At 40.6% G+C, this 1,102,134-nt stretch overlaps 8 protein-coding genes and 3 long non-coding RNA genes across 44 annotated transcripts; 3 read left to right on the plus strand and 8 right to left on the minus strand.

Annotated features, from left to right (window-relative positions):
* Positions 1 to 264: 264 nt before the first annotated feature.
* Positions 265 to 65,996, minus strand: LOC138762749 (GTP-binding protein Di-Ras2-like). 3 transcript variants are annotated; one of them, XM_069936330.1, is made up of 2 exons: positions 65,976 to 65,996; positions 265 to 1,266 (listed from the first exon to the last, which is right to left on the minus strand). In XM_069936330.1, exon 2 carries the CDS (start codon positions 1,157 to 1,159, stop codon positions 563 to 565), a length of 597 nt encoding a protein of 198 aa, XP_069792431.1. In that variant the 5' UTR covers positions 1,160 to 1,266; positions 65,976 to 65,996; the 3' UTR covers positions 265 to 562. The 3 variants fall into 3 exon arrangements, with proteins under 3 accessions (XP_069792431.1, XP_069792430.1, XP_069792428.1); XM_069936329.1 differs by lacking the exon at positions 65,976 to 65,996 and adding an exon at positions 21,433 to 21,637; XM_069936327.1 differs by lacking the exon at positions 65,976 to 65,996 and adding an exon at positions 4,019 to 4,197.
* An 11,172-nt stretch (positions 65,997 to 77,168) lies between these two features.
* wls (Wnt ligand secretion mediator) lies at positions 77,169 to 245,077 on the minus strand. 5 transcript variants are annotated; one of them, XM_069938418.1, is made up of 14 exons: positions 241,184 to 241,381; positions 180,573 to 180,792; positions 127,938 to 128,213; positions 114,665 to 114,789; positions 113,259 to 113,420; positions 112,339 to 112,475; positions 111,411 to 111,579; positions 109,532 to 109,629; positions 108,660 to 108,723; positions 92,841 to 92,984; positions 91,400 to 91,426; positions 90,768 to 90,851; positions 82,211 to 82,367; positions 77,169 to 79,457 (listed from the first exon to the last, which is right to left on the minus strand). In XM_069938418.1, exons 1-14 carry the CDS (start codon positions 241,280 to 241,282, stop codon positions 79,348 to 79,350), a joined length of 1,872 nt encoding a protein of 623 aa, XP_069794519.1. In that variant the 5' UTR covers positions 241,283 to 241,381; the 3' UTR covers positions 77,169 to 79,347. The 5 variants fall into 5 exon arrangements, with proteins under 5 accessions (XP_069794519.1, XP_069794523.1, XP_069794520.1 ...); XM_069938422.1 differs by lacking the exons at positions 180,573 to 180,792; positions 241,184 to 241,381 and adding an exon at positions 244,975 to 245,077; XM_069938419.1 differs by lacking the exon at positions 91,400 to 91,426 and having other exon boundaries at positions 241,184 to 241,377.
* Positions 244,874 to 333,872, plus strand: LOC138763737 (probable methylcrotonoyl-CoA carboxylase beta chain, mitochondrial). 3 transcript variants are annotated; one of them, XM_069938415.1, is made up of 14 exons: positions 244,889 to 245,166; positions 263,445 to 263,798; positions 268,440 to 268,636; positions 271,856 to 272,034; positions 273,109 to 273,189; positions 276,395 to 276,573; positions 280,440 to 280,632; positions 285,463 to 285,554; positions 298,518 to 298,674; positions 316,634 to 316,756; positions 317,374 to 317,516; positions 318,144 to 318,225; positions 322,314 to 322,377; positions 330,223 to 333,872. In XM_069938415.1, exons 1-14 carry the CDS (start codon positions 245,150 to 245,152, stop codon positions 330,249 to 330,251), a joined length of 1,890 nt encoding a protein of 629 aa, XP_069794516.1. In that variant the 5' UTR covers positions 244,889 to 245,149; the 3' UTR covers positions 330,252 to 333,872. The 3 variants fall into 3 exon arrangements, with proteins under 3 accessions (XP_069794518.1, XP_069794516.1, XP_069794517.1); XM_069938416.1 differs by lacking the exon at positions 322,314 to 322,377 and having other exon boundaries at positions 244,893 to 245,166; XM_069938417.1 differs by lacking the exons at positions 298,518 to 298,674; positions 316,634 to 316,756; positions 317,374 to 317,516; ... (1 more) ...; positions 322,314 to 322,377; positions 330,223 to 333,872 and adding an exon at positions 294,924 to 295,980 and having other exon boundaries at positions 244,874 to 245,166.
* Positions 333,873 to 336,961: 3,089 nt separating this feature from the next.
* On the minus strand, positions 336,962 to 386,075 carry LOC138763740 (retinoid isomerohydrolase-like). 7 transcript variants are annotated; one of them, XM_069938424.1, is made up of 15 exons: positions 385,970 to 386,074; positions 381,484 to 381,549; positions 377,964 to 378,046; positions 367,615 to 367,765; positions 365,247 to 365,354; positions 364,253 to 364,394; positions 361,381 to 361,528; positions 359,219 to 359,300; positions 357,270 to 357,402; positions 356,752 to 356,891; positions 353,181 to 353,310; positions 343,041 to 343,155; positions 342,843 to 342,937; positions 342,646 to 342,757; positions 336,962 to 341,733 (listed from the first exon to the last, which is right to left on the minus strand). In XM_069938424.1, exons 1-15 carry the CDS (start codon positions 386,023 to 386,025, stop codon positions 341,585 to 341,587), a joined length of 1,710 nt encoding a protein of 569 aa, XP_069794525.1. In that variant the 5' UTR covers positions 386,026 to 386,074; the 3' UTR covers positions 336,962 to 341,584. The 7 variants fall into 7 exon arrangements, with proteins under 7 accessions (XP_069794525.1, XP_069794526.1, XP_069794529.1 ...); XM_069938425.1 differs by having other exon boundaries at positions 382,552 to 386,056; XM_069938428.1 differs by lacking the exon at positions 385,970 to 386,074 and adding an exon at positions 378,183 to 378,294 and having other exon boundaries at positions 381,484 to 381,539.
* A 16,546-nt stretch (positions 386,076 to 402,621) lies between these two features.
* On the minus strand, positions 402,622 to 466,728 carry LOC138763741 (DEP domain-containing protein 1B-like). Of its 7 annotated transcripts, none has more exons than XR_011357756.1 (13): positions 466,504 to 466,721; positions 464,293 to 464,558; positions 458,285 to 458,426; positions 455,972 to 456,093; positions 438,962 to 439,092; positions 436,261 to 436,308; positions 419,443 to 419,583; positions 418,065 to 419,102; positions 417,462 to 417,634; positions 412,761 to 412,937; positions 412,453 to 412,638; positions 405,278 to 406,502; positions 402,622 to 402,778 (listed from the first exon to the last, which is right to left on the minus strand). XR_011357756.1 is itself a non-coding variant. In XM_069938431.1 (12 exons), the coding sequence occupies exons 1-12, from the start codon at positions 466,549 to 466,551 to the stop codon at positions 406,344 to 406,346; spliced, it is 2,631 nt and encodes an 876-aa protein (XP_069794532.1). In that variant the 5' UTR covers positions 466,552 to 466,721; the 3' UTR covers positions 402,622 to 406,343. The 7 variants fall into 7 exon arrangements, 5 of the variants coding, with proteins under 5 accessions (XP_069794532.1, XP_069794533.1, XP_069794537.1 ...); XR_011357757.1 differs by lacking the exon at positions 402,622 to 402,778 and adding an exon at positions 410,326 to 410,420 and having other exon boundaries at positions 406,421 to 406,502; positions 466,504 to 466,725; XM_069938431.1 differs by having other exon boundaries at positions 402,622 to 406,502.
* On the plus strand, positions 466,358 to 967,438 carry lrrc7 (leucine rich repeat containing 7). 6 transcript variants are annotated; one of them, XM_069938447.1, is made up of 29 exons: positions 466,358 to 466,986; positions 563,135 to 563,175; positions 649,352 to 649,418; positions 676,828 to 676,933; positions 693,301 to 693,390; positions 725,668 to 725,864; positions 729,506 to 729,623; positions 735,026 to 735,104; positions 744,924 to 745,013; positions 783,685 to 783,741; positions 801,149 to 801,212; positions 808,946 to 809,020; positions 811,851 to 811,995; positions 823,231 to 823,303; positions 833,808 to 833,937; positions 838,284 to 838,399; positions 852,766 to 852,835; positions 877,250 to 877,349; positions 884,691 to 884,815; positions 887,038 to 887,238; positions 887,595 to 887,706; positions 893,438 to 893,609; positions 901,870 to 903,562; positions 914,372 to 914,491; positions 944,391 to 944,672; positions 945,593 to 945,685; positions 945,770 to 945,829; positions 958,467 to 958,541; positions 963,533 to 967,438. In XM_069938447.1, exons 6-29 carry the CDS (start codon positions 725,676 to 725,678, stop codon positions 963,638 to 963,640), a joined length of 4,347 nt encoding a protein of 1,448 aa, XP_069794548.1. In that variant the 5' UTR covers positions 466,358 to 466,986; positions 563,135 to 563,175; positions 649,352 to 649,418; positions 676,828 to 676,933; positions 693,301 to 693,390; positions 725,668 to 725,675; the 3' UTR covers positions 963,641 to 967,438. The 6 variants fall into 6 exon arrangements, with proteins under 6 accessions (XP_069794548.1, XP_069794543.1, XP_069794545.1 ...); XM_069938442.1 differs by lacking the exons at positions 823,231 to 823,303; positions 833,808 to 833,937; positions 838,284 to 838,399; ... (11 more) ...; positions 958,467 to 958,541; positions 963,533 to 967,438 and adding exons at positions 774,257 to 774,334; positions 817,151 to 817,481; XM_069938444.1 differs by lacking the exons at positions 823,231 to 823,303; positions 833,808 to 833,937; positions 838,284 to 838,399; ... (11 more) ...; positions 958,467 to 958,541; positions 963,533 to 967,438 and adding an exon at positions 817,151 to 817,481.
* LOC138762750 (uncharacterized) lies at positions 505,005 to 531,849 on the minus strand. Of its 4 annotated transcripts, none has more exons than XR_011357115.1 (3): positions 531,711 to 531,849; positions 522,604 to 522,724; positions 505,005 to 505,243 (listed from the first exon to the last, which is right to left on the minus strand). It is a non-coding gene; the product is annotated as an uncharacterized lncRNA (long non-coding RNA). The 4 variants fall into 4 exon arrangements; XR_011357112.1 differs by having other exon boundaries at positions 505,005 to 505,246; XR_011357113.1 differs by lacking the exon at positions 505,005 to 505,243 and adding an exon at positions 510,972 to 514,848.
* LOC138763746 (uncharacterized) lies at positions 735,210 to 770,819 on the minus strand. 2 transcript variants are annotated; one of them, XR_011357760.1, is made up of 5 exons: positions 770,694 to 770,819; positions 770,287 to 770,396; positions 768,647 to 768,726; positions 741,475 to 741,602; positions 735,210 to 735,597 (listed from the first exon to the last, which is right to left on the minus strand). It is a non-coding gene; the product is annotated as an uncharacterized lncRNA (long non-coding RNA). The 2 variants fall into 2 exon arrangements; XR_011357759.1 differs by having other exon boundaries at positions 741,464 to 741,602.
* LOC138763747 (uncharacterized) lies at positions 810,667 to 822,414 on the minus strand. Of its 2 annotated transcripts, none has more exons than XR_011357762.1 (3): positions 822,237 to 822,414; positions 817,763 to 818,027; positions 810,667 to 812,056 (listed from the first exon to the last, which is right to left on the minus strand). It is a non-coding gene; the product is annotated as an uncharacterized lncRNA (long non-coding RNA). The 2 variants fall into 2 exon arrangements; XR_011357761.1 differs by lacking the exon at positions 822,237 to 822,414 and adding an exon at positions 819,052 to 819,127.
* A 1,404-nt stretch (positions 967,439 to 968,842) lies between the features above and the next one.
* Positions 968,843 to 1,054,541, minus strand: lrrc40 (leucine rich repeat containing 40). 2 transcript variants are annotated; one of them, XM_069938437.1, is made up of 16 exons: positions 1,054,313 to 1,054,541; positions 1,050,249 to 1,050,430; positions 1,049,204 to 1,049,277; positions 1,042,321 to 1,042,450; positions 1,025,401 to 1,025,524; positions 1,016,409 to 1,016,551; positions 1,015,715 to 1,015,887; positions 1,012,577 to 1,012,667; positions 1,002,124 to 1,002,169; positions 999,894 to 999,996; positions 994,753 to 994,860; positions 987,394 to 987,504; positions 972,480 to 972,557; positions 971,378 to 971,563; positions 970,656 to 970,782; positions 968,843 to 969,036 (listed from the first exon to the last, which is right to left on the minus strand). In XM_069938437.1, exons 1-16 carry the CDS (start codon positions 1,054,458 to 1,054,460, stop codon positions 969,022 to 969,024), a joined length of 1,839 nt encoding a protein of 612 aa, XP_069794538.1. In that variant the 5' UTR covers positions 1,054,461 to 1,054,541; the 3' UTR covers positions 968,843 to 969,021. The 2 variants fall into 2 exon arrangements, with proteins under 2 accessions (XP_069794538.1, XP_069794539.1); XM_069938438.1 differs by lacking the exon at positions 970,656 to 970,782 and having other exon boundaries at positions 1,054,313 to 1,054,534.
* A 4,930-nt stretch (positions 1,054,542 to 1,059,471) lies between these two features.
* On the plus strand, positions 1,059,472 to 1,093,455 carry srsf11 (serine and arginine rich splicing factor 11). Of its 3 annotated transcripts, none has more exons than XM_069938439.1 (12): positions 1,059,472 to 1,059,825; positions 1,065,377 to 1,065,510; positions 1,068,645 to 1,068,754; positions 1,071,590 to 1,071,691; positions 1,085,771 to 1,085,817; positions 1,087,283 to 1,087,410; positions 1,088,829 to 1,088,910; positions 1,090,865 to 1,090,993; positions 1,091,125 to 1,091,208; positions 1,091,846 to 1,091,959; positions 1,092,281 to 1,092,434; positions 1,092,579 to 1,093,455. In XM_069938439.1, the coding sequence occupies exons 1-12, from the start codon at positions 1,059,710 to 1,059,712 to the stop codon at positions 1,092,780 to 1,092,782; spliced, it is 1,404 nt and encodes a 467-aa protein (XP_069794540.1). In that variant the 5' UTR covers positions 1,059,472 to 1,059,709; the 3' UTR covers positions 1,092,783 to 1,093,455. The 3 variants fall into 3 exon arrangements, with proteins under 3 accessions (XP_069794540.1, XP_069794541.1, XP_069794542.1); XM_069938441.1 differs by lacking the exons at positions 1,059,472 to 1,059,825; positions 1,065,377 to 1,065,510 and adding exons at positions 1,067,833 to 1,067,928; positions 1,068,214 to 1,068,333; XM_069938440.1 differs by lacking the exons at positions 1,059,472 to 1,059,825; positions 1,065,377 to 1,065,510 and adding an exon at positions 1,067,824 to 1,068,333.
* Positions 1,093,456 to 1,102,134: the final 8,679 nt, after the last annotated feature.

Consider the following 1,102,134-nt stretch of genomic DNA (forward strand, 5'->3'; position numbering starts at 1 on the left):
AACCATTGACCTGGTTCCCAGAGGTAGTTTGTTCCTATTCATGCCTATTAGGTAACTGCAAGATTCTGATATCTCACTGGTTCAAGAACCATGTCCAAACTCATTCTCAAACTGATAGTCACTTGGCCCTGGTAAAATCACAGTCCAACCCAAGACATTGCCTCAAAGAAAAATGGAAAAAATTAATGTTAGTGGAGTTTTTTTAACAATGACTTCTAATTATATAGTAAGAGATTTTAAAATTAAACAAAAGTTCTTCAGTCATTCATGCAGATAAATTTTAATGTAATTTTGCTGTAATAATCATGCAAATAGGAAATTACAATTTAAATATGAAAATGCACAAAGCATGTTTTGTTTCCAAACAACAGCCAAAATTCACGATGCAATCCATCCATTAGAGAGATCTGACATTTAATTTTCATTGATTCATGGTACAAATGATTTAAGATTTGTGGTTATCAGGAAGTGAGACATTCTGTGCAAACTTGAGTCCCTTGCACAGTTATCTCTGAAATTCATGCCCAGTTGCACCATGCAGAAGATGTAATGAGAAGATGTTTCACATCAGAGAACATTTCCCTTTCAGTTTGTCTCTTTTCTTTTGTTGTTTGGATTTCTTTCCATCCACTTGGAGACTCATTGCCCTCCTCTTTTCCAAATTAAGCAACTCTTGGAAGAGTTCCTGCACATTATGATTGAGTTTGGCTGAGGTCTCCATAAAAGAACACATCCACTTTGAGGCCAGAGCTTCTCCTTCGGAGGCCTCCACTTCTCTTTGGGTCTCATCTTGCTTGTTCCCCACTAACATGATGGGGATATTCCGAATGTTTCCTTTAATTTGACAGATTTGCTCATAGATAGGTTGCAGTTCTTCCACAGACTGCCTGCTGGTCACTGAGTACACCAGAATGAATGCATGCCCTTTAGAAATGGACAGCCTCTGCATTGCAGGAAATTGATGGCTTCCAGTTGTGTCTGTGATTTGCAGTGTACAGATATTTTTATCACAGCTGATTACCTGCCTGTACGTATCTTCAACTGTTGGGATGTATGTTTCCATGAAAGTCCCTCGAACAAAGCGGAGGACTAACGAGCTCTTCCCAACTCCTGCAGCACCAAATACAACTACCCTGTAATCATTGCTTTGCTCCGGCATTTCAGACGATTATTCGAAGAGAGTGAAAACTGAATATCCTTTGCAATTATAAGTTGTTTTAGTGGTGCGTAATTCTAGTTACACACATTACCACAGATGTAATGTAGCTGTAAAAGAACAAACAAACATGTAATTAAATCCTGGCATGAGTAATAATCTCATATCGTCTCTTTCAAAGACTGCCTGTTTTTTTCTTCAAAACACTGCCCATAGCCACTAAATCTCAGCACATCTGGTCAAAAATCTTCTTCGATATTCATGTTAGATCCAGTTTTTTTTTTATAATCCCAAAGTGCTCCCATAAAGTTTCCTATTTTCCACTTCCCATGAATTTGAGCTCCTTTGAAAATTTGGTGCCCATATTCTAATCTGCACGAGTCACAATCATCTACCATCCTTCTTGGATTTGTTAAACACATTAACCACATTAATCCCTTACATTTAGAGTTCATACACTTCTTTCAAATCTCTTCATGGCTTTCTCTCATGCAGCTTATTTACTACACTTTATTCCCACCATTGCATCATTCTTCTACGATTTCCTTCATAAAACCACTCTCTCACCAGTGTCGCCTATTTCCTTTTACAAAAATTATTATGATCACAGACCTGTGAGGATATTCTTGCTATTGACTGTAAGATAGCACATTTGCATCCCCACCTTCTCTTAGACTTGAATGACACTTACATATGCGTAAATATCTGAACCACCAGCTAGCTGCACTTTTGCATTCTACAAATTATTTACAGTAAAATATCCAACTCTCAGTCATGTGGGGTTGCACTGAAACACTTTCCCAACATGTCACTTCTGGCTCTTTTGACAATCACCTTCATTCCCTATCTCTCCATTTCTGTCCAATCCACTGATGAGAACAGTTTCCCATTGACTATATATTTCAGTATTTTAAAAACCTACAACAGGTCTCCTCTCTTCCAAAGAGAGCAACTCAGCTTCTCCAGTCTGTCCACATCACCATATTCTTTCATCCCTAGAAAAATTCTGGTAAATTACTGTTGCACTCTTTCCAATGCGTTTGCATCATTCTAAATCATGTTGTGCACTGTAGTCATGCTGTGTTTTGTAATTCTGTAATATCCTCATCAAATGACTGACATTCAGCCGGCATTGGAGAAGAATAGCAAACCATTCAAACTCCTCTTGGTGATTAATTTATTCAGAAGAATATATTTTTTAATTTAGTTTCTCCAATGTTACAAAAAATATCCCTAGGTGTTTTCCAGGTGCATAATTAGTCATCAATTAAATCAAGGTGAGGAGCTCTTAGATAACCAAATTTTGGCCAAAGATTTTAAATGTCTGTTTATGCCTAAAAAAAGCAGATAGTTTGGGAGATCACAACAAATGAATGGTACCAGTTTTGGAAGGGAGGGAATAAAGGATGCATATGAGATTAGATGTAAATTCCCTCTTTTCCATCTCCATTACAGTTTTCTGAGAGAATTCACCACTTCTCACCACCATATCAGGGCAACAACTCAACTCAACAAAAGCAACCTGCCCTAATCATTTCTTCTAAAGCACCAATAATTCAACTATGCACAATTGTTTTGTTAAATATCTTTCTTTGGCTTGACTTCGCGGAGGAAGATCTATGGAGGGGTTAAATGTCCACGTCAGCTGCAGGCTCGTTTGTGGCTGACAAGTCCGATGCGGGACAGGCAGACACGGTTGCAGCGGCTGCAGGGGAAAATTGGTTGGTTGGGGTTGGGTGTTGGGTTTTTCCTCCTTTGTCTTTTGTCAGTGAGGTGGGCTCTGCGGTCTTCTTCGAAGGAGGTTGCTGCCCGCCGAACTGTGAGGCGCCAAGATGCACGGTTGGAGGCGATATCAGCCCACTGGCGGCGGTCAATGTGGCAGGCACCAAGAGATTTATATGTATTAACATAAAACATAGAACAGTACAACACAGGTCTGAGCTGAACATGATGTCGAAATCAAAGTAAAAATTTGCTGCTTGAACCTGATAGATATGATCCATCCTCATGTTCATCTTACACCTTGCTATAGTATCTGCTTCCACCTCAACTCCCGGCATCCCGTTCCAGGCACCCACCCCTCTGTGTGTGAAATATTTGCCCCACACATCTCCCTTAAACTCCCCTTCCCACCTCAAATGTGTGTCGGCTTTGAACTGGGCAAAAGATTTGGTCTGTCATTCTGACATGATACCTCTGTCGTGTGATACCTCACACTTATTCCGAATTCAGTTACACACATTGAATTCAAAAGGTCATCCGGCCAAAAGTTTAAAAAAAACAAGTTGGAAACAACCTTAACTTCTTTGTGTGAGTTTCACAGAAACCTTAAAATAGCACAAAACCCCCCAAACAGCAACACAAGTTCGTGTTATCTCAAGATAAAAAGTGATGTCGATCTTTGTTACAACAAACTAACCACGCAGAACGGGGTACTGGCGAAAAATGCAGAATCCCAAACACCGGAAGATTAATTTCGGATCTTGCTTTCTCTAAACCGGTGGCTCTTAATTAAAATTCATTCCAATCAACGCCTCTGAGATCGTTACACGTGATATATTGATGAGAAATGCCAATCCATGTTCAAAATGTAGCCTCAATACTGACGGTGTGATTTCCGCATCCATTCTCCGTCTGCAGCGTCCGTCCAGGCACATTTTGCGCAACAGTTGGAACGTTTTACCGGGAGCCCCAGTCAAAGGTGCCATCATCCCGCTGCTGGTCACAATCCTGCAGCGGACGGAAAGCATTCCCCACGAGGATGCCAGGCGAGATCAGCATATCTCTCGTCAGGCTCAACGACTCGGGATACCCGGGACACCCGATGCCTGGCGCCGCTGCATCCACGGCAGCAAGACTCACCTTCCAGAGAGCTTCATGAACTTCGGCATCAGCATTCCCGCCCAGTCCTAGCCATTCCGAGAAAATGGATGGGATGGAGGGTGTTAAAGTGCCCCCGGGGGAAAGGATATCCCTGGAGACGAATGAAGGAAGAGCCGTGTGAGGAGGAGGAGCGCTTGAGAGACTGACGTCAGTTGCTGAGTCCTGTCTTGGGGTCGATCCCTTGCCTCCTCCCTCGCTGTGATGTACTTCTCCGCTCCTCACAGACGGTGCTCCGAAATATCCTCCACGTCACATCTGCGATCTCTCGCCTCCAACAACCTTCATTCCCCCACTCCCCCCGCCTACTTCTCTTCCTTTCTTTCATTCTTCCAGCTCCTTCCCCCTGCCCCACTGATTATTTTGGTCTTCAGACTATTTAATACACTCTGCACAATGCATTCCACAAACAAACATCGCCCTGTCTCCATTGAGCTTTATGTGAATTGAGGAAACGATACATTGATTAAATGTACCCAGCAAGGTCCCAAATCAAACGCAAAATACAAGCCAGGGGCTATGCATGAGCAGACATTCTCCGAACGCGAGGTGAAACATACACTTTATTTAACACCTGCTCGGGAGAATGTAGAAACTCGAAATCAACTAATAAGAGCAATTTTGATTTCGTTTAAAAAGGGAAAGGACAACACAACAGAAATATGTTGTTTACCTTCCCCGAGATGACAATGGTTCACGAGAACTCTACGGACGTGTTAAAATGGCATTAGATATCATTTCAAATCAATCAGAACTTGAGCATCGCCACATCTCTTCATTGCAAACAAAACCTTACTTCTGCATGTTTCTTGATTTTCTTTAAAGCATATAAATAGAATTCCTGCGTACACTACTTTGCCTTGAAGAAAGCCCATTCCCCCACAGGGAGAGTTGGATATGTTTGAATAAAGGGATGAAATTCTTGGCACTGTTTCAATGAAAGCAGATTGAGACGATATTTTATCCTCTTCCTGCCGATTCTTTGAGGTCAGTGAGCCGGGAAGAAACGGGATTGCATGTCGATTTCCGAAAGCAACCCCCCCCCCCTCCCCGTTTTTCATTCATTATTTTGTGCGTGTGGCACAAAAGAGGGCATGTGGGAGGGGAGAGTTGGAGAGGCGCAAAGTTACCACGAGCGACCAAGCTGCTCAACCAGACCGGTCAGTCTCCACAGTGACCCGCCCTACAGCGAAGACGTGCCAGCCTTATCTACACTCACCATCAGCCCTCCTTTCTTCATCGTAGTTCATCTAAACTTCAATGCTGACAGTGGGCAAATGTTTCTGTCATGACTGGCAAGGAACCTCTGATTTTTTTGGATGAACGCTCTGGTGACTTTTGGTTATCAAACAAACGTTGAACACGGTAACTGAGAAATTTGATTGCATTGGAATTGAACTGGCGCCGGCTGGTACCAGAGGAAATAAACCGCATCCCAACTGGTGGTTATGAAGGGAATTGCCAGCACCCAGCCAAACCTAACCGGTCATTCTACTTTCTAAAGTAGACTCAACCATAGCTGGAAGTCATCTTACAGCTTTGGAGATCTTCATGCAAGCTATTGGCGGGCCGCAACTTCTGACACTGCGTCAGTGAAAGAGCTGGGAGTGGGTGGTGGGAGCTTCTTTAAGCTTGGGGACCTAGAAAGTCTCCCAGTCTGGCCATGGTAGGAGAGAGTGAAGGTGTCCAATAAGAAAATTTAACACAAGAGGGTGAAGCAGAGTAGGTCCCACACCCCTGCTCTGCTATAGACCTCAACTCCTCCTCTGGCCAGTTTCACACAGCTTTCAATTCCTTAATCTTTCAAAAGTTAATATATTCCCTCCCCCACCACCCTTTTAAATACTTCTAGTGATCTAGCCTTCACACATCTATGGAACAGAAAATTCCGGAATTCCGTTCCCTATGTGAGAAGAAATTCCAACGCATCCCGGTTTTAAATGACACAACTTGTCTTACAACAATGTCCCACTGACTTTCCCTTCATCAACATGTTGGGGGGGGGGGGGGGGGGTGACCAGAAATTCAACGAGGCTAACCACATAAATAGCTTGGCTACAAGTTCAGTTCAATGGCTTAGTATCTTATGGTGAGTGACTCATTTCCTGAAAGTTAAAATTCTTTCCACCATATACAGGGCACAAGTCAGGAATTTGCTGGAACTACCTCCACATATCTGGATAAGTATTATAACATCTCAGAAGAGGCTTGATAGTGTCCAAAGCACCCATCAACCGCCCAAAATGTCCATTCCATCACCAATGGTGCATAGTGGCTGCAATGTGTACCATCTATAAATGGTTACTTGCTCAGGCTATTCCAATGGCAACTCCCAACTTCTACTACCAAAAAGGACGAATGCAGTAGATGCTTAGAATATTGTCACCAGCAGTTGCAATCATCTTCGCTTTTGTAAATCACTGACCTTTCATTTTGATTGGGTCTAAATCTTGGAATCCCACCAAACGGCTTTCTGATTAAAGAATGCGATTCACTGCTACCGTTTCAAGAACAATTAGGGTTGGACAATAAATATTGACCTTATCAGCAATGGCCAGACCATGAAAAATAAAAACATTTTAGAAAAGGCATAAGAATATCAGCAAGTGCTATGAACTCACACATTGTTGAATGCTTTACAGCTTCAGATCTTGAGCAACATCAAGCTCAGTCAATCCTGATTCCGCCTGCCCTTTATGTGCTCCCACCACATACTACCACAACTCTAGCACTCACATCTGCCATGGTAGACAAGACTACTAAGCATATTGCAGCACATTTATGAAGATTCTTCCCTCTCAGTCATGAGGGAATTATCCCTCAGCTTAACCAGAGGCAGTGCAGACACTGTCCATATATTGGTGGTCTGGATATAATGATATTATGGGGCAGTAGGACCATGTAAATTATTGGAAATGACATTATGCTCACACCTCACTTTCCCCTCATCCTAAACCTCTTCTTATTTACAAGACAAAGATGGCATCAGGATTCTTCCCTTTGCCTTAAATTTGAATCTTGTGTTTTCCTCCTTTCTCATGATGATGGCATTTAGAACCTTCTGCTAACCATTCCACTTGGGCTCTTGTTGTTAACCACCAGGTAATTACCTCAGGGGGCTGTTGCTCATCCGGAGGCTGCACAGCCTGATGCCATCACCTCTGCCCAGGACTGTGCACAGTTATATTTCCCTGCTAACTGCAGTCTCCCCTGCTGCAAGGAAACAGATTTCCCCCAAATTTACTGTGGCTATTAAGGAAGAATTGAACAAAATCAATATAAATTCAAGCACAAATGCAAAACAGACTCTAAGTACTTAATTGTTTCTATTTTGAACTTTACCTTGAACTGGAACACGACAGCACAATACAGGCACTTCGGCCCTCGATGTTGTACCCATCCATATATTCCTTCAAAAAAACTGAACCCTCCCTACCCCATATCCCTCTATTTTTCTTTCATTCATGTGCCGATCTAAGAGTCTCTTAAATGCCCCCAATGTTTCAGTCTCCACCACCATCCCTGGCAAACCATTCCTTGCACCCACAACTCTCGGTGTAAAATATTTACCCCTGACGTCTCTCCTAAACATCCCTCCCTTCACTTTATACACATGTCCTTTGGTGTTTGCTATTCCTGCCCTGGGAAACAGGTACTAGTTGTCTACCTTATCATTGCCTCTCATAATCTTGTAGCTCTCCATTGTCTCCTCTCATCCTTCTACACTCCAAAGAGAGAAGTCCCAGCTCTGCTAATCTTGCCTCATAAGACTTATTTTCCAATCCAGGTAACATCCTGGTAAATCTCCTCTGCACTCTCTCCAGAGCTTCCACATCCTTCCTATAATGAGGTGACCAGAACTGAACTCAATACTCTATGTGTGGTCTCACCAGAAATTTGTAGAGTTGCAACATGACCTCGACTCTTGAACTCACTCCTTTGATTATTGAAGCCCAGCATCCCATAGGCCCTCTTAACAATCCTATCAACCTGTGTGGCGACCTTGAGTGATGTATGGATTTGGACCCCAAGGTCCCTCTGTTCATCCACACTCTTAAGTAACTGACCATTAACCCTGTTCTCAGCCTTCTGGGGGTGTGATCTTCCAAAATGCATCACCTCACACATATCTGGATTGAACTCCATCTGCCACTTTTCTGCACAACTCTGCATCCTGTCTATATCCTTTTGTAACCTAAAAAAAAAACCTTCAGCACCCTCCACTATTCCTCCTACTTTTTTATCATCTGCAAACTTACTCACCCATCCTTCTACCTCTTCATTTAGGTCATTTATAAATATCACAAAGAGCAGGGGATACCAGAACAGATCCCTGCAGAACTCCACTATTTACTGACCTTCAGGGAGAATACTTTCCAACCATTACTACTCTGCTTTTTACATGCAAACCAATTTTTAATCCACTCAGCCAAGATTTCATGGATCCCAGGCCTCATGACTTTCTAAACAGGTCTCTCATGGGGGATCTTGTCAAATACCTTGGTAAAATCCATATAGACCACATCTACTGGCCTACCCTCATCAATTTCTTTTGTTATCTCCTCAAAAAACTCAATTAGGCTTGTGAGATTGACCTTCCCTTCACAAAGACATGCTGACTATCCTTGAGTAGACTGTACTTCTCCTGTCCTTATGAATCCTCTCCATTATTTTGCACACCACTGACGTAAGACTCACCAGTCTATAATTTCCAGGATTCTCCCTGTTACCTTTTTTTTTAAAACAAGGGGCCTACATTTACCATTCTTCAATCCTCCGACTCAAAGAGGACTCAAAGATCATAGTTACTGCTACAGCGAGCTTTTCCCTCACTACCCACAGTGTCTGACCTTTGGGACTTATCAACCTTGATGTTTTTAAGAAAATCCAACACTTCCTCTTCCTTAATCTCCACTTTGTCCAGCACACAAGCTTGTTCTATTCCAACCTCAACCTAATCAAGGTCCTTTTCACTGAAGAATACTGACAAGCATTTAGAACCTCCCAAACCTCATTCACCTCTAGGCACATGTTGACTCCTTTTTCCCCAACTTCATTCTCAGCATTTTTCTGTTTTTTTACCTATGCATAGAATTCCTTGAGGGTTCTCCTTAATCCTACATGCCAAGGCCTTCTCACGCCACCTTTGAACTCTCTAAGTCCTTTTTTAAACTCCTTCCTGGCTACCATATACTTCTTATGAACTTTTCCTGTTTCCTGCTTCCTATATCTTCCTTCTTCCTCTTGATTAGCTGTCCCACCTGCTTCATCAACCACGTTTCCCTTTTCCTACCATCTTTTCCCTGTACCAGTGGGACAAACCTATCCTGAACCCAACACAAGTGGTCCCTAAATTTTCTCCACATTTGTTCTGTACTTTCACCCTTGTACATCTGTTACCAATTTACTCTCATTAGTTCCTGCCTCATCCTATTATAATTAGCTCTTCCCCAATTAAACACTTTCCCATTTTGTCTGCTTTTATCCTTTTCCATAGCTATGTTAAAGCTCAGGGAGTTGTGGTCACTCCCACCAAAATATTCTCCCACTGAGAGGTCTGCCACCTGACCAGGTTCATTACCCAGAATTAGATCCAGTATGGCCTCTCCTCTCATTGGCTGGTCCACATACTGTCAGGAATCCTTCTTCGACACACCTGACAAATTCAGCCCCATCTATCCCTTTTACAGTCAGGAAGTGCCTGTCAATATTGGGGAAGTAGAAATCAACCTTAACTACAACCTTGTATTTCCTGCATTATTCCAAAATCTGCCTGCTTATCTGCACTTTGGTGTCCCGAAGGCTATTTGGGAGCCTATAGACTATTTCCTAGTACAGTGATTGCTCCTTTCCTATTTCTGACTTACACCCGCCCCTTCTGAGTGGATATTCCTTCAGCAACACCCTCCCTTTCTATAGCCATGATACTATGACCAGTAATGCTATTCCCCAACCCCCACCCACCCCCCCCCCCCTTCTCTATTTCTTACCTCCCACCTTGTTTCTAAACCCTGGTACCTGCATCAGCCAATCCTGCTCTTCCTCCACCCAAGTCTCTGTAACGGCCATAACATTGTAGTTCCACATACTGATCTATGCTCTATGTTCATCCCCTTTATTCCTAATACTCCTAGCATTGAAATAGACACATTTTAACCCATCTCACTGGCTACATTTATGTATTGTTCCCCGCCTGCCCTTCCTCACAAACTCAGAACACATACCATCTTGCTTTTGACCTTCTGCCCTATTCTCTTCACTCACATTCTGGTTCTCACCCCTGGCAAATTAGTTTAAACTCTCCCCAACAGATAAAGCAAACCTGCCCACCAGGATATTGGTCCCTTTCCAGTTCAGGTGAAGCCCATCCTTTTTGTACAGGTCAGATCTTCCCCAGAAGAGATCCCAATGATCCAGAAATCTGAACTCCTGCCCCTGCACCAACTCTTTGTGCATCCATCTGCCATAACCTCCTATTTCTACCCTCTCTGGTACATGGCACAGGCAGCAATCCCGAGATTACCACCTTTGAGGTTTTTAACTTCTTTCTTAATTCCCTCTACTCACTCTTTAGGAACTCATCACTACTTCTACATCATTGGTCCCCAGCTCAGCCTCCTCCTCCAGAATGCTGTGAACTTGATCAGAGACATCCCTTGCCCTGGCAACTGAGAGGTCAACATACTGTACCATCCTAGAGCTTCGATCTCATTCACAGAAATTCCTATCCACTTGCCTAACCAATGAGTCCCCAATCACCATTGCTCTCCTTTTCTCCCCCCTTCCCTTCTGAGCTGAGGGCCCAGCCTCTGCGCCAGAGACATGACGTCCCTGGTAGATCATTCCCCCCAACAGTATCCAAAACAATATACATGTTCTTGAGGGGAATGGCCACAGGGGTGCTCTGCACTGTCTGCCTATTCCCCTTCCCTCTCCTAATAGACACCCATCTACCTGCCTCCTGACATTTGGGGGTGGCTGTCTCCCTGAAGCTTTTCTCTATTACTACCTCTGACTCCCAAATGATCTGGAGTTCATCTGGCTCCAGGTCCAGTTCCCTAACTCAAACTTCCAGGAGTTGCTGCTGGATGCACCTCTTGTAGGTGTATTCATCAGGAACAATTGTGCTGTCCCAAATTTTCCACATGCTACAATCAGTGCATTCCACTGCTGTCTCCATTAATTCTTCCTCATTTAAATACAAAGCTCTTACTTGGTCTTACATTTCTGGAAACAAGCTGGTCCTCAGCCTCTTCTCACCAAAGTCTCTACATTTCAGATAACATGCGATAACACGATTCAGAATATTAATTGGTAGGATCTTTATGCATGATGATGTGTACTTAAATAAATGCTGGGATAATCAGCGAAGAAGGGAAGCTATATTGGGAATTATGGAGCCATGGGATTTTGTACTTTCATTGGTTTAGCTTGAAGACCAGTGGTTAATGATTATTTCTAATTATCTTTGAAACAGAAATGTTTGCTTTTCCCAGAGCAGTGTTTTATGGTGTTGTCCCAAAGTACTAGTACTTTGGAATACTACTCTGGTTGCAGAAGCCTGTCAAGGAATGTTAAGAACAAACAGCCTGGCTTAGGTTTAGCAGGTCTGTTGTGTTGTACCAACTGCTGAAAAGTTTAACCAGAATCCTAATAGACTCTATTAAAGGTCACTAAAAAATTGCTAGTAAATATTCAGTTATACTTCCATAAATGCTAGATCAGCATTAATATTCTTTCAGGGCTCAAACAAATCTTTGCTCCACTGCTGGCATGTTTGAAGGTTCCCACATAGGCTTCTTCTCCTACAACTCTGAAACCTGACCTATCTGCTGCTTCCCATTTTGTCCTGCCTCTGGATAAGAAAGGGATGGTTAGTGACAAATGCCAATTTAACATCTGAAGTACCCTAGTGATATTTAAATGAAGCCTACATTTAATTTCCATCTGAAGCCAGTAAGGACTGGCACATGTAGCACTTGGATACAGTGAACTTTCTTGGAAATAGTTTCTGCCTTGACCATTAATCCTGGAGATGAATTTCACTTTCCAAATCTATCTTCCACCTGAAACCTCTCATATTTAATCTTCATCTCTTAACCACAAGATCATTCATTTAATTAAATAAAATGTATATGCTTGTTTTGCTGCTATTCTAGACTGATTTGATCTACCTGGTCCCATCTTTTCATCCTTTTAAGCACCTCAATCATATTGGTTTATATATAACTCTGTGCTGTTCTTATTTAAAAAACTTTGACTGTGTATCTTTGTATTTGTATTTTCTAAAACCAACAGCATTTTGAATAATTCATGGTAAATGCCTCGAACTCAAGACCATAATTAAGATGAAATTCCATTTTGATAAATTTGTCAATATATAATTGACATTTATCATCTTTACTTCTTGGTGTATAATAGAGCTTTCATCCCAAAAAGTGGCTTTAATGCCTTGGGTCTACTGGACCACCAAATCCTTCTGCACTCACACGAGATGGAAGATTTCTAGTTCAATTTTTTTGGTGGAAATTATTGCAATAGACAGGGCAGAATAAAAGTTTAATTTTAAACTTTAAGTTTAAAGTTTAAAGTTTAAAGTTTAATTTTATTGTCAGTGTATATACATAACGTCACATACGTCCTGAGATTCTTATTGGTAGTGCAAAAACAAACTGTACACAACATAGATATGTGTAAACAAAGAGAGAACTGTAAACAGATAATGAATATAAACAAACTGACTGTACAATACAGAGAGAATTTTTAAAAATCAATAAAGTGCACAAGTAAGAGTCCTTAAATGAGTCTCTGATTGAGTTTGTAGTTGAGGAGTTTGATGGTGGAGGGGTTGCCAGCTGTTCCTGAATCTGGTAGTGTGAGTCTTGTGGCAGCAATGAGAACAGAGCGTGGGCTGGGTGGTGTGGATCTTTGATGATTCCTGTTGTTCTCCGACAGCAGCATTCCCTGTAGATATTCTCGACAGTGGGGAGATTTTTCCTGGGCTGTGTCCACTGCCCTTTGGAGGGCTTTACACTTAGTGGGATTGGCATCTCCATACCAGACCATGATGCAACCATTCAGCAAACTTTCCACCATACCTCTGTAGAAATTTGCCAGGGTTTCTAGTGTCATACCAAACATCTGCAAAATCCTGAGTAGGTAGAGGCACTTTCTTCACTATGCCATTAGTGTGTTGGGTCCAGAATGGATCCTTCAAGATAGTGACTCCCAAGAACATAAATTTGTTCACTCTCTCCACTTCTGATCCTCCAATGATCACTGGCCGATAGTTACCCGTCTTCTGCCTACATCCCTTTTAAAAAAGTGGCGTGACATTTGCTGTCTGCCAATCTGCCAGGACCTGCCCAGAATCCAGAGAATTTTGGTAAATGACTGCCAACTCCTAGAACTGTTGCCATTTCCCTCAGTCCCCTGAGATGTATCCCATCAGGACCTGGGGATTTGTCCACTTTCAGTCCCATTAGTTTGCTCATCACCATCTCTTTTGTAACAATTATTTTACCAAGGCCCTCACTTCCCTTCACATCCCTTAACATCATTCTTTGGCCTACTGGGTGTGTCTTCCACTGTGAAGACTGACACAAAATATCTTTTCAATGCCTCATCCATTTCCTCATTACTCAATATCAATTTCCCTTTCTCATCTTCCAAGGGACCTATGTTGACTCTAGCCACCATTTTCTATTTTCTATATTTATATACCTCTGAATTTCCTTTCTAGAAATCAACAATCAGCACCTTGGTTTTGATGACATTGACTGCAAAGTTTTTCTTGGTGCACCATTCAGCCAAGTTTTCAGTCTCCCTCCTATATGCTAATTCATTGCCTGTCTTTATGCAACTCACTAATGTGGTATCACTCGCAAATTTTTAGATGATGTTATTGTTGTATAATTATTATTAATAAGAAATAATATATAATTAATAAGAAATAGCGTCATATTAGAAACAAGTTTAGTGAACTGGAGGCGCAAATCAGGCATATGATTTAGTGGCCATCACAGAAACATGGTTGCAAGGTGGGCATGATTGAGAATTAAATATTCAAGGGTATCAGTTAATACAAAAAGATAGACAGGAAGGTAAAGGAGGTGGGATGGTGCTCTTAATTAAGGATGAGATCAGGGCAATAGTGAGAGACAATATAAGATCGAAGTAGCAGAATGTTGAGTCCATCCGAGTAGAGATTAAGAATAGTAAAGGGGGGGAAAAAAAAATAAATGGTGGGAGTAGTCTATTGCCGAACAAATAACAATAGCACAGTAGCACAGACCATTAATCAAGAGATAGCTGAGGCATGTAAGAACAGAACCGCAGTTGTCATGGGGGACTTAAACTTCCACGTAGATTGGGAAAATCAAGTTGGTTGAGGGAGTCTGGAGGATGACATCATAGAATGCATCCGTGATAGCTTTCTTGAGCAGCATGTTAAGGAACCAGCAAGGGAGAATCCTATTTTAGATCTAGTATTGTGCAATTGTAAAATTAACAATCTCAGAGTTAGGGACCCTCTTGGAAAAAGCGATCATAGTATGATTGAATTTCTCATACAGATGGAGGGTGCAATTTTTAGATCTAAAACTAGTGTATAATGATTGAACAGGGGAGACTACAACAGGATGAAGGAGGAATTGGTCAGCGTGGACTGGGACCACAGGCTAGTTGGCAGGACAGTTGAGAAACAGTGGAAGACTTTCAGAGATTTTCACAGTGCTCAACAAAAATATATCCTGTTAAAAATAAGGGCAGTAAGATAGGTAAACTAAGGAAATCAAGGAAAGTATCAAGTTGAAAGCTCATGTGTACAAAGTAGCCAGAATAGTGGGAATCCGAGACTGGGAAAACTTTAAAAGGAAACAAAGGACAACTAAATGAGAATTAAGGAAAGGGAAGAATTATGAAGGTAAATTAGCACAAAATATAAAAATAGAGAGCAAAAAATGTTATAAATATAGAAAATAGAAAATAGTGGCTAGAGTCAACATAGGTCCCTTGGAAGATGAAAAAGGGAAATTGATATTGAGTAATGAGGAAATGAATGAGGCATTGAAAAGATATTTTGTGTCAGTCTTCACGGTGGAAGACACATCCAGTAGGCCAAAGAATGGTGTTAAGGGATGTGAAGGGAGGTGAGGGCCTTGGTAAAATAATTGTTACAAAAGAGATGGTGATGAGCAAACTAATGGGACTGAAAGCAGACAAATTCCCTGATCCTGATGGGAAGCATCCCAGGGTACTGAGGGAAATGGCAGCAGTTATAGGAGTTGGTAGTCATTTACCAAAATTCTCTGGATTCTGGGCAGGTCCTGGCAGATTGGAAGACAGCAAATGTCACGCCACTTTTTTAAAAGGGATGTAGGCAGAAGACGGGTAACTGTCGGCTAGTTAGTTTAATGTCTGTCGTCGGGAAAACGCTTGAAGCTGTAATTAAGGATGAAATAGTGAGACATTTAGAACGAAGGGGTTCCATCACGCAGATGCAGCATGGATTCAGAAAGGGCGTCTTGTTTGACAAACTTTGAGGATATAATGGGTGCAAATCCATATTTGGATTTCCAGAAGGCATTTGAAAAGGTGTTGCACAAGAGACTTATCAATAAGATACAAATGAATGGAGTTGGGAGAAGGATTGAGAGTTGGTTAACTGACAGAAGGTAGAGAGTCAGGATAAATGGGTGTTTTTCTGATTGGCAGACAGTGGTAAGTGGGGGGCCGCGGGGTCAGTGCTGGGCCCACAACTGTTCATCATTTACATTGATGATTTGGAAGAGGGGACAGAGAGTAGTGTAGCCAAGTTTGTGGATGATACTAAATTGAGTGGAAAAGCAAATTGTACAGAGGATGTGGAGAGGCTGCAGAAGGATATAGTAAAGTTAGGTGAGTGGGCAAAGATCTGGCAGATGGAGTACAATGTTAGTAAATGTGAGGTTATCCACTTTGGTCAGAAAAATAGAAGAGCAGATTATTATTTAAATGGTGAAAAACTGCAGCATGCTGTAGTGCAGAAGGACTTGGGAGTGCTTGTGTGTGAATCACAAAATGTTGCAGATACAACAGGTTATTAAGAAGGCAAATGGAATGTTGGCCTTTATCGCTAGAGGAGTTGAATTCAAGAGCTGGAACTGTACAAGGTACTGGTGAGGCTGCACCTGGAGTACTGTGTGCATTTCTGGTCTCCATACTTGAGGAAGGATATTCTGGCCTGGAGGCAGGTTGATCCTGGAGACGAGGGGATTGACCTATGAGGAGAGACTAAATCGCCTGGGATTATACTCACTCGAATTAGGAGAGAAGATCTTATAGAAACATATAAAATTCTGAAAGGGATAGATAGGATGGAGGTAGGAAAATTGTTTTCACTAGTAGGTGAGACCAGAACTAGAGGACACAGCCTTAAGATTCAGGGGAGTAGATTTAAGACAGAGATGAAGAAAAACTGTTTTCCCAGAGAATAGGGAAACAGTTGAGGCAACTTCATTAAACATATTTAAGGTTCAGTTAGATATATTTTTACATAAAAAAAGGAATTAAGGGATATGGGAAAAAGGCAGGTAGGTGGAGTTGAGTCAATGATCAGATAACCTACTCCTACTCCTATTTCTTATGTTCTTATGTTCTATCAGGGGCTTTTTTCCATGATCTACTTATTGATTAGGAATGGTCAAGTGGTGTATGATGAACATGGGGCAAATTTAACATAATGGTTTCACTACACAGTAAATGTTTTGTAGCCTTGAATAGGCGATGATCCTTATAGTATGCTGAAAGCAACATGTTGATTTCAACTAGAATGAGACTTAAAGCAAAATATTCTAAGTTGGTGAAAATCTGATATAAAAACATTCAAAAAAGTATGCAAGTTTGAAATGTTTCTGGAGCCTGTCGACACCAGTTGTCCAAACCAAGCAAAAATCTTTTAAAAGAAAGGCAATGATGAAAACCCTGGAATTTGTGCATCGCTGAATTGATTAATATGTATTGCTCATCCATTATTTCCCTAAAATTGCACTGGACTTTAAGGGGTGAAATTGGTCTCACATGGTAATCTCCTACAGAACTGAATTGTGTGCGACTCAGAATAGATGATACATCCAAGCCACTGCTGGCTTTAGATTTCTGGATGATGGATATTTCAGGTTTTGGAGGTACTGCTGAAGAAGGTTTGGCGCATTGTCTGTCCATCCTGTAGGTCAGGGGTGTCAAATTCAAATTCACAGAGGGCCGAAATTAAAAACTTGGACTAAGTCGTGGGCCAAACTAAATATTTATTGAAAATCTGCATGTTTTCTCTTCTTTCAACATATGTAATGTTAAACTTTTTCTTATTAAAATAAATGTTTAATAATAGTTTTGGTTAAACTCTTTCCAGAAGAAGCATTAACAAATGAGAAATAAAATATTCAATAAATAATATTTCTCTATAGCCTTTAAGCTCATTTTAAATGTATTTTTTTTCACAAGCCAACAAATCAAAAAATTAACAACTTGCTTCAATGAAAATCCAATCTTTCAACTATGAACAGTCCAAAGTTAACCAAAGAAAATATTAATCCAAGCTTCGCTTACTCCACTGTGATTTACTCTGATGCACCTGGGTTTAAACCAGATACTTGGCATCTCTTCTTAGATGCAAGTTCATCAAACTCTGGGGTCAGAGTTTGCCTCCCACCTGTCTTGAAAGGTCCTGTTTTCTGTCTTTCGTTTGGCCATTTTTCATAAGGGGTTTATTACATGTGAGTTGGGCGACAGGTGGCAGATGCCAATGAAAGTAAACAGAGGAGGTGGGGGCTATTAGCGGGCTGATGGGCCGGCGCCAACGCATTTGCAAAGCATTCTGGGATTAGCTGTGCATGCGCTATACTGGCACGGCAGCCAGTGGGCCAGCTCTAATACATATTTGATATGATATTGCGGGCCAAATATAATTATATCACAGGCCAAATTTGGGCCGCGGGCCTGAGTTTGACATGTGTGCTGTAGGTGGTCCACTCCATAGATAATAGATGCCTTTTTAGGTCCTTTCCCTTCATGACCGCTCCCTTTCAGGCCCCCTTCAGCATCATGCTGCTGTCTTCCTTCCTGGGCCTCTTGTGCTGCCCTTTCAGGCTCCTGCGCTGCCCTCTAACTTTCAGGCTTCCTTGTGCATCAAGCCAGCCTTTTCAGGACCGTTTGCACATCAAGTCCGCCGGTTATGGAGGTGCCACTGAGGAAGCGTTGCAAACTGGATCTGTCTGTTCTGTAGATGGTACACTCCGTAGATACCAGATGCCAATGAAGACCCTTTCACGCCCTCTTGCGCTGCCCTCTCCATTTCTGATCACCTTTCAGCCCCGCCTGCACTGCCTTCTAAATTGAAGGTTCCCTCGTGGGCATCGCATCCCTTTCAATGCACCCCAATGCTGTCCTCACCCTTTCAGGTCCGATTGCACCGCCCTCTCCCTTTCAGGTCCGCGTGAACATCATGAGCTCTCTTCCTTTCAGGTCGGAGTGCCCAGCAACCTGCCATTTTCCTGTCGAGTCCGCTTTTAGTTTCAGGTTTTGTAGGAACTTCGGGAAATTGGCTGTCTATCCTGTAGAGTCTACAATACATTGATAACAGCTGCCAATAATGTTCAGGGTGAATAGATAGGCCAGTAAAAGGGGATTTACATGGGGGTAGCTTTGTGAGACTTCTTCAGGTTGGTAATGCTCCACCTCCTTCTGGTGAAGGAGTTCCCACAGTGCTATTGTATTGGGACTTCCAGGAGTAATTTGCAATGATGAAGGGGTAGCAATATCTAGTATCTCCCCTGAGGATGGGGTGTGTGACTTTGAAAAAAACTTGCAATGGGGATCACTTTTCACACTCCTGTTTTGCATTGCCAAAGCTTCTGCCCTGATCCATTTGCCACTTCATGTTAAGTTCTTCATAAGTGATGCTATTGAAACTGACAGAAGGAATTAAATGCAAAATGTAACCTAAAACGCTATATGCAGCATCGTAGCCTCAGTATATTAGACAGTCTCTGCAACAAAATAGATAAAAACGATTGATATTGTCATGGTGTCAATAGGGGAGGCGACATTCTGAAATGAGTTTTCCCAGAAAATAGTGTGGCTTCGAAAATAGCAGCCCTGCCACTGGCGGGATCTAACCACCCAGTCAGCTCCATTCAGGCTTTGAACGGCTCGTTTAAAGGAGCCAACGATAGTTTTATTTAAAATCCCGCGACTATGGGGTCTGCGTCTATGAACAGCAGCAGACACTAGGAGTTGCAGATGAGCAGAGGATGTGCACAGGGCACCAGAAAACAGGGAGATTGGCGAAGACGCTGAAGGGTTCCTGACCTGGTTGGAGGTTCTGATCTGGAGCTCGGGTTGCCAATGGTTTGGACTGGACTTTGTGTGGCTGCAGAAGCTTGAATCGAGATGACTCTGGGAGGAACTCTTGCATTTTCTTTCTCTGACTTTAAGAAGTGCTTCAGGCAATTTCTGCCGATGGTGAATCTGTCTGCCTTACAGCATGCAAAAGCAATTTCGTGTAATATGACACTGCTTTACTACCCAACACTCAACCCCAACCAACCAATTTTTCCTTGCAACCGTGTCTGCCTGTCCCACATCGGACTTGTCAGCCACAAACGAGCCTGCAGCTGATGTGGACTTTACCCCTCCCTAAACCTTCGTCCGCGAAGCCAAGCCAAAGAAGACTACAATGACAATAAATTGAATCCTGAATCTTCTAACGGTTTGCTACCATAAAACAAAGCAATTATAGTTGTGGTAGGAGGGGTGAAGTGGTCTGTCACCTGGTTCCAGCTCATCATATTTCCTTCCAGTTGAATAGCCAACCTTGTTTCACGCACAAAAAAAGTTCGATGAATTCAGAAGAAATTAAATCTATAGAGATAGACCTGTATCTCTATATATCTTTTGTAGGAACATTTGAAAATTAGGGCAAGGTGTGGAGGAAACCTTAATTGGATTCAGGAGCAGGACCAACTCGCCCTTGGCCCAGAAACACTGGAGAAGAATAGCTGTTTATGCTCTGTTCAAAGTATTGTACAGGTCTGCTATCTGGAAAGAGAACATTTGCCTCCAGTAGTGTGGCAACATGGAGTGAATGTTTTCTGTAAACATGTAAGCATAATACATTCGTCAGATGAGTGATTCATTCCAATGTGAATATCTGAAATGTCAAATTTCCTGCCATTGTTGACTTATCTGGTAAGTGAACAACTAAAATTGACAGAAGAGAGGAGACACGCTGCTGAGAGGTTCGAAATACTAAAAGGCCATTTGAATGCAATGTAAAACACATTTGGAAATCTGTGCCAGAAAATGAATATATTTGGCTTCTGGGTGGCTTTTTTTTGGTAAATTTCATTTTAAGTTTCTTTATGAACACTCGCTTTGATTGTAAACAGTAATAAAAATTGAAACGAAAATGATCATATTCGTCGCCATCTCTCAACTGCTCTTAACTGAAGCGCCCACAAGACTATGCACATGAATTCTGAATAGCCTCATTCCTGTTGTTCAAATACTGTAGTTGGATGTAGTCGTTCTCTGAGTGCCCAGCACAGAAAGAATGAAGGATTTGCATGGAGGCGCTAATACCTTTGGTGTCTGCTCCCCTTCCTTGCGCAAAAGATACAAGCCGTCGCAAAATCAACAGACATTCTCGATCTATTTTTATTTCTAGTAAACGTTATGCAGTTGGGTAGTTCGCTAATAAGATATTTTCAAATCATATAGAAATGTGGTGAATCCAATGCGGATTAAAAACGGTTTACAGGTTCCAAGTGGGAGAGAATGGGTTGTGCCGATGGACATCTGAGCCGCGTCCATCGCTCCTGAGTTCGTGTGCATCAAATCAGAATTCGTACACAAAATACTGAGAAAATCCTGATACTATGGGAACAGAAAATAGCCCAGATCTTATTCGCATTAATGTAACATAATTTCTAGGTGAGAAGCATTCCAAAATCAATAAGCATTTAACCAACTGATCTGTGTGAAGCAACGAATTGCAAATAATTAGAAAAAAAATCCCTAAAACTCTTAAATACATGGGTACCAGAATCTACTTCCCTAAATGTAGATCAATACATTGACAGGGAAACAACATTTTTACTTTCCGTGGAATTTGACCGGACATTTTTGAAAGCTTTTGACAATATTCCTCAAAATTAATCCAGTTCTGACCTATTTGTGCCAAGTCATTATTATAACTCGTTCGTGATGTTGTGGGAGCTGTGATATCTCATAACACTTGCACAAAAATAATAGTATCGAGATTTGGCGAAGCAGCAACTTCGTGTTTCGAAATCTTATTCTCCTACTGATTTAAATAGCACCGAAACAATCTTTCTACAAAATCGACGGAAACTTACCAGACTTTATAAACAGGTCATTTACAAAACCTTGCGATTGCTCGTTGAGATATAAACAGCGTGAAGTCTGAAAGCCCTGGAGCGATGAGCTACTTTTTGTGTGGGGCTGAAGAACGCCCAGTACGTTCATTCACCATTAAATCAATCTCCTTGAAAATAAGATACATTTTGTCCTGGATTGTTATCTGAAGCGTCAACCCAACCGCCTCTGGCTGGGCTGCCTGTGTGTGAGAGACAAGGAAATCGGCAATACGCTGCGGTTGTTAATACACAGAAGTGCTCTAGAGGTACTTTTGTCTTTGAACTGGTTTTACTTCTTGTGAGTTACGTCAGTTTGATTCCTCATCGTGAATCAGAGCAATCAATAGGATTGAAGCCCCTTGTTGCAAATTAGAAATTTGCAATTTGCAATTTGCAAATTGTTGCAAATTGTTGCAAATAAAGCCAACAATAAACATTGTTCTACTGCTCTGTCTAGTGATCCCTGCATGGAAAACTCCATATGTATTCCTTGACATTCAATGGCATTACTATTGCTCAGTTTCCACCAACATCATCCAGAAACAACTGGATCACCCACACAAATACCTTGGCTCCAAGAGTTGATCAGAGGTTGGGAATCCTGTAGTGAGTGACTCACCTACCACTTTGCATTAGACCAGCAGGACCACAGGAACATCTGCTTTAAGAACTTTGATCTATGTTCATCTGCCTGCAACTGGATCCTTGACCAGCAGATCCTAATCAGTGCAGAATGGCACATCACCTCCTCCTCACTGACCATCAACAAAAGGGCATCACAAGGCCGCATGCTTAACTCCCTATTCTATTCCCTCTAAACTTATGACATTGCAGCCAAATTCAGCTCAAACTCAATCACCACATCCACTGGCAACTCTACCATTGTTTGCCAAGTAACTAGAAATGATAAGTCAGAATATAGGATGGAGATCAAGAACCTGGTTGGGTGGTGCCAGAACAAAAACTATGATCTCATCATTACCTAGACCAAGGAGATGATTGTTGATTTTAGGATGGAGAGACTGGGACCACCCATCTGGGAAGGAGGTGAAGAGAATCAGAAGCTTCAAGTTCCTGGGAGTCCATATCTCAGAAGGTCTTACCAAGAATGAGTATACTGAGGCAACTGTGAAGAAGTCACACAAGCACCCATAATTCCTAAAGAGTCTGGGGAGATTTTATTGAATACTTTATCAAACCGATAGGTGCACAGTGCAAGTATACTGACTGGTTTGGTAATTAAAAAGTGACCAGGAATGCAGTTGGCTGTGGAGGGTAGCAAATATTGCTAGCTGCAACAGAGGATCTGACTTCTCATGTATTGCAGTGTGAGGCAGCCAGCATCATAAAGGACCCCCTACTCCCCACACCTCCACCACCCACCCCCTCATCACCAAGGCTTCTTTGGGCAGAAGGAACAAAAGCCTGGACACCAATATATCTAGGTTCAAGAACAGTTTCCTTCAAACAGCGATCAGACTCTTGAACCTCCCCTTGGATTTATTACAAGCTCACTTTTCATTTAGTGTGATTGTCATTTTAAGGATTAGCGCAAGCTGCAACCATCCACAGCTTGTGATGAGACAACGTGGCACCGGCAAGTATTGAGTATAAACAAAAGTTGATACTCTGGAAGAAAAAACAACAATGGTTGTTTATTCAGGAAAAAAATGGAGGGTGAGAGACAGTCATGTGATTGGGACACAAAGAAACAAGATTCAGTTTGATCAGCCAGCCAGCCAGCCATCTGATGACCACAGAGGTGGAATGACTTTGTAAGAAATGGATAATTAGGATGATTCTCCCTGTCAGTGGAATTATTGAACCACCATGAACAAAGGAACGGTCACTTTGATCAACCTGTATTTAGGTAAAGGAAGTAGGCGAATTCCTGCATTGGATCATGATCATTCGTCTGGTCTGTGCTTGGGTGTTAGAAGCATTATGGAAGTCACACATTTTGTTTCCCCGACACAAGGAAAAAGGGAGTTGTGACAACATTTATATGAAAGGATATTTCTCTGGAAGAAACTCGACCAAGATTCATATGTTTTCAACAGTCCAGTCACTTAGTCTCTCACCTCCTTTGTAATTTCTTCTGGACATCAGTTTAAAAGCCTGCGTTTCAACTATGGACTTCTAAGTGAAATTTGGAATGACTTTCCGGAATTGTGCCTAATGGTTTGGGATCACACACACACACATACACACAAATATATTTGTGCATAGTCGGGGGTTAAGTTTAGCTAAGTTGTTATATTATTAGTAGTTATTAATAAATATATTGTTTTAAAAGAAAAACAGTAATAGTCTCTTAGTGAATTTCTATTGCTGCGGGTCTGCAATGTAACAGTATACTAAACATGGACTGGCTGCATGCACTATTGCATGTAAATGTTTTGTATTAAGATTACTATGAATATTTATTATCTATCTTATATATTGTTTAAATCTCTTTTAGCTTTATTCAATTAGTTTTTATTTATAAGTTTCTGTTTGGCTGCAGAAAGTAAGAATTTCAGGCATTTGTACATTGTCCAATGTGTGTCATTACCCCAAAAACCTTCAACCATCCACAAGGCACAAATCAGGAGTGTGATGAATACCACCCTTTTGCCTGGATAAGTGCAGTGCCCAGAGCTCTCAAGAAGCTCAACATCATTCAGAACAAAGCAGACTAGAGTCTGAGTGTGTGTCTGAAGCTATGGCTCCATAATTCATGTCATATGTGTATATCTATTATGTATAGGACACCTGCATATGTAATTACATATCTGTATAAATGTGTGCATATATTTATTCATCTGCCTAAGTTTCCTGCACCCTGGCACACAAGACTACTGTGTGTTTCATCCACAAAATGCATTCCAATTACTCCAACAACATCTCTCAAACTTAAAAAAAAAATTTAGACATACACCCCAGTAACAAGCCATTTTGGCCCACGAACCCATGCCACCCAATTAATCTACAACACTCAGTAAGTTTCAAACCTGCAACCTCTATGTGAGAGATGAGTAAAACTGATATAAAAATATGAAGATGAGGAAACTAATATAGATATATGGGTAAATGAATAAAGCCAGTATGAGCAGGATAAGAAATGGATATTAGAATGTAGGAAGTAGAGTTAGTCTGAATAAGATAAGGGTCTTCTAGCCCTAGATAGAATTAGCAGGTTTTGCATATGTAATTAGTAAGCCCTAGACAGTATTAGCAAGTAATAATACATACATATGAAGAGGCTGTAGCCCAGCCCTGAGAGTTGGGAAGGTGTAAATTAGAACAAAGACAGGTTTGTGAATAAGGACAATGAGGATAATGACATGATGAGACACCGACAGGATACCCCCTGGTCCTCCAAGTTCACAGAAACAGCACGTAGGCAGGTAGGATTGCCTAATGCCAAACCTATCCAGGAGGCAGAAGAATGTAAGGGGGAGGGTATTCCTATACTGAAATAAACTGTATAAAAGTTGCGTGAGCCCCAGTGTATGTGTGTATTCCCAGGGTAAGGGGAAGCACCCAACTTTGCATTGTTGTATAATAAATGTTCTTTGTTCTCAATTTTTGTCTCGAGCAATTTCTGTGAAGGTAGTTCTGTTTCTAACAAATGGGGGCTCATCCGGGATCCCACTCCCTCCACTGACAGAGTGCCCGACAACGGGGGTAAGTGCACCCCAGCTGATTCAGCTGGACTCACGGACGAAGGGTGACTGGTCAGTGGATGAAGCGAGTGATATCCGAGAAGAGGCATTGAGAACAAACAACGAGAGGACGTTAAGGAAGCGCGCTAGAACTAGCTACTGGATCTCGGTAAGAGAAATTTTACTTACCTGTTAGTATGGGAGGTGTGAGTAGTAAGGAAGAGAGTCCTAGTGAAGGATGAGAGGATCAGATAACCAAGCAAAGTCCGTTAGGATTAATGTTATCTGATTGGGGTGCGGGGAGAACCCGTGGGAAGGACAAACTGACCATGGTCAGGTATTGTTGTTTGGAATGGGTTAAAAGCCCGATTAAGGGGAGCTCTGTATATTGGCCAAAGCTCGGATCCGAGGATGACTGGATATGTCAAGCATTGAACATCTGGCTCTATCAAAACCAAAGAGATAATCTTGAGAGCAGGGAATATGCAGCCTGCTGGCTCAGGGGATCGTTTGATCAACTGGTTTGAATGAAAAGGAATGCAAGGTCAAGAGAGATGAGGAACGTTTTGTCCCTGAAACGCATGGATGGGATGTGTTACATTCCCTTCCTCCACCTTATGCTCCTCCTATGCCGGCTCCTATCTTTCCCCCCCCCCCCCTCCTATGCTCTACCCTTCTACACCTTCCCCTTCTCCCCCACAGCTAGAGAAAAGAGAAGAATGATGACCCTTCACAAAGTACTCGATTACCACCTCTATTGACAAGAGAGAGAGGCAACTTTAATTCAGAGCAGTGTGAGACCCTCCGGGAAGAAAGGGCAAAACCCTTTGATTCATTTCCCAGAGAGCAGGAACCTAGACATAATAAGCCAGAAACTAACTGGATGAGACCTTTACGGGAAGTTCCCATGGGAGGGGGTCTCGGTTTTGTAAATGTGCCCCTGACTAGTCCGGAGGTGCGTAATTTTAAGAGAAAATGCCCGATAAACAGAAAGGAAAGGCTAAGATTTTGATGCAGACAGTCAAGGAAGTCGTGGAGGGACAGCAAGGAAAGGGTAGGGGCTGTGTGCCAGCTCCTGGACATTGGGAGGAGCTCCAGTAGTGGGAGAGGAGAGACCAGAGCAGGGGCAAGGGTAGAGGGGAATTCTGGGGATGACAACTGTTCCCGGCACCTCGTGGTAATCCCGGTAGGAATTGGGAAACAGGAGCATTAGTTTGCTACCATTGTAAAAGGAGGGACATTTTAAGAGAGAATGCCCAATGCAAGCCAGGGAGACGTGACCTTACGCACTGATGTGTTGGAATATAGGGGTTAATTAATCATAGAAAATATGTAGAATATATGCTTATGTACTATTCATTTTGTATACATGAATCCAGTACTATGTAACAATTTAATATTTATCTCATGGTGAAGGGAAAGAGTAATGTAAGTAAGGGGCAGCCACAGTATGTAGCAAAGTTGGCTGATTACAGTAGGTTTAGAATTGCCTGCTCCCAAAATACAAAAGAGAGGATATGTATGAAACAATTTAGTAGGAATGTTAAGGCAAAAGGAGGTGTTGATTAGCACAAACAAAAAGAATCCTGACAGAGACTGTCAGAAACAAAGAGAATGGAATCAGTAAGAAGCTAAGACAGAAGGAGGTGTTTAGTAGAACAGAAGAATATGGCCAGATGAGAACAAAGAAATAATTAGAAATATCTGGGATATGAATTGATTTCTGATCAAAACAACAGGATATTCTGACCTTGAGGATTAAAAAAAAGATGGGAGCTCTACACCCCAGATAACTGCAGAGCAGGAAATTACTTGTGATAAATCTTATGCAAGAAATCTATCAAAGAAAGCCAACTTTTGTTCTGTATGATAAGGTTGAGCTATATAAACAGTAGAGACTGGACAGTAGAGGTCACTCTTGGGGAATAGCTCACTGTGCAGGTGACCTATGAACTAATGACTGAACCAGAGCTCTGTTAAGCTTTATTCTTATGCTGTGTAATAAACTGATTCTCCTATCACTTCATTTAACAAACACGCTGGACTCAGATGACACATAGACTAAATTAAGGGTAGGGTAAAGCCAGAGTCCGACAGATGGAAGCAGATTATGAATAGTGGGGTCACGGTTCTCAGTCAATACACACCGTGGGGCTGCACGGAGAACCATTGGTAAATTTAAGCATAGGACCCCACAGTGACAAGATGACCTTTTTAGTAGATTCTGGGGCAGCCCGGTCTAGTGTTTTCCAACCACCCGAGGGTGTTAAGATAGAAGGGACAGTGATGATTTCTGGAGTAGGAGGAAGAGACTTTACAATCCCTGTATTAAGAGATGTAAGAATACAAATGGGAGAAAAGGTAATAACAGAGGATATCTTACTACTTTCCCAAGCTGGAGTTTGTTTGTTAGGACGAGATTTACAGGACCAATTGGCTATCGGCACCAGACCACAGGAATCAGGTATCAGGGTTCAATTGTATGTATTAAGCGAGGAAGATCGAGGACTAATAAATCCTGGAGTATGGGCAGAAAGAGACAATAGAGGAGTGTTAGATATTCCTCCCCTGCAAGTTACTTTAAAAGATTCTGAACAAGTAATTAGACGAAAATAGTATCCAATTCCTATGGCTGGCCGAAAGGGGCTGCAGCCAGTAATTGACCAGTTGGTGAAAGATGGTATACTCGAACCTTGTATGTCACCTTTTAATACCCCAATTTCACCTGTCCAAAAACCAGATGGTACCTATCGATTAGTGCTGGACTTGAGGGAGCTGAACAAAATTATTCTCACCCGTCACCCGGTTGTACCTAATCCCTATACAATAATGGGTAAAATCAAATAGTAAATGGTTTAGTGTGATTGACCTCAAAGATGCTTTCTGGACCTGTCCGTTAGCAACAGAGAGCAGAGACATGTTTGCCTTTGAATGGGAAAATCCTTTTACTGGACACAGTCCTTCCCCAGGGCGTTACAGAATCACCAAATTTATTCGGCCAGGTCTTAGAACAAATACTAGATGAGGCTCCTCGGAGAGAGAATTGTCAGTTGATACAATATGGTGATGATTTGTTAATTACGAGAAAAACTTACGAATTAGTTAAACAGTATACTGTTGAACTTTTGAATTTTCTGGAGAATAAGGGTCTCAGGGTGAGCGAATCCAAATTACAATTTGTTCAATCAGAAGTTAAATACTTAGGTCATCTGGTAAGTCAGGGAACTAGGAAAATAAGTCCAGAGAGGATACGTGGTATTCTACAGATCCCCCCTCCAAAGAATGCCCAAGAACTTAGGAAATTCCTTGGTTTAGTGGGATACTGTAGAATCTGGATTGAAAATTATTCTAGCCTGGTCAGATTTCTCTATGATAAATTCATGATTCTAGGGGGCGAAGCTGTTGTCTTGACAGAGGAAGAGATTAAAGATTTTAACTTGGTGAAACAGCACCTTATTAGTGCCCCAGTGTTGGCTTTACCCAACCTAAATAAGCCATTTGACCTATATACCAATGCAAAAGGAGGTGTGGCCACCAGAGTACTAACACAAGAGAGGGCAGGCTGTAGACAGCCAGTTGCTTTTCTGTCAAAAGTTTTAGACCCTGTTTGTCGTGGTTGGCCAGGGTGTGTGCAAGCCATCGCAGCCACTGCTATTTTAGTTGAGGAAGGACGAAAGATTATGTTTGGTGTTCCGATGATAGTTCACACCCCTCACACAGTCCGCAATATTCTCTTACAACGTGCTGGAAGGTGGCTCACAGACTCTAGAATTTTAAAATATGAAGCGATCCTAATGGATAGGGATGATTTGACCCTGATTACGAATAAAGAACACAATCCAGCAGCTTTCTTGGTTTCTCCAAATTCTGACAATACCATAAATGAGTTAAAGCATGTATGTTTAGAGGTAATAGATTTACAGACCAAAATTAGAGAGGATTTAAGTGATGAGCCTTTACAGGAGGGTGAAAGGTGGTTTATTGATGGATCTTCTCATTGCATTGATGGCACTCACTATAGGGGGTATAGTGTAGTGGATGGGAAAGAAGGAGTGGTGATTGAAGCCGGTCACCTTCCCGGTCATTGGTCAGCACAATCTTGTGAATTGTATGCCCTCTGTAGAGCTCTCCAGGGTCTAGAGAACAAGGTGGGCACGATCTACACAGACTCAGAGTATGCTTTTGGTGTAGTGCACACCTTTGGAAAGATCTGGAAAGAGCGGGGAATGATAACCGGAAAAGGACAAAAGTTGATCCATGAAAACTTAATTGTCCAATCTCTAGATGCTCTTACATTACCTGAGGAAATAGCTGTAGTTCATGTATGGAGCCATCAAACTGGTGACAGTCCTGAAGCACAGGGGAACAGACAGGCAGATGCAGCTGCCAAACAGGCTGTGCTCATGGAGAAAAATAGACATGCAGCTTTTACTGCCCACCCCTGGAGTATCCTATTCATTCTATTAAACCTGGTGATTGGGTATATGTAAAAGCATGGCAAGATCACCAACTAAAACCTGTCTGGGATGGCCCCTATTGTGTACTTTTGATTACAGACACTGCAGTGTGAACGAAAGAAAAGGGGTGGACTCAAATACATCGAATTAAACAAGCTGCTGATCCACGGACTAAAGACATTGATAATCTACCCTCCACCGGGCGTGCTGTCCTTCATCCTTCTGATCTGAAAGTTACACTATGCCGGGAAAAAGTGCTGTATTGTTGTTTTTATCATTTACTGTATTGTTTACTTGTTGGTTCCCCGTTTTTGGGACATCCCTAAATTACTCACGATGTATTAAGTCCTCCTGGAATAGGGGCAGCAGAGGTGACAATTATTTACCTTTAGAATGTAGACAGGGCATAGATATAAAGTATAGTCATAGTGGGGTATGGGTTAATATAGGATCCCAACATGGACCAGGGGAACAGAACGGCTCTAGAGGAGTAGATTTGATTTGTATTTTGGCCTCTACAGGTATTAAAGAGAGAAGTTTTAAAGAGATAGCACAAAGGAGATGGTGGGACAAAGACAGACAGAATGGTAGTCAGGATTGTACGTGTGGCAGAGATAGAGTTAATACATATGCTAATGTTCACAGACAGGCTGCAACTCACAGGCTCAGTGATACTTATGCTAATGTTCGCACTGCAACTCACAGGTTAAGTGACAAGAAACACCCCTCCCCAACTTGGTCTCCTGTAAAACATCCTTTGGGTCACACAGACATTCGGAATGTTAAAAAACCCACCACTGTAAGGGGAGTTCCAGCTGTAAACGACGTAAGCTGCTCCAGAATACTAAAGCTGCTTGGCATTTAAATCATTTAATCAGACTCCAGGCAGCCTTGGAGATCATCACTGAACAGAAAGCAATGGCCCTGAATTTATGGGCTGAAGAAAGACGACAGATACGAGCCACAGTTCAACAAAACTGCCTGGCTCTCGATTACTCGTTGGCTGCTGAAGGCAGCGTTTGTGAAAGACTGGTTAAGGACAATGCTTACAATGGTCAGGCGGTTAAAGACACTTTTTCAGGAGTTCGAAAATCTTCCCATGCCCAGGTTCAGACGTGGCAACCTTGGTCCGGTGTGGGATGAACTAGACTTTTTATTGGTAACTGGAGTCTGATACCCACAGCCCTTATAGCAGCTGGAGTCGCTATTCTGACCATTATGGTGCTCCCCTGCCTAAAGACTTGTGTGCAGTATTTAATTCATCGAACCCCTCGTCAGAACACTATAACCCAAAGGATGTATGTTTCCCTAATTCTGTCTAATGATACTGAGACTGCAGTTTGTTTACTGACCAGCTGGGAAAAAGACCAAGTTTACAAGTAATACATTTCAGTTGAGAGATCAGTTTCTTTGGCTTGGCTTCGCGGACGAAGATTTATGGAGGGGGTAAAAAAAAGTCCACGTCAGCTGCAGGCTCGTTTGTGGCTGACCAGTCCGATGCGGGACAGGCAGACACGATTGCAGCGGTTGCAAGGGAAAATTGGTTGGTTGGGGTTGGGTGTTGGGTTTTTCCTCCTTTGCCTTTTGTCAGTGAGGTGGGCTCTGCGGTCTTCTTCAAAGGAGGCTGCTGCCCGCCAAACTGTGAGGCGCCAAGATGCACGGTTTGAGGCGTTATCAGCCCACTGGCGGTGGTCAATGTGGCAGGCACCAAGAGATTTCTTTAGGCAGTCCTTGTACCTTTTCTTTGGTGCACCTCTGTCACGGTGGCCAGTGGAGAGCTCGGCATAAGTGAGGATTGTGAGAGATGAGTAAAACTGATATAAAAATATGAAGATGAGGAAACTAATATAGATATATGGGTAAATGAATAAAGCCAGTATGAACAGGATAAGAAATGGATATTAGAATGTAGGAAGTAGAGTTAGTCTGAATAAGATAAGGGTCTTCTAGCCCTAGATAGAATTAGCAGGTTTTGCATATGTAATTAGTAAGCCCTAGACAGTATTAGCAAGTTCTACATATGAAGAGGTTGTATGAGAGTTGGGAAGGTGTAAATTAGAACAAAGACAGGTTTGTGAATAAGGACAATGAGGATAATGACATGATGAGACACCGACAGGATACCCCCTGGTCCTCCAAGTTCACAGAAACAGCACGTAGGCAGGTAGGATTGCCTAATGCCAAACCTATCCAGGAGGCAGAAGAATGTAAGGGGGAGGGTATTCCTATACTGAAATAAACTGTATAAAAGTTGCGTGAGCCCCAGTGTATGTGTGTATTCCCAGGGTAAGGGGAAGCACCCAACTTTGCATTGTTGTATAATAAATGCTCTTTGTTCTCAATTTTTGTCTCAAGCAATTTCTGTGACGGTACTTCTGTTTCTAACATCTATCACATGGGAACATCACCACCAGCAAGTTTTTTTCTAAGTCACACACCCCATCCTCAGGGGAGATACTAGATATTGTTGTCCCTTCATCATTGCAAATTACTCCTGGAAGTCCCAATACAATAGCACTGTGGGAACTCCTTCACCAGAAGGAGGTGGAGCATCACCACCCTCCTTCACCATTCAATGAGGTGGAGCATGACCAACTTCTGCAGTGCAATTCAGGATGGACAATAAATGCTGGTCTTGCTGGAGATCCCTAGTTCCCAACAAATGAACAAAAACAATTTCTGGTGAGACAGTACAGATTTACTCACCTGTACCTTTAGCCCAATCAAAAATAAAGATTTATATTTGAATGAAATCATTTACACAATTCTCATTTTGGATGAGCGAAATATTATGCAACCATTGGGGTGGTTTTTGAAGTCTGGTTGCTATAAGGGAAATGTGGTGGCCATTTATTGTCAGTAAGTTCACACTGAAGCAAGTGTGATTCAACAACGTACAAAATCATCTGCTTGCATCCTGGGCAGAAAACTGGAAGCATTTGCTCTTAAATGCTTTTGGAAGAGAAGAACTTCAAAAACATCATCAGTGATTAAAGACACTTCAAAGAGACATCTTTAATATTACACTAGTGTTCATCTGAGGTCAGAAATGTAGTAACATTCTGTGAAGAAAGAATTGCTTGTGTTCTTGTCAAGAGAGGAACATAGAATTGCAGTGGCTTTGGAAAGGATGGCCACTTTGCTACTGCCCTTGGTCAAGAGAGAGAGGAGTGCTGCGGTGGCATTTTAAATAGCTACTTGTGACTGACCCAATTCTGGGTAAAAGAAAGCAAGATCATTCTTGTTTCTGGATCATAATCATTGTGATGGTGTAGTACGTGTCGAAAGAACCAAAGACTTGTTGATCCAAACCAAGGCTTTTATTAACTAAAAGACTGGAGCATATCACAAGTAGGTCGACCAGTTCAGAATGACCTGGTCTGGCGAGGAGCAATCCTTTAAGACCTGCCAGTAGGTATGGCTACACTCTCAGCCAATCACAGTCATCCTACACGACCATCTGTACATATGTACATATACACATTGGTGATAGAATCTGTACTATCACAGATGGTTACTTCGTCAGACACATACCTGAGTTTGTGAAATCATCGTGTAAAACACAGATACTGTAATCTCCATGCAAGAGAGGGAAATCATTTGTATGAAGAAACAATTCTCTGAAAAACAACTCTACAAGAAATTTGTGAGTTTTGAGAAGTCTGATGGCTCACACCTATTCCATAATTATTTTTGAGCAACAATTTAAAGAATCTGAGTTTCAACACAAAACTGACTGAACTTTAAAAATTGATTCTTTTCACAATTGTGCCTAAACTGTAATGGTTTTCAGATCTGCCCCACACACAAACACATATATACATTTGCACATTCCTTGGTGAATTTCTATTGCTGTTGGTCTAGGTCGTAACAAGTCTTAAAGCAGACAAAACAGGCAATCAGTTTAAAAGATTTTCACAGCATTAGAAAGGAAATATTTTGGATTAATTCATTTTGCCTCATGCTGGACAACTATTGTTGCATACAATATTATTGTACAAATATTATTTTTAGAATTCCCAGATCCCTTAGTCCTTGAAATATTTATGTGAGGCATAAGGAACTAGTATTTTAGACCAAATAGTTTGTTAGCATAAATAGGTTACTAAGCCATAAAAAATTAATGTCAACCCAATTTAAGAAGTGTTTCACAGAGGAACTAATTCATAAAAAAACTAAATTTGCATCAGTTCAAATTACTTCAGCTTCATTGCGTTGAAGCATAAGACAGACACAGTGCAGCCTGAGACTATAGCTAGATCAGTCACAGCAGGATTTCAGTCTGAAGATACGGGTGTAAAAACTCAGACTGATGTCAGTTACAATATGCATAGAGTAATGACAGCAAATTTTAGTACTGCAATATCATCATCATTTATTGGGTCCATATAATCTAGTTTGCCACAACTCCCATTTAGCTGATCTCTATCTTTAGAAGGGTTTCTCCCCTGCTGTTTGCTTGAATTTGAACAGAGAAACTAAAGAAACAGGTTGGCAACCTGGTGTACAGTCGTTCATTGTTTGAAAAGATGTGTGCTTTTGACGAGTGATAAAGTTTTGTTTCTAATAGGACTTTTTATGTTGCAGTCCCAGGGACATTGGTCTTGTTTTTTTTTTGTTGTGCTGTTCATTTTGGCGATGGTTGTTGCTAAGATGTCTATTGTGTAAGCTTGGCACGGTGCTATCTATGTCCTATTTTTGCTGATTACCAGTATGCCTCAGTCATGCTGGGCATAACTGTACACAAGGAAAAATTTTACTTCTTGTTGCTAGGCAACAAAACAAACTGGCAGTGCAATTACAAGAAACCAGCTTTGAGAGGATTAATAAATATTTTTTATTTCATATAAACACGTGAGGCAGTGGCTTTTGGTGATAGGTGGAAGAAGAGGAGGGAAGATAATAGGGATATTGAAGTAGTTTAGGGAAACAAAACTGGGTAATAGTGGGGATTGGTGAGGGAGATGGACAGATTAGAAAGAGAAAGGAATATGAAGAGTGGGTAACTTGGAATGGAAAAAGAAATCAGTGCTACTACTACATGGATTGTTGACTACCCAGGTGGAATAAGTTGGTCAGGTTTATGCTTAGTCTCCCACTAGCAGTGAAGAATGCTGAGGACATAGATTGATGTTGAAATACCTGAAGATGGTCATTGCTGATGGTACAGGTGCCCTGCCAAACTGTTGCCTCATCTGTTTAGTCTTGCTGATGAAGAAGATGTGCCAAATGCAATAGATTTGTTGGAGAAGGTGACATTTTCCTGACTTGTAAAAGGACAAGGATTAAACTCCTTCAATTGCGGGAGAAAGTATCAGTATGAGTGTTAAGTAAACCAAGGAATTACAGTATGAAGGCTAAAACTTTGTGTTTTTGATTCTTAGTTCATTTTGTGCCTATCTCTTTAAGAAAACTATTGTTTGTAGTGTGACCATAGTGACTATGATGTGATACATCATAATATTTGCTCAGATGAAGAGCTTGCATCTCATTCTCTGACGAACCATGAAGGGCACGTGAGCTCAAAATAATTTTCTTTGAATTTGTCTTATTTCTCCTTGTATATATATCTTTTTGAAGTTAAATATAGTTATGTCTTAAAATACAGTATATGCTTTGTTTATTCATTGTCTTGAAAATCTTAATACAAAGTTATACAAAATGTTTATCCATTTTATCAATGAATTAAAGCTATATATAGCTACATCTACAAAATTTGATTTATTGGATTAAAAAGATAGTAATTAGGAATATCGTATCCCACATTTTCTTGAAGATTACACTTTTGAAATTGGGAAATACTAGAAAATGGAAACTGTCATTTATAAAAACCATTCCTCGGTTTATTCAACAACTATAAAGAGGAACAGTGAAGCTGACAGCGAAAGACTGGTATAAATCAGATATTTAAGGACAAATTTCTTTTGTGTGTTGGTCGTCTTAATTTTTATGGTGAAATATCAGTTTTATCGTATCTATGTCTTGGGGAGTTCGGAGAATGGAAAGAAGGTTCTGAAGATTCAGCACAGTACAACTCTTGCTTAAGGGGGGTAATGGCATCAATGGGGGGTGGAGATAGTTTTCAAGATGGCACTTTAGGGTGGTTCTTATTTTTCTCCCTGAAGGCTTTCATGGGCTTTTCTTCACGGTCCTTGGGGACTTCCTGTCTATGTCACCACTGGGGTGGAGATTACATGATTTTTAGGGTGAGGCCACAGATCTTGAAACAGTTTACATACTTGTATATTTGCACAGAATTTTTAATATGTCATTATGGATAAGTCATTGAAGTTTATAAGTTTTAATGTCAATGGTTTGAATGGATAAGTCAAAAGGAAAAGAATACTCTCATATTTAAAAAAGATAAAAGCTGATATAGTACTTCTCCAAGAAACACATCTTACTAAAGTGGAACATGACAAATTGAGGTGATTGTGGGGGGAGGGGGGGGAAGGGCTTCTCTTTCTCATTCAATTTCAAAGCAGCGGTCATGGCAATTTTGATTAATAAGAATGCCCCATTCGTTGTAGAAAATGTCTCCATGGACCAAGCAGGTAGATATGCAATGATAAATGGCAAACTTTACTCAGAATCATGGATGGAAATGAATATTTATATCCTGAACTATGACAATTAGGTCTTTATGAAGGATGTATTGTTAAAAGCCGCAGAGGGAAGAAAAAATATATTGTTTGGAGGGGACTTTAATTTTTGTTTGAATTTGATCCTAGATAATTTGGCAAAAATGGTAACAAGAGCCAAGGCAGCTAAATTAACTCTCTCATATATGAAAGATTTAAACTTGATGGATGTATGGAGGCAGTCTAACCCTAAGGAGAGAAATTATTTATTTTATTCAAAAAATATGAGTCACTTACCAGAATAGATTTATTTTTGATATCGTCGAGTCTGAAAGATTGAGTAGTAAAAACTGAAAACTTAACTAGGCTGCACTTAGATCACTCACCACTAACCTTAGTAATACAATTATCGGAGAAGCTGGAAAATAAATACAAATGGCAATTACATACTATGTTACTAAAAAGGAAGGATTTTAAACAATTTATACAACAACAGACTGATTTTTTTGTGAAACTAATTTGGGATCAATGGACAATAGCTTTCCAATATTGGATATGTTAAAGACATACATAAGAGGACAAATTATTTCATATACAAAAAAGATTAAAAGAATTTAATGCAGAAATAAATAAATTGGAGATGGAAATAGGGGAATTAGAAAAGAAATATCAAAGGATGGGAAATAAAGACAAATATAGATCAGTGGAAAATAAAAAAAATTCAATACAACACCTTACAAACATATAGAATAGATAAAACTATATTAAATGCAAAACAAAAATAATGTTAATTGAGAGAAAGAGCACATAAAGTATTATCATGGCAACTGAAGGCTAAAGAATCAGTGAGAGCTATAAATGCTATACAAAAGGAAAATGACATGATTGCATAAAATCAAAAAGAGATAAATGAAACATTTCAACAATATTACAAAAATTTATGTAAATCTGACTAGCCGAAGGATGAGGCCAAAATAGATAAGTTCTTAGATGAAGTGGAACTCTTGAAGTTGAATGATGAAGACAGACAGGAATTAGATGTACAATTTACCAGGGAAGAAATTGAAAAACACTGGGAATGCTTCAACCTAACAAAGCCTCGGGTGAGGATGGATTTCCAGTCGAGTTTTATGAAGAATTTAAAGAACTATTAATGCCCCTGTTTTATTTTTAAGTAGTGAACAAGCAGTGAAAACCCAGAAATTACCAGATTCCTTCTCAACAGCAATAATTACTGTGTTGCTCAAAAAGAACAGAGATCCTAAGAAAAATTTATCTTATCGATCGATATCTCTTTTAAATATAGATTACAAAATAATAGCAAAAGCATTAGCAAACAGATTAGGACAATTTATACCTAAATTAATTCACACAGATCAAGTAGGATTTGTTAGAGGGAGGTAAGCATCAAATAACTTGGCGTGACTATTTAACATAATACACTTAGTTCAGTCATGGAAAGTTCCTCAATATAGTCATATCTCTAGATGCAGAAAAGGCATGACAGACTTGAGTGGCCATTTATGTTTAAAACATTGGAAAAGTTAGGTATTAGGCGAGGATTTATAAATTTGGTTAAGGCTCTATACCAAAATCCACAGGCAAAAATAATAACTAATAACCAGATATCAGAAATGTTCCCATTAAGCTGTTTGAGTAGGCAGGGCAGCCCCCTTCTTCAACACTATTTGTTATGGTGATAGAATCTCTGCTAGAAATGATCAGGGGTGATCCTACAATTAAAGGCTTTGAAGCCGGACAAGTTCAACACAAGATTGGTTTTGTTTGCTGATGATGTATTGATGTTTATGTCTGAACCCAAGGGTTCCATGAAGAAATTACAGGAAATTTTAATAAAGTATGGGAGAGTATCAGGATATTAAATAAATATGGAAAAAATTGAAATTTTACCAGTAACAAACCAAAATTATGAGCGCGTTAAAGCAAACAGTATGCTTAAATGGAAAAATGATTGGATTAAATATTTAAGAATCATGCTCGATAACAATTTGAACAATCTATATAAATTGAATTATTCTCCCTTATTAGCAAAAATAGAAAAAAGGTTTTCAGAAGTGGAAGAACCTGCCCCTGACCTTAATAGGAAGGGTTAACTGTATTAAAATGAAGATCATGCCAAAGATCCAATATTTGTTCCAATCAGTGTTTTTGATTTCAGGGTCCTCCATTGAAAATTCTTTTAATTCTCCTGGATTTTGAGGTCAATATACTTATCAAATAAGTTTTTAAAAATAATAAAATGGTTAGGCAATTTTTATGGAACGATAAAATGCGGAGGTTGGCACTGGACAAATTGACATGGGATTACAAATCAGGGAGTTTGAGGCTTCCAGATGTGAAGAAATAGTATCTGTCTTCACAGCTGGGGTTTTTGACATTCTTTTTTGAATCGGAATCATTGAATTTGGAACATATCGTGCTACACGGGTTGGGGGAAGCATCATCCAAAGATTTTATTTATAGGTGGAACTTGAAACTAATTAAGAAAAAGTCTTCTAATCCTATATTGATTCATTTGATTAAAATATGGCAAGACACCAACGTCATAATAGGAAGGAAAACTGGAATTTCTAGAAGGGCTCCATCACGTAACAATCCATGGCTGCCTATGATCATGGGGAAAAAGATTTTAAATATTTGGTCCCAGAAAGGGATTAGGTATATTGAAGATTGTTATAAGGATGAAATTTTAATGTCATTTGAACAAATGGAGCCAATATATGATGTCCCAAATGGCACCTTTCTTTGCTCTCTGAAATTAAGAGGTTTTTTTTTAAAGAGAAATTTGGAGAAACAATACGACTCTTCTGGAGTCAAGTTAATTAGAACACATTTTATGGGTGGGTAATATACCTAAATTTATTACTCAAATTCATTTTACCCTCCAGACTAATGGGAAAAAGCTCAGAATTCATCGGCCCAGGGAAAGATGGGAAGCAGATTTAGCAGTAAACATATCAGAATATTCCTGGGCTGAATGATGTAAAGAAGGGGTAACATTGATTATTAATGCGAGGTACGGTTTGGTGCAATACAATTTTCTTCATCAATTATATTTGACTCCACAAAGATTCCATAAATCAAAGCCTGAAATATCCGACAGATGTTTCCGATGTGGGATAGAAGAAGGAAAATTCCTCTATTCTGTTTGGGCCTGTGTAAAAGTAAATGATTTCTGGAAGGAAGTGTCAGAAGTATTTTCTAAGATTACTGGAGTCAACTTTCCCGGGGGAATTTTATAGACATCAGTAATCATTTAACCGAGTTCCAAATCTCATTTACTATGATTGCATTGGTGATAGCTAAGCAATGTGTTGCCATCACATGGAAATCAGGTACACCAATTTCTCTGAAGAGATGGATATCAGAAATGAACAGTTGCATTCCTTTGGAAAAAATTACTTATAATTTAAAAAACAAACACGATACATTCCTGAAGACTTGGCAACCATATTTGAACTTTATTGGTGCACAAGTGTAATACTGCTGGTGTAAATACATGATCTGTCCTCAACCTTATGTTATTATTTTTACTAGTAAAATAGTCTGTGAGCCTTGGTGGTAGACAAAAAGACTCTGTATCCGTTTATCTTATTTAAGTTAAGGGGAAGGGGGTAATGGGGTGGGCTGGAATGTTTATGTTTTGTTTTGTTTTGGAATTTTTATATTGGTTTATTATACATAAGTATGTAAATTGTACTTTTTGTATTTTTATAAGAAAAAAGAAAGAGAAGAAGGTCTGTATATTTATTTGTAAGTGGTATGTAGATTATTTTGGTTTATATATGTAAAGAAAGTATAAGTGAAACGTGTTTGAAAACAAAAAATTTAAAAAAATTAAAAAAAAAGATTGACCTCAAAATCCAGGAGAATTAAAAGAATTTTCAATGGAGGATCCTGAAATCAAAAACACTGATGTAAATACTATTCAAATATCTAAAGAGAATGATCCGATCATTCAAATAATTTGCTATCATTCTTCATGGTTTCATTTGAGAAAGTCTGTAGCATGGATTCTTAGGCTAAAAACTATACTTTTAAATCATATCAAGAAAGAATCTAAAGTCTCAAAAGAGCCGTTACCTAACAGTTGGCGAATGCTGTATTGGAGACAATTCATTTTTGTCAAAAAAGGGTGTTTGATGATGAGATATCAAAATTAATTAAGAATCTGAATATTACAAAAACAAGTCGTGTTTACAAGCTAAATCCTATTCTTGTAAATGATGTATTGAGAGTAGGAGAAAGATTGGAAAAAGCAATATCCCAAAAGAAGTGAAACATCCAATTATCTTAGGTAAGGAATTTAATATTTCTGATTTAATTGTTTGACATATTTATGAAAAATCAAGTCACGGGTGGTTGTGATCACGTATTAGCAGAACTGCGGTAGAAATATTGGATACTTGGTGTTTCAACATTGATCAAAAGAATTATTTTAAAATGTGTTAATTGTCAACATGCAAATGCTAAACCTGGACAACAACAAATGTCGGATTTGCCACAAGACAGTGTTTCACCTGATGAACCCCCATTTACATATGTGGGAGTTGATTATTTTGTTCCCTTGCAAGTAAAATGCGGAAGAAGTGTTGAAAAACAATACGGAGCTATTTTTACCTGTTTGACTACGAGAGCAATTCATGTTGAAGCAGCGTCATCACTTTATCAATGTTCTTCGACATTTTGACGTGGTCAAGTGAAAGAATTACATTCTGATAATGGATCTAACTTTACAGGAGCTCATTTAGAGTTATGAAAATCAATTCAAAATTGGAATAAACATCAAATTCATGATGCATTACTTCAGAAAGTGGATATTTAACCCACCCACAGGATCACATCATGGAGGTGTGTGGGTAAGAATGATTAGATCAATCAAGAAAATTCTTAATTCCATTTTGAATAGTCAAATACTCAATGATGACATTCTTCTGACCATTTTGTGCAAAACTGAACCTATTTTAAATAGTCGAACAATAACCAAAATTTTTGTTGATTCAAATGACATCAATGCTCTTACACCAAATGATCTCTTACTTCTTGAATCCAAATCTTTAATACCTCTGAGTCAATTTCAGAAAGAAGATAATTATGTAAGACACAGATGGAAACAAGTGCAACTTATTGCAGATTTATTTTGGAAAAGACGGATTTGTAACTGCGTGCTACTCAGAAGAAAGACACATGCGCACATGTGTAGTCAGGTTAAGCTCTCATTTATTGGGGGCTCAAGCCCGACTTTTATACTATTTGCATTCCCGCCATTTTCCCCTTTTGCTGACATAATGGCCCACAAAAGTGGGTTTCCCTCGCGCGGGTACATTTCTAAATAACAATACCTTCTTCCCCGCACGCTGTCCCTGTCTGTTGGCTGTGCAGTGGGCCCAGTGCTATTTTGGGGTTGCTGCCCCTTACACTGACCTAGCCGTTTGTCCACTGGTTCGCTTGTCCAGTGCTGCTGTGCTGTCTGCTGGCTTTTGGTTGCACTCATTGCCTGCAGTGGTGGCCTGATTGCTGCGGCGGCGGACCACTACATGATCCCCTGCCCCAGAACCGGTGGTATTGTGCATGATGCCTGGAGGCAGTGTCTCTGCAGGTTTCAGTGGCCTGCCTCTTTTACGTGGTGCTGGCATCTCGATTGGGCTCGCCAAGTCCAGGAGTGCCGGCTTTAGTCTGTCTGTGGTGAAGACCCCTGTCTTGCCTCTGACCTCCAGCTCAAACGTGGCTCCATTGTTACAGACAACCCAGAATGGACCCTCATACAGCCTCTGTAGCGGTGGACAGTGTGGACCCCTGCAAATGAAAACGTACTCACAGTCCTGCAGATCTTTGGGTAGTCTGGTCCTTTCATGTCCGTACTTTGCAGGTGGAGTTGGGGCCAGGTTGCTGACTTTTTTCTGTAGTTTATGGAGGAGAGCTGCCGTGTCGTCCTGCTGTCTGCCTGGAGACGGTACGAATTCCCCCAGGACTACCAGTGGATCTCCTTAGACAAGTTTGGCCGAAGAGGTGTTGAGGTCCTCCTTGGGTGCCGTGTGTATATCCAACAGTGCCCATGGTAGCTTGTCTACCCAGTTAGGTCCTTGCAGTCTGGTCATGAGTGCAGCCTTGAAGTGTCTGTGGAAGCGCTCCACCAACCCATTTGACTGTGGGTGATAAGCCATTGTGTGGTGCAGATGGGTGCCCCACAAGCTGGTAAGGTCAGACCACACGCTGGAGGTGAATTGGGCCCCTCTGTCCAATGTAAAGTGGGACGGTGTCTCAAACCGTGCCACCCAGGAGTAGATGAGGGCACTGGTGCATGAGGTTGTAGATGTGTCTGCCAGTGGGACTGCTTCCGGCCACCTGGTGAAGCTGTCAACTATCATGAACAGGTATTGGAAACCCTGGGATACTGGTAGGCGTCCCACTATATCCATGTGGAGATGGTCGAACCTTCACTCTGAGGGCTCAAATTGCTGAGGTGGGGTCTTGGTATGCCACAGAACCTTGGCTGTTTGGCACTGCATGCACGCCTTTACCCACCCACTGACCTGTTTTGTAATCCCTGCCATACGTATTTGCTGGCCACCAGTTGGACCGTATCCCTGATGAATGGGTGAGCCAGCTCGTGGATGGAATCGAAAACCTGCCATCTCCAAGCCACCATGCCGGTGGCCACGTTGCGCAGGAGGGTGATGTTACAGGTGCCAACTGGGATGTCCCGGAGTTGCAGTCCTGCAATGGCCGTCCTATACTGGGGCATCTCCATGTCGTCTTACTATGCTTTTGTCTGTGCCACGAAATCCACTCCCTTCGATAGCACAAGGATACACTGTCTGGACACTGCATCCACCACAACGTTGTCCTTGCAGGAGACATGCCTTACACCTGTGGTGTACTCCGAGATGTAAGGCAGATGATGCTGCTGGTGGGCAGACCAGGGGTCCAAGATCTTGGCCAAGGCGAAAGTCAGGGGCTTGTGGTGTGTGAAGGCCATAAAAGTCCTGCCCTCGAGGAAGTACCTGAATTGGTGGATGACCATGTACAGCCCCAGTAGCTCTCTGTCGAAAGTATTGTGCTTCAGTTCAGGAAGCTGCAGATGTTTGCTGAAGAAAGGCAGTGGTCACGAACTCTTTTCAATCTGTTGCTCCAGAACACAGCCAATCACCGTTCCTGAGGCATCCACCATCAGGGCCATTGGAGCATCTGCCCTGGGGTGTGCCAAAAGAGCTATGCCTGCCAAGGCTTCCTTGGCCTCTCGGCTGACTCCTTGCCTCATTTTATTTCCTTTGCCTTGCCCGCCACCTGGGTGAACAAAGGCCACAAGATCTGGATGGCCACAAGGATGAACCTGTGGTAGAAGTTGATCTTCCCCATGAACTCCTGTAGTTCCCTGGTCATGATTGGCATAGGAAAAGTCTGGATGGCATCAGTTTGCTGGGAAGTGGTGCAGCCTTCCTTGGTTATCCTATGGCCCAGGAAGTCAATGGCCTCCAACCCAAACTGGCATTTGGATGGGTTGATCATCAGTCCCAATTCGTTCAGCCAGGTGTATAGGTTGTGAAGTCCACCAAGTGTTCTTGTTGGTTCCTGCTCGCCACAAGAATGTAATCTAAGTAGATGAAGGTGCCACCCAGGTCTCAGCCCACTGTGCTAATCAGCCGCTGGAACGTCTGTGCAGCTTTCTTCAACCTGAACAGCATGCGCAGGAATTCAAACAGGCCAAACAGGGTGATGACAGCGGTCTTGGGGATATCATTGGGGTGAACCATGATCTGATGATATCCCCGCATGAGGTCCACTTTGGAAAGATATTTTCCACGTGCAGGTTGGCCACAAAGTCCTGGATGTGCAGCACGGGGTGTTGATCTGGTGTTGTGGTCTCGTTGAGACAATGATAGTCGCCCATGATCTCCAACCAAACCCCCCCCTCCCCAGTTTTGGGCACCATGTGCAGGGGAGAAGCCCATGGGCTGTCTGACCGCTGTACTATGCTGAGCTCTTCCAATTTCTTGAATTCCTCCTTCACCAGCTGGAGTTTCTCCAGGGGAAGACGTCTTCCTCATGCGTGGAGCAGTGGGCCTTGGGTAAGAATTTGATGTTGTACTCCATGCCGGGGCATCGATGTGGTGAATTGGGGGGGGGGGGGTGAGCATTGTCAGGAACTCTGCAAGGATTTTGGCATATTCTTCTGTGGATTGCTGCACACAGTCCAGGAGGGGTACTGGAAGCATGGCATCCTTGAGGGGGAAAGTTTGGAAAGTCTTTAATGGACCAGTCTCTGACCCTTGAGGTCCACGAGCAGGCTGTGGGCATGCAAGAAGTCTGTCCCGACTAGCAGCTGTTTCACTGCGGCCAGCATGAACACCCACGAGAAGAGGATGCAGTTGGACCTTGCGTGTACCATAGGTCCTGATCTTGCTGTTGTTGGCAGCCCTCTGCATGGGGCCCGCCTGCCTGTTCCAGCAGTCATGGCCATTTAGCGATGGGCTAAATGGAATATGCATGGGGTCTGAATATTCTGCCAATAACTTCATAATTTAGGACATTCCCAAAATATATGAATCAGCAAGGCAATTTTTCACAAAATGGATCAACGTCTGCAAAGAAATGGGATAATTTAAGTTTAGACATGTGTATTCTATGTATCACTTTAAATTGTAATAAACAGTGCCTTGCACTAAAACTAAAAGTGGAATACCAATCCTCATCTGAAAGTTATATTAAGATCACGCTTCCAATCATATTAATCTTAGCCATTGAGGCTAATCTTATATCCAATAGATCAATATAAATATGTGATATCAATCCACTATGAACAAAATGTAAATCAGAATATTTGAATCTGCAATTTGAATAGTGTCCAATTTGGAATGAACAAAATTCCTAACTTACTTGTGGGCAGATCAAACCATTGATTGGCAGCTAGGGGACCAATCACGTGTTAGTTGCAAGGGCCAATCATATATCAGCCTCACAGATTTAATTCTAGTGTGGTGACTAGGTTCCAGCTGGAGAGGCCACATGACCCTCCACAATCCACATTCCGACTAGGTTCTAGATGGAGAAGTCTCAATGTGCTCCACAATCAACAAATTACTCAGAAGTTAAGGATTTAGATCAATCCCTGAATTACAGAGGCAGGGAAGGCTATGAAAGGAATGAAGGAATTAGTATAGAGCATCCATTCTCAAGGGGACTATACACTCCCCATCCCCTATAAAAGCCTTGTTTTCTTTTCACCTCATGTAACATTAAAATTTTAAATGTTTTTAATGTAGTTGGTAGGTGAGAAGTACGATAGAAACCAAAACTAGACTGCTTCACAGGGGAGGTGGTCCATAATCAGAGTCGGGGGGGGGGAGGGGAGAATAGCTGAAAACGGTAGAGAATGGCTTGTGTAGAGAAATAGGACAGAAAGCAATGGGACTAAAAGGTGGCAGACCAAATATAATTCAGACAAAGACAGATGGATGGAGAACTTAAAACTCCAAATTAATTGAAGCATTCGGTAATGTAAACTAATTCCCAAGAATGCTTCAATATAACTTAGAATAGAATTTATTATCATTAATATGTGCAAATATTACTATGAATTACATTAAATAAATAAATTTGCGCTCAAAAAGAGAGAAAGTGAGGTAGTGTCTGTAGTTCATTGTCCATTCATCAATTTGATAGCGGAGGGGAAGAAACTTTTTTTGATGCATCGGCTGTTCATCATCAGGCTCCTATACCTCCTTGGTGGTAGCAGTGTGAAAAGGGCAGGTGATGAAAATTCTTGAGGATAGCAGCTACTTTCTTATTATACCCATTATTCTTATTTGTTAACACTTGTCCAGTGTATTTAGATTTTAGGAATTAACACAGCAGAAGGACTACAGAAAGGTCGGAAAACAACAAAGAAACTTTTAAAAAAACGTTGCATGGGGTGATACGGTTGGTGAAGCAGGTTCCGAATGCCTTTACAGCACCAGTGATTGGGACAGAGGTTCGAATCCCATGCTGACTGTAAGGAGTTTTCCTCAGGGCTCCAGTTTCCTCCCACCATTTGAAATGTACTGGGATGTAGGTTAATTGGGTGTAAATTGGGCAAGATGGACTCATGGGCAGAAATGGTCTGTTACCATGCTACCGTGAGCAGGAAAGGGCTTTGGCAAATACTAGAGCGCATCGGATGTCCCCCAAAGTTCCTCAACATGATTATCCAACTGCACGAAAACCAACAAGGTCGGGTCAGATACAGCAATGAGCTCTCTGAACCCTTCTCCATTAACAATGGCGTGAAGCAAGGCTGTGTTCTCGCACCAACCCTCTTTTCAATCTTCTTCAGCATGATGCTGAACCAAGCCATGAAAGACCCCAACAACGAAGACGCTGTTTACATCCGGTACCGCACGGATGGCAGTCTCTTCAATCTGAGGCGCCTGCAAGCTCACACCAAGACACAAGAGAAACTTGTCCGTGAACTACTCTTTGCAGACGATGCCGCTCTAGTTGCCCATTCAGAGCCAGCTCTTCAGCGCTTGACGTCCTGCTTTGCGGAAACTGCCAAAATGTTTGGCCTGGAAGTCAGCCTGAAGAAAACTGAGGTCCTCCATCAGCCAGCTCCCCACCATGATTACCAGCCCCCCCACATCTCCATCGGGCACACAAAACTCAAAACGGTCAACCAGTTTACCTATCTCGGCTGCACCATTTCATCAGATGCAAGGATCGACAATGAGATAGACAACAGACTCGCCAAGGCAAATAGCGCCTTTGGAAGACTACACAAAAGAGTCTGGAAAAACAACCAACTGAAAAACCTCACAAAGATAAGCGTATACAGAGCCGTTGTCATACCCACACTCCTGTTCGGCTCCGAATCATGGGTCCTCTACCGGCACCACCTACGGCTCCTAGAACGCTTCCACCAGCGTTGTCTCCGCTCCATCCTCAACATCCATTGGAGCGCTTACATCCCTAACGTCGAAGTACTCAAGATGGCAGAGGTCGACAGCATCGAGTCCACGCTGCTGAAGATCCAGCTGCGCTGGATGGGTCACGTCTCCAGAATGGAGGACCATCACCTTCCCAAGATCGTGTTATATGGCGAGCTCTCCACTGGCCACCGTGACAGAGGTGCACCAAAGAAAAGGTACAAGGACTGCCTAAAGAAATCTCTTGGTGCCTGCCACATTGACCACCGCCAGTGAGCTGATAACGCCTCAAACCGTGCATCTTGGCGCCTCACAGTTTGGCGGGCAGCAACATCCTTTGAAGAAGACCGCAGAGCCCACCTCACTGACAAAAGGCAAAGGAGGAAAAACCCAACACCCAACCCCAACCAACCAATTTTCCCCTGCAACCGCTGCAATCGTGTCTGCCTGTCCCGCATCGGACTTGTCAGCCACAAACGAGCCTGCAGCTGACGTGGACTTTTTACCCCCTCCATAAATCTTCGTCCGCGAAGCCAAGCCAAAGAAGATGTTTAAATTTAAATTTAAAACATGTAGTGATCTGAGAAGCCCATTAGAGGGAAACATTGGAATGCAAAATGCAATACAATCCCAAATATCAAGGCAGAGAGCAGCCAGGAACTTCATCAGAGGATCTGAAACCTGTGGCAGATGCTGAAATGTTACATCTTCTAAGAACTATGAACTTCGCACCTATTTAAATAGAAAGTTCAGAGGGTCTGGTTGAATGATGGCAGATCTATTGAATAAGTAAACTGAAACAAACCTGATTCTAATAAGGATAACATCACAGATTTACCAGGAGTTGCTTCGGAAGGAGCAGTTTAGTTATGAGGACAGTTTGGAGCAAAGGAGTTAAAAACGAAAATGATTATGTACCAAAATAAATATTTTAGATATACAGGCAACAAAGAAAATAGATCCAATTAATGAACTGATGTATCACCTGGCCCGTCATAAATGAACAATGCCAGATATGGCTAAAGTAAAATTGATACAGAATCAGAATATATTAACATGAGTAAGTCATGAAATTCATTGTTTTGGAGCAGCACCAACAGTGCAAACATTCATGTAAACTATCTAAATACAAATAGTGCAGGAAAAGTCAAAATAAGGCAGTGTCTTTGGTTCATTGATCATTCAGGAACCTGTAGACAGAGAGGAAGCTGTCCTTGTGCTGCTGAGTGTTTATCTTCAGGCTCCTGTACCTTTTTTCCTTGATGGTAGCAGAGTGAAGAGGGCATGGGGTGGTGGGGGTCCTTGAGGATAGTGGCTGCATTCTAAAGACACCGTCTCTTGTAGATGTCCTCGATGGAGTGAAGTCTGGTGCCTGTGATGTCGCAGGCTGAATTAACAACCCTCTGGAGTTTTTTTCTTGTCCTGAGCATTGACACCTCTGTACCACAGTGAATCAACCAGCCAGAATGCTCTCCACGGTACACCTGTAGAAGTTTTCAAGTATCTTCGGTGACATACCTAATCTCCTCAAAAACCTCACAAAGTATTGCCACTGGCAAGTCTTCTTCATGATCGCATCGACATAAAAGCTCCAGGTCTGATCTTCGGAAATGACGACACCCAGGAATTTGAAGTTCTTGACCCTCTCCGCTACTGAGCCCTTAATGAGGACTGGATCGTGTTCTCCTGACTTCTTCCTGAATCCACAATAATCTCCTTGGTTTGATAATGTTGAGCGCAGGTTTGTAGGTGTGATACCTCTCAACAAGCTGATCCCTCTAGTACACTTCCTTATTGCTGTTCGTGATTCTGCTGACAACTGTGTTGTCATTGGCAAATAGCTTTGGAAATGGTATATAGTGAGTAGAGCAGTGGACAAAGCATGCATCCTTGAGGTGCTCCTGTGTTGATCATCAGTGAGGAGGGGACATTTTCAATTCGTACTGATTCTGGTCTTCTGATGAGGAAGTCAAGGATTCATTTGCAGAATGGGGTGCAGAAGCCCAGGGTTTGTAGCATATTGACCAGCACTGAGGGAATAATGTGTTGAAGGCTGAGCTGTAGTCAATAAAGAGCAGCCCTATGTATGAGTTACTACTTTTGAGGTGATCCAGAGCTGAGTGGAGAGCCAGTGATATTGTGTCTGCCGTGGAGCAATTGTGTTGATAGGTAAATTGCAGTGGGTCCTTTTCTTAAGTACATGTTAATTCTGGCCATGACCAACCTCTCAAAGCATTTCATCACAGTAGATGTGACGGCTACTGGGCGATGGTCATTGAGGCAGCTGACCCTGGTCTTCTTGGGCACCAGGATAATTAATGACCTTATGAAGCAGGTGGGAATCTCTGACTCCAGCAATGAGAGATTGAAAATGTCCCTGAATACTCCGTCTAGTTTGTTGGCACAGATTTTCAGTACCCTGCCAGGTATGCAATCAGGGCCTGTTGCCTTGTGAGGGAAAACCCTTTTAAATTATGTTCTGACGTCAGCCTCAGAGACAGATACCACTGGTTCCTCAGCCTTTGCAAGGATTCTCATAGGCAATGTTGGATTCTCCTTCTTAAAGCAGGCATAGAAAGTGTTCAGCTCATCAGGTAATGAAGCATCATAACCATCTATGGTGTTTGTCCTTGCTTTGTTGGCTGTAATGGCCTGCACTCCCTGCCGTAGCTGTATCTGTCTCTAGCTTCCTCTGGAATTGCCACTTTGTTGCAGAAATAGCCTCCTGCAGGTTGTACCTGGACTTCTTGTGGATTCTCAGACTAAAACACCCTTGATCTCACCCTCAGCAGGTTGCGAATCCTTTGATTCATCCAAGACTTTTGGTTGGGGAACACCCAATTTGTGGATGTGGGCACACAGTTGTTCATGCAACTCTTGATGAAGTTGGTGACAAATGTTGGATATTCATTCAAGTCTAAGTCCTGTAAACTCTCCTTTGCCTCCCTTGACCATACTTTTGCCATCTTCACCACTGATGCTGTGGTGTTCAGTCTCTGCTTGTATGCTAGGTGTAGAAGTACAGCCAGGTGATCAGACTTGCCGAAGTGTGGTTGTGGTATGGCTCGGTAGATGTTCTTCATGGTGGTGCAGCAGTGGTGGAGTGTATTAGGTTCTCTGGTCTCGCACATGATTGGTCCTAAGGAAGGTGTGAATCGCATCCCTCTTCCCCTCCAACCCACACCCCAATCCCTTGGAACCCAACCTCACACAACAGTACACAACCGATACTCAAGCAAAATGCCAAGTAGGATCTCTCCTTCAACAACCACAAAATCCCTAAACCCTAATCTTCCAAAATAATCCAAGTTCAGTGTGGATATAGTCACTTTGAGTTGACAATGCTGATCTGTAGGTCGCATGCAATATTAACCTCTCCACTTTGTAAACAACACCAGTATTCTTTGTGTCATCTGCAAACTTACCAGTCAAACCATCTACTTCCTCATCTAAATCATTACAAATAATATAATTTTACTTGACAGAGTTAACATTTTCATTGCATTTTTGTTTCTGAAAGGAATGAACATTTGCATCAGTCAAGGTCTGCCATCATATGTCGAAATGTAATTTCCCAATCTACCCCATGATATTTCATGGGATATTCAATTATATCATGTTTAATCTGTGTTCTTAGATAAGATTGTATCTATGAGAATATTTTTAGGACACACTTCCCTGATATTTCCCATCTTTCATGAACTATCATGGGACAGATTAGGAAATTACATTTGTTGGTATGAGATAGGGGACAGGTAATGGGAAAGATGGGAAACATCAGGCTAGTTCAAGCTTCTAAACACCTCAGGTAACCAGTATCTCTTGCCTAGATATTCTGCATCATTCAAAAATCTTGTGGACTGCTGCTTTGCCTAGCTGGACATGTACAGCATTGAATTCATGAAGATTTTTGTTTAGCTTTCTGCTTTTTCCTTCACTCTTTTATATACTATTATGCCTTCTTATCTTCCCAAATGTAGCAGATGCCACTTTTGCCAATAAATATCAGCCTGTCATTGTTCTTCAAAATACCTTGTGCTTGAGCTTAATAACAGATCTTGAGTTATATAATAAAGAAGCAGCAAGCAGCCCAGACTCCTTGCAGAAGTATGGTCTGCCACTGACAAAGACGATCGAGAAGTGCCTGGGGCATCAGTGGACCAATCCCTCAGTTGTTGTTGCCGACTCATATTAATATGGTGGCACTTCATTTTCTCCTCCTTCTCTCTCCTCCCGCAGCGCTTCCCACATCGTTCTGCATCACTGCTCACATGTTGCAAATTAACTGAAGTATTTGTACTGGTTTATTGTTTTTGTTACCACGCTCCCAATGCCAAAAAGTACAGTGTGACAAAAAAAACTATACAATTATTTTTGTGATGTTGATACAGTAAAAAGGCGATGGATTGTGAGAGTCTGGTGCATGGCACTGCCAGCAAGTGCAATATGCAACAGTCACATCTGTGCAACAAATTATTGGATACATATTCATAGCAATATAAATGAAATCCAGAGTTCCAATATAAATGGTGTGAATGTTTCTTTTGAAGTGGAAAATCAAGTAATTGAAAATGATCATTCAGGTCACCAATATATTTGTTCACCACAAGGTGGCATGGTATGGCAGCAAGAAGCCAGATTGTAGAGAGGAAAAAAATATGGAGATGCTGGAATCGTAAGTCAGTGGGTCAGGCTGCATCCATGAGGAGAAATGGTCAGATGCTACATTTAGGATAATTATAGAGCAAGGAGATGTTTAATGATCAAAGTTTGTATTCTGTCTTTCTTGTACTGGGGGTTTGACTCATTACAGTGAGCTTATTCGAATTGCTACCTACCATCAGGGTGGAGGTATAGGAGCCTGAAGAAACACACTCAATGTTACAAAAACAGCTTCTTCCCTCCCCCCCCCCCACCCACCATCAGATTTCTGAACAGACAATGAACCCATGGAGACAGCCTCACTTTTTCACTACATTTTAAATTTTGTATTTACATAATTGTAATTTTATAGTAATTTTGCATCTTGTTCTGCACAATACCATTGCAGCAAAACAACAAATTTCATGACACCTAACAATAAACCTGATTCTGATTCTCTATCCCTAACTTTGAGTTTGAGAGTTTCAAAATGGTGAATAATCATAGGCTTTTCCCCAAGGTCGAGGAGTCTAAAACTTGAGGTCACAGTTTTAAGGCGAGCGGGTGGAAAGATGCAAAAAGGAACCTCAGGGGGTAATGTTTTCACACAGAAGTTGATAAGTATGTGGAACAAGCTGCCAGAAGAAGTGGTAATTCCAGGTACAATTACATTTAAAAAGAAAGGTACATGGATAGGAAAGATTTAGAGGGTTTTAGACAAAACATAGGCAGATGGGATTCCATCTAGGTAGGTGAATGCATGGCACAAAAAAAAGTGGGTTTTTAATAACTTCCATTTATTTATTTATTTATTTACACAGCCACTCTGTTCCAGGAAATTATTTCCAAATTCATGCATTTTGTATAAAAAGATTGGAATAGAAATGAGTCACTCGTTCCCATGCCGAAATTGTACCTGCGGCACCCCTAGACATTATTGTGGACAGCCTGCAGTCGAAACTGAACTAACTGCAGATGGTCTGCAACAATGGGCTAATGAATACCATGTAACAGGTGACGTCGACTCATGTCCAGCCTACACAAATACCACAAGGTATCTATACACAGGTCGTTCTGTGTGAACAGACTCTCCGGAAGGCATGTGTGAATATTGACAACGGAAAAATAACATTATTTATATGTAAAAAAGATCATTGGCTCTCCCATATGTTTAAGCTTATCAGTATTAAAACCAAAAAAAAACCCCATCCATATTATTTACCAAATTTAAATTCCACTGCTGAAAGCGGGTCTTGAACTTAGGTCTCAGGATTGGTCATGACTTAAACAGTGTAGTAGCTTGAGGAAAACCCTGCGGAATGCCGTCGAAAAAAAAACAATTCTATAAAAGAGGCAACACAGTTAAGCAGAATGGTGAAGGCAGCATTTGGCATGCTTGCCTTCATCGGTCAGGGCACTGAGTACAGGAACAGGGATGACATTTACAACTGAATGACATTACATGAGTCTGTGCTTGGAACATTGTGTGCAGGTTTGTTCATCCAGCTATTGGAAAAATATTGCTAAGCTGGAAGAGGTGCAGAAATTTTTTTCTGAGAATGTTACCAGGGCTGGAGAGGCGAGATAGGATAGAATTTTATTTCCTGTAGTGTCAAAGGCTGAGGGGTAACTTCTAGAGGTTTATAGAATCACCACCGCCAGTGGGCTGATAACGCCTCAAACCGTGCATCTTGGCGCCTCACAGTTTGGCGGGCAGCAGCCTCCTTTGAAGAAGACCGCAGAGCCCACCTCACTGACAAAAGGCAAAGGAGGAAAAACCCAACACCCAACCCCAACCAACCAATTTTCCCTTGCAACCGCTGCAATCGTGTCTGCCTGTCCCGCATCGGACTGGTCAGCCACAAACGAGCCTGCAGCTGACGTGGACTTTTTTACCCCCTCCATAAATCTTCGTCCGCGAAGCCAAGCCAAAGAAAAAAAGGGGTATAAAGTAAATATTCATAGCCTTTATCACAGAGCAGGTGAATTTAAAATGAGACGCAAGATGGGAATGATTCAAAAGCAGCCTGAGGATCATCACTTTCTTGATGGGTATATGGAACGAGCTGCCAGAGGAAGTGTAAAAGTGGAACAATTGTAACGATCAAAAGACATTTTGATATACATAAGAAAGGTTTAGAGGGATAATGGGAGAGTCTATGACCAGAGCCCACAGCCTAAAAATAAAAGAATGTCCCATTCGAATGGAGATGAGAAATTTCAGAGGGTGGAGAATCTGTGAAATTCATTGCCACAGATAGCTGTGAAGGTCAAGTCATTGGCTAGAGGTTGATAGGTTCTTAGTAAGGGCATCAAAGGTTACAGGGAGAAGGCAGGAGAAGGGGGTTGAAGTGAAAAAAATACACCAGCCATGATTTGAATGGTAGATTGACTCAATAGGCCATATGGCCGAATTTTGCTCCTATGTCTTATGGTTTTACATATGAGCTGAACACAAACAAAAAGGGCTAACTTGGTCAGCATGGATAAGTTGGGCTGAAGGGCCTGCTTCCATGCTGGAGATCTCTCTGAATCCTTGCTTGTTTCCCTTCCAATACCAATCCAAGTCTGTGTTGCATTTGCTGCATCCATCTCCTCTCACGATCTCACTGTGAATTGTTATTGACATTTGCTGAATAAAACATAGCATTACTTGAGATAGAAAAACCATTTGTTTCAACCAGTCAGTCTCATGGTTTACAGTCCACATAGGAATCCTATCCAACCAATCTTTCCTCACCCAAACCTAGGTATTACATTAGCTCTCCATCGTTCTCTGGCTATTTCCTAATAAAATTTTAAAAAGAAGGCTCTGTCCATGCATTCATTCTCCTTGGTAAATATAAAAGCAAAATAATAATTTAGTGTAAAAACAGTGCTGGAGCATGAAACGTTATGCGTAGAAGACCAGGCAGTGAGGCTGAGTGGGAAAATAGATCAACTCATAATTAAATGGCAGGGCAGACTCAATGGGCTGAATAGTCTATTTCTGCTCCTATGTCTTAATGTCTAAGACATTTGATCATGCTTTTATGACTCTTGATAATTTAATGTTATAATTGCTCTTTGCATTCCTAATTGCTTTTTGAATTCTCTCCTAATCGCTTCATGTTACTTATGATGTACTCCTCTGCTGTCTTTGTAATTAATATCTGCCACTTTCCCTACACTCAATATTCCCTTATATTGTTATTCATCCATGGTGTTTGGTTTCTTCTGCCCTTTGGCAGTATTTTTCCAGTCCTCCACTGAAGCCCATGTTAAATGTTTCAGAACCAGAATTTATTGTAATGAACATGTCACAAAATCCATTCTTTTGCAGAAGTGTCACTGTGCAGACATTTCTATAAACTGCTTTTTAAAATAAAAAAGTGCAAGAAAAAGAAAAAGACAAAGTGTTAGTCTTCATACATTTATTGTCCACTGTCCACTTGATCTTACCATTATATTGTTAGACTAAAATTAAAACAAAACTCATTTATTCATCCTTAAACTTATGTTGTATCATTCCTTTTCAGGGCAGAATTTGATATTATGTTGAATGGGTTTATATTGATCTTCTCTGTGACCTTTATTTTCATGAATAGTGCTATGAGATCATCTGAACTCTTCCCTTCTGCAGAATCAGTACTCTTCACCTTTAAAGCCTTTCCTTGTTCTCAGTGTAAAGATGCAAACTGTCAATTTACCAACTCTTTATCATACTCTTCCCATGGTTGGGAGTCATTCCCAAATCATGGTGGCCAGAAATGTGTGTATCTTTCCAAGTTGGGTCAGCTGTTGTTCAGTGTGATAGATCATGTTGTATTTGTATTGTACAGGTATATAGATATGTTTTTGAGAGATAAATTGGGGCAGGGCTTTTCGTTTAGGTCGCATACAAACACTTCAAAACAGATCTCATTTAAAATACTGGACCTCAGGTCAAGCCAGACAGGGCCACTTCTGGGGGCCTTCCAAAAACTTTGGGGAATGCCCAAAAGACTTCACTAATAGATTGTTGTTCAGAGTAGTAGTGCAGGCTGTCTGCGAGTGCAGCTTGCACTAATAGGATCATGTGGTTTTTGCAAGCAGAGAGTTGAACAGCTCTTCCTCAGAGAGAGAGAGAGAGAGAGAAAGAGAGAGAGAGAGAGAGAGAGAGAGAGAGAGAGAGAGAGAGAGAGAGAGAGAGAGAGAGAGAGAGAGAGAGAGAAATAAAGAGGGACCAGTTCTGCAGTTTTACAGTCAGCAGCAGCAGCTGGGACTGGAACAGGACAAGCTGGAAAGCTTGTGGAAAACCCCCATTTGGAAGATGGGTTGTGAGTGCTTAATTCAACCTGGTCAAAGCCCTTGTGGTTCATGCAAGAGGAGAGGACTAGCTGCCTAATATTTCACTTGAAAGAAGAGACACGAAAGAAACTCTGTGGTGATCTGAAAGAAAGAGGTTATAACCATATAACCATTTACAGCACGGAAACAGGCCATGTAGGCCCTTCAAGTCCGTACCGGTTCACTTGAACAACTCCACTAACACCTCCACAAACTCCTGAGGAAGTAGAGGCTTTCTTCATGATGCCATTGGTGTGTTGGTTCCAGGTATCATCTGGAAAACCCTGATGGAGTAAGTTTCTTCAGCAAGACACTGACGTGGCTGATTAAAAGGGATCAGTTTGTGTCCAGGAACAACAAACCTCTCTCTGAAAACTGACAAGAACCTTCCTGAGTGGTAACCATTTACCTTTCAAGCATCAAAGCCTGGTGAACTTCATAAATGTTAAATTTTGTGCACATTATAAGAATTGCCTGCAAAGGTGAACTTGGAGGAATGAGAAATGTGATTGGACTGTGAATCAAAGAACCTTTCTGAACTTACATACACATGACATATACATGTGCTTATAATTAGAAGGGGGCTAAATTATATTAGTTTAGTTAATAGTGATAAGTTAAAATGTGATCTTGTTTTCATATTTAAAGATAATTAAAAGCAACTTTTGTTTAAGTAACCATTTGTCCTGGTGAATATCTATAGCTGCTGGGTTTTGGGGTCCTCTGGGCTCGTAACATCAGCACAAACCCCAAATAATTTTCTGAGGCTTAGACTAGCAGATCTCTCTGATCATACAGCATGGGATCCTATTTGTGAGCAAAAGAATGACATACAGATAACATTTTTCATCTGTTCCGTTAATGCTTCTGTATAGAGTCCTGGCCTGCCCACCAGAACCCACATGCAAGGCCATTTCTGATCTCCAGCTAAACCAGAGGAAAAGCAAGAACCAAATGTGTGTTGTTTCACATCCTTTCTCTTGAAAGAGTTGAATCTTATATAGGTTGACATCTTAGACACATGTAGAATGTCCGCTTCTGAAAAAGGTGATTGTCCTCCATTGGTGTACAGGCGGGAAGGGGTGGCTGGTTTTACGGCAGTCACATCTCATTCCTGCTTCATCTGACAATCTGAATTCACAGACTTTTTAGCTGGGCTCTTTCAACAATTAAGAAGCAAGAGCATCAGTTGATTTTTCTTCCCCTCTATCGTCTACCAAAGACGACCCAGCATTGCTACGGCACAGAAGGGTGTCATTTTGCCCACTGTGACTGGATGGGTCTTTGGAAAGCAATCAAGTCAAATCCATTCCCCTGTTCTTTCCTATCTTCCCCAATTTCATTTTTAAAGCCTGCTTGAAGGTGTTTCCACAACCTAACATGTAGTGCCTTCTTTATCTGGCCTAAAGAAATAAAATAATTTTGTAGCTACATAAATAAGTAAAAAGCCATCATAATTTTACAATTTTTAACTTCACTATTTAATGTTACTAGAGCCAGACTTAGCACAAGATTAACTTGTTTAGGCTGCATAATAGATTTTAAAAATATTTTTACAGTTTCTGGCCAAGAAAAGCTCATAACATAAAAGGCCAGAATATACGACAATTCATGAGGGAGATGGCCATTAATATTGGATTGGTTGAGTGGTAGCGCTGTGTCTGGTGCTCTCTCCCATGCTACAAACTGAAATGAAGGAAAGAATTGTAGAAGAAATGTTGCAATTTCAGGGAGGATGCTTCAGCTCAAGGTCTCACAGATGCTAGACTGGTGTCTACTGAAACAATTAAGGTAGCCAAATGAAGCCAGTTCTTGATTGGTTGGATGCTTTCCTTCTTACTTATCTTTGGTTAGGTAAATAAGTGGCCATCTCAGCTTGTTGTGGCAACCATGGCGTTCACCTTGGCATACAGTAAGCCAATCTGAGAAGGAATAAGTCAAGACTTTGTATACTTGCTCAGTTGTCTCTTTCCCAATAAAACTAGAGTTCAGCAATAATATTTCCTGATATTGTTCCAAAAATAATATTTTTAAACTAAAAATCAAGGAGGAAGTTTCCTTTACATCAATTTAGTCAGTATAATCTGTACTGTGAAGCACTTCAGGCATAATTTTAACTTTTGGCTATCCTACTTTAATTCTGAAATGTTCTTAACTTTTAATTAAATGTTTTTATGACATTGAGATTTCATGACATTGATATTGCTGTGCCCATAAACCCCTCTTAACCGAAAACTATATTTTGCATACCAAGTAGAGACCAGCCTAGAGACAATCAAACTGCTCCCCTTCATCTATGATGCTTAGGAAACATTTAATTTCACATAACCCTGTGGTTCTATTTGCATGCACCTTGGGTTTCAGATAAACCAAAGTCTGCCTGGGTTAGACACTCAGTCCACTCCTGGTCAGTAGCGTGAACAGGAATGGACTCCAAAGCCAGATCCAACTACAGAGTCATCAAGTTTGGAGTTGACATAACAGTAGTTAGCTTCATCATCAACAGTGATGAGTCACATTACAGAGAAGAGGTGGAAAATCTTGTGATATGGTATGAGAATAACAACCTGAGTTTCAATGCGGAAAAGACGAGATTGTGGACTTCAGGAGGACCAGAGATGACCACGCTCCACAACACATTAATAGCTCAGTAGTGGAGAGTAGAGAGCACTAACTTTCTCAGAGTCCACTTAAGAAGAGACCTATCCTGGACACTCAACATCTCCTCACTTGTCAGGAAGGCGCAACGGCGATTGCACTTCCTGAGAAGACTGAAGCAGGCAAGGTTTCTGGCCACCATTTTACCTACTTGATATAGGAGCTTTATTGAGTGCATCCTGCCAGGCTTGCAGTAGAGCATCAGATCACAGGAAATAAGAGCAGCAGAGAGGATCATTGGGAGTCTTCTTCTCCCCATCGACATGATCCAACAGGATTGCTGTTTGAATGCATCATGTTTGAGTGCTCGCATCTTTCAGCTACTCCCACTGGGAAAGTATCAGAGCCAGAACCTTTAGGTTGAAAAACAGGTTTTTTCCCCCCCACAGGCAGTGAGACTGATGAATGACTGAATGAACTGCTTGTACAAACCCTTCAAGACTCTTTCATTCAACAATATTTATTTATTTTTATATATGCATGTACTTACTGCATATTTATTGTCTGTATGTGTGTCATGTCTGTATGTGTGTTGCATCAATCCACTATTTTGATCTATTTTTGTAAGGTTGTTTATATGAATGTTTGCACTGTGATTGCTGTTCATGACCAGAAATTCTGATTTTGAATACTGATTGTACAATCAGATAATAATAAGCTTGAACGTGAGATTTCAACAAACCCTGATTCAGTCTCTTTCCCTTTCTTCTATTTCCTGTTTAGTGAGACAAAGCAATCCTACACAGAGGGAAAAGATGGCATTGGCATAATACAAGTGAACAGGGCTTAATAACATGACAGGATTGACAGTTTTCATCCATTTTCTCTCCATGTTTTCTTCTTCTATTAGGAATAATTTGTCTTTGATGAATAATTGCTCACAGTAACATGACAAAGAACAGGATCAGATTGACCCAACTACATCCTGGCCAAGAAAAGCTCATAACGTAAAAGGCCAGAATACACGACAATTCATGAGGGAGATGGCCATTAATAATGGATTGGTTGAGTGGTACCTCTGTGTCTGGTGCTCTCTCCCATGCTACAACTACAACACTAGAACACAGAAACAGGCCCTTTTCTAGTCTGTGTCAAACTATACTTCTGCCTTTTTCCACTGACCCGCACATGGACCATATCCCTTCATACTTCTCCCATCCAATTGCCTTAAATTTCAAAATTGAGTGTGCATTTACCGAATCAGCTGGCAGCTTGTCCCACCACTCTCTGTGTGAAGGAGTTCCCATTAAACTTTTCCCTTTTCACACTTAACCCATGCTCTCTAGATTTTATCTTACCTAACACCAGTGGAAAAAGCATTCTTACATTCAGTCTTTCTATAATCCATCAAGATTTTTTATACTCTATTAAATCTCCCCTCATTCTTCTGCATTGCAGGGAATAATGTCCTAACCTGTTTAACCCTTCCCTATAACTCATTCTTCAATTGCCAGCAACATCCTCGTAAATCTCCTCTGTACTCTTGTAATCTTATTGGTATCATTCCTGTGGTTGGGTGACCTGAACTGCACACAATACTGCAAATTTAGCCTCACCAATATTTTATACAATTTTACCATAAGATCCCAACTCTTGTACTTAATACCTTGATTTATGAAAACCTATGCGCCAAAATCTCACTTCATAACCCGATCTACCAGTGATGCCACTTTCAGGGAATTATGTAGCTGTATTCCCAGATCCCTCTGTTCTACCACACTCCTCTGTACCCTACCATTTACATTGCATGTCTTACCTTGGTTTCCCTTTCCAAAGTGCAACACCTCACATTTGTCTGCATTAAATACTAACTGCCATTTTGCAGCCCATTTTGCAGCTGGTCTAGATCCCTCTGCAAGCTTTGAAAACCTTCCTCATCGTCCACAAACCCTCTAATTTTTATGTCATCTACTAACTTGCTGATCCAATTTACCACACTATCATCCAGATCATTGACATAGATAACAAAGAGCAGTGGACTCAACATCGATCTGTGAATCACCACTACTACTCACAGGCCTCCAGTCTGAGAGGCAGTCATCCACTACCACTGCAACATACCTGGCAATAACTGTAACAGTGACTTGGACAGGAAATGCTGGCAGAAAGCCTCTCGATGAGATTTGTCTTTGATCCTGCTCATTACATGGATGGAGTGATTATAGCTCAACCTGTTTCTACTTTTCTGGAGTTTCTTACAGGAAATTTCTTTCAGTCCATTCCCACCTTATTTGCTCTGAGATTCTACACTGATTCTTTCACCATTTACCAATGATAAGGTGTAATTTCATCAGCCAATGAACCTCGCATTGTGTTTTTGGGATGTGAGAGGCAACTATACAATAAAAGGAAGAGTATGGACACTCCCCATATCAGCTCCCAACATCAGAATCAAAGTTGTGATCCTGGACCTGTGAGGCAGCAACACTAACTGGAATAGAATCCCCAATTGTTTTATTTCTATTCCAGGGCAAATTCAGAGATCATAATTGCTCTTCCCCGGAAACTCTTACAAAATGAGTAAGGATGGAAGTGGCCTTTTCCATGTGTACATTGTAGTTTTACTCAGTGTACAATATACTGGGAGTTATATTTTCTGTACACTCAGATTGGCCAGACTACAGCACTGGCCATTTCTAGTCTTTTGAATTGTCACAAGTTGTTCCACAAGTCCATTTACAACACCACAGCTGCTTTGCATCAGCAGTGTTGGAATTTTAGTTACATGTGTGGCCTTCAAGAGCCATCTCAAGAATCCTGAAAGAAATCTTGCTCGTCTCCATCTTGCTTCCAAAATCAGATCAGAGAGTGCCAATTCTTTTTCTTATTTTGACCATTTTCAGATAATACTGTCTTCCTCGATGTATGCTACCTATCCTTAGATTTAGACCAATGTCCATTTAAGTCTTAGACCACTATAAACACCAGAGCCAAAGGATACAGAAGGTGGAAATCCATGAATAAATTTAAAAGGTGACTTAGTATTTTTTTATTGTAAAATTTGGAATAGTAGAAATGAGATTCTAGTTAAATTTGAGCAGTCACAGGTTTGAGTGTGAGGTGCTTCATTTTGGTAAGAAGAATCAGAATAGGACATATGTGGTAAATGGGAGAGCATTGAGGAATACAGAAGAGCAGAAAGATTTAGGAGTAACGGTACATCGTTCCCTGAAGGTAGAAACTCACGTGAATAGGGTGGTGAAGAAGGCTTATAGTATGCTGGCCTTTATCAATCATTGCATGGAATATAGGAGTTGGGAGGTGATGTTGAGATTGTATAAGACGTTGGTGCGGCCTAATTTGGAGTTCTGTGTGCAGTTCTGGTTGCCTAATTATAGGAAGGATATAAACAGAGTGGAGAGAGTGCAGAGAAGGTTTACCAGAATGTTGCCTGGGTTTAAGCATCTGGAGTATGGGGAGAGATTGGACAGATTGGGTCTTTATTCTTTGGAGCGTAGAAGGTTGAGAGGGGATTTGATAGAAGTATTTAAGATTATGAAAGGGATAGACAGAATGGATGTGGATAGACTATTTCCGTTAAGAGGTGGAAAGTTTAAAACAAGAGGACATGAGTTAAGAATTAAGGGGCAGAGGTTTAGAGGTAACATGAGGGGGAACTTCTTTACTCAGAGAGTGGTAGCTGTGTGGAATGATCTTCCGGGAGAAATAGTGGCGGCGGAGTCAATTGTATTATTTAAGAAAAGGTTGGACAGGTATATGGATGAGAAGAAGATGGAGGGTTATGGGCATTGTGCAGGGAGGTGGGACTAGAAAGGGGTGTTTGGTTCGGTGCGGACTAGAAGGGCCTAATGGCCTGTTTCCGTGCTGTAATTGTTATATTATGTTATGTTATATGTTATGTTTTTGTAGAAATACAAGTAAACCCCTGGAGGAAATAATGGCCCAGTGAACAAGGGTTCACTCAAATTGGGATGGTCCCTCAATGGATCCTGTTTTAAAACTGTTAAATCAGATTTTTCAGGTGTAGTGGTAATGAGGGTCTCAGCAGACAAAATTCTCCACCACTCCCCGTCCACCCCTGCTAACAGTTCCATGGAAGAGGATAGAAGTCAGTCAATGGATGAAGGTTTGATGGCCTTGATACATACAGCTAATGGAAGTTCCTAGCACTAAACAGGGTGCCCAGAAAGGTTGTGTTACTAAATGGATCCTGCAGATCCTGGAATCGAGAAAACAAAGAATTGCTGGAGGAACTCAGCAGGTCAGGAAACAGCAGAGCTGAAACATTGACTGACCATTTTTAACCAAGGATGTTGTCTGAACCAAGGTTCCTCCAGCAAGTTTTCATTTTTGCTTGTAAACACTTAGCTGCTCAGTGATTATGCCCTTAGTGTCTGGTTTTAACTCTTAAGCCAGCAATTATGCATTTGTCACAATCCAAAAGCCATGGTATTTAAATATAACCACTTGGCATCCCACCCTTTGGGGTGAAATTGCTGGAACATTAAACATCCTAAAGACTACCTGCTGATTCCAAATCAGTTATGGATTCTAGAGATGCCTGCAATTAAAACCATCATTGTGATTGTGGAAACCATATCGCCTCATTCCTCCTGGAATTTAGTCACCTTTGTGGTTACCATCCTCTCAATCACTGGCCTTGGCTTGGTAGGGAGAACAGCCTCCCACCAGAGTTACTGAGGGATGGATGGCACATATAGAGTATCAACAAACTTGATGGTTTAATTATTCTTTATTTGGTTATTTAATTTTAAATTCTCCAAGATTGGTGAGATTTCAACCCATTTCTAGATTAATACTCCAAAAGTCAGGCTGCTAATCCAAGACACTTCAATACCATCCCCCTCCGCGCACCCCCCACCCCATCTTCCCACCCTCCCTTGTGTCCTAGTGTTGCTTCCCATGGTGAAAGAGTTTACAACAACAAATGTTCTAGTTTTACCTTAAAAAAAAATGAAGGCTAGGTGACGTAATGGTGGGAATGCCAGCTCCAGTGAAATGGCACCATTCCTCTGCTCTCCACCAGGAGAAAAATAGTTTTGACACAACATGCCCACACAAACTGGTCAGGCTAGGGATCATATCATTTGCTGCCTCAATGTTACTCTTGCACTGAAACTAAAACAGATGGGAGGTGGGGAAAGTAAGTTGCAAATAAATTCAGGATGAGTGGATGTTTTCCCCTCCACAGGCTCCTGTGAGTTTGCCAAGTACAATAGGCTGTTTACTTTGCCAGAAATAAAAAGGTCCAGATTGCAATGGTTTGACACATCATGGCACACATTGCTGACAAGTTTATAACACTCATGGATATACTTTTCTCCAAGTAGACAGGTCTCAAAATTGTTCTTGTGCTATATTAGTAATACACTGAGCAATCCAGACTGAATAGTGAAGAAAATTAAACCAACTGGTTGGAAAGCAATTTAATACAGGCACCAACTAAATAAGATGACAATACGCAAAAGTGCTGGAGAAACTCAACAGGTCCTGCAGCATCCACAGGAGGCAAAGATACATAGCTGGTTTCGAGCTGAGGCCTTCATCAACCTTGACTTTGTCAACTTTTATGTATTAATTATAATTACATCATCTGCAGACTTTCTTGTTTCACTCCAACTAAATAAGCTAATTGTTTTGTTCCTCCACTTTCACCCCACAAGCAAAAAACATGGCTGTAGATTGGCTACCATAAGTTACCCCTTAGTGGTAGAAAAATTATTGGGGAACTAATGAGCATGTGAATGAAAGCAAGTTCAGGGAATGAAGAAGGGGGCTGATGGCACTGTGTCACTGGAAGCCGAATGCACCTGAGGGAGAGAATGGCCTCTTCCTACATCATAACAAGCAATTCTGTTAGCATTGTCTATTAATTTATTGGGATTAACTGATGGCTTGTACAAAATGGCCCCATTCTGTGGAATGTCCCGGTCAGCTGGACTTTTCCACTAAGTATGGGTGGTGTAGAATGTTTTTCCAGAGGTACACCTCTGACCACAAGGCCATCAGACAGTGGTCCTACAGATAATGAGAGATGAGAATTCGATAGATATGATGGGGTGGTGCCGTAAGCAGATCATCCAATGAAATGCCTCATGGCCAGTGCTCATGAATAATCACCAGGATTTAGCCTGGCTGCCAATGAGAGCCCTCCCAGACAGATCCTTCCTGTACAATCTGAATATCATCCATAATGCACCTTGTTCCCAAGATGATTGACTGCGATGGATTGGAGACAATCACCCACCTTGCAGATTTGCTAAGAGTCTGTGGAGAAGGATGCTTCATCCCAGCAGCAGTGTGACAGGGTTTATGGGCTGTTCCCAGGGACAAGCACAGAGTCCAACATTTAGAACTGGTGGAAGATCATCAACTCAGTGAAAGACTCCCCTTGGTCTGCCTGAAACCTGTTGGTCTTTCAGCACATGGAGATGTCAGTGCAAGAATGCAGCTGACTGGCAGATTCCAGGCTGCTGGAGTATGTGCTGAGGGACACACTGAGGCTTGGTGCAAACTCTGCATCTTTGTTCTAAGCAGATGGCCTTCAATCCTGAAGTTATGCCCTCTTGTCTGAGACTCTCCCACCACGGGGAAAAAAACCATTTCTACATCTAGAAACACAATGCTGGAGAAACTCAGCAGATCAAACAGTGTCAAGATCAAGATTCAATTTATTATCATAGTAATAAAATCGTGTCATTTTACATGAAATTCCTTTTTACCTGCTGCAAAGCAGAAAGATTCACCACCAGCAGGAATTTCCCAAGCGCCTCTTACAATCAGACTTACAGTTAGAGAGAAGCAAAAGAGAGTCCCCCCCCCAGAGTCACTCATTGAGTGTCTGTAGATTCACCTCCAGCACTTCTGCAGCCCCCACAGCTACACAGAGTCCAGTCCAAACCATTGGCAACCCGTGGCTCCAGATCCAAACCTCCAACACGGTCAGGAACCCTTCAGCGTCCTTGACACCTCCTCACATTTCTGTGCCACTCCAGCTAGTTCAAACCATTCTCCAGCAGTCCGCAGCCCGGCATGAGTCTATCGACAGGTGTCTCCAGCAGCCCACAGCCCCACCTTGAGTCGCCCGCATTCCGCCACATGCACTGGTCACTCAGTCATAGAACCCCTTCATTGGCCCACAGTCATGGTCACCGTTTCCTTGCTTCTCCCTCTCAGACAAGGGGTGCCCTGCTCCAGTCTCCACTTCCCCGGGGTCTGCAAACCGTCAAGACTGTTGCTGATTAATAGGCAGCGCCATCTTGGGTGCAGACCCGTGGTCGCGGGATTTCAAATAAAAAACCTCCGTCGACTCCCATTCAATACCTGTTTGTAGCTGACGTTGGTTGACTGTGCGGTTGGATCCAATCTGCTGCTTCACTCCTTGTGGATCAGCACCGCTGCTACAGTGGCTCCGGAAGTGCCGCCATCTTCAAATTGTACTTTATGTAGCAAAGATAAAGATACATAATCAATGTTTTGGGCTTGAGCCCTTCATCAAGGTCCACTGTTTGACCTGCTGAGTTTCTCCAGCATTGTTTTTACTTCAGTCATGGTGTCTGCAGATTTTTATGTTTTACTCCTTCCTACATCTACTTTGTCTATGCTTTTCAATATCAAAATGTTTCTTTTTTTTTAATTTTTTATTTTTCACACCATAAATCACATTAGCCATGATATACACTATTTCTTTTTCACACATATACAGTGACTTTTTCTCCCCACCCCCCCTCCCTCCTCCCAAGCCACCCCTCCCACCCCCCCCCTCTCATCCATTTTAGGTATACAATCTAGGTTGCATTAAGCCAGTCAGACAATGTTGTCATTCAACAAAAATACACCAGAAATTCTACTGAGTCCATTCTTTTCTTTCCTTCTCCTTCCATCAACTTAGGTAATGTTTGTCCCCGGTAGGTTTTCGCTATTGTATTTAATGTAAGGCTCCCATACTTGTTCAAATATTTCAATATTATTTCTTAACCTATATGTTATTTTTTCTAATGGAATACATTTATTCATTTAAATTTAGTAGTTTCTTCCTTTTAATTTGGTTATGTATTCCATTAATATTTAAAGTCATATAGTTCAGCGTAGCCCTTTTATATTTTGTTTATCTTCTCTTTCCGTTTTTCCATCATTACCTTTCCTCCTTTTCCATTTCTGTTTTCTTATTTTCAACTCTTTATAAGACAACATTCCTACAACATCCAACATTTTCCTTATTCTCCTATTTCTATCTTCTTTATCCCCAATCTCCCCTTCCCCTCCTGAGTTGTCCTTTATCCCTTGTCGGACAACCACATCTCCCCTCTCCATTTGGATTTGCGAATCCACTCGCAAGCGTCAACTGATTTTGCAGTGACCGCTATTTCCCCCCACCCCGCCCCCCCAGAAAAGATTTCACTTTTCATATGTCACAAAGGTCACTCTTTTAATTCCCTCCTTATTCTCTCTATTCCATTACCTTCCCTTATTAATTCTTGTCTATACTATCTATATTTTCCTCTAAGTACAGATACATTCACGTATGCACATTGTCTCTATTCACTCTTATACCTCTTTACCCGCATACATATCAATCGTGATCATTTTTACTCTCATTACCCGTCTTCATCCCTCAGTCTATTTTTGTCTTTACCCACATACATATCAACCGTGATCATTTTTACTCTCATTACCCGTCTTCCTCCCTCAGTCTATTTTTGTAATCGTTCTGCAAATTTTCGTGCTTCTTCTGGATCCGAGAATAGTCTGTTTTGCTGTCCTGGAATAAATATTTTCAATACCGCTGGATGCTTTAGTATAAATTTATACCCTTTCTTCCATAAAATCGCCTTTGCTGTATTGAACTCTTTTCTCTTCTTTAGGAGTTCAAAACTTATATCTGTATAAATGAAGATTTTTTGCCCTTTATACTCCAGTGGTTTGTTGCCCTCTCTTACTTTTTCCATTGTCTTCTCCAGTACCTTTTCTCTTGTAGTATATCTTAGGAATTTTACTACAATAGATCTTGGTTTTTGTTGTGGTTGTGGTTTAGAGGCCAATACTCTATGTGCCCTTTCTATTTCCATTTCTTGCTGTAGTTCTGGACATCCTAGGGTCTTAGGGATCCACTCTTTTATAAACTCCCTCATATTCTTGCCTTCTTCATCTTCCTTAAGGCCCACTATCTTTATGTTATTTCTTCTGTTATAATTTTCCATTGTATCTATTTTTTGAGCTAGTAGTTCTTGTGTCTCTTTAGTTTTTTTATTAGATTTCTCCAATTTCTTTTTTAAGTCTTCCACCTCCATTTCTGCTGCTACTGCCCGCTCTTCCATCTTGTCCATTTTCTTTCCCATTTCTGTTAAGGTCATCTCTATTTTATTCATTTTCTCTTCTGTGTTGTTTATTCTTTTTCTTAAATCATTAAATTCCTGTGTTTGCCATTCTTTAAATGACTCCATGTATCCTTTAATAAGAGAAAGTACCTTCTTTATCTTGCCTTTCTTTTCTTCTTCTATTTCACTGTACTCTTCCTCTTCCTCTTCTTCTTCCTCTGGGTTGGCCATCTGTTTTTTCTTTGTTGCCCTTTCCTTCTCTTCTTTCTTGTTTCCATTGTCTTCTGTGGTCTCTTCTTGCTGCAGGTGTTCTGCAGCTGTCGTTGCCGGCTGTGGAGATCGACTCCCCAGCTGGTCCCCCCTCCCGTCGGTGTGTTTTTTTTCATGCGCATCGGTTGCGCACTTTTACTCGGCTCAGCGAGCCATTTTTGTAGTCCATTATTTACCGACCTGAGGGAGCGGGTTTCTCTCTCCGCAGCGGGCCTCTTCGGACAGGTAAGGCCTTCACCTTTTTCCTCCTTTGTCTTCTCTTCCTCTCTTCTTACCATTGCTTTCGATTTTTCTTTTTTTGTCGCCATCTTCTTTCCACCTTTATACTCACTTTTCTGTAACTTTTATTTCTGTGCCTTTGTGTTTTCCTTTGTTTTTCCCGACTTTTCTGGAGAGGGCTGGAGTTCACCGTCCGGCCACTACTCCATCACGTGACTCCTCCCCAATATCAAAATGTTTCAATGAGATTCCGCACTCATTCACCAAAATTCCAATGAGTACAGACCAAGAGCTGTCAAACGCTCCTAATATAATCCTTTGATTCCCAAAATCATCCATGAGAACCTCCTCTGAACCCTCTCCAATGTTAGCACATCCTTTTTTAATTAAGCCCAAAACAGCTGACAATTCTCCAAGTGAGGTCTCACCAGTGCCTTATAAGGTCTCAACATCACAACCTTCCTCTGATATTGCATGTCTTGAAATGAATGCATGTGCATTGCATGTGCCTGCTCTGCCAACATATTAGTTTACCTATACGCTCCCAGGTCCTTTTGCATCTGAGTATTTTCAATTTTCTCCCCATTTAGAAAATAGTTCACCCATTTAAGTTTTTAACAAAGTGCATGACCGTACACTTTTTGATAGTGTATTCAATTTGCCACTTCCATACCCACCCCATCTTCCATACCCATCCTTCTAATCTAAGTCCATGTTTCTCCAACCTGATCTTCCACCTACCTTCATATCATCTGCAAATGTGGCCACAAAGCCATTCATTCCATAATCTAAATTGTTAATATACAACATAAAAAGAAGTCGCCCCTGTGGAATACCACTTGCAGCTGGTGGAGAAGTTGTTCTTGCTGGGACTCAACACCCTTCTCTGTTACTGGTTCTGGACTTCCCAATGGAAAGACCAGTCTGCCGGATCAGCAGCAGAATGCTGAGCATTAGAACACCTGGCTTCGGTTCATGCAACTGAACCATGATTGCAATGCCACATCAAGTGCCAATAACATCAAGTTTGCAGATGACACAGTAATTGGCCTCATCAGCAACAATGATGAGTCACACTACAGAGATGAGGTGGAAAATCTCATGATATGGTGCAAGAATAAGTACCCAAGTCTCAACGTGAACAAGACGAGGAAGATGATCGTGAACTTCAGGAGAATTGGGTTCGTCCACCCTTCACTGTACATCAATAACTTTGTAGTCGAGAGAGTAGAGAGCACCAAGTTCCTCTGAGTCCACTTAACAAGTGACCTATCATGGACACACATCGGTTCACTTGTCAAAAAGGCGCAATAGCAACTGAGAAGACTAAGGTAGGCAAGGCCATCGGCCACCAACTTGATACAGGAGCTCCATTGAGAGTGTCAAGGACAGCTGCATCACTGTGTGGTATAAATGCTGTGGAGAATTGGATTAGAGGTCAATTCACAGGACCACAAGAACAGCAAAGGGGATCACTGGTGTCTCCCTCCCCCACTCTATCAACATAATCTACCAGGACCATTGTTTGAAGAGAGCTTGCAAAATGCTTGAGGACCCCCATCACCCTGCATGGAGTATCTTTTAGCTACTCCCTTTGGGAAAGCTGTTTCTCAGCCAGGACTACCAGGCTGAGAAATAGCTTTTTCCCCATAGGCTGTGGAACTGCTGAATGAATTGCTCCTACTATCCCTCTGAGACTACTATTTATTCGTGGGTGTGTACTGATCTTTATGTGCATCTGCATGGTTTTGTACTGAGGATTGTAGAACCCTCTTTCATCAGCCTGTACTTGTATAATCAGATGATAAGCTTGAATCCTCCATCTTCCCACTAATTTTTGCTTCCTTATATGCCCTCTCATTTGCTTTTACATTGGCTTTGAGTTCCCTTGTCAGCCACAGTTGTGATATTTTTTTCATTTGAATATTTCCTCTTTTTTGATATTCATTTACCCAGCATCTTCCTCGTTTTGATCCATTTCTGCTCTGCTGTCTTCCCTACTTGTGTCCCCTTCCAGTCTACTTTGGTTAGTTCCTCTCTCATGCCACTGTAACTCCCTTTACTCCATTAAACTTCCGACACTTCTGATTTTAGTTTCTCCTTGTTAAATCTCAAATTGAACTCAATCATATTGTGATCACTTCCCCAAAATGCTTCCTTTACCCTAAGCTCTCCAATCACCTCTGGTGCATTACACAACAATCCAGTACATCCATTCCCCCAAGTGGGCTCATCAACAAGCTGCTCTTAAAAAAGACACTTTGTAGGCATTCTACAAATTCTCTCAAGATCCAGTCCCAACCTGGTTTTCCCAATCTACTTGCATGTCAAAATCTCCCATGACTACCATAACATTGTCCTTCTGACAGCCCTTTTCTATTTGTTGTCCAGATCCTGAGTACTATTTGGAGGACTGTATATATCTGCCCAGTGTCCTTTTTTAACCCTTGCCATTTAAGTGAACCCACAATGATTTTATACATCTGATCTTGTCACTTCTTTCAAATTATTTAATGTTATTTCTTACCAACAGAACCTCACCACTCCCTCTGCTAACCTTTCTATACATTATGTACTCTTGGACATTCAGATCCCAATAAAATGCATCCTTTAGCCATGAATCCATGATGGCCACATCATACCTGCCAATCTGTAGCTGTACTGCAAGGTCATCCACTTTTTCTTATGCTGCATGCATTTAAATGCAAACTCTTTAGGCCTGTATTTGTTTTAAATCTGTCCCTGTTGTGTTGCAACTTATCCCAATGGCTGTAATGTTGCCCCAATCTTCCTGCTCTTCCAAACTCCCTACCAGCTGTCTCTACTTGTGCACCAACCAACTCTTCCTCTTCACTTTGGCTCCCACCCTCTTGTGAATCTAGTTTAACCCTCCTCCCACCCCCACCAACAGCATGAGCAAATCTCCCTGTCATGATATTGGTTCCCTTCAAATTCAGGTGCAACCTGCCCCACTTGTACAGGTCATCACTTCCCCAGAAAAAGTTCCAATAATCCAAGAACCTGAAACCCTGCTCCCTGCACCACCTCTTCAGCCACTCGTTTGTTTGCATCATCGTCCTATTAAGACCTCCCTAGTTTGTGGCACTGGGAGTAATCCTGAGATTACCACCTTTGAGGTCTTGCTCTTCAACCTACTTCCTAACCACCTCAACTTACTTTGCAGGATATCTACCCACTCCTGTTGATGATGTTGGTGCCAATATGTACCACAACATCTGGCTGCTCACCCTTCCTCTTAAGAACAACTCAGAGACAGCCAGGGCCCGAATACCTGGGAGGCAACACACTATCTTGGAGTCTCTATTGTATCTTAGAATCTCCTATCTCAGGGGAAGACAACCCTTTACCATGCATGGGCCAGATGGTGGGCTGCACTGATGCTACACAAATAAAACAAATAAATAAATGGAATGAATACAACAAAGCATTTCAAGTCAGGGAAGGGGTCTTCAAATCTGGAAGTGCCCCAAAAATCACAAGTTAGTCATTAAAATGACACAATTAAAAAAAAACAAAAAGGAGAAAAATTAGTCAATGAAAACAAAATAACTAACCCAAAACAGATAGCAGTGAGAAGGTAAGAATGCCACACAAAGAGATGAGCCTCACACAAAGAGGGGCATGTCACAGAGAGAGGATGTGACACAAGGAGGGGGAAGAGACCAACCCAAGTAGAGGAAGTGCAACAGAGGGGCAGATGATTGCAGAGCCGAGTCACACAGAGAGATGGTGTCCATAGAAAAAGTCTCACATACAGAAACAGGAAGAGAGAGGTGGATTCTCACAGAGAAGACTCTCACAGACAGTGGGATAATGTCATCGTGAGGGGGAGACCGACACCATGAGGATGGAAGGGGAAAGAACGACAGTGTGGGGGTGTGGTGGGAAAGAATAACACCATGAGAGGGAAGAGGGACAGGAGAATGACATTGTAGGAGAGGGGGTAGGGAGAACAACACCATGGGGAGGGGAAGAACATCACGGGGGGGGGGGGGGAAATCTTGCCCAGAGGGCAGGGAGGACTCCAGCACAGAGGGTGGGAACCATGTCCAGAGGTGGGAAGCCTCACACTTGTGGGGGGGGGGGGGGGTGGGGGGGGGGTGGTGCAGCCATGCACTGGGCTGGAAAAATTTGGATCATCAAATTCTGTAGATTGCCCACCCTTGACCTATCTGTTCCCCTATCGATTCCACTATGATTATTGCTTTATCTGACTTCACTAGTCTCTTCTGCAAGAGGAGCATGTCCCTACACTGGCTGCCATTCCCATTGTATATTAAATAGGAGAAAGTTAGAAAAACCTGTCCTTTCCTTACCTTATCTACTGCCTCTGCTTGCTGGAGCATCTCAAGCCAAAGCCTCAAATTCCCATTCCTGCACTGGGCTACAGTGCTTGAGCTTCCTCTTCTTTTATTGGTTACAGCTAATTAGCCAATGGAGAAATTTATATAAGCACCTACATTTCCCGATGCTTTTTAAAATGCTCAACGAGATTTATTATGGAAAATGTCTATTTTTAGTTAAAAAGTTTTGCGTACAAGAACTGCTTGCTCACGTAGTAGGAGCAAAAACCTAATTTGGGGCCATTCAAATGCCATTTCCAGGAATTGCGAGTGATTGAGAAGCAACTGGAAGTTGTAGCTTTTTGGAGAAGTCGTCGGGTTGAAAATGGGCTGGCAGTGTTTATACTAAAAACTATCGATAACAACAGTTCATATTCACGAGATTGAATTGGCTGGGCTTACTTTCCCTGGAGCAATTGGTTCCGAGGGGTGACCTGATACAAGTACACAAGATTGAGCATGGCAAGATGGCGTAGGGATCAGACGTGCCTTCCAGACCTCTCCTGACTCTGATTTATTGTTTTGTCTTTAAGAGCCCATTATTCTTTTAAAAGTTTATAAATAATAAGAGGTGCTGGATTAGTGCCTAATGGTTTATATGCAAAAAAAAAGGTAAAAGAAAACATCAACAGACTGTTAAAAAAACTACATTTTCTGAAATTGTCTGAGCCTACTTGTTTACAAGAACCCAGGACTCAGCATAGAATGGATCCAGAAGAAGACGTACAGAATTTGGCATTGAAACTTCATTTTATACTGGTAAGGCTCTCTGAAGGTCGCACTCGGCAGCTTTCAGAACAAAGAGCTGGACGGGTGCCAGTATTTCACACAACGGCCACTGTGAGTGCTGTTACTCAGACTTTGACAGTTGAATCAGCTGGGGCGCCACCAGCTGGAGAGTTAAAGAGCTGTCATTCGACTGCTACAGTGGTGGCGCTGCAAAATGCATCTTCAATTACAACGGTTTTTCCAGACATCGATTCATTGAAGATGATTAAAGAGATTTGGCTTAAAGATAACCCTGATCTTCAGTCTCCTGGCATTGCTGGGGGGACTTTGAGAGGGATTTTTATATGAAGTCAAACTGCTAGAAAAGATACTAAATTAAGGGAAGGGACAGAAGATCCCGTGGTCTCTAAGGAATAGCAAGACCCCATTATGCCTGAATCTACTTCTGTTGAAATGTCTGTTAAGGATCTTGAAGATAAGATATATTCTGTATTGAGACACTTAGCTAATTTTGTGAACCCGTTTATTTCCAAGATTAATGCGATGGCGGAAGCCATTAATGGAGCTTTTAAGCTTGAAACCATTGAAAGATTTGAAATGTGTGATCAAGGTTTAGTCGATGTACAGGATCAACTGCAAGATAAAAATAGAATAATTGAAACATTGCAGATCCAAAATAAAAATTTAGCAAAAAAGGTTGATTATTTGGAGAATCAATCTAGACGGAACAACATGAAAATTGTTGGTTTTCCAGAAGGCATAGGACTAGATCCAAGAAATTTTTTTACTAAATGGATTCCACGAGTGTTAGGACAGGATAAATTCCCTGAAGGTTTAATACTGGAATGTGCTCATAGAGTTTTAAGAAGAAAATCTTTTTCAGGACAGAATCCAAGACCTCTTCTGATCCGTTGTTTAAACTATTGTGACAGAGAGACAATTTTACGTACGGCTATTAGAAATGCCCAGCAAAATAGATCTCCTTTGATGGTTCAGAATAATCCTGTTTTCTTCTATCAAGATTTGAGTCAAGAAATTATGTTTCAATGACTTGAATTTAATTCTGTGAAAGAACGGTTGTGGAAAAAAAGTCATAAGGCAACATGCAGGTACTCTGCGGTACTGAAGATTTTTCAGGATGGAAATCAGCCAAAGTTCTTTGACAATCCTAAAGAGGTTATGGACTTTGCTCAGTCTCTACCAATCATGCAGTTTCAGGAACGATGTAGTCCTTTAAGGTCTCCAAAGAGAGTAGAGATATAAGGTGGGATCCAGATTCTTAAAAGAAATGGAAGCAATGGTGACCGAAGTGGTAACGTTGATTTAAAAAAATAAATCTTTTATCTTGTTTTTTGAGAAGAGTTTAAATAGTTTAAATAATGATGATAGTTTAATGAAATGGGAGTTGGGAGAGGGAACTGGGTGGGCACTAGTTTCCAGAAGTCATCAGCTACCTGTGAGTTATCTCACACCCAATATTTTGGGGTAGTTACCGCTTTGGGCGGTTTAAATAGGAGGAGGTAGTTGTGACCTCCGACCTGTTTTTTTTCTTTTTAATTTTTGAGTTAAGAAGTGAAGGTTTTTTTTTATTATTTTTAAAAAATAAATAATTTTTTTTAACTCTTTGTTTTCTGATTGTAATTGAGAGGGAATTAGGAGGTTTTTTTCTCTCCTTTTTTTTCTCTTTTTTTGGGGGAGGGGTTTTTTCCTCTCTTTTTTGAGAGGATGATGTCACAGAAGATAATAAGTCAAAAATTGAGGATGTTGAATTAGATGAAGAGGAAGATGAGGGGAAAGGTGATAAGAAGAAAAAGAAGAAAATCAAGTACAAATACATTGAGGGAGAAGAGTTTAATAAAATTAAGTTAATTTCAATAGAGAATTTTGAAGATGTTATAAATGAAGAATATGGAGAATTTTATGAGTGAACTTTTTTTTCTTTTTTTATATAAGGGGAGGGGAAGGGTATAAAAAGTTTATCTGATTGTTTTTCTAAGGGATGTTTTTGTTCTCTCGGTGAATTATAAAGGAAACTTGGTATTAATGGAAATTCTGTATTTATGTATTATGATTTTTTGTATAAGATGTATGATTTTAATATTTGAACTTAGTTTTAAAGTGGATTTTATTTGTTAAATACATGTATTATGTTTGATTTAAATATATGTTTTAGTATTGATTTTTTTTGTTGTTAGTAATTTTTGTTGTTGTTAAGTTTTATCCTTTTTTTGTAAGTGGGGTTTTTTCTATTTTATTTACAACATTGTTAATTAATTCTTCACTCTTTATTTTGGGGAGGAGGGTTGGACTAATTTTAAATTAGACGATTAATGTGTTATAATTATTGGGGGGGGTAATTTGTGTAGTCTGGCAGGATGTCAGAACAAGACAGCATAGGTTTAAGGTGCAAGGAAGAGGTTTTAAAAAGGATTGGAGAGATTTTTTTCCACCCAGAGAGTACTTAATATCTGGAAACTGCTGTTGATTGAGACGATAGAATCAGATGCAATTACTGGAGGCATTCAGACAGACACTACATGGGCAAGTAAGTCCTAATAGGATTAGTATCTATGGACCAAAAAAAATGGAATAGTGTCTGTTCAGTATTTTATAGTTCAAGTGAAAGATGCACAGTGACTGGCGTGGAGAGCTGAAAGATAAAAGTTTGCTAGCCTCTAGGTCAGGAGTGGACAACCTTTTAATATTTAATCTTTAATTTAGACTTATAGTACAGTAACATGCCATGTGTACGTACCAGGAGTGTAGTTTAATTGAGTGCCACGGACACATAGGCCAAAATGGCCTGTTACTGTGCTGTATGTCTAATTAAAAAATTTAAAATTAAAAGGTTGGCCACCCCTGCTCTAGGTCATCAATCGGATGATGAATGATCAGGCACAATGGATGCTTCATAGCAAATGAATGGCAAAGACATTGGCATTTTGCAAATATATTTAATTTCAGGACAGACAAGATAGTGAATAGAATTGGGAAGAGAGATATAGATGGACACCAATACAAATAAGTGATCAGAGATGGCTTTATCTACGACTGGAAAAACGACTACATCAGGAAAAAGAATGGCACTTATTTGAGAACTTTCACATCCTGCTCAGAATAGCTCAAACCACTTTACAGGTGATCAAATACTTTTAAGTGCAGATGCTGTTGGAAATATTTCACCTGTGAATTTTGTGCCAGGTGAATGCCCACAGGTCACATAATAATCAAATTACTGGGACCACTTGGTACTGAAGGCTATACTTGGCCCACATGAAGTCAGTGTGGAACATGGGTCCTTATGCACAGTGCCACATTAGGTGCAAGCGATGACATACACACTAAATGAGGGTATAACCCAGGCCGAGAAAGGTCAGAGATGAGGTAACCTATAATCTTTAAATGGTTACCAAATGCTGCTTGTGGAACAGATTTCCAACTTGCTTCCCAGTTGATCAATTATTGTCCATTCTGAAAGGAAAAAAATCTGGGTCTCCATTACTTCCATTCTTGCAGAAATGGTGATTGTAGGGCACAACATACTGAATTAATCATCACTGCATCTTCATGGGTAGCTTGGTCAATATAGTCTTCTCAATGAATAAGGCTTTACACAATGACACTATACAAACTTTATTCAAAATTAGCATACAAGCAATCTACAAGTTTTAAAAAAACCCTTTTACCTCCTAAAATTGATTAATTCAACACTGCTTATGTGATAAATCATTGGAGGTACAGTTTCCATCTTAGAGTTTTGCTCAAAGGACATGAGATATCCCTCACTTCAAAAGAAAATATGCCATTATAACAAATATTTTTCTGAAATGTTTCTTTGTGTTGTGCAACATATTCCTGCTGCAAGGTTAGGAGGAACCTGCAATAACTCTCAAATCCAGGTTTTGGATAATTCCTTTATCATACTGATACCAGGTTTTAACTCAGTGAGATGCACGTCAAAGTATTTAATTTACATTTCTCATGTGTCTCATTATAGTGTAGTACTGACCCACACAAACTAGGATGACCCTAGATTTTGCTAAAGAGCCCATTTCAAGCGATGACACCAAGGTTACACAAGGCTGCCCCCTGCAGGAAAGGAAGGACATTAAACTGTCACAATCATTAGACAGTGACCTATGCTTGGGAAGCATTGTGCTCAACAACTGCATTCAGATTAGATTGTGATTAAATATTAGATAAGAGAAAGGAGAAAAAAAAAACGGTTCCAGATATCCAGAATAATTTTGTGACCTCCTTTATAGGGATACAACTATAACCAGTGCTTTGCTTAAGGATTGGACATAGGCTACAGCTTCAATTCCTCATTTCTGCCCTCTTGATTGAAATCAATGACCTTGATTCAGAATCTTACAGCATAGAATCAGGCCTATTGGGCCAACTTGACTGTGCCAAACAATGTGCCCTCTTTCTTTAAGACCACTTGCCCACATTAGACCTATTCCACTCTAATCCACATGAATTGACATCCCTTCTAAATCCCATTATCACCTTATAGCCATCCTCTCGCCTTAGATTCTCTTTTTCTAGGAAACAGACTCTAGAATATCAAGGTCTATATTCCCCCTTATGAATATAGACCTTGATGAGATCTCACCTTCCTACATTCTAAAACAAGACCATTTTTTCCAGTCTTTCATGATATCTCAACTTCCCTAATCCTGACAATTTTCAAAACCTCCCTGTATTTTTTCCAACTTTATAATATCCTTCTTATAGCCCGGCAACCATAATAGCACACAATAGTGTGGCCTCACCAACGTGGTATTTAATTTCAGTGAAAAAGCCATACTGATCATTTTAATGGCTTAAAGGAGAAAACCTACTTACTGGTGTTTCTTGGTAGCTAAAATTCATAATTTCCATCCTTTGGACACCTCAAGATGTGCACGAAAGATCAAACCAGATAGTCTAGCTGTGAATGAGAGCCCAGATAAGAAGAATATTAAGTCTACTGATAGATTCCAGGCAAAGCTGGTGCCTCAGGAGGATTATTTGACTGAATTGAGTATACAACTGGTTTAAGATTACGTTAGAAATCTCCAGTCTTGCTTGGACATAACATAACCTTAGCTCAGAATGGAAGGATCTCCAAATCATTCATGTATTCAAGTGTTCTTTACATTTCACCTTCAGAGGAACTGCACATTTAGAATTATCCAAAATATATGCTGAAGTACATAGATAATAATAGCTTGAGTAGGTTTTGTTTTTACAATCTATATTTAAAAATACGACAGTAATATTGATCTCCATCAGGAGCAGAGTATACAAGTATACTTGTAAAATCTAGATCTAATTCTAAAAATAAACATTATGTGGGCATCCTGAAGACTCAGGATGCAATACAAATGCAGTTCTTTCTTTACCTCTCACACAGTCTCACAACCCTTGAGCAATGGAGAGGTCTGCCCACACATTGACACAACACTACAATACTTTAGTTACAGAAAGTAATTCTCAGACAGATACAAGCTACAGTGATAGTAATCTGCTTTGACAATTAAATGTGCACTTGACTGCTTTCAGAAAAGATATCATCCCAGTTTTAAAGGCACAGCTCTGAAATCTTCCACAGATTATACAAGTTGGAGCAAAATTATTGGAAGCAAGAGTTCTCTCTCACCAGCAACAGGAATTTCAACAGACCCAAATCCCTATCACATAACCTCAGTTTCACAGAGCGGAGTGGATTTATTCTTTGCCTCTTCTGTGGGGAATTGCTTTGTTGGATTTGTGCTGCTGGTATAACTTCTCCCAATTCCATCCCCACCTTCACTCCTGTGCCTCCTTGCCAGCCAATCTGTAAATTTCTGTTGGTCCATCAGCATGGGTGATTGTGGTAGTCAGCTGCAGTTCTTCACCCCCACTCACTCCCAAATCACCTGATGAAGACAAGAAAGACACACAATAACAGCACACGCAAGCAGTTCTTCCTATGGGGGCTGTGACAGATTATATCATATTTTATATTGTATACGTTTTTGAAGGAGATAGATTGTGGTGGTAGTGTAGGTCACAAACAAACACTTCACAAAACAGATCACACTTAAAATGCCAGAGCTCTGCTCAAGCCAGACAATCCAGGCTTCGAGTACCTTTGCAAAAACTTTGAAGAATGCCTATAGAGACTTCACAAGTAGGCGTTTTAATTGGACATGCTGTGGAGTGATGGATTATTGTTTTGGAAAGCAACAGATGAACAGACTCAGAAGATTGGGTCTGGTGCCGCAATCTGTCTGATTGCATTTTGCTGTTCTAAGAAGGTTATGTGGTGGAGAGAGGGGAGAGGGGAGAGGGGAGAGGGGAGAGGGGAGAGGGGAGAGGGGAGAGGGGAGAGGGGAGAGGGGAGAGGGGAGAGGGGAGAGGGGAGAGGGGAGAGGGGAGAGGGGAGAGGGGAGAGAGAGAAAACTGGTTTCTGCAGTTATGGCAAGCTGGTAGCTTGTTGAAATCCCATTTTGAAGATGGGTGGTGAGTTCTGAGTTTAGTCCGTTGAAAACCCTTGTGGTCCATACATGAAGAAATGGCTGAAATAAGGGAAACAAAAAGAACTCTGTGGTGTTCTGCAGAAGAAGTGGTTATAATGTGGAAAACCCTGATGGGGTAAGTTTGTTCAGCAAGACACTGAAGTGACTGATCAGAGGGAATCAGTTTTGTGTCCAACAAGCAATAAATCTCTCTCTGAAACCAACAAAAACCTTCCTGAGTGGTAACTATTTAAGCACCAGAGCTTGGTGAATAGTATAAGAATTGTCTGGTACTGGTGAACTTGGAGGAGTGAGAAGTGAGATTGGACTGTGATTCAAATAACTTTTTTGAACTTATACACATTATATACACATGCGCTTAGAATTAGAAGGGGGTTAAGTTAATAGTAATAAGTTTAAAGTTTGATCCTGTTTTTATGTTTAAAGATAATTTAAAAACAACTTTTGTTTAAGTAACCATTTGTCTTGGTGACTTTCTATTGCTGCTGAGTTTTGGGGTCCTCTGGGCCCATAACAGTGGTCATGTATGATTGAGAGAGTTTGGGGAGGGGTACTTTATGGCAATGTTGTGCTGTTAAATATTGTGCTTTCCACTGATTTGAAAGGGGATCGGACTTGTGTTTCAGAGCCTCAACGCGATTGCAAATAATGGATTTGTTTCAAATATTCTGTTACTGATTCCAGAAGATTTCAAAGGATAATTATGATTGAACACCAAGGTGAGGATTCAGGAGCACCTTCTCCAAACCTGCCCATGCATTCAGTGCTTCTAGTTAAGGTTTGTATACATTGGTGAGCCCAAGTGCAGATGAGAAGAGCGATTTGCAAAGCACCTGCACTCTGCCTGCAATAGCCATCCTGAATTCCTGGCTGCAAGTTATTTCAGCTCCCCTTTCCACAACATTCAGTTCATCCCCATTCCTCCCCATTGTCAGGATAAGACCCAAAGTAAATAAAGGAATGACTGGTCATATTCCACCTGGATAGTCTACACAGAATTTTCTAATTTCAGGAATCCTACATCCTGTGTTCCAATCCATGCCAATTCTCCCATTTCTTCCTCTTTCCTATACAGTCCCTCTCGAACCCATCATCCAGTTTCATCCCTCCCCCACCCCCCCCCCTCCCACCTTCCATCCACCTATTGTCCACACATTTTCCCCATGGAATCCCCTCCTTCATTTGGTTCTGTGGACTCTTATCCTCTCCCTTAAAGATTTCCAGTTATCACCTTCCAGCACTAGTAGCCTTTGCATTCTCACTTTCTCTCCATCAACTGTCTCCACCTTAACCCTTGCTTTCCCTTCTCCTCCAATTGCCTTTTTCTTTTCCCATCTTTATCTGCTTCCTCCCATCATTCACCTGCCTTTTTCTCAACACCCCTCCTGCACCTGGCTCCATTTGTCTGTAATCCTTCACCCCTCCTCAATCCTCTTCTTCCCATAGGCCTCTGGCTCACTTCTTCCCCTCTCTTTATAATGGCCAAAACATAGCCAATTTCTCCCTCTCACAGATGCAGCTTGATCTATTGAGTTCTTCCAGCAGTTTATATTTTTGCATCAAAAGTTATTGATTGGAATAATGCTTCCCATAAATAATGAGAAATATATTTATGAATCAATCAGGCTTTAATACCATTAATTTAATTTTTGATTAAAAAAAAAAGCAATTCACATGTAAACATGGCACATGGTTTGCACAGTGAACAACATTTAAAACTTCAATTAATATACCCAATGACAAATGTATTTTGAAGTTTTTCCATTCCCTGTCATACTACTTTGGAACAGCTACTGAATTCAGATAACGCAAAGGGAATATTAAAAGTGTAGGAAGATATGAATTGGACCTAATTCTTCCCATTTTTATTAATATGTTCATTTCCTCTATTTCTTACCTATCAAAGATGAGTTGGTGAGTACAAGTCAGTTGCACATACTTTAACATTTAAACAAAAAAGACAGAAAAATCAATAACCATGCAATAATGCTGAGCTTCTACAATTTTAGTGGAATCTAAATTACTTTCCTAATTGCCTATCCAAATGAGCTATGATGTTCATTTCCAAAATTACAAATTTGATATTGTCGGCAATTCTAGAGAAAGTAAAGCTCTTCAAAATTTCAGAACTACTTAAAAAGGAAACCTACCATTTGATTGATCAGTGTTACTGTAACTCTTATGCGAAGGAGCATAAAGAAACATAATGGCAAACACATACAGGTTCCACATTCCATAAATGCCGGTGAAGAAAGCACTGTTCACCTGGATGGTGTATTCTCCCCACTTCCAGTATCCATCATTCACCTGTAGAGAGAAGCCACAATTTGATATGCTTGCAAAGTAGCTCAGAATAATATACAAAAGCTAAAGATTCAGGATAAATGCTTTTTCCTCAAAGCCTTTATGCCATGTTGATGATATGTTTCATGTCAAGGTGGCGACTGAATTAAAAGTTTTGCAGCCAAGTTTAACTTTTCCTTCCCCTTCATTTTCACAAATACACTTCCCACCAGGAGGCACACAATTTAAATAGAGAAGAGGATTGTGAATTTCTGGAAGGGGATACTCTGAAAAATTGTCATACAATCACTGGGATTCTGGCTGATCCCTTTATCAAAGATTTCAGTCCTTTGATATTTATTCATCATCCAACATCACAAAAAAAATTAGGTTGTCATTTTCACAAACATGCTTATAGGAACATGCTATGCACAAACTAGTCGCCATGTCTTTTGAGCACACTGTCATATGAAAGAGGCAGCACTGCTTGTTGCTAGTGGAATGGAGAACTGACATGGTCAGTTGATTTGAGATACAAGCCTGCAGATGCTGGAATCTGGAATTAAAAACAAAGTGCTGGATGAACTCACTGGGTTGTGCAGCAAGAGTGAGGATGGGAGTGGGGAAAAGAAGTTACCATATAACCATATACAGCACAGAACAGGCCAGTTTGGCCCTACTAGTCCATGCTGGAACAAATCCCCACCCTTCTAGTCCCACTGACCAGAACCTGGTCCATACCCCTCCAATCCTCTCCCCTCCATGTAATTATCCAGTCTTTCCTTAAATGTAAATATTGTTCCTGCTTCAACCACCTCCGCCGGAAGCTTATTCCACATCCCAACCACCCTTTGCGTGAAGAAATTTCCCCTCATGTTCCCCTTAGAATTTTCCCCCTTCAATCTCAAACCATGGCCTCTAGTTTGAATATCCCCCACTCTTAATTGAAAAAGCCTATCCACGTTGACTCTCTCAGTCCCTTTTAAAATCTTGAACACTTCCATCAAATCCCCCCTCAATCTTCTACGCTCCAGAGAAAAAAAGCCCCAGGCTGCTCAACCTTTCTCTGTCACTCGAACCCTGACATCCTGTCAACATTCTCGTGAACCTTCTCTGCACTCTCTCTATTTTGTTTATATCCTTCCTATAATTTGGTGACCAAAACTGCACACAGTATTCCAAACTTGGCCTCACCAATGCTTTGTACAATTTCATCATAACATCCCAACTCTTGAATTCAATACTCCAATTTATCAAGGCCAACATTCCAAATGCCTTCTTCACCACTTTATCTACCTGAGTATCAACTTTGAGGGTACTATTTAACATAACTCCTAAATCCCTTTGTTGCTCTGCACTTCTCAATTGTCTACCATTCAATGCATATGACCTATTTAGATTTGCCTTTTTGTTGATGTTTTATCAAGAGATAGCAGGTATAAGGAGGTGGTGGGAAGAGAAATAAAGAAAAATAAAAGGTGAAGGGTCCTTGAACCAAGATGTCAACTACCATATATACTAGTATAATCGTCAAGTTTTTTGGACCACTTTTTTGGGTCAAAGAGTGAGGGACAACTTTTACACAGGTCATACTTTTGACTTTGTGAAGTGCCTGCATCGTTCAAGGTGTCAGGAGCTCAAATAGCCGGGGCCAAGTGATAAGTCCATGGTTGGGGTGTCAGGAGCTTGGATGGGCGGGTGGCCAAGGTGTTGGGACCTTGGATAGGAAGACAGCCGGGGTGAGGATCGGAGGTTGGGAGCTCGGATGGGAGGGCATCCATGGTGTTGGGAGTTCGGATGGGCATGCAACCAGGGAAGGATCCGTGGTCAGGAGTTTGGAAGGGCAGGTGGCTGGGAGTCAGGAGCTCCAGTGGGTGAGTGGCCAGGGCAGGGGTGCTGTTGTGGTGTCAGGAGCTCAGATGGGTGGGCAGTCGGGGCCATGTTTTACAAGAGTCATACAAAAACACCCAATTTCGGAGCAAAAAAAAAAAAAAATTACAATTACACAAGTATAAGCAGTATCTCTCTGCTTCCATGGATGCTGCCTGACCCACCAAGTTCCTCTTGATATTTGTTTTGCAAATTATTTTACCTGGAATACTTTGAACATAATCAGCAATATTGAAAGTGTAATTTTTTTCCTGGTCACAGGTTTTCACAAATGTAGTGCTGACAATATTATTCAGATTGTACAGATGTCTTTAAGTTGATTTTGTCCGCAAGTCAGAAAATATACAAAAAAATCCATTGATATGTTAACCATACCTCCTCAGTATTGTAATGAATTATATCAAAAATATACAAGACCAATGAGAAATAATTCTTAAAGTGGAGAGAGAAGGAAAACTATTTCTGCCATTCATGGGAGTAAATGTACGCTTGACGTTCGTGCATCCAACTTCTAAATTTACTGATATTCCAGGAGCTCGTTCATAAGTGGAGGCGTCCACACCAGGGCACTGTCTATATTTAACATCTCCATGAATGTTAGTCTTTAGGGGGCGTGGCAAGATGGCGTAAGGATCAGACGTGCCTTCCAGTCCTCTCCTGACTCTATCTTATTGTTTTGTCTAGAAATGCCCGTTAAAATTCTTTAAAACTTTAGATAATTTCAGTGCTGTTAATTTAACTTATGATGGTACAATTGGTGGAAAAGAGCAAAAAAAAAAACGACAACAGATCATCAAAAAACTACATTTTACAAAAGTTCAAGTTTTGGAGCCTACCTACAGGAAAGACACCGGGACTCAGCGTGAAATGGATCCCAGGAGAGAGGTACAGTGTTCGGATGTAGAGCTCTATGTTACATTGGTAGAGCCCCCTAAAGAGGGTGCCAAACAGCCTTTAGAACAAAGAGTTACTCAAAGGCATTTGTCAACTGTAGAGGTGGCGCTGCAAACTGCATCTATTGAGATACAAGAACCTATACAACTTGATGTACTGGGAGAATTTAATACATTATGGACTGGGGAAAATCCCGGCCAGCATCCTCCAGTCATTGCTGGAGAGGCTGTGGCTGGGGTTTCCACACGCAGTCATACTACAAGGAAGGCAACCAGAATGAAGGAAGGAATAGAAGATCCTTTGGAGAAGAAGCAGGAATCTGTTGAGCCAAAATCTCTTCCAATTGAAAAGATTTTTGTGAATCTTGAATCTAAATTATCTTATACAATGCAGGGATTATCCAAGATTATGACTGAACTTGGTACTAGGTTTAATACTTTGGTGAAAATACATTCTCAACAGATGGCTGAGTTTGGAGCTTTTAAGCTTGAAGTGAGAGATAAATTTAATTCATGTGAAGAAGATATAGACGAAATACGGGATCAAGTTTTTGATGTGACCAAAATGGTTGAAGACTTACAAACTCAAAATAAAAATTTGGTGAAAAAGATTGATTATTTGGAAAACCAATCTAGACGGAACAATATAAAGATTATTGGTTTGCTGGAAGGTATGGAGGGACCAGACCCAAGAAAATTTTTTACTGAATGGATTCCGCAGGTGCTGGGTCAAGAACATTTCCCGGAAGGTATAATACTGGAACGTGCTCACAGAGCCTTGCGTAGAAGACCTATTTCAGGTCAAAGTCCAAGACCTGTTTTGGTTCGTTGCTTGAATTATTACGACAGAGAAATAATTTTACGAGTGGCTATTAGAAATGCACAACAAAGAAAATCACCCTTGATGATTCAAAATAATCGAGTTTTCTTCTATGCGGATTTGAGTCAAGAAGTTATGTTCCAACGACGTGAATTCAATCCTGCTAAAGAGTTGTTGTGGAAGAAAGGTTACAAGGCAACCTTTAGATATTCAGCTGTTTTGAAGGTTTTTCAAGATGGTTGCCAACCAAAGTTCTTTGATTCTCCAAAGGAAGCAATAGCATTTGCTCAAGAGCTGCCAATTACTCAGTTTCAACAGAGACATAGTCCGCCGCAATCTCTAAGGAGACAAGAGATGGAAGAAAAGAGCCGTGCTCCAAGACGGAATGGTTGTAATGGTGACTTGGCAGTTGGAGCTGATTAAAAGAGTTGTCCTTTTTTTTTTCTAATGTTTTTTTTTAAAAAAAAGGGATATTAAATAATGATGATGTTAGTTTAAGATGAAGTGAGAGTTGGGGGAGAGAACTGGATAGGCATTATTTCCTGAAAGTCATCTGCTACGTGTGAGTTATCTCACACCCATTCTTTTTTGGGAGTTACCGCATTGCGTGGTTTAGACGGGAGGGGGTATTTTTAACCTCCTACCCATTTTTTTTCCTTTTTTTTTGTATTATTAGATTAAAGAGTGAAGGTTTTTTTTTAAATATAAAAAAAAAGCATAAGAAAGTATTTGATTGTTTAAAAAACTAAAAATTTATGTGGTTTTTTTTTGTAAAGTTTATTCAGTAGATAAGGAATATCTGAAATTTAAATGTGAATGGGATGGATAAGTTTTTTAAAATATTTTTTCTTTAACTTTAAGGTGAAAGGAGTGGTAATTCTGGTGTATATTATTTTGCTATTTTAGTTATAGAACGAAGGGAATAATGGTGAAAGTTATAAATTGAATTGTACAATTCTTAATGAGGTTTGAATTTTGTTTGTGGTTTATGCTCCATTTGTTGAAGATATAGATTTCGTTGTAGATGTGTTTTTATTATTTGGATATCTGAATTTTAACGTAATGATTGGGGATATTTAAGTGTGGTATTGGAGCTTTTATTGGATAACTATTCAAGAGTAAAAGGGAAAAATGGTGGAAGAGTACTAAAATTGAATTGTACAATGCTTAATGAGGTTTGAATTTTGTTTTAAGATGGTGGTTTATGTGATTAATATGATGATAGATGTGAAGTTAGTTGATATTTGGTGAAGGTTTATCTCTATAGAGAAAGTTTTTTTTTCATCTTTTTTTTCATGCTACACTTTTTTTTAAGAATTGATTATTTTTTTAAGAATTGAATTTTTTAAAGAATTTTTGTTAATGTTACTAACTTTACTAATTTTTTATATTAAGTTTGAGTTAAATATATGTTTCCTCTTAACTCCGTTTGTTAAATATATGCATTTAAGTTTGATTTAAGTATGTTTTTTAAGTCTGATATCTTAGTATTAATTACTTTTCTTTTTGTTAGTATTTTAATCGGTTATGTTTTTGTTTTGTAAGTGGGTCTTTTTTTCTCATATATTATTAACTTTATTAATTCTTCACTTTTTATTTTGGGGGGAAGGGGGGTTGGACTAATTTGAGTCGGGTTATTAATGTGTAATAATTATTGGGGAGGGTATAGTTTATTTAGATTACTGATATTGTATTGTAATTTTATTATTTTATTCCTAATTTTTTTTAAGTGTAATCATATATGTTATAAAATCTTAAATAAAGTTAAAAAAAAAGAATGTTAGTCTTTACATTTCTGGACCCTTTTAAATCTCCCCATTCTCATATTAAACACAAGCTCTCCAGTTCCAGAATTGTCTGCCCTAGGAAAAAGACTTGAGCATTCATTTTTCCATGCCCCCTCCTATTATTTTATAAACCTCTGTATGACACCCCTCAGCTTCCTGCATTCAAAGGAATAAAAACCTAGCCTATCTAACCTTTCCGATAACTCAAGCCTGCTGGTCCTGGCAACACCCTGGTGAATCTCCTCTGCTTGCTTTCTAACTTTATCCTTCCTATAGCTGGGCAACCAGTAGTGCGCACAGAACCCCAATACCTTGGATAACTCTATCACAAGGTCCTAACTTTCGTCCTCATTATCCTGCCCCAATGAAGTCAAATTTCTCAACCAGTTTATAAGATCAATTTATGATTTATACCTAATGAGGTCAAAGTTGAATAAAACAAACCATTAAACATCAGGCCTATTAAATCCAAAGACCAGATAACAAATGGTAACCATTATCAAATGTGAGCAAAAACAACACCAATTTGTACAAATTATATGTATCATAAGCTTTTGTCTATTGGGGGAGAGGAGGAAATTGACTCACTTGTTTTATTGAGATTCTAGAATGAAGATTTCAGGGCACACGAGAGCATGCAAGAGCAGAAACAAGTTAATGGTGACTAAAAACTTTGTATACGATTCCAAAATAATTACTGGCACAGCAAGAAATAGTGTTCTGCATTTCCACTTTCAAAATGGGATGAACCACAAAGGGGAAAACTTGCACCAAAATTGATAGGAAATGAGTGGCGGCTCTGCTTTTAAATCAAAGCTGACATTTAACAAGTGGGTATCCATCTTTTGTTCACCTGCAATAGGACTGTTAAACTCATGGTGATGATGTCAACAGCCTTTAATTAGATTGCCTTGCTCATGCACAGAACCACCAGCAGGTCAGAAAGTGTCAGCATGAGGAGGAACATTGTGGCCTGAATGCCTCTATCTTGGGCTACCCCATGGAGCACAGGCCATCTTCAGATGCTCTAACTCAGAAAACAGAACAGCTGCATCTGGCTAGGCTAGTGAGCATCTGTGAAGAGACTGAGCACCAGGAGTGATAGTGGAGGTAGAACATTTAATAAAATTTAAAAAAAATCAATCTGGAGGAGCTAGAATTGTTGAGCTCAGCATTGCACTCAGAAGGCTGTGACATGCCTTCTGCCGTTTCTCAAAATTATGTTTAATTGGAACAGTGTAATAATAGTGGGAATGTCATGACAGGGCCATGTAAAACTAAGGTTTTATTGTGTTCAATTTTGTATACGCACTGCAGGAAGGAATTAATAGTGTTTGAGAGAGTACAGAGCAAGATTTACAAGACGATGCCAGGTCCAGAGAGATCTAGTTCAGAGGAAAGGCGAGATGAGAGTGGGTTTCTTCAGGAGTGTTGTAAATCTTCACAATTCTCCTCCTCAGGAGGCTTTGGATACCCTGTCTCAACCTCTATTTATTCCATGACTAAGTTAAAAGTAATTTTTTGCCATACAAAGGGAGGGGTAGGGATGAAATGGTGGTGAAGAGGTGTATTTGAGGGAAAGGATCAATCATGAATCTCAAAAGATTGCAGACCAAGCTCAATTCGCTGTATGGTATAATTATACCTCTACTTCTCATTTAGGAAACTGAGGGGAGATAAATGAAAGACAATTTTGCAAACCCAAATGTGTCAATAAGGAAGATCCTCCCTTTTCTCTTAAGATATCAATAACTAAGTGGCATAGATTAAGATGGAGAGGAAATATATTTTCAACCAAGAATGATGAGAATGTGGAGCTCACTGCCTAAAACTGTGGTGGAGGCAGAAATCCTCAGCACCTTTAAAACATACATTTCAAGTGCTTACAAAGCCATGGAACAAGAACTGGAAAATGGGATCAGTGTGCAATGGTTTATTTGGCCGGCATAGGAATGGAAAGAGTAGCCTTTGATTCTATAAATGGCTTTGATTCATTAAAATATTTACAGTTATTTGGTTTTAAGGTTCTGGGCACATTAATCATGTTTTACAGAAATCCTTGTGATAGCTCAAAAATATGCAAGACTATACACAACCATTTGATTCATCTTCTGTGCTTTGCAAAAAAACTGGAGCAGAGTATTAAAAAAAAAACAAATCCAGTAGCTTTCTGCTAAATTAGTACCTGCTTTCTTCAACAAATGTAGTATTTCCAGTGTTAAAATAATATGGCAATACCACTCAGGACACAAATTCTTTTATAATACTCTTCTTGCTTTCAATTATGGTACTAAATCATTGAGCCCTCAACACTAAGTCCTTGAGCAGAGGAAATTCTAAACTTCCTTGATAAAATAATTTCTTCTGTGTTTCTATGGAAATATTGCCAGCATTTTAAAATTTTTTATAAAAATACAATTCTTTGTCCTTGATAAAATCTTGTAGACAACTGACAGAGGCAGAGCATCATATTGTAAATTTCTAAAAGCAGTTGTATTTTCTAGTCAGGATTCATCCAATTCAGCCTGTTGGCCAATTTTGAAATCCAATGTGGACAAAAAAAAACCTCAACAAAGTGACAGGTCACTTCCCCACTCTATTCCCAAGCATCTGGAGAAATGCTGTCTCATCCGGTTGTACATGTACATTCAGATGATAATGAAATATTAAAGGCTGGGAAGGGCAAAGCATTCCTTATGTGGTCAGAAGGAGTACATCTATTCTGTCTAAAAGCTACTTAGGCCAATTCAAGCCTTTTGTCCAACTTCAGGCAAGTTTGCTCTGCTGAGGAATCCAATTATGCTTTGGGAGGAAACTGCAAATTGGGCTACCTCATGGAATCCTACCGATTACCCTGGGAAATATAGGGCAGTGGATAAACTCTCACCCTTGAAAATGACTGCTCTTTTCAATTTCTGTCAATATTCCATATAGATGCAGTACATTTTTTAACTAATGTTAAAGCATTAGTGGAAATCCATAACAGCTCAGTCTGCAAAGTTAATTAGATTATTGGATAGAGGTTACGGTTTACCTGACTAATAATGAAGAATACAATGGTCATGGCTGCACAGGTGAGTGTGACAAGCATCAGGAACTTGAACCGAAATATTAATCCCTGAAAGAGAGACAATAGTTACTGTAAAATGATAATATAGAAACTAACATCATAACAATTCCTTCAGATAGTGTTTTTCCTTCTTTACTTTTAATAAAACCTTGCTGGATCTTCCGTCTGCCTCTGGGTCTGACAAGTCATTCTTTTTCACAAACCTATTCCCAGTCCTTCGGCTTAAAAATTAATCCTTTCAGACTCGTTTCTTCCCCTCCCCATGATAATATAGAAACTAACATCATAACAATTCCTTCAGATAGTGTTTTTCCTTCTTTACTTTTAATAAAACCTTGCTGGATCTTCCGTCTGTCTCTGGGTCTGACAAGTCATTTTTTTTCCACAAACCTATTCCCAGTCCTTCTGCTTAAAAATTAATCCTTTCAGACTCGTTTCTTCCCCTCCCCATTGAAAATCACAAATGGGATTCTCTACGACTAATACCAAGATATTGTCTCTGCTGATCTTCACCACAGCTAACAAGACCACACTCCTCCATTCTCAGCTCAAGGTATATTGAAGATTGACTGTTGGTTGAAGAAATTTTGACTTACTTTCACAATCTTGAGTGCTCCTTCAACCTGGCAAGAAGTTGAAAATAGCTAAAGGTAAAGGTTCCATTTATTATGACGTAATTCTACATTTTGAATGTAACATACATTAATTTGTCTGCTGTAAAGACAGAGAGTCACCACTTTGTCCATCACCCCTCACAGAAATGAGGCCCCAGCGAGAAACAAACTCGCAACCCTTGGTATACAACACCAGTGCTCTAACCACCGAGCTAGAAAACAAAGCCCCTGTAAACTTAAGTAATTCTTGATGAAGTACTAGCAGAATTATTTCAGGCAGAAGTTCCTGCTCTCATATGGGAAGCATGCCAGGGGATCTCAACCATGCTATTACCTACCACACCACCCATGAAAGTGCACTAAAATTTCTAGGCCCATAATCTTTGTCTCCCACTTCTTCAAAAAGCCCTAATTGAAACATACATTTGTCCAATCGTCTGATCTGACACTCATTTCTGACTAAATTCTGCAAAGAATTTTGAAAGACTAAAAAAGGCTGCTACAAATGACTACCTTCTTGCCTCTGCATGCATAAAAACGGTACAATTTAAGTTACTTCCTAGCTACAGCATACAGCTTCATCACAATCTGTTTTGTACAACGTTAGCTACTATGATTTTTAAAAATGCCATCTTGTTTTACGAGTAGTTTTCTGGAAGAGACAGGCAGATCTAAAGTTGACCAACAAGGAATTGCAACATTACATTTCAGACAAAGGAACATTGGAAGAGGAAGAACTAATAGAGTAGCCTTCAATGCAAAAATTACTAGAAAAATCAATTGATTAAAATATATAGTAAATACGATTTAAAAAAAAAAATAGATGCAAATAAAAAAATAAAATAGAATAATGGTAAAATTGAAAAAAAATATTATTGGTTTGGTTCTAGTAGTTTTCTATGGACATTCCACTTCAGGGTAAAATTATTGTGTCATTCTATAGAAGAAGGTGATATAACCTCAATGGACTAAAAGGTCATTCCATGACTCCAGGCAAAAGAGATTGTCCAACACCAGGGACTTCAGATTTATGAAGAGGGAATGGAAAATGGATGGTTCTCGTTCTGACTTTGAATAAAAGGGATCTGATTGAAGTACTTTGGAGAATGAGGGGGAATTGACGTGGTAAACCTCTTCCAATTGGTCATTTACATGAGGACAAATGTTTTTGATCGAGGAGAACAATTAGGATTTAAAAGCACAGAACTGTTACAATATGAAATGCTTGATTAGAAAGTAGAGGTAGAATATATAACAACTTTCCAAAGTAAAGAACATAAACATTTGGAAAAGTAAAACCAGAAAAAGAGAGAAAGGGACGAATGAATTAGCTTTCAGACAGTTCATGCAAACATGATGCCACAGGCACTTTCTGTACAACAATAACTCCACATTGCATTTAGTTTTATCTTTATTTTTGTACCTCATAGTGTAGTCTCCTTGCTTTGGACATGGCAGGGAGTGAACATCTTTTGCCACTTATATTTCGGAAGACCTGGAATACCATGAAGCAGAGAAAAACGAAATACAGACAGGCACAAATGCCTGCAACGATGATAAAGGCCATCTAACAGCAGTTTGTCAAGGTAAACACCAATGAAGTGGTTTAAATTTTCCTTTCATCCCCAGTCCTCAAAATAATAAATTGTCCATTGAGACTGCAAAATGAATATCAAATGGAATCCTGATGCCTTGTTTTTTTTTTTGAATACTTTATAAATTTTTAACCACAATATAATTACATTAGTCAATTGTAAATTATTTCAAAAATATTATACACGTGATATATATCCACCCCCACCCCTATATAGGTCAAAACCCCAGAATGCCAAGAAAATAAAACATTTATACAATAAAGTCTATTGGAGGTTACAAAGAAGCAAGGTCTTCAATGATATACACGCAAATCAAAATATTGTAAATATGGACTCCGTATTTTCCAAGAAATGATATTTATCTCACAGACAATGAGTAATTTTCTCTAATGGTATACCACTACAAAGTTCTGCATGCCATCTTTCCATTCCTAAATCTATTTCTGACTTCCATGATACTGTTATACATTTCCTAGAAACTGCTAAAGCAATGAACACAAATTCAATTTGATAAATATTTAATTTTAAATTTTGACCTTATAGCCTTAATCTTTCTTTGGCTTGGCTTCGCGGACGAAGATTTATGGAGGGGGTAAAAAGTCCACGTCAGCTGCAGGCTCGTTTGTGGCTGACCAGTCCGATGCGGGACAGGCAGACACGATTGCAGCGGTTGCAAGGGAAAATTGGTTGGTTGGGGTTGGGTGTTGGGTTTTTCCTCCTTTGCCTTTTGTCAGTGAGGTGGGCTCTGCGGTCTTCTTCAAAGGAGGCTGCTGCCCGCCAAACTGTGAGGCGCCAAGATGCACGGTTTGAGGCGTTATCAGCCCACTGGCGGTGGTCAATGTGGCAGGCACCAAGAGATTTCTTTAGGCAGTCCTTGTACCTTTTCTTTGGTGCACCTCTGTCACGGTGGCCAGTGGAGAGCTCGCCATATAATACGATCTTGGGAAGGCGATGGTCCTCCATTCTGGAGACGTGACCCATCCAGCGCAGCTGGATCTTCAGCAGCGTGGACTCGATGCTGTCGACCTCTGCCATCTCGAGTACCTCGACGTTAGGGGTGTGAGCGCTCCAATGGATGTTGAGGATGGAGCGGAGACAACGCTGGTGGAAGCGTTCTAGGAGCCGTAGGTGGTGCCGGTAGAGGACCCATGATTCGGAGCCGAACAGGAGTGTGGGTATGACAACGGCTCTGTATACGCTTATCTTTGTGAGGTTTTTCAGTTGGTTGTTTTTCCAGACTCTTAATATTACTCAATAAAAATAACATTGGGTCCTGTGGGAATTTGACCCCAGTAATTCATCCCAAAAAAAATTACCTACTCCTAACCAAAATTGTCTAACTTCAGGACATTGCCAAGTTGAATGAAAAAAGTTCCAACCTCAGATCTACATCTAAAACATAATCTGATATGGCAGGATTTAATCTATTTAATTTCTGTTGAGTCAAATATAATTGATGTAAAAAATTATATTGAACTAACTGATATCTTACATTTATAAGTTTAGTCATATTATTCCTCCACAACTTCATCCAATCCTTTTCACTTATTTGAGAATTTAAATCTAATTCCAATCTTAATCTTGATTTAAGCGCCCCAATTCTGGGGGCCTTAGTTTGAAGTAAGTTATACATTACTGAAATAAATTTATTTACAGTAGTATTACAAATCAGTAATTCTAATTCACTTTGATTAGGTAGGGCCTATTTTGCCAGATTAAAAAGAGCTTTAACTTGGTAATAATAAAATAAAGTATTACCAGGTACATTAAATTTTTCCCTCATTCTTTCTAATATTATGAATCTCCCATCCTCTTGATACACTTGTCTCTAAATCCTCAAGAATTGGCTATCCATTGAAAAAGGAATAAGCCTATTTTGACATAGAGGCATTTTCCTGGATATTAAACCTTTCATACCAATTTCAGAATCCTGATTCCTTGTATTAAAATTGGACCTTTCCACTTTGCCCTGTTTACCTTGGTGTGTTTTCCACTGTGATATAATCTCATATTAAGTTTGGCTATTTTAAATGTCAACAAGTAATCACAACTTCAGTGTTCCTTTCCAGGGCTGAGTCCATCATCATCCAAATCCTCCTCACCAGTTAGTTATCTCAAATCAGAACCCTGGCATCAAGGGCAATTGTGGAAGTTATCTCCCCACAAAATAAGATACATTGGGAGGTTGCTGCAGGTCCTTCTCTGTTTAATAGGTTGATTCCTGCTGTGTGCATATCTATTAGACATTGCAGAATCTTTCAATTATTAATTAAATGGATGTCAACTAAGAGGCTGGGCCATCATTTAATTGCCTATCCCTAATTGCCCTTAAGAAGATGGCAGTGAGGTATCTTCATGAACCACTACAATCCAAGAAGGGTGGGGATACACATAATGCTGTCATGGAGTTACAGGATCTTGTATAACCATATAACAATTACAGTACAGAAATAGGCCATTTTGGCTCCTCTAGTCTGTACCAATTTAAATGATCTCCTCTCGTCCCACTTGCCGGTACCCTGCCCATAACCCTCCAATCCCCTCACATCCATGCACCTATCCAACTTTTTCTTAAATGACAAAATTGACTTTGCCGCAACTACCTCTTCCGGAAGGTCATTCCACTCAGCCACCACTTCTGAGTGAAGAAGCTCCCCCTCATGTTACTTCTAAACTTTTGCCCTCTAACCCTTAACTGTTCACCCCTCATTCAAATCTCACCTACCCTCAAGGGGAAGAGCCTATACACATCTACTCTATCTATTCCCCTCATAATTTTATGTGCCTCTCTCAAACACCACCCCCCCTCAACCTTCTACGCTCCAATGAATAAAGACCCAGTCTAATCAATCTTTCTTTGTATTCTAGATACTGAAATCCAGGCAACATTTTAGTAAATCTTCTCTGCACCCTCTCTACCTTATTTATATCTTTCCTATAATTTTGGGACCAGAACTGCACACAGTATTCCAAATTTGGCCTCACCAACACCATGAATAATCTCAACATCACTTCCCAACTCCTACATTCTATGCGTTGATTTATAAAGCCTTCTTTACCACTCTATCTATGAGGATATTTATGGAAATACATTTCCAAGTAACGACAATGTACGATCATTAGATGGTTTAATTCTATGGAGAAGGTATCATATTATTTTCTTCTGAAAGATTAAAAAGTCCTCCTTTCCAAAAGGTTGTCATTGAGAATCATTCAAGAGCCATAGTCTTGAGTAAACAGAGAAATGCTGAACAAACTCAGCAGGTCAGACAGCATCCATGGGTAGAAATAGTCAGTCAACATTTTGGGTCTGAAGCCTTTATCTAGACTATGATTGAATAGATAATATTACATATTTTGGGTTTTAAAGAAGCTGGGGGAGCTGAAAGAGACAAACAGAGACATACTTGTACAATTTTAACATGTTAACAAGCTCTTTGTTTCTATTCCCATGCTGTTCTAGAAGTAAAAATGGAACAGTTGCAAGGGAGGAGGAGAGCAGGAGTAATCCAGAATAGACTCCAGCCAAAGACAGCAGGCCCTTCACATATCTAAAATTAGAAAAATCAATGACCATGGCATTAGGTTTAAAACTGTCCAGGAGGAATAGGATGTGCTGTACCGGTGTTTGAGAACACGGACCTCCAGTATTAAGAACTGTTTCTTTCCCAATGTTATCACACTCTCGAATGGATCTCAGACTGAAAAAGATGTTGCCCTTGCACTGCCTTTTAAAATTATACTTTCTATCCAGCACTGTTTTTGCACTTTCTCCATAATCATCACTGAGTAATGTTACACCACTCCTTACACATTTATTATTGCACCACCTGCTTTACAATTTAAATTACCTAGACATCACACAAAACAAATCTTCTTGCTGCATTTTAATTTACTGGCCACATAATTTAATCCAGAGGGATGAAAATCCAAGTTACTTCAGTCACCTCATCTTGTCGGCATCATGGATATGCTATTGTAATTCTTCTAGCCTTTGTACATAACATGTTAACAAGGTCTTTGTTTCTATTGCCATGGTGTTCTGTGAGGAAAAATGCGACATTTGAAAGGAGGAGGAGAGAGGGAGTATCCGGAACTGGCTCCAGTTCAAGCCAGCAGGCTCGTCACCCGCCCAAGAACAACATTCCTTGGAGATGATCTCTGGAGTAAAACTTAACAGTAACTGAAACACTACAGGATTCAGTAAAAAGTTAATTCCATTTGTATATCTCATTCAGTCAAGGCACAGCAGATTCATCAGTAAGAAAACGAAGGCTTTGGAGTCTTTGCCAAGGACCAAGATAAATTGTTGTGTTTCACCAAACGGAAATATTTACTAAGCATTTAGAATTGGATTTGAGCAGTCCAGACATGTCAACCCCTCAGGGTGGAATGCAGATGAGATTTTTGCTTTGTTCAAAAGAATACTGCTAAACATTCTTTAGCCTTGTACGTTGCTCAGTTTTTCACCCCCTTATGATGGTGCTGACTGTTTCTGACATTTAAGTTGACACGAGTGCCTCTTTGATATCATGTCAAGTGGTCATTCTTCATGTGCAAATGTTATCAGGAAATTGGTCCTGCGCAATAGTGGAGAGAGGAGTAGTGTGAGACAAAGAAGGAAGAAGGTAGACTAGCCAGATGCCACTTTTTGGTATGGTTCCTTCTGAATTCCCAATTGGAAAAGCTTTCTAAAACTTCAGGCAGAGAGTCCTAAACAACATTCAGGCCAAGCACAAGATAGGATTGAATATTTGCAACTCATTCATGCCAGGCAACAAGAGTCTCAAGCAAGAGTGGAAACATCTACCCTTGATATTTAATGTCTTTCTACCTTCACTGATAACCCCACTCACTGTCATATTGTTGAGGTCTCAATTGGTCAGAAACTCAACTGCAGAAGCCATAAAAATAGTGTGACTTCAAAAGTTAGTCAAAAGTTGATTGTGCTGTTGAGAATAACACACATCCCATTATCCTCTTTCCAGCACCTACAAAGTACATGTCAGATTATCTACCAAAGTTCAAAGTCAAAGTTCAAATTTATTGTCAGAGTACATGCATAACATCACATACAATACAGATATTCTTTTTTTTCTGAGGCCCTGGCAGAATTTCTGCAGATCGGTACTGTGAAAAACAGTACTCAAGATACAAAAGAGAGAAATGTAAACAAAGAAGGAAATGCAAACAAACCAACTGTGCAAGGGGTGGCAACTTTCCTGAACCTGGGAACTCCCAGAACATAGTTGTCAATCCTGAAAGAGGGGCTGTTCCAACAATAGACGTAAACAAGAGTGCAGATGCTGAGGTCAAGTACAGTACACCAATGCGCTTTATGCTTCAATGGTCGTTGCATAACCTGCTGAGTTTCTTCAGAACTTTTGCGTACTGTACTCTTGCTACAATATCCCATTTATTCCCTTTACTGGTTGCAGCAAAATGGAGCTCCTCACCACGGCCGCTCTGCTAACAGCTTCCAACCCTGTTTTCTCTCATCATCAAGGAGAAGTGCCACATGGAAATATCACATTTGCCCAAGTCACACACCATCTTGACTGTTCCTAAATAGAGTCAAGGTCCCAGAACTACCCACATAATAGCATGCAGTGCACTAAAGCGCACAAAACTCAGCAGATCATGCTGCATCCTTGGAAAGTAGACAAGTCATGGACATAGACCTCAGGAGCAGAGGGGATAACTAAGGAGATCAGTGAGAGACTCTCACAGAACTCTTTTCAAAGAGAGGAGGAATACATCTTCAGGATAGGCATCCATCAAAGACTTCACAGGGCCCACAAATGGAGGTCTTTGTTTCTATTGCCATGGTTTTCTGTGAGGAAAAATGCAACATTTGAAAGGAGGAGGAAAAAGGGAGTATCCGGAACTGGCTCCAGTTCAAGCCAGCAGGCTCGTCACCTGCCCAAGAACAACATTCCTTGGAGACGATCTCTGGAGTAAAACATAACAGTAACTGAAACACTACAGGATTCAGTAAAAAGTTAATTCCATTTGTATATCTCATTCAGTCAAGGCACAGCAGATTCATCAGTAAGAAAACGAAGGCTTTGGAGTCTTTGCCAAGGACCAAGATAAATTGTTGAGGTCAGCAGATCATAGATGCTGAGTTTCTCCAGCACTTGCTTACTGCTCTAAACCCCAGCGTCTGTTGATTTCTTGTTGACCTCCACATAATAGCATTTTGAATGTACCTTTATGGTGGCTATTTTGTGCTCCTATCTTGGGATGAGCCTGATGCATACATTCCTATGGTTTCATGATTCCACTACCCCTCCCCCCCCCAGTATTTTTGATCTTTCAAAGAGTCGGAAAAAAAATCCAGATTCAAATAATCAGCCTTGACAAAAATAACATTTCTCCCACAAACCAGAGGTTGGGGGGGGGGGGGGGGGGGGGGGGGTGGGGTGGAGAAATAAAAATAAGCTGCTTATGGTCCAGCTCACTATTCAGAGATATGAGGATATTTGGGGATAATTGTTGAATAACGGAACATTCGAGAGCTTCTGCCGTGGAAGTTCGGCAGTGAAAGAGAATGAAATCAGAAGGGAAAAGCTTGAATCGCATTTCCTGGTTAAAGAGCTGCAAATGAAATACTGCAACAAACTGCTTTGGGGCTAAACTGAAATTGACTCTTTAGGGTGATTCATGCCAGGAGATTGCCACAAAACAGTGCTCATGTTCAAAGGAACAGCAATTAATTACAGCAGCTTATCTCTATCAAACATAAGAGAAACAGACACCCTTTAAAGCTTACGCTTCTAAATGTTAGAAAATGCATACATCTCAAATTACATCTCACCATTTAAGAAGCAAGGAGATGTATTTCATGCATTTAGAATAATAATGAAATAAATTAGAGTCTGATATTTTGCTAACATTTTACCAGCAAATCCATAAGCAGCTGTAGCCACTGATGGGAAAAAAAATATTGAAATCCAAATATTACCGGATTCAGTGATCAGTCAGGTCCCTGGCACAGCCTGACCCCATGGCTAAGAAATGGAGGGAGGGGGAAAGAGGCAAGCTATAATGATAGGGGTTTCAATAGTTAGGGGAAGAGATAAGAGGTTCTGTTGTGTATGCACTCACACAATTAAGACTCTGATACGTCATGCTCTCTCTCTCTCTCTCTCTCTCTCTCTCTCTCTCTCTCTCTCTCTCTCTCTCTCTCTCTCTCTCTCTCTCTCTCTCTCTCTCTCTCTCTCTCTCTCTCTCTCTCTCTCTCTCTCTCTCTCTCTCTCTCTCTCTCTCTCTCTCTCTCTCTCGGGGGTAGGGGTGGATACAGTAGCACAATTCGTGTGGGCTTTGTGAAATCCGGAAAAATCCAAAATTCGGAACAAAGAGCTTGTTAACATGTTCCGGATATAGGATTGTGTACCTGTATGTGCTTTGGTATTTTTCAGCTGTGAAACTACTGGCCATTTGGAGTGTGCATCCACAGCTATTAGGAAAGTCTCACCCATGAATGGTCCAGCGAAGTTTACAGAAATCTGGTACCAGGGTTTGGATGGCCATTTCTATTGGTTAGCTTCGGCTTGCAGCATTTTTGGCTGCATTGACTGACATACTTTTCATTCTCTTATTGTTGTTTCAATGTCTGTCTATGGAGGGGTCTATGGACATGCATCCAGGCCAGTACCTTCATTCGTACCATTCCCAGATGGTTGTGGTGTAGTTCTGATTACATGGTAGTTTGCCATTTGGCCAGCATAATTGTACTGGTACCCCATAGTAAACATCCTTCTTCGACTGATAGTTCATGGCGGCGTAATAATTTCTTCTCATTCTGTCTCAGTTAATGGGATGCGAGATAAGGCATCTGCATGGCTGTTGAGTGTTCCTGGTTTATGTTTTAAACTAAGAGGCTTGTTGTCTGTGATCAAGGTGAATTTTTTTTCCTGTATAGTTATTGGTGGAATTAAAAAAAATCACCAAAAATTATTGCCAGTCCTTCTTTTTCTAGTTGGGTGTAATTGCGTTCGCTTGTGATTAATGTTCTCGAAGCATACGCTACTAGTTTCTAACCTTTTTTCTGTGATTTGGGATAGTACTGCTCCTAGTCTCACTAGTGAAGCATCCATGGCTGGTGTAACTTCTTTACTAGGGTCGTAGTGGATCAGCTCCTTATTTGTTGATGTCAGTATTTTCTTTAGTTGATCGACTGTGTTTTTAGTTTCTGTGTTCCAATACCATGTTTGATCTTTCTTGAGTAATTGGTTCAGTGACAGTAAAGCTAGAGGACATCCCTCCAAGAATGTATAGATGGAGATTAAACCCCATGCTACTTAAAAGACAGGATTTTAGAGAATTTATTGAAAAACAATTAAAAATGTATTTTGAAGTAAATACGGAATCAGTGGAAGATAAGTTTATACTATGGGACGCAATGAAAGCATTCATTAGAGGGCAAATAATAAGTTATGTAACCAAGATGAAGAAGGACTACAATCAGGAAACAGAGCAGTTGGAAAGGGAAATAGTAAACATAGAAAAAAAATTAGCAATGAAGGAAGATACAACTAAAAGAAGAGAATTGGCGGATAAAAAAAATAAAATATGAAACATTACAAACATATAAGGTGGAGAAGAATATAATGAAGACAAAACAGAAATATTATGAACTAGGTGAAAAAACACACAAAATCTTAGGCATGGCAGCTTAAGACAGAGCAAACTAAGAAAATGGTATTGGCACAAGGAAAAAAGACAAACAAATTACATATAATCCGAAAGAAATTAAGGAAAACTTCAGAGAATTCTATGAACAATTATACCGAACTGAAAACGAAGGGAAAGAAGGGAAAATAGATGAATTTTTGACTAAAATTGAACTACCAAAACTACAAATAGAGGAACAAAATAAATTAACAGAACCATTTGGAACAGTAGAAATACAAGAGATAATAAAAAAATTACCAAATAATAAGACACCAGGAGAGGATGGACTCCCAATAGAATTCTACAAAACATTTAAAGACCTATTAATACCGCCCCTCCTGGATGTAATCAACCAGATTGATGAGACACAAAACTTACCAGATTCATGTAAAACAGCAATAATTACAGAGTAATTGGTTCAGTGGGCTGCATAGTGTAGACATAATAGGGATATGTTTTCAGTAGTGATTAACATGTTCTAGGAAGGACTGTAATTCTGATTTGTTGCGAACAGCTTCTGTTCCTGCTCAATTCATTCGCACCCCTTCGTTGTCGATTGTAAACCCAAGGTATGTTACTGAGGGGAGCATGAAGACACATTTGTCCTTTTGTAATCGTATATAATCCTGTTGTGGTCTAGTTAAGACCTTCTCAAGGTTTTGTAAGTGTTCACTGTTGTTTCGGCCCGTGATGATGATGACATCATCTAGGTAACACCCAACTGAGAGTCCATGTAGTAATTTGTCCGTTGTTGCTTGAAAAATCGTAGGTGTTGCTAAAATTCCGTAAGACGCGTTTATAGGTGAAGCCAATTCTATTTGTTGACATGCTTGTGACAAATCTATTTTTGTGAATTTTTGCCCTCCAATTAGTGCTTGGAACAATTCTTCTGCCTTGGGCATGGGGTGTTCGGGTTATTTTGAGTGATGGATTGATGGTGATTTTTTAATCGCCACAAATGCGAATTTCACCGTTTGCTTTTCGTATGGATACGATGGGCACTGCCCAATCGCTGAATTGTATTGATTCTAATATGCCTTCATGTTTTAGTCTGTTTAATTCAACCTCAATTTTTCCTTTCATAGCAAATTGGACTGTTCTGCCTTTGAAGAATTTTGATTCTGTATTATCTTTTAATTACAGTTTGGCTTGAACACTTTTGATTTTTCCTCAATTATTGTTGGAAAACCATTGTGTGATTGTTGAGGATTTGGTCGGGTTCTGGCTAGGAGGTGTCCATGTGGTGTACATTTAATATTGAACAGATTTCCAGCCAGTCTAGGGGAATGTGTTGTAACCAGTTTCTTCTGAAACGTGCTGATCCCTGGGTATCTACGATGTAGAGAGAGAGTTTTTAGTTGCTGTTTGTATTGTACTTGGACCTAACATTTTCCAAACATTTTGATTCCGTCTCCTGTAACAGATCTTAAGAGTTATTTCAGTTGTTTTTCTACCAGGAAGCGTGGTAGCAAGCATTCCTTTACACGTAACAGCATTAGGGACACCTCTGTCCTTGTGTCTAACTCCATCTTCAGGGGGTGTCCATTTATTTTTAGCTGTATAAAGATTGCTGTGTTTCCTCCATTTATTCCCCGGATGTGTAATATCTCAGGAGCAAAAATTTAGCAGCTCGAAGGTCAGCCGTTGGGCTGTTATCATCATTGTTGCCTCTCTCTGCAATTGTTTTGATTTTATCTGTGGTTATTTGCAGGCCACCTGTGCTTTAGAAGCAAACATTTAGCTTTGATATGTCCTTCTGCTTTGCAATGGTTGCATTTAGAATTTTTGAAAAAAGTTTTCTGGTCAGTGATTGTATTTCCCACAATGGAAGCAATGTTGGCAGGAAGACCTCCCGACCAGTAGGTCTGCTTGACCCACATCCAAGTTTTTATCTGCCATTTCAGAGCTTCAGGCAGTTCTGTATGCAATCTGTAATGCAATGTCTTGATCCATTGCTAATAATTTTGGTGATTTGCCAGTCCCATCGCTAATCTATCTCACAGTGCCTGATTTAGAAACTGCTCTGCCAGTTTGCGCAACGATGCCTGGTATTTACTTACTGTTTCTCCTGGTACTTATCTCTTTTCACAGAATCGTTGACTCTCTGCCGTAACTGGTGGTCTGGGCATAAATGGCTCCTTAGAGCTGTGCATAATTCGTTGAATGTCTTAGTCCCTGGATCATAAGGAGGTCAAATGTTTTGATGCCCATTATACCAAGGAAGAAGGCATGTTTGCAGTTTATTGGACCTTCCACAATATTGTGCGCTACGCAGTAGTAGTTAAACTGTTCCATGTAGTTATCCCAACTTTCTTTAAGTTGAATTCTGTTGTTTTCCTTCTCATGGTTGGTGCATGGAGTATGTGCAGGGTTTGTTTTGTTCCTCGTCACCATCTTTAACTTCTATTAGACTAACTTGGCTATGTATGTATGTATGTATGTATGTATGTATGTATGTATGTCATACTGGTATCCAAGAGGAGTTTGGTTACCTGTCTAAATGTCTACCAACCAGTGGCACTCACATCCACAGTGATGAAATGTTTTGATAGGCTGTCTGAGAGGCAACAAGGATCCTTTCCAATTTGGCTCCCCAGCAACAGATCTACAGTAGATGCCATCTCACTGACTCTACACACAGAACAAGAAACCAGAGCAACAAAGATGCACACATTGGATAAATGGCAACACTGCCGGAGCTGCTGTGATGGCAGTGATTGTATGGATGCGTGGATAGCAGAGAATGGAAGCAGCCATGAGGGGTTGCAGATTCTAGGGAAGCAGAGAACTAGTGCAGGGCACCAGAAAATGGGGAGATCAAACCCTGTTTGAGAACTAGAAGCAGAAGAGAGGACTCTTGGGATGGAGGGAGTTCCTGCAGCTAAAGAACACACAAGCAGAGGGCTGTTGGCAACTAAAGTTGAGGAATCTACATAAGCTGTGGGCTGCTGGCAACTGTGGTTGAGGGAGTCACACCAGGCTTCAGACTACTGGAGACCAGCTTGTGGACACAACCCTGTACAACACAGACAAAACTCTCCATACCATTGAGAAAATCTACATGGAATGCTGCAGTCCAAGAGCAGCAGCAATCAAAGATCCACACCACCCAGAGCATGATCAGTTCTTGCTAGTGCCATCAGGAAAGAGGAACAGATGCCACACGAGTACCACCAGGTTCAGAACAGATGCTATCCCTCCATCATCACACACTTCTAAACAGCAAACTCCATCAGAGATTCATTTTAAGAACTCTTACTTTACAATTTATTTATGACTGAATATATTTTTTTTCTGTATTGCAGTTTGTTTACATTTCTTTCTTTGTTTACATCCCCCTCTTTTGAATACTCATCTTTTCTTGAGCACAGTTTTTTTGCAATACCGATAAGTAGAAATTATCCCTGGCCTGCAGGAAAAAGAATCTCAGGGTTGTATGTAGTGTCATGCATGTTCTCTGACAATACATCTGAACTTTGAACGTTGAGAGTTCAGGGAGTTAAATGTGAAGTTGAAGGACAGGACCTCCAGGGCTGTGATGTCATTCATGATTGCTACACGTGCTGTACGATAGTGAGGTTAGAAATCAGAGGATAATGCAGCTTAACACATGGCTAAAGAGATGGTATAGGAGGAAAGGCTTCAGATTGCTGAATCCTTGTCCTCTCTTCCAGGGAAGGTGGGATCTGTACTGGCAAGATGGTTTTCATCGGAACTGGAGTGGGTCTAATATTCTTACTGAAAAGGTGCGTAGTTCCAGGGGTTTAAACTAGATTTGCAGGAGGATGGGAACCAGAATGTCAGAGCAGATAGTGGAGTGGAGGAAGAAAAAGATTATGTTAAGACTGCCTATAGACACAGAAAGCAAAGGGGTGCAAATAATGTTCTCTGATGCATCTATTTCAATGCAAGGTGTATTGTAGGAAAGTCAGATGGCACATGGAATTATGATACGATAGCCATTAGTGTAACTTGATTGCATGAGGGGCAGGACTGGCAGCTCCAGGTTCTATTGTTCCAGATTCAATAGAGGGGGAGGGATCAAAGGGGGAGGAGTGTCATTGCTGGTCAGGGAAACTATCACAGCTGTGCTCAGACACTACAGACTAAAGGGCTCATCAGCCGAGGCTATATGGGTGGAGCTGAGGAATGGAAAAAGTATGATCATATTAATGGGCTTGTATTATAGACCACCTACTAGTCAGAGAGAGCAGATCTACAGAGAGAACAGACAGCTGCAGGAAACAAAGTTATGACATTAGGTGATTTTAAATTTCCACATATTGTCTGGGATTGTAAACTCAGCAACATTGGCTTTATGGGAGAACCCAGAGGTTGGTAGTGGATGATTGCCCCTCTAACTGGAGCCCTGTGATTTGTGGTGTGCCTCACAGATCAATGCTGACACCATTGTTGTTTGTGATCTATATCAATGATCTGGATGATAATGTGGTAATATTAGATCAACAAATTTGCAGATGGCACAAAAATTGGCGGTGTGGTGGATAGCAAGGAAAGCTTTCAAAGCTTGCAGAGGAATCTGAATCAGCTGGAAAAATGGCAGATGGAATTTAAGTTAGAAGGACAAACCAAGGTAGATCATATATGGTAAATGGTATAGCACTGAGGAGTGCAGAAGAACAGAGGAATCTGGGAATTATAGACACACAATTCCTTGAAAGTAGCATCATGGGTAAATAGAGTCAAAAGGAGAGCTTTTGACACTTTGGCCTTCATAAATCAAATTATTGATTATCAGAGTTGGGATGTTATTTAAAGCTGTACAAGACATTGGTGAAGCAAAATTTGGAGTATCATGCGCAGTTTTGGTCACCTAACTCCAGGAAAGATGTCAATAAAATTGAAAGAGTACAGAAAAGCCACTAACGGACTGGTGCACAGCCAACAGCCTGTATCTGAATGTTAAAAAAACAAGAGAGATGGTTGGTGACTTCAAGAGGACCTGGAGAGACCATGCTCCGCTGACCATTGTCAGCTCCACCATTGAGGTTGTCAAGAATAACAAGTTTCTTGGAGTGTACATGGTCCCTTAATACAAGCTCCATAGCCAAGAAAGCCCAGCAGCGCCTCTACTACCTGCAAAGGCTGAGGAAAGTTCATCTCCCACCCTCCATCCTCACTACATTCCACAGAGGATGTATTGAGAGCATCCTGTACAACTGCTTCACCGCCTGGTTTGGAACCTCCTCAGATTAAGATCCCGTAGAGGATAGTGAAATCAGCAGAAAAGATCATTAGGGTCTTTCTTCCTACCATGAAAGACATTTACAACACTCTATACAGGCAAAAGGCAATAAACATTGAAGGACTCCACACACCCCTCAAGTGTTCACCCTTCTGCCATTTGGTAGGAGGAACTGCAGCACTCAGGCCCATACATCCAGATTGGGCCACAGCTTTCCCCCTCCACCCCCCAAGCCATCAGACTTCTGAATTCCCAGAACATTTGGGGATATGGTACCATCGACTTTTACTATACTTAAGATTTTAATGTGTCTAACTCCTATTCTAACTTGTATTTGTGTAAATATGCTCTGTGGTTCTGGAGAAACACCATCTTGTCTTTATAGTACGAGCATGGTATGAACGATAAATAAAGGCGACTTGACTTGAGAAGACTTACTAGGATGTTGCCAGGACTTCAGGAACTGAGTTACAGAGAAAGGTTAAACAGATTAGGACTTTATTCCCTGGAACACAGGTGAATGAGGGGAGATTTGATAGAGGTATACAAAATTATGATGGGTATAGATAGAGTAAATGAAAGTAGGATTTTTCCAGAGGTTAGGTGAGATTCAAACCAGAGGACATGGGTAAAGTGTGAAAGAGGAAGAGTTAGGGGGAACATTAGGGGGAATTGCTTCACAAAAAGAATGGAACAAGTGGGGAGTATGGAACAAGCTGCCAGCTGAAGTAGTGAATGTGGGCTCAATTCTAACATTTAATAAAAAATTGGGCAGGTACATGGATAGGAGGGTGGAGGAGGGATATGGGATAAGTGCAGGTCAGTGGAATAAGACAGAATATAATAGTTTGGCACAGACTTGGAAAGGGTGAAGGGCCTGTTCTCTGAGCTGTAATGCTCTAACATCAACCAAGTTGGCATTTTGGGCTTGCCCCATTTGCTTGTTTTTGATTTACTATCCTAAGCTTGTCCTAACCCTGTATCTGTCCAAATGACTTTTGAATATTAAAATTGTGCCCACTTTGACAGTTTCCTCTGAGAGTTTGTATCAGACATGGACAATCCTCAAAATGGAAAAAAAAAAGCCTCCCAGCGCTGTCCACCCTCACTTTATTTATTCCAGAGTAGACCATTCTCGAACTAGAATTCTAGAATCTAGGTGTAGACTGAGCATTCACTTTATCCATGCCCTTCCTGATTTTCTAAACCTTTAGAAGGTCACTCCACAGCCTCCTATGCTCTAAGGAATAAAGAATCAGCCAATCTACCCTCTCACTACAATTCAAACCCTTTCGACAGCAACATCCTAGTAAATCCCCTCTCACCCTTCCAACATATGGATATTCTACCCATTACTAGACAACAAGAACTGCAAGCAGTACTCTTAAGCATGGTCTCACCAATGGCTTGTATGGCTGAATCACGAGGTCCCATGACAAGCAGTAAAGTGTCCATCACTGACCAGTACAGGGCTTTCTGCTAATCAGATCACTAATATGATTTTACATGCAAGCCCACTCCCACTTGCACTACATCATAGGCATAGAGATCAATTCAACACAGAGTGAAAGTAGCTAACACAGCGCTCACAAAATTAATTAAATGTGGTACATTTTGGAACAATGGCTGAGACAGTTAGCTGGCCTACATAATTAATTACCTATATTTTATTATTAAAATCACAATTTCCCCATTCTTTTCCTGTCGTGCAGGAGATACACACGTTGAATAAAAACAAAAAAATTACTAACAAAAAGGATACAGCCAATTCTGTGCCGACATCAATAGCCCAAATACTGTAGAATGGATTTGTCAACTGCACGCCCCTGGAAGAAATTGTTTTAAGAAATATAGGCAAACTTACTGAAATTTGGAAAATTCCAGCATTTTACTGGAAGAATATCCTATTATCCTTCATAATACATGACTAGAATGCATTCCTTCAGGAAAAGGTTGTTTCTTTTTAGCAGTTTTTGTGCCATTTCCTAGTTGAGGAGAGGAAAAGTTGATCCATCACTCTAGCAATGCCGTGATTCTGTATTTCAACAGGATGGCAATGGTTACATGGCTTTCCCTTATACAAGTTAGGGGTTCCATACAAATGGGAATAATTCTCAGCACTTACTTTCTTTCTTCTGCCACAAAACACTGTTTATAGCACAAGGAAACCACTAAAGTGAATATCCATACTGGGAACGATTCTCACAGAGAAAACAATGAAGATTTTTTTGTGCAAAATGTTTGGTTTTTTTTAATAAAGTTAGAGAGATTATGGAGTAGACCATCCCAATTCACAGGAATTTCAATGTGACATGTAAACACTTACGGCAAGCTATTGTGAATTGTTTGCAACTGCTTACAAGTTAACATTGAACTTCACAGCAAGGATGCAGAACTAAATAAGTATATCCTAATGCGAAAGTGGAATGAGAAAATGCTCAACTTAATCATCATCCTCGCCAACACTGATAGTCAGTAAAAGTGATAATTTACAGGTTAATTTACAACATGGATCAGCAGGTCAATCTGATCAGTAAAATAGATATAGATTTCAAATAAAACTTCTCTACATGAATTGGCAAATGGAACTGGTTTAACATGTAAAATGTAATGAATCTAAAAATAAGCCTTTACCTCTCACAGAGATCAAAAATGAAGAGGCAGAAGGAACCGAAACCAATTGGCACAATCTGCTTCAGGTAAACAGACAGTCGATTCCTTTCATTCTTGTCCTAGATGTGAAAACAGATGCACAAGATTTTAAACAATAATTGATGTAGATAGGATAGAGAAAAAGTAACACTTTAAAACATTTTCCCCAATGGACCCACATAGAGCAAAGGTTCCTGCTTGATTTTCAATTAATTCTGCCATGTCAGAAACTGAATAATTCTAATCTATGAAGGTGAGTAATGGACTTTGCAAAAGAGGATGATACGATAAATGTATTAAAATAACTTTTATTATCACTCAAAATGAACATATCAGTGAAATATATTCTAGCCTGATAAAAGCAAGGGAATAAATCACTGAAGCTTGGATTATAAATTTTTCAATCTTTGGCCACTGGAATGATGTCAGAGAATTGCTTACATTGTCCTACTGATAAAAATAGAAGCTGGGATAAAGCAAGCAATTCCAGGCCAATTATTTTAACTTCAGAATTGGAATCCATTCTGAGGGAATAAAAGAGCTAATTAATCAATCAGTCAGCATGAAATTAAGGAAAGGTCATGTCTGACAAAACTTGATAGAATTCTTTGATTAGATAACAAGAAGATCAATGAGGAATGAGATCATTTACAAGAATTTTAGCAACTCTTTACAGGCTGGTCAAAAAAAAAACCCATGAGAGCCAAGGAAAGGCGGGTGGGGAGTGGGGGAGTTACAGTTGGATCAGTGGCAGAAATAAAGTGATAATGGATGATGAGTGATTTTTTTTTTTTTACTTCGTGACTGTCACCACTGAGGGTTCTACAGGTCTCTGCACTTAGTTACTTAAATAATTAAGACTCAAATTTAGGGGGTATTAATGAAGAAAGTTTTTTCGACTTAGGATGTCCAGACAATTGGGCAGCAAAAACACAAATGAAATTAAATTCACAGAAATATAGGGCAATTTTTTTTTTGAAAAATAAAGCAGGTCTGGGAATCCACATAAATGGAGGGTATGAATGATGTGGATGTCCCTATATCCTTAAAACTAGTAGGACAGGGAAATAAGGTTACGAAAAAGACACTAGGACAATTTCATCTTTCAAATTAACTTTAGACAATAAGAGTAGGGAATTTAAACAGTACTAGCAAGGCTGCATGCTGTGCGAGCACCATAAGGAATTCTTTTCACCATACTACAGGAAACTTGTATGGAGCTGCACTAGAGAAAGTGCAGAGAAAGGTTACTTGGATAAAGCTACAACAACTATAACTAGGAGGAAAGATTGTATAAGCTAGCATTATCATCTTTGAATGAGTGAAAGCCGAGGAAGTAATTAGTGAATAAAATTATGAGGATCTGAGATAGTGCAACTGGAATCAATTAATTTCTGTTGGCAAAATGGTCAAAAACCAGGGGGACTAAATTTATGGTAATTGGCAAAGAATCACTGATGAAATGAGGGGAAGAAAAACTATAGCATAGCAGAGGATTCATTTTCTAAAATGGTGATAGAGGTAAAAACACTCACTTTTAAACACCCTATGGAGGTGGAATTGCAAGACTATGGCTCTCGTATTGAAAGGTGGAATCATTTGGGTAGTTCTTTTATGGCTGGCACAGAAACAAAAGACTAAATGGACTCCAGTGTCACATATGTAATTTGTGACAGTAAAAAATTCTTATTATATCAAAGTGATGGTTGTGTATGAACATCTGCAAAATTTACCTGGCTACCAGAGACATTTTAAACTCATGTCAAATGGATTGAATTAAAAAAAGACTTGAATAACAAAAAAATATTAATTTTGAACACTTATTCTAGAACAGAGTAAATATTCTGCAGAATAAACTAACCATGAGATGCTCTCCACAGAAGATAATCCAAAATGACAGTAACATGGCATAAAAGATCCCCTGTCGAATGTCTCCAAACAGCAACATCCAAGTCCAGTTAAATCCAATTGAAAACCATTCCACTGGGATATTTATAAAGGTCATTGAGATTCCAAGTGCAAAAATTACTCTACAAATAAAATATTAATAACATGAAATTCATTCTAGCAGAAGCACTCTGGTATAGCTTAGAAAAGGTTGCATAACCAATTTTATAACAAGACTGAGTTTGCCTGCACATGAATCTCACATGAGACACGTCAATTCCTGCCAAAATTACACTAAATCATTTTGAAAGAAATCAGTTATCAGATCCCATTATTCATTTTATTAATTTCTACACATGATCTTTAAATTGGTATAGTCAGAAATTAACATGCAATTTACAACAGCTCCTTTGTCAATTTAAATAAACTTTCCACAAAATTCATAGACATATTATTTTATGCCTCAGTTACATCAATTAACATAGATCTGAAATTCAGGTTGGGATTTCCTGGTTTGTGCTGGTTGATTTCAGATTTATTTATTGATTACTGTCATATGTACTGAGATACAGTTAAAAGCATAGTTTCGTCTGCAAAAGGCTGTTTCAATCCAGAATTATATTGCAAAGAAAGGAGAAAAAGGAAACAAAGAAAGATCTTGAGGCATGGTTACCAGTTGAACGACAGGTTTACTGAATTGTTTACTTTTTTTTTAAAAAAAATCCAATTTTTGATAATGGTGTAGAGACAGGTCCTAACTCGAAAAATAATTTGCCATAATAAGATATGGAAAGAGAGAAAAATATTTAAAGCAGACATGTGCAAGAATGAAAGCCCATGAATGAAATGCTATCTAGAAATGTATCACATTTTCATAAATCTACATTCAATACTTGTCTTACTTCTCCAGAAGGACAGGTGGGCGAGTCATCATTGTAATTCGTCTCCAATACCAAATCATAATAATGAGAATACTGGGAGTCAGGAAGGTTTTCATCGCAAACCAGACCCTTGTGAATCCCCCATTCTGATGAATTGACTAGAACAAAAAAAATCAGATTATAATTGTTAAAATTCTAATGAAATGTAAAGTTATTAGAAAGTATTCCTATTAATGCTTGCAGTACAAACTTCTTTAAACAATGTGTGGCAGCAGTGGCATTAAGCCTAGTGCTCGTGTTCAATTGTCATAACACACAACACCAAACCAGGTCATTCTGTCAAACTTTGAGCCATGGATGTATCATTCCAAAAACTTTTTTTGCTGCATCTGGGGCTGAATGATTAGTATTTGCAGTCAGTGTATCTGTTCTTTGATTTAAAAGAGACACCCCCCCCTCCCCTCAGTATCAACACCATTATTGTCAATGTATGACAATAATATTTCAAAAACAATCCAATTTCATTTTGAAAGAGGACTTTCCTTCGGTTATACATATAGCAAATGACCTGAGCCAGTTTAATAAGGGTGTCAGCAACCTACACTGGAGCTTATTCTGTACATGGAATTAGAGAAATATTTATGGGTGTACCAGTGGATTTGGTGAATTCAGACTTTCATAAAGCTTTTAGAAGATTGCACACAAAAGGTTAATGAGCTGACAGATAGAAAACAGAGCAAGGATAAAAGAAACTTTTTCAGGATGAGGATCATTTTTCCAGTGAGATTCTGAATAGCAAGGAATTCTGCCAGGACTCTCTTCTGGGTCAACATGTTTTTGCAAGAATAGGAACAAAAAGTAAAAAGTAGTACTTTATGAATATTCATTCATATTTAGTGAACAAAATAGTTCACATCAGAATAGAGCAACAGTGACATTACCACCATCTGAATATTTTTGAGTTTTCCAATTTTCATGTTTATGTTCTCCTTTTCATTAACAGGAAGTCGAACGTTAATCAGGTAATATTTGTGTGCCACGTTCCCCAATTCCATGAAGGGAAGCAGTTCACAGTCATAGAGCTGCCCCTGATTGCCATGATTCTGTGCAAAAGAGAAAACAAAATTAATCACACCCCAAACCACAAGGATTCAGGAGATTTTGTTACATAGCATAAATGTCACCTTCAAGAGTGAAACACGAAAGTCTTCAGACCCTCCAATGGACCCTGTGAGACCTGTTCAGTTCCTCCAGCATTTGTGTTTAAACTTAAATGTCACCTTCAGCCTCTAGCACATGCAGTTTCAATGGAAATGTCTTCATTGATAAAGGCTTCATCAAAACAGCAACTCAACATCAGCCTCAACAGTCTACCTTGTAAAACAGCTTCTACAATCAGGCATGCAGAATGCATACAAAGAGAGGGAAGTTAGTTGGTTATTTCCTGCTTCTGGCTTATTCCTTGAAGAAGGGATCAGGCCCAAAACATTGGCAATATGGACGCTGCTCTAGCATTTCAGTGTGTTTTAACTACAATCACAGCATCTGCAGACTTTCATGTTTCAAACTGTAAAATGTCAATGTACTCAGTAGGCTGTTTGACCATGAGTCATTATGGTCCTTTCCTCTGTTCACATCCACACACAAGCAACTCTACAGAAGGGCAACAAGCAGCATAGTATTTATGACTGCTTTTCCACCCATGTTTATTTCCTTGTCTTGAGCTATCTTGCCCAAGTCCAAGAAACTCAGCTGAAGGAAGAAATTAAACCCAAATGAACAAGCTTTGAGAGCAGTTTCCATTTAATTCAGAGAATTTCATGGAACATAGTTTACTCTCATATCTGTGAAATAATTTCTTTCTCTGTAACATAAATTGACGAGAAATCTGTGTGCAACACAGATCTGTGTGTAACACAATGGACCACTGCATCAGTATTCAGAGATTGATTGGAATGCAGCATTCTAATTCCCAGAATAAAAACCTGAGACCAAGAATATGACCATGAAGCCAATAGAATAGGATTTAAAATTCCATTGGCTTCAATTCCTACCCTCCGGCCAGGAGGAAAACTGCCTCCAAATTTACAACAATGTAATTGACCTTTAATTGCTCTTTGGAAATGTCTAGCAGCTTTTGGGTTCAGTTAGGGAAGGCAATGGCCAATAACACCCAGAAATGAGGATTCATGAATTGAATCAAAAGAGAAAGTGCTGAGAATGCTCAGCAAATGAGGTTGAACATTTAGAGCATTTTCTGGTCTTTCCACCAGATTTCCAGCACCTGGGTAGTTTTTGCTGCTTTTCAACATTTCAAGCCAAAGCCACAGAACAAAAAATTACATACTTTTGGAGATGAGAAATTGCAGTTTAGTTTCCGTTTTTCAATCGAATGGGCCATTTCAGTCCATTCACTAATGCGGTCATCACGATAGCCCAGCGAAACATTCAGTGTGACAACAGCATTGTCATCTGCAAATGAAAACAAAAGTACACTATTCTCTGAATGCAATGAGGCATTTCCAAAAATGAGTTGTTTCTTTGGTCTCGGAACTTGCTTCCCACGTATCCCTAGGTTTTCATGCCTTAAGGACACTCACATTGGATGCGATCAGAGCCTCGAAGTTAGTTTAGAATCTTACTAGGGAGGTTGAAATGTGAATGATATCGAGCAACCATCTTATATTTGACGTGGTGATTTCTTTAGGATAAAGGACTGTCCATGGTTAGATTAGTGGAAAATCTAGGTCTGCTAGAAATGCAATCTCTTCCCATCTGGCACTGCCATAAGATTTACAAATCTTTAAATTATTTATTGTTACGTGTTTTTGAGATACAGTGAACAGCTTTCTTTTTACCTGCCATGCAAAGGTAAGCAAAGAGATGTCGCACTCCGGCACCATCTTGCAAAATAAAAGGAAAAAAAAATACTGGGGCCTCTTATCAGTTCAGCTACAGATTTACCAAATTTCATAATTTGTTAATAAAATTAGATTTAAGCTTTTTGGTAATGGTGTGAATACTGGGCCATAACTCGATCAATTTTTCATGGCCAGAGACCAAAAGAGAGAAAAAGTGAGAAAAACTACAGTATATTTAAACCATAAATCACTATGTGTAATGTGCAAAGTGGAAAAAACAAGTGAATTGAATGCTGCCTGGAAACGCACTTTCAACAGCAGGCCTATTCAGTAAAATGAGTATAGTATGCACCAGACAGAGGTTATCAAATCATGTCATTCATCAGTTTGACATTATATGCTGAGTGCCTGCACCCTTGCTTGAAAATCTAGAATTAAAAAGGGTGAATGACACAAAGTAAAAGTAACTTAGGATGTTGACCTGCAGTTTTTTTTCCCTCCCAGTGTTGAGGATTCTTTACTCCAAAGTCCTGATCACCAGGACAGTTGTTGACAATGGCAGGGTGAGGGGCATGGAGAAAGAAAGAGTATCAAGGAAAAAATATACAAATTAGGAAGGTTGAAATTAGGTATGGATCAGTCAAGAGAGAGATTTTGTCCAGGCACAACAATAAGAAATGATACTTCACTTATCTTTTAGATGTGCAAAGCTTTTCCAAAGATTTTGCAGCCAACAATGGAGCAGATCAATTAACAGGATGAAATGCAGGGAACATTTCTGAACCAAACACACAAATTATCAAGCTGATTGTCAGAAATTCATAAATGGTTAAAAGTTTAAAATACAAACCTGCCATAAAAATTATTCTTCACTTACTGGTCAAGTTCAAGAGAAAGAGCACAGGAACGAAACTTAAAAACAATATGCCCATGTTATTTAAATCATCTATCTAAATCTTCATAGTATGTACTGATTGAAAAGTATTTGTCAGGTACCACCTGTTGCTGGGGAGGATTATGACTAGTCAGAATGCCCCCTACAGAATTGTCAGAAGAGGCAATTACAATGCTTTCCATTAACTTACCCACCACTGATGTCAAACTTACTAGATTTACTCCTAGCACCTTTTTTAAACAATGGAACTATATGAGCTACCCTCCAGTCCTCCGGCACCATTCCCATTACTAATGACATTTTAAATAAATCAGTCAAAGCCTCTACTATTTCTATACTAACTTCCTTCAAGTTCCTAGGAAATATCTTGTCAGGACCTGGAGACATCCACCTTTATTTTCCTTAAAAGCACCAGTATTTCCTCGTCTTTAATCATCCATAATTTCCCTACTCATTTCCCTTATTTTACACAGATCAATATCCGTCTACCCAAGAGACGATGCCAATTTTTCAGTATGATCATTGGACAAGGAAAATGAAGCAACTATTCATTATTCCATCTCAACCATCAGGAAAATCATACTCTCACCACTATTTGTGTACCATAGAGGGAACATTAAATTCTAATAAACTTAGAACACTAGAAACAGAGAACAAGTGAAATTAAATCAGGAAGTGATGGGCTATAACATTTCATGTGGACTCATTTATCTTACAGTATTGCTCTGCATTGCAATTAACCAAATGCAAAATTGCCCTATTTTATTTTATATATGCAAATAGTCAATATTAACAAACACCTTCACAAACATTACTTGCGTGTGTTCTTCAAAAGTACATTTTGAAAGCTTATGGGTGCTAAATTTGAAGTCTGTGGGTGTGACTTCTCTTGGCTTCCCAATCAAAAAAAGAATATTGATATTGTTTAAAACTTATCCAGCCTTTAGTTCTGCACGTTGAATTACTGTTGAAGGACAAAAATTATTGCAATTTTGAACAGCTTTTGATATTTTGAATAAAATACATGTTATCGTTCCAATGCAATGTTGCACGCAAATTTGTCCTCTAGGCCTTGCTTCTTCCTTTGATAGTCATGACGTCCCTCAGAAAAAGATGAAAACGTAATCAAAGCATTTGTATTATACATCAATCCTGCCAGTGTGTAGCAGCTTCATAACAATAGGATTTCAATATGAAATCATCACCTGCTCCTAATGGAATCTGAAGGAAAAGAGCATAATGGATCAGACTTTAGATAACTTAATTTTGGATGAACAAGACTAGCACAAAAGTCCACATCTATTTTTTCCAAAGTACAAAAATCAAAGACGTTGACCAACATTCTGTCCTTTAGTGCCCTGCACTTCTGGTTTCAGTTCAACTTCTGATTCTTGTACAAAAGGTAATTTGCAAGCATTTGGTTGTAAATATTCATCAAAATTCCCTTTGAAAGCAAAGGGAGGAAGTCATCCCATCATTTGAGGCATGTGACCCATACAGACACATACATTATGCATAGGCAAAGATTCTGACAAAAGATCATCATCCTAACACTAGGTCAGTTATCCTCTCCACAGGTTTCATATTTCCTAATGAAGTGGAGGAAAGTCATTTCTCATCGAGTCTACAGCTCCCAGAGCCTTTCCCTTCCTTATTTCCAGATAAGGCATCATTTCTCTCATACTCCTGCCAGCCATCTACAACAAGGAGAATTTACAGCAAGTCTTTGGGATGTGGTAAGAAATTGATCACTGGAATGACAGAACATGAACACTCTACAGACAGCACCACGGATGGAGATCAAAACCAGTTTTTGGAGCTGGGAGACAGCAGCCGTATCTACTGTGCCTCTGTGCCACACAATCCTACAGGGTGTTCCACCACTTGTATTTTATTATATTGACAATTCCTTGCCTAAATATCTCATGGTTTCAAATGAGGAATGATCAACATGATTTCTTTTCTTATTTTTCATTACCACCAAATATCCTTGTAAACTGCTGATCAAACAGCTGACACTGACCATCTAACCTCACACTTTAAAAATAATAGGCATGCTGAAAAGCTCAAGCCACCTGTGGAGCCATATCAGACTTGTCAGTGGTTTCAGAGAACTAGCAGAGGAACACAGAAACTAACAGGAAAGAAAGTTACCATTCAGCCCATCTTATCTGAGTTGACCTTTAGCAACTACAATAATGAAACAAATCTTAAAACACCATCACTTCAAAACAAAAACAGCAAAATTTCATGTTTATTGACATTTAAAAATAAATCAAATGGCTTGTTTTGATGCGGAACTTTTCTATACAAGAATAACTGAAGAGTAATACCAAAGGGAAGTCAGTAAAACAAGGTCACTTTGATGTTGTTCACATACTGCAATGATATGGGATCATATTGTGCAGATCTATCAGTGAACCACACCACTCATCTGCTTCTCAATTACAAAATCTTTGTTATCCAGTTATAGACCTTTATCAGCAGTAATAGTATTTAGAAACAATAATATTGCATTATAGCAAATACCATCCAAAGGCACCAGTTCTTCTCCTGTTAAATAACTGAGGCTGGTCAACAAGAGCAGGTGTGTGGTTCTGCATGGTTTTCATCACTTAGAAAAACCACAAAATAAAAATGCCATTAATGTCACAAAATCCACTAAACTGTAGTTTTAAATGGAAGCAGTTACTGCTCCTTCATGACACAGCTACCCTGTCACCCTATCATCTGCATGCGTGAACGGTTGTTCGCACAAGCCTCAGCAGATAGATTTTCTTGATGAAATATTGGAAAAAAATTTACTTCAAGCTCCATCATTTGAGTTTTCATATTGGTCAACTCTATACCTATTCAATGTCAAAACAAAAGTGCAATTAAAAAAAAAAAATCAGTAATGGTTTGAAACAAAACCTTTTTGTGCAGGTTGTCTTGATAGAAAAACAAAACAGAAAACTTGTTATGGGCAAATGCCATATTAATGCAAGTGCTCCATAGCCTGGGGTGCATGCCAAGCTAACATTCTGTCGCTCTATCGTGTCTGTCACCCCTGACGACTAATCCACTTCAACAGCTGTGTTTTTGCTGGATAACTGCCAAATGTTGTTGAAGTAGAGTATTTATTTCATCCCAATTGCATGAATAAGCTTCATTTCACACACAAGGGATACGATTACTATTTGCAGATTTTGCAAACTCTTTTATCAATTACCTTCTGACTCAATCAAAACTCAAGCAGTCTAAGCTGTAGATCCAACTGCTTGCTGTTTCTAAAGACTTTTGCAAGACCACTTGATACAATCTATTAATTTTCTCTCCATCCACTCAAGTGTCCAATAGTAACAGAATGTTGTGAACTGTATGAAGAATTCAGTGAGAGAAGATATTATTTTCTTCTACTTTTTTTTACCCAATTCTTTCAAAATAATTATTCCCCTCGACTATCTATGCTAAACATCAAACAAACAGTATTGTTGGAGGAATTCAGTAGGTCACTCAGCAACCAATGATAGAAGTGGTTAGGGAATATTTCAGATCTGGACCTTTTATCAAGACTGGTGAGAAAATGGAGCAATACAACATATACAAACTAGAGAGGAGCAAAAGATTATAGTAAATGAGAGGTGGAGGGGATGGGGTTGGGGAAGAAATTGTGAAGAAAAAAAAGTAGGTAAACAAATGGAAACACAGAGCAAGATGGAGTTGGGGGGGAACCTAATGTTGGGGGGGGAACCCAATGTTGGGGGGGGGAACCCAATGTTGGGGGGGGAACCCAATGTTGGGGGGGGAACCCAATGTTGGGGGGGGGAACCCAATGTTGGGGGGGGGAACCCAATGTTGGGGGGGGAACCCAATGTTGGGGGGGGAACCCAATGTTGGGGGGGGAACCCAATGTTGGGGGGGGGAACCCAATGTTGGGGGGGGGGAACCCAATGTTGGGGGGGGGTAACCCAATGTTGGGGGGGGTAACCCAATGTTGGGGGGGGGGGGTAACCCAATGTTGGGGGGGGTAACCCAATGTTGGGGGGGGGTAACCCAATGTTGGGGGGGGGTAACCCAATGTTGGGGGGGGGTAACCCAATGTTGGGGGGGGTAACCCAATGTTGGGGGGGGTAACCCAATGTTGGGGGGGGTAACCCAATGTTGGGGGGGGTAACCCAATGTTGGGGGGGGTAACCCAATGTTGGGGGGGGTAACCCAATGTTGGGGGGGGTAACCCAATGTTGGGGGGGGTAACCCAATGTTGGGGGGGGGGAACCCAATGTTGGGGGGGGAACCCAATGTTGGGGGGGGGAACCCAATGTTGGGGGGGGGAACCCAATGTTGGAGGGGTAACCCAATGTTGGAGGGGTAACCCAATGTTGGAGGGGTAACCCAATGTTGGAGGGGTAACCCAATGTTGGAGGGGTAACCCAATGTTGGGGGAAAAATTATGTCTATGCTGTCCAGGAGGAATATGATGAGTTATTCTTCAGGTTTATGTTTGGCCTCACATTGACAATGGATGAAGGAAAGGACAAACATATACATCCTTGTAGGAATGATTGGGAGAGTTGAAATAATTGGTTACAGAAAACTAAGGGTTGGACCAGAGGGTAGGTGTTCAGCAAAGTAAGTTTGTTTGCCTAATCTGTATTTTGCCTCTCTGATGTAGAGGCAGCCACACAAGTGCACAGAATGCAATAGATTAGGTTGGGTGATGTGCATGTAAAGCTCTGTCTTACCTGGAAGATTGATTTGTGACACTAGATGGGGTCAAGAGGAGAGATGTAATGCAAAGTTTTACCCTGAATATTGTCTGGATCTTGGTTGTGTACAGGACATTATTTAGATCTGAAACTTCAGAATAGCATTTGCTTGATATTTAACCAAGAGGTACTTACTAGAGGCAAATACTAGAGCGCATCGGATGCCCCCCAAAGTTCCTCAACATGGTTATCCAACTGCACGAAAACCAACAAGGTCGGGTCAGATACAGCAATGAGCTCTCTGAACCCTTCTCCATTAACAATGGCGTGAAGCAAGGCTGTGTTCTCGCACCAACCCTCTTTTCAATCTTCTTCAGCATGATGCTGAACCAAGCCATGAAAGACCTCAACAATGAAGACGCTGTTTACATCCGGTACCGCACGGATGGCAGTCTCTTCAATCTGAGGCGCCAGCAAGCTCACACCAAGACACAAGAGAAACTTGTCCGTGAACTACTCTTTGCAGACGATGCCACTTTAGTTGCCCATTCAGAGCCAGCTCTTCAGCGCTTGACGTCCTGTTTTGCGGAAACTGCCAAAATGTTTGGCCTGGAAGTCAGCCTGAAGAAAACGGAGGTCCTCCATCAGCCAGCCCCCCCACATCTCCATTGGGCACACAAAACTCAAAACGGTCAACCAGTTTACCTATCTCGGCTGCACCATTTCATCAGATGCAAGGATCGACAACGAGATAGACAACAGACTAGTCAAGGCAAATAGCGCCTTTGGAAGACTACACAAAAGAGTCTGGAAAAACAACCAACTGAAAAACCTCACAAAGATAAGCGTATACAGAGCCGTTGTCATACCCACACTCCTGCTCGGCTCCGAATCATGGGTCCTCTACCGGCATCACATACGGCTCCTAGAACGCTTCCACCAGCGTTGTCTCCGCTCCATCCTCATTGGATGCGCCTTCATCCCTAACATCGAAGTACTCGAGATGGCAGAGGCCGACAGCATCGAGTCCACGCTGCTGAAGATCCAGCTGCGCTGGGTGGGTCACATCTCCAGAATGGAGGACTATCGTCTTCCCAAGATCATGTTATATGGCGAGCTCTCCACTGGCCACCGTGACAGAGGTGCACCAAAGAAGAGGTACAAAGACTGCCTAAAGAAATCTCTTGGTGCCTGCCACATTAACCACCGCCAGTGGGCTGATATCGCCTCAAACCATACATCTTGGCGCCTCATAGTTCGGCGGGCAGCAACCTCCTTTCAAGAAGACCGCAGAGCCTACCTCACTGACAAAAGACAAAGGAGGAAAAACCCAACACCCAACTTTCCCCTGCAACCACTGCAACCGTGTCTGCCTGTCCCGCATCGGACTTGTCAGCCACAAACGAGCCTGCAGCTGACGTGGACATTTACCCCCTCCATAAATCTTTGTCCGCGAAGCCAAGCCAAAGACTTACTCATGGTTTTGTTAACACGAATATACAATACACTCGCAGGTGCCACTGGATAGTAAATAGGAATTAATATTTTCCAGCATAACACAATGGGCTCAGATGTGGCCAGAATGGCTCCATTTAATATCAGTGCACCAGGGTAGACAGATCAAAGACTAGGCCCCATTTTGATTTACAACCTACATAGTGGGTATAATTTTCTTTTGCCACTGTAATTCTTCTGCTTTCTTTTGAATGCTCAGACTAATAGGATGAGAAAGCAATACCAGGATCCCATGAAATATCACTTCTCCGGTCAACGTGAAGGCAACATTTGTAGACTAAAGGGAAGCATGTTTAAAATCAGCCCACTTCTGATCTGATGAATGATGACAAATACTGTCACAGATTATGTTTAATTTTATATGGATATGTTTTAAAGGAGATAAATTGTGGCAGGGTTTTTAGTGTAGGTCACATACAAACACTTCAAAACAGATCTCATTTAAAATGCCAGAACTCTGGTCAAGCCAGACAGTCCAGGCTCCGGGTGCCTTTGCAGAAACTTTGAAGAATGCCTATAAGGACTTGTTAATTGGACAAACTATGGAGTAATGGATTATGGTTTAGGAAAGCAACAGAAGAACGGACTCAGAGTAGGTCGGAGCCATAGTCTGTCTGTGTGCAGTTTGTGGTTCTAAGAGGATGTATTGGTAGGGGGTTGAGGCTGTCATGCCCTCTACCTAGTTGGAGGACACTGGCTGCCAATCAAGGTTTGGTACCACCCCACCTATTAGTACACACCTTGTTGTTGGCCACATGTAAATTACTTGGATTGCACTCTCCAGCCTGTCTGTTCTTGGCCTTGGGCCATTGGCTATTTTAATTAGATTAACCCTCCTGCCACTGAGCTATTGACCCCCAGTAAATGATGTGAGCTTGTCCCTCCAGCATTATAAAGGTGTCATGCGCTCTTTGTTCCCTCTTTGTCAGCTTGGTACTACCCTGTTTCACTCCAGGCCTAGAAATGTGGAAGGGTGCTGGAGAAATTGTTGGTAAGATGTTCACTGTTAAAAGGGTTGGGAGTGTTTAATTAGTGCCCCTTGTAGCATAGAGCCGTGCTTGCATTGAATCGAGGGTGGTGGGGCATTGTAGTGATTTTTCCCTGATCAGTGTGTGTGCGCTCTCTGCATCAGTTGCCTTCTGTAAATAAAATCCTTCCTTACATCAAAACTGTGTTCAGAGTCCTTGCCTTTGAGACCCACCATACCGGTTTCCTCACTCACAACAGAGGGTCATGTGGTTTTCTCCGAGAGGGAGAATTCAGCAGCAGCAGCTGGGACTGGAACAGGACAAGCTGGAAAGCTTGTGGAAAAACCCCATTTTGAAGATGGGTTTTGAGTTCTTAATTCAGCCTGGTCAAAGCCCTTGTGATCCATACAAGAAGGCTACATAACGGAAACAAAAATGAACTCTGTGGTGACCTGAAAGAAAGAGGTTATCATCTGGAAAACTCTGATGGGGAAGCTTCTTTGGCAAGACATTGAAGTAGCTGTTCAGAAGGAATCAGTTGTGGGTGTCCAATGAGCAACAAATCTCTCTCTGAAAACTGTCAAGAACCTTCCTGAGTGGTAACCATTTACCTTTCAAACACCAAAGCCTGGTGAAATTCACAAATGTTAAATTCTGTGCACGGTATAAGAATTGCCTGCAACCAGTGAAAGTGGAGGAGTGAGAAGTGAGATTGACTGTGAATCAGAACTTTTCTGAACTTATATACACATTACATACACGTGCGCTTAGAATTAGAAGGGGGTTAAGCAAGTTACTAGTAATAAGTTAGAGTTTAATCCTGTTTTCATGTTTAAAGATAATTAAAAGCAACTTTTGTTTAAGTAACCATTGGTCTTGGTGAATTTCTATTGCTGCTGGGTTTTGGGGTCCTCTGGACTCGTAACGATACAGATCAAACAAAAACTAACCAACTGAAAGCAGCAACAATTTATGGAAAGGCCAATATATTTTAAAAAATCAGCTTCCAGTGGTAACCCATTTCCATTTCAATTACCCACCCTATTTCCATGCTGACACGCCTCTCCATGGTCTCATGCACTACCAGACTGAGACCACCCACAAATATTCTGTCTGGGCATCCTCCAATCCAATAGCATTAACATTGAATTTTCCTGTTTCAGTTAGTCCCACCCACATTTCTCCTTTCCTCTCCTTCTGTCTCAAGGCCTTTTTATAATGGTTAAAAAAAAAACAACTTAAAGGTGGATATTCTCTGCCTTCACATCACTTCATATACCTTTATAAAAATGCTGAGGGTGGTTATCGATGTGGACTCTGTTCTGTCCAGGGGGTAGTCCCAGAGGTAGAGCAAGTCACTCCACCTCACTCCATAGAGGCAATGCTGCTCAATGTGGCTGCTTTAGGGCAGGCTGATGACACCATCAGCCTGCAACCCAGAAGCCACCACCAGGGATCCCACAGTAATTGGTGCTGGAGTTAGGGCTCCCTCTGGCCACCCAGAACTGTTGTCCTCCTGTTCTCCCTCTGCCCCTCGCTCCATCACCAAGGCTGTCGAGACTGAGGAGCAGGAGTGCAGTGAGGAGCCAGAGAGAGTGGGAATGGATGTACAAGGTGAGAGGGAGTCTTGTCCGAAGAGTGTGGAGGCCCAGCGGGGGCAAGGAGAGTCAGAGGCCCCATGCTGCCAGGGCCAGATGGCAAAAGGACCCAGGTGCTGAGCTCCATGGCCCAAGAGGAAGGAAGAGAGATGCTGAGGAGTGGACATGGAGAAGCAGACCCTGGGAGTCCAATTGTCGATAGAGGGGAGAGAAGAGCTGGGCTAGGTGTGCTGGAAGGGCAGTGCTGGGCAGAAGAGCTGGAAGAAACTACTTCAGGTTTTATAACAAGAACCTCTTTTTGTTTTAATGTGGGATCAATGGCTGTCTTAATTACCCATAATCCCCAACACAGCTGGAACCACTTGGCACATATGTTTAACCTCACGGTGGCCTATGGTACCACTGCACCACTCGCTCCACCTCCAAGCTCTAGAGGACGACTCCCGATTCCACTCCATAAAAGCAATGCTGGAGCAGCTTTATAGGCCTTCTCCATAAAATGTCTGCTTTTTTTTTTAAAAAAAAATCCTCGCTGAGCTGGCTTCAATGCAGCATCACTCCATAAAAACTCTCTCTCTCTTCCCCCCCCTTTCACTTTCCCCTCTGACTACTTTCCTCCAGATCTGCATTGAGCCACTCCCTCCTCGATCAATTCTCACCTTTCCGCTCCTGTCTATCCATGTTCAATGATCATTTTTTGTGTCCGCCTGTCCCTTCCTTCCTTCCTTCTCCCCAACTTTTTAAGTCAAGCACCTGCCTACTTTTCATTCGTACCTTGAAGAAGGGCTCAGCCCTGAAACTTCAGTTGTCTTTACCATCTTTGGACGCTGCGAGACTTGCTGAGTTTCTCCAGCATTTTTGCTCTTTCACTACAAATCAAAGCATCTTCAGACTTTCATGTTTTGGTCAACATAGCCCAATAGGAATGAGCTCCCTCACATCATTCCAACAAGTAAATTTTATAAAATGCACAGATAAAAAGCAGATTGCACAGAAGCAATAACACTTGAAGCTACAATCATAAAAGCCACTATTGATCTAAATTGTTATCTTTCTTGTCCTTTACGCACATCCTGCCTGATCTGCTGAGTGTTTCCAGAATTTTCTGTTTTTAAATAACAGAATGCAAAGCAACGGATTCTAAGTACCAGGAAGTCAAGCTGTGCTGCAGATGGAAAGGTATTAGTCATCAAGAAGCTCTAATAAATATAATGTATGCCATGCAAATTAGGGTAGAAAGATGTTCCAGGTTCACTAAAATTATGCTAAAGCAATCCTTCAGTTTCATAAATTGGAGAATCAAATTAAACATTTCATCCATAATAACCCAAGTGTGAAAGAATAATAATTACATTTCTGGCAACAGTTTTTGTACCCAATTCTATCAAGGATGAATTCTCTTTTACCCTTCCCAAGAATGTTTGTGTTTGTCAGCCATGCAACAGAGAACAATCAGCTACATAGCAGAATATGGAAGCAATTGTCTGGGGCCCAAAAAAAAGTACTTACCATGGTACCTGATAACAATAATTTTCAGGTCATATTGTGATTCTCGATATTCGGCCTACACTTCCAGGTGTGCACAATACTTGCGTGTCTGATAAGCTTCAAATTACTCACATCCTTACACTCACAACTCGGTTTTGAACAGAAATTGGACCATGTTGTCCACGGAACAATCATTGTTCAGCACTCCTGGAATGACCGGTTCACAGCTGTTTGCTAAAGCAGAGTTTGTGTTCTGCAGACCCACTCCTACAAAACCCAAATCCCTCTCTCAATCACCGGTGACCACTCCCACCTCCAATTCCTCAGAGCAGCAATCTCTATCATCTCACAACCCAACCCCATCCACTTATCCAATTGCTGACCATGCCCCAGTCAGGCCAGTGAACATCACATCCAACTCCTTCAATAAAAGGTGACACATTTCATCCCCAAAATCCACCTAGGAGCACCCAAGAAGTAGCAGCCACATGACCAAAGACCACTGAGCATAACAGTGAGGGAACATTGAACTTCGAGGCTAGGATCCCTGCTTAAGGCAAGAATTCCAGAAAATACAGATCAGAAAGGTTGCATATTAATTCCACTGCCTATGACGAATTTCAGTAGGCTCAGGAACAACAAAAAAAGATAGTTATTATTGTCTCGTCATTGTATTATCACACAATTATCATAGTGTACTGCAATTAGGGAAAGGAGCAAGTACCTGACTGATCGCTGGATGACAAACTCATTTAACATTCTCTCATGCTAATAACTGGTCTCAGATCAAATCAGGCGATGTAGTCCAGCCAGAATCAGTTCTTTATTCACGCTCCCACCATCACCATCTCAGAAATTATCATCAATTTACTGCTCAACTGGACTAGCTACATAATTGTGCCACAAGAGCAAGTCAGAGGCTGGTGATTCTGTGGCAAGAGGCTCTCTTCTGAAACATCAAAACCTTTCCACCACATATCAAGGGGTGATGGAATTCAGTACAATGCAAGATATAGTGCACACAAGATGTACTAGCTTAATTCACTGGAAGAAGGGTGGGTTTGGCCAAAGGAAAGATGATCTTATTAAAACACATAATTCCAATGGGAATTGATGGGGGTGGGGGGGGGGGGAACTTAAAATATGCTCCACATAGTTAGGGCATTAAAAAGTCTATTGAGTTCCAGAATAAAGGTTAATTTAATTTCAGGTGCAGATGAGATTTTTTTTTCCCCTCCCTTAGATGGCAGTGAATTAAATAATCTCTTTCAGAGATCCATAGAGATGAAGTTATTGAATCCATGCAAGGCTGAGATTAACAGACATTTAAACTAAAAACAATTCAAGGCATGCCAAGAAGAATACAGGAAAGTGGTGTTGAGCCCAAACCTATTGAATGGCGCAGTAACCCTTACTCATTCCTTTTCCTCATTTCCACAAATCAAATCTCTGGAATCCCAGTAGAATAAAATCCAATCATCCTTCTATTTACAATTTGCTCTCAAAGACAATATTTAGCATTTGATTAATACACATTAATGGGGAGTGGGGTAGGGGAAGAAGAGAAAGGAGACATTCTTTTTTTTTAATATAATGCCACCACTTACCAATCTCATTGTCAATTTGAAATTCAATCTCAAATTGCAAAACCACCAATAGGAATTGAAACCAGGAACTCATTTCCCAATTTTGATGTGGGATGTGAACTGCAAACACAATATCATTGGCTTCAATCTGTTGTTTCATTGCTTCTGAAAACTCCTGGATTTTCTTTTCGCATTTGTTGGGACCCCATGGCATGAACCACTTGGACTTCTGATGATGTTTTCTTACATCCACACATTTCGTTGCAAGGTATTGAACTCCTATAGTCGGGCGTGGAGCTGAAAAGTTGGAATCAAACACATAGTTAGAAATATATTAATCCTTGGACTGATTTATTTCCTTTAAATTTTCCTCTTGAGAGGCACATTTTCTCTAAGCAAGAGAAACTCTAGAAACTCCAGTTGAATCATGGAACTTTTTTTTTTTTTAAAACACTGCATTCACAGGATATTTCCATTTTGAATAGCCTCCAATAGGCCAGCATTGGTCGTTCACGCTGGAATGACCAAAACCTGCAAATCTCCGTATCAGTCTGCCATTTTATACAGCATACCATGAACAAAAAGGGTGGGAAGAGTAACTCAGAGTCGGCATCTGCATCTAATGTCAAGTATAACGTACCGTAGTTGACGGCATGTTAGTTTCCACTTGTTTTTCTTACCCCCCCCCACCCCCCATGCCCTGGTTTTATATGCCAGGTTGTAATTAGGGTGATAATGGTAACACTGACAGTAACGCTGTCAGTCCCCGCACTGGTTATTGTTGTGTTGAGTAAGTGCGAGGTCCGTGAGATATGGGTCCGGACGCAAAGGTTTGCTCTCAAACATTATTTTTTTATTAATGCACAACAATTAATAGAAGAGCATGGAAAAAAAAAAATTACAATCTGGCGTCAAATCTAGGTTCAGGGTTCAGGTTAGTTTTGTCAATATGTGGGCAGCAGGATCATCATCCCTTTTATCTCTCAGAGGTTCTTTTGGTTTGCCTATTCTTTCATTCTGGTTTAGAGCTCTTTAATGAGATCAGTGACTCATATCCTTACCCGGTAATTGTGCAGTTGATATGTCCTGGGGTAAGTTTATCATCTCCATAGTGGGTGACATTATATTCACACCTTAGGGTTAGTCTTAGGTGTGGGATTTGGGATAGAGTTAAGATTCTGGTTAGGGCTATGGTTAGCGTTCTGGTTAGGGTTAGGTGTGGGGTTTCAGGATCAAGTTAGTGTTAGGGTTAGGCTTAGTGGACACAGCAAGAGAGAGCAGGCAGTGGACCACTGGGACAGAGTAGGATTTGGGGTGGTGGGGGGGGTGTCACAGGAGAAAGCAGACAGCACTAAAAAAAATTACAGTAAAATATATTAAAATAATTACGATACCAAGTTGGTCTCGGAATGCCTGCAGTGCAGGAAGATGAGAAGGTATCTAGGTGAGAAAACATTCGGAACTGGAATGGCACTCCAATTCCGGTTCCGCACTTCTTAAACACCCGGTTCCGCACTTCTTAAACACAGCAAGTGTTCCGGGAAAAAAAAAGGGAATAATTTCCTGGAATGCAGTGGCTGTATGAAAAGCGTAATAGATCAGAACCACCAAACATTCCAAAGATTCTGAAGATTAAATTAAAATCATGCCCTCTCATTGCTTTCTTTGGTTTTTCTCAAAAAGATGATCTGCTCTTGACTTCAACCCATGAGAAGACTTTAGCTTTCACCTTCTTGATAGCTAGATAAGCAACTTTAATGAAATGGCAGGATGACTCCCCACCTACTCATGCCCAGTGGTGACATGACACCCTGTTTAAGCTTAGAGAATATTAGATACAACATTAAAGAGATGAAGTTTCAATTTGACAAGATGTGGAGCCCATTCATATATTACTATCATAATTGGAAGATTTAAGAAATCGACATGCTCTGGAAACGCTGTCTAGTGTCTGAAGGTCGCTATTCAATCCATATCTTTACAATTTTACAAGTTAACCTTGTTTAGAGGAAGGGGTTAGATTAGCCAGAGGATTTGTTTTTTTTTCCCAATTAAAAAGTTAAACTTGGGTTTAAACATGGTTATCATAGATCACATTAATTAAGATAGAATTTACCTTTTGTTTAGATAAATGGATTGTTTAATTTTATCCAGAACTATATTGGGATAAGTTAGGAGAAAAGGATATTGATAGAATTTGATGTTTTAAAGAAATAAGTTAAATAAACAATCGTGGATAGGTTTTTGATTTACATTACATGTTTAATTTGTGATATGTATATATGACCTGTTGTTTGTTATATTAGAGGACTTTGTATGTAGGATTTTTATGTTAAACTCCATAAAAAATAGTTTAAAAAGAAAGAACCACCAACATTAACCTAGCTCAGTCAAGTAACCCCATAATCTATCTTCAAAATGAGAGCCTTTCATCTCTGGAATAATTGTAATAACCCTGCTCTGTTCACATCTTTTCTGGAACACCCCTGTTCCCAGGATGAGTGATTAAGTTTCTATTCAAGTCGGGCATTCAATACCTAGGTATTTGAGGGGAAATCTTTAACCCCTCAGCAATGCTCACATCAAAATAAATCAACTTCTCGAAGCCAAACCACAGGGATGCTGAGAAAAGCAGTAATAGTTTAAACACTACTTTAAAGAACAGTCAACTCAACATAAGGAAGTATAAATCTTGAGGTATGAGGAGAGGAGGAGTAAATCCTCACACACAAAAGGCTGTAGATCTTAGGAATTTTCTATCCAAAGGGTTGTTAATCTTCAGGAGTATACCCAATGAATTTGACATTTCAAAAAGTGACTAATAAAGGTTTGCTGTAGGAGAAAAGCCATCAGTGACAATGGATAATGAATCAGGTAACATATAAACCAGTCCATTCCAGATTGGTTGCCTCAGGAAATGGATTTCAGACTGAAGCTGTCTACAATTTATGTTAATGACTGATAAATAGATTGATGTTTTCCTGATGATACATTAGTAATTAGTAAATAAATTTCAAGGAAGAATGAGCAGAATTAAATTAGATGGAAATACAATGGGGGGGGGGGAAAATGTGAGGTTACCAACATTTATGGAAAGAATTCAAAAAGAAAAAAAATATTTAAATGTTTTGAAACTATAAAATACTGGGACCCAGGAGCTTTAATTGTCCTACAATTAAAAAAAATTGGTGTGTAGCGTTGAAGGCAAACCGATATTACTCCAAAAGGAAAAAAGTCATGCAATAATAATGCAAATCTTTTGTAACAGTGTTCAGTTTTTTGTTCGTTTCCCTTAGAGACAGTGGCAACATTGGACCAATTCCTGGGATGATGGATCTGACCTACAAAGGTTAATATGGGCCCAGACTCTGAAAAAGTGATCTCATTGTAAACATACAGATTTCTGCGACAGTTGGTCAGAAAGACAAGTTATTTTCTCTTGAGAGCCAACGTAAAACTGAGGAAGTTGGGTAGAATTTGAGAATTACAAGGGTAAGAGTATTGTGGGGAAACAAGACCAAAAATCAGATGAGGCAAGATATCTCTGAACAAGAGACAGTTTCTTCAGTTATTACTGTCTTAAATTTATGCCTTGCTACTTCCATTAAAATACTCTTCAAGCTTGTCACTTTTGGTCATTGATGTAATACTTCCTTGAGTCTTAAGATAATGCTAAAGTGATGCAGATTGCAAGTTTGCCACAGTGAAGATGCAATATAGGAACAGCTTATTCTTTCTGTTGCTGTCCTGAAAACAAATCCTGAAATCTCTTCAAACCACCAATTAGAACAGAATAGTGAAGAAGATTACCAAACGATAAGCAGAGATGGACATAGTGGGATGAGAAATTTAATATAGATATTAGGAAAAAAAAACAGATTTATGATATACTTAAATTTAGATGAATAAAGAGGAGGGGCTGCAAAAAAAAAACAAAACAAACAAACAAAAAGCAGTGGGAGCTGGAAATTTGAAACAATACCAAACCACATACTGGAAATACTCACACAGCAACTGGAGAGAAAGTTAATGATCTGATGAATACCCAAAACATCAGATTCACTATGCACTTCAAAATAATCCCTGTCCTACTGTGAATTTTTAGCATTCTTTTCATAGTTTAGACTTTCAACCTAGCTGTATTCTAGTCATGGTATTATATTGTAGGAAGGAGTCAGAAAAAGGACTTGAATGAAGACTTGAATTTATGCAGCACATCAAATGACCTTGAGTATGTTTCATAGACAATTCAATACTCATGAATTCATGACACATGGCACACAATAATCATATCAGCTGGCAATAAGTTCATTTTAGTAATGTTAGTCAGGGGATAAATAAGCTTTTGGTTTGATACCTCATTCAAAAGATGGCACAGCTGGTTTTGTCAATACACCTAAATTTTTCTACTCAATGTTTTAGATGTAAAAAAAGAGGTTGGTAATTTCTTACATTCAGTATGGTTGCGTAAAAAAGCAAAAGATTTCTGGAAAGAAGATATTAAAAGCGAAGGTTAAATTAGATCCATAATTTTTTTTGTTATATAATGAAGACATTAAGTTAGAATTAGATAGATACAAAAAGAGATTTTTGAGTCAAACACAGCAATATCGAGATAATGTGTAGCTAAAACGTGGAAAATGGAAAGCAATGTAAAAATAGAAAAATGGTTTTAATGAAATACAGGTAACACATTGTCTCCCAATGGAAAACTTACTTGTAATATGAGAAATTATTATGATAAATTGTCAAATTTGGGAGACTTGTATGATATTTATGAATATAGACTAATCCAGACCTTCTAACCCAATCCCTCCCTGAAAATATCGTACTTTCATCAAGAAATATATTATGGTATTATTAATGTGGTTTAATTATTCCAATGAATGTGCACTTTTACATTTTTTCTTCTATCTGTGGGGTATGGGGTGGTGGGAGGTGGGTGAAAATTGAAAATTATTTAGTTATTCCAAGTTAATTTGAAATGTATGAAGATACTAATAAATAAAAGCACTTGTGGAGATTGGTGCAAGCAGTCTTAGGACTCAGGCAGATCTCCTGCACAACAAGTTTAAAAAAAGAAAATTCACACTCCTGGGTCACAGGCTGATGGCGTCATCATAACATCATCAGCCCTCTCCTTTGGAGAGGCACTCAGCAGCAATCCTTTTACGGAGAAGGTGGAGCGACTTCACTCCACCTCTGAGTCTATCCCCACCCCCAGGCGGATGGAAGATGGAGCAAGTGAAGTGATTTAAAGAGAGAAAATCTGTCTATACAATCACTTTTTTCCTCCCCACTATAAAAGGGCCTAATCTTCTTCTTTGGCTTGGCTTCGCGGACGAAGATTTATGGAGGGGTAATGTCCACGTCAGCTGCAGGCTCGTTTGTGGCTGACAAGTCCGATGCGGGACAGGCAGACACGGTTGCAAGGGAAAATTGGTTGGTTGGGGTTGGGTGTGGGTTTTTCCTCCTTTGTCTTTTGTCAGTGAGGTGGGCTCTGCGGTCTTCTTCAAAGGAGTTTGCTGCCCGCCGAACTGTGAGGCACCAAGATGCACGGTTTGAGGCGATATCAGCCCACTGGCGGTTGTCAATGCGGCAGGCACCAAGAGATTTCTTTAGGCAGTCCTTGTACCTCTTCTTTGGTGCACCTATATCATGGTGGACAGTGGAGAGCTCGCCATATAACACGATCTTGGGAAGGCGATGGTCCTCCATTCTGGAGACGTGACCTACCCAGCTCAGTTGGATCTTCAGCAGCGTGGATTTGATGCTGTTGGCCTCTGTCATCTCGAGTACTTCGATGTTAGGGATGATGTCGCTCAAATGGATGTTGAGGATGGAGCGGAGACAACGCTGGTGGAAGCGTTCTAGGAGCCGTAGGTGATGCCGGTAGAGGACCCATGATTCGGATCCGAACAGGAGTGTGGGAGGCGCTTTACACTGTTGACTGATCAACGCGCGGTCTCCTTCATGTTCAGCAACACCCAGCGTGGCAAGATAAAAAAAACGACAAAAATCGCCAGATGGGGAATCAAATTCTCCACCTTTAACTATGACATCCTGTACCGGCCTAGTAAGCTCAACGACCCGCCTGACGCGCTCTCCAGGGGGACGTACGCCAGCATATAGATGGACAGACTACAGAAACTCCATGAGGCGCTCTGTCATCCAGGGGTCACTAGGTTTGCCCACTTTGTGAAGGTGCGCAACCTACCCTACACAGTCGAGGAGATCCGCTCCATGACCCGAGCCTGTTCGGTGTGCGCTGAATGCAAGCCCCACTTCTTCCGTCCAGATAACTCCCACGTTATCAAAGCCACCCGCCCCTTCGAGCGTCTTAGCATAGACTTTAAGGGGCCCCTACCGTCGACCAACCGTAATAACTACATCCTTACGGCCATCGACGAGTACTCCCGCTTCCCGTTCGCTGTGCCCTGCCCAGACACCACTGCCACCTCAGTGATACAGGTCCTTCACAGTATTTTCGCCATTTTCGGGTACCCCAATTCCATCCACAGTGATAGGGGGTCCTCATTCATGAGCGCAGAGCTGCAACAGTACCTTCTGGAGTGTGGTATCGCTTCAAGCAGGACCACGAGCTATAACCCACGCGGTAACAGCCAGGTCGAGAGGGAGAATGCCACCATATGGAGAGCGGTTACACTGGCTCTCCGGTCTAAAGGTCTCCCCACCTCTCACTGGCAGGAGGTTCTCACTAGTGCCTTATGCTCCATCCGCTCCCTCCTATGTACCGCAACAAATGCCACCCCCCACGAAAGGATGTTCCTTTTCCCGAGGAAATCAGAATCAGGAACCACTGTACCGGCATGGCTCACCGTTCCTGGCCCCGTCCTTTTGCGATACCATATCCGGCACTCAAAGAATGACCCCTTGGTCGACCGAGTGACTCTACTCCACGTGAACCCACATTACGCCTATGTTGAGTTCCCAGACGGGCGGGAGGACACTGTTTCGGTGCGGGACCTAGCTCAAGACACGGTAGACCCAGCAAACCCCCCAACCCAACCTTCCCCAACTCTTTATTCCCCAGGCCCCGTGCCGCAACAGAAGGACCAACAGCACCCCAACGACCCGGGCCACCCTGCTGATAACACGATTGGGAAATTGAGCGAAGGAGCGGTCGCACCCGACGAGCCCGCTGGCGACACCACTCCAGCGACCCCAATCCTGGCACCACGGCAGTCACGCTGGATGGTTATACCCCCTGACCGCTACAGTCCTTAACCTACCCCTTCCTTTCATTCTCTCCCTCGTTTTTTTGGTTTTTTTTCCCAGGGTCAGTTAGAGTATATAGTTACAGTATCTAGACTGTGCTTACAGCGATTGGCTGAGAGCTTAGCCAGGCCTACAGTCTGGGCCTTAAGGGTTGTGTCCCTAGCCAGGTCGGATCATTCCGGACTGGTCGGCCACCTGTGAAGAGCTCCTCTCTTTTGCTAATAAAAGTCTTGGTTTGGATCAACAAGTCTTTGATTCTTTCGACGAGCTCTAAGGGCCTAATAGCTCCAACACAAAGGCACAATGTACAACCTAACTTCATATCTGTGTTGTATTTTCAGTAACCCGGTCTCGTGGCAAGAGTTTTTTTTAGACAAAGGCACAACCAAAAGTGAAATAAAATACAAAAATTTGCTCTGGGGAGAGTGTGATTTTTATAAAAAGAGTATTCATTTACATGAAGGTGATCAAGTCTGTAGATGCTGGGGAAATGGTACAGTACAAAAGGTACTGGAGGAACTCAGCAGGGCACGCAAAATCCATAGAAAGCAAAAGGTATTTGACATTTCGGACCTTCTTCAGGTACCTGCCAACTTCCTCCAACACTTGTGTAATACATTTACATGACCAGTTCAAAGTCTTGGATCAGTCAGATATCATTTCATTGCCAATGAAGCAGTAAAATAAAGCGCATGCCAAGAAGCATTAACAGCCAATTTGAGCACAAGACTTTCTAGTAAACTATAATGTGATCCTGACAAGAATCACTTTTAAATTGATATCAGTTAAGAGATAAATATTGACCAGGACCTTCACAAACATTTACTTTTCAAAAGAATTTGTATCCACCCGAGAAATACCTTCACTAAATGTGTTGCCTAAAGGATAGTAGTTCACTGGTGTGGCTACTCAAATATTCCTACTTCAGTCTTTGAAGTAGATTTTTTTTAATCAATGTGTGTGGGGGCAGGGGGGGGTGGTGGTGTGGGTATACACAGTATCTGCGCAGGGCTTACAGTTATGTATAAAAATCTCATTGGGGAAATCACATTTTTATAATAATAGCACCTTTTTTCTTTATATTTGGGCCCCTATAGAATCCAAATATGGTGCCATGTTTTTATAAATATGTTATATTTGTTCTTTAAATTATATGTGAATTTTCCCCCCCCCCCCATAGGTATACACAACTACTCATCCCTGTCTTCCATCGTGCTATCTGTAGAGGGGAGTTGGATTTCCAAGTAAATACAATGCACTTCTTAGCCACTGCTAAGGCTATTTTAACATGTGAAATTTGGAATTTAGTTTATTACTTATTTCAATAAAATTGTCCAAAAGATAAAGCTCCAGATTGTCCATGAAGGCCACTCGTTATCGTTGTTAGTATTTCAGTAATATCCTTCCAGAAAGATCTCATTTTCAAACAGGACCACATAGCATGTACAAACACTCCTCTTTCTATTCCACATCTAAAGCTCATCTCTAATATTTCTGATTTTGATTGACGTAATTTCTATGGTGCAAGGTATAATTGATACAAAATTACATTGTACTAATCTGTATCTTGCATTTATAATTGACGCCATGCTATCCAAACACCAATCAGACCAACATCCTTCCATTATTGCAACTCTTAAATCTGACTCTAATCTCTCTCTTGATCTCTATAAACCTGGTTTTGCACTTTCATTTTGGAGAGCAAAGTATATTTTAGATACAAATTTAGGTGTAACTGGAGAAAGCAAAAGAATACAGCTACTCTGTACTTATTTCTTAATTGTTCAGAATATATCTTATTCCTTTACCATACCATGAATTCAATATTTTGTTACCCAGATTCATAGGCAGTAGCACATTTTTACATAATGTTGTATTCAGTGATACACCTGCTTTTTTCCAGAAACATTCATTTATTTTTTGCCATATTCTAATCATATGTATTAATAGAGGATTATCGGTTTGTTTTTTTATACATTGACTTAATATGCCACTGAGTCCAAGTCAGTGGTTCTCAACTTTTTTCTTTCCACTCACATACCACTTTAAGCAATCCCTTATTAATCACAGAACACTGTTGGCATAGGGCAGGGGTGTCAAACTCAAATTCACGGAGGGCCAAAATTAAAAACTTGGACTAAGTCGAGGACCGAACTAAATATTTATTGAAAATTTTCAACAACATCTGCATGTTTTCTCTTCTTTCAACATATGTAATGTTAAACTTTTTCTTATTAAAATAAATGTTTAATAATAGTTTTGGATAAACTCTTTCCAGAAGCATTAACAAATGAGAAATAAAATATTCAATAAATAATATTTCTCTATAGAGGATTTGTCAAATGTTGCTAGTGTGCTGTCGAATAGTAAAATCTGAGGGCTATTGAGAATGTGGGAGAATAACATGGTTCCTGAAGCAATCAAATGGGTGACTGATTGTGGGCATGAACTCTAGCAGGGTTATTTGCCATGCCCCTTTTCCATTGGTACAGATATCCTTTGATTTACACACTTTTCAAGTTTTATGCCTAATGAGCTTGTATCCAGGTGCAGGACCATTTTTAACCAGGAATATATTTATCACTGTGACATGAAACGATTGGAAGATCGTTTTATCCTGAGATTAAAGTTCATAATCCTTACTCAGGCCTGTGTGCGGGAGGGCGGGGTTTGCGGGCGATCGGGTTGGACAACGACAGTGCGGGGGCATCGGCTCTCGCTGCAGGGCGGCATCTTGGCGGATCAGCGGCCCCGTCACCGTGAGTCGCGGATCGGCCTGCGGCAGGGAGGGGGAGTGGGCAACGGTCCTGGCAAGGTCAGGCCCGAGGCCTCCGGTTCCGGGCGCTGGGAAGCGGCCTTGGCTTCCCCTGACACCGGCCAGGCCCCAAAACCAAAGTCCACGGTGAGACCCTGCAACGTAAACAGAGGAGGTGGGGGCGATTAGCAGGCTGACGCCAATGCATTCTGGGATTTGTTGTATTACTATGCATGCGCTATACTGGCGCGGCGGCCAGTGGGCCACCCCTAATACATTTTTGAAATGATCTTGCGGGCCAAATATAATTATATCACGGGCCAAATTTGGCCCGCGGGCCAGAGTTTGACATGTGTGCCCTATGCCATCGGAACTCTGTAATTAGTAAGGGATTGCTTAAGGTGGGATGTGAGTGGGAAGGAAAGGGTGAGAATCACTGCTCTAGACCAAATTGTTACTGAAATATTTTGCTTGAGAAAAATTGTCATTGGCCCATTTCCTTTAGCGTTCTGAAACAGTGCACATGACGAGTCAATGAGGGATGATTAAAGCAGTGGCCTTCAAACTTTTTCTTCCCACCCACAGACCACCTTAAGCAATCCCTTACTAATCACAGAGCACCAATGGCACAGGGACGCGAGTGGAAAGAAAAAGGTTGAGAACTGTTGTATTGTGGTAACTCCACATCTGATTAGGTTAATTGTTAGGCAAGTGGTCAGAGAAGGACCCCCCCCCCCCCACCCCAAGAAAGGCTTAAATCACAGGAACAAAATAAGCTTCCGTCTCACTGCTCCCAATCTTACACACAGTCCTGATGTGGAATGTGGGGTCGCAGCTCCACGTTCACCCGAGTTCAGGTCCTGTCTGTGTGGAGTTTGTACGCTCTCTCCTTGTCTTGGACCAACAGGTCGGTTGCCTGACGAAGGCACCCGAACCCCCCATTGAAACGCCGGCGTCCGGGGTGGTGGAGGAATTGGCTGAGAAGAGCGCGTTGCTCTCACCCCCATCCCATGGTTGGAGAGGGATTAAACTGCGATCTCACGGCGCCGGGCTCGTCTCCAACAAAAGGAGCGGGAGGCAGGGTCCGCCGCGCACGGAGCGGGGGGGAAGGCATCGCCAACGAGATGTTCGGTCCGGCGTCGCCGCTGAAGCGCAGACCCAGCGAGGATGGTCCCCAACTCCAGCCACGTCTGTGTGTCCGGGAGCTGGGCGGGCTGAGTGCGGCGCTCCAATCCCCGGGATTCGGGACTCTGAGATCCCTCCACACCTCCGGCATCTTCATTTTCACCTTCAGTGTGCATGTGCTATACTGGCGCGGCGGCCAGCGGGCCAACTCTAATATACATTTAATATGATCTTGCGGGCCAAATATAATTATATCGCGGGCCAAATTTGGCATGTGTGGCATAGGGATTACTTAAAGTGGTATGTGAGTGGGAAGAAAAAAAAATTATAATCTCATGTTAGCTTTTCCAGTGCAATTCTTGGTACTTTGCTATTCCATAGGAATGGTCTTATATAATTATGTAATAATTTAAAGAAAGTTTTAGTTAATGCAACAGGAAACAATTGAAAGATTCTGTAGTCTTGAAATTACCTTCATTTTTGTGCAATTTAATTGTCAGATCCTTCCATTTCTGTAAATCTTTTTCTATTTTTTTTAAATAATGGGGGTATAATTAATCTTGTATAAATTCTATAAATTATTATCAGTCATTATTCCAAAGTATTTAATTCCATCCTTCTTCCATTTAAATCTACTACCTTTTTGGTATCTTTCATAATCAAAGTTTTGCAATGGCAATATCTCACTTTTGTTCATTTATTTTAATATCCCGATAATCTTCAATATTTTTCTAATATTGTTTGTCATCTTATCAATGATTCAGCTGTGTCAGACATACACAATAGCACATAATCAGCAAATAAGCTAATTTTATATTCTTCCTGTCCAAGATTGAAGCCCTTAATATCCAGATCTCTTATAATCTCTGCCAGAGGTTCAATAGCTAATATGAATAATGCTTGAGATAGGGGACATCCTGTCTACTTGATCCACTCCAGGGAAAAATAGATGACAATTGGTTATTAGTTATAATTTTAGCTTGTAGTTTATGATAAACAGCTTTTATCCAGAAAGGGAGCTGCAGAAATGGCGAGACTTACCGATTACTTTAGTGGGAAGGATTAACTGCATCAAAATGAAAGTGATGTCAAAACTGCAGTATCTTTTTCAATCATTGCCTATTCAGTTACCAAAAGAGTCTTTAAACTAAACAATCATATTAGACAGTTCTTATGGAATAATAAGGTACCAAGAATTACACTGGAAAAAGTAACATGGGATGATGGGCTGGGAGGACTTACTTCCAGATTGAAAAAAGTACTTAGCTGCACAGGCTACATTTCTTGCAGCCTTTTTCATTGAAGACAGTCTTCCCCCTCCACCACCCACCCCCCCTCACCACCACCTTGGATTCAGATGAGAATGTACTCAATGGAGGAAATCCCATACTAATACATATGATCAGAAAGTGGCAAGAAATTAATGAATTTATCGGAAAAAAAGTAGGGATAACAATAAAAGCACAAGATATATTGAAGATTGCTACACAGAAGGAAATCTTATATCCTTGGAACAATTAAAACACAAATATAGAGAGGCCAATGGGACCTTCTTCTGTTTACTCTAGCCTAGATCGATAAGAGAAAGATAGGGACCAATGTTGACACCACCAGAAATAGTGAAACAGAATGAATGGTCTGGATGGGGAATACACCCAAATTTATAACAAAAATGTACTATGCTCCCCAGAGTGAAAGTGCAAAGGTCAAAGGAAAGGTGGGAGTCCAACTTGGGTGTGGTGATTTCAGAAAGAAGCTGGACAGATTGGTGTCAGGACAGCTTGACATCAATTACAAATGCAAGATATGGATTGGTTCAGAGTATTTTTTTTTTTATAAACACCAATTATATCTTACCCCACAGAAATTACATAGATCAAAAGCAGACAAATCAGAGAAGTGTTTCAGATATGGGACTGAGACAGGAAGTTTTTTTTTTTTACATGCTACATGGTCATGTGTGAAGGTGAAGCCATTTTGGCAAGACATCAAAGAAAAATTAACCAGGATAACAGGAGTGGCCTACACGGGTGACCCAGAGTTATATCTACTAGGTAACTTTATGGAAGTAAGCAACAAATGGAATAAATATCAAATCTTATTTATAAAAATGGCACTGGAAGTCCAATTCCCCTCTATTTATAGCACGATTGTGGAAATGAACAACATTTGTTAAAAAACTTCCATCTTGTTTTCATCAGCTACTAATTCTGATTTATATAGCTTCATATAGTATTGTATAAATGTACTGTAATATAGCAGCCTCCTTTGAAGAAGACCGCAGAGCCCACCTCACTGACAAAAGGCAAAGGAGGAAAAACCCAACACCCAACTCCAACCAACCAATTTTCCCTTGCAACCGCTGCAATCGTGTCTGCCTGTCCCGCATCGGACTGGTCAGCCACAAACGAGCCTGCAGCTGACGTGGACTTTTTACCCCCTCCATAAATCTTCGTCCGCGAAGCCAAGCCAAAGAAAAAAAAAAAAAAATAATCAAATAAAGTACCATCTGTTTGTTTCTAGTGCATTTATCATTCTGGAGTACTCCTCTGCTTTAACCTGCCAAGATAAAACTTTATGTACCCATTCTCCTAGTTCATAATATTTTTGTTTTTTGTCCATTCTATATGTCTGTAGTGTATTATCTTGTAAATTCTATATTTTTTTGTGTTCCTGATATCTGATAGTCTTTTTCCAATTTTGTTATATCCTTATCTAGACCTTGTCTATCTTACATATTCTCTCAAGATTTTTAGCACAAGAAATAATTTGTCCCCTCAGATAAGCTTTAAGCGTATTCCATATAAGAAAACCGTTGTCAGTGGAAGGAAGATTGTTTTCACACAATATTTCTTTGTCTCTTAATAAATTCACAAAATTCCTTCCTCTTTAATAATATAGCATTAAGGCTTTTCCATTATCGTGATAGTTAACATTAACGGTGAGTGGTCTGATAAAATTCTTGCCAAGTACTCCAGTTTTTACCCCTCTACTTTGTCGCTGGGCAGACAAAAATATGTCATTCCTTGTATGTGAATCATGTACCTTTGAATAGAAACTGTAGTCTCTTACTAAGGGGTTGAGCTGCCTCCATATATCCATTAAATTTAAATCCTTCATAAATGACGATGTCGTTTTGGCAGCTTTCGCTCTTGTTAATGTTCTCACTGATTTGTCCAATATTGGATCTAAACAAAAATTGAAATCTTCTCCAATCAATATATTTTGTCTTCTCCCTGCAGTTTTTTTTTTTGTTTTTTTTAAATCCTTCCTAAAAACTTCACCACAATTTGAGGCATAAATATTCATAAACGTCCATGATTCTGCAGTGTACCATTACAAATCTTCCAGGTTAACCATAACCATTTACAGAGCAGAAACAGCCACGTCGGCCTTTCAAGTCCGCACCGGTTCACTACATCAACTCCACTAGCTCAAACCCCCTGCTATATGAGGGGGATAAATAGAGTAAATGTAGACAGGCTTTTTCCACTGAGGGTCAGTGAGATATAAACCAGAGGACGTGGATTAAGGGTGAAAGTTTAGGGATGATCAGTTAAAATCTCTTCTATTAATATTGGTACATTTTTATTAATTAAAATTACTACACTTCTTGTATTTGATCAAAATGAAGATTATATTACTTGTCCCACATAACTGGTTTTTAATTTTGTATGTTCTAATTTGGCAAGATGTGTTTCTTGTAAAAAGATTATATCTGCCTTTAATTTTTTTTTAAGGTAATGCCAAGACCAGTTTTCTTTCACTTCCCATTAATCCCATTAACATTAAAACTAATTAATTTTAATGCTCTATCCATATTCTCCTTTCTAACTATTTTTAAGAGTAAAATCTGACTCTTTAAATAATAGTGATCTTTAAGAAAAACACACAATGCCCCTGCCCCGAAGGCGATATATATGTAGAGTCCCTGAAAGCCTATTAAAAAAAGCCCATGTAATCTCTGGAGGAAGAAGCCCTTCCTTTATTTTGCTGCTCCTTTCCAGGCACCATCTTCGCCCTTAGACTGGAGATTCCACCCTGCTACCACTCCTTCCAGATTATTTTCCCCCCCCTTTACTGAGCTCTCCATCGCATTTCTATAAACTTTACTTTTAAACAATAAATACAAGATGGTTTTATAAAAATTAAAAAAAAATACAATTTTTACTTCGTTCCATTATAAATATTTTCACAATCTTCTCCCTTGGCAAACTTGATCTTTTTCTCTTTATAAAGTTCATAGAAAGTCTTTCACCTTGTTTTTGGGGGGGGGGGGGGGAGAAGAAAAGGGAAAAAAGACATTGCTGATTTCCTTCTGCTACATCGACCCTCAAATTCACAGAATATATCATTGAGTATTTCAAGTTGTTAAATACGCAGTTGTTGTTTCACATCTTCAAATACTTTTCTTTGTTTAATAAAGGTTGGGCTAAAATCTTGAAAAAAAAGTACCTTTTCATGATCAACTTCAGACAGGCCAATATTCCACTTAGAGTACTACATTTTCACTCATAATACACACATGCATATACCGCATGGGTGTCTTATTCTAAATTCCGACTGACAAAAGCAGTTTGCACATACCAGTATCTGCCACATTTAATCTTCTGCAATTAATACCCGATCAACTTCTCCCAGAGGTGTCAACAGCCCTTTATAGAGATGATATCTTGCTGCAACACATTAACAAACTTTGGAAGGCATCAATTAAATGGATCGAACTCAGATATTTCATTTTAATGAATGTCAAATCCAAGGCACTTTATATGTTAATCTCCTCCCTAAGTGATAGGTCTGGGCAATTTACATTGATATGGTGCAGTGCCCTAGCCAGAATGTCCTGTTTATAGGAATACCATGGTATTCAATACAAAGCGATATTCCCAAGATCAAAATTTCCCACACCCGCTATAAATTGTGCACATTGTTTCATTGCTGCTATTACATTCTCACTATAATTTTCCCACACTCACTAGAAATTGCATCATTCCCACAACCACTAAATTGTGTGCATTCTTTCATTGTGACTATTAGATTCTCATGCTTGCTATTACATTCCCAGACTCGCTATAAATTGCTGATGCATCTTTCCCACAGCTGCTGTAAATTGTGCGTGTTCTTTCAATGCAGCTATTATATTCCCACTCCCACTATATATTGCTGGATTGACTTTCCCACGGCCACTATTAATTGGGCATGTTCTTTCAACATGTAAACATATTTCTGAATAAGTGCGCGCACATACGACGCGCAGGAGGGTGTCTGGTTTGTAAAATACTCATAATGCTTGCATTATAGGCATAAAATTATGGTAGTTCTGGGAGCAGCATCTGATTATCTCCCATTTTTGGTGGTTCAAGTCTCACCAAAATTGGGTCTTTAAAGTAGATTTGAGCACATACCTTCTGACCCTTAGGCTAAGGCTGTGTACTAAATGAACCAAACAAAAAGGCAGCTTGAACTTTGCTTATGGTTAAAAAGTGAGCAGCTTTTACTCTTTTTACACTTAAAAACCCACATTATTGCCATTATACATGACCCATCTCTAGAAACTGTCTTGCTCATTCACACAGAACAGAAGAAATTCTGAGTCAGTGAGTCTTTTTACACAGCAAGCCAGCTTCCTGCAGCAAAAGAGGTGGGACATTATATTTTTTTCCTGTTTGGACCTGACAACAGATTTACACTTGCCCCACTTTACCTCTGATACTACCTTGCTTGGCGGATAACAGACGGGTCTGAAATGACCCCCTAATCTGCCTTTGTCGTGTTTATACAGGTAGGTGAGACGTAGTAAATCCGAATTATACCTGGCTTGAAGTATCAGTGCAAAAAGGGTATCTGGGATACTTTCAACAAAGTTCACATAATTAACATCTGAATCCAGTAGTTTACCTCACATAGACCACCAAAATTATTTATACTTCTTCCCCCATTGATTCTGCACCAGCCAATAGTTATTTTACCTCAAATTGGAAATGCAAGAATCTCCAGCTGCTTCAATGAGTTTTCATTGCTTGAAATTAATCATTCATTTTAAATATAAACACAGCCACAAGCTGTATATAAAGCTCAGATCTGGAATGGGGTGCCATTCCATTTCTGACATTTTCCTCCTAGACCCGTTGTCATTTTCCAGGAACAACTGGCTAATGAACAAGATATTGCGATGACACGTAAACCATGGACATTGCAGTGCATGATTTTCAAATTTGAGGAATAATTCCTCAGCTCATTCTAGGAGTGGTGCATTGACAGCAGAGGGATTATATGTTAATTAAGTGCAAATAAAGTGAGCAGCTACATTCTTAAGTGATTATTGGAAGTAAAAACTTGTCAAACTGGAACTCAGAAATTAAAAACAAAGTGTCAGTGACACTCAGTGGGTAAAAATTGTTTGATGTCAATGTCCTGCATTCCTTAACAATGATGCGGGCAGGAAGAGAGTAGGTCTGAACGGTGAGTTTAGGGAGGTAGGAGCAAAGTTAAAGGACAGGAACTCCAGGATAGCAATCTCAGGGTTGCTACCAGTGCCACACGCAGGTGAGTTCAGGAACAGTAAAACTGAGGATCTACATGAGGCTGCAGGGGTGAGGATTTCAGATTTATTGACAATTGGGTAATTTGGAAGGTAGGGCCCGTTCCAACAGGAACTGGAGGGGCACAAGTATTCCTGCAGGTGCATTTAAACTAGATCAGAAGGTGGAGGGGAACCAGAGTTTAGGAATAGATGAAGGAGACAAGGAAGAAAAAAGATAGTACGGGTAATATTGTTGGCACTATTAGTGATAAGCAGAAAGTTAGAGCTGGAGATCTTAAATGTTTTATTTTAAAGGTAGGAGCATTGCAAAAAAGGTAGATGATCTTAAAACATGGACTGATACTTGGAAATACAATGTTGTAGCTATTAGTGTGACATGGTTGCAGGAGGGGTGCGATTGGCAATTAAATATTCCTGGATTTCATTGCTTCAGGTGTGATAGAATGGGTGATATTATTGTGGTGCTTTGGAAGGATAGATTAGAAGCCTCATCTAGGGAGGCTATCTGGGTGGAATTGAGGAATGGGAAAAGCAAAGTACGCTTATAGGAGTCTATTATAGACCATCTAATGGGGAGTGAAAATTGGAGAAGCAAATTTGTAAGGAGGTTGCAGATATGTGCAGTTAGCACAGGAGTGGTGATTGTGGGAGATTTGAAAAGGAAAATGTATGTATCATGGTCAATGTGGTTTATGGTGTGAAAAAAAAATTAAAAAAAAAAACATGGACTAGGAGACCCATATGGTAGCAGGGCTGGATGGTTTGGAGTTTATAAAATGTGTGCTAGAAAATCTTTTGCAGCAATATAGAAGAGGCAATGTCGGATCTCCTGTTAGGGAATGAGATAGGTCAGATGACAGAGGTGTGTGTTCGGAAGAACTTCAGGAGCAGAGATCCTAATGCTATAAGCTTCAAAATAGTTGTGGAGAAGGATAGGTTTGGACGCAGGGTTGAGATTTTTGATTAGAGAAAGGCTAACTGAGACAATGAGAGAGGATTTAAAAGGAGTTGATTTGTTTTATGAAAAGAATGTAATGGAGGTCATTTAAAGGTGACATTTTGAGGGTACAAAATATTTATGTTCCTGTTGGGTTGAAAGGAAAAGTTAAAATTGAGGGAGCCATGGTTTTCAAGGGAAATTGGAAGCTTGGTTCAGTAAATATAGGCCGGAAGGAGAAAATGATGGGCTTGAGGAATGTAAAAAGGATCTGAAGAAAGAAATTAGAAAAGCTAAAAAGAAATACAAGGTTGCTTTGGCAAATCAGGTGAAAGTAAATCCAAAGGGTTTCTACAGTTATGTTAACAGCAAGAGGATACTGAGGGAGAAAATTGGTCCCTTAGAGTGGTCAGCTATGTGTGGAACCAAAAGATATTGGGGGGGTGCGGGGGGTGTGGTGGAAAGAGATTTTGAAGTATTTCTTTTCTTCAGTATTTACTATGAAGAAAGATATTGAATTATGCAAGGTGAGGGAAACAAGTAGGAAAGTTATGGAAACTGATGATTGAAGAGGAGGATGTTCCAGAGCTTTTAAAAAGCATAAAGGTGGACAAGTCTCTGGGTCAGGACAGGATATTCCCAAGGACTTTGAAGGAAGTCAATGTAGAAATAGCAGGGGGTCTGACAAATGTTTCAAATGTCATTAGTGACGGGGATGGTGCCAGAGGATTGGCAGATTGCGCATGTTGTTCAATTGTATCAAAAAGGTTCAAGTAAACCGAGAAATTACCGGCCTGTAAGTTTGATGTTAGTGGTAGGCAAACTAATGGAAAATGATCTTTTTGATGGTATATAATTATCTGGATAGACATGGATTTTGTGCGTGGGAGGTCATATTTGACAAATCTTATTGAATTTTTTTGACGAGGTTACTAGGAAAATTGATGAGTGTAAGGTGGTGGATATTGTTTATATTGAGTTCAGTAAGGTCTTTAACAAGATCCCACACAACATTAATTGGAGCGACTTCATCTCCAACATCGAAGTACTCGAGATGACAGAAGCCAACAGCATCGAATCCACGCTGCTGAAGATCAAACTGCGCTGGGTGGGTCACGTCTCCAGAATGGAGGACCATCGCCTTCCCAAGATTGTGTTATATGGCAAGCTCTCCACTGGCCACCGAGACAGAGGTATACCAAAGAAGAGGTACAAGGACTGCCTAAAGAAATCTCTTGGTGCCTGCCACATTGACCACCGCCAGTGGGCTGATATCGCCTCAAACCGTACATCTTGGTGCCTCACAGTTCGGCGGGCAGCAACCTCCTTTGAAGAAGACCGCAGAGCCCACCTCACTGACAAAAGACAAAGAAGGAAAAACCCAACACCAACCAACCAATTTTCCCTTGCAACCGCTGCAACCGTTTCTGCCTGTCCCGCATCGGACTTGTCAGCCACAAACGAGCCTGCAGCTGACATGGACATTACCACTTCATAAATCTTCGTCTGCGAAGCCAAGCCAAAGAAAGAAGAAGGTCTTTAACAAGATCCCACACAGAAGATTAGTTAGGAAGGATAAATCGTTAGGTGTGAATATGGAAGTAGTAAAATGAATTCAACAGTGGCTGGATGGGAGATGCCAGAGAATGGTGGTGGATAACTGTCAGGTTTGAGGGCGGTGGCTAGTGGTGTGCCTCAAAGATCTGCACTGGGTACATTACTGTTTGTAATATACATTAATGATCTAGATCTCACATGTCAAACTCTGGCCCGCGGGCCAAATTTGGCCCGTGATATAATTGTATTTGGCCCGCAAGATCATTTCAAAAATGTATTAGAGGTGGCCCGCCCTGCAGTGAGTGCCAATGCTGTTTTTTTGGTAATGTCACCCCCACCATCCTTCCCCATTGTAACACGAGAAATTGTAACACGAGAAGTCTGTCAATGTCATCAGCCGGCAAGCCAGTTGGAAGGCTCCCCGCACAACCAGTCACTTCTCCCACCTGTCGAGCGGTACGGCGGATGGGCGAGCGCCTGTGATTTCCTGTCGGCACAACGGGCATGGCAGGCTGCGCACGGCCCCCGGGCAGCGCGAGCCCCGCGCGACTGGCACCGGACGGCCCTTCCACAGCGCGAGCACACTTCTCCCGGTCACCACGGCCTTCAGCACTTGCACGCGCGCAGACCCCAGGAACAGCTGGTTCGGCCCTGCACGTGAAGAGAGAGATGGTGGCTGTCCGCAAAGGCTGATCGGCAGCGCGCTGGGCCTGAGTGGGTGGGTAAGCAGGGGTGGGCAGAGGGTGTAGGTGAGGAGTAATGGGCAGGGGAAGTTATGGTGGTGCGAGGGGCAGTTAGAGGGAGGGATGAGTAGAAGGAGGGGTGGATAGGGAAGAGGTAAAAGGGGAGGGGCAGGGCGAGTAGGGGAGGGGTGATTAGAGGGTGAGAGACGGGTAGAGGGAGGAACAGGTTGAGGGGAGAGGCAGTAGAGGGGCGTGTATAGGATGGGGTGGGTAGAGGCAGAGCGAGTGGAGTGAGGGGTGAGTAGAGGTTGGGTAAAGGACTGGTCAGGTAGAGGGATGGTGGGTCGAGGGTGAATAGAGGCATAGAGCCTGAGGAGTGAGCAGGAAATGCTGAGTCCTGATGCAGGCCAAAATGGACACAGCCTGTGAATGCTGACTACATCTCCACAAGGACCAAATAGGTTTCCCTCAGGTCAAGCAATGGGTGAACTTGAGCTACCTACTCCTGACCTGTAACATTATCCTCCTAAAGTTGTATCCTAAAGTTTAACATTACATATGTTGAAAGAAGAGAAAACATGCAGATGTTGTTGAAAATTTTCAATAAATATTTAGTTCGGCCCTCGACTTAGTCCAAGTTTTTAATTTTGGCCCTCCGTGAATTTGAGTTTGACACCCCTGATCTAGATGATGGGGTGGTAAATTAGATTAGTAAGTATACAGATGATACTAAGATAGGTGGAGTTGTTAATAGTGTTTATTCTTAATGAAGGTGTATTAGTTAAGGCATTGTCAGAGTGAATCTTAGGCAACCGGAAAATTTGGATATCCAGAATCTGCAATCCTACAGGTACCAGATACTGGAGATTTTTATTCTAGTAGCAGACCTGGAAATAATCTCAGCCATTTACATCAAGCATCATTACTCTGAAAAATATGGCAAGAAGAATTAGAAAATGATTTCTAGTGAGCAATAGATATTCATTTTAATATTTGCATTTTTAGATAGAAATAACCATGAAATTCCTCCTCTAACACTCCCTGCACTAAAACACTGTTACCAATGAAAATATTGGCAGCACACGATTACAATTCATTTTTTTTTTTGTTTGCTCAATTTCAGAAACTGGAGCATGAAATTCTATGCTGACTTTCTAAGGCAATACAAAAACCATCTTTTTGAAGAGACAATAAACCTAATTGTTTCAAGTAAATGCAGGATCGCAGGCATTGTTTCAAAGAAGGTTGAGGGACCTGCCACCCTGTGCTGAAGAAAATATTCAATCACCAAAATTTATATTTTCCCCATTGTGGGATCTTTCTGTCAGAAAACTGGTGCCACACTTCATTCATACAACAGTAACCACATATAAAAAAAGTACATTATTAACTAAAGACAGTCAAGGAAAATCAAATAAAAACTCTGGGTGCTGAAATTCTGATACAGGAAGAGAAAATACTGTAAAAACTTGGCAGGTGTCTGCAGAGAGAAAGTTAATTTTTCAGGGTGAATCAAAATACTCTTTCCCCCTTTTATTCATGGTTCAACTGTAAATTTGTTTTGACAGAATTTCCTGTGAAGTGCCACAGCATTAAAGACTATCTATAAAATGCAAGCATTCATGGCAGAAACCTCTCCTGGAAAATAAAGACAGATTTACAAGGAGCAAGAAACTGAAATATACACAAGAGTTATGTTACGAGCCCAGAGGACCCAAAAACCCAGCAACAATAGTCACCAAGACAAATGGTTATTTAAACAAAAGTTGCTTTTAATGATCTTTAAACATGAAAATATAATCAAACTTCAACTTATCTCTATTGACTTAACTAACCTAACTTAACCCTCTTCTAATTCTAAGCACACATGTGTGTAAGTTCAGAAAAGTTCTTTGGTTCACAATCCAATCTCACTTTTCATTCACTGGTTGCAGGCAATTCTTATACAGTGCACAGAATTTATCATTTACAAAGTTCACCAGGCTTTGGTGCTTGAAAGATATATGGTTACCTCTCAGTAAGGTTTTTGTTGGTTTTCAGTGAGAGATTTGTTGTTCTAGGACATCCACAACTGATCAGCCACTCCAGTGTCTTGCTGACAAAACTTGCCCCTTCAAGGTTCTCCAGAAGATAACCTCTTTCTTTCAGGTCACCACTGAGTTCCTTTTTGTTTCTTTCATTCCAAGTGAAATGTTAAGACAGCCAGTCCTCTCCTCTTGCAGGAACCACAAGGGCTTTGACCAGGCTGTCTTCCTAATAGGCTTGCCAGCTTGTCCTGTTCCAGTCCCAGCTACTTCTGATATCTGCCACATTGTACACGTGATCTGTCTCTCTCATTAACTGAGAGAAAACCTGTTTGACTCTCCTGCTTGCAAAACCACATGATCCTCTTACAACAGCAAGCTCTCCACCAGACACTACGTGGCTCCAACAAATTCTTTCATTTGTTGCCTTTTGTAAACAGTCCATTAGTGAAGTCTATTAAGCATTCTTCAAAGCTCTTACAAAAGCTCTGGAGCCGATACATCTACCATGGGGCAGAGCTCCATTATTTTAAATAAGATCTGTTTTAAAGTGTTTGTATGTGACCTACTCTAACAAACCTTTCCCAGTTTATTTCCCAAAAACATCTGTCACAGTTGAAGGAGCCAAAAAATCCTCATACATGCTTAAATTTGTACAGAAATAAATTCAGACATACAGCATCCCACAAGCCCATGCTTCCAAATACACCAATTAACCTACAATTCGCGTATATTTTTGATGGGTGGGAGGAAACCCACGCAGACACGGGGGAAACATACAAACTCCTGACCTACAATGCTGGATTTGAACCTGGAACGCTGGTGCTGTAATAGCGTTTGGCTAACTGCTATGCTAACCATGGTGCCCAAGTCAATAGGCAAATAGCCACAGGAAGCATCTTACTCACTTAGCAGGTCTATTCCCTAATAATGAAGCATAAGAACATAAAAATACTCATGTATTGAATTCTAGAGGGTGTACAGAAAAAAAATGTTGGAGAAGGATGCAGAGTTGGGAAATGCTGGAGGTACACAGTGTTAAAACAGCCTGACCACTCACTCACCAGAACAGCAGACACACAAATGGGAGGAAAGGGTTAATCTCCATTAGGAGAGATATTGTTACAAGACAGCTGATTGATAGACTTTTATATGCAAAGGGAGTAGGGATATGAAGCAAATTGGCTGTGAGATAAAAGATCAGTTATGATATTAAGAATTGTAAAGCAGACAAGAGATTGAGCCTTCCCCATGTCCATTTCATAAGTTACACATTACAGTCATCACCAGGTTTTGTACATTGTAGTATCAGTAGAATATCAGTCAACCCAATGTATTAGAATCAGAATTTATTGTCATTAACAAGTGTCATGAAATTTGTTGTTTTGCAGTAGGACAGGTGGAAAATTTCTAGAATTAAAAAAAAAATAATTCAGTGCAAAAGAAGAGAAAGTGAGGTAGTGTCTGTAGTTCATTGTCCATTCAAAAATCTTAGAGCAGATGGGAAGAAACTGTTTTTGTTGGGTGTTCGTCTTCAATCTCCTGTACCTCCTTCTTGATGGTCGCAGTGTGAAGGCATGGCCTGGGTGGTAAGAGCCCAAGGATAGAGGCTGCTTTCTTGAGACACTGCCTCTTGGAGATGTCCATGATGGTGCTGGCTGATTTTACAAATCTGTAGACTTTTCCTGTCCTGTGCATTGCCATCTCAATACCATTCAGAGCCAGCTCTTCTGCGCTTGACGTCCTGCTTTGCGGAAACTGCCAAAATGTTTGGCCTGGAAGTCAGCCTGAAGAAAACTGAGGTCCTCCATCAGCCAGCTCCCCACCATGACTACCAGCCCCTCCACATCTCCATCGGGCACACAAAACTCAAAACGGTCAACCAGTTTACCTATCTCGGCTGCACCATTTCATCGGATGCAAGGATCGACAATGAGATAGACAACAGTCTCGCCAAGGCAAATAGCGCCTTTGGAAGACTACACAAAAGAGTCTGGAAAAACAACCAACTGAAAAACCTCACAAAGATAAGTGTATACAGAGCCGTTGTCATACCCACACTCCTGTTCGGCTCCGAATCATGGGTCCTCTACCGGCATCACCTACGGCTCCTAGAACGCTTCCACCAGCGTTGTCTCCGCTCCATCCTCAACATCCATTGGAGCGCTTTCATCCCTAACGTCGAAGTACTCGAGATGGCAGAGGTCGACAGCATCGAGTCCACGCTGCTGAAGATCCAGCTGCGCTGGGTGGGTCACGTCTCCAGAATGGAGGACCATCGCCTTCCCAAGATCGTGTTATATGGCGAGCTCTCCACTGGCCACCGTGACAGAGGTGCACCAAAGAAAAGGTACAAGGACTGCCTAAAGAAATCTCTTGGTGCCTGCCACATTGACCACCGCCAGTGGGCTGATATCGCCTCAAACCGTGCAACTTGGCGCCTCACAGTTTGGCGGGCAGCAACCTCCTTTGAAGAAGACCGCAGAGCCCACCTCACTGACAAAAGGCAAAGGAGGAAAAACCCAACACCCAACCCCAACCAACCAATTTTCCCTTGCAGCCGCTGCAACCGTGTCTGCCTGTCCCGCATCGGACTTGTCAGCCACAAACGAGCCTGCAGCTGACGTGGACTTTTACCCCCTCCATAAATCTTCGTCCGCGAAGCCAAGCCAAAGAAACCAGACAGTGATGCAACTAGTTAGAATGTTCTCCACATTACACCTGTAGACATTTGCACGAGTACTTGGTTACATACCAAATCTCAAACTCCTCATGGAGTATAGCTGCTGGTGAACCCTCTTTGTGATTGCATCAACATGGAGGCCCCAGGATAGACCTTCAGAGATGTTGAAATCCAGGAATTAGAAGTTCTTAACCCTTTCCACTGCTGACTCCTCAATGAGGACTTGTTTGTGTTCTGCTGATTTCCCCCACCTGGTCCACAATCAGTTCCTTAGTTTTGGTAATATTCAGTGAAGGTTGTTGTGATACCACTCAACCAGCTGATCTATCTCAGCCCTATACACTTCCTCCTTGCAGTCTGTGTATTCTGCTGATGAACGTGGTGCCATTGGCAGATTTGAAAATGGCATCTGAATTGTGTCCAGCCACTCATTCAGAGGTGCAGAGAGTAGAGTAGTGGGCAAATCACCCATTTTTGAGGCGCGCTTGTGATGGGTGTCAGTGAGGAGACATGGTTTTCAAATTGCACGGATTGTGGTCTTCTGATGTGGACATTAAGAAACCAGTTGCAGAGACCCAGGTTTTGAAGCTTTCTGACCAGTACTGAAAGTATGATGGTGTTGAAAGCTGAACTGTAGTTGAAAAAAAAGTAAGCTGATGTGTGTTGCTTTGTCTAGGTGATCCAGGCCTGAGCAGAGAGCCAGTGGGATTGCATCTGCTGTGGAGCGATTGTGGCAGTAGGCAAATTGCAGTGGGTCCACAGCTTTACTTGGGTACGAGTTCATTCTGGCCATGACCAACCTCTCAAAGCATTTCATCATAGTAGATGTGGGTGCTATTGAGTGATGGTCGTTGAGGTAGCTCACTGCTGAGCTCTTCTTGGGCACCAGGATGATGGATGCCTGGTAGGAGTATTACATTATGCAACATTTTGTTGTTATTGCCCCTCTAATTCCTACTTTATTATCAAGATCATTAAGAGGTTAGTAAACACCACATTTGCTTTTCAGTTTATGCTTCCACTTGGGGTATTTTATTCAGCACCTTTAATGCAATTAACTAAGCCACGTTAACAAAATCTGACAGAGGAGATACCAGGATAGCTAACTAAAAAGTCAATCAGGAAGATTTGAGAGGAATTTGCAGTTGAATGTGCAGTTGTGAATAATGGTTTTAAACAAAAATCAGGAATGCAGTACAGGAACAGTACAGATATCTCCTAAAGTGGTTGATATGGCAGAAGATACAGAGGCAGAGAGGAAAGAGACCATCAGTAGAATTGACAAGAGTGAGAAATATCTAATCAATGTAAAATGGAAGCAGCATGACACACATTGACTCTCTCCCCATTGATGGAATTGAGATGGCGGTTAAAGTTCAAGGGCAAATTTATTGTTAGAGTACATGAATTATATCACATAGAACCCTGAAACTCTTTTCCCTGTGGGCCAGGCAGTATATTTAATTACTGACAACTAAACTGTACTCTAAAAGAAATATAAACAAAAGAAAATGGAAAAACTTGATTAAGCAAATAAAGAAATAAAAATTCAGTAATTAATAATGAGCAAAGTAAGAGTCCTTAAATGACTCTCTGAAAGAGGCAGTTGTTCAGGAGTCTGATGATTGAGAGGTAGCAACTATCCCTGAATCTATGCCTCTTTCCTGATGGCAGCACTGAGAACACAGCATGCCCTGGGTGGCGTGGATCCTTGATTGCTGTTGCTCTCCAACAGCAGTGTTCCATGTAGATGTTCTTGATGGTGGGAAGCTTTGCCTTTGTTTTACTGAGCTATGTCCACTATTTTTGCCAGGCTTTCCACTCAGAGGTATCGATTCCCTCATACCAAGCCAAGATAGAATCACTTTCTATTACACATCTATGGAAGTTCACCAAGGTTTTTGATTACATACCAAACCTCCGTAAACTCCTGAAGTGCTTTTTTCACAATGACATTAGCATGAGGGGTCCAGGAAAGATCTTCCAAGATAGGGACTCCCAGGAATTTAAATTTGCTCACCTCTCCACCTCTGACACCCCCCCTTCCACAATGATCACTGGATCGTACACCTCTGGTTTTCTTTCCTAAAATTTTCAATCAGACCCTTGGTTTTGATGACATTGAGTGAGATGTTCTTGTAAGAACACCATTCAGCCAGGTTTTCAATCTCTCTCTTGTATGTTGATTCATCGGCCCTTTTCATACAGCCAATTACAGTGTTATTGACAGCAAATTGGTGCGTTATTGTTGTACCAAGCCACTTAGTCTTTGGTGTAGAGCAGGTAGAACAGGGGAACAAGTACACAATCCTGTGGTGCTCAGTGTTGATGTAGATTGTGAAGATGTTCTTTCTTACTGATTGGGGATTGGAGGTGAGGAAATTTAGGATCCAATTGTACAGCAGGGTTTTGAGGCCCAGATCTTAGAGTTTGCTGATTAGTTTTGAGGGGAAGATGGTGTTGAATGCTGAACTGCAGTCAATCAATAGCACACTGAGGTATGCATCTTTACTGTCCAGGTGTTCCAGTGTGTGTGTTGAGTCAGTGATATGTAATTTGCCATACACCTACTGTTGTGGTAGGTAAATTGAAAGGATCCACATCACCACCCAGAGAGAAGCTGATGTGCTTCAACACCAACCTTTCTAAACACTATCACTGTGAGTGTGAGAGCCACTGATTGAGTCATTTACGCAAGTTACCACACTCTTCTTGGGAATCTGTACAATTGAAGCCTGTATGAAACAGCTGGGTACCAGACCCAGCCAGAGTGAGATGTTGAAGATATCCGTGAATACACTAGCTTGTTGGTCAGCACAGGTTTTTAAGTACTCAACCAGGTTCTCCATCAGTGCCGGATGTTTTCCTTTGATTCACTCCTGAAGGCAGCCCATAAATCACTTTTGGATACTGACAGTAAAGAATTATCAGGGGTTTGGGTGTGCAGCAGTTCTTCCTTGTCCTGGTAGTCAAATCAGTTATGCAAGGCATTAAGCTCTTCTGGGACTGAAGCTTTGCTGTCTCCTACTGCAATGGATTTGGTTCCAAGCAGGTCCTGCCACAGCGGTCACAGCCTTTCTCGTTTCTATTCTCATATGGAATCTCTACTTCAGCTGGGGGATGGCTTTTCATTTGTCAACCCTGCATCTTATGTAGTGTTCTTGGTCTCTGGAACGATCAAAACTACATGGTATTAAATGTAAAATATCTCACAATATCAAATACTGAACATCTTCCCAATTCCAGTTGATGGTTTGTTCAGAGACAGTATAGAATTTAGCTCAAATGGCTCATTGATCCTTAACTCCCATTCTCTCCCCCTCCTTTTTGAAAGTGGTAACACTGTGAAGTATGGTTCCCCAGGCATCAACTTTAAAAGATTATTCTAAATAAGTTTGGTGTTAAAATGTAAGATTTTAATGAGTTTTACTCTTTCCTGTCTTATCTTAAGCATGTCAACATTGATTAAAGTCTTGGTCCCTGTGGCCCATACTGTTTTGATTTTTTACACTATTCATTCTACTCAATTAAGATCATAACTGAATGTGGATAACCACTGAACAAGCAAATTAAAAAAATGCTGCTTCAATTCACTAACTTACTGCATGAAAGTAACTGATAATAATTTAGAACATTTCAGATAATTAGCAAGAGAGCAAAGCTTTCCTCATACATTCTTGGAAGAAGCAGCTTTTAAAAATGATTGAGCACAACTTCACAAAAGATGTCACTTTTTTCCTAATTTTTCTGCAGGGTTTATCAACAGTAGATGAATTGCTGCTGGTCTACATTCCCAAGTGCACCATCAGTTTTTGTTGATATGTGGCATCAAAATGTGGCTGAATGAAATTAAATATTCAACAGCTTTATGTATATAAAAAAGCAGGAAGTATCCATCGCTCTCTGCCCATTTCCCTGAGCAAATACTTAATTGCACCACTTTGTAAAAAGTCAGAGATTATAAAGGTCTCCTCCTCAATTCTTAGCAGACCCACTGCCCAGGGACTCATCCTTCATATCTGCTATCTCAACCACGCAATACATGATTCACTTCTGGTCCAATAACCTCATATATGCACACTTACCAAAGATTACTGGATGGGGATTTGAAACAAATACCCCTACTGATTTTCTCCTTCATTATATTTAAAATGAAACATTCAAAATTACTGTGGTCGATTGCAAGTTCCCAACAACCATCCCAGCCAAGATTAACAATTACTGCTCAAGCAGAAAATAAAACTTAGTATTCTAATTCTGATGGTCCCAGAGGCTTCTAGATGAATGTTGCTGAAGTTTTTTTCCAATCAAATTTATTACCCCTTTATGCTTCAATAGTTGCATAGCCATTGGAAAATTTAGACTTTCAAAGGAATACAAGGTCACACAGATTTAATTCTCTTATAAATACTTCAGTAGCATCATTTTTGCTCACTAGCTCTTCAATTTTAATTTTGTATAAACAAAGGATGAGCAGGAGGCCCTGACCTACTGAGTTGCTCCAGCAGTTTGTTTTTGCTTACAAAGGAAGGTGGGCATTTTGATCTCATGTCTAATCCTCTGCTTCCTTTAAATGGTTTTGAAGATTTGTCTGCATACACTGGAACCTTTGGGAAAATCCTCTAGTTCTTTTTAAAATCGACATGCAAATACTTAACCAAAAGTAAAAACCTGATCAATAATATCACAGAGAGAGAAATACCTGTGATAAACAAATTATAGGCATAGCACATTCTATGCATGATATTTAACAAGCAAATTTATTTGGAAGATAGTCAACTTTAACACAGTTGTTTGGTTTTTTGATTGGAAAAAGAGTACATTGTACACTGAATAAATTCAGCAGGTGCAGAGCAAACCAAGAAATGGAGTCAGTCATCATATATATAAAAAAATTTTTTTTTTTTTTAAAAATAAAAGTTCAACTTTCCTTGCAGAAGAATTGTGTCCAGTGATTCTAATAAATGATTTGCAAACATCACCCACTTCTACTGAAGGTTTGGGTTTGTTCAGATCAAGTGCCATTTCTTTCTGAGAGTTCCAGGCTAATTAAATGGCTGCAAGCTTTTCAACCAAGAGGGGACACAGCTAATCAAAAATCCTACTCTCAACAGACATGTAGCTATATTAGACAATGGTTTATCATTGTAGCTACTAGAAAATAATCAACACAGAGACAAAGTGTGACAAACATTACACACCTGTCATTAGTTACTTAAACATTTGTCTGTAATAAGTCATTACAGTTCAAAGGTTTAAATTTTATTTTCCCCAATGGCAGAAAATGTCATTCATTGACGAGTTTGAAAATTAACCCATGAACCTCAAAAGGCCCATAAATTAAAAATGTAGATCAAAGGCAGGGCTATACAAAATTGCCTTAACTGTCTAAATACAAGGTGCAAAAATAAAACCAAGATTCTTATTTGCTATTGCATAGCATGCGCAGTCCTCAGATATAGCCTCAGTCAATGAGAACAAGATGAGACAACAGTCCAGTTAAGTGGTTCTTAAAATAATCGATAATAATTTTGGAGTTTGCCCTTAGTAAACAAAAGTATCAAGAATTCCTTCAACAAACATTGTTAAATAGAAATTTGTCCTCAATACACTTCTTACCTCAGCAAGGACAACTACATTCTACTTTACAGCACCAACATTTCTGCAAGCAAAATTCAATAGCATTTGCTTATCCAGATGACATGTTAAGCGAGTTTCCACTTTTTAAATTTTAATGATAGAGCATAGTAGAAGCCCCTTCTGGGCCATGAAAACCATGTCACCCAATTAATCTACCAAACCTTGTACATTTTGGAGAGTGGGAGGAAATTTTTAATTCTGGATTTGAACATGGGTCACTGGCACTGCAAAAATGTAGCACTATCCACTATCCCCTAAAAGGCAAAACTCGTAATGCATAGGAATTATTGAATTATAATGGCACAAAGCAGTCTCAGAGTGTTACTGTATATGAAACAGGCCCTTCAGCCCAGCATGTCCATGCAGACCATCAATTATCCATCTGCACATCCCATTTGTAAGCTATAATTCATAGGCTTCTATGCCTTGACAATTTAAGTGCTCATCTGGATAAGATTCAACATTCAATTTATTCTCATTGTAGTAAAGCAGCGTCATATTACATGAAATTTATTTTGCCTGCTGAAAGGCAGACAGATTTGTCATCAGCAGAAATTGCCTGAAGTGCTTCTTACAGTCAGAGAAAGAAGCAAAAGAGAGTTCCCCCAGAATCACCGAATGTCCATAGATTTGCCTCCAGCACTTCTGCACACAGAGTCCAGTTCACCATGTTCATGAAAGAACACATATCCACCAAATTCAGAGGGAGTGCATTCACACCAAGAGAAAAAGTTCTTCCTTAGATCCTCTTAAAAAATCTTGTTGCCCCAAACGTGTGCATCCTCTTGATTTTAACCACCTCTGTGAGGGAGAAAGCTTTACTATCTACCCATATGAAAAAGACATATGGGATGTTACCTGTTATTAACCATAGCACAAAATATAAGGAGTTCTTTATGAATAGTAATAAAGAATATTGAGAAGACCATATTGTTGTTTAATTGCAGAAAGTCCATCCTCAATCTCCTTCACTTCAAACCCAGCCTCTCTAGTCCTTCCTCTCAACTCAAACACACCCATCACAAGAAACATCCTGGTGAATCTTCACTGCTCCTCCCCCCCAGTTTGATCACAGCTGCCCAACAACATGGGGAGTTAAAATACACACAGTATTCCAATTCTGGTTTTACAATGCTAATTCTTAACTTCCCCTTTTGTAGTCCATATCCCAGTTAATGAAGGCTGCCTTCTTCACCCTCTTATCTACCTTTGCTCCTACTTCCCGGGATTCAAGTATTCCTTGGTTCTGGTTTCATTCAGTCCATTCACTGTACATTTAAAAAAAAATGCTTTCCTTAAATGCCTATCCAAATCCTTTAAATTTCTCTTTTTCCCCAATTATCCCTGCAAGCAGCGAGTTTTAGTTTAAAAAAAAACACTTCACGGGGAATTAAAGCAGAAAATACCAGAAACCATCAAAGAATCTTTGAACTAAAATATTAACCATTTATATTTCTATCAGAAGCTTCTTGATCTGGCATTTTGTTTTATATTAGATTTTCATCATCTCCAGTTTTTATGAATTCTGCTCGGTGAGGAAGGTTTCTCTTTCTCCTATGACTTGTCTCAGACCTTGAAGCATCTGCTAATGGGAGCACTTCCAACAAAATCATCAAATCTTTCAATGTTGGTTGCCTCAAGGAAAATAACACCAGTTTTCTCTACCTATGTATTCTTAATCTCAAATTCTAGCAAATCTTTCCTGCAACTTCACAAGTACATTTCCATTCTTCCTAACATGTGATGCCCCAAATTGGAAGCAATACTGTTTATATAAAGAATCCTGACCTTGCACCCTATACCTCAGTCTATGAAACCTTCAGAATCCCATGTTTAACTCACCACTCCTCACCACGTTCTTTCAACAATATAGGCACATAAAATCATGCAATTTCTTCAGTACCTATAAATGTAAATTTCGACATACAGCACAGTAACAGACCATTTCAGCCCATGCTGTCCAATTTACAGCCAATTAACCTACATCCCCAATATGTTTCAAATGGGAGGAAACCAGAGCTCCTATGGAAAAACCAAACAGACAAGTGGAGATCATACAAACTCCTTGCAAATTATTTAGTATTATATTAGTTCATTTTGTTTATTTCATTATTTTTCCACTTCTGCCCTGCCCACTCTGCCACAAGACAGAAAGCCTCACCTTGTCCTCACTTGCCCCCCAGTCGCCTCTGCATCCAACACAAAATAGAGAGAGTGCAGAGAAGGTTCATGAGAATGTTGACAGGATTTCAGGGTCTGAGTTACAGGGAAAGGTTGTGCAGACTGGGGCTTTTTTCTCTGGAGCGTAGAAGATTGAGAGGGGACTTGATAGAAGTGTTTAAGATTTTAAAAGGGACAGACAGAGTAAATGTGGATAGGCTTTTTCAATTAAGAGTGGGGGAGATTCAAACTAGAGGACATGGTTTAAGATTGAAGGGGGAAAATTATAAGGGGAACATGAGGGGAAATTTCTTTATGCAGAGGGTGGTGGGGATGTGGAATGCCTTCCGGCAGACGTGGTCGAGGTGGGATCATTGGTTACATTTAAGGAAAGACTGGATCGTTACATGGATAGGAGGGGACTAGACGGGTATGGACCGGGTGCTGGACAGTGGGACTAGGAGGGTGGGGATTTGCTACGGCATGGACTAGTAGGGCCAAACTGGCCTGTTCTGTGCTGTAAGTGGTTATATGGTTATTATCCTCTGCAATTTTCACCATCTGCATGTATCCACCACCAGACATATCTTCCCCTCTCCACTTTTTGCAGAGGCCCTCCCTCCGTGACTTTCTTATCTACTCATCACTTCACACTAATCACCCCCTCAGTATCTACTCCTATGACTGCAGGAAATACCTCACACCTCCTCTCTCACCACCTTTCAGTGCCCCAAACTGTCCATACAAGTGAAGCCACACTTCACTTGCGAATCTGCAGGGGAAATCTACAGCATCTAGTTGTGTCTGCCTCCTCCTTGGAGAGACTGAATGCAGTCTGGGAAGTTGTTTATTTGAGCATCTTCAGTGTCCACTGCCAAACTGAGACAACTCGCAAACCCTTCCCCAACACTTCACCTTTTTTTCCTCTTTGCTCTCCCACCTATATCCACACATGATCTTCCCTCTCCCCCTTCTTCCTTTCTCCACCTAACTTTTTTAAATTCAGGCTTAACAAAAGGTTCAGGCTTGAAATTTTGATTATATACCTTTGTATGCCATGTGACCTACTGAGCTTCTCCAGCATTTTTGTGTATTAGACTTCAATTTTACAGGCTGATAAAAACACTTGTTCACCACAACTCTGTTTTTCTTATTCATGCACCATAGAACCATTTTGCTAACCAACCTTCCAAATAGAATTTCTGACAAACATTTTCAAAATTCCAAGTAGATTTTACTACATCCCCTTCATTGTTGATATAAGGTCAAACACAAATTGCATTTTATAGACAAGTATCGACTCTGATTATAACTTCTCCAATACCGACTAAGTAATGTCATTTTGTTACTTATTCCTACAGCTTCCTTGCACTCAGAATGAACCGACTAGCCCACAGTTGCCAGACTGTGTCCCTTTTTAAAGAGGGATATGAGATTTGCTATTTTCCCACTCTGCTGACACCTTCCCACCCCATTCCAATCAGTGATCAAGTTATATCCCTTCTGGGCCAAGTGACTTCTTTTACCTTTAAACACTACTAATAATTTTTTAAAGAAGTTTTCTTCCTTTGGATTAGTTCTACATCTGCTGCTATTCTTCCTTGGTAAAGAGCAAAACAATACATTGTTCTGCATTTTGTTCCCTTCTAGGAAGGCACCATAACCTGCAAATGAAACATCTTTTTAAAACAAAAATCATCCAGTACTCCATTGCAATTTTGGTTGCCAACTTATTGTTCCACTTCACCCCAGCCAGATCTCCTCCCACTGAATTTAGTCCTACTCTCTTTAAGTACATCTATATTAGTTCAAACAAACTCTCCATATTATATACTGAGCAGATGCATTAAAAAGTGGAGTAGACATTAACACTTCCTGGCCCTATACCTCTTTTGAACCCAAGACAGCCAAGAACCAACATGGCAAAACAGAGCTGTTCTCATGATCTATCTTCTATGATAGCAACCACACGAAACATTATTTGGTAAATTCTCTGCTGAAGATTCATCGACACATGTCAAAATCTTGCTGGGTCCAAACTGGTGAGCATTGAAAGTGTTTGGGATTGGATAAATTACTACTTTGATAGGTAGGCGCAAAGGAAATAAATCACAAACTATAATTTCTAGATCATTCACTTACAAAATAAGTTCCGGCTTACGCAATTTTCACAATTGGAGCAGTTTTGGTATGGAATTTGTAAAACGTCTGTCAGGGTTCTGAATACTTACATTCCAACAGCAGACTTAAAATTTAAATTTAGACTTACAGCACAGTAACCCATGAGCCCATGCTGCTCAAATATCCAATTAACCTACAACCCCCGTACGTTTTGAAATATTCTCACTGCTATCTTCATATCTTCCATATTCAATTACATAAAAACACTGCACTGTCTTGCAGATTTCACAAATAGAAATGGTATGATAAAAAGGGGCTAAGCAGGTGTGAAAGTCAAAAGAGTTAATGTAACACATTTAAAAATGTTCAGGAAAACAAGGTTTGTATTCCAGCAATGTTGCAATATCCAAGAAGTCTTTGGGTGTATTCATTTCGATGATTATTACGCTGGATTTGTGATGGGTCTGGAGGGAGAACTTGTGTTTTCCCCATACATTCGGTTTGAGATAGAGGGGTGAAAGCACTTGAAAATTACAGAGTAGTTTTAAGTTTATCTCTTGAGAAGAAAAAATAGGAAAATATGAATAAATAAAAGGGCTGGGAGATCAAGCATTTTTTTTCTTTTAATGGGCACGTGCATTTAAGAATTGCTTAAAGATGTTTTTTTTCGAAAAGCATTGGATTGGCAAAAACCCTCGATCACCCCCCCCCCACCCATTTCCCATTCTCTAAATAGTATACAAATGACAATATTGTTTCCACAGGCCATCGAATATCTTTATCAGAGAAGAAAAGAAAGAAATTAAAGGAGGATGGAATTTAAATGATACCAAATTCATTTATTTAAATTAAATTTGAAAATCAGAAATCTCAAAAGACCTTGTTCGGTTGTGGTCATTGCCTTTTTGGGGAAAAGTACTCAATGCACTATTAATCTACCCTCCTCTCACTCCGCCTTGCCACACAGGTAGATCGATTCTCAGGGCAACAAACGATGCCGCCTCGATCGTACGGTCAGTCACCTCCGACAGGGCTGCGCTGGACGACATCCCCGAGAAAAGAATTCGAAGCTTTAGAACGAGCTGGGGTATTAATGCCGAGGCTGCGTCGACAGCAGGGGGGGATGCCATCAAAACGGGGAGGGAGGAGAATTTGGGGATCCCCTAAAACAGCCCTCCTCTGCCACTCGCCTCAATGTCCAGTCTCCCCTCCCCCCCCCCTCCCCCGTCCAGGAGAATTTGGGGATCCCCTAAAGCAGCCCTCCTCTGCCACTGTGACCCGTCTCCCCCCACCCCACCCCCGTCCTTCTCCCATCTCCTAGCGCTCTCAGAACGCCCGAGAGTCTCTGTGGGGCTCTCCGATCTCGCCTCGATCGCAACTGAAAGCATTGAAGTGTCGCCAAAAAAAGTTCCCAAACTACTGGAGAACAATAGAAAACTTTCAAAGGGTTTGATGTTACTAAAGAAAGTAATGATGTTCAAAACGAAGAGTCTTTTTAAAGGGCATTTTTTAAAAAAAAGATCACTTCGACTTTCCAAATTTTGTCTACATTTTCAAAGCCTCACACACAAAAAAAAACCACTGCAATCCACTCGCGCAGGTTTCAGCCCTGATCATACAGGCGTAACCAAAAATCGACGGGAAAACTTTGAGGTTTAATTCCACCTCCCTCCAATAATCATCTTATCCTGCCATGGAATTTTCTTCTAAAATATATTCAGGCTGAGACGAGGGGAAGTGTGCAGAAGATTGCCTCTTGCCTTCCTTCGTCGCCTTGTCGCCATGCTTCATTTTGCCCTTTTAAAAAAGTAGCTGAGACTGAAAGTAGGCCAAAAGTTTTCTTCCACTTTACGCACTAGACTGAACCGCTACAAAGAGCCCATGCAGTTCCTCTCTCCCCAACGACAATGGCAAGACTAATTAGATCATAGTACGTTGCTACCGATACTGTAATAAATAGCTAACAAAAGAAAACGACAAGCAGAAGCCACTTACCGATCAAACCTCCTACCAGAAAGGAAATTACTTGGAAAACCAGCAAAATCCCTCCAACAATGCACAGCTTCTTCGTGCTCATATTTTCTATAATTGCGCCTGCCATCTTTTATTATTTTCCTTTCACTCTTTTCCGGCTGTAACAGTAACTGATTAAATTGACTCTAATTCAATTAAAGCAGGGATCTTGTCCAACCACCCGAGAGCTGTGATTCTGCAAATGAGCTCGCTCTCTCTCTCTCTCACACACTCTCTCTCTACGCTTTTTTTTAAAGGGGCGCTGTGGAAACCGACAACACACATACACAAAAAAATCAATCACATGACTTGCCCGAATCCGAGATACTATTTAGCCGATTGCTCCCGTATCAGCGCGTGTGTCGGTTAATGACATTCAATTCATTTCCAATTTAATGCCCAGCCGCCTATAAACGTGGAAACCTGGTCAAGCCGACTGTACCTAGCAGAGAAATTAGGCTATTGCACATTTTAAGAACGATTAGTACCCTGAATTAAGGAAGGAAATAAATCAGTGTGGGTCCATCCTTTGAATTCCCCCCCCCCCCCCCCCAGAGATTTCGCCTGTAAAGTTCACATTTTGAAATAAGCATATGGCATTTTGCATATTTGAGGTAGAGGAGGATCAGACTCTCACAAATGAATTACCTGCCACCCAAGATGCCACTTGAAGAAAGCACAGAATTTGTCACACTCAGGGGCACTCTGGCCATGCACACACATGGGCACATGACTGACAATGAAGAGTACAGCGCACAGTTCAGGCCCTTCAGCCCATGATATTGAGCCGACCTATATAAACCATCTCCACCTCAATTTAACCCTTCCCTCCCTCATATCCCATAACCCTCCATTTTTCTTACATCTTGTGGTGCACTGTCAGTCAGAAGCAAACACACAAAACCAAAAGACTGTACAACAGGTTTTATTCGATGTAAAACTCCACAGAGCCAGCTGCAAGATTGTGCTTCTGAAAGCAACTTTGAAGGGTCGGCTCAGGCTTATATCCCAGAGGGTGATTGACACCCGACTGGGTGGGGCTTGGTCCATTCAGGTCGGTTGATTGACAGCTGGCCAGGTGTTGTCTTGACCCATGCTCTTTTGCAGGTATAGAGGTTGCCCCCTGCAGTACGCCAGTGGTGTACCATCACACATCTCTTCTGCATCACCTACGGCTCCTAGAACGCTTCCACCAGCGTTGTCTCCACTCCATCCTCAACATTCACTGGAGCGCTTTCATCCCTAACGTCGAAGTACTCGAGATGGCAGAGGTCGACAGCATCGAGTCCCCGCTGCTGAAGATCCAGCTGCGCTGGGTGGGTCACGTCTCCAGAATGGAGGACCATCGCCTTCCCAAGATCGTGTTATATGGCGAGCTCTCCACTGGCCACCGTGACAGAGGTGGACCAAAGAAAAGGTACAAGGACTGCCTAAAGAAATCTCTTGGTGCCTGCCACATTGACCACCGCCAGTGGGCTGATATCGCCTCAAACTGTGCATCTTGGCGCCTCACAGTTCGATCTAAAAGTCTTTTAAATGTTCCTGTTGTATCAGCTTTCACCATTACCTCCAACTGTACATTCCAGCTACGCACTATTCTCTGTGTAAATAAAATCTACCTCTGATGTCTTCTCTCAACTTTTCTCCACTCATCTTAAATAGATTGGTATTGGCCATTGTCACCCTGGGAAAAAGGTGGTGGCTTTCCACTCTATCTATACCTCTCATCATTGTTCTAAATAAAATATCCAGCCATGTTCAACCTTTCTTCATAAGACATGTTCTTTAATCTAGACAACATCCTATAAATCTCCTTTGCAGCTTTTCTAAAGCTTCCACATCCTTCCTGTAATGAGGTGACAAGAACTGAACACAATACTCTCACATTGTACCAAATAATGAAGGTTCCAGTGAAGGAGTCATCAATGGCTTGGAGTCATGATACACTCCAAGTGCACTCTTCAACAAGCTTTGTCTGTATATTGGAAATCCATGACATTTGAATGAACTTGGTTCTGGAAAGAAGATGGTGAAGGCTGAACAATTTCCCCACCCACTAGATTCACTCCATTCCAATGAGAAGCTTGAGATGAGTTGTATTCCAATGAGGGGGATTAAGAGGTTTAGTATAATAAATCATCTTGCTTGCCAAAAATCTGCACTAAGATAAGGTTTAGGATGAACTCTTTGAGGATCATGGCTTACATATATTTGAGAACATTTTATCACAACTGTGGTGACACAGACTGCCTGCCTGTGCCTGTCTGCATTCCTACCTGCCTACTTCAGGGGGCAACCCACTTTACCTGCAGAGAGGCAACCTGGGTGGCTGACTCCACTTACTCCCTGCCAATCACCGGCCCCATATAAAGGCTCATGCCAGCCCTTGGGAGGGAGTAGACCACACGGAGCCAGAAGGGATACTGAACCTTGTGTGCAAGTTTTAAGCTAATTAAAGCCTGTAGTACAGCCTTTGTAGTTTGAGCATGTTTGTTCGCATGTCAGCGCATCATAACAACTACTCCCATCCCGCCTTTGATTGATAGAATTTAAAAAGGTTGATTACATATGTTGGTGTTTCTTTAACTTTTATTCATGGACATTACTGGTAAGGCCAACATTAATTGCAGCTCCCTAATTGCCCCTGGAGTGATCAGGTAAGCCATTTTAAGATTCGACTTCAAGGAGTTGATCTGGTGTTATACAAAGGCTCGACCAGTAGTTCTCAACCTTTTTCTTTCCACTCAAGTACCAGTTTAAGTATTCTGTATGCCATCAATGCTTTGTGATTAGTAAGGGGCTGCTTAAGGTGGTATGTGGGTGGAAAGAAAAAGTTTGAAAACCACTGTTTTAATTGTACTTAATTGACTCGTTATGTGCAGGGTTTCATAATTCCACAGGAAATGGGCCAATGGCAATTTTTCTCAAGCAAAATATTTCAGTAACAATTGGGTCTAGAACAGTGATTCTCTTCCCACTCACATCCCACCTTAACTAATCACAGAGCACTGATGGCATAGGGATTACTTAAAGTGGTACGTGAGTGGAAAGAAAAAGGTTGAGAACCACTGGACTAAACAAAGAGTTTTTCACTGAAAGGACATTGGTGAACCAGATGGATTTTTAGACAAATCTGGTAGTTTATATGGTCTAATTGTTTGGTGCAAATTCTGGATTATAAATAGAATTTGAATACCACAGTAGTCTGGTGGAATTTGAACTCATAACTTTGGGTTGTTAGTTCAGTCAATTTAACTGGTCTGCCACCTAAACCAACTTCTCCAAAGTTGCAAAATAGATTTTGTCCATTAAGAGATGCAGTGGACATGAACTTCACCATGCAATTAAGCCACTGACATATATTCAAAGTAGAACTATTACTCATAGGTAATACTCATAGGTCAACATCCACACATCAGGTTTTAGGAGGCAGTAGTGAGATAATGTGCAGATCTATTTTTATTAAGATTTGACTTGGACACCACAAAAAAACCTATTCTGATTTTCTTCTATAGTGTCATGGGATCATTTCAGCCACCTGAGAAGACAGACAAAGTCTAGATACAGTGCTTCATCCAAAAAGTACAACCTCTGTCTGAACAAAAGATATTATTTCATTTCTGACCTACATTATATATTAAATCTCTAGAGGCATCAGAATCAGAATTTATCGTCTTGAACAAGTGCCACGAAATTCATTGTTTTGTGTCAGCATTGTTGTGAATTACAGGTGCAAAAATTGCTATAAATTATTCAATTTAACATTATTTAAAAAGATGAATAAATTAGTGCAAAGGAAAAGAAATAGTAATGTACTGTCTGTGGTTCATTGTTCATTCAGATAAATGATGGCGGAGGAGAAGAAGCTGTTTTTGTGCCGATGGGTGTTTGTCTTCTGGCTCCTGTATAAGAGACACTGTCTCTTGTAGATGTCCTTAATGGAGTAAAGACTAATCCCTATAATGGGGCTGGCTGATTCACAACTTTCTGTAGTCTTTTCCTGTCCTGTGCATTGGCATCCCCATACCAGACAGTGGTGTAATCAGTCAGAATGGTCTCCATGGTACACCTGCAGAAATTTGCAAGTCTTTGGTGATATACCAAATCTTCTCAAGCTCCTAACGAGGTATAAACAGTAAAAGCACGATGCTGGAGAAACTCAGCTAGTCAAACAGTGTACTTTATATAGCAAAACTAAATATATAGGACCAACAATTCGGGTTTGCGATCTTCATCAAGATATGAATAAATGTGGTTGGTGCCTGAACAAAATGGTAGGGTGGTGGAGGGGGTTGGGCGAGGGAGGACCTCAGGAGGTAATAGGTGGATAAGGGAGGGAGGGCACATTAGCAGGCAATGGCAGGAGGGATGGCTCTGTGAATGGAGAGGGAAGGGCTTTCCCAACTGCTCCGGTAAGGGGTTTATCCTCATCTCTTTCCATTTTACCCAGAAGGTTTTGTGAACCCTCGGGGTCACCACTTGTAGCTGCAGTAATTTACCCAGTTTGCACACAATTTAAAGAATACACTCAGCTGTTTATTCAGCACAAAATGGAGTCAACTCTCTTTATTCCACTCAGACACAACACTGAATTCTTCATCTCTCCAAACACCACCCAGCCAAACCCCTTTGACCTTTTCATTGGCTCTTCACCACACGAGTAATCTTGATGCTCTCATTCTCCTCCTCCTGCATCAGAGATCTATCCCACATATGCAGTCTTCTTAACTAACCCATGTATGCGCGCTATTACTCCCATGTGTCCCCTAGAATACGTCATCAGTGGCGACCAGCACTGCTCATAATGCAGTTAAGTACGTGATCGTGACAGTATATATACATATACAACACGATGAACCACTATATATCTGCTGGAATCTGGTATTTTGGCACCCTCAGTTTAGTGCCAGATATTTTGGCACTCCCATTTTGGCGACATACACTTTGGTGCTGGACATTTAGATGAAAGAAAAAGATTTTTGCAGCCCTTTGGACATTGTGGCACCAGATATTTTGGCACTCGCATTTGGCGACGGACATGGCATTTAATTTATTATAATTTTAATTAAATATAACAAAATACAAAAATTAATGAATATTAAATATAATGAATATGCATTCACACCTCCACCCTCCCCGCGGTGACATCTCCGAACACCTATCTCCCAGCAGTGACATCTCCGAACTCCCTTTGCTCCATGGTAACATCCACCTAATTGTTAGTGCCAAAATGTCCAGCATCAAACTGTGGATGGCAATATGTCTGGAGCCAAAATGTGGATGCCAAACTGTGGAGGCCAAAATGTCCGGCACCAAAATGTCCTGGACCCTACCCTACATCTGCACCATAGTGCACCCATAGAGACATAGAGTGCACCCTACAAACAAACAACATACATAGCAATCCAAAATACACACACACACACACACACACACACACACACACACACATATATATATATATATATTTATGAATAGCTCATGGGTTTCAAGGATTGTTCAAAAGTCTCACTGCCAGGAGAAAGAAACTGTTTCCCAGCCTTCAGTCCTAGTTTTTATACTCCTGCACCTCATCCTTGAAGGTAGTGTCTCAAAGATACTGCAGGCTGAATAATAAGGGACCTCAGTAATTCTCTGAGCCTTCTTTAAGCACCACTCCTTGCAATAGGGAGTGGTCCTCCATCCTCCTGAAGTCTACAGTCATCTCCTTTGTCTTGTCCATGTTGAGACTTAGGTTGTTGCTTTTGAACAGTGGTTCAAGCCCTTCAACCTCCTCTCTGTAAGCTGACTCATTATTGTTGCCGATGAGGCCAACTACCATTGTGTAATTCAGAAACTTGATGATTCTGTTGGAGCTGAAGCTGGCACTATAGTTGTGAGGATAGTTGTAGGCTACAGGATGATATTGATCAGTTGGTTAGAGTAGAGCAAAAGCAGATGGAATTTAATCCTGAGTGATGTATTTTAAGGCTATTCAGAGTAGGACTCTACAATGAATAATAAGGCCCTTGGAACTATTAATAAACCGAGGAATGGAGTAGCTTTTATAAACAACATTTTTCATTTTCTAGTATTTCCCAATTTCAAAACGGGTCATCTTCAAAGAAACATAAGGACGATATTCTGAATTACAATCTTATCAATCCAATAAACCAAACTCTGTAGATGCAGCTTTATGTAGCTTTAATTAGTTAATATAAATGGATAAACATTTTGCATAACTTTGCATCAATATTTTCATTATGATGAATAAGCAAAGCATTTGGTTATAATTAAAGACATAATGATATAAAACGATAATAAAATGAATTAAGATGATAAGAGGTAATTCAGACGAATTCAAAGAAAACTATTTCGAGCTCATCTTCCATGGTTCTCTGAAAAAAGAGAAAGCAAGCTCTAAGTCTGCATGGATATTACAACATATGATGTCATAGTAACTATGGTAACACTGCTGAAGATCCAGCTGCGCTGGATGGGTCACGTCTCCAGAATGGAGGACCATCGCCTTCCCAAGATCGTGTTATATGGCGAGCTCTCCACTGGCCACCGTGACAGAGGTGCACCAAAGAAAAGGTACAAGGACTGCCTAAAGAAATCTCTTGGTGCCTGCCACATTGACCACCGCCAGTGGGCTGATAACGCCTCAAACCGTGCATCTTGGCGCCTCACAGTTTGGCGGGCAGCAACCTCCTTTGAAGAAGACCGCAGAGCCCACCTCACTGACAAAAGGCAAAGGAGGAAAAACCCAACACCCAACCCCAACCAACCAATTTTCCCCTGCAACCGCTGCAATCGTGTCTGCCTGTCCCGCATCGGACTGGTCAGCCACAAACGAGCCTGCAGCTGACGTGGACTTTTTACCCCCTCCATAAATCTTCGCGAAGCCAAGCCAAAGAACACTACAAACAATACTTATCCTTAAAGGGATAGACACAAAATTACTAAGAAGCAAAAACACAAGGTTTTAACCTTTACATTCCAGTCCCAAATTAATGACATATATAATAATCACTATTACAGATATAAAAGTAAATATGGTAAGTATAAGATTAGAAATCAAAACTTTCTGCTTGTAAATGATAGATTTTAGTAATAGGTTGATTTAAGTAACGCGTCTTGGGTTACCGAATGAAACCTTTTTTGTCCAGAACTGTTTCCACAATTTCTCCCCAACAACCAAGAATTTCTTGTTGCAGAATCATCCATGATAATTACAATGTCTCCACATCCAAAATTGTGTTTAGCTTTAGACCATTTTTGTCTTTCTTGTAATAATGAAAGATATTCTTTAATCCATCTTTTCCAAAATAAATCCACCATTTGTTGTTGTCCAGGTTTAGCATTTGCACAGTCGACAATTAACACATTTTGCTATAATTCTTTTGATCAATGTTGAAGCACCAAGTATCCAATATTTCTGGTGCAATTCTGATAATAGGTGATTACAACCTCCATGACCTGTTTTCTCAAGTATATGTTGAACAATCAATTCAGATATTTGAAATTCCTTAGCTAATATAGTGGGATGTTTCACATCTTCTGGCATTATTGCTTTTTCAAGTCTTCCTCCTACTCTCAATACATAATTTACCAGAAGGTAGAAAAGAGAATATAGGTGAGGGTCATTCTCTGAAATGTATATATTTTAATGCAAGAAGCACAGTGAACAAGGTAGATGAGCTTAGAGCATGGACAGATACTTGGGGTCATGATATTGTGGCAATTAGTGAGACCTGGCTACAGGAAGGGCAGGACTGGCAACTTAATATTCCAGGATACATTTGTTTTAGATGTGATAGAGCAGGGGGTAAAAAAGGGGGAGGAGTTGCTCTGCTTGTTAAGGAGGGCATTACTGCTGTGAGGTGGCAGGATGGTCTGGAGGGATCATCCAGTGAGGCTGTTTGGGTGGAATTGAGGGGTGAAGGAGGCATGAGGGTGCTAATAGGGGTGTATTACGGACCACCAAATGGGCCAAGAAAATTAGAGGAACAAATTTGTAGGGAGATAACGTATATGTGTGAGAATCATAAGGTACTGATCATGGGAGATTTTAACTTGCCACACATTGATTGGGATACCCATACAGTTAGAGGGCTGGATGGGCTAGAGTTCGTTAAATGTGTTCAAGATTGTTTTCTAAATCAATTAGTAGAAGAACCAACTTGGGACGGTGTAATACTAGATCTCCTGTTAGAGAATGAGCTAGGTCAGGTATCGGACATTAATGTTGGAGAACAAATTGGGTCTAGTGATCATAACTCTGTTAGTTTTAGGGAAGAGCAAAGAGGGGCTGAAAGTTGAGGTTCTGGATTGGAGAAGAGCAAATTTTGAAGGAATAAGAAGGGATTTGGGGAGTATTGAGTGGGACAGGATATTTTCAGGTAAGGATGTTAATGAAAAATGGAGGATATTCAAAAAGAAATTTTGAGGGTACAGAGTAGATATGTCCCAGTGAGGATTAAAGGAAAGGCTGGAAGTCATAGGGAGGCTTGGTTTTTGAGGAATATTGGAAATTTGGTTAGGAGAAAAAGGGAGGTGTACAAGATGTATAAAGAGCAGGGAGCTGAGAGTTTGAGGAGGACTACAAGAAGTGTAGAAGGAATCTTAAGAAAGAAATTAGAAAGGCCAAAAAAAGGCACGAAGAGGCTTTAGCAGACAGAGTAAAAATAAATCCAAAGGGTTTCTATAGGTACATTAAAAGTAAAAGATTAGTGAGGGATAAAATTGGACCTCTTGTAGATAGCGAGGGTAGGCTGAGTGAGAAGTCAGAGGAAATGGGGGAAATTTTGAATGATTTCTTTGCCTTGGTATTCACTAGGGAAAAAATGTTGAACCAGTTGAAGAAAAGAAAAATAGTGGGGAGGTCATGAAGCATATAAGGATAACCGAGGAGGTAGTGATGGCTGTGTTGAAAAAGATAAAGGTGGATAAATCTCCGGGACCGGACAAAATATTCCCAAGGACACTCAGGGAGGCTTGTTGACAGATAGTGGGGCCATTAACAGAGATATTTAGGATGTCACTGGTCACGGGGGTAGTGCCAAAGGATTGGAGGGTGGCGCATGTGGTTCCACTGTTTAAGAAAGGGTCCAAATGTAAAGCTGGGAATTATAGGCCTGTGAGTCTGACGTCTGTGGTGGGTAAGTTGACGGAAAGTGTTCTGAGGGATGGTATTTACAAATATTTGGAGGTACAGGGATTGATAGGGAGTAATCAGCATGGTTTTGTCAGGGGTAGATCATGCTTGACAAACCTGATTGAGTTTTTCGAAGGGGTTACAAAAAAGGTTGATGAAGGGAAAGCTGTGGATGTTGTCTATTTAGACTTTAGTAAAGCTTTTGACAAAGGTGGAGGCATTAGGTATAAATAAGGAGGTAGTGCAATGGATTCAACAATGGTTGGATGGGAGGTGTCAGAGAGTAGTGGTGCAAAATTGTTTGTCCAATTGGAGGCCGGTGACTAGTGGAGTTCCTCAGGGATCGGTCCTGGGTCCACTATTGTTTGTTATCTATATTAACTATCTGGAAGTAGGGGTGGAGAATTGGATAAGCAAGTTTGCGGATGATACAAAGATTGGTGGTGTTGTGGACAGTGAGGAAGATTACCGTAGGTTAAAAGATGATTTAGGAAGGCTGGAGGTGTGGGCTGAGAAAGGGCTGATGGAATTTAATACAGATAAGTGGGCGGTGTTACATTTTGGAAAGGCAAATCTAAATAGGTCATATGCATTAAATGGTAGGCTATTGAGATGTGCAGAGCAACAAAGGGATTTAGGAGTGCTGGTAAATAGTACCCTCAAGGCTGATACTCAGGTAGATGGTGTGGTGAAGAAGGCATTTGGAATGTTGGCCTTCATAAATCGGAGTATTGAATTCAAGAGTAGGGAGGTTATGATGAAATTCTACAAGGCATTGATGAGGCCAAATTTGGAGTACTGTGTACAGTTTTGGTCACCAAATTATAGGAAAGATATAAACAAAATAGAGAGAGTACAGAGAAGGTTTACAAGAATGTTGACAGGATTTCAAGGTTTGAGTTACAGGGAAAGGTTGTGCAGACTAGGGCTTTTTTCTCTGGAGCGTAGAAGATTGAGGGGGGACTTGATAGAGGTGTTTAAGATTTTAAAAGGGACAGACAGAGTAAATGTGGACAGGCTTTTTCAATTAAGAGTGGGGGAGATTCAAACTAGAGGGCATGGTTTAAGATTGAAGGGGGAAAATTATAAAGGGAACATGAGGGGAAATTTCTTTACGCAAAGGGTGGTAGGGATGTGGAATTAGCTTCCGGCAGACGTAGTTGAGGCGGGATCATTGGTTACATTTAAGGATAGACTGGATAGTTACATGGAGAGGAGAGGACAGGAGGGGTAGGGACCGGGTGCTGGTCAGTGGGACTAGGAGGGTGGGAATTTGTTACGGCATGGACTAGTAGGGCCGAACTGGCCTGTTCTGTGCTGTAAGTGGTTATATGGTTATATGGTTATATGGTTAATACGATTCAGTTTGTAAACACAACTTATTTTTGTAACATTCAGATTCTCCTTCAATTTTGATATCTCATTATCAAATGCATTTTCTCTAATTCAGCATTCACCAATTCATTAACTTTTAGGTAACAGCTCTTTTGAGACCTCTGATTTTCTTTTTTGATATGATGTAAAAACATAGTTTTTAAATCTAAGAATCCATGCTATTGCCTTTTTCAAACTAAACCATGAAGAATGATTGAATTAATCAAATAATCAGATCATTCTCATCAGATATTTGAATAGTATTCAGATTAGTGTTTTGGATCCTCCATTGAAAATTCTTTTAACTCTTCAGTATTTTGAGGCCAATCTTCTTAAGATTGCAAGAAATTGAGGACTGAACAGACAAGTGTTGGATCTTTTCAGAAATGATTGAACCTGTGATCCTCGTGAAGCTATATCAGCTGGATTATCCACTGTTTTAACATATCTCCATTGATTAACATGCAAAACTTTTTCCATCTCATTAATTCTGTTAGTCGCAAAGGTACGAAACCTCATGGTTTTGTTGATAATGTGTTTAAGCACTGATGTACTATCAGTCCAAAACATAAGATCTGCTAACTCCATCTGTAATTCTTTTCTTAACCCAGTGCCCATTTTGCTCACTGTAGTAGCAGCAGTCAATTCCATTTGAGGTATATTGACTGGCTTTAATGGAGCCATTCTGACTTTTCCCATTACAAATCCACAATGTACTCGCTCTTGGTTATTTCGCAGTACTAAACTAACAGTACCAAAACCAACTTCGATTACATCATTAAAATAGTATAACTGAGGAAATGTGGCAATTCCAAAGTCTGTTGGTTTAAAACATCTGTCGACTTCAAAACTTTCTAACATTTTAAAACTCTCAATCCAATTCATCCAATCTTGTGCGATGGAACCTGGTATAACTTCATCCCATCCAAATTTTCTTCTGCACAATTCTTGCAGAATTTTCTTGGCTATTAACACTACTGGTGCCAATATTCCCAAAGGATCACATATTGAGCTTATGATCGAAAGAATACCTCTTCTTGTTTCAAAACAATTTTAAATTTGAAAACATCAGATTAAACTCACCATTGCACCCCCAGAATTCTTTTGATAGGTAGAATGTCACAATCCAAGTCAAGGTGTTTTATCTCCTTTGCTCTTTCTGTCTCAGGGATAACATCCAACCCATCTGGACTGTTGCTAATCCATTTCATAAGGAATAAATCTCCTTTATTACAGATCTCTTTTAACTCATGATAAAGATCTATTGCTTCTTTTTCTGAAACCACTGAAGTAAGATGATCATCAACATAAAAATTATTTATCATGATGTTTATAGTTTGAGAACTAAATTGCTATTCATTATCTTCAGCACATTTCCTGAGACCAAATTTTGCACAACTCAGTGATGAAGTTGTTCAAAATAGATGAACTGTCATTCTGTATTCAATCATATCTTTATTGTAATCACCATTAGACCACCACAACAATTGTCGTAAATCATGATCTTCCAATGGTATTTTCACTTGATGAAACATCGCTTCAATATCTGCAGAAATCACAATATGCTCTTTACAAAATCTTATCAGAATGCCTATTAAAATACTGGTTAGGTTTGGACCTTGTAAAAGTTGAGAATTCAATGAAATTCCTTGAAGTGATGCTCCACAATCAAAAACTACTGATAAGGAATATTCTCTTTATTCACCGGCATAGTTTTCTGAGTATATACACTTGGGAGATTACAAAATTCATTGCTATTCAATCCAGCAATTTGCAGACCTGAAACAATATTAGTTTCAATGTTCTTTTCATCATTTATTGTCTTCAACAAGATCTTGATCTTTTACCATGAAGATTGAGTTTATTCATTAACTCAACGGTACAAAATGACGCAATACTTCCTGGATCAAGAAATGCATAGGTCTTCAGTATCCTTTTTTAGCTTTAATCTGTACATGAGCTATCGAGACCAGTAAGACCGTTTGTCTGAGCTGAAGTTCACGCATACTCTTTGACTGTGTCTTTAGTCTTGGATTCAGATTGTTCGTCATCCTTCTCAACTTTACTTTGTTGAGTATGCAGTAACTTAGGATGCTTTAAAGTGCATATATCACAAGTGAGTTGCTTATTACAAGTTTTGCTCATGTGTCCTTTTACACAAGTAACCAAAACATATTCCATTCTTCTTTAAAAAGATTAATTTCTCATCATATGACTTTTTCTCCAATCATGAACATTTTTCTAAAGCATGCTTATCTTTGCAATACAAACAGCTTTCCTGAGCAGTCTGATCTTCTTTTTCCTTTGTTTCCTTGTCCTTTCCTGTGCTTGTATCTGACACAGCAGTAACAAAGGTACTTCCCTTTGATTTCTGTTGAAATGATGATTTAGACTTCTTTACATCTTTAGAACTACCGAAGTATCCTTAATATTTCCAAATGCTGGTATGGTGTAAACATATACCTGCCATTCCAAAAATTGTACAACATCCTCAAAGGTAGCATTCCTTCTGGGAATCATTTTAAGCTCTGCAACTTTGGTTCTTCATAAATCCTTCAGCTTGTAAGGTCATTTGTTTATAATAATTGATAAATTAGCAAATTCAGCTCTTGTAAATGTATACTACTTCCCATTGCATTACAACATCCTCTCAGAAAGAGTGCATATGCTTGTAAAGCTTTTGAGTCCTCTGATTTTATTGCTGACCAAGAAAGAATCTTGTCTATGTGGGCACTTGCGATTTTATGTTCATTGCCATAATGATGATGCAATCATTCTTTTGCCTTTTTAAAACCTTGGTCTGGATCCATATATTGGCAACTTTTGACAAGTTCCTTCACTTGACCTCCAGTATACTGTTCTAGGTAATACAGACAATCTTAAGCATTTTTAGTATTACTTTCAATGTGATGTTCAAAGGATTTCAAGAACGTCAGATATTTTAATGGATCACCATTGATAACTGGAATGTCCTTCTTAGGTAAACCATATGAACCTTGTTGCTGCGCTAACATAGTAGAAATTTCATTTTGTTTTGTTATGAGTGATAATATATTGTCTTGTCCACCTTGGCTTGTGATTGGCTGTCTAGTTGTGAATGGAGCATACGGAACTTGAACTGGTACCATAGGTGTAGGACCTTAAGTTGTAACTGATGGCATTAATGGGGATCCTTGGCATGTAAGTGATGGCATTAGAAGGGATCCTTGACTTGTCGCTGGTTCTTCAGCAACATGAAGAGACATCAATTGTTGAGAATGATCAACTCGCATGGTCGAACTTTTTCGAAATGCTCTCCTTTCGGGAAGATTCATAAATTGTGCACTCAGAAAAGATTGAATGTTGCTAGCTCTTTTCACAGGGTTGGTCCTTGCCATTTGAACACTAGGTGCGTCAACCGTGGCTCCTTGCTCAAGTATACTCATTATTTGTGGTTGTGGTACCTATTGACCTGCAGGAAAGTTAGGTGCTAGCACCTTGGGTATTTTACTTTAAGTGATAGATCTTGCAGAAGCTAATGCTTTTACTCCGACCATATTCATAGCATATTGTTCCTCAAGATCTAGTCTTTTCTTTCATCTATTCAATAATCTTTTTTGTTCTTCATTAGCCATTTGTAACTTCAGTTGCTGATTCTTCATTTCAATTTCTTGCCTGAGTTGCTGATTCTCCATTTCAGCTTCCATATCTTCTAAAGCACACATGTCAAACTCCGGCCCGCGGGCCAAATTTGGCTCATGATATAATTATATTTGGCCCGCAAGATCATATCAAATATGTATTAGAGGTGGCCCGCTGGCCGCCGCGCCAGTATAGCACATGCACAGCTAATACTACAAATCCCAGAATGCTTTGCAAATGCGTTGGCGCCGGCCCGTCAGCCCGCTAATCGCCCCCACCTCCTCTCTTTACTTTCATTACCATCTGCGACCTGTCGCCCAACTCACATGTAATAAACCCCTTACGAAAAATGGCCAAACCAAAGACAGAAAACAGGACCTTTCAAGACAGGTGGGAGGCAGACTATATGTTCATCATTTTAAAAGACAAACCTATTTGTCATTGAAGAAAGTTGTTATTTTTTTGACTTGTTGGCTTGTGAAAAAAAATACATTTAAAAGGAGCTTAAAGGCTATAGAGAAATATTATTTATTGAATATTTTATTTCTCATTTGTTAATGCTTCTTCTGGAAAGAGTTTAACCAAAACTATTATTAAACATTTGTTTTAATAAGAAAAAGTTTAATATTACATATGTTGAAAGAAGAGAAAACATGCAGATGTTGTTGAAAATTTTCAATAAATATTTAGTTTGGCCCACGACTTAGTCCAAGTTTTTAATTTTGGCCCTCTGTGAATTTGAGTTTGACACCCCTGTTCTAAAGCATGTCTTTTCTCCAACCACTCACGTTGTGCATAGATAGTCACCAAGTCTGCTTCTGCCTTAGCATGCATAGCTGATATGCTTGAAGCACGGGAAGCTGTACTTGGTCTAGATGCCTTTGAAGATCTTCCTATGCTCATAACCTTGAAAATACTATAATCAGGATTTACATCGTTACATTCAGATAGCACTGATTGAGTCTCTATCATCAGCCTTTTGCTCGGTACAGCACCAATGGGGCTTTGCAACGTACATTCATCAGTTCCAGTTCCACTAACCTCTTAAATCAGCGAATGAGGTCTGCAGTGCATTATCGTGGTCCTCTTCTTGCTTGGTAGTTGAAGCCGCTTCTTCAATGGTGGCTGGCTCCAACCTCCTGCCAAGCATTCTCAGTCCACCTTGCTGGCTCAATTCAGGATCAAACAGTTCTTTGAGAGGAGCTGTTTGCTTCTTTTCCATCTTGGATTCTTCATACTGCAGCCTGTCTTCTCCTGGGAACTGTAAACAAATTTACAGTTTGCATAGTGTAAGGTAAAACATCATGAGATGGGAATGTGTAGGGAGTTACCCTGTACAGGGCAGTAACAAGAAGGGGAGGTGTCCTTGTACTCTTGTTAGGTAAAACATCATGAGATGGGACCGGAGAAGGAGTCACCCAGTACTAAGGAGTAACAGAATGCATCCTTGTACTTACAAGATAAGAGAGACATTGATGGATTGAGAGGCAGGAAGCTAGCAGGGAAAGGATAGCAACAGTTTAAGAGAGACATTGATGGATTGAGAGGCAGGAAGCTAGCAGGGAAAGGATAGCAACAGTTTTAGTCATTGGACAAGTAATGATATGATGATGTTCTAAGCATGTATCCAAGGGTATAAAAAATCACCATTTTGCTGATAACGGCAGAATGCATTCTCCGACTAACTTGGTTGGTCGCAAGTGTTACAATCCGGTAATAAAGAACAAAGAACCCTGATTTCGACTCAGCCTGGTGTTTGTCTCACTCATTCATGAACAAAGCAGACCTAACAATTTGGTGACCCCGACGTGATGGGTGAGTGAACACTGGACGACGGTTTCTGTTTTTTCTGACAATCATCTCAGCCGGCTGATAAAAAGGTCCAGAGAAGCCTGTTTTAACAAAATTCTCTTTTTTTTTTTTTTAAATCTTTATGATTGTCAGTAAGAACTGGAGATCGGACAAATTAGACGACCACAATTGAAGGTCGCATGCCAGGATTGTAACACGTAAGTGATTACAGACAAGATAAAAGTCCTTAAGGTGTTTGAATGACATTTATTAAGTGCTTCGCAAGAAACTACTAGAGTTTAAAAGTCTTTATTGTGTCGTTGCAAAGTCCAATAGAGTGAGAAGGTGGTCTATAAACAATTGAGGACCTGAGTTTTCTGCCCTAAACTGGTTATTAAGAGGAGAAATCTCCCACGTGAAGGTTGGGCTTTGAAAGAAAACAAAGGTTCAGGCTTATTGGCCTCAATTGTATCTGAGAGACTGACTTATAAATGTCCGGTAGGTATGATAATGTCTGTACACTTGAGAAGTTAAGAATTTATTTCCCCAATTCGCCGTGGTGGAATACCACAGCAGACACTAGAGACCTTGAGACAACAAAAAAAGTACTCAGGGACGCCTGCCTGGTGAACAAGAACGACGACAGAAGGCTGCGACAGCTGTGTCCGGATCAGGTAGGAGATATTAATGAAAAAGTTGACAAACTCCTAAGAGACACCCAGTTTATTCGAAATACTTTTGATAAGTTAAATGAGGGTATTCCCAACATCACCAAGGAGATAAAGTTACGTAAATTCATAGATTGGTACAGGGAAACAGGACAAAAGTATAGCCCAAATATTTGGTTTTCTAGTTGTAATTTAACTTTCAGACCCCTTTGGGAAAACAGAGAGTGGAAAACGAGCAATCAGAGTATACAGGACAGTCTGAAGTCAATTGGAGGACAAGACTTAGAGACTGTTCTCTTAAAAGATATTAGTCATCCAGCTTGCAAGGAGACATTTTTAAAAGCAATTTTCGTTGACATAGATCCCCTAAACGGACAAGAACCTAAATTAAAACAGGCATTAGAAAGCGGTCCCGCAGCTATGGCTGTACAGTTGCCTGCTAAGACTTTTGACCAAGTTATTAAGGAAATTAATCAGGAATTAGAGGAGCGAAATACCAGTAATGCGGCATTGGAAAAACAAAAAATGCTCCGAAAATGTGTAGACCGCTGGAGGAAGAGGGGTTGGTTACCCGGGGGCACTGAGATGTTCCTGACAGGTGAGGAAAAAAATTTAAAAACGTAGAGGCTTAGATAAGCTGGAAGAAACAAAACACAGAAGGGAAAGGAAAAGTGCCTGTTTCCAGTTTCCAGCCACGAAGTGTCCGGGTTTGCTCTCTCCCTCCCTCCTTTCACCCTCCCCCCTCTCTCTTCTCTCCCCCCCTCTCTCTTCTCTCCCCCTCTCTCTCTTCTCCCCCCCCTCCTCTCTCACCCACTCCCCCTCCCAATCCCAATCTGTGGCGGTGCTGCCCTGAAATCCCCAGGTTGGGCAGGGCAGAGAAATACAATTTGGTTTTAATTTTGTGCCCACAATTCCAGCTCCGCATCAAATGGGATCCTGTTTTATCCTCTCTCCCTCCCTTTTTCCCGCACCCCCACCATTGCGGGATCAGGGCAGACATTGTGGGCTGACGTGTAGCTCACTCGAGCTGGGAGGGAAGGAAGGAGTGATAGTTCCCAGTGGTGGGAGACCCAATCTGATCCAGACCAGTGATCACAGGATGAGAACCTTTTAAAACCTTTGAAATGAAAGTGTTAATCTGAAGACTTTTCTCCCAGTGGGGCCAGTGCAAGGCATTTTCTCTCTCTATCTCTTGTGCTCTGTGTATCTGCCTCTCTATCTCTTTCTCTCTCTCTCTATCTCTTTCTCTCTCTCTCTCTCTCTCTCTCTCTCTCTCTCTCTGGCACCCCAGATGGGATACTGGAGTCACGTCCCTTATATCCAGATATTGAGACACTGGGGTGTGACAAGAACCTCGGGAATAGGGACACATCAGACGAGGTACAGGCCCCTTTAATAAAAATAGAAGGGGGAGTAATAGATGTAGAGACCCCTATGGAGTCTAAGAAAATAGAAAAGGAGTTAGAGATACAGAAATGGAACATGAAAAAGGTTCAGGATAACATTAAAAACTTAAACAGAGATATTAATGTGCTGGGGCAGATCAGTGAGGATCAAAAAGAATTAATGGTAGGTGTATTTAAGGAAGTGGAAAAGATAACTACAACACTGTCAGGAGAAATTAAAGCTGAAGGAATGGTAATAGGAGTAAAGGATGAAAAGTGTAGTACAGATGAGGAAACGAGATACGATCCACCATGGGAGGAAAGTAAAAGGAAAAGACTCAGGAGGGAGAAAAATAGACATGCCTACCTGGACATAGTTAGGACAAAAGAGAAAGATGTGAAACAACTAAACTATGGCCGAAAAGATTATCTTAGAGATGAACGTGACCAATATACCTTTGACCCTGAGACATTGGAAGCTGATAGGGACAGTGACAGTGACGAAGAAGAGTCAGAACAAGGTGGGATAAATAAATGCATGCCAAGAGTAAAGAAGGAGCAGAAATCCCCAAAATTGAGATATCAATGCCCATTACTGATCACGGGACGGGGAACTCAAAAATATGTACCCTGGTCACGAATGGACTTAGAGAGTTTAATGAAAAAACTACCTCCGTTGAGTAATGGGGCTAGTCCATGGATTTCTTGTTTTGAGCGAGAAACCTGCCAAGAACAATTAGCACTCGCAGATGTCAGAACTATCATGATAAAATTAAAGGCAGAAGGGGCCCTGAAGCAAATAGAGAAAATTGTAAGAAGCAGTAAATTGGGGGATGAAATAGAATTTAACCCACTTCGGAATAAATTTTGGGAAGCACTTAGAGAAACATTTCCTACACCCTATAGTTTGGATGCCTTGGTAACCCTTCAACTAAGGAAGGAGAGACTGCACACGAGTATTTCACTCGAGCATGGGACTTATGGGAAACAGGGACTGGAGAAAGACCCGACCACAGCCCCTTAGGAAGGGCTCACTTTCGTAATGGGATAATAAACGGACTACCTGCTACGGTTCAAGCAAAATTAAGGGACATTGTGGGATTAGAGACAATGTCAGAGGATTTGTGGAAAAGACACCTGACACATGCAATCAAACGACATCGTCAATCAGAGCATGCTAAGTCAGAAAGTGCGTCCCAGAAGGAGGTGGACAAAACAACCGATAAATTGGTGAGAGCCATAGAACATATAGGGGTTAAATTAGCGGCCCAACAGATAGTCCCACAGGTCATGGGGCCAGTGATAAATCCGGGACCCCAAGTAAGAAATGGTTGGGAAAGACAGCTAGGTACAATGTATAGAGGGGAACATGCAGTATGCTGGTACTGCCAAAATCCTGGACACTACCAGCGGAACTGTCCGGAGGCTGGGAGAGCAAGGGGAAAAAGATTACCCTCTATGAGAGGCTATCGGGGAAGAGGAGGAAACTTAAGAGGACAAGCAAGGGGTAGGGATGGACACATTGATGGGCCCCAGAGAATCGGGGGGTGGCAGAGTGATCAACAAGTCCAGGCACCTCAGTGTAATGACTATATTGAGGAAGGTGCTGAATTTGATTATTGACGGTGCCCAGGAGAATCAAAAATCACGCCTCCCTGGGAGCCACCAAAAATTTGGGGGATGGTAAATGGAGAAAAAATTGAATTTATGGTTGACACAGGGGCAGCAGTTACGACAGTGATTAAAAAACCCCCAGGGAGCACATTTTCGGGCAAAACATTATCTACAATAGGATTCTCCGGGATAAGGGAAACACAGCCCTATACAGATAACATCGACATGACATTTGGACGACAAAGGGTTAAAACGCCTGTCCTGGTTGTGCCAAGTTGCCCCATTAATTTATTAGCAAGGGACATTCTTACCAAACTAGGAATAACCATACAATGTTCTGAGAAGGGCCTTCGGTTAACATACCCAGGGGATACAATAAGAAGGGGAGGACAGTTTATAGTAATGACCCCATCTAACGCTTCAGAAGACTCTGTGGAGGTTAGTATTTTCTGGAGTCGGCTACTGTATGATGAACCAGGCCCAGGGCTGATTAAACAGTTTTTTGAGTGGAGGGCCAGTATTCCTCGGTATGGGGATTACCTTTATCCACTAGATCCTATGCATGTTACATTAAACTACACCATCCACCCGGACCAGGAATATGAGGAGAGGTGGGACTCTCTAAAAGAAGGGAAGACAGAAACGATACATTGTCCATTTATCTTTGTAGGTAAGGAGGGAATAGCTGCTATGGTTGTCATGACAGAAGAACAAATGGAGTGGTTCTGCTTAGGAGTAGAAAGTGTGCCTCATGTGACCTTGGGTATTGACAAAGATCATCACGCTCGACAGCTGGGTCCGATGGTAAAGGAAGCGATAGGGTGTGAATACAGGCAGACAGAAATCCCGGGATATTCCACCTCGGAGGGAGGAAAATTTGTCAGACTGAATATTGAAGCATGGGACCAGGTTGTGAATGAGAAAGTAGAAAGAGACCGAGCCATAGAAGGAGAAAATATTGATCACAGAGACTCAGACAAATATCTTTCTAATCTGAGTCCACATATATGGACAACGGGGCCCTATGATGTGGGAGTAATAAAAGGAGAGGTATTTCTAGAATTGGCCAACCCCGGGCAGAAACCAATATGGAGAAAACAATACCGCTTGTCGCCCAGTCAGGAGGAGGGTATTAAAGGAACGATAGAAGGGTTAATGGAGTCAGGGGTTTTTAGGGCGGCACCTGACAGTATGTGGAACACGCCCATCATGCCTGTTCCCAAACAGGGTAGAAAAGACTGGAGGATGGTACACGACCTCCGGGAGATTAACTTGGCTACCAAGACCATCGGGAGACCAGTCCCAGACCCATATGTAGCACTTAGGGCTCTGAGTCCGGAGCACGAATACTATACTGTCATTGATCTGGCAAACGCATTCTTCTGCTTGAAATTAGCTGAGGAATGCCAAGACTGGTTCACTTTCACTTACCAAGCACATCGGTACACATACACTAGATTACCTCAGGGTTATAAGGACAGTCCAGGACTGTTCAATCAGGCCCTTAGCGAAATCCTAATGAAATTAAAGCTCCCGGAAGATGTTACACTGATTCAGTATGTAGACGACCTACTATTAGCAGGGAAAACGCCACATGGGTGCCTGACAGGGCAGCCAAACAGGTTACTGGTTATCATGAACATATACAGGGGATGATTTTGAGGTCCCATAACAAAAAAAATGAATCTGAAACTAAGGAGACTTGTAGCAGATTGAATGACTACACAGATGAGTTTTGTGGAGGAAGAGTGCTGTACAACTGGCTCCCTGCTAACTGGGATGGTCGGTGTGCTCTAGTAACCCTTAATGCACCAGTGCTGATTGTCAAAAGGCAGGAGGGAGACGAGGATTCCCTAGAATTGCGCCACACAGAGAGTTGGCTGTGGAGAAAAAGGAGGAGTGTTGGACTCTTGGGGCCGGGAGGAAGGAACCCTGATGGGGTATGGATTGATGCCATTGGCCAAGCCCGGAATATTCCGGACGAATTTAAATTAGCCGATGAGATTGCAGCTGGGTTTGAAAGTTTTCCTGTTTTTAGTGCAATTTTTCCCATCACTGTAAATAAGAATGTTAATAGGATCAACCTTATTCACTATAATGTCCAGCGCCTTGCAAATTTGACCAGGGACGTTGTTGAGGCAATACATCAACAACTGTCAGAAACTTCCCTTATGACACTTCAGAATAGGATAGCGATTGATATGGTCCTGGCAGAGAAAGGTGGAGTGTGTGCTATGTTTGGAGATCTATGCTGCACTTCTATCTCTAATAACACAGGGCCAGATGGATCACTCACTAAGGGGTTAACGAAACTTAGGGCATTGGCGAAAGAATTAAAAGCCCAGTCTGGAGTCTCCAATCCTGTTTTATCCTGGTTACAGGGAGTGTTTGGGAGATGGAGCACATTGTTAGGACAACTTTTGCTGGGTTTGTTCATTTCTGTATCAATTTTTATCACTTGTGGCTGTTGTTGTATTCCATGCATTCGAACGCTGGTCACGAGGACCATAGAGACAGCCCTTGCTGACCGTGATGAACTGCCTCCGAAATATCAAGCTGTGCAGGCTGTGGAGCAAGACTATCTCACATTACAGGAGACGGAGAAAGTTGCTGAGATCGATCTGGAGTCTGAAGGGGAATGTGATGGGAAGGAGGGATTGTGAATTAGATTGTTACACATATAATTTTAACCTTGCTTGTAACCTAAATATTATAACATTGATTGTAACACAAACATTATTAATCAGATTGTAGAACAAGTATTATGAATTAGATTGTAGACCATATGTTAACTTGGGAATTTACTAATGTACGGGGGGTTAGCTAGTTTTTTGCTTGGGGGCAAATGGGATGAAACTTGTAAACGGGCAATGGGATCGGGGTGACGGATGGGGGGTGTACGCAAAGGAGGGTTGGGGGAGCCCTCGCCCACCAGCCGAACTGCCCTGTGAACAGAACCCGTATAGAGCTTGGCAATAATAGGCGAACTAATGTAACGCGGTGGTAGCATAGTCAGGGCGAGATTGTCCTCTAAAGAGGACAAAGGAGGGATTGTAAGGTAAAACATCATGAGATGGGAATGTGTAGGGAGTTACCCTGTACAGGGCAGTAACAAGAAGGGGAGGTGTCCTTGTACTCTTGTTAGGTAAAACATCATGAGATGGGACCGGAGAAGGAGTCACCCAGTACTAAGGAGTAACAGAATGCATCCTTGTACTTACAAGATAAGAGAGACATTGATGGATTGAGAGGCAGGAAGCTAGCAGGGAAAGGATAGCAACAGTTTAAGAGAGACATTGATGGATTGAGAGGCAGGAAGCTAGCAGGGAAAGGATAGCAACAGTTTTAGTCATTGGACAAGTAATGATATGATGATGTTCTAAGCATGTATCCAAGGGTATAAAAAATCACCATTTTGCTGATAACGGCAGAATGCATTCTCCGACTAACTTGGTTGGTCGCAAGTGTTACAATCCGGTAATAAAGAACAAAGAACCCTGATTTCGACTCAGCCTGGTGTTTGTCTCACTCATTCATGAACAAAGCAGACCTAACAATAGTCCCTTTAAGAGGATTTCTCTGGCTGTGGTCTCTGTGTTCTGCACAGCCTCTTTTCTCTATCTGGTGTGGGCTTCCTGCCAATTCTGCAAACCAGAGCTTTATCTTATCTTTCAAGGTTAACAGGTGTCTTGCAAGACATCAGCTGGTTTCAAACTTTGCAATTTTGACAGACATAGCTGGTAGACACTTTCTTACAGAAAACTGTTTTTTTTTGTTAATGCTTCTCGATTTCAAATCTGGTTGTTACAAGTTGAGTTCTTTCAGTCTTTCTTCCAAACAAAGTTCACAATTTTATTACTTTTCTTTGAATAATAATATAGAAGACACTTGCCATTTCCTAGTATTTCCCAATTTCAAAATGTGTCATCTTCAAAGAAATGTAAGGACAATATTCTGAATTACAATCTTATCAATCCAATAGACCAAACTCTGTTGATGCAGCTTCATGTAACTTTAATTGTTTGATATAAACGGATAAACATTTGCCATAACTCCGCATCAAGATTTTCATAATGATGAATAAACAAAACATTCATTATATTTAAAGACATAATGATATAAAACAATAATAAGATGAATTAAGATGATATGAGATGATTAAGATGAATTCAAAGAAAAGTATTTCGAGCTCACATATCTCCCATGATTTTTTGAAGAAAGAGAAAGCAAGCTCAGAGTCTACATAGATATTACAACATATGATGTCATAGTAACTATGGTAACACTAAAAGGATAGGCACAAAATTACTAAGAAGCAAAAACACAAGGTTTTAACCTTTACAGTTCTAGACATAACACTGGTCAATGAAGATGTTTTCCTGAACATTTTTGGGTGTATTTTATGAAATTTGAGCTGCTGATCATGACAATCAAGAACTGTTTTTTAGATATAACCTATTTTGTGATTTCCTGTCAAATTTTAAGCCTGCTAGTATATTTCCCACAAAGCAAGCTGGTCAGTCCAAGCATGCCTGGCGATGCACTCAATACAGGAGGTATGCAAATGTTGTCTTAGGCCTGAGCATGCTTAGTCAGGCTAGATGCAGACAGACTATAAAAGCAGCTCACATATACCGATGCTGTGGCAACTACAGAGAACCAACCTACATCCAGCTGATTAACAATCTTCTTCAAGCATATAAAACCATGAAGTGCAACATGTCATTGAAAATTAATTTTCTGCATTTTCACTTCGTCTTCTTCCCTGCTGTTCTTTGTGTAGTCAATGACAAAATGTTTTACCAGGACATTGAAAAGTACTATCAGGGCAATTGGAATCCATCAATGCTGGTCAACTATTATTGGACACTGACGCAAGAGACTTCAGATGCTGAATACAAATGGGAATTATCGGCAAAACGTTTTTAGGTCAGTTGAACTAACTCAATGTGTCAGCATCATTATGCGATTAAACCTGCTAAATTCAATAAAATTTAATGTTTCTCCAACTTCCTACGTGATCCAGCAAATCTGAAATTATCTTTGTGTTCAGCTTGAAGTTGTCTATCATAATTCCCAATTTTCTTTCAGGAAGCAAAGCTTTTGAAAAAATTGATGTCCAGTATAATTTATTATGGTCAAAGTGCTTTCAGATTCTGTAGATTATTAAATATGAAGAACATTGAAAGTTTTTCAGTGATTTCAGCAAATGAATGTACTGACCACAAAGGTCTCAGTTTTGCTTAAACCCTCTTTTTAATTATATGAGTGGATTAATTAGTGGTCATTCCAAAAGATGCAGACCAACAATGTTCCTCATTTACTTTGCAAATTATGTTGAACTAACTGCTGTCAACTATATTTCCTCACCTTCAGACCACAACCAGTAAAGATTGGTAAGAATTTCTCCTCCATCAGTACTGGAGCACCACAGGGCTCTGTTCTACTCACTTTACACATATGTCTGTGTGGCTTGGTTTGACAATAAACACCATCTAAAAATTTGCAGACAATACCATGGTAATGAGTTGTATAAAGGAAGGGGATGCGTCAGCGTACAGGATGGCAATTGAAAACCTGGCTGAATGGTGCCACAACAATAACATTCCACTCAATGTCACCAAAATGAAGGAGCTGATTGTAGACTTCAGGAAAGGAAAGCCAGAGGTATACAATCCAGTGATTGCTAGGGGATCAGAGGTAGAGAGGGTGAGCAAATTTAAGTTCTTGGGAGTCACTATCTTAAAGGGTTGTTCCTGGATCCAACATACAAATGGCATCGTGAAGAAAGCACATCAGCACCTCTACTTCCTCAGGAGTTTGTGGAAGTTTGGTATGATATCAAACATTCTGGCAAATTTCTACAGAGGTGTGATGGAAAGTGTGCTGACCGGCTGCATCATGGTCTGGTATGGGAACACCAATAGCTCTGAGCATAAAAAAAATCCAAAATGTAGTGGACACACCCTGGAACATCACAGGGAAAACCCTTCCCACTATTGAGTATATTTACAGAGATTGCTGCTCTCAGAGAGCAGCAGCAATCATCAGAATTAGAATCAGGATCAGGTTTTATTGTCATGAACAAGTCGTAAAATTTAGTGTTTTGTTGCAGCATCATAGAGCAAACATACATATTATAACCATCTTACAACATTATTATAATAAAATAACACTGGCAATAATAGCCTTTGGTTCATTGATTATTCAGGAATCTGATGGCAGTGGGGAAGAAGCTGTCCTTGGGTCGCTGAGTGCTTGTATTTAAGCTCTTATACCTTTTCCCCGATGGTAACAGAGTGAAGAGGTCAAGGGCTAGGTGCTGGGGGTCTTTGAGGATAGAAGCTGCTTTTTTAAGACACCACCTCATGTAGATATCCTTGATGGAGTGAAGTGTTGTGCCTGTGATGTTGCAGGCTAAGTTAACAACCTTCTGGAGTTTATTCTTGTCCTGAGAGTTGGCGCCTACATACCAGGCAGTGATTCAACCAGCCAGAATGCTCTCTACAGTATACATGTTGACAAGAACCTTCAGTGATCTACTGAACCTCCTCAGACACCTCACATAATTTAGCTGCTGGCAAGCCTTCTTTGTGATTGCATTAACTTGGAGACTTCAGGACAGAGCTTAGGAGATCCTGACACCCAGGAATTTGAAGTTCTTGCCCTCTGCACTACTGAGCCCTTGATGAGAACTGGGTCGTGTTCCCCATCTTCCTCCTGAAGTCCACAATCATCTCCTTTGTTTTGCTGACATTGAGCACAAGGTGGTTGTCGTTACACCATTTAACAAGCTGATCTATCTCCCTCCTGTATGTTTCTTCATTGCCGTTTGTGATTCTGCCAACAACTATGGTGTCATTGGCACACTTGCAGATGGCATTGGAATTGTGCCTGGCCACACAGTCGTGGGTGTATAACAGGTAGAGCAGTGAGCTAAGCACGCATCCTTGTAGTGTGCCTACGTTGATGATCAGTGAGGAGTAGACATTGTTTCTAATTCGTGCTGACTGTGGTCTTCCAATGAGAAAGTCAAGGATACAGTGAAGAGTGGGGTACAGAGGCCTAGAGTTTGTAACTTCTTGACCAGCACTGAGGAAATAATGGTATTGATGGCCAAGCTGTAGTCAATGAAGAACGGCCTTGTGTATGAACTGCTGTTTTCGAAGATAATCCAGAGCTGAGTGAGGAGTCAGCGATGTTGCATCTGTTGAGGAGCAATTGTGATGATGAACAAATTGCAGTGGGTCCAAATCTTTACTTAGGTATGTGTTAATTCTGGCCACATTTCATCACAGTAAAAGTTAGTGCTACTGGGTGGTAGCCGTTGAGGCAGCCCGTGTTCACCATCTGGCACACGCACACCATCAAAGACCTTCACCACCCAGCACATGTTCTGTTCTCATTCCTGCAGTCAGGAAAGAGGTATAGATGCCACAGGACTCACAAGTTCAGGAACAGCTGTTACCTCTCCACCATCAGATTCCTCAATGACAAACTCAATCAGAGACTCATTAAATGACTCTTACTTGTGCACTTTACTGATTTTCTTTTAGTTCTCTTTGTATTGCACAGTTTGTTTACGTTCATTATCTGTTTACAATTCTTTGTTTATTTACACATTTACACTGTGTATCATTTATTTTATTGTACTACCAAATAGTGGTAATTCTGGTGCACCTACAGGAAAAATAATCTCAGGGTTGTATGTGATGTCATGTATGTATTCTTACAATAAATCTGAATCGTAATTTTTTTTGGATATATAAAGAATCCTTCGGGAGAGAATGGTGAATGCCAATTCATCATGAAATATTTAAGGAGAGATGTAAATTATTGTATTCTCTGTGTAGAATGTTTGAAGATCTGATGCTTAAATTGATTTCTTTAAAGCCCGTCATTGCATACGTTTACCAAATAGGTAGAATGATCATTTTATTTCCCTTTTCTAAAATATTATGCTCTGTTATCTTTGACTTGTGCCAAGATTCAATTTCATAAACATTGTTGGCCTTTGGTATCTCTTCACAAATGGACATTCTTCATGGGTGAACCCAGAAAGTGCCCATTGGTCGGGGTCTCAGTGAACTTAGCTTCTTGTTGCATGTGACTATGTCCTGTTCACCATGCAGATGAATGCCTAATATCAGGACAACTGTCCTGATATCCTTCATTCATTAACTATCTGTCTCAAAAATACTGCAGAATTATTTCTTCAACAACATACAGCAAGGAAAGGGTAATTCCACACAAATTATACACATAAAATCAATCTTAGTCAATTATAATAATATGGTCTCCAGACATGGAGACCATATTCTTGGATCATCTTCATTCAAGCAGCATTTGTGCTGTCACTCTATGCACAATTGAAAAAAACCCAGTAGAAATCTTCAGATCCATGCTGCAGCTTCAAAATGCCTGGTTATTTTTCAAACCACAACAAGCCTTTCAAATTCAATCCTTTAATCTAGAGCCTGCTCAATTTTAAAAACAGCATGTAAAAGGTTTGTGATGTAGCCTCATCCAAAATTAAATACATTATCAATTTTTAAATCTTGCTATTGGCAATTTGAGTTTCACTCCAGCTGGTGCAGTTGGCAGGTTGGCACCTGCCAGTTAGTTCCATCAAATAGGTTCAGTTTAATCTGGCTTTTGAACTACAATGTGACCAAGATTGAAATGACTACACTGGGAGAACTGCCAAACAAATATAAACCCAATGGTCTTAAATGGCTCAGAGCTTAACATTTAAATTCAGTACTGAATTAGCATGTGTGCCACTTTAATAATCACATTAACTCTTGGCATTTATTAGTTCAAGGTAGTGAATTATTTGGTATCCAGAAATTACACTGAGAACTTATTCTCTTCAGCCATTTGGACCTCAGAGTTGTGTGTTGGCTTCTATGCTTGCTTTGCCATGTGTGGAAGTTCCAAACAAGCAGGAGGCCAGTCGCTGAATTCATCACTATTGAACAGCCTGGCTGGGTGCATAATACATGCATCTCTTAGCTTTATCCCAGCAAGGGCTAGTATCCCAAGAATGGGAATCCCATTCCTTTGAACAGAATCAATAGCCTCTTTTAAACTACAGCAATTGTGCAGCCCTCCTGGGATCTGGATGCAATTACTGGGTCAAAGGTCCTTTTAAATTGCAGGGGGAATCTAGCCTGGCAATTTTTTTTTTTTTTTTTTTTAATTTTTTTTATTTTTCACACCATAAATCACATTAGCCATGATATACACTATTTCTTTTCACACATATACAGTTACTTTTTCTCCCCCCCCCCTTTCCTCCCAAACCACCCCCCCACCCCCCCCCCTCTCATCCATTTTAGGTATACAATCTAGGTTGCATTAAGCCAGTCAGACAATGTTGTCATTCAACAAAATTACACCAGAAATTCTACTGAGTCCATTCTTTTCTTTCCTTCTCCTTCCATCAACTTAGGTAATGTTTGTCCCCGGTAGGTTTTCGCTATTGTATTTAATGTAAGGCTCCTATACTTGTTCGAATATTTCAATATTATTTCTTAACCAATATGTTATTTTTTCTAATGGAATACATTTATTCATTTAAATTTGGTAGTTTCTTCCTTTTAATTTGGTTATGTATTCCATTAATATTTAAAGACATATAGTTCAGCGTAGCCCTTTTATATTTTGTTTATCTTCTCTTTCCGTTTTTCCATCATTACCTTTCCTCCTTTTCCATTTCTGTTTTCTTATTTTCAACTCTTTATAAGACAACATTCCTACAACATCTAACATTTTCCTTATTCTCCTATTTCTATCTTATTTATCCCCAATCTCCCCTTCACCTCCTGAGTTGTCCTTTATCCCTTGTCGGACAACCACATCTCCCCTCTCCATTTGGATTTGCGAATCCACTCGCAAGCGTCAACTGATTTTGCAGTGACCGCTATTTCCCCCCACCCCGCCTCCCCCAGAAAAGATTTCACTTTTCATATGTCACAAAGGTCCCTCTTTTAATTCCCTCCTTATTCTCTCTATTCCATTACCTTCCCTTATTAATTCTTGTCTATACTATCTATATTTTCCTCTAAGTACAGATACATTCATGTATGCTCATTGTCTCTATTCACTCTTATACCTCTTTACCTGCATACATATCAATCGTGATCATTTTTACTCTCATTACCCGTCTTCATCCCTCAGTCTATTTTTGTCTTTACCCACATACATATCAGTCGTGATCATTTTAACTCTCATTACCCGTCTTCCTCCCTCAGTCTATTTTTGTAATTGTTCTGCAAATTTTCGTGCTTCTTCTGGATCCGAGAATAGTCTGTTTTGTTGTCCTGGAATAAATATTTTCAATACCGCTGGATGCTTTAGTATAAATTTATACCCTTTCTTCCATAAAATCGCCTTTGCTGTATTGAACTCTTTTCTCTTCTTTAGGAGTTCAAAACTTATATCTGGATAAATGAAGATTTTTTGCCCTTTATACTCCAGTGGTTTGTTGCCCTCTCTTACTTTTTCCATTGTCTTCTCCAGTACCTTTTCTCTTGTAGTATATCTTAGGAATTTTACTACAATAGATCTTGGTTTTTGTTGTGGTTGTGGTTTAGAGGCCAATACTCTATGTGCCCTTTCTATTTCCATTTCATGCTGTAGTTCTGGACATCCTAGGGTCTTAGGGATCCACTCTTTTATAAACTCCCTCATATTCTTGCCTTCTTCATCTTCCTTAAGGCCCACTATCTTTATGTTATTTCTTCTGTTATGGTTTTCCATTGTATCTATTTTTTGAGCTAGTAGTTCTTGTGTCTCTTTAGTTTTTTTATTAGATTTCTCCAATTTCTTTTTTAAGTCTTCTACCTCCATTTCTGCTGCTACTGCCCGCTCTTCCATCTTGTCCATTTTTTTTCCCATTTCTGTTAAGGTCATCTCCATTTTAATTATTTTCTCCTCTGTGTTGTTTATTCTTTTTCTTAAATCCTTAAATTCCTGTGTTTGCCATTCTTTAAATGACTCCATGTATCCTTTAATAAGAGCAAGTATATCCTTTACCTTGCCTATCTTTTCTTCTTCTATTTCACCATACTCTTCCTCTTCTTCTTCCTCTGGGTTGACCATCTGTTGTTTCTTTGTTGCCCTTTCCTCCTCTTCTATCTTGTTTCTATTGTCTTCTGTGGTCTCTTCTTGCTGCAGGTGTTCTGCAGCTGTCGTTGCCGGCTGTGGAGATCGACTCCCCAGCTGGTCCCCCCTCCCGTCGGTGTGTTTTTTTTCATGCGCGGTTGCGCACTTTTGCACGGCTCTGCGAGCCATTTTTGTAGTCCATTATTTACCGACCTGAGGGAGGGGGTTTCTCTCTCCGCAGCGGGCCTCTTCGGACAGGTAAGGCCTTCACCTTTTTCCTCCTTTGTCTTCTCTTCCTCTCTTCTTACCGTTGCTTTCGACTTTTCTTTTTTTGTCGCCATCTTCTTTCCACCTTTATACTCACTTTTCTGTAACTTTTATTTCTGTGCCTTTGTGTTTTCTCTTGTTTTTCCCGACTTTTCTGGAGAGGGCTGGAGTTCACCGTCCGGCCACTACTCCATCGCGTGACTCCTCCTAGCCTGGCAATTTTAAGCGGGATTCCGTCCCTTCAATTAAGCGTCAAGTACTCACCGAAAGTACTGCCAGATGTTCAGATGCTGGCTGCCCAGTAACGCATACACACAAGGGCTGACATCACCAGAATAAGTGGGTCAGTCATTTTCGTTTTCAAATTGCCTGTGGACGTGACCTCTGAGGTAGGTCAGAGACCCGGTTGGATTCCAATGGGGTTGACCGGGTCAGTCTCTTTCTAACTGCGTAACTGGGGCACTACCTGGGAAAATTGCTCGGTTAACCCCATTTTACATGGCAGTTTAAAAGGGCCTAATGAATTTGGGGATAAAAGGAAGTAAGTGTCAAGTGGGTGGGCCACGTGCAATGTCCAGGTAGTGAACCAGATGCAACAAAATCTGTCTCATTAAGAGAATTGTTTCTCTTAAAAATAAAGGGTCATTCATAAAGATGGCATCGTTGGTCTAGCGGTTAGTGCAATGCCTTTACAGTGCCAGTGATCAGGACCAGGGTTCGATTCCTATTCTGTCTGTAAGGAATTTGTACGTTCTCCCATGTCTGTGAGGGTTTTCCCCGGGGGCTCTGGTTTCCTCCCACCATCCGAAATGTACCGGGGGTTGGAGCTTAATTGGGTGTAAACTGGGCGGCATGGATTTGTGGGCCAAAATGGCCTGTTACTGTGCTGTATGTCTAAACTTAAACATTCTCAGAAGCTTTTGAACTATTTTCTCCATTATGTGATAGTTATAGTCAGATCATTAATTGAAGGTAACAGAACATTCCTAGATTGTTTAATAAAAGTTTCCCAGCTCTGTACTGCACTTTATGTTGGGAATCATATTGTGAACGGACTGTGACTTTGTGTGATATAGTAGGGTGGAATGTAGGAGAGGCAATGCTGACATTTTCTATGTCTGATCAATGTACATTTTGATCCTTAGACTGTTTCTAGTGTTTCACCATTTGTAAAAGTCTGTCTTTTATCGGCTTATGTTGGCTGACTTCACATTTGTTTGCACTGAAAGCCAATGCAAAGTTTCATCCCTTCAGTTAATTTCTCTTTCATGAAAACATCATCAAACTTGGATGTTCAGTTTTTTATCCTCCATGTCGGGCAAATCAAAATAGGATATACATGGTGCATGGAAGGACACTGCAGAGTGCAGTAAACAGATGGATCTAGGAATAATGGTACATAGTCCTTTGAAGGTGAAGTCACATGTGGATAGGCTGGATTTGCTATTAGGAAATGAGATAGGTCAGGTGACAGAAGTGTGTGTTGGGGAGTTCTTTGGGTCCAGTGATCACAATACTATTGGTTTCAAAATAATTATGGAGAAAGATAGATCTGGACCCAGGATTAAGATTTTTGATTGGAGAAATGCTAATTTTGTAGAGATGAGAATGGATTTGGAAGGAGTGGACTGGGATAAATTGTTTTATGGAAAGGATGTAGAAGAAAAATGGAGGGAATTCAAGGTGAAATTTTAAGGGTACTTTTCATTGGCAGGAGGAGAAAAACCGGACTGGACTAAGATAGAATTAGACAAATTGGGAGAAATTATCCCAGAATATATACTTTATAAATGGGATGAAAAATTGGTGCAATACAACAATTCACCAGTATTACATCACATATTTAAATTATAGAAAAGAATACACCTGGAAGAAAAAAACAATAAATTATCAAATTCCAAAAATGTTGACACAAAACTCGAACACCATTACTAATGACATTTTAAATATCTCTGTCAAAGCCCCTACTATTTCTACACTAACCACCTTCAGGGTCCTAGGGAATATCTTGTCAGGACCTGGAGACTTATCCACCTTTATTTTCCTTAAAAGCACCAGAATTTCCTCTTCTTTAATCATCATCATTTTCATAACCTCCCTACTTATTTCCCTTATGTTACACAGGTCAATATCCTTCTCCTTAATAAACTGTTGGGCACTATCAGTTGCTCCAATAATTGCAATGACAAAGACTTGAGGGGAACGATAAGCTTTATTGCACAGAAGACTTGAGCTGGCACCAGTCCAAACTAGGGAAGGGAAAGGTGGCCCGACCTTTATGGCCTGGGTCCCAGGGGAGGAGTCCAGGAAAGGGTGTCATCAGGGGGTGGGCCAGCCTGAGCCAATTAGCATATGCAATCCATACCATTACATAAACACTAAAAAAGTGTTCAAAATCTCCCCCATCTCTTGTGGCCCAACGCATAGCCGTCCACTCTCATCTTCTAGGGGACCAATTTTATCCCACATGATCCTTTTGCTCCTAATAAATCTGTAGAAACTTTTGGAGCTTCTTCTCCACAGCCATCAGATTCCTGAATAATCAATGAACCAAAGAACCCTGCCTTACTTTTCATGCACTGTTACTGTTTTTATTATTTTATATTTCATAGAAATGTCGTAAGATGATTTTATGTATGTTTGCACTATACCAAATTTCATGACTAGTTCATGAAAATAAATCCTGAATCTGATTCTAAGTCTGATACATGATTGGCTCTGGCAGCTGATGTGTGATTGATCTTCCAAGTGTCAATCAATGGTTACATCTGCCCACACATGAGGCTGACGCATAATTGGTCCTCGCAGGTCATGGCAACGGGCTCTGCCTTGAAAAAGGCAAACACATGCAGTCTCTCTCTCTCCCTCTTTTCCACTCTGTTCTTTCTGCTGCATTGAAACTATTACTGAACTCTAGGAATTCCAGGTTGTAAACTACAGGAAACTCTGGGGGTTGACTTCAATGGGCCCGCCCCAGATCCCAAACAGTGATGACACTGGAGATCAGTCTTATTTATATGTATTTGTTTAGTTACACGATATACCATGCCTGTGGGTGGTGGGTGCTGAAGAAGTTAAACCTTTGTTTCTTGGTATATTGTGCCTGTGAGTGATGGGTGCTGGCAAGTTAAACCCTTGTTTCTTGGTATATTGTGCCTGTGAGTGGTGGGTGCTGAACAAGTTAAATCCTTGTTTCTATGTATACTGTGCCTGTGTGCAGTGTATGTTAGTCCGTCAGTGTGTGCCCTTTTTGCGAATTCCCCTGTGTGTAAATAAAGACTATTGTTTGTTCATGTGTCCAGACTTGATTCTCTTTGAACCTGTTGAAGACAACAGCCTCATTCCATGTAAAGCAGTCAAGTACTTCCGTACTTCTCCACCAACTAGAAACATGAAAAATGTTTTATGATTTCAGTCCGTGCACCCCCAAATGTGCTGGGGATCCCGGGGATCCATAAGGGCCCCTCATTGAAAATGCATAAAATTACCTCAGGATGGAAAAAGATAATACACATAAAATATAGTCAGATAATTAATATTCCCTATTACAGTTATTATGAGAAAAAGTTCAGTATATTAAAAGAAGTGCAGAGAGATCTTTTTGTGTTCCCAGAGTAGTTTATGGTTAGGGTAGTAAGGGGAAGTTCAAGAGTCATGTAGCTATTGGTAAACCTAGGGTGCTGTACTTCAGGCTTCTGTAATTTTTTCTCGGAGAGGTTGTGACCAATGTGCTGGGGGTCCTTTATAAGGTTGGCTGCCTTCTTCAGTGAATGGGAGGGAGATCAGAGCCAGTGATGAATCTGGATGTATTTGCAACTTTCTGCAGCCAGCTGTAGCCCTGGTCACTTGAATAACCAAACCAAGGCTGCGATGTAGCCAGTCAATGTACTTTTCACAGTGAACCTGTAGAAGTTTGATTGGGAATTTAATGATTGGTCATATCTCCTCAGATTTAGAAATTCGAGACATAAGTTGCCTTGATGTTCTAGATTCAGGAGAGGCTCTCCTATATGTGGAATCCCAGGTTCTTGAAGGTACTTACACTTTCCACCACAATCCTATCAATGCAGATAGTTGCATGGTCCCTAGGCCGCCCCTTCCTAAAATCTACAATCAGCTCCTTGGTCTTAATGATGCTGAGAGTAAGATTGTTGTTCTGGAACCACTCAACCAGTTTCTTGATCTCCATCTTGCATTATGACCCATTTCCTGTTATTTGGCCAACAATGGTAATGTTATCAGCTAATTTAGTTTGTCTTGTCTTGAAGCTCATCACTTCATGAGTGTTCAAAGAATAGTGTAGGGGACTAAACACAACCTTGAGTTGGCTTTGTTGTTAGTCAATGAAAAGGTGATGTTGATGATCACATTGATGGGGGGGGGGGGGGGGGTATGTGAATGAGGAAGTTAAGGTCAGAATGGAATCCTAATTCCCTTAGTTTGATCACAAGGTTTGCTGGTTTGAAGGTGCTGAACATAGTAATCAATCAACAACAGTTCTTGTGGTTCAGTTGATCTAATGCAGAGTGGAAGACCATCAACAAGGTACCTACCATCAACCTGTTCTGATGATAGACAAATTGAAGTGGAACCAGGTCCTTCCTGAGACAGGAGTTCATTTGTTCCATAACCAACCTCTCAAAGAACTACTGATACTGCATTTTGGAGCAAAAATGTGGAGCAAAAAACAAACTGCTGATTGCTACCAATCCAATGAGTTCCTCTAGCAGTATTTTTTACTGTAGTTTTTAGTTTTATTCCTGCTGCTAAAAGTAGTGATAGGGAATAGAAATATACTGAAGGCTGCAATCACAGGTACTGATGGGAGAAGATCGCGAAAATACTCTAGTCTATAATCCAGAATTTATATGTGGATAATCCAGAAGAAATGAGGCAAATGAATGTGTGAGATATTTTTCAGGTATGGTAAAAATAAGAAAAGTAAGAAGAAAGTGGACAACAGGGCATTCACAGGTATTTTGGAGTCATGAAAGATGCATGGTAATGTTGTAGAGAAAGGGAAAAAGAGGAAAATCTTTGTAATTTACATCAACAAAATACATAATACTCTTCCACATAATCTGCATCTTCTGGAAACTGTGGATTGATATATTTCCACTTATTGCAACTTATTTTTCATAGGATGTCAAAACTGTAGACTTGAGTTTATTAGTGTCATGTCTCAATTAATTACAACACTTTGCTGGTAATCTTCCTTTGGAAGAATAGAGATCCTGCATTGGTTTGTCGATTCATCTGCTTTTTCAGGTGGATAAAAAAGATCAAATGGAGATATTTTGAAAACTAAGTCCATTGTACCCTGACCATCAATAAACATTACAAAAGCGTATTTGGTTTTCATAGGAGATTGCTATGAACAAATTGATTAAAATATCTCATAAATTACAGCAATATCTTGACATCACTTGATTAGCAATACATTCTTTATTCTACAAATGTCACAAACATTCAATGTTCTATTCAATCCCTGATTCTTCATTTACTTCAGGCTGAATCATGCTGGATTTTTGACTTTTGTTTTTTTTTGATTAGTTTTTTTCTTATGTTTCATTTATGTAAAAATGATTAATAATTGCTGTGAATAATGACATTATTTCAAAATTTATTTAAAAAAGAAATTAAAGTCAAAGCAATGATTAAAATATTAAAATAAGTCATAAATAAAGTTTCCTACCCATTAGCAACACTCACATTTCTATTCAAATAAATAGAAATGTTGGTCCTATGTCAGATCGGACTGGCATAGGATAAAAGAGGCAGATTTCCCAGAGTAAGACTGGGATCATTGTTGTGCTCCACGTGGGGTTTCTCGATGAAGCAGAGTGACAGAAACACCACTATCTGTTGCTCAGCATTTACCTAACACACAGTAGGCCATATAAATGTTTCTGTGGAGCGAAGGCAACTCCCTTCTGAAATGCCAGCCTCATTGATTTTGCCCTTCGCCTTCTAGTGCACATTCTATCACCTTGGTAGAGTCCTGAACAATGGGACATTTATTTGGCCTGCCCATACTTTTTTCTAGTTAACTTTTCAAGGTAATTACTGTATTCAGTCAGGTCTCAAATCTCTTCACAATGAAACATGGAGAAGCAAAGTAATTAAATGAGGCCGTGGGAGTGCCTGGAATTTTGCAAAGAAAGTAATATTGATTGCTGTTGACAGCGATGTTTTAATGTGGCGATATCTCTCAGCACCAGCTGTGAGAGATAGGGGTGTAGCTGAGTAAAAAATAATGCTCTGGAACTCATAACATTAACTTGATTATTCCCCAGTTTTCCTGCTGTGGGTAAAATAATTGCTTTTCATACTTGAAGATTTAATGTGGAATGAGCAGGAATTTGGTTTCTTCAAATTGTCTCAGGGAATGTGATGCACAGAATAGTAACCACAATAAAATTAAATATAGTCTTGTAGAGAATGGAGACCTACAGTAGGCTTTTAACTCTGAAAAAAGTTCCAATTCTTAATGCCAGACATTTATTCATTATTTGAGGGATCTCTATGCTTCCAAAGGCAGCAAAGCATTGTAATTATTTGGGTTTAACTCTTTCTGGTTCAAAAAGAAATGAGTAATAAATATAAAAATGCACAATTTGTACCATCAAAGTTATATCTCTGGAGAACCAGAGAATTTTTAAAAGCTTCAAACTCAAACTTTGTTGGTGAATATAGTTATAATTGAGCTACACAGGGCAGGGATGTCCTAGGTTTGGTTCCTAGGTTGCAGTGATAAAATAGTTTATCTCTGCAGTCGTGAGGAAGGTGGCTTGACCTTGGCTCATGATGAAAATTAGGGATACCATTAAAACCAAAGAAGGGTGATGCACCACTAATCACTCAGGAGACTATTATGGAGAAACCAATTGGCTTTAATTCACTTGAGAACATAGCATATCCCTACTGTTTAGTTGTCCTGCACTAAGTTGTAGAGGGCTGTGGAATAGTCACCTTGAAACAGAAAGCCAACAGGTACAGGCAGCTAATAGGCATGCTTGACCAGATAATTATACATTACAGTGGTTTACAATAAAGGGTATATAAATAGGCTCAGAAAAGTGGAAAATCTGATGGGAGAAATTTAGAATTCAGCAGAAGATGAAAAGAATCTAATTGAGAGGAGAAAATTAGGTAGAATATAAGTTATTGATCCTTTAGTTTGTTTTGGATTTCACCCTGGTAGTGGGGAAGCCCTGAAAAAAGGGCAACTTTTATGGATATCCTAGAAAGGAAGATCTGATTTTGAGAGCAGATGAAGCAGGACATTCTTACAAGAAGCAGGCTGGGAAGAGGAGGCATACATGAGAGGCAGCTTGAGTCTAGAAACAGAGTCAGAATCAAAAAAAATGGTGGGGAGTTACAGCTGGATGTTAACACTGTACTCTGGAAACTTCAGCTGTATTTATGGATGATGCTCACAAAGGTTAGCATATATGATAGTATATAGTTCAAGGAGCTAGGCACAAAGTTAAAGGTTAGGACCTCCAAGGTTGTGATCTCAGGATTGCTACCTATGCCACATGCTAGTGAGGTTAGAAATAGGAGGATAATGCAGCTTAATACGTGGCTAAAGCCATGGTTTAGGAGCGAGGGCTTCAGGTTTTTGGATCATTGGTGGGATCTGTTCCAACGGGTTGGTTTACATCTCAAATGGAGGGGGACTAATATCCTTGTGGGAAAGTTTACTAGTGCAGCTCTGGGGGGCTTTTAACTAGATTTGCAGGGAACCAGAGTACTAGAGCAGATAGAGGAGAGAAAAGATGATGTGAAAAGGGGAGGGAGGAGTGGCATTGCTCATCAGGGAAAATATCACAGCTGTTCTCAGGGAGGACAGACTGGAGGGCTTGTCTACTGATGCTGTATGGGTGGAATTGAGGAACGGGAAAGATATGACCACACTCAAGGGATGTATTATAGACCATCAAATAGTCAGTGAGAATTGGAGGAGCAAATCTGTAGAGAGAAAGCAGACAACTACAGAAAACTCAAGGTTATGATTGTATTAGATTTTAACTTTCCACTTATTGACTGGGACTCCCATACCATAAAAGGGCTGGATGGCATGGAGTTTGTCCAGGGTGTTCAGGAAAGTTTTCTAAATGAATAAACAGAAGTACCAACTAGAGAGAGTACAATACTGGTGTGGTGGTATGTAATGCATGATGTCATTACACCACTAGGTCTCCAGGTGGCTCACCTGGTGACCTTGCATTTAAGCCCGGGTTGGGTGGTGGGGGGGACTCCCCTCCCCAGAGTGCCTCTGTACAAGCCTAGGCCAGAATGAGGGCCACCTGGTGACCTAGTGGTGTAATGACATCATGCATGACTTACCACCACAACTGGATCTCCTATAAGGGAACAAGACATGACAGAAGTATGTGTAGGGGAACATTTTGGGTCCAGTAATTATAATGCCATTAGTTTCAAGTTAATTATGGAAAAGGATAGGTCTGGCCCTTGGGCTGAAGTTCTCAAATGGAGAAAGACCAATTTTGAGGAAATGAGAATTGACCTAGAATGTGTGGATTGGGATGTTGTTTTCGAGCAAGGATGTACGAGGTATTTAAGATATACAGGGTTAACCTTAGATGATTTCCCCCTTCTGGTCTCCAACACCACTATCTCCAATATCCCTAGTGATGTCTACGTCAAGAAATTTATCCCATAAGGGAGGAAGTAAGCTCTGGATGAATCATGTAATGTTTCATCTGTATGTAATTAATGCTTTAGGAAAACATGATTTTGTCATATTTTATGGGAGAATTACCTCTTCCTTTACTTTTTTCTATGTGGGAGGGGGTTCTTTCTCTTTTTTCACTTTTCTTCTTTCGTTTTTTTATGTTTCCTACTTTTCTTTTAAGGATTTGCATGATGTGTAATTTTGTATTTATAAAAAATAGTGCCGAATTTGATAATTGTGATAATGTGTTGATTCTTCTTTCTTGGTATATCAACATGTAGTTCGGTTTTGGTATTTTATTGTATATATCTATAATGGTTCTTTGATTTTGTTTGTTTTGTAACTCCATGTTGATTGAAAATCCTTAATAAAAAATATATATAATAAATGATGTGTGAGGTAAATGGAAGACTTTCGAAGGGATTAAAGGAAAAGTAAACTGGCATCAGGCACCTTTGTTTTCGAGGAATATTAGGGTCGGGTTTGGTTGAAGAAATAGGTGTAAAACAGGTGTAGGCAACTGAGAGCGAATGAAGTTCTTGAGGAGTATTAAAAAAATGCCAAAAAATCTCAAGAAAGAAATCAAGAAGGCTAAAAGTGGCTTTGAAAGACAATATGAAGGAAAATCCTAATGATTTCAACAGGTATATAAGAGCAGAAGGATAGTAAGGAAATATTTAGCAAGTTAAGAATGGAATGACTTTTTGAGGCATATTGTTGTAATTATCCAGTAAACTTTGATTCACACATGTCTGTTTCCTAATTTGTATCAAATTTTACTTGTCCCATCCCTCAAACAAAAGCAGAAAATAAAGGAAAAGAAAAAAAGGATTTAATTACTCTTATGTTTGTGGAAGTGGCCAAACAGCTGGAATGATTCAACAAACAGTTCTAAACACATGACAATACCAGTCCAGAAGGCCCGAGGAAACTGATGCAGTTAATGTAAGCGTCTGTATATCTGAGAGAAGACAGGTTATGTGGTTTTAAGTTGAATTTAACAAGCATTAAAATATGTACAAGAGGTTAATGAGTAATTATGATGGAAAGAGCTTTCTTGTGAATCACAGAAAGTAGGTGCAGTGACGAATTAACTATCTCCTGGGCCCCTAGGCTGAACTTTAGTAAGGCCCTCAGGGTCGCCGTCATGGGGTGGGGGGCATTTGCGACCCATACCCACCCACCCATTGGTGTATTTACGGAAAATAGTGCCTTTGACAAGCACTGAAATTGCGCCCCAGTCCAAACATCTGACACTTATCTTTTAGATAACTTTACCAACTCAAAAATACAAGTCAAGCTCTCAATCCTGCAAGGATCTCCAAATACACCAATTCCCTCTCAACTCCAGCCCAGTCACTGATCCCTTCTCCCCCTATCCACCCCCACCTTGTCCCTATCGACCCCTTTCCCCAGGCTGTACCTGCAGATGTCTCTCCAGCACCATTGTTTCCGGACCAGCCTGAATGGTGCAACACCGCAGATACCATGGCTCCATGGCTTCGAGGGCCCTCCCACACCTTTGCTGCCTCCGATCTACACCCGGCTCCTTTGCTCCCTCCATCCTCAGCATCACAAACACACTTTAAGGCTGGGCTGCCATTTTGCGGGGCTGAGCAGCGGCCCCTCTCTGAGCCGTGACAGTTCCAGAGGCGTCGCAATGGTGCAATTTGCTGCTTCTTCTCCCCCTCCCTCCCCCCACCTCCTCACCAGACTGTTCACTGCTCTGCCCAGGCCGCGTACAGTGTAGCCTGACAGCAGATGCTGATGACAACCAGGTAGTGAGCCAATGAAAAGCGAACTTGGAGCTAGCCCGGCCAATGAGAGGCGCAGAGGGAAGAGGCTGTGGTCATTTGGAGAGCGGAGGGCCCGAGTCCTTGGCCCGCATATTAAGAGTGGATTTTATCTTATATTTATTTCAAAGAAGCACAATACATGAAGGCCAAGTCAGATCAAACAATTTTATTAACATTAGTTTTCCAGTACTCCCACCCCCCATGGAAATGTATTTAAATAGAAAAATAAAATTTCCTAAAGTGTATGAGTTATTTATACTTAACTGCATTATGATTACAATTGTTGGAATTAATGCTATATTGAGTACATAGTTACGGATAGAAGGCAGGTGATGACAGGCATGCGCGTTTCCCTGGCGCTGGTACAGACAGAGCAGTTCAGCTGCACGGAGGATTATGGCTAATGAAGACGGCCATTGATCCCGCATTGAGCCGCCACCGCCGCTGCCCTGAACGGGCTATTGTTTTTTGATTTCAGTGAATAGTTGAAACCCAATCGACAGGAGAGTTGAAAGCTACAAGTTGTTGCAATTTTAAAATACTTTTAATACTGTGCCTTAGTTCCCTTTGGCATCATTAAAGTAACATTTATTTCTATTGTTTGATGTCGGCCCCTTACTTTCTGGGCCCCTAGACTTCAGTCTAATGGTTAATCCTCCACTGAGTAGGTGTATCTATGCATCCACAGCTATATTCAATCTATTCATTGAATATTTGTGACAAACAAATAAGAATTCAAATTAACCAATTTGTTGAAAGGAAACCTAATAAACAAAAAAATATTATATTTATGCCTCCAATTTTTCATTTGCAGCGTAAAAATGGGCTATTCATCAGAAAAGAACAATGTAGATTAAACGTGCTCTCTAAGTTTTCAAAGATTTACAGCTTTTCAAGCACATGCAGATTTTTAAAAAATGCATTCGGGATTTCTGCCTTCACTACCTTTCGAGACAACTTTCCTCAAATCCCTTTCACTAATTCTGCTATTTAACTTAGATCTATGTCTCCTATTTATTAATCTCTTCTGGCAGTCAAGCCACTGCAAGTGAAAAAAACACACTGAGTTGAGTGGAGCTTCAGTTCAACAGGTTTACTAATTCAAAATCGTGTGCTTAAGAGGCCCCTTGCGCCCTGCAGGGTGGAAGTGATGTCGGCTTCTGGGCTGAGGCTTTGCCTCACACAGACAGTCCCTATGAATGCCATTGGCTGTGGGCCTGCCCATGACCACCAGAGCCGGTTCGCTTGCCGTGTGGGTGAGCCGCCATTTGACCCCCCCCCCCCCCGCCAGAACCGTTGATAGGAGGTGCAGAAACCGTAACCTGTACACTGTCTGTTTTACATGGCTGGCCTCATCTCCTAGCGGGTGGCACCACAACTTGTTGTTCAATGTCCAGGTATGCGGGTTTGAGACAGTCAATGGTAAAAGTCTCCTCCCAGCCACCGACATTCAGAATACAGGTTGTCTCATTATGGCACTCCACCTTGAAGGATCCTTCATCCGGCTACTGCAGGGATGGTCTGTGCGCTCCTCGGCAAATAAAAATGTATTCACTCTACTGCAGGACATTGGGCACAAAGGAGGGCACTGCTCCATGGTGGGACATCTCTACCAGGGCCAGTGTCCCGAGTCTCTCCTGGAGCTTGGTCAGGACCTTTGTCACTGTGTCCTCTTGGCCACAAGGTGTGGACTCATATTCGCTGGGCGCTGTGATCGGGGAGTGGTAAAATAGCTCGGCTGATGATGCTGCAGGTCTTCCTTGGGTGCTGTGCGGATGCGCAGTAGCACACAGGGGATCTCATCTGCTCAATCTGGCCCCTGGAGGTGTGCCATCCGGGCTGATTTCAGGTGCCTGTGGATTGTGGATGGTACGCAGTCGTCCAGTGGAGCTGAGTTCTGAGGTGCTGCGTCAGCACAAATCATAGAGTCGATGACCCTTGTCAGAAATGATGTGGGCAGAGAGCCTGAACTGCGCCACCCAGATTGTGATCAGAGTCCTGGCACATGTCTCTGCAGTCATGTTGACAAATGGGACAGCTTCCAGCCACATCGTGAACATGTCCACCATTGTAAATATGTACCTTGCTCCTCTCAAGCAGGCAGTGGGTCAACAATGTCCATGTGCACATGCTTGAACTTCCTATGGGTTGGCTGGAAAGGTTGCAGTGATTTACTGGTATTTTGCTGTCCACCTGTTGCTAATGCTGTGAAATCCACCCCAGAGACAAGGCGAGCACTGAATGGATGAATGTCCATGACAGCATGTCAGCCATCATATTATTCTTTCTGGATTTATGCTTGATCGTGGTGGTGAATTCGGATATGTATAACAGGTGGCACTGCTGGTGGGCGGGCTGACCACAGATCTGACACTTTGGCAAACGCGAAGGTGAGGGGCTTATGATCTGTGAAGATCGTGAACTCCCTCCCTTCCAGGAAATACCTGAAGTGCCAGATGGCCAGGTACAGGGCCAGCAGTCCTCTGTCAAATGTGCTATTTTTGATCTCTGGGGGGTTGCAGGTGCTGGCTGAATAAAGCAAGCAGTTTCCACTGGCCTTCGATTAGCTGTTCAAGTACATTGCTGACTGCCGCTTCAGAGGCATCTACAGTGAGGGCTGTGGGGACGTCTACCCAGGGGTGGACCAGGAGCGTGGCATTGGCTAGAGTATCCTTGGCCTGGTTGAAAGCCGCTGTCATCTCCTTCGTCCAGGCAACTTCTTTGGCATTGATCCAGGCGGATGAGGGAATGAAATGGTGGTAAAAGTTAACCATCCTGACAAATTCATGCAGGCTTTTGACTGTGTTAGGGCTGGTAAATTGATGAATGGCTTCCACTTTTGCTGGCAGAGAAACAGCTCCGTGACTGTCAATCCAGTGTCCAAAGAAGTCATTGGTGGGTACGCTGAACTGGTACTTGGCAAGGTGGCGGCAGAGCAGGGGCAGAGGTGCCAGATGTTCCTGGCAGGAGTGGCTGGCTACCAGGATGTCATCTAGGTAGATGAACAGAAAGTCCAGATCTTGCCCTACTGATTCCATGAAAGGTCTGTGCTGCATTTTTAAGGCCGAAAGGTATCCTAAAGAATTCAAACAGGCTAAATCGGGTAATGATAGCCATCTTAGAATATCATCTGAGAGGACAGGGACTGGATGATAACCTCAAACCATGTCAGTCTTTGAAAAGATGATATACTCTGTGCAGGTTGGCAGAGAAGTTCTAGATGTGTGGGAATGAATATCTATTAGAGATGGTTACGTCACTAAGCTTCCTGTATTCACCACACGGCTTCCATCCTCCCATGGGCTTGGGAACCATATGGAGTGTGAAGGCCCACGGACTGTCCAAACACCGTACGATTCCCATCCCCTCCATTTTCTTAAATTCCTCTCTTCTGAGTCATGGCTTGTCTGGTAGTAACCTGCAGGCACAGGTTTGTACAGGGTGTCCTTGTGTGAGAATGTGGTGCATCATGTCATGTTTGGTGGCTGCAGTTGAAAACTGTGATGTGATGATGGTTGGAAGCTCCAACAACACCCTGGCGAACTCATTGTCCAAATACATAATGGAGTCAAGGTGCGGAGCTGGTCACAATTAAGGTACCTATCAGATTTTTATCAAACAAGGGAAAAACCAGACTGGACGAGACTAGAATTAGATAAAATAGGGGAAAAGATACCTGAACACATATTATATAAATGGGACGAAAAATTGGTACAACATAGAACTTCACCAGTATTACACCATCTCCTCAATATATGGAAGAAGATTCATGTAGAAAGAAATAAAACAAATTATCAAATACCAAAACTAATATTGACGCAAAATAAGCTACTCCCTTTTACAATAGACAACCTTTCCTTTAGAAAATGGGAAAAAAAAGGGATTAAAAGAATAGAAAATTGTTTTTCAGGAAGTAGATTCTTATCCTTTGAACAAATGAGAGATAAGTACAATATAACTGGAGATACAGCGCTGGCATATTACCAACTGAGATCCTACTTGAAAGATAAATTAGGAAGCAATTTGAGTTTACCAGAGGGAAGTAACCTTGAATATGTGATTACAGATACAATGTTAATCAAAAGATTTATAACAAATATGTATATCAAACTGCAAGAAAAGGAGAATGAGGAAACAAATGGTAAAACTAAACAAAAATGGGAACAAGATTTAAATATAAAGATAAAAAAGGAAACATGGGAGAAATTATGTTCTGGAACGATGAGAAATACAATAAATACGAGGCTGCGTATGATACAATATAATTGGTTACACAGACTATACATTACACTGCAAAAGTTAAATAAATGGGACCCAACAGTATCTGATAGATGTTTTCGATGTAAAAAAGAAAGGGGAACAACAATTCATGCAATCTGGACATGTGAGAGAGTAGAAAAATTTTGGGATGATCTCAATCAGATATTAAATAAAATAACAGAAAACAATATACCAAAGAATCCAGAGATCTTTCTCCTAAGTAACATAAAAAATAAAGAATTTGGAATTGACTTGGAAGATGCACAAAAAAGATTTGTTAAGATAGCCCTAGCCGTAGCAAAAAAATGTATTATGTCAACCTGGAAATTGGAAGATAATTTGAAAATACAACAATGGTATATAGAAATGAATAAATGTATTCCATTAGAAAAAATAACATATAGTTTAAGAAATAATATTGAAATATTCGAACAAGTATGGGAGCCTTACATTAAATACAATAGCGAAAACCTACCGGGAACAAACATTACCTAAGTTGATGGAAGGAGAAGAAAAGAAAAGAATGGACTCAGTAGAATTTCTGGTGTATTTTTGTTGAATGACAACATTGTCTGACTGAATTAATGCAACCTAGATTGTATACCTAAAATGGATGAGAGGGGGGGGTGAGGGGGTGGCTTGGGAGGAGGGAGGGGTGGGAGAAAAAGTCACTGTAAATGTGTGAAAAAGAAAAAGTGTATATCATGGCTATTGTGATTTATGGTGTGAAAAATAAAAAATTTAAAAAAAAAAGGTGCGGAGCTGGCAATTTGGCCTCACCGAGGTAGAAGGTCTGGAATGTCTGTGTCGACTAGCCGTCTTCCCTTCGGACCCATGAGCACACAGTGAGCATGGAGGAACTCTGCACCCAGCAATGGTTGTGATATCGTGGCCAGCGTAAATGACCATGGGAAATGGCTGGAACCCAATTGCAAGGGGTAGTCTGTGTCCTGCAGGTGCAAATGGTGCTGCAGTTGGCTGCCACGAGCTCTGGTCTGGCCCTTCTGGTTCATGTATCGTGGCTGGAGGGGGGAAGGATGCTGATTTCTGCTCCCGTGTCTGCACCTGGAGTGTCTGTCCCAGGTGTATAGGAGGCTATCACAGCCAGCTGCCGTAGCCATCAGCAACAGCTTGCTCCTTCGTTTCCCTGGAACGAGCATGGTGGTCAGCATCACCAGGCCCCGGATCCCCACATTTGATGGTAAAAACACCAAGTCTCAGAAATGGTGTCATCTCTTGGCGTGGGCATTGCAGATTTGCCACTAGGATGCAGTGTGGCTGGGCTTTTGACCGTGTTGCAGCACTAATCCCGATGCTGGCTCCAGCATTTTGTTTGCTGTACCACAAAATATCCGTGTGAGTGTCCACTCTTTGTTAGTAGGAGGAGGATGTCCTCCGGCACCTGTTCCAAAATGATCTGTTTGAAGAGTAAATATGGCTGTCTGCTAGTGTCAGCATGTCACTCATCAGGGATGATGGTGCATTATCATCCATATGTAGTAACCACGTGGCCCGTTCGATGCGTGAGAGGCCAAATGTGTCGACCAACAGGGTCTTGAGTGGTTGATACCTGCCAGCCTTCGGGGGCTACTGCAGAAAGTCGATTACTCAGCTCGCCGTTTCTTGGTCAAGAGCAGCCACCATGTAGTAGTATCTTGTCTCACTGGAGACAATATTCCAGACCCAGAACTGGGCCTTTGCTTGTTCCCAATGACCTTTGCACCCTGCAGGGCAGAAGGGGGCTGAGCCTTTGCCCCACACTGAGAGTTCCTGTAAATGCCGCTGGCTGTGGACCTGCCCGCAACTACTGGAGCCAGTTGGCTTGCTGCATGGGTGAGCCACCATACTCTCTACCAAGGGAAACAAGCCATTCTTGTTTACCTTGTCAAGCTTGTTCATAATTTTATTCACTTCATCTGAACCCCTTAATTTTCTTAAGTCTAAAGAAAATAACTGCAGCCTAGCCAGTCTCTCCTCAAAACTAATTCTCCATTCCCAACATATCCTTGTACACCTCTACACCTTCTCAAATACTATCACATTCTTGCTGTATTGTGGGAGGCAGAGGTCTACACAGTGCTGTTCTCCGGTTATAGTTCAATTAGTTTTTTTAAAACAACTTTATCATGATCTCTCTGATTGTGCATTCTATGCCTTATCATGGCTTGTTTCCCTTGGTCTAAAGATTAATAAATAGGAGACATAGATCTAAGTTAAATAGCAGAATAAATGAAAGGGATTTGAGGAAAGTTACCAGGAAAGGCAGAAATCCCTAATGTATTAAAAAAAAATTTGCATGTGCTTGAAAAGCTACAAATGACAGTTTTAGCTTGACATTATATATCTGTCATATCACCTTCAAAAATTTGTGGATATGCACCCCAAGATCTGTCAATTCCTAATGTTCCATTATTTGTCTTGTTTGCTTTTATTAAACATTCATCATCTCCATCCTGGATGCTTCTTTCTGCTCTGACTGATGTATCTTCAAATAGCTGTTTCTGTTCAGATTGCAAAATCATCTCAGACTAATTTTAATGTTTACTTCTGATCTATTTTTGTCCTTTTCCATAACTGTGTTCAATTGAAATGTATTATGATCTCTGTCTCTAAAATGTTCTCCCACTGCAACCACTTTTATTTACTCAAGTTCATCTTAACAACGAAGCCTAACTTTAGAAACATAGAACATTACAGGGCAGAATACAGGCGCTTTGGCATTTCTCATCTATGCCGAACTATTATTCTGCCTTGTTCCTTTGAGCACACTTAACTAGCACATTAGTTAACAAAATCTCCTCACTTGACAGGAAGGTGCAACAGAAACTGCACTTCCTGAGAAGACTGAAGCGGGCAAGGCTATCAGCCACCATTATGACAACCTTCTATAGATGCTCTATGGAGAGCATCCTGACCAGCTGCATCATAGTGTGGTACGTTGCTGCAGAGAAATGGGTCAGAGGTCAATCCACAGGACCATAAGACATGACATGATCTACTGGGATCATTGTCTGGAGGGCACACAAAATCATTGAGGACCTTCTCCACCCTGCATATAGCATCTTTCAGCTGCTCCCATTAGGGAAGAGATACAGGAGCATTAAAGCCAGCACCACCAGGCTGAGGAACAGCTTCTTCCCACAGGCAGTGAGAATGCTGAATGACCAAACTATCCGATGCTCTCTTGTGTACAAAACAATATTTATTTACTTGTATAGATTAAATATTTGTTGCGCATATGCATTGTTCGTCTGTTTGTGTGCTATTTCTGGTTGTATGTCCGCATGTTTTGCACCGAGGACCAGAGAACGCTGTTTCATCAGGTTGTACTTGTACAATCAGATGACAATAAATTTCTCTTGACTTGTTCCACTAACCTGCACCCAGTTCAGAACCCTCCACACCCCTCCAATCCATGCACATGTCCAAATTTTTCTTAAATGTGAGCTGGTAGCTTGTTCCACACTCCTACTAATTTCTGTGTGAAGAAGTTCCCCCTAAACTTTTCCCCTTTCACCTTTAACCCATGTTCTCTAGTTTGTATCTCACCTAACCTCAATGGAAAAAGCCTACTTACATTTACTCTATCTATAACCCTCAATTTCAAATCTCCCCTTATTCTTCTGTGCTCCGGGTAATAAAATCCTAACCTGGTTAACCTTTCCCTGTAACTCAGTTTCTGAAGTCCCAGCAACATCCTAGTAAATCTTCTCTGCACTCTGGCGAATGGTCAGCACAATGCCTTTACAGCACCAGCGACTCGGACTGGACTGGGGTTCGGGTCCTGTGCTGTCTTTAAGGAGTTTGTACTGTGACAGAATATAGATATGCTTTTGGGAGATAAATTGAGGCAGGTTTGTTAGTATAGGTCACTTACAAACACTTTAAAACAGATCTTATTTAAAATACTAGAGCTCTGCTCATGCTAGACATGTTGGGCCAACAGTCTTTGCAAAAGCTTTGGAGAGTGTCCAAGAGACTTCACTAATGGATTATTGTTTACAAAAAGGCAACAGATGAAAGACCTTGTTGGAGCTGCAGATTGTCTGAAGGGGAACTTGCTATTCTAAGAGGGTTATGTGGTTTTGCAAGTAGAGAGAGTCAAATAGGCTTTTCTTTCAGAGAGAGTGAGAGATAGATAGATAGATAGATAGATAGAGAGAGAGAGAGGGAGGGAGAGAGAGAGAGAGAGAGAGAGAGATCAGTTCTACAGTTTTTACAGTCAGCAGCAGCAACTGTGACTGGTACAGGACAAGCTGGAAAGCTTGTGGAAAAACCCATTTTGGAAGATGGGTTGTGAGTGTTTAGTTCAGTTGTGTCAAAGTCCTTGTGGTTCATGCAAGAGGAGGGGACTGGCTGTGTAATGTTTCACTTGAAATAAAAGAAACAAAAAGGAACTCTGAAAGAAAGAGGTTATCATCTGGAGAACCTTGAAGGGGCAAGTTTTGTCAGCAAGACACTGGAGTGGCTGATCAGTTGTAGGTGTCCTAGAACAACAAATCTCTCACTGAAAGCCAACAAGTACCTTGCTGAGAGGTAACCATATATCTTTCAAGCACCAAAGCCTGGTGAACTTTATAAGTGATCAATTCTGTGCACAGTATAAGAATTGCCTGCAACCAGTGAATGAGAAGTGAGATTGGATTGTGAACCAAAGAACTTTTCTGAACTTACACACACGTGTGCTTATTAGAAGGGGGTTAAGTTCCTGCCACATTGACCACCGCCAGTGGGCTGATATCGCCTCAAACCGTGCATCTTGGCGCCTCACAGTTTGGCGGGCAGCAACCTCCTTTGAAGAAGACCGCAGAGCCCACCTCACTGACAAAAGGCAAAGGAAGAAAAACCCAACACCCAACCCCAACCAACCAATTTTCCCCTGCAGCCGCTGCAACCGTGTCTGCCTGTCCCGCATCGGACTTGTCAGCCACAAACGAGCCTGCAGCTGACGAGGACTTTTTACCCCCTCCATAAATCTTCGTCCGCGAAGCCAAGCCAAAGAAGAAGTTAGGTTAGTTAAGTCAATGGTGATAAGTTAAAGTGTGATTCTGTTTTCATGTTTAAAAATAATTAAAAGCAACTTTTGTTTAAGTAACCATTTGTTTTGGTGAATTTCTATTGCTGATGGGTTTTGGGGTCCTCTGGGCTTGGAACAGTACATTCTTCCCGTGTCTGCTTGGGTTTTCTCTGGGGGGGTTCCAGCTTCCTCCCACTGTTCAAAATGTACCAGGGGTGTAAGTTAATGGGGTGTAAATTGGATGGCACAGACTTGTGGGCTGAAGTGCCCTTTTACTGTGCTGTCTGCCCAAAAAAAACTTTACTGTTGTTAGGTGTCCAAAACACCACACAATACTCCAAATTTGGGTTTACCAATGTCTTATACAACTTTACCATAACATCCTAACTTGTACACTCGTTACATAGTAAGGGAATTTTTTTTTTACCTAGTAAAGGATTTAAGGGATATAGGAAAAAGGCTGGTAGGTTGAAATAAGCCTGCTATCAGATCAGCAATTATCTCATTGAATGGCAGAGAAGCTTGACAGGCCAGATGGACTACTGTGACAGATTATGTAATATTTATATTGTATATGGATATGTTTTAAAGGAGATAAATTGTTGCAGGTTTTCTTTTTAGTGTAGGTCACAAACAAACACTTCAAAACAGATCTAATTAAAAATGCTGGAGCTCTGCTCAAGCCAGACAGTCCAGGCTCCAAGTGCCTTTGTAAAAACTTTGAAGAATGCCTATAAGGACTTTACAAGTAGGTGTAAATTGGACATGCAGTGGAGTGATGGATTGTTGTTTTAGAATGCAACAGATGAACATACTTGGAAGATTAGGTCCAGAGCCACAGTCTGTCTGAATGCAGTTGGCTGTTCTAAAAGGGTCATGTGGTTTTCTGTGTGTGTGAAAGAGAGAGAGAGGAAAATCAGTTCTACAGTTCTGAGGCAGCAACTGGGACTGGAACATGACAAGCTGGCAAGCTTGTGGAAAAACCCCATTTTGAAGATGGGTTGTGAGTTCTTAGTTAAGCCTGGTCAAAGCCCTTGTGGTCCATATAAGAGGAGTTGGCTGGCTGCATAATTTTTCACTTGAAATAAGGGAAACAAAATGGAACTCTGTGGTGACCTGAAAGAAAGAGGTTATCATCTGGAAAACCCTGATAGGGCAGGTTTCTTTAGCAAGACACTGAAGTGGCTAATTGAAAGGAGTCAGTTGTGGGTATCCAACGAGCAACAAATCTCTCTCTGAAAACCAACAAGAACCTTCCTGAGTGGTAACCATTTACCTTTCAAGCAGCAAAGCCTGGTGAAATTCATAAATGTTAAATTCTGTGCACGGTATAAGAATTGCCTGCAACTAGTGAACTTGGAGGAGTGAGAAGTGAGATTGGACTATGAATCAAGGAACTTTTTTTGAACTTACACACACATTACATACACGTGTACTTAGAATTAGAAGGGAGATAAGTTAGGTTAAGTTAATAATAATCATAATTTAAAGTTTGATCCTGTTTTCATGTTTAAAGATAATTAAAAGCAACTTTTGTTTAAGTAACCATTTGTCTTGATAAATTTTTATTGCTACTGGATTTTGGGGTCCTCTGGGCTCATAAAACGACTCCTGCTCCTATTTCTGATGTTCTTATGTACTCAAAACTTTGATTTCTGAAGGCCAATATACCAAAAGCTCTCTTTACAACTCTATATACCTGTGATGCCAATTTCAGGGAAGTAAGTATTCTTAGATCCCTCTGTCCTACTGCACTCCCCAGTGCCCTGCCATTTACTGTGCAAGTCCTACTTTGGTTTGTCTTTCCAAAATGCACTTGTTGGCATTAAATTCCATCTGCCATTTTTTAGCTCATTCTTCTAGCTGTTCCAGATCCTGCTGCAAGCTTTGAAAACCTTCCTCGTGGTCCACAACACCTTCAATCTTTGTGTCAACTGCAAACTTGCTGATCCAATTTTACCACATTATCATCTAGATCGTTGATACAGATGACAAACAACAATGGTCCCAGCACTGATCTCTGAGGCACATCACTATTCACAGGCCTCCAATTTGAGAAATAATCACCCACTACCAGTCTCTGGCTTCTCCCATACAGCCAATGCCGAAGCCAGTTTACTACCTCACCATAAATACAGAGCATCTGAACCTTTCAGATTAACCTCCCATGTGGAACCTTGTCAAAGATCTTACTAAAGTCCATGTAGACAACATCTACAGCCTTTCCTTCATCAATTTTCCTGGTAACCTCCTTGGAAAAACTAAGATTAATTAAACACGATCTACCATGTTGATGATCCATAATCAGTCCCTGGCTATCCAATAATTTACTTACTATTGATATCAGGCTCACCAGCTTATAATTTATTAGATAACTTTTGGAGCATTTTTTAAACAACAGAAGAATATGAGCTACCCTCCACTCCTCTGGAACCTCACATAAGGGTAAAGGCATTTTAATAATCCTGCAAGGCCCCTGCAATTTCTATACTCGTCTCCCTCAGGATCCAAGTGAATATCTTGTCAGGCCCTGGGAATTTATCCACGCTTATTTGTTTTCAGTCAGCAACCATCTCTTCTTCTTTAATCTGTATGGTTCCATTACCTCGCTGTTTGTTTTTCTCACTTCCATAGACTCTACTAGTTTCCTGAGTAAATACTGATGCAAAAAACTGATTTAAGATCTCTCCCATCTCTCTGGCTCCATACATAGCTGCCTACTCTGATCTTCAAGGTTACCAATTTTGTCCCTTATTATCCTTTTGCTCTTAATATACCCATAGAAACTCTTAGGATTTTCCTTCACCTTGTCTACCTCATGTCTTCTTTCAGCCCTCCTGATATCTCTCGATGTTTTTCTTGCATTTTTTATACTCTACAAGTACATAATTTTCTCCTCGTTGCCTACTCCTGCTATCTGATTCCCAATATCCTTTGAAAATCAAGGTTCCCTCTGCCTGTTATCTTTGGCCTTTACCTTGACAGGAACATACAAACTCTGTACTCTTAATTTTTTTTCCTTTGAAGGCCTTCCACCTACTGAACACATCCTTGCCAGAAAACAACTTGTCTCAATCCATGCTTTCTAGATCTTTGGCTTTTCTCCAGTTTAGAATCTCAATCCAAAGACCAGACTTATCCATAATTAACTTGAAACTAATGGCATTATGATTACTTGACTCAAAATGTTCCCTATCACATACTTCTGTCACTTGTTCTGTCTGGTTCCCAAAGAAGATCTAGTATTGCACTCTCTCCAGTTGGTACCTCTATATATTGATTTAGAAAATGTTCCAAAACATATTTGATGAATTTGAAGCCATCCAGCCCATTTACAGTATGGGAGTCCCAGACAATATGTGGAAAGTTAAAATCTCCTACTTTGCCCCTTTCTTTTGGGGTTACTGCATAAAGACTACTAAAGATTCCACACATCTTGCATTAGCTATAAATTTGTAGAAGGAGGTAGAGGAATATACATGTAGATAGATTATGGAAAGTAGCAAAAGCAATCAGATTATCATAGTATGACACTTTAATTTCCAGGAAGTGGATCATACTGGATTTTGTATTGGCAAATGAGGCTGACCAGGTGGGGAACATTTTGAAAATAGTGATCTTTGTTCCTTAACTTTCAAGATACTGTATTTGTGGACAAGCATAAGCCTTGTAGAAAAGTATAACATTTGGGAAGGGCAAATTATGACATGATTAGACAGTAGCATGGGGAAATAATTGGAACCAGCTGTTATGGAGCAATCCCACAACTGACACATGGGAGTTGTTTAAGGACAAATTAATTAAAGTCCAAGACTAGAGTGTTCAGTGTGAAGCAAGAATAAGGATTGGAAGGGAAGAGAATCTTGGATGATGAGAGGCCATGGTCAAGGAGAAAAAGGAGGCTACAATCAGTCAGGGCACAGGAGGAATATGAAGATTGCAGGAAAGAGCTCAAGCAGGGCATTAGGAACACCTAAAGGGCCATAAGATGTCCTTGGCAAGCAGGATTAAAGAAAATTCTGACACATTTTATATTTCCATTAAAAACAAGAACCATGAGGGAGAGGATAGGACCACTCAAGGACAAAGTAGGGAGACAGAATAAATGGGCAATGGACTAAATAGTTTGCATCAGTGTTTACCAAGAGTAGGACATTGACAATGATAAGGAACATAGTATAGAGAATATTCATGTGTTAGGGCATGTTGAGATCAAGAAAGATGTGGTGTTGGGACTTTTAAAATGGATTAAGATGGGCCAGTCCCCAGGCCTGATGGAATATTTCTCTGGTTATTGAAAGAAACAAGTGGAGGGATTGTTGGAACTTTGACAAAGATCTTTGCATTTTCACTGAAGACAGGAATAGTTCCAGAGGATTGGAGAGTGCCAAATAATATACATTTATTCAAGAGGGGAAAATTGAGAATCCAGGAAATTATAGGTGAGAAACCCTCACATCACTGGTAGATAAATTGTTGGAAGTGATATTGAGGAATAATAACAAATAATGAGGCAAATACATATTTGTGGGGAGTGGAGAAAAAATAATCAAATTGTTAGAAATTAAAGTACCTTTAAAGAAATTGCTCGAGACAAAAATTGAGAACAAAGAACATTTATTACTACAACAATGCAAAGTTGGGTGCTTCCCCTTACCCTGGGAATACACACACACACTGGGGCTCACCCAACTTTTATACAGTTGATTTCAGTGTAGGAATACCCTCCCCCTTACATTCTTCTGCCTCCTGCTGGAGAGGTTTGGCATTAGGCAATCCTGCCTGCCTACGTGCAATTTCAGTATACTTGGAGAACCAGGGGGGGGTATCCTGTCGGTGTCCCTTCATGTCATTGTCCTTATACACACCTTCCTGATTCTCGGGGCTACAGTCTCTTGATATGCAGAGTTGACTCATTCTATCTAGGGTTGGCTAATTTCATATGTATAAATCTGTGTATGGTTAGCTAATTAGAAATGTATGACTTGGTACTTCTGTCCAGGGCTAGGAGACCCTTATCTGATACAGACTACCTCAACTTCCTACATTCTATTGTACCTTACCATTCCTTATCTTAGTCCTATGGTCTTGTCACAAAGACTAGAAGATTCTTATGTTAATCCTGCTGACTCTGCTTTCCTGCATCCTAAGCCCCAAGCTTATCCTGTTTGAACTGGTTACAGCCATTTTACTGATGAACTTTAGTTTCTTCCATGTTCATAATTTTAGATCAATTTTCCCATCTCTCACAATCCTCACTTTTCTTTTAGATCAGTAATACTGATCTTTCACCATGATCAGTGTTACTGATCTTTGGTTACTAGTGTCAGTGTGACTGATTCCCCCCCCCCCCCCCCCCTTCCTCACTTTTATTTTAGATCAGTAATACTGATCTTTCAATTGTAAGGTGTAGTTTTACCCAGCTGGTCAATAACCGAATTGTAACACCTGTGTAAAGTCTTTAGGTAGGGGAGCACCATGAAGGTCAGAGTAGCGAGTCCAGCTGCTTATTAGGGTTGTGAGTATCAGGCTCCAGTTCTCAGTAAAGAGTCTAGTCCATCCCACATCAGTCCGAAGTTGCCACGTCTGAACATGGGCATGGGCAGATTCACGTTGAAACATTGAAGCAGTGTCTTTTAACCACCCGACTTTTGTAAGCATTGTCCTGACGAAGTCTGTGAGAGACGCTGCCTTCAGCAGCGAACAAGTAGCAGTCTCTGAGAAACGCTGCCTTCAGCAGCGAACGAGTAGTCAGGCGGTTCCGTTGAATTGTGGCTAGTATCTGATGTCCTCTTCAGCCCCGAACCCTAGGGCCACCGATCTCCGAAGGCTGTTTGGAGCCTGATATTAAAGTGTCAAGCAGCTCACGTTGTTGGTAACTGGTGCTCCCCTTCACGGGGTGATGAAAAGAGACCAAGCTGGGGGGGGATTGTTTCTTGTGATTTAACTGTGTGTTGCAGCTTGTCTGCTAACATTAGCATATATATCATTGAACTTGTGAGTTGCAGCCTGTCTGTGTACATTAGCATATGTATTAACTCTCTCTCTCTCTGTTACATGTACAATGCTGACTACCATTCTGTCTGTCTTTGTCCCACCATGTCCTTTGTGCTATCGCTTCAAAACTCCTGTCTTTAATACCTGTGTAGGCTAAGATACAAATTAGATGTACTCCACTAAAGCTGTTCAGTTCCCCTGGTCCGTATTGGAATCCCTTGTTAACCCATATTCCACTATGACTATACATTAAATCTATGCCCTGTCTACATTCTAAAGGAGCACAATTGTAACCTCTGCTGCCCCTATTCCAGGGGGACTTAAAACATTAACGAACAATATTCCAAAAAATGAGTAAAACAACAATGAAAGTAAAACCCATTGAAAGCAGCAATAAAATATAACAATAACTGAATAAACAACAATAAATGTAAAGCTCATTGAAAACAGCAATAAAATACACAAAAACTGAATAAACCACGATAAATGTAAAGCTCATTGAAAACAGCAATAAAATACACAAAACTGAATAAACCACGATAAATGTAAAGCTCATTGAAAACAGCAATAAAATACACAAAACTGAATAAACCATTAAAAAAAACGAATAAAATTGTAACATTATGGCACTTTGTCATTAATTCTTTGAATGTGGGTCCAGCCTTTCTCTCTTGTTCTTACTGCGGTGTCTGTAATTAAAAGTACACAGAAGGGACCATCCCAGGCAGGTTTTAGTTGATCCTCTTGCCATGCTTTTACATATAACCAATCACTAGATTTTAATAAAATGAATAACAATCTGACTTTCCTTTGTGTTAGTGTAAAAATTGTAAAATGAAACACAAACCATATTTGCATGGGTTTTGAATATGTTAGACCTTATTAAAATGCAGTTGGAGCTGCTTGTCTGTATGGGGCACAACCCTCCAATTTGTTAGAGTGAGTACATAACAGACATTGCAGCACAAGAGCCCCTGCAAGAGAACTTGAAACATATTCAACCTTTAGTTCTGCCTTAAGTAAAATGCCTTGTGCCACAGCTCACAGGAGCTGGCCTTATTTAAAACAGTCTGTAAAACAGGCACCAAAAAAAAGTTAAAAGATGTTCTTATGAAGATTGCACACACAATAATTTAAGTACAGGCTAGTTTCTATTATATTCCACTTAAAAGTTCTGCTGCATGAATCCTGGAGCTTGTGGAGTCATTATTGAATCAAGAAATATTGGTACCATGCCAATCTCATTCTAACATGCCAATTTCTCCAGTCCTTAAGTCAAGATGTACTGAATAGCATCTGGTACAAGATCTGTGAGTTCTTAATGATATTATTATTCTTATGCACCCAATTGTTCTGAACAATGCCACCAATTTAAATCATATTCCACCTATTGCAGTACTCACACAGCACCATAGACCAGTTCGCAGGTTTATTTCTCCATTAAGCTGAATCCAGTTGCGCAGGATTTACCTCCGTGATTATTTACAATGTAACTTCCGCACTACCGGATTTAAATATAAACCTGATGAATGGGGGAAAGTTATCATGAATTAAATAACAGCGGCAATACAGAGAAATTGTGCTGAGGCATTAATTTCACTCCAGAGGAAAATGCACCAGAGAAATGAATGATTAAACTTATAGGAATCCCCATAGGAATCCCCAGAGGTATCTTTATTCTCCAGAGGTGGGTGATCTTTAAACTCACGGACCTTGACTGCTGAATGTGTAGAAGAAATGTATTAAATGTGTTGATAGGGCTCCATACCTCTAACTGCAAGACAAGAGCCTGAAGCCTCAATTTCAAGTGCCACAGTGCACTTAAAGGGACATGCACACTCCCCCTTCAACTGGCTGATCCAGCCACTTTACACATCAGATCCTTTCTTTATCTCACATACACTTAAAGTTAAGATGTATAGAACTCACCCTATTTGCGCAAACATTTCTCCCTGCAAATGTTATAACATCACTCAACTCTCAGGTACTCCCTGTGCAAAATCACATTTAAATACAATTTATTTCATAAATTGGAATTAACTGGTAGTTAAATTCGCTAATTCTACAGTATTGAAAAACGATCATTTATGACATTTAATTTTTAGCATGAATTTTAATCAATATTGGTCAGTGACTGAAGTGGGAAGTCGTGATTTATGAAATTATCTCTGGTCTCTACTCTCCCACTCCCTGCACTTCTCCCAACATTCAGGAGCTGGCACACAGTCCCTGCCTTTTTTTTTCATGTTACTCATCTACTATTCCTTTAACTGCTTGCATCAAAATGTTAGCCTTTGCTTTCTGCTTATCCTCAGATGTCTGGACAAATGCTTTTTGTGTGATCTGTAGAAGCTGGGTTATTCCCTGCTCATGCCAATTTTCTGTCTTTTGTAATTTTCTCTTAATGTCTGGGGCTGAGTTGGTAACAAAACCTGTTAGTACCAATTGTTCCCCTGCTGGGGATTCTATGTCGAGACCCCCATATTGTATATATATGGTCCCAAAAATTGGTCTAACTGTTCAGCACATCCCTGGGGATCTTCTATCAGGGAGGTCAGTTCTTTCTTAAAGTTACACACTTCAGTACTGGTCAGGGGCACATTTACGAAACCGAGACCCTCTCTCATGGGAACTTCCCGCAGTGGTCTCATCCAATTGGTTTCTGGCTTATTAGGTCTGGGTTCCTGCTCCCTGGGAAATGAATCAAAGGGTTCTGCCCTTTCTTCCTGAAGAGTCTCACGCTGTTCTGAATTAAAGTTACCTCTCTCTCCTGCCAACAGAGGTGGTAATCGAGTGCTTTGTGAGCAAGTTATCATACCACTCCTGCTCTCTTCTCTCTTCTCTAGTGGTGGGGGAGGTGGGGAAGGTGCAGAAGGGTAGGTCATAGGAGGGGAAGGAAAGATAGGAGCTGGCATAGGAGGAACATAGGGTGGAGGGAGGGAATGTAACACATCCCAACCCTGTGATTCAGGGACAAGAGGTTCCTCCTCTCTCTTATCCCTGGATTCTTTCTCATTCAAAACCAGCTGTTCAATGGATCCCTTGAGCCAGCAGGCTGCATATTCCCTGCTCTCAACATTGTCTTTCTGGTTTTGATAGAGCCATAAGTTCAAAGCTTCACACATCCATTCATCCTCGGATCCGAATTTTGGCCAGTACACGGAGCTCCCTTTAACCGGGTATCTCACCCATTCATTACAACAATACCTGACCGTCGTCAGTTTGTCTTTACCGCGGGTCTTTCCTGTGCCCCACTCAGATAACATCATCCCAAGCGGGCTGTACGTAGCTATCTGGTGGTCACGTCCTGTGTCAGGACTCTCATCTCTACTGCCCGCTATTCCCATACTTAGGAACAAGTAAAATACTCTTACCGAGTTCTGGCAGTACTGCTCTAGCGCGCGTCCTTCCGCCGTTTGTTCTCAATGCCTCTTCTCAGATATCACTCGCTTCTTCCACTGACCAGCCACCCGTCGCCCGTGAGTCCAGCTGAATCAGCCGGGGTGCACCTACTCTCGTCGTCGGGGTACTCTGTCAGTGGAGGGAGTGTGATCCCGGACGAGCCCCCATTTGTTAGGAATTAAAGTACCTTTAAAGAAATTGCTCGAGACAAAAATTGAGAACAAAGAACATTTATTACTACAACAATGCAAAGTTGGGTGCTTCCCCTTACCCTGGGAATACACACACACACTGGGGCTCACCCAACTTTTATACAGTTGATTTCAGTGTAGGAATACCCTCCCCCTTACATTCTTCTGCCTCCTGCTGGAGAGGTTTGGCATTAGGCAATCCTGCCTGCCTACGTGCAATTTCAGTATACTTGGAGAACCAGGGGGGGGTATCCTGTCGGTGTCCCTTCATGTCATTGTCCTTATACACACCTTCCTGATTCTCGGGGCTACAGTCTCTTGATATGCAGAGTTGACTCATTCTATCTAGGGTTGGCTAATTTCATATGTATAAATCTGTGTATGGTTAGCTAATTAGAAATGTATGACTTGGTACTTCTGTCCAGGGCTAGGAGACCCTTATCTGATACAGACTACCTCAACTTCCTACATTCTATTGTACCTTACCATTCCTTATCTTAGTCCTATGGTCTTGTCACAAAGACTAGAAGATTCTTATGTTAATCCTGCTGACTCTGCTTTCCTGCATCCTAAGCCCCAAGCTTATCCTGTTTGAACTGGTTACAGCCATTTTACTGATGAACTTTAGTTTCTTCCATGTTCATAATTTTAGATCAATTTTCCCATCTCTCACAAAATCATTATGAATATAGGGAAAGTATGAAAACAATGCATGGAACAGAAAAGTATAGTTGTAAAAGAGTGCAAAGACATACTATTTTGAACTATAATTGAACCAGGAGATCTGTGTTCTCAAGCACATTATCTTCTGCCAAACAAAAATAGGAGGAAGAGTATGACTGAGGTGGGATAACTCCTTTAATACTTTAGCTGCTCTCCTAAGACATCGTGAGTTATAGATGGAGTCAATAGAGAAGAGGTTTTTTGTAAAGCCTTGAACTGAGTTTACTACTCTGCTATTTTTGTGATCTTGGACAGACCAGTGCCTGCACCATACGAGTATCTGAATGGAATATTATTCATGGTTGTTGGAATATAGGGGTTAATTAATCATAGAAAATATGTAGAATATATGCTTATGTACTATTCATTTTGTACACATGAATCCAGTACTATGTAACAATTTAATATTTATCTCATGGTGAAGGGAAAGAGTAATGTAAGTAAGGGGCAGCCACAGTATGTAGCAAAGTTGGCTGATTACAGTAGGTTTAGAATTGTCTGCTCCCCAAATACAAAAGAGAGAATATGTGTGAAACAACTTAGTAGGAAGGTTAAGGCAAAAGGAGGTGTTGATTAGCACAGGAGACGATGGCCAGACAAGAACAAAGAGAATCCTGACAGAGACTGTCAGGAACAAAGAGAATGGAATAACTCAGTAAGAAGGCAGAAGGAGGTGTTGAGTAGAACAGAAGAACATGGCCAAATGAGAACAAAGAAATAATTAGAAATATCTGGGGTATGAATTGATTTCTGATCAACCAACAGGATATTCTGGCCTTGAGGATTAAGATGGGAGCTCTACACCCCAGATATCTGCAGAGCAGGAAATTACTTGTGATAAATCTTATGCAAGAAATCTAGCAAAGAAAGCCAACTTTTGTTCTGTATGATAATGAGATCTAGCAAAGGAAGCCAATTTTTGTTCTGTATGATAAGGTTGAGCTATATAAACTGTAGAGACTGGACAGTAGAGGTCAGTCTTGGGGAATAGCTCACTGTGCAGGTGACCTATGAACTAACGACTGAACCAGAACTCTGTTAAGCTTTATTCTTGTGCTGTGTAATAAACTGATTGTTGAACCGAATACCTTCTCCTATCACTTCATTCAACGAGCACGCTGGACTCAGACGACACATAGACTAAACTGAGGGTAGGGTAAAGCCAGAGTCCGACACCAACCAGCCCACAGAAAAACTTAGACACAAAACAAACACAAAACACACAAGACTCACAACGGAAGCAAAGATCATAAACAAAATTCAGTTTGTTTGGTAAACTGAAGCCAAAAGATCTTTGAGAGTGAAAGAGAGAGAGAGAGAGCGCACAAAATTCGAAGTTGTCTTGTGTTGCTTGCAGAGAGAGGAACAACTGGCTTGGTCCGGATCATTCTGCCTGTCTTCTGAATGTTCATCCTTTTTGAAATCCTAACATTCTAAACTGTCCTCCAGACCATGACTCATGCTCTGGGCCTTCTTCCACTCCACAGCACCACCCAGTGGTGGTTTATCATCCAAGTCCAGAAATTTTTAGATAATTTTCTGCACATGTTCAGTCTGTCTCCCACTCTCACAGCAGTCCACCTTCACCTTGGCTCTCTAAGGCAAACTGTCACTTTTTAACATAAAACCATACAACACATAGGCCAATACACAACACAGAACTCTGTAACAATTGCATATGGCAGATATATTTTCTTCTTCCTGGATTATAGTCCCAGATCTTTGACGAATGCCATACTCAAAAGCCTACATATTTAACATTCATGAAAGCAAAAATGCTGGAAACAGTCAGCAGATCAGGCAGCATCTGCGGGAAGAGAAACCGAGAGAAAATTTCAATCAAAGATCCTTCTTCAGAAATGAGAAGGAGAGAACTCTTCCCTAATCAGCATACAGTACTTAGCAATTTAAGCATAACTGTATTCATATTGTGTCAGTTATATAATACAGAACAGACACATAAAAAACATCATAAAGTCTTTGATAAAATGAAGAGTTAGAAGTTCAACCTTGGGTCTATGTTAAGTTAGCTGATGATGATAATAGCCTGGATATTCCAGATAAAGGCAAAAGTAGCAATTGCCTCTGACCTTGATGAAACCTATCTGAAAAGATTAAGAGAGTTCCATCTGTGTGGTGATACACCACTAGCCTACTGCAGGGGGCAACTTGTGTACTTGCAGAAGAGCACTGGAGGACAAAGCAACATCTGGCCGGCTGTCAATCTGCTGACCTGAATGGACCAAACCACATCTGGTCGGCTGTCAATCACCTTCCAGGCTATAAGCTAGATCCAGCCCTTCGAAGCCTGTCTCAGAGCTTGCAACAGCATTCTCACAGCCAGCTCTGTGGAAGTTTATGTTTTATTTTAGAGTTTTTTTAATTTTTTATTTTTCACACCATAAATCACATTAGCCATGATATACACTATTTCTTTTTCACACATATACAGTGACTTTTTCTCCCCCCCCTCCCTCCTCCCAAGCCACCCCCCCACCCCCCACTCTCATCCATTTTAGGTATACAATCTAGGTTGCATTAAGCCAGTCAGACAATGTTGTCATTCAACAAAATTACACCAGAAATTCTACTGAGTCCATTCTTTTCTTTTCTTCTCCTTCCATCAACTTAGGTAATGTTTGTCCCCGGTAGGTTTTCGCTATTGTATTTAATGTAAGGCTCCCATACTTGTTCAAATATTTCAATATTATTTCTTAACCTATATGTTATTTTTTCTAATGGAATACATTTATTCATTTAAATTTAGTAGTTTCTTCCTTTTAATTTGGTTATGTATTCCATTAATATTTAAAGTCATATAGTTCAGCGTAGCCATTTTATATTTTGTTTATCTTCTCTTTCCGTTTTTCCATCATTACCTTTCCTCCTTTTCCATTTCTGTTTTCTTATTTTCAACTCTTTATAAGACAACATTCCTACAACATCCAACATTTTCCTTATTCTCCTATTTCTATCTTCTTTATCCCCAATCTCCCCTTCCCCTCCTGAGTTGTCCTTTATCCCTTGTCGGACAACCACATCTCCCCTCTCCATTTGGAATTGCGAATCCACTCGCAAGCGTCAACTGATTTTGCAGTGACCGCTATTTCCCCCTACCCAGCACCCCCCCAGAAAAGATTTCACTTTTCATATGTCACAAAGGTCACTCTTTTAATTCCCTCCTTATTCTCTCTATTCCATTACCTTCCCTTATTAATTCTTGTCTATACTATCTATATTTTCCTCTAAGTACAGATACATTCACGTATGCACATTGTCTCTATTCACTCTTATACCTCTTTACCCGCATACATATCAATCGTGATCATTTTTACTCTCATTACCCGTCTTCATCCCTCAGTCTATTTTTGTCTTTACCCACATACATATCAATCGTGATCATTTTTACTCTCATTACCCGTCTTCATCCCTCAGTCTATTTTTGTAATTGTTCTGCAAATTTTCGTGCTTCTTCTGGATCCGAGAATAGTCTGTTTTGTTGTCCTGGAATAAATATTTTCAATACCGCTGGATGCTTTAGTATAAATTTATACCCTTTCTTCCATAAAATCACCTTTGCTGTATTGAACTCTTTTCTCTTCTGCAGGAGTTCAAAACTTATATCTGGATAAATGAAGATTTTTTGCCCTTTATACTCCAGTGGTTTGTTGCCCTCTCTTACTTTTTCCATTGTCTTCTCCAGTACCTTTTCTCTTGTAGTATATCTTAGGAATTTTACTACAATAGATCTTGGTTTTTGTTGTGGTTGTGGTTTAGAGGCCAATACTCTATGTGCCCTTTCTATTTCCATTTCATGCTGTAGTTCTGGACATCCTAGGGTCTTAGGGATCCACTCTTTTATAAACTCCCTCATATTCTTGCCTTCTTCATCTTCCTTAAGGCCCACTATCTTTATGTTATTTCTTCTGTTATGGTTTTCCATTGTATCTATTTTTTGAGCTAGTAGTTCTTGTGTCTCTTTAGTTTTTTTATTAGATTTCTCCAATTTCTTTTTTAAGTCTTCTACCTCCATTTCTGCTGCTACTGCCCGCTCTTCCATCTTGTCCATTTTTTTTCCCATTTCTGTTAAGGTCATCTCCATTTTAATTATTTTCTCCTCTGTGTTGTTTATTCTTTTTCTTAAATCCTTAAATTCCTGTGTTTGCCATTCTTTAAATGACTCCATGTATCCTTTAATAAGAGCAAGTATATCCTTTACCTTGCCTATCTTTTCTTCTTCTATTTCACCATACTCTTCCTCTTCTTCTTCCTCTGGGTTGACCATCTGTTGTTTCTTTGTTGCCCTTTCCTCCTCTTCTATCTTGTTTCTATTGTCTTCTGTGGTCTCTTCTTGCTGCAGGTGTTCTGCAGCTGTCGTTGCCGGCTGTGGAGATCGACTCCCCAGCTGGTCCCCCCTCCCGTCGGTGTGTTTTTTTTCATGCGCGGTTGCGCACTTTTACTCGGCTCAGTGAGCCATTTTTGTAGTCCATTATTTACCGACCTGAGGGAGCGGGTTTCTCTCTCCACAGCGGGCCTCTTCGGACAGGTAAGGCCTTCACCTTTTTCCTCCGTTGTCTTCTCTTCCTCTCTTCTTACCGTTGATTTTGATTTTTCTTTTTTTGTTGCCATCTTCTTTCCACCTTTATACTCACTTTTCTGTAACTTTTATTTCTGTGCCTTTGTGTTTTCCTTTGTTTTTCCCGACTTTTCTGGAGAGGGCTGGAGTTCACCGTCCGGCCACTACTCCATCACGTGACTCCTCCTGTGGAAGTTTATGTTGAATAAAGCCTGTGGAATAGTTATTTAACATAAAATTTCAAGCTGCTATGGAAAAGCTCCTGAGTGCCGGAACCCTCGAAGTCAACCCATGCCATCCGGAAGCGCAGGCATGCTTCAAAATCTGGAAGTACACAGTTGAAGCAATCATCGAGGCACATGCTGATGACATCCTGGACTCCGACAGAAAAAGGCTTGTTTTACTCCACTTGAAACTGGATCGCCAAACCTTCCAGGCACTCAAAGACTGCACTGGGTACTCGAAAGCGATGAACACCCTAGAGACCATGTATAAACCTCCAACAAACATGGTCTTCACAAGGTACCTTCTAAGTATTCATGCCCAGCTACCTGGAGAGACGGCCGAGTCCTACCTGGGAGCCCTACGTGAATTAGCCTTTTCCTTTCCCCACTAGAGGCACAGGCAGTCTTCACACGCATCAGGCATGATATCGCAAATGCCACGATGCATGCCGTGGATGAAGACTCCCCATTACAGGTGGAGAGCGACACCTCCGATGTGACCCTCGCCGCTACCCTTAACCAGGAGGGGCGCCCGGTCGCCTTCTTCTCCAGGAGCTTCCATGGTTCCTAGCTAGGGCACCCCACCATTGAAAAGGAGGCCCAGGCGATTGTGAAAGCTGTCTTCCATTGGCGCCACCACCTGGCTGGCAGGAGGTTCACCCTCCTCACCGACCAGCGGGCCGTGGCTTTCATGTTCAAAAATTACAAGATCTTGCGCTGGAGAGTTGAGCTGGCAACATCCAGTATCATCCGGGGAAGTTTAACGACTTCCCCGATGCCCTCTCCCGGACCTGCATGTCGCTCAACAACAACCAGATGCAGGCACTGCATGAGTCCCTCTGCCACCTGTACATTACCCGCTTATACCATTTAATCATCCCGAAACCTCCCATACACTGTCAGGGATGTCAGGACCATGACCGAGGCATGCCGGGTCTGCGCAGAATGCAAACCCAGCATTTTCCGCCTGCCCCAGACTCATGTCATAAAGGCCACTCGGCCCTTCGAGTGTTCAGTATAGACTTCAAGGGCCCCCTGCCTTCCACGAATCGGAATGTCTATTTCCTTGCGGTCATAGACGAGTACTCCTGCTTCCCTTTCGCCACCCCATGCCCAGACACCTCCATGGTCACCGTCATCTGGGCACTGACAGAGATCTTCACCATGTTCGGCTATCCCCACATTTATCCACAGTGACTGGGGGTCTAGCCTCATGAGTGAGGAACTGCACCAGTACCTAACAGCAAGGGACATCGCAACTAGTAGCACAACTACCAGTTACAACCCGAGAGGTAATGGACAAGTGGAGCGCGAGAATGGGGTAATCTGGAAGGCTGTCCTCCTGGTCCTTAAGTCTAAGGGGTGGTCCGTAGAGTACTGGCAGGACGCCCTTCCGAGGCACTCCATGCCATTAGGTCACTCCTGTGCACAGCTACCAACGAGACCCCTCATGAATGCTTGTTTTCATTCTCCAGGAAATCGGCGATAGGGACATCTCTCCCAGCATGGCTCACGTCCCCGTGACTGGTGCTCCTGCGTAGATACAGCGGGCACACAAGGCCGAACCCCTGGTCAAGCAAGTGTTCCTCCTACACACAAACCATAACTACGCCTACGTTAGGTTCAGCAGCGGCAGGGAGAACAGGGACCTGGCACCAGCAGGAGCATTACCACAGGACACAGCATCCTTCATCCCAGGACCATGCCGGCCTGACACACTCCCCTGATCCCGGACAGCTATGGGACACCCGAGACTTCCCCAGGCACCCAGGACTCACTCCAACCATTGGGGATGAACCCACCCATCCAACGTATCACACACACCTCAATCATGGCCCCTCAGCCACCCCACCGTACTGCACCATGCCAGCCTCTCCAGCCCCCGACCTCAGCCCCCACTTATCCTCGCCGACCTGTGACCAGGAGCCAACCCTGCGACGGTCGCAGAGACTCCAACGGCCGCCGGACTGTCTAAATTTGTAAATAATGTGTATATGTTTTGGGGCTCTGGTAGTCCATAAACTGCAACCACCCGCTTTCCCAGGGACAATTTTAAAGAAGGGGGTGAATGTGGTGATACACCACGGCCTACTGCAGGCGGCAACCTGTGTACCTGCAGAAGACAACTGGAGGACAAAGCAACACCTGGCCCGCTGTCAATTAGCTGACCTGAATGGACCAAGCCCCAGCCAGTCAGCTGCCAATCACCCTCTGGGATATAGATCCAGCCCTTCAAAGCTAGTCTCAGAGCTTGCAACAGCATTCTCACAGCCAGCTCTGTGGAAGTTTATGTTGAATAAAGCCTGTAGAACAGACTTTATGTTTTGTGTGTTTGCTTCTGTTCGATAGCGCACCACAGTGTGTATATTTCCCTTTCTGATGCGATCTGCAATCAGGCACTTTCTGAAAGAGATTTGCAGAATAAAGCAATAGCATAAACACAATAAAAATGGAAAAGTACTGCTTTTATTTAAATTGATTGGTTCAGACACATGGCATTATGACCAAAGTTTTAAAATAACAAAATAAAAATTATTTATTATATTTTATTAAGCTTTACAGTCCACAGTGGACATTCAGTGCTAATCACCTGTTAAAATGTCAGTAATTCTGCAATCAAGAATGGTCTTCATAGCACACAAAAGTTCAAAGTTCAGATTTATTGTCAGTACATAAACGACATCACAAACAAACCTGAGATTGTTTTCCTGTGGGCCAGGCAGATTTTCTACTTTTTAGAAGTGCAAAATAAAAACTGTACTCAAGAAAAGATGTATACAAAAGGAAAGTGAACTGGGAGAAACTGGATGAGGAAAATAATTTAAAAAAATTGCAGAAATCAAGTCAGAAGAATTGGGGCAGCATATTAACACAGCTTGTAAACTGCTGCCTCACAGCTCCAAAAACTCAGGTTCAATCCTGACCTTTGTGGGTGTGAAGTGCAGATTTTTACTGAGACTGCATTGGTTTCCTCCAGCATCCCAAAGATGTGTGGTTGGTAGGTTAATTGGTTAGTATAAATTACCTTGGCATGCATGTGAATAGTAGAATCTGAGGTTAATTGATGAGATCATGGGGAAAAATAATGGGAAAAGCATAGGATTAATGCTTGATGGTTGGCATGTGAAAAGCCTATTTCTGTGCTGATCTCTGATTATATGTATAAAATTAACAAATAGCGCCCTCTACAGATAATTGTGCCAAAGTAGTGTGGTAAAAAAATATAAAGCTGGAGAAACTCAAGCAATGTTCTTTATATAGCATACGTAAAAATACATAATCAACGTTTCAGGCTTGAGCCCTTCATCAAGACATGGAAAAATGTCAGTAGACATCCGAACAAAAGATTGGGGGGGGGGGGGGAGGGTTTGTTGCAAGGCAGGAGGTGATAAGTTGAGAAGGGAGGGGGACAGCAGAGATCAAGGGGAGGAGGGATGGCTAGGTGAAGGGAGGAAGGAGAACTGGAAAGGGGAAGGAAAGGGGGAGGGGAAAGAAGAAGCAGGTTAGCAGACACTGGAAAAGTCCATGTTAAGCCCATGTGCCTGGAGAGTGTCCAGACAAAAAATAAGCTGTTATTCCTCCAGTTAGCAGGTGGTCTTGGTGGGACAGTGTATAAGGCCATGGACAGACATGTGTGTGGGAGTGTGACACAGAACTGAAATGGTTGGGTACTGGAAGGTCTCTGTTACTGTAGCAGACGGAGCAAAGGTGCTCAGTGAAGCAACCTCCCAATTTGTGCCCAGTCTCTCCAATGTAGAGAAAGTAAAAAAGGGAGCACTGGATGCAGTAAGTCAGTCCTAAGGTTACACAAGTGAAGTGTTGCCATCAGGCCATTCAAGTGAAGCTGGGACAAGGAAAAGATGGTAGGAAAAGGGAAACCGTGGCTGACGAAACAGGTCAGGCAACTAGTCAAGAGGAAGAAGGAAGCATACATTAGGTATAGGAAGCAGGAAATAGGAAGGGCTCTTGTGAAGCATATGATACCCAGGAAGGAGCTGAAGAAAGGATTTAGGAGAGCTCAAAGAGGGCATGAGAAGGCCTTGGCATGTAGAATTAAGGAGAACCCAAAGGTGTTCTATGCCTTTGTGAAGAACAGAAGGATGACAAGAATGAAGGCGGGGCTGCTAAAGGAAAAAGGAAACAACATGTGCCTGGAGGCGAAGAAGAGTGGGGAGGTCCTAAATAAATACATTGCTTCAGCATTCACAAGAAAAAAAAAGACCTTGATCAGGGTGATGTCAGAATAGACCAGGCTTGTGTGCTGGATGATGTTGAAATGTGTTGGATTTTCTTAAAAATATAAATTCCTCAGGGCCAGACATGATATTTCCTTGGTTCCTGTGACAAGTGAGGGAAGAGATAGCTGTGGCAGTGGCTATGATCTTTGAGTCCTCTTTGGTCACAGAGGAGGTGTCGGAGGATTGGAGAATGGTAAATGTGGTCTCCTTGTTTAAAAAGAGGTAATAGGGAGAATCCTGCGAAATATAGAACAGTGAGTCTTACGTCAGTGGTGTGCAAACGTTTGGAGAGGATTCCTAAGGAATCTTTAGGAATGAGCATTTGGATATGTACAGTCAGCATGGCTTTGTGAAGGGAAGGTCGTGGCTAATGAGCCTAATTGAGTTTTTTGAGAAGGTATCAAAAGAAATTGATGAGGGCAGGGCAGTAAATGTAGTCTGTATGGATTTTAGCAAGGCATTTGACAAGATCCCCCCCATGAGAGGCCTGTTCAGAAAGTCATGAGGCCTGGGATCCATGAAATCTTGGCTAAGTGGATTAAAAGTTGGCTTGCATGTAGAAAGCAGAGAGTAGTAATGGTCGGGAAGTATTCTCCCTGGAGGTCAGTAACTAGTGGAGTTCTGCAGGGTTCTGTTCAGGTACCCCCTGCTCTTTGTGATATTTATAAATGACCTAAATGAAGGGGAAGAAGGATGAGTGAGTAAGTTTGCAGATGATAAAAAGGTTGGAGGAGTAGTGGAAGGTGCTGAAGGTTTTTATTTAGGTTACAAAAGGGTATAGACAAGATGCAGGGTTGTGCAGAAAAGTGGCAGATGGCGTTCAATCCAGTTAAGTGTGAGGTGATGCATTTTGGTAGGTCACACCAGAAGGCTGAGTACAGGGTTAATGGTCAGTTACTTAAGAGTGTGGATGAACAGAGGGACCTTGGGGTCCATATCCATACATCTCTCAAGGTTGTTAAGCATATTGATAGGATAGTTAAGAGGACCTGTGGGATGTTGGTTTTATTTTTAATGGGGGATTGAGTTCATGAATCAAGAGTTCATGTTGCAACTTTACAAATTTCTGGCGAGAATACAGAGTATTGTGTTCAGTTCTGGTCACCTCATTATCGGAAGAATGTGGAAGCTATGGAACAGGTGCAGAAGAGATTTACCAGGATGTTGCCTGCATTGGAAAATAAGTCTTATGAGGCAAGGATAGCAGAGCTAGAACTTTTCTCTTTGGAGCATAGAAGGATGAGAGAAGACTTAATACAGGTTTACAAGATTAGGGTGGACAGCCAATGCCTTTTTCCCAGGGAAAGAACACCAAACACCAGAGGACATATGTACAAAGTGAAGGGAGGAGAGTTTAGGGGAGACATCATAGGTATTTTTTTTTTTTTAAACACAGAGTTGTGGGTGCCTGGAATGGTGGTGGAGGCTGAAATATTAGGGGCATTTAAGAGACTCTTACACAGCAGATGGATGAAAGAAAAATAGAAGACTACAAGGTGGGAAGGGTGTAATACTTTTATTTTGGTAGGAATATATGGGTCAGCACAACATCAAGGGCCAAAGGGCCTGTACCGTGCTGACATTTTCTATGCTCATAAAGGGAGCATAGAAATGATTTAGAAATTACTTAAATTGAAGACAAAAAAAATGTATTTTTGCATATAATAGCAGTTAAAATCTAATCATTAGAATCAAACTGCTTTTAGAATCGTTTTTGGAATTACCGGTATATTTGTTTTCATTAATTATTGATGTTAACATACTCTCTATTTGTAATGATAATAAAATACAATTTTCATATAACAGTGATTACATTTCAAGTATGTCATTATATGTGATGCATTTTGTGACATCTTGAATTGGACTGAAAACACAACATAGGCAAAAAGAAATTGATTTACAGGTATATAAAGACAAACCTGTGAAAAGCTTCTATAAAGTGAAAATGCCTAATTATAACCGAAAAGAGTAAGAATCATCTTAAACAATGGAAAGAACTCCAAACACAGGGTCTGAAGTAAAATCAGAAAATCTTAGAAATAATGCATACTCATAGGTTAGGCAACCTCTGCGGGAAACAGACAGAAGATTTGAGAAAAGGTCTTTCATCTATAATGGAAAAGATTCAGATTAACAACATTAAAAGAAGTGCAGAACTGCAGGTTGGGAAAGCACATCCATCACAGGAAGAGAATTCCCGTCCCAACAATAGTACAAATATAAATGATTATTATGCTTGAAGTTAGGTTAACGGGACAAAAATAATTAAAAATACTTCATTTAATCATTCCAAAGAAAATATCAGCAGGATTTTTTGCAGCAGTGGGATAATAATAATGTTTGAAGTGGAGATAATGGAAGCTGACGGAGGATCAGAGTTCAGTTGTTTCTTTTCTGACAATTTGTCTGCTCAGTTCTTGCATATTAATTTGTATTTAATTATTGTTTCTCAAATTCCTTTCAGGACACTATAGCCATTGAAGTATTTTTGAAGTGCAATGCATCGGAGATAAATAATGTGCTCTCCTTTTTCTAACCTGGTTTTATATCCACATTATTCAAGTCATTGGTGAGGCTGTAGCAGGACAGATATCAATAAGATTGACAGAGTGCAGAGAAGATTGACTAAGATGTTGCTGCATCTTCAGGAGTTGAGTTACCGGGAAAGATTAAACAAGTTAGGACCACACTCCTTGGAATGAAGAAGAATGAGGGAAGACTTGATTGAGGTTTATAAGATGATGAGGTATCTAGACAGTAGATGTGAGTAGGATGTCCACTTAGACTGGGGGAGATAAATACGAGAGGTCATAGCTTTAGGCTGAAAGAGGAGAGGTATAAGGGGAACATTACGGGAAAGTTGTTCCACTCAGAGTTGTAGGAACGTGGAATGAGCTGCCATCTATACAGTGAATGGAGATTCAATCTTGAATTTTAAAAATAAATTGAATACATGGATAGGAGAGGTCTGGAGGGTTATGGAATGAGGTCAGTGGGACTAGCTAGTTTTATTAGTACAGACGGGAAGGGTCGAATGGCCTGTTTTCTGTGCTGTAACATTCTATGGTTCTATGAAAGAGACTCTCAGTTTAATGTCTCAATCAAAACTCACAGCACTCTCTCAATAGAGTCCTGAGTGGTCAGTCCTGACTTTTGTGCTCAAATATTGAATCCACAAAGCTTCTGATTCAGATGAGAGTGCTACCAACCAAACCATGGCTATAGTGAACAACTGTCTCTGTTTAGTCAGGACTGTTCAGAAGTACAAAGCACAAATCCCTTGCTGAATATCTCTGGGTCAGAGTTTTTTTGGAGCCTCCCAACAGACAACAGGCTGAAAATTGTGAAATGTGAAAATGCATCTACATTTAGAACAGGATGATGATGAGGTGACAATGATGAGAGTTTATTTTCATTATATACTGAACGTACAATGTACAAATGCACCAAAATAAGCACTTGCTTCAGCCACACAAATATACAAATTACAAGAGTATAAATTAACTGACTACAACATGCCACAATGGAAAAATAAATAATAAATGTAAAAGAACGAATAAATAAGATTTCAAAAATAATATTTCAATAGTGCAGACAGATCTTTTGTGTGTCCCAGAGTAGGGTGACATGTGGAGGTTGAAGCATTTGATAGCTGTTGAAGTCTTCTTGAATCTGGAGGTGCTGGACTTCAGGCTTCTGCCTGAAGGTAGCAGCGGGAAGAGATTGTGACCAGGATAATGAGGAGCCTACAAGACCAAGCCTCCAATGCTGGTCTCCACCTCAATCCCAGTGGCAAACAGGACCAAGCTTCCAATGCGGGTCTCCACATCGACCTGCCAACCCACAGGACCAAGGCTCCACCGCAATCTCCCACCCTGGCTTCGGTCGCCTACAGGTCTGACCTCCCAATGCAAACTCTCACCCTGGCCCCGGCAACCTACAGGATTGAGCCTCCTACGCAAACTTTCATCCTGGCCCTGAGTGCCAACATGACCAAATATCTGTCACAAACTCTCTCTCTGGACTCTCTCACCTCCACTCCTCCTTCTGACTTCCCCAACCTTCTTCTTCCCTTGGATCCTTCCTACCCTCCACCTTCTGATCCACCCTATCCTCCTCTTCCCCTTGACCATCCACCCAGGTGAAACCTTGTCTGGTGATGTGCTATCAATAACTCACATCAGACTAGAAGTTGTGATTAAATAGCTTTAATCACCATAAATTGCAAGCACGTCTCACATGTTGCTGGCCCGGTTCCAAGGCAGGTACTGAGGGAGAGGTTTGGGCAAAATCGCCTTTATGGGAAACCTGAAGTGGCGGAGTCACAGGTACTGGGGCAGGCCAGCATATACAATACATTCTTATTGGACAGCATTAACAGTTACACAGTTGGTCCACCACACCTGGTCTTTGCCAGCCTTTCTGATCTTGCCCTTCAGAGATGAAACACTCTGTCCTCAGCAAAGGCCTCACCTTCGTCCTCCTTCACTCTCACTTCAACGAGTTCCGCTCACATCACAATACCAAACTCTTCTTCCTTCGGCTCCATCTCCATGCTCACTTCTACAACGAGGATTCTTCAACCCCACAACAGATGCCTTCTCCCACTTGAATCCTTCCTTCTCCTGGACACCTCATTCTAGCCTTCTGCCTGTACTTGAACTAAATATTTCCAACTGTCACTGAAACATCAACCGTTTCGATTTCACCACTCCCCTCACTCATCCCATCTAAATGCCTGGCCCACCACTCTCTCCACACTAATCTCAACTTCACCATCAAATGTGTAGACAAGGGTTGTGCTATTGAGATCTGCTGCACTGACCTCTATCTGGCCGAAGCTAGATGACAACTCTTAGACATCTCTTCTTACTTACCCCTCCACAGGACCCCACCAAAACTCATCAAACCTTTGTACCACGCTCTATCTCTGAACTCATCTCTTCCGTAATTTCCATTGCACGGTCTCCAACCATATTGTTTGTCAACCTGCACTGCCTGGTTCTACATCCTCCCCAAGATACACAAACCCAATTGTCCCAGCATATCCATTGAGTCTGCATGCTCCTGGCCCACTGAACTGGTATCTGCTTACCTCAACTCCGCTTTGTCCCCACCAGTCCAGTCCCTCCCCACCTACATCTATGATACTTCACATCAACAACTTTCAGTTCTCTGAACAGGACTGTGTCATCTTTACCATGGAGATCCAATCACTATACACCTCCATCCCCCATATTGAGGGCTTCAAGCCCCTTATTTCTTTCTCAACATCAGACCCAACCTGTTCCCCTCCACCATCACCCTCATCTGGCTGGCAGAACTTGTCCTCACCCTCAATAACTTCTCCTTTGACTCATCCCACTTTCTCCATGTCAAAGGTATAGCCATGGGTACCTGGATGGGTCCCAGCTATGTCTGATTTTTTTGATGGCTAATGGAGTAGTCCATACTACAAGCCTTCATAGGCATGGCTTGTCAACTCTTCCTCTGCTACGTCGACGACTACTTTGGTGCAACCACGATGAGCTTGTTGACTTTATCCACTTTGCTGCAACTTTCTCCCTGACTTCAAATTCACTTGGCCTACCTCCAGAAACACATTCTCTTTTCTTGATCTCTCAGTCTCCAGGGCTGTCAATTAAAAAAAATAAGACGCGTTGCAAACACTCAGTATATTTTCCATTATATACCTGTAAAAGTTCGATTGAGTTCTCAACGACATGCTTCACATTTGCCTCAATGTGCTGGCTCCAGAAGAAATCCTCCAATACGTGGATTCCCAGGAACATGAAAGTATGAAGGTTACACCATCAATGGAGACTGGTGTGTAGATCCTTGGCTCCTCTTCCTAAAGTCCTTAATCAGCTCCTTGCTGATGTTGAGAGCAAGAATCATGTTCTGGCACCACTCAACTGACTCATTATTACCCTTTATTCAGTCAACATCAGAGGTGTCATTACTGACACTGCATTTCTCCCCAGGGTCCTACTGCTTGGGTGTGTTGCCGATGGCTATATACAGGTTTTAAACATCCTGTTAATAAAGGAGCCAACGGTGTTTTGTTTTATTCAGGCAAACCTTACTTTACGCAATTAATTTGTCCCAAATTTTATTCGCGCAAGATGAATTTGCACTATGCAATTAATAGAATCAATGGGAATAATTACAATGAATCTCCGTCTTTTTGGATTGTCCATCAAGATTTATAAATTGTGTTTTAAAAACAACTTTTAGCTGCATATAATCCCAAAACTATTAAGGTTAATAAAAATAATTAGGATATTTTTAATTTATTTCATAATTATGTCATAACTAAACTATTTTTAGAAACATTTATCCAAAATTGAATGCACAGATTTTGATTTTTTTTTCTCATTATACAATTTTCTATAGCTAGCAATCGCTTTTTCTAAATTTCTGCGGACTTCCATGCTTCTTTCTATGTTTGGATCACATTTAGATAAAAAATCCTTGGGGTTCAAATCCCTTTTGAAAATGTTTTGGATATTTGATGCATTTGTATCAGCGCAAGCAGCTTCTCTTACAATTCTTATGTTGTGTAATCCTGATCAATGTTTAAAGCAGTCAAACCAACCTAAACTTGCAGCAAAAGTTTCCGTATCCCCTTGAAATTTATTTTCTTTAAACATTGAAAAGACGTTTAAAGCTTTGGTTTGAATGTTTTTTGCACAAAGTGTTATTCGTTTTTGGTTACAATGAAGTAGCCATTCCATTTTAATTATGAATGGAATTCTGTTTTGAGTAATTTGCATGCTTAGAGAAACTGATGCAACTTTACCTTTTTCTTTATATTTGTGCTTCTTACTTAAAATCGTGTATACTGTCGACTCATTGTAGTCCAGATCGTGCCCGATTTTCACATTGCTGGCACCATCATTTAATAACTTTCAATTTTTCTTCTAAAGTAATTGCTTTTCTTTTCCTTTTAATATCACTGACAGATTTTTTTTACCACATTTTCTTTTATCCATATTTAATAGGGAGCACATTTAATGGTCTGACTGTAAATTGCGCATATTTTATTTAGGGCTGTTCACACCATCTACTTGTAACTCAAGTTTTCCAGAAATTTCCAGAAAGATCTTGTGATAACTGAATAGTTACATGTGTAAAATCAGAAATGGTCAGAGTTTTCCAAATCGCAATAAGTCAATTTTGCGTTGACTGAAGTAGCATAAGGTGGGGTTTGCCTCTATTCCTACAACCATGGAAGTCTGTGTCCATGATGGCAGCATTTGCTGGGCAGTGTACCACAAGGGGTGCAGACTCTGGGAGAACAGCAGTCCAGTGCAGGACACCAAATATGGGAAGAATAGCCTCCATTAAGATGAAGTATGGAAGACAACCCTATAGGAAGGTGATCTCATCAATGGACCAGGGAGGGGCTCAGCAGCTGAAGAACCGACGCGATCAAAAGTCCCACTGAGGCTGCCGTAGCTGGAGACTGGATCATGGAAAACAGGTATTGTAACCGGGATTTTAGAAGGTGCTGAGGGAGAGAAAGGGGCCCTGAAATGCCTCAGGTGCTAAAGGCATTTACACCAAACTTACTTAAAAGATAAACCGGGAAATAGCTTGAGATTACCAGAAAGTAGCAGCTATGAATATTTAATCACAGACACAATGATAGTTAAAAAATTTATAACCAACATGTACATCAAACTGCAATATAAGGAAGAGGATAAACCGAAACAAAGTTGGGAAAAAGATTTAAACATAGAGATAAAGAATGAAACATGAGAGGAGTTACATATAGGAACAATGAGGAAGACAATAAATACTAGATAACGTATGATACAATAGATTATATATTACTCCTCAGAAATTAAAAGAGTGGTACCCAACAGCATCGGATAGATGCTTTCACTGTAAAAAAGAGACTGGAACAACATTAAATGCAATTTGGACATGTACAAAAATGAAAACTTTCTGGAAAGATCTAAACTTAGCATTAAACAAAATCACAAAAAATAATATACCAAAAGATCCAAAAAATTTTCTGTTAAATAATATAAGAAACAAAAAATTAGGATTAAAATTAGACAGACCCCAAAATAGATTTATTCTGATAGTGCAAGCAGCAGCAAAAAAGTGTATTATGACAACTTGGAAAATGGAAGCAAGCCTTAAAATACACAGAAATGAACAAGTGTATTCCATTAGAAAAAAATTACATATAATCTGAAAGACAAATATACATTATTCGAACAAATTTGGGAACCATACACAAAATTTGTTAGAGAATGGCGATCACAGACCTCCATCTCTTAAAAGGACATGATTATGAACACGATAAGATTTAAATATGTAAAAGTGGACGATATGACTTCTTTGCTTTTTGTTATTTCTTTGTTTTATGTGTTTTATTAGTTATTGGTTTTTGGAGGGGGAGGGATGAAAGAGGGGTAAAAAGAAGAAATGTCACTGTATACATTAGTGATGATCATTTGTGAATGCTGTTATTGATACGATTCATGATTCATCTTTATCGAAGGTTTGGATCTTGAGCTTAGGCTGCCAATGGTTTGATCAGGAGACTGGCTGCAGAGGCTACAGGAGTGCTGGAGGTGAACCTTCGAAGGGACTCACTTTTGCTTCTCTTGAGTTAATGCTCATGTTTGCCTTACAGCAGAAAAAAGTTGAAGTATATTACATTTTTACGTGACAGTAAAAAGAATCTTGCATTTATAAATTGCACTGAAGCCAAACGTGGCTGTATAATTGAACAAGGAACAGAGTATAACAGGAGGGTAAAGAAATAAATCAGAAAAAACATGTAGACACTGTGGATGAAATAAAAAGACAAAATGCTGGAGAAGCTCAGCAGGTCAAACAGTGCCCTTTTTATCGCAAAGGTAAAAATACATAACCGACATTAAGGGTTTGAGCCCTTCATCAAGGGATGAGAGAATGCCAGCAGGCGTTCAAACAAAAAGGTGGAGAGGAGATGACTGGGAGAAAAAGGAGGGAGTTGACAGCAGTCACGAGGGGGAGGAGAGCACTGGAAAGACAGGAAAGAGGGGGAGGGGAAAGAAAAGGCGAGCAAATTTAGCCAAAAGCAGAGAAGTCAATGCCCTCTGGCTGAAGAGTGCTCAGACGCCAGAGAGGTCGATGTTAATGCTTTCTGGCTGGAAAGTGACCAGTGTCATGAAGGTTGAAAAGAAATCAGCTGTGACCCACGAGTTAAGGCTTATTCGAAAGGTTTTTTCCTCCGAAGGCAATTCCATACCTCTCATTTTTAAATGAGATAACTGAGTGCCAGCAGCTACTGTAAATTATGCCTCGGAGGTAAGAGGCCAACAGGTGTTGATGGCATATGTGAGAGATTGGAAAAGTCAAGGAAACAATGGGATCCCCCCTCCGAGGTAGTGGTGTGGCCCTGATGAGCCGAACGGCCTCGTGTTATAATCCGAAACCATTTTCTCTTGACCGGTTATTTAATCATTCCTCGCATAATTACCAGAGAGGGAAGAATCAGTGAAGGCCACTCAGCCTGAGTCGTGGTGCTGCTCCATGACGGTTCCGCCCAGGGGGTGGGGTCGGCAGCGGATCCGCGCGCGCGCGCCGACGGACGGACTTCCGGCTGCTCCGGGTCAGCGCCTCGACGGAGCTCGGTCCGGCCTGTGGACAACAGGATGAGCGAAGTCGCAGCGTAAGTGGCGTGTGGCCCGATCCGGGTCCACTCCTCTCATTTCCTGAACAACCCGGGCCTCGGTTCGGTTGTTTAAACTGCTTAGCTCAAAAACAAATCGTGGGCATCCCGTTTAACGTTCATATCTTGGCGAAACGTGCACACGACAGACTGAACTTTGGTTGGGGAAATTGAATGGAGGTTGACTTTCCACTTCACCCCTCTTATCACCCCTCTCTCGCTAGCCAGCTCAGTTGGCCCGGCCTGTTCCTGACTGCAAATCAATGTGGAAAAAGAAACCCAAAATATTAGAAGTGATAATAAATGCTAGCGGAACGCAGCCAGGGGTCGAAATGGTCAGTCGACTTTTCAGCCCTGGACTCTATCAGGAACGGGATTATTCTTTACTGTCATTCATAAAACCCACACCACTTTGTTGCCACTTTCCACCCCAACAGCAGCCCATGCTCCAAGCCTTCACAGGAAAGACTCCTCAACTCTTCCTCTGCAACGTCGATGACTTCGCTGCCTCATCCACAAAGGATGAGCTTGTCAACTTCATTTTTCTAGCGACTTCCACCCTGACCTCAAATACACGTGGTCCATCTCTAGCAAAGCTTCTCCCTCTTCTTGATCTTTACGTCTCCATCTCGGGAGACGTACTTTCGACAGACATCTAGAAAACTAAAACTCCTCGGCTACCCCCAGTCCCCTGTAAGAATTTCATTCCCTTCTCTCAATAGGCTCTTTCAGGTGGCCAGAGTATTTCGATGTAATGCCGCATATTCTACCCGTATGCGGCTCTCGGAGTACCCACCTGAAAGAGCGGGTCGTGCCTCCGAGGTGCATTCAGCAACCCTCCTCTGGGAGGGATAACCTTCGGATCGCAGAAATCCCCCGACGCACCTGAATGCAGCCGCCTGAAAGCGGCTGCTAAGGGGTGGGCTAATAACAATCAGCCAGTGATCCAACTCCCTGTGCCTGACAGCTTTCCCTCTACAATCATCAATTTGGCCCTCACCCACTTATCCTCCATTACCTGCACATCTGCCCAGGCCCCCTCCACCCCCAAGCGCTACAAGGACGGGATTCTGCTTGTCCTTAGCTACCACTCCACCAGTCTCCACGTCAAACATATTCTCCTCCCCCCATTTCTGCCACCTACCATGTAATTTCCATCACAAGACACATATTCCCCTTTCCATCTTCTGCAGGGACTGCTCTCTCTGTGACTCCCTTTTCCACTCCTCCCTCTTCACCAATGGTCCCCTTAGTGCCTACACCTGTGACTGCAGGAGATGCTCCATTTGTACCCACATGTCCTTCACTGCCATCCAGGGCCCCAAGCATTCCTATCAAGTGAAGCAATATTTCACTTGTGAATCTGCAGGGATCATCTACTACATCCAGTGCTCCTGATTTTGATCTCCTCTACATTGGAAAGACTGGGAGATTGCTTTGTTGATCACCTCATCTCTGTCTTCCGCAATAGTGTGGATCTCCCAGTGGCCATCCATTGCAATTCCCTGTTTCATTTCCTTGCAGACATGTCTGTCCATGGTTTCATACACTGCCAGACTAAGACCATTTGTAAATTGGAGGAACAAGACCTCATCTGTCTGTCACCCTCCACCCTTCTTTTTTCCCTGTCGCCTTTCCCCAGCTCTGTCTGTCTCTCATTCCTTTTCCCTGTCTCCTTTCACAGAGCCAAAACAATTTTCACCTCCTCTCATCATTTCCAATTAGCACTTCTTGTTGGTCTGGGCTCCTCCCCCAGCCATCTTTGTCTTTATTTTCAACCATCCTCTGCTTATTCTTTGCTTATTTCCTGAAGGACTCGTCTATAACAATGGTAATATATCTTTACCTCCTATAGCTGCTACAAGACAGGTTGATTTCCTCCAGTACTTTTGTGCAGACTTTCGTGTTGCAATCCATATCCTTATCTCCTTGTACTACTGCCTTTACCCTACCTCTCCCAGGTCCTTCTGGTCCTCACAAGCCACCACATCTGACATATTATCCTCTGACACTTTTACCAACAACAAAGCAATTCCACTACTAGCCTCATCTTCACCCTGATCTGCTTTTTTTGCAGGGACAAGTCTCTCTGAAACTCCCCAGTCTGCTCTTCCCTCCCCACCCACTTCCTTAGGCACATTCCACTGTATCTGCAGCAAGTGCAAAACATGACTCCACACCTCCTCCCTCTTCTCGATCCAGGGCCACAAACAGACCTTCCAGGTGAGAGAGAGCTTTACATTAATGCCATCCAACCTATTCTTCATTCAACGTATTCTGTATGGCCTTCTCTACATCGGTGAGACCAAACACAGATTGCGTGAGAGTGTCTGTGGGTCTAAATTTGAACTTCCTGTAGCCAACCATTTTAACTCCCTGCATACATTGTTCCAACAACATGACTGATCTTGACTTTAATCTTTGCCAGGGAGAGGCTAAATGTGACCTTGAGGAACAGCACATTATATTCCTCGTGAACGGTCTTGAACCTACCAGCATCAACATTGATACTTCTAATTTTAGGTCACCCCCACCGAGTTCCATTATTTTATCTCTTTGCCTACTCCTTGTGCTTATTTTTTACATTAAACTGGATTCCTTCAAAGTTGCCATTTTTTTAATGTCTCATTTTAAATAAGAATATAACATTGAAAAAAACCTAAATGTTGACATACCCAGGTCAGGCACCAAATGTGGAGAAGAGCAGAGTTAACATTTCATATTGATACCAATGATATAGGAAAAAAAATGGGATGAGGTCCTACAAGATGAATTTAGGGAGCTAGGAAATAAGTTAAGGAGTAGGACCTCAAGGGTAATAATCTCTGGATTACTACCGGTGCCACGAGCTTGTTAGAGTAGGAATAGCAGGATAGCTAGAATGAATATGTGACTTGAATGGTGGTGTAGGAGGGAAGGTTTTAGATTCTTGGGACATTGGAACTGGTTCTGGGGCAGATGGGACTGGTACAAACAGGACGGTCTACATCTGGGTAGAACCGGGACCAATGTCCTCGGGGGTTTGTTCGCTAGCGCTTTTGGGGAAGGTTTAAACTAATGTGGTAGGGGGATTGGAACAAGTGCAGAGAGACAGAAGGGTGTAAAATGAGGATAGAAGTAAAAGGTAGTAAGGTGAAAAACAATAGTGACAGGCAGGTAAAACCAGGGCGAAAATTGAAAGGTAAATGGGATAATAGTGTGGCTAAAGCAAGTCTGAAGGCCTTGTGTCTGAACGTAAGGAACATTCTTAATAAGGTGGAGGAATTGAATGTGGAGATAGCTATTAATGACTATGACATAGTCGGCATCACAGAGACATGGCTTCAGGGGGACCGTGTCTGGGAGCTCAACATTCAGGGTTATTCGACATTCAGGAGGGATAGACAGAATGGAAAAGAAGGTGGAGTAGTGTTGTCGGTTAGGGAGGAGGTGAATCGATAGAAAGGAAGGACATTACTTTGGAGGATGTGGAATCGATATGGGTAGAGCTGCGAAACACTAAGGGGCAGAAGAAGCTAGTGGTAGTTGTGTATAGGCCACCTAATAGTAGCAGTGAGGTTAGGGAGGCATTATGCAGGAAATTGGTAATGCATGCAACAAGGTATAATGGGTGACTTTAATTTGCATGTAAATTTGGTGAACAAAATTGGTAAGGTTAAAGAGGAAGAGGATTTCTTAGAATATATGCAAGATTTTTTCTAAATCAGCATGTCGAGGAACCAACGAGGGAACAGGCCATTCTAGACTGGGTATTGAGTAATGGGGAGGGGTTAATTAACAATCTTGTTGAGAGGAACCCCTTGCGCAAGAGTGACCATAATATGGTGGAATTCTTCATTAGGATGGAATGTAACAGATTTGATACAGATACAAAGGTTCTGAACTTAAAGAAGGGTAACTTTGATGGTATGAGACAAGAATTGACTAAAATAAATTGGCAAATGGTACTTAAAGGACTAACAGTGGAAATGTAATGACAATCATTTAAAGATAGCTTAGAGCAATTACAACAAATGTACACCCCAGTTTGTAAAAAGAATAAATCAAGGAGGGTAGCACTTCCTTGGCTAATGAGGGAAATCAGGGAGAGTATCAAATCCAAAGAAGCACCATTTAAACTAGCCATAAAAAAATAATATTCCTGATGAATGGGAGAAATTCAGAGTTCAACAGAGGAGAACAAAAGGATTCATTAGGAAAGGTAAAAAGGATTATGAGAGAAAGCTGGCAGGGAACATAAAAAATGACTGTAAAAGCTTTTATAGATACGTAAAGACAAAGAGGTTAGTTAAGACAAATGTGGGTCCGTTGTGGTCAGAAACGGGTGAATTAATCATGGGGAACAACGACGGCAGACCTATTGAATAACTACTTTAGATCTGTCTTCACTAAGGAAGACATAACTAATCTTCAGGAAATTGTAAGAGATCGTGGATCTAATGTGAGGAAGGGACTGAAGGGAATAATTGTAAGTCGAGAGGTTGTGTTAGTTAAATTGAAGGGATTAAAGGCAAATAAATCCCCAGAGCCGGATAGATTGCATCTAAGAGTGCTTAAGGAAGTAGCTCAGGAAATAGTGGATGCAATAGTGATAATTTTTCAAAACTCATTAGATACTGGATTAGTTCCTAAGGATTGGAGGGTGGCAGGATCAATGGTACCCCATTCTTTAAGAAGGGAGGGAGAGAGAAATTGGGAAACTATAGACCAGTTAGCCTGACATTGCTAGAATCAGTTATTAAAGATGCGATTGCAGCACATTTGGAGAGTAGTGGTATCATTGGACAGAGTCAGTATGGTTTTGTGAAGGGAAAATCACGTCTGACTAATCTACTAGAATTTTGAGGATGTAACCAGTAGAGTGGATAAGGGAGAACCAGTGGATGTGATATATCTGGACTTAAAAAAGGCATTTGGTAAGGTTCTGCACAGGAGACTAGCGTACAAACTTAAAGAGCACAGTATAGGAGGTATAGAGAATTGGTTGACGGACAGGAAGGAAAGAGTAGGAATAAATGGGTTCTTTTCAGATGGCAGGCAGTGACTAGTGGGGTACCGCAGGGTTCCGTGCTGGGGCCACAGTTATTTACAATATATATCAATGATTTAGATATGGGAATAGAAAGCAATATCTTGAAATTTGCAGATGACACGAAGTTAGGTAGCGAGGTTAGCTGTGTAGAGGATTCAAGGAGGTGCAGGGTGATTTGGACAAGTTAGGTGAGTGGACCAAGTGACAGATGCAATATAATTTGGATAAATGTGAGGTTATCCACTTTGGAGGAAGAACAGGAAAGAGGATTATTATGTAAATGATATTTGTTTAGGAAAAGGGGAAATGCAGCAAGACTTGGGTGTCGCTGTGAATTCGTCATTGAAAGTGGGCATGCAGGTACGGCAGACAGTGAGGAAGGTGCATGGTATGTTGGCATTCATAGCAAGAGGTTTCAAGTACAGGAGTAGGGACGTCCTATTGCAGCTGTACAGGGCCTTGGTGAGACCACATTTGGAATACTGTGTTCAGTTTTTGGTCTCCTTATCTGAAGAAGGACATCCTCGCCATGGAGGAGGTACAGAGAAGGTTCACTAGATTAATACCAGGAATGGAAAGACTTGCATATGAAGAAAGGTTGGATCGACTAGGTTTATATTCGCCGGAATTTAGAAGACTGAGGGGGGCATCTTATTGAAAAATAAAATTCTACTAGATGCAGGAAGGTTGTTTCCGATGCTGGGAAAAACCAGGACCAGGTGCCACGGTTTAAGGATAAGGGGGAAATCTTTTAGGACTGAGATCAGAAAAAAATTCTTCTCTCAGAGAGTGGTGAATCTGTGGAATTCTTTGCCACAGGAAGTAGTTGAGGCCGGTTCCTTCTCAATAATTAAGAGGTTAGATTTGGCCCTTGTGGCTATAGGGAAAAGGCAGGAACTGGGTACTGATCAGCCATGATCATAATAAATGGCAGTATAGGCTTGAAAGGTCAAATGGCCTACTCCTATACCTATTTTCCTATGTTTCTATGTTTCTATCCTTCAGTGTTATCATCTCTAGTCCTCTGCCTCTATGAAACACTCCCAATATGCAGTAACGTTGGGTGTAGAGTGTTTAGCAATTTCCATCTTTCCTTCAACAACTTAGAAATCATTTCATCCATTTGACTTTTCAGCTTTCAGGACATGTTCTTTATCTTATCAAATAACACAACTGACTTTTTAAAAACATATTTCCAGATCCTCTTTTCTTGTCTTGACCAATTTAAAATACTTTTTTCATATGCCTTCTCTGTCCTTTCCAAAAAGAACTTCATATATTTTATTGGTTCCACCTTTTTCTTATTTTTTTTAATGAATTAAGCAATGTCTTTGTGTGGTTTAGGATACAGGGTATTGTTTTTAAACTTTTAATAAAACGTCCTTGTTTACTGATGTTAGTGTGTGAGTCAATACAAAGATGGAAGTTGCTAGATTAATGAGTCATTTGATCTCAGAAAAGACAGCTCATTGCTAAAATTGACTTTAGTAAGTCTGGCTTTAATACTGGAAAATAGTCCAATTTCCTGCTTTTGTTTGTCCTTTATAAACATTATGTGCCAGATTGTGCTGCCTTCACAAAAGCCTTAAATACTCACTCTTCAGACTTCCAGAAGAGAAATGCCTGCTTGGGGAGGCTTAGAGCTTTGAAATAATAGGTTCAAGGTTCCTTTTATTGTCACGCAATAATACATTAAAAATATAACAATCATGATGTACTTTTTTTCCTGGTGTAAGGCATGCAATCTTTTTTTCTTTGGCTTGGCTTCGCGGACGAAGATTTATGGAGGGGGTAAATGTCCACGTCAGCTGCAGGCTCGTTTGTGGCTGACAAGTCCGATGTGGGACAGGCAGACACGGTTGCAGGGGAAAATTGGTTGGTTGGGGTTGGGTGTTAGGTTTTTCCTCCTTTGCCTTTTGTCAGTGAGGTGGGCTCTGAGGTCTTCTTCAAAGGAGGTTGCTGCCCGCCGAACTGTGAGACGCCAAGATGCACGGTTTGAGGCGATATCAGCCCACTGGCGGTGGTCAATGTGGCAGGCACCAAGAGATTTCTTTAGGCAGTCCTTGTACCTTTTCTTTGGTGCACCTCTGTCACGGTGGCCAGTGGAGAGCTCGCCATATAACACGATCTTGGGAAGGCAATGGTCCTCCATTCTGGAGACGTGACCCACCCAGCGCAGCTGGATCTTCAGCAGCGTGGACTCAATGCTGTCGACCTCTGCCATCTCGAGTACTTCGACGTTAGGGATGAAAGCGCTCCAATGAATGTTGAGGATGGAGCGGAGACAACGCTGGTGGAAGCGTTCTAGGAGCCGTAGGTGATGCCAGTAGAGGACCCATGATTCGGAGACGAACAGGAGTGTGGGTATGACAACGGCTCTGTATACGCTTATCTTTGTGAGGTTTTTCAGTTGGTTGTTTTTCCAGACTCTTTTGTGTAGTCTTCCAAAGGCGCTATTTGCCTTGGCGAGTCTGTTGTCTATCTCGTTGTCGATCCTTGCATCTGATGAAATGGTGCAGCCGAGATAGGTAAACTGGTTGACCGTTTTGAGTTTTGTGTGCCCGATGGAGATGTGGGGGGGCTGGTAGTCATGGTGGGGAGCTGGCTGATGGAGGACCTCAGTTTTCTTCAGGCTGACTTCCAGGCCAAACATTTTGGCAGTTTCCGCAAAACAGGACGTCAAGCGCTGAAGAGCTGGCTCTGAATGGGCAACTAAAGCGGCATCGTCTGCAAGGAGTAGTTCACGGACAAGTTTCTCTTGTGTCTTGGTGTGAGCTTGCAGACGCCTCAGATTGAAGAGACTGCCATCCGTGCGGTACCGGATGTAAACAGCGTCTTCATTGTTGAGGTCTTTCATGGCTTGGTTCAGCATCATGCTGAAGAAGATTGAAAAGAGGGTTGGTGCGACAACACAGCCTTGCTTCACGCCATTGTTAATGGAGAAGGGTTCAGAGAGCTCATTGCTGTATCTGACCCAACCTTGTTGGTTTTCGTGCAGTTGGATAACCATGTTGAGGAACTTTGGGGGGCATCCGATGCACTCTAGTATTTGCCAAAGACTTTTCCTGCTCACGGTGTCGAAGGCTTTGGTGAGGTCAACAAAGGTGATGTAGAGTCCTTTGTTTTGTTCTCTGCACTTTTCTTGGAGCTGTCTGAGGGCAAAGACCATGTCAGTAGTTCCTCTGTTTGCGCGAAAGCAGCACTGTGATTCTGGGAGAATATTCTCGGCGACACTAGGTATTATTCTATTTAGGAGAATCCTAGTGAAGATTTTGCCTGCAATGGAGAGCAGTGTGATTCCCCTGTAGTTTGAGCAGTCTGATTTCTCGCCTTTGTTTTTGTACAGGGTGATGATGGTGGCATCACGAAGGTCCTGAGGCAGTTTTCCTTGGTCCCAACAAAGCTTGAAAAACTCATGCAGTTTGACATGCAGAGTTTTGCCGCCAGCCTTCCAGACCTCTGGGGGGGATTCCATCCATACCTGCTGCTTTGCCACTTTTCAGTTGTTCGATTGCCTTATATGTCTCATCCTGGGTGAGGACCTCATCCAGCTCTAGCCTTAGGGGCTGTTGAGGGAGCTGGAGCAGGGCGGAATCTTGGACTGAGCGGTTGGTACTGAAAAGAGATTGGAAGTGTTCTGACCATCGGTTGAGGACGGAGATCTTGTTGCTGAGGAGGACTTTGCCGTCTGAGCTGCGCAGCGGGCTTTGAACTTGGGGTGAGGGGCCGTACACAGCCTTTAGAGCCTCGTAGAAACCCCTGAAGACGCCAATGTCCGCGCTGAGCTGGGTTCGCTTGGCGAGGCTAGTCCACCACTCATTTTGGATCTCCCGGAGTTTGCGCTGAAGATGGCTGCATGCGCGACGGAAGGCTTGTTTCTTCTCTGGACAGGATGGCTTTGTAAGGTGAGCCTGGTGGGCAGCTCTCTTCTTTGCCAGCAGCTCCTGGCTGCCTCCCCCTCCACGTGCTCCCCCTCCACGTCCTCCCCCTCAAAAGATGCTCACAAACTCAAGCTAGCATGCTGGAACATCAGAACCATGCTAGTCAAGGCTGACAGCCACCGACCTGAACGTCGGTCTGCCCTCATTGCACATGAACTCCTCAGACTTGACATCAACATAGCCGCTCTCAGTGAAGTCCGCCTGGCAGATGTAGGCAGCCTCCAAGAACGCGGCGCGGGCTACACACTCTACTTGTCTGGCAAGCCTTTGGATGAACGACGCCTATCTGGTGTAGGCTTCATGGTCAAGAACTCCATTGCCTCCAAACTCGAAAACCTTCCGACAGGCCACTCGGACCGAATCATGTCCATGCGACTCCCCCTTCAAAACAAGCGTCGCATCACCCTCATCAGTGTCTATGCTCCAACCCTCCAGGCGGAACCAGCAGAAAAGGACAAGTTCTACACTGACCTGCGCAACCTCATCCAACGCACCCCTACAGCCGACAAGGTTGTCATCCTTGGCGACTTCAATGCTCGCGTCGGCAAAGACTCAGAAACCTGGCCAGGAATTCTAGGCAAGCATGGCGTCGGCAAGTGCAACGACAATGGGCGCCTCCTGTTGGAGCTCTGCGCAGAACAGCGGCTTGTCATTACAAACACCCTTTTTCAGCAGAGGGACAGCCTGAAGACTACCTGGATGCATCCCCGATCCAAACACTGGCACCTCCTGGACTACATCCTGGTGCGAGAAAGTGACAAACGAGATGTGCTCCACACCAGGGTCATGCCCAGTGCGGAATGCCACACTGACCACCGGCTGGTTCGCTGCAAGCTCAACCTTCACTTCAAGCCAAAGCCCAGGAACAGTAAAGCCCCCAGAAACAGGTTCAATGTTGGAAACCTGCAGTCAGACGAAGTGAGAGGAAACTTCCAGGCAAACCTCAAAGCAAAGCTCGACGATGCAATCTGCCTCACGGACCCGTCTCCTGAAACCCTCTGGGATTAGCTGAAGACTACCATACTGCAATCCACTGAAGAGGTACTGGGCTTCTCCTCCAGGAAAAACAAGGACTGGTTCGACAAAAACAGCCAGGAAATCCAGGAGCTGCTGGCAAGGAAGGCATGCAATGATACATTAAAAATTTAACATACATGATGTACTTTAATTTTTTTCCTGGCGTAAAGCAGACAAAGAGTTGCCACTGTATTTTTACAAAGTGCGAGAGAAAGAGAAGCAAAAGAGAGTGCCTTCAGAGTCACTGAGTAGTGTCCGTGGATTTGCCTTCAATGCTTTCGCAGCCTCTACAGCCGCACAGACTCCTGCTCAATTCATCGGCAACCGAAGCTCCAAACGACCAATACAATCAGGAAGTCTTCGGGAAGCCTTCTCGCACTCAGCACCCTCTCAAGTCCCAGCTCAGACATATGGTTCCCATGAGCCAGCTCCAGCAGCCCACAGCCCGTGCGGGTCTCCTGATCGTGTCGCAAACAGCCCGCAGCCTGAGCAGGGCCCCCCATCATAAGCCTATGTAGGTCCCTTAGTTGTTGAGCCGCTAGCTGGTCTGCTTCCACAGTCCACTTCCCTTTAGGGTCTTTCGTCAGTTGAGCCCTGACTTGTACGCCACCATGGTCACTGTCTTGTAATATTGTCTGCTCCTTCTCAGTAGGGGGGCGTTCTCCCTGTTTCTGGTGTCCCTGTGTCCTTCCACTGTTCACTGCAGTCTACAACCCCTCATGGCTGCTCCCAAGCACAAACACCACTATCTTCAGCACAAATTTCACGGTGGTAGGATTTTACTTACAAACACCATCAACTCCTCTAACCAGCCGTTTAAACCCTGTACAGAGCCACAAGTATTAGGACTGTGCATTTGAAACCTCTGGAGCAGCACTGTGTTTCCTCTCTCTGCTCACTCTCCTGGGCTGCTCCAGTGTCAGCGCTGCAGAGCCACAATTTAAAAAAATATTTCATTTAAGATGAGAGAAAACATGAGGAGTAAAGAAAATAAGATTTTGGAAATGTTTTATGCAGTTAAAGTCCTATATAATGTGGGTGGGTGTGTGTGGGTCAGTCAGAGAAATAGAGTAGGATGAATCATGTATGCAGTGCTGTTAGGTTTTTATGCATCTAGAATTTTGCAGATGTCCTTGGAAGCAGTAATTTTGTCTTGGTCTTTCTTAGGCTCTAAGATCAGCAGAAACTGCTTCTTGACCAAAACCTATATGCCTAATGTCAGGAGTGACGAAACATTTTTGGTTGTGGGCCACATACAAAAAAAATATAAGGAGTAACAGGCCAAATAGTATTAAGCCCAGCAGTTTTCAACCATTGTCAGCTCCTTTAACGGGCCATTTATAGCCTATACAGACCTGTTAGCAGTTGGACTGGGCGGTTGGACTCTGCAGGGGAGCGCTGAGACATCACTCCCCACTCTCCATGGGATCGCACCAGTGAATGCTGTTACAGCATCTCCAGCAGTACTGCCATTTATTTTTACTAATGTATCACTTAAAAGTGGGAAATGGGCTGCAGTTAGCCCAGGGACCATGGTTTGAATGAAAATAAAATAATCATTGTGTGGAATATTTAATGTAATTGTGCAGGAAACAGAAGAAAAATGGAATTATAGTAGATTTATGACAGAAGAGGCCATTCTGCCATTGTTCCCTGCCAGTTGAAAAAAAACTTTCCCATCCTGATTTTACTTTCCAGCAGTACTGTATGTTCATGTTCATGGCCCTGCAAATTGTAATCTTCATGGTCCTATTTGCATATAATTGAAATGTTATAAGAGTTTCTGCATCTATCACGCAGGCACTGAGTTCCAGAGCACTCACACAATATTTTCATCTACTCTTTGATCCTTCTACCAATTACTTTACATTTATGTATTTGGTTTTTTAACCCACTTCTCAGGGAAATAGATTTTTCCTATTTTTGCTATTTCGGTCCTCATAATTTTCCCTTCTGCCTTCATTGTTCCAAACAAAACCACTTCTAGCTTATCTAATCTTTCCTAACATCTACAATTTTCCACTCCAAGCAATATCTTCATAAACCTCTTTTGCGCTCTGCAATGCAATTACATTTTTTGTGGTACCCTGATCTGTATGCAGTATTTAACCAGTGACCTGACTAATATGTACTGTTTAGAGTTTAATTTGTTTGCACTTATATTCTGTGCTTCATCTTGGAAAGGAAAGTACCATTGATCCTGCCAACTTTCAGGACTTGATAACATCAATTCCAAGGCCCCTCTGTTGCTACAGATCACTCATTATCCTCTCACATTGTATGTTCCATTGCTTGGGACAGCACCGGTATCTCATCCGTCAGGGCAGACGGGATCCTGTCCCCTAAGCTGTCCAGGTGCATTAGTCTAGTTACCCTCTCACGTCTGGAGAATCCAAACTTATTTATTAGTAGGGTTTTCAGCGCAGTGTATTTGCTACCTTCTGGTGGGGCCTGGATGAAGTCGTCTACCTGGGCCATGGTCTCTTGGTCCAAAGAGCTAACCAAGTGAAAATACTTTGTGGAGTCTGATGTAATCTGTTTGATCTAGAACCGTGCCTCTGCCTGGATTAACCATGTGCGGGGCCTCATATCCAGAAAGTGGGCACTTTCAATGCAACAGCACTTACCGCTGCAACGTCTATGATGCAAGGTCCAAAGTAGGTTTGGATCTGTCGGGGTCACCAATGTATCTGTGCTAGCAGAGTGAAAGATGAGATCAGTAGTCAATGGGTTTGTGCAGAACTCATGAGTTTATTTTGTCTCACACGCAGCATTCTTAAGGCGCTTGAAACTCCCACCCCCTCGTGCTGGAAGTCATGTCATGGCGCGCGCTTTACACTCAGAGCCAGTTCGCCTGACCACCAAGCACGTGGATTGCCACAACCTCACATTTCTATATATTAAATTCCATTTATAATTTTTCAACCCATATGACTAGTCCATCTATCTCTTCCTGCAGTTGAAAGTTTTCCTTGTAACTTCTTTAACCTGCTTTTCCTAAGTTTGTCATTAATGTACACAGCGTAGCATTCATGCTACGCGAGTGTGGAGAAGACCAACACGCACACCAAAGCCTTGGAAAATGAGACTGGTTTATTGCTCTGGCTGTTGCGCTTATATTGGTCCCGGGTGCTGATGCCAGGGCCCTGTGTCATTGTAGCACAGGCCTGGAATTGGCTGGCATTCCCGCCAGAGTTCCCCATCTTCCCGCCAGAGTTCCCCATCTTCCCGCCAGAGTTCCCCATCTTCCCGCCAGAGTTCCCCATCTTCCCGCCAGAGTTCCCCATCTTCCCGCCAGAGTTCCCCATCTTCCCGCCAGAGTTCCCCATCTTCCCGCCAGAGTTCCCCATCTTCCCGCCAGAGTTCCCCATCTTCCCGCCAGAGTTCCCCATCTTCCCGCCAGAGTTCCCCATCTTCCCGCCAGAGTTCCACATCTTCCTATCATGCGGAGGTTACCTGCGACGATGTCTGGTGTCACCCCCAGATCTGCGCAGTCGCCACATTTGTCGGCCAATGTGCGAGCCGGTCTGTGTCTCCACGCGCAGGTCACTACAACAGCATAAATAGTTGGAATGTAGAAGTCCACTTGTTCCAACCTGCCAGTCATATTAATACCATCAGCTTTTGGTTCCTGCCACTGAAGTAATCATGAATCAGCCTTCATGTGGATGAGACTTTATCAAAAACCTTTGCTAAAATCCATATAGAGAACACTCCTGAAGGAATTCAATCAAATTGTCCCTGAATAAATCCATTCTGACCATCCCAGATTATTATGTGCCTTTTTACGTAAAGTTTTAAACTGTCCTAAATTGTTCATTTAGTGATACGGCATGGCACCATGTCCTTCTGGCACATTAGGCCCACATCACCCAATTACACCCATGTGGCTAATACATCTTTCTAACATGAAAGGAAAACAGTGCACCTGGAGGAAATCCATGCAACCACTGGCACCTGATTTGAACCTGGATGGCTGGCATTGGAAGAGTTTTGCACTAACCATGATGCTATCTGTGCCGTCCTATGGAATGGAATCAAATACCGTACCTGCCACTAAAGTTAATTGAACTTGTTTCACAACAAGTGGTTCATCACTTCCTTTTAGTATCAGTATATTGTTAGCATCCTCCAGTTCTCTGGCACCTCTCCAGAGAAGTTTGAAAAAATTTAGTCAGGACATCTGCAATTTTTCTCTCTTGTTCTTTTAATAGATTGGGATATATTTCACTCAGAGAAATGATGATTGATTCATTTTCAAAGATGATAAAGTCCTCGACATTTACTCTTTTACTATATTCACCCTCAGTTGATATTTCAAGGAAATTTAACTGCAGCAATAGCCTCATTTTTCTTTAAACCTGTAATAGATGTAAAATACATTCAAAACCTTGTTTCATCCCTTACCCCTACATGCTTTTTATCTTTTTGGCCCTTATTTTTGCAAAACGTATTACACCTGAATTGAAGTCTTTGTTTTGAATACAAGTCTCCCTTAATCTGTACCACTATCAATGAAAATAAACAAATATTTTCAGTTCAGACAATGGAAATTTTTACTTAGGTTTGCTGGAAATTTGATTCTGGTTTCATGAAATTTATACTTTCAGTCCTAGATTATTTGGATGCTATCCATGAACATTAGTATTGCAGAATAAGTTGTAGCATTCACAAATGTGTACAGTTTTCCAAAGTATGCACTTTTGATTGTACTGATAAATAGCTGTTTAGGTGATCACCAACTTAATGGACATTCTTATAAATGAATAAAATCTCATTGTGGCAGTACACATCTCTGTGAGCGAATTAGCCCGTTTGTACCGCCACGATGGCGGGGCAGCTGCAGAAGATGGTGCTGTCAGGGCTTGCTAATTCCTTTGTGGCTTAGGCCACAGCTGGCGCCCCGGGCCACATGATGACATCACTGCTGCACGTTGGCCTTAAAGGGGCTTACGTGAAATTCAAATAAACAGTTCTCTTGAGTTCCACCGAGTCCAGTGGTGTTTTCTGTGTTGTAGCAGCCACTACATTGGTGACCCCGCAGAGCCCAGGCAATATCTGGTCTCAAAACATGGATTCATCAGCGATCAGCGCTGTTTCTGTGAAACCCCCCCCCCCACCTTTTGACTAATCGGCCCCACATGTGGTTCGGGCAGGCGGAGGCGCAGTTTCGACTCCAGCGGATCATCTTGGACTCCACCATGTTCTACCACGTGGTGAGTGTTCTCGATGAAGAAACGGCGGCCAGAGTGGACAACCTGATCCACGATCCTCCTGAGAGGGCAAGTACATCACCCTCAAAACCTTCCTCCTCAGCACCTTCGGACTCTCCCTTCGGCAGCGTGCGGCCAGGCTGATGCACCTCGATGGCCTGGGACAGAGCCCTGTCTGCCTTAATGGATGAGATGCTCGCACTGGCAGAAGGTCACAAACCCTGCCTGATGTTTGAGCAAGGCTTCCTCGAACAAATGCCAGAGGACATCCAGCTCCTGCTAGTGGATGAAGACTTTTCAGACCCAGGAAGGTCGCAGCCCGTGCCAACGTGTTGTGGCGGACAAAGCAGGAGAACAAGGCCACCATGAACCAGGTCACCTGCCCTGCACCCAGCCAACCACAGCCAGCCCCTAGACCGAAGATGGAGGAGCACCAGTCGACCTGGTGCTTCTATCACCAACACTGGGGAGCACAAGCCGCTCGCTCAGGCCCATGCCATGGCAAGGACCCCTGGTTGGCATGCCAGCAGCAACATCTTCCCCATATCTCGAAGTTCGCCACCGACATCCGACACCGGGCGGGTAAGGACAATGTCGTTGCCGACGCGCTTTCCAGACTGACCATCCACAACTTTTCCCCTAATACGTCCAATTAGCTCTGGCCCAGAGGGACGATGAAGAGATGCAGGCCCTCCAAACTGCCATCACCGGCCTGCGCCTCGATGACCTGAAGCTGCCAGGCAGCCAATACACGGCCTGTGTGATGTCTCGACAGGCTCGCCGCGACCAATAGTTCCCCCCCACAGTTGAGGCAGGATGCATTCCGGGCGATCCATAACCTGGCTCACCCCTCAGTCAAGACGACGGTGCACATGGTGACAAAACGTTTCGTCTGGCATGGGTTAAAGAAACAAGTGGCCCAGATGGTGAGGAACTGCACACATTGCCAAGCATCCGAAGTTCAGCATCATGTTAGAACCCTGATACAGCACTTCAACCCACCAGCCAGGAGGTTTGAGTATATTCACGTCGACATAGCTACCTCCTTACTGTGGACGACGAAGTGGCCGGAAGCCATCCCACTCGCCGAGTCCTACGCCAGAGCCCTGCTCGCAAACTGGGTCACCCGTTTCGGCATTCCAGCCCACATGACCAGCAACAAGGGCACCAAGTTCACCTCCGCCCTCTGGGCGCATCTGGTGAACCTCATGGGGATCAAGCTCCACCACACCACGGCCTATCATCCCCAAGTGAATGCACTTGTTTCCACCGACATCTCAAGGCAGCTCTCATGGCGCGGCTGAGAGGACCCAACTGGACAGTCGAGCTCCCGTGGGTCCTGCTTGGCATTCGAATGGCTCCGAAAGAAGACCTCCAGGTTTCATCCGCGGATCTTGTCTATGGTGTACCACTGTTGCAACCAGGAGAGTTTCTCGGAGCAGACGCTGATCCCGGAGGTGAGACCCCGACCATACTCACGGACCTCTGCAACAAGCTCGCCTTGTTAGCACTCCCACCGCCTACCCCAAGGCAAGCACCTAGCGAATGTCCCCAAAGAGCTGGACTCAGCGGAGTTCGTGTTCGTCCGGCATGGCCCGCACCCAGCCCCCCTGCAGCGCCTGTATGAGGGCCCATACAAAGTCCTCCAGCAATTGGGAAAATCCATTACTCTGGACATTGGGAGCAGGGAGGAACTTTTCACAGTTGACTGGCTAAAGCCGGCACACGTGTACTTAAACCAACCCGTGCAGACGGCCCAACCTAACCGGAGGGGCCAGACACCCAAGCGGCGGGACGCTTAGGTCGTTTCTGGGGTGGGGGTGGGTTGTGTGGCGGTGCACATCTCTGTGAGCGAATCGGCCCCATTTGTACCGCCATGCTGGCGGGGCAGCTGCAGAAGATGGTGCTGTCAGGGCTTGCTCATTGCTTCGTGGCTTAGGCCACAGCTCGCGCCCCAGGCCATGTGATGACATCACCACTGCGCGGGGCGGAATTCCCGTTGGCCTTAAAGGGGCACGCGCGAAATTCAAATGAACAGTTCAACTGAAACCTCCATCGAGTTCAGTGGTGTTTTCTGTGTTGTAGCAGCCGCTACACCATAATATTAAATTCCAAAGTCTACAAATGAACATAACATTTATTCCTCTGAATGCAGAATTATTTTTCACTCTCTCTGCACTTTTTGTAATTGTTCTTTCTTAGTCCTTTATTCCCTAATGCCATTCATTACAATATCATTTAATTATCATATTGAATGACATGGACAAAACCAACCTGTTTGTTGCCAGTACAAAGCAATCAGAGCCATTATTTGTTCTCCCAGTGTATCTTTGACCAGCCCACTCTTTTTAATGATGAATAAAATGTCAGCATTATTTGTTATATATGTGCTGATTTCTTATTATCTAGAATCTTGCAGTTTCTCAGAGTGCTGAAACAATGGTCTGTTCTCTTACCAGCAGAGACTATAAAGCTAGTCAGGTAAATGAGTTAAAGTGAAGATAATTGATAAAAGTCTGTATAAAAAGAAATGTAAAACATTAAGGATCATTAAAGTGACCGAGAAGAACACTGGGGTCACTCTTTCCTCTATTGGTGACATTCAGTGAGAACATTGCTTAATTAGGGCTCAAAAAATGATTGAGAATCCCTACCGTCTATCACACAATATCTTTGACCAGCTACCGTCAGGTTGATACAAGTTCATCAAAATTAGGACTGCCACGCAAAGACTGCTGCAGGGTGTGAAATTGATAAGTGGTATCTTGCGACCTTGGGTCTCATAGTAATGACATTGAGTAAATTATTCCAGAATATTTATTTGTATTTATTTTATATGCTATTTCTATGTATGTTATGTGATTATTATGTGCTGTATGAGAAACATGTGTCTGGACAAACGCTGTTTCGTCTGGCCATTTACGTTCAGTCAAATGATCATAAACTTGAACTTCAAATATAGCTAGCTGCAGATTTTGTATAATTATAAGGTTTTAATGTGTTAGTTTCTTGAAAAGCCATAATTTTATTTTGAATTAAAATTATATTTACATACTATTTTCTATCTATTTGTAGGCCCAGGTGGATTGCAAGTCAATTTGGTTCAGGATCTAAGTTAAATTTCAGCTTCATATTTAAAGAATATCTGAAAGTACAACAGGAAAATTGCCACAGCTATAATAGGCGACAACCCTATTATGCTTCTGAAGAGAGAAGATTATGGACAGCCAACACCTTTCTGAGAACACATATTCTTGGACAAACAATTCTGAGGATGAAGTTACTTACTTTCCCTCACAGTTTAATGTTCAATAGTTTAGTAAGAACTTGCGTTACAAAAGCCTATCCTGTTTTAAATGGGGAACTTAAGCCAATTCATCAGCATGTCTTTGAATCTAATTTGCGAAATAGTATGATCCAAAATAAAAGGTAAGGCAATGTTTCATTAAAAAGGTTTTATTCAAACTGTCAAAAAATGAGTTAATCCATCAATATATGATTAAGTCACGAAACCATACTCACATGAAGATCTAAATCTTGTTCTTAAAGAACGTCAAGTTAGCTCATCACATCTACGGTAACAGTTGTCTGCCTACACCTGGCTTTGCATTTCTTAGTGAGAGATTGAAAAAGTTAGCCTTGTTGTTCCTGATTTCCACACATTAAAAGGATCTGAAAGTGAAAAAGGAGGAATCCAAAATAAATGCTGGAAATACTCAGCAGGTCTGACAACATGTGAAGAGTGAAACTGGATGAAAAAGATTGCCCAAATCTGTAATGCCTTTCTCCCAGTCTCCCTTTACTCTTCAGTCTAATGTGGAGCTATTGTGTGTCACACTATGTAAAGTCATTAATACTTAAAACACCTATCATAAATCTACTTGAGTAACAGGTATCATAGAAGCATAATAAATAGATGTAAGCTATGTATTCTGAATGTAACATACAAGTCCCTGCAACTGTAAGATAATATTTTTGAATGCATTATCCAGACAGCAATTATCATTCACCAAAAAGCATGATATCAATTCCTATGGAATTTGTTTGTATTTTTCATATTTCACTAAGGAAAATTGATTTCATTCAGGGATTATTTTCAATTTATGTGAGACTCAATGCTGTGAAAACACATCTACAGCCATGACTTTTTAAGATGTTCTGTTAAGACAGAAGACAATAGTGGTGACACATTCACATGTGATTCAAAAGGATCTGGGTTCAAGTTCCAATTCAAGTACTTGAGCACAAAAGTCCAGATTGAAACTCCAGTGTAATACTGAGAGTGTAATCATGCAGATGAAAATAAAAAAGGTTGAGAACTGGACAATTTTGGATATGTTGTCTTTTGGATGAGACATTGTGACACTATTTACAAGAAGAAGTGAGTTATCCCCAGTGGCCTGACCCATAACTATCCCTACATCAATTTTACTAAAAGTATATTCTTCATTGCTGATGGCAGGGGTTTGCTGCATTAGTTAAGTACTGCATTTCTTGTATTATATATCAATGCTGTAATGGTTATTCAGCCCTTTTAGAATGTACTTAAAAAGGTGTTCTTGGTACAAAAATGCCTTTCCTTAAGATATTCCAATGGCTACATTGAACAGATAATTCTGATCATTACAGTGACACTGAAGACATGGGCTTATATGGGAGGTGCTGTGGTTGAAGATTGCTGGGAGACTAAGGAAAATTCTCATGGTCGAGGAGCAACAGAAGTGATTACAGGATTAGGAAGCTGTGGAAGTGTAATTGGAAGTTTTTGAGCACTAAAAGAAGATTGTAAGACATAGGAAGGTCAATTGGAACTCGTGGGTTGTGAGTTCCAACATATATTAATTATTTTAGAGTATTATGGGAATTGACATTGTCATTATAATTGACATTATAGAACATTCTTTTGAAAAGGACCCAAGAGAATAGGATCAAATAGCCCACTGGTTTCTTTTAAGCTGAAAGTTGTTTTCCCTTGTCAAGATTCCTTCTACCTTTTTACCATCAGCTGATTCCTATTTTTGTTTTATTTGAACATTTTAGCATAATTTTTATGCTCATTGAAATTATGACACATTTTTTGTTTCAATTTTCTGATATTCACTCTTACTATCCACTATTGGTGGATTTTGTAAATTGCCCTCTTTATAAACTGATATTTTTATCAATTAAATTTTATACAGGCACCTAATCTTTTATCCAGGATTCTAAAAACCAGCAACCTCCAAAATCTGGCTCTTTTTTCGGTAGATGACACCTGCTCATCAAAGATGGAATTTGATGCCAAACATGTCCTGATGCAATCCTTGCTCAACTTCTGTGTATCCCGTCATGTTCTGCAATGCTAATTAGCATATCATTACTTTATAAGTACCCTACCCGTTGAGCATGACCTTCGCTCAACTCATGTTGGAATATCCTGTGTCATTCTGCTACTTTATAAGTGCCTCCAAATCGCTGTATACCGGCACCCATCCAGTGTCGCAGCATTTTCAGTTGGCCTGGCAGCAGTGGCTCAATGGCTGTCATTACTACCCATAATCCCCCATGCAGCTGAAACTGCTGTACCAGGGCCAGTTCAGGGAAACCGAGAAGGGAGCCATTCCCTTGGCACTGGTACAGTGGTTGGGGGGGGGGGGGGGTGAGGGAGAGAGAGAGATGGCAGTGAATCGGTCAGTCGGGCAGGGTGGAGAGAGACAGCAGCGCGACTCGGGGTGGGGTGGGGGAGAGATGGCAGCTTGACCCTTGGGCGGGAGGTGGAAGAGAGAGGGCAACATGACTCGAACGGGCGAAGGTGGGGGGAGAGACAGCAATGTGACTTGGGTGAGTGAAGGTTGGGGGGAGAGGTGGCAGCGTGACTTAGGTGGGAGGTCTTAAAGGGACCGAAATCAAAATGATGCTGAAATCTGGAAGATTCCAAACAACGGCAGGTGTCCATCCTGATGATCCCGGATAAAAGGTTAGGCACCTATATTACAATTCATAAGTTCATTATGTAATTAGATTGCATATATGAAATGTTGTACAGCATTAAAATTATTCTGATTTAAAAAAAAATCAAAATATAATTCCAAAATTGGTGTTTAACATCAATATTCTGTATATTAACAATAATTACCCTTTTCAATATTAAAAGCAATGTGTGAACTGACTGGAAAAAATATTTGTTTACTATACTCTTTTCGTGGTGCTGATGACAATACTCCAAGATGGCTGGAATTACATGATGAGTCCAATTGAGATTACTGGGTGAACTGGAGCAGGGACTTCTATTGGATTTTACTTCATATACATTTTTCAGAGCTGGTATCAGGACAAGTAAGGTTGTGATTAACTAACTGAGAACATACGTGGATCAAAATGAAGTCATCCAATCTGTCTTATTCTAGTATTTTGTGGCAAAATGTAGCCCTTGGTTATAAATTAATAAAGAATTAGAGTAAAATCCCTGTTATCCACACAGAGTGGGGAGAGTGTGGAACGAGCTGCCATCTGAAGTGGTGAATACGGGGTCAATTTTAACATTTAAGAAAAAATTTGGACAGGCACATGGATGGGAGAAGTATGGAGGGCTATGGACTGGGTGCAGGTCAGTGGGGCTAGGCAGAAAAATGGTTTGGCATGGACTAGAAGGGCTGAAGGGGCCTGCTTCTGTACTGTCATGTTCTATGGTTCTATCTAGAACATAACCAAACAGCAGTCTCAAGCAACCAGCAAAATAAAAACATGTAAAATTAATGGGTAAAAAAATAAAGAATTTTAAAATTAGTGCACCACAATATTAGTTCTCCATTCACTCAACACACAGTCTCGAGCAACTGGCAAATTCACTTATCCGGCATCTACCAATCCCCGTTGGTGCCGAATACCTTGGATTTTGCTGTATTTTCTGAATTGTTCTTATAATATTTTATAGTTATCTGTCTTTACAGGATTTAATTCTATGGACAATCTGCTGGAGGAAGTCACCAGCTTCAGTGGTAGAAAAAGAAAAGAACATTTGATATTAAAGCACAATGCTGGAGAAGCTCAGCATGTCAAATAGCATTCCCTATATAGGAAAGATAAAGATATACAGGTTGTACCTCTCTAATCCAGCGCTCTGTGGCCTACATGTTTTGAATCTGCCACCATTAGTTTGTGGATCTGTTTACACTGCAGCCAGGTGTTTTGGTGATACGCGCTTGGTAATTTCTTATATTCACCTGTATTTTAGCCCTTCAGGATGTCATCCAAGAGACTGAGAGGTGCAGAAGATGGTGCTAGTGCTAATTAGTATTCCCTTAGGGAATACGGGGTCAATTTCTATTTTCTGGCATTTTCTGTGGATGGCAATGGCCAGGTCCCAATGTCGCTGGATGGAAGAGGTACAACCTACATAACCAATATTTCAGGCCTGATCCCTTCATCAAGGTATGAACAAAATGTAGACAGGTGTCTGAATAAAATTATGGGGGGAGGAGTTCAGGCTCACAGGCAAGAGGTAATAGGCAGAGAAGGGTGGGAGGGCATAACAGCAAACGGGGAGGGGGAATAGTTCTGTGAATAGGGGTAGAAAGGAGGAAATGAGACAGAGGGATAGGGAAAAGAGGGAGAATGGGGAGTGGTCTAGCAGAAACCAGTGGTCGATGTTATGCCATCCGGTTGGAGAGTGCCTAGACGGAATATTAGGTGTGCACCTCCAATTTATGGGTGGCCTTGGTTTGGCAGTGCATGAGGGGTTGATGAAGGGTCTCAGCCCAAAATGTCAATCATTTATTTCTCCAACTGATTCTACTTGATCTTCCAATTGCATTTAGCTTTATATTTCAGGATCTGCAGTTTCATTTGTGGTTTCATTTCTGTTGATGTTTGAAGGACTCCAGCATTGCATGATCAGTTGAATTGTGATTGTCGTGAGTTAGTTAATTGGGGATGTTGTGGTTAAACTTGACTTTAAATGGCTTTCACTAGAAAATGAACAAAACTCTCGCTTGGGAATCCAATTCAATCCTGTTCCACACCCCCACATTTCTTTTGCACATATGTTCTGATGTGAGAGATTTTGTATCAATAGTATGCTTCTTGAAACAGGTATTTGGAGCTGAAGAAACAGGCACTGAAAGGTGGAGGTGAAAAAGCAATTCTGAGGCACACCCAGAGGAATGAAAAACTGTTGGTCCGAGAACGTTTACGGTTGCTTCTGGACAAAGAGGAGATCCTGGAACTGTCTCCTTTTGCTGGTCTGGGAATGCCATATGGAGATATTCCTGCTGCAGGGTGCTTAACTGGTATTAATATTTAGGTCTCATTTTCATAAAGGAGCAATATAAATGTTAGTCTGATATCTCTGAAGCCATTTTTTAAATTTGATTTTAAAATTACATTATTTTCTTCACCTTTAATAATTGGCATTCTTCCTTTCTGATTGTATCAAAAATGCATTTCCAATTGCAAAATTCTCTCACATATTGGTGGATTATTTTTGTAACACTGATTGTGAAAATAGTATTTAATCTTGCAGATATATGTTAATTAATGCCAACTACCAAATCGAAAAGGATGAATGTTTTTAACGGCTTCGCTTTCAAACTCCAAACCCTATTGCCTTTATGCCTTAATTTTTCATAATTTGTCTGCTTCTGATGAACTCTTCCTCACCCATGTTGTTGTTCTTGCAGTAATGTAGGTTCCTTTGCTTTGGCACTGTATTTTTCCATTTTCTTTTGTGTCTTTACCTTCTATGAACTTGTATGGTTCATGAAACTCACTTGCTGATTCACTAAAAACTACACATCACCTATCCACCCATTGTATTTGTAACTGGTTTCTTCTTTGCAGATACAATCCCACAACCTTTCAAAACTGCCACTTTTACTCTAATTCTGCAAATAGTCTGTATTTGTGTTAAAATCTAATATCACTTTACCCACCCATTCCTTTCCAAAGGTCTTAAATGTCTTTTCTGACGTGGTAATAATCTAAAGAAACAGTTCTTTACAATTTAACTTTAGTAACTTTGGGAGGCATGGTTAGCATGGCAGTTAGAGCATGCTATTACAGCACCAGTGACCCAGGTTTGTGTTTGGTGTTGCCTGTAAGGAGTTTGTACTTCTCCCCAGGTCTGTGTAAGTTTCCTTCATATGCTCTGGTTTCTTCCCATCCTTCAAAACGTGGGATTGTAGGTTAATTGGGGTATTCGGGTGGCACAGGCTTGTGGGCCAGAAGGGCCTGTTACCGTGCTGTATGTCTAAATTAAAAAAAAACTTTAGGTTATAACAAAGCATTTAAAAGCCAATTAACTAATCTAATCTTGAACTATAAAATAGGAAATGCCTAACTCTGGTACTGCTCTACTATCTCTTTTGATGTCTCTACAGCCATTGACATCTTTGACCACATGAGCATTTTTAAATGCCTTTCATGTGTTGTCCATGTCAGTAGGAACTATCTTTCTATGGCTGCTTCTCTCCCCATGGCTCTTACCGGAGTTGTTCTAAGATATGTCTTGGACATCTACAGTCCTCCCCATCCTCATGCTGCAACATAATAACATGGGTTGATTTCCATATATGGATGCTGATATCAAACCTACTCTGTATCATTTATCTCTGTTTCTCTATAGCCTGTATTTTCAGTCAGCTTGTTCAACTTCCAGCTTTTGTCAGTGCCAGATTTGAGTAATCTAATGTTTTTCTAGTGGGACTCCATTTCTTCCATCATCAATCAACTTAATTTCATTGAACTGATGGAACTGGATGCTCATGGGATACTTTTCATCATGGAGGTGCTATGTTGGTGCAAATTATTATATTTGAGTCTCAAGAACAATACCTAGGAACATTTCACTTTTCAGTTCATTTCTGCAAAATTAATAAAATGCAAATTTTATTGGAAATATTTGGGATATCGGGCACGAAAAGTGGTCTTATGGAATGATGGAATTGAATTGCCATACATTTCTCTTCTAGGTTTGTGAGTTATTTTGGACCAACAAGCATTAGCTTGGTTACATAAGAGATGGTTTGATGCTCTCCTTAAACCCAGTCCACAAATGATAACAATATTCACTGCTAAAATAGAAAATAAAATAATATTAATAATGACAGCTCAAAAGGATATTGTAATGGTTTGTAATTATATTGAAAAATGTAGTGATTTTTCTTTTCAATATTCTTTTCAATGTGTATTTCCATATTGATTCTATTTATATTCCATATAAATAATCCAAATTAGGAATAATGATTATTTCCTACTCCAAATTTCACTCTAAAGTCTCTTGCTTTACTATGGGTTTGGTAAAACATCTGGTCTAAGTAGGGTGGTAAAAGATTCAGTTTTGTAAGAAATAGAACCAAAAATAGTCAACGCAGCTCCTTGACTCTTCTCTACATTTCAATAAAAATAATGGCTGAACTTTCCATAAACTATACATTACTGCTCCATGTCTATGTCCTTTGATTTCTTGAATGCCCAAAATCTATTGTTGATGCTTCAGTTAACCTGTGAATCTTCAGACTGAGGAACGGTAACTGTCAGCTTTGTCAATAGTGTGTATCAAGAGATGTAGGTCTGGCTCAGTTGTGATGCCCTCTAATAATTAAGATAATTCATTTTTGGAATTCTTTCTGAGTGAAGGATGATAACATTATTGCACTTGTAAAAATTATTTATCAATGCTGAAAAGGAAATAAAATTTTTTAAAAGTTGTCAATATAAACAAGAACATTAAATAGTAAAATAATGATTCAGCTATTCCCAAAGTTGGAAGGTGCTTCTCCAGAATGCTCAGTATTGGCAATATTAAATTGAATGGAAATTTTGATGAAGCGCAAAATTCTTCTCAATTAATTTTAGTCTCTTGCATATCAGGACTGTACGAAGTAATAAACAAGTGGGTTGGGTTGAGCCAACATATGAGTTACAGTTGAGACCAAAGTGCAAAGTCTATTTCATAAGAACTAATGTCTGAGTGTTCCTTATAAATTATGTGCAATTATTACATGTCAGATCAACTGTTGTGTAATATGCTGAGAAGGCCAGAAGAAAATAGTTTCAAGTTATTTATGAGAAGATGAAGCTAAAGAGAGGTTCTATCCCAAAAATTGAAACATGGACCATATTTTTCATTGTTACAACAAAATTGCTATTCGTTATTTGAAAATTCTTAACTGTTTAAGCTTTGTCTTGGTGTTTAATTTAAACAAAAGCAAGAAGAATTATGTTCAATTTGTCTTGTAGGCAAATGTACATGTTGCCTTGTCCAAGAATAAACTGGATTGCAAGAACATTGGGATAGTATCATGACTTACAGTTTGATATTCACATTCTGCATTTATACTTGGAGACAAACAGTACTAAAATGCTTTGCCTATTTTAGCTTCTCTTTGTTTAGACAAGGGACTAATTTGGTTAATGCTTCAGGAGATCAATACTAACATGAATGATAATCTGGCTTTCATCAGCTAATTCTGTTTTGTTATAATTTATAATACATTTGTTTCATATAGGAATAGGTAAAGTCAGTGGAGTATGGAGTGTTTTCATTGCTAATGATGCAACAGTCAAAGGAGGAACAGTTTACCCAGTCACAGTGAAGAAACAACTGAGAGCCCAAGACATTGCAATGCAAAACAGATTGCCTTGCATATATTTGGTCGACAGTGGAGGAGCATTTTTGCCACTTCAGGTAGTGTACTTCATGGGCCGTTTACATTCACGTGCCTTTATAGGGCATTCACAAGATTAAGATCTCTTGTTCACTTTGTCAGAGTAAATTTGACATCTTCTTAACCTTGGTTTGTTTTAAACCTATTTGGAGGACCATTTTTTGGTCCCATATCTCTTAGGCCTCACCACCTCAGATTGGTAGTATTAGATGATGCACCCACATGTTCTGTAGGCAGTTGTTAAGGGGAGGTTTTCTAAAATACCCTCTGTAACCAGAGAGTGTGTGGGTTATAATGCCAATTACAGTAAAAAAACTGTTTAAAAATATGGAACAATGTCCCTGAAGGATTGATCTGTCAGCCATAGCTCAGAGATGAGCATATTTGTTGCTGACAGCATTTTAATTGCAAAATTCTGTATTAGCACTGCAGTGCAGGAGGAGATGCTGTCTTTTTAATGAGACAATAACATGAGGCACCATCTATTATCTTCGATGGAGGTGAAGGATCCCATGGCGTGATGTCCTGACCAATGATTAACCCCTAATCGATATCCTTAAAACCGAGTATCTTGTCATTATGGACATTGTTGTCTGTGGGAACATGCAGTTTGCAAATTGGCTGCAACATTTCTTATATAAGAGTGACAATGGTTGAAAACTAGTCTGCTAGTTATAAAATACTGTACATTGAATGTCCTGAGATTTCAAAAGATCCAGTTTAAATGTGTCTATTTTTCTGATAATTTTATCAAATGCTACATTTGTATAAAATACATTTTGCTTTCTGATTTGGAACTATTATTACTCCCACTAATCTCTCTTTCTTTTTCTTGTGAAACTAACAATCAGTAGATCAAGTGTTGAATATGGCGCATCCTCTTACTAGTATGAAGTCCAGAGACATATGAAAACATAGCAGGAATACAATGGTCCAAAAGCGAACCAGAGCACAGCTCGGCTTTGGACTGCTTTTACTTCACAATGTACTGGAACATTTCTTTCAAAATACATTGATAAGATAATATCTATTTGAATGATTTTTTTCTAGAGGTTGGACATATTAAATAAATTGTGCATGTGTATCCTTTTCAGGCAGAGATATTTCCTGACAAAAATCATGGAGGTAGAGCATTCTATAATGAAGCGATCATGTCAGCTGCAGGTATTCCTCAGGTAATTCAGTTTTCATTTGTGTGCTCTTCTATTCTGTTCCTTTTGAATTGCATATTGTGGAGATTATTTCAACATTAAGGTTATTTCAAGATTGAGGGCAAGAGTTTGCTCATAGATATAAAGGCTTGGACTGCATGAGGGGTGTGAGGAGGGACATTCCACCCAACAAAGAAATAAAACATATAATTCTTTTGTACATTGATGATGTCTTCTGGTCAGTTACCTCCTTCCTTCCACCACAGATTTTTTAACCCAACAGCAGATTGTCTGTAGAATGCTCTGGTTTGACATTACAGTTTGAATCATTATTCACTGAATCAAGCATTTCCTTACATTCGATTACATTTAATTCCCAAATATTCCATTAGTGAAATATTTGAGTGGTTATTACACAGGGCACTTCCCTCTGTGTCCGTGGGAGATCTTATCCTGCAACCTTTCCCCATACTCAACTTCATTGGGCTTCTTCAGGTGCATTCTCCGCCAAGAATGCGCCTGCAGAAGCGGAAGCAGCCCTTTGAATTGCCGTTAAGGTGGCAGCGCTGAAGGGACAGATGCACCTCTGAGTGCACTCTGGCTCCTGTCCCTTCGGGCTGTCAGGTTTGGGATGTCTGGCTGTCAGAGCTGGGACAGTTGGTGCAGGCTATCAGCGCGGGGACATCCCATGCAGATGTCCCCACACTGACAGTCTGCGCCGGCCGCCCCACAGTGTGGGGACTCATATTGGGCTGTTGGGAGAGAGCAGGACAGCGGTATCGGTCGTTTTCAGATGGCTGCATTTATGTGCCGGGGTGGACACCTCAGTGCTCCAGTGATTATCCCTCCGGGAGGAGGGTTACAAAGTTCACCTCACAGGCGCCTCCTGCGCTTTCAAGTGCCTCCCGACAGCTGCATATTGGCATAATATGCGGCTTTACGATCGGGGATTTTGGCCTATTACCCTTTAGCATGGTCTTCTTCATCTTAGAATACATAATCAATTGCAAATAATGTCTTTGAAGACCCATCAAGGTTTGAATAATAAGGGGATTGAATTCAGGAGTAGAGAAGTCATGTTGCAACTCTACAAATCTCTGATAAGACCACACTTGTGTTCCGTTCTGGTCACCTCATGATAGGAAGGATGTGGAAACTTTGGAGAGGTTGCAGTGGAGATTTAGCAGGATGTTGCCTGGATTAGGAAACAAGTCTTATGAGGCAAGGTTAGCAGAGCTGGGACTTTTCTCTTTGGAGCATAAAAGGATGAAAGGAGACTTGATAGAAGTCTACAAAATTATGAGAGGCATAGATAGGGTGGACAGCCAGCACCTGTTTCCCTAGGCAGGATCAGCAAATCCCAGAGGACATGTGTACAAAGTTAAGAGAAGGAAGTTTAGAGGAGATATCAGGGATAGTTTCTTTTACACAGGGAGTTGTGGGTGCCTTAAATCCCTTGCCAGCAATGGTGCTGGAGGCTGAAACATTGGGGGCATTTAAGAGACTCTTAGACAGACACATAGATGAAGGAAAAATAGAGGGTTATGGGGTAGGGAGAGTTTAGTACATTTTTTTAGGAAGGAATATATGGTCGACACAACATCAAGGGCCGAAGGGCCAGTACTGTGCTGTATTGTTCTATGACCAGGTTCTTTCCTTCATTCCCAATTACTAGTTCACCTTGCCTATTCTCTCCAGGCAATTCTTGCTGTATGTTCCAACTCCCCTGAACCAGCACCTGGAGGTAATCTGACAAGGGCAAATAATCAGTGAGACTGATAGGTGAAGTTGCAAAAGAAAATTCCTCATTTGTTGCAGTTGATATTTGCTCCAGTTTAACTGGTTGCAGATATTCAGCAATTGCAGACTGATTGTGGATCCACGTACAGGGAGGGCTGGCTTGAGTTCTCTGAATGCTTGGGATTATCAACACTGGTATTCATCAAAAGAATCAATACAACACACATGCATGACAATGGGGAGGGTTCATCTTTGACTGACTGCAGATTTGAATAGGAAGTTTTCTACTTCAGGCCTGTTGATGCACTACTGATGAATGTGTAGAAGAGTTGTATACGATTGAAGATTCCTTCCCAAAAGCCCATGCATTCACCAAGCATGTGTTTGATGTCCTTTTTGATGTGTTTGATGGTCTTTGCTGCAGATGTAATTGTCCACCCATCTTCCTTCTCTTAACTTTGTACACATGTAATTGTATCCCTGAACAGCCAAGGCTGTTAGGTATCTTCCTGTAAGGTATGGTATTGATTTGATTTAGGTGGATTACCTGCTCGAGAGCAGACTTGATTTGAAAAGAATGTTGTAATCCACATTTACCATTAAAATGGGACCCTGATTTCTGATTTATTCTCTTTCCCCCTGAAACATCTGTAAAGAGACACCCAGCCCAATCCCATCTTTCAATACTTGGTCTGTAGCATACGAGTCATGGCTCTTCAGACTTTCTTTCAAATACTTTAAAAATGTGATGAGAGTTTCTACCTCTGCCATTTTTTTGGGTATTGAATTTCTGAACCATGCTACTCATTAGATGATTTTCTTTTGCCCATCTCCCTTCTAATTCTTTTCTCAATTTTATTTAAATATTTTATTTCATCTCCCAGTTAATGATACCATGGCATCAGGCTGCTATTTTTGCTGTTTAAGTAGGTCTCTGTCTTTCTTATTTTGATGAATTGAGTTATTCTGGTTATAGTTTGATTTATTGGGAATGCAGCACAGTACCAGTTTTTGAAGGTTTTAACCCTTTGCCTAACAATTTCAGCATGTTGTTGAGAGTTAAAATCAAGACTGGAATTATGTTTATATGGATATTTTTGTGGCAGTGCAAAACATTTACGAATCAGTCACCAATGACTGTTCCAGTAGTACTTTCCAGAGACTTTTAAACATTGTCACTCACTCTTATAATACCAAAAATGTTGCAGCCAATTTACACCTGTAATTACAGTATATCTCATAGTTTTGTAGAAAATATTTATCAGAAAATAAAATCAGTCAGGGTATTAAACAAAACACCAGTTCACTATCACAGGTTGCAGTACTGTCTAAAGACGGTCTCAGTATTTTCAGAAAAGAGGGAAAGGAAGGCTATATAGAAAAGTAGAAAAGCAGTAAAAAAAAGGACATGTATGTTTGCTATTAAGGAATGTATTGAAATCAGTGTTGATTGAATACAATCACTTCAATTTCTCGATGTATCCTCTAGGTGGCAGTTGTGTGTGGTTCATGCACAGCTGGTGGGGCATATATCCCAACCATGGCAGATGAAACAGTAATGGTAGACAAGATTGGGACAATATTCCTTGCTGGACCTCCTCTAGTTAAAGCAGCAACAGGGGAAGATACTAACCCGGAAGAGCTGGGGGGTGCAACTCTACATGCAAAGTAAGTATCAAAATGAGACCATTCCTGAATTATGAATGACTGACTTTTTTCCTGCCCTGTTTCCTTGCCGACCTGTTTGTGCATGGCCTCATGCACTGCCAGACTGAGACCTCCTGCAAAATGGAGGAACCACACCTCGTATTTGATCTGAGTATCCTCCAACTGGATGGCATTAACAGCAACTTCTCTGGTTTCTGTTAGCCACCTGCCTCCATGTCTCCTTTCCTGTAGCTCCCTCTGTTTTTCTCTCTATCTCGGCCCTTTCAGATAGGACAAAAGTCCAAATGTAAAGGCAGAGAACCTCTATCAAAATGCATAACCACGCACCTCCCTGAATGTACGGAGGCCATCTCCAAGCCGTGTAATCCAAAACCTCTTGGAGAGGGATAATCAGTGGAGCCAAGCGCTCCGCCGATTGATCTGAATGCACAGCCACACTAAGCAGCTGTTTAGGGCGGGCTGATAATGCCATCAGGCCACAACCCATCACCCCACTCATCCCTCTCCCTCCAAGTCAGGGGCGGCAGGGCAGCGGGAGCCCTCGGGGCAGCGGGGATCGTTGGGGTCAGCGGGAGCTGTCAGCGGGGGCCGGCGGGGCAGCAGGGATGTCAAGGCAGTTGGGGCAGCGGGAGCTGTCAGTGGGGACCGTCAGGGCAGCGGGGGCCACAGGGCAATGGGTGCTGTTAGCGTGGTCTGGCGGGGCAGCGGGAGCTGTAAGCGTGGGCCGGCAGGGCAGCGGGAGCTCTCAGCTGGGGGCAGCAGCCTGGGTCAGCCACACCGGGCCGTTCCATCTTCAGAGCTGCTATTTGCGGCTCAAAACTCGGCAGAGCAATGGCCATCTTCCCTACCTATAATCCCCCATGCAGCTGGAACTGTTCTGGGTTCCAGCTGCCTGGGGGATTGTGGGTAGGGAGACAGCCATTGCTCTGCCACATTATTATGACGGGTGGCGCTACGGCACCAATCGCCCTACCTCTGTCATATCCGGAGGGCACTACAGGCGCCTCTGGTTATGAATGAGACGCTGGAGCAGCCTTTTAGGGCTGCTGTCTGAAAGGTAAGTACTTAGTTTTCCATCTGCTCCTGTAGCTGGCCTCAAGGCAGAGGCCTGACATGAAATGGCCTTCTGTCTCTCTGTCTTTGTCTCTCTCTCTCTCTTTCCCCTTTTCCCTCTGACTCCTTTACCCTATCTCTGCCCCCTTCCCTCTATCAACTCTCACCTTTCCTTTCTCCTGCCTCCTCTCCATATCCAATTATCACCTTTTGTCTGTTGGTCCATATGCCTCCTTCTGCCATTTCTTTTATTCAGCCGGTGCCTGCTTTTTCTCAAAACTTTAAGAAGGGCTCAGGCTTGAAATATCAGTAATATATCTTTTATCATTTATGAATGCTGCAAAACCCGCTGATTTCTTCCAACATTTCTGCTTTTTTACTACCATCACAGCGTCTACAGAATTTTGTGTTTCATTTGACTGACTTCTGGAAACTTGTAAATATCAATGAGCTTACATAATGTAATCAAATTCAAAAGTCTGTTGGATACATTCATTGGTTCTATGAACAGCGAAACTAGTTTCCCCTCTCTCTCCATATAGTCATTGCTCTTTTGTGCTTTTGATGTCATTTATATCAAGACTGTGAAGGTGTAGTTACTACATCGAGTAATTTCTGACTTGTGTGAATATTTATTATCTACCTTGTGTATTTATTGTCTTTTTAACTAATTAAGCTTACTGTTATGGTTCTTTTTACAAAAATCTGTTTGGCTTCAGCAAGTAAGAATTTTGGTGTCTATGTACATTGTACAAGGTGTATGACAATAAACATTATGTAGTGATTATGGACAAAATAAACATAAGCAGAAAAACAAAATTAATTTGTTATTCACATCTGTATATATTTTAGCTTGATGAATTAGGTAATTATTTGAGCTTGCAGGCATTTGTTTTGGATATTTGGATCAAGAAACTTGATTGCTGCTTCAATTGTTCACTAAAATTAGATTTCCAAATATTAATTTCTCATTAAAATTATATTCATGTATCATTAGAGAATGGACATAATTTTCAAAATGTTTGATAGTAATTTTGCAGTATTTCAAGTTTAATCACCTTCACAAAACATAATGTCTAATTTCAGAAACAATGATTGTGGATAACATGGTGATAAAGCGCAAAATATATTCAGATTTTGATGTGACACTATCAATATTCAGACATGAGGGGAAGTCATCTGACATGACATGCTAGAGGGGCTTAAGAAGTGGAAGAAGATTGAAAGGGAAAGTAATGTAATCTAAAATTGATGGACTGAAAACTATTAAGATAAACAAATAATGTTGAGGAAGCACTGCTCAATGGTAATGAATTTAATAAACCAATCCAGCAGTCCTTTTCTTTGGTCAGTCATTCTGAATCTCACCACCATTTTAACTGGTGAGATCTTTTTATTGCTGGGCAGACCAGAACCTGATGGAGAAGATTCAGACAACTTGAAGGGAAAGGGAGGTGGCAATGAATTAATTTGCCTTGAAGAGGTTAAAGATGAGGCTGAGTGTAGTGAGTCAACAGTTGTTCTTAATCTGGTGCAGTGATGAAGCCATGGAAAAGGAAGAAAGGAGAGATGAACCTTTTTGTGTCACTAGACTTGGAAAAAAGCACGAAAGTAGTGTGATCAGTGATTTAATTAGGATGAGGTTGAGGGAGCAGGGTGAATCTGAATAGGATATGAGAAAGCGGAACAGAGATGTATGAGTTTAGGGCCAGTTGAGGCCAAGTTGAGAGAGGTTTGATTGGGGGGTGGTTTTGGAGTCGAGGTGGATGTGGCTGAAACAACAGAAAAGATGGTTTCAGTTTTAATGCTGAACACATTGCTGAGCTCCACATAGCTGTTGGTTAGGACAGCCAAGGAAATGAAGTTCAAGGAAATGTTTGGCAATAGTGAAAAGAAATTGGAGGATTACAGGATTCCTGGAAAAGCTGATATTTCTTAAGGAGTGAAAGGCTCATTCCTCTGGTTGATTAGAGCTGAGCCTGAACATGAATAGGAGACTTGCTTTTTATTACATCTTTATAACCTTGGGATGCTTCAGAGCACTTTATAAATGGTTTAATATTTTGTGAAGTATTGTCTCCTCTGTAATCCAGAAGATAGGATAACATTTATGTAGCAAGCCATAACAAATGACAATGAGATAATACTCAGGAAAATTATTTTAGTGTGTTGATTAAGGTGTGTGTTTTTATATGGAAAATTTCCATACAAAATCATATCAGTGGTTCATTTTAACATCCACTTGAGAAGGAAAAATTCTCATTTTAATGTCACATTCCAGTACATCTATTGATACTCACCAGGAAGGCAGGTGAGATTTGTTTTGTGCTCAATATTCAGAAGTGGATCATGAACCTTCTCACATATAAATGCAGCAGAGGTGCTGGTTTCAAAAGGGAAGGTTTTCTTGAAAAATCCTTCAAATTATACCAGAGATGAGTGGGGCTGCAGGGCCTGTTCCTGCACTGTATAACTCTAAGACTCCATAAAAAAGGGATAGAATGGGATAATCAGGGTATTGTGGAGATAATGTATTTGTATTTTGTTAAAATATTCATTGAGTCACTGCACAATAAACGTGTGTGTCTGAACATGTGGTGATGACATCAGTAACTCACTAAATCTCAGACTTGCCTGCATGATAATGGTTAAACATGAGCAATTCTCTTCTAAACTACTCGCTACAGACAGCACGATTATTATTTCACAGTCCATTCTCTTTAATATTCCATTTGTGCATTCTGTGGTTGATATTTTGTGTTTAAGTAGCCCTCTCAGGCTACCATTTCATCTTACAATTGTCTACTCTCCAGGGTTAGTGGTTGCATTGATCATTTTGCAGCTACAGAGGAAGAAGCATACAAATGTGCCAGGAATGTCATAGCCACTTTAAATCTTGAACTTCCACCAAAAATGCAAACTGACTTTGAAGAACCTCTCTATGCAGCTGAAGAACTAAATGGACTTGCTCCAAGAGATTACACGCATACCTTAAATATAAAGCTGGTGAGTACTTGTGTGCATGACCATTGGACCTTGCAAGTACTAAGTCTTCAATGAAAGCCAGTTCAAGCTTTGGCTTGTGCTTAGTTGAGCTAGATTGTATAAGGAATTAGAGCATCACTGCCCTGCACTGAATTAAATTCAGCAAGAGTACCTGTTCATGATGTGTATTTAATAATGCTCTGCTGGTAATACTCAATAAAGATGATGAAAATGACATGGTAATGACATATCATTTTGTTGAGATTTGAATTGGATAGGATACTGTCCATTGGGTTGGCAAGGTCCACCTTCATATGAGAATACCCATGTTCATGCCCTTGACTGAATCTGGAAAACAGCTTAGTGTTTATAAGACTGTATTGAGGATGACTCACCAACATCAGAAAAAGAGGCAGAGAGATCATGGAAAAAGTCTTCTATAGTTTGCAAAAAATGCACATTGTAAGGAAGTGAATTGTATAATATTCAGTTCTACTAAAGTAATATGGCAATGAGTGTTGTTTGCACTTTGAATGAGTCCAGCTCATGAAATTTCATTTATCATCACCTAATTTACTTAGAAAGGTTATCAGCTTGTGAATTATGAAGCCTTCTACAGGATTGCTTAAAACAGTGACAAAGAATTGTACATTTTTAGACATACAGTATAGTAACAGGCCATTTCGGCCCACGAGTCCATGCTGCCCCAATTTACACCCAATCAACCTACCCCCCAGTACGTTTCAAATAGGAACATAGGAAGTAGGAACAGGAGTAGGCCACAAATGGCCCATCGAGCCTGCTCCGCCATTCAATACGATCATGGCTGATCTAATTTATGACCTAACTAAATAGTGGGAAGAAACTGGAGCCCCCAAGGAAAACCTATGTAGACAGAGGAAAAATGTAAAAACTCCTTATAGATAGTATGTAAAGATTGTGCTAACCGCTTTGCCAACCTTGCCACCCACAGTATAGGATCCATAAGAAATGTAGGAAGGGAAATGTTTTCTCACTGAGATCATCTAATCTCCGATTTAACTCCGTAAAAATAAAACCCAATACTGCATTATTCTTTCAATTGTTATCACTTATTTATTATGGAAAGACCTTAAGGTATGCTTTTAAATTCTCCACAAAGAATGGCAAGGATGTGGGAAGAAAAGCAAACAATGGAGGGACTTCTACATTTTAACCACAAAGGCAGCAACCAAATTTTCATTTGTGTTGCCAATGCAATAGCTGAAAGACAGTCTGATTTCTTGGTTCCTTTCCTTACAGTCAAGTAGGCAGGGAAATAGTAAAGTGCACAAATAAAGCCACAGCAAAGAGGTACATCATTCTGGCATCTCCTCACAGACAACAAGAAAACCAATCTCAATCATATTCCAGAGCAGAATTTTAAGCAAACTCTGAACACAGCTTTACAGAAACTAGCTACTAATTTGCTGGTTCCTCCTGATACAGTGTTGATTGCATCCTCATCTGACAACTATAAATGCACATTATCCAGCATGTCAGTATTTTAATCTTTTAGGAAGATTAAAAAAAAATAATATTAAGTTCCTCCTTTGCATTTATTTTCCTGGAAGAGTCACTAGACTGTAAAGGGTTGCCCATATAAGACTGAGACAAAGTGAACTTGATTTTTCTTTCAGAAGGTTATGAGTCTTTGGAACTCTATTCTTCAAAGTGAAGTAGAAGCAGCATCTTTGAATATTTTTAGAATATTTTTAATCAGAGGTTGTTAGATTCTTGAAACGCAGTGATGAAAATGAGTAGAGCAGATTGGTTGAGGTTATAATCAGATCAACAATGATCTTATTAAATAGCTGAGCTGGGTTGAGAAGCTGAGTGGCCTACTTCTGCTCCTAATTAACATCTTGGTATGTAGTAAAGAGTAATGCTTCAGATTCCTGTTCTTAGTTGATTTTACATGTTATTTGTGAAAGATAATTGTCAAGTGTACCAAGTCAAAAAATATGGGAAGATTTTTATGAGAAAATAAAGGAATTATTTCTGGGCAGGAAAGGGAGATCTAGAGAAAGGCAGGATTAGAAAAAATATAGGTTTGGATAGGTAAGTGGTGATTTAAAAGTAGGCGAACCCAAGATGGCAGTGATCCAGATTACTTCTAGGGAGGCCAAGGGATAATGGGACCTGGCCAATCCCAGAAAAGTCAGAATTTTATTTTTCATTCCAAATTACCCATGAGGAGACGATGCCAAATCACGGTGGTCGATGTGTTGTATTTCCATACCGCAGTGCAGATAGATAGGGATTTACAGGATTTTGTCCATGGAATGGATATGTTTTTCCAAGTAACAAGGATGTGCAACATAAAGAGCAATGTGAAAGTGGTGGTGTTTCTGCAGATCTGCTGTCTACCAGCTGGTTGAGTTCATGGAATTGAGAAGTGCTGTTTAACAGCAAGTTGCTTCAATCCAATACACACAACAGTCACTGTGTGCTTTGATTCTGAAGGAAGTGAGTGTTAAGATAGTGGTTGAGATACTACTCAAGTTAGTTACATCATTTAAGAAACTGTTTTAGTCCCAAATAGAGAAGAAATGAGCTCAGTTTCAGGATTATTATTGGGGCTGAATTATGTAGGCTGCTCGAAAGCATTCCATCAATTTCCCAACTTGTGCCTTTTAAATGATGTAAAATCTTTGAGGAGTCCATTGATACTTTTCCTCGCCTTATGATTTTTCTTTTTATTATGTAACTTCTTTGGGGCTCTACCCTAATCACCAGACATTTGCAGTGGGCTGAGCTATACAGCAAACATTCCACCCACTTTTCCCTCAGCCTTTCGACATAGTAATACCTCATTAATCTGACTTTGTATGTGCTAATTATTGCATTTGTGAGATGAGTTGTTCTGTTCTCTTTTGATTTTATTCATGAAAATGTTTTCGTATTTTAAGAAGTTGATGCTCAGAGAATTTTTTCTGATTCAGAAGGATGAGCTTCCTGCAGCAAGAACAGAAAGCTGCCTGGTTAAGATCATTACAGTAATTATTTTCTTCATTGATTCCCTGTTGAGTTGAAAATTATTTTTGTCACCTAGCCTCATAGACAGACAGAAAGTGATCATTAATGTCTGAAATCAGCTGCAGTCATACTTGAGTCAGGAGTTGTCAATGTCATTGCATTTCTGTAGTGAATTTCAGTATTCCTCTGTGCTGCATCTTTTCACACTATTTTCTGACACGATTGGAACTCACCTTTCCTATGGTCTGTGCAATTTAAAGATGAATGAAGACTGCTGGGTATTATAACTCCAATTTGTTGTGATTTTAATTCATATGTTGCATTGTAATAAATAGAACCTGTCCAACAATATTTGGGGCATCATGTCAGTATCTTGCTTGTCTATTAATCGTTAAAAAAGATATTGCTATAATGTAGTGGGTTGTGAGTGAGTGCAGTGAAGAGACAGACTACAGGCTGTGAGCTCGAGAATCACAACCACTTTATTTTTAATTCAGCTCTGCAGTCTTTAAGCCTGTCCTCAGTCCTGCCCAAAACATCCCAGCGCTTGCGTTTCGATGACATAAGCACATATGCAACCTTCTGGAGTGCAAGAGACAGTCCTGCGACGCCATCCTTGCTGAAGCTGCCCCGCCAACTGCGCATGACAAGTGGGGTCGGTTCGTTGTTGCAAACGTGATTGCCACAATAGATTGAATTGCTACATACTTCACAGGACATTTTCTTCTATTTTGTTATTAGATTCATACTTTTTCAGTCTTGACCAATATTTATCTTCAGTATGACAAAAATTCGGTGATGTGGTCTCTTATTATTTTTTCAAGGAACATTGAGTATTGCATTTTTAATAGTACAAAAACAAAAATGCTTCAACTAAATTAACCTTTAATATTTTGGGATGTCATGAGGTCATGAAAGTACTACATAAATGCAAACCTTTGGTTCTTTCTGCAATCCCAGTATTCCAAATTGATCAGGCTGAATGTAGGTAGACTATACAATTACCAAAAACATCATCCAAGAACCTTTGGTCTGGTATTGACTTTTCAGAATGAGTTAATCTCTATACTTCATACATTTGCTTGATGTCTGATCTTCTATTCTTGGAGGAGTGATGAGGGATTTTTTTTTTAATCTTTGATTTGATTACGGTATCTGTCTCAATTGTATTCCCTTGCAGAACTTTGTTTTTCAAGGCAATCGTCACATAACTGGTTATTTTATATTGTTATGTTTCTTCATCTTGGTGAATATATGAATCCAAATTTAGTCTTATCTACAAAGGTCATTGGTTTCAACAGAAACCTACAGGAATCAGCTATCTTCATATAATAGGACGGAACTTGGGTCTCTCTTAGTCTAAATAGCTCAGAAGCAATTGGGAAGTGGTTTATTTCGAACTCCGTTTGGGGAAGCATTTATTGCAATATTTGGCTCAGGATGCAAAATCTACAAAAGATAAACATTCTGAAATTGCTTGCTGTTATTGTATGAAAATAAATGTCTGCAGATACTGAAATCTGGAACCAGAAAAACATTGCTGGAGAAACTTATTCTGATGTATTAGAACTAAAAAGGGAAATTGATTATTAAGCATCCAAGAAGAAAATTCTGACTTTCAAAATTAAATTAAAACATAATCTTGAACTTATGCTATTGAATTTTCATTTTTAATTTGTCTTCTGCATTTAAGGTAATTAATACTGTATATATATATATAAAAATAACAATGGCATGGCTTTTCACTGTTATTTTGGAACAGTTAACTAACTAGTTGCTTGAATGCTCAATTCAGTCACTCAGTACTTTTGAGAAATGAAATATTGGATGTTAAATATATTTAATATTTTATAGATACTGAGCCGTTTGACAGATGGAAGTAAATTTTTGGAGTTCAAAGCTTTGTATGGGACCACGCTGGTAACTGGCTTTGCACAGATTAAAGGGTGAGAAATAATAGACTGCAGTTTTAATTTTCTAAAATGTAAAATAATAAATGTTTCCAAGCTTATTATTACTCAATATTATACCTACATGGTTCATCATTGCTGATGTTTACAGAATAATTTTATTTTACATAGGTATCTGGTGGCTCCATGTTTTCTTTTCTTTAGATACCTCAGTGTCTATCTAAGAGATTTGATATTTTGGGCTTAAAGTATAAGACATAGGGGCAAGAAAAGGCCATTTAGCCCACTGAGTTTGTCCCACCTTTCAGTCATGAGGTGATCCATTTTGCCACTCAGCCTCACTCCCCGGCCTTCTTCCCATAACCTTTGATTCCCTGGCTAATCAATAACCTATCAATCTCTCCATTTAATACATCCAATGACTTGGTCTCCACAACCACTTGTGACAATAAATTCCACAGAGTTATCATCTTCAGGTCAAGAAATTTCTTTGCATTTTTGTTCTAAATGGATGCCCTCCAATCCTAAAGTTGTGCCCCCTTGTTCTAGACTCTCCCACGATGGGAAACAACCTTTCTACATTTAATCTCTTCATGCCTTTCAACATTCAAAATGTTTCAATGAGATTTCCCCCCCTCCCCCCCCACCAAATTCTCCTAAATTCCAACAAGGACAGGTCAAGAGCTGTCAAACAATCCTCATATGATAACCCTTTCAATCCTGGAATCATCCTTGTGTAGCTCCTTTGAACCCTCTCCAATGTCAGTCCATCTTTTCTTAAATGAGGATCCCAAAACTGCTCACAATACTCCAAATGAGGTCTCACCAGTGCCTCAATATCACATCCTGCTCTTATATTCTATTCCTCTTGAAATGATGCCAGCATGACATTTGCCTTCCTCACCACTGACTCAACCTGCAAGTTTACCCTTTGCATCTAGGAATTTTCAATTTTGCCCCCATTTAGAAAATAGTCTGTCCATTTATTTCTTCTACCAAAGTGCATGGCCATGTACTTTCCAACAAAGGGCAGGGAAGTGGCAATTGAAATACATTCTCCTCATCCAAGTTCTTCTTCAGCCTCCCTGTTTCCTCAACACAACCTGCTCCTCCACCCATCCCTTTGTATTTATCAAAAAAATTGTACTCAATGTTCGTCTCTCAGCACCGTGCTGAACTATGTTATCTCATTTACTGATAAAAGTGAAAGAAAATAAGTAGATTATTAATCAAAAAGAAGCAGCAATAAATGTGATTCTTTCATTTGTTTTTAGAAACAATGGCTGATATTAACATGGTTTGATAGAAATAGGAGAGTCATGAAAATAAAACTACTCTGCACCATTTGCCATATCATTCTAGCTTAATCAGGGCATTCCTCTGACCCTCTTGCTAAGTTATTGTCCCTATGAGTTATGAAAGACCTCGGAGTGACTTAGATAGACCATGTGGCAGAAGGTGCATAATGATGACTTTTTTTCCCTTGTGTTCCATTGAAACTGGGCAGGGTCATTAGGAGGAAGGTGAAATCTCAAACCAGAAATCTATAATTAATTTTGTGATGATAGGGAGTGTTCGGAGGAGATGAACATCAAAAGAATTAGAGTGCCCTGGCATTCACCCCTTGTGATAAACTTCCCCTACACACACGGGGCTAAGCAACCACCTTTCATCGAGCCAGTGTGAGATATAATACCGTTCCACCTTGAAATGAGCTTGCTGCAATAGAGCATCTTTTTAGAGTGTGCAATGTGATGGTTAAGATACAGGTCTCAAAATAAGGCAGAACCTTTTGCTACCAGAAATAGGTGGTGATCTGCCTGATAGAGTTTCTTCACACCTCTTGCAAAAACAACCAACAGCTATCACATCTATTTTTAATGGATACAGCTATTGCCTTCCTTCAGGAACTTAAATTCTTGATATTTGGATGTTTAAAATCTTTTTGAAAATATCCCAAGATATTGTTTAGTAAGGGCAGAACAGAGGTGCAGCTCGTAGAGCATTTGCCCACAGTACCACTGACATGGATTCAAACCTAAAATTGAATGCTGTCTGTCTGTGGAGTTTTCACATTCACCATGAAACCATCGGGGTTTCCTCGGGCATTCCAGATTCCTCCCAATTATCCTCAGTATGTAGGCCAGTGGTAGATGCTGGTGGGAGTTGATGATAAAATGGTATTAGAGTAGAATTAATTTAAATTGGTGCAAATTGATTGTTGGCACAAATGTCTGGTCTGAAGCTTTGTTTCTATGCTTTTAACTTTATTACTTATAGGTTAGAGAACATAGGATTAGGAGTAAAATGGTGACATGGATTGAGAATTGGTTATCACACAGAAAGCAGAGTAGGAATGAAATGAAATAAAAACAGAAAATGTTGGAAATAATAAGCATACATCAACCATTTGACTGAGGTGATTAAACGGCACATTTAGTGAGAGTATGAGACTAAATTAATAGAAAAGAGGATGTGAAGAGGCATTAGAGAATGAATAAACTGAGTGAATGTGAAAATATGACATGGTAAAATGTCAGATCATCAAAACAATATATTTTAATTGATAAAACATCAGGTGGTGTTGGCATTCAGAGACCCAAGTGTGTTTGAGACCAACTTGCAGGTAAAGCAGGCAATTACGAAGGCAGAAGTTATGTTAGTCTTTATTACAAGAAGATTTGAAAACACTTGTGAGGAAGTTTAACGGCAGTTGTTTAAGTTTTGGTGAGAGTGCATTTGGATCAATGAATACAGTTTTGGCCTTCAAATCTAAGAAAAGATATACATGCCATTGAGGGAATCCAGCCTGGAATCACTAGACTGGTTTCTGAGTTTGCCATAGGAGGAGTGACTGAGTAGAATAACCTGTATTCTCTGAAGTTTAGAAGAATTATAGGTCTTGACAGACTGGATGCTCTGTGCCAGAGAACTGTAAAGGCTCAGTCATTGAAATATAGAAAGATAAGTTTTTGAGTATTAAAAGAATCAAAGAATGAAGAAAATAGCACCAAGGTAGAAGATCAGCAATGAACGATAAATGGTGGAAAAGACTCAAAGGGCTGAGTGGCCAGCACCTGCATTGATGGTTTTTATGCCATATTTTTGTTCTACAAAAATATCTGACATCAGGTACAGGAAGCTTTAACAATAAAGGTGATGGAAAGGTTACAAGGCCAACATCTTTTTCAGAAATAAATACATCCACAACTTGAATATTATTCCTATTTGTGGGAATACATTGCATGGTTCACATTTTTTGGAGAGAATACTGAAAAAAATGTCCATGAGGCTAAAATATTTCCTTTTTTCAGTCCCTCTTGCTTCACTGGAATGGAATGCTAGGAGGAGAGTAGAACGAGGCATCTTGGGAACAATAACATATTTCTACCAATTCTTTATCCGCGTTGCCCACATTACTATAATAAGAGCTATTATTTTTCTGTAAATTTCAGATGAATGATGTCACATTTGCTCCTGTTTCAAATAACATTATGGTGAGTTGTAAAGGCTTACGATACGGATTTTTACTGCAACATTTCTTTCCCAGGATTAATTAGAGTTGCTTACTTCCCTCAGTTTATTAACATTTCAGATCTTCCGGCCATTATCACACAATCTTGGTAACCTAGTCACTTTTTTCAGTTTATTTTGCCTTTTGTTTCTCAACTGTGCTCACCTTCATTTCTCAATAAATAATAGCTTATGTAACAGTTGAGGATTATATTTTTCATAACATGAAAATCCAGTATTGTTATTGAAGAATAACAGATTAGGAGAGAATCTAACTGCCAGAATTAAGTGGCAAAACCCATGAACCTTATTTAATTAGTTTAAACTGATTATGGCTTATAATTGCAAATGAACACAGATTAAAAAGAATCAAAAAATGAGTGAATAGCATTATACAGGGAAAAAAAATGTTTCTTCTATCCAAAAACCAAAAAAAAAAACAAATGCAGAAGTTGGAAATCTGAAAGAAAAACAAAATGCAGGAAATATTCAACAGGTCAGGTAGCCCCTGCAGAGAGAGAGAAACAGTTTCAAATTGATAACCTTTCATTAGTACTAGACCAATATTGTGCCACAATCTTTTATTTTGTAGTGACTTTTAAGTTTATAGTGCTTCCTTTTTGAATATTTTATTTATGATTTTCCAGACTCAGTCATCGACATTGTCAATATTAACATAAACAATATCAATGCTATTGGAATTTACAATTGTCAATTTTATTTAAAAAAATTCCTGTAGAGTTCAAGCTTTTTCCTTTCCCTTCCCTTCCTCCCTTACCCTCCACATTTAACAACTAATGCTCAACCACACAGCACTTAGGACATTCACAGCAAAGGTATAAAATATACATCAGGGGTTTTATGGGTTTGTCATTGTCATGGCAGGCAGTGCTCAGGCTGTTTTCTTCTCACGATTTTTCCTGGTTGAAATGGGATGGATTCCCCACCCCCCCTCCCCTCGCCAATGAGGGGCTGACGGTGAGGGTAAGGTAGCGAGGCACAACAGTCCTCCCTGTAATTATGATCCTATGGAATTCGGATAAGGTTGCCAAATTTTAACATAAGTGTCTTACATTTTTCTTAAGTTGTAAGTGATTTTCTCCGGGGGAACACAGCTTTGCATTTCTATATTCCAGCACGCAATACTCGGGCAGGAGTCGGACTTCCAGGTAACCGCTATGCATTTCCTGGCCACTGCCAATGCGATCATTACAAATTGAATATGAAATTTGGACAGGTTCATCATGTCCATTATGTTTCCCAACAGAAATAACTCTGGATCCTGTGGGAATTCTTGACCTATAATGTTTTCCAGGGTTTGACCCAGTTCCAGGATGTCCAGGTTGCGTGCATGAAGGTTCCTGTCTCAATGCCACATCTGAAGTTAGGTCTGTTCAGTTTTTGCAGTGTCAGGTACAGCTGATGCAAGAAGTTGTATTGCACCAGCCTGTACTGCACATTAATAATTGCAGTTATAGTACTCATTAATCAATATTCCTAATCCGACTCCCACCTCTGTCTTGACTTATGTAAACCTTCTTTTGGTCCTTCTGCTTGGAGCATAAAATACATTGCTGAGATGAACTTCCAAGCATTTCCCCTTTGAATCAGGGCCTCTATGACACTGTACTCTGGTAGGGCCATAGTTGGACCTAACTTGTCCTGCAAAAAAGATCTTGTCTGAAAGTAACAGTGGAATGTTTTATTTAATAGATTATATTTGTTCCTGAATTGTTCAAATTACATTAGTTGCCCCTGCTCGTAACAGTCCTCTAGGCACCTGACACCATTACACCATCAAGTGTCCAGGATCTTGTTACCCACCGTCAACGGTATTAATCTATTTGGAGTCAGGGGTGTTTTTAGAGTCAGCCACACTTTGATTCCTAAATATTGGTTGATCTTATTCCAGATAGAAATTATTTTTTTCAGTATGGGGCTGCTTGTTTTTCCAGACAGCAATTTAATGTCCCACTTATAAATAAAGTCCTCTGCTACCTTCTCACCTACCATGTGCAGGCCAATTTGTGCAGGATGGTACACCTCATCCCCCACCCCCGAAGAGTGAGGCAATGTATCTCAACTGGGCTACCCAATAATATTTCTCAAAGTCCAGCATTTGTATTTATCCCAGGTCAAGTTTTCCTTGAAGACCCTTGCTACCTTTCTGTTCCACAGAAATGTTCTTATTCACAAAAGCAAATTTTGAAAGAATCCCTGGAGCAATGCCATGGGCAATGTCTGGAAGAGGTACTGAAGCCTCTGCAACATTCATTTTTAACACAGTTGACCCTGCCCACTAGTGTTATGGGTAGAGACATCCACCTATTTAGGTCCTCCTCAATTCTTCCCAGCAAGAGGGTGTAATTTAGTTTATATAAATTATTCAAGTTATTGTCAAATCTAACTCCTAGGTATTTGATCCCATTTTGTGGCCACTTCAGATTACTTTTTTCTTGACCTTGACTATAATCCCACTTGGTAAGTGGCATGATTTCACTCTTATCCCAATTGACCTTTCCCCATAGTTCTCCAGAGTAGAGCGCAACTTGGACAATGGGTTTGCTGGGTCTGTCAGATATATCAGTATGTCATTGGCAAAAAAATTGATTTTTTGTTCTTCCTGGCCTACTCTAAAACTCTTGATGTCTGGATCCTGGAGAATGGCTTTGGCCAGTGGTTTCATGGCCAATATGAACAGAGGTGGAGATAGCGGGCACCCTTGTCTACTTGATCTTGATAGTGGGAAGGCTGGAGAAATTTGACCATTGATCACCACTTTAGCCTTGGGTGCATGATATAGCGCCCTTATCCAATTTATAAAAGTTGGCCCTAGCCCCAATTTTTCAAACACTTGGTATAAAAAGACCCACTCCAGTCTGTCAAATGCCTTTTCTATATCCATGGCCACAGCCAGACCCCTCCCATTTCTGGTTTGTGCTAGATACATGATTCTGAACAGTCTGCCATTGTTAAACGCTGCCTGTTTTTTTTTCACAAAACCAGCTTGGTCTTTATTTTTTTAGTTTTGGCAAATGCTTCACCAATCTATTTGCCAGGGCTTTGACAAGTATCTTATAGTCTGTGTTCATCAGTGAAATTGACCTATAAGAAGATTGCATTAGCGGATCTGTCTTTTTTTAGGACCATTGTAATGATTGCTGTCAAAAAAGATTCTGGGAGGGTATGGGTCTCCATTGCCTGGCGTATTCCATATAAAGAGGTATCAATAAATCTTTAAATTCCTTATAAAACTCAGGAGGAAACCCATCCTCCCCTGGAGACTTATTAGTCTGCAGAGAATTCAATGCTTTCCCTATCTCTTCTTCTGTGGAGGGAAGATCTAAATTTGGTAACTCTAACTTAGACAGGAACTCACTAGCTTTGTCAGACACCCCCCCCCCCCCACCAATTCTGATTTATATAGATGCTCATAGCATTCCCGGAAGGTCTCGTTAATCTCTTTTGACTTATACAAAATCCTGCCATTCCCAGTTTGTATCACATTGATTATCCTTGAGGCATGCCATGCTCTGTCCTCAGTTACCAAGAGAGGACTTTATGGGCTCTCTCACCCAATTCATAATATTTTTGTTTCACTGAATTATGGCCTTTTCCATACTATACATTTAGAGCATATTGTATTTTAATTTCTTATTTGTTAGAGTCTTATAGTGATCCTCTGAGCCCAATTTTTGGAAGTCCTTTTCTAAGTGAGCAATTACTTGTTCTAATTCATCCACCTCCTCATGTATTCTTTCTTTACTGTTTTAGTGTATCCAATTATTTGGCCCCTCAAATATGTTTTGAGGGTGTCTCACAAAAGGAATGTATCTGGAAGAGAGGTACAGTTGGCCTCGCAGAACATGCTTGTCTGCACTCTTACAAAACTATTGCTTCTTTAACAGCAATGTATTGAGACACCATCTGTTTGCTGTATTCTGCTTATCTGGCATTTTCATTGTTAATATCAAGTGTGAATGATCTGAGAGAAGTCTTACTCAGTGTACTCAGCCTCCATGATCCTACCCTCTACATGGGCTGAAACCAGAAAAAAATTTATTCTAGAGTAGGAGTCATATTGCTTTGAGTAGAAGAAGTAGTCCCTCTCCCTCAGATGTTTCCACCTCCATACGTCTATTAAATTCAGCTCCATCCTACTTTCAATGGTAGCCCTTACCACCTTTGTATTAGTTATTTTCTTTGTTGACTTATCTAGGACAGGATCCAGACAAAAATTAAAATCACCCCCAACCAAGATATTTTCTTTTTCCTCTGCCAATCTCAGGAAAATATCCTGTATGAACTTTTTGTCATCAAAGTTGGGGGCATACATGTTTACAAAGGTCCAGGGTTCTGAATATATCTGACAGTGCACCAGTATAAATCTTCTTGTTTTATCTGAAGGTACACTGCACTTTCACTGGAATACTCTTCCCTATCAGAATTACCAACACTTCTTGCATTTGAGCCAAGCGAGGAGGCTATTACCTGGTCCACCCATCCCCTTTTTAATTTTTGGTGTTCTTGCTCTGTTAAGTGAGTTTCTTGGAGAAAGACCAGGTCCACTCCCATTTTTTTAATGTGTGCCAAGACTCTTTTCCTCTTCACTATCAGTTCAAGCTATTAATATTGAAACTAACATACTTTATACTCTTAAGCTATTGCCAAGGAGACTCTCAAATCTGTGTTTCTTCTGAACCTCCACCGCCCCATATCCATTGTTCATCCAACCTGTTAACTTCAGCCATCTGCTCCAGCCCACCAGGCCCATGACAAATCCTGGGAAAATAAGTCAAGAACAAAGACAACATGCCCAAAAAAGAAAAAAAAAAGAAAAAAATTATATTAAGGCTTACCCTCATTGCATCTGTTGTCCCCCTCTCCCTCCTTTGGAGACTGTTTCCCCCTCCCCCTTCATCACCACCCCCTTCCATATAATAGGTTGTGTGTTTCATGCCCATCTGCCTCTCCACCCACCTCTCCTGAGCACCCCAGGCCATTCTTCTTGTTCCATTCTTTCCCCATTCTTTTTTTTTCTGCACAAACAGTAAACTCTTAATTCTTATTAGTCCTCTATCATTATTTATAATACATTCTCACTTTCCTTGAAACATTGACCACTTCTTTTAAACTCCTAATTATTGTTAACCCATAATACCTTAATAATTTCCATTTCAGTATTGTTAGTTATTACCAACTGGAAGCTGCCTGACAAACTGCAAGGCTTCCTTTGCTTCAGAGAAGAATTACCTCTCCCTCCCTGGCGTCAATATCTTCAGAGTGGCTGGGTATCGAATTGTATTCTCATATCCCTTCTGCTTTGCTACCCTCTTTATTGGCTCCAGCTCTTTCCTTCAGTGCAACAGGATCCCACTGATGTCCTGGTAGAAAAATGCTTTACCATCCAGTTCCAGAGGCTCCCCCCTTGTTTTCACTCCCGCAACCGCAAGACAAAATCTTTTCTTGGTCTTGGTGGTACAACAGCTTCACCAGCATCGAGCGAGAAGAAGGACCATGGGCCCATTCTATTTCCATTGACTCCACTAGTTTCTCCCTCCCCAGGGTCTCTGGCAACCAGCACTGGAAAAAAGGCCAGAGGGTTTCTCCCTTCTTTGCCCTCTTTCAGTCCACAATTTTTATGATGTATCTATTATAATTTTCTAGGGTATAAATTTTCTGCCAGAGGCAGTTCCCCATGTTGCTACCTCTTTCTCCAACTTCACTATTCTATCTTCATTGTCCCCTGATCTTTCCTCTACCTCAGCCACTCTTCCTTTTAAAATATTTAAAACATTTTCACATCTGTCCAGCTTAGTGTTCAACTGTCCTTTTTCTTTTTTTGCTTAGGTCCAAAGTTAATTGTTTTTCCATTTTCTCCATCGCATTCAGGATAATCCACAATGAGGGTTTCGTGCCTCTCCCTGCCATCACCATCTTGACCGCTTCATGCTGCCCGACATCGACCCTGCTGCTACTAGCCACCTTGTCGCCTCCACCATCACAGGACAGATCCGTCACAGCATCGGCTGCTTCTGCAGGGTCAAGATCTCCCACATCTCTCCTCGTCCCATGCCTGCCAGCCATCGTGTTCCTTCCCTCATTGCTAGATGAGTCAGTCACAGTCTCTGCCACCTTTGTTGTTGCAGGGCTGAGGTCCTTTGTGCCTCCTCCTCTTCCTGTGTCTGCCGGCCATCATGCTTTGTATTTAGGTGGCTCGTGCTTGTTGTTCTGGGGGGGGCTGTTCCCTCCGTCACTTGACGCGCTAGCGTCTTCTGTTTCTTCTGCCTTGGGGCTGAGGTCTCCTGCACACACCCCACCCTGGCGCCCTTACCATCCATTGGGCTTTGGGCATGATTCTAGCTGCCATGAGAGTCCATCCCCTTCCTGGGCCCCCGTCTCCTGACGACTGGTTTCCGACTGCTTCATCGCATCTTTCTTGATCGGCAGCCTCACTGCTGACCATTTCCCCGGGCACTCTCCTCAGGTTGCCTTGCTGCCACCACTTTTGGGGCCATTAGGGCTCTGGGCCCGTGATCTCCTGCGCCATCTTGATCCTGTCGAGTCAGGCTGGATTGAGCCTCTCCATTCACAATCGTCTTACTCGTCATCTTTTGCTGGCTGGTGATCTTCCTCATCTTTGGTAGGGAAGTGAACTCATCTTGTTTTCTGTACCTTTTACTTCTTCTGATTTTGACTTTTGTGCCTTTTTTTCCTGTATGGTCTGGGAGCTCCTCCTCCTCCTCCTCCTCTTCTCTCTGCATCACATGACCTCATTTATAGTGCTTCCTTATTGAAACAAAAACAAATTGAACAGGATAAAATTAATGTAAATTTAACACCATGTACATAATTAAATAAAAGATCAGCAATTAATATAATTCAGCTCATGTTAAATGCATAATCAGCAATGATTATTTGTCACAATTTGTACAATATTAACCATAAAAATATTGACTCTGCCATTGTTCGTCAATTCCTCATGATAAAATATTTTTACATGTTTAAATTTGGTGGAAGATTATGATTATTAATATCAGTAACATTAATTAAAGATTATTCTTCTTAGTGAGCTGAATGTTTCAAAATCTTTATATTATTATAATGCAAATATTTCAACTTTGTGTATTGATTTCTTCCCAAAATGTTGTTCCAGAAAGGTGATCTGTATTATTTATACAAAAAAAACTTGTCTACCTCTGCATTTGATGATTCTTATTTACAAGGGTTGGGGTAGGCACCGTGTGCATACTTAATCTAAATTTGGACCTATTATGGTTAACCAGAATCACTGCACATCTCGAGGAATGGAAGCACTGGCTAATCTTCTCCTCTGATAGGAACATGGGAAGTAGGAACAGGAGTAGGCCAAAAATGGCCCATCGAGCCTGCTCCGCCATTCAATACGATCATCGCTGATCTAATTTATCATGTATGATGATTTATTCGGCTCAGAATTCATCCTTGGATAAGTCAGGCAATAGGGAAATTTCTGCTTCATTGTTGCCAATTATTTTTCTGATAGAATTTGATATTAATAATACAAATTCACTGACACTGAATGTCATTTGCCTCTTGGACATGGTGGATCTATTACACTCAACAATTTATATTATTTTTGTTAAATTATATTTTTTCTTAAATAGTCTCCTGAAAGTCATTACACTGTCTTGTATGTAATAATAATTGCTTTTCAGTAGCAATCCTTTTGTAATTGAGATAATAAACATCTCAATGCAAGGCATTCAGAGACTGGGTGACAACAAAATACGATTACATTTCTTTGCAACATCATATGCATATTTGAATCATTAATTAGTTGTCCAAAGAGGTAGTTTACAGTTTCTTTTTAACCTGCCTAGCTCCTCAGCACTAATAAGGGTGGTCACATCGATTCATCAATCGAACACAAATAAATCTTGTACGTGGATGCACTATTCTATCATCATCTCAGTCAAAGAAAATTGAGGACATTATATTTGAAGGAAATATTTGATATAACTAGAATGCAGCTCAATGGTACTTCTGGATTAAATACTAAATAGAACATCGAACATTACAGCATAGTACAGGCCCTTTGGTGCCCGATGTTGTGCCAATTCGTAAAACCTACTCAACAAATTAAACCTTCCCTGTCTCACACTCGTAACCTATTTTTCTTGCATCTATATGCTTTCAACTCGAGTTCCTTGCTTTAAATTCAGTATAAAATGATTGGAATGTCCTCTTGTAGCATAGTAAAAAATTATATAATTTGTTGTGTTTTTCATACTCTGAAATTATACTATTTTGAAGTTGAACAAAAATTTGCATTTTCTTTTCCTCTGACAAACTATTTGCCGATTGGAGTAAGGGATGCTAAAGTTTTTTTTTGCCACTCAACTCTTCAAGACAAATTTGAGAAGAAATTTCTTCACCTTGTTATGGACCCTGGACAGCTTTATTTATAGACCAGGGACAAGATTAAAATGCAGCAGGAGAGAGAGGAGCATGCGCTTTGGGAAGCGCTGAAGCGACGCGCAGGGAGAATTGACAGCTGTCGGGAGCACAAGAGTGCCACACTAAAGCTGGTGGGCTCATGGACAACGCGCCTGCTGTTGTCAGCCCCTCTCCACCAATCAGGAAAGCTGAAGGCACACGCTGGGATAGTTTAAGAGCCCAGCGAGCTGAGTTTGAACTGTCAGAAAGTCGACAGTTAGTTGGACGGTGGCTAGTCAGACGGTTAGTCTTTGTGTGGGTGCCCGGCAATTTCTGCAGACAGGAGGCTGAGTAGCTTCATTCATAGCTGCTAACACTGCCATGAGGAACTGTCTAACAGTGTGCTCACCCAGCAGCTTTAGTTGGAATAAGGGAGACTGAGTTGCTTTGTCCATGGGTCCACCTGACAGCGGTTTATGACATTCTGACTTCTACAACATTAGAAAACTCAGGAAAGTCTCGTGTTCCCCTGCCAAGATCGCAAGTCTGCAAAGATACCAGTCATCTCTCTCCACATCGAACTAAAGACCTGTGCGCAACTAAACTAAGAAATTCATGCCTGGAGACCAGATTCTGTGGATTGTTCTTTTGACTGATTGATTTGATTTGAGATTTTGTTTTGAAGTTTTCTTTTGAAGTATTTTGGACTTGAATTGTAATGGTCTGGGTTCGCCCCCCACCCCCCCCCCCCCCCCCCCACATACACTATAAATATCTGTTGTTAGTATACTGTTGCCATAAAGGCTTATGTTCAAGTGTTTAATTTATTGAGTTAATTATATTATTGACTAATGTTAATAAATTCTGAGTTAACTTAACCCATCTGTTTTTTGCTTCTCTTAATTGCTGCTGGTGAGACATAACAACCTAATCAAAGGAGCTATGGTGGCTTAGTTACTTGATGTAATATCCAAAGATTGATTTTTTGATTTTGCAATGAGATATTAACTATTATTACTAATGCTGCATTATTGTACATAACTAACTGTAAGTACATTTTCTTTTCAGCCATCTTGTTGGAATTGTGGCAAACAACGGAGAACTCACTCATAATGCCTCATTAAAAGGCAGCCATTTTGTGCAACTCTGTGATCAGAGGGGCATTCCTATCATTTTTCTTCAGAACACAAGACCAAATCCGACAGTGGCAGGAACATTACACAAGGTACAAGTGAAATATTTGATATAACTAGAATGCAGCTCAATGGTACTTCTGGATTAAATACTAAGTAGAACATCGAACATTACAGCATAGTACAGGCCCTTTGGTGCCCGATGTTGTGCCAATTCGTAAAACCTACTCAACAAATTAAACCTTCCCTGTCTCACACTCATAACCTATTTTTTTTGCATCTATATGCCTCTCAGAGTCTTTTTAATGTCCCAAATGTACCAGCCTTTACCAGTACCCCTGGCAATACATTCCAGGCATCCAGTACTCTCTTTGAATAAAAAAAATAAAGAAAACTTGCTCCTGATGTCTACCAAAACATTCCTCCCGCTACTTTGTACAGCTGTTTGCTAGTCTCTCTCCAGGAAAAAGGTGCTAGCTGTCTATCCTATCTATGCCTCTCATGATCTTGTAGACCTCCATCCTTCTTTACTCCAGAGAGAAAATCTAGCTCTGCTGACCTTGCCTCACAAGACACATTCTCCAATCCAGGCAATGATGCATCATCAATAATCACAAAAGACTGGAGTTATGAAACTATCAGGTTTTTATTAACTATAGACTGTAACAGCCATCAACATCATTGACTGATTGAGGCAGAGTGGAATGGGGAACATGCAAGGGGCTATGGCTAGGATCAGTCTCAGGAGGTGTGTCCAGCCAGCAGCAGCCATTCATAGCACAACAGTGGTTTATCACAGGCAACATCCAGTAAATCTCCTCTGAATCCTCTCCAATGCTTCCACGTCCTTTCTGTAATGAGGTGACCAGAAATGAACACAATATTCCGTGTGATCTAACCAAAGTTTCATACAGCTGCAACATTACCTCAGTAATTCAATCCTCCCACTAACAGAGGCCAGCATACCATAAGTCTTCTGAACTGCTCTATCACCCTTCATGGCAACCTTCAGAGATCTATGGATTTGGACCTCAAGGTCCATCCACAGAGTGAAGAATCCTGCCATTAATTATATACTGTGTCTTCAAGTTTGTCCTTCCAAAATGCATCACTTCAGACTTATCTGGAATGAACTTCATCTGCCCAATTCTACATCCTGTCTATATCCTGTTGTAATCTATGACGGCCTTCAACACTATTCAAAATACCTCCAACCTTCGTGTCACCTGCAAACTTACTGACCCATCCCTCTAGTTCTTCATCTACGACATTGATAAAAATCACCAAATGCAGGAGTCCCAGAACATATCCCTACGGAACTCCACCAGTCGCTGATCTCCAGAAAGAATATGTTTCATTTACTACTGCCCTCTGCTTCCTGCTACCAAGTAATTCTAAATACACATGCCAAAGTTCCATGGATCTCATGACTCTATCATGCGCGACCTTGTCAAATGCTTTACTAAAATTCATATACTCCACACCTACCCCCTTCATCAATTTCTTATTTTGACTTCCTCAAAAAACTCAATTTGGCTCATGAGGCACAACCTACCCCTCACAATTCCTGAGAAGACTAAACTTATCTAAATGCTCTTAAATCCCGTCCCCAAGAATTCTTTCCAATAATTTGCCCACCCCTGACATAGGACTCTTTGGTCTATACGGATCTCATATTGATCAAGGTCCCACTCTCTGGTGAACATTGAAGTAAAGTATTCCTTTAGGATCTTCTCTGCCTCTGGGCAAGTTATCTGCTTTATCCTTAAGCGGCCCAGCCTTCACTCTCGCTATTGTTTTCTTTATGCCTCAGGGTTTTCCTTCATCCTACTTGCCAAGGCTTTCTCGTGCCTCCTTCTAGCTCTTCTAAGTTCTTTCTTAAGTTCCTTCCTGGCTATGATATAATACACAAGCCCTTCCTCTATTTTTCTTCCTTAATCTAATGTATACTTCTTGCTCTTAACTAGCTGTCTCATGTCTTAATGTTCCTTTATCCGATTATCTTTTCATGTCTCAGTGGGACAAATCTGTCCAGACCCCAGGTAAGTGGTCCTTAAACATCCTCCACTTTACTTCTATTATTTTCCCGAAGAACATCTGCTTGCAATTTACTCTCCCCAATTCCTGCCTAATCTTATCATAATGAGCCCGTCTCTATTTAAACTCGTTACCAGTTTATAACCATATATATAACGATTTGTGGAGCAGAAACAGGCCATGTCGGCCTTTCGAGTCCGCACAGGTTCACTAGAACAACTCCACTAGCTCAAACCTCCCGCTCTCCGCCAATAACCCTCCAACCCCCTCACCTCCATGTACACATCCAACCTGCTCTTAAATGACAGAAGGGACCCTGCCGCAACTATCTCATTCGGAAGATCATTCCATTCTGCCACCATTCGCTGAGTAAAAAAATTTCCTCTAATATTTCTCCTGAAGTGTTGCCCCCTTACTCTTAACTCATGGCCTCTTGTTCCAACCTCCCTTGCCCTCAGGGGAAAGAGTCTGTTTATGTCTAGTCTATCTATTCCTTTCATAATTTTAAATACCTCTATCAAGTCTCCTCTCAGTCGTCTATGTTCCAATGAATAAAGTCCCAGTCTCCTTAATCTCTCCCTGTAATCCAGATGCTGTAAGCCAGGCAACATCCTGCACCCTCTCCACCTTATCTATATCCTTTCTATAATTTGAAGACCAGAACTGAGCACAGTACTCCAAACATGGCCTCACCAATGCCTTAAACAGATCCAGTATCACCTCCCAGCTCCTATACTCTATACTATGATTTTTGAAGGCCAGCATACCATATGCCTTCTTAACCACCCTGTCTACATGGGAATCTACCTTCAGTGAGCTCTGTACCATAACCCCCAGGTCCCTCTGCTCCTCTGCGTGCCTCAATTTCCTCCCCTTATCTGTTTGTGTCCTATTCTGGTAATTTTTACCAAAATGAAACACCTCCATCTGCCATCCTTCAGCCCACTCTTCCAAACAAACCAAATCCTTCTGTAATCCAAGAAAATCTACCTCACTATCCACCACTCCCCCTATTTTCATATCATCTGCATATTTGCTTACCCAGCTAACCACACCCTCCTCTAAATCATTAATATAAATGATAAACAACAAGGGACCCAGCACCGATCCCTGAGGCACCCTGTTTGTCACAGCCTTCCAACTTGACATACAGTTGTCCACCATGACTCTCTGTCTTTCTCCCAGCCACCTCTAATTCCTAGTGACTGAACCTTCCTTATTAACCTTCCATGCGGAAACTTATTAAAAGCCTTATTAAAATTTATTTAAAAACTTATTAAAATCCAAATATATCACATCGATCGCTCTACCTTCATCCACCTTTTTTGTCACTTACTCAAAAAACTCAACAAGGTTCGTCAAACATAACTTTCCTTTTACAAACCCATGCTGGGTGCCCCTAATCAATCCCTGCCTATCCAGATATGCGTATATACTATCTCGAAGAATACCCTCCATAACCTTCCCCACCACCAAAGTCAAACTTACTGGCCAATAATTATTTGGCCTACACCTACTGCCTTTTTTGAACAACGGAACTACATTTGCAACCTTCTAATCCTGTGGTACCACCCCCTCCTCCAGTGATCTTTGAAAAATCACTGTCAGTGCCCCCGCTATTTGTTCCCTGACCTCCCTTAAAGTCCTGGGAAAAATCCCATCAGGGCCAGGAGACTTATCCACCTTAATTGACCCTAGAAGCTCCAAAACTCTCACTTTAATAACCCCTATCCTTTCCATAACTAAGCCCTTTGCCTCTCTTATCTCATATACCCCAATGACTCCCTTGTGAAAACGGATGAGAAAAAAATTGTTCAATATTTCTCCCATCTCATACAGTTCCTGACATAGTTCACTGGTCCCACCATCCAGTGGACCTATTTTATCCTTAACCCTCCTTTTACTGTTCACATATCTGCAAAAACCCTTAGGATTCACCTTCGCTTTATTAGCTATGGACACCTCATACCTTCTTTTTGCCTTTCTAATTTCCCTCTTAAAGTTCTTCCTGCAATCTAAGTAATGACCATACATCTCCTCAATCCCTTGTTTTTTAAATTTGGTATAGGCCTCCCTCTTGTCCTGAACCAACTTCTTAATTTCACCAGAAAACCACGGCTCCTTCGACCTTTAGTCTCCCCTTCAGTCTGACTGGAATATAAAGATCCTGTACTCTCAAAATCTCATCCCTAAATGCCCCCAAATTTCCTCTACATCCTTTCCGGCAAAAAGATCAGCCCACACAACTCTGCAAATCCCTTCTCATTTCTCCAAATCTGGCCTTCCCCCCACTCGAAGACCTTCAACCTCAGACCCGACCTATCCTTTTCCATCATTAAGCTAAAGCTAAATTAACCCATGATCACTGGATCCGAAGTTCTCTCCAACGCTTACCTCTGTCTCCTGCCCCAATTGCATTCCCAAACAACAGATCTAACACCGTTCCCCCTCTAGTTGGCGTCTCAACATATTGCTATAAAAAGCAATCCTGAACATAATGATAAATACTAAGCCACTCTGCCCTTTTACTGACTACGTTTCCCAATCTATGTTTGGAAAATTGAAGTCCCCAACTAACACCACCCTATTTCTACTACACATCTCACCTATTTCCTTGCACATTTGCTCTTCTAATTCCCTTTCGCCATTTGGAGGTCTATAATATACCCCCATAATAGTAACCTCACCCTTCTTATTTTTCAGCTCTACCCACACTGCCTCCCTCGACGAGCTCTCCTGTCTATTTTGCCACAGTACTGCTGTAATATCCTCCCTGACAAGTAATGTCACACCTCCCCCTCTTAATCCACCAACTCTGTCACATCTAAAGCAGCAAAATCCTGGAACATTCAACTGCCAGTCACAACCTTCCTTCAACCACGTCTCGCTAATGGCCACAACATCATAATGCCACATGTCAATCCACACCTTTAGCTTATCCAGCTTCCTCGCATTAAAATAAATACATCTCAGGGATATCCTACATCCTGCCCTCTACATATCCTCCTCTCTACCATTCTCACATTTTCACTACAACATCTTTTTACTACTTTCTGCTTTTCCTCCCTCAAATTATTTAAACTTGTCTCTTTCCTTAGTCTGCAAACCCTCACCCTGCTATCCTGCCTAACTTGAAATCCTGTCCCCAACCATACTAGTTTAAACCCCTCCTGACAGCCCTAGCAAATGCCCCCGCCAGGAGACTGATCCCTCTGGGATTAAGATGTAACCCATCATCAGTATAGGTCCCACCTTCCCCAAAAAAGGTCCCAGTGGTCCAAGAACTTGAAACCCTGACTCTTAGTCCACCCCTTTAGCCACGTGTTTAGCCTCCACCTAATTCTATTTCTGCCCTCGTTGTCACGTGGCACAGGAAGCAATCCAGAGATTATCCCCTTAATGGTCCTCCTTTTAAGCTCCTTACCCAACTCCCTATACTCATTCTGCAGGACCACTTCCTCCTTCCTTCCAACATTATTGGTACCAACATGTACCACAACCTCAGGCTCCTCACCCTCCCCTTTTAGGATGTTCTGAATGCGCATAGTCACATCCTGGACCCTGGCAACAGGGAGGCAAACCACTATTATCGCGTCCACAGAAACCTCTGTCTGTCCTCCTAACCATTGAATCCCCTATGACTATCGCCCTTTTCCTTTTGTATACTATCCTTGTCCATAGATATGCCAAAGGCCAGGAATTGTGGTCACTTTCACTGAAATGCTCCTCCTACTGAGAGCTCTTTCACCTGCCAGGTTCATTACCCAGTATTGGATTCAGAATGGGCTCTCCTCTTGTTGGCATGTCCACATACTGTATCAGGAACCCTTCTTGGAAACACCTGGCAAATTCTACCCCATCTATCCCTCTTGCAGTCAGGAAGTTCCAGTCAATATTTTCAAAGTGGAGGTTCCCATAACAGCATCCCTGTTATTTTTGCACCATTCCAAAATCTGCTGACTTATCTGCTCCTCAGTGTCCCTCCCTAGGGCTATTTGGGGGCTCCTCCCAATACATTTTCCGACTTGCACCCACACTAACCCAGTAAACAATCCTTCCAAAATGTCCTCCCTTTCTGCAAAGTGACTAATAATGCTACTCCCTCCTCCCTTTTACTTCCCATCCTATCCCTTTTAAAATATCTATACCCTGGTACCTGCATAAGCGAATCCTGTCCTTCATCTGTAATGGCCAAACATTGTAATTCCACGCACTGAGCTCCATTATTCATCTCCCATTATTCCTGATACTTCTTGAATTGAAATAAGCACATTGCAAAACTCCCGACTGGAGCATTTATGCTCCCTCCTGTGCTTGTCCTTCCTCACAAACTCATCAACCTTTCTGCTCTATTCTCTGCCCTCATTCTGGTTCTCATACTCCTGTCAAATGAATTTAAATGGTCCCCAACTATAACTTAGAGGATTATCCAACAGGTTGGACAGGAAACTGGTCAGAACAATGGATTTTCCATGCGCTTGTACCTGGAGAGTTATCTGATGACTCAGGCAGGAGGCAGGTCAAAATTAATTTCCCCCATGCCAATCAAGGTCAGACATATCTACAAGTAAAGACACCTTCTAACTGATTTCCCTCCCTCCCCACCTAAGGTCACATGGGCCTACCTGGGCTGGTCCTGCAGGATGAAAACCCAGCACATAGGACAGTTCATTCTCTTTTCCCCTGAGACTATCTCTGAGCTCCACTCCTGGTTGTGAGCTATGGGTGACACTGGAGGACTAATTGTAGGATGTGTGCTGGTAAAGGGTGAGGGCTATTTGTGGCATACACCCAGGAAAGACGTGTCTCACTCACTATTTTAGGTAGATTTGTATTTTTTTATGAATTGGTGTGCTGTGTTGAGAGAAGAGTAGTAAATAACTTGTATCTGATGTGCATAATATGTGCATTACTGCTTTGCATATGTTTGTATGTGTGTGTGTGTGTGTCTCCCCCCCCCAATCCCACCCCACCACTCCCCCATCCAGAATTAGAGCTATTGTTATGAGCAAATCACAAAATTCATTGTCCCTGCATGAAAATAAAGTTTATAGTTCAGTATTAACACGTGTCCAGGATCGTCACTCTTTGAATCTTTCAAAGTTGTTCCCTCATCACACCAACAGCTCTTGTAAACCTGCCTGCCAGGATATTGGTCCCCCTCCAGTTTAGGTGCAACCCATCCTTTTTATACAAGTCAACCTTTCTGTTCTATTCTCTGCCCTCTCATTCTGGTTCTCATACCCCTGTCAAACGAATTTAAATGGTCCCCAACTATAACCTAGAGGATTATCCAACAGGTTGGACAGGAAACTGGTCAGAACAACGGATTTTCCATGCGCTTGTACCTGGAGAGTTATCTGATGACTCAGGCAAGAGGCAGGTCAAAATTAATTTCCCCCATGTCAATCAAGGTTAGACATATCTACAAGTAAAGACACCTTCCAACTGATTTCCCCCCCTCCCCACCTAAGGTCACATGGGCCTACCTGGGCTGGTCCCTAGCCGGCTCTTGTAAACCGGCCTGCCAAGATATTGGTCCCCCTCCAGTTTAGGTGCATCCCATCCTTTTTATACAAGTCATACATTCCCCAGAAGAGATCCTAATGATCTAAGAATTTGAACCCCTGCCTCTGCACCATCTCTTCAGTCATGCATTCATATGCCATAACGTTCTATTTTCTGTAAGGCGTTGCAGCTAGATGTACCTCTTGCAGGTGTAGTCATCAAGGACACATGGCACAGGCAACAATCCAGAGATTACAACCCTTGAGGTCCTGCTTTTAGTTTCCTTCCTAATTTCCTATATTCCCTCTTCAGGACTTCAGCCCTCTTCCTATCTGTATCATTGGTACCAACTTAGATCATGACATCTGGCTGCTCACCCTCCCATTTAAGAATGCTATTGACTTGATCTAACAATGCCAGCTAGGAACCCACATAACTTCCAGAAATCTTGATTATGTACACAGAACCTCCTATCTGTTCCCCTAACTATCAAATCCCCAAACACTGCAGCTCTCCTCTTCTCCCTCCTTCCCTTCTGAGCTGAAGGTCCAGACTCTGCCAAAACATTGACTTGTCCCTGGTAGAACCCACCCCTTCCCCTCCCCTCCACCCCCAGAAGTATCCAAAACTGTATACTTATTATTGAGGGGAACGCCCACAACGACTGCCTATTTCCCTTCCCTCTTTTAATTGCCACCCAGCTACTTGCTTCTGTCTATCACTCCCTCTGCCTCCCGACTGATCCAGAGTTCATCCAGCACCAGTTCCTAATGTGGTCTGTAGGGAGTTGCATCTAGATGCATCTCTTGCAGGTGTAGTCATCAGGGACACTTGTGCTGTCTCAGATTTCCCACATCTTGCAATTGGAGCATACTGATGCCATCTCCACAATTTACTGAGTTGTCCAAAAATAGATCTTACCTGACCTTACCTCAGCTTCTTAGTCCCTCTTCATTTGTTGCTGTCACAGACTCCAACCCGTCTTCATCCCGCTTCACTTGAAACACCCCTGAAATAAAGCACAGCTCCCAACATTCACCAGTCACCAAGGTTCTCGCTCTGCTTCAATTTAAACCGCTTCAAGTAATGTAAGAGAAATAATTTTTGGTAGTTTGTAAATGAGCAAACACAATAAAAGAGTTAATCTGCATGGTTTCATTTTTAAATGCTTTGAGTGACATTTTACTGAGGCTTACCGTTTTTAAATTGAATCCAGTGCTTTAAAATGTTTAGTATATACCTAAAGGGTGAAGAGTGAGCAGGGCTGCAACAACAAACTGATCTCTACATGGATTTAAGGCTGTTGAATTGGATTTAAAGATGGGTATAATTTTGTGTCAGTGATAAAATTCTTGGGCTGCATGTTTTTTTTTCATGTAACTGCAGCTCCCTTCACTGACAAATAACCTGACAATTTTACTCTGTGGGCTCGCAATTAATTGAGCTAGGACCTTTATTGAAATATTGTCAAGCTGCACTCAATCTTAACTTACTATCATCAAAAGAAGTTTGAGATGGTGAAGGAATAATTTTTTTAAACTGTATAAATATTTAAATGTTTTTAGCTTTTTTCTAAATCATTTTCTTTCTCTTTCATAGAAATGCCTATTTCAGATTTAAAATAAACCAGTACAAAAAGGAAATACACCTGGAAAAAAAAAAGTTAGCTTAGTGTTCTAGATTGAAAAAAAAGGAAGCAGTTTTTCATATTAAATTCTTTCTTGCTGAATATGTGACACAGATTTCTTTTTAAAACTTTCAGTGTTCATGCATGTTCTGAGGTGGCAAATGTTGGTCATATACTTCATTATATATCACAAATGAGGAAAGAACTGATCCATACAAACAATATTTTCTGATTTGGGCTGCAGTAGAGAGACAATCACCAAACATAGGTGATTTTAACTTCGTAGTATTGACCTGCCACTTGCTGACTGCAAGAGGGATAGATGGGGCTGAATATGTCAGGTGTGTTCAAGATGGATTTCTGACACAGTATGTGGACCAGCTGATGAGAGGAGAAGCCATGCTGGATCTAATTCTGGGTAATGAACCTGGTCAGGCAGTGGATGTCTCAGAGGGGGAACATTTTGGTGAGAGTGACCTCAACTCCCTGAGCTTTAACATAGCTAAGGATAAAGATAAAAGCAGACAAACTGGGAAAATGTTTAATTGGGGAAGGGCTAATTATGATGGGATGAGGCAGGAACTAGCAAATATAAATTGGAAACAGATCTTCAAGGGTGAAAGCACAGAACTAATGTGGAGGAAGTTTAAGGACTACTTGTGATGGGTTCAGGATAGGTTTGTCCCACTGGGACAGGGATAAGATGGTAGGAAAAGGTAACTGGTTGTTGAAGCAGGTGAGACAGCTAGTCAAGAGGAAGAAGGAAACATACATTAGACATAGGAAGCAGGAAACAGGAAGGGCTCATGAGAAGTGTATGGTAGCCAGGAAGGAGCTTAGGAAAGGACTTATGAGAGCTCAAAGAGGGCATGAGAAGGCCTTGGCATGTAGGATTAAGTATGTGAAGAACAGAAGGATGATGAGAATGAAGGTGGGGCCACTAAAGGATAAAGGAGGCAACATGTGACTGGAAGTGGAGGAGGTCCCAAATGAATACTTGGCTTCAGTATTCGCAAAAGAAAAAGACTTTGTTCAGGGTGAGGTCAGAACAGAACAGGTTTGTGTGCTAGACAATGTGGATATAAGGAAGAGGATCTTAAAAACAGTGGTGGCTCACCTGAGTGCAGTTCATACCGGCTCAGAAAGTTCCGGATGAACAACTGACATCAGCAACCAGGAGGGCTCTGACTGCGGGGCGAACCGTGGGCTGGAAGGTGACGTAATTTCTGCCCTGCGGCACGCAGGAGTTCCTGAGAGGAATGTATAAAACATGCGCATGTGTGAATAAGAAAACAGTTTTCCAACTGGATGCCACTCGAGTCAGATTCTTTCTTTCTCTCGCTGCCACACAGCGTGACTACATTGGTGACTCCAGCGGGCCCAACAGATTTTGGACCCAGCATGCACAACACAGCCTCACAAAGTGCAGTCTTCCTCAAACTGCCTTCCTTTTGGACAACTCAGCCAGTGGACTGGTTTGAACAAGCTGAGGCACAATTCTAAATCAGGCAGATAGTAGCAGATGCCACCAAGTACTATTATGTGGTGAGTTCCCTCAACCAGGAGACGGCAGGTCAAGTGATCAATTCCCTGCGTCAGCCACTGGCTAATGTCAAGTACGAGGCGCTTAAAGCCTTCCTCCTCCAGACGTCGGTCTCTTGCCGTGAACGAGCTGCATGGCTCCTGCATATGGACGGCCTAGGTGACTGTGCACCATTGGCTTTAATGAGTGGCATGTTGGTGCTGGAAGATGTCCATAAGCCCTGCCTGCACTTTGAACAAATTTTTCTAGAGCAGATGCCTGAAGATGTCTGCCTCATGCTAGCCAATGAGGATTCCAGCAACCCTCGCAAGGTGGCCACCCACTCAGATGTCCTATAGTGCATGAAGCAGCAGGACAGATGTCCCATTGAGGTTAGTGCTGCATCACACCCAAAGGCCCAGGTTCAACTCACCCTAGCAGCGAGGCCGGACACGCCCTCGAACAGGGTCGACACCAGCGCAGATTCTTGGCCTTTCCACCATCAACGGTGGGGTTCTGGAGCGCGCCGTTGACGATAGATAAATAAAAATAAAACTTACCCCTGTTATCACCCCTAAATTTTCCTCCCTTCACTTTATACAGATGTCCCCTGGTATTTGTTACTCCTACCCTGGGAAAAAGTATTCACTGTCTTATCACCTTATCCATGCCTCACATGATCTTGTAGACCTCTATAAAAGCACCTCTCATCCTTCTTCGCTTCAGCAGAAAGCCCTAGTTCTGCTATCTGCCGTAAATGTCTGTGTACGTGTTGTGTGGAATACAAGCTTCCACCTCATTAGACCCAGAGAGAAACGACAGACACCAGAGTTTTTCCAAACCCTTTTATTTACAATTAGAGAACTATTTACAGTTTTTATTGTATTTACACTGCCCTTGGCGAGGGAACTCACACGAGCCATCTCACACATATGACTCGATTAGTTGATTGATGGCTCAAGTCCTGAGAAGTGATAACTTCCACTCCTGGTGACGCTCTGTTTAGGGCATTCTAGCACCTCCCCCTTTGAGCTGGTTACTCATACAAGTGGAATCTGGGATCCCCTTGGAAGAGCTTCAATGGCCTCTGAACTCTTTGAGAGACTTTTGTTATGGGTTCCATTGATGTAGAGGGTATAGGCTCATTTCTGTATGATGGATGTGGTTAATGATTCAGTGGTTTCTGAAGTTCAAATGTGTCCAACAGGGCATCCAGGTTGAATTACGCAGGTTTTTTAGCGAGGTTACATTTTGTTGGTCGCAACTGATTGGCATGTCTAGTCCATCTGTCAGCTCCAACTTGTACATGGTAGAAGACATCTCAGTTTTTCTTAGGATTCTATACATCTGACATCTCTATTTCCACACCAACACATTTTGACCATCATGAAATGTGCTTTTTTTGGATCCATGCTGGCGATTGTACTGTTGTTTCATATCATAATCTCTCGATCCAGATTCTGGTCTTTGTGGAAATATGGTGCTTGTATTTTCCTTCCAAAGAAGTTTTCAGCAGGCAAAGTGCCACCTGGAATTCATGGGTTTGGAGTGATCCTGTAATTTAACAAGAATGTCTGCAGGATCTCCTCCATTGGATCCTTCCCCTTGGTCTTGTTCAGAGCTCATTTGAATGTACCAACATAATGTTCTGCTTGACCATTGGACTGAGGATGATATTGGGGGCAAGCGAATATGTGCGATGCTGTATTGCTTGAAAAAAATCGAAGTCGGCCACGGTGAATTATGTTTCATTGTCTGAAACTAATATTAAAAGAGCACCACAAAGTGATTGAATATGAACTCGAGTTCCATGATTGTAGCTGATGCAGTTGGTCAGGCTACTTTGATGATCTCAAGCCATTTGGAGTATGCGTCCACTACAAGACGTTGAGGCCAGGAATGTAGATTTGTCTTAACAGGGAATTCTGCAGCCAAGGCATATTAGATACATGACCATGTCAGTTGTTCAATCTGGTCATCCATCAGAGACCAATAAACATAACTTCGTGCACGTGCTTTACCTTGATTCGTTCAAGGATGTGCACTGTGAAACTGTTCCAGGATTGTAGATTGCAGAGCTTTGAGAATCACAATCATTTCTGCAAACACAAGACAACCACTAGTCATTGGCAATGATTCTTGTCTTTTGAAGAATGGCTGGATTTCCATCCGTGTACAAGTTTTTGGCCACCCTGAACGACGATAATGCATTATCTCTTGTCGGAGGTTGTCTTCATTCGTCGCTTGTCTGACTCTTTCTGCTGTGACTGGCAGAATATCTTTGAATACCTGGTTGAGCTCTGCCTCTACAAGAGTTCTGCGACAAGAATATCTTCCGGCTGTTTTCTGCTCACTAATGAGTTGTGACAATGCATCTGCTTTCCCAATATTTGTAGTTAGCAGGTATTTAATTTTGAAATCATACCCAAGTAGCATGGTTGCCCATCTTTGCAGATGGTTATTGGAATTCTTTTCTTTGAACCAAATACTGCTAGGAGCAGCTTGTGACCTGTCAGAAGAATGAATTGGCGTCCATAGAGCATTTTATGGAATTTCTTCACCGGAAAAACAATCGCTAGAACTTCCTTTTCAATTTGTCCATAGGTACGTTCTGCTTCTGTTAGAGAGCGTGCTGTGTGTGCTATGGCGTTTTGATTCCCATCTGGGAATATGAGAAATGACTGCACCCACCCCAGACTGTGATGCATCTGAAGCTATGACTATCTCCAAGTTTAGATCATAGTGTGTCAAAAGAAGGTTCGAGTGTAGCATCGACTTAATTCGATTGAATGACTCTTGACATTTTGAGGTCTATTCCCATTTGCTACCCATGGTAAAGAACTTGTTGAGTGGATCATCGAGTTTATGCATCTCTGGCAGAAATGAACTGTAGTGACTGATAATACCCAGGAATGAACAATTTGTGTTTTGTGTATCTGGCCGTCATTTATGTTTGTCAACGATGAACCCAAGATAGTTCACTGACTTCATGAAAAATGTGCATTTTTCAGGGCATACTCGAAAACCGTAGTCTTTGATGTGGGACAAAACACAATCAAGACGATCAAACAATTTTTGAGCGTGTGCTCCCATTACCAGGGTATCATTTAGGTACATTGCAAACTCCCAGAACATCATTCAGCATTGTGTCTATGATCTGTTGTAAGATAGCTGGAGCAGTCTTCACTCTGAATGGTAGATGTGTGTATTTGAACAGTCCAAGGTGCGTGTCAATGGTTAGCAATTCCTTGGATTCGTCATCATCCTCCACCTGTAGATAAGCCTCTGCTATCTTTGCAAAGCATTTGCCACCATTCAGCTTAATGAAGAGGTAATCAGGCACTGGCAGTGAGGCTTCAAATTTATACAGGGTCTGTCATTTCCCTAATATCAAAGAAAATGTGGAAACTGATTGGTCAGCCAGAGACGACTCCAACCGAAAACACAGCACCGAACACTTCCAGGGGATCCTGGAGTTGTTAGGTTCATTTGACTGTTCCGTCAGCTTAAAAGGTGCAGAAGAAAATGGAATGTGTTATCTGGTAAAATGTCCTTACTTCGATCTTGTGGGTCTCAACTGGATCGAAAGTTTGAATCTTCTGGACCGGCTCCTCAACAATGTTTGCCACAAATTGCAAGTGGCACATACCCTACAAAAGTTGCTGGTACAGCTAAAGCAACGCCATGCAACGGTATTTTCTGAAGGCCTCGGACTGCACAAAAACGAAGGTGGAACTCTGTCTTCTGCCAAACGTGAAACCAACTTTCAATCAAAAACGACCTGTCCCATGCGCAGCACTGCAAAAAGTAGAGCAAGAATTGGAACGGCTGCAACATGGAGTAATTGAACAGATCATCTACTCATCATGGGCTGCACCTGTCGTGGTGGTGTTAAAAAAAAAATGAATAGCTCCATCTGTGTGTTGATTTCTCAACTGGCCTGAATGCAGTATTAACTATACCATCCTCGTTGCCAAAATGTTGTAATGTGCCGAATGTTTGTGCTGTGCACGTGTTGTGTGGAATACTAGCTTCCACCTCGTTAGACCCAGAGAGAAACGACAGACACCAGAGTTTTTCCAAACCCTTTTATTTACAATTAGAGAACTATTTACAGTATTTACACTGCCCTTGGTCCCGAGGGAACTCACATGAGCCATCTCACACTTGTGACTCGATTAGTTGATTGATGGCTCAAGACCCGAGAACTGATAACATCCACTCCATTGTTTATACATCCTTCCTGGACACAATATTCTGTGTGGTCTCACCAGAGATTTATAGAGTTGCAACATTACCTTGTGACTCCTGAACTCAATTCCCCAACCAATAAAACGCAACGTACCATAGACCATCTTAACCATCCTATGAACCTATGTGGCATCTTTGAGAGATCTATGGATTTGGACCCAAAGATCCCCCTGTTCTTCCACACTATTAACCATGTATCCTGCCTTCAAGTTTGACCTTCCAAAATGCATCGCCTCACACTTATCTGGATTAAACTCCATCTGCCACTTTTCTGTCCAATTCTGCATCCTGTCTGTATCCTGTTGTAACCTACAAAAACCTGCAACACCATCCACAACCCTCCAACCTTCATTTCATCCACAAACTTACTGACCCATCCCTCTACTTCTTCATCTCAGTCATTTATAAATATCACAAAGTGCAGGAGTCCCAGAACAGACCCCTATAGAACTCCACAAGTCACTGACCTTCAGGCAGAATATTTTCCATCCATTACTATTCTCTGCTTTCTACAAGCAAGCCAATCTGAATCCACCCAGATAAAGTTTCATTGATCCTATGCCTTATGACTCTCTTAACATTGTTTCCCATGGGGGACCTTGTCAAATGCCTTACTAAAATCCATATACACCACATTTACCACCCTACGTTCATCAATTTCTTTTGTTATCTTGTAGCAGCCTGCAACCTGCTCTATGAGCTGACACAGCAAATAACCGTCGAACATAACAATCAGGTAGACGGCACACAGGATGAGACTCCCACTCCCATAGGCTGCAGAAATATCGGTTGAATCAACCAATCACGGCCAGAGGATTGCAAGAGGTCCAATCTGGGCCCGCGCATCCAGGACAGCCAATCGGCAGCCAGCCTTACTCAAGCCACACCCCGTTGGTGATATGGCCGGCTGCCTTTAAAAGGCAGAGCTGCAGCCCCATAAGACCACTTTCGATTACACTCCCTTGATGTGTAAGTCTGTAACATGATTGATTGTCCTCAGAGACTTGTGAGGAGCAAAAACATGTTTTTATTAACTTGTAACTAATGGCTAGTATTTACAGACATCTTCAGCTGAATCTCGGATAAGGCAGGAAAATAAGGTTTATATCAGGACTGACGGGGGTGGATCCAAGAGGAGGAGTTGGCTGTCTAATCTATACATAAGACAGTGGATTCCAGTTCACTGCAGAATCTTCTTTCAATCTCGAACTATAACCCATTATACTTTGAGCTATACCGTAGTGACCCCAGTACAATCACGTCAAAACACTCAATTAGGCTTCTCCCTCACAAAGCCACGCTGACTATCCCTGAAAAAACTGTACTTCTCTGAATGCTCATAGATCCTAACCTTAAGAATCCTCTCCAATAGTTTGCCCACCACTTTTGTAAGACTCACTGGTTTATAATTCCTAGAATTCTTATTATTACTTTTATTTAAACAAGGAGACCACATTTTCCATTCTTCAATCCTTCCACATCTTCCTAGTGGCAAAGGAGTCACGTAGATCATTGTCAATGCCCCAGCAATCTCCTCCTTCCTTTCCCATAGCAACCAGGGTATATCTTATCTGAACCCAGGGACTTGCCAATTGTAATAATTTTAAGAAGATCCAGCACTTCCTCTTTCTTAATCTCAACATGGACCAGCATATAAGCTTGTACTATTCTGACCTCACCTTGACCAAGGTCCTTTTCTCTGGTGAACACCGAAGGAAAGTATTCATTTAGGACCTTCCTACCCTCCACGCCTCCAGGCACATGATGCCTCCTTTATCCTTGTGGCATTACTTTCACTTTCTTTATCCTTCGGTTCGTCACTTATGCTTTAGGATTTTCCTCAGTCCTACTTGCCAAGGCCTTCTCATGCCTCCTTTTAGCTTTCCTAAGTCCTTTCTTTTCTTCCTAATTACCATAATTCTCATGCTTCCTAATGCTAATGTGTTTCTTTTCTCTTAAATAGCTGCCTCACCTCTTTTGTAAACCACAGTTCCCTTTTCCTACTCTTTTCCCTTTCTCAGTGCAAACCTACCCAGAAGCTTGCATAAGTGGTCCCTAAACATCTCCCACTTCTCTGCTTTTCCCCAAGAACATCTGTTCCCAATTTACTTTCCCAAGTTCCTGCCTAATCCCATTATAATTAGCCCTTCCCCAATTAAATACTTTCCCAATTTTGTCTGCTTTTATCCTTGTGTTCACAATCACGGAATTGCTCCCCCTCAGAGAAGTCTGTCACCTGAACAGGTGTCATTTCCCAGTACAAGATCCAGTATGGCCTATCCTCTTGTCAGCTGGTCCACACACACTGTGTCAGGAATCCTTCTTGAACATACCTGATAAATTCTGTCCATTCTATCTTTCGTGCAGTAAGGAGGCGCCAGTCAATACTTGGGAAGTTGAAGTCTCACGACAACAACCCTGTTATTTCTGCACCATTCCAAAATCTGTCTACTTATCTATTCCTCAGTCTCCTGAGGGCTATTTGGGGGCCTATAGACTTCTCGCTATTCATTGGTTGCTTCCTTCCTGCTTCTGACATCCACCCACACTGACTCAGTTGACATTCCCTTCTGCAGCTGAGATAATATGCCTGACAAGTAATGCTACTACCCCCCCCCCTCCCCACCCTCCACTTTGCCTCCTATCCCTTTTGAAATATCTAAACCCTGGTATCTGCAACAGACAATCCCATCCTTGTGTCAGCCAAGTTTCAGTTACCACCACAACGTCATTATGCCACATATTGATCCATGCTCTAAGTTCATCTTCCTTATTCCTAATACACCTTGCATTGAAATAGACACATTTCAAACCCTCCAAATGACTACATTTAAGCTTCCTCCCCTATCCTCTGGTGAATTGAATGGGTGGCTGAGAGTTAACATAATGACTGCGTCTATTGAATCCTTGTTTATCAATAATTGGAAACCAAAAACCAGCAAATGCTGAAAGTCTTCATTTTCCAGGCTTGCTTTTGTTTGAATTGAGGATTAATTTAAATATGTTGAAAATGATGATTGATTCAGTCCTTTTCCCAATATAGAAAACTTTATGAACCTAATAATTTTGTAAATGATGACAAATTTCCTTGTGGTTGTCTTTATAGGCTGAAGACATTACAAACCAACTTAAGGCCCAGGGTTCCATGATAGCATCTGTGGCATGTGCCATTGTTCCCAAGATAACCATTGTTATTGGAGGCTGCTATGGTGGTGAAAGTTTTGCCATGGTATGTTCTAGAAATTTTACTATATGACATCTTAAGCATATAATGTTTACATGGATGTAATTAGTTTTACAGCATGGAAACAGTTCCTTCGGCACAACTTTTCTTCATGGAGAGATGTTTTGCCTAGTGGTAAATGAATATATTGACAATCCAATTTGTTAATTATATAAATGTTTGTGCTATTCAACACAAACAGAACCCAGGTTCATTGGCTGATCAATACTCAGTTAGCTGCTCATTGTACTGGTATGAATATTTTATTTGTTTCAGACCAACTAAGTTAGAGCATAAACAGGGAACAAGTTCTTTCTCGTAACCTCAGTCCAATGACTGCTAGATGGAGCACACACATGTTGTAAGATTGAATGATTTGGTTGTTTGCAAAGCCTTCATGGTTGGATGTCTATACCATCAAATGGGAGGCCTTCTTATTCTGAAAGGTAATAGTGAGGTAGGATTTTGACCACAGTTGAGGTTTTATGATTTTGTGTCAAATTTTTTTTTGGCCAGTGTAAGTTGAATTAACAGAAAGTTAGTCTGGCCATCATTTGATGTCAATATAAAGTATATTCTGGCTCAATGATATATTTAAGTGAAGATATTTTGTTCTGTTTCAGTGTGGGAGATCATTTGATCCAAACTTCCTTTTTCTATGGCCTAACGCCAGGATTGGACTGATTAGCCCAAATTACTACTCGGAGGTCCTGGAAAGTTATAGAGAGATCCAAGACAAGGCACGACTGAAGGTCTTGGAAGAAATGTGAGTATCTGTGCTGTTCGAGTAGAGAGAAAATAATCTGTAATTTAGATAAAAAAACAGCAGATATTTTACTTAACGTATGAACAAATATGCAATTTTTTTAGGCAATCAAATTTAATAAACAACATTTTAACTTTATGCAAGTGGTCTTAAAGTCATATTTTGTATTTTGGGCCCTGGGTATCACAACAAGGCCAGCATTCATTGCCCAGAACTGAATGGTTGGTAAGGTTATTTCAAAGGGAATTTTAAGAGTAAACCACATTGATAAGGGTCTGAAAACATAGACCAAATTGGGCATGAAGGAGGTTAGTGATTCTGATAGGTTGTTATGAATTTAACTGACATCATTGCTAAGACTGATGCTTGCATTAACTTCTTGATGTTCAATGTTTAACAGATACTTTGGTGGGAATTGAACCCAAATCACTTGCCCAGGTTAATGGCAATAACTTAACTGCCATGTGACCATCAATTGAAAGTGAAACTGAATTTAAAAAGTCTTGTATACTTTCATATAATTTAGACATACAGTACTAGTTTCCAATAGACTAGGTAAAAAAAAAATGCTGCCGTAATATATACATTTTTGATTGGACAATTTAAAAATAATTATTGTTTCTTTAGGCTGGAGATTGAAACTTCTGCTTTTCACTCCTCATCTCGAATTTGGGATGATGGTGTAATACTGCCTGAAGACACTAGAATGGTAAATTCACACTTTTACTTAACTTCCAATTTCTTTACATTTTTATTTTTGCATTTTTCTTCTTCCATTTCCATGACATGTGGATTCACTCTGTACCTACTTACAACTTGGATTTTCATTTGCAAGTATCAGGTTGTAAAATGAGCTGCCGGTCTTACTTACTGACTTTTACAGAGATCAAAAGATGTCAAGATTCAAGGAAGATCTTTTTACAATGTTTTCCATAAGAGATCCTCTTTCCTAATATTCTAACACAACTTGATCCATGAAACTGACAGAATATTTGGCGAACTACAGTAAATCCCATAATGATTTGTTTTTCTAGGTGGCACGGTTATCACAAACCTATTAAAGCACCAGTGACCCAGGTTTGAATCCAGTGCTGTCTGTCTGAGAAGAATTTGTACATTCTCCCAGTGTCTACGTGGGTTTCCTCCGCGTGTTCTGGTTTCCTCCCACCCTCTGAGAACATATGGGGTTGGCAGGTTAATTGGGTGTAATTAGGCACATGGATTTCAATGGCTGGAACCAGCTTCAAACATTATGTAAATATATTTTAATTAAAAAAAGCATGGAATTTAGCTCTGACATTTTTCCCTTCCGCAATCTTCTGAAAGCAGGGCTGTGCTTGGAAAAGTATTCCGAGGGCCCCTGTGGCCATTCAGCATCCAAGTAGCTGCTCTTCATAGATCAGTCTGTAACAGCTCTTCATTTGTGAGAGGTAGCAAACTCAAGTCTAATTGTGCTCACCTAGCCCACACATAAGTTGCCCATTGGAGGTCACCTAGGCCTGGGAAATATGCCTGATTATTCTTCCCTCTTTACTCAATAGTATTGATGTTAGTTGCATTCTATTGTTACCTTATGGCTTATATAGGCTATCTAAACATCAACAGAATTCTAATTGTACTTGTCTGGATGAATATTATTGCTCTGTGCTGCGTCCTGCACATTATGATCTGAGTAAATATCCTGGTTCACTAAGATTCCACTGGTGAGGAACTCAGCAGATTTTACATTAGAATAGAGATTGCTTGGAAAATTGTTTTGTTACGAGCCCAAAGGACCCCAAAACCCAGCAGCTATAGACATTCACCAAGACAAGTAGTTTCTTAAACAAAAGTTGCTTTTAATCATCTTTAAACATGAAAACAGAATCACACTTTAACTTATCACTATTGACTTAACTAACCTAACTTAACCCCCTTCTAATTCTAAATGCACGTGTATGATGTGTATAAATTTTAAAAAAGTTCTTTGGTTCACAGTTAAATCTCACTTCTCATTCTTCCAAGTTCTCTTGTTGCAGGCAATTCTTATACTATGCACAGAATTTAACATGTATAAAGTTCACCAGGCTTTGGTGCTCGAAAGGTAAATGTTTACTCCTCAGGAAGGTTCTCGTAGGGTTTACAGAGAGATTTATTGTTCCAGGATTTCCACAACTGAGGTACCACCATTAGTCACCTCAATGTCTTGCTGTTGAAAATTGCCCCATCAGGGTTCTCCAGATGGTAACCTCTTTCTTTCAGGCTATCACAGAGTTCCTTTCTGTTTCACTTATTCAAAGAGAAACATTAGACAGATAACACTGCCAACCATCCTCCGCTCTGGAGCTTCTGTTTCAGTTTCAAACCAGTTTCTGCTGGCTCTCAGTTCCAGCAAGCTTCAGTGTCACACTCACTGGCTGAGAGAACTTGTTTCCTCCTTCTCTCTCTCCTGCCAGAAATCCCATGTGACTCTCTCACTTGCAAAACCCCTGACCTTCTCCAGTAAACAATAGGAGTTAGTCTTCTGCTCCCATATGTTGTTTTAGGTAAACAAGAACCCAGAAGTGACCTTTCTGTGCACTCTGTCAAAACCCTTGCAAAGAACTTTCAACAGCCAGAGTGTCTCCAGTCCATTAATTTCATGACATCATTTCAATTAGCATCTACTTGTGAAATGTGCATAGCATTCTCCATAGTTTTTGTAATGTTACTGAATATGAATTCTTATTTCAAATAAGATCTATTTTAAAGTGTGCGTATGTATGTAACCTACTCTAATTTCACCAATTTATCTCCCAAATACATCTATCATATATTCTATCACAGTTTCCTCAAAATGTTCAAGATAAATAATTTCTTTCACAATCATTTCTTTCCTGACATGATGCAGAACATTTAGTTCTGTGTTTTGTATAGTTCTCATTGTGATTTGTGATTTCCCCATGTCCTCTGTGCCTTTGATGTGTCCTCCTCCTTCTGCACTTAAAGAGAAAACTCCCATTCAAAATAATTTTAAAATCTACTTCATTTAGTTGGATATAATAATGGATTTGCTTTCAGAAGGCTCTCAGAAGTGAAACTAAATCTTTCATCAGTTGCGTGCTTTGAAATTTAAGAATGACATCCTTTTATAATGCATCTTGTGCTACTGTTAAAAATCTGCAGACCATAAATTCATAACCAGTCGATTAGCAGCTTGAAAAGGCGAATTTGATGTAAAGTCTCTGACACAGGAACATTTTAGTTCTTGTGTATCTCAAGGTTTCTAAGATTTTTCTTTCTATATCTATTTGTTTCATTTACCTCCACACAAGGGATGGGGGGGAAGGGGAACATCGTGTGATGCCATAGGATCGATATGTAGGCTTCTGACTCCCTTGGGGAAACTAGTTTAAAAAGTTTTAAATAAGCACTGTTTAAAGTTAAAAAAAACATTTTAAAATTCCATATAAACCTTCTTACCTTACTTCTTCGATGCCTCCAAAAAATAAGAAAAGGTAATACCAGCGACCTCTAGAACCTGACGGGAAGATAAGAAGAAAAATGAATCGAGGCCTACCTTGATGATGAAGCAGGACACTTGGCTCTGTTCTGTCTCCTAACCTGGTGAGCCTTTGGAGGTGACTCCTGCTGGAGCCTCTCAGCCACTAACATGGAGAGATGGCGTTAGTGAGCAACCTGTAACTGAATGCCGCATGTGTGAGAAATCACGCATGCACGGCACATCGAAGCCCAAAGCACTACTGGGAGTGCAGCAACCCTTTACAGGAAAGATGGGGACCTTGACTTTAGCACCAGAGGAGGAGGAATCAGGCTCAAGATGAGGTTCAAAAGCTGAAGATGAGGAAGAAGGGATAGAAGAAGAGGTAATGGAAGAAATTAAATTTAATCCTCAGACCAAAATAGAGGAGTTATCTGTAATGATAAAAGAAATAAAAGGGGAGATGAGAGAAGGATTAAAAGGGTTTAAGGCTGAAATTAAAGAGATGAAAGAAGAAAATAATAAGGTATTGGATGTTGTAAATAAAATGAAGAAATTAGAGAAAATTGAAGAAACATTTACTAGAGTACAGGATGATGTACAGCATGTTGAAGACAGGGTGTCTAATGTTCAAAATACAATTACTGGGTTAATTACAGTAAATGAAAAGCTATCTGATAAATGGAGAGAAATAATATTAAAATAATAGGTCTGCCAGAAGGTGGAAAAAGGTCCTGATGTGATTTGGTTCTTTCAAGATTGGATTCCTAAAGTATTGGGAGAAGATAACTTTGAGAATAAGATTTAAATTGAAAGAGCCCATTGGGCCCTGAGACCTAAGCCTCTCCATAACCAAAACCACTATCTACATTAGTAAAGTTTCCACATTATCAAGACAGAAAGATTTTTTAAATATTTTATTTTAATTTTGTGGTCAAATAAGTATCAAGAATTAGCCATCACAAATACATAAAATAAATGAAAAAGAATCATTGATACAGGTTATCCAAATTCTAAAGCCAAAACAACCCCATCCCTCTTCCACCCCCAAGCAAAAACCCCTTGATGAGAAAAATAAATTGAAAGGAAAGAAATAGAAGAAAAGTGAGTCAGAAAATAGAATGAAGAGAAAGATAGAAGAAAAATGAACTGTCGGGATCTGGAATCTTTTAGAAAATCCAACTCTATGTCTTACCTGGATCTCAAATATAGAGGAAAAAATAGTATTACATATTCAACCCTGCATTGTGCCATTATGGTTGCCATACTTACAAAAACATGTTATATTTCTTTGTATTTCTTTATATTTCTTTATATTTGTCAGTAATTTTCTCCAGGGGAACACAGCCGTGCATTTCCACATTCCATCGGGTTATATACAGAAGGGAATCATAATTCCAGGTAACTGCAATACATTTCCTGGCCACTGCCAAAGCAATTTTAAGAAATTCTAATTGGTACTTGGCCAGCCTCATTTTAGGACTTACATCCACAATATTTCTTAGGAGAAACAATTCTGGACTTACTTCCCAATAATCTGATTTAACAAAATTCTTAAATTTTCCCAAAAGGGTTTCAATTTAGACTATGACCAAGTGAAAAAGGAAGACAGAGAAAGTTCTAAGGCTTGCTGTGAAAGGAGTGAAGGAACAACAAGGTCCTTTGTCATGGGATCTAGCCTGACTTGAGTGAAAATTTGTTGAGAAGAAGGAAAGAATTTAATTCAGATAAGAAAATTCTATATGATGAAGGTTACAAGTTTGTTCTTCGATACCCTGCGACTTTGAAGATTTTTGTTCTGGGACGACAGAACAGATTTTTTTACAAATTTTGCTCAAGTGGAAGAATATTACCATGGACGATGCAATAAACGATCTTTTTTTTTTAATTTGAATTTCATAATTTACAGGGAAAAATTTGGCAATATATTTTTTCCTTTATGCTCTTTTGATTTTTGATCTGTTATCTTAATTATGATTAATTAATCAGTTGATTAATATTTATTAATTACGTGATTAAAGATTATATATTGAATATACCAAGGACTTTGGGAGAAATGGGAGGTGTTGATTTCTGCGAGATTATGTGTGTGTTTGTGACTTTGGTCACAACCCGTAAAATGGAAGTTGTTGTATTTTACCATAGTATTTGTGCTACAGAGCGAATAACGAGACCGGCAGTCGACAGGTTCATTCCAAAACTCGCTGCTTTATTGTTTGGTCACTGAGCATTTTAGAGGCGCTCCTTGTTCCCTCTGCTAGGAACTGTAAGTTGCATCGCTGACTGACAGCTATTCACACTTCGTGCTTGTGGGCCCTTTCCTTGAGGGGAAGAGGAAGATTCCCAGCATCATCTTGGTGTAGGCTGCTTCGGTCGCGCGCACGTTACAGTCGGAGCCAGTTCACCTGAACACTAAATGTGTTGGTTGCCACAGGACAACACAATTTTTAAAAAATGCTGAATTTTAACCAATAAATGGTAATACATACAAAGTTATAAGAGACAAGTAATAAAAAAATGAAAATTCAAACCCACAACAATCAAAATTAAATTCATATTGTGTGTCATGTTAAATCCAAACAAGCAGCCTCAGGAGATCCAAACAAGCACGGCCAAGGAAGTTCATCATCACACCTCATTAGTCAAATTATGGAAGTGAGCTTTAAATGAGACCCAAGTCTTATCAAAAGAAATCTTGATTTTCATGACATTATGCCTAATTTTAAAAAGGACATAATATCTAATAATCATTGATTATGTATAGGTCGGAACTCATCTTTCCATTTTAACAAGAATTGCTCTTCTTGCTAATAAAGTGGAGATTGTTATAACCTGTCTTTGATTGGAAGATAAAAAATATTTCCATCTTTAGAAAAACCAAATAGTGCAATTACTGGACATGGATCTAAAGTGATCCTAAATCTGGTTGAAAAAGTGCTAAAAAATGTTGGTCTAATATTTTTGCAAATTAGGGCAAGTCCAAAATATATGTAACAAAGAGGCATTAAATAGTTTACATTTGTCACAAAGTGAACTAATTCAGAATAAGTTCGAGCAAGTTTGACTTTGGAAAAAGTACACGATGTAGCACTTTGAACTGAATAAGAAAGACAACGCCTAGCGCCCAATCATAAGTCAGTTTTTCCTCTGAGAAATATTCAGATCAATTTAAAGGTGTGAAATTGTAGACTTTTTTTGTATTATTGTTTTTTCCTTTTGGATTTCTGGAGAAGGTGCATATAGATACACAGATTTTTGTTGGATTTGGAGGAGACCTGCAGGACGGGGTGAGGACGAGGGATTGATAAACACTTAGTCTAGATGAGTGAGGTATAGTGCAACTCCGATTATCTGAAATGGTCGGGACCGGGCCCATTTTGGATAAACTTTTTTTTGGAGAACCTGTCATTTTTAAATAAACAGACCAGAAGCAACAGCAAGTCGTTTGTAACAATGTTTATACAGCAACAAACAACAAGGTAAGACTCTTTTTAACCATTAAAATAAAGTTTAATTCTCACCAAAAACATGCTGGCCACCGCCAATCATCGACACAGCCCCACTGAGGCCCCGCTCATGACGGGAGCCTGAGGGTCCTGCTCCTACCCAGGAGCCCAAAGTCTGCTGCTACTAGTGCCGGGGGCCTGAGGTCCCTGTCAGTTCGGCTCTGAAAAATATTTGAATAAATGAGGATTTCAGATATCCTCATTTATCTGAAATTTTTAAAAAAATTCGGATAACTGAGGATTTCGGAGAAACCGATTTCAGATAATTGGAGTTGTACTGTAATTAAGTTTGTAAATTTTAATTTTAATGGGCGAAATGGAAGAATAAAAAGAAAAAGTGTTAACATAAATTAAGAAATTGGGAGTGATGTAGCTTTTCTTCAGGAAACATTTAACTGAAAAATGACACTTGAAATTAAAAAGGGATTGGGTAGGACATGAAATGTCATCTTCATTTAATTCTAAAGCATGAGGAGTGGCAATTTTGATTAAAAAATTGAATATTCCGAATAAGGTCCCGAATATTGTTTCATACCCTAATGTAATGATCTATTGTCAAATGTTTTTGGAAATGTGGACATTTTTGGATTTGCCTGCCCAAAATATTGAATGTGAAAAATATATTCAAGATACTTCTTTAAATCTAGAAGAGGCATATGAAAATATTTTAATAGGAATGGACTTCAATTTTTACTTGGATCTTTTGTTGGATAGGTCCACTCAAGTAACAACGAGAACGAAAGTTTTTAAATCTACATTGGGTTTGATGATAGATTTGAATTTAATTGATGTATGGAGAAGAATTCACCCTAGAAAGAAAGATTATTCATTTTATTCTAGTAGGTGAATCTTATTCTATAATTGATTTATTTTTGGTTTTGGCTCAAATACAAAGTAGGATTTTTGAAGTGGATTATAAATCAAGGATTTTATCTGACCTCTTTGTTAAGAGGTTGCATAAACCAGTGGTTCTCAACCTTTTTCTTTCCACTCTCATACCATTTTAAGTAATTCCCTTACCATCGGTGCTCTGTGATTAGTAAGGGATTGCTTGTGGTATGTGAGTGGGAAGGGGAAGTTGAAAATCACTGCTCTAGACCCAATGGTTACTGAAATATTTTGCTTGAGAAAAATTGTCATTGACCCATTTCCAGTACGATTAAAACAGTGGTTTTTAAACTGTATTTTTCCACCCACATACCACTTTAAGCAATCTCTTATTAATCACAGAGCACTTATGGCATAGGGAATACTTAAAGTGGTATGTGATTGGAAAGAAAAAGTTTGAGAACCACTGGATTAGAGCATTATATAATAGCCCTAAATCTAAAGTAGTAACAAATGGACAAGTCTCTATGCCATTTAAGTTAATGAGATAAAGTAGACATGGATGTTGTTTGTCACCAGCTTTATTTGTTTTAGCCATAGAATCACTTGCACAAGTGATTCATTCTGATTTACAAATTAAGGGCTTTAGGGTGGACCAGGAGGAACATAAAATTGGTTTATTTACAGATGATGTTTTAATATATTTGACTATTCCTGAGTAATCTTTACGTAGATTATATGCCCAGTTGGAAGAATGTGGGAAAGTTTCGGGTTATAAAGTAAATTGGGATGAAAGTGAAATTATGTTTTTGACAAGAGATAATTATATTAATTGCCTGAGTGAATCACAGTTTTAATGACCAAAAGAAGGTATTAAGTATTTAGGAATTAGTAATTTGAAGAATTTATATATAAATTAAATTATTTGTCTTAAAAAGATTATGGTAGATTTTTAATAATGGATAAATTTACCTATAACTTTAGTTGGAAGGGTGAATTGTTTAAAGATAAATGTACTTCCAAGGTTACAATATCTTTTTCAGATGTTACCTCAATTTTTTTCTCGAATTAAATAAACAAATAAGGACATTTCTTTGGAAAGGTAAAGTGGCAACAATTTCTTTAGAGAAGTTAACGTGGAAATAACGAATTGGGAGGATTACAGCTTCCTCCAAAGTGGAGGAAAGGCTCTAGGAGATGCAAATGGCAGCCGTGGCTACCTAATGAAATCAAGTGTAATATCAAATCCAAAGGGAGTAAGTATAGGATAGCGAAGCGGAGTGGGAAGTTAGAGGATTGGGAAACCTTCAAAGAGCATCAGAGGGTAACTAAGAAAGTCATAAGAGAGGGAAAAATTAAGTACGAGAGGAAATTAGCAAATAATATAATGGAGGATAGCAAAAGCTTTTTTAAATATGTGAAGAGGAAGAAATTGGTTCGGTCCAAAATTGGTCCATTAAGAATGGAAAAGGGTGAAATTATTACCGGAAACAAGGAGATGGCTGAGGAATTTAACAAATACTTTGCAACTGTCTTCACCAAGGAGGATATAGGTTATGGTCAGTTAGGGGGTAATGGTCATGCGGTGTCAAGAGACTTGGGGAACTTTCCTGGGGAAGTAGGGGATCTAATGGATATCCGGATCCAGAAACAGGAGGTTGTGAGTAAATTGTTGGGACTGAGGGCTGATAAATCCCCAGGGCCTGATGGGCTGCATCCCAGGGTGCTTAAAGAAGTTGCTATGGAAATTGTGGAAGCACTGGTCAACATTTTCCAAAGTTCCATAGATTTGGGGGAGGTCCCTGAGGATTGGAGAGTGGCTGATGTGGTGCCGATTTTTAAGAAGGGAGGGAGGGAGAAAACGGGAAATTATAGACCGGTCAGCCTGATGTCAGTGGTGGGGAAGATATTGGATTCTATTATAAAAGGAGTAATAGCAGAACACTTAGGCAGAAATAATAGTATAAGGGCTAGTCAGCATGGATTCCTTAAGGGTAAGTCATGCTTGACTAACCTTCTGGAATTTTTTGAGGATGTGACAAAGAGGGTGGACTTGGGAGAGCCTGTGGATGTGGTGTATTTGGACTTCCAGAAGGCCTTTGATAAGGTACCGCACGGGAGACTAGTGGGCAAGATCAGGGAGCATGGTATTGGAGGTAAGGTGCTGACATGGATAGGAAATTGGTTAAGAAATAGGAAACAAAGGGTTGGGGTAAGCGGGTCTTTTTCAGGATGGCAGGATGTGACGAGTGGAGTGCCGCAGGGATCGGTATTGGGTCCTCAGTTGTTTGTAATTTATGTAAATGATTTGGATGAGGGGATTATTAATAACTTGAGCAAATTTGCAGATGACACGAAACTGGGTGGCGGTGTGGGGTGTGAGGAGGATGTCAGGAAAATGCAGAGGGACTTGGACAGGTTGGGGGAGTGGGCTGCTGAATGGAAGATGACGTTCAATGTAAGCAAATGTGAGGTTATCCATTTTGGGGGCAATAATAGGAAAGCTGAGTATTATTTAAATGGAGACAAGCTAGGGAGTGGGGAGGAGCAAATGGATCTGGGAGTACTTGTTCACCGGTCACTGAAGACTAGCATGCAGGTTCAGAAAGCTGTGAAGAAGGCTAATAGCATGTTGGCTTTCATAAAGAGGGGATTGGAGTATAGGAACAGAGATGCCCTTCTGCTGTTGTACAGGGCCCTGGTGAGACCCCACCTGGAGTATTGCATCCAGTTCTGGTCTCCAATTTTGAGGAAGGACATACTAGCTATAGAGGGTGTGCAGCGCAGATTTACAAGGTTAATTCCAGGGATGGCGGGGTTGACATATGCTGAAAGGCTAGAAAAACTGGACTTGTATCTGATGGAGTTTAGAAGGATGAGGGGGGACATGATTGAGGTATACAAAATTATCAAGGGGATAGACAGGGTCAAGTCGGATTACTTGTTCCCAATGATGGGGAGACGAGGACTAGAGGGCATAGTTTAAGAATACAGGGTAGGCCCTTTAGGACGGAGATGAGAAAACATTTTTTTTACCCAGAGAAGTGTGAATCTGTGGAATGCTCAGCCACAGAGGGTGGTAGAGGCAGATTCGCTGATTATGTTCAAAAGAGAGTTAGATAAGACTCTAGTGGGCAAAGGAGTTAAGGGTTATGGGGATAAGGCTGGAAAGGGGTACTGATGGTAGTGATCAGCCATGATCTGTAAAATGGCGGTGCTGGCTCGACGGGCCGAAGGGCCTACTCCAGCTCCTATTGTCTATTGTCTATTATTGTCTAATTTGCTTCTTTTTAAAATAAAAAACCCAGCATGGGTTAATATAGATTTGAATAAAATAGGAGAAAAGGAAGCAGAAGAATTTCTTGAGTAAGTGGGAATCTAAACTCTTGGTTTCTGATAAAGAGACACTATTATTGAAACATTTGCTTAATGTTTGGAATAAAATAAATCAGGATATTGCTGGAGGATTTATATCACCTAAAATGCCATTAATTAACCCTCTTTTAGTTTTTTTCAAGATATTATCAGTTCTTAAATAAATGGCACCATAAGGAGATTGTTAATGTTGAAGATTGTTATGAAAGAGGTCAATTAATGTCATTTAAGCAATCGAGAAACAAATATGATATACCGTATAATACCTTTTTTTGGTTATTTTCAGTTAAGAGCACATTTAAGAGATAAATTAGGACCAACAATGTCTCTGTCAAGCTATCCTGAGGTAGATCTTCTTAATAGGAGAGGGATTGTTAAAAAAATTATTTCTTTGATATATTCATTATTACAAGTAGGAACCCCTAAATTAGGATTATATAGATCTAGGCAGAGATGGGAAATAGATTTGAATATTACAATAGATAACAAATGTGGAAAAATTTATGTAGGAATTGTATGACTTACACTATCAATGCAAGATATAGATTAGTTCAGTACAATTTTCTCTATCAATTATATCTTACACCACAGAAGTTGAATAAATTGAAATCTGATTTGTCTGATCAATGTTTTAGGTGTGGTGAAGATGTAGGATCTTTTATACATTCAGCATTGTCTTGTTCTAATGTGAGACCTTTTTGGGTGACTATATGTAACTTCTTGGTACAAGTTACAGGAGTTGCTTTTTCACTAAGTCCCAATTTATTTTCATGAGGGAATATTGAAGATTCAAATCCTAAATTGAAATGATCAATTTATCAATTGAAATTTGTTAAATTAGCATTATCAGTAGCAATAAAATATATTGTAATTACTTGGAAATCGAATATATCTTTAACTCTGCCAAGGTGGCATGCTGAAATTTAAAGTTGTATCCCTTTGAAAAAATAACTTAGAATATTTATTTCCTAAATTTTATGTTTTTACAAATTTGATGCCCATACAATCAAATAATGGGATTAAATTTGTAGTGATATCCTTTTTATTCCTCCAGCCCTGCAAAATTCTCCTCTGTATGTTTATGTTAGAACTGACGATCTGTACTGCACGACATCTCTCTCTCTGCAATTCAAAGACCTTTTTTTCTTGTTCGTCTCTTTTTTCTTTTTTTTTAATACCTATAATTTTTTTTAAACTTTTTTCCGTTTATATATCTTTTTTGGGAGGAGGGGGAAGTTTTTTGGGGTGGGGTGAAAACCATCATATATGCAATCAATTTGTTCTTTTTTGATATCTGTGGTAGTTACTGCATGTATGGAATATTAGGTAAAATATTTAAAAAAACAACTGCAAACAATTTTGAAATTTTCCTTGTATGCAAAAAGAAAATGATTGCAAATCCTAGGCTTCAGTTTCAGGACGCTGCTGAATTGAAAGCACTTATTTCATGACAAAGGAACCAAATACTGAAAGAAATTGGATTTTATGTTGATGATCAATAAATCTAATTGTGGAATGTCTGGTTTTTTTTTTACAGGTAATTGGTCGGTGTTTAAATATCTTTAAACAGAAAACTCAGTTTCATTCTCATCCAGAAAGGCAGGTTATATTGCGGATGTAATCACAGAACTTTCCCAATGAAGAAATCAAAGGACTTGGAAGTTTGTTTTCATTGATTAAAGTTGGTTGAACAGGCTCTATTTTTAAAATGGACTCCTACAATTAATGTAGCTTAAGTGCCTAGTTAAAAATAAATAAATAAATCTTTGTAATTCGGCAGCCTTCCTATTTGTTGCCCGCAATAAGCGAATGATAATCTAATTGATTAAGATTGTTCATAGTTTCATGTCTGCACAGTGGAGTTGTTTCAACATTCAACACAGGGTGTGTTTCAATCAACTGAGTTGAATGTAGAGGACTATTGTCTTCAAGTGTCTGAAATGAACAGCTTCTTCAGGCCAGCGAGGCACTGCCTATCCTCAAAATAATCATACGTGATTTTCCTGATCTATACAGAGACCTTGGCTGAGTTTCACTGAATCTCCTTGAATATATCCATTGTGTTTCTTCTGTCTTTTTAAGTTAACTCATAATGAACCTGGAAACCATAGATACTCTAAGATAATGGTAAATGCTATCACAATGTGCCTTCGAGTCATCCTGAAATTTTCACAAATATTTCTGCTGTATTGTTCAAAGCATGAAAATTGGGATCAAGTTGTGGAAAGAATTCTCAATACCACAATAACGATGGATTATCATTCCACTAAAAGTTGAGACATTAAAGATAAAGTTAAAGCTGTTGAAGGCAGTGACTCATGGAACAACATTTCATGCCTTTCCATCCTAATTAATTCTATGGTTATGGAGAGAGCATTCCTAGTTGTGCTGTTAATTGACTGGCTGGCTTATTCATTTTAGAGTATTAAGAGTTAACCACACAACGTCTGATTGGGTGCCGCATTCCCAAATGAAAGATTATAGTGAAGCAGAGTATAGAAACTTTTCTGTAATTTTCCATGCTGGCAACCTAGAAAGGGATCGCATCTAAATTCATAGACTACCAAATCAGCATTTAAACTCATAGCCCTGGAATTAATTTCACAGTTCTGTTGCACTGTTTTATCCATTAATACTTTTTAAATATTTAATTTAATTTTTTTTCTGTACATGTAATTAATAAACCATTATACAGAACAATAAATGCTTAAATTGAAGAGAATTTTATTCATTACGTGATGGTTGTAACCCCTTTCTTTCCTTCACTCTTCCTCATTCCAATAAATAAATAAACAAATAGATATAAATAAAAAAATAGATATAAAATACAAAAGAAAGAGAGAAATATAGCATCATGGATTGCTCAGACACACTGGACTTCAACAAAATTTATATGATCAATTTAAGGAAGGTGTAAGATACAGATCTTAAGAGGCTAAAAGAACATTTCTATGTATTTATACCTAAAATGTGCATCTATTTGTTCCAAATTTGTAAAAATAAAGCATATTATTTTTAATTATATGTAATTTTCCCTAAAGGAATATAGCTTTGAATTTCTGCATCTTAAATGTGAATCCAATTTCCAAGTCACTGCAATACATTTCCTTGCTACTGCTAATGCTACTTTAACAAATTTTGATACATTGATAATTTCAACTTGTTTCTTATTCCTTCTATATTCCCCAATAGGAATAAATCTGGGTTTAATGGAAATGCGGTTCTTGTAACTTGTTCAAAAAAGTTCCCCAAATCCACCCAAAAGGATCTTAACTTGGAGCATGACCAAGTTGAATGCAAGAAAGTACCTATCTCTTCACCACACCCAAAACATTGATCTTACAAACCTGATTGGATTCTATTCAATTTTTGTGGTGTCAAATATAACTGATGTAAAAAAAATATACTGAACTAGTCTATGTCTAACATTAATAATATTTGTCATACAAATCTTGACAGAGATCTAACCATCTTTGCTCATCAATTTTAATATTCAAATCTAACTCCCATTTCTATCTAGATTTAATAGTTCCTGTTTGCAATAAAAGATATATTACAGAAGTAAATTGCTTAGTTTTCCTCTCCTAATAAGAGTTTCCACCTCACTACAAATGGGTAGCCACATCTCTGGACCTAACTTTTCCCTTAAATATGCTCTCAATTGAAAATAACAAAAAATAGTGTCACTAGGTATCCCATATTTATTCCTCAGTGGTTCAAATCACATCAGTTGGCCTTGTTCATAACAATCTTCAATATTTTTAATACCTTTACTAAACCAAGAAATTAAATATCAATTGTCCTTTGAAAAAGGTACATAATTTTGAAATCAAAGGCATCTTAGGCAATATAGTTCCTTTTGCTCCAATTTTGTCATTTATCTTATTCCAAACAGTGATCAAATGGTTCAACAGTGGTGTCTCTTTAACACCAGTTAGTAATTTTGAATCCCATTTATATATAAATTCCTCTGCCAATTTCTCTCCTATTTTATCCAGTTTTATTTTAACACGAGACGGTTTTTCTTTTCCTTCAAAAAGAAGTGAAAAATCTAATTTGAGCCGCTTGATAATAATTCTTAAAGTTAGGAAGCTGAAGGCCTCCCAATTCATATTTCCATGTTAATCTCTATAGAAACTCTTGAGATTTTACCTTTCCAAAGAAATGTCCTTATATATTTATTTAATTCTTGAAAAAAACTTTTGTGGCAATAACATAGGTAAAGTTTGAAAAGATACTAAATTCTTGGGAATAGATTAATCTTAATACAGTTAACCCATCCTATTAACATTATAGGTAAAGACATTAATTTTTAAAAATATTCTTCAACCTTTTTGGGTAATGGCAAATAATTTGTATAATTTTTTAGATTATTATCTATATGAATCCTTAATATTTAATCCCATTTTTTGGCCACTTCAATTGAGTATTTCTTTGACAATGACTATAATTTTCTTCCAGAGACCTTAACATATTCTTCCAAATTAAAGTGCAATTTTCATAAGGAAGTTTCAGGTTCTGTCAAATATATTAAAACATCATCTGCAAATAAATTAATTTTATGATCTACCTGACTAACCTTAAATTCCTTAATTTCCAAATAACTCCTAATTACTTCTGCTAATGGCTATATAGCTAGTATAAACAAAGCTGTGGATAAAGGGCAGTCTTGTCTACTTGATCTTGTCAGTTGGGATGGAGTAGGTATTTGTCCATTAGTTACTACTTTAGTTTACATAATGCCTTAATCCAATTTATAAACGTTTGACCAAACCCAAAGTTTTCCAAGACCTTAAACAAAAAGTCCCATTCCAATCTATCAAAGGATTTTTCTGCATCTAAAACCACAGCAACACTTAGATCTTTTCTTTTTTGTGCTAAATGTATAATACTAAATAATCTAACCATGTTGTCTGCTGATTGTCTCTATCCATTATAATGAAGGCATAATTGAATAATGTGGCAGCATTCATTTTGTCAGGTTTCCAAATATAATGACAACTTGACAAGGTGATTATGGGCAGCCAGAGCTCTTGTCAAGATAAAAAGCCATAAGACTGGGATAAACTTGTACAGAACTATATAATTAAAACTTTGTTTTCACTTTTATGCAATTTGGAATGTTTTTATTGATGAACTCCTTTATGTAAAATAATTGAAGAAAAATAAAGCTCTTTAATTTTATAATTTGTGGTGTGGAAGTTTTAATCCTGAATAAAAAGTCAAAAATTAAGGTACTTTGGAGTGCAAATTAGGCAGAATAAAATGTGTTTTAAATGGAAGATTGGATTGTGAGTGGTGCTAAAATTTGAATAGGGTAAAAACATGATTACCATTTGAAATTCAGTTCAGTACAAATGACCATGTATACACATCATAATCAAATTTTTTGTAAATTAGCTATCTTTATCCAAGGACAATTTTGTACTAAATTTGAGAACTTGTGGTTCCCTACTAAAGTACAAGTTGAGGACATTCTGGAGACCACTTTGTTTTCTCTAATTGTACTGCATCTGAACAAGCATGTATGTACTGAAATGAATGCTTAGAACAGAATCTTCTACTTCCCAACTTAAGTTTTTGTGGCTGGATTTCACTATGTAAAATGAGACTTTGAAAAGTAACTTCAGCAACTTGAAAGCCATATTTGTTGAAGAAATTGCCAGCCAGTGTGCCAGCAAGAGTAGGGGAAATAAAAACATTCAAAAACAATTGGATGGACAATCACCTAATAAGTAGAAACATTGTTCAAATACAGCAAATTAATCAATTGGTAAATAAATGAAATTGTGCTTATTCACTATAAAATTAACGAACATTCACTGGGATATGACTTGTCTAAATTGTTTTAAGTGAATTCAAATTGATGACCATCTCCTATGCCACATAACTGAAGCGCACAATTTTATTAAAAAAATACTTAGAACCTTCTTGTCTTGAACAGACAATGTTTTTGTCCCATATCACATAAAAACCTCAGCATTTTCCATTGATACGATACAGCAGAAGATCACAATTTTATCTCATGATTCAAATGAGAGGTGTTACCTTATCTAGTAACACATTTGGGCAGCACAGTGATGAAGCTAGTGGAGCAGCTGCTGTAAATCCTCCAGTGGCTCCATTTCAATCCTGACCTCATTGTTGTGTTGAGTTACTACAACCATCCTTTGAATACGTTTCCTCAAGATATTGCAGCAGGGGTGGGCAACCCGCAGCTCATGAGCCACGGGCAGCTCTTTGATATACAGTATAACTCCAATTATCCAAAATCGGATTTTACAAAATCCTCATTTATCTGCAGAAGTGACATCTGTTCGCCTCCAAAAAAAATTTGGATAAATGAGATTATACGAAACAATCAGAAATCCTCATTTATCCAAAATCTTTACAGAGCCGAACTGACCTCATAGGTTAAAAAAAAATCAACTTGACATGAAATTAGAACAAAGATTGTCCTCGTTTCTGCCAACTCCCTCACATCTTTCCATTTCTTCTTTACCTTCCCCTATTGACTTTTCTCTCTAACTCTCCCTCGCAAACTGCTTGCTGTTGACTCCCAGCCGCAAGTGGTCTGAAAATTCCCTTGTCCCGGCGTTATGAAAGAGAGTGGCCTCCAGGGCAGGAGCGGGACCTTGGGATCAGTGGTAATCTCTCCCCTCCCTCCCTCCCCCCCCCTTCCTTGTCTCCCAAAACCAACTCAGAACTCTCCCCTCGACCTACCACACACATACACCAGATGGGCATCAGGAGGTCCGGTGGAGGCCAAGGGAAGGGTTTGGAGTCTGGCGTCGGGAGCTCTGGTGATACAGTGAGACCATGACATCTGCGGCAGATGCCGTGGTCTCACAGTTCAAATATATGGAGTGTGGGTGGGTCATGGGGTTGGGGGTGGTGCTGGGCTGAAAAGGTGGGGGGGAGCACTCACATTCCCTGCTGGGGCTCCAGGGGAGAAGTAGGACAGCATTTTTTGGTAAGAATTAAACATTATTTTAATGCTTAAAAAGCCTTCCATTGTTTTTTAAACATTGATACAAGTGATTTGCCTTTGCTACTGGGTTGCTTTTAAAATTGACCAGTTATCCAAAAATATAATTTATCCAACAATAGGCCCGGTCCCGACCATTTCAGATAATTAGAGTTGTACTGTATAATGTGTGGCTCATGGAAATATTGTTTACCGTTTTATAGGATGATCTGAAACAAAATTTTCACCTTAAAATCAGGTCATCCTATACAAAGGCTCTAAAACTCGCAATACACACTGCCAGCTCCAATACAATTTCAAGCATGTTGTGTTAGTTTTGAAGTCTTGGCTTCAGGTTTTAAACAGCTTGTTGCAGGAGCTGACAGTGGTGCATTTCAAAATATCCAAATAAAATTTAAATCTTTAAATGATCATTTGTTATTAAAATATTGTGATTTGCTTTTAACACCATTCACTGGTCAGCAGCAAGTGCCAGATTTATACAAGGGGTTCATTCAAAACCAACATTTTAGGTGGAAATTTCTCAGTTATCCTATATGGTGGCTGGGACAGGAATCATAAAAGCCTGTGCTCACAATGGCAATTTTAATGAGTGTGGCCTATGATCAGGATTTTGAAAATATATGTACTTTTTGATTATTGAAACTAACATAAATTAGCAGTATAAAAACTATATACAGTGTATGAATAAATATTATGTGGATGTATTTTTTAATATTTAAATAACATTTTTATAACAAAATGTGCATGTGAGTAAAAACACATATGTAATTTTTTCATGCATTGTAGCTCTCAAACTTCTGAACCTTATCATATGTGGCTCTTGCATTAAGCAAGTTTGGCCTCCCACCAGTTTCCTCCCACATTTGTAAAGGAGAGTGGTTAATTGGCCGTCTATGTACGGTAGGTGTGTGCAAGAATTTGGGGGAAGTTAAAAGGGATGTGGGGAGAATAGCTTGTGGGGAAGTTAGTAGAAAAAATAAATTGCTCTATGAGCCAGCATGGATATGATTTGCTGAAAGGATCTCCTTTGTTGTGAGGTGTTAGGAAAATGTGAATATAGAATATATGAACTACATTATCACGTTTTAAATTATATCTCTTGGCAACTTCAGCCTTTGGAATATATCACGTTATAAATAGTCATGTCCGATGCAAGATTACTTTCTTTTTCAATATTTTTTTACTGTTTTTATATAATACATACAGAAAAAAGATTGATGCATAATACTGATACAGCTGTAACGAAGTATGCAAAGTCATTAACTTTTTATTTTACCTTGTGCATTATTAATTCAAGGATATATTGGAAAAAAGAAGAAAGCAAGATTACTTTAAGATATTTAGAAGTACATTTGTAGTACTGTATTTGTAACTTCACGTTCTAAACCCTCATTAAATTTTTGTAAAGATTACAAGTGAAAATGGACCCACTAGCACATCATATCCCCTTTACCATTGTAATATGCTCAGTTTCAAATTATAGAAAAAGTCAATAATATTTCCAGATTATTAGATGGAAAACATTGACCAGCTTGTTCAATGGCTGAAAAAAAAACCTGGAACCAAGCATTTTTTAAGATATTTGTCCTGTGCATAAAATTTAAAGTAGGTGGACGTTTCTTTAATTTGATTTTGAATCACAAATTATAAATCCTAGCATGTAACATCAAATTAAAAAGCAATTTTATATCAAATGTAGTTTTTTTTTGTTTTCCCATGTTCCCCATAAGATTTTTTTCACCCAAGGGAACATGTACATTGCCACTAATAGAGCCATTCTTAATGTTTGCACACAGAAACTAGCCAGATAAGATGACAAGTATCCCAACAGCCTGTACTAGTTTGAGAGAATGTTGCTGGGAACCACACAAAACAAATTGTGAAAGTAGATCACAAGATTGACATATGGCAAATGTTTTCAAACTTTTTCTTTCCACTCACATTTCTACCTTAAGTAATCTCTATGTGCGGGTGGGGGGGTGGAGAGGAGGTTGAGAACCACTGCTCTAGACCCAATTGCTACAATATTTTACTTGATAAAAATTGTCGTAGGCCCTTTTTCTTTGGAGCTATGAAACCGTGCACATAACAAGTCAATTAGGGATGATTAAAACAGTGGTTTTCAAACTTTTTCTTTCCACCCACATACCACCTTAAGCAATCCCTTACTAATCAAAGAGAATCTATTGGCATAGGGAATACTTAAAGTGGTATGTGAATGGAAAGAAAAAGGTTGAATATCACTGCCCTAGCCCCATCTGGTTTCACTGTTCCCAGCTCTTCTTTACCTCCTCCCGTACTTGGTTTCTCTTTTAACTTTTCTTCTTCCATCCCCCACTCCCCTTCCTTGTGGTTTCTCCCTCTACCTATCTTTCCATGTAAGGAATTCAGAATTGGGACTGATTTTGAGTCTACATTAAACAATATTTTACAAAGGTTTTGATGATGCCTTGGATGTGGTAACTAGCATGCTTTAGAATGATTGACATTAATTTATTTGGAACAAATGCTAACTCTTTAGTCATCGAGTGTGTAGTTTCCTACTGAGTTTTAATTTACTACTGGGATTTAGTGAAGCAGTGCCAAAGTAGAACTGGGTGTAATGGCATATACATAAAAATTGATCTCATGACAGATGATGATATTACCATTAAAAATGTACCAAAATTGCAATCTTATGTTTAATACAGATGACCATAAATATATGGAAGGTGAAACCATTGATGAAGATGTGCTGGGTATATTATGCAGGAAAGAGAGGAAACATTACAGTAAAGGTGGAAGAGGATGACATGTTCCACTTGTCATGTTGCAGAGAAGTGAGGCACAACAACAATCAGAGCAGCTCACTGTAAGATGCATTAGAAAACAGACGATAAGGATTCACTGAGGGAAAACAGATGAGTTACTCTTTCAAGGAATGGTAAGGGTTATAAGAGACAGTAAATGTTTTCATATTTATATTTATAAGGGGAGCTAATTTGAAGATGAACAGGTGAAATTAATACTGGGTAATGTGCAAATATCTGAGGCTTGGAACAACTAGTTTGTATCTGTCTTCACGGTGGAACATACATCTAGGTGCTAAAGAGAGATGTGATGGATGCAATGGAAGGTGAGGGTACCCATGCTATCACTAAAGAGGCAGTGCAGAGCAAACTAGTGAGTCTAAAGATAGACTAGTCCCTGGTCCTGATGGAATGCACCCAGGGTATTGAACGAAATAGCAGGAAGTTATAGTACATACATTTTTGATAATATCTCTGGATTCTGGGCAGGTCTTGGTGGCTTGGAAGAGAGCAAATATAATGCCACTGTTTAAAAAAGGATATAGACAAAAAGCCAGTAATGAGAGGACACTTTTCCCAATAATTGTCATTGGGAAAATGTTTGAAGCTATCATTAAAGAAGAAATAGCAAGACATCTGTATAAAAATTGTTCTGACAGGCAGGAACAGCATGGATTCAGGAAGGGCAGGCCCTGTTTGACATATCTACTGGAATTATTTGAAGATCTAATGAGTGCAGTGGATAGAGGGGAACAGGTGGAAGTGGTATACTTAGATTTTGAGAAATGTTTGGTAAAGTAAATGAATATAGGATTGGTCAATCAATAAAAGGAAGAAATTGGTGCTTCTCCAGTTGGCAATGAGCAGAGGGTCACAGGGGTTGGTGCTGGGCATGCATCTGTTCACGATATACAGTACATTAATTATTTGGAAAGGGGTCTGAGCTTGTGATGACACTAAATTGAATGGAAAAGCAAATTGTCCAGAGGGTGAAGGAGCATATAGAGAGTGAGATAGTGAAGGGCAAGGATCTGGCGGATGGAGTACAATGTTGGAAAATGTTTAAATTTTACATTTTTAAATGTAGACATTCAGCCCATGAGCCCATGCCACCCATTTGACCAATGACCCCCAGTACATTTTGAATGATGGGAGGAAACTGGAGCCCCTGGGGAAAACACATGCAGACACGAGGAGAATGTCCAAACTCCTTACAGACAGCATGGGATTCAAACCCCGGTCACAATCACTGGTGCTGGAACAGCGTTGTGCTAACTGTGCCAACCCAAATGTGACATCAACCACTTTGGAAGAAAAAATGGACGATTAGATTATTATTTGAATGGAAAAAGATTGCAGCATGCTGTTGTACAAAGGGACTTGGAATGCTTGTGCATTAATTGCAAAGGGTTGGTGTGCAGGTGCCACAGGTAACCAAGGCAAATAGGATATTGGCCTTCATTGCTCGAGTGATTAAATTTGGGAGGAGGGAGGCTCTGCTGCAACTGAGGCTGAGTACTCTGTGCAGTGCTGGTCCCTTACCTGAGAAAATATATACTGCCTTTGGAGATAGTGCAGAAAAGGTTCACGAGGTTTACACCAGAGATGAGGGTGTTACCCAATGAAGAGAGAGTGAGTTGCCTGGGACTGTACTCACTGGAATTCAGAAGAATGAGAAATCATCAAATAGAACTGTAAAATATAAAAGAGATAGATAAAATAGAGGCAGGGAAGACTAGAACTAGTGCAAAGGGTAAAGAAAGCACTGAATGATAAGGGGTCAATGGGAAGGGTGTTGTAATTAGAGATACAACAGCTGAAGTACAGATTCTGGAGATTAAAATGCAGAAGGGTAGCATTGAAGGTGGAACTGCTTCCAGTTTTGTATACAAAATGCAAAGCTACGTATTGTAGTTTAAAAACATCAAAGTTAGTTGATTAAGCATTTTATCTGTACTTGTTTAATAACTTTACATTGGATCTGTCTAGATCATATTTGTGATCCCATTTAGTGATAACAGGCCATTCTGCAACTATTAATAGATTGTTAAAGCGTGGGGTGAATCTCAGCTAAATGGCCATTTTGCATGCACAGTATGAGCCTCATTGTGTTTTGATGGGGTAGTGGGAGGAGAGGGACATAGTGTGTTCAAGATTGGAAACCAGCTGATTTTTTTTCCCCCTCCCCTATCTAAATTACTGAAGCCAATCATAATATTTTTCTCCATCCTGACTTAGAATTTCTGACTAATGAATTAACAACAAACAATTCCTTTCATTTGTTTAACCTTATGGATTAACAAATGTCCAACCTGAAGAAATAAACTCTCATTAGTATGTTCATTTCAAAGCACAATTTCATTATTTAGCTTGCTATTACTGCAAATATTTTATAATGAAGAACAGGGAGATTTGAAAGAAAAAAAGTTCATTTTCGAGAGTTAGTTAAAAGAAAACTTCTTTTTTAAAGTTACAAATTCTATGGTTAAGATTGATTATAGAAGAGTTCACTATCCTTTATAGAAAGACAAAAACTGGTATTTATGCTGTCTACAATTGATAATCTGACAGGTTGTCAGGAGACTCATGGAACTTTTGTCTCTTGCCCTCAGCAGCAGGTTGTGCAGGTTGTGCAGTTGTGCAGGTTGACAATTATTAAGATAGGGAACACATAATTATAAGTTCTCTTTGTGTTTGCACAGTGTGTTGTCTGAAGTAATTACTTCTTTCATTAAGTCTAATGTTGCAGAAAAGACCTGGGATATATACAAACCTTTTCACTCATACAGAAATTCATTGCAAATGGGAATGCCACACTTTAAACAGAATTTTGGTGTCATCATGTTTTGCTACCCACAAAATTAAAAAAATAGCAATTGAGAGCCTTTTTTCTGAGAGATTAAAATTTTCCTCTTTCAAGCTGAATTCTTGGTCTCATACAGAAATCCAATGTTGTAATTAACTCATTTCTATTTATTGTGCAATTTAAAACTATTAAGTGACTAAGACATTTACGCAGGTTCAGTGTTTTGAACAAATGAAGAAGGGATAGTGTGTTAACGTGTTTTTGCTTTGTTTCACATTGCAGCATATTTGAATGTTGCAACAGTAACACGCCATCAAGGGTTGTATATTCCATGAAAGGTAACAGGAATATTGGTCTCCACTTCTGCCCTTGCAATCTCTCTGAGATCTTTGGCATCTAGAATTAAAAGGAAGGCAGGTCTTTGTCCTGAACCTGGACTTACGACTGATGACAGCAACACTCCTGTCAACAAAAAGTAAACAGTCATTCCTCATTCAAGAACTCTGCGTCAGGCTACTGTTTATGCATAATCCCTTGCCCAACTCACTCGCCTGCCTGTGGCTGTGAATCCTAAACCACCATGTAGGAAAATCACCTGGTCCATGCAAAGCAGATAACTTATCAGGTGAGATGCTTTGCTTTAAATTTTAAATTTAAATCTAGACCCACAGCATGGTAAAGCCCATTTTGACCCACAAGTCCATGTCGCCCAATTACCCTACATCCCCAGTATGTTTCAAATGGTGGGAGGAAAGAGGAAAACCCATGCAGGGATGGGGAAAATGTTCAAACTCCTTACAGTGTGGAATTCAAACCCCAGTCCCAATCGCTGGCACTGTAAAGGCGTTGCACTAACCCCTATGCCAACTGTGCTTGTAAAAGCGATGTTTCTAAAATTCCAGGGCAAACATGCCCTGTGAGGCTAAAAGCACCAGAAAGCTGGTTACAAACAAGCCAACATTACAAAGACAGGTTATTTTATATACCAGCTCAGAATCCGATGAAAGGAAATGCTGCTATGATTCTTGGGTTCGGTAAAACCACACTCTCTCCTCTCAGTATTACAATTCCCCAAATCCAAGGAACTTAAGTACAACTTTAAAACACTGGAAGCAATTTTCCAAAATCTGTGTGTAGATGTACTGTTTAGTAGATTAAACCCAACCAAAATACAAAAGATAACCAAATTTGTCCAACTAAAACAAGCCAGCTTGCTCAGATTCTTTCTCTCCCAATCATCTGGAATTAAAAGGGAAACTTAAAATGAAAGAAAAGTAGAATTGGAAACTTCTGCTCTACTCAAAGTTTTAGTCATAAAATACAAGACATGCACTTCCATAAAACCCGCTGCCACATCAAATAATTATTTCATACCATCATCTTCGTCCATTGCATCTGGACGTGGAACAAAGATAGGTTCCGATGGATACGTATCTGGTTCTTGCCATATCCAGTGCTCCTTGGTTTTCACATTTAACTTGTAAATCTGGATGGAAGGAAAAGAAGGTTTATGAAAGCTTATTCATTTTTGTTAGCCTGCTAAATACAATTTCCTCCCAACCTAATTTTACCTTATCTGGAACAAAATGGTTTAGTCCCAATCCGTAAGCAAACATATAATCCTTTCCATTGAACTTCCTGTAGTTAATCTGAGGAAATTCAAAAGCTGTAACACAGAAAAGTGTTTTTTGCAAATTTCAAACATTCTTTCAACAACTTTTAACATGATAAATTTACTGCTGTATTTTTGTATTAAAAAAAAGAATCACCTTGCCGAGGCCCCGAGAAAAGTACTTCCGGTTCCAGCCAAATTGTTCCATCTTGCCGAACTGTAGCAGTGGCAGTGGTTGTATTGAGAGAGATTAAATTTTTTCCATGTTCTACCTGAATGAAGCATGAAAACGATTTACTGTGCCTAGTGTTGCAGTAACCAAGAGCAAAAGAATGCTTAATTTCATGGCTTTTCAGATTCCAGCAGAATCCTGAGCAAAAAATACTGAATGCATGACAAATAATAAACTTTCCTAAAAAGTGGGTATGCATTGGCTCCACCTGCAAGACCTAGGCCTGCAAATAGCTTGGAAAATAAATGATGGGTCCCCTTTGTAGCATTAGGCCAGTCATGGACTTCTCAGGTGGAAAAGTAGCTGGTGAACAACCACACTTATCCTTTCCCCTGACTAAAGTGCAGGTTTTTCTTGCCACGTAGCAGCAATTTCATTGTGACCTGGGACACAATTTAAAATAACGTGACAGTAGTCAACTGGTTCCAGTTGGTTCTGCAGTGACCATCATGCAGTAACTAGACCAGGGGTGTCAAACTCAAATTCACAGAGGGCCAAAATTAAAAACTTGGACTAAGTCGTGGGCCAAACTAAATATTTATTGAAAATTTTCAACAACATCCGCATGTTTTCTCTTCTTTCAACATATGTAATGTTAAACTTTTTCTTATTAAAATAAATGTTTAATAATAGTTTTGGTTAAAGTGGGTCGCCACATGACCCCCCCAGATATATTCTTAAAATTTATATTTTCGATGAAATAAGTTATTCATTCTTTTACATTATTAATACTGAACTTCAAGATCCCTCAAATCCTCAAATGTAAACTGTTTCAAGAATGTCAAATTAGCAAGCTCCAACTTAAAAATAATAATTTTCTCTATGGCTTGCTTTGAGAATTTCTTGAGTTATTGTTGGAGTGTATTTCTTGAAAATAATATGTCGTGCAGTAAGTTCACCAGCAACCAATTCAACTTGGGTCTTCATAATAGTAGCTAATCTTTTCCTGGTATAATGAGGCTAATTTTTTTAGTAGATTTATTCTTGATTGATTGCCATGGACTTTCCAAAGGAATGAAACAAGGCAGAGTTAGCAAAGTGAGACAAGTAAAATACAAAGCTGTAGCAGCCGTGTAGCAGGCCGAGTGAGCGTGCAGCATGATGTCGCGAACCGTCGCCGGCATGGTTCTGAGGAACAAATAAACAAACAGGTGAATACTCATCTAACAAAGCAGTACTGCGTGCTGGAGAACAGCGCATTGTTCTGCTGAGTATCCTGCCGGAAGGCACAAGACACTCACAAGTATCAATTTAAACCTGCCAGTCCCATAGATCGAAAGCATTCCAATAGCAATGTCCTGCCTTGTCCCGTGGAGCCCAGGACATGCAGGGTATAAACGAACATTGTAAAACCTGAAAAAAGTCAGTCTTGAGTTGACTAATCTGGCGTGTGTTTGTATTACTTTAGTAGCTCTACCATAGTATCCGCTACAATTGGTGATCCTGACTACAAGATTCAGCCAAAATTTGAGTCTAGTTATAATGGATGCAGCTACAGCAGCAGGGGAAGCCGGTGCCACGGCACCAGTTAACGCAGTGGGTCTTCACTTTCCTCCTTTCTGGACCCATCAACCTCAGGTTTGGCTTATTCAAGCTGAAACCCAATTTCGTCTTCAGCGCATAATGGCGGAGGACACAAAGTTCTGGCATGTTGTAGGTGCGTTGGACACCGCTACTGCATCTTGAGTAAGTGAATTTATTGCCATTCCTCTGGCGGAAAACCAGTAGACCAGGTTCTGCCAATTTCTCCTAGATACACTGGGATTGACAAGACATGAACGTGACATGCAGCTTTTGAATATGCAAGGCCTGTGTGACAGGAATCCATCGGACCTAATGAATGAAATGTTTGCATTAGCGGGTGGTCATTCTCATTGCCTGCTCTTTGAAACCCTATTCCTATCAAAGCTCCAAGCTCATGTCGCCATACCCATCACTAACGTGGATTTCTGCTGTCCCCATGACATAGCGCGGGAAGCTGACAGGCTCTATCGTACTCCTACACAAGAGTCTGCTCAAGTACAGCCTGTTTTGGCAGCAGATACATCTCCCACATCCTACGACCCTCCTGTATCTGCTGTTCAATCAAAAGACAAGAAACGAAAGAGCCAGCTGCCAGTAGTGGCCTCGGCAGCTGGCGCAAATAGCAGCCTAGAGTATCTTCAAGACGACGCTGGTAAGCACAAATTTCTTGTAGACACGGGTGCTGAGGTCAGTTTACTCCTGCCGACCCATTTTGAAAGAATGTATAAACAACAACACCTGGCTCTTCAAGCGCCAAATGGGACTACCATTCCCAACTTTGGCACGCGACGAATCACAATTGGAATAGGACGGACCATATTCCATAGGAATTGTGTCTTAGCTTCTGTTGCTCAGCTCATTTTTGGTGCAGACTTTTTACGATCCCATGACTTACTGGTGGACGTGAAACTGAGGAAATTAGTTTATGCCACCTCCTTACAGACATACCTGCTGGCATGCAGCAAAGGGAGAGTTTTCCAGCTCGGGGTACATACGCTACCCAAGGATGCCTATGCTGCCCTGCTCAACAAATTTCCCCGTATTCTCACTTCTAATTTCAATGCATCAAAAACAGCCCATGGTGTGTCTCATTACATAGACACTTCAGGACCATTGATTCATGCCAGGGCTCATCATCTTCCACCTGATAAACTGCTGCAAGCAAAGGGGGAGTTTATGGCAATGGAGGAGTTGGGTATCATTCATCAGTCCTTGGGCATCACCATTACACATAGAACCCAAGAAAACAGGTGAATGGAGACCCTGTGGTGATTACTGTAGGCTTAATGATGTTACTACACCCGACAGGTACCCGATTCCTCATATACAGGATTTTGCTGCCCATCTACACCATTGCCGCATTTTTTCCAAGGTTGATCATGTCATGGGACATCATCAGATACCTATCCATAAGGATGACATTCCTAAAACAGCAGTTATTACCCCTTTCAGGCTTTTTGAATTTCTTAGAATGCTGTTTGGATTTAAAAACACCGCTCAAATCTTCCAGCAGCTGATGGACGCTTTATGCAGGGATTTGGAATTTGCATACACTTACTTGGATGACATCCTCGTAGCCAGTCAAACTAAGCAAGATCACCACCTGCATTTGCGCCACTTTTTCCAACGGCTAGAGGAATTCGGTCTTACCGTCAACTCTGGCAAATGTCAATTTGGCAGATCCACCATCGACTTCCTAGGACACAAGATCACGGCCGACGGTGTATTTCCCTTATCCAGCAAGGTAGACGCACTCCGTGCTTTTTCCAAACCTACCACGGTTAAAGGACTGCAGAAATTTTTGGGAATGATAAACTTTTATCACCAGTTTATTCCTGCAGCTGCTGACATTCTTTGACCACTGTTCCAGATCGTCTCCACCAAGCACAGGGACGTTACCCAGACATCAGAGGCAGAGGGTGAGTTTACGACTGCCCATTGGCCAAAGCAGCAATGCTCGCCCATCCCAACCCTGAGGCTACCTTGGGGCTTAGCACTGACGCCTCGAGTTCAGCCGTGGGTGCGGTTCTCGAACAGTACATCATTGACCATTATCAACCCCTTGCTTTCTTCAGGAGACTTAAATGCCAGTGGAAGTGAAATATAGTATGTTTGATCGGGAGCTGTTGGCATTGTACCTATCCACACGGCACTTCCGATATATTTTCGAAGGTCGGCATTTCACTGTGTTTACAGATCATAAGCCACTCATTTTTTGCCTTCAGCAAAATAATGGATCCATGGTCAGCAAAACAGCAGCGTCACTTATCATACGTTTCAGAATTCACGATGGACGTGCGCCATGTTTCAGGGAAAGACAATCTTGTCGCAGATATGCTGTCCAGACCGACTGTATATTATATTCTTGGTGGAATCGATATTTCTGAATTGGCCAATGCATAAGCCATAGTCCCCGATGTTCAGGCATAGAGTACGGCCATTACTAACCTGGACATACAATGGGTGGTGCCACAACAGGGCAGCCCAACCCTTCTTTGTGACGTGTCTTTGAGCTACCCTAGACCATTGATTCCGTCATCATGGACACGATGCCTTTTTGACCAGACACATGGCTGGTCTCATCCATCCATCAGAACATCAGTCAAGCTCATGTCAAATAAATACGTATGGCATGAACTAAAAAAAATGTCACTCAATGGGCACTTACATGTACCTCCTGGTAGACGGCCAAAATTCAGCGGCCCACCAAGGCCCCTCTTTAGCCTTTCCCAGCGGTACACAGGAGGTTTGAACACGTGCACGTGGACCTTGTCGGACCATTGCCAGTATCTCTAATACATTCTAACAGTGGTTGACCATTCCACGCACTGGCCAGAGGCCATCCTGTTGCCATCCAGTGGCATTGAAAAATAAGCTAGGGCATTCATCATCAATTGGATCGCTAGATTTGGTGACCCAACGCACATAACTTCAGACCGCGGACCACAATTCACCTCTGCATTATAATCTGTTTTGCGCGCTTTTGTGGCACACATCTGCACTACACCACGGCATAACATCCACAGTCCAACGGCCTTGTGGAACGTTTCCACCGGCAACTAAAGTCCGCACTTAAGGCCCAACTCACCAGTCCCAGTTAGGTCGATGAGTTGCCAGTGGGTTGCCAAGGGTTCTACTGGGAGTGCACATGGCCCCAAAGGAGGATTTATCTACATCATCTACAGAGATGGTTTATGGTACGGTCTTTACAGTTCCAGGGGACATTCATTACACAAGCAACTCTGACCTGGATGTCTTTCAACAGCTTTGACATGATATGACTAGCAGCAAACCCGTTCCTACCAATTGGTATGGAACCCCTAAACAACATGTGTCCACACAGCTACTGGATGCTGATTTTGCTTTTGTCCAAGGAGTACCGTTACAATGACCATATGAGGGCTCTTTCCGCTTGGTTAAGAGGCACGGGGTTGTATTTACTTTGGACATTGGAGAGCATTCGCAGCTGTTTAGTGTAGACAGACTCAAGCCTGCCCATGTGGATCCTCAAACGATGTGGGCGTCCACGTGGGCACGTGCAACTGGTGTTTTAGTTTCCGGCAACGATTCGAGGGAAGGGGGGGGAGAGTTGATGTAGCAGCCATGTAGTGGGCCGAGCGAGGGCGCAGCATGGTGTCATGAACCGTAACCAGCATGGTTCTGCAGGCCACAGAACAAATAAAAAAATAGGTGAATACTCACCTAACAGAGTGGTACTGCGTGCTGGAGAACAGTGCATTGTCCTGCTGGGTATTCTGCCGGAAGGCACAGGACACTCACAAGTATCAATTTAAACCTGCCGGCCCGTAGCAATGTCCTGCCTTGTCCCGTGGAGCCTGGGACATGCAGGGTATAAAAGAACTGAATAAAGTCAGTCTTGAGTTGACTAATCTGGCGTGTATGTATTGCTTTAGTAGCTCTACTGTAGTAGCTGCTACAAGCTGTATTTTGTGGATCTATTTTCCTGTCATTTCACAAGTTGGTTACCTAAATGCAGGAGCATGTAGAATAAGCAATGTTGGGCCTGATTCTCTTAGATCATTCAATCCAAGGATAAGTAGCTATTTCAAGAAATTCTGAAAGATTACCACATTTTTCTTAGAGCATTCCTAATTATCTTAAAGTCCCAGAGTTAGAACACACAAATTTTCTTCTGAACAAGGGATCATAATCTAAGATCTGAGACTGAGATGAGGAGAAACTTTCTTATTCAGTGAGGGCCAGATTTAGAGAGCTGGGTGTGGTCCTTGTGACCAAAAAGATCAAGGGATATGGAAGGAAAGCAAGAGTACTGAAATTGATGATCAGCCATGATTGTATTGAACAGGCTCAAAATGCTGAATGGTCTTATCCTACTGTTATTTTCTACTACATTTTTTGTTTCAATTCCAAACACAAAGACCTACGAGAGAGTTGGTCAGTGCTTGATGTATAATGGAGATGTTATTAATGATAACACCTTAAACCCTTTCCATATGCAGATATCAGGAGTTCTACCATAGTACTACACAAAAATTACCTTTTTGTTTATTTAAAAGATGTACGATTAAATGTGAATTCACCTTCTCCCAAGATAAATATCTTCAAACTGCACATTCCCAATATGGTTATCTAGCATAAATAGTGATTGATAATTAATACTCAGGCAAATTGACAGCTTCAAAACCATCAGTCCCAGCTAAAAACAACTAATCAAAAATATTTCAAAATGCCACGGTTTATATGATTTCAAGATCAGCCATCGGATAATTAACTTGCATGTATAAGAATTCAAAAATAATTATTAAATTATTTTGTTTTATCCAAACTTTTGTGAAAAGTAATCTTTTAAAAACCATTTAAAAAGTATTCTTTTAATTATTTTGAATATTAGTTTGTGGGTCTCCATTTACATCATCAATTGTGGCTGAAATATAAACTGCTAGCATAGCAGCTAGTGCAACACTATTATAGCGCCAGTGACTCGGGCTGAAATCTGCCACTGTCTGTAAGGAGTTTGTTCATTCTCTCAGTTTCTTTGCACAAGTTTCGTCGAAGTGCTCCAGTTTCCTCCCATTGTTCAAAATGTACAGTGGTTGTAGGTTAATTGGGGTATTTGTACAGCACAGGCTTGTGGGCTGGAAGGGCCTGTTACTGTGCTGTATGTCAACATTTAAATAAATTTAACATTTAAATTTGATAATATTGGCAATATATTCTTATTCCTTCAACATTTGATATAGATACATTCATGTGATTAGTTTGTACCTTTCATCAAAATCTGCATCATCTTTTCCATCTAATCTCCTGATGTGCACATCCAGAAATTTGTGTTTATTTCAGGATTTGTTTGAAGTTAAATCTTTATGTTGTCTTTGAAGTTTAGAAGAATGCATGTGCAACCTTGTTGAAACATGCAAGATTTTAAGTGGGGGCTTGACAAGGTAGACCTTGAGGTGTTTCGGCTTATAGAAGAATTTTGATAAAGGGAAGAACCAACTAAGAAAGCAAGGGGCAATTATTTAAGACTAAGGGTTTGTAAGAATTTCTCAGAAGGTGGTAAATCTTTGAAATTCTCTAGCTGGAACATTATAAAGTTGTGGCAGCGCAATTGCTCAGGGCGAACCGGCCCGCTTGTAATGCCATGTGGTGGGGCTGCCCTGGAAAGATGTTGCCATCGGGAGTTTCTCCCTCACTCAAACTCGGGCAGCGATTGTGATGTCATCACGCACGTGGTGACGTAAAGGGGCACGTGCCAAATTCAAATAAAACAGTCATTAACGACCCTCAGCGTGGTGGGTGTGCTTCTTACACTCCTCACCCACCACATTGGTGACCTCGATGAGCCCAGACATTTTTCTGGACTCTGAACCATGGATTCGGCAGAGGTTAACGCTATCTCGATCAAGCTTTCCCCCTTCTGGACCCACGGCCCGAGGACGTGGTTCAGGCAAGCAGAAGCACAGTTCCAGCTTTGAAACATATCGACAGATGCCACAATGCTTTAACACATCGTGAGTGTGCTGGATCAAGACATGGCAGTGAGGGTGGACAACCTCATCCACCACCACCTGGCTCTGGCCAAGTACACCGCCCTCAAAGACCTGCTACTGGGGACATTTGGGCTCACCCCCCCCAGTAACGGGCTTCCAGGCTCCTGCATCTAGACGGGCTCGGAGACCGCAGTCCCTCGGCGCTGATGGACAAAATGCTGGCCCTGGCGGAAGACCACAAGCCCTGTTTTCTCTTCCGCCAAATTTTCCTCGAGCAGATGCCAGAGGACATCCAGCTGCTCCTCACTGATGAGGATTTCTCTGACCCATGCAAAGCTGCGGCCTGGGCGGATGCCCTCTGGCGAACAAAGAGGGAGAACGAGGCAGCCCTCAACCAGGTGGCACAACCAAGAGCTAGCCGATCGCAAGCCACTCCCAAGACCAAGACCAAGTTAAAGGAGGGCCAGTCGACTTGGTGTTTCTACCACCAGCGCTGGGGAGCGCAAGCCTGTAAGTTCTGCCAGCCCTGCAGGTTTCAGGGAAATGATCAGGCCAGACGCCGTTGATGGCTGCACAGCTGGCCACATGAACAGCCTCCTTCATGTTACGGACAAATCCACTGGCCACCGCCTCCTGGTGGACATGGGCCGAGTTGAGCGTCCTATCCCCCCCCCTCCACAGCCTTATAGACTCACACCCGATCTCATGTTCCAACCCTGCGGGCGGCCAATGGCTCCACCATCAAGACCTACGGCACCTGCAGTGCACAGATCCAGATCGGTAAGGAAAAATTCCACTGGAGGTTCGTGCTAGCCTCGGTGGGCACCGCGCTGTTGGGGGCCGACTTCCTGAGGGCTCACGGTCTACTAGTCGACATGAAAGGCAAGAGGCTGGTCAATGCTCGCACATTCCACTCTGTACAATTGAACACAGCAGACTGGAAGCTGGAAATCACCGCCATAGCCGCCGCCAAGGATGAGTTCTCCGACATCCTCCATGAGTTCCCCACAGGGAATCCCTGTGGACCGCCATCTCAGGCCTCAAACTCAAGGATGTCCAAGTACCCAACAGCCCATACACACTGCTCTGTGAAGTTTCAACAAGGTTGCTGGGTCCGGTAGTCCTACCGCACTGGAGAGCGAGAGTCTTCAGACTGGCACATGACCTCGCTCACCCTGCGGTAAAGACGACAGTGCGGATGGTTGTGGAGTGGATCATGTGGCATCGGCTTAAGAAAGAGGTGACGGCTCTGGCCAGGAACTGCACCAGGTGCCAGACCTCCAAGGTCCACTGACACACACAGGCTCCCATCCAGGACTTCGATTCGGCAGCTCACAGGTTTCAGCAGATCCACGTAGATGTTGTTGTCCTCTTGCAGGTGTCCAAGGAGGTGCGTTACCTACTCACGGTGGTGGACTGAGCCACAAGATAGCCCGAGGCTATCCCCATCAAGGAAGCCTCTGCGGAGACGTGCGCCAGGATCCTGGTCAGCCAGTGGGGAGAGGTTCCACTGGCACCTTAAGTCCTCGCTCATGGCCACACTTACTGGCCTGGACTGGGCAGACGAACTACCCTGGGTCCTTCTCAGGATCAGGGTGGCACCCAAGGAGGACCTGCAAGCCTCGACGGCGGAAATGGTATACAGCGCACCACTCTCCCTGCATGGCAAGTTCTTCGGCTTGCACCCGGGGACGTGAACCTGCTAGCGGACCTCCACAAGAGACTGGCCTCCCCACCCCCAGTGCACCACAGCACACAGCCGGCCCACCACCCCAAGGAACTCGACTCTGCCCAATTCGAGTTTGTTCAGAAAGGACCGCAGGTGGCACCGCTACAATGCCCATACGAGGGACCATACAAAGTCCTACACTGGTCCGGCAGAACCTTCACACTGGATGTTGGGGGGAGGGAGGAACATTTCATGGTGGACCGCCTGAAGGCGATCCATCTGGACGTCGCAGCCAGTGCAGACGGCCAGGCCCAAGTGACAGGACTGCCCACCCAAGCGGCGAGACGTGTAGCCAGTTCTGGGGGGAGGGTTGTGGGCGAACTTCCCCCGCTTGTAACGCCACGTTGTGGGGAAGCCCTGGGAAGATGGCGCCATCAGGGATTTCTCCTTCACTCAAACCTCCCACATGGACGCTTCGGGCAGTGATTGTGATGCCATCATACACGTGGTGACTGAACCAACATTGCCCTTAAAGGGGCACACGCCAAATTCAAATAAAACAGTCCTTAACGACCCTCAGCGTGGTGACTGTGCTTCTTACACTGTTCACCCACCACAAAGTCTTGATAATTTGAGGTAAGATAGAGTGTATAGATGTATGAAATATCATGGAATTTAAAACTCTGGGTAACTTGCATAGTAGAGAAACAAAATGCAGGGGAGATCAGCTCCATGAATAGATGGAATGACTGGACAAGTCAAGTGGCCTACTCTTGGTCATATTTTCTTGTATCCTGTTGTATTGGATGGATGTCTTGAACTATTCATGATTATCATAGCTTGTTGGTGATTGAAGTAAACATCCATGCTTTTTAATAGATCAAATTAATTAATACTCACATTGTGTATGTCCAATGGTAGGACATATCTCCTAACTTCCGGTTGAGGAGCCTTCCTTGCATTCGATTTAAGTTCTTCCCAGTTTTCACGTAAATTAGCAAGCCACAGGTAATTATATATAAATTCAAAACTGTGGGAAGGGGAAATGGATGAAAAAAAAATTGGACAAAATATCAGCAACAATTTGATTAAAAATAGATCGTACTATAGTTTAATAAATCATTTCAGTTTTTAAAATTAATAAGTATTAATAGTATTTGGGGATTTGCCCAATGAGACTCTGTTGGTGGAACTTATAAATAAGGGGATGACCACTTGATAGCCTCTGTCTGCCTCCCATGCCCCCCAATTGTCATGCAGGAATAAGAGGAGAAATATGTAAGGAGATGATAGGGAACAAAAGTAATAGGGTTGAATTAGTAGGTCACTTTGATTTCCTTATATCAACTGGAACTTCCACAGTGCTAAGGGCTTGAAAGGGGCACATCTTAAATGTGCCCAGAAAAGTTTTCTTGAGCAATATATAGATGGCTGTACAAGAGAAAGCACAAGATTGGACCTTCTCTTGGAAAATGAGACTGAGAAAGTGACTAAAGTGTCACTGGGAAAGCACTTTGAGATGAGACCCCATAATTCTATTATTTTTAAAATGTTATGGAAAAAGAAATGAGTGGTAAGCAACAAATTAAAATCCTAAATTTGAGCAAGGCTAATTTTGATATTGTAAGACAGGACTTAAAAACAATGATTAGCAAAGGCTGTTTGCAAGTAAAGGGATATCTGGCAAGTGGTGGTCTCGGGGCCAACAAATAGGATCATGTATCACTTAAGGAGTACAAGAGATGAAGGAGTTTGCAAAGAAGAAATTGGGAGGGTAAGAAGAGGACAAAAGATAGCTTTGGCAGATGAGGTAAAGAGGAGTGGTATAAATATTTATTTATTATCACGTACACTGAGGTACAATGAAACAGTTAGCTTGGCAAGTGTTCCAGCAAGTTAACCCTCATTCAAGTATAACAAACAAAATAGTGCAGAGTTACAGAGAGGGATCAGTTAAAATGGAACAAGGGCAACATTTTTAAAAAAATTTACGTGAGATTCATTTAGGAGTCTGTTACCAGTGGAAAAGAGACTATCTTGGAATCAATCAGAAGGTGCGTGATTTCATACTCATGAATGGAAGGATTGGGAAGGGTGTTTGGGCAATGGCAGATCAGTCCTTTAATATGTTGGCTGTTTTTCTGAGGCTACAGGAATTGTAGATGGAGTTGATGGAAGGGAAGGATGTTTGTATGGTGGTCTGACCTGCATTCACAACACTGCAGTTTCTTGCAATCTTGGGCGGAACAGTTCCGTACCATTAAGTGATAAATTCTGATGGGATGGTTTTGATGATGAATCTGTAAATGTTATCAAGGGATGCAGGTGACAGGCTTCTGAGAAAATAGTGGCATTGGTGTGTTTTCTTGAACCAGGACAGGTCAATAGAGATATTTACGCCTAAAAACTATCAACAGTCTCCAATTCATTGCCATTGATGCAGATATGGGAGTAAACTTCACTCCTCTCTACAAATCCATAACCACCTCCTTAGTTTTGCTGACAATGAGGGAAAGGTTGTCATCTTGGACTGTCATTGATCCCTCCATTTACATTCCAACTCATCATTGTTTGAGATCTAGCCTATGGTGGTAGCATCACCAACAAATTTGCAGATGGAATTTGAATGGTGTTTGGCTACAACACAGTATTAGATATACAAGGAGCATAGTACAGGGGATGATTATACAGCCCTGCAGGGCCTAAGTGTTGAAGGTGATTGTAGAGCAGATGGTTGCCTCTAATTCTCCCCAAGTATGGTCTACAAGCCAGGATGTCAAGAATCCAGTTGCAAAGCAGGAGGCACAAAGTCCAAGGTCCTGGAGTTTGGGAAGGAGTTTATTTAGGGATATGGTATTAAAGGCAGAGCTAACATCCAGATATTCTAGGGCCAAGTGGAGAGCCTGAGAGATGGCATCTGCTGTTGTCCTTTGTGATGGTAGGGAAATTGAAGTGGGTCAGAGTTGGCTTGGAGACCTGACCAGCCTCTCTAGGCACTTCATGATAATGTATATTAAGAGAAAAAGAGTAAAATTGGAAATAATAGGTCTCCTTAAGGATCAATGTGATCATCTCTAAATGGAGCCAAGGAGACGGTCCTGCTATTAAATGATTATTTCTTATCTGTATTTGCCATGGGATGTCATGGAAGGTAAGGAAGTAAGGGAAATGAATAGTGATGGAACATATCCATATTACAAATGAGATGCTGGCAGCCTTAAACTATGTAAAAGTGACTCAAGCAAGACATCGTAGAAGGTGAGGGTAGAAATTGCAAAGGCTCTGGCAGAGATATTTGTATCATCTCTAAGCCATTGATATGGTGCCAGAAGACTGGAGGGGATAATGTTGTACCTTTATTTGGGAAGGCCTGCAAGGATAAGCTAGGGAACTATGAGATTGGAGGGTTTGAGCTATGAGGAAAGACTATAGTTTGGTGTTTATTCTTTGGAGTGTTGAAGGCTGAGGGGTGACCTGATATAGGTAAATAAAGTCACCAGGGGCATAGATAAGGTGAATGGTGTCTTTTTCCCAGGTAGAGGAGTTTAAAACGAGACGGCACAAGTTTAAAGTGAGATGAGAAAGATTTAAAAGGAGCCTGAGGGACACTTTTTTCAACTCAGGAAGTGGTAAGAGATGCTGGAGGAGTGGTGGTGGTTGATACAATTACAGTACAATGTTTAAAAGACATTTAGCTGAATATGGATTTTTTTTTTTTAAAAAAGGCTTAGATGGATGTATGCCAAAAGCAGGCAAATGCAATTAGCTCTGCTGGATGTACTGGGCCAAAGGGTCTGTTTCTATAACTTTGCTATATCTGTAAATGGTTCATGTAATAAGAAATGGTTTCTTTCTCCACAATGACAAGTTCCAAATGTTATTACCGCAGGGGAAGCACAGCACACAGCATTGGCACATTGTTGCAGAGGTCAGGTAAGAGAAAGAAAGATCAAATGGGGTGTCAGGTTACTGTTGTGATCTTTCAATTGCAGATGGTGGTGTCAGGAAATGTAACAGAGAAAGTAAGAGAAATGCAGAAGGGTCATAACTAGAGGAAACAGATTTGGAATGACACAAACAAATGAAGATGACATGGGAGAACTGCATTTCCCTCTTGGAGATATTATAGTCAATAAGGCTCCCTGAAAAGATTGGGAAGGCAGATATGTTACACTTTTCAAGGAGAACTAGATAAATATATTCAGAGGGTTATGGAGAAAAGAGCAGAAATAGAGGATTATTTGCATAACTCTCTTAAAAGCCAGGCTGAATGGTGCCTTTATGTTTTGTATCATTTTATCCTATAGTGAGAAAGTTTGGAATTATTCATGTCCTGGGCTGGAAACAAATTATGGGAAGAAGAAAAGTGAGAATTGAAAAATATGAGGATCATGAGTTTGCATACTTCAGGTCATTGGTGAAAGATTTGGAGAGGTATAAATTAACAATTCTCGAAAAAATTTGCACATACCCCTTCCAGGAGCATACATCAACAATAATAAAACCGCTGTCTTCATAAGTATTGATATGATGGAAAATATTAAATGCTGAAGTTCTATAATTGACTTTATGGTATTCACCAGTCTTCTTGTTTGCAACGTGGAACCAGGTCTGAAAGCAAAGATGTTGACAAACTAGAAATGTTACATCTTTCTGTCCAAATATCACTGCATTGTATATGCCCCATGATTAAACACAGAACATCAATTTTAAATTACAACCAACAGAGGCAGAGTTCAGAAATAATGTCTTTATAGAATCACAGAGAACCAAATGCACATTGGAGCGGAAAATCTGCTAAAAAAAAAAGAGAAGTCAACAAATATTTGAAGCAGTCAAAGATATAGGTTGAGAGGAAGATAGTAGGACAACAGGATTAACAAAAGAGTGAGGGAGGCGTAGTCACAAAGGAAGGACGTGACAGAAAAGGGGTCTCAGAATCCTCCTTATTGGAATGAAATCTTTTCCCCATAAGAAATAGTTACTTACTCCCATGGAATCGTTTGATTCAAAGCAGTCCATGTAGGTAGCGCTTCGCACACTCCACGATGAGAGAAACTTCCACAAATTAATTTTGACTGGTTGCTCCACAAATACAATGTAATTTTCACACAAACCAAAGCTGCATGAATAAAGACAACCAAAGTCTTAACTAACTGTGAATTCAACAATTATTTGCATTTATAGTTAACATAATAAGATAGATATTGCAAAGTGGGAGCAGTAACAAGATATTTTATGCATGTCATAAAAATTTTGATTGTTTTAGGAAAGAGGTGGTGTAAAATTTTATAACAGTGGTAAACTGACCACCTAGTTTTTTGAACATAACTAAACCTAAATTAAAAGTTTGATTCAGATTAGCATGAACTACATTCTACATAATGGAATCCTAATATTAATCAACAGCCTCTTGAAACTAATTTTTTTAAAAAGTACAAAAAAAGGAAAATAAACAATAACTATATTATCATGCCAATAAAATGTCAAAGCAATTCAAAATTGGTGGATACAATAAGAAAAATTAAATATTCTCTTTATGATCTGTACATCCATATGTAGATGCTACGCTGTAGTCCATACAAAAATGGTAAGCAATAATCATCCAACAATAGCTTTCACTATGTAAAAAAACTTTGAGATAAAGGACATGGAATTTATGGATTGGCCTACTGGCTTTTAGGATTTTTTAATAAAAACAGGATAGTACTGTCACTAAAAAAAAGTGAAAGTGTTTCCAGTCAGATTAACTAGACTCCAGTATTGAATATAAAACATAAAAATCTGAAGTCACTGTGGTTGAAGTAAAAATTCAATGCTGGAGAAACTCAGCAGGTCAAGCAATGTCTTTTTTTTGGAAATTTTGACAGGCGTCGGAACAAAAGAGTGAGGGAGGTGTGGTCACAAAGGAAGGACGTGACAGGTGGAGAAGGGAGGGTGGGGACAGTAGCAATCAAGGGGAGGAGGGATAGCGAGGTGAGTATAAAGGGAAAGGGAAAGAGTTGTGCAGAAACTGGAAAAGTTGATGTTAATGCCATCTGGCTTGAGAGTGGCATTAACATCGACTTTTCCGGTTTCTGCTAACCTGCTCTCCTTTTACCTCTCCCTTATCTTCCCTTTTCCAGTTCTCCTCCTTCCCTCTCTATTCACGTAGCCATCCCTCCTCCCCTTGATTGCTGCTGACCCCTCCCTCCTTTCTCCACCTATCACCTCCTTCCTTTGTGAAAATACCCCTCCCCCACTCTTTTGTTCAGACACCTGCTGACATTTTTCCATATCTTGATGAAGGGCTCAAGCCCAAAACATTGATTATGTATTTTTTACCTTTGCAATATAAAGGACACTGCTTGACCTGCCGAGTTTCTCCAGTGCTGTGTTTCTACATAATGGAGTTGCTAAAATGTTTCCTGAGTACATGTATTTGGATTTTAGCTGTGAAGATAAGTAATTGTCTGTTACTAGCTTATCAAGTGACTGCTTGCATGTTCCCAAACCTATCTTCAGAATCCATACGTATTTGTACAAGATGTATCTTATGGAGAGGAAAACAGAGTTATTGCAGCTGGATGAACTTCCGTCAGAGCAATCAGTCAGATTTGATTAACTATTTCTGAAGATGTATCTTAACTTGTAGAATATTTTGAGCATTGTTTTTAATTCAGATTTTCAGCCTCTACAATATTTTACTTTTGATGTAAAATACATCCATAAATGACCAGATAATGAATAATGAAAATAATCATTTTTTTTCTCCTTACTCAGGAATGCCAAGTTTCAATCTATTTAGTTAACAAAATCACTGCAAAAATCTTTGAAATTAGTCTTGCAAAATTGGACATAAATTTTTAAATAATTATTCCAGTAGTTTTGTCTTTTCAAACCATCTAGGATTATCAAATGAGACATTAAAACTTACCCCTTTGAAAATAAACACATACCTGTGTACATAGGAAGGTTTGAACCTGTCACTGCAGGGAAACTGCACAACTACCTCTGTTTTTCTCAAGGGATCTTGCCTATCTGAAATAATAAGTATTGGTCTGTTAAACCACAGCATTTAACCAACCCTCAAGTTCAATTTAGAATGTTAGAATTTTCACCAGCTTCATATCTGAGAGTTAATAATGAAAATATGATAATGACCATAAATGTAATGCTCATTGTGAATGTCATACCTGTGTCATAACAAATGTGATTGTATGTGAAAAATATACTATAAAAATAGTCTTCAGTTGGGTGGCACCAGGGACATTGATAATGAAACAGAATGTTGTAAAAAGCAAGAGGTTTCACCAGTGATAATATTTTTCTTTTCATATCTTTTGACAACTCAGCAAAAGCTATTGTGTAATTAACTGTTAAAGATGCTGCCCAAAAATGGACAAAGACCTGACTCTTCTTCTAGAGGTCGAAGTCTGTATAACAGCTCAGAGCAGGCTCTGATTTTTTTTCTTGGTCAAGGTTGATGCTGCTGTTCCTATAAATGCATTTTGTAGGAAATTCTTGGATTCTAGCCATTTAGTTGCCAAAAGATTCTCCGGTGGGAATCTCATCATTTTAAATTTAAGATGATAATGAGATATTTTTGTTAGTGCCAATACAACAGCATATTTAATTTTTGGGACAAGTGCATCAATGAGCAATTAGCACAGTGAGGCAGCAGATGACATTGATGTCTCACAGCTCTAGGTACTCTGGCTCGCTATCTGTTTGGAGTATCTTCTCCCTCTGCTGCTTCAATGTCATGCTAGTAGTAAGTTCTGTAACCAAACCAATTCAAGAGGATTAGATGGACATACAAAAGAAAACAAGTTGCAGCACCATGGGCAAATAAGAAGAGGCCATTAGGATTGCTTAATTGAGAGCTAGCATAGACTGGATGGGCAGTATGGACTCCCAATGTTAAGCAACAGCCTCTTGAAAATCACTTTTTAAAAATAGCACAAAAAAATGAAAATAAACAATAATATACTATTCATGCCACTACAATTTCAAAACAATCCAAAATGTTGGGCACATTAAGAAAAATTAAATATTGTCTTCATGATCAATACTATTTATAGCAGTGGTTCTCCACCTTTTTCTTTCCACTCACATACCACTTTAAGTAATCCCTATGCCATGTGTGGTGCTCTGTGATTAGTGAGGGATTGCTTAAGGTGGTATGTGGGTGGAAAGAAAAAGTTTGAAAACACTTGTTTTAAATGGACCTAATTGTCTCGTTATGTGCTCGGTTTCATAACTCAAAAGGAAATGGGCCAATGACAATTTTTCTCAAGCAAAATATTTCAGTAACAATTGGGTTTAGAGCAGTGATTCTCAGCCTTCCTTTTCCACCCACATACCACCTTAAGCAATCCCTTACTAATCACAGAGCACCATAGATGGCATAGGGATTACTTAAAGTGGTATGTGAGTGGAAAGAAAAAGGATGAGAACCACTAGTTTATAGCATCTATATGTAGGTGCTATGCAAAGTTCACAATAATCAAGCAAAAATAGCTTTGACAATGCAAAAACTTTGAGATGAAGGATCTGGAATTAAAAAAAAACCAGGATGGAACTGTCATGAAGAAAAGTGAAAGTGCTTCAAGCCAGATTAACTAGACTCCAGTATTGAATGAAAGCTCATCTGCAAATATAGGCTGCATTTACCAGTGTTAGGTTGACTATTCAATGCAGATCCATTGGTTTGGGAATTGCGAACATTGCAGATTTAATGAAGATATTTGAAGAACTACTGGTTTCCATTTCAAACAGTATCCATGTGGCTCTACAAAACTTCCAAAACATGGCTATCAAAAGAATGTCACATCATGTAACCTTTTTTTGAAATCTTTGGAATCAATCTTTGCCCTGAATGGTACATATTCCTTTGTGTGCTCCAAAGCATGCACCAATTCTGGAGAAGTCGAGTCCTTGGGCATTAAAGTTTCTAGTCCTTTTAATGTTATGCAATGATGATATAATAGTACATTTTAGTTTTTGGCTGTTGTAAAGTGAATTCAGCAAAGATAGTCTTGAGCATCTGTTTCATCCCACTTCCTCCCTGTTTCTGATTGTACCTTTTGCTGTAATAATTTTAAAAATGACCCCATACCTGACTGTAGTGGAGGTATTTTAATAATGTTGTAAGCAAATGCAAATCTTTTCCCAAAGCAATTGCCAATGTTGTAGGCGGTTCCATCAGATTCAATGTGAGGATGGGCTGTTGCACCATTGATTGTACAGTAGTTGCAAAGATCCACCTGTGCCAAGAAAAAAAATGCATCACAGAAAATGTATGAAATTTTTATGTTAAGAATTATAATGTCTGAATTTGGTTTCCACAAAAAATGTGGCATCTAGTTGGAGGGTTCCCAGATGGAATATGAGGTGTTGTTCCTCCAATTTGTTGGTAGTCGCAATCTGGCAGTGCATGAGATGATGGATAGTCATGTCTTCATGAGAATGGGGCAGAAAATTGAAATGGGTCACCATTGGAAGATCCCTGCTATTGCAGTGGACAGAGTGAAGGTGCTCAATGAAGTGATCTTCCAGTCTGCATCCAGTCTCTTCGATGTAGAAGCCACAACAGGAACACCAGATGCAGTGTACAACCATTTACTCCTTTCCTCCAGCTCTGTATTCACAGAGCCATGTTCCCTCCCCCCTCCAGTCAATTCTCACCTTTCCTCTCCTGTCCTCCTATCCATGTCCAATGATGACCTTTTTCTTGTTATCCTTTGATTCTCCTTCTGCCCTTTCTTTCCTTTCACCCCCTAGTCTTTTTATTCAGGAGCTTGCCTGCTTTTTGCTCATAACTTGAAGAAAGGCTCAGGCCTGAATCTTCGGTTATATATCTTTATTTCCTATGGACACTGCATGACCTGTTGAGTTTCTCCAGTATTTTTACATCAACAGTTGTACTATATCTTCTGTTTTTCTATCGTCTGTTACCATTTCAAAATGTGCACAAAGCAAATGAACATTTGTTATCTGGATATCAGCTATCAGAACATGATAAGGTAACATACATGCTGATGACCTCCAGCCTAGAGTATGAACACACAATGAAGCTATTGGTTTCAGCCCTTTCCAATTTCCAAAACCTAATGATTCAACCTTGTATATGTGTTACTTTGTTAGCAACTTTAGCTACAAAACTCCAGGTCTTTTCCCTCCAAGGCACTCCAGAATAAGCCTCTAAAGCAGCCATTCTCAACCCTCTTTTGCTAATGGCCTCTTTGGGATTCTGTTCAAAGTTTATGTCCCTCCTTTCCCCCCCCCCCCCCCCCCTCTTTCCTGGGAAGCAGTCAAGTTTTGGCTTCTTCTGTACTTTGCCATCTATGTAAAAAAAAAACATTAAAAAATGCATGTTACTTGAGGTGAAAAGAAAACAAGGCTTTTACTTAAATGTACTGTGGCCCCCAATGAGAATGGCTACTCTATAGGTCAGTACCCTCCTATCATGCTACCAATCTCTTTTCATGCAGAGATTTAGCAAATCATTTAGTTTGGATACAGTGAATAAGCGAGAAAGGAAAACTTTTTGAACAAATGCTATGTACAAAGGACTGTTGTGCACTCATAATTATTGTCATTGAAAAGAAATGACAAAAGTCAAGGGCCCTTTGCCTTCTCAATGGATTCTCAATCTTGATTGACTTAATGAATTTTAGATTCTAGGGTTAGGAATGAGGTATGCTCATTTCTGTCCTCTATTAATTTCATTCAATCAGTGAAATAAAATATACAACCAATGAGATCACTTCCCATTCTTCTAAACTAAAAAAACATATGCCCATTCTTGAATCTCTCTTCCCATTGGACAATGTCCACCTGTTGGCTTTGTCTATCTGAAACTCAATGCTCTAATATTTCTGTGCACCATGTTCTTGAAGGTTCTTTTTAAATCAAACCTTAATACACCACATAAATTGGTCCCTTCTTATACTTTCTGCTCATTTTAACTTCAAAAACCAGTAGCATTTGTCAAAGGTCTCCCAAACTGTTATACTGCTCTTTGCTTCTCTTCCCTCTTAAATAACCATATAACCATATAACCACTTACAGCACAGAACAGGCCAGTTCGGCCCTACTAGTCCATGCCGTAGCAAATCCCCACCCTCCTAGTCCCACTGACCAGCACCCTCAGCACTTCTCAGCTCCCTGCTCTTTATACCTCTTGTACACCTCCCTTTTTCTCCTAACCAAATTTCCAATATTCCTCGAAAACCAAGCCTCCCTATGACTTCTAGCCTTTCCTTTGATCCACACTGGGACATAACTACTCTGTACCCTCAAAATTTCTTTTTTGAATATCCTCCATTTTTCATTAACATCCTTACCTGAAAATATCCTGTACCACTTCAATACTCCTCAAATCCCTTCTTATTCCTTTGAAATTTGCTCTTTTCCAATCCAGAACCTCAACTTTAGGCCTCTCCTTGCTCTTCCCTAAAACTACCCTAAAACTAACAGAATTATGTAGTTATTTTGCTCTCTTTCAATCTGGTGACATTTTACACTATCCCCAGCTCTAGTTATTTTAAAACTCTGATTGCAAGTTCAAGTGTTGGGGAGTTATAATAAAAGTTATTCCAATATTTGTTTTACTAATGTTAACTTCTTTTAACTAATTTAATCCAGAGTCTCTCTGATGTTTCTAAAAAGTTTTCTATATCTTTCACTGTGATAACAGACCCAAAAATATTAGTTTTAATTTCTATCTTTTTATAAATTTCACCATGTAAATCTTCCTGTCTCAGTTTGTAAGGAATCACATGAATACTTATGATCTTTTCCTTTTTATAAAACTATAGAAACATTTGCTTGTTTGTTTCCTCCCACCGCTCGAAATGTATTGAGGATGTAGGTTAATTGGGTATAAATTGGCGGCACAGACTCATAGGCTGAAATGGCCTTTTACCATGCTGTATGCCTAAATTTAATTTAATACTCAGAACATTTGACATGTAGCAGTTAATAACCTTTTGTATTGTTTCCAGTGTCTCTGGATTGACTTTTGTAACAAAGTTTGTTTCAGTGCAGGCATAAAAATCTTCTCCAATTGGATATACATTCACCAGTGCATTATCAGTAACTTCTACTCCTTCAAAATAGGAGAAAAACCTAAAATAAGGAGAAATATTTTTTTAAAAAGGATGGAAAAGTTTGAACTATTATTGCATTAATAATTTCCAATTAGGATAACAATTGTTCAAGAACAAGTTGCAGATTGAATTCAGAGATTTCATTAAAACCTACCAGAAGCAAGGATAGAAATTCTCAACTCAAGATTAATGTGGTTATTGTATGAGAATTGGGCTATTTCTGATTTTCTCTTTGCTGTACCCATATAATTTATTTGTAGATAAACACATTTTAGTTTTGTACATTATTCTGAGGTTATAACAATTTAGTTAGAAGTATGATTATCCTGTTTAGTTCCAGATGCATCACATCACAAGGAGCTATTGTGAATCTTGTGGCATTATGTATGAATAAACATTTTGAAAGGAAAAAGTTATCATAATTATAGTAATATTAAAGATGTCATAAATGGAGTAAATGCACTTGTGACACTGTACTTTATATTACAGTACTTGAATTCAAAAAATTATGGCTCAAGAATACGGCACATAGATGAATTTTAATTCCTGCATGATGTAAAATGCTGTGGGATTAAGTTCAAACAAGATTTTAACCAGGGGAAAACTTAAGAGCAGTATCCCTCAATGTAGAAAATTCATAGACTGAAAATAATTAATTAATTGCAGATTATGAACTTTGATTGCACAAATTATAATTATTAGACAACTTGCAAAATAAAAATCAATAAGAAAAAAATCTCAAATTTTCAACTTTTAAATGAAAAACTATTTTACAAAAGATAAATCAACAAAATTAAACAATAAATAAGTAGAACTAATACCTTTAACATGTCGATACATTTTTTAATTGTAACTAATATATTTTTATAACCTGGAGAAGATGTTCTTGCATGGATCAGGGTAACCAAAAGTACCAAATTCAGTGATAACAATCCGTTTCTCAGTCATTGCCCTCACATAGGCATCAGTTTGAATAAATCTGCAACAAAAACAAAATTGTTCATCAGATTTTATTTATGCAACGTGTGCAAGATCGGCATTAATTGCTGTAAAAGGAAATTGATGGGCTGTAGCTAAGAGACCAACCAAATTGCTGTGGGTCTGAAGCCAAACTACTGAAGACAGCAAATTTCCTTACTCTGAGGCCACTTTGAGTGAACCAAATGTGCTTTTCCACAGCCAGGTAATTTTGTGAAGCTATAAGAATTCTAGCCTCTAGTCCAGATTGATTTATTCATCAATTTAAATTCCCAACCTGCTGTTATGGGTTTGAACATAAAAATGGCAGCATGTGAACCCAGAGGAGTGGAGACCCATAGCAAGGTCCTAGTGCCTGGTAGTCCCAAACAGGTTTTAATGGCCTGTAAAAGGGACTGATAGTATTTTAAACTAGAGAATATAAATAAGCATTAGGGAAACCATGGATGTCCATTCCAAGAAAGTGGTGCCCATGCTTGGCAACAAGTATTGCCCACTATAGGGATCTGCAGACCAGCACAAGACACCAGAATGGGGAAACACCTCCCATTGAAAAGAAGCCTGAGAGAGGATCTTAAAGGGAAGGAGATTATGGCAGTGGACCAGTGAGGGCTCAGAGGCAGAAGGATTTACACAATGCTGCTCCAGATCGTGAGAACTAGTGTCAGGGTGCTGATGGCAAGTAGTGCTCCTGAAGGGCCTCAGGTGTTAACAGCTTCCTGAACATATTGAAGGTTTGGAACCAGACACTTGGGTTCACTGCTGGAATGAACAGGAGGTTGTGTGGCTGCAGAGGTTACAGGACCACCGGAGGAAAATCCATGGATACTTGGCATCTCTGAAGCGATTCTCTTTTGCTTCTCTTTCTATTGGTGGGGATGCCAGGCTAGTGGAAAACAAAATTAAAGAAATTTTATATATTATGTACATGACCACAAAGGATCTTGTATTTATGGATCATTAACACTGGCTCCTAGATTTTTAATCCAGTAATATAATCCAATAAAGAATTCTATAATTGGTAAGAGAAATTGCAAAAAATTCATAATTACTATTGGCAATATTAATAAACAAATCTTTAATGTACATAATGAACATACCATTATTCTACTCTAATGCAGAAGTTTATGGAAGACCAACTACTAAAATTATAGATTAAAAATTGAAGTTTATGCATCACTAAAATTATAAAATATAGTTTAATGTGAAATAAAATATCAAACCCCTTTCAAGAAGCACAAGGAAAATGTTGAAGAACAACCAAGGAACAAGATATGAAAGGTTGTGGATTATAGCTCAGCAGAGTGTTGGAATTAATAGATGTAATGGTGTGTAATGTTCAGCATGGAGCCAACTTGATTAATGTCAACTGAGCTGTAATAGGGATTGAAGTTCATGGGGAAGGATTGATGGCAACTGATTATGTGACAGGTCGAACTGAAAAATTCAAGAGGGTGTAAGACCAAAGGCTTCCACATATATATTGATGAGATGCAGATCTGGCTCTCTACATCACTCATAACTTTTTCTCTTCAGAAGAAGAACGTTTGTAGGTTTAGCATACAGTAGCTGAAACCCAAGAAGATACTAAAAGAGATTACAGAAATAAGATTCATGAAAATTATACTAAGGGCCACGTGCCATCTGATGAAGAGTGAGATGCAAGCTTTAAATACACCTTAAAATGACACGAGTAAGTGATGCTGGAGTTGAGTTTAATAAGATTTCAGCAATTGATGGGCTGTGATAGGGTCAGAGACAGAGAGACAATGATGCGGATCAAAAAACTGTGATAGTGAGGAACTGGATTTGTAACCTTGGGACCAGGTCACACAGAATGCTGAACAAGTGCACAATGTGGTTCTGCTAAAGAGAAAGATGAAGTGGCTGAGCCACACATCATCAGTTCGAATGTGAACATTGACCCTGTTTATAGGGTCAATACATACAATATCTACAATGCTGAATAAGGATAAAAAGTAATGATAAAATGGGGAGATCCAGGAATGTATCCATGAAGCATTCCCAAAATTATGGTACAATATTGCGAAGACAAACTGTGGTTGCAGATGTATTAGCTACAAGCAAATACCTATCATTGAAGCCAAACAAGGTGGACCCAATGAGCTGAATAAAGGGGAATATTGGTGTGCATTTTCAGGATGAGATGGGATGAATACAGAATAGACCCATTTGCAGTGGCACAGTGTTGTTTGGAGAGGGACAGAAAATATAGAAATATTACACAAGTTGAACAATACCTTCTATAATAGGTGACTTCTCCATTCTTGAAATCAAACTTGTGAAGGAGAGCTTGTCCATCAAATAGATGATAAAATGGTTCTGAGCCAACCTCAAATAACCCAGGTCCACATCTTAGCAGGCTACCCTTCAACCATGAAGGAACATTGCCTGTAAGAAACATTAGAGTAACTTCATCAATATACAATGTGACAACTGGTTGCTTGTCATTTAACGAAGTGATATCACTCTTATCAATGACTCAGTGGAGCAAATTCAAAACTCTTTCTTCTGTTAATTTGGATTAATAGTTCTGACTATTGCAGTTTTAAAATATGTAATTGCAGATGATGTTACACTAAAGTTCTAACTAGTTTGATGAGTCTAAAATATTTTCTAGCACTATTTGAAATGTAATAAATTGAAATGTAAAAACATCCCACTTCTTACCTTATGATGTAAAAAAGCTGTTCATGAACCAATTGAAAATGGTCAGGCCAAGGCCGCTGCTCAGAGAAACTCCTGCAGAAATGTCCTGAAGCTGGGATGATTTACTTTCAACAACTGCAACCACTTCCTATTCAGCAAGGTAGGATTCCAACAATTTAACCGTTTCCCATTTTATGCCAATTAATTCAGTTTTATCAGGGATCCACAGGGTACAGCCATTCTCGTCTTGCTTTTGTAATTCTGCTTGTTGGTTATCCCTGTATCGAGATTGATGAGATCCCAGCAAAACCCAAAATATGCATTGGAGTGAGTACCATTTGATGGGAGACGACATCAATCATGTTATCTCTTTGCTGACTGTTTGGATTTGTCCAGTTCATTGTGAACAGAACATGGCTGGGTTATGTCCCACATTGTCAAATGAATGTCAGTGTTGAAACGGAACTTGAACAGCTTGGGTGGTGGTACAGCTAATGCTAGAGTGCATTATTAGTACATCAATACTGTTGCCCTGAACTCTGCATCATTCATTCCAGTTTTCCAGTACTGAACCTCACAGACACCCTCGCCACAAAAAGCATTGTTGGGGAATTTGCAAAAAATTCCCAGTACCCAGATTCCTAATGGCAGCAATGAGCAGAAGAATAGCTTGAGCATAAGAACTGGGAAGGATAAAAAAAATACATACACCTGTGAGTGCTTGGATTGGAGAACATCCATTTGTTTCCTTACAATTTTTTTTGACACCTGTAACTGAATAGTATTTCCTCTGATAAAATGTGCTGGAGATGCTGGCTCCTTTGGGTGACATCATTAGAATTAGCTGGAGAAAGCCACTTGGTCCCTTGAGGATATTATGCTATTCAATAAGCTCATAGTTTATTTAATTATTATATGATGGATTAGATCATATTTTATATTGTATATAGATAGGTTTTTGAAGGAAGTAGATTGTGGTGGTAGTGTAGGTCACAAACAAACACTTCACAAAACAGATCTCATTTAAAATGCCAGAGCTCTGCTCAAGCCAGACAGTCCTGGCTCCAAGTGCCTTTGCAAAAACTTTGAAGAATGTCTAAAAGGATTTCACAAGTAGGTGTTAATTGGACATGTTGTGGAGTAATGGATTATTGTTTTGAAAGCAACAAATGAATGGACTCAGAAGATTGGGACTGGTGTAACAATCTGTCTGAATGCAGTTTGCTGTTCTAAGGTGGTTTTGCAAGGAGAGGGGTCGGAGTGGGGGGGGTCAGAGTGGGGGGGGGTCGGAGGGGGGGGTCGGAGTGGGGGGGGTCGGAGTGGGGGGGGTCGGAGTGGGGGGGGGTCGGAGTGGGGGGGGTCGGAGTGGGGGGGGTCGGAGTGGGGGGGGTCGGAGTGGGGGGGGTCGGAGTGGGGGGGGTCGGAGTGGGGGGGGTCGGAGTGGGGGGGGTCGGAGTGGGGGGGGTCGGAGTGGGGGGGGTCGGAGTGGGGGGGGTCGGAGTGGGGGGGGGTCGGAGTGGGGGGGGTCGGAGTGGGGGGGTCGGAGTGGGGGGGGTCGGAGTGGGGGGGGTCGGAGTGGGGGGGGTCGGAGTGGGGGGGGTCGGAGTGGGGGGGGTCGGAGTTGGGGGGTCGGAGTGGGGGGGTCGGAGTGGGGGGGGGTCGGAGTGGGGGGGGTCGGAGTGGGGGGGGTCAGAGTGGGGGGGGTCGGAGTGGGGGGGGGTCGGAGTGGGGGGGGGTCGGAGTGGGGGGGGGTCGGAGTGGGGGGGGTCGGAGTGGGGGGGGGTCGGAGTGGGGGGGGGTCGGAGGGTGGTCGGAGAGGGGTGTCAGAGAGGGGGGAGAGAGGGGGAGAGAGGGGGAGAGAGGGGGAGAGAGGGGGAGAGAGAACTGGTTTCTGCAGCATGGTAAACTGGCAGCTTGTTTAAAACCCTATTTTTAAAGATGGGTTGTGAGTTCTGAGTTCAGCCTGTTGAAAACCCCTGTGATCCATACAAGAGAAAATGGCTGGCTAGCGTAATTCACCTGAAATAAGAGAAACAAAAAGGAGCTTTGTGGTGACCTGCACAAAAAGAGGTTATCATTTGGAAAACCCTGATGGCGGCAAGTTTCTTTGGCAAGACACTGAAGTGGCTGATCAGAGGGAATCAGTTTGCGTGTGTCCAATGAGCAACAAATCTCTCTCTGAAACCAGCAAGAACCTTCCTGAGCAGTAGCTAATTACTTTTAACCATTAGAGCTTGGTGAAAATTCATATATGTTAAATTCTGTGCACAGTATAAGAATTGCCTGCTACCAGTGAACTTGGAGGAGGGAGAAGTGAGATTGGACTGTGAATCAAATAATTTTTCTGAATTTGTACACATTACATACACATGCACTCAGAATTAGAAGGGGATTAAGTTAAGGGAAATAGTATAAAGTTAAAGTTTGATTTTTTTTAATGTTTAAAGAAAATTAAAACCTACTTTTGTTTAAGTAGCCATTTGTCTTGGCGAATTTCTATTGCTGCTGGGTTTTGGGGTCCCCTGGGCCCGTAACAGTAAGCTCCCACCTATTGTCGATAACCTTTTGCATTGCTCCACTTATCAAGATTGTATCTTAAACCTTTCGATTCCATGCCCTTGTTTTCAGGGACTACCAACAAGCGCATATACTCTGCGTCTCTGTTTTCTGGGACTGGTTTTATACTCAACTTGATTTTATATTGCTTATTATCCTTTCATACTGTAGTTTATGCAGTCCCAGTCCAAAGTCTGAAAGGCTACAAATAGCTGGCGTCTAAAGGATTAAAATTATTCAAATATCCTGCCTTAAAAATGTTCAACTGCTCTGCTTTCATGGTCTTTTGATGAAAAAAAAATGCAAAGACTCAGAGAAAATTTCACTTCACCCATCTTAAATGGACAATTCCTTATTTTTAAAGTGATCCCTAGTTTGAGAATATTCTACAAAAGGAAACATCCTCTCCACCTCCATTCTGTTGAGACCCTCTCATGATCATGTATGTTTCAATCAAACCCCCTCTCGCTTTTCTCATCTCCTTAATCTACAAAATATACCTCCAAGGATTTCCTCACATGTCAAACCACCTATTCTAAGGATTAGCCTTGTAACCCTTCTGTGAACTTTGTGCATAAACATCCAAAATTGAATGAGATCAATACTGTACATCATACTGTAGATATAGATTTATTAATATGGATAAGCATTGGAGACGACCCTACATGACGATGACCACGGCAGTGGACCAGCGAGGGGCTCAGCAGCTGAAGGACCCATACAGGCTGTGGGCAGTTGGCAATGCAGTCGAAGGACTCACTCAGGCTGTGAGCTGCTGAAGGCTGGCTCATGGGAACTAGAATCAAGAGGATGCTGAGGGAAAGGAAGGCTCCTAAAGGGGCCTCGGGAGCTGAAAGCTTCCTGATTGTATCAGAGGTTTGGATCAGGAGCTCAGGTTGCCGATTAGTTTGAACTGGAGTCTGTGCAGCTGCAGAAATGATGGAAGAGAATCCATGGACACTCATTGTTGCTGTAGGGATTCTCTTTTGCTTCTCTTTATCTTATTGTTGGGATGGCAGGCAATGCTCGAGGTGACTCTTTGTTTTTCTTAGGGCAGACAGAAGTTGAAATACATCATGTATATAAAATTTTTAATGCATTATTACGTGACAATAAAAGGAACCTTTGAATTTTAATATCTTGTGTAATTGAACCATAACCTACCTACTAAGCATATCTGACTTCTTTCCCATGGGCATGCAGGCATGCATCTAACCAACAGTCTAAGTTGGGTTGACTGTTTTACAGTCTTTTATAATAAACAAATAGTCCTCTAGTCACTGATCTCCATGCACTTTAAGAAATTCCTTCTTTACTTTATCAAAAGCCTTCATTATTTTGAATGAAATAGTTTAATCTTCTTAAGTCTGCTTAAATACGACTAATTCTGAATTCTTATAATCTCTCCTCAGAGCTGTCTTTCATCTCATGTATCAATGCAGTAAATCCCTTTTGAAGCTTCTTCAGCATTTTAGTGCCCTCACCAAATTCTTGATTTAACAAAATTTCCTGAAATTTTTACTCATGGACAAGGCTGAACGTTTGAGTGATATTCATGCACCTTTTTATGCAACCTGGGAAGAAGGATATGGTATTTGAAAATAAATTCAAACAAAGGGCAGAACAAACTGTAAACGGCACTGAGAAAAATATGTTCAGTGTTGTTAGCAAGAATTCTGCTGAGAAATGTTTGAAATGAATGGAATGCTTCACGCTACTGCAATTAAACTGCTGTGGACTATGAAGCAGTGACTTTCCTACAAAATGGTTTGCAAGGATGACATCTGCAAAATTATCCTGGAGATTGTTGTTCACACAAAAGACCCCTAATTCATGGAGTTCCATAAATTAATAAGTGCAATCATTCATCATGAGAGATATCCGGCCTCCAGGAAAAGTATTGACATTTAGGTGAAGATAGGTGACTGATAAGCTTTAATCTTTTCTATTCCAAGTATGCTTTTGGGACAAATCATTCTGAAGAACTAATGAAATCAAGGATGCTTGACAGCATATGTCTTCAGAAGACACATTCATTCACGATTGTAATCTGCTCTTGGCAAATGATGCTACATTTATATCCAAATCAGTTGATGAATTGCAGATCATATTGAAAATGTTCCATGTGGAAATTAATATCAAGAAAACAATGGTCATGTAACAAGGAAATAACATCCTATTCAAAATCCATCTTGATAAGGAAACTCGAGGCAAGAGGGATCACTTCTTCTATTTTGGCTCAAATCTCACTGATTCACTTTGCCAATCAAAGCTAAGTCTCTCATTTTAGAAGGGCCTGCTTTATGTGCTTGAAAAATAACAAGTCACTAACACTGAATACAAGGGCATTTTGTGGCTTCAGTACCCTTCTTCACAGTTCTAAAACAAGGTAATGTATTCCAACCATCAATGAATGTTGAACATCCTTCTTCATCACTGATTTATTAACTCCTTGGAGTCATATGAATCAGAATTTATTGTCATAAAATTAATTTTATTTTTACAGTAACATTGCAGGAACAAGAGTTGCTATAAATTACATTTTTAAAAAATAAATAAATGAGTGCAAAGAGGAGGAAAAGTGAGGTAATGTCTGTGGATCATTGTTCGCTTATGTGGTTCTCTTTTTCTGACTGTAAGGCAATTTCTGCCAATGGTGAATCTGTTTGCCTTACAGCAGAGAAAAGCAATTTCGTGTATTATGACACTTTTTTTATTACATGACAATAAATTGAATCTTGAATTCAGAAATCTGATGGCCAAGGAAAAGAAGCTATTTTTGTACTGTTCAGTGTTTGTCTTCAGGCTCCTGTATCTCCTTCCTGATGCTAGTAGTGTGCAGAGGGCATGGCCAGGGTGACGAGGATCCTTGATGGTAGAGGATTCTTTCTTGAGACACTGTCTCTTGTCGATGTCCTTAATAGAATTAAAATTAATGACTATGATGTCGCTGGCTGGATTCTGTAGCCTCTTCCTATCCTGTGCATTCGTACCACTATACCAGACAGCTCTCCATGATACATCTGTAGAAATTTTTAAGTCTTTGGTGACATATCAAATCTTCTCAAACCCCTAACGAAGTATTGTCACCGGCGAGCCTTCTTCATGACTGCATCGACGTGAAGGCCTCAGGAGAGATCTTCAGAGATGTTGACACCCAGGAATTTGAAGTTCTTAACCCTTTCCACTGCTGACCCCCTCGATGAGGACTGGTTTGTGTTCACCTAATTTCCCCTTCCTGAGGTCCACAATCAGTTCCTTAGTTTTGCTAAGGATGTGTGCAACATTGCTGTTGTGACACCGCTCAGCCAGCTGATCTTTCTCATTCCTGAACGCTTCCTTATTGCTGTCTGTGATTCTGCTGACAACTGTGGTCTCATTGGCCAATTTGTAGATGGCATTTGAATTGCTCTTAGGCACGCAGCCAGGAGTGTAGAGAGAGTGGAACATTGGGCTAAGTACACATCCTTGAGGTGCACGTGTCGATTGTCAGGGAGGAGATGTTACCGATTCGTACGGACTGGTTTTCCGATGAGGGAGGAACAGAGGCCCTGGTTTTGGAGCTTGTTGACTAGAAATGAGGAGATGATGGTTTTGAAAGTTGAGCTGTAATCAATGAAAGCTGCCTCATGTATGTGTTGCTGTTATGCAGGTGATCCAGGGCTGAGTGGAGGTTGCATCTGCTGTGGAGTGATTGTGGCAGTTGGTGAATTGCAGTGGGTCCAGGTGTTTATTTAGGTACAAGTTCTGGCCACAATAATCCTCTCAAAGCACTTCATCACAGGAGATGTGACGGCTACTGGATGATGGTCATTGAGGCAGCTGACCCTGCTCTTCTTGGGCACTGGGATGATTGGTGCTGTTTTGAAGCAGGTGAGAACCTCCAATTGCAGCAAAGAGAGATTGAAGGTGTCCGTAAACACTCCAGCTGGTTGGTTGGCACAGATTTTCAATACACTGGCAAGTACGCCATCAGGGCCTCATTCCTTGTGAGGATTCACCCTCTTGAAGGATATTCTGACGTTGGCCTCAGAGACATATCACAAGGTCACCAGCTTCTTCATGGATTCTTAATGGTGCTGATGAATTCCCTTTTTCAAACTGAGCATAAAAGGTACTTAATGCATCAGGTAGTGAAGCATCACAGCTATTTAGATTTATATGCAATGGCCTGCAATCCCTGCCACAGCGGGTGAGTAAATTCAAAATATTAAATTTTGACATACAGTATAGTAACAGGCCCTTCTGGCCCACAGGCCAGAGCCACCCAATTGACCTACAACCCTTCTATGTTTTGAACTGTGGGAGGAAACCAGAGCATTCAGAGGAAATCCATGCAGACATGGGGATAATGCACAAACTCTTTATGGACAGTGCTGGATTCAAATCTGGGTCATTGTAATAGTGTTGCATTAACCGCTACATTGACCATGCCGCCCCTAACGCAAATCATGCCTCCCCCTATGCTAACTATTGGGTGGTACAGTTAGTGAAAGATGGGGGGGGGGGGGGGTGGTGCAAGTATCTGGCTCTGTTTCTAGCTTCCACCTGAATTACCTCTTTGCTGCTAAGATGGCCTTCTGTAGGTCATACCTGGACTTCCTGTAGAGATCTGGATCACTAGTCTTATCTTAAACACCATTGACCTCACCCTCAGCAGGTTGCAAATCCTTTGATTCATCCACAGCTTCTGGTTGGGGTACTCATGATATGTGCACATGATCATGCACTTATCCACACAGGTCCCGATAAAGTCGGTAACGGTATTGGCATATTCATTCATTTGAAGATGAACCAATTCAAAGCAATCTTGCAAGCTATTTTCTGCCTCCCTCAACCATACTTTCACTGTCTTTACCACTGGTGTTATAGTCCTCAGTCTCTGCTTGTATGCCAGAAGTAGAAGTACAGCCAGGTGAGCAGACTTTTTGAAGTATGGGAGTGGATGCCTTTGTAGGCATTCAAGATGGAGGTGTTGCAGTACTCCAGTGCATTGGCTCCTTTTGCTGAGCAGGTAACATATTGGTGATAGTTTGGCAGAGATTTCTTCAGGTTGAAGTCCCCTACAATGATCGAGAAGGAATCAGGGTGTGTTGTCTCAGGCCTACTGATTACAGTGCTCAGCTACTCTCGTGCCAGCCTGATGCTAGCCTGGGGCAGAATATGCACAGCAACCAGGATGATTGTGGAAAACTGTCAGCAGATAGAATGGTCGATGCTTGATCGCCAGATGCCCCAAATTGGGGGAGCAAGATTGGGACATAACCATCACATTTGTGCACCATGATGACCTGCCACCTCAGCCTTTGTCTGGTCCTCATGGTGGAGAGTGAATCCCCCAGGCTATAGCATTGTGTCTGGAATGTTCTCATTCAGCCATGTCTCACTGAAGCACATCACATAGCAATCCCTGATGTCCTTCTACCTCTCTAATCTGGCTCAGCATCCAGTTTATTTTCTAAAGATTGTACATTGGCCTGGAAGATGGTAGGGAGCTGAAGCCTCAGGGTTGGCATCGTAGTTTAACCTGTAGCCAACCCCCCCCTGCCCTGTCCCAGTGGTCAGGTCTTCTTTAAATGGTCTGTGAGTTGTCTGTTTGAATTGCCAATGGTCCACTGGAGTTTGCCATTCTCAACAATCACGAAGTCTTCCAATGTACTTAATACATTGTTACTTATGGATAAGATATGTTGGTTTCTGTCGCTTCAAGCTGCAGTAATTCTAGAGGGGAATATCTGATAATTCTCATCGGAGCTGCACGCAAAGAGTTGCCACTGTAAGGCACCATCTTTTCTTTGGGAGGGGGCCACAGATCACAAACAATGGCATCCTTCTTACAATGCAAATAGAATATAGAATAAACTGGGCATTTAGTCTTTGCTGATTGGGATGACCACAACAAATGCCTCAAGTCTGCTTGGGAAGGTTTGTACTCTACATCTCATTCAGAAACTGACTGCGATCAAAAATAATAGCTTCAAACAAGATCTCGAGAAATTCATTATTCCCCCAGTAACTGGGGAAACCCAAGACACAACCATTCAGTCTAGAGAATCTGGGTAAAGAACAGTGCAGTTAAGTCAAGTTTATTGTCATCTGATTGTACAAGTTCAACCAACGATACAGCGTTCTCCGGTCCTTAGTGCAAAACATGCAGACACATAACCAGACATAACACACATACAGTCACCAGAGAGCCCAAGCCAAAACCTGCTGGTGAATCTGAAGAACAATAGCTACTGTGCATCAGGTTCTTTTCCAACTCTATTCGCATATACATTTGACTGACAGATCATTTAATTTGTCCAAATGTTGTATGACTTCTTATATTTACAGAAGCAAGGATCCCATTTCCTCTTGTAACAACTCAAAGGCGCAGATACATTAAAATTTTGAGTTATTTTGTTCACGTTAAACATCTTCAATACCTCATTATATATCCTTATTCTGGGTGGTACAGCTAGCATAATGCTATCACAGTGCAAGCGACCCTGGTTCGAATCTGGCATTGTTTGTAAGCAGTTTGTAGGTACTCCCTGTGTCTGTGTGGGTTTCCGCACTTTCCTTCCACCTTTCAAAATGTGTGGGGGTTGTAGGTTAATTAGGGTATTTGGGCACCACATGCTTGTGGGCCAGAAAGGCCTGTTACCGTGCTGAATGCCCAAATTTAAATTTAAAAATATTCTTTCTTCTAAAATAAATTACTGGCCTCCTGCAATAAATTTAATTGGCTTTGTATCCAATTCAGAATTCTGTCAATCCTCCTGAGTGGTCTGTACCATAAAAAGAATCCTCCTTATCCTTTACTTCATTTCTGAATTTTAAGTCATTTGGAAACTTTAAAATTGTCCGCGTTATATTAAAAATGTTAAAAGTGAGCACTTTATTTGCATCCATTTTGGAAAACAATTGTTCTCCAGCACTTTGCTTTTTGTGTGGTCGAATAGATCTATTGCTGTGCCAATATAATGGACTTAATTGTCTTGCTAGCAAATGTGTTTTTTTATTGTGGCATTTAAAAGTAAATATACCATGCCATTTTTCTCATCAACCTTTCTCTTTACTTTATTAAAGTTAGTAAAAAATACATGGTGTTATTTATACATCTACATTTTCCAAAACACTTATTTGGTGGGAGGTTATGACTTCCAAGTTTTCCCTTCATTGCCATCAGATTTTTGGTGAGTTTACTAGTCTTACCATTTTAGAAATATTGGAAAAACCACTTAGAAAATTAATGTACATGATTACTGTGGGAGGCAAATGAATGCTATTAAGACTGACCAAGAATACACAAATTAAACTGAGAGCAACTGTTAAAGCACAAATAATGTACCAGAAGCACCACTTTGCTAAAATCAACATTAAATTGTAAATAACAAACCTCTTATGCAAGTTGGCAATGGCTGAGCTGTTTCTTCCACTGTTTCAAAAAGCTTCCTATACCCAGCACTTGGATGTTCAATTCTGAAATTTTAGTACACATATTTAAATCTTTAGTTAATTTATTTATCAAACTACAGTTAATTCATACTTTGAAGCCTTAAACATTAAATTTTCCTTTTGTAAGATGGAATTAATAAACTAAGAAATATTTACTTACTGATTTGCCATTGAAGTGATTCAGTTCAAGGCAACTCCACTTTCAGCATACCAAGTGTGCTTCTTTGAATGGTACAAGAATTATATAGAACAATGCTCAATCAAACTGCAGACTTAAGAGATTTAGACAAATAATTTGGCCAATCACGGAATTTAAAAAAAAACAAAAGCTGCTTTCAGTTTGCAAATCTGCCTGCTTTATTTCATTAGTCACAAGAGTCTCACAATTTTCCTAAAAGACCCATTCCTTGTTTTATCATAATCAGATTAAAACAACAAAGCACATCGTAACAAAGCAGTTTACATTCCCATAACAGGAAAGCTAACAAAATTCTGTTCTTAAACAGATCACAAATCTCAATCTGTGGCAGCAACGATTCAGCACTTACTTTCCTTGGACAGGCTCTGAGAATCATTTCCACAATATTTTGTCTTTTACAAAAAGAGAGGGGGGAGATAGTAATTTATAAATAACTCAAAGTATTTTATTCTGTCTACTTGTAAGAACAAACAATTAAACAATAAAATCATTTAAAACTGGTGTCAGTAATTCTGATTATCAAACTGCTAGATTATTGTATAAAGACATTTAGTTCCATGTCCTTTCACCATCTTTGGCCAGCTAGGCTTAAAAGTAATAGATGTTAATTTTGCTGTAGACATCCACATTCCAAGAATAAAAGCAAACCCACTATTACAGTCCCCTGATTACTTATTAATTTCCTTCTGAATGAATGAAACACCACTTTTGAATCTCTAAAAAAATTAGAGCAGTATTCAGAAAGCACGGAAGCAATAGGAATCATGTTATGCCAAAGAAAAAAAAGATAATTGATGGCCTTGAAATGAATTGGCCCCTGCAGTACAGCACAACAGTACCCAAGACTACACTGAACTGCTTAAGCACAGGCAAGACCCATCAATTACTTGAAGTACTATTGCAGAGCTTGTAAAGGAAAATAATGAATGTTGAGGATCTGGAGCATGGCAGTGTAGGTTTTTGGAACAGAGACCTATTCATGAAAGGTGGAGTCAAAGTGTTAATCAGCCCACACTGTAATAAAACAAACAACAGAACCAATTAAGCATACAACAGTTTCTTTATTTTACCTTGGTTACGCCAACAGGAGTGTGGCGGTGGGGGGGGGGGGGGGGGAGATAAAAGAAAGAGTTTAGTAACTCACTCTACAATGAACCCCAATTCAAAGCATCAGAGTGTTCATTGTACTTTTATACACATTTTATATGTGTACCAGTGAGAGTCACAGTGAGACACTTAACCCTAACCCTAATAAAATTTATTATCTCTATTCGATAGAATCAACAGTCTTGGTCGATGCAATATCAATGCAATCACACGAGTTACACACACACTTGGCAATTTTGTGTGCAGTAATGTGTTACTCTGTGATATCTAGAAACGTCTGGGAAATAGCAGAGTGTCCTTCACTTAAGATATATTAACATTCTTGTGGTGTTAGCTACTCTTTCACTATGGCACAGATGTTAAGAAGGCAATTATGTTCCTACCATTGCACAGCTACTGTATTTTCTCATCTAATCTATTAACCTTTTGTTAAGCATATTCATTAAACTTATTCTTTCATATTTCCTCCTTTTATCATTTCATGATAACTAATATAAGTGTTAGAGTATGGTTTATTTTCCCCTTTTTTCCCCTACTATTAAAGAAAAAAGCAAATACAACAAAATGAAACTATATTATGATCTGTCATGATAGTCACTTATAACAAGTTAGCTTTAAGACATGAATGAATCAAACAAAAGGATCACAGAAGCAACATTACCAGTAGAATGATAGGACCCAATCTCTGGATAAATGTAGTCCACATCCCTTAAATGGCCACCAAGATGGTCCTGGGGGGTGGGGTGGGGGGGGGGGGGGAATGTTATAATTGTGGAATTATCTCCCCATTGTTATTTCTTCAGCATTGTTTTCTCCTGGCCCTCTATCTACTCTCACCTTTTATGCTTCATATACTTGAAATGTTTTATTTCCTCTGATATTATTGGCTAGCCTACTGTCATACTTCATCTTTTTGGTGATCTTCTGTAAGTTTTTAAAAACTTCCTAATTTTCTATCTTCCCATTAACTTTTGCTTCCTTCGAATCTGCTCTGGCCAGTTTTCTCATGCCACTGTAATTTCCTTTATTGAAATACCAACACTTCTGACTTTAGTTTCTCCTTGTTAAATCCCAAATTGAAATTGTATTGTGATCGCTGCGTCCTAATGGTTTCTTTACTTTAAGCTCTCTAATCACCTGTAATCACCAATCCAGTTCAGCCGATCCCCTCGTGGGTTCATCATCAAGCTGCTCTAAAAAGCCATCTTGTAGGCTTTCTTGAGATCCAGTCCCAACCTGGTTTTCTCAGTCTACTTGCATGTTAAAATCCCCCATGACGACCACAACGTTACAATTCTGATGCCTTTTCTATCTGTTGTTGCAGTTTGCTGTCCACACCCCAGCTACCGCATGAAGATCTGTATATCACAGTCAAGTTTTTTTTCCCTTGACATTTCTTAACTTAATTCACAATGATCTAGATCTTCTGATCCTGTCACCTCTTTCCAATGATTTCATGTTGTTCCTTACCAACAGCCACACTGCCTCCTCTTTTTTCTGCCTATCTTTTTGATACACTGTGTATCATTGAACATTTAGCTCCAATGACATCCATCCTTTAGCCACTACACTGTGATGGCTACAACATAGTACCTGCCAATCTGTAGTTGTACTTCATGGTCATCCACTTTATAACCTTGTGCTGTGTCCATTTTATGACAAAACCTTTAGCCCTTTATTTGTTATATTTGACTATGTCCCAGTTACATTGCAAATGCACCCCCATGGCTGCAACTTTGCCCTGTCTGCCTGTTCTTCCATACAAACTTCATATCAGCTGTCCTAGTTTAAACCCTCAGTGTCCAGTTGGAGTGGCATTTCCATGTTAAATATTCTGTATCTTTAAAGAGAATCACTACCATAGGAACACGTTGACTAGTATGGGTTGGTATACGGGTTATAGGTCCAACAGCAGGATAGATTCATAGTTTCAACATACATTAGGGACATGCCCTTTTAGCTATCTGATTTGAATTCTTTTTCATCGTTAGTCATTGTAAGGGTGCCCAAAACAAAGCCCAAAGTACTATAACCATTGCCAATTTTCGCCACTCAGGAGCCTGATCAGGGCTCTGGTTTGTTTTCTGATACATCATACTGTCTTTTTCCAGGGCCATTCTTTTTATAGCCAGTGTGATTGCTCCTTAACCTTTACCTCCATCCGAATTCTGTGACTGGGTCTCTCTGGATTGTCCTCCTCTTTCCTCTGTGCATTACGTGCCTGTGAATGTAAAGTCTCAAGAATTTAATCGATATTATTACTTGTCCTTTTGTATGGAGCTCAAAATCTATCTGGTGCAGGATGAGACTTTAAAAAAAACGCTGGAAAATGCAAAAATTAATTTAAAATTCAATGAAGATATTCCAAGTCAAACAGCTTTGCAGTATAATGCCATTAAAAAAAAATGAAGTTTCGATGTGGACTTCCAAACTTGAAAGTGAAAAACAAAACAATTTTTCTACCAAGATTAGACCTGTGCTAGTGTGTAATTACAGGTCATGTAATGCCGAGGCTGTATCAGCACCAACAGGGGATCACTGCCGATAAGATGGCTATCTTATTAAGCTGTTATTAAAATAATTAGCAGATGCTAAATTCATTAAAAAATTATAATATTTAAGCACAGAGGAAGTAAATGATTGGAAATGTAATTGTCGTATTTAGGCTCTCAATGTAACCTAAGAGCTGCAACCATGTGAATTCAAAGCCTGTTTGCTGGACAGTGAACTCTTGACTCCTTTATAAATGATTTAAGTTAATATTAATTTTCATGTTGGAGATAGTTTTGGATTTAGGAATAGTATGCATATTCTTCATTGCCAAAACATCTGCTATATTCACTAAAATTGTTCTGAGGATAACATGTTCTAAATTGAATTATTTTTAAAGTTTTTCTGCAAGAACACCACTGGTGTAAAAACAAAGACATTGACCAGCTAACCTATTAATAGCTAATTACAACAGCACAACAATTTTAAATTTGTCTTGTATCACTGGTTGCCTTCTTCATTCATGGAGAACTCTATACCTTTATCCAAGTTTGTACATTTATAAAGTGGATATAAATAAGAATATAAATTTGCCTCAGTATTTTTCAAGACATGAGGTGGATCAATATTTGAGGTAGATAAATAATAACAAGGCAATATTACAGCTATGTATTCTAAGCAATTCAAATGGTAGGCAAATGGAAGGCAAATGGATGGCACTTAATTGCTTTACCAGGATTATTTTGCTGACAGATAATACATTCCTGTGCCTTTCTTTGTGCCCCTTTTCTCAAATTAGTGTGCCACTCCTATCGTTCCCTAACCCAAATGCATTATTGCATGTATTGTAGTCGCCCTAGGCATGCAGTCAGCGATTTGCCTGACTCAAACCAGGCATGCGGATACAAGGTCCAGAAAGTCAGTAGATTCAGTGAAACTGCATTCTGTGTGCTTGGGTCAGTCATCGTTGGGTCCAAATGCCGTTTGGACCATTGGGGTCACCAAAGTAGTTGCACTAGGCATGCAATGTGCAAAAGAACCACACAGAGTCGAAAGTGAGTTGAACCAACTGACTTTAATAGAACTCCTGCATGAGTTTAAATCCCTCGGAACCTGATTATGTTTGCGACTCCTGGGTCCTTTATGACATCAGCCACCAGGGCTTGCCCTGTACCCAGAGCTCTCAGAGTCAGATCTACTGCAGTCTTGTCAGCAACTCCGTGAGCCAGTTTGCCTGTTGAGTGGGTGAGCTGCCACAGTATATAATTAAGTAGCACAGATTAAAAATTCATTAGGTGTGGCGGCGCACATCCTCATGGCGAACCAGACTGCCAATGGTTCCACAATCAAGACTTATGGCACCCATAGGGCACAGATACAGATAGGGTGTGAAAAGTTCACTTGGAGGTTCTTCCTGGACTCGTTGGGCACCGTGCTATTAGGGGCTGACTTCCTAAGGGCTCACGGTCTGCTAGTGGACATGAGGGGCGGGAGGCTGCTCAACACCCACACCTTTCCCTCAGTGCGCCTGGGCATGGCGGACGACGATAGACCCAAAATTGCCACGGTAGCCACCGCCACAGATAAATTTGCCGAGATCCTCAGTGAGTTCAATGCCATCCATGTTTCAACATCGCCTCCCCCCGCCATGGAGTTTTCCATCACATCTCCACAAAACGCCCCCCGCTGCACGCCAGAGCTAGACGGCTGCCACCGGAGAAGCTTAAACTAGCAAAGGAGGAATTCTCCAAGCTCCAGGAGTTGGGCATCATTCGGCGGTAGGACAGCACTTTGGCGGCGCCACTGCACATGGTCCTGAAGTTATCAGGGGTTTGGAGGCCCTGCGGAGACTACAGATGGCTAAATTACGCCATGACTCCAGACACGTACCTGGTCCCCTATATCCAGGACTTTGCGGCCAACTTCCACGGCATGCAGTTCTTTTCAAAAGTCGATCTGGTGCGTGGATACCAATGACGTTGGAAAGACTGCCATTATCACCCCTTTCAGCTAGTTTGAATTCCTCTGGATGCTGTTTGGGTTGAAAAATGTGGCCTAGACACTCCAGCGTCTCTAACACAGTGGGTAGGGATTTGGACTTTGTCTTTATCTACCTAGATGACATCCTGTTAGCCAGCCGCAGCTGCGAAGAGCACAAGGCCCATCTCCGAACCCAGTTTACCCGGCTGGCAGAATTCAGCCTCACGGACAACAAGGCCAAATGCCAGTTTGGGAAACAGTTCCTGGGGCACACCATCTCAGTGTCTGGGGCAGCTCCGGCACTGGAGAAAGTGGCAGCCGTCCAGCGTTTTCCAAAATCCTCCTCCCTCAAGGGCCTGCAGGAATTTGTGGGAATGGTAAATTTTTACCATAGATTCATCCCCAATGCCGCCCGCATCATGCGCTCTCTTTACGCACTGATCATGACGAAAGAGAAGACCCTGGGCTGTTCAGAGGAGGCAGATGAGGCCTTCGCTGCAACAAAACAGACCCCGCAGAGGCAACCTTATTGGTGCACCCGCGCGTGGAAGTACACACGGCACTCTCGGTTGACGCTTCCGCCACAGCGGTTGGGGAAGTACCGGAACAGTGGCTGGATGGGCAGTGGCGCCCGCTGGACTTTTTCAGTAAGCAGTTGTGGCTGCCGGAGCTTAAATACAGTGCGTTCAACCGGGAGCTCCTGGCACCGTACCTGGCCATCCACCACTTCAGTTATTTCTTGGAGGGCAGAACTTTCACCGTTTTTACCAATCACAAGCCTCTCACTTAAGCACTGACTATGGCCAAGGACCCGTGGTCAGCCAGGCCACAGTACCACCTGTCCTACGTGCCCGAATTCACTTCAGACATCTGGCACTGGGTAGTCACGGATACGCTCTCCTGCCTGGCCATCAGCATGCTAGCTCCCGGCCTCGACTACGTGCAACTAGTGCAGGCCCAACAGCATGACGCCAAAACTCAAGCTCTCCGGACTGCTATCTCAGATCTCCAGCTCGAGGATATCCAGCTTCCTGACTCTGCTCAGCCGCTGCTCTGCGACACCTCCACCGCTCACTGTGCCCAGTAGTCCCACAGGAATGGAGGGCTAGGGTCGTCAGCTCTATCCACGATCTCGCCCACCCCTCAGTAAAGACTACCGTGCCTATGGTGGCACAGTGATTTGTTTGGCATGGCCTCAAGAAGGAGGTGGCAGCACTAACCCGCAACTGCATCAGGTGGCAGAGGTCTAAAGTCCACAGGCACATACAGGCCCCTTTTCAACATTTTGATTCGGCAACGCGGAAGTTCCAGCATATCCACGTGGATGTCTTGGGTCCCTTGCCGGTGTCCAGGGAGTTGCAGTACCTGTTTACCATAATGGACAGAGTGATCAGGTGGCCGGAAGCCATCCCAGTCCATGAGGCATCAGCGGAGACCTGTGCTAGAGCCCTGGACAGCCAGTGGATCGCTCATTTCGGCAAGTTGGCACACATCACGAGCAACAGAGGCGCCCAATTTACATTCGCACTATGGTCACAGCTGGCAAGGCTTTTAGGGGTAACACTGCACCACACCACGGTCTACCACCCACAGTCTAACGAGTTGGTAGAGAGGTTCGACCGACACCTAAAGTCCGCATTGATGGCAAGACTTTCTGGCCCCAACTGGGTGGACAAATTGCCCTGGGTTCTCCTTGGGATTAGGATGGTGCCCAAGGAGGACATGCAAGCCTCATCAGCAGAAATGGTTTATGGTGTGCCACTCTCCCTGCCAGGCGAATTCTTCAGCCTGGAGACCGAGATGACACACAACGAAGATGAGCAGCTCGTGGACCTCCGTAAATGACTGGGCAACCTAACCATGACGATCCCATCGACTGAAAGATCTGGATGTGGCGCTATTTGTGTTCATCTGGAGAGGACCACAAAGGGACCCGCTGCAGCACCCATACGAAGGGCCGTACAAGGTTCTCTAACGGTTGAGTGGGACTTTTACTTTAGATGTGGGGGGCAGGGAAGAACTGTTTACTGTAGACCGCTTAGAAGCTGCTCATTTAAACTTATCACAGCCGATGCAGACGGCCACGCCCAAGCGTTGGGGCTGGCTGCCAAAGCTACAGGACACATAGCCGGTTCTGGTGGGGGGGGGGGGGTTTGTGAGGCGGCACAAACCGGTGTTTGGCCGGTGAACTGGCCCCGCTTGTATCACCACGTGACAGGGCACCCATGGAGAATTGGCATAATCAGAGGTTTCTCTCTGACTCCAGCATCCCTTCCAGCGCCCACCCTGGGCAGCGATTATGACGTCACAATGCACCAGGTGACTGAGCTCATGCTGCCCTTAAAGGGGCGTGCTGAATTTGAATAAAAACAGTCGTTAACGACCATCAGTGTGGGGTAGCAGTGATTTCCTTCAGCTCCTGCAATTGCCACATAGGTACATAAATTGTCCAGCAGGGTGGTTCATAATTCAGTTTCTGGGTCTCTGGCATACCCTTGCTATTTCCAGAGCTTAATCAAATTAGCAGGGGCATCCCCTGAAGTAATACTACATCCCTTATATCAGGCAAGACCATTCTATTTACACGCAGTTTATCACTTTCTGAATAAATGCTGCAATATGCTATTAATGACTCGCATTAGACTAGAAGTCATAATTAATAGGCTTTAACCACCATAAACTGAAAACGTGACAGGTTGGGCATCTGATGGCTGAAAATAGTTAATTGGGTCAGGGTCGGTGTGTTGGTTGGTCAGTCTGTGGTTGGGGTGGGGCCCCAGGTGGGACCAGGAACCCGATTGTGTCATTGGTAGTCGTGGTGGTGGGGGGTTACTGGTTGGTTGATCTTGGAAATTCCTGCATGTGCCAGGTTCCGGATGGAAACACTGTCTTTCCGCCCATCCTGGTACTCCACATATGTGGACTGGGGATTCGTGTGGAGGAGGTGGACTTTCTTGACCAGGGGATCGGTCATGGCTCCTGGTGTGTCTCCAGAGCAGTCATCTAGAATGGCAGCATGGTTCCCGGCACTGACTTCCTGGGGAAGGAAAATAGCCTTTCATGCAGGATAGTGTTTGGAGTGGTACAAAGGATGGACCTGGTAGTATGGAGGACCTCTTGCCACTGGGAAATGGGCAGGCCTTTTGACCTGAGGGCTATGAGGACTGCCCTCTAAATGGTGGCATTTTTCCTTTCCACCTGGCCATTCCCTCAGGGATTGTAGCTGGTGGTCCTGCTTGTCCTACTGGTGCAACTCATCACACTTAGAGGAGGACCCCCAGTCGCTATGAATAAAGCAACTGAACTGAGTGAACAGGTTGTGCAGTGCCTTGCTGATCATAGCTGTGGTTATGTCTAGGCGTGGGATGGCGAACTGGAAAAGTGAGTACTTGTTGACGACATTGAGAAACTACACATTCTGGTTGGTGGAGCAGAGGGGGCCCTTGAAGTCCATACTCAGACATTCAAAGGGGCGGTGGCCTTAATTAGGTGAGCTTCCTCCAACTGGTAGAACTATGGGTTGTACTCTGTGCAAACCGGGCAGTTCGGGGTCAATTCCCTGATGTCCTTGACTGAGTAAGGAGGCTGCGAGCTCTAATGAAGTGGTAGAGCCTGGTGACCCCAGGTGGCAGAAGTTGTTGTGGAGGGCTAGGAAATGGTCTATTTGTGCATACCAGGAGTTTAAAGTTTTTGCATTTAGTGACTCGTACGGTCAATGTCATGGTGCAGCTGCCATGGATCTCAGTTGAGTGGGATCTGGAGGCCAAAGAGACTTTGCATTTAGCTGGGGTCACCACGAGGGAGTAGCACCATACTGTGACTGAGTGTATGAAGCTCTCCATGCTCCTGGCATCAAACAGGCAGCTTGTTACACAACTGTTTACTTCAATGTCCAACATAGACCTGGCTTGCTGATGTGGACCGTTCTGGTCCAGGATGACCGAAGCCAATGTCTGGCTGCCCTCTAATTTGCTGCTACTCTACTGGCTCAATGGTGCCCTCCAAGATGGCAGCCCCCATGCCGCTCACTTGGTGCTTTTCCTTGCTACTGGAAGTGCTGCTGTCCCGGTTTGCCATCCCCATGGTTCTGCCGAGTCGTCCTCCCTGACCAGAAGTGGCGACAGAAGTGACATGGTCCAAAATGCCGAAGGCTGCTGACCGCATGTGGTGCTACTAGAGGAGGGTTTGGACCTACGTGCCCTTTTGTAGTGCCCTCATTTCCTGCAGCCAAAGCAAGTCGCGTTTCTGGCTGGGCAACTCCTATGTGGATGCTTTGTGTGGCTGCAGAAGTGGGACTTCAGGTGCTCGACGGTGGCAACTTGGGATCCTGTGTCCCAAGATGGTGGCGCCTGTGATCCGCACGCAGCGGGCCCATTGCCTCCACATTTTGCTTGCTGTTTCAAGCAATTTGGCCAGCTCCATAACCTTTTGCAAACTCCTATCGCCCTTTTCTAGTGGTCTCTGGCGAATGTGATCTGACCTGAAGCTGGCTACATACACATCTTGGATCAGCTCCTCCAAGTTGACTGCAGCAAAAACCTCTCTGTAGCCAGATGCTTGTCTCAACTCCCTCATATAGTTGTCCACTGACTCATCGGGTGCTTGGTCTGCGATGGCCCAGAAGATACCCAGCATAGATGGCGTGATTGGGGTATGTTACTGTTCCTGCAGGAGCCCCATAGTGGCTATACAAGCACTGCAATCGCTGATCATTTGAAAAATGTGGTGGCCAACCTGTGAGAAGAGCAGGTCCCATTTATGTTCTTCACCCTGCACATCATTTCGTCTTATGAGGTATTGAGGCAGTGCACCCACTGGTCAAATTTTATGGAGGCCTCCAGAGCTTTAGGGTCACTGTCCAGTTTATCCACCTGTATTGCCTTGTCCATGAAACGAAAATATGGTGATTAAATTGATGTGCTATCAATGACTCACATCAGACTAGAAGTTGTGATTAATAGGCTTTAATCACCATAAACAACATGTCTCGCATGCTGCTGGCCTGGTTCCAAGGCAGACACTGAGGGAGGGGTTTGGGCATAACTGCCTTTGTGGGAATTCTGAGGGGAGGAGTTACAGGTACAGGGGCAGGCCAGCCCATACAGTACATTCGTATTAGGTAGCACTAGCACTCACACAGTGATTCCACCTGACAGTGAAGGAACAGTTTACAGCAGCATCTTTCGCAATGGCATTTGCACCAGTTTTCCCAAGGGATACAGGGTCCTGGTATAGGCATAAATATTAAATGATATTCACTTCCCTATTACGCAGACTCTAATAAAGGCAAACAATTCAGAGTGCTGAGATAGAATGGATGGCGGAAGGCAGCCACCTTTATTACTTCATCTCTATTTTGGTCAATGACATAACCTGCATGACATTGACCTGTATCATCAACAAAGATTGACCCATCAACAAACCAATGGGACTGTATTAAATCTTGTTGTGCCAAAAGTCAAAGATGATTATGCTGCAAAGAATCATAATCTGGTTATTCAAGTTCATCTGGAGGTAATGTTACAAAAACTGTCAGGTTAACAGATGTGCAGTTGTGGAAGGTCATCCACGGGTTCACCAAAAGAGAGTTCATAGTGGCTCAAACGTGCTTAAGTCATGTGGACTAACTGATGTAAGGTGGTATGGAAGGTAGTTGCGTTGGTTTATCCTACCTCATCAGGCGATGCTGACCATACTTCAACTGATACTTTTCCAGTGGCATTGCAAGGTGCCATAGACTTCTTGAGGCATTGAATAATACATCAATGATCCTTGTGAGAATTCTTGTAAATTGTTCCTGTGGCAATCAAAAATGGAAGAGAGACACCCTGCACCTTCAATGCTTCTGTGTCTCATTTTTACTCCTTCTGCTGTACAAGTTAGTAACTGAGACTGCATTTTGGGACTGTAAACGCCGCTAGAGTGGAATACTATTTCTTAACTGTCACTTTAACGCCCAATAGCTGTGAAGCCACTGCATGAAATGGCTTTTACGTTGAATTGATAGTCGACCTGTCATCTGTGTCTGCCAATTTAATTCTACAAAACACTAATGAAGCAAATCTCATCTTTATTTCAGACACATTGTAGCATGTTCGTAAAAGAGGAGATTCATTCCATTACGCTACTTCCCAACACCCTTCACAGCATAATTACACAAATAAAAGTACTTGAGGAGCCTGGAAGGTGGGGGGAAAATTTCTTCAAGTTTCTTTTTCCAAAATGAGCATCAAAAATGAGTCTGATACATCATTTAACTACTCCTCCTTCTTTATCATCATAACTAGCGAGAGATGGGGCTTGTGACTGTAGTTGCCGGGGTACATATGGGGGTGGTCTTGTCCATAAGGAATCTTCTGATTCCTCATCATTCTGCAAGAATAGGGTCACCATGCCTGACATTGGGTCCCTGGGGTCTTCTTTTATCATCTTCTGTTTGTTAACAATCTGGCACCTAGCTCTGCTTTCATATTTTCTTTGATTTTCTCATGAATGTCACGTCACTCACTCTCAGTCTTTGGGTGCACCCTCTACGACTTGCATTTTCCCTCTAGATTTTTTTGTCATACCTTCTCTCCTTGTTCCTTCCATTCTTGTATATGCTTTCTCCATTTCTTTTCCAAGTCCCCCCCCCATACTAGTTCTGCTTTTTTTTTTTAAGATCCCGTACAGATCATGTTTCTCCTGACTGACCATACCTCATTACCCAGTCGATTTAATGATGCCGACAGCTGTAGAAATTCTTTACCATGTTTCAGATACAAATAACACATTTGTTGTTCTGGGGTGCCCCCCTCCCCACCCCCCAATCAGTCATATCCAAAATCCTTTATCTAGGCCCCTTTGGCCAACCGATCGAATTAAACTTTAACCTCAGTCAATCCTGCATCTGTTTATCCATATAACCATATAACCACTGCAGTCATGGTTAACCTTTAAACTTGTACCATATGTTCCACAGACCTGTATGTTTTGTCTTCTTGTCTATCCTGGTTCTTATCTGGATCTCAGCAGGGAACCAGATCAACTTCAGATGAGGGACCACAGTTTTCCCAGAAACCAGAATGGGAAGCAGATACAGTGGATCTGAAGGTGCCTCTTGATCCTCCCTTCAGTTTCCCAAATGCTGAAAGCCTCTTGTTCAGTCTGAAGTGACTTCTGTCCTAGCGAGATCCTACACCAATGTTAAAGTCAACCTGTGCTGTAATAAAACAAACAGCAGAACCAATTAAGCATACAACTGTTTATTTCACTTTGGTAACGCTAGTGGAGTAAGGAGGAGATAAGAGAAAGCGTTTAATAACATTCTCTACACTGAACCCCATCTCAAAGCAATGGAGTGTTCATTTTGGGCAGGGATCCACATGAGAACCTTACAAGTTTTACATGAGTTATACACACCTGGCAATTTTGTATTTACAATAACATGTTACCCTCTGATGTCTAGAGACGTGGGAAATATCAGTGTCCTTCACTTAAGATACATTCTTGTGGAGTTAGCTACTGTCTCACTACAGCAGATTTTAAGAAGGCAATAATGTTCTTACCATTGCACAAGCAGCTAATGTATTTTCTCATCTAATCCATTAAATTTTTGTTAAGCATATTTGTTAAACTTGTTCTTTCACAAAAGCTTTGGTGAGAAAGGTTGCTCAATATTCATGAACTTCAGGTGGGGTAGGATAGCATATTAATAATTTAAGAAGTGAATAGATTATTTTCTGGCCATTTCAGTCAGTTATGTGATTTATAGGCCACGTCAGCAAGGATGGCAGATTTCCTCTTCAAAGGACATTAATAAATTATATGGGTTTACTAATTCAGTTCTTTGACATCTTCGTTGTTTTTGTCCCTCCCACAAAATCTGGAATTTAAATTCCATAGCTGGCAAAGTGCGATTTTAATTTGATTGCTGCTTATTCCTCCTCTGTCACCTTCTTTTCCCAACGCTGACCTCCAACATTATCGCCCTCCTGAGTCTCATCAGATGTTGGGGGTTTGAGATACTTTTCCGTTATCAATTAGTTCCTCAAAGACAAATCCAAAGTGGCCCTAGTAGTAGAAGCTGCAATTGGGGGCTGCTAGTTTTAAAAAAATCTCACGTTGGCAAGAGATTGCAATGCAATGTTTGGTATTTCTTGCCCAACATCTTTTTATGTGGATTATATGAGATACAAGATTCTATCATACACTATGTAATCAGAATACCACCTTTCCTCTGCCTCAACTGACACAGATCTCTTGTACATTCTATTTCCACATACATTTGCACACAGGATTAATGATCTATTATTTCATTTCAGGTTATTGAAATCCATTGTCACTTAGACAAAGATTCTGTGTGGAGGCAACCACAAGACAATATTGACAGCAACAACAAATTGATGCGGCAGGGTATCTCATCTGCAAATTGAAGTTTCTAATGATGCAAGCCTAGGGCCTAGTGTGCTCCTTCTACAATCCAAATTAATTTCCCATTCAACCCCTGCAAGATGTTATGAAACAAGTTATACATTTGAAATTTTTGTTTTATGTTTGCTAAAATACTAGCTTAAGAGAACCAAACCAAGTGAACACAATTTTGTTCTCTGTTCACGGCCCCTCATTCTCCACCATCAAGTTATTTCCTTAATTTATCCCATTAGTTTCCCTTATATGTTTGAGTTTGTTTAAAATTGTCAGTTTAAAAATCTAATTAAAAGTTCATTGTGCTATCTTCTCTCGTACTTAAAATGTTAAGAGTTCCAATAAATTCAATGAATATATTTCAAAAACTAGAGGCTTGGTTATAAACTTGGTTCATAATTCAATTCATTTTTCAAATGATGGCTAGTAAAAACACTTTGTTCCTTTAATAACCTTCATGAAGTTTATAGAACGAAACATGTTTGTATCTAGTGTTCACTTCATATTTTCTTCCTCCATCCATATTCATATAACTTCATTTTTAAAATTCCATTCAGGTAATGTTTGAACTGAAAGTTTGAAAGTTGTCATTTAAGCTCCAAGTCACATGGGAACCAACAGTTAAGAAGTTTACAACATCATTCTGACAAGTAGCCGAGGCAGTTTTAATTACAGCCTAATTTAATTCTGGTAAATCATGTACAGAATTGCAATTCACCAACAATTACTGCTGCACTAGTACACATCATAAGAATGAAATTTTCAAAACAAGGATGCAAATTTTCTTTATAAATTTAAAAATAAAACATGGTAACAGGTGATTTGCTCCATGAATTTGCCACCCAATTTACCTCCTGAAACAGATTATGTTATATTTTGTATTGCATATAAATACGTTTTTAAAGGAGATAAATTGTGGCAGGGTTTTTAGTGTAGGTCACAAGCAAACAAAACTGATCTCATTTAAAATGTCAGAGCTCTGATCAAGCCAGACAGTCCAGGCTCCAACTGCCTTTGCAAAAACTTTGAAGAATGCCTATAAGGACTTCACAGGTAGGTGTCAATTGGACATGCTGTGGAGTATGGATTAATGTTTTGGAAAGCATTAGATGAATGGAATCGGAAGATTGGGCCTGGTGTGAGTGAGAGGGTGAGAGAGAGAACCCCATTTTGAAGAACAATTGTGAGTTCTTAGTTCAGCATGTCGAAAGCCCTTGTGGTCCATACAAGAGGACATGGCTGGTTGTATAATGTTTCTCTGCAGTGACCTGAAAGAAAGAGGTTATCATCTGGAAAACCTGATGGGGAAAGTTTCTTCAGCAAGACACTGAAGTAGTTAATTGGAAGAAATCAGTTTGTGTACAACGAGCAACAAATCTCTCTGAAAATCGACAAGAACCTTCCTGAGCTGTAACCATTTATCTTTCAAGCACCAAAGTCTGGTGAAATTCATAAATGTTAAATTCTGTGCACAGTATAAGAATTGCCTGATACCAGTGAACTTGGAGAAGGGAGAAGTGGAATTAGACTGTGAATTAAAGAATGTTTCTGAACTCATGCACATATTAAATTCATGTGTGCTTAGAATTAGAAAGGGGTTAAGTTAATAGTAATAATTTAAAGTTTGATCCTGTTTTCATGTTTAAAGATAATTAAAAGCAACTTTGGTTTAAGTCTTGGTAAATACCTATTGCTGCTGGGTTTTGGGATCCTCTAGACCCATAACATTTTAGTACTTGCCAAGACAAATTTCAATTAGTGTATGATTTGAGGTGCCTGGGAAAACATTCGACCAGGCCATTAGATTGGGGGTAGTAGGCTGTTGTTCAGCAGGGTGCAGTTTAGTGTCGAGTAGGCAGGCCAACTCTGTCCATAGGGTGGACATGAACTGTGCACCTCGGTCCATGGCCAAATATGCAGGGGTTCCAAAGCAGGATATCCATGTGGACAGCAGTGCTCTGGCGCAGGTGTACGCCATGGTCTCGTTGATGGGGCTGCCTCCAGCCATTTTGTAAACCAGTCGACAATGGTGAGGAGGTAGTGTAACTCCTGGAGACAAAAGTTCCAAACAAAAATTAACATTGCCACCTACTAAAACATTTTCATGTACATCTATTTAATTCAAAAAAGTTTCTTGTACTGTATAAATTTCTGATCATCTGTATTAGGTGCATATATATTTAACAAAGTTCACTCCTTAGAAAATATCTGACAATTTACCATTACATATCTTCCTGCTGGATCTATAATTACACTTCAAATTTTAACTGGTAAATTTTTCTTAAATAAAATTGCTCGCCCTCTACCTTTAGAATAGAATGTAGAAAAAACTACCTGACCTACCGAATTTTTTTCCAATTTCAAATGTTCATTTTCAGTGAAATGGATCTCTTGTAAAAAGGCGATATCTAGTCCCAATTTCTTAATACGAGATAAAATCTTCTTTCTTTTTATGGGCCTGTTAACCCTGTAAAAGAAGGGTTTTGGCTTCTTGGACCATTGGGATCTCTTTTGGGGAAGGCATGACCTTTACAAGAAGGATGAGTTACACCTAAACCCAAAAGGGGTCAATATATTGGCAGCTAGGTTTGGTGCAGCCGTCGGATGCGGTTTAAACTAATTTGGCAGGGGGATGGGAACCTGTATGATAGGGCAAAGGACAGGAAAGATAAAATAGGAAAAGTTAGGTTAGGCAGCGAAAGTAAAAAAATCAGAAAGAGCAAGGAGGGTGTAAAAAGCAAATCTGAAGGCTTTATATTTTAATGCAAGAAGCATTCGGAACAAGGTAGATGAATTGGCTGTGGAAATTGAGACAAACAAATACGATTTGATTGGGATTACAGAAACATGGCTGCAAGGTGGGCAAGCCTGGGAACTTAACATCCCGGGGTATACAATATTTAGGAGGGATCGGCAAGAAAGAAAAGGGGGTGGGGTAGCATTGATGGTGAGAGAAGGGACCGACACGATTGACAGGAAGGATATTAACTCAGAAGATGCGGAATCTATATGGGTAGAACTGAGGAATAGCAAGGGGTGGAAAACGTTAGTGGGGGTGGTATATAGGCCTCCAAATAGTAGAGGTGAGGGAAGGCATAAAAAGAGAAATTAGAGAAGCGTGCAATAAGGGAACAGCTGTCATCATGGGAGACTTTAATTTAAATATAGATTGGACTAGCCAAATTAGTAAAAATACTGAGGAGCAGGAATTCCTTGAATATTTACGGGATGGTTATCTAGACCAATATGTCGAGGAACCAACTCGGGAGCAGGCCATTTTAGACTGGGTATTATGCAATGAAAAGGGGCTAATCAGCAATCTTGTTATATGAGGCCCTTTGGGTAGGAGCGATCACAATATGATAGAATTCTCATTCGACGTGGAAAGTGAAGAAATTAAAACCGAGACTAACGTCCTGAATTTAAATAAAGAGAATTATGATGGTATGAGACGGGAGTTGAGTAAGATTGATTGGGTGGTGTTTATGTGGGGGTTGATGGTGGATAGACAATGGAAAGCATTCAAAGATCTAGTGGAAGAATCGCAGAAATCGTTTATCCCAGTTTGGCATAAAAATAAACCAAAAAAGGTGACTCAACCGTGGATAACAAGGGAAATTAGAGACAGCATTAGGTCCAAAGAGAGAGCATATCAATTGGCCAAAAAAATGTACCAAATCCGAAGACTGGGAACAGTTCAAGATGCAGCAAAGGAAGACAAAGGGATTAATCAAGAGGGCAAAATTAAATTACCAAAGTAAGCTTGCGGCAAACATAAAAACCAACTGTAAAAGCTTTTATAGATATGTCAAGAGGAAAAGATTGGTGAAATCCAGAGTAGGTCCCTTGCAGTCAGAATCAGGGGAATATATAATGGGGAATAAGGAAATGGCAGACCAATTAAATTCTTACTTTAGTTCTGTTTTCACAAGAGATAATACAAATAACCTCCCAAGGAGGTTGGGAAACAGAGACTAATGCAAGGGAGGAACTGAAATAAATCAGTATCTCTAAGGACATGGTCTTGGGGAAATTGAAGGGATTGAAGGCCGATAAATCCCAAGGGTCTGATAATCTACATCCTAGGGCACTTAATTATTTTCCAGAACTCGATAGACTCAGGATCAGTACCCATGGATTGGAGGGTAGCTAATGTGACCCCATTATTTAAAAAGGGGGGAAGAGAAAAAGCAAGGAAATGTAAGGCCGGTGAGCCTTACATCAGTAATGGGCAAAATGATGGAATCCATTATTAAGGATGTAATAGCGGAGCATATGACTAGCAGAGAAAGGATTGGACAGAGTCAACATGGATTTACAAAAGGTAAATCGTGCTTGACAAATCTTTTGGAATTCTTTGAGATGGTGACAGGTAAAATAGATGGGGGAGAGCCAGTGGATGTGGTGTACCTGGATTTCCAAAAGGCCTTCGATAAGGTCCCACATAAATGACTGGCATGCAAAATCAAGGCTCATGGGATTGGAGGCAAGGTATTGATGTGGATTGAGAACTGGCTGGCAGATAGAAGACAGAGAGTTGGGATAAACGGCTCATTTTCTGAGTGGCAGACGGTGACCAGTGGGGTGCCACAGGGATCTGTACTGGGTCCCCAGCTGTTCACAATTTACATTAATGATCGAGATGAGGGGATTGGATGTAATATCTCCAAATTTGCAGATGACACTAAGCTAGGAGGGGTTGTGTGCACGGAAGAGGGGTTCAGGAAGCTCCAGTGTGATTTGGATAAATTGGGGGACTGGGCAGATACAAGGCAAATGCACTACAATGTGGATAAATGTGAGGTTATCCACTTTGGTAATACAAACCGGAGGGCAGATTAATATTTGAATGGCAATAGATTGGGAGATGGGGAAGTGCAGAGAGACCTAGGGGTTCTTGTGCACCAGTCACTGAAGGTGAACATGCAGGTACAGCAGGAGGTTAAAAAGGCAAATGGTATGCTGGCCTTCATATCAAGAGGGTTTGAGTATGGGAATAAGGATACCTTACTGCAGCTGTACAGAGCCTTGGTGAGACCACACCTGGAGTATTGTGTGCAGTTTTGGTCACCTTATTTGAGGAAGGATGTTCTTGCAATGGAGGGAGTGCAAAGGCAATTCACCAAGCTGATACTTGGAATGGTAGGAATAACTTATGAGGAAAGATTGCGCAATTTGGGATTATACTTGCTGGAGTTTAGAAGATTGAGAGGGGATCTCAGAGACATAAAATTCTGGCAGGACTGGACAGAATGGATGTGGAAGGGATGTTTCCAATGGTGGGGGAGTCCAGAACCCGGGGCCATGGTTCAAGGATAATAGGCAAACCATTTAGGACTGAGATGAGGAGGAATTTCTTTACCCAGAGGGTGGTGAATCTGTGGAATTCATTGCCACAGAGAGCAGTAGAGGGAGGTTCATTGAATATATTTAAGAGGGAATTAGATATATTTCTTCAGTATAAGGGAATTAGGGGTTACGGAGAGAAGGCGGGGACGGGGTACTGAACTTTAAGATCAGCCATGATCTCATTGAATGGCGGAGCAGGCTCGAAGGGCCGAATGACCTACTCCTGCTATGTTTCTATTAATCTTAACTGCCTTATTCATTATCTATCTGTACATTTCAAAAAATTCCTATCGATCACTCCTATCCAGGAAGGATTCATGGAAGTTAATTTGCTCCCAGGTGTCAACATCTGCAATCCAAAAACACCAAAATTATTCAAATAAACATATTATAAAGAGCTCATATAAAAAAAAGAAAGAAAAAATATAAAACAACCTCCCCTCCCCACAGAATACTAGAGATAGTAGCATTGACCACGACCCGTAAAATGGAGGGTGGTAAACTATGAAAATGCATGTAGCTGTCAAAAATCAACAAACACATCTCCCGACGCCCAGGGGAAAATAAACTTTGCTATAAAACAACAATACTTCCCCAAACAAAGTCTCTTTATCCATCAAAAGAAAGAAAAAATGGGGAATACATCCCCTTTTATACATCAGCAATTTATTTCAGCAAATCATCTACTGTCACTTGAATTTTAGACAAATAGTTAGCATATTCTTCAGCCTGAACATGATTTGTAAAAAAATTCTTCTGATCTGGCAAAAACATTTTCCAACTAGCCAACTAGTGAAGAATAAATCTATAACCTTTATCATATAAAACCTTCTTAACTGTGTTAAACTCTTTTCTTCAAAAGAGTTTAACTCGGATCTGGATTTAAAAAATCTTGTCCCCTTCATAATTCAAAGATCCATATTTATTTTAGCTCTTTTCATTGCTAAACCAATTATCTTTTATCTTGATATTTTTAAAAATCTGATCAAAATAGAACAAGGTCTCTGATTAGGACCTCGCTTTGGTCTAAGAGCTCGCTCTCTCAATCAGAATCTTATCTTCAAAATCATCTTCTTCAAACATTTTCGGTATCAATTCTTGGAAAAAAAAATCAAATAACATCTCGACTTTCTTTACATTTAGACATCCCCACAAGTTTAAGATTATTCCTTCTACTGTAATTTTTCAAAATATCAATTTCTAACTTTCTCAACCAGTTTTTCATTCATGGAAATCAAAGCATAATTGAATCTTCATTTACATTTGGCCTTTCTTCAATACATTGTACTTCTTCACACACATCTTGAATTTTCTCTTCTACTTTATCAACTCTTCTTGAAACATTATTTATCAATTTAGTCACATCAATTCTAACTCGCTTTAATTCTAGAGAAAAAAAATCTAAAATCACTTTCCAGTGTTTCAGAAAGTTTGTCAATTTTTGTTTCAATTTTATCCATATTTTACTTAAAAGTCTTTTTCTTGCCTTTAGATTTTCCATTTTTTGAGCTTTTCTCTCCTTCTTCACTTTCAGTTATCAGAATCATTTTCTACATTTGAAATGTCCCCTTCTTGCTCAGAGGTAGAGACTCCAGAGTGGCCCTTTAAAAGTTGAGGTTTTTTTTCCCCAAACTGTTTTTCTTCTGCAGCACACATGCACGATGTAGTATTGATTTTTCCAGCGGCACTATCTTTGTGGGGTGCCACAGAGAAGGTTCCAGAGGATGGTCCTTCACTCGGGGGCTCATTGATGGATCCAGATACAACTTCAGTGGCCTGCTTCGATGACAAGATAGGCTGGAGTTCTCTCTCCTTTCCCTCTTCCTGTTTTTCTTTTAGAGTTGTCTTTACAGCTTTTTCTTTCTTTGGCAACATCCTTTTTCTTGCTGATAAATGCTTTAAAGTAATTTTTATAACTTTAACTCTTCTTAATGTGCACATTTGAATAAATCACTTGGGAGTTGGTAGGGTACGTGGTGTTCCCTATGACATCATGTGACACCCCCCACAGTTGTAAAAATTGACCATGCCCTGCAGGTCTTTCACTGTGGTCAGCCTGGCAAATTGGCATATGGCGTCCATTTTGGCTGGTAGGGGTGTTGTGCTGTCCCTGGTGATCCTGTGGCCCAGGAAATCGATGACCTCCAGTCCAAAATGGTACTTGGCAAAGTTTACAGCGAGGCCGAAGTGGCTGAGACAGGAATACAACTGGCAAAGGTGGGAGGTGTGTACCTGGTGATTCTTAAATGTAGATAAACAGGAAATCCAAATCCCTGCCAACTACATCCAGAAGGTACTGCTACGTCTATGCCACATTCTTGAGGCTGAAGGACATGCTCAGGAACTCACAAGCCAAAAGGCACGATTATGGCCATCTTCTTGACGTCGTCAGGGTGCATGGCGATCTGATGATAGCCGTGTACTAGGTTGATCTTTGAGAAAATTTGTGTGCTGTGAAAGTTGGTTGTGAAGTCTTGAATTTGGGGGCAGGATACCAATCTGGAATGGTGACGTCGTTGAGGCATCTGTAGTCCCCACATGGTCACCAACTGCCAGTAGCCTTAGGGATCATGTAACGGTGAGGCTCATGGGCTGTGGGACCTGCAGATGATGCCCAGTTCCTCCAGGCATTTGAACACTTCCTTTGCCAGTTGCAGTTTGTCTGGAGGCAAGTGTGGGAGTGTGCACGGAGTGGGGGGTGGGGGGGTGCCAGCTGTTTATTCAGAAGCCCGGATGGCTGAGTACCCGACTCATAGGTTCCATTTCAGCATAGTCTGTGGAATCTGATTATCAGAGTTTAACACTTATGATAGGAATAGGAACAAAACAGGCTTGGCCATTGTAAAATAGCCCTTACTGTCATATCTTTGTAGGACAAAATAAAACAAATTACATTTTTTATGCGTGGACTATGTTACGAGACCAGAGGACTCCAAAATCCAGCAGCAATAGATATTCACTAAGACAAATGGTCACTTAAACAAAAGTTGCTTTTAATTATCTTTAAACATGAAAATAAAATCACTCTTTAAATTATCTCTATTAACTTACTTAACCTAACTTAACCCCCTTCTAATTCTAAATATTCTTGTATGTATGTTCAGAAAACTTCTTTGGTTCACAGTCCAATCTCACTTCTCATTCCTCCAAGCTCATGGATGGCAGGCAATTCTTATACTATGCACATTAGGCAGCCAGTCTGCTCCTCTTGTATGAACCACAAGGGCTTTGACCAGGCTGAACTAAGCATTCACAACCAGTCTTCAAAATATCGGCAGGCAAACAAATAAGTGGGGTGGAAGTGTGGTCACAGAGGCAGGAGGTAATAGGTGGAGAAGGGAACGAGAAAGTTGTAGTCTGGTATACTGACCTCTACCTTGCTGAGGCCAGACAGCTCACAGACACCTCCTCCCTATCCCTCCCACAGAGCCCCACCACAGCTCATCAAGCCAGACTCCAATACTATCTCCAACTTCATCACCTCTGGTCACCTTCCTTCATATCTGCCAACCCGTCTCCCATCTCTGTATTGCTCGCTTCTACCTTCTATCCAAGAGACAAACCCAACCATCCTAGTATCCACTCCCTCCTTTCTTCATCTATTACCTCCTGCCTTTGTAACCACACCTCCTTGCCCCCTACTCTTATTTGAGGGCCTCCTGACATTTTTCCATACCTTGATAAAGGGCTCAAGCCCAAATGTCGGTTACATATTTTTACATTTACTATATAAAAGGACACTGCTTGACCTGCTGAGTTTCTCCAGCATTATGTTTTTACTTCAACCATGGTGTCTGCAGATTTTCCCGTTTTACATTTGTGAACATCAACTTGAAATCAGAAAATTCCACCATGATTTTAAGCAAATATGGGTGGTTCTAATTAGATATACAGATACATTACAAAAGTGCCAAACCAGTTATTGCAAATTTGTTTGTAGGGGTTTTAAATGCATTTCTTATCTTGAAATATATTTACACTTAAGATTCTAAACAAAGTAAACAAATAGACCATATGTTAAAATGTAAACTTCTTCAATGTTACATCTATTAAATCAAGTCACCTTCATTTGTTGTTCATACCATGCTTGCACAGAAAAGACCAGATCGCATTTCTCCAGGACTACAAAGCATATTTACAGAAACATAGGTTAGAAAAGCTCAACACATTTAAAATGTTTAAGACTTATACTTTAACATTCTACAGTCCCCAATCCCAAATGTTCTGGGAGTTCAGGAGTATGATGGGTTGGGAGAAAAAGCCATCTGGATGTATGGGCCAGAGTGCTGCAGTACCTCTGACCAGATGGCAGAAGGGAGAACAATTTACTTGAGGGATGTGAGGTGTCCACAATCTGCCTTTCATCTGTATAGTGTTGTAAATGCCCTTCATGGTAGAAAGAGAGCCCCCAATGATCTTTTCCGCTGATTTCACCATCTTTTGCAGGGTCTTGCAATCCAAGTACAGCTTCCAAACCAGGTGGTAAAGCAGTTGCACAGGATGCTCCTAATACATCCTCCGTAGAATGTACTGAGGATAGAAGGTGGGAGATAAATTTTCCTCAGCCTTCACAGGAAGTGCAGGCGGTGCTGGTCTTTCTTGGCTAAGCAGCTTGGGTTGAGGGACCATGTAAAGTTCTCTGCTAAGTGCACTCCAAGGAACTTGATACTTTTGATAACATCAGTAGTGCACCTGTCAATGGTTAGCAGAGCATGGTTCTCTCCTCCCACCACCAGCCCTCAAAGTCAACAACCATCTCTTGGTTTTTTTTTGGACGATCAGATATAGGTTGTTGGCTGTGCACCAGTCTATTAGCCACACTCCCTCCTCCATCCATCGATCACCTTTTAGTTCTTGCCCCATCCCTGGCCATTTTGTCCCTCCTTTTTTAGATTTCTAGCACCCTGTCCCACCTTAGTCTTGATAAAAGATCCCAAACCCAAAACAATGAATATTAATTTTTCTCCTGACCCACTCAATCCCTTCAGCTTTATTGTCGACTGACCAAGGAAAATGTGACAATCTTCATATACATTATCAAGATCAGAGAAATAAATTTGCAAAATCATTTTGGGAGCAATATTATTTAATCCTTCCAATAAATTATTACATGACAGAAGTTCAATGATAGCAAGGTTTATGTGGCTTTGTAATTGATATTTATTGTTCCTATCTACAATAGAACATCAGCTTAAATCAAATGTGACCACAGCTGGGTAGGAATACTGAAAGAAAAATAAAGGGGAAAAAATATTCAGAAGAGCTCCAACAAACTGTTCACATTAGCACAAAAAGTTTTAAAACAAGACTGAGGAATGGGACCAAGAACAGAGCATAAACAAAAGATAGAGGTTAATTTACAATCGAACATCATCAGTCAAACCCCAAGTAAACCAACCAGGCCCAGCAAGTTGTTTCCCAATATACACAGAATTACAGCAAGCAGTCCCTTAGGCTGGTATTAGGGCTATTGATGCAGATGATTTGAATTTGTATAGAAAATAAATATCAAACTTTGCAGATAATATAAAATTCAGAAGTACACCAAATAATATGTATAGTAGCACAATTTCAGGATGTAACACAAGTCTAAGATAACAGAGCAGAAATAAGCCATTCATTCCATCAAGCCCACTGTCATTCCAACATGAGCTGATCCATTCTCCCACTCAGTCCCAAACCCCCCCCCCCCCTGCCTTTTCCCCCACCTTTGACCAGATGCCCTGACTATTCAGATACCTACCACCCTCGGACTTAAATACACCCAATGACTTGGCCTTCACAGCCATCTGATATTATCAAATTGCATAGGTTCAACACACTCCAGCTAAATACATTCCTCTGCATCGGTTTGAAATGAGCACCCTTCAATTCTGAGGTTGTGCCCTCTTGTCCTAGACTCCCTGAAACAATTTACCACATCTACCCTGTCCATGCCTTTCAACATTTGAAATGCTTCCATAAAGGTTCCCCCTCATGTTTGAGTAGTATAGTCCAAAAGCCATCAAAAATTTGTCATACAGTAATCCCTTAATTCCAGGAATAATTCTTGTAAATCTTCTCTGAATCCTCTCCAATGCCAGCACACCCTTTCTTAAATAAGGAGCCCAAAACTGTATCCTGTACTTCAAGTGAGGCCTTGCCAGTATCTTATAAAGCCTCAACATCACATCCCTGAATAACATGACACAAAACAATGTCAAAAATTAAGAAAAATACCTGATGGAAGAATTTTGAGGTGGCATGAGAGGGCACAAAATTCTCAGTGTGCAATTCCACACATCTTTTAACTGGGAGAACAGTTGATAAATATGGCTGTGAAAGCACAAGGAGTATGTGCATTCTCAGTGTAGTTAAATACAAACAAAGGAAATCAAGTTAAACTACAAGTAGGTCTCACCTGGAATATAATATGGTTGCATTTTCAAGATCCCAAAATCTGGGATTATTTACTTTGAGACAGGAAAGATAAAGGGAGATTTAATAAAGGAATTAAAAAAATTAATGAATCATATTTGGCTCAAGTAAATTAATTGATGACCAAAGATAACAAATAACTGTCATAAGATGCAGAGGGGAAATTAGAATTTATTTTAATCAGACCAAGATCTGGAAAATGTTACCGTAAAAGATGGAGGAAGCAGATTTCATAACTTTTAAAAAGGCCATAAGGCAAATACTTGGAGAGTCAAATTTGTGGGATTACAGAAAAAAAAGACAAGTTGCAGTACTAAATAACATACTGTATTTCTTGAAAAGGGATGGCACAGGCATGATGAGCTGAATTTTTTCTTTGTTTTTTTTAATATATAAAAAGACTTTATGATGAAGCATCTTACAAATGCTTCACTGAATCATCAGAGAGAGCAATGTGTCAAGCTACCAGTTTAAATGGCCAATCTTAATGTATCCAAGAGAAAGCATATCAGGCACAAAATTTAATCCTAATAACTAAAAAAAATCTACAGCATTGTTAAAAGTTTAGGTGAAGCAAAATGCAGTGCATTTTTTTTTGCCCTGTGACAACATGTTATACCAGAAAAATATATCCAAGCTGGAAAAGAAGAAAATGTGGAAAAACTCATGATCAACACAAAGCTTTTCTTAAAAAAGATTGGCCAATTGAACTAAATGGAGATAAGGCTACAAAATTAAATATAACTACATATGGACTACAAATGCAGATAAGACTACAAAAATTAAATATAACTACATATAATTAAGTCAGATTATATTTGGGGTTGTAGATGGCTTTTGAGATCAGAGGCTTTTGCATGATCACAGTTAAGATGACTGGACATCTCATGTGAAATTAATTAACATTTTCTGCATAGAATGAGAGACTCCAGTCTATTGAACCAATTCTTCTCTGTAAAGCAATCCATCAAGGTCCTGAAATGTATTTTTACGTGTCTTTGATGAAGTGAATATGTAGGTTTTGTTTCAAAATGATTGAAGGTCCGAAATTATTATTTTATAATATTTGTAATTAATCTATGTAATCACTGCAGTGTTAATATGTAATGGTCTCTATGGCAGCATCTAAATCATTTCACTACTTTCAAATATGCTTCAGGCAGAAAAGGTACAGTGTTGTGACATTTGCTGAAAGTCAGGTGGAGCTATCATGGTGAACAACCATCAATACCATTCTGAAATTCACTGGCATAAGTGTTACAGTATGCTACATATTGACCTAGGAAGAGCAAAATAAGCGAAACTACCTGTAAATGGCCCTAGTTTGCCCATTGCAACCAGGGGAATTGGGAGAATGGGCTGCTCAGACTGGTTTCTGCAGCCTTCCCTCCACTGTGTCTTCATTGTTTCCAAGTACTTTTAAAGAAAAAATATATCAAAGCTTACAGGTAAGAATTTGAAACAATTACACCAAAAAGATTAAGAAATGATTATGAAATTCAGTGAATTTCCTATATAGAAATCAGATTAAGTGCTTAATAAACAAAAACAAAGAAAATATAAAAGAGGCAATAATGAAAATGCTTCCAATGTACCAGCATCAATTTTCTTTTAAAATTATTTTTGAGTTTTATCATACAACCATACAAGTCCATATAAATTAAATATTATATACATTCAGATTGGTATCATATAGAAATAATAGCACATGGACTCTTATTCAAATCTAAACATATAGTGAATAGTAAATGCTGCACACCCAGCAACATTTTTAAACAATTCCTCTTGAAAAATAAGTGAGTGTTAACATTAAAAGCCATTTGTCAAGTTAGATCGGTTGTTGATAAGGACTGGTATTAAAATTAGAACAAGCCAAACATTTTTCTCAGGTAATTCTGCAACTAATTTTATGACTTCAGTTGCATGTTTCATTATCATTGAAAATCGTGCATTATACATTAACAATACATCAATCCCATTTCTTTCTTACAGTTTCATCATGAGAAAAGAGTAGACAAAGCAAAAGGCACATTGACAAAGCAATGTTAATACATTGATGGAATATTTAATGTAATATTTATTTCAAAGCAATTCTGAAAAATAAAATCAATTTTGCAGGAACGAAGTCTGTAAGTAGTTTAAATCTGAAAATAGGCAAGTGTCTAATAGTTCATATAAAGGGAACAGACATCACAAAAATATATACATCTAAATATTGTATATTAACAGATGACCAGATTTTCATTCTTGTATGAGATGTTTTCATCTTCAGAAACAATTCAAGAAATCTTCACTTCATATGGTCAGATTACAAAATTGAGGATTCGTGCAAATAGCCTTAAATAATGATAAAATTCTGAAAAAATGCTTCGTTCAACTCCTGAGGCTCTGCTTTTTCTGAAGGTGTTTAAGTGGTTTCTTCATTGTAATCATCAATGGTGGCTTGATCTTCGGTTTATTCTGGAAGACCTTGATCTCACACTCAGACGTGGGGAAACGGTTTTGATAGATTTCTGGATATTCATTTTGGAACTGAAGGACAATTAACATGTTCAGAAAAATAGTATATTCAGTATTGTTGTTTCCTTAACAAAATATTTGACCTAGGCAATTAACATTGACCGTTTGGGTTGTATGTACAAATACAAAATTACTGTACTCACAGCAAGCAAAGACACTGTTCAACTCTGCTACAATACAACCCATCATACACCACAAAGACAAAATGCCCAGGTTGCTAACATCATAGCCAAGCATGCCCTGTTGTTGCAGGCTTCCAATTATTTCTTTCTATCTATCTATCTATTTATCAATCTATTTATTTATTTATTTAAAGAGGGTTACTTTTGGGGTTGGAACAGGGTACAAACACTCAGATTTCAAAATAACATTTTAAACAGATGCAGAGGCACCCAAGTCCAAGCTGTAAACAGAGTTAATAGTCTCAAATAAAGACTATAACAATGGATTGCTTACCCAAGGAGAAAAACATCTGGTGAGAAGAGTGTTTATGACTCACTTTTGGAAAATTGAAACTGAAACCACTATTAATCAAGCAAGTCACGCAAAAGGTAAAGGTTCCATTATTGTCACGTAATACTACATTTAGAATGTAACATACATGACAGATTGATACACTTGAAGAAACAGCATTGAGTATCATCAGCCAGTTATCGGAAAAGACAAATGAAGCAACTGCTATTGTTTACTCCTTGTCAGGGGAAACAGTGATTTGCTGTGACCATATCTGGGTAAAGGAAACAGGGCCATTCCTGTATTTGGATTGTGATCATTCTAATAATCATTTTGTTTAACCCTTGCCTGGGTTCATGGAAGTCATAAGTTTCATTTCCCCTAAACAACAAAAGGGGGGTTGTGACAATCATTCATATGCAAGAACATTTCTCTGGAAGCAACTTGATAAGAATTTGTGAGTTTTGAGAAGTCTGCTGACTGTCTCAACTACTTTATAATTACTTCTGAACATCAGTTTTGAGTTTCAACACAGGATTTCCAAGACAAACTTTGAATTGACTTATCAGAATTGTGCTTAAGCTATAATGGTTTGGATAATCCACACACACACATTTATACACGCATAGTTGGGGTTATGTTTAGGTTTAAGATGTTATATTATTGGTAACCATTAATAAAAATATTGTTTTAAAAATACCATCATCTTTGTGAATTTCTATTACTGCTGGTTTATGATGTAACAAATTGTGGGGTCATCAAGGATTTAACCAAAATTGGAGCTTATTGATCGATTTTTTGATTTGTTTGGTTAAAACATTTTTTTTTGAAAAGCCAATTAAAAGACGTGTGGAAAAATAGCAGCAATGGATATCGATAAGATTTTGGGATCACCAATCTTTGCAGATTTTAAGGAGGCGACAAAGAATTAGTTGTTGATTATCGCTCAAAAGTTGGAACTTGTGATGGTAAAACAGTTGATGAGAGAAACAGAGATCCAGAAAGTTATAGTTGAACATCATGTAAAAGAGGGAACATTTGGAGATGAGGAGTTGAAACAATTTCCCAAGAGTAAATCCCTTGAGCAACAGTTGGAACAGATTGAGCTAGAAAAATGTAGATTTGTGAGAGAGAGAAAAAGAACAAATGTAGTACAAGTTAGAAAAAGAGATTTGAGGTGAAGGAAGCAGAGAAAAAAGGGAGGATGCAGAAAGGCAAAGGCAGTTTGAGAGAAAACAAAAACAGGTTGAGCAAAAGTTAGAAAAACAGATCTAAGGAAGCAGGAAAAGGAGTTTGAAAGAGAAGAGAGCAGATTCACCTCATGGTCCTCGTGAGAGGTTTAGAACTAGGAGGGAAGTGGCTAGTTCCTCCATTTAATGAGGCTGCGATTGATAAATATTTTCAGCATTTTGAGAAAGTTGCTGAGAGCTTAAAAGATAAAGTTCCATTATTGTCACATACTATTATTTAGAATGTAACATATAAAATACTTTAAACTTTTGTCTACCACTTTGTCCAGCGCCCCTCACAGAAACCTACAGCACCTGGTGTTCTTAGGTGGCCTCACCTCCAAGTACTGACGAGGCCTGAGCCTTCTTAGCTTCCGAGATCAGTCAATCCCAGGTGTATTCAGGCCATTGGTCCCTCGTGGTACAGAGCATGATTAAAAGGGAAGGCTCAGCAGGCTTATTCTGCCCTTACAATCCAACAAGCTGCACCTTTTGCTGCACCTGTCACATTTGTCAGGTTGTGGGTAAACCTAATCAGGGTCCACCAGTGGCTCCTTTAAAACTTATTCCTGTTTTTAGGAAACCCTTTTCAAAAGTTATTCTGGATTGTGTTGACAAAAGCTGGGAATCAATATTTGTTAACTGTCATGTGCATAGGCTCCAGGCTTCCAGAAGTAATACCCCTTAGAAATATTACTATTGTGAATATTTTTCCTCTTTAATTGGTTTGCCTAAAGTGATACCATCATACCAGGGAACTAATTTTGACAGGACTGTTTCAGCAGCTAGTTTATAAATTGGGAGCTAAACAAATCACATCTGCATATCATGATGCCAAACCCATTAAACAACATCCATATCGAATGAATGCTTAAAAGTGTAAACTGGTAGATCAATAAATTGAATATATGTTAAAGAATAATATTATTAGATGTCCTATCTCAGATTTGAGTTCCCCTTGTGTCCTGGTGCCTAAATCAGATGGGATTGTTAGATTTTGTACTGATTATAGAAAAGTTAAAGTTAAAGTTAAGAACATCAACCTTGTTTATAGTTTGGACCTGATGGTGTCATTCAGTTTAAATGTTGAAAACTCTGAATGTTTGCAGTCTGCCCCAACCCCCAAAGTGGCACTCACTAAATAAAGCAGGAGCTTGTAATATCTCCTTTCAACAAAGAAAACTTTTGAGCTGTAAGAGCAAAATTTTAACTCCAACCTACAATGTTTGAAATATTACATCCACTCTTGTTACATGATATAATACAGACAAATATAACATTTTTTCAGGAACATTGCAAACTTAACATCTTGAAAGATAATCAGCAATTGCATTATCCTTGCCTTTCATAAGTGTTATCTTTAAATCATATTCCTGCAGAATTAAACTTCAGTTTAACAAGGGATTATGATCAATATACACAAGTGATTGCTAAGCTGTGCAGATGTAAATGTCGAAAGCTGCAAAGCCAATACCAGGGACAATGATTATTTCTCTATAGTAGAATAATTCTTTTGATGATCATTGAATTTCTTTAAGTAAGCCACTGGATGGTCAAAACCATCACAATCATTCTTTTGTGATAGCAATGCTCCTATAGCTTCATCACTAGCATCTACTGCTAAAGAAAATGGCTTTTCAAAGTCAGGTGACTTAAACACAGGTTTGTGACATAAAATGGCTTTCAGTTTATCAAATGCTTCCTGACAACTTTTTGCCCAAATAAATTTTTAACCCTTCTGGTTAGTCAAAGGAAGGGTGATATCAGCAGTTTTTACATAACTTTCTGTAATACCCACCATTCCTGTTGGAACAGGAAACTCCAAAATCGTCTGAACTTTTACCTGGACTGGTGCCAATTTTCCTAACCTACAACATAACCAAGATGGTCAGTAACATGACCAAATTCATTTTTAGCTGAATTAACAATAAAGTTTGCTTTTGAAAGTTTGTCAATTTCTCTAACTCAGAGGTATATGCTTCCCAGGAGACATTCCCCATCACCAAATATCAATATAGCTTCTGTATGCTCTAAACCTTGAATCACAGAATTGATCATCCTTTGGAATGTTCCTGGAGCATTTTTCATTCCAAATAGTAAAATATTGTATTCCTATAAACCTGATGGGGTCACAAATGCAGAAATTTCCCTACCTCTCTCTGTTAAGGGAACACACCAGTAACCTTTTAATAAATTCATCTTTGTAAGAAACTTGACCTTTCCAACCTTGTCCACACAATCACCCAACCTAAGGATAGGATAAGCATCTGTTTTTGTAACCACATTAACTTTTCTAAAATCAGTACAAAATCTAACAATCCCATCTGATTTAGGCACCAGGACACAAGGGGAACTCAAATCTGAGATAGGACATCTAATAATATTATTCTTTAACATATATTCAATTTATTGATCTACCAGTTTACACTTTTAAGCATTCATTCGATATGGATGTTGTTTAATGGGTTTGGCATCATGATATGCAGATGTGATTTGTTTAGCTCCCAATTTATAAACTAGCTGCTGAAACAGTCCTGTCAAAATTAGTTCCCTGGTATGATGGTATCATTTTAGGCAAACCAATTAAAGAGGAAAAATATTCACAATAGTAATATTTCTAAGGGGTATTACTTCTGGAAGCCTGGAGCCTATGCACATGACAGTTAACAAATATTGATTCCCAGCTTTTGTCAACACAATCCAGAATAACTTTTGAAAAGGGTTTCCTAAAAACAGGAATAAGTTTTAAAGGAGCCACTGGTGGACCCTGATTAGGTTTACCCACAACCTGACAAATGTGACAGGTGCAGCAAAAGGTCACATCTTTTCTTAAACTAGGCCAATAGAATTGTTTGATAATCTTGTATAATTTTCCTTCCACCAAAATGACCACCTGAGGGTGTGCTACGGGCCAAGGTTAAAATTTCATCCCTATAGGCTTTGGGAACTGCAACCTGGTGAACAACTGGCCATTCTTCACTGGCAAGGATGTCAGATGATCTCTACTTCCTCATCAACACACCTTCCTTGAAATAATGTCCATCTGGCACTTTCTTAATTTCATCAGAGAGGCTGATCTCTCACTTCAATAAGATCAAGATCGATGTTCTGCCTCTCTCTAAACTCCTTTCACAGTAACAACTAATCCTTACTCTCAGGTTTAACACCAGAACAATGGTTGTTTTATTCAAGGAAAAAAAAATGGTGAGAAAGGGTCATGCGATTATGAGTCACATGATTGGGACACTTAAAGAAACAGAATTTAGTACTGATCAGCCAGCCATCTGATAAACACAGACGTGAAATGACTATGTGGAAATAGACATTTCTGCTGATTCTCCTTGTCAGGAGAATTATTGAACCACTGAATATTGTCGATCAAAATGACCATTACCATATCTGGGGAAAGTAAACAGGAGAGTTCTTGCATTGGATCGTGACCATTGTGATGGTCATTTTGACTGATCCGTGCCTGCCTTTTGGAAGCATTATGGAAATCACACGTTTTGTTTCCCCTGTGCAAGGAAGAGGGGAGTTGTGACAGCCATTCATAAAAAAGGATATTTCTAAGGAAGCAACTCAACAATGATTTGCAAGTTTTCAGCAGTCTGATCTTTCGTAATTACTTTTGAGCATCAGTTTTAAAGATTTCTAAAACTGAATTTCTGGAATGACTTTCCAGAATTGTCTCTAAGCTGTAAGTTTGGATATTCCACATAACTATATTCGCACATAGTTGGGGTAGATTTAATTAAGATGCAATATTATTAGCAATTATTAATAAATATATCATTTTAAAAATAACACTGTCTTAGTGAATTTCTATTGCTGCTAGTCTGCGGCATAACAAATGTAAATTGATAAGTATAATTCAACTCACACAAATCACAATCTTCTGACATTTACATTCAACACAGGTTTGTTGCAACCAAAAGGAATATACACACAAATACAATCGAGGAAGATTGCACAACTCCAGTATTGTATATTTAAGTCTGTATAAAAGGTAATATGCATTGAACAAAATACAGTACTGCCTAAAATGATTATGGAATCTCATTTTTTGTTCATTTGTTCTGTAATAAGTCAAGAAGTTTAAAACTAAAATTCCCTTGAGTGTTGAAACATTTTAGGGTACATTAAGTCCAAAAACAGTGGCCTCATCTGCAGAAAAATATTTACTTAGCCACATTTCAAATGAGCTCACACTGGTGTTATTACCTCTGCTTCAGAAGCAAAGGATAGAAAACTTAAAAGAGTACTGTACTTGCTTTGCTTACTTGCTTAAGTTTTTTCCTTTTGTCTTTAACTGATAATTTCTTATCTTCCACAATATTTTCCAATAACTCAGCTATGGCAAACTGAGACATAGTAACTTTTTGCTCTTCAAATTCTTTACTGCTTATCTGTTGACAGAATGTATATATTGGGACTGGAGCATTTATGTCTGTGTATGGATACAGAATCTGTAACAAATGAACACAAATCAATAACATACATTTATTTTTTCACTATTTAAACAGATTACTTTGTAGCAAAATACATCTACAAACAGTTGCAAAATAATTAGTAGAAACAAACAACATACCTGAACTTTTTGGAGATGATTGATGTGATCTTCCACAGCATTCTGCAGATAAGATGGTACTTGCAGAATCTCTTCATGGTGGTCCAGTATAAAAGAAACAAGTCGCATACCTAGTAATTCATCAAGATCAACCTCTTTCTTACAACGTAATATACAATGTGAGAAGGTTTGAACCACCTGTGAAGTAAAGCAAGAATTACAGTGAAGAAATAAAAAGTGCTAATAATATTCTTTCATGGATTTAAAAAATTCTTTCACTTTTCAGGCAAAAAACCCTTATTCTGATATAGTAATACAGCTCACCCATACACCACTCCAGTGGCAATTCTTCAGGTATGCTAGTCAGTTTCAATAGACTACTTCATCCACTTGTAGTCACCTTAAGATTTGCTGAAACTACCAGGTAAATCAGCATGTTAATTATCAGGTCCTTCCTGTTTCATTCACAATGAAGTGTGAAGTATTTCACACTTGGTGACATTTGAGAAAAAGGTGGCCCAACAGGATTGAATAACACTTATTGGAGACAAGCTGGCTTGGAAGAAAAAACTTACTTCTTAATACTATTTTGTTTGCATGCTAATGAAAAATTTAAGTTTTAGATGGAAATTAAGTGGGATTACAAATAGCTTTTGAAATAAAGAATTTGTCACAGTACCTAGATCTGCTGTCTGAGATTTGTACATCTCCAGTACATCTTCAATGGAGGAGATATTTCCACAAATTAAAAGTGTACTTTCAATCTAGTGAAACAATATAAATGTACTATTTTACCAATTCTAATATGTCCTATGACATCACTTGTTGACCCATGGGATAAGAACATTCTCACTTTTTCATTTTACATAACCCCTCACCAATGCAGAATTCAGAAAAAAAAGATACTCAAAAAATTTAAGGCATAAACACCAGCATAATTCAAAGATTTTGCTTTATAAATGGCAAAAATCAATCAGTGGAAAAATCAAATTACATTCATCTCATTCTACCATTCCCAATATGGCTATGTACAAGTTAAAGACTCAAATGAAACAAGTAGGCAATTTCAATTACGAGAGAACTAATTGTAGCATTAATCTAGTAATTTCACTGCACTTACAAAAGTGGCTGGTGCACAAAATAAATTAATGTAGCAGGCTGCACTGATCTGCAAGCACACCAGGTCACAGAGGTGTGGGCTCACGTGGGGCTGAGAGCCCCAAGACACGGAGCGTTGTAACATCAGCCTGGAGGGCTGGGAATGGTCCCGGGGCAGCAAAGTATCATGGGGATTGTGCTTATATGCTCACAGGAGTTCCAGTAAAAATCAGTTAAACTGACTCACACCGACTACTGTGTCTTTGTTCACTACATTTGGTGACCCTGTCGACCCAAATTGGCAAACTTGGACATCACAATGAATGACGCCAACAGTCTCCTTGAAGCTGCCTACATTCTGGACCTCAGACTATTGTTTGGTTCCAGCAGGCTGAGGGTCAATTTCATTTTAGGCCACAAAATACTATTACGTGGTCAGTTCTCTGGACCAGGAGACTGCCTGCAGGATTGTCAATTTCCTGCAGTAGCCCCCCCCCCCCACCGAAGACAGACATGAGGCACTCAAAGCACTTCACATACGCACTTCCAGGTTCTCTCGCCATGAGCGAGCAGCGAGGCTGCTGCATGTGGGCAGCCTGGGTGACTGCACACCATCTGCCCTCATGAGTGACATGCTGGCACTGATGGACAGTCACAGACTGCCTGCTGCTTGAGCAGATATTCATAGAACACATGCCGTAGGAGATTCACCTGCTCCTTGCCGACGACTACCTTTGTGACCCTTGCAGGTTGGCTGCCTGAGCCAAAACCCTATGGAAGGTGAAGAAACATGGCAGAACTGCCATTAACTACATTGCTACGTTACAAGCCAATCAATATGGTGGAGCAGTCATCGATTTGGGTGCTGCATCATGCCAGGGTGTTCGTACTGTTCCAGTGCCGGAGAGAAAGCCTAATACAACTGGTGACAACTCAGAAGGGAAAGTGGTGCTAATACCATCAGCGCTGTGGTTCTGCTGCCCACCACTGCCAACCAACTGGCTTGCATCCTGGAAGTGCCTTGGCCGGCCATCATTGGTGGCTATGATTGTTGGCCACAGAGACAGCCTGCTCTTTCTTTGCGACTTGCATTCCGGTCAGCATTCCCTGGTTGAAACAGGAGCAGAGATCAACATATTGCCTCCCATGAGCTGGGACACTTGCACGGAAAAGATCAGGCCTTACTATGGCTAACAGCATCAATATCTGAACATCTGACCATCCCTCTGGAAATTGGCCCTTGTCTGTTTAAATGGACATTGAAATTGGCAGATGTATCTCAACCCCTGTTGGGTGCACACATTCTCGGACCCCAGTGCCTCTTTGTGGACCTGAAAGAGCGCCGCTTAGTGAACTCTAAGACCTCCAGACCCGCACCCTATTGCCAAGCCACTCTATTGGCATTTCACCTCGACTCAGCGACTTCTTTCACAACGCTTATGCCAAAATCTTAGTGGAGTTTCCGATTGTAGTTATCCCATAATTCTCCTCAGCCATGCTGAAGCATGGTATCCAGCACCACATCCCCACAGAAGGGCCATCTGTATACACCCGGGTCCACAGGCCGCCTCCTGACAAGCTGCAGCTTGCCAAGGAGTTCCGCAAGATGGAGGAAATAGGAATAATACAACACTCCGACAGTCCACGGGCATCCCCCTCATAGATGATACCCAAGACATTTGGTGCCTGGAGACCTTGTGAGTATCACCAGCTCATAATGTCATGACAGCGGACAGATACCCAGTTCCCCATATCCAGGATTTGAGAAAAATTGATCTGGTTAGGGGATACCATTAGATCCTGGTGCACCCCAATGACATTCCAAAATGGCACTCATCACTCCTTTTGAGTTGTTTAAGTTCCTACGTATGTCTTTTTGGGTTAAAGAATGCGGTGCAAACCTTCCATAGGCTAATGGACTCGATAGGCTATGGCTTGGTTTTTGTGATCATCTATCTGGATGATATTCATATTGCCAGCGGCTCCCATCAGCACAGCACGCATCTGCGCCATCTCTGCCAGTGCCTTATTGAATACGGACTGGCTGTCAATCCTGCCAAATGTGAGTTTGGACACCGCATTGACCAGCATAAGGCATTGCCACTTCCTTCCAAGGTGGAAGCTATATGCAGGTTTGCCCAACCTTCCAGAGGTAAAGGGCTGCAGGAATTTGTAGGCATGGTAAATATCTACCATCGGCAGCCAGGATTATACAGCCGCTCTTCAAATTTCTTTCCAGCCAGCCCAAGGACCTGGAGTAGAATGAGAAGGTTACTGCAGCTTTTGATAAAGCGAAAGATGCATTATTAATGCCACCATGCTCGTGCACTCACGGGTCAACGTGCCAATGGCCCTCACAATCAATGCATCAAACATTGCCATAGGAAGCATCCTGGAGCAGCTGGTCAACAGGAGCTGGAAGCCACTTGCCTTTTTCAGGCAGTTGAGACCACCGGAGCAGATATACAACCCAGATTCTAGGCCCTTTATCTTGCTATCTGCCATTTCTGGTACTTCTTGGAAGGGAGGGATTTTACTGCTTTCACAAACCACATGCCCCCGACTTTCACCTTTGCTAAGAGGTCAGATCCTTGGTCCGCAAGACAAGAGTCATCTCTCCTACATCACTACCATCAGGCACATTGCAGGCAGTGGCAGACGCACTCTCCTGTACGTCCATTCAATGAATCAGTCAGATCTTTGGCTTCTGGGATCGACTACACTATTCTGGCAGCAGGACAGCAAGATACCACCCTACCATACTGCCATTTCGGGGCTCAAACTGGAAGATTATGAGGTTTTGATCTTCCGGGTTTCTGCTTCTCTGTAACCTCCAAGACCCATCCACCAGACAACCAAGACCCATCGTACCAGTGGTTTGGAGGAGTCATGTGTTTGACACCATTCGTGGCTTAGCATACCCATACACATGTGCTACAACACAGCTAGTCACCAATAAGTTTATGTGGCATGGCCTGCATAAACAGGTTGGCCACTGGGCCAGAACTTGCATACACTGCCAGACCTCCAAGATTCAAAGGTACAAAGACTTGCTCCAGTCATTTCCCTCAACAGATAGACGTTTTGACCACTTGCACATCGACATTGTTGGTCCCCTGCCAATCTCTAGAGGCACCATGTACCCGTTCATCACAGGTTTACCAGATGGCCAGAGGCAGAACCACTTTTGGACACATCCACGACGTCCTGCACGAGGGCTCTCAACGCAAATTGGATAGCCCATTTTGAACTGCCAACAGACAACTTTGGACAGGGGGGCACAATTCATCTTGATACTATGGTCAGTGCTATTCCAGTAAAATTAGTTAAACCAACTCACATCATCTACCGTGTCTTTGTTTGCTACACTAATCATAACTGTACAAAACAGACTCCTATTTCTGTTAGTAAAGTGGGAAATATTAAAGATCAACAGAAGGATATTTGTTGATTGGCTCTATCTGATCTACAAATGGTCAAGAGTGGGTGTGCATGCAGAAAATACTTCATCCTCATTTGAAATTTCCACCTGTCTCATGTTTAAAAATATTAGAATGGAGACAAATTCTGCTTGGTATATTATTTCATCACACCAAGTTAATTCAAAGTGAAGTAGCAACATACCAACATCCTTGTTCCCATAGCATCATGAAGCTGTGGCATATCAACATTTTGGCTGATACGAGATATCATGCGCATAAGTAGTTGAAGTTTTCTACGATTGGATGGAGGCAAAAGGAGACAACACAGCTGAAGAGCTTCTACAGCAACCTGTTCCAGATGAGGCTGCACTAAACCTGTGGTGTACGAGAGGGAATCAATTTTTATTTTTCCCCCATTTTCATTTAATCTCCATATGAAATGCACAAATTAATGAACAAATAACCAAAGATTTCAGAACTTAAATTTGAACATTTCAACATGTACAGATCATTTTCTTTAATCACATCCCGGGGGTGGGGGGCGGAAAATCAGTGGTAAATTTATCAGTGTATTCAACCATAAATTTTAGATCTCTTTCTACCCATTTATGTACAGTGATAGGAACAGGTTATAGTTTCAAGTCAATTTAAACTGTTAGCATAATCCTACCATGTTAAATATTCATTTGTGCTATTAAAAATGCACATATCCCTCAATTTTCACAAATGACCCTGTAAGTGACAAAAAACAAAAACTCAGACAAAAATAACAAGCAAAGCATGCAGTATTGAGCATTACTCTTACTTTGTGTGCAATTTAAACATTGCACAAAGGCCGACTGGCAAGCATTTGAAGAATGGTTCTCAGATCCATCCTGAGCACATTTGTGACACCGGAATATAGCGTCACCTGTAGTTGGATATCCAGTTTCCTCTGTGTTAACTAAACCAAACGTGCTTGGTCTTCTTAATCCTAGCTGAGGTAAACAATATGGTTTGATAGTAACTTCAGCAAATGGAGCATTTATATTAAAGCAACTTTCCACATCTTTGGATATTTTACACTCATAGCAATTAACTTTTGAAAAATAATGTGATCTTCCAAAATGTGAATCACAATTCTGTTGATTCTCACACTGAACTGATTTTTTGTTGATTGCATTGGTCGATTCTCTATTGACCATTTCTTCATTTCCATAATTAGCCCAAGGTTTATTATTGGATTCAGCCAAGGTCCATGATGAGCTACACTTCAAGAGAGAATTAGAAATTTGCTGTCTGCCACTTTCCAAATAAAGATTTGACAATGATTCTGCTTTAGGCCTACCATTTGAGATGGCTTGAATGCCACGATTATGGTGCTGTTCATGACCATTTTTATGCCTTGCCACATTCAAGATAATGTGCTTTAGCGGCTTGCGTTGTTTATCTCCACTTGCAATATGTCCTGCTGAGTCATGTCTTGACAGGATTGGGTAGTGCTGTGTGTGATAATTCTTTGAACAAGTTAGGTTTTGACAGCTGCCTCCTATTTGCTGTTCTTTGATATCAGCTTTCTTGTCGCTTTTCACATGTTGGTTTAGATGTCTAGTATATCCTGTTTGAAGGTTATGCTCTTTCTGAAATAGTTTCTGCTCAGATATACTAATTTTTTCCTGTTGCTCTGATGGTTTCTCAGAAATATCTTTGTGAATCAAGCTTAGTAACAGACACTCTGTTGATCTGAAAGAGTTTTTATGGGTATTCGGGTGTTGCGATTTTGATGGCTGTGGACAACCAAGTTTATCCAAATTCTTACGCTTTCCTTGTTGCCGGTTTGAGATCATGATGTAACCACTCAAAACTAAGAAAACCAAAAGAGATTAAATACAAATTACAAATAAACACGAAGCATTCATGAAACACAGCAAAGACAACAAAATACACGAACCATCGGCAAGTGTGTTAGTGACATCAAAAGGACACGCTAACTTGAAAAACATGAAAAGGAACATCTACAAAAGGGTGCAACTTATTTCAAATAGTTTAAGCACACCTCACCAAAGCACTTGCAAAATCATATCAAAGTAATTAAATATTAATAAACCTCTATAAATTTTATATAAGGAGATATCAACACTGGTAAAGATGCTACTGGTACAAGTTTGTTTGTGAGTTCATTATTTTTGCTTTCATATACCTACCTAGTATATTCTCAAAAAGTTCATAATGTTCAAATGTAAGAAGTGGCTCAGGAAGATTTATGAAGTAATCTGCAACTGTTTTAAATACATCTTGCTCAAAACCAGGGTAAGTTGGCTGATTCAGGTCATTGTGCCGAGGCCCTGAATTAAAATCATAAATATCAGTAAAATCAGTAAAACAAAATTACACTGTAATAATAAAGTAAAATCACCTCTGAGGACCCAGAAAATTAGGGGTTAGAGTAGCAGTTAGCACAACACTATTACAGTGCCAGCAACCCAGGTTCAAATCTGGAATCGTCTGCCAGAAGTTTGCATGTTCTCGCTGTGTCTGCTTGGATTTCCTCCCACCCTTCAAAACCTACAGGTTTGCAGATCAGTTGGGTATATTGGGCAGCATGGGCTGGAAGGGCCTGTTACCATGCTGTATGACAAACAATGAAAATGAGAATGGGTTCATGTCTTTTTATAGGATGATCTCCTAATCTATTCTAATAATTTGGCATTTATATGGAATGAGTGAAATTGATGAAGGACACTTTTTCCAACCTATGTATTATTAATGAGATGGTGCCCTTTATGATGCCCTTTATTCACCATTTAACATCATCCCCTTAAAACTAATCAGCAAACACCAAGATTTGGGAGTTAACATCCTACTGCATAATTCAATCATGAATTTCATTACCTCGATACCACAATCAGTGAAGAATGGTAGTAACTTGTCCTCCACAATCTCCATCAGTACCAGAGCACCTCAGGGCTATGTTCTTAGCCCCCTACTCATTTTACACCTATGATTGTGTAGCTCAGTATGACAATTACACCATCTAAAAATTTGCCCACAATACTACAGTAGTGGGTTGTATAAAGGATGGGGATGAGTCTACATATAGGATGGAGATTGAAAACTTAGCTGAATGGTGGACCAATAACAACTTTGCACTCTGTCACCAAAACTAAAGGGCTGATTGTTGACTTCAGGAAATAAAAGCCAGAGGTTTACAATCCAATGATAATTGCAGGATCTAAAGTGGAGAAGGTGAGCACATTTAGGTTCTTGGGAGTCACCAACTCAGAGGATCATTTCTGGACCCAAAACACAAACGGCATTGTGAAGAAAGCATGACAGCATCTCTACTTCCTCAGGAGTTTGTAGAGGTTTGGCATGTCATTCGGCAAATTTCTACAGATGTGTGGTAGAAAGTGTACTGACCAACCGCATCATGGTCTGGCATAGGAACACCAATACCCCGGAGCACAAAAAAAATCCAAAAGGTAGTGGACACAGCCCACTACTGAGTACCTCTACAGGGAACACTGCAAGTCAGAGGGCAGCAGCAATCATCAAAGACCCACACCACCCAGCACACACTCTGTTCTTGCTGCTGCCATCAGGAAAGATGTAAAGGTGCCACAAGACTCGTGCCACCAGGCTCAGGAACAGGTGCTACCCCTCTACCATCAGACTCAACAACAAACTCAATCAGGAACTAATTTAAGGACTTTTACTTGTGCACTTTGATTTTCTTTGCTCTCCCTGTATTGCAGTTTGTTTGCATTCATTATCTGTTTACAGTTCTTTTGATTGTTTATATGTTTACATTGGGTGCAGTTAATTTTTGTACTACCAATTAGTGGTAATTCTGCCAAGCCTGCAGGCAAAAAAGTATCTGAGTTGTATGTGATGTCATGTATGTACTGACAATAAATCTGAAAATTTCACTTTTCAAGCTTAACTTGTGCCCTCTCATTCTTGTCCCACCAAACCTTGAAGGAAAAAACCTGCTTGCATTTACCCCATTTATAGCCCTCATGATTCTGTACACTTCTAATCAAAATCTCCCTTCATTTTCAGAAAATCCACACAATTGGGCCAGCAGTTTGTGTAGTAGTTAAAGCGATAGTATGAAAGTGCCAGCGACCTGGGTTCATATCTGGTGTACTCTGTAAGGAGTTTGTACATTCTCCCTGTGTCACCTGGTTTCCTCCAGGTTCTCGGGTTTCCTCTCACCTTTCAAAACATGAGAATTGTAAGTTATTTAGGCATCTCATGGCCAGAAGGGCCTGCTACTGTACTGCAGTTCTAAATTAAAATTTTAAATGCGATTTAAATTTCAAGTTCTAGCAACATTCTTGGAAATTTTCTCTGCATTCTTACTGATCTTTCCTGTAGATAGATGACCAAAACTGCATAAAAAACTCCAAATTTGGCCTCAATGTCGTCTACAAAATCAATTCCCATCTCTTGTACTCAGTACTTTGATTTATGAAAGTCAATGTGCCAAAACCTTTATGACTCTGTCTACTTGTGATGCCAGTTAAGAATTATGCATCTGCATTCCCAGATCCCTTGCTCTCTGGAGCTCCAGTTTACCATTCATACCCTCCTTTGTTCACCCACAGTGCAACATCTCATACTTTTCAGAATTAAATTCCAACTGCAATTTTACAGCCTATTTTTACCAGCTGGTCCAGATTCCGACGCAAGCTTTGACAGCTTTCATCAGTGTCCAATACACCAGCTGTTCTCAACCTTTTTTGGCTCTGCTCTCTCCCTCTCCTCTCCACCCCACCAACCCCCTGGGACTCTGTTCAATGTTTATGGGACTCCTTCCTTGTGAAGCAGTCATGTTTTGGTTGATGACCTATTTCTCTCAACTGCATAAAAATACATTAAAAATATTTTATTTCAATCTATGGTGCCCCCCCCTCCCCTTAAATATACTGTGGTATCCACCACCCTCCAACCCCAAGAATGGTGGCACTACATGCCCATCTTTTATCTGCAAATTTGCTGATCCACTATGCAACAACATCCAGAATTTTAATAATGACAAAAAACAATAGATACACCATTGATCCCAGGGACATATCACTGATCCCAGATGCAAACCACCAATCACAGGCCTCCAGTCAGAGGCAATTCTCTACTACAGCTCTCTGGTTTCTCCCACAAAGCCATAAGAACATAAGACAGAAGCAGAAATGGGCTCATCAGCCCATCCAGTCTGCCCCACCACTTAATCACAAGCTCATCCATTTTCCCCATTCAGCCCACTGCACAGCCTTCTCCTCAAACTTTGATGTCCTGGCTAATTAAGAACCTATCAAACTGTGCCTTAAATACACCCAATCACCTGGCCTTCACAACTGCCTATGGCAACAAATTCCACAGATTTACCACCCTTGGCTAGAGAAATTCCTCCACATCTCTTAAGTAGACACCATTCAATCCTGAAGTTGTGCTTCTTTTCCGAGACTCCCACACTAGGGAAACAACCTTTCTACATCTACTCTGTCCAGGCCTTTCAACTATCGAATTGTTCCCAATGAGATTCCCCCTCGTTCTTCTAAATTCCAACAAGTACAGGCCAAGAGATATCAAAGACTCCTCATATTATAACCTTTTCATTCCCAAAATCATCCTTGTGAACCTCCTCTAAACCCCCTCCAATGTCAGCACATTATTTTTTTTGAGAATTTTATTTAATTTCATATGCTTTAAAAAATCTGTACATAAATTTGTATTTCAAAAAGTGAAAAATTAATACAGTGATTTAAATCCCCCCCCCTTCCATCCTCTCCCCAGCACATCCTTTCTTGTATGAGGAGCCCAAAACAGCTAACAATACTCCGTGAGGCCTCACCAGTGCTTCATAAAGCCTCAACATCACATCCCTGCCCTTGGATTCTATTCCCGGCATGAACGCCAGCATTGCATTTGCCTTCTTCACCACTGACACAACATGCAACATTACCTTCAGGCTATCTATCCTGCACGAGGACTGCCAGGTCCCTCTGCATCTGGTATTTTCAATTTTATCTGCAGTTGGAAAATAGTCTGTTTATATAGCTGAAAGATGCTGTGTGCAGAGTGGAAGGAATCCTCAGTGATTTTGGGCACCCTCTTCAGACAATGATCTTGGTAGATCATGTCGATGGATTGGAGAGAGAACCCATTGATTCTCTCTGCCACTTGTGTGGTCCTGTGGATTGACATCCAATCAATTTCTCTGCAGCAACCATGCCACACTGTAATGCAGCTAGCCAGGATACTCTCAAAAGAGCTCTTATAGAAAGTTTGTAGCGTCTGCTAATGGCAGTGCTACCAAAATGAGAGACATCCACACAGCATGAGGGTGAACCAGTAACTGAAATTTATTTTGAATCCATCGGGGGGGGGGGGGGGGGGGGGTGGTGGAAAAACTCTCACTTCCACACTAGCTTTAGGGAGTGACAATAGCACGTCACGGCATCACTACCTGCCTAGCAGCGCGCAACCAGGAAGCAGTGCTGCCCCCTGGGCAACACGTGTTGCAATCCTCAGAAGGGGGACCTGCGCCATCGTGTCGGACGACTGGGGTGATGATTCAGCCCATCTAACTGGCCTGCTACACCACTCAAATAAATAAATAAATAAATGGAATTGCTCCCACCCTTTGAGCAAGTCACTGTACTGTCTTACCTGGATCAGGGGCAGGCTGGCCTGAGTCCAGATGCGCTGTCAAGGCTGTCAATGGTAAACCTGTCCTGACACCTGCCAATGACCAAGGTGAGAACAACACCACCACACTCCTTGAACTGACCTTCGTAGGGGCATTGTAGGGGTGTCCCTTGCTGTCTTCTGAACGAAAAAGAATTCTATGGACTGCAGGTTTGCCGGGATGTGGCAGGGTAGAGAGCCATGTAGGGAAGATGGTGGTTTCTGTTTACCCATTTGTTTCTTCAATCGCTGGAGGATGTCTAGAGCACTGGCTTGTGGGCCAGGAGGATTGAAGTGAATGTCCCCAGGATGGAAGCGGGGAGCTGTGCACCATCTTGGCAGACGACACTGGTAAGTCTTCTTTTGGTGCTGTGTGAATTCCTAACAACACCCATGGGAGTTCATCCATCCAATTAGGGCCTTGTAGTCGAGCTTTCAGGCCTGCTTTCAGGTGGCAGTGGAAATGTTCGACAAAGCCATTTGCCCGAGGATAGTAGGCAGAGGTGCGGTGCAACTTGGCTACGTTGGATCGGAGCAAGGACGTGAACTGGGCCTCTCGGTCCAATGTAATGTGGGTCGGGACTCCAAAGCGTGCGACCCAAGTGGACAGGAAAGCTCTGGCCCAAGTCTGAAGCATATGGGCAGGGGTATTGCTTCTTGCCAACGGGTAAAACAGTCAATTACTGTGAATAAATACCACATGCCTTGGCTCACGGGGAGCAGGCCAACAATGTCCATGTGCACATGTTCAAAATGGCGCTGTGCTGGGTTGAAATTCTGGAGTGGGGCCTTGGTATGGCTGTGCACTTTGGTGCGTTAGCAGTCCAAACAAGTCTTAGCCCACGAGATTACATTGTGGCAGAGGCCATTCCAAATGAAATGGTCAGGCAGCAGGCGGATCATGGACCTTACAGAAGGAAGCGAAGGGCCATGAATTTGGTCGAACACCCGCTGTCACCTGGACATGGGTAGGATAGATCTGGGGAAGCCTGTGGACATGTCACACAGTAAAGACTGGCTCCCCGGTGAAGGACAAAAATTGATAACCTTCAGGCTGGTGGTGGCAGTCCAGTAGGCCTGGACATCTACATCCTCTACTTGGTCTTTGCCCAACTAAGCAACAGAGTCCTCCTGAGGTAGTAGCGATGGCCTGTCTGGACAGCACACCAGCCACCATGTTGGATTTGCGTGTGATGTGGTGAATGTCGGTTGTATACTTTGAAATGTAGGTGTCATTGTTGCCTCATTGACCATGGGTCCAAGACCTTGCTGAGTGCATGGGTGAGTGGTTTGTGGTCTGAGTAAGTGATGAAAACCTTTCTTTCCAGCATGTACTGGAAATGTTGTATTGCCAGGTACAGGGTCAACAGCTCATGGTCAAATGTGCTGTATTTAAATTCTGGTGTCCAGAGATATTTGCTGAAGAAAGCTAGGGGGCACCACTGTTCATCGACTCACTGCTCCAGCACCACACCAACCGCTATGTCTGATGCATCTGTTGTAAGGGCTGGGGGAAGAGTCTGGATGGGCCAAAGATGTGGCCTTTGCTTTGGTTGCCTGGAATGCTTCAATGCCTTTGCATGTTCACTGGAGCACCTTGTTGCCGAGTTTGAGGAGGTCAAATAGGTGCTGCATGAGGGTAACTGCTCCCAGGAGGAAACGATGATCAGAGTTCACCATCCTGAGGAATTCCTTTAGGCCTTCGTGCTTAGCCTGGGGAAACATTGGTTTGCTTCCACCTTATCCAGCAGTGGTGTGGCCTCCTCTTGGGGGGTTACGGTATCCCAGTAAATCAATCGTTTCCAGGCCAAACTGGCACTTAGCAGGGTTCCGCGAGTCCAAACTCCTGCAACCTGTCAAGGCGAGTCAGGTGCACCCTGTCTGTGCTGGCATCAGGGCTGGTGAGGTGAAAGATGAAATCGACATCCATGCCAACCACATCCATGAGATGCTGGAACTGGGCTGTGTTGTTTAGTCCAAAAAGCATCCAAAGGAACTCAAAGGCCAAAAGGTGTAATAATGGCCATTTTTGGGACGTCGTTGAGATACACCAAAATCTGATGGTATGTTTCGACGAGGTCCACCTTGGAAAAAATCCGGCAGCCCTGGAGCCTCATGGCAAAATCCTGGACATGTGGAATGGGGTATCTATCTGAGACAGTGGTATCATTGAGTGGTCTGTAGTTGCCACACGGATGCCAACTGCCTAAGTTCTTCTGGTCCATGTGCAACAGGGACACCATTGGCTGTTTGAGCAGTGGACAATACCCAACTTCTCCATGGCTGCAAACTCAGTCTTGGCTTGGAGTAGTATGTCCTGTGGGAGGTGCTGTTCCCATGCACACTGCCGGCCCGGTGGTCTCGATGTGGTGCTCCATGCCATATGCTGGTTTAGTGTTGTGGAAGTTGGGTGCCAACAGTAACGTATACTTGGCCAGTAGGCAGGCATATTTGTTACAGTCCAGAGCGTGAATTTCTAACGGAAGAAAGAAACGTTACCGTAGAGTTATGGGGTATGACTGGAATGTGGTAGTATTGACCAAACGGCACCTGTTCATGCCCACCAGGAGTTCAATGCACAGAGGAAATCTGCTCAGAGTAGGGCTTGCCCCACGGACACAATCATACACTTCCTTTTTTTTAAAAATTTATTCAAAATGTTATAATGTCAAAAATTAATAACATTATAAAAGTCACATAACAGAATATTAACAAATACATATTGAAAATCTATTTATCAAAACTAAAATCTAAACTAAAAAAACTACAAACTACAACAAACCTAATAACCCACCCTCTCCCCAAGCTAATCTGATCCCAAAACATACAAGATATTTCATTATAAAACAATTACAAATAATTAAATCGGATTGCATCAGTTGACACTCAAAGACATCATAAAATAATTCTATTTTTAGGAAAACTTCACTGAACAGTCCTATCCCAGAAGAATTCCCATAAATTAGATTGATCTGAGGTGTCATCATCTGCAATCCAAAAAACACTGAACTTATTCAAAATAAAAGTATATAAAATGGTTAAATTGAAAAACCCTCCCTCCCTAAAATGCCAGAAAAACCAGTATTACCACCCTCTGTTTTACGGGTCACGGTCAAACCACGAAAACACATGTAGTCGTCAGAAACTAACAAACACAACCCCCAACTCCCAGAGGAAAAGAAAAAGATTATAAAAAAGGAAAACACATTCCCCATTTTAATAAATCATTTCAATAAGTCCTCCTGTGGAAGGTGAGCCAGGGGCAGATCTAACAAAATCTTCAGCCTGAATATAAATGTTGAAGACATTTTGCTGATCTGGAATGAAAACTTTCAAAGTTGCTGGATATCACAACACAAATCTATTGCCTTTATCATACAAGGCCTTCTTAACTGGATTAAACTCTTTCCTCTTCTTCAAAAGAGCTAGACTCAGATCTGGATTAAAAAAATCTTATCACCTTTGTAATTCAAAGACCCATGTTCTTTAGCTCTTCTCTTTGCCAATCCAAGTATCTTTTCTCTATCTTGATAATTTAAAAATCTGATCAATATAGATCAACGTCTTTGATTAGGTCCCGTCTTTGAGAGATCATAGAGCTCTCCGACCAATCAGAATTTTCTTGCCCAAAGATTTGGGGTATCCAATCTTGAAAAAAGTGAATTACATCTTGACCTTCTTCATCCTCAGACATTCTAACAATTTTAAGATTATTCCTTCTACTATAATTTTCCAAGATATCAACCTTCTCCAGCAGTTTTTCATTCATGGAAACCAAGGAAGTAACAGAGTCCTCATTAACATTTGTTCTTTCTGCAATACGTTGAACTTCTTCACAATCATCCTGAATTCTTCCAATTTATCAATCCTTTGTGAAACACTATTTATTGATTTAGTTAATTTTAACTTTTTGTATTTCTCCAGTTAAAAGTTTAAAATTATTCTCCATTACATTTACAAGATTATCAATTTTAGCTTCAATTTTATCCATTTTTAAATAATTGCCTTGCTTTTAAATTCTTCTACTGTAGTTGTATCTTCACTTGTAAAATCACTAGAATCCTCTTCCATACCAGGTAAATCTTCTTCTTGCAGACCTGAAACTGTCCCTCTCCAGGGCTGGCTTAGTTGAAGAGGTAGGCCCAGGTTATTTTTCTCTCTTTGGTAGTTTTTGGCGATATTGTAGTTAAAGTTGTTAATAGCTTAAAAAGACTAAAATAACTTTAAAAGTAAAAATTTAATTAACTTTTTTTTTAAACTGAAGTCCCCAGGAGTAGTAAGGGAATGCTGTGTTCCCTACGCCATCACATGACCTCTCCAATTGCACACTTCCAATGGAAAACAGTGTCCGCGGTGTGGATTGTGACCAGATGGGCACAGAAACCCAGAATGGAGGAACCGTTGGCTGCCTGTATGAAGGCCCTTGGGATTGTGTTTGTGTTCAAAATATGTCAGCAGAATGAGGCTCATCTCTGCGCCTGTGTGAACTAGGAAATCCCCCTTTGTTTGCTGGTCCCAGTGGTAAAGTAGGACTTTATGTGTGCCATCCACCGAGGCCACTATTGGCAACTGGCCTGTCCATTTCCTGCCACCGAGCTTGACTTGGCGGTGAGCGTTTCAGCCCCACCTGTGGTGGTAGAAACAGTTTGTCTTGGTGCTCATTACGTTGCGGTTGGGCTGTGGCTACTGCTGGAGGGCCTGATGTGGGTGCTGAACCACTGGCACCAATGACTTAGATTGGTTCCACATGTACGGGGTGTCTGTTGTGGGGTGCAGAAAAGTCTGTCCGCTTCCTTGGATACCAGGTGAGGGGCACTGAAATCCATGTTGGATATTGCTGAGGAAACGTGTACCAGTAGCTTGGAGAGGACAGGGCCTCGAACAAGAAACAGTTTGTTTTCATCTGCAAAGGCCACCATTTCATGCACAGCTCGGATATGCCCAGGCCTTGCATATTCAGGATGCGGACGGGTGCACGTGCTGGCTGAGTTCCAGGGAATCGAGGAGGAAATGCCAGAATTGTTAATACTTGCACTCGATAGGAGGATTTTCCATGAAGGAGCTTACTTTTGGTGCATTAGCAGTGTCCAGGATGCTGACGACGTGCCAGAACTTGGTGTCTGCCTCTGATCTGAAACTGACTCAGTCAGTTGTAACCAATTCCTGGGCTGATTTGTGCAGAAGGGTGGCAAATGCACACCCACAGCATTGGTCGCAGTCGTTGCAACTATTGCGGTAGTAGAATCCTACATTTTGTCGCATTTGAGGTGGGTTCCCAAGATTTTGAAATCATCTGAGTCACCACTGTAGCATCTATTAATGGCAATGCTACTGAAACAAGAGATGTCCACACAGCACAAAGGTGAACCAGTAACTGAACTTTATTTTGAATTCCCTGTGCTGCTCGAGGGGAAATCGCCCACTTTCTGTGAGGGGAAGGCTAGCCTTAGGAAGTGACATTAGCATGTCGCTGCATCACTACCTGCTCAGCGGTGTGTAACCAGGAAGCAGTGCCATCCCCAGAAGGGAAGGGGGACCATACCATCTTGTGTTGGACAACTGGGGCAGCGATTCAGCCCATCTAATTGTGCAATCACTCAGCCCACTACAAGTTGACAATAGTGACCAGTAGTCTTGCCTGCTTCAGTCTTGTCAGGAAGGTGCAACAAAAACTCACTTCCAGATAAGGAGATGTTGAGTATCCACGATAGGTCACTAGTTAAGTGAACTCCAAAGAACATGGGGCTCTCCACTCTCTCTACCACAAAGTTGCTGATGTGGAGAGTGGTCGTTCTTGGTTCTCCTAAAGTTCACAATCACCTCCTTCATCTTGTCCACGTTGAGACTCTTGCACCATTTAATGAGATTTTCCCCCTCTTCTTTGTAGTGTGACTCATCGTTGTTGCTAATGAGGCCAACTACTGTTAAATCTTCTGCAAGCTTGATGACAAAGCTGAATCTGGCAATGGACTAGTTGCATGAAAGGAGCAGGCTGAGCACACTTCCCTGAGGTGCATCAGTGCGACAGTGCTCAATATTCTGCTACCGACCTGGTCAGACTGTGGTCTTTTTGTTAGGAAGCCCAGGATCCATCTACAGAGAGGGATGTTGAGTCCCAGCAAGGACAGCTTCTCCATCAACCCCTTGTGAATGATCGTATTAAATGCCAAACTGAAGTCAATGAATAGCAGCCTGGGATATGAGGCATCATACTCCGGGCAGCCAGGATGGAGTGAAGTGACAAGGCTATAGCATCATCTGTGGAACGGTTTCTTCCATAAGAAAATTGACATGGATCCAGCATCTCTGGGAAGTGTGCTTTAATGTGTTCGATCAATAGATGCCCAAAGCATTTCATAACAGTGGAGGTCAGTGCCACAGGGTCGATGCAGTCCTTCAGTACCAAACCAGCTGTACCTGATGCTGAAGGGAATGGCCACATGGGTATCCTGCACTGCCTGCCTATTCCCTTTCTATATCCTGACTGTCACCTAACTACATTCCTCCTGCCTCCTAGGTGTGATTGCATCCTTTTAACACCGATCAACTCCTCAGCCTCCTGAATGATCCTCCAGCTTCAATTCCCTAACACTGTCTATCAGGAGCTGAAGTGGGATGCACTTCTCACATATAAAGTCAGTCATCGGTGTTACTGTTGGCTTCCCTGGCTATCCATATTCTGCAAAAGGAGCATTTTCCTGCCCTGGCTGCTGTTCCCACAGTCTATTAAAGAGGAAAGAGTTAGAAAAACCAGTTCTTGCTATGCCTCAACTCTCGCATTCCACCTCAGCCTCTGCTCATTGAAGCTTCTTGAACTAAAACCCCTACACTGGGCCACTCACACAATGAAGGCCCCAAATGAGATTACTTTCTTTTTACTGGATATAGCCAATTAGCCAATAGAAAAATTTAAACAAGCGCCTACCTCTCGCGCTGCATTTTAAATGTTTCTCCTTTGATATCTAATTCTATTTATTACCTGGATCATCATGGCTAATGTTCCATGCCAGACCTTGTCAAAGACCATGTCAAATCCAAGTAAACAACATCCATTGCCTTTCCTTCAAGTTTCCTGTTAACTTCCTCAAAAAACTACAAGATTGGCAAGATATGACCAACCATGCATAAAGCCCTAATCATGTCCTGTCTATTCAAGTACTGTCATTTTAGGTCTCTTGGGAAACTTCCATCAACTTGCCATTATGAATTATCAGGTTCAACGTCTATGAACCCAGACCCAATCACCTACTGACTGGAACTCCCAAAACTTCAAATGCCAATCCCAGCGCCGACCCAATCTGCCTACCTGCAGGAGATCCCAACACGGATGCCTCCAATTCCCACCTGACCCAGCCACCTTCAGACCAGAGCTTCCAACGTTGACTCCAAGTATGTGGTTCCCGACAGACTCCTACTGTATTCCTGATCTTGCTGCTGGATCCCACTCATTCATCTCCCTTACTGCTACTTACCCTTCTCTATCCCCCTACACCTCTCCCATCTCCCTCACTCTCAGACCTCATCTTCCCTCCCTCTCTCTGGTTATCCCCCTTCTCCCACATCCTCCTCTTCCTGCCCCCCTCTGACCTCCACCACTTTCCATTTCCACCCTCTGGCCTGACCCTCCACAACCCTAATTCCCACTGACCCCTGTTTGGTCTTTACTATCCCTCTGATCTTCCCCTCTCTGAGATGCAGCACTTAGTTCTCAGTGGAGGCCTTACCTTTGTCCCCCTCCTCCTACACCTTATTGAGTTCTGCACATGCCACAATGCCGAACTCTTCTTCAGTCACCTCCGGGCTCACTTCCATGACTGCGAGTCTCTACCCCCCCTTCCCCTGCTTTAAGCCTTCCTCCTCCTGGACACCTTGTCCTGGTCAGCTGCCTGAAAGAACTTGTTCTCACTTTAAACAATTTCTCCTTTAATTCATCTTACTTCTTCCAAATCAAAGGAGTAGCCATGTGTACCTGCATGAGTACTAGCTATACCTGCCTGTTTGTGGGCTTTGTGGAGTAATCCATGTTACAGACCTACACAACTTAGACCCCTCAATTCTTCCTCCGGTATATCGATGACGACACTGGGGCGTCCTCATGCACCCACGATGAGCTTGTCAACTTCATCCACTTCACGGCCAACTTCCACCCAGATCTTAAACTCATCTGGTCCATCTCTGACCACACTCTCCCCTTCCTGAATCTCTGTCTCTATCTCGGTGACAAGTTTTCCAATGATATATTACAAACTCACCACAAACTCCCACAACTATCTTGACTCCATTTCCTGTCCCCTGCAAGGATTCTATCCCCTTCTCTCAATTTCTCAGTCTACGCCACATCTGTTCCCAAGAGGAGGACTTCCAGTCCTGATCTTCTGAAATGTTTACCTTCTTCCACAAACATGGCTTCCCCTCCACCACTAGATTGTGTCCTCCTGTGACATGAAACAGAAAATGGCCAACCCGGTTGTTCCGGTGATATCAACGCTTACACGCCAATATCACAGGGAAACCCCTGGGGGGGGGAACAACAAAGGGCACTAGTTTGCATAACACGTCACTTACCGCATCATCTCGTGGGCGGGATCCCCCTTAAATCGCTGAGAAGGCCATTTAATGCGTTGATCTGCCCTCAGCTTAAAAGGTCCTAGCAGCACCTTCTCCCCACCAAGCACACCCAGGTGCTGCAGTTTAAAAATGCCTAGCGACTTCCAGTTTCTGCTAACCTGCTCTCCTCTTTCCCCCTCCCCTTTTCCAGTTCTCCCCCTTCCCCATGCTTCTTCCCTTCCTATCCCTCCCCCGCTTGATGGCTGCTGTCCCCTCCCTCCCTTCACCTATCATCGCCTGCCTTTGCGACCACCACTCCTTCCCCCCCACCCCCTCCCAACTCTTGTTCGGAAGCCTACTGACATTTTTCCATACCTTGATGATGGCCTCAAACCCAAAATGTCATTATCTATGTTTACTTTTGCTATATAAAGGACACTGTTTGAGCTGCTGAGTTTCTCCAGTGCTGTGTTTTTATGTCAACCATGGTGTCTACAGATGTTCATGTTTTACTTTTTTCAAAAGTCTGATTTCCCAGATTTTTGGAGACTTTTTAAAAAAAACAGAACACCATTAGCCTCTTCCAATCCTCCAGCATCTCACATGTGGCGAGACATTTTAAATACCTCTGCTCAGCCCCTGACAATTTCTGCATGAGCTTCTCAAGAAATATCTCACCAGGCCAATGTCCACTATTATTTGGCTCAAGACAATAAGCATCTCCTCCTCTGTAATCACTATAGGGCCATGACCACACTGCTGTTTAGCCTCACCTCTAGAGACATTATTCAGGTGTAATATGCCATTTAAGATCTCACCCATCTCTTTTGGCTCCACATACAAATAAACATTCTGATCTTCGAGAGGACCAATTTTGTCCCTTGTTAAACTTTTGCTTTTAACAGATCTGTAGAAGCCCTTGGAATTTTCCTGCTCCTTGTCTGCCAGAGAAACCTCGTACCTTCTTTAAGCCTTATTTTCTTCAGTGATTTCTTGTATTTCTTATAATTTTGAAGTACCTCATCTGTTTCTTGCTGCCTTCACCTGCTATGCACCTCCTTCACCAGGCCCTCAATATCATTCAAAACCCAATACCCTATAGTCTTGCATTTAATTCTTACAAAAATGACACGTTTGAATTCCTCCCACTTACCAAGCACATCTTTGTCAGAAAACAACCATACATATTGACCTTTCTTGAATTTAATTTCTCAACCAAGGCCCAGACCTTTCCTTTTCCATAACTACCCTGAAACTGCAGGCATTAAGATCACATATCACAGTAATTTCTTACCAACTACAGATCAACTATGGCATCCTAAGCCATAGGTGCTTGATGGTTAGTAAGTGATTACCGGTGCTTGGTGATATGCAAGTGGAATAAAACACATTTGAGAACCACTGCCATACACATACTTTAGACACCTGCCTCGTCTCACCCCTCAATACGAGATTCAATATTACCTCTCTCTATTTGGGACCTCTATATAATAGAGGAAAATTTCTTGAACACATTTGACACACCCTAACCCATCCAGCCCCTTTACAGGATAGGAGTCCAACATAAACGACTGGCATGCAAAATCAAGGCTCATGGGATTGGGGGCAAGGTATTGATGTGGATTGAGAACTGGCTGGCAGATAGTAGACAGAATTGGGATAAACGGCTCATTTTCTGAGTGGCAGGCGGTGACCAGTGGGGTGCAACAGGGATCTGTACTGGGACTCCAGATGTTCACAATTTACATTAATGATCTAGATGAGGGGATTGGATGTAATATCTCCAAATTTGCAGATGACACTAAGCTAGGAGGAGTTGTGTACACAGAAGAGGGGGTCAGGAAGCTCCAGTGTGATTTGGATAAATTGGGGGACTGGGCAGATACATGGCAAATGCACTACAATGTGGATAAATGTGAGGTTATCCACTTCGGTAATACAAACCGGAGGGCAGATTACTATTTGAATGGCAATAGATTGGGAGATGGGGAAGTGCAGAGAGACCTAGGGGTTCTTGTGCACCAGTCACTGAAGGCGAGCATGCAGGTACAGCAGGAGGTTAAAAAGGCTAATGGTATGCTGGCCTTCATATCAAGAGGGTTTGAGTATAGGAATAAGGATACCTTACTGCAGCTGTACATAGCCTTGGTGAGGCCACATCTGGAGTATTGTATGCAGTTTTGGTCGCCTTATCCGAGGAAGGATATTCTTGCAATGGAGGGAATGCAAAGGCGATTCACCAAGCTGATACCTGGAATGGCAGGAATAACTTGAGGAAAGATTGCGCAATTTGGGATAGCACTCGCTGGAGTTTAGAAGATTGAAAGGGGATCTCGTAGAGACAAAATTCTGGCAGGACTGGACAGAATGGATGCGGAAGGGATGTTTCCAACAGTGGGGGAGTCCAGAACCTGGGGCCATGGTTCAAGGATAATAGGCAAACCATTTAGGACCGAGTTGAGGAGGAATTTCTTTACCCAGAGGGTGGTGAATCTGTGGAATTCATTGCCACAGAGGGAAGTAGAGGCAGGTTCATTGAATATATTTAAGAGGGAATTAGATATATTTCTTCAGTATAAGGAAATTGTGGGTTACGGAGAGAAGGCAGGGATGGGGTACTGAACTTCAAGATCAGCCATGATCTCATTGAATGGCAGAGCAGGCTCGAAGGGCCGAATGACCTACTCCTGCTCCTATCTTCTATGTTTCTATGAGTCCCACTCTGTGGGGAAGGTTAAAAATCAACTACTAGTGATTCTTGCAATTATCTGCTCTCAATCCACAAATTTTCTCCTTCAATTCCTGCTTATTATTGGGTGGTTTATAATAGAATCCCATTAAAGGTGGCCCTTTCCCAATCCCCAGTTTCTCCTATATTGGTATCCAAAAGTCCAGTGAAGGGTTGCAACTAAAGGGCAGAATGAAAATTCTTTCTTCACATTACCTTGACTGCAGTTACTTCAAGGATACATCCTCCAATTTTATGTCATTATTCAATTTGGGGCCCTTCTCTCTTCCTTACATCACTTTTAACAGACACCTTTCCTTTTCCTATATATTTTTTAAAATTTAGACCTATATTATGGCACAGGCCATTTTAGTCCATGAGTCATTGCTGCCCAATTTACATCCAATTACATCCCAGATTTGTTTCCAACGGTGGGAGGAAACTGGAGCTCCAGGGGAAAATCCAGACATGGGGAGAACATACAGACAGCACAGGATTTGAATCCAGGTCCTGATTGTTGGCACTGTAAAGGTGTTGTGCTAATTGCTCTGCCAACCATGCCATATCAATCCTTGCCTCACCTTCTACACATTATCCTTCTCATGCACATCCATTGGACCACAATGATTTTCTCTCCCATTTCTTCTGCAGCACCTTTACTCACATTCTAATCCATCCATCATCTTATTTTCTCCCTCCAAGCGATATGCCTTTGAAATATTATGCATGATCATTTTTCATTTTATTGTCCTTTGAACAGATCACCATGCCACACATCTTTCCCCCTTATTATATTCTTGCCTGCAAATCACATAATTCACCTGCATATCCCATCCACTTTACAGTAAAAAAAATGTTCATGAATTCAGTGCCCATCTTTTTGCTCAAATGCTAACACCGTTTAAAACCTTTTCTTCTGAAACATCATACCCTCTGTTTCACAATCTCCTACAATCCAATTTTCTGCTACTTACCATTATCCTCCTTTCAATAGAAAGGACATTTATACCAAAACTGGTACTTTATTGCCATTTGTTTTTGCAAATTATTGACTTACAGTTTGCGAGGCACTTCATAGCAGATAGTACCCAATGAGGTAGATCATCTGCAAAGAAACATGTATTTAAGAATCAAATTCCACACTAAAGTTTGACTTTTATTACCCACTGCAGTATGCATTGCAAGTCTGAAATTACAACTTTCCAATTTGCTAAAATTGAGCCTGCCAATCTCCTCAATCAAGGGAAGAAACCAGGTTGCAATCGCAAATTACATTTCTTGTTAACTGTATCCAAATTCTTTATTTGAAATCCTCTCCCAAATTTCTTTCCTCTCAGACCAACATTTCTTTCAGTCTATCCACAGAATTATGATTTAAATTATGATGAACTCTTTACCCTTTTTTAAAATTTAAAAACTATGCAGAACTGTTTCTTAAAATATATCTTTGTACAGGAAAGCAGTCATTGGATTTTGAAAAGAGTGAAGCAGATTATAAAATCAATATACAAAGGGAAAAAAAAAATCAGAAAATGCAAATGAAATTACTGAACACTATTTGAGAACTGATAATGCCGTAATCATTTTTCAGTTTGCCAAAATGTGAAAAGTACTTTTGTTTCAATTAACTGAAAAATATCCTTTCTCAGCTGGTCATTTTGGAAAAACCACCGCAAGAAATCTTCAGCAGTAACTGAAGCTTTTTTTTCTATTTTTAAAAAAGAGATTAGAATGTGTAAGGGGTGGGTGCCTAAAAGAGTAAAGTAGGTCAATAAAGTATCAGAGATAAATAAAATTGATTCCAAGACATTCTAAAGCATGTTTAGAGAAAGAAGGTAAGCAGGAAAAAAAAAGGGTTTGGTAGGCACAAAAGCAGCATCTGTGAGGCAGAGGAGTGGGAGAGACTTTAAAACATCTTATCTGTATTCTGTGGTTGCAGTCACAGGGAAGGATTAGAGACATTCTAGAGCAGTGGTTCTCTATCTTTTTTCACTCACAGGCCAACTTGAATATTCCCTTACTTGCACAGATCACCCATAATAAACCTACAGCCCACCAGTGGAGGTGCAGTAGGGCTGGCAAGCTTGAGCTTTTTCCAAGAAGACTGAAGTGAATTTTAGCATTTTTTGGCTGGGAAAATTGAGATTTTTCTTATACCTTTAGATGTTACAGTATTTGTTTATAATATCAATGATGTCTTCGCCAGTGACCATTTAGAATAAACTCCTGGATCACAGATCAGGAACCACTGTTTTCGAACAATATTTCTCAAACTTATGAGCCCCCACTCCCTTGGTCTCCAGGCCATACCCTGAGCACCACTCCCCCCCCAAATAAAAAGGTGCTGGAGTGGGAGGGGTTAGTGGCAGCACCAACACCAGGCAGTGGTGCACTGAACAGGCATTAGTAACACCAATACAACATGGCAGCCACCAAGACCAGTTTCGTGAGAATGCCATGTTGCCATTTTGCTCATTACTGCCGCCTGAGTCTGGCCAGAAAATTACTGCACTGGCTTCTTCATCAATAACAAGACGGAAGGTTTGGACTGCCCTCTTTTTCCTCACTGCCCCTCAACTACCCCCTTTGACCTTTCCACCTCCCATGGGGGGTGCAGCAGTACCCACTTCGGGAATCACTATTCTAAAGCATATTAATAACGATATTAGTACAAAGGTGGATAAACTCCCAAAGCCTGCTGAGATATATTCCAGGCTGCTACGGGAGGACCAGATAATGAGGCAAGTCTTTTCTGATCACAGGCAAGGTGATCCAAGTGCAGGGCACCTTACACTAACACCATTGTATCTTGTGTTACGAACTGCAAGTAACAAGAAACAGTAGATAATGAACCAGACAGTGTTTAATTTTAAAACACTAATTTTATTTCTAACTCAAACTACAATCTTATTTTTTTTTTTTTTTAATAAATGATCCTTTTCACTAAATCCATCCCAAGCTATGTGCAGGTGTCCTGTGTGTCTATGATTACAGTCTAGGCCAAAATCTACAAATTTGCTTCAAATGTCAGTCTTTCAAATTCCGTGTTAAAGCATAGGCCTTTGAAATTATATGCCCAGGATTAATGTGGTACTTCTGGGAAGACTGGAGTGGCTGCTACAGACTCACGAATTCTTCTTGCGTTATCTTTGGAAAAAATGTCCATCCACATGAGCTTTGGTCATAACACTCCTGGTCCTTTTGTAGATAAGACTCGAACTGGGTGGCCTCCACGAAGCTTCCAAGACCCTGGCACTGGTCTCGCCAAGTAATTTCACTGCTAGTCACAATAAAAATGAAGCACTTTTCTTCCCAAAAAGACCATCCTGGCACAGGTCAATCCACCGAAAAGGCAGTCATTCACAGAGCATGCTTTGTCCTGAATTCCACAAAAATAGCTGGCCACAAGACTGAAGAGCTGTTCCCGCTCCAGCAGTCAACATGGTTCTCCCGTGCAAAAAACACAATATCTTTGCAAATGTATTGAATTCTGGAAGATTGTGACAAACCTTCCCTCAGTTCTTCCAACGTATCGAATTATTGGTGGGCTGTGACTTGTGTTGTGCTTGTGTGAAATGTTAAATGTGACCATTCAGTCCTTCCTGTCTATATTATCCCTTACAGTGATAATCCCATTTTACTAAAACAGAAGCTCGCAATACCTGTATCAAAACCAAGCAATAACCATAACTACGAATAGTCTGCATCATTGTCAGCATGCGATGAATAACATTTAACACAAAAAGAAATAGCCTCACCCGATTTGTCTTGTAATATTACAACTCCATGTTTACTGATGTTATATACATTATATACAATGTTCTGAGAAACAACTTGTGAGAAATCCAGCACATCATCCAATGAAGCCAAGCCTAAGATTTTCTGCAACCTGGAGCAAAACACAGTACAGAATATTAGACAATCAGGAATTTATAATATTTCACGACAAGTGCAAGAACAGGCCATTATAAAATTTATCAATACAATGATAAAACTAATTTTAATTGGTTATTGCTTGTTTGAAACCAAAATCTCATTTTAAGTTTTCATTTATTCAATAATTCAATGCAGTATGTCTCCCCACATCCAAAAAGCCTAGGACCAACTGTTTTCAGTTATTGGGTTTTTACTGGTTAATGGGAAAAAGCCCCAGAAGAAACAGCACAGCCATTGCCAGCCCTGACACCTCCCCCACCACCGCTGGTCCAGACTATGGTCCCAGTTTCTGCCCAGGAGGCAGAGGTCCGCGGTCCTCCCTAACAGGGCACTCTCCTTGACACTGGGACAGAGGATTCTTCCGACTGCTTTCAGCTGGGAGACAGAAGCACGCAGTTTGTAAACCAAGTACAATAGAGGGTAAAGAAGAAATGGAAAAAGGGGTTACTCGCGGCTCTAATTTCTCCTAATTTTTAACCCATCTGTTGCCTGACCCACCAACTTCCTCCAGTCACTCACTGATGGCTCAAGATTCCAATCTGCTTCTGAGCTGACATCCTGCCATTCAGCATCTGTCTTCCCAGCTGGTTCTGAGCTCTGTTGTTATCAAACTGGGGCCAACAGAGCGTCAGAGCCCCACATGGGCAAGATGGGTGATAAATATTTTTCAACTTGTGATGTCATGTTGGTTCCGCAAAAGGTTTGGTTAATGAAACATTTAGGCTAACAAAATTTTGGATAAGGAGAAGCATACTGTACCTTAATAGTCCTGTTGACACTTTCAGAGAAAACAAAAATGTACAATAGCTACATCTCTAAATGCAATGCAAATAGAGTTACGTAGTAATTTACATATTTGGACTTGGAATGCAAAAGTAAATTTTGGGGTAGGGAGCATCAGTGCAAAACTTTCAGATCACCAATAATCCTCAGTTCTAGTTAAAACAAGACAGGATTTTGAAGCCATGAGAGCAGTTTCTTCAACTTTAATAAACTACTTTATAAATGTCATTGTACCTGACATGATCATGAGAAATAAAAAAAAGCCATTACATTTTATTGATGTAGCTACTTCAGAAATTTAAGACTATAGACAATTATAAAATTATTAAACAAGATTACCTTATTAAATACCAATTTCTTTGGACATTGATAAAATAAACATGGCTAAATACAAGTAAATGGGGTGTTTCAAGTAATTCATGATGCTTGCTCCAAATAAAGAAGATTTCTGATAGTACTAGTACAATTATAAATTTTACATTGCTTATCAAGTGCAAGACAACTTTTAAAATGATTCCTTTAAATATGCTCATACTTATTCAAAGTACTGTGATGGATATTGTTAGGTCTGCTTTGTTCGAGAATGAGTGAGTCAGACACCAGACTGAGTCGAAATCAAGGTTCTTTATTACCAGATTGTAACACTTGCAACTAACAGTGTTAGTTGGAGAAGGCGCATTCTCCTGATATCAGCAAGTGGTGTTTTATTTTATACCTCAGGACACATACTTAGTAAATTATCATACCATTACACTGTCCAATGAATAAGCTGTTGCTACCCTTCACTGTTAGTCTGCTGCTCATCAGCTTGTTAGTGCCAAGCTTATCTTGAGTGTACAAGGTCACATCTGCATTCTGTTACTCCTTAGTACTGGGTGACTCCTTCTCCGGTCCCATCTCATGATGTTTTTAACCTTTCAATATCATATTTTATATTATGTATAGATATGTTTTTGGAAGAGATACCAAAAAATTTGGGGGAATTTTAGTGCAGGAAACAAACATTTCACAAAACAGATCTCATTTAAAATGCAAGAGCTCTGCTCAAACCAGACACTCTGGGCCCAGGGCCTTTGTAAAGACAATGGAAATTACTTTGCTGAAAGTTTTCACAAGGTGAAAAAAATCCCATCTCGGAACTGATAAGATCTTTCAGGAAGTGATTTTGGAGCCAGCAATCTTGTTTGGTGACAGTTTGCTGTTTTAAGAGAGGTTCTGGTTTTTATGGGGGGGGGGGGGAGAGAGGAGAGAGAGAGACGTGATTCTTTGGAGAGAGAGTTTTCAGCAGTGACTTCTGGAGGCTGCAGCACAACAAGCTGATAGCTTGTTTAAATCTCATTTAGAAGACAGGTTGTGAATTCAGCCTGTTGAAAACCCTTGTGGTCCATACAAGAGGAAATGGTTGGTTAGAGTGTTTCACCTGAAATAAAGGAAACAAGAGGAACTCTGTGGTGACTTGCAGAAGAGGTTATAATTTGGATGGGGCAAGTTTCTTTGGTAAGAAACTCAAGTAAATCAGTTTGTGTGCATCCAATGAATATCTCTCTGAAAACTGACAAGAATCTTCCCGACTGGTAACCACGTACCTTTCAAGCACCAAAGCCTGGTGAAATGTTAATTTCTGTGCACAGTATAAGAACTGCCTGATACCAATGAACTTGGAGTGAGATTGGACTCTGAATTAAAGAATTTTTCTGAACTTATATACATTACATACATGTGCCCTTAGAATAAGTTAGGTCAAGTTAAAGTTTGATCCTGTTTGTTTTTGTTTTTAAAAAATGTTTAAATAAAAATTAAAAGCAACTTTTGTTTAAGTAACCATTTGTCTTCGTGAATTTCTATTGCTGCTGGGTTTTGGGGTCCTCTGGGCCCGCAACAGTACAGGATCAGACAACAAGGACTCAGACTATTACTTCATCTTGCATCTTCAGATCACTTCACATTGAAGGCTGAGCTATGGTCAAAACAGTGCTACACAAGCTCATTTCCGAACTCTATTATCGGCCTCAGCAATCCCAGAAGGTAACATGGTAAGAATGGAGATAGAGACTGAAAATCCGGACTGCTTAGGTTTCAGTCAATCCAGATTTTCAGGCAGCATTTTCAAAATTCAAATTTAAGGAGGAACAAAGAAAAGATGAAAAGTTAAATGTTCATTGGCAAATACAACATGCTTCATTTATTAAAATAAGCAGTTTAAAAAAAAATGAAATCAACATATGACAAAAACAAAAATTCCGAAGCCACCATCACTAAATGAGCATTCTGACTCAATGTTCATTTGCTCATTAAAAGACTGCTTTGACAATAAGCATCGGCTCAGAAATTGCCATACCTTTTGATCGTTTTAACAAAGAACATTCGTGCAACACTTGATCGAGATTTTCTAATTTTGGCTGATGTAAATTTTTTCTTTCAGCATTTTTATTGTAAAGCTCAGATGAGGCTATGAATTCAAGAATTTTATTCTTGGCCTTTTTTTTTAATATATTGTAAATTGTAGACTCTTAGGTTGTATGATTCCATTAGAACAGTATTGCTTACACCATTTATTGATAAAGTGCACCTCCTATGGCCATACTGGAAGCGTCTATAGAAAGGGCGATGGCTGCATTTAAAACTGGGTAAGCTGAGCATAGTGGCATGAGTCAGCAAATCTTTTATCTTCAAAAAGGGATTGTTTCCCTCTTCAGTCCAATGGATGGTTCTGGCATTTCCGGACAATATATCGAAAAGACACTTCATGACACAAGCTGCTCCCGGAAGACAGAGGGTAAAAATATACCATTTCCAAGAATTTCTGCAGGCTTTTAACTGAGGCAGCTCTTGATTATTTGGGAATGGCCTCAACTTTGGATGGCAGTGGAGTTGCACCTTCTTGAGTAATCCTATGTCTCAAGAAATCAATCATTTCTTGTCTAAAAACACATTTATCTGGATTGATGGTCAGTCCAAAGTTTTGAAGATGAATAAAAAGTTTACAAAGATGTTCCAAATGTTATTCCTTAGTCCCACTGGCCTCCAAAGTGTCTGCCAAGGTAAATGAAGACATTGGCCATACCACACCCAAAAGCATTCATCACCCACCACATAGTAGCAAGTATGATGCTTTAAAAGCACTTTTATTACGTGTATGTGGTATGTCCCATAGGGAAAGGGTAGCCAAATTACTACATTTTGATGGGTTGGGAGATCGTGACCCTTCAGAACTAATGAATGAAATGCTGTTCCTGGCAACTGGCAAAAGGCCCAACATGTTATTCGAGCAGCTCTCTTTAGAATGAATGCCAGGTGATATTCAGCTCTGGTTATCCAAGGGTTAATTTGAAGACCCAAAGCACGTAGCGGCAGAGGCAGACATTCTATGACTGGCTAAAAAGCACAGCAAGGAAAGACATGTCTGCACAATTAACCCTCCGATAGTGACCCTGTCACACTCTCGTGCTGCTCTTAGCTGCTACAAGCAGAAAATTCCCCAAGACAAGCAAGCAGCCTGTGGAGACCTTAGTTTTATTACCACAGGCATTGGGAGTAAACGTGCAGGCCAACAGCCAGTAAGGGCTGCGGCAGTTGGCAAGAAACCTGCAAACCTACTGTATGTGTGGGACCAGTTGTCCAAATGAAAATTTCTGGTGGACACTGGTTCAGAAGTTAGTGTATTTCCACCCACAGATTTTTGACACACCATCCTACCCTGCACCTACAACCATGACCAATTAACATTCTAACATTTGGCACCAGGAGGATGAATATCAAGTTCAAGAATCATCTCTACACTTGGCCATTTATTATAACAGCAATATCCCGATGTTTGCTTGGTGCAGATTTAAGGGTGTCGGCAACTACTTTTCAGACTATTCCTCTGGCAGACACTTGTACTCCTGCTTTGCATCTTCAAACATTAAATAAACCAGCAGATGAATTCTCCAAGCTGTTGGAAGATTTCCCTGAGATTACTACTCGACAATTTTCTGCCTCCCTGCAAAGCACTTTGTTCTCAGGGCCCTCCTATCCATGCTAAAGCACACAGTTTGCCTCCAGAGAAGCTGCACTTACCCAAGAAAGTTTGCCAAGATGGAGGAACTAGGCATAATTCATAGGTCCAACCATCCCTGGCATCTCCATTCCATATGGTCCTGAAACTACACATGGTTGCTTATTACCACTGTGCATCTATGGTACTTGCATATACTTTTTAAATTTAGTGTGCTTTTGTGTGTAAGTTTTTGAAAAGTCCAAATTCTTGAGTGATCTAGATTTCTGAAATCCAGACTTTTGAACTTCTACTGTAGCAACTCCTCCATAATCATCCTCAACAGCCTTCTACCACTACCCGTAATCTTCTAGCCAATTTCATATGCAAACTATCAGCTAATCATGGATCCCATGCATTTCCAGCTTCTAATTAGTCTACCATGGGGGAGCACGTCAAACACCTCAAAGTCCACGTAGGCAACATCCACTGTCCTACTCTCAATTATATTTGTCATCCCTCCAAAGAAGCTCCAATGATAAAACATGATCGGTCTCTAACAAAGCCATGTGACTGTCCCCAATCTGACTTACTAAGAGTGCATATATACCATTTCTAAATACCCTTTCCAATAGCTTCCTTACCACTTATACAAGACTTACAGGTTTACAATATCCTAGATTTTCCAGAATCAGAATTTATTGTCCTGAACATGTCACTAAATTTGTTGTTTTCATGAAATTTGGTTTTTTTTTTGCGGCAGCATCAGTGCAAACATTGATATCAACTACCTTAAAAGAAATAAAAGAGTGCAAGAGAAAGAAAGTCAAAGTAAGGCAGTGTCTGTGGTTCATTACTCAATCAGGAATCTGACATCAGAGAGAGAGAGGAAAAAAACTGTCCTTGTGCCACTGAACGCTGGCCTTCAGGCTCCTGTACCTTTCTCCCCTGATGGCAGCAGAGTGCATGGCCTGGATGGCAGCAGAGTGCATGGCCTGGATGGCAGCAGAGTGCATGGCCTGGATGGCAGCAGAGTGCATGGCCTGGATGGCAGCAGAGTGCATGGCCTGGATGGCAGCAGAGTGCATGGCCTGGATGGCAGCAGAGTGCATGGCCTGGATGGCAGCAGAGTGCATGGCCTGGATGGCAGCAGAGTGCATGGCCTGGATGGCAGCAGAGTGCATGGCCTGGATGGCAGCAGAGTGCATGGCCTGGATGGCAGCAGAGTGCATGGCCTGGATGGCAGCAGAGTGCATGGCCTGGATGGCAGCAGAGTGCATGGCCTGGATGGCAGCAGAGTGCATGGCCTGGATGGCAGCAGAGTGCATGGCCTGGATGGCAGCAGAGTGCATGGCCTGGATGGCAGCAGAGTGCATGGCCTGGATGGCAGCAGAGTGCATGGCCTGGATGGCAGCAGAGTGCATGGCCTGGATGGCAGCAGAGTGCATGGCCTGGATGGCAGCAGAGTGCATGGCCTGGATGGCAGCAGAGTGCATGGCCTGGATGGCAGCAGAGTGCATGGCCTGGATGGCAGCAGAGTGCATGGCCTGGATGGCAGCAGAGTGCATGGCCTGGATGGCAGCAGAGTGCATGGCCTGGATGGCAGCAGAGTGCATGGCCTGGATGGCAGCAGAGTGCATGGCCTGGATGGCAGCAGAGTGCATGGCCTGGATGGCAGCAGAGTGCATGGCCTGGATGGCAGCAGAGTGCATGGCCTGGATGGCAGCAGAGTGCATGGCCTGGATGGCAGCAGAGTGCATGGCCTGGATGGCAGCAGAGTGCATGGCCTGGATGGCAGCAGAGTGCATGGCCTGGATGGCAGCAGAGTGCATGGCCTGGATGGCAGCAGAGTGCATGGCCTGGATGGCAGCAGAGTGCATGGCCTGGATGGCAGCAGAGTGCATGGCCTGGATGGCAGCAGAGTGCATGGCCTGGATGGCAGCAGAGTGCATGGCCTGGATGGCAGCAGAGTGCATGGCCTGGATGGCAGCAGAGTGCATGGCCTGGATGGCAGCAGAGTGCATGGCCTGGATGGCAGCAGAGTGCATGGCCTGGATGGCAGCAGAGTGCATGGCCTGGATGGCAGCAGAGTGCATGGCCTGGATGGCAGCAGAGTGCATGGCCTGGATGGCAGCAGAGTGCATGGCCTGGATGGCAGCAGAGTGCATGGCCTGGATGGCAGCAGAGTGCATGGCCTGGATGGCAGCAGAGTGCATGGCCTGGATGGCAGCAGAGTGCATGGCCTGGATGGCAGCAGAGTGCATGGCCTGGATGGCAGCAGAGTGCATGGCCTGGATGGCAGCAGAGTGCATGGCCTGGATGGCAGCAGAGTGCATGGCCTGGATGGCAGCAGAGTGCATGGCCTGGATGGCAGCAGAGTGCATGGCCTGGATGGCAGCAGAGTGCATGGCCTGGATGGCAGCAGAGTGCATGGCCTGGATGGCAGCAGAGTGCATGGCCTGGATGGCAGCAGAGTGCATGGCCTGGATGGCAGCAGAGTGCATGGCCTGGATGGCAGCAGAGCGCATGGCCTGGATGGCAGCAGAGCGCATGGCCTGGATGGCAGCAGAGCGCATGGCCTGGATGGCAGCAGAGCGCATGGCCTGGATGGCAGCAGAGCGCATGGCCTGGATGGCAGCAGAGCGCATGGCCTGGATGGCAGCAGAGCGCATGGCCTGGATGGCAGCAGAGCGCATGGCCTGGATGGCAGCAGAGCGCATGGCCTGGATGGCAGCAGAGCGCATGGCCTGGATGGCAGCAGAGCGCATGGCCTGGATGGCAGCAGAGCGCATGGCCTGGATGGCAGCAGAGCGCATGGCCTGGATGGCAGCAGAGCGCATGGCCTGGATGGCAGCAGAGCGCATGGCCTGGATGGCAGCAGAGCGCATGGCCTGGATGGCAGCAGAGCGCATGGCCTGGATGGCAGCAGAGCGCATGGCCTGGATGGCAGCAGAGCGCATGGCCTGGATGGCAGCAGAGCGCATGGCCTGGATGGCAGCAGAGCGCATGGCCTGGATGGCAGCAGAGCGCATGGCCTGGATGGCAGCAGAGTGCATGGCCTGGATGGCAGCAGAGTGCATGGCCTGGATGGCAGCAGAGTGCATGGCCTGGATGGCAGCAGAGTGCATGGCCTGGATGGCAGCAGAGTGCATGGCCTGGATGGCAGCAGAGTGCATGGCCTGGATGGCAGCAGAGTGCATGGCCTGGATGGCAGCAGAGTGCATGGCCTGGATGGCAGCAGAGTGCATGGCCTGGATGGCAGCAGAGTGCATGGCCTGGATGGCAGCAGAGTGCATGGCCTGGATGGCAGCAGAGTGCATGGCCTGGATGGCAGCAGAGTGCATGGCCTGGATGGCAGCAGAGTGCATGGCCTGGATGGCAGCAGAGTGCATGGCCTGGATGGCAGCAGAGTGCATGGCCTGGATGGCAGCAGAGTGCATGGCCTGGTTGGCAGCAGAGTGCATGGCCTGGATGGCAGCAGAGTGCATGGCCTGGATGGCAGCAGAGTGCATGGCCTGGATGGCAGCAGAGTGCATGGCCTGGATGGCAGCAGAGTGCATGGCCTGGATGGCAGCAGAGTGCATGGCCTGGATGGCAGCAGAGTGCATGGCCTGGATGGCAGCAGAGTGCTTGGCCTGGATGGCAGCAGAGTGCTTGGCCTGGATGGCAGCAGAGTGCATGGCCTGGATGGCAGCAGAGTGCATGGCCTGGATGGCAGCAGAGTGCATGGCCTGGATGGCAGCAGAGGTCATGGCCTGGATGGCAGCAGAGTGCATGGCCTGGATGGCAGCAGAGTGCATGGCCTGGATGGCAGGGGTCTTTGAGGATAGAGGCTGCTTTCATAAGACACCACCTCTTGCAGATGTCCTCGCTGGATTGAAAACTGGTACCTGTAATGTTGCAGACCGAGTTAACCATCTAGAGTTTATTTTCCCCAAGCATGGGCCCCTCCATACCAAACACTGATACAACCAGCTAGAATGTATTAGTAGAACTTGTAGAAGTTTGAAGCTCTCCTAAAACTCCTCACAAAGTATAGCCACTGGCGAGCCTTCTTCATGATTGCATCGATGTGGAGGCTCCAGGACAGATCCTTGGAGATGTTGACATTGAGTAATTTGAAGTTCTTGACCCTCTCCACTACTGACCCCTTGATGAGGACTGGTTCATGTTCTCCTAATTTCCTTCAGAAGTCCACAATTATCTCCTCAGTTTTGCAAATGTTGTTTGAGTGCAAGGTTGATGTTGTGACACCAATGAGCTGATTTATCTCCACCCAGTACACTTCCTCATTGCCATCTGAGATTCTGCTGACAATCAAGTCTTTGGAAAATTTGTAGATAGCATTTGAATTATGCCTAGCCACATACAAGTGTAGAGTGAATAAAGCAGTGGGCTTAGCACATATCATTGAGGTGTGCCTGTATTGATCATCAGTGAAGAGAAGTTCCAACTGTGGTCTTCTGATGAGGCAGTCAAGGATCCAATTGCTAAGGGGGGGTGCAGAACCCAGGGTTTGGAGCTTGTTGACCAGCACGGAGGCATTTGTTTCCCCTCTTGAATAAGTGTACAACATTAGCCACTCTTCAGTCCTCTGGAACATCTTTCTTTGACAAAGCCTCAGCTATCTCTCCACTAGCCTCACTCAATAATTGAGAATATATCCAATCAGGCCTTGTAACTGGCCGACCTAAATGCTCCTCAAAAGACCCAACACCTTTTTCTTGATCTCCAAATACCCTATTACTCAAGTAATCTCCATATTATGCTCCCTATTCTTGCCAGTGTTGTCCTTTTTGGTAAACAGTGTTGCAAATAACTCATTTAGTACTTTGCCCAATTCCTCCGACTCCAACCATAAATTTTCTCCTCTTCCTTGAGAGGTCTCATCCTCTCCTTCGTCATCCTCTTATTCTAATGCAAGTATAAAATGCATTTAGGATTTCTTTAACCCAGCTCATCAAGGACATAACATGGCCATTTTGGCCCTCAATGTCCTGCTTGTAATCTTTATTGGAATGTTTATATTTCTCCAGGACCCCGTCTGATTGTAGCTTTCTGAACCTGACATAAGAAACAAGAGCTGGAGAAGGCCATCCGGCCTGTCAAACCTGCTCCATCATTCCCTGAGAGCATGGCTGATCTGATGACAGGCTCATCTCTACCTACCTGCTTTTTCTCCCCTATTCCTCAATTCCCTTACTATACAAGCATCTATCCAATGTTGTCTTAAATATATTTACTGACTTGGCCTCCACTGCTTCAATGGGCAGCGAATTCCAGTAAGCACCTGTCACATTTGTGGCCCGAAATGTGAAGTTAATAACACTAATAACGCAGGTTTAACCAGTTAAACATCTGTGTCTTTATTCTCCAGTTTTCATTGTTCCTCCATTTCGCGCTCTTCCCTCTCTCTCATACCATGCGACTTCCAGTCAGGTGAATACATCTCATGCATATTCATTATCATGACATCCCTCCTTTTACCAGAAATAAACTTTACCCCTTAATGTTGAAATATAAACACTATCACCTTATCAATATCCCTCGGAACCAACAAACAATGTCTAACAAACTCCTTCTACACACAATGTAACATGAACATGTCGTAACTAGCTGTAATACAATAACTCAACTAAACAAAATGTACTTCATACAGCACTCATACACACACTTTATGATATATGATCAAATCACTGTCCCAATGTTCTTTTATCATTCCAGCCGTCACAAACTTTCCCTTTTGTGATAATGCGGGCACAATTAGAAATACGGCACAAAGTCTTCGTATCGTTTAGGCGGTTTCCTGTCTCGTTTCGGCCTTCCTGCGATACTATCATCACTACTCGGTTGTTCACTCTCAGCGTCAGAAACACTGCTCGCTACGGCCTCGGGTGTCTCTGGCACTCTGGTCACTTCATCAGGAATGCTGGTAATTGCCTCGGGAACATCCGCTGGTCCCTCCGTTTGAGCATCTCGTATTGGACTTTCAACCACCTCACTCGATGTCTCTCTGGACTGGTACCTTTTTACACCTGACACATTTCTTTTGTACAGGAGTCCAGTCGGAGACCTGACTGTTACCATACTGCCACTTCTGGATACGACAGTGTAGGGTTGATGGTAATAAGGTGTGTCTAACTTACCACCACTCTCTTGCCTCACCAGAACATTATCTCCAGGCATGATGTCCGAGTACCTGGCTCCACTCTCGAATCTGTGTACTGCTTTGCTGCTCCTTTCTTTTCAGCATCGTGGTCCCTCATCTCCTGGTCGTCCCTGATTTCCTTTATTTCGGGCATTTTTGTGCAGATTTTTCTCCCAAAAAATGCTTCTGCAGGACTTTTTCCTGTGGTTGCATGAGGCGTTGCCCGATAGACAGCTACATAAGATAGCAATGCTTCTTGCCAATTTTGTCCTTCTGCGTGAGCAATCCGTAATCGTTTTTCAATGGACTGATTTTGTCTCTCTACTTCCCCATTGGCTTGCGGCCATTTCGGAGTTACTTTATGATGGTGGATACCTGTGGTCCTCATGTATTCAGCAAATGTCTCTGAAATGAATTGTGGACCATTGTCAGAGTATAGCGTAACAGGCAATCCATATCTTGCGAAGATCTCTGCTAATGCTTGTATTGTTTTTTCAGTGGTCGTTGCCCTCACAGCGTACTCATAGTATCTGCTGTAGTAATCTATCACTACCATGATTGATTCACCAGTCGGTAAAGGTCCAAGAAAATCAACGGCTACGTCGATCCACGGTCCTGTCGGGAGTTGCGTACTCCAGATCGGCTCTGGAGGATTACTCCTACTTGTGATTTGACATCCACGGCAAGTTTTGATGAATTTCTCTGCGTCTTTATCACAACCTGACCACCATACTTTACTCCTGAGGTTTTGCTTGGTACCAACAATACCTAGGTGCCCTTCATGAGCTAAGGATACGATCTTTGGTCTCAACCTCGGCGGTATCACCAATCTACAACCTCTCAATACACACTGTCCGATGCAACAAAGTTCGTCTCTAATGGGAATGTAAGCCTTGTGAGTACACTTGTCCCATTGTCCACTGGATACATTCTCTCACTTCCATGAGTTCTGGGTCATGTTCAGACTCTTTCGACTTCCTTCGTGGTCACAGCTTTTGGTGTCGACTGAATAGCTACGAAGCGTACAAAGCTCTCTGCTTCTGTCCCCAATTCTGACTTGGATTGTGGGCATCCATCCTTCACCAATCTGGACAGCGGATCAGCAATGTTTGCTTTCCCGGCAATGTGAACTACTTTATACTTGTAGGGTTGGAGTCGGAGCACCCATCGCTCTATTCTAGCACACGGTTTGGATCTAGCGGCATAGATCACCTCTAATGGCTTATGATCTGTGATGAGTTCAAATTCAATGCCATACAAATATGCATGGAACCTCTCACAGGCCCATACAAGTCCGAGTGCTTCTTTCTCGTCTGAGAATATCTTCTTTCCACATCTGACAACGATCTGCTGGCAGAGGCAATGATTCTTGGTCCTACATCATGCATCTGGACCAACAAGGCTCCTAAACCAACAGAACTAGCATCCGCTATGACTTTGGTTGGTGCAGCCGGATCATAATATCCAAGAGTATCAGCATCCGTCAGACTTTGCTTCAACGTTGTGAACGCTTTCTTCTGCTCCGATCCAAAATGAAATGGTACACCTTTCCTGGTTAGTTTCCTTAGTGGTTCTGCCACTGTAGCAAAATTAGGGATGAACTTTGCGCAATAATTGACCAATCCCAGGAAACTCCTCACCTCCGTTGCGTTCTGGGGTGCACGTGCATCTGCAATAGCCTTCACCTTGGCCTCTGCTGGGTTTAGTCCTTCCCGTGCAAGTCTGTGTCCCATGAAGTCCATTTCTGACACACCGAACTGACACTTGTTTCCATTCACGGTAAGGCCTGCCTCCTGTAGTCTAGATAGTACACACCTCAACCGTCTGTCATGCTCTTCCTTTGTAGGTGCATGGACTATGATGTCGTCAGAAATGTTGGCAACTCCAGGAATGCCTTGAATCACTCGATGGATTTCATACTGGTAGATCTCAGAAGCTGCATTAATGCCGAACGATAGTCTCTTGTATCGGTACAATCCACATTGTTATGTCTCGGGATTCTGGGTCTGGGTCCAGCTCTAATTGATGATAGCCCCATTTTAAATCAATTTTTGAGAATATCTTACTGGTAGTTAACTCCAGAAGTATTTCCTCCACTGTTGGTATAGGGTGTCGTTCTCGAATTATAGCTTCATTGGCCATCCTCATATCAACACAGTCTTATGTCACCATTTGGTTTGGGCACAATCACTACTGGGCTGACCCATTGTGTCGAATGTTCCACAGGTTCAATAATGTCTTGCGCGATCAACTCTTTAATTTTGGCTTCGACTCTCCCACGAAGTCCAAACGGAGTTCTGCGCACCGGTTGCGCCTTGGGTTTGACCGTTTTGTCTACCGCTTGCTTTAGTTGTCGACCTTTCAGCTTTCCTATTCCCTGGAAAACTGCGGGGAATTCTTGCTTCATATCCTCGTATGACTGAACTGAATTGACACGAGCTCCAATATGAAGTATTGCCAGGTCTTGCGCTGTGCGTCTACTCAGCAATGGTTCTCCCCTCTCGTCTATGACAACAAACTCTGCTTCGGTGTACTTATCACCAGCTTTAACAGTTGCAGTAAAACATCCAATGGTCTGCAATGGCTTGGTTGCTGTGTATGGATACAGTTTCTTGGAGCACTTCTTTGAGGTACAGATGATCTTTTTCCTTTTCAATTTCTCCCATAAATGTCGGTCAATTACATTACTGTCACTGCCTGAGTCTACAATGACCTGAACTGTCACTCCAATTATCACTGGGACTTTCTCATGATGTACACCATTCAATGTAAATTGATAATATCTCTGTCCATCTTGGTTATCATCGTCACTTTCTGGGTCACCGTCTATATGGCGAATAGTGTCTTTCTTTCCAGGATACTTTCCTTTCCCCCAAGCTTTGCCTTTGGAAGCTGTGCTCTTCCCCTTCTGGTCTGCATTGGACTTGCTTTTGCACTTCTTTGCAAAGTGGTCCTTACCTCCACACTTTCTGAAAACTTTGCCTTTTGCTGGGCAGCATGGGTCTTTTCCAAAATGACCTCTGTTTCCACATCGATAACACTCCACGTCATGTGTCGACGTATATTTTGGCTGGTTATGGCGATGCGAGAGCCGCTTAACTTGCTGGCTTGAGTTGTCCTTCAGGGTCATGGTATGAAATTGCCTCTCAACAGCCTCTAATGCAGCAGCAATGGCTAAAGCATCAGTGAGCTTCAACTCACTCCCTTTTTCCAGCAGACGTCTCCTGAGCTTATCTGATCTGCAGTGCTGCACAACTTGATCCAATAATTGATTGTCCAAATCAGCTGCCAGGTAATTGCATCCAACAGCCAGCTGGCGCAATCTCGTCATGTACTGAGCAATTGTTTGTCCATCTTCTTGTTTCATTCTCCGAAACAAATGGCGTTGAAATGTAGCATTCAGTGTCACTACAAAGTGTGCATTCAGTGCATCGACCGCTTTCTGGTATTCATCCTCCTTCCTGTATTCAAAAGTGACTCAAGTTTCCCGAACTGCGGGTCCTGCGGTGAAAAGAAGTAACGCCCTCCTCTGCGCTTTTTGTTCTACTGTATCGCTATCGAGAAATAGGCCACGACTGTTGGCGAAGGCTTCAAATTCTTCCAGCCACGCCTTCCACTTCACACTCACAGTGCTTGCATCACCTGTCGGGTCAAAATGAGAACACCTCGAAGTGTTAGAAAGTCAGCATCTGTGCCTGCCATGAGGAAACTTTTTTCAGCCCAAAGTTCTTGAATCAAAAATCAAAATTCTTATCACATTGAAGTTCCTAAAATGTAGTTGTTTTAATCCTCATCACCAATGTCACATTTGTGGCCCGAAATGTGAAATTAATAACACTAATAACGCAGGTTTTACCAGTTAAACATCTCCGTGTCTTTATTCTCCAGTTTTCATTGTTCCTCCATTTCGCACTCTTCCCCCTCTCTCTCTCATACCATGTGACTTCCAGTCAGGTAAATACATCTCATGCATATTCATTATCATGACACCACCCTCTTGGAAAAGCAGTCCCTCACTTCTGTCCCAAATCTACCACCCTAACTCTGCATCCTTAACTTGTGCACATTGTAGTGCGCATCGAAAGAACCAAAGACTTGTTGATCCAAACCAAGGCTTTTATTAACTAAAAGACTGGAGCATATCACAAGTAGGTCAACCAGTCCTGAATGACCTGGTCTGGCTAGGAGCAATCCTTTAAGACCTGCCAGTAGGTGTGGCTGCACTCTCAGCCAATCACAGTCATCCTACACTGCCGTCTGTACATATGTACATTGATGATAGAATCTGTACCATCACATACATCTTATGCAACACCTCACGTAACACTTTCTGGAAATCAGGTAAATAACGTCCATTAGCTCCCCTCTATCTACCACATTCATTATATCGTCAAAGAACTCCAGTAAATTTGTCAAACAGGACCTGCCTTTGCTGAATCTATGCTGTATCTACCTGATGGATCCTTGTCACTCCAAATGCCTTGCTATTTCCTCTTCAATGATAGCTTCAAGCATTTTCCCAACTACAGATGTTAAACTAGCTAGCCTATAGATCCTTGCCTTTTGCTTACATCCTTTTTTGAATAGTGGCAGGATATTCACTGTCTTCTAATCCACCAGGACCTGCCCAGAGACCAGATAAATTTTGTAAATTATCACTAAAGCCTTGACTACAACTACACAAGTCTTCTTTTTCTTCTTGACCGAGTTCATGACCTCTCGTCTTCCAAGGTTCTCTTACCTGCCCATCCTTATTCTTCCTTCACATTGAAGCATGTCAGTCCTAGACTATAGTTTATTCCTGAATTTCTACTTCTGCAAACAATCTGTCCACATATCTACTCATCCACTTCTTGGTGGCTATTAGGAGGACAATAGATAGCCCGATGAGAGAGATTTTACCTTATTTCAAATTTCTACCCATATTGCCTCAGCAGATAAGCCTAACATTAACTCATCCAAATGCAGATGTAACAGTTTCCTAATGCTGTCATCTCTTTTACTTCACTCTTTACCCCATCAAAAACAATGAAACTCAGGAACATTGAGCTGACAATGCTGTCCCTTTTTTGCAGCCATGTCTCTATAACAAGCACAACAATTTTAAGTACTGATCCAGGCTCCAGATTCTTCTGCCAACAATACCCATCGATATAACCAGCTTCTTCAGTGCTACTGTGACCATTTACTGGTCCTTCCTGTCAGGCTTGCCATCCCAATATCTGTTATCTCCTCAACCCTTTCACTTGTTGCCCTGCTGCTCTGGTTCCTAACCCACTGCCACTCAAGATTAAACCCTCCCAAGAAGAATTAGCAAATCTCCCAATAAACATTTTGTTTCCCTTCCAGTTTAGGTCCCACTTCCCTCAAAGGGAGCCCAACGATTCAATTATCTGAATCCCTTCCTCCTGTACCACCTTCTTAGTCACACATAAAACTGCACTATCTTCTTGTTTCTTACTTTATTAGCAAGTGACATGGGTATTAATACCAAGATTACAACCTTCGAACTTTTAGTTTTGAATTTACTACCCTGCTCCTTGAAGTCATTCTGCAGAACGACATTTTCCTTCCTACTTAAGTCATTGGTACCAATGCCGGGGTGGCATTGAGGCTGGGTCAACAGAGGCATTTAAGAGACTCTTAGATAGGCACATGGATGAAAGAAAAATAGGTTAAAGGTAGGGAAGGTTTTTTTTGTTGTCAAAAACTGAAATGCTCCATGTTCTACACTACAAAAATAAATATAGCAAATCAAAGGAATACATAAGGTAAGCAACTAAATAAATTGAATTTTTGGTTTTAAAAATGAAATAGATCAAATAATTTTATTAGATTAAGTCATGATAATAAATATGACTACAATTTCAGAAGCTTCACAGTAGATAATCATTTGAGATTTTAATTTGTTACATTCAGACTTACTGATTAAGTACAACTTCTCTCCAAGCCTCTTCAATGTCACTTTGAGTAACTGATCTGACATGCATCAAGTGTTCATCAGAAGTGACCACTGGAACCTCCTTATCCAATTCCTCACCATTCACCTTGCAATAAATACACAAATTTCAATTTAACTAAAAATGTGAAATAACTCATTCTTTTCTTTAAAAAGCATGTTGTAAATGTAGCTTGATTATTTACTTATCTAAACCTAAACAGGAGGAAAGTCAAATTACAGCAACTAGAAATTATTCATAATCATGATTAAGCAGCACCTGGGATGGTTCAGATTTGTTGGCCAATGGAGGGATCATTGCTTGTTCTTCTCACCAGTATTAGAATGTACAAGAATCTGTGTTTGGGACAATTTACAAAACTTAAATTTCTTTAACAAGCAATTTACAAATTTCCAAAATGTGTACTTTCCTCCATAATGTCAAAACTGATTGGCAGTCCAAAGCACAAAGACAAAATGAATTGATGACCTGGAATAAAACAAGGAATGACATAGCTAAATCAGTTTCTTAGCTAATTTGGGGTCAATCATGTGTATTTAAAAAAAATTCACATCACTGGATTTGTAGTTTCTAAACAAAAATTTCTAAAAACTACACAATTTCTGGTTACCCAACAGAGAATTGCATATTTTTTCATTAAAACTTTTAACCAAATCTCAAGAGATCATGTGACTGGCTTTTATTAAACACAAATTGAGGAGTTTACAACCCTTGGGAATCCTTCAGTTTCTCATTTTTATTGCAATGGGGCATACTTATACCCTGGTTATATTTTTGCCTTCAAAAGAAGGCCTTAAGATTAATCTCAATCATGATCCTTAGTGATATTTTGTTATTCTTCTGACTTTCCAATTTATTTGTTAAGCACCTCCCTACATTTTAAAAAAAGTTTTCTCAGGCCTCCCCTATCTTTAATTATCTATACCAGCTTTATTGTTTACTATTTTCCTTCAATCAAATCAATTTTTCTTTATACGAGGTTCCTTTGACTTGTTCCCCTTAGCTCAGGGCCACCATATAAAGGTGTAAACTATTTATTATTTCTTTTGACAGCTTCTCACTGCAGATTTCCTTCTTGTAGACTAATCCAGTTCATTTTTGTCAGGTTTTTTTTGGCTTTTCCCCAATTTAACAATTATTCCCAATCTTTTTCCACAATTCCATATATTTCAAATTCATTAATATCACTTTTTCCAAAATATCCTCTCATGGTTACTTTGTTCAGCTGACCAGGTACATTTCCCAAGGTCTAGTAATGCACTTTCCCTCATTGATCCATCGACAGTGTCAAAAAGCCCTCCTGAACACACAAAAATTCCATCCCCTGAGCCCTTCTACTCTAAAGCAATCTCATTTAATGTTTAGGAAACTGAAATGCCCCAAGCAATAATAGATTAAAAAAAAACAACACATCTCCCTATTTGCCTGTTGTCTGTTAGGAGGTATAATATTCAACCAAAGTGACACATTACTAATAATAATATGGTCTCATTTGAGGAGATCTCCAAAATATCATCCCTTAATAATGAATGAATGCATTCCTTTATTAACATTGCAATGTAATAAAAGCATAAAATAATTTGAAAATTTAGGGTGACATGCACAAGCCTACAATTTGTACAAAAATTAAAAATCCCTGACAAATGTCCATTTTAAAAATGATCAGTGTAAACAGTGAAATACCACAAAAAATGAACATTAGCAAGATCCAGTGATAAGAGTACACAGCTTGAAATTACATTGCTTTATCATAGTGATTCCCAAAGTGGGCACTGCCACCCCCTTGCAGGGGGGTGGCAAGATCTAAGGGGGCAGTGAGGAAAGAGGGTGGTCCAAACCATCCATCTTATTATTATTCAGTCTGCTGCAAAGTTTAATGAAGAAGTCAATGAAGTAAAATAAACAGCAACAAGGCCTTCTCATGAGACCTAGTTTCAGTGGCCCCATGTTGTTTTGGCGTCACCAGCCCCCACTCAGCACTGCCGCTACCTCCCCCGCTACCAACCCTCCCTAACCTTGCTCAGCACTACTACCAACCCTCCCCAATCCCAGCGCTGTTGTATGGAAGGGGTGGGGGGGGGGGGGGAAGGGGAGGGAAAAAAAAAAGAGGACACGGAGCTTGTGATGTGGCCTAGAGGCCACGGGGACGGCAGCCTGAAAAGGTTTGGGAACCACTTCTCTATCAATTGTTTTTTTTTTGCAAGAACAAATTTGCAGTTTTAGGTATCAATGAATGCACTACCATTCACTACCAGATTAAAGAAAAATCCAATAATACCTGAAGAATTTTCCCCTCCTTGGGCATGGTCTTGGGTGCTGAACAAAATTCACTCGTTTTCCTGCTGCTCATTCCTGTTGTATTTTTCTGGTAAACTGGAGGATGGCTAGGAACAACTTTCAGTGGGGATATAGTCGGGAATCTGTTTAAAATATATATCATTTTCAATCAGATATGAATGAACAAGAATAATTTTCAAATGAGATAAATTTCAAGCATTGGTTAAAAGAACTAACATGCTATTACAATCCAGACCTATAAAGAAAATTTACCACGGAATTGCAACTAAACATAGAACAGCACAAAATGAGCCATTTGGCCCACATGTCTGCAATGTAAAAGACACCCAAATTTTTTTTTGAATATCTTACTTTGATTTTTAAAAGAAGACAGTTGGCCAATGGGTATACCTAGATAAATATATACATACAGTGGTTTACCATTTCATCCTTGTTTTCAGAGTCTGGAGGGGCGAAGTGCTGATAATACAATTACAAATTAAGTCTTTCGGGTAGTTTGATTTTTCACTGTGACTGTCGTAGTGCCAGCTGTAACTGTGGTGCAGCAATGGGGTCCTGGACAGTCTGGGGTACCAGTGTGCAGTCAGTGTTGGGCTGTGAGTGCACTGTGACCAGTCTGGAGTGCCATTTGTTGGGGCTAGGGTAACATGCCGTAGCTCTGGTGCATTGAGTGGAGAGGGTGGTCTCCGAAGTCCGAGGGCACCAGGTCCCTAATGGAGGCAATGTCCTCATGCCCAGCAGGGTACACCACATAAGCATATTGGGGGTTGGCATGGACCCTTTTAACCAATGGGTCAGACTTGTGACTCCTCACATTTCCAAAGTAGGACTAGCCCTGAGGATGCCAGCTATGTCAGTAGTGTGGTCCCAGTTGCCGATTTCCTGGGAAAAGAAAACATACGTTCATGCGGTGTGGCATTGATGGCCGTGCATAGAGGGAACCTGATGGAATGGATCGCCTTGGAAGGACATCTTGTCAGCGGGTGACTCAGAGCCCCCTTCAAGTCTGATCACCTGGCTGTATTTCTACTCCTGGCATACAAGCAGAGACTGAAGACCATAGCACCAATGGTGAAGATGACAAAGGTGTGATCGAGGGAGGCGGAGGAGCGTCTGCCGGACTGCTTTGAATCAGTGGACTGGAACATATTCAAGAGCTCATCCATAGACTTGAATGAATATGCAACAGGTGTCACCATCAAGACCTGCATGGATGAGAGTGTGCCCACGCGCAAATGGCACATTCCCCAACCAGAATCCCTGGATTACTCAGCTGAGGGCAAGAAGGGGGTTTAAAGCCAGGGATCGAGATCTTTACAAGTCCAGGTATGACCTGCAGAAGGCCATCTCTGAAGCAAAGTGACAACTTCAGAGGAAGCTAGAGATACATGCCAGCTATGGCAGTGAGTGCAGGGCATTACAGCCTACGAAGCGAGGTTGAACAGTATCAATGGCTGCAATATTTCACTACCCGATGAGCTGAACACCAATACTCACTTTGAGAAAAAGAACTAAACAGTGCCTGCTAGAATCCCTGAAAAGGCCAAGGATCCTGTGGGCGACACCAGAGCATCATTCAAGACATTCAAGCCCTGACAACATACCTGGCAGGGTACTGAAAATCTGCACCAACCAACTAGCTGGAGTGTTCACGGACATTTTCAACCTCATTGCTGCTTCAAAAGGGCATCAATCATCCCAGTCCCCAAGAAGAATAGTGTGGGCTGCCTCAAAGACTACCACCCAGTAGCACTAACTTCTACTGTGAGAGACTGGTTGTGGCCAGAATTAACACATACTTAAGTAAAGATCTGGACCCACTGCAATTCGCTCATCATCACAATCACTCTACAGCAGATGCAACATCGCTGGCTCTCCACTCAGCTCTGAATTACTTCAAACAGCAATTCATACATACAGCTGCTCTTCATAGACTACAACTCAGCCTTCAATAACATTATTCTCTCAGTGCTGGTCAAGAAGCTACAAACTCTAGGCCTCTGTACCAACCTCACCCTGCAACTAGATCCTTGACTTTCTCATTAGAAGCCCACAGTCAGTACAAATTGGAAACAACGTCTCCTCCTCATTGATCATCAACACAGGCACACCCCAAGGATGTACCCCCATGATTGTGTGGCCAGGCACAATTCCACTGCTATCGACATTTGCCGATAACACCACAGTTGTCAGCAGAATCACAAACAGCAATAAAGAAGCATACAGAAGGGAGATAGATCATCTAATTGAATGGTGTTACAACAACTATACACTCAATGTAGTCAAACCAAGGAGATGACTGTGGACTTCAGGAAGTCCTAGTCCTCATCGATGGCTCAGTAATTGGAGAGGGTCACAAACTTCAAATTCCTGGGTGTCATCATCTCCAAGGATCTGACCAGGAGCCTCCAAGTTGATATAAAAAAAAAAAAAAAAAATCACAAAAAAGGCATTTATACTTTGTCAGGTGTCCAGGAGAATCGTTATGTCCCTGAAGACTCTCGCAAATTTCTATTGGTGTACCGTGGAGAGCATTCTGGCTGGTTGCATCACTGGCTGGTGTGGAGGCGCCAACTCTTAAGACAAGAATAAACTACAGAGGGTTGTTAACTCGGCCTGTGACATTACAGGCACCAGACCACTCCATTGAGCACATCTACAAGAGGCTGTGTCTTTAAAAAAGCCTCTATCCTCAAAGCCCCCACCACCTAGCTATACCTTCTTCTCCGCTGCCATCAGATTCCTGAATAATCAATGAACCAAAGACACTGCCTTTACTGTTTTTTTTTAAATATAGTAACGTCATAAGATAGTTATAATATGTAGGTATGCACTACAATGCAGCTGCAAAACACCAAATTTCATGACTTGTTCATGACAGTAAATCCTGATTCTGAAGACCATTTTCCAGAATTCTGTAGGCTCTTTCAAATACTTTTTGCAAACTGTAATCTGGCCCTCGTTTCTGCAGCTAACTAGTGTAGCCTCTAATTCTGTTCAAGTTTTCTGCAGACAGTAAACATCGACACATCCACACTTGCCTCCTGAAGAGTGGTTCTGATCTGTCAGACAGGCATTTGGAAATGTTTCTTCATTATAATGAGAATTCTGTCATCAGCAGTGGAGATCTTCCTTGGATTATCGGTCCCTTTGCAACTACCGAGCTCAATAGTACACTCTTTCTTCTTCATGTTTTAATTAGTCGATTTTGGTAATCCTAAAGTTTGGGCAACGTCTCTTAGTTTTATTCTTGTTTTTTCAGACACAATGGCTTTGACTTTCATTGGCACAAATCTGGACCTCATGTTGAAAAATGACATCGACAGACTCCAAAGGTGATCAAAAGCTTGGAGCAAGCCTAGCTCTCTTATACCTGCACAAATGAAGCCATTAAATATATCTGTGTAATCACAAATACCTGTGAAGCCAAACATCATGGTACCCCGAAATGGGGGAACTATACATATAAAAAGTGCTGTAATTTCTAAATGATCAAACCAAAATGTATACAAATAACCTTGAATAAAATCTTGAATGTGCACTTTAATTACATGTGAATTATAGGATTACAGATTTAAAACTGTGGAACAGAGGCAAATAAAGGAAAAAAGTGTCTTTGTGCCAAACATTATAGCACTAGATTGCACAAAATATAATGTGCTCTTTAAACTCCCCATCCTCACCTTAAATGCATGCCCTCCAGTATGTGACATTTAAACCCTGGTAAAAAGAATGAACATCTACCTATCAAAGCTGCTCATAATCATTTAAACTTTTTTTCAGGTCGCCAGGACACCGATGCTCCAGAAACTTTGTCTAATCCTTTTACCAAGTGCATGCTCTCTATTCCAAGCAACAACCTATAAATCTCTTCTGTATCTTATTTAAATTGAGAGCTTAGGTTCTTGCAAGTCACCATCTCAGAAGTACTTTTCTTGACCCAACACACTAACGGCATTGTGAAGAAAGCACATCAGTGCCTCAACTTGCTCAGGAGTTTTTAAAAAAGGTTTTGTATATATCAAAAATTATGGCAAATTTCTACAGATGTATGGTGGAAAGTGTGGTGACCAGCTACATTGTGGTCTGATATAGGCACCAATACCAGAGTGTAAAGCCCTGCAAAAGATAGTGGACACAGCCCAGGACATCACAAGCAAAACCCTCCCCACCATGGAGTGTATCTAGAGGGAACACTGACAAAAGAGAGCAGCACAATCGTCAAGAACTCACACCACCCAGCACAAAGTCGGTTCTCGCTGCTACCCCTCCACCATCAGACTCCTCAACAAACTCAACTAGGGACTCATTTAAGGACTCTTACTTTTGCAGTTTATTGATTCTCTTCCATCCCCCCATTTGTACATTGAGTACAGCTTTTTTTGCACTGCCAAAAAGTGGAATCTCAATACTGTATGTGATGTCATGTATGTACTTTACATGAAATCTGAAATCCAAAGCCTCCTCATTCTTCTTGTAAAGGGGGTGACCAGAATTACACACAATACCCCAAGAGTGGTCTAACCAAAGTATTAGATAGCTGCAACATTAGTTCTCAACTTTTAAAATCAATGACCCACTCAATGAAGGTAAAACATGCCACAAGACTTCTTTACTACCCGAGAGAGCAGAGATGTCAGCAGAACACTACTGCGCTTGGAACCCTAGCCACAAGAAAACCCTTACTCTACTGCTGACTTCCGGTTACATCAGAACCAAAACTATCAATTCACTATAGATTGTATCTGTCTACAGCCTCTCAATCTGCCTACCATGACGAACCTTGTTAAATGCCTTACTAAAGTCCACGGAGACAGCATCTAATGGCCTACCCTTGTCAACTACCTTTCTCACCTCCTCAAAACAATCATATTTGGAAGATATGACTTGTCCCACACAATGCCATACTGATTGTCCCCAATCTACGCATGCTTTTCTAAATATGTGCACATCCTATCCCCAAGTATCCTCTCCAAAGTTTGCCTATTCACTAGTGCGAGAGTCATTGGCCTATAATTTCCTGGACTTATCCAGGTACATCGTTGGTTGCTCTGCACACCTTCGAAATCTCACCTTTTGCAAGCAAAGATCCTAACCAAGGCCTCAGCAATCTCCTCATTTGCTTCTTTTAATAACCTCATCAAGCCCTATGGACTTAATCCATCTTCATGAGCTACATTGATTAAAGTCTTGGTCAAAGTAAATTTTAAGGAGAGTTTTAGATGTGAACAAGTATATTGGTTTATGGAGGGAATTCCAGAACTTGGGCCTTAAAACTTTAGGTGGAAAACTTTAAAAAGGAAGAATGAATGAAGGTCAGATTTAGAATAATACATTTCCTAGAAGATTACAACATTAGGGGAAGATTACCAAGATGGGAACAGAGAAGGTGAAGAGAATTAAAAGATTTTACAATCAAGTCATTTTTCTGATGGAGGCCAGTGTAGGTTAACAATAAGCCTTGATGGATAAACAAGATTGTGTAATAAGACAATAGATGACATTTGGTTCATAGATAATTAGGCTCCTCTGAAAGACAACAATAATGACATTCAACTTTAGAAGTCATAGCATAATTAAGGCTTCATTAGATCAACTAATGATGCATGGGTAAGATTAAGTGTCATTATGAAAATTGTTTAGATAGCACAGGTGCAGTCAAGTTCATCTCAGGGCCATATATGAAACCAAGATTGCAAACTGTCTAGTTTAGCCTCAGGGAGGCCAGGGAAAATGGAGTCAGGGATGAGGGAATTAAATGCATGGAATGGTCCAAAAAGTTATTCCTATTTTATTTACTCAAGAGAAAGAAATAAACAACAAAATGTACCTTGTATTACTGGGTTAACCTGTTTTTCCCATCTCATTTCCTTTGCACCATTGGATTTATTGTACACATTTGCCAAATTGAATGTACTGCAAAAATCATTGTTTGCAAAGTATTAATAAAGCAATATTCAAATACAAGATTTACCCCTTATTTCTTACCTGTACAATTGACTGTTATCATCTATGTTCTCTGCTCCCCATCTTCCTTTTATATCCTCAATCACACGATTCTTTAAAAACTTTCTTAGTAGTTGTAGAGTCTGTTGTCTAGTCACATCTGGCCCAAAGTTAGCATTACTTCTCAGAAGTTCATGGAGCCAATCAACTGCTTCTGAAGCAGTAAAACAGTTATTGTATTTTTTCAAGTGCACACAATGTTTCTTCAGAGGCATTCCTGCCCTAAAAAGCTTTATCAATTCATTCCACTGAAGAGAAAAATGAAGAAATCACACATTAAGATTTTGTAACATTTGTCAAAATTTTAAACAGTTGAAGCTATTATAAATCAGTCACCTATTAAGTGAAAGATTTAACATTTTAACTGAAGCAAAACATGAAACAAAATAGAAAAAGAGAATACTTATAGTTCATAAGCAGCAATTTCAAAAATGTAATTAAAAAATATTACCCAAACAAGGGCAATGCAATCAGTCTCCTCATTGACTACATGACACTGCAACCTCTTTGAAAGTAATCAGAGGTAAAACGCAGAATACTGTTAAGTGGAAAAAAAAAACACACACACAAATGCTGGAGAAACTCAGCAGGTCAAACAGTGCCTTTATGTAGTAAAGGTGACGATATATAGCCAACGTTTCTGGCAATTTCGGAGAGAGAGAAAGAGATGCCAGCTATGGCAGGGAGTGCAGGTCATTACAGCCTACGAAACAAGGGCGAACACTATAGATGGCTGCGATACTTCATTAACCGATTACTCATGCCTGCTTTGAGAAAAAGAACTAAATAGTGTCTACTAGAATCCCCGAAAAGGCCTCTGCGGGTATTGGTCTCTGCGGGTGATATCAGAGCATCATTCAAGAGGGTAAACCCTCGCAAGACATCAGGCCCTGACAACATACCTGGCAGGGTATTGAAAAATCTGCACCAACCAACCAACCAGCTGGAGTGTTCACAGACATTTTCAATCTCATTGCTGCAATCAGAGGTTCCCACCAGCTTCAAAAGGGCATCAATCATCCCAGTCCCCAAGAATAGTGTGGGCTGCCTCAACAACTACTGCTCAGTAGCACTAACTTCTACTGTGATGAAATCCTTTGAGAGACTGGACATGGCCAGAGTGAATACAGACCCAAGATCTGGACCTACTGCAATTCGCTCATCAAAACAAACACTCTTCAGCAGATGCAACATCACTGGCTCTCCACTCAGCTCTGGATCACCTCAAATAGCAATTCATACATACGTCTCCTCTTCATAGACTACAGCTCAGTCTTCAATCCATTATTCCCTCAGTGCTGGTCAGCCCGAAACATTGGTGATTTATCTTCACCTTTGCTACATAAAGGCACTGTTTGACCTGTTGAGTTTCTCCAGCATTTTCTTCTTCTTCTTAGATCAGCATGCAGTTTCCAACATATTACTCAGCAAGCTACCTCGCTTGGATTCCATAACTTTTCTGCCACTGTAAAATGTATTTCATGCAAGCAACTTTCAAGATGTTGCTTATATATTCTTTTGACGGTCTCTTAGCAACACCTTTGAGTCAAAGTCTTACAGCTGGTTAGAGATTACACTTTTAGTTTCCTTTGTTCTAAAAAAATGGTAAGGAATTAGAAGGAGCCAACAATTTTATTGACTGTCTAACAACATTTAACAGCTTGTAACAATGTTAAAGTTATTATCAGTTGCTATACAATGTTTAATAAACTCTGGAAAACTCAACTTTAATACAGATTCGTTTGAACGAGTCATAGACAACCCACTTTTGACCATGAATCGTTCACATAATATAAAAAAAACAATGGACATTTTGGATGAGAGTAACTCCCCGTTTAAGTTCATTGATGATCTGCAGGCATTTTAACTCCTGAAAAGGACCAGCGAGTCTTTGGAGATTATTTTAGCCTCAGAGCCCAGTCAGACCGGCATAATCGGCGTTCAGGGACAACCACATTGTCAACCACCGTCACTGTTAAATTACACTGGCTCTCAACTCCCAGAGACATCTCTTCATCATGGTCGCGCTTTGAAATAAACACGGGAAATGACCGCGATAAGATGCTCTGTTGCCATCATAAATGGGATTATTGGAGCTCTGGTCTCCACGGGGAGGACATTACTGTTCCTGCTTGCGGCCTCGTCGGTCCCTAAAACGAGCAAGTTTCGTCAAGACATCATGAAATGACTTACCAGCTTCGTGGCCCTGTAAGGGCCCGGAGAGATAATGCGGCTTTCCATGACGTTCCGGCCCAAGTTCCCATTCAGTCACGAAGCCGCTGCTCAGCTCGTCCAGCCCGGAACGGCGTCCAACAGCGAACCCCAACTCCAGCCATAGCGGACGTTTGAATCCCGAGCTCGAGCACGCTCTCGCCGTTCATTGGCTGAAACTCCCACGCGACGTCATCTCGTATGGAAAATAGCCGTTGATTGCTCGCGGTGGGTCCGGGGCTGAACAGTTGTTCGCTTTCCAATGCGGATAGTGATGAGCTGGATGGAAGCAATCACGTGCTCGGAGTTATTTTTAATTGAATAACTTTCCACAAATCTGCAACAGAAGTAAAATGCTGAAGGTGCTGGAAATAAAAAGCAGAAACACTGGCAAGAGTCGGTTGGTCGGGCAGAAACCTCAAGAATTTAACGCAGACATCCAAAAAAACGTTTTATTGTTTCAAGGTATGGTGGGATAAGTGCCGATCTATAGATGATCCCAGCTGTGGTGACCAGGAAGATGACCTGTTAAGAGGATTTCTGTAAATCAGACACCTTAACTTGAGTATCCTGTGCTTGTGGACAGAAATATCACTTTTCACGTTTTCGCACCCAAACACATTTCCTAATTGACCACAACCACTGCAAACTCATGGATAGCCTCATTCTTTCTAAAAAGCCTTATTACGAGGGAGTGGGTGTTGCCATTTCCATCAGGACGGCCTCAAGAAATTCAACAAAAGACTGAAACTTTGAATATCTCCCACTGCCTCCCAACCCACTATAGCTCCTTACCCTTCTACAATCATCCACACCTCTCCCTGCTCCAGATACTCCTTGAGCTTCTCCCGCTCCATCGAACCTCACACCTGCTCCCTTCACCTCCCCTTTTTGATCTCTCTCCACCTTGGGAGACAAACTCTCTTCTACAGATATTTTCTACAAACCTACCAACTCTGACATTTACCTCAACCACAGCTCCACATGTTGTCTCCTATAAGGATTTTATCAGTTTCATTTCCTTAGCCTCTGTCACATCTACCCTTAGGATGAGGAATTCTGTTCCCGAACACCCAAGATGTTCTTCAAAACATGGCTTCCCCCCTACTGCTATCACCTCAGCCCTTGCCCGCACCTCCTCTATTTCCTGCACATCTGCTCTAGCCCCCTCTGTCCTGAGACACAAGGACAGGATTCCCTTTGTCCACTAGGCTCCGTATCCAACATATTATCTTCTGCAATTTCTGCCACGAATAACATGATTCCACCACCAGACACACATTCCTAACTCCTCCTTCTCCACCTTCTGCAGGGACTGCTCTCTCTGGGACACCTTCACCCACTCAACCCCTTCCACAAATCGCCCCCTTGCTACCTACCTCTGTGTGCAAAAAATCAAGTCAAGTTTATTGTCATCTGATTGCACAAGGACAACCTGACAAAACAGCATTTTCTGGTCCTCAGTGCAAAGTACATCGATACATAACCAGACATAATGCACATACAGACGAACAGTACATATGCAAAAGTATTCACATATATAAATATTGTTTCATAAATATAAGAGTCACAGCTTTGTGTGAAAAATGCTTCTCTTTCACCCACATCTCTTCCCTCACCACAATTCAGGGTCCCAAACCAACCTTCCAAGTGAAGCAACATTTCATTTATGATTCTGCAGGGGTAATCTACTGAATCCAGTGCTCCTGTAGAGAAACTGGCCACAGACTGGGAAATCATCTGGTTGAGCACCTTTGCTTTGTTCACTGCAGTAATAGGATCTTTCCAGTGGCCAACTATTTTAATTCCACACTCAGGTGTCTATCCATGGCCTCATGCACTGCCATACCAAATTAAAGGAAAACACTTCATCATTAATTCTATCTGTTCACTCTCCAACTGGATGGCATTAATATTGACCTCCAGTTTCCGTTAAACCCCTCCCCCCTGAGTCTCTCTCTTTCCCCATCCCTGACTCCTTTTCTCCAGCTCCCCACCATCTTCTTTTCTCTCTCTGTTCACAGAGATACCTCCTCTTCCTCTCATTTCTCTGCTTAAGTTATATATTTTTTCCTTTGCTACATCAAGGACACTGCTTGACCTGCTTTCTCCAGCTTTGTGCTTTTACTTTAACCACAGTGTCTGCAGATTTTCATTTTTTACTCCAAGATTATTTCCAAGAGATGCTGCATGACCTGCTGAGTTTTTCCATCACTTTTATGTATTGCACGAGAGTCCCAGCGTCTGTAGACTTTCCCCTTTAACTCAACAAAAGTTATTTTTCTTAAAATTAATTACATTATTTTCTTCAGCAGAGTATATACTACAACATAGAATTTTAACACTACTGACCAAGGATGAAGTTGTGAGCACATTTTTAAGAGCAATGCCCACAAACAACAAGAGTGTAAGATTCAGAGAATGGATTGGTTCCAAGAGGCTTTCAAATTTGTATTGTTATTCAATACCTTAACTAATTATCAATCTGAACAACATTGCAAGCAGCTTCAATGCCCTTGATATAAACTCAAACATTCTGGGGCAGATGCTGTAATTCCAAAGATTTACAGACATCTGATAGAATTTCTCATCAGTCCTAAATATTTACATGTGATATAACTCAGATTTTGGCATGATATGTGTGTTTGTGCGTGTGTGTGTGTGTGTGTGTGTGTGTGTGTGTGTGTGTGTGTGCGTGTGTGATGTAGAAGTAATCCTGCTTCTATTTATATGTTTTTATGTTGTCAAAATTCTTAATACTCAGCAAAAAAAAAAACAACAAAATCCTTGATTTTGTGTCTTATTCTGCTGTCTCCAGCTTATTCTCAAAATATTCCAGGTTGAATAAATTGCCAGAACATTTTTCTCATAGACCTCTGTTACAAGTACTGAAATCATATGGTCTCTCTTTTATACCCCTTTTACACAGAGGGTTCAAGCTGGGTATTATCCGCCTTTCAAACGCTTCGCCTAGCTGTGTGAATGCGTCAAAGGCAGATTGTTGGGGGGGGGGGTGGGGGCAGGTCTGAACTTACCTGGCTTTTATTCGCCCAGGTAGGTAGTGTCAGAGGTGAAACAAGTCCAGTCTAAAAGGGTGAGCCATGTTGCCTTTTCTTATGGGAAGCCAGCTTGCTGTATAAAAGGTCTTATCGTTCAGGCTTTTCTTCTGTTCTGTGTGAACAAGCAAGCTGGCTTCTAGAGACAGTTGTGTATATGACTATAATGTGGCTTTTCAGTGTAAAAAGGGTTTTAGTCTTCTTCTCCCTCACCGATCTACTTGGCCAAATTGTATTAACATTTCTAAATGTTGCAATAGTACCTCCCGCAACTACTGGAAAAGCTTTTTCTATACACCTACCACCGTTTTGTGTAAAATAAAGTAACCCTTCAAGTTCCTCTTAAATCTCTCTCCCTAACTTTAAACCGATGTCCTCTAGTTTCTGATTTCCCCTGCTCTGGGCAAAAGACTATATGTTCACCCAAGACTTTGGATTAAACCTATAATTTTTCTTTAAGACTGTTGTTCACCAGAAAGTGAGCAATACTTTTTTTTCCAAATTTACATCTGAGTGAAAATCAAGTTTTCAGTCAAATTGTGCAAAAATGTAAGATCTTGGATTATGTCATAACACAAATTTAGTGTTTTCAGTGTGTCAAGAAGTACAGATGGGCATTGTAAAAATATATAAAGATATATTTTACCTTTTACATTTAATTTACAGAAAGTGATTTACATATTACATTTACAACTTTAAAGAAATTGATTGACGTGTGTAGTATTTTAACCAGGTGAATTCCATCTTCAGGAGAATCCTTTGGTAATGGTAACTGTCAATCAATTCAAAGACATCAGGCTGCAGGGGGCAGTAGTGTTTAACTGTGCTCAACTTGCCAGGACAAGTCTGTAATTTTACGTGTTATTGATTTTTAAATATTTTAGATGGCCGGTCAATGGTCATTAAGTCGTTTTATTTAAGTGACCAAATATTGTAATTACCTTTCAGACAAAGGGAGGTGATGTGCAAGATGAAAATATATTTGATGTTCATAAGGATCCATATTTCCCAGAAAGTAGCAAAATTAAAGGATAGGGTGGTAAAGGAGGCTACCATATGAATATAAAAGTCGGGGAGTCATGTTGCAGCTGAATAAAACTTTGGTTAGAACATATTTCGAGTATTGTGTTCTTATCATCACTCCGTGGGGAATATCTGGAGGCGTTAGAGAGGGCAGAGTTTCACCAGGTTGTTACCTGGATTGAAGTGCTTAAAGAGAGATTGGACAATCTTGACCCCTTTTCTTTGGAGCGTCAGAGGCTGAGGGCTGATCTGTATAAAAATATGAAAACCACAGACAGGGTAGTTTTTTTTTCTCGAAGTGAAATGTCAAATACCAGAGGTCATTAGGGTAAAGTGAAAGGGCGAAAGGAGATCCGCCAGACAAGTTTTCTTACACAGATAATACCTGGAACATACTGTTCAGGGAAATTGTAAAAGTAGATGTGATAACAACATTAAGCAGGCACATATATCGGCAGGAAATAGAATGTTACCATGAACAAGTTGGTCAGACTGATGTCACGTTCGGCATACACATAGTGAACTGAAAGGTCTTTTCGTGTGCTCTGCTGTTCTCTGGTAGAAACGTACGAATTCCTTCTCCGGGAATGGTGACTAAAATCACTTTCATTTACAAGTTATTTGAAACAACTGTCAATTCTTAAAGATTCTTATGTATCTATTCATAGGTCTACAATTCTGCAATCATTAGCCTAAAAACTATTGGGTATTTTTGATCAGATAAAGTGGTTCAGCAAATCATTGCTTACCCTTTTCTGAGAAATACATATTTGCTAGATAGTTTCCCAAATAAAAGCAATTAATGGCAATTTATAAGATCAGGTCATTGAAATTAAATAAGGAGAGGAAAGAGCACAGATTGCCTTTCTGAAATTCAATTCCGATGCAACGTTAAGAAAAAATGTTTAAAATCTCAAAACAATTACATTTAATGTGTACGAACGTTTTTTAGAATTCCTATACATTAGAACAATGCTCGAAGTTACCATTGAGGGGTTTCTATTAGAATGACGCTTCGATTGAAAAGCCAATCACATGAGTTGGGCGAGACTTCGGTAAATAAATGATGTGATTGACAGCCGAATTCTAATTGTACGTTGAATCCTTTCCTGCGAGCCGCAGGATATTGCTGCGATCGTGAGAGCACACCTATAAACCGCATTATGTGTTAGTTGACAAGTTCATCGCAAACCAAGCATTCAGAAAATGCTAACTGGGAAATCTGCTGAATGTTCTGTATGGTAATTATGTTAATAGCCATATCATTTGGTTACCAAGTGGAAATCGCAATTTAAATCAACTTCGTGGTCGGTCTTGGATTTGGAGGAAAATGCTCATCAGTCACATCTTTGCCGCGACCTTGGGAACAGGTACAAATATGTAAAAGATCGCAAAACGGTAGGTTTGGTGCAGTTTAAATTATTAATTATATCGTCTCACGTAAATTATAGGTTGAGCACAAAAGTTTAATTTTAAATTGTGTCTCCCCAACATTTAGGGGACTCAAACAACTGGGAAGACCGTGGTCTGAAAACCAATTAACCGGCATTGTCGCGATTTTGATCGGTTTGCTGAATTTTTGCTAATGCAGGAATAAGATGTGAAGACATTTAATCAAGAGGAAAACGTTCGATTTTTAAACACTTTTTTTAAAATTCGGGAAATAAATACAGGTTTTTATTAAAAAAATGGCCGTGGCAGCCCAATATAAGTAAGTCAGAGACTTGTCAGATTCTGGAAGGGTATGCCATGGCAACACGGTATTGTACATCTTCTTGATTCCGTCCTCCATTGTGCTTTCTTTTTTTAAAACTATCTCATAATCTAGATTAGAAATGATTTTATTTTGCGTAATTTATAATGGTAGCAGTGTAATTGGAATTAGATTTTTGAGGACTAATTATAGATATTTGTGTCCAAGCACTGTAGGTTCATTTCGTTTGTCCACCCACACACTGCGTTTTTGTCGAGCGCTATGAGGTTTATACTTGCTATATCATAGTCGGTTTCTGCAACTTGGAGTTTTTAAAAAAAAGGTCGTTAAATATGCTACTTTCAGTAACAAATGAAATGTTAAAATTGAATGTACTGTATCTCGTTAAATATGTTAGAAAATTATTTGGATGCAGTGATTACTGAATATGAATGCTCCCAATGTCAAATAATAGTTACAAAGGAAAATTAAACTAGGAATTGGGATAGCAGATCCATATTCAATGAGAAGTCTGCACAATATAAAGTGTTGTTGGAGAATTGTATCATTAGTTTTAACAACACTTGAACAAAATCAAAGCTGCCTCATAGTAGATTAAATGGCAAAAAAAACCTGTGCAGCACAATTAGCCTCTTGTTTCCCAGCAAATCTGTTCCAGCAGAACCTTAACACTGACTTCAGTGCTATTTTTGGGCACAAACCCTAACAGGATGTTTGATGAGGTGACACCATATCCAAGCATCATTCAGCAATAACCTGCCTTATTTTAACTTGTGTATCTGTTTGGCCGCAGCAAATAAGAATTAGTGCATTTATACATTGTACTTGTGCATATGACAATAAACGCTCACTGAACATTTACAAATGCGTATTTTCAAAATTACAATGTAGTTATCAGGACCCAGAATTTAAATTTTTCATTGCTCATGCTGCTGACTTGTGGATGAAGCTTCATTTGTAACTTGAATGCTTTGCATCTAATTAAATAGATTTGCACTGTGTGAAAACAGGCCCTTTGACCCAACTTGCCCATCCCAACAAAAATGCCCCACCCAAACTAGGCCTATCTGCAATTTGCCATTATGCAAAACCATTATGGTTTTTAGATTACAATGTCGGGAAATTCACTGAAAAAAAAATTAACATCATTACTGTCCGTGTGGTGGTTCACACTGGGCACCTTTTTAGACTGCAAGTTCCTGAGTGTTTGGACCTGCAGTAGAGTGGATGTCCGTCAGTGAATTTTTACGCTACGATTTACATTGCAGGGTTCCTCCAAAAAGTTGTCGGGGTCCTGCAGGATAAATTGCAGTGCAGGAATTGACTCCAAATTCCTGCACATTCCTTTTTAGACTGCCTGTGTAGCAGCAAAATTCCTTGATTGTGCCGTTACATGCCTGAAGTCTAGAAACCATACATGTATCTGTCTAAATGTTTCTTAACATTGCAGTAGTACTTTTGCCAGTTTGTTCCATACACCCAGCATCCTTTGTGTTATTTAAAAAAAATATCCCTCTGATTTCTATTAAATCTCTCCTGCCTCATGTTCTCTCATTCTCTAATTTTCTTACTCTCGGCAAAAGCCTCTATATGGTCACCTGATCTACTCCTCTAATGATTTTGTACACCCCTGAGATCATCCTTCATCCTCCTGTGCGTAAGGAATAAAGCCCTCGCCTGCTCAATCTTTTCCCATAATTCAGGTCTATGAGTTGTGGCAACATTCTTGTACTTCCAAACTGAGTTCGCTGGCAATGTGGGCACATGTAGTAGCTCCTTTCGACCTAGCAAGATTCTACAAATGACAACAAGTTATGTTTTGTGTTTATTTTTGGACATGTGATCATTGCTGGTAAGGCAGGTCATCCTGAGAACCATTGAACCATAAAACATTACAGCATAGAAGCAGGCTTCTTCGGCCCTTCTAGTCTGTGCCAAACCACTTTTTGCTGATTTCCAACTGACCTGCACTCAGTCCATAACCCTCCATACTTCTCCCATCTATGTACCTGTCCAAATTCTTCTGAAATGTTAAAATTGAGCCTGCATTCACCACCTCAGCTGGCAGCTCGTTCAACACTCTCACCAATCTCTTTGTGAAGAAGTTCCCCCTCATTTTTTTCCTAAACGTTCCCCCTTTCACTCACTCCATGTCCTCTGGTTTGTATCTCACCCATCTGAAGTGGGAAAAAGCTATTTACATTTACACTGTTTATCCCCCTCATCATTTTAAATACCTCTTGTCAAATCTCTGCTCATTCTTCTATGCTCCAGGGAATAAGTCCTAACCTGTTTAATCTTCCCCTGAATTCAATTCCTGAAGTTTCGGCAACATCCTCGTAAATCTCTGCACTCTTTGTATTTTATTTATCTTTCCTGTAGTTAGGTGACCAAAACTGCACACAATATCCCAAATTTGGCCTTAACAATGTCTTGTAAAACTTTCCCATAACATCCCAACTCCTATACACAATAATTCGATTCATGAAGGCCAATATGTTGAAAGCTCTCTTCACATACCTATCCACCTGCGTTTCCACTTTCAGGGGAATTATTTATCTGTATTCCCAGATTCCTCTGTTCTACCACACTCCTCAGTGCCCTACCATTTACTGTGTATGTCCTTTCTTGGTTTGCCCTTCCAAAATGCAACTCCTCACACTCATCTGCATTAAATTCCATTTGCCATTTATCATTCCATTTTTCCATCTGGTCCAGACCCTTCTGCAAGCTTTGAAAACCTTCTTTACTGTTCACAACACCTGCAAACTTGCTCATCCAATTTACCACATTACCATCGCGATCATTGATATAGATGACAAACAACAATGGTCCTGGCACTGATCCCCGAGGCACACCACTAGTCACAGGCCTCCACTCAGAGAAGCAATCACCCACCACTACTCTTTGGCTTCTCGACCAGACATTGTTAAATCCGGTTCACTACTTCACCATGAATACCTGGTGTATGAACCTGACTAACCTCCTATATGGGACCTTGTCAAAGGCCTTACTAAAGTCCATGTAGACACCATTCACAGCCTTTGTCAACTTTCCTAGTAACCTCCTCAAAAAAAACTCCATAAGGTTGGTTAAACACATCCAACCATCCACAACCATTAGGTATGTTCACTATACCTAATCAGTTTATGGCGATCCAAATAATTGTATATCCAATCTCTTAGAACACCTTCCAATAATTTATCGACCTCTGTTATCAGGCTCACCGGCCTATAATTTCTAGGGGGGTTATTTTTGGAGCCTTTTGAAAACAATGGAACAATGTGAGCTACCTTCAAATTCTCCAGCACCTTACTTGTGACTAAGGACATTTTAAATATTTCTGCTAGAGCCCCTGCAATTTCTACATTTGTCTCCCTCAAGGGCCAAGGGATTATCTTGTCAGGCCCTGGGAATTTATCCAACCTTACTTGGTTTAAGGTAGGAAGCACTTTTTCCCTCTTAAAACATATAGGTTCCATAGCATTGCTGCTTGTTTTCCTTACTTCCCACGACTTTGTGCCCATTTCCTGACTGAGTACTGATTGAGGAAAAAAAACATCAAAGATCTTCCCCATCTCATTTGGCTCCACACAAAGCCAATCACTCTGATCTTCAAGGGAACCAATTTTGTCCCTTGCTATACTTTTGGTTTTAATATACCTGTAGAAACCAGGGTCGGTGTCATGGGGGTGGAGAGCATTTGTGGGCCATGCCCTCAAAATGTGTTGTACCCCCTCACTAGTGTCACTAGGGGGTTGCGGACCACACTAGGTGACACCATTAGAGGGCATGTCACCAAAATGAATTTCATGGATTTGTCTCCACGTGCTAAGCATGAATGTTTGTCTGAAACACCAAAGGGAGGGGTAAGTATGATGACACAGCAGACAGAGGAGGTATGGCACCCACTCTTTCCCCCCCCCCACCTACGACCACCAGGTGAGTGAGTTCTCTTATGGTAGTTTGTGCCCCCCCCACCCCACTGGGTGACTATGGTAGGAACCCTTAGGATTTCCTTCACGTTGACTGCCAAAGCAACCTCGTTTTCTTTTAGCCTTCCTGATTTTTTTTCTTGAGGTTTTTTTGGATTTTTTTAATACTCCTCATTTGCTCCACATTGCCAACACCTGCTATACACTTCTCTCTTCTTCCAAACCAGATCCCCAATATTTCTCGAAAACCAAGATTCCCTCTGCTTGCTAACCTTGCCTTTAATCCTGACAGGAACATACAAACTGTACTCTCAAAATTTGTAGGTCCTCGCACATTCTTTCCTGAAAACAACTTTATCCCAATCCACACATTCTAGATACTTTCTCATTTCCTCAAAATTGACCTTTCTCCAATATAGAATCTCAACCCGAGCCCAGACTGTTCCTTCTTAATTAACTTGAAACTAATGGCATTATGATCATTGGACCAAAAATGTTCCCCTAAACCTAAACCTAAATGTTCCCCTGTTACCTAAACTGTCTCATCCCCTAGGAGGAGATGCAGTGTTACATTCTCTCTCATTGGTACCTCTATATATTTTAGAATTCTTTCCTGAACACATTTGACAAACTCCAAGCCCTTTTACAGTTTGCGAGTCCCAGTCAATATGTGGAAATTTAAAATCACCAACTATCACATCTTTATGTTTCCTGGAGCTGTCTGCTATCTCTCTATATATTTGCTCCTCCAATTCTCATTGACTATTGGGCAATCTATAAAATAACCCCCATGAGTGTGTTCCACCTAAATAGCCTCAGTAAATGAGCCCTCTGGTCTGTCCTGCTTGAGCACAGCTGTGATATTTTCTCTGATGAGCAATGCCACTCCTCCCCTTTCATCTCCCCCATTCTATCACATCTAAAGTAATGGAAGCCTGGAATATTGAGCTGCCTGTCCTGCCCCTCCTGCAATCATGTTTCACTAATGGGCACAATGTCATAATTCCACATGCCAATCCACGATCTAACCAGCCTTATAGTGGAGGTTACCAGGAAAGTTGATGAAGGTTGTTTGCCTTTCCTTCAATATTCCTTGCATTGAAATAGATGTACCTGAGAATATTTCCACCATGTACAACCTGTTGACTTCTAACAGTGCATGCAATTATCACTTCATCTTTTCTCTCTTCTACTCCTTTATTTGCTCTGTAACTCTTAATTCCCAACCGCCTACAAATTTAGTTTAAACCTACCGGAGCAGCGCTAGCAAACCTTTCCACAGGATATTAGTCCCCTTCCAGTTCAAATGTAAACTGTCCCATCGGAACAGGTCCCACCTTCTCTAAAAGAGCCCAATGATCCAGAAACCTGAAGCCCTCCCTCTGGCACCATGTCTTCAGCCACGTGATAAGCTGCAGTAACCTCCTATTTCTAACCTCACTAGCACGTGACATGGGTAGCAATCCTGAGATCACAACTCTGTAGGTCCTGTCCTTCAACCTAGCATCTAATTCCCTAAACTCTTTTTGCAGGACCTCCTCACTCTTCCTACTCATGTCATTGGTCCCTATATGGACCATGACATCTGGCTGCTCACCCTCCCTCTTGAGAATGCTGTGAACCTGATCTGAAATATGTCTGACCCTGGCACCAGGGAGGTAACATACCATTCGGGATACCTGATCTCTTCTACTGAACCTCTTATCTGTCCCCCTAACTATGGAATCCCCTAACATTACAGCTCACCTCTTTGCCTACCTTCCCTTCTTAGCTACAGGACCAGACTTTGTGCTAGATACCTGATTGCTGTGGCTTGTCTCTGGTAGGTTCCCCCCCCCATTCCACCCCACCCCACCCCAACCCAACCCAACCTCCCAACAGTATCCAAAATGGTATACTTGTTATTGAGGGAAATGGACACAGGGGTGCCCTGCATTGCCTATCTGTTCCCTTTCCCTCCCCTGACTGTCATTCATCTACCATCCTCCAACCTCCTAGGTGATGTAATGTCCCTGTAACTCCTGTCTATCACCTCCTCTGCCTCCCAAATGATCTGGAGTTCATCCAACTCCAGATCCAATTTCTTTAATTTGGCTCGTCAGGAGCTGCAGCTGGATACACTTCCCTCTGATGAAATCGTCAGGGATACAGCTGGCTTCCCTGATGACCCACATTTTGCAAGAGAAGAATTCCCCTGCCTTTGGTGCAATTCCCACTGTTTATGATTAGAGGGGAAAAAAAAACTAAAACCTGTGCTTACCTGCTGAATCCTTTTTGTTCCTCAAATAGGGTGGCCCTTTCTTACTTCAACTCCAACTATCCCTTGCCTGTTCTCGCTGAAGCCGGTTGAGGCAATATCTTACAACTCTGACGATGACCTGCTCCCTCTGATCACTCCCTAATTGGTCTTGACAATGTGGTGCTCAGGCAGTTTCTTGAACCACTGCTATCTCTGCTGAAGATAACCCCACCATGATGTGCAGTTCCAGGTTTTAGGCCCAGTGTTAAGTTAGGGAAGTGTTTGCAACTTCAGGTTAGTGGTAGTAGCTGCAGATTTGGGGATGACGATGAGCTCTGGAAAAAATTCAAGCTTGACTTTATTGGGAAATTAGTGTGGTATCTTGAGGGCAACATATGAATAGGATAATTCTGGAGATGCAGCAAAAAATGTGGGATCTATGCAAGGTGATAAGCTATAGCATGTACACATGTAGTAAAATTGGAACAGTTTAAAAATGATACAAGGAGAAATTTCTCAACTCAGGTGGGAGTGAATCTTTGTAATTCTGCCCCTTTAAAGATCTTGCCTTAACCCTTTGGCCTCTGGCCATTTTTAACCTTTCATAATATATACGAACACCAGTACAAACTAGTAGTGGTGGGGTGTAAAAGCAAGTCCCAGAAAAGGGATGGGGTTGGGGGGGGGCAGGGGGGGGGAGGGTGGAAGAGGACACAGAGTATATGAGCAAGTCCCAAACCGGGACTTGGAATATATGTGCTTGTTGGTAGTGTCCAAAGGTTCAAGTATATGACAAATTATTGTAGTCTTGGGTTTCGTACCATATTCATCAGTGTCAAAGTACTGTGCTGCTCATTTGCTATCCAGAGGACTGTGTGAAGGATAATGTAACAGTGTTCATGCAAATGGTGACATATTCATTTTCCATAGGGTACATCATTGTTTAGAGGATTAGGTTTAGTAAGTGGAGAAGATGGTGGCTGATAGGGAGAAAGGATTTGCTATCTAATTATCAGCTGGTTGTTGCAGGATACAGTGTCAGATTTGCAGAGGTGATGTAATTTTGGGTAGTACAGTAATGTTTCTCTCCGGATTGCTGGTTAGAAGTTTATTTTCTATCTTGAGAAGGTTGTGCTGAACTAATTGTTGAACTGCTGCAATTTGTGTGCTCCTTCCTGGAGGTTGGATGGAGAATTTTAGTATTTTGTGCTCGTGATGAAAAACTGAAATACTTGCAAGTCCGGGGAGGTGAAGAATTTGCAAATGGTAGTGTTCTTGGTGTTTGCTTCCCTGGTCTTTTTAAGTACTAATAATCTCTGGCTAGAAGGTACTATCATTCAAACGTTAAGATGCTGCAGTACATTTTATAGATGTTTCACATAGCGGCCACCATGCATCGGTAATGGAAGTAATGTGAAAATCAACAGATTAACTGATGATCAAGTGGGCTGTTTTGTGAATATCTGAGTCTCAGAACTATGATCATTTAGGCAGATGGGAACAATTCCATACTCTGACATGCCACATAAATGACGAAAAATATATCCATTTACAGTTACAAGTTACCTCTGTTTGACTTATTCTTATAACCAAATGGAAGACCCATTTTAAGTTGCTGATCAGTAGTGACCCTTTTTCTTTCTCCCCCCCCTTAAAGGATTGTATTTTATGCATTGGTATTGCTTGATGCAGATGTTATTTGCCACTGATCAGTCCATGGTTCATACTTGACTTAGTCTTGTGCATTTAGACATAGGTTGCTTCACTAACTGAGGAACAGTGAATGCAGTAATCAAGTGAACATCCATTTCTGATCTTGTTCTGAGGAGTGGCATTGAATAAGTTGAAAGTGAATATGCATAGGACACTGCAGAGAAATCCCTGTAGCAGTGTTCCAGTATGCAATAACTATTATCCAAGGATTGCATCCATCTTTCGTTGTGTTTGTTCTGCTTATTGGAGGAAATCAAATTGGCTAAATATTTTTTTCTAAAAGGTATAATCTACAGCTGTTGCTCTTTCATTGACTGCATTTTTTAAAGTGCCCTTTTCATCAGATTGGATGTAATCTTCTTTTACGTTTCCAATCTTAACTGCTGAGAAGTAATGTGAAGTGCAGAGTAACCACCACCATATTGGACATGCAAGGCTTCCCCCCGCCAATGAGATGTTATTCCTGGCTCAGAATACAAATCACAGCAGATGATTCCCTTTTAATTGAAATAATATGTGGATGTCCATTAATGTGTGTAATTAAATTAAGAACATGGAACATTACAGCACAGTACAGGCCCTTCAGCCCATGATGTTCCACTTTATGTAAGATGCTCCAGGATAATCTAATCCTTCCTGACCTCATATCTTTAACCCTCTTTCTCTTACATTCACATGCCTACTGTGGTGAATGTCTGCCAAGCTGCCTGTCTCCCCTCTGACGAGCCTTGCTGTACTAACATTGGCTGTGCATTATCTCTACTGTTAAGGGCACTCCCCTTGGGTAAAACTGTTATGCACCTATTGTCTTTCATTATTGTACCACGAGTTTCTGCTAGTAAAAGCCATGATTATTGTTTGACCACATCGTCTTTGTCTACTTCATCAACTGGCACTTCAATTTTATTAGCAGAAATGGATGCAGCACTCAAGCCAGAGCGGCTGATAATCGACCAGTCTGCCCCAAGGACCAGAGAAATTTTCAACCACTGGATTGCCTGTTTCAATTGCTACATGGCTCAAAACAACGTGGTTGATGAGGCGATACAGCGGGGCCACCTGAACTCTCTGCTGGGTGAGGTCCCTTTCGCCGTAACGCAAGGAGCTACCACTCTGGCTATAGCCCGGGAACGTCTGACTGCTTACTATGGAGCGCCACAGAATGTGGTGCTTGCTCGACACCAGTTGCTGACTAGACACCAGAAACCTGGGGAAAGTAATGCTGTCTATGCGCTGGCCCCAACTCGCTGGCAAACGAATGTGATGTCAGGGCAGTCAATGTGCAACAACACCGCAATGCCTTGAAGCTGGATGCTTTTGTTAATGGGATTGACTTCAGTTACATCTGACAGAAGTTGCTGGAGATGGAGCCCTTAACCTACAACCAGGCAGTTACTCTAGCCAAAACACTGAGAAGTGCCATGCAGTCCAGTGAAATGCTAGAAACTGAAAAGGAAACATCCAGGAGTGCTGGAACCCCGAAGGGAAGAAAAGGGCGAACTCCTGAAAAATGCTACTTCTGTGATAAGAGCTGGCACCCCAGACAGAAGTGCCCGGCTCGATTTGCTACCTGCAGCTATTGTGGGAAACTCGGCCACTTCGCTAAAGCGTGTAAGGCGAGAAGTACTCCCACTGATAAGAAGAAAAGCACCAAGAAAATGTGTCCTGGAGCTGCAGGAATGAAAGATAACTGTGAAAAGGGGGAATCTTCAGACGAGCAGGCTGAATCAACTTCATGTGACGGCGAGGTGAAATCCCCTGTGATAGCTCAATTGACTGTGAAGCTTGGGGGATGTTACGGACTGGAATGGTCGACAATGAAGGGGGAGGTGAATGGTGAGACTCTTGATTGTCTAATAGACTCAGGGAGTACTGACAGCTACATCCACGAGAAAGTTGCCAGAACCTTAAATTTGCGGAGATATCCAGCGATCCGAAAGATATCGATGGCTTGTAGTGAACTTACAAAAACTGTACAGAACAAGTGTAAAGTTACTTTAAATTTGCAAGAACATTGCCTTGCTGATATGTGGCTCTTTATTATGCCAGAGCTCTGCGCCCCTGTGTTACTGGGATTAGATATTCAATCTCAGATGAACAGAGCAGTGTTAAATTTTGGTGGGCCACTACCCACACTTACCATCCCCCGCACTATTTACTGGGGTCTGTCCGCATTAAAGATCAAAGCTCCTTCCCTTTTCAGTGATTTATCCCCTGAGTGTCAGCCGATTGCCACTAAGAGTCGTTCTTACAGCAAAGAGGATCGTGAGTTTATCAAAGCAGAATCCCAGAGATTGCTTAAAGAGGGAATAATTGAACCTAGTAAGAGTCCGTGGCAAGCCCAAGTGGTAGTCATGAAAATTCACAGTAAGAGATGACTGGCTATTGACTACAGCCAGACAATCAACCATTAGACTAACCTGGATGCCTACCCCCTGCCACGCATCAATGAAATGATTAATCAGATAGCGCAATACAAAGTGTACTCCACTATCGGCCTCAAAGCAGCTTACCACCAAATCCCCATTTAAAAAAAAAAGGGAACAGCCCTAAATGGCTTTTGAGGCTGAAGATGGGTTACACCAGTTTAAAAGGATACCTTTTGGGGTCACTAATGGTGTGTCCATGTTTCAGAGGGAAATGGATAAGATTGTTAGGACGTATGAGTTACAGGGTACGTTTCCCTATCTGGATAATGTCACTATCTGTGGAAAAACACAGACTGAGCACGACAACAACTTAAAGAAATTTTTAGCAACAGCTAAAGTACTCAACCTTACATTTAACGAGGGCAAATGTGTGTTCAATGCGACAGAGCTAGCCATTCTGGGGTACATTGTCCGCAAGGGCGAAATCCGCCCCGACCCGGAAAGAATGGCCCCCCTTAAGAAGTTACCACTCCCAGACTCAGCAAAAGCCCTTAAAAGGTGTATGGGATTCTTTTCCTACTACTGCAAATGGGTTCGGGACTATGCCACGAAGGCACGCCCTCTGTTTGACACTAAATCTTTTCCTCTCTCTCCAATGGCCTTGAAGGCTTTCAAGAGAATTAAAGCTGATATTGCCAAAGCTCCTGAAAAATTGACGAGGATGTCCCGTTCCAAGTGGAAACTGATGCCTCAGATTGTGCCTTGGCAGGAACCCTTAATCGAAAGGGCAGACCTGTGGCATTCTTCTCCTGCATATTACGCGGACCTGAACTTAAACATGCTGCCACTGAAGAAGAAGCCCAGGCTATTATTGAAGCTGTTTGCTACTGGAGACACTTTCTAGCCAGCAGAAAATTTACTCTTGTCACTGATCAGAAATTTGTAGCCTCCATGTTCAGTACTAAACACAAAAGTAAAATCAAGAACGATAAGATGGCACTCTGGCGAATAGAACTCTCAACATAATTATGAGATCCAGTACAGACCGGGCAGGTTAAATGATCCCTCTGACACATTGTCACGATCTGCTGCTGGTGCTCAGCTGGAGGGACTAAAAGAGATCCATAGCAGACTGTGCCACCCAGGAGTCATGAGGTTGCTCCACTACATAAGGGCTATCAATCTTCCTTGCTTTCTGTAAAAAGTCAGGAAACTGACTAAAAGCTGTCCCGTTTGCGCAGAATGCAAACTGCAATACTTCAAAGCTCCGGAGGCCACTTTCATCAAGGCAACCCGACCTTTTGAGAGGATTAGCTTAGATTTTAAAGGACCATTACCTTCCAACAACAAAAATGTATATTTCCTTACTGTAATTGATGAATATTCCAGGTTTCCCTTTGCAATACCCTGCCCTGATGTCTCGTCAGCGTCTGTCATTAACTCACTTGACAGAATTTTCAGCATTTTTGGTTTTTCCCAATTACATTCATACCGATAGGGGCTCAGCATTCATGAGTGCTGAACTGTGGTGAGCCCTGCTACGGAAGGGGATTGCCACCAGCCGTACCACGAGCTACAACCCGCAGGGCAATGGGCAGGTCTGGAAGACTGTTAATCTTTCTTTAAAAGCACATGGTTACCCCGTGGCAGGAGGTACTGCCTGAGGTGCTACATTCTATTCTGTCATTATTGTGTACTGCAACAAATCAAACACCTCATGTTTGCCTTTCCTAGGAAATCAGGAGCTGTGATGGACTGGCCACCCTGTTTATCTGAGCCATGCTCGGGAATGTAAAACAGACCCCATAGTCCAACCAGTTCAGTTACTGCATACCAACTCCAACTATGCTCCTGCTAAATTCCCAGACTGGAATACTGACACTGTATCCCTAAGAGAGCTGGCCTTGCCTGGTTAGCCCCTTCCACACACCCCTATTCAGAGTGAGTATTAGAGATTGGGCTCACCCCCCCAATCTGTGACCCCCTAGTAAGCTTTCAGATGGCCATGCTGAGGCTCCACTGCCTCACACTGGCGATTCTGCAGTGAGTTCAGAAGTCAGTCCTTACCACACTACAGACCCAGGAACTGTACCAGTTCCCAAGGTTGCAAAGGAGCCATCTGTTTTGAGAAAAAGCACCAGATTTCATAAACAACCTGATAGGTTGACATATTCATAAAACATCTCATTATATTTTGATTGCTTGCTAGATACTGGCGTATTTTGGCTGTTAGAGTATCTCAAGGCCAAACATGGTATCCATGTATCACTTGCTTCAGTCTTTCCTAGCAGCTGTCCTTCTGATTTTAACCCTTCTTCTGCCAGTGGGAGACTGTGGTGAATGTCTGCCAAGCTGCCTGACTCCCCTCTGGCGAGCCTCGCTGTACCAACATTGGGTGTGCATTATCTCTACTGTTAAGGACACTCCCCTTGTGTATTACTGTGTGTGCACCTATTGCCTTTCATTATTGTACCATGAATTTCTGCTAATAAAAGTCATGATTATTTTTTGACCACATCGTCTTTGACTACTTCATCAACTGGCACTTCACCTACCCAAAAGTATTTTAAATGCCTGCATTTTCAAGATGGTGGTGCGACTTTAACTAGCAGCAGCCACTCCGGATAAGGCTGATACATTTACCTAAGATCGAGGACGGTCTCTGGAACGATGGGAATTGGGAAAAACCAATGCTGGAGACATCATGAAGGAAGCCGACCTCTTGAAAGTCGGTGAGGTCTAACCTAAGCAGCTAGTCCTAGTGGCGGAGAGCTCATTGTGGCCTCGTGGTCATGGATGAAACCCTCTGAGGTGGGGACGGCAGTGTGGTGAGCAGAGTTGGTGGTGGAGGCTGGAGTCACCAGTACCTCAAGGCTGGAATCAGCAGGGCAGTGGCCAGGAGCCTCAAGGTGGGATGTGGCTGTGGGGGCTATCTGCGTTGCCAGTGCTGTGTCGGGCTTGAAGAACAGCGAAGAGTCGAGGAAGTCAGAGGGTCCAGAGCGATGGGCCATGTGCTGGCTTGGGCATCCATGACGGGCATGTCGGCTGGGGTTGCATGGCAATGTGGCAGTTGGTGCTGGGGACAAGGCTCCGAGGAATTGCTGAGTGAGGGAGTTTCCCCGAAAAATAGGCTGGAGGACTCCGTATCATCTGCGGCCCAGTAGCGGTCGGAAACCTCAGACAGTAATGCGGGAGAAGCTGCAGCAGCGTCTGGACGGGAGAATGGCGACTGCTGAGCCAGGAGTCACTTTATACTGATATGGACATTGTTCTCCTGTCTTATGAGCCCATGGACTGCTCTCGGTCGATAAGCGTGCCGTTTACTGTTTTTTTTTATATTCTATTGAAGTAGTTTGTTTGAAAGTCTAATATATTTTAATTTATAAGTGTTAAAATTGTAATTAGGAAGCTGGGAGAAGATGGCGGCTGTAGTTCATGATGGCTGCACAGGAGTTGTTTTTGCAGCATCCCCTTGCTACGGTGGCATTTTGCCCGTTCCTATATTTGGTCTTGAGTATAGTGTTATGTTATTAAGTAACACCTTGTCTTGAGAAACAGAACCTTGTTTTTATGACTATCTTACATTTTTTAAAATTATAAATAAACTCTGGCTGTACCAGCTCCACCACTACCCCTGGGACTACTGCTGTCTTTTTAAAAAAAAAACCAACTCACCTCTGGCACCTCCCCTAAACTTTCCTCCACTTGCCTTAAACAGATGTCCTCTGGTATTTATTATTGATGTTAGATAAAAGCTGCTGGCTGTCCACCATATTTATCCCTCATAATTTTGTCACTCCAAACTTCTGCACCCTCTCTAAACAATCTGCATCCTTCCTATAATGAGGCAACCAGAACTGAATGTAATACTCCAAGTTTTGGATAACCAGAGTTTTATAGAGCTGTAACCTGTGTCATGGCCCTTAAACTGTTGAACATCACATCACTGCTCTTGAACTCTTGTACATAATGGATTGATCTCCTGGATTTCAAAACCTCTTGCTTGAATAAGATATAGAGATAGTGGAAAGAAGAGTTTATGCTATATATTGAAATGGCTCTGGTAAATCAGAAGTATTTCTATTGTATTTCATTGTCTACCAGGAGGGAGAATGTTTGTACCATGCTGTGAAACCCTTAAATAAAATACTGAGAGTGTTGAATGTATTATAAGGCAGCAATGAAATCTCATTTGGAACACAATATACAGTTTTGGGCTCCTTGTTTAAGAAAGGATGTGTAGGCATTGGAAAGGAGACTGACAAGAATGATTCCTAGAATAAAGGAATTAGCATATAAATATTAAATTTAAATTTTATTTACTTTAAGAAATAGAAACAGAAATAGGCTATTAAAACCCATTGAGTCTTCCCACTATTCAATCATGAGCTGATCTATTTTGTCATTCAGCCCTTCTGTCTGGCCTTCTGTGCATTATCTATATTGCCATGGCTAATTCAGAATATGTAAATTTCTGCCTAAAATACAAATAAAAATGACTCTGCCTCCCCAATCGCCTGTGGCAATTCCACAGATTCACCATCCTCTGGCTAGAGAAATACATCACATCTCTGTTCTAAGTGGACACCTTTAAATCCTAAATTTATCCCCTCCTGTCCTAGACTTTTCCACTTTGGTATATCTTCTTCTTTGGCTTGGCTTCACGGACGAAGATTTATGGAGGGGGTAAAAGTCCACGTCAGCTGCAGGCTCGTTTGTGGCTGACAAGTCCGATGCGGGACAGGAAGACACGGTTGCAGCGGCTGCAGGGGAAAATTGGTTGGTTGGGGTTGGGTGTTGGGTTTTTCTTCCTTTGCCTTTTGTCAGTGAGGTGGGCTCTGCGGTCTTCTTCAAAGGAGGTTGCTGCCCGCCAAACTGTGAGGCGCCAAGATGCACGGTTTGAGGCGATATCAGCCCACTGGCGGTGGTCAATGTGGCAGGCACCAAGAGATTTCTTTAGGCAGTCCTTGTACCTTTTTGGTGCACCTCTGTCACGGTGGCCAGTGGAGAGCTCGCCATATAACACGATCTTGGGAAGGCGATGGTCCTCCATTCTGGAGACGTGACCCATCCAGCGCAGCTGGATCTTCAGCAGCATGGACTCGATGCTGTCGACCTCTGCCATCTCGAGTACTTCGACGTTAGGGATGAAAGCGCTCCAATGGATGTTGAGGTTGGAGCGGAGACAACGCTGGTGGAAGCGTTCTAGGAGCCGTAGGTGATGCCGGTAGAGGACCCATGATTCGGAGCCGAACAGGAGTGTGGGTATGACAATGGCTCTGTATACGCTTATCTTTGTGAGGTTTTTCAGTTGGTTGTTTTTCCAGACTCTTTTGTGTATATAATCTTTCTACATATACTCCGTCAGGTCTTTCAACACTCATTCACCTCCCCATTCTCCTAAATTCCAACAAGTACAAGCCAAGAGCCATCAAATGTTCCTCCTATAATCTTTCATTCCTGGAATCATCCTTTTGAATCTCCTCTGTCCTCTGAGCCCTCTCTAACATAGGCACATCCCTTCTTAAATGAGGAGCGCAAAAACTGCTCACAATACGCCAAGTGAAGTCTCACTAGTACCTTGTAAAGCTTCAACATCTTATCACTGCTCTTGTATTCTACATTTACAACATGGTAGAAGCCAATTTCAGCCATTTAAACATGTCACCCAATTTAACCAACATGGGAGGAAATTGGAGCACCTGGAGGAAATCCACGCTGGCATGGGGAAAATGTTCAAACTCCTTGCAGACAGTGACGGATTTGAACCTGGTTTGTTTGAGCTGTATTTGTGTCCTGCGAATTGCTACGCTAAATGTGCTGCCCAAGGAATATTTGACGACTTTTGGACTTTACTACTTGGAGTTCATAAGAATGAGGGAGAACATCATAGAACCATTTTGAATGTTGAAAGACGTGTTCAGTGTAGATGTCACAAAGTTCTTTTTCATAGGGGAGTCCAGGACCAGTGGGCACAATTTCAGGATTGAAGGCCACCCATTTAAAACTAAGATCCAGAGGAATTTTTTTTAGCCAGAGAGTGGTGAATTTGCTACCATGGGCAGCTGTGGAGTCAGAGATGGATATCAGAATAGATCTCAAAGATTATGAGAAGGCAGGGGAGTGGGGCTGAGGGGAGAATAGATCGGCTAATGATGGAATGACAGGGTGGACTTGATGTGGTGAATGACTTGTTTCTGCACCGATACGTTATGGTCTTTATTATGGCAGCTTGCAACTCACCTAAAATTGAAGTGGTTGACTTTTACTAGTTCTTCAGATGCAAGAAGGAACAGGGAGGATCCTTTGATACTTTATTGGGTTGAGTTTGTGGATAGATTCATTTTGCAAACAAATAGTAATTTTGCAAATTCAAACGTCTTTCTTTTTAGAGAGGAATTATTGGTGAAATCTGGGAGTTCAGATAGAGCGAATGACAACTACAAGTGAAATAATTGGGTCAGGAGAAATAAATTAAGTCTAGCATCAAGATGTACAAAACAGCAAGCCAGAAATCTGGGAGGGCAATGGTGAAAATTATATGCAGTGAAATATTGTACAAAGTAGAAGGAAGAAATACTGCCAATGCATTTAAATATTGGGACTATTGTGGGTAGCAACATTAGTACTGAAAAGGAAATGCTGTGTATATAGGAAAATAATTATAATGTGGTTTAGAAATTTGTTTCTTTTATCAATCATCGATAAGCAGGACATTGAAAGACTGGATAGGAGGAAATTAAATCTATTCTTTAGAAGGCACACCACTAAATGTTTTTGTATAATCATATTGGTGTAAGGGCAAACAATAACATTTCATATTGAGAATGTAGCAATGAGCAATGTCTTCCCAAATATGCCATCGATCTCCAGTCCATGTGATTGAAACTAAAAAGTTGTTTTTTAAAAAAAATTATATAACACTACATTGAAGCAACTGGGAGATGGACACTGAAGGCATTGAAACTGAAGAATCTGAGTTACGTGGTGGATTTCATTGCAGGAGATGCAATAAGTGTTACAGTTGTAACAGATGTGAATGAATGTTCATCTTGATAGGTTTGGGAAGAAGGTTCTTGCAGACATCTTCAACATGTCATTGCAGCAATTCATCGTCCCCTTGGGTTTCAAAACGGCTACCATTATCACGGTACTAAAGAGGGGAATGGTTACAGGCCTCGATGACTACTGTCCAGTTGCACTGAACTCCACCATTATGAAATTCTTCGAGTCTGGTGATGGAATGCATCAAAGCACATTTCCCGGAGACACTGGACCCATTTCAATGTGCCTGCAGATGGAACCAAATGCACTGATGATATTGTAGCTTTTTCCTTCCACTCCATCTTGTCTCATCAGCAATAATGATGAGTTGCACTACAGGGGAGAGGTGGAAAATCTCATGAATTGGAGTGAATTCACCTGAGTCTCAATGTGGATAACACGAAAGAGTTGATTTTGGAATTCAGGAGCACCAGAGACCACATTAATAGGTCAGTAATGGAGAGAGTGGAGAACACTAATTTCCTTGGAGTCCATTTTAGAAGTGACCTATCATGGACACTCATCTCTTCACTTGTCAGAAATGTGCAATAGAAACTGCACTTCCTGAAAAAACTGAGTGTGGGCAAGGCTGGCTGCATCATAATGTAGAATGGTTGCTATATAGCATCAGTTCAGAGATCAATCCACAGGACTTGAGGGTGGCAGAAAGGATCACTGGGGTTTCTCTCTCCATTCTCCTCCATTGTGATTTACTGCGATTGTTGTCTAAAGAGTGCCTGCAAAATCAGTGAGGATTCCTACCACATCATTTGAAGCTGGAAATGTCTTTCATGAAGGAGTAAAATTTGAAGGCAAATCTCATAAGATATCGGATGTCAGAAATCATCCATGTATACCCATTAATATGAGTTCTATTGGCTTTCAGGGAGAAACTTAAAACATGTTGAAATGACTAATGGAGAATGGCCCTGGAGATGTGCCTTCCCCTCGGCTTCCAGCTTTATATTTATTGGTGAATCTAGGAGGAAAGAAACCAGATAATTTTCTTGGTCCCAAGATATCTCAATCGTGCTCTAAAGAGAAGGCATAATCTGAAGAAGAGAAAAGATTTAGATCTATAAATTTAATTTTTTAATTAAAAACATTTTAGACATACAGTTTCTTATAGACATAGCAACTCCTTAGTGTTGGGATTAGAACCCTGGACCTGATCGCTGGCGCTGCAACGGTGTTGCGCTAACCACTACTCCAACCATGTCGCTCTGATAGCTCTGAGAAGAAAAAATGTTTTCAGTATGCTGTGATGCAAAGAATGCTTTAATTCTATTGTTCTTAATGAAAACATTTCTTATTTAACTTGTTTTAATATATCTTTTGAGTAGATTCCACTGGAGGAGGTTGGCATTTGGAATCAACACTACGCTCCACTGGAATTTCACCAAAGACCGGAATCTGCATTTAAAAGTCTTTAAGACAGTAGCAGTTGATGTATATTTCCTTTATTTTTTTTGGAGAAAAGTGGATAATAGTTGGATCATGACAAAGAGAATTGATGTGCAGATGATGGAGGCAGAAGCAAATGAAGTTGATAGTGCAAATGCTTGACATTCAAAATGAACAAATTCTTTTTTTCTCAGCTCATTAGATTACTGGATGTGGTGTGAAGCCAGGTCAGTAAAAGTCAAGGAATAGCCTGCCTTCAACAATTCTTTGGTCACCTTTGGCATTATCTGCCTTTTAACGAGGGTGAGAAAAGTGACATGACATTGTTCAATGATCAAACAAAAGCTGAATTTATAAATGCATACAGTTTTTAAAAAAATCCTCACTGTCTCACTAATGGGAGATCTTCAGTTTTTCTTTATATTCTTTCACTATGAAATTAATTTGGTCACACATCTGTGCCATAAGCATTACTTTCTTGAAATTCTTTGCAATGCCTTGACATGACTCTGATTGTCTCTGTATTCTTTTGAGGATAGAAAATCTCCCTTTTTCCTCCTCAACAACTCCTCCTCGAGTGCAACATTGGATTACTAGGCTTTCTCCAGGTCTGTTTCCCAAGTCTAATTCGTTTTCAGAAATGTTTCCAGCATGTACAACTGCAAAATTTCCTCCCTAAACCCCCCCCCCCCCCAGCACCCCCCCCCCACCATTAGATCAGACCAGAGCAGATGTATGATGATTATACTATGTGTAGTGCTTGTTCATAACAATGTTGGATTTTGAAATGCAAACAGACATTGAAGATTGTGCAGGGGACAAATTTGCACAAATTATAATAAATAAGCAACAAAAGATGGCTTTCCACTCAACAGCTTTGTTTCTTTTAATTGCACCTGTGACACACAATGTTGAATCTTGCCAACATTGAATTTTGCCATCACTACCCCACCCCAGGCAACATCGAAGAATCATCATTAACTAGAAACTTAACAGGAAACTAAAAAATTTTTATCTACAAAAAGAAGCCAGAGGTTGGATATTCTATGGCATCACTCTCTCCTCCCAATTTGTCTCACAAGGTTGTATGGAATCTGACTAACTTCCAACACTCCTTTTACTTGTATTGGAAATGGGCAAGGATATGATGGCTGTAGGACTAACCTACATGTCCTTCAGCTGTCATTACTTAATGGAAGGTGTATACACAGGGAGGATGGGCAGGTTGTTTGAATTTTCAGTTCAATTTTGTTATCTAGGTCAACATGTGAGGGAATACATAATTTGGTTGAATATTCACTTACAATAATTATTCATTGTCACTCTTAATAGGACAATGAAATTAAAGGCATGGTTGAGGGGGGGGGAATAAACTGTTCAAACAATTATTTAAACTTTTGAATTTGGTGGTCAGGGCAAAATAAGATGTGGTCAGAATTCCAATCATGCTTTCTTTAAAAATAATATTAACTTGAGAGAAGGTAGAGCTTATAAAGAACAAATTTTATTTCCAAATGTTAGGTAATGAACATAACCTACTCGAGCTACTATTTCTTGGGTTACACAGCCCCTTGGGCATCCTCTGATTCAATAAGATTGATGTTAATTTTTTGCTCTTGCCCCAAATTCCTTGATTTTCTTTGTTTGCAAAGACAGGATGTTAGCGATCCGGTTGCAGAAGTGGGTGCTGTAAGGTGGCAGTGCAATAGTGGCATTTATTATCCACCTGTAATATCGCCCTCAATGAAGAGGCAGATAAAAATCAACCTGAAGCAATATTTAGGCAAGTCCACATGTTTAGCACATTGTAGGAAAGTTTGACCCCTGAGTCCGACTGGAGGGATTTTCATTAGTACCAGTAAATACCTTGAAAGTCGTTTTCAGTCATTCAAAGCTCAAGATTTGTCTACAGTATGGCCTGCAGATTCTCAGATCCAAAAAAGGATCATTCAAGAGTATTTATTGAACAACCAACTTTGATTCCCAGAAAACATACCATTTTAAAGGCCCAAAAATTAAACCAAAACCGTGGAATGTGACATCCGGCAACCTCAAATTTGCATATGTGTCTTGACTATTTGTGATGGTAACTTTCAGCTTCTTAACTCCATTCTCCAGTTCATTCGCCCTGGATTCACCACTCACCCTCATATTAGCCATTAACTTACCAACATGCACGTCTTTGGAATGTGGGAGGAAAAGAACACCCAGGCAAAAGGGAACTCGCACAAAGATAGCACTGGAGGCAAGGATCAAACCCAGGTCACTAGCCTTGAGGCAACAGCTTTTTACTTGTATCTTAAAGAAGGAAGGGCTCAGGCCTAAAATGTCAGTTGTATTTTTTTTACCTCCTGTAGATGCTGCAAGACCTTCTGAGGTCCTCCAGCATTTCTGTGTTTTTACTACAATCACAGTGTCTGCAGGTTTTTGTATTTCACTCCTGCTGTCGAGGATAGTTTGATTTTATGCATATAATTTAAATACACTTATCCCTCACGAATTGCATTTTCTGAAGAAATATTCTGAGTTTATTGGCAAAAGCTACTTTGAGATTGTTTCCTCTGGTTTTTAAATGTGTTTTCATGGCAGTTTGTTGAGTCATGCTTTCCAACTCACTTCATTGACTGACACTTTTAAGTCTGATTTTCTTTGACCATTCCTAGTATTTTTAATTTCAGTTGAAATATTCATAAATGCTTTGCTGAATTTTGTTAATTTTGCTCAGTTTTCTACTTTTACTGAGATTGACTTTCTTTATCTCACGATTTCACATTATGCTAATATCCTTTTTTGACTTTTAATCCTTCTTTAATTCTATCCTATTGCAGATCTTCCTTTCTTCCTTCCCCTTTCCTACTTTTTTTATACATCTTAAAATTTAATTCATTCCCAGATATGGCAAAAAGTAATTGTTCTTTAACACCACCTCTTCTTTCTCCACAGATGAAGCCTGATCTACTGAGTATTTTCATCATTTTATTTGTTAAAGAGCTTCATATTTCATCTTCATGTCAATTCCAACAAAGTTGATTTTTAAAAATACAATTGATTAAAGATTTATTTCTTCAGTAGTGCACTTACATGATATAAATGTTTATCTAATTCATCACAATTTTGTTTGCATTATGAAACAACATCAATGATTTCTTATTCTTAATTTTTGCCAATTATTCTGTACTTGCATTCCATCAGGCATTGAATGGTTTAACAGATGGCATATTTCAAAGAGCAGTTTGCAGGTGGGATTCTTGAGGACAATGCCGCCAATGAGCATGGACAACCTTGTCTGGTTTGATTAATGGACCATCTAGATAGAGCATGCTGTATAGCTGTAATTCATTTAACCATGGAATTCAGAGTAGTGATTAATATTTCTAAAAATGTAGAAATGTATTCCTACCATCATTAAAGAAGCCATCTTCATTCAATTGAATTCACTCTGTGGTTGAGAGCACAGGATATGGGAAAAGACAAAGGAAGCAAATAGTATTTCCACTGTTATATAGTGAACATTTGCTCCAGAAATAGTTGCATTTCTAACTAAACTATTCCAATATAGTTACAGTACAAGGATCTACCCATCAATGTGAAGAACACGTAGGTATGTCCTGTCCATGAAAATAGGCTAATTACTTTGACTGGACAGTGGCATTTGCTCAGATGCCAAGCTTGCTTTTCACCAGGACCATTTGACTTAAGACCTGATCACAAGTGAAATGAGAACTGGTCTTAACATTAAGATGACGTTTGATTTTATGTGGCATCAAGGAACACGGTAAAAACTAGTCAGTGGACACTAACTGAACTCTTCAGTGTTTAGAACGGCAACTTGGAAAATGAAAAATTGTATGACAATAGCAATTACTGGGACATAAACAGGAGATACAGAGGGCATCTATTTAAGGGGAGTCGAGGAAAATTTGGGGAGACATCAGAGTTAAATATTTTTAAATATCGTGATGGGTACCTGGAATGCATTGTTGGGATTGGTACAATAGGGACATTTAAAAGGCTCTGAGGTAAGTACATGGATGCAAGGTGTGGCAGGTTATATAGGATGGCACAACATCATGGACTGAAGGGCCTGTACTATGTTGTAATGTTCTGTGTTGTGGATTTTGAAATCAATCATCTGGCCTCATGCCATCACAGCCAAAATTCGTCAGGATCCAATCACTTGTTGTTTCATTTATCACCTCAAGGTTGCAAATGGGAATATTGATGGTTGCATTTGCAACTCAAGAAAATGTTGGTGTGTGATAAGACCTAATTAACATTTGTACAGGGATCAGTAAGTGCCAAATAACATATGATGGCATAAAGTGCTGTAATCATTCATGCCGTTACCATTTTGAATCCCTTATTTTCTACATACCAGGGAACAACAATGACCTGAAAGTCGTCTGGATGATTCTAGTGCTTTGGCTACAAAAGTGGTTCTGTGGCAAGTGAGTCAACCCCCTCCACCAGGTGGTAGTGATCCTTTGGCATCCTTGACCTGAAGAAGATGGTGGAGGCTCATTTTCTGAGCATATTTAAAGCAGGGATTGGTCAATCTGTGACTATTAAGGAAATAGATATAGGGTTATTGCAAAGATATAGCACAAGATCTACCTTAATGGTGCTATAGTTGATTGAGTGGAACAGAGAATAGATTGTTTGCTTTTCTATATTGTGGTGCACTGTTAGCCAGAATCAGACACACACAAAGATAAAGACTGTACAACAGGCTTTGGTCCACAAAGCCTTCCACAGAGCCAGGCTGGCTGTGGCTCCAGCAAATCTAGGTGAAGCCTCGGGAGGCCGGTGCAGGCTTATATCCCAGAGGGTAATTGACACCCGACCGGGTGGGGCTTGATCCATTCAGGCTGACTGATTGGCCAGGTGTTGTCCTGTCCCCTTACACTCCTGCAGGTACAGAGGTTGCCTCCTGCAGTAGGCCTGTGGTGTACCACCATATTCACCCCCTTTAAAATTGTCCCGGGGAGGGGCAGTATTAAGGAATCGCACCCACTATGTACATACAATATGTACAGATTGAGATGATCCGGTGGCCGCTGGGGTCTCTGTGACCGTTGTAGGACTGGCTCGTGGTCACTGATCAGAGGGGAAATGGGGGGGCTAGAGACGGGAGTGTGTGGCTGGTGTGGAGCCACGCAGAGGGGTGGCCAGGGGGGCTGGGGTCGACGTATGAGGGTCATATTGGGTGGGTGGGGGTGGGTTCGTCTCCTAAGGCTGAAGCGGGCCCCTGGTGGTCAAGAAGGCTCTGCATGCCTCATAGCTGCCTGGGGATGGGAATGTATGCCCCGGTCAGTGTCGTCCTGGGTTGGAGGGTGGTGGGTGATCCTGCTGGTGCTAGGTCCCTGGTTGAGATGGTGTCCTCCCTGCCACTGCCGAACCTAACGTAAGCATGAAGGAGGAAAACCAGCTCTACCAGGGCTTATGCAGAAGCACCGGTCCCGGGGACGTGAGCCATGCTGGGAGTGACATTCCAGTCACCAACCTCCTGGGGAATGAGAATGGACGTTCGTGAGGGGTCTCATTGGTAGCCCTGCACAGCAGTGACTGAATGGCATGGAGTGCCTCGGGCAGGGCGTCCTGCCAGTACTCAACGGCCCACCCTTTTGACCTGAGAACCAGGAGGACTGCCTTCCGCACCACCCCATTCTTGCGTTCCTTTTGCCTGTTGCCTCTCGGGTTATAGCTTGTTGTGTGAATGGTTGCGATGCCCCTCATCGTCAGATACTGGCACAGCTTGTCGCTCATGAAACTAGACCTTCGGTTGCTGTGGATGAAAGCAGGGTAGCCAAACATGGTGAAAATCTGCCCCAAGGCCCTGATGATGGTGGCCGTGGAGGTGTTCAGATGAGGGATGGCGAAAGGGAAGCATGAGTACTCGTCCACTACCGTGAGGAAGTAGATGTTTCGGTTCGTGGAAGGCAGGGACCCTTTGAAGTCCATGCCGAGATGCTTGAAAGGCCAAGTAGCCTTTCCAACGTGGGTCTGGGGAGGGGGGAAGAAGTGGGGTTTACACTCTGCACAGACCCGACAGGCCTCAATCATGTCCCTGACATCCCTGATGGAGTTCGGCAGATTTTGGGACTTAACCAAATGGTACAACCGGGTGATGCCCGGATGGCAGAGCGACTCATGCAATGCCTGCAGCCAGTCATCATGCACAGATGAGCTTGTGTGAGAGAGGGCATCGGGGGTGTTGTTAAACTTCCTGGGGTGGTACTGGATGTCGTAGCTATAGGTTGCCAACTCGACTCTCCAGCACAGGATCTTGTTGTTCTTGATCTTGCTCTTGTGGGTAGTGTTAAACATGAACGCCATGGCCCGCTGGTCTGTGAGGAGCATGAATCTCCTGCTGGCCAGGTAGTGGCACCAGTGGCGAACCGTTTCCACAATCGCCTGGGCCTCCTTTTCAATGGTGGAGTGCCATAGCTCAGAGCCGTGGATGGTCCTGGAGAAGAAGGCGACGGGGCGCCTCCCTTGGTTGAGGGTAGCAGTGAGGGCCACCTCGGAGGCATCGCTCTCCACCTGGAAGGGTGAGTCCTCATCTGCAGCCTGCATTGTGGCATCCGCGATGTCTTGCCTGATGCGGGTGAAGGCTGCTTGCGTCTCAGGTGGGAGGGGAAAAGTTATGGCTTGGGCCAGTAGGCAGACCTTGTCCGAGAAGTGAGGGACCCACTGCAAGTAATAAGAGAACAGGCCTAGGCATCTGCGGAGGGCCTTTAGCATGGGGGGGAGGGGAAACTTCATTAATGGGCGCATCCTTTCAGGATCTGGGCCGACGACTCCATGGGCCACGATGTACCCCAGGATGGTGAGGCGGGAGGTGCTGAACACACACTTCTCCTTGTTGTAAGTGAAGTTCAGCTCCGCAGCCGTCTGGAGGAATTTTTCCAGGTTAGTATCATGGTCCTGCTGGTCACAGCTGCAGATAGTGATGTTATCCAGATATGGGAACGTTGCTTTCAGCTTGTCCCGCTGGAAGATGGAGACACCGTTTGTGCCCCCAAAAGGAACTCGGTGTAACTGGTACAGGCGTCTGTCCACCTCAAAGGCGATGTAGGGCTTGTCCTTCGGGTGGATAGGGATTTGATAATACGCTGACTTCAGGTCAATCGTGGAGAAAACCCGGTAGCGGGCTATCTCATTGACCATGTCGGCGATCCTCGGCAGGGGGTAGGCATCTAGCTGGGTGTACAGATTAATGGTCTGGCAGTAATCCACTACCCTCCTCGGTTTACTTCCCCCTTTGACCACCAGGACTTGGGCTCTCCAAGGGCTGTTGTTGGGCTCTATAACGCCTTCCCCCAGGAGTCACTGCACCTCCGCCTTGATGAAGTCCCTGTCTGTGGCGCAATAGTGCCTACTTCTGGCGGCGATCGGCTTGCAGCCTAGTGCAAGATGTGGGAAGAGCGCCGGTGGGGTGATGCGCAGTGTGGAGAGGCTGCAGGTTGGCAGGGGCTGGTAGGTTGGCGTGCTGTGCAATGTGAGTGGAGGTTGAGGCCCCCCGAAGGCAAGGGTGACACTCTGCAGGTGGCACTGGAAATCCAGGCCCAGGAGGAGTGGTGCGCAGAGTTTGTACATGACCAGGAGGCTGAATCCTATGTAAGCCTCCCCTCCCACCATTATATCGACCGAGCAGCACCCGAGGGTACCAACAGTCTTATCCTTGGCGGCAAGGGTGATCGAGCTGGTGGTGTGGTGGACCTTTGACCTTAGGGAGTGGGCCACGCTTAGGTGATTGAAGCTCTTGGTGCTGCCACTGTCGAACAGGCACTTTGTTACCTGCCCATTGACTCGCATGTCCATCATCGAGCACCGGAGGTCACGGGGAATATCCCTGGTCAGCATGGTGGCAGCCAGGACCATCTCGGAGTTGGAGTCGTCACTATCCGGAGGGATGGGGAGCGTCAATAGGGCGGCCTGGTCATCACTCATGTTGACCATGTTGCCGTCAGTTGATGGGTGCAGTGTGCGGCAGCTGATGGCACCCGGAGGCATGGGGAGCATTCATAGGGCAGCCTGGTCATCGCCTGTGTTGACCACGTTGTTCTCAACATCGTCGGGGGCCCACCGTGTCGGGCACTGCCTGGCCCAAGATGGCAGTGGCACGTGGGGGGCCACTGCATGGCTGGCCTCCTTCCCCAGCCGTGTCAGCTGCACCAGGGGAAGTGATGTCGTTACGTCAGCCGGAAGTGACGCCCCACTGTGAGCCGGAAGTGATGTCGCTGTAGTTCTCAGCGAGTGGCGAGGGCGGGCGCTAGTGCAGATACTCGGGGCACACACTGCGATGGTCGCTGGTGGAGCTGGATGTTGCGCGGTCAAATTCGGGGAAGGCGGAAGTCATCGCGGGGACAATGGCATTGCCCGGCACACGCACGTGGTGGTGGGGGGGGGGATGTCTGCGGAGGAGGTGGGGAGGTCATAGAGGGCTGCTGAGCTGCTGGCAGGTTTAGAGAGGCACACTTTTGCAAAGTGGCCTTTCTTGCCGCATCGGGAACAATACTGGTTCCTAGCTGGGCAGTTTTGGTGCGATTGTCGATCTGACCCACACCAGGAACCACAGTACTTACAGCCTGCCACAGCAACGTTCTCCTCCCCAGCTCGGCCTGATTGACAGCCGGCCAGGTGTTGTCCTGTCCCCTGTCACTCCTGCAGGCACAGAGGTTGCTCCCTGCAGTTGGCCAGTGGTGGACCACCACATATATGGACTCTATTAAAAAGTCTTCAGGCAACACTTTTTTTCCTGTTGATATTTCCATTCTGAGGAAAAGAAGAACAAGAAAAATATGATGGTTGGAGGGACCCCAACAAACTGCATCAGACCAAATCATTCTTAAATATTTAAGGCACTTTGACTAAGCAGGTGGATTTTCTTTCGATGGTTTCACAAAGTTGTGTACTCTCCTGTGACCTTTAATGCAGTTTGTTTTGACAACATTGGGCAATAAATAATCACTGCAGCACTGAATGTCTTCCGGCTCCTACCTGCTTCCACAAGGGCTAATTCATAATTTGTCATGAATTCATATTTTTCTTTTGAAGTTCCATGTCTGCTATTCATACCTATTAAAGTAAAAGATTTTCTTCTCTTTTAGTGCTTGTAATTGTTTGCAATTGTGTACTGTCCAAGAGTTAGCACATTTTGTAAGTTTTCCACCACATCCACAGGAGTTTGTCCACAACAAAAATGAATGTTTGTTCTGAAAGTGTGTTGGCTACCAAAGTGGCCTCCAAGGACTTCAAAATGCATTGGATTTTCAAAACTAGGGGTTATTTTTGGGAATAACTATCCCACTGATATAAATGGTAGATGTAAAAGAGATACATCATAAATGCAATTAAGGAAATACATTTGAATATTTTTAAGTTGCATGATATCAGTTTTTGTATTATTGTAATTTATTACACTGCACATGTTTTATGGGAAAGAAACACTTTAAACTTATTTCATAGCTTGTGAGTCAATGCTGTTATGCATTAACATAACAATTGGCGACAAGCAGAAATAGAAGAGAAGCGGGTGTTGATGGACAGCAGGCATTAAGGGACTGTAGCCAGCTATTTTATCTCGTCTCTTTTGCAAATATTACATGCATGTATCATTGACACACATAGCATAGGTGAAGTCACACAAAAAAGTGGTTGGTGTGGATTTTGGGCATCATGCTAATTTGTGTCAAACTGTTTACTCATGTAGCTTAAACTGAAGAAAATTGTTCACATTCTATAGTTGTTTTCATATAACCATATAACCGTTTACAGCACGGAAACAGGCCATGTCAGCCCTTCAAGTCCGTACCGGTTCACTTGAACAACTCCACTAGCTCCTCCGCAAACTCCTGAGGAAGTAGAGGCTTTCTTCATGACGCCAATGTACTTCAGAATTGATTTCACTTTTGGACATTGAGAAATGTAAAGTACATTTATGCTTGATACTATATTGTAGCCCTTGGCCAGGTGTGGAAAATGGAGTAAAATTTGACATAAGAGACATAGTGGTTTTATAAGATCCCAGGAAACACCATCCAAGCAGTGAGTCTTCCTGTCATAATTTTTAAAAAATTACTTTGATCTGGAGCTGAGGCTGTTTTGAATGAGGTTTTCAAGCTCTCATCATACAGTATATTGTGGGATGAGAAATATGAAGTGTACATATTGCCATCTTGTGCACCAATCTCATCACTGAGAACTAAAGAACATGGATTATGTTTCTAATCAGAAGCATGCTGTGGGAAGCTTTGGACTTTGATTGTCATTTTCTATTGCCTCAATGTCTGGTTAAGTATCAATATGTTTTAACTGAATTGTCATCATATATCTGAGGGACCTGCTTTGAAAAACAAACTACTGAAGTGGCACATTTACAACAATAAATGGCCAAAGGAAACATGGTTTTAAAAATAACCAAAATGATTGCTTGATCAACATGAATGATGTTCATTTCTGAACTGCTTCACAAGAAAGTATATCACTGTTATTTAAATGCAGAATGAATGCCGCATCAATAAGCCAGATTGTGCTGAGTCTGGAGTTCCTGGATAATTTCACTCCCCTCGTTTGGATGCAGAGTATGTATCTTGCTGATCCACTATGGCCTATAGATGTTCAGATACACTTTGAATTTAATAGCTTTTAAATGATTAAAATAAAACAAATACAAGATGTGAAAATAATTAAAACAATGTAAAATATACATTTTAAAAATGGTTTCGCTAATCTTGACTCCTGAAATCTCCATTGAAATCAATGATGCCTCAAACCCTGAACTAGCACTGAATCTGAGTGAAAATTCCCTGATGAACAGTTGAGTATTCCTAGGATATCCAGGGAGCTCTGCTATTTCACAATTGTTTAAAATGGGAGGGAGAAATAAACCAAGCAATTAGCAGCCAGTCATTTTGGGAATATGGGTATTATTTCAGACTATAGCATTTACTTTGTTTGGAAAGGCACAGAATAGTCAGGGGCAAAAAGTATGGATTTCTTTTGAAGGAAGCTTTGTTTGATGAATAATTAGATTTTTTTAAAGGACATAACGAGGTGGGTCAATGAGAACAATGTATTTGAAATAGGATAAATGGATTTTAGCAATGCTCTGATAACAGGGTTTTAAATGGCAGGTTTAAAAAAAAAAAATTATCAGGTTTATGAAGTTTCTCCTACCCTACTGAAAGAACTCAATGGATCAAACAACATCATTTGTGGGGTGGTGATTAAAAAAAATTGCCAATATTTGTGGTCAGGAATCTTTCATCAAAATGGATTGTTGAGAAGAAAGATGGCCAATATAGGGAGGAGAGGGTAAGAGGAGCAAGCTAGGTGTATAGGGAAAGGTGAGGATCACAGGTTCTCTAGCTCTATCCTATTTGGAGGGAGTGAGAAGACTGAGAATGGAACTCTGAGAAAAGGGAAATGTGAGAGAGGTCTCTGTAGAAGGAAAACCAGTCTTCCTAACAAAAATGGAGCAGGTCCTGGAATGGAAGGCCTCATCTTGAGAGCAATGGAGGCGGAGAAACTGGGAGAAAAGGATGGCATCCTTATAAGAGACATGGTGGGAAGATGTGTGGTCTACTTAATCCAAAAATAAATAGTCAAATGTGTTTTACTACAAGATGCAAATCTGCAGAGGTCAGTATTCAGTCCATTGATTTTTTTTTTTTGTGTGTGATAATATTTTCAGCCAAGCCAAAGTATTGAATCCAAGACCTGAGAGGTTATGCTAGAGCTGCGTGTAACCCTCTTAAGGTGACAGTTGGAGTACTGCTTATCGTGCTGGTTATCGTATTACATGAAAAGGTGTGGAAGAAATATACAATTATGCTTTTGGGACTGGAAAATTGAACCATGAAGAAAGATTTGATAAACTGAGGGTGAGGGCAGATGTGATTGAAATGTGTAAAATTTATCAATAAATGGGATGTTTGACTTTCTCTGAAGGGCTTAGATTTTGAGGATTAGATCAAAGATTAAGTGATTTTTTTCACCCAGAAGAGGGAAGATACGAGCCCATTATATTACAGGAAAGGTACTAGCATGAATAGAAGATCAGCTGATTAGCAAAAGGTAGAGCTGGAATAAAGGGTTGGCTAGCTGGTGGTGATTACTGGTGTTCCACTTAGGTCGATGTTGGATCTACAACTTTTCATGTTGTAACTTAATGATTAGGATAACGGAAAACTTTGTGGCCAAATTTGTGCAACACTCACAAAAACAAATTACTCAAAGTAGGAACAGCATAAATTCTACTGTGGGTAGGGTGCCAAGTGTGGCTTCATTGCATAATTTCTGACTGAATAGGCTTGAGTCTTGAAGGAAGTAAAAACAGGCTGGGTTTGCAGCAGGTAAGGAATGAACCAATCTAAAAGAAAAGCATACTTGATCCTGTTCTCAACAATCTACCTGTGGCTGCTGCATTTGTCTATAATAATCACAGGAGAAGTGAAGCACTGCTTTTGAGGGACAAAGTCCTAAGTTCACATTGAAGGCACCCTCTGTCATATTTTATCGAAGTATATCGACCAGAAACTGCATCTGTGAGGTGTCACAATTTAACATCCATGGCCTGGCAGTTCCTTCACTCTACCTTTTCAAGCAATCAGGAGGTTATCCTTGGATTAATGAACACATGAGTAAATTTTTCACTTTATGTCCATTTACTTCAGTATTATCAGAGTTATTTGATCCCACACAAAGTGGTGGAATCAGATAGCATTCCTGGTCAGGAATTGTAGGACTGCACAGACCAATTGACAGAGGTTTTTATAGACATCTTCAACACCTCACTGCAGCAGTCCACTGTTCCTGCAGGATTCAACACACCCACCATCATCCCAGTACCCAAGAGGATGACAATATCAGGTCTTAATGACTCCTCCCTGTGGCATTGACCTCCTCCATTATAACATGCTTTGAGCATCTGGTGATGGAATGCATCAAAGCTCTCCTTTTGGAGACACTGGGCCCATTTTAGTTCATCTACGGAAGAAACTGTTCCACAGATGATGCTATAGCCTTGTCACTTCACTCCATCCTGGCCCACCTAGAAAACGATGCCTCATACACCAGGCTGCTGTTCATTGACTTCAGCTCAATGTTTAATATGGTCATTCCCCAGAGTCTGGTGGAGAAGCTGTCCTTGCTGGGATTCAGCACCCCTCTCTGTAACTGAATCGTGAACTTAGTAATGTAAAGATCATAGTGTGTCTAGGTCAGTAACAGAATATCGAGCACTGTCATGCTGAGTGCTGGCAAACCTCAGGGCTGTATGCTCAGCCTGCTCACGTTCACATGACTGCATTACTAGATCTAGCTCCAACTGTGTCTTCAAGTTTGAAGATGTACAACATTAGTTGTCCTCATCAACAACAATGACGAGTCACACATCCAGAGAAGAGGTGAAAAATCTCATGAAATGGTGTGAGAGTAACAACCTTAGTCTTAACATGAATAAGATGAAGGAGATGATCATGGAATTTAGGAAGACCAGGAATGACCACCTCCACTACACATCAACAACTCTGTTGTAGAAAGAGTGGAGGGCACCAAGTTCCTTGGAGTTCACTTAACTGGTGATCTATCATGGACACTCAACATCTCCTCATTTGTCAGAAAGGTGCAACAGTGACTGCACTTCCTGAGAAGACTGAAGTGGGCAAGGCTGCTGGCCACCATTATGTCAACCTTCTATAGGAACTCAACTGAGAGTGTCCTAACTGGCTGCATAATAGTGTGGTCCAGTTGCTGCAGAGAAATGGATCAGAGGTCAATCCACAGGACCATAAGTGTGGCAGAGAGGATCACTGTGGTCTCTCTTTCCCCCCCCCCTCCCCTCCCCCCCCCACTAATCGATCTGATCAACTTGGATCGTTGTCTGAAGAGGGTATCACCACCAGGCTAAGGAACTGCTTCTTTCCACTGGCAGTAAGAATGCTTAATGACCAAAGAAACTGCTCACAGCAACCACTGAGATTCTCATAAGTAAAAACAATATTTATTTATTTATTTGCACAGATAAAATACTTGTCCTGCATATGTGTTTGCCTGTATGATTTTCACCAAGGACCAGAGAACGCTGTTTTGTTGGGTTGACAAAACCCTTGATTTCCTTCCATGATGTCAAGAAAAGTTAATCTCATACAAATACCAGGAATGTAATGTTTTGGTTCATGGCTGGATCAAAATGTTCACAGATGGATCAAGATGTTGCCCTGCTAAAATGTAACATGAAGAAGATGTTAGACAGCAAGATTCACTTGATAATACTGAAAGCAACATTTTCTATTACTTAGATAATGATTGGTCAGGAATTAAATTGAAATTTGTGATTGTGTTGAAAAATTTGGATAGAGTTGTGTTGTGCAACCCCATACACTTAAAAATGTGTCACCCTGAGAAAACAAAAATAAAGGATTAAGTGAATACTGAAATGTATAAGCACGGTTATAGGGAGAGCTAAGTAATCCCAGAACAACTGAAATTCAATCACTCTAGTTGTAAAAATGATTGATAATTAAACAACCAATAAGGGGTAGTGGCTTCAAGATCATTCTTGTAGCTAGATCCATAATGTGATTACTAAATGTATACCTGAAGAATTTCTAACTATTCTATCAACTTATGCAAGTGGCTGTTGAGTTCACCATTTGCAAATTACACTGCAATAATTTACCTCTTTTCTCCCAGGTTGTCCCCAAATTTGCAATTTAAACTACCAGGAAAAAAAAACAGCAGGTACCTGGAAGTATCAGTGTTACACACTCCCCTTCAAGTCCACACCATCCTGACTTATAAATGTATCAGATTTCCTTCTGTGTTGCTGATCTCAAATCTGGAAACTCTTATGGGAATACCTTTATCAGAAGACTGCAGTGTGTCAAGAACATGTCAAGGGCAGTTAGCAATAGGCTTTATGTATTGGCATTGCAAGTGATGCCTGTATCCTGAAAAACAATTGGGAAAGGAATTTTTCTCAATTTTCAGTGCCTGTAGACCAGTAATATTATTCAGCTAGCATCTGATGCCAGTCATCATTATTTCTCATGGCATTTGTGATAAATTGTAGGTGGATAAATTGAGGAATTACAGGCTGACTACAGGATTAGACTGTGCTCCATGTGTCAATTCTTCTGCCTTTCTTATACCTTGGGGCTGAATTTGACAGTTTATTTACATATGGTAAATGACATTCATCTGAAGTTCATGCAAGTGCATCTCTGATATGGAAGTAGAATAATTTCAAATAACAACTGCTATATATACTCTTGTAATTGTCAATCCTGTGTAATAATCAAACCCCTCTCCCCTTATTTTTGGTCCTGACTGCCCACCCATCTTAGAACCCAACTGGATATCCTTGCCCCAGGTGCCCACCCATCAGAGCTCTCAATGCTCCAGCCACTGACTGTCTCATTGGCCCCAGTCACCACCTATCTGAGCTCCTGATGCTGTGAAAGCAGACCTACCACCTGGTCCCAGCCATCTGAGTTCCCAACAACTTGAACGACGTAGGGACTTACCGTGGTCAAAAGTATGACCCCTATAAAAGTCAAACACCACCCCCTCCCACCTAAATTTGAAAGGAAAAATTGGTCCAAAAAACTCAACTATTACACATGTACAGTAAATTTCTTCATATTGTTGCTAATTGTATTGTTTGTTACCACTTTTGATTAAATGTCAATGTTATAGGAATTATAGATTAGTTTTATTGGATGAGGATAATTATCCAGGATAAATTGTCTTTTGCTTGATGGTAAGATGCATAAGATCCACATACATCTCTTTTTAAGTTTAAAAGTACTAAAGTGACTATTGCAATCAGTCTTTTATTGACTTTTTGAATTTTAAGTGGAGTGGTTTGTTTTTATAAATACTAGTAAATCAACAGCACTTTGTTCTGGATTAGATAGTTCCTTTTAGTTTCTTTGTGTAATGCATTATGTAGTACAGTATATTCTGTGAAAAGCTAATTTTTGATTGTGATTACCATCATAAATGTCTCCAGCAGACCCAGTGGACATGGAGTTAGTTGTCTTTTATTGATGTCACCTTGTCAAAAGTGTCATGTCAAGGATAATGCCATTTAGCTTGGAATCCACATAGGCTTTTGGGGTGGATTGGCTTAGTAAAATTCAAGGTTTTAAAACTTGCATTGCATAATTGAATTTCTAGATACCAGGACCCTGATAATTGTTCTGCTTTTCAAAAGTAATGTTATCATTGTGAAATGAATGGTACCCTTTGAACATGAGTTACCTATTGGCCTAGACTTGCCACCTGCTGTGATTGCATGCCAGTTATTAAAATAGTTTTGTAAATTAAATAATGCTTTCAATTAGGACACATTAAACAATCTAAAGAAAAGATAATTAAAGATCTAATCACCAGGTCAGGAATTGTCATTCAAACATTTGGGAATTACAGTCCTCGAGCAGGTCTGACAGAAATAGGATTGGGGAGATGGATTTCCCAGCAGGACATGATTGTGGTTTTGCACAAAATAGAGTTTAGTGACTGATCAATGGGAGGTTAGCAGAAATATTGTCTGTAAGCACATCCTGGACTTGCATTAGGTCCGTGAAAATCTGGGAATTACTTGTAGGCAAGTGGCAGAATGCCAGCAATTCCCAGTGTGCAGCTCAATTAATCTTGCTCTTTACACATGATAAAATCATAAATTGTCTTTCATGGCCATTCCTATTACAGGTTCAAGAATTTGCAAACGTTAGGGCTTTAAAATAGCTTTGCCTATTTCAACAGAAACAAGTCAAGGACAGATGCTGAAGTCTTAAACTTACCATGGTAAAACTTTGATACTTTGCTATCTATTTGGAAATTCTTATAGTTCAATCAGGATCCAGGTGAAATGTTCCCTCTTAACTCATTCAGACTTGAATCTTGTGCTCTCTCTTAACCAGAAAAAATGTTCTAATATTTATTGTATAGCATCTTTTATTTAAAAAATGAGTTAAAGTGCTTTGAGGTATTAATAAGAATAATGTCTAATAGTTTAAACACCTATCAGTTTGGCACCACTAAAGTGCTGAGTGTGCCATATGATGAATTACAGCAAAACTCCATAACAGTAAATCTGTGAGGTTTGTGTTGCTGCTGAGCTCTGCATCCAACTGAGCCTCCCAAGCATCAACTGGATTGCAAGACCTTTGTAGGATTGCAAATACATGCAAAGGCAAAAGTGAATATTTTTCTTTAAATTTTTTCAGTTTTGCCTTTGCATGTATTTGCAATCCTACAATTAAGATTTTTAAATACAATATTGTACATTAATTTTTGTATTTCAGTACTTTAAGTCTTGAAACATCTTGCAGCTGAAAAAGTTGCAAAAGGCTTTGACAATTGTCAAAATGTTCACAAATTTATCAGGGTGGGACTGACAGAGTGAGCTCCTGAAATCTGCTATTTGCACCACTTAACTGGAGTCCATAATCCTTTGAGCTGATAAGGTAAGTCTTCCATAACTGATTCTGTTAAATGCAGTACAAATGCATCATGAGTGGCAGGCAGCAGGTTTGCATAAGTAAATTTGGCTATCACTTGCAGTGAAATGTACTACCATTTCTCATTTGGTCGACTCAGTGCTTAGCAATCTATTTGAAAATTAAACCTTTCCATCAAAATAATTTTGCATTTTCACAAGGTTCTCTAATTTCTTAATCAATACATGCTGGCGCTTCGTTATTGCTGTCAAATCAAGTTTATTGTTATCTGATTACATAAGTACAACCCAATGAAACAGTGTTCTCTGGTTCGGTGCAAAACACGCAGGCACACAACCAGACATAACAGACAAACCAATAGATATGCAGGGCAAGTATTTATATATACAAATAAATATTGTTTCATGAATATGAGAGTTTCTGATGGTTAGTGTGAGCAGTTCCTTTGGCCGTTCAGCATTCTGACTGCCCATGGGAAAAAACTGTTCCTCAGCCTGGTGGTCCTGGCTTTGAGACTCCTATATCTCTTTCCTGCTGGAGCAGCTGAAAGATGCTGTGTTTGGGGTGGAAGGGGTCCGCAATGATTTTGTGAGCCATCTTCAAACAATGATACCAGTAGGTCATATTGATGAGGGTGAGAGGAAGATTCCAGTGATCCTCTCTGCTGCTCCTACTGTCCAGTGAATTTACCTCCGACCCATTTCTCTGCAGCAACCATACCACACTGTTTTGTAGCTGGCCAGAATGCTCCCAGTAGAGCTTCTGTGGTGGGTAACCTTGCCTGCTTCAGTCTTCTCAGGAAGTTCAGTTGTTCCTGACAAGTGAGATGTTGCATGTCCATAATAGGTCACTAGTTCAGTGAACTCCAATGAACTCAGTGCTCTCCACTATAGAGTTTTTGATGTGTCATGGAGAGCAGTCATACCTGGTCCTCCTAAAGTCCAGAATCATCTCCTTTGTCTTGTCCGCATGAAGACTCTGGTTGTTACTCAGGGAGAGCTTGAGATGGTTTAATCAACAGTTTGCAAATAACACAGTGGTAGATGGCCTCTGACAACAATGATGAGTTGGCTTGTACAATGGTGCAAGAGCAACAAACTGAGTCTCAATGTGAACAAGACAAAAGAGAGTATTGTGGACTTCAGGAGGATGAAGGACCACTCCCACTACATATCAACAGCTCTGTCATAGAGAGAGTGGGGACCACCAGTATCTTTTCATTAGTCAGGAAGTCTCAGTAGCACCTACACGTTATTTATTAAATATTTCTATTGAGTTTGACATATAAACTTACATACAAAATTTTAAGAAGAACACAAGTCATCTCAAACATACAAGCACACAAAAAGTTGATGGAATACGTTAGACAGTTCCTTAATCCACATGAGAAACAAGTTATTGAATTAATCTGATGACCATGTTAAAATCCATATTTACCAAATTAATCCAAATAAAAATTGATTAAAAAGAAAAAAAAACAACAAAAAAAACTAAAAACTACATCTAATCTACCCCCTCCCTCTAATCAAGGTAATCTTTGTAAAGGAAAAGGGAAATTGTGGGTCAGAAAGTGTCCTCCAAATAACGGACAGAGAATCTCCAGAACATTTAAAATTCTTAATTCTTCTGATCATGACAGTATTTTAATGAATGGGCCCCACATATTTATAAATTGAATCTTTAATGTTGTATCTATTTTTTTCCAAGCTTAAATAGGACATTACATCATATAACCACTATGTATGGGTAGGTGAAGAATCATCTTTCCATTTCAATAAAATTGCTCATCTGGCTATCAGCGTGGTAAAGGCTAAAACTTTCTCCTGAGTTGAAAAGAGATGTATATCTGGCTCACGTGAAAAAACAAACAAAGCAATTAACAGACATGGTCCTATTTTGATCTTAAAAATTGTTGATAAAGCTTGGAAAATGCCTTTCCAAAATCTCTCTAAATTTGGGCACATCCAAGACATATGGATCAGAGAAGCTTCAAAAAAATTTTACCCTTCTTACATAGTGGATCAATGTCTGCATAAAAATGAGATCATTTAAGTTTGGACATTAGTGTTTGATGTACCACCTTAAATTGTAATAAGCAATGCCTTGCACAAAATGATGAATCATTAATCAAGCTGAAGGCAAAGTACCAATCTTCACCTGAAAATGTTATGTTCAAATCTTGTTCCCAATTGTTCTTAATCCCAGCCATTGGGAATGATCTTAAATCCAATAAATCATTATAAATATTAGATACTAATCCACCATGGAAAGAAAAGGGTTTAAAAAATGCATCAAAAATATTAGTATTTGCGATTTGAGGAAAATTAAAATGTCTAACTTGTAACTATATAAACAATGTCTTAAAAATATTAAGTTTGGTTGATAATTGTTCAAAAAAGGCATAATTATTGCAAACAAAAAGATCATTATGTAGTGTACACACTCTGCGAGCAAGAAGAAAGAGATGCACACCAAAGCCTTGGAAAACAAGACAGTTTTATTGCTCTGGCCGTCACACTTGTAAGGGGTCTCAGCACTGACACCAGTGCCCCACATAATTGGAATGGTGGCCTTGGGTTGGCCAGCATTCCCCATCCTCCCGCCATGTGGAGGTCACCTGGGTCGACAGCTAGTGTCACCTCCAAGTCTGCACAGTTGTATTCTGTTTTATGGGCCTGTCTTTGTCTCTGTGTGTGGGCCACTAAACAACCCTGCCCCCCAGAACTAGCAACTGACTATTGCTGTAGCTTTAGGTGGCCTGCCCCTGCGTCACATGGGCAGAGTGGAGACTGGCTCATTAAAGTCCAGATATGCCAGTCTCTGTGTTCGACAGTAAAAGTCTCCTTATTGTGGATGTCGAGGATGAAGGTGGAACCATTGTCTCTAATGACCTTGTAGGGCCCCTTGTTGGGGCGTTGTAATGGTGGGCTGTGTGTGCCCCTCCTCACAAACACATACTGGCAAGTCTTTAGGTTGTTTGTGACATTCGTTCGTTCGTGGCCGTGCGGAGGTATTTGCCATGGGACCAAGGACCCCAGTTTTCGCTGTAGGTTCTCAAGGGTTGCTGAGGGGTCTTCCGGGCATTTATCGGGGGCCAGGAACTTTCTGGAGATGATAAAAGCCACGCCATAGACCATCTCCACTGCCGAGACTTTGAAATCCTCCTTTGGTGTGGTATGAATTTCCAACAGGACCCAAGGAAGTTTGTCCACCAATTTGGGACCCTTGATCTGGGCCACCAAGACTGCCTTGAGATGCTTGTGGAAGCGCTCCACCAACCCATTGGCCTGTGGGTAATATGCCATGGTATAGTGGAACTGCATCCCCACAAAGTTAGCCAGCAGTGCCCAGAGGTGAATTGTGTTCCCCTGTCCAAGGTGAGTTGCTCTGGGACCCCGAATCAGGTTACCCATGGTGCAGGTTTCTGTAGTGGTATCAGCCAGCAGGACTGCCTCCGGCCACTTTATGGAGTGGACCACCATGGTCAAGAGGTACCTCACCCCACGGGAAACAAGTAACAGCCCCACTAAGTCAATGTGCGCATGGGTGAACCTCTGCATGCTGACTCAAATGTTTGTGTGGGCTCTCATGTAAACATGGACTTTGGAGGACTGACAGTTTGTGGAGGTCTTGGCCCACTGGCTGACCTGTGTATGAAGGTCATGCCAGACAAACTTGTTGGTCACCATTTTGACTGTGGCATGGATGCCGTGGTTGTGGATGGCCTTGAAAACTTGCCACATCCATGTAGCCGGGAAGATGGGGTGGGGGCTGCCAGGAGAAATGTCGCACAGCAGTGTCAGGTTACCTGGGCTGACCGGAACATCCTCCACCCTGAGACCGGAGACAGCTGTCCTGTAAGTGTGGATCTCAGGGTCCTGCTGCTGCGCTTTGGTGAGGTCACGTAATTGACCCCTTGGGGCAGGGCATATATCGATTAGATTGCAGGGTGGGACACCACATTGTTTTTTCCCTCAATGTGCTGAATGTCTGTGGTGAACTCGGACATGTAGCTCTGTTGTCGGGTCAACCACAGGTCCAACACCTTATGAAAGGCAAAAGTCAGTGGTTTGAGGTCAGTGAACACCCTGAATTGCCAGCCTTCCAAAAAGTAACAGAAATGTCTTAGTGCTAACAGCTCCTGGTCGAACACGCTGTAGTTGTTTTTTGGGGGGTGGGTGGAGGTTGGAGGTGCCTGCTGAAAAAGGCCATGGGTTACCACTGGCCCTCAATGAGTTGTTCTAGCATGCCCCCTCCTGCTATGCTGGAGGTGTTGACATTTAGAGGAGTATGTGCATCCAGCCTGGGGTGGACCAGGAGTGTGGCATTGGCCAGTACATCTTTGGCATTCTGCACTCTTCATCCTAAGCAATGTCTTTTGCCTTGCCAGTCATCAGCGCAAAGAGTGGGTGCATGATGTGTGCTAATGCCAGTATGAACCTGTGGTGAAAGTTTATCATACTGGTGAATTCCTGCAGCCCCTTTACTGAAGTACCAGACTGCATCAACCTTCTCAGGAATGGGTGTGGCCCATGCCTGTTAATCCTGTGCCCCAGGAAATCAATGGTGTCCAGACCAAACTGGCATTTAGCTGAGTTGATGGTCAACCCAAACTCATTCAGCCAGGTGCACAGTTATCTCAGATGGGTGGTGTGGTCAGTGATAATGATTTTGTCCAAATAGATGAATGCAAATGGGAGGTCCCGTCCCACTGTGTCCATCAGCTGCTGAAAAGTTTGTGCCGCATTCTTTAGACTATAGTGCATGTGGAAAAATTCAAACAAACCAAAGGGGTTTACAATTGCAGTCTTTGGAAAGTCATGGGGAAGAACTGGGATTTGATGGTGCCCCCAGATGAGGCCCACCTTGGAGAAAACCCGTGCCCCGTGCAGGTTGGCGACAAAGTCTTGGATGTGGGGCACAGGATTTGTCGGGCATGGTGGCCTCGTTGAGGTGCCGGTAGTTACCAACCCCCTCCTGATTTGGGCACCATGTGGTAGGGAGAGACCTAGGGACTGTTGGAGCACTGCACAATCCCCAGCTCCTCCATTAAAAAAAAATTTTAAATTCCTTCGCCAGGCTGAGCTTTTCGGGAGGGAGTCAGCGTGCCCTGGCATGGAGCGGGGTGGCCCTCATTCAGTATGTGGTGCCTTATACAGTGCTTTGGCTTGGCTGCAGAGAAGTGTTCTGCCACTATCAAGGGGTACTCTGCCAGGTTGCGGGCAAATTCATTGTCCTAGAGTCCAGGTGGGTGAGGGGCTGGTAGCTTGGCTTCCCCCAGAGGCAGAGTTTGAAAGGTTTTAGCACACGCCAAGCGCTTTCCCTTGAGGTTGACCAGCAACCACTGGGCATGAAGGAAGTCAGCCCCCAGGAGTGGTTGCGCCACTGCCGTGAGGGTGAAAGTCCATGTAAAGTGGCTGTTGTCGAAACGAAGGGGGATGGTAGGGTCCTGAAAGTTCGAATGCAGGAGCTGTTACTTGCCCGCGATGCTGGGCTTAGCTTGCAGTTGCAGGTGTTGAGGCCTGCGCCGGGGGGGGGGGGGGGCGTGGGGGGAAGGACACTTATCTCGGCACCCGTGTTGAGCAGGAAATGCCTGCCCAGCAGTGAGTCCCAGACATGGAGGATGCTATCATGTGGGCCAACTGCCACTGTCATCAATGACCATTGGCCAGGGTGTTTCCCGAGAACCCGCAGGGTGGGTGGCATCAACGGGCCTCCGCTCCCCATCACTGATGGTAGTAGCACAGCTGACCTGGGGTGTTCACTTGCATCTCCGCTGGCCTTGAACTCGTCAGGGGTTGTTCATGGGGCTTGCTGATGTGGTCTAGAATGGCGCTAGTGTCCTTCGCTCACCAGAGCATGTCCGCCAGGGCAGTGACCCTCCGAAGGTTGCTGAAGTCCTCATCTGTACATCTTCAGGCAGCTGCTCCAGAAAGATCTGCTCAAATAGCAGGCAAGGCTTGTGGCCCTCATTTAAAGTGAGCATCTCATTCATTAGGGCAGATGGGGACCTGTCCCCCAATCTGTCCATATATAGCAATTGAGCCAGGCCCTCACACTGGGAAAGCCCGAAAGTGCTGGTTAGTAGCTCTTTGAGGGCTGTATATTTGCCTTGCTCCAGAGGCTGCATTAGGAAATCTATGACCCTTGCTGCTGGGTCTTGATTGGGGGTGCTCACAATTTAGAAATAGCAGGTGTTGTCAGCAGTGATGGGGCGAAGCTGGAAATGAGCCTCAGTCTGCTCAAGCCACACGTGTGGCTGTGACACCAAGAATGTTGGAAGCCTGAGAGAGACAGTATGGATGGTCGCTGGCTTCACTTGATTCTTCATCTTTGGGTCTAACTGCCAGTTGGACCTGTGCAATGAAGGATAAATATTTGGGAGAATTTGGTAAAATTAGAATAGATTACATACAAACACAATTTAAAACAAATCTTATTTGAAAGACTGAAGAATTAATATTCAGTAACATTTCAGGATCTATGGAGACTTGTGTACATTTCACAAGTAGGTGCTAATTGAAATGATGTCATGAAATAAATAGACCATTGTTTGGATTGGAGACAGGCTGGATGCTTGGATAACTGCAAGGCTTCTGACCTTTCTGCAAAGTGCTCACAGAAAGGTCACTCCTGGGTTTTGTTTACCTAAGACAATAGCTTGACCAAGAGAGGAGAACTCCTGTGGTTTGCTGAAGAAGGTGGGATTTTTTTTGCAAGTGAGAGTCACATGGGCTTTCTGGCAGTTGGTTGTTGGAGAGAGCGAGAGAGAGAGAGAGAGAGAGAGAGAGAGAGAGATAGAAAAGTACAACAAGCTCTCTCAGCTAGTGTGTGTGACACTGAAAGCAGCTGAACAGTGCAAGCCAGGAAGCTGGTTGAAACTGAAGAAAAGCTTCAGAGCAGCGGATGGCTGCAAGTGCTATCTGTCTGACATTTCTCTTGGGATAAGTGGAACAGAAAAGAACTCTGTGTTAGCCTGAAAGAAAGAGGTTACCATCTGTAAAACCCTGATGGGGCAAGTTTCATCAGTGAGACATTGAGGTAACTAATGGTGGTACCTCAGTTGTGGAAATCCTGTAACAACAAATCTCTCTCTGCAAACCCTACAAGAACCTTCCTGAGTGGTAAGCATTTACCTTTCGAGCACCAAATCCTGGTGTACTTTATGTATGTTAAATTATGTGCACAGTATAAGAATTGCCTGCATCCAGAGAACTTGGAAGAAGGAGAAGTGAGATTGAACTGTGAACCAAAGAACTTTTCTTAAATTTACACACACATCATACACATGCCCTTAGAATTAGAAGGGGGTTAATTTGGGTTAGTTAAGTATAGAGATGTTAAAGTTTGATTCTTTTCTCATGTTTAAAGTTGATTAAAAACAACTTTTGTTTTAAAAACTACTTGTTTGGGGGTCCTGTTGGGGTCACTAATGTAGCATATGCGCTATGCAGGCAAGAAGAACGACACACACCAAAGTCTTGGAAAACGAGAGTGATTTATTGCTCTGGCTGTTGCGCTTATATGGTCCCCTGGTGCTGTCGGCAGGGCCCTGCATCATCAGCCGAGGCCCACGTTCCTGCCAGAGTTCCCCATTTTCCCACTGTGCTGAGGTCACCTGGGACAATGGCTGGTGTCACACCCAGGTCTGTAAGTTCACTGCATTCGTCTGCCATTTTGCAGGCTGGTCAAAGTCTCTGTGCACGGGCTGCTACAATTATAATTTTGGATACCTAAGGTATACCATTCCTTGAAACCCATGTTCAGCAGAGATAGCTGAAAAAGATGATTATCTATAATGGGACTAGCCATAGAAAAACTATTAAACCCAAAGAATTTTCTAAATTGAACCCATATTTTCAACCTATTTCACATTAACAGATTATGTGTCAATTTAGAAAAGGAAAATGTAAAAAATGATCCTAAAGTTGCCAACATAGAAGTTTTTTTGGGAAAAATTTTGTTCCATTTCTACCCAAGAGGGGCAATTCACTAGCTTATCCAAATGTAATAATAAAAGCAAAATATGTATTTTAATCACCCAGTAATTGAATCTAAAATATGGAAGTAATAATACACCATTCCTTTTATCCTTTAGAAGATTGGGCTTTATTTATACATGGTTGTTTTCCCTGCCATGTGCAAGTAGAAATAACCAAATCTAATGAGCTAAAAAAGGATTTAGAAATAAATTGGTAAAGCTTGAAATGATACAAAAATTTAGCCAAAATGTTCATTTTAATCGAATTAATACAACCTAGCTAAGATTCCAGTAATATAATCAAAAAGCAAAGGACTTAATGGGCAACCTTGCTGCCTAAACATTTTTGATTGTTGTAAATTAGAATGAAATGAAGCCTTAGGGCATGAATATATAATTTAACCCATTTATTGAAGTCTGGACCAAAATAGATACTCCCATTCTACCCAATCTAAAGTTTTCTCAGCATCTAATGAAAGAACACATTCTGTCACTGGAACAGAGGGTAAATATAAAATATTCAAACAGTCAATACAAGTTATAATAAGAATAGCGAATTTTAATAAAACCAGTTTGGTCAGAGCCAATAATCATTGGTGGAATATTTTCTAATTAATGTGCTAAAACCTTATATAGATTCTTCTTATCAACATTATCTAATGAGATAAGTCTATAAGATGCATATTCTGTTGACTCTTGCCCTTTTTTTAAAAAGAATAAGGGAAATACAAGCCTCACTAAATGATAAGGGAAGTTTCTCATCTTTAAATAAGTCAGTCAACATCAAGCTTAAGTGGGGTACAAGCCATTTGGAGAAAGTTTTTTAAAAATCAACTGAAAATTATCTGTACTTGGAGATTTGCCAGACTGTAGTGAGGAAATGGCCACAGGCATATCCTCCTGTGAAATAGTTTTCTCCATGTCTGTCTTGAGAAAGCACAGGTAAATTCAACTGATCCAAGAATTCTGACATTGAAGCATGAACATTATTAAATTCAGAGGTATAAAGGTTAGAGTAAAATTCTCTAAAAGCCTCATTTATTTTGAAATAATCTGTTGTCATTTTACCATCTCTCATCCTAATCTTGTTTTTTTTAAGCAGAAATTCCCTTTAATTGTCCAGCTAGTAACTTGCTAGATTTTTCCCCATGAACATTAAAAAAGACTTCTGCTTCTTAACAATTGCTGTTCAATTGGATGAGTAGAGAAAAGATCAAATTTAGTTTTAAGTTCTACTCTTAAATAATTCTTTATTTTTGTTTTGAGCATATTGTAAATCAATTTGCTTGATCCGATTGATTAATTCTAACCTTTCGTTATTAGTCTTCTTAATATTAGCAGAAATAATTTGTCCTCTTAAATACGCATTCATTGTGTCCTAAACAATTAAGTTGGACATCAATGGTGAATAGTGGAAAAGAACTGTATTTGTTTCTCCATAAAATTAAAAATTCTTTATTTTCAAGGAGAGTAGTATCAAATTTTCATTGTCTTTTTGAAAACAGAATGTCATAAAAATTCAGATAAGATGACTGGGGCATGATCAGATATAACTATTCTTTGATACTTGCATAATTTGGTCAAGGAGATTAATTGGTTGTCAATCCTAGTATAAGAACAATCCACATGAGATTTTAAAAAAAAGATTATTCTCTGCTGGCAGGATTTAAAAAGCACCAAACATCTGTAATACAAAAATTTGATAGAAAGAATGCCTTACAGCTACAGATTTAGAAAGGGCTGCTAATCTAGAAGAAGTAGTCTAAAACCATATCCAAACAACAGTTAAAATTTGCATACAAAAGTCGATAAATATTGATTTAAATTGGGTAAAACTGAAAAGAATTAAAAAAAAATGCTGGTTCATCCATATTTGTGCATAGACATTAGCCAATACTACCAATCTATTATATAATTTCCCTGTAAGAATAATAAAATGCCCTTGTTTGTCTAAAATACTGTGATGAAGAACAAATAGGATATTTTGAATTAACAGAGACTCATCTAACTTTAGCATCAGGAGTGAAAAAATTGTCCCTTACATCTAAACATTAAGCTATCCTTTTTTAAAAATTTTTATTAGTATCTCATACATTTCAAATTAACTTACAATATCATTACATAATAAATACTAAATAATTTTCAATTTTCACCCCCCACCTCCCAACATCCCTAACCCCTGCAGATAGAAGAAAAAGATAGAAAAAACCCACATTCATCATAATTATAACCACATTAATAATACCTTAATACATTTCTTGATGAAAGTACCATATTTTCGGGGGTGGGGATTGGATTAGAAGGTCTGGATTAGCCTATATTCACAAATTTGACAAAATTTAACTTAATCATCTCTCATATTGTAAGTAATTTTTTCCAATGGGTGACAATATTTTATTCTTCTATTTTTACATTACTTTCCACTTTCCATTATTTGCTATTGCTGTTGCTAGACTCAAAAATGTTTTTATATTTATCTAATTGCAATTGAATGTCTTTATCATATATATTACCCAACAAAAAAAATTATTGGATCTAATTTAACCTTCACTTTTAATATCTTCTCTAACATAACACAATTATTTCCAGAAATCTTTATCCTTTTTGTACAACCATTCTGAATGCAAGAAATTACCAACCTCTTTTTTACATCTAAAACAATGAATAGAAAAATTTAGATTAAATTTGATGTAAAATTATATTGAACCATTTTATATCTAGCATTGATTGTATTAGTTACACTCTCTACAGTTTCATCCATATTTCTTCTTGAATTTGTATATTTAAATCCTGTTCCCATTTCAATTTAGTTTTATGCAAATCATTATTTTCCTTTATTTCTTGTAATTTTATACATAGTAGTTATAATCTTTGAATAAAGGTATAAGTTATAACATACTCAAATTGACTATGCTCTTGAAGTCTCAAGTCCAATCCTATTTTATTCTTCAAATATGATCATAATTGATAATATACAAATATTATATTTTGTAATATCCCATATTTCTCCTTAATTGATCAAATGTCATAAAAATTGAACCTCTAAAATAATCTCGTATTTTTTGTATACCTTTTTCATACCAATTGTCAAATAAAGAATTATTCATTGTAAACGGAAGAAGTTGATTTTGTGTTAAAGTCATTTGAGCCAACTGATAATTCCTATACCACTTTTCACATGTATCCCATTCCATATTCGAAACAAATGTTTTAAAATTGGTATTTCTTTTCTACTTTTAAAAATTGAATAGTTCCATTTATACAATATTTGGTCTGGATTTTCTTCACCTATATTATTCATCCCAATATCTACCTGACATTTTGTCTTCCCTTTGATACCAAGATGACAAAAATCTCAATTGAGCTGCCTTATATTAACTTTAAAAATTTGATAATCTCAAACCTCCTTGATCATTTTTCCATGTCAACTTTTCCATACTTCTCCTTGCCAATTTTCCTCTCCAAGAAAACTCCCTAATATTCTTATTTAATCATCTAAAAAACATTTCAGGTACCTGAATTGATAATGTTTGAAATAAGTATTGAATTCTAGGAAAAATATTCATTTTAACACAATTCACCCACCCTATTTACTTTATTGGTAATTCCTTCCATCTTTTAAAATCTTCCTCAAATCTTTTTAAAAGTGGAAAATTTATACAAATTATTGAATTGCTTACTATTATCCACAAATATTTAACCCCCTCATTTTGCCATTTAAATTTTACTAACTGTTTACATTGTGTATAATCTGCATTAACCAATGGCATCATTTCACTTTTATCCACATTAACCTTATATCCTGAAACGAATCCATATTCTGTTAATCTTTCATTTAATCTATTCAGTGAAGTTTCAGGTTCAGTCAAGTATACTATAACATCATCTGCAAAAAGACTAATTTTATGAACTTTGTCTCCTATCTCAAAACCTATAATTTCTTCATCCCCTTGAATCACTTCAGCTAACGGTTCTATTGCAAAAAGAAATAGGGATAGTGAAAATGGGCAACCCTGCCTAATTTAATCAAACCCGACATTTGACCATTTACTATTACTTTCACCTTTGGTGCATTATACAGTGCTTTTATTCCATTTATAAATGTCTCTGGAAATCCAAACATGTATAACACCTTAAATAAAAAGTCCCATTCTAATCAATCAAATGCTTCTTCTAGCTTTCCTTTTTTGAGTGACATTTATCAAACTTAAAAATCTCACTATTTTATCTGCTGTGTTTCTTTTTGTAATAAACTCCACCTGGTCCATATTAATCAATTTTGGAAGCATCTTAACCAAATGATTAGCCCACAATTTGGATACAATTTTATAATCTACTGTGACAGAGTATGTAGATACGTTTTTGGGAGATAAATTGGGAAAGGTTTGTTGGAGAAGGTCACATAAAAACACTTTAAAACTGATCTTATTTAAAATACTGGAGCTCTGCCCATGCTAGATATGTTGGGGCCAAAAGTCTTTGCAAGAGCTTTGGAGAGTTCCCAAGAGACTTCACTAATGGATTATTGTTTACACAAAGGAAACCGATGAACAATCTTGTTGGAGCCATCTTCTATCTTGAAGAGAACTTGCTGTTCTAAGAGGGTCATGGGGTTTTTCAGACAGAGAGTCAAACAGGTTTTCTCTCACAGAAAGAGAGAGAGCCATCAACAGCAGCTGAGACTGGAACAGGATAAGCTAGCAAGCATGTGGAAAGCCCCATTTGGAAGACAGCCTGGTGAAAACCCTTGTGGTTCATGCAAGAGGAGAGAACTGGCTGTCTAATGTTTCACTTGGAATAAAAGAAACAAAAAGGAACTCTGTGGTGACCTGAAAGAAAGAGGTCATCATCTGGAGAACCCTGAAGGGGAAAGTTTCATCAGCAAGACACTGGAATGGGTGATTAAAAAGGAATCAGTTGTGGAGATCCTGGAACAACAAATCTCCCTCTAAACCAACAAGAACCTTCATGAGCAGTAACCATTTTACTTTGAAGCACCAAAGCCTGTTGAATTTTATAAATGTTAAATTCTGTGCACAATATAAGAATTGCCTGATACCAGTGAACTTGGAGGAATGAGAAGTGAGATTGGACTGTGAACCAAAGAAATTTTCTGAACTTATACACACACATTACATACATATGCGCTTAGAATTAGAAGGGGTTAAGTTAGGTTAGTTAAGTCAATAGTGTTATTTTGTTTTCAGGTTTAAAGATAATTAAAAGCAACTTTTGTTTAAGTAACCATTTGTCTTGGTGAATATCTATTGCTGCTGGGTTTATGGGTTCTCAGGGCTCATAACACTACATTTTACAAAGACATTTGTCTATATGAAGTTTTTTGTAATGGATCTTTCCCCTTTTTTGGTATCATCAATGCCATCTTAAAGGATTCTGGTGCATTATTTACTTCTCTTATTTGATCTAACATTTCTAAGAAATGGCAGCAACCGTTCCTTAAATTCTTTACAAAATTCTACTGGAAAACCATCTTCTCCTGGCACTTTATTATTTTGCATTATTTTCAGAACCTCACATCTTACTTCTGCAAAGCAATTAAATAATTCCTCTCCTCTTCATACAAACTTGGTAATTGAATTTGTTGCAAATATTGATCTATTTTAATTTCATCTTGTTTTACCTCAAACTTCTATAACTTCTCATAAAACTCTAAAATTTTCATTTTTCCCTTCAACTTAAAAACCATCTGACCATTCTAGTCTTTCATTGCTACTGTAGTCCTAGATACCTGTTCTTTCTTTAACTGCCATGCAAACACCTTATGAGCTCTTTCTCCCAGTTCATAATACCTTTGTTTAGTTCACAAAATGTCTCTTTCAACTCTATATGTTTGTATCATGAAGCTTGATCTTTTTTGTTTCCATTAATTTCTTCCTTTCCTCATCTGAACTAATTTTTATTGTTTTCTTTAAATCAGTTATTTCCTTTTCTAATTGATGTACTTCCTCTAAATAGTCCTTTTTAAAATTTTACCATATAGCTAATTATTTGTCCTCTTAAGTATCCCATATAACAAATTTATTTTTTTACCGAATCTTCATTATTTTCCTTAAAGAACTTTGTGTTTTCTTCTTACAAAATCACAAAAATCTTTCCTTTTCCACAATACCTTATTTAATCTCCACCTTTATCTTTTTCTTCCTCAGATACTATTGACAATAATAAAGGGGCATGGTCCTAGATAATGCGAGCCAAATATTCCACCTGTTGCACTCTAGATTGAACTTGAGCTGCAATAAAAACATATCAGTTTGTGAATATGTCTCATGTCAGAAAGAATAAAATGAATAATCTCCATCATTCATATGCATTTTCCTCCAAATATCTATCAATCCCATATCTACCATTAATTCTTTTACTTCTTTATACACTTTGCTGTCTCCTACATATTTTCCCGATTTATCCATTTTTGAATTTAATGTCAAATTAAAATCTCCTCCCATCAAATTTTACAATTGGCATTTGACAGTTTCATAAAAACATCTTGCATAAATTTACTATTTTCTACATTAGGAACATATAAATTCAACAAGGTCCAATTTCCTGAGTATATTTGAACTTCTACCATAAAATACCTTCCTGCCATGTCCTTTTCTACACTTAAAATTTTTACTGGTAGATTTTTATTTATCAATACTGCAACTCCTCGAGCCTTTGAATTAAATGAGGCTGCCACTACTTTACTACCCAATTTTTTTGTAATTTATCTAATTCCTTCTCCACTAAATGTGTTTCTTGTTAAAAAAAAGCTATATCTATATTTTCATAAATACCAATTTTTTTTTACATTTTATGATTTTATCCCATTAATATTAAAACTCTAATCTTCCCAATAATTTTTAATCAAATTACTTATCCAACCTTCATTCTCCAAATCTCTCTTTAACATAACAAAGGTATTATACTTTATTAGATCTATTACACCAATATATGTGTAGAAAATAGAAAAGTTAAGAAACAAGAAATGATAAAAATCCCCAAAAGATTGCTCTCAAGTGGTAGTCTAGCCGATACCCATACACATAATTCAGTACAGCCAGCAAGCATTCCCTTTGCCCCCCCCCCGAATCTTGTACTAACTAGCTTCTACATACATCTTATTCCACTTTTACCGCCAAATCAAATTGTATGCCTCCTTACCCCTGCTTCCCACTTTAGCAGGCAAAGATTCAGCAAAAGCTTTGGCTTCATCAGGATCTGAAGAAAATTTATGCTCATCATCAAGCAAAATTTTCAATACAGCAGGATATCTCAAAACAAATGCATATCCCTTCTTCCACATAACATTAAATTCCTTTCTCTTTTTCAACAGTTCAAAACTTGTATTCAGGTTAAAGAAGATCTTGTATCATTGGAGCTTTTCTTGCCTTCGCTTCCTTTGCTGCTAATTCCAATACTTCCTCTCTCACCTCAGTGAAGGAAATTGACCGATTTTTGACAATCTTGTGGTTTTGGTCTTAAAGCTCTATGAGCTCTTCAATTTCAGTGTCTCCTTTAAATACTTCTATTCCCAGTACTTGCTGTATCCAACTTTGTAAACATTTCTTCATATCTTGACCTTCATCACCTTCTCTCAGCCCCACAATCTTGATGTTATTTCTTCTACTGTAATTTTCCAAGGTGTATCTTTTGACTGAAATGCTCCTTCATTATTTTTGATTCTGCTTGCAAATTTTTCACCTGGTCTTTTAATTCCTTTTATTCTTTCTTCCATAACTTCTAATTTCTTATCCAGTTGCTTTACAGTATTTTGCACCTGACTAGTCACATCTCCAGTTTGTCACTTTATCAGATATGACTTTAAGAGTCTGCTGTAATGATTCTTCCAGAGACCGCTGCAGGATACCCATATAAATTTTGGCCTCCGAAGCAAATAATAGAATTTCTTTACCAACCTTTCTGAATCCTTGTTCTGTGTCTGATTCAACTTCTACCTCTATTAGTTCTTCACTTGATTCTCCCCCAGAGCTGTTAGGTTCACGATATATATATATATATATATATATATATATACACACACACACACACACACACACACACACACACATATATATATATATACACACACACACATATATATATATATATATACACACACACACACACACATATATATATATACACACATACCTTTAAAAAGTGCCTCCTCTTTCTTCTTCTTTGCGCATGCATGACTCCTCGCGCCTGTGCAGTAGATGACCTTCTTCACTTATCAGTGGCCATTTTTGGGGGAGACCTTGGGCAAAAGAGCGCAAGGTCTCCTCAACTCCCTGGTGTTCACTGCAAAAGACCAGCTTCTGAACTGTTCCAAGCTCCTTCTTTGAGGTAGGCCTTATTTCTTTCTCCTTGTCCTTTTATTTTTCTGGCTCCAGCGCTGTAATAACAAGTTTTTCCTTCTTTGGTGGCATCTGTTCTTTTCTCCAAATCTTCAGACTGTTTCTTTCACTGTCTTTTTAAACTTGTCATTTTTAAGCTTTTCTTTTTAAACTTTTTCATGGAGAGTCGGGATTACGTTACTAACTCCACGTCATCACATGACCCCCCACATTAACCTATCCTTATCAGAATTCTTAATGAGTTTCTTGGGAAAAAAATCTGCTTTTAACTGTCTGAGATGTGCCATTACTCTACACAATTTAATTGTTTCATTCAAACATTTGACATTCCATGAAACTGTATTAATCAGAGTCATCTTCCTAAAGAGGTTGAGAAAGACAAAACTATCAGCCACCATCCTAACAATATTCAACAGGAGCATAATCAAGAGTACCCTGGTTGGCTGCATCATAGTGTGGTATGGTAGCTGCAAAGCATCAGATCATACATCACTATGGAAGGTGATTACAACTGCTGAGAAGATTACTGGGATCTCCCTTCCTTTCATAGACAATATCTACAGGGAGAAATGCTTAAAGAGGGCTCAGAGAATCAATGAGGATCCTTCCCATCCAGCCTGCTGTATCTTTGAGACACAACCTTCAAGGAAGAGGTACTGGAGCATAAAAACCATGACTCCCAGGCTGGGAAACAGTTTCTTCCTGCAGGTGATGAGATTGTTGAACAATCCTAGAAACCCATATATTATTTGTATATGTATTTTGGATCACTATGTATATATGCCATTTGTGTGTAGGGTGTACTATGCATCTTGTGGTCCAGGCATGTTGTTATTTTGTTGGATTATACATGAATATGCTCCATCAGATAATAAACTTGAACTTTAAGTTCTCTGGCTGCTGTCTCAATATTCATTGGTTTACCTTATTTGTAGATTCTCTGACAAATTTTGTGACTATAATTTTTCTTAATAGTTATAAGCCCTTTCTGCTCTTTCTAAGTACCTACTTTTTACAATTATTTAAAAGCCAATTGGGAGTAAATTTTGTTCATGCTGGTAAAGAGAAATAGAGGTTTATGGGCAGAATTCCAAAGCATAGATTCTAGAAAGATGAAAGGTGTGTACACTGGAAATGGAGAAGATTATGTTGGGGATGCAAAAAGAGGGCAGATGTGTAAAAATGCCTAATTGTTTGATATCAAAATGCTAATGAGAAAGGAACTGGTGATCACATGAATAGGAATTTTAAATTTAAGTTTTTGGTGGACTGGGAGCAAACAAGAGGTTTGTAAATGTATCTTCGTGTGAATTAGGATACATGGTGACAGAATTTTGGATGAGCTGGAGTGTATGGATTGAGATAATGGGATACAGAACAAACAAGTATTAGAACACTCAAATCTAGAAGAGCAAACAATAGTTCAGCAGCAAATTAGGTTGAGACAGTGACAGAGATGAGGAATATTGTGGACATTGGAACTAGGTATTCTCAGTGATTGAGAGGATACAGGAATGATATTGTGTGTCAGAAGCTGAAGCTTCCAATTGGCTAATTTGGATGCTGGCCAGGGAAGCAGGTGCAATCTATGACCATGTTTGTGATATTAGCAGACATTAATGGCTACAGTATGCCCAATATTTAACTGGAGGAAATTTTTGTTGATTCAATAGCAGATGTCAGACAAGCAACCTGACAATAGTCAGTGAGAAGTGATGATAAGATAAAGCTAGACATCATGGATCACAATGCTTCAACTCAGCCCCTTTCTGCAATTACTTTTCTTTCCTTCCACGAATCTATTTACCCAAACTAGTAGATGTTTTTTTTAACCTGATTACAAATTTTGTCGTATGATTATGACTGGATACTTTACTGCATGTCAGTGTCCATGTACTTGTGTTGATGTTTTTCCTGTCAGATAGCATCCCAGAAAAGAATGGTAGATGGAGACCAAGGATAGATTCTTGAGTGCTTTAGAGGTAATGGCGAAAGCAGGAGAAGTCATTGCCATTGGCTGGGTAGAATCAGTCTGGAATCATAACAGACCACTCTGTTCATCCACATTGCAAAAGGCTGTTTAGTTGGAATAGGGTTAAGAGAACAGAAGACATGCCTTGCAAACAAGACGAGATTGGAGAGGGTATTGTAGCAAATGGTAGAAAAATACGATTTTCAGATTTGGGCAAAAGGAATTAAGATATGTTTGATTTGTGGATTAGGGTGAAGAATCACCAGCAGAGGTTGAGAGCAGAACAGTTTGGTGGGGAAATGGGGGTGGAAATGGATGGAAGCAAAGAGGGAAATGAAAATGGGTGGGAAAAGAGTATAAAGGGATCCATCTAGTCTATCTGAACTAAAGAAAATTAAAAATATCCCCACCACTGTGTATGACTCATCTTTCTCCAGTTGATCTCATTCTTTTTCGTACTCCTCTCTCTCCCTTATTTGCCACTCTATTAATGTCTTGTTTCACCTCTATCTGGCTTGCCAGTCCCTCATGGGACCATAGTCTCGCCTCTCCCACTCTGTCCTCTTTAGCTTCTCCTAGATTTTTCAATCTTGATAAAAGGCTTTGGGATGAAATGTTGACAATTCCTTTTCTCCCTTGATGCAACTTGACCCTTTGAGTTACTTCAGAAGACTGTGTTTGGCTTAAGCAAAATTCATGTTTTTTTTTGGTCAGGACTTTAACTTTTCTTCTCTCCTATTTGGCTGCTTGCATCAGGCCAAATGATAATGAAGCTAAGCATTAAGCTTTTTTCCCCCTCATTTGTTCTACCTGTTGCCTTCCTCATGTTCTCATGGTCTTGACTATTTTTAGACAATTTTTTATTTTGCTTCACCAACATTTTAAATCTCTTGGAACATTTGAAGATCTTTGAGTCAAAGGAGTGTTGAACAGAAGATCCCAGATGATCCATAATACAGGGCCTCACTGAGTGCATACCACTAATGTCCGCTTTAGAGATCCAATACAATGACATTTAGGACAAGTGGCTAAGCAGAATGATAGCTTCACCCACCATAGTTTCCTTTATGAGCCAAAATAAAGTGTTAAGGGAGTATAAATGATCAGTCATTGTTCTGCCATTCAATTATCTTTTACCTCAACTCCAAATTTCCTGCCAAAACCCCATATCATTTGATTCCCCTAATATCTAAAATTCTAACACTCTTTAACTTGACTAATGTGGCCATTATAGAGACTTGGCTGACAAAAGGGCAGAATTGGCTGATGCAGGTGCTAGGATTTAGATATTTAAAAAGGGATGGGAAGGGAGGTAAAAGAGGGGGGTGAATAGCATTCTTAATCAGGGATAGTGTCACAGCTGCAGAAAGGGAGGATATGGAGGGATTGTCTACTGAGCCAGTGTGGATGGAATACAGAAACAGGAAGAGAGAGATCATTCTATTGGGCTATTGGCCCCCAAATAGTCCTCTAAAAACAGGAGCAGATAGAATATTGACCATAACAGCACAGAACAGGCCCTTTGGCCCTTGATGATGTGCTGACTCATATATTCCTTAAAAAAAAGTACTAAAACCACCCTACCCTGTAACTCTATTTTTTTTTTAATCAATGTGCCTAAGAGTCTCTGAAATGCACCTAATGTTTCAGCCTCCACCATCATCCCCAGCAAAGCATTCCAGGCACCCACAACTCTCTGCTTACCCTTGATGTCTCCACTAAACTAAACTTCCCTCGCTTCACATTGTACATATGTCCTCTGGTATTTGCTATTCCTGCCCTGGGAAACAGGTGTTGTCTGACTGCCCCATCTATGCCTTTCATAATCTTGTAGACCTCTATTAAGTCTCCTCTCATCTTTCTACATTCCAAAGAGAAAAGTCCCAGCACTGCTAACCTTGCCTCATAAGACTTGTTTTCCAATTCTGACAACATCCTGGTAAATCTCCTCTGCACCTCTCCATAGCTTCCACATCCTTCCTATCATGAGGTGACCAAAACTGAACTCAATACCCTAAGTGTGGTCTTACCAGAGATTTGAGGAGTTGTAACATGACCTCTCTACTCCTGAATTCAACACCCCTATTAATGAAGCCCAGCATCCCATAGGCCTACTTAACTATCCTATCAACCTGCACAGCAACCAAGAGGGATGTAACCTGGGGTATATCACATCTGGCCCTGGGGACTTATCAATCCTGATGTTTTTAAAAAAATCTAACACTTCCTCTTCTTTAATCTCCCCATTGTCCAGCACACAGGCCTGTTCTATTTCAGTCTCACCCTGATCAAGGTCCTTTTCTCATGTGAATAAGTGAAGCACAATATTCACTTAGGGCCTGCCCAGACTCCTCCACCTCCTTTATTCTTTAGCAGCCTTACTTTCATTCTCATCATCCTTCTGTTCTTCACATACACGTAGAATGCCTTGGGCTTCCCCTTAATCCACCATGCCAAGGCCTTCTCATGCCCCGATCGAGCTCTCTTGTCCTTTCTTAAGCTCCATCCTGGCTACCATATACTTCTCATGAGCCATTCCTGTTTCCTGCTTCCTATATCTAACATATGCTTACTTCTTACTCTTGACTAATTGCTTCACTTGTGTCATCAGCCACGCTTCCCTTTTCCCTCCATTTTTCCCTTGTCCTGAACCCAGTGCAAATAGTTCCTAAATTTCCTCCATATTATGCCTGTGCTTTCACCCTTGAACACGTTTCCAACTTACTCTCACTCGCTCCTGCCTTATCCCTTCATAATTAGCCCTTGCCTGGTTAAGCACTTTCCCATTTTGTCTGTTTTTATCTGTTTCCATAGTTATGCTGAAGCTAAAGGAGTTGTAGTCACTCCCACCAAAATGCTTTCCCATCAAGAGGTCCACCACCTGACCAAGTTCATCACCCAGAACTAGATCCAGTATGGACTCTTCTCTCAACAGCCAGTCCACATACTGTGTCAGAAATCCTTCTTGAACACACCTGACAAATTCAGCCCCATCCATTCCTCTTGCAGTCAGGAGATGCCAGTCAATATTAGGGAAGTTGAACTCACCCATAATCACAACCCTGTATTTCCTGCACCATTCCAAAATCTGCCTATCTGCTCCTTGGTGTCCCAAGACTCTCAGCACAGTGATAGCTCTCTTCCTATTTCTGACTTTCACCCACACTGACTCAGAGGACACTCCCTCCGCACTGTCCTCCCTTTCTATAGCCGAGATACTATTCCTGACCAGTAATGCTACTGCCCCCCACCTGTTTTTCTACCTCTCATCCTATTCTTTTTAAAACACCTAAAGCCCAGCACCTGCATCAGCCAATCCTGTCCTTCTTCCAGTCGTTTCAGTAAAGGCCACAACATCGTAGTTCCTCATACTGATCCTTGCTCTGAGTTCATCCTCTTTATTCCTAATACTCCTAGCATTGAAATAGACACATTCTTTCTTTGGCTTGGCTTCACGGACGAAGATTTATGGAGGGGGTAAAAAGTCCACGTCAGCTGCAGGCTCGTTTGTGGCTGACAAGTCCGATGTGGGACAGGCAGACACGGTTGCAGCGGTTGCAGGGGAAAATTGGTTGGTTGGGGTTGGGTGTTGGGTTTTTCCTCCTTTGCCTTTTGTCAGTGTTCAACCCTTCTAACTGGCTACATTTATGTTTTGTCCCCTGCCTCACAAACTTAGAGCACCTAGCATCATGCTTTTGTCCTTCTACACTAACCTTTGCACTCACATTCTGATTCTCAACCCCCTGACAAACTAGTTTAAATCCTCCCCAACACCTCTGGCAAAACTGCCTACCAGGATATTGGTCCCTCTCCAGTTCAGGTGCAGGTCAGATCTTCCCTAGAAGAGATCCCAATAATCTAGAAATCTGAACCACTGCTCCAAGTCTTCAGCCACGCATTTATCTGCCACACCTTCCTGTTATTACCCTCTCTGGCACGCGACACAGGCAGCAATCCTGTGATTGCCACCCTTGAGGTCCTGCTGTTTAAACTTCTTTCCTAACTCCCTATATTCCCACTTCAGGACCTTATCACTACTCCTATCTCTGTTATTGGTCCCCACAACATCTGACTGTTCATCCTCCCCCTCCAGAATGCTGTGAACTCAATCAGAGACATCCCTGACCCTACCATCTGGGAGCCTCAGTCTCATTCACCAAGCCTCTTATATGCTCTCCTAACAAAGGAGTCCCAAATTACTATAGCCTTTCCTCTTCTCCCCCATTCCCTTTTGAGCCAAGCTGCAGCTGGATGCACCTCTTGCACGTTTAGTCATCAGGAACGATTGTGCTGTCCCAGATTTCTCACATCCTGCAATCAGAACATTCAACTGTCATCTCCATTATTCCTTCCTAATTTAAATTCAAAGATCTTACCTTATTAGAATCAAGCTTATCCTCAGCCTCCAAAGCCTTATAAGCCAATATCTCACTCTTTCCCTGAGCTTCTCTCCACTAGCAACTCCAATTGAGCTACCCCTCTTTTTATTTTCACTATCCTTTATCTTAATTACACCTCCCATTAATCACCTTTTGTTTAACCCAGTGGTTCTCCACCTTTTCTTTCCACTCACATATCACTTTAAGTAATCCCTATTCCATAAGTCCTCTGTGATTATTAAGGGATTGTATGTGAGTGGGAAGGTTGAAAATCACTGCTCTAGATTCAATCGTTACTGAAATATTTTGCTTGAGAAAATTGTCATTGGCCCATTCCCTTTGGAGTTATGAAATCATGTACATAGCATGTCAATGATGTACAATTAAAACAGTAGTTTTCAAACTTTTTCTTTCTGGCTTACAGAGCATCTATGGCTTAGGGATTACTTAAAGTGGTATGTGAGTGGAAAGAAAAAGGTTGAGACCACTGGTTTAACCCCTAACTTCATTTTTTTTCAAAGTCACTCACCTCTAACTGACTAGCCATAATCACAGCTCCTCCTCTCTCAGTAAGAGTCTGATCTTTTCAAATCATGCCTCCAACTGCTTAGGTCACCTGAATTCAATTGCCCAATCAGCTGCTTTCTGCTGAGTCTGAGGTTTTCAAATCTTGCTTCCAACTGCTTGGGTCACCTGACCTCAACTGCCCAATAAGTAGACAGATTTTTAGAATGGTACAAAAATGATGGGGTTGTTGTTATGGGAGTCCTTCAGCTGCCCTAATATTGACAGACACCTCCTTGCTACAAGAAGGATAGATGAGGCAGAATTTGTCAAGTGTGTTCAAGAAGGATTCCTTATACAGTATGTGACTAGTGGAGAGAGCACACTGGATTCATTACTAGGTAAAGAACCTGGTCAAGTGACAGACCTCTTAGTGCAAGAGCATTTTGCTTTCTGAGTTTTAGCATAGCTATAATAAGGATAGGAGTGGGCAAAATGGTAAAGAGTTTAATTGGGACAAGAGCAAATAATGATGGGATGAGGCAAGAATTTGGGAGAGTAAATTACAAATAGATGCTTTCTAGAAGTACAGAAGTAATATGGAGGATATTGAGGGATTATTTGCATAGAGTTCTGTCTCACTGAGGAGAAAAAAGATGGTAGGAAAAGGAACTATGGTTGATGAGACAGCTAATTAGGAGGATGAAAGCAGTTTAGGAAACAAAAGTCAGGAAGGTCTCATGAGAATCAAGGTAGCCAGGAAGGAATCTAAGAAAGGACAGGAGAGTGAGAAGGTCTTGGCAATAAGGATTAAGGAAATTCTTAATGCAGCTATTCTCAATTCCCCTGGGGGGTGGGGGGGGGGCACAGCACATTTAATAGGGGGCTATGGGTGGAAATCCTTAATAAGGTGGGGGGGGGGGCTGGGCATGGTGTATAGGGGGTATGGAAACTGCATATTAAACATTTTTAAGGGAAGAAAAGGACTTTGCTAAGTTTTGATGTGTAGTGGCCAAGTAATGTGTGATGTTTTCAAGGTTGGAGGCATTTGGGGACAGCCTGGAATGACTGCAACAAATGCAGAAAACTAACAATATTTTCAGAGTGTTCCTTGCTTCAATATGATTGTGTTTGACTGACATGGAACCAGGTTTGGCTATGAATTCTCTTTCACGTAGTTTTCCACTTTTGTTCTATCACTTTCATTCCAGGAAATGTGTGCAGACCAAAATGTTTTGTTCCATATTTCTCACATCTGCAGGCACCCTCATTTTGTTTTGAGTTTTTGTGACAGGTAGTGAATGTATGTCTCCTGCTAACTTTTATTGAAGAAGGTAAACACCAGAAGATCTATGTAAAAAGTTAAGGGAGGCAAGTTTAGGGGAGATATCAGAGGTAAGTTTTTTTTTAAACACAGAGTGGTGAATGCCTTGCCATGGATGGTGGTGGAAACTGAAACACTGGGGTCATTTAAAAGACTCTTAGATGGACATAGAGATGAGAGAAAAATAGAGGGTTATGGAGTAGGGAGGGATATTCTTGTCAGCACAACGTCAAGGTCCAAAGAGCCTATACTGAGCTGTATTTTTTTATATATGCATTGTTCATTATTTTCCACAAAACTTTAGCTGACTTTTCAGCTAACCCTAGCAAGAAGTGCTTTTTGTTTTGTCATAGTTGAATTTTGTTACTTTCAGAGGTCATTTTGCCATGAGTTCCTCAGTAAATAATGCCAGTGGCATTCAGTAGAATACTCATTGAAGTCAGCCTGAAGAAAACTGAGGTCCTCCATCAGCCAGCTCCCCACCATGACTACCAGCCCCCCAACATCTCCATCGGGCACACAAAACTCAAAACGGTCAACCAGTTTACCTATCTCGGCTGCACCATTGCATCAGATGCAAGGATCGACAACGAGATAGACAACAGACTCGCCAAGGCAAATAGTGCCTTTGGAAGACTACACAAAAGAGTCTGGAAAAACAACCAACTGAAAAACCTCACAAAGATGAGCATATACAGAGCCGTTGTCATACCCACACTCCTGTTCGGCTCCGAATCATGGGTCCTCTACCGGCATCACTTACGGCTCCTAGAACGCTTCCACCAGCGTTGTCTCCACTCCATCCTCAACATTCTTTGGAGCGGCTTCATCCCTAACATCGAAGTACTCGAGATGGCAGAGGCCGACAGCATCGAATCCACGCTGCTGAAGATCCAACTGCTCTGGGTAGGTCACGTCTCCAGAATGGAGGACCATCGCCTTCCCAAGATCGTGTTATATGGCGAGCTCTCCACTGGCCACCGTGACAGGTGCACCAAAGAAGAGGTACAAGGACTGCCTAAAGAAATCTCTTGGTGCCTGCCACATTGACCATCGCCAGTGGGCTGATATCGCCTCAAACCGTGCATCTTGGCGCCTCACAGTTCGGCGGTCAGCAACCTCCTTTGAAGAAGACCGCAGAGCCCACCTCACTGACAAAAGACAAAGGAGGAAAAACCCAACACCCAACCCCAACCAACCAATTTTCCCTTGCAACCACTGCAACCGTGTCTGCCTGTCCCGCATCGGACTTGTCAGCCACATACGAGCCTGCAGCTGACGTGGACATTTACCCCCTCCATAAATCTTCGTCCGCGAAGCCAAGCCAAAGAAGAAGAACTCATTGAATAGCTTCATTATATATCCGTATACCCCTTCTCTGCCCATGTGTTTGATTTGTTCGAAAACATTTTCAAATGAAAGCATTGGGGTAAGCAAGCTGAAAAAAAATTTAGAGACCAAATATAAAGAGAAAAAAGATAAACCCTTAGATTACTTCAAAACCCTCAGAAAATTTTGAGAGAAGGCCAATAGCTGAGTACTGAAAAGTTACAGAAATTAGAAAAGAGTCTTCGTGCATTATACAAGATAAGTGAATTGTTGATTGCTAAAAATGGAAATGCTCATAATAGTCACTTATTTTGCCTTCAGTGTCCATAATAATATCTGACATCATGAACTTTAATGCCAAATAAACAATTCAGGCAATTCCTTTGAGTAATTCCACCGTTTCTAAAAGAATTGAGATGACAAGGGTGGTCATTTCATTATATTCCAAGAAATTCTCTTGCCATAGAATAATTCTCTTCTCACAGTTTATGCCAGATTCTGGAATGGAAATGAAATGATGGAAGTATGTTGTTTGACAGGTGATTGAAAACCAGTTCTAAGGGATATTAGATTCCCTTAGTATCCCATATTGAATATTAGATTCCCTTAGTATCCCATATTGGATATTAGATTCCCTTAGTATCCCATATTGGATATTAGATTCCCTTAGTATCCCATATTGGATATTAGATTCCCTTAGTATCCCATATTGGATATTAGATTCCCTTAGTATCCCATATTGGATATTAGATTCCCTTAGTATCCCATATTGGATATTAGATACCCTTAGTATCCCATATTGGATATTAGATATCCTTAGTATCCCATATTGGATATTAGATACCCTTAGTATCCCATATTGGATATTAGATTGCTTTAGTATCCCATATTGTATATTAGATACCCTTAGTATCCCATACTGGATATTAGATACCCTTAGTATCCCATATTGGATATTAGATTCCCTTAGTATCCCATATTGGATATTAGATTCCCTTAGTATCCCATATTGGATATTAGATACCCTTAGTATCCCATATTGGATATTAGATTCCCTTAGTATCCCTTATGGATATTAGATTCCCTTAGTATCCCATATTGGATATTAGATACCCTTAGTATCCCATATTGGATATTAGATACCCTTAGTATCCCATATTGGATATTAGATACCCTTAGTATCCCATATTGGTTATTAGATACCCTTAGTATCCCATATTGGATATTAGATACCCTTAGTATCCCATATTGGATATTAGATTCCCTTAGTATCCCTTATGGATATTAGATTCCCTTAGTATCCCATATTGGATATTAGATTCCCTTAGTATCCCATATTGGATATTAGATACCCTTAGTATCCCATATTGGATATTAGATACCCTTAGTATCCCATATTGGATATTAGATACCCTTAGTATCCCATATTGGATATTAGATACCCTTAGTATCCCATATTGGATATTAGATACCCTTAGTATCCCATATTGGATATTAGATACCCTTAGTATCCCATATTGGATATTAGATACCCTTAGTATCCCATATTGGATATTAGATACCCTTAGTATCCCATATTGGATATTAGATACCCTTAGTATCCCATATTGGATATTAGATACCCTTAGTATCCCATATTGGATATTAGATTCCCTTAGTATCCCATATTGGATATTAGATTCCCTTAGTATCCCATATTGGATATTAGATACCCTTAGTATCCCATATTGGATATTAGATTCCCTTAGTATCCCATATTGGATATTAGATTCCCTTAGTATCCCTTATGGATATTAGATTCCCTTAGTATCCCATATTGGATATTAGATACCCTTAGTATCCCATATTGGATATTAGATACCCTTAGTATCCCATATTGGATATTAGATACCCTTAGTATCCCATATTGGATATTACATTCCTTTAGTATCCCATATTGGATATTACATTCCCTTAGTATCCCATATTGGATATTACATTCCCTTAGTATCCCATATTGGCTATTACATTCCCTTAGTATCCCATATTGGCTATTACATTCCCTTAGTATCCCATATTGGCTATTACATTCCCTTAGTATCCCATATTGGCTATTACATTCCCTTAGTATCCCATATTGGATATTACATTCCCTTAGTATCCCATATTGGATATTAGATTCCCTTAGTATCCCATATTGGATATTAGATCAATTTGAGGAACAGCACACCGACGTTGATGCAGAAATTCAAAAGGTGTTGTTTGACCTTCAGGGTGATATAATTGCACACTGTAAGTTCAATCAATTAAAAAAAATATATATATAGGGGTTTAGGGCGATCTGCTGAACAGATTTCCAAGAGGCCAAAATATTTCCATTAACATACTGAGTTGAATGTGGATTCATCAAAGCAGTTACTTTGATAAAATCCACGAACAAACCTAATATCAGAAGAGGTAACCTTTGACATTCACTATCCTTTTTGAGTCTGACAACAAAAAACTTGCACAGGAACATCAAGCATGTTATAAGACTGATTTTTCATATTTAGTTTTCACATTCTCAAGTTTTTTTTCTTAAGATTCTGTAATGACTCATTGTGCACAAACCATTGGACTCTAAGAATCTTTTTGTAAAAATTTGTAATAGGTATGTTTGTGTTTTCTTCTTGCCTCTAAGTTCAATAAAAATGATTTCCAATTTGTTTGTCTGGAATCACAAGCCACAGTTGTGCTCAGAGTAAAAGCCTTGTTTTATTTTCATCTCGTGCAACATAAATATTTGGGTTTTTTTGTTGTCCGTTGGAGAGATGTATGAAAGAAATCAAGTAAATAACTGCCACACAGGGAAGGGGGCCAATAACTTGTGAATAGTCCTAAGGGGTCGTATCCAAAATAAAAGGTTGAGAATGGCTGCCTTAAGGCTGATGTACCGTCAATTACTTCAAAAGATTAGAAGTTATATTAAAACTGATAGGCTTTTAATAACAACAGAATGGACGATGTCTATGGTGGTCAACTGTCCTGGACTGAAGAGGGAGCTGTGGTACAGTTGCCTTTTTTTCAGGGGTCTGTGGGAGGAACCATGGCACAGTCAGCTAAGGGCGTGTTCAGACAAACTATAACGAGTACTAACAAAGCCAAAATATATATATATATATATATATATCCCTTGCTTTAGAAGGAGTCTGGCAGGGTGAAGGGAATTAAATGTTCTTACAAATTAAGTTGTTCAGGTGATCTGGTCTGCCGCTGTGACCGTCCTAATACCAGCTGAGGCACAGCTGTTAAATCCTAGGTGGTCTGGAACACTGGCTTAGTGGATGTGTGGTGACAGATCTGGCATGCTATCCACTGGGGGTAACATGCCATGGCCCTGGTGCATTGTCAGTAGCACTAGGTGAAGTGGGTGCGGGGTGGCCGGCACTGGTCTCAGGGACTCTTGGGGGCACCAGGTCCTGAATGGATACTGTGTCCTCCCACCTGTCAGGGAATGACACATAGGCATATTGGGGGTTGGTGTGGAGGAGATGGACCCTTTTGACCAGTGGGTCAGATTTATGGCTCCTCACATGCTTCCTCAGTAGGACTGACTTGGGGAGGTCAGCCAGGATGGTAGCATGATCCCTAAAACAGATTTCCGTGAGAAGGAAAACATTCACGTGGAGTGGAATTAGTGGCTGTACATAGGAGTGATCTGATTGAGTGGAGGGCAACGGGGAGGACATCTTGCCAGCGGGAGACTGAAAGGCCTCTCGACTTCAGAGCTAGGAGGATGGCCTTCTAGATGTTAGCGTTCTCCCTTTCCACCTGCCCATTCCCTCGGTGGTTGTAACTGTGGTCCTGCTCTTGGCAATGCCTCTGGCCAGCAGGTAATGATGGAAATCCAAATATACAACCTCAACCTGTTCCCCTCTATCTACTGCACCCATTACATCCTCAAATAACTCCAGCAAGTTTGACAAATAAGACCTGTCCTTTCTGAATCCATGCTGCGTCTGCCTGATGGAACCTCTTCGTTCTAAGTGCCTCGCTATTTCATCCTTAATGACGGCTTCAAGCATTTTCCTGACTACAGATGTTAAGCCAACTGGCCGATAGTTACCCATCTTCTGTCCACAATCCTATTTAAAAAGTGGCATAACATTTGCTGTCTTCCAATCTGCTGGGACCTGCCAGAATCCAGAGAATTTTTGTAAATGACTACCAACACATCGACAATAACTCCCACCATTTCTTTCAGTACCCTGAGATGAATCCCAACAGGACTGGGGATTTGTCTGCTTTCAGTCCCATTAGTTTGCTCTTTTGTAACAATTATTTTACCAAGGCCCTCACCTCCCTTCGCATCTTTGGCAAGCTAGATGTGTCTTCCACTGAAGACTGGGACAAAATTATCCGTTCAATGCCTCAGTCATTTTCTCATTACTCAATATCTATTTCCCTTTCTCATCTTCCAAGGGACCTATGTTGACTCTAGCCAACCTCTTCAGTTTTATATATTTATAATTTTTTTTGCAGTTGTTTTTATACTTTGTGCTAATTTACCTTCATAATTCTTCCTTTTCCTTATTTCTCATTTAGTTATCCTTTTCTTCCTTTTAAAGTTTTCCCAGTCCTTGGGATTCCCACTACTCTTGGCTACTTTGTACACATGAGCTTTAATTTTATACTTTCCTTTATTTCATTAGTTAACCAAGGCTGGCTCTTCCCTCTCTTACTGCCCTTATTTTTAATGGGAATATATTTTTGTTGAGCACTGTGAAAAATCTCTGAAAGTCTTCCACTGTTCCTTAACTCTTCTGCCAACTAGCCTGTGCTCCCAATCCACGCTAACCAATTCCTTCCTCATCCTGTTGTAGTCTCCCCTGTTCAAGCATAATAAATAGTTTTAGATCTAACTATTGCACTCTCCATCTGTATGAGAAATTCAAACATGCTATGATCACTCTTTCCAAGATGGTCACTATGTACTGACAATAACTACACTAGCAGTGCAAGTATAAGACAGCTTTAATAAACTAATATGTACATTAAGAGGTCTTGTCTCTCTACAAGACGAACCTGGAAGGCTAGACTGTTGCTCTGGACTGCTTCATATACAAGGTCACCGGGATGACCCCTGGTGACCTAGTGGTGTAATTACATATCACCACATTCACCCCCCCTTAAAAAATTGTTATTTCCCCCCCCCCCCCACCGCACCCACCCCCCCCATCCTCCTTCCCTTGTTTGTAAGTTCATACATCCAAAATTTTCATGACTTCCATTGACTTCTGGACCTCCTCGGTAGTGGTATAGGGGTGGGGAGTGTGGTCTGCCTTTCAGCCTTTCTTGGTGGAGGTTTGGGAGTGGGAAGTACTGGTTGGTCATATGGCCGTGTGGCAGATCACACGAAGGTTGGAGGTGTTGATGATGGTATAGAAGAGGGGTGACTAACTTTTTAATTTTAAATTTAGACATACAGCACAGTAAAAGGCCATTTTGGCCCATAAATCTGTGCCACCCAATTAACCTACACTCTCTGTACTTACTCGTGGGCCAAAATGGTCTGTTACTGTGCTGTATGTCTAAATTAAAAATTAAAATATTTGCCACCCTGAGAAGGTTGTCCATAAGTCACAAGACATAGAAGCAGAAATAGGCAATTCAACCCATCCAAATCTCACCCCCATTTAATCATGAGCTGATACATTTCACCACTCAACCCCTCTGTTCGGCCTTTTCCCCATAACCTCTGATGACCTGGCTAATCAAGAAACAACCAATCTGTCTTATGTACACCCAATGACCTGGCCTCCACCTGTGGCAATAAATTCCACTGATTTACCACTCTCTGGCTGAAGAAATTCCTACAAAACTCTTTTCTAAGTCGGCACCCTTCAATCCAGGTGTAGTGCTCCACTGTCCTGGACTCTCCCACTATGGGAAACCACTTTTCTACATCTATTCTGTCCATGCCTTTCAATATTCAAAATGTTTCAAAGAGATCCCCTTTCATTCTCCTAAATTCCTATGAATACAGGCGAGGAGCTGTCAAATGCTCCCCATCTCATGACCCTTTCATTCCCAGAATCATCCTATTGAACCTCCTTTAAGCCCTATCAGGATATAGACAGGATGTAGAGTTTGCTGGGGAAATTTGAAGGTAGAGTACATGGTTAGTGGTAGGATTTTTAACAACATGGAAGAACAGAGAGATCTTTGGGTGCAAATCCATTAATCCATGTACATTGATAGGGTAGTTAAGAAGGTCTCTGGTATGCTGGCCTTTATTAGTTGGGGAATTGGGTTTGAGTCATGAGGTAATGTTGCAGCTCTATAAAAGACTGGTTAGACCACATGGAATATTGTGTTCAGTTCTGGTTGCTTCATTACAAGAAGGATGGAAGCTATGGAGAGGATGCATGGGAGATTTAGTAGGATGTTGTCTGGATTGGCAATATGTGTTATGAGGCAAGGTTAACAGAGCAAGGGATTTTCTCTTTGAATTAAAGAAGGATGAGAGGTATATTAATAGAGGTATATTAATAGAGGTCTACAAGCTATGAGAGGCCAGTACCTTTTTCTTGGGGTGACAGTAGCAAATACCAGAGGACATCTGTACAAGTTTAGTGTAGACTTCGGAGGCTGTTTTCTTTTTACACAGAGGATAGTGAATGCCAAGAATGTATTGTCAGGGGGGATGGTGGAAGCTGATACAATTGGGACATTCCAAAGACTCCGAGACAGACTCATGATGCCAGAAAAATAGAAGGTTATGGGTGTGAGGTAGGGAAGGATTAGATTGTTGAGTAGGTTCATTAGGTTGTCACAATATCATGGGCCAAAGGGCCTGTACTGTGCTGTAATGTTTGTGTTGCATACTAACTAGTAAGTCAATCCATAAGTACAGCAAATAAACACCATACAGAGTGCATAGTTACAAATGGAGATCAGAACAGAGCAAGGGAAATATTATTTTGCCCATGTGATGTTTGTTCAGGAGTCAAATAAAAGCTGGAGAGTGTCCTTGAATCTGATGGTACAAGTTTACACTCACAAGAAGCCTTCCCAGTGGAAGGAGGGGGAAGAGAGGGTAGCCGTGGTGAGTCAAATGCTTTAACCTGTGTTTCTGAGATTTTGAGAAGTGTAGATGGAATTGGGGTGGGGTGTGTGGCAAGGAGCTGGGCAGTTTTTATGATGGTCTCAATCTGCATTTACAACTGCCCCCAATATCTTGCAGTCTTGGATGGAGCAGTTCCCAGGCCATGCAGTGATGCACCCTTACAGGATACTTCCAATGGCGCGTCTTTAAAAGTTGCTAAGGGATGAAGGGGATGTACTGAATTTTCTCAGGCTTCTGAGGAAATGGAGGTATTGGTGCACTTTTTTGGCCATTGTATTGACATAATTGGACCAGTATAGTTTGTTGGAGATATTTACACTTCAGAACTTGATGCTGCTCTCCACTATATTCACTTTAGTGTTATTAATGTGGAGAAGAGGTGAAATTTACCCTGCTGCTGAAACACTCTGGCCAGCTCTTTTGTTTAGCTGACCTTGAAAGAGAGGTTGTTATCTTGGCATCAAGTTCTTAGATTCTTTATCTCCCTTTATATTCCATCTCATCCTTATGAGATCTGGCCTGCAATGAATTATCATCTTTCTGACCCAGTATCTCCAAAACTGGGTCTGAAAGACACAAGTTTTCCATGTTTGTTCTTGTACTAATGTTAATTACATTGATGTTTTTTCTGGATCCATACTACTCCTATTTTGTTTTTTGGTGTCTTGGGAAGATAGACTCAAAATATTTGTTTAATTTCTTTGCTATTTTTATTTCTAATATTATTTCTACTTTATAAGACTACAAGGGAGCCACATTGCTTCTATTAATCTTTTTTCTTATTTACTCATGGTCATGTGGACTCCCAAATTTTTAATTATCTTGTGATTTTGTGCAATTAAGACTTAAATTTGGAAGAAGAACTTGCATTTGTCCTTATGGACAAGGCAATCAAAATTGCGGATAGGTAATAATGATGCTTATTGGCGGTAATTTATAAATATCAGGATGTGTACTTGCTCTTTTTTGTGGGGGAGGGGGGAATGTGGTGGTTATAGGTAACCATCTAAACTACAAAGACACATTATACTTTATTTAAAATGTACCTGCTTTTCATGGTGGTTTCCTCTGGTTATTGTTGAAAACCACCTGCTCTCCTTCCTGTGCCATCTGCCCTTGATTCTTCAGTGAGGAACGGAGATTGTGCAGGGTGTTACTCGGTACTGATAGCTCAGATAGATAATAAGGAACGCTCCTTGGCTCTTTTCATAATGAGGCTGGGGGAGATGCAAACCAATTTTCTGCTGATCTAGCTCCAGAAGCAATTCCACTGCTCTGCAAACTGCCTGCAACTCACCATGCAATTTCTAATCAGATAAAAGGTAACTTACTACTTAAGAGAGTTGATTCCTTGGATCCTCTTGTAGGGTGTCCATGGCACTTGCAATATATTTATTTTTCACCATCTCTTCCTTTTCTTTCTGGATCAGATATTCAGAATATCACAGTGTATGTGTGTAGATAGAGATGTGTACTGAACCTAAGGCAACATTTTGTCACAGAAACCTAATATTGTTGATTTGCAATTTATGAAATTCACAAGTAAGGTAGGCCCTTTTGTATAAATTTTTTGTATCTAATAGTTGCTTCATGTTCTGTGATCCATAGTTATTCAAAACTAGAAGACTGAAGGAATGATATGTGTGGAGATGTGAATATTGAGTATTCTGAACTCGGGTAGCCAGTGGAATTCTTCTTTGGCCATATTATATCCTGGAAAACAGACAGAGGAATAAAACAGTCAGTATTCATGGTCACTTAATTGTAAGTGCCAAAATAATAGGTCCTTTTGATATTTGAATTATTATTACATTCTTGACTGGATTCCCTCCTTTATTTTGAATATTAAATACTCCAAGGAGTAAATAAAATTCTGGTTAGATGCAAAATTTAACAATCAAAATGAAAATATCATAACTCTGCAAATATTTAGGAGTGTTGAACTATTGATAGTAAAATAGTACTGCTATGGGCTCCAAAACTAGAGGGAGCTACTGATCAGTACTGGTATTTCACTGGCACCAAAATTATCCCTGCACATTGAATTAAAAAGAAGAAAAAACTGCAACAGAAGAGTAAGTCATCTTTTACCTTGTTAGAAATTGTGTGGTGAAGCCTTTTTGAAAGTCATTTATATTGAAGGAGATCAGAATGTAAATATAATATATAAGTGGTCTTTAGCTCCAAAATGAAGAATGGTAACCAGTCTGAGCTTGTGTTACTGTGCTGTATGGTTGTTAATTCATTGGTTGATTTTGATGATGGAAGAGTATCTTGGTGGATAGATTTCAAGATTATATTTGAATTTTCAAACACTCAAAGAAAGCAAATACTTAGAAAATATTTCTGTATAAATTGCTGTGGACAATGGGACTTGCAATGAAGTTCATATAAATATATGCCATCGTTCATAGTTAGTAGCATGTGACAAGAAAGTCAGGTGAGATTGGTAACAGTTTGTATATTGCTATGTAACTATTCCTTGTGTTTAATTTTTTTATTCATATAACAATCAATAAAATGGATTTAAGATACAAAATAAATTTTTTTAAAATTGTTGGGTGAAATGAATTAGTGTTATTAATGATTGATTAAAAAAGATTTAACTCATAAGTGCTGTCAAGAATACTTAGATTGTCTTTATAGAATCTAGAGGGCTGCATTGCAGAGAAGTAGGCACTAACATATCCCTCAATGCTTTTCGTGTTGATCAGAGATTCTTGTTTCCATGCCAACATACTGTAAGTGGAGAAGCATGCAGTGCTGCAGTTTAATCTCTTTGGAGGAAACTGTCAGTTACCTACAGTACATTGTTACACCCACAATTTGTGGAAATGCATACTCACTGGATAAGTATGTGCCAGATTCTTTTTCTTCCTAGTGTCCCCCTTGATTATTTTTCTCCCAGGCTTTTATGAAGGGTGCTGACTCATGTCAGAGAATGGATCTGTAGAAATTTTTTTTGTTTCCTACCCAAATGGCTATTACTATGTTTTTATGTGGCATGTGTTCATTAGAGGTCCATTGACTTTGATTTGTCTTTTGGAAGATCTCAGATCTGACCCCTTTCCAGATTTCAAGCAAATCCAAACATAAAAATGGGAATCAGTACTCTGAAATGCCAACTTTATTTCCATTCATGAGATGTGGTTGTTTCTGTCAAGACCAACAATTACAAGTTGAGAAGAATATGGTGGTTGGAGATAATGATCCAGTGCCATTATTCTTCTAGTTGAGGAGATCTTGTGTATTTGAGGTATTACTGAGAAATTTTTTCAAGTCGCTCTAGAGCAGGGTGGCCAACCTTTTAATTTAGACATACAGCATGGCAACAGGCCATTTCAGCCCACGAATACATACCAGGGTGGAGGTTAATTGGGTGGCATGAACTTGTGGGCCAAAATGGCCTGCTACTGTGTTGTATGTTTAAATTAAAAATCAAAAGATTGGCCACCCCTGCTCCAATGCACACATAACCAAGAAAGGAAGTAAAATGTGCTTAAATCCTAAATTTCTAATATTTATCTTGTAGCAACATCAGGATTTTTGTTTTTCAGCCAAGATGTACCTACTTTTCTATGTCTGAGTAATACTTTTTGTGGGCTTGGCTTTATTTTGAATTACTTTTAATGGATAGAGCATTTGTTACCAATGGCCATTTGCCTTTGAGAAGCTGGTGATGATCTACATTCTTGAAACTTTGTGGGCAGTCATTTCCACAATGCTGGATAGAGTCACAGTGGCAAAAAGGCGGCAATTTATTTTTTAAGTTGGATAGTGTGCAGATTGGAGGGGAACTGACAGGTGGTGTTCCTATATAACTAATTTTTAAATTCTTCTTGATAATGGAGGATGATGCCTGGGTGATTAAGTGCTTGAGTGTTGTTAGAGATGGATTTATCCAGGCAAGTGGAGTATTGACCATGAATGAGCTTTGTCGTTACTAGGAAAGTCACTTTCCACAGGATACCAGCCTCTTACAGTTGAGCTTGTGTTTGGTCCCAACCTCCAGAGTTTTAATGGATAAAAAAATAATGTCAACAAATGCCAGAGACCACAAGATGCTCATGTTGGAAATGGTCAATTTTATGCACATGTATGGCATAAAAATTACTTGCCACTTATTTGCCCATGCCGGAATGTTATTTTTATCTAGTTAAACGATGGGTACATCTTAATTTTTTGAGCTCTAATGAATGGATCTGAATATTAGCCCTTCATTTATTTATTTGTGAATATATATTATCTGTATTTTTGCATTTATTGTCTCTTTTTAGTTCAATTAAGTATATTATTTTTGCCTTTTTAAGTTATTTTTGTAGTTTTATTTTTACAAAGTACCTGTTTAGTTGCAGCGTAAGAATTTTGGTACAATGTATAATGAATATGACAATAAACTCATTACAGCTTTCATTATCATTCATCCCAAAGTCAAGGAAGCAAAGAAAAGATTAATCAGACATAGGAAAGTTGGTATGTCCAGATTAGATGGCTGTTACTATCAAACTTCTTGTAGAGGGAGATCAATGTGAGACAGGAAATTGTCCTGTTGTGTCGCCCTAAGGCTGGGAGGATTGACTTTCAACCAATGTAGACAGTTTGAGATATTACTCCAATCATTGCAGTGTTTTCCACCAATGCCCATTTATTTCAGTTTGCCCAGAGTTCTTTGAAACTACAATCAAACAAATGCATGGGTGTCAAGGTTAGTCAATTCTAGCTTTTTGGTCCCTGTTTGGGCTAAGATTCTAATGTCTGGAGTGGAATATTCTTCTGTTAAATCCAGCAAGGATATTGGTGACACCTGATAGTGTTGTTGATGTGCCATCACTTTGATTGAATGCTGATGGATTGGATGTCATTGCAAAGAAAGGAGAAGTGGCACAGTTATTAGAGCTATTGCCTCACAGATTAAGTGACCCAGGTTTAATCCTGACCTCAAATACTCTTCTGTAGATTTGCATGTTCTGGTTTCCTCCCACATACTAAAAATGTGTAGGTCAGTTAATTACCCACTTAATCATCATGTGCATGTAGAAGATGAGTAGAATCTGAGGGAAGTTAATGGGAATATGGGGAGAATAAAATGGGTTAGGGTAGGATTGGTGTTTTTTTTTAAACAAAGAAATGATGCTTGATGGCTAGTGTGGTAAAAGGCTTATTTTCATACTGTATGACTCTGTGTTATATATTTTGATTTCCATCTCTTGAAAATTGTGTCTCTCGCTCCAAAACTGAAATCTGTATTCCTTGAATTTTATAATCAGCTAATGGCAAAACTTTTCAGTTTTCCACTTATCATAACCTTTGAACAAAATGGTCTCATAGTCTCCTTCTCAAGAAGAACCCAAGCTTCTTAAAACAAAGCACCTAACCCTGTATCTGAAAATTTCCAAAGCATCCTCTCAAGAATCTTCATAACTTTCCTAAAGTGTGGTGATCAGAACTAGTTACAATACTCCAATTGTAGAGTAATCAGAACTTAAAAACGGATATTTTTCCCTCCATATCTATTCATCCTAGTATGCTCTTGCTATGTCTTGCCACCTCATGCTGCCTTTCCTAAATTATTTCCAACCTCCCGAGCATCTACTAATTTTTCCCCTAATTATCCTTTCTAAAAACTTATACCACTTGTATACACTGGGAATAAAAAAGTAAATGCTGCAAATATGAAATAAAAATAGAAAATGTGAGAAGCACCTCAGCAGGTCCATGCATACTTTCTTGCACTTAAATGATACATTTACTACTTGTTAATTTTTTGACACACCTCCATATCCAGGGAAGATTAGAAGACCTTCAGTTATTTTCAAACTCTGTTTCCTTTGCAACCTGCAATATAAGCTTCCAGATCTGGAGATTTCTATACTCTGTGCATAACCGTTTTATTTTCTTGCATGTCCTGCCTCATGATTTATACCCTATCCATTATTCAACCATTTTTTTTGCTTCTACTGATATTTTGTCAGCACCATCTATCCTGTTAAGCACCAATTATAAAGTAAAAAACAAAGGTGGGAGGAACCCAAGAGTGTTAAACATCCTGATGCAGGATCTCAACTCATAAGGCCTCCATGGATGCTTCAGGCAGCATCTACAGTCACTTCTGACACTAATTATAAAGTACTTTGTGCAGTATAGTCTTGATATGCATCTCCAAAAATATATCACCTGCTAGTTCCACCTTGTTTTTTTCTACCTATTTACTACTTGCATGTCACCTGAAGTCTTTCACTGTCTTTTTTAGGTTAACTGCTAGTCATTTTTTTTCATTTGATCTTTGTCAACTTTATTTTCTGTTTAATTTTTTTTTCACAACTTGGTTATCACTTGATGAACTCATTTTTGATACCATCACATTCTCAATCTTTTTCCTCATTCAAGGAAGTTATACTACTCTCCTTTATGGGAGTCTTATCAAGATTACACTTGAATGATCTCCTCCTTCATGTTGTGTTCTCTTGTAAATAGGCCACAACATGATACAACACTGATGCAGGTGTCTTATTAATTGCTTGTTTTGAGCCATCAAGGTGAGAATAAAATAAACCAAATTGAAAGGTTTTCAATACAACCGAATGGTGATTTTAAAAAAAAAACTTGCAAGGTTGCAGATGACTGCAAATGACCACTGCAGCAGTCAATTAAAAACTTTTTAATTAAACACACTGGATTTATACTCTAGGATTGTTGACAGACATTCCTTAAGTTCCTCTGAATAGCAAAGAGAAAAAATACAGTGAGGGATCTGCTCCCTTCCCTAGATTCACTTGACTATATGAAGACCAGATTCCCCTTAAATGGGTACGCACAGTTAGAGAAATTCTGTCCACTATTGCCTTCTGGTTCTGTGGGAATCATTGAAAGGATACCTTTATGAAAAAGATGAAGATAACTGCCATGATATGGACCTCTTTTTTGCTATCTTTGTCCACTTTTTCTTTGGTAGGATGTCCCACTCTTGTCGCTTTCTCCCATCTCAAACACATGACCTCTTAGACAACCCATTTCAATCTTTTACCCTCTCTTCATATTTTCATTTGCAGCTGTACATCAACTGTCTTGACTTCTCCACTCCCTTCACCCACTCCAACCTCATCCTTCAGAACACACAGGTCTTCATTCATTCTGTAGTAATCCCAACTTCGTCATCATATCACAAATGGTGCTATTGTAGTTTGGTGGACTGACGTCTACCTTGCAGAGGTCAAACATCAGCTCTTGAACATCTCCTCATATCTGCCCCAGGATGATGACCCCATCATAAGTGTTTAGCCACTGTCAGGTCACAACCATACCTCATTGCTTCAGGAGATTTCCCCTGTACAGCCCTCATCCTGATGGTTTCCAGGCTGCCTTTCTATTTCCTACTCAAAATTCTTCAATTGGACTGCCCTGGTCAGTCCATTGTTTTCAGATCAATGGTACTGAGGAGCAGATAGTGGACATCATTAAGTTCCCATGGATAAACAAATCCAGTGACTTGTCTGGTTCACTCATTCTTGTGGAAAAGGCAAAAAAATTAAGCCAGCACCTCTACTTCCTCAGAAGGCTAACAAAATGTGGCATGTCACAAACATCTCTTAACACATCTTCAGTGCATCATCCTACCAGCATGCATTATCGTGCAGTTCAGGAACTGTTTGAGTTGCAATGGTATGTGAATGTGGCTCAGGCCATCACACATACCTTGTCCATCCCACCAACATCCACCTTCCAAAGCATTGATTTCATCTCAACATCCACTGCCTTGGAAAAGCAGCCAACATGTTTAAAGTCTCAACCCACCCCAACCGTACTCCCTTAATCATCCTCTCTTCAGGAAGAAGATGTGCAAGAATGAGATCCATGCAGCACCAGATTCAAATACAGTTTCTTTCCCACCATTACCAGACTCCTGAATGAAACTGCCACCTCTAAAATTGTTATCTTTGATCTATACCATCTGATCTCCCTCTGTAACTCAGCATTTTTGTATTGTCTTATTTGTTCTATGTATGAGATGTCTACATTTTTGCTTGCAAAACAACTGGTATTACTGCATCTTGATATATGTGAGGATAAACTTGAACTTCAATTTGAACTTCAACTTGCCCTAAAATTCATTTGAACCATTTTCAATACTTCTCTCCTCCTTCTAAATATATATTAAATTAGAGAGAGTGCAATTCTGGATCTCCTGTTAGAAAATGAGGCAGGACAGGTAACAGAAGTATGTGTAGGAGAAAATTTTGGGTATAGGTTCAGATGCTAGGTATTTATGAGGAGGTAATCAATCAGATTCAATGTGGGCTACATAAAAGAAGCAAAGAGAGATAATGCATAATTGCTTCTCTGACTGGAGGCCTGTGATTAGCGATGTGCCTCAGGGATCAGTACTGGGACCATTGTTGTTCATCATCTATATCAATGATCTGAATGAAATGTGGTAAATTGGATTAACAAATTTACAGATGATACAATCATTAGAAGTGTTGTTGTTAGCAAGGAAGGCTTTCAAAGCTTGCAGAAGTATCTGGACCAACTGGAAAATGGGCTGAAAAATGGCCGATGGTATTTAATGCGGACAAGTATGAGGTGTTGCATTTTGGAAGGATAAACCAAGGTAGGACAAATACAGTAAATGGTAGGGTACTGAGGAGTGCAATAGAACAGAGGGATCTGGGAATACAGATACATAATTCAGTGAAAGTGGTGTCACAGGTGGACAGGGTGGTAAAGAGAGGCATATTTTGGCATATTGGCCTTCGTAAATCAAAGTACAGGAGTTGGGATGTTATAGTAAAATTGTATAAAACATTGATGAGGCCAAATTTGGAGTACTGTGTACAGTTTTGGTCACCTAACTATGGGAAAGATATCAATAAGATTGAAAGAGTGCAGAAAAGATATAATAGGATGTTACCTGGAATGAGGAAATGAGTTACAGGTTAGTACTTTATTCCCTGGAGTATAGAAGAATGAGGGAATATTTGATAGAGGTATTTAAAATGATGAGAGGTCCAGAAAGAATAAATGTAGGTAGACTTTTTCTACTGAAGGTAAGTGAGATCTAAACCAGAGGACATGGTTTAAGGTTGAAAGGGGAAAAGTTTAGGGGGAATATGAGGGGAACTTCTTCACACAGAGAGTGGTGGGGTGTGGAATGAGCAGTCAGCTGAGTGGTGAATGTGGGCTCAATTTTACATTTTAAGAAGAATTTTGATAGGTACATGGATGGGAGGGGTATGGAGGGCCATGTTTGGGGTGCAGGTCAGTGGGACTAGTGTGAATAATAGTTTGGCATGGACTAGAAGGGCTGAAGTGGCCTGTTTCTATGCTGAATTGTTCTATGGTTCTGGAGCTACTTGTCTTCTTCATCTTAGGAGACAAACTATCCATTGCCATTTATGAAAAACTGTCTCATTCCCACTCTGGCTGCTACAATATGATCCTGCTACCATCCTCATCTGCTCTTCCCCATCCCTTTCTGCCCTTTGAAAAGACCACTCTCTCACTTTTTTTCTCTTCTCAGTCCACCTAGATTCTCTCCACTGCAACTGTAGGAAGTGCATTGCCTGTTTCTTTATCTCCTCCCCCACCCTATCCCCCACTTCTAACCAAGGACCTAACAGCCTTTCGAGATAGGGAAGATTTTCACATGCAACTCCACCAACATAGTCTACTCCATTTGGTGCTTTTGAAGTGGCCTTCTCTAATCAGTGAGACTAAGAGCAGATTAAGCAACTTACTGCTTTGCTCTGTTCTTGCCTGTTGGCTGCAGCTCCCAGTTGAAAGCCATTTTAATTCTCCTTCCTAATCGAGAACATAGAACAGTTCAGCACAGAAGAAGGTCTTTCAGTATGTATCTGTGCTGAACATGATGTCTGAATCAAACTAAAGCACTGCTGCTTTAACTTGATAGATGTCCCTCCACCTCCTTCATATTTATTGTCTAAAAGCCTCTTAATTGCTGCTATTGAATTTTCCTCCACCATTCCAGGCATCTACCACCTTTTAAAAAAAATTATATTTTCCCCACACATCTCCCTTAAACTTCCTTCCCTCTCTTAAACATAATTTCCACCTTGATCTGTCTGTCCTCAGCTTCCTGCAAAGAGGACAGACAAGTCAATGTGGAAAAATATATTTGAAGAGCACCTCATTGTATTCTGCCCAGATTGTCAATGGCCAAATTCAAGTAACCTACTCTACCATGGTCACCTTCTCTTCCTCCTCCATCTAGGTTCTTTCACATTTAGCTTTTTGCAACCCATTCCCCTTCTTCACCTGCCCACCCTCTCACTCGCTCTCGCTCTCGCTCTCGCTCTCGCTCTCGCTCTCGCTCTCGCTCTCGCTCTCGCTCTCGCTCTCGCTCTCGCTCTCGCTCTCGCTCTCGCTCTCGCTCTCGCTCTCGCTCTCGCTCTCGCTCTCGCTCTCGCTCTCGCTCTCGCTCTCGCTCTCGCTCTCGCTCACAGTGCCTCCCCCACTGTTCCCATTTGGCCACTATTCCTCCCATGTATGCTTCAGTAACTGTCTCTATCTTCACCCTCCCCTCCATCTGCCTTGTTATTCCCTTTTGTCTATTTCCAAATGTCACTCTCTAGCTTCTGTCTCCTAATTCCATCCTTCTCCCTCCCCCCCCCCCCCCAAACTGGCTCCATGTGTCCATCGTCCTTCATTTCTCCTTGGATAACCTATACATTTTGACCACTCCTCTCTCAACATTGCCTGTCTGCCCTCTCCATTCTTATTTCAACCTAGAACTCTGACTGTCCATTTTCCTCAATGAATGCTGCCTGAGTTCTTCCAGCACTTTTTATTAATTTGCTCTGTACATAAAGTGTACATTTCAATTTACTGCTTATATTTTGGATTCTTAACTTTGACTTAGCCTTGGCTAAATTAATGATTTTCTCAGGATTTCCTTGTTTTGTTCTTTAAATCCCTTTCCATTCACTGTAATAGTTTAATAATTGTACTGTCCCGAGAGAAGAACAATTTGGTTGAATAGGTGAGTGCTCAATTTGAGAGATTAATTCCTGACATAGCTCACTTTCTGACATTATTGGATGCTATTTAGAATAATGAGGTATCAATGTGGATACTGTACCCAGCCCACCAAGAAGAATGTGGTCCAGTATAGAAGCTTTTGTGGGTAAAAATATATTTTGTTCATAAATGAAAATAAAATTGTATTGCAAGATGAAAGTATCAATGATGGATGTAAATGAAATGTGGGTATTTGCATAGATACCACATGTATAATTAGCACAAGGGTCAGAGGTAACATTTATGAGCTTTTTTTTAAAAAAAATTGAATTCATAGGAATTTATGTATAATTAATTCTGTTTTCTTGCCATTCTGTTGCCACCCACACAGAAGCAGTCTCTCGGCTTACTTTATGGTTGCTAGGAAACTGATCATAGAAACCACAATGAAGTACATGTGAATTTACAAAATTTCAGGTTTTTTTTGGGTCTTTCACTTTGTCTTTATTTCTGTTCATGTCCACAATATAGTGAAAGTAAAGATGAACTAGTCAGATTTCAATACTCCCTGACCAAACTGAAATCTCTTGAAGTAAACTTGCCAATTAGGAAGGGGAAGAAAGTTGTACAGGAGCTTCAAAAGACTTTAGAAGATCTGCCAATCCAGAAAATTGGTAGGACAAACCAAAAATGAAAAGAAATACAAATCAATCAGCAATTAGAGAAAAAGAGAACAGATTATCACTTTGCTATGGAATAGTTACTGCTTTGTTGAAGGTAAAATCTACCAAGACTACAAGGAGGTAGCACCTGTATAATATGGTCCATTATGAATTTTGTACTTGATATGATTGGGCAATCTGCATTTGAACAGATGGATTTATATAGAACAACTAAATTTTAATTTCCAATTTTTATCTTTTTGTTGTTTATTATGCTTGTCTTCAGGAACTTGGTGCAATATTTTGAAAACCTCTTCACAAGCTTGGGGATGGGAAGTGTAGCCATTGGGTGAAATCCTCATGTTTCTGTTTTGATAACAATGGAACTATTTTAGCTTATCCCAAAGCATTGATAACAGAATAAAGGTATCGGAGGGGTTGGTTAATTGCATCAAAAGTTGTATTGATGGGGAATGCAAGGAAGGAAATTGTTCTGCAATTGGACACACAATGTAATTTGAAATTTTAAATAGCAACATTTCAGTGATGTGAAATAGGCAAAGATTAAATTTAAGAAATATAAATTTGATATGTATTTGGTAGCTATAACATATTTAAGGATTTTGGAGATGGGGAAGTTGCAGAAAGGATATGAGTTTTAATTTAAACTTCAAGGGTTCAGCTAAAGTATTATTTTTGAGAGTGTGACAATTGGAGTTTAGAAAAAGAGAAGAACAATAGCTTGGAAGATGATGAACAGCTAACATTCTTTTAGTATTTGGGGGATGGGAATGTTGGATGCTATCACTTCAAGGAAACAAAAAGGTCAACCTGAAGAAAGCACAAGGAGAAATATGAGACACAAAAACTTGATTCAGAGTGTGAACAGGAACCATCTTGTGTCCTTGTTTGCTTGTTTGGAGAATGTAGATTCATGAGATTTTTAAATAGAATGAGTTGTGTGTCAGGAACAATTTAACGCCTCTCTTTGGATTTGAAAAAGGGAGAAATATTAGGAGTAATAACCAAGGTGCAAAGAATCAAATTTTGCAGAGAATCAAAACCCCAAGAGGCAATTATTGAAAAGGTAAATATTTGAATAATTATTGTGGGAAATGAAAAACAAATCAAACCTAAATCAAAGAATTTGATCAATGGAAAAGACAAATCAGATATTTTCTATAATCATGTCTTCCTAAAATTTGGAAAAATATTAAGTATTTGTATTCATTTTTTTTTGCGCTTTATTGAGAAGAAAAATTGAACTATTATTGAAGACCGAGATCTTCTTATTAGTATTAGCAGTCTCACACATAGTTCTTGGCTTTCATGTGAAACAGTACTGAATAATGTTACTGCTTGAGCAGTCGGAGTTTTATATTTAATTTTTAATTTAATTTCAATTTAAACATACAGCCCGGTAATAGGCCCTTTTGACCCTTGACTCTTGACCCCATGCCGCCCAATTACACCTAATTGACTAAATATCTTGATACATTTTTAATGGTGGGAGGAAACTGGAGCACCCAGAGGAAACCCACGCAGACATGGGGAGAATGTACAAATTCCTTACAGACAGTGTGAGATTGGAATCTCGGTACTGATCTCTGGTGCTCTAACAGCATTGCATAATGGATATTATTTAGAAATTAAGCAAGATGGGGACAACAGATCCCCCTGCTCAATTTTCTTCCCAATAGGTTTGGCAAACTTTGAATTATCGTCAATTGCTGAGGATGAATTCACCCACCACTAACCATATTTAGGACAATTGATTCAGCAGAAATGAACCATTCCAGCTGGTTTTTAAATTCAAATAATAGAAAGTTCATCTGAACATCATGAAACTGCTGGATTGTTTTTAAAAAATCTTCTGACTCAATAAAATCAATTTGTGGTATATTTGGAGTTTCGAAAGGCCTTTGACAAGATACTGCACATGAGGCTTCCTAACAAGGTGAGAGGCCATGGAATGAATTATAGGAAAGATATTAGCATGGCCAGAGCATTGGCTGATCGGAAGGAAACAGAGAGTTGGGATAAAGGTATACTTTATCATTACCGGTGGAGTTCTGCAGGGGTTGGTGTTGGGATTACATCTTTTTACATTATTTGTCAATGTCCAAATGTGGCTGTTTGTAGATAATACAAAGGTGGAGAGGCAGGTAGTGAGGAGGAAACTGGAGAGACTGCAGAGAGACTTGGATAGATTAGGAGAGTGGGGAAAAAAAGTGGCAAGTAAAATACAAAGTTGGAAAGTGTACGGTCATGCATTTTCGTAGAAGAAATAAAAGGGCAGACTATGATTTGGATGGGGAGAAAATTCAGAGGTGCAAAGGGACTTGGGAGTCCTCGTGCAGAATACCCTAAAAGGTTAGCCTTCAGATTTAAGCCAGTGGTGAAGAAGGCAAATCAAATATTGGTATTCCCTGGAGGAATAGGATATAAGAGCAGGGATGTGATGTTGAGGGTTTATACGACAGTGGTGAGACTTCACTTGGAGTATAGGGTACAGTTTTCGGCTCCTTATTTAAGAAAGGATGCACTGGCATTGGAATGGGTTCAAAGAAGATTCACAAGAATGATTCCTGAAATTAAGGGATTTGCACATGAGGAATGTTTGGCAACTCTTGGAATATGTTCCTTTGAGTCCAGAAGAATAAGGGGAAGCTCATAGAAGCATTTCAAATGTTGAAAGGGCTGGACAGAATAGATGTAGCTGAGTTGTTTCCCATGGTAGGGGAGACTAAGACAAGAGGGCACAACTTCAGGATTGAAGGGTGCTCATTTAAAAAATGATGGAATTTCTTTAGCTCGAGAATTGTGAACTTCTTGAATTTCCTGTCACAGCAGATTTGGAGGCCAGGTCATTGGGTGTACTTAAGGCAGAGATTGATAGGTATTTGAATAGTCAGGGTATCAAAGGTTATGAAGTGGGAGAATGGATCAACCCATGATGAAATGGCAGAGTGGACTCAATGGGCCAAATAGCCTACCTCTGCTCTTCTATCTTGTTGTCTTATGGTCTAATATCTTGTAAGGAAGGAAATCTGCTATCTTTATTGAATTTGGTCTATATGTGACTCCAAGTTTATCATTGTAAATAATTTTGAACTGCTTCCTCTATAAAAAATTCCAACATTTTCAATAATGCCCACATCCTGTGCCTGAATTAAAAAAAAATTGAATGAGAAGAAATCCTGGAGTGAGAACAGTGTTGGGCACTACCAGTAGCCCCAATAATGCACAGACAAAGACTGAGGGGGAGGATAGGCTTTATTACACTAGAGATTGCTGGCCCAGGTTAAGACTAGGGAAAATGAGGAGAGGAAGTGGGGACTCAACCTTTATGGCCTGGGTCACATGGGAGGAGTCCAGGGAGGCGTCTAGGAAAGGATGTCATCAGGAGGGTGGGCCAGCCGGTACATACAACCATATCATTACAAACAGCAAATTCATAGTTTAAATTAACTCATTTAAAATAAACATAGTTAACTGTTTTGGTTTCTGGTTTAATTTTTGCCTAACGTTTACATTTTTAATGGTACAGTACTTTCAATTTGTATTTTTTTTTTCATGATATACAAACATTTAATTTCTTTTAACTTTTGACAGCTGGTAAACCTGACAGCAGGGATTAACTGGCTTTCAGTGTTTTTGGAGAAAGGGCTTGGTTTACAGTTGAACTGGACTGTGATATGCTGGGTCTTGCTGATCAACTGGCAGCCAAATCCTTAGTGGAAAAATGCATCTGGTGTCCTACTCAAATTAATAGCAGATTTCAAGATTGGAGAAGCTTGGCCAATATTTTATAATGAATAGCAATATAAGGATATAAAAGATACTGTGGAAATCCTTGGACAAGTATATAGTGATAAATCCAAATGATTAAACTGGATTATTTCTGAAGTAATTGGTAATCTCCAGAAAATATTTTTATCTTGACATGCAAGTTGGACTACTCCAGCAAATGTAGGAACAAATACTCTGAGCAAGAAATTAAATTGCTTTGTCAATCCCAATATCTGTATTTTGAGTGGAGAAACCGAGTGGTAAAATGGAATATGCTTATCTTTGTAAACATTGCTGTAAATAATACTGCTTAGTATGTTTTACATTGATGTTCAGTATGTTTCAATTACTGAAGATGTAACTTGCAGAAAAGAGAATGACAATCTTTTAGATTTGCACTCTGTATACAATACTTGGTTAATGAGTTATATCTGATAGGCTCTGTCAGCCTCTTAGCCATTGCATTATCCTTTAGATCAGTGGTTTTCAAACTTCACCCCCCCTCCCCCAATACACATTCTACCTTAAGTAATCTCTGTGCCCTAAGTGCTCTGTGATTAGTAAGGGATTACTTAAAGTGGCATATGAGTGGGAATGGAAGGTTGAGAATCACTGCTCTAGACCCAATTGTTACTGAAATATTTTGCTTGAGAAAAATTGTCATTGGCCCATTTCTTTTGGAGTCATGAAACAATGCACATAACGAGTCAATTAGGTGTGATTAAAACAGTGGTTTTCAAACTTTTACTTTCTACTCACATACCACCTTAAATATCCCTTACTAATCACAGAGCACCTATTGGCATAGGGAATACTTAGTGGTATGTGAGTGGAAAGAAAAGGTGGAGAACCACTGATATAGACAAAAACACCATCTACAAATTTGCTGACAATACCATGTATAAAAAGGGGTGATACATCAGCATACAGAAGGGAGATTTAAAATTGGGTGAATGTTGCACTAACAATAACCTCGCACTCAATGTCACCAAAACCAAGGAGCTTCAGGAAGAGAAAACCAGAGGTGAACAATCCATTGATCATTGGGGAATCAGAGGTGGTGAGGGTGAGAAAATTTAAGTTCTTAGGAGTCACTATCTTGGAATATCTTTGCTGGACCCATCACATTCATGGCATGGTGCAGAAAGCATGGCAAATTTCTATAGATGTGTGGTGGAAAGTTTTCTGACCGGCTGCATCATGGTCTGGTATGCAGACACCAATACCCCTGAGTGTAAAGTCCTGCAAAAGATGGTGGGCATAGCCTAGAACATCACAGGCAAAACCCTCCCCACCATCGAGAACATCTATAGAAGAGGTGGGCAACCTTTTTTTAAAAAAAACCTCACATCCATTTTAAGTATTCCCTATGTAATGAGTGTTCTGTGATTATTAGGGAATTATTTAAGGTGGTATGTGAGTGGTTTTTTAAAGAAAAAGGGTTGAGCACCATTGCTCTTGACCAAATTGTTACTGAAATATTATGCTTGAGAAAAATTGTCATTGGCCCATTTTCTTTGGAGTTATGAAACCATGTACATAATGAGTCAATTAGGTATGATTAAAACAGTGGTTTTCAAACCTTTTTCTTTCCACTTACACACCACTTTACTAATTACAGAGTATTTATAGCATAGAGAATACTTGAGGTGGAATGTGAGGTTTTTTTTAAAAAAAAAGGGTTGCCAACCCCTGAACTACAGGGAATGCTGCCATCAAGAAAGAAGTATAGGTACCACAAGACTCACACCACTGGGGTCAGGAACAGCTGCTATCTCTACACCATCAGACTCCTCAACAAACTCAGTCAGGGACTCATTTAAGGACCCTTACTTTTGCACTTTTTCTTCTCTCTATTGCACACCGTTTGTTTACATTTCTTTATTTGTTTACATGTGTAGGGAGTACAGCTTTGTTTTGCACTACCAGTAAGTGCTAATTCTACTTCGCCCACAGGAAAAGGAATCTTGATTTATGTGATATCATGTATGTACTCTGACAATAAATCTGAAATCTTTCTTCTAATATACAGTTTACAGTTACTGATAATTAGAAATTTTGCCTGACCCGCAGGGTTGTATGTGATGTTATGTATGTACTCTGACAATTACTTTAAACTATGAACTTCAGAATCAGGATTATTGTCATGAACATGTCATAAAATTTAATGTTTTGTGGCAGCATTATTGTGCAGAACAAGGTACAAAATTACTATAAATTAGAATTCTGTAAATATCAATTAAAGACAATGTGAACAAATGTTAAGAATAAAATATTACTCCTATGAAAAATTGTGTTCCTCTTTGTACACCAGAAAATAATTGTTGCAGTGACTTTGCAAAATTTGCTTAATATGGCTATATTTGTTACCTTCTGCATTCCTGGACAGTTGGAATAACCAAACCAGGTTGTGATGCAGCCAGTTGGTGTACTTTCCACAGTATCCCTGTCGAAGTTTGATAGAATATTCGATGATATTGCCAAATCTCTTCAGACTTTGGAAGTTATAGACATTGGTGTGCTTCCTTCATGGTTGCCTTTATGTGCTTGCACCCTGAGCCTTGAAGGTTCTGGCCCCTTGCAACTCTGTCCATCAATGCAGAAAGGTGCGTGGTTCCTCGGCCTCTCCTTAAAATGAATGATAGGTGTAAGAGGATGCAGACTTCTAGAGGTATGTCAGGGTTAGGGGGCCAGGTGGCGGGTGAAATGGGGGAAGGACCAGAATATTCAATTTTCGAAGAGTAGCTACGAAGTATTGAACTGCACGTTTCACAAAGATTTCTACGACGGATTCCACCTGCAGCAAATTCGTCCATCATTATTGAATGAAGATCTACCGGGACCAATGCCTGAAGAGGGCGCACAAAATCAGTGAACCGGTGCAGACTCGAAAGGCCAACATGGCCTGTTTCTGCTCCGTAAATGGTTATATTGTTATATAGTTATAAGATTAAAAATAAATAAATAACTAGTGCAAAAAGAGAAAACGTGAGGTAATGTCCATAGGCTCATTGTCCATTCAGAAATCTGATGGCAAAGGGGAAATGCTGTTTTTGATATGTTGAGTGTGTCTCTTCAGGCTCCTGTACCACCTCCTTTATGGTAGCAGTAAGAAAAGGGCACGGCCTAAGTGGGGAGTGTCCTATATGATAGAAGCTGCTTTCTTGAGGCACTGCCTCTTAAAGATGTCCTTATTGGAGTGAAGACTAATGCCATGATGGTGCTGGCCATGTTTACAATCCTCTGGCCTGTTCCTGTCCTGTGCATTGTCACCCCCACAGCAGACAGAGATGCAACCAGTCTGAATGTTCTGCACGAAACGTCTGGAGAAATTTGCAAGGGTCTTTGGTGACATACCAAATCTCCTTAAACTGACAAAATGAAATTTTGTGCATTTCAACACAGTCAGATGCTTGCCATTCCAGCATTGCATCTGTACTTCTTATGACTAAAACATGCTGTCAGGTATATAACCATGGAAGGAGAATCATGGCTATATATTTCAAGGGACTCACTAAAAGTCTTGCCCTGATGTTGCAGAGAGGTGACAAACAAATATGGCTAGCAAAAATAAAATAGATGCACCTACATTCCAAATCATCCTCAGCAACAAATGACAAGAAAAAAAAGGTAGCTTATTCCTAACAGTCTTTTACAAGGTGGCTTCAAAGTTGTGCCTAATCCTCATCAGGTAATATTATGATTGTTCCCCTGTTGTTCCTTGGTTACAATTTGAGACAACTCAAATCAACAGTATTTTGGAGTTTGTTCACTACAAGCAATGCAATGGGTTAATAGGGCAGTTCATCAGTACCCATTCAAAGATAGCAGGTGATGATTATTCTGTACCAATCTGTTAGCAAAACTTTTCTGTGAAAAGGGCATACCTGGACAGTTTTCTACTACGAGGGCAAATGCCTTTGGGACAGATTGGGTAAAGGTGCAGCCAATTCAGGAATATTAGTCTTCACTCAATACCATATCTGGAATGTTGACTGATCACAAAATCTTCTGTATCTGTTGTTTCAGTAGACCAAAAAGATAAATTTAAATGGACTGTGTGGTAGGCCAATGCATGCTTCAGTCGGGTTATACATGTGGGAATTAGCCTTAAGTGAGCCACATGCAAAATTCAATTGAATGCCATTTAACAGCACTGCGTTTCTTTGACCAACTCTGAGAATAAATGAGAAACACAGGAATAATCCAGGCTCAGAGCATTCCAGCCCTCTGTCCCTCCAGAGCGCTACATTTTTAATTTCAGGTGCATAAAGGATGGCACAGTTAGTGTAATGCTGTTTCAGCGTCAGTGACTGGAACCAGGATTTGAATCTGCACTGTCTGCAAAAAATTTGAATGTTCTCCCTGTACCTCCCACCATTCAAAAAGCATACCAGGGGTTGCAGGTCAATTGGGTGGCATGGGCGCATGGGCTTAAAGGGCCTATATTCGTGCTGTACGTCTAAATTTAAAAAAATTATCCTGATAGTTATCCCTTTCAAATACTAGAAATGAATAGAGTTCTTGCGACCCTGGCAATGCATTCCAATTCTACATCCTAAATGGGTGGTATGTTTTTTTTTAAAGTCACATTTGCAAATTGCCTTCATTCTAGTCCCTTGGCTTTTGGCCATTCTCCCAATGCAAACAATTTCTCATTATCTACATCTCCCTTCCCACACCTGACTCCATCTGTCCATCATTCTTAACCTTGGAATGCATGTTTAATGGGCTCACTGGCAACCATGCATTACAATTCTGGCACCTGTTCCAAGAGGCATTGAAAACAACCTTCGTGACCCATTGAAAATTTGCCATACAAATATACAAAGAACAGATTTCAGAAGAACTTGTGATATTATGTTTGGAAGTAGGGAAGGATTACTGTTGTGGTTTACATGGGTTGGCACAACATTTTGCTGTAATGTTTTTTGTTCATATGTGGACATTTGACTTTGACTTACAAGGCAGTCAACAATCCTGTAACCAAATAATTTTAATCTGTTTATGTATTGGTCCTTCAAATTATAAATATTCCCATCATTAATATGAATCACTAAAACTGTCCTATTTTAAATTGCTTAACCCATCCTTTTCCTAAAACCCTAATTCAGCTGAAATTTGGTACATATGATTATTCTTCAAATTGTCAATAGGACCAAATAAACTGTGAATTCAACTTGATGGCAAATCCAAGTGCAGGTTGGTGACTAGATCAGCAATAGTAATGTTTATAACCTCTCCTGCTTATATCTATTAAGCAATCATGAAGGCACATAATCAGTTTCTACTTGGCTATCTAGGCCATGCTCTCCTTACTGGCCATCTGTACCAAGCATGTAGGCATAGGATACAATTCTGATGCAAGCAATAACTCAGATTAGTCAATATAATAAACTTTATCAATGTACTCTTAGTACATTCAGCAGTACAGTCCAAAATTCAGATCTATTTTGCTTTGATGGTTTTCCCTAGCTTTAATTTCTACTTGGACATTTTTTTGTTCTGTTTGACTATTTGGTTATTAGTAGAATAATTTCACAGATCTTTTTCAAGTATATTTAAAATTAAAATTTTAAGATTACATTTTCTGTGGCAGTTTAAGTCATGGGTATATAGAAATACAGTATCATGTATCATGAAATACAGTACTTAAAGCATAAGACAAATTGGCAAGCAATTGTAATTCTTAATTCACAGAGCTTCCTCACTTTGTTGCGACACAACTTGTGCATTAATGACAATGTACATTATTCAGTAACCTTTTTTGAACCAAATCTGGCCCATTTTTAAGTACAAATTTCAGTTAAGAAAATGCTGTCTTTATCATACTGAATGCATGTTGAACTTTTTTAAGAAAAAATATTCAATGTGTTATTTTTGGTCAAAGGCCAAATTAGGCATTGAATAACTATTGTGTTAATAAGACATGCCTAACTGAGAGTCTGCATTTTGTGCACAATTTTAAACCTAATTGCTCATTAAACCAGCACGTTTAGCACTTGAAGGCTGATAGGATGCAATTTTAATGAAACTGTTTGCACCTACTTCTGCCAAAGGTAAAGGGTGTGCTAGATTTGATTTAGCAATACAAAGTTGCATATTGAGCAAATTGATTGTCTGAGGCAAATCAGAATATTCTGATGGAGGGATTTTTGCAGGTAAAAGGAAGTCATTTACCCATAGGGAGGAAGAAATCAACCTCTTCTTTCTTTGTCCCCTTTTGCAGTAGGTGGTCCTACTTTGTCTGGCCTTGCAAACAAATCTTATTTCTCTTGCAGACCAAGAAGATGCTGAAGATTAAGACATTCACTTTCTCCTGGTGAGTCTAAGATGTGTAATAAGATAAAGGGCATGCAATTACTTTTTGGTGGTTAAGGTCTCATAAAATATGTAGGATGAATCACTCTCCTGGATTACTGAGGTTTTGGTGAATTATCCCAAAAAATACGATGCTGCTTTGGTGTACTCATTATTACCACAACAACCAATGGCTATGAACTGCCCTTAAAGTTAACATGTTGCTGTGAGGTGTAAATCTCAAAATGCTATGCAATATCCTTAACAAGCCTGACAGTTTTCATTAGTGTCTGCTATGAGTCCCATTAAAGAGCTTCAAGGCAAATATTGATGCACCCTTCAGCTTCCTTTGCAATTTGGACTCATCCATTAAATGTACAATGTGCTGTAGTTTGAGAGTCAAACTTCTCCACCTTGGAATCTCTTGACTACCCTGATAGAAACTTCCTATTACAATATCTAGATAAAACTGAAATTATTTGACATGAAAGATGTCATAGATCTTCAGCTAAGGTGTGCTACTGATATCAGTGTACTGGGGTTCTCTTTGCTATTGTTAACTTGTAGCGTCGATGTATTAGGTAGAAATGAAGGACTGTGTAAATTGAATTTGGTAATGTTACTTGCTCTATATTCTGGTTATTGAATGAGAGATTTAATTTCAATTGTGCATTTATGATAGGCAAAGATTAATTAAAGAACTGCCCTCAATTCACAGAGGATGCTGCATTTAATGAATATAGTAATCACATTTTATTAACTGGAAGCACAGTGGGCTTGCTTGGTAGAAATCCATTTCAAATGATCTTCATCCTCAGATGTTTTAAAGAATTTAATAAAATAAACAAAAACTAAACTTGAAGTAATGGCACCGATATCCCTTCATGATGATTACCAATCAAATTGGAACTTGTAATTGGATATAAAGCATTTCTAAAAACAAAGGCTCAATTTTTGAAAGCTTATTTCCCATGCAGTAAATATTTCCATGGAAAATAACTTTAAATCTTTTAAATATTCATTTTGTTTATTATTCAAATGACCTTGTTTTGTGTGCATGAGTGCACACAAAATCAGGTAATTTTAGTCACATTTTGCCTGTCTCCTTTGATCTATTCTATCATTGTTACATACTAGAACTGCAATTCTGCAAAGGTAATCCAAAATCTTCTCACTCTGCCACAGCGTTGAAGAAAACATGAAATACCAAGAACATTTAAATTCTTATTAGTTTATGCTTGGAACATTCCTTCATTTACAATAAAATCTTCCATTGCAACAAGAAAAAAAAAGTAGATTTTAAACAGCATGTAATCTTGTGAGATTAAAGGATCAGAAGAAATAGGTCTTAATGTGGGTCTAGAATTCCCTCAAATAAGAGAATGGGAAAGTTTGGAAAATTTTCCTTTTTTTCCCAATGGTTGGGTTTCTTGATTTCTCTTTGAAAACTATTGTGGCAGCTATATAGGAAAATAAATATGCTTAGACCTCTATCAATTAGTGCAATAAGTGTTCTGTCCCCTCTAATGTGTTTGAATTGTCATCATCTCGTAGTTCTACCATCTTTTATGAAAATATTCTGTTTGTCTCCTACTTTTCTGCTCTTAGCACCATCAATACCAACAAAGATGCATAAAATGATTTATAACTGTATTCATAGTGTAATTTACTGCCTTGTTTTCAGTCAAAAAAGCACGTCAGTGCCTCTACTTCCTTAGGAGTTTGCAGAGGTTTGGTATGACCCCAGAAACCCTGAAAAATTTATCTGGAGGTGTGGCGGAAAATGTACTGACCGTCTGCATCATGGTCTGGTATGGTAACACCAATACCCCTGGGCATAAAGCCTTCCAAAAGATCATGAACACAGCCCAGGACATCAAAGGCAAATCACTCCCCACTATCGAGAACATCTATAGGGAATTCTGATGCTGGAGAGCAGCAGGAATCATCAAAGACCCACACCACCCAGCACACACTCTCTTTTCACTGTTGCCATCAGGAAAGAGGTATAGGTGCTACAAGACTTGCACCATCAGATTCAGGAACAGCTGCTACTGCTCCACCATCAGACTCCTCAATGACAATCTTAATCAGAAACTCATTTTAAGGGCTCTTGTGCACTTTATTGATTTTCTTTTTGTTCTCTCTATTGAACAGTCAGTTTGTTAAATTAATGGTAATTCTGCCATGCCAACAGGAATAAGAATCTCAAGGTAGTGTGTGATGTCATGTCTGTATTCTGACAATAAATCTGAAATCTGAGTTTCTCTGCTAATATCAACAAGTTTATTTTTCTCTAACACTTTCTTTCTTCTCCAACTATATGACTCTTGGTACAGTCAACAAATTCCACAAATAGCATTCTTTACTCCTTCATAACACCTCCAGCATTCCCGTTGATTTATCTACATCTTTTTAAAAATAAAGTATCTACAAGTTGTTGTGCACAGAGTTAGCATGAATATTTAGGCCAATGTTAGTTTGCTTGTCTTCATTTCCTTTAAGCCAACATCCACCTCTCAAAGCCTGGCTTTCACTTATTTATCCACACAGCTTTAAGTCATTGCAATGCAATGCATTTTAACATCAGTTACACTTCATCACTGTTATGAATATCAATATTCTTTCAAAAAGACACATCTCAATGAAAAAAAGCCACCAGTTGAGGCTCCATTCCCTTGCCACTCTATTCCCTGCTCTGATACCATGTCATGCATTGTGGGATCTACCTACTAAATCAGAATTTAATTCCAAAACCCATATTCCAACTAATACCAACATTGTCAATATTGATGGCTTTGTTAATGCCAATTATTTCCTTGTTAGCCTCCTTCCCGTATCCATTCAAAAGTTTATTCTCGATATCCAGTCTTGTACTCTCTCCTTCTCAAAATGCTGCTGATTTTTGCTCATCTTGTGTACGTGAGTACTTTAAAAAAACAAATATAAAAAAAATTATTATCCCTGCAGTCTATATCTAGTCCAATTATACTATTGCAACCTTCCTCAGTGATACGTTCAGCCCTCTGATTTAAAAGTTTTGTGCATTTTCTTTGCCCTTCCTCCAGACATCGATGACTTGGGTTGGAGTCTATCTTGCTCCTACTTTGTTAGATTTATATTTATAATCACACTGCTGTTTTACTTCTTTCCCTGCCTCTGAAACCTTTTTTATTAATTAGTTCTTATTTTTGACCCAGATTTCAGTCATTCTTCATTTTCTGCTTTTGTAGAGAGTAAAAGCAAGGCTTCTACAACTTCTACCCCAAACTGCCTGCTTCATCACATAACTGAGGCAAAGTTCTCTTGTATATTAGTTTTCTAAGATCATTTTATATTGGTCGTATAATTTTAAGCAGCTAGATAATTTGTCAGTGATGGATAATCGACTGCTTTTCACAATGTGGTTGAAAAAATATTTGACTGAGAAGATGAATCTCTGGTACTCTTCAAATGCTTTCAAGCCACACACAACTTTTATTTTTGAATTTGACGCTGTTGCTAATACCTGGCATCTTTCTGTTCAATTGTCACCGAAAACCAATTTTTCCTGGATTCCTAGATCATCAGGTCATAAACTGAACATGATTTTAAAATGATTTAATATGATTTTTGAGCATTAATTATTCACAAGGAATGATGGCTGTTTTCTATTGATAGAGGACTGGTGAAGCCAGTGAAATCAGATCAGAATTAATTAATAACTTCAGATCAAGAATTGTTGTATTGAGAGAAATAAATCATAAAGTGAACTGATAATTGAATTTGAGTTGGAAAGAAATATTACCACATCTTGTGGAGCCCAGTTCTGATCACCTTTAAGCCTTAATGAAAATTTGATGGGTTTGAAATTGAGCCATGAGAAATGTGAATTCTAAACTACCCTCATGAAAATTGTAGTTAAGTGTCAATGGTAACAAAATAATTTTACCCACTCTCTTATTTGTTCTCTTCAATTTGTATTAATAAGAATAGAGACATTCTTCCTTGGTTTTCACAATTTAATTAGCACATCCAGTCTTATATGTAAATCTAAAAAACGAAGAATGCTATACAGGTCAGATAGCATCTACGGAAAGAGAAATGGTGAATATTTTAGGGTGAAAGAGAAAAAGTCTTCTACTTGCTCCCCAAAATCCAGAAACATAAATACAAAGGCCAGCCTGCTTTTGCCTCATTAAATTTACTTCCAACCTCGACTCCATCCTTTGACCTCTGGTTTATTTTGTTTCCACTTGCGTGATACCCCTGACACTTCCTGCCATTTTGACAGTCTCCAATTTCCTCTATCCATTCGGCTCATCTTCACAATTGACAAAAATCCCTCTACTCCACATCAGGATAGCATGAGGGTGCTTCCCATCTTCAATCAAGAGAGGCCAATTATTACTTTCATTTGCTGAGTAGAACTGTCTTGAACATTTTTTCCTGATCAAAGATGTAGCGAAAGAAACTTGTATGGGCATAACCTGTTGCGAGACATGGAACTTGTTTTAATCCAATCTTAGCCTACTTCCGTATTAACCTTGTTGAAGGTGCTTGTCTTGCCCGACACATCCAGTTGCTTTTTATTGTCTCTCCCTCTCCTGCCTTCCCTGCAACGTAAAACTAAAATTAATTATTTTTCTCTCTTTGACTGAAACATGAACTCAGTTTGTTTTTTCATTGATCTGATGAGTTTTGAATTTTGTTTGCTCATTGAATGAGTTAGTAAGACCACTGTATAGTGTTACTCACATCCTAAGTTGCCCTGAAGCCAATAAAAATTCAACTGTAACTCTGGAATCTGATTATGCGCAGGTTGGTGATGAGTGAATTTAATACATGCGATTTATAACAGCAATTTAGAAAAAAACAGCAGGAAACCTACAGTAGATGAACTTGAATTCAGAGTAATCAATTTAATTAGAAAAAAAGAAAATGTGCCCAATCATAATTTTGAATATGGATGACACTAATCCTCCACACTGAAATATGAACAGTTAGTTGTGGACTAATCAGGATGTCATAGGACATTTAAAGAATGTTGATGGGTGAATTGATTCCAGAGTCTGTGACATTAGCTGATCTTGATATCCTGTCACTTGCAGAAATGCAGTGCAATGTGACGTTATTTTCTTCAGTGGTCATCCCTCATATTGATGTCTTTTTCTTATGATCTGTCAGAGTTATGCTACCTTTTCCAATACTTTACAAATTTAAAGTGGTTCTCAACCTTTTTCTTATCACTCACATACCAGTTAAAGTAATCCCTATGCCATCGGGCTCTGTGATTAGTAAGGGATTGCTTAAGGTGGGATGTGAGTGGGAAGAGAAGGTTATATTTTCATAGTTTACACAAAATTGCTGGAAAAACTCAGCAAGTCATGCAGTGTTCTTTATGTAGCAAAGATTAAAAAGAATACATGACCAATGTTTTGGGCCTGAGCCCTTCATCAAATTAGAAGAAAAATTCAGACAGATGCCTGAATAAAATAGTGCGGGAAGGGACAGGGGAGGAATACAGGCCTATAGACAAGAGGCCATAGATGGCTATAGGAGGGAGGACACAAGAGGAAAACAAAAAGCTGAAAAATGATGGGGAGAGGATACCTCTGAATGGAGAGGGAAAGGTGTGGCGAGTTGGAGGAAAGGAGACAGAAGGATGGGAAGAGAAGAAGACTGGAGTGGCCTCAGAAACTGGAGAAATCTACGCTAATGCCAACTGGATGGAGAGTGCCCAGATGTAATGATGGGTGTTGCTCTTCCATTTTACAGGTAGCCTTGGTTTAGCAGTGCATTAGGCTGTGGACAGAAATGTTGGCATGGGAGTGTGGCACAGAATTAAATGGTTGGCCGTTGGGAGATCTCTTTCATTGCTAGGGACAGAATGAAGTTGCTTAGTGAAGCAATCTCCCAGTCTGTGTCCAGTCACTCCAATGTAGAGAAAGCCAGAAATGGAATACAAGATGCAGGATGAATCCAGCAGGTTCTCAAGTGCCCTTTCTTCCAGCTCTCCACCCACTACCCTCCCTATTCAGAGAACTATCCCCTACCCGTACCACTTCTCATTTTTTCCCTCTTGTTCCCTCCCTCCCATATCCACCTATGACCTTTGGCCTGTGGGCTTGTGCTCCTACACTGCCCCTCCCCCACTATTTTATTCAGGCACCTGATTGCATTTTGCTCATACTTTGATGAAGGGTTCAGGACCGAAACGTTAATTATATATCTTTATCTTTGCTACATAAAGAACACTGCATAACTTGCTGAGTTTCTCCAGCAATTTTTTGTAAACAATCACAGTGTCTGCAGACTTAATTCATTAACTATATTCTCATAGTGATCTCTGCCAACTTCAAAACGACATGACTGCTGCAGAAGAAAATATTGCACCACCAGTTTTTTTTTCAACTTTGGAAAATAATAATATATTCAATCTGCAAAATAAAGCATTTGTATAGCTACAGAATGCTTTTGAAAGCATTAATTTGGTATCTCATGTTACAGGTGCACATTTCCTCCAAGGAGTTACAGTTCCTTTGTCAACTACAAAGGGGCATTGCATTTATGCTCTTAGTTTAGTTCTTTCTTGCCACAACACAAAATCCTAAAACACATTACACTGTATCTAGTCTTCTCATTCTTATGAAAGAGGTAAACTCTGACTGCAGAACTATGTGGACCAAAAGGTTGTTCTGTAGACTGGTAGATGACTGGGAAACTGTCATGACATCCTTTTAAGATGCACACAGGTGCACAACCAGAAGTTTTGACTGCTTATTTGTCTCTCTGAATTCTTATTCAGATCTAGTTAATTTGTGCTGTCCATTTCTGTAAAAGATTAGGCCACAAAAGATGGAAGTTGATAATAATGGATGAGAGAGAAAAATGAACTGTGAATAATGAAGAAGGTTCATGTGCATAAAGGATGAAGATTTAGGCAAAATCTTATCAGCACACAGGCAGAGATGGTAAAAACACAAAAATGCAGTAAGAACTCAGCAGGTGTCGCAGTGTCCATAGGAGGTAAAAATATGTAACCAACATTTCAAGCCTGAGCCCTTCTGCAAGGTATGACCGAAAAGCAGGCAGGTGATTGAATAGAAAAGTTGGGGGAAAAGGCAAGAAAGGCAGGGAGAGGAGCACAGGTCAACAGACACAAAGTGATCATTGGACAGGAGAGGAAAGATGAGAATTGATCGAGGGAGGGAGTGGCTCTCTGAATACAGAGCTGGAGGAAATACAGAGCAAGAGGAAAGGAGAAATAAAGTCAGAGAAGGGGGGTGGGGATAAAACAGAAACCAGAGAAGTTGATGTTAATGCCCTCTAATTAGAGGGTGCCCAGATGGAATATGAAGTGTTGTTCTTCCAATTTGCAGGTGGTCTCCGTCTGCCAGTGCATGAGAACATGGACAGACATGTCAGTAGGGGAATGGAAATGAGTTGCCACTGGGAGATCCCTACTATTGCAGATGAAAGAGCTAAGGTGCTGAATGAAGCGATCTGCCAGTTTCTTGGATGTAGAGGAGACCACAACAGGAGCACCAGATGCAGTAGATGACCCCTGCTGATCTACATGAAATGTTGCTTCACTTGGAAGGACTGTTTGGGGCCCCATGTGGTGTTGAGAGGGGAGGTGTGGGTGCAAGTATAACACCTCGTGTAATCACAGGGATAGGTGCTAATGGGGCAAATAATGGGAAGGGAGGAATGGACAAGGGAGTCACAGAGGGAATGGTCCCTGTGGAAGGCAGAAAGGGGAATATGTATTTGGTGGTAGAATCACGAAGAAGGTGGCAGAAATGGACGAAGATGTTATGTTAGATGGAGAGGCTAGTGGGATGGTAGGTGAGGACAAGGGGAGTCTTGTTCTTGTTGCACGTAGTGATATACAGGCTAAGGCAGATATGCAGGTAATGGAGGCTATCTGGGTGAAGGCAGAGATGATGCTAGTAGAAAGGAAGCCTCATTATTTTTTTGAAGGAGGATATCTTCAGTCATCTTGCCTGAGAGACCTTGTACTGGGAGCAGATGCAGAGATGTCACTGGTTTAGATCATCGCTGCAAAGTGAAGAGAGAAAAGTTTACGGGAGACATCAGGGATATTATTTACATGGAGAGTTGTGGGTGCCTCGAATGCCTTGAAAGAGGCTGAAACATTAGGAGCATTTAAGAGACAGGCACATGGATAAAAGAAAAATAAGTGTTATGAGGTAGGAAGAGTTTAATTTTTTTGTTGTTAGGAATATTTTGGTTGGCACCATGTCGTGAGCTGTACTTGTTATATGTTCTATGATCTGTTTTGCCTTCCTTCACTCTAACTCCCTGAAATTCACTCTCTGTGTTACTTGCTTTCTCACTCCTACACATCCTATCAATTAATTTTACTCGGGGGGAATTGGCATTAGTTAGGAAGTGATACCAGATGATTCATAAAGTGCGAGGGAGTGAAGAGTGGGTGAATATGTGCAAGCTTCACAGTGGAAACTGAGAAGAAAAGTATACATGGCTTTGGAAGTGGAATTGAGACATTATTACTTGTGCAAAAGAAAAGAAATTCCTCATTTTGATCATAAATGGGCAACTCTATTCTGAAACTATCTATATCTAAATAGCACCTCTGGGAGAATACTATTTCATTATTCATTCTGCGAATCCCCTTCAGAATTAAAAACAAATATATAGACAGGGTGACGGGCCCTTCTGGCCCAAGAACCCATGCTACCCAAATACCCCAATTTACTTACAACCCTGTATGTTTTTTTGAATGGTGGGAGGGAACTGGAGCACTCAGAGGAAACCCATGCAGACTTGGGGAGAATTAACAAACTCCTTACAGAGAGCACCAGATTCAAACCCAGGCTGCTGGTACTGTAACAGTGTTGCACTAACTGCTACACTAACCATAAGTGAATAATGTATGTTTCAATAAAATCACCTCTTGTTCTTTCAACAGCCAATAACCATTGGCTCAGCCGACCCAGATTCTCCTCCTATGATATTCCCTTGATCTTGTGAATCTCCTTTTCTTTTAAAAATATTGATGTTTACATTATGCACAATGGAACACTTTACTGAAGTTGTATATTGTATATTGGATGGGTCACGTCTCCAGAATGGAGGACCATCGCCTTCCCAAGATCGTGTTATATGGCGAGCTCTCCACTGGCCACCGTGACAGAGGTGCACCAAAGAAAAGGTACAAGGACTGCCTAAAGAAATCTCTTGGTGCCTGCCACATTGACCACCGCCAGTGGGCTGATATCGCCTCAAACTGTGCATCTTGGCGCCTCACGGTTTGGCGGGCAGCAACCTCCTTTGAAGAAGACCGCAGAGCCCACCTCACTGACAAAAGGCAAAGGAGGAAAAACCCAACACCCACCCCAACCAACCAATTTTCCCTTACAACCGCTGCAATCGTGTCTGCCTGTCCCGCATCGGACTTGTCAGCCACAAACGAGCCTGCAGCTGACGTGGACTTTTTACCCCCTCCATAAATCTTCGTCCGCGAAGCCAAGCCAAAGAAGATATTGTATTGCAAAATTCAAGAGAAGAATAAAAAACCCTTATAATTCAGAACCCCTACCACTAAGCAAGGTTAAAAGCTAACATGTAGGAATTGTGATAACAACCTGGAGATGGACAGCACAGCACCAAAGCTTCAGAACTACCCTAATTCTTTAGGTTATGGTAATAGTTTGTAAATGGGCCCCACATATTTTGGAAGTTAATATTTGACTCTTTATAGTATACCTAATTTTTTTCTAAACTTGAACAAGACACAACATCACTTAACCATTGTATGTGCGTAGTATTGTCTTTCCATTTAATCAAAATTTCACATCTGGCTATCAATGAAGTAAAAGATAAAATTTGGTTTTGAGTTGGAGTCAGTAAAACTTCATCTTGAAATGATCTGAGTAAAGCAATTAAAGGGCAAGGATCTAATTTAAACTTGAGAATCACCGATAATGTTTGAAAGCTATCTTTCCAAAATTTTTCTAAACTAGGGCAAGTCCAGAACATGTGAACCAAAGAAACCACCAAATTTGCATTTGTCACATAGAGGATTTATATGTGAGTGAAAATTAGACCATTTAACTTTAGATGGACCATTTAAATTGCAACAAACAGTGTCATGCACAAGAGGTAGTATTAATCAGATTATAAATAGCATCCCAAACCTCACCTGAGAATGAAAGATTTAAATCCTGTGCCCAATAATTTTGATTGAAACAATTTTGCTTCCTTGGAACAATAGGTGGTAACATTTAACTTAACAAACACATTTTTAGATATTTACAAGTTAGACATTTTGTTCAATCTCAGATCCCTGACTTTCTGCAAATTCCTGAACCAAACATCCTTGATCTACTTTTTGATTTATAACTTTCTCATAAAGGTTTAATATCTCTCATTTATAATAATTTGCTTGATTTATGAATAGCCTTGTTAGTTAAGCAAGGGATATTCATAGGGATCTTGCGAATCTCCTAATGAAGCATTTCTGCACTACTTCCAATCCAAGTATATCCTGATGGATTGAGATCCAAACTGTACAAAATCCTCCAGGTATGGTCTCATCTGTAAAGCTGCATCAATACTTCACTATTGTAATCCTTATGCTTTACAATCGACATTAGCCTTTCTAATTACTTGCTGCAATTGCACATGAAGCCTAGGTACATCATGTTGTTGATCTTCAATCCCCTATCCATGGCAAAATATTATTCCCTAGCCACATGTACTGTTATTTTGTGCACTAATCACTTGTGTGGAGCCTTACTGAATACTTTCTGGAAATATAAATGTAATGTACAACATCAACTGATTTCGCTTCACTTCCACTCAAAGAACTGCCAAACTCATTTTGCTCTCTTAAAACCACGTTGCGTCAATTTGATTGCCTTGTGCTTTTCTAAATAGTATGCTATTATGATCTCAATAATAAATTCCACAATTTTCTGAATGACAGCTGTTAGGCTTGCTGGCCTATAATTTCTTGATTTTTTTTTTGCCTCATTCCTTTCTTGAAATGTAGTCTTCCAGTCCTCTAAATTTGCTCCAGAATCCAGGTAAGACTTTCCTTAGACACTTTGCAGACTCTTCCTTTCACACATATTGTTTGAGGCTATTGGATCCATGGGACACGACGTTTGTCAAATTTTTCCTCCACATAGCTCCTTCACTATCTTTTATTATTGGCATGTTGATGAAAATTAGTCCAAATATTTATTTCAAATATCTGACATTCCTTAATTTTTTATTTATAAAATCCACTGCACCACCTCTCAAGAGACCAATGTTTTCTTGACCTGCTTGCTGACCATCAACATGGAGGCACATTAAGGTTGTGCACTTGTCCACTAGTCTATTCTTGAAGTGCTCATGAGTGTATAGCCAAGTTCAGTTCGAATGCAATCTATAAATTTGCTGATGACATTGGTGGTGTTGTCTGAATAACAGGAAATGATGAGTCAGAATGTAGGATAGGGATGGAGAATCTGGTTTTGTGGTGCCAGAACAACAATCTTGCTCTCAACATCAGCAAGACTAAAGAGCTCATTGTGAACTTTGGGAAGGGTGAGGAAACTAACCTCTCTTCATTGACTGTATGGCAGTGGAGAGGGATAGTAACTTCAAGTTCCTGGGAGTACATATATTGGTGGACCTTTCCTGGAGCCAGGATATTGAGGTAATTGTGATGAAGGCACACTGATACCTCTATTTTCTAAGAAGATACAACAATACAGCACATGACCTGTGTAAAAGTACTTCATGACAATTTAATCCTTACTTACCTCATACCCATAGCCCTTGATTTTTCTTGCATCTATGTACCTATACAAGTTTCTTTTTTAAATTTCTTAATTGTACCAGTCTGTACTATCACCCCAGCAGTGCATTTCAGGCACCCATCACTTTTTTTAACCTCTCATTTAAAAACTCCAATGAAAGATTGCTGTATCAGTGGCCCTCATAATCTTATACCTCTTAGTAAAAAGTTATTAGTTGGCCTGTATAATGTCCCATTGATGAGACAATGGTTATTTATTTCAGTACAGAGAAGTGCTGGAGAAGCTAAGCAGATCATGCAGTATTCATAATAAGTGAAAGGCAGTCAATCTTTTGGGCCTGAGACCTTCATCAGGAATGTCAAAATCAGGCAGATGCCTGAATGAAATGTGGGCAGAGGGAGGAGGAAAGCTAACAGGTAAGAGGTATTAGGCTGGTAGAGGTGAGAGGGGAGAGGGGAGAGGGGAGAGGGGAGAGGGGAGAGGGGAGAGGGGAGAGGGGAGAGGGGAGAGGGGAGAGGGGAGAGGGGAGAGGGGAGAGGGGAGAGGGGAGAGGGGAGAGGGGAGAGGGGAGAGGGGAGAGGGGAGAGGGGAGAGGATAAAAAAGCTAAGATAATTTGCCTATCACACCAACAGGTCGACTGAGGATGCCATTTCTATGGCACTCCACTCTGCCTTGACCCACTTGGACAGCTCCAACTCTCATGTCAGAATGCTGTACATTGACTTTAGTTTGGCATTCAATAATGTGATTCCCTCCAAATTTTGCCAGCTTGGAATCAGCTTATTCCTCTGCAACTGGTCCTTGGACTTTCTGACTAACAAATCCCAATCTGTTAAGTTCAACAATCTTTTCTCTTCCATTCTCACCCTGAGCACCAGCTTGCCACAGGGGTGTGTGCTGAGCCCTCTTCTGAATTCCCTTTTCACCTATGACTGTGTTCCTGTATATTGTACTAATTCCATAATCAAGTTTGCAGATGACATCACAGTGGTTGGCCTGATCAACAGGGATGATGAGATAGCCTAAAGGGACAAGGTCCAGCACCTGGCCATTTAGTGTGCTGACAACAACTTGGCACTTACACTCAGAAAACAAAGGAGATTGTTAAGGACTTCAGGCATGCTGGAAGCCACACTCATGCCCCTATTCATATCAATGGGGTTGTGGTGGAAAGTGTATCAAGCTTCACATTCCTTGGTGTCCACATTCTGATGATCTCACCTGGTCCCTGAACTACTCCATCCTGATCAAAAAGGTGCTACTCCATCCTGATCAAAAAGGCACAACAGCACCTTTATTTCCTGTGGAGCATGAAGAAACTGCACCTCTGTCCCAGATACTGATGAATTTTTACCACTGTACCTTTGAGAGCATACTCACCTATGGCACCTCAGTGATGCATGGCAAAATCTCATATTGGGACATAAAGCACTTCAATGGGTGGTGAAAACTGCCCAGTGGATTATTGGCATCCAATTGCCCACCATTGAGAACATCTATCAGGAATGCTGTCTAGGCAGGGCGAAAAGCATCATCAAGGATGATCCTCACCCTAACTATGGGCTCTTTACTATCCTTCCATCTGATAGGTACTATAGGGGCCTCAGCTCTTAAACTAGTAGGCTCAAGGAGATTTTTTTTTCCTGAGGCTGTGATCTTGCTGAACTTTAAATTACAGTGCTAAGTGGTACAAAACTCACATTGTACTGACAGAACTTTTATAATTGTTTGCTGAATGCACTGGTTTTTATTTGCATGCAGTTATTTGTACATAGCACTATTTTTTTAACTTCTGGTTGGATGCTAATTTTATTTAATTGGCTTTGTATTTTACTTGGCGCAATGACAATAAAGTTGAATCTAATCTAATAATTCAGAAATATGACATAAAATTCAAATTTATTATCAGAGTACATACATGAAACTCTGAAATTCTTTTTTTCTTGCAGGCTAGGCAACATTCTAAATATAAAAACAGTATAATAAATAATTAAACCATTGGCATGGACAGCAGTAAGTAAAGGTTTGCTCACCATTCAGAAACAGCTTCAAGAACATTGGGAAGTGAATTAAGTGTTTTTTTAAAAACTTCATTAACAATAAACTTGTAATACATTGCAATAGATTAAAAAGAAGGGCTAACTTTTATATAATTTTATTATACAACTTTTGTATAAATCACCTGTTTGAGAATCAATTATTAAAAGAGAATGTCATTAAAGCTGAATATCATACAGGCCAAGTGCCCTGTCATTCTGTGAACAGTATCATTTGATCTAAGATTGTGTCTTGGACACTAAATTATATTGGACTATAGTTTTGAGTGTGATGCAATTGGCTTTTTTTATAACTGCGATTCGCAGAAATTCAATCATTTATCAAATGCAAGATTCAAACTGAAGGTTAACCTGACATTTCTAGATTTAATACATACTTGTACATATTAGTCATTTGGCTCTTTTCACTTGGATTAAAATCACATCGCGTGTTTGCAGTTAAAATGCAAACTATCTTTTGAAACATTATCAAAGATGATCGGTGTTTCATTATGTATTCTGCAGCTCTGCTATTTTTTAAAGGCTCTTTAACACAATTATATAGTGTACTGCATTAAGCTTTGGAGAATATTAGAAAATCTGGTTATTTTGGTGGGTTGCATTGATAATGATGATAAATTTATTGTCATATTCATTGTACAATGTAAATTTGCACTGGAATTTTAGGTGCAACCAGTCAAGTACTTTGTAAAACAAAACCACTAAAAGAAGTGTACATAATTGAATTAAAAAGAGAAAATAAATACAAAAAACAGAGAATGAATATTCACAGTTATCCTTGTGCAAAACAAGTGACTGCAATATAGCAAATAATCCTATTGTGGTGTCAGAGCAATCTATGATCAGTGTAACAAGGGGAGTTTCAAGAGACTGATAGTAGTGGAAAGAGTCTGTTTTTTGGGCTTCTGTCCAAAGTTAAAAGCATAAAGAAGCTGTGACCAGAGTGGTGGGTGTCCTTTATGATGTTGGCTGGCTTCTTGAGGCAGTGTCTCACATAGATGTATTCATTGGATGGGAGATTGGAGGCTGTGATGAACCTGGATACATGTGCTATGTTCTGGAGCTTTTTGCATTCTTGGGCATTGAAATTACCAAACCAGGCTGTGATGGAACCAGTCAGTGTATTGCCATTTCTTTGCCATGGCTACTTCTGGAGTGATGCCATTGTGTATACTACATGTATACACCTGCAGAGCACGGGTGGGTTGGATAGAAGGGATCATGCTCCTTTTCCAGCTATAGTTGGGTGCAGAAGTATTGAAAATACATGGCAGGTTATTCAGAAATGAACACACCTGATGCCCTGCATCTCACGCTCCCTTGAAACCCACTGGGTTTCAGTTCCTACTTAATCTTGAATCTTACCAGGGCTGCAGTTCTCATTCCCTAAAGTTCCAGTTTCTGTGTTCCCTTCAGACTTACCAGGTTCACTGGGAAATGTAATACTACATAGCTCCCAGGAAAAGTGAATTAAAATATATTGTGCTATTAATAGGCATTCAATAAGCCAGAAAATTAATCTGGCACCACCAAAGTCTTGCGTGCCAGTTATCAGTTTTTTTTCCTTCATCATTTTGAGCCATTTGTCTTTGAAATGATAAACTAGATTGACTCCTGACTGCAATCGTGATATTTATTTATTCTCTTTATTTTATTGTCCAATGCATCAAGCAGATGATTATCTGCATTATCATTTCTTGATTGATCATACAGCTTGGTATATTAATTACTGGTTGTGCCATCTGTATCATGTCCCTTTATAGATTGTAGGTCTGGGCTGCCAGCTCTAATGTAAAACTTTTTGTCTTAATTTTAGTCTTGAACGTTTCTCATCTGTGGCATTTTCCACTTGATCCAATTCATTGCCTTAGGGCAAGACATAGCAAAATGCTTCCATTCACTTTGGGTGAGAAACATATTGGGTCAAGTAAATATTGCTTAACATATTTCAAAATGTCATGTTCTTATTTGAACTTGATGCAATTACTGCCCCATTCGCTATTGGGAGAGTAATATCTTTTGTTATTGGAAATTGTTGTAAAACTTAATTACTTTGCAAATCTTTACCTGTTCCTCACTATTTGATGACCAATGAAAATCCACAAATAATGCTTATTTTGCTTTTAAACCCAATCTAAATGGGTTTTGTCTGTCATTCCTGAAGGACATTCATTCTTTCTAACACTACTACAACATTCTTAATTGCAAATTTTACACCTTTATCTTTATTTATTAAAAAGTTTATATCTAAGAATAGTAAATACTAAATCCTTCATGTTTTTGATACCAACGTTGGCCATTGCATTAAATGATATTTTCATCTTGTTATTTATACTTGCAACTTACTGCTTTAAACTTTGTTTACTTGTCATGAATTGATTGACAAGATATCTTTAACATTTATACAACCATGTAAAGAGTATGATTTACAGAATGTAGGTTTTTATGAAAAAGAAGACCATTTGCACTAAGCAGGACAACATTGTTACGGGGATCATTTAGGGGCATGATAGCACATGGTTTTATACTCTTAAGCCTTCTCCCCAATGGGAAGAGGAGAGTGTTTTTGTCTTTGAGTATGTTGGACGCCTTTCCGAGGCAGCAGGGAGATGTACATGGAGACCATTGAAGGCATGGATGTTTGTGTTATGTTCTGAACTGCATTCATTACCTTCTGTGCTTCTTCCAAACTTGAGTACACCAGCTCCCATACCATACTGTGATGCATTCAGCAAATATGCTTTCGATGGTGCACTTGTAGAAGTTGCTGAGGCACAAGTGTGCATTTCTAGTTTTAAGTCCTATTGTTTGAGTGTGGCGGCCCACCACCGCAGCGATCAAGCTGGCGCTCTGGATGGCGAGCACAACCAAAGGTCAGCAGTCCGTGCAGTGACACTGGCCCCAACAAGTGAACCGGCGGGTGAATGGTGTAAGGTAAAACATCATGAGATGGGAATGTGTAGGGAGTTACCCTGTACAGGGCAGTAACAAGAAGGGGAGGTGTCCTTGTACTCCTGTTAGGTAAAACATCATGAGATGGGAATGTACAGGGCTGTAACAAGATGTGAATGCATCCTTGTACTTACAAGATAAGAGAGACATTGATGGATTGAGAGGCAGGAAGCTAGCAGGGAAAGGATAGCAACAGTTTTAGTCATTGGACAAGTAATGATATGATGATGTTCTAAGCATGTATCCAAGGGTATAAAAAATCACCATTTTGCTGATAACGGCAGAATGCATTCTCCGACTAACATGTTTAGTCGCAAGTGTTACAATCCGGTAATAAAGAACAAAGAACCCTGATTTCGACTCAGCCTGGTGTTTGTCTCACTCATTCATGAACAAAGCAGACCTAACAATGGTAAGGGCAGCTTAAAGGCCAACAACCCCAAAATGGTACTGGCCCTGCTGCACAGCCAACAGACAAGGACAGCGTACAGGCGAGAAGGAAATTGTTATGCAGGAAAGTACCTGCGTGTGGGAAATGTGCTTTTGTTATGCAAAGGGTGGGGGGGGGCAATGGGGGAAATGGTCTGAGTATAAAAGTCAGGCGTGAACCCTCCATAAAACACAAGCTTAACCTGACTACACTATGTGTATGTGTCTTCTTTCGAGTAGCACGCAGCTGCATGATTATAAATAAATGCAAGATGGTAGAGTTAAGCTCAGAGAATGCTCCTACCTATAAATTGAAAATTAAGACTCAAGTGCCATTTGAGACATAAGCACATGAGAATCTCCAGAGTGACTAAATTCCATTAGCTTGGATATGAGTGGGAGGATAGAAGAGACAAAAGCTGAGAGGTGAAGGCAGAGAGTGAAGCTCTCTGAATGGCGTCTCTCTCTTTCCCTGCTAAGCTGTCTCCTTTCCTCCAGTTCCCCACTCCCTTCCCATCCTTCTTCAATCAGAAAGCTTCACCTCAATTTTTTCCCTTCTTTTTCACCCATGTCCACTTGACTTCTTACTTGTTATCCTGTACTCCTCCCCCTGCCTTGTCCTCCTTCCTCCACCTTTTTATTCAGATGCCTACCTTTTTTTTGTTGCTTATACTTTGATGAAGGGCTCAGCCCTGAAATGTTGGTTACCCTTTATTTCCTACATATGCTGTGTGACATGCTGAGTTTCTCCAGCACTTTTGTGTTTTGCACTCCACCACGAAGTCTTCAGACTTTCCTGATTAAATGGAGCAGGGTGTGAGTTATTCTGTTTGAGATCCTCTTTCCTGTTTTTATAGCTATCAAGTATAGTACATTGTTTTTCCATAATTCTCATTCTGATATTTTCAATGAGCAACTTCTCCATTGGTTGCTCTTAGTTTTAAACAGTCTGAAAACAACATGAAAAAAATAATTTATGAAGTAATCGGCCAAAATGATAGCTGAAAGGAGGAAAAACCCAACCCCAACCAACCAATTTTCCCCTGCAACCGCTGCAACCATGTCTGCCTGTCCCGCATCAGACTTGTCAGCCACAAACGAGCCTGCAGCTGACGTGGACATTTACCCCTCCATAAATCTTCGTCTGCGAAGCCAAGCCAAAGAAAGAATAATACAGAACATCTAATATACTACAAAATTGCCTTGTGTCTGTTGTAAAGCAGACAAGAAGTTGCCATTTGTGTCACCTGGCACCCTTACAGTACGAGAGAAAGTAAAGCAAAAGAGTCCCTTCAGAGTCACTGTGTCTGTGGATTTGGCTCCAACGGTCTCGCAACCTTGTAGATGCCAAGACTCCTGTTCAATCCATTGGCAACCTGACCTCCAGATCCCAACCACTGACATGATTAGGAAGCCTTCAGTGTCCGAGGCCCTTCCAGAACCATTTTTACCCTCAGTATCCTCTCAAACCCCAGCTCTGATATCTGGTTCTCATGAGCCAGTCTCAACCAGCCAGCCCATGGCTTGTACAAGTCCCCTGACTGCAAGTTGCCTGCAGCATGTGGGAGTCCCTCAGCCGCTGAGCCCCTTTCTGGTCTGCTGCCATGGTCACTGTCCTGTAGGGTCGTCTCCTCTGCTTCTCCTTCTCACCAGAGGGTGTTCTCTCCATTTCTGGTGTCCTATGTAGTCTACTGCTCCCTATAGTCTGCAACCCCTTGTAGCCACTGCTGAGCACAGGCGTCATCAACTTGGGCACAGACCCATTGTTGCAGGATTTTAGTTTAAAACACCGTCAGCTCCTTTAACAGGCTGTTTTAATGCCTGTATGTAGTGTTATGGGTTATATTATATATTATGTTTTTAAAAGAGATAGATTGTGGGGTTCAGTGTAGGTCATTCACAAACAGAGTAACAAAACACATCTCATTTAAAATGCAAGAGCTGTGCTGAAGCAAGACATTCAGGTACCACTGACTTTGTAAAAGACAATGGAACTACTTTGAAAGGAACATTAGAAGTAGGTGCAAATAAACAGTTCAGGCTCAAAGTGCTGTTAAGATCTTTCAAGGATTGGGCTTTGGAACCTTGGGAAAGTGTTCTGGTTTTAGCAAACAGAGAAAAAAACATCATGATTCTTTGGAGAGAGAGAGAGAGAGAGAGAAAGAGAGAGAGAGAGAGAGAGAGACAGTAGCTTTTGGAGCCTGCAACATGGCAGCCTGGCAGGATTGTTGAAAACCCCATTTTGAAGACTGGTTGTGAATTCTGAGTTCAGCCTGTTCAAAACCCTTGTAGTTCTTACACTCTGGCTGGAGTGTTTCACCTGAAATAAGGGAAACAAGAGGAACCCTGTGGTGACCTGGAAGAAGAGGTTATCATTTGGAAAACCCACGATGGGGCAAGTTTCTTAGGCATGACCCAGAAGTGGCTGATCAGAGTAAATCAATTTGTGAGTGGGTGTGTGTGTGTGTTTGTGAAACTAATGAGAACCTTCCTGAGTGGTAACCATTTACCTTTAAGTACTGAAGCCTGGTGAAGCTTCATAAATATTACATTCTGTGCACACAGTATAAGAATTGCCTGATACCAGTGAACTTGAAGAAGTGAATGACTGGACTATTAAAGCAAAGAACTTTTCTGAACCTGTACACATTTCGTACATGTGCGTTTAGAATTAGAAAGGGGTTAAGTTGATAGTAATAAGTTAAAGGTTGATCCTGTTTTCATGTTTAAAGATAATTAAAAGCAACTTTTGTTTAAGTAACCATTTGTCTTGGTGAATTTCTATTGCTGCTGGGTTTTGGGGTCCTCTTGGCTCATAACAGTAGCCACTGGCCTTGGAATTAGCCAGTTGAACACTTTGGAGCAGTGCTGTGTCTGCGCTCTCCATTCTCCTAGGTCTACACCAGCAACAGCACGATTATTACAGCAACTCTTGCAGCGGCACCATGTTCTTTACATTAGACATCAAAACATTCAGCTGTGTAGTTGATGAGATTTATCAAATATATTAATAATAAATCTTTGACAGCTCTTCTTTCTTTGGCTTGGCTTCACGGACAAAGATTTATGGAGGGGTAAATGTCCACGTCAGCTGCAGGCTCGTTTGTGGCTGACAAGTCCGATGCGGGACAGGCAGACACGGTTGCAGCGGTTGCAAGGGAAAATTGGTTGGTTGGGGTTGGGTGTTGGGTTTTTCCTCCTTTGTCTTTTGTCAGTGAGGTGGGCTTTTCAAAGGAGGTTGCTGCCCGCTGAACTGTGAGGCGCCAAGATGCACGGTTTGAGGCGATATCAGCCCACTGGCAGTGGTCAATGTGGCAGGCACCAAGAGATTTCTTTAGGCAGTCCTTGTACCTCTTCTTTGGTGCACCTCTGTCACGGTGGCCAGTGGAGAGCTTGCCATATAACACGATCTTGGGAAGGCGATGGTCCTCCATTCTGGAGATGTGACCTACCCAGTGCAGTTGGATCTTCAGCAGCGTGGATTCGATGCTGTCAGCCTCTGCCATCTCGAGTACTTCGATGTTAGGGATGAAGTCGCTCCAATGAATGTTGAGGATGGAGCGGAGACAAATCTGGTGGAAGCGTTCTAGGAGCCGTAGCTCCAATGATTAGGCATTTTGATCCTGTGTTAGGTCTCGTTGGCATAGGATTGCAGAAATAAATTGCTAGTGTAAGGTTAGGAAATCTAACGCATCTAGATATTGCTACTGAATTTCAGGTGGGATCCAATGGCCATGAAGAGTGACAGAAGTAAGGAATCAGTAGTAATGCTTTTCCAGCTTACAATGGGTTGATAAAATGCCAAGCTGAACCTGCCTGCAATTAGCTGAATTCTAACATTCTCTTTGCAACCATTGACTAGAGTTTGCTTGGCATTATTGGTTATTACGTAACAATATCCATTTGATTTTTAAATTATTCCTATCCCAATACATGTTGAGGACTTGGATCTAGAGTAGTTCAAATTGAAAAGAAAAATGTTTTTACAACAATAAAATCATGGACTGTGAATGGTTTGGTTCATTGTGATTCATTGCTGGATTGCGTAAGAGAAGGATCTGTCCATGTATACATGCAAAACTAGGTGACCAAATCACTTGAAATCATTTTTCTCAAAACATTCTTATTTATAAATAGTTGTATCATCAGTGTGGAACCTTGTGCTTTCTTCAATTTACATGCGATGCAAAGTTATCAAGTTTACACCTTGACTGTTTCTCTCTTCATTGCCTCTGAATCCATTGAGTAGTTTCTAGATTTTGTTTTTATTTCAAATTATTAGCACATACAGTATTTTATTTTTGCATATTTCCAACAAAAAAATTTTCATTAAAATACTGAACGAGATTAGAGATCTCCACCAAGCTTTGAAGCTCCTGAAAAGTATTGAACAGCCATGCTGTCTGATGTTAGCTAAATCAACACCGACTTGAATCAAATCTTCAGCCTACTGTGTATGGTTTAATCCCACACTACTTGGATTACAACTGCCAAGCCATGTATTTAAATTAGATGCCTTGATTCATTCATTATACAATGTGCACTGAGTCAAGATTGTGAATTTTAAACTTATTCTCGACCTTGCCTTTTTGTTTTTCAATTGTCATGTTAAACTGATAAATACTTATGAATAAAAAATATTCCAGAGCATTAATGAAAAAAGAACAGAGGTGCTTTTTTGGTAACTTGGCTAATCAATGCCTCTGAAGCCTGATCAACAATCTAATTGACATTTGTGAAATTTAACTCTGCGTATTTGCTGCTCAGTCTTTCTAGATGACAATAAAACAGTCCTTTCAGTATCCAGTGCATTTGAGGACATCTTATGATTGACAAAGGTATAAATGCATTTTTTATCTCCACCTTGTTTCTTTGTGCTGCTGTAGAATTCAGTGTAGTGATATGTTTCATTTCTTAGCATTTTGTAAAGTGAATAAATTTAGCGAGTTCTCATCCTCTAATTTTCTGGAAAGGCAAGAACATTTTGACTGGGAAGTTGAGGCAAATATTTGTTCTGCTGTTGTATTGGAAATTTTACATTTTCTGGCCTCCTGCAGGGACAAATGTTAAGTCCTCTGTGTCAAGTTTTAGGAAGTTAGGAAAAAGATGAAAGTAGAATGTAAACATGATACATTAAGAATAAAGAGGGATCTAAAAGATATCTATAAGATAGAAAAGATGTGAAAGTGAGATTACAAAGTTGGCCTTCAGTTTTACTGAAATGAATTCTCTTAGCTTCTTGCACCTACTGATTCAACTCATGTTGCATTATTACAGCAAACATACATCCCATATGTATCTGAACCACAAAAGCAACCAATCCATAAACTTTTAGCAAAAACCAACATGCTGGAGGTACCTAGTGTGATGAATGCATAAATGGGAGAGAAAGGAATTGTCAACATTTCCAGTTGAAATCCTTCATCCTAAATATCCAAAGGATAGATAAATTGTGGAAGGCATAGAGTTAGCCAAGGAAGAAGGGAGGCTGGTACTGTAGAACAGAAATGTATATCTTAACAGATGGATGGAAAAAAAATCATGAATTTGCTCCATCAAAAGTCTGTTTCCAGTCTACACACATGCTGTTCTGTAGAACAAGGCTAACTCCTTGCGCATAGTATTATGACAATTAATTGGATGGTCTTTGTTAGGACATTAGTAAGTGCCAATAATGGGTGTGCATTAAAATTAGTGGGATGTTACTCTTAAGCTCTCAGTTCTCTGCCTCTCAAGATCTTTTTAGAATGTTGTATATTTTGATATTTTGATAAGATAATTTCTTGTTCTTGCCCACTTTACTTGCTATTTCCTCATGGGCAAATTACTCATCATGAAATACTCTTAACATTGATTTCCTGGCAGGTATATTTTTCCTGAGATAAAGAGATCATCATTGTACAAAGCTTAAGATGTAACTTTTTCACTTCTGGCCTACTCTTTCTCCTCTCACCAAACTGATTCCACTTGCTCATCATCTTTCCTTATCTATTCCAGATCACTTTCCATCTTCTGTCTCTGATGTCCTCTTCCCCTACCCCCTCTTTCCAAGAACTTCTATGCATTTTGTTATCAGTTCTCACACATCATCCATCCATCTCTGACACTAAATCTCTCCTCTCTCACCTGGCTTCATCGATCCATTTTCCCTCACTTCATCTGATTCTGCCTATCACCTACCAGTCCCTGTCTCACTCCTTCCTCTCATCTCTTTATTTTGGCTATCTGGTTTCTAAACTCTCAGCCCTGTTACAGGGTCACAAACTGAAATGTTGACTATCTTTTTGCTTCCATGTATGTAATCTAATTTTCCATCCAGATTAGTTTCACATAATGAAGTTGTAGATAAATTCTGAAGACCATGTTACAGAAAAGATGTAGGGTTTTGCAGGGCATGTAGCAGAGCTTCATCAGAATGTTGCCTGGATTTAAGAGTACTATCTATGAAGGGAGTCTGGACAAAAATTGATTTTTTCCTCTGGAGTGTCGGAGGCTGAGGGGGTGAATTGAATTAAATATATAAAATTATGAGAAGCATAGGTAGGGTAGGTAGTCAGAGCCTTTTACCCATGTGGAAATGTCAAATGCTGGAATGGATAAGTTTAAGGTGAAGGGGAAAAGTTTAAAGGAGACATGACTTTTTTACACAACAATTTTGGGTCCTGGGGCACAACGTGAGGGACAGTGGTGGTAACAGATATGATAGTAACTTTAAGGAAGGACTTGTTCAGACACATGAGCAGATGAGGAATGAAGGGATGTAGATGTGTGTAAGGAGACAGGATTAGTAGGTACAGGCATAATAGGTTGAAAGGCCTGTTCCTGTGCTGCAGAACTATCAGACCATTGGGACACCAATTTGGCTCTGAGCTAGGTGTAGTTTTTGCGGGTGGGGCAGGGGGAGGGTGGTGAGTGAGTTTGGTGGCAAGATCAGTTGATAGTTGTGGGACAACACTATTGCAGCAGTCATTTAAGGGGTTCAAGGTGTGACTTCATAGGACTTAGTTCAGGTTTGCATTATCCTGGAATTGCCACCATCATAGATTCAATTTGCTTCATAATATTCTAAAAGGGGTGCAATTGGATACAAATTATTTCAGTTGGTTGCGAAGTACACTGACATTGGGAATGCCAGATTGAACTTCTGAACTGATATGAAATAACCAAGGAATGATCCTTACAGCACTTAGGCTGCAAGAAACTAAGAAATGTGATGGTTCAAAAATTGCTAAAATATAGTGGATAGATTTTAAAAAAAAGATTAAGGAGACCAATTGAATGTTGGTACATTTCTCAGCTAACCTGGAATAAGTGGGATAAATTGTGTTTCAGTTACACATTGCTCTAAATATACTGCTCAAAGCATTCTTGACATTTTGGAATTCCACCTCTTGATATTACACAGGTCTCCATATATTTCCTTCTTGGCTGTTACTTCCCTCCTTTCTCTATTTGGGTCAATAGTATTTGCACATCAGTCTCTGAAAAGTAAAGCAGTTTTTTTTTTCCTTTGCCATTATAGTGTTTCTGGTTCTTTAGTTGTCTCAACCCCTTTTCCACACATTTCCTTAATTTGCAGGCTCTCTGGCATATTTAATCCATCTAGACCTTCTGGCCTTTTTGTACAATTTCAGTTTGTTAATCCTTAAAACCCTTGCATTAACACCAGATCTGTCTGTTAATACTGCTCTATATTGTCTCTTGTCCATCAATGCCTTGAATTTTAAAATCCTGAACTGTGTTCAAATCCCTCTGTGATTTCACTCCATTGTATCTTTGATGTATTCTCTCATTTTCTTATCCCTTCCATTCGTGATGCTGCCTTCAGCTATGTAGGACCAAAGTTCTGCCTTCCCATATTTCCTTCTTTTAGTGATCACTAATTAATATAGTTCTTGAACTCTTTGGAGGAATATTATTATATCCTTTGAATTAATTTCAGTTTTGACTGAGTTGTTTCTTATGATGCGCCCTTGTTTTCTTTTCATCTCATGAAATATTTTGTAATGTATTTTATGTAATCAGTAGGAGAGAAGTATGGAAGAAGCTAAAACTTGACTGATTCAAAGGGAGATTTGATAGAGGTTTATAAAATTATGAGGGGAATAGACAGTAAATAAGCGTAGGCTCTTTCTATAGATTGAGAGAGAGAAATAAGAAAGGTCATGGCTTTAGGGTGAAAGGATTGGGGAACATTGGTGGAAATTCACTCAGTGGTGGGAGTGTGGAATGAGCTGCCATCTGATGGTAAATGTGGGCTCAGTCTTGAGTTTAAGAATAAATTGGATAGATACATGGATGGGAGAGTTATGGAATGGGTGCAGGTCAGGGGACTCGAGGAATAATGTTTCAGCACAGACAAGAAGGGCTGAATGGCCAGTTTTCTGTCCTGTCATTTTCTATGTTTCTATGGAAGGGGAACCATAAATTTTGAGCAGAATCCTGGGGGTGGGGGGGGGGGGTGGGAAATACCTGGAAAAGAATGAGAATGGCTACCCTAGGCTACATATAAATTCAAGATGTTTTAATAATGAGGATTTAATTTGATTTTGCTGAAGTATTTGAAGTTGGGTAGATGAGAGGTAAAAGAATAAAAATGAAAGGAAAGGTGGTGGTGTCCCAGTAGGGATCTTGTGCCAAGTCAAGAAACCAGTTCATTTATCTTGCAGTACAGCTGAACCCAGATGATGCTTGTACTGAAGTAGCAGTATTGACTGCATCTGTGTAAACACCACCATTGTTATGGAAGGGAGAAGCCCTAAACTGAAAATGGGTGCTTCAACCTCTCTCTGCAACATGTGGAAAAGATTTTTGGTCAATCACACACAGTGGCAAATTTGTTGTGTCTGCTCCTTCATTTGTCACTAAAGGTGACTTGCTATGGTGCTCTGAACTTTCCTACTTGTCAATGGGAGATGAATTGTTTTGCAGAGATTATGTAGATGTCCATAGCTATTTAAACGCTGTATTGGAGGGAGTAGTAAGATGCCTTTCATTCAAGTCCAAATCATGCCTTTGTACAGGTTATTTAGCAAGAAACAACTGAACACCAGTTCCATTTGAAATTCCAACTGGTCATGTCTTTCACTAAACTGTTAAAGACAATTTATGGTGCTGCGAAGCACTGAAAGCACCTAATTAATGATTGAAATATGGGGTCTGAATGGATGATGACCTTATTCACTGCCAATAACTAAGTACTATGCAAAAGGATTTTATTTTCTGTTTTTAGCTTGGAATAAATAATACCTGACCAAGACTTCAAATAATATGGTATTTCTTGTTGAATACTTTCTAGAAACCTTTTTTAAAATAAAATGAAATTCCAGTATTTAGGTATTTACTGATTTATTTTTAAAAAAAATGAAATGATGGAAATCTCACACGGATAAATCTGAGATTGAGATATTTTCTAAAAATGCATCATAACTGCATGGGTTAGTGGACTGTACCAAATCCTCACATCTGTAGGAGGAATGGAAGTATAATTCACCTACTTTCAATGTCTCCTTCTTATTTCTTGTTAGTTTCTGAAAAGTGGCATAACTAACGTATGCTATAATATAATTTTACCTTCAACAATAATGATTCTTTCCTCCTAGTCATGAGAAGCATGTATCTTGTTCATGTTTTTTTTTCTAATAGTGGATAATTTCTGCAGATAGAAAAGATGTACTCAATTATTTTGTTAGTGGATGGTTACGCTTCTTAATAAAATCTCTTCCTATGGTTGATATTGGATAATAAAGGGTTATGTATTTAATTCTTATCCTCAAGTATGCATGTGCAGTCATGAAATATTTTAATTCACTGATAAGACAAAAACACTGTGTTGCCATGCAGAGGCAGCAGGTGTTGAGAAACCCTTACATAATGAATCATTAAGGCAACTGCAGAAAGAACGTTAAAGCACTTCATAACAGTGACGTTTGGTATGTGGGGGTGGGGAAGTGGGCTATATGTGTGTCATGCCACTGATTCATTTTGCTGCAATTCCTTTGGTTTCTTTCTTTCTTGCAAAATTGGGGCATAATGATGCTGTCAGTTTTGTCAAGCACATGACTTAGTTCAAGAGAAATGTACATGTACCTTGCACATGAGTCCATATCGGTTTGGTGGGTTTAGCATCAGGCATATGCCCCAGAGATGGAAATGCTCCAGCAATCAACAGACTTGCTAGAAGTGAATTAAAACTGCCTATTGCTGAATCAGTGTTTCTAACGACTGGATTTCCAATGGACATTTATTCAATGTTGTAATGTGAGTATGTAATTTAAAACCTTGATTAAAGGTGGCTTTATAATTGGAAAGAAACCAATATTTTTGCCATACATGCTTAAAATCAATAAGTAGTTGGACTTTGAGAACCAGGTTTGGAAAACTGGTCACTTACAATTATTTTTTTTCACTGTTTGAATGCTGCAATAGAGTTCAGAAAATATAAGCAGTGCTTTTCAATGGAAGGGGAGGTTTACTTGGTTCAGTCTATTCTATGAACATTTAACAATGAAAATAATGGCAAAAAGTAGATGACATGAAATGGAATTAATTGCACTGAACAACAAATATATATATATATATCACTCAAAGAAAATATATAATTTGAGGGATAGAGTTGCTTTGCTAGACAACTGTGCATTACTAACAATTTGCTTTTTTATGAAGCTGACATTGTAAAGCCCCATTTACTTCACACATTGTGCAATATATCTGCTCTTTAGAGCTTCATATTTAGAATAAAATACTAGGATGTATTTAACTACTCATAAATACATAAATCTACTATGCAGTGAAAGTGGAGCCATTATATTTGTTTAAGAACTAAGTTAAGCAGGTCAAAGACGTGGTGGCTTTTCACCACCTTAGCTAGGTCATTGTTACTACTGCATTTCAATCTTTGACAAACTGACAGTAATTGATAATGCCATGATCTAATGAAATTAGGTTTATTTCTCAGATAAATCTGACTTCTTTATCTCAATATCTCAACTACATAAATCCCCTGGTATATATACACATCTTGGTTTGACCATGTAGAAATTATATCACTTTATTCCACTTTCTTTTACATAGTCCCTTCATTTCAAGGTGCCATAATATTTGGGACATACTTTCATATGCATATTAAAGTTGTAATGTTTAGTACTTTGTTGCATATCCCTTGCAGGCAATGACTGCTTAAAGTCTGTGATTTATAGACATCACCAGGTGCTGAGTATCTTCTCAGGTAATACTCTGCCGTCTCTACTGCAGCCTTCCTCAGCTCCTGCTTACCTTGGAGGAATCGTCCCCTCAAGTTTTTATCTTCAGCATGTGGAAGGCATATTCAATTGGGTTTGGATTGGGTGACTGACTTGGCCATTCAAGAATTTTCCAGTTTTTGCTTTGAAAAGCTCCTTTGTTGCTTTAGCATATGTTTAGGTTCATTGTCTTGAGCCAGCTCTTCAGCGCTTGATGTCCTGTTTTGCGGAAACTGCCAAAATGTTTGGCCTGGAAGTCAGCCTGAAGAAAACTGAGGTCCTCCAGCAGCCAGCTCCCCACCATGACTACCAGCCCCTCCACATCTCCATCGGGCACACAAAACTCAAAACGGTCAACCAGTTTACCTATCTCGGCTGCACCATTTCATCGGATGCAAGCATCGACAACGAGATAGACAACAGACTCGCCAAGGCAAATAGCGCCTTTGGAAGTCTACACAAAAGAGTCTGGAAAAACAACCAACTGAGAAACCTCACAAAGATTAGCATATACAGAGCCGTGGTCATACCCACACTCCTGTTCGGCTCCGAATCATGGGTCCTCTACCGGCATCACCTACGGCTCCTAGAACGCTTCCACCAGCGTTGTCTCCGCTCAATCCTCAACATTCTTTGGAGCGACTTCATCCCTAACATCGAAGTACTCGAGATGGCAGAGGCCGACAGCATCGAATCCACGCTGCTGAAGATCCAACTGCGCTGGGTAGGTCACATCTCCAGAATGGAGGACCATCGCCTTCCCAAGATCGTGTTATATGGCAAGCTCTCCACTGGCCACCGTGACAGAGGTGCACCAAAGAAGAGGTACAAGGACTGCCGAAAGAAATCTCTTGGTGCCTGCCACATTGACCACTGCCCGTGGGCTGATCTCACCTCAAACCGTGCATCTTGGCGCCTCACAGTTCGGCGGGCAGCAACCTCCTTTGAAGAAGACCGCAGAGCCCACATCACTGACAAAAGGCAAAGGAGGAAAAACCCAACACCCAACCCCAACCAACCAATTTTCCCTTGCAACCGCTGCAACCGTGTCTGCCTGTCCCGCATCGGACTTGTCAGCCACAAACGAGCCTGCAGCTGACATGAACATTACCCCTCCATAAATCTTCATCCGCGAACCCAAGCCAAAGAGAGAGGTTCATTGTCTTACTGTAGGATGAAATAATGTCCAATGAGTTTGGAGGGATTTACTCAGACTTGAACAAATAAGATGTTTCTATACACTTCAGAATTCATTTTGCTACTGCCAGCAGCAGGTACATCAATGAAGATACAGTGTCGTCCATAATGTTTGGGACACTTTTTTTCCTTTATTTCCCCCTCTGCTCCACAATTTTAAATTTTTAATCAAACAATTCACATGTAGTTAAAGTGCACAGTCCAGATTTTATTCAAGCTTATTTATATATGTTTTTTGACCATGAAGAAACTATAGCACTTTTTATATGTAGTCCACTCATTTCTTGGCACCATGATGTTTGGGACATTTGGCTTCACAGGTGTTTGTGAGTACTCAGATGTGTTTACTTGCTTCATCAGTGCAGGTATAAGAGAGCTAGGTTTGATTCCAAACTTTTTGATCACCTTGGGAGTCTGTAGTTGCCATTTTTCAACATGACAACCAGAATTGTGCCAATGGAAGTCATAGAAGCCACTGAGGCTGAAAAACAAGATTAAAGCAGCAAGTACGAAATATGACAATTTTAATATACATACCTTTTATGATATCCAAATATTTTGGTGTCCTGAAATGAAGTGACTATGTATAAAAGTATTGTAATTTCTACATGGTCAAACCAAAATGTATATAATTAATCCAGGCAACTTCTTGGTAAATCTCCTATACACCCTGTTCACAACTTCCTATAATGAGGTGACCAGAACTAAATACTCCAAGGGTGGACTCACCAGAGATTTGTAGAGTTGCAACATGACCTCTCGACCCTTGAACTCAATCCCCCATTAATGAAGCCCAATGCCCATTTTAATTATTCAATCAACCTGCATGGCAACCTCAAGAGATGTATGGATTTGGACACTGTTCTTCCACACTGTTAAGTATCCGACAATTAAAACTGTACTGAGCCTTCAAGTTTGACGTTCCAAAATGCATCACCTCACACCTATCCGGATTGAATTCCATCTGCCACATTCCCAACCAACTCTGCATCTTGTCAATATGATTTTGTATCCTATGGCAACTATCAACATATTCATAACTCCTTCAACATTTCTATCATCCATACCCTTACTGACCCATCCTTCTGCTTCTTCATCTCAGTCATTTAGAAAAAAATCACAAAGAGCATGGCTCACAGAACAGATCCCTGCAGAACTCCACTTGTCACGGACCTCCAGGCAGAATACTTTCCATCCTACTCTCTGCTTTCCACGTGCAAGCCAATTTTTAATCCACACAGCCAAGGTTCCATTGGATCCCATGTCTCAAGTTTCTGAAGGAATCTCTAATGAGGAATCTTGTCAAATACCTTGCTAAAATCTATATACCCCACATCTACTGCCCTACTTTCATCAATTTCTTTTGTTACAAAGACATCACATGTTCTTACCTGGTCTTCCTGGTGATATCAAAGCCATTTAAGACCTATGTTGGTGTGAGACTTGAGTTGCATTGTCATCAAACTGAGCAAGGATGATCATTTTAAATTTTAATATTAATTTAAATTTTAAATTTGAACATACAGTATGATAACAGGCCATTTTGGTCCATGAGCCCATGCTGCCAAAATTACACCCAATTAAGCTACATCCCCAGTATGCTTTGAAGGGTGGGAGGAAACTGGACCCCTGGGGAAAACCCACGCAGACACAGGGAGAATGTACAGTGAATGTAGGATTCGAAACCCGGTCCTGATCGCTGGCGTGGTAAAGGTGCTGCGATGACTTCTACACCAACCATGCTGCCCATAAATTTCATGTGCTAAATAAATTGTTAGTGAAATGATTGAATTTTGTTAAGTCTAATTCATGATTAATTTTATCAGTTTTTTTTTAATTTCTGGAGTTTTTAAAACCTTCATCTTCAATACTTAAATCGCCAAGGTGAGAATTGATCTCAATTATTTTTTATTCTACTTTCTGTGGCATTAATTCCTTTTCATGATGGTTAATATCATTTTCAAATAATTGTGAAATTTAAAAAATATTAAAGTGCACTGAACAAATCACTTAACAAATGACAGGATTAAAATTTCCAGGTAAGTGACGTATTACCTACCGGCATACTTTATTTCCAAGGTTGACACCTCCATGCGCATAAACAGGGTCAGTTTATATTTGTTAACTCTCTCAAATGTAAAATTGAGGGTCTGATGAAAAGTGCATCTAAGTTCTTCTTCTTCAAAAAAAAACCATTGCTCTTTGTTGAATGATGAATTAAGTGACAGCAGACTGTTAGGGATACAAGTTTTCACTTGTCTTGAAGTTCTACTTTGGATCATGTAGAAAAGATGAGGCTGCCCTGGGGTGCAAGCATCTGAAAGCTTGCAATTCATTTTGGAACTTCTGGCTAGCAGTCAGTACAATATAACCAACTATTAATTAATAATATAGATTTGTTTAATTTTGAGTTTGTTGTTTACTGATGGCATCTCAAATTAAATTACCACAATATTCAATTCAGAGGTATATTGTTTTGGGAAACTTTACATATAAACTGATCATGTTAGACCTAGTGCATGCCTTGTATTAGTGTCGCATGCAATGTCCTGAGTTGCACTGACCTTCTATGGTTCTGCAGCACCTAAAGTCCTGTTGGTCTAATTGCTAGGGATGGTCCACAAGGGATGAGTAGGCTGCAGGTGGTGTAAAGTAAGGCCCATTCCATAAAATGCTGTGACAGTCTACTGATAGCACTGTTTCAAAAGGTCTGAACAGAAACACTGGGGGAAAAAGTCATTAATTTTTAAAAAAAAAAATAAATTCATTTCCTAATGTATTTAACTTAATATTATTGTTTTAATTAATTTAACATAAAGTGAAAAAGCAAACAAACCACTTCCCTTTTTAACGAAACCAGCGATCATTCAAATGACTAAAGCTGCATGACATAAAGATGAGAGATCAGATATAAACTTTGTCCATCACTTAAACTCAACACTGGACAACAAATTTTTTTCAGAAGGTTTGCTTACTGAAAAAATATTTTGGGATTATATTAGAAAATTTCAAGCTGAACCAAAGATCATTTTGGATTTTCTGTATCGTGTTGAAAGTTGGAGAAACATTAAGTTAAATTTTATTGAATTTAGCATGTTTAATCACATAATGTACCTCTGATCCAAGCTCTCATGTAGACTGCACATGTTGCACAACAAATGTGAGGAGCCCAAGGTTTGTTCTGGTCATCAATTTAACAACTGAAGTAGAGCTCATAGGCTTTCTTAACAAGTACAGTCATGTTGCGTCCTTGCAGTCTTGTTGCGTCCTTAAAGAAAATATGCCAGTGCTGCCACTGGTGCGGATCTCTAGTGTTATGTCATAGACCAGCAGCAATAGAAATTCACCAAGATGATGGTATCTTCAACACAAATTTTATTAATAGCAATTAATAATATAACATCTTAACTCTAGACTTAACCCAATGTGTGTGTGTGTGTGTGTGTGTGTGTGTGTGTGTGTGTGTGTGTGTGTGTATATATAATATAGATTACCAAAACTGTAGCATCTTGAGCACAATTCTGAAAAGTTAATTTCAAAGTTCAATCTTAGATATCTTGTATTGAAACTCAAAATCTTTAAACTGATGTTCAGAAGTATTTATGTAGTAGGAGAGACACCATGTCAACTTCTCAAAATTTGCATTCTTGTCGAGTTGCTTTCATAGAAATGTTTCTTCATATGAGTGATTTGTTACAATTCCTCCTTTCTTGCATAGGAGACTTGTGACTTTTCGATGAAATATTTCCAAAAACCCAGGCAAGGGTTAAATGAAATGCCCATTAAAATGATCCTGATCAAAATGCAAGCATCATCTTGCTTTCTTTACCCAGATATGGGTCAGTCAAAAGTGACCATTACAATTGGCCACAGATTCATTGGTGTCTCTTGACAAAGAGAAAAGCTGATGTGACCATCTTCCTCAAAGTCACTAATTCTGTCTGTAGATGATTCTGGTTGAATACTAAAAATCCTTTTTTTTCCTCCGTGTGTTTAATCACATGACTTGTTTGAGCAATACATGGTTTTTAGGTTTTGATTTCCCCAAAACCTCTCATCTGGCAGATGGCTGCTTGTTTGAACAGGTGTTTCTTTTCAATTGAGAACAATAATTCTGGGTTTTGTTGCCTTTTAGGTGCCTTTCTGTCCACTAAAAAGATTTGTTATCTGTGAGAGTGTCTTTCCCTGATCCAACCCCCCCCCCCCGCCCCCCCCACAGTATCTTTACTATAATATGTAACAGTAGGGAGCGGGGAGTGGAGACACAGCGCTCCCGTGGGTTTCAAACGCCCAGCCCAACTGCAGTAAGCTCCAAACAGACTTAAACGGCCTGTAAATGAAGCCAACAACAGTTTTATTTGCAAATTCAGCATCCATGGGGTCTGCTTCCAAGATGGTGGTGCCTATGATCAGCACCAGCCATGAGAGTTGCAGATTCTGGGGAGGTGGAGGACTAGAGCAGGGCACCAGAAACCAGGGAGACTACACCCAATTTGAGAAGGAGAAACCGAGGCGACGAGCCATGAATCGGTGACCATGGGGGCAGACCATTGAGGAGTTCTGCGATTGAAGAAGCACACAGGTGGCGGGCTGTTGATGACTCGAGACAAGAAACCCACACAGACTGCTGGCAATTGTGGTCGAGGGATTTGCACTAGGCAGTGCACAGCTTGAGGTTGGCTGAAATCTGGCTGAAAGGGTATCAGAACTGGGATGTGAGAGGGCGCTGAATGGTCCTGATCATGTAACAGGTTCGGATCTGGAGCTTGGGGTTCTGATGGTTTGGACTAGACTCTGTGCAGCTGTGGAAGTGCTGAAGATGAATCCACTGATCCCTGATGATGTCGACGGGACTCTTTTGTTTCTCTTTTTCTGACTATAAGAGGTGCTTCAGGCAATTTCTACCTTATGGCAGACAAAAGTAAATTTATGTAATATTGCACTTTTTTATTACATGACAATAAATTGAATCTTGAACCTTCTGCGTATACTTGCCATAAACGTAACAATGGATTACAGCTGTTGTAACATGGAGATTTCTTCTGTACTGAATCTTTTTGAAGCCAATAAAAGCTAATGTTGAGTACACTCACTATGCTATTGCCTGAAGAACATGTGTAACAACATGCATTCAATCTATAATCAATGTCATGCACAGCATCTATACCTGTGAGCTGCTTTTATAGCCTGTCTACATCTATTCTGACTAAGCATGTCCAAGCCTAAGACATTTGTATAACATCTGCACTGAGTACGTGCTTGAACTGACCAAAACAGCTTGCTTTGTGGGCAATATACTCCTAGACTTACAATATGACAGCAAATCACAAAAATAAGTCATATCTAAAAAGTGATATGTGATGGGAAAGTTTTAAGATGATTTTTGTGATCAGCAGCCCAAAAGTTCAGGAATCAATATCTTTGTTTTCCAGTCAATTAATGAATAGAATGTCGCAGGACTCAAAGGCAAACTCGAAGTCAGTTGATCAACTATTAGTCTTCCAGTGAATTTTGTACTTCTATATCACTGCATCTGGGGTGGAAATCCAGAAAGTGCTCAGATGTGCATGACAATTAGCCAACATTTTGATATGGTATTACAGGCTAGCCTGTAAGACTTCAGCCCAAGATATTAACAATGTGTTTCATTAAATGAAACTAGGTCAGGTCATTGTGACACATTTAGATACTAAATGTTGTAACTTTGGTAGTTTTATTTTAAATTCATGGAATTCAAACATTTGGTTGACAAACAATATTGAGTCCATATGAAAATTAACAAGTTTTAGAAGCTTACATCAAGATTCGTATCTCTGATGAATTGAATAAATTTGCTCCATTACTTTTCAGTCTCACAGAAATAGACCAATGAGCTTTTTCCATTCATATCAGCATTTGTATTTCTCAAGAACATCTCCCTGTCTTCCTTAACCAAAACCCTGTCAACCAATCCTTCTCTACCTTATTTATTCACAGTATGTCTGCTTTATTTTTTGTGCATGGAAAGTTGAGTATTCAGATTTTTTTTTTTCTTGAGGCTTTGGATTGATCAAACAAAATTGGAAAAATTAGTAGTTCTAGAATTACAACCGTAATGAGGACAGAAAAATCGGTTGTATTTTTGAATGGACACAAGCCAGAATTGTACCCTCATGCATGGAATTCCAAAGTCTTAAAGCAAACTTTTTAATTAAATCTTTTTTTTTCCTTGTACATTTGACGATAACAACTTAAAAGCTTCCTGAATTTGTCGATCAACCTTGGTGAATCTTTCCACATTCTGGTCCAGAGTCTTGTTAGTTGGTTTTGCGGGGTCCCGGGGCTGGGCATGGCTATTTTGATTCCTGTACACATGTGTGAGTGTTCAGTTGGTGCATGCTTGAGCCTTCAGTGGCTTTGTGTGTTGAAATTTGGTTGGTGCATGTGCAAGAGTTGAGCATCCTGACGATATTGGACTAGCATTACCTAACTATCGCAAATATGCCAACCAAATACCAATATGCGAACCCACCACGCATGTGCCTACTGAAGACTCACGCATTCACACAGGAACCAAGATGGCCGTGCCTAGCCCCAGAACGCCGACTAATAGGGTAAGTATGCACATTTTGGCTCTTAAGTGCCCTGTTATAATTTGTGAAATACAACATAAAATGCATAAATTTTAAATTCTGTGATGTATGTGGATGGTTGAAAGTCTCATAGTTGTAAGTCGGACTACCTGTACATTGAAAACTTGGTTGTGAAGAAAGACAGGTTTTGAGGAAGATGAGCAAGAGTTTAAAAGTGGAATCTTTTAAAGGGTCACAGAATGAGTGCTTTGAGGAGGAGGAGCTGAATTGTGACTGGGTCTTTGGCGACACAGGAGTCAGAAAAGTGGAGTGCCATTTTGGGAATGGCAGTGATTGAGGTGTGTGCTGGGATTAATTCAAGTGCAGAGGTTTTGACTTCAACAATAAGGTTGAGAAGCGGTTCAGATAAAACATTTCAGATCTTAGTTTTTCAGTCAGTGCAGCTTAACTCAGTGCAGTAGAAATGTCTGTCGGGGCAGAGGCTTGCTCTTGCTGCAAGATGTGGCACCTCGTGGAGATTTCTCGTGCATCCAGCTGCGACTCCTTAATGAACACATTATGGAATTGGAGTTGGATGATCTCAGGATCATGCAAGAGGCAGAGAATATCATAGTGCCGCACCACCTCAACGATGGGTTGGGTCTCCTTGATGAAGGACTGTTGAATTTTGGGGCCTTGGAGGGTGTGGGAAAAGAAAGTGATAGGTCTGTCCACCTGGTAAAATGTGGCAGCTAGAGCGACATCTGAGGCATCGCTCTCCACAGCATGCATCATGGCATCAGCAATGTCTGCCTTGATGTGGCTGAAGGCTGCATGGGCCTCTGGTGTTAGGGGAAAAGAGGTGGATTTAAAGAGGGGACGGGCCTTGTCCACATTGTTGGGGACTTGCTGGACATAGTAAGAAAAGAAGCCCAGGCACCCTTTTTAGGCCTTTGAGGCTGTGGGGAAGGGGAAGTTCCAGGAACTTGTGCATGCGGTCAGGGTCTGGACCAATTAATCTGTTCTCAATGATACAACCAAGGATGGCAAGGCAGATTGAGCGAAATACACACTTAGCCTTATTGTATGGGAGGTTAAGGAGCTTGGCTGTGTGGAGGAATTTTTGATGATTGGCGTCATGGTCCTGCAGGTTGAGTTCGCAGATGGTGTCAGTGTTGAGGAATTGAAATGTGGCCTGCAGCTGATACTGATTACTATGCAGTCCATTTCCCAATGGAAGACGGAGATCCATTGGTGACACTGAAGTGGACTCTCAGGTAATGAATGAGGCCACCGTCTGCCTAGAACCCAGTACATTGGCGATCCTCCAGGCAGATGGGCAGCTGATGGTATGCTAATTTCAGGTCGATGGTAGAGAAGACCAGATATTATGTGATTTAGTTCACCATACCTAATATAAGGGGAAGGGGGTACGTGTCCAGTGTGTGTACCTGTTAATGGTCTGACTCTAATCGATGATCATCCTGCTTTTCTCCCCGTTCCTCACTACCACTTCTTGTTCTGCCCTCAATGATCCCCTTGTTGAGGAGTCGCTGCACTTCCACTCTAATGAAGGCCCTGTCCCCAACACTTTACCACCTACTTTGGTGGCAACAGGTTTACCGTTGGGGATGAGGTTGGTGAACAGCAATGGAGGGGTGATTTTGAGGGTAGAAAATCCACAGGTCGTGTGCGGTGGACGCTCAGATTGTTGGCTGTGTGTGGTAGGGGAGGGGGCTGAAGGGTCGGTAGTGCACAGTGGGCAATTTAAAAACTGCTGGCTACAGACAATAAGAAGTGGATGGGGCCCATTGTATATTGAAAGTCCAGTCCCAGTAGCAGGGCAGCACAGAGCTGTGATATCACCAGAAGTTTAGTTTTTATAGTCTGTGCCCTGCATGGTTAGTCACTATACAATAGCCATGGGCATCTGCCGTATGTGACCTTGAGGCCAAGGAGACTTTTTGGCTTACTGGCCTTACAGTAAGGGAGTAGTCCTACAGTGTGTTGGGGTGGATCAAGCTCTCATGCTCCCACTATCAAACAGGCAACTCATCATGTAGCCATTTACCCTAGTTTCCATCATTGATCTGGGGTGTTAATGGGGTCTGCCCTAGTTGAGTGTGATAGATCGTTGCTTGTTGCTGGGTCAGAGAGTTCAAGTGCTGTCTGGAGATGGTGAAAGCCAAGATGGCAGAGCCCATAGTCTGTAGGTGCTACTGCTAGATCTCGAAGATGGCGCCCAAGAAGGCGGACCCCACAGCTCACATGTAGTGCTGCCAGGTTGTGGAGATGATAGCCCGCACGACTCGCACGTGGCGCCACTAGTTTCTGGGGATGGTGGTGGCCCCCACAGCCCGCATGCAGCGCTGCTAAAGAGGGATGGTTTTGATATGCACACCTTAGCATAGTGCCCTTTCTTCCAACAGCTGGATCAGACCACATCTTGCACTGGGTCGCGTTCCTTGGGTGCTTTGCAGAATTAGGACTTCAGATGCTCATAGAATACAGTGGCCATGGTTGGGTCATTGGCGAGACATAGTGGTATGTCGTGTTTGGATCACTGGCAGAAGGTGATGGTGGTGGGATAACCCAAGATGGTGGTGCCTGGGGCAGTCATTTTGTTGGTTGAGTAGGCCTCTGTGTTCTGAAGAGCCACCTCTAGTGAGCCTGCCAATTCGACCACCCTGCACAGACGGAGCTCACCTTGCTCTAGTAGTCTCTGGCAGATGTAACTGGACCTGATGCCTGTGACATGGGCATCCCTAATCACATCCTTCATGTACTTCGCAGCCGTCATGGCCTTCCATTCACTGGACTGTCCAAGAGTTTGCAGGGCCCAGAGATACTTGGCGTTCGATTTCTGGGTCGCTGCTTTCTGGTCACTTGGAGGTGTCTGGTGTGGTCTCGTTGATCTTTCTCAGGTACTGGCCTTTCAATATGTCCATTGCATCCAGATATAATACAGTATCCCTGATCATCAAGTGCACCAGGGGCCCGACCTGGGAATGCACTACCTGTAATTTGTCATTCTCCAACTTAACGATGGCTGATAATGCCTGCAGGAACATTTTGAAACCACACAGTCAGAATTCAAAGTTGGTAGATGCCTCCAGCGATTGAGGATCGATTTCCTGTTTCTCTGGCTTCAAGATTTCCTCCCTTGGCAAGACTATTGCGAATAAAATTGATGTTCCATCAATGAGTCAAAAAACTGATCAGCTTTTATTCGCAAAAGAACGAAGGCTGGTCGATTGTCCTGAACTGAGGAGGGGGCTGAGGAACAGACACCTTTATTCAGGAGTCTGTGGGTGGGGCCACAGATACAGTCGGCCAATGGATGTGCCCAGACAGATAAATATATTCATAGTGGTTTACCTAATTACAGGAAGGATATCAATAATATTCAAAAAGTGCTGAGAAGATTTACTAGAATGTTGCCGGGTCTTCAGAAGTTGTGTTATATACCAGACAGCAGCGATTTTTAAAAAACATATTTCGCCCAGACGGTATTATATTTAAAATAATATTTTTAATTATTAATCAACAATTATATAACATCTACGCTAATTTAACTAACTTATCTAAATTAAACTCCAACTATGTGCAAGTATACTGGTGTGTGCAATACCCTAAGCCATTACAGCTTGAGGCCCAATTCTTGAAAGGCAATTCAAAGTTCAGAAATACAGTGGTGATAACAAGTGGGCTTGAAATTGATGCACAAGAGGGTTGAGACACGCAGGCCTTGGAAGGGCGAGGCACGCAGGCCTTAAACTGAAGTTAGTAGTTCATGAAGTGGGTGAAAGAGACTGGGGGTGACAGAATGTTGATTAACTCACGTAACTCTTATTTAGGTGCTTCAAAGAAATGTTCTTTTTAGACAAATTATTTCTTCTGCAACTAGAACCCTTTTCGTGGGCCATTCGAAGAGGTCTTCTCGTTCCTCTATAATTAACAGGAGGAAGTCTGACAGTTTGTCTATAACCACACAATGAGGCCAAGCAGGTTTCTCATTCCCACACAAGAGGTTGAAGAGCTCTTTACTGTTGTACTGCCTTCTTAAAATGACTTCTTGAGCAAAATTTTCTGTCTTTTCATTAAAATGGTCTCTGCCTCTGGCTTCTCCAGGGCTGCTTCTCCTCACTAAGTAAATATCTCAACTTAAGCACATGCTGTCTTTGTAGCCCTTTTCGCAGTCACTTTCCAAAACCTGCAAGGTTTGTTCAATCTATTCTCTTGAAGGGACAGTCCCACACAAATAAAATGGACTGAAAAAATGAAAGAACATCACACAGGTTAGGACTTTATTCTGTGGAGCAAAAATGAATGAGAGGAGATTTAACAGAGGTTTACAAGATTATGAGAGGTATAGACTATGGATGCAAGTAGGCTTTTTCCTCTTTGAATAGGGGATATAAATACGAGAGGTCATAGTTTTAAGGGGAAAGGTTTAGGGGAACATTATGGTAAAGTTCTTCACTCAGAGTGTTGGGAGTGCGGAATGGACTGCCATCTGATGTGGTGAATGCAGGCTTGATCTTGAGTTTTAAGAATAGATTGGATAGATACGTGGATAGGAGAGGTCTGGTGAATTACGGAATGGGACTAGCGAAGTGGTGGTTGGCACAGACTAGAAGGGCTGAATGGCCTGATTTCCTGTGCTGAAGCGGTCTATGTTTCTATTAGATCATGAAAAAAGTGCCATTCTACCGAACTAGTCCCTCCTGATATTTTTTGCTCCATGCTATTGCTTTCTCCACTATATGCTTATCCAACCTTGCCTTAAATAACTCTGCACATGGGGAGGGGGCATTTTTAGCCAATTAATGCAAATTGTGAAAGATTATCCAACTCTTTTTACACTGTCTTCTAACCTGAAGGCAGCTATTATGCAATTCTGCTACCTTTTCCCTCTCCAGATTCTCAAACAGTCATTCATGTTTTTTTTTAAGGAAACTTACTGCATGTCTTTTGCAAGTCAAGATAAATTACATCTGCTCCATTTTTTTTATTGTCTGTTTGCTTTGCAATCTTAACAGAAAAATCAAAGAGATTAGTCGAACGAGACTTTCACTCAGCTCTTCTCAATATATGATTTTCCTCAAGTCAAGTTTATTATCATCTGATTGGACAAGTACAATCTGATGAAACAGTGTTCTCTGGCCCTTGGTGCAAAACATGCAGACATACAAGCAGACATAACACACATACATAGAGCCAAACAATACATTTGCAGGACAAGTATTTCATTGATATAAATAAATAAATAATTTGAATTTTTACATAGGAGAGTCTCAGATGGTTAGGGTGAGCCATTCCTTAGGTCGCTCATCATCCTTGCTGCCTATGGGAAGAAGCTGCTCCTCAGCCAACTGATCCTGGCTCTGATATTCCTGTATCTCTTCCCTGACAGAAGCAACTGAAAGATGCTGTGTGCACCAAATATTGAACATTATGCTGACTGATCTATAATTTCCAGGACAGGTTATGTTCTCTTTTTCAAATGAAGGTGTGATGTGAGGATTCCACTAATCCTCTGGTACTATGTTAATTGAATAAATTATTAAATGGATATAAAATATCACTGCTGTCTCTGTAGAATCAAATAAAAATTGTAACAGAATGTTTAATTATTTTAATTGGATTCCTTTTCATTCATTAACCATCTCTGCTTAAAATTTTAAATGTACATGCCTGTTCAGTAACTAATCATTAAAGTCCTCCTGATCTGATGATTTTGTTGTTGTTGCTGTTTTGCTATTTTATTTTCCTGTTGCATTTATATTTAAGGTGCTGGCATTTCTCATAGATCCCTACTTCTTTCTTACTTGGTTCAAGCTTTTACCAACCTCCATATTTACACTCTGCCAGAACAGGACTCTTATTTCTGTTCATAGAACATTACAGTACAAATCCTTTGGCCCTTGATGTTGTGCTGACCCATATATACCAACCAAAATTAACTAAACTACCTCATAACCCTCTAATTTTCTTTTATCCACGTGCCTGTCTAAGTCTTTTAAATGCCCCTATTGTTCCAGCCTCCACCACCATGCCTGGCAATGCATTTCAGGCACCCACAACTCTCTCTTTGGCTTGGCTTCGCGGACGAAGATTTATGGAGGGGGTAAAAGTCCACGTCAGCTGCAGGCTCATTTGTGGCTGACAAGTCCGATGCGGGACAGGCAGACACGATTGCAGGGGAAAATTGGTGGGTTGGGGTTGGGTGTCTCAGAATCAGAATTTATTGTCGTGAACGAATCATGAAATTCGATGTTTTGCAGCATCATAGAGCAAACATTAATATTATGATTCATTTCACAATAATATAAAAAATAAAAATAATAGTGCACAAATAGCAAGGCAATGTCTTTGGTTCATTGATTATTCAGGAATCTGATGGCAGCGGGGAAGAATCTGTCCATGTGCCACTGAGTGCTCGACTTTAGACTCTTGTACCTTTTTCCCAGTGGTAGCAGAGTAAAGAGGACATGGCCTGGGTGGTGGGGGTCCTTGAAGATAGATGTTGGGTTTTTTTTAAGGCACCACCTCATGTGAATGTCCTCAATGGAGTGGAATGTGGTGCCTATGATGCCACAGACCGAGTTAACAACTCTCTGGAGTTTTTCCTTGTCCTCCATTACAGACAGTGATGCAACCAGTCAGTATGCTCTCCACAGTACACCTGTAGAAGCTTTTGAGTCTTTGGTGAGATACCAAATCTCCTCAAGCACCTCACAGAGTATAGCAGCTGGTGAGCCTTCTTCATGATTGCATCAACATGGAGGCTCCAGAACAGATCCTCTGAGATGTTGACACCCAGGAATTTGAAAGTTCTTGACTCTCTCGCTACTGAGCTATCTATGAGATATGTCTCAAAAAAAATGTTTTTTTTTAAAAAACACTTAGCCTGCATGTCTTCCATACATTTTTCTCCCTTCACTTTGTTCTGACATCCTCTGGTTTGTGCAATTCCCATCCTGAGGAAAAAGACATTGACTCCCTATCTTATCTATGCCTCTCATAACCTTGTAGACTTCTATTAAGTCAACTCTCATCCTTCTTTGCTCTAAAATGAAAAGCCCTAGCTCTGCCAACCTTGCTTCATTATACTTATTATCCAATCCAGGCAACATCCTGGTAAATCTCCTCTGCATCCACATTCTTCCTGCAAAGAGGTGACATACTGAACACAATACTAAATGTGGTCTTACCAGAGTTTTATAGAGCTGCAGCATTACCTCACAACACTTGAACTCAATCCCTCGATTAATGAAGCCCAACACACCATAGGCTTTCTTAACTGCCCTTTCAAACTGCGTAGCCACCTTGAGAGATGTATAGATTTGGACCCCAAGGTCCCTTTGTTCTTCCACACTTTTTAGTGTCTGTCCATTAACCATATAATCTTCCTTCAAGCTTGACCTTCCAAAATGCATCACCTCACATTTATCCAGATTGAACTCCATCTGCTACTTTTCTGCCCAATTCTGCATCCTCTCTAAATCCTGTTGTAACCTATGATAGCTTCAACCTATCCACAACACCAATAAACCAGGGCAACAAACAAAATGTTAATTGTATATGATAAGAGGAAAGGTAAGAATTGATTTTGATTCTGTGAAGGAGACAGTGGGGAAAAAGGAAGACAGAGAGAGACAGAATTAGAGAAAGGCAGACAGGTGGACAAAGATGGGAAGGGGTGGTTTTATGGAAATCAGAGATCTCTATGTTAATGGCATCTGGTTGGAAGGTGCCCAGACGGAAGATGAGGTGTTGTTCCTCCAATTGTTGGTAGTGTCAGTCTGGGAGTGCATAAAACCATCGACAGACAAGTCAGTAAGGGAATTGAAATGGGTGGCCACTGGGAGATTCATGCTATTGTGATGGACAGCTGTTGGGAAGTCAATGAGGCAATCTCCCTGATGTGGATGAGACCACAATGGGAGCACCCGATGTAGTAGATGATCCCTGAAAATTCACAAATGAAGTGTTGCTTCACTTGGAAGGACTTGTGGGGCCCTGAATAGTTGTGAGGGAGGAGGTGTGGGTGCAAGTGAAGCATCTCCTGCAGTCATGTGGGTAGGTGCCAAGGGAGATGATTGGTGGGGAGGGAGTCCCTGTGGAAGGAGGAGAGGGGAATATGTGTTTGGTAATACCTCCAGAATTTACTGTATGTTTTTATTTCTCTTCACAAACCCATGTTGACTATCCCTGTGAGGATTGTACTTTTCTAAATGCTCATAAATCCTGTTCTTAAGAACCCTCTCCAGTAATTTTCCCACCACTGATGTCACACTCACTGGTCTATAATTCCCTGTTGGAGCCTATCCCAGAATTAGAGCCAATATCCCATGAGAAAGGAGTTCTTTGCCACATTGGGTTTTGAACCTCAAGTTCATTCTTCTGATCTGTCTGTTTCTACTCTAATTTGCAAGCAGTTCAGGTGTTAAACTAGAGATTACCTTTGAGATTCTGATTCTCAATTTCAAGCCTAACTCCTGATTTTTCTTTCAGAACCACTTCCTAATTTTGGCTACAATATATTATTTGTTCCAACATGGACCATGACAACTGGAATTGCTTCCTCCTTTCCAAAGTTCCTCTCAACCCTCCGTGAGATATCCCTTACCAGGTAGGCTGTGGAGGAAGTTATCTTTCCCCCTAATTATAAGAGTCTCCTGTCACTACATTTTTATTCAGCTCTTCCCTCAACTTCCGATAGCTTTCTGAGCTATGTTGCCTTGGTCTACATTGTGGTGGTTCTCCCTACAGCCTTTACTGCCTTCACAGGTAGCAAATATTTGTATTTGTTAGACAGGACCAGTTTCTTTAGGATCTCTTCAATTTGTAAAGGCCCATTACTCAGCTTGTTTAGAATCTCATTCTTCTTTTCTTGAATGTGTTTTCCTTTAGGATGTGACTGTATAAAAGCTTTTTAATTACTAAAAATGGATTTTATTCACAATAAATTATTTACAAAGGAAAGCTGTTCAAAGTCTCTTCTCACCCTTGGTTTTGTATCCAAACATTGCCATCACTATACATTTCTATTTCCACCATTGCCTCCCCGAAAGCACCCTGTTGTTACTTACCCCTTTGTTATTTGAGGTGCTTCCCTTGGTTTATTTCCTTCAATGCCTGGGAACAGAAATCTAGCCTTTTGTCCTTCCCGAGCGTGCCCTCACATTGGCTGTGCCAAGTCTCAGTGTGTCCCTCAGCACATACACCTGCAGCCTGGAATGTGCCTGTGCTGAAAGAACAACAGGTTTCGGGGAGACAAAAGTGTGTCTTTAATTGAGTTGATGGTCTTCCAGCAGATCTGGATGTCTAACTCTGTGTATGTACCCAGGAACATCCCATAGATCAGAGAGACCCCTGTCTTTCTGGTGCTGGGGATGAACTGTGACAAGGACACATGCAACCTTCTCCACGCACTCCTAAACTCTTAGCAAAATTGGATTCTGCAAAGAGGTGGGTGACTGTTTCCACCCATCTGCAGTCACCTCCCCAACAATGTGCATTGTGGGTGATGTTCCAGTTGTACAGGAAGGATTTGACTAAGACGGCTCCTCTCACCACCAGCCAGGCCAAGTCCTGGTGCTTGTCTGTGACTACTGGCATTGAAGCATTCCACTGGATGGTTTGCTTTGGGAACAACCCCACCATGTCCATAAAGTCCTAATGTATCAGTGCCTGGAGGATGTTCTGTGCTGACCACTGCCTGATGACCTTATTTGTCTAGAAAAACTTCTCCATGAAGTATAACTGGTGGGGTAAAGTCTAGTTGACTAGGATATTGCATGCAATGGAGGCAGGCCCATCTTTTCACAACACCTGAGGCAGATAGAACCTCACCATATCAAGGCACTTGGTGCCCTTTACTTTGATTTCATGCAAATGCTGATGCAGCCTGATGAAGGTGGACATCAGGATGCAGGTCATGCTGGGTACACCATTGCCCCTGTTGTCTGGTGACTTGCACTTGGCGACCCTTAAGACCTTTTTCCATCTTGGATCCCTATATGAATGCAAAAACCACCCTAGTGACTTCCAGGGCAGAGGTGTCACATCTCTGCCCTGGGCCATATCTAACCCATTTGCAGTCATACTATGAGCACCTGGCACCTGATGACCACGTTCATCCCTGTTATTGAAAGGGTCCGCTGCGCCTACAGACATGATCTTTGGTGGACCTTTGTGAAGCCATCCCACCAATTTTTGTTGCATTCCTTGGCCCCTCCAAACTAGATCACCCACATCTTCAGGTAGTCAGGTGATGGTGGACTGATCAAATCAGTTACTTCAGAGCATTGCCTCACTCTTTTTCCGATTTACCCTGGCATCTGATGAAGACTCAAAATAGCTCCAGATGCTGATCAGTCTGTGGACCAATCTTGTCTGAGCAGAAGATAGCAACATCATCCATGTAAAGGGAGGCCTTGACCCGAATGCCTCCACAGCCTAGCAACGTCACTCCACTGTTTCCCTCGTCCTTCCAGATGGATTCAGCAAAGTGCTCTAAGCAATATACAAATAAATCTAGAGAGAGTAGGCTTCTCCTACTGACTCCTGACTGGATGTAGAAGCAATCTATTTTCGACCCATTGATTTGGGCTGCAGTGTGAATGTGATGTGGTGTAGTTTAATCCAATTTTGGATTCCCTTCCCCAAGCCTATTTTGTACATGTGCAATTTCCAGTCAATAGTTTTATCCTAGTCCAAACTGACCAGCCGGGAGTCCAATCTCCCTGTCTTGCATGTAGGCAATGTACCTCTGAACAGCACAAGGCTCTGAGATTTTCCTGCCCTGAACCATGAAGGTTTGGTCTGGGTCGATTACCTGCCTTGGGCAGACTTGACTCTTTTAGTGAAGGCTTTGGACAGGTTTTTTTTTGTTGTTAATGTTTAACAATCTCATGGGTCTTCAGTTCCTGATATTCTCCTCCCCCCTCCCTCCATCTTCTGTTTAAAGATGAGGGTGATGATGCCCTTTTCTCATGGAGTCTGAGAAGCTGCCTGCCAGGAACATAGTATTATATGCTTCCAGCAGATCTGGACCCAACGAGTCCAGGAGTTTTACACATCCCAAAGGAATGAATGGAGTCCATCACCTCTCCCAGGGTAATTGGATGATCCAGTGTCTTCTGCTTACTGTCGTCTAAGATCTCCTTGCTAGAGGACAGGAAGTTTTGGGAGGCCATTTTGTCAGTAGCTTTAGTGTCATACATTCAGCATATAAGGATCTGCTAATCATCTGTATTCCTAACTGTGAAAATGTGACTGAGCCGTCCTCTTCCTAAGGATTATGGATCTCTGTTAACGTTTTGGAAGAAGTGTGGGCACGCCTCATCCTGTTCCACTGTGAGGGCTCTGGATCAGGAGATAAACTTGAAGAACTCTGATGTGAAGAGTGAGGCTTGCTGCCTCTTCATCTCATGGAATTCATCTCTCAAATCCACCCCTCTTGACTTTGGTATGAAGGGTTGCTGGCAGTCAGTCTGGAGTTGGCTCAGTACTCTCTACTTCTGTCTTGCTCTCTGACCACCTTTGAGGATAAAGAACTTGATGTTCTTTGGTTCCATCCCACCAGTTCAGTAGGGGGTCAAAGAAGTGTTTCACAGTTCTCCAACATTGTACTCCTTTAGTTCCTCTATGTTCTCTGGGATGAGTAAATTCACATTAAACTTCCACATTCCTCTGCCTGCCTTCTAGTCTTCCTGTAAGGCACAAAGGAGGCAGAGGTCAAAAAGAACACTGATGTAACATTGGTAGTTCTGACTATGACAGCCACTGACATGAAGGCAAGTCTATTCAGGACCAGGATGAGCTGTCCAATCTTGACCAGGTGAGCTGCAGTTGTGCTCCACCTGCAGGATTGCTGAATGTGTCACACAGCTGAGCATCCTTTAATGTCTCAGTTAGGAGTCTGAAGGAGCTGTCCAGTCTGCTGTTGGCACCACTGGATTGCCTTAATGATACAATTGAAGACACCAGCCAGGATGTCACCAGCAATAATGGGAGCTGCTGGAAGACAGCCAGCCTCTCACTTTACAAGAGCGAAATGTACAGCTGGAGTGTTAGATCCACCACTAAGAGACTCCCTTCAACCACCACCTTAACCTTGATGATAACAAAGTTGCCTCCCTGCAGCAGGATACCCAGACTGGATGCATGACAATCATTTTCCCCCTTAACCATACAGACAACTCACAGGTCCACCATTGTGACCACTTCTGATAGTTCCTGAGGAGTGGCATCCCACACTCCTGTCTGAAAGTCTCCAACATTCTTTTCCTGACCCTGACTTGCACACCAGCTCAATAGGTTTGAAATCTCTCTTGAAATATATTTGATCAGGATAGTTCAGCTGCTCACGTAATTCCACACTCTACAATCCAGACCAATCACCTGCCAACCAATTGCCTATCTGCTATCTTGTGTCATCATTTTAGAGTTTCTCCATTTGCTGTCTTTAGACACAGAACCTCTCTTAAGAGTGCACAGAGCCATTCTGTCCCATTTCCTCCAAAATTTTTAAATTCCCAAATGTTTTTGAGTTTGTGTTACCGCAAAGGAACTTAAAATTGCTTCCTCTCCTGTACTGTCATGGAATCATAAAGCACAGAAACAAACTCTCTGACTCACCCTGTGCATTGCCAATCATAAGCGAACATCCATCTTAATCTGATTTACTCGTGATTGGCCCATGGCCTTCTATGCCTTGGCAATTCAAATGCTTTTCCAGATATTTCTTTGGAATATTGTGAGAATCACTGCTTCCACCATAATCTCAGTGAGTGGATTCTAAACTTTAACCACCCTCCCCTATCCAATCCTCTGGCAGTAAAAAAAAAACATTCTTCTTTATAACAGTCTTACTCCAAGTCTTATCCAATATCTTCTGGTTACGTAGACCTTTGTTTTGGGGAAGACTTGACTTTTGTATGGCCTATTCATACTCCTCAGTGTTGTCAGTCCCTTCTCAAATCTCTCTGATTTAGATTTAAAAAAAATAGAGTTATGAGGTCGGAAGTGTTTAGTTTTTTTTTGGTAGGAATATATAGATTGACACAATATCAAGGGCTGAAGGGCCTGTGCTCTGCTATAGGTTCTTTGATCTATGTTCTATACAAGTCTATAATGTTCATCACAAATAGTATGCGTTCCAGAACTGATCCTTTTAAAATGTAACTGGTCTCAAACTTCCAATGACAATTGTAACCTTTCACCATCACCATCTGTCTCCCTTACCAAGTCAATCTGGATCCAATCTGTCTTGAATCCTAGGAACTCTAGTTTTTGGATTTGTCTTCTATGTGGGATCTTTTTAAATGCCTAATTAAAGACTAAGATTACAGATTATGTCAGCCATAAGGCCTTCATCAACATCATGAGTTAACTCTTCAAAAATCAACTTTTCAATCAAATTAAACTGACAGGATCTTCCACCATGCTGACTATCCCGATCCATGTCTGCTTTTATAAGTGGATATTGATCCTGTCTCTCAAAATGTTTTCCAATAACTTCTGACGCAAGATTCACTGGCCTGTAATTTCCATTCTTGTCTCTAGCCTGAACTCAACAAGCTTCCTTCAAAACTATTCCCTGCCTTTAAACTCATGGGGTCTCCACCACCAGCACCCCCCACCCCCCCACGTTGCTGAACTCTCAGCACTCTTTCTAATTTTCTAGAGCCTCTTTCTCCAGCATTGTTATTGAATTTTAATCTGTGCTATTTCCAAATGTATAGAACTCCTGTCTCTAATGCTGTATTAAAACACTCAGGAATCTCCCAAGCTGCTTTTAAACTCACGAGCCCTTTTACTGTGCCACTGTCTTTAAGAACATTCCTGCTTTCTCTTGCATTGATTTTTAATTCATAATTTTTCTTTCCTTTGCTGTATTTTAACTTGTGTTGTTTTTGAACATGTAACCCAGATTTGTGTGTGAACTAACGATTTTTCAACTCATTGAGATTTTCTATCCTGTGTTGCTTTCAAATTCACAGAGCTTCTCTCACCTGCCCTCATTTAAAATCATGGTCTGTTTCTTTTTCTCATACCTGTACTATTAATGAACTTGTGGAACCTTTTCTTCCTGCACCAATTTTGAACATAGAACCTCTCTTATTATAATGGTTTGGCTAAAGGAGTGTAATCCCAGCAGTTTCCTGCCCCTCCATAGCCTTCACTGCTTTCATTATGGCATTGTGGGGATGATTTGGGTACAGTTGAAGCAGGTGTCGATCCAAGCATGTGACAATTGAATTTAGTCGAATTTCTGCTTCCCATTGTCGATCCTAAATTCAAAGTGGACTTGGCTAACATTTTGTAAATTGTAGCAAAGATAAAGTTACATAACCAATCTGTTGAGCTTAAGCTCTTTATCGTGGCATGACAAAATGTAGGCAGGTGCCAGAACAAAGTGATGGGGGGGGGTAGGGGGAAGGAGCAGGAGGAGGAGCACCTTGGGCAGGAGATAATGGGTGGATAAGAGATGGAGAGCACACAAGCAAGCAAGAGGAGGGCGATGGCTCTGTGAATGGAGAGGGAAGGGGTTGGAGAGCTGAGAACATATTCAGGCATCTGCATACATTTTGTCATACCTCGATGAAGGGCTCAAGCACAAAATGTTGATTATGTATCTTTATCTTTGTTACGCTGTTTGACCTGCTGAGTTTCTCCAGCATTGAGTTTTTACTTCAATCGCGGTGTCTGCAAATTCTTGTGTTTTACTCATTTTGTAAATTGCATTTGGTTGTAACTCTATGCATCAGATTGAGTACATTTTTCTGGAATGTGTTCAATCACAAGCTAGAAACTCTGAAATTATGATATATTCAACCAGAGTAATAATATCCACAACCTTTTTGGATCAGCGCTATAGAGCTGCTTATTTTATAATTAAAAGATCTTGCTGTTTAAGAACACACTCATCAGCTGAAGAGTAGATTGCAATTGATAAAATTGATTCTATTAGTGGCTAATTTTATAGTCCGAGAATATTTCAACAGGTGAATATTATAGTTGTGACAGTATACAGCTCTACTGAGATAAGGGGAAGTTTTTTCAGGATTTAACTAAATATGTCAGAAAATTTCTTTGGAAAGATAAGATGACTGGAGTCTCCATGGAAAATTAAAAAATTGCACAGATTAAAATTCAATAACGATGATGGAGGAAGAGGTTCTAGAGAATTAGAAAGAGTGCTCAAGAGATGGTGCTGAGAGTTCAGCAACGTGGGGAGGGGGAGGAGGTGGAGACCCCATGAGTTTAAAGGCAGGGAACAGTTTTGAAGGAAATAGGAGCTAGGACGTTTACAACTCCCAGACTTTAAAAATGATTATTGGGCAGCCCAGTTGAAATTTGTCACCTCTTTAAAAGACTTTTGCTTCCTACTATAGGGTTCTTTGATCTATGTTCTATACAAGTCTATAATGTTCATCACAAATAGTATGCGTTCCAAAACTGATCCTCAGATCAGAACTGAGTATGAATAGAACTGCATAAAGAGAGAGAGGATAGCATAGGATTTTATTTATAAATGGGACTCAAATTAATATCTTGTTAAAATATACAATTAATATTTTGTACAAAATAAATTATCAGATCAGAACCAAAGGTGTGGTGGGGGTGGGGGGGGGGGTGGTGGTTTGTAGTTTATCTTCAAAAACACCACTGACTCAGAATAGGTCCATACCTTTAACAAGATTTTGAATACCTGGTCCTGAAAAGAGGTATATTGAGGACTATTATGAGCAGGGACAACATATGTAATTTAATCAATTAAAAACTAAGTATGGTGTTGTTAATGATACAATCTACTGCTATTTTCAGTTAAGAGCATATTTAAGGGACAAATTGGGCCCAACAATGATTCTACCAAAGTGCAGTGATGTGAAGACTCTGATTCAAAAGAGAAGCACAAAGAAATTTTCATTCTCCTACATCAAATGGGAACACCTAAACAGGTGGTACAAAAGTCGAGACAGAGATGGGAATCAGACTTAAATACAAGAGAATGGTGAACAAAACTGGTCCCATTTATGTCAAAACAGTATGACAAATATAATAAATGTAAGATAATTTTTGTGCACCAGTAAATTAAAATCCAATATTTCAGATGAATGTTTTATATGCAGCGAGGATATAGGAACTTTTTTTACATTCAACCTAGTCATGTCCCAAGGTGAGGCCCTTCTAGATGGATCTAGGGAATTACCTAGAACAAATTATATGATTATGTTCAATTATATTCAATTTCCGCAGAACTGTTTTAACTGGGGAATGTGTGTGTAAGACTGAAAATGAGGTTGTCCAAATATCAAACAGAATTTGGCAGGATTGCATTGGCAATGGCCAGGACATGTACAGTGGGTATTTGGAAGTCTGATTCCCATCTTGTTGGAATGCAGAAATGCATAGTTGTGTTCCCCTTGAGAAGATTATGTATAACTTAAGAAATAAGTATGACATGTTTTAAAAAAATATGGCAGCCATATTTACAAAATGTGTGTACAAATCTTTTGCTTCCCCACCTCCCCCCCCCCCCCCCCCACTTCACCCTCGAGATCTAGGTAAGTCATGGAAATTTGAAGCCTGTGGAGTAGATGACGGATCCCTGAAAATTCCTATTTCTTTCTTACTTTTTTTTTCTTTTTCTTACTTTCTTTTTTCTTGGGATTTCTTCTTTACTAATGCTCTCTTTTCCTTTCTTTGGAAAGGTGGGTGGGATGAGGGATTATAGTCATCATGCATCATAGATCACTAGCTCTTTTCTGTATTTGAAATATTTTGTTGTTGATTGCATATTTGCCTTTAAAAAATGTAAATAAAATATAAAAAAACATTGATGACGAGCAGATGATGCTGAGGAAATGGAGGTTGCAGGAAGACGGGTAGATTTGGAGAATGGGTAGAGAAGTGGCAAATTAAATACAATGTCAGAAAGTGTATGGTCATGCCCTTTGGTAGAAACAAAATACAGGCAGACTATTTTCTAAATGGGGAGAAAATTGAAAATACTCAGATGCAATGGGACCTGAGAGTTCTCGAGTAGGAGAGCCTGAAGGAAACTTGCAGGTTTAGTCAGTGGTGAAGAAGGCAAATGAAATGCTCACATTCATTTCAAGAGGAAGAGAATACAAGAGGAGAGATAATGATGTTGAGGTTTTATGGGGCACTGGTGAGATTTGGGGTATGATGAGCAGTTTTGGGCTCCTCATTTAAGAAAGGATGTGCTGACATTGGAGAGGGTTCCAAAGAGATTCACAAGGATGATTCTGGGAAAGAAAAGGGCTATCATTTGAGGAGTGTTTGACAACTCGAGATCTGTACTCGTTGGAATTTAGGACAATTAGTGGGGGGGGGGGGAGGGCTGGTGGGGGAATTTCATTGATAATTTCAAATGTTGAAAGGCATGAGCATATAGAAGATGTAGAAAGGTTTTTTTCTTCCCATGATGGGAGAGAGTCAGGATTAAAGGGAACAACTTCAGAGTTGAATGATATCTGCTCAGAACAGAGATGCGGAGGAATTTTTTTAGCCAGATGATGGTAAATCTGTGAAAGTTGTTGCCGCAAATGATTGTGGAGGCCAAGTCATTAGGTATATTTAAAGCTAGAGCATTAACGTTAAGGGGAGAAGGCAAGGCAGTACGGCTGAGTGGGAAAATAGATCAGCTCATGTTTGAATGGCGGGGCAGACTTGACAGGCTGAATAACTTATTTCTGCCCCCACATCTTATATGTCTACCATATTACTGGAGGTGAACACTCATTACTATATCATGAACTGTTTTTGAAGGGTGGAAGAAATAATAGCTTTAAATCTCCAGTTCAGAGGTTAAAAGTTTTAAACTGCAGAGACTCCATTTTTCTCAAGAATGCTATGTAAAATTTAGAACACAGGCCATGAAATACACATAAAAGTAGATTAATTCTTGTGGCCTGATCAAGAGTTTTCTAAGGCTCCCTGGGAAGTTAGGGAATAAATTGTGAGAACCGTGGTATACATTTTTTGTGTTTTATTAACCACAGATGCGGTGCTAGAAGACTGGAGATGGATAATGTTGCACATTTATTTCAGAAAAGTTGCAAGGAAAAGATGGAGACTGCAGACAGTGAGCCAAGTTTTTGAGAGAGATTCTGAGACACAGGGTGTACCTGCATTTGGAGAAGCAAAGGCTGAGTGGGCATAGTCAGCATAGCTTTTTGCACGAGAAATCACAGTTTTGATTGAGATTTTGAAGAGGAGACCAAAATGATGGGTGAGGGCAAGGTGGTAGACATTTGTCTGCAAGGACTTTAGCTAGGTTTTTGAGGTTTTGTATAGTAGGCTTCTCTGAAAGGCCAGATCACATGGAATCCAGAGCTAACAGTTAGCGTAGTGTTTAACGCAACACTAGTGCAGCGCCAGCGAATGAGTTTTGAATCCTGCGCTTCTGTAAGGAGTTTGTACATTCTCCCTGTGTCTGCATAGGTTTTCCCTGGGGGCTTCGGTTTCCTCCCACAGTTTAAAACATATGGTGTTGTAAGTTAATCTGGTGTAATTGGTGGTAGAGGTTTGTGAGCCGGAAAGGCCTGTTACTGTGCTGTATATCTAAATTTTAAAAAAAAATTAAATTAAAAATCAAAGATTGAGGATAGGAAACAGAGGGTGGTGGTGTTTTTCAGACTGGAGGCCTGTGACAAGTACTATCAGGATTGGTGTATGGCCCACTGTTGTAGGTCATTTATATGAACAGTGTGGATGAGAATGTAGTTGGCATGGTTAGTAGGTTTGTGGATGGCACTAAAGTAGGTAGTATAGTGGACAATGAAGAAAGTTAAGAATACAATGGGATTTTGATTAATTGGGTCAGTGGGTCAAGGAATGGCAGGTGGAATTTAATAATAAATGTGAGTTTGACAAGTCAAACCAGGGTGGAATTGCATAAAGGAATGCTGAAGAATAGAGTGATCTATGGCTTCAGGTACATAGTTCCCTAGAAATGTAGACAAGGTGAAGAGGGTGTTGAGCCTACTTGACTTCATTGGCCAGGGTGTCAAGTTGGAATATGGTAATGGTAAAGCCACATGTGAAATTTTGTGTGCAATTCTGGAAACATTGCTTAAAAAAAGATATCATGAAACTAGAAATGGTACAAAAAGTATTCATAAGGACTGGCAGGATTAAATTATAGAGAAAGGCCGGATAGTCTTGGACTTTTTTACTTGAGTATAAGAATATAAAGGGTAACAAGGGGCATAAAGGTGATAAATAATCACAGTCTTTTCCCCACGGTAGGGGAGTCTAAAACTAGAAAGCACAGATTTAGATGAAAGGAAAAAAGTTTTAATGGGATCTGGGGAGTAGCTTTTCCACACAAAAGGGGGAATCGAGCTGCTGGAGGAAACTGTGGAGCCTTATACCATTATGATATTTAAACGATACTTGGATAGATACATGTAGGAAAGGTTTAGAGGAATATAACACAAGTGTAGGAAAGTGGCCCATTGAAATGGGGATAGATTGATTGGCAGGAATGATATGCACTGAAGGGCCTGTTTTTGAATAATTGAAGTATAGTAAAATGTTGTTTGAAGGAGACATACTTAAGAAACTAATGAGGGGGTAAAAATGGCTGCACTGCCGGAGCTACTGTAATGGCAGTGCTGCCACTGGTGCAGACCCGTGAGAGTATGGAAAGAGAGACAGCGCTGCTCCGCAGGGTCCTACTGCCAGTTTGTGATGCCAATTGCTCCTTACAGGCTTTTAATGGCCTGTTAGAGCAGCTGATTTTTTTTTTTAAATCCTGCAACCACAGAAGTCTGTGCCCATGATGACTGCGCCTGTACTAGGCAGCGTTTCACAAAAGGTTGCAGACTCCAGTGGAGCAGTGGGCCAGTACAGGGCAACAAAAATGGGGAGATCACCCTCACTTAAGAAGAAGCATGAGCGACAACCCTAACGGAAAGGGATTACTGCAGCGGAACAGTGAGGGGCTCAGCAGCTGAAGGGCCCACACAGCCTGTGGGCTGTTGCTGACGTGGTCAAAGGACCCATATAGGCAGTGAGCTTCTGGAGAATGGCTCATGGCAACCAGGTATCAGAAGCAGATTGGAGAGAGTACTGAGGACAAGAGGGGCTCCCAAAGGACCTCAAGGTGCTTAATGATTTTTGATGGTATCGGAGGCTTGGATCTGGAGCTCAATAGCCAATGGTTTGAACAGGAGCCTGTGTGGCTGCAGAAGTTGCAGGAGCATTATAGGCAAATCCACAGACACTCAGTATCTCTGAAGAGAATCTCTTTTGCTTCTCTTTCATTATTGTTAAGGGTACTGGGCAATAAGGCTTCTGCTCAACGTGACTCTTTATTTACCTAATGACAGCCAAAAGTTGAAATCATGTATATTACATTTTTATGTATTATTATGTGATGATAAAAGGAACCTTTGAGCCTTTTGAACCTTTGAGGGAGATGCTTTGTAAGGATTAAAAGGGCATAATTTAACAATTAAAAAAAAATGTCTGCTGTATGTGGTAATCTGGATAGGGGTTATGTGATACAAAATGTATATACAAAATGTATAGTCGTGGATCTCCAATGCTGCTGGTCTATTAAAGTTTGCAAGATGTTGATCTGAATTTTTTATTAATTCACACAGACTTGCTAATTTTGTAGAAAATGGAAACAAGTGGCTGATGCCATTTTTGCTCTAAAATTTATCCAGTTAAATTTCCGGGTTGGTTTTGTCCTTGTTTGCAATTTACTTGCAAACTCTAAATAAATTTAAAATTTTTAAAATGTAGACATTCAGGCCCTTTTGGCCCACAAGCCTGTTCTGCCCAATTATACTCATTGATCTATATCCTTGATACATTTTGAACAGTAGGAGGAAACCAGAGCACCCAGAGGAAACTTGCGTAGACACAGGGAGAATGTACAAACTCCTAACAGACAGCACCGGATTCGAACCCTGGTCACTGGCGCTGTGTAACAGCATTGTGCTAACTGTGCCACCTATTTACATTTATTAAAATAAAACCACCTGGGCAATAATTTATCTATACAGCTTTGAATTTGCTTTTGACAGTATGAGCATAGAACATTTTTTAACTGCTTGCAATGAGGCAGATAATCATACTTGTCCTGGAGAAGGATAAAGAACATGATAACATGGAGCAAAGAAGAGTTGTTCAGAACTTGAAGTTCAACTCTACCAAATAGTACCTTTGAAAAGGATATAAAATTAATACAGATAACGTAATCTATTAAAGATGAATGTACTTAAATAGCGAGTTAATGGAGAATCGCTCATCAACCACTGAAAAAGGACATGAAGCCTTAAACCCCATCACAGTACTATCTCTGTGACTGTGAAGGAGAGAATTGCACAATATTTACAGCATGATTTATGTAGTCACCATGGAGAAATGAATAACATTGAAATTGAGTTCTGGGCATAAATATGTTGCGCAGTTGACATTACATAATTCCTTTGAGATTATAGTCTGGAAGCACTCAGATGAGTTTTAATTTATTGAGTATAAGATACAGATATTTCAAAAAAATACCAGAATTTATTATCCACTCTAATTGACCCCCAGTAAAGATTCAACCACAATCTTAATTGAACATTGGCCATCAGTTATTTACCACAGATCTGAAGGATATTGATGGATCATATGAGGACTTGTGATCTGGTAGTTTTGTAGCTAGTGTTACTGAGAGTAGCCTAAATTTCAGCTTTACTGAATTTAAGTTCCTCAGCTTGCCATGGTGAGGTATCTCTTAATAACTGGTCCAGATTTCTGGCTGAGAGTCTAGTGTCACATTATAATACTGTCATTATAATAAAATCAATGACATGCATATTGCTTTGTAATATCCTAAATAATCTGTGAATCATCTCAATAGAAGAGGCTTCCTCTGTATATAGATCATGTGTAAAAGATATTAAATGTGATGGATAATGAAAATTGAAGCAGTGCAATCTTCAAAATTTTGATCTCTCCAATATTTCATGGGAGGATGTGGGGTTGGATGATGGGTTGGACTATATAATGTTCTCTAAATATGGATGAGTGACAAAATTTGTTCAATGATCCAGTGCTGTTTGGTGTGTGCAGCTTTGGCATACAAATATCTGGACTGGGTATTTCTTGGGCAGGTGGTACCAACATGTTTGGAGGCAGAACACCATATGGAACAGATTGTAGTAACCTGTACTTAGTGGATACTTTAATGATGCTGAGGTGCACCAAAGGACTTAGCAAATTCCTATGGTGACATATTGACATGAATGCATTTTCCCTCAACTTCAAATAAGTGTATATTCATTTATCCAAACTGGGAGTCATTTTCAGAACATGTTAACAGAAGACCACACTTTATCCCACATGATTATCCACTTATCATCATGTGAATAAAAGTTCTCAATATTTCCTGGGGTGGGATTTTCCAAGCTGACTGATCTTGGGGATGGATTCAGGGACTTATTCCCATGAATTTTGTTAAGCTATATCTCCATGGTGTCCACTTATTTGTTTTTTGGACACCAAGGAGTTGCCTGATTAGCCAGCCAACAGAGAGCCAAATCTGTTAATGTTTAAGAATAGGCTGCACTCCAAATATTTGTAAATTTTCTGATGTAAAGACTTTGGACCAGTGGGGTAAAAATGGAAATATGATTGCTAACAGGATCAGCTTTGGTGATTAGGGTTAGAGGTGAAGACTCGGTGCAAAGTCTGCAATTATGGGAGTAAGGAAGACTGTCTTTGACTTACAGAGTTGGGGGACAAAGTCCAAACTATATTTTTGGATTCTTGTATCATTGGAGTCAGATCATTAAGCCACATTTCTTGAGGGCATAATTGCAGGCCTATGGCTTTCTTCCAATATGAGAGGCACATACTAATCTGAAGACTATTAATGTATGATCATCAATAATGTACATCTAAGATGGGTCATTGGATACACCTAAGGGCCCATGAAATGGAACATTTCTTTGAAGAAGTTGATAAATGTAAAGAGCAATCCTGCATGTAATTTTGTTACAATATTATTGCATTAGCATTGAATAAAACATTTTCTTTGTTTTTCAAAACTATATCTTTATGTCCTATTTTCCCTCCACCCAGCCTGATCATTGATTTGTCTCAACATATTCACGTTAATTTATCCAATAAAGTGATCTTTCACAAACAAAACCTTTACCATACACAATCCTATTCTATATGAGTACACTTACAACATATAAAGACATAGAAATGCTGGAGGAACTCAGCAGGTCTTGCAGCACCCATAAAAGGTAAAGATAACCAACATTTCAGGCCTGAGCCCTCCTTCAAGGAATATGGAAAAAGCAGACAGGCACCTGATAAAAACATGGGGGGTGGGGGAGGGGGATGGGAAGGAAGGGCAGGTGGTTAGGGAAACAGACCAATGGACAAAATGTGATAATTGGACATGGATAAGATGACAGGAGAGGAAAAGTGAGAATTAATCAGGGGAGGGAGGAAAGGAGACAGAGGGAAAGGGGAAGAGAGAGATAGATGAAAGAAGAAATTGGGATGGGGAAGGATGGGTTAGGGTTAACAAAACTGGAGCAGTCAATGTTAATGTCATCTGACTGGAGGGTGTCCAGACAAAATGAAGGTTGATACTCCAAGTTGCAGGTAGTCTCAGTCTGACAAATGCATGAGACCATGGACAGACATGTTGGCTTGGGAATGGAGAGGGGAATTGAAATGGGTTGACACTGGGAGATTGCTGGTCTTGTGATGGTCAGAGCTGAGGGGCTGTTACCCAGTCTGTATACAGCCCCTCTAATGCAGACTATAATGCAGTAGATGACCCCTGTAGTGAAGTGGTGCTTCATTTGGAAGGAGAGTTAGGGGCCCAAGTTGTGGTGAGGGAGGAGGTCTGGGCACCAGCATAGTACTTCCTGCAGGCACAGGTGTAGGTGCCAAGGGGGGCAACTGGTTAGGAGAGAGGAGTGGATGTGACTGTCATGGAGGGAACAGTCCCTTTGGAAGGTGGAGAGAGGATGATGTGTCAGGTGATGGCATCACTGAGTGGGTGCAGAAATGGTGGAGGATGATACATTGGATGTGGAGGCTGGTGGGGTGGAAGGTGAGGACAAGGGGAATCTTACCCTTGTTGGATGTGGGGGCAGAGGGGACCATGGCAGATATGTGGATAATGGAGGATATTTAGATGAAGGCCAAGTTGAGGGTAGTAGAGGGGAAGCAACATTTTTTTGAAGAAGAAGAACAATGACTCAAATGATCTCATGTGGAAGATGTCATCCCGGGAGCAGATGCATTGGTGACTAAGGAATTGCGAGAAAGGAATGGAATCCTTAGAGGGGATAGTGTGTGAAGAGGTGTGGTCACGGTAGCTGTGGAATTTGGTGGGTTTGTAGAAAATGCTTGTCGAGAGTTTGTCTTCCCAGATGGCGTCAGAGAGATCAATAAAAGGGAGAGTGTCACTAGAGATGGACCAATTAAATTTGAAATCTGGCTGGAAAGTGGATAAAGTTGATGAGCTCATCACAGAGGCAGCGCCAAAGTAGGCATCAATAAAAAGGAGAAATAATTGAGGAGCCTTGCCTGTGTAGGCTTGTTACATGGTCATCAATGAAGTGAAGGAAGACTTGAGGGTCCCAGACACATCTTTCCTTCTCTTCTCTCCTCTCCGCCTTCTGCAGGGAGTGGTGCTGCCATTACTCTTTTGTCCACCCCTCCTCTCCCATTGATTGCTGCCTTGGCACAGTGTCTACAGACTTGCAAGTTTCTCTACATTTACAACTTTTTTTACACACCACAAAAAAGGGCTAGCAATTTTCTGCATGCTCCAGAACCCTCTGCTACCGTTTCTGTTAAATATTCACCTTCTGAACTCTGACTGCAATCGGAAGGATGCAGTCTTCTCCTCAATGACCAATTGCTGAACAGAGTTAATGATCTACAAATCTACCAGTAATGACTGAGACAGCAACAAATCAATTGAAATGTAGAGTCCTTAAAGGGGCAAGCCACCGCCAAGGTTGAGACCGGAAAAGTGGCGTGAGGGCCAAGATACAAGTAAGTCTGCAGTGCAAGGGACTGATTCCTCCCTACTGTCCATATCACAAGTGAATTTCCAGTTACTAGCGAATAAAATTGATGACCTGAGGGCAAGGCTGCTTTGTCAGAGACAGGTAAGACAAATCTCAGTTGTCAGACTTGGCTAATGGAGAACAGAGGGCTTCACCATTAACAGAATGGACAGGTACTCTGATTCTGCCAAAGAGTAAGGGGGTGGCGTGTGTTTTCTCTTTAATGTGGCTGGTGCATGGACATTGGGGACATGTCAACCTCCTGCTCTACTGTCTTAGAGTAAATCTCAATTAAATGCATACATTTAAATGAGGTTCGGCTGAGAGTCAGAGGAGGGCCTTGGAGAGAATCGGGCTGTGAGTCAGAGGAGAAGGAGCTTGCTGAAAGTGACGGGGTTAGTTGGTCAAGGAGCCAATAAAAGGAGTGAAAGGGGAGGGAGCGGCCAGCGAGGAGCGGCTCAGTGAGTGAGTGGAGCAGTGAAGGAGTGAGACTTCCTGGCTTTCGGCAAAAGCAGGCAAGGAGAAAAGGTAAGCTGAGTTATTTGCCTTCGTATTCAGAGTCATGCCAATAGGGTTAGTGCTCTGTACTGGGTGTCAGATGTGGGAACAATGGGTGACCTCCACCCTCCCAAATGGCCACATCTGCACCAGGTCTACCGAGATGCAGTTACTAAGGGAGCGAATTTGGGATATGGAGTTGCAGATTGATGACCTGAGGCTTGTAAGGGAGAGTGACGAGTTAATCGACTCAACTTTCAGGGCAATAAATACTCCAGAACCCATGTCAGGTAAGTGGGAAACCGTCAGGGGAGGAAAGAAAAAAGCGAGAAAAATGGAGAGCACACCAGTGACTATCCCACTCAGCAACAGTTACGTTGTGTTGGATTCTGTTGAGGGAGATGACTAGACAGAAGATGGCCACGGGCACCAGGTCAATGGCAATGAGCCTGGCAGAGTGGTGCAAAAGAAAAGGAAAAGGAGAAATGCAGTAGTTATTGGGGACTCCATTGTCAGGGGTACAGACAGGAGTTTCTGTGAGCCAGATAAGTATACCGCATGGTGTGCTGCCTCCCTGGTGCAAGGGTATGAGATATCACAAATCGGGTCCAAAATATTCTGAGAGGAGAGGGAGAGCAGCCTGATGTCTTGGTACATGTGGGTACAAACGACATTGACAAGAAAAGGGAGGAGGTAATGAAAAGGGATTACAGTGAGCTGGGACGAAAGCTGAAAGACAGGAATGCTAGGGTGGTGATCTCGGGATTACTACCTGTTCCAAATGCAAGTGATGAAAAGAATGTAAGGATAAGGAAAATGAATGTGTGGCTGAGGTGTTGGTGTGCATGGCAAGGATTTGGCTTCTTGGATCATTGGGATCTCTTTTGGGAAAGGCATGATCTTTACAAGAGGGACGAGTTGCACCTAAATCCAAAAGGTGTCAACATTTTGGCAAGTATGTTTGGTACAGCAATGGGGTAAGGTTTAAACTAATTTGGCAGGGGTATGGGAACCAGAGTTATAGGGAAAAGGGTAGGGAAGATAAAGTAATGGCCAGGAAAAGTAAAATAGGAAAAGTAATGTTGGGAGGAGAAAGTAAAAAATCAGATGGTGCAGTGAGTTTTCGGGTCAATGTTAGTGTTAAGAAAATTACAAAAAAAAATAGTGGGCAGAAAAATTAAAAGAAAAGGTAACAGAAGTCACTAGATATTAAAAGGACAAAGAGCATAAGGGCACTTTATCTGAATGCCCGCAGTATTAGAAATAAGGTTAGTGAACTTGAGACGCAAATCGGTACCCATGCCTATGATTTGGTAGCCATCACGGAAACATGGCTACAAGGTGACCCTAAATGGGAATTAAACTTTCAAGGGTATCAAATGGTGCAAAAGATGGACAGGATGGTAAGGGAGGTGGAGTTGCACTCTTAATCAAAGATGAGCTCCAGGCAGTAGTGAGGGATGATATAAGATCTAAAGAGCATAATGTTGAGTCCATTTGGGTAGAGATAAAGAATAACAAAGGGAAAAAATTATTGGTGGGTGTTATCTATCGCCCATCAAATAACAATAGTTTAGTGGCACATGAAATAAATAGAGAGATAAGTGAGGCATGTAATAATGATACGGCAGTAGTCATGGGGGATTTTAACTTCCACATAGATTGGGAAAATCAAGTTGGTCGTGGGAATCTGGAAGAGGACTTCATAGAATGCATCCGCGATAGCTTTCTTGAGCAGCATGTTAAGGAACCAACAAGAGAAAATGCTCTCCTGGATCTAGTGTTGTGCAATGAGATAGGTAGAGTAAATGCGATCAAGGTATGATTGAATTTCTCATTCAGATGGAAGGGGAAATAGTTAGATCTAAAACTAATATATTATGCTTAAACAGGGGTGACTACCATAGGATGAGGGAGGAATTAGGCAGAGTGGACTGGGAGCACAGGCTAATTGATGAAACAGTTGAGGAACAGTGGAAGATTTTCAAAGAAATATTTTGTAATGCTCAACAAAAATATATTCCGGTTAGGAAAAAGGATAGCAAGGGAGGGAGAAATCAACCGTGGTTAACAAAGGAAATAAAGGAGAGTATAAAATTGAAGGCGCAGGTGTACAAAGCTGCAAAGAGCAGTGGGAAACTGGAAGATTGGGATAACTTTAAGAGACAACAAGGGGTTACAAAGCAGGTAATAAGAAATGGGAAAAAGGATTATGAAAGTAAATTGGCACAAAATATAAAAACAGAAAGCAAAAAATTTTATAAATATATAAAACGGAAGAGGGTGGCCAGAGTTAACATAGGACCCTTAGAGGATGAGAAAGAAAAACTGGTAGCAACAAATGAGGAAATGGCCGAGGGATTGAACAAATATTTTGTGTCAGTCTTCATGGTGGAAGACACGTCCAGCATGCCCAAGTGCGGAGTTAAGGATGAGAATGTTGGGGAGGGCCTTGATAAAATAGTTGTTACAAAGGAAGTAATGATGGAGAAACTAATGGGACTAAAGCCAGACAAATCACCTGGTCCTGATGATATGCATCCAAGGGTTCTGAAGGAAATGGCAGAAGTTATAGTTGATGCATTGGTGGTCATATACCAAAATTCCTTGGATTCTGGGGAAGTCCCGGCAGATTGGAAGATACCAAATGTCATGCCACTTCTTAAGGAGGGATGTAGGCAGAAGACTGGAAATTATCGGCCAATTAGCTTGACGTCTGTAGTTGGAAAAATGCTTGAAGCCGTCATTAAACATGAAATAGTGAAACTTTTGGAATGTAAGGGTTCAATCAAGCAGACACAGCATGGTTTTAGAAAGGGAAGATCTTGTTTGACAAACTTGTTAGGATTCTTTGAGGATATAATGGGTGTGGTGGATAGAGGGGAACAGGTTGATGTTGTATATTTGGATTTCCAGAAAGCGTTTGATAAGGTGCCGCACAAGAGACTTATCAGTAAGTGACAGGAAAGTGGAGTCCGGGGGAGTATATTGGCCTGGATTGAAAACTGGTTGTCTGACAGGAGGCAGAGAGTTGGGATAAATGGGAGTTTTTCAGGTTGGCAGAGAGTGGTAAGTGGGGTGCCGCAGGGGTCGGTGTTAGGCCCACAACTGTTCATCATTTACATTGATGACTTGGAGGAGGGGACAAAATGTGGTGTAGCCAAGTTTGCAGATGACACCAAATTGAGTGGAAGAGCAAATTGTAATGAGGATGTGGAGAGTCTGCAGAGGGATATAGTTGAGCTGGATGAGTGGGCAAAGGTCTGGCAGATGGAGTACAATGTTAGTAAGTGTGAGGTTATCCACTTTGGCAAGAAAAATAAAAGAGCTGAATATTATTTAAAGGGTGAAAAACTACAGCATGCTGTTGTGCAAAGGGACTTGAGAGTGCTTGTGCATGAATCGCAAAAAGTTAGGTTGCAGGTGCAGCAGGTCATTAAGAAGGCAAATGGAATGTTGGCCTTCATCGCTAGAGGAATTGAATTCAGGAGTAGGGAGGTAATGTTGCAACTGTATAAGGTACTGGTGAGACTGCACCTGGAGTAGTGTCCAGTTCTGGTCTCCATATTTAAGGAAGGATATACTGGCTTTGGAGACAGTCCAGAGGAGGTTTACTAAGTTGATCCCTGGGATGAAGGGGTTGACTTATGATGAAAGATTAAATCGTCTAGGATTGTATTCGCTCGAGTTCAGAAGAATGAGAGGAGATCTTAGAGAAACATATAGGATTATGAAGGGTATTGATAGGATAGATGTAGGAAGGTTTTTTGAGCTGGCCGGGGAAACTAAAATGAGAGGACACAGTCTCAAGATTCGGGGGTGTAGATTTAGGAGAGAGATGAGGAAAAATAGTTTTTCCCAGTGAATAGTGAATGTTTGGAATTCTCTAACCAGGGAAGTGGTTGAGGCTGCTTCATTAAACATATTTAAAATTCGGTTAGATAAATTTTTACATGATAGAGGAATTAGGGGATATGGGGAGAAGGCAGGTAGGTGGAGTTAGGTCATACATTAGATCAGCCATGATCTTATTGAATGGCGGAGCAGGCTCGATGGGCCATTTTTGGCCTACTCCTGTTCCTCCTTCCTATGTTCCTATTTCAGAGTTCTCATCAGTTATTCTCATCAGAGTTTATATTCCTCCTGGTGCTGATTACAAATAGGCATTTGCAGAGCTGCATGATGTGGTCATTAAACAAGAGAAGGTCCACCCCGACGCTATACAAATCTTAGTTTAACTAGGCCTGTGTCAAGAAAACCCTGACCAATTACCACCAGCTTGTAACCTGCTGTACCAGAGGTCCCAGCACACTTGATCACTGCTACACCACGATAAGGAAAGTCTACTGTTCTTTTCTAAGACCGCACTTTGGCAAGTTGATCACCTGACTGCTTCTTCTGGCTTCAAACAGACAGAGTCTAAAAAGAAATGTTCTGAAGATCAGGGCAGCTAGAACATGGTCACTGGAGGCTGAACAGCGGTTACAGGACTTCCTTGAGTCATCAGATTGGGCAGTGTTCAAAGACTTGGCTGAGGATCTGAATGATTACATCAGGGCTGTCACAGACTTTATAAAAACAACTGTGGATGAGGGTGTCCCCATCAAATCGTTCAGTGTTTTCCCCAACCAGAAGCCCTGATGAACAATGAAATTCAAAACTGATGAGAGTCAGATCACAGGCATTTAAGTCTGGAGATCCAGATCACTAAAGAAGGAGCAGACATGACCTACAGAAAGCCATCTCACATGCGAAATGGAGACAAAAATTTCTCCAATTTCCAATTCAAAAATGGAAACAATTAAGGATACCTAACATCTGAGGTAGGGCCTAATTTACACAAGTTGCTGCAAAACCAAATCTGGTGCAGTAGGAGATGTCACAGCTTCCCTCCTGGATGAAGTCAGTACCTTCTACACATGATTCTACAACAAGAACAAGAAATAAGCACTTCTGCACACCTCCACATCTCCTGATGATCCTCTCTTGTTCATGCCCGAAGATGATGTGCAGGCTGCCTTCAGGAGAGTGAATTCCACATCTTGTCTGGACTGAGTACCTGGCTGAGTATTAAAAACCTGCGCTGACCAACATGCCAATGTATTCAACATCTCACTCCAGCAAGGTGTGAAACCCATGTGTTAAAAGCAAGCGTCAATTGTACTGATACCCAAGAAGTGTGTGGTAACCTGCCTAAATGACTATCGACCAGTGGCACTCTCCTCATAGCAACAGTGATGAAATGTTTAGAAAAGCTGGTGTTGAAGCCCATTAACTCCTGTTTGAGCAGCAACTTAGAGGCATTCCACATCCCCTACCATAGCACCAGGTCTATGGCAGATGCTATCTCACTTGGCTCTACACCAAGCCCTGGAACACCTGGACAGCAAAAATGCACACAGCAGGGTGCTCTTTATCAACACCATCATCTCTTCAAAATTGATCAGCAAACTTCAAGACCTGGAACTCAAAACCCTACTGTGGAATTGATCCTGGATTTTCTCACCTCCAGACCACAATCAGTGAGGATTGGAAAGAACATCTCCTCCATAATCTCCATCAGTACCAGGGCACCATGAGGCTGCTTTCTTAGCCCACTATTCTACTTGCTATACACCTATGACTGTGCAGCATGGTACCACAACACTGATGGTACCACAACACTGATGGTACCACAACACTGATGGTACCACAACACTGATGGTACACCAACACTGATGGTACACCAACACTGATGGTACACCAACACTGATGGTACAACAACACTGATGGTACAACAACACTGATGGTACACCAACACTGATGGTACACCAACACTGATGGTACACCAACACTGATGGTATAACAACACTGATGGTACCACAGTTGTGAGTTGAATAAAAATAGGCAACGAGTCAGCATGAAACCTGCGTCTCATGAATTTACTGTTTAAATTGTGTGCTACTATGTTAATTGAATCTTGGCATAGTTTGTGCCTTGGTTTTGCTAAATTCAGTCTGGTATCCCCAGAATTTGTTTCAGGGTGTACATATGAGTTGCATGTTGAGAGCTGTCCAATCACTTGTGGATTGGAATTCTGAAATATAAGCAAAATTGAAAGAAACACCATGAGGTCATATTGAATTCTTTGGAGGGAGAAACAAAATTAATGTTTCAAAATTATGTTTATTATATTAAATTACTGGACAAGCAATCCTAAACCCATCAATTTTAGATCTGCAAGGGGTTAAACTTTCCTACTTGCTTCTCTTGGCTTTGCCCCTCATAATTATTTATTCTTCTATTAGGCCCCTTTTAGCCCCCTCCAGGGAAAAGAAGGGGCCTTCCTCATAATTTGGGTTCTGCATTGGATCCCTGTCATCAACTACCAGTCATGGACTTCCAATTACATAAGTAACTAACATTGTTTCAATTTCAGATTAATTTTGCCAAATTGTCTTTGGATCCCATGGCCTTCTACCTTTCTGGAGCAGTCTCCCAAGTAGGACCTTGTGAAGGTCCTCACTGAACTATATCAACCTTATTTCCCTCATAGAAGTGCATCGTTACCTCTTTAACCTCCTGCCTAATTATTTAGACAAGGTCTCCCCAAACCATATCTATGAGGGTAATCATGGTGTCTGTGCCTGATTCTTGGGGTTGATCTAACTGATGCCTTTACCTAGGCTAGTTAAGTGTCAACCATTATGTTTTGGCTATGAAATAATTGTTATCGATTTTTGATCCATTCCTTGAAGGACATTGGTGAAGTGAAAGTGTCTTATGACTATAATGATTCTTTATTTAAATCTAACTATATTTAACTTCCTTAATGACCATTGAATTTAAGGCAGTATTTCTTATATAATTAATGTAAATTTCTGGATTATTTATCCATTGACAGAAAAAAAATTGATAGCACGCTGTGGAACATTAGTTTTACTTATTCTTGCTATTTCTCTGCAATAAATGCCCTGTGATCTCTCTTGTCCAATTCCATTGGACTGCCCTCATTGTTTCATTGTACTGATGGTTCATCTTTACCTTTGTACTAGTTCCCTTGATTCAGTAGTTACAGATGTATGAGTGAATTTATATTCAAACCATAATGTCCAAATTCCTTCTGTATTTATCTCACTTAATATCACCGACATCCCTTCTTATGCCCAGAAGATCCACAGTTAGCTGTGCGATGTCAGTGATGCGAAGTGCATGTACCAAGGGATCAAAACACGAAACAACCTTGCAAGTCAAAGACAAAGATTCCTCATTTCTAGACAGACTGAACATTTACACATTATTCAATGAGAAGAACAGGCTGACGCATCTCCCCTGATGAATGAGCCCCTTGTGTAGCTGCGACAGAGGTGAGGAGAACACTATCTAAGGTGAATCCATGCAAGGCAGCAAGACCAGCAACATACCTGGTTTAGTACTGGAAGACCGTACAGACTAACTGATAGAGGTTCTTACAGGACCTTACATGGTTCAACATGTCATTGCAGCAGACCATCGTCCCTGCAGATTTCAGCCACTACTATCCCAGTTCCAAAGAGGGTTACAGTAACATGCCTCAGTAATTACAGCCCAGTTGCACAGACGTCCACCATTATGAGATGTTTTGAGCACCTGGTGATGGAACACATCAACATGCACCTCCCAGAGACACTGGACCCATTTCAATTCTCCTACAGATGGAGTCATTCCACTAATGAAGGTATAGCTGTCTCCCTCCATTCTGTCCTGTCCCACCTGATATCAGCTCAGTTTTTAACATAATCATACCCCTGAGGATTGTGGGGAAGCTGGCCTCTCTGTTACTGGATTATGGATTTCCTGGAGAAAAGACAAAAGTCTGTCTGGTTTGGCAGCAGAGCACCGAGCACTGGCACACTGAGCACTGGCACACTGGCTGTGTGTTCATCCCACTCTTGTTCACGCTACTGACCCACAACTGCAATGCCAGATCCAGGTCCAACAGAGACATCAAGTTTGCAGATGACATGACAGTAGTTGGCCTCATCAGCATAAATGATGAGTCAAAATGCAAAGAGGTGGAAAATCTTGTGAAATAAGTCGAGAATAACAACCTGAGTGTCAATATGAAGGAGATGATTGTGGACATCAGGAGGACTATGTCAGCTGCATCACAGTGAGGTCAATCCACAGAACCATAGGAGCAGCAGAGAGGATCACTGGGGTCACCTTCTTCCCCTCTCTCTTTGACGTGATCTATTGGGACCAGGATCATTGTCTAAAGAGGGCTCGTAAAATCAGCGAGGACCCTTACCAACCCACATGCAGCATCTTCCAGCTACTCCAAACAGATACAGAAGTATCAGAGTCAGAATCACCAGGCTGAGAAACAGCTTCTTTCCATGGATAATGGGACTGCTGAATGACTGATGAATTGGTCATGCAAACCCTCCATGACTCCACTATATATTTATTGATTAATAATATTTATTTACTTTAATACTTGTATACACACATACTGTGTGATGTATCATTTGTCTGAATGTGTGTTTACAGTGTTTTACACTGATGACTGGAGAACGCTGCTTTGTCAGGTTGTAACTGTGAAATTGAATGATAAATAAACTTGAACATTCTTTTTCATTGTACTGTACCTACTGCCAACCATTAAGTCTCTCTATCCTATTTTCTTTGTCTTCTTTCATTTTATTTTCCACTTTCACAAGCTTTCTTGAAAGTTATTTCTTGAAACTAAACTGGAACTATCTCTTCTTACTCATTTTATTAGATTATTGTTGAATTCTCTTATTTTTATTGGAACACCTTATCCTCCATGTAAAGCACAGTAAAGCACAGATAAATACATCTCATTATTTGAAAATTGAGCAAATAAAGGATGTAGCACAGTCAGAAAAAAAATATTTTAAAATCACTTGCTAATAATTATCTGGAGTGAATTATTTAACAGAATAGGTCACAAAATTTTGATTAAACTTAGTGAATTGTTCTCAACAAAAGAAAATTCAAATGGACATCTCCTGTTATGACATGATCTTTCTATGCCTTGTGTGGTGTTTAACACCAAGAATTCTGTAGAAACCCACTTCAATAACATTTGTTTTTATTTTTCTACTTACACAGAAGAAAAGTGTGACAATAATTCTGTTATTGCTATATTTTCATAGCATTAGACATCTTCCAAGCTAGTTATAACTTATAAAGCTCTTTATAGATTGTTTGTAACACTGGAAATCTTAGAGTTGTACTTAAATGCCACAGATTTATTTATAGCAGCATTAAGGTTGATTCTGCTATTAGAATTTTGCAAGGCCAATCTCATTTCTGTGAATGAAAACGAAGTACGTGGTCCGTGTCACAGCTGGCTGACATTGGTCTAGTAAATCAGCCTAAGCAAAAGTTCATAAAGTACAGGTACTCTCCTCTTAAAACTTGTTTTACTTACTACATTATTCATTTTATTCAGCAATATAGACCAAATCTCTGCCATTGGCTAGGAATATAAATTAGTGTAGTTTCTTGGATGAAGATTAAATGTTGATTTTAACAAGCTGGCAAAGTTGTTTGAATAAGTGTGACAATGGAATGAATGGAATGTTTCATTTTTGTTGGATCAGAAACAAATGTGAAAGAATTTTGCTGATAGCAGAAATGATTTAGGATGTGTGCCATCATTGAAGATATTATTCAATTGTTGTATAGCAGATGGAAAGAATGATATTACATTTCTACGGAAGCACTCAGATAGCCTGCACATCAAAATATTTTAAAACGATTTTTTTGTTGAATGTCACTTGTAGGAAACAAAATATTTTCCCATTCAGTCTGGAATTCCCACTTCCTCTTAGATTTTGTAGGTTGCCAGTGTGATTTCTATCATTGTATTAAATTTAAAGTGTTTTACAGAGTTGAGAAGTTTCTCTATGGTATCTTCTGCGATGTTACAAATTTGTTGCTATTACATAGACAATTTTTCAATGGACATAACCATTGTCCAATTTGAAAAGCCCTGTTAGTACTGAGGATGTTGCACTGGAGATTCTTTCCAGTGTATGGATCTGGGACTAGGATAGTAATGGAATTGTGCAGCACAACTTGGACCAAATCATTCATACAAACTGCAATTTATACCTACACCAGTTTCATTTGCCTGCATTAGACCCATATTCCTCTTCTCTTTTCCTATTCAAGTATCTGTCCAAATGTCTTTTAAATATTGTGTTTTGCATCTGCCTGCATTGCTTTATCTGGCAGCTTGTTGCACATAATCATGACCCTCTGTGTTGGGTTCGAAGGAAAATCTGTTCTTGGTTTTTTATATCCATAGCATTTTAAAGATTGTAGATTTGATCATCGATATGAAAAATAATTTGGTGCTTTATGAAAGTGATACTAAACATAAGTAAAATTTTGAAGTTCAGAATAACCAATGCCATTATGAAAATCCATGCATTCAATGAATGTATGTTCCATTCTGCTGGCTGTTATTTTAAAAATACATTATTTCAAACAGTAATAACGTAGATTAATATCATATAAACCCAAGCAGTTGATTACATCATAGAAGCACACAATTTGGTCTAATTGGTATGTATTGATGGTATGTACAATTTTCCAAGATATTTCAGTAATTATGCTTCAGAGCCATAATTGGTATTCTAAAAACTGCCAGGTTTATGAAGCCAAAACAAAATGGGGAGAAAAAAAGATGTTAATGTTAAAACAAATTGAATTTTAAAGTCAATGAATTTATTTATGTGTTTGTTGACATTTGGAAAATGTTTCAAACTTCTGAAGTGGAGAAAGCAAGATTTTGATCTTGGACCAGAAATGAAAGTTGATCACAAATTTGGCAGTCAAATTTTTGTACTTGTTTGAAGATTTTCCTTAAAATTCTGACCAATATAGTTGCTGGATGAACTGAATGATTTTTTAAAACATTTTTTATTTTTCACACTATAAACCATATTGACCAAGATACATACAGACATTTTTCTTCTTAAATATATACAGTGTCATTTTCTCCCCCTTTTCCCCCCTCCCTTCCCTCCCTCCCTCACCCCCTTCCCCATTTATTTAAAGTTCAATCTATAAGATACATTAAACTCGTTAAACAATGTTGTCACTTAATAAAAATAAACAAGAAATTTTACTGAGTCAGTTCTTTTCGTTGTCTTCTCCTTCTGTCATTTTAGGTGATGGAAGTCCATGGTAGGATTTCTCTATTGTGTTTCATGTATGGCTCCCATATTTGTTTGAATATTGTAATGTTATTTCTTAAATTATATGTTATTTTTTCTAATGGAATACATTTATTCATTTCTATGTACCATTGTTGTATTCTCAAGTTGTCTTCTAATTTCCAGGTTGACATTATACATTGTTTTGCTACAGCTAGGGCTATCATAACAAATCTTTTTTGTGCTCCATCCAAATCGAGTCCAAATTCTTTGATTCTTATATTATTTAGGAGGAAGATTTCTGGTTTTTTTGATATATTGCTTTTTGTGATTTTATTTAATATCTGGTTTAGATCTTCCCAAAATTTTTCCACTTTCTCACATGTCCAAATTGCATGAATTGTTGTTCCCGTTTCCTTTTTACAGCGAAAACATCTGTCTGATACTGTTGGGTCCCATTTATTTAACTTTTGAGGTATGATGTATAGCCTGTGTATCCAGTTATATTGTATCATGCATAACCTCGTCTTTATTGTATTTCTCATAGTTCCGGAGCATAGCTTCTCCCATGTTTCATTCTTTATCTTTATGTTTAGATCTTGTTCCCATTTTTGTTTAGGTTTTCTGTTTGTTTCCTCGTTCTCCTTTTTTTGCAGTTTGATGTACATGTTTGTTACAAACTTTTTAATTATCATTGTGTCTGTAATCACATATTCAAAATTGCTTCCTTCTGGTAACCTCAGACTGTTTCCCAATTTGTCCTTCAAGTAGGTTTTCAGTTGGTAGTATGCAAACATTGTATCGTGAGTTATATTATATTTATCCTTCATTTGTTCAAAGGATAATAATTTATTTCCCGAAAAACAATTTTCTATTCTTTTGATCCCTTTTCTCTCCCATTTTCTAAAGGAAAGGTTATCTATTGTGAAAGGGATTCGCTGATTTTGCGTCAATATTAGTTTTGGTAGTTGGTAATTTGTTTTATTCCTTTCTACATGAATCTTCTTCCAAATGTTGAGCAGATGATGCAATACTGGTGAATTCCTACATTGCACCAATTTTTCATCCCATTTATCAGGTATCAGGTATCTTCTCCCCTATTTTATCTAGTTCTAATCTGGTCCAATCTGGTTTTTCCCTTGTTTGATAAAAATCTGATAGGTATCTTAATTGTGCTGCTCTATAAAAATTCTTAAAGTTTGGTAGTTGTAAGCCTCCTTGTTTGTACCATTCTGTTAATTTATCTAGTGCTATCCTCGGTTTCCCCCCTTTCCATAAGAATTTCCTTATTATTTTCTTTAACTCCTTGAATAATTTCTCTGTTAGGTGTATTGGTAATGACTGAAATAGGTATTGTATCCTTGTGAAAATATTCATTTTAATACAGTTTATCCTTCCTATCAGTGTTAGTGGTAAGTCTTTCCAATGCTCTAAGTCGTCTTGTAATTTTTTCATTAATGGATGGTAATTGAGTTTATATAGATGGCCGAGGTTTTTATTTAGTTGTATACCTAGGTATCGCATTGCTTGTGTTTGCCATCTAAATGGCGATTCTTTCTTAAACTTTGTGAAATCTGCATTATTCATTGGCATTGCTTCACTTTTATTTGCGTTGATCTTGTACCCTGATACTTCTCCATATTCCTTCAATTTCCTATGTAATTCTTTTATTGATATTTCTGGTTCTGTTAAGTATATTATAATGTCATCTGCAAATAGACTGATTTTATATTCCTTCTCTTTTATTTTTATCCCTTTTATTTTATTTTCTGTTCTTATCAATTCTGCCAGTGGTTCTATAGCTAACGCGAACAGTGAGGGAGATAGTGGACATCCCTGCCTTGTTGACCTGCTTAAGTTAAATTGTTCTGATATATATCCATTTACTGTCACTTTCGCCAATGGCCCCTTATATAATGCTTTAATCCAATTAATATATTTCTCTGGTAGGCTGAATTTTTGTAGTACTTTGAATAAATAATTCCATTCTACTCTGTCAAAGGCCTTCTCTGCGTCTAAAGCAACCGCTACTGTTGGAGTTTTATTTCCTTCTACTGCATGAATTAAGTTAATAAATTTACAGATATTGTCTGTTGTTCGTCTTTTTTTAATAAATCCAGTTTGGTCTAGATTTACTATTTTTGGTACATAGTCGGCCAATCTGTTTGCTAATAGTTTAGCTGTTATCTTATAATCTGTTAAGTAAAGATATTGGTCTATATGACGCTGGCGTAAGTGGATCTTTCCCTGCCTTTGGTATTACTGTAATTATTGCTGTTTTGCATGAATCTGGTATGCTTTGTCTTTTATCAATCTGGTTGATTACTTCCAGAAGAGGAGGAATTAATAAGTCTTTAAATGTTTTATAGAATTCTATTGGGAATCCATCCTCTCCTGGTGTTTTATTGTTCGGTAGTTTTTTTAATATCTCCTGTAATTCTTCTATTTCAAATGGTTTTATTAATTTATTTTGCTCCTCTGTTTGTAATTTCGGTAGTTCAATTTTAGTTAGAAATTCATCTATTTTATCTTCTTTCCCTTCGTTTTCAGTTTGATATAGTTGCTCGTAGAATTCCCTGAAATTTTCATTGATCTCCGTTGAATTATATGTAATTTGTTTGTCCTTTTTCCTTAATGCCAATACCATTCTTTTAGTTCTGTCTTAAGCTGCCATGCTAGAATTTTGTGCGTTTTTTCTCCTAGCTCATAATATTTCTGTTTTGTCTTCATTATGTTCTTCTCCACCTTATATGTTTGTAGTGTTTCATATTTTATTTTTTTATCTGCCAATTCTCTTCTTTTAGTTGTATCTTCCTTTATTGTTAATACTTTTTCTATATTTGTTATTTCCCTTTCCAACTGTTCTGTTTCCCGATTGTAGTCCTTCTTCATCTTAGTTACATAACTTATTATTTGCCCTCTGATGAACGCTTTCATTGCGTCGCATAGTATAAACTTATCTTTCACTGATTCCGTATTTATTTCAAAGTACATTTTAATTTGTCGTTCAATGAATTCTCTAAAATCCTGTCTTTTAAGTAGCATGGAGTTTAATCTCCATCTATACATTCTTGGTGGGATGTCCTCTAGCTCTATTGCCAATAATAGGGGTGAGTGGTCTAGCTTTATATTCTGTTTTCCTAACTCTCCCTTGAATGTGGGCTGATAACAGGAATAGGTCTATCCATGAGTATGTTTTATGTCTACACGAATAATATGAATATTCCTTTTCCTTTGGGTGTTGTTTCCTCCATATATCCAAAAGTTGCATTTCTTGCATCAGTTTAATTATAAATTTGGTTACTTTTTTCTTTCTGCTAGTTTTTTTTTCCAGTTTTATCCATGTTTGAGTCCAATTTAAGGTTAAAATCCCCTCCTATTAGTATGTTCCCTTGCGTATCTGCTATCTTCAAAAAGATATCTTGCATAAATTTTTGATCTTCTTCATTAGGTGAATATACATTGAGTAAATTCCAAAATTCTGAATATATCTGACATTTTATCATTACATATCTCCCTGCTGGATCTATTATTTCCTCTTCTGTTTTGATTGGTACATTTTTATTGATTAATATAGCTACTCCTCTAGCTTTTGAATTATATGATGCTGCTGTTACATGCCCAATCCAATCTCTCTTTAATTTCTTGTGTTCCACTTCAGTTAGATGTGTTTCTTGTACGAATGTTATATTAATTTTTTCTTTTTTCAGTAAATTTAACAGTTTCTGCCTTTTGATTTGGTTATGTATTCCATTAATATTTAAAGTCATATAGTTCAACATAGCCATTTCATAGTTTGTTTATCTTTCCTTTCCGTTTCCTCATCACCACCTTCCCTTCTTATCTATTTCTGCTTTCTTTTTTTGAACACATTATAAGACAACATTTCTAAAACATAAAATATTTCCACTATTCTCATATCTAAAATTCCTTTAACCCCAATAGTCCCTCCCCTTTCTGAGTTGTCCTTTGTCCCTTGTCGGGCAACCACATCTCTCCTCTCCATTTGGATTTGCGAATCCGCTCGCAAGCGTCAATTGATTTCGCAGTGACTGTAATTCTTCCCCACCCAGCCCCCCCAGAAAAGATTTTAATCTTCATATATTACAAAGGTCACTCTCTTAATTCCCTCCTTACTTCCTTTCTTCCCTTTCTTTCCCTTCTTAGTTCTTACCTATACTCTATTTTTTATATATCCAATATATATATAGATATATATATATCTATATATATATAGATAGATATATATATCTATATATATAGATATATATATACATACACACATATACATATAATATATATACCTACATACACACATACATATAGTTTGTTGTCATTTTTGTTCTTGTTACATCTCTTCATCTCTCTGTCTGTTTTGTAGTTGTTCTGCAAATTTTCGTGCTTCTTCCGGATCCGAGAATAGTTTGTTTTGCTGCCCCGGAATAACTATTTTAAGTACTGCTGGGTATTTTAACATAAATTTATAACCTTTTTTCCATAGGGTCGTTTTTGCTGCATTGAACTCCTTTCTCTTCTTCAGGAGTTCAAAACTTATATCTGGATAGAAAAAAAAATTTTGACCCTTGTATTCCAGTGGTTTTTTTGTCTTCTCTTATTTTTTTTCATTGCTTTCTCCAATATATTTTCTCTTGTTGTATATCTTAGGAATTTTACTAGAATGGACCTTGGTTTTTGTTGTGGTTGTGGTTTAGGGGCTAATGTTCTGTGTGCCCTTTCTATTTCCATTTCTTCCTGTAATTCTGGTCTTCCTAGGACCCTGGGGATCCATTCTTTTATAATTTTTTTCATATTTTTGCCTTCTTCATCTTCCTTAAGGCCCACTATCTTTATATTGTTTCTTCTATTATAATTTTCCATTATATCTATCTTCTGAGCTAACAGCTCCTGTGCCTCTTTAACTTTTTAATCAAATTCTTCTAATTTCTTTTTTAAGTCATCTACTTTCATTTCTATGGCTGTTTCTCGTTCTTCCACCTTGTCTACTCTTTTTCCTATATCTGTCATGATTATCTCTAATCTTTTCACTTTTTCTTCTGTACTTTTTATTCTTCTTTTTATTTCACTGAATTCTTGTGACTGCCATTCTTTTACAGTTTCCATATATTCTTTAAAAAAATATATATCCATGTCCCTTCATCTTCCATTTCTCTGTGTTCTTCCTCCTCTTCTTCTGAGTCCACTCCAGGATCTGTGTCCTTTACCTCTGTCTCTTCCGGTTTTCTTGTTGGGTTGTTTGTTTTATTTTGTTGGGTATTTTTGGTCTTCTTATTTTTATTAGAAGTGTCTTGGTGTTTGTCTTCTTCCTCTGGGTTGGTCATCTGTTGTTTCTTTGATTTCTTATTTTTACTCTCCTCTTTCTTGTTCTCGTTATTTTCTATGTTTTCCTCTTGCTGTTGTGTTGTAGTTGTCTGTTTCAGCTGTGGAGATCGACTCCTCAGCTGGTCCCCCTCCCATCAGTGTTATTTTTGCCTTGCGCATCGCGCATGCACGAGGATTCGCGCATGTGCAGTTGCGCACTTTTGTTTGGCTCCGTGAGCCATTTTTGTAGTCCCAAGTTCGGGGCTTCGACTGACCTCAGGGACCAGGCTTCTCTCTCCACGGTGGGCCTCCTCATACCGGTAAGGCCTTCACCTTCTTCTTCCGACGTCCTACCTTCTTCTTTTCTTCCCGTTGTTTTTGGTTTTTCTTTCTTCGCTGCCATTTTCTCCACACTTTTACTTTCACTTTGTTATGGTTTTTATGTTTGTGCCTTTGTTTTTTCTTTATCTTTTTTTAGCTTTTCTGGAGAGGGCTGGAGTTCCCCTACCGGCCACTACTCCATCACGTGACTCCTGTCAGAACTGAATGATTTTTTTTTTGGATTCCTAATTGTACTTTTAGATTTACCATATGCACTTTCCCCATCACCACCCCCTACTCTCTGAACATGCATCTGGTCTTTTTCTTAAACAACAGAGGAACTGCCTTTTTTGAGTCTGTACTGCTAGATTATTAACTCTGCAGCATTTTCAGAAAGACATACTGCTTTTAAGCAATGTAATTAGTGCTGACAGTATGCAAAAGAGGATCAATTATTCAAACCAATTTGGTCGAACTATCAAAAATGGTAATGAAATATTATCAGCATCAATGCTTTGGAATTTGCTTGAAAAATAATGGTCAAACTAATGATATTCAGTATTTTTTTTTTTTTTCTTTGGCTTGGCTTCGCGGACGAAGATTTATGGAGGGGGTAAAAAGTCCACGTCAGCTGCAGGCTCGTTTGTGGCTGACCAGTCCGATGCGGGACAGGCAGACACGATTGCAGCGGTTGCAAGGGAAAATTGGTTGGTTGGGGTTGGGTGTTGGGTTTTTCCTCCTTTGCCTTTTGTCAGTGAGGTGGGCTCTGCGGTCTTCTTCAAAGGAGGCTGCTGCCCGCCAAACTGTGAGGCGCCAAGATGCACGGTTTGAGGCGTTATCAGCCCACTGGCGGTGGTCAATGTGGCAGGCACCAAGAGATTTCTTTAGGCAGTCCTTGTACCTTTTCTTTGGTGCACCTCTGTCACGGTGGCCAGTGGAGAGCTCGCCATATAATACGATCTTGGGAAGGCGATGGTCCTCCATTCTGGAGACGTGACCCATCCAGCGCAGCTGGATCTTCAGCAGCGTGGACTCGATGCTGTCGACCTCTGCCATCTCGAGTACCTCGACGTTAGGGGTGTGAGCGCTCCAATGGATGTTGAGGATGGAGCAGAGACAACGCTGGTGGAAGCGTTCTAGGAGCCGTAGGTGGTGCCGGTAGAGGACCCATGATTCGGAGCCGAACAGGAGTGTGGGTATGACAACGGCTCTGTATATTCAGTATTATACAAGCATCAATTACACTAAGTTTAGCCCGGGGAATTGTTAAATATGAATATCCATAAGTTGCTACCTGAGATGTGTCACTATGTCATTAATTTCCCACAAAGTTTAGTGTAACAGTATTACAGCACCAGTGATCCAGGTTTGAATCTGCCATTGTCTGTAAGGAGTTTGTACACTCTCCCTTTGATTCTCTATGAGTTTCCTCTGGGTGCTCCGGTTCCTCTCATGTTCCAAAGACGGGGTTGATATAATTGGATACATGGGTATAATTGTATGTGTTTTTGGGCCAGAAAAGCCTGTTACCACATTGTATCTCTAAGTTAAAATAAAATTGAACACCATCTTGCTGCATAACTTGTCATTGAAATAAATATGAAGCAATTTTACTTTCATTCTCGTTGTAACTTTGACTTTCCCCACCCCTCCCAAGAAAATCAAGGCTTGTTCATTTCATTCTTTTAACTGACTGCAAGACTTTCAGATGGAGTCTCGTATTCTTTTTTTCAATTGCAGGAAATTTAAATAGTCACTTACTGCTGCCTATGGTGAATTGCTGTACGCTCATTAATCTGGCTCCGCCCTGTTCTGTGACTGTACCCATGGTTCCTCCCTCTTGACCCTGTATAAAGGCTCCAACACCATAATCCCTCCCCAGAAAGCCTGGGTCACAGCACAGCACAGGATGACCTTCAAGTTTATTGTAAATAAAAGCCTATTGTTCTGTAACTCTAGTCTTTTGAGTTATTGATAATGCATCAATTTTATTTGCAATATTTTTTTCCAATGATGGAGCAACTCCTGAAGCCTGATAAGCTGGAGATCGACATACAATTGCCAGAAGCCGCAGACTGCTTTAAACTCTGGCTACACTGCTTTGAAGTGGCTATGATCTTTGAATCCTCTTTGGCCGCAAGGGAGGTGCCAGAGGATTGGAGAATGGCAAATGTAGTCCCCTTGTTTAAAAAAGGTACTAGGGAGAATCCTGGAAATGATAGACTGATGAGTCTTACATCAGTGATGTGCAAACTATTGGAGAGGATTCTTAAGGATATAGGCATTTGGAGAAGTACTGTCTACTCAAGGATAGTCAACATGGCTTTGTGAAGGGAAGATCATGTCTCATGAGTCTAACTGTTTTTTTGAAGAGGTAACAAAAGAAATTGATGAGGGTAGAGTGATAGATGTGGTCTACATGGATTTTAGCAAAGCATTTGACAAGGTCCCCCATGTCTCATCCAGAAAGTCATGAGGCACGGGATCAGCGGAACCTTGGCTGTGTGGATAAAAAATTGGCTTGTGGGAAGAAAGAAGAGAGTAGTAGTGGAGGTCAGTGACTAGTGGAGTGCCACAAGGATCTGTTCTGGGACCCCTGCTCTTTGTGATTTTTATAAATGACTTGGATGAAGAGGTGGAAGGATGGGTCAGTAAGTTTGCGGGTGACATGAAAGTTGGAGAAGTTGTGGATGGAGCTGAAGATTATCATGGGTTACAAGATGATATAGACAGGATGCAGAGTTGGGCAGAAAAGTTTCAGAAGGATTTCAATCCTGTTAAGTGTGAGGTGATGCATCAGACTCAGAATTTATTGTCATCAACAAGTCATGAATTTTGGTGTTTTGCAGCAGCGTCATAAAGCAAACGTTCATATTACAACCACCTTATAACATTACTATAAAAAATAATATTGTATGAAGATTAAGGCAGTGTCTTTGGTTCATTGATTGTTCAGGAATCTGATGGCAGCGGGGAAGAAGCTGTACTTGTGCCTTTGAGTGTTCATCTTTAGGTTCCCGATGGTAGCAGAGTGAACAGGGCATGGCCTGGGTGGTGGGGGTCTTTGAGGATAGAGACTGCTTTTTTATGTCACTGCCTTATGTACATGTCCTTGATGGAGTGAAGTGTCATGCCTATGATGTCACAGGCCAAGTTAACAACCCTCTGGAGTTTATTCTTGTCCTGAGAGTTGGTGTCTCTATACCATACCATGATGCAAACAGCCAGGCTACACCTGTAGAAGCTTTGGAAGTTTAGCATTTTGGAAGGACAAACGAGAAGGCTGAGTACAGGGTTAATGGTCGGTTACTTAGGAGTGTTGACGAACAGAGGAACTTTGGGGTTCAAATCCATACATCCCTCAAGATCGCCATGCAAGTTGATAGGATGGTTAAGAAGGCCTATGGGATACTAGGATTCATTAATAGGAGGATTGAATTCATGAGTAGAGAAGTCAGGTTGCAACTCTACAAATCTCTGGTAAGAGCACACTTAGAGTATTGTGTTCAATTCTGGTCACTTCATGATAGGAAGCATGTGGAAGCTATGGGCAGAGGAAATTTACCAGGATGTTGCCTGGATTGGGAAACAAGTCTTATGAGGTAAGATTAGTAGAACTTGGACTTTTCTCTTTGGAATGTAGAAGAATGAGGAGACTTGATAGAGGTTTCCAAGATTATGAGAGGCATAGATAGGGTGGACAGCCAGCATCTATTTCCCAGGGCAAGATCAGCAAACACCAGAGGACATATGTACATAGTTAAGGGAGGGAAGTTTAGGGAGAATCAGTGGTAAGCTTTTTACACAGAGAGATGTGGGTACCTGGAATACCTTTCTGGGGATGGTGATGGAGGCTGAAACATTGGGGGCATTTAAGAGGCTCTTAGACACATGGATGAAAGAAAATAGAGGGCTATGGGATAGGGAGGGTTTAGTACTTCTTTTGGAAAGGAATGTATGGGTTGGCACAACATCGAGGGCCGAAGGGATGGAATTGTGTTGTATTGTTCTATGTTCTAGGTAATATGTAGAAACCGAGCATAAAATCTCTGATGCACTCCAATGGAGATTTGAGAGCACACACTAGCTCTGCTGAAAGGATATTTAATAGTTTCCGCAATGTGCTGCCTATTACAAGACGGCATCAAGGATTTTATTCAGGGAAAACTGCATGACCAATAGTTCATTGCTAGAGATGGTAATGGACCAATTTTAGTAAAACATAAATGGTGAGTTAACCCTCAGATTAAGAGTGACAATCAGATAGATATCTATGGAGGGATGGGTGAAGATCAGGGCCTCTGTTGGAACCCTTTACTGGGCTGGGCTCTGACATTGTGGGGTTTGGGTACTTGAAGTAGTCTTGGGTAACAGAGTATCAGGATTGGTCATAACACTGGAAAAGTTGAATATCACAAATCAGCCATGTGTCATTATAATGTTTTTGTTTCAGAACTGATCTATGACTTTCCTTCATGAAATAACAGTCTATATTTCTCAACAATTCTTTGAAGGAAATCACCGCAATGATAATTAGTCATGGAAATTACTTGGACCAATTTCTGAAATGACATGAAACACCAAAAATATGGTCAATATTACTTTACACATTGTACTAGATGGTGTGGAGTAAGAATTTCAACTGTATAATACTGGAAAAAAATCACATAATCCAAGTGAATTCTTCCATCTATGTGTTGAAGTTCATGTGAGCAGTAATAACGACATGTGAATTCCATGTTGAATCTGATTTAAGGGTTAACAGGTTTTTTTTTTTGCTGAGCAATAGCTTCAAATTGCAGAAATATGGGCACAGATTTGATTGTTAGTATCTGCTCCTTAGTATCTGTGTCCATCACTAGCTGTTTCAAATATATTGTCACAAAATATTGAGAAGAAACATTAAAACATAGATTGTAAAAACAAGGTCAAAATGAACACTAAAAAGTAACACATGAAAGCAAGAACAAAACCATGAGAATAGCAGGGAAAAAAAATCAGAGATGACTCAGCCTAGAAAGTGAAAGGTTACATGAGACTTTACACAGTCACACAATGGGCTATAAGCATGAATTCACACAGTTGGGAATGCAGGCCATCTGTTTAGCTTGAAATGAAACTTCTAAATCAGTTGGCAGAGGCCAAGAATCAAAGTAGCTCATTTCTAAGTGAAGAGTATACTAAACCTTTGAGCAACTTGTTTTAGTTATGTGTTCTAAAATATGGTATTTTTATTGCATTTTGCAGCATGACAATACCATTAATAGCTTTCTGCAAAAGTAAATGAGAAAGAATATTACTAAACAGTTTTATGTCTAGGCCACAAAATGTAGCTGCATGGAGCCGATTGTCCAGGTGCCAGAAAGGCAACCGATGAGCATGCAGGTTCTGCAGGATATATCAGTTGCTGTATAGCATGACAAGTTCAACAAGACAAAGCAAAGCATACTTTGGAGAATGCTATTTCAACAAATAATTATCTGGAATCAATTTTCTGAACAGAAAAATGTATGCAAGGCATGTGTGCTTTTGATGAAACATCTGCACAAACTGAATGACAGCATTTGGGAGTACCAGTGAGTCTGGAGCACATCATGAATGGTAGGGTACTTAAGAGTAGTGAGAAACAAAAGAATCTTGGTGCACAGGATTCTTGAAAGTGACCTTGCAGATATCTAACATAGTTAAGAAGGGATCTTGGGTGCTGGTCTTCACAAATTTGGACAGGGCAGGGAAAAACAAGGAATTATGCTCCATCTTTATAAAATGTTAGACAGACTTCATCTTGAGTACCGTATACAGTTCCAGATACCATACCTGCACTAGAATCCTGAAGAGGGTGCAGAGGAGATTCACCCAGATGTTGCTTGAGATGGAGGATATGAAGAGAGATTTTGTCTGGAGAGATGGAGGTTAAAAGGAGATGTAATTGAAGTTAGAATTGAGAGGGACTGCAGGAAACTATTCTTTACATCAGTGGAGGGATGGGTAAAGATCAGGGCCTCTTGTAGAGATATGTGTTCTCCTTGTACATTATTCCCTACCTGTGTGCTGTTGTATGTATGAGAATGGCCTGCCCACTAGTGACTCATCTCCTATGTCTCCTCCCCTTATGACCTGGTCATAAAGGTCGACTTCCCTCCCCCCTTCTGGCATTTCTGTACGTTCTGTTTATTAAAGCCTATCATTCCCGTGCTCTTGACTTCGTGGTTATTGATAGACCCTATCACCTCTGTTGGAACCCTTTACTAATCACCGAATGGAGAGTTGGCTCCAGGCAGTGCAGAGGTTAGATTGCTCTATATCCCAGCCTCCATTCCCAGCAACTACTCCTCCCAGCCCGCCAGTGGAAGGGAAGAGGGGTGTAGAAGGTAGGATGGGGAGGAGCAGAGCTGGGGGCCCACTGGCCCCCTGTCTTTGCATCAGGTCATTTCCCACACTGCACTTTTCTGTGGATGCTGTAATGGTGCAGATATCTGCAGAGACCAGTGGCAGCAACATTCCCAAGGAAAGCGTATCAGAAACAGGACCAGGAGTCATCTATTTGGCTTGCTCCCACATTCAGTGAGATCACAACTGATGCTGTGGACCCAGCTCCGCCTTTCACACCTAACCCTTAATTCCTTGACAAATTAAAAATCTATCTTACATTATCTGAAATACATTTAATGAGACAGCCTCTGCAGGATTTTGAAAATATTCAGTATATGTGTATTTTTTGATTATTCAAACTAATAGAAAATAGCAGTTTTAACACTGCATACATGAATAAATATTTTTACGTACATGTTTTTCTTACTATTTATGTGTTGTAACAAAATATGCATACAAGAGTAAAGACATGTATGTAATATTTTTCACGTCTTGTGGCTTTCAAACTTCCGAAGTTTATCCTACGTGCTCTTGCATTAAGAGAGTTTGGCCACCCCTGATCTCGGTGAAGCATTCTTCCAGCCTCTGAACTGCCTTCACAATTTGTAGCTTTCTGTGGAGTTATTAAGTTGGTGTGTTGTACACTGTGGAATGAATTTCCATTAGTTCCTCACTGTGGTTAATACCTATGCATGTTCAGTAATATCTTTCAGCTCATGAATGATATTGAACTTGAAAAACATCTCCGTTGTGCTTTTCTAGGATAGCATCAATTTATATGGTGTGACTACATAACCCCAAGATGCCTATGAAGTCTGCATTTGCTTGAGGCATGATTTTTAATTTCTTTTTGTGCCAAAGCAGTGCTGCAATATTTGAGGTGCTTGTGCATTTGCACATTTACTCTATATTTTCCCCTCTAAAGTTCAAATTTGAACAGTCTTCCATGCTGCAATGTTGCTTAAAAAAATCGGTAGGTGCAGCTTTAAGAATGAATGACTGCTGCTGCTATTTAGTTAAAAGCCGTTCCCAGGATTTCTCCTTGACCTGAACATGGGGCCTACACAGAATATACTTACTGATGTTATAATTGGAAACCTAAACCTTCAGGACTCATTTCTGTAGTCTCTTTTATCATTTTTGATTCAACAATACAAGTTTCAGTGTCCGTGAGTTAAAAACACTTCTTTCAAAGGCGGAATGCTGATTTTTTTTTCTCCCTGATTTTTTTTTTTAGCTTCTTCAGTCCTCGTCGCCATTTGTAATGTATCCTAAGGTGGATCTTGGATGCTGCTGCAGTGCTGGTAAGTTCTTCTAACAATAATAGTTTCAGTTCATGGGAGCTTAAAAAAAAGTGTTTATTTTAACTCCAATATCGAAGAACTCCCAAATGTGATATCATTTATGCTTGTGATGGATTCTCTACATTCTCTGACCACCTGATTTATTAACATTTAGTGCAGCTAAACACAATCACTAAAATGATAGTTTTTTTAATTTCAAAAATAAACTTTATTCACAGTAATGAATAAAAACAAATGAAAACAGTGCATATGCTCTATACATTTCTATTCTGTATGTTGTAGTGTTGGTCAATTATTGGTCTAGGTTACACCACTGCCACTAATGTGGCCCCTGGGTGATATACCCTTCAATTTTTTGAGTGGGTTCTCCAACAGTCTCAGCCCCCCAATTTCCATTGTGGAAGGACCCTGGACTGCAGTCATTCCCCATTAAGCTTTAGTGATGGCTGCACCAAGCTTCAATGCGTCCCAATACTGGTTGACATTCACTAATCCTGTGCGTGCCAGGCTTAGGAATGTGCAGCTTTCTTTGTTTAGTTTTGTTAGCTATTAATTCAGCCAGAATGATTTGCTCAATAAAATGAACAGTCATTATGAATTTTCATTAACTTTGTGTGGTGCGCTGTTGCTCAGAAGCAAAACCTAAAGACTGTACAACAGGCTTTATTCGACATAAACTTCCACAGAGCCAGCTGTGAGGAGAGCTGCTGTAAACTCTGAGAGTGTCTTCGAAGGGCTGGCTCAGGCTTATATCCCGGAGGTTGATTGACAGCTGACCAGGTGGTGTTTGGTCTATTCAGGTCGGCTGATTTACAGCTGACCAGGTGTTGTCCCCATGCTCTTCTGCAGGTAGACATATAAAATTCTGGCAGGACTGGACAGAATGGATGCAGATGGGATGTTTCCAATGATGGGAAAATCCAGAACCCGGGGCAATGGTTTGAGGATAATCGGCAAACCATTTAGGACCGAGATGAGGAGGAATTTCTTTACCCAGAGGGTGGTGAATCTGTGTAATTCATTGCCACAGAGGGCAGTAGAGGCAGGTTCATTAAGTATATTTAAGAGGGAATTAGATATATTTCTTCAGTATAAGGGTATTAAAGGTTATGAAGAGAAGGCAGGGACGGGGTACTGAACTTTAAGATCAGCCATGATCTCGTTGAATGGTGGAGCAGGCTCGAAGGGTCGAATGACCTACTCCTGCTCCTATCTTCTATGTTTCTATGTACAGAGGTTGCCCCCTGCAGTAGGCCAGTGGTGTACCACCACATTCATCCCCTTCTTTAAAATTGTCCTGAGGGGTGGAGGTTGCAGTAAAGAGCCCCAAAACATATATGCACAGTTTTTTTAGATTAAGATGGTCTGGTGGCTGTCGGAGTCTCTGTGACCATCGCAGGACTGGCTCTGGGCACTGGTCGGTGAGGGTGTGTGGCGGCTGGCGGCGGGGGCCGGAAAGGCTGGCATGGTGCAGCGAAGTGGAGTGGCCGGGGGGGCTGGGATTAAGGTGTGTGTGTCACATCGGATGGGCGGGGAAGGTGGGTTCATAGCCCATGGTTGTAATAAGTACTTGGTGCCCAAGGAGGTCTTGAGCGTCCCATAGCTGTTTGGAGTCAGGGGTGTGTGTCAGACTGGCAGGGTACTGGGCTGGAGGATGCTGTCTGTGGTGGGTGCTCCTGCTGGTGCCAGGTCCCTGGTTGAGACAGTGACCTCCCTGCCACTGCTGAACCTAATGAAGGCATAGTTGTGGTTCGGGTGTAGGGGGAACACCTGCTCGACCAGGGAACCAGCCTTGTGTGCCCGCATGTGCCTACGCAGAGGCAGCAGTCCTGAGGACGCGAGCCATGCTGGGAGCAACGTTCCTGTTACCGATCTCCTGGGGAATGAAAACAAACGTTCGTGAGGGGTCTCGTCGGTAGCTGTGCACAGGAGTGACTGAATGGCATGGAGCACCTACGGACCACCCCTTTGACTTAAGCGCCAGGAGAACTGCCTTCCAGATCACCCCGTTTTTGCATTGCACTTGCCCATTACCTCTTGGGTTGTAACTAGTCGTGTGACTAGTCACGATGCCCCTGCTGTCAGGTACTGGCGTAGTTCCTCACTCATGAAGCTAGACCCCCAGTCACTGTGGATAAATGCAGGGTAGCCAAACATGGTGAAGATTTATGTCAGTGCCCTGATGACGGTGGCCATTGAGGTGTCTGGGCAAGGGATAGCAAAAAGGAAGCGGGAGTACTGTTCTATGACCTTGCGGAAATAGACGTTCCAATTTATGGAAGGCAGGGGCCCCTTGAAGTCCATGCTGAGGTGCTCGAAGGGCTGAGTGGCCTTCACGAAATGAGCCTGGGGTAGGAGGAAAAAGCGAGGATTGCATTCCACGCAGACCCGGCATGCCTCGGTCATGGTCCTGACGTCCCTGTCGGTGTATGGGAGGTTCCGGGACTTGATAAAATGGTATAAGCGGGTGATGCCCAGGTGGCAGAGGGTCTCTTGCAGTGCCTGCAGCTGGTCATTGTTGAGCGATGCGCAGGTCTGGGAGATGGCGTCGGAGGAGTCGTTATGCTTCCCCGGGCGATACTGGTTGTCATAGCTGTATGTTGCCAGCTCGACTCTCCAGCGCAAGATCTTGTCATCTTTGATCTTGCCCCTGTGGGTGGTGTTGAACATAAATGCCACTGCCCGCTGGTCAGTGAGGATGGTGAACCTCCTGCCGGCCAGGTAGTGGTGCCAGTGACGGACTGCTTCCACAATCACCTGGGCCTCCTTTTCAATGGCGGAGTGCCCTAGCTTGGAGCCGTGGAGGGTCCTGGAGAAGAAGGTGACCGGGCGCCCACCTTGGTTGAGGGTACCAGCGAGGTCTACATTAGAGGCATTACTCTCCACCTGGAAAGGGGTGTCCTCATCCACAGCATGCATCATGGCATCTGCAATGTTCTACCTGATGCACATGAAGGCTGCCTGCGGCTCGGGTGGGAGCAGGAAAGTTGTGACCTGGGTCAGTGGGCAGACCTTGACCAAGGAGTAGGGGACCCACTGTGAGTAGTAAGAGAATAAGCCAAGGCACCTGCGGAGGGCTTTGAGCATGGTGGGGGAGGGGCAGCTCCATTAACAGTCACATCCATTCTGGATCTGGGCCGATGATTCCATGTGCCACGATGTACCCCAGGATGGTGAGGTGGATGGTGCTGAACGCACACTTCTCTTTGTTGTAAGTGAGGTTCAGCAACTCAGCTGTCCGGATAAATTTCTCCAGGTTGGCATCATGGTCCTGCTGGTCTTGGCCATAGATAGTGAGATTATCCAGGTACGGGAAAGTCACCTTTAGCATCTCCCGCTGGAAGACGGAGACTTCATTCGTGACCCCAAATGGAACTTGGCGGAACTGGTACAGACGCCCGTCTACCTCAAAGCTCAAAGGCAGTATAGGGCTTGTCCCACGGGTGGATGGAGAGTTGGTGATAGGCTGATTTCAGGTCAATTGTGGAGAAGACCCAGTAGCGGGCTATCTCGTTGACCATGTCGGCTATCTTTGATAAGGGGTAGCTGTCCTGCTGGGTGTACTGGTTGATGGTCTGACTGTAATCCTTGACCATCCTCAGCTTGCTTCCCCTTTGACCACTAGGACTTGGGCTCTCCAAGGGCTGTTGCTGGGCTCTATGACACCTTCCATCAGAAGCCACCGCACCTCAGCCCTGATGAAGTCTCTGTCCGTGGCGCAATAGTGCCTACCTCTGGTGGCTATCGGCTTGCAGTCTGGCATGAGGTATGAGAATAGCACGGGAGGGGTGATGTGCAGCGTGGAAAGCCGCAGGTTGTCCGGGGCTGGTTGGACAGTGCGCTGTGGAGCATGAGTGGAGGTACTGGCCCCCTGAAGGCGAGGGTGATACTTTGCAGGTGGCATTGGAAATCTAAGCCCAGGAAGACTGGGACGCAGAGTTTGGGCATGACCAGGAGCCTGAGCCCGGTGTATGTCCTCCCCCCCACCCCACCCACAGTCAGATCGGCCGAGCAGTGCCTGAGGGTATTGATAGTCCAGTCCTTGGCGGTGAAAGTGATAGAGAAGATGGTGTGGGGGGGAATATTTTTAGTTTTAGGGAGTGGGCCACGCTCAAATGAATGAAACTCTCAGTGCTGTCACTGTCGATTAGGCACTTTGTTCCTGCCCGTTGATTTTTACATCCATCATGGAGCGCCCGAGGTCATGGGGAACGTTACTGGTCAGGGTAGTGGCTGCTAGGACCATTTCAGGGTCCGAGTCCTCGTTCCCCAATGGGGGAGGCGAGTTGTGGTCATCAGTGTCCTCTGCAGGCAATGTGAGAGGTGAGTGTTGACCAGTGGTGCTCTCTTTAGTCGTGGAGTGCATTGTGCAGCGGTTAGCGGTGTCCGGAGGCATGGGGTGCATCAGTCGGGTGGCCTGGTCAGTGCCCGTGTTGACCATGTTGTCATCATTGGAGGCCTGGGAGGGCCATTGGAGGCCTGGGAGGACCTTGGTGACGGCAGCGCCCGCACCTGTCCAGACCAAGATAGCGACGCTGCATAGGAGGGTGAGGCTTGGCTGGCATTCTTCCCCGGCTGCGCTAGTTGCGCCATGGGAAGTGACATCATGCCGCTGGCTGTTGGTGAGGGCGATCTCATCATGGTTGGCGGAAGTGATGTCATTGTAGTCTTCGGGAGGCAGCACTCGCAAGGGCAAGGGCTGGTCCGGGCGCATCGCGCACACAGTGATTGTTGCTGGCAAGGGATTGGGGGGCCCGGAAGTGGCCCACTGGGGTTGGGGAGGCCGGAAGTGGCTGCGGGGGCAATGGTGTCACCCGGCAATCGCACGTGGTGGGATTGTGAGGGGAGGGGAGGTCGTAGTGGGCCGCTATGCTGTTGGCTGGCTTTGAGAGGCATACTTTGGCGAAGTGGCCATTCTTGCCACATCTCCTACAATACTGGTTTTTGGCCAGACAGTTTTGGTGTGATCGACGATCAGATCCACACCGGGACCCACAGTATTTATGTGGGTGCTGGGCAGCGACAGCAGCGATGTTTTCTTCCCCAGCTTGATCTATTGCCACAACAGCTGAATGTTCTGACCACATAGAGGCCTGATGAGGCCTGGAGTCGAAGGCTTCGGTGTGTAGGGCTGCTGCCTCCAGGGTTCGGACTACCTCCACTATTTTGGCCAGGGAGTAGATATTGTTCTCCAGCAGCTTCTACCTGATGGCCCTCGCGTGTAGCCCTCAGATGTAGGTGTCTCTGATCAGCCTCTCAATCTCCCTTTCATTTTCCTTGGGTTCAGCCAGACAAGGTCAGGCCAACTCACGCAAGTCTCCCAGGAAGGACTCGGCCATCTCCCTGGGTAGTTGGGCACAGATACTCAGGAGGTACCTTGCAAAGACCACATTCATGGGAGGTTTATACATGGTCTTGAGGGTGTTCATCGCTTCCAAGTACCCGGTGCAATCTTTGAGTGCCTGGAAGGCTCGGGGACCTAGCTTTGATTAGAGTAAGATGAGCCTCTTTCAATCAGGATGTCATCGGCATGAGCCTCAATGATCACTTTGACCGTGTGCTTCCAGATCTCAAAGCGTGTTTGTGCTTCCGGGTGGCATGGGTTGATTTCGAGGCTCCCGATGCTCAGGAGCTTTTCCATAGCAGCTTTAAGGATTTATGTCGAATATTGATTTGCTCAATAAAATGAACAATCATTATGAATTTTCATTAACTTTGTGTGGTGCACTGTCAGTCAGAAGCAAACACACAAAATTTAAAGACTGTACAACAGGCTTTATTCAACATAAACTTCCACAGAGCCAGCTGTGAGGAGAGCTGCTGTAAACTCTGAGAGTGTCTTCGAAGGGCTGGCTCAGGCTTATATCCTGGAGGGTGATTGACACCCGACCGGGTAGGTCTTGGTCTATTCAGGTCAGTTGATTGACAGCCGGCCAGGTGTTGTCTTGTCCCCATGCTCTTCTGCAGGTACAGAGGTTGCCACCACCACACTTTGTCACTTGTTTTATTCAGATTTTATCTGTTGATATATGGAAATTTAAATTTAAATGGTGGTAAACAAGTCACGAAATCTAAATCTGAGGCAACAGAATTAACAAAAGTAAAATCAGTGATTAATTTAAAGGGTGATTTTGATTCAGTGGTACATATTAAGAAGCTCACACTGTTGGGTTCACTTTTACCACCATGTCATTAAACACAGTTTACTCAGAAAGAGTTATAGAAGCAGAAGGATCTGAGATTTTAACATAACACTGTGAGAATCTGTTTCAGATGGATCTGATGGATGGATATACTTGAAGAAAAGGACATAATTATTTGGTTAATATAGATTTAAGGCCTAATTATTTTTGCAAAGACAAAGATATTGCAGATGCTTGAATCTGGAGCAAAAAATGATCTGCTGCAACCCAGTTGGTTCTCTTTCTTCATGAAGGCTTCTGACTTGAAACTTTGACCATTCATTTTCAACCTGCAGATATTTTTTATTCTCCTAATTGTTTCATATTTCAGATTCAGATTAAATGTTTATCTAAGATCATGGCTGATCTGGTAGTGGTCTCAGATCCACCTACCTCCCTTTACCCCATAACCCTTGATTTTCCAATGATGCAAAAATATATCTACTTTAATTATGTCTTAAATATACTTAATGAGGCAGCCTCTATTGCTTCCCTGGGCGGAGAATTTCACTGATTTACTACTCTCCAGGAAAAGCAGTTCCTCATCTCTATTCACCCAAATCTTGAGGCTATGTCTCCTACTTAGCATCTCAACTACCAGTGGAAGCAACTCTGCTGCCTTCAATTTATCTATCCTTTTCATAACTGTATGTGTTTCTATAAGCACTCTTCTTATTCTTGACACTCAATCTCTCTGGAATCAACCTGATGAACCTCCTCTGCATTTTCCCCAAAGCTAAAATATCCTTTTTCAAGTCAGGAGACCAGAACTGTACACAGTACCCCAGATACAACTTCACCAATACCCTGTACAGTTGTAGCAGAATCTCTCTGCACTTAAATTCAATCCTTCCAACAATGAAAATCAACATTCTATTTGCAAACAAGATTACCTATTGCACCTGAAAGCCAAACTTTTGCAATTCATGCACAAGCACTCCCAAGTCCCCCTGCACAATACGATGCTACAATAGTTCACTATTTAAATAATAAACTTATCTACTATTTTTCTTTCCAAAGAGGATGATCTTGCATTTACCAACATTGTACTCCATCTGCCAGACCCTTGCCCACTCATTTAACCTATCCATATCTTTCTGCAGACTCTCTGTGTCCTGTGCACTATTTCTATTCAGATTTCTCATTATTACTTAAAATAGTTTCCAGCATTTTTCCAGCTGCAGATGTTAAGCTAACTGGCCTGTTGTTACCTCCCTTCTTCCAACATCTTTTCTTTTAAACAGTGGCATGACATTTGCTATCTTCCAAACTGCCAACTTAAACTTAATTGTAATATCAAAGTGGTTCATGATGCATTATGAAAGGACAATTTAACAAATATTGCAGAGCTACACATTGCAACAATTCATAAAGGATCACTATAATTTTCTAAGGAAAATATCAATTTATCTTTCATTCTTTACTAAGTTTTCTGATCTTGGTTGGAGCAGAAGTAGAAGTTGCAAGGAAAGAAGAGATGCAGATGTTGTAATTCTGAAATAAAAAAAAAAAACAAAACTGGAATTATCAGAAAGATTGGCCACATCTGTGAGAAAGGAAATAGTTGAAGGACAAGATGAATAATTATAACTGGGAAATTGTATTTGGATTGATGATCAGAATTTAAAAAATGTATATAATAGGCATATTTAAATGAGAGTTAAGGTGGATGGAGAGACCAAATGCATTTTAATTGATTTCCGAATAAGCAGAATTAGAGGCAATTTGACTGATCGCTTGCATACAATTTGCTTTGTTTGACAGAAGCCTTGGATGGGATGTCCATCTGAATCAGGTTTTCATGGCATCTAATCTATCTTTTTTAAACCATCTTTGCCCATTGATTTACTGATCTCATATCAAAAGTTGGGGTACTATGTTACACAGTTAAATTTCTGATTAGATGTATGCTTCATTGATTAACAAGGGAAAGAAGATTTAAAGCAGTGGTTCTCAACCTTTTTTTCCACTCACGTAGCACTTTAAGTATTCCCTATCCCATAGGTGCTCTGTGATTAGTAAGGGATTGCTTAAGGTGTTAGGTGGGTGGAAAGAACCACTGTTTTAAGCATACCTTATTGACTCATTATGTGCACTGTTTCATAACTCCAAAGGAAGTGGGCCAATGACAATTGTTCTCAAGCAAAATATTTCAGTAACAATTGAGTCTGGAGCAGTGATTCTCAACCTTCTCTTCCCACTCACATACCACCTTAAGTAATCTCTTACAAATCACAGAGCACCGAGGGCATTCTTTCTTCTTTCTTTGGCTTGGCTTCGCGGACGAAGATTTATGGAGGGGGTAAAAAAGTCCACGTCAGCTGCAGGCTCGTTTGTGGCTGACCAGTCCGATGCGGGACAGGCAGACACGATTGCAGCGGTTGCAAGGGAAAATTGGTTGGTTGGGGTTGGGTGTTGGGTTTTTCCTCCTTTGCCTTTTGTCAGTGAGGTGGGCTCTGCGGTCTTCTTCAAAGGAGGCTGCTGCCCGCCAAACTGTGAGGCGCCAAGATGCACGGTTTGAGGCGTTATCAGCCCACTGGCGGTGGTCAATGTGGCAGGCACCAAGAGATTTCTTTAGGCAGTCCTTGTACCTTTTCTTTGGTGCACCTCTGTCACGGTGGCCAGTGGAGAGCTCGCCATATAATACGATCTTGGGAAGGCGATGGTCCTCCGAGGGCATACGGATTACTTAAAGTGGTATGTGAGTGGAAAGAAAAAGATTGAGAACCACTGACTTAAAGGATCTATTTAAATTTAGACAAAGATTACCATTCATTTTGGAAATAATATAAAGGTTATCAATTTGAAAACTAGTTCAAAATCTTTGCTTTCTGAGAAGTTAAATTAAAATGATCTTTGTTTGATTACATGAAATTTGATGTTAATTATGTATAGACTATGCTTGGATACCTTACTATAGCCGAAGGTCCATACTGTTGCATTATATTAGTTAAGAAACATGAAGCACAGTTAGTGTAGCAGTTAGCACAATGCTGTTACAGTGCCAGCTGTCTGCATTTGAATGTGCCACTGTCTGTAAGGAGTTTGTACATCTACCTGTATCTGTGTAGGTTTCCTCCAGGTGCCCTGGTTTTCTCCCACCTTTCAAAAAAATGTACAGGGTTTGTAGGTTAATTGGGGTATTTGTGGTGGCACAGGCTGGGGGCTGGAAGGGCCTGTTACTGTGCTGTAGGACTTAATTTAAATTTAAATTTAACTTGGCTACAGGAGATTATGTGCATTATGAAAACTTCAAAAAAAATTACCTACATTTCAGTCATAAAAAGAAATACTTCTTAACTACTTTAGAATGATGATTCAACTTTTGTAATAACTCAATTGAAGATTTTGTAAAATATTTCTAAGCCTAAAGCTGCACATTGATTGACTTTTGCATATTTTCATAATAAGCTATCACAGTTTAGATATTCTTTACTGATATATAATAAACATTTTAATAAAGCTTTGAATGGAAAAAATCATTACACTTGCTTCTTCCATTGCAAATTACAATTAAGCTGATTATGAACTTCACCCATACTTTTAACTATTCAAACACCATTGAGAAGTTTACCTGTGATAGTGGTGTCATATGGAACCCACTTAAACCCAAAAGACATCATTTACTAGTCCTGAAGGATCGGTCACGTTTTGTAATTCTTAAGGAATTAGTTATTTAAATAGCTAAATTATCTCTGCAATTGTTTTAAATTCAAACACAATAGTTAGAAGTAACTTGAGCCTTCAAAATGATTAAAAGGAATGGGAAAGCTTGAGGAAAAAAAATGTTGAAGTTTGTTTTACTCCGATATGACCAAAGTTAGATTATCTCATTTTTTTCCTGATGCTGATCCACTATGTGACAAATATAAAATTTTTGAGGCCTCTTTGATTCATATGTTCTGGGAGTATCTAGAACTACAAGAATATTGGGAACAATTCTTTAAAGCTCTATCACAGATTCTTAGGATTAAATTAGAACTGTGCCCTTTTATTGCTTTGTTTGGTTATTGACGAGAAGAGAGGATTTCTTTGAATTCAACTTTAAAAAAGAATAGTAGCTTTTACTTCATTGATGGCCAGACGATTAGATGGAAAGACAGCCTAGCATCAGCTCATATGTAATGGTTACAGGATGTTATGTCTTGTTTGAGTTTGGATAAAATTAGATATACTGTTAAAGAAATCAAGGTTGAATTTGACGAGGCCCATTCATGGACTCTAATCATAATTTGATTACTTAGACAGGGATGATCTGGGGGTTTTCCATCCAATATCCAGGAGTTTAATATACATATTTGTTATAAATCTTTTGACTATCATTGTATCTGTAATCACATATTCAAAGTTACTTCCCTCTGGCAAACTCAAACTGCTTCCTAATTTATCCTTCAAGTAGGATCTCAATTGGTAATATGCCAGCGCTGTATCTTGAGTTATATTGTATTTATCTTTCATTTGTTCAAAGGATAATAATCTATTTCCTGAAAAACAATTTTCTATTCTTTTAATCCCTTTTTTCTCCCATTCTCTAAAGGAAAGGTTATCTATTGTAAAAGGGAGTAACTTGTTTTGCGTCAATATTAGTTTTGGTAATTGATAATTTGTTTTATTTCTTTCTACATGAATCTTCTTCCAAATATTGAGTAGATGATGTAATACTGGAGAACTTCTATGTTGTACCAATTTTTCATCCCATTTATATAATATGTGTTCAGGTATCTTTTCCCCTATTTTATCTAATTCTAATCTGGTCCAATCTGGCTTTTCCCTTGTTTGATAAAAATCTGATAGGTATCTTAATTGTGCGGCTCTATAATAATTTTTAAAGTTTGGTAGTTGTAAGCCTCCTTGTTTATACCATTCTGTTAATTTATCTAGTGCTATCGTCGGTTTCCCCCCTTTCCATAAAAATTTCCTTATTATTTTCTTTAACTCCTTGAAGAATTTCTCTGTCAGTTGTATTGGCAATGCCTGAAATAGGTATAATATCCTTGGAAAAATGTTCATTTTAATACAGTTTATCCTTCCTATTAGTGTTAGTGGTAAATCTTTCCAATGCTCTAAATCGTCCTGTAATTTTTTCATTAGTGGATAATAATTGAGTTTATATAGTTGGCCGAGATTTTTATTTATTTGTACACCTAGGTATCTTATTGCTTGCATTTGCCATCTAAATGGTGATTCCTTCTTAAATTTTGAGAAATCCGCATTATTCATAGGCATTGCTTCACTTTTATTTACGTTGATCTTGTAACCCGACACTTCTCCATATTCCTTCAATTTCTTATATAATTCTTTTATTGATAGTTCTGGTTCTGTTAAGTATACTATAACATCATCCGCAAATAAACTGATTTTATATTCCTTGTCTTTTATTTTTATCCCTTTTATATTATTTTCTGTTCTTATCAATTCTGCTAGTGGTTCTATAGCCAACGCGAACAATAAAGGTGATAGTGGGCATCCCTGCCGTGTTGACCTGCTGAAGTTAAATTGCTTTGATACATGTCCATTTACTGTCACTTTCGCTAATGTTCCCTTATATAATGCTTTAATCCAATTAATATACTTCTCCGGTAAACTGAATTTTTGCAATACTTTGAACAAATAATTCCATTCTACTCTGTCAAAGACCTTCTCTGCGTCTAAAGCAACTGCTACTGTTGGCGCTTTATTCCCTTCTACTGCATGGATTAAGTTAATAAATTTACAAATATTGTCTGTTGTGCGTCTTTTTTTGATAAATCCAGTTTGGTCTAGATTTACCATTTTCGGTACATACTCTGCTAATCTGTTTGCTAATAGTTTAGCTATTATCTTATAATCTGAGTTAAGTAAAGATATTGGTCTATATGACGCTGGTGTGAGTGGATCTTTCCCTTGCTTTAGTATTACTGTAATTATTGCTGTTTTACATGAATCTGGTAAGCTTTGTGTTTTATCAATCTGGTTGATTACTTCCAGGAGGGGCGGAATTAATAAGTCTTTAAATGTTTTTAGAATTCTATTTGGAATCCATCCTCTCCTGGTGTCTTATTATTTGGTAATTTTTTTATTATCTCTTGTATTTCTACTATTCCAAATGGCTCTGTTAATTTATTTTGTTCCTCTATTTGTAGTTTTGGTAGTTCAATTTTAGTTAGAAATTCATCTATTTTCCCTTCTTTCCCTTCGTTTTCAGTTCGGTATAATTGTTCATAGAATTCTCTAAAGTTTTCCTTAATTTCTTTTGGATTATATGTAATTTGTTTGTCTTTTTTCCTTGATGCCAATACCATTTTCTTAGCTTGTTCTGTCTTAAGCTGCCATGCTAGGATTTTGTGCGTTTTTTCACCTAGTTCATAATATTTCTGTTTTGTCTTCATTATATTCTTCTCCACCTTATATGTTTGTAGTGTTTCATATTTTATTTTTTTATCCGCCAATTCTCTTCTTTTCGTTGTATCTTCCTTCATTGCTAATTCTTTTTCTATATTTACTATTTCCCTTTCCAACTGCTCTGTTTCCTGATTATAGTCCTTTTTCATCTTGGTTACATAACTTATTATTTGCCCTCTAATGAATGCTTTCATTGCATCCCATAGTATAAACTTATCTTTCACTGATTTCATATTTATTTCAAAATACATTTTAATTTGTCTCTCAATAAATTCTCTAAAATCCTGCCTTTTGAGTAACATAAGGTTTAATCTCCATCTATACATTCTTGGAGGGATGTCCTCTAACTTTATTGTCAATATTAAGGGTGAATGGTCTGATAGTATTCTAGCTTTATATTCTGTTTTTCTTACTCTATCTTGCATACGAGCTGATAACAAAAATAGGTCTATTCTTGAGTATGTTTTATGTCTAGCCGAGTAATATGAATATTCCTTTTCCTTTGGGTGTTGTTTCCTCCATATATCCAAAAGTTGCATTTCTTCCATCGATTTAATTATAAATTTGGTTACTTTGTTCTTTCTGTTAATTTTTTTCCCAGTTTTGTCCATATTTGAATCCAAATTCAGGTTGAAATCCCCTCCTATTAATATGTTCCCTTGCGTATCTGCTATCTTCAAAAAGATATCTTGCATAAACTTTTGATCTTCTTCGTTAGGTGAATATACATTGAGTAGATTCCAAAACTCCGAATATATCTGACATTTTATCATTACATATCTCCCTGGTGGATCTATTATTTCCTCTTCTATTTTAAATGGCACATTTTTACTAATTAATATAGCTACTCCTCTTGCTTTTGAATTATACGATGCTGCTGTTACGTGTCCTACCCAATCTCTCTTTCATTTCTTGTGCTCCAATTCAGTTAAATGTGTTTCTTGCAAAAATGCTATATCAATTTTTTCTTTTTTCAGTAAATTTAGCAGTTTCTTCCTTTTAATTTGGTTATCTATTCCATTAATATTTAAAGTCATATAGTTCAACGTAACCATTTTATACTTTGTTTATCTTCCCTTTCTGTTTCTCCATCATTACCTTTCCTTCTTATCCATTTCTGTTTTCTTGTTCCTAAAACATCAAACATTTTCCTTATTCTCCTATTTAAAACTTCTTTAGCCCCAATCTCCCCTTCCCCTCATGAGTTGTCCTTTATCCCTTGACGGACAACCACATCTCCCCTCTCCATTTGGATTTGCGAATTCACTTGCAAGCGTCAGCTGATTTTGCAGTGACCGCAACTCCTCCCCACCCAGCCCCCCCCAGAAAAGATTTCACTTTTCATATGTAACAAAGGTCACTCTTTTAATTCCCTCCTTATTCCCTCTATTCCATTTCCTTCCCTTATTAATTCTTGTCTATACTCTCTATATTTTCCTCTAAATACGGATACATTCATGTATGCACACTATACATATACACACATATACCTCTTTACCCACATACATATAAATCGTGGTCATTTTTACTCTTATTACATGTCTTCATCTCTCTGCTTGTTTTGTAGTTGTTCTGCAAATTTCCTTGCTTCCTCTGGATCCGAGAATAGATTTTTTCCATAAGATCGTTTTCGCTGTATTGAACTCCTTCCTCTTCTTCAGGAGTTCAAAACTTATGTGTGTTTTTAGTTCGCAGTCTTTTGTACTCTCGTTACACGTCTTCATCTCTCAGTCTATTTTGTAATTGTTCTGCAAATTTTCGTGCTTCCTCTGGATCCGAGAATAGTCTGTTTTGCTGTCCTGGAATAAATATTTTCAATACCGCTGGATGCTTTAGTATAAATTTATACCCTTTCTTCCATAAAATCGCCTTTGCTGTATTGAACTCCTTTCTCTTCTTCAGGAGTTCAAAACTTATATCTGGATAAATGAAGATTTTTCGCCCTTTGTACTCCAGTGGCTTGTTGTCCTCTCTTACTTTCTCCATTGTTTTCTCCAGTACCTTTTCTCTTGTAGTATATCTTAGGAATTTTACTAAAATAGATCTTGGCTTTTGTTGTGGTTGTGGTTTAAAGGCCAATGCTCTATGTGCCCTTTCTATTTCCATTTCTTGCTGTAGTTCTGGACATCCTAGGATCCTGGGGATCCAATCTTTTATAAACTCTCTCATATTCTTGCCTTCTTCATCTTCCTTAAAGCCCACTATCTTTATGTTATTTCTTCTGTTATAATTTTCCATTATATCTATTTTCTGAGCTAACAGCTCTTATGTCTCTTTAACTTTTTTATTAGATTCCTCTAATTTCTTTTTTAAGTCCTCTACCTCCATTTCTACTGCTGCTTCTCGTTCTTCCACCTTGTCCATTCTTTTTCCCATTTCTGATAAGGTCATATCTATTTTATTCACTTTCTCTTCTGTACTGTTTATTCTTCTTCTTAAATCATTAAATTCTTGCGCTTGCCATTCTTTAAATGACTCCATGTATTCTTTAATAAGAGAAAGTATATCCTTTGTCTTGCCTTTCCCTTCTTCTTCTATTTCACTGTACTCTTCCTCTTCCTCTTCTTCTTCCTCTGGGTTGGCCATCTGTTGTTTCTTTGTTGTCCTTTTCTTCTCTTCTTTCTTGTTTTCATTGTCTTCTATGTTTTCCTCTTGCTGCTGCTGTTCTGTAGCTGTCATTGCCGGCTGTGGAGTTCGACTCCCCAGCTGGTCACCCCTCCCGTTGGTGTGTTTTTTTGCATGCGCATGCGCGGTTGCGCACTTTTACTCGGCTCAGCGAGCCATTTTTGTAGTCCACTTTCTACCGACCTGAGGGAGTGGGTTTCTCTCTCCACCGTGGGCCTCTTCGAACAGGTAAGGCCTTCTCCTTCTTCTTCCGTTGTCTTTTCTTCCTCTCTTCTTACCGTTGGTTTCGATTTTTCTTTTTTCGTCGCCATCTTCTTTCCACCTTTATACTCACTTTACTTTAATTTTTATTTTTGTGCCTTTGTGTTTTCCTTTATTTTTTCCGACTTTTCTGGAGAGGGCTGGAGTTCACCGTCTGGCCACTACTCCATCACGTGACTCCTAATATCCAGGAGTTGAAACTCGATTCTTTACAATTTATTTGCACGCAGAACTTGTGCTAGATTCTGGGATGGACTTGTAGATGGTTCTTTTACTTTTAATTTCACATTTTTTTTGCTGAGTCTGTGTCACTTTTCTGGCTATGAAAAAACTTTGGAGTATAATTTGCATGCTGGTTTCCCAATTTTATGTCATAATTTGATGAAATCAATGGTCCCCTGATAGTGTAAGGCAGTTTCATCATTTTTAAAAAATGAATTGAAGTTATTTGGAAAGAAAAGAGCTCCCCACTCCCACTCCATAAAGTTCTGTAAATTATTTTTTATAATGATCAAATAGGATCTTTTTGAGAGTATTTGGATCTTTTGCATTGTGAAATCTTTCATTGTATGCTCTTTTCTCCTATGAATAGATTAAAAATGCCTTCTTTGCTATAGACCTGTAAATTTTTCAAGAGCTGCTATTCCTTTACTTCTGTTAACATCACCATAAGTTTCTATCAAAATTTCAAGAATTGTGCAGAAACTGTTTTGGAAGTTCCAATCCAACATATCCGGGCTTAAGCTGCTCTCAGACATGTGCCAGATGTCTTACCCGGGTGTGATTAGTTGGAGATAAAGGTGGATGGTGTGAAAGGTCTTTTGCTGTATATCTAGTAAAAGGTAGTGAATGGTGTTTCTGGTTACCAAGGGCAATAGTCCATAGAATGAGAACATTTGTAATATCATTGTGTCCTAACAAGGCACTTCCTGTCTCCATTGAAATCCAGTTGATTATACTGCTAACTTCTCCGTGCTTGAGCAACATTCTATATGGTCTATCATCTTTATAATTATGAAAATGTGATAACTGGTGAAGTGATTGAGGTGCAGAAAGAAAAACTGAAGAAAGTGAAGGAAGCCCTGAAGTTTAGTTTCCATCCTCAAATGCCAGGCCAGAATTGAAGGCAGTTGTGATTTTAAATTCTGGATATTGTGTGTCGCTTGGCTTGTGAGCTAACATCTTTGACAAAAATGTGCTGAACATTAATTACCATATTTACGGCATATAGGACCCCCCCCCCCCACCTTTTTTCCCAAAAAAATCACCTCAAAAACCACCCTGGGTCTTATACACGAAGGTGACATTTTGGAGCCACCATTTTGGGCACTGTAGTGGAGGCTTTCATCCACGAGATGGCAACAGGAAGGAAGTGCTCAAGCTACACTATTGCATATAAACTAAAAATTGTAGCATATGCTGAGGAACAGAGCTGCAGCTAAAGTTTTTGGAGTGTTGCCTACAGCAAAAATGATACGTGCATGGAGAAAGCAAGAAAAATGGCGAGAAACTGCCAAAAAAAAGTTAATGTAACCTTCGTTACCCTGCCCCACATTGGTCACAACTTGAGGAGGAGTTAAAAAAAACTGGGTGATAAATGAAAGAGAAGCAGGGAAATGTGTTTCTACCAAGATAATCATGCATAAGGCCAGGAGATTAGAAGAACAAGAGCATAAGGATTTTACAGGAACAGCAGGTTGGTGTTATCAGTTCATGAAATGGCACAGTTTATCAAAAACATCGATTGGACAGAAAATGCCAGCGGATTACGAAGATATTAGAATTTCATAAGTTTGTAATAAATGCACGAAAAGGAATTTGTTTTGAACTGAGCCAAATAGGGGAACATGGATGAAGTTCCAGTAACATTCGATGAACCATTCAACAAAACTGTGAGTGTTAAAGGAGCCAAAACTGTCATAGTGAAAACCACTGGTCATGAAAAGACACACGATACAGTAACTCTGGTCTGTTGTGTTGATGGCACAAAACTGCCACCATTTGTAATATCTAAAAGAAAGATTCACCCCAAAGAAAAAAATACCACATAATGTTTGTTCATGTTTGTCCAAAAGGCTGGATGGACGAAGATGGAATCAAATTATGGTTGTAGAAAATATAGCCAAGGCATTCCAGTGGACTCTTTTTTAAAAAAAATTGCACTTCTGGTCTGGGATCAATTCAGGGCATATAGAACTGAAGATGTTTAAAAAAAGGCATGTGAAATGAAAACCCAGATGGCTGCTCTTCCTGATGGTCTGACAAGCCAATTGCAGCCATTCGATGTGTGTATAAACAAACCATTTAAAAACAGCATGAGGAAACACTGGATCAAATGGATAGGAGAAAAGGGCCATGCATTAACACAAACAGGAAGAATGCAAGAATTGAGGAGTGTCCACTTTGTTGTTTCAAGAAGGGAGATCTTTTAAAAACTGTAAATAGCTTTTGAACCCTCTGAATCTATTACCAATATATTTCTAGTTCAGAGAATTGTCAAATTTGTTTGTTTGATTAGGTATTTAATTCTTAAAACTCGTATCTCATGTCCCTAAGGCATAGAAGTGGAATTAAGTGATTAGGCCCATCGAGTCTGTCCTGCTATTCCATCATGGCTAATTTGCTAGCCTTTTCAAAACCATACCTTTCCTTTCTCCCTTCATTCCATTCCTAATGAAGATCATACCTTTTCTATTTTAAACTTATTCAATAACTTGGCCTCCACAACTGTCCTGCCTTGGGCCACACCACAACCATTCCCATCAACATCAAATCCAGGAATAATATGGTAAAGATGTAAAATTATTACATTCTGTAGACATTATGAATTTATCATGGCATATCAGAATCACCACCACCCAATGCCTTCTACCTTCCTTTACCATTGGAATCATTGCATTGAACAATGTTTGCAGTTTATATATTCAAATATGCATCTCTATTTTCAATCTCACACTCCAACTCAAAGAATACTTGTTACAGTGGAGGATTTTAGGAATCAACTGTTGTGTGAAACTGTAGGGAACAATCCCTGTAATATATTTAAAACATGCAAAACCTTATCATGCAGTATAATTATGTCTCAAGGTATTATGGAATGCAAAGACTTGAAAAAAATTACAAATGGTGCAATTAAAGATAATCAATATTGGTCTGTAATTCCATTGGAAATATTTGGCTGAGGTTTTGTGATTAAAACCTGGAATACTGGCATTTATTCATGCAAGTCCCAGCAAGTTTGGGACTCCTTTGTTAATGAGGAAATCCTTAAATTGCTGGCTAAATTCTACCTTGTGGTGCAGCTGCTTTTGATTTTGTGCCAAGTTGAACATTTCACATCTGGCCTGCAGCTTTAAAACAAGGAGGACCAATGTATCTGGCATAGATTTAGTGATCTCGTTTTTGAATGGAGTTTCCTTGGAGACAACCAAATGCTTTGATTATTTTATTTTATGTTAGTGTTTTTGACTTTACAAGTATTTAACTATGTGTTTATTTTTTAGAATATTTTAACAAAAATATGTGTTGTAATTTTTTAATATTCATTTTAATAGTTCTGACCTTCAGTTTAACATTACCATAATCAATACTAGAAAAGTTAAAGTTTCCCAATATTACCACTCTAGAGTTCCTGCACATCCCTAATTTTCCTGCTCGTTTGCTCATCTATATCTCCTTCACTATTTGGTCCATGAAGAAGCCCCACAAAATAGATATGTTTTTGCTTCTTAATATAAAGAATATAATATAACATTTTTATATCTATAATATAAAGTTGTATAAAGAAAGGTGATTAGCCAGTATACAGAACAGAGATTGAAAACTTGGCTGAATGCTGCTCCAACAACAACCTCACACTCAATGTCACCAGACCATGGACCTAATTGTTGACTTCAGGAAGAGAAAACCAGAGGTGTATGATCCGATGATCATTTGGGGATCAGAGGTGGAGAAAGTGAGCAAATTTTAGTTCTTGAGAGTCACTTTCTCCGAGGATCTTTCCTGGACTCAAAACACCAATGGCATTGTGAAGAAAGCACATCCTCAGGAGTTTGCAGAGGTTTGGTATGACACCTGAAACCCTGGCAAATTTCTACAAATGTGTGGTGCCAAGTGTGATGACCTGGCACAATAACCCTGAACGGAAAACCCTCCAAAACATAATGCACACAGCCCATGGCATCACAGGCAATACCCTCTCTACTATGAAGACATCCACAGGGAACACTGCTGTTGGCGAACAGCAGCAATCATCAAGGATCTACACCACCCAGCACACGCTCTGTTCTCGCTGTTGCCATCAGGAAAGAGGAATAAGTGCCACAAGACTCACACCACCAGGTCCAGGAACAGCTTCTACTCCTCTACCATCAGACTCGTCCACAACAAACTCAATCAGGGACTCATTCAAAGGACTCTTACTTATGTACTTCATTGACTTGCTCAGTCAATTTGTTATCTGTTTACAGTTCTTTTTGTTTTCCTGTGTACATTGTATACAGTTTTTTTTGGCACTACCAATAAGTGGTAATTCTGCCTCGCATGAAGAAAAAAGAATCTCCTGGTTGTATATGATGTCATGTATGTACTCTGACTGTAATTCGAAAATCTGTAATCTAATAACCAAGTGGATTCTATCTATGACGCTTAAAGAATTTCATCACCTTCCCCATTAAATATTGTTGTCATTCTTCTTTCATTTATTCCTTTACTATCATCTCGGCACACACATCTAGGAATATTTAATGCCCCAGCCCTGCCTTTTTTGAATTGATTTTTAACTAAAAGGTAAAATCACTGTATGGCTTCTGACAAACTTTTTTTTTATTAATACACACAAAAATTCCCAACATGTTTTTGTGGTTCTCATTGTTGTCTAGTAAATTGGCCAAGTTTGCCTATCTCTAGCTACTCTTGAGAAGATGGTGGTTATTTATTTCCAGGGTTTTCAATGACAAAATAAACACAGTTTGCTTCAAATTAGATTTCATTAGCTATCATTTCTGGTTTACTGAGCACCTATCAGATGTTATATCAACCACTTGTGTGCATTTCCCTAAACATAGCCTATATCTGCCAGATGCCTGTGGTGGAAGTAATGGTATCATTAGTTATGCAGTGTACATTTCCTCTATTATGTGCAGAAACTGGAACATTTTTGGGAAAGCAATGATTCTCACTCTTCACCCTGAAATAAATTAAGCACACGTAACACCGAATTTGGGAATGAGGCAGCAAATAAAGGGTATGCAGAATCATATCCACATCTCCCAGCCTCAGCGTTCTTCTGGTCAGCATTAGGGAGAATTAATCAATGGTACTCCCTTCATGATTACACAAAAAATGTAAGTTGCATGCTGAGATTCATGACATGAGGCTAATGTGGACAGGTAGGTTTCATTGATGGAATGGTAAGAAACAAAAAAGATCAACTTTCCCCAGCTCCCACCCTTTCCATATTCTTTCACCTCCCTGGCAGCCTGGCTTAAAGCTGTACCATGGCTGCCATGGAAAGAATTCTTTAAAGATTGCTTTTCTTCCTAGTAGTCAGGAATCCGTGTGCTAAACACGGTGTGACTTTTAACATATTTATGAATAATTTTGCTTCCGTTTTTTGAAGATCAAGTGGTGATTAAGATTATATGAAGCACATGTTCAGCACCAAAAGAAGATGAACTCCTACTTCCAAGAAGGTTTTCCATAATCTGTTACTTTTCCACTGAACTATTGCCTTCTCGAATGCTATTTTCTTATCCCTAAATTTGAGAGCCGAGGCAGATTAGCAATGAATGGCAGGCCAGGCTTGATGAACCAAATGGTTCAGCTCTACTCCTGTTTTTCTGTTTTTGGGAAATAATGAAACAGAATGTTTTCTGATTGGTAAGAGATTGAGGACAGTGGAGATTCAATGAGATTTTAATACTCACATGTGCAATCAATGAAACCTAATGTGAAGTATAAAAATAATCAATAATCCTGGTTTTTATATCAAAATATTGATACTTTATTTGTGTTGAATCTTCATGAGATACCCATTTGATATATATTGACCAAGTTTTAGGGGTGGCACAATTGGTGAAGTGTTTAGTACAACGCCTCTACAGCACCAGTGATCGAGGCTCAGGTTTAAATCCCACGCTGTCTGTAAAGAGTTTGTATGTTCTCTCTGCATCTGCGAGGGTTTTCCCCGTGGACTCCTGTTTTCTCCCACCATTCAAAATGTACTGGAGGTGTAGGTTAATTTGGTATAAATTGGGTGGTACGGACTCATGGGCTGAAATGGCCTGTTACCATGCTATATGTCTGCAGTTTAAATTTAAAATTTAATTTTTTTTTTAGTGACTTTGAGGAAGCAGTATTGTTCAGATTTATAAGAATGCTACTGCCCTGAGATAACCAAATGAAGAGAATAAGTTGCTTACATTTAGTTTGTTGAACCTTTAGTTTACAGACTGACAGGTGAAAACAAAGATAGAGCAAAACTAAATGTGCACTCTTTTGAGATAATGACTGGATTAATAATGAAAGACAAGGAAATAAAGGCAATGATTTTATTTTCACTGCAACAGATTCAGTTGACCTAAAAAGAACAAGGATCCAATGTACTGTAGCATGTCGCTATGGTTATAGCTTGAGGTTATAGAAAGAAGACACTCACATGAAGGAGTGTACTCGACACTGAGATTATTAAGATGCACCTCTGCCCTTTATAGGCAGCCAGCCACGTCACCACCGGGGCGTGGCTTGCGTGGAGCTGGCTGCTGATTGGCTGTCTCAGATCTGCAGGCCCAGATTCGACCCACTGCGATCTGCTGACAGTGATTGGTTGATTTGGCCACTATTACTATGGCCTATGGGAGCAGGTCTCCCATCCTGTGAGCTGCTTGTTTGATCGCCGTGTTTGATGGCCATTTCCTGTGTCAGCCTGTGGAGTGGGCTACGGGCCACTACACGACTCCCCCCCCCAGAACCGACGAATGAAACACTATCTTTTGGAGGCCGACCTCTGTGCTGTGGGGTTGCAAGAGTGACCAAGTGGTTAAATTCCAAGTGGGCCAGTTTCAGCCGGATGACTGTGAACTCCTCCCTGCCGCCAACATCCAACACACAGGTGGAGCCGTTGTGTCTGATGGCATGGTATGGCCCTTAATAAAGCTACTGGAGAGGTGGCCGGTGAGCCCCGCATCAGACAAATACACAGTGAAGGTCTGCAAAGTTCTTTGGAACAAAGGTGCTGGCTTAGCTGTGCACTCTGGGCTGAACTGGGGCCAGTGTGCTCAGGTGCTCATGCAGTCGAGACAAGGTGGCCACTGGGAGCTCTCCTATCTCCTGGGGTGACTAGGGGTGCCTTTGGGGCGTTTTGGATGCCAGGAAGGACCCAAGGGAGTTTGTTGGCACAGTTCGGTCCAGTGAGTCTGGCCATAAGGGTTGTCTTCAGGTGCCTGTGGAATCTTTCCGCCAATCTGTTAGCCTATGCTAAGGTGGTCCACAGACTGGAAGTGAATTGGGCCCCTCTGTCAGATGTTAAGTGTTTGGGAACCACAAAGTGTGCCACCCAGGTGTTCAGTAATGCCTGTGCACACGCTTCCGGATTTCAGCCAGCGGCACCACCTCTGGCCATCTGGTCAGCCAGTCGACCATAGTCTACAGACAACGTGCACCTCTGGATATGGGTAAGGGCCCTACAATATCTATTTGCACATGGCTGAAATGACGGTGTGCTAGTTTGAAGGGCTGTGGAGGGGCCTTAATGTGGGGCTGGAGCTTGGATTCCTGGCACTGAGTACATGTTTTGACCCACTGATGACCTATTTACACACCTATTGGCCAGCATTTTAACTGTAGTCCTGATAGTGGGGTGAACCAAATTGTGGACTGAATCGAAAACTCATCTCCTCCATATGGCCGGAATGATGGGGCACAATTTGCTAGTCAAGGTATCACAGAACAGTGTACAGTTACCTGGGACAACCTGGATGTCTTCTAGTTGGAGACTGGTAAGTACTGTCCGGGTATGCCGGTATGTCAGGGTCTGCTTGCTGCACATCTGCCAGGGCCACATAGTCGATGCCTGGGGCAGAGCCAGACAGGTTAGGGGATTGGCTACCACATTGGACTTGCCAGCGATATGTTCAATGTCTGTTGAAAATTCAGATATTGCTGTTGCCTGGCTGACCATGGGTCTGGCACCTTGCTGAAAGCAAAGGTAAGAGGTTTGTGGTCTGTGTAAATTTTGAACTTCCTGCCCTCCAGGAAGTAACGGAAATGCCGAATTGCCAGGCATAATGCTAACAGCTCCCGATTAAAGGTGCTGTACTTGAGCTCTGGTGGACTAAGGTGTTTACTGAAAAAGGCCAGCGGCTGCCACTGCCCATTAGACAGTTGATCAAGTACATCCCTGACCACAGTGCTGGAGGAGTCTACTGTGAGGGTGGTCAGGGCGGCTGTCCTTGGGTGCACAAGGAGAATGGCCTTGGCTCGGGCGTCTTTGGTTGCTTGGAAAGCCTTGGTTGCCTCCTGTATCCATTGAATGCCCTTCCTGGGTCCTGCCATGAGGGGAAATAGCGGGCTCATGTTGCAGGCCACTGCAGGTATAAAGCGATGATAAAAAATGACCATATCTGCAAACTCTTGCAGGCCCTTCACAGTCAATGTCTGGGGAAGGATTGAATGGCATCCACTTTTGTTGGTCAATGCAATGGACCAGGAAATCAATTGTCTCTCGGCCAAACTGGTGCTTGGCCAGATTGATGGTTAAATCAAACTTACTTAGCCTGGAGAACAATATTCTTAAGTGAGCAGTGTGCTCCATGCGGGTGTGGCAGGCCATTAAAATGTCATTGAGGTAGATGAAGGTGAACTGCAGATCCCGGTCCACTGCATCCATCAACTTCTGGAAAGTCTGAACTTGTTTTTCAGTCCAAATGGCAAGCAGAGGAATTCAAACAATCCAAAGGGGGTTATAATGGCAGTTTTTAGAATATCCTCAGGATGGACTAGGATCTGTTGATAACCCCTGATGAGGTCCACCTTAGAGAATATCTGTGCCCCCTGCAGGTTAGCGGTGAACTCCTGGATATGGGGCACAGGATACCTGTCAGGCATGGTGACCTCATTAAGGCAGCAGTGGTCTCCAACCTCCTGCTGTCTTTGCTACCATATGAAGGGGGAAGGCCCATGGGCTATCGAAGCACCGCACAATGCCAAGTTCCTCCGTCTTTTGAAACTTTTCTCTAGCCAGGTTGAGTTTCTCAGGACGGAAGACGCTGCACCCTGGTGTGGAGGGGAGGGCCCTCCATAATGATCTGGTGTCTCACCCCAATTTGGGTTCCGCCGAGTTGAAATCAGGCGTAGTGATGGAGAGGAATTCTGGTAAGACCTGAGCAAATTCATTGTCGGCAGTACTCACCAAATGCAGGGTGGGGGTTAGTAAGTTCAGTGCCCTTGAGCGAGAGTGTTTGAAAAATCCTGGCATGTACCAGCCTGCGCCCCTTAGGAAATCGGCACCCAGTAACAGATGTTGTACAACTTCCACCGTAAACTTCCAAGTGAATTGTCTGTCCCCAAAGTGAAGGGGGATTGTACAGGTGCCAAATGTCCAAATGTTGGAGCCATTTTACTGCTTGAAGTTCTCAGCCCATCTTGCCGCTGCGTGCCTCGAGGCTGGATGGGGGAAGGACGCTGTACTGTGCCCGGTGTCTACCAAGAAACAACAGCCCAACAGGTAGTCTTGGATACCGATATTGGCTATGTAGTTGGCCAATCGTCGCAGCCATCAATGATGGTCAGCCTTGGAATTTCTCTGAAACATGCAGTAGGAGCCACAGAACCCCACCGTCAATGATAGAAACAGTACTGCTCACTGGTGGGGTTTGTCATTCAGGTGGTCAATCGGTCAGCAGACTTTCTGGCTGAGCGTTGCTGATGAGGTGCCATTACGTGTTCGAGCGTAGCGCAGGCAACCCTCTTGGCTACCCATAGGTCGTCTGCCTGGGCAGCCACCTTCTTTGATGAGCAGCTGGATGTCCTCAGGCAGCCTCTCCAGGAAGATCTGCTGGAACAGCAGGCAAGAGGTGTAGCCATCGTTGAGAGTGAGCATGTCGCTCTTGAGGGCAGAAGGGGCCCTGTCCCCCCAAACTGTCTATGTGCAGCAATCAGGCTGCGCACTCACACTTTGAGAGGCCTGAAAGTGTGGGTTAGTAGCTCCTTGATGGCCACATACTTCCCTTGCTCCGAGGGCTGCTGGAGGAAGTTGATAATGCAGCCTGCGGTGTCCTGATCGAGGGCGCTGATTATGTGGTAGTAGTGCACGTCATCAGAGGAGATCCAGCGAATGGTGAACTGCACCTTGGCTTGCTGGAACCACACCCATGGTTGCAACATCCAGAAGCCCGGCAGCTTCAACGATACTGGATTGATCATAGATTGATCTTCCATTGTTGGGTCTTAAGCGGTGTTTGGACCAATCAGGGTCACCACTGTAGCAGGTTGCTACAGTTATAGCTCGAGGTTATAGAAAGAAGACGTTCACACGAAGGGAGTGTAGTTGACACTGAGTTTAGGAGCTGCAGCTCTTATAGGCAGCTGGCCGCATCACCACTGGGGCATGGTTTGAGCGGAACTGGCTGCCGATTGGCCGTCTCAGATCCACAGGCACGTGTAAAATATCATTACCTCCTATAGATGTTGTGAGACCAGCTGAATTCCTACAATCACAGTGTCTGCAGACTGTCATGTTTCATGCCCTTATTCATCCCTTTAATCGCCAAATATTGACAATTCATTTCTGATTTTTTTTCTATCAAATATTTCAACTAGTTTACCCCTTTTTCCTTCTTCAAGACATTCCTTAATAAATGGTTCTTTGAGCAAACTCTTCACTAAAAATAAATCTTGTCATATTTTCTTGGATAATGATAGTGTAAAGCTCTATGACATTTTGGTAAATAATAGGAGCTTTAACAATATGAATTATTCTGTTGATAAGTGGAGTTAAGGTACAGATCACCCATAATCTAATAAAATATTACAACTGATTTGAGGAAATTAAATGTCTTATTTCCATGAAAGTAAACAATGCACATAGTATGTTAGATTTGTGCTAATAAAGCCAAATTTACTGATGTTTGCATTTTATTAGCAATGTGGAAAAAACTTGCTATGTTTGCTGAAATAAAATGCTGATTATGTATCAGGTGTATCTGAATGTGAAAGTCCTGAACTTGGTGATAGATTCCAGCTGGTTAATTTGTTATGATGATCTGCTGCTAGATCTATTTCTGGACCCATAATTTATGATTGGTAAACTAAAGCAATAAGTTCAATTACTTGTTTTATTTTATGTTTGCTGAAATGTTCATAATTACTTTATTGTTTAAATATTTTAAATTATAATTTACTTACATTTTAAAACTATTTTAGACATAATTTGATCATTTATTTCATTTAAAAAGATAATTTAAATGATTTGAAGCATGAAAAAGACAACAGTTTTGATTGGCATGTGGCTTTTCTGTGAAAGGATTTCGAAGTAGTTACATGCCCATTGATGTGACCCAATAACATTATACAAGACACTGTTGGGGCCTCTCCATTTGAGTCCAGTATGCTCTCAGCCAGCAGGTTGCAATCAGGTAATGGAGCAAAGTTGAGTATGTGAGTGGCATGAACAGCTGCAGATCCATCTACTAAAATATAAGCAAATGGCAAGCAAGTTTAATGATTTTCTTGTGGTTCCTCTCATGAAGACATTGACTAATTTGTAATAGTTTTAAACCAATAATCTGCTGCTGCTATTTTTAATATCAATGGACTAAGAGTGCAACTGTTAATTCTGATGATCTGCAACCTCTACTGACTTCCTCTTAGAAATTCTATGCATTTGCTGGGTTCCAGTTATGTGCACCATTTTTGTGATAGCTTCTACATAAAAAATAAAGGTTTATTATTCTGTCCAACAGTCCATTCATCCATCCATCATACTCTTCCCCAATACTCGTACATGTAAATAGAAATGCCAACATACAAGCAGATCATTCAGCTCAACCAAACCCATCTACTCTCCATGTAAGTTACAAATTCTAATTTTATATTCTAATGCTATTGCCATAGCCTTTGATTTAATTTCTTTTGTTTATGTTTTGGCAAATCATACATGTTGATATCTGTCCTTGCTCAGTCATTATCTATGGAACTGAGGTGGACCACCCCACAACTTTAAATTTAAAGGTTTTGTCTTCCATCTCATCTCTTATTCCTATTGACCAGTAATTTATTATAATTGCTGAATTCCATTTATTATGTTCCAACCTTTAGGGACAAATGTTGCTTGTCATCCAAGTCATTAATATTTGTAGATGACAAGTTGTTTAGATTGGTTAGAAGTTTGCGATCATACCAGAATTGTTGGTATAATGGACAGTGAATAACTTCAATAAAGATCACAACAGGATCTATATGAAATGGAAAAGTGGGCCAGAGAATGGTAGAAAAAACAAATCTTCAAAGACAATGTTTAGATTAATCCAGGATAGCAGTTACAAGGTGCAGTGAACTGGAATTCATCATCTATGGGGAGATTGGACAACTGGCCCTTCTTCTTGGTTCCGCCGCAGTTGGTCCCGCTATAAACCCTGGTGTCCCACTTTACCTCCAATTTACCTGAAGGTCATTGTAGTCTCCAGCTGTTAATTGTAAGCTAATAAAAGTGTGTTTGTGCTCTACACAAGTCTCCGAGAATTATCATTCACGTTACACCAGGTAAATAGAGGGACTTGGGGATACAAGTGCATAATTCCATAAAAAATGTGACACGGAAGCACAGGGTGAATTTTGCACATTTTCCTTTGTCAGTAAGGGCACTGAGTACATGTGCAGGGATGTCATGTCCCACTGTACAAGATATTATTGAGTTTGTGCTTAGAGTAGTTTTGTTCACTCAGCTAAAGGAAGGATATCATTAAGCTGGAAAAGATGCAGAAAAGATTCAAGAGATTTTTGGCTGTGACTGGAGGGTGTGAGTTATAAGCCTACCCTTGGGACTTTAATGCCAGGAAAATAAGAGGCTAAGGAAGGACCTTGCAGACGTTTATAAAATCATGAACCACATAGATGTTAAACTGTTGTTAGGGACAGATTTAAAATGGATCTGGGGAGCACCTTTTTCACCGAGAGATTGGTGGATATATGGAGTGAGTTGCCAGAAGGTGATAGAAGTAGGGAAATTATAACATTCAAAATGGATTTAGATAGCCACACAGACAGGAAAGGTTGAGAGAGAAGTGGGCTGAATTAGTTAATCAAGTCAAGTCATGTTCAAGTTTATTATCATCTCATTGTACAAGTTGAACCCGATGAAACAGCATTCTCTGATCTTCGGTGCAAAACATGCAGACACACAACCATACAGACAAACAATACATATGCAGGATAAGTATTCTTATATACAAATAAATAGTGTTTTATAAATTTAAGAGTCTCGGATAGTTAGTGTGATAGCAGTTCATTTGGTCATCCAGCATTTTCACTGCCTGTGGGAAGAAGCCATTTCTCAGCCTGGTGCACGTTCTGATACTTCTGTATCTCTTTTCCAATGGGAGTAGCTGAAAGATGCTGTATGCAGGATGGAAGGGGTCTTCACTAATTTTCTGCACCCTCTTCAGGTAACAATCCTGGTAGATCATGTCGATGGGAATGAGGGAGACTCCAGTGATCCTGTCTGCCACTCTATGGTCCTGTGGATTGAGCTTTGATCTATTTCTCTGTAGCAACCATACCACACTATGATGCAGCCAGCCTGGACACTCTCAATAGAGCTCATGTAGAAGGTTGACATAATGGTGGCCGGTAGCCTTGCCAGCTTCAGTCTTCTCAGAAAGTACAGTCACAGTTGCACCTTTCTGACAAGTGAGATGTTTTGTATCCACAATAAGTTGCTCGTTAAGTAAACTCCAAGGAACTTGGTGCACTCCATTCTCTCTACTACAGAGTTATTGATATGTAGTGGAGGGTGGTTATTCCTGGTCCTCCTGAAGTCCATGATCATCTTCATCTTGCCCACGTTGAGACTGTATAACAACATTTTCTAGCACTTCTCATCTACTGCTGTGTTACCTGCAAACTCAATGACACTGTTGGAGCTGGATCAGGGGATGCAGTCATGGGTCAGTAGTGTGAACAGGAGCATGCTGACAGGCTGAGCACACAGCCTTATGGTGCACCAGTGCTTAGCATGATGGTGGTTGATGTCCAGCTACTGACTCGGACAGACTGTAGTCTTTCAGTTAGGAAGTCAGAATAAAGTTACAGAGAGGGGTATTGAGTCCCAGCATGGACAGCTTCTCCACCAGCCTCTGGGCAATGCCAAACTGAAGACAATGAACATCAGTCTGGCATATGAGGCAAAATACTTGATTATGACTCCAGCTGGGTCAGGAAGGAGTGAAGGGATAAGGCTATGACATCATCAGTGGAATGGTTTCTTCTATAGGCAAATTGAAATGTGTCCAGGATCTCTGGAATGTGTTCCATCCCTAGGCACTCGAAACATTTCATAATGGTGGAGGTTAGTACCACAGGGCAGGTTAGTGTGGACAAGTTGGGCCAAAGGGCTTGCTTTATACTGTAGAACTTTATGACTCTATGATTGTATTGCCATGTCAATGTTTATTCTAATGAAGATGGCCAATTGTTTTTTTACTTGTACTCAGAAAAACAGAAATGCTGATGGAACTCAGCAAGTCCACCAGCATTTCTGTGTTCTTGAGTATATGTAAAAAAACAACTGGCTAACTTTATAAGATTCCCGTGAATCTGTGTGAGCGCTGATACCCGAATAATTCTGACGCAAAGCCCACAGACTGTACAACAGGCTTTAATTAGCTTAAACTTGTACACACCAGGTCTAAGTATACTCCGGGCTCCACACATCCAACTATCCCTGAAGGGGCCGGCTCGAGTCTTTATACTGGCCAGTGATGACAGCAGGCAGGTGGGGCCAGCCTCCCAGGTTGCCTACTTGCAGGTACAGTGGTTGCCCCCTCCAGTAGGTCAGTAGGAGTTTAGCCAGTGTAGTGGTTGTATCATCACATTCACCCCCTTCTTAAAGTGAGTCCTTGGGGGGAGGGCAGTGTTCTCAGTACCGAAAAGCATCTACGAGTTTAGACAATCCGGCAGTCGTCTGTGCCTCTGGTACCATCGCAGGACCAGTGGGTAGTAGGGGCAGGACTGCCTGAGGGTTGTATGAGTCTGGGATGGCCAGGGTGGCCGGCGGTGGCCGGCGGTGCGGGAAGAATGGTGTCTGGCAAAGTGGGGGTGTAGGTGTGGGCAGGTCCACATAGAGTGGGGCCCTCTGGAGAGGCAGAGAGAAGGTGTCAGCTCCCAGAGAATTTTGGATGGGCCAGGGGTGCCCGGGTTGGGGAGCTGGGCTCCTGCTGGTGCTAGATTCCTAGTCAAGATGGTATCCTGACATCCATTGGGGTACCTGACATAGGCGTAATTTGGGTTCGCACGGAGGAGGTGCATCTGCTCAACCAGGGGGGTCGGATATATGGGTCCTCACATGTTTATGGAGGAATACTGGTCCCGGAGACATCAGCCACACTGGCAGGGAGACGCCAGTCACTGATTTCCTAGGTAAGGAGAAAAGACATTCGTGGGGGGTGTGTGCACAAAAGCGACCATATGGCATGGAGTGCCTCAGGGAGGGCCTCGTCAATAGTTGATGGACCAGCCTTTTGACCTCAGGGCCAGAAGGACTGCCTTCCAGATGACCCTGTTCTCACTTTCTACCTGCCCATTGCCCCTGAGGTTGCAGCTAGTCGTGCGACTAGACGTGATGCTTTGAACCGCCTGGTACTGGTGCAGCTCCTCACTCATGAAACTGATCCTCCAGGTGCTGTGGATGAATGCTGGGTGTCCGAACATGTGGAAGATCTGCACTAGAGCCTTGATAAAGGAGGTGGTGGAGGTATCAGGGCAAGGGATGGTGAAGGGAAAACGGGAGTATTCGTCTATGACAGAGAGGAGAAATAGACGTTCTTATTCATGGAAGGCAGTGGTCCCTTGAAGTCGAAATTGAGATCAGTAGTTTATGGTCTATCTCCATTTCAAGAGCTTGTCCATAAATGTATTGATAGAACCTTTAGCATGCATAAGTTCTGGCAACAAGCTCTTTCTCTATCTGTGCATAGTTGGCTTCTGCACTTGTTAAAGGTCTTGATGCATAAGTGGCCATGTGTCCTCATGGTGCTCCAAGGCCAGGTCGGGATGCATCAGCCGAGATCCTGTTGCGCCGATCCGGATCATAAAATTTTAGTTAGGACTTTTTTGAGTGCCTGGAAGCCCTCTTCTTGCTCGTGCGACCAGATCCACTCATTGTTCTGCTTAAGAAATGACCTAAGTGGTGCTGACACAGTCAACAGACAAGGGATCAACTTAGCCGGGTAGGTCAACATCCCCAAGAAATATCTTATCTCCTCTTTGTTTTGGGGCCTCACAAAATTCTCAATGACTGAATTTTTTCTTGGATCAGGCATCACTCCCTGTTCAATATATAATCTCCTATGAAGTTCAGTGTCTTTACCCCAAACTCACATTTTTCTTTATTTAATTTCATGTTGACATTCCATGTCATGTCAAACACGTGCCTTAGTCGCATATCATGTTCATTTTTGGTGGAGCCCCATACAATGATGTCATCCATCGTGGTCTCAACTCTAGGTATACTTTCAAAGATCATGTGGATGGTTTCATGGTAGACATCTGATGCAGACAAGATCCCATATAGTAGCCAAAGAAAGCAGTAGCTTCCTTGTGGAGTATAGAAAGTGCATAGTGTCAAATTTGCCTCATCTGCCAAAACCCCAATGACGTGTTGAGCTTACTAAACCACTTGGCACCAGCAAACTGGGACATGATTTCCTCTTGTGTTGGCAATTTAAAATGCTCTCTCAATGGCTTTATTGAGATCTTTTGGGTCCAGACATATATACAATGATCCATTTTTCTTGCACGATGGCTAGTGAGCTGACCCAATCTGTAGGTTTTTCAATTTTCTGATTGACTTTCATCCATTCCATGCATGCTAGTTCTTGTTTGTTTTTCTTCAAGTGGAAATGGAACTTCCCTGCATGCATGGACAACAGGGGCAATTGTCTCATTTATGTGGATCTTGTACACACAAGCCTCTCAAGACATCTGCATACTCTTCCGTGAGAGTTGTGTGGTTATCTTCAGCCTGTTAATCCACTATGAAAACTCTTTTCAACAGTGATGCACCATCAATGACTTAAAAGATTGTTGAATAAACCCACACGCTTTTATTCACTAAAAAACAAAGGCACATCCATGCTACTTGACTGTCCTGCACTGAGGAGGCTGTGGAACAGTCATCTTTATTCAGGAGCCTGTGGGAGGAGCCACAGGTGCAGTCAGCCAATGATTGTGCCCAGTCAGATAAATATATACAAACAGTAGTCTACCACAACCAGGTTGAGCTTTTCACGTGTACTTAGCTGTACTTTCTTTTTTATAATCAGTATCTGTGACTTTAGATGCTGCCCTTGTGTTTGAAGATCACTATAAGCCCCCTTTTACTGGAACTTTCTCTTCAGTGTAGCCTGTCACTTTGAATTACACAGTATAATTCTTGCTCTTTACGGTGAGGGTCTTGTAATCATCCATAGATAACAGATTCGCCTGGGCTTCATTGTCGAGCTTAAATGGAACTATTGTCTCATTCACAGTCACTAAAATGATCTTTCCATTTTACCAACCAGCAGGCAGCAGGTAAAATTTATTCATCAACTGTGTGCATCTTTCTCTTGGTAGCCCCTGCTTTGCTGCACTTTTCAAGATGATTCTTCTTCCCACATTTATTGAAAGACCTTCCATAGGTAGAACACATCTTTGGAATATATCTACCTCTGCACCTGCTGCATTTGCTGTTTAATCCTACCTTGTTGCTTTGCTTTGCTCCTGGTGCTCTGCTTCTCTGTTTTCACTGCATGCACTGTTGTGTCTATCCTGTGCAGCTACACATATTCTCCGCCTTTTCCAGTGTCAAATCCTTTTCGTGCAAACATCTTTCTGTAAGCCCATTATCTGGGATTCTGCAAACTATTCTGTCTGTAAAGAGCGAGTTTTTCAAATCTCCAAATTCAGAGAAATTACTATGTGTGAAGCTCAGCTAAGTATTGGTCAAAGCTCACACCTTGTTTCTGGACACAGGAGAAAAAACTTGAATCTCCAAAACACAAGGTTTTTACTTGGAACAAAATACTTCTCAAATTTTGACATCAGAGTGTCCAATATGAAAGCCGTCTCATCAATTTGAAAACTGTTATAGATGTCCAAGGCATCTTTACCGATCACATGTAGAAATAGATGCTTTCCATTTTTCTTCAGTCTCACCCACTCCACTAGCCTCGAAATAAACATTGAATCTCTCTCTGAAGCATTTCCAATTATCGGTTAAATTGCCAGAAAACTGCATCGGTGTGGGAGGACTTAACTTATCCATAATGGGAACCATTGTCTTTTCTTACTTACTCACACACTTCTGACACCATGAAGAAGAACAACCTTGCATGGGTTTAATGGCTAAGCATCTTTATTTTTGGACCTGCTTGAACCAATAACTCAGTCGATTTCTGTCGTAGTCTCCATTTTGTTCCTGCGCCAACTGTGCTCATTGCCCACTGGGAAATGTAGTTTATTATTATACATGCATAATAATGCAATGAGGACCCTGTACAGTTGCAGCAGAAGTTCCTTACTTTTAAATTCAATCCCACTAGCAATGAAAGCCAACATGTGACGGCACAGTTGGAGTAACGGTTAGCACAACATCTTTACAGCACCAGCATGGGTTTCAAATCCCATGCTGTCTGTAAGGAGTTTGTACATTGTCCCTTTGTATGTGTGGGTTTTCCCTGGGGGCTCTGGTTTCCTCCCACCGTTCATGGGTGTAGGTTAATTGGGTGTAAATTGGGTGGCATGGACTCATGGGTCAAAATGGCCTGTTGCTGTGCTGAATGTCTAAATTTTTTTTAAATTAAAAATTAATGTCATTTGCCTTCTTGACCTGCAAACTAACCTTTTATCATTCATGTTCCAGAAATCCCTAGTCCCTTTGCACAACAGCACGCTGCAAGCTTTTACCATTCAAATAATAATCTGATCTTCTATTTTTCAATTCAAAGTTGCTGTCTCATATTTACCAAAATAGTGCTCCATCTGCCAGACTTTATCTATATCTCACTGAGACTCTCTGTGTCTTCTGTACAATTTGCTTTTCCACTCAGTGTCATCAGCAAACTTCAATACGCTGCACTCCATCTCTTCTTTCAGTTTATCAATGTATATTGTGGACAGTTGCAGTCCTAGGACCGACCCCTGTAACACTTTTTTCACTACTGATTGTCAACCAGAGACACACTCATTTATTCTAACTCTCTACCTTACATTGGTTAATTAGCCCTCCCACCCGCCCCCCCCCCCCAACTCCTTGCCTCTTTATCTTATGGATATCTTTAGGCAGCATCATACCAAATGCCTTCTGGAAATCCATGTATGCGATAATCACCAGATCCTTTTTGTACCCTGTGGGTAAATTTGTTAAACATGACCTGTCCTCCCTGAATTTATGCTGCATCTGCCTCATTTAAAGCAATTTCTATCCATAGGTCTATTTCTTCCTGAATGATAGCTTCAAACATTTTTTTCTGACCATAGATATTAAGCAAAATATTCTTTTTTAAAAAAAAACAGAGCTGTGACATTTGCTGTTTTTCAATCTGCCATGGTGAGTCTCGAGAATTTTGTTAAAATATCACTAAATACTTGAACTTTCACCATTTCTTTCAGTACACTAGGATGTATTCTATCAGGACAAAGGGTCTTATTTCTCTTTAAGCTCACTAGTTTACCCAGTATTACCTCTTTAGTGATGATAATTGCACACTTTCTATTGCTCTTTGACATATTACCCACAGTTTCCAGTGTGAAGGCGGACATAAAATACTTGTTCAAGGCCTTGGTCATTTCCACATTACTTTAATTCTCCCTTCTCATCTTCCAATAGACCTCCATTCACTTTAGTCACCCTATTCCACTTTACATATTTCTAAAAACTTCTACTATCTGTTTTTATATTCTGTGCCAGTTTATTTCCTTTATTAGTGTTTTTTGTTACTTTTTAAAATCTTCCCAATCTTCCAGTTTCTCACTATTCTAGATGATTTGGTGTGCAAGAGCTTTCAATTACAAGCATTTTTTCCCCTCAGTTATCGAAGGCTGGCTCTCCCTATCCCAATATCCCATACACCATGGAAACAGCTCCTCTGGCTCACCTTGAACCCATCAGCCAAGTTGAGAGAAACACGATGGGCTGTCTGTGCTAAAGGAAACAGAGAATGGAGAGACGTCAGGGAAAGCAGGAGGTGGAGGTTTTAATGAAAAGCCAGAAAAGTCAATATTAATGCCATCTGGTTGGAAGGCATCCAGTTGGAAGAGGAGGGGCTGTTCCTCCAATTTACCGGTGGTCTCAGTCTGGCAGTGCATGAGACCATGGACAGACATGTCGGCAAGGGAATGGGATGGAGAACTGAAATGGGTGGCCACTGGGATATCCGTGCTATTGCAGCAGACGGATCCAAGGTGCTCAACAAAGCGATCTCCCAATCTGTATCCAGTCTCTCCGATTTAGTGGGAGCACCGAATGTAGTAGATGACCCCCGCAGAATCTCAAGTGAAATGTTGCTTCACTTGGAAGGACTGTTTGGGGCCCTGAATGGTGCTGAGGGAGGAGGTTGCAGAGGCTGGTGGGGTGGTAGGTGAGGATAAGAGGAATCCTGTCCTTTTTGTGTGTGTGTGGGGGTGGAGGGGGCCAGGGCAGATGTGTGCGTAATGGAGGATATGCAGGTGAGTGCTGAGTTGCCCACCTGAGCTGCTCCTATTTGCTTGCGTTTGTCTGTGTCAAGTTTCAAAAAAGAGTCCTGACCTGAAAAGTTGACTGTCCATTTCTCTTCATGGATGTTGCCTGACTTGTTGAGTCCCTCTAGCTTTTCTTTGTTGCTTATAAATTTAGCCTGTCAGTTTCCAAGCAATGTACTTTCATGGAGCAACAGCCAGTTCCATAAGGCCTTCCCTCCCAGCACCAGGTCTGCCATGTTTCCCTGTTTTGCTCATTCTCTTAATGCACTTGGATACCAACTCCTTCCCAGTTTTTTTGCTGGCAGTCTGGGAAGTCCAGTTCTGAGGACAGTTCAGACCACTTCTTTTTTTCCTAATCTATCTTCCTTGATTGAAAGTGTTCGCCAAACTTTTATTCCTTTACTGTTACTATCCAGAAAATGGAATGATCTTTCAGGCACCCTCTCTCAGCCTGGTAAATGACCAGTTGTGAGCAGTCACTTTCTTTCTTTTCCTTTTCAGTTCATAGTCCAACCACTTGTTAATTCAGGTGAAATTGATGGTGTCTGAATTACAGGTAGCAGCTGCCACCCTTCAATTGATGGTGTCTGAATTACAGGTAGCAGCTGCCACCCTTCAATACAAGAACTGGCAGACTCACAGTGGAAGTCTTGTTGGATAAACTCGAGGCAGGCCAATTGATAACAGACTATTTGCCCACAACATACCCCTTTGCCTTGTACCATCACCGGTGCTGGTTGATACTGGCGTGACTGTATTGGACCATGCAGCCCAAAATGTACAGTAGTATGCTAATATATAATGAAATTTAGCATTTAGTTAAGTTATTTCAGATACAGATTTGTGTATATTGGGCATACAAATGTGGGTATATAAGGCATACAAATTTGCAAAATACAAGAACCATGATTTATTTATAGGTCTTTGATTTACAATTTTAGAAATAAATTTGAAAAGTTCAAGCTTTTTATGCAATTGAATGGGCTGAGTTAGTTAGAGTTAGGAAGCTGCAATAAATCTTGGAATAGAGAAGTGATAATCAGCAAGAATTTCTGCTTAAAATCAATATCCAATAACAACTGATGGAAGGCTGATTGATTTTAAGGTGGCCTCGATGCTGTTCATGTCAATAACTCCTAAAATACAAAGGCAGATGAGTAATGGAAAACAGTGGATACATTGGAAGCAGTCACCCAGTAGACTGCCATTGACTCCTCATGGGCTTTGAACAGCCAGTTGAGGGAGCTGACGGGGTTTTATATTTGAAATATCATGACCCTGCACCAAAGATGGTGGTGCCTATTAATCGGCAGCAATCACGAGGGGCTGCAGAACTCCAGGGAAGTGGAGGATAGTGAATGATCAGCCATGTTCTGAAAAATGGCAGTGCTGGCTCGACGGGCCAATTGGCCTACTCCAGCACCTATTGTCTATTGTCTAATAACTTGAGCAGGCACCAGAGGATGGGAAGACCACCCCCCATCTGAGAGAGAGAAGTGGAGGAGATGACCTATGGGGACGGTGACAACGACGGCAGACCAATGAGGGGGGGTTCTGCGGCTGAGGGACCAGTGCATGCAGCTGGCTGCTGGAAACTTGAAGCAAGGAACCTGAGGAAGCTGTGGGCTGCTGGAGACTCACGCCAGGCTGCGAACTTCTGGAGACTGTCTCGAACTGGCTGGAGGCGTACCAAGAATTGAAACCCAGATGCGAGGAGGTCCTAAGGGTGCTGAAATGTTTCTGATTGTGTCAGAGGTTCTGATCTGGAGCTCAGGTTGCCTATGGTTTGGGCTGGACTTTGTGTGGCTATGGAGGCTGTGGAAGTGCTGGAAGTGAATCTACAGACACTCGGTGACTCTGGGGGCCTCTCTTTTGCTTCTCTCTCTCTCTGACTGTAAGTCTGACTGTAAAAACTCTAACAGGCGCTTAGGCAATTCCTGCCGGTGGCGAATCTGTCTGCCTTGCAGCAGGCAAAAAAAAATTCATGTAATATGACACTGTTTTATTACTATGATAATCAATTGAATCTTGAACCTGCGGAATTTATATAAATTGAATTACCTCCCTTTGCTTGGAAAGATTGTGGAGGATTTATGTAGATGGAGGAGCCTACCTGTTACTTTAAAGGGCAGAATCAGTTGTATTAAGATGAAAGTAATGCCAAGACTGCAATATTTCTTTCAATCCTTGCCCATTCTTATACCAATTTTTTATAAAGCACTTAACAAGCATGTCAGTCAATTTATATGGAATTCGAAGATGCCAAGAGGCTCCATGGAAAAACTTGGGTGAATTTTGATTAACTTTAATAATATTTAAAAATATTATTTGGCTGTCCAATTGAAATTTATAGTATTTTTTTTTGAGGGAGGGGATGTACCTGATTGGGCTCAAATTGGTCTACACATCATGGGAAAAACCAATGTGGTGGCCGATGCACTCTTGCACCCGTGATCAAGTCCATCCAGGCCCTGTCCCAGGGAATAGACTATATAGCCCTAGCCAAGGCACAGCAGGAAGACCCTGAGATCCCGGCATACAGGACAGAAGTTTCCGGGGTCAGGCTGGAGGAAGTCGCCATTGGCTCTGGTAACCAGATGGTCCTTTGCGATGCCCCATCATGCCAGCAGCATGGAGATGGCATGTTTTTGATGTGGTGAACAACCTGGTGCACCCAGCCATCAGAACTACTATCAAAATGGTGACCAGTAGGTTCATCTGGCATGGTCTCCGGAAACAGGTCAGTCAGTGGGTCAAGACCTGCACACTCTGCCAAACGTAGGCTCAGCCACATCCACATCGACATAATAGGGCCATTACCGGTCTCCCGTGGGGCGAGATACCTCCTCACCATGGTTGACTGCTCAACAAGGTGGCTGGAAATGGTCCCACTGACTAACACAGCCATCGAGACCTGCACCAGGGGACTGATTGACACCTGGGTGTCAACATTTCAAATTCTGGAGCATACGACTTCCAATAGAGGTTCTCTGGGCAGTGCTGGCCAACTTGCTGGGAACCCGGCTTCACCACACCATGACATATCACCCTCAGGCCAATGGATTGATGGAGTGGTTCCATAGGCACCTAAAGGCAAAAGAGACTAATCTGGGCAGGGGAGCTACCCCTGTGGATCCTGGGGATCCACACCACACTGAAAGAAGATTTCAACACCTCTGCAGCCAGGATAGTGTACAGCGCACCTTTGATTATACCAGGGGAGTGCTTGGCTGCAGCCAAGGATGCAGAGGAACCAATGACTTAATCGATGAGGCTAAGAGAAAGACTGGATACTCTCACCCCTCTGCAGCCTCTGCCACACAGCCAAGCCAAGGTCTATTTCCCCAAAAAGCTAGAGGCCTGTGAGTACATTTTCATCTGGTGGGAGGCACATCAGACACCTCTGCAACGACCGTGTGAGGGGCCATACAAAGTAGTCAGACACAATGGGTCGACATGCGTGCTGGATATTGGCGGTAAGGAAGAGACTTTCACCATCAACTGCCTCAAGCCAGCACATCTGGACATTAGCCAACCAGTCTCTATGCAACCCCCACAACGCAGAGGTAGGTCACCGAAAGTGGTGGACAGCGCTCCGATCGCTGGTTCAGGGAGGTCATGTAGTGACCTACTAACCGAGACGCAACCCAGTACACAAGATGGCTGATGAACACGGCAACTGTGCAGACCCCGTGGGGGCCAATGACCTTCATCCCAGGTGACAACTCGTATGGCGGGAAGCAATGAGCAATGGCAGGAATGCTGACCAATCCGAGGTCAGCACTGCCATGTCGTCACTTCTGTCATCAGCAGCAGGGAGAGCAGGCCACGTTTCCAGTGCAATAAATCAGTCTTCGACTTCGATTTCCGTGGGTGTATGTCATTCTTTCCACATTTTGCAGTAGTGCATGCACGACAATGTCCTCGTATTTATCTGTCCTCATGTAAGTGGAAAGAGACTACTGTTATGAGCCCAGAGCACCCAAAACCCAGCAGCAAAAGATATTCAACAAGATAAATCGTAACTTAAACAAAGGTTGCTTTTAATTATCTTTAAACATGAAAATAGAATCAAACTTTAACTTATCTCTATTGACTTAATTAACAACTCTCTTCTAATTCTAAGCACACGTGTATGTAATGTATGTGTAAGTTCAGAAAAGTTCTTTGGTTCACAGTCCAATCTCATTTCTCATTCCTTCAAATTAACTAGTTGAAGACAATTCTTATATTGTGCACAGAATTTAACATTTATAAAGTTCACCAAGCTTTGGTGCTTGAAGGGTAAATGATTACTGCTCAGGAAGGTTCTTGTCGGTTTTCAGAGGGAGATTTGTTGTTCCAGGACACCCACAACTGATATATTTCCATCAGCTACTTCAGTTTCTTGCTGACGAAACTTTCCCCTTCAGGGTTCTCCAGATGATAACCTCTTTCTTTCAGGTCACTGCAGAATTCCTTTTAGTTTCTTTTATTCCAAGTGAAACATTAGACCGCCAGTCCCCTCCTCTTGCATGAACCACAAGGGCTTCAATCAGGCCGTCTTCCAAATGGGGTTTTCCACAAGCTTGTCATCTTGTCCTGTTCCAGTCCCAGCTTCTATTGCTGGCTGTAACACTGTGGAAGTGATTTTTGTGTGTCTCTCTCTCTCTCTCTCTCTCTCTCTCTCTCTCTCCCCATCTATCTCTCCTCTCTCTGAGAGAAAGCCTGTTTGATTCTCTCTGCTTTCAAAACCACATGACCCTCTTAGAACAACAAGTTATCTTCCAGACAATCTGCGGCTCCACAAGATCTTTTATCTGTTGCATTTTATAAACAACAATCCAATAGTGAAGTCTCTTGAGCAGTCCTCAAAGCTCTTGCAAAAGCTGTGGAGCTGATGTGTCTAACATGGGGCAGAGCTCCAGTAATTTAAATAAGATCTGTGTTAATGTGTTTTTATGTAACCTATCTAACAAACCGTTCCCAATTTATCTCCCAAAAGCATATCTATATACTCTGTATACTACTTGCATTTACTCTCTCTATACCCCTCGTAATCTTGTAAACCTCTATCAAATCATCCCTCATTCTTCTACACTCCAAGGAATAAAGTCTTAACCTGTTTAATCTTTCCCTGTAACTCAACTCCTGAAGATCCAGCCACATCCTAGTAAATCTTCTCTGCACACTTTCAATCTTGCTGATATCCTAACTGTATTAGGCAACCAGAATTTCACACAATACTTCAAATTTGGCCTCTCCAATATCTTATACGACCTTGTCATAACACCCCAACTCCTGAACTTAATACTTTGATTTATGGTGGCCAAGAGGCCAAAAGCTGTCTTTACCTCCCTGTCAACTATGACACCACTTTCAGGGAATTATGTATCTATATTCCCAGATCCCTTTGTTCCTCCGCACTTCTCCATACCTTATCATTTTTTTGCGTATTTCCTACCTTGATTTGCCCTTCCAAAATGCAACACCTCACACTTGTCTACATTAAATTCTATCTGCCATTTTACTGCCCATTTTTCCAGGTGGTCCATATCCCTCTGTAAGCTTCAAAAACCTTCTTTGCTGTCCACAATGCCTCCAATCTTAGTGACATTTGCAAACTTGCTGATTGAATTTACCACATTATCATCCAGATCATTGATATAGAAGACAAACCAATGTACTGATTCCTGATGCTCACCACTAGTTACAATCCTCCATTCTGAGAAGCAATCATCCACCACTACTCTTTGGTTTCTCCCATCCATCAATTGTCAAGTTCAGTTCACTACATCACCATGAATACCAGAATCTGAGCCTTCCATGTGGTCCTTGTCAAAGGCCTTACTAAAGTCCATGTTGGCAACATCCACAGCCTTTCCTTCGTCAACATTCCTGATAACCTCCTTGAAAAATTCTATAAGATTTTTTAAGCATGAACTACCACACACAGAGTCATGTTGACTATCCCTAATCAGTTTCTGGCTATCCAAATATTTTTATATCCAATCTCATAGAATACCTTTCAATAATTTACCGACTACTGATGTCAAGCTTACCGGCCAATAATTTCCAGGGATACTTTTGGAGACATTTTTAAACAATGGAAGAATGAGAGTTACCCTGAAATCTTCTGGCACCACACTGTTGGATAAGGACATTTAAAATATTTCTGCCAGACCCCTTGCAATTTCTACACTAGCCTCCCTCAAGGTCTGAGGGAATATGTTGTCAGGACCTAGGGATTTATGCACCCTTATTTACTTTAAGACAAATTCAGATGCAAACTGTCCTGTGGGACAGGTCCCCGCATCCTTGGAAGAGAGCCCAATGATCCAGAAACCTGAAGCCCTCCCTCCTGCACCATGTCTTTAGTCATGTGTAAAGCTGCATTATCCTCCTATTTATAACCTCACTAGCATGGGTAGCAATTCTGAGATCACTACCCTGGAGGTCCTGTCCTTCAATCTAGCACCTAACTCCCTGAATTCTTCTTGCAGGACCTTCTCACTCTTCCTATCTATGTCATTGGTTCCCATATGGACCACAACATCTAACTGCTTACCCTCCCTCCTGAGAATGCTAAGAACTCAATCTGAGGTATCTCAGCCTCTGGCACCAGGAAGGCAACATACCATCCGGGATACTCGATCTCTTCCATAGAACCTCTTATCTAACCCCCTAACTATGGAATCCTTTATCACTACAGCTCACCTGTTCTCCTACCTTTCCTTCTTAGCCACAGGACCAGACTCCATTCCAGAGACCTGTTCACTGTGGCTTGTGCCTCACGACAGTATCAAAATGGTATACTTGTTATTGAGGGGAAAGGCCACAGGGGTGCCCTCCACTGCCTCCCTGTTCCCTTTCTCTCTCTTGACTGTCACTCTCTGCCCTCCTCCTGCCTCCTTGATATGATAGTGTCCCTGTAACTCCTGTCTATCACCCCCTCTACTTCCCAGATGATCCAGAATTCATCCAACTCTCATTAACTCCTTAACACCTGATATGTTTTTGAATGGTGGAATGAAACTGGAGCCCCTGGGAAAAACCCACACAGACATGGGGAGAACATCCACCTCCTTACAGACAGTGTGGGATTCGAACCCTGATCCCGATCACTGGTGCTGTAAAGGTGTTCCACTAACTGCTATGCTAACCAGGCCGCCCCTTTGATAGTATCTGATAATAATTATGGTTGCATTTTCAACATCTTAATAAATAAGTTTTGAACTAGAAATTTGTCATTTAATTTTTTAATGTCTTCAATTAAACAAATGCTCAATCTACTGAGTGAAGTGCTCAAAACTCAACATGACAGAAAGAGAACCATTTAGAGTTAAATGTGAATAACCTTGAAAGCTGAATCTGGTTGTGATGTTGTAAGGGTCATCAGTGATTGTGTGACATTTTATGTGGTGAAGAATATCTCATCTATTAGATGCTGGGGTATATTGGAGGCACTTCATTCATACAATAAAGATATAAAGTTTGACCATCTTTGATATATTTTTCAGCTTTGAAACTAGGCTGTCCATGGCTGAGTGTACCTGGCAATAGTCCTGGGAAGAAGCGTGCACCTGACGAGTAGACTCATCTGTCGTGCGGTAAGGGTTAAAAGATGATGCTTAATTTAGCAGTTGTTCATTTTATGATGGATATGAAAAGAAGTTGTAACGTTCAGTATTAATCTAGTGCCAAGAATACCCTAAAAACACATGTGATTGTTCAGTTACATGCATCTTGTAAAAATGAATGTTTTCCTACCACCTTTTTATCCTATGTGCTTGTGTAGGATAAATATAATTAGTATTCATATGGGCAACGATCTGGTTGATGTTTTAACAAGCAGTTCATTTTTATTATAGAATTAAGCCGATTAACTTAGAAAACTTCTGAGAATTAAATTAAACTTTGTCCTTTCATTCAGGTAATAGGGTCAAATTCAGGTTTGTCAACTGAGATAAATGTTTGTTTGAGAACTGAGAACTTTGTCTCCTGAAAATTAATTTTGATATAATCTGACCTGTTCTAATGGAGGATACCTTCAGCACAACTTAACAGTTAGTTTGGCATTCATCATAATAAATTGGAAATGATGTCAACAAAAATCTGAAAACTTTGAGTATTAAAATTATAGGTCTACCATTGGGCACATAACAGAAGTTCTACAGGAATAATAGTGACTCAAACTGCTTTCAGATAGCTTTAGAAACAAGATTTGAAATATTAACTCTACCTAATGTATCTTGCTTTCTATCCAAATGAAATAACTGTTGGGGGAAAAAAAACAGCTATTATTTTTTGCTTCATACAAGAGAATCCTTTGAATTCAATGGAAGCAAATTCTGCTGCAATAATGAATAGTGCACATTTGGGCAATATATATTGATTGAGAGATGGTGATGCATCTCGATGAATCAGAAACAATACAATTGTTTTTATTATTTCAAAATTAGATTTCTGTTGTATATCTTTGGAACATACAAAACCATTACTGATTGAACAAAGTGAACAAACACATTAAAAAAAACTGGTTGAAATAAGAGCCATATATGTATAGACAGCAGGAAAATTGATGACAAGGGAGAATGCAAAAAGCAATAGAAGACTGAAATTATCAGCAAAATGTATAGTGACAATGAAATTATCCATTTAAGTTTAAAAAATGAACAAACATATTAAAACTAAAATCCCGGTTAGGTAAGGAATAGGGGCAATATGAGTTACAGGAAATAACACTGGACAACAGATTTTTTCAAAAGGTTTGCTTTCTGAAAAAAAGGGAGATTATCATAGTCAACTTCAGATTGAGCACAAAGATAATTTCAGATTTGCTGTATCACATAGTATGTTGGGGAAACATTAAATTACTTTTATTGAATTTAGTATGTTTAATCGCATAATGATGCTGATATTGTGTAAGTTTAACTGACCTAAAAATGTTTTGTCGCTGATTTTCATTTGTACTTTGCATCTGATGCCTCTTGTATCAGTGTCCAATAATTGTTGGATTCCAATTTCCCTGACTCAGTTTTTCTATGGTGGGAATGTCCTGATGAAACCTTTCTCCATGTTTGTCACTGACTCCACCAAGATCACCAGGGAAGACATCTAAATCCGAATGCAGAAAATGAATTTCCATTGACCTGTTGTACTTCATAGTTTTGTATGGTTGAAGCATTTAAAAATATGACAGGAACTCACAAAAATAGTTTAATCTAAAAAGTGGTATGTGATAGGAAAATTTTAAGGTGATTTTCGTGACCAGCAGACCAAAATCCCTCAAATACACCCAAAGGTGTTCAGGAATGAACATCTTTATTGTCCAGTGTAATGAGGATGAATACATGTCTAAAAAGCTCAATATTATTAAGGACAAAGCAGCAACTTTAATTGTACCTCACCAATCTTTCATTTTCTCTGCTTGTCCTTGCATCAAAACAGTGTAATGCAGCATCTTGCCAAGTCTTCTGTAACACCACTTCCCAAATCCATATGCCTGAGTGGTAGAACAAGTGAAGGCGACAAAAGCCAAGCATGTTGTCAATCAGCTAGTTGTAGTTTGGTATTCTGTGATACCCCAGATCCAGACAGATTGTGCCCACCCAATGATCCCATTACCTTGTAAACTTCAGAGCCATTGACAATCTGCAGGAGACTCCTCAAAGAAGTGGAGCAGCATCACCAACACTGTAATTGTAAAATTCTCCAAATGAATGATCAGGGTAATTGAACCAATTTCAGTGTTCTTTCCCCGACCAATATTATGGCATTGGGATTCACTCAGTCAATTCCAATGGGCGTACCACGTTGTTTGCATGTCTGATTCTAGATTCCCAAAAAATGCTCCTCACAGGGCTGCATTACCAGAAGGTCCAGGGAAATTGTTCAAAGATGTTCTCAAGTCTTCCTTAACATTTCCATTGACTCATAAGAACCCCTGGACTGCCACATCTCAAAATGAAGAAAAAATTATTTTCAAAAAATCAGTATTTTGCTGTTGAATTTCCAGGAATGCAGTATGTGGTTTGGGCTGCTCATAAATTCTGAAATGACACTTGTATTGTCTGGTTATATATTTAGTACAATCAATTACTGCATTTTATTAAACCCATGGTAAAATATTGAAACTTACAGTAAGTAGATAAGTTAGTCTATTTCTCATTTTACTTGATATGCTTTACACAAAATCTTGCATGCTAATTTATATTGTTTTTGTTGCACAATTATTGCTTTAGGGTTGCTTCACATTTACAATATCTCTGCAATTGTTATTAGTGTTCTGACAGTGATGTAGTTGAACGTAGCATGAAATTTTTATGACTGGCTGAGAGAAACATGGTGTAGGTGGCCTAATATTAAACTTTCACTGCAAATTGACTTCATGATAAAGTATTTCCTAAGCATAAGCTTGGATTAGGGGAAGAATGGAGGTTGGAAAAGCAATGAATTATGACAATCTAATGTGGTTGGATTTTGATTTATACACTTCCAGACCAAAGAAAGAATCTTAACTGGGTACACAATATGTTTTCAAATGGACTTTCCACCATTGGAAGCCTAATTCTTGGTTACCCTTGAATTGTGAGGTGAAATGATTAGCTATTGGGCTCCTGAAATTAAATGTAACCTTTGCACTTGCTCATCTCACTGTAGCCTCATATGATTTTGCAGATGCCCATCGGTATTCCTACACTTATCATCGTACTAACTTGGAAGGAGAAGAATTCTATGCTGTTTGCATTGAGAGGATATCACTAACAGAATATATTTCTGTTTACATAGTCCTATCATCAGCTTCACTACCTCAGGTGCATTCAGTATTTTTTACCTCTTCTGGCAGAAAATCTGAGAAATGGCTGTGAAATGACCATCTGTTACACTTCCATTTCAGCCCATTCTTCAAAGGAAATAAAAAATGGGAAAAGGTTAGGTTGTAACCCCAACATTATGAAAGCATGTAGCAATTGAAAAGGTATAGAAATACTCCCAATCTCTGGAAAAGAATTGGCATCTAGCATCTCAATATTTAGGTTACTGTGATTTTAAAATTAAATAAAATATTGCCAAGCTTTCTATTTGTAAAGTTGGTATTTTATTCATGAAAGTTTAACCATTCAATGGACAAATAATTAAAATTGTATTTAAAGCTAAAGTGAACAATTTTTAATTCAATAGGACAGTTGTGTGTTTTGGCACACAAGCTAGAAAATCACAGAATAGGTAATTAGTGATTGCAATCTGATGGAAAGATGATTTGATAATAATCCGATCAATTAGGTTAACATGAGTTAACTTTGCATTGGAAGTTTGTCCTATGTAGAGAGGAAGACCTACCATTGTGCCCCCCAAACCCCCAATTCCATTATTTAATGATATCCACTGTAGGTTCAGAGCAATGCAATAACTATGTTTCAGAGGGCTGATAGAAAAACATAAAATTTAGCCATTCAAGCCTGATCCATTATTCAATAAGATCATGATTGATCCTTTATCTCAATACCTTTTTCTCGCAGCATCCTTTTGTATCTAGAACCATCTATCACCTTAAATATCTTCAGCTACTTGAATCCAACCTCAATATTACAATGGGTTTCACTTCTTTACCACTCAGACCAGTCCTTTTCATCTGGGAATCTTGCATGATTCTTTCATCACCTGCTAAATTCATACTAGCTCACTGGACCAATAGGGGACTCATGGCTTTAGACTTAATTCAGCTCTCCAACAACCAGTGAGCTTTCCAACAGCAAGAGCCAAGCAGCATCTGAAGAAAAAGTGGCAACCATTTTTGAGGTCTTGACAAAAAAATTGATGCACTTCAAAGAGGATGTTTTGTCCTAGCTGGAATCATTAGTGGTGTTAGGGGTTATATTAATATGGCTATGAATAAATATGTCTTTAAAAGAGATAAATTATGGGGTTTAGTGTAGATCACTTCACAAACAGAGTAACATTTCACAAAAACTTCTCATTTAAAATGCAAGAGCTTTACTGAAGCTGGACATTCAGGCTCTGGTTGGCTTTGCAAAGACAATGGAACTGCTTTGGAAAGAACTTCAAAAGCACATGCAAATGGAGAAGTCCAGGCTCAGTGCTGATAAGATCTTTCAAAGATTGGTTTTGGAGCCTTGGGAGAGGTTTTAGTTTTTACAAGCAGAGAGAGGAAAGAACAAACAGGATTCTTCTCTTAGAGAGAGAGAGAAGTCAGTTCTACAGTAGCAGTTGAGGCTGCAAAATGGCAAGCTGGCAGGCTGTTGAAAGGTCACATTTTGAAGATGGGTTGTGAGTTCTGAGGTCAGCCTGTTTAAAACCTTTGTAGTCCTTATAAGAGGAAATGGCTGGCTAGACTGTTTCTCCTGAATTAAGGGAAACAATAGGAACTCTGTTGTGACCAGGAAGAAGAGGTTATCATTGAGAAAACCCATGATGGGCCAAGTTTCTTTGGCAAGATACTGAAGTGACTGATTGGAGGAAATCAGTTTGTGTGTGTCCAATGAGCAACAAATATCTCTCTGAAAGCAACAAGAACCTTCCTGAGCAGTAACCATTTAACTTTAAGCACCAGAACCTGGGAGATTCATGTGTTAAATTGCCTGAACTTGGAGAAATGAGAAGTGAATGGTTGGACAGTGAAACAAAGAACTTTCCTGAACATTACATACATGTACGCTTAGAATTAGAAGGTGGTTAAGTTAAGTTAATTGTAATAAGTTAAAGATTGATCCTGTTTTTATGTTTAAAGAAAATTAAAAGCAACTTTTGTTTAAGTAACCATTAACTTGGTGAATTTCTATTGCTGCTGGGTTTGGGGGTCTTCTGGGCTCGTAACAAAGGCCACTGGAAAAACCCATGGAATCTAAATGCCCTTTGCAGTATGAGGAGTGGAGGGGTCTGGCAGTAATTGCAAGTGTCAAATTAGTTTTTTTTTAATGTTAGGTTAACATTTGACAACAAAATAATATCTTGGCTCACTTAAAAAATAGACCATGAGAGAGATGATGTGGGGAGGAAGTGAATTAGCTATACATTCTAGCAACAGAATGTATAGCTGAGGGACTGTGCAATGTGATGGATATTACAATATTAAAAGACAGCTTTATAGGATCATCTATCAGCTTTGAAATTCTCTGCATCTCTGTGATGACAGACTCTAGCATTCTCTCCAAAATGGATCAGCAGTCTCTTATCAAGTCTACTGAGCTTATAGGCAAAGTAACAGTTGGAATCAGTCCCTGCTGCATGAATATAGTAATTGAGAGCCACCTTGTCCTGTGGAATTTTTAGGTCATGCAAAGTGCAAGACTTATGAATCAGATAAGGTTGGATATCTAACTGTTTGCTGTTCAGACCTAAAAGATTATTTATGCCAATTGTTGGAGACATTCAGGAGTCAGTTTTATCAATATCATTCTTCTGATAGATATTATCCATTCATGAAAATACAGGGTTGGCCCTGGCTGGAATGAAGTAATTTAATTGGTGACCTGCTAAATTCAAATTGACACGGGTTACTTAAGCATCATGTTATCAGTGCAGATTTTAGTGTGCTATCGATTTTTCTTTCCCACAGCATTTTGTAAATATAAGAAATGATTAACTTAGACCACCAACAGATTTAAAGAAATTTATTTTTGCATGCAACACTGTTTATATTCAAATTATATAATTGCTGCAAACTGTGATGAATTTATGGAAGCATTAATGGTATTATTCTTGCAGTGAAACATTGTCCTAATGATGTAATGTTCTTTAACCATTAAGGTTACAGGCAGATGTATTATCAAATACTGTGGCTGTGAAAACAGAAATTTTTACTTATTCATTATTTGTTTGGTTTGTTTATTTTTGGTCCACTGCAGTGAAATGAAATGAATTTCTTTTCTTATTTCAACTCAAACATTCACACCTTTTGATTGTTAAATTGTTCCTAATTGAGTTTTTTTTTGTGCGTTCTTCATTAATATGGAATGAAAATTCAACAAAAATGGACTTTACTGTTGGCTTCAATGTTAACAAGAACTGAAAAATAGAATTTTTTATACAGAATCATTCAGGCCTGATTTTAGAAGTGGAGTATAATGTCATCTCACCACAATATAACTCTTGCTGTATGTGCATTTCTGGGAAAAATGTTTTGTCCTTTATCTCTGGACCATATAATTTTCTTTATTGCTCTCCTAGAGCTGCTTTTGCTTGGTCATGTGATCTTCCCTGTGATTATAACGAAGCCTTGTTGTATTTTCACCTGATTTCCAATCACATTCAAATAATCACATCTCTTGAAACCTTGGTGTTTCTGTACATGTTCGGCATATACTTCTAACTGACTCTGATTCCTAGGGATCAATGCATTATAGTGCCACTTCAGCTATAATGGTTAGCTTGACCCCAAACATTTTGCAACTTATCAGATGTCAAAGCTGAAATGGCATCATCATCATAAAATGCCATGAATGATCTATAATTTTGTTTTAACCCAGAAAGATTCTTCACTTAGCCAGGTCCATAACCTCAAACATTTAGAATTGGGGGACACAGTTGACATAGTGGTTAGCACAAGGCTGTGACACCACCAGCGACCAGGACCAGGGTTTGGATCTGGCGCTGTCTGTAAGGAGTTTGTACATTCTCCCTATGTCTACATGGGTTTCCTCTGGCCTCTCTGGTTTCCTCCCACCATTCAAAACATACCAGGGCTTTAGGTCAATTGAGTGTAATTGGGAGGCATGGGCTCGTGGGCCTGTTACTGTGCTGTATGTTTAAATTTTAAAAATTAAAATTCTTTAAAATAAAAAGACTGTGTACTGTGTTCCCCTCATGTTTATCTCCTTTCCTAACATTTGACTTCTGCCACTGACAAATCTATGGATTGTACATTGATGCTTGTATGTAGTTGGAGGAGATGTCAAAATTATGTTGGCTAGCAGGAGGAACGCTACCCAAAAGAACAGATAGTCTTCAAGTACCTTGAAGACTATCTGTGTTCATTTGAAGCCACAGATCAGATTTCACTCTTGTCATGTTCTCAATCCATTGAATTTGAAATCCTTCTCCATATTTTCAATGTACATCAGGAAGCTCTTTGCTGTCAATTTGCTGCTTTCACCTCCTTACTACCACTGGGTACCCCAATCTATGGCATTTATTATACATGTATTTGTTACACATAGGACCTTGTGATCTTGTAGCAAGCCCTACTTATTCAACTCTGCTACCAATCCATTAGAATATCAAAAAATGAACAGTAATCACTCTATTGTATGTACAGAAGATAAATAGAAGAATACTAGTCTTTTCAGCCTGAAGCTGAATGGGGATGAAGCTGAATGGAAGAATGGGGATCTCTTCCCCATTACACCACATTGTCTTCAAAATGGAAAGGAACAAGAAGCAACATTCCTGGTTATTTTTCTTTAGTCCAATTCCAGTGCAATGTAAATCAGAGATCTATGTTGTTTGTTGTGACTCATTTTCACAGTTAGACACCTCACCAGATAAAATGTGCCTCTTGAATTTAAAACATTGTTAAAAATTGGAATTTTGATTCTCTAATAGGAGTCTTAACTCCGTAACTCCCTCGAAACCAGACAGGGGAATTGGGTTGGTGTACAGTGCTTGGGATATGAGTGATGATACTAAAAATGAAAAGGAGTACCTGTCCCCATTTGGTCAATTGCAATTTTTTTTAATACTTGCTTATACCTGGAAAAACAATGGTAATAGCAGAAATGAAGCTATTTTTGGGAGGGCATAGTTGGTGTAGCAGTTAGCGCAATGCCTTTACAGTGCCAGTGATCAGGACCAGGGGTTCAAATCTGTAAGGAGTTATCCTCTTGTCTGCATGTGTTTTCCCCGGGGGCTCTGGTCTCCTCCCACTGTTTAAAATCTACTGGGGCTGTAAACAGGGTGTAAATTGAGTAGCATGGACTTGTGAGCTAAAATAGCCTGTTACCGTACTGAATGTCTAAACTTAATCTAAAGTTAAATCCTTGGTGGTGCACCAATCCTGAGCTACTAGTACCAGGATCAGGAGAGTCTTGTTTTAGAGTCATAGAGCAAGCTTTTATGCCTTGAACCATTAGTAGGCCACGGTCAGAGTAAGTCTCCATCCCTCTGTTACCTACTCAAAGATCAAGCTGTTTTTTTCTGATTTTGTGATAATGCCAATAGAGAAAGAAGGATATGCAATATCTTATTTTAACAGGATTGTTGTGTTCAATTTTAAGCAGCTGTCAGAGAGTGGAGTCGTGTTGGAAGACATTGATCATTCTAAGCTTCATTGACCTCATTCAACCACATATTAGTTTACTCCAACAGAAGCTGCTGCAAGACCTTTCATTCATCAGTGATGAATGCATACATGGATCTACATTTCAATGTGTATAAGAATCTGACTGCAACATCCACTGGCATAAAATCCATGAAGTACAATCCAAGATCCTCCAACTGTTCATCACAGCATGAATGCACTGACTCCAGCTCTTCAAACTATTCCTGTTTCATAGAAAACATCTTTTACTTTTAACCTCTTGTTAGGGATTGGAAGGCTAAAAGTAACCAAATGGAAACAACAAAGCCTGGTTACTGCACATAAATCACATTCGAGAAAAATATATTACTAAGACCCAGATTTGATCAACATCCCTCAAATTATCATAGTACTGTATGGTACTGCCTTAGTTTTTGTTTGACTGCCCAAAATATAGTTTGGATGCTGTCTTGAACAGCATTATTGAAATCTCTCACTGTTGTCTTGATGGTTTTGTCTCCAATTCCATATTGTATTTTCAGAAAACCAGTCAATCACTGTGTCTAGTTTTTTGTCATCCAATAGAGAACTGAGTCAGCAACAAATATGCAACTTTTATTTCCAATGTTACAGTATCCATCTGCATTATAAAAGGTCCATGTTCCCTTCATTGTTTCAAACATTTTGTTACATTGAAATTAAAATAATTTTACCCTTAAGGTTTATCCTTAAATTTATAAAACTTGGCACAAGATCCAACATTTCTTTAAACACAGTCTATCAAAGGATACTTGCGAGAATGCAAGTTAAATTTTGATTTTTGTTTTCATTCATTCAATAATTACTGAGTAGCTACCACAGTTACATTTTTTGTGTCTTTCCACATGCCTTCTCATACTATATTACTAGCAGATAACTTTCCATTTCCTTTTACACCAGAATGTGGAAGACTTCCTTAATGGTGTAAAGCAGGGGTTCCCAACCCGGGGTACATGTACCCCCAGTGGTACATTTGCACTTTTCAGGGGGTACATTGGGTCTGAGAGAATAACCACTACTGTACAATACATGGTGTAATCTGCAGTCAGATTGCACAATGTCGTGTTTTATTTTATCCTTAATTTTTAGGGGTACATAGGAACCTATAAAAATATCCAAGGGGTACAGAAGAACAAAAAGGTTGGGAACCCCTGGTGTAAGGGGTCCATGTGCATAGTTCTTTAAATTATCATAGAAAGATCAGAAAAATAATGTGAATGGCTAATAGAATGTGGCCCTTTAGAAACAAATCACAAAGGTTTATGCTACAAATACACAAAACCCTGATTTTTTGTTAGCATCCTGTTCTATGGTAAACACTGATATTAAATACCACTATGTATTCCAGCCATGCCCTGTACCTCTAATTATATGCCACTATCTTTGTTCCTTTATTATCTGGCACACTACTATCGAATGTCCCTCGAATCATCTTCACTCCAATACAGGCAGTCTCAGGTGTTCTGTTTTTAAGTTGAATTTGTAGGTAAGTGGGAACAGTTACATACGGTTCTTATTTAGCATCAGTTAGTCAAATGTTTGTCTTAGTATACAATATATATTTTACCTTTCTATGCATATAAAACTACTGGAGTCAATTTCTTGAAGTAGATATACTCAACACAGTGTTAACGGCAATGTAATCTGACCTAAAATGGTGGGCAGCATTCTCCTTACTTGAACCGATGCACTAGAAGCCACATGTAGCCCATTCATAAGTACGAGCTGTCTGTAAGTTGGACATTCATAACCCGGGGACTGCCTGTAGTAAACAGCTGGTGCTGAAGTGCTTTCTTTGTTCATTTAACTACTACTGCTGACTTTTACCTCAGTCGTGGGGAAACTTTAAGGTCCATTTAACTCAGATACCACTATAACAGATACTACTGTAATGGCAGCCCTGTTGTTGATGTGGACCCTGAAGAGCAGAGATACAGAGCTGCTCCAAAGGGTTCAACCACTCAATCCTAATACTGGTGGCTCTGTACAGGTGTTAAATGGTCTGTTAAAGGAGCAGATGGTGTTTTTGAACTAAAATCCTGCAACCACGGGTTGGTGCCTAAGATGCTGGCACTTGTGCTCATCAGCAGGCCATGAGGGGGGTGGGGGGGGGGGGGGGGAGATTGCAGATACCAGGGAGCAGCAGACTGTTAAAGTGGGGAGAACACACTCCTCCATTGAGAAGGAGAACCTGAGGAGAAGACCCTACAGCATGGTGACCATGGCAGTGGGCCAATGAGGGGCACAGCAGCTGAAGAACTCTACAGGACGGTGACCACAGCAGTCTACCAGCAAGGGGCTCAGCAGCTGAAGGATCCACATAGGCTGTGGTGGGGAGAACTGTGCGGGGTGTGGGCAGCTTGAGATTGACTCACGGGAAACAAGGGGCAGGATTCAAGAGGGTGCTGAGGGCAAGAAGGGCTCCTGAAGGTCCTTAGGTGCTGAAGGTTTCCTGTTGGCTTTAGAGGCTTGGATCTGGAATAATGACAGCACTGGAGGCAAATCCATGAACACTCAATGACTCTGAAGGGACTCTCTTTGTCTTCTCTTTCTCTCATACTGTCTATAAGGAATGTTGGGTGACATTAATGGAAACTCTTTGTCTGCCTTTCAGCAGAAGGCAATTTTGTGTAATATTACATGTCCTGTACATGACAATAAAGGACTCTTGAATCTTGAAGAATCCCTGGTGGTAAAACAATAATTCACTTCCAGATAGCTTTGATAAAATGCCACACTGCAGGCTTATCAGCAAAGTTGAAGCACGTCATTAAATGATTATTGATAGAATTGATATAAAATTTGCTAATAGACAACAGAGGGCTGTGGTGAATGGTTGTTTTCAGACTGGAGGAAGGTGAATAATGGTATTCCCCATTACTTTGTTGATCCATATTAATGACCTAGATTTGGAGGTGCAAGCAAGACTAAACTTGGTAGTATTATGAACCACAGTGAATTATAAATTGCAGACATATTGGAGATTTAATTGTGAGGTTTAATGGTGAGAAATGTGAGATGATTTGTTTTAAAAGAAAGTGAATAAGAATATTGCACTAAAAGGGGTGAAAAAGAACAGATGGACCTAGGGATATGGGTCGACAAGTTATTGCAAGTTGAGGAACAAATTGCGAGTGTTGTAAATATGACATGCATAATTTAGTAGAATATCTCAGGAAGGAAGCCATGCTGAACCTTTATAAAGCATTCATCTGTCTGTACTCTAATATTGTGATCAATTCTGGTCACCACACGATAGGAAAGATGTGAAGGCATAGGAGACAGTCCAGAAAAGATTCATATAAATGTTTCCTGAAATCTAATTGACAGTTGAGAAATAGATTAGAGAGGTTGTGATTGTTTTCTTGTGAAACCACACTATCTCGGAAGATCTTTCCTGGAACCAACACACCAATGGCATCATGAAGAAAGCCTCTACTTCCTCAGGAGTTTGCGGAGGAGCTAGTGGAGTTGTTCAAGTGAACCGGTACGGACTTGAAGGGCCGACATGGCCTGTTTCCATGCTGTAAACTGTTATATGGTTATGGTTAAAAGAGAAGGGGAGATATGATCGAATATGTGAAATGATATGTGGTTTGGATTAAGTAGATTATTATGTTAAACTCAATAAAATATTTTTAAAAGGAAAGAAAGGATTGAGTGGATTGTGGGAGTTGTTGTTGGAGAGTTCATGGATTAGAAATCACAGGAAGGAAATAAAAGCGAAAAGAATTGATAACTTTTTTATGCAGCATGTGGATGGAATCTGGAATCTGCAGATGTGAAGGCAGAAGATTCCATTATCTCAATCAAGAGAGAGTTGGATAAATGTATGGTGAGGAGAAACTTACAAAGTTACAGAAATGGGCTAGGGGCTGAATTGTTCTGATGGAAATTATGGGGAAAATGGTCTTCTGCAAAATTCTATGACAAAAAATTTGTGCTGGACTATTGAGTGCAGTTTTGATCACCTTACTACAGAAAGGGTATCAGTAAGATTGAAAAAATGGTGAGCAGATTTACAAGGATGTTGCTGGGGCCTGAACAACTGACTTATAGGGAAAGGTTATATAGGTTTGGACTTTATTCCCTGGAGTGTGAAAAAATGATAGGGGTATACAAATTATGAAAGTCTAGATAGAGTAAATGTAGGCAGACTATTTCCACTGAGGTTTGGAGAGATAAAACAAGAGGACCTGGGTTAAGAGTGAAAGGGGAAAGTTTAAAGAGAATTAGAGAAAAAATTCTTCATGCAGAGAGTGGTGGGAGGGTGGAATGAGCTGTCAGCTGAATTGGTAAATTCAGGTTCAATTTTGATATTTAAGAAAAAAATTGGAGAGGTATATGAATGGGATGGGTTTGGAGGGTATGGTTTGGTGCAGGTCAGTGGGACTTGGCAGTATAATAGTTTGGCACAGTCTAGAAGAGCCAAAAGCCCTGTTTCTGTCTTGTAGTGTTCTATGGTTCTAAAAGATTGCTTCTAGATGTTGCTATTGCTATGAGCCCTGAGAACCCCAAAACTCAGCAGCAATAGATATTCACTAAGACAAATGGTTACTTAAACAAAGGTTGCTTTTAATTATCTTTAAACATGAAAACAGAATCACACTTAAACTTAAGTAACCTAACTTAACCCTCTTCTAATTTTAAGTGCACGTGTAATGTAATGTGTGTGTAAGTTCAGAAAAGTTCTTTGGTTCACAGTCCAATCTCACTTCTCATTCCTCCAAGTTCACTGGTTGCAGGCAATTCTTACATTGTGCACAGCATTTAACATTTATAAAGTTCACCAGGCTTTGGTGCTTGAAGGACAAATGGTTACCACTCAGGAAGGCTCTTGCAGGTTTTCTGAGAGAGATTTGTTGCTCATTGGACACCTACAACTGATTCCTTTAGATCAGCCACTTCAGTGTCTTGCTGATGAAATTTGCCTCTTCAGGGTTCTCCAGATAATAACCTCTTTCTTTCAGGTCACCACAGAGTTCCTTTTTGTTTCTTTTATTTCAAATGAATCATTAGATAGCCAGTCCTCTCCTCTTGCATGAACCACAAGGGCTTTGACCAGGCCATCTTCCAAATGGGCTTTCCACAAGCTTGCCATCTTGTTTTGTTCCAGTCCCAGCTGCCTCTGCTGACTGTAACACTGTACAAGTGATCTCTTATCTCTCTCTCTCTCTCTCTCTGTCTGTCTCTGAGAGAAAGCCTGTTTGACTCTCTCTGGTTGCAAAACCACATGACCCTCTTGGAACAATGAGTTCTCTTCCAGACAATCTGCGGCTCCAGAGATCTTTTATCTGTTGCCTTTTGTAAACAACAATCCATTAGTGAGGTATCTTGAGCACTCTTCAAAGCTCTTGAAAAAGCTGTGGAGCCAATATGTTATGGGGCAGAGCTCTAGTATTTCAAATAAGATTTGTTTTAAAGTGTTCGTATGTAACCTACTCTAACAAACCTTTCCCAGTTTATCTCCCAAAAGCATATCTATATACTCTGTCACACTATCAACTTCGGCTTGATACTTTCAATTAAGCATGATGAGAATGAATAGAGGCTAAACAGAGTAGAAAGTGGAGAGGAAGATGGATTTTCAAAGGGGACCCTATACACTGTTCAAGGTGCAATTAATCTTCACTTCAGCAACTGCCTTGTTTGAGATTCACTTCACTGAAGAATTTGTGACCAGTATATTGCCACAATTGAAAAGCTGTTTCCACACATCTCAATATTCAGTCATTTGCATTTTGTAGAGCATCTTAATAATTTAGACCTACGTAATGGGGCAAGGATCTGATAACAGAGTTTTTCAATTAATCTAAAATTGTCCCAGCAAGAAAATTTTAGACCACGGGAAAATGTAGATGGTCAATTTGACAGAAAAGTGGTCATTATTATTCAGTCTGGAAAAAAAGGTGTGGTAATGCATTTGTGGATGTACAATGAAATAAGAGATCGTGACAAAGGAAAATATTAAATTATGTCTAAGAACAAAGGGACCTTATAGGGAATATCCATAAATCCTATTGTCAGATCAATATGATGATTAAAAAGGTGAATGGATTACTATGCTTTATTAGCTGAAGCACAAAATTTAACAGCATGAGAATTGCATATCAGATTGCAATTGTCAGACCACAGCTTGAGAATCAGAATTAGAATCAGGATTTATTGTCATGAACAAGTCATGAAATTCAGTGTTTTGCAGCAGCGTTGTAGAGCAACCATCTTATGACCTTTACGATATAAAAAATTATAATAACAATAATGGTGGATGAAAATTAAGGCAGTGCCTTTGGTTCATTGATTATTCAGGAATCTGATGGCAGCGGGGAAGAAGCTGTCCTTATGACACTGAGTCCTCGTCTTTAGGCTCTTGTACCTTTCCCCAATGGTAGCAGAGTGAAGAGGTCTGGGTGGTGGGGGTCTTTCAGGATAGAGGCTGCTTTTTGAAGACACCACCTCATGTAGATGTCCTCAATGGAGTAGAGTCTGGTGCCTGTGAAGTCTCAGGCCAAGTTAACAACCCTCTGCAATTTATTCTTGTCCTGAGAGTTGGTGCCTCCACAGCAGGCAGTGATGCACCTGTAGAAATTTACGAGAGTCTTCGGTGACATAAAATAGGGTAAAATTATGAAATGATTGAATGGATAATAAAGATCTTTTGTCTTTGTAATGTTTTGCTCATGTCATGAAACCATGGATGTCACCTGACATGTTCAGATTTACCTGCATTTTCATTTTTATTTCATATTCCTTATATCTGCAGTATTTTAAAAATTTTCACTCCCTGGAAGGATTTAATTTTTTAAAAAATTTAGACATACAGCATGGTAACAGACTATTTTGGCACCCAATTTGCACACAATTAACCTACATCCCCAGTACATTTTGAATGGTGGGAGGAAACCGGAGGACCCAGGGAAAACCCACATGGACACAGGGAGAACAGATAAACTCCTTAAAGTCAGCATGGTATTTGAACCTCTGCACTGATCGCTTGCGCTGTAAAGGCATTGCGCTAACTGCTATGCCAACCATGCCGCCCTAATGGCACCTGTTATTCTTCAGGTGCACCCTGTCAAGCTTGTACATATTGCAACTTCCTCAGAAATTGTCTGAATTATTCAAAAGTTTAATGCCTGCCAATCTACACCACTCTTTAGCCAGATAGTCATTTGATCGATCCAGTTCCTGCATTCAATAACACATGGTACCAAAAGTAACCTAGAGATGTTCTGCTCTTTAATCTGCTCTATTGCTTCCTATACTCACGTGACAAGGTCTTGTTCCTCATTTTACTCATGATATTAGTATCAATATGAACATGATTTCTGAATGTTTCCTCGCTCCCTCCTTGAAATGCTCTGGTACCAGTTTAGTGACATCCTTCGCCTTTGAACCTGTGAGGTGGCATACCATCCTGAATTCATTTCTACAACCACAGAAGAAACTCTCAATTTTCCCCACTACTGAATCTCCTACCACTATTGCCTTTCAACTCTTCTCTTTCTCCAAAAATCCTCACCGGCTCCCACCCCTTCATCATATGAAACTGAACCACCCAATGTCATGATCTTGATTGTGACTGAACTCCCGAGAGATGCATCTCCTTTATCTTTTTTCAATGCAGGAAAATGGTTTTGAGGTTCCACTGACTACTTTTGCCTGTCTCCCTTCCTCTACCCAATGATTACCCATCCCTTCTCTGGCTTAAGCTGTGGACAGATGAGCTCTAAAATGTACTATTCAACTCTTAAGTAACTCTAAAGCCTCATAGATAGTCCATGGTGACACCAGTTTGTGCTCAAGCTCCAAAACTTGATGATCAAGCTGACCAAACCAGAGGCATCTCCTGCAGGTGTGGTTATCCAAACCCTAAAAAGGACAAGTCATATAATCATGGCACTGAGCTCCTCTACCATAATTTCCATTCAGAAAGAGCTTGCAAAAATGCTCAGCAACTACTTTTCCAATTGGCACCAAAGGCAGGTGTTGATTTGTCACTTCAAATCCCCTCACTGAAACCTCCTCATTCACTGAGACTTGTTGAACCCTATGGGAGAGAACAGCATGCTGTTTTTCTTCTTCCTTATTTGTAAAAACCCAAACAGCTCTGACAAGTCATTTGAAATTTAACATTATCTAGGGGTTCCTCTCCAGGTGGATTTTTGCCTTGTTTGCAGGGCTAGGGATCCTAAGCAGTGGAAGGAAGACCTTTTTTTGTATGGCTTCAACAGTGTCGAGATGAAATTAAATGACATCCATATTCCTGATGAAAATGTTTTATCATTGCCTTGCATCGTTATTTCTTATCTCCTGACAGTTTGTCTGGAGACTCTTTAACATCTACAGAAAGTGAATATTTCTAACACTATGTTCTTGCTTAAAGTCAATGACTGCTCTGCTGCTCCTTTCAGCTGTTCTGCTGTACCTTTCGTAGAGGTGTGAGCTTTTAAATAGCCACTTGCATTATTGGTTCCTGCTAATATACACAGCAATAACTAGAAAAGATATGCAGCAATTATATAAAATATCAGGTGGCAAAAATATAACATAAAGCCAAAATTTAATGAAATATGGGTTAACCTTCCCTTGTATTTCTCTAGTTTACCCCAGAGCTGCGAGCAAAGAGTTTTGGAAAGATTTCAGAGCAGTTACAAGCCAAAAATAATTTTGCAGGCCAAATTTTTGAAGGATGCAATGAGTGAACTTCAATTGCTTAGCTGATTTTTGAGGTCTCAGGTTGCAGACTAATGATAGGCCCAAATGAGTCCATGACACAACTGTACATGTGCAATTCAAATGTCAAGTGTGCTGCTCTGGTACAACCCTGATTTCAAGAGTGCATGTGCCACTCTGCCTGAAAAAACCCAGAGCATGATTGAAAGTGCCTGAATTCCGAGTGATATTTGTAAATTGCCAGAAAATCGAAGTGGTTCTCAAGGCAATAGGATGGATGAACATGACTGAAGGAGGAGAGTGTTCAACAACCTTTTTGGTCAGCATGAGTTGTGAATGCCCATACAACCCCATTTTGCTTTTGAGACCAGCAACACCGCCTTGAAATGAGCAGTTAAAAAAATATGGATTGTCCGGACCTTGATGCTGTCATTTAAGTGATAATGGCAGCATAATTATAATTTGTGCAACTATGTGTTTAAAAATAAACCAATGTGAACAACAAGCTGTGCAGTTTTCACCAGTTCCCATAGCAACCTAAATGTGATGATGTGAAGTTGAACATATGCTTAATTGTTAGAAATACATACATGTCGGTAGAAATTTGGCACTATGTCAAATTGCAGTATAATCATTGAATGTGTAAATAAAATCTTTAATTTCTCTCATCTCAGAAATATCACAAATATTTATAAGTGCTTAGAAACCAGATTGGATCACTGTTTTTTCCAACTCTTTGCAAATGATGCATAAATCATGAAAATTCAGTCACTTTGCACACATTGCAATGTTCACACAGTTCATCCAGCACTTCTCTTTATACTGTGGGTTGGCGGACAACTGATATTTGGTGAGTAGGACAAGTAAAGGGTGAAATCATCACCGTGCAATGCTTGTTTGGAGCTTTGGAGCAGAAATTAGGTCACATTTTTCTGCTTTAGTAATGTTTTTTGGCCGTTCAGTGAACCATGTATTCATCGTGCACCATTTATTGCAGCTGTGCTATTAAAGGACTGCTCAGCCATTTGACACTTTTTGCATTCTGCTGTAGTATGATAGACTGGCCACTAAGGAGATTTCTGCAGATTGATGACTAATTTTTGTGGAAGTGCATTGCAATTTCTTCTTGCGTGGCTTTTTACCATATTTGATTCGGTGAGGTTTTAATTTGGTATAATTCAGAGCTGGAATGAGAAGGACAGATGCAAGAGGCTCAAAAGGAAGAGAGTGTACTTCCATAGACCATATCCTCCAAGAATGTTCAAGCACCCACTGCAGTAGTGTACAGGAAATGTTGTTCTTTTGACCTTCTTACAGAGCCAGGCACAAGGGAAGAAACTATCCTACCTGTAAAGATCAAGATCATCTTCACCCTGAATTCCAAAGCCTTTAGATTATTCCAGATGATGGTAATGACAGTAAAAGTTTTTATAATTATATTAAGCAGAAAAATGTGGCTAAAATGAAGGTTGGTCCCTTAGAGGATGAGAAGGGAATTAGTATTTTGTGTCGGTGTTCAGGTAGAGGACATGCCTACCATGCCAAAGTCAGATGATTTGGATGTGGTGGGAGGTGAGGACCTCGATGCAATAGCTATCACTAAAGATAGAAGTTTGTGCAAATTTGTGGGTCTAAAAATGGAATGCATCCCATGGCATTGAAAGAAATAGCAGAAGTTATAATAGAGGCTTTGCTGGTTATTTATCAAATTATCTGGACTCTAGGCAGGTCCCAGTGCATTGGAAGATGGGGAATGCCACACCACTATTTAAAAAAGGTTGTAGGCAAAAGGCAGAGAACTATAGGCCAGTCAGTTTAACATCTGTGATTGGAAATAGGCTTGAAACTATCATTAAAGAAGAAATAGTGAGGCATCTGGAGTAAAATGGATCCATCAGGTAGATGCAGCAAAGGCAGGTCCTGTTTGACACATTTATTTAAGTTCTTTGATGATAGAATGAACGTGGTAGTTAGAGGGGTTGTTTACTTCAATTTCCAGAAGTTGTTCGATAAGGTGTCACACAAAGAACTTATACTGTGCATAAGATAAGGATGCATAGAGTTAGGTGTGATGTATTTAGCATGGATAGAGGATTGGTTAACCAATAAAAAGCAAAGAGTTGGGAATCCGAGGTCAGCGGTGTACCGCTGGGCTCAGAGCTGGGCCCGCAACTGTTCATGATGTACATAAATGAACTGGAAGAGGGGACAGAGTGTAATGTATCTAAGATTACTGATGACACTAAATTGAGTGGAAAAGCAAATTGTGCAGAGGATATTGGAGAGTCTGCAGAGAGATAGAGATAGATTAAGTGAGAGTGCAAGGGTTTGGCAGATGGAGTACAATGTTGGTAAATGTGTGTTGATCCACTTTGGAAGGAAAACTGGAAGCTTTGGAAGGAAAACTGGAAGATCAGATTATTAGTTAAATGGTAAGTTAAATTACTTAAATTAGTTAAATTAATTAAATTAGTTAAATGGTAAGTTAATTAGTTAAATGATTGCAGCATGCTGCCATGCAGATGGACTTGATTGTGCTTGTGCATGAATTGCAGCAGGCTATCAAGAAGGCAAATGAAATGTAGGCACAGGGAGGTTATGCTGCAACTGTGCAAGGCACTGGTAAGATAGCATTTGGAATATTGCTTACAGCCTGCTCTTCTTACTTGAGGAAGAGTGTACTGGCTTTGGAGGTGGTGCAGAGAAGGTTCACCAGGTTAATTTCAGAAATGAGGGGGTTAGCCTATGAGGAGAGATTGAGTCACCTGGGACTGTACTTGCTGGAATTTAGAAGCATGAGGGAGATCTTATAGAAACAGATAAAATTATTATAGATAAGATAGAGGGAGGTAAGTTATTCCCATTTGGTGGAGAAGACTAGGACTAGGTGACATAGCTTCAATTCAGGGTAGTAGATTTAGGACAGAGATGAAGAGGAACTTTTTTCTCAGATAGTGGTCAATCTATGGCATTCACTGCTCATTAAAGCAGTGGATCCGACCTCAGTAAATATAATTAAGACAAGGTTGGATACATTTTTTTACAAAGTTGGGGAATTAAGGAATCTGGGGATAAGGCAGGTAGCTGGGGTTGAGCTTATCATCAGATTAGCCATGGTCTCATTGAATGGTGGACTAGACTTGATGGGTTGGATGGCTTACTCTTGCTTTTATTTCGTATGTTCTTAATTGGTTTATTCTTTCTATCCCCCATTTGTTGCAGACCATTTTAGTGACTTTCTGATGGACTTTACTCTGGGGTCTCTTCCTTGAGAAGAAACCATCAGGCCATTTGAATCAGTTTTGCTGCTGATTGTCCTTTGTTGAATGTTTCAAGCAAATGTTCTATTCTCTTTCGTCATAGTCCCTTCTGATCCCATTCAGAATAGTAATGTATGCTTTTTTTTTACCTGAACTAGTCTGTTTGCTGAAAGTGACAATCTCCATGCTAATTCATGCAGCTAAGCAGATTTGATATAAATTTCAAGAGTTGACTGAGGAAGTTTGTACATGTTGTTCTTTTTGAGCTCTTGTTTAAAATAAAGAAAATTAAACTTGGTGACTTTGGGGGAACTCACCAAGCAAACTGAAGTATCCCGACAGCGCATGTTTCTGCTCCAAGACTTCAGAGGGCTCACGCCATCTTCTCGGGTGAGTACACCGCAGCGATTTAGCCCATCCCTGGCTGTGACCACTCGGCCCGCTACACCACCCTCCCCCTAGAAATGCCATTAAAACATGCACATGCAGTAGACTTGGGAGGGCGGCCTCTGTGCCTTAGGGAAGGATACGGCACAGATAATGATAAGTTCAAGTGTGCGGGCTTCAAAAGGTTCACTGTGAATAAGTCCATTCTCCTGCCAATGTCCAATGTGAACACTACGCCATCACGCATATGGCCTTCGTAGTGGAGTGCCCTGTACTTGTTGATGGACAAATACATACACTACTGAACGTAGGTCCTCAGGAATGTGGGAAAGCAGATCACCACAGCGTCTCGCTGGAGGAGGGTTTCATGTGATACTGGAATAAACTAAAATTTTCCTGAACATTCTCCATACCTATAAAGTATCACTCTAAGCATTACAATATAAATACCATTTCAACCTGTAATATATCTACAATTCCCTCATGTATTGTCTCCATATAGGAAATAAATATTCTGTAGCTATTGAATCAATTTGATCAGGAAACATAAACATTGGAAGTAAAACATTACAAACTAGAAATAAAAACACATGGGATTATCACTTTTGAGCACAATTGCAACTAAATTCAAGTTTCATTGCATTCATCCTCGTAATTTGACCAGAAACTACACCTGATGATTCCCACTTTGATTTTTTTACCTCAAATCTCAAATGGTTCTTTTGGAATTTTGCTGAGAAAGTTAGTTCTTGGTGTTGCAGGAGTGACCACATCACCGATATCCCTTTTATCTGTCATAAACCTGACCACCCTCCAATTGTCCTAGGCCCTAATATCTACTCTGACACTCTACTCAGCTGATGCACTAGAAGAGGTGGTAAAGGTAGATGAAATTACAATATACAATGTTTAAAAAGGGTTTACATGGGGGCTGTGATAGCAAAGGTTCAGTGGATGCAGACCTAATGCAGGTACATGGGATTAGCATAAATACCATAGGCATCACAGTTGGCATGGATGAGGTGGACCAAAAGATCAATTTCTATGATTCAACTTCCCCAAACTCCCTCCCGATCAAGATTCCACTGCATCTTCCCCCATAAAATTCTTATCTCCAATGAGTCACCACACTGGCCTCTTCACCATTCTTCCAATCAATCCAGTGAACATTTACTCCAATCTCTCACTGGCAAGTACATCCTTTGCGATGAAAGGAGACCAAAATTATATGCACTACTCCTGATTTACAATAGACAATAGACAATAGGAGCTGGAGTAGGCCATTTGGCCCGTCGGGCCAGCACCGCCATTTTAGATCATGGCTGATCATTACCATCAGTACCCCTTTCCAGCCTTATCCCCATAACCCTTAACTCCGTTACCCACAAGAGTCTTATCTAACTCTCTTTTGAACATAGTCAGCGAATCCGCCTCTACCACCCTCTGTGGCAGAGCATTCTCTGGGTAAAAAAATGCTTTCTCATCTCCGTCCTAAAGGGCCTACCCTGTATTCTTAAACTATGCCCTCTAGTCCTCGTCTCCCCCATCATTGGGAACAAGTAATCAGACTTCACCTTGTCTATCCCCCTGATGATTTTGTATACCTCAATCATGTCCCCCCTCATCCTTCTAAACTCCAATGGATACAAGTCCAGTTTTTCTAGCCTTGCTGCATATGACAACCCTGCCATCCCTGGAACTAACCTTGTAAATCTGCGCTGCACACCCTCTATACAACTGCAAGTAGACATCTTTATTCTTGTACTCAAATGCTTTTATAATAAATGCTAACATGCCATTTGCTGCAACTGGGTATTAGCTTTTAATGACACTTGCAGAAGGACAGCTAAAGGAAATACAGCACAGAAAACAGGCCATTCAGAAAAGCATTTTGCTTTATTGATTCATGTACCAAAATGAATAATATTTTCTACATTATATCTTGTCATTCCAGTAGATTGGTCTTTTAATGTTATTTATGATTCTCCTCAATCCTATTATATTTTTCTTGTTGCTTTTTATTATTTCCTTTAGTATGTATTCTATTTTGTGCTAATGAGGTAATTCCCTGATTTCTGTCTCCTTCCATGTATTTTCTACCCTCCAGTCTGAAGGAGCACTACTAGTATCTACATAAAAATGTTTATGGATGATGGCCAGAGTATTCACCATCTCTGTAGCCAACATGTTTAACAGTCTAGGGTGTAAAGTTTGGGTTATTGGGATTTATTAAATGTGCATCTTACCAACTCTGCTTTTTTTTAAACAAAACTCATTTTCTTCTCAAACTCGATTCATTTTACACCGAGGATGGAAACAGGCCCTGTGACCCAACTCACCCATGTCAGCCAAGTTGCCTACCTGAGCTTGTGGCATTAGACTGCATTTGATCCCTATACCTCTTTTCTTTCCTAATGTGCTTGCTCGTCTCTTGGTGTTCTGGTACTTTTAAAAGTTTTTCTTCCATGAAGATAGACAGAAAGTAGCTGTTTAATTTCTCTGACATTGTGTAATTTCCTGTTATAAATTTAGCTCTCTCTACCTGTAAGTGAAAAACTTGCTCTTGCTTTCCAGTTTACAATGGTAGGGAGATACCATAATTTGTGAGATAATAGAAGGTCCTCAGCATCCACCTTGTTAACGCTTCAATTTTCATTCTGGACAAAAGAGGCTCATTTGACCCAATTTTTTTAAATCATAATCGCTTTCTGCACTTATTTCCAAGAAATGGATATGTTTTTTGAGATGAATAGTACAAAACAGTAGATTTAAAAAATCATGAAAATTGTGGTCGCTGCTTATATGCAACAAGGCTTGTCCTTCAATTCCTTGCTGTTCACCTTCTTAATGCTTGCTTTAACTTGTATTTCTATGATTCATGTACAAGGCCAAGTAAACCTCTCTGAACATGAATCGTGTATTTGCTAACATCATGTTCCACCTGCAACCTTTTCCCTTTCTTACATAACTCATCTATAAACCTTTGAAATTTCTAATTTGTTTTATACATAGTTTACTTTTTACACCTCATATTGTGAACAATGGATATGTAGAAAGAGACAAAAATCTAGTCACAAACCTTGAAAGAAACCTAGAATAACATAAAGTAAAATGAAAAGGACACGAAGCAAGAGCAAGTCATCTGCCTCACAACCCACTTCATTTATCTCAGTCATTTCACTATTAGTATGGATATTTGCCTTTCTTCTGTTTAGAAGGGTGCAACTATATCTGCGTATCTTTATGCTGCAGCTGAGGCTGACATACCCCAATTAATTTGTCATATTTCCTCCTTAAATTGTGATTTTCTCCAGGGGAATACAATGCTGCATTTCCATATTCCATCATGTAATATTTAGTTGAAAGTCAGACTTCCACGTGACTGCTATACACTTCCTGGCTGCCGCCAAGGCAACCTCTGGTCTTGTTTATGTTTGTTTAATTTAAATAATCTTTTCCATGTGATATGAAGGGATGGGAGGGAATGGAGAGGGGTGGGTAGGGGAAAAAAATGGCTCTGAATTTAATCTATCATTGCTGAGAAAGATTGTGTTGTTCTGGATTTGTGCGAGTCTTGGAAAATCAAAATTAAAATTTTCAAAAAAAAACAATGGATATGTAAGAATTAGTCTTTTAAGGGAAGATGAGATGACAGTTTATTGTCATTTTCATAAATACGATATACAGATGCATCAATATTCTAACACTGCAGCCACAATAGGTGGCCCACTACAGGGCGGTACAGTTGGTGTAACGGATAGTGCAACACTTTTACAGGACCAGCAATCACGATTTGGGTTCGAATCCCACGCTGTCTGTAAGGAGTTTGTACATTCTTCTCAGGTCTGCATGGGTTTTTCCCGGAAGCTCAGTTTCCTCCTACCATTTGAAACGTACCAGGGGTGTAGGTTAATTGGGTGTAAATTGGGTGGCATGGACTCATGGGCTGAAATGGCCTGTTACTGTGCTGTATGTTTTCATTTATCTAAATTTACAATAGTATAAATTAATGGACAATATGCAAAGACAGAAAATGATAAAATATAAAAGGATAAATAATAATGATTTTAATGACATATACATTGTACAATGTACATATATATTGAAATTCTTTCTTACTGCAGCTGAACAGATACTTCATTAAAAACTACAACAGTATATTAAATTAAATTAGAAAGTGATAATAAATACAGAAGATTGATAATAAATTTTCACAGCTACCCTTGTGCAAGAAGGAAAAAAAGTGTCAATACAATAGTGCAGACAGTCTTTTTTGTGTATAGTGTAGTAAGGGAATCTGATGGCTGTTGGAAAGAAATTGTTATTGAACCTAGACATACTGGACTTCAGGTTTCTGTACCTTTGGTTGAGATCAGGTTGATGGGTTCCTTAGTAATGATGGCTTCCATCTCATAGATGTATTAAGTGGATGGAAAGTCAGAGCCTGTGATGGACCTGGATATGTTTGCTACCTTCTGAATTCTTAGGCACTCAAATAACCAAACCAGGCTGCAATGAGACCAGTGAGCATGCTTTCCACAGTGCATGCCAAATCTCCTCAGATTTCTTAGGAATTATAGGTGATAAATAAATAAATATTCATATTTGCAGTTCATGTAAGATTTTTAAAAAATTGATATTTCAAATGTGCAGACCGATCTCTTGGTTCTCCTGGAATAGTTTATGGTTAGAGTAGTATGGAGAGGTTCAAGAGCCCGTTGAATAAAACTGTTCTTGAACCCAGAGGTACTGATTTTCAGGATTGAGTATCTTCTGCATGAAGGTGATGGAGAAAAGAGAATGTGACCAGAATGATGGAGATCCTTTATAATATTGACTGCCACCTTGAAGCTGCATCTCACATAATTATTTTCAATGGACCTGTGATCAGTGCCCATGATGGACTTGGCTAGGTTTGCCACTTTCCGCAATTTTCTATATTCCTGGGCACTTGAGTTTCCCAATCAGGCTGAGATGCAACCAATCAGAATATAGATAGTCCTCAACTTATGACCGTAATTGGGACTGAAGGATTGGTCATAAGTCAGACTCGCATGTCTTAGCAAGGTACTAAAGCAATTTTTCAAAAATAAATTTCAGCAAATGAACCTTTAATGAAGAATCTCAGCATATGGATAGTTTTTTTTTTAAATTTTGGTTGGATGTGCAGGTGGACGTAAGTTGAGGACTCCCTGTACTTGTTGCTCTACAAATTAACCATATTAGACTGTGATTAATAGACTTTAATCACCATAAAACATCAAATGTCTCACATATTGCTCACCCGGTTTCAAGGCAGGTTCTGAGGGAGAGGTTTTGGCATAACAGCCTTTATGGGGATTCTGAGGGGAGAAGTCACAGGTACAAGGGGCAGGTCAGCCCATACAGCACATTCATACAGAGAGTGCCAATAGCTATACAGTGGTTCCACCACATTCACCCCTTCTTTTTAAAACCGAGTCCAGCAGGATGCAGTAGATCGATGTCCATTACAGGTTTAGCCTATCCGGTGGTTTCATCTGTCGATATGACCATTGCAGTGCCCACTGCTGCTCAGCTGCTGGCTCCTAGGTGGTGTTTTGCGCAACAGGTCTGGTCTCCAGTGGCTGAAGGGGATTAATAGGACCAAGGGGTTGCTCGGTCCATGGTTGCAGCGGGGTGCCAGTTGCAGTTAGTGGGGATAGTTACGAATTCGGTGGTCATGGTGGGGTGGGGCGGAGGGTTTACTGATTGGTTGGTTGAAGGGTTCCCTGCATGTGCCAGGCCCCAGATGAAAACCATGTCTTGCCACCCATCCTGGTATTCCACGTAAGTGTACTGGGGGTTTGAGAGAAGGAGGTGGATCTTCTCAACCAGGGGATCAGTCTTATGACTCCTGGTATGCTTCTGTTGCAGGCTCATGGGTTGTCATCCAGGATGCTAGTGTGGTTCTTGACGCCGACTTCTTGAGGAAGGAAAACAACCTTTCATGCTGGGTAGTATTAGTAGCGGTACAGAGGAGGGATCTGGTGGTGTGGAGTACCTCAGAGAAGACTTCTTGCCACTGGGAGATGGGCAGACTTTTGACCTGAGGGCTAACATGATTGCCTTCCAGACAGTGGAGTTACCCCTTTCTAACTGGCTGTTCCTTAGGGGGTTATAGCTCATGGTCCTGCTCATGGCTATGCCCTTGGCCAGCAGGTACTGGCATAACTCCTCACACATAAACAAGGATCCCCAGCAAGGATATAGCAGGGGTATCCGAACAGAGTGAACAGGTTGCGTAGTGACTTTATGACTATGGTCGAGGTCATGTCTGGGCACAGGATAGTGAATGGGAAGCATGAGTATTCATTGATAATGTTGAGAAAGTACACATTCCAGTTGGTGGAGGGGAGGGGGCCCTTGAAGTCCATACTCAGTGATTGAAAGAGCGGGTGGCTTTAATCAGGTGAGTTTTCTCTGGCTGGTAGAATTGGGGTTTGCATTTGGCACAAACTGGGCAGCTCTAGGTCAGTTCCCTGATTTCCTCAACCAAGTAAGGGAGATTGTGAGCTCTAACGAAGTGGTAGAACCTGGTAAACCCAGGGTGGATGAGGTTGTTGTTAAGGGCTTGGAGGTGGTCTATCTGCATGTTGGCGCATGTCCCCCCAGGACAGTGCATTGGTGGGGTGGGAGGGGTGGGGGGGATGAGGGATGCTCATTGAGCTTCCCGGGTCGGTACAAGATCTCATAGTTGTAGGTGGATAGCTCAATTCTCCACCTCAGAATTTTGTCATTCTTAATTTTTCCCCGCTGTTTGATATTAAACATAAAAGCAATTGAACATTGGTCAGTCAGCAGCGTGAATGATTTGCCAGCTAGGAAGAGCCTCCAGTGGTGCACAGCTTCCAGTATGGCCTGGGCATCCTTCTCGATGGCTGAATGCTGGATTTTGGAGCCTTGGAGAAAAAAAGCCACAGACCTGCTCACCTGGTTGAGCATGGCAGCTAGGTCAAAGTTGGACACATCACTCTCCTCCTGGAATGGGATGGGTTCATCCACAGAGTGCATCGCCACCCTGGCAATGTCGCCCTTGATGCGTGTGACCGCCACTTGGGCTTCTGCTGATGGGGGAAGGTGGTGGTTTTCACGGGGAGTGGACTTTGTCTGCATAATTAGGGATGCATTGGACGTAGTAGGAAAATAACCCCAAGCACCTATTCAGGGCCTTGAGGCTGTGGAGCAGTGGGAGTTCCAACGTGGGATGTATATAGCCAGGGTCAGGCTCAATGATGCCGTTCTCCATCACACAACCAAGGATGGCCAGCTGTGAAATGCTGAACACACATTTCATCTGGTTGTATGTGAGATTGAGACTTTTGGCCGTCTGGAGAAATTTTTGTAGATTAGTGTCATGATCCTGCTGGTCACATTGTCCAGATAGGGAAACATGGCCTTTGGCCCATAGCTGTCCACTCTCTGGTCCTTCTCCCTCTGTAAGATAGAGTCATTGGTGACCCTGAACGGGACCCGGAGGAAGAGGTAGAGTTGGCCGTCTGTCTCAAAGGCAGTGTATGGGCTGTCCTCCAGGCAGATCGAGAGTTGGTGGTAAGCCAACTTGAGATGGATGGTTGAGAAGATCTGGGACTGGGCCATCTTATTCACCATATCAGTGATGCAGGGGAGGGGGCAGGCATCCAGTTGGGTAAATCGGTTTATGGTCTGACTGTAGTATATGACCATGTGGTGTTTCTCTTTGCACTTAACTGCTATCACCTGTCCCCTCATGGGACTAGTGCTGGGTTTTATGATGCATTCAGCCAGAAGTTGTTTAACTTATCTGCTCTTGGTGGTGACTGGCTTGCAGTCAGGATTGAGGTTCTCAAACAGGGGTGGCGGTGGGACTCGGAGGGTGGACAGGCCACAGGTCGTATTTGGGGGGGGGAGGGCATTTGGTTTAAAAACCTATAGCTGTGGGCTGTGGTGGGGGGTGGTAGGTGTGGGGCCCATCATATTGCATTTGAATGCTCTTGAGTTGGCACTGTAAGTCCAGTCCCAGTATGACTAGTGCACAGAGCTGTGGCATAATAAGAAGTTTAAAGTCCTTGTACTTAGTACCATGCATGGTCATTGTGGAATCAGTCGAGAGGTATTTGGAAGCCAGGGTGACTTTATACTTTTCTGGAGTCACCACTAGGGAGTAGCGCTGTACTCTGCCCAGGTGAATGAAGTTCTCTGTGCTCCCATTATCAAATCGACAGTTTGTGATGTGACAGTTTAGCTCAATGCCAATCATGCCCCTAGCTAGCTGATTTGGGCTGTCCTAGTCCAGGGTGATCAAGGCCAACATCCAATTGTTGTCTGATTCACTGCTGAAGTACTGGTTCGGAGGCAGCCCCCAAGATGGCTGCTCCTCACTGCCGGAAGTGGTCCCATCCTGGTTTGCCATCCACATGGTCCCACCGAGCCATATCCTGTGAATAGAAGTGTCTCTGGAAGTGACACAGACCAAGATGGTGACAGCTGCACACAGCACTGCTGGAGGAAGATTGGGACATGCATACTTTCCCGTAGTGTCCCTTCTTCCCACAGGTGGAACATGTCACGTTTCAGGCTGGGCAGCTCTGACGAAGATGTTTAGCATGGCTGCAGAAGTCGCACCTCAGGAGCTCGATGGCAGTGGCAGCGACCTGGGACCCTTTGTCCCAAGATGACAGCTGCCCATGCTCCCTACATGGTGGCCACATTTCCAGAAGAGAAGATCTCCACATTTAGCTGCACTGTCTTAAGTGATTTGGCCAGGTTTTCAACTTCCTGCAGGGTTTGATTCCCCTTTTCCAGGAGTCTCTGTCTGATAAGATCAGACTTGAATCCAGCCACACTTGCGTCTTATATCAGTTCTTTTAAGTGGACGGCAGCAGAGACATTTCTGCAGCTACAGGGTCGCACCTGCCTCCACAGAACCCACATATATTCGTCCACTGACTCATCAGGTGCTTGTCTACAACTGCCAGAAGGTACGTGGCATAGATGACATTCATCAGGGACTGATACTGTCTCTGCAGGAGCTCCATAGCAGCAGAATACATATTGCAGTCTCTGATCCTTTGAAAAATGCAGTGGCCAACCTGTTTGAAGAATAGGTCTCATTTATCTTCCTCACTCTGCACATCACGAATGTGTTGAGACAATGCAGCCATTGATTGAATTGATGGCAGCCTCTGGCTCTTTGGGGTTGGGGTCCAGTTTATCCACCTATATTACCTTGTCCAGGGCACGAAAATTATGGTGATTAAATTGTTGCTCTCTCGATTAACCATATTAGACTGAGAGTTGTGATTAATAGGCTTTAATCACCAAAACAAATTGGCATTTCTCATGTTGTTGGCCCAGTTCCATGGAGGGAGGGGTTTGGGCATAACCACCTTTATGGAAATTCTGAGGGAGGTACAGGGGTGGGCCAGCCCATACAGTACATTCATACAGACAGTGCCACAATACTTTCCACAATAATACTGTGAAGGTTCAATAGAGTGTTCGACAACATGCCAAATCTTTTCAGACTTCTGAGAAAGCAGATGCATTGGGGAACCTTCTTCATGATTGCCTTGATGTGTTGGGAGAGGTCCTTCAATATGTTGACTCCCAAGAACTTGAAGGTAGGAGGTACTGAGCCACTCCATCACTCCAGCAAAGAAAATGGATGTATGGTCCCTTGCTTGCCCCCTTCCTAAATTCAACAATAAGCTCCTTGTTCCTGCTGACATCAAGGGGAAGATTATTGTTCTGGCACCAAACAACCAGAAGTTCGATCTCTATCCTATATTCTGACTCATCAACAATAGTGCTGTCATCAGCCAATTTATAGATTGTGTTTGAGCCAAACTTGGCTACACAATTGTGAGTGTAGAGAGAATAGAGCAGATTTAGATTTACTGTTTGACAGTCTAATCAGACTGTTCTTGAATCTGGGAAATTAATTGATCATATCCATTGCATGCAGTATCTGCAGACATTTCAGAGCTCTAAAATGGAGATTGTTATTCGTGAATGTAATTAATATGATGAAGAAATAGTATGACAGAAATTAATGGTACAACAAATCAGTTCATTCTATCTGAAATGTTAATTTAAATAAAACTGAAGATGCAGGAAATCCCATTATTTTAATTTATTTTGAAGATCAGAGTCCATTTGCCAGTGGACCCATGGTAGCCAACTCAGAAATAAAAGCCAGGGCTATTGTTCCTTTGCATCCAGACTACATGAGTGTTGGCTGGTGGGAACTGCTCATAACTAGGGTCGAGCAAGATCCAGCCCAATCAGAGTAAGAGCATATAGGATCAGAAATATTCTCGATGTGATTAAGTCAGTGATTATTAAGTAGCAAACAATGACTGGGTATAACAGGAATGTTTGCTAGTGAATGCTATTGTCTCCAAGATGAATATTGTCATCTCAGTTTTCCAATGCATATATGATTTATATAATTAAAATACTTAATTTCACAGCTAGCACAAATTTAGGGACAGCGATCATAGTGTAAATGGAAAGAATAATTGGAAGGGGATGTTGGAAATTTAAATGAGTGGACATAACTCTGGGAGAAAGTGTCTGGATTTAGGTTTTTAGAGTGATTGTGACAGGTCGTGGTAGTCTAGCACAGATTCAACAGATGAGTGATAACAGTTTTTAAATATAACAAGTTTTGGCACAGATCAGAATTGTGTTCCTTCATTCTCAAAGATTAAGTTATATTCTTATTGAGATATTAAAAGATGATAAAAGGAGCTGATGGTATAGAGAGAAATACTTTTTTGCCATAAAATTAGAACTGAAGTCTTTTTAGGAAGCCTCTTTCTCATGTATGATTGGAAATTTGCAATTGCATTACTTAATTTAGATATATATGTGAAAATATAAGTAGCTGTTGGTTTTATCATAGAAATGATTAAAACTAAAATTAAGTATATTTTGCTTAAAAATGTTGATATTAATATTGATTTGAAATGGTCAATATCAATGAATGTTAATTGATATTTCCATCTTTATCCAAATCTTGACTGATAAATATGACTCCAGCTAAATAGTTTGCTGTTATTCTTTATGTTTGTCAGAAAGTACAGTTGGGAGAGGTGTTAAAAGTACTATTCTGCCACCTTTAAGAAAAGAAGGAAAATTTATGAGGAAAATATTCCAAATCCTGTTCTTTATATCTTGTGTCAGGGAATTCATCATTCTTTTAGTTTGCTATCTATATTTTATCTTTTACTGACTGGAAGATGTGCTTCTCTTGATGCATGCAGTTTCTGAGATGACAACAAAGAGGAAACTTATTGGCCGCCTGGTGCCCTGCCGATGTTTCCGGGGTGAAGAAGAAGTCATCTCAGTACTGGATTATTCCCACTGCAGCCTTCAACATGTACCAAAGGAGATATTCAATTTTGAACGATCTTTGGAAGAACTTTATTTGGATGCAAATCAGATAGAAGAGCTCCCCAAGGTAGGAAAAAAAAATGAAAATGTAATTCAGCAACTTAAAACTTCTTTTCAAATGGAAAATTCACAGTGCAGCTGGATGCTGTTACATAGCAGCAGTTTGGTAAAGTTGTTCTATTTTATCTACGGTGATGCTTGAGTAGACCTTAACCCTCCTCTTGAGACTATCCTCAATGTGAGAATGTAATAATGTGTGTGGCCTTAAATGCACAAAAGAATTGCAAACTGATAAATTTCAGTATCCATACAGGCCTGCCTCCATATTAACATACGTCATATAAAGAATCTAGATCAAACTTCAAAATAAATTACACAGACAGGAGGGACCAGATTGTATAAAGAAATGGCATTTAGATAAAATTTGTGGTGTGTGCCCAAACTGTTGCATGACCCAAAAAAAAGATTGGGTTAGAGTGTTTTAATTGTTTTTTCAGCTTTGACATTTTTGGATAAAATCGGGTATAGCTAACCCTACCTGTTCATCTTTTTGTTTGTACTCAAGGTTTGCTTTTGCTATCCCCCATGATCTCATTAGGACAGTAGTTCTTTCTAACAGCTGAAGATCACTCTGTGGTAAATTCAAATGGTTTTCTGAGGACAGTGATCAATGCAGGTGACTTCCTGCTGATTGCACATTCTCTCCTGTATTGAAGGATAAATTGCAGACCAACAATCATTTGAGTGGTATCTTAAAGAAGAGAGAGAGATGAAGGGGCAGAAAAGTTTAAGGAGGGAATTCTAGAGTAAATAGCCTAAAGAGTAGAAGGCAGAAAGAAACCAATTATATAGAAGATAGCTATTTACTCCATTGTGTTATTGCCAATCAAAAAAATACTATTATTTCTCAACCCTCTCTAGAGGAGCAGAGATAAAATGATTAGTTAAAGTCTTTTCCCTAATGTAGGAAAGTCTAAAATAAGAGAGTACAGGTTTTCAAATAGAAAATGGTACAGATATGGAATTAGATGCCAGAGGAAATGGTAAAGGTCAGTACAATTACAATATTTATGAGCCATGGATCGGAAAAGATTAGAAGGATATGGGGAAAGTGCAAGCAAATAGGACAGGTCAGACTGACAAGTTGTTTGGCATGGATGAGTTGAGTTGAAAAGCCCATTTCTGTATTGTATATTTCCATGATTCTTTGTACAAATTGTTTCTCAACATTTCAAGTCAAGTCAAATTTATTGTCATCTGATTGTACAAGTACAATCAGACGAAACAATGTTCTCTGGTCTTCCTTGTAAAACATGCAGATACACAACCAGACATGACACAAATAACAATACATATGCAGGACAAATAAATAAATATTGTTTTGTTTTGTACATGTGAGAGTCTCGGATGGTTAGTGTGAGTAGTTACTTTGACCGTTCACCATTCATTGTGACTTAAAAGTAAATGGTATTCACATTGTACTTACAAATACTTTGAAGCAACCTTTGGTAATCAAAGGCACTAAAAAATCACAAGATTGTTTCTCTTCTTGTTTTATTTATTATGGAATATTTTAATTTGGTTATGTCTTGCTGGTAACTTTTCATGCTGTTAGGAAATTTACAGAACTAACCAGCATAAAGGAGTTAATACCAATGAAAAGTTAGTTAATCTTCTCATTTTGTTATATTTTAATTGTCTTGACTTCAGTCTCATGCTTCAGCTTCATTGACATTAAAAATTATCTGTTTTATGAAAGGTTTTACTGAAGATTTTGCTTTAAAGACCTAATTGTTCCCTACATTATGGTTAAGCCAAGTAATTTATTCCTAGACAGGTTTATCATTTCTTGTAAAAGATGATATCTGACATTGTTGCTTCCATGCAAAGAAAAACCCTTAGAGTAGCCTAACATTTTTCATTCAAAGCATATCAGCGATATTTGAACAGCCTCTTTATCTGCCCTCAAAATGTAAATTTATGGAGAGAAACATGTAAATGAATAAGCAATGTAATATTTTAATGTTTATTTAGCATTTTAATAGCTTAGATCCCTGATGAATTTTGAATTATGTATGTTGTGCCTTTTCAGAAAGAATTATCAATGTGAATTCTCATTGTATGACAGGAATTTGATTAGATCATATTTCAAGCATTGTGTACAGTTTTAGTTCAGGAAGGATATGGCAGCGAGAGAGAGAGAGTGCAGAAGAGATTCACTAAGATATTTCATGGAATGGAGGGTTTTAATGATGAGAAGAGATTGGATAAACAGGGTTTGTCTCACTGGAATGTAAGAGGCTGAGGGGCAAGCTTATAAAAATGTATACAATTAGGAAGGTGACAGATAATTAAAGTGTTTTCTCCAGGAAAGGGAAGCCTAGAATTAAAGGGAACAAGTTCAAAGTGAGAGGAGAGAAATTTTAAGAAAATCAAAGATGCAATTTTTCATACAGAGGGTGGTGAATATCTGCAATGAGCTGCCAGAAGAGATAGTGGAGGCAGTAACATTTATAATGTTTAAAAGGTATTTGGACAGATACTTGGATAGAAAAGGCATTAAAGGATATAGGTCTAATGAGGACAAATGGAATTAGTTTAGATGATAACACTCTGCTTCCATAATTCATTGTTTGCTCCACAGGCAGCAAAAAAAATTGTGAATGGTACCAGTTCACAGAGGTCTGCCAGCTAAATTATTTAAATAAATAAAAATTAACACAGTAGATGATATCCTGAGGGTACACTTTAAATTATACATTGTTCACTACTTGTAGCATAATACACTCGTTGTTGAACTGTGAATTAATAAAGCAAGTCAATAAGTATATGCTGCACACTTCAGTGACATCAATAAATGTGCAATTATGATGGGTAAATAGTGTCAACATTAGCATGAAGCATCCAGTCCAAATTCCAAAGGATAGAAATTTCCTCAGGAATGGATACAAATGATTCAAGACATCCCCCAAGCAATGCCCTTTTCACCAATTTGGCATTGACAGGAGCACAATATGTTTTTGACTAATTTTAGACCAGCCATTTTAATCCCCTGGAAGAATCAGATCAAATTATACAAAGACATTCTTCATTCCAAAATAGGTTGTGAAATATTCCTAAAGTCCAAGTCAACAACTTCTTAACCAACATCACAAGAATGTAACTGTTTATCATTCATTATATTATTGCTTGTAGATTTATACTGTGTGCTTCATAACTTCTCAACATTTGAATTTTATAATATTCCTCAAAATTACATGCATATAAAAATCCACCTTAAAATAAATGTTTACACTGTGTCAGTAGTTTTATGAAATAACAAATTCAGACTTTCTTAAATATAGGGAATAAAGAGCCTGTCTTATTGTGTGTATTGCAATTTAAACAATAATTGCCACATTAACCTCAAGTAATTTTATTTTTGGTGTAGTAACATCATATAACCTGCTTCCAAACTTTATTTTTGTATTGAAAACATCACTCTTTGAGATTACCATTTAAGGAAGAAGAAAACTCTATTCTTCAATCATTCTTCAGAAATGTAATCCTTTGCAAATAAAAATGTTTACCAATGAGTCATGCTACAATTTCATTTTCAAGTTGCTATAGTAGCAATATGAGTATCCATGGAGATAATTAATGATGACATTTTGCTTAAACAGTAGAAAAAGAGAAACGTTCCATATAATTTGTTTCTCGATATTACAGCAATTGTTCAGCTGCCAAGCCCTCCGCAAACTAAGTATTCCAGACAATGATCTTTCTAGTCTGCCCACCAGCATTGCCAGCTTGGTGAATCTAAGAGAATTAGACATCAGCAAAAATGGTAAGAATATAATAATTATTTGAGTGTTTTACTTTTAATATAACACATTAGTAATTGGATGCTTCTTCTCCAGTGAAGCAGAATTATTTTTATTTCTTGATGTTTGTTCAGTTCGTGATAATTTGCATATCAACAAATGCTAGTTTTCTTCTATTATAATCGCCATTGGTCATTCTTTTGATGTAAGCCCATCAGCAATATATCCTGGATTAACAGAAATTTCAGAACTGAGGTGATCGAATTTTGACATCTCATAATTGAAATGAACTGAAACTATTTTTTTAAGAAACAGGGCACTGAAAAAAATAGGTAGCCTGATTTAGCTGAACTTTGCCAATCAGATGCAGCCTGAGGAAGCAATCTGGGAATTCCTTGGTTTATAGAAAGAACAGTAGATCTGTTCATTAAATTATTGAAATGAAGTTGCATTTTGGCTCGTCCGAGAAAATGGAAAAGCACTGCAGAAAGTGCAGGACCTCAGATCCTTCAATAAGTATATTGCTTGATGCATGAATATTTAGAGGCCCTGTTTGGAAGGGAAATGGTAACTGGAATCCCAGTTTCTTTTCCGATCAGGCAGAATTGCTCTGTTCATTATTTGTAACTTTTATCTATTCATCGGAAACCCCCTGCCTGACACTCCATTCACTTACCCTCAAATTGTTTTCCATTTTCAAGCTGCCATTTGAAAATTCATGCTAAGAAATTTGTCTCTGGTTGGTAATACAAAAGCCTTTGTGGCTTTTATAACAATGTGTGGTATATAACTGCTACAGATAGAATGAATTTCTAGGTAGAATGGCAACTGGGAACAAAAACTATTGGCAATCCAATTTTTGGAGATTCAAGGAAAGAGTCAGCAGATAGTGAACTTTTATTCATTCCACATTGGAAGTCCAGGCTTTCAGGAAGATCATTCAATGTGCAGAAGTGCTGGAGAAACTTAGCAGGTCACGCATCATGAAGAAGTGAAGGGTAACCAACTTTTCAGGCCAAAGCATGAGCAAAAAGCTGGCAGGCACCTGAATAAAAATGAGTTGGGGTGGTGCTGGGAGGGTAGAGGAGGGAGGAAGGGGCAGAGGGAGGTGTACAGACTAACATACGAGTGGGAGGGTAGAAAACAAAAACATGAGGTAATGGGGAAAAGGTAGCTCTCTGAATGGGGAAGGAATGGGATGGGGAGCTGGAGGAGGAATAGGGAAAGGGAGAGAGACTCGGGAGGGTTTAACTGGAAAAGTCAATGTTCATGCCATTTGGTTGGAGAATGGCCAGATGGAATATTAGGTGTGGTTCCTCCAAGTTATGGGTGGCCTTGGTTTGGCACTGCATGAGATCATGAATAGTCATGCTTGTAAGAGAATGGGGTGTGGAATAAAAATAGTTGGCCATGGAAGGTCCTGCTATTGCAGTGGACAGAGTGAAGGTGCTTAATAAAATGATTTCCCAGTCTGTGCCCACTCTCTCCGATATAGACGAGGCCACAACAGAAGATCCGGATGCACTGGATAACCATTGCAGATTCACAAATGAAGTGTTGCTTCACTTGGAAGGATCATTTGGGGCCCAAATGTTTGTGAGTGAGTGGGTGTGGGTGCAAGTGGAGCATCTCTTGCTGTAACAGGGGTGGGTGCCAAGTGAGTGTTTGGTGGGAAGGGATGAGTGAATGAAGGAGTCACAGAGGGAATGGTCTCTCTGGAAGGCAAAGAGGGGAGGAGCAGTGTGTCTGACAGTGGCAGAAATTGCAGAGGATTATAATTTGGATGCAGAGTCTGGCGAAGATGAGGGGAATCTTGGCCTTGTGTCTTAGGGTGGAGGGGGCCAGGGCAAATATGATATAAATAGAAGAGATGCAGGTAAGGACTGTGTTGATGGCAGTAGAGTGGAAGCTACATTTTTTGAAGAAAGAGGATGTTCTGAAATGGTAGACCTCATCCTGGGAGGAGATGCAATAGAGGCTGAGGAATTGTTAGAATGGAATAGAATCCTTATGCCCTGTTTCCAGAAAGACATGCAGTTGAGGTAATTGTGGGAGTTGTTAGTTAAGTGGCAAATATCTGAAGAGAATTTGTCTCCCGAGATGGAGACTGAGAGATTAAGAAAGAGGAGAATGTTGCCAGAGATGGACCAAGTGAATTTGAGGTCAGGGTGAAACTGAGCAGCAAAGTAGATAAAGTTGACGAGCTCATCATGGGTTGATAGTGAGGTTGGGATTAGTGCTGAGAGAGTAGAGGGCAGAGTATTCTGAGGGTGACAGATTAGAATAAGTGAGGGGAGCAGTGAAGTTGGAATAAAAAGAGAAGATTCCGAGCAGACAGAAGGCCAAAGCAAGGTCTTCAAAAGAAGGAAGAAGGCTTAAAGCAGGAGAAGGGGTTTCAGTGGGCGGGGGGGGGGGGGGGGGGTGGGTGGGAGGGGAGGGGAGGGGTGGAGAATCCTGATTGAAGAAGTAAGCAGACAGAGATGGAGACAATGGAATATGGGATTGGCATCATGGTTTGAGGAACTCATTGAAGTGTGGGTGAAGACGGGCAAAAGTGAGACCTCGACTGAGGACAAAGTTTTCGGTCTCAGAGAGGGGAAAGTTGGAGGAGATAGTAAAGGCCCAGCAGTGTTTAGAGTGCACATCTGTGGGGTGGAGGGTTTCAGGGAGGGGGGATTAGAAGGAGAAGTTAGAACATTCGAGAGATGTAGGTTGGGGTTTCAGAGGGAAAGGTGGAAGATTGTGGGGGGATAAAGGAGAGCTGAGGTCAGTGGGATAGGGTGGTGGGGAGAAAGGGAAAGCTCAAAGGAATAGATGGGTGTGAGGTATAGGGGAGGTGTGATGAAATGTTAAGAAGTGGTGGTGGGGATAAGGGGCAGGGGATGTTCATCTATTACATCTCTCTTAGGCCGAATGCCATCCAAGGCTAGTGAGCCCAGCTACCCATTCAGGTATCCTGCTGGACTCTCAGTTGCACCACGATGTAGCAAACTCAATGAAAAATAGGGACACCATGAGAAAGTGTTGATATGGAAGCTGTAATGTGGGAGAGGCCATTTGCAGTGGCTTCCTGCCTGGCAAGCAAGACAGTGGCCATGCGGCAATCACTACACCAAGAAAGGAGAGCCTGGGTGAACGGGACATCGGGCCCAATCCTCACAACGCCCCCCCCCCCCCCGAGTGCTACGATGGGAAAATACCATTCCTTATCCTGTTATTAATCACCATGTAGTTTTATTTATTTACAATGAAATGACCAAATTTGTGACAACCATTAGGATATGTCTCAATATCCTTTTAATTAATACCCCATTATTAGCAAAGTGAAGAATTGGAGCTCCAACTGAAAATAACAAAATTGAAGATGCTGTAATTTTGAAACAGAAAATGGTAGAAGTACCGTACAGAAACTCCCTGACATACGTCTGAGTTCCATTCTGAGTGACCGGTCATATCTCAAAATGGACGCAAGTCAGAAATATGTTAGCATGGCATGTAGAAGTTGTAAATCAAGTCACTTTTGGCTTCAAATCAAGCATCTTCCTTGGCTTCTTGCTAGATCTATCAGGGATGGGTATTTCCTCTTGCTCGCCATCATTTTTGGTGAGTTTACCAAATGGCAACTGAGTGATGGTCACTAAGCCAATATTTTTTATTTGGTCATATGTACGGATAGTCATATGTCGGGGAAAGGCTGTTCTCTACAGGCTAGGAGGCTTTGTGAAAAGAAAAACAGAGTTAATGTTTTAGATTAAATACACTTTGATCTGATTTTGTTATTGGAGCCCAACATCAAATGATAATGGAAGAGTATTAACCCTTCTGCTTTTTCCCAATATATCAGGGGCTGATTGATACATATCAGTTTTGAGTTTGGATCCTGATCCATGCTGAATTAGCTGATTATAGCTGCAGCAATAGTAGAAAGTAGATTCTCCCAGGGTTTGACGGGGAGAATCAGTTGCAATTATAGATGTCAATCACTAAATCTTGAGCCATTGATGTTTGAACATATATAAATAGAACAGAGAACATTTCAGTACAGTACACAATGTTTTGCCAACCTATATATACCTATTCAAAATAAACTTGAAACCCTCCCTACCTCATAACTTTTTTTTTCTTTCATCTAAATGCCTGACAAACAATTTCTTAAATGCCCCTATTGTTCCAGCCTCCATTGTCACCCCTGACAATGAATTCCAGGCACTCACAACTCTCTAAACTTGTCTCCTCTAAACTTTCCCCCTTTCACTTTGTATAGATATCCTCTGGTGTTTGCTACTCCCACCCTGGAAGAAAGGTACTGGCTGTGCATAATATTATAGTCCTCTATTAAGTCACCTCTCATTCTTCTACGCTCCAAAGTCTCAGCTTTGCTAACCTTGCCTCATAAGACATATTTTTCAATCCAGGTGACATCTTGGTAAATCTCCTCTGCACCCTCTCCATGTTTTCCACATCCTTCCTGTAATGAGGTGACCAGAATGAAACACAAAATTCTAACTGTGGTCTCAATTCAAAATTGGGTATTCATTTGCAACAGCAGAATTGTATTCTTCCACAATCTTTACATTTTCAGCCTTGCCCCACTTTCACTTTGCCCTGTCATTGTGCCAAGATAACAACCCTAATTCAATGTATTGGGGCATGCCAGGAACAGTATCAGACGTGAGAAAAAAAATATAATGCCAAAATGATGAAGCTGCAACATAAGACAACCTATGCTAAACAGTGAAAACCACACACTATTGATTGAACTAAGACATTATATAATCAACTCAAGGACTGCAGTAGTTCAAGAAGACAGCTCACCACCACCTTCTCAAGGGTAATTAGCAATGGGCTCAGCCTGTGAAGCCCACATATACTTTGAGTAAATTTTTTTAAAATTTACCTTGCAAAGCAGAGAAAGTAAAGAGAACTTGTGGCAACTGATGGGACTCCTCATTCCCTAACCATTTGAAAGATTCATCTAAATCCTGGAGCTCCTGCCTGACAATACTGCGGAAGTACATTGGCCAGAAGGATGACAGAAGCTCATGATGCCATGTCACACCTTTTCAAGGGTAATTAGCAATGGAAAAATTAATGTTAGTTTTGCCGGTGATGCCCACAAACCATGGTGAATTACCAAAAAAAATCAGCTATTATAGCATTGGCTATTACATGCTATAATCGCAGAAAGTGGACTTCACTGAGAAGGTCAGGGGAGGAGGGTCATAGGGTCATATAAAAAAAATAAGTTGCATCAAAAATGACTATCTTATTGAATTATCTTTTTGACATGAGGTCTAAAATACATACAATGGTTTTGGGGAAAAATAGTTTGATGTTGGAACATATTTCTGACTTGTCGATATTGTACCTTTTTATTAATACTGGTTTCAGATTCAGAAACTAATTATTGTTATTTTTCCTGTAGGTATTCAAGATTTTCCAGAAAATATTAAATGCTGTAAATACTTATCAGTCATTGAAGCCAGTGTTAATCCCATTTCCAAGTGAGTGAGGAGCCTGCCTTCTTGATTTTAATGAAAATGGAAATGTGCCAAAATATCCCTCTTTTTTTGTATCATTTAGTTTATTTGTCATAAAATAACTGATAGAGAGAGAAACGTTCTTTTGCAAAAATACCAACTAACATAACATACAGCCAAGCATTGAACTCAATATACTGTGCATAGGATTACAATAAAAGGAAAATGAATTGGTACCAAAGAAGAGAGTACTGTTTTGGGGTTCATTCAGGAACCTGATGGCTGCAGGGAAGAAACTGTCTTTAAGCCTTTTGGTGCCTTCTCTCCAATAGGAGGAGGGAGAGGTGAGTATGTCCTGGGTGTGATGAGCCTTTCCGTATGTTTGTTACTTTTCCAAGATAGCAGGAGAGGTTCTAAGCTGCATTCACAACCTGCTGCCCTTTTCTTCTGAACTTGAATAGGGAAGTTCCCTTGTAGCACAACGATGTATCCAGTAAGTATGCTTTTGTTGGTTCAGCTGCAGAAGTGGAAGACAAGGAGGGCATGCTGAATTTACTTATTCTTCTAAGAAAATAAAAGCATTGGTGTGCTTTTGTGTCAAACTGCTGTACACTCTAATCTAGTTCCACCCCGTCCTGTGGCTGGACCTGTGGCTCCTCCCTCTTGACCCTGTATAAAGATTCCAACACCACAACCCCTCTCCAAAAAGCCTGTGGCACAACACAGGATGACCTTCAAGTTTATTGTTAGTAAAGCCTATAGTTCCGTATAAATGGGTTATTTTCGGAATGGCAACCAGTGACTAGTGGGGTACCGCAGGGCTCCATGCTGGGGCCACAGTTGTTTACAATATATATCAATGACTTAGATGTGGGCTGCCCATGTCTTTGCTACAAAGACGTAATCAAGCACGATCTCCAGTCATTCCATGTTAACCATACTGACTGGGAGGCCCTTGCAAAAAATCAAACTGCATGGCGTTCTGTGATTTGCAGTGGCACATCACAATGTGCCAACAACTACAACAACTTCTGTGAGGACAGAAGAGCTACAAGGCACTGTGTTCATCTTCGCTCGCGAAGGGATGGGCCATGATGATGATGATGAGATGTGGGAATAGATGACAATATCTCAAAATTTGCTAACGACATGAAGTTGGGTAGTGGGGTTGGCTGTGTTGAGGACACTAGGAGGGTGCAGAGAGATTTGGACAAGTTAGGCGAGTGGGCCAAGACATGGCAGATGCAATATAATGTGGATAAATGTGAGGTTATCCACTTTGGAGGTAAGAACAGGAAGAGGACTATTATCTAAATGATATCTGTTTAGGAAAAGGGGAGATGTAGAGAGACTTGGGTGCTGCTGTGCATCAGTCATTGAAAGTGGGCATGCAGTTGCAGCAGGCGGTGAGGAAGGCAAATGCAATGTTGGCATTCATAGCAAGAGGATTTGAGTACAGGAGTACAGAGATCCTGCTACAGTTGTACAAGTCCTTGGTGAGACCACATCTGGAGTACTGCATGCAGTTTTGATCTCCTTATCTGAGGAAGGACATCCTTGCCATAGAGAGGGTGCAGAGAAGATTCACTAGACTGATATCAGGGATGGAAGTACTTGCATATAAAGAAAGGTTGGATAGACTAGGCTTATATTCACTGGAATTTAGAAGATTGAGGGGGGATTTTATAGAAACATATAAAATTCTTAAGGGTTTAGACAGACTAGTTGAAGATAGGTTGTTTCCAATGCTGGGAAAAACCAGAACCAGGGGTCACAGTTTAAGGATAAGGGGAAAGTTTATTAGAACTGAGATGAGCAAAAATTTCTTCTCTCAGAGGATGGTGGATATGTGGAATTCTTTGCCACAGGAAGTAGTTGAGGCTGGTTCCTTGTCAATATTTAGATTTGGCCCTTGGGGCTAAGGGGATCAAGGGGTATGGAGAGAAGGCAGGAACTGTGTACTGATCAGCCATGATCATATTGAATGGCGGTGTAGGCTTGAAGGGCCAAATGGCCTACTCCTGCACCTATTTTTCTATGTTTCTAACTCTATTCTTTTGAGTTATTGATAGTGTATCAGCTTCCTTGATCATTGTGTCAATCATTGAGGATATTTTTACTTAAGGACTTGAAGCTATTTATTCTTTCAACTTCAGTACTATTGTGCCGGATGTCCAAGTGTATCAGAGAAGGGAAGTGGGTGCAGGTACTATTTTAAGGAAGAAGGTTCTCAGAAAACAGAATAGTCTAAGGGTAGATAAGCCTCCTGGAGCAGATGGATTGCACCCTTGGGTTCTGAAAGAAGTAGCTGTAGAGATTGAGGAGCAATTGGTAATAAACTTTCAGGAATCAATAGATTCTGGCATAGTCCTGGAGGATTGGAAAATCTCACTCTAGCAGGACGTGGAACCCACCTGTTTAAAATTGGCTTCGATCGTACCGGTGCCCAAGATGAGTGTGGTAACTTGCCTAAATGACTATCAACCAGTGGCACTCACATCAACAGTAGTGAAGTATTTTGAAAGGCTGATGTTGAAGCATATCTGCACCTGTCTGAGTGGTGACATAGATCCGTTCTAATTGCCTATTGTAGATAGGATATGAGGTAGAAAGAGATTTACTAGGATGTTGCCCAGACTTCAGGAACTGAGTTACAGGGAAAGGTTAAACAGGTTAAGACTTTATTCCTTGGATCATTGATGAGGCCAAATTTGGAGTATTGTGTGCAGTTTTAGTCACCTATCTACAGGAAAGATATCAATAAAATAGAAGGAGTGCAGAGAAGATTTACTAGAATGTTGCCTGGACTTCAGGATCTGAGTTACAGGGAAAGGTTAAACTGGTTAGGACTTTATTCCCTGGAACATAGAAGAATGAGGGGAGATTTGATAGAGGTATTTAAAATGATGAGGGGGATAGACAGAGTAAATGTAGATAGGCTTTTTCCACTGAAAGTAGGTGAGATACAAACCAGAGGACCTGTTAAGGGTGAAATGGGGAAAGGTTTAGGGGAACATGAGGAGGAATTTCTTAACACAGAGACTGGTGGAAATATGGAATGAGCTGCCAGCTGAAGTGGTGAATGCAGACTCATTTTTAACATTTAAGAAAAATTTGGACAAGTACATGGATCAGAGAGGTATAGAGGATTATGGACTGGGTGCAGATCAGTGGGGCTAGGCAAAAAATGTATTAGCACAGACTAGAAGGGCCAAAGGGGCATGTTTCTGTACTGTAATATTCTATGGTCTACAGCAGATGCCATCTCACTGGCTCTACACAAAGCCCTGCAACACTTAGACAGCAAAGATGCATACATTAGGATTCCCTTTATCAACTTTAGTTCAGCATTTAATACCATCAGCCTATCAAAACTGATCAGCATACTCCAAGACCTGAAACTCAATACCCCACTGTCATTTCCTCACCTACAAACTACAATCAGTGAGGTTTGGTATGAACATCTCCTCAGTACCAGAGCACCACAAGCACCACAGTGCTAAATTCTAAGCCCCTTGCTCTATTCATTTTGCATCTATGACAATGGGGCTTGGTTCGACAATAACGCCATCTACAAATTTACTGATGATACCATGGAAGTGGGTTGTATAAAAAGGGACAACGAGTCAGCAGATAGGAGGGAGATGGAAAACTTGACTAAATGATGCACCAACAACAACCTTGCACTCAATGTCACCAAAACCATGGAGCTAATTGTTGACTTCAGGAAGGGAAAACCAGATGTGTATCATTGGAGGATCAGAGGTGGAGAGGGTGAGCAAATTTAAGTTCTTGGGAGTCACTATCTCAAAGCATCTTTCCTGGAGCCAACGCACTAATGAAATCATGAAAAAAGCTCATCAACATCTCTATTTTCTCAGAAGTTTGTGGAGAAACCCTGGCAAATTTCTACAGATGTGTGGTGGAAAGTTTGCTGATTGACTGCATCATAGTCTGGTTTGGAGATACCAATATCCCCAAGCGTAATGCCCTATAAAACATAATTGAGACAACTCATGACATCACAGGCAAACCCCTTCCCACCATTGAGAACATTTATGGGGAATGCTGCCATTGGAGTACAGCAGCAAACATCAAGGATACACACCACCTAGTACATGTTCTGTTCTCACTGCTACCATCAGGAAAGAAGTAGAGATGCTGCAAGACTTTCACCAACAATTTCAGGCACAGCTCCTACCCCTCCACTATCAAACTCCTCAACAACAAACTCAATCAGGGACTCATTTAAGGGCTTTTACTTTTGTACTTTATTCCTTGTTTTTTTTCTCCTCTCTGCCTTGATTACATATGTACATTTTTGTAGGGCTATCTATCAACCACATTAGACTGAGAGTTGTGATTAATAGGCTTTAATCACCTGAAGACATCACCATACCTCACATGTTGCTGGCCCAGTTCCAAGGCAGGTACTGAGGGAGAAGATTGGGCATAACAGCCTTTATAGAGATTTCCAGGAGGGAGGAGTCACAAGTTTAGGGGGCGGGCCAGCTCATACAATACAAACAAGATAGTGGTTGCACCACATTTGTGTATAGTTTTTGTTTGCACTACCAATAAGCAATGAATCTGCATAGCCTGCAGAAAAAAGAAACTCGAGGCTGTTTGTGATGTGATGTATTTACTCTGACAATAAATCTGAATCTGAAATCACAAATTTCACCCCACTATTCAAAAAGGGAAGGAGCCAACTGAAAGCAAATTATGGACTGGTTACCCTGATGTCAGTGATTGGGGAAATTGTTGGAGTTGATTGCCAACGATGAGGTTTTGGGGTACTTGGAGGCACATGCCAAGATGGGCTAAGGTTTCCTTAAGGGAAAATTTTGCTTAACAAATCTATTGGAGTTCTTTGAAGAAGTAACAAGCAGGCTAGAAAAAGGATATGCAGTGGATTTTGTGCGTTTGGATTTTCAGAAGGCATTTGACAAGGGGCCACACATGAGGCCATGGTATAACAGGAAACATACCAGCATGGGTAGCCCATTGGATGATTGGCAGGAAGCAGAGAGTCAGAATTCAGGGATCAAAATCAGGATGGTTACCAGTTGATAGTGGTGCTCCACAGGGGTTGTTGTGGCCACTTCTTTTTTTATGTTGTATATTAATGTAGATTATGGAATGAATGGGTTTGAGGCCAAGTTTGCAGGTGATACGAAGGTAAGTGGAGGAGCAGGTAGTGTTGAATAAAGAGAGAGGCTGCAGAAGGACTTAGACAGATTAAGAAAATGGCAGAGAAGTGGCAAATGAAATACAATATTGGAAAGTGGACGATCATGCTCTTGGGTAGAAGAAATAAATAGGCTGGCCATTTTCTAAATGAGGACAAAATTGAAAATTCCCAGAAGCAAAGGGACCTGGAAATCCTCATCCAGGATACCCTGAATGTAACCTTGCAGGTTGAGTCGGTAGTGAAGTAGGCAAATACAATGCTGGCATTCATTTCAAGAGGAATAGAACATAAAAGCAGGGTTATGATGTTGAGGCTTTATAGGGGAACGGTGAGACCTCATTTGGAGTAATGTGAGCAGTTTTAAGAAAGGATCTCCAGATGTTGGAGAGGGTTCAGAGGAGGTTCACAAAAATGATTCCAGGAATGAAAGGGTTCTCATATGAGGAGTGTTTGACAGCTCTTGACCTCTATTCATTGGAATTTCAGAGAATAAGGGCAGATCTCATTGAAACATTTGAAATGTTGAAAGGCATGGACAGAGTAGAAAGTTTGTTTTCCATGGTGGAGAGGGCACAACTTCAGGATTGAAGTGCATCTGCTTAGAACAGAGATGCAGATGAATTTATTTCACCAGAGGGTAGTGAATTTGTGGAATATGTTGCTATAGATGGTTGTTAAGTCATTGGGTGTATTTAAGGCAGTGAATGATACATTCTTGATTAGCCAAATTATCAAAGGTTAAGGGGAGAAGGCCAGACAGTTGGGGTGAGTGGGAAAATAGATCAGCTCTTGATTGAATGGCAGGGCAGACTCGATGGGCTGAATAGTCTATTCGTGCTCCTTGGTCTTATGGGTGTGGACTCTTTTAGGAATCTCCTAATGTTAATAATCATCTCTTTCATCTTATTGACGTTAAGAGAGAGGTTGTTATCTTGACACCATGCAAGATATTATCAGCTCTGTCAAATATTTGCTAATGCTGGATACATGATCAGAAATAAGGCAAGGTTGATAGAAAAATAGTGACCTGATTAGGGAACTGAGTGAGCTCAAAAGTATATACAAAGGACAGGTACTTGGAAGGAAATGACTGGTGATGTCCAGTTTGATTAATGCCAGAATCTCAATTATTTACTTTATTTTCAAAATTGATGGTGGAGTAAAGAGTTGCTTATTTAATTTGACTGACATAAACTTAACTGCATTGCAGGTGAAAGCTCGTCTTCTTCATTTCAGAAACATCTTCGTCAATTCTTTAGGTTGTCAATATTCCCACCTTATTTTCATTTCCTTGATTCCCATATTCTGTAAATTTCAGTCAGTCACAGCTGTAAATGTAGTCAATGAGTGAGCATCCACAGCTCTCTGAGGCAAATAATTTTTAAAAAATAATAACACTGAATAAATAAATATTTTATCATCCGGCCAATTACAAAACAAGTTTCAAGGTACATTTTATTGTCATGTAATAGTGCAAAAAAAATGGCCATGAGCATTGCCCATTGGGAACAATATTTAGTGAAAGAAAGAGCAGCAAAAGAAAGTCCCTTTAGAAACAGTGAATGTTCATGGATTTGCCTCTAGCATTCCCGCAGCCTCTTCAGCCATACATAGGCTCCAGTTCAATTCATTGGTAACCCAAGTTCCAGATGAAAACCTCTGATACGATCAGAAAGCTTTCAGCACCCAAGGCCCTTTGAGAACCCTTCTTGCCCTCAGCATCCTCTCGAATTCCAGAACCAATACTTGGTTCCCATGAGCCAGTCCTCCAGCAGCCCACAGCCTATTGTGAGTCCTTCGTCCGCAAGTTGCCAACAGCCCACAGCCTGTGTGAGTGTTTCAGGCACTGACCCCTTTGTTGGTCTGCTACTGTTGTCATCTTCCTTGTAGGGTCATCTCTCAGGATTCTCTTCTCAATGACAGGGGGAGATGTTCCTTGGTTTCTGGTGCCCAGTGCCAGTCCGTTGCTCCCCGGAGTCTGCATCCTCTCATGGTCTGCTGCCCAACATAGGTGCTGCTATCTTGGGCACAGACCTCCTTGGTTGCAGGATATTTTTAAAATACCATCAGCTTCTCTAACATACTGTTTAAAACCTGTGCAAAGCAGTCAGCATCATAACCAGGCAGTAGGACCCTGAGGGGGTCTCTGCTCCCCACTCTCCCTAATCCGCACCAGCAACAATGGTGCCAATAAAGTAGTACCATTTTTTTCTCTCTATTCTGTATTTCTCTATTTTCTAATTCTTGAAAATTTCTATATTTGTCTATTCTCCAGCACCTCTTGAGGCCTTTATAATTTGCCAAATTCACCTCCCATTCTTGTAGGTAAAAGTACTCCCCCAGTACTGCTGGGAAGTGAGTTCAAGGGCTTAAACCAGCAACTTATGCATTTCCAAATCAGAATAGTGCAAATCTCAAGACTCATTGTATGAAGAGGATGCAAACCAACCTTCCTACTGTCAGGGCTCAGTCTTTGACATCAGATGTGGAGGAGAAGCAGCCCTGCAGCATCCGATGAACTGTAAAAATCATGTCAGTAATTGGGGTGAAGGTGGTACTTGTCCCCTGGTCGTTCCCTGCTTCTGCAGCCATTGGTTGTGTGGTGTGCTGAGGTAGCAGAAAGCAAGCTCAAAACTCAAAGGACTGTACAACAGGCTTTATTCCAGTAAAAGTCTGAACACTAGTTCATGCCTTGGTGGCTCCCTGTGTGACTGGCTCAGGAGGGGCCAGCTCAGGTCTATATTCAGGTCGGCTGATTGACAGCTGGCCAAGTGGAGTCAGCCCCTTAGGTGGTCTTCCTGCACATACAGAGATCGCCCTCTGCAGTAGGCTGGTGTCATATCACCACAGGTTGTACACGAGAGAGAACGATACATATTAGTGAGCGTGATGCAATATATCTGGTTGATATTACTATCAGGATGGAATAGCTGACCAAGTAATGTAACTGCATGGAAGGGTGATGGACATGTGAATGTTAGGTTAGAGTTATGTGGACAAGGATAGCAGTATGATTGAGAGTCATTTATGAAATGAATGATGGTGAGTTGGATATAATGCTTTAAGTTGCATTCACTGATGTGGTCATATTGTACTGAGCTTGATTAACACATGAAGTCTACAAATCTCCTGCTGTAGCTTATCAAAAACCTTGCTTCCTTGAAAATCCAGAATCTCCCTACAGTTCCTCCACCAAGGTGTCCTTACAGTTCATGGAAATTATGGATTATTCTTTCTTTCATATTGTGGCATGTGTCCATTTGTAAGTCACATTCTCCTCCCCTATGAGTTCCACCACCTGATATAGACACAATGCATCGTCTATTTATGAAATGCAGGCTGGGGTTTGGCTGAAAGGTCTGGTCGCTCACACATCCTTGAAATTCATTCTTAGAACCATACAGAATCTTATTCACAGAGATGAAACATTGGCTTCTGAATTATGCAGAAAAAACGACATCAATTTATTTTGGGTAGCTTTTCTGATGATGAGATCTATAAATACCTAGAATTTGAATTGTGTATTGTGACATTTTTGCTTGCTTTTCAAATATTCCAGCTTTTATTTAAAAATTGATATTATTGAAAAGTTTAAAATTTATTAACAATTGCAAAAATTATGTACAATGGTGAGCAAATAGAATACTTTCTTGGATACTAGTTCCATGTTTTCATTGGTCTATACTGTACTTGGTTATGCTAGCTGCAGGCTTTCACAGCAGCTGTGAAATATTACATCTCCTGCCATGTGAGTTGCTCCCTACACTATCTACCAGCCCTAGTCCTGGACTTACCAGTTTTACTTTTCATGCTGTACAATGGTGGAATATGTAAAGAAAGACCTCGAGTATTCCAGGACTTCTGGCCCTCTGGATTTCTTAAAGGAAGATGCATGAATAACTGCAAATCTTCTGACCAAATACATTTGGAGGTTCCACTCAATTTCCAAGCAAAGTAACTTTTCCTTCCATGTATGTTGCAGTGTATCCATAAGATTGATTCTGACATTGGAAAATTATTTTTACCCATGTTAAAATTGCCCTGAAAATCTCTGGAGATTATTTAAAAAGTACATGTGTACTTTCAAAACCTAATTTATCACTCCTTCACACCCAACTGGGCATGCCACTGACAGATATCAGGCAATTGAAAGAACTGTGTTTTGCCCATTTCCCACCCAGTGGTCTTTGTGGATAAAGCTCCTACCTGTAATGCTGATTCATGGTGTATCCATATTGTTTTCATTTATGGCTAAACAAGTAAGGTCATCAGAAATAATTAGTTCAAAACTGTTAAATTTAGTTCAAACAAATTATCATTTATTTTGGGGTTTTTTACACCAAGAGAATCTAATTGGTTTAGGATAGGAAAATAGTAAAGTTTAGACTCCAAAAATCAGAGACTAACATTAAGGATCCAGAAAACTTGTGTATAGTTGAAGCCTGAAAATTAATCAGCAAGGATTTATTAGATGAAGATAGTTTCTGAGTTCTTAATAGAAATTTTGAAGAGATAAAATATAGAATGACCAGTGGAAAATTCAATAAAAGCAACAGAGTTGAGAATCTTCCATTTTTTTGTCCAGCTGATTATTTTAAGAGAGTTTTCACAATCACTACAAATATTAATCTTTTTTCCAATCATTTCAGACTTCCAGATGGATTCACCCAACTGTTGAATTTAATGCAACTCTACTTAAATGATGCATTTCTGGAATTTCTGCCAGCTAACTTTGGAAGGTAATGAATTATTTTCTTGTGTAAAATATAAAAAATTTTAACATTCATTTTATTGTAAAAGATCTAATTACCTTTCAGTGCATAATCTAATGCTTAAATGATTGAACTGAAGTGTGCAGATCCCAATCTGTATTTTGTGGTCACCACATAAATTATTTCTGTACCTCAAAGACTCATAGTGTCATCTTGTACAGAAATGGGTCCTTTAGGCCACTATTCAGGGAATGGAGGGTCATGGATCATCAGCAGGGCAGAGGAGATTTACTTTAATTTGTCATCATGCTCCTTCTGTTTTATGTTCATGTGGAATAACAATTATGTCTATGCTAATCCCATTTAAAAATGAATGACAATTCCAAGGGGTAGGGAACATTGGTGAAGGATAGATATAGAATTAGAACTCGCTGTCTGAAGAATGGAAGAGACAGTAATCCATTTAGATTTTAAAAATATTAGGAGGAGTATTTGAAGATTTGCAGCTTGTAGATTTGATTGGATATCTTTTTTTATTAAATTGGCAGACACAAAGCATATGAATACACTTAGTTTTCAAGTGTGTTCCTGATGGAGATCAAAAGATTTTGAGATATTAAAGGAATCAAAGAAAATGTATTAGTATATGAAAGTGACACAGAAGTAAAAAAATAAATCATGGTCTTATTCAATGGCAAAACAGATTGATTTTTTAATGCTCTTATGGTTTCCTTCCATGCTGCAATTTTTTAAGTGCCAAGAACATCAACTTTCCCTGGTGCTTCACGAGCAACAGGAGTACTTTTGAAAGAAATATCCAGCATGAAAAAGCTATCTCAACTCTTATCATTCTTTGAAAGTCAGTGGTTTTCAAACTTTTCCTTTCCACTCACATACCACCTCTGTAATTAGTTAGGGATTGCTTAAGGTGGTATGTGAGTGGGGGGAAAAAAAGGTTGAGAACCACTGTTCTAGATCCAATTGTTATTGAAATATTTTGCTTGAGAAAAATTGTCATCAGCCCATTTCCTTTGGAGTTATGAAACCGTGCACATAACGAGTCAATTAGGTACGATTAAAACAGTGGTTTTCAAACTTTTTATTTCCGCTTACATACCACCTTAAGTAATCTCTTACTAATCACAGAGCACCTATGACAGAGGGATTACTTAAGGTGATATGTGACTGGAAAGAAAAAGTTTAAAACCCATTGCTTTAAGACAAATAGGAATTGTTTCCATCTTGCACAAATTTCAGGAGAGAGAATTCCATAAGGAGTTCAAAGAATAAAGAGATTTGAATGTACACCTTGTACCTCTCTAATCCAACGCTCTGTGGTCTGGCAGATTTTGAATCTGCCGCCATAAGTTTGTGGCTCTGCCACCAGGGCGGCACTGTTAGCAGTGCTAACGTGCTAAAATCTGTTTACATTGCAGCCGTGAGTTTTGCTGATACAGTCCTGTTGATTTCTTATATTCAGCTGTAATTTAGCCCTTCAGGATGTCATCCAAGAGACCAAGAGGTACAGGAGATAGAGGTAGTGCTAATAAGCATTCCCTTCGAGATCCATTTCTGTTTTCAGGTATTTTCTGTGGTCCAGCAATGGCCAGGTCTCAAGTATGTCGAAAGATTAAAGAGGTACAACCTGTCCATGGACAAATATGTGTAAATAGCAGCATATTCAGAAAGATGAAAAAGAAATCCATGGATTTCTTGGTCCACTTTCTCCATCTCAGAATCAGAATTTATTGTCATGAACAAGTTATGAAATTCAGTGTTCTGCGGCAGCGTCATAGTGTAAACATTCATATTATAACCATCTTACAATATTACTATAAAAAATTGAAGCAATAGTACACAAAAAGTAAGGCAATGTCTTTGGTTTATTGATTATTCAGAAATCTGATAGCAGTGGGTGTTGCGGGTTTAGATAAATGAAAGCAAGTGGATTAACTTCAAACCTAGTTTATTAACTATATACATCAACGATGCAAAGTAACAGAACCAGCATAAAGAATTCCCCGAAACCCCAGTAACATGGATATACAGGATATGAACATTCCTTTTCCTTAGCTCATGCTCCATACCAAGATAAAATTACTTGTTAAACTTCATTGCTTACAAAATATCACAGAATTACCAATATTTAGCAGACACATTCAGTAATGAAATGACAACCATATTAGGTGAAAAACATAAGAAAACACTCTGCTACATGTAAACAATATGAATATCAATGACTATAGCCAAACAAATATATACACTGTAAAACATGATTGGATCTCTGCATTTGGGATTTGGCTTACTAACACAACCTGAGCATGTTCTATGCAGATTTTCAGTTGTGTTTGAGGGTGGCTCAGCTGGATGAATCTCAGCCTGAAACCGTTCAGTGTCCATCCTTTCTGGTCCTACTCTCGTGGGAGTGTTGTAGTCTTTTGACTCAGGTCCAGTTTCACTTAGACTGGGCTGTTCCAGCACAGGCTTGGCTACAGGTAGAATGTGCTGGTGATTCCTCCTGTATAGCTTTCCTCTGAGTGATCAAGATAAGATCTGGGCTCCTTGCAACTCTCCTTTACCATGTCTGTCCAGTTATAACCTTTTGGGGTCTACAAACGGTTGGCTTGATCTAAAGCTGGGATTTTACCTCTTGTGGCTTACGCATATGAGGTTCAAGTAACTTCCTTGAGACAGGGAGAGAAATGAATGTTTGCCTTGACATTAGTCTTTGTGTAGTAGACCCTAGTGTTGAGTCTGAGTTTCTTTGTCTTAGGAGGTTGAGGAAAACATCAGTTCTATTTCTGTGAGATTTCTCCTTGAGTTGCTTGGTGCTGCAGGCAGCTCTTTCAGCTAACCCATTAGATTTGGAATACTCTGGGCTGCAGGTGATATGAGTAAATTCCCACTGTATGGCAAAGTCACTGGCTTTTAAACTGTCTGGCCTTGTCTGATATGAACTGAAAAGTGTCTCTTGAGTTTTGTGATGACCATTGCTGAGGTAACATCATGAAGGAGGTCACTCTCATACCAGCCTGAATATGAGTCCACTAGCACCAAATACTGCTGTCAGTGCCATTCAAAGATATCAGTTGCTATGGCCAACCAAGGCAGGTCTGGAACTGGATAAAGGAGGAATGATCCTTTTTCTGGTGTGGTTTTGTGTTGTTACAGACAGAGTATAATTGTATCTTCTTGTTGATGTCATCTGTCATTGTAGGGCAGTAAACTATGCCTCTTGTTCTCCATTTCATAGCTTCTGCATCAAGATGCCCTCTGTGCATAATATTGATGTACTCCTTTTGTAGTGACCCAGGAATAATGGCTTTCTGGCCTTTCATGATGACCCCATCTTCAATAGTTAGTTTGTCTCTGAAAGGAAAATAAGGACGAAGAGCATGTGGAAGACGACACTGTTTGCTGGGCCACTCATATTTGACGAGAGTGCTGAGTGTCTGCAGGGTTGTGTCATCTGCTGTGTGCCTCTTGAACTCCTCCAAGCGAGAATGGATATGTAGTTGACTGTCATCACGTCAAAGTTGCCTTCCTCATCAGCTTGCTGAACTGTGGAACTCCTGGGAGCTCAAGACAGGGTCAGCCAGGTACATTTATTAATCGCTTTTATACATGAGGGCGATGCTGTACTTTTGAAGTCATAACATTTTCTTTTATAGTCTTGCCAGTGCTGCACATATGGGTTTCTTTGATATAGTGATGAGGGGCTGGTGGTCCATTTCTATGGTCACTGGCTTGCCGAAAATATAATCATGGAATTTTGAACATGCAAAAACCACTGCCCGCAGATCTTTTTCGATCTGAGCATGTCTGGTTTCTGTGTAATTTAGTGTTTGTGAAGCAGAGGCTACGGGTTTTGCTTCCTGCAAACAGACTGCACCCAATCCATACTGTGAAGTATCACTAGTAAGTGTCACCAGCTTACTGATGTCATAATAAGCAAGACATGCTTCTTTAGTACTTCAAAAGCATTTTTGCTGCTCCTCATGCCAAGTCCACTCATTTTCCTTGTGTAGTAGTTGTTGCAGTGGAACCGTAAGCTGACTGGCATTTGGAATAAATTTTCCAGGCTAGTTGACCATCCCCAGGAATCTTTGCAGAGCTGGGACATCTCCTGCTACTGGCATTTCACTGATTGCTTTTGTTTTGGAGGAGTCAGCTTTGAGGCCTTCACTTCTGAAAATGTGACCAACATAGCTGACCTGGTTCAGCCAGAATGTTCACTTGAGGGGATTAAGCCTCAAGTTCACCTCTCTAGCACAGTTGAACACCTTACTTAAGTTGGCGTCGTGTTCTTCCACATTTTTTTCTCCAATGTTCATGTCGTGATTGCACAGGGATATCCAGCAAAAATCTGTTCCATGGAGGACTGGAATGTTTAATTGGCAGAGTTGAGTCTGAATGGCATTCGTAGAAATATGTAGCAACCAAAACAAGTGCTGAAGGTAATTAGCAATGATGATTTGTGGTTAAGTGAAATCTGCCAAAAGGAGTTCCTCACATCTAAGACCGAAAGCACTATTGCATTCGATATTTGTGCGGCTACTTCTTCCACAGTACGCATAGGGTGAGATGGCCTTTTCAGAGCACCATTTAAGTCTCTTGGATTGATGCATATTCTAATTTCTTGTTCGTCCTTTTTGTTGGCGGCAACCATAGAAGATACCCAATCAGTTGGCTCAGAAACCGGAGGGATAACACCAATTTCTGCATCCTGTCTAACTCAGCTTTGACTCTGTCCTTCATAGCCACAGGAATGCGTTGTGCAGGGCGAACAACTGGTCTCACTTCTGGGTCAAGTCTCATGGAATAGTTACAGGTAGCTTTCCAAGCTCACCAGAAAAAAGGTCATTCTATTCAGCTTGAATTTGATGTGTCAGATTATCTTTAATGGGGCTTAACTGGTGAATGTCTTTGCTGAATGAAACCAGCCCCATTTGAATGCATGCACGTAACCCTACCAGTGGCACATCATCCTCATGAACAATGAAAAATGGCAATTTGTATAGGCGTCCCTCTAGGTAGCACTGCAACCTAACCATACCAACCGCCTGGATTTTGCTACCCCCATATGCAATAAAGCTTGTGGATTTAATGCATGCTCTTATTTTCTCTTCACTCTTTACTCATTCAAATGCGTTTTTTGACAAGACATTACACTTGGCGCCTGTGTCGACTTTCATTTTAACTGAATTGCCATTAACTTGCACAGAGATAAAAGCTTCATCAACAGCCATTTGTAGAGTTTGACATAGCATGCCTCATCAGTATCACCATCAGCTTGGTCTGGTTCTATCTGGAAAACAGTTCTCCTAGGTTTCTGCCTATTGTAGGTCTGTTGTTTGACTTGCAGGATTTTTTTAAATGATTCCATTTGTTACAGATATGGCACTATTGACCAAAAGTTGGGCATTTGACTATTTTAGCTGCATGATCACCTCTACAGTTATTGCGGTTAGCAATAAACTGTGTCACAGTTTTTTCTGGCTAGTTCTTCAATTTTTGTCTCAAACTTTTGTTTTCTCATGAACCTAGCCTGGACTGCATCAACATTTGTGAGTGAGTGTTGTGGAGAAGCCAATGTTTTGTTGTGCTCTTCAGTCATCTCTTGAATTTGACAGATGGAGATAGCCTTAGCTAATGTCAAATCACAATCGCGCAATAGCACCTTTCTCATATTGTTATTATTAATACCACAGACTAGTCTATCTCTAATAAGATCCTCACAGAGAACTCCAAAACTGAAGCTTTTCGCTTTGATTCTTAAATCTCACCAGCTTTCTGATTTTGTGTGTTGAATTTGTGTCTTTTCATAGTAATGTTGGTTTGAGTATTGTACATCTCTCTAGATTTTCTCTTGAGGCATTCAGGATCCTCTTTGGATTCTGAGGGAATGAGAATTGGTCTTCTTTCACCAGGATCTCTCACTTCCCTCATGTAGATGAAAGACCATTCACATTCAATGGCCTCCGGTCCCGCTAGTTTGAGGAGAATGTATGCTCGAGTATGGGCATATATCATGTTCTTATTCAAAGATCCGCAAGTTTTTGGCGATGTTGTAACAATATACATTGAGAATGCAAAGTAACAGAATCTGGCCACTGCAATGCACCAGCATAAAGAATGCCCGGAACACGAGTAACCTGAATATGAATATATACAGAATATGAACACAGTGACTGATCTACAGCAGAGAAGAAGCTCTCCTTTAGGCTCCTGTACATTTTTCCTGATAGTAGCAGAGTGAAGAGGGCATGGCCTGGGTGGTGAGGGTCTTTGAGGATAGAGGCTGCTGTTTTAAGACACTACGTCATGTTGATGTCCTCGATGGAGTGGTCTGGTGCCTGTGATGTTGCAGGCCGAGTTAACAACCCTCTGGAGTTTATTCTTGTCCTGAGAGTTGGTGCCTCTTTACCAGGCAGTGATGCAACCAGCCAGATTGGTCTCCACGATACACCTGTAGAAGTTTCCTCGGACACCTCACAAAGTATAGCCGCTAGCGAGCCTTCTTTGTGATTGCATCAAATTGGAGGCTCCTCAGAGATTTTGACACTCGGAAATTTGAAGTTCTTAATCCTCTCCACTACTGAGCCCTCAATGAGGACTAGGTTGTGTTCCCTTGACCTCCTCCTGAAGTCCACAATCATCTCCTTCATTTTGTTGACATTGAGCACAAGGTTGTTGTTGTTACACTATTCAATGAGCTGATCTATCTCCTTCCTGTACGCTACCTCATTACTGTTTGTGATTCTGCCGACAGCTGTGGTGTCATCGGCAAATTTGTAGATGGCATTGGAATTGTGCTTGGCCACACAGTCATGGGTGTATAACGAATAGGGCAGTAAGCTAAGCACACATCCTTGGGGTGTGCCTGTGTTGATAAGCAATGAGGAGGAAAGGTTGTTCCCAATTTGTACTGACTGTGGTCTTCCAATGAGAAAGTCAAGGATCCAGTTGCAGAGGGGGGTACAGAGGCCTAGAGTTTGTAGCTTCTTGACAAGCACTGAGGGAATAATGGTATTGAAGGCCAAGCTGTAGTCAATGAAGAGCAGCTGTATGTATGAATTGCTGTTTTCAAGGTGATCCAGAGCTGAGTGGAGAACCAGCGATATTGTCTACTTAAACAGACTAAAGAATCGTTGTCAGGATAAATACCTTTGTTATATCAATGATTGGACATATTCATGCAATTAGAATGAACATTTTACCTAAATTTTTGTATATGTTCCAATCCTCACCAATTTTTGTTCCTAAAACCTATTTTGACACATTAGATTTGATTATTTCATCTTCTATATGGCAGGACAAACTGCCTTGTATAAACAAAATCTATCTTCAAAGAAATAAACAGTGTGGGAGTTTGTATCTCCCAAACTTTAGATATTATTATTGAGCAGTTAATATACAAAAGTTATTATTGTTATTACATTTTGATACTTTAGATGACCATCCTACTTAGGTAGAAATGGATTTGAATTTTTCAAAAAACTTAGTTACGTTAGCAGTTTTGGTCTCTTCCTTACTTTTCTCATCTTCAAAATTAACACATAATCCAATTATGAAACATAGATTAAGGATATGGGCACAACTTAGAACATTTTTTTGTTCTTTTAATATTTCCATATCCAGCCCTATTATTAACAATCATCTTTTTTGGCCTTCTATATTGGATGTAGGTTTTAGAGAATGGGTCAGATTGGGCATTAAGAGTCTTGGGGATTTGTATAGCTGAGGCAACTTTGCACCATTTGGACAATTAACAGTTAAATTGAATCTTCCTAATAGGCATTTTTTAAGATAATTACAAATTAGGCATTTTTCTCAGTCTAAACTTGCTAATTTTCCCTGAGATCCCAAAAACCAATGTTGTGGATTTACTTTTTGGTATAAAATTTCATCACAACAACTTGATAGCTACCATTTATGAAAATCTGATGGATCTAAAAATGGGTTCTGGAAATGAAAATAGGAGGGAATAAGAAAGAGATTTAAATTTCTCTATTTCAGATGACTTGATTAATAATACCCCATTTTGTGCATGACATTGTTTATTGCAATTCAAAGTGGTATATAGAATACATACATGTCTTCTAAGGTTAAATTATCCTGTTTTTATTCCAATATTGATCCAATATGTGACAGATGTGGAATTTATGAGGTATCTCTGGTTTATATGTTTTGGGAGTGTCCAAAACTGAAAGAGTTTTGGGGATGATTTATTTCAGAGATTCTTAGGATGAAGATAGATCGTTATCATTACATTGCTCGAAAGGAAAATATTTCCTTGAATCTAACTCAGAGAAGAGTTGTAGCTTTTACCTTGTTGATAGCCAGACGAGTAATTTTAATTAAATGGTAAGATAGTCTACCACCAACACACATGCATTGGATACAAGATATCAAGTCTTGTTTGAGCTTGGAGAAAATCAGATATACTATTAAAGAAACTATGATTGATTTTAACAAATTATGGGGCCCATTCAAGGGTTGCTATCACAATTTGATTAATAGGCTTGAGTGCTCTGGGTGCTATTAGCTCGATGTGCAGAGGTCGAAACTCAATCCCTGCCTTATTTCTCCTCTTTTTTCTTCCTTTGTTGTTGACCTTGGGGTAGGATTAGTATGGGTGGGGGGTGGTCCTTTTTTCTTTTCATTTCTCTCATATTTTTCATTTTTCATGTGCTTTTTTTTATTTTTAATACATAGACAAGATTACTTTATATAGCCATCAAAATCATACGCTTATAATAAGATATGAACCAAAACGCCTTATTAGTTTTTTTATTAATGGGATCAAATTTACATTACACAGTATAATTAGCTTATGATTCACATTCTGTGTGTTAATACATTAAAATTGATGAATATTTTCCATTCTATATATGACATGCAATATTACTCTCTTTCAAATGTGCTGGTGGAGAGGGTTAGTATCTTCAGGTTCATAGGTGAGGCTTGTCCTGGACCAAACATATTGAGGTAATCATCCAGAAAGCCTACCAATGCTTCTGCTTTCTAAGGAGTTTGAGAAAACTCAGCATGTATTCAAATACTCCATTGAACTTCTATAGGTATACTGCAGAGAGTATACTAACTGGTTGCATCACAGACTAATGTCCAGGAACTCAAAAGGCTGCAGAAACTGGAAAACATCACATCTCCTCTCTATGGGCACTGACCTCCCATCCATTGAAGATATCTATGTGAGATGATTCCTCAAGAAGGCAGAAAACATCAAAAGTGACTACCATCACTCTAGCCATGCTTTCTTCTCACTGCTACCATCAGGCAGGTGGTGCAGAAGCCTGATGTTGAACACCTCAAGGTCAAGAATCTCAAGGTCTTGAACCTTCCTGTATCATTCGAATTTTAAGACTACCACACGATGACCACCAAAGATCTGTCTATCTGACTGACAGACATTTATTTTTGCACTATTGGCCAGGCCAATAAACTGTGAATATCTATTATTTTATCTTTTTTTCACTTCCTTTTCATATCATCTTTTTTCTCTTCATAGTGTCCTAATTGTACTTCATTTGTGTTGCTGTGTTTTATGTAATTAGAAAGCTGCAGCAAGTAACACTTCCAAAGTTCAGATTTATTGTCAGAGTATATGCATGTCATTTTATGCAAGCCTGAAATTCTTTTTCCTGTAGGCCACGCTGAATTTCTACTGATTGGTAGTGTAAAAACAGTCCTCAAGAAAGATATGTATACAAAAGAGAGAAATGTAAACAAAGAAAGAAATGCAAACAAACTGTGCAATAGAGAAAATAAATATTCAATAATAAATTATGTGCAAAGAGAGCTTAAATGAGTCTTGGAGATTGTTGATGAGGAGTCTGATGGTGGAGGAGTAACAAATGATCCTGAATCTGGTGGTATGTCTTTTGGCATCTATACCTCTTTTATGGCAGCAGTGAGAACAGACCATGTCCTGGGTGGTCTGGGTCCTTGATGATGGCTGCTGCTTTCCAACGACAGCATTCCATGTAGATTATCTCAATGGTGGGGAAAGTTTTGCTTGTAATGTACTGGGCTAAATCCACCACCTTTTGCAGGGTTTTCCATTCAGAGGTATCAGTGTCCCCATACCAGGCCTTGATGCAACTGGACAGCACACTTTGCACTGCACATCTGCATAACTATGCCAAGGTTTCCAATGTTGTACTGAACCTCTGCAAACTCCTGAGAAAATAGAGCCACTGACATGCTTTCTTCACAATACCATTCATGGGTTGGATCCAGGAAAGGTCCTCTGAGAAAGTGGCTTCAAGGCATTTAAATTTGCTCACCCTCTCCTCTTCTGATCTCTCACTGATCCTGGATTGTATACCTTTGGTTTCCCCTCTTAAAGACCATAATCAGCCCCTTGGTTTTGGTGACATTGAGTGCAAGGATGTTGTTAGTATGCCATTCAGCCAGGTTTTCAATCTTCTTCCTGTATGCTGACTTGTCACTCCTTTTTATACAAATCTCAACCATGGTATCGTCAGCAAATTTGTAGATGGTGTTATTGTCGTATTGAGCCACACAGTCATAGTTTTAAAACGAGTAGAGCAGGGGGCTAAGAACACAGCCCTGTGATATTCTGGTATTGATGGAGATTGTGGAGGATATGTTCTTTCCAATCCTCACTAATTGAGGAAATCCAGGATCTAATTACACAGTGGGGTGTTGAAACCCTGGTTATGGAGTTCCTGATCAGTTTTGAGAGGGTGGTGGTGTTGAATGCTAAACTGTAGTCAACAAAGAACATCTTGATATATGTGTTTTTGCTGACCAGGTGTTCTTGGGCTTTGTGTTGAGTCAGTGAGATTGCATCTGCCACACTAGGCAAATTGGAATGGATCCATGTCACCACTCAGACAGGAGCTGATATGCTTCAACTCTAGTCTCTGTCCAATTTATTTTAATTCATCTGCAGAAGGAACCGTAGCACTAATGATGATATAGCCTTCAGCTTGGCATTTAATACAATTACACCACAGAGACTTGAAGAAAAGCTCTCATTGCTGGGACTCAACATTCCTCTCTGTGACTGGATGCTGGACTTCCTAATAGAAAGGCTACCATCTGTCCAGCAGAACATCAAGCACCATCATGACACCCCTCGAGGCTATGTGCTCAGCCTTCTCCTTTTCATGCTACTGACCCAACTCGGCTGGATTTAGGACCTTTTGGCATGAGCGATTTAGCGTGGCCTGTTTGGCGCAGCCCAATTTGCCGCAGACCCATTTAGGCGCAGAACTACATTGGTGCCACTCATATTCAGGCTTAGTTAAAAGCATTAATGAAAGCAAGATGGGAATTGATAATACTTTATTATGTTTACATGGAACTAAAATGTTTATTCTCTGTAGTAAAAATGTTAGATAGTGATAAGTTCATTACAAAAAATCTAAAATATGACATTTATTCAAAATTATGGGCTACATACTCCACATAATTTCTCCCACTAAATCTTCTTACGAGTGTTTGTTTTCGAGCGTCTGCTTCCCTGAATTTCTTTAATTTTAACGGAATATCGTACCCTGCTACAAGATGCTCATAGTAAATGTCCCTTCCTCTCTGAACTTTTCATAAACTGTCAATAAATTTCCAAATAACTGGATGTTCCACTCCAAGTTCGCATTGTAATCTCCTGTGAGCAGCTTCTACATGATTGTTTGTTCTGTCCCCATTGTTTAAAGTTCTTTCATATAAATTCCACATTCCAACTGGAAAAAGCAGTGGACGTCTCCCATTTCCTCTGTATAATCTTCTACCTACATAGTTATCCTTGAACCAGTCCAGCAGCAGTTGCAGTTCATCTGGAAGTGTATCAGCCAAATGCTCAATAGCTTCATCAATGTTTTCAATTGGAATAAATGCAAGACCAATGATCAATTTAGCTCTCAAAGAAAATTCCGAGTCAATGTTATGCCTACTCAAATGTCCCAAACTGACGAGGTGTTTTCTCATATTTTGAGCCAGGTGAAAAAAGCATCCCCTGATTTCCACAGAAGGAAAATGCTGCTGTAAACTTTTGAAATTTGCAAGTTCAAAGTCACAGTTGATAATGTCAGGGCGGCTTTCAGGCTGTATTTCCAGAACCATTTCAAATAATTTATCATATTTTGTTCGTAACTTATTTGAGAGTAAAGCAATGAACAGTAGGAACAAACACACCTTTATGTATTTCCCCTAAAATAACATAAACTTGTGAAAATAGAGGTGGGGAAATTTTGAACGTTCCATCAAAATATAACTTTTTTGCTTGTTTCAGAAACTCGGCATTCCTTTTTCTTCCAAATATAAGAATTCTGCAGGTGGTGCTACCGCTGTCAGCTAGTAAAAATTGTTCTTTATTATATTGATCAACAGAATATGTTTTAAAGCTATCTGGAATTACAAGTTCTTCTAAATTTTTTGGATTTACAGGGAAAGCAGCAATTTCTTTCCTTGTCCTATGGACCATTTTCTTCAGCACTCTGTTGTTAGGCATCGTTCCTTGGCAAACTTCAGACAAATTTTCTTGGCACTCGTTCATCACTTGTGCAGTTTCCTCAACGGTTTCAGCTGCTCATACTTTTATCTTTGAAATGATGGGATCTCTTTGCATCTTCGATGCCGAAGCTGCATGTGAATGTTCATTAATTTGTTTCACTCGTTCACCATTTCTAATGTGAATTCGAGCTTTGCAAATGTCCTTCCTCCCACATCTCCAAAACTTTGTTATCTTATCAGCAGCTTATCTCTCAAAAACGTACATTGAGCCGTCGTTTGAGCACTTTTCCTTTCCACGTTTTGTCAAAATTGTTGATGGCATTTTAATGGGTGTAATAACTATTGGAAACTACTTATTTATTAGTTCTGTGCCGAAATGGGTCTGCGCCAAAATGGGTCTGTGCAGAAGTGGGCTGCGCCAAACAGGCGGCGCCAAATTGCTCACACCAAAACGGCTGCAATGAATGGTCCCATTCCAAGCTCAGATGATAAATAAAATTGAACATGAAAGCACTTCATTACTGTGGATGTGAGTGCCACTGGTTGACAGTGATTTTGGCAGGTTACCACACTCTTTATGGGCACAGGTATGATTGAGATCTGTTTTAAATAGGTAGGTACCATGCCATGTCAGAGTGAAATGCTGAAAATACCCTTGAATAGATTGACATGTTGTTCAGTATGGGTTTTCAGTATTTGGTTGAGTACTCCGTCTGGACTAGATGCTTCCCTTGGATTCTCTCTCCTGAATACAGCCCACTCATCATCATCAGATACTGACAGTAGAGGATGATCAGGTAATATGGGGGTGTGCAGTGGTTCTTCCTTGTTCTGATGGTCAAATCAGGCATAGAGGGCATTGAGTTCATCTGGGTTTGTATTCTTTTCTGTCTCCTGCTACACCAGATGTGGTTTTGTCACAGGTTATGATGTCATTTCAGTCCAGCCACAGCTGTTGGGTATCCTTCATTGTTACCATTCTTGTTTGGAATCTCCACTTCACGTGGGGGATTGTTTTTCATAGGTTGTATGTGCTCCTTGTTTAGTGTTCCGGATCTCCGGATTAAATGCCTGTGATCTGGCTCTCAGCAGGTTTTGGATTTCATTGTTTATCTAAGGCTTCTGGTTAGGGAAAACCCTAAACAATTTAGTGGGGACACACTTGACCACAGCTGTTTTGATCATTTGTAACTGCCCTGATATAATCATTCAGATCTTCAGCTGAGTTCTTGAACATTGCCCAATCCATTGATTTAAGGCAGTCAAGTAACCGTTCTTCAGCCTCCCTCAACTAACTTTTGGCTGTCCTGGAGCCTCTTTTTAGGCTCTGTCTGTATGAAGGCAGAAGGAGCACAGCCAGTTGATCCAACTTTCTGAAATGCAGTCTCAGGAAAGAACAGTGGGCCTTCCTTATCTTGGTGTTGCAGTGATCAAATGTGCTGGGATCTCTGGAACAGCATTTATGTGCTGGTGGTAATTGTGCAGGGTATTCTTGAGACAAACCTGGTTAAAGTCACTAAGTATGATTTGTAGAGCATTAGGGTAGGCCATCTCTTGTTTACTGACCACATCATTGACGCATCATTAATTACTTCAAAAGTCGAGAATTTATATAAGAACAGTTAGGCTTTTATTAACAACAGAATTGAGGACGTCCATGCTGGTCAACTGTCCTGGACTGAGAAGGGATCTGTGGCACGGTCACCTTCATTCAGGGGTCTGTGGGAGGAGCCACAGGCACATTCAGCAAGGGGCGTCTCCAGACAAACTATAACAATAACATATATACAGTGGTTTTTCACATTCACCCCTCATTTTAGGAAGAGTCTGGCTGGGTGAAGTGAATTAAATGTTCTTACAAATTGAGACCTACTCATGGTAATGCTTCTGGCCAACTGGTACTGACGCAGCTTGTCATTCATAAAAGAGGACTCCAATCACTATGGATATAGCAGGGGTACCCGAATAGGATGAAGAGATTACGTAGGCCCTTGATGACTGTGGTGCTGTTCATGTCCGGGCAGGGGATGGCGAACAGGAAATGTGAGTACTCACGTTTGATATTGCAAAAGTACACGTTGCAGTCAGAAAAGGAGGGGGGGACACCTTGAATTCAATGTTCAGGCATTCAAAGTCCAGATAGCCATTATCAGATGTGCTCTGTCTGGTTGATAGAAATGCGGTTTGCACTCTGCACAGACCTGGTAGTTTCTGGTTATGGTCCTGATCTCCTCAATGGAATAAGGTAGGTTGCAGGATTTGATAAAGTGGAAGAACCTGGTGATCCCAGGGTGGCAGAAGTTGCTGTGGAGGGCTTGTACCAGTCTATTTGTGTGCTATCGTATGTTCCGTGGGATAGGGTATCTGGGGCTTATTGAATTTCCCCGGCTGGTACAAGATATCATAATTATAAGTGTAAAGCTTGATTATCCACCTCAATATCTTTTTTGATTTTACCTCACTGCTGATTATTGAACATGAAAGCAACTGCACATTGGTCAATCAGAAGGGTAAATCGTTTGCCGGTGAGGTAGTTTCTCCAGTGCCATACTGCCTCAACAATAGCTTAGGTCTCCTTGACAGTGGAGTGTCGAATTTCATAGCCCTGGAGGATGTGGAAAAAGAAGGCTACAGTCTGCCTGCTTGGTTAAGGGTGGCAATCAGGGCAAAGTTGGACACATTGCTCTTGACCTGGAACGGGGTGGATTTGTCCACAGCGTGCATCACGGCCTTGGCAATATCTGCCTTGATGCAGCTGAAGGCTGAAGGGGAAATGATGTAGATTTGACGAGGGGGCGGGCCTTGTCTGCATAATTGGGTCCCACTAGGTATAGAAGAAGAGGCCCTGGAACCCTTTCAAAGCTTTGAGATTGTGGGGAAGGGGAAATTCCAAAAGAGGGCACATGCGGGCGGTGTCAGGACCAATGACTCTGTCCTCTACAACGCAGCCATGGATAGCAAGGCAGGTTGTGCAAAATACACATTTATCTTTATTGTATGGAAGGTTAAGGAGTTTGGTGGTCTGGAGAAATATTTGGAGATTGGCATCATGATCCTGCAGGTCAAGGCCACAAATGGTGACGTTGTCCAGATACAGGAATGTGGCCTGCAGCTTGTACTGGTTTACCATTCAGTCCATCTCCCACTGGAAGATTGAGATCCTGTTGGTGACACCAAAGAGAACCCTCAGGAAATTGTAGAGGTGACTATCTGCCTCAAAAGCAGTTTATTGGCAATCCTATGGGCAGATATGGAGCAGGTGGTATGCCGTCTTTAAATCAATAGAGAAGAATACCTGATATTGAGCAGTCTGATTTACCATGTCGGATATGCGGGGAAGAGGTTATGCATCCAGCTGCTATATCTATTAATGGTCTGACTGTGGTCAATGACCATTCTGGTTTCTCCCCATTCTTTACCACCATCACTGGGCTGACCTTAACCGTGGAGGAGTAACACTGCACCGTGTCAGGGTGGAGGAAGCTCTCCGTGCTCCCACTATCTAACAGGCAGCTCATCTCACAACCATTTACCTTGATGTCTATCATCAATCTGGTGAGTTGGTGACGGCTTTATCCAGCATGATGGAAACCAGTGTTGAATTGCTGTCAGACTCTGTAGATGCGGTAGACTATCCAGGTGTTTGATCCTAAGATGTTGGTGCCCAAGATGGCAGCCTCCATGACCCACATATGGCACTGCTGGTTTGAGAAGATGGTGGCCTCCACGCAGTGCTGCTGAGTTTAGAGGCCGACTTGGATTTACACACCTTTGCATAATGCCCTTTATGGTCAGGTTCTGGCAGGATGTGGCAGTGGCGGTGTTCCACAGGCTAGCAGCCCTCCCACATCCCAAGATGGAAGAGCCCGTGGTAACCATGAGGTGGCTGCATTGTTGGCTGAGTAGGTGTCCATATTTTGGAGGGCCACCTCTAGTGTTTCTGCTAGTTCGAATGTCTTTTGTAAGTTGAGCTCACCCTGCTCCAACAGTTTCTGCTGGATCTGATGCCCATATCATAAGCGTCTGAGAACTCACAGGGCCCAAAGGTACTTGGCGCTCTATTCCCTGGGTCGCCGTTTTCAGGTAGCCAGGTGATGCCTAGCATAGACCTCATTTACATTCCTCAGTATTTTCAGTATTTCTATCACCTCTGGGTACAACTTGCTGTCCCTGATCATAGAATATACCGGGGCCCTACCCGGGGATATAATACTTTCAGTCTGTCGTTCTCTGATCAATCGATAGTAGAGGAGGCTTGCAGGTATGCTTCAAAGCAGCACAGCTAGATTTCAAAGCTGTTGGATGCATTAGGTGATGGTGGATCGAGTTCCAGCTTTTCTGGTTTCAAATCTGCTCCATTATCAAAAAAAAACTGTTGTTAATAAAAGTGATGCACCATCAATTACTTCAAAAGACTAGAAGTTACATAAGAACTGATAGGCTTTTATTCACAACAGAATGGAGGACGACCATGCTGGTTGACTGTCCTGGACTGAGGTTGGAGCTGTGGCACAGTCACCTTTATTCAGGGGTCAATGGAAGGAGCCACAGGCGCAGTCAGCAAGAGGTGTGTCCAGTCAAACTATAACAAGTACTAACATATACAGTGGCTCACCACACTCATGTAGCTCCACAAATGCCTGTTTGTAATCCGCATCAAAAAGCAATATAAACCCACTGTGAGAATCACTGATGAGAACTCTCAGGTTAAATAGAGGGGACTGCATTTGATTGAGATTTGCTCTAAGGCAGTGGAGCAGGGGGTCGACATAACACCAACATCCAAGCACCAGTCAATATGAACTAAAAAGCACACACTGCGTCCCCCCACCCCCTCGCTTTGCCAGAATCTGAGTTCCAATACAGTTTATGAATGGTGAAACCTGCTAGTCGGATTGCGGCATCTAGTGCATTATCTGTTAGCCAGGTTTTAGTGCAGCAAACAACAGATCTTTTTCACCTGTTCTTGCCCTGAGGTCATCAATTTTATTTTCTTATGACTGAACATTCACCAGTAGTATGGATGTTAGGGGAGGTATCAATCTCCTGTCTGGTTTGGATCCCGCCTTCACATCATGTTTCCAACCTTGACCTTGGTGATGGCTTGACCCTTTTAAGGACTCCATTCCAGTCAGCCTGACTCAGCCATTACCTCAAACACATGTGATCCAGCAGGTGGATATTGAGAAGACTACATTCTGCCGATGGCAGTGCAAGAGTGGTTCAGAAGGAGAGTATTCACTTATTTTCCTTGTGACTGAGGGCTTTCTCTTGGTGCTCCAGATTCCTTTCATATCCCAAAATCATGTTGATTGGCAGGTTATTTGTCCGCTGGACATTGCCCTCAGTGTATAGATCAGTGCAAGAATTTGGGGTGGGGAATTAATGAGAATGAAATTAGTTAACATAGAATTAGTGTAAAATACATGGGTTGGTATGGGTCGGGTGGACCAAAGGGCTTGTTTCTAAGCCTGTAACTCTGTGTTTTCAGTCTGACAGCACATTCACCAAGCATTTCCTAGTCCCATGTTACACATGGAGACCTGTGGCAGTTGGAAATCTTTGACAGTGTTAGATTAGGATGTTCCTTCAAGGTTTCCATAGGAAAATATGAGACCTTATCTGCAGTATATAATACATTTCCTAACCTCTCTCACATCTTTGTCTTCCTCTTCTTGCATAGGCTGCATTTCTTTCCTGGGATTTCAACAAAACTCTTCACCTCAGGAACCTTTAATTTTTTTTTCCCCATATACAGGCGAGATAACATGTCTGTCATGCCTATTGTCTGCCATTATTGTTGATTTCCTTGAAGAACTGTGTTTTTTCTTTTTTTCGGGTTTAAATTTAAATTTATATTTTAAATTTAGACATACAGCACGGTAACAGGCCTTTTCGGCCCATAAGTCCGTCTGCTCAATTACACCCAATTGACCTACAACCCTGGTAGGTTTTGAATGGTGGAAAGAAACTAGAGCACCTGGAGAAAACCTATGCAGACACAGGGAGAACATACAAACTCCTTAGAGATAGCGTGAGATTTGAACCCTGGACCTTGTCACTGGAGCTGTAACAGCATTGCACTAACTGCTATGCTAACTGTAATGCCCCTCAAACAGTAACATTTGACACTGACAGAGAATCTGTAGACTTTTTGATTACTCTTTGAAAATCAACAAAATATTGACACCATTCAAGCATGGACTGATAAATGGCAAGTAACATTTTCAGCAATGATTTTCTCTGACATATTGGTCCAGCCTTCACAGCCACAGGTGTTTATCTTCATCGTGTCCCACCATCAGCATCCTGGAGTTTGTTTCATACCATTGTGTTGAAGGTGGAGCTATAGTCGATGAATAATCTGACTTGGCTATGTTTGTTCTTCAGATGTTCCAAGGCTGATTGTTGGGCCAGGAATATGGCATGAGCCATGCACCTGTTGCAGCAGTATGTAAATTGGAGAAGGTCAAGGGTGAATGATAGGCTGGAATTAATGAGTCATGATCAACCTCTGAGCGTACTTTTTGATGGAAGATGTCAAGGCCACCGATTCTCTTTGGCACCAAGATGGTGGTGGCCTTATTGAATAGGGAGACACTTTAGCCTGTAGAAGAGAGAGATTGAAGATGTTTGTGAATACTTCTGCCAGCTGGTCTGCAAAGTCTTGAGGGACGTGTCCAGGGACGCCATCTGGGCCAGTCGCTTTCCACAATTCAAATCTCCACAATGCCAATCTGATGTCTGCGGAGGTGATCATGGATGGCGGTGTGTTTGAGGTTGAAGAAACTTGCTGACCTTCTGCTCAAAATGCATTGAGCTTGTCCAAGAGAGATAGAGTTTTCTGCTAATTCTGCCTAGCTTTGCATTAGCTTCCCTGCCACAAATGCCAGGTGTCCTTGGGATTAATCAGGGACTCAAGTCTAATTCTGTAACTGCCAATTGGCAACCCAGATGACCCAGATTTCTTGTACCAGGTTGGGTTGCTTGACTTTTATGTCTCATTGTTGGCTTTCAGTTGTGAGTGGACCATGCCGTTCACCCATGGTTTCCAACTGAGGAACATATAGATTATTCTTTATGACATGCAGTCTTCTACACACATGCTGATGAAGTCAGTGACGGTGGGTGTATTTGTTAAGGTTGGTGGCTGAGACCATAAATGCAGACCGGTCTAGTGACACAAAGCAGTTGCATCGGATGACATCTGTTGCCTCAGTCCAGCGATGCACGACTTTTATTATCGGGCCCTCACATGTCAGCTTCTGCTTATAGGCAGATAGGAGCAGCACCTATTGTATATAATCGTCAATGCGGAGTAATAGACAACCCCTCCATTTTGGCCCAATACTTGCTTATTTTCTGTATGACCTGTGTAAAATTTGACCCCCCCCCCCTAATTTTGGCCACAATCACCCACCCATCCAAGCTCATGAAGCCTTGGCTGTCCACTCATCTGAGCTCTCCAAGCCCCGACCACAAACCCTAATCCTGGTCTCCCGCTCATGGGATTCACGACACCTGCCCAACCGAGCACTCAACATCCCAACCATGGATCCATATTTCAGTTGCCCACCCATTCAAGCTCTCGATGCCCTGACCACGGATCCTCGCCTCCGACCGCCCATCCATCTGAGCTTCAAATACCCCTACCACATGATCATCACCCCAACCATGGATCCTCGCCCTGGCCACCTGAACACCAAAGCACCTGACACCCCTGCCACAGATACACCTAGGCCCTGGCCACCCGCCCATCTGAGCTCCCGATGCCCTGAACACAGACTCACCACCTGGTCCTTGCCATCCGAGCTCTCAATGCCTTTTGTGATGCAGGTACTTACCATGGTCAAAAGTAGTAACCCCCACCCCCCCACCACACCCTCCAATTTGACCTGAAAATTTGGTCCCCAAAACTGAATGATTAATATGGTACTTCGGATTCTTGTGTGAATTTTAGCCTTGTTAGCTTTGAAGTTATACTTAAACATTTTTAATGTATTATTATGTGACAATAAAAAGGAACCTTAGATCATTTGAGGAAGACAAAAGAAACGAATATGAATTTAATGTGGCAAAGTCAGTTTTGACCTTTATTGTGTTCAGCTTTCTTACAATTCAGACACTACCAAAGTTGGCACAAGATAACTTCAATTTTTATGACCTACAATCTGTGAGCTCTTAATCTCTCCATCTCCAGTTGACAGCAAAGCTGATGTATCACTTTATCTATTTTCACGGCATTTTACTCTACACTGTAAAGATGGATTATTCATCATTAGGAAACACTCACGTCTCTAAATATCTCTTGTGTTTTGCACTTTCAGGAGAAAACAGTAGACCTGTGAGTGAATAGCCCATTTACACTTGCGTCCCACTAAATTGGCTGTTCTGTGATAGGAATGGGGGTTTGGCTTTTCACACTTGACCACTCCTAACTGGGACACTGAACACTTTTACACTGGCAAGGAGCTATCCCCAGGGTTAGGACTGTTCTACCTTCTACCGGTGACATCATGAAGCATCGAGTGATGGTAGACCGGTCCTAAATCCTGATCAATGTATTATGATCTTATATTTGAACAAAATTAAAATGCCTAATTATAACATAATTAAACTTTATGTACAGTATGAGCTCTTCAGCCCCTGTTGTTGTTATGCCAACCATTATAAATTATAATGGACCGTGCGAAAGTGCTAGCAATAAATAACAACAGCAGACTATTTTTAAACAGTTGGTAGCGCTATAGTGCACAATTTATAAAGACTGTGGGGAAAAAGCTACTAACTTACCCACACTGTTTTAAAATTGTCCACTATTATTATTTATTGCTATTTATTTCCTCTCTCTTCCTCCCCCACTGTGACTTGCCCACAGCAAAGTTTATACCTTCTTTTTAATCTTCCTTCACGTTCCCGCACTCATGCAAATACATGGGTCATTTCAATCCCATAATGCAATTACTCATTTCACACTTGCCTGTTCGCAACACTGGCATCTGCATACGCCGGGATTGTACTAAAGGTTGAGGCCGTCAATCCCCGGCATGAGATGACATCATCTGATGCCAGCATTGAGCTGGTTTTGCTTTCACATTAGACACTTTAAAGGCCGATTGGTGGTTAATTCCTGGGATCACTTGCATGTGTGGAAGGGGCTAATGGTTCACAAATATACAGGGTCAGCATCATGGGGGGGGGGGGGGGGGGTGAATATCCATGGGCTGTTATTGTACCCACCAACCACCCAATCTGATGCCTCCGAAAAATCAATACCCCCCTCAGGGGTGTATCCAGGATATGGCACAGATACTGGGATCTTGGGTAAAGGACTCAGAGGGTCAGGCAGAATCCAACAAAAATTCAGTTAAATTGAAACCCAAGTAGCTAACTTCCAGATTTTGCTAAAGCATTTCTAACCTCCTATTGCCTCAATGGGATTTCTGTTTTCCAATCTATTTGGGCACATTGCTTTTGACTGGAATGATAAGCAATATCATTTAACTGAAATTTAATTGAAAGATGCACAGTTAAGTCAATATTTGTTTTCATTCTTCTTGCGAATCAAAGCCTAAAAATTATTGGGCAAGATATCAAAGGTTAATTTTGTTAGCTGTGGCATTAAAATTATTCAACAGCATAAACTCTGGGGAACCCATAAATGCATTGTTAAATGCCCAAATCCCAGAAATACTGATAGATTTGGAGTGCTAAATTTGCTGGTTTGAACACTATGAATTTAGCAGCTGAAACCAGTTTTGCTGAGGTCCAGCCTTGAATTTGAGATGTCACTAATTTCCAAGAGAATGATGTACTTTACATTAGAAGGCATAGGGGAGGTAACTTACTTTTTTAATTACTTTATTTTCATTTATTATGATTTGTGTTCTAGGTATATGAAATTAACTATTATTATTTAATAATAAATAATAAATAAATAATGGTTCATCCCATGAAACCCGTGCCACCCAATTACACCAATTAACCCTGAATATTTTGGAGGGCGGGAGGAAACCAAGCATCCAGAGGAAACCATACAAGCTACAGGGAGAATGCTCAAACTTCTTCCTGGATTGAAACCCGTCACTGATGCTGTAATAGTATTCCACTTACTGTGCTGCCTTTTGTTATTCAATTCAAATGTTTAATAGCTTTTAACTGTTTCTAATAGTCAAAGACATTTAAAAACTAGTAAAACATCACATGACTTCCAAATTCAGCATAACTTGTGGGAGGAAAGCTTCCTCTCTTCATTCCTCAGGAATCTGTTTTTTTTTGGTGATCATCCAATGGAGTTTGGGGTGCTTGGGCCCATTGAAATAGGCCTTAAGCAACCAGACAAAATACATGCGGATATTTGGGTGATATGAGTGATACTTCCAGATTGGAGACCAGGTAAGTAAGATTTTCCAATTATTTTTTTCTGGAATGCTAACATTAAGATTTCCTTTACTTCCTAAAAGAACATATACATCATGCTGTGGTATTTTGTGAATAAGAAAACTCTTGCAGAATGAAAGAAAATATGATTTCTATTGAACATCAAAAGTGATTTTTAAAATTTCAATTTTTTAAGTTTTAAATTTAATTTTTTAAATTTTAACTTTAGATATACATCACAGTAGTAGACCATTTCAGCCCACGAGTCTATGTCACCCAATTAACCTACAACCCCAGTGTATTTTGAATGGTGGGAGGAAACTGGAGCCCCTGGGAAAAACCCACACGGACACCAGAAGAACTCCTTACAGACAGCACGGGATTGGAACACCAGCCCCGATCGCCCGTGCTGTAAAGGCTAACTGCTAGGCCAATCATGCCGTGATGGTGAAGGACTAATAAAGAATAGGTCCACCACTCATGCACCCAACACCAGTGCAATGATATCAGCTCTTTTGAGAGGAAAGAGCAAGTGGGACGATTGTGAGGGTTGTTGTTAAAATTCTGGGTGAAGAACACCACACAAGTAAGGAAGAATGTGCGAGTTCAATGGGAAACAGTAAGTCAGGTGGGACTCCAGCTACTCTGAAATTGGTGCCTTCCTAATATGTTGGATCTGGGCATCACTGTTCAAAAGAGTTTGAAATTACCTTGCAAAGTATTAGAATATGTTTAGAGGAGCTAATATATTGTGCACTGAAGTATGACTTTCTCACCAATCTGTAGTCTATTGGCTTCCTCTTCTTCACTAGGATGTTGGAGTGGTTAGAGTACTCTCACAAACAATAAAAGTGATCTAGAGAATCAAAAAGAGGTCATCACAAAAAAGTTTTACTGACTGCTTACATATGAATTGTAGGAAATGCTAAACGATTCACTTGCATCAGGAGGATGGATGAAAAGATGGCCTTTTAAGATGATTTAGATCAGGGGTGTCAAACTCAAAAAATTAAAAACTTGGACTAAGTCGTGGGCCAAACTAAATATTTATTGAAAATTTTCAACAACATCTGCATGTTTTCTCTTCTTTCAACATATGTAATGTTGAACTTTTTCTTATTAAAATAAATGTTTAATAATAGTTTTAGTTAAACTCTTTCTAGAAGAAGCATTAACAAATGAGAAATAAAATATTCAATAAATAATATTTCTCTATAGCCTTTAAGCTCCTTTTAAATGTATTTTTTTTCACAAGCCAACAAGTCAAAAAAATAACAACTTGCTTCAATGACAAACAGGTTTGTCTTTTAAAATGATGAACATATAGTCTGCCTCCCACCTATCTTGAAAGGTCCTGTTTTCAGTCTTTCATTTGGCCATTTTTCGTAAGGGGTTTATTACATGCGAGTTAAGCGACAAGTCGCAGATGGTAATGAAAGTAAACAGAGGAGGTGGGGGCGATTAGCGGGCTGATGGGCCGGCGCCAACGCATTTGCAAAGCATTCTGGGATTTGTAGTATTAGCTGTGCATGCGCTATACTGGCACGGCGGCCAGCGGGCCAGCTCTAATACATATTTGATATGATCTTGCGGGCCAAATATAATCATATCACGGGCCAAATTTGGCCCGCCGGCCTGAGTTTGACATGTGTGATTTAGATGATCTGGTGAGGGTGCTTGCTTCTCTTCAGACAACAGCCAGTTTCCTTTTTGCCAATGAGAAAGGGTTCCATCATAATTAATTATTGACAAAAGGGAAACAATGAGCAAGAAATATGAGAAGCTAAATATCCAGGAGTGTGAGAATAATTGGGCAATCTCCAAACATCAGCCTACATGCATTGTCAGCCTGTAGTCTTTGAATTACTGGTAAATATAAATTTAAATTTTAAAATGTAAATTTTTAAATTTAAATTTAGTCACATGGGACAGTTACAAGCTATTTCAGCCCATGAGTCCGTGCCACCCAACTTATACCCCATTAACCTATGTTCCTGGTACATATTGAACAGTGGGAGGAAACTGGAGCCCCTGGAGAAAACCAATGCAACGTAGGGGAGAACGTTCAAACTCCTTACAGACAGCATGGGATTTGAACCCTGGTTCAGTCTCGATAGCTAGCACTGTAAAGGTGTTGTGCTAACTCTTAATTAGGAGTTATACAGTTAACCCTTCAGGTCTATGCAAATCACCCAGATAATAGCTAATCTTCAGCCTCAGTTCCATTTGAATTGATTGCCTTAACATCCAGAAATCTATCCATATCTGCTTTGATTGAATAATGGTTGAGCCTCCATGGCACCCCTGGTATCCTGTGAATGAAGAATCTTTCCTCATCACCATCCCACATTATCTACTCCTTATTCATGGACCATAACCTCTAGTTCTAGACTCCTTCGTCAAAGGAAATATCTACCTCATTCAATTACTGGAAGAACTTTTTCACTCTCAATGAGATGACATCGAATATGGGCTCAGACACAAACAGGTAAGCCCAAGAAAGAAGTGCAAAGCCCCAGCAGCCCTCTGTGTGGAGACAGGAGAAACATTGTGTTATAAGATCAAACCAGCAACCACAAAGAAGGCATATCGCACAGGGGTAAAGATGAACAATTACTTTATTAACAAAAATTCACCTTCAAACTTTAATTCAAAATCCCCCCTTTTATAACAATGCCCACTGGTTACTAAGCAAATTTCTATAACAGTGTAAAACTAATAAATTTCCCAGCCTAAATATAACATATGTAATTAAAGTCTGTTAGATTTCCAACCAGCCCACAGATAAACTTAGACACAAAACACACAACACACAAGACTCACAAAACTTCGATCTCAACTGAAGCAAAGATCATAAACAAATTCAGTTTGTTTGGTAAACTGAAGCCAAAAGATCTTTGAGAGAGAGAGAGAGAGCACAAAATTCAAAGTTGTCTTGTGTTGCTTGCAGAGAGAGGAACAATGGCTTGGTCCAGATCCTTCTGGCTGCCTTCGGAATGTTCGTCCCTTTTAAAATGCCCAACATTCTAAACTGTCTTCCAGGCAATGACTCATGTTTTGGGCCTTCTTCCACTCCACAGCACCACCCAGTACTTGGGTCCATGCTAAATTAAAGACATATATTTATTCCTATGTGACCTCTAGTAATTCCATCAAGAACTATTAGCAGAGCTTGAAAAATTAGTCAGATCTGTTCTGAAAATAGCTACAAATTCCACTAGCATGCACACCCATGTCACCTGATGATCCTCTCCTGTCCATGTGGTCTGCCTTCAGGAGAGTGAATGAGGAAAGCATCCAGTCCTGATGGAGTATTAAAAATTGTGCTGACCAACTTCCTAATGTATTCATCAATATCTCACTCTGGCAGGGTATGGTACCCACCTATTTCAAACAGGCCTCATTTGTACCAGTGTCCAAGAAGTGTTGGTAACCTGCCTAAATGACTAGTGACTAGTGGCACAGCAATAGTGATGAAGTGTTTTGAAAGGCTGGTGTTGAAGCATATCAGTTCCTGTCTGAGCGGCAACATGGATCTGTTCCAATTTGCTCATCTTGGCTACAGGTGTCATCAAACCAGCTCTACACAAAGCCCTGAACACCTGGACAGCAAAGATACATACATCAGTATGTTCTTTATCAACTTCAGTTCAGCATTCAATGCCATCATCCCCCACAAAATTCAGCAAACTCCAAAACCTGGGCCTCAATACCCTAGTGTGTAATTGGACTCGAGACTTCCTCACATCCAGACCACAATCAGTGAGGAATGGGAAGAATATCTCCTCGCAATCTCCATCAGTATCGGATTACTGCAGGGTTGCATTCTTAGCTCCCATTCTACTCGTTATACACTTATGAGTGTGTAGCTCAATACGATAACAACACCATTTACAAATTCACTGATGTTGCCACAGTAGTGGGTTCTATGAAAAGGGCCAATGAGTAATCAAACAGGAGGGAAATTGAAAACTTGGCTGAATGATGCAGCAACAACAACCTTGCATTCATGGTCACCAAAGCCATGCAGCTGATTGTTGACTTCAGGAAGGGAAAACCAGAGGTATACAATCCAGTCATCTTTGTGGAATCAGAGGTGGAGTGGATGAGAAAATTTAACTTCTTGGGAATCACTATCTCGAATTATATTTCTTTGACCCAACACGCGAATCCATCATGAAGAAAGCACGTCAGCACCTCTACTTCCTCAGGAGTTTGCCAAAGTTTGGTATGACATTAGAAATCTTGGCAAATTTCTACAGATGTGCAGTGGAAAATGTGCTGACTGGCTGCATTACAGTCTGGTATGGGGACACCAATACCCATGAGCATAAAGCCCTGCAAAAGGTAGTGGACAGAGCCCAGGACAGCACAGGCAAAACTCTCCCCACCATCAAGATTAGGAATGCTGCCGTCAGAGAGTAGCAGTAATCATCAAGGATCCACACCATCCAAAATATGCTCTATTGTCACTGCTACCATCAAGACAGAGGTATAGATGCCAAAGACTCAGACCACAGGTTCAGGAATAGCTATTACCCCTCATCCATCAGACTGCACAACAGCAAACTCATTTAAAGGACATTTACTTTTTGACTTTATTGATATTTTCTTTGTCTGTCTAAATGTCTTTATTTGTTCACATGTTTAGGTATCTTCTTGAGTACAGTTTTTTGCACTACCATTAAGGTGGAAAATGAATGTCAGGGTTGTATATATCATGTATGTACTCTTAACAATAAATCTGAACTTTGAAATCATATTTAACATTGTAAGATGCTTATTTCAGTGGGGATAATCAGTGCCGAAAATAAATCTGACAAATTTAGCAGCTGTTCATAAGTAAACAAAGAAACAAATCAGACTGTCACTCGGCATAAAAGGTCATAGGGAGGCCTATTTTACACCTGTAAATTAACCAGAAGGACATTAACGTTAGGCTCAACCAGAGCCACACAGAATATACAGGAATACCCTGGTTTACTAACATAGAGCATCCCTGAGAATCCGTTCATAAACTGAAAATTCATAAACCAAAGACCCATTGACTGCAATTGGAGGAAACTTCCATAAAAGCAAAAGCCCATTATAATTTCTTCATAAAAGTGAACATGGGTTTCTTGGTATATGTGAGTATTCATGAAGCAGGGTTTACATGTATAATGTTTCAAGGTCCAAGGTTCCTTTTATTAATACATAAAAAATTGATATATAATGCTCTCCATCATGCTTGGCAGAAAGATACTTCATTTCCTTTTTTTGCCCCTGCACTCCACAGTTTTAAATTTATAATCAAATAATTCACAGGCAAAGTGCACATTCCAGATTTTATTCAAGGTTATTTGTTTATATTTTGGTTTGACCATGTAGAAATTACATCAGTTTTTATACATAGTCCCATCATTTCAGGACTCCATAATATATGGGATATTTAGCTTCACTGGTTTTTGTGAGTACTCAAATTGGTTCAGGTATAAGAGAGTGAGGCTTGCTTTGAAGCTCTTCATCACTGGACTCTGTAATTGCCATTTTTCAACATGAGGTCCAGATTTGTGCCAATGAAAGTCAAATAAGTAATTATGAGACTGAAAAACAAGAATAAAACTGTAAGAGACATCACCCAAACATTAGGATTACCAAAATCAACATTTTGGAACATCATTAAGAAAGGGCGTACTAGTGAGCTCAGTAATCACAAAGGGACTGGTCTTCCAAGGAAGATCTCCACTGCTGATAACAGAAGAATTCTCTTCATAGTGAAGAAAAATCCCCAAACATCCGTCTGACAGATCAGAAACACTCTTCAAGAGTCATGTGTGGATATGCCAATGACAACTGTCTGCAGAAGACTTCATGAACAGAAATACAGAGGCTACACTGCAAGATGCAAACCATGGCAAAGTTGGTTTGCCTTGGATTTTGGGCCTTTGCACCTCCACATTTTGCACTTGCCATCACTCTGATACAGGTGAATCTTGATCTCATCTGTCCACAAGACCTTTACCATAATTCTGCAGGCTCTTTTAAATACTTTTTGGCAAACTGTAATCTGGCTATCCTTTCAATGGCTAACTAAAGATTTGCATCTTGCAATGTAGCCTCTTTTTTTGTTTATGAAGTCTTCTGAGGACAGTTGTCATTAACCACATCCACACCTGCCTCCTGAAGTGTGTTTCTGAACTGTCAGACATATATTTTGGATTTTTCTTCATTATGATGAGAGTTCTTCTGTTATCAGCAGTGGAGATCTTCCTTGGAATACCAGTCCCTTTGTAATTACTGAGCTCACCAGTACACTCTTTCTTCTTAATGATGTTCCGAACTGTTGATTTTAGTAATCCTAATGTTTGGGTGATGTCACTTACAGTTTTATTCTTGTTTTTCAGCCTCATAATGGCTTCTTTCACTTTCGTTGGCGCAAATCTGGACCTCATGTTGAAAAATGGCAACTACAAACTCCAAAGGTGATGAAAAGCTTCAAAGCAAGCCTCACTCTCTTATACCTGCACCAATGAAGCAATTAAACATATTTGAGTACTCACAAATATCCAAAACATTATGGTGTCCAGAAATGAGGGGACTATATATAAAAAAGACCTGTAATCTCTACATGGTCAAACCAAAATGTATACAAATATCTTTAATTATATGTGAATTGTTTAATTTATAAATCTAAACCTGTGGATTACAGGAGCAAAGCAAGGAAAAAAGTGTCTTTGTCTCAAACATTATGGAGGGCACTGTACATGTATCAACAAAATTAACTGATTAGAGACCCCGAGAATCGTTTCACAGATTTTGTTTTACCTGATATATTGAATTGTCTCCACCTCTATCTGACTCCGAAATCTACTTCTATAAGCATGTACATTTTTACAAAGACTCAAAGCTGTTACAGAAAAGAAGGTTTACCTCGTGGAATAAACCTGTTGAAAACTACATCAAGACCTTTATTACAATTGTTGTCTTTTAAAATCTTAATTTTCTCTGATTTTAAGAAGAATGTGTCAATAACCACTGTTAGCTTCCTTGATTACAGTTAAAGCTACTTAGCTTATAAATAATATCTTGCTAAACAGTGGCTGTATTAAAACAGGCTGACTGCCGATAATGTTAGTGACAGTGGCAATCCTTTCTTCATAAAATTTTTTCCATAGCTTAATATACTTTAACTTTTGTCTTAAGTAAGGCAAAAAAAAAAATGTGCATTGTCTGGTGCCCTTAAAATTAAGAGAAAGAGATGCAAAAAAGAGTATGTTCAGAGACATTGAGTTTCCGTGGATCTGCCTCCACTTCTGCAACCACTGCAGCCTCAGACTCCTGTCCAAAATAATGGCAGCCCATGCTCCAGATCTAAACTTCTGACAATGATCAGGAAGCTTTCAGAACCCAAGTCTTGCTCTCAGCACCCTCTCAAATCCCAGTTCTGATATTTATTTCCTATGAGGCAGTCACCAGCAGCCCGCCGTTGTGTGAGTCCTTTGACCACAAGTCAACAGCAGCCTGCAGTCTGCGTGAGTCCTTTGACCGTAAATCGACAGCAGCCCGCAGCCTGTGTGAGGCCCTTCAGATGTTGACATCCCCTTGCTGGCCTGCTGCTGTGCTCAACTTCACTGTAGGGTCATCTCCCAAGCTTCTTCTCAACGATGGATGTTTGTGATGCATCTAGGAATTTGAACGTACTTCTAGTGACATACCTTTACTATATTCTGCATTTCTACTTCAGAATAGTGCATTCATTAAGCATGACTTCCTCAGCTATGTTGACAACAGATCCTCCCAACCTACTTCCAATTTCTTCATCTCCAATTTATGGGTTTTGAACATGCCACTTTCCATGCCAGTGCTTCTCTAATGTGAAGCAGTGATTTACTTATACCTCTCCCAAATTAGTGCTCTCTATTTGCAACTCACAATATAGTTTTGCAATGAACTAACCAAACTAAAATTGAACAGTTGCTTCATGGAACTCCTCCATTTAAGATGCAAGCCTGGTTATGTCATTTTAATTCTCTATTTCACTCCTTTGTCCTCTGCCTTCTACACCATTGCAGTGAAGCTCAACATAAGTGTAAGAACAGCATATCACCTTTCTATCAAACTGGCTTTTTAAAAATGCTGGAATATCAATTCTTTTGAAATTGTTATTTAAATATCTGGTCATATTCCCCATAATTTCACACAACTTGTGAAGTATTTTATTCATTCCAGTGATGTGAGCTGTGCAGGCTGAGCCAGAATTTAATTGCCCATCCTTACTTGGGCTTGAGAAGGTGGTGGTGAGCGGCTTTCTTGAACCATTGCAGTCCTTGAGTTGTGGATATACCCACAATGCTGTTATGTAGGGAGTTGTTGATGAAGAAACTACTATGCATTTCAAGGTCAGAATGGTTTCTGGCTTGTATTTTGTATTAATATGTTTTTAGACCACATTTTATTTCCTAATACCACCATCTTTCACTTCTCATAATCACTTCTTGGATCATTTAATTTCACTTGTGTTCACACAAATGTACCCTTGTTCTCATACTTCCTCCTCCTCCTTTCCTCTGCATCTCAGAACTTGCATTTGCTCCATTTAATCCCTTGTAACCTGAAAAATCTTTTTTTTCTCCCCACAGATGCTGCCTCACCTGTTGAGTATTTCCTATATTTCTGTTTCTATTTCAAGTTTTCATATTTTCAGTAGCTATTTCAAATTTGGGATTTTCTTTGCTTCTGTTGAGTTACATAGTGGTAGCCATTCCTCTGTCGATGCAGTTTACTCCTGGGTGGAAGATTGTTGGTTCAAATCTAATCCAAGCACTTCAGAAAACAATGAGACACTGAAATGCTTCAGTGAAGCATTGAAGGAGTTTTGTAGCACTGAATGAGAATTTTTATGAATAGTTGAACTGAAATCCTATCTGCTTCCTCATTTGGATATAAAAGTTCCCATGGCATTCTAGGTAATACCAAGAAGACCCGCTACATTCTCAAAATATTTATCACTCACCTAACTGGTTAAATAGTCATTGATATTATTGTTTGTGGGATCTCGCAATGTAGCATTTTCCTGCAATGGTAACAAAACTTAGAAATTATTTCATTGGTTATGATGCAACTTGAGTTATCCTGGATTGGTTCACTACATGGACAGCATCTATCCACCACCACCCCACACTTACCTTCATCAAATGTGACTGATATAACAGCTGACGCACAGTACTTGAGAGGCCAAACCTGCTCCAAACAACAAACTAACTCTCAACATTGCCACTGAAGACCCATTTACCAAACACTTTCAAACATTTTTGAACTCTTTTTGAAGGATGCATTTAAAATATATTCAAATTGATTTTGAGTATATTCATTATGGCTTCTGAACAGAATATGTTTGGATCTATGTTGGGATTTGTTATGAGTGACACAAATAAATATTAATTCATTGTTAAAGATCTGTGCCTGTTGCAAGAACAACTTACAGTATTGGCAGCCACATTTTCGATTCAGTACAAAAAAAGGCTTTTGATTGCCAACAGTTGGGCTGAATGCTGACATGGAGGAGATGGTGGGGAGGGGGTACTAACTGTACTCAAAACCATCAGGCAAATGCCCAGGTAAAAGTAATGTCACAAACATGCTGGAGGGACTCAGCAGGCCTTGCAGGGCCCATCGGAGGTAAATATATAAATGTTGTTGTACAATACATCTTTACCTTCGGTGGGCTCTGTGAGCCCTGCTGAGTACCCCCAGCATTTTTGTGTTTTTTACTACAATCATGGTGTAGGCTACTAGCATCAAACCAGGTGCAGGTAAAACACTAGTTTTAATTGACTGGTATAGAGCTAGGCTTTGAGGCCTTGGTCTTGCCTCTGTACAAGCCTAGGCCAGAATGAGGGGAAAAGGATCCGCCCTAGGCTTATATACAAGGTCACCAGGTGAGCCACCTAGTCGTGTAATGACATCATACATGACATACCACCACATTCACCCCCCCCTTAAAAAATTGTGACTGACCCTTCCCCCCCCCCCCCCCCCCCACCACCCCCTCTGTTTCTTTGGACCCATTCATAAGTCCAGTATTTGATGCGGTTTCCTCTTCCTTCTGGACCTTCGGGGGGCAGGGGCCTGGGGGTCTTAGCCCTGGGTGAGGGTATGGTATGTGGGTGCAGGGCTTTCTGCCCGTGGGGGTGTGTTCATCTGCCACTCTTCATGCTGCACCATGGGGGTTCGCGACCTTCCCACGCTGACCATAGTTACTTCCTACTGATCCTCCAGAGCCTGTGGTGCCCCTGTGTTGTCTGCCGTCCTGTCCTGCCGATCTTTAGGGGTCTGTAGTTCTTCTGTGCCGCCCATGTCTCCTGCTGGTGCAAGGTCCCTGGTGGCCACTGAGTCTTCCTGTCCATCCTCAAATGCGATGTATGCGTAGTGAGGGTTCGCATGCCTCACTTCCGCAGGCTCCACCTAGCGGGTTCGTCCTGTGGCATCTGCAATGCTTGTGGAGGAGGGCCGGTCCCGGCAACATCAGCCATCTAGGTAGCATGGTGCCTGTTGTGGCTTTCCTCGGGAAAGATAAGATATGGTCATGTGGTGTCACGTTAGTGGCGGTACACAATAAAGAGCATATGGAGTGCAGAGCCTCCAGTAACACATATTGCCACCTTGCTACTGGTAGGTCCTTTGCTTTGAGAGTTAGCAGAACCATCTTCCAGATGGTGGCATTCTCCCTTTCTACTTGCCCATTCCCCCTAGGGTTATAACTCGTAGAGCGACTGGTCACATTGCCTCTACCCCTGAGGTACTGTTGGACCTCGATGCTCATGAAAGCAGCACCTCTATATGTGTATATATAGCTAGGGAACCCACACAAACTGGATATAGTGTGGCTGCAGTGACATCAGGACATGGGATAGCAAAGTGGAACCGTAAGTACTCGTCGAGAGCATTTAGGAAATAGATGTTCCTGTCGTAGGACGGGAGTGGACGTTTAAAGTCAAAGCTAAGCCGTTTGAAAGGCCTGGTAGCTTTTATTAAGAGGATGCTGTCTAGCCGGAGGAACTGCGGTTTACAGTCCGCACAGATGGGGCAACCCTGCTTACCATCTGTACTTCCTCCACTGAGAACGGGAGGTTTTGGGCCCTGACAAAGTGGAAGAGCCTCGCAACTCCCGGGTAGCCCAGCTCGTTGTGCAAGCTCTGCAGCTTGTGAAGCCAGACATGTGATTAAGGACCACGCAATTGCCCCTGGACAATTGAGCCTTCCTGCATGGTATAGGATGTCGTAGCTGTACATTGACAATTCTATCCTCCAGCACAAGATTTTATCATTCTTTATCTTCCCCCTTTTCTGGTTATCGAACATGAACGCCCGTGACAAGGGTGAAGCGTTTACAGGCCAGAAAATGTCTCCAGTACTGCACTGCTTCCACAATGGCCTGGGCCTCCTTCTCCACTGCCGAGTGTCTTACCTTGGACCCCTGGAGAGTCCATGAGAAAAAGGCCACTGGCCATCCCTCTTGATTCAGGGTGGCAGTTACTGCCATGTCTGAGGCGTCAGTCTCTACCTGAAAAGGGACTGTCTCATCAATGGATCGCAGGGTTGCCTTTGCAATCAGATCCTTGATCTTTTTGAAGCCTTTGATAGCAGCAAGGCTGAGGGGAAAAATTGAGGCCTTTATGCGTGGGTGGCCCGTCGGCATAATTGGGGACCCACTGCGCATAGTATGCAAACAGCCCCAGACACCTCTTTAATGTCTTTTGAGAATGAGGGATGGGGAGGTCTAGCAGCGGGCGCATGTGGACCAGGTCCGGGCTGATTTCCCTGTTTTGCACTACATAGCCCAGGATCGCTAACTTCCTGGTGCTAAAGACACATTTATCCTTATTGTACGTTAGATTGCGGCCCTTTGCTGCCTGAAAAAAACGTTGAAGGTTAGCATCATGGTCAGCTTGTGAGTGGCCGCAGATCATAACATTGTCCAAGTACAGGAACACCGCCTTTAAGTGGTACTCGACCACTATGCGGTCCATCTCCCGCTGGAACAGGGATACCCCATTGGTGATACCAAAGGGGAGGCAGAGGAACTGATACAACCTGCCATTCGCTTCGAATGCCGTGTATATCCTATCGCTCTTTCTAATGGGCAACTTGCTGCCTTGCGGTCGATAGTGCAGAACACTTTGTACTGGGCAATGCTGTTTACCCTCCCCAAGATACGCGGAAGCGGGTATGCATCCAGCTGTGTGAATTTGTTGATGGTCTGACTGTAGTCTATGACCATACGCCTCTTCTCCTCGGACTTCATTACCACTACTTGTGCTCTCCAGGGCTTGGAACTCTTTTCTATAATGTTCTCCTGCAGGAATCTATGGACTTCTGCACCAATAAATTCCCTTTCTTTTGAGCTGTACCTTCTGCTCTTGGTGGCCACCAGGGTGCAGTCAGGCATGAGGTGCATGAATTAAGGGGGGGGAGCTCTATGTTCAGGGCCGTGAGGTTGCAGTAACGCTTCCTTCTAAGGATTAATGGGGGAAGCAGCCCATCATGCATCATTGTGATGCTTTTCAGTTGACACTGAAAATCCAACCCCAGCAGCATGGGAGCACAGAGGCATGGGAGCACCAGCAATTTAAACTCCTCATAAGCCATACCCTGGATCTCCAGAGTGACCCTGCAGAAGTGGTTGCCCTTAGTCACATGGTTGTTAGATGCCATTAGAATCTGATGGTCACTGGGGTACGTTTTTAACGCGAGGTGTTCTACCAACTCTTGGTCTATAAAGCTCTCTATACTCCCACTATCCACCAAACAATTTACAGTAGCCCCATTAACCTTAATACTAGCTGTCGTGTCCAATAGGTCGTGCAGACTTGCATGATTCAGTCGCTATGAGGCCAGCCTGGCGCTTACTCCATTCTGATAGGAGCTTTCATCCCAACTCGATCATAGTACTCAGTACCGAAGCCGTCATCTGGTCACTGTGTCCTCTGCCCGGTGTCCCAAGATGGCTGGCAGCACATGGCACTCAGGTTCGTCTTGCCTCTGGGGGAAGATCTTTCCTGCCTCTCATTTGCATGAGAGAGGGCTTTGGTGGGAGCCTTGAGGCTTCTGCATACTTTTGCATAATGCCCCTTCATTCCACACCTCGAGCAGTCCTTCTCCTTAGCTGGACAGTGGGCTCTGGGGTGCTTTAGCTGCCCACAAAAAACACACTAGGAATGGTCTCATGAGGTAGTTGCTGTGGAATGTTGCCCTTGTTCACCCATGAACCTCTCTCTGTAAGTGGCCCACAAGTCCAGCTCAGTGTATTCTTCTAGCTTCCTCCTAGCGTCCTCCAGAGCCTCCACAATGGTTTCAGCCTCATCTAACCTCACTGTCCCCTTTTCCAACAGTCTCTGTCTTATCTCCGTTGACTTGACTCCGGCTACGATTCTGTCCTTCACCAGGTCGTCTGCGAACACTTGGACAGATACTGTCATAAAATTGCAAGCCCTCGCCAAATCCTTTAGCGCAAGTATAAAGTCTCTAAAAGACTCCCTTGCTTGCTGCCACCTGGTCATGAGTCTGTGCCTGGAGTGCAGCTCACTGTGCCCCCTATTATAATGTCTTTGCAGAGTGTCAATTGCTTCCTGGTATGACTGTGCATCCTGAATTAACGAGTACGGACGATCTCCCAGCTGAGCCAGCAGTAGCATCAGCATTTCCTCCTCTGACGCTCCCTCTACCCCCATGTAATTTAAAAAACACTTTTACCACCGGCCGAATGCATGCTCGCTCCGGGGGTTCTGGGATCCAGCTCAAGCTTTTCTGGCTGGAGTACCTAGCTGAGACTCAGCTTGTGGTTTGATAGCTGGGGGGTAGGTGCATGCTGGGCCTGATCCCTCTCACACATGGTCACTCGCCCCTGTGGAGAAGCAGGCCCCTCCGGGGAATCGGAGACAGTCAGGGGTGGCTCTGGGGTAACAGCCTGACCCCCCCCATCCTGCTGATAAATCGCGATCGACAAGGCAACTTGGCATATGCCCTTCACCCGTGTCTAACATGACTCCTGGTCGTACACCAGGTACCCCACGTGCTGCCCTGGTGAGCTCGAGAACAGGTAGGGCACTCTGCCACTCATTACTTGCCCTGGGATCCCCGCATGCTGCATGGCTGATCCTGGTTCTGGTGAGTTCGTGAACAGGTAGAGCACTCTGCCACTCGTTACCTGTCCCGGGGTGTTTCTGATCCCTCCGAAATTCACCATGACTGTGGGGTGGGCTCCCCCCTCGCTCTCAATCCTGATCTTGCAGCTTTCTGGCAGGTCAGTTTTCAGTTGCACATGCGCAGGGCCCGTTTCTGTTCCTGGGTCCCTGAGTCGGGTCTCGGCTGAGTCGAGGTCTAGCGGGGCGTCCATTCTGGAGAAGTGTAGCAGTCTATTAAATTGTAGGCTATTAGCATCAAACCACATGAGGCAAAGTGCAGGTAAAACACTAGTTTTAATAGACTGGTATACAGCTAGGTTTTGAGGCCTTGGTCTTGCCTCTGTACAAGCCTAGGCCAGAATGACCTAGTGGTGTAATGACATCATGCATGCCATACCACCACACACGGCATCTGCAGAGTTGCGTGTTTTACCCCAAATGCTCAGAGAAGCCCTCTGCTGCATAAGATCTTACTCATCAGCTAGAATCTGATTTCACGAGACCTTAATGTGGAAAAAAAAAGTGTGATCCCAAGACAGCTAACTGCTAGATTCGGGTGGTCAGATCATAGGAAGATCTGGATCACACATTCCATATTAGGCATTTTCCCTCTAATTTAGGCAGCACTTTTGGAGCACCAGAGACCCGAATTAAAATCTGGCATGAGTCTGTAATGTTCTCCCCATGTCTGCATAGGTTTCCTCTGGGTGCTCTGGTGTCCTCTTACCCTTCAAAAACATATGGGGTTTGTACTTTAATTGGTGTACTAGGGCACCACAGCCTTGTGAGTCAGAAGGGCCTGTTACTGTGATGTATATCTAAATTTTCCTCTGTAAAAAGGAATATTTGATTTGTATTCAGCTGTCATTTATTATTCTTTCATGTTTGTACTTGCCATTCCTTTATTTAGCTCCTGCTGATCTGGCATTTTCTATTTTGTGTACCTGACTAGTTTCTTTCCTTGTCTTTATTTTTCAGCCTATTGCACTCCCCTTAATTTTACATTTTTTCTTCATAAGTTATTTGCAATCTGTTCTCTATTGTGCTTTCCAGGAGTATGTGTCCATTTGGTAATGCAAGAACAACCTTGCATGCATAATTAAAGCATTCTTTTTCACCACAGTTTTTATTGTTTGTTCATGGGATGGGAATGTCACAGGCAATGCCTGTTGTCCACCCTGACCAAATAAAAGAAGGGCAGATGTCTTTCCCTGGAGTACTTGAGTAAACCTGATGAATATTTATTGAAAATTCAATCTTTGTTAAGTTACTGAGATTATGTGTACATATTTAAAATTATCAACATTTTGTACATTTTCCTGTCTACAATGTTACTACTTTCCTCACATACATTTCTGTTTTATGCAATCAAAGACTTTTTCTTGAATATTACTATAGTACAGTAACTGTTGGCAAGGTAATTTTGGCTCTGATCTGTTCTTAATGTTTTCTTGCCGCTATTTAATATCAATTACATGTTCAAATGGGCTCTTTGACGAACTGTTCTATGTATCAGTCCAATTTTCTGTCCTGGTTACATCTGAAATCTCACTGTTCCCAAATTGCATCACAAGCAGCAGAAAACTGAAATAATTGAAAGATAATATGTTTATATTGGTCATAAGTACATTTGTTTTTGTATTTTTTAGACTTACCAAGCTGCGCATTCTGGAGCTAAGAGAAAATCATCTGAAAACTCTACCAAAGTAAGTTGATATCGTATTAAGTTAGTCAGTTAAGACCAAATTAATAGAATTTATGCCATCAGAATAATATTTGAAATTCATTGAGTACCCTCAAAAGGAAATTGCAGGCCTTCACCAACTGGGAAAGTAACAATGTGAGTCAGGCACCAAAAGATTCTGGATACTCTTCGAAGCAAACAGTTAACTCTATTTTCATCAGCACTCCTTCTTCTTCTTTCACTTCATGAAATCATTGCAATGAACAGAATTCCACAGAACTTGTAAATTCTCGTAATCTTACCTCGTGAGTCACGGCATTAAGTCAGCAGACAAGTAAACCATGAAGCCTAAAACTATCCCCAAATGATATACTAATATTCGTTATCGTAACTGGATCATAATCCTGGAACTTCCAAGTTAACATCAGTATGTAAGAATCTTTGCTGTATGGCTTGAAGCATTTCAAGAAAGGTTCTCAGGTGAACTTGGGATTGGCAATAAATGCTAGACTTGCCAGCATCTGCCACATCACATAAATAAAAATTATATGTTTCTATATGTCAGCATTTTCAGAGTATAACTTGTACATAAAATTAAATAATTTTTCTAGATATTAGTCTTCTTATAGAATACCCTTGCAACTGTTGTTTGATTATTTATGACAAGTAATTTAAAAACTTTAACTTTTGTTATGGCATTTTACACCTGGGACCACATAAATGCATTTCAAGACATTTATTTTAATGGATTAATTTCTTGCACCATGCTGACCTCTGTACCAAATTGTCAATATGCTATGTTGATCTGTAAAGCACTATACAAGTGCAGGTGTTCATGAAGCATAACCAGAGAAATTCAGCTGGTTTATCTTTATAGAAAATGAAATGATCTTTCCTAAGCTTGAGAAGGAAGTACTTTAGAAGAAAATCAACTTGGTGGGAGTTAATGGTGTGGCATAAACCTTTGTCAATTTGACAGTAAAATCACCTTGCTGACAATTAGCAGCAGGGCTTCATATAATATGATTTTCAGGTTCATTTTTTAAATAATTATAGAAGTTTTATGCTACTGTTCTTGTGACAGTTTGTAATTATGCAGGCGATGAAAGACTGTAATGTCACCATCATAATTTTTGCTCTCAAATTCTTTGATAATGTTTGGCATTTCAAGAATTAACACAGGGGGAAAAATAGTGCTTAATTTTTAGCTCAAAACCTTCTTGATAATATGAACAAAACACAGGCAGCACAAACGGAACAGCTAGCAGAACCTCACAGCTGTGAACAGAGGTCAAACCCTGCATCTGACGATGAGCATATGGAGTTTCCACATTCTTCCTCTGACTGTGTGAGTTGCCCCAGATGCTTTACTTTCCTCCCGCATCTCAACGGTATGACTTTATAGGTTGATCGGCACTTGTTTTACGCTTTCTTGTTAGAGACGTCTGAGGCTGGCACTTTAGTGAGACCAATATTACCTGCCACTTCTTGGCCCATAATAAACATTACTAGCTCTCTTTGAGGAGGTGTGTATGTAAGTCAACATATGCAATCATTACCAAACTTCTTCACCTGACCTTATGCTGGAAGGAAAGCCTTTGAGAAAGCAGTTTAAGGTGACTGAGCCTTGGGACGATTGACCACCAATTAGCACAATCATCTTCCTTTATGGGAGAAATGATTCTGACCATTGGGAATACTGCCACTTGCAGGTTTCTCTCCAATTCTCACCATTGATCACTTTCACCGGAATTTCCAGAAGTCATCTCAGTTAAATGTTGCCTTAATATTCAGTTAAGTCAGTAACATCTTGACCATTAATGTACATAGGAATTTTATATTCATCCAAAATTTCAAATACATCTTGCAGTACAAAAAAATGCTGGAGAAACTTAGCAGGTGTCTATAGGAACCAAAGGGATACCTGTACAACTAAGGTTTCAAGCCTGAGCCTTAAGATATGAGCAAAAAAGCAGGCAGGCACCAGAATGAAAAGATGGAGGGAGGGAGAATGGGGCATTGGGAGGTGCACAGTCTGAAAGGCAAGAGAACTGAGGTGGGTATAGGTGGGAGGGCAGAAAAAAGAGAAAAGAATATGAGGTGATGGGGGAGGGGATACTTCTCTGAATGGAAGGGAAAGGGAAGGGGGTGGGGAACTGCAAGAAAGGAGAGAAAGAGAAAGATATTTAGAGAAACAGACACTGTTTGGCAGTGGATGAGGCTGTGGACAGACATGCTGGTGTGGACTTGAATTCAATTGATCTCTGTCCATGGCCTCCTGGACTGTCGAACATGCCTATAGTATATTATAGATTATCTTTCATGTATCCTATTAATGTTTTTTCTTACACTCTGTCACTTGTTTTCTTTTTCAATTTCCTCCTGACAAAGTTGTATTGAACTTGGTTTTAACTAGATCTGCATTTGTAATGTGTGTTTTTTTTTTGCGCATTTCACTTTTTTTTCATCAAATTGGTTTCCTTTTGTTCATTTGTAGTTTTACCTGTCAAGCTTTGATTCCAAGTTACTGAACATGGATTTATTTTTGTCTTGCTGAAGTTGGGCTTCCTCCAATTGATCGATTGCTTCAAAAGGGAAAACAATAATGTATCCTTGTGAGTTCCCACAGCCCCTGGCACCTCTGTGCCCCCAGTTTCTGAGGTTAACATAAACAGAACCCTCAAGGGTGGTCCATAAAGCCTGTATGAACCAACTGGCTGGAGCTTTTGTCAACATTTTCAACCTCTTGCTACAATGGTCAGAAGTCCTTTTCTTTAAAAAGACCTCTATGTCTACCATAAATAAGTGCATTGAGAGATTTGTTATTGGAGTAGGTCAACTCCTTTCTCAGGGAGGGCTTGGATTCACTTCAGTTCACCTATTCTCACAACAGCAGACACTATCTCACTGACCCTCCACTCTGCATGTGATTACCTGGAGCACAGAATTAACTTCATTATTAGGCCCTTTCAGGTGGTCTGAACACCCCAGAGTAAAGCCTTATATTCTTCCCCCTTGCAGCTAAAGACATACTTACCTGAATGTGGCAGAAGTGCCTCCGAGACGGCAACACTAACCCTCCTCTGGGAGGGATAATTGGGGGAGCGCAGCGCTCCGCCGACACACCTGAACGTGCAGCCGCTATAAGCAGCTGCCTGGGGGTGGGCTGATGACTCCATCAGCTGCTGATTCAACTCCCTGCTTCCTGACAGCCCCCCCGCCCCCCACTGGGCAGGGAGGCCTGGCGGGGGCCAACGAGGGTGGCCGGTGCAGGCTGTCACAGCCCAGCTGGCCGCTCCCTGCAGCTCAAAACGTGGCATAGTAATGGCAGTCTTTCCTACCCATAATCCCCCATGCAGCTGGAATTGTTGTGGGAAACACAGTGGTTCCACCTACGTGGGGTACTATGGGTAGCAAAGACAGCCATTCCTATGCCACATATTTATGACAGGTGGCGCTGCAGCACCAGTCCATTAGATGGAGCCCCACCTCCATTAGATGGAGTCCAACCTCCATTAGAACCGGAGGCGCCACAAGGCACCTCTTGATATGAATAGGTCTTTTCAGATGGATCAGGCAATGCTGCAGCAGCCTTTTAGGGCTGCCACCTGTTAGGTGAGTCTGCAAGTTAAGATTCGCTCCGGTCACCGCCTTCAAGGCGGAGGGTCCTCCTGAAAGGGCCTATTGACTGCAGCTCAGAGTTCAATACCAGTAAAAGTTGTGACCAAACTAAGGGCTCTGCAACTCAGCTTGTCCTTCCGCAAACCTTGACTTCCTCATCAGTCATCACCTATCAGTGTGAATAGGGAACATCACCTCTTCCTCATTGACCATCAACACTGGCACCCCTAGGCCATGTGTTTAGTCCCCTGTTCTATTCTCTGTGCACTCATAACAATGTAGTGAAATTAGTGTCCAATGCAATACAGGTATATAAATTTGCTGACGACACCAACATTGTTGGCTGAATAATTAGGAATCATGACTCAAAATGAAGATGGAAATCAAGAATTTGATTGAGTGGTGCCAGAACTACAAGTTTGTTCAATGTTGATTTTACAAAGTGGAGGTTGAGGACTCATGTACCAGTCTGCATTGATGGGACAGAGGTGGAGAGGGTTAGTACCTTCAAGTTCCTGGAAATCCATATTTCAGAAGAGCCAGCACATAACCATATAACCATTTACGGAGCAGAAACAGGCCATGTTGGCCTTTCGATATTGAAGCAACTGTGAAGAAGGCACACCAATGCTTCTACTTTCTAACAAGTCTGAGGAGAATTGGCATGTCATCAAATTCTCTATCAAACTTCTACAGGTGCACTTTGAAAAGTATACTGGCTGGTTGCATCATGGCCTGGATTGATAATTCAAGGGCCCAGGAACACAAAAGACTGGAGAAGATAACAGACATAGCCAACTTCAACTAGGATCTGACCTCCAATCCACATCAATGAAGGCAACCAACATAAGAGGTCACATGATGGTGAGAGTCTAGGAGGTTGCAGATCCTAAGAGCTCCCAGGCCTAGACCAGAAAACAGCTTTAAAAATTTTAAATCCAGGACAAAAAATGGAAAAAAATCCTCTCTGAATGCAAAGCGAGGATGAGGAAGCTTCAATCAACAAAAAAATTAAAATACAGCGAGTAAACGGGTGACCTGACAAGGATCCGAGGCAAGTGGAGGTGCCTTGTGTCGGGAGTAATGGCGGTGTCAACACGAGAGCCATCGAGGATGATGCAACACCCCCCCCCCCCCACCCGACCTCAGCATCAACAGGGGTTCTGCAGGCAGGTGGTGCCCAGAGTGGAAGAACAGTCCCAAGTGATAGTGATGGCAGTAAAAGCCTTGGAATGGGTGAGCAAGAACAAGGGGGTACAACTGCCTCTCCCTCGCAGTCCATGGGTTTGTGCAACAAGCAGCAGTTTCCCCAACGGCCGGGGTCCGCTGGCAGTGTGTCGAGTTGGGGAGTGGCAGGCTCGAGAGGAGCCAGTGTGGGCTCGGGAATAGCGAGCTCTGACAAAGATATGGAGGAGGTCGACTGGGACAGCCATCACAAGGGCCATCGAGTCAGAGATGAGGTTTGGCAGGGCAAACATGATGGCAGCATTGGTGGCAGTCGGGTGTGCAAGGGACCCAGCCACGAGGCTAGGAGTAGCTGGAAGGCCGGGCTGCAACAGATAAGGGAGGAGGAGGGCCCGGAGCCCTCCTTAAGAGACATTTTACAGACTGATCAAAATGGAAAATAGGTTGGAGAAGGTAGTGGACAGAAGGGCCAGAGATATGTCAGAAAAATTAGACAGGATGGAGGAGGCCCTGGTGAATATAACAGGCAGGGTGACAGAGGTAGAGGAAAGATTGGTGGTAGGGGAGGATAGAATTGCCACAAAAGAGCAAGAAATTAAAGGTCTCCTTAAAGAAAGAGATGAGGTATGGAGAAGCTGGACTTCCTGGAGAACTTCACAAAATGCTGCAATATTAAAATAGTGGGATTGAAAGAGAACTCGGAGGGGGGGGATTCTTACAGAGTTCCTAACTAAATGGATCCCCGAAGCACTAGGAAAGAAGGAGGTGGGATCCCCCATTAAAATAGAAAGAGCCTTTAGAGCCCAAATTCCTAATCCAGGACTGGGACAAAGACTCTAGTCGATCCTTATAAAGTTAAAATATTTTCAAGATGGTGAGAAAATATTAGGGGCAGTGGCAAAAGGGGCAATTCAGAGGGGAGCTCCCTTTGAAAGTATTCTTTTATCCAGATATTAGTGCAGCTCTGCTCAAGAAGCGGAAAGACTGAACTGGTTAAGTGATCAGCAAAGCAAAAGGGCTATGGTTGTGTTCTATGTCACTCTGCTACCTTGAAAATTATGTTGCCGGTGGGAGTGGGGAGGGGGAAGGAAATTTTTTACAGAAAAGGAGAAAGCGCATTAGTTCATAAATACTCTGCTGGCACTAAATGATGGGTCAAGTGGAAAAGAATAAAAGGGGAAATAACCCTTAAAATTTATTAAAACTTATAGATTGGGAGGACTTGGATTTCTGTGTTATATAAAGAATGGGCTTTTGGCTATTTTGTGATTTAAAAAAAAAAACATGATTATAAAAGATATTATATGTAAAGGTCTGGGGGTTCTGGGACTGGACGGGTGAAGGGGCTGAGGATGAGAATGGAGAGTCATGGTGACCACATGGTAAGGGGTAATGGCAGTGAGAGGAGGAGAGTGACCACCAGAGGCGTGAGCGGAGAGTGTCTGAGACTCATGTGTGATGTGAGTGGGGTATATGTTCCCTTTTATTATTTGGAGGTGTATGGTTGTGAGTGGGTATGTATGCTGTGGTATTTTGGGCAAATGGGCTTGTGGCATCCTTTTTTTTCCCCAGAGCCTGTCACGGCTTGGATGGAGTGGAGCAACAGGCAAATGGTAAGGGATTAGTTCTGTGGGGATGTGGCGGTGGAGATGGAGGGAAAACATTTAGGGTGGGAGCCCTGGCGTAAAAGTGTAAAGTATGCTACTTTCAATGTTAATGGCTTAAATAGACTGGTGAAATGAAAAAGGGTCTTGGAACACATTTTAAAAAATGGGGCTAAGTCTGGCCTTCCTCCAAGAGATGCATTTAACAGAGCGGGGCCATCAGAAGCTAAAAAGGGGATGGGTAGGTCAGGTCACAACCTCCTTGTTTGGCACAAAGGCAAGGTGGTTAGCAATTCTAGTGGGGAAGAGTGTACCGGTGCAGAGGGTGATTACAGACAAAATGGGAAGATTCATTACAGTGTACTGTTAAGTATATTCAGAATCCTGGACCCTAGTGAATGTCTATGCCCCCAATTATGATGAAAAATTTATATGGGTCATTTCCCTACAATTGGCAGAGGCAAATGAAAATATTCTAATAGGGGGTGACTTAACCTATGTCTGGATCTGGTGCTGGATAAATCCACAAAATGAATAACTAGGACTAGAGTGGTGAAAGCCACCATTGACTGCATGAGAACCTGAATTTAATAGATGTGTGGCGGAAAAAGCATCTGAGAGAGGGATAACTCATTTTACTCAAAGCAACATGATTCCTACTCTAGAATAGACTTTTTTCTGGCTTAAGCCCATATCGAGGGTAAGATTACGGAAGCTGAGTATGGGGCAAGGCTTCTCTCATACCACTCCACACCCCCCCCCCCCAGTTTTGAATATTAAAATCCCAGATAAGCAGGACACCGCATACAGATGGCATCTTAACATTTTTGTTGAAAAAGCCGGACTTTTGTATTTTCATAAGAGCTGAAATAGCCCGGTTTTGTGAGATCAACAGAGATCAACTGCCCCTGTACTACAGATAAATTCCTTCCGTGGGACACTCTTAAGGCATACTTGAGGGGCCAGATAACTGAGTACATGTAGATCAAATACCTAGGAGTTAATACTGATGGCAATTTGAACAATTTATACAAGTTAAATTATACCCCCTTGCTGGAGAGAGTCGAGGAGGATTTAAATAATGGATGTCCTTGCCCATTACAGTAGTGGTCAGGGTTAAATGCATCAAAATGAATGTGTTGCCAAGATTCCAGTATCTTTTTCAGACATTGCTGGTGCTGTTAACCCTTGGTTTCTTCAAACAGCTGCTACACAAGGTCAGAATGTTTCTCTGGAATGGTAAGGTGGAAAGGGTCTCTGTGGAAAAATTAACATGGGACTACAGTCTAGGTGATTAAGGATGCTAGACTTAAAAAAAATATTATTGGCAGCCCAGTCAAGATACATTGCTTCCCTCTTCCAGGGAGAAGATGTACCATCCTGGGCACAAATTGATCTGCACCTGGTGGGCAAGAGGATGGCAGAGGACTTTGTTTATAAATGGGATGCTAAATTGCCATCAGGAATGAAGGGCAGCCCCATATTAAAACAAGTGATTAATATCTGGAACAAAATTAACTAATATTTGAACATCAAAAACACCCTGACTCCTAATAAATTAATACCATTAACAGTAGGTAAGATCCTGGACACTTGGCATCATAATGGCATCAGATGCATAGAGGACTGTTATGAGCAGAGGCAATTAATGTCTTTTGAGCAACTCAAAAATAAATATGATTTGTCAAATCAGACATTCCACTGCTATCTTCAAATAAGATCTTTTTTACGGGACATATTGGGTCAAAGTATGGCCCTACCTCGGTGCAGTGCCATAGAGACCATAATTCAAAGGGGAAGTGGAAAGAAATTCATTTCTGCAATGTATTTCCTGCTCCAGTCAAATGGATGCAAACCAGGCCTCCATAGATCGAGAGAAAGATGGGAGTCAGACTTAGGTATTGTAATTGATAAGAGATGCTGGTCCAACTTATGCTGGGATAGCATGACCGTGGTCATCAATGCAAAATACAGGTTGGTACAGTATAATTTCTTGCACCAGCTGTACCTATGTCCTGGGTAAACTTGTACCTCTCACTTTGTTTGTTTTAGATTGGTCACAGTGTTTGAGCTACCGAAAGAAAATAGACACCCACATCAGTTTATACAAATGTTTATTACAAATTCAAAAGCTGATTTCAAACTACAATATGCAAGCCCTTCCCAATTATACTTATCAATGCCTGGACTGGTCCCAACTGCCGAAGCGAGGCAATGACCGCACACTTGTAGTAGGGACGTTAGCTGGACTCTAGAAGTTCTTCTTCTTCTTGCTGAGAGACGTTTCCACCCCTCAGAGAGTCTCCACTTCAGCAGTGGGACCATGGCTTATATTACCCAAAAAATTGTTTACTCATAGCTTATCTCTTTGAATAAATGATTTAATTATCTTCAAGGTCTCCTGACAGTCTGCAACCAACAAAAGACTACTGCATCTCTGGGCCTCATGGTGGAATTTTGATGTGCCTCCTAATTCATATGCATCCTGGGCCTCATGGTGTAAATTAGATTATGTCTTCCTATTCAACTGCATCCCTGGGCCCCATGGTGGAATTTAGATTAAGCCTTCTGATGCAACTGCATCCCTTCTTCCATAAGTTGGTCTAAATACTCCATTACAACCTAACACCACAGAAAATAAACAAGTCAAAACAGAACTCTTGGTCCAATGTTTCAGATGCGGCATGGCGACTGGGACGTTAGTGCGCACAGCCTGGTCAAAGCCTTCCCAAGGTGAGGCCCTTTTGGGAAGAACTAGGCCAAGTCCTAGAGAAAATTATAGGTAAACAATTCCCACAGGACCCAGAGTTGTTCCTGCTGGGAAATATAATGGACATAAGGCTTACAATAAAGCTGTCCAAATTTCAAATCCAATTTGTGGTAACCACATTGGCAGTGGCCAGGAAGTGCATTGCAGCTACTTGGAAGTCCAACTCTAGTTCTTAGTATCGAACGATGGAATATGGAAATGCAGAGCTGTGTTCCCCTGGAGAAAATAACTTAAAACCTGAGAAACAAATACGGTACCTTTCGTAAGATCTGGCAGCCACACATGCACTACATAGGCGCATGGGTGTGATTGGTTTCCCCATTCCTTGCTGCACCTTCCTCTCCCTTGCATTGATCCCGATCAAGAAAAGTCAAAAATGAATATTGGCCCAGAGGCCACCCATTGAGCTGCGACAATCCCTGTCCCTTATTTATTATTTATTTTCCCGGTGTTAAAGTTTTGTTGTTATTGGTCGAAGTTTGAGTGAGACATCTTGTTTCATGTGTGGGGGGAGGGGTGTTGTTAGAAACACGGGCTTGTGTATATAGTCTTAAAGAGAATGAATATATGTATATTTGAATGTTAACTACCATAGTTGGCATGGCACTGTATATGGCTGTACAAGCTTGTGCGAAAATATAAATAAAATATTTTTTAAAAAGGCAACCAACATCTTTCTTTTTCAATATTTTTATATAACCATACAACAATTACAGTATGGAAACAGGCCATATCATCCCCTCTAGTCTGCACCGATTTATGTGATCTCCGCCAGTCCCAGCTACCTGCTCCCTGCCCATAACCCTCCAATCCCCTCACCTCCATGCACTTATCCAACCTTCTCTTAAATGACAAAATTGACCCTGCTGCAACCACCTTTTCCAGAAGGTCATTCCACCCAGCCACCACACTCTGAGTGAAGCTCCTTCTCATGTTATTTCTAAACTTTTGCCCCCTAACCCTTAACTTGTGACCCCTCATTCCAATCTCACCCACCCGCAAGTGTATCCCCTCATGATTTTAAATACCTCTGTCAAATCCCCCTCAACTTTCTATGCTCCAATGAATAAAGACCCAGTCTACTCAATCGTTCTTTGTTTTATAGATACTGTAATCCAGGCAACATTTTAGTAAATCTTCTCTGCACCCTCTCTACCTTATTGATATCCTTCCTATAATTTGGGGACCAGAACTGCACATAGTATTGCAAATTTGGCCTCACCAATGCCTTGAACAGTCTCAACATCACCTCCCAACTCCTATATTCTATGCTTTGATTTATAAAGGCCAGCATACCAAAAGCCTTTTTTACCACTCTATGCACATGAGAAACCTCTTTCAAAAAATGAACCATTATTCAAAGATCTCTCTGTTCCTCTGCATTCCTCAATGCCCTTCCCTTCACTGCATATGTCCTATTTTGATTATTCTTTCCAAAATGAAGCACTTCACACTTATCTACATTAAACTCCATCTGCCACCTTTCAGCCCACTCTTCTAAGCAGTACAAATCCTTCTGCAGTCCCCGAAATTGATCCTCACTATCCACAATTCCCCCTATTTTTGTATCATCCACATATTTACTAACCCAATTTACCACTCCATCATCCAAATCATTAAGTAAATGATAAACAACAAGGGACCAAACACCAATCCCAGAGGCACACCGCTCATCACTGGCCTCCATCCTGACTGACAGTCATCCACCATGACTCTTTGGCATCCACCTTCTAGCCACCATTGAACCCATTTGACTGTACCTAGTGCCTGAACCTTATCAACCTTCCGTGTGGAACCTTATCGAAGGCCTTACTGAAATCCATATAGACTACATCTACTGCTCTACCCTCATCAACCATCCTAGTCACCTCCTCAAAAAAATTCAACAAGATTTGTCAAACATGACCTTCCCTGCACAAATCCACGTTGGGTGTCCCTAATCAGTCCCTGCCTCTCTAAATACGTATACATATGATCTCTAAGAATAATTTCCATTTGTTTACCAACCACTGACATCAAACTTACTGGCCTATAATTGCTGGCCCTACACCTGAAGCCCTTTTTAAACAGAGGAACCATGTTTGCGACACGCCAATCCTGTGGCACCATACCCCCCTCTAGTGACTGTTGAAAAATCTCCGTCAGAGCCTCTGCTATTTCCTTCCTGACTTCCCTTAAGGTCCTGGGGAAAATCCCATTGGGACCCAGGGACTTATCCACCTTTATATACCTCAAAAGTTCCAATACCCCCTCTTTCCTAATCCCTACATTTTCCATCATCACCCCTTTTGCTTATCTTATCCTACATGCTTCCATATCCTTTTCCCTAGTGAATACCAAAGAACTCATTCAATATCTCCCCCATCTCATTTGACTCCACACACATTTGTCCACTCTGATTCTCTAAGGGACCAATTTTATTCTTTACTCTCCTTTTGCTATTTACATATTTGTAAAAATACTTCGGATTTACTTTCACCCTGTTCGCTATAGCCACCTCGTATCTTATTTTCGCTATCCTAATTTCTTTCTTAAGCTTTTTACAATACATGTATTTTCCAAGCATCACATCTATACCTTGTTTCTTGTATTTAATATAGGCCTCCCTTTTATCTTGAACCAACTTTCTTATCTCCCTTGAAAACCATGGCTCTCTTTAACATTTGGCCTTGCCTTTTATCCTAACAGGAACATAAAGATTCTACCCTCAAAATCTCGCCTTTAAATGACCTCCAATTCTCCTCTACCTCCTTCCCATAAAGCAAATCAGTCCAAACCACTTCTTGCAAATCTCTTCTCATTTCATCAAATCTGGCTTTCCCCCACTCAAAAACCTTAATCTTTGGACCAGATCTATCCCTTTCCATAATTATATTGAAACTAATGGTACCATGATCACTGGATCCAAAGTGCTCCCCAACACACACCTCAGTCACCTGCCTATCTCATTCCCCAACAGTAGTTCCAACACTTCCCCTTCTCTAGTGGGTACCTCAATGTATTGCTGCAAAAAACTATCCTGCACACATTTTACAAATTCTAATCCATCCAGCCCCTTCACAGAATGTTTTCCCAATCTATATTAGGAAAATTAAAATATCCCACTTACACAAATCTATGCTTATGACAAATCTCAGCTATTTCCTTACACATTTGTTCCTCTATTTCTCACTTCTGACTACATGGTCTATAATACACCCCTATAATTGTAACTTCTCCTTTCCCATTTTTTAAATTTCATCCATACCAACTCCTTTGATGAGCCCTCCCAACTATCTCACATCAGCATTACTGTAATATTTTCCCTGACAAGCAATGCCACACCACCCCCTCTTACCCTTCCAATTCTATCACACCGAAAGCAGCAAAATCCCAGAATATTTAGCTGTCAGTCACATCCCTCCTGCAACCATGGCTCACTAATCGCCGCCACGTCATACTGCCAAGTGTCTATCCACACCTTCACCTCATCCACCTTCCTTACAATACTCCTAGCATTAAAGTAAATGCATTTCAGATATTTCCCACATCTTACCTTCTGCTTGTCCCCATCTTTACAGACAGCTCTATTATTTATTACCATCAATACCACCCCCCCACCCATCACGGCATTGATCATTTTCATTCTCGATCACCTATCTTTTCACCCCCAAACTTTGTCTATTTGCGGACAAACCTTCTCTTTGCTGTTCTCCTTTATATGGACTCCACCCTCAACCATACTAGTTTAAAGCCCCCTTAGTAGCCCTAGCAAATGCCCCCGCCAGGATCCTGGTCCCTCTGGGATTCAGATGGAATCCATCTATTCTATACAGGTCCCACCTCCCCCAAAAAAGGTCCCAGTGATCCAAGAATGTGAATCCCTGCCCCTTACTCCACCCCTTTAGCCACGCATCCATTCTCCACCTGATACTATTCTTGCCCTCACTCTCACGTGGCACAGGAAGTAATCTGTAGATTATCCCCTTTGCAGTCCTTTTTAGCTCCCTACCTAACTCCCTATATTCATTTTTTAGGACCACTTCACTCTTCCTCCCTATGTCGTTGGTACCAACATGTACCACAACCTCTGGCTCATTACCCTCCCCCCTTAGGATGTCATGGACATGAGAAGTTACATCCCAGACCCTGGCACCAGGAAGTTTTATAAATAAATTTTACACAGGTAATAAGAAGAATAGTATCCAACAAAGTTATTGCGTATGCCTACAAATACCCTATGATACATTTAAAAAGACAAAAAAAGAAAAGTCACATGTAAAAATTATGCTAATAATCTAACCCCTCCCTCGTGAAGTTATTGGTATAAGGGAAAACAATCAAACCACAAAATGGGATCTAAATAATCTAACCATCATCTTAAAGGTCCCTCATCACAATTCCCACAAACTTTTCTTGATGCTGTCTTTGAAATGAAGGTACAGAAGCCTGCAGACTTGCACCTCTAGGTTCAAGTATAGTTTCTTTCCAATGGCCTTCAGAATCTTGTACCTCTCCTTCGTACACTAATCATAAAATTCTCCAACACCACAAAAAGGCCTATCTGCACGATTGTAAAACCACATTTTTCTTGCACTATAGAAACAGCAAATATTTATTATCTACTTTTTGTATTTATTTTATCTTTAATATAATTTAACATATGCAATTGTAGTTTGTTAAACAATGTACCTGTTTGGCTGCGGCAATTAAGAATTTTGTTGCATATGTACTTAATGGAGATGACAAGAAACTCATTACCATTATTTTAAAGTGTTGAGATTTATATTCTCTTCCTTAATTTTGCTGAGCTATCTCATATTATGGTTATTGTTTACTCAATGATGCTTGCTCTGCTTGTTCTTCCCTATCTTTACTGACATTCTGGAACATTTAGAACCCATTCCAGCTTCTTTTTAAAAATTCAGATCCATGTTTATTGTGACACTCTTGTAATCTCACTGCATGTTCATTACACCTGGAGTTTATTTACCTTCTTACATTTATGTACAGTACATGCACTGGAAAACTATCTCAGAGCTTTTAGTCCTCACTGCTAATCCAATTCCATGTTTAAAAAAAAACCTTTTCTAGTGATATTTATTTCTCCTAATCTTTTTGAATCTTTTTTTCTTCACCATGCTCACTGTGCTTCCCTTGATAATTACACCAATAAGTAACTTTAAAACTTCCCACAGAGTATTCAAGAACCTCTCTCAAAGCCATTAGTCCAAGTTCCTCTTGGGTGCAATTTGACTGGCTGTTATCAGTTCCAAATACTCAGAATTCTAAAGCTCCCTTTCAGCACCAAATCTCCAACCATACATTCATTCATCTGTCCTATCCTTCTAGATTCATTGATGTATAACAAATAGATCATCCAAGAGACTACTACTTTTGATGTCCTGCTTCTTAATCACTTTTACCAGCTCTTAAAATCAGCTGGCAGGACCTTTTTGCTTTTTTCACTCCGTAATATCAGGGAGGCAATCTACCATCTGGAATCTTATATCTTCAACCGCAGAAATGTCTGTGAACAAGAAAACATGTTTGCAGAGATCATTGATGGTTAGCAGGGCAGAGTGAGAAAGTGGTTACAAAGCAAGCCCTGGGTTTTATTTACAGTACAGTATAAAGATTCATTGTAATTCCCATGGGTCTGTTAATAGTCAGAATAAATGTTTATAAAATACTGTTTCTGAAACAAAGGAGGTGGAAAGGGAATCTGATAGCAGTCAGTTAAAATCATGAATGTTATAGACTCAATACATTGGGTGAAACTGTATGAAGAGAGGTCAAAAACTAGGGGTCAGAGAATGAAGGTGAGTGGCAAATGAAGCAGAACTGCCATCAGTCAAAACCTTTTTAAAGACTGAATGGTTAGAATATGAAATGTATTGCCAGGAGTCGAAGTAGAGCCAGATTCAAAAAAATTCAATGTTTGAAAAAAAAATGGATACGTTTCTGAAAGGAAAAAAAAACTTGGAGAGTCATGGGGGGGGAGGGAGTTCCTGATTTCTCTTACATTGAGACAGTACTGACTTAACTAGCCAAATACAGCATTCTGTAACTATTCGCTGATAATGAAGTGCTATTTTGTTAATAGGACTCTCTTTATCTAATTGCAGTTCTCAAAATGGGCTGGACCTTCTAGTAGGTTGAGTCATCGATTCATAGTTTTAAAGCATGGACAAAAGACCTTTGATCCAACTTGTCCATGCCAATCTAGCTCTTCCCATATATTTGCTTTTGGTTAATATCTCTTGAAATCTTTTCCATGCTGACCAAGTTAGTCCCATTTATCTGCATATGGCTAGTATCCTTCTAAACTTTTTCTGTCCAAGTGCCTGACAAAATACTTTTGAAAAATTAAAAATATTCTCCATCTCTCCAACTTCTTCTGGCAAATCACTTCATATATTCACCACCCTCTGTGAAACAGGTGCTCCTTGAATCCCTTTTGTATCTTTTCCTCTCACCTTAAATTTATGTTTCCTAGTTTGAGGAACCTTGGGGGAAAAAGCTTATGTGTACATCCTTCATGATTCAATAATTCTCTATAAGGCCCCCCTCAAGCCTCCAACAGTCCAGGAAGAAAAGCCGATCCAGTCTCGCCTTGTAATCCCAGCCTGCCAGTCTCATAAATCTTTTCTGTATCCTTTCCAACTTTAATGATAGCTTTCCTATAGAAGGGTGACCAAATGCTATGTACAATATTCCAAGTGTGGTCTCATCAACATCTTGCACAAAGTAACACGATATACCTGCTTATGTACTCAATGCCCTGACTGAAGAAGGCAAGCATGCCAAATGCCACCTTCACCATCCTGACTTCCTCTGAGTCCACCTTCTTGGAATTATGTACCTGTGCCCCCATGTCCTGTTTGACACAACTCTCCAAGGTCCTACCACTCATCGAGTAAATTCTGCCTTGGTTTATCCTACCAAAGAGCAACATCTCACATGTGTCTAAGTTAAATTGTATCTAATATCCTTGGCCCACTTCCCCAGTTGATTTCAATCTTGTTATCTTAGTTTTCTTCATCATTCACTATACTGCATATTTTGCTGTCATCCACAAACTTACTAACCAAGCTAACTACATTGTTGTGCAAGGCATTAATATAGATGATAAACAACAATGGACCAGCACCATCCCTGCAGCATACCACTGGTCACATGCCTCCAATCTGTGTAACACCACCTCACTCTGACGATTCAGGCAATTCTGTTTTCAATTGGCCAGCTGACCCTGCATCCCAGAGTTAACTGGCAGCCAGTTAATATTTTCCAGCAATCAATGGTCCATATATTACTCCGAGCGAAACTCTTTAAAACTAGGAAGAAATCTTGATCTTATTCCCAGCACAGAACCTCATAACCCCAAAGTAGATATGGGGAATTTGGAAAACACATCTCCAAAATTTCCAGCTTATTTATTTTATTATGGAAATAATGATAGAGAAAGGTTGAAATAAAAAAAATGATTTCAATTGGGAAGTAGGTGGTGGAGTGAGGATAGAACAATATATGTTGTAATTTCTCATGTCTTCTTCAAGCCCAAACATCTTCATCTGTTTCATTGACCTTTCTATCACCTTATGATCAAAAGTGGCAATATGCCTTGATGAATGCACACTTTCTCTGGCTTCTTTGGAACCTGCCACTTAATCTGTTGATCTTTATTTTGATTACCTTTGTAAAGTACTTTGCCTTAATTGATTTCTATTTGCCAGCTCCAATCCCCATCCCACCCTGGACCATTGTGGAAATGAACGTTCATTATGCCTTTTGAATTGATGTTGTGTTATATGCTGTAAATCTTCAGTACTTTCAATTATTATTTCTAATTTCCAGTGTGTGCAATTATTTCTCCATGGTATTTCACCAAAAAAAATTAAGATTTTCACACTACAGTGTTTATTAGCTGTAGGATGATATATATTGCCTCTCTGACCATATTCATTTCTTCAACACTACTTCCAAAACAGATTAACTAGTTAATGTATCCCACTACTTTTTTTGGTGTGGGGTCATACATGCAAAGTCTTGCTCAACTTATCTCCATTAGAACTGGAATTTCACTTCAGTTTTGTTGCTTAAGTACTTTTATATGTCCTGAGATGAAAATTAATGCAGATATATATGTTTATTATTTTATTTTCTAATATAGTTGGTTATTAATTACTTGTGGAGTCATGGGAATTTGCATCAGTTCAATAACACAGCAACATGTTTGGAATTGAATCCCTTGATCTTATTTCTTGCAGGTCAATGCACAGACTAACACAGATAGATCGATTGGACCTAGGCAGTAATGAGTTTACAGAACTGGTAAGAAATTTTTTTAAAACATTAAGTTGAATGGATTAGGTACTACAATATTTTGGCAATTTTCATATTAAAATGTTGACTCATTACTATAAAAACTAAAGTAATCTCCAACATGTTTTATTTTAAAATGTACCTCCTTATCCAACTGTTGACAGAATAGAACACTTTTTATGGTAATATAATAGAAATGAACATCTGAACAAGTTCTTTTTAATTAATTTACAAAAGATGTGAATTAATCAGGTGAGATTCCATAAAATTATTCCATTTTCAGTAGAATTTCACTACTGCAGAGAGAAGTATGAATGTTAGATCTGCCTTAATTTGCTTCTAATTGGGTACAACTCAAATCATCTTGACTGGTTCCAACTTTTAAAATTTATTTCTGTGATGATTAATTCATAGAGTGAATCATATAATGAGAAATGAAAGCAATTGACGCAAAAATGAAAGACAGGAAAATGATAAACCAAGAGAGAAGTGTAAGTGGATGCAGAGATTTTATAAAATGTGAGGATAGAATCAAAGGGTGAGGGTGATAGGAATAAAAATAAGGGTGTAAAAAGAGACAGTTGAGGTTTGAACCTTCCTGGATTTTACCTCCTGTACCATAGCTTTCCAAATTGGGTCAAGGTCTATCTTGCACTTTCATATTTGTTTCATTATTTTCTGTTTCATTGACTGGTCAAGCCAAATTTAGTAATAATTTGATGGAGAGTAAATACCTGGACTGCATTGAAGAGCCAATGGGGAACAGACTCGGCTGGGTACTCTTCAATGAAAAAGGGTTAAGTAACAAATTTGTTGTACAGAGTCCTCCAGGAAAGATTGGCCATAACATGATAGAACAGGATAGAAAGTAAGACAGTTCAATCAAAAGTAGAACAAAGAAAACAACAAAAATATGAAGAATAAGTTGGCTTATATAGATTGGGAGCTTCATTGAGAAGCAGGAAGGTGAATGGGCAATGGCTAATATGCAAGGAACTGAAATAATGGTGCAAAAACACGCAAGGAAAAGTGGCCCAGCTAAGGGTTACAAAAGTAATAATGGACAGAACTAGTTTCAAAGAGGAATCATACAAAGTTGTCAGATAAAGTAACAAGCCTGAGGATAGGAAGTAGTGTAAAGTTCAGCAAAAAAAAAAACACCGAGATTGGTAAAGAGAGGAATAATAAATTGAATCTAAGCTTAACATTAAAAAATTTGGACTGAAAGCTTCCACAAAAAGCAATAAATTATAAAGGGAATGATTAGTGAGGTGAATGTATGTACAAATGGGAATCTTTATAATTGTGAATAAAGACATGTCAGAGCAGTTTAAAAAATAATTTTGATTTTGACATCACAGCAGTGGATGCTAATAACTATCCAGAAATGTTAGATCAAATAGTCTAATTAAAAAGAGGAATTAAAGGAAAAATGTATTAGTTAAAGGAAAAGAAATCAATCAGAATGAAAGCCAATAAATCCAGCTTGCATCCCAGAGGGATAAATGTGATAGGAATGGAATTTTGGGTGTGTTGATTCTCTTCTTCCAAAGGTCTGCAGATAGGCAAATGTAACCCCTTAAAAAGGTAGGAGTGAGTGCTAACACTGGTTATAAAGGAAATGATCAAGTTTATTATTAAGGATCTGATAACAAGATGCTCAAAAAACGTAAGTAGGATTACACAAAGTCAACTAGGATTTATGAAAGGGAAATAGTGTTTGACAGAGGTATCGAAGTTTTTGAGGATGTAATTGGCAAAATATACAATGGAGAATCAGTGGATGTATTCTTTTAGGATTTTCAGAAGACCTTTGCATAAATGGTTAGTGTCCGAAATTAAATAACGTTGGACTTTAACCTCATCCGCTACAAAAGAGCCAGTCATCATGCTTCTGATCTGGCTGCTTTGTTGCTTTCCCCTGAGAGGCTAGTCTATCTCACCTGCTTAATGGTCCTCACAACAGTATCCAAAATGTTGAGAGGGGAATAAGCATAAGCCTTAATCTTCAAGCAATTAGCCATTCAATTAGCTGAGTATGTCATGTGACCACCTCTACGAAACATCTATCTATAGCACTTCTGCCAACTGTATGCTCTTCAGTGAATCCAGCTGATCCATGTGGTCTGAGAGCAACAGCAGAGAGAAACAGTTCCTGCAAATTCAATTGTCAGGGACACCTGACTTCTCATTGATCTCCCACATTTCACAGGAGGAGCAGACCACTCCACTGACCGCCACTCTGCCTCATTTCTACCTATCAATTTCCTGGAATGTTCACCATTTTTGCACATTTTTGATTAAACTTTCATTAATCTTTGGCATTAAAACCATGGTTACCTTCAACCACAGAGGTTAGAACTTTTGTTAGAAATGTTAACTTGATTTCAATTTCATTGAAATATGAAAAATGATTTATAGCTATTAAATATATGTCAAATTATTTTTGAGGCATTTTCTCCAAAGAATACTCAGCAAATGAGGTAGCATCTGTGGGTAAATGGGCTTCAAGTTTCAAATTAATAATTTTCAACAGAATCTTCATTGGTTTGAGATGTAAAAGGTTTTAAACAAGTACAGATATATAAAAAGAATCAAGAAAAAACTAGATCAAAGTATCTTAAGTTCTACATTTATCTAAGTACATTGGAGAAGACATTTATTCTTATTCTACTTAAGGCAAATGTTATGGTTGAAGCATGAACAATTACACAAAGACTAAAGTTGACAAGACTGAAGGCTTTTATTTACAAGTGATGGACAGCATCCCTGAGTTGGTCGCTCATACTGACCTAGACTCGAACTGGGGGCAGGCTTGAGGCATGACAGCTTTTGTGGGGAAGAAAGGGGGAGGAGTCACAAGCTGGCCAGTGAGAGCAGGGTACACTTGGAAAGATCATGACATTTACACATGGCAAATATTTACAATAGTGGGTTCACCACATTTACCCCCTCTTTTTTTAAAAAAGAACATCCCAGAGGGTGTAGTGTGATTAACCTCCCCTCGATAGTTTAGTCTGTCCGGTGGCGGTCTTTGGCCTTGTGATGGGCAAGTCTCTCTACAGAGATCCTGGATGTCTCAGCTGGTTTTGGCCGCAGTACTTGGGTGGGTCGGGGGGAGGTGGGGTGTGTGTATGTGTGTCGACTGTCAGTTTGGCAGGAGTTGTGAGCATTGGGAAGGTGGCCCCTGGAGATCTGCGGGGGGGGGGGGGGGGTTGGGTGTACCTGTCAGTTGGTTGGGGGGGGGTCCAGATGCTCCCATGTGTGCCAGGTCCTAGATAGACACCATGTCCTCACGCCAATCTGGGAATGCCACATAAGCATACTGTGGGTTTGCATGGAACAACTGAACCCTCTGGAATGGAGGGTCAGACTTGTGTGTCGTCACGTGCCTATGGAGTAGGACTGGCCTTGGGGACGTCATCCAGGTAGGTAAGGTGGTTCCTGACTCTGATCTCCTGGGGAATGTAAACAGTCTCTCGTGAGGTGTCTCATTGGTAGCCGTACACACGAGGGACGGGAGAGCATAGAGCGCCTCTGGGAGAACCTCTTGCCAGTGGGGATGGGGAGGCCCTTGGATTTTAAGGGCAGTAGTACTGCCTTCCAGACCGTGCCATTCTCCCTCTCCACCTGACCATTCCCTTTGGGGTTATAGCTGATGGTCCGGCTAGAGCCAATGTCCTTGGACAGCAAATATTGATGCAGCTTGTTGCTCATGAAGGACAAACCCGTATCATAGCAGGGGTATCCGAAAATAGTAAACAGACTGTTCAGAGCCTTTATGATGGAAGCTGCAGTCATGTCTGGGCAGGAGATAGCAAAGGGAACCACGAGTACTTATTGATGAAGTACACGTTGCAGTTTGTGGAGGGACTATTGAAGTCCATGCTTAGACATTCAAAGGGGTGAGTGGCCTTGATCAGATGTGACCGGTTGGGCTGGTAGAAGAGCAGTATGCACTCCACGCAGATCTGGTAATTCTGGTCAGCATCCTGATGTCCTCAGTGAAGTAGGGGAGATTATAGGCCTTGATGAAGTGAAAAAAATGGGTGATCCCAGGATGGCAAAGATCATTGTGCAGTGCCTGCAGGTGATCCATCTGCATATTGGCACAAGTCCCCCGAGACAGGGCATCAGAGGGCTCGTTGAGCTTTCCAGGCTGGTACCGTATGTTGTAATTGTAGGTGGAGAGCTCGATTCTCCACCTCAGGATTTTATCACTTTTGATTTTACCCCGCTGCTGAATATTAAATATAAAGGCGACTGCCCATTGGTGAGTCAGCAGGGTAAAATGCTTACCAGCGAAATGTTTCCAGTGCCATACTACTTCAACCGATAGCCTGGGTCTCTTTCTTGATGGAGGAGTGCTGGATTTCGTGGCCCTGGAGCATGCATGAAAAAAATAGTATGGGTCCAAAGTCTGACGCATCGCTCTCCACCTGGAAAAGGATGCATTCGTCCACTGTGTGCATCACGGCTTTTGCAATGTCGGCTTTGATACGATCGAATGGTTCATGTGTTTATGCCAACAGGGGGAAAACGTAACCCCCGATGAGAGGTCAGACATCTGCATAGCTGGGGACCCACTGAGTGAAATAAGAGAAAAACCGCAGGCACCTTTTCAAGGCCTTGAGGCAGTGGGGGAGTGGAAGTTCTAGCAGCGGCTGATGACTCCACTCTCCACAATGCAGCCTAGAATAGCCAGGCAACATGTGCTGAAGACACATTTTCCCGTGTTATATGTCAAAGTTAAGTGTTTTGCCATGTGGAATTTCTGGAGGTTCCTATTGTGGTACTGCTGGTTGTGTACGCAAATGGTGACAAGTGGTCCGCAGCCCCATGTTCATTCACCATCCAATCCATCTCCCTCTGAAAGACTGAAACTCGGTTCATGACTCCAAAGAGGACCCTCAGGAAGTGGTAAAGCCAGCCATCCACCTTATATGTGGTATACTGGTGGTCTTCAGGGTGAATGGGGAGCTGGTGGTAGGTGGACTTAAGGTCTATGGTGGAGAACACCCTGTAATGTGCGATCTGGTTCACCATGTCAGCTATGCAGGGCAGGGGGTATGCATACAGCCAGGTGAACCTATTTATGGTCTGGGAGTAATCGATGACCATCCGGTATTTCTCCCCATTCTTCACCACCACTACCTGGGCACTCCAGGGATTGTACTCTGTTCTATCATCCCCTCAGCGAGGATGCAACTCACTTCTGACTTGATAAATGCCCAACTTTTAGTGGCAATGTGCTTACAGACAGGGGTGAGATTGGCAAACAGGGGTTGAGGGGAGATCTAGAACGAGGAGATTCCGCATGTTCGATGTGGTGATTGGGTTTGGGGCTGACGTTCGGCCATGTGGGAAGGAGGTGGGGGGTGCGGGCAGACTAAAGACTGCTCATTATAGACCATAAGGGGAGGATGGGGCCCGTTGTATTCCATGGTAATGCTATTCATGTTACACTGGAAGTCTAATCCCAGTAGGATGAGTGCACAGTGCTGTGGCAATATGAGGAGTGTAAAGTCCCACTATACTATGCCCTGGACAATCAATCTTACTGTTCAACTACCACAAACCTCTGCCAAGTGAGATTTGGCTGCCATGGAGATATGGTCGCTCATGGGCTTCACCCTCAGGGAGTAGTGCAGTGCATTGTCTGGGTGATTGAAGCTTTCAGTGCTTCAACTGTTGAATAGGCAAGTGTTGGGATTGCCGTTTACCTCGATGTCCATCATGGACCTGGAGAGTTGATGAAGTCTGCCCTGATTGAGGCTTACCGATGCCAGCATCAGCTCATCATCTAAGGAGTTCCGTTGGCTGCTGGCGGTCCGGTAAGATGGAGCCCAAGATGGCAGCCCCCATGGTGCGCACACGGCCCTGTCATAGTTCACTGGAAGAGAAGGAGAAGAAGGCAGAAGTGACAGCATTGCAGACGGCGGTCTCTATGGCGTGTGTGCATGGCCGTCCCATGTCCCCACTCACACGCAGAGTTGCTGGGACTTGGGATTGGTTTGGACTTGCAGACCTTCGCGAACTGTCCTTTCTTCCCGCAGTTGGAGCAGACTGCATCCCAGGCAGGGCAGCATTTCCTCGGATGCTTATCCTGCCCACAGAAGTAGTTCTTCAGGTGGTTGCTAATGCCAGTGGTGGACAGTTCAGAGTGGGAGGAAGCTTGCGATGCCATCTCCCGAGATTTCAGACCCTGTGTTCCCCACATGCGGCTGTGTGTTCGTTGGAGAATGATTCGGTGTGGTGGATAGCTACCTTGAGAGTGTTCACCAATTTAATGGTGTGAGGTAGGCCCAATTGTCCCAGTTTGAGTAGCCTCTGCCTCATGTAGTCGGAACAGATGCCTGTTACACAGGTATCTCTGATCACCAGCGATCTGTGCTGTCCCTTGCGAGCTCCTGCAGGGCTCTGACAAACTCATTGAAAGTTTCCCCAGGTTGCTGCCTGCGTGAGTGGAGTACATGCCGTGCATAGACCTCATTCACCTGAACTTCATATGGACCTTCAGGATGTCCAATGTGGCTTCATATTGTCTGGCAGTCCCGGACCATCCGGTGGACCCGGTGCCTGATGTATGAGTACAGCAGATGGAGTTGGTCCTCATCATCCTGGATTACTGTGGAGGCCGTGAGGAACTTTTCAAAGCAGCAGCACCAGAGCGCTAACTTGTTGGCTGCCTTGGGTTCTCTTGGGTCGATTTTGAGGCAATCCAACTTCATGTACTCGTCCATGGTTTCAAAAAATCTTGTAAATAAAATTGAAGCATGATCAATTATACAAAGACTGAAGGCTTTTATTTACAAGAGATGGACAGCATTCCTGTGTTGGTCGCTTACACTGACCTGGACTCAAACTGGGGGTAGGCTTGTGGCATGACAGCCTTTATGGGGAAGAAAGTGGGAGGAGTCATGAGCCAGCCAGTGACACCAGGGTCAACCAGGAAAGATCATAATATTTAGATATGGCAAGTATATACAATAGTGGTTTCATCACAATGGTGTCCTATATTCTGATGCAGGATGATTTTTTGATAATTTGAACTAAGGTGAGTTCCCACTAAATTAGATGTAATTACTTCAGTGTCACTACAGTGTTCCAGTCTATTGTAGGGGCATGTTAAAGAGAGTGTGATTATACACACGTGAATAGAAAATTTATGAATGGTCACTTGGTGTAATCTATAATTTCTTTAACCTCAAAACCTCTGCCATTTAGTAATATTGCAATATAATATTCTGCAGTAGTTCATAAGAGAGTTTACCATAGAAGATTATATTTATAACTTATTTGATATAATTATCACTTTTAATTTCATGCTGGCATTCTCAACCATGGAAGTGGATGAATGCAAACACTAGTCAAGACAAGCACATAATCAAGGGCATTGTAATGTATGATGTCAGAGGTATCAACTTTTGGATGAATATTGAACTGATGTTCTGTCTACTCTCCCAGAGTAAATGCTAAGCAGAACAATATTGATCTCCCAGGACCTATCAGATACAAACTGGCTGTCATATTTGCCTGTATAATAGTAGTCACTTAATGAGTAAATCTATTATGCATTAGACATAAATCACTGGAACATAAAATAACTTTATTATTTTTTCTTTGGATATTGGTATTTCCCATTCCTAATTATTATTGACTAACTGGTGATGTCGTATTGTTCAAATTAACACTTTGATCTAAATTCAAATGTGTTAGTACCTAAAATTCTGTTTATTTAGCCAGATGTCCTGGAACAGTTGCAAAGTCTGAAGGAGCTATGGATGGATAATAACTCAATTCAGACATTACCTGGGGTAAGAATTTGTAATGCAATATCTGCATTTTCTTGCTTTTCTGTTTATTTACTGCACATTGTTTAGGCAAATAACTCCATCATCCCGAATCAAAAATTGATTTGAGAAAACTAATGGGTATTTAATATACCACCCAACTACATCCACTGTGGTGACAGCAATCTTACTTGCTGCTTCTATCTAACCTATCTGGAAATGGACAGTCTTCTCCATCCCCAAATCAAATCAGTCATGAGCTTATTCCAACCTCGAGTCCACATTCCAACCTACCACCAGTGACATATATCACCCCTTTGCTTCTCTGCCTCAAGAATATTCAAAGACCTTGCTTCTACCCTCTTGGGAAGAAAAGTTCAGAAATTCATGATCTTTTAAGTGAAACAAAAAGGCTTTATTTATTTATTTTTAATCAGTTAACTCTAGTCCCAGAGTCTCTCAGGAAGAAATATCCTCTCTACATCCACCCTATAAAGATTGTTTATGATCTCATGTTTTTCATTCGTCCACTCTTATTCTGTAAAATTGTCTCAGAATTCTGTCTACTAGAAAAGCATAAGTTAAAAATTTTCTAATAAATAAAGGATTATTGAACTTTTAATATTGGTATACATTTGGAAATGAAACTGAAAATTATGCATCATTTTTGTCATGTTAATAGTCTTGGCAGGGAAGATCAATCATTTTCACTATGACCAAGAATCAGTGCCGAAGTCTTCGAAAAAACATGAGCAAAATTCAGCAAATACTTTTATTTACATGCCTTTAGTGTGCACTAAAATTTTATTGCAATATTTAATTGCTTAACATTCCATTAAAAATGAAAGAGCTGTTTTCTATTTGTGAATTTTCATACCAACATATTCAGTTAATTTTGTTTCATTAACGCATGAATGAAACTATTTTTGCAAACAATCTGCATACTAGTTTTCCCAAAAGACTATGAATCCTTCTTAATTTGCCTCCTTCAATTATCAAATTTGCATGGTATTTTTCTGCTGAATAAGTTACAATTTAAATTTAACATGCCATCGCTCTGACCACTGATGCTGTAGCCTACGACTATCCTCCTATCGACAACATCACCAATTTTAGGATTGATTTGGGATTTTTCTTTATTTTCTCAGCCAGTCCTCTCCCATTTATTTTTAAGTATCTATTATCTCGAAGGTATTCCATTTTTTTCAACCCTCTGGTACCTTTTGTTTTCTTTTACCCAGTCTTTGAAATCTCTTGACTTCTGGCATTCCTTGAACTTACTATCTTGGCCTTTTGCCCTTCTTGGAATACTTTGGCTCTGAACTCCTATTATTTCCATGTGTTGGATATAAATTTGCCTAGAGGTAGCTGCTCCCAGTCTTCTTTTGCCAGGTCACATTATACCTTGTACAGTGTATTTCTGTAAAGTGAGCAGTTAAGCAGGTTAACTCTCATATTCAGACCGCTGTATAAAGCAGAAGAGCAGAATTACAGAGTATAGAGTTACAATTACAAAAACAAAGTCATACAAAGCAAGGGCAGCATAATGACACTGTTGTGGGGTTCAGAAGCCTAATGGTTGCAGGGAACAAACTGTTTTTTAGGCCTGCTGGCACATGATTCTACACTCTGAAGGGAGGAGGAAAAAATGAGATATAGATGAAGTCCAGGGAGGGGTGAGAAGTTTGTGTGATGTTCTGAGCTGAATTTATCACCATCTACAGTTTATTCGAATCATGAGCGGATTACCTCTCCTATGATCCAGCAAGTAGAAAATTGTTGAACAACAGGAGGGACATGTTGAAAATCCTTAGTCTTCTCAGAAAGTAAAGGTTTTGGGGTGATTTCTTTATTGCCGCATCAATATGGTTGGTTCGGGTCAGGTCACTGGAGAGGTTCAACTCCTAAGAACTTGAAGCTATCTACTCTTCTCATATAAGCATCATTAATGTGGATAGCAGAGTGGTCTCTTCCCCCTCTCCTGAACTCAATGAACTCTGGGGAAAATTCTGGGACATTGCCCTTATCTATGCTCTTTACAATTTTATTAATATCTATACAATTCCCACCCCTCTTCTGCTTTCTATACTCCAGTATGAAAAATCCTAGCCTATCCAGCCTCTTCTTATAGTAAAAGCCCACCAGTCCTAGTAACATGCTTTGAATTTTTGTGCACCCTTTCCGGTTTAATATCTTTCCTAAAGCTGGGTGACATCCCAGCTCCTATACTCAGTGCCCTGGTCAATGAAGGCCAACCATCATCTTCACTGCCCTGTCTTCAATGTCACCCCTCAGCCTCCTTCATTCCAGGGAAAACAGTCCCAGCTTATCAAGTCCTCTAGTCTCAGCAATATCCATGTGAAGAACCTTGGAGAACCTTCCTGATTGTTGCAGTAATGGATTCCTTAATAAATATTGCAACACTGCCTCCTCCATTACATCTAAAAGGTTGTACCCTAAAATGTGGAGCTGCCACTTCTATCCTTGTTTGAGACATTCTATGTGTTAATAATATATATTGTCATGTACTGACTTACCGGTCAGATTCCTTGTATTGAAATAAATACAATTTATCTTTCCATTCCTCCCACGAGCCTGGTTATGCTCGTGTCTGCTTTCTTTACTGTACTGGTTTAGTTATCTAACTGCATTTGACTCTACCTCCCCTCCCTGAACTGGGCATCTGCTATGAATCCCATTTTCCTGCTGAATTCATTTCACCCCTTCTCTATGATTTTATTATTCAAAATTCATGCTTTTCAGGAGGAGGGAATAAAAATAAAAGGGGAAAGAACATTTACAATACTTTAAAAATGAGATACACAACATTTAATTTTCTTTTGCACTTTCTCAGCCACTTGCAAAGTTGAAACATCTGACCTATTTGGATATGTCCAAGAACAGAATAGAAGCCATTGAATCAGATATTTCTGGATGTGAAGGCCTCGAGGACCTCCTGCTTTCATCCAATATGCTGCAACAGCTGCCTGACTCCATTGGTAGGAACAATGTTACTATTTTGCATTAATTTCAATTAGCACCAGTTTTGAATTCATGGATCTAAAAACAAAATAAGAAATGAAGCAGAATAACTCAGAAGTATAATACTTAGTTTAATAAATTTACAAAGATTTGGAATGTAAAATTATTAATGTTCTTGAAAAGAATCAAGAATTGCCAAATGTCACTTTTTATGTCTGTAACTTATCCAAATTAACAGTCTCATCAAGCTCTCCCTGTGTGTGACTAAACAAAATGATGTCATGCTTTCCATGTGCATTTAGATCAGGAAAATCCTTTTATTTCTATGTTAGATGATTTCAGATGGAGAACCAGCAGGGCTGTTTCAGCTGGCTGCACACCTCTCATCTCAAGAGAAAATGATATACTGTAAACATACTGAATAGAAGTAGAAGTAACCCACTCAGTCAGTGTCTCAAACCTGCTCTACATTTTAAATAAGGTGGTGACTAATCAAAATGTAACCTCAACTCCCTATTCCTGCCGAATCCTTGCTTAATAAGAATGTATTTAATAATGTCACAATATTCAAATAACAGTATTCACCATTCTTTGATAGTGTGTAACAACGATACAATCCAATTTCACCTTCTCTACCTCAATTGACCAACCTGTTATTTTTAAGCAGCGAGCCAATTGTCCATAAAGGGAAGTGTCCTTTCAGCATCTACCCTATAAAGATCTCTTAGGAAATTGCTTAGAACAATAGAACATTACAGCACAGAAACAGGGCCCTTCTACTCTGTGCTGAACCTTTTTTTTTGCCAGGTCCTACTGCCCTGCACCCAAGCCATAGCCCTCCCATCCTCTCCCATCCATGTACCTGCCCAAATTCTTAAATGTTAAAATTGAGCCCACATTCACCACTTCAGCTGACAGCTCAATACACACTCCCACCACTTTCTGTGTGAAGAAGTTAACCTTCATTTCCCCCTTTCACTCTTAACTCATGTCCTCTGGTTTGTATCTCACGAACACTCAGTGGAAACAGCCTAGTTACATTTACTCTGTCTATCCTCCTCATAATTTTAAATACCTCTATCAAATCTTCCCTCATTCTTCTATGTTCCAGGGAATAAAGTCCTAACCAGTTTAACCTTTCCCTGTAACTCAGATCCTGAAGTCCAGGCAACATTCTAGTAAATCTTCTCTGCACTCCTTCTATTTTATTGATATCTTTCCTGTAGATAGGTGACTAAAACTGCACACAATACTCCAAATTTGGCCTCATCAATGTCTTATACAACTTTACCATAACATTCCAACTCCCATACACAATACTTTGATATGAAGGTCAATATGCTAAAAGCTCTCATTACAACCCTATCCACTTTAAGGGAATTATGTACCTGTATTCCCAGATCCCTCTGTCCTATGACACTCCTCAGTGCCCTACCATTTACCATGCATGTCCTTTCTTGGTTTGTTCTTCCAAAATGCAACACCTCACACTTGTGTGCATTAAATTCTATTTTAGCCCATTTTTCCAGCTGCTCCAGATCCCTCTGAAAGCTTTAAAAACATTCTTTGCTGTCCACAACTCCTCCAATGTTATTGTCATCTGTGAACTTACTGATCCAGATCATTGATATTGATGACAAACAACAATGGTCCTAGCACTGATACCTGAGGCACACCTCTAGTTCACAGGCCTCCATCATCCACCACTACTCTCTGGCTTCGCCTGTCCAACCATTGTCAAATCCAGTTCACTCTTACACCATGAATACCTAGCATCTGAACCTTCCTCACTAACCTTCCATGCAGGACCTTGTCAAAGGCCTTATTGAAGTCCACGTAGACAACATCCACAGCTGTTTCTTTGTCAACTTTCCTGGTAACCTCGAAAAACTCCATAAGATTGGTTAAACACGACCTACCATGCACAAAGCCTATCCCTTATCAGTCCGTGGCTATCCAAATAATTATATATCCAATCTCCTGGAACATCTTCCAGTAATTTACCTACTACTGACATCAGACTCATCTGTCTATAATTTCCAGTGTTATTTCTGGAGCCTTTTTTAAAACAAAGGAGCAAAGGGAGCTTCCCTCCAATCCTCTGATACCACACCCGTGGCTAAGAACATATTTCAGTCAAAGCCCCTGAAATTTCCACATTCACCTCCCTAAGGTTTGAGAGAATATCTTGTCAGGCCTTGGGGATTTATCCACCCTTAAGATAGCAATCACTTCCTCCTCTTTAACCTGTATAGGTTCCATGACCTCACTGTTTGTTTTCCTTACTTCCCACTACTCTGTGCCATTATTCTGAGTGAATATTGATGGGAAAAAAAATTAAGATCTCCCCTATCTCTTTTGACCCCATACAAAGCTAATCACTCTGATCTTTAAAGGAACCAATTTTGTGCCTTACTATCCTTTTGTTCTTAATATACCCGTAGAAACCCTTAGAATTTTCCTTCACATTGCTAATGCAACCTCGTGTCTACTTTTAGCCTTCCTGATTTCTTTGATGAGGTTTTTCTTGCATTTTTTATACTCAACTACCTCATTTGCTCCATGTTGCGGAAAACTGCTCAACACCTCTCTCTTCTTCCAATCCATTATCCCTCAAAAACCAAGGTTCCCTATGCCTTCTAACCTTGCCTTTAATCCTGACAGGAATGTACTAAACCTGTACTCTCAAAATTTCACCTTTGAAGATCCTCCACTTATCTCGAACATCCTTGCCTGAAAACAACTCATCCCAATCCATGCATTCTAGATCCTTTCTCATTTCCTCAAAATTTGCCTTTCTCCAATTTAGAATCTCAACCTGGGGCCCAGATTTAGCTTTCTCTATAATTAACTTGAAATTAATAGCATTATGATCTCTGGTCACAAAATGTTTCCCTACACATACTTCTGTCACCTGTCCTGCCTTGTATCCTAATAGGACATCCAGTATTGCACTCTCTCTCTAGTTGGTACCTCTATATTATTGATTTAGAAAACTTTCCTGAACACATTTGACAAGCCCTGAGCCATCCAGCCCTTTTACAGTTTGGGATTCCCAGTCAATATGTGGAAAGATAAAATCTCCTACTGTCACAACTTTTTGTTTCCTGCAACTGTCTGCTATCTCTCTAGAGATATGCTCCTCCAATTCTCATTGACTATTGGGAAATTAGTGTGGTCATACCTTTCCTGTTCCTCATCTCCATTCATATAGCCTCAATAGATGCCCCCTCTGGTCTGTCCTGCTTGAGCATAGCTGTGATATTTTCCCTGATGAGCAATGCCATTCCTGCCACTTTCATCCCCTCTGTTCTATTGCATCTAAAGCAACAGAAGCCCAGGACATTAAGCTGCCAGTCCTGCCCCTCCTGCATCCAAATTTCATTAATGGCCACAATATCATAATTCCACATGCCAACTCAAGCTACAAGTTCATCTGCCTTGCATTGAAATAGATGCACCTGAGAACATTTCCACTACATACAACCAGTGTGCATGCCAATTTCACATCATCTTTTCTCTCCTCAACTCCTCTATCTGTTCTGACATTCTGGTTCTCATCCCCCTGCAAATCCAGTTTAAGATAACCAGAGCAGCACTAGCAAACCTTCCCACAAATATATTAGTCCCCCAAAAGTTCCAAAGCAAACTGAGGTCCCACTTTCCAAGATCCAAAAACCTGAAGCCCTCCCTCATGCACCACATCTTTAGCCATGTGTTAAGCTGCATTATCCTCATATTTCTAACCTGACTAGCACATGGCATGGGTAACAATCCTGAGATCACAACTCCAGATATCCTGTCCTTCAACCAAGCGCCTGAATTCCCTGAACACCTTGCAGGAACTTCTTCACCCTTTCTACCCACGTTATTGATCTCTACAAAGACAATGGCATCTGGCTGCTCACCCTCCCTCCTAAGAATGTTGTGAACTCAATCTGAGATACCTCAGACCTTGGCACCAGTAAGGCAACGTACCATCCAGGATACTCGATCCCTTCCACAGAACCTCTTATTTGTCTCCCTAACTATGGAATCCCCTTCCACTGCAGCTCACTTCTTCCCCTTAGCCACAGAATTAGACTCCATACCAGAGACCTAATCAGTGTGTCTTGTCCTTAGTATGTCCATTCCTCCCTTCTCCCCAATTGTATCTAAAATGGTATACTTGTTATTGAGAGGAATGACCACAAGGGTGCACTGCACTGCCTGCCTATTCCCTTTTCCTCTCCTGATTGTCACCCATCTACCCTCCACCTGCCTCCTTGGTGTGATAGTGTCCCTGTAACTCCTGTCTATCACCCCCTCTGCCTCCAGAATGATCCAGAGTTCATCCATCATCAGCTCCAATTCCTTAATTCGGCTCATCAGGAGCTGCAGTTGGATGCACCTCACAGATGAAGTCATCAGAGGAACTGTTGGCTTCCCTGATGGCCCATATTTTGCAAGAGGAGCATTCCCCTGCCTTGGCTGCCATTCCCACTGTCTATGACGAGTGAAAAAATATATATCTAAAGCCTGCCCTTACCTGTGCCTACCTGCTGAATCCTTCTTGTCCCGAGAATAGGATGGCCCTTTCTTACTTCAACTACTATCTCACCTCTTACCTGTTCTCGCCAAAGGTTTACCACTCTGAGAGAGCTTACTCCAATAATGACCACTCCACTGCAGACCCTCACTTTATAGCGATACTCAGCAGCTTCCTCAAATCAGCTTCATTGTTTTAATTGTCTTCTCTCATTCTACTAAATTGTAGCAGATAAGTTTGAGCACTAATTGTGTCTATGCCCTACTGTACAAGGTTGAGATCAGAATCAGACTCATCACTGACTCTGCCTGAGATGCTATACTTTTAGATAACTTGGCTGCTGTAGTTTATAGATAATAGTGAACCACACACTCCAACATGTTGCCACATCTTTTTAAATGTTTGTTAAGATGTGTGGAATAACAGAGTGCAGGGTCTTACAGGGGTTGTATACATTAAGGTGAAGATAAATAGCTCAAGTAATACACCCACAGTTTACAATTATATCTATTCCTTTATGATGATCTTTGATTTATAAGACAAAAAAAGATTATTATCCAATTATATGAATAAGAAATAATTGTGAGGCATTTATATGTATTTATGCTATTATTTAAATTATTTTTATATGATTTCAATTGTAGGATGTTAGGAATGAACAAGAACAATTAATATAAATTGTCTGGGAGAAGTAAATAGGGGAAAAAGGATCAAAACAGTGCCTTCAAGATGAACAAAATGCGAGATGCTGGAATCTTGGCTGAACAAAGAGAAGCTGGATGGACTAAGTGGGTCAGGTAGCATCAATGGGTAGAAATAGACAACCTTTCAGGTCAGGACCCTTTATTGAGGCAGTGCCATTTACTGGTTTAGTAACATTTTTGTGGAGAAAGAGTATAAGATGGATTTACAGCAGTTAAAGGACTGTCCTACATCATGTCTACTTTGCATATTAAAATTCCTGCAATTATATAACCTGTGTAGATTGGCTAATGTGCAAGATTGGTAAAAGAGGAAGAACAGGTAGGCTCTAATATAGAACCATAGAAATTTGTGACACAACTGAGAAGACATTTGAACCAAAGCAAACAGAGATACTTCACCCAAGCACATTCCATGTTGGGTTCAAAACAATGTAGATGATCATACTTTCACACTTAGCTCATTTTCTTGAGCACATGAGCAAATTTCCTTAATAAAATTCTGAAACTTAGAAGAAATCAACTTTTGTCACAAATTACAGACTCATTACTCACATTTTGGAAGAGAATGTACCAGAAGTTATCAGAGTAGCCATGATCATGGGTAAGGGACTGAGGCCAAAGTGTCTGTCTAATACAGAGCTCCTTTGCTGAGTGTTCTTTCTGGCCTTACTCACAGTAGATCAAGAACATTTAGTTGTTTAAGTCTTTTTACTATTTAAACAAAGTTTTAAAAGCTCTTCCACAATCAGAATTCCGACATATTTAGTTCCTTATGATGCTCGACACTGAAAAAGATGGCTTCAGCACTCACATGGTCCTGTGTTAATTAAACAATGAAAAGCAAATACAGATACATCCAATTAGGGACAGCACACACTCATACTAATCTTCTGAGACTCTACTATTTATTTAACAATAAGTATTTAATTTTTTATATGTATATACATACTGAAATGCATCATTTGTTTGTGTGTGTGCATGTGTGTGTTACGTCTGATGTGTGCTTCTATGTTTTTGCACCTAAGACTGGAAAAAGCTATTTCAATGCGTTGTACTTGTAAAATTGGATAATAGTAAACTTGAACCTGAATATGAGGCTGAGCGGTATCTACAGCGGCAAATGGACAGTTGATATTTTGGATCAAGACCCTTCGCCTGGACTGAAAGTAAAAAGATATCTATCATAAAGTGGGAAGGGTGGGGTAATAGTTGCCAGTATGAGAGTACCACTCACTCGCCACACCTGAGAGTTGGCCCATTTGGGATAAAAGCTCCTTCCCAGCCTGGTGGTGCTGACACTGATATTTCTGTATTTCTTTCTCGATGGGAGTAGCTAAAAGTTGCTATGTGCTGGGTGGTAGGGGTCCTCAATGGTTTTGTGAGCCCTCTTCAAATAATGATTCCTGTAGATCATGTCGATGAAGGGGTGTGAGTCCCCAGCAATCCTCTCTGCTGCTCTCATGGTCCTCTGAATTGACCTATGATCCAATGCTCTACAACAACTGTGCCACACTGTGATGCTCTCAATTCCTGTAGAAACTTGACAGGATGGTGGCCAATAGCCTCATTCTTCTTAGAAAGTACAGTAGCTATTGCACTTTCCTGACAAGTGAGATGACATTGTGTGTCCACAATGGGTCTTCTTTGTTCCTCCAGCTGTTAGTTTTTACTTCTAGAATCCAGCGTCTGCAGTCCTTTTGCTTGTTTTAACAAGGTAAGGTTCAGACTAAGTTGTGAGCAATGTAATTATTCATTTCACACATATCAGTGTGCACGATAAAAGTGTGTCCAACATCAGGGAACTATCTGGAGAAGGTAAAAGTGTGGGTGATGTTTCTTACCCTATAGCCAATCACTCAAATGATTCACCAAATGCTAGATATCATAAAAGATTAGGTAGCACAGCATTAGGTATAATGCTGGCAGTTTGAGATTCAAAATATAAAGCTTCAACATTCCATATGACATAGCTATTGTGTTGAAGAATAGGTTCAATGGGCTCGGAGTATCAAGTCAGGACACGCGTTATCAACAAACAGTGGGCTTTACTTATGCACAGGGGAATTCATAAAAGGGCACATACTCACACAGATCAACCCAGAATTATACATCAGGTGCAAGTAAATCGCTGCTAAATATTTCTGAACTCTTGATTGGGAATGCAAGGGTTAAACACACAATACCCATCCACTCACAGGCATACCGCACAGGATCCAGAAAAGACTCATTGCAGTCAGCACCTTGGTGCCGCCCATGGCCTACAGCTTGGTCTTTAGTGCTGATCTCAAGACAGCAGCAAAAAAAAAAGACCAACCAAGCACCACGCATGGCTTTTCAATGCAGGCCTGATCATGTGACATGCTCAGGCCAATTACGTGTCAGCCTCACATGTGGGCAGATCTAGCAATCGATTGACATCCAGAGGACCAATTACACTTCAGCTGCAAGAACCAATCACACATCAGCCTCATAGGTGGGCAGATTACTTCTGATCTCAGGTTCGCTGGAGAGGTCACTTGACCCTCCACAATCCACACTGCATTCCACCCCTCAGAAGTCACACCGTGCCAATCCATTTACAGGCTAGTATCCTACGGATGTATTTACATTGCACACAACTCATACCCACTGATAGCCTCCAACTTCCCCTCAACCCTACAGGTTCACCAGCCTCTCCATGGGAAGTTGTGTCCAGGGAATCAGTCCCTGGCTTGTTTAATTTGTTCACCAACTCTCATGTGTGGCGAATGAGCGGTACTCTCAGACTGGCACGGAATGCAAGTGTCCCACATCTTACCAACAACAGCACCGGTACCACCTCCATCTGTGTGCAAGGCCATCCTGACTCCTTCTTATGCCTAAGTACTGCCACCAACTCATTGGCCAGGGTCTCCACCATGGTGGCCATTCATCTGGGTGATCCTCCAGATTTATGAGGCATATGGTGGCACACATCCTAGATAGCAGGCGCTTTACCATCCCACGGGTAACCAGGGGCAGCCTGGAAGCCACACATCCAGGACATACTATTTTGACACACAGGAGCATTCTGAGTTGTGAGCTGTAGACCCTCTCATGCCTGGATACTGTTCCTGCTCGCACTCTCACCAATTGCTCGGAGCAGTGCTGGCTGTACCACCTGCTTAGAGTTTTCAAGCCCTGCTCACAGGTTGGAGACTCATTCTGAGAGTTGAGGCTTTGTATTGGCCTCCCCATTGCAAAGCTGGATGTCCACTGATACTGGTGTGGGGAAAGGATGGTCAGTAATCATTACCTTCCCAACACAGGAATATCAAAACCTGCTGAACTGCACAGCTTTCCCCACAGAATCTTGTTTTCAGTGTCGGCAGGGATCAGTGTTTGCGGCAGTCCTTCAGTAGCATTTAAGCTGTTGGTTCTGTCGGCGTATTCATCAGCCACATGTCCAACCACTGCTCAATGCTGCCATCACCAGTTCCAGTCCCTGCAGGTAAATCATCCTGTGGAGGAGAGAAATTCACTCTCTCCGGGTTAGTCTGTATGTGTGCGTGTAGAGAAGTCATTCTCGTTTCCCCCATTAATGTATTTCCAAGTCCACGTTCTTCAAACATTCCCCCTTCTTGGAACCTCTTTCCTGGCCAGGAAACCCAATGTTCCACCTGCCCACAGGCCACTCTACCTGCCCACCTCTCAATCAGGGCACACCACAGGACACACTCAAACAAAAGGGAAAAGTTAAATTGGTTAATATTATGCAAAATCATCGCCACCGCATGGATTGAGTCAAAACTCCTTGAACCCTGCTCACAGCGCCAAATGTTATGTTATAGAATGGGTTTGATAACTTCAAAGAGAATCAAGTCTGGACATGTGTTATCAACAACCAGTCGGCTTTATTTACGTACAGGGGAATTCATAAAAGGGCACACACTCACACAGACCAACCCAGAATAACACACAAATAACTACACATTGGGTGTAAGTAAATCGCTGTTAAACATTCTGAACTCCCAATTGGGAATTCAAGGGTTAAACACACAATGCCCAACCACCCACAGCCACAGCAAACCAACGAACAGTAAGTTAATTACAACTAACAAGTATGTGAAATGAAGCTGGTTTCCAGCATTGACCACAGTACGGGATCCAGGACAGGGCAATTGGCCCTCCAGTGCCTGCCCATAGCTGGCAGCCTGGACTTCAGTGCTGGTCTTAAGGCAGCAGCAAAAAAGGGTCCAAACTGGCTCCACACATAGCTTTTCATATGACCCGCTCGGACCAATTGCATGTCAGCCTCACCTGTGGGCAAATCTAACAATTAATTGACCCCCAGAGGACCAATCACACATGAGCTACAAGAACCAATCACACATCAGCCTCACAAGTGGGCAGACTAACCCTTGATTAGCAGGTGACGTCACTTTCGATCTCAGGCTTGCTGGAGACATCACATGGCCCTCCACAATCCACACTAGTGTTTCTTCATAAATCTTGAGTTGAGTTTATTTTCACATACACAAGTACAATGTACAGTTGTACTAAAATTCTTGCTATACCAATTACAATAGTCTACACTAAATTACCATAATATGCCAAAACATAAAAAAAGCATAATAAGTATATAAAGATAGCAAGATAAATATTCACAGCTGCAATTTGTGCAAGAAAAAAAAAGTTGTGCAAATAGATGTTTTGATGGTCCCAAACCAGCTTATGTTTCTGGTTTGGGTAGTATGAGGAGGTTCAAGAGCCTGAAAGCTGTTGGGTGAAACCTGTTCTTAACTCTAGAGGTGCAGGACTTCAAGTTTCTGTAATTTCTTCTTGAAGGTAGTAGCAAAAAGAGGTTGTAACCAGAGTGACAAACATAAATAGAATACAAGAGGAGAGAAAATTGGTCAAGTCAACTCTCATTCAACAAGACCAGATTACGACCAAGTCTTTTTTTTCTTCTCCATTTTCCAAAAATCTGTTCATCTCAGTCTTGAATAAATTCAGTACATCAACCTCTACTTCTCCATTGGTTAAAAAATATCAAAGATTCACAAACCTCTGGTCGATATTCTCCCATATCTCTCCCTCAAACGGATTGCCTTTTATTCTGAGAAAATGCCCCTCAACTCTAGATTTCCCACAGAGAGAAGCATCTTCTTTGCATTTATCCAGACAATTCCCTTTTTAACTAACATTTTGCAAATTGTTTGCCCTCTTAATTAACCTATCATCTCTTTACAAACTTTTGTGACCAATTGAAAATTTGCTCAACTATTGTAATCAATGACTGTCTTTGTATCAATAGTAAAGTTAGGTTACAGAGCACCAACCCCTTTCATCACAGCCATGTTGTTTTGTAAATAATGGAAACTCCAGCAACAGTCACTATGACACCACACTAGAACTGTAAGTCAGCATGAAAATTATCCATTTAGCCCTGCTCTCTGATATCTGTTGGTGCTTTAAAGATTGTTAAATTGAGCGAGGTCCACAAATCTTATCCTGTATCGCATAGCAGTGGGAAGGGAATATATTCCAATGGTGGTTTTTGGCAATATCTTTTCCAGGGGCTTTCCTCTGCTGAGCACATTGCCTCTCTTCTCATTTTTATCTTGGTTGTGATTGTGAATCGCCAGATATTCTTATCTTTAAAAAAACTCCTTTACAGTAATTTCAGAAAAGTACATCCAACAAATACACCCCCAACAATGCTACATTTTGATGAAAAACATCATCCTGGTGTCAATTGGCTGTGCTAATGAAAGTGAACATTGTTATGAAGATCAGAATTGAATAAACTAATCTGAATAGGCACAGGTTAACTTTTTAATATAATTTTAAGAGTATTTTAATGTTCTTCCCAGTTTTTAAGGGAAACTTTATTTGGAATGTAGCGCAATAACCAAGATGAACTGGTTAAAGTGAATGGGTGTTGTAAAGCAGAAGTCAAATGTAATGTTATAGTGGTTAATCTTATTAGATACATATAGACTGAACAGATTATGTATTTGGTAGTAATGTACTTAATTGTTATCTTGTCTGTTGATAAGGATTATTGAAAAAACTAACAACGTTGAAGGTGGATGACAACCAGCTAAACATTTTGCCCAATGCAATAGGAGGGTAAGTTGGAGCCTCTGTTGTGGTGCCCTCTGACAAAATATTCTGTGAATGCACTCTAGGCTGATGCATAAAAAAGGCCCTTAGATGAAATATGCAACCACTGAAATGGCTTAACACCAGTACTCCAGGTCTTTTCTGCAATATCAATGCTTAAGATTACTATTCATGGTGGCCTCTCTTCTTCAGATTTGATCCCCCAAATCCCATGGAAGTAAAGTTAACCTTGGACTTAAAATTTTAGTAGAGCAAATTCAGATATAGGGCATAGGGTTAGAGTTTCTTCTGAAATATGTTTTTGTTCTGAAACCTGTCCCAAACCAATACACAACATCACGGAATTTCAAGCAAGTCAGGGTGAAAGAGTTCACACAATTTCAAGGCAAGTTAGAACAAGGCAGCAAATGCAGACTGCTCATGCCTCCAGATCAAATTTATCACTTCAGAAATTTCTTGAGTCCTTCAAAATTATTTGAAGGTGTCAAGGGCACCTTGTCTTCTTTTTCAATATTTTTATTGGTTTTATCAAATAAATGTTACAGGTACATGACAATAAAATAAAGTATTAATAAATCTTATATAAGCAATACAAATAGTATTGAAATCTATGTTACATTAAAAAATAAAAAGAAAACCACTATACTAATTATCTAAACATCAATCCCCTCCCTTCGGAGGCTACTGGCTAAACACAAACTGTCCACTACTAATAAGAAGAAAAAAAGGAAAGTAAACTTTGGAATCAAAAAACAGAACCTGGTTAATCTTACAAATGTTGAAAGTAATTAAGACAAGAACCCCATAACGAAACAAAGTTAAGATTCATTTCAGTAGCAGAACATCTAATTTTTCTCAAAGCCAGACATGCCATCATATCGGACAACCGTGAGTGAGAGGGTCAGCGTACCTTTCCATCTCATTAAAATGGACCTTCTTGCGAAAAGGGAGGCAAGGACAACTACGTGGGATTATGAAGCAGTCAATAACAGACCTGTTGGCCCACTTATTCCAGAAAGAGCAAGAAAATGATTTGGAGTTAAAGTAATATTAAGAACTAAAGACAAGATACAAAATACCCCTTACCAAAAATTGGAAAGAGAAAGACATAACCAGAACATATCATACAGTGTACCACCTTCAGTTTTACACTTATCACATTTAGAAGAGAGATTAGAAGAGAATTTAGCCAATTGGACTTTGGAATAGCAGGCTCGGTGTTCTATCTTAAATTGTAATAACGAGTGTCTAGCACAAAGAGGGAAAAATCCACCAAAAAATATTCTCTTCTTTTGATTCTTGGAGCACCTTTAGATTTACGGCCTCCAAATTAACTGTTAGACATGCATTGAGAACCTGGTTCAATTTAGGACACATTTTGGGTACCATAGATTTTTATTAATTAGTCCTATTTTACTTAATTCCTTTTTTTTAACCTTCAGTTCAAGATATCTGTTATCACCAATGGTCAAATTTAGGTATCCAATCTTTTTTAGATATTTTTACTGACCAAAATCTTGCCTATTTTGAACAATTATTCACCAATTTTACAATATCTAGACAATTTATTTTGTTATTTCTTGATTAGGAGCTCTTTGAATTGTCTAATTTTGAAGCTCCCTGAAAACCTGGAACCTAATATGATAGGGATGATTTGTAATTTTCATCCTAATTATAAAGGGATGGTATCTGGCCTTTATGAATTACTTTGAAATTCTAGGGATAGGTCCCTGGACAGATTTAAAAATTATGGGGATAGGAGTTTCAACAGCTAATTCCTGAAACTACATGGAATTCTATTTTGAAGTGAGTGGATTTGACCTCAAGGGCACTTTGAAATAATTAAGATGGTTCTTTTTGGCACAAGGGCTCTCAGAGATTTAAAACCTTTTAAATATGTTTCTTAATTTATTTATAAATTCACTACTTTTCTCCAATTTAGAATTATTGGAATAATAAAATAGGATGAGTGTAAATGGATGCCTGATGGTAATTTGTAAAAGGGCCTGTTTCCACCCTGTATATTTTTGTATGACTAATAGATGGCTCCGTGTAGTTTTTCGAAATTATATTTGTGCAGTGAACTAGGATTCACTAGAAGTGTGTTGTGCAGATGGTTGGCTCCACCCACATCTGCTCACATATAACCCTGGTTTCCCGTCTAGGCCCAGAACCCTGGCAAAGACTGCTGTGAAACCTTACCCATAATTATAAGCTAATAAAAGCATTCGTTCTCCCTCCAGTTGTGAGAGCTTTTATTCATGCTACAATTTTATTAGCTTATTCCCAAAATGGTGGAAGCGCTACTCAAGCCAGGTACGCTGCTGATAGACCCTCTGTCCCCTGACACGCTGAGGAGTTCACGTACTGGCTATACTACTTCCAGGCCTACCTGAATGTGACCAGAGATGTCTTCCACACCAATGAACTCAGGAGGTCCGCATTCATTTCGAGGGTAGGAACGAAAGGGTATGCAGTCATCACGGACTGCACTACATATGACGCTGCCATCGAGGCATTGAAGGCTCGGTAGCTGAAGTCACAAAATGAGGCCCTAACGAGTCACTGACTCGCTCTACGTCGCCAGCAGCCAGGAGAGAACATCAATAACTACCTGCTGGATCTGTGGATGATTGCAAGAAGTGCAGGTATGAAGTGGCTACAGGCCACATTTGTGAGGAAGAACAGACCCGAGACACTCTAGACATGGGGGTCTGCTCAAGGTACATGAGGCAGCGACTGCTTGAGTCAGGTAAGAAGGACCTGGCTAGCCACATTGAACTGGCCAAGCTCAAGAACGATGACCTTGAAGTTAGCAAGCTCGCTCATCCTTCCAAGGACCGGCTGCTCCTGCTATCCCAACCCTAATGACTGCTGCTTCCTGTGTTAGGGAGCCTTCCTGTGCAAGGGAGCGCTCCCGTGCTAGGGAGTGCTTTTTCTGCAGCAAGTGCCAGCATCCCCGAGCTCGTTGCCTGGCTAAAGACAACGACGTGGCAAGAAAGGGCATTGGGTGAGAGTTTGCCATTCGAGAGGAAGCCCAGGGAAGTCCACAGCCTGCACCGCTTCCGGATACGATTCCAGCCCCAAGCCATCTGCCCCGGATTCACCTGAGCCCACATGCTGCGCAACACGATGATGGAGGCTGGCAGTGAGGAAACGGCACGAAAAGGCTCAGCGGCCATCTTGTCACAACCCAAGTTCAAACAGCACCATCATCATCAAAGGAGGGCAGCCATCTTGCCGCGCCATGAGATCGATGCCATCTTACCTATGTAGAGCAACGCTGGACAGTGGGGGCCACTTGAGTGAGGAGTATGGAGTCTCCGGGGTCCTAGCCTCGATGGTCCTAGACCAGGACAGACCTCACCAGCTCAGCAAATCTATAGTGACTGTGAAGGTAAACGGACATTCCACTAAATGCCTAATTGACACAGGCTCTACTGAAAGCTTCATAGACTTACGGACTGTGCAAGAATACAAACTAAAGATGTATCCTTCCAATTACTGCATATTCCTTGCATCCCATTCACATTCTATGCATATTCAACAACATTGTATAGTACATCTGTCATTTGAAGGGGGGGGACTTCTGTAAGATTTGCCTGTATGCACTAGATGACCTGTGTGCTCTGGTGTTGTTGGTGTGGTGTGCTGTTAGCCAGAATCAGACACACACAAGGTAAAGACTGTACAACAGGCTTTAATCCACAAAGACTTCCATAGAGCCAGGCTGGCTGTAGCTGCAGTAACTCTGAGTGAGACTTCGGGAGGCCGACACAGGCTTATATTCTGGAGGGTGATTGACACCCGACTGGGTGGGGCTTGATCCATTCAGGTCGACTGATTGACAGCCGGCCAGGTGTTGTCCTGTCCCCTTACACTCCTGCAGATACAGAGGTTTCCCCCTGCAGTAGGCCAGCAGTACACTCCTGCAGGTGCAGAGGTTGCCCCCCTGCAGTAGGCCAGTGATGTACCACCACATTCACCCCCTTCTTTAAAGTTGTCCTGGGGGGGCAGTAACAAAAAATCATACCCACTCTACAAAATACAATATTTACCGATTGAGATGATCCAGCAGCCACCAGAGTCTCTGTGACCGTCGTAGGACTGGCTCCTGGTCACTGGTCGGAGGGGAAGTTGGGGGGATGGCGGCAGGGGTCTGAGTGACTGGTGTGGTGCCGCGCGGAGGGATGGCCGAGGGGGCCAGGATCGATATGTGAGAGTCGTGTTGGTTGGGTGGGGGGGGCAGGTTCATCCACCATGGCTGAAGCAGGCCCCTGGTGGTCAAGGAGGTCCTAGGTGCCCCATAGCTGCCTGGTGACGGGGATCTATGCTCGGTCGGTGTCGTCCTGGGCTGAAGGATACTGTGGAGTGGTGGGTGCTCCTGCTGGTACCAGGTCCCTGGTTGAGATGGTGTCCACCCTGCCACTGCCGAACCTAACATAGGCGTAGTTGTGGTTCACGTATAGGAGGATAACCTGCTCAACCAGCGGTTCGGCCTTGTGTGCCCGTATGTGCTTACGCAGGAGCACCGGTCCCACGGACGCGAGTCATGCTAGGAGGGACATTCCAGTCGCCGACTTCCTGGGGAATGAGAACAGACGTTCATGAGAAGTGACCGATGGCATGGAGCGCCTCAGGCAGGGCATCCTACCAGTACTCAACAGCCCACCCTTTTGACTTGAGAGCCAGGAGGACTGCCAGACCACCCTGTTTTTGCATTCCACTTGCCCATTGCCTCTCATGTTATAACTCATCATGCAGCTAGTCGCAATTCCCTCACCGTCAAATACTGGCACAGCTCGTCACTCATGAAACTGGACCTCCGGTCACTGTGGATGAAACCAGGGTAGCCAAACATGGTGAAGATCTGCTCCAGGGCCCTGATGACAGTGGCCGTGGAGGTGTATGGGCAAGCGATAGCGAGAGGGAAGCATGAGTACTCATCCACTATCATGAGGAAGTAGACTTTTTGGTTCGGGGAAGGCAGGGACCCTTTGAAATCCATGCTGAGACGCTCGAAGGGCTGAGTGCCCTTTATGATATGGGCCTGGGGTGGGCGGAAGAAACGAGGTTTACACTCCACGCAGACCTGGCAGGCCTCGGTTATGTCCCTGACGTCCCTGATAGTATACGGCAGGTTCTGGGACTTAATGAAGTGGTACAACCTGGTGACACCTGGATGGCAGAGGGACTCATGCAGTGCCTGCAACCTGTCGTCGAGCATAGACGTGCAGGTCTGAGAGAGGGCATCGGGGGAGTCGTTAAACTTTTCGGGGCTGTAGGTTGCCAGCTCGACTCTCCAGCGCAGGATCATGTTGTTCTTGATCCTGCTCTTGTGGGTAGTGTTAAACATGAATGCCATGGCCCGCTGGTCTGTGAGGAGCGTGTATCTCCTGCCGACCAGGTAGTGGCACCAGTGGCGGACCTTTTCCACAATCACTTGGGCTTCCTTTTCAATGGCAGAGTGCCCTAGCTCAGAGCTGTGGAGGGTCCTGGAGAAGAAGGCGACAGGGCGCCCCCCTTGGTTGAGGATAGCAGCAAGGGCCAACTCAGAGGCATCGCTCTCCACCTGGAATGGGGAGTCCTCATCCACAGCCTGCATTGTGGCGTCAGCGATGTCTTGCCTGATGCGGGTGAAGGCTGCCTGTGCCTCAGGTGGGAGGGGAAAAGTTGTGGCTTGGGCCAGTGGGCGGACCTTGTCCAAGAAGCGAGGGACCCACTGCGAGTAATAAGAGAACAGGCCTAGGCACCTGTGGAGGGCCTTTAGCGTGGAGGGGAGGGGTAACTCCATTAATGGGCGCATCTTTTCCTGATCTGGGCCGACGTCTCCATGGACCATGATGTACCCCAGGATGGTGAGACGGGTGGTGCTGAATACACACTTCTCCTTGTGTTAATTGAGATTCAGCTCTGCGGCCGTCTGGAGGAATTTTTCCAGGTTAGCTTCATGGTTGCCCTTTTACAAATCTCATCATTCTCAACGTCGTTGGGGGCCCTCCGTGTCGGCCTCTGCCTGGCCCAAGATCGCGACGGCACACGGGGGCCCGCAGCTTGGCTGGCCTCCTTCCCCAGCCATGTTTGTCGCACTGGGGAAAGTGACGTTGTTGCGGCCGGCAGAAGTGACATCATTACATCAACCAGAAGTGACATCCTGCCGTGAGCCGGATGTGACATCACTGTAGTTTTTGGTGAGCGGCGCTGGAAAGGGCGGGGGCTGGTCCAGGTGCACGGGGCATATGCTGCGATCTTCGCTGGCTGGGCCAGATGCTGCACTGTCAGGGTCAGGGAAGGCGGAAGTCGTAGTGGGGACAATGGCACCGCCCGGCATGCACACGTGGAGGGGTCCGTGGGGAGGTCATAGAGGGCCACTGATCTGCCGACTGGTTTTGAGAGGCACACTTTAGCAAAGTGGCCATTCTTGCTGCATCAGGAACAGTACTGGTTCCTAGCCAGGCAGTTTTGACACGATCATCGGTCTGACCCACACCAGGACCCACAGTGCCACTGGGCACCTGCCGCAGCAATGCTCTCCCCAGCTCGGTCTGGGGCTGCAGTGTGAGGGAGCCATGAGGGAGCCTGGAATCAAAGGCTTCGATATGCAGGGCTGCCGCTTCCAGGGTTCAGACTACTTCCACTGACTTGGTCAGGGCATAGATACTACCTTCCAGCAGCTTCTGCTGGATGACCCTCGAGCATAGCCCTTGGACGAAGACGTCCCGGATCAGCCTCTCAACTTCCTCTGCACCTACCCCGGGTTCAGCCAGACACAGTCGGGCCAAGTCTCACAGGTGTTCCAGGTAAAACTCAGCCATCTCCCCGGGTTGCTGCGCTCAAGTATTGAGGAGGTACCTTGCAAAGACCGCATTCATGGGGGGCTTGTACAAGTACTCAAGAGTCCATTGCATCCTTGTACGTGGAGCAGCCTTTGGTTGCCTGGAAGGTGTGGGGACCCAGCTTTGACCAGAGTAGGACCAGCCTCTTCCGATCTGAGTCTAGAATGCTGCCTGCGTCCGCCTCGATGATTGCTTTGACCGTGTGCTGCCAGATCTCGAAGCGTGTCTGGGCTTCTGGGTGGCGTGGGTCGACTTCGTGGTTCCCTGCACTCAAGAGTTTTTCCATGGCAGCCGTGGGAAAAAAAGTCCTTTTGTAGATTAAATTGTAGTGTGCTGATAGCCAGAATCAGATACACACAGTAGCTCTGCTGTAACTCTGAGTGAGATTTCGGGAGGCTGGCGCAGGCTTATAATCCCAGAAGGTGATTACCACCTGACTGGGTGGGGCTTGATCCATTCAGGTCGACTGATTGAAAGCCAGCCAGGTGTTGTTCTGTCCTCTTACACTCCTGCAGGTACAGAGGTTGCCCCCTGCAGTAGGCTGGTGGTGTACCACCACAGTTGGGTCTCGACTTCCTGTGTCACTTTAAAAGCATGACCTTGGAGTATTCTGGTCCTCTCCCCCCTGTAACGGTTCAGAACGGAGGGCCCCTAAAATCAGAATCCACATGCAGCCTCTCCACACTGAATATCCAACCCCCCCCCTCACCTCTCTTCCCAAATCTGTCCTTAGACTGCAAACCTATTGTTACCAAGAGCAGGAGGTACAGCACAGCAGATCGAGATTTCATAAAGTCTGAGACACAATGTCTGCTTGTTGAAGATATCATCGAACCTAGCACCAGACCATGGAGAGCGCAAGTGGTAATGGTAAATGGGGAAAACAAGTCCAGGCTAGTAATTGACTATAGCCAAACTATTAATTGGTGCCCACTCTGAGACACATACATCCTCCTTTGAATTTCAGACATGGTGAATGATGGTGCACAATATCGGGGTCTATTCGATCATCGACCTGAAAGCTACTTATCACCATCTGCCTATCCATTCCGAGGACCATCCATATACAGCATTTGAGGCTAACAGTCATCTATCAATTTCGGAGGGTCCCTTTCAGTATCACTAATGGAGGTTTCTATCTTACAGAGGCAGATGGACAGAATAATGGATGAGTATGGGTTGAAGGCTACCATCCCCTACCTCAATAATGTCACCATCTGTAGCCACACCTTGGAAGACCATGACGCCAACCTCCAGAGTTTTCTCCATGCGGCGAAAGCCCTGAACCTCACTTATAACTTGAGCAAGTGTGTGTTCAGGACTAAACATCTGGCTATCCTTGGCTACGTGGTGGAGAATGGTTTCATTGGCCTCGATCCAGATAGGATGCGCCCCCTGTTAGAGCTCCCCGTTCCCAGGACCACAAAGGATTTGAGGAGATGCCTGGGTTTCTTCTGATATTATGCCCCAGTCAATACGCTGATAAGGTTCACGCTCTCTTAAAGCCACTAATTTCCCCCTTTCAGCTGAAGCCCAAACAGCTTTTAACTACAGACAAAATAGCTTGGCGAAAGCCACCATGCATGCGGTGGACAAGAAAAACAATGCTTCAGACAAAGCCCTGGCCACTACCCTCAACCAGACAGGCAGACCGGTTGCATTTTTTTCCTGGACATTACAAGGCCATAAGCTCCGGAACCCATTTGTGGAAAAGGAGGCTCAAAACATTGTAGAAGCTGTGAAGCACTGGAGACACTACCTGGCACCTCACTGACCAGCTCTTGGTCGCATTCATATTTAATAATGTTAAGGGGGAAAATCAAAAATGACAAGATTGCTAGGTGGAGGATCGAGCTCTCCACCTACAATTATGACATTGCCTATTGGCCAGGAGCTCCTAATTAATGTCCCTCCAGATGCCTTACCCAGAGGAAGCTGTGCCTCTGCACACACGGCCAACTACGGTCTCTACATAATGAGCTCTGCCATCCATAATGAGCTCTGCATGGCTCATTTTGTCAAGGAGCACAATCTGCCCTACTCCATGGAAGACATCAGGGAAATGTCCAGGACTTGCCAGGTTTGCATGGAGTGCAAGGCGCACTTCTACCGCTCCGCAAAGGCGCACCTGATCAAGTCATCCAGGCCCTTCAAACCGCTCAGTGTTGATTTTAAGGGACCTCTCTCCTCTATGACCGGGTACATTTTCTTCCTCTATATCATTGATGAGTACTCCCAGTTCCTGTTCACCATTCCATGTTGAGACACGTCCACTTCATCAGTCATAAAGGCCCTAGACTCCATTTTCACCATGTTCAGGTATCCCAGCTATATTCATAGCAACCAGGGATCATCTTTTATGAGTGACGAGCTACATCAGTACCTGCTGGTGAGGGGCATCGCATCCAGCAGAACTACTAGCTACAACCCCCTGGGTACGGGTAGGTTGAAAAGGAGAACGCCACTGTCTGGAAGGCTGTCATACAAGCCCTGAAGTCAAAAGGCCTTCCAGACTCACACTGGCAGGAAGTCCTCTCTATGACACTCCATTCCATCCAGTCGCTACTATGTATCGTGACCAACACTCCTCCTCATGAGCTCCTATTCAATTTTGAAAGAAGGTCGGCATCGGGAACTACGCTCCCAAACTGGCTCACCACTCCTGGTCCAGTCCTACTCAGGAAGCACATGAGGAGAAGCAAGACCGACACCCTGGTGGAAAGGGTAAAACTGGTCCATGTCAATCCCACATACGCCTATGAGGAGTACCTGGATGGCAGGGAGGATACCATCACCATAAGGAACCTGGCACCTGCCAGAACAGAGGGTCCTAAAATGCCCTGCGAGCCACAGAGCTCATTCTTGCCACCCTCAGTCAGGGCCTCGGGGAATCCAGTTCAGGAGGAAAGTGCATTTCCCTCCATCGTTGAACCGGAAACCCAGCCCGCAGCTTCTCCCTCAAAAGGGGACCAGGAGACCCATGGTCTCCCAATTCTAAGGCATTCCACTGGGATCTCCAGATCCCCAGACTGCTTAAATCTGTAAATTTTTTCTGAACCCATGTTCTCTGTCTTCATTCACAAACCCTAAATTCTACAGGAAGGGGTGAATGCAGTGAACTGGGATTCACTGGTAGTGTGTTGTGCTGATGGCTGGCTCCACCCCCATATGCTCCACCCCCATATGGGAAACCCTGGTTTCCCACCTAAACCTAGAACCCTTCGAAAGACTACTGTGAGACCCCACCCATAGTTATAAGATAATAAAAGCGTTGTTCTTCCTCCAATTGTGAGGGCTTTTATTCATGCTACAATTTGGTTATTTAAAATCTCACTGAAAATTTGACACTAGAATCTTTTTTTTGTGTTAAACCTATTTTCAATTGTTGCTCTGTTAAAAGCTGCTCTGTTAAAAATGAGTGGACTTTCCCTGATCTATTTAAAAGCACTAGCTGAGAGCACTTATCCATGACAAGGTTTATATGTGACAATATATAAATGACAGTAAGCAGAAATTTGAAAGATTTCAATTTGTATCAAGATTAGCAAATTTGCATCAAGATTAGCAAATTTGCCTAGAATGTAAACCATACTTTAATCGTATGGTTTAACTATTTAAAGGGAGACGCATTGGATTTCAAAAGTAGCTTAACTATGTTTTCTACTTTTTACTAGTCTTTCTGTCTTGGAGGAGTTTGACTGCAGTTGTAATGAGCTCGAGTCACTTCCACACACTATTGGATACTTGCACAGCCTCCGAACTTTTGCAGCTGATGAAAACTTCCTCGTAGAGTTGCCCAGAGAGGTGAGATGGCCTTCGAATAACTATGATTTCAATTAATCATAATTAAATACAATTTGAATTGGACATAAATTTTGAACTATTTCCTGAAGGTTTGAAGTCACTTTTTATCAATCAAAAATATTAAAATCACAAACTATTTTTGTTATTGCAGCCTTGGTGAAAAGTGTGTTTTAAATCAGGCAAAGATTTTCTGCTTTAACTTTCCAGTTACTAATTAGGAGGTAATGTAGCATTGGTGCTACGCAGGCGTGAAGAAGAACAACAACATGCACACCAAAGCCCTGAAGTCAAGACTGGTTTATTGCTCTGGCCGTCACGTTTATATGGGCCCTGGGCGCTGACATCAGGGCCCCACATTATCGGAGCACCGGCCTGGGATTGCTCAGTGTTCCTGCCACAGTTCACTGTCTTCCAGCTGTGCAGGAGGTCACCTGGGATGACAGCCAGTGTCACTCCCCCAGCTCCGCGCGGTCGTTGCATTCATCGGCCATCTTGTGGGCCGGTCCTTGTCTTCGTGTGCGGGCTGCAACAGTAACATTAAAAAATGCATCATAACCTATAATTTTCCATCTATAATTCCTGAAATATTTACCAGTACTTTGATAACTTGATGCCCTATTACTCTTGTTGACAACAATTTCCAACTTATCCTAAGGTAAATCATTCTTTTCCTTTGGATCACTATCCTGCCCCTCCCCCACCCAAGTCTTCCCCTCTTTCTGCAGTCCATAAGCTCTCAAAGGCCCCTGCTTGATATCACCTTATACCGTGATCTACCTGATCTGCCATTCTTTTGAATGATGTACGCTCTTTGCCTTAACTCTTTTTTCATCCAGTTCTCCATTAAAAGTATGAACTAAATATAATCCATTGGCCTATCTTGGCTTTTTGGCAACTTATTTCCATCTAACACAACCAGGCCTAAGATATTTCAGTAAATTAGTATTTTCTGTCTTTGAGCAACAACAGCAGGCTAAAAGCTCAGTCATTCAAATTCATTCAAAAATCCTTAGTAGTTTAAACTATGAAGTTAAAAAATACTGTTCAGGAGAAATCATGAAAATTCAGAATGAATATTGAAGTTTACCAAATGCAATATCATACCACAGTAAAACTCCTGTTATCTGGAATTCAAGCAACCAGCAAAAAAAAATGAGGAAAATAAACAGATTAAAAATATGAAGTTTAAAACTGGTGTGCCTCACCGCTAGTTTGCCCATCACACAACACGTAATCTCAAGCAACCGTAAAATTCACTATCCGGCATCTACCCATTCCCATGAGTGCCAGATACCAGGGGTTTTACATTAATTGTCAAGCAGCACCACATAGGTGCTGTGTATTATACCAAGGCATCGGCAAATTGGCACAGGATAAATAAAAGATCAGAGAGGTAAAGCATGGCTCAAAGAGTGGTGTGAGAAAATGTTTCGAATCAGTTCCAGTGTTGGGGAAAGAGGGAGATGTTTTGCTGGATTGGGCTTTGTTCATTGTCCTAGCAAACTGAATAATCTGGGCTGCAAGTAAGGGCTTGAATCAGTTGTTCCCCCAACCCCAACTATTTGTTTTAAGTGTGAGGAAGTACACAGAGCGTAAAACATTACAGCACCGTACAAGCCCTTTGGCCCATGATGAGGGGAAATTGAGTGTTAAAGATGGGAAGTCATGTTACAGCTATATAAAAGTTTGGTTAGGCCACACTTAGAATATCCTGTGCATTTCTGGTCACTGCATTACAGGAAGAAAGGAAGTTGAGGCTTTGAAGAGGGTGCAGAAGAGGATTACCAGGATGGTGCTTCAACTGGAATGCATTAGTCGGAAGACGAGATTGGAAAAACTTGAATTGTTTTCTCTGGATTGTCGGAGGCTGAGACGTGATCTAATGGAAGTTTATAAAATGATGAGAGGCATAGATAGAGTCTTTTTTTTCCAGGGTGGAAATGTCAAAGACTAGTGGGCATTGCTTTAAGGTGAGTAGGGAAAAGTTTAAAAATATTTACAAGTATTTTTTCACACAGATCCTGGTAGGTGCCTGGAACATTCTGCCAGGGTATGTGGTGGAAGCAAATATAATAGTTTATGAATAATTCAGACAGGCACGTGAACAAGCAGAGAATGAAGGGATATTGACTGTGCAGGTAGATGGCATTAGCGTCAATTGATATTATGGTTGGCACAGATATCATCGGCCAAAGAACCTGTTCCCATGGTGTACTGTTCTATTAACATTTATTGCAAAGCAATTCCCTTAACATTCATGCAGTAAATTTGATATAAATTCCAAATTTATATGAGAAAAACTAATTTAGTAGCAAAGCACAAGAATCCACTTTATGGATGATTGTCATAAGAAAACAATTATGAGTGTTTAATATCTGAAAGTGCCGTTCAGACAATATGGAATCCATAAATGAGGTGTAACTCTCCATGTTTTTTTTCTGCCATGTGGTACCTTATGTAATTTGCCCTGCAGTGTCCTCAAACAACACTGCAAGTATTTTCTGAACATGTCTGCAGATTCTTTTTAATACTTGCAATAATATTCATATTATTAGTGTGCAAAGTGACAGCATTCTTCATTGGCTTTTAATGTGGAAATTCAGTCACAAATAATGGCTTCTTCAAGTCTATCTCTAAAATTCTGCAAATTTGAAGCATTCCAGGGGTGTATGTAAATAGGGTGTAAATTGAGCGGCCCAGACTTGAAGGATCAAATTGGCCTGTTACAGTGATGTATGTCTAATTTTTAAAAAAATGATATAGATCTGTGAAATTCCCAAGCAATCGACTCTAGATTTCAAAATAACTACAATGTGTTGCTAAATTATGGTCAGGAAGTTCATCACATAAAAACAATAAAATAAGCTTCTAATAACCAATGTCACAATAAAATGGAGGTGAAATATATTCTGGTAAATTACTGCTCCATCAGTTGGTTCTCACTCATTTAGAAAATGGTGGAAGTGTCATTTGCTATATAATTTGGTGGCACTGACCTGATCACTCATGCTTAATTTAGGCAGAGCACCAAGGCTGCTTAGTTTCAGACATTATACAGTAAACCCCCTGGTATCCTGCACCTTTGGGAGATTGATAGATTCTGAATAAGTGAATTTTCCAGTTGCATGATTAGTGAACTTACCATTAGAGGAACCAAATTGGGGTCCTTATAATTGCAACGATCAGTTCGTTATGTGTTTTCTCTGGTAATGAAGCTGTTATTGTCAGCAGTCATCAAGACAGCATGGGCTGATAATTGGTTAAGTTTCATTTGTTTGGGGGAGGGCTGAAGGTAATGCAGGCTCTGGTGACAGAATCTTATCTGGATAGGCCACACAGATACTCTGGTTGCAAGAGCAGATCAGAGATTGAGAATTTTGCATTGAATATCTCATTTCCTTGCACATAAAATCCTTACCACCATCTGCACATTGGAGTACTGTTGAATAATGTGCATTTTCCAGCATGGTGTACTTCCAATTGCACTCATTATCCTGAACACAGCAACCTAAAACATTCAGACCTCTACATCCTATATACTGTGTCTACGCCCCTTAAGCCAGTGACATCTGATAGAATAAGAGGAATAGATGCACAGTAATACGTTACTGGCAAATGTTTCTATCCAAGTGGCATACCATCCTAACTTGGAAATATGTCATCATTCTTCTATATCTGCTGGATCAAAATTCTGGCAATTTTTGTCCATTTAACTGTAGAAGCAACGTGCACTTGATAGTAAGTTTTAGAATTTTGATTGCCATAATGCCCAAATATTGTGCAATATTAAGGATTTATGCTTACTCTTTTAACCATATAATCATTTACGGAGCAGAAACAGGCCATGTTAGCCTTTTGAGTCCGCACATGATATTCATTTATATTCTTGCAAATGAAATAAAAATTATGTAAAAAGGTAAGAATTTAATATGCATTACCTAATAATGTATATTAACTGGATGATCATGAAAAAGAAACTTCAAAGGTATGCAAAGTAATTAATTGGTTTTTTAAGGGCTGCACGTGGACTTTTAGTAATATAAGGGTAACAATTCCTCTGTGTTATTGATTGAGATTTTGTCTCAGACATGAGTTCCTAAATGTCAAAAATCATGGTTAGATGATTTTCATAGATTATCATAGCATCACTTATTTTAAAAAGCCTGATTTTAATAATCATGTTATGTGGGGATGTAAATATGAATTATGATCACAAGTTTCCAGCAATAATTGTGATGCACTTTGATTTTAAGCAATTAATCTTTTTTTTAAAAAAAAAACCTTGTATGAAATCACTTCTCAGGTTGGATTCCATGCAAATGTTTACAGATATCTTTTTAATACAGATCGGGAGTTGTAAAAATGTGACTGTTATGTCTTTGCGGACAAATAAACTGGAGCGGTTGCCTGAAGAGATTGGACAGATGCAAAAACTGAAAGTCTTAAATTTAAGTGATAACAGGTAATACAAATACTTGCATATTAGAATTCTGTGGTGTAGTGTTACTAATAAGGGTACACATGTACAACAATTTTAAAAATGTGTCGCTGGGACATAAATATCATGTTCATTCTCATTGTATTCTCATTTCATTATTTTAAACATTATTGGCAAAATTATGGATTCCGGTTTTATTCACAGCCTTTTTATTTTTCTCAAGTTAAAGGTTCTGGTTATGGAGCAGAACCTGTTGCAATATACATTTAAAATTAAATAATTAATATGAATATTTATAATTATTTTGTGTACTAATTGTCTCTTTTAACTTAACTATATGACTTTACTACAATAGCTTTTCCTCACAAATACTTGTCCAGTTGGAGCAGGGAAGAATTATGATGCATACGTACATTGGAGAATGTGTATGACAGTAAACACATCATCATCAAATACAGGCATTTGATGTAGGTTCCTGTGAACAAAATCCACATCCTCACTTTTTTAAACTGAAGTTTTCATTATCAATTGCTTTGTAATGGAACAACTGACAGAAACTGCCCATTGAAATGATATAGAGAAATATGAGAGAGGTTAATTAAGTGTTAAGTTTAATTTTATTTGTTGCATTATTCCTCATACCAGGAGATGAGTTCTTCTATGAGTAGTCTAACAGGTTAACGCTAATATCCATAAAGTCATTTCAAGAGGAAGAACAAGAACACAATTACAGAGTATGGAGTTACAATGAAAAATAGATCAATTTGTGCCAAGTAAGGGCAGCAATATGGCCTTGTCATGAAGTTCATTCAGGAGCTTGATGACTGTGGGGTAGAAACTGTCTCTCAGTTCTTGGTGCGTGCTTTCACACTCTTAAAACTTCTCCCTGATGGAAGGAGGGAGGAGAAGGAGAAGTTAATAAGCAAACAAGGAACTTGACTGGGAACTATGGCACCAACATTCAGTCTCAAAGAAGACAAAGGATGGGCTAAATACCATTCTCAAAATTGACAAAGTGCTGAGTAAGTGCAAACTGAATCATCACATTGAGGGTAAAAAAAAAATGAAGGATTATCAAGATTATCTTATTCTCAGAGGTGGCATTGTTTCAAATCAAGAATGGTGAAAACAACACCCTAGGAACCTTCATTCTATTATGTTGAAGTTGTGGCACCCTAGAATTGCGGAGATCGGGCCAGCACATTGCGCGGCAGCAGACACAGACAGAGATCGTTAAAGCGACTCCTAAGACAATGAACAGGTGAGGGTAGAAGCATTGGTCAAGCTGCCCAGCTAACTCAGCAGAAACAGGCTGGGGAAGAAGGGCCTTCATATGCATGGATGTTCCCTCCTGCTACTGTTATTCATATGGATGACTCAGTGAATCAGCAAAAACAGCAGGAACTTGAACAGTATAAAAGCAGCCTTTCCAGCCCGAATAAAGGAGTGAGCTTAATCGGCCACACTTTGTGTGTCTATTTCTTTGTAGCGGTCGGCTACAATTGGTGACCTGGACGGTTTAGAAAGAATCTAAATCTAGCGATGGAGAATGAAGCAGCAGTCAGTGCAGTCGTCCTGAAGCTCCCGACCTTCTGGACTGTTTAACCCGGCGTGTGGTTCGACCAGGCGGAGGCTCAGTTCCAGATTGGAAGGCACTTACACTGCCTTCAAAGAGCTATTAACCGAGACGTTCGGACTCTCGCGGCAAGAGCGAGGAGCACGTTTGCTCCACCTGGATGGGCTTGGAGACAGATCCCCATTGGTACTCATGAGCAGCCCAGCATCATGTTTGAGCAGGCATTCCTGGAACAGATGCCTGAAGACATCCAACTGCTCCTGGATGACGCGGTTTTCACTGACCCCCAGAAAGTCACAGCACGGGCAGAGATTCTGTGGAAACAGAAACAGAAGTGCTCAGCTACCGTGGGGCTCGTAAAGAAGTCCCGCTATCAGACCAGACTAGTCCCAAGCAAGGAACAGCAGACGAGAGGCAGGAGCGAGTCCAGCAACAGATGGTGCTTCTACCATCCAGGTCACCGAGGCCCACTGATGCCAGTCCCCCCCTGCGAGTTCCAGGGAAATTACAAGGCCACTGATGGCCATGATGGCTGGCCACCAAGAGAGCCTCCTGTACATCTGGGACTGCCTGTCCCTCAGACGTTTCCTGGTGGATACAGGAGCAGAGGTCAGCGTGATACTCCTGACAGGGTTGGAAACTAGGCACAGGCTAGCGGGACCCACGTTGGAGGGCTGCCAACAACAGCAGTACACGGACCTATGGCACTTGTAGGACAGAGCTGTAGTTCAGGTGCAGTCGCTTCTCATGGAAGTTCACGCTGGCCGCAGTGGAACAACCACTCCACGGAGTGGATTTCCTGTGAGCCCACAGCCTCCTAGTGGACCTTAAGGGTAAGCGACTCATCCACACTGAGACCTACCAGACCATTGCACTGAGGGGTGCTAGGTTTCCGGCAATGCACCTGGATTCTGTCCACAGTTCGGAGGAGGATTCCTGGCAATCCTTTCCCCTCAGTTCATAGCGGAGATGCCTCGGCACGGCATCAGATATCACATCCTGACCAAGGGCCCTCCTCTCCACACAAGGGTGAGATGACTTCCCCCGGAGAAGCTCCAACTGGCCAAGGAGGAGTTCTGCAAGCTTGAAGAGTTGGGTGTTGTTCGACGATCAGACAGCCCATGGGCTTCGCCCCTGCACATGGTGCCTACATGACACAGACATTCCAGCAACTGATGGATGCAGTGTGCCGAGACCTGGGCGGCACTTTCGTCTACTTTGACGATATCGTTGTGGCAAGTAGAACCCGACAGAAACACTTTCAGCACCTCCGAAATCTCAGTAGTTGTCTTCAGGAGTTCAGCCTCACCATCAACCTGGCCAAATGCCAGTTTGGCCTGAACACCATCGACATTCTGGGCCACAGGATTACAAAGGATGGGACCACATCACTGCCCAGCAAGGTAGAGGCCATCCGCAGCTTCCCGAAGCCAAGTACATCCAAAGGTCTGCAGGAGTTTGTGAGGATGATAAACTTTTATCACAGGTTTATCCCAGCAGTGTCTGAGTGATGTGGCCTCTGTTCATCCTAATGGCCGGCAAGGAGAAGGACCTGACCTGGGACAACAAATCCACACGTGCATTTGTGGAAACCAAAAAGCCCTGGCCAAAGCTGCACTCCTGACCCACCCCAGCCCAGATGCACCCACAGCCCTCACAGTCAATGCTTCAGGAACAGTGATTGGTGGAGTCCTGAAGCAGCAGATAGAAGGAAGTTGGTACCCACTAGCTTTCTTTAGCAAACATCTGCGACCCCCTGAACTAAAGTACAGTGTTTTGGATAGAGAGCTGCTGGCACTGTACTTAGCCATCTGACACTTCCGGTACTTTCTTGAGGAAAGGGCTTTCACAGACCACAAACCACTGACTTTCACCCTGGCTAAAATCTCCAATCCCTGGTCAGCCCGCCAACAGAGACACTTGTTTTACATCTCGGAGTACACCACCGACGTCAAGCACATCTTGGGAAAAGACAACGTGGTCGCAGTCACCTTGTCAAGACACAGCATTCACTCCCTGGTCAATGGTCTGGACTTCACAGCACTGGCAGAGGAACAGCAGCAGGACGACGAGATCCCGCAGTACAGGACGTTCCAGTCTGGACAGGTACTACCACCCTCCTGTGCGACGTGGCCACCGGGCAGATTCGACCTATTGTCCCAACGGCATGGAGGCAACGTATTCTTTACTCCATCCACGGGCTGGCACACCCATCCATCAGGACTACGGTCTGGCTAGTGACCAGCAAGTACGTGTAGCATTGATTGCAGAAACAAGTCCAGGGGTGGGCCAAGGCGTTTACACAGTGCCAAACAGCTAAAGTCCAGCGACGCACCAAGGTCCCCCCAAAGCCTTTCGAGCCAACGGAATGCAGGTTTGACCACATTCACGTGGACTTAGTGGGACCCTTGCCAGTCTCTCAAGGTTTCCGCTACCTGTTCACAATGATTGACTGCTTCACCCGGTGGCCAGAAGCAATCCCCCGGCCGACACATCCACCAGGTCCTGTGCTAAAGCACTTCTCTCATCCTGGATTGCAAGATTCAGACTGCCACAGCACATCACTTCTGACTGAGGTGCACAGTTCACCTCCAGTTTGTGGGCTGACATTGCCAACTTGTGGGGCGCTCAGCTACACCATACCACGGCATACCACCTACAACCCAACGGCATGGTGGAGCGTTTCCACAGGCACCTCAAGACCGCCCTCATGACCAGACTCAAGGGCCCCAACTGTGTGGATGAGCTACCATGGGCACTATTAGGCATCCGAACAGCGCCGAAAGAAGACTTCCATGCATCCTCCACTGAACTCGTCTATGGAGCCCCACTCATGGTTCCCAGGGATTTCCTTCCACAGGCCAGAAGACAGCAGGAGGAGACAACCACCTTCCTGGACAGGCTGATTGAAAAGGTCGGTAACCTGGCTCCAATCCCACCCTCCAGATACGGACAAGCCAAGTCCAACACCCCCAAAGAATTTAAGGACTGTGTGTACGTGTTTGTACGCAGAGGACCCCACTGTTCACCACTGCAGAAGCCATTCAAAGGTCCCTTTCAAGTCATCGGAACAACAGAGCCATCTTCAAGCTGGTCATTGGTGGTAAACCAAAGGTCTTCACTACAGATAGACTCAAGCCTGCCCATGCAGCCACAGCAGAACCTGTGGAGATACCAACACCTCGACAGAGAGGCAGACCACAAAAGACTTTAGGGACGATACCTATGAACACTAGAGACTGTAACACCGATTCTGGGGCGGGGGGGGTGGGTGGAGGGAGCCATGTGGCGGCCCGCAATTGTGAAGTTCGGACCGGCACATCACACGGCAACAGACGTGGACAGAGATTGCTAAAGTGAGTCCTAGGACAATGAACCAGCGGGAGTAGAAGCTGAGGCAGCATCAGACCAACAGCCCTAAAATGGCATTGGTCAAGCATCCCAGCTAACTCAGCAGAAACAGGATAGGGAAGAAGGGCCTTCATATGCAAGTACATTCCTGCCCGCTATTGTTATTCACATGGCTGACTCAGTCAATCAGCAAAAACAGCGGGAACTTAAACAGTAGAAAAGCAACCTTTTCAGCCCAAATAAAGGAGTGAGCTTAACCTGCCACACTGTGTGTGTGTGTTTCTTTGAAGTGGTCGGCTACAAAGTAATGAATTAGACTGAATTGTATTGGTAGTAATGATCACCACTAAAAAAAACAGGCACTTATCTGAACATCTTAGTTACTTTCCTTCTACTTTTGAATCTATAGGGCAGAAATTTTGGAATAGGTGGGTTCTAAATTGGAGAAAGGCCAATTTATGAGAAAGGATCTAGAAGGGTGGATTGGGATAAGTTGTTTTCTAGCAAGGATGTGTTCAGTAAGTGGATGGCCTTCAAAGAGTAGAGTTTGTATGTTCCTGTCAGGATTAAAGGCAAAATTAACAGTCAGAGGGAAAGTTGGTTTTCAAAGGATATTGGCGATCTGGTTAAGAAGAAGAGAGAGGTGTATAGCAGGTATAGGGAACAAGAAGCAAAAAAATGGTGTTAGAAGAGTATAAATCCCCCAGGCCTGATATGATATTCCCTCGATCTTGAGGGATACTAGTGTAGAAATTGCAGGGGCCCTGGCAGAAATATTTAAAGCTGGAGGATTGTAGGGTAGATGTTTAAAAAAGGCACCAAAAGTAAACAAGGAAATGACAGGCCAGTGAACCCGACATCAGTAGTAGGTAAATTATTAGAGGGTATTCTGAGAGATTAAATATACAAGAATTTGGACAGTCAAGGGCTGATTAAGGATAGTCAGCATGGCTTTGTACATGGTAGGTTACCAAGAAAGTAGATGAAGGAAAGGCTGTGGATATTTTCTACATGGACTTCAGTAAGGCCTTGACAAGGTCCCACATGGGAGGCTAGTTCAGAAAGTTCAGACACTAGGTATCCATGGAGAGGTTGTAAACTGGATTTGAAATTAGCTGACTGGGAGAAGATAGAGAATGGTAGTGGGTGATTTCTTTTCAGACTGGAGGCCTGTGATTAGTGGTGTCCCTCAGGGATCGGTGCTGGGACCATTGTTGATTGTTGTCTATATTAATGATCTGGATGATAATGTGGTAAATTGGATCAACAAACTTTCTGATGACTCTAAGACTGGAGGCATTGTGGACAGCGAGGAAGGCTTTCAAAGCTTTCAGATGGATCTGGACCAAGTGGAAAAATGGGTTTAAAAATGGCAGATGGAATTTAATGCAGACAAGCATGAGGTATTACATTTTGGAAGGACATACAAAGGTAGAACATATACAGTAAATGGTGGGGGGGCTAAAGAGTGTAGAGGAACAAAGGATCTGGGAATACAGATACATAATTCCCAGAAAGTGGAGTCACAGGTAGACAGGGTCATAAGGAGAGCTTTTTGCCATCTTGGCCTTCATAAATCAAAGTATTGAGTATAGGAGTTGGGATGTTATGGTGAGGTTGTATAAGGCATTGGTGAGGCCAAACTTGGAGTATTGTGTGCAGTTCTGGTCACCTCACCACAGGAAGGATATCAGTAAGATTGAAAGAGTGCAGAGAAGATTTACTAGGACATTACTAGGTCTGCAGGAATTGAGTTACAGGGAAAGATTAAACAGGTTAAAACTTTATTTCTTAAAGTGTAGAAGAATGAAGGAATATTTGATTGAGGTTTACAAAATTATGAGGAGTATAGACAGAGTAAATGCAAGTAGGCTCTTTCCATGCAGGAGAGATAAATGCGAGAGGACATGGGTTTAGGGTAAAGGGAAAAGGTTTAGGGGGAACATAAGGGGGAACTTCTTCACTCAGAGAGTGGTGGGAGTGTAGAATGAGCTGCCATCTGACATAGTAAATAAGGGCTCACTTTTAAGTTTTAAGATAACTTAGATACATGAATGGGAGAGGTCTGGAGGATTATGTACCGATGCTCCATAAAGGTAGATATATGCTTGGGATCTGATTTGGTAGGAAGCTATGAGACTGTTAATAGTTTAAAAAATGGTAATATCATGTGGAAAATTGTGTTACTATTTGTTGTTCCTGCTTGTGTTTGAAGCAATCTGAAAGTAGAAATTAAACACGAAATAATCCATCATTAGACACACGAGCAGTTCAGTGTTTTAGACCCTCAATTATGGGAGATTTTTTAAATTTTCAAGGCCATCAATTTAAAATTTAATTTTTTTTTTTAAATTTAGACATTCAGCACAGTAACAGGTCATTTCAGCCCATGAGTCCGTCCTGCCCAATTACACCCAATTAACCTATACCCCTGGTATATTTTGAACATTGGGAGGAAATCGGAGCCCCTGGGGAAAACCCACACAGACATGGGGAGAACGTACAAACTCCTTACAGACTGTGGGATTTGAACCCTAGTCCTGATCATTTGTGCTGTAACAGTGTGGTGCTAACTGATACGCTAACCACTCCACCCAATTCTGTCCAAGAAATTTCTAAAAGAGTATGGCACAACCACAACTAAAAATATATAACTTGCCACTTTCTTAGTTTGAGACAGTAAACTAAATTCTCAATTAAAATATGGCATAGTTTCTCCAGAAGTTGTTATAGAATTAATTTATATGATAAACAAATGCTAGCTGCAAAATACTCTGAAACCAAACCAAATCAACCAATTCTCGTGTCAAACAAAACATAAAAATGGAAGATAGCTTGATGTTAATTGGTGGTTTGAAAACATGTTCCTTTATTCTGAAGATTGGGGTACATCAACATGTTGCTTTAAATTAGCCACTGCAGTGATCAAGGTGGGAGTTGTTTGCAATCAAAAGGATTGGAGTCATTTGGATTAGTAATTGGTGAATGCAGTGTATTTTTAGAAGCTTTTGAGGTTAGTGTATTTTTTATTGGTAAAAATTAATTAGTATTTAAATTGGAATTTGTCAAAAATTGGTTGATAAACACCAATTTGAGAAGTGGCAAATTGCTTGGTTAAGAGTGCATATTCCTGCAGTTTGGATTATACATACTGTTAATCAGAAACCTGGTGAATTTATTAATTCATCTCAATTTAATGTGAATGTCCTAATTGTGATGTTTCTTTTAACTAATAAACCAACTTGGGTTCTTTTGGTATTGACATTATTTTATTAACATGTCACAACCCGTGGTGCAGCCGTGATCTTCATCTAATACAAACTGCAACATTCAGTGCCAACTCTTCAGGATTATCACTTGCAGTCTCTCATGACTTTCCCTTTCCTTAAGATAGTCAATCTAGCAACATGACACACTAATAGTCTTCATTTCAATTTAAAGTTCAACACAAACATCCACAGCACAAACTTTTTAAGTGTCTAGTTCTTTTTCTTTTAGAGATTCAGCCTGTCAGTTGCTTTGACAACATGTGATCTTCTTAACACAGGTGTACGTGTTGGCTCTGCTAGTCCACTACTGTCTAGCACTGGTGGTGTTTCCTCTTTTGCTATGCAGGCTGGTTCTTCTGCATTTGTCTGTTCCTGCAGTGTCTCTGGCACTTTCAGCAGGCTCTTTTGATTCCTCCTCAGTATTTGACCATCCTCTGTTCTGACCGTGTAGGATCTTGGATTTACTTCCTCCAGAATAGTGGCCTTCTTGTCCCAAGGATTGGAATCTCTGAGCCTCACTATGTCATTGGCCCTAAGCTTCTTGCTGACTTGTCAAGTTTGCTTTTTGTCTCCTTTACAGACACTTTTGTTTCTGTTTGACATCTCTGTTCTTGTTTGGGTCTGGAGAGTAGGAAAGTGTGGTGCATAGTCAGGTGACATGCCACGTTCAAGTGGTTAAGCTCGGTAACTCAGCAGAGCGAAATAAGGATCTGTGTGAGCTCCTTTATCTGTTTGACCATTTGATTGGGGATGCAGAGGACTTGAAGTCACATGTCAAAAATCATACTCTTCTGCAAAGTTCTGGAATGCTTTACAGCTGTAGCATGGTCCATTATCACTGTAGGGGATTTGAGGAATTCTATGTCTTGCAAAGATTGATTTCATATATTTGATCACACAAAGCAGCAGATATGTTAGGAAGGATCACAAACTCCAGATAGTTTGATAGATAATCAATAACCAGCAAGTAATTCTTTCCATCCATGTAAAACAGATCACTCCCAACTTTCTGCCATGGTTCTGCTGGTAAATTAGTTATGATCATGGGTTCCTATAACTGTTTTGTGTGATGTTTCAAACAGGTCTCACAGCTTGAAATAATATTGTTAATTTCACCATTTACCCTTGGCCAATAAACTGCTGTTCTGGCCCTCCTATTGAATTTTTCCATTCCAAAATGCCCCTTATGCAATTTTTTCAGCATCTCTTGTCACAGTAATGAGAAATGACAATTCTGTTCCGTCTGAGTAGAAGCCCATTGACAACACTCAGTTCTGCTCTGATGTTGTGTTATGGCTAACATTCACCTCTAGGCCATCCTTCATTCAGATTCTTGATGACCTTCTGTAGAGATTCATATATCAGGTTCACAAGGAGATTCACATATCTCTCTGTGGAAATCTCATTGGATGCTTAACTCTGCGATGTTACCCTGGATAATGCATCAGCTAACACAATAAGTTTCCCTGGTGTGTAAACCAATTCAAAGTCAGAATGTTGTAGCTTCATCATCAGTCTTTAGATTCTCGGCGACATCTATCTGAGATTTTTCTTGATTATGGCTATTAATGGCTTTGATGTGTCTCTGCCATGAATTTTGGTGGACCAGACACATTCTGTGGAATATCTCGAGTCCAAAGACCAGACCCAGACACACTTTGTCTATCTGTACATATCGAAATTCAGATGTCATTATTGTCCTTGATGTGTTTGCTTCTGGCCTCCAATCTTCTCCTATAGCTTGAGATATTATGGCACCTATTCTATCTTTTGAAGTATCTGTAAATATTTTCGTCCTTCTGGATGGGTCAAAGAATGTCAAAATCACTGGTTCTGCAGTTAGAATGGTCTTCAGTAGTCCCCATTCTTCTTTGTGGTTGGCTGTCCACTTGAATTTTCATTTGTCCTATAACAACTTCCTTAGGTACATTGTTTTGGAAGACAGGGTTGGTATGAATTTACCAATGAAATTGATCATTCCCAGCACTCTCAATGTAGCCTTTTTGTTAGCGGGTCTGGGCATCTCTAGAATTGCTTTCACCTTGCTCTTGTCTAGGTCCACACCCACCTCCAACAGCTTATCTCCCAGAAAGTTGATTTCCTTCACACCAAACTGACATTTTTTTCAGTTTCACTTTAATCCATACATCTGGATGTGATGTAACACTTTGATGAGCTTTTCATCGTGTTGTTCCTGTTTGGATCCCCATAGGATCAAGTCATCCATGTACACACTTGCCCCATTTATGCCTTCCATGATGTGCTTCATTGTCCTGTGGAACATTTCTGGAGCTGAGAAAATTTCAAAAGGCATCCTCAGACAGGAGGATCGGCCAAACAATGTATTAAATGTACAGTATTTTGTCCTATCATCATGCAGTTTTATTTGCCAGAAGCCCTGGGATGCATCCAATTTAATGAAAAACTTTGTACTGGCCATCTCACTTGCAATTTCATCCCTGGTTGGAACCTGATAATGTTTTCTCTTTATATTGGCATTCAAGTCTTTTGGATCCATGCACATGCGTAGGTCACCATTTTCCTTTTGACTCACACCATTGAATTAATCCATTCTGTGGGCACCTCCACTTTCTTTGTAACCCCTAGAGATGGCATTCGGTCAAGTTCCTGCTTGAGCTTTTCTTTTAGTGGCCCTGGAACCTGCCTCGGGGCATTCACTACTGGCTCTGTGTCCTCCTTCAACTGTATCTTACAGGTGAATGGTTAAACCCCAAACCCCTTGAAGATGTCTGGAAATTGATCCAGTATTTCCTCTGCACTGTTTCATGTATCGGGGCTGTTAATGCGATACACCTTGTTACTAGGCTTAATTTTCACATGCTTTATCACCAAGCAGTGATTCCGGTCCACCTGGGACTATTGCAAGCATGAGTTGGTGCTCTTTATATTTAACATTCACCTTTAGTCTGCATATACCTTTCGTGTCAATGTGCTGTACATTGTAGGCTTTGAACAGATTTTGAATGGATGTATGGCTTTTTCTTCATTGCCCTGATGTAGTGCTCAAATTGGCCTTTGCCCCTGTGTCTATCTTGAAGAAATATCTGTTTCATTTGCATGCAATGACACAGTCCACTTGTCCTGCTCAAATCTGTTCATGCTTAGCTGTTCAGTGTCTGTTAGTTTAAAATCTTCCTGCACTACCATACCACTACCAATGCATCACTGAGCATAGTTTCTTCCATAACGTGCACACATCTGTTTTGTTTCCCTTTGGAAAAAAGATTACTTTGCATAGTGCTTCTGCCCTTTGCACTTATTACAGACTTTTTCATAAGATGCGCATTGTTTTGGTGCATGTTGAGTGTCACATCTCATCTTTTTGTTGTTACTTTTGTCTCATTCTTTGTTTATGTGTGTGTCCAGACACTGTGAATATGGTTTTGCCTTCATTTTCACTGGCTTTTCAACTATCACCGAACTTTTTCGTGTGCTGCAGAGCTAATTCACTGGCATGGCATATCTTCACAGCTCGAGCTAAGGTAAGCTCTGTCTCTCATAGACACCTCTCTCACACTTTCTTATCATTAATTCTAAACACAATTGGTCACAAATCATTGAACTTTGCAGCGATCCAATATTGCATGTTCTAGCTTTTAGTTTCGTCTGTTAAGAAAGATCATAGCTCTCTGCCTGCAGCTGCATGCACACATGAAACACTTCCCTCTCAATTGTTTAATTTTTCTTTGGTGAGCAGTGTTCATCAAATATCTCGATAACCTTGTCGAACTTGCCCTGGTCATCTACCTCGGCAAAGCAAACATGTTGAAAACCTCTCGTGCTTGAGATCCCACCTCGGTAAGTAGAACTGCAATCTTCCATGCATCTGGTTTGCTATCGAGTCCAATGGCTTGCAGATACAGTGTGAATTTTTGCTTGAACAACCGCCACTCGTGGTCGATGTTCCCAGTCCAATTCACAGCATCAGGCACTTTCCGTGTTTTCTGCTGATACCAATTAATACACACTCCTGGTACCATGTGATTTTTTTTTTAAGTAATAGAGAAACTTGGGTTCTTTTGGTATTAACCATATTTTATTAACAACTCACAACCTCATGATGGAGCCATGTTCTTCAAACCCAAACTGCAACATTTATCTCTGACTCCCTCTAATGGTTCAGGAGTATCACTAGCACTCTATCACTACACCAATCACAAAGAGATTTCTTTTTAAAGTTGATATAAACCTTCAGTCAGCTGATCTCAAAATTATCCTCTGCATTTAGAGGTTAAGGAAGCAAACTCAGGTTCTGTTCCTCCTTCTGATCACTATACAGAACATTTGCTTGTGGAAATCATTGAAAAGATAATTACACTGGCATTAAATTTCTATTGGCCATTAAATGACAGACATTATTGTTGATGCATTTGCATGAAGATGGGCACAACAAAGATGAACAATCTTGTTTCCTATAGAAGGCATAGGGTTGGGGAGGGTGAATGGGAGAAAGAAATATAGGTTGCCCAATGTTTTATTGGAAAAATTTGTTTTCATCACACAGAATATTCAGGAACAATATTTGGATTAACTTTTCCTCTACCTACCCCCCCCCCCCCCCCCCAACCCACCACCACTGGCTTTTCATGATCTGTAGCAGGCTGACAAAACTTTTGAGTCTATAGTTGAAGAATATTTAGATACAGCGTAAAATAGACAGGGTGAGATTAGTGTTGCAGAAGGGTGTTCCACATCTGTCAGAAAAGTCATTAGACTGGAAAAATTCACTTAATTACTATTGGGACTGATACATAGGTTATATAAACGAGAAACTTTGGTGAGGTTTAAAATATATTTAAGGCCAACTTCAGAAATTATAATACTAAAATACAAGTTTAACTCCACTTTTTTGTGCTGTTTCTTTGGGGAGAAGAAAGGTTTGATCTTTTTTGTGTAGTACTATCTTGCAGTTTCCAACTTCCTCCATTCTTTTCATTTGGGAGGGAATGCAGATACTCCTCCATATCCTCTACTGTTTTTAATTATGACACAGGCAACAAGACCTGGATTTCTCTTTGAGGCAGATGGCCTATCAGTTGCATCACTGGAGGGGAGCCTCTTAAGTGGATGAGGTGAGAATTGCACAAAACACCTTTAAAGATTAGGTTAGTCACCATCACAGCAAAATCCTAATCAGAGCAGGTCACCCAGCAGCGATAATGCCAGAGTGCTAAACTCCTGAATAAGAGGCCAGCTTTCAAACTTGGTCTCCACTGAGGCAAATAGATACATTTTCAACTGTGTTGGTTAGAATGAACAAGAGGAAAATGGTCAGAGATCTTTTACTGTATTCACACCAGCTTTTGGCCCTTTAACAGTGTGTTGGAGTTGCCCATGGATTACATAATTTTCTTCTCCTTACTGTGGAGAATTACATGGATCTCATTGTCATTCCCTGAATATAGGAGAAACTTGGGTGTAAGTGTGTGTGTGTGTGTGTGTGTGTGTGTGTGTGTGTGTGTGTGTGTGTGTGTGTGTGTGTGTGTGTGTGTGTGTGTGTGTGTGTGTGTGTGTGTGTGTGTGTGTGTGTGTGTGTGTTGGGGTGGGGGGGGTGAGGGGCTGGGAGGACTAATAATGTATGGCAGTTGAATGTCTCAGTCATTATCTCAAGTTGATTTGAGTACATTTTTCTCTTTGAATATCAGTTGAAAATCATTTCTTTTAAGGTGTGGACAAACTCAACTTTATATTTTTAGTCAAAATACTATTTACCTTGCATTTTATAAAAACAATTATATTTTGTCATTTGTTTTGGAAGTATCCTTTTCAAACCAAACTACATAGGCAATTCAAAGAGATTATCAAAGGATGGCATAGTTAGCAAAACACTGATACAGTGCCAGCAACTGGAGTTCAAATCCACTGCTGTCTGTAAGGAGTTTGTACATTCTCCCCATGTCTGTGTGGTTTCCTCCAGGTGCTCTAGTGTCATCCCACCATTCAAAATGTACCAGGTTTGCAGGTCAATTATGTGTAATTGGGTGGCACGGACTTGAGGGTCGAAAGGGCCTGATACCATGCTGTATGACTAAATTAAATTAAATTATTCATTATTTAGCATGAATGCACTTCTCAGCAATGATTTACAAAACATCAAAGTAAGATAGGAAAAGTAAATAATTAGTTTTGTTGCTTAAAATTTTGATTAATAAAATTATTTTTGATGCTTTTAGGTTGAAGAATTTGCCATTCAGTTTTACAAAACTTAAAGAACTCGCAGCATTGTGGCTATCGGATAACCAGGTAATGAAGCGTGTCTAATGTGCAAGAAAAAGAGATAATGAATAGCTTTTAAAATTAATTATTTTTACTGCAGCATCTGAAATTCTTATTCAATCTTCCCTGCATACCTGAAGTTGTAAATGGAGTAAAAGTAGGAAGAATTGTACATTACCCTTTTATCTCAGTTGTCATAGATTCTGCATTGTCCTGAACAAGTAAAAGTAACAATTAATTTTGCATGATTTTTAAATGAAAGTTTAGGATTTATGTATTTCTAGAATCGTTCACGGTATTTCCACAGGATTACTATGTACGTTGTTTGTGCGTAGGGTGTGCGTATTCTTTTTTTTCTTTCTTTGGCTTGGCTTCGCGGACGAAGATTTATGGAGGGGGTAAAAGTCCACGTCAGCTGCAGGCTCGTTTGTGGCTGACAAGTCCGATGCGGGACAGGCAGACACGGTTGCAGCGACTGCAGGGGAAAAATGGTTGGTTGGGGTTGGGTGTTGGGTTTTTCCTCCTTTGCCTTTTGTCAGTGAGGTGGGCTCTGCGGTCTTCTTCAAAGGAGGTTGCTGCCCGCCAAACTGTGAGGCGCCAAGATGCACGGTTTGAGGCGATATCAGCCCACTGGCGGTGGTCAATGTGGCAGGCACCAAGAGATTTCTTTAGGCAGTCCTTGTACCTTTTCTTTGGTGCACCTCTGTCACGGTGGCCAGTGGAGAGCTCGCCATATAACACGATCTTGGGAAGGCGATGGTCCTCCATTCTGGAGACGTGACCCACCCAGCGCAGCTGGATCTTCAGCAGCGTGGACTCGATGCTGTCGACCTCTGCCATCTCGAGTACTTCGACGTTAGGGATGAAAGCGCTCCAATGGATGTTGAGGATGGAGCGGAGACAACGCTGGTGGAAGCGTTCTAGGAGCCGTAGGTGATGCCGGTAGAGGACCCATGATTCGGAGCCGAACAGGAGTGTGGGTATGACAACGGCTCTGTATACGCTTATCTTTGTGAGGTTTTTCAGTTGGTTGTTTTTCCAGACTCTTTTGTGTAGTCTTCCAAAGGCGCTATTTGCCTTGGCGAGTCTGTTGTCTATCTCATTGTCGATCCTTGCATCTGGTGATATGGTGCAGCCGAGATAGGTAAACTGGTTGACCGTTTTGAGTTTTGTGTGCCCGATGGAGATGTGGGGGGGCTGGTAGTCATGGTGGGGAGCTGGCTGATGGAGGACCTCAGTTTTCTTCAGGCTGACTTCCAGGCCAAACACTTTGGCCTATATGGTCTGAAGATACATTGTTTTGTGGGGTTGTAGATGTGTAATCAGATGCCAATAAACTTGAACTAGGTACATTAGGTATCACCAATCACTAAAATATCCAAAGTGTAATAATAGCATGTGGTTGAGTTAAAAACACACAGAAATGCTGGAGCAACTCAGCCAGTCTCACAGCATCCATAGGAGGTAAAGATATATTACCAATGTTTTGAACCTGAGCAAAAAGTAGACAGGCTTCTTAATTAAAAAAATAATTAAGGGGGAAGAATGGGAGGGGGAGGAAACCAGACCAACAGCCAAAAGGTGTTGTATCATATTGTATATGATAAGAGGAAAGGTGAGAATTCATTCTGGCTCTTTGAAAGGAGACTGAATTATAGGGAAGGAAGTGGGATAGAGAGGGTCCTTAACAGAGGAGGACATTCCACTGCCACACATTATTAGTCCTCACAGAGGAGTCAATGTTAATGCCATCCATTTGGAGGGTGCCCAGATGGAACTCCAACTTGCAGGTTGTGTCAGTCTGGCTATGCATGAGACATGTCAGCAAGGGAATGGGATGGGGAACTGAAATGTGTGGCCACTGGAAGATCCATGCTATTGTGGCAGACAGAGCTGAAGCGCTCAACAAAGCAATTTTCTAGTCTCTCTGCAGATTCAAAAGTAAAATTATGCTTCACTTGGAAGGACTGTTTGGAGCCTTGAATGGTGGTGATAGAGGAGATGTGGTGATAGAGAAGTGGAGCATCTCCTCCAGTCACAGGGGAAGATGCCAAAGTGGCATTTAGTGGAGTAGAAGGAGTGAACAAGAGAATCATGAAGAGGGAGTGGTCCTTGAAGAAGGCAGAGAGGGTAGGGGAGGAGAATATGTCCTGATAGCAATTATGGCCATTAGTCAAACATGATTGCAGGAGGGCCAGGACTGGCAGCTCAATGTTCTCATCTTCCATTTCTTTAGATGTAATAGCATCAGTGGGGTGGGGTGGGGGGGTGGAGAGAGTGGATGAAAGTGGGAGAAGAGGCATTGCTTGTTACAGATCACACCTGTGATAGGCAGGACAGACCAGAGGGCTCATCTACTGAGACTACATGGGTGGAGTTTAGGAATGGGAAAGGTATGACCAGACTCATGGAGGTATTATAGACAGCCCAATAGTCAATAAGAATTGGAGAACAAATCTGTAGAGAGATAGTAGACAGCTGCAAGAAACATAATCTTGTGATAGTAGGAGATTTTAATTTTCCACATATTGTATGAGACTCCCATACTGTAAAAAGGCTGATTAGCTTGGAGTTTGCCAAATGTGTTCAGGAAAGTTTTCTAAATCAATATATAGAGGTACCAACTAGAGAGAGTATAACACTGGATCTCCTATTTGGGAATAAGACAGGACAGGTGACAGACGTACATGTAGGGGAACATTTTATGCCCAATGATCATAATGCCATTAGTTTTAAGTTAATTATGAAGAAGAATAGGCCTGGGCCTTGAGTTGAGATTTTAAATTGGAGAAAGGCCAATTTTGAGGAAATAAGAAAGGATCTAGAATGTGTGGATTGGGATAAGTTGTTTTCAGGAAAGGATGTGGGAGGTAAGTGGAGAACCTTCAAAAGTGACATTTTGAGAGTACAGAGTTTGTATGTTCCTGTCAGGATTAAAGGCAAGGTTTGAAGGCATAGGGAACCTTGGTGTTTGAGGAATAATGGGAATCTGGTTCTGAAGAAGAGTGGTGTGTAGCAGGCATAGACAACATGGACCAAACAGGAGTATTAAAAATTCAAGATAAACCTTAAAAAAGAAATCCAGGAGTTAAGAGATGACATGAGGTTGCTTTGGCAGACAACATGAAGAAAAATCCTAAAGGTTTCTACAGAACAGAAGGGTAGTAAGTAACAAAATTGGTCCCATTGAAGATCAGAGTGGTTGGCTTTGTATGAAGCCAAAAGAGATGGGGGAGATCTTAAATGTATTTTTTTTTTCATCAGTATTCACTCAGGAAAGGGCACAGTGTATGGGAAGTAAGAAAAACAAGCAATGAGGCCATGGAATCTATACAGATTAAAAAGGAGGAAGTGCTTGCTGCCTTAATGCAAATAAGGCTGGATAAATCTGCAGGGCCTGACAAGATATTCCCTCAGACTTTGAGGGAGGCTAGTGTAGAAATTCCAGGGGCTCTGGCAGAAATATTTAAAATGTCCTTGGCTATGGGTATGGTGCCAGAGGATTGGAGGGTAGCTCATGTTGTTCCATTGTTTTAAAAAATGCTCCATAAGTAACCCTGGAAATTATAGGCCAGAGAACCTGATGTCAGTAGTAGGTAAATTATTGGAAGGTGTTCTAAGAGATTGGATAGACAATTATTTGGATAGCCAAAAAATGATTAGGGATGGTCAACATGGATGTGTGCATGGTAGGTCGTGTTTAACCAATCTGATAGAATTTTTTTGTGGATGTTACCAGGAAAATTGATGAAGGAAAGGCTATGGATGTTGTCTACATGGACTTTAGTGAGGCTTTAACAAGGTCCCATGTGGGAGATTAGTCAGGAAGGTTCAGACACTAGGTATTCATTGTGAATTGATTAACTGGATTCAACAGTGGCTGAACGGAAGATGCCAGAGAGTAGTGGTGGATGATTGCTTCTCAAACTGGAGGGTTGTGAATAGTGGTGTGCCTCAGGGATTGGTGCTGGGACCATTGTTGTTTGTTATCTATATCAATGATCTGGATGATAATGTGGTAAATTCAATCAGCAATTTTGAAAATGACACTAAGATTGGAGGCATTGTGGACAGCAAAGAAGATTTTCAAAGCTTTCAGAGGAATCTGGACCAGCTGGGAAAATGGGCTGAAAAATGGCAGATGGAATTTAATACAGAGAAGTGTGAGATGTTGCATTTTGGAAGGACAATCCAAGAAAGGACATACACAGTAAATGGTAGGGCCCTGAGGAGTGGGGTAGAATAGTGGGATCTGGGAATACAGATACATAATTCCATGAAAGTGGCATCATTGGTGGATCGGGTTATAAAGAGAGCCTTTGGCATATTGGCCTTTGTAAATCAAAGTTGGGATGTTATGGAAAAGTTTTACAAATCACTGGTGAAGCCAAATTTGGAGTATTGTGTGCAATTTTAGTCACCTAACTACAGGAAAGATATTAATAAGATAGAAAGAGTCAGATGATTTACTAGGATGCTGCCTGGACTTCAGAAACTGAGTTACAGGGAAAGGTTAAACAGGTTAAGATTTTATTCCTTGGAGCATAGAAAAATGAAGGGAGATTTGATAGAGGTATTTAAAATTATGAGAGGAGATAAAAAGAGTAAATGTAGATAGGTTTTTTTTCCACTGAGGGTAGGTAAGATACAAACCAGAGGACATGGTGAAGGATAAAAGGGGAATAGTTTAGAGGGAACTTCTTCACAAAGAGATTGGTGGGAGGGTGGAATGAGCTGCCAGTTGAAGTGGTGAATGCAGGCTCAGTTTTAACATTTAAGATGAATTTGGGAAGGTACATGGATGGGAGAGCATGGAGGGCTATGGACTGGCTGAAGGTCAATGGGACTAGGCAAAAACAATGGTTCAGCACAGACTAGAAGGGCCAAAGGAGCCTGTTTCTGTGCTACAACGTTCAATGGTTCTCTGTGGTTCTATGGTAGCATGTGTCTGTTGGTGGAATCACATAGTAGACAGCAGAAATGGCCAGAGAATATGTTGGATAAAGAGGCTGGTGGGGTGGTAGGTGAGGACAAGGGGAATCCTGTCCTTGTTGTGCATGGGAGTGGAGGGGGGCCAAGGCCTATGTACAAGTAATGGAGGGCATTGGGGGTGAGGGCCGAGTTGATGGTGTTAGAGGGAAAGCCATATTGTTTGAAGAAGGAGGACATCTCTGATGATCTGGCATGGAAGTCCTTGTATTGAGCACTGATGTGATAGAGGCATAGGAGTTTTGAGAAAACAATGGAATCCTTACAGGGGACAGACTGTGAAGAGGTGTAGTTGAGGTAGCTGTGAAGTTGGTGAGTTTGTAGATGTCTGTTGAGAATTTGTCTCCTGAGATGGAGACAGAAAGATCAAGAAAAGGAATACAAATCTGTTGCTATAAATGAACTAATTGAATTTGAGGTCAGCGTGGAAGCTGGCAGCCAGGTAGAAAAAGCAAATGAGCTCATTATAGGTGCATGAAGCAGCATGAAAGTAGTTGTTGATGTAGCGGCTCCATGTAGCCAACAAAAAGGCAAGCGTGGGTGGGGCCTATGTGTGTACCCATGGCTACCACTTTGACTTGGACAAAGTGGGATGAGTCAAAGGAGAATTTATTGAGGGTGAGGGCAAGTTCTGCCAGCCAGAGGAGAGTGGTGGTAGAGGGGGACTGGTTGGGTCTATTATTGAGAAGGATACATTGGATAAGACAGGAAGATCAAGATCTGAACTGTTATCAGGTAGGAGGAAAATAGGAAGTAAGTGAATGGAGGGAGATGAGCAATGTGTGCGCAAGGATTTGAAAGTAAAAGTGGGAAAAAGATATAAGGTAAAACAAGTGAAGTGTAAGGAAAGTGGCAACAGCATGCAAAACAATGAAAGTGGAAGAATATATGGCAAAAAGGAATATACAAAGAACACAATATAAGAAGTGAATAAGGAAGATGGTATTGAAGGTAATGCAGGAACATAATGAGTGTAATTAAGAGTGGGATAAGTGAATAGTACTGGGAAAGAAAATATCAAAGGATGGAAGGTAAAGAAAGTTGGAATTGAATGAAAGGGAAATGAGACAGAAGAGGACAGAAGTTAGGAGCTGAAATGGAGTCAAAGATTGTATCAGCTGATTAGTAAGCATGATTATGTAAAGAAAGGATAATATCAGAATTTATAGGGAATGATGCTAAAAATGCCATAATAAATTGAGAGAGGTGTGAATGGAACAAAATTCTAGAATGAAGTCCAAGCAACAAAGAATGGTAACTTGATTTGGGAGAGTGGGTAAAAAATCCAACGGAAAAGGTGAAGGATAAAAGAATTCTTAATTAAGCTGGTAATGAAGAGGGAAAGGTGCATTAGTATGAACTCTGCATTTCTGAGAAGGCAGGAGTGTCCTTCCCTGTTGCTTAGGTTGTCAATAGATTGTCTTTGGGAAATTGGGTTAGTTGTTTGAGGAATTCTGTTTAATGCTGAAAAGATTAATGAACTGTGAAATATTAGTGTATCTAGGCTTAAATGAATGTAAATAAAGACTATATTTAAAAATGTAAACATTTTTCAGGAAACAATTAAAAATTTTACTTTTGCTGAAGGTTGATTTGAACTTCCCGCGGCGTCAAATTATCCACCTGTTACAAATTGACCCATTTTACTCAATTTCTATTTTTCTAATTCTCTTTGCCATTGCTAAGAGCTAAACATATTTTTGTTCAAATTTAAATAGGACAGCCCCATTGTTCCTTCTGCATAAGAAATTGTTTAATTTTAACACTATCCCCTCAGTTCAAGAATCCTGACGTGGCTCCAAAATCTAAACTGCTCATGTCAATACAGTTTCTGAAAGAATATTAGGTATTTTTCCCCTCATATATTTGAATAAAGAATCTATTGATGCTCATTCAAGCAAGATTGTTTGAAAAGGGCCCCTGTAAAATTAGCAGAAGGTCCTTCTTCACATACTGCTGTGGCACCAGATATTGATCTGTTTTATTGATTCTCATGAAACAAACTCAATGAAGCCTATGTTATGCCACATAATAGAAGTTTATGTCTGAAATGTAATAGCGTTAGCAGTACAACTAACAGTTTATATGCTCTGGTCATCTCCTGAAACTGGCCATAGACATTCAATGATTTGAGTACTGAACAAAACAGTGGCTTCTCATCCCACTCAGTCTTGCACATGCAGCTGTATAGTTTAATATGCCACGTATTTCATTGTGCAATATTGATTAAGTCATACTAGCAAGGAAGGGCCCATTTGGTATGACCTATTGGTCTGCCTCAATTAATTCCTTCATTTAAAAATGTTTGCCCTACACATCCTATTGCTTAATTAAAAACATGAAGAATTCCCTGCATCAGATGATTGGTGATGAAAACTCAAAGAAGAGCATTGCAGAGAGTATTATCCCTTGGCTTCTGACATGCACACCAATGCCTGAAAGTGCCTATATATTTCCAGAGTGATACAAAATGACCTGGAACTTGTTATTAACAGACTTTCTGGAGGAAAATAAATGAAAAGAATACCTGAATGCAATTAAATTTCCAGGCATTGCCAGTGGATCACTTGCTTTTTTAGTTCTGCTTTATCCTGTAATGGTGAAGCTTGTTCTTTTGTGGCCCAGTACATAAAAGTGCTTGAGTCACTCATACTCTTGAAGGAGGGCTTAGGCCTGAAACATCAATTGTCTTTTGCTTTCTATAGATGTTGCATGACCTGCTGATTTTCTCCACCAATTTTGGGTAATGCATTAGACCCCACCATCATTAGACCTTGTTTATCTTTTATTTATTAATTTAGACTTACAGCATGGTAACAGGCCATTTCAGCCCACGAGTCTGTACCACCCAATTTAGACCCCATTAACCTATATCCCTGGTATGTTTTGAACAGTGGGAGGAAACCAGAGACCCCAGTGAAAACCCATGGAGACACGGGGTGAATGTACAAACTACTTACAACGTGGGATTCAAACCACGGTCCGGTCCTGATGGATGGTGTTGCTCTAACCTCTACTCCAACCATGCCACCCCATTTGTGGTACAATTTTATATTGCCTACCCTTTCATCTTGTGAACTGAGTTATCCAACAGTCACAGAAATGCACAGAACAGAAACAGTTCCTTATGGCCCATCTTGTCCATGCCAACTGCAAAGCATATCTGCACTAATTCTATTTTCGTACATGAGGCGCTATCTCTTTACTCCTTTCCTATCCAAGTACCTGTGTAAATGCCTCTTAAATATTGTAATGGTGCCTACATCTTCTGGCAGATCTTTCACCAGCCTCAGCATGGAAAAACATACCCTCAGATCTCCTTTAATTTTCTCTCTCTCTCTCTCACTTTAAACCACTACATGCTAGTTCTAGATTACCAATATTGGGAAAAAGATTCTGACTATACTATATATTTCCCTCATAATGTTGTAAATTGTAAGGTCTAACCTTAGCTTCCTACATTTCAAAGCGAATAAACAATCACATTTCTCAGGCAAACTACAGCCTTCTATTCCAGGCAACATCCTGGCAAAGCTCTTCTGCACTCTCATGGTTGTTACCATGTCCTTTCTGTGGTGCAGCAAGCTGAAATGTAATAATAATCTAAGTGCTATATAACAAATGCTTTGTACAGCTACCAAATGACCTCCCAACTCTTGTATTCAAACCTGGTATCACGTTGCGTCTTTGGATGTTTTGCTAAAATAAGGCAATATACAATATAATTCAGGAAATGAATGAGGGGTCAAAATATTTTAAAAATTAGATAATCTTGTATGAAATACAAGAAAAGAAAATGAATCTACAACAAAGGTAATCTTCAGTGGAGATTCTAAGCTTTCATTTTTTTGATTAAATATATGTTTGATTTGAAACAACAATTTCCACTCCATTGCAATTTTTAAAAGGATTCAAAAATTATATGGTTAGGGAGGGTGAACAAAAATGTTATGCATTTTGTTCCCTTAATGTAGAGGGGACCAGATTGAAGATTAAATATGATGTTCAAAATTGAAATAAGTGCATGTAAAACATTCACGTGGTATAAGAGTTTGGAGTTCTGGAAGGAGGGAGAGAGGAGTTAAAGGGGCTTATGTTGCAATTCCTTTATCTGTGTGGAAAAATGCCACTGGAATTGAAACTGATATTGGTGGTGAAAGAAGTGTAAACAAGGATGTTTCTGAGGAACAAATCCTTTCAAATTGCTGAAAAGGAAGTTGAGGAAACTATATGGTGGTGATATTCTATTCAAATTATCAGAAGTTGTGGAATTATTGTGTCCTTAATGATCAAAAGTGATTGGTTAATGTTCCCTCTTCCTTTCTAATCTATATAGAAATCAGTGCATTTCTTCATTGAGTTATTGATAATATATTTTGCATGATCATTTGAAGAATACGCCTGAGTATCTTGTGATAGTTTCACAGGCAAAATAGTTATTAATAAATCTGAGATCAGCGCAGAATGAGTCATGTTGTCCATGTTTAATTTAGAAAGGGAAATAAATTGTTATAAAATGAGCATGATTGGTTTGTTAGGATTTTTTAAATTTTTAATAATTTTGCAATATAAATTACCTGTTTCCTAAATAACTGAACAATATTAATTCCAGCCCAAAATGCTTTGCAGCTAATTAATTGCTCTTGAAGTGTAGCCAATGTCAGGACATTGGCAAATCAACACAGGTGCAGATTAATGAATAAATGACAGCAAGTAAATTCTGTCTTTTACTTCAAAGTGAAGAGAATTTTACATTCATATGTGAAGGAAAGAGTCACCTTTTTTAAGTCAAGCATCAAAATTCACAGAAAAGCAAAGTGATAGTGTAATGTATATGCTGAGTACTTTTCCCAGACATATTCACACAATCTTCTAATTTAGAGGTTGAGGTTTCTCCTACTAAACCAGGCAAGCTATTGTAATTGAAATATTTTATTGCTGGTTATTATTTTCTTAATGAAGATAATTTCCAAAATTTCAGTGATGTGTTGGCATTAATGAGAATTTGATTAAAGAATATTCTTTTCAAAATGTTAAAATGTTATTCATGTACAATTATTTTTAAAACTGTACATATCTCTATTTTAAAATGTTTGTTTGCAGGAAAAATAATATCAATCAAGTTATTAGTGGCTGGTAAGCAGCAATGATCACAAACGAGTGACAAGTGAGACCATTCATTTACATTGTTCTCACAAATTAATCCACTATTTTACAGTGATTACCGTAGAATTGGACTGTTGGTCATCATGAAATGTTGGAATTGTTATTAGATAAGTCAATATCTTCCCAAAACAATCTGAATTTAGGATTTATCCCTTCAAGGTGAAGATTTGCCATCATCATTCCAAGATTTAATTATGATTATAAGTAATCAAAGAAATTATATGCTTATTATTCAAATGTTGGTTGTGCAAAAATTACTGGGGTACTTATAGTCACTAGAGATAATGACTTGAACATTTAGCTATTCTTGAGCTGATTAAAGACAACTGGTGAGTTGGCAAATTTGGAGAGATATTCAGTTAAATAAATTGTGAGGTTATTAATTTGGATCGAACAAGGATGGATTGGACTACTTCTCAATTACAAACAGTTAGAAATTATTAGTGAGAAAAGGAAATTAGGACTCTAACTAGAGAAATCACCAGACATGTGAATAGGTGTTAATTTAAACATATTTAAAATACTAACACAATGTTGATATTTATTTCAAGAACACTGGAATACATAGATGTAGAACTGGTGTGATAGCTGTACAAAATTCAGCTTAGATGCCATGTTGAGTAGTGTTTTACACTCTAATCTCAAAAATCTGCAAAAACCAAATTGAGCTTGGAAAGGTGCAGGTTAAATTCACTAGGACTAAGAGGAATATGTTATGAGGTTAGGCTGCTTAGAATTTTGGTAAAGGCTAATTGAGCTGTAATGTTTAAGAAGAATAAAGGATTGAAAAGATTCATAATAGAGGAAAATTGCTGACAATTGTACATCCATTTGATTTTGCATTCTATTGATTGAAAAATTGTCCTGTGTGTATAGTGGATATTTTGTGTCCCTGCTATGGCTAACTGTGATTGTTTTAAAAAAAAGTTACATCCACATGTTACTCCTGTAAATAAAATACAGCAAAAGAAATTCTAACTTTAAATATATAGTAATTAATCTTACTTTTATTAATGAATGTTATACAGATTCTGAATTGTAACATTTTCAGTTGTTCCATTTACAGAATGCCTTATGACCATAGTAACAAGATGATAAACACTTCAGACTCGCATGGATTTGAACAGAGATGCCCAACATTTATGAAATTGAGTCGCCAAATATTACTATTGATAAATCAGTAGGGTTTCTTGTGTGGTGGGACACTTGCAGGGAATCCTGCCAGTTACTGACACACAGCCCCTTTTCACTGATTAAGTAAATAGAGAATGAGGCAATATGGTTTCTGGACTGCTCCCATGCAGCACTCTGTGGGTCTTACTCTAACAGGGATATCTAATATGAGAACCATCCCTTGTACATCATCCTTAGTTATTAAAGTTACAATTCATATCGGAAGATTCTGCAAGCCCTCTCCCCAATAAATCTTCTTAACAACTCCATGCTCTAGAGAAAAGCTGCCCTCTCACGGTGGCCCAGGTCAATCATTATTCGGTAGATATTGAATAGGCATTGTTGAACACTTATGATATCCATTCACTTCTACACACAAGGTCCAGATTGGGAAATCAACATCACATGTAAAATTGCACCAGGATATTTTTCAGATATTCCTGGATGTTATCTTCTGTCAAATCTGATGTTGCATATAGCTGCGCTGCCTATGCAGGTGTTAGCAACTAACTTGCACTCTTTAGATAATGCTCAAAACTAATTTCAATGAGCCTCAGACCACTCGTGTTTGTCATTCACCATACTCTTAAATAGATAAATTTCAACACAAGCTTTCCAATTCAGGCTGAAATAGAAAGGGCCATTTGAATAGAATAAAGAGTAGAGGGGTAAATGGAACCATGGCCTAAATATTGGAATGGAAACAACAGCAGGCATTCTCACTGCTTTACATAAAACATCCAGCAACATCAGGATTTCTGTGCATGTAAAGCTTAACATGGAAATGCTTATGTTCCTGTTCATGATGTATTATTGTTTTCACAGGTTGCACTATTAACAACTTTCTCCGTTGTAACTAAGCTGAACTCACTTGACTATATATGAGGTTCAGTTACTTACCAGGATGATGAGAATGAAGGTCGCTAAAGGATTAAGGAGGCAGTGGAGGAGGTTGGGGAGGTCCTAAATGAATACTTTGCTTTAGTATTCACAAGAGAAAAGGACCTTGATCAGGGTGGTCAAAATAGTACAGGCCTGTGTGCTGGACAATGTGGATATTTGTGATAGTACAGATTCTATCACCAATGTGTATATGTACAGATTGTAATGAAGGCTAACTGTGATTGGCTGAGAGTATAGCCACACCTACTGACAGGTCTTAAAGGATTGCTCCTAGTCAGACCAGGTCATTCTGGACTGGTCGACCTACTTGTGATATGCTCCAGTCTTTTAGTTAATAAAAGCCTTGGTTTGGATCAACAAGTCCTTGGTTCTTTCGACGCACTCTACAAGGAGATATTGGATCTTAAAAACATCAAGATCGTTAAGTCCCCGGGGCCAGATGCGATATACCCCATGTTGCTGTGGGAAGTGAGAAAAGTGAAAGCTGGGGCAGTAGCTATGACCTTTGAATCCTCTTTGGCTGCAGGGGAGGTGCTGGAGGATTGGAGAATGGTAAATGTAGTCCCCTTGTTTAAAAAAGGTAAACCTAGAAATTATAGACTGGTGAGTCTTATGTCAGTGGTGTGCACACTATTGGACAGGATTCTTAAAGACAGGATCTATGAGCATTTGGAGAAGCACAGTCTACTCAAGGATAGTCAGCATGGCTTTGTGAAGGGAAGGTCGTGCCTCACAAGCCTAATTGAGTTTTTTGAGGAGGTAACAAAATAAATTAATGAGGGTAGGGCGGTAAATGTGGTCTACGTGGATTTTAGCAAGGTATTTCACAAGGTCCCTCACAAAAGACTCATCCAGAAAGTCATGAGGCATGTGATCAATGGAACCTTGACTGTGTGGATAGTAAGAAAAAGTAGAGAATGGTAGTGGAAAGAAAGCATTCTGCCTAGAGGTTGGTTAAAATCTCAAAATCAAAAAAATTCACTAAAAATGGATAAAGCAAGTACCAAGAGATCAAGGGCGCAAAAAACAAAAGCTGAGGAAGTTTCTACTCAGCCAGGAACATTAAGTGAAAGCCCAAAATGGAGTGGTGTAAAAGTGGCCTTGGGACCAGCAGACCCTGACAGAGCTGGGAAGTCAGGACAAGAACTAAACATATCCTTGAGAAATTCGAGTAATTGATTTGCGGGCATTGAAACTGTAATGAGAGGCATGTCTGAGAGGATTACTGAAATTAAAGAAACCGTTGAAGATTTAATGCAAAGAATGACCCAAGCAGAAATAGACTTGGTAAATCACGATAAGCTAAAATCTGTGGAAAAAGATGCAAAGAAATTGGAGACAGACAAGATCTGCTGGACAAGATCGACCACATGGAGAATTTTAGCAGACAAAATAATGTTTGAATTATCAGACCAAAAGAAGGGATTGAGCGGAGAGAACTGGTGAACTTCTTTGAAACATGGATCCCACAAGTGCTGGGAGAAGACAAATTCAGAGAAAAACTGCACATTGAAAGGGCTCACCGGACCCTCAGACCCAAAAAATCCAGCAATCAGCAACCATGACCAGTCCGGGTAAGACTTTTAAGTTACCCAAAATGAGAGACAATTCTGGGAGCAGCATATGAATACGCTAAGCAAAATAAAGGCCTGGCCGAGATTGACCATGAAAAAGTGCTATTTTTTTCAAGATTTTAGTCCTACTTTGATTAAGCAAAGGAAGGAGTTTGATGTAAAAAGACAATTGCATTCTAAAAACTTGAAATACTCGATGATGTTACCCCGCAACTCTGAAATAGCACAAGGTAATTGGCGATTTTTCAAGACAAAGAACGAGGTGGAAGACTTTTTGCTAGGCTTATGAAAAGACTAAGGTTACCAAAGAAGAAGACTGTGAGGAATGTTTACGATGGGACTAAGTCTTGTATTTATTGTTGAAAAGGAAATTTTATTGAAATGTTCATGGGGAGCTCAGGAAAGAGCAAAAACTTGGGTAAAGTAATTGCAAGATGGAAACTCTGGTATAAGGGTGAAAATGGCACCAGGAGAAGAATATCTATAAAAGATGGTGCTAAAGCGAGGAGTTTCTTGTTACATCACCATCAGGCAGGGACATTTTGTATGTTTTTAAGGGAAACAATATTTGTTTAAAAATGTTAATGAGATAAACGGGTCGATGAAAAGGAACCAGGTCTTGGGACACCTAAAAAAAATTAAAGGCAGATGTAGTCTTTCTATAAAAAATACATTTTACCAAATCGGAACATGCTAAATTAAAAAGAGAATGGGTAGGACAAGTAATATCATCTTCATTTGGCTCAAAAGCAAGAGGAGTAATGATTTTAATTAATAAAAATATATCAATAATAATAGAAGAGACATTGGCTGACCAAACCAGAAGATTTGTAATGCACATTGTAAAATTTTTGCAGAATCATGGACATTTATGAATATTTATGCACCAAATTATGATGATGAAACCTTTATGAAGGATATCTTTTTAAAAACAGAAGGGGTATGACAAAATATACTGGTTGGAGGAGATTTTAATCATTGTTTACATCCAATGGTAACAAGGGGAAAAGCTGCAAAAATGACATTATCATTTATGAAGGATCCACGTCCTCCCCCTCAAAAGATGCTCACAAACTCAAGCTAGCATGTTGGAACATCAGAACCATGCTAGACAAGGCTGACAGCCACCGACCTGAACGTCAGTCTGCCCTCATCGCACATGAACTCCTCAGACTCGACATCGACATAGCCACTCTCAGCAAAGTCCGCCTTGCAGATGTAGGCAGCCTCCAAGAACACGGCGCGGGCTTCACACTCTACTGGTCTGGCAAGCCTCAAGCTGAACGACGCCTATCTGGTGTTGGCTTCATGGTCAAGAACTCCATTGCCTCCAAACTTGAAAACCTCCCAACAGGCCACTCTGACCGGATCATGTCCATGCGACTCCCCCTTCAAAACAAGCGACGCATCACTCTCATCGGTGTCTATGCTCCAACCCTTCAGGCGGAACCAGCAGAAAAGGACAAGTTCTACACTGATCTGCGCAACCTCATCCAACGCACCCCTACAGCTGACAAGGTTGTCAACATAGGAACATAGGAAGTAGGAACAGGAGTAGGCCAAAAATGGCCCATCGAGCCTGCTCCGCCATTCAATACGATCATGGCTGATCTAATTTTTGACCTAACTCCACCTACCTGCCTTCTCCCCATATCCCCTAATTCCTCTATCATGTAAAAATTTATCTAACCGAATTTTAAATATGTTTAATGAGGCAGCCTCAACCTTTTCCCTGGTTAGAGAATTCCAAACATTCACTACTCTCTGGGACAAACTATTTTTCCTCATCTCTGTCCTAAATCTATTTTCCCGAATCTTGAGACTGTGTCCTCTCATTTGAGTTACCCCGGCCAGCTCAAAAAACCTTCCTATATCTATCCTATCCATACCCTTCATAATCCTATATGTTTCTATAAGATCTCCTTTCATTCTTCTGAACTCGAGCAAATACAATGCTAGACTATTTAATCTTTCATCATAAGTCAACCCCTTCATCCCAGGGATCAACCTAGTAAACCTCCTCTGGACTGTCTCCAAAGCCAGTATATCCTTCCTCAAATATGGAGACCAGAAATGGACACAGTACTCCAGGTGCGGTCTCACCAGTACCTTATACAGTTGCAATATTACCTCCCTACTCCTGAATTCAATTCCTCTAGCAATGAAGGCCAACATTCCATTTGCCTTCTTAATAACCTGCTGCACCTGCAACCTAACTTTTTGCAATTCATGCACAAGCACTCCCAAGTCCCTCTGCACTACAGCATGCTGTAGTTTTTCACCCTTTAAATAATATTCAGCTCTTTTATTTTTCTTGCCAAAGTGGATAACCTCACACTTACTAACATTGTACTCCATCTGCCAGACCTTTGCCCACTCATCCAGCTTAACTATATCCCTCTGCAGACTCTCCACATACTCATTAAAATTTGCTCTTCCACTCAATTTGGTGTCATCCGCAAACTTGGCTACACCACATTTTGTCCCCTCCTCCAAGTCATCAATGTGAAAGATGAACAGTTGTGGGCCCAACACTGACCCCTGCGGCACCCTATTACCACTCTCTGCCAACCTGAAAAACTCCCACTTATCCCGACTCTCTTCCTCCTGTCAGACAACCAATTTTCAATCCAGGCCAATATACTTCCCCGGACTCCACTTTCCTGTCACTTACTGATAAGTCTCTTGTGCGGCACCTTATTAAACGCTTTCTGGAAATCCAAATATACAATATCAACCTGTTCCCCTCTAACCATCACACCCATTATATCCTCAAAGAATCCTAACAAGTTTTTCAAACAAGATCTTCCCTTTCTAAAACCATGCTGCGTCTGCTGATTGAACCCTTACGTTCCAAAAGTTTCACTATTTCATCTTTAATGTCATCCTTGATGACTTCAACGCTCGCGTCAGCAAAGACTCAGAAACCTGGCCAGGAATCCTTGGCAACCATGGTGTCGGCAAGTGCAATGACAACGGGCGCCTCCTGTTGGAACTCTGGGCAGAACAGCGGCTTGTCATTATTAACACCCTTTTCCAGCAGAGAGACAGCCTGAAGACTACCTGGATGCATCCCTGATCCAAACACCGGCACCTCCTGGACTACATTCTGGTGCGAGGAAGAGACAAACGAGATGTGCTCCACACCAGAGTCATGCCCAGCGCAGAATGCCACACTGACCACTGGCTTGTTCGCTGCAAGCTGAACCTTCACTTCAAGTCAAAGTTCAAGAACAGTGGAGCTCCCAGAAAGAGGTTCAATGTTGGAAACTTGCAGTCAGACGTAGTGAGAGGAAACTTCCAGGCAAACGTCCAAGCAAAGCTCGAGGATGCAAACTGCCACATGGACACGTCTCCTGAAACCCTCTGGGATCATCTGAAAACGGCTATACCGCAATCCACTGAAGAGGTACTGGGCTTCTCTTCCAGGAAATACAAGACTGGTTTGACGAAAACAACCAGGAAATCCAGGAGCTGCTGGCAAAGAAGCGATCTGCTCACCAGGCTCACCTTGCAAAGCCTTCCTGGCCAGAGAAAAAATGAGCCTTCCGTCTCGCATGCAGCCACCTTCAGTGCAAACTCCAGGAGATCCAAAATGAGTGGTGGACTAGCCTCACCAAATGAACCCAGCCTAGTGCCGACATTGGTGACTTCAGGGGTTTTTATGAGACACTAAAGGCGGTGAACGGCCCCTCACCCCAAGTCCAAAGCCCTCTGCGTAGCTCAGATGGCGAAGTCCTCCTCAGCGACAAGATCTCCATCCTCAATCGATGGTTAGAACACTTCCAATCCCTTTTCAGTGCAACTATTCAGTCCAAGAATCCACACTGCTCCAGCTCCCTCAACAACCCTTGAGGCTAGAGCTGAATGAGGTCCTTACCCAGGAAGAGACATATAAGGCAATTGAACAACTGAAAAGTGACAAAGCAGCAGGTATGGATGCAATCCCCCCAGAGGTCAAGAAGGCTGGCGGCAAAGCTCTGCATACCAAACTGCATGAGTTTTTCAAGCTCTGCTGGGACCAAGGAAAGCTGCCTCAGGACCTTTGTGATGCCATCATCATCAGCCTGTACAAAACAAAGGCGAGAAATCAGACTGCTCAAACTACAAGGGAATCACGCTGCTCTCCATTGCAGGCAAAATCTTCGCTAGGATTCTCCTTTTTAGACTAATACCTAGTGTCACCGAAAATGTCCTCCCAGAATCACAGTGTGGCTTTCGCGCAAACAGAGGAACTACTGACATGGTCTTTGCCCTCAGACAGCTCCAAGAAAAGTGCAGAGAACAAAACAAAGGACTCTACATCACCTTTGTTGACCTCACCAAAGCCTTTGACACCGTGAGCAGGAAAGGGCTTTGGCAAATACTAGAGCGCCTCAGATGCCCCCCAAAGTTCCTCAACATGGTTATCCAACTGCACGAAAACCAACAAGGTCGGGTCAGATACAGCAATGAACTCTCTGAACCCTTCTCCATTGACAACGGCGTGAAGCAAGGCTGTGTCCTCGCACCAACCCTCTTTTCAATCTTCTTCAGCATGATGCTGAAACAAGCCGATAAAGACCGCAACAATGAAGATGGTGTTTACATCCGGTACTGCACGGATGGCAGTCTCTTCAATCTGAGGCGCCTGCAAGCTCACAAGAAGACACAAGAGCAACTTGTCCATGAACTAGTCTTTGCAGATGATGCCGCTTTAGTTGCCCATTCAGAGCCAGCTCTCCAGCGCATGACGTCCTGTGTTGTGGAAACTGCCAAAATGTTTGGCCTGGAAGTCAGCCTGAAGAAAATTGAGGTCCTCCATCAGCCAGCTCCCCACCATGACCACCAACCCCCCCACATCTCCATCGGGCACACTAAACTCAAAACGGTCAACCAATTTACCTACCTCAGCTGCACCATTTCATCTGATGTAAGGATCAACAAAGAGATAGACAACAGACTCGCCAAGGCAAATAGCACCTTTGGAAGACTACACAAAAGAGTCTGGAAAACCAACATCAAAGTACTCGAGCTGGCAGAGTCCGCAAGCATCGAATCCATGCTGCTGAAGACCCAACTGCGCTGGGTGAAGATCATTGGCTTCCCAAGATCGTGTTCTATGGCGAGCTCTCCACTGGCCACCGAGACAGACGTGCACCAAAGAAGAGGTACAAGGACTGCTTAAAGAAATCTTTTGGTGCCTGCCACATTGACCACTGCCAGTGGGCTGATATCACCTCCAACCGTGCATCTTGGCACCTCACAGTTCGGCGGGCAGCAACCTCCTTTGAAGAAGACCGCAGAGCCCACCTCACTGACAAAAGACAAAGGATTAAAAACCCAACACCCAACCCCAACCAACCAATTTTCCCTTGCAACCACTGCAACCGTGCCTGCCTGTCCCGTATCAGACTTGTCAGTCACCAACGAGCCTGCAGCAGACGTGGACATACCCCTCCATAAATCTTCGTTCGTGAAGCCAAGCCAAAGAAGAAGAAAGAAAAGAAAGAAATTTGAATGATATGTGGAGACAACTTAACCCCATAGAAGGAGACTATTAATTCTACTCAAGGGTACATGATTCACATACAAGGATTGATTTGGTTTTTTTTGTGTCTGCCCAGTTAAAAAGTAGAATGGTACAAACAGAATATTTGGCAAGACTTTTATCAAATCATTCACCATTAACTTTAACTATTACAATTACGGAAAAACAAGAAAGTGTTTTTATAGATGGCGTCTCAATGCCACACTGTTGAAAAGGAAGGACTTTTGTGAGTTTAAGAGACAAATAGAACTACTTTGTGAATCTAATCTTTCTTCTACTGATAATAGTTTTTTTATGAGATACGCTTAAAGCTTACCTAAAGGGACAAATTATTTCTTTTACAAAAATTCTTAAGAGAATATGCTACAGAGTTGAATGGCTTGGAGAAAGATATAACAAAACTGAAAACATAATATCAAAGAATGAGGTTACAAAAAAATATAGACTATTAGAGAATAAAAAAACTAAGATATAATTCATTAAAAATGTATAGAACAGAAAAAAAAATTAAATATTATGAATTAGGAGAATGGGCACACAAAGCTCTATCTTGGCTGGTAAAGGCAGAGGAGTCATCTAAGAGGATAAATGCAATAAAAACAGAGGCTAATATTGAAACATCATCAAAAAGTAATAAATAATGTTTTTAAACAATACTATATGAAATTATATAAATCAGAATTATTAGGAGATGAAAATGATATGGATGAATTTTTAGCAATTATTGAACTTCCAGAATTAGAAGAAAGAGTATGGATTGATTTAGATGCCCCATTCACAGGAGAAGAAATTGAGAAAGCTTTGGGTATTTTACAAGCTAATAAGTCTCCGGGAGAGGTTGGGTTTCCTCTCAAGATCTATAGTCAATTTAAAGATATGTTGATGCCTCTTATGATGGATGTATTGGACCAGGTGGTGGGGACCCATACTCTTCCAGAATCTTTTTCATCTGATATAATTACAGTTCTATTGAATAAAGCTAGAGACCCATTAAAAACATAATCATATAGACCTTTATCACTTCTGAATGCTGATTATAAGATGTTGGCAAAGGCGCTAGCTAACAGATTGGGGCAATATTTATCAAAAATAATACATACAGATCAGGTAGGATTTGCTAAAGGAAGGCATTCTGGGTAGACTATTTAACATCATACATATGGCAAAATCAAAGTTGAATCTGAGTATAACAGTCCCCCTATATGCAGAAAAAGCATTCAACCGCTTAGAATAGTCTTTTCTATTTAAGACACTGGAAAAATTTGGTGTAGGCAGAAAATTTATACATTAGATAAAAACTCTTTATCATAAACCGCAAGTCAAATTATAACTAATAATGGTTTTTCCCTTGAGTAGATCAATTAGACAGGGGTGTCCTCTGTCCCCAGTGCTTTTTATTCTAGCAATCAAACTGCTGACAGAGATTAAAAGGAGAGATCTGAATATTAAGGGCTTCAAAATTGGACAAGAAGAACATAAAGTTAGCTTATTTGCTGGTGATGAACTATTATATATATCTGACCTGCCTGAGTCCTTGATAAAATAACATAAATATGGAAGAGTATCAGGTTATAAAATAAATATGGACAAGAGTGAGATAATGCTATTAACAAATTTTGATTATGAAAGATATCAAAAAGGTAGTAGATTTAAATGGAAGATGGATTGAATTAAATATTTAGGAAAAATGACAATAATTTACAGATCTTGTATAAATTTAATTACACTCATCTTTTGGAAAAAATAGAGAAGCATTTACAGAAATGGAAAGACTTGCCAAGTACATTAGTGGGAAGAGTAAATTGTATTAAAATGAAGGTGATGCCAAGATTACAGTATCTTTTTCAATCGCTGCCTCATGCACTACCTAAAAAAAAACTTTTTAAATTATTAATAATTATATAAGGCAATTCCTATGAAATAACAGAGTGCCGAGAATTTCTTTGGATAAGCTAACATGGGATTATAAACTAGGAGGAGTTAGGCTTCCAGATTTTTAGATGTATTATTTATCAGCACAAGCTAGTTTTTTTTTAAATCATGCTAATTTGAAGAAGACAGTCCCCTTCTTGGATCCAAATGGGATTGTATTCAATTAAAGAGGGGACAGTGAAGGATTTTATTTATAAGTGGAATGTTAAATTAATAACAAAAAATACATATGAATAGAATATAGCAAGAAATAAGTAAGTGTATTGGGAAAAAAAGCAGGGATATCACTAAGAACTACCATTATATAAAAATATGTTGTTGCCCATGAATCTGGGCAACAAAATATTGGATTCCTACTATGACAAAGGAATGAGATGTATTAATGCTTGTTATGTGGAGGGATCTATTATGTCTTTTGAACAATTAAGAAATAAATATAGAGTAGCTAATGGGACTTTCTTTTGTTTTCTCCAGCTAAGATCGTTCCTAAGAGATGGGCCCACCTGAAATTAGTGAAATGGAATGAGCAATTTGGCTGGGGAATACACCTAAATTTATAACTAAGATGTATGCTCTCCAGAATGCAAGTGTGAAACCAGGTTTACAGAGATCGAGAGAAAGAGATGGGAATCAGATCTAGGTATTGTTAAAATGGAAAGATGTTGTTCTCACTGGTGTTTGGATAGCATGACATCATTTATACAAGATACGGATTAGTTCAATATAACTTCCTTCACCAATTATATCTTATACCATAGAAGTTGCATAAATCAAAATCTGAAATATCAGAGATCTGTTTTGGATGAGGGACAGAAAGAGGAACATTTTTACATGCTTCATGGTCGTGTGTGAATGTGAGACACCCCCCCCCCCCTATTTTTTGGCAGGCTATTACCAAAATATTAACAAGATTAACAGGAGTGGCCTTCGTGGGCGACCTGGAGCTTTATCTTTTGGGTAACTTTATTGAAATAAGCAATAAATTAAATTCCAAATTTCATATGTTAAAATAGCAGTAGCTAAGAAATTTATTGCAATTACATAGAAATCCGACTCCCATCTACAGATAGCACAATGGACTTCTGAGATGAATAGTTGCATACTTATAGAAAAAATTACATAAAACTTAAAGAACAAATATGACATATTTATCAAGATATGGCAGGCAAATTTGGATCATATAGGGGCCAAATTATAACTATAATTACAATAATAAAAAGGATAATAATAGATGCTGCTGTAATATAAATACATGTGACTTCCCCATATAGAATTTTTTTTGTTAATATAAATGTTAGCCCTGAAGGTGTGTGGATTTATATTATGAAGTGGGGGTGGAGGGATTTTGTTTTACTTTGTTTTTGTATATGCACACACTCACACACACACACACACACACACACACACACACACACACACACACACACACACACACACACACACACACACACACACACACTTTGATATTGGAAAGTTTACTATGTATATTTATGGGGAAAATAATATATTCTAAAAAAAGATCTGTTCTGGGACCCCTGCCCTTTGTGATTTTTATAAATGACCTGGGTGAAGAAGCGGAAAGATGGGTCTGTAAGTTTGCAGATGACACAAAAGTTGGAGGAGTTGTGGATGGAACTGACGGTTGTCGAAGATTACAAGAGGATATAGACAGGATGCAGAGTTGGGCCGAAAAGTGGTAGATGGAGTTCAATCCCGATAAGTCTGAAGTGATGCATTTTGGAAGGACAAGCCAGAAAGCTGAGTTCAAGGTTAATGATCGGTTACTTAAGAGTTTGAATAAACAGAGGGACCTTGGGGTTCAAATCCATACATCCCTCAATGTCACTGCACAGGTTGATAAGATAGTTAAGAAAGCCTATGGGATGCTGGGCTTCATTAATAGGTGGATTGAGTTCAGGAGCAGAGAGATCATGTTGCAACTCTACAAATCTCTGGTGAGACCACACTTAGAGTTTTGTTTTCAGTTCTGGTCACCCCATTACAGGAAGGATGGGGAAAGCTATGGAGAGGGTACAGAGAGATTTACCTGGATGTTACCTGGATTGGGAAACTAGTCTTATGAGACAAGATTAGTACAACTGGGACTTTTCTCTTTGGAGTGTAGAAGGATCGGAGAAGATTTAGAGGTCTCTAAGATCATGAGAGGCATAGATGGGTGGGCAACCAGCACCTGTTTCCCAGGGCAGGAATAGCAAATACCAAAGGACATATGTATAAAGTGAAGGAAGGAATGTTTAGGGGAGACATCAGGGGTAAGTTTTTTTATGCGGAGTTGTGGGTGCCTGAAATGCCTTGCCAGGGCTGATGGTGGAGGCTGAAACATTGGAGGCATTTAAGAGACCTTTAGACAAGACACATGGATGAAAGAAAAATAGAGGGATGTGGGGTAGGGTGGGTTTAGTACTTTTTTTAAAGGAATTTATGGATTGGCACATCATTGAAGAACTGAAGGCTGTAGCAATCGATGTTCTTACAGACAACTTCCATTGGAATATGAACTGAAAATCTTGCACTTTCAATAATATACTGAGCCATAATTAGTGCTTATCAAATTGTCTGGTCCTAAAAATCTAATTTTGTGCACTGTAATTTCCTTGCATGAATATTGGAATTTGTTTTTTTAAAAACTTTGATTATAATATAATTAGGATTATCCTCTAATTCACATGGTCCTCTGTGTAATGTTTTAAAAGCTTGATTAAAAATTGCCTGCTGTCTGTGAGATATCTTTGTTAATTGCTCAGTCTGCTTGATGAAGTGAGCATTTTTTGACCTCTTGCCTGTTGGCAGCAATGATCAAAAAAGACATTCCCTCTACATTGAGAGAAGTATTTTTTTGAGGACTATGGGAAACACTGTTGTCCAGCCAATGACAGCAAATTTTGTCCAGTGGGTATTCCTTACCAAATAAATTCTTCAAAACAGCGCTTCTAATCATAAATAAACATGATTAAATGATCAGAATTTTAACATGGACAATCTTGAATAATTCTTTTTAGCTTTATCCCTTCCTGAATTAATTGCCAAAATTTAAATGAAATTCATTTCCCAGAATAAACAGATATGAACTTTGTTTTATCCTGTGATGCAGTTATTGTTTTAATGATACATTCAATGCATAATTTCCTTTGTGTTCTTATCCTTTTGTTTTAGTCCAAGGCTCTAATCCCTCTGCAAACTGAGTCTCATCCAGAAACAAAACAGAGAGTGTTGACAAACTATATGTTTCCACAGCAGCCACGTAACGATGAAGGTGAGACTTTTCCACACGCAGGGCTAAGATCAGTGAAGGTTGTCAGGTGAAGCCTTCTTTGCCTGATTTTGTTTCTTTTGCGTGTAATTACAAAGTAATACCTGGCAAGCTATTCTGTGGTGATACAGAAATATTTAATTTTAACTGAGCAGATCTCACAAGCTTCTAATTTTTTTTGCTGTTAATATCCTGTTTAAAACCACAATTCTGCTTTGTAGAGAAAATTGCATTTTTATTTTTATCTTTCTATTTTCATTCTACAAAAATGCATTATTGCATATTTCTGTTTGTTGAGCTATACACATTCTCGTGTGGAACAAAATCTTGATCAACTTGGAACAGACTGTGCTGAATTAAATTATATTAACAAGCATGCGAATAAAATAATTGCAATTGGCCAAAGAACCCAATGGCACAGGAGAATAAGAATAACAGGAGAATGTATTCCTAATATCTGGTAAGCCATTGCATATTTCAAAATACACATTTCTATATAATGCCCTGCTGAAGATGGTTGGTGAATGCTCATTTTCAAGACTAGCCAATAAAGCATGGTGCTATGGTTCAGTCAGACTCCACACTGCCAGTTATCTGTCAAGATTCATTCCCTTATGTGCTCGTGTATTTGAACATATGCAAGGAAACCACCTAGCTTTAGAGCTGTGAAATTACTTCAAAATCAAGCTTGTATGGTAATTATAAAACTCTAATCACCCATTTCTGAGGTGATATAGTTAATATATAAGCAATTTCTTCAACCATGTACAGACATTTAATTATTAATTTTTGAACAGCACAAAATGTGCATCTCTGTCATTGATCAGCATTGGATTAAACGTTGCTTAGTTCATTAATGCCACATCCCTTCAAAGTCAATTTATACACAGCAGTCAATTTTTATTGGTAGATGCATTTCCTTTGCTGTGTTCAACTTACTATTCCCCCTGCATTCCTCTAAAATGCCCAAAGAGGATTTGCTTTCTATCTCTTTCATATCCTTTATCTGTTCCATAGGCAGCCATATGGAGACAACAGATCTGTTTAGCATTTTATCTATATCTTCACTTGTATTGCCATGGGCAGTACCACAAAGTGATGCTATTTTCAAGAAAATATTCCACTGGGATATTTGATATCATATGCATTCCCATCAAGTATGACATGTTTAATAGATCAGGAGATTTTTTTTCTCCACTACAACATGCCTTATTCCAATATTCTGAGGGCCACGAAAGTATCCTCCACAAATAGAAGCTGTCATGAGTAGTGAAGCCAATCTGCATATTACTGAGGTTCAAGAAGTTAATGGCCATGATGAAAGTAAGATGGCCACATCATTTGAGAGGGACTGTGAAGAAAATTTTCATGTTTAACCTCTGGCAGAAATTTTCCTTCATCATATATGTGTCACAAACCAAAATCTACAACCATCCCAAATCAACGTAGACTGATGTCAACCAAGATTGTGTCCTCTTTTTACAGTCTACTTTGTCACAATACTGCATGTAGCCACTCAAAGATTCCTGCTGGAGTTAATCTATGGGACAAATGAGAAGTTTGTCAACTTGTGTCACTTCCACTCCATAGCCAAGATCAGTCCATCCTTAGCTATGAGCTGCAGTATACAGATATATCTTGTATATGTGCACATTCAGATGCTGAGCAGCAATCCTCTTTGATCCATCAAACAATGGTTCCCAATTTATCGACACATTATATGGTGATAGCATGGACTACTTTTCATATTTTGAGAGCTACCTCAGTGACAGGAGACACTGAGTCATTGTATCCAGTATCCAGTCCCACCTTCTTAACTAAGGAAAAGAGTGTTTGAAGATCCACACCTCAATGGCATATAGCAATTAGCACAACGCTGTTACAGCACCAGCAATTGGGACCAGGGTTTGAATCCCTTGCTGTCTGTGAGGAGTTCTCCCCATGTCTGCATGGGGTTTCCTTCGGGTGCTCCAATTTCCTCCCATCCTTCAAAATTTACTGGGGTTGTAGGGTAATTGGGCAACACAGACTTGTGGGCCAAAAGGACCTGTTATGGTGCAGCATGTCTAAATTTAAATTTAAAAACCTGAACCTGTCAGAGAACTCTATTTGCAGAGCAGCAGTAATCATCTCCCTCCTCTCTGCTTATAAGTCATAGATATCTGCAGCAAGCACCTTAAAGTGCTAGAAAGAAACAATCCATGTTGTCTCTGCAAACAAAATTGGCTAGGTAAATGAACCAATGTCAGCATTTTCTCTTAGCCCAATTCCACTATCAATGAGATTGTAAATATACTCAGTTGTCTCCAGTTGGCAGGCCACATGGTTGATATACCTGACACTTGATTCCCACAACAGGTAATTTACTGTAGGGCAAGATGAACAGAGGAAATCATTCCAGAATGTTTTCAATGCATAATTGAGAAAGTATAATATCGCTACTGATTTATAGGAACCCCTCTGCCATGACCACTCAATGTTGGATGAGAAGCATAAATGTTGGCATTGGGAACTTCTTGTCCATTTGTTGAGAGCAAAGAGAGAAGCTAACATTAATTGCTCAACACTCCTGCACCACCTGTATGAGGATCTTTGGATCCAACATTGGTCTTGGCAACCACCTCAGATTCCAAAAACATGGAGTGGGATTTTGTTGTGGTCAATCCTGAGGGACTGAACCTAGACCAAATATTGAAATTACTGCTGACTTTGAGCATCACATGAGAACATTACCAACCAGATCATTTCCATTTCCTACCTTATTTTCCTTGGACCACCTGTTTAATTAGCTGACTGTTATTTTGATGGTAACACATGATGGTGTATCATCCATACAGAACTGAACTTCAAGTTAGAAAATGATGGGGTTTGGTGGTAATCAGCACCCCTTTGATAATTTTAGAAATTTGGTAAAGACTTAACATATACAATAAAAAGAAACATAGGTAAATGAGGAAAATAGAATTTTTCTGGGAAGACTTTGAACCACAATAACAGTAAAAAAAAAATGCAAACTGCAGAAGCTGGAATCTTGAATACACAATAAGCTGTCAGAGGGTCTCAGCAGGTCAGGCAGTATCTAGGGGGAGAAATGCTGAGTCAATGTTTCAGGTTTGACCTTTTATTGTGTCTAAAACTTTAAAATTTTAGAACTTTATGGAGTTCCAACCTGAAACATTGACATAGGTTTCTATCAGGAATAATTTCAAATGGATGTCTGAAATCCAGCAGCCGTGATGTTGGCAAAATTGCTGGGCAGCCAGTCATGTTAAATAATTTTCACAGTCATCAAACCAGGGAAGCAAAGTCACAGATTGAAATTTCTTTTAAGTATTTGGCAGGATGAAAAATAAAGAATTGAATAGAAATTCATAAATTTTCTTTAAAATATTTTTTATTTACTGTGTTGAAGTATTTATCTAATGGAATTTCAATCAATAATTTTTTTCCAAACTATAATTATGTTAAGTTGGCCATGCTGGTTACTGCAGTTTATGATCCACCTTTGGCAAATTGATGGTGCCATGATTGTAGCTAGCTATTTTAACCACACCAACCTGAAAGCAGTTCCTCCACAGTTAACTCCACCAACAGAGAGAGAACTCCCTGAATTGAGTGTTCATCAACATCCCTTGTGCACACAAGGCGACTCCTCACACCATCTTGGTTACTCATTCCATATATCAGTCCTGCCAATCCCGGCATACAGAATGCTGCCAAAATGAACAAAGCCAGTTTTCAGGAAGATCAGGATGAGGTTTGGGGGCGCACGACTGCTTTGATACCATAGATTGGAGCAGTTGAGCTGTTTTAGGGAGGCAATGGTCATGTGAACATCGAAAAGTACACGTTATCTGTGACTGGCTACATCAAAAAGTGCATTGAGGATGTCACTGAGAGCATATGCTTCACAACCAGGGCTAACCAGAAACCATGATTGGATGCAGAAGTCCAAGCACTTCTCAGAGCTCATGATGCTGCCTTCAGGACAGGAGACAAGATGGCACTAAGATCAGCCAGGATTGAATTCTCACAAACTGGTGACACAAGGCTCATGTGGCAAGGTGTCAAAACTATAACAGACCTCATGATTCAAAGATAACGATGCCTCCCTTCCGGACAGACTGAACATCTTCCATTCATGGTTTGATAAGATGAAGAAACCTCTGTCTTTGCCTGATGAATGGGCCTCCTGTATAGCTGCAGCCAAATGAGGAGAAACCTATCTAAGGTGAATCCACACAAGGAAGCAGAACCACACAACACACCAGGTTGGGTACTGAAGAACTATGCAGACCAACTGACGGATGTCCTTACGGACATCTCAACACAGGTCTGCAGCAGTTCATCATCCCCGTGGGTTTCAAGACAGCCACTATCATCCCAGTAACAAAGGGTGCAACAATAACAGACTTTAATGACTATCACCCTGTAGCATCGACCTCCATCATTATGAAATGCTTCAACCATCTGGTGATTGAACACCTCTCAGAGACACTGGACTCATTTCAATTTTGCCTACAGATGGACTACAGATGGAACCGATCCACTGATGATGCTATAACCTTGTCATTTCACTCTGTTCTGACCCATCTGAAAAATGACACCTCATATGCCAGGCTGCTATTCATTGACTTCAGCTCGCCATTTAATGAAATCATTCCCCAGAGGCTGATAGAGAAGTTTTCCTCGCTGGGACTCAAGACCCTTCTCTATAACTGGATTCTGGACTTCCTAATGGAAGTCAGCAGTAGAATGTTGAGCACTGTCATTGCTGAGCACTGGTGCACCTCAGGGCTGTGTGCTCAGCACTCTCCTGTTCATGTTACTGATCAACAACTGCAATAATGATTGCACTTCCTTCGAAGCCTGAGGTGAGTAAGGCTAGCAGTCACCATCCTGTCAATTTTCTACAGGAGCTCTATCGAGAGAGTCCTAGCCTGTTACATCACTGTGTGGTATGGTTGCTGCAGAGTATTGGATCAGAGGTCAATCCACAGGACCATAAAAGTGGCAGAGGGGATCACTGAGGTCTACCTCCTCTCCAGCGATGTGATCTACTGAGATCATTATTTGAAGAGGGTTTGTAAAATCATGCTCCCCACAACAGCATCATCCAGCTACTTCAGGAAATATATAAAAGAGTATCAAAGGTAGAACCACCAGGCTGAGAAACAGCTTCTTCTCTCAGGCAGTGAGACTGCTGAACTGCTCATACAACCCCTCCGAGATTCTACTATTTATTTTACAATATTCATTTATTTTAATATATGTACAGTATAAACATACTGCATATGTATTGTTTGTCTGTATGTGTGCTTTTTCTCTATGTATGTTTACATTTTAGTACCAAGGACCAAAGAACACTGTTTTGTCGGGTTGTACTTATACATCAGATGATAATAAACATGAACTTAAATGTGCCATTCAGATGCCATGAAACGAGTGTAATTTTCAGGGTTATTTTGTCACCAGGCTAGTTCATACCTTAACTTATCAATGAAACAATATAACTTGATTATGATATCAACAGTTAAAATAATGCAGCCTATGGAGGAAGAATGAATCATGTAACTTTGGAGCTCGATGTCAAATATAATCCACAGAAATATTGAAGATGTTTTCACATTCACAAAGTAATTTTATCAACAACACAAGAATCTTGTCGAATAGTTGCAGAAGTTTTTTTTAAAGCAGATATTAAGACCTGCTCTAACTTCACAATAGGTTTTCCACCCTCTCCTAAAGACATTAACATGCTACAGTGCATTCTTATTTATGCCTGTTAGCTGGAAGTACCTCCAGTGCATGATTTTTCTATAACACGAGTGTGGAAAAGCTGTTAGAAGAGAGAATATAAACAATAGGCATTTAAACATTTTCCACAAGAATTGAAAATCCAGGCTGATTTCTTTCCAGTCACTATCACAAAGGACAGCACATTCCATTGTCAAGGTATCTAATTCAACCTACTTGAGAAACAAAATACAGTATTTTTGGTAGGAATGGTTCAATTTCACAATAAATAATACTTTTCACTGAGACATCAAGGGAGAAAAATAAGGTTACCTTAATTGCATCGTTTCAAGTAAGCTAATGACAGTTAGTTTGAGTAGTTTCTTATTTTTGGAAGAAAATATTTATTCTTAAATTTAAATTATCATATTTGAGATTGCTGTAATTACATTCACAGTTTGTCTGGTTTTGCATTTAGTTTGAAATAAAGGCACATTTTGTATCTAGTATTTTGACTCCATTGACACCTTAAGGTCTGATGCATTCCCTCTTTAAATGGTCTTCCCTCTGTGGGAGATGTGTTTAATTGCATTTATCGTTCTTCATATTAAAAACACTAATCCTAGAACATGTCACTTCCCCTAAGAGTTCTTTTCATTGTATTAAAATGCAGGGTTCCAAAATCTTTCATTTAGAAGTAACCAGAAAACAAATTAGAGTTGAATTTAGCATTTAAAACAACCACCCTATCTGAACAACAATAAAAGCTTCCACAGATACATATCCTTCTTAGCTACTTCAATTTCAGCAGTAAAATCTTGTATCAATAGTCCTCTTATAAGAACCTTTCTAACCCTCTTAATGCAGTATGAATGTTTCTCCTCATGAATACATTTAGAAATGGGGAACAGATTATTGGGTAAATACTCCAAATGTCTGTGTGGGTTTCATCCAGGTGCTACGATTTCCTCCTACCATTCAAAATTTACGGGGGTTTGTAGATCAATTGGTTCTAAATCGGCAGCAAGGGCTCGTGGGCCAAAATGGCCTGTTGCTGTGCAGTATGTCCACATTTAAATTAAAAGATCAAGATTTAAAGGAATTTCTTCCCTTGGAGGGGTGTGTCTCTTTGGAATTCTCTCCTCCACAGATCTGTAGGTGCAAGGTGATTGAGACTGAGAATGGATGTTTGGGTCAGAAGAGATTGTGTGTGTACTCACAATGTAACAAGTATCTCTGGGCTGCCCCAATACTTGTGGAAAATTTTGGAAATCAGAGAGGAAAGTGAAATTCAGACAAATATCCAGCTCAGCTGCAACCAAACTCAAGCCTTTATGAATGCAACCTCTTTTTTGTATTCGCAAACAACATAATTAAGGCTGTTGAATTACTGGATGGAAAATGTGAGCCAATTCAACATTAATCAATAAATAGGAAATGAAATAGCCTTAGTGGAACTCCCTTGGAAAAATCTGAGTTAAAGTTTTGAGAAGCAAAAGATATAGGGCAACAATTTAGACAGATTAATACAGCATGATTTAGTATTTATTTATTATGGTGGAATATAGCTGTACAATATTTTTAATTTGTTTTGTATTTTTCCAGTAGATTTTCCTTCTGACAGTGATAGCTTCAACCCAACCTTGTGGGAAGAACAAAGGCAACAACGGATGCAGGTTGCCTTTGAGTTTGAAGAGAAGAAGGAAGAAGAGGAGGCTTCCGGCAACATCAAGGTTTTTGCTGACAGTCCTTACTTTTTGTTGTAAAGGTTGCTAAAGCAAAAGCCATAGGAGTTCATCTGCACTAATTTATTGATTAATTGAAATAGCTAAATGATGCTGCAATGGTCCTAATGCCGTTTTAAAAAGTTCTTTAAAACAAAATCTCAAAACTTAACACCACCCTTTGATTAACAGTCTTCATAGAATCTTAAAAATATAGTACCTATATATGGCCCATCCATGCCAAATCCCATTTGCCTTTCCTATTGGACTTACTGAACAAATGTCTTTTAAACTTTGTTGTTTTATCTGCCACCACCTCCTTATCCGGCGGCTCATTAGTGATGTTCACTCTCCTCAATGGAATATTTACACCTCAGATCTTTAAATTTTATTATTTCCTTTACACAAAAATGTAATATACATGAGATACTTCAAGAAGATCCATGAAGAGCATTGCCCAGCACCCCTAATAGGAGAAAGAGAAGCAAATATTTGCTAAACTATTTTCTATGAAGTTTTAAATGAAGAATGTCAAAAGTTGAATTGGAGAATATGTATAAAACAAAGGCCTTTAATATTTGGTGATATCTAAATGGCTGGTTCCTGCCTGCAATTTGACGTGCTCACAAGCCGCTGAAAGAGGAGTCAGGCTGTACTCCACTTTGGAAGGGATGGAGAGTAGCAGTGAAGGTAGAAATTAATAGTCAACTTTAATCAACTGCTGGCTTAACATCACACTTGTTTAAAATAACCGGAAGCCTGTCATCTGCTCAACCTTGATCACAAAGAACAGAGAATTCAGAGTAAAATCTCCAAAATGTATTTTTGGAGACGATAAAAATTTTGAAAAGATTAACATTTTTAAAATAAAATTATTTTCTATTTTGATACTGAAATATTGCTATTATCTATTGTGGAAGGCAAAATACTCTCGGTCCTAATGAAACAATTAGTAACACTGACATGTTAATAACAAAATTAAAGAATAACTGTTGCCATTTATTTTATTCCCAAGAGATATTCTATGCTTTAGGACAAGGGAATGACTTCACTGCACACAGTTGAACTACTGACTCCATTCAAAGTCTTTCTGTTGATCACCTTGCAACTCACTTTCTAAACATCTTTGTCATTTGTAGGCATAGCGTAATTTTCCTCCACTTCTCCAAATTTCACCCCTCTCAACTTCTCTAAACTTAAACCTGGGCCCTCTTGTTCTAGTCTACCATGCTCTGGGTAAAAGATATTGACTCTCAATCTTGTATGTCCCCATAATTTTATAAACCTCAATAAGGTCACCCCTCAATCTGCTACATTCTTTGCGAGATTTGGACATAAATAATAGCTGCTTCTTTCAAGAATGAACAAGCCTGTTATTACTCAAACCAAAATGGTTGAAAGTCTTACTGGAAATTAAGTTTTGGCATTGCATTAAGTTTTATGTCATTTGGGTGTGTTTGAGTGTGTAAACCAGTGCTAGAAAACTTGAAAGTTGTGTAAGAAATTAGCATACCATGTTATTAAAAATAAGCAGAAATTTGTGCAAAGCTGCTGAATGCAGATTTTTGATTTTACAAAGTTGCTGTAATGGAGATAAATTTCAATTTCAAAATGTTGCTCACTGCTGGGATATTGCTTTCATTCTAAATCATTTTATATGACTGGTGTCAATAGTTGATGGAAAATTGCACTGCCTACTTCCAGCTAATAACTATTTGCATGCATACTTATTTTTTAGGTCATGAACATTTGCTCAATTGTTAGTTTCGGTTGAGTAATCTGATTTGGGCTCAGCTACTGAGTAGAAGCCTTACAACTAAATTTCAACATGGTCAGTAACTCACAAGTGGGTTCACTTGAAATTAAGATTGACTCCTGCGAATTGGACACCAAGCCGAGAAAGAAAATATGGATTAAAAGTTGTTTTGAGGGCCATTGCAACAGGTTTTCCAAAAAGTTTTTCCCTGCTGCAATTCATAACTGGCAAATGTCACATGGGTAAGTTAATAGAGGCCTGCTTCCATCCCAGCTGATTCAACCAGTTGAGAAGACTAAGTGGAGAACATTGGATGAAGATATGAAGTAATGTGTGCTTAATCTGATATTAAGATGGTGATATGTGCTGTATAACTTGATACAAAGAAGCCAATTGGTAGAAAATTATGTAGTTCATCTGTAGCCTTATTATGTATCAAACCAGGTATGTTATTTCTTGCATTTTTCTATTTCAGGCTGAAATAAATCTCAAACGCTATCCGACTCCTTACCCAGAAGACCTGAAAAATATGGTGAAGTCTGTTCAGCATTTGGTAGGAAAGCACAATCACGAAGGATCTACTGAAAATTCAACAGGTGCCACAAGTATAGAACATGCGAGAAAAGAAAAATATGAACACAAGTGGCCTGTGTTGACAAAGGAAGCCACACTTGAGGTAATGGAAGGAATTTAAAAATAAGTCAATCTCTACTTTATCCTGCAGGTTGAACTGTGATTTGCCTTTCACATTATCTTCATTGCAAGTTTGTAAATCTCTCTCCATAGGGAAACCAATGGAATGAGTATGAAGCTTGCTAGAAACCCACAATATTGCTTATGAAATGACATCAAATGCCTGATTCACACAATTGTTTTGACATGTCAAAAATGATCCTAAAATTCATTGTATGCTCAGGGGAAATATCTGCTTGGGTAATGCAATGGAACCATATGACACCTTAAGAAAATAATATATATATATTGCACCTTCTTGTTTTTCTTTTTAAAAAATGTTATTTATGTATTCTACAGAGATCCTTGGGTGACTCACCAAATGATCTGAGAATGGGAGAACTGCGACCTGCACTTACTGAAACTCCACTTTTCAAGCCCAAAGTTGTCCTGTTGGGTAAAGAGAAGAAAGGTACAGGCTTGAGGGGCCAGATGACATATTACTGCTCCTATTTTCCTGTGCATTTTCATGTCTATATTTTTAACTTGAAACAAATTCTAGACCAAGCTTCCAATAAAGTCCCTCATTAAATATAGGTTATATCTACAGACAATAAACCCCCATGTCCCACACCTATGGGGGTTGGTAGATGCTGAATAAGTGTATTTGCCAGTTGCTTGAGACTGCATGTTGCATGAACTAACCAAAAGGTGGTGCCAATTTTAAACTTTTGTATTTTTTAACCAATTTCTATTCCATGTTTCTTTGCTGGTTGCTTGAGACTGCCAGTTGCTTGAAATTCGGATAATATGGATTTTACTGTATATGAACGAGGCTTATGTTTAAAAGGCAGTTACATTAAAAGTAGCCAGAGATTGAAACCTGGTGACAACTGTAGATCTAAAACAACCCAAGAGAAAAATATTGAGAATATTTTTTCCTCTCTTCTGAACTAGTCCCAGCTATTGAATTTCAATATTAATGATACAGGCAAAAAAGACTTTATTAAGGTCATTGAAATTCATCCTGACAGAATTCACAAATCCAAAAATGTAAGGTATGGAGCAAAATTCACTCTCACTGAATCTGACTGAAAATTTAGCAAATAAATCAATGTTTTTTTTTCCACTCTCATTTCTTGATGTAGTCACAGATAACACAGTTTACCATTATGTAAAATCTTGATACAGACCATTTTCTAGGAATGCAAACCACACCCTTATGTTATATGGGTTTGCCTGTATAGTTTTGTCAAAAAGAGAATTGCTAGAATACCTCGGCAAATAAAATAGCATCAGATGAAAGAGAAACCTATTAATATTTTAGATAATAATCCTTCCACAGAAAAGTGCAGAGTTAAGAGTTCAGTGCAGAGCTTGGGACAGAGTGAGGTAGGATTGGCATCAGATTCATTCATGGGGCAGCCAGGAATACATTTAAATCTATTATATTTTAAGAAATAGGAGACAGATAAATATTGAAGGAAGATCCATTACAGCACAAGGTAGAAATTGCCTTAAAAGGCTAGTTGACCAGCATTTGAAAGCAATATATTGATTATAAACATTAGTGGTCATTTTTCATCAGTTATCAGGTTTCAGTACAGACTTTACTAAACTATAAATGCCTTGGAGAAACATTACAACATAGAGAAAAAGAGCAGTAAAATGAATAAAGCTTCAAAATGCCAACTATAGTAGATGTAGAGCAAATTCATAATTAAGGAGTGTGGTAAGATGAACACTACATCTGAGGGCTAAAATTGAATTTAAATTAACCTTTCAGGTATTTGATTATAATTATGCTTTAATAGTCTTTCAGTGGGTTTTAATCAATTGAAGTTGACGTTTTTCATCAAAAAGCCTAGTGGTGATGCAACAGTAATTTGACCGGCAAATAAAGGTGATCTGAGTAGCTGTTAAAATGACACAGCAGGAAATTGTACAGCTTATTGATCAGTACAAAAGCAGATTCCCAAACTTTTGCTATATTGCCCTGAATTAGCTCCACAAATACTGGTACTGGTGTAAAACATGGAACATTACATAGCAGTATAGGCCCTTCTGCCCACAATCTGTGCCAACTTGTATGAACGTGCTCAATAAACAAAACTTTCCCTACCTCACACACTTAACCCTCTATTTTTCTTGCACCAACGTTGCTGAGATTTTTAAATGTCTCCACCACCCGTGATAATGCATTCAAAAACCAGAGTAATGATTATGTGTCTAAATTGCACCTTGAAATAATAGAAGAAAAAATGTGCATTTTATATTTATAGTAAAATCCCTGTTATCCATCCAGAAACCAGCAAAAAAATCTCGGAAAATAAATAGGTAAAAAAATACAAATGTTTAAATTTGGTGTCCACAACAGTCAGTTCTCCAATCCATGCAATCTCAAGCAACTGGAAATTTCACTTATCTGGCATCCAACAATCCTATAGGTGCCAGATACTAGGGATTTTACTGTATATATAAAAATTATTAATGACCCTCAAAACTATTTATGAAAAACTCCAGGATACCCTCCTGAAATAAAAAATATCTAAAAACTTGTTTTCATGAAACAGGATTCTTTTGTTCAAACAGAATTGAATTAATACTGGGGTCATTTTAATGTAGTTTATTTTCTTTTATTTCAATTTACTCTCTTTACTGACATGGATTTTGCAAACTACATTGGAACATCTGCAAAATCAATAGTGAGTGCTGATAGCAAAGTTGATCTTGGGAGCATTTGTGAACACATCTCATTTTGTACAGTCCTGAAATTATCAATAGATCAACATAAAATTATCAACATAAAAAACAAGGAGAGAAGCTGAGCCTTCATCAGCCTCTGATGCTTTTGCCTTGGACAAGATACTGTGTAAACATATCAGTAAAAGAGATCAAAAGTGGACTGGGGTGTACTTTGACACACAAAAATAACGATGACTTCATTCCTGCCTCCTCAGATGGCAGTCCCTGCTCATCGCTGCCATTGGCAGTGATTTCGTGCCCATGTTGTTGTGGCTTGATATGTCCATATCCACACCACTGGCATCATCTGCAGTGACCTACCCCTCCTCAGCCTGTGTGTCTCCAACACCAGCACTGCTGGTTGTTGCCTGAGATGACTCAGGGATGAACCCGGGGAAAGCAGGATTCTCCATTGCACTAACTACGCTCATGGGCGTTGGTGAGAAGCTATTCCCCCAAATGTTGTGGCATTGATCAAAATAATGTCATTCTAAACGTCCACTGCCTCTCCTCCTGTTGTAATCCATCACAATGTTGAACTTCTTTCTCAGGCTTTTGACCTTGGTCACTACCTGGGGTTTAGAGCGGCTGTGGTCACGTGCTGAAAGTGCACTGGCCAGCCTTTCAAAGGTAGGGACATCCTTCACTGTCCCAGTGAACTCCTGTTCTTGTGTTTCCTGACCCATGAGGTCGAGAAGCACCCTAATCTCAGCATTTCCCCAATTAAAAGCCACTTTCTCACTGCTATTCCTAAATGGGAACATACTGGCAATGGTTCCTCGCTATACCTGCTGTCAGCGTTTTAAAAAGCCTGCTCCCATGTCTCAGGTTGACGACATCACCGCAACGTCATCAGCCTGCTCCTAGCCAGCCGTTTGCAGTGGCAGTACATTCACGATGCACAGCGGAGCACTGACACTAGGTCGAAGAAATTTGGATTCGCTTCCTTGGAGCCATTCGGGGAGCACTTATGAGGGTAAGTTCTACGATCTAAGGGCAGAGAATTTCACCTTTACATTCACATTTTTTACTCTATAAAAGGGCCTGTGACGGCGCACATCTCTTGTAGAGAACCAGCCTCGTTTGTATCACTGCGCTGGCGGGGCAGCTGCAGGAAGTTGGTGCCATCGGGGCCCACTGATCACCTCATGGCTTAGGTCACAGCTCATGCCCCGGCCAACGTGATAACGTCTCCGCTGCATGTGGCGGAACTTCCGTTGGCCTTAAAGGGTCGTGCGCAAAATTCAAATAAACAGTTCAACTGAAACCTCCACTGTGCCCTGTGGTGTGTTTGTGTGTGAGTAGCAGCCGCTACATTGGTGACCCCGCAGAGCCCAGACATTATCTGGTCTCCAACCATGGATTCGTTGGCGATCAGTGCTGTGTCTGTGAAACTCCCCCCCCTTTTGGACCCATCGATCTCACACGTGGTTTGGGCGGGCAGAAGCGCAGTTTCATCTCAGATAGATTACCTCTGATCTTCTACCACATGGTGAGCGTCCTCAATGAAGAAACTGCAGCCAGAGTGGATGACCTGATCCATGATTCTCCAGAGGAGGGCAAGTATGTTGCCCTCAAAGCCCTTTTTCTCAGCACCTTTGGTTTCTCCCATCAGCAGCACGTGGCTAGGCTGATGCTCCTCAATGGCCTGGGGGACAGAGCCCTGTCCACCCTAATGGATGAAATACTCACACTGGCAGAAGGCCACAAACCCTGCCTGATGTTTGAGCAAGCCTTCCTGGAACAAATGCTGAAAGACATCCAGTTTCTACTGGAGGACGAGGATTTCTCGGACCCCTGGAAGGTCTCAGCCCATGCTGACCAAATGGGAGAACGAGGCTGCCAAGAATCAGGTCACCCGGCCTGGACCCAGTAGTCCACAGCCCATCCCCAGGCAGAAGCTGGAAGAGCACCAAACCACCTGGTGTTTCTACCACCAATGCTGGGGAGCCAAGCCCTGAAAGCCTTGCTCATACCAGGGAAATGACCAGGACAGCCGTCGCTGATGGCTGTGACAGCTGTCCACACAAACAGCCTTTTGCACATGGTCGACAAGACCAATGGATGGCATTTCCTGGTGGACACAGGAGCAGAGTTGAGCATGCTTCCCCTGACCGCCCTCGAATCCCGCACGAGAGCACAAGGCCCGACCCTGCGGGCAGCGAATGGCACCGACATAAAGACCTTCAGCACGTAGATCATTCAGGTACATCTTGGGCCAAACAAGTACGCTGGAAGTTCCTGCTTGGCATTCAAGCGGCTCCGAAGGAGGATCTCCAGGTTTCATCCACGGAACTTATCTACGGTGTACTGTCGTCAATGCCAGGAGAGTTCTTTGGGATGGAGGTGAGAGCCCAACCCTCCATAACCCTCCTTGCAGATCTCTGCAACAGGCTCACCTCATTGGCACCCCCACCAACATCCCACCAGGCAAACACGCGGCAAACGTTCCCAAGGAACTGGCCTCAGCAGAGTTCATGTTTGTCCGGCGTGGCCCACACCCTACCCCCTTATAGCACACATACGAGGGCCGTACAAGGTCCTACACCAGTCAGGAAAGACTTTTACCCTGGACATTGTAGGCAGGGAGGAATTATTCATGATCGACAGGCTGAAACCGACACACGTGGACTTTGATTGACCCGTGAGGACGGGCCAACCTAAGCGACAGGGTTGGCCACCCAAGTGGCGAGATGCGTAAGCCAGTTCTTGGGGGGTCACACATTTATTGTAGTGAATCAGCCCCGCTTGTATTGCCGCGCTGGCAGGGCAGCTGCAGTAAGATGGCTCCATTGGGGCCCACTGATCACCTTGTGGCTTAAGCCACAGCTCACGCCCCGGGCAACGTGATATCATCACCGCTGCGCATTGGCTTTAAAGGGGCGTGCATGAAATCCAAATAAACAGTTCAATTGAAACCTCCACCGTGTCCTGTGGTGTTTCTGTGTATGTAGCAGGTGCTACCATCCTAAAATTAAGTCTCAATGTTTTAAGTATTAATATGCAAACAGATGGAGGGTCAGGCACCATTTATAAAGGCACAGGGATGGTCAACATTTTAGGTTGAGACCCTGCATTAAACCCAAATGTTGAACATTCCTCTGCCTTCACAGATGCTGAGTGGCCTGCTGAATTCACCAGATGTTCCTTTTTACTCCAGATTATAGCCTCTGCAGTCTCTTGTGTCTCATTTTAGATAGCACTTTGCTTGTGAACCATTTAATTGACACGACAAAGGCCAATGATTGAACACCCTTCTAGACTGCTGGTTCATTTTCCATTGAACTAATTGTAAGCTCTTTTTTTTATTTCCAGTAGGCTGTGTTATATTAAAGGACAACTTTCCTTAAGATTACTGAACAGTGTAATTTTTAGATCTATCAAGGAATAAAATATGATTTTAAAAAATGCTTTTGATAACTAGCAAGAAACACTTCTCTGTTATATTGTATATTTAGAATCAACTGATGAATCAGAGGGTGACAGAATCAACAACAGTGGTTCCTCCGGCTCCTATTCAGATTATTCACCTTCCCAAGCATCTTCAGGTTCTTCTGGAGCACCTATTAAAGTCAGCACATTGCAGACAGCGGTGAAAGATGGTGTGGCAACTTCCTCTTGGGGAAACAGGTGTGTGAATTCAGAGAAAATATTAACCACCTTTTTAATCTTTACAGATTCTAGTTGTGCAAATATTTCGTGAGAATTACTATGCTTTTTACATTTTCACTTTTTTTCATTAAGAAATAAAATAATTTAAAAGGGCTCCATATTGAGGTCATGATAATAGGAGAAAATATTGCAAAATCATATAATACTGCAACATAAGAGGAGAGCATTTGGCTAATTAAATCTGTGGCAAATATTTCAAAGAGCATGCACTTCATTAAATCCCATTCTTTTATGTCACATTGTTGTAATTATTTTTCTTCAAGTAGTAGGCTACTATTGAATCTTTATTTGATCATTGCTATCCATATAAAATAGTGAATTTCAATTCCTGGCTGTAAATTTGTTTCCAATTTCATCTTTTGCCAACCAGTTTAAATCTGTGCCTTGTTTCCTCAACTCCTCATCCAGAAGAAATATTTCCTCTTTATTTACCTCATCTAAACTTGTACATTTAATCACGTCAGTCATATTTCCTCTTTGCTTTTTCTAAGGAGAACAATGTAAGCAGCTCCAGTCACTGAACTCCAATCCCTCATTCCTAGAATGATTCAATTAAATCTTTTCAACAATTAAAACTGTAAAAGCGCAAAACATTCACCAATTCAGATCGCTTCTTTCATGTTGGACCCTTTATCAGAACCAGAAAAGTGAGGAAACAAGCCAGTTTTAACTTTCACAGAAAATGAGGGAGCAATGGTTAGGTGACAGGTTGACCTCCGTGGGGTGATCCGACAGTTTACAATCAGATTAAAAGATTAATAAAATAGTGGGAGAGGTTAAAAAAAAAACAAGAAAAGGGACACACACACAAACTGTGCAGTGGAGGTGCAGAAGAAATGAAAAAATGATGTTGGAAGTACCTAGCAAGTCGGTCAATGAAGAATTTTACAGGAGAATTGGCCAACTCAGATACAATCAGAAAATTCAATATTGATACTCAATGGCTGCAGGAGCTCAGACAGAAGATGAAGTGCTGTTCTTACATTAGCCTTTTTGGAGTTACGCAGGAGGCCATGGACAGATTGTCAATGAGAGTGGCACAAAGAATTTAAGTTGCAAACAAATGGAAGCTCAGAATTGTCCCATCTAACTGAAAGAAGCTGTCTCACAAAATGGTCAACCAATCTGTATTTAATTTCTCCTAGACAGAGGAAATTGCATGAAAATTGAATGCATTACAATAGATTGTAGGAGGTGTTACTGTATTGCTTCTTCACCTTAAAGGATTGTTTGGGTTCCTCAATGGCAGAAGGGACGAGCAGGGTGCTGTAGCTCCTATATTTATGTCGGAGGGTGTCAAGAGAAGGGAAATGGTTGTTAGAGATGGAAAATTAGCAAAGGGGTTAGTTCCTTCAGAATCTTGAAAGGTGGTGGAAGTGTGAACTGTAATGCAATTCATTTGAAGATGACAGAATTGGTTGAATATGGAACTTTGCGGAGAACTCTGTTCTAACTCTGTTCAAGAGCAGAGGTGTAAGACAGTATGAGATGGAGTTGAAACCTTAACCATATTTGACAGAGCCCAGTAATAAGCAGTGATGTAGCTCCCTGTAGTGCATTCACCTCAATTCTGTTTCTCATTCCTTGACCAATTTTGTTCCTGAGCTGCCACTGCCTTTTATTCCATGGTGTCAAATTTAATTTATGGTACTTTATTCATTCCTTTCAAAGATCTGAATGAACAGCCTCAACTTCAGTCTAATCATCCATCTCCTCAAATTGCTCCAAAAAAATCTGTTTAATCCAATCCAATTTGCCTGTAAGTTTACGATAGCTGTCCTTGTTTGACTAAGTAGCTTTAATTTCTTTCCCCGAACAAATTCACCATTGACTAATTAGCCTTTCAAAACCAGGTTTCTCCTTCACTATTTTAAACAAAGATGTAACATTGAAGTCTTCCAGTCTTTTCCAGCCACCACATACCAATTGTAGGCACAGAGAGATATTTCTGTGATCAGGATTGGTGCCCTGAATGGCTTGAAAACTTTACGAAGGAAGAAAGTTAATTACCAAAGGTTGTTGTCCTTATTGGACATGAATAGAAAGAAGAATGAGATTTTGCAGACAGTATTTTGGAGCTAAAAAAGAGTTAAAAAGCAGAATATTAAAACTGGTTATTCCTGGATTACTATCAATGGCACATGCTGGTACAAAAGATGCAAACTTCACACATCACATTGTGGTGCACTGTTAGCCAGAATCAGACACACACAAAGATAAAGACTGTACAGGCTTTAATCCACAAAGACTTCCACAGAGCCAGGCTAAGCTGGCTATGGCTGCAGCAACTCTGAGTGAGGCCTCGGGAGGCTGACGCAGGCTTGTAGCCCAGAGGGTGATTGACACCCGACCGGGTGGGGCTTGATCCATTCAGTCCGACTGATTGATAGCCGGCCAGGCTTTGTCCTGTCCCCTTACCCTCCTGCAGGTACCGAGGTTACCCCCTGCAGTAGGCCGGTGGTCTACCAGCACACACATACTTGACATTCAGTCCCTAAAGTTGTGTGTTGTGCTTCTTAAGATTGGATGAATTAAATTTGCAAGAATAGCCTTGGGGATCAGTTTGTAGAGCATTTTTCAGATAGTTTCTAAGAGTAGCATTTTGAGGAAACTGTCCTATTTCATATCTGGTATTATGTACTAACACAGGATAAATTAATGATCTCAAAGCAAAGAAATCCTAAGAAAGGAGTGAATGTTACAATTTCAAAATCAATTTGAGAGCAAAAAATATGGGCTTGAAACTGGTGTATTAAATTTAAATAAAACAACAACAGAATAAGGACATAGTTGCTAAAATAGAAAAATGGCTTAAGGGGAAAATGCTAGATTAATGGTGAATGATATTTCATGAGTTATTTCATAAATCTCACCAAAAGGTCTATTCCAGTGAGAAAGAAGGACACAAAATAGAGGCTAACTAAGGAAGTTAAAAATCATATCAAATTGATAGAAAGGTTAAAAGTGTTGTGGGGATTACTGGTAAGCCAGACCATGTGAATTTTTTTAGAAACCAAAAGAGGTTTCTAGATCATTGGGCTATCTTTCAGGGAATGTAGGAACTGTTCAGTTTGCACCTGAACTGGAGGGGGACTAATATCCTTGCGGGAAGTTTTGCTAGTGTAACTCTGGGGGGCTTAAATTAGATTTGCAGGGGGATGTGAACCAGAGTACCAGAGAAGATAGGGGAGTGGAGGAGGGAAAACATGGTATGAAAATTGCATATAACATTAGAAAATTGCATGTAATGTTCAGTTGTACATAGTGAAAGTTTTCTCAGTGGCATCTATTTCAATGCAAGAAATATTGTAGGAAAGGCAGATGTAATTAGAGTGTGGATTGGAAAGTGGATTTATGACATTGTGGCCATTAGTGAAACTTAGTTGCATGAGGGGCAGAGCTGGCAGCTCAAGGTTCCAGGCTTCTGTTGTTTCAAATGTGATAGAATTGGGAAGGGGTGGGGGGGTTGGGGGAATAGCATTGCTGGTCAGGGAAAATATCACAGCTGTTCTCAGGCAGGACAGACCAGAGGGATTGTCTACTGAGGCTATATGGGTGGAGCCTAGAAATGGAAAAGTTATGGACACTCTCATAGGGTTGTATTATAGACAGCCCAATAGTCAGCGATAACTGGATGGCTTGGAGTTTGTCAAATGTGTTCAGGAAACTTTTCTAAATCTATAGAGAGAGAGAGAGAAATACTGTATCTCATATTTGGGAATGTGATAGGACATGTGACAGAAGTATATGTAAGGGAACATTTTGGGTCCAGTGATCATGATGCCATTAGTTTCAAGTTAATTATGGAGGATAAGTCTAGTCCTCAGGTTGAGATTCTAAACAGGAGAAAGGCCAATTTTGAGGAAATGAGAAAAGATCTCGAATGTGTGGATTGGGATGTTGTTTTCAGGCAACAATGTGTGAGGTAAGTGAAGGACCTTCAAAGGTGATGATATTTTGAGAGTTCAGAGTTTATATGTTCCTGTCAGGATTAAAAGGTAAAGTTAACAGGCAGAGGGGAGTCTTAGTTTTCATGGGATATTGGTGGTCTGATTCGGAAGAAGAGAGGGATATATAGCAGGTATAGACAACATGGTGTAAATGAGGTACTTGATGAGGAAAAAAAACTCAAGAAAGAAATCAGGAAGGATAAAAGAAGGAATGAGATTGCTTTGGCAGACAATGTAAAGAAAAATCCTAAGGATTTCTACAGGTATATTAAGAACAAAAGGATAGTGAGGAATAGTAAATTGGTCCCCTTGAAGATCAGAGTGGTTGGCTATGTATGGAGCCAGAAGAGATGGGGGAGCTCTTAAATGGGTTTTTGTATCAGTATTAACTCAGAGTCTAGGGAGGTAAGGAAAATAAGTAGTGAGGTCATGGAACCTACATAGATTAAAGAGGAGGAAGTGCTTGCTGTCTTATAGCAAATAAAGATGGATAAATCCCCAAGGCCTGACAGAATATTCCTTCAGACCTTGAGGGGGACTAGTGTAGAAATTTCAGGGGCTCCGAAAGAAATATTTTAAATGTTCAGACCCACGGGTGTGGTGCCAGAGGATTGAAGGGTACCTTATATTGTTCCATTGTTTAAAAACAGCTCCAAAATTAACCCAGAAAATGATAGACTGGTGAGTCTGATGTCAATAATACATAAATTATTGGAAGGTGTTCTAAGAGATCAGATGTATATCTGATATTTGGATAGCCAGGGACTTACTAGGAATAGACAACATGGCTGTGTGCATGATAGGTCATGTTTAACCAATCTTAGAATTTTTTGGGAGTTCACCAGAAAAGATAATAAAGGAAAGGCTGTGGATATTGTCTACATGGACTTTAGTAAGGCCTTTGACAAGGTCCCACGTGGGAGGTTAGTAGGAAGATCCAGATGCTCGGCATTCATCGTGAGGTAGTAAACTAGATTCAACATTGGCTATATGGGAGAAGCCAGAGAGTGGTAGTGGATGATTGCTTCTCAGACTGGAGGCCTGTGACTAGTGGTGTTTCTCAGGGATCAGTGCTGGGACCATTGTTGTTTGTCATCTATATCATTGATCTGGATGATCATGTAGTAAAATGGATCAGCAAGCGTTCAGATGATACTAAGATTGGAGGTGTTGTTGTCGGCAAGGAAGTCTTTCAAAATTTGAAGAGGGATCTGGATCAGCTGGAAAAATGAGCTAAAAATGGCAGATGGAATTTAATGCAGACAAGTGTGAGACCTACAGGAAAAAGAATCTCATGTGAAGTCATGTATGTACTCTGACAATAAATCTGAAAACTGAAATCTGTTGCATTTTGGAATGACAAACTAAGGTTGAACATACAGGGTAAATGGCAGGGCACTGAGGAGTGTGGTAGAACACTGAGGAGTACAGTAGAACAGAGAGATCTGGGAATAGAGATACATAATTACCTGAAAGTTACATCTCAGATGGATAGGGTTGTATATTGGCCTTCATAAATCAAAGTAGTGAGTATAGGAGTTGGGATCTTATAGTAAAGTTGTATAAGACATTGGTGAGGCAAAATTTGAAGTATTCTATGCGGTTTTGGTCACCTAACAACCGGAAAGATATCAATAAAATTGAAAGAATGCAGAAAAGGTTTACTAGCATGTTGCCTGGACTGGATGACAGGGAAAGGTTAAACAAATTAGGACTTTATTCCCTATAGCATAGAAGAATGAGGAGAGATTTGATGGAGGTATTTAAAATTATGAGGGTTAGGGTTAGCATAAATGTAGGTAGGTTTTTTCCACTGGGTAGGGTGCAGAGGACATAGGTTAAAGATGAAAGGGGAAAAGTTTAGGGGGAACATCTTTATACAGAGAATGGTGTGAGTGTGGAACAAGCTGCCAGCTGAACTGGTAAATGTGGGCACAATTTCAACATTTAAAAAGAATTTGGACAGGTTTATGGGTAGAAGGGGTATGGAGGGCTCTGGACTGGGTGCAGGCCAATGGGACTAGGTAGAATAATAGTTCAGCATAGACTTGAAGGGCATGTTTCTGTGTTGCAATGTTCTATGGTTGACTAAGCAAAATTATAAAAAGGGGTAAAGATGGAATCTGAGAGAAAACTAGAAAACAATATAAAGAAAGACAGTTAGAGCTTCACCGAGCACAGGCAATCCCAGTTTACATAAGGGTTTCATTCCTGGAAACTGTCCATAAACTAATTTCTCTGATTTAGAATGTCTGTTTTCTATGGGAGCATTATATTTACGCGCAACAATTCTTTCTTTCAATAATAATCCTAAAACTACCCATAATTAAACACATAGTATATATACAGTAACCAGTCATTAATAAATACCATGAAATATTTTATTATTATTATTATTCCTTGTGTGAAAAATGCTTTAAAAATGTATAGGATAATTTCTGGAGATATCCAGAAGTCAGGTTACATGTAACCAAGAGAGACCCTGTATGTGGAAAGGAAGAAAGTAATTACACAGCGGTCTCTTGGAGGATGAGATTGAAACTGAGAAATTAATAATGGGAAGAGAGAAATTCAAGATTCAAAATCTGTTGTCACATTTAAAAACATTTCAATAGGTAATCAATAAGGAACTTATATAATTAGAAAAGAATATATTAAGCAAATCTAGCAGGGCTAACACTCAACAACTTCCCTTGACCTGTTGGCCTCCATCCTCAGGCTTTAAAGAAATGGCTGCAGAGATAGAGGATTTATTGTGTAATCTACTAAGATTCTGGAGAAATCCCAGAGGATTAGAAAATCACAAATGGTATTCAAAGGAGGAGAGAGCCAGTAAAGATTGAAACTGTAAACCAGTTAGGTTATCACCTGTCATTTGCAAAAATGCTCGAATCTATCAGCAAGGATGTGATAGCAAGCCACTCAGAAAACAATGAGATTATTAAGCAGATTCTACAGGGTTTTATTGAAGGAGAAATTGTGCTTGATAAATTTACCAGAGTTGGGAGCAGAGAGTGGTCATGTCATAAGAGGTGCAGTGCCCCAGAGTCCCTTGGAGAATATAATAAATAGAGTGGATAAAAGGGAAGCAATAAATTTGGATTTCTTGAAGGCATTAAATAAAGCTCCAAATAAAAGGTGACTTCCGAAAAAAGGATTGCAATGAGATATTGGTATGACTCAGCAGCAGAAAATAGAAAGAATAGGATAAATGGATTACTTTTGGATTGGGACACTGAATCCAGGGGATTGTAGCAATGATCTGCTGGAGCCTCAACTGTTTATAATTTATATCAATGATGTTAATGTGTATTCATATATCTTGATCAGCCACTTTGATTTGAGGGTTTGGCATTTTTATTTGTTTCATCTTAATTAGGGGGTTGCAAAATACTTCTGCTTAATTAATAGCTATTCAAAACTAAAATCCTCAGGGGACAGAATTAAAAGCATCAATCAATAAGAAAGCTTCAGGCATTTCACAAATCTCAATGAATGAAACAAATAGGCAAAGTAATATTTTTTAAGCAGACATTCTACAACTGAGCAGCCTATTTATTGAAATAGTTCAGTGGTCAGTGTTTAAAAAGTCTTAAGCTTGACTTTCATAGGAGCTTAAGTAATATTTTCAGCTATCATTAATTGGCAGGTGCTTATTCAAATTTTCCATGGTTCACTAAAAACTTGACAAATTGGGAGATTCTTTTTCATTACTATTTTGAAGTATATTGTTTAATAAATTCTAAGAATACTTCTTTGAATATTATTAATTGGAATAAATGAAACTTTCTTAAAGCTTTTAAGGGAGATGATCAATCGCACGAAAGGCACCACATCCTAAAAGTTGAACTCTGATTTTTGCTCAGATCATTTTAAATAAAAGTAGTTCTGTTGATTTATGCTTAACTGTTCAAGGAAACATATTGGTGGTTCATAACAACTGTTCATGGACACAGACTAATTAATGTATTGAGCAGCATGGCTGAATACAGTGTTCCACCAATCATTGGTTGGGATTGTAACATATATCATCTGTGACAGTAAAACTGCTTGAAATGAAGGGCTTGGTCACAAAGTTAGATCAGTGAATAGAAGCCAGTCAAAATTGGTAAATGGTAGACATGTTTGAAAGATAAATGATAATGTAATGTTCTACTGTGTATCCACAGTTTAGTACTGTTTGTTATTGTAGTGGATATGTTAGCTTCCAACAATCAGGAATTCTCTGATAATGGATTCAAATATCTGATATTCTTCTGACTCAGCAGGTTAACACAGACATTTCAACAAAACATTGAAGCAAAACCTTTACTAAGCCAGAGGGAAACAGCATCAACAGCAAGTCTACAACAACGTGCTGAACGGCGTCCAGTTAATGACTCTTTTTCTGATAAGTGGAATGACAACTCACATTATGATAATACAGGTTTTGTCTCAGAAGAAACCACTTCAATCTTAGAAAATCCTAGTGCCAACCCTTTAATAAGCACAAAATCAAGGAGCACATCTGCCCATGGGCGAAGGCCATTAATGAGACAGGACAGAATTGTAGGGGTTCCACTGGAACTAGAACATACAATGCACAGTGTCAGAAATACACCAGAAACTGAAGTGCCTCCAACGAATCCTTGGCAAAACTGGACCAGAACACCCAGTCCATTTGAAGATAGAACAGCATTTCCATCGAAATTGGAGTCTACTCCTTTCAGCAGTCCTATTCCTGATAGAAAAGATTTAGAGCAGTCATCACGTGGAATTCCTGAATTTTCCAGTACATTTTCATCAGGTTCCCCATGGAGTTTTCTTAATTCCAGAGAATCTTATTTAAGTAGAGGTCACGTGGATAAATTCATGCACACCTGCAGACCTGAGTCTGCCAAGAGTGCTATTATTGCCAGCAAGAGTACAGAGAGACTTGTCCCAATGATGAGATCAGTTAAAGCCAGCCAGTTTAAAAAATCCCAAAGTATTGATGAAATTGACATAGGGGCCTTCAAGATTTATAATATACCCTTGGACAGTTATGGTTCAAGCTCAGAAAATCCTGGTAGCATTGATATACCAGAGCAAATGCCAATTCAGGAACAAGGTCTGTCTCGCAGTCTTTCTGCTCCAATGTTAGATGAGGATCTATCAGAAACATATGGAAGCATAAAAGTTTCTCAAAAAGTTCCAATTACAAAAAAAGTGTATCATTTTGACCAAAGTTTCAACCCCCAAGGTGCCGTAAATGTTAAACCTGAGAGACGTGTAATAACTTCTTTTACACATAATGTTGACTATGGTGCCCAGCAAAGCAAGAATGCTTCAAAAGATATCATTAATCCACGCTCCTTCCGAGGCTATGACCCCTTGGAGCACATGTATTCATTTTCACAGCCTTCGGTAAATGATGAACAAATGAATCCTCGGATTTCAACTCAAGGGGACAGAGTTGGATTCTTAAGAAGGGGTGACTCCCTGGCCACCTCCACAGAAATGGCATTGCATCGAAGGGTTAATGAGGCTCCAGAGGTCCTCCAAAGTGACAGATATGTCAGGACTCACTACAGAGGAGTTTTAGAACATCAGAACAGTGCATCATTGGTTGAGTCGCAATATCTCAAAAGAAATGGAAGATATGATGAAGACTATTCAACTTTCCATGACTTGAAAAATCAGGGTAGGAATTTCCAAGACAAACCTTTGACTCAGAGGAGGCCTTTGTCTGCAAGGAGCTACAGTACTGAAAGCTATGGGTTTTCCCAAACCAGACCAGTTTCAGCAAGGCCTACCATGGCAGCTCTGTTAGAAAAGTTACCTTCAGATTATAACATCACTAACTACAGTGAAAAGCCTTCAGAGAGCAATGATGTAAGGATCAGGTCCTCACAGTTGAAAGGAGATGAGAGCACTGCTAAAATACCTCTAGATTGGAGACAACAACTGCTCAGGCATATAGAAGCAAAAAGGTTAGATAGGGTGAGTGTGTGTTTCTTTTTCCAAAACGTTTTGATGGTATAAATGTTTCACTTTTTATCCAGTTCTATATAAAATACCATCTGAAGCCATGTGTTTAACCCTGTGATGACTGAGATGTTGAATTTTTCACCATTGGGAAGATCATAATTCAATTCACTTCAGCCAATAGAATGATGTGGTTTCAACAATTAGCTTCAATGTCCTGATCTTCAATGTCCTTGGCAAAAATTATCCATTGTCTTTATTGTGATTGCTACTCTGGAATGTTTTGAAGTGTATGGAGATGGAGGTTAGATCAAGTTCAAATTCAAGTTTATCATCGAATTGGACAAGTACAGCCCGAGAAAAAAAAGTGTTCTCTGGTCCTTGGTGCAAAACATGCAAACACACAAACAGATATAACACACATACAGACAAGCAATGCATATGCAGGACAAATATACATATATATTAAAAAAATATATATATATAGGTGCATTTGAACACAGCTGTGATAGCTGTTGAATTATTATCTGGCTCATGTTTTTAAAAGTTTAGGTACTAGTTAGTGGGTCTAATTAGAGGAAGAGCAAAATGTTTTCCATCTGGAAGAAATAGGAACAGAGCTAGAACATGTGGCCACTTAAACTTGTTCTACATTCAATAAGGTAATGATTGCTCTGACCTTTGGCTTTAGTTTAATTTTCCTAACTATTCTCAGGAACTCCCACAAACAAATATCTGTCTATCTCGATTGAATGTTTTCAATTGTCCAGCCTTCACTGTTCACTGAGGTAGTGAATTTCAAAGATTCATGATCCTCAAAGAAAATAAACTTCCTTATCTTCAATTCTGAAATTATCTCCTCTGCACCCTCTCCAGGCCAATCAAGACCTTCCTATAGAGTAATGGCCACATCTGTACACAGTATCTCAGCAATGATTTACCCACGGTTTTATTAAGTTGTATATCATAATCGCTTCTCGACCTTTTGGCTAAGATCAAGTGAAGTTGTGTATCATAATCTCCCTGTTTTAATATTCTTCTTCTGGATAGTGAAGAAATGTATCAATATACCTTTTCATCATCTTATCTGCCTGTGTGCTATAATCAAGAATCTTTGGCTTTGAACAGAGGTCCCTCTCCTCCTTCTTACTCCTTATCATTCATTGTGTGTGCTTGTTATGAGCCCAGAGGACCCCAAATCCCAGCAGCAATAGATATTCACCGACAAATGGTTACTTAAACAAAAAGTTGCTTTTAACATGAAAACAGAATCACACTTTAATTTATCACTATTGACTTAACTCACCTAACTTAACCCCCTTCTAATTCTAAGCACATGATTATGTAATGTGTGTGTAAGTTCAGAAAAGTTATTTGGTTCACAGTCCAATCTCACTTCTCATTCCTTCAAGTTCACTGGTTGCAGGCAATTCTTATACTGTTATCAGAATTTAACATTTATAAAGTTCACCAGGCTTTGGTGCTTGAAAAGTAAATGGTTACTGCTCAGGAAGGTTCTTGTCAGTTTTTAGAGAGAGATTTGTTGTATGCTAGATACCCACAACTGATTCCTTTTTAAATCAGCCACTTCAGTGTCTTGCTGATGAAACTTTCCCCCTCAGGGTTCTCCAGATGATAACCTCTTTCTTTCAGGTCACTGCAGAGTTCCTTTTTGTTTCCCTTATTTCAAGTGAAACATTAGACAGCCAGTCCTCTCCTCTTGCATGAACCACAAGGGCTTTGACCAGGCTGAACTAAGCACTCACAACCCGTCTTCCAAATGGGGGTTTTCCACAAACTTGCCAGCTTGTCCTGTTCCAGTCCCCGCTGCTGCTGCTGACTGTAAAACTGCAGAACTGATCTCTGTATTTCTCTCTCCCTCTCTCTCTCAGAGAAAAGCCTGTTTTACTCTCTCTGCTTGCAAAACCACATGACCCTCTTAGAACAGCAAGTTCCACTGCAGACAGTCTGCTGCTCTGACAAGTTATTTTATCTGTTGCCTTTTTGTAAACAACAATCCATTAGTGAAGTCTTCTGGGAACTCTCCAAATCTTTTGCAAAGGCTCTGGGGCTGACATGTCTAGCATTAGCAGAGCTCCAGTATTTTAAATAAGATCTGTTTTAAAGTGTTTGTATGTGACCTACTCTAAAAAACCTGCCCCAATTTATCTCCCAAAAAACATATCTATATACAATACAAACACAAAATAATCTGTCACAGTGCCCTACATTTGTTAATATTCCCAACATGGAAAACCTCTCTCTTGTCAGGATTATTATTCATCATTGCTCTGTCCATTTTATCAACTGGTTAATATCATCCTGTAGCCTGTGACTATTACCTTGCTAATATAGAAACATAGAAACATAGAAGATAGGAGCAGGAGTAGGTCATTTGACCCTTCGAGCTTGCTCCGCCATTCAACGAGATCATGGCTGATCTTAAAGTTCAGTACCCCGTCCCCGCCTTCTCTCCGTAACCTTTAATACCCTTATACTGAAGAAATATATCTAATTCCCTCTTAAATATATTTAATGAGCCTGCCTCTACTGCCCTCTGTGGCAATGAATTCCACAGATTCACCACCCTCTGGGTATAGAAATTCCTCCTCATCTCAGTCCTAAATGGTTTGCCTATTATCCTCAAACCATGGCCCCGGGTTCTGGATTTTCCCATCATTGGAAACATCCCATCTGCATCCATTCTGTCCAGTCCTGCCAGAATTTTATATGTCTCTATGAGATCGCCTCTCAATCTTCTAAACTCCAGCGAGTACAATCCCAATTTGCGCAATCTTTCCTCATAAGTCATTCCTGCCATTCCAGGTATCAGCCTGGTGAATCGCCTCTGCACTCCCTCCATTGCAAGAACATCCTTCCTTAGATAAGGTGACCAAAACTGCACACAATACTCCAGGTGGGGTCTCACCAAGGCCCTGTACAGCTGTAGTAAGGTATCCTTGTTCCTATACTCAAACCCTCTTGATATGAAGGCCAACATACCATTTGCTATCAGCAACACTTATTTTTCATGTCTTCTGCAAACTTACCAATCCAACCCCCTATATCATATCTAAATCATTATTGTACATAACAAACTGTGAGAGTTCTAGCCGTGATCCCTGTGGTACACCACTGGTCACAAACTCCCAATCACAAAAATATTCTCCACAATCATCCTCTGCCTTCTTTTATCAAGCCAATTGTGAATCAAATATGCCAACTTGCCTTGGAACCTATGTTGCTCTTGCATTTTTGTCTAAGTTTCTATATGGAACATTGTCAAAGGCCAAGTAGACTACACCAACTCTACTGACCGTATCTAATGTATTTTATTATCTGATTGAAAAATTCTATCAAATTCCTCAGAATTTTCATCCATGAATTCCTCTACTAGCAATGATAGAATCTTGAGAGGGCTAATATTCAGATAAAAGGCTTTTAGTTAGAACTTTTTATCTTTTTTCATCAGATTCTATTTATTAGGTGTTTCTGTTGTCATACACTGCCCCTTCCTATCAAACAGTAATTATCGTTACCCATTCCACAGCCATGCACTGTCAATTTAACCTTCCAATTTTATAAAATTTCCCAGACACTTTCCTGCAGGATATTTTTAGTTCATACTTTATTGGGCTGATGTGGAAACTTTGTTTGAATATTTTTCCCTTTTTCTCAAACACTTGATTTAGTCAGCTACTACCAATGCTTACTCATTCAACTCTGATATTTATTTAAAACACATTTCTTTCTTCAATGAAGAGTTTTTTTTAATGTGAACTGTTAACTGTTTTCCAATTTGCAGATGTTGACTGAGTGCTTCCAGTATTTTCTGTTTTCATTATCTTCTCCCATTTTGCGGAAATATTCCACCCACCAAAATGTTGCATCATAATCAATAGAATTTATACTCTGTGGAACTGAATTCCTTGCATAAGCAAAAGATTCTCATGTTAATATTAGCTAAAATTACAAAGACTATGAAAGCCTCTGGTGACAGTAATTACCAAGTAATAATTTCTAGTTATTAAACTGCCTCATTAATTCTGCAACTCGCATTAGCAGGCAGCTCATTTACTAACACTGTACAGAATCTACAAGTTAAATGCAAAATGGAGATTTTAACTTATGCTTGGAAAGATATTAAATTACATTAAAATCCTCCCACAAATGTTATTTTTTAAATTTGATATTATCATAGAATCATAGCAATTTTCAGCGCAAAAAAACATCCTGACTGAATCTTTCCCAGCTCCTGCAATGTAGCTTTGAGGATGATGTCATGTACTCGTATACTTTTAAATTAATTGAGAATTTCTGCCTGAACCACTTATTCATTCCCACACCCTAACTCTTCCACTCTTTGACTGAAAACATTTTTTTCTCAATTTCATTCTAATCTATTTATCTTAAACATAGGTATCTTTTGTAAATCTATGGTCCTAAATGTAGTTATAGAATACTTTGAGAAAGAAATACCATGACAATCTTTCTTTAAAGCAAAATTTCTCTAGTCCTGGCAATGTTTTGCAAAGCACTGTTCTCGCCTCTGCAATCTATTTAACCAATTTATATCATACATCTTCCTATAACCTTTGTTACAAGATAATCTTAACATGGTAAGCATGCCAATCGGCCCATTTTCCTGTGTTGCCACTGAAGGTTTTATGTTAGTTATCATGCTTAATACTTTGGGGTTGATTCTGAACTCTCTAACTTTTCCTTCTGGATCAATCAATGTCCAGCCTTCCAGGTTTTGCAAAACATATTGCAAGTCTGGGACTTGTGACAGTTTCAATGGCTAAATGCCAGCTGTTCTAATTAGCACATTCTGTCCAGTTTCAAACACCAGCAGCTGAATACTTGGGCACATGAAGAACTGTTTCCAAATTAATCTTGGGACTTGATGTTGCATGTGTTAGGACCCTTCTGACATGAACACCTCCTCTGAATTCAGTAATTTGGGCAATCAAGTAAAGCAGATAAGTGTTGCTGCCAGCTGAAACCTAAGGTCAAATTAACAAAAATCAGAGGTTCCCCACCATAAGTGTTGAGCTTCTGTGACACAAACTGAGCAGCAAATTGTCACATTATGTGCCTTGGACTAGCAAACATAGCCTGGAAGAGTCCCAAGGTAAGGTTTATGAGAATGAGTGTGTCTTCAACATTGGAAGGAGTGAAATCCTTAGAAAAGCTTATACTTGATATTTTCTGAGATGATAGATGTATCAACGTTTACCTTTTAGAAAGGAAGCCTGTGTAAACCTTGCTCTTACAACATTGATAAGAAAATGGCTCACTTTAAATCTTGCAGAGTAGGTGTGTGTTTCCACCTCTTTTATTAGTTGCTATTTTCTGTATTTTACATTTCTGGTCTGATGTACATGGAACCCCCTTACAGGATTTATTCTAATATTTCCAGTTACTAAATTGAGAGGAGGAACCTGTTCAAACCACCTGTGGTTTACTGGAGGGTGTTCGTTTAAGTCAGTGAACTCAACATTGTCTTGCTGAGAGTTGAATAGTATTCTGCCATTAATGAAGGAAAATTGTGACTAGCCCTTTGAAAGTTGCTGCAGCCTTCAGTGTTAGTAAAAACTGATTCTTTTGTGAGTGAGATTGCCATTCATTAACTGCAGTGTGGTTATGACTGTCTGTTATTTTTGCATTTCAATAGAGGAAAGGTGTATATGGGCACATCAGGTAGAATTGCTCCATCGTGGTCACCACCAGTACTATCTTCTGCAGGGTCTCCGCTTAACTTATTCATAATTATGTAGATCAAATTCATGAATTGTGTTGATATTTTTGTTCTATGATTGACAGATCTTTAAAATACTGTTTTATATCCAGCAGACACTGTTATACTTTATCTTGGGTGCATTCCATAGAGTTAATCTTGCTCCATTTTTTACATCTATGAATAAAATGTGACTACTTTTCTGTGTTTATCTCAGGATAATTAAATTCAGCGCATTTCTAGACAGCGATGACTATTAAAATAATTATCTAGGTGCCAGGTTCTTTTCAGGATATCAGTAGTGACTGTATGAATAATCACCAGGTTCAGACAATGAGGTTTAACTTTTATTTTCTAGTGGTTGTGCACTGGTTCACTTGAAGGTCAACAGCATGTCTATTAATAAAATTGATTGTCTTTTGGCTTCATGTGAAAAGGATGAAAGAAATCTGTTATTGCTCTAATATAGCTTTTAAAAATATACCACTCCCACTTCATCCCTGTGTAAATCTTAGCAAGTGCAACTACCTTGTGGTACTGAACTTGTGCATCTATTTTTAAAGCTACCAAGTCCTGAATGTAACTGTCGGCAGGACTGTTGTGGAATGAAAGAGGATATCCCTGTGGTGATGTGTAATGACACCACTAGGTCACCAGGGGTCATCCCGGTGATCTTGTGTATATAAAGCAGTCCAGAGCTACAGTCTAGCCTTCCAGGTTTGTCTTGCAGAGAGATAAGACCTCTTAGTGTACATATTAGTTTATTAAAGCTGTCTTATACTCGCACTGCTGTTATGGTTATTGTCAGTACAATCCCATCCTCACAAATGATCCCTACACACAGCCTTACACAAAACTGAAACAATGCAGATGCTGAATATCTGAAATAAACAGAAAATTACTGGAAATGTCTAGTAGTTCAGGTAGAATGTGTGGAGATCAAAATAAAATTTGCTCATCAATTATCTCTCATCCAAAGAAAGCTTGTTGATCCCTAAAATATCTGTCAGGAATGGCAACCTAAATGTCACTGCTGCTTTCACACACATTTTGTAGTTTAAATGACTCATCACAGACCTGGATGAAACTGAGATCTGAGTGACCCATTTTCTCGTTTGATGATGCATTTTGTCTCTTGTATCAATAGAAATATAACCAAGAAAAGGTGCTTATTGGTGAAACCAAACTGATACTGCATTTGTATTTGTTTAAAGTTGCAAGTGTTCAAATCTGGCCCTGATTTGTGGGATGAAAGTATATTTTCTCTGCTTAATCAAGGGAGACTGCATGAAATTAGTTTTGGTGACATGAATTTCCTTGATCCTAGTTGACACAGGCTTGCAGTACCCATCTTCTCTATATAAACTAAATAAGTGGTGAACTTGCTACAGTAATGCAGTCAGCTTTGCTGTTCAGAATTTGGAATCAAGAATGTGTTTTGACTATAGATGGCAATATTCGTATTTTACTGAGATTGGATATTGGAAGAAGAGAGCATGCCTTTTATAAATATGAGCACCCTTATGCTGACATGTACAGATATTAAACAAGTTATGATTAGCAAAAATCACTTTCATGAAAGTTAATGTACCTTTTTTAAATGTCTGTTTTGGTCTTATCTTTTGCTTACATCTCAATGGACTTCATATGTAATTATTGTATTTTGAAATCCTTTCAAATGTAGTCTTCATGACCTAGCTATTGGGAAATGTGACATTTAATAGGAGAAATTGTCCTCTACCTTCCCATGAATATTCTCTCTAAAGGGATTCTTGTATCTTGCAGGATTGTGAAAAGCTATTTTGAAGGGGGATTGGCGGGAATCATTTATTGCAGTTTCATTGCTGGTCAGCCCTAGAGTTTCAGAAGTTTTGAGAACTCCATGGCTTAAGACAAATGTTTGATAAGGAACACTTTGGTCACTGGTGGAGTAACAGCAATAGAATTTTGTATGTTGTGATCCTAAGGAAGGAGCTCATTCCTGTTCCATTGAGTGGTACCCAGGAAGCAGCAATCCAATTATTTATTGGAGGATAGATTATTGAAATGGAACAACTTCCTCAGAGCATCTTTGAACAATATAGGCTGACTCTGAATGGCAACAGTCTGAATTTAAAAGACAGTAGTCTGAGTTTAAACTCCATATGCCAAAGTTTTCTTTGCAGTACAGATATTGCTCTGTTTCTGCATCCATGGAAATTGAGACATCAGATGCTGCAGGATTATTGTGGTCTGCAAGTGTTGAAATGGTTTGCCATTTTGGGATTGCTGGACTCCAGGCTCCTTATAACACCAAGCCAAGGTCTGAACTGAATCACCCTATCTCCTTGACATTTTATGTCTACTTCAAGATAACCTGTCAATCAATGTACTATGAATTTCTGGTGGTAAATTGTCCACATTAGAAAATGAGTACCAACCATGTAGTGTCCCCAACAATAATGTATTTGAGAACTCTATCTATGTGAGGTTGATAAGCTTCCATTGAGATAACATCCATGCCCTTGATGTTTCTTTCCTTGGACTAACTTCAATTAAAACATCGTTCCACTATCTCTTGACTGTGAGCCTGCGTCTCAAAACAAATTCTGAAAATCCTTAGTGAGGGGGGGTCTAGAAAAAAATGTTTCCTGATACCTTCTCCCATGTCGTGCCTGATGGTTATGATAATGAGAGTATTGTTATGCACAATGTACAAAATTCGTACTTGCTGGAGCTGAACATGTAATTCATAAAAATAAACAATTGCAGTAGTATACAGTAAATTAAAAAGAGTTAATAAATACAAAAGATAGATAATATTCACATTTACCATGGTGGATGAAAAAATGGTAAATGGGTGAAGAACAGAGGCCTACCAATTGGAATATCTACCAATCTCATGCCTCCAAATTAGTATTCAGGCCAAAGGCTTCCTCATACCGAGTGGGCTCTCTTTTTGTTAAGCCTTTTATATGCAATATTGCTGAATTCTTCATAAAGGTTTTCACTCTTGGGGCATAAACAAAGATATTTTCCAAGATGGATGATTCTATAACTGTAGGGAAAATGTTCAAGACACAGGAGGAGAGATTTAAGAGAGACCCGAGGGGAAACCTTTGAAGCTTGTGTACCTGGAATGAGCTGCCAGAAGAAGCTACAGAAACAGGTACAATTACAAAGCTCAAATGGAACTAGCACAGGAATGAGCATAATAGGAAGGTTTTCAAAGGAAACTGGATCAACTACAGACAAATAATACTTTGTCAGGTTAATACCAACTTGGTCAGCATAGGGTGAGTTGGGCCAAAGCACTTGTTCCATGCTAAATAATTCCTCACTAATCTCAACATCCAGAGTTTGGAGTCAACAGGGGTGTGCAGTTTAATTTGTGGTCTTCCATGGCTACCATCAAGCTTTTAAAGCACATAAAAAGATTTCAACCCTGTTCTTTGGCAAGGAGCTTTTCTCCATAAGATGTGAAGGCAGTGTTTGAAATTAAACTAATCAGCATCCTAATGCTATCCCCTCAAATAATTGGGTTTCATGAGTGTACACTAATCAACACTCATTAATGGATGCTGTTTATATCCTAATAGATGTTGTTTATTGGACACTGAAATTGTAATAATGAGATCAGCACAAGAAGTTCTGGTTTCCTGCACTGGTTCACAAAGATATGATTTATCGTACATTGTAATCCACATACCTGTATTTCCCACTGCAATGGAAGTTCTTCCCTTTACAACCTTAGAGTTGTTCTTAAAGGCCAACATGCTGCCGGTGAGATGCCAGCTTCCCTGGAGCTCAAATGCTGCAAGTGTAACCATGATTGGGAATTAAAGGTATGTGAGTGGCCTGCGGATGTTCCTCAGACATACATACATCGCTTTGCAGATTCAGAACCCTCAGACAACGGCCATCTGATGAGCGGTAGCAGTCAAACAACCACTGAAGCCATCGCAAATTTTACAAGCACGGTGGGCTTGTGACCTGATTTATTCAAAGCACTGACGTAAGGTTTATGTTGGATAGCTCTGAGCTCTATTCCATTGTAAATTAATGTGTGAGTGAGGATATAGTCATTTTAGCTACGACGTGAGGTGGGGAGCAATGATGGTTTTCTCACCAGGCAAAACCTGCTCAGTGCTACATCCCAGTATCCATCTCACCAGTAAGGTAAGCTTTTGTAATGTATTTAAAGCTTCCTTGAGAAAGAGGAAGTACATGTGTATTCCTCCAATTATCAGAAGAATACCCTGGCCAACTCCAATGCCAAGCTCTGTCCTTTTCCCTAAATCTATGGGCAAAATGGCATTACAATGCATGCTACCTCCATAGTAAGAATACAAAGAATGATTTATCCCATGTGATTTTACCTGAACAATTATCAAATCCCATTTGTGTGCTTTTTCCTTTATTTGCTAGCATTAAGTAGGTGTAAACAGATTGGACGTGCAGAAATAGAAAAGAGAGCACACACTGAGTTTAAACCATCTCACAGCATGTACTGTCGTTATTTGTTTCAATCGCTGCTTTTAAAATGCAACTGAACCACATTAATTTAGTAAATGTTAACAAAAGCTCAATTGTAATTTGTTAACCTTCCAGTTTAATCACACTCCAATTAAGCTGGTACATTTATACCCTTAATCCTCTTTTATATGGATTGTGCATGAACCTTAATTTAATGGTCCTGTTTGATATCATTTCTTAAGGCATCAGCTCTGGAATATTGGAGGTTATGTTTTTCACAATGCTCTTCTAAATTTTACCCCCATTCAGTCCATCTTTTAGCCTGAATGATATATACCAAACTTTCATTACAAAATCACACCATATCCACTTTTTAGCATATGTAATTGAGAAACAAGGATTCTGTTTGATTCTAGTTGATGCATTTTTTTCAATCCAAACAGCATGGGAACACTGAAAACATTGTCACAAGAATATAGTACAATTCAGAAGCCAAACTTTGAGTCGTTATCTACGGTGCCAAATACCTCGCCAACCAAGCCACTTAAATGGGAAAACTCCTCCATTGTCAATGTTATGTGCAAGCATCTAGCACAGAGCACCAACAAATTTGATTTTCTTGTTTTCAGACACCATCACAACACAGCAATGTCCATGACAGTGAACTGGAAGATATATCTCCGACTAGTCAGTGGAATTCGTATGCATTGGGCAGGAGAGATGTGCCACCAGAGAACATGATTAAAAAGGTTAGACCATACAAAAGTGTATTTACTGTCATCTTATGTCCTATCTGTTGTAATTTCAGTCTTGTTCCTTGAAGCTTCTTTGCATTCCTGGCAGTGTGTTCAGTTTCATTTTGTCATTGTAGTTTAAGGCACATGGTGAGTTAACCTAGTTGAAGTATCTTCTATGTATTTTTAATAAACATTTAGTAGGATCTATTTATGAATTCATGTTTTCAATCTCAATGATCAATCCCAAAAAAGGGATGATAAGTTCACTCTTTAAAATTTTGCCAGAGGGCTGGAATTGTTTCATTCCCAGCCTTTTAAATTCCACTGGTCAACCACCTGTCCACTTTGTTTGAGGAGGTCTAAACTGAAATAAATCACCTGTAATGATAACGATAATGTGTTTATTGTCCTATCTATTGTACAGTGTGAATATGCACCAACATTCTTGCTTGCTTTTAAGAAGACTGTTTCCTGAAATAAATAGAAAGAGGATTTTTTGCCTGAGTCCCAGAGGGACTCTTATCATCCACCTGAACAAAAGGTGTTGAAATGAAGTTGCTCCATTTCAACCTTACTGTCACTCTATTCCCACGGATTGAGAAGTTAAAATTGCCTCTAATTAACTAAAATTGATGAATTAATCTCTGACTGCAGATGGAACTAAATATATTTTTCCAGGCTGATTTGTTTATATGTGTTTTCTGATTTCAAAATGAATACTAAAATATAACACTAAAGATCCAAAACAAATTTTATTGTACCTTCACTATAATTATGTAGAACTTAATCTTTGCACAATTTAGTTATGTTCTTGTCATCTATTCTTTTCACCTTTAAATTTTTTTATGTTCTTAATGGGGTCTTTTTAATCAAAATCATGTGAAGAAAAAAATTGCATGTATTACCACTCTCTTCCATCCTTTGAAAGTTTATTTATAACTAATGGGCAGCACAGTTAGCGTAGCAATTAACATGATGCTATTACAGAGCCCGTGTCCAAGTTTTGAATCTGGCGCTGCCTGTAAGAAGTTGATACATTCTCGCTGTGTCTGCATGGGTTTTCCCTGGTGCTCCAGTTTCCTGCCACCATCCAAAATGTGCAGGATGTAGGATAATTTGGGTATAACAGGCGGCATGAGTTTAAATGGCCAGATATGGCTTCTACCGTGCTGTAAATAAAATGTAAAATAAAAAAAATTAAAAAGTACTGTTGTTACTGTTACTGCTCTTACTCACTTAAGGTGACAAATAAAATTTTGTAAATAATATATAGCAAATGAGCACCAAGAAGTAATCTGCAGATTTAAAAAAAAAAAAGAAATGCTTGCATTTCTGTTCCACTATTTACAGCCCAAATTGTTTTGCTGCCAACTCTTAACAGTTGTACTGTAGGAAAAGTGACAGCTAGTTGTTTCAATGTCCTGGAGGAACTCAGCAAGTTAGACATCATCCAGAAATGGTCAGTTGTTACGGGTGGTGATCAAGTGCAGCGAAAAGACGGAGACAGCAGGCTGAGAGCTTGAGTATCACAACTGCTTTGATTTGAATTCCGCCTGTCTCTGGTCCTGCCTGCAATGTTCCAGCACTTGTGTCACGATGACTGGAAGAGATGATCACGCGATGCCATCTTTGCCACGGCTGCCCTTCTGACTGCGCATAACAAGCGGGGCCAGTTCACCACTACAAATATGTGTGTCACCATCCCACCCCCTCAACTCCCAAAGAACTGGCACCGATGGTCTTGACCCCTACATACTGGTGGGGGGGCCTGTACTGGTTGGGACAAGTCCAGATGGGAAGGTTTCAAATGGTCCAGTGTGAATAACTCCTCCTTACTCCCAATATCAAGAGTGAACGTGGACTGTTTCTTTGCAGCACCTTGTATGGTGCTTCATAAGGTCGCTGAAGGGGAGTCCTGTGCATGCCCCTTTGCACGAATACATCCTCAGGAGGACAAATCTGGGGCTGATCATGTTGCTATGCCAGAGGTGGTGCAAGGATGCTCAGTTTGTCCTGTAACCTCTGGAGGACAACCGCGATGTCGGTGTCCTGATTGGTTGCTGGAGAGAGGAATTGGCCATGGTCTCGCCATAGACCAGTCCGAGGTCATCCTTGGGCACTGTATGTATTCCTAGGAGAACCAAGGGTAGTTCATCCACCCAGGTGGGCTTCTCAAGGTGTGCCATCAGCAATGATTTGAGGTGGTGATGGAAGTGCTCGACTAGCCCATTGGCTTGGGGGTAGTAGGCCGTGGTGTGATGCAGCTAGGTGCCTAGGAGCTGAGAGAGATCTGTCCACAGGGCAGAGGTGAACTGCACCCCCAATCGGTCATTATGTCTACCAAAACGGGAGACCCAAGCGGCGAGGAAGGCCCTGGTGCACGTTTTAGTGGAGGCGTCCGAAATAGGTATGGCCTCTGGCCAATGAGTGAACCTGTCCACCACTGTGAGCAGGTAGCATGACCCTCGGGAGAGTGGAAAGGACCCATCTACGTCGAGGTGGACATGCTGAAACCAGACGATTGAGGCATCGTACTGCTGGACTTGGTGTGTCGCTGGACATTGGCAGACTGGCAGTCTGTGCAGGTTTTCGCCCACTCCGTGATCCCTTTACATAGGCCATGCCAAAAAAATTTTGCCGACACCAGCTACACTGTTGTTGGAGGGGTGTGAAAAACTGTGGATTATGTCAAAAACCGTTCTCCTCCATTGGGCAGGGACCAGCGGTTGGAGTTGGCCAGTGGAAACGTCGCAGAGGAGATTGCATCAAGTGGGAGCTCTCAGAGCTGCAATCCCGTGATCGCAGGGTCATCTTGCTGTGCATGAGCCAGCTTGTGATAGTTGATGCCCTGCACCATTGCGTTGACCACCAGTCTGGAGAGTGCGTCGATGACAACATTGTGTTTTCTGGATAGATGTCAAATAGTGGTGGTAAATTCAGAGATGAGTGCTGTCAGGTGTGCATAGGTTGGAGGACTTAGAGAGGGTATGCTCACACCTAGTTCCAATTTCCAGCCTTTTCCCCATATCCCTTGATACCCTTACTAATTAGATACTTATCAATTTCCTGTTTAAATTCTCCCAATGATCTGGCCTCCAGTGCTGTGTGCAGCAGTGAGTTCCACAGATCCACAACCCTCTGATTAAAGAAGTTCTTCCTCATCTCGGTTTTAAATGGATAACTTCTAATTTTAAGGTTGTGATCCTTTGTCCTTGATTCACCCACCAAGGGAAACATCTTATCGACATCATCTCTGTCAAAACCTTTCAGAATTCGATATGTCTCTATGAGATCCCCTCTTATTCTTCTGTATTCCAATGAATACAATCCAAGAGTTGCCAGACATTCCTCATATGTTACCCCTGCATTCCAAATATATATATATATATTAAAAAAAACCCTGTGTGTCTGAGGCCATGTTAGACTAAAAGAAGTAAAGGATGAGAAAGCATCACATCTCTGAGTCTTAATTGTGTGAGTGCATAGAGAACCGTGGCGACGAGGATGGCATAACTACGTAGAATGGTTTAACCACTACTGCGTAGCCCACAATTTTGTGGAAGGTCCAGTAAACCGCAAGCATCCCCTTTTCCTCAGTATAATGGGCAGGAGACCTTGCTGTCCCCGAAGGATCCAGGGACAAAGACATTCAATGAATTATGCACAGCTCTAAGGAACTATTTAGGCCCCAAACCACCAGTTATGGCAGAAAGGCAATGATTCTTTGAAAGGAGATAAAGACCAGGAGAAACAGTAAGTAAATACCTGGGATCGTTGTGCAAACTGGCTGAGCACTGTAATTTCAAGCAGTTTCTAAATCAGGCACTGCAAGACAGATTAGTGATGGGGCTAGCAAATTGCCAAGCAAGGCAAAAATTATTAGGAATAGATCAAAACGTTATGTTACAGATTGCATGCAGAACTCCCTGCAGCTCTGAAATGGCAGATAAAAACTTGGAAGTGGGTCAACCAGACCTACTGGTCGGGAGGTCTTCCCATCAACAATGCTTCAGTTGTGGGAAATACAACCACCGACCAGAAAACTGTTTCTTCAAAAATTCTAAATGCAACCATTGCAGAACAGAAGGACAACTCAAAGCTACATGACACAAGGGCAGAGGTGTCTCTAATGCCGTTAGATGTAAAGGAACACTTATTACCACGCCTCCCAGTTAAAAACAACTGAAATAACTCTAAGATCTGTTACAGGAGACAGAATCAAAGTGTTTGGAAAAAGTACAGCCCAAGTACAATACAAAAAACTCTCTCTACATTGTAGATACCCAAGGACCAGCATTTTTTGGAAAAAAACTGGCTACAACACATTCTCCTTGACTGGCTGGAAATCTGTTCAATACTAAATGTAAACTACATGGACACCTCCCAGCCAAAACTCGACCAAATCCTCAACAACCATGCAATGGTTTTCCAACAAGAATTGGGGAAATATCAAATGTGTTCAAACCAAACTGCAATTAAAAGATAATGTAGAACCAAAATTCTTCAAAGCCAGAACATTCCCATTTGCCATGAAAGAAAAAAGGCTGAATTAAACAGACTAAAATATGAAGGCATATTAGAACCAATACAATACAGGGAATGGGCAGCACCCATCGTACCCGTATGAAAAGTGAATGATGAGATTCGCATTTGCGGCGAGTACAAAGTCACCATCAATCCATCACTCAAAATACCCGAACACCCTATGCCCAAGGCAGAAGAATTGTTCCAAGCACTAAATGGAGGGCAAAAATTCACAAAACTAGATTTGTCACAAGCATATTAACAGTTAGAATTGGACAAAAAATCATGGGAATATGTGATGATCAATACCTATCTGGGACTATTCACCTATAAACGGAATTTTAGCAGCACCTGCAAATTTTCAAGCAACAGCGGACAAATTACTACATGGACTCTCAGTTGGGTGTTACCTAGATGATGTCATCATCATCACGGGCCGAAACAACAGTGAACACTTACAAAACCTTGAAAAGGTTTTAACCAGACCACAACAGGCTAATATATGATTACAAAAGGACAAATGTGTCTTCATGCTCCCCTCAGTAACATACCTTGGGTTTACAATCAACAATGAGGGGGTGCGAATGAATCCAGCAGGAACAGAAGCCATTTGCAAGGCCCCATACCCAACCAACAAATTGGAATTGCAGTCCTTTCCTAGGACTTGTTAATCACTACCAAAAATATATCCCTAATATGTTTGCACTATGCAGCCCACTGAACCAATTATTCAAGAAAGATCAAACATGATATTGGAACACAGAAACTAAAAATACAGTCGATCAACTAAAGAAAATACTAACATCAACAAATAGCATGCTAATCCACTATGACCCTAGTAAAGAAGTTACACCAGCTGTGGATGCTTCACCAGTGGGAATAGGAGCGAAACTATCCCAAATCACAGAAAAAGGTGAGAAACCAGTAGCATATGCTTCGCGAACATTACCGCAAGTGAATGCAATTATGCCCAACTAGAAAAAAAAGATAGGCAATAATTTTTGGTGTTTTTTAAAAAATTCCACCAATATCTTATACGGAAGAAAATTCACCCTGATCACTGAGAACAAGCCTCTTCGTTTAATCTTGGGGCAACACAAAGATATACCAGTATTAGCTGAAGCCAGAATTCAAAGATGGGCCATGCTACTAGCGGCGTATAACTATGATATAAAACATAAACAGGAACAATCAACAGCACGCAGATACCTTATCACGCATTCCGCTACCCGAGACAGAACAACGCGAAGAAATTATTAAATGGATAGCAAAGGCAGCAGGAACAACTTCAACAACTGCCCATTACAGCCCAGATGATCGGAAAGGAAACCCAAAAAGAGGCAACATGAGGCAAGATCCTATACTTTACCCTTAATGGGTGGCATGAATCTGAAGTAATTCAAGAAATTCTAAAACCTTACCACACATGCCACCATGAACTATCAGTCGAAGAAGGATGTTCACTATAGGGTACCCTTACAATTATTCCAGCCAAATGGCAAACTACCATGTTATCAGAAAATAACCATCCGAGAATGATACGAATGAAGGTACTGGCCTGGATGCATGTCTGGTGACTATCCATAGATAGAGACATTGAAACAATAGTAATAGAATGTAAAGTATGTCAGTCAATGCAGCCAAAAATGCTGCAAGCTGAAGCTAACCCGTAGAAATAGCCATCCAAACCCTGGCATCAGATTCATGTAGACTTCACTGGACCATTCATGGGTGAAACTTTCCTAATAGCTGTGGACTCACATTCCAAATGGCCAGTAGTTTCACAGCTGAAAAATACCAAAGCAGATTCCATGATTGACTGTCTGCAAACTACCTTTGCCACTTACGGATTGCCTCATGAATTAGTTACGGACAATGGGCCTCAATTTACATCAGAACATTTTTTTAAATTTATGCGCAACACCAATATCAGACATATTTTGTCTGCATCTTATCACCCAAGTACTAATTGGGGAAAGAACATTTTGTACAAACATTCAAAAAAGCAATGAAAACCATAAAACTTCTAAATGCCTCCTGGACACAAAATCGCAAATTTCCTATTGGGATACAGAAACACGCCAATTGTACCACAAAACGAACCCCAGCAGATCTAATATTTGTCCACAACCTGTAGACCAGGCTGTCCACAGTTCATTCAGATCTGGGTCTCAGATTGCAAAAAGCAGCATCACCACAGACCTCACCTAGAACATTGGAAGTGGATGAGAGAGTTCTGGTACAATCTAAAGGTGGTAGAAGTAATCTTACAAAAATTGAGCCTCTTCATACTCTGTTCTAGTGGGGGACAGATTGTGGAAGTGACACGTTGACCAATTACGAGCATCGACCAATACTAAGGTCCATAAACTGCCTCATGAACTGGAGGAGGTGGAATCAGACCTGCCGTGGCCTGCCCCGACTACCCCACCCCTCTGACTGAGTGAGCGGAAGGGGACAGAGACGGTCGCAGAGACGAGCAGTCCAGTGAGGAGTCCAGTAACTGAGACACGCAGCCAGGAGGGCAGCGAAGACGGGCAGTTACAGCCGAAGGTCAGCGAAGGCGGGCTGTGGCCGCCGACTCGACTGCCAACCCAACTATCTACAGGTCCCGAGCAAACTACACCGAGGCAGTCCAAAAGAGAAAGAAGACAACCTGAAAGCTTTAAGGACTATGTGCCTTGATTATTATTAAATACATTCTCTTTTATAATTATAATTACTCATGAGATGTATTCTAATTCTCACTTGTAGTCCTGGGACTGCTATAATCTTATTAGTTCGAAGGGGCCCAGTCAGCATTTACTGCACGAGTGGGAAAAGTGTTGGGTATAAGCCCGCCCTCTGTTAGACATCATGATGCCCACGTCATGATGTCACCCTTCATATATATAACCCTGTGTGTCAGTAGCCAGGTTAGTCTAATAGAAGTAAAGGATGAGAAAGCATCAAGTCTCCGGGTCTTAATTGTGTGAATGAATACACAACAAACATCACATCCTTTCTAAGCTCCCTGTCAAGTACACTGTACTTCAGTTCAGATGGTTGCAGGTGGCAACTGAAAAAAGCGAGAAGTCTCCATGAATCGCCAATGAGCTGTTCCAGGACAGCGCCTACTGCTGTGTTTGATACATCTACTGTGAGGGCCATTGGTACATTTATTCGTGGGTGGACTAGCATTATTGTATGGGCTAGGGCCTCTTTGATCTCCTCATCCATCCACGAGAGCTCCTTTGTCAAGTCTGACATCAGAGCAAAAAGAGGGCGCATAATTTCGGCTGCAGCAGGGATGAACCTGTTGTAAAAATTTACCATACCCACGAACTCTTGAAGGCCCTTTGGTGTCTTTGGCCTTGCGAACTGTCATATGGCTTCCATGTTGTCAAGTAGGGGGTGGCGCCATCTTTGGTAATTTTGTGGCCCAGAAAGTCTATTTCTGTGAGTCCAAACTGGCACTTCTCCAGGTTAATGGTGAGGCTGAACTGTGCGAGGCGGTTGTGCAGATATGTCATGTGGTCCTTGGGCATGGTGCTGGCTACCAGGATGTCATCGAGGTAGATGAAAAGGAAAGGCAAGTCTCTGCCGACTGTGCCCATAAGGCGCTGGAATGCCTGTGCAGCATTTTTCAAGCCAAATAACATGTGAAGGAACTCAAACAGGTTGTATGGAGTGATGATAGTTGTCTTCTGGACATCATCCGAGTGCACAGAGATCTGGTGGTATTCCTGGATCAGGTCGACTTTAGAGAACAGTTTTGCGCCATGGAGGTTTGCTACGAAATCCTGGATATGGGGAAATGGGTAGCGGTCGGGTGTCATTGAGGTATCTAGTCCCTGCAGGGTCTCCAGCTGCCATTGAGGTATCTAGTCCCTGCAAGGTCTCCAGCTGCCATTGGATTTGGCACCAAGTGGAGGGGGGAGGCCCATGGGCTATCGGAATGGTGATCAATGCTGAGCTCCTCCATGTGTCTAAACTCTTCCTTGGCGAGGTTGAGTTTGTCCAGGGCCAGGCGGTGGGCCCGCAAATGCAATGGTGGGCCATTGGTGGCAATGTGGTGTTGGATGCCATACTTCGGCATGGCGGTAATGAACTGGGGGCACAGAATGGAGGGAATATCAGCAAGAAGGTGGCTGTACTGTCCATGTGGAGTCTTCACGGAAGCAAGCTGGGTTGACGGCTCATTGGATACGCCGAGGGGCACGTTCTGAAAAGTCTCAGCATGGACTAGTCGTCTGCCCTGAAGGTCCATGAGTAGAGAGTGTGCCCACAGGAAATCCACACCCAGTGGAGGTTTGTCCACTGAAGCCAGCATGAAGGACCAATTGAAGGTGGTGTCACCTCTTGCCAGAGGTTTTGATTGCTGTGTTGTTAGCAACACGCAGGGCGGGCAATGGGGTCTTGTGTGCATCTCAAGCACCCTAGGGGATATTAGCACTTATCTCCACCCCAGTGTCCACGATAAACCTACAGCCTGAGATCCTGTCCCAGACGTGGAGAAGGCTGTTCGGTCGGCCAGCCACTGCAGCCACTAACAGCGGCTGGCCCCGTCATTTCCTTGGATCAAGCATGGCTGGTGGCACCTACATGATCTCTGGCAGGGTGGGGCCTGCTCACATGGTGGACTAGACTTGGGCGTTGTCCCTGGTGGTGGCCGTGTAACACGGTTGGCTGAGTCTATGACTTCACGCTTGGAATGGTATACAACCTTGCGTGGGTCACTGAAATCCACGTCAGCCAACAGGTGTCTGATGTCTTTGGGCATCTGCTCGAGGAACACCTGCTCGACATGAGTCAGGGCTTGTGCCCTTCTGCCAGTGTGAGCATCTCGTCTGTGAGGGCAGAGAGGATCCTATCGCCTTGGCCATCCAAGGCCATCCATGCATGAGGCGGTTTTCTGGTTGAGCGAGCTGATGACATAGAAGTATCTCGTTGAATTGGAGGTTATCTGTTTGATCTGGAACTGGGCCAATGCTTGGCCAAACCAAGTGTGGGGCCTGTTCGTCCAGAATGTTTGCAGCTTCAACGCGACAGTGCCTACAGCTGAAGGTTCCATTGTGTCAAATCTTCAGGATGTGGAGACTTGTCGGGGGTCACCAATGTAGCAGGTTGTGAGCAATCACAGTAAAAGACTGAAGACAGCAGGCTGAGAGTTCATGTATCACAACTGCTTAAATTTTAATTCCGCGCTGTAGCCTTTAAACTGGTCTCTGGTCCTGCCCCCAACATTCCAGCACTTGTGTCATGATGATGCAACCACGCACGGGCCCTTCCAGTCCGGACTGGAAGAGACTATCTCGCAATGCCATTTTTGCCAAGGCTTCCCTGCTGACCACACATGACAAACCGGGCTGGTTCACAGCTACAAACATGTGTGTCACCACACAGTCAACATTTTAGGTTGGAGTCCTTTATCAAGGCTAAAGTAAAATAAAGAGCTGCTATTACATCTATAAAGGGGGAAAGGAGCTGAGATAGGGCCATGAGTTTATAGGGTATAAAATAGACGTGAGCAGTGGAGAGTCAAGTAGAGGGAGAGAACCATAGAATGTTACACCATAGAAACAAGCCCTTCTAGTCTGTGCAAAGCTATTTTTACACCTTGTTCCATCGACCTGGACCGTAACCTTCTATACCCTTTCCTTCCATGTACTTCTCAAATTTTTTCTTAAATGTTGAAATCAAACCCCCATCCATCACTTTCGCTGGCAGCTCATTTCACACTCTCAACACCCTTCGAGTGAAGAAGTTCCCCCTAAATATTCCCTTAAACATTTCACCTTTTACCCTTAACACATGTCCTCTAGTTTTTGTCTTACCAAACCTCAGTGGAAAAAGCCAGCTTGCATTTACCCTAACTATAACCTTCATCATTTTGTATACCTCTGTCAAGTCTCCCCTCATTCTCTGATGCTGCAGGGATTTAAGTCCTAACCTTTTCAACCATTCCGGATAACTCAGTCCCTCATTCTTGTAAATTTCCTCTACGCTCTTTCAAACTGCTCACAATACTCCAAATTTGGATCACCAATGTCTTGTACAACTTCAATACAATATCCTAATTCCTGTACTCAATATTTTGATATATAAAGGGCAATGTGCCAAAATCTCTCTTTGTGCCACTATCTACCTCTGATGCCACTTTCAAGAAATAATGTATCCATCTTCCCAGATTCCTCTGTTCTGCTACATGACTTTAGTGCTCTATTGTTTATTGTGCAAGTCTGACCCTGGTTTATCCTCTAAAAAGGCAACACCTCACATTTGTCTGCATTAAATTTCATCTGCAAATTTGCAGCCCTTCTTTCCAACTGTTCCAGATTCTACTGCAAACTTTGAAAGCCTTCCTCACTGTCCACTACACCCCCAATCTTGGTGTCATCTGCAAATTTGCTGATCCAAGCCATGATAAGTTTACATCCTTCTTTGAATGATCTTCAGAAATTATTTTTACCATTGAGAAGGTCCATGGGGAATTCAATTTACCTCCTCATGCTAATCTCCTTCAGAACAGCACTAAATCACAGTTTGGATTGTGTATTCATGTCAAAATAAGTATGGGTAGTCGACCCATAATTTCTGACCGAGATGAAAATCAGTCAAATGATTATTTATATTGTTATTTGGTCAAAGTGTCGTCGCTTTGACTCAGAAGGAATGCGGAGTTGCATTTTATTCTGAAATTGTAGTGAATAGTATGGCTTCCCAGGAAAAAAAAACATTTTGTGAATCTTAATCTGCAGACTTTTTATTCATTTATTTTATCTGATAATTGACATGGTGATTATTGTAGATACCTCAATGTTCTGAAGTATTAAAAGTTCAAAAGGAACTGTCCTCCAATGGGAAATATGAAGCAAATTTAAATACAGAAAACACAGCTATATGACCAAATATGATTATTTGTTTTCTCAAACTTGAAATCTATCCATACACACCAAAGGTATTGTTTCCAGATGTGATGTCTTGTGGTATATGAAAGCATGTGTTAAGTGTTTTCCAAGTGATGTAACAATCGGGAATATTTTAATAATTTGGGGAATAGGAATACTGCTGACAGGGTGAGAATTCATTTCCTCCCCCCCAGTGAGGTGCTGTTGCCTTCAACTGCTGCAGGACTTCTGTTGAGGAGGGAGTTCCATGATTTGGATGCATCTTTGGTAAAGGACTGGTAATATATTTCCAACAAGATGGTATGCAACTTGGAAGGTAACCTGCCAGTGGTGAAATTCCCATCCTCATGTTTCTTTTCTCCTCCTTGGTGTTGGGGTCTCAGGATTCGGAATTCTGTCCTAGTGTGTGTAACACAGTACTGAAATTGTCCTCTCATAATGGAGGGAATGAACACTTAGGAAGATGGATGTGGTGCCAAGTTCCTTGAAAATTGTTTGAACTGCAAGGCAAGTGCTGAGTATTCCATCATGCTTCTAACTTGTGCTTGTAGTTAATGGAAATGATATCTAACACACTCTTGTAGCTGTTGTGTTGACATAGATTTTTTTGGTGAGCTGTAACATGCTGATAGCGTTATGACATTGAAAAAGTGAATGGTTGGACTCTCTACTGTAACCTGGTCCTTTTGTGGTATGAATGCTATTTGACACAAGTCAGCCTACAGTTAGACTTCATTTTTGCCAAGGAGTTGATAGAATTGAGCATTTTACTATCATCAGTGAGTATTCCCATTTCTAACTTTATGATAGAGAGAAGATCATTGATGAAGCAACAGAAGATGGTTTGGCCTTGGATGCTGCCCTGAATATCTTCTACTGTGAAGACCTGTCAGTGTCAGTGCAGCGCAATTACACAGCAAAAGGAGGTATAAGGCTCTCCTTTGGTCCAATAGCCTTGGGCAAGCCTCCCAGTCAGGTTCACATAAAGTGATGGATTGTAGATGGTTTTTACAAGCAGATTCTACAAATTGGAATTTATGGTTATAAAACTAAAAATGGTGGGCAGATAAATCTGCTGCTCAATGGCCAGGGTTACCTATCCAGTATGGACACTGCAACTGAAGAAGGCAACGGAAAACTACTTCAGTACTTTTCCCCTTGTATAATCATGAACTCAACATCGAGTACAGTCTTAGCTCAAAGATGGAGCCTTCACCAACAACTACAATTCAAAGGGTCAGAGATTGTGGGAGATGGAGAGACATGATTGCCCACACCAAATGGCAAGGCACCTGAATGAATGAATGAAGGCCTGGAAAAGAAGCAAGGCCTGAATGAATGAAGGCCTGGAAAAGAAGCAAGGCCTGAATGAATGAATGAAGGCCTGGAAAAGAAGCAAGGCCTGAATGAATGAATGAAGGCCTGGAAAAGAAGCAAGGCCTGAATGAATGAATGAAGGCCTGGAAAAGAAGCAAGGCCTGAATGAATGAATGAAGGCCTGGAAAAGAAGCAAGGCCTGAATGAATGAATGAAGGCCTGGAAAAGAAGCAAGGCCTGAATGAATGAATGAAGGCCTGGAAAAGAAGCAAGGCCTGAATGAATGAATGAAGGCCTGGAAAAGAAGCAAGGCCTGAATGAATGAATGAAGGCCTGGAAAAGAAGCAAGGCCTGAATGAATGAATGAAGGACTTCTGATCAGCACAGTCATTGCACAAAGTATAATGGCAATGAATAGTGTGAAACACAGATGCTGTGATTGTAGTTAATACACAAAAATGCTGGAGGAACTCAGCAGCTCATAGGAGGTAAAGGCACATGTCAGGATAAAAATGCTGGGGGAGAAGGGAAGAAGATATTCAGGAGCGCAGGCCAACAGGCCTTGGACATGGAAAGGAGTACAGGTGAGAGAATTGATCGGAGGGAGGAGGGGTGGCTCTCTGAATGCAGAGCTGGAGAAAACGAGACCCAGAGAGAGAGGGAGAGAGAGAGAGCTAGAAGAACAGAGACATGGGGATAAGGGAACAGAAAAAATGGGGGTGGGTGGAGAAATGGAGGAGGTGTTCCTCCATTTTGTGGGTGGTCTCAATCTGGCAGTGCATGAGATCATGGACAAACATTTTGGCATGGAAATAGGGTAGGGAATTGAAATGGGTTGCGACTGGGAGATTTTTGCTCTTGCAGCAGACAGAGTGAAGGTGAAACAATTTCCCAGTCTGCATCCAGTCTCTCCGACATAGTGGAGGCCACAATAGGAGCACCAAATGCAGTAGATTTACCCCTGCAGATTCACAATTGAAGTGCCACCTCACACGGCATGATTGGAATGTTTTTACTTTGATGCTATTGATTTTATTTTTGCTGGAGTGCTTTGCCATGTGGCTGTGTACTTAGGCCCCTGGTCTACTCACTTTACACATACGACTGTCTGGCTCAGTACGGCAACAACACCAGCTACAAATTTTCCCACGATACCACGGTAATGGGTTGTATAATGAACAATAATGAGTCAGCGTACAGGAGGGAGATTGAAAACTTGGCTGAATGGTGTACCAGCAACAAACTTGCACTCAATGTCACCAAAATTAAAGAGCTGTTTGTTGACTTCAGGAAGAGAAAGCCAGAGGTATGCGATCCAGTGATCATTGGGGGATCAGAGGTGACATTAAGTTCTTGGGAGTTACTCTCTTGAAGGATCTTTTCTGGACCCACACACTAATGTTATCATGAAAATAGCACATCAGCACCTCTACTTCCTCAGGAGTTTGCGGAGGTTTGGTATGACATAGAATCCCTGGCAAATTTCTACAGATGTGTGGTGGAAAGTATGCTGACTGGCTGCATCACAGTCTGGTATAGGGTTACCAATATCCTTGAGCATAAAGCCCTCCAAAATGTAGGGAACAAAGCCCAGGACATCATAGGCATAATCCTCCCCAATATCGAGAACATCTACAGAGAACGCTGCTGTCAGAGAGCAGTAGCAATCATCAAAGACCCACACCATCCAGCACATGCTCTGTTCTTGCTGCTGCCATCAGGAAAGAGGTACAGGTGCCACAAGACCCACACCACCAGTTTTAGGAACAGCTGCTACCCCTTCACCATCAGACTCCCCAACAACAAACTCAATCAGGGACTTGTTTAAGGACTCCTACTTATGCACTTTATTGATTTTTTAAATTCTCTCTGCATTGCACAGTTAGTTTGTTTCTTAATTTGTTTACATGTATACGCTGTGTACAGTTTTTTTTTTGCACTATCGATGTGTTAATTCTGCCTTGCCCGCAGAAAAAAGAATCTCGGGGATGTATGTGATGTCATGTCTGTACTCTAACAATACATCTGAAATCTAATGCCATATCTGTACAAATGCTGTCAATGTCAAGGGCAATCACACACTCACCTCACCTTTGGTATTCTGCTTTATGGTCCATGTTTAGAACAGGTGGTAATGAGGTCTAGAAACAAGTGGGCCTAACAAAATCCATGCTATGGCAATCAGCAAGTACAGTAGGTTCTTACTAAGTGCTGCTTTGAATGGACTAACTGGGACATCTTTGAAAATCAGGATTTGGAGGAGTAAATGGTTGCTATACTTGGATATATAAAGAATGATGTTGACAATGTCACCATCGACAAACGGATCAGGGTGTATCACAAGCAGAAGCCCTGGATGTCCAGGGAGGTTAAAATTCTTCTCAGGGATCGTAATAGCTCAGGTGATAGTGTATTGTATAGTGCAGCTGGAGCCAACTTGAGGAGAGGTATCAGGGATGCTAAAGTGGCCTATAGGAGGATTGAGGACTGCTTTAATGATACCAAACCATGCCGAATGTGGCAGGGCATCCAGCATTTCACTAATTATAAAAACAACAACGATATGACTGTTGATGGTGATGTTAGGTTGGCCATGAATCTCAATTGTGTTTTTGCTTGATTTGAAGTGTAAGTGGAAGAGATTGATGCAATGCACTCACTGGCCCCTAGCGGTCATGTCCTCACTGTGTAAGAACATGAGATGAGACAGGTGCTTAGAGTGGTGAACACAAGGAAAGCCGCCGGCCCGATGGTGTATCAGGCTGGGTGCTGAAGGAGTGTGCGAACCATCTCTCTGATGGCTTCATGAAGATTTTCAAGAGGACCCTGTCAAAATCTATTATTCCGCCTTGCTTAAAGGCTGCTACAATCATTCCACTGCCTAAGAAGAATGTTATCAAGGGCTTCAACGGCTTTTGTATAGTTGTTTTAACTCTGGTTATTTTGAAGTGCTTCAAGAGGCTGGTTTTGCAACACATTAAAGCCATTCTCCCATCCACCCTTGATCCACACCAGTTTGCTTACAGGGCTAATAGGTCTACTGTGGATGCTATTGCTACTATTCTTCACTTAGCATTGATCCTCTAAGAACAACAAGGATGGTATGTGAGGTTGCTTTTTATCGACATTAGTTCTGCTTTTAATACTGTTATTCCAGGTAGACTGGTTGGTAAACTCACTGACATAGGATTTTCCAGATCAATTTGTCTATGGGATCAAGGTCTTTTTAATAAACTGTTCCCAGACTGTAAAAATAGGCACTCATTATTTCCCTACTCTCACACTTAGCACTGGTTCCTCGCAGGGCTGTGTGTTGAGCCCATTATTATATTATCTTTATACCTACAACTATGTCTCCGAGTATTCCTCTAATACCATCATAAAATTTGCAGATGACAAAACTGTGATTGGGCTCATTTCAAGGGGCGACGAGTCAGCCTTTAGGGACAAAGTCCACAGGCTGTCAGTGTGGTGCTTGGAAAATAATCTGGTATTGAATTCCTTGAAGACAAAAGAGTTAGTAATGGATTTCAGGAGGAACCATATTCTTCTTTTCTTCTTCTTTCTTTGGTTTGGCTTCGCAGACCAAGATTTATGGAGGGGTATGTCCTCGTCTGCTGCAGGCTTGTTGATGACTGACAAGTCCAATGCGGGACAGGCAGGCACGGTTGCAGCGGTTGCAAGGGAAAATTGGTTGGTTGGGGTTGGGTGTTGGGTTTTTTCTCCTTTGTCTTTTGTCAGTGAGGTGGGCTCTGCGGTCTTCTTCAAAGGAGGTTGCTGCCCGCCGAACTGTGAGGCGCCAAGATGCATATGACCACAGTGCTATTGTACATTAATGGGCACTGTGTGGAAAGGGTTATGGCTTTTAAGTTTCTGGGAATGCATTTGGCTGGGGATCTTTCATGGACTATTAATACCACTGCTATAGTCAAGAAGGCACATCAATGTCTCCATTTCCTGAGAATCCTTAGGAAAATTCATCTACAGGAGAAGTTATTGATTGTCCTTCTATCGCTGCTTTTTTGAAAGCCTGCTGACATTGCATTCCCATGTGGTTTGCCAGCTGTACAGCATCTGGTAAGAGAGATCTTCAGAGGGTTATCAATACAGCCCAGAAGATCATTTGGGATGCTTGTCTTTGTCACCTTTGGAGAATTTATTTCAATCTCGCTGTATCAAGAAAGCAGCTAATATCCTTAAGGATTCTACTCAACCGGGCTATCATTTGTTTGACCTATTGCCCTCGGGTAGATGATTATAGGTCCTTTAATTCATGGACAAACAGACTCAAGAACAGCTTCTATCCCAGAGCCATTCAAGAATTAACCTCCGCCAATTAGTGTATTTGTATGTTGTACTCTTTTAATGCCGTTTTATTCTTGTTTTTCTTGTTTTGTATGTTTTTGTATGTTGTATTTGTGAGTACCACAGCTGCTTTTTAAAAGTTTTGTTGCATTTTCTTACGCAATCACAATAAAGTACTTACTTAGTGTTGATGACAACTTCCATTGATCTGGTGATACCTATTAGCCACAGGAGAGGTGTTGGAAGACTGGAAGGTGATTCTGTTATGCCCTCATTTAAAAATGGCTACAAGGACAAGCAGGAAACTACAGAATGGTATGCTAAACATGGGCAAGTTACTGGAGGTGTTTCTGAGAGACAGGATCTACATGCATTTGGATAGGCAATGACATATTAAGGTTAGTTCGTATCGATTTATGCCCCACAAATTTGATCAATTTTTGAACAGGTGACTAAGAAGAGTAATGAAACAGGGCAGTAAGTTGACTTTAGCAACGCCTTTGACAATGTCCCACATGGTAGACTGGCCCAGAAGGTTTATATCACATGGGATACAGTGTGAGCTGGTCACTTGGATACAGAATTGGCTTGATGGCAGGATTCAGATTGGTAATGGAGGGTCATTCAGATTTGAGGCCTGTGACCAGTAGTGTGCCAGAGTGATTGATGCTGGATCCACTGTTGTTTTTCATCTGTATTTACAATTTAATTGTCACCATAATTGATAGTTTAATGGATAGTGAAGGTTATCTCCGATAACAACAGAATCTGTGATTATGGGAAAATGCACTAAGAAATTGCAGTTGGGATTTAACTTGGACAAATGTGAGGTATTGTAATTTGGTTTCTTAAACCAAGGCAGAACATGTACAGTAGACGGTGGAGCCGTCTAGCGATACAGGAACTTTGTTCCACTAAAGTAGTGACACAGGTGGATTGGCTGGTGAAGAAAGTTTTTGGGATGCTTGTCTTTGAATACAGGAGCAGGGACCTCTTGTTAACAAATATACAAGGTGAGACTACACTTGGGATATTCTGGTCACCCACCCAGCTATAAGAAGTCTATTGTTATGCTGGATAGGGTACAGTAAAAATGTATGACAATGTTAACCGAGACTGGCAGACTTGAATTATCAGGAGAGACGGGTTAGGGGGAAAAACTTTAGAAGTAACATAAGAGGAAGCTTCTTCACTCAGAGAGGGGTGGCTGAGTGGAATGACCTTCCAGAAGAGGTGGTTGAAGCAGGGTCAATTTTGTCAGTTAAGAGGAGGTTGGATGAGTACATGGATGTGAGAGGGTTGGAGGGTTATGGACAGAGAGCAGGTAGATGGAACTAGTGGAATTTCACTTAAATCAATGCGGACTAGAAGGGCCGATATGGCCTGTTTCTGTACTGTAATTGTTATATGGTTATATGTGATGACTTTTTACCCTGGAGCATAGGAGGTTGGGGCGGTGGGGGGTGGGGTGGGGGAGAAGATGGGCTTACTGAAGTATATAAAATCATGAGAGGCGTAAATAACTTTCTACAGGACCACAATTGAGGCTGCATTATTGGGTGGTATGGAAGCTGTAAAGAACCAGTCTGCAAGACTCTACAGCAGATTATTAAAACTGCTGAGATCATTGGGGTCTCCAGCCTATTTATGACATTTACTGGGTGGGTTGTATATACAAGGCCTAAAGTATTGTTGCGATTCCTACTATCCAACCTGCAATCTCTTTCACCTATTTCTATCGGGACAGAAGTACAGGAGCATCAGACTGTGAGACTGATGTTTCACCATTGGGGTCTCTTTAATGTTTATTTTATTAGCTTTGAATTGTATCTCATTAACTTTAAGTTACATTTTATGTGTTGTGTAATATGTCTTTCTCCTGTGAACTGGAGAAATGTTTTTGGATGTGTATATATATGAACAGTCCTATGACAATAAGCTAGAACTTGATAAGGTAAGAAGTGTGAGACTTTTTTCACAGGATAGTGGAGTATAAACTAGAGGGCATAGATTTGAGATACAGAAGAAAAGATTTAAGAGGGACCTTTTTCACACAGAGGGTGATGACTGCCAGTGGAAGTAGCAGAGGTGTCAACAACAGCAATGTTTAAAAGTCATTTAAACAGGTACAATAGATAGGAATGGTTTAGTTGGGTATGGGGCAAACACAGGAAAGTAGGACTAACTTAGGTGGACAACGTGGCCTAATTCTGTGATATAAAACTCTGAGTCTATGACTCCAATTTAGAATAGATAGTGTAGCACTAATTAGCCAGATGGTACTTGTCTGCTTTTTGTGAACAGGACATAGCTTGGCAGTGCTAAGAGTGACTTATCACATCAAATTCAGAATAGGTCAATGGCATCCAGTTTTATTCTTTCTTCGTTGAATGTACGATAAAGATGCAACTGAATAGCTTGCCTGGTCACTTCAGAGGGCATTAAAGATTCAACCACGTGGGGTGGGTCTGGAGGCACATAAGACTGAATAAGGACGGGTGGCAGATGTTCTCCCCTGAATGAGCTTATTGAAGTGGATTAATAACCAGGACTTTGCTGAATGCGGCTCACTGCTTACATTTGCGGCTGAAATGCATCATTTCACATACTCGCCCATATCTGGAAAAGCAATCTTTCTGTCCAAAATTGACCTGAATCTGAGCAAGCAGAAGAAGACCTGAATTTGAAAATTATTAAGCCATGTAATTGGGTCACTTGAATGGCTAGAACAACTTCTCCCCTGAAATTCCTTTGGAAAACTTTGACTATCAAGAATCTCCATCCCATTAGTTTCTGTCAAAAGCTCCAATGTTTCTCGTTTTTTTTTACTGTCACAGACATGCAGAAACATTTAAATGCTATTAAAAGTGAATGTTTTAACAATTAAAAATAATTGAATAATAAATAATTTAAAACATAAAATGCTAAACTAATTCCAACATTATTGCAAATATAAATAAGTTTTGAAAATTACTTTTTTTCCCTTACAGCCATAAAAACCTCCATTAAAATTAATGTGGTTACAGAACTTGTGCCATATTCAGTGGCACAGGATCTGAGAGCAGATTCTGTGTCGAATTTCAGCAAGTTCCTCTACATCACTGGACTTGTGCAGAATCCAATGGCGGAGCTCAGCTGGAAAATTGCCAACAGAGCTTGGCCAGTAAGTTTGTATTTCCCAACTTGCTGTCACCTCTGAGAATAAATCCTGGCAGTTCTGTGTGCCACTGCCATCAGAATATGCAGCATTATATTTCCATTTATAATTTGGAGTACAAATTTCCTGAAAACTATTTGTGCTCCAATGCAACAGGTTTATTGGAAATGTGGTATTTCTGATGAAATTACAGTGGCAGAGTGGGAACAGCTTAACTATCCCTGATCTCAGATTAGCTGGTGATTCTCCTGACTGCATTCTTCAACATTCTTGTGAATTCCATTTTTTATTGTGGATTAAGTATTTTATAACATATATCACAGACTGGTGCTATATAAATACAAGTTCTTTCATTGTCAGATTTCTAAAAAATGTTCGTCAAAAAAATAACAAATACATTTAGAAGGCTCAAGACAATTCATTTTGTTGGGAAAATATTGTATTTCCAAACTGGTTGGGATAGCCAAGAGATCATGGCTGCTGGAATTTAGAACAAAAAAACCCCAAATTCCTGGAAGAGTTTAGCAGACAAAGCAATATCTGTGGAGGCAAAGGGATAGTCGACATTTTGGGTCAAAATCCTACATGAGGACTGAGAGTTGTGGAGGGAAGATGGCCAATATAATGAGGTGAGAGGGAGCAGCGAGGTAGGGTCTAACAGGTGAAAGGTGGAACCAGGTGAAGAGGGAGGCGATGAACAGATGGAGATGAGAGAAAGGCAGAGACAGTAAGGAGAGAGATAGAGCAAGATGGGGGAGGAATGGGTGGAAGAGACAGATGGTCCATGTGAGGACCAATGACTTAGTTAGAAGTGGGGATGAGGTCCTGAAACAGGAATACATAGAATTAGGCAGGAAGTTAAAAAACAGGACCTCTAAGGTAGTAATCTCTGGATTGCTGCCGGTGCCACGCGCTAGAGAGGGTCGTAATAGGAGGATGTGGAGGATGAATGCATGGCTAAAGAGCTGGTGCAGGGGGCAGGGGATAAGATTTTTGGATCATTGGGATCTCTTCTGGGAAAGTCGGACCTGTACAAAAGGGACGGACTCCACTTGAACTGGAGGGGGACCAATATCCTGGCAAGCAGATTTGCAAGAGCTGTGGGGGAGGGTTTAAACTAGTTTGGCAGGGGGGGTGGAGAGCAGAGTTTGCGAGCAGTGTCTAGGGTGCATGGCCACCTAGTTAAGAATGATAAAGATAACAAAGGAAGGATGGAGGTTAAGGTAAAAGGTAGAATAGGGAATATATGTGAGGGTCATTCTCTGAAATGCGTGTACTTTAATGCAAGAAGCATAGTGAACAAGGTAGACGAGTTTAGAGCATGGATTGGCACTTGGAATCATGATTACAGGAGGGTCAGGACTGGCAACTAAATATTCCAGAATATTAGAAATTTGGTTAGGAGAAGGAGGGAGGTGTACAAGAGGTATAAACAGCAGGGTGATGAGAAATTGAAAGAGGACTACAAGGAGTGTAGAAAAAATCTTAAAGAAATTAGAATGGCCAAAAAGAGGCACGAAGAGGCTTTGGCGGGCAGAGTAAGAATAAATCCTTTGTTTTAGATGTGATAGAACAGGGGGTTAAAAAAAAGGGGGAGGAGTTGCTCTGCTTGTTAAGGAGGACATTACTGCCGTGAGGTGGCAGGATGCTTTGGAGAGATCATCCAGTGAAGCTGTTTGGGTGGAATTGAGGGGTGGAGGAGGCATGAGGGTACTAATAGGAGTGTATTACAGACCACCAAATGGGCCAAGAAAATTGGAAGAACAAATTTGTAAGGAGATAGCATATATGTGTAATAAACATAAGGAAGTGATCATGGGAGATTTTAACTTCCCTCACATTGATTGGGATACCCATACAGTAAGAGGGCTGGATGGGCTAGAGTTTGTCAAATGTGTGCAAGTTAGTTTTCTTAATCAATACGTAGAGGAACCAACTCAGGACGGTGTAATACTGGATCTCCTGTTAGGGAACGAGATAGGTCAGGTGTCTGAGGTTAATGTTGGAGAACAAATTGGGTCTAGTGATCACAACTCTATTAGTTTTAGGGAAGAGCAAAGAAGTTGAGGTTCTGGATTGGAGAAAAGCAAATGTCAAAGGAATGAGAATGGCTTTGGGGAGTATTGAGTGGGACGTGATTTTTTCAGGGAAGGATGTAAATGGAGAATATTCAAAGAAGAAATTTTGAGAGTACAGCGTAGATATGTCCCAGTGAGGATCAAAGGAAAGGCTGGATGTCATAGGGAGCCTTGGTTTTCGAGGAATATTAGAAATTCGGTTAGGAGAAAGAGGGAGGTGTACAAGAGGTATAAACAGCAGGGTGATGAGAAATTGAAAGAGAACTACAAGGAGTGTGGAAAAAATCTTAAGAAAGAAATTAGAAAGGCCTAAAAGAGGCAAGAAGAGGCTTTGGCGGGCAGAGTAAGAATAAATCCAAAGGGTTTCTATAGGTACATTGAAAGTAAAAGATTAGTGAGGGATAGAATTGGACCCCTTGTAGACAGGGAGAGTAGGCTATGTGAAAAGTCAGAGGAGATGGGGGAAATTTTAAATGATTTATTTTCCTCGGTATTCACTAGGGAAAAAAATATTGTACCAGTTGAAGTAAAGAAAAATAGTGGGGAGGTCATGAATCATATAAGGATAACTGAGGAGGTAGTGATGGCAGTGTTAAAAAAGATAAAGGTGGACAAATCTCCAGGTCCGGACAATGTATTCCCAAGGACACTCAGGGAGACTAGTGTACAGATAGTGGGGTCATTAACAGAGATATTTAGGAAGTTACTGGTCACGGGGGTAGTGCCAGAGGATTGGAGGGTGGCTCATGTTGTTCCGTTGTTTAAGAAAGGGTCCAAATGTAAGCCTGGAAATTATAGACCTGAGTCTGACATCTGTGGTGGGTAAGTTGATGGAAAGTGTTCTGAAGGATGACATTTACAAATATTTGGAAGAGCCGGGATTGATGGGTAGTAGTCAGCATGGTTTTATCAGGGGTAGATCATGCTTAACAAACCTTATAGTTTTTCGAAGGGGTTACAAAAAAGATTGATGAAGGGAAGGCTGTGGATGTTGTCTATTTAGACTTTAGTAAAGCTTTTGACAAAGTACCCCACAGGAGGGTTAGGAAAAAAGGTGGAGGCATTAGGTATAAATAAGGAGGTAGTGAAATGGATTCAGCAATGGTTGGATGGGAGGTGTCAGAGAATACTGGTAGGAAATTGTTTGTCAAATTGGAGGCCGGTGACTAGTGGAGTTCCTCAGGGATTCGTCCTGGGTCCACTATTGTTTGTTATATATATTAACAATCTGGAAGAAGTGGAGGTAAATTGGATAAGTAAGTTTGCAGATGATACAAAGATTGCTGGTATTGTGGACAGTGAGGAAGATTACCATAGCTTAAAAAGAGATATAGGAAAGCTAGAGGAGTGGGCTGAGAAATGGCTGATGGAATTTAATACGGATAAGTGTGAAGTGTTGCACTTTGGAAAGGCAAATCTAAATAGGTCATATACATTGAATGGTAGACAATTGACGAGTGCAGAGCCACAAAGGGATTTAGGAGTTGTGGTAAATAGTACCCTCAAAGTTGGTACTCAGATAGATAGAGGTGAAGAAGGCATTTGGAATGTTGGCCTTCATAAATCAGAGTATTGAATTCAAGAGCTGGGATGTTATGATGAAAGCATTGATGAGGCCAAGTTTGGAATTCTCTGTGCGGTTTTGAACACCAAATTGTAGGAAGGATATAAACAAAATAGAGAGAGTGCAGAGAAGGTTCACGAGAATGTTGGCAGGATGTCAGGGTTTGAGTTACAGAGAAAGGTTGAGCAACCTGGGGCTTTTTTTCTGGAGCGTAGAAGATTGAGGGGGGACTTGATGGAAGTGTTCAAGATTTTAAAAGGGACAGAGAGAGTCAACGTGGATAGGCTTTTTCAATTAAGAGTGGTGGATATTCAAACCAGAGGCCATGGTTTGAGATTGAAGGGGGAAAATTATAAGGGGAACATGAGTGGAAATTTCTTCACGCAAAGGGTGGTTGGGATGTGGAATAAGCTTCCGGCAGAGGTGGTTGAAGCAAGGACGTTATTTACATTTAAGGAAAGACTGGATAATTGCATGGAGGGGACAGGATTGGAGGGGTATGGACCAGGTGCTGGTCAGTGGGACTAGGAGGGTGGGGATTTGTTCCGGCATGGACTAGTAGGGCTAAACTGGCCTGTTCTGTGCTGTATATGGTTATAGAAAGTGACATGGAAATGTTGATTATTCCTTTGCCCCTCACTGCTGAGTCTCTCTGTGTTTCTTTGATTCCCCTCTGTATTTGTGTGTATAATTTTTTTTTCTGTTTACCCACTCGTCCGATTAAATTTCTCTTTGATGTGTCCTTCCTTGTCTCACTTTTTTTTACTGGCCCTGACAGTTATTCAAAATATATTTTAATCTATTGCTCCGCAAGTCCATCCAGAAGTACCATGTGACTTTTAAGGAAATATCTTCTCATTCATTGGATCTGTTGGCATTATGATCTGAAACTATATCAGATAGTTACATTGCTATAGTTCTACTGAATTAAAAGATTTGTTTCTGGAAGATTGATATATTAGTCAGCCTTAGAAGAACAATTTTATTTATATCGTAGCCATTTGGCCCACTGATTGTTTGCTCTACTCACTGCCTGCTCTTCAAGTCAACCATTAGTCCCATTCTCATTTTTTCATAGACCTCTTGAAAGCCTTGATTTGATTCTATTTCTATGAATTTTATGAACAGACAATTCCATGTCATAATTTCTCTTTACATAAAAACAGTATTTCCTCTCATCACACGTTCCTTGTGTCCAAATTTTAAAATCCGCCCTTGAACTATCTGGTAATGGAATCAATTTCCCTTTATTTACTAACATTTGTGTTATAAAATGAGACCAGCTCAAAAATGGTTTAAAATGAACAACAGAATTTATTTTAGGAGATCAGGGAAAGAAAGTTGGTGAAAATCGGTTGTGCCTTTTCACTGTATTCATCAAAATTATTTTATATTTTTCAAACTTTATGCGAAATGAAGCTTGCCTTTTTTGTGGTGAAACCTTCCTGCCCGTCAGCATTCCCATCTTCCTTCTATAGCTTTTAACGAACTCCCCTGTCCCTGTAGAGTTGGCTACTGGACCTACTCATTTTTTAACATGTCTGGTGAAATAGAATTAAACGTAATATAGCCCAGTAAAATAAATATTGACCAAGAATAGACTTAGTTGCCTGCTTCTTTTCCTCCCTTATCTTGACCTACTCCATGGGATCAAGCTTACTTGGTCCCACTCTGGGTCTTAATGACTGATAAAGTGATAAAGCGAGAACCCAGACACCTCAATACATGGGACAGGCAGTGGGGAGTTGGATTGTTTGCAAGGTGGTGTGCTCCTTCTTCTGTTTACACTGAGCTTCTCTGTGATCATGATGCAAGTCTTGAGGTCCTTCATGGTATCTCAAATGTTCCTTTTTCATTTTAATTGATTGTGGCCAAGGTTTCCTAGAAATTAGGGATATAGCAATTTTTTGAGGAGACTTTGAGCACATCATCCTGGGAGTCAGATATCAAGCATATCTACTCAAGAAAGCGGAGTGAATGGTATTACAACTTGGGGCTGGGGATGTTAATCCTGGGACAGATCACCAACATTGGTTTTCATATCCTTCCAATAGTTTTGTAGAATTTCCCATTGATTGATGACTGAGGGATGACTCCCAAGATGTGTGAAGAATCCTGGTTTTTCCACTGAGAACCTTTAGTATCCGGTGGCAGTGTTGCACAGAAGAGGTTGACCTTTTTTGAATACAAGATCTATCCTCTCCTTTGTTTCCATCAACACGTGAATGCTTGGCCTTCAAATGTGTGCATGTGCAAACATATAGTGCCCTCCATAATGTATGAGAGAAATACAATTTTTTTCCTTGATTTGCCCCTGCGTTCCACAGATTTAAATGTGTAATTAAACAATTCACATGTAATTAAAGTGCACATTCCAGATTTTATTCAAGGTTATTTGTAGACATTTTGGTTTGACCATTTAGAAATTACAGCACTTCTTATATACATAGTCGCCTCATTTCAGGGCACCATAATGTTTGGAACATTTGGCTTTACAGGTGTTTGTGAGTGCTTAGGTATGTTTCATTGTCTCACTAGTCAAGGTCTAAGAGAGCTAGGCTAGTTTCTAAATGTTTGTTCACCTTTGGAATCTATGTTTGCCATTTTTCAACATGAGGACCTGAGTTGTGCCAATAAAAAGTCAAAGAAGCCGTTATGAGGCTAAAAAACAAGAATAAAACCGATAGAAACATCTCCCAAACCTTGGGGTTACTGAAATCAGCAGTCTGGAACATCATTAAGAAGAAAGAGAGTACTGGTGAGCTCAGTAATCGCAAAGGGACTGGTATTCCAAGGAAGACATCCACCACTGATGGCAGTAGAATTCTCATCATAATAAGGGAAAATCCCCAAATGTATGTCTGACCGTTCAGAAACGCACTTCAGGAGACAAGTGTGGATATTGTCAATGACTAGGCTCTGCAGAAGGCTTCATGAACAGAAATACAGAAGCTACACTGCCAGATGCAAATTATGGCAAAGGTGGTATGCTTTGGATCTTGGCCAGTTCCTATGCATCTCTACACTTTGCTCTTGCCATCACTCTGATACAGGTTCATCTTGGTCTCATCAGTTCACAAGACCTTTTTCCAGAATTCTGCGGGTTCTTCTAAATACTTCTTGGCAAACTGCAATCTGGCCATCCTTTCTTTGACTATCTAGTGATTTGTATCTTGCAGTGTAGCCTCTTTCTATTTATGAAGTCTTTTGAGGACAGTAGTCATTGACCACACCTGCCTCCTGAAGAGTGCTTCTGAACTGTCAAACATATGTTTGGGATTTTTCTTCACCATGATGAGAGTTCTTTTGCCATCAGCAGTGGACGTCTTCTTTGGAATACAGGTTAATTCCTTTGGGATTACTGAGCTCACCAGTACACTCTTTCTTCTTAATAATGTTCCAAACTGTTGATTTTGGTAATCCTACTGTTTAGGTGATTTCTTCTACTGTTTTCATCTTGTTTTTCAGCCTCATTATGACTTCTTTGACTTTCATTGACACAACTCTGGACCTCATGTTGAAAAATGGTAACAAGAGACTCCAAATGTGTTCAAAAGCAGCTTAGAAAGAATCCGTTATTCAATTAATAATTCAAGTGTAAGGTTTCAAATGCTGTGGGGACAATTCCTGAATTAATTTCATAACCTTGAGGCATAATATTATTTTTGAATTTTAGTATTTGCAGTTTTATTTCATGAACAAAATACATTTTTTTCTTTAGTCATACACCATGGGTTAGGGGATGGGATTTGGAATCATGCTGTATGTGATTTAAAAAAAATCTTTTTGATGTAATTTTGTATTATGGTTTTGTTATATGTATTTTATAGTTTGGTGAGTTATCTAATTGGTCATTAATATTATGCATTCCATGAATATTTTGTATACGCATGCTTATTTGTGAAAATCAATAAAAATATTTAAAAAGGAAAAGCAGTTCTCTTATACCTGCCTCAATGAAGCAATTGAACATACCTGAGTTCTCACAAACTCCTGTGAAGCCAAATGTCCCAAACATTATGGTGGCCAGAAATTAGGGGACTATGTATAAAAAGTGCTGTAATTTCTACATGGTCAAACCAAAATGTATATAAATAACCTGGAATAAAATCTGGAATGTGCACTTTAATTACATGTGAATTGCTTGATTACAAATTTAAAATTGTAGAGCACAGGGGCAAATAAAGGAACAAAATGTCTTTGTCCCAAACATTATGGAGGGTGCTGTATGCAAGCTGGAATTTAATTACCAAGGTTTGAATGATTTTGGTTCTGTGGGAGTGTAGTTGCCTCAGGTTGAATAGTTTCCTATTAGTTCTGAAAATGAACTCCACTCCCATAGGAAGTTTTTGGAGACGAGATTCACCATTGTGGTGAGAAAATCTGACCAAGTTTTGAGATAATGATGTAGTCATTTTTAACATTGGTCTTCACAGAGATTAGCTCTCTGTTGTGGACCCAATGATTAGTATCATGTTATCATGAGGTAAAGATAAGATAGAAGACAAATTTCTGTTGGCAACTGAATTTGAATAAAGTGTACCAGAGTCTAAAGCTTTAGTAAAGTCATTTCTCTTAGAGTTGGTGCACAGTGAAGATAATCTCCATGAGTGTTCTGTGTGAATGGAATCGACATGATGATTCAGGGACTAGCTCTTCATCTATTGGAAGATGGTGGTTGAGGAGATATTTTTTCTAAAAATATTATCTCCTCAGATCTACTTCAGCAATTTCCCATACAAGGAATTCTTTAGAAACTGGAAATTAAGACCTTTTAATTGAACAGTTCCCATTTTGCTGTGTGTTTCATTTAATATTTGTGTATGTACACTTGAGAAATGGACTACATTTTTTGGTTTTGGTGTCTTCATCAATTGTGTTTCCCTGTAGCAATTACCAGTTAGATTTGCCTCCAAGTTGAGGTGGTCACAATTACAGCTTCTCTAGGATGTCCAAATTCCTAGATATTGATGATGAGACAATGAATTTGGGACTGAAACTTTCTGCTGCCAAGCTTTTGAACTTCGTTGAGGATACTGTCTGTTCCTGAGGTCTTTATTTTTTAAATTTGACATTTCAGCATGCTCTTCAGGAGTAGATGTCGACCCAAGAGCAAGTATGCAGTTATTGGGCACCATCTACCTATGTACTCACCAATCTGCTGGTAAAATATGGGTAAACCTGGATTACATTAATTAATGTGGTCAAGATAGCCAATAAGATAAAATAAAATAATAAAACAGGTCAAACATAGACTTAGAAGCATAACTAAATTAATTTTTGACAGAAAAGTTGTAACTGTTCACATTGTGTGTTTTGTACTAGAAATGATTCCTCTCTCACCAGCAAAACAAGGAGTGTTTCTGCTGTCCTTTCCCACCTTCGAATTCACATGCTGTTGCTAGTTCAGAACATATCCACTTCCAGTATCAAGGCTTGAAATGCATCTGTGACCTGCTTCAGTCCAAGAATATCTCCATTGACCTCAATTCCTATTGTTCAGACTTGTTCTATTTTGTCCTACTTCTCCAGTAGTTCCCATTTCACCCCACTGATTATATATATTTTGTAAGCTCTTGCCTTATGTCCCAAGTGCAAATGAGCAAAATCACAATAAATTTTATTAAATACCTATTATTAATTCCTCACATGGAAGATTCCTATATCTGGGCACCATTTCCTTGTTTTAAATTACCATAACTGAATATTCTGCTATATTCTTTGCTTCTGATTCGATCATTCCTTACCTTTATTATCAAAATAAAGAACTATCAAAGGCTTCTTGAGTTAATTTATCAATTAATTACTCATAAGCAAGTTATTTTTTTTCTAAAAATATTATCTCCTCAGATCTACTTCAGCAATTTCCCATACAAGGAATTCTTTAGAAACTGGAAATTAAGACCTTTTAATTGAACAGTTCCCATTTTGCTGTGTGTTTCATTTAATATTTGTGTATGTACATTTGAGAAATGGACTACATTTTTTGGTTTTGGTGTCTTCATCAATTAGGTCTCCTGTGTCCTTTTTTTTTCATTTATCTGTCTGTGTAAGTTGTAATGATTGTCCTTTACAGCTTCCTGAATCTTTGCCTAATGGGCTGAATTACCCACAGGCAGGTAGCCACCCTCTTCAAGGGCAAAGTGCTTTAGGGTCTTCGCCGCAAAGCCTACAGCATCGATCCAGGGAACAGCAATATGAAGGAGCTGTGTCAAAGGTGACTCTCCAGCAGTATCAGAAGCCCTTGCAGATTGCCATTTCATCAACACAGAACCTTCCTAGTGCTCGACCAGCTCAACCCAGCAGATGTCTTACAAGTGTTAAAGCTCAAAAGAGTTCAGAAAGCTACCAGGAGCAGGTAAAATGGTTATTCTTGTATTACCAGTTAAACATGTTCATAAATAAAACACTTGAACATTCAGTAGGTAAAGTCCTAACATCAGTTTGTCAATATTTGGACTATGCCATTGCAGCCACAAGATATTATAATCATTTTTATTACCAAACCAGAAGGAGGAAAATGAACATGTATTCTGTTAATAATTGCTGGCCAGTTTTTCACTGACAAAATGAATACATGTCTGACTAAAATAGTATCTGCCTTGACTGCAATAAAGATAAATATCCAGGATCAGATCAAAAGACTGCTTGTGGTGTCAGAGGAAAACCAGTAACTATGAACAATATTTTGCCCTAGATACTTAAAATGCTGTTGGACAGAACCCTCAGTACACAAATAAACAGAGTACAAATAACCTAAATTGAGTTTAATATTCCGTGGAACAGAATTTAAGTGAGGCAGAAGGAGTGATGCAGTCCTGATGAAGGATCTGAACCTGAAATGCTGCCTCTCTCTGTAAATGTCGGTGCTCCAGAGGGGGTTTAGTTTTGGCAGGATGCACAGAACGATGATGTTCAGAGTCCCGTGGATACCATGGCAAGAAATTACAATATTACAATATAATCGATACTCAACTTCAAATAATTTCATGCTATTCTGTCCTATCAAAAATTGTTTATCTCTCCATAAATGTCACTTCATATACTGAATGTTTCCAGTATTTTCTGATATTAAATCAAATTTAGGACATTTATGATCAGAATCGCTCATTTCCATTCTAGAAAGTGGACATAACAACTGATCCAATAGAAATGATCACCAGATAAACTCTCCTATGATAAATTACAGCATCTTGATTATTACCATGTTTATTCCAAAATGGTCTTCATGACTGTACTTAAACTAACTACCTGTTTTTTGTTTTCTTTTTAATTCAGTTCTGTGTAAGAATAGAGAAGAACCCTGGTCTTGGCTTCAGTATAAGTGGAGGAATAAGTGGACAAGGGAATCCATTCAAGCCATCTGATATGGTAATCAGAAACATCGAAATGAAATGCAATTGCATTTTCCATGATTACTTGTAGGCTACAGTAACACTGCCCTACCCTCCATAGGTGGATGCCAGCTATCAAAGGATGAGCAGAAGTCAGCTACAGATGGTAAAGGGAAATGGTGTAAGTCAGCAAAGCTGGTACTTCATTAACAATAAATAGCATGCTTTTTAATTATCCACAAATTGGGAACAATGTTTTTCTACACAATTATTTTGGAGAATAATTCAGTCATAATTTCAAAACATCAAAAATCATCCATTAGGTACTGTAGTGCAGAATTTGTTTCTCTAAAAATGTTGCATCCATCCACAATTTTCTCCCTAAAATCAGATTATAATTTTAATCTGGTAGGCAATTTATTTATTTTAAATGTGATTTAAAAACAACAGATTATGAGAAAAGTAAAAACACAAAGCTGGAGATACTCAGCAGGTTCAACAGTGTTCTTCATAAAGCAAAGATAAAAGTTACATGACCAACATTTTGGGCTTGAGCCCTTGATTGAGGCATGAAAAAATATGGGCAGGCACCCGAACAAAATGGTCGGGGGAGGGGGAAGGAATGCATTCCCAAAGGCAGGAGGTAATAGGTGGATAAGGGAGGGAGGGCACACTAGCAAGCAAGAGGAGAAGAGATGGCTCTGTGAATGGAGAGGGAAGGGGGTGGAAAGCTGGAGGAAGGAAGAGAAAGGGAAAAGGAAGGGAGGAACAATGGAGAGTAAGCTAGCAGAAACCGGTGAAGTCGATGTTGATGCCATCTGGTTGAGAGTGCCCAGATGGAAAATTAAGTGTTGCACCTCCAACATATGGGTGGTCTTGTTGGGACAGTGCATGAGATAATGGACTAACATGTCAGCATGGGAATGGGGCACGGAACTGAAATGGTTGGCCACTGATAAATCCCTGACATCAATCCGGACAGAGCAAAGGTGCTTAGTGAAGGGATTTCCCAGTCTGCGTCCAGTCTCCACTGTAGAGAAGGCCACAATGGGGGCAGTAGATGACTCCCGTGGATAAATAAGTGAAGTGTTGATTCACTTGAACGAACTGTTTTGGGATCCTGAATGGTGGTGAGGGAGGAGGTGTGGGTGCATGTGGCACTTCCTGTGGGTGCAGGGGAAGGTGCCAAGGGGGAGATTGGTAGGAAGGAATGAGTGAACAAGGGATTCATGGAGGGAATGGTCCCTACAGAAAGTAGAGTGGGGAGGAGAGGCGAAGATGTGTTTGGTGGTGGGATCGTGTTTGGTGGTGGGATCATGTTTGGTGAAAATTATGGAAGATGATGTGTTGGATGTGGAGGCTAGTGGAATGGTAGGTGAGGATAGGGGGAATCCTGTGTTTGTTGCATCTGGGGGCAGAGGGGTGAAGTGCCAGTTGATGAAGTCGACAAAGGCGATGTGGTCAAACAATAAGCATTTATTGTTTTTATTAGCAGAAACTCGTGGTACAATAATGAAAGACAATAGGTGCATATACAGTTATACCCAAGGGGAGTGTCCTTATCAGTTTAGATAATGCACAGCCAATATTAGTACAGCAAGGCACGCCAGAGGGGAGACAGGCAGCTTGGCAGAAATTCACCACAAGGGGGCCTGAGCAGAATTACAGAAAATGAAGGAGATGTGAGTAAGGACTGAGTTGATGGTGGTGGGGGGAAGCCACATTTGTGGAAGAAGGACACTTCAGATGATCTGGACTGGAAGACCTCATCTTGGGAACAGATACAGAGGAGAGAAATTAGGAGAAAAGGATAGAATCCTTGCAGGAGACTGGGTGTGAAGACATGAGTATAGTCAATATAGTTGTGGGAGTTGGTGGGTTTGTAAAATATGTCAGTGGAAGGCTTGACTTCCGAGATGGAGACAGAGAGATCAAGAAAGCAGAGAGTGTCACCAGAAATGGACCAGGTGAGGGAGATCATTTGGATTCCTCTTCCTACCATGACAGACATCAACACACACAATGCATGGGGAAGAACTTTGTGATATTGTGAAGGACTTCTCACACCCTTTTGTAAACTTTTCTCCTTTCTGCCATCTAGAAGGAGGTACCATAGCATTTGGGCCCTCATGTCCAGACTGTGCAAGTTTTTTTCCCCAAACCATCAGGCTCCTCAATTCCTGGAACATGTGTACTAGTATATCATGGATTTTTTTAATTGTATTATGATTTGATATTTAACTCCTCTTTATGTCAATCTGCTCCATGGTACTGGAGAAACGCTATCTTGTGTTTACTGTGCATTGCATTAGTAATTATGGTATGAATGACAAATAAAAGTGACTTGACGTGAGGTGAATTTGAGTTCTGGGTGGAAGTTGGCAGCAAAGTGAATGAAGTTGATGAGCTCATCAGCAGTATATGAAGCAGCTTTGATATAGTCATCAATATAGTGGAGGAAGAATTGAGGGGCCTTACCTGTGAAAGCTTGCAGCATGGATTGCTCCACAAAGCTCACAACCAGGCAGGCGAAGCTGGGACCCATCGGGCACCCATGGCTACTCTTTCAGAATTAGGACCAGGATTTATTGTCATGAACAAGTCATGAAGTTCGGTGTTTTGTGGCAGCGTCATAGTGTAAACATAGATAGTCTAACCATCTTACGACATTATTATAAAAAATAAAATAAAATCAATAATAACATTAATAGTGTCAGTAAAGAAAGAAAGTGTTTTTGGTTCATTGATTATTCAGGAATCTGATGGCAGCAGGAAGAAGCTGTCCTTGTGCAGCTGAGTGCTCGTATTTAGGCTCCTGTACCTTTTCCCTGATGGTAACAGATGAAGAGGGCATGGTTTGGGTGGTGGTGGGCCTTTGAGGACAGAGGCTGCTTTTTTAAGATACCGCCTCATGTAGATGTCCTCGATGGAGTGAAGTCTGGTGCCTGTGATGTCACAGGCTGAATTAACAACCCTCTGGAGTTTATTCTTGTCCTGAGAGTTGGCATCTTCATACCAGACAGATGCAACCAGCCAGAATGTTCTCCACGGGACACCTGTAGAGTTTTACGAATGTCTTCGGTTACATACCAAACATCCTTAGACACCTCACAAAGAACAACCTCTGACAGGCCTTCTTTGTGATTCCATCAACATAAGAGGCTGCAGGTCAGATCCTCGGAGATGATCACACCCAGGAATTTGAAGTTCTTGACCTCTCCACTACTAAGGCCTCGATGAGGACTGGGTCATGTTCCCCTGACTTCCACAATCATCTCCTTGATGTTGAGTGCAAAGTTGTGCTGTTACACCATTCAGCAAGCTGATCCATCTCCCTCCTGTAACACTTCCTCATTGCCGTTTGTGATTCTGCCGACAACTGTGGTGTCATCAGCAAACTTGTAGATGGCATTGGAATTGTGCCTGGCCATTCACTCATAGATGTATAATGAGTAGAGCAGTGGGATAAGCATGTATCCTTGGGATGCACCTGTGTTGAGGAGGAAACGTTATTTCCAATTCATACCGACTGTGGTCTTCCAATGAGAAACTCAAGGATCCAGTTGCAGAGCCTAGAGTTTATAGCTTCTTGACCAGCACTAAGGGAATGATGGTTCTGAAGGCCGAGTTGTAGTCGATGAAGAGCAGCTGTATGTACGAATTGCTCTTTTCAAGGTGATTCAGAGCTGAGTGAAGAGACACGAAGCGATTGTGATGACAGGCGAATTGCAATGGGTCGATACCTTAGATACGTGTTAATTCAGGCCATGACCAGCCTCTTGAAGCATTTTGACTTGAAGAAAGTAGGATTAGTCAAAGGAGAAGTTATTAAGTGTGAGAACAAGTTCTGCTAGGTGGAGGAGGATGATGGGGGAGGGTGACTGGTTATATCTCTTGTCAAGAAGGAAACAAAAGGCTTTAAGACCTTCTGCATGGGGATGGAAGAGTAAATGGAGGAGGATGGTGGGGGAGGGTGACTGGTTATATCTCTTGTCAAGAAGGAAACAAAAAGCTTTGAGACCTTCTGCATGGGGATGGAAGAGTAAATGGATTGGATGTCCATAGTGAAAATGAGGTGATCAAGTTAAGGGAATTGGAAGTCATTGAAGAGATGGAGGGCATGTGAGATATCATGGATGTAGGTGGGGAGGGATTGGACCTGGAGAGAAAAGATGGATTAAGACAATACTAGGAACAATGGGTCTACAAGGATCATTGGATTTGTGTATCTTGGGTAAGAGATAGAACCAGGCAGTACAGGCATAGGGTATAATAGGCTTGGAGACCATGGGAGGTGACCAGAGGTGATGAGGTTGGAGATAGTGTTAGAGATGGTGATTTGATGTGCTGTTGAGAAAGGGGTATGTAGACTGAGGTTTCTGTGAGCTCTCCTCTGGCCTCAGCAAGGGAGAGGTCAGTGCGCCAGACCACAATAGCACCACCTTTGCCTGCAGGTTTGATCGTGAAGTTTGGATTGTTGTGGTGAGAGTGGTGGGCAGAGAGTTCAGAGGAGGTGAGATTGGAATGAGAGAGAGGAGTGGAGAAGTTGAGACAGTTGATGTCTCAGTGGCAATTGGAAATCCAGAGCTGGTGGCTGGCCAGGACAAGGTGTCCAAAAGGAGAAAGAAGGCATAAAGTGGGAGAAGGGGACGAGTGGGGGAGGGGGGGAATGGAGGGTCATGGTCACGAATGTGGGCATGGATACGGAGACAAAGGAAGAAAAGTTCAGCTTCGTAGTATAGGCAGAGGGGGACGAAGATGAGGGCTCTACATGAGGACTGAGTGCTCTGTCTTAGAGAGGGGAAGGCCAGAGACAATGGTAAACACCAAGCAGGGATCAGAGTGGAAGTCAGTGTGGTGGCAGATGTTGGGAGGATTAGGGAGGTCACAATCTCATGACTGCCCCACCAAGACCACCCGTACTTTGTTTCATGCACTCTCCCAACAAGACCACCCATAATTTGGAGGTACATCACTTAATTTTCCGTCTGGGCACTCTCGACCGGATGGCATCAACATCGACTTCTCCGGTTTCTGCTAGCTTACTCTCCATTGTTCCTCCCTTCCTTTTCCCTTTCTCTTCCTTCCTCCAGCTTTCTACCCATTTCCCTCTCCATTCACAGAGCCATCTCTTCTCCCCCTGTTTGCTGGTGTGTCCTCCCACCTTTATCCACCTATTACCTCCTGCCTTTGGGATTGCACCCCTCTCCCTCCCCATCCCCCCCAAACCATTTTGTTCGGATGCCTACCTACATTTTTTCACACCTTGAAGGGCTCAAGCCCAAAACATTGGCTTTATCTTTATCTTTGCTATATACATTGTTTCTCCAGCATTTTTTTTTACTTCAACCACGGTATCTCCAGACTTTAGTATTTTACTGGATTCTGAGAATAATCAGAATGGAATGGAATGCTGGAAAGCTGCCTGGCAGCTTTAACAGATGTTAATAATTGACAGGACGGGGCCTTCTGCTGATAATTGCAACCAATGAACAGTTATGAGGTACCTTTGTTCCAAAAAAGTGAATATGTCGCAATGCTTGATATTGTTTGGGGAAAGGGGGTATACGATGCATCTAGATGGCTGTGAGCTATAATAAAATGTGCTGTTTCCCTAAAGCATCAGTGTTCAGTTAGATAAATTATAAAATGGATGGAAAAGAAGGCAAAATTGCAGGGAGGATAATTATTCATTGGATATAGATAATGTAATGGAAGTGGACAGGCTGGGATTCCTTAAGTGTCAAGAAATCTTTTCTTAAATACATAGAGGGCCCTAATTGAGAGGGTGCAATACTGGATCTCTGATTAGGGAACAAGGCAGGGCAAGTGAGACGTTTCAGAGGTGAGTACTTTGGGACTAATGACCATAATTGCATTAATTTTAAAATAGTTTTAAGACTAAAATCCTAAATTGGAGCAGGGCCAATTTTAAAGTCTTTAATCAGGAACTTGCAGGCGTTGATTATAAGACAAGCAGGAGACTTTAAAAGTGAAATAGAACACCCTCAGGAACAGCATTTTCAGAATTAAATTTTACTGTCATGAACATGTCATGAAATTCGTTGTTTTGTGGCTGCATCACAGTGCAAACCTTTATATAAACCACCTGACAAAATAAATTTAAAAAGTACAAGAGAAAGTCAAAGTAAGGTAGTGTCTGTGGTTCATTGCTCATTCCGGAATCTGATGGCAGAGGAAGAGAAGCTGTCCTTGTGCAGTTGCATGCTTACCTTTAGGTTTCTGTACCTTTTTCCTGATGGCAGCAGAGAGAAGAGGGCATGGCCTGGTGGTGGGGGCTCTTGAGGATAGAGGTTGCTTTCATAAGATAATGCCTCCTGTACACATTAGAGTTGACAAGGCTGGCAGGTTTAGCAAACCTTGGTTGTTTGGGGATATTAATGCATTGGTCAGAAAACATTTAGGCAGCCAGAATCAAGAAAATCCCTCAATGAACCTGAGAAATGTAGTTCACTAAAGAGGGAAATCAAGAGGGGAAAAATGAAGACATGAGGTAGCTCTGGCAGACAAGCTAAAGAGAATCCCAAGAGATTCTACAGGTATATTAAAACTACAAGGGAAACAAGGAAGAGAACAGGTCCCCTTAAGATTCAATATGGTTATCTATGCGTGCAGCCACAGGAGGTGAGTGAAGCCTTAAAGGAATATTTCTCACCTGTCTTTACTGTGGAAAAGGTCACGGAAGCTAAGGAATTGAGGCAGATAAGTAGTGATGTCTAAACCATATCTAAATAATTAAAGAGAAGCTAGTTGCAATCTTAATAAAAGTGCTTAAGGTGAACAAAGTCCCCGGCCATTGTCAAGTATATTCTAGGATATTGTGGGAATCAGGGGAAGAAATTGTGAGAGACTTGGCAGATTTGTATAACCAGTCGACTCGAGCTGGATAGTGCAAAAGCTTTATTTAAGAAGGGCTTTAAGGAACTACAGACTGGACAGCATAACATTAGTGATGGGAAAGTTAAAGGGGATTCTAAATGACAGAATTCACCAGCATTTGGAAAGGTAAGGTCTGATTAGGAAAAATCAGCATGGTTATGTCTGTGGAAAATAATGTCTCACAAATATGATGGGATGTTTTGAAGAGGTCAACAAGAGGAATGACAATGGCAAGATGTACATTATCTGCATTGATTTTTTTTCATTACTTTTGAGAAAAAGTCCCACATGGTACACTAAACCAGAAAATTAGATCACAAGGTATTGAAGGTGAGTTGGCCAATTGGATTCAAAATTAGCTTGGTAGCTCAGGGTAGTGGACGGCTGCTTTTCTGATTGGAGACCAGTGGCCAGCAGTGCAGGAATCTGCAGTGGGTCCATTATTGTTTGTCATCTATATTAATGATTTGGATGACAATATAGTTAGCATGGTTAGTAATTGCAGATGACAATTAAAATTGATGTTATAATGGACAGCGATGATGGTTGTCTAAGTTTACAACAGGATCTAGATCAACAAGGGAAAATGGAATTAACTCAGATATGTGTGATGTGATGCATTTTGCTAAGTTAAACTATGATAGGATTGCACAGTAAATTATAAGGTACTGGAGTGGATTGCAGGACAAAGAGACCTAAAGGCAAAGATATATGGTTCCCTGTGGACAGAACAATGAACAATGTGTTTGGTATGCTTGCATTCATTGGTAAGAACACGGAGTACAGGAGGAGGGACATCACGTTACCATGACACAAGATGTTAATGAGATCACATTTCAAGTACTGTGCACAATTCTGGCTGCCCAAGGATGTCGTTGAACTGGAAAGGATGCAAAAAGGATTCACCAGATCGAAACGGACTTTTTTTCTCCCCTGGTCCATAGAATGATATTAGGGAGGTACATAAAATCTCGAGTGGCATTGCTAAGCTGAATTATCCTACATCTTTTTCCCAGGGTGGAGGAGCCCAGAACTAGAGGGCATATGTTTAAGGTGAGGAGGTTGAGATTTAAAAGCATCTTGAGGGCCAACTTTTTCTACAGAGGATGCTGTGCATATGGAATGAGCTGCCAAAGCAATCTATAGAAACAGATACAATATTCATGTTTAAAAGATATTTAGACAGGTACTTAGCAACAGTTTAGAGGAATATAGGCCAAATGTGGGCAAACAACAATAGCTCAGTTTAAAAAAACCTCTATATGGAATGTTCTAAAAATGGGAATGAGCAACTTCAGTGCAGGTAAGGATGTGCTAAGAGTGGATGTGTTTGCTGTCTTGAGGTCCACAAGCTCTCAGGCCAATTATATTTAAGACCGACCTACAATGAGAATTAGGAAAGTGGGAAAAAAAAAGGTAAGTTTACATGTCTAAGTTCTTGTTATGATGCCTTGGCCACTCACTTTCTAGGCCAGCAATCTGCAGAGATGAAAAACAATGCATCAGAGATTCTGCAAAACGATGATAAAAATTGTCTTGATGCATGAATTACAAAACAGATAAATAGCTCAGCAGGCATTAAATGGATTTAATGAATTCAGAATCCTTGAAACAAATATACATAGTTCTTTCTTTTCTTCTTTGGCTTGGCTTCGCAGACGAAGATTTATGGAGGGGGTAAAAGTCCACGTCAGCTGCAGGCTCGTTTGTGGCTGACAAGTCCGATGCGGGACAGGCAGACACGGTTGCAGCGGCTGCAGGGGATAATTGGTTGGTTGGGGTTGGGTGTTGGGTTTTTCCTCCTTTGCCTTTTGTCAGTGAGGTGGGCTCTGCGGTCTTCTTCAAAGGAGGTTGCTGCCCGCCAAACTGTGAGGCGCCAAGATGCACGGTTTGAGTGTTTGTGGTATTTATTGATAAAGAATTTGTGGAACAAACAAATATCATTTCATGATTTTCATAGACTTGAGAATTGGAATAGCGCGGAAATAATGTTCATTAAAATAACTGGCAACTGGAAATCCCCACATGTTGCTTAAATGCTTTGAGGCTCAAACACTTCTATTAATTTTCTTATAACGTAGCTTAACTGACAATTTTAACATTTATATTTAAAAAATTCCATCTTTACCAGCACAGCAGACTACAATCTTTAGGAGAAAATACATTTTTTTAAAAACTGATTTCACTCTGCGGCTCCACAAAGGCCAGTATTTTGCCTCAAGCTACTATGAATGTATGACAGATTTGGGTTTTATAAAATATTTTATTAAAAGTTTTCATCCATGTAATTATACTTATACAGGGTCAATACTTTATTAAGTTTAAAAATTAGTGATTACATTGGTGCTAACCCTCCCCCCCCCCCTTGCCCACCCTCCCCTCCCTCTTATCCCCAACCAGTATAAAGATAATTATGACAGTAGGGGGTACAATATATAGTTATATAAAATTATTGTATAAAAAGAGTAAGAAAAAGTATAAGTAAAATCAATCTGGTTCATTCACACACTGGAATCTTACAGTATTTATATTAAACAACTTTAGGGAAGAAAATTATACAGGTCTTAAGAGGCTGGAAGCACATCTGATTTTCAATTCACTACAATATGACAGATTTGTGTGCCTGATTCAGCAATCAGTGATCATTTCATACATTCAGCCAACTTGATCTTGCATATGATTAATGACAAATGCTAACACTATTGTCACTTGTTAATGATTACTTCAAGAAACTCACCTCCTCAAATGCCTTTTTTTGTGAATGCTTTTCTCATAAAACATATAAAATAGAACATTACAACACAGTTCAGGCCCTTTGGCCCTCAATGTTGTGCCAACCCATATATTCCTTAAAAAAATACTAAACACTCCCTACCCCATAACATTATTTTTCTTTCATCAATGTGCCTGTCTAAGAGTCTCTTAAATGCCCCTAATATTTCTGCCTTCACCACCATCCCTGGCAAGGCATTCCAGGCACCCACAACTCTGTGTATATTTAAAAAAAAAGACCCTTACCCCTAATGTCTCAGATAAATTTTCCTCCCTTTACTTTGTACATATCTCCTCTAGTAATTACTATTTATATCATGGGAAAAAGGCACAGTCTCTCATAATCTTGTAGGCCTCTATTAAGTCTCTTCTCATCCTTCTACCCTCCGAAGAGAAAAGTCCCACCTCTGCTATCCTTGCCTCATAAGACTTATTTTCCAATCCAGGCAACATCCTGGTAAATTTCCTCTGCACCCTCTCCATACTGCCCTTGCTTTGTGCTAATTGGCCCTTATTGTAACTCTATACTCCTTGAGAGATGTATGGATTCGGACCCCAACACCCCTCTGTTCGTCGCCACTCCTAAGTAACCCACCATTAACCCTGTACTCCTCTGCCTTGTTTGTCCTTCCAAAATGCATCACCCAACACTTATCTGCATTGAACTCCATCTGCCACTTTTCTGCCCAACTCTGTATCCTGTCTATATCCTTTTGTAACCTATGACAACCTTCAGCACCATCCACAACTACTGCAACCTATGTATCATCTGCAAACTTACTTAAGCCTCTTCATCTAGGTCAGAATATTTTCCTTCCACTACTACTCTCTGCTTTCTACATGCAAGCCAATTTTTTATCAACACAGCTAAGGTACCATGGATCCCATGCCTCACGACTTTCTGAACAAGTCTCTCAATCCACCGAAAAGGCCCAGTCTTTCACAGAGCAGGCTTTGTTATGAATTTCACAAAAATGGCTGGTCATAAGAGCTGCTTTCTAAAGCTCTGTTCTCTTCATCAGTTAGCAGGTCTTTGTAAATGTATCAAATTCTGCAACAGTGACCAGCCTTCCCTCGGTTCTTCCAATATATCGAATTATCGCTGGGCTGTGACTTGTGTGAAATGTTAAATGTTAACTGTAACCATTCACTCCCTCTTGTCTATACCATCCCTTACAGTAATAATCCCATTTTACTAAAATGGGAGCTTGTAATAATAGATCCTATCTTAAGAATTCTCTTCAATAGTTTGCACACCACTGATGTAAGACTCACATAAAGAAATAAAGGTCTATAATTCTCAGGGTTCTCCCTATTACCATTTTTAAACAAGGGGACCACATTTGCTATTCTTCAATTTTCTGGCTCCTCCCCTGTGGCCAAAGAGGACTCAAAGATCATAGCCACTGCCCCAGCTCTCTCTTCCCTCCCTTCCCACATCAACCTGGGATATATCGGATCCGGCCCTGGGCACTTATCAACCTTAATATTTTTAAGAAGATCCAACACTTCCTCTTCCTTATCTCCACACTGTCCAACACACATGGTTGTTCTACTCCAGCACCCTGTTCCAAGTCCTTTACTCTTGTGAATACTGAAGCAAAGTATTCATTTAGGATCTTCCCGACCTCTTCCACCTTCAGGCACATGTTGCCTCCTTTATTGGCCCCAGCTTCATTCTCATCATCCTTCTGTTCTTCACATATGCAAAGAATGCCTTGGGGGTCTCTTAATCCAATATGACTATTTTCTCTGGATTTGGGGCTTTCCTCAATGTTTTTGAATATTTTACTTGTTTCCTCAATTTAAATAGATAATTTCTCTCTTAAGCATATAATTTATTATTTTACAGATTTGAATTGTATCGCTTTTGATTCAGCTTTTATTCATTATAAATATATCAGTCATTGAACCTTTATTTTAAACTTGCTCTTGAAATTCATAATTATACTGCACCTCTTTTCCTGATTTTCCATATTTTTAGATTTGGCTGACATGGAATAGATAGATGCTTGTTCACTACGATTACCACCAAACTCATTTGCTGTCTGTGCCTGCATAGAAATTCCTTTATATTTTTACACCTTTAGTTGCCTGGAGCTATAACAATTACTTTGTATATGTCCGCATTAGAATCTAGTTGATGTATCCTAGTTACTTGGGTATTGCTCAGTAATGAACCTCCTTTCTCATGGCTTCTTGCCCATATTTCTTGCATTAACTTATGTAGCTTTTTGTGTCAATTCCTTCATAATCTCCAATCTATTTTATAATTAGCTTTGTAGGGGAATTAATTAATGGTACTCATTAATTCAACATATTAACAAGTCTAAAGAAGAGGGATTTCAACTAATTTGTGTTTTGGCCCATCTTCCACTTTTGATTGTGGGCTGCAATTTGTATAGATACATGAATGAATACAGGGCAATGACAGTCAAGAAAAAAAAACCCAGCTATTTATAACAATGGCAAATACAAACAAGATATCAATCAATCTTAATTCATGTTTAATTATTAAATCATTGGGCAAGGCAATACACATGAGTAGCTGGTTTTGTTTTGTGTTGATGTAGGAAATATCCATGATTGATGACTGATGCATCAAGACCTGTTCAGTTACTAAACCTTTTTTTGAAAACATAAATGATTCCAGGATTATTCCAATAGTTCCCAAGTGTTGTTGGAATACCAACAAAGAAATTCACCATCAGTCTGGGCAAATATTGCAGACAAAATACCATGAAAAGTTCTGCTTCACTTATGAGAAATTTCACCCGTGTAAATTTTAAACACCTCTTTATTTCTTTATTTATTTATTTTGCAGATATTGGAAAACTCAAATTTGTGTGTCTTGTTTCTCTACAACAATCCAATAAAAACACTTTTTTTTTCCACTTTTTAAAAATGTTGGTGCAGGAAACTATTTTGCACAACCACTTCAAATGATGGTCCATCCCAGAATAACCTCAATTTATATGAATGTATCTACTGTATCAATTTGTAATTTTTTCACTTGAGTAAAATTAAATGAAACAGAACTTCTAAAATAAATGCATAAAATAAAAACACAACATAGAAATTGTACATTGTACACCAATTTCTTTTTATAACAAGTCAATCCATAAATGTCTCTCTTGCTTCAACAGGGTATCTTTGTTACTAGAGTGCAGCCAGATGGACCAGCATCCAACCTGTTACAGCCTGGAGACAAAATCCTCAAGGTACGCTGAAGCTTTTGCAAATTTAAATGGTCCACATAAAAAGAGCAAAATAAAAATTGCTAGGTGAATAAATTATGGCTCTGACATACCCAAGTAGCACTCGGGACATTGAAGAGCAGGTCAGTAGGCAGATTTTGGAATGGTGCAGAAATAACAGCGTTGTTATTACAGGAGACTTCAATTTCACAGATATTGACTGCCACCTTGTTAGGCATTTGGTGAGTTTGGGAGGCACTTAGCGAGAGTGCGAGGAACTTGGCATGGCTAGCACCTCCTTACAGCAAGAGGGATTGATGGAGCAGAATTTGTCAGGTGTGTCCAAGTATGTGGACAAGCCGACTAGAAGAGAGCCCATACTAGATTTAGTACTGGGTAATGAATCTAGGGGAGCATTTCGATGAAAGTAACCACAGCTATGGACAAGATAGGAGTTGACCAAATGATAAAACGTTTAACTGGGGAAGCATCAATTATGATGGAATTAGATAGGAACTAGGGGTAGCAAATTGGGAACACATGTTCTCAGAGAAACGCACAAGAGGAATGTGGAGGATGTTTAGGGACCACTTGCACGGGATTCTGTATAGGTTTCTTCCACTGAGACAGGGAAATTATGGTAAGATAAGGGAACCATGGTTAACAAAGGAGGTGAGAAAGCTAGGTAAGAGGAAGAAGGAAGCAAAAAACAGTAAGGGCTCATGAGAAATATATGGTAGCCAGGAAGGAACTCAAGAAAGGACTTGTGAGAGCTAGAAGAGGGCATGAGAGGCCTTGGTGTCCTGTTGGGAAGTGTATCAGGTTTGGTAGATTCACAGAGAGACTGTCACAAGTGTTACAATCAACATAACATTTATTAACACATGGGAAACATACAGGGGATAATGTTAAATGCTACGCAATCACTATTTCATTTAAACCATGATATAGACATTCACCTCGGACTTCAGTTGGACTCCAACAACGGTAAACTTATACGACCCACTCACGTACTATGAACAGGGACTCTTACACACACCCGGTTCCCTTACCAACAGGGGTGTGGCTCTCTACATGTATTGATCTATCGCAATACTATGGCTCATCTTCAGTGTAGTGCACATCTTATCCATGACACATCCAGCTATGTCTACAGTAGTGACCTGGCATGGAGTGATGTCCTGGGCTTGGACCAAAAATGTTCTGTGTGTTGGTGTTATATACAGAGCTAATCTGTGTTTCTAGCCAATAATGACCCTACATAATTTAAATTAGTCAACAGCAAAGTGTGCACTGATGGGTGGCTAGAGTCCAACTTTGATTGGCAGATGTGACTTCCAAATAAGTTTCAGACAGGAAGGACACATGACCACCTGCAATACACACATTCCAGATAAGCAGGGAGGCCACGCTTCCTCTACACACAACAGCCGATCCCTTGGAAGTCACATTACTCTGCAATCACTCGAAGACGGATCAATATATACATGTGCCTTCCATATGCTAGACAAGGCACATAATCAAATTCAATGACAACACCTCACCAACTTCCTCCCCACCAAATGGGTGTGCTGTGTTTCAAATGGAGCAGGGTTCTGTGGGAGCTGCTCCCTAGAGTCAGAGAGGAGTGTAGAGAAAGAAATTTGTCAAGTCACCAACTCTGATTTCTCTGGCTTGGGTGGCAAATATGAGCACCCTTACCACCAAAGTCTGTGAGTAGGTAGTGCAAGGTCATCCATCAGGTGCCAGTCCTCTCTTTGCTTGTGGATCCCGTGCCTTGGCTTCATGCTTGGGCACTCCCTAAGCACAGAACCTAGATGCCCGTTGCCGTGCTATCCCATGGTGAGGCAGGGGGCAGGCCGGCAGATGTATATCCAGGGTGTACCTAGGGCATCCTGATTTCCTGGGCAGTTATCTGACACCAGGATGCCGTTCTTGTTCGCGTTCTCATTAAATGGGTGCTACAAGTGCCTGTGTTGGATCCCTGTTACGATAGCCAGGACTGAAAGTCAGCCTATTAGTGATTTTAAATAAAAGCTTCTGAAGCACCAACACCATGAGGTATTTGTTTCTGTTAATGGGAGTTCTGCGACAATGCCACTGTCAAGTGAAACAAAATATACAGTATAAAACGTTTATTATTATTGTTTGCTCAATTACACTCTACTGATAAACTAAATTTGTATCTGTAACACTATGAAATATAACTGAATCTGTGACACTACTTTTAAATTGTAACCTCTATTCCATGAAGGTTAAAGGTATCATTACTGCAGATCAGGATAATTAAAAAATTAGAAAAATAGCACAAAAGGTCCATAATAGATGTCGAATGCTGAGGTTTACGTTTCCATGGCAACAGCTCTTGCCTGTCTTGCTGAGTGTTCTTTGCATCATAGGTGATAAAAGCTATTTCTTGTTGGTTGCTGGAATGGAGCTCGCTGAAATCCACGATGGGATCGCAGCAGTCTGTTGAGATGAGCATTTTGTAGACTCTCACATCAAGAAGAGGAACAGCTTGAAGGGTAGTCTTCTCCTGTGTGTGGGTGGGAGAGCTCAAAAATAGATTAGTCAGGGGCCACTCTGGTGAGGGTGGACTAGAGGGGAGGATGGTTCAGGATGGAGTGGGCAATGCATCAGAAGCTCCACTCCCACGGGGCTTCCCCCCACAATGCCCTCTCCAGAGAGTACACATGCCTCCATAAGTCACCAGCAGGCCATTCAAAGCCTAAGCGAAGCTGACGGCAGTCAACTGGGCCCTGCAGGAGTGTTGCATCTCCGCTCCCTCTCCCTGGGGGTCTGTACCAGAGGCAGCATTGGTATTTTTAGATATCTTTTGTTTTAATATTTTTTCTTACTTCCTCAAAACACTCAATTAGGCTTGTGAGGTATGACCTACCCCACACAAAGCTGTGCTGACTACTACAAATCCTGACCTGAAGAATCTTTTCCAATAGTTTGCTCACCACTAACACAAGATTTACTAGGATTACCAGGATTCTTTCTATTATTTTTTTAAACAAGATAACATTAGCTATTCTCCAATTCTCCGGTACTTCCCCTGTGGCCACGTAGTGGTTAGCGCAACGCTCTAACATCATCAACAATCTGTAAGGAGTTTGTACAGTCTTTCTGTGTCTGTGTGGGTTTTCCCCGGGAGCTCTGGTTTCTTCTCACTGTTCAAAATGTACTGGGGATTGTAGATTAGTAGGGTGTAATTGAGCGGCAATGGCTCATAGGCTGAAAGAACCTGTTACTGTACTGTATGTCTAAATTTAAATTTAAAGATCATTGCCAAAGCCCCCACAATCTCTTTCCTTGCTTTATGCAGTAACCTGGGGTATATCTCGTCCAGCCCTGGGGACTTATCAATCTTCATGTTTTTAAGAAGATTCAACACTTCTTCCTTCTCAACTTTAGCATGTTCTAGCACATAAAGTTGTTCTCTACTGATCTCACATTGACCAAGGTCCCTCTCTCTGGTGAACACTGAAACAAAGTATTCATTTAGGACCTCCTCTGTCTCCAGACATGTTCTCTCCTTTATCCTTAAGTGGCCCTACCTTCACTCTAGTCGTCCTTCTGTTCTTCACGTATGGAAAAGAGTGCCTTAGGGTTTTCTTAATCCTACTTGCCAAGTGTGTGTGGAGGAAACCTGGCCTCCCTGCCTGTCTGGAATGTGTGTATTGCAGGTGGCCACGTGTCCTCCCCATCTGAAACTTATTCGGAAGTCACATTACCTGTCAATCAAGATGAGACTCTGGCCACCATCAGTACACATCTTGCTGCTGGCTAATGTAAATTATCTAGGGGCATTATTGGCTAGAAGCACAGATTAGGACTGTATATAACACTAACACACAGATCATTCTTTTCTCTGCCTCATGGTCCAAGCCCCGGACATCGCTCCATGCCGGGTCGCTACTGTGGACATAGTCAAAGAACATACAGTAAAACTCCTGGTATCTGGCACCTACAGGGATGGTAAATGCTGGATTAGCGAGTTTTTCAGTTGCTTGAGACTCGCTCTTACAATCCCTAATGAATACATCTGCATTAAGAATAATCAGTTCAAAAGACAAAAATATTATACTGTATTTACATTGCACAAATTTCACTTGCATGCATATTTAAACCTTAAAGAATTTTACTTTCTTTTCAGTCATATTCTCTGAAAACGTTTAACTGTTGCTGCATCTGCAGGTTTCTCCCCCTCCATAAAGCAACCCGAAAGACGGACAATAAAATTTTTGTTTATTAGCTCTCCCTACCTCAAGTTTACAGATAAAGCCTTACTAATATACTTAATAATATTCTAATAAAGCCTCTTACTAAGCAAGGATAAGGGGACACTTTAAAAGGTTCACCCCATTGGCAAGCAGCATCAACCAGTTCTTCATCTTGGGTGACACCATTGCTATTTCACACAACTTTATTCAAACAGCTGTTCGGAGCAAAGCATGACCAAGGTACTGCATTGGCTGAATATTTGCTCCCATATTCATCATAGGTTTATGTGTTACTTTGGAGAACATTTATTTTTACAATTGTAAACTTTAATTTTTATTTATTTACTTTCCACGATTTTATGTTTGCCAGCTGCTTGAATTCTGGATAGATGTTTTACTGTATATTAGATTTGAAGTAAATTTGAAAGAAACTAAAAACTTAATATGAAAAAGGCAATACAAAGAAGTGCTAAAGGACAGTGAAGCAATGTTTGAAGTATATCCTCTTTACAAAACCAAACTAACTAACAGAGAAGGGTTATAGAGGTAGGGAGAGAGGGTGGGAAGTCAGAAGAGTTCTCAGTTGTTTTGCAGGTGGCACTTGTGCACCAATAAACTGCTAAATTTGGGATCCATCAGGATTATAAACTCCAGCTATAGAAGTTCTAGACATTACGAGGATAACTGCTGAACTATTAAAACAACATTTTACCAAGAGCCTTAATCAATTGCTTTTTTCCAGTTATTGTTTATACATACATGTATTTTATTGTTGTTTCATTGCAGGCCAATGGGCATAATTTTATACATATGGAACACGAGAAGGCAGTCTCACTTCTTAAGAGTTTCCAGAATACAGTGGATCTGATAATCCAACGTGAAGTTACAACTTAGAATTTAATTCATTTTTCTGTAGAAAGATTAAAATCCTTTACTGCAGCTTCCTGAGTGAGGAAAGCCAGGCAATTTTTTTCCTTTTTTTTTGCCAATTGCTGGACCAATGGCAACACTTGTGCCAAACTTATTACAGTACTAAGAAACTTATCAGCAATGTTTAATATTTTATCTTCACAATGTATCATTTACTAAATTGATGTTTATGTGGTGATTTTTCAGCCTGTCAGCTAGAGGCTGTGAAATGGCAGGTCATTTGGTGCAAATGTTTACAGTATATATATTTATTACATATATCATTCATTTTTGAGTGGATTTTTTTTTGTTAAGTATCTGAGCACCAAAAGCACATATGCTCTTTAGGAATTGCACCACCATTAAACACTGCCACAAACTTGTACATGACCTTTTTTGTAAAAAGCAAAAATGCATCAACAAGTGCATCAACAAATGAAAATAAACAAAGGAATTTAAAACTATTTTCTTATGAATAATTGAAAGAGAATTTGGACTTGGAGGGTTCATCAAATAATGTTATCTGTTCCACAAAAATTACAATTAAGTTGAAAGCGTAAGATGGTTTTATTTATATAAATATCTATAAAATGGAGTTAAAATATGCCCCAATTTTTTTTCATCTTTTAGAAAAGTGAATATGGAAGGAATGTTGGAGCAGGAAAAGTAACATTGATAAGTTTTTAAAACTCAAAGGACATCAGCATAATATTTTTAAGCAGATAAATTAGAGGGTTATTCCTGTTAAATTTTAAGAAATAATTGAATTTAATCTCCACATGTATTACAATATCCCTCATCATTTTGTGTTCATTAGATAAGAGCATCCAGTGTTGCAGACAATATTTTAATCTATTGTAGGGATATTGACATTTCAGTTAATATGCATGTTTCATTTTGCTATAAATATTGCAGCCATTCTTTTTATTACACTTTGAAAACAACACTGCTTTTCCAATTCATTGAATATTTGTTTAATTATTAATGGTAGAGGAGTCCACTAATCAGTTTGAATGTCATTTCTCCTTCCATTGAAAGAAACTGTTTCTATGTTTCTTTTTAAATAGAAAAGATGTTCCATGGTATTATTCAGTTATCAAAATAATATTATGAAACTATTAAAATTAGTGTTTAACTGTTGATAATCTACACATTTTGCAGAATATTCAATAGATAACAGATTAAAACTGGATTTTTTTTGGACAAATGTCAGTTTATATTGTCATACCAGAGATGGGATTAAAAATATGCAACTTTGTGAAATAGAGAAAAGCAACTACAAAGCAGCACTTCTTTACCAGGACAGGCAGGATTGGTGAAAATAAACTGATAGCAATTTATTTACAGTGCATCTAAAGTGTTTTAAATTATCTAAACCAATATGCACTATGTATTGTTAGATGAGTTGGAAAATTAAATGCAAAAATAATTTCAAATTCTTGCAAAGACATCTATCAACATATGCAACCGTCTTTGTAATTATTTTCTCACATGGTCCTCATTTTCTTTTGAAATTTACGTCAAGTACTTACTAATCTTTATATGAACACATCAAATTATTTAAACTTTAATACACATTCTTCTTCTGGGGAACTCACTATTTTATTAATGTGCCAAATGTCTTATAGCCTGGAAAAAATTGTGGGTTGGGATTAAAAATATTTGTTCAAGAATAAAGGTAAAATCAATGAACAATCTGCAGTGGTAGTTTTACCGAACTAACAGTGCAATTTGCATTCTATGTATGAAGGTCCAGTAGCTTTAGAATTCCGCTGTCATTGTGGTGAAGTGACTTCTCTGTATTGGGACATTTTAGTCAATGAATCAAAGAAAACTAAGGATACAGTTTGGCCCATCAGGCAGTTATCAAAAAGACCCTCTGGGACTTGTTCTGTGGCCATGAAAGTTAAATCTGTACAAGTTGACATTGAAGTACCACTTAAGTGTGTTAAATATTTCTGCCTTTTTCATCTATAGAGGCAGTTTCATCCCGCTGCACCCTCTAGATGAAAACATTTTGCTACTTACATCTCCCCTATCAATTACTTTAAATCTATGTTCCCTAGTGTTTGACCCCTCTGGTAAGAGAACTAGGTTTTCCCCATTTAATCTAGACTCTTATTTTAATACATCTGTTCTGCTTCTGTTGTACCAGCTTATTCAAGCTTTCCCCAGAATTAGAATCGAGTAAACCTCCTCTGTATTAATGCCAGTACAATTCTGACTTTTCTGCATTGGATTGACCAGAGTTGCATGTAATACTCAAGTTGTGGCTTAATAGGTGTATGCAGTTCAAGCAAAATGTCCCTATTCTCAGATTCCCTACTTCAGCTAACATATTCAGTCATGAGGGGCCTAACTAAAACATTGACCTGTATGTTACACTTAAGTCGACATGTACATCACTTGGAAGTTCCATAGCTTCCTTTTAACTCTTCCTGCAATTAAATTCAATTTGCCATTTTTCTGCCAAATAATCAGACAATTATACCTTCCCACAATCTTCAGTCAACTGCAGTTTGCAATTAATATTTAAATCCAATATTTTCATCTATTTGTTAATTTTTTTTTTCACCTCCAATGTAGGGGAGGGAATTCACCACTCATGGCTAGAATGCACTAAATTTCCCAAAATTCTTAAAATAGTTCAAATTAATTACCTCAATCTGCATCTTTTTGGGCTTGCAATAGGTGCTGTAGCTGAAGTATAATTTAAACACTTCAATTATTTAATCTCTGACTGACTAAATGGTATCTTTTGTAATTCTGTATTCCCTTTTGGCTCCATTAAAAGTTGATTCTTCCTATTTAATACTGCAGTTTTTAAAAATCAGCTCATAATTGAAAATTATCCTTCCAACTTTGCTGGGAATCTATTTTGAATAATGTGGTTGGATTACCGATCATGTAACGAGCTCTGAATGGAAGTTCCTTACTGAAGAGGATTGGTAAACCGAATCTAATTATACAGAGTTCCCCCTCAGCCTCCTTGCTCTTTGAAATCTGGAATAAGACAGGGCACATAAAAATAAAAGTGAAAGGAACAAATCCTAGTTTAGTTAACATTCTGTAACTAAACTGTTCATGAATAAGGTTTCCACAGTGCAAGAGAAAGGGACAGAAGTAAAACAATCCTCAGGCCACAATAGTTTAGATATTATAGAACAGGTTTCATTGTGAAAATGAACCCTTATAAATGCAGCTTTGTTGATGTAAAAACACTGTCATTTTTCTAGGTCATAATTCATAAATGAGAAGGAGGTATGGTAAAATTAAGTCTAACTGCAGTATTTTGTAAATAACTGTCAATGGTATTTAAATAACTTTTCATTTAGATTGTGAACATCTGCTTCTGCAGTCAAAAATATTTTACTCAACTTGAAAGCTGCTTTATGTGCAACAAAAGACAAAAAAAAATTTACAGGATTTTACAGTTTTTAATTTCACAGATAATAGTGAAGTTGACAAAACTTGTTTGTTCAAATGCACATGCAAGTCTAATCCTTCCAATTTTATTTAGGAATTGACAAATTTTACTGGTAGAGTGTATATGTGTTCAAAATGCATTTTGCATATTGTGAATGTACATACTTGGAGAAATTTTACCAGAGATTAAAAGGAATTAAGCTACTCATTTTCAATTTGGGTGCAAAGTATAGCAGAGCTATTTTTGGGCTTTGAAATTCTGGGATTTTTTTCTGTATTCAAAAAAAGTGAATAATGTAATGAAGTCTCTTTAATGAACAGATGCTCATTTAAATTGTCACACATTTGTAAATAATCTCTTTGCTGAATGGATTTATGTCAATGCTGTATTGCATAAGTTTCATTATTGAATTTCATAGTGTTTTTTTAAATCCCAATTTTTAGGTTGAATTAATGAATTCTTAATGTACTAAATGCTATTGTCAAAATATAAAACTGTGGTAATGATTTGCATTTCTGGAACAGCTAATTGTGATTTTGGTTCACTGTCAAACTTTCATAAGAACAAAAGATTTGGGAAAGGGTGGGGAGTCAGTGGGATATTTATCTAAATAAACCAAACAACTAATGATTTTTTTTGAGATGCCTTCTCCACTAGTTATCATTAAATGCACTCCCATAATGTGGTTATCAATGCTTGATCCTGTCTAAACCAGGCAAGGATAGAAAAAATATCCTCACAAGAAACCAAGGATCAATTAATTCAGATTTGCTTGTCTCAGTATAACTCAATATTTAGTGTTATTTGGTTTCCTAAAATAACTGATATGAATAATTGATTCTTCTATCATTAAATCCCTAAAAGTAAATTAAATTTATATTCAGCCACAAAAATCAGCATTAAAATGAGACTCATTAATATAGTTTATTTATAACCTAATTGATGCAAGGCACATAATTTTAAGCATTGCTAGAAAGTAATGTTTCAGAACAAATTGTTCTGTATTTTGAATAACTTGATAACACTGAATTAAATTTCAAAACACATATACAAATTTCAATTATGCAAAACGATGGGCATTTAAAGACAATCAAAAGTTTACAAGTTTTATTAAACAATATTAAATGGATTGTAATCCAATAGCTTTTTCTTTTTGCTAAAATGTCTGGTCAAATTTGGAAGTTCATAAACAAATATTTGGCCACATTATCACCTTTAGTTTTGTTTTTCTTCACAAGAAAGGTTTCAAACTTCCAAATAGGAAAACTGTTGGCTATTTCTTGATCTTACCGCCAAGCAAGGCCATTATTTTAACAGCACTCGTATCAGTCTGATCAACTTCCTCAGCTCAGTTGATGAATTTTACAATCACCTGAAGATACAAATGATTCTATGCCAAAATTGTGCTAATTTATCAATCACAAATAAAGCAGCCCAATAGAAGGGCAAGCCATCATGCATGTGACATAGGCTGAGAAAGAGAGGGAAAATAGAAAGGTGAAAGAAGGGACCAGGGTGGATGAAAATTGTGAGATAAAGATGAGTAGGGAATACGAGTGATGAGAAGTTTACTATCTTTGAGCAGTCAATAGCTAACATTGAGCCAAATAAACTTCAAAAAATGTCAAATACCTGATCAACATCATCTATATATGGACTGAAATGATAATGTAAGAAGGAGCATCCAAAACAGATGGAGTATAATAAAAATACTTAGCCAAATAAATCACTTTGACAAAATCTCTGTGGAATCAACCAACTTTCTTACCAAATTCTCAGTGCTTTATTCAGATCAAACTATTATATGGTTGAAACACTTCGAGAAATCTCATTCTCGAAGGCACAGATTTATGTTGGAATGCGGCTCCTAAGATATTCCAGGACTGCAGTTGTTCCTCTAGCTAAAATAGCTGGCCTTAGATTACGAAATGGGTTTCCTTCAAGCAAGAGTGTTCTGTAAAACAAAAATGGCACATTTGTTGATTACTAAATATAGTCATCTCAGGCTGTAATTTTTTTATTATTCCACATAATATGGACCCCTGGGAAGGTTGAACTGAGAACAATGAAACACAAGTGAAAAATTAACTGAAGGGATGCAAAAAAAGCAAGGAACATCATCTAATTTTTGCACAACTGCTGAGGGAGACCTTCATCCTTATTTTACCTTCCAGATCTCTACTGATAAGTCAAAGGAAAGAAGAACTGTCATAAGATCCACTAACCAGTTTACATATTTGACTTTAAATAGTTTGTGATTAAAGTTGCTGAGTTCATCAATATCCATATTAATAATTCATAATCTCAGTGACTGTACATTTTCAAACTACTGTATTCACTCTAATTTTATTTTGCTCAAATTCTTGAAGCTGTAAAATAATGCTTTCATAATTTGAACTATTCCTCTATAGAATTAATCTTTTCTTTGGCTTGGCTTCGCGGACGAAGATTTATGGAGGGGGTAAATGTCCACGTCAGCTGCAGGCTCGATTGTGGTTGACAAGTCCGATGCGGGACAGGCAGACACGGTCACAGCGGAAAATTGGTTGGTTGGGGTTGGGTGTTGGTTTTTTCCTACTTTGTCTTTTGTCAGTGAGGTGGGCTCTGCGGTTTTCTTCAAAGGAGGTTGCTGCCCGCCGAACTGTGAGGCGCCAAGATGCACGGTTTGAGGCGATATCAGCCCACTGGCGGTGGTCAATGTGGCAGGCATCAAGAGATTTCTTTAGGCAGTCCTTGTACCTCTTCTTTGGTGCACCTCTGTCACGGTGGCCAGTGGAGAGCTCGCCATATAACACGATCTTGGGAAGGCGATGGTCCTCCATTCTGGAGACGTGACCCACCCAGCGCAGCTGGATCTTCAGCAGCGTGGACTCGATGCTGTCGGCCTCTGCCATCTCGAGTACTTCGACATTAGGGATGAAAGCGCTCCAATGAATGCTGAGGATGGAGCGGAGACAACGCTGGTGGAAGCGTTCTAGGAGCCGTAGGTGATGCCGGTAGAGGACCCATGATTCGGTGCCGAACAGGAGTGTGGGTATGACAACGGCTCTGTATACGCTTATCTTTGTGAGGTTTTTCAGTTGGTTGTTTTTCCAGACTCTTTTGTGTAGTCTTCCAAAGGCGCTATTTGCCTTGGCGAGTCTGTTGTCTATCTCGTTGTCGATCCTTGCATCTGATGAAATGGTGCAGCCGAGATAGGTAAACTGGTTGACCGTTTTGAGTTTTGTGTGCCTGATGGAGATGTGGGGGGGCTGGTAGTCATGGTGGGGAGCTGGCTGATGGAGGACCTCCGTTTTCTTCAGGCTGACTTCCAGGCCAAACATTTTGGCAGTTTCTGCAAAACAGGATGTCAAGCGCTGAAGAGCTGGCTCTGAATGGGCAACTAAAGCGGCATCGTCTGCAAAGAGTAGTTCACGGACAAGTTTCTCTTGTGTCTTGGTGTGAGCTTGCAGGCACCTCAGAATGAATAACCATATAACAATAATAACCATATAACAATTACAGCACAGAAAAAGGCTATCTCGGCCCTTCTAGGCCACACCAAACCAAGTACTCTCCTCTAGTCCTACCTACCTGCACTTTGTCTTTAACCTTCCATTCCCCTCCCATCCATATACCTATCCAATTTTTCCTTGAATGATAAAATGGACTCTGCCGCCACGACTTCTCCCGGAAGCTCATTCCATGCAGCCACCACTCTCTGAGTAAAGAAGTTCACCCTCATGTTACTTCTAAACTTTTGCCCCTTAACTCATTTAATAATTAGATCAATTTGTTTATTTATCTAGCCTCCTAAAAATCTGCTCAAATTGAGTATTTTACATAAATAACACCATTACAAGTAATGTCTGTAATTTAATTTAATCTCTAAATTGCAAAAGCAAATGTTATTTTACAGAGTAATTCTGTGTACTTAATCGTGCAATTTCTTTAGGTAGCTAATTGATCAACACCTGTGCTCAAAGTCTCGGTCCATCATCTTGGACTGATGCTGCTGTATGCAATATTTACAGGAGGCACTGCAATAATTCAGACACAAAACATTACCATGTGATATTTACAGCTGAAGACAAAACCAGTTAAAACATCATCTCCTTCAACACTCATATCTTCTTGACTTGGGAAATACACTCCATTTCAACATAATCACATTAAAACACAAACTTTTTAAACAGCTGCAACTAAGTGACACAACAAAAATATTGATGGATGTTCCAAAAACACATTAACTAGACCAGTATAACCAATTTTTAAAAAAATTATTGCAAAGAAAATTAATAACTGCAAGTATCTACCTTAGGTTTATGCATCTCCCTAGCTCTGGTGGGACATGCATTAGGTCATTGTTCTGAAGATCTAATGTAGATAATTTGTCAAGTTGCATCAGCTGGTCAGAATCAATTGTTCCAATCTGATTGTTACTAATAAGAATGGTTTCTAGTGATGGAATATGGTACAGAACATCAGGAAATTCTTTAAACCTGGAGGATACAAAATGAAGTGTGGTGATCAAGAAATCTAAAAAAGAATCCATTAAATTGTTAATAAATGAACACTGTTTTACCAAAATGAATGAGTCTCTATAATTAATCAACATTTTTTTTGTTAGGCCATTCTATGGATTACTGCTCATGTATAAAATTAGCTTGTGCATCAGTTTTAATATAAAGTTTAACTATGAAGAACATAGGACTCCAAGAATTCCATTAGTGATAACAAAACATATAGTTCTAATACAGCAAACCATTTTTTCAATTTACCTACTCCAAAATTGCTTAATGGATGGGGAAGGAAGAAAAAAAATGGACCAGATGAGGAGAAGTGACACAAATTTCATCATGGAGAGGCTTAGAATAGCCTACCTCACAAGATTCAACGTCTGGTTTGCATGCAATTGGCACAAGATTGTCAAGAATGCTGACAGAGTTTGCCTTCAAGTGTCAATCTATCCCACTTTCTACACCCCAGGACTGACTGCTCCCCATCAAGTCATCCACATACGATGCCATAGAATTCCCTTCAATGTTCTTCCTTCTTCCTTCCTTCATCAATAAAACAATGTTTGGATTATATTTTAGTCACCTGTTCTTTTGATCCATGTGAAGTACCTTCACTATGTTTAAGAATATAGATGTTTCTGCATTTAGACAAAATAGATCATCTATATGTTGAACACAAGAATTCTGTTCTGAAATACGGATATTATTTGAAGTACGGATATTATTTTAATACTTACTTCTACAGCAGAACAGATCAAAACTACTTTTGGATTTAGCAAATTCTAACCAAGCCCCAGTAAAAAAAAATGGAGAACAATATCTGTATTCCATCATCTGAGACACTAAATTAGATGACAACATTTATATTGTAAAGGAGTAAAATATGCAAAATACTGACCTGTTAAATGAGAGAATTACAGTTTGTAATTGTTGAAGACTTTTCATTTCCATAGGCAACAAATTTAAAAGGTTATTTCTTTGGATTGGATGGGGGGGGGGGAGAGAAATAAACACAAGATAATGACAGAAAGCTTTTGTATGGACAAAATAAATAACAATTTCATTTTCAAACTTTACTAATCAAGTATCATACCCGTCACTTTCTTTTTTTTAAAAAAAAACTACATATCCATCAGATTCTTATAGGAATAAGTTAAAGCAACAATAACAGTTTACTTCAAAACTTAATGTAAAATATATGCTATACTGAACAATTTTATACAAAAAAAATTGATGTACTTTGTACCATTAAAGTGTTACCAAAAATATCATGAAAGTGGAAATATTACTATTCTGCTAATGTCTAGGCTTATGGTCACCTAGGTCATCACATCTACTATGCAATAAAGATTATATTTTTTGTTAGACATATGTCACAGAGTCCCAAGGACCCCAAAAACCAGCAGCAATAGATATGCACCACAACACGGGGTTACTTAAACAAAGGTAGTTTTTAAATTATATTTGAACAAGAAACAAAATTAAACTCTAACTTATTACTATCAACTTACTTAATCTACCTAACCTACTTAATCCCCCTTCTAATACTAAGTGCAGGTGTGTGTAATGTATATTTAAGATTAGAAAAGTTCTTTGGATCACAGTCCAATCTCACTGGTTGCAGGCAATTCTTGTACTGTACACAGAAGTTAGCATTAACAAAGTTCACCAGTCTTTGGTGCTTAACAGTCAAATGGTTAGCACTCAGGAGGGATCTTGCTGGTTTTCAGAGAGATATTCCTTTTCCAGGAAATCCACAACTGATTCCTTCTCAATCAGTATTGCAGACGAAATTTTCCCCCTTCAGGGTTCTCCAGATGATCCTTTCTTTCAGGTCATCTTTCAGACCGCCAATCTCCTCCTTTGACCAGGCAGCCTTCCAAAGTTTCCTAGCTTGTCCTTCTGGAACGGATTTCTGTCTCCTCTCTCTCTGTTTCAAACTCTCCCTCGCTGAGAGTAAAACTCTTCTCCTCTGCCTGCAAAGATCACATGCTCTCCCAGGCAAACTGTATTCTGCAACTTTGTTGATTACTTGCAAAAATAATTCTGCAAAAGTCCTGCAAATATTCTGTGTTTTAAAATGTGTGTGGGCAAGCTGCTCTAACAATTCCTCCCAAACCACCTCTAAATACAATGCCACACATACAGCATGGTAACAGGTTCTTTTGGCCCACAAGCCTGTAGCACCCAATTACCTACAACCCCAGTAAGTTTTAAACAGTGGAAAAAAACTGGAGCAATCAGAGGAAATCCATGCAGACACTGGGAGAATGTACAAAGTCCTTACAGACAGCACCGGATTCAAACCCCGATCACTGGTTCTGTAGCAGCGTTGTGTTAACAGCTACGCTAACTGAGTCATCAGAATTATCAGAAAACTAATCAATTTACCATTTGTTCTTGATGTTTGCAACTGAGTCTTCCATGAGCACACTACACAAATGAACAGAAGCAACCCCAAAAGGTAGACAACATATAGATGGATTCCATTTCCACAGCACCTATTTATGCGTACATAACCAGCTGATGGCAAAGCCACTCATATAGAAATATGCTCCCATTAGAACCATATGGAGGAAAGCCCTAAGAGTGCATTAAACATACAAAGCAATAGACCCTTGTGTAAAGCCTGCCATGTACCATATGTTCAATTGACTTTTTTCTAGCTTCAAACATTTCTAGGCTCTTATCTCTTTGTCTTTATGATTAGTCATGCAACTAAAGTATTTTCTTTTGCGGTTTAATCACTTGATTCATGTGCTTTCGTTTTCTAGGTTTTTTTCCTTGCAATAACTCTATCATTACTAACTTCCAGCATGCCTTTTATTAATTTTGCTACAAGACAAAGCTGGGATCTGCACTAGGGTAGAGGGATGACTTTCACTCATTATAGGAATATGCCGTCTATCTAATAAATAAAATATCATAAAATTGTAGCATGACTAGACCTGACAATCTGGCTTTGGTGATCCTTGGTATTACATGCTTGTATGTAGTTACTCGCTGCTAGCTGGTATGGAGGACTGGTGCTATAGGCTGACTAGGGGGAAATTAGCCCCCTTGCTTGTATATAAGTGTTCCTATCCACTGCTCTCAGTTCAAATTGGACGAGCCTCGTAGATGGCTAACACTGCCATGTTTTTGCTAATAAAACTCTATGTTATTCGCTTAGCTCCTGTCTCGTGAGTTATTGACTGCAGTTCAATTTTATTAGCAAAGTTTGTTTGAGATTACATCAAAAGTAGTACCCGATCCGAAAAGAGAGTCAGAAGATGAAGACAAGGGAGCAGTCAGTGAAGCACAGGCTTGCCAACTGGAGGCTCAACAACCACCTCTACTCCCTCCTTGGGGGGCTACAGCACTGGCGCATATTCAAGCCCCACAGCCAGTGCAGCCTCCTGCACCACCGGAACAGATCCCTGCACCCAGACCTCAACCTCTGGTAAGAATGGAGCAAATTATGAAACCTGACAGGCTTGAGCTAGACCCATGAGCCCCAGAGGCTGCAACTTACTTTGAGCATTGGCTGCGGTGCCTGGAAGCATTTTTAAATGTGGGTGGGATAGTGGACAACAAGGAGTGGACAGGAACACATCTATGCAAGCAAGAGGGCAACTTCCCCCTACTCAGCCTATAGCGCCGGTCCTCCATACCAGCTGGCAGCAAGCAACTACGTTCTACATACAAGCATGCAATACCAAGGATCACCACACTGACAAGACCATGGAAAAATATAGATTTCTAAAACTACTATATTTACAGACAATTACTAAAAATAAAATCTTTAGGTACAGAATAAACATATATAGTTTGAAATCATGTCACCTCTTTGAAATTGTTGTGAACCAAAGTGTTTTTTTAAAGCAATAAAGCCTAAAATCATGCAATGATCTCTCAAATGAGTGATAAAAATTTGACATTAGTCTCTCTCTCTCACGTATCTTTTGATATGTTCCATTTTCACCCCCTTAAAATCGTGTTATATTACTGACTGGTTATCAACAAAACTAAAATGGAGATGTAGATGTAGCTTGATTTCATGCCGTAACTAAGATGTGTGAAAATTCAGTATTCTGTAAGTTACATTTGGGATACACCAACAATTAATTTTATGACTGACGCAGAATCACACTGGATGATGTCACTGAGCCTGCCTCTTCCTTTATTCTCCATGTTGTTTAGTACAGGAAATTCAGCATCATTATTGTGCAAAAAAAAATTTAAGCTCATTTTCAATGAAAGAGATAGACCTTCAGAAGGCACAAATGTAGACAAGATCCAGCATACCTGGGGGTCTTGTAGACGTGAAACTAAAGGCTCCAGAGAAAACAAGGTGAAATAAGTCAAAAACATCTCAGAACAAAGGTACAGTGAAAGAAAAAGCACCCGAAGAAAGAATAAACACAAAAGTAATGGGGAAAGAAGGAAAATAAATTTACCCAGAAAAAATTGTCAACCTCAGGGACACAAGAAAACCAGGAATAGAGGCCTTGTGGAAAATAAAGTGGCAGAGCCTGTTCAAGGCATTCCCTGGAAAAAAGAACGGATGACCTACCTGGAGAGTCAGAAGACATGAGGATGTACCCATTGGCAGGCCCAGGAAAGAGTGCAGGCAGCACTGTGGGAGAGGTGATGCCTGCACTCCAAGGAGAGCCCCGCGAGCAACGGCAAGAAAACGTTGGAAGTGGCGGTGCGGGAAGAGGATGACAATGTGGGTGGCCTTGGCCTCGCGTCAACAGGTCAAAGGGGAATGCAGGCAGCACCATGGAAATGGCATTGCCTGCGACCCAGGGAAACTCCCATGAGAGGAGTTGAGGTGGAGGAAGATGCGGGTGGGAATCAGTGGCAGTGGGAGAAGTGTCGGGGAGATGAAGGAAGACACAGGTGGCCTCAGCCCTGCGCTAAAAGGCCAGGGAAGGAGTATAGGCAGTGTTGTGCAACCCAGAGGGAGCTCCATGACCTGAGTTGGGGGGGGGGGAATGTGGTACCATGGAGGACAGTGGAGAGGAGAGAGGAAGGGGTCTTGGAACCCTTCAGGAAGGACTTCAAAGAGGTGATAGAGACAGTGGTGGAAGCCTCAGAGAATAAATTCAAGAAAGTATTAAAAGATTTGGCAGCAGAAATGGGAGCAATTAGGAGGGCCATGGGGAACTGTCTGGGAGGGTGACAGCAGTGGAGGAGAGGGTGGAAAGGGTGGATGACTATATAGAAAGGTTAGAAAATGACAGATATCTGGGTAAAGGAGTCGGAAAAAATATGGGATAGCTTAGATATATTAGAACATTTTAATCGGGAGAAACAATATAAAAATTGTAGGGGTAAAAGAGGGGATTGAAGGGAAAAACCCCATTTTGATTTTCAGGCAGTGGATCCCAGAAATACTGGGAAAAAAATAAGGTGGGGGAGGCTCTCCAGATAGAAAGAGCCCACTGGTCTTTCTTCCCAAAGCCAGGTCCAGGACAGAGGCCCCATTTGGTCCTGATAAAACTTCAGAAATATCAAGACAAGGTGACAGCTGGAGGGAGAGGAGTGCCTGGCAGATTTCGAAGGGGTGGGGGTGGGGGGGGGGGAAGGTCCTCTTTTATCTTGATATAAGTCCGGCACATAAATAGGAGCAAAGAGTTTGATTCAGGAAAAAAAAACATTTTTATCAAGAAATTGGCTTCACTCTGCTTCATCCAGTGACCCTGCATGGGTTTTTTTGAGGGGGTGGGGAGAATTCTTTATAGATGCCAAAGAGGCATTGAGATTTACAAACACCCTAGCTGCCATCCAGAAATATTCCCAAGGGAGAAAATAGGATGGAGGGCTAAGGACATGAGGAGATCTGGCTGTAAATATAATAGAAACAATAGTTGCACTTGGTTTATCACAAGGATTAAAGTTTTAAAGAAGAAAAGTAAGTTGAGATCTCTGGGGCGGCAGAGGAGGAGGCCATGTGTTAGATGGGTGTTTTAGGCACACTTAAAAATGGTGGGGGAGTTACCACCTATGTTTTGGACAGGGGTAGATCAGTGGAGGTGGGGTAAGAGAGGGGATTATTTGGGGATATTGTATGTAACTTTTGAATTGTTGGTTTTGGTCTTTTAAGTTTAAGTTTGTCTCAAGCACAGGAATTGGCAGAAGACAAATGGGACACAAGGTAAGTATTGGAAGATAAGAAGGGGGAAAAGATAATGGAAGGGCCCTGGGTAATGATAAGACAATTAAATTTGTACATTTTAACATAAATGGGATCAATAGAGAAATAAATTAAAAACGAGTCTTGGCACAGCTTAAAAAAATGCAGGCAAACAGTGTTTTTGCAGGAAATCCACCTTACAAAGCTAGAGCATACAAAGCTAAAGAGGGGCCAGGCGACAGTGTCCTCCTTCAATTCCAGAGCCAGGAGAGTGATCTGGGTGGTCCGGGATGTGGTTGTGAACCCGGCGGGGAGATTTGTGATGATGCATTGTCAAATATACACAGAATCTTGGACACTTATGAATATATATGCCCCAAATTTCGATGACAAAAAATTCAAGGTATATTCTTGAAAGTAACTGAAGGGTGTGATAATATCTTGATTGGAGGGGATTTCAAATTTTGTCTAGATCTGGTCATGAACAAGTCAGTAAAGAAAGTAATAAGCACCAGGGAAGCTGAGGCTACCCTGGCCTTTATGAAATAACTGAATCTCAGAAAGTCCAAAGGCATTTGAACCCAGCATGATCGACTCAGCTCTACAGAATACAATTTCCCTTAAACTGCCAACCTTCTGGACTATACAACCCTGGTCTTATTCGAGAAAGCAGAGGCCTGGTGCAAGGTCAGGCAAACTGTCTCAGACACCACCAAGTATTACTACGTTGTGGGCGCCTTCAACTAGGAGACACCGGACTGCATTATCAACTTTCTGCATCAGCCCCTGGCAACAGACAGGTATGAGGCACTCAAAGCCCTGTTAATCCACACATTTGGTCTCTCCCACTGTGAACGGGCCATGCAGTTACTGCATATGGACGGCCTGAGTGACTGTGCACCATCAGCCCTGATGAACAACATGCTAGCACTAGCAGACGGCTATAAGCCTTGCCTGTTTTTGTAGGGTGGCTGCCCATGTGGCGCACCAAACAAAATGGTGGAACCACCATCAAAATTAGTGCAGCATCATGGCTGAAAACCCAGCCTTCCCACACCCCAGCAGTGAAGCCCATAACACCCACACAAGGGATGACACAACTTCTGAATCTTGGTGTTTTTAAAGTCACCAAAGGTGGGGGTCCTGAGGCCCTCCGCTGCCAACCACCCTGCTCGTTCCAGGGAAATGCCAGGACCAGCTGTCAGTGATGGCTACGGTGGCTGGTCGCCGTGATAACCTCCTCTATGTTTGGGACAAACACTCCAGGCACAGATTCCTGGTGGACACAGGGGCAGAAATCAGTGTCCTACCCCACCCCCCCCCGAGCCACAATACCCAAACTAGAAGAACGGGACCAGAACTTACAGCAGCCAACAGCAGCACAATCCACACCTATGGCACAAGAACCATCCCCTTGCACTTCAGTTCCAGTGATTTTACATGGACCTTTTTAGCTGGCCGCAGTATCACAGCCATTGCTGAGTGCGGGCTTCCACCTCGTGCACTGTCTGCTCTTGGATCTGAAGGGATGATGATTGGTCGATGTGAAGACGTTCCAGACTTTCTCACTCGGTGAGGCCAGGTTATTGGCCCTGCATCTGGACTCTGTCACTTATTCCGACAATGTGTTCACGAGTGTTATAAGCCTTCCCATCTATCATCATGCTGCAGTTTTCCTCAACATACCCAAGCATGACGTGATGCACCACATCCCCACACAGGGACCTCCCCTTCATGCCTGGGCCCATGGGCTGCCGCCCAACAAGCTCCACCTCATGAAAAAGGAATTCAAGAAAATGGAGGAGATGGGGATTGTGTAGTGTTCTGACAGCCCATGGGCCTCCCCTCTTCATATGGTCCCCAATTCTGTGGGAGGGTGAAGATCGTGCAGTGACTATAGGAGGCTGAATGACACTACCACATCCGATCACTATCCGTTTCCATACATCCAGGACTTTACAGCCAACCTGCACGTGGCATGGATCTTTTTGAAGATTGACCTGGTCTGAGAGTACCATCAGATCCAAGTCCACCCGGATGATGTAACCAAGATGGCCCTCATTACCCCTTTGGCTTGTTTGAGTTCCTCAGGATGCTGTTCAGGCTCAAAAATGCAGTGTAGATGTTCCAGCACCTGATGGACACAGTAGGCGAGATTTGGACTCCTCTATCTGGATGACATACTAGCTGCTCCTGCCAGGAACATCTAGCACATCTACGCCTGCTCTGCCACTGCCAAGTGCCAGTTTGGCCTACTCCCCATCAACATCTTGGACACCAGATCAACTGCCATGGAGTTGTTCCTCTGCTGGCAAAAGTTGAAGCCATCTGCCAATTTGCCAAGCCCAGCACCTTTAACTGGTATAACTCCACTATCAACCTCAAAGCAACTTATCACCAAATCCCCATTAAGAAAAGGGAACGGCCATAAACAGCCTTTGAGGCTGATGGTGGGGGGGTGGGGGGTAAAGAAATTCTTAGCAACAGCTAAAGAACTCAACCTTACATTTAACGAGGGCCTCCGAACTAAAAGCTGTCCCGTTTGTGCAGAATGCAATACTTCAAAGCTCCAGATCCAGAGTATTCCCAATGCAAATACGCTTGGTTCGGTCTTTCCTAGCAGCTGTCCTTTTGATTTTAACCCTTCTCCTGCCGGGGGAGACTGTGGTGAATGTCTGCCAAGCTGCCCGTCTCCCCTCTGGCAAGCCTTGTGGTACTAACATTGGCTGTGCATTATCTCTACTGTTAAGGACACTCCCCTTGGGTATAACTGTGTATGCGCCTATTGTCTTTCATTATTGTACCATGAGTTTCTGCTAATAAAAGCCATGATTATTGTTTGATCACATCGTCTTTGTCTACTTCATGAACTGGCACTTCAGAGGCATGCAGGAACTTGTTGCAATGGTTAACTTTTACCACTGTTTCCTGCCCTCAGCGGCCACGATCATGCGGTCCCTTTTTGACTTGATCAAGGTCAAAGAGGTCACCTGGTCAGAGGAAGTGATGGCAGGTTTCGAACAAGTCAAGACCACACTAGCAAACACCACCCTCCTGATCCACCCTGGATTGATGTCCCTACTGCCCTCACTGTGGATGCCTCCAAAGCAGCAGTTGGTGGCATGCTCAAGCAGCTCATCAAAGGCTGGTGGAAGCCACTCGCTTTCTTCAGCCAGCACCTACGATCCCTGGAACTTAAGTACAGTGGTTTCAACAGGGAGCTGCTGGCCCTGTACCTTGTCATCTGGCACTTCAGGTATTTCCTGGAAGGAAGGGAGTTCATGGTCTTCACGGACCACAAGCCCCTCACTTTCTCATTGCCAAAGTGTCGAACCCGTGGTCAGCCTGCCAACAACGCCACCTGTGTACATCTCGGAGTTTACCACCACAATCAAGCATATCTCTGGGAAGAACAACATGGTGAGTGATGTGCTGTCATGCACCTCCATCCAATCAGTGTACTCTCCATCTCCGGGGTTGGATTGTGTAGTATTAGCTGAGATGCAACGACTGGACAGCGAGATTCAAGCATACTGAACAGCAGTCTCAGGACTCTGACCTCAAGGCATACCCATCGGGGCCAAAGGTAACAAGCTCTTTTGTGACATGTCTACCGGGCAACCTTGGCCCTCTGTCCTGACCACTTGGAAGAGCCGAGTCTTTGACACCTTACATGGTTTAGCCTATCTTTCTATCTGGGTGACCATCCGGCTGATTGCAGATAGGTTCGTGTGGCACGGCCTACACAAACAGGTCAGGCACTGGGCCAGGACATGCACGCATTGTCAAACCTTCAAAATCTACTTCAAAGGAAAGCTCCAAAATAGGAGTCCATAAATAGAGATTGAGATGGGAAGTGGATTTAAATAAACAAATAAATGAGAAAAATTGGATGGAATTCTGCAAGAATAATATGACAAAAATTATAAATGTTAGGTATAGCTTAGTTCAATATAATTTTTTTCTCCAGTTATAACTGACTCCACAAAAATTAAACAAATCGATTCCTGCTATATTAGATTTATGCTTTAGGTGCAGACGAGAGATTGGATCTTTTTTGCATTCTACTTGGCAGTGTCCTAAAGTTAAATATTTCTGGTTGGAAGTCAGTAACCTTTTGAAATGAATTACAGGGGTTAAGTTTCCACAGGATCCAATGTTATTTTTATTGAGTAATATTAAGGTTATAAGATCCAAGTTAAAATTAATTATGCTTCAAATTGAAGTTGGACAAATTGCTTTAGCAATTTCTATGAAATGTATAACAATATCATGGAAGTCAGATACAGATTTAGGTATGGAATTATGGCTCATAGAACTTCATAGCTGTATACCAGTTGAGAAGATTACTTACAGCTTACAAAACAAATATCGTATTTTGGAAAATTTGGCACCCATGTTTACAAAATGTGGATTGTATGTTTAATAGACTCTCTAAGTTTTCAGGCTGACTTCCAGGCCAAACATTTTGGCAGTTTCCGCAAAGCAGGACGTCAAGCGCTGAAGAGCTGGCTCTGAATGGGCAACTAAAGCGGCATCATCTGCAAAGAGTAGTTCACGGACAAGTTTCTCTTGTGTCTTGGTGTGAGCTTGCAGGCGCCTCAGATTGAAGAGACTGCCATCCGTGCGGTACCGGAAACTGCCAAAATGTTTGGCCTGGAAGTCAGCCTGAAGAAAACTGAGGTCCTCCATCAGCCAGCTCCCCACCATGACTACCAGCCCCCCCACATCTCCATCGGGCACACAAAACTCAAAACGGTCAACCAGTTTACCTATCTCGGCTGCACCATTTCATCAGATGCAAGGATCGACAATGAGATAGACAACAGACTCGCCAAGGCAAATAGCGCCTTTGGAAGACTACACAAAAGAGTCTGGAAAAACAACCAACTGAAAAACCTCACAAAGATAAGCGTATACAGAGCCGTTGTCATACCCACACTCCTGTTCGGCTCCGAATCATGGGTCCTCTACCGGCACCACCTACGGCTCCTAGAACGCTTCCACCAGCGTTGTCTCCGCTCCATCCTCAACATCCATTGGAGCGCTCACACCCCTAACGTCGAGGTACTCGAGATGGCAGAGGTCGACAGCATCGAGTCCACGCTGCTGAAGATCCAGCTGCGCTGGATGGGTCACGTCTCCAGAATGGAGGACCATCGCCTTCCCAAGATCGTATTATATGGCGAGCTCTCCACTGGCCACCGTGACAGAGGTGCACCAAAGAAAAGGTACAAGGACTGCCTAAAGAAATCTCTTGGTGCCTGCCACATTGACCACCGCCAGTGGGCTGATAACGCCTCAAACCGTGCATCTTGGCGCCTCACAGTTTGGCGGGCAGCAGCCTCCTTTGAAGAAGACCGCAGAGCCCACCTCACTGACAAAAGGCAAAGGAGGAAAAACCCAACACCCAACCCCAACCAACCAATTTTCCCTTGCAACCGCTGCAATCGTGTCTGCCTGTCCCGCATCGGACTGGTCAGCCACAAACGAGCCTGCAGCTGACGTGGACTTTTTTACCCCCTCCATAAATCTTCGTCCGCGAAGCCAAGCCAAAGAAGAAGACTCTCTAAAGACCTCATTTCTTGGTAACCTCCAAAATTAGACTTTATAATATAAATGCTCTATTCCCTTGGCATACTCCAGTACTTCTTTTTCTATTTTCTTTCTAGGAGTTGGGGGAGGGGGGAAAAGGGGAGGTGGGAGGGTGGAGGGTGGAAGGTGTTATATAGCACATGTACGACCTTTTGAAATAACTTTTGAATTGAATGTAATTATTGTGGCTGGAAGGGAGACGCCATAGAGTTGTAGTGCATAACTGTTTGTCAGGCTGTAGGCTGGTAACAAGAGGTGTGCCTCGATCTGTATTGGGCCCCTTGCTTTTTGTCATTTACATTAATGATCTGGATGATGAGGTGGTAAATTTGATGAGTAAATATGTAGATGATACTAAAATAGGTGGAATTGTGAATAATGAAGAAGGTCTTCAAAGATTGCAGAGGGATTTGGACGGCTTAGAAGGGTGGGCTGACAGATGGCAGATGGAGTTTAATACTCAGAAGTGTGAAGTGCTTCATTTTGGAAGGAATAATTAAAACAGGACATACGTAGTAAATGGGAGGGCATTGAGGCAGAAAGATCTAGGAATAACAGTTCATTGTTCTCTGAAGGTACAATCTCATTTGGATAGGGTGGTGAAGAAGGCTTTTAGTATGCTGGCCTTTATAAATCGAAGCATAAAATACACAGGAGTTGGGAAGTGATGTTGAGACTGTTCAAGGCATTGGTGAGGCCAATTTGGAATACTGTGTTCAGTTCTGGTCACCGAATTATAGGAAGGATATCAACAAGGTAGAGAGAGTACAGAGAAGATTTACGAAAATGTTACTTGGGTTTCAGAATCTAGATTACAAAGAAGGATTGAGCGGATTCGGTCTTTATTCCTTGGAGCATAGAAAGTTGAGGGGGGATTTAATAGAGATATTTAAGATTATAAGGAGGATAGACTTTTTCCCTTGAGGGTTGGAGAGATTGAAACAAGAGGTCATGAGTTAAGAGTTAAAGGGCAAAAGTTTAGAAGTAACATGGGGGGGGGGAACTTCTTCACAGAGTGGTGGCTGTATAGCATGAGCTTCTGGGAAAGTAGTGGCAGCAGGATCCATTTTGTCATTTAAGAAAAAATTGGATAGGTATATGGATGGGAGGGGAATGGAGGGTTAGGGGCAAGGTGCAGGTAGGTGGGACTAGAGGAGAGTACTTGATTCAATGCGGACTAGAGGGGCCAAGATGGCCTGTTTCCATGCTGTAATTGTTATGTGGTAATAAACCTCCAAAATTCAGAGGCATATGAAGGCCCCAGTACAACCCTTCCAGCTAAAACAAAAGAGGAGGACTTTGCCCATAACACTGGTGGGCAAAATTAACTTGGTCAGAATGAGGGTGATGCCAAGGCTCCAGTATCTTTTTCAATGTTATCCATTTTGTTGCCCCAGTATTTTTTTTTATTTTTATAAGATGCTCAATGAATATGTCAGGTTTCTGTGGAATGGTAAAATGGTTAGAATCTCCATGGAAAAGTTGACATGGGATTATAATTTGGGTGGTTTAAAATTACCTGATTTCAAAAAATATTACTGGGTAGCCCAGGCAAGGTTTATCACCTCACCCTTTGAGGGAGGGCCACCCCTCCTGGGCACAAATTGGACTATATGCAATAGCTGAAAAGATAGCAAGAGAGTTTATATATAAATGGGTCACTAAATTAATTTCAAAGAAAATGGATAACCCCATACTAAAGCACGTACTTCAAATATGGCAAAGAATAAATCAATGTATTGGATATCTCCTAAAGTGCCCTTGAAACAGAACAACTTGATACCCTTGACTCTGAGTAATAAAATCCTGGACACCTGGTGCCAGAAAGGGATCATATGTATCAAAGATTGGAAGCAGCTCATGTCATTTGAGCAGTTGAGGAACAAATACCATAATGTCTAATAGAATATTCTTCTGATGTCTGCAAATAAGATCTTTCTTAAGGGAAAAATTGGGACCATCTATGACCCTACCTAGATGTAGAAACATGGAGATTCTAATTCAACAGGGGAATGTGTGTAAAATTTACCTCTTAAGATGTATTACATATTCCAGGTGAGGGACTGAAGCCAGACTTGCACAGTGTAACAGATTTGTGTTAATCTTTAGTATAATGTTAAAACTATATTTTATCTAGATATGGTTTGGGCTGGTAAAGGGTCACACAGAGTTCATAACACATTTACAGATGCACCATTGTATTCAGAGAAGAGTGTTCATTCTCTGAGTCACAGCATCTTGGACAGAAAGAGCTAATGGATTTCAAGTGGGTCTAAACTATTCAAGAACTGCTGAAGGACCCATCTGTTTTTAATCAAAGCCACTTAAGCCCCTTGAACAGAAATGAGGTCAGAGTTTGTTATGGACGAGGGATGGTTTTGAAAAAGGAACAAAGTTTTGGTAGAAATAAAACTGATGGTCATGTGGTTTCCAAGAATTGGGACTCACCTCAATGATATAACAGTCACATGATTTGGAGAAATATATTACCCAATTCAGATATTTTGAGTTCAGTTTTGGAAGAGTTCAGTTTGGAGAGTACAGAAGTCAAAACACTGTGACACAGGGGTTGAAACCTTGTGAAAGACAGGGTTGAATTACAGTAACCTGGGAAAAGGGGAACATAGAATCAATAGCTTTTGAAATAAGGAAGACTACTTCACTGTCTCTTTGGAAAAGAGGACAGATTTCTACTGGGTCTATTTTTGTATGGCCACTTAATTTTACCCTTGTCTGGTTTGTGACTTCATCATGGAAGAATATAACCACACTTGTTTAACTCTTGTCTGGGTTTGTGATTTCATCGTGGAAGAAAGTAGCTACATTGTGAGTAAAGAAACCTAAAGATATGATGTTTAAAAGCACTTTATAATTACTTCTGAACGGAGAATTTAAAACCTTCAAACAAGACTAAAATGATGCGGAACTTTTAAAGATTGACTTTTCAGAGTGGGACTTTAATTGTAAACACACACATAAAGTTACATTTGTGCATAGCGGGATTAAGTTTAGAGATGAGTAATATTTGGAATTTACCATTGTCTGGTGAATTTTCCTTTGCTGTTTCTCTGTTAGTACTAACAAAGTCCCTTTAGTCCCAAAATTAATTAAAAGGATTGTTAGTTCATACTAACAAGTCAAGGGAGAGATGGGAGTTGGACTTAGGCAGAACAATCAATGAAGAGCGGTGGCAGACCTGTGTCTGGAGTCATCAATGTCAAATATAGGTTGATGAAATACAACTTCTTGTACCAGCTGCACCTCACACCTCAAAAATTACATACATCAATATCTGAAATTTCAGAAATATGCTTTAGGTGTGGTGTGGAGGTTGGAAATTTTGTCCACACCACCTGGCTATGTACAAATGGGAGATCTTTCTGGAAAAACCTGGGGGATATTCTTAAAAGAAAATTACAAAAGTGGATTTTCCACAGGATCCAGAAGTATGCCTTTTGGGAGACATTGGGGATGTGAGTTTTAGACTGTCCAAAAAAACAAATTTAATTCGTGAAGGTCACCTTTGCCAGGATATGTATAGCGGTTTTGTGGAAGTCCAACTCCCCATTAAGTATCACATCATGGAATATGGAAATGCAGAGTTGCATTCCCCTGGAGAAAATCACATGCAATCTAAGGAAGAAACATGACACACTCATTAAGGTGTGGCAACCTTACTTGAAATATATTGGCACACATATTTATTAACGCCCCCTTCAAAATAGAGGTACTGTAGCAATCCATCCCATTTGGGAAATAAATGTGATCAAGGAAGTGGGATATGGCGCAGGTGATGCGTTTTTTCAGTTTAGTTTTAGGTTTTTTAATCTCTTTAATTGAAGTTCTTTTTAACTTTTATCCTGTTACTTAGCCTTTCTGATTGTTTTTGTTCCTAGGTTTCTGTAGGGGGTCTTTGACCCCACTGGAATTTGTATCTATGTCATTTAGTTGATTGTATTTTCAGTTATATGTGAGTGAGGAGGGGATAAATACAAACTTTGAATGGTACAGTAATGTTAAAAAAGATTATAATGTTTATTTGAATTTTACAAGTCTATGAAAATTTAAAAAAACATTCAAAAATGATCCAGCATACCTAAGATCCAGGTGCATCAGGCGCTCCAGTGCACAAAGCTCCAAAGAAATCAAACCCAGCTTGTTGAAACCAAGATTTACATCAGTCACTGTGGCCTTCAGCTCTTCAATCCTGTAACAGAAAGCTATTGTTGGAATCATCTCAGTGGCTTTACTATAAGATCATATCCATTGATTAAATATTGCAGCTTAAATTTTGTTGCACTAAATTTGACTACAAATCAAAAATATGTAGCTAGTGTTTTGACCAAGAATTCAAGTATAATTTTATTTACAGTATATTTTTAAAGCAACAGATAGGAAAATATCAGATTTTTTTTTCATATTTATTGTCAGAGTACATACTGTACATGTTATCACATACAACCCTGAAATTCCTTTTTCCTGCAGGCACAGCAGAATTACCACTAATTGGTAGTGCAAAAAAAAATCTGTACACAGCATAAACATGTAAAGAACTGTAAACAGATTAAAAATGTAACGAAACTGTGCAATATAGAGAGAACAAAAAGAAAATCAGTAAAGTGCACAAGTAAGAGTCCTTAAATGAGTCTTCGAATGAGTTTGTCCTTGAGGAGTCTGATGGTGGAGTGGTAGCAGCTGTTCCTGAACCTGGTGGTGTAAGTCTTGTGGTGTCTATACCTCTTTCCTGATGGCAGCAGTGAGAACAGAGCATGTGCTGGATGGTGTGGGTCTTTGATGATAACTGCTGCTTTCTGATGGCAGTGTTCCCTGTAGATGTACTCAATAGTGGGGAGGGTTTTGCCTGTGATGTCCTGGGCTGTGTTCACTACCTTTTGGAGTGCTTTACACTCAGGGGTAAAGGTGTCCCCATGCCAGACCGTGATGCAGCCTGTCAGCACACTTTCTACCATACATCTGTAGAAATTTGCCAAGGTTTCTGGTGTCATACCAAACCTCCGTAAACTCTTGTAGAAGTAGAGGAGCTGATGTGCTTTCTTCATGATGCCTTTGGAGTGTTGGGTCCAGGAAAGAACCTCCGAGATAGTGACTCCCAAGAACTTAAATTTGCTCACTCTCCAGCTCTGATTCCCCCAATGATCACTGGATTGGAAACCTCTGGCTTTCCTTTCCTGAAGTTAACAATCAGCTCCTTCATTTTGGTGACATTGAGTGCAAGGTTGTTGTTGGTGCACCATTCAACCAAGTTTTAAATTTCCTGTATCCTGACTCATCCTCTTCCTTTATACAACGCATTATTGTAGGCAAATTTGTAGATGATCTTATTGTGGTACCAAGCCACACAGTCGTACGCGCAAAGTGAATAGATCAGGGGGCTAAGAACATAGCCCTATGGTGCTCTGGTACTGATGGAGATGTGGAGAAGTTCTTACCAATCTTCACTGATTGTGGTGTGGAGGTGATGAAATCCATGATCCAATTACACAGTGGGGTGTTAACTCAGGTTTTGGAGTCTGCTGATCAGTTTTGAGGAGATGGTGTTACATGTTGAACTGTAGTCAATAAAAAGCATCCTGATTTATGCATCTTTGCTGTCCAGGTGTTCCAGGGCTTTGTGTAGAGCCAAGTGAGATGGCATCTGTCATAGACCTGTTATTATGATAGGCAAACTGGAACGTATCCATGTCACCACTCAGACAGGAACTGATATGCTTCATCACCAAGCTTTCATAATACTTCACCACTGTTGATGCTACTGGTCGATAGTCATTAAGGCAAGTTACTACACTCTTCTTGGGCACCGATATGACTGATGTCCGTTTAAAACAGGTGGGTTCCACGCCTTGCTGGGAGTGAGATATTAAAAGATATCTGTAAATACCTTGCCAAGTTGGTCAGCACAGATTTTTAATACTCAGCCAGGCCAGATGCTTTCCTCAGATCATCATCCTCAGATGGGATCACCAGGGGATATGGGGGTACTGAGGGGTGATTTTTCACAGTTCCTGTTGTCAAATCAGGCGTAGAAAGCATCAAGTTCCTGCAGAAATTGTTTTAATCAAAATAGAAACCCAATTGTTCACTTCACGATACGTTAAAGTGATCCTGAGATTACTTTACAAATGAACACAAATATGGTTTCAAATTTCATTGCATTTTTTTTGTTTCTTTACAAAGGATAAGAACTCAGTTACTGCACTGCCGCATGCAGCTAGTCTCACCACAAGGGAGTCTGCCACTTGGCTCACGTTACATATTTATGCAGATGAATTTTCTGCTTTCCAGAACATTTAAACAAACTTTTCCCACACAAGTACATGTTATTTAAGATGTTTCTTAGGATTTGTTATACCAGGCCCCTTACACAATGGTTAATAGTTTTTTACTGTTTTGCCCCAAATGGAGTTGTTATTGTTCTTTACAACCAGCTTTAGCCTTGCTGAATGCTCTCTGCTATCCTACTTCCGTTACTATTTAAAACTCACATTCTCAGATGTACAAATTTTTTTATAATAATCGGGTCTATGTAAAAATGAAATTTAAATGAAATTGATGCAGAGCACCCCATCGACAAAAAATATTTTAAAAATAAAATCAGTATCCAGAATTAATGTTGATCTTGACTTTACAAATCCTGAGTGCAGGAAAATACCAAAGATCAGCATGTGGCTGAAGGAACTACTCCTGCTTCGATTATTTCTGGTCATAAATTGTCATTTTGAATGGAGTGAATGATAACTCTTGAAAAATATATAGCTTGAGAGATCAATCTAACAATTCTAAAATGACCTCATTTCGGTGGTGATGTTAACTTTAAATTCAATTCATCCATGGCTAATAGGATGTGTTCTCAAACCTAAATTTTTGGGAACAGCTTCACCAAGACTTATTCCCTTTTTCTTCTCCTTCCCTCTCAAGGACATTCTTACGAGCTCACGTTTCATTTAGTGTGGCTATAACTTTAAGGGTTAATACAAACTGCAACTATTCACAGTTGGATGGCACCATTAAGTATTGACTCTATACATAGTTGGTAACCTGGAGGAAGAGAAAGAACAATGGTTGTTGATCCAGGAACACAGGTGGTGAGAGAGTCATGTGAGTGGGACACTTACAGAAACAGGACTGCATTATTTCACCACTGTTACTCCTCAGATTAAGTACTACAGGTTTGGTGAAGGAACAGGGATGGGTGTTTGTGACTAATCCAAAAGGTAGCATTGCAGAATCTCCATTCCAAAGAGTTATTCAACAAGAATTAAATTCTTTCAAGATTCAAGATTATTTTACTGTCATGTAATAAAACAGAAAATGTAATATTGCACGAAATTTCCTTTAGTCTACCATAAGGCAGGCAAAGATTTGCCATCAGCAGAAATTGCCTGGTGCCACTTAGTCAGATAAAGAGAAGCAAAAGAGTGTCCAGGGATTTGTCCCCAGCACTCCTACAGCCACACAGACTTATGTCCAAACTATCAACAACCCAAGCTCCAAATCCAAATCTCTGACATGATCAGGAAGCCCTCAGTGCCCTCAACGCCCTCTCGCATCCTGATACCCCTTCAGCCAGTCTTCAGTAGTCTGCAGCTTGGCACAGGTTCCTTGACTGCAGTCGCCAGCAGCCCACTGCCTGAGTGTACTTCAACTACAGTGCCCCTCACTGGTCCGCTGCTTTGCCCACTGTTCCATAGGATCGTCTCTTCTGCATCTTCTCAAGTGTGTGTGTGTGTGTGTGTGTGTGTGTGTGTGTGTGTGTGTGTGTGTGTGTGTGTGTGTGTGTGTGTGTTGGGGGGGGTGGGTGGGGGGAGAGGCCTGCAAATCAGCTGATGCTGAACACAGGTTCTGCCATCTTGGGCCCAGACCCTGCGGTTGCAGGACTTTTAAATAAACCACCGTGGTTCCTTTAACAGGCCGTTTTAAAGCCTGTTCAGAGCTGTTAGCAGTTGGACTGGGCAGTAGAACCTTGAAGAGAAGCACTGTGACTTCTATCCCCGCTTTCTGCCCATTCACACCAGGGGCAGCACTGCCATTGTGCAGTGTGGGAGAAGAACAGAGACTACACTGAGGCTGTGCAAACTTACCACAGCATCATGGGTGCAGTTGGAGTAAGAAGGGTATTGTATGAACTTTGTAATGGGTGTTAATGTTAATATTGCAGTTAAGAACTTTATCTCAGCACTTGTTTTTAAGTGGAAGGGTAAAGATCCAGTTTTCATGGTCCACATAGGTGCCAATGTATTTATACTGTAGAGGAGATGCTCAATTAAAAAAACAGAACCACAAAGGTAATGATGTTTGGATACAATGTGAGCCATATGCAAATTAGTTTAGATCCATAGCCTAGATATGAATATGCGGCTCAATGATAGAGTCATAGGCTATAGAAACGGGCCCTTCACCACAATCTGCCCATGCTGACCAAAATGTCCCATCCACACAAGTCCTATCTACAAGATCATAGGAGCAGAAATAGGCTATTCAGCCCATTGAGTCTGCCCAGCCATTCAATCATGAACTAATCCATTTTTTTTCACCGACCCACTGCCCAGACTTCTTCCCATGACCTTTGATGTCCTGGCTAAACAATATCTATCTTAAATAGATCCAATGACCTGAACTGATTAATTCCAATATAGCTTTTTTCTCTGGAGCATAGAAGATTGAGGGGGGATGTGATGGAGGTGTTCAAGATTTTAAAAGGGACAGAGAGAGTCAACGTGGATAGGCTTTTTCAATTAAGAGTGGAGGATATTCAAACCAGAGGCCATGGTTTGAGATTGCAGGGGGAACATGAGGGGAAATTTCTTCACACAAAGGGTGGTTGGGATGTGGAATAAGCTTCCGGCGGAGGTGGTTGAAGCAAGGACGTTATTTACATTTAAGGAAAGACTGGATAATTACATGGAGGGGAGAGGATTGGAGGGGTATGGACCAGGTGCTGGTCAGTGGGACTAGGAGGGTGGGGATTTGTTCCGGCATGGACTAGTAGGGCCAAATTGGCCTGTTCTGTGCTGTATATGGTTATATGGTTAATCCACGATCCATATTTAACAACAATGCTGTGGACATGGTGAGTCCAAACAAAGGGTCTGCTTCTGTACTCTTCAATTCCATGACTCCTTATCCTATTAAGTGGTACTAACAATAAATTAAGGAGGTGCTATTTAAGAAGTATTTGCAAGTGATATTATAGGGAATGGTGGGTGGAAAGCTACTTTGTCCTAGATTGTGTCAAATTTGAAATTATTCTATACTCATCCACTGAGTTGGAGGGTATTGCATCATAATCTTGACTGGTAAATGACAGGAAAGGCTATGGCATTGGAAAGAAGTGCCTGGCCTGCTCATGTAACCAAGTATTTGTGTGGCTAGTCCAGTTGAGCTTCTGGTCACTTGTGATTCTCAGGAACTTGACTGGGAGGGCAGGTAGAATTTGGGAATGATAATGCATTTGATATATAAAGTTAATAAGATCATATCCTGTTATACATGGTCATTGCCTGGCAATGTTACTTGCCATTTATCAGCCATATCTGAATGTTGTCCAGGTCTGTTCTATGTATTTATTTTTAGAAAACAGAAGAATAAGTCATAATTCTAATTCAATATTCAGAACTGGATCATACATAATGGAGAAAAATGAAGTGGAAAAATCATTCATATCACTCACATTGCAATGGCCAGATTACATCAAAGCAATTTCAAACAGATGATATAATTCACACAAGTTTAATATTACAAACCAATGTAACAAAAAAGGGATTTCAATTTTGTAATTAAATAACCCTGCATAATTACAGCTGAGGCGAGAACAATCCAATCCAGGGTGAACCCACACAAAGCGGTAGGACCAGAAAACATACTTGGCCGAATGCAAAGGGACTGTGCAGACCAGACTAAGGTTCTAATAGGCATGTTCAATAGCTCACTCCAGCAATCTATTGTCCCTGCAGGATTCATGGCAGTCACCATCATCCCAGTGCCAAAGACAGCAATGGTAGCCATCCAGTGGCACTGACCTCCACGCCCATCAAGTGCTTTGAATGACTGAAGTGCATCAAAGCACACCTACCAGTGACCATGTACCTATTCCAGTTTGCCTACTGGCCAAACCGATCCATGGTGATGTAATAGTCCTGACATGCCACCCCATCCTGACTCACCTCAAGAACAATGACTCATACAGACTGTTGTTCATTGACTTCAGCTCCGCGCTCAGCTCCATCATACTTCATAGGCTGGTGGATATACTAACCTTGCTGGGACTCTGCCACTGGATCCTGGACATTGATTGAAAGATCATTCTTTTAGGGTTGGCAGCCAAACCATATCACACTGAGCACTAGTGCACCCCTGGGCTTTGTGCTCCATCTGCTACTGTTTACACCTGCTAACTCACAACTGTTCTGCCAGGTTCTGCTCAGAGTCATCAAGTTTGCGGATGAAATAACGGTAGTTGGTCATCATCGGCAACAATGATGACTCAGCTCCAGAGAGGCCAAAAGGCTTATATAGGGTGCAAAAGCAACAACTTGTTTCTCAATATGGACAAGACAAAGAAGAGGAATGAGGACTTGAGGAGAGTGAAGATCCACTCCCTACTACATATTACTGGCTCTGTCATTGAGAGTGGAGAGCACAAAATTCCTTGGTGTCCATTTAAAGGATGACTACACCCACTACACCTCCTCATTGGACAGGAAGGAGGTGGAGAAGGGCAAGGTTGCTGGCCACTACCCTAACAACGTTACACAAGAGCAGAATAGAGAGTCCCCTGGCAGGCTGTATCATAGTGGTATAGAAGCTGCAAAGCACGAGATTGCAGGTCAGTGCGGAGTGAGATTAAAACTGCTGGTGCTCTTCCTTCTATCGACAATAACTACAGGGAGCAGTGCTTAAGGAGGGCTCAGACAATCACTACCATCCAGCCCACAATATCTTTGAGAAACTACCTTCAAGGAAGAAGTACAGGAACATTAAACCAGGTCTGCCAGGCTGGGAAGCAGCTTCATCCCACAGGCAGTGAGATTGTTGAACAATCCTAGAAATTATTTTTATATATATTTATTTTGGATTGCTAAGTACTGTATATGTGTGTTTGTGTGTAGAGTGTACTTTGTATCCGTGTGTGTGCACTATGGTCTGGAGATATGCTGTTTTATAGAGTTGCATATGTGCAATTAGATAACAATAAACATGAACTTTAAAGCGTAACCCCAGTTAACATTAGTGTAAAATACTAGAGGATGCATTGCTTTATTTTCATTTGATCACAGAATAATTCCAAACATTAGAAATTACTTGGTTCATAAGAAGCTCATTAACACTGGAAGAAAGTTCCAAAAATGTCTGAAATCTGGTGAAATCCCAGATTATTCCACACTGTGGATTGTTTTTAAAGCATTATCAGAAAAACAAGATCACAGGTTACACGTACCTAGAAGGGACTCTAGTCAACAAGTTCTTGCTCAAGTTCACACTAACAATGGGAGCTCCAACAGAGGCATCAAATACTTCATCTGGAACAACAGTGGCTTTCTTGTCACTAGATAAGGAAGAAGTAACAAGATATTTAGTTTTCAAAAGAGCTCAAGTCAAGCAACAAAAATTCTAAACTTACTTCTGGGAATAAATACAGTGATTCTACATATATACCAAGCTTAAGTACATTATTCTTTAGCTTAAGTTAATGTCTTCTAATGTATCAGCCAAACTGACAAAATGAACCAATATGTTTCTAAATGATAAACAGGCTTCCTAGATTGAAAACTAAATCCATTCATTTAACTCAGAAAAGCCTAGAGCAAGCATAACCTAAAATTTGAGATCCTCTCTTGGAAGGCATCTCATTTCAAGACTTTCAGCCTTATCATAATTCCCTACAATTTAAATGAGTAAATTAATACAACTTCATTTTGGGAAGCACTGATAGATCAATTTTATCCATTAAGTTGTAAATGTTGGTTAGCTTCTGTCTTTGAATGCTTTTAACTTTTCCAATACTTAACAAATTTTTAACATTTACAGTATTTAAATACATGTCACAAATGCAATAAGACATCTTATCAAAGTGCTGGAGAGGATAGCTGGTCAAACTGGGGTTGAAGTGCATAACTGTACAGTAATTTTCAGAATATTTGCAGAAAAGAGAGGTCTCGTTGGTCATATTCAAAATTATGGGTGGCATGCATTACAAAATAGCAGATGAACAATCAGGATAAAAATCTTAATAGCTCAAAACACAAGAATATCACTCAGACTGGTAAAGTAGAGATTAGAAAGTTCATCACATAACAAGAGACCTCCTAAGTTAAAATTTCAAAGTTCAAACCTAGATTATGACATTGGCTTGGTATGTTCATTCTGTTAATATTTCATGTACAGTATGAATTTTTTTTTCTTAGAATGGTTTCTAAAATGTTTTTTTTAAACTCTGATGGGGCTAACATTTATATTCCATTTCTAACTGCTTTGAACTGAGTGGCTTACTCAGCTATTTCAGAGTGCTTCAATGAAGAGATGAAGAGACAAAATGTGACATTTTTTTTAAATCTCACTTTCAGCAAAAACATAACCTCTAATGCATATATTTCCTGAAAGTGAAAATCTTTTGTGATCCATATACCTAATTACTTAGCAAATGTTAAATCTGTCTTATGCATTTAAGAACATAGCATAACTATAACGTCTCCATTCTCTATATCCCAGATTACTCATCAAAAAGTTGAACATCGGTAAAAGTAAATATCCAAGTGTAGAAGAAATGGTTTTCCAGATGAAAAAGTTGAGGAAGCAACAAGAGTGGTTAAGATTTAAAAAAAAAACGCAAATAGAGTTGTTATATGACTGTACAAAATAAAACTGTACAAAATAACAAGGGTATTAGATGCAATGTGATTGTGATAGATTGGGAAACCACGTAAGAATTGACAGAGAATAAGCAATTTCTAACACCAAACATGTTGATACACTTTTTACAAGTAATGATATCCCTTCAAGACAAAAAAAAACAAGAGTACAATAGTAGCCTAGTGAGAAAGATGAATGTAGATTATAAAAACTTCAGTAGATATGAGAAGAAAAAAATGAAATAGCCCTCACATACAGAGGAAGGAGAAATTATACCAGGGAGCAGCAGGGGCAGAGAAATTAGAACAAATAGTTTGTGTCTTCTTCTATGAAAGCAGATTTAGAAATCATGAAGGATACACAGAAAGAAATGAGGATTCATAAAATATTTGTACTAGGAATGTTCAATGGACAGAATGGTAGCAAATCTCAAAGATTTGATGACTTGCAACCTAACGATTTTGTGGGAAAAAGGAAAAGGCATTACACTGTATTAAGAAAATGGTAACTAGGCATAAAAACAGGATTAGGCTGAATAAACAGATTTATTAAACAGAAATCATCTTTAACAAATGTTGAAATTTTGAGGTTGTAATTTGCAGAATGGATAAGGACAAAGTAAATGAGGTGGTATATTTGGCATTCGATAAATTGCCACACAGAAGACAATAAAACTAAATGAGACAATAAAATCATATGGGATAAAAGTACACACTACTTTAGCAAGACATCTTTAATGTGTGCTATTTTAGATCCTTACCAGTGTCACAGGATTGGCTAATAGACAAAAAACAAAGTTGAAATAAACATGTAATTTTTTGTATTGAGAGGCTGTAATTAGTGGGATGCAATAGAGATCTATGCTGGGGCCACAATGTTCACCAATAAGTTGTAGGAGGCCACCGTGTAGTAAATCCCAATTTGCAGAAACAAAGATGGGTACCAATGTGGGCTATACAAAGGATGCTGAGAGTCTCAGGGTGGTGTACAGAGGAGAATATGACACAGATAATATAATGTGGAAAAATATACTAATCAAAGTTAGCTAAAAATGGTGAGAGACTGAAAGAGTTTGTGCAGTCTGTCTCCTTAGTTAAAAAACAATATGTTTTTGATGATGCAGTTGCCTCCACATCACTGCAGCATTGAGAGATGTGGAGGGTTATGGGTCAGGTACGGGTCAATGGGACTGGGTGGGAAAAGATGTTCGGAATGGACTAGAAGGGCTGAACTGGCCTGTTTCTGTACTATAAGTTGTTATATGGTTATACGGTTGAGGAAATTGTCGTGTAAAGAGTGAGTGTAAGAAAGACTTGTCCAAATTCTTTGAGAAGAGTGTCATTCATTACGAGATGGATTGACTGGAAGCTGCTTCCTCTATCTGGGATTAAGGAACAATTTGTTAGAGTAAAGGGCAAGAAAATTAATCACTGAGAATAAGAGAAACATCACTCATAGGGTTGAAAACTTTCTACAAAAAGAAATCAAACAATATGGGGATTACATAGGTTAATGCAGGTTTAAGGGGTTGCAATGTTTATTTCCACTTATTACATCCTGAAAATTATTTAAACTAGAGAAAAAAGAGAAAGCAAAGAGAAAAAAATGTCGACGTTGCCGGAACTACTGTAACAGCAGCGCTGTCACTGGTGTGGACCCATCGAGGGCAGAAATACAGGGCTCCCACAGAGTCTAACCATCATTTTGACTGCCAACATCTCTGTACAGGCTTTGAACGGCCCGTTAAAGGAGGTAATGGTAGTTTTATTTAAAATCCCACGACTGCAGGGTCTGGACCCAAGATGGCGATGCCTATGATAGGGAGCAACCATGAGGGGTTGCAGACTTGAGGGAAGCAGAGGACTGGCACAGACCACCAGAAAAACAGGAGACTACCCCCGTCTTTGAAGGAAAAGCAGAGGAGATCACTCATGGGATGGTGACCATGGTGGTAGACCAGTGAGGGGTTCTGCAGCTGAGGGACCCATACAGGCAGCTGGTAACTTGAGGTGAGGAACCCACGGTGGCTGTGGGATACTTCGATCAAGGGACCTGGCTCAAAACTGGCTGAAGGGATACCAGGTATCAGAACTGGGATGCAAGAGAGTTGTCGAGGTCATCAAAGGGTTCCTAATGGCATCAGAAGTTTGAATCTGGAGCTCAAGTTGCCAATGGTTTGGACTAGACTGTGTGGCTGTGGGGGCACGTGAATGCTGGAGGCAAATCCATGGACTTTCAGTGACTGTGGTGGGGTGGGGGTGGGGGGGGGAGACTGTCTTTTGTTTCTCTTTCTCTAACTATAAGAGGCACTTCAGGCAATTTCTGCCTTTGGCGAATCTGTGTGCCTTACAAGCAGACAAAAGTTATTTTGTGTAATATGACACTATTTTTATTACATGACAATAAATTGAATCTTAAAACTAATAATGGTCTTTGGTCTAATCCTCAGGACAATGTACTACATAAGGCATCATCAATTCATCCTGTTACATACATGACAGCAGTGATAAAAATTAGCCAAGATGGTGTTATATTTTAATATTTTTAATTATTAATCAACAATTATATTACACCTAATCTAATTTAACTAACTTATCAAAACTTAACTAAATTTATATACAATTATCTAACTTAAACTCTAACTATGCACGACTATATTGGAAGGCAGTTCAAAGTTCAGTTTCAGAAATTCAGTCATGACACGAGGGTTTGAAATTGATGCAACCTTCAGGCTTTAAGATGGGTGAGAATGAAGTTAGCACTCCCTGAAGTGGGTGACAGAATGTTGATTGCTAACAAACTCCTTTATTGAGGTGCTCAGAAAAATGTCCTTTTTAGACAAGTGCCTTCTTCTGCAATTAGAACCCTTTTCATGGGTCAGTCGTGATAGAGTGCAGTATTTCTTCTGCAACTTTAAAACCCTTTTTGTGAGTCAGTCGAAGTGGTGTCTCATCCCTCTATAAGCAAAAAAGAGAAAATCTGACGTTCTGACTATAACCATACAATGTGTGTTTCTCATTCCCACAAAGGAGGTTGAAGAGCTGTTTATTCTTGTGCTGCTTTCTTAAAATTGCCTCCTGAACACATAATCCAGTCTTTTTAAGAAGCTGGTCACATGATCTTTGCACTTGGCTTCTTCAGGTCTTCTATGTTGATTCTGTAAATGTTTCCAGTAAAAAGAGCATGATGTTCAAAGCTTGCTGCTAGTTTCACAATCAGTTCAAATCCTGCAGGCAGGTTGTTAAATCTGTTCTCTTAGAGGGACAGTCCCACTCCAAATAAAATAAACTGAAAAATGGAGAATGTCACAAACTCCCCAATCACTACCTATAGGATTCTCATAGCAAAAGAAATATTTGCTCAAATTTCTCCAAACTTTATGAAAATGAAGGCTGTGGAATGAAAAATAAATGCAGTGTAGCTAACGAAGGCATAGATTTAATGCTTCTTCCATTACAAAACTCATCAAGTTAATTCAGCTTCATTCAATATTAATTTTGAACGAATACTTCCACAGCAATAACCTTCAACAAATTTCTAAGACAACAATTTTGTTTGTTGTGAGTTTCCAACGAACACAATTTTATCAGTACTACAATGAATTACAAACAGTTTAAGTGGAATTTATACTGAGAAACTGGGCATTATGACAAAACACATGTAAGAATGATCAGAACAGACCAACAAATCTGCAAAAATACAAATGTATTCTTGTTCTACAATACATACCTGTATTCCAAAATCAAGTGCGTTCCAATGTTGTACACAGTGGATTTCGACTCACTTGGAAATGTCATAGCTGTTCCTGGACCACCTTGGTCGGCTGGTTGTTCTAGTCAAAAACACAAGTTCAGGGGTATTTTTATTGGAGCACACATGCATTTTTTTAAAAATCTGCCATTTGTTTCATACTTGATCAAAGACAAATTTTATATTAAATAAATAGATAAGTGTAATGTTGCACATAATTTTAACTTTTGTAATCAATGGGGTAAGCCTGTGTTCCATATCTTAAAGATTATTATTTACTTCCTAAAGTCCAATCCAAAATCCAAATATTATACTCCCAGTCTGGCGACCAAGGTTTTCTATCATTCAATCATTATTCCCAATTTTAAGGTTCTATCATCATGTTAAAAATACATTAAAAATATAATATACGTGATGAACTTTTGTCTGCCATAATGCAAAGAATGACCATGAGCATTGCCCGGCACCCTTAACAATAGTAGAGAGCAAAAGAGAGTTGCTTCAGAGACAGTGTTCATGGATTCACCTCCAGTGCTCCCGCAGCCTCTGTGCTGCACAGATTCCACTTCAATTCATTAGGCAACCCGAGCTCCAGGTCCATACTTCCAATATGATCAGGAAGCCTTCAGTGCTTGAGGCCCTTCAGGAACCCTACTTACCCTCAGCACCCTATTGAATCCCAATTCTGATACCTGGTTTTCAGCCAGTCACCAGCAGCCCACAGCCTGTGCAAGTCCTTCAGCCACTGAGCCCCTCACTGGACCACTGCTATGGTCACATTCCCACAAGATTGTCTCCTTTGCTTCTCTTTCTCCCAGGTTCAGGAGCCCTGTGTCGGTTACTCTGTTTCCCCAGAATCTATAAGCCCTGTGCCATCTTGGGCACAGACCCTGAAGTTGCAGGATTTTTAAAAATTGTTGACTCCCCTAACTTTAAACCTGCACAGAGCTTTATTTCATACCATCTAATTTGCAATAAGCAATATTTCAATTCTCATTTTCATTGTTCTCTTGTGTGTATCCAAAAGCTTGAATATTGAATACACAAATTGATTATGTGCCTGTTTAAATCTCATTGTTCCTGAACTCCTGATCTCTTATAGAGAAAATTTGGTTTATCTACATTAAAGTTCATCTGCCACAGTTTTCTGCAATAACTTTGCTTTCTCCTTCTATCCAACTATACAATATTGTTAATTAGAATAGGTAGCTGTAGAAGGATATGTAGACTCTATTCCTTCATCCAGCTTGTTATAAAAACCAAATCCCAATTAAGTGGCTCAGGATCAACACTTGCTATCTGCTGCCAATCAGTTGTACACTTGTCTATGCATTTTGTGTCGTAGAAATAGAAAATTCATGTTACTGGATATTTCAATGGATAATGACTTGATACCTTCAATAATGTTGATAAGCAATCCACATAATACCAGAGTCAATTTTATTGACCAGGTGCAAGCAACCAAATAAGTCAATATCAAGAAGAGATTGAAGATGCTGAAACAAAAAACAAACTGCTAGAGGAACTCGATGATTCATATAGCATCTGCAGGTGGGGGGGGAAGTGGTGGGAGTAGGGGTTGTCAATGCAACAGATCGTGACCCTGCATCAGGGCAGGAAGAAAACATCTTCAAAATCAGCATAGAGACTTCACAATGGAGGTGTGGAATCTAGGGCAAATAAATAAAAACCATCCTTAACCCATGAAGCAATCCTTGTCCCAAGTTATTTTCTGCTTACATCCTTACCTTCCAATTGTTAGATGGAGAATCTGGAATGCAGACATTAGGCCTCTTACTATCTCACTTTGACATGGGTGACCACAGCATAGAGCTTAAGACAACACTTTTTTAGTAGCTCCTATGTATGCAGAGCATTGAAAATCATTCCCATGTATGCAGAGTACTGATCATCTATTAAAATATTCTCACAAATACCAAGAGCTCATCGAATGAAGGAGACATTCCAAATCCATACAATTAATTGTTCAATTTTCCTCCCTTTTATTGAAGGCTTTTTAATAATCAACCATCATAAGAAAGCTTACTCACACACAGCAGATAGGTATAAAAATGAATTGACCCAGAAATATCAAGCCAATATTAAACAGATGAACCATATAAATGCAGGAAAATGTATTGATTTTCAATAAATTTACACAGGAATATTGTATAGCCATCCACAGGTTAAAAAAAAAATGATTTAGTACCTTCTATTCTACTTCTTAAATACTTGAGAAGTTCTTGTGTTCCTCTCTGTAAAAGAGACACATTTTCACATAATTCAGAAACATCTCTAGTTTTTCTTAATCAAATATCTACTGAATATGGAGGAAGTCAGTAAGCAATACTGGTTGTAACTAGAAAATATAGCAGCATTTACCAGGCACAGTATGTATATTTAATCACTCTGCAATCTATCATCGTGAGACCAAGATGTTGTGAGGACATATTAAAATTGTGAATTCACCCCCTCCTGATTTGGTACTAAGCATAGAGCATTAGAAATGCCTATGTAATCTAAAGTAGCACCACTGTTATTAAGCCAAGACATTAAAACCCATGACTGAATATTATGAGGTGATTTACTGATTAATTTCACAGCTGAGGAACATTTAGTCATAAGGTTTTTTTAGTTTTATTAAAAGCAAGATAACTTTCTTTTTAAAATATTGACAATTTTTTCTCTTTTATTGGTCTTTGATTTTTCTTTAAATCAACTGCAACTGTTACAAAACCTCAGCAATGCTTTATCACAATTCACGACTTAGCCAGTTTCTTGTGGAAATGGTTAGCCTAAAAATAGTGAGAAGTAAAAGTGCATCATAAAAATATTAGCTCCATATTGTACCAAAGGCTGATTCCATCAGGAGCGCATTGCTGAAAACACAAGTAATGCCTAAAGGTTGTTAGTGGATAGCAAATTCAAGATTAACCAAGCTTGAAGAAACTCCTTCCCATTCATTTTCAGACTAAGATCCCGTTCTCAACAACCTAACCAGGGAGAAAAAAAAACTCCCTATCTAGCAATGAACTTTGTACATTTGAATGAAATCACACCTCATTCCCCTGCAGTCCTCTACTGAAATGTAATTTGCTTAATCCATTTTTATGATAGACCTACCATCTAAGGTCTCAATCTGAGAAATCATTGCTGACATCTTAAATATATTTTCCCTTGGATAGACAGTCCTTTACACAATATTTCAAGTCTCACTGGGACCCTATATAATTAGCACATGATATTTCTATTCTAGCACTCAAATCCTCCTGCAATAAAAGGCAAATAATGTTTGTGTTCCAAACTGCTTGCTGAGCCTATATGTTAACTTCCAATGGATAAAAACACCGAAACTTTGGAGGAACTCAGCTGGTCTTTCTGCATCCATAAAAAGCAAAGATATATTGTTGGCATTTCAGGCCTGAGCTTTATTCTTCAAGGAATAAGCAGAATGAACCTGAAGCAGAAAATCTTAGAATTCAGACAATGCTGGGTGGGGGAAGAATCCAGACCATCAAAAGGATATAAGGGGAGTGGTGCATTAGGAGACAGGGAAGGGAGAGACAGAGCTAGAGGAAAGCAACGGGGCAAAGAAGGGGGTGGGGGGGGGGTTTAAAAAAGCCAGAAAAGTCCAAATTAACACCATTCAGTTAGAGGGTGTCCAGTCGGAAGGTGAGGTGTTGTTCCTCCAATTTGCATGTGATTAGTAGTGCATGAGACTATGGACAGACATGCCAGCAAGGGAATGGGATAGGAAATTGAAACGAGTGGTCACTGGCAGATCCATGCTATTGCGCCGGGCAGAGCCGAGGTGCTCAACAAAGGAATCACCCAGTCTGAGTCCAGTCTCTCAGACGCAGAGAAGACCACAACTGGAGTACCGGATGCAGTAGATGACCCCTGTAGATTCACAAGTGAAATACTGTTTCACTTGGAAGGACTGTTTTGCGCCCTGAATGATGATGAGGAAGGAGGTATGGGCACATGAAGCATCTCCTGCAGTTACAGGGGTAGGTAACAAGGGGACAATTGGTGGGGAGGGAGGAGTGGATAAGGGAGTCACAGAGGGAGCAGATCCTGTGGAAGGCGGAGAGGGGAATATGGTCTAGTAGTGGGATCACGTAGTAGGTGGTGGGGGGTGGGAATGTTTTGGATGCAGAGGCTGCTGGTGGGGTGGTAGGTGAGGACGAGGAATCCTATTCTTGTTGCATTGTGGGGTGGTGGGGGCCAGGGCACATATGCAGGTAATGAAGGATATGTGGGTGAGCACCAATTTGATGGTGGTAGAGGGAAAACCACATTGTTTGAAGAAAGAGGACATTTCTGATAATCTAGCATGGAAGTCCTTGTTCTGGATGCAGATACAACAGATAAATTGAGAGAATGGAATGAAATCCTTGCCCAGGGCAGGGTGGGAAGGTGTAGTTGAGGTAGCTGTGAGAGTAATTTGTAGTCAGGTAGGAAGATGGCAGAAAAGTAGATGTAGTCAACAAGCTTATCATGGGTGCAAGAGGGCAGCACCAAAGTAGTCATCGATGTAACGGCAGAAGAATTATGGGGCTAGTCTGTGTAGGCTAGTAGCATGGATTACTCCATGAAGCCAACAAAAAGGAAGGCATAACTAGATCCCATGTGGGTACCTATGGCTACCCTATTAACCTGCAGAAAGTAGAATGAATCAAAGGAAAAATTATTGAGAGTTGAGGACATGTTCTGCCAGCTAGAAAGGTGATGGTGGAGGGGACTGGTTAGTTCTATTGCCCAGAAAGAAACAAAAGACATTGAGGCATTCAGTATGGAGGATGGAGGTGTATAGGTGTATAGGGATTGATGTCCATGGAAAACACAAGGTGATTGAGTTCAGGGAACTGGAAATTATTGAAGTGATGGAGGGCTTATGAAGTGTCCTGGCTGTAGGTGGGGAGGGACTGGACCAGGGGGACAAAACAGAGTCAAGGTACCCAGAGACCAATTCAGTGGGGCAGGAGTACATGGACATGCTTAATTTGAGGTTGGGGTGGAAGTTAGCAGCAAAGTAGTCATCGATGTGGCAGAGAAGAGTTGAGGGGCCTTGCCTGTATAGCTTTGTAGCATGGATTGCTCCATGTGGTCAACAAAAAGACCCATTGCGAGTACCTTTGACCTCTCCCTTCCCTATCTCCTTTCGCACAGACATGATAAATTCTCACCTCTCCCTTTATCATATCCAATTAATGCCTTTTGTTGGTCTGGATTCCTCCCCCAGCCAGCATTGTCTGAATTGTGAGATTTCCTGATTCTGGTTCATTCTGCTTATTCCTTGAAGATGGGCTCAGGCCCGAATTATCAGCAAAATAGCTTTGTTTTTTATGGACACTGAAAGACTGGTCGAGTCCCTCCAGCATTTCGGTGTGTTTTTACTACAATCACAGTATCTACAGTCTTTTGTGTTTCACTCAGTGGATAAGGACAGCCACCTTTCTCTGAAAGCCAACATAATCAATCTCTCACCATTAAAATACAGAAAGTCCCCAGGTTAAAAACAAGTTCTGTTACCCAAGTCTACCTTTAACTCAAATTTGTATTCAAGTCATAACAACTACATATGATCCTTATTTAGTGTCAGTTAGTCAAATGTTTATCTTAGTATATACCATATATATAATTACCTTTCTATGCATATAAAACACTTAATAAACACTTCCAAATACACTACAACATCTTCTTTCTTTGGCTTGGCTTCGCAGACGAAGATTAATGGAGGGGTAATGTCCACGTCAGCTGCAGGCTCGTTTGTGGCTGACAAGTCCGATGCGGGACAGGCAGACACGGTTGCATGGGAAAATTGGTTGGTTGGGGTTGGGTGTTGGGTTTTCCTCCTTTGTCTTTTGTCAGTGAGGTGGGCTCTGCGGTCTTCTTCAAAGGAGGTTGCTGCCCGCCGAACTGTGAGGCGCCAAGATGCACGGTTTGAGGCGATATCAGCCCACTGGCGGTGGTCAATGTGGCAGGCACCAAGAGATTTCTTTAGGCAGTCCTTGTACCTCTTCTTTGGTGCACCTCTGTCTCGGTGGCCAGTGGAGAGCTCGCCATATAACACGATCTTGGGAAGGCGATGGTCCTCCATTCTGGAGACCCAGCGCATTTGGATCTTCAGCACCGTGGATTCGGTGCAGTCAGCCTCTGCCATCTCGAGTACTTCGATGTTGGTGATGAAGTCGCTCCAATGAATGTTGAGGATGGAGCGGAGACAACGCTGGTGGAAGCGTTCTAGGAGCCGTAGGTGATGCCGGTAGAGGACCCATGATTCAGAGCTGAACAGGAGTGTGGGTATGACAACGGCTCTGTATACGCTAATCTTTGTGAGGTTTTTCAGTTGGTTGTTTTTCCAGACTCTTAAACATATTAATAAAGTACATAATTGGATTATGTAGGATAGGGGTCTCCAAAGTGGTAGACATCGACCCCCAGGGGTCGATGGGACTATCCAAGGGGTCGGAAAGTGCCAGGGTGTTGATAAACACTGGAGGGGGAGGGGGAAATCAACTGAACTTTTCGGGTCGAAAGAATTCAATAGCCCAAGGTCCCTGCTCCTGCTGGGAGCCTGACATTCTAATGCGTTGTTCAGTGGTTTTGAAACTCGCTGGTCTGCTCCTAACCCTAACCCAGGGGTTCCCCTCCAGACCACTTGCTGGTCTGCCCCATCAAAGCAGAGATGAAAAATAATTCCCATCAGTGAAAGGCAGTGTACTGTAGGATAGTGCAGGGAGCCTGAACACATCGAGAACAGCAATAACTTTCAACACAGCCACTTAACTCTCTCTTTTCCACAGCTCAGCGCCCATACTAACTGGCATTGTTCAGTGGTTTGGAAACTCGTTGGTCTGCTCCATCAGAGAAGAAACGAAAAAACAGGTTCCCATCAGTGTAAAGGACAATGTTGTGGGATAGTGTATGGCACACATGTCAAACTCTGGCCCGCGGGTCAAATTTGGCCCGCGATATAATTATATTTGGCCCGCAAGATTTCAAAAATGTATTAGAGGTGGCCCGCTGGCCGCCGCGCCAGTATAGCGCATGCACAGCTAATACTATAAATCCCAGAATGTATTAGTGTCAGCCCGCTAATCGCCCCCACCTCGTCTGTTTACGTTGCAGGGTCTCACCGTGGACTCTGGTTTTGGGGCCTGGCCGGTGTCAGGGGAAGCCAAGGCCGCTTCCCAGCGCCCGGAACCGGAGGCCTCGGGCCTGACCTCGCCAGGACCGTTGCCCACTCCTCCTCCCTGCCGCCGGCCGACCCGCGACTCACGGTGACGGGGCCGCTGATCCGCCGAGATGCCGCCCCGCAGCGAGAGCCGATGCCCCCGCACTGTCGTTGTCCAACCCGATCGCCCGCAAACCCCGCCCTCCCGCACACAGGCCTGAGTAAGGATTATGAACTTTAATCTCAGGATAAAACGATCTTCCAATCGTTTCATGTCACAGTGATCAATATATTCCTGGTTAAAAATGGTCCTGCACCTGGATACAAGCTCATTAGGCATAAAACTTGAAAAGTGTGTAAATCAAAGGATATCTGTACCAATGGAAAAAGGGCATGGCAAATAATCCTGCTAGAGTTCATGCCCACAATCAGTCACCCATTGGATTGTTTCAGGAATCATGTTATTCTCCCACATTCTCAATAGCCCTCAGATTTTACTATTCGACAGCACACTAGCAACATTTGACAAATCCTCTATAGAGAAATATTATTTATTGAATATTTTATTTCTCATTTGTTAATGCTTCTGGAAAGAGTTTATCCAAAACTATTACTAAACATTTATTTTAATAAGAAAAAGTTTAACATTACATATGTTGAAAGAAGAGAAAACATGCAGATGTTGTTGAAAATTTTCAATAAATATTTAGTTCGGCCCTCGACTTAGTCCAAGTTTTTAATTTTGGCCCTCCGTGAATTTGAGTTTGACACTCCTGGTGTATGGAGTCCGATCAGAGCGGGAACAGCAATAACTTTCAACACAGCCACTTAATTCTCCCTATTCCACGGCTCAGCTCCCATATTTCAATTATTTTAAACTACAACAATAAAACTTTAACATTACAAATTTAAAACTGTGGGTCAAAAAGAGTATTGTACAGCATACTCTCTCACAATGCTGACTCAACTACACTCAAATCGGAAGTTGACTGCCTTCTACTTCGGGCTGCCTTGTCAGTTCGCAAGTATGAGTTTTTAAATCTGACATTTTTAACCTGGAGACTGCCTGCACTCAGCTTTTCGAATTTTTAATATCAGAGTGCACAAAATCATTTTTCCACCTTATAGTCACTTGTTATGTTCCTCCTATTCACATACTTTGTCTGTAGCTCCCTGAAGCCTCTGTAATTTTCATAGCCACAACTGCCAACTGACTGAAATTATCAGCAAACTCAAAGACAACACATTTTATCTCCTTATTCAAATCAAGGATGGAGATTTTCAAAAGCTGGAACTATAACATTGAATCTACTGATCACTATCTGAATATGATCCATTCATTCCCAGTAGCATGCTATTTTAATACACCTTTCCCATTCCGACCTGTTCGTCTTTGGCCTTTTCCATTTCTGGGATGAGATCCAATGTAAAGGAAATACACTTCTTTCTCAACTGGGTAGTCTACAATCTAATAGTATTAACATTAAATTTTCCAATTACAGATAACCCACTTTCTGTAACCGTTCCTCATCTCTTCATCCAATCTACCTCTGATCCACCCATTTTTGCCCCCTTACTCACACACATTACCCGCTTCCATCCATCTACAACCTTACACACTTAACCACTGCATCCCCTCCCCCATCTGCCCTCCACATCTCTCCTCATACTTTCTATTATTACACTATCAGATTCCAGCATTGGTATCATTTGTGTTCCTGCTTATCACCATCCAGCAGCTGTCTGCAATTTCAGCCCTACCCTCCCCTGCATTTTTTCTCCTTCTTCCCAGCTTCCAACATTCATCCAGCTGCCTGTCTCCCAACTACCCAAACCTGTTCCTCCTGCCCATCATCTCTCCTCAGTTTGTCCGTCACTTCTTGGTCAATCTCAATCTCCTCCCTCTCCCATTTGTACAGGCTAACTTCCCTCTACTCTCACTTGAACAGCAACAATTCCTTTACCTTGCAGATACTACTCAACCCGCTGAGTTCTTTTGGTAGTTTCCCTGCAGACTCTTGAGTGCCTATTCATTAATACTTTCCATTTTTAAATTTAGATTTAAATTTAAATTTTAGATGTTTAAAAATTTAGACATACAACACAGTAACAGGTCCTCTGGTCCATGAGCCTGTGCTGCCCAAATACCCCAATTAACCTACAATTCCCATACATTTTGAAGGATGGGAAGAAACTGGAGGTCCAGAGGAAACCGAAGCAGAAACAGGAAGAATGGTAAACTCCTTAGAGACAGTGCCGGATTGAACTTAAGTTGCTGGCACTGTAATAAATAGCATTGTACTAACCACTATGTTAACCATACTTTCTGGTCATTAATCAATTTTATTTCACAGCATCTGCTGTGGTGCTTTATTAATTAGGTGTTCTAAAAGTCCAAAGAAATCACTGAAAAGCCAGCAATTCTTCCTCTCCCTCCGATGCTGCTCAACCTGTTGAGTTCCTCCAGTAGGTTGATTTTTATTCCAGATTCCAGCATCTACTGTATCTCCTGTGTCACTACAACTTGTTTGCCCATATCAAATCTACAAGTTACAAATACAAAAAAATCAACATGCCATTTCATAAATCCATGATGACTTATTTTTAAAAAGGTATGCATGTGATGTCAAGTATGTACTCACATCTGAACTTTAAATTTCACTTCTACAGTCACATTAAAAAGTTCTAGGATGCAGGTCATCAATTGTGCTTACTCCCATTAATTTCTCCAAAACTATTTTTTATTTCTCAGAGAAATTTACTTTAGATATGCAGTCCTTCATTATTTCTAGGAGATTTTTGATGATTTCTTTCATGAAGACAACACTAAAACACAAAAGTCTGCAGAAACTGTGCTTGAGCTAAAAAAAACAGTGCTGGAGAAACCTAATGAAGGGCTTAAGCCCAAAACATTGGTTTTGCGTCTTTATCTTTGCTACATAAAGTACACCATTTGCTCTGATGAGTTCCTCCAGCATTGTGTTTTTACTTTATTTTTAAACACAAAATATTTGTTCGATTTTTCTGCTATTTCCTACTTCTCAATTTTAATTTCCTGGTCACATATCTGTGGATGGAAATTTTTAAAAAAATGCTCAAACTATCCTAACCTCATATTTAACATTCCCTTTTTCCATTAATGTGTAAATCTTTTGCTGAATTCTGATTTTCAGCCATACTCCTGACCTGCAGATAAGCCTTTACCTTTTTTCTAATAGAACTGGTTTCTATATCCAAAATGGACTATACTGCTTTTTTTGTTGCCAATTTGATTTTACATTTAATTTGGAGATACAACATGGTAACAAGCCCTTCTGCTCACAAGCTCATGCCACCCGAATATACCCACGTGACCAATTAAACTACTAACCCCATACATTTTTGGAAAGAAACTAAGCACCCAGAGGAAACCCACATTGTCACACAGAGAACATATAGACTCCAGATTTGAACCCAGGTTGCTGGTACTGTAATAGCATTGTGCTAACTGCAACAGCATCTGTCCCACCCCATTTACTTGTGCACAATGTATTATTTCCTTAGAAGTTAGACATTTAGTGAGATGATAGGCTCATCCCCACCTACCTGCCTTTTCTGGAATTTGCCAACTATGTAAAAATTTATCCAACCTCATCTTAAATATATTTACTGAGGTAGCATCCACTGCTTCCGTGAGCAGCGAATTCCACAGATTCACCACCTTCTGGGAAAAGCAATTCCTTCTCGTGTATGGCGGCATAGTTAGTGCAGCAGTTAGAGCAATGCTGTTACAGTGCCAGCAACTGGGGCTCGAATCCGGAACTGCCTGTAAGGAATTTATACATTCTCTCCATGTCTGCGTGGGTTTAATCCTGGCACACTGGTTTCCTCCCATTGTTCAAAATGTACTGGGGTTGTAGGTTAATTGGGAGGCACAGGCTTGTGGGCCATAAGGGACTGTTCCCTACCGTATGTCTAAAAATTTTTTTTTATAAATAAAAAAAAATCAACATCCTAAATCTACCACCACAAATCTTGAGCCTATGTCCCCTAGTTCTAGTATCCCCTCCAATTGAAACAACTTGCCTCCCTCTATCTTATCTATATCTTTCATAATTTTACTATATACATTTTAATAAGATCCCCTTTCATTCTTCTAAATACCAGCAAGTACAGTCCCAGGTGACTCAATCTCTCTTTATAGGCTTAAACCCCTCATCTCTGGAATCAACCTGGTGAACCTCCTTTGCACCATCTCCAAAGCCAGTACATCCTTCAGGTAAGGAGACCAGAACTGTTTGCAGTCTCCGGATACTGCCTCACTCATACTTTGTATAGTTGCAACATAACTGATTTACTAATTTATTGTCATGCCTTTCAGTGTGGTTCTTTAATCTACTACAGGTGACTAACCTTTTATCTGGGATTCCAAACACCAGCAACCTCCAAATACCAGAGTTTTTCTTTTATTGGTAGATGACATTACACACAAGTAACTTTAATTTCCATAATAAATTTTCAATTTTCAGAGGGAGACCGCCCCCCCCCCCCACCCCGTCCTTATCATCCCTATCCCTACCCCCGTGGGCACTGTCTCTTACCTTCGGTGGAAAGGTGACTCTCAGCCTCCAGCACCTGGTGAGAGAGAAGCAGGTGGCACCTGGCTCACAGCTGGCTGGCTTACAGAGTGGTTCCAGCTGTGTGGGGGAATTATGGGTAATGAAGATGACCATTGCTCCCACATTGATTCGGTGAGGCGTTCCATAAACTCCTGGCTTGGCAGCACTGCATCCCTGCTGATGTGTCAGGAGTTAGATGGGGGGGGGCGGGGGGAGGGCAGGGAAGGGCGACAGATGACGCTGCGCTGCCGAGGTGAGCCAGAGGGCCAGCCGATGAGTTAGTGGAGTTCCTGAAAGCCGCTGGCAATCAGCTCCACCGCCCCAATGGCTCACTCCTCCTTCAGCTCTGCACTTCGTGTCCAGCCTTCTTCCCTGCTTGGCTGCTGGCTCCAAGCAGCCGACACTGGCTGCCTTTTTGGCCAAGCTCCCAGGACACGCCATTGCCTCTGACCTCCATGCTGATCAAGAGCCTCCTTTACGGCACATGTCGAACCATCACTCACCCACAAACATGCTCAGCCCGGCCTAGAGTGCAAAATAGAATGGCACCGGGTAAGAGTGATGCATTTGCCTAATACGACCAAAATCAAAATGATGATTCCGAAATCCAGAAGATTCCAAACGAGGGCAAGTGATCAGTCCTGATGATCCCGGATAAAAGGTTAGGCACCTGTACACCATCTTACATCATTTGCTTTCATAGTTCTCTTTATTCAGATTTAAAACCAGTTTTAGAGTGAACTAAATCTCTTTCCAGGTTTACATAAATTTTGTTCTCATTATAATTGCTGTTCATTAAAGCCCTTTGAACCACAAATTCATCAATTGACCCTTTCTTGTAAGATTAAAGGTAACCCTTCAGGGTTTAAAAAAAAATTACTCACATTAATAATATCTCTGCGAATAGAACGCAGTGGATTTCCCTCCACCAACAGAGATTTCAACTTTGGAAGATTTCCTAGTTTATACGGCAAGCTGCATGTCAAAGAACATTTCATTAATGAACAAAAGATATCACAGCAAATTATGCACCCCAACTACCCATATATACTCGTGTGAAAGTTAAATTTTCTCAATCATTCTTTTCATGTTAAATCTTGGGGTCAACAATTACATGAATACTACTTTTGAGGGTCTGAAATTCACACTAGAATCCAAAATACCATATCAGTGGCAAAGTCCAAATAATCTCCAAATGTAGTGTTAATATTCCTAGTTGCGTCATGACAGGATGAATATGAAAGCTTTGGAAAAGGTAGAGGTTTTCGAAGATGTTGCCTGGCTACGGCGACAGATTGGACAAACTGGTGCTGTGTTCTCTGGAATTTAGGAGGCCGAGGGGGCAACCTGATAGAAGTGGACAAAATCATGAGAGGCATTGATGGGGGGGACAGTCAGAATCCTTTCCCCATCTTATAAGTGTCACACACTAAAGAACACGTGTTTTAGAAGAGGGAGAAGACTGCCAGGGGTAGTAGTGTAAGCAGAAACAATAGTGGCATTGAAAATCTTCTTCCTTAATTCATGTTTTGGAGCTGCCCTAGCTTAGAAAAATCTTGGAAGGAAGTTTTTCAAACATTATCGGGAATTTTAAAGTTAAAATTGGAACCTACTCCTTTAATTACTCTTTTTGGAATATTTTTTTTTGAAGACTTTATTTAAAATTTTATAACATGAATACAATAGAGAATTACATATAAAGAAAAATTAAAAAAAATTAAAATGGTATGATTACAATATTATATCAGAAAACTACACAAAATAACCCCCCCCGTTAATTGTAACACGATATTAGTAATCTAACTTAAAATTAGTCCAGCCCTCGCCCCCAAAATAAAGAGTGAAGAGTTAATAAAATTAACAATATATATGGAAAAAAAATACCCACTTGCAAAAAAAAGATAACTTAACCTTAAAAAAAATTCTAACAACAAAATTTTTTTTTATCAATACTAAAATATCACGCTTAAACATATATTTAAATCAAACTTAAATGCATATAATTAGCAAACGGAGTCCACTTGAACTTATAAAAAGACATCCTATCCTGAATTGAAAAAGATATCCTTTCCATAGTCAAACAAAATTTCATCTCTAAATACCACTTATCTAAAGTTAATATATTTTTATCTTTCCAAGTAAGTGCTATACATTTCTTAGCCACGACTAAAGCTAAATAGGTAAAGGAAATCTGATAATCCTCTAAACCTAAATCAATTAATGATTGCATGTTCCCTAATAAAAATATATCGGGATGTGTTACTAACTTCAATACAATGCCACATTTCACCTTTTACTTCATTGATGGCCAGACATGCAATTTTGATTAAATGGAAAGATAATACTCCACGTACACATGCACAATGGTTAACAGATATTATGTTTAAATTTGGAAAAGTTAAATATGCTGTTAATAACTCAAATATTAAATTTCAAATGATATGGGGTTCGTTCTTGGACTACTATCATCATCTTAAGATTGAGTGCTAATCTGGAATTTTGGCGTTGTGTTGTCTCTTTCTAAGACTGTGCCACTTGGATTTATGAATGTTAATCTTCAACCTAGGGGAAGGGGTTTTGAAACTAATTGTTGTTTTGTTGTGTACTATTTTATTATCTTGAGTGTGCTTTGGAACTTGCTCTATGATCATTATTGTAACTTTTTTCTGATCTTGTAGCACACTTTTTAATTGTATTGTTCAACTTTGTAAAATATCAATAAAAATATTTTAAAAAGCTTTGTACACAAAAATATGAAGGGGATGGAGATATATCTCAGGTGCAAGCAGCAGAACTTTAGTTTTATTTGGACATTTTGTATACATGGTCAAAGGGCCTATTCCTGTTCCATGTTCAGTTTTACTTGGGACACCACCTTGCAACCATGTTCGCAGGCACAATGGAGGTCTCAGTAATGCTTCCAGGTAATGCAGTTGTGCTGCTGAGTCAAGCTCACTGTTTCTAGCAGTCAATTGGTAGGATCGCCAATTCATTTAAATAGCTGAGAAGCTTGTCAGCTTCAGCAATGTTCTTATTGACATTGCTTGCCTGGGGGTTCAGTTCATTAATTTTGATTGATGATCACCAATTCCTTTAACTGGCTTTAAAAGCCTGAATGTTACAGCCATTTTATTTAGCTTTCGTAGATTTAAACATGTACACCTTAGGTTTTACCATCCTGCTACTGGCAATATATCACCATTTCCTGGGACATCTTTCCATCTCACCCAAGATTGATATGGACCAGATGCAGGCAAATGGGACAAGCTAGGATTAAAAATTTGATGGGCATAGACAAGTTGGGATGGTTACTTCCATGCTGCAACACTCTCTGACTCTCATCCAAGCAAGTGGACAGTATTCCATCAAAGTCTGATTTAAACCTGGTAGAAAAATTCTGGAGTGTGAGTAGGTGAGTTACTTGCCACAGATTCCCTTACTCCTCTTGACCTTCTCTTGCAGCCACATTAGATACATCACTCATCCAAATGAGTTTCTGGCTTCAATAAAAAAGGCACAGTAAGATGTGTATTGTTTTATATGTTCCTAATTTTATAAGATGGTATCTCCCTTAGCCTCCCAGATGCATTCCTAGAACCAAGCACTGGATAGGTGCACAACTGACAGCATTGCTATGTGAGGAATGCCTGGTCACCCTACCGCTGTGTCAGCCATGTGGTGGGAGGCTGGGGAGAAGGGGCATCAAAATCATGCAAATCACTGCTCTGAAACAATGGATTATTCCATGGCTGTTTTGGAAAGACTGCTGTGTGAGCTGGCATTAGTCAGGCTAGGGCAAGAAATGCATCCACTCTGTGATAGGATGTAGCACTGAGGACTGCACTCTAGCCAGCAAAGTGAAAGCCATTGGTAGGGATTAGCAGTAAGATATCCTGCTGGAATCATAGAAACTCATTGCTGCATCTCTTTTAATCTGAATTTGATTTACTTATGTCAAAATGTAAAAAAAATGTTAATTCTTATTCTTAGAAGTACAAGATTTATTTAATTTCTACATGTACCTGCTAATATTATTATTTGAGAGGTCCAGTCGTTCCAGGCTTTGAAGTAGAAGAACTTCATCTGGCAGAGATTTCAGTTTATTATCACGGAGTTCCAATATACTGATGGCACTTAAAGGTTTCAGGTGCTCTGGTCCCAAATATTCAATCTGGTTATTTCCAACATGCAGTTCCTGAAGTGCAGAAGTACAATTGGCAACTACTTTAAAAACACATGGATACAAGCTAGTGGATGAGATTTTGATACAATTATATCAGATTTTTTTTTTTAAAAAAACACCTTTTAATCTTTTTTTTCCTACAAGAATGTACAAATCATAAATTTTAGCATTTGAAGATATTCTTAGTGCAACATTACCTTTCTTAGATTATATTCTTCTACATATATGAATACAAAATCCACAAAAGGAATAAAACATTACAAATGTTTAGACATTTATTCATTTATTTTCTTTACCCAGAACCTGTAAACTCCTCATCTATAGATCTTCCACTGATTTTCAAACAATATGTACAATAAGATGAACATCTCAAAAATCCAATTGTGTTTATTTTATGTTTAAAATATGGTAGTAATTATATCAGGTGTCAATGCTTAGTTTTAATGTTTTAAAACAAGTTGGGGGATTACATCTAGATATGTTCAGGTAACATCAAGCAACACTAGATAGTTAAAAACGATACATTAAAGTACCTTCAGATATTTACAGGATGGAAACTCTGGTAGGTTGCGAAGTTTGTTATGCTTCAAATAAAGCTGTTCGAGTGAAACCATGCCTGCTAGTTCTGGAGGAACACATTCCAATTCATTATGGGTTGCATCCAGAAACTTTAAGCCTGAATAAATTAAGACAAATTATGAAGTAGATTTAACGTGATTAGTTTCACATGAGAATTATAGGAGTCAGACAACATTTGGAGAGATATGCAATCAGAACATTCTAATCAACTTTGTACATCTTTTTAGAGCACAGAAATTTATCATATTGGCACATAGTGTTATATCAACCTTGAAATCTACACTTCCTAGAATTTCCCAACTGCATAACCCTTCATTTTTCTCAGTTCCATGTACCTATCCAATAGTCTCTTAAAAGAACCTATTGTACTTGTTGGCAATGAACTGACCAGTCTGTGTGGAAAAACTTGTCTCTGATATCCTCCCTGTACTTACTCCCAAGGACCTTAAAACTATGCCCCTTCATGTTAGGCATTTCAGTCCTGAGAAAAAAAGCCTCTGGCCATCCACACATTCAATGCCTCTAACCACTTTGCACATCTCTACCATGTCATCCTCAGTCGCTCCAAGGAGAAAAAAGCAAATTCACTCAACCTAGCTCCAATCCAGGCAACATCCTTGTAAATCTTCTCTGCACCTTCTCTGTTGCATCCACACCTTTCCTGTAATGAGGTGCTCAGTGAACACAGTATTCCAAGTGGAATCTAGCCAAAGTCTTGTATAGCTATAACATTACCTCATGGTTCTTGAGCATGATCCCATGGTTAATGAAGGCCATTCACTTAACCTTATCCTCATAAGGTATACTCTCCAATCCAGGCAGCATCCTAGATAACCTCCTCTGCACCCTCCCTATAGCATCCTGCAGTGAGGTGAACAGAACTAAACACAATATTCCAACTTTCACATGATAGAATTTCTTTTTCTTCAAACTGTAGTCAATACAGTTCACAGATCATAAATTCATGTCAAAGGGTGCATTTAATGCCAATTTTATTGAGGATTTCTGAACAGCTTAGCTCAGTTTCTTTCTCACTTTGAAAATATTTGAAAGTAAGAAAGTTACACCTTAAATTAAAAAAGGACCTTAAAATATGTCTTGAACTCCAAATGTATTTCTAATTCTTCATTTATTCAGCTTTTCTGCTTAATTAGATAGCAAAACAACATATTGTTACTGGAGGCAATGCCTGCTACCTCAGAATTCCAGGAACTCAGGTTTTCTTCCTGGTTCCAGGGTTGTCTGCATGTAATTAACATGTCATTCATTAATATCACAGATTTAAGATGTTACAGGAAATTAAGAGTCTTGTCACAGAATTTCCAGGGTAGGAGAGTCTAAAATTTGAGATCACAATTTAAAAGAGAGGGGAAAGATTTAAAAATGGACCCAAAGCCAACTGCTTTCTCACACAGAGGATAATGGTTATTTTGAATGAGCTGCTATTGTAGAGGTGGGTGTAATTACAATGCTTAAGAGACATTTAAACATGAATAGGAACAGTTTGGAGGGATATAGGTAAACTCAAGCAAAGGGGACAAGCTCATGTAGACAACATGGTCAACATGTTTGAGTTGAAGCAAAGGGACTGTTTCATTGCTGTATAACTCTATAACTGGTTTGAGAATGTTGTTGTGCTTTGGGGGAAGTCACGTGATGGAGTAGTGGCCGGACGGTGAACTCCAGCCCTCTCCAGAAAAGTCGAAAAAAATAAAGGAAAACACAAAGACACAAAAATAAAAATTAAAGTAAAGTGAGTATAAAGGTGGAAAGAAGATGGCGACGAAAAAAGAAAAATCGAAACCAACGGTAAGAAGAGAGGAAGAGAAGACAACGGAAGAAGAAGAAGGCCTTACCTGTTCGAAGAGGCCCGCGGTGGAGAGAGAAACCCGCTCCCTCAGGTCGGTAGAAAGTGGACTACAAAAATGGCTCGCTGAGCCGAGTAAAAGTGCGCAACCGCGCATGCAAAAAAACACACCGACGGCAGGGGCGACCAGCTGGGGAGTCGATCTCCACAGCCGGCAACGACAGCTGCAGAACAGCAGCAGCAAGAGGAGAACATAGAAGACAACGAAAACAAGAAAGAAGAGAAGAAAAGGACAACAAAGAAACAACAGATGGCCAACCCAGAGGAAGAAGAAGAGGAAGAGGAAGAGTACAGTGAAATAGAAGAAGAAGGGAAAGGCAAGACAAAGGATATACTTTCTCTTATTAAAGAATACATGGATTCATTTAAAGAATGGCAAGCACAAGAATTTAATGATTTAAGAAGAAGAATAAACAATACAGAAGAAAAAGTGAATAAAATAGATATGACCTAATCAGAAATGGGAAAAAGAATGGACAAGGTGGAAGAACGAGAAGCAGCAGTAGAAATGGAGGTAGAGGACTTAAAAAAGAAATTAGAGGAATCTAATAAAAAAGTTAAAGAGACACAAGAGCTGTTAGCTCAGAAAATAGATATAATGGAAAATTATAACAGAAGAAATAACATAAAGCTAGTGGAAGATGAAGAAGGCAAGAATATGAGAGAGTTTATAAAAGATTGGATCCCCAGGATCTTAGGATGTCCAGAACTACAGCAAGAAATGGAAATAGAAAGGGCACATAGAGCATTAGCCTTTAAACCACAACCACAACAAAAGCCAAGATCTATTTTAGTAAAATTCCTAAGATATACTACAAGAGAAAAGGTACTGGAGAAAACAATGGAGAAAATAAGAGAGGACAACAAGCCACTGGAGTACAAAGGGCGAAAAATCTTTATTTATCCAGATATAAGTTTTGAACTCCTGAAGAAGAGAAAGGAGTTCAATACAGCAAAGGCGATTTTATGGAAGAAAGGGTATAAATTTATACTAAAGCATCCAGCAGTATTGAAAATATTTATTCCAGGACAGCAAAACAGACTATTCTCGGATCCAGAGGAAGCACGAAAATTTGCAGAACAATTACAAAATAGACTGAGAGATGAAGACGTGTAACGAGAGTACAAAAGACTGCGAACTAAAAAGACACATAAGTTTTGAACTCCTGAAGAAGAGGAAGGAGTTCAATACAGTGAAAACGATCTTATGGAAAGAGACTATTCTCGGATCCAGAGGAAGCAAGGAAATTTGCAGAACAACTACAAAACAAGCAGAGAGATGAAGACATGTAATAAGAGTAAAAATTACCACAATCTACATATATGTGGGTAAAGAGGTATATGTGTGTGTATAGTGTGCATACATGAATGTATCCGTATTTAGAGGAAAATATATAGAGTATAGACAAGAATTAATAAGGGAGGGAAATGGAATAGAGGGAATAAGGAGGGAATTAAAAGAGTGACCTTTGTTACATATGAAAATTGAAATCTTTTCTGGGGGGGGCTGGGTGGGGAGGAGTTAAGGTCACTGCAAAATCAGCTGACGTTTGCGAGTGAATTCGCAAATCCAAATGGAGAGGAGGGATAAAGGACAACTCAGCAGGGGAAGGGGAGATTGGGGTTAAAGAAGTTTTAAATAGGAGAATAAGGAAAATGTTTGATGTTTTAGAAATGTTGTCTTATAAAGTGTTCAAAACAAGAAAGCAGAAATGGATAAGAAGGAAAGGTAACGATGGAGAAACAGAAAGGGAAGATAAACAAAGTATAAAATGGCTACGTTGAACTATATGACTTTAAATATTAACGGAATAGATAACCAAATTAAAAGGAAGAAACTGCTAAATTTACTGAAAAAAGAAAAAATTGATATAGCATTTGTGCAAGAAACACATTTAACTGAATTGGAGCACAAGAAATTAAAGAGAATGTTGTTGTGCTTTTTATGTGGCTGCACCATTTCATCGGATGCAAGGATCGACAACGAGATAGACAACAGACTCGCCAAGGCAAATAGCACCTTTGGAAGACTACACAAGAGTCTGGAAAAACAACCAACTGAAAAACCTCACAAAGATTAGCATATACAGAGCCATTGTCATACCCACACTCCTGTTCGACTCCGAATCATGGGTCCTCTACTGGCATCACCTACAGCTCCTAGAACGTTTCCACCAATGTTGTCTCCGCTCCATCCTCAACATTCATTGGAGTGACTTCATCTCCAACATCGAAGTACTCGAGATGGCAGAGGCCGACAGCATCGAATCCACGCTGCTGAAGATCCAACTGCGCTGGGTAGCTCACGTCTCCAGAATGGAGGACCATCGCCTTCCCAAGATCATGTTATATGGCGAGCTCTCCACTGGCCACCGAGACAAAGGTGCACCAAAGAAGAGGTACAAGGACTGCCTAAAGAAATCTCTTGGTGCCTGCCACATTGACCACCGCCAGTGGGCTGACATCGCCTCAAACCGTGCATCTTGGCGCCTCACAGTTCGGCGGGCAGCAACCTCCTTTGAAGAATACCGCAGAGCCCACCTCACTGACAAAAGACAAAGGAGGAAAAACCCAACACCCAACCCCAACCAACCAATTTTCCCTTGCAACCGCTGCAACCGTGTCTGCCTGTCCCGCATCGGACTTGTCAGCCACAAACGAGCCTGCAGCTGACGTGGACATTACCCCTCCATAAATCTTCGTCCGCGAAGCCAAGCCAAAGATTATCCATACCTATTTACTAGTGCATAATTGCAAAATCAAAAGGCCAAAGTTCAAATTTATCGTCAGAGTACCTGCATGACGTCTCATCTAACCCGAAGTTTCTTTATCCTGCAAGCCAGGCAAACAGTAAAACACGAAAGTCTACAGACACCATGGTTGAAGTAAAAACACAAAGCTGGAGAAACTCAGCAGGTCAAACATTGTACTTTATATAGCAAAGATAAAGATACATAACATTTCAGTCTTGAGCCCTTCATCAAGGTATGAAGGTATCAAGATTAGGCAGCAGATGGCTTAAGTATGTGTAATGGAGGATTAAAACCATGTACTCAGGTGCTTTTTGCTTATGTGGAACTGACGACACTGGGTCCACACGCAGGTCACCTAACTTTCAGAACTAGCAGATGTAATTAAACTCAGCCATGGGGACTTATCTGAAGATACACTTTGAAATGGAATTCCACCGTGAGGCCCAGGGAAAGCAGCTGTCAAATACGACACTCTGAAATTGACGTATTGGTCACAACCTGTCTTGCTCAAGAAGTTTTAATGAGTCCTTGTATCTACGAGATAAACCAGGATATCATAGCATCCTGCTCCATAATAATTAATCTTCTAAATTGTAGAATAGTATGCTCAGCTTTGATTTTGACTGACAAATGTTAGAGGGAGTGGGTGTATGATTAATTGTTTTTGGGGTATAAAAGTCTGTGGTCCTGCTGCTGAAGTTTAGACTCTCCGAGGGGTGGGAACACCCCTTGTCAAGAAGGAAGAACAGCCAGAGTCCGAGCAACGTCCCGGTCGGGGGAGGTGGAGAAGCTGCTACCAGCGCCCTGACAACCTACTACAAGTGTGCAGTTGTTGCCTCGCTTCGGCAGTTGGGACCAGTCCAAGCGTTGATAAGTATAGTTGGGAAGGGCTTGCATATTGTAGTGTGAAATCAGCTTTTGAATTAGTAATAAACATTTGTATAAACTGAACTGCTCTCGGTGTGTGTGTCTATTTTCTTTCGGTAGCTAAAACACTGTGACCAATCTAAAATGAACAAAATGAGAGGTATAAGTTTACCCAAGACAATTGGCGCTGCGAGCAGGGTTGGTCTCAAGATGTTTCGCCGAAAGAAAGAGGTGAGCCCTGAGCAGTTCTTGATTCCTGGATGGACTTCCAAAGACGATGGGTTTGGCATGTTGGCCAATACCCTGTCTTTGTTGGGACCACCCATTAGTTGGGATGAGAAGTTAGACTCATCAAGTGCACCTCTGGGAGAGCGGGTTGCCACTCTCCTTCGAGAAAGTAAATTTCCTGATAAAAAGGGAATGCTGACGAATGGTTTTTGGTTGCTGGCCACAGCATTACGCCACTCCGTTCAGCGTGAAGCAGAATTAATTCAAAGAGAAGTAGAATCTCAGTGCAAAATAAAGCAATTAGAGGAGGAGCTAGAAGTCCTGCGACAATGCTGTTCCATGATGAGCGAGATTGTTCGTACCAGTCAGGACAGAGCCAAAGAATGGGAAGATAAGCATGTCCAAATGATTTGCCGTAATATTAAACTCCGGCAGCAGCTCTGTGCAGATAAGGAAAGGCATGGAGTAGAACCCGATCCATATCGTATTCATGCCATGATAAGGAATGGTGACGATCCTGATGTAATTGAGGATTGGGATGGGAATATCTGGAATGACAATGGTAATAATGCAGATACTCCTCAGCATGTGTCTAACATACTACCCTCTCCATCTGCTGTTCATGCCCGCCCTATAAGGCAGCAGATTTCCCAAACAGACAGAAGGGGGGATGATGTAAGGGTAGAGATGGAAGGGATAGATACCCCGGTTTCCCATGTGGACCCAGGGGAAAATACCCAAACCCCTGCTTATGCTCTATGGCCTACTCCCTCTGTTGGATGGCCTCCACCTCCTCCCCTAGACTGGGTGGAGGACCCTGTGAGCCAAAGTGGGAACAGGGGTCGGAAGGAGTCAATGATCCGTGATTTCTCTGTAAAAGAGCTGGCTGCCATTGGAGATCGATTTAGGCAAAAAGCAGGGGAACATCATCCCCAGCTGCTGAGTCCTCCTGGCCCAGCTGTGCTTTCTGCTCCCACTGCTGCTTCTATCGAGCTGGCTTCTCCTGCTCCAGTTACTCATGATGAGGTAAAACAATGGGTTAAACAGGCTCTTAAAGATAACAATAGCATGTGGTCCTGGAAGCCCCCGAACCCTTCTGAAGCCTGAAGGTGTGGGCAGGATTCCCGTGTCTACTCCATCGAGACACGGCGCACACACGGGGATCCGCGGCCCTACATACCGTTAACAATCCACTGGGGTGGGGGTAATGATCGCCAATACTTGGCTTTGGTCGACACCGGTGCAGAGCACTCGGTGATTCCTGGTAATCCAGACCTCTGGACTGGACCGGCCTTTCGAATAGAGGGGTTGGGAGGAGCGGTCACCCTGGCAAAGGAAATAAAAGTCTGTGCCATGGTGGGTGATAGCCCTTCCCCTGTCTGGTTACATGCCTTGGTGGCTGCTACTGACGAGTGTATCCTGGGTATTAATATGTTGGCCGGTATGGCCCTTAATACTAGCCAAGGGGGATTTGAATTTGGAATTCGAACTATTACAAAAAAACTAGTAGTGGGTCAGGCTAAGTGGGATCCTGTGATGGTGCCAGCCCCCATGAAACCAGTGTGCATTCCACAATATCATCTCCCTGGGGGGCAGGAAGAGATTACTGCCACCATCGATGCTCTGCAAGAAGAAGGGGTAGTGAGGCCCGCAACGTCGCCCTTTAATAGCCCTGTTTGGCCGGTCCAGAAGCCGGACGGCTCCTGGAGAATGACAGTTGATTATCGTTTTTTGAACAAACATGCCCCACCACTTGCTTCAGCAGTTCCGGACATTGTCACTCTTATTGAAAACATTGCTACTGGGAACTCAGGAACATGGTATGCTGTCATTGATCTCGCTAAGGCCTTCTTCAGTATTCTTATAGCTGAGGACTCACAGGATCAGTTCGCCTTTACCTGGAAGGGGCGCCAGTATACCTCACTGACAAAAGACAAAGGAGGAAAAACCCAACACCCAACCCCAACCAACCAATTTTCCCTTGCAACCGCTGCAACCGTGTCTGCCTGTCCCGCATCGGACTTGTCAGCCACAAACGAGCCTGCAGCTGACGTGGACATTACCCCTCCATAAATCTTCGTCCGCGAAGCCAAGCCAAAGATTATCCATACCTATTTACTAGTGCATAATTGCAAAATCAAAAGGCCAAAGTTCAAATTTATCGTCAGAGTACCTGCATGACGTCTCATCTAACCCGAAGTTTCTTTATCCTGCAAGCCAGGCAAACAGTAAAACACGAAAGTCTACAGACACCATGGTTGAAGTAAAAACACAAAGCTGGAGAAACTCAGCAGGTCAAACATTGTACTTTATATAGCAAAGATAAAGATACATAACATTTCAGTCTTGAGCCCTTCATCAAGGTATGAAGGTATCAAGATTAGGCAGCAGATGGCTTAAGTATGTGTAATGGAGGATTAAAACCATGTACTCAGGTGCTTTTTGCTTATGTGGAACTGACGACACTGGGTCCACACGCAGGTCACCTAACTTTCAGAACTAGCAGATGTAATTAAACTCAGCCATGGGGACTTATCTGAAGATACACTTTGAAATGGAATTCCACCGTGAGGCCCAGGGAAAGCAGCTGTCAAATACGACACTCTGAAATTGACGTATTGGTCACAACCTGTCTTGCTCAAGAAGTTTTAATGAGTCCTTGTATCTACGAGATAAACCAGGATATCATAGCATCCTGCTCCATAATAATTAATCTTCTAAATTGTAGAATAGTATGCTCAGCTTTGATTTTGACTGACAAATGTTAGAGGGAGTGGGTGTATGATTAATTGTTTTTGGGGTATAAAAGTCTGTGGTCCTGCTGCTGAAGTTTAGACTCTCCGAGGGGTGGGAACACCCCTTGTCAAGAAGGAAGAACAGCCAGAGTCCGAGCAACGTCCCGGTCGGGGGAGGTGGAGAAGCTGCTACCAGCGCCCTGACAACCTACTACAAGTGTGCAGTTGTTGCCTCGCTTCGGCAGTTGGGACCAGTCCAAGCGTTGATAAGTATAGTTGGGAAGGGCTTGCATATTGTAGTGTGAAATCAGCTTTTGAATTAGTAATAAACATTTGTATAAACTGAACTGCTCTCGGTGTGTGTGTCTATTTTCTTTCGGTAGCTAAAACACTGTGACCAATCTAAAATGAACAAAATGAGAGGTATAAGTTTACCCAAGACAGTATGTAAAATTAATATAGGAATAATTATTTTTCCTATAATTTTCCAACTTACTTTTCATTTTGCTGATGTCTGGGGGTATGCTCTTCAGTCTGTTAGCAGCCAGATTGAATCGCAGCAGATACGCCAGATTGCCGAGTGTTCTCGAAATTGATGAAATTCGGTTATTGGACACATCCTGTCAAGATAAAGTTTAATCAGTGCTCAAACAATCATCATACAACATAATTCAATTCATATTCAGGATGGGGAGAAGAGGATAACATCCTTCAAGCAAATTTGTCTGAAAATCCAAACATTTTCCATGCATCTTTGCTGTCATTTCAGAGATTATAGTAATTTACTTACTATTTTTAATATTGCTTAATAATTTTGTAAAATAATCCACATACCAAAGGCTTCCATTTCTGCTTTTATGAAATTGCAACAATCTGTCAATTTGATGTAATGCAAACAAATTGACGTGAAAAGTAATTTTGATGGAGAACAGGACTACAACAAAAAGGTCCACATGAAGTCGACAGTAGCTTTAAATGCCAAATGCTTGTAGTTTTATTTAACACTTGTTCCATCGCTTCCATCAGCGCTATCTCCGCTCCATCCTCAGCATTCATTGGAATTACTTCATCACCAACATCGAAGTACTCGAGCTGGCAGAGTCCACAAGCATCGAATCCCTGCTGCTGAAGACCCAACTGCGCTGGGTGGGTCATGTCTCCAGAATGGAGGTCCATCGCCTTCCCAAGATCGTGTTCTATGGCGAGCTCTCCATTGGCCACCGAGACAGAGGTGCACCAAAGAAGAGGTACAAGGACTGCTTAAAGAAATCTCTTGGTGCCTGCCACATTGACCCCCGCCAGTGGGCTGATCTTGCCTCCAACTGTGCATCTTGGCACCTCACAGTTCGGCGGGCAGCAACCTCTTTTGAAGAAGACCGCAGAGCCCACCTCACTGACAAAAACAAAGGAGGAAAAACCCAACACCCAACCCCAACCCACCAATTTTCCCTTGCAACCGCTGCAACCGTGCCTGCCTGTCCCGCATCGGACTTGTCAGTCACCAACGAGCCTGCAGCAGACGTGGACATACCCCTCCATAAATCTTCGTCCGTGAATCCAAGCCAAAGAAAAAAAGTTCATTTTGGAAGTACACAGAGAAATGTTAGAATGAGAGAGCTTTTTCTAAAGTTCATTTGCCTTATCCAAAATTTATTTATGCAACTATGACTCTCTCCTTCTGACTATATAAAAAATATTTTATGATTTCAGTCTGTGCCCCACTGGCTGGAACAGATGGTCAGTTTCAGGACCTAATTGGAAAGCAATCCAAATTTTAATATAGCATCAAATATACAAAAAGATTTCACAAGTTATCATGAGCACCATATCTTATATGGTAACACTCTGATTATCCACTATTTGGTTGTTCAAAAAAAAATCACTTATTTGGAAATCCTAATTGCTCATTCAGCATCTAATTCACCAAAGGATGTTTGCAGTGCTCCCTTCTGAACTATTGACACCGCCACTTCCTTTCCACTCAATGGGATCTGATTCCCCTGTTTTATTAAAAGTGATCATTGGTTCTAATTCCATAATCCACTTAAGGTACCAAAATTAAATTATAACATTTAAAAATAGTGGGGCGTTAATTAAAAAAAATCATCCAACAGTTCAGAAAATCTGCTAGCCCAGTACTACCAATTCCTGTGTATGCCAGATTATTGGAATTTTACTGCATTAGAAATTCAACTCCTGTGAAAGTTAATTTCTGGTGCACAAATATCAGTCACTCTATTTTCACACGGCTTAAGATTTGTACAATAATGTAATAATATATAGATTATTGTGGTCACTTAATATGGAAACTGGATACATCTTCCACGTGTTCCAATATTCAAACTTCAGGCTGCGAAGAGTCTAGAAAACCCACAGTGAAATCATGGCCAGTGGTGAGCCAACCACACTTGCAGCTAAGTGACAAATCTATAGTTTGCCCAAGGTTTAAAAATTGTTTAAAAAGTGAATAATGGTGCAAAAAAATTCCCCCAACTTTAGAAACTTAATCTTGGACAGTGAGAGGGCAGCAGGCACACAAATTCCATTGAACATTTTTAAAAAACTCGAAGAAGGTGAGCAAATTTTTGCCACCTGTCTCAGTTGGTTACCTGAACAAGACAGCTTTTAAATTGATGCATGCCTCATAAAAAGCATTCGATGTAAAAGGAATGCTGTTTCAGTCTTGAACCAACACAGCAAATCACAGTAGGACCAAAGCCTTGTTACTGAATCATTGGTACACATTTCCACTTGCATGCTCAGCATGTGAAATCTTGCACTTCAGAAGAGCAGTGGGGAATCTAGAAATTCAAGGTAGAGTTAGGGAGTAGGCAGAGAGGTGGAGTAGTGGATGTCTAAAATGTGAAAATAACAAGATTTAATTTAGTAGGATCTCACCCCAGAGTAGTCACATAACGAACATATGATTAGTGTAAGGCTAGGTAGTCAAGCACAATGTGGTTTGATTTCTCTACAAATGCATCAAAAGAAGCATTGCTCAATCAATGACAATAATTTGATGTAAAAACAACAGATTAATCAGATATTTTCATTTTGTATTTTTTTTCCATAATTTAATACAAGTATAAAAATATTTCCATTCCCAGTAACCCAAAATGTGCGCAAGTCAGAATCAGTATGGTGGAGGGGATGTGATGGGAGTGCGAGCAGGTGCAGGAACAGCAGCTGCCAGACTCAGTGAGCAACCGAGTCTGCTCAGTGCTCCCAGTTTTGCTCAGCTTAACCCAGCCCACGATTGTTGCAGCTCAGGTGGGGAGAGTAGGCACACAGAAATGCCCTGTTCCCACCCAGCAGAAGATGTCTGCCCTCTTGCAGCAGCTGGCAAATCCCACAGGTCTCTCTCAATTGAACAAATGGGGTATCGGTGTTGGGTGTTCGTAACCAGAAGAGGACCTGCACTAGGTATAATGGTTTGTGTTACCTCAGCCACAATTGCAAATTTACATGACATATATTACAGGGGTTCCAATCATGTAATTAATAAATCAAACCTTATAGCATAGTTCTCCATTTACACTCCCAAACCAAAGATCCAATTTCTTCAAGGGGTCTCATCCATTCACAGTCCTCTCATCACTCAATGGTCCAGATGCAGTATCATTGTTAGGTGTGGAGCTGAGAACTTGGCCAAGAAAGAGGTGAGAAGCCTTTAAGGAAACAGTGGACAAGTGTCCAAGTCGCCTTGTGTGTACATGAGTGAGGACACAAATGTTGGGCTGCACCCATATGTGCACAGTCCAATGCATGAACATCAATTCCATGGTCATCATTTCAGACCTCCATGTGGCTGGATTTAGGCCTTGCTACATGAAAGCATATGCAATAGATAGCTCACATTAAAAGAAACCACACACACACAACTTCTATTCCAATCATAATCAGGACCCTTAATGACATGCACATGGGACAACTATGAAGGGTCATAATTGATCCCGAGGGGCTGTCTAAGGTCTAGGTGCCTGGAAATAACTTTGCATCAGCAGCTATCCAGCCTTTGTCAAGGCCAGGAGAAACTTGCTTTCAGCAGCATCGTGTGGGAACAGCTTCAATGGCAACCAGAAGAGTCCTCCTCAGCGATTGCCAAGCCACTCAACTTGTCCAGTCATCTTCAACCTAAAAACATAAGTGACAATGATTATGGTAGTAACTCTTGGTCAATGGGTGGTATGGTTTACCATTCCTCTCATTGATGATCCATTGATGTTTACATATAGCGAATAAACATTATGTGACATTAACACATGTCTGAACAGTGAGCGGTTTCAGAGCCAAGGGATACAGGAATAGGAGGGAAACCTGAAAATTGCGGTGTTCCCAAATGGCTGTTGCCTTTGTCCTTCTTCATGTTGGTGATCACGAATTCGGTACGTGCTGTTAATGTAGCCTTAGGGAGAAATTCTGGTGCATTTTGTCAATAGTGTGGCCATAGTGCACACGTAATAGTGTGACAGAGTATATAGATATGTTTTTGGGAGATAAATTTGGAAAGGTTTGTTCAAGTAAGTCACATACAAACACTTTAAAACAGATCTTATTTAAAATACTGGAGCTCTGCACCATGCTAGACATGTCGGGGCCAACAGTCTTTGCAAGAGCTTTGGAGAGTGGCCAAGAGACTTCACCAATGGATTGTTGTTTACAAAAAGGCAACAGATGAAAGATCTTGTCGGAGCCGCCTTTGTCTGGAGCTGTTCTAAGAGGTTCGTGCGGTTTTGCAAGCAGAGCGAGAGGCAAGCCGGTAAGCTTGTGGAAAATCACATTTGGAAGATGGGTTCTTATTTCAGCCTGGTTAAAGCCCTTGTGGTTCATGCAAGAGGAGAGGACTGGCTGTCTAATGTTTCACTTGGAATAAGGGAAACAAAAAGGAACTCGGTGGTGACCTGAAAGAAAGAGGTGATCATCTGGAGAACCCTGATGGGGAAAGTTTCGTCAACAAGACACTGAAGTGGCTGATTAAAAAGGAATCAGTTGTGGAGGTCCTGGAACAACACATATCTCTCTGAAAACAGACAAGAACCTTCCTAAGCAGTAACCATTTACCTTTCAAGCACCAAAGCCTGGTGAACGTTATAAATGTTAAATTCTGTGCACAGCTCAAGACTTGCCTGCAGCCAGTGAACTTGAAGGAATGAGAAGTGAGACTGGACTGTGAACCAAATAACTTTTCTGAACTTACACACACATTACATACATGTGCGCTTAGAATTAGAAGTTAGATTAATTAAGTTAAAGTGTGATTCTGTTTTCATGTTTAAAGATAATTAAAAGCAATTTTTGTTTAAGTAACCATTTGTCATGGTGAATATCTATTGCTGATGGGTTTTGGGGTCCTCTGGGCTCATAGAAATAGATAGAATAAGAAGTAAATTGTTGGAAAGCCAATGAGGTAGGCTGTTTTCCCTGAATGGTGTCATGTTCCATCAGTACTGTTGGAGATGCATTCATTCAGTAGGTAGATAGTATTCCTTCACAAACCTGGTGTCAGGAAGTGAGTCATTCAAACAGTACCCAGCCTCTACCCTGTTCTTGCAGTTACAATATTTCTTTGCCTGAGAAAATTGAATTCCTGGTCAAGAATTACCATTTAATATTGATGTCGGGTTATTGGGCAATAGTAATGCAAGTGCAAGTGATAGTGTCTGATTCTTGTTAGAAATGGTAATTGCTTGGCACTAACCTAGTGCAAATATAGTTATTGGTGAAGCAGCCAAAGATGATTCAAGATGGCAGTGCCTGGGTTATAGGCACAAAAAAGTCTGGAAGCAATTTCCAAGCCTGGGATGACAGTCCATCAACAAACACTGTGCAAGATACGATTTCAGTCAATAAGATTACTTCCTCTCGATGCTCAGACTTCAATAATACCAAGTGTCCTTGATGCTGCATTTGGTTAAAGGCTGCCTCAATGTCAAGGCAGTCAATCTCACCTCACATCTTTGAACAAAGTTCCAACAAGATCAGTTGCCAAGTAATTCTAGTGAAACCCAAACTGGAAGTCGGTGAGCAAGTCATTGGTAAGCAAGTCAAAAACATTTTTTAAACTCCACAAACATGGAAATAGAAACAGAAAAATGCTGGAAACATTGAGCAAGACATATAGCCACTGCAAGAGAAATGTTTCTGAATGGCGACCTTTTTGCTCTGTTGTGAAGACCTTCTGCTAAGCAGAGATAGAAAGCCTCCTGATGAAATGCAGACCCTTCTACCTGCCCAGGAAATTCTTGGCCATGCTGGTTGCCACAGTCGACATCTTTCCTTCAACTAAAGGGGGTGAAGCCATGAAGGAACTTTACAGTGCCATCTACAAAGCCTAGTCTTCCCACCCTGACGATGCCATGATTGTTGCTGGTGACTTCAATCATGCCAACCTGAAAACGGTCTTTCAACGGTTTCAACAGTAAGTGAACTTCTTCACCAGATGAGAGAACACCCTGGATTAAGTGTACACCAACATCCCTGGTGCGTGAAAGGTTGTATCTCAGCCCCATATTGGTTACTCTGATCAGATATATGTCCTGCTAATATTAACGTACAGACCACTGGCAAAACAAACTAGGTCAGTTTGCAGGGAGATCAGGATGTGGCTGGGGTGGGGGTAGCAGTGTTGCAAGATGGCTTTTGAAGTCACAGAACTGAGCTGTTTCAGGGAGGCCACCTACAACGTAAGAGGAGTACACAAGCTCAGTGACTGACTACATCAGCAAGTGCATTGAGGACGTTACTGAGATCAACTGCTTCACAACCAGGCCTAACTAGAAACCACGATTGGATGTTGAGGTCCAGGTCCTTCTCAGAGTTCGTAATACTGCCTTCAGGACAGGATGTAGGATGGCACTAAGATCAGATAGGACAGAACTCTCCCATGCAATCTGGAAGGCAAAGCGGGGGTATGCACAGAAGATCCACAGACAGCTGTGCATGTGACAAGGAATCAAGACTATGAAGGATCACAAGACAATCTTGCGAGTTAAGGTCAATGACGCCTCCCTTCCAGACAGACTAAACATCTAAGCACGGTTTGATGAGAAGAACAGGATGTTGCCAAAGAAATCTCGTGTCCCCCTGATGAAAAATGGGTCCCCTGCAGAGCCTCGGCCAAGATGAGAACCCTCTCCAAGGTGACCTTTCACAATGTGGCGAGACCAGATATCATACCTTGTCGGGTACTGAAGGACTGCGCAGATCAATTGACGGAGGTCTTCATGGACATCAACACTTCACTGCAGCAGGCCATTGTTCCCATAGGTTTCAAGACAGCACCATTATCCTGGTAACCAAGAGTGCGACAATAACAGGACTCAATGACTACCACCCTGTGGCACTGACCTCCACCATTATGAAATGCTTCAAGTTTCTAAGAGGAAGACTGTGAAGAATGTTTACAATGAAACTAAGTAAAAGTTGTATTTTTTTTAAAATTGTCTTGTGTTTATTGTTGAAAAGTAAATTTTATTGAAATGTTCACAGAGACAGACCCCTCGCTGACAGAGAGGGCAGCTGCACAATAATAAAAAAAATTTAAAAATAAAAATTAAAAAAAAATGTTCACAGAGAGCTCAGAAAAGAGAAAAAAATTTGGGAAAAGTAGTGGCAAAATGGAGAGAATGGCACCCAGAGAGGAGTCTATAAAAGACAGCGCTAAAGGGAGGGGTTCTTGTTCCTCGAGAGATTCTGCGGGCATTTTTCATGAGCTTTTGCGGTTTCTGGTTTACATCACCATCAGGGGAAAGATCATTGTATTACAATATTTGCTTAAAAAATCAATATGGACAGAATGTTAAAAATTAGTCTTAACATTAATGGGATAAACAAATCAGTGAAAAGGAGAGGGTCTTGGTACACCTAAAAAAAATTAAAGGCAGATATAGTCTTTCTACAAGAAAAAGATCTTACCAAATCAGAACATGTCAAATTAAAAAGAGGATAGGTGGGACAAGTAATATCATCTACATTTGGCTCAAAAGCAAGAGGAGTAGCGATTCTAATTAACAAAAATATACCAATAATAATAGAAGAGACACTGACTAACCAAGCTGGAAGATTTGTAATGGCACATTGTAAAATTTATGCAGATTCATGGATGTTTATGAATATCTATGCACCAAATTATGACAATGAAGCCTTTATGAAAGATTTTTTTTTGGAAAACAGCAGAGGGAAGACAAAATATACTGGTCAGAGGAGACTTCAATTTCTGTCAGGATCCAATACTGAAAAACTAATGGGACTAAAGCCAGACAAATCACCTGGTCCTGTTGATATGCATCCAAGGGTTCTGAAGGAAATGGCAGAAGTTATAGTTGATGCATTGGTGGTCATATACCAAAATTCCTTGGATTCTGGGCAGGTCCCAGCAGACTGGAAGACAGCAAATGTCACGCCACTTTTTAAGAAGGGATGTAGGCAGAAGACTGGAAATTATCGGCCAATTAGCTTGACGTCTGTGGTTGGAAAAATGCTGGAAGCCGTCATTAAAGATGAAATAGTGAAACTTTTGGAACGTAAGGGTTCAATCAGGCAGACGCAGCATGGTTTTAGAAAGGGAAGATCTTGTTTGACAAACTTGTTAGGATTTTTTGAGGATATACTGGGTGCGGTGGATAGAGGGGAACAGGTTGATGTTGTATATTTGGATTTCCAGAAAGCGTTTGATAAGGTGCCGCACAAGAGACTTATCAGTAAGTTACAGGAAAGTGGAGTCCGGGGAAGTATATTGGCCTGGATTGAAAATTGGTTGTCTGACAGGAGGCAGAGAGTCGGGATAAATGGGAGTTTTTCAGGATGGCAGAGAGTGGTAAATGGGGTGCCGCAGGGGTCAATGTTAGGCCCACAACTGTTCATCATTTACATTGATGACTTGGAGGAGGGGACAAAATGTGATGTAGCCAAGTTTGCGGATGACACCAAATTGAGTGGAAGAGCAAATTATAATGAGGATGTGGAGAGTCTGCAGAGGGATATAGTTAAGCTGGATGAGTGGGCAAAGGTCTGGCAGATGGAGTACAATGTTAGCAAGTGTAAGGTTATCCACTTTGGCAAGAAAAATAAAAGAGCTGAATATTATTTAAAGGGTGAAAAACTACAGCATGCTGTTGTGCAGAAGGACTTGGGAGTGCTTGTGCATGAATCACAAAAAGTTAGGTTTCAGGTGCAGCAGGTTATTAAGAAGGCAAATGGAATGTTGGCCTTCATCACTAGAGGAATTGAATTCAGGAGTAGGGAGGTAATGTTGCAACTGTATAAGGTACTGGTGAGACTGCACCTGGAGTACTGTGTCCAGTTCTAGTCTCCATATTTGAGGAAGGATATACTGGCTTTGGAGACGGTCCAGAGGAGGTTTACTAGGTTGATCCCTGGGTTGAAGGGGTTGACTTATGATGAAAGATTAAATCATCTAGGATTGTATTTGCTCGAGTTTAGAAGAATGAGAGGAGGTCTTATAGAAACATATAGGATTATGAAGGTTATGGATAGGATAGATGTAGGAAGGTTTTTTTGAGCTGGCCGGGGAAACTAAAATGAGAGAACACAGTCTCAAGATTCGGGGGAGTAGATTTAGGACAGAGATGAGGAAAAATAGTTTTTCCCAGAGAGTAGTGAATGTTTGGAATTCTCTAACCAGGGAAGTGGTTGAGGCTGCCTCATTAAACATATTTAAAATTCGATTAGATAAATTTTAACATGATAGAGGAATTAGGGGACATGGGGAGAAGGCAGGCAGGTGGAGTTAGGTCATAAATTAGATCAGCCATGATCGTATTGAATGACGGAGCAAGCTCAATGGGCCATTTTTGGCCTACTCCTGTTCCTACTTCCTATGTTCCTATACTGGATAAATCAGCTAGAACAGTAACAAGGGGAAAAGCTGAAAAATAACACTATCATTTATGAAGGATTTAAATTTGATTTGATATATGGAGGTAGCTTTACCCCGTAGGAAGAGACTATTCATTCTACTCAAAGGTACATGATTCACATACAAGGATTGATTTGTTTTTAATGTCTGCCCAGTTAAGGTGGTTAAAAACTGAATATTTGGCGAGAATTTTATCAGATCATTCACCATTAATTTTAACTATTGCAATAATGGATAAACAAGGAAGTGTGTATAGATGGTGTCTCAATCCCACATTGTTGAAAAGGAAGGACTTTTGTGAGTTTATTAAGAGACAGATAGAACTATTCTGTGAAACTAACCTTTCTTCTACTGATAATAGCTTTTTAATATGGGATACACTTAAAGCTTATCTAAGAGGACAAATTATTTCTTATACAAAAATATTTTGAGAGAATACGCTACGGATTTGGATGGTTTGGAGAAAAATATAAAACTTGAAAAATATCAGAAAACAAGGTCACAAGAAAAATATTGACTGGTAGAGAATTTTTAAAAATTGAAATCTAACACATTACAAATGTATATATGAAAAAATATTAAAAAGCAAAAAAAATTATGAATTAGGAGAATGGACACAAAGTTTTATCTTGGCAGTTAAAGGCAGAAGAGTCATCTAGAATGATAAATGCAATAGAAAAAGAGGCAGATATTATAACATATAAACAAAAAGAAATAAATAATATTTTAGACATTATATGAAACTATATAAATCAGAATTATTAGGTGATGAAAATGAGATGGATGATTTTTTAATAAATGTTGAACTTCCAAAAATCAGAAGATAGAGAATGAATTGATTTAGATGCTCTTTCACAAGGGAAGAAATCGAGAAAGCTTTGGGTACTTTATAAGATTACAAATCTCCAGGGGAGGAAAGATTTTCTCCTGAGACAATTTAAAGATTTATTGATACCTCTTATGATGGATGTATTTGACCAAGCAGTGGAGACCCAGAGCCTCCTGGAACCTTGCTTAACTGCTACAATTATAGTGCTATCGAAGAAAGGTAGAGACCCATTAAAAACTTCACCTATATCATTCCTTAATGCTGATTATAAAATATTGGCAAAGGCATTAGCTAATAGACTGGAACAATATCTGCCAAAATTAATACATACAGATCAGGTGGGATTTGTCAAAGGAAGTCATTCTTCACATAGTTCAAGTTGACTATTTAGTGTAATACATATGGCAAAATTAAAGTTGTATCCAAATATGTTCATCTCCCCAGATGCCGAAAAAGCATTTGATTGATTAGAATTGTCTTTTTTATTTAACATTGGAAAAAATTTGGTATTGGCAGAACATTTATAAACTCTTTATCATAAACCACAAGCCTTGAGTAGATCGAGTAGACAGGGTGTCCTCTGTCTCTGGCACTTTTTATCCTAGTTATTGAACCAGTGGCAGAGATTTTAAGGAGAGATCCAAATATTAAGGGCATCAAAGTTGGACAGGAAGAACATAAAATTATCTTATATACTACTGATGTGCAATTAAACGTCTGACCTGGCTGAATTCTTGATAAAATTACAAACATTAGAAAAAAATAGAGGTGTAGCGGCCGGTTAGCGGGCCGAGCGGGCGCACAGTGTAGTATCACGAACTGTCGCTGGCGCGGTACTCACCTAATAGACTGCAAGAAAAAGATACTGAGTGCCGAGGAACGGCACGTTGATCTGTTGAGTCTCCTACTGAAAGTCACGGGAGACTCATAAGGCTTAATTCAAACCTGCCGGTCCCGTGGATTGTCAGCAAACCCATAGTGACATCCCACCTTGTCCCGTGGAGCTCGGGACATGCAGTATATAAAAAAGAAGCTTGTAAACTCTGAATAAATCAGTCTTGAGTTGACTACTCTGGCGTGTGTTTGTATTACTTTAGTAGCTCTACCATAGTAGCCACTACAATTGGTGACCCCGACGTGATTCGAACACGCAGCCTTCTGATCAATGGTTTAGGGTAGCCCAAAGACATGTCACAAAGAAAGGTTGGGTCACCCTGTTGTGGTGCCACCTGCAGATATGCTGTCCAGACTGACTGTATATCATATTCAGGGTGGAATCTATATTTCTGAATTGGCCAGTTCACAGGCCGTAGACCCCGATGTTCAGGCATACAGTACGGCCATTACTAACCTGGGCATACAACAGAGCGACCCAACCCTTCTTTGTGACGTGTCTTTGTGCTACCCTAGACCATTGATTCCGACATCATGGAGGTGTCGCCTTTTTGTTCCCCATATACACAGCTTGACTCATCTGTCCATCAGAACATCAATCAAGCTCATGTCAAATAAGTACATATGGCATGGACTAAAAAAAAACATCGCTCAATGGGCACGTACATGTACTTCCTGCCAGACGGCCAAAAGTCAGCAGCACAACAAGGCACCTCTTCAGTCATTTCCAGCGGTACGCAGGAGGTTTGAACACTTGCGTGTGGACCTGGTCGGACCATTGCCAATATCTCAAAACAAGAGATACATTCTAACAGTGGTGGACCATTTCACACACTGGCCAGAGGCCATCCCGTTGCCATCAGTGACACTGAAACATGTGCTAGGGTATTCATCATCAATTGGATCGCTAGATTTGGTGTCCCGAAACACGTACCTCCAGACCGCGGAGCACAATCCATTATGGTCTGCCTTTGCGTGCTTTTGTGGCACACACCTGCACCACACCACAGCATAATATCCACAGTCCAACGGGCTTGTGGAACATTTCCACTGTCAACTAAAGTCTGCACTTAAGCCCGACTCACCGGTCCCAATTGGGTCTACTGGGAGATCACATTGCCCCAATAGAAGACTTGTCTGCTTCATCTGCAGAGATGGTTTATGGTACGGTCCTTACAGTTCCAGGGGACATTCATTTTGCAAACAACTCTGACCTGGATGTCCTTCGGCAGCTTCAATGTGGTATCACATGCAGCAAACCTGTTTCAACCAACTGGCATGGAACCCCTAAACAACACGAGCCCACACAGCTCCTGGTCACTGATTTTGTTTTTGTACGCAGACAAGTCCCAGGTGCGTCGTTACAACAACCATATGAGGGCCCTTTCCGCGTGATTAAGAGGGATGGGGTTGTGTTTACTTTGGACATTGGAGGGTATTCACAGCTGTTTAGTGTAGACAGACTCAAGCCTGCCCATGTGGATCCCACGGCACCCATTCAATGCCCCCAACCCAGATGGTGTGGCCATCCACCTAAGGCACATGCAACTGGTGTTTTAGTTTCCGGCGACAATTCTGGGGGAGTGATGTAGCGGCCGAGTAGCGGGCTGAGCAGGCGCACAGCGCAGTATCATGAACTGTCGCTGGTGCAGTACTCACCTAATGGACCGCACACAAAAGATACTGAGTGCCAAGGAATGGCACGTTGATCTGCTGAGTCTCCTGCCGAAAAGCGCAGGAGACTCACAGGCTTAATTGAAACCAGCCGGTCCCGTGGATCAGCAGCAAACCCATAGTGACGTTCCACCTTGTCCCGTGGAGCTCAGGACATGCGGAATATAAAAGAAGCTTGTAAACTCTGAATAAATCAGTCTTGAGTTGACTACTCTGGCATGTGTTTGTATTACTTTAGTAGCTCTACCGTAGTAGCTGCTACAGAGGTACATCAGGTTATAAAATAAATAGAGACAAGAGTGAGATAATACCATTGAAAAATTTTGATTATGAAAGATAGCAAAAATGTAGTAGATTGAAATGGAAGAGATAGAATCAAATATTTAGGAATAATGACATAATTTACAGAACTTGTATAAGTTTAATTGCATTCCTCTTGAAAAAGATTTACAGAAATGGAATGACCTGCCGATTACTCTAGTGGGAAGAGTAAATTGCATTAAAATGAAGGAGATGCAAAGATTACAGTATCTTTTTCAATCATTGTCTATTCAATCACATGTCTTTAAATTATTGAATAATTATTTAAGGCAATTCCTATGGAATAACAAAGTGGCAAGAATTTCACTGGAAAAGCTAACGTGGAATTATAAATTGGGAGGACTTAGACTTCCAGATTTTAAGAAATACTATTTATCAGCACAAGCAAGATTTTTATCATTCTTTGTTGAAGAAGACAGTCCCCCTTCTTGGATCCAATTGGGATTGAATTCAGTAGAACAGACAGCGAAGGACTTTATTTACAAGTGGAATGTTGTTAATAACAAAATGATGATAACCCTATATTAATACATATGATTAGAATATGGCAAGAAATAAAGCAGATATATCATTAAGAGTATCACTATGTAAAAATGTATTGGTGCCTATGAACCTGGGTAACAAAATATTGAAAATATAATAAAAGAATAAGATCTAATTATGATTGTTAAATGGAGGGGTTTCATGTCTTTTGAACAATTAACAAATAAATGAATGATTAAGAAATAAATATGGAGTAGCGAATGGGACTTTCTTTTATTTTCTCCAGCTAAGATTGTTCCTAAGAGAAAGATGGGGGCAGTTTGGCTCCACTTGAAATTAGTGAAATGGGCAAACAATTTGGCTGGGGACAACATCTAAATTTATAACTATGATTTATAATGAAAGTGCAAAACCAGGTTTACAGAGATCAAGAGAGAGATGGGAGTCAGATCTAGGTGTTGCAATAGTGGAAAGATGTTGGTTTGATTGAAATTTGGATCAATTATAAAGAATCAGATTAATGCGATATAATTTCTTACACCAATTATATCTCACATCATAGAAGTTGCATAAATCAAAATCCGAAATATCCGACATGTATTTTAGGTCTGGGACAGAAATAGGAATGTTTTTACATGCTATGTGGTCATGTGTGAAGATGAGACCTTTCTGCCAGGATATTAACATAACAATTTACAGCACGGAAACAGGCCATTAGGCCCTTCTAGTCCGCACCGAACCAAACACCCCTCTCTAGTCCCACCTCCCTGCACAATGCCCATAACCCTCCATCTTCTTCTCATCCATATACCTGTCCAACCTTTTCTTAAATAATACAATTGACTCCGCCACCATTATTTCTCCCGGAAGCTCATTCCACACGTCTACCACTCTCTGAGTAAAGAAGTTCCCCCTCATGTTACCTCTAAACCTCTGCCCCTTAATTCTTAACTCATGTCCTCTTGTTTTAATCTTTCCTCCTCTTAACGGAAATAGTCTATCCACATCCACTCTGTCTATCCCTTTCATAATCTTAAATACTTCTATCAAATCCCCTCTCAACCTTCTACGCTCCAAAGAATAAAGACCTAATCTGTCCAATCTCTCCCTATACTCTAGATGCTTAAACCCAGGTAACATTCTGGTAAACCTTCTCTGCACTCTCTCCACTCTGTTTATATCCTTCCTATAATTAGGCGACCAGAACTGCACACAGAACTCCAAATTAGGCCGCAACAATGTCTTATACAGTCTCAACATCACCTCCCAACTCCTATATTCCATGCAATGATTGATAAAGGCCAGCATACTAAAAGCCTTCTTCACCACCCTATTCACGTGAGTTTCTACCTTCAGGGAATGATGTACCGTTACTCCTAAATCTTTCTGCTCTTCTGTATTCATCAATGCTCTCCCATTTACCACGTATGTCCTGTTCTGATTCTTCTTACCAAAATGAAGCACCTCACACTTATCAGCATTAAATTCCATCTGCCATTTTTCAGCCCACTTTTCTAAGCAGCCCAAATCCCTCTGCAATCCTTGAAAACCTTCATTATCCACTATTCCACCTATCTTAGTATCGTCTGCATATTTACTAATCCAATTTACCACCCCATCATCTAGATCATTAATGTATATAACAAACAACAATGGGCCCAATACAGATCCTTGAGGCACACCACTGGTCACCGGCCTCCAACCTGACAGACAATTAGTGAAATATTAATAAGAATATCAGGGGTGGCCTTCACGGATGACTTGGAGCTTTATCTTTTGGGCAACTTTATTGAAATAAGTAATAAATTAACTAAATTCAAAATTTTATTTGTTAAAAATAACCTTGACAGTGACTAAGAAATGTATGAAAATTACTTGGAAATATGACTCTCCTCTCCATATAGCATGACGGGCTGCTGAGATAAATAGTTGCATAACTATGGAAAAAAAATTACATACCAATTAACGAACAAATAGGACATATTTATTAAGATATGGCAGCCACATTTGGTTAATATAGGGGCCCAATTTTAATTAAAAATACAATAATAAAAGCTGGTATAGTATAAATGCAAGTGACTTCCCCATGTAGAATTTTTGATGATCAACATAAATGTGATCCCTGACAGTGTGTAGATTTATATTGTGAAGGTGGGTGGGGGGGAAGAGAGGGTTTGTTTTGTTTGTTTTTTTGTAAAGAAAATGTTTTTTATATATATATATATATATATATATATATATATATAATATTGGAGTTTTTCTATGTATTCTTATGGAAAAAAATATTTTAACAACAGTAGTTGGCCTCATCAGCAGCACAAGAAATCACACTAGAGATGGAAAATCTCTTGAAATGGTGCAAGGGTAACAAAGTGGTCAAGACTAAGGAGATGATTGTGGACTTCAGGAGGACCAGGAATGACCACCCTCTACTACACATCAATAAATCTGTAGTAGAGAGAGTGGAGAGCACTGTTTCTTGACTTTCACTTTACAAATGACCTATCATTGACACTCAATATCTCCTCAATTGTCAGGAAGGTGCAGTAGCAACTTCACTTCCTGAGAAGAGTGAAGCAGGCAAGGCTACTGGCCACCATTATGCCAATCTTCTGTAGGACTCCTGGCTGACTGCATCATAGAGCAGCATAGTTGCTACAGAGAAATGGATTGGAGGTCAATCCACAAAACCATAAGAGTGGCAGAGATGATCACTGGAGTCTCCCTCTTCCCCATCAATGTGACCTCCCAGGATCGTTGTCTGAAGAGGGCGCCCATAAACAATGAGGACCACTTCTACCCTGCACACATCTTTCAGTCCTCCCGTTGGGGAAGAGAGACACGAGTATCAAAGCCAACACCACCAAGCTGAAAAACATCTTCTTCCCATGGGTAGTGAGAAGGCTGAACAACCAAAGGAACTGCCCACACTAACCATCCAAGACTTTCATATGTACAAAACAAAATCTATTTATTTATTTAATTATTTGTATTGATGAAATACTTATACGGCATATGTATTGTTTGACTGTATGTGTGTTAGGTCAGGTTGTGCCTCTGCATGTTTTGTACTGATGACTGGAAAATACTGTCTTGTCAGATTATACTTGTACAATTAGATGACAATAAACTTGACTTGTCAGAAAGTATTGTGCTTTAATGTAGTAGATAACATCTTCATTGATGATAGAAAGTGGACTGAATGGGTTGTAATTAATTGAATTGATTTGTCCTACTCCTGTTGTAATAAGAAGCAAAATGAAATGTAATAAATAAAGGCAAAATGAAACACATAGTAATTTGAGACATTCAAAGCAACTTTTATAATTGCAACATACCAGATCTTCCAAATTAACAAGGTGACCAATACCATCTGGAATCTGTTCCAATTCATTATGTTGTAGCTGCAGATTTTTCAAGGTCCTCAAATTCCAAAGTTTATCTGGCAATTCCTTTAGTTTATTGTGGCTAAGAGTTGGAAGACACCAAATAAAACACATGCTTTTACATTTTCCTAGAGAAACGTGTGCTACATATATACATTTTTTTTTGTGGCATTTGTTTAACATAAATGATTCCCATGTTTACCATCGTCTTGAAATAATAAAGAAATTACAGAAAAGTATGCAAAATTAAACTTTAATAAGATCGATTGCATACATTTGTGCTTCAATGCCAACATATTATTTTATACACATTTTATCAATCAATATTCTGCAGCACACATCCACAAATATAGTAAAACTCTAAGAATTTGGCTCTTAAGAATTTTTGACATCAAACCAATAGATTTTCCAGATTCTTTACCAACACAGTTAATTCTCTTTTTTTTTTTTAAAAAAAGTTACATAGTAGTACATTTTCTAATAAAAAGGAACAGTGGGAGCAGGTACCAAGTGGGATTAAAAGGATCATGGGAACAAAGTATCAGTAATTTTAAAAGGATCATGGGAAACATAAGTTAATCATACCAGATGTTGAACCATCAGGATCACCAAATAAATTATTGGAGTTTTATTGATCTTTAAGTAGCCTGACAATATGTTGTGAACATGAAAATTGTTTCAAGAGCTAATGATCCCTAAAAATTGGCATGTGAATGGTACAAATTATTCTTTTATTAGTGTCTCAATGTGTCAAAAGTTGTCTTGCTTCCAAATTCACACTTATTTTGGGGTTCTAATCACCCTCTCCTGTTTCCCTGCAACCCCTCCCACCCCTCAATTTCCTAACCTAATCCAAAAATGAAGTATACTTCCACACCATTGGTTTTGTCAACTCAAAGATCATCTGACTACAAGTTTCAATCAAGCATAAATGTGCCTTTACTATCTCTTGGCCGAACTGTTCCAATAATTTTACAGTAAGCCTCACGTTTGCAATGCTCTTTAAGTTTTAGATCATATAGAGCCCTTTTCCCAGTGCTTCTAACTTACACTGTCCTGCACAACTGTCACTAATGTTCATTGGCCTTCACTCCTGGTGAAGCAATATCCCAATTCCAATTAGAGTCTCACTTTTGATTTTAAATACTTCCACACTCTGACCTTTCTTTGCCCCTCAAGCATTGTCCACGTACATTCTCAATTTCATTCACCACATCATATGTTACTATGCCATCATCTGCCAAGACCCTTACTCTGGTCTTCCTGTTTTAATCCTCATGGCTATTTGTTTAAAGTACGCTAACCTATCTCAATTTTAATCACTGCTTATTTTGGAATCAAATGTTTAAAAATTATTGATAAATGTGCACTTCATTGATAAAACCAGAATTTATTGTCCATTAATATTGGTCTTTCCGACAATGCACTTAACTCTCATGTGCCAACCAAATTCCAATATGCATGCCAACTGAAGACTCATGCATGCACACAGGAGTCAAGATTGCTGGGCCCAGCCTATGGACTTGGGACGCCAACTAACAAAGTAAGTACGCACAATTTGGCTCTTACATATCCTGTTATTCCTGTTATAGTTTGTCAAATATATCTGATTAAAAAGTTTGCTTTAAAACTTCAGTACTCCATGCACACGGGCAAAATTCCAACTTGCATCCGTTTCAAGATACGACAAATCCTTCAGTCCCAATTACAGTCGTAAGTCAGGGAGTACCTGACTAACTTTATTCTGGTCTAATCTGTTTAGTAAACACTACAATGGATGTTCCATAGGTTACTCTGTCTCACCATAAACTTCATACAAGGGTAATACTGGTTCTTGGTGAAGCTACTACCTTGGAAGGCTAATGACAACAGTACATGGCAGGAACTTGGGAAAATAGTCTGGGAACAGTTGATTGAGCATGAATGGTCTGATATGGAGTTAAACAAGAAAGTCTGAAGATACAAAAAAGTGGTAGAGAAACTCAGCAGGTCATGCAGCATTCATAGGAAGTAAAAGGTAATCAATGTTTCAGGCCTGACCCCTTTGGCAGGAATTCAGGAAAATCAGACATCTCCTTTATTTCCACATATCCAGCCATTTTCCCTCCTCATAGACATAGCAAGAACAGGGTTCCCTTTGTCCTCACATACCTCTCCACCAGCCTCCTCATCCAACACATTAACATTTGCAATTTTCCCCACCTACAATTGGATCCTATCGCTAGACACTCCTTCCCATCTCTGCTTTCAAAACCCAGCTGCAATTGATATTCACCAAGACAAATGGTTACTTAAACAAGGGTTGCTTTTAATTATCTTTAAACATGAAAACAGAATCACACTTCAACTTAACTAACCTAATTTAACCCCCTTCTAATTCTAAGCGCATGTGTATGTAATGTGTGTGTAAGTTCAGAAAAGTTCTTTGGTTTACAGTCTAATCTTACTTCTCATTCCTTCAAGTTCACTGGTTGCAGGCAATTCTTATACTATGCACAGAATTTAACATTTATAAAGTTCACCAGACTTTGGTGCTTGAAAGGTAAATGGTTACTGCTCAGTAAGGTTCTTATCTGTTTTCAGAGAGAGATATGTTGTTCCAGGACACCCACTACTGGTTCATTTTTAATCAGCCACTTCAGTATCTTGCTGACAAAACCTGCCCCATCAGGGTTCTCCAGATGATAACCTCTTTCTTTCAGGTCACCACTGAGTTCCTTTTTGTTTCTCTTATTCCAAGTGAAACATTAGACAGCCAGTCCTCTCCTATTGCATGAACCACAAGGATTTTGACCAGGCCATCTTCCAAATGGGGCTTTCCACAAGTTTGCCAGCTTGTCCTGCTCCAGTCCCAGCTGCCTCTGCTAGCTGTATCACTGTAGAATGATCTCACTCTCTCTCTTTCTCTCTTCGTGAGAAAGACTGTTGTCTCTCTCTGCTTACAAAACCACATGACCCTCTTAGAACAGCAAGCTCTACTCCAGGTAGAAGCTGGCTCCGACAAGATCTTTCATCTGTTGCCTTTTGTAAACAACAATTCATTAGTGAAGTCTCTTGGGCACTCTCCAAAGCTCTTGCAAAAGCTGTAGAGCCAATATGTCTAGCATTAGCAGAGCTCCAGTATTTCAAATAAGATCTGTTTTAAAGTGTTTGTATGTGACCTTCTCTAACAAAACTTTCCCAATTTATCTCCCAAAAACCTATCTATATACTCTATCACAGTACATAGCCCTGTGATTGCAAAGAAGAGCTACACTTGCACCTCCTCCCTCACTAATATTTGGTGCTGCAAATAGTTCTTTCAAGTGAAGCATTACTTCACTTGTGAATATATAGGAGTCATCTACTACATCCGGTGCTGTTGATACAGCTTTCACTATTTTGGGGAGACTAGTCGCAGACTGGGAGACCATTTTGTTGAGTACAGTAGCTCTGTCCCTCTCACTGACCAACTATTTCACTTTTAAACATCATTGCCACACCAACATGTCTGTCCATGGCTTTTCATGCATTGAATACCAAATCAAAGCCACCCACAAATTGGTGGAACAAAATCTTATATTCCATCTCAGCAGTCTCCAACCAAACGGCATTAATATTGACCTCCAATTTTCATTAGCCTCCCCACCACCCCCCCAAACAACAGTCTTTTAAAAGCTAATTGATTAGAGTTCAAGAGCAGCATGTTCTTGTGAGGGTCAAAGGATAGTAATGTTTGGGTACCTTGAATGACAAGAGATATTTGCTTAGTCAAAAAGAAAAGGATGCACATGAAAGGTTTAGTACGCTGAAATCAGAGGAATATAAAGGAAGCAGGAAAGAACTTAAACAAGATATTAAAAAGGGATAAAAGATGCCATGAAAATGTCTTTAGCAAGAACAATTACAGATCATCCTAAGACATTTTATGCATAAATGATCAGTAAAAGGGTAACTAAAGAAAGGATAGGCAAAGGAGATTTATGCATAGTGACAGAGGAAGTGGATGAAGTTCTTAAATAGTGGTTCACGTCGGTAGGACAGAGAAGGACATAGATGATGGTGAGATTAGGAGGGGTACATTGATATTCTAGGCCACTTTGACATTAAAGTTGTGTGGTTTGGAGCCTTGAAATGCATTACTGTGGAGATCCCCATGATCTGATAAGGTCTATCAGAGGATAGTGATGTAAGTAAAAGACAAGTTCAGTGAGGACTTGATAGAGATCTTTGTATCATCTTTAGCCAAAGTGTCAGAATACTTGAGAAAAGTCAACATTGTTCTTTTGTTTAAGGGCAATAGGGACAAACCACAAAATTATTGGAGAAGATTCACTGGGGCAGGATTTATTCACATTTGTAAAAACATGCAAAGTTGGCACGACTTTATCTGGGGAGGTACTGACTCATACACTGGAAGATTTTTTTGAGGAAATGACAAAGATAATGAAGGTAGGGTAATGCAGATTGGTCTGTATGGACTTCAGTAAAACATTTTACAATTTTACGCATGTAAACTGGGACAGATTAAATCATACATGATCACAGTGAATGGTAAATTGGAGAGAGGGCGGAGGAGTGTTTCTGTCTGGAGGTCTGTGACCAGTGGTATGCCATGATGATCAGTGCTGCGACCTCAGTTGTCATTTGGATGAAAATGTAGTTTGTTTGATTAGCAAGTTAGCAGATGACATGAAAATTGGTGGAGTTATGGATAACCCAAGTTGTCAAAGGATACAGATGTAGATTAGACAGAATGAGGTGATGCATTTTGGGAGGTCCAATGCAAGAGGAAAGAATACAGTAAACGGTAGGACCCTTAGAGGCACTGATATTCAGAGGGATTCTTGGAATGAAGTGCATTGCTATTGGAAAGTAGCAACAGAAGTAGATAGGGTGGTAAATAGGATGTACAGCATACTTGTCTTATCAGTCAGGCATTAAAGTTGGGAAGTAGTGTTGCAGTTGCATTTAAAAAACTTGATTAGGCATTTGGGGTTTTGTTTGTGTCACGATACTGTAGGAAGGATTTGGAAGCTCTCAAGAGTACGTTCATCAGGATATTGCTCTGATTAGAGAGAATGATGAGTGATATCCTGTAACCTTGGGTTTCTTATTTATTCATTATTTTATATATGTATGTGATTATTAAGTGCTATGTGAGAAATGTACTGTGTTTGTATCTGCATGCAGCATGGACTGGAAAAATGCTTTGGTCCAGTTGTAAGTGTACAGTCGAATGATAATTAACTTGAACAATTAGAATTTCCCAAGCTTGGCTATTTGAATTAGTCACTATATAAATTGGAGATCTCCATATCAAAACTCGAGAACATTCTTACCTGGTAAATATTCTCAATCATTTTACCAAATGACTAAACATGAGCAGTTTTGTGGATATAAAAGATGTCCCTTTCAAATTAACTAATACATGCAGCTTGATAAAGCTTGTTCAACCAAAGTAAAATCTGCAAAAAATCCGCAATTAACTTCAACTAGAATTTCAGCCATGTATTTATACAATCATGGGGTGAAACATGAAAGACTGCAGATGCTGTGATTGCAGTAGAAACACACCAAAATGCTGGAGGAACTTAGCCAGTCTTTTCAGTATATATTGCCGATATTTCGGGCCTGAGCCTTTCTTCAAGGAATAAGCAGAATAAGTCAGAGCAGGAAGTCTCAGAATTTAAACAATGGGGGAGGAATCCAGACCAGTAAAAGGTATTAATTGGATAAGGGATGAGGTAAGAATTTATCATGTCTATGCAAAAGGAGACAGGGAATGGAGTGGCAACGTGGGAAGAACTGGGCTGGGGGATGGGGTTTAAACGAAAGCCAGAGAAGTCAATATTAATGCCATCTGGTTGGAGGGTGCCCAGTCAGGTGTTGTTCCTCAAATTTATGGGTGGTCTTAGTCTGGCAGGGCACAAGACCATGGACAGACATGTCAGCAAGGGAATGGAACAAGGAATTGAAATGGGTGGCCACTGAGAGATCCATACTATTTGCGCAGACAGAGCCGAGGTGCTCAACAAAGTGATTTCCCAGTCTGCGTCCAGTCTCTCTGATGTAGAGGAGACCACAACGGGAACACCAGATACAGTACATGACCCCTGCAGATTCACAAGTGAAACGTTGCTTCACTTCGAAGGACTGTTTGGGGCCCCAAATGGTGGTGAGGGAGGAGGTGTGGGTACAAGTAGAAGATCTTCTGCAGTGACAAGGATAGGTTCCAAGGGGATAATTGGTGGGGAGGGGAGTGGACAAAGGAGTCACAGAAAGAGCACCCCATCAGCCTCCGTAGTTTTGCCAGCTACCAGAACTGAACAGGACATTGTGTGTGAGAGATCTCTTCACTCCTACAGATTTTATCTCACCTCATCACAGACTCTGGCATCCCTCCCCCCACACCCAAATTGAAGTGATCTACTGGGATCATTGTCTGAAGAGGGCAGGCTAAATCACTGAGGACCCCTTCCACCCTGAACACAGCATCTTTCACTCCTCCCTTCAGGGAAGAGATACAAGAGCATCAGAGCCAGCACGACTAGGCTGAGAAACAGCTTCTTCCTACAGGCAGCATGAATACTGAATGACTAAAGGAACTGCTCACACTAACCACCGGAGACTCTCATATTCATGAAAATATTTATTAATTTGTATAAATAAATACTTGTTTGCCTTTATGCGTGACATGTCTGGTTCTTTGTCTGCATGTTTTGCACTGAGGACTAGAGAATGTTGTTTTGTCAGGTTGTACTTGTACAAATCAGAGGACACGAAATTTGACTTTGCTATTCTGTAATATATTAAATATATCTGCATAGAAAAGTGAATTTAACTTAGGTCATACCTGACATTGAGCTTCTGGAGATTCAGCAACTGCCCAATCGCACAAGGAAGGGATGTCAGCTGATTGTCATGAACCTGGAACCAAAATTTTAAAAGATTAATATCTTGACCTCCAGATAAATATCCATATCTAGTGAATGCAGGTGTTGCATTATAATTTCAATTAAAGGACCCTGCTTTTTAACATATTTTGGGAATACATTTTTCCTTCAACACTGATTAACCAATAGTACAATTGGAATGAAGTGTTAAGCAGCAATATATACTGATTAATGGAATTAGTTTAGAGGATAGCTCATTTCAAAATTAACAAAATCTGAAGCCAATTTTTAAATACTGTAGCTCCAAACCGCAAAGCACAGAATTTTAGTGAGATTTTTTTTCTGGGATAGCTATACTACAGAATTATTAATTGGTGCTGCAGTAATTACACTAAAATAATAGACACTTAAATAGAAGCAATGGTCAAATATTTCATTCACATGTACTTAATTACCTTGTGACTGAGTGCTAATTAATTATTTTCTTATCCCAGATCAATTTAGATTTTAAATTGAAAACTACATCTGGTCCTCAGAAAATTACCTACATCAATGGGATTTCTTGTACAATTAACATTTAAAAATAAAACAAGTTATCAATGATTTTACATTACAAAATAAAAGACAATTAATGCAATATTTTTGTTATATTAAAACACATGTATTCAAAGCTGACCCACGATTTTGTCTGATTGAGCACCTTTCTTGATTGATATTACAGTCTTCAAGCAGACTGATGGAATTACTGTTTCCTTTCTTTTTCATTTACGCATACATTTTATCAGACTAGAAATGGGAATAATAAGCAAATATTTATCTATGTCTAATGACAAATCAAATAAAAAATTAAAATTCAGAAAAAAGTACATCCTAAAGACAGAAAATATGCAGAAATGTTAACTTCCAATTTAAATAATGGTTTTATAATCATACAATATTATTCTCAACCACATTTCAATGTCAATTATACTAGTTTTCAAAATAAAATTACCAGTACATATTTACATCAAGTACTGTAAGGGCGGGTAGCAGCTGAATATCCTCTGATAAGGACTCTAGTTTGTTGGAAGCCAAGATCAGTTTATTCAAATCTGTCTGATCCCACCACTGATCACTTGCATTAAACGAAACATTCAAATGGCAATCCTCTGGTGGGTCCACATTTATCTGCCATACACTTTGGGGTACTGCATGAAAATAAAGAGTTTGGTTAGCAATAATACAACTGACATCATTCAAGTTAAAAAATAAAAACAGAATTTAGATGCTATTTACATCTGGAAACAGTATTTTTGCAGAAGAGAGAAAGTTGCAATTTTAATTTCTAATGACAAATCTACTAGTGGTTGCAGGGTCTACATACTGTTTATAAATCGGCTCTTGTATCTGATGGCGACAAACACTGAAAAGCTTATGCAAAAAGCCCATACAGAATAAGCATGTGAACATCAAATTCAAACCAGAAAGCCCAAGTACCTAACAATAAAGCACATGCAGAGGGGGAAGCTACAAGCCCATTTTCCACTTGTATCCCAGTTAATTGGCTGTGCTGTTTCCACTGGGCCACCCTTAACCAGGACACTAATTGCTTTTCCACTGCACACACTCCTGGGATCGGAGTCTTCTACCTTCAACTGGAAACAGGTGACCTTCTGTTGTCCCTTTTCCACTGGTTTTTAATCAGCATAAACAAACACTGGGGATATGAGTTAGGCAGCATTCAAACAATGTTCCTTTTCCACTGGACCCTGTCCCAGTAAATTCCCAGTTAATTCCTGGGACTGGGTGCCAGTGGAAAAGGGGCAACAGTAAAACGGTCATCCAGCTTCCTCAGACTTTACTGGAACCAGTCTGACAGAGTTGCAAGACTACTGGATATGATTCTTATTGATAGCCCACATTTATTTTACTTTGTTTTATATTTTATAAAGTATAACATCTTTTCCAATGAAGCGGGAGTCACAGTGAGATTTAAGACAGTGCGGAATGCAGTGCACATTGTACTAAACGACTGAACCTTGCAGATTTCTAAACCATCAGATTGCAATTCATTCGTGTTTTACTGCATTTTGCAACCAAATTCTTTAGTGTCTGACCAATTGGAACCCTCCTTCCGTCCCCATTTCCTGTTAGGACACATGATTTTTGTTCACATTTCTTTGCACCATCTTACAAATGCAAAACCATCCTAAAACTCTGCTCCATCCATCATAACTCTCAAGTCCTGCTCACACATCAATCGACTGCTTGCTGACCCATATTCTTTTGGGTCCCCAAATATCTTGATATTAAAATTATCATTCACTTGTTCAAAATCCTGCAAACATCCACGCAACTCTCAAGGAAGTGCATTTCTCCATTTTTGGTCTTAAGGGTCCTTGACTTACCACTGGCAGTTCCATTCTGAAGTATCCAGAACCAAAGCTCCGAAATATACTCCTTAAATCTGACTACTTCCTAGTTTAACTATCTACTTAACAATCTTGTGTGATGCAGAGAAGACTCTAACTGGAACATCTCTTAGAAGGTATATTGGTGTGGTCACTCCAAGGACCGACATGCATGTCACAATGTTCAGGGACCAGCAATCCATATTGTCTTGATTATTCACGTTGAGCATCAATTTTGATTCTAAAGGCTTGCAGATCACAAATCTATGAAAGTCCTAACATCAAATTTCAGATACAAAATACAATTAGAAGCATGAATACAAATTAACCTTTGATCTCAGTTCCATTTTCTTGCCTTCTCCCCATAGTCCTGCAAATTCTTTACACTCAGATATTTATCCAGCTCTCTTTGGAACACAGCAAATATCCTGGTAGCATATTTCAAGCACTAACCATACACAAGGCTGAAAATTAAAGCTAATATTAAGGTTTTTTTTTTTTTAAAGTGATTGGCCAAAGGCAAAGTTGCAATCAACCACAGTCAACTTCTGTCTCATACCAGTGCCATTTGTTTCAAACTTATGATTCTGTACTGGATCTCATAATTGTAAGTTGAGAGTTCTAGTCGCTAGCCTGCCACCTTATCATTTTTGATTTTACTTTTGTGTTTAGTACTGAACATGTAAGCTACAGATTTTTGACCAAAGTAAATTTTCTGCCGGCTAGAAAGTGTCTCCAGTAGCAAACAGCTTCAATGATAGCCTGGGCTTCTTTTTCGATGGCAGGATGTTTTAGTTCAGGTCCGTGTAACATGTGGGAGAAAAATGCCACCAGTCTGCCCTCTTGATTAAGGGTTCCTACCAAAGCACAATCTGAGGCATCAGTTTCCACTTGTAACAGAACATCCTTGTCAATGGACAAGTGCAGCTTTGGCAATATCAGCTTTAATTCTCTTGAAAGCTTTCAAGGCCATAGCAGAGAGAGGAAAAGATTTAGTGTCAAACAGAGGGCGTGCTTTCATGGCGTAGTCATGTACCCATTTGCAGTAGTAGGAAAAGAATCCCATATACCTTTTAAGGGCTTTTGCTGAGTCTGGGGGTGGTAATTTCTTAAGGGGAGCCATTCTTTCCGGGTCGGGGCAGATTTCGCCCTTGCAGACAATGTAGCCCAGAATGGGCCACTCTGTCGCGTTGAAAACACATTTACCCTCGTTAAATGTAAGGTTAAGTTCTTTAGCTGTTGCTAAAAAATGTTTTAAGTTGTTGTCGTGCTCAGTCTGTGTTTTCCCACAGATAGTGACATTATCCAGAAAGGGAAATGTACCCTGTAACTCATACATTCTAACAATCTTATCCATTTCCCTCTGAAACACCATTAGTGACTCCAAAAGGTACCCTTTAAAACTGGTATAACCCCCCCCCCCATCAGCCTCATAGGCCGTATAGGGTCGTTCCCTTTTTTTAAAAATTGGTGATTTGGTGGTAAGCTGTTTTGAGGTCGATAGTGGAGTAGACTTTGTATTGTGCTAACTGATTAATAATTTCCTTAATGCGTGGCAGGAGGTAGGCATCCAGGTTAGTGTAATGGTTGATTACTGGCTATAGTCAATAGTGTGATTTTTCACAACTACCACCTGAACTCTCCACGGACTCTTATTGGGTTCAATCACTCCCTCTTTAAGCAATCTCTGGGTCTCAGCTTTGATGAACTCATGATCCTCCTTGCTGTAAGAATGGCTCTTAGTAGCGATGGGCTGACACTCGGGATAAATCACAAAAAGGGAGGGAGCTTTGATCTTTAACGTGGACAGACTGCAGTAACTTGAGCGGGGGATGGTAAGTGTAGGTAGTGGCCCATCAAAATTTAACACTACACTTTCAATCTGAGATTGAATATCCAACCCCATTAACACAGGAGTGCAGAGCTCAGGCATTACAAAAAGCCAAACATCAGCAAGGCAATCTCCCAGGAAGTTTAAAGTAACTTTACGCTTGTCCTCTACAGTTTTTGTAAGTTCACTACAAGCCATCGATCTCTTTCGGTTCGCTGGATTCCAATATCAACACGATTGTCCATGGTCTCATTCACTGATCTATTGAGACTAGCCAAAAATTGGAGGAACAACACCTTGTATACCATCTGGGCACATTCCAACCAGAGGACATTCTGGTTTCCTTTAGTTCCCCATCTCTCTTTCCCCATTCCTCTGTCTCCTTTCTTCCAGTTCTTTATTCATAGAGTTAACCACCCGCCCCCACAACACACACAATCAATTCTCAGCTTTTCTCTCCTGCCCTCCTATACATGTCCATCTGTGGCCTCTTAGCTGTTGGCCTGTGTTCTGCTCCTTCTTCCCTCCTCCTCCTCCTCTTCCCCCCCCCCCCCCAACCTTTTTATTCAGACCTGCTTATTGCTCATATCTTGACAGAGGGCTCAGGCCCGAAACGTTGATATTATGTCTCTACCCTGTGCCTTCCAATGGATGCTGCGGGTCCTGCTTTCTCCAGGACTTGTGTGTATTGGAACTGCACATTACTCACATTTACGAAAACACCATAGAAGCAAAAGGAAGTATTTTGTAGTTTTTGCAGAAGCAGGATCTTGCAAGTAAATTCTGCCACAACATGCATTTCCAGTCACTTCGGATCCAATTCCCTCGATCGCTGCACCCTCACTTACCCTCACTCAAGTCCCTGTTGGACAGGTTCAGCTGCCCACTTTTCCTTGCTGCCTTAATCAAGCCAGCAGGCACGGGTAACTCTTTCGCCAAAGGTTGAAAACCTGCTCCGGAATTTGCGAACCTGCTTCTTCCTCCCCTCCCAGACATTCCTCCTGGAGAACGGCGCCCGGCACTGCGCAGACAGGCCGCTCGCGCATGCGCACCGAGGCGTTGCTGCCCGGGCCCCAACCGCCGCGAGCCGTTGTCTCGTGCCGATCCCTGTGCAGGCGCCCCCGGTTCCTCGGGGCGGGGGCTGCAGAGCCTCGGGCGGATCTTTCGGTCGCGTGTTTGAAAGGACAAAAACAAAAATTTAACTCCCCTCTCCCTAAGAAGAGTTTCTATGCGAAAACGATGTATTTTTTCACTCGATCTGCAATGAGTTTCAAGGATTTTTACATTTCAGTTTACCCATTTTATGGAACCTGGGAGGTAGTTGGATTTATTGGCCATCCTTTCACGCCTTTAAAACGGGGTGGTGAGCCACCTTCTTGAATAGCTCTTTGGTGAAGATAACCAACAGAGTTATGTGGCAGGGAAATTCAGGATTTAAATCCTGCAACAACGAAGGAGTGGCAATACATTTCCAAATCGGGAGAGGAACCTGTGGGTGTTGCATGGCACCTGCTCCTCTGTCCTTCGTGCAACATGTTGCTGGTTTAGGAGATGGTGTCAGAGGAGCCTGGACTAATTGCAGTGCAATTTGTAAGTGATATACAACTGCAGCCACTGTGTGTTAGTGGTGAAGGTAATGAATGTTTAAGGCAAGCTGTTTTATTCTGATTAACACCAAGCTTCTTTGGAGTGCTGTACATATCCAGGCAAGTCACACTCCTGACTTCTGCCTTGGAGATGACAGAAATGCTTAGTTCAAGGTAAAGATTTCATTAGAAGGTAACATGCACAAAATTCTTGAACTTTTTGTCTCCCATAAGGCAGACAGCAAGTCACCACTTTGTCCAGTGCCCTGCACTGAAACCCACAGCACCTAGTAGTCCAAGGCAGTCTCCCCTCCAAGTACTGAGCCTGCTTCGCTTCCAAGATCAGACACTCTCAGGCATATACAAGCTTTTAATGCAAGAGTAGGTCTGAAACTGAATATATTGCAATGTATCCATTGGAGCGCTTTCATCCCTAACGTCGAAGTACTTGAGATGGCAGAGGTCGACAGCATCGAGTCCACGCTGCTGAAGATCCAGCTGCGCTGGGTGGGTCACGTCTCCAGAATGGAGGACCATTGCCTTCCCAAGATCGTGTTATATGGCGAGCTCTCCACTGGCCACCGTGACAGAGGTGCACCAAAGAAAAGGTACAAGGACTGCCTAAAGTAATCTCTTGGTGCCTGCCACATTGACCACCGCCAGTGGGCTGATATTGCCTCAAACCGTGCATCTTGGCGCCTCACAGTTTGGCGGGCAGCAACCTCCTTTGAAGAAGACCGCAGAGCCCACCTCACTGACAAAAGGCAAAGGAGGAAAAACCCAACACCCAACCCCAACCAACCAATTTTCCCCTGCAGCCGCTGCAACCGTGTCTGCCTGTCCCACATCGGACTTGTCAGCCACAAACGAGCCTGCAGCTGACATGGACTTTTACCCCCTCCATAAATCTTCGTCCGCGAAGCCAAGCCAAAGAAAAGGTGAAATTAACATTACAATATAGTCAGTTTCAAACAATTTCAATGTGACTGATCCAATTTCTAATTGGTGGTGTGAATAAAAAGGGTGATGAAAAGACTCCCTAATTCAAGATGGTCATTAGTTGCACAAATATCCAAGAGGCAATGTTATGTTTGTTCATGTGCACATTTGTTTTTCATGCCATAAAGTAATATTGAAGCATCTTTTAATTTGGTAATCCCTCAGGATCAGGGGTGACTTAATTCCACATCCATTCTGTGACTTCTGCAGAGATTGATGAAACCAATGTGGAACCTCAGACTATTTCACAGTTGGAATAAAAGAAATCGGACAAGGCAGGGGGTAGTTTGTGAAATTTTGGATTATTTACACTGTTGGATGCATTCATTCTGTCATTTAGTATTAAAGCAGGAATAATGGAGATACAAGAGACTGCAGATTCTGTAATCAGGAGCAAAAAAAAACAAATTACTGAGGAACTCAGCTGATCAGACAGCATTTGTGCATGTCAAACAATGGTTGATATTTTGGATCCAGATTAAAATATCTGTACTCTTTTGTATCTCCATTTTACTGCTCAATTGCAAAGTCTCTTCATTTTGAAGAAGTATTCCACTTTAATTACTGTTACTCCTTCTCTCACTGCTCACCCTTTGTAGTTTCTATTGCTATTCAACCTTACTAAAATCATGTAAGTGTTAACCCAAAAATATCCGTCTGCCTCCACAGATGCTGCCTAACCTACTGATTTCTTCCAGCAGTTTGATTTTTGAAGGGATAATTTCACTTTTTGTTCTGTTCCTCTGGTTGAAGAATGGTGATGATGATGAAAATTCATTGTTATAGACGTAAGTACAATGTACAGATTTACCAGAATTCATACTTGCTGCAACCAAACAGGTATGTATGACACATTAACTATATTAAATTACTCAAAAATGCCAAGAATTAAAATTAGATAAGAAATATTAAAGGATAAATAATAAATATTCTGTTACAATTAGTGCAAAAAAAGGTGAAATTTCAGTAGTGCAGACAGATCTATTTGTGGTCCCAGAGTGGTTTATGATTAGGATAGTATGGGGAAGTTCTCAAGCCTATTGGCTGTTGGATAAAAACTCTTGGATCTAGGGATGCTGGACGTAATATTTCTTCACCTTCCTTCTGAACATATCATTGAGATGAGATTGTAACTAGGGCGATGGAGGTCCTTTGTGATATTGGTTGTCTTGTTTTCAATGGAAAGGAAGTTGGTGCCCATGATGGACTTGGCTAGGTTTGTCACTTTCTGCAACCTTCCGTATTCCTGGACACTTGAGTTTCCAATCCAGGCTGTGATGCAACCAGTCAGAATACATTCCACAGTGCACCAGTAAAAGTTTAAAAAGAGAATCTTCTTAGACTTCTTAGAAAGTAGAGGCATTGGTGGCAGTGGATCCTCTTAAGTTATTTCAGGGTGCTGGCTCCATGAGAGGTCCTCAATCCAATCTGTGGCTCCCAAGAACTTTAAGGTGCTAATCCTCTTCAGCACCATCCCGTCAATGAAGATAGATAACTCAATCAATAATACTAACAATGCAATAATCAGTCATTTTGTTTTAAAATATTAAATGTGTCGCATTAGAAAAACAACTGCAACTTTCAATGCATTCCTTTATAATCCCAAACGTAAAGGCTCTCTCCGTCAATTCTAGAGCATGTCCATGGAAATTATATTTGAGTGCCTCTTTACAAAAAAAGCACAGATAAAAGATATTAAACCTTTATGCGAAGGCATAAGCTAAAAAAAACTCATCCACAAAATTGTTACTTTTAAAGCAGGCTTCATTAGTTAAAATCAAAAATGCTTGGGAACAGGATTTAAATTTGACTATATTGGATGTGGAGTGGGACACAGTTCTTGGTTAATAGTTCTTTGTTATAGAACTATTGTTATAGACCATTGTTATAGACCATTGTCTATTATATTTCAGAGTGGTACATAGAGTGCATTTGTGTAAGGCTAAGTTGTCTCGCTTTGATTCTGATCTGAGTCCCCGGTGTGACAGGTGTAAGAGTGGAGAAGTGTCTTAAGTTCTGGACTTGTTCTAGCCTAGAAAAATACTGGAGAAAGATTTTCCATATTTTATCAAAAAAAATTTAACATAGATTTAATACAAAATCCTTTGGTGGCTGTCTTTGGTACATTGGGAGGGAATGATTCTTTGTCTTTGATTCAGAGTCATGCTGTTTCTTTTGCCTCTCTTTTGGCAAGGCGTGTAATTTTACTTAAATGGAAGGATGCTGCCTACCTACTGATGATCAGTGGTTGCATTACATCATGTCTTGTTTGAATGTGGAAAAGATTTGTTATTCAATTAATAATTCTGATATAAGATTCCAGAAGTTCTGGGGGTCATTTATCTTAATTTATAATTTTACTCTAATGCAATTAAATTGTTTGACATGTATCTTTTCCACATTAATTTTTATGTAAATTATATAAATTTTTGTAACCTTTTTCTTTTAATACTAATCATATATAGCATCTGCAGTGTGGTTAGGTAAAGGGTTTAAGAGTTTTCCTCCTTTACTATTTTCCTTTTGCATTATTAATTTTTTTCTAAAAAAGATATATATTTAGAATATGAGTTATGGATGATTTACAATGTTAGTGTTATAGGGAATGTTATATAGTTTGTGTAACTGTGCATATCATATTGAATTGTACCTTTTTTTGCTTGTATTCTTTGGCTTGGCTTCGCGGACGAAGATTTATGGAGGGGTAATGTCCACGTCAGCTGCAGGCTCGTTTGTGGCTCACAAGTCCGATGCGGGACAGGCAGACACGGTTGCAGCGGTTGCAAGGGAAAATTGGTTGGTTGGGGTTGGGTGTTGGGTTTTTCCTCCTTTGTCTTTTGTCAGTGAGGTGGGCTCTGCGGTCTTCTTCAAAGGAGGTTGCTGCCCGCCGAACTGTGAGGCGCCAAGATGCACGGTTTGAGGCGAGATCAGTAGTTCTTCTGTTTGCGCGAAAGCCGCACTGTGATGCTGGGAGGACATTTTCAGCGACACTAGGTATTAGTCTATTAAGAAGAATCCTAGCGAAGATTTTGCCTGCAATGGAGAGCAGCGTGATTCCCCTGTAGTTTGAGCAGTCTGATTTCTCGACTTTGTTTTTGTACAGGGTGATGATGATGGCATCACGAAGGTCCTGAGGCAGTTTTCCTTGGTCCCAGCAGAGCTTGAAAAACTCATGCAGTTTGACATGCAGAGTTTTGCCGCCAGCCTTCCAGACCTCTTTATTAAAATCAATAACAATATCTTAAAGCACAGAACGAAATTACATGAATCTGATCAAGCCATAGGAAAAGAATCTAGGAGGAATGCCCCCCTCCCCGTCCATCTCCCCCCTCCACCCGCCCCGCTCCGCTCCGCCCAGCTCCCCCCTGTGGAGCCGGCTTCGCGCCCACACCTGCTGAAGGAGGGGCTGATGGGAAGGAGCGCGCAGGCATTATGGGATACTGCGGAGGCTGCCTGTTGTCGTTGTTACTGAGGGTTTACGGGCGAAGAGCCGAGAGTATTCACTACCGATAAACTACCGTCAATTTGTCATATTACTCTCCCATTTTCTTTTCTTATGTATTTTAATGTCTTAGGTTCATGAAAACGTCGTGGAAAGTCGGATCGGGGAACTAAAATTTCTTCTCTTTGACATAAAAAACGCTTATCCCATTTAAAACGATGGCCACGGACGTGATTCAAGTGACCAATGTTTCGCCGAGCGCCTCCTCGGAGCAGATGAAAACTCTGTTCGGGTATTTGGGCAAAATCGACGAGTTGCGGCTCTTCCCTTCAGAGTGAGTAGTTCCAAACTCCAGGCGGGGCCGGGGCCGGGGCCTGGGCCTGGGCTTGGGCTGCGCCGTCCGGCGGCTCCCCACCATCCGCTCACTCGTTCAACTTTCCCTGGGCAGTTGTGTTCACCCAGTGTACGTCTCTACCTCTCTGTGGGTGTGCGTCGGCCAGTGTCGTACGGCGATATCAGGTTCCCTTCCTCTCACGGGTCTCACTGAGCCTCCGGCAGCTTTCACCTTTGTCTTCCGGGCCTTGCCCACCGCGCCTTCGCGCACCATTTCACCAAGGCCACGTTTCCCTCCACCCGCCTGGATCTTCAGGGGCATCGGGTCCTTGTGCAGGCACCGAAACCACAATAAAACTTTGGGCTCCACTTACCAAGCAAGAAACATTTTTGAAAAGTCATTCGAAAGTTTAAACTTGCATTATTATCACTGTCGTAAAATGGCCGCCGATGCAAACAAAATAGCTACGCCGTAGTAAGAGGCGTTAATCATTCCCGGTGTTTGTGCTGGAGATGGGCTGTCGTAGTACCAATATAATCATTGTTCGTTTATTAGATGAGCCAAGTGAGTTTATAAAATAGCCTTGTATTGAAGCGCTACTTGTGTGATGATGAAACAAATTAGTGAGGCTAAAGAGAGTACTTCATCTTTCAAATGCATAGTCAACGGATCAAACCAGAAAGGGGAACGTGGAATTCATTTAGTAATGCTCAAGCGCCTAATGAAATTGGAACATTGCGCTTGCAGGAGGTCTCCAGAAAGTAGGTGTAATAATGGGAAAACAATTGCTTTTTTTAAAAAAAAAGTTTAAAACCATGAAATGCAATTCGTTTGGCTGTTTCAAGCTTCTATATAGATGGCGAAGGAGTTGTTTGACACAATGTCAACATGTTGATGTTCTAGATAGAAAGTTCTGCAACACCAAATAATTCCCGCATTGAATACAAGTTAAAATGACAGCCACTGTAGTTTAGGAGAAGATCAAGTTACATTGGTTTTTAAAACCTGTGTTAGTGGATTCTATACGTCTTTCTGAATCTATATATTAAATTTGGAGAACTAGTGCAGATGAATATTTGGGAACTTATGACTTGATGTGCTACTAAAATATGCTGCTGAATGGGGTTAAAAGTACAGAGAATTAGTAAACTTTCTACTGTGTGAGAATATAAATTATAAGATTTATTAGGGAAATAAGGATTTTTGGGAAATAATTTGCCTTTTTTCTGGAGCAAGTTGACAGACAAAAAAATACCTCGTCCAATATATCAATGAATTAGAATCTCAACTGCAATTTACTTTAATATTTTGATGTTTTTAACATTAGTTGTTATTTTGACCATGCTGATTACTGAAAAATATCTCTAATTGGCTTCTAATGTGAAAATTATTCATTCTAAATTAGTTAATTTGTATAGTTGATTACATGAATTGGCTTGATAATTGTTTTATGGAAATTTCTGTTTGACACAATAAAATGTGATACCAAGGTCCACAAGAGTGCCACCAAGATGAAGAATAAAGGATCACGGTGATGCTTAGATGATATTTACTTCGTTTTGAGGCACTGAGTGAGTAGGGAATTGCAATAAATCTTAATTTCAACACTTGAGTAAGGGAACAGAAATGTCCATAAGTGTAGGATAACTTTGAATGTTTGCTGGTTACATTGGAAAATAATACTATTTATATATAAAAAAAATCAGAAAGCCAAATCATTGTATAAAATGCTGCATTTCAAAGCAACAATTTGGAATTCATAAAAGTTTAATTGTTTGAGATTGTTTAATCTTTGAAATAACTTTTAACTAAGTCTTGGTGTGACACTCTATAGACGTATGTCCTGTTTCACAATTTTTTGACTACTTTCATCAATATTTGCAATTTAAAAAAAGACCATGTATCCATTGATAATGAAAATTTATATGTAAACAATTGCCTGTCAGTGTAAGCAGGCATCCCACCACTGGTGGAGCTGTGGTACGAATTGCCCAGGTCTGCTTTCCATTTTCTTCCTCCTTGTCAGGTAAGTTTTGTTTTTAATTTGATCTATTATGATTGAATTTTATATTTGCCATGTTTTGTTTCCTTGTGTTGTCACCTTGTTTTTCAAGCTGCAACTCTTTTATCTCAGGCAGTCTTGTTCATTGCAAAGCTTTGTCACTTCCTGGTTGACCTACAGTTATTCCTGACAACCTTGCTTGAATTTCTACACCTAAAGTTCATTCTTCTCAATTTCTATCATTTTTAATTCGTGTCCTTTTCACTATTTAAACTTTCAATGTTCTGAATTATTCTGGATCTAATGTGCTTTATGAATAACACATTGGTAAATCTAATGCTTTCTGCAATGCAGCCCTTCCCATTATGTGATAACCTTGTATGAATTGAATATAACTATTGAACTATTTTCAAAATGTATTTTTGCTTCTCAGTCACTGTTTGCCTACTTATTTGCACTTGTTTCAAGAGTAATTTGACTTGTACTGCAGAGGTCAGCCTAAGATATCAAAAGCAAAATAAAAATGCAATTTCTTTTGCCCGTTGAATTCAAAAATGATTTGCAGCATCTCCAAAGTATGCCAAACAAGCTTTTAAGCATTTAATTTGAAACTTGATTCAAATCTCATGAAATTAGTAACGTGGCTTTTTAAAATTGCACATAGCTGTTCCAAAAGGAAATGGATATTAGCGATCCACTAAAAATGTGATCCTCTGCACTACTACTAGGAACTTCCATCAAAAAAGTGGCTTCTGGTTCAGCTTAATAAAATTGAATGATGCATTTGCAATGTTTCAGCTAATACAAACTATATCCAATGCATTGCAAACAAAGTTAATTTGTACTTTTATCAGTATACATGACCACGTTTAAATGGACTTGTGAATCTGTCACATTGAAATATTTAGTACAAATGACCTAAATTTCTGAAATGGTTGAAGACCTGCCTTTTGCTCACTTGAGGTTTAAATTGTAACATGTATGATCTACAGCTAGTGGATTAAACAGCAGGCACAAAGGACTGCAGATGCTGTAATCTGGAGGATCTCAGCAGGCTGGACAGCAACTATGGAGGCTAAGAGATTGTCGCTGTTTCTCATTGATTTCCTACAATGCTGCCTCAGAGTTTTTTTTCCACAGTAGTGGATTCGTACTGTGTTCTAATGGATTTGGTACTGTTAACCTTGTAAATTTGTGTCCATATTTGAAATAAAGAAGTGATATAATGGCAATTTAAAAAAAAAGGATATTTGAAATTTTTTAAAAACCAGAAAATGCTAAAAACTGCATCAGTCAGCATCTGTGGAAAAAGAAATAGATGCAGCATGTGTTCCCAACCTGAATTAATAGCCCCTTTTATTGTTGCAAATATCTGAAGTACGATTTCCAACAATTCTGCTTTTTATTGTGAGTTGCTGTCTTTTGTCCTTGCATATTGATGGGGAAATTAAAAATGCAGAATGAATGTATCATGCAGAATAATAAATTTCTACAGGTTCTGCTCTTCTGTTTCATGCTATTTTTGAGAGGTCTGCTTGAGTATAAAATTTAAAATCCAATTCAAGCCCCAAATAAAAGCCCCAATTGTCCTTTTGCCTTGGATTGAGTAGCCAGGCTGTATGGGGAATGGCTTGAGATTCCACAAGATTGACAGCCCTTGTATCTGCCTAACTTGGCATGTTCTGGAAGCTCCATTCATTATTCCCATTCAACTAGCCAGAATTTTGAAAACCAGGATGCTGCACAACAACTGCACTCAGCCATAAAATAGGGATTTGATTTTGCATTTTTATAAATAATCTAAATCAGAAGAGAGCTTGAGAATATTTTGCTCTTTTTAAAAATGAACCAAAGTTGATGGATGTCACAGCCCCAGGGTCAATTAACAAAAGTCAATCCTTAGTTATCTGATGCTGGCTGGCTCAGTTCCCCATTTTGTTTTTAATCCATATCCTGTAATAGCTGCAAGGTGCACTGAGTGCCATTTTTATAAATTCACTTTCTGGATTCCTTTCAGAGGGTGAGTTCAGAAGTGGAATGTACATTGATTTGTCTTTGATCTTGAAGGATGATCTAGTATTGGGGAGGTGGGAGAATTAGTTTTAAGGTGACATCCAAGCTTGAAAATTTGAGTCATTCCATCCTCATCTTTTTGTCATTATAATTTTATTGACAACAAGGAGAGTTTCTGAAATCACGAGGGGCATGGATTAAGTAAATCGTCAGAGGTTCCCTTGCCCAGAGTAGGGAAATCTAAAGGGCATAGATTTACGTGAGAGGGGAAAAGTACAAGATTGGAGGAGCACCCTCTTTGGACAGGATGGTGGGTATATGGAACAAAATGTCAGAAAGTGGTGAAAGCAGGAACAATCTGCATTGAAAAGACATTTAAACAGGTACATGGATAGGAATGGTTTAGAAGGAATTAGGCCAAAGCAAGGCAGATGGGACTAGCTTGGTTAGCATAGGCAAGTTGCTGTAGCTGTCTGACCAGTTGAAGGCATAATATTAAAGGGAGAACTGAAATTTATTGGGGACTTGCATCTACATCCAGGTCTCACTAAGCTGTAAGCATTGTACATGACCAGGGATGGTCAATCACGGCTCTTTGACATAAAATGTGCGGCTCGCAGAAATGTTGACTGAGTATGAGATGATTCTCAATGGTAGTGTTAGTAGGTGTGACCTGCAATTGTGTGATTGTGGCTCTCAAAACTGAAGTTTATCATATGTGGCACTTGGGCTAAGATGTACAAGATAATTATATAATTCCAAATGCTTCAAATAGAGATTAAATCTGAATTGCTAAAAATTGTAGAAATTGGAATAGGTGTTGTAGTTACAACTCTCATTTCATTTTTTAGCAATCTCAAAGCATTTGCCAATTCTACTTTAATCAAAAAGATGATGTAAAATGGTGAACATTTTAAAGATATAGATTGATGTCATAGTAGTCAGTATCTTGCAACCAATCTTTTGTGCTTCCTTTATAATGTCCTTTTCAGATAGTTTTTTAAATTGCAGATTGATTGGTTGCATTGTAACATCCTTCCATGATTATTCTTGCTAATGAAATGCAATTCTGCATTTAAAATGGTGGCAATGTTTTCTTGTGCCTAACTACCAAATCTGCCTCACTGGATGATCACTGATAATTGACAACTTTCTGACTTTTTGATTTTGATTTAAGGAATGAGTAATGTTGGTTTCCTGATACTAAAATGGTTGTGGTTATTTTTATTTTTTGCTTTCCCCCATCTGCCCCATAATCATCTTGCAGGTTTAAGATTTACTTTTTTAAACTTGATTTACGGCAAAATTGAGGTGTTGCTCTGCCAAAAAATGGGTTGTGCAGGCACCATTTTCTCTTCTGTCTCCTGTATATATGTCTAGTACATGTTGGCAGACATTAAAAAAAAATTAAAAATGTAAAACATTTTTGACTGGAGACCATTGATTTAAGGATGGAAAATTTACTTGTTGCTGTTGTCATTTCATTTGTTTTTATCACTATGTAAAGTTGGTTCAACCATATTTTTCTTTTCCTAGTGAATCTCCATTGCCAGTGACGTCTCGTGTGTGTTTCGTAAAGTTTCATGATCCTGACGCTGTGGGAGTGGCGCAGCATTTGACAAACACAGTCTTCATTGACAGAGCACTGATAGTTGTACCTTATACAGAAGGTTTGTGTTTTATTGCTTGGGGTTTTGGCTCTTTATAACTATAGTTGTACTCATTGAGGAATTTCTGAGTAAATTGCATTGAACTTGCATGAGAAACATATGTTAACCCTTGGTATACTGCCATTATTAACAATATCAGAAATACAAATCATTTAAGCTGCATTGTATCTCAAGTATTTTATGGGGAACTTGTTTGCCTTTTTTCTTTCAGTAAATTATTTTTATGCTAATGACTAGCGTAGAATCAACACTGAATTCATTTGTTGTAGGTAGAGGATGATTCTGGATGGTTTTATTTCTGCATTGTTTAATTAAAGTATTTTTAAAAAGTAACATTGGTAGCAAAGAACTCAAAGGTATAACGCACATCTTTAATTTTAAACAGTACCAGCTATACTTGTATATACAAGTAGAACATGAGAATAAACACCTTGCATTAATGTTGAATAATTTCCCTATTGTGGTCATTTTGTAAATGTTATAGTTTAGTAACACAGTTGTAAGGCATAATTATTTCATGCACTGCAGTATTAATTTTGGAAATGGCTACAGATTTAACTCAATTTTTCCAAAACCATGCCATAAAAATTGGTAGTTGCATCAAACCTGAAAGCAAATTCTCATTTTTCCAAAAGCACCCAAATAAAAATAGAAATGCCATTAGTATTATTGATAAAAATAAATGTTTGTAGATTTTCTTTATGCAGTATACCAAGGGTTCTTAATTGAGAGGGGGGGGGGGGGGCTCAGTTTAATTTTTTTAAAAGGTTAATGCAGCTTTTTGTGTACTTTAGCAATGGTGGAGCTGTCTTTTTTAATAACCACAATTTCATTTAAATAAAAAAAATTCATCATCCAAAATAATAAATTTTTCTGTTATCTGTGTGTGTGATTTTTATAGTGGAGAAGGCAATTGCAGAGCCCCTTCCCCGATGACTGAAAAGTGGGTCCTCTGCAGCGACAGGGGATTCTAGGCAATTTACAAAAGGCCAGCAAGCATAAGAGTCCCCATGTGTTGTCCTGTTGTAAACATTTGTTCTTGTTAACTACCTTTTCTCTTCACTGTTTCTATATTTCTAGGCTTTGATGTTATCCAGTTTAGATTTTATGAAGGAAAGGGTTCAGGTCTAAGTGGGGAGACTAAGGAGAAAATTAGAAGGGATAATGTACAACAGTAGGTAATTTTGGCACATTGTAGAATGTAAAGCACCACAGCACAGTACAGACCTTTCAATCCACTATGTTGTGCTGACCTATATAAACCTACTCAACTTTCCCTACCAACATTCTTCTTTTCAGCTGTAGGGATCTGGTAGGTAATTGGTAACAATTCAATTTATAAATCAAATTATACACCGAGAATGACAACACAAAGCTGTGTATGCTAAAATGGCCGCCTTTATGGTATCAACAATCATGCCTTGTAATATACTGAATAATACAATTTTCTCTCGGGGGCTCCAGACAAGTTGGCGCTTCAAACTGAATGCTTAGTTACTTTAGTTTTTAGATATTTATTTCGCATGTATTCCAAAAGTACTTTACTGTGCGTAGTTTGCACTTGATGAATTTGCATTCAGTTAAGCTTAATCAAAAGCAATTTGGCTTGGATGAAAGCATTTCTAGTGTAGTGAAATTGGTTTAAAAAAAAACTTGTAAATTTTGGTAACTTGTGTAACTGAGAAACTTGAGTGCCAATTACAGTTGTCATCTGCATCACAGAATCTTAACTTTTCTGGAGTACTGCGTGGAGATTTTTATTTGCATGTTTTGTTTTCTGTGTGATATTAATTTGTACTGTAATAAAAAATCTCAGTTAACTAAGTACCAACCAGAAATATGATAACTTCCTGAGCTTGAGAAAGGACTTGCAGCATGTTGGATCTCTGTTTACTGATAGACAATGGCTGTCAGTTGTCTTTCATTCTTTTGCTTGTTTTCCTTTTCCCCTTTTTCTTTGTCCTTTCCCTTCTGTTAAATTGCTCTTTCATCTGAGTATGAACACCAAAGGTACAAATGAACTGCGTAATAAATTTTATAAAATCATTTAAAAGATGAGCCTTTAGATATGACAGTTGGTAGCATCACATCAATGTAAACAGCCCAGATAACGCTATGCTAAGTGCATTCTGTTAATTTTATCAGCACCGCTCAGTACAGAAAGTGGAACCATTGCCTTTGTTTAACAGTGGTTTTTCTTTTTTTGTTGTTGTGTTTTACAGTTCTTTTCCCTGGTTCAGCCAGACCTATTTACCAGGCCCTGCTGAAAATACCACCCAACAGTTTTGCCTTCTACAGCTAATCCAGTTTCTCTTGAGTGTCCTTTACTTGTTGTATGTTTTCTTGCTGAGGTGTCACACAGTATCTTATACATGCAGTGCTGATTACTGTTATCTGTAAAGGATAGAAATACAGTTGGTGTGTATAAATATATATATATATTTTTACAGAATGTCACTTGATTATGGGGCTTTGGGCACAGTTGCAAATTAATATCTCGTAACATTGCAAAAAAAATTGGTTCACTTGCACAAAAAATAGCATTTAATATATAATGAGCAGTATGTTTCAGCTTGTTCATGAATTTCTCCTGTCTAATGGTAAGTTCTAAACAAGTCATAGTGAACTTTTTCATGATTTTGGTCCCTAAATCATAAACTTTTTTTTGTCTTGTGTATCTTGATTTTTCTGTGTGCTTTATAGTGAAGCAGCCGACACGAGTCGCTTGTTCATAAAACATCTTTTGAAAAGTTGAGAGCACAACCCCTGGAGAACCGACTGTGCTTGCTTACGTTTGGTTCATGACTAAAAAATCGAGTACAGGTGATAATATCTTGGCAGTGTTACAAAAAAAAGTAGTGTGTATTGTGATATTTATTTATTTATTGCTATAGTATATACTGATTTGTAGATTCAGGGCAAAAAAATCAAATTTTACATCTATGACATTTCATTCTAAAAGTTTAAAGGTTTCAGTTGTAATTAGTAAAACATAAATCTATTTTAGCAAGATTATAAGTACTTTCTACAAGCTACGGTGCTGAAAACAGTGAGACCTTGTTTTTCTAGGTGTATGTATGTGTTGTCACAAGTTCACAGAGTTTGTTCTAATATAGATCTGAATTTTTCAACAGGAGTCATTCCTGATGAATCTAAGGCTTTGTCTCTGTTGGCACCAGCTAATGCAGTGGCAGGTTTGCTGCCTGGAGGTGGACTTTTGCCAACACCAAATCCTCTTACATCAGTGAGTAAACTTCAGTTTCTGGTTAATAAAAATAATAGACGATTATTTGCTTTGTATTAAGTATTTCCTGGTTTTTGAGTCAATCATGAAACAGCAATATGAGCCATTCATCTATATTTACATGGGATTTGCTGTATACATGTCAAACGTAAGGCGCCTTAAGCATTGTCAAATATTAATATTCACTGTGCAAAACCAAATATTGGTGCATACTATTGCCTGAACTTTGTGTGCAAAATACTGTGGTTGCCTTAGTTGAGAAAAATACTATTAGGTGTTTGTTCATACACAAGCAACAGGTTTTTGGTGACCATTTGTTTGGTAGGTTGAAGATGGAAATTGTTTCTGGAGTTTCGAGGACAAGCTGAGATGGAGTGAAAAATGTAAATCGAATTAAATGTGGAAATATTTCTGACAGTTAATGGGAATCTCTTGTAGATCATGTACTATAGGCAGTCTGATTCTCCATTAAGTTGTTGCAAGGGATATGGATGGTGAGTAACTAGTGATTGGTTGGTAAATTGGCTTTCTCCAATCAGATTCACAGCATGGTAACAGGCCCTTCTGGCCCACAAGCCAGTGCTGCCCAAGTGCACCCAATTGACCTACAACCCTGATAAGTTTTGAAGGGTGGGAGGAAACTAATGCCTGGAGGAAACCTACACAGACTTGGGGAGAATGTACAAACTCCTTATAAACAGTGCCAGATTCGAATCCAGGTTGTTGGTGCTGTAACAGTACTGTGCCTCCAATTTCTGTAAGAGCACTGAGGAATTCTCTAGTTGAAAATGAGTCAAAAGTAGTTCTTTAGAAGTTACCAGAGAACAGTTTCCTGTGACTGGAAAATTAGAATTGAGAGGTGGACAGCAGTGAAAATGCTTGAACATGGCGTTCTGATCTGTTTAGTAGTTGGGTTGCATTCACATCTGATAACTTATTGTAGGAGAATGTTTAAATGGGCTTGGGAGATGACAATGTGGTTGAGGACTTTGAAGAGGGAATTCTGTTTCAGCAGTAACTTGCATGGGTGAGATAGATTTGAGCATTTTTAAGATGAGGGTTGGTAATGACACAAAAAGGGAGGTAATAGAGCTGTTTATTTGGAATAGGGTGCACTAAATAGGATGTGGAGTCATGGATGTAAGCTTGAAGTGGGCATGAAAGAAAATGGGGGCGAAGCTAGTTCAGGGCTATAATTTGGAGGATCTCAGTAGGTTTGGCTGAACAGAAATGGCTCAATCAATTTGCAAAGATAATGTTCCCATTCATTGTTTTCACATACTTTTTTTAAACTGAAAATATGTTGTAGCGGCTGCTACTGCTAGGAGATGTTACACTCAAAGAAGAGATAGATGCACACTACAGAAGTGAATTCATCACTGATTTATTGTGCTGGGGGGGTCTGCTTATTAAGGACTCAGAAGCCCATCTCTGACATCATCATGCCACCCAACTGGTGGCATTGCGATCTGCTTCCTGGGATTAGTTGTTTAGTGCTACCCAGGGAATGGCCAATCAGTGAGCCCCTCTCATCCCTGGGTATGGCTGTTTCCATAGCTCCACCCGATGGGCTGGCCAGCAGCAGCCCATCGGAGTGGGGCGCTGCTGAGTCGAGCATAGACTTGGAAGTGCATAGCCAGTCTTGACCAGCTGTGTAGGCTGCAGGCTCCTCATGTCGGGTCACCGCTTCGGGCATGGCATGTTCAGTGGCCCACTACAAAGTCACCTAAAAGCAGTGGGGCCTGAGTAAATTCTGAAGTTAAAATGAGCATGTGAAGTGTTCAGTTTTATATTTTGTCTTTCTTAAAATGGGTTATATTTTAAGAGATTTTAAACATTTAAAGTATGATATGGATTACTCTTTGAGGTCCTTTGAAATGTGTTCTATACAGTACATTTCTGAATATCTGAAATGCTCGGGGTCGGACATGTATCAGTTAACTGCATTTTCCAGATATCTGGTCTGCAGCCCAGTTTAAGCAGCAGAATACTTGTATGAGTATTCACTGATCCCAACACCTCCCCACCACCATTGTGGAACCTGCCCAGGTGCCTGAGATCCCTGCTCTGATCCCAGCCCAGGAGCATCAGCATAATACTTGTGGTTAAACAACAACAAAGGTTTTTCAAGTATGAAATAAAGTTTAATTCCTACTTTGAGTACCCAAGGGCTCTGTCGGATTCAAAATGGTGCAACAGTGCGTCAGTACACTTGAGCACGGCGGGTAAAACCTTTTTTCCAACTCGCCACCGAAAGTTTTTGCGGTAAACTGGTAATTTCAGTAAAGTGGTTTTCAGTTACTCTGAAACGTACTGAACTAAATAAGATACAGTATTAAATTGTGCATCTGTTCCAGCATGTTTATTCCAGTAATAACATAATAAAATGTTGACTTTGTCTTTTAATGCTTGCGAGAATAAACTTTTTATAAAATTGACATTCAAATAATCATCAATTAAAATAAAATGTACTATTGTCAGCATTGTTTGAAATACCTGTACTGAATAGTGTTTGCCTATCCAACTCGCTATTGATTTTGCATTTGTACTAAATTATAAGTGGTATCCTTTTGTTTAGAATTTGCTTTAGAAGCAATGCATTATATAAATACCCAGAATGATGAGCAGGTTGGACATAGAATTTAACTTCATGTGGCATGGCCTTGATTTAAATTGGATCGATGACATATTTAAAAAAATAAAGTCTTAATTTTGAAGGCAACTTGTAAATTCACTTTTTTTAATGTATTGTCATAGTATAGGCAGTGAAACACTGAAGGCCATTTTCATGTTCAACATTCATATAAACAATTTCTTCTAATCTTTTTTAATCAGCTCAGCGGTGTTCCTTTAGCTGCTACCCTTGGGAATGTTAATCCTGGCTTGGACCCTACTCTTGCTGCACTTGGGCTGCCAGGAGCGAACTTAAATTCACAGGTAAATACAATGCAACAGCAGTGATAGAATAACCATTGAAATGGTCATTGTTGAACTATGTATATCATTGCTTAAAATTTTACAAGTTTGTTTACAAAATCAAATAATGTGCTGGATCTTCCAAAGGCCTGTCCGCAGTTCATGTTGTAGTTTCTTTTATTGAGTATATTTAAAATGTGTATTGATTTTTTAAAATTTGATATATACAAGTCCTATTTAGAGAGAGCAAGAGCAATGCTGGATATCCAACTAGAAAATGAGACAGTGCTGGTGAAGGAAGTAGGTGTAAGTGACCATATGGATCTAGTAATCATAATGCCATTAGTTTGAAGATAATTATGGAGAACGGAAGTTTTGGTCCTCTGATTCAGATTCTAAATTGTAGAAAAACTAATTTTGATGGTTTCAAACAGATATGGCAAGTGTGGATTTGGACAGGTTTTCTGAAAAAGGTGTGCTTGGCAAGTGGGAGAATTTCAAAAGGAAAATTTTGAGAGTACAGAGTTCCTGCAGAATTAAAGGTAAAACCAACCAGTATAGAGAAGCATAGTTTTCAATACATATTGAGGCTCTAGTTAAGAAGGAGGTGCATCACAATACAGGTAACCAAGAACACACTTAAGAAGGAAATTGGGAGGGCTAAAAGAGGAATGTGATTGTTCTGACAGACAAGGAGAAGAAAAATCCCAGTTATAGATTAAGAGCAAAAGAATAGCAATGGACAAAATTGGTCTTTGTGAAGATTGAAGCATTCATCTACATATGGAACCAAAAGAGTTGGGGGGGGGGCGGGGGGAGGAATCTTAAATGGACTTCTTACATCAGTGTTTGTGTGGGAGAAGGACACAGGGTATAGAAGTGAGGCAAAACTGCTTGTGCTTCTTTCAGAGGAGGAGGTGCTTGCTGTTTTGAGGCAAATAAAGATGGATAAATCACCAGGGCCTGCCAAGATACTCCCTCGAACTTGAAGTGGGATGGTGCAGAATTTGTAGGGACTTCAGGAGAGGTATTTAAAATGCAAGTTATTGGAAGGCATCTTAATAGATTGGGTATACAAGTACTTGGGGAGAGTTAACATGACTTTGGTTAGACATGCCTATCATGCACAATCATGTGCAATTTTTCAAGGAGGTTAGCAGGAAAGTAGGAAAGTTGATGTAGGAAAGTTGGTGGGTATTGACTACATGGACCTCAAAGATTTTTGACAGTAACCTACATGGGAGAAAATGCAGTTGCTCATTATTGAAGATGAGTTAGTAAATTGGATGAGACATTGGCTTTATGGTAGAAGATGAGTGGTAGAGGAGGATTGCCTCTAAATAGAGGCTTGTGACCAGTTCTATGCCTCATGGATCAGTGCTGGGTCCATTGTTTGCCATCTATATCAATATGAATGACAATGTAAATTTGATCAGTATATTTGCAGATGATATTCAGATTCGGGATACAGTGGAAGTCAGGAGGACTTTCTAAGTTTACAACCAACTAAATGGTCTACAAAATGACAGATGGAGTTAAATGTGGACAATGCCAGAGGTATTGCATTTTGTGAAGTCAAACCAGGATAGGACTTTGTGGTAAATAGGGTACTGCAGAGTGAGGTAGAACAGGAGCATCTAGGAATACACTACAGGTGCATAATTCCTAGAAAGTGGCGTCAGGTAGATTGGGTCTATAAATCAAAATATTGAGTACAGGAGTTGGGATGTTATATTGAAGTTGAGCAAAACATTGGGAGGCCTAATTTGGAGTATTGTATGCAGTTTTGATTACCTGCCTATAGGAAAGATACCAATAACCTTGAAAGCATTCAGACAAAATATTGCCAGGATTTGAGGAGCTGAGTAATAGGGAAAGGTTGAATAGGTTAGGACTTAATTCCCTGAAACATCAGAAAATAAGGGGAGATTTGATAGCTATACAAAATTATGATGAGTATATAGAATTTTTTTTTTACAAGGAGGTTGGATGAGAAGAATGAAAGGACATGGGTGCAAAGTGAAATGTTTAACCCTTTGGACTCCATGTCCTGGTTTTCTGGGACTGGTTTTGTACCTAACCACCAGCTGGTTTGTACTATACGGTTTACCCAAGGTACCAGTTGGAGTAAACTGTATATATTCGTGAATAATGCATTCCATGTATAATGCGATTTATAAAAAAAAAAATATTCCCCCCGTGTATAATTCGACGCACCCGCCCAAGTCGCGTCTCTCGGCCCGCTCGCCTGCAGAAATTTTTTAAAAATGTTACTCTCATGTATAATGTGTTTTACCCCCCCCCACACACTATTTTCGCATTATACACGAATATTTACAGTATATTATGAAAGGTTAAAAATGGCTGGAGTCTAAAGGTTTAAATGAACATCTGGAGAACCTCTCTGAGAATGGTGAGAGTATGGAAATAGCTGTTAATAGAGATGGTGGATGCCAGTTCAATTTCAACATTTAACTTGGAGGAGTCACGTGATGGAGTAGTGGCCGGTCAGGGTACTCCAGCCCTTTCTGGAAAAGTTCAAAAAAAATACACAAAACACAAAGGCACAAACATAAAAATTAAAACAAAGTGAAAGTAAAGGTGGGAAGAAAATGGCAACGAAGAAAGAAAAGTCGAAAGCAACGGGAAGAAGAGAAGAAGAAAGAACGTCGGAAGAAGAAGGTGAAGGCCTTACCTGTCCGAGGAGGCCCGCCGCGGAGAGAGAAGCCCGCTCCCTAAGGTCAGTTGAAGTTCCGAGCTCGGGACTACAAAAATGGCTCGCGGAGCCAAGTAAAAGTGCGCAACCGCACATGCGCATGAAAAAAATAACACTGACGGGAGGGGGGACCGGCTGAGGAGTCGATCTCCACAGCTGAGGGTGACAGCTGCAACACAACAACAGGAAGAGAACATAGAAAATAAAGAGAACAAGAAAGAAGAGAGTAAAAAGAAAACAAGGAAACAACAGATGACCAACCCAGAGGAAGAAGAAGAAGAACATAGAGAAATGGAAGAAGAAGGGAAAGGCAAGACAATGGATATTTTTTTTTAAAAGAATATATGGAATCAGTAAAAGAATGGCAATTACAAGAATTTAGTGAAATAAAAAGAAGAATTAACATTTAACTTAAATTTGGATGGGATGGGTGTGGATGACAATAGACCAGATGCAGGTTGATGGGACTGAAAAATAGTTTAGTATGGACTATGTGGCTTGTTTCTGTGCTGTGGTGTTCTTTGGTTCAATGATTTTGGCTATACTTATGAGTATCTCCTGATACCCTGTGTCATATGTCTAAAGATCAGTGAACTTAGCTCACTGTAGAGGTCTAGGACATCAATATATCCTGTTTTTTGTGCTGGTGAACAGCCCTGGCCACTACCAATTTGCCACACTGCACTGGTACAACTCATGGGGGCCTGCCACCTGTTGGGACATTCACATGGGAAGAAATACCATACTGTGGACAATGTGCTCCTCTAAGATGATTCCTAAGCTAAATGTTTTTTCAGCAAATCATTTTGTTATTGGCTTATTATGTTGCTGTGATATTTGGGTTGTAGATTCATTGATCTGCAGGATCAAGTTGTTTGCTTTTGCTACCCTACTACTAAATGCCCAAATGTTAACAAATGTATTTGCAAAATTAATGGGAAGAATCATTTTAATGTCCCTGACCTGCAGAATTTGGATGAGACAATCTCGTCTAGATATCTATTCTGTCACTTCCCAAATGGTGTGTATACCTTGAATGGATCAATAATGGTTTTTGGATATGCAGGAAGGAGATTAATGAAATGTGACAGAACACGCTAAATATGACTGGCACAATTTAATATTGCATGTCTAGAACCATTAAGGGTTTAATGAATATTGTATAATCTATGTCCTTTATTGTGGTTGCACTCATAAGCCTATGGAAGGTTCACTGGTATGGTGGGGGATGTGGCGGGTGATTGTGTGCAGATGCTGTAGGGCCTTCTGTACCTGAAAGGGTCAGGATTAGATTTTGGGGAGAGAAGTGTACTTTTTTTTTTTTTTATAATTTTTTATTTTTCACACCATAAATCACAATAGCCATGATATACACTTTTTCTTTTCCACACATTTACAGTGACTTTTTCTCCCTCCCCCCTCCCTCCTCCCAAGCCACCCCCCCATCCCTCCCCCCTCTCATCCATTTTAGTTATACAATCTAGGTTGCATTAATTCAGTTAGACAATGTTGTCATTCAACAAAAATACACCAGAAATTCTACTGAGTCCATTTTTTTCTTCTCTTCTCCTTCCATCAACTTAGGTAATGTTTGTTCCCGGTAGGTTTTCGCTATTGTATTTAATGTAAGGCTCCCATACTTGTTCGAATATTTCAATATTATTTCTTAAACTATATGTTATTTTTTCTAATGGAATACATTTATTCATTTCTATATACCATTGTTGTATTTTCAAATTATCTTCCAATTTCCAGGTTGACATAATACATTTTTTTGCTACAGCTAGGGCTATCTTAACAAATCTTTTTTGTGCATCCTCCAAGTCAATTCCAAATTCTTTATTTTTTATGTTACTTAGGAGAAAGATCTCTGGATTCTTTGGTATATTGTTTTCTGTTATTTTATTTAATATCTGATTGAGATCATCCCAAAATTTTTCTACTCTCTCACATGTCCAGATTGCATGAATTGTTGTTCCCCTTTCTTTTTTACATCGAAAACATCTATCAGATACTGTTGGGTCCCATTTATTTAACTTTTGCGGTGTAATGTATAGTCTGTGTAACCAATTATATTGTATCATACGCAGCCTCGTATTTATTGTATTTCTCATCGTTCCAGAGCATAACTTCTCCCATGTTTCCTTCTTTATCTTTATATTTAAATCTTGTTCCCATTTTTGTTTAGTTTTACCATTTGTTTCCTCATTTTCCTTTTCTTGCAGTTTAATATACATATTTTTTATAAATCTTTTGATTAACATTGTATCTGTAATCACATATTCAAGGTTACTTCCCTCTGGTAAACTCAAGTTGCTTCCTAATTTATCTTTCAAGTAGGATCTCAGTTGGTAATATGCCAGCGCTGTATCTCCCGTTATATTGTACTTATCTCTCATTTGTTCAAAGGATAAGAATCTACTTCCTGAAAAACAATTTTCTATTCTTTTAATCCCTTTTTTTTCCCATTTTCTAAAGGCAAGGTTGTCTATTGTAAAAGGGAGTAGCTTATTTTGCGTCAATATTAGTTTTGGTATTTGGTAATTTATTTTATTTCTTTCTACATGTATCTTCTTCCATATATTGAGGAGATGGTGTAATACTGGAGAAGTTCTATGTTGTACCAATTTTTCGTCCCATTTATATAATATGTGTTCAGGTATCTTTTCCCCTATTTTATCTAATTCTAGTCTCGTCCAGTCTGGTTTTTCCCTTGTTTGATAAAAATCTGATAGGTACCTTAATTGTGCGGCTCTATAATAATTTTTGAAGTTTGGCAATTGTAAGCCTCCTTGTTTATACCATTCTGTTAATTTGTCTAGTGCTATCCTCGGTTTCCCCCCTCTCCATAAAAATCTCCTTATTATTTTCTTTAACTCTTTGAAGAATTTTTCTGTCAGTTGTATTGGCAATGCCTGAAATAAGTATAGTATCCTTGGAAAAATGTTCATTTTAATACAGTTTATCCTTCCTATCAGTGTTAGTGGTAGCTCTTTCCAATGCTCTAAATCGTCCTGTAGTTTTTTCATTAGTGGATTGTAATTGAGTTTATATAATTGGCCTAGATTTTTGTTTATTTGCACACCTAGGTATCTTATTGCCTGCGTTTGCCATCTGAATGGGGATTCCTCCTTAAATTTTGAGAAATCCGCGTTATTCATAGGCATTGCTTCACTTTTATTTACGTTTATCTTGTATCCCGACACTTCTCCATATTCCTTCAATTTCTTATATAGTTCTTTTATTGATAGTTCTGGTTCTGTTAAGTACACTATCACATCATCCGCAAACAGACTGATTTTATATTCCCTGTCTTTTATTTTTATTCCTTTTATATTATTATCTCTTCTTATCGATTCTGCTAGTGGTTCTATAGCTAGCGCAAACAATAATGGTGATAGTGGGCATCCCTGCCGCGTTGACCTGCTTAAGTTAAATTGCTTTGATACATGTCCATTTACTGTCACTTTCGCTAACGGTCCCTTATATAATGCTTTAATCCAATTAATATACTTCTCCGGTAAACTGAATTTTTGCAATACTTTGAACAAGTAATTCCATTCTACTCTGTCGAAGGCCTTCTCTGCATCTAAAGCAACTGCTACTGCCGGTGCTTTATTTCCTTCTACTGCATGAATTAAGTTAATAAATTTACAAATATTGTCTGTTGTGCGTCTTTTTTTGATAAATCCAGTTTGGTCTAAATTTACCATTTTCGGTACCTGTTCTGCTAATCTGTTCGCTAATAGTTTAGCTATTATCTTATAATCTGTGTTTAGCAAAGATATTGGTCTATATGACGCTGGTGAGAGTGGATCTTTCCCTTGTTTTAGTATCACTGTAATTATTGCTGTTTTACATGAATCTGGTAAGTTTTGTGTCTCATCAATCTGGTTGATTACATCCAGGAGGGGCGGTATTATTAGGTCTTTAAATGTTTTGTAGAATTCTATTGGGAGTCCATCCTCTCCTGGTGTCTTATTATTTGGTAAATTTTTTATTATCTCTTGTATTTCTACTGTTCCAAATGGTTCTGTTAATTTATTTTGTTCCTCTATTTGTAGTTTTGGTAGTTCAATTTTAGTCAAAAATTCATCTATTTTCCCTTCTTTCCCTTCGTTTTCGGTTCGGTATAATTGTTCATAGAATTCTCTGAAGTTTTCCTTAATTTCTTTTGGATTATATGTAATTTGTTTGTCTTTTTTCCTTGTTGCCAATACCGTTTTCTTAGTTTGCTCTGTCTTAAGCTGCCATGCTAGGATTTTGTGTGTTTTTTCCCCTAGTTCATAATATTTCTGTTTTGTCTTCATTATATTCTTCTCCACCTTATATGTTTGTAATGTTTCATATTTTATTTTTTTATCCGCCAATTCTCTTCTTTTGGTTGTATCTTCCTTTATTGCTAATTTTTTTTCTATGTTTATTATTTCCCTTTCCAACTGCTCTGTTTCCTGATTATAGTCCTTCTTCATCTTGGTTGCATAACTTATTATTTGCCCTCTAATGAATGCTTTCATTGCGTCCCATAGTATAAACTTATCTTCCACTGATTCCGTATTTACTTCAAAGTACATTTTTAATTGTTTTTCAATAAATTCTCTAAAATCCTGTCTTTTAAGTAGCATGGGGTTTAATCTCCATCTATACATTCTTGGAGGGATGTCTTCTAGCTCTATTGCCAATAACAGGGGTGAGTGGTCCGATAATAGTCTAGCTTTATATTCCGTTTTCCTAACTCTCCCTTGTATGTGGGCTGATAACAGGAATAGGTCTATCCTTGAGTATGTTTTATGTCTAGTCGAGTAGTATGAGTATTCCTTTTCTTTTGGGTTTTGTTTCCTCCATATGTCCACCAGTTTCATTTCTTGCATTGATTTAATTATAAATTTGGTTACTTTGTTCTTCCTGTTAATTTTTTTCCCCGTTTTATCCATATTTGGATCCAAATTCAGATTGAAATCCCCTCCTATTAGTATGTTCCCTTGCGTATTAGCTACCTTCAAAAAGATATCTTGCAATGTATAGATGGAGATTAAACCCCATGCTACTTAAAAGACAGGATTTTAGAGAATTTATTGAAAAACAATTAAAAATGTACTTTGAAGTAAATACGGAATCAGTGGAAGATAAGTTTATACTATGGGACGCAATGAAAGCATTCATTAGAGGGCAAATAATAAGTTATGCAACCAAGATGAAGAAGGACTATAATCAGGAAACAGAGCAGTTGGAAAGGGAAATAATAAACATAGAAAAAAAATTAGCAATAAAGGAAGATACAACCAAAAGAAGAGAATTGGCGGATAAAAAAATAAAATATGAAACATTACAAACATATAAGGTGGAGAAGAATATAATGAAGACAAAACAGAAATATTATGAACTAGGGGAAAAAACACACAAAATCCTAGCATGGCAGCTTAAGACAGAGCAAACTAAGAAAACGGTATTGGCAACAAGGAAAAAAGACAAACAAATTACATATAATCCAAAAGAAATTAAGGAAAACTTCAGAGAATTCTATGAACAATTATACCGAACCGAAAACGAAGGGAAAGAAGGGAAAATAGATGAATTTTTGACTAAAATTGAACTACCAAAACTACAAATAGAGGAACAAAATAAATTAACAGAACCATTTGGAACAGTAGAAATACAAGAGATAATAAAAAATTTACCAAATAATAAGACACCAGGAGAGGATGGACTCCCAATAGAATTCTACAAAACATTTAAAGACCTAATAATACCGCCCCTCCTGGATGTAATCAACCAGATTGATGAGACACAAAACTTACCAGATTCATGTAAAACAGCAATAATTACAGTGATACTAAAACAAGGGAAAGATCCACTCTCACCAGCGTCATATAGACCAATATCTTTGCTAAACACAGATTATAAGATAATAGCTAAACTATTAGCGAACAGATTAGCAGAACAGGTACCGAAAATGGTAAATTTAGACCAAACTGGATTTATCAAAAAAAGACGCACAACAGACAATATTTGTAAATTTATTAACTTAATTCATGCAGTAGAAGGAAATAAAGCACCGGCAGTAGCAGTTGCTTTAGACGCAGAGAAGGCCTTCGACAGAGTAGAATGGAATTACTTGTTCAAAGTATTGCAAAAATTCAGTTTACCGGAGAAGTATATTAATTGGATTAAAGCATTATATAAGGGACCGTTAGCGAAAGTGACAGTAAATGGACATGTATCAAAGCAATTTAACTTAAGCAGGTCAACGCGGCAGGGATGCCCACTATCACCATTATTGTTTGCGCTAGCTATAGAACCACTAGCAGAATCGATAAGAAGAGATAATAATATAAAAGGAATAAAAATAAAAGACAGGGAATATAAAATCAGTCTGTTTGCGGATGATGTGATAGTGTACTTAACAGAACCAGAACTATCAATAAAAGAACTATATAAGAAATTGAAGGAATATGGAGAAGTGTCGGGATACAAGATAAACGTAAATAAAAGTGAAGCAATGCCTATGAATAACGCGGATTTCTCAAAATTTAAGGAGGAATCCCCATTCAGATGGCAAACGCAGGCAATAAGATACCTAGGTGTGCAAATAAACAAAAATCTAGGCCAATTATATAAACTCAATTACAATCCACTAATGAAAAAACTACAGGACGATTTAGAGCATTGGAAAGAGCTACCACTAACACTGATAGGAAGGATAAACTGTATTAAAATGAACATTTTTCCAAGGATACTATACTTATTTCAGGCATTGCCAATACAACTGACAGAAAAATTCTTCAAAGAGTTAAAGAAAATAATAAGGAGATTTTTATGGAGAGGGGGGAAACCGAGGATAGCACTAGACAAATTAACAGAATGGTATAAACAAGGAGGCTTACAATTGCCAAACTTCAAAAATTATTATAGAGCCGCACAATTAAGGTACCTATCAGATTTTTATCAAACAAGGGAAAAACCAGACTGGACGAGACTAGAATTAGATAAAATAGGGGAAAAGATACCTGAACACATATTATATAAATGGGACGAAAAATTGGTACAACATAGAACTTCTCCAGTATTACACCATCTCCTCAATATATGGAAGAAGATACATGTAGAAAGAAATAAAATAAATTACCAAATACCAAAACTAATATTGACGCAAAATAAGCTACTCCCTTTTACAATAGACAACCTTGCCTTTAGAAAATGGGAAAAAAAAGGGATTAAAAGAATAGAAAATTGTTTTTCAGGAAGTAGATTCTTATCCTTTGAACAAATGAGAGATAAGTACAATATAACGGGAGATACAGCGCTGGCATATTACCAACTGAGATCCTACTTGAAAGATAAATTAGGAAGCAACTTGAGTTTACCAGAGGGAAGTAACCTTGAATATGTGATTACAGATACAATGTTAATCAAAAGATTTATAAAAAATATGTATATTAAACTGCAAGAAAAGGAAAATGAGGAAACAAATGGTAAAACTAAACAAAAATGGGAACAAGATTTAAATATAAAGATAAAAAAGGAAACATGGGAGAAGTTATGCTCTGGAACGATGAGAAATACAATAAATACGAGGCTGCGTATGATACAATATAATTGGTTACACAGACTATACATTACACCGCAAAAGTTAAATAAATGGGACCCAACAGTATCTGATAGATGTTTTCGATGTAAAAAAGAAAGGGGAACAACAATTCATGCAATCTGGACATGTGAGAGAGTAGAAAAATTTTGGGATGATCTCAATCAGATATTAAATAAAATAACAGAAAACAATATACCAAAGAATCCAGAGATCTTTCTCCTAAGTAACATAAAAAATAAAGAATTTGGAATTGACTTGGAGGATGCACAAAAAAGATTTGTTAAGATAGCCCTAGCTGTAGCAAAAAAATGTATTATGTCAACCTGGAAATTGGAAGATAATTTGAAAATACAACAATGGTATATAGAAATGAATAAATGTATTCCATTAGAAAAAATAACATATAGTTTAAGAAATAATATTGAAATATTCGAACAAGTATGGGAGCCTTACATTAAATACAATAGCGAAAACCTACCGGGAACAAACATTACCTAAGTTGATGGAAGGAGAAGAGAAGAAAAAAATGGACTCAGTAGAATTTCTGGTGTATTTTTGTTGAATGACAACATTGTCTAACTGAATTAATGCAACCTAGATTGTATAACTAAAATGGATGAGAGGGGGGAGGGATGGGGGGGTGGCTTGGGAGGAGGGAGGGGGGAGGGAGAAAAAGTCACTGTAAATGTGTGGAAAAGAAAAAGTGTATATCATGGCTATTGTGATTTATGGTGTGAAAAATAAAAAATTTAAAAAAAAAAAAAAAAAAAAAAAAAAAAAAAAAAAAAGATATCTTGCATAAACTTTTGATCTTCTTCGTTAGGTGAATATATATTAAGTAGATTCCAAAGCTCTGAATATATCTGACATTTTATCATAACATATCTCCCTGCTGGATCTATTATTTCCTCTTCTATTTTAAATGGCACATTTTTGCTAATTAATATAGCCACTCCTCTTGCTTTTGAATTATACGATGCTGCTGTTACATGTCCTACCCAATCTCTCTTTAATTTCTTGTGCTCCAATTCAGTTAAATGTGTTTCTTGGACAAATGCTATATCTATTTTTTCCTTTTTCAGTAAATTTAGTAGTTTCTTCCTTTTAATTTGGTTATGTATTCCATTAATATTTAGTCATATAGTTCAGCGTAGCCATTTTATATTTTGTTTATCTTCTCTTTCCGTTTTTCCATCATTACCTTTCCTCCTTTTCCATTTCTGTTTTCTTATTTTCAACTCTTTACCAGACAACATTCCTACAACATCCAACATTTTCCTTATTCTCCTATTTCTATCTTCTTTATCCCCAATCTCCCCTTCCCCTCCTGAGTTGCCCTTTATCCCTTGTCGGACAACCACATCTCCCCTCTCCATTTGGATTTGCGAATCCACTCGCAAGCGTCAACTGATTTTGCAGTGACCGCTCTTTTCCCCCCACCCAGCCCCCCCCAGAAAAGATTTCGTTTTTTATATGTCACAAAGGTCACTCTTTTAGTTCCCTCCTTATTCTCTCTATTCCATTACCTTCCCTTATTAATTCTTGTCTATACTTTCTATGTTTTCCTCTAATTACAGATACTTTCACATATGCCCGTTGTCTCTATTCACTCTTATACCTCTTTACCCGCATACATATCAATCGTGGTCATTTTTACCCTCCTTACCCGTCTTCATCCCTCAGTCTATTTTTGTCTTTACCCACATACATATCAATCGTGATAATTTTTGCTCTCATTACCCGTCTTCATCCCTCAGTCTATTTTTGTAATTGTTCTGCAAATTTTCGTGCTTCTTCTGGATCCGAGAATAGTCTGTTTTGTTGTCCTGGAATAAATATTTTCAATACCGCAGGATGCTTCAGTGTAAATTTATATCCTTTCTTCCATAAAATCGCTTTTGCTGCATTGAACTCTTTTCTCTTCTTTAGGAGTTCAAAGCTTATATCTGGATAAATGAAGATTTTTTGCCCTTTATACTCCAGTGGTTTGTTGCCCTCTCTTACTTTTTCCATTGTCTTCTCCAGCACCTTTTCTCTTGTAGTATATCTTAGGAATTTTACTACAATAGATCTTGGTTTTTGTTGTGGTTGTGGTTTAGGGGCCAATGCTCTATGTGCCCTTTCTATTTCCATTTCTTGCTGTAGTTCTGGACATCCTAGGGCCTTAGGGATCCATTCTTTTATAAACTCCCTCATATTCTTGCCTTCTACATCTTCCTTAAGGCCCACTATCTTTATGTTATTTCTTCTGTTATAATTTTCCATTATATCTATTTTTTGGGCTACTAATTCTTGTGTCTCTTTAGTTTTTTTATTAGATTCCTCCAATTTCTTTTTTAAGTCTTCTACCTCCATTTCTGCTGCTATTGCCCGTTCTTCCATCTTGTCCATTTTTTTCCCCATTTCTGTTAAGGTCATATCCATTTTATTTATTTTCTTTTCTGTGTTGTTTATTCTTCTTCTTAAATCATTGAATTCCTGTGTTTGCCATTCTTTAAATGACTCCATGTATCCTCTAACAAGAGCAAGTACCTCCTTTACCTTGCCTATCTTTTCTTCTTCTATTTCCCTGTACTCTTCCTCTTCCTCTTCTTCTTCCTCTAGGTTGACCATCTGTTGTTTCTTTGCTGCCCTTTCCTCCTTTTCTTTCTTGTTTCCATTGTCTTCTGTGGTGTCTTCTTGCTGCAGGTGTTCTGCAGCTGTCGTTGCCGGCTGTGGAGATCGACTCCCCAGCTGGTCCCCCCTCCCATCGGTGTGTTTTTTTGTATGCGCATCGCGCATGCGCGAGGAGTCGCGCATGCGCGGTTGCGCACTTTTACTCGGCTCTGTGAGCCATTGTTGTAGTTCTCTTTCTACCGACCTGAGGTAGTGGGGTCTTCTCTCCGCAGCGGGCCTCTTCGGACAGGTAAGGCCTTCACCTTTTTCCTCCGTTGTCTTCTCTTCCTCTCTTCTTTCCGTTGATTTTGATTTTTCTCCTTTTGTCTCCATCTTCTTTCCACCTTTATATTCACTTTTCTTTAACTTGTATTTCTGTGCCTTTGTATTTTCTCTCGTTTTTCCCGACTTTTCTGGAGAGGGCTGGAGTTCACCGTCCGGCCACTACTCCATCACGTGACTCCTCTCGGGAGAGAAGTGTACTTGCGGAAACTCTTAAAAGGAGCTTTGGTGCAAGTGAAGGGTGGATGAAGACCCATGGAAGCAAGAAACTTGTGTTTTTCCGCTGATCATGTTAATAAATAGGCTTTTTGTTTCCTAATTTTGGGTGGGGTGGGGCAGGGAAGCTAACATAATTCCGATTAACCTCAATAAACAAGTTCAAATACTTTGGTGCTGGTAGAATATGTTTAAAAACATGTTGAGATGCAGTGTGTATTTCTTTGTTTACAACTTGAAGACCCATGTTTAAAATTACTTGAAGTAATTTTGCCAAGAAGGTGGATCTGGTGAATATGCAAGAATTCGTTTTTGTATTTTTTTTTCACTTTATCCTTATGAAGAGTAGTTGTAACTTGGAAAGTTGGAAAATTATTTTACCTTCAGTACTGAGCTGTACATGGTTACAGGAAGCATATTACTGTGAATGCACATGCTCTGTAACTAGTCACTGAAAACATTTTATTTTTGTTTGGATGATTCATAAATATTTTAAAGGTGTTTGTTTTCCATACTGTACAGATATGGAGATGGAATTTCTTCACTGCTACCACAGCACCTGTTGAGCACCATTTTTATTTTCTAAAACACTGTAAATTTCACTTTCAGTGCCATGTGGTAATATTTATTTTTGTCCTTTTAGGTTACAGCAGATCAGCTTTTAAAACTCATCACTCAAGTTGATCCAAAGTGAGTTGCATAATTTTTGTACTTACTGTTGGTTCAAAAAAATAATTAGCATTTGTTCTTGTAAAATAATCTTTTTTTGAATGCATGGGATAAGTTCTTTAATGGGGGAGAGAAATGGCAAGGAATGTCAGAATTGTAATGCTACATATTCAGTTTTGATTTGTGTAATGAATACTTGAACAAATTAACCTTTTCCTCTGCATTCGGATAAGGAAAATTACCATATTTCGACCCTTGAAGCTTCCCAAAAGAAAAAACATCCCCCAAAAAAGTAGTCTTGTAGGCCAGATACAAAAGCAGATGACCATAAAATTATGGCTGGAAAAGTGGTCTGGTCCCAACCACCTCCCACCACTGCTGCCATAACCCATCCGTACATTTTACAATTGTAAAAAAAGAATGGTAGAGCCTGAGGTCCTCACTCTGGTCTGGGGCCCCCACACAACTTCTTTGATGCAGACAGAGTTGCTGACTCTGGCTGCACTGATGCAGCGTTTGGGGTGTTGTAACAAAGTTTGGGTTGTTGCTGGGAGGCCCAGACACCAGTCTCCTGCATGTGTCTTGCAGCCACTCTGAGGTGTCAAGCAGAAAATTGGTTGTCTTATATGAACGCTCTGAGCTAAAACCATGAAATTTAGGCTGAAATTGGGTTTCTCCTCTTAACTCTCTGCTGAAATATGCAGTAGTTGTTCCCATTGCTCCATTTTGATTACTGTTGGTATCCATTTGTGTATAATCAATGTTAAAAACAATATGTGTGAACCCTTCATGATTGAATGTGCTGTTAGTAGGACCAACAACATTTTGACGTGTAAGAAAGCGGCTGGCTGAAATATTCCAGCTCAGCAATTCTGAGCAAAAGTTGCAAAAGAAAATACTGTGGGTGTTCTTCAGTACATTTCATTTTTCAAAAGTTGTGTGTTGAGGTGAGCAGCTATATTATAATCTTGAAATTTAATATTTTCTAAAATAAGTCAGCAATATATCTGAGTATGAATATTTCAATTGGGTTGCTATGAAGTGTGTGCTCTGTCCAAACACAAGCGTGAAATAGTAATGTTGTTAAACAAGAAAGACTGCAGATGCTGTGATTATAGTTCAGTACACAAAAGTACTGGAGAAATTCAGCAGGTCATGGAGCATTCTTTGTCACCAATATTTTAGGCCTGAGCCCTTCATTCAGGTATGAGCAAAAGCAGGCAAGCACCTGTATAAAATAATGGGACAGGGGAAGTAACACAGGCCTGCAGGAATGAGGTCAAAGCTGGTTAAGGGTGAGAGGAGAGAAGAGAAGGCTGAGACGTGATCGGTAGGGGATAGCTCTAAATAATAGTCATGCTAGTCTTTTTATTTGCCTGCTAAAAAATAGTGGCTGATCTTGGTTAACTGCCACCTAGCAAATACTTTCCATCCAATTAAATAAAAATTAAGAGCCCATTTATTCTTGCATTCATTTTCCTCCAAGGTTGAACCATACTACCGGTGCCATCGTGAGCCCAGCTCTGAAATCGGACACCTCTTCCAAAGACATAGAAGAAGCAATGAAAAGGGTTAAGGAAGCCCAGTCGTTGATCTCAGCTGCTATAGAAACTGGTAATACTGTTTCTACCATCTTGTTTCTGATTGTAATTTTCATGCAACTTAACCGCAAATCAGAGAATGATGTGGGTGCCATTGAACCATACTTAATTGTTTGCTTTATTATGACAGATTGAAAGCTGAATTAATATACATATTTGGCTTGTGTCGAAAGGGCTTAATATATAAATCCTGTGATTGCACACTTTTTAAAAATAACCAGGTTTTGCATCTTTGAGAATTTTAACATCTATCCATAGGTACTCTGTACTTTGGATGTGAAATATCATATTAAAATATTCAAAAACATTGGCTGTGTGGGAGAAGCCAGTGAGTGGCTGTGGACAATAGCTTCTCAGACTGGAGGCCTGTGGTGTGCTGCAGGGATCGGTGCTGGGACCAGCGTAGCTTATCTAGATCCACAATCTGGACAACAATGTGGTGAATAGAAATTTCTTGTATAAGGAATAAAAATAGAAAATGTTGGAAACACAGGTCAGGCAGCATCTTTGGAATGAAGTACAGTAGAAGTCCTAAGATCCGGATTGCTTAGGGATGGGTCAGTCCAGATTTTCCAGATTATCAAGGAGTCCTTTTAAAATTCAAATTGAAGGAGGAATTGAGGTGAACAGGTAAATTTTGATTTATTCATTAGCTAATATAGTATGCTTTATTTATTAAAACAAGCGGATTTAAAGAAAAATAAAATCAACACTTAACAAAAATGTAAATAATTTTTTTTACTACAGAAAGATGAGCGTGTGATACTCGAAATTGTTTAAAAATTAACATTGTAAAAGAAAAATGCATTGTACAAATGAATTTCTTTGTGATAAGATTACCTGTATTAAGCATGGTTCCTTGTTACTGCAGTGCAACTGTGTCACTTACACATGCACAAAATTTCATGTTTATGAAAAGTCCGGATTGTTGAGTGGTCTAGATTTCTGTCATCCGGATTTTGTGACTTCTATTGTCACGAACATATGAGGATGATTCCAGCATATTCTTCAGGTTTCCAGCATTGCATTTTGTTTTTAAAATTTAAAAGCCATTCTGTAATATTCATGCTGTTTGGTTTGAAAATTTCTGAATTTACAGGCAGCGCGAAGTTAATGGAAGTCAAATTAAACTTTAAAACTTTCCATTTTAAAAGATTGAGGAATGAATATAAGGTTATTCCCCTTTGTCATCGGATACTTCAGCCAACATTAATCCAAGTTGCTCTCAGTGGTGCAGAAATTATATTTGGCAGTCATTTCAAATGTTGCTGCTATTTGAGAAAGCAAGTACTACTTGATAACAACCATCATATATTTTCTATTCACGTCATCAAAAGTGATTTCTTGTTTTGATACAAATTTTAGATATCCTATTTTTAAAAACTAATTTGTTATGCTTCATTTCCTTGAACTCTACAATTTGCATTTCAGAAAAAAAAGAAGACAAAAGGAAACATTCTAGATCAAGGTCTCGTTCACGTAGACGGCGTTCTCGTTCCCGGTCAAGGCATAGGTGAGAAATAACAATTTATTTTGGTAGTGGTATAATTAGCACATATTAATCCACAGTAGGGTAGCTCAAGAATTCTTGCATTATGTAATGTGCATTTATTTAGCTCCAGGGCAGTGAAAATATTGCTTTGTGAGTGAAAAATAATTTTCATTGGTGTACATAATTCAAAACACTTTACCAGTAATAATTTGAGGCTTTGCCAAAATAACTGCAGTACTGCGTCTATTCTCAGATTTTGTTTTACCGTGCTTTTATCCTGAACGACCATATAACCATTTACGGAGCGGAAACAGGCCATGTTGGCCTTTCGAGTTCACTGATTTTGTGCGCCCTCTTCAGGCATTGGTGATTTTAAGTGTAGTGTATCTTTGAGAATTTTAACATCTATCCATAGGTACTCTGTACTTTGGATGTGAAATATCATATTAAAATATTCAAAAACATTGGCTGTGTGGGAGAAGCCAGTGAGTGGCTGTGGACAATAGCTTCTCAGACTGGAGGCCTGTGACTAGTGGTGTGCTGCAGGGATCGGTGCTGGGACCAGTGTAGCTTATCTAGATCCACAATCTGGACAACAATGTGGTGATATGGATCAGCAAGTTTGCAGACAGTACTCCCCATGAAGTGTTCATCTCTTGCCCCAACAATTTTTAAAACTATTCTACATCCTTAACCCATGTATGGATAATCAAATAATGAAGTCAAACTTAAATAAATGAAAAGTGCCAGGACTTGCTAATTGCAATGTAAATGATTTTTCAATATTAATCTTGGACTTTGAACTAATATGGAAGCATGGATGGCCTTATTGATTATAACAATGCAAGTTAATATGAAACTTAATTTATATTCCATGTATTGGTTGTTTGGTATAAATTTTATTGCACTCTATAACTTTCTGTAAGTTGCCTGTGTTTTTTTTTAATTTAAAATGAGGAAAATAAAAATTAGCCTTCTTTTGTCCTTCAGAAGGCAGCTGAACATAGGGACACCTAGTGGTGATATTACTCCACTGCTTTGGATGTGGATTGCTAACTTAAACTCCAATGACAACAGCTGGACTTGAACTCTTCCCCTAAAGCTACACAGAGCTTTAACATGCACCAAAGCCTTGGCCATAGCTTTGCTATTTTAAAAAATGAAAATTAAAAAACAGAATGCCTGTGACATTTGAAATGTAAAAACAATAAAACATGTAATAAAAGTAAACAGAAAATGCTTTTTATATTAAAACCTTAAAGCTGAAATTATTTTGAAATGAAGAGCTTGCCTTTTCTCAAAAGCCTGATAAATCCCCTGATAAAATCACGGGCTTGTGAATGTTGTCGTGTCCATGTTTTTCTCGGATCCAAGAGCCTATTCCAAATGTATGTATATTAGGAAGAGTCTGGCAGTAATGGAGTATGATGATAAAATACAATATTTGATATTATTTAGTAAGTATTTGGCTTCTGCATTTTATGACACATCTGTGTTTATAAATTCTTGGCTTATTTACCTTCATTAAGTGCAGTAACCAGTGTTGTCTTTCCAGTGTCAACCCTTGAGGTTCTGTCAGGATGTTCATTCAAACATTGCATGATTGAGTCAGGCTTGGATTTACAGAGAAGTTATCTTTTAATGGAGCCCTTTTGGGAATAAAATATGAAAAGTAACAACTTATTGAGCAAATAGATCTGTGGAAGCACAGAAAAATGGCATTCGGTTGTTTTTTTTATTTGCTTTAATGCGATGTAGTTGGTTACTCTAGTTCATTTCAAGGAATCCTTCATGACAGGTAACATGATTATTCCTGCTAGATGTTTGCCATTTTCTTTCACATTTAAGCTTACCTACTGTGTGGTTTGGCTTGTGCTTTATAATGTGTTCCAGTTGTCAGTATCTTATTTCTTTAATTTAAAAAAGTGTTTAATAGATTATTTTGAACACTCAACAAAGTGCATTTTTAAAATAGGCGTTCCAGGAGTAGATCTAGAAGACGTTCACATTCAAAGTCTAGGAGCAGGCGACGATCACGGAGTCCAAGGCGAAGGCGATCACGCTCAAGGGAGCGAAGGAGATCTCGGAGTATTTCAAAGCCAAGGTTTTGTTCTGCAGTGTTCTTGTGGTGTCGTATAATTTTATTTGCCATGTTACCGAATTGGTAAGGACATTGATCTAGCTGTTTGTTTGAATGCATTTTTGAGGAACAGTTTTTTTTTCGGCATGTTTTAGAGAAAAAAAGAAAGAAGAGAAGAAAAGGTCCAAAACACCTCCAAAAAGCTACAGCACAGCCAGGCGGTCTCGCAGCCCTAGCAGGTATGCATGGATATATAGAAAGCTGCTTGTGTTTTGGAAATATGGATGGAGAAAGCAAACATGGCTCATTTTCTTACTGTAATTTAGTTCCTTTATGGTTCATGCAACATTCAGTGGACTACAAAAATCTATTACAATTGAAAACAAAATTGAGTGAAGTCTTTGTTTGCACTTATTTGAATTAGAATATTGATTTTAATATAATTTGTGTAGTTTCTCCAGAAAACAGGACTCTAATTTACTTTAAAATTCACCTAAATTGCATCTCTTCATAGACTTTGTAAAATAATTTGGACAGCTAAAGGTTTTCAACCTATTTTTTAAAATTCTGATATTTCTGAAATGAAGAATTAATGCAGTAATATATAAGCATGCTAACTCAAATGGAGATTGTAGCTTCATTTTTAAAACCGTGATCAACATGTTTCCATTTTCCTTTCTAGATTTGATTTTTGCAGCATTTCTCCAACCAATTTGTTTTTAAGGCAGTCTTGCTGTAAGAGCATTCGATAGTTTTAGGAAATTATGGAACCAAAAGATAAATGGGTATTCACGAAGAATGCTTTGTGTATAACATTTTACATGAAAGATAATTAACTTGTATTTCATAACTAAGGTAGTTCCTTTAATTCGTCAGAGACCGAGAGCGAGAAAGAGAACGAAGGCGTAGAAGAAGTAGATCTATTTCAAGATCTCCTAAGAAATCAAGATCACCTAAGCGTAAACTATCACGATCACCATCTCCTCGAAGGTAATTTTTTGAAACCCAGACTTTGCTTTGAGCTGCCACAATTCTATTTATATTTCAAAAGTTGATACTGCGATCTAGGATTTAGAAATATCACTATTTTTAAATTTTAGTGGAATTGTTGATGTTGTGACTTGTGGAAATGTGGATTATTAGGCACTACTGGGTTGCAGTAATATTCATGCATTGGAGTAATCTTTATGAATGGAAGATGGAACTCTACTCTTTTTGCTTTGCTTTTTTTTCCTTTTCCAAGGAGAATCATAGTTTTTTTTAAACTTAATTGTAAGACTGTTTGAACTTGGTCAATAATTTATTTTCCAGGCATAAGAAGGAAAAAAAGAAGGACAAAGACAGAGACCGAAGCAGGGAAGTAGAGGAAAGGGAGAGGTCATCCAGTAAAAAGAAGAAGAGCAAAGATAAAGAGAAGGAGAAAGAGAGGGAGAAAAAGGCAGAAAGTGAAAAGGGAGATGTGAAGGTAAATTTGGACCTATGAAGTATTTTATTTGGGAAGAAATAGAACCATGTTTGTACTATTTCAGTTTTGTGAGAAATGTTGAATATGAAGATACTTCAGTGTGCCTTGATTTATTGAATTTGACAGCATTCTACACTTGTACAGGTGACGAGAGATTATGATGAAGAGGAACAAGGATATGACAGTGAGAAAGAAAAGAAGGAAGAACAGAGAGCTTCTGAATCTGGGGCCTCCCCAAAACTGAAAGAGTTGGCGCAAGGTAATGATAAGGGAAGTACAGATATTGTGAAAGAGTCAAAGGTCAATGGTGATGATCACCATGAAGAAGACATGGACATGAGTGAATAAATTTAGTGAAACCTGATTTATATTCCTAATGTGAAGTGATTATTTTTAGCAGTGCTTTCTGTCAGAATGTCGCCCTTCTATTATATTTTCTATGGTTATAGAAAGTGGTGACCTTGGCACCTGCCTTGCCACAGTTTGTGAAAGAGGTGTACAGATGACTTGGTTCAGGAAGTGAACTGCACTTCTTATTGCATCAGATTGGTGTGTCAGTAAGAAGTATTTTTCTGAATTGTATGCAGGGATCTCCTTTGACAAGATTAGGAACCTCAGTAATGTGTAATTTTTGTTTAAAGAGACTCAACAAATATTGATGTAGATAGTTGCCTATTCTATGAGCCTTGTGACTAGATTTGAGTTCCTGTAGTTTGTTTATTTGGCATAGGTTTTAAGTGACTGTCTGCTTTTTGTATGCCTCTAATAAATAAAGTACTTTGGTATTCCCTGTTCTTCAATTTATCACTCTTGTATCACCATTGTTCACAACAGAGGGCAACTGCCTTGACTGGACTTAATGTGCAATGTCTTGTGAGGAAAAATGGTTTTCTTTATCTTGATACTGACAGGTCTACCAGGTTGGCAATTTTAGCTGCAGTATGTGCCATGGTCTTGTACAGTTTATGAAAACAATTTGTTTTACATGTAGCTTTCATAATAAAAGCTATTTTAAAGCCTGGTTTAGTTCATTGTTATAATTATTTCTTAAAACTTGAGCTATATTCTAAAACCAGAATTAAAAATAGCAGAAACTGTGGGAAATATTCTTGTTTTAAACCAATTATTCATATGATGAGCACTGTCTGCAATCTTGGTTCCCTTACAGGCTGCATTTGGAGGAACGAAATGGCCTGACCACCCCTCCTTCTTCCCCCTCCCCCCCTCCAATTTACAAAGCTGTGATGATGTTCATTCCTTAGAGCTGTTAGTACAGATAGACCCTGACTTGCGATGTTCCGACTTGCAATATTTCAGTTAGGATGGTCAAAATCTGTGCCTTCAATTTAGTTCCAATGCTTCCTCCATTTGCGATATGTGATGCTTTCCCTGGCCATCTGTGCATCTGAGCCCCTAACCACTGTCCTCCCTGGCCACCTGCACATCCGAGCTCCCAATGCCCAAGTTGCCTGTGCAGCCAAGCTCCTGTCTACAGGTCCTCTCTGGCCACCTGCATTTCTGAGCTCCTGACTGCAGATCCAGCCAACTGTGCATCTGAGTTTTCAGCATTTAATTTTTTTTTTTTAAAAAAGGTAGAGGGCAGTATTGTTTCAGCTTATGATAATTTCGACTTAGAATGAGAGTCCCAGAACAGAACTCCATCGTAAGTCAGGATCTGCCTGAATGGCAGAATTCTAACATTACTCTGACCTCTTGGAAAGCATTAAATCAAATCAATACCTCAGTTGCAGGCAGATTCTATTTTTTTAATTTTAAATTTAGACATGCAACATTGTAACAGGTCATTTGGGCCCATGAGTCTGTGCTGCCCAATTAACTTACACCACTACATCCCCCCCAATACATTTTGATTCTCACACCCACCTCCCCAAAAGACTTGGTCTTGATCCTGTTGGAGTATCACATTTGAAGTAGATTGAGTTTGTGACTGCTTATTAGCAGATGAGAGGAATTTGATATTGCATTAAAGTTTTGTGGACATTGGAGTAATTTGGTTAATCTCATAATTGCTCAATGAGTAACACAAATGGTATTGTTAAAGACTCGTTAATTTATGAACATTTGGCTCTTATTTTGCTGAAAATATTATTAATCAAAATTTGACATGTAATGTCCTGAACAAGAGGGTAATACCAGCTTCTAACTAAGTGCATACAGATTAACATGCAACAAAATAGAGCATTAATTCCTGTTACTGAACATAAAATTAAATTGTTTTCAATTCTAATCTTGGTTCAAGTGTTTCTATATTTAATTTGATTGCTACAAATTCTGTTTTAGATGTGTTATCAAATGTAACTTGTTGACTGACCATTTCTCCCTTCTATCCATTTGCTTATCAGCTCTATCCTAATCTTTTAGTCTATTAAAGGGTTCTGACCTGAAACATTCTGACCTGTCAGCAACTTGTTTACTGTAGTTTCTTTTTTAATTAGAGGCATTGAATAGCACAAAGTAAAATAGGTGGGTCTAAAGTTGGTTTCATCTCTGAGGAATGAGAAATTGGAAGCTTCACAATTGCATCAGGAGGAATCCAGGTTCACCTTTTGAACAGCCTTTACGTGGAAGTACTAATAGATTGGAGTGCAGCTGAATTGGTCATTGCATACCTGAGGTGGGAAAATTGAGTAATTTGATATCACATTTAGTTGAGGAATAAATCAAGATTTGCTTAATTCTTTCAGTTTGGCTCGATTGGTATAAAATGCTGTGTCAATACAGATGCTACTTCACAGCCAAAAAAGGCAGAAAATGCAGGAACCTTTTCAGATTGAGTAGGAATGAAATTGGAATAAGGTGCTGTGGTTTAATTTATCTGATCACTTTAGACATATGCACAAGTGGAATTAAATTTATTTTAGAAGTATGTTTTTGTAGTTAAGAACCAGACAGCTTGGCTTTAAATTTAGAGATGATGCTCCCCTCTTTGAAACTGGATCCTTCCTCATTGGAGGACAAGTTGGTACGATAATCAACACATACACCTTGAGGATGCGTGCTTACCCCACTGCTCTACTTGCTGTACACCTATGACTGGCTAGGCATAAATGAAATGTCATCGACAAATTTGCAGGTGACACCAGGGTAATGGGCAGTATCACCATCTCGTGTTAGTCTCTACTCAATTGAGGACATCTGCCAGAGACAGTAGGCACTTTCAAGCATGGAAAACACCAGTCTATAAAGGTAGGTTTTTTGCCCTTACAGCTCTGAGGTGCCAATTCCAACCCTTCTAGGGGAAGGATAATCGTGGCTGGATACCCATCTCACCGCTGTCCCCTCTCCCTCCATAACCCCCTCAAGGTAGGGGCAGCAGGGGCCATTGGGGTAGGCCTGATGACAGCTTCTCCGGGCTCCTTCAGACTTCGGGACTGCTCTCTGCGGTCTTCCCTACCCATAATCCCCAACACAACTGCAATTTCTGCGAACCACAGAGTGGTTCCAGCTGCATGGGGGATTATGGGTAGGGAAGACGGCCATTGCTCTGCCACATTTATAGGGTGGCACCATGGGAACAGACACCCTGCCTCTATTGGCTCCAGAGGGTGCTACAAAGCTCTTCTCGTTATGAATTGGATGCTGGGCAGCCTTTTAGGGCTGCTGTCTGAAAGGTAAGTTTTCAATCCATTCTTGTAGCCAGACTCCAGGCAGAGGCCTGACATGATATATCCTTGACCTTCATAGCCCAGGCTACATCCACTTCTCTCTACCATTGGGAAGGAGATACAGTCACCCAAGGATGAAGGACCTAATGGTAAAAGGACAGCTTCCCCATTATCATCAGATTTCTGAATGGACAAAACCAAACACTTAACTATAGCAATATTTGCACTGCAGTGCTACCACAGAACAATTAATTTCATGTGTTCATGACAAATTCTGGTAGCCTTTCTGTGGTACCCAAATATACTTGTGACCAATTAACCTACTAATGTGAGAGGAAACTCATGGGACACAGGATGTACAAACTCCTTAATGGCAGCACCAGATTTGAACCCAGATCACTGGTGCTATATTAGTATTGTACTAATACTACCCCAGATTTTCAGATAAAATCTTTTTGGTTTCCTCACAAACCCAAGTCTGTGCAGGACAAGTAAGATACGTTTGCAGAACTTGGTCGAGAAATAATATGTGCAATTGCTACAATTTAGTTTTAGTAAAATTGTCTTAAATTCTGTTTAACTCAATTTGTTAATATTTAAGAGTAAATCTAAAATATTTTTAAATTTTGGTTTTGTTAGTGTTTCATAATCTCTAATCCATGATACACCAGCTAGAACAATTTATAAATCTTTTAATTTACAATTTAACATTGCTGAAACTACATGGTCACAACAACTGTATGTAAAAGCATAGCTTCGCTGCTGTTCGTATTCTTTCAACAGTATGAGCCTGTAAAATATAAATACTCATTAATGAATCAGTTTATGATTAGAGCATGCAATCAGATCATTACATATTTAACATTATAGATGATTGATAAAGCTAATCATTTGAAATAAGGCAAACTGTTCAAAAACGGGTAGTCTCCAACTTACAACTATCCACACATACGACTAAATTTAAAGAAAAAATATACCGCATAGATTTCATGATTCACAAAGTATAACCGGGATACAGGGCATGTAAGACAAAATATGCGTACTGTGTGAATGCACGAGTCTTCGGTAGGCACATGTGCGGTGGGTTTGTGTAGTGGAGGTCGGTTGGCGCATTCACATAAGGTTGCGATTTCAATAGGGGTACTTAAGTCGTGCATGTGCCAACCGAACTCAAATACATGAAGATTCGCGTATGCGTCAACTGAAGACTTGTACATGCGCCCAGGATTCAAGAGGGCTGCGCCCAGGCCCGCGATGCCAGAAAGCCGACAAACAAGAATTGGAAAGATTTGCCAAGGTTGATCAACAAATTCAGAAATTTTTAAGTTGTTATCAAATGGACGATGAAAAAAAGATTTAATTATAAAGTATGATTTAAGACTGTACGCTCGGGCACAATTTCAACATGTCCGTTCTGAGCTACAACTGATCATTTGGTCCTCGTTGCAGTCGTAAGTCGGGGACTGTTGTACTAAGCGTCACGAATTTTAAATTGTCCAAAGTGGCGGCACTGAGCTCCACTTCAGGGTGCAGCTCTCCCTCTATGCATTGGAGACACCCACCCACCCGCCCGGCCTCTGCGCTGGAGTCGCCCACCAGCCATCCCACTGTGGTGGAGGCCCCCTCCCCCCGAAGTAATGTTCTTTCCACTCTCACGGCGACATTATCCCGCTGTCTGTAAGAGCCTTCTCTGTGAGAATCCCTCTTCTTGTAATGCTCTTTCAACTGGTGTCTGTGTGGTCCTTCTCTCTTGCTGTTTATATATATATATCTATAATAATCATCTCTCTGTGTGACTCCTCTCTGCAATCATCTGCCTGTGTGTTGGACTCCCTCTCAGAGTGTTGCACTTCCTCTCCGTGTGTGGCTCCCCCTATCTCTCTCACACACCCCTATCTCTCTCACACACCCCTCTCTGCATGAAAACCCCCTTCCCTTTGTGTGCCATGCTCGCCCTCTTACTGCTGTCTGTTTTGGGGTTAGTTACTTTGTTTTCATTGTGACTTTTTTTTAACTTTTATGGTTTTTTAAAAAAAATTGCATAATTTTTATGACTGACTTGTGGTTTTTGGTGCACTTCCAAATTTGAAGGTGCCTTCCCTGACCTGAAATGCATCATGATATTCATTTCAGTAATTTATTTATGAATTCTACCAATTTCTTTATTTATTTAATATATGGTGGTAGCATCAGTGCAGCCCACCGTTTGACCATTGACATACCATCCAGCCCATGCATGGTAAAAGGTGGTCCACCCCCAGTGTAGTGATTAGCACAATGTCGTTACAGCACCAGCGATTAGGACTGGGTTTGAATCCTGCGCTGTCTGCATAGGTTTCCACTGGAGATTGTAGGTTAATTGGGTGTAATTGGACAGCAAAGGGCTTGTGGGTCAAAATGGCCTGTCACTGTTCTGCATATTTACATTTAAAAGAAACCATTTTTTTTAAAAAGTAAATGTAAAAGATGTTGAGACATTTCTGAACTGAGAGATTAATATACTTGATATGACAAAGTGGAAGTACATTGCAAAATGCATAATCGGAGAGCAGCACCAATCATTAAGGCTCCACACCACCCGGCACATGTTCGCTTCTCGCTGCTACCATGAGGAAAGAAGTATAGGTGCCACAAGACTCACAACACCAGGTTCAGGAACAGCTCCACCATGAAGACTCAACAGCAAACTCAATCAGGGATTCTTACTTGTGCACTTTACTGAACAGTTTTTCTGTTCCCCTCTGTATTACACAAGTTTTTGCATTATTTGTTTACATGTGTACATTATGTATTTTTTGCACCACCAATAAGATAATTCTGCCTTTCCTGCAGGAAAAGTAATCTTTGTTGTATATAATGTCATGTATGTATTTTGACAATTTAAAAAAAAAATTAATGGATAGACCTGGAACTGGTTAGTGATTGTTTTTCCAGAAGATTTAAATTAAGCCAAAGATCAGCTATTCCCTTCCCATGTTGATGCAAATAGTTATACATTTAATTCTTCCTCCCCCCCACCCCATATACACATCTAATGAAACAAGTACTGTATATTTCAGCATCTGTCAATTCATGAAACCCAAAAACACTAAAAATATATGGGGGTCAACTTGTATGCCAGATATTCTTTTAAGACCTTAAATTTAGCTCAAAATCCAATCTGCGCTGATCCGGCATACAAGTCGCCCCTTGATAAGCCAAATAAAAATGTGACTGCAACAGATTTTCATTGGTATTTTTATTGAGAACACTAACAAAATTAGCACCCTTCAAAATCGCTATCATTGTCTGAAAGCAATACCACATTTAGAACCATTCGAAATCACTCCCGTTATCATCAACTGAAGCAAAGATGGTGACGAGTTCATCCATAATCTCACTATCTAAACAGTCATCATATGGGTACGTCTGTATCTGATGAGGCAGTTTCAGCTTCGTTAGTGTCCCACAATAAATAATCTTCCGTGCCAGCAATTGCATAAGAGATATTGCACTTTTTATTTTATCAATCTCTAGCTTTGTCTCATGCCTTGAGCATGACGTTACACAGCAAATCAAGTGATGCTGTACACATACCCCCGCCTTTTGTAAACAACTTTTCTGCACTTCATGTACATGGTCTTTGAATGGCTTGTTCAAGCAAACATTGAGAGTTTGAAATATACGTGTCAAATACCTGGGATTATGTAGTGCTAATCTATTTTTAGTCTTCTCAGTTGAGTGGCTACGAAATGTATCCCAGACCAGCAAACTCCATTCTTTGTGTAAATCGCCTGTCCAACACATTGCCTATCCATAGTTTTACACCATTTTCATTTATCCATCCTTCCTGCAGGTACAAAAATACCTGCAGGAAATTTCATTTTCTGTTTAATTTTGCATTTGAAGATTACCATGGGTCTTAACTATGGCCTGTACTTCTGGATTGCAGTTTTAACACCTTTCCATTCCACTGTTCTATTGCCTGTCAAAATTCATGGGGGGGGGGTTCTGATATTTGCCCATTGCAAACTGGTGTTTCTGCTGGTTACGTATAATAAACTGGTGAAAACTTACAACTTTATGATCAAGGTCTTTTGGTAGTTTCTGTGCAATTTTTGTTTTTTGACATAACACCAGATTTTCACTGTTCATGAAGCTATTGCACCAGCCGACTGCAGCCTCAAAATCATCCCTGAGGTCTGGGTGTGACCTGGCCCACTGCAGTGCAAATGTTTTTATTTTATTTTGAGGACTGTGTAGCAATCTTGCCTCTGTTCATGTACCCATTCTGCAACATTATTTTCCTACTCTGGCCAACGAGTGATTCATTTTTGGTATTTTTCTTAGTCTCTTTTTTCTTCCTCTAATCTCTTACCAACTTCTCATGTACATTAAATTTTCTCGCAGCAGCGCAGTTGTTGGTTTTCTTGGCCATTTCTATTACTTTCGACTTAAAGCTCACTTCATATTTTCATTATGTGCTACGTTGTGTTGATGGACACTCGAATGATACCAATCGCCTCCAGCCAAAGCTCTGCAGATAAATCCACACAATCTATTCAGGGGAGGTGGTTCACGTATAAGCCAGTCAATGGCCCATCTCAGCCATCGCGAGCTTTGGGGGCTGACTTATATGTCACTCAATGGGCACCCAGAAAATAGGGCTCGACGTATGCCGGGTATACCATAAAACCCTTAAAATGAGGCTGTGGGAGTGGGAAGGGAACTAGACGTACACCTAAATATACAGTATGTGACTGTTATTTATAGTGACATTTCTAGTATCTGCAATGAGCATCCTCTTGAATTTTAGTGTCCTCTTCCCTACTGGGAAAGACTTTTAGCATTCACTCACAACACAGTGCCAATTGTGGAATAGGTCAAACCACAATGGTACCAGGTATCCAGTTCTCTATAGACACAGTGGGTTAATTTGGTTCAATTAAGAAAAGGCAGCAATAGGCAGATCTAATTATGTTTTAATAGTAAATACATTGGACTTGGATGAAGATTTTTTAAAAAATCACAAAATTAATATAACTGAGCAGGTCTTTTAATAGTATCAATATTTGTTAATTTTTTTCTGGATTTATAAAACTAGAAACAACTTAAAGAAAACAACCACAAATACACTGGATTTTGAACTATATTTATTTGTACAAAGCACATTTTGGTAAACAACTATGCTAGTTTATCATATCAATACCTCAAAATATTGATATACAATATATTTCTTTAAAAACTCTAATCATCCAATTTAATATTTTCTTATGACATGTATTCATTGCTTCATGCTCCCAATTTGTTAGCATTGAGAAAAGATTCCAAATATTTTTTGAAATGTTAATCTTTCAAGTAAAGAGTACAATAAAATTCCCTGCAATTAACTTGTGATATCTAAGACTTAAAGGGAATTGCAAACCTTACAAGATCAGCAGTAATGAATAAGACGAGTAAATCAATTACAAATAAGAAATGTCACATAACTCAGGCTATAAATGAGTCACATTACTTTGTTCCACAAGTGAGGTAGCCTTCAGACAGTTCTCACTTGGATAGTCCTACTTTGACTCTCAACATAGTTATGCAAGTTTTAAGCTTTAAAACGGAGAAGGATTTTTTTTGAAAGAAATATTTACTTTTGTATATACAGTACAGTAAACTGGAACAATTCTGTTCATGAAGCGTGTTTGAACAGTAACTGCAAATTTTTTGGGTCTATTAGTTTTTAAAAACTTTTGTACAAAAAATACATCAAAACTGTAGATTGTGAATCAAATATGACATTTCGCATCAGCTGAAGCCTAGCTGTGTATTTGACACCAAGATTTCCCCACATGAAAAAAGTTAGGAATCATCACTGTACTCGACAGAAATTGACTGGCCACTCGTCTTCTCACCAAGGATAATCATCAGACAGAGGTAAGCAATGCAGAACTACATTACTCCCAAACAAAATCTCCCTCAAAATTCCATGCAATTCTAGTTGAAGCAATGGGATACTCTTCATTTGTGAGTACCACCACTTTGAAACATTGCTGACAACTGTATGCACAATTTTTTTTAAAAAATATACACAGTATTTTCCATCA

This window comes from Narcine bancroftii, chromosome 5 (assembly GCF_036971445.1).
Source record: "Narcine bancroftii isolate sNarBan1 chromosome 5, sNarBan1.hap1, whole genome shotgun sequence".
Lineage (NCBI taxonomy): Eukaryota > Metazoa > Chordata > Chondrichthyes > Torpediniformes > Narcinidae > Narcine > Narcine bancroftii.

What these genes read in the sequence shown, in the direction of transcription:
- LOC138762749 (XM_069936330.1), bottom strand. Translation starts at nt 1,159, where the DNA reads ATGCCGGAGCAAAGCAATGATTACAGGGTAGTTGTATTTGGTGCTGCA.
- wls (XM_069938418.1), bottom strand. Translation starts at nt 241,282, where the DNA reads ATGTTCCTGGGAATCCACGTATTGGAGGATTTCTTCTGGAGCCAGCAC. An exon ending in ACTCAATCGAACTTTTACAG is followed by an intron (nt 180,793 to 241,183) that starts GTATATAATGGA and finishes ATTTGTTTACAG; the next exon opens with TTCCCAGGAGAAGACAGGCT. An exon ending in GAGCACTCAAGATTGTGAAA is followed by an intron (nt 90,852 to 91,399) that starts GTAAGTCAAAAT and finishes TCTCTCTTTCAG; the next exon opens with GGATTAATATTTCGGTTCAA.
- LOC138763737 (XM_069938415.1), top strand. An exon ending in ATACCTTAAATATAAAGCTG is followed by an intron (nt 280,633 to 285,462) that starts GTGAGTACTTGT and finishes AATATTTTATAG; the next exon opens with ATACTGAGCCGTTTGACAGA. An exon ending in GAAGGGAATCATAATTCCAG is followed by an intron (nt 322,378 to 330,222) that starts GTAACTGCAATA and finishes TTTTTTTTACAG; the next exon opens with GTAATTGGTCGGTGTTTAAA.
- LOC138763740 (XM_069938424.1), bottom strand. Translation starts at nt 386,025, where the DNA reads ATGGGTGCCCTGTCACGTGGTGATACAAGCGGGGCCAGTTCACCGGCC. An exon ending in GATGTATGCTCCTGGAAGGG is followed by an intron (nt 353,311 to 356,751) that starts GTATGTGCAAAT and finishes CCCTTCCCACAG; the next exon opens with TTTTGAATTTATATATAATT. An exon ending in TTTCTCGGGGCCTCGGCAAG is followed by an intron (nt 342,938 to 343,040) that starts GTGATTCTTTTT and finishes TCTGTGTTACAG; the next exon opens with CTTTTGAATTTCCTCAGATT.
- LOC138763741 (XM_069938431.1), bottom strand. Translation starts at nt 466,551, where the DNA reads ATGGAAAGCCGCATTATCTCTCCGGGCCCTTACAGGGCCACGAAGCTG. An exon ending in AGGAGGGGAAAATTCTTCAG is followed by an intron (nt 456,094 to 458,284) that starts GTATTATTGGAT and finishes ATTTATTGCAAG; the next exon opens with GTGAATGGTGAGGAATTGGA. An exon ending in CTATGGGAACAAGGATGTTG is followed by an intron (nt 412,938 to 417,461) that starts GTATGTTGCTAC and finishes TTTACTTCACAG; the next exon opens with GTGGTTCAAACCTTCTCACA.
- lrrc7 (XM_069938447.1), top strand. Translation starts at nt 725,676, where the DNA reads ATGACAACAAAGAGGAAACTTATTGGCCGCCTGGTGCCCTGCCGATGT. An exon ending in ATTAGACATCAGCAAAAATG is followed by an intron (nt 729,624 to 735,025) that starts GTAAGAATATAA and finishes TTTTTCCTGTAG; the next exon opens with GTATTCAAGATTTTCCAGAA. An exon ending in AGTGTTAATCCCATTTCCAA is followed by an intron (nt 735,105 to 744,923) that starts GTGAGTGAGGAG and finishes CAATCATTTCAG; the next exon opens with ACTTCCAGATGGATTCACCC.
- lrrc40 (XM_069938437.1), bottom strand. Translation starts at nt 1,054,460, where the DNA reads ATGTCTGGGAGGGGAGGAAGAAGCAGGTTCGCAAATTCCGGAGCAGGT. An exon ending in CCGCCCTTACAGTACTTGAT is followed by an intron (nt 1,049,278 to 1,050,248) that starts GTAAATATGTAC and finishes TTTTGGTTCCAG; the next exon opens with GTTCATGACAATCAGCTGAC. An exon ending in AGACATCAGCAAAATGAAAA is followed by an intron (nt 1,016,552 to 1,025,400) that starts GTAAGTTGGAAA and finishes TAATTTATTCAG; the next exon opens with GCTTAAAGTTTCTGGATGCA.
- srsf11 (XM_069938439.1), top strand. Translation starts at nt 1,059,710, where the DNA reads ATGGCCACGGACGTGATTCAAGTGACCAATGTTTCGCCGAGCGCCTCC. An exon ending in ATCACTCAAGTTGATCCAAA is followed by an intron (nt 1,085,818 to 1,087,282) that starts GTGAGTTGCATA and finishes TTTTCCTCCAAG; the next exon opens with GTTGAACCATACTACCGGTG. An exon ending in GTGAAAAGGGAGATGTGAAG is followed by an intron (nt 1,092,435 to 1,092,578) that starts GTAAATTTGGAC and finishes ACACTTGTACAG; the next exon opens with GTGACGAGAGATTATGATGA.